The sequence below is a fragment of the Bos indicus x Bos taurus genome, chromosome 9 (assembly GCF_003369695.1).
Source record: "Bos indicus x Bos taurus breed Angus x Brahman F1 hybrid chromosome 9, Bos_hybrid_MaternalHap_v2.0, whole genome shotgun sequence".
Lineage (NCBI taxonomy): Eukaryota > Metazoa > Chordata > Mammalia > Artiodactyla > Bovidae > Bos > Bos indicus x Bos taurus.
Genome location: NC_040084.1, coordinates 100736232 through 101729014, shown reverse-complemented (window position 1 = coordinate 101729014; position 992783 = coordinate 100736232). Strand labels below are relative to the sequence as shown.

Below are 992783 nucleotides of genomic sequence, written 5' to 3'. Positions count from 1 at the left end.
GCACCGCTGTGGTTCGGTGGACCGGCCCTGTCCGAGACGTGCAGTACCCCCGGGCCTCCATGCTCCAAACTCAGCCCAGGCTGCCCTGACCCCCAGGCGGCCGGCCCCTGCGAGCTGCTCGTTGCCACAGGGCTCCCTGACAAGCCTCCCCGGGTCCATCAGCCCTGAGCCTCCTGCGCGCCTCTCAGCCTCCCAGCCTGGCGGCTCCTGCTCGACTCCCTAACTCAGCTGAAACTGAAGCCCTGTGACCTGCACCACCTCCCAAGGATCCGTCCGGGTATCCCTCATTCCAGGGCCTCTCCCCGGCCCTGCCAGCATCATCCACCTCCTGTTCTGCTAGGTCACCTCTGGACCCTGGGCTTCCCCTCCTTCCCTTCCTGGGCGTCGCTCTGCTCACCTGGGCACCTTCCTGGGCGTCGCTCTGCTCACCTGGGCACCTTCCTGGGCGTCGCTCTGCTCACCTGGCCACCTTCCTGGGCGTCGCTCTGCTCACCTGGGCAGTGCTCTGACCTCCCACCTGGGCTTCCTCTGCAGCGCTGCCCGCCGCACCCACCATCCGCGCTGCGGCGTATGGTTCTGTCAGCAGACCATTGTGCCCGGATCCCTAAAGTGTGTTGAAGGGAAACCTGCCGCCGCCCTGGTCCTCCTGGAGGAAGCCTGGCTCATCTGTCTCGTCCCTGAGCCCCATGACCTTGGCCACTGAGATCTCAGCTAATCCTGAGGCGTGCCCCACCTTAATGCATATCACAGTGCAGTGCCCTCCAGGAGGGTGCCTCCAGCCACAGGCGGCTACTTAAATGTGGATGCTTTGTTGCTGCTGTTTAGTTACCAAGTCATTCCGACTCTTTGGAGCCCTCGGACCGCAGCCCGCCAGGCTCCTCCGTCCCTGGGACTCTGCAGCAAGAGCACTGGAGTGGGCTGCCATTTGCTTCCCCGGGTGCTCCTTCCAACCCAGGGATCGAACTTACGTCTCCTGCATTGGCAGGCGGATTCTCTACAACTGCACCACCAGAGAAGTTAAATAAAATTTGAAATTCCGTTCTGTGGCCACACGGGCCACATATCAAGAGCCCTGTGGCTGAGCGAGGCCAGGGCTCCCGAGCTGGAGAGCTGATTCTAGAACATTTCTGTGGAGGCAGAAAGTTCCACTGGACGGCACCGTTGTAGAATATTGGTTGGGAGTCTTAGTTACAGACACAAGAACCCTCTTCAGCAAGTTTAAGCGGAAAGGGAATTATCATAGAATAGTAGGTACCTTGCAGAACTTTCGAGAGAGCTGGCGTGGAAGCCACACGGACAGAGACAATATACCCCAGCCCCTCCTCCCCAGGCTGCTTGCAGAGTCCTGGCGGCCTCCCCGGCCAACTCCCGTGTCCTCTCCCCTCACACGCGTCCCAGCTGTCTGGGACTCTGTGCCCATTTGCTCCCGGGTCTGTGTCTGGGGGTCTCGGCCTCTGGCACCCCACCTTGCAGGATCGCCTCATCTCCACCTGCAATCCCTGCACCTCTTCCCTCCCCACTGTGGCAGGACCCCTCGTCCGGGGCCCCAGCTCATCAGGACAGGTCACCGTGTGATGATGCCTTGGCCTGTGGCTCAGGCTGGGGTGTCCTCCGGGCCAGCTCGATGGAGTCGCGTTCGCGTCCTGGAAACCGTTCCCCCACAGGACCCAAGAGCACAGACAAAGCCGGGAGCGTGTTGCTCATGACCCACTGGGTCCCGCCAGCACCCGCGCCCCTTAATGTCCAGTGCCTGGGACCTGGGAGAGAAAGAGAAACCCAGAACTGCAGGGGCTCCAGGCCCCCAGCCCTGCCCTGTGAGCCCTCCACGGGCGGCCCTGCGGCCCTAACAAGGCCGAGTCCTTGAGACGTGTAGAGGGCATCTGGAGGATCCTTCCTCCTGGCTTGATCAGCCCCGCTGGTGAGACAGAATTCTGCAGACAGTTCAGGAGGCTGCGGGTCCACCAGAGGGGCCCCACACACTCGTGTCTGGGGGGGACCCTTTTCCTGGTTCACGAAGGCCCTGGGCCCTTCATCCTGCAAGCGCTCTCTCCACGTGACTGCATCGAAGCCTACCCGCTTCCCGAAAGCCCCCTTCAAATGCCATCACAGCGGGGGCGATGGCTCACCATGTGGGTTTGAGGGGACACAGTCCCATGCACCCCCCTGGCTCTGAGCTCCCCAGGGCAGAAACAAGACCATGCGGGTCCGGGGTGGTGAGTGCTGGGTGAGCGCACTTGGAAGCCTGATGGGGCCGGCTGGTCTCACGGAACTGTCAGGAGCTGGGCTCACAGCTGGTCAGGGTGGGCTCCCTGGAGGAGGCCCCGGGGAGGGTGCCAGGGGCTGAGCCACCAGCTCGCACAGCGCCCCTGTGCTGGGCGACACCCCCCCGCCCCGACCACCCCACTCCCAAAAGAAGCCTGGTCTGCACACTGTCTCCTCTGCCCGACACCCTGCCCAGCGCTCCCGTCCAGGGTCTCAGAGGCACTTTCTCTGATGGTCCCGTCGGAGGCTACCCTCCCCACCCCAGCCTGTCCTCTTTCTCTCCCTCTCTCATCGCCTGCCTCGCCCTCCTCACACTGGGCATAAGCGTGCTGATTCACCCTCCCCGCCTGTGTCTCTGTTCCTCTCTGTCTCTCCCCCGACTCCATCTCTGTCTGTCTCTCTCTTCTTGTTTCTCTCTCTGTTCCTCCCTGTCTCCCTGTCTCTCTCTCTCCCTCTCTCTCTGTCTCTCTCTCTCTCCGTGTCTCTCTCTCTGTCTCTCCCTGTCTCTCTCTCCCTGTCTCTCTCTCTCCCTCTCTTTCTGTCTCTCTCTCTCCGTGTCTCTCTCTCTGTCTCTCCCTGTCTCTCTCTCCCTGTCTCTGTCTCCCTGTCTCTCTCTCTCCGTGTCTCTCTCTCTGTCTCTCTCTCTCTGTCTGTCTCTCTCTCTGGTCCTCTCTGTCTCCCTCCCCACCTGCTTGTCCTGCTGGAATGTGAGCAGAGCCCTCGCCCGCCTGTGTCTGCCTGAACCCCAGGAGCACCACCCGGAATGCCCAGGTGTCCCTGCAGCGCCTGCAGGAGGGTGGAGGCGAGGCTGGGCCAGCGTGGGGAGCAGCGCAGAGACGGACAGGGGCTCCCGTGAGGGCCACCTCCCCTTGGTCCTGTCCCCCTCCCCACCCCAAAGTCACTGTGTTCCCAAGGCCAAGCTCGCTCGGCTCGCCACAGAACAGGCCTGTGAATCTGGGACGAGGTGTTGAGGCAAGAAAACAGACTCGATCCAGAAAGCCAGCTGACAGAGAAGACTAGGCTAGCGCCTCGAAAGAACCATCTTATCGGGGACTGGACGCCGGGATCTTTACAGGTCAGACATGGGGGGAGGTGAGGAAGCAAAGTAAAAAGGCCAGTAACCTAGCAGACATCTCCTAGAACGGCAAGCGGGGGATGTGCTAATTTCGTCCCTCCTGCCATCTACAGGTGGGCAGGGCTCTGAACAGAGGCACTGTAGTTAACAATCAGGGAGGGGCAGGGTCCTCCGAGGCAGGCCGCTCTGTGTGATTATAATAACAAAAGCGACGGTCAGCGAGTCAAACAAACAGTTCCAACATGGAGTCAGAATCGTCTTCTCTCTGCAACAACTGGAAAACTTCATTTCCACACCTGGTAGCAGCCGAGAGCAGAAAAATGCTTGCGCTCAGACACCTGGAAGCCACGGGCTCAAACCCGGGACCCTCCTGAGCTGCAAGAGGACCTGTCCTGTCCCAGGGGAAGGGACTGAGGGGTGACGTCGGGGCCGTCCTGTTCCTCCCCCTGGGGCAGCCACGTGACACCTGGGGACCACAGCAGGCCCCCTGCTCCCTCGGTGGAGGTGTCCAGAGTAGCTCTTATTACTGCTGCAGGCAGCGGCCCCTTCAGGGAAATGACCCAAGGACACGAGCATTTGCTCAATCAGCATCAAATTCCGTAAAGCCCCCTCTTTTCTTTTAAGCGTAGAACTAGGCCAGGGATGAGATGAGGACAACCCAAATATTAGCTTTCAGACTCGCTGCTCAGAGCTGCAATCCAGGCCACAGGGCATGGCCCACGTGGAAGTGTGTTTGAGGTCAAGCCAACAAGCCTAACCCCACTGAATGAACCTGCTTTGTGGGTGAAAGATTTCTAAAGAAATTGATCTTACTCTGTGTTTCAGTGTTTGCGACTAACCCGTGTACCCACAGGACACTCACAGTATACTCTTCAACTCACCCGAATGCCGCTGGCTACTTCGATCTCTGCCCTTCACCCCATTTAGGAGATGTGCTAGCTGAGGCCAGTCTCAGCCTTTGGAATCCAGGCTCCCAGCCTGCTGGCTGCAGGCTCTGGAGAGGCACTGCTGTGGAAGGCCGTGAGCTCACCAGCGGGTATTAGATAAAACAGGAAGAGACCCTCACGGGGCATCAGAGGCAACGATCTGTACTGTGTCTCGAAGAGGCTGGCAGCTGACACAGCAGGCTGGGGACCCCTCGTTATGATAAAGGAAATCCGTGCTCATGAAAAATGTGACAAGCTGCCAGTATTCGGTATTCAGAATACACACCTTTTTCAATTGCTTGAAACATCACTTTTCAATTGTTTAAAACCTGATGTTGGGGGCCAGAGTGAGGTACTCCGCCCATGGCAAAGGTCATGAGGAAGGAGGCTCGACATACGCAAAGGCGGGATCGAGCCTCAGGAGTCCCCCTGGAAATCCTCGAGCGTCTACCCCCATAACCAGAGCCTGCCTACTTTACTACTTTGTGCTCTTACCTACACCTCTGACTTTACGGGGGGCTGTCCCCCACCACCTCTTTCGGAGAAGGAGTTAACCTAGAGCTCCAGTCAATAAAAACTCTTGGGTGTGACAAGAGTGTTTTAACCTACAAACTCCTCTGAAGGTTCTCTAGCCTGCCTGACAGGCTCGTCCGGCCACATGTGATTGCTCACAGCCTCCCAACCGTGAGAGGCACGAGATGCTTTAAACCTTCTAAAAACAGGTTCCTTAGAAAAGTTAGAAAACTATTAGTATAAGTATAATGGGCTGATTAGAAATTGTATTGGTGAAGGGTTTTTCATTTGTTGAGCCAATGTTTGTTGCTAAGTCTCCACATCCCCTGCCCTTACACACATTAATGAATATATAGAAGAAATAAGTATTAACCTTTGATATTAATCACGTTAGACCTTAGGCTAAGTAAATTCTTTCCTTAACTAAAACCCACTACACCCTCACCCTGTAGGAATGTAACTTTACTTGGGTGGCTTCTGTTTTGAGAATAATCAGCCCTGGAGAAATAAGTGTCCTGATTGACTGACCGCTGTCACAAGGAGAGGGTCGTAAATTGTCAGCAGGCCCCCCTGGCCAGAAGATGATGTAACACCCCTAAGACCTCTGTATACATTTGTGTGAAGCACCTGACTTTAATAAAAGTCAGGACTGCTGTCCCCACGTGACTTTTGTATAACATCTTAGTGTATAAAAACAGACTCTGGAAAATAAAGAATTGGGATCAGTTTCTCGAAATACTGGTCTCCCCATGTCGCTCTCTCTCTCACTCTGGCTGAGTCTCCATCTGGAGCGCGGAACCCACCATGCTTACTAATTATGCCTGGGCTTCTAAGATCCGACCGGGGAGGCCTCAGTGTCTCCTCTCCTTCGGGAGAACGGAAGGATGCCTGCGGCCTACGTAAGTGGTGCAAACTTCTTGTCTTGAAGTTTTATTGGTCTCCCGAGTAAACCAAGCTACTCAGCCTCTTTTCTCCACTGAATTTTCCTACGGAGCTATCCTCATTCTATTACTCCTTACACATCTAATTAATATCTAATTGAAGCTATTGTATCCTGACCCTCGCCGCCGCCGTCTCTCCTTCGAGTACCCTGGATCAGCCGGGGCTGGTCCTCGGCAATTTAGGTTTTTAAAAAGTAATAATAATAAATGATCTAAAACACACCTAAGCATATGGAACAGATATGGAACAAGATAGGAAATGAATGAAGAAGCGCTGAGCTGGGCTGGGGCTGAAGTTACGCCCCGGGCCAACCACAGACCTGCAAACAGACAAACTGACATTGCCAAGCCATGGCCCAAAAAACAGCCCGTGGGGACATCGTCAAGCCTTGCATCCCGTCAGCCACAAGTGAAAAGACAGGCGAAATTTCTGTTACAACGGACAATGCTTCAACTATTTAGCCATAAATCAAGAATTCGTGGGAATTTTAAAATAAGACACTGGTGGTTCTCTCATTGCTTTATTCCATTGTGTAATGCATATTGAAAATACTCACATTTAACTTTCTGAAGTAGACACGGTGAAGAGTGTCCGAGTGTTCTTTATAATTTTTTTCATTAAATATGTGCCAATATGATGACTCTTCCTGAGTATATAGAACTATTGAAAGAAATTAAAGACAGTGAATGTGATGATATTTGCCAGTGCTCACTGAAAGAGTTTCCCTAAGATTTACCCCTACTTTTCCTCTAACTCAAGAATTTCTGTAAATGGAATGTTTTCCAAATGCTCAGTAATCAAAGCAACAAACAGCAGTGTGACCTATGTTTTCTCCCCAACAGCACACCTAAGAAGGAGCTAAACCTGAAGCTTAAAGCCTTCATATAGAAAGTTCTGACCGGTCCTTCTCTGGCGGCCCAGTGGCTTAGACTCCATGCTCCTAATGCAGGGGGCCTGGGTTCGATCCCTGGTCAGGGAACTGGATCCCACATCCCACAACTAAGTGTTTTCTGCTGCAACTAAGACCTGGATTAGCCAAATAAGTAAATACTAAAAAAAAAAAAAAAAAAAGCAACCCTTGTGACCTAGCTATACAGGTATGCAAATTTATTTCCAATTGAAATTTTTGCACTACAAATCAATAATAATGATAGTACAGAGTTTCCTAACATGAATAAACAGGCAGAACATTTAAATAGTTAACCGTATTATGTATTCCACAACCGCTCCCAAGTTGAAGCGGTACTTTTCCGTTTAGGCAATCTCTAACCTTGATGTCAAGGTTAACACAACTGACTTGAAACAATGTAGGTGAATTCATTTAGCTTTAACTGTTGGTTTTGGGGGTTTTTTCCCTAGACTTGTGGGATCTTAGTTTCCCCGCCAGAGATTGAACCCGGGATCCCTGCAGAAGAATCATGGAGTCCTAACCACTGGACCACCAGAAAGTCCTTGATATAACTTTGAATCTGATATGCTTTTCCTTCAAGTTCGTTTTCAAAAGTAAACTATTTTTGTTGATGAGAATGCAGATAAGGAAAATGATTTTTTGTTTCTGTTTCTTTTTTGGTACTCAATTCAGTTCTGGAAACTTCTTCAGTATGTTTGGAACAACTTGAGTGTGTGAGTATACTTTTTTAAACTATAAATGCTATGAAATTTAAATAGAGATCAAGTATTGGCAATCAAAATTTAGCATCGAAATTGAGATGAATTGTAAGTGTAAAATACACACCAGATATTGAAGACATAGTACAAAAAAAAGAAAATAAAATACTTCTATAATATTTATTATTGAGGTTTTCCTGGTAGCTCAGCTGGTAAAGAATCCGCCTGCGATGCAGGAGACCCCAATTTGATTCCTGGGTCAGGAAGATCCACCAGAGAAGGAATAGGTTACCCGCTCCAGTATTCTCAGGCTTCCCTGTTGGCTCAGCTGGTAAAGACTTCGTCCGCAATGGGGGGCACTTGGGCTCCATCTCTAGGTTGGAAAGATCCTCCGGAGCAGGGAACGGCCACCCAGTATTCTGACCTGGAGAATTCCTTGGACTGTATAGTCCATGGGCTTCCCAGGTGGCGCTAGTGGTAAAGAACCTGTTTGCCAGTGTGGGAAACATAAGGGACTCTGATTTGATCCCTGGGTTGGGAAGATCCCCTGGAGGAGGAATGACAACCCACTCCAGTATTCTTGCCTGGGAAATCCCATGGACAGAGGAGCCTGGTGGGCTACAGTCCCTGGGGTCGCAGAGAGTCAGACACAACTGAGCAGGCACCTGGTGTAGTCCATGGGGCTGCAAAGTTTTGGACACGACTGGACGACTTCCACATATGTTGAAATGGTATTTTAGATATATTGTGCTAAATAGACTGCATTATTAAAATTACCTTCACCTCTTTCTTTTAACATTTTTAACGTGGCTGCTACAATACTCAAGGTTCAGGTTGTGGTTCCTGTTACATTTCTACTGGGAACCACTAACCCAGACTGTCTTCCTTCCAAAGGCCACAGGTGTGTGGGAGGGGGGCATTCCGTTGCCCTACTGCCCTACTAGGGCTTCCCAGGCGTTGCCAGTGTAAAGAACCCAGCTGCCAATGCAGGAGACGTAAGAGACGCATGTTCTATCCCTGGGTTGGGAAGATCCTTTGGAATAGGAAATGGCAACCCACTCGAGTATTCGTGCCCGGAGAATCCCATGGACAGAAGAGCCTGGCAGGCTACAGCATCAAGGGTCACAAGAGGTGGACACACTGGAGTGACTTAGCACATGCGTGTTGTCCTATTAAATGTTCCACTTACTGGAGAAGGGCTTCCCTGGTGGCTCAGCTGGTAAAGAATCTGCCTGCAATGCGGGAGACCTGGGTTCGATCCTTGGGTTGGGAAGATCCCCTGGAGAAGTGAAAGGCTACCCACTCCAGTATTCTGGTCTGGAGAATTCCATGGACTGTCCATGGGGTCGAAAAGAGTCACACACGACTGAGCAACTTTCACTTACTGGAGGAGCTGGGTCACTTCCTCAGAGTTTCCCTTAACTAGTCCCGTTAACGGTTTCATTTCCAGGGAACTGCAAGATGTGCCCACAGGCCTGACTTGACTCAGAATCAAGATCTGGGGTGGACTGTGGGCCGGGTGCTGCCAGGGGGCACTTAGAGTGGGCTGCAATGCTGAGCGGGTCCAGCTGCACCCCTGACTGTAAACGGGCATTTCCCCCTTTCAGACGGACCTGGGAGACCCGCCCTGTGGAGACCCAGTTCCATCCCCTTACTGAATAAATCAGGTCTGCATCCTTGATGACCTTTGCCTGCATCAATATTTTACGAAGGATTACAGACCAAAAGAGAGGAGGTGGGGGGCCTTCCCTGGCAGCCTGGTGGTCAAGCCTCTGTACTCCCATTGCAGAGGGCACAGGTTTGATCCCCGGTCTCAGGGAACTAAGTTCCCACAAGCCACCTGACAAAATAGTAATTCATTAGGGATTACACACTGATGTTGATTTAATTCTGCCGTTCCTTCATATTTATTCGCTGAGCTCATCCTAGAAAGAAGAGCTTTCCTTTGTGACTGAGGCTGTCTGAAACAATTCATACAGATAAATGCTTCTTTCTCTTTAGTTACCCGAAGAAGTGGTGCACTGGTTATGGCAAACGAGTGTCCGGATTTTTGCTCTGTTTACTCCCCTCTGCATCTCATTTTCATTTACTTTATTTTTTGGCCTCACCACACAGCTTGTGGGATCTTAATTCCCCCACCAGGGATCGAACCAGCAACCCCTGTAGTGGAAGTGCAGCATTCCAAACCCTAGACCCCCAGGGAATTCCTTTTGCATTGTCTTAAAGATTTTTTTCCTCTGTTAAGTTTTTAACGACTAACTTTGTCGGGATATAGTTCACATATCCTACAACTGACCCCTTTAGACTATAAAAGCCAGTGGTTTCTAGCACAGCCACAGTGTGCAACCATCACCACAACCAATGTCAGGCCATTTTCATCGCCCCGAGAGGAGAGTGTGGATGCATTAACACCCCTGTTTCCCAGCCCCAGGCAGCCACCAGGCAACTTACTGTGTCTGTGGATTTGCGCACCCTGGATGCTTCATACGAGTGGAATCAAGGATAAAGAGAAAGTGCAAGTCGCTCAGTTGTGTCCAACTTTTTTCGATCCCATGGACTATACAGTCCATGGAATTCTCCAGGCCAGAATACTGGAATGGGTAGCCTTTCCCTTCTTCAGGGGAAATTCCCAACCCAGGGATCGAACCCAGGTCTCCTGCATTGCAGGTAGATTCTTTACCAGCTGAGCCACAGGGGAAGCCCAAGAAAACTGGAGTGAGTAGCCTATCCCTTCTGCAGGGGATCTTCTCAACCCAGGAATCGATCCGGGTTCTCCTGCATTGCAGGCAGATTCTTTACCAACTGAGCTATCAGGGAAGCCCAGAATCAAGGACAGATGGCCCTTTGTGTCTGGCTTCTTGTACTTCAGCAGTGTTTGCAAGGACCGGCCATGCAGTAGCACGGCTCAGATACTTCATATTTACCAACTCTCAGCTGATCCGACATGAGCTGTTTGCACTTCTTCACTATGGTTTATAATGCTGCTACGAGCATTCCTGGCCAAGTTTTTCTGAGGATACATGTTTTCACTTCTCTCAGGTGTGTCCCTAGGCATGGAATTGCTGGGTCACAAGGCAACTCTGTGTTTAATCCTCTGAAGAACTGCTGGACTGTTTGCCAAAGCAGAGACACCATTTTCCTTTCCCTCCAGCCGTGCACGAGGGTTCCTATTTCTCTGTGTCCTCACCAACACCTGCTGTTTTCCATTCGCTTTGATTGTAGCTATTTTGGAGAGTGTGAAGAGGTATCTAATTACGAATTTGATTACCATTTCCCTGATAGCTAATGCTGCTGAGCATTTTTCATACGTTTATTGGCCATTTGTACCTCTTCTTTGGAAAAACGTCTATTCGATCTTTGTTTTTTTGGCCATACAGCATGGCGTGCAGGATCTTAGATCTCCAACTAGGAATTGAACCCAATCCCCCTGCACAGAGTCCTAACCACTGGACCACCAGGGAAGTCCTTCTTTGCTCATTATTTAACAGGGTTATTTGGGGGTTTTTGTCTTTGTGTTATTGAGTTGTAGAAGTTCTTTAAGTATTTTAGATACAAGTCCCTTATGGATATTTGATTTCTAAAAATACCCTGTTCTGTGGACCGTCTACCTTTTTGTTTTCCCTGGAGGATCATGAATTCACAGAATTGCTCCCACATTTCAACTGTCTAGAGTCAGTACTTTGGATACTCAGACCGTCCTGTGTTTAGCCAGGGGGAGCCCCTCCAAGCATGGCTTCCTATTCCATCAGCATCCTCACAAAGGCAGAATTTCAGGTCAGCATCAGCAGAAAATGAGAGGACTTTCCAGGCTCCAGACGACCCCCAAGCCCACCTCCACGGCTGGGACCGCTCTGCCTGCAGCACGCAGGGGTCTGAGCAGGTGGGCGGCTCCCACCGCCTGCTATGTCTGTGTGGGAGGAGGGAGCCACCGTTTCTGCAGGCCTGGTTTTCCCCCAGCCTGGTTTTCAGCGCACACAGAGCCCAAAGACTGTGCAGGAGAGGCGGAGATGAGGACCCAGCCAGCTCCAACACCTCCGACCTCCCTTTGAGGACACAGATGCACACAGACACCCTCTCTCCCTGGCGGGCTGCAGTCTGTGGGGTCGCAAAGAGTCGGACACGACTGAGCGACTGAACAACAACCTCTCTCCATCGTTGTCCTTCTGGAGCGAAGATAAAACTCAGAGGATTAAAGGGTGGTGCAAGGTACAGCCTCTCCTGAAAAAGAAAAATCAAACAAGCAACCCAGTAGCAAAAGACAGGTGGGTGGGCAGGATCCCAGACCCAAGCTGTCCGAAGGGGGACACAAGAAAGAAGTGGACCTTGACGTCCTGAGGGGACGCGGGGAAGCTGAATCGGCTGTTGGCAGTGTGTCCTCCCACAGACATCCCTGCTTTTTGTTCTCACAAAAGCTCAGCAACATGTATGATGTGATGTTTGTTTCTACTTTATAGGTTAAAAAATTGAGGCCTGAGGGGTTCGAGGAACTTGTCCCATGTAGGCAGCTAAAGAGCAAGTGGGGTGTCGGCCTGAATGGAAGGTCTGAGCTCCTCCCGCACCCTGGCTCGGAGGGTTGGAGGCAGGAACCCGGGCCTTGGACCCCCGAGAGGGACAATCTGTAAGATGCTCCTTCCCAAAGGGCTCTGTGGGGAAGGAATTTGGGGAATGCTATGCGTGTTTTTATGATCCCATCATTCCCAGGACCTTAGTAAAGATTCAGAAGAGCTACAGAAGAAACTAACCTTGTCTGAATCAAGTAAGTTTTTGGATACATTTGACCGAGAAAACTGGCCTCACCATTTTCCCCCCTGAAACTCTGGAAGACACAGGGCGGGGAGGCTGCCTGTGTTCAGGTTGTGCGACGCCTGTGTCTCCCGTGACCAGCAGCAGCCACTCTGGGTGATGCCAGGCACCCCGGGGGGACTCAGCCCCTCTCACCTTTCAGGGGCCGGGCTACAACCCTTGATGCTGGAGCCTGAAATGTCACACACTTCAGCCGGAAAGGCCAGAGAGTGACGGTTCTATTTTCTTTATTCCTTTGCCATTGATTCACTAGCAAATTACTGAACCACTAGGCGGAGTGAAGACTCCCTGCTGTGAAAGACTCTTTGGGATTTCTCTGTGCTGAGTAGTACCGAGTAACTGAGGAAGAACAGCCAGAACCGGGAAGAATCTGAAAGGATTCCCCAAGCCCTGGGGGCAGTGCAGCGGATTCATTACAGGTGGGAGGGCAGGGGCTGGCTCTGCCTTCGGATGTGAAACCCGTACTTTGGCTTTTGAATTTAAGTGTCAAGGCCCTCTCTCAACTCCAGGATTCTTTGGTTTACTCATTTACCACGTTCTTTAAATTATTATACTAAGCTAACCAAACTGACCTGTGCCTGCCTGACCGGAACCAAAGAAAGGCATATTTTATTTGGCCAAAATGAAAAATGGGCAACAGGACAAAAACACTTACAAATTTATTTTACTGAAGTACAGTTGATTTACAATGTCAATTTCCGCCGTACAGCAAAATGACTCAGTTATACGTATACACAAATGCTTTTTCATATTCTTTTCCATTATGGTTTATCACAGAATATTGAAGAGCTGCTCCCTGTGCTATACGATGGGACTCTGTTGTTTATTATTTAGAACACTTTTATCATCTGCTAAGTACTTCTTCAGAAGTTGCCTCTTTCATCATAACAACCGAAGAAGAGATGCTATGATTAGTAACCTGTGGAATTCAGTGCTGCTGCTGCTGCTACTAAGTTGCTTCAGTCGTGTCCGACTCTGTGCCACCCCATAGACGGCAGCCACCAGGCTCCCCCGTCCCTGGGATTCTCCAGGCAAGAACACTGGAGTGGGTTGCCATTTCCTTCTCCAATGCATGAAAGTGAGAAGTGAAAGTGAAGTCGCTCAGTCGTGTCTGACTCTTCGGGACCCCATGGACTGCAGCCCACCAGGCTCCTCCATCCATGGGATTTTCCAGGCAAGAGTCCTGGAGTGGGGTGCCATCACCTTCTCTGGGAATTCAGTGTGTTAGCTTGTAATTAGATCTGTTTGCTTTTTTTTTGCTATTTTGATAGTTAGGTAAGAAACTGCAGCTTGTTTATTCCACATGGAAGCTCTTTTACCGTACAAAGCACCGCAGAGCCACATGCCTTGAAACCCTCCAGTGGGACACGCAGACGGGGGACCCCCCACCCCTCTACCTGACAAGCACTGACAATGTACACCCTGCATGTAAACAAGCCAGCACGGCGCTGGGCACGCACGTGCTCGGCACGGGGGTCAGCCTCCCCGCGACCTCGGGCTTCAGCACTGTCGGAGCTCGGCGGTGACTGCCTGTCCTGAACCTGGGTGGGCGTGCGAGATTCCCACAAGCTGAGAGGGCTTTGCAGTTGCTTCTGCAAACCTGAGCTCCAACGTAGCCAGTGACATCAGCATCTTCGCTTCATACCCGCTTTCCATGCAGGGAGCTGGAGTGGGGTGGGGCCAGCCTTTCTGAAGCTTCAGGAAATAGTGTAGCTGGGGTTCTTATCTACTGCTAGGATCTCTTATACATCAGACCATAGTGCCAGCTCCATATTTAAAGTAGCAAAGATACTCTTAACATGAAAGAAGTCTTTCTCTTTGTCCCAACATTTGAAATAGTGGACAAGGTATGATGCTCAGAATAAAAGAACTGGGTTCAGATCGCAGGTGAGCTACTTACCAGGATACTTATATATTCCTTTATCCAGCATAGTTTTTCCAGTGGTCATGTATGGATGTGAGACTTGCACTATAAAGAAGGCTGAGTGCCCAAGAATTGATGCTGTTGAACTGTGGTGTTGGAGAAGACTCTCGAGAGTCCCCTGGACAGCAAGGAGGTCCAACCAGTCCATCCTAAAGGAAATTAGTCCTGAATATTCACTGGAAGGACTGATGCTAAAGCTGAAACTCCAATACTTTGGCCACCTGATGCGAAGAACTGACTCATTTGAAAAGACCCTGATGCTGGGAAAGATTGAAGGCAGGAGAAGGGGATGACAGAGGATGAGATGGTTGGATGGCATCACCGACTCAATGGACATGAGTTTGAGTAAACTCCAGGAGTTGGTGATGGACAGGGAGGCCTGGTATGCTGCAGTCCCCAGGGTCGCAAAGAGTCGGACACGACTGAGCCACTGAACTGAACTTACCCAGCATTTTCCTTTACTTGAATACCCCAGCTCACCCTCCTCCACACAATGGGAAGCCAACGGAAGCTCAGAGGCCCACCTGAGGCCCTAATGGGAAGGCGAGTCTTTTGAGGCAGGCTGAGGGGACAGCGGTGACTGGGCAGGCGCCCTCGCCAGCGTCTCTGCATTCTCACTGACCCACAAAGCTCTCAGGGCCGCTCTCTGGACCTCCTGAGGCTTTGAGGCTGCGGCTCCAGGTTCCTCTAACAGCTCCTTTCAGAACCACTGCTCAGGAGGGAAAGAAAAACCTTAGGGAATAAGACTGGACCACAGAGTTCAGGGAACCCAGATGCAGTTTGATTTTGTTTAGAAAGGGCTTCCCAGGTGGCATTGGTGGTAAGGGACCCCCCGGCCAACGGAGGAGTTACAGAAGACCCAGCTTTGATCCCTGGGTCAGGAAGATCCCCTGGAGGAGGAAATGGCAACCCCCTGCAGTATTCTTGCCTTGGAAATCCCACAGCCAGAGGAGCCTGGTGGGGCTGCAGGGGGGTGCAAAAGAGTTGGACATGACCGAAGTGCCACAGCAGCAGCAGCTGAGAGCCATGCCCATTCCTTACACTCACCTTCTGAGTTGATGAGAGGAGGAGGAGGAAGTTGTTTGAAAAGTGCTTCCTGGTCAACAAATGGTTGCTCTTATTAATGACACTATGAACAATCAAGACCCCTTTGCTTCTTTTAGGTCATAGTTCCTACTACTACCATGAAGCACCAGTGGAATCTAACAATCTTCTTGGTGTGATTATGCGACTGTGATATTGTGTAATAAGGTATACTTTCACAGAAGATCAAGGTTAGTGTAACCTGTAGACACCCTCAGCTCAGTCGCTCAATTGTGTCTGACTCTTTGCGACCGCATGGACCTCGGCTTCCCTGTCCATCACCAACTCCAGGAGCTGACTCAAACTCATGTCCATTGAGTCGGTGATGCCATCCAACAATCTCATCCTCTGTCGTTCCCTTCTCCTCCTGCCTTCAATCTTTCCCAACATCAGGATCTTTTCCAGTGAGTCAGTTCTTTGCATCAGGTGGCCAAAGTATTGATGTTTCAGCTTCAGCATCAGTCCTTCCAATGAATATTCAGGACTGATCTCCTTTAGGACGGACTGGTTGGATCTCCTTGCAGTCCACGGGACTCTCGAGAGTCTTCTCCAACACCATAGTTCAAAAGCATCAATTCTTCGGCGCTCAGCCTTCTTTATAGTGCAACTCTCACATCCGTACATGACTACTGGAAAAATCACAGCCTTGACTAGATGGACCTTTGTGGACAAACTAACGTCTCTGCTTTTTAATATGCTGTCTAGCTTGGTCATAACTTTTCTTCCAAGGAGCAAGTGCCTTTTAATTTCATGGCTGCAATCATCATCTGCAGTGATTTTGGTGCCAAAAAATAAAGTCTGTCACTGTTTCCATTGTTTCCCAGTGTATTTGCCATGAAGTGATGCCATGATCTTAGTTTTCTGAATGGAGTTTTAAGACAACTTTTTCACTCTCCTCTTTCACTTTCATCAAGAGGCTCTTTAGTTCTTCACTCTCTGCCATAAGAGTGGTGTCATCTGCATATCTGAAGTTATTGATATTTCTCCTGGCAATCTTGATTCCAGCTTGTGCTTCATCCAGTCCAGCATTTCTCATGATGTACTCTGCATATAAGTTAAATAAGCAAGGTGACAATATACAGTTTCGACATACTCCTTTTCCAATTTGGAACCAGTCTATTGTTCCAAGTCCAGTTCTAACTGTTGTTTCTTGACCTGCATACAGATTTCTCAGGAGGCAGGTCAGGTGGTCTGATATTCCCATCTCTTGAAGAATTTTCCACAGTTTGTTGTGATTCACACAGTCAAAGGTTTTAGCATAGTCAATAAAGCAGAAGTAGGTGTTTTCCTGGAACTCTCATGCTTTTTTGATGATCCAACGGATGTTGGCGATTTGATCTCTGGTTCCTCTGCCTTTTCTACTCACCCTAACAGAAAATACATCTGATTCAATGAAATGATTGCTATTTCAATTCTCAAGGGCATTTCTTTTCTTCTTTAATATTTATTTTGAATAGATCGCATATGTTCGTTGTACAAGTTCCAAAAGGAACAAAGGGTACTCGGAGAATCGTTACCGCCGATCTTTACCCCTTAACACCCTTAGAGGCAGCCATTGCCAACGTTTCTCTTGATCTTTGGAAACACAAATTTATACACTTTGTCTCTATGCACAAATGAGTAGCATACTACACACGGGATTCTGCACCTTAATTTTTTCCTATATATCTTAAAGATCTTTCTGTTAGCACAAGTTCCTGTGTCCCACACTGAGGCCAAACAAACAGAAGCATTGGCATTTGGAGGAGAGAAAGGTTTTCTGCAGGGCTAGGCAAGGAATTAGGTGGCTAAAGCCTTAAAAAAATTAAAAACCCCAAAATTCCTGAAAGGTTTTGGCAAAGCACTCTGAATAGCAAGGTATAGTGACCACCTGGTGCACAAGCCTCTGACTGGCTGATGGTGAGGGAACAGGGTGGTGTCACAGGGGTTACCTTTATCAGTCTTTGGCTCCATGCAACCTGGGACTATATGCTCACGGTAGTTAAATCTTCCTTATGGTGGGGTGTTTTCATATCTAGAAAAGCAACTCCGGAAATGTGCATCAGATACTACTATCTGGTAAAGCAGAGAACGGGGGAGGCGGGGAGGAAGGCCGCTCCCCAGGAGGCCCCACAGGGTCCTGCAGGCTGTATTTTCATATCAGAAGGCACAGCCCCCTTACCTTTTAGGCATTCCGTGGAAAGGACGCAGGCCTATTTCTTTGACTCTGTCCCTTTGGTGGCTATGGAAATCGTTTCCCATCCTCCCATATTAAAAATAAATAAATAATAATGGTGTTTACATTCCAGTTGAAGTCTTTGCCAGAGATGCCCCAGGGCCTCTTGCCCGCCGCCCCTCCCTGCTTTCTCCCCACCAAAGGCCTTTAAATTGACTCATTCCTCCACCGTTTGGGCCAGTGTAAAACATTCACAATAAATACAAACCAAACTCAGAACAGCCGGGCGCTCCCACGTCTACCTCTCCCCGCGGCTCGCCCCGCACATGGCTCTGCAGCTCCGGCGTCGGTCCTGAGCTTGTGACCGACTCCCCTGCCGGTACAGAGGGCGGCTTCTGGGCATGCCGCCTTTCCGGGGCCTGCGGCCGCTGCAAAAGCCCACGAGAGGCGGGTAGCGAGCCCCTGTGGGCGGCGAGAACAGACCCGCGAGCCACGAAGCTGTCACTTGCCGCCCGGCGCGCGCCCGCTCGGCTGCCTAGCAACCGCTAGCCAATCGCCGCCGGGCCCCAGCCGTTTTACGGCAGCGGTCCTCCCCCTCCCCCCCGCGCGCACCGCCTCTGAGGGGCGGGGCGGAGGTGTGCGGCGAGCGCCAGCCAATCGGCGCCGCCGTCTCGCGCTCAGCGCCCTCCAGTAGGCCGAGAGCCGGGCGGCGGCCGTAAGGCGGGGCCGAGCTGTCGTGACGCGCGCGGGCGGTAGGGTGCGGTGTCCGCGCTGTCCGCTTCGCCGGGTGTCATTGGGATCCGAGGAGCTGCGGCGAGGGCACCGCGGGCAGCTAGGTGTCCGGCACCGCCATGGCAGGAGCGCTGGTGCGGAAGGCGGCGGACTATGTCCGGAGCAAGGACTTCCGGGACTACCTCATGAGGTGACGAGTCCCCCCGGGGCCGGACCCTGGACGCGCAGAGGACTCCGGGCTCCGGAGCGGATGGCGCGCGTGACGAGGGGCGCCGCGGGCAGCGGGGCGGGCGGGAGTCCGGTCACTCCTGAGGTGACGAGTCCTCCGGGACCGGACCCTGGACGAGTCCCCCGGGGCCAAAACCTGGACGAGTCCCCCGGCCGGACCCTGAACCCTCAGAGGGCTCCGGGCTCCGGAGCCGATGGCGTGCGTGACGAGGGGCGCGGGGCGGGCGGGAGTGCAGTCAGCCGAACAGGGTCCCGGGGTAGCGGGCCGGCGGCTGAGGGGCCGCGGCGCAGGGGCCTCCGGACAGTGGGGCGCAGGTGGAGCCCCGGCGCGGGCGAGCGCTGAGAGCCGGCCGGGTCCGGCGAGGGGGGCCGGGGCTCCGCCTCCCGGCACCTGCCCGGCAGGTGTGCGGCGGGCGGGCGCGGGGAGGGCGCGCCCTGGAGTCGCGCGGGGCAAGCGGAGCGGCGGGGGCCAGGGCTCCTTCTCCGCCACAAGGGCACCGAGCCCGCCGGGTCGACTCGTCCTTCGCGCTTCTCAGCCTCAGGAGGTCAGGCGTGGGTGGGAGGGAGTCATATCCAACACAGTTTTACAGACGAATATTCTGCCAACCAAGCGCACGCTTTTTTACATGGTGTTTTCCATTCCAGGTAGAAAGGGCTTTGGCGGGATGAAAGGCCTGAAGACACTTTCTGTATTTTAATTCTATCTCTAGCCTTGAGACGCCTGCTTTGTATTTCAAAATGTTTCATAAAATTTCAAAGCCGTTTTATGTAATTTATTTGGGGGCTTCCCAGGTGGCGGTACTGGTGAAGAACCGGCTTGCCAGTGCAGGAGACTAAAGAGGTTCAGTCCCTGTGTGGGGAAGGTCCCTTGGAGGAGGGCATGGAAACCCACTCCAGTATTCTTCCCTGGAGAATAATTTTAAATTTTAGTTTTTATTTGTGTGATTTTCTTAAATCTAGGTAAATTGAGCGCTGCAGTGTTTTCCAACAGTTTAATATAGTAAAGAGGTAAAAGACTTCCCTGGTGGCTCAGACGGTAAAGCGTTTGTCTACAATGCGGGAGACCCGGGTTCAATCCCTGGGTCGGGAAGATCCCCTGGAGAAGGAAATGGCAATCCACTCCAGTACTCTTGCCTGGAAAATCCCGTGGACAGAGGAGCCTGGTAGGCTACAGCCCATGGGGTCACAGAGTCGGACACGACTGAGCGACTTCACTCACTCACTCAATGACAGCTAAAAAGTGTGACCATCCATAGGGTACATTATGAAGGCAGCTTCATTTACCAGTAGAAATATATATATAATTTTTAAAAATTCTGAATCTTATTGCAAATACTGTTTACTTCTAATTTTAAAGATCAGTAGGGTAAGAAAAATAATTTTCTGCCGTAAATTTGGGATCAAGAACTTCACTCTTGTGTTTTCTAAAAAAAAAAAACTTTCTGTACTTGTATAGGACTGTGGTTAATTAAGATAGATGTTTAGTACTGTGGAGTACAGTATTTATTAGGTTAATATCCTGGAAAGTCTGAGCAAAGTTGTCATGTGAGGCTGTGTGCTTAGTCCCTGCAGTTAAGTTTCCCTATGGCTTCAGATACTACCTTAGGTTTTACTGATGTTTTCTCCTGTGGATGAGCCTTCCTAATAGTTAAGGACAACTAAAGATAAAGCTGTGTGGTGTAATTAAGAACGAAATCTTATCCACATTAGAAATATGCTGGGGATCACCTAGGAAGAGTTTGTAGAATATATGTATTTTCAAGGAAGAGAGTTAGCCCCACTTTTCTAAATTTATATTTTTTCTACTAGATAGGTGTCTGAGAGCCAAGCATTTCAGTTGAATGCTTTGATGTGTGTGACCTTTTTTCAGAGGTTAAGTTCATGTACCTTTAATGTTTGTATAACTTCTCTAGCATTGCTTTCATTGTATTAAGCTCCGACTAAATGAGGAAGAGAATCGCAGCGTCCAGGAACGTGCTTCCGAAGAATGACTTCAGGCCAAGGTATCCCCAGCAGTCAATCCCAGTGGACTTTATTTACCCCATCTATGAAATGGGCTTAATCACAATGTCCTGTCTCACTGGGTTGTTGAGAACATTAAACCAGATGAGGGGTGTGAAAATAGTTGGAAACCCCAAATCACTGTGTATTTCTATTATATCTTGCTGTCTTTGTAGCAGAAACATTTTTAAAAGTTTCCTGTTAGGGGAAAAGTTAAAATCATAAATGTGGATTTTACTGAACAGAGCTTGAGTCTATGCACCCTATACACAACAAAGCCAATCTCCTGACCCGGCATGGTGGGGAAGGAAAGTGCCGTGTTTATTGCAGGGTCCCTGCAAACCACGAAGGGGCGGCTCATGTTCAAAAGACCCAGACTCCCAGATGACTCTCAAGAAAGGGTTCTTAAAGACACGGAACAGAAGAGCGAGGGCTGCAGGGTGTGTGACCAGCTTGTGGACTTCCGACTGGCGGGTGGTGACGTAACAAGGTGATTTGGGGAATCTTAATGACAACCTTCCAGTTCCAGCTTCTCATGGTGGGAATGTAGTCACCACCCCCACCATGGGTGGGGTCTTTGTTCCTGCAGAACAGCTCAAAGGTCTGTTAGACTGTTGTGTGTATCCCTTTAGGAGGAGCTAGGACTTGGTTTGTCACTGAAATATTGTTTACTCTTTCCGTACTTTTCTTGCTGCCATTTCCTTCTTGCTGTGTTTCCTCACTTTCCCCATTAGTAACTGCCTGAATCTGCCCTTGGGAACTTCAGGAAGGCCTTGGAGACTAAAGCCCTTTTCTGTAACAAGAAGTGGGGGCATGGAGGGGCTTTTGTACCCAGAAAGCCCTTACAGGGTCCCCCTCATTTTCACGAGGTGTGAAGCTGTGTATTTTTACCTGGAAATACTTTTGTGGACTGAGCGGAGGAAGCGAGTGTCCTACTGGGTTTGTTTGCTCTGCTGTTCTTGGCAGCAGTGGGATCTCATGCCAGCCTGCCAAGCGGTGATTGAGGACAGGTTTGAGGACTGGTATCAAAAGTTTCATCAGAATCTCTTGTATTAGCTTTTTTCCCTAGAAAGACAGACTTCTCTCTCCAGAACTTATTAGAGGGGTGTTTCCCCTGTTTGTTCTTCCAGTCTTCCTTACAGCCCCTGCTTTGCTTCTGGAAAAGCAAATGAAGCAATAAGAAGACAATTTCATATTCTCCTCCAATCAGAAATGGGGTTCTGGGCCTGCTCGTCTCATCAGTTCTACATTCTTTGCAATCCTGGACGACTCAAGAGCTCCAGCCTTCTTACAGCCTGCCAAAGGGGTATAGGGGTTTTCCAAAGTAAAGCTGTTGTAGAGTTTTAAAGTCATCTTACTAACGACAGAGTTGACATATGCAGCAAAAATTCAAAATCATGTTTCACATAGATTATAAACTCCTGTCAGTTACATTTTCTGAATAAGATTGAAATGCCTCTCTTACTGAAGTGAATTTTCAAGTGTATTTTAAAATGTTGATTTTTTTTTTTTGGTCAAGAAACCTGAGTTGAAAGAGCAGGCTCTAACCAAAGGCAGTGTGTGGATTTTGTTTGGATCTGGTATGGATGAAAACAGCTCTAAAAGGCATTACTCGGACAACTGGGACATCAAAATAGGGTCTCAGTGTTAAAACCTTAAGGAATTGCAATAGTCTTGCTGTGTGCGCTGGTAGCGTTACTGCGCCTAGTGCTGAATTTGATGACGGGTTTGAATCCGAGCCCCGTTGCTTCCAGCTGTGTCGTCTTGGACAAATTTCTTGGTTTTTGTGCTTCGGTAACTGTTTGATGACACAGCATAGTGCTGTGTATACTTACCGAAGGAAATGTTCTATTAACATATTTTTATGAATATTCCATGCTTAGTCCCTGGGTTCCTGGTACTCTCCTTTTGGTGCCTTTCAGCTTTCCTTTCCCTGATTTCTTCTTCTTACCTTAATGAAAATGTTGAATCAAGAACTTTCTGGATCTCTATTCTGTTATCTTTTTAAAGAAGAATAAACTATTTCCTCACATACCTTCTCAGTGGAAAGCAAAAGAAGATAGCTTTTTGAGGGGGGCAGGGGGGTCGTCTTCTCTCATTCTCCCTCCTGAATTAAGAAAACTAAATTTGAAGGAGCAGCTAAGCTTGGAGATAGGATGTGTGTTCTGTGGTGTGTCAGTCTGTGCATGTTTATACCAGAGATTTATCCCCTTCCTGGAGGAGTGAATGGATGTGTATGTGACATACGTGCAAAGGAGGTCTTCTTAAGTAAGCCTAGATCATGAGTGTTAGAAAATCAGTATATCAGTCAGCATGCTCTTATAAACCCCAGGTAAGTTGGGTGTTTGCAGTGAGTATTCTCCAGTTAATAAGGTTTTCTATTCTGTTAATTTTAACTTCTAAGCTTCCAGGAGAGCTTTAAGAATTTATACTTAATACCCAAGGGAGAAGTTGCAGGGGAAAACAGAAATCTTTCCAAATAGAATAGAATGTTACAGCTGAATGGTCCTCAGACATCAGATGGTCCAGCGCTTCGCTGGCCTTACGGGAAAACTAAGATCCAAACCACGCAGAGAAGTTGAGACGTCGAGAGCCTCTGGACGCCCAAGTTGTGAAGCCAAGACAGGAATGTCTGTTTAAGATTTGGAGGGAAGCACTTACGCACAAGACTGGTTTTGAAAAGAAGGTGTTGGTGCTGTGTCTGCACTTCCTCTCCTGTGTGTGTCTCCCTTCTCTGCCGCGAGCTTCCACGCCCTGCCCTTGGCTTTGCTTCCCGTCACGTAAATGACCTGCAAACAGTTTCTGAGGCTGAGTGTTGAAGCAGAACTGGCCACAAGAGTCTCTTTTCTCCCTTCCAGTTTAGTTTTGACCAACTGAATATCACACATTATGATTTGTGAAAACTCCCTGATTTTAACTTGAAGTAGAAAATCAGGTAAAAGTTGGTGAGAATAAATGAAATGGTGATCACCGTTTTCAGCCTCTAAGAGAGTTGCGGTCTAGAATATCTCAGAATCTTACTTTTCTCTCAGGAGCGATACAGACAGACTATGCTAGGATCCTTTTAGTATTGCATAAGCAAGTTATAAATTACCTAAATTACCCAGAGTACTTGCAGAGAAAGCTAACAATTACTGTCAGTAATTTTAGGAAAAGGAAGCAAATTGGCAGCACCCAGGAGACTTGTTGAAAATAAAAATGGGTGTGGGACGGACCTGGGACCAGATGAGCAGCATTCAGATAAAGGAGGGACAGAAGGCAACGTTTATTTAGGGTGGTCCTGGTCCTCCTCCTCTGTCACCTCCATTATCATTCTGCTTTTTTAAAAAAGTATTTATTTATTTGGCTGTGCAAGATCTTTAGTTGGGTCAGGTAGGGTCTTTAGTTGGGGCAGGTGGGATCTTAGCTGGGGCAGATGGGGTTTTGTTCCCTGACCAGGGATCAACCCTGGGGCTCCCTGCATTGGGAGTGCAGAGTCTTAGCCACTGGACCACCACGGAAGTCCCTCCATCAACATTCTTACCTGGTTTCTCCTTCACGAAAATGCAAGGTCAGGTGAACCGGGAGAACCTGTGTCTGTTTTGAGGGTGTTTTGTTCTGTTCTGAAGTGCAGGCGCGTCCCGAGTGGAGAGAGAGGGTGCTCTCCAGTGTATGTCCCTGTCCCCAGGTGCAGTCTGTATGCTTTTAGGTGTATCTTTCTTTAGAACAGATATTCACACATACTGGGAAACTTTTCTTTTCTAGTTTGGCCCTGCACCAATGTCCTTTTAGATTTTTTGGCTGATAGTTGATTCACGTTTTGGACAACTCTGACGCAGAATTAAGAGACGTTGAGTTATGGATTTTTGTATTTCCCAAAGATGTTTAGAACAGTTTTATTCTCAAGGTTGTTTTATAATCATTAAACCACTATTAAAGTGATGTGATCAACATTATTTTTGTGATCAGCTTCACATAGGACTTTCATACGGAGCAGGAAATGGTGGCAGAAAGTAATTCCTCCTTCACATTCCTCTATGATCTGCCCTAAGGTCGCCTGTTGTAAAATAGGGTAGAGTTTGAACTATTGTACAATCCAAGGAGACAGTTCTGAATTGAAAACTAAATTATCAAGTTGACATTTTGGATTTTAAGAACTACATCTTGGAATATTTTTGAAATAATTTGTAGGGAAAAAAACCAAACAGCCATTGGTCATTGATCGATGAATAAAAGGCCTGTGTTCAGACCCTGAACAGACGAGAGCAACCCCAGAGGTGACTGCAGCCTGTAAACGGCCAGACCCTGCCCTGACCGGCTTAGGACATTGCTCCCCAGTAAAGCCCTGTGCTCAGATGGGACCTGCTTGTTCCCCAGTGGAAATGGCATCTGTGAAAACAGCTCACTTAGCTGTGAAAGACGGGCTCTTTCTAGGCTGGTCGTACTTCATACTGGAAGCTGCTTGCAGTGTATTGTCAGCACCTTTGGCAAGTACTTTCACGCTGAAAATTAGAACTTCCTTGAGCCCTAACTCGAAACAACTAGAGGAGGGACCTCCCTGGTGGTTCAGGGGTTGAGACTCCGCTTCCAGTGCAGGGCGCGGGTTTCATTCCTGGCTGGGGGAATCATGCGACATGCCCAAGAACAAAAGGACAAGATGAGTTCTTCGGATGTGACTGTGTGTATAAAGATTTTTATCGTTTTATTCCAGTGATTCTTTCAGTGAAAGTGAAGTCGCTCAGTTGTGTCTGACTCTTTGCGACCCCATGGACTGTAGCCTACCAGGCTCCCCTGTCCATGGGATTTTCCAGGCAAGAAAATGGAAAATCTGGAGTGGATTGCCACTTCCTCCTCCAGGGGATCTTCCCGACCCAGGGATCGAACCCGGGTCTCCTGCATTGTAGACAGACACTTTACCGTCTGAGCCACCAGGGAAGTAAGCTGCACTTTAATAAAAGTTGGCCTTAACAGAACTATTCAGCTATGTCCTGGAAAGAAGAACTACCCTTTCAGCAATAAAAGTAACTTGACATATTTCTGAATGGCATTAGTTTTAACATTCAGGAAAACAATTCACTTAACATTGAAAGATTTTTCTCTTCATTCAGCAAACATTGTCTGAATGCCTTGTGAATGCTGGCTGTCACTTGGACCAGAGTTTCAGTCTGAACAGATATAGAATTACACGCCTATTTTTAGGGGCTTATGTTCTGGCGATAGCCTGTTAGTCAGTGAGAGTGGAAAGTTCGTTGTGGATAGAATTCTGCAGCACTGTGCTTCTGTCCAACTAGTTGTTCTCAAATGTTCCCTTGAAGCCGCGCTGTCCAGTCTGAGAGCCCCCAGCCCCGAGTGGCCGTGGAGCTTGGGGGGGTGGCCAGTCCAGGCTGAGGTGTCCCGGGAGTGTTGGCACCCGCTGGATCTCAGAGACTTAGAGTCAAAAAAGAATGTAAACTGCCTCATCGTGAGGTTGTTCTTGATTACATGTCCAAATTAAAATATTTTGAAACATTGGAATAAATAAGGTTAACCCCTGTTTTTCATTTTTGTGAACATAGCTTCTAGAAATCTTTAACTTCCTTATGTGGCTCCTGTGTGTGACTTGCATTATATTCTTATTGGATAGCCTGGCTTTAAGGATTAAGTTTATTTTTGATAAAATTAAGGTTTACTTTCGTTAGGTCAAGGTTATTGTTAGAAATACCACTAAATCATCTTTTTTAAAAATGTGCTGCTTGTGTTGTTGTTCTGTTACTGAGACGTGGACACGTGTGCCGTTAAAGAAACTGAAATGTGTCAAAGCATCTGATCTTTTTTTTTTTTTTCTTCCCTATGTCTTTCCTGTCCGAACCTCGGCGGCTCCTCACGAAATAGTACGGTAAGAGCCTCTCTCTCCTTCGCTCAAGGCTTCTGCAGACTTTGTGCCGTAGCAGAGTTATGGACAGGAAATAGCACATCCTGCCTCCATCCTGCAGGCCTCAGGCCGGGGGCGCCTCCAGTGCCCCCTGGGTCCTTGGGGTCTCCTCTGGACGCTGACTTCCCTAGAGGATCAGCACTGACCTACAGCCATCTGCAGCACAGGCCAGATGTTACTCCAGTGGACAACTGGAGTGACAAGTGGAGCCTCGTACTAGATAGAAAAGATGGATTCTGCAGTTAGATAATTTCGTAACTAGTGTTGAAATTACATTTACCCTTTATGTTCTTTTTAAGAAATGTATCTTAACATTTCTTAAAGTGACAACTGGAACCTCGTACTAGATAGAAAAGATGGATTCTGCAGTTAGATAATTTCGTAACTAGTGTTGAAATTATATTTACCCTTTATGTTCTTTTTAAGAAATGTATCTTAACATTTCTTAAAGTGACAACTGGAACCTCGTACTAGGTAGAAAAGATGGATTCTGCAGTTAGATAATTTCGTAACTAGTGTTGAAATTACATTTACCGTTTATGTTCTTTTTAAGAAATGTATCTTAGGTATAGCTCAGTGCTTATAACCACAAGTGTATATATAGCCCTTGACTTGCAGAACCCTGTGTCACATGACCCTACACTCAGGCCAGTGAAACTGTGAGCACTGCCGTGTGACAGGAAGTCCCCGGCCTGCCTCAGGTTTCAGATTCACGCCAAGGCCTCCACTGTCTGGCCACAGCGGTGATGCAGACGCCTGGCATGGCCGAGCCCCGCAGGGAGCCATGTGCGTGATGTGTAGCTCAGAGGTCGCTGAGCAGAGCAGAGTGATGGGAAACAGTTAAACAGCAAGTGATGGCAATAGACTGACATGGTAAAAAAGGTAGAGAAGAAGATGATGTGGAATAAAGTGAGGGGCCACAAGGGAAGGACAGGCCCCGCCCTGAAGTAGGCAGGTGAGGAGGGGGAGACATTGTGTCACCAGAGGTCTGGAGGGTGAGGAAGAAGGGACACGGCCAGCCCCCATCTAGACACCGGAACTAGGAAAGCTTCAGCCGTGCGTATCTAACAGAATCCAGTCTGAAAGCAGGACTAATTAGCCACCCCAGCACCCCAGAGGTTCTGTGCAGCAGCCATGCCTAAGTCACGGGGTCCGTAACTCAGACGTGGACGCCACAGTTCCCAGCATGATGGCACAGGACAGCTCTGACGCTGGATAGCTTCTCAAGGCATGGCCTCGTGCTTGCGTCAAGCATATCGTGCAAACATTTCAAAGTACTAGATCATGACAAACGTAATTCTCATTTATTTTTTTTTGCATTTCCCTTTCTCATTCTTAGGAGGTTTTGAATTTTAATGAATCTTGGTCAGTATTAAAAAATGCAGATCTAGAAATGTATTCTGCAGTCTAAATTTATCTTAAATGCTGGGATAGGCAGAAATAAAGCACTGCTTAATGTTCTGATAACCAAAAAGGGTCTTTAGCCAATGACGTGTGGTTTCCTTCACATTTTACTTTTATTTTTTCGGCTGTGCCACGTAGCTTGTGGGAATCTTAGTTCCCCAGCCAGGGATCAGACCTGGGCCTCCCAAGTGAGAGACTTAGGCCTAACCACTGGCGCCAGGGATTCCCTCCTTCATACTTTCAAGTATTATTTGCAAATTGTGCATAAATAAGACAAGTTTTAATTTAATAGGGAAAGCCCCTGGGCTTATTTCAGCCTCAGAAACTAAATTAAATTGGCTGTCACTGCTGTTCCGCACGGGCAACTAAGTCTCGGTGCCCTGTGATGGCTGTGGTTGCAGGTAAGAAACGGTTGGTCCATTTTCTAAGTATAGGTTGCTACTATTATTTTAAAAGTATTTTTCAATCTTTATTTCATACTATCTGAGGTTCCAAGTATAAATTTTTTGGTTCTCTGATCTGAATATGATCATATGAACTGAAAGCAGTTTCTTCCCTTTCTAAGTTATTTTCTTCAGAAAAAGTATGCAACTTAGGGTCTGTATTTTAAGAGATACTGACACATATCTTAATGAAAACTTGAAAAAAGAAGTTCTGATAGATTTAAACATTGCAGAGAATAGTTCTAACAAGGTCTAAGTTCAGTTGTGGCAAGACTGAATTATGCAAGAAGTTGATCTCATTTGAAAATTCTCTAAATGAGATCATCAGAGATTACTTAACTGTCACCTGGAAGTTAGCAGGGACCTTGGTAAAGTGCCTGCTCCTTTCGGTTTGGGGTCTCACCTGTGAGAACTGCTGGTTCATAGGCCAGTACTTCCACAGCCCAGCGTCTGCCTGCCTGGTAACCCAGGGGTTAACTGCACAGTTCGCGTTACCATCTAAGGTAGAAGTTGCAGCTGTTCATGGCTCCATCTTCACTTTTCCTCTTCTTTCTCTCCTCATTTTTTATAGCACTTTTGGGGCCCAGTAGCCAACTGGGGTCTTCCCATTGCCGCCATCAATGACATGAAGAAGTCCCCAGAGATTATCAGTGGGCGGATGACATTTGGTAAGGACGCAGATGTGAATAACTGGGAGGATTTTTATGTATAATTATAGCATGATACAGCTCCTGCGTACGTTTCAAGTTTGTTGCCCCAGATACTGCAGTCACGTTAGAAAGCACCACAGAGCCTGCTGGCTTCGAGAGACCTTACGTCACACAGAAGGGAGAAACTGGGCTCCTGTGTTTAGAAGAATTTGTTAGGGTCCTGTCTGCCTTTCAGATTTAGTACCCCAGTTAAAGAGTGTGTCCCTCTTGAGCTTTATTCAGAAAAAGTATCTTTAAGTTTACTTGAAACTCTTAATATTTGACTGTAAAACATATTGAGGGGATTAAATGGCAGGTCTTTCAGATAGCAGACTATAAACAATTCTGCTGCTGCTGCTAAGTCGCTTCAGTGGTTTCCGATTCTGTGTGACCCCATAGACAGCAGCCCACCAGGCTCCCCCGTCCCTGGGATTCTCCAGGCAAGAACACTGGAGTGGGTTGCCATTTCCTTCTCCAGTACATGAAAGTGAGAAGAGTGAGTGAAAGTGAAGTTGCTCAGTCCTGTCCAACTCTTTGCGACCCCATGGACTGCAGCCTACCAGGCTCCTCTGTCCATGGGATTTTCCAGGCAAGAGTACTGGAGTGGGGTGCCATTGCCTTCTCCGTAAACAACTCTAGGGGACAGAAAAGGAGCTCAGAACTGATGTCTGCGCGCTGACTTTAATAAACAGCAGCGTACCCAGCTGCGGGGCAAACCATCTCATGAGCTTCCCGTTTGTGGAAGCATGCAAAGGTTGTAGCAGAAGAGGCTCTTGTGTTGAGGCAGTCGGCCCAGCAGCCCTCGATCTTGGCGGCTGTCAGTCACACTCTGTCTTGCGTGTCCTGACAGCCCTCTGCTGTTACTCCCTCACGTTCATGAGATTCGCCTACAAGGTGCAGCCTCGGAACTGGCTCCTGTTCGCCTGCCACGCCACCAATGAAGTAGCACAGCTCATCCAGGGAGGACGGCTGATCCGGCACGAGTGAGCAGACCCCTCTCACCCTTTGTGCTTTGAGGAGCTGGGCGGAGTGGAGCAGAAACCTCTAGGGTGTGGGTGTGGACAGAAGTGCGTCCGCAGCTGGGGAGACTTGATTCAGAGCAAAACTATGCCAAGAATTTGAAACAGTGATTGGGCGGTTAATACAGCACAGTGAAAAGTCACTGATTAAAACAGGAACGTTGGCATGAAGTAGGAGATCACTGTTTCTGTAAAATCCTGACTTGAAACACGGGTACACCAAGCTCTCCATGCCCTTTCTTAAAGCCCTCCTGACCTTTGAGGCTGGTGGAGAAGTTGTTTCCTCACTGGATTTTGCCTTGTGCTTCTTCCCAGGATGTCTAAAAAGGCGTCAGCGTAACAACGGGAGATGAAGAACCGGCCTTTGAAGGGACTGCATCGCCAGCTGCTGTTGCCGAGTCACGGATTCCACCGTCATGAATAGTCTTGCTGAGGAAAATACGCGGAATGCTGTTTTTACTAACCGGACTATTTTTCTAGACATAGCAGAGTCCCTAAACCAACTCTCTGCTGCCTTATGAGTACTGAATGTTTTCTTCTCTTCAGAAAGAGTAGCACAAATATGCAATCAATTTAATAATTCTCAATGAAGGTTTTATCTGCAGTAATATGTGTATTATCTGTAAGAATATACTTAGTGAAAAACTGAAGAGAACAAAATTTGTAACCATTAGCATTTAAGTACTCAGAAGGCATATCCTTAATGACCATGACCCGGCTGACAGCTGGCCGCATACCGGAAAGCACATTGCCAGTGTTTGAAAAGCTATTTGTACTTCCGTGCAGTGTGTATATTGAAATGCTGTAAATTAATGACAATAAATGATTTAAATATTTGTGAAATGAGTATGATTAAATACTTTGCTGTGTTTGTTAAGAAAATGAAGAGCTGTTTCCCAGAAAGGACACTTACAGGTGAAAACTGGAGCTCCCTGAAAGTGGGTGAGCCGGCAGTGGGCAGTGACAGGCCGGGGCCTGCTTCCGGAGGGCACCCCCGGTCCCTGCTGCTCATAGTGCCCTCTGCCTTGTGGGCAGACAATGGAAAGTGGGTGCCCCGGGCCTGCACCTGGACCCTGCTGAGGTGTCCTGGGCACACCCGTGCTGTTTCCGGGGAAGCTGTGGGGACTGCAGGCCCCCGGCACGCGGCAACACCGCGTGGGCAGCACCGTGCGCGGCACTGGGAGGGGAGGCTGACCCCGGGCAGGGGCACGCTCGGAGGGCGGGGGTGGGGCGGCCCGAGGAGCCTGTCCTGACGCCTCGGGTCAGCACGCAGCACGGCTGGGGTTTCTAACGCTGCCCCGTAGACGGGAGCGGGTTTGCTGTGCTCTGGCGGTCATGGACTAGGGAGGCAGATGGACAGAGGAGTCCGCAGGCTCTGTGTCCTGTCTTCTCAGGCAGCCTGTCCCCGCTGAACCAGAGGCAAGGGGGCAGGGGGCCCGTGTGACTGGGGCCTCCTGCCTTGAGGCTGCATCCACCACAGATGGGGGACCCGGGACAAGCCCTTCCCCCTAGGTCAGGTTCATGCCTCCGGGGCTGCCTGCAGGTGAGGGTGGTTGAAAGGAACTTTGGATCTGAGCCTGGATGGGCTTAATTAAACAGCGCCTTCTGCTGGACCGGTTGCACACGTAACAACTTGTAAGCAACGCACACCACCCAGGAGCATATGAAGCAGCCTCACAGCCTGTCCAGTCCGGAGCCACCACTGGGAGTCTGTGCTCTGGGATCCTCCCCTCCCCCTTGCACCTTGGAGAACCTGCCCTACCCGTCTCTAGTGCCATCGAGGAGCCCGAGTAGCTCAAGGTGACAGTTGGGAGACTGATACCATCTGCCAGCTCTCACACCTGGGGCACCTGCTGAGGAAACGCGGACGGGCCGGCAGGGCCACTTCTGCCCAGAGTGGACATGGACGACCAGGGTGTGTGCTGGGCACGGGGCTCGGGGAAGGGGCCCATGGGCCCCGAGAGGTGCACGGCCCACATCAGAGCGGGCGCTGAGGGGCCCTGGGGGCCAGCTTCCCGACGGGGTCTGTGCAGAGTCCCGGCGAGGACACACGCCCGGACCCCAGAACGATGAGAAAAGGTGTGGGTGCAGCGTTGCTGGCTGGAATCCAGCTCCTAACACAGCATCAGCACCAACAGGACAGCTGTGTCCCAGAACCAGACTTCCTCTCTTAAAGGTTCTTGGTTCCTTTAAAATGACCGGTGCATCATTAGCAGAAAGGACACTCAGAACAAGCGGGCATTCCGTTTGTGAGTAAAAAGCTCATCCGAGAGGCTGGTCAAAGGGTATGAAAACTTCTTTCTCCCAGCGGGCTGGGCGGAACCCTCCTGGGAGCGCGGACTCCGGGCCTTCCAGCTCTGTGCTCCTCCTGTGAACGTACCAGGCCTTGTCTTGGGGCGACATGAAAAGTGAGTTATCACAGAATGTGGTGGCTATTTGATCTGCCCTCCGGGTGCAGTGCCTGCTCCCTGCAGGGTGCCCGCAGGGCATCGCATCTGGGTACTAGGCGGAGTGTGAGTAGAGAACACCAAGCCAACATGAATATCTAAATATGTTAACCGTATATATGGTTACATGCAGAGTAATAACAACGGCAATAACTAAAACAGGAAAACACAGGGCTTGGTTTGGTACAAATGTGATTACTCTAAAATCCCAATGGAGCAGGACCTGATGGGCCTTCCAGGGTGGACCCTCCCCCAGGTCCTTCGCTGAGCCCCCTCACAAGCCCCCAGATGACGTCTCTGGTGCTCATTCCTGAGCTGTCTCATGGATGCTAGTTCAGTTCAGTTCAGTCACTCAGTCATGTCCAACTCTTTGTGACTCCATGAACTGTAGCACACCAGGCCTCCCTGTCCATCACCAACTCCCGGAGTTCACTGAAACTCATGTCCATCGAGTCAGTGATGCCATCCAGCCATCTCATTCTCTGTCGTCCCCTTCTCCTCCTGCCCCCAATCCCTCCCAGCATCAGGGTCTTTTCCAATGAGTCAACTCTTCACATGAGGTGGCCAAAGTACTGGAGTTTCAGCTTCAGCATCAGTCCTTCCAATGTACACGCAGGACTGATCTCCTTTAGAATGGACTGGTTGGATCTCCTTGCAGTCCAAGGGACTCTCAAGAGTCTTCTCCAACACCACAGTTCAAAAGCATCAATTCTTCGGCGCTCAGCTTTCTTCACTGTCCAACTTTCACATCCATAAATGATCACTGGAAAAACCATAGCCTTGACTAGATGGACCTTTGTTGGCAAAGTAATGTCTCTTCTTTTCAATATGCTATCTAGGTTGGTCATAACTTTCCTTCCAAGGAGTAAGTGTCTTCTAATTTCATGGCTGCAATCACCATCTTCAGTAAAATAAAGTCTGACACTGTTTCTACTGTTTCCCCATCTATTTGCCATGAAGTGATGGGACTGGATGCCATGATCTTCGTTTTCTGAATGTTGAGCTTTAAGCCAACTTTTTCACTCTCCTCTTTCACTTTCAATCAACAGGCGTTTTAGTTCCTCTTCACTTTCTGCCATGAGGGTGGTGTCATCTGCATATCTGAGGTTATTGAGATTTCTCCCGGCAATCTTGATTCCAGCTTGTGTTTCTTCCAGCCCAGCATTTCTCATGATGTACTCTGCATATAAGTTAAATAAGCAGGGTGACAATATACAGCCTTGACGTACTCCTTTCCCTATTGGAACCAGTCTGTTGTTCCATGTCCAGTTCTGTTGCTTCCTGACCTGCGTACAGGTGTCTCAAGAGGCAGGTCAGGTGGTCTGGTATTCCCATCTCTTTCAGGATTTTCCACAGTTTATTGTGATCCACACAGTCAAAGGCTTTGGCATAGTCAATAGAGCAGAAATAGATGTTTTTCTGGAACTCTCTTGCTTTTTCGATGATCCAGCAGATGTTGGCAATTTGATGTCTGGTTCCTCTGCCTTTTCTAAATCCAGCTTGAACATCTGAAATTTCACGGTTCATGTACTACTGAAGCCTGGCTTGGAGAATTTTGAGCATTACTTTATTAGCATGTGAGATGAGTGCAGTTGTGCAGTAGTTTGAGCATTCTTTGGCATTGTCTTTCTTTGGGATTGAAATGAAAACTGATTTTTCCAGTCCTGTGGCCACTGCTGAGTTTTCCAAATTTGCTGGCATATTGAGTGCAGCACTTTCACAGCATCCTCTTTCAGGATTTGAAATAGCTCAACTGGAATTCCATCACCTCCACTAGCTTTGTTTGTAGTGATGCTTTCTAAGGCCCACTTGACTTCACATTCCAGGATGTCTGGCTCTAGGTGACTGATCACACCATCGTGATTATCTGGGTCGTGAAGCTCTTTTTTGTACAGTTCTTCTGTGTATTCTTTTTTTTTTTTTTAAGTGATCAGAAAAAAAGCATTTATTCTACACTTATGATAAATAGATAAAAGGAAACCTTTTCTTTAGAGTAGTATGACAACTAATTAATATAGAAAGAATAATGCAGGTAGAAAAATCACAATTTGGTAAACATCGCAGTAAAAATTTATTCAGACAAAAGTCATCAAAAGATGCTAAATCTAGGAGGGGAAGGTTTGACAAGGAATAGAACATCAATCAACCTGGTCTCAAAGTTTCTCCTCACAAATTATCTACTAATTGCAAAAGTTAAAACAGGAACTTAACGATACAGTGGAGAAACTGGACAACATCTTACTCAAGTGATAAAATTAACATCACCAGTAAGAGGTGAGGGGACATTCTGAGAGCCTAGATATGACACTGAGAGGACACATCAGTCACAGGATTTCAGCCCATACTGCATAATCCAAATCTAACCATAAGGAAGAATCAGAAAAACCCAAACTGAAGGATAACCTATACTTTAACTGTCCTGTATTCTCCAAACAAATACTATAAAAGACAAAGAAAGGCTGAAGAACTGGTCCAGATTAGAGTCATGATAATCTAACATATGATCCTGGGTTAGATCCTGTAGCTGTAAAAAAATTTACCAATGGGACAACAAATGGAACTGGAACAAGGACTATAGATTAGATGAAAATATTAATGTTAAATTCCTGAATTTGATAACCATACTTTACATGCTTGTTCATATGAAGTACTGCTGCTACTAAGTCACTTCAGTCGTGTCCGACTCTGTGCGACCCCATAGACGGCAGCCCACCAGGCTCCCCCGTCCCTGGGATTCTCCAGCCAAGAACACTGGAGTGGGTTGCCATTTCCTTCTCCTCTTCTGTGTATTCTTGCCACCTTTTCTTAATATTTTCTGCTTCTGTTAGGTCCATACCATTTCTGTCCTTTATCGAGCCCATCTTTGCATGAAGTGTTCCCTTGGTATCTTTAATTTTCTTGAAGAGATCTCTAGTCTTTCCCATTCTGTTATTTTCCTCTATTTCTTTTAAACCCCCTCCAAAAGGAAGAAGTCAACTACTAGACCAAGAGCACATGGTCCCCAGACATATCGGTGCCTGAGGGTTGATCATGTGAACACCTGACCCCTCCCTGTGACCTCACCATCAACCAATCAGAGAACTGATCACACTCCCTGGGACCCCCTCCCTCATCTGGCCTGTAAAGGCTTTGCTGAAACCCCCAGGAAGCTGGGCTGTATGGAGCGCCAGCTGTGCAGACTCCTTGCTCATCACCTGCAGTGAACACTGCCCGTTCCTCCCCACAGCCCAGGGTCAGTGTGTCGGCTTTACTGTGCGGGCGAGGAGACCCAAGTTCGGGTTGGTAGTGTCAACTACAAATTGGCACTTACCAAGAGCATTGCCAGTGCCAGAACAACAAAGGCCTTTGCCATCTGCCTCCATGGAGATTGACCCCGTGCTGCCATAGCTGTGGAGTTTCAACAGCCCCCGAGGGAGTTCAGGCTGGAGGGAGGCACTCTGTCCTCCAGGGAATCTGGTGGGATGGGTCTTTAGATAGTTGAATGTTTTTAGGAACAGATTTTATGATCTCAATCCTGGCATATCTAGAGAAACATTAAATCCCTTCATGGTGATGCCAGACCCTCATGACTAACAGAAACCTTTTGTAAAATGTTCACAGTAGTGAACTCCCCCTTCACCAAAACCTTCTATACTGACTTTCCCCACTGCCACTTTGGAGCAGACTCTCAGAGCTCTCTGAGATGCTGCCTCCTGGGCTGCAGGCCTCATTGTGCCCTAAATAAAACTTAACTCACAACTCTCTAGTTGTACATCTTTTTTTAGTCAACAGTAGCAACACATTTTCAATTTTTTAAACTGCCACGTATAATGTTCTGTGTGAAAATAATACTCCAGGGCTCAAAGTGTTGTTCATTTCAAATAATAAAACGCGGGGTTCGAAGCCTGCACTGTGACACTTCCATGATGAGTGACGTCGACTGTCACATGTCAAAGGGCCATGAGGGCTTCGTCCACAGGACACTTCGTTTCTCTGACGGGTCACGGGGCAGAGGTTGGGGCCGTGACGAGTGTCCTGCACTGTCCTGGGCTGGACCTGCACGTCCCAGGCACAGACGTGGCGGCCGGGAAATCCACAGGCCCCTTCGGTGACATTCCTCCCGCCTCGCTGGCCGTGCCCCACACCTCCTCCAAAGGCTGCTCCCGCCCGCCACAGGGCCACTTGGGACCTCCGGCCGGGCTCAGGGACTGTGCCTTCTTACGTTTTCACCCGGGACTTCTCAGCCATCTTCTCAGATGTGTTTGTGCAGGGGGTTTGGCTGAGGGTGTCCAAAACACAAGTAGTCACACAATCTGAGGTCCCGAAACCCGAAGTCACACGGGAGCGCTTCCGCAGCCTGTCACTGTCTCAGAAGAACTCGGTTTTCAGGCCTGGAGAGAGCGGACGGAGCAGAGTCACACGAGGCGTCTGTCACCCGGGCAGGGTCCTGGCCTTGGAGCCGCAGGGCACGAGGAGGGCAGAGGCTGACCCGGCGGCAGAAGGGTGGTACCAGCCCCAACTGGTAAGTCTCACCTAGACAGTCACAAGGGCAGCTGGACGGCGGTTTTCTATGCCTAGTTATCAGAGCTTTGCTATAAGGCAGCGCTTTATTCCATTAACTAAACTATCCACTTACACCTGGACATGGGCCCCAGTGAAGAAGCAGGATAAATACTCAACTCTCCTTTTCTGCTCGATTTTTCGAGTATAATTGGTTCAGTAGCCATTTCAGTTGTAACAGATTATTTTGACATGTTTTTTCCGTTTTCCCTTTTGAGCAGAGCCGTCTCAGGAACTGTCATAGACTGAATGTTTTCGTCAGTGATGTTTACTGTTTTCGGTCAATGGTATCACTTTGGCCTCTGGGAGCCCCTGTCCAAGTCTCTCTGCTTTGATCGCACTAAGCCCGGCACGAGTGCCCCCGACTTCCCAGCCCCATCGTGAAGACCCCCCTCTTCCGGTGGGGAGTGTGTCAGCAACCCACACGCCAGCCCAGCTCCCTCCTGCTGCCGGAGGCACAGGGTGTCTTGGCCAGTTCAGCCCACAGCACTCAAAAGGACTTTGAAAAAAAATCATGCGCTCACACTGATATTTCCCTGTCAATTCTTGTTGAATTCAGTTCAGTTCAGTTTAGTCGCTCATTCATGTCCAACTCTTTGAGACCCCATGGACCACAGCACGCCAGGCCTCCCTGTCCATCACCAACTCCCGGAGCTGACTCAAACTCATGTCCATTGAGTCGGTGATGCCATCTAACCATCTCACCCTCTGTTGTCCCCTTCTCCTGTCACCTTCAATCTTTCCCAGCATCAGGGGCTTTTCCAATGAGTCAGCTCTTCACATCAAGTAGACAAAGTATTGGAGTTTCAACCTCAACATCAGTCCTTCCAATGAACACCCAGGACTGATCTCCTTTAGGATGGACTGGTTGGATCTCCTTGCAGTCCAAGGGACTCTCAAGAGTCTTCTCCAACACCACAGTTCGAAAGCATCAATTCTTTGGCACTCAGCTTTCCTTATAATCAAACTCTCACATCCATCCATGACTACTGGAAAAACCATAGTGTTGACTAGACGGACCTTTGTTGGCAAAGTAATGTCTCTGCTTTTCAATATACTGTCTAGATTGGTCATAACTTTTCTTCCAAGGAGTAAGCATCTTTTAATTTCATGGCTGCAGTCACCATCTGCAGTGATTTTGGAGCCCGAGAAAATGAAGTCAGCCACTGTTTCAACTGTTTCCCCATCTATTTGCCATGAAGTGATGGGGCCAGATGCCATGATCTTCATTTTCTGAATGTTGAGCTTTAAGCAAACTTTTTCACTCTCCTCTTTCACTTTCATCAAGAGGCTTTTTAGTTCCTCTTCTCTTTCTGTCATAAGGGTGGTGTCATCTGCATATCTGAGGTTATTGATATTTCTCCCAGCAATCTTGATTCCAGCTTGTGCTTCTCCCAGCCCAGTGTTTCCCATGATGTACTCTGCATAGAAGTTAAATCAGCAGGGTGACAATATACAGCCTTGACGTCCTCCTTTCCCTATTTGGAACCAGTCTGTTGTTCCATATCCAGTTCTAACTGTTGCTTCTTGACCTGCATACAGGTTTCTTAAGAGGCAGGTCAGGTCACTACTTGTAGAGTACTTCTACTTAATTTCTTTCATTTCGTGATCGAATCATTTATACCGAATTGCATTATTTCTAACACAAGCATTTCATTCCTTAATTGCTTTACCCAACAATATAAAGTAGTTTCTCAATCGTTCCATTATTCCAGCAAACAGTGAAACTACTGAACGCCAGCTGGGCAATTGCCCTTGCTCTTTGTCCTTGGAGTGCGTGTCCTCAATATGTAAGTTCCAAGTAATAGTTCTAGATTCACTGGAGACAGTCTTTCCTCTCTGCTACGTGAACACTTACCCAATGTAGAGTCCAGCACAGGTGTTTGCGTGTATTCTCAGTGTGAAGGCTTTTGCATTCCAGCAGCTGGTAGTTCTTAGAAGAGGAAGCTCTGGGCTCGTGTTCCCAGGACAGGAAACTGGAAATCAGGCCAAGAATCACACGACTGTCCAGCCAATTCAGTATCTATGATCTCGTCAATTCTTCAGTGTAGACGGTAAGGTCTGTCTACATTCAAGGGTTCTGGCTAAACAAATCAACTCTACCTTTTGACATTTAGCTTCTAGTAATGTTACAACCTCGGAGAAGGCAATGGCAGCCCACTCCAGTACTCCAGTACTCTTGCCTGGAAAATCCCATGGACAGAGGAGCCCAGTAGGCTGCAGTCCATGGGGTCGCTAAGAGTCGGACATGACTGAGCGACTGAACTGAACTGAACCAAATTTTCTGCACACTAGGCCCTGTATTTTCACACCAAGGTTTACATTGCACACACTCACATAATTCTCAGATGATATCCTCTAGACCTTGTGCAGTCCCTTTACTTTTCTTGTAGGCAGAGCTTGAGGAGACAGATGGTCTCAAGATTCTGCAGGATAGGCACTTCCCTGGCGGTCCAGGACTAAGACTGTGCTGCCAGTGCAGGGGGCCTGGCTTCGCTCCCGGTCGGGGAACTGGACCCCACACGCCACAGCTGAGCTCGCGTGCCACGACTAAGACCTGTGGCAGCCAAGCAAATAAAGTATTTTTTATTAGAAAGATTCCGCAGGATAAGCAAAAACAACATGTGTAAAAGCAAGCTCGCTCTCTCTCTCTCTCTCTCTTTTGGATCTGAAATCCTCTCTTCATTCAAAAGTCAAAATGCAAGCTTTGCTTCCTCTGTATATTTTCTGGGCTTCCCTGGTGGCTCATCGGGTAAAGAATCCACCTGCAGTGCAGGAGACACAAGAGACACAGGTTCAATCCCTGGGTCAGGAAGATCCCCTGGAGTAGAAAACGGCAACCCACTCCAGTATTCTTGCCTGGGAAATTCCATGGACAGAGGAGCCTGGCAGGCCACAGTCCATGGGGTCACAAAGAGTCAGACACAGCTGAAATGACTGAGCTTGCATACGCACATATATTTTCTAGCATAAGCAAACACCCCCTAAGTAGTTCACCCACCTCAAACCTTATAATAATTGTAGTTAGGTACTTAAAAACACAACCAAAACCCCAAGAGTTCTCTGACTGCATTTGCTTAATTTGTAACTGTAGCACCACGCTTGGCACAAGTTCTGCCAAGAGGGAGGGTAAAGGTCAGCATGAGACGGACGGAAGGCCAGCGCGTGCGGCAGTGAATTTCACTGCATTTCACTGCAGTGTCTTTGCTTCTGGCCAAGAGTGAGAGCAGAGCACAGGTGAAGCTGTTAAAGCAGGCTCCTGTCACCAGCCCTGGGCCTGCCGACATCCGTCCTCGGCGTCTGGAAACCAGCGCTGGAGATACAACACGACGGTGTAGGTGATAATGACAGTCTACAGTGCATGGATCCAGTCTTTCCAGTTTTGCTTCATTTAAACACAAGCGCATTCCCCTTTCTTCTGAAAGCCTAATTAAGAATTACATGACCTCACAGTTGTTTAGTAAAGTTTTCAGAAGTTGCTACTTAGAGCAAAGAGTAAGTCTTTCAACACAATTTGGGTACCTAAGCCTCCTGAGCGGGCATTGAATCTTAGCAGTTGCTTTTCCTAAACGGATGCTCTGAAAGCTCCCCTGATCAATGAGGTCATCTCTCCGTGGAACTGGCAGGCTTACAGCTTGTTTAAAATCATCTGAAGACTTCTTGAACATATGAGAGACAACTCTGCAAATTTAATTTAAAAGGCTTCCTTTTCCTGCAGATGGGAGAATTAGGCAAGCACGCGGAGAAATGTGAACACGTTCCTGGTTGGCAGAGCTGTCTTAGGTTGGACGTAATATCTGGGTTCCGTTCCCGTTCTCCTAGGGGCAGTTCTGGGAGGTTTGCTGGTCTTCCTCCTCTGTTGGCTTGTAGGCTCCTTGGGGGCTCCTGGCGAACCTCTCCTGTAACCAGAGCCCATAAGGATTCAAGCAGCCTTTGTGTATTTTAGGAAGTCCTCAAACTTCCCGTTTCCTCACAGGCCTCCCTGGCAGCCGGCAGGCAGGGGGCGAGGTTGGGGCTCCCTCTGCCCCCCGGCCTCCCACATGCGTGCCCCAGAAGCAGGCTCCTTACAGAACGTCCACTGTACGGGCCCGCGTGCGGGCAGCTTCATCACTGAGAAGACAGGCCGGTTCTGGCAGCAGAGGCCCCGCCACTGATCAGGGAACCAGCTTCTCACCTTTCCTCGCCCGTCACACCGCCCAGGTGTTGGTCCTGGAAGCACAGTCTTAAAACACACTCCCATTCTGCACAATTCTCTGACGGATCTTGTAGCATTTACTAAATCCCTTTTCTGCTTAGACTGGTCCAAGGAGATTCTGCTGTTTGTGGTCAGGGGCTCTAGCCATCCTGAGACAAGGAACGTGGAGTCTGAGACTTCATGTCCACAATTCCTGGAGAGACAGCAGTAGCGCCACAGGCATCTGGAAATACCTTTTATGATCATAAAGGCGAATACCTTTTAGGAAGGCCGAGGGGTGGGGCTCCTGACTCCCCAGGCCCAGAGTGCCTACGGCTGCAGAAGCATTTGAACGTTAAAATGTGCTGGAGATAGGGGGATAAAACAAAATGCCTTTTAAAAAATTTGCGATAATAAATCCATTTCACTTGGACTGAAACAGCTCCTGTAGGCAGGATGAGTAGCTCTACGTTTGACTACAATAACAAGTCCAGAAGAGAGGTTACAGCAGGAGTCACAGAGACACAGACTGAGGGAAGGGAGGGAGGGAGGGAGGGAAAGAGAGGAGGAGGGTGGGGGGCAGGGAGGGATGGAGGAAGACGGGATCACACGGAAAGAATTCATAGATGGGGGAACGACAGCAAATCCACACAAGAAGTGCTAAAACAAAACCCACGAACATCAGATGCAAGGAGAAAACTCTAAAGGCTTCCAGAGAGAGAGAATTACGCATCTGTAAGCAGGGTGATTAAACAACCAGCCAGTAAGTAGAGCCTGTGTCTCCATTTTGGGCTTCCCTGGTAGCTGAACGGGTAAAGAATCCGCCTGCAATGCGGGAGACCTGGGTTCGATCCCTGGGTTGGGAAGGTCCCCTGGAGAAGGGTGTCTCCGTGTACGCGAGGCCCTTCTGGTTTCCATCTGCGGCCCAAGCTTCATTCCTAGAAGTGCCCCTCCACTCGCAGAAGCTTCGTGGTTGAATTTTATCCTCACTCTACCTGCAAAGGAGTAAGAGACAGCTTGGCAGGAAAACACTACAAGAGGATACTGGTGTAATGGGTTTGGTTTTTTAAAATAATTTTATTTATTTTCAGCTGTGCTGGGTCTTCACTGCCATGCTCCAGATTTCTCTAGCTGCAGAGAGAAAGGGGGCGACTCTCTAGTCGCAGTATACACAGCCTTCTCCCTGCAGTGGCTCCTCTGGTTTCCAAACCCGGGCTCTAGGGTGCATGGGCTTCAGTAGTGGCAGTTTCAGGCTCTAGAACGCAGGCTCACCAGCTGTGGCGCGTGGACTCAGCTGCTCCATGCATGAGGAATCTTCTCGGACCAGGGGTCAACCCCTTGTCCCTGCATCGGCAGGTGGGTGCTTGTCCACCATGCCACCAGGCAACACGTCCTTTAATGGGTTTAAAGTAGTAAAAGAAAAGGGCTTCGAATGTTAGCTTTTTAAAGTCTGAATTGTCATTCAGATGTGAGAATATAAACATTCTCACTCATACAAGCCTCAAAAATGTTGCCATCCACTGAAAAAGGCTCTTGGAGGCAGGATTCAGACACGAAAAGAGACAAATCCAGGGCACTGCTATACGAGACATGGAGCTGAGGGTGATGAAATGCCTAGGAAAGGTCTACAATAGGAACCAAGTGGGGAACAGACTGTGTCCGAAGCAGTCCAGAACTAAGATATCAGCACCATGGGGGCTGAAGGCGGAGGGAGACCAAAACCAGGAGCAGAGCGTCCTGAATTGTAAGACACAGTAAGATATTGCCAAGTTTACTACGACTGGTAAATATGCATAATTATAGGTTTTAAATTGAGGTTAGCCACAGTAAGAACAAAAATATAGTCTTTAACCTTTTAAACTGGCAGAAAGCTCAAAATGACCAAGAGAAAGCAGGAAAAGAGAATAAAAAGAAGCAAAAAAGAAAAAAAAGTTCGATAAAAGCAAAGCATAAGACCACAAAACCAAATCCTAACATACGGTCACTATAATAATTATAAATAGACAAAACTTATCAAATATAAAAGATAAAGACAGATTGAATATAGAAAAAATATATGCAATAATATGATGTCTAGAAGAGGCATAATTAAAACAGAAATATACTGAAAGATTAAGGATGCTGCTGCTGCTGCTGCTGTCGCTTCAGTCGTGTCCGACTCTGTGCGACCCCATAGACGGCAGCCCACCAGGCTCCCCCGTCCCTGGGATTCTCCAGGCAAGAACACTGGGGTGGGCTGCCATTTCCTTCTCCAGTGCATGAAAGTGGAAAGTGAAAGTGAAGTCGCTCAGTCGTGTCTGACTCTTCGCGACCCCATGGACTGCAGCTCACCAGGCTCCTCCGTCCATGGCATTTTCCAGGCAAGAGTACTGGAGTGGGGTGCCATTGCCTTCTCCAAGATTAAGGATAGAGGGTGACAAAAATACAAATAAAATGTTAGCAAGTAGAAGTCAATACCACATGAAGAAAATAATTTGTCATGACCAAGTGTGAGTTATTCCAGGAAAGCAAAGTTGATTCAATATCTGAAAATCCATCAATATTATACACATTTTTACAGATCCAGGAAGACATAATTATGTCCACAGAAGCAGTTAAAGTCTTGGACAAAATTCAGAACCATTCCTGATAAAAAGTACTTACTTAAGATACTTTCTTAATATAATAATAATAATAACATAGATATTCTTTGGTCCTGAAGCCAGCATCTTATTTAATGAAGAAACATTAGAGGCATTTTTACTAACATAAAGAACAAGGTAAAGGTGTGTTAGTTGCTCAGTAGTATCTGACTTTTTTCGACCCAATGGACTGTAGCCCGCTAGGCTCCTCTGTCCATGGGATTCTCCAGGCAAAAATACTGGAGTGGGTAGCCGTGCCCGCCTCCAGGGGATCTTTCTGACCCAGGGGTCAAGCCCAGGTCTCCAGCGCTGCAGGGGACTCTTTATCATCTGACCCACCGGGAAGGTCAAAGTAAGGTATGCCCGGCATTTTCTTAACTATTCCACACAGTATACGCTCAGCAATGCAGTTAGATAAAAAGTATTCAATTGCAGGTGTAACATCAGCAAAGAAGAAGCAAAAAGTCTCTTCACATATGATATGGAAGTACAGAAGGAAAACACCAGTGTTCAGTGTTGTTTTATTTTTATTTCGTTATGAATGACTGTGAGCATGTTTTTTCATTGAAATACTATTTTTTCACCTGCCAGATTGGTAAAAATAGAAATATCTGGTGGTACACCCAACTGTCCAGGCTATGGGCAAACACACTCTTACACGTGACTGGTGGGGATGCAAATCTGTGTGATCCACCCGCCGGCACACACACACACACACACACTCTGAACTAGCAGTTCTCTTCTGAGAATGTGCCCTGAAGATCCGTTCTGCAGCAGGCAGGCTCTGGACGGTCCCCAGGCGCCCTGCGTCCTGGGGCTTGTGCCCCACGCTCCTTTCTCCCTTAAGTGTTACCCAGACCTGGTGAAAGTGCCGGTCACTCAGTTGTGCCCGACCTCTGGACTGTACCCCTCCAGGCTCCTCTGTCCATGGGATTCTCCAGGGAGGAATACTGGAGTGGGTTGCCATCCCCTCCTCCAGGGGATCTTCCCAACTCAGGGATCAAACCTAGGTCTCCCACATTGCAGGCAGATTCCTTACCACCTGAGTTACCAGGAGTGACACACCTCTAATGAACAGAATGTGATGAAAGGGACAGAAGGCAACATCTGAGATCAGGTTGCAAAAAGACTGGACTCAGGTTTTGCTCTGTCTTGCTCGCTCACATGGAAGGAAGACAGACTCGAAGCAATGAGCCACTGCAGACAACCCAGGAACTCAGGGCGACCTCCAGCCAGGCAGGAAGTGAGGCTCTCAGCCCAGCGCTGCAGAGGGCTCACATCCCGCACACAGCCGCCCCGCGAGCTTGCATGCAGGTCCTCCTTTGAGTGAGACCACCTCCTGCTGGCACCTCGACCCAGAGCCAGGCGACCCGGCTGAGTTGTGCGTGGATTCCTGATCAGCAGATTCTGTAAAGTGATAAAGAGCTGCTGTTTTAAGATACTACATTTGGAAGTGACTTGCTATACAGTAGTAGCTAACTCCTAACTCCAGATATACATCTGTATGCAAGTGTTTATGTGTATGTGTGGCTGGGTGCTCAGTTGCTCACTTGTGTCCGACTCTTTGTGACACCATGGACTCCTCTGTCCGTGGGATTCTCGAGGCAAGAATACTGGAGTGGGTTGCCATTTCCTTCTTCAAGGGATCGTCCCCACCCAGGGGTCAAACCTGCATTCTTTAAGTCTTCTGCATTGGCAGGCGCATTGTTTATCGCTAAGCCACCAGATGTACATATGTGTACATATAATCAAAATGTATATGTATGTGTACATGTGTGTGTGTATATGTGTGAGTATATGTATATATGTTGTTATTCATTGTAGCATTATTTGTTGTTGAAAAAATGTAGGAAGAACCTAAGTAGTCATTGAGAAAACTGTTGAACACAAAGCAGCATTATTCAGCTGTTAAAAAAATGAGGACTTGTAAGAACTGATATGGATATTCCGGGATATACTGCTAAGTGAAAAAGGTGAAGTACAAGACTGTTTAGTATCCTGTCCTCCTGTAAGAGAGAAGGGAGATGGCGAAAGAACACGTCTGCTTTCTGTGCAAAAGAAATGCAGATGCATAAATCAGACAGGAGATTAGTCACCAATGCGGGAAGGGTGGGGACGGGCGGGGGAGTGAGGGGGAGGGGAGCCAGACCGCTGTGCGTCTGGAACGACTTCCCCAGAACAGCACTTAGAATCGGCCAAGATGTGGGGTGCCCGGCCGGGACACAACGGTTCCAGAGGAACCCATCACTAACCTGATATGTTTGGAAAACGGTTTACTGACCACACGGTGCAGCTCAGGACAGAGCGACCCATGCTCAAGTATTTTACTGTCGTTCGGAACTGTGTTTCCCGCCGGGGCAAGGGCAGCACACTCCGTCCGAAGTGCAGTGCGGTTAATCTAGGACTGAGCGGCTATGTAAACACAACGCGGGGATGAAAACCAGGCTTCTCACCGTCAGGAAAAGGCGCTATGATTCAGGCAAAGAGGAGGAGGGGATGATGGGAGCTGAGGGAATAACCTCAAGGGGTCCACATGTCGCCCCAGTTCTGTCTGCTTGGGTAGCCTAGAGGCAAGGACACCCCCGGGACAGTGGCACACCTGGAGGCCAGATATTTGTTTCTAAGTATGAGTCTCCAATAAAGGAAGCAAGACTCCTTGCAAAACGGTTAACTCCGTGTGGTGTTGGGAAAACACACCATGAGCCTGGAACATGCATGGTGTCAGAAGTTAAGCAAGCGCTCAGAAAACGATGAGGGAACATGGACAGACCACAGGAGCCCCAGAGGCGAAATATGGGATAATTTGAGCAACAAAATAAACAATGACAGTAATTACTAACCCACAGCATAAAATCGATACCCTAAGTCCACAGTCATATCAGTGAGGAACGAATGCATGATTGAACACATACACAAGCATTCATACAGTGGAGAAGGGGCAGCTCTTCCTTATAACAGAATCACAAAGACATATGCAAATATGGAAATAGAAAATTTCCCTCAGGCTGACACCACAGTGATTATGTCTGTAAGCCAGAACCACCTACTGTTGCTAAACGTGGCAGGTGTCAGCATGATGAGAAACCACAGTGGAGTCTCGGTACACCTCCTCGAAGTGAGTGTGTGTGTACCAGTCACTCAGTTGTGTCAGACTCTTTGTGACCCCATAGCCCACCAGGCTCCTCTGTCCACGGAATTCTCCAGGCCAGAATACTGGAGTGGGTCGCCATTCCCTCCTGCTGGGGATCTTACTGACCCAGGGAATCCAGAGGATCTTCCCAACCAAGGGATGGAACCCAGGTCTCCTGCATTGCAGGCAGATTCTTTTTACTGTCTGAGCCACCAGGGAAGCCATAGGTGCGTACCAATGACGAAGGAAAACAGAGACTCTACAGTGAGGAAACCCCCCTGACACCACCCGAATCATCAACATTAGCAGAACAATCGTTCTGATTGGTTCTAATTGGTTCCAAGACCCCCCCCTCATAAAATGTCAACGTTATGTAAATAGTTTTAAGTATGATGTAAACACTATGTAAATTGCGTTGGCACTAGAAACTCTAGGTTTGCTTTTTTGCAACTTTCCAGAAAAAAAAAAATTCTTTCTATTGTTTTCCTTCAACCTCCATTGGTGGAATCCACCAGATTTGAAACCCCTGGTTAGAGAGGAAGACTCTCGACACCCTGTCGTTCTCCATAGGATGCAGAGTTCTGCAGGATTCTTGCCCCAAACACATCAGCTCAGTGTAACTGTGAGGAAATATCAGATTATCCCAAAGCAAAAGACATTCCACGGACTCGCTTGCCAGAGCCCTCCCAAGTGCTCAGGTTGTGAAAGGCGCAGGAAGCCCCCCGGGGCTGGGCTGCTGGTCACAGAGGGACTGGGGTCAGACAGTTGGAGAGACATGAATAAAATTTCCAGCTTAGTTACTCAGTTGCATCCACATGAATTTCCTGGTTTTGATCACTGTGGTCTGGTGATGTAATATGTTAAGAGTGGGAGAAATTAGGTGAAGGATAGGAGCAAAATCCTGACTTCCTTCCTTCCCACTTTTGCATTCCAGTCCCCTATAATGAAAAGGACATGTTTTGGGGGTGTTAGTTCTAAAAGGTCTTGTAGGTCTTTATAGAACCGTTCAACTTCAGCTTCTTCAGCGTTACTGGTTGGGGCATAGACTTGGATTACTGTGATATCGAATGGTTTGCCTTGGAAACGAACAGAGATCATTCTGTCGTTTTTGAGATTGTATCCAAGTACTGCATTTTGGACTCTTGTTGACCATGATGGCCACTCCATTTCTTCTAAGGGATTCCAGCCCGCAGTAGTGGATATAATGGTCATCTGAGCTAAATTCACCCATTCCAGTCCATTTTAGTTGTTTGCTGATTCCTAGAATTGTTGCAGGAAGGAGGACCCCTTCCAGGGCCCGAAACCGGGCTCTTGTCTAACACTTGGAATGAATTGTCCGAGGAGACACATGTGCTGACAAAGCAAGAGATTTATTGGGAAAGGGCGCCCGGGTGGAGAGCAGTAGGGTAAGGGAACCCAGGAGAGCTGCTCTGCCATGTGGCTCGCAGTCTCGGGTTTTATGATGATGAGATCAGTTTCCGGGTGGTCTTTGGCCAATCATTCTAATTCAGAGTCTTTCCTGGTGGTGCACGCATCGCTCAGCCAAGATGGATGCTGGCGAGAGGGATTCTGGGAAGTGGACGGACACGCGGTGTCTCCTTTTGACCTTTCCCGAACTCTTCCTGTTGGTGGTGGCTCATTAGTTCTGTATTCCTTATCAGGATCTCCTGTCATAAAACAACTCATGCAAATGGTTACTATGGTGCCTGGCCAGGGTGGGCGGTTTCAATCAGTGTGCTTCCCCTAACAACTCCCCCCGAGAGACTTCATACTCAAGATACTTCTTGGGAATTGGGGCGGAGGTCTCTTTCTTCCGTAACTTCTTCCTGCTGTGTATGGGCGTAGCCTGCCTCGCAGAGCAGAAGTCTCTCTCTACCAGATCTAAGTCAAGATTATTTTTTGCCTGAAACCAGCATTCACCGTTATAATAACAGCAATTTAGTCTAAAACTGTTTGCCCCTCTCAGAGATGAAATAGACAAGGGCCAAACAGGAGACCTAACAGGATGGTTATCTCTGGTCCCCGGAAACAGGAGGCAACATTTGGGGTGAGGGCTGCAGGGTTTGTGACCCTTTTTGATTGGTTGGTGGTGAGGCAACAGACCTGTGCTCCAGGAATCTTGTGTTCAGTCTGAAGTTACCATCCCCACCTGGGTGGGGGCGCAAAGACATTGTTATGTATATTCCTTTGAGTAGGAACCAGGACTCTATCTGGAGGCTGCACCAACCTTTGATTGTTTCTCCGGTTTCTGTATCCCCTCCCTTCCCTGATTAGCAATTGTTTGAATCCACCCTTTGGAGCTCAGGGAAGGTCAAGGAGGCTGAATGAAGCCTATATCCTACAGACGAGAAATGGAGGACACAGAACAGATCTCACTCCAGAGCCCCACAGAGTTCTACTCCGTCTGTAACCCCACTCCAGCACTCTTGCCTGGAAAATCCCACGGACGGAGGAGCCTGGTGGGCTGCAGTCCATGGGGTCGCTAGAGTCGGACACGACTGAGTGACTTCACTTTCAATTTTCACTTTCCTGCATTGGAGAAGGAAATGGCAACCCACTCCAGTGTTCTTGCCTGGAGAATCCCAGGGACGGGGGAGCCTGGTGGGCTGCCGTCTATGGGGTCGCACAGAGTTGGACACGACTGAAGCAACTTAGCAGCAGCAGCAGCAGGCAACTATGACTGTGATAACTTCCTGTCAAAATGGAGCATAAGACTGCCTCAGCTTGGAGTATAAACACTGAATTGGAAGTATTTCTGAGTTCCAAGTTCTAGATCTGAGTCTTATATGATTAAAATCTCAGTCCCTTGGTCTGCCATTTTGGTGTAACAGACCCAATTAGAAGTAGTTGGAGGAGTGAAAACTGGAATTTAGTAGACAAAATAAATCTCATTTCTTTTTAGAAGAATAGGCCTGAAACCCAGTCTGGACCTGGCACTTCAGGGAGACTTGTAGCCAGTTGCCTAGTTTTATAAAAAGATTGCAGTTACCAGCTTCCAGCAGACATTGTTTTGAGAATGGTGGCATCCAAGCCTGACACGACTCAGAAAACGCAAGTGTTTAGCAACACAAGGTCTAATCGGAAAGTACACCCATGGCATCACCTAGTTAGCCAAAGCAGATTTCACCATTAATGACGCCAGTGTTCCTCTAGGTATGAGAAGATGCAAGAATTGGGACTCATAAAATCTTCTCCTGAAAAGATATAACTATCTGAAGGCCTGTTATGCCAGTTTTTCCCAGAGCACAGAGTGCCCCATTCCTGGTTTTCACCCTGAACTCCTTTCAGGGGCGTTGAAAGTCAGCAGTTTCAGTGGCCATGATTTAATCTTTGTAGATGAGGCCGGCAAGTGTCAGTCTTCAGTTGGCAGAGCCCTCTCTTGCTCATAAACTTGACCATGATTTTGAGGGGGGCATTTCATGACCATTTTATCCCACGGTGCTGAGAACGTCCATTCTCAGGTTTGGCAAAGATTTTGTTGACAGGCCACTCAATGTGCTGTTACTGGACTAGGCCATGAAACAGTATCCAAAATTCTCTGGACCACCTGTCTTGCTAGCCTCTTGGTCCAGGAAAATATCCCGTCTTGTTGCTTCTCCCCATATCTAGAGTTACACTGTTACCATCATCGATCTTATTGGCACTATATATTATTCTGTTAGAGGCCTCACACACGCATTTGATGGTGTAAGAAACAGTAATTTTGTAAAACAGGTGAAATACAAATAACATAGCCAGCAGTATTAGTAAAGTCACAAGGAAGACTTAAGAGCTTCCATTAGATATAGCCCAGTAGATCTCAGGTCATCTGACTTAGTCTGCTCTGTAGAATCTTTATCTTCCAGGGAAATTATATATTGGCACCACCGTCTATAAGGCACATAGCCCAGTTTTCTAGTGTTACTAGAGTGATTATCCTTAGTATGATTTAATTGTTTCCAACACAGAGGAGACTTTAAACCTAAATTACCATAGCCTGGTGTTATCTATATAAATCCATCCCATAATTGTGGTAGATTTTTCCTCCTTTGCTGAAACTTTACTTGTTGCTCTGATTGTGCTTGAGTAATAGATAAAGGCTCAAATTTATGGCCAGAGTCAGAGCAGGCATTATTAATTGGCCTGGTGAGGGGATCCCATATAGTAACATCACAGTAACCTGAATATGACTATAATTGTTTTTTTAAGTAAATTTTCTCAGGGCCAACCAGTTAGAGTCTTGTAGTAGAGAAATTTAACAAGGTAACCCAGAACTAGACACAGGTAATTGGCCACAAACCCAACAATTGAATTGATTTTTAAAACTAGCATAGAATCAGGCCTATGATAGAAAAGGATTTGATTTATATGCAAAGGTCTAAGAAGTCAAGAAAACATAAATGATCATACGAATCAGGTCCAGCATCTCGGGCAAGCTGCCTACCTTTGATGTCATCGTCTTCCCATCCTGGTGTAGTGTAGTTTCTCCTGCTTGAGCATCATTTTAAGGTGAGATCAGGTCAGCTGTCTTCTCTATAGACCAATCCACTGTAGGGGCCTTTGCAAGTGGGAAATAATCTAAGAGTTAATTTCCCTTCAGTTTCATTGTGCATGAGCTAGTTAAGAGTACCTGGTAAAAAAAGTCCTTCCATCCAGGTTGGAGACAGTCCCTTAAATTATGTCTTTTTCCAGTCCTGGTTGCAGGTCATGAGGCATCTGATCTTCATCCAAAGATAGATAAGCTTCAGAAACAAACTGAAATAAGCTTCAGAAACAAACTTAGGGTGTTCTTTAAGAATTCAATTAAATTTTACATTAATATCACATAACAGCAAAGAACTATCTAAGAGATGAGTCTTAACTAGATGCAGACCCCCATTAACAAACTGGGATTTAACATTTTTTGAAATATCTTTTTCTCCCTAAAATTACCCTCATTTTAATCAAATATAACCAAATTAAGGCTAGTTTGTTTGCAAAATAGGTCTGTTCTCACTAATTTTGGTCTGATGATTTATATAACCATAATTGACTATAGACTTTTTATTTTGCAGAAACATTTATAGAGTCTCAGCCTGGACTTTTAAAATAAAAGAGGGCTGGGAAACTCACACCAAAGGCTTATCACAGATTTTGCCTAACAAATCTAGTTGAATGCTTCCCTTTTTAAGGTCTCAAAAATTTCTTGAGATTTTTGTACCCATGAGATAACATTCCTAACTCATTTGATAAACTTACTGGAAACCTAAGAATTTCTAATTTCTGGAGGAGTCAGATAGAGAGAAAATATAATTGCTTTGTTTATAACGTTTAATTTTACCAAAGTATTGTCATAATTCGTCTGAGAGGAAGGTTTTCCCTACTCCCTGAAAACCAATCATTTTTCAGATAGAAACCATAAAAGTTATAAGCATATTCTCTGGTTCATTCAGTCCTTCTGTTAACTTTTGTGAAGTCATCAGGTTTTCCATTAGAATACCAGGACATATCAGAATGTTAAGAACTCCATATAATTTCTAGGATATCTGTATTAGTAATTTTACCATACATTATAACATGAGTGGATTTATTACTCATTTGATAGTCTTTTTCATGTAATTTAACCAACCAAATAAACACAGTTTAATATCGCTCTTTGGGATGTTTCAGGGGCCCTCTGAAGCACCCCAAAGTTAGCTAGAGGTCGAAAGAACTTCAAAAGAATTCTATTTAGGAAGTTTTATGGAAAAGATCAATTAAAGGGGTTTAGAACATTGGTCAGATTTAGTCAGTGTTGACGGGCGCATCATTTAGCTTGCTGATATGTTACAATGGGCATAAATGCTACGGCTCAACGTCTAGTGAGAGTCAGCTCCGCCATCTTGGGCCCAGCTGACTCTAACCAGTTTTCTTATGGCTGTGTCATATCTAACAAAATTCATTTATCTAACTAATTGTAATCCAATTTTAGAAAATCCTGATCATGCATAACTCTTTAGTATTTTTCATACCTTTTTCTTTCTTTTTTTTTACTGAAAACACACTTTGTACTTTCATTCAGCAACCAAGAATTTTATATTAGCATTTTATAGATTGGTGAGCATAAATACCAGTGATAATTTCTAAAACCCTTGCTTTCTTACAACATTTAGGATGGCACCAAGCATTATTCATTTATAGTCCCACATCTCTTTAGTTTCTCTGTAAAAGGAAATTAGTGTTTAGTAGCAAATGTTTCAAAGTCTTATTTGGAAATGACCTAACTATTCAATAGACTTCCAACACTTAGCACACTTGGCACAACCCTCAGAAATTTAAGTTACGCCAATCTGGAGAGACTATTTTAGACAGATATTTCTAAAGAATAATTATTCTTAATAGAGTTTATATAAAAGCTCATATCTCATTTACATTTTTTTAGAAGTCTCTTCACTCGAGGTAATTTCCTTGTTGATAAACTTGTAACAGATATAATATTTAACTTCTATTAAACCTAGGTACAATGAAAATATTCTACTTAATTACTCTAAGACATGTCTATATTAGATAGGTCAACAAACAAACATTAATATCAGGTATTTAATACTGAATATTTCCCAGTTCACATGAACCTGGAATTTATTGTTTAATTTAGAATTATTTGATTTGTAAGTGCTTACCTTTTTTAAGCCAAATAAATAGAGCTCATTTACAAATTAACCTCAAAATATTACCCAGAGACAAAGACATACCAAGACATATTTAGACAGACACAGTGCAAGATCTGGCTTCATTTTCTAAGTTTAGTCACGAATTAGATATTACAATATAAAATTTACTAGTTTATAAAAAAAAAAATTGAAATAAGTAAAATTTTTAAAGTCTTTTTCCCCTTTTCCCTCAGTCTCAGGAGTTAGAGATGGTCTAGATAAGTGTTCCTGAGAGCCCTGGTCTCAAGGCACAGGGAAAGAAAATCAAGTTCTAACGAAATGGCGGCAGGTCTAAACCAAATGGCGGCCAGACAAAGCAAAATGGTCATGAAAAATCACAACACAGAACACAGATTTAAAACACACACATGTAAACCTGGCATGTCGTCAGACACTCCCTTAAATACAAGAATACAGTCTCTCAGAAAACCTCCTATAGAGACACAACTTCAGATCCAAGTACTAACATCAAAGATTTCAAAGGCAGGAAAGGAAGCCAGGTTGAAAGAAGAAGGGGGAGGAGACGGGAGAGGGGGGCGAAAGGGCTGGCCTTACAGACGGCTCCTGCCACCTGCAGATACCCAGGCGTTATGGGACTTTTCCCTGGGCCTCCAGAGAAGAGAGGGCTGGAACTCGGCCCTGCCAGAAACTAGACCAGGCCAGAACCAGAATTCGAGTTCTCTGCCAAGAGGAGGTGATCAGTCTCCAATCCTCAGCTCAGGCTGAAGGCCCTTTGACCAGATTCCTGTGTCCAGGACCGGGGGACTAGAAAAACGGGGAAGGATAGGAAGGGTTAAGGAGAAGAAAGAGTGAGGGAACGGGAGAGAGGTCAATAAAGTCTCTTGTTCCTTGCCGGTCGGGGCACTCTGGCCAGTTGTCTGCGTCAGGAGGAGACCAGGGACAAAAGGGTCCCAGTTACGGCTGTTGGGTCTGGTCCATTGGCAGGCAAGCTGGCCCCTGAGTACCCCGAGTGGTCGGGATGTCAGTCTCAGCAAAGAAGAGTCCTCGCCAGCGTCGCCATTTGTTGCAGGAAGACGGACCCCTTCCAGGGCCTGAAACTGGGCTCTTGTCTAACACTCGGGAATGAATTGTCCGAGGAGACAAATGTGCTGACAAAGCAAGAAACTCTACTGGGAAAGGGCGCCCGGGTGGAGAGCAGTAGGTAAGGGAACACAGGAGAACTGCTCTGCCGCGTGGCTCGCAATCTCCGGTTTTATGGTGATGGGATTAGTTTCCGGGTGGTCTTTGGCCAATCATTCTAATTCAGAGTCTTTCCTGGTGGTGCACGCATGGCTCAGCCAAGATGGATGCTGGCGAGAGGGATTCTGGGAAGTGGACGGACACGCGGTGTCTCCTTTTGACCTTTCCAGAACTCTTCCTGTTGGTGATGGCTTATTAGTTCCGTATTCCTTATCAGGATCTCCTGTCATAAAACAACTCATGCAAATGGTTACTATGGTGCCTGGCCAGGGTGGGCAGTTTCAATCAGCGTGCTTCCCCTAACAGAATGTTGATGTTCACTCTTGCCATCTCCTGTTTGACCACTTCCAATTTGCCCTGATTCAAGGACCTAACATTCCAGGTTCCTATGCAATATTGCTCTTTACAGCATCGGACCTTGCTTCTATCACCAGTCAAATCACAATCCAAAACGCCAGTTGTGTTTTTGCTTTGGCTCCATCCCTTCACTCTTTCTGGAGTTATTTCTCCACTGATCTCCAATAGCATATTGGGCACCTACCGACCAGGGGAACTTCAGATGTTCAAGCTGGTTTTAGAAAAGGCAGAGGAACCAGAGATCAAATTGCCAACATCTGATGGATCATCGAAAAAGCAAGAGAGTTCCAGAAAAACATCTATTTCTGCTCTATTGACTATGCCAAAGCCTTTGACTGTGCGGATCACAATAAACTGTGGAAAATTCTGAAAGAGATAGGAATACCAGCCCACCTGACCTGCCTTTTGAGAAATCTGTATGCAGGTCAGGAAGCAACAGTTAGAACTGGACATTGAACAACAGACTGGTTCCAAATAGGGAAAGGAGTATGTCAAGGCTGTATATTGTCACCCTGCTTATTTAACTTATATGCAGAGTATATCATGAGAAACGTTGGGCTGGAAGAAACACAAGCTGGAATCAAGATTGCCGGGAGAAATCTCAATAACCTCAGATATGCAGATGACACCACCCTTATGGCAGAAAGTGAAGAGGAACTAAGAAGCCTATTGATGAAAGTGAAAGAGGAGAGTGAAAAAGTTGGCTTAAAGCTCAACATTCAGAAAACTAAGATCATGGCATCCGGTCTCATCACTTCATGGGAAATAGATGGGGAAACAGTGGAAACAGTGTCAGACTTCATTTTTGGGGGCTCCAAAATCACTGCAGATGGTGACTGCAGCCATGAAATTAAAAGATGCTTACTCCTTGGAAGGAAAGTTATAACCAACCTAGAGAGCATATTCAGAAGCAGAGACATTACTTTGCCAACAAAGGTCCGTTTAGTCAAGGCTATGGTTTTTCCTGTGGTCATGTATGGATGTGAGAGTTGGACTGTGAAGAAGGCTGAGCGCCGAAGAACTGATGCTTTTGAACTGTGGTGTTGGTGAAGACTCCTGCGAGTCCCTTGGACTGCAAGGAGATCCAACCAGTCCATTCTAAAGGAGATCAGTCCTGGGTGTTCTTTGGAAGGACTGATGCTGAAGCTAAAACTCCAATACTTTAGCCACCTCATGCGAAGAGTTGACTCATTGGAAAAGACTCTGATGCTGGGAGGGATTGAGGGCAGGAGGAGAAGGGGACAACAGAGGATGAGATGGCTGGATGGCATCACCGACTCAATGGACATGAATTTGAGTCAACTCCGGGAGTTGGTGATGGACAGGGAGGTGTGCTGTGGTTCATGGGGTCACAAAGAGTCAGACACGACTGAGCGACTGAACTGAACTGATGAGCAAAATCTACTGTGTTTGCAACATTTTAAAGTTATTTTGAAAGGAGACATCCTAAAGGACAAAGATGAGCTACTATAAAAATTGGGACATTATCACAAGTGTGTAGGAAGCACTTAAGATGCGCCTACATACCACTGCTCCCTCTTCCATGGATAGAGACTGGACACAAAGGGGTTAAATAGCTTGTCAGAGACCAACCATGCAGCCAAGGGGCTTGGGGTTTGAACTCAGGTCTTCAGGACCAGCACCCACCACCCAAGCACCAAGCAACTTGGTCGATCTCCATTGCCAGTAAATGGAGCGCTCACCTAATTTCTTTAACTTTTCATTTGTATCAGGGTGTAGCTGACAGTGTTATGGCAGTTGCAGGTGGAGAGCACAGACACTCGGCCACACAGACATGTGTCCATTCTCCCCCAAGCCCCTCCAGTCCAGGCGCCACATAACATTGAGCAGAGCTCCCCGTGCTGTGCAGCAGGCTCTTGTTGGTTATCCATTGTACAAACAGTATAGTGGCTCAGATGGCAAACAATCTGCCTGCAATGCAGGAGGCCTGGGTTCAATTCCTAGGTTGGGAAGATCCCCTGAAGAAGGGAAAGGCTACCCACTCCAGTGTCCTTGCCTGGAGAATCCCATGGCCAGAGGAGCCTGGTGGGCTACAGCCCATGGGGTCGGACACAACTGAGAGATGAATACTTTCTTGGAGTCCCAAGAGAGACCCCAACCGTGTGTACGTGTCGATCCCAAACTCATTATCTATCCTTTCACCCCAACCCCACCTCGGCAACCTTAAGTGTCAGACGACAAGTTCTGACGTGTTAAATGCCGGTAGTCGCAGCAGATAACACATCTGTCTTACCTGATCTCAGCTCAAGTTCCACAGGCAGGATGTACAGGCATCTACATCCAGCTAGAGTCTTCCTACCCAGAACTCAGACGACACACAACAGTCAGACAACAGAAACTTCATTCTGTGGACGCAACACAACCAGACAAGTCCTTCCAGAAAGCCCGGGGCACACACCTGCCTTCCCAGGAGGACTCTGTGCACTCTCTCCCATTTACATTGGCACCTGTGAGCTGGTCCCCAGGCAGAACTACAAGGTCAAGGCCAAAAGAAGTAAAGGGGAGGCTGCTGAATAAGGTGGGGGGCGGGGCATGGGAGGGATGGGAGGGAGGAAGGGAAAGGGAATTTGTCCGTTTGTGAGTTTTAGCAGCCAGTTCAACATTTGGGGTTTTCAATGAAACACACAAATCACTAGGCTCCCCTAAGCCATCGGTCTGTCTGCAGGGAGGACGGTGCTCCTCCTGATTTAAGTCGTGATCCCCCAGAGGCACAGTCACCAGGCTGGACTGGAAGGACTCTGTCCCGAAGGCAGGGCCTGGAGCCCACACAGACCTGACTCTCCCAGAAGCAAGGAGAGCCCAGAGCGGCTTGGCCTTCCGAGGCTCGCCCCAGACTTGAGGCTCTTCTGTGGCAAAATTACGCCATCTCGTGGCCTCACGAGATTCGAACGCTGAGGTCATGTTCACGATTCTGAGGACATGAAGACAAACAGGTGAGGCTCAGGATGGATGTCCAATCTGCTTTTTGAAGTTCAAGTGCGCATTATTCCGGAGTGAAGACTTCCTGCAGCTCAGTCCGCTTGGGTAGTGGAGTACCAAGAAAGAGTGCTGGCTGCCAAGAGAGACCCCAGCTCACGCATCTGCGAGGTTAATATCCTTTGTAGCAGCAGGAACCAGTTCTTTCCTTTTACCCTTTGACTGTGTGTGTGCTAAGTCACTTCAGTTGTGTCCGACTCTGGGCAACCCTAGCCTGCCAGGCTCCTCTGCCCATGGAATTTCCCAGGCAAGAAGACTGCAGTGGGTTGCCGTGCCCTCCTCCAGGGGATCTTCCTGACCCAGGGGATCAAACCCATGTCTCTTACATCTCCTGCATTGGTTGGGGGGTCCTTTACGTAACATTAGCGCCATCTGGGAAGCCCCATCTGAACACAAATTTGAAATTCATTTTCTTATCCAGGGGATAGAACTTGCAAAAGGTGCAACCAACCAGAAGTGCATGAAATAATATTTCGATGTAGAAACATGAAGAATTTAAAATGAACAGCAGAAAACCTGAACAAGTTCACAGCAACTGAGGGACCAGGCTGAGAAACAACCATTGGTTTATCTAAATAAATGATGCTAATATCCGTCAGTCATGGAGCAAGCACTCAACACGTAGCAGGCAGAGTCCTAGGTCTCTGCTTGCATAATCTCATTTAATCCTTCCAACATCCCGATCATGTCAGCACTGTTATAAGTCCCAGTTTTCAGCGAAGATAAAGGAGGCAGAGACAAACACGAAGTGAACGGGTCATTTGAAACGACAGGGTTCAAACACAGACCCAACATCGGTATAAGCGGTGCCCTGACCTGTCTGCAAGCTGACTCCCTCTGCTTCAGCCAAGCCAGCTTCAAGGAGCGCGGTGCGGGTCCAACATCACTCTTTGACCCCACTGTGGTCAGGAAACCCTTCTGGACACAGCGGCTGCGCCCACACACCCCGCCTACAGCTGGCCATGGCCACAGCTGGCCTGGGCTTGGCTCCCGACACTCACCTTGCAGGTGGCTCCACGGTGGTGCCCACCTCTCCACGGTCCCCAGGCTGACGGCTCCTTTCTGCATAACCTTGGTTAAGCCACTTTGGTGTTGACTGGGTCCCTCTGCAGGAACGGCCACCTTGGGCCGGGTCACACCTGTGCCCAGGGCCAGCCCCCACCTAATGACAGGTGGACGCAGAAGAGGAGCCTGGACCTTTCTCCTCCACATGTTGCCCCCAGCCCGGATGGGCCTGCAGCCCCTGCCGGGACTCTATTCCAAGTTCTGAGTGCCCGTCTGCTTCTATCACCACCCACCAGGCTGGTCCTGCATCCTGCGCACACACCTGCTGCTCCGTCTCCGTGGGGGCCCAGTCGGGGCAGGTGGTAAGGACCTGACGTGTGTCTCAGGGAGCCCCACGCAGGTGTGGAAGCCGAGGGGCCGTCTTCCGCGTCTCTCTTGTCAGCGAGTTGAGAGTCGAGTCAGAGACGAAGCAGAGAGGCAGGAATGCCCACCACGAGGGCATGAGGCTCGGGCTCTGCAAGAGAGAATTGAGATGGAGAATGAAGAGTGGAATCAGTATAGACCTGGGAACTGAAGTCTATGGAGTTCAGCAGCAAATCCTTGTTTTTGTGCAAGTATCCCTCCAAACCAGCCCGCTGAATAGAGCTGCCCCGGGCTCGCCCTGTCTGCCCAGTGGGGTCAGTACGTAGACACTCACCGTGTATATCTGTCCTCCCAGGGGCCCGCTACCCGGAAGCTCTCACTTCAGGGCCCAAGACTCTGTGTCCCCAACAAGCCCCTCGCGCTGCCTTCAGGGGCCTCTAACGTCCAAAGTTAAAGTCACCACACACTGTTTTGCTTATGCTCCTTTTTGATTAAATATCATTTCAAAAGTTCTTCATGCTGAGACAGTATCTTTTTCTTTTCTGAACAAAGTACCAAGTAGAAAATAAATGCACTTTTATCCACTAATCCCTTAAAGGGGGGATTATGTTATTTTTAATTGGACCATAAGTTAATCGCACCAATACACATTCATTTTCTGTGGGTTGCATCCGGGTTGCCATGGGAACATATTTTAACCATTTGTGTCATCCTGCAGTCTTGTTTCCATCAATCAATAGGGATTTAGCAAACGGAGCAGGAGAAATAGATTATCAAAATGCTGAATTTCCTTTTGCTTTTAAAAAAAATGGCAATGGGAAGATGATTGCTTTACATGGCTGTGTTGGTTTCTACCTACTTTTGCTTTTAAGCTAGCAACATCCAAAACTCGTTTATAGCTGGTTCATTAATTCGAAGCTGTGAGAGGTCCACTTGTTTTCAGAGGCCAGCAAAAGGGTTTCCTGCAGGTCTCAGACGGACGTGAATAGGACGCCTGGAAGCCCCATTCACAGCAGAGCTGAATCCGCAGCGGCAGCGGTGTAGTGCTCAGGACGCCACCTGTCGACAGAGGGTGGAGGAAGACCAGAGTCCCGTTCTTACCGGCCAGGCCCTCTCTGCTCTTGGGAGACAGGATTCAGGGAAGGCATTTTCGCTCGTCAAGCAGCTCGAGGTGTAAAACCTTTTCTCGGGGAAGGCATAATGCCCAACAGATAATCAGAAAAAGAATCACTTTTGTGTCCTTCTTTGGAAAACCACATGTGAGTAAAATGGAGAAGCAGGATATTTTCCAACGGAGCAGACCCCTGGGGAACACACCCCTCCACTTCTCACTCGGGGGCTCACGTGGCTCAGTGCCCGGGCAGGGACCCGGGGTCAGGGCACTCTGGGCACCACTGGACACCACCTAGCTGGCACATGGCCCAGGTTCCAGACCTTCTCAGCCGTGGAGGGAGGACCGGTGGACACCCGGGTGGAGGAAAGGCCTGGGTCATGTCAGCCGTTGAATACCCAGCTCATCTTTCTAGATCTCACCAGCCCTCCGAGGGGGTAGCTACGCACAGGACAGGCTCCGTACTGTTCATATACTGACAACTAGACTAGCTTTCTCCCCACAACTAACTTTAGATGGCAGATGGAGGCAACTTATGTCTCAGACTCTTTAAATATACTCTACTTATATTACTCATGAGAGTCCCTGGGACAGCAAGGAGATCCAACTAGTTAATCCTAAAGGAAATCAACCCTGAATATTCACTGGAAGGACTGATGCTGAAGCTGAAGCTCCAATACTTTGGCCACGTGATGCGAAGTGCTGACTGATTGGAAAAAACCGTGATGCTGGGAAAGATTGAGGGCAGGAGGAGAAGGGGATGACAGAGGATGAGATGGTTGGATGGCATCACTGACTCAATGAACATGAGTTTGAGTAAACTCCGGGAGACGGTGAAGGACAGGGAAGCCTGGTATGCTATAGTCCAGGGGGTTGCAAAGAGTGCACAATTTAGTGGCTGAACAATAATTGTTACTCATTTATTAATTCTGAAAATATCCTCTGAGCATCTATCACAGGGTGGGGTCTGGACACAAGGCTGCCCTCGGCCAGGCAAAGCCAGGGAGAGACTGGTGACCCTGCTTAGGGACGGACACAGCAGCACGGAGAGCTCCAGGCAAGGGACCCTGGTCACGTTGTAGGAGTTCCAGGAGGGCTGCCCAGAGGAGACCGAGGAGATCAAGGGAGCTGGCCAAGAAAGGAAGTCTGGAGGAGCTCGGGGTGGGTGCGGCACACGGGAGCAAGATTTCAGGCAATGAGAACAGGGTAGACAGGCCTGTTGGTAGGACTGTGGCTTCTGCAGACTGAGCAGGGAGAGCCGGCTGAGCTGTGGGTCTGTGTGGGTGTCTACTGTGTGTGTGTGCGTGTATGTGTGTGTGCGTGCGTGTGTGCGCGTGTGTGTGCGTGTGCGTGCGCGTGCCCGCGTGTGCGCGCGTGCGCGTGTGCGCGCGTGTGTTCGCGTGTGTGCGTGTGTGCACGGAAAGGCAGTTGCGGTGATGTGTGAGGCTGCAGTGAAGAGCTGGGCTGCGTCGTGACCAGCTCTGCGAGTTACCCGGTTTATCCGGTCTTTTGTTACTTCGTTAACGTCCTTCACTCTGAGGATGGAGGGGAGTCATTGGAGGCTCTTCAGCAGAGGAGTGAAATGAACAGGCTTAAAACGACCTCCATGCCACGTGTGGACAACGGCCGGAGCGGGACCAGTCTGGGCAGATGAGCTGGAGCTGACACCGGCCACTTCTGTGCCGTGTGTCTCCCGGGACGGTGGTATTGTCACATGTCGTTTACTGGCCCCCACATCTGTCTGCCCCGGGGGGAGGGCGGTCTGGCGATCATCTCAGGGTCCCTGCTGAGTCAGGAGAGAGAGTGGGGATGGCGCCAGGCTCCTGTTGCAGTGGGACCCTCGGAGCATCTCTTTGCAGGGATGTCGTTGGGGATGGCACAAAGGAATTGGGGTCTCTGCGGGGCCACAGGGATCATCAGAACTAAGGCTGTTTCCCTAAAGGCTTACCTCTTCTCTGCTCATTTCACCCACGTCCTTCGAGGCGTGCGTGCCTGCTAAGTCGGTTTAGTACACACTGTGGAGGTGTTAGTCACTCAGTCGTGTCTGACTCTTCGCGACCCTGTGGACCATAGCCCACCTGTCCATGGGGTTCTCCAGGCAAGAATACTGGAATGGGTTGCCATGCTCTCCTCCAGGGGATCTTCCTGACCCAGGGATCGAACTCTCATCTCATATGTTTCCTGCAGGCGGGGTTTTTGTTGTTGTTGTTGTTTTTACCACTAGCACCATCTGGGAAGCCCATCTTTCTAGGTGAAACTGACAGATTTTATTTTCCTGGGCTCCAAAATCACTGCCGATGGTGACCGCAGCCTTGAAATTCAAAGACACTCGTTCCTTGGAATAAAAGTTATGACCAACCTGGACAGCATATTAAAAAGCAGAGACATTACTTTGCAAACAAAGGTCCGTCTAGTCAAGGCTATGGTTTTTCCAGTGGTCATGTATGGATGTGAGAGTTGGACTGTAAAGAAAGCTGAGAACCAAAGAATTGATGCTTTTGAACTGTGGTGTTGGAGAAGACTCTTGAGAGTCCCTTGGGCTGCAAGGAGATCCAACCAGTCCATTCTGAAGGAGATCAGTCCTACATGTTCATTGGAAGGACTGATGCTGAAGCTGAAGCTCCAGTACTTGGGCCACCTCATGTAAACTGACTCCTTGGAAAAGACCCTGATGCTGGGAGGGATTGGGGGCAGGAGGAGAAGGGACGACAGAGGATGAGATGGCTGGATGGCATTACCAACTCACTGGACATGAGTTTGAGCGATGTCTGGGAGTTGGTGATGGATAGGGAGGCCTAGCATGCTGCAGTCCATGGGGTCGCAAAGATTCAGACACGACTGAGCGGCTGAACTGAACTGAACTGAACTGTCCCCAATTCCTTCTCTTCTACCCACACTTTGACAACTGGACCTGACCCTCTGCCTGGGAGTAGCCTCACAGCCTTAATGGGAAACCGACTTTATTCACTCAGTCCTCACGGAGGTAAAGCTCAGTGTTACATTTCGTACCAAGGTTTTCTGCCCTGTCCTGAGAAGCAATTAAGATGAGCTGATAAGACAGAGTAAAGGGCCAGTGATGAACTGTTATCAGCTCTATCCCGAGTTCTGCACTCTTTCTAAGGTACTTCTAGCTGCATAGGGACTCAGATTTGAGCGTAATTTCCTAGCTGAATTGTCACTGGAGAGTGTCTGATACAACTTTCTACCAAGTACTGTATGAAACCTAAGAAATGAGAATAGGAAATTTGAGATGCTTTATATTACCTTTGTTTCAAGATGCTTAAAATGTTGCCATGGGGTTGGGTTCCTGCATACCTCTCCCCAGGCCACTCTGGGAAGCCAGCGCCTGTCACTACCGTCAGCCGGTGGAGGGGTGGTGGTTGGTGCATGGGCTTCCTGGGGGCAGGGGTCCTGAGGTGGGGTGGAGAGGCCTCCGAGGGCTGCTCTGGGCCCGGGCTTGTCTGCAGAGGAGACAACGCGTTCCCCAGTGGGGACGTCCTCCTCCATGACTGGGGGCTCTGCCCCTGGGACCTGTGTTTGCCTTCGACACCCCCTCTCCCCCGTGGTCAGGTGAAGGGACGGAGGGAGGAGGGACGGACGGCAGGTGTGGAGACCCCTCCACCGGCCCCCCGGCAGGACTAGAGGAAAGCAGGGACTCTTATCTCAGGGCCCAGAAAAGCCTCCCTCAAGCCTCATGTCTCCCCTCTTGGAACCTTCTTATCCCATTGCCCTGTGTGTGAAAAGGCCATTGGCTCTGGAAAGTTCTGTGTCTGAGAGGCAGGAAGAGGAAGGAAGTCAGCAGATCCAGGCTTTTGTTCTAGGATTATGAGCGAGAGGTTGGTTTCCTTACAGACTGTTCGCCAGGATGTGTCTGCCAAAACATGTCACACAGGAGTCTGCAAACAGGGACAGTTTATCTGGGGCCTTAAGGAGGGCAGTTTGGAGACACAGATTCAGGGTAACCCCAAAGGAGAAAGGATCAGGGGCTTCTAAAGACACAAAGCCAGGGGAAAAAAAGGAAAAGAAAGAAGAAAACGAGGCAGGAAGACACGAGAAGTTGCCTGGAGAGGACTGTGACTGACGGATGCCGAGTCAGAAAAGATCTGTCCTTAAGGACTCCTTTGTCCTTTAGGACAAAGATTTGTCCTAAAATCATGTTTTGGGGCCAGTGTCCAATAAGCAGATAGACGGCTCCAAGTCATTTTAGGTAAATGTCCTGGTATCTTGGGGCTTCCCAGGGGGCGCAGTGGTAAAGAACCAGCCTGCAAATGCAGGAGCCACAGGAGAGGCGGGTTTGATCCCTGAGTTGGGATGATCCCCTGGAGGAGGAACTGGCAACCCACTCCAGTATTCCTGCCTGGAGAGTTCCATGGACAGAGGAGCCCGGGTGGGTTCCAGTCCCTGGGGCGGCAAAGAGTCGGACGCGACTGAGCCCGGCCGCCTGCAGGCACATCTGCCTGCAGGTCTGACATCTTGCCTTTCCAGCAGGTGTTCTGGACAACTTCATCAGGTCAAGAGGTCAGGCCCCCCTCCAGGCGGAGGCCAGCGAGTCATCTTCCTCTGTGGCCTCCCAGCTCCAAGTCACAGAGTTTGCTGAGCAATACTGACTCCGTTTAGATTTTCCTTCCACAAATGGGAAGGGAGACAGGGAACCAGAGCAGGAATTACACATGATGAAACAACAGTAATGATTATAATCATGAAACCCAACACTGATTCAGCACTTGCTGTCTACACCTACAGTCGGTTCTTGTTATCTGCACGCTATGTTTGACCAAGTTGCCGCAAAACTGGTTTACTAAGACTGAGGCACTGCTCCTAGGAGAGTCATAGGTCAGGTTCCTGTGAGCTTCTGAGAGCACTTTCCTCAATGATCAGCCTACAACCTTGCTTGGTGTACTTCTGTTTAAAAACTTCTTAGCACGCGTTATTGATTCATTCACGTGGAACTCACAGCCGTCAGTGTATAACTCAGCCTGAACGCAGCTTCTCTAACACACATTCCCCTCCATAAGCTTTCTTGTGCTTAGGGCACCAGGCAGCACTTCAGCACGAGGCTTGGGGCCTATTTTAAACAGTGAGATCACCGACAAAAGGCGCAAATGTGTGAAAAATGTGGCAGTAGGCAGGCCATGAAAGTGACGCTGGTTTGCAGAATGACCGGAAACAAGGAGGCACAGCAGTCTGGCTCCACCCCAGCCTGACCATGAGTGCTGGGTGACCAGCTTTTCACAGCTCTGCACCTGCCCCCAGTCACCGAGAACGTGCATGCAAGTATTAACTCTGGGTTACAAATAAACTGTGGCCAGTGGGTGAATTTGTTACACAGAACCCCTGAATAAAGAGGGTCAGGAGTTGTATTATTTTTATTTCATCCTCATAACAACCCTGCAAGATAGGAACCACGATCACCTTGATTTTCACATGACACAGTGAAAGGGGAGTGGAGGTTGATTTGCCCCCAACATCACAGCTACACAACAGGGGCGTCAGGACTCTAGCCCAGGCCTCTGACTCCAGAGCCTAGACTCGATCATTGTTTCCAGTGGGTTATGCCTTCAGTGCATTTTTACACAGTATTTTTTTTTTTTTTTGGAAACTAAGTTTGACTCACAGGGCATGAGAAGTGAGAAAGTCCGGATCACACTCTTAAATCTCCAGTGTTATATTCTAAGTAAAATTTCTTAAACCCAGGCACAGGTTGAAACATGTGAAATTTCCCTTTTCAGGTTAAACAGAGTCAGACACTGGCAATTTCACATGGTTCAGCCTCACATATCCTTGGGAAGCTTTCTCCCCATTAATAGAGGTAATTTATTTCATTGTTTTGTATACATAAAACTCAAGTTACTATACTTCAAAAGGAAAAAATTTTTTAATGGGATAGATGTACTCTTTTTGTTAAATAGAAGCATAGAGGTTTACCATTTTACAGCAGATGTGTTCATCTATTTTCTCATCTTTTTAAATTAAGGAAAAAAGGGGAAGATCTCACACTTTAGTATAAATAGGCCAAATATAAGTATTTCCACCTAAAAGATGCTTTATCAGAACAAGTGCATCATGTTTTTCTAGGGGTCTTATGTTTTCTATCTCACTGAGATTAGATAAAATTCTACTGAAGACAGTTAGAATGGACAATAAAAGCTTTGGGGACTTCACCTTTTAAATGTGAGATTTTAGGGAAGGAATAAAGTAGGTGATTTAATAAGCAAAACAGTAAGCAGGCATTTTCATCACGACCACAGCAAACTGTGAGGCAAAGCGCATCACTTGATGACCTTGGGAGGGGCTCCAAGGGCTTTCCCGGCTCAGTGTAAAGAACCTGACCTTGGGAGGGGCTCCAAGGGCTTTCCCGGTGGCTTAGCAGTAACGAACCTGCCTGCCAGTGCAGGAGATGCAGGAGACTTGGGTTTGATCCCTGTGTTGGGAAGATCCCCTGGAGAAGGAAATGGCAACCCACTCCAGTATTCTTGCCTGGGAAATCCCATGGACAGAGGAGCCTGGTGGACGACAGTCCATGGGGTCACGACTCAGAATTGGGCACGACTGAGTACACACCCAGGAGTCCGTGGAATTCACTGTACGGGAAGCCCTAGCTTCTCCTCTCTCCTTAGCGTGGTAGAGAATGAGAGAAAAAAGCCGCTACCTCACTGCCAGTGTCCACCCCCCAGTGCAGGTGGAGAACTGTGTTTACTCTGTTCAGAGGTTTGCAGTGTTTATGTACAACTGGAAAGGGGCGTTGGATTAGCTATTCCTTTTACAGGTAGGGTTTCGCTCTTACAAACTTAAACACCTCTCACAAGGAAAAAGGAAGAAGGCAGCAGCCTCTTGCTTTTTCTTGAGACAGTCTGAAGTTCAGTTGACCCTTAAACAAAACAGGTTCGAAATACACAGGTCCACTTAAACTTGGACTTTTTCCAAAGTAAATACTACAGCATTAACGGGTCCTCAGCTGGTTGAGCCCAACATGCAGAACCATGGACACAAGGAACCGAAGATAGGGATGATTCACACATACGACAGCCCTGCTGTAAGCTATACAACAGTTTTAGACTACAGTTTGGGCTGACGCACCTAACCCCCACATGGTTCAAGGCACAGCAAGGCTACTCTTTAAGACTGAACTCTTGTGCCTGTTTTCACATTGTACTAAGTTGCTCAGTGGTGTCCGACTCTTTGCGACCTTATGCACAGTAGCCCACCAGGCTCCTCTGTCCGTGGGATTCTCCAGGCAAGAATACTGGAGTGGGTTACCATGCTCTCCTCCAGGGGATCTTCCCGACCCAGGGACCGAACCCGCGTCTCTTACATCTCCTGCACTGGCAGGCAGGTTTTTACCACTAGCACCACCTGGGAAGCCCGTTCTGATACCAGCCCCCAGCATTCTTCCGTCAGGCCTGGACGGGGGTCTACGGCACAGAGCCTCGGGTCTGCGGCGCTGGACAGGAGTCTGCAGAATCAGACTCTGGTGCAGACACCGGACGTGCATCTGGGCGCTAGACCTCTGGCCTGCAGTACTGGACGGCGCCTGCAGTAATGCATATCCAGTCTGCAGAGCTAGACTTCTGGTCCGGACACTGGACCCCCTGGTCTGCAGGCCTGGACCTGGGTCCGAGGCACGGGCGTCTAGGACACCTGTGAGGATCCATATTCGTGGGCCTGTTCATCCAACCAGCAATGGCCATGCGCCCGCTGGGTCCCGACTCCTGGAGGTAGGGGGTAGGTAGCGACGGCTGAACCCGAGAGGAGCGGAACCCCACTCTGCGCGTTGCAGAGTAGCCGCTTCGTCTCCGGGGGTGCTGGGTGTTGGGGGGGCCGGCGAGCGCAGCACCGACGCCCCGCCCCAATCCCCGCCCCCCGCAGCCGCAGTGGCCCAGACGGGCGGGCGGTCGAGCCCGGCGCGCATGCGCACGCCGCTAGGACGGCCTCCGGGGGCGGAGCCGGCGCGCCGGAAGCTGGAGACTGGGACTTCCGGCCAGCCGGAAGAGTCTCGACTTCCGGGGTTTCTCAGGGGCCGAGAGAGGGGCGGGCCGGGCGCCGCGGCCGCGGCCATGGAGAAGCTGCGGCGGGTCCTAAGCGGCCAGGACGACGAGGAGCAGGGCCTGACCGCGCAGGTAGCGAGCCGGCGCCGGGGGCGCGCCCGTGCTGGGGCGGGCGCGCGGAGCTGGGTCGCGGGCAGGCGCCCGGCGCCTCCCGGGAGGGTCTGGGGAGCCTTCTGGGTGTGCGTGGAGTCTGTGTGGCGTCTGCGGGTGCTCGCGTTGAGGCGCCTCTCCCCCCGCACCCCGTGTGGCCTTGAGACCCTCAGGAACCCGCTTCGCTGCCCGTCTTCCTCCCCCAGAGAGCCCGCCCGGCCCCGCGCCGCCGCCCCCCGGCCTCGCCCGGTGCTCCGCGCCCGCTGTGGACTCTGAACCCAGGCTGGCGGCGCGGTAGGCGTGCGGGTGCCCGTGCTGCAGAGCGGGAACCGTGAAGCTCCGCCGCCTCTGTTAGCCCCTGGAGTTAAGGGAGGTGTTGTGAGTGTGTCTTGTCTTGTGGAAGGAGGGAGACTGGAGGGAGAAAAAGAAAACAAACCCGGATCACTGAGAAGTGAAATAATACGGAATCAAAAGCTGTCTGTTGAGCTCTATTAAGAGATTTAACAAGAAACAAAAAAACCCTTGTCTCTGTGGTTTACCCACGAGACTTGATCAGGGTTACTTCCTCTATTTAGAGGGTTAAAAATAGTGCAGCAGGAACTGCTGTGTAAGTATCTGTGTTATTTGCCTGCAGACAAATTCATGCTTGCCTGTCACCGAAGTGGAACATTTAAAAGGATACATATTACAGAAAGACCTTTTATTTGTCCCCTCTCCTGTCTTAACTTCTTTCCTTGTGGTCATAATTGTTCGGCACCTCTAGTGAACAGGATTCTGGACTACTCTGTGAGGGTTCAGAGACTAAAAGCAAAGCATCTGCTCCAAGTGAACTCTAACCAGTTTGGCAAATCATAACCTTAACATAAGAACCAGTAATAGTAATATGAGAAACGTCCATTAGGCAGCAATGGCTCACCCAGCTCATTTATTGAACCACTATCCTCTGCTTCCCTTTTGGCTCTAAATCTGTGCTATACAAGCGGCAGGCCTAGCGACATGTGGCTATTTCAGTTTAAATTAATTCGAATTAAATAAAATTTAAAATTCCTTGCAGCCACACCAGCCACGTTTCAGGTGCTGGCCAAGTATGGAAGTTAGCCGCTGTCGCATAGGACACTGCAGGCTTGGGACATGCCGCTGAGAAAGTCCTGTTGAGCTGCTCTGAACCTTGGGGACAGGAGGGTAAGGTGCTTCTTCTCTTGAGCTCACTCTCTAGAGGGGAGAAAGATTGCGTAGAGAAGTCACTGATGGAAGCTGGGAGTGACTGGAAGGGACATGTGCTGTGAATTCAGAGGAGGTGGTCATTTATTCGTTCAACAAATATTTTGGTACCTACATGTGTTTGGTTCGGCTTCCCCCACATGGAATTTATGTTTTAATTGGGGAAAGCAGTTACTAAACAAGTAAATATAAAAATATGTCAGTGGTAAGCGCCGTGGAAGAAGGTAAAGCAGGTTGAGGAGGTTGGGATTGCCTGATTGTGTTGGACGGTCATCGAGGGCCTGTCAGGGTGCCATTACAGCGTCCCTCCAAAGAGTCCTGGAGCTACCTGGGCAAGTCATGCAAATGTAGATCCTGAGAACAGTGCTCAGTCTGTTGAAGGCCAGTAAAGAAACCGGAGTGTCTGGAGCGCAGGGAGAGCGCAGTGGGGCTCCGGATTACGTGGGGTCTTGCAGGACCCAGTGAGGGTTTCAGCTTTTACTCACAGAGTGCTGAGGACCCGTGGGCAGAGCGGGGATGTGACTGACTTGGATTTTAAAGGATCCCGCTGGCAGGCCCGTGGAGAACACACTGGAGGGGCAGAGGACTCGGGGAGTGGTCCTGGGGAGAGCCCACTGGCTGGATCAGGGAGATGGGGGTGACGGTGGTTTAAAGTGAGAGTGGCCAGGCTCTGTAAATGGCTTGGGTGTAGAGCTGGCGGTATTAGTGGTTGACGGGTTGGATGCGTGAGTGCTCAAGGAGCCAAGGGCTCCTCTGGTTTTGACCTGAGCAGCTGGAGAGAGGGAGTCTCCCTTAGCTGGAAGGCGCAGGTGGTAGGGTGGGGAGTGGGGAGAGTCTGGGTGTTGAGTCTGAGATGGCAGCTGCTGAATGAAGAGGCAGGAAGGCTGCTGGGTGTGAGATGCTGGAGGAAGTACTCAACGATAACCAAGGGACTGTGGGTAAGCAGACGAGATAAGGCTCGGTTTGACCTCTGGGCCTTTCTAGTGTGAGGAGCTCAGGAGAGGGGGGGCAGCCAGGGAAGAAGCGGGGAACCTGGAGAGGGCAAGGGCGGGACAGAGACCAGATAAGTTCATGTGAGAGCCAAAACTGAAGGGGCTCACGCAGCCATCAGTCACTTTGGCCTCTGGCTAAAGCCGGAGGACACGCCAGCTGCATTGGGCTCCGTCTTCCCCCAGCGGTGGGTGTTGATCAAGGATCTGGTGGGGCAGTGGAGGCCCGGGTCAGCCAGTTTTATGGCCTCCCAGGTCAGGGGAGAAGGGCAGGGACTGAGGGGTGAGTCCGCAGGGCCCCTCCCCTGCTGCCTGGCTCTCCTGAGGGCCTCGGGGCTGGGAGTGCGGGGGATGGAAGGACAGGCCAGCCGCCCATCCCTGACCGCGGGCAGGGGCTGTACACCAGGCCTGCACCTTCTCCCAGCTCCTTTTAACCAAGAGCCAGACCCCTCGCCTGGCACTTAACACAGGCCCCCAGGAGCCCACAAGAGGGCCTGTGTTAAGTGTTAACTTTGTTGAGTGAATCAGTGAATGAAGGAGCGGAGGCTGGAGGGTGAAGTCATGCTTTCTGTGTGTTTAAGATGGAAGAGGCTTAAGCATGTTCAGTCCTTAACAGTCTATGGTGTGGGGGGTGGGGGCGGTGTCTCCGAGGCAACGGGGTTCTCTGTCGACCTTGGGGAGAAATCCGACTTGGTCAGGTCCCTGGGAGGTCAGAGGGTGTGGCATATGAAGCCCTCATGTCTAGGTTGACCTTTGTCCTCTGTGGTGGTGGGAACCGGAAGAGGTGAGGGTCCCAGGGGAGCCTGGTGGTGGGGGGCGTCCGTTCCCTGCGGGAGATGGAGGAAGCCCAGGGAGGAAGCCCTGGCGCCAGCAGAGGCGCCTGGCGGAACTGGAGGCTGAAGTGGCAGTGGGGCGGAGTGGTCAGCAGTGGGAGGGCAGGGTGCTGTGGACAGGTATGCGCAGGGGAGGCCCAGCAGGCCAGGGACAGGGCTCCTGAAGTGCAGACGCCCTGGTTTGATGCCCTGTCGTGCGTGACTGCCCAGAGGACGAGCAAGGAAGGCTTGAGTCATGAGGGGGTGTTGCTAGGTGGCTGGAGAGAAGGGGAGCCTCTGCTGTCTGTCGAAGCGAGGCGCCCTGCCATTTGTGCTGGAAAGAGGGGCTAGCGCAGCGGTGAGGCGGGGCGCAGGGGGACGTCAGGGCTGGAGAGCAGCGGCCTGGGCTTGGACACGGGGTCATTTCAGGGCATGAGGGACCCTGGGTCCCCGAGGGGTGAGGAGCAGAAAGGCTGGGCTGCCAGTGGATGCAGCAGTCAGCCCAGGCTCTGCTAGGAGGAGGCAGGACCTGCGGTTGGGGTCCTGGTGAGAGAGGGTGACCGGGAGAGGGACCCCGAGGGGCTCGAGGCGTGGCCCCTGGGGAGGGTGTGCACTCCTGCTTCCCCTGCTGTCTTCCGGGCGGCGTGTCCTTGCCGTATCTGCAGGCGCAGCTCTGGGAGCTCAGTGCTCAGCGGTTCCCTTGACTAGTGGGGTGATGGCCTGGGAGGTGGGCTCTGGCCGCCACTGCCCGCCTTGCGCTGGTGCCCACCTCCCGACTCCTCTGTCCCCGGGCTCCGTTCCTTCACCTGTAGTACTGGTGCCGCCGGGAGGGTGTTTTCCTCCGTTGTTTCCGACTCATTTTTTTCTTTTTAACGAAGTTCCAGTTGCAGGTGCTGTTGGTTTCTTGCCGCATAAAGAGGACACCCGAGGACGGGAGGGTTGCTCCTGCTTCATGAGAGGCACTCTCTGCTTCCTCTCTCTTTGATAACGAGTGAAACGACTGGTGGCAATTTCAGTGTGTATTTCTCTTCTAAGACTCAGTGTAGGAGATCGAAGCACTTGCTGCGTTTGCTGGGCCCCTTCCCGATCCAGGTTGGACCACACGTCGCACCTACCAGCTCATGCTGTCTGCAGGGTCAGGGCTCCCTTTGTCTCTCGCATGGACAGGGCAAGGCATGGTTTTTTGGCACTACGGATGGACATTGTAACGAAGAAGCAATCTGTATTATGTTTTTGTGTTCTGAACAATCTGCAGGGCTTGCGACAGGTCATTTGCTTGTGGATCGAATATTCCAAATTTGCAAATGGAAAGAATTTTTCTGGCAGATGACAGTAAGAGGAAAAATATCTGCTGTTATACAAAGGACTGTGCTGAAAACCAAGTCAAACAAAGACAGCGGAGTGATTGAAACTTGAAAAAGAAAGTGAATACGGATGCTGGGTCTGCTCACCCCCTGCTGAGTCCCCCGCCACTGTCACTGAGTGTCCTCTCTGACCACTTAGACACCGTTTCTAGCCTTTCACAGACCAGCAGATCGTTTCCCGTGCAGTGTGCCGTCTTCAGGGTTCATTCTCTCCCATGTGGTTAAAATGTACTTGATGTGTATTCTTCCTGATCAGAATAAAATGAAATTTTAGTTGTTGTTATAGGCAAGTTCATTCTTTGTTTACGGTGGTCAGTTTTAGTATCAACAGATGACATTGCTGGAAACAAGATTGTTTGTAAAGCAAATTTAAAAAACATTAAAATGTGTTAAAAAAATGATGAATGTTACATTGGCAGAATCTTGATTTAGTTGTTTTTATCTGCTTTTCATGCTTCCTGAGGATTCACACACTAATCTACTGAGGTAAGGAATGTAGACAAAAGTATTTTCAGGTTTTGCATTCAAAAACTATTTTTGCTTCCTTATTTTTGAAAATACATTATAAGCATGTGGTCTTTTAAGTATATGGTAATACACGTTAGAAATTTAAATTTTGAAATATAAATCCTTATTGTATATTTCTAGTTTTCTTGAAACAGCCAGTGTTGATACTTTTTCAGCCTTATTGGGAAATAAATTGTAATAGTGTATTTAGTAATATAAACATGTATTTACCATTTGCTACAATGTAGATGAACCTAGAGGGTGTTAAACTTAATGAAGAGAAAGACAAGTGCCATATGTTATCACTTATACATGGAATCTTAAAAACACGGCAGATGTAGGTAACCAGACAGAAACAGACTCACAGGCATGGAAACAAGCTCCTGCTTACCAGCGGGAGGGGAAGCGAGGGCAAGACGGGCAGAGGCGAGAGATGCAGCTGCTGTGCGTAAAGTGGATGAGCAGCTGAGATGGTGTACAGCACAGGAGAACATGGCCATTGTTTTCCAGTGACTTTAAAGGGAATATAATTTATGAAAATACTCACTCACTGTGCTGTACACCTGCAACTGATGTCACACGCCGACTGTGCTTCCTGTGGAGAAGATGTGCACTTCAGTAATCACTGTATGCCAGACTGCCGTGTGCAGTAGCTGGGGTGCGCTTTTCCCATGTGATCTGCTTAGGATACACATGACATCCTGAAATGTTTTTGCTCTAGAGTTAGTTATCATTTCAAAGCACGTGTTTAATAACCTAGGTCTAGGAAATGTAGGTTTTCGTGACTTGGTTTTCTTTATTTATTTCGTGAGTTGGTTTCAAATGAGCTTTTTGTAACTGAAGTTGTCAGGGTACCCCGTGGCAGAGCCTGATGGCGGCACCCCAGGTCCTAGCTGTTGGGCAGATATACCTGTTGCCCATAGCTCACAGCTGTCCTCTTGGGCTCTCTCTGGAGGTCCTGTGGCATACTGGGCCCTCCTCATGACACACGCAGCCCCCTACACACACCCTGCAGCCAGAGCAGCTGGTGGGAAGTGGGTCGCAAAAGGTCAGCGGACCTCACGTCTGGACGGACAGTGAGGTGAACACCGAGGGCCAGCTGAGGTCACGGCCTCGCTCACCCCTCCCCTTCTCTGCCCAGCCTCCCTGGGTCCTCGGGGCTTCCCCTGGGAGTGGGTCCTGCAGGACCACCGAGTCAGGCTCTGTGTGTGGGCACTTGGCCCAGACGCCCTCAGACACAGGGACAGAGAAGGGTGTGTGTCCCAACTCCACCTCGGCACCTGTCAACAGTTTGCCCGTCTTGTGTCATCTTTCCCCTGGTTTTTTAATCAGTGAGCGTTTTATAATGTGTCTCATCGCGTATGTCATTTTGTCCGCATCAGTGCTCCTCCTGGCCCTCACAGGAAGAGTTTTCCAGACTCAGTGCTGTTATCTCATCTGCAGAGGTGACAGTGTCTCCGGGACGGCCCGATCCCCAGACTGTTTATATTCCCCTTCACAGCCGAGGAGTCCTCATGTTCTTAAGCCACACTGCTGTGTGCAGAGTAAAGCAGGTTCATCGTCCGTGTTAAAGTGAAGGTTTGCTTTAATGTCATATAAAGCATCAGATTGGCCAAGTGGTGATTTAAAAACGTGTTCTAACTCCCCTTCCTTAAGGTCCTTGATGCCTCGACGCTCAGTTTCAACACCAGGCTGAAGTGGTTTGCCATATGCTTCGTCAGTGGCATCTTCTTCTCCATCCTTGTGAGTTAAAGCTTTACGTTGCTTGATAATTTCTGCTTCATGTGAGACTAAGCATTCCATTTATCTGAACTGTTTTGATGTAACTTATTTAGTCACTTGAAATAAAGGGGTAGAGATCGATAAAAAGATGTAGAGACTAATATTTAGGGAGGTTTATGGATTGTTAAAATAATTTCACTGAAGAAAAACCACTGTGTGTGTTAGGAGAGTAGCAGTCAGTGGTTTAGAAGAGTTTATTACCTTTTGTAACTTTTCATTTATAAAAAGAATACTTAAATAGAATGAGATTGACATATATATAGAAGATTATGGAATACTTCATTTATATATACTTATATGCAAATAGGCATAAGATTCAAATTAGCAAATAACATTGAAAATTAACTACTTTTTAAGAAACTATAATTAGTGACCATATGTTAACACATTCTGCTTAAACATCATATTGTTATACACTGTCATCGTTATAGCAGCAGATTTATATTTTAATCTATTACAGTGGTAAAATTATCTTTAAATAACTATAACATCTTAACTCAGGGAACTGGATTGCTGTGGCTCCCTGGAGGCATAAAGCTTTTTGCAGTGTTTTACACCTTTGGAAATATTGCTGCGTTGGCCAGGTATGTATGGAAGTTTGGCTTCTCAAGATGTTTTGTTTGCTGTCATTTTCAAAGTTTTCTTTTCTAACAGGATATATTTCTGTAGGTCTGTGCATGTCATGAGTTCAAAATGCACATCCCCTCAGTGAATACTTAGACCCCTGCCGTCTGCCAGCTGCCTCATAGGGTTTATGGTGAGAAGAGCCAGCATTTGGAGGTGCTGCCTGTGTGCCAGGCACTGCCTCTTACCCTCCATTAGACGTCCAGGTGTAGTAACATGAGAGGGGGTGGTCAGTCCTTGGGGAAGTGCCGAGGGAGGTGACCAGGCTGGGGTCCCACCTGACAGCCCTCCGGAGTCCTGGCTCGTAGCTGCCTCGTGAGGGGGACAGTCAGATGCCTGGCTGGCCAGTGGGAGCAGATCCGGGGTGGCAGTGCTGTGCAGAGGGGTCGGGCGGGGCCGTGTGGGGCAGTGACTCCGAGGACCATGCGCTGGGTGTCGGGGGGTCCTCTCTGAGGGCCTCGGGCGCATCTCTGGGGTGCTGCTGTAGCTGTCACAGCTGTGAGCTCTCAGCATTGAGAGGTGAGCCCCTGTCTGCTCAGGGACGTTCCAGGTCAGAGGTGGTGGCGAGGGGACGGGCGTGAACCACCGCTGGGCTCCGTCAGTCTCTGGGTCATCCCGCTCCTCAGACCACAGTCTGGAGGAGCCTGGGGAGCGATTGCACACTGTCTTGCTACTAGGAGCTCTACACTGGCAGTGCTTCTGGAGTCGACTGCACTGTTCATATGTGTCACAGGCGTCGAGATAAGGAGGCAGTCGCTGAATGGGCCCATGCTGAGGTCAGGCTGCCTTGTGTTCCTGGGCCAGCCGCAGTGGCCATGCTGACCCAGCGCTGAGAAGTGACTCTGCAAATGACTGAGAGGCATTCTTGTGTCATGGAATACACAGAGATTAAAGTTCCCTTCTAACTCTTGTTATTCAGTCTCTCAGTTATGTCTGTTTGTGACCCAATGGACTGCATCGCGCCAGGCCTCCCTGTCCATCACCAACTCCCGGAGTTCACCCAAACTCATGTCCATCGAGTTGGTGATGCCATCCAGCCATCTCATCCTCTGTCACCCTCTTCTCCCGCTTTCAGTCTTTCCCAGCATCAGGGTCTTTTCAAATGAGTCAGTTCTTCACATCAGGTGGTCAGAGTATTAGAGTTTCAACTTTAGCATCAGTCCTTCCAATGAACATGCAGGACTGATCTCCTTTAGGATGGACTGGTTGGATCTCCTTGCATTCCAAGGGACTCTCAAGAGTCTTCTCCAACACCACAGTTCAGAAGCATCAGTTCTTCGGCACTCAGCCTTTTTTATTGTCCAGCTCTCACATCCATACGTGACCACTGGAAAAACCACAGCTTTGACTGTACAGACCTTTGCTGGCAAAGTTGCGTCTGCTTTTTAATACACTGTCTAGGTTTGTCATAGCCTGTCTTCCAGCAGGCAAGTGTCTTTTAATTTCGTGGCTGCGGTCACTGTGATTTTGGAGCCCAAGAAAGTAAAGTCTTTGTCAGTTTCCATTGTTTCCCCCTCTGTTTGTGATGAAGTGTTGGGACCCCAATGCCATAATCTTCGTTTTTTGAATGTTGAGTTTTAAGCCAGCTTTTTCAGTTTCCTCTTTCACCTTCCTCAAGAGGCTCTTTAATTCCTCAGTTTCTGCCATAAAACAGATTCAGTGAGATTGTTTAATTAAGCTGACAGGGTTTGTTTTCTTTAAAGCACTTATTTTTACATAGACCAATTAACAGATCCACCTCTTGTGTCTTTTGTTTCAAATAGTACATGCTTTTTAATGGGGCCCGTGAAACAGCTGAAGAAAATGTTTGAAACAACGAGACTGCTTGCAACAGTTGTTATGCTTGTAAGTAAATAATGGTCATTTTTAAAAACCTTTCATAGGAGCGTGTTTCTTTGGCGTTATTTATGAATTATCACCCACTTGTGTACAGAGGAACTCATGTTTCCTTTGCTGAGTGTAGTAGTCGCACCCTTCAGCTGTGTGTTTGAAGAGTCTGGGGTACGAAGTACTAGCTGACTGGCTGGCTGGGGGAATCCTGCTTCTCGGGCATCCGCTAGCAGAGCAGCACGGTGTATTTCAGGTGGGAAGCAGAGCTGCATGTGTTTCAGTTCCCAGCCCCGTGCAGCCTTTCTTACTGGACCACTGTATGGACTTTTTGGAGGGTGGGGCTGGAAGGTTGGGTCACTTCTGGGTCCATCTGAGTCTTCTCTGGGGGAGTCACCTGGCTTTTGTCCCTTCCCCATTGGACTGGTGGACAAATACCCATTCTCTGTCTTCAGACCTGTCCCCACTGCTTCCATCTGCCTGTCCTTCTCACTCCTTTGGGGACAGCGGTGTGGCGTCACAGTGCCCTCTCTCTCTCTGAAATGATTATGGTCGGCTCCTTATGTAAAGCTAAGTAGAACAGGACTCACCGTACATTAACAGTTGTACGAAATACGGTGCTGGTGGTTGAGTTACTGAACATTAACGTAAGCGTTCACACATCCCTGAGAACAGCTGTTGTCACTCTCGAGCATTGGTGAAACAGTGTCTGTTGGCTTAGTCAGCAGATGACTTACTGCGTGTTTCCAGTTTGCCACGGAAGATTGCAGTCATAGACTTTAAAATAATAGGGAATACGTAAGGACAGTTCGAGGGAGCCGTCTCATTAATTTTGTTGTGTGATGTGTTATGCAGATGAGCGCAGAACCATGTATGCATTTTTGTTAGGCTTTTGATAAGACTCAAAATCGACCATTTTCCTTGCCTTTCCCTAGCTGTGTTTCGTGCTCACCCTGTGCGCTGCCCTTTGGGTAAGTTACCTCAGCCATGTCTATTTTCTGCTGTGTGGACCCTCACCAGGTAAAGTGTCATCAAGCTGCCATCTCAGAGGAGCTCAAAGTCTGATTTATTAAAACCCACCCAAGACTGGTGTCCTTAAAGTCATGTGTGTAGCGTGCAGTTAGTGGCCAGACTGGCAGTGGAGCCTGCCACCTGAAACAGATAGAGGTGAGATCCTTCCTGCTTCCAGATCAGGACGGCCCCCGTCATCAGGGTGCTGTGAGGGGCCCTCGCTGAGCGTCCGCTGCGCTGTGACTCTCAGGCGGGGAGGGCATTGTGGGCTAAAGGTGTCCCGGCAGCGAGGAGGAGAGGGCCAGCAAGCAGGCCAGACAAAAACGGCGCCAGGGACAAAAGGACACACTCTTGCACACTTAGAGCTCTCCAGGAGCCTCTTTGCACACTCACAGCTCTCCAGGAGCCTCTTTGCACACTCATAGCTCTCCAGGAGCCCCTAGAGGAGCTGCTTCATTACAGCTCCGTTTACTTCCTGATGCTCCTGATCCTTCACTGTATTTGTGTATTGTTCCTGATCTACTTCCAAAGGGGATTGAGGTGGTCCTTGAGCTCCCAAGCACACAGTGCATTTCAAAGATGATGGGGTAGTGTATAATGCACTTCAGAAATGTCCCACCAAAGTGTTCAGAGTTTAATGATACAAGGACTGGGCTTTAGTTACACAAGAATTCACTAATACCTCATTTCCCAATTGTAACTTAAAATAATTTTCTTAAGCAATTTTTGCATATCCCTGTGGGAAATTGATTTCTGATGCGGAATGGTCCAGCAGTCTGTTTATAAGCAGTAGATTAAAAATAAGTGAAGAAGTAAATATAAAGATGGACACATTCTAAAAATGGATCATTTTAAAACAACCATGGAAACTGTTTATATTATTCCGGAAGATCACAATAAAGTACAGTTTTACTTCAAAAAGTAACTCAAGGAAAGAAAGAAGTGCCAGTGAGTCAGATACATAAATTCCACATAGGATATAAATCTGCTAACCAAGTGGGCTTTTCAATGTCGAGTTTGTTTACTTATTTTAAAAAAATACTGATGTATTTAGCTGTGGTGGGTCTCAGTTGTGGCGCAGGAGATCTAGTTCCCTGACCAAAGGACCAGGGATTGAAACCCCGGGCTCCCTGTATTGGGAGCAGGGAGTCTCAGGCCCTGGACTGCCAGGGCAGTCCCATGATGTTGACTTTGGAACAGTTAGCCTTGACTCAAAAGGCCTTACATCAAAGGGGTTTAATACTTTGAGCCTGTGCACAGTCATTTCATTAACATTTAATGCCATATATTTAGCAGCATTTGAGTAAATGGAATCAGAATTCTAGACAGAAAATACAATTTGTGGATATTTAATTTTCAGATTTACTGAATCTTGAATTTGTCATACTAAAATTTAATGAAATGAGTGGAGCTATCAGTTACGTTTTTTGAAAGGAAGGAATTGAACTAGGCTGTGAAAAATATTTTAAAATGTTTAACTGGTTATGTCTTGGTCTTTGCTGTTGTCAGTGGCATAAGAAGGGGCTGGCCGTATTATTCTGCATATTGCAGTTCCTGTCGATGACCTGGTAAGTCTTACACTCATGGTGTAATCGTTTCCTCAACGGTGTTGAGCGTTTCGTTCCAAGCCTGTGAGCCGAGGGAGGTCCTTGGTGAGGTTCTCCTGGCCCCGGGGGAAAGGGCCTCCTGAAGGGTCAGGTGCCTGCGGTCTGTGGTGTGTCCCTGGTTGCGGTGATGGGCGGGGCGGAGACTCAACGTGGGAGAGCTGCAGAGGGGCGGAGCCGCGCAGGCGTGTCACACGGGGCCGGGACCACACGGGCCCGGGGCCGGGACCGTAGGGCCCCTCTGATGTCACACCGGGAGGCGGGGCCGTGTGACGTGTCACACGGGGCCGTGGGCCCGCGCTGACGTGTCACACAGGAGGCGGGTTCGCGCTGACGTCACACGGTGCTGCATGCACTTTGCTGTGCGAGAAAAGGCGAGCAATGCACGGGGTGCTACCCGCATGCGTAAACCCAGGCCGGCCACAGGCTGAGCCCGGGGGATGGCGGGGACCCCTCGCTCTGTGCGGTGTTGCTGAGCAGCTGCCGAGCGAATTGGTCGCTGTGCCGCCTCTGGCCCTGAGCACTCGCTGCAGCCCTGCCTCCCCGTCTCCCTGTGGCTTCCGGCCCTCCGCCGGGTCCCTCCTGACGGGCGTCCCCTTCACGCAGCCGCGTTCAGGGCTGGGCGGCACTGAGGGCCAGTGTGACTGATAGAGCGTGTCCCCCTCGCGTGCTTCCGGGTCAGACCAGAAAAGTGTTTCTCGCAGACAGAAGGCCTTTCAGAGTGTTCTGCCTTTCTTCAGAGCCGAGTCTCCTTTGCTTCCTCGTAAGAGTCAGTGAACCCCTTCCTGACTGCTGTGTGACGTCTTGGTGTCGGCCAGTCCGGGAGCTGTGTGTGTTTGGTGCTGTTCCTGCCTTTCCACTGAGACAGTATCAGCACATGTTAAAAGCACTTCTTTGCCTGTCGCAAAATAACTTTCAGATACTTTACTCTGACATATGGAACATTTAAATCTTTCTTATTTTCTATTAATATGTTACTTTTTATTGTTGATGTGTAGTTGATTGTTTATCCTTGAAGGAGAGTTAGTTTATTCTGTTATTTTATAGTTTTTTTTCTTAGTAACTTAAAAGGAGTAACCTATTATAACAAGTTCAGGCTTTAGCGGGCATCAGAATCACTTAAGAGTTTGTTAAAAACACAGATTGCTTATTAAAACAACAGTTTTTCATTCAAGAGGTGTGGGGTGGGCCCTGCTAATTTGTCTTTTTAGCAAGTTCCCCAGTGATGCTGTATGCTGTCTGGCTCATGCTCTGAGAATCACTGTGTAATATTCTGCTGCCTCCTTTTTTTATGCTGTTAGAATATGGCCATTTGGCCTAAAGAAAAACGTTAATCAGATTGAATTTCAACACCTTGAATTCTTCTTGCAGGTACAGCCTGTCATATATCCCGTATGCAAGGTGAGCCTGCTTGGATTTCACCCTGTCGTTTCTGCTCCTCTCATTCTTTTTACAAAGATGTCTGAATTTTAGTAATTTTCATATTAAAATATGATTTACAGGGCTTTTTTAAAAATTGACTTTGACTTTTTTCCCAAAAGGAAATGAGTTTTTAAACGAGCTCTATAGAAGCTTGCCACATAAAGTAAAAACGTGCACACGGGTCCCAGGTGGGCTGGGAGCTGACTGCAGATGTGGCACCTGAACACCTGCAGGTAGGGGGCTGTTGGCGAGAGATCCTGGATCCTTCCACGGCTGTAAACACCAGTAAATAGGAAGTGAGGCTGATGCGTAGATGTTTGGTTTAAGCCAGCAGAAACATTTATTCTGTATATTGAGGTAACTGCCATTTTAAAATTTTTTTTTTTTTTCCAGAAAAATGTGTTAATGTAATTGTGGAGGGAAAAGCAAAACCACCTGCAGACTTAAGCGTGATAGGTTCAGCAGCATATTCTGTTGAGGCAGCTCCTTCATAAGCTCTGGGAATGTAGGTTGTATGAAAACAGCAGAACTGTATGCCTAAGAGAGCAGTGAAGGACATTAGTAGAAATTCTGTTTTTATTCAAACGGGTGAGTTTCTGACAAACACTTAAAAGGAGAAAAAGCAAACCAGGGTGACCTAGAACAAGAGCCGGCCCTCGGGACCTTAGCTGGGAGGGCTCCTGCTGTCCCTCAGCAAGGGGAAGAGGCGCCCTGGAAATGGCGTCCACTCCCATGCAGCCGGAGCTCAGAGCCAGGGCGAGGCATCGCTCCCTAGATGCGTGGGCCTGCGCCTCCAGCCTGGGCTCACCCTGAACCGTCTGTGCAACAGTGATCATGTTGAGACTAACTGTCCTGGAAGGTGAATGAGGTCTAGCACGTGGAATTTTTTTTTTTTTTGGAGTTCTTACAATGTAGTTATAAACATTTTTGTTTTAAAATCTTGTTCGTTATTTAAAAAAATTTTTTGGGTTTGTTTTTTTTTTTTTTTGGTACTTAATTTCTTCACAAGAAAATTAGCAGTAAGTGCTGGTTAAGATTTCTGAGTAAATAAATACCATTTCAGCAACTAATAAATTATTTCCGTGTCTCAGTTCTTGATTTCAAGTGACACTCAAGAAAGTTTTAATTAACCAGGAAATGCGCTGGGGGTGTTCCACTGAGTTCTGATGGAAGAAGGTGATGGTGCATTTGTGTCTTGGCAGGAATCTTTTTGCAAGTTCACTCTGGAGGCAAAATTATTATATTGTTTTTCCTCTTTTTTTTTTTTTTAATCAGGGATGCAGTAATTAAGTGCTGTTCTTCTCTTCTGAGCTGAAAGCTGTTTGAAAAGAAGGAAACTGTTTGAAAAGACCTTTTGAAAGTTGATGTTCTGTTTTTGGTGCCATGTGCTTTTCCTGATACAGTGATCACTCCAGAACAACTGCACTGACCATCTAAGGCCATTTTGTATACTGATAAAACTACGTACCCATTAAACTGTTAAATGCTTGTGACAGTAAATTCATTATGTGCCATTAATATGCTCTGTCAGAGATGAGATTTTAATCATTGCCAAGTGTAAATGATTTTTAGCCAGTTTTTAAATCTTTTTTCTAAACAGCATTTGAGATGTGAATATTTAAGGATAAACCTACGCTGCAAGATATATTCAGCTTTTTTGGTGGTTTTTAAGGGTCTACATTTTTAAAATATCTTTTTAAAATAAAAACTTTAAATGTGAAAGCTTTTACTTTAAGCTAAACCACTTTATTGTATGTAATAAAAAATAATATATAAATCTTCATAATTTTGAAATAAACCCACACTTGGAAGAAATAACATTTTCTTGATCAAGTTTGTGATTTTTGTTTTCAAGGTTCTGTTTTAAGTGGGTGGTCTGCTGATCCAGTTGAATAAAATGGGGTTTGGACACTTGTGCAATCTTTGTGCAGTAAAACGGGTAAGGTGGGGTCTCTATCCTGGTAACTGCCCTCAGTGCAGACTGGTGAGGGTGAGAAGACCGGGTGACTGTGACAGCATTTGTTCAGTGTGCTGTGCAGGGTGGGCAGAAAACAGGCGGCGCGGACGCCGAGGAGGAGGGCAGGCCAGGCGGAGCGGCGAGGCAGGGAGGGCTGACCACCAGGAGGGAGGAGCCGGTCCACGCGGGAGGGAGCGCTGCGAGGCGGGGCTGGATCCGGGGGGGAAGTCGGGACAGGCAGACGTCACCAGCTCCACCTGTGCCCCCGGCCTGTCAACGACCGGGTGCATCCGCAGGCGAGGGCCGGCTCCTCAGGAGGGTGGCCTTCCGGGCCTTGGTGACCGAGCCGGGACGGGAGGGGCTCCCGGGAGGCGTGGGGAGGACTCCTGCGTCGAGGGATCTGCGTGGAATTAGCACGAGGCCGGGCTGCTGAGCACAGAGGACTCATCCAGTCCTGGGTGGGTCCTGTCTCCAGCCGAGGCCACGGTCGGGGCTTCGCCTTAGACACATCCACCAGTCCACGGAACCGGCGGGAAGCCCGGTGCTGCGCAGAAGGGAAGGGGCCCGGGGCGGCTGCGGGGGAAGCCGTACGCCGGCAGGCGGGGCGCGGCCGAGAGTCCTCCGAGTTGGGGCCGAGGGACCGACCGACCCCTAAAACAGAAGGCCGCAGCCCCGCGGAGCTCTCGGTCCGCATGGGACCATCTGTCCAGCCAGGCGGCAGCGGTGCAGATGCTCCGGCGAGCCACACCAGGTCCTACCAGGGAGGAGGGACCCCACAATGAGCCTCAGAGCCTGGGGGCTGAGTGGGACTCGGTGGACGCATGTCCACAGCAGGAAGGGACGGCATGAGAGGCCTGCCCAGGCCCTCTGGGCCCTGCCCTGGTGTGAGAGTGACAGATGGTCTCTTGTTAAACTTCCTCATCAAACTTTCCCTCATGCTTCCTCAGGGTGGGGGCCCCTTTGGGAGCTGGCCTTTCGTGGTCGGAGGTTCAATCCTCCGCAGGATGGCCCCCAGGTGAGGTTCTACGGGTATTCGCTCCCTAGGACAGCGGCCTTAGAGTGGGTCCCTTGTGCCACCCGGCAGGCACTACAGCAATGCTCAGCACGGCCCGGGTGAGGCACCCTCCCAGCGTCCACTGGGTAATAACTGGAGAAGGCAATGCCAAACCACTTCAGGATTCTTGCCTTGAGAACCCCATGAACAGAATGAAATGGCACCTGATGTGAAGAACTAACTCATCTGAAAAGACTCTGATCTGGGAAAGAGTGAAGGTGGGAGGAGAAGGGGGTGACAGAGGATGAGATGGTTGGATGGCATCACCGACTCGATGGACATGAGTGTGAGCAAGCTCCGGGAGACAGTGAAGGACAGGGAAGCCTGGCGTGCTGCAGGCCATGGGGTCGCACAGAGTCAGACACAACTGAGAGACTGAACTGAACTGAACTGAACTCTGAACTGTGAGCTCACCTCGGAGCCCTGGGGCTGTAGACACGTGATTGCACAAGGATGGAGTACAGAGCAGCCACTCACTTCTGACCTGTTTGCTGTAGAAAATATCATTTTCACTAAATATTTTACTAAGTTGCTCTTAAAGTCTCGGTTTAAATGTTTAGTAATGACATCAGTAGACAGAGGCCACAGAACAGAAGCTGTGTGGGTCCTGAGAATGTCGAGGGCTCTCGAGACTCACCGGCACTGAGCAGAGAGTGTACAGGGCTCTTACTCCCTGGACAGAGCCCACCCCGGTCATGATGTGGGCTGCCGGGGCAAACCTTGGCCTATTCATCTGGAAAATGCAAGTATTACTGGTTCTCCTCTCAGCAGACTCTCAACAGGTTTCAGTGAAGTAATCTAGATAAAGTGGCTTACCACCTTAATGATAGGAAAAGAGAAAGTGTTAGTCACTCAGTCGTGTCTGACTCTGCAACCCCTATGGTTGCAGCACCAGGCTGCTCTGTCCATGGGATTCTCCAGGCCAGAATACTGGAGTGGGCAGCCATTCCCTTCTCAGGAGATCTTCCCAACCCAGGGATCGGACCCAGGTCTCGCACATTGCAGGCAGATTCCTGACCAGCTTAGCCACAAGGGAAGCCCTAAATGTCTTTCTACTCTCAAAGCCTTTCATCAAATCAGATCAGTGTTAGAAGAAGGTGGTTTGCGTTGATGTTGTTGTTGTTATTGACCAGGTTCTCAATTTCTCAGTAATAAAATAGGACTTTTAAAATCCATGAAAAAAATGTCCTTTCTGTGGCTGTGCAGGGTCTTTGTTGCTGCCCGGGCTTTTCTCCAGCTGCAGTGAGTGGGGTTGCTCCCTAGCTGTGTTACTCCTGCTTCTCACTGTGGTGGCTTCTCTCGTGGAGCGTGAGCTTTAAGGCGAGCAGGCTTCAGGAGGCGCTGCACGTGGGCTCAGCAGTTGCAGCTCACGGGCTTAGTTGCTCCAAGACATCTGGAGTGTTCCCAGATCAGGGACTGAACCCACATCTCCTGCATTGGCAGGTAGATTTTTTACCACCAAGCCACTAGAGAAGCCGTAAAATGGGATTTTTTTAAAAACCAGAGTTAGCTTTCCATGTTTTAAAATTCAGATTAAGTTTTAGTTCCAGATGTTTGAGTACTTTTCACCCTATCCAGTAAAAACTTTGAATCAAGTCAGAAATGAAGTTGAGCCTACGGGAAGAGGGTATAATTGTAAAGACAGTATTGTTTCCCTTCCTGAGTTTTTTCTGAACATTGAAGTATATGCCTTAGTAGAACCAAGAACTTAAAATTAATGAGGAAAATGAAAGGTTTCTTGAAATTATGGCTAGTTTCCTGGTATTCATGTGATCACTGGCTGTAATTTAATCCACTGGTAACTCCAAGGTGAGGACCAGTTGAGCAGTGTGTCTGTCTGATAAACAGCACGTGTCCACTTTGGACGTGTCTGTGGGGTCCAGGCGTGAAGCGGGAGCATGTCTGTGGCCCTTCTTCGTGGGCTGCGGTCATCATTCCACAGCCCCTATCACTTTCAGTTCAGTTTCAAACCTGTGGAACAACTGCCCTCTGTAATTTTACTCAAGCATGGATATACTCTTCGTATTTTATTTTAGTGATTGAAATATTTTCTGCCTTTATTTTACTCATCCTGAAAATATTTTAAAGGGTGGTTATGATCGAGCGGCGGCTGCAAGGCGCTGGAGCGGCGAGCGGCTGAGAGGAGCTGCCCCACGTCCAAGGTCAGGGGCAGTGGCCGTGAGGAGATACCCCACGTCCAAGGTAAGGAGCAGCGGCTGCGCTTTGCTGGAGCAGCCGTGAAGAGATACCCCAGGTCCAATGTAAGAGAAACACCAGTAAGACGGTAGGCGCTGAGAGAGGGCCTGTCAGAGGGTAGACAGACTGAAACCACCATCATAGACAACTAGCCAATCTGATCACATGGACCACAGCCTTGTCAAACTCAGTGAAACCAAGCCATGCCGTGTGGGGCCACCCAAGATGGACAGCTCACAGTGGAGAGGTCTGACAGAATGTGGTCCACTGGAGAAGGGAATGGGAAACCATTTCAGTATTCTTTCCTTGAGAACCCCATGAACAGTATGAAAAGGCAATTTTCCAGTGGTCATGTATGGATGTGAGAGCTGGACCATAAAGAAAGCTGAGTGCCAAAGAACTGATGCTTTTGAACTGTGGTGTTGGAGAAGACTCTTGAGAGTCCCTTGGACTGCAAGGAGATCCAACCAGTCCATCCTAAAGGAGATCAGTCCTGCATGTTCATTGGAAGGACTGATGTTGAAGCTGAAACTCCAATATTTTGGCCACCTGATGCAAAGAACTGACTCATCTGAAAACACCCTGATGCTGAGAAAGATTGAGGGCAAGAGGAGAAGGGGACAACAGAGGATGAGATGGTCGGATAGCATCACCGACTCAATGGACATGGGTTTGGGTGAACTCTGGGAGTTGGTGATGGACAGGGAGGCCTGGTGTGCTGCAATTCATGGGGTTGCAAAGATTCAGACACAACTGAGCAGCTGAACTGAACTATGATGAAAAGGGGCTTCCCAGGTGGCGCTAGTGGCAAAGAAATCTGCCCATCAATGCAGGAGACATAAGAGACATGGGTTCAATCTCTGGATTGGGAACATCCCCTGGAGGAGGGTATGGCTACCCACGCCTGTATTCTTGTCTGGAGAATCCCACGGACAGAAGCGCCTGGTGGAATACAGTCCATGGGGTCACAAAGAGTTGAACACCAGTGAAGCGACTTAGCACAAGCACAATAATGAAAAGTCTTTGTCCATACACTGACTCTGCTACAACAGTAGGAGAAAAAACTACTGATTTCCAAATGGTGGGAAAGTATTGCTATTGTTTATTTGAAATTTGGAAATAGAATAAATTTGAAAATTAAATATCATACGTAAAAACTATGGACAGTTCTGAATACATGTATTTGATTTTAACTGATCTTTCAAATCAACTAGCTTTATTTCAAACAGTAAATTTCATATCGTTAGGGTGAGATGTAATTCAGTATTTTGGAGATCACCTCTTGCACCGCAGAAACGTGGCTGTGGAACTGATAATCTCACCACAGTACCCTAGTTTTACTATTTGGTATATCAGTAGTTTATCCCACTATTGTGTTCTGGGCATGTTATGCAAAAGCCCATGTAAATTATGAATTAAATCGGACTATATTTCTTGACTGATCCCTTTTCCGCTCCATCCCGTATTCTGAACGGAGGTCTGCTGTCTTCCCTGGTGTGACTTTCCTTACTGGTAACTGTCGCTGGCTAACAAGTCAACCAAATAGAACGCGGAGCGGGCTCTCTAACAGCCAGCACGCCAGTGTCAGGGGCAGACACAGGCGGCTTTCGCGGGCTCCTGCAGGCCCAGGCGGGCTTTCCAGCCTCCGATGTCAGGGGGCTGAAAGTTCTAGGCAGAGGAACTTGTCAGCAGGGGGCTTTCGCAGAGTCTGCGGGCCCGAAGCCTTCCAGAAATGCTAACCCCTCCGTGGCCCCTGGGAGGGCAGCCCACCCACCACGAGGCTGGGGACTCCTCTCCCCCACGGGGGCGGGGAGAGGGCGGAGGAACGGGTTGGGTGCTGGGGGGCGCACGCGGCGTTCACCTTCCCGCCTCAGAGGCCAGGCAGATGTGCCGCGTGCCAAGTCCCCGAGCTTCCGGGCTGGGACCGACGTGGGCGGACTGGGACAAGCCCACGGACCAGGCTGGTGGGACTTGTGTATCCATCCGACGGCTCCCAGTTTCTCTCGGAGGAAAAGACCGACCTGCCGCTGCTGTGGGTGCTGCAGGCTCCTTACCCTCGTCGCCCCTCTCTCCTCTAGTGTGCCGACGGCTCAGACGTGGCCCTGGAGCCCTCGGCTGGGCTGAGGCTCGTCTCCTCCTCCCCCCGCCCCCGGGGCCGCATGTGGTTGGGAGGTGTTTCCGCCCCGGAGCCCTGGTTTTCTATGAGACTGGAGACATTCAGAGGGGCGGGGCGGCAAGTGCCACACAGCACGTCCATCGTGTGCGTGGACTACACGGCTGTCGTGACCATGGCATGCCAACCGACGCTCACCTCCCACTCTCACCCTTCAAGGGTCACTTCCAAAGCATCCTAAGAATTAGGAAACAGGGCTTCCCTGGTGGCTCAGAGGGTAAAGCATCTGCCTGCAATGCGGGAGGCCTGGGTTCAACCCCTGGGTCAGGAAGGTCCCCTGGAGAAGGAAATGGCAACCCACTCCACTATTCTTGCCTGAAAAGTCCCATGGACGGAGTAGCCTGGCAGGCTGCCGCCCATGGGGTCGCAGAGTCGGACAGGACTGAATGACTTCAAGAATTAGGAAACAGGAAGCAGGGAAACCCCATCGCTGATACGGGCACAGCTCCTGAAGTGCTGAGGTCCCTCCTGGAATCCCTCTCTGGGCGTCCAGCTGCCCCATAGCCGTGGTCCCCTAGCCCCTCCTCCTCCTCCCGCCTCCTGACCCCCACCCCGCCCATCTGCACCGGCTTCACCTCCTCTGCCGCCCTCCATGCTCCTGGCAGGAGTGTTCCTGCCGCCACGGCTTCCACAGCTAGTCCACACCCACCCAGGAACAGCCGGGATAAAATGCCTGCGTGATTTCAGCGGCGCTGCGGGTGTTTTATGACCTAAACGGTCTCCAGTGTGTTTCCCCTGAGCCTTGGGAGGAGACACGATGCCTTGAGACACTGGCAGGGACAGGGAGAAGGTCCAGGGGGAAAGGACAGAGGGGAGCCCTGTCTGGAAACGGGGACTGTGTATTTTATGGAGAATATGGACACTCGGGCTGGTTTGAGGGTGATGGTGGAGCCCAGGCCATCAAGAGAACGTTTCCAGCCCCCCATCATGTTCCTTCTTGCAGGGCCCTGAGGGGAGCACGTGGGAAGGGGAGCAGCGGGGAGGTGCTGGTGGGAAGCAGGAGAGCCTGGAGAGCGGGACAGGGCCCCGCGCAGGGGGCACCGGCCACGTCTGAGGGCTCCCTGCTAACCCGGGCCATAACGCACACAACCTAGCTGTGTTCCTGGATAGCCCAGAAAGAGCTTCCCTGGGGATTCGGATGGTAAAGAATGCACCTGCAGTGCAGAAGACCCAGGTTCGATCCTTGGGTCAGGAAGAAAGGAATTCCCTGGAGAATTCCTGAGAATTTCTTTCATTCCCTGGAGAAACGGATGGCAACCCACTCCAGTATACCATAGCCAGTAATATGCCCTGAGAATCCCATGGACAGAGGAGTCTGGCCAGGCTACAGTCCATGGGGTTGCAAAGAGTCCGACCTAACTGAGTGACTAACGCTTTCCCTGGCCCAGAAAATCATATCCCATGCATAGGGAAAAAAAACTTTTTTTTGAGCTCTAAACAATGGATGATTCTCCATAAGTAATGCAGGGACTCCTCATTTGAAATTTTGACTTTAGGATGCACTTCTCTGTAATTATTCAATGAATCATTCATTTATTTAACACACATTTGAAAACTGAAGGAATGCTTCCAGGTCTCTACCACTAGACTCTAAGTTGACAGTGAAGCTGTCGCATTCCTTTGAACCACTGTTAAAGAAGTAAATGCTTTCCGTGTGCTCACAGGAGTCTCCTGAAACGAACTGAAGGTCCTATATCACGATTTCACCGAAACTGGCCTTTTTTTTTTTTTTGCCTCGTCAAGGAATACGAGGTTTTTAATTTTAAAATGATTGTCTTTCAACATGATCCAAAAACAAAACCAGAAGGATGCCCTGAAATGCCTGTGCCCGCCTCTGAGCTCTGGCCAGCTTCCTCCCGCGACACCGGGATGCCGGGCCGCGCGCGGGGCCCGCGGTCCCCCCGCCGCCGCCGGCCTGCGCACCACCTTAGAAGCGCCGAGAGGTGGCACACGACTTTCTGGCCCACGTGCGAGGACCCCGCCTCGGGCGGAGGACACGCCCGGCCTTCCCCGCCTCTGATGGATTAGCCCCCGCGGTGGAAGGTCGCCCGGGGAGCCTCGGCCGCCCAGTCGCGGCGCCGGGCGTGCGGGCACAGCGGCTCCTCCTCCCGCGGGCGCGCCCGGCTCCGCGTGGACCGGCCGCCGCTGTCCCCGGAGGAGAGCCGGCAGAGCCCCTGGCCCCGGAAGGAAGGCAGGACGGAGGAAGGCAGCGGGGTGCCCGGCCGCAAGGCCCTGGGTGTGGACGCGGGGGGCGTGTGTGCGCCGGAGATGCCGCGGCCCAGCCCAGGTGGGTGCGGAGGGCGGGCGGGGGGCGGACCGCGGCCCCCCGGGGAGGGCGCCGGGCTCGGCGCGCCCACACGGTAGCCGCCCCTCTCCTTCCAGGGCGCTGACCACCATGCCGTTCCCGCCCGCGCCGCCGCCGCCGCCCACCCCGGCCCCCGGGGTCCCCGCCGCGCGCCCGCCGCCCCGGAAGCCCGGCGCCCCGCGCAAGGCGGCGGCGCCCGCCTGCGCCCCGCCCGGACCCTCGCCGCCCGCCGTGGCCGCCGAGAAGAAGAGGAGGCCTCCCGAGCGGCCGCCGGGGCCGCTGTCCAGCTCCTGGCCCTCCGCCACTCTGAAGCGGCCGCCGGCCCGCCGCGCCCCCGGCCCGGCCTCCCCGCGCGGCCCGGCCCCGTGCGCGTCACGGCCGGCCGGTTCCGGCGACGGCCCCGCGGGGACCGCGGCCTCAGGGGCGCGGACCGCCGCCTCGGGCGCCGGGCCGGACGCCGCCCTGCGCTTCTCGCTGAGCCTCACGCCCGAGGCCGTGCTGGTCATCCAGCGGCGCCACCTGGAGAGGCAGCTGCTGGCTCGGCCCCGGCGGGCGCCCCCAGCCGACGCCGGGCGCCCGCCCGCCCCCTGCCCCCGGGCCGCGGGCCTCGGCCGCCGTCTGGCCCCGCCGCCGCCGCCCGTCCCCGTCCCCGGCCCGCGGCCCGCCGACCTGCGCTCGCTGCTCAAGGTGTCGCTGCTCAACGAACGGCACAAATACGACGACGTGGAGTACGAGGAGGAGGCCGCGGCCGCCGACGAGGGCCTGGTGCGCAAGTGCACCGAGTGGCTGCGCGGCGTGGAGTCGGCGGCCGCCGCGCGCGACCGGGCGGGGCCCCTGGACGCGCTGCCGCACCTGAGCTCGCTGTGACCGCGCCCGCGGCCCTCCCGGGCTCCGGAGAGCCGGCCCCGCGGCCCACCACCTGCAGAGGACCGGAGACGGCCGCCGCCCCGCCTGCGGCCCTCTCGGGCTCCCCGCGGCCGAGCACCTGCAGGGAAGGGGGAAACGGGCGCTACCCCGCCTGCGGCCCTCCCGGCTTCCCCGCGGCCCACCACCTGCAGAGGAAGGGGGAGACTGCCGCGACCCTGCCCTGCCGCCGGCCGGGCCTCGCCCTGCGGGTCTGCCCTCTGCATCTGTTGGCCTCTTCCGCGCCCACGGGTGTCCTCGGGGCTCGTGGTTGGGGGGTGAGTCGCGGTACCCATGCCTCTCAGCCCCCACCCCTAAGGGTCCCCGGGCCCCCGCTCAGCGGGGGAAGGCCCGTTGGTGGGTGCGGCTTTGCAGGTGCGGGGGGCCTAGTGACCCCCAGGTGCGGGGCCGGGAGGGTGGCGGTCAGGGGCAGAGCTGGGCGCGGCGCTGCGTGGACGGTTTTGCTTCTCCTGAGTGGGAACCATGTCCTGGGGCCTGGAAAACCGGCGACGCAGCTGAACCGAACTTCCTGATGGCAAGGGAGAGGGTGCTGACCACCAGGAGAGTCTGCCTGGCCAGTGGGCGCTGTGATGGACACAGTGCTCTGCGGTCACCACGCAGACTCCTGGCGGCCGGAGCCCACGCGCAGGGGCCCCCACACACAGGTACATGCCGGCACACTGACACATGCTTACCTTCACACACTCAGCTTTCACGCTCACACACTTGTGCTCTCATGCACACTTACACGCATACGTGCCTGCACACACGCACGTTTGCTTCCATACACTCAGCTTTCACACTCACATACTTGTGCTCTCATGCATACTTATCCATTCTCACACTCACGCTCGTTCATGCACACATGCTCACACCGGTTCCCGTACAGTTCTTGCCCACCATGCTCTCTCCACTCACACACACACATGGGCAAGCACAGCCGTGGGGACACTTTGGCGTCCAGGGTGAGGTGGCAGCTCGGCGCGGCCCCGCTTCTGGAGAAGGCACCCTCTGTATTTTAGTGCTGCTCACAAGTGTCTTTTGTGCTACAGAAAGAAGGGGTGGGGGGAAGAAAGAAGGGGGGGAGGTGACGTGCGGAGAGCTGGACCCACATGCAGGGCGCGATGAGCGGCCGGAGACCCGCTTCTGTAGGGCCAGTGGGAGTGCGGGGCAGGGCGCGATGAGCGGCCGGAGACCCGCTTCTGTAGGGCCAGTGGGAGTGCGGGGCAGGTGGGTGTTTTCCGTGCCTTTTGGTCCCTGTGTGAGAATCAGTGGCGCGGTGGCTTTGTGCAGTTTATGCAGTGATTTGGAAAAGGGAAGTTTCTATTTATTATTTGAATACAGGGTAAGACTCCCCTGCCTTTTAGAGGTCATACTCTGCTCCACCAACTCCAGGCTGATTTCTAGGTATTCCTTCCGTGCACCTGAGTGTATTTAACGCCAAGGTTGAGAAGGGGGAGAAGGTTATACTCAGATAAAGCTGGTCATATGAGAGTGTAATGTATTACCTCAACTTGTGACTTATTCTATAACACTTAATAACTAGTTTAATGTTTATCTCATCAGACTTTAAAGTGTCAAGTCTTGTTTGGATTGTACATTGAAGCCTTACGTTTTTAAAAACCAATTTTGTATTTTTCTTGCGGAGGTCTCTGCTTTTGTCGCTCTCCCATGCTAGGCACACATCTAGGTAGACACGAAGCATCTAAATTTGTGGGAGCTGGATCAGCCGCCAGATGAGATGCAGGACCAAGGACCCCACCTGCTGAATAGCTTGCCTCCTGTATGGATGCCCAGAGCCGGACCGTGTTTTCTTTTAAATGCGTGTCTTAATACCAGAGTGGCAAAGGCAGCAGTCGTGCGGAGGTGACTTTAAGACACGTGTCTCTGTGAATGCTGCGGGCACCGCCGTGGAGTCTGCCGAGCTCGGTGCTGGGGGAGGAACGCTGCCCTGGACGTCGACTGTGAGGTCGAGGAGGGCGGCGGGCCTTGGCCTTATGTGCGCTCGGCACAAACGCCAGTGGTTAACAGGCCCCGGTTCCTGCCCATCATGACAGTAAGGACATTGTGAAGACTTTCCTGAAGGAGTCGATGTTTGCGGAGCGTCCTGCGTCTGTGTCTGTCCTGGCCCTGGCGCGCGTGCTGTCTGTGTCCGTATCTCGTCCTCTGTCTCCCTCTCCTCCCCTCCCCGCTCCGCTGGGCCCCCAGCCCCGTCTCGCCCGTAACTGGCCACGGACACACGCACTTTTTCTCCTTTGCGATGTCGGATGGAGTTGTGTGCCTTGTTTTTCATTTTGAAAGCAGATGGGTCAAACGTTCATGTTGCTCTGGTTGACAACCCTCAATAAAAGACAAAAAAAAAATGTTCTACACGTGACACATGATGTGCGTTCACGTCGTAACTGATGTTTTCCAAGTCACTGCACTGCAGTTTCTTCATGTTTAAGTAAAAGAGAAATGTGATGCCTGTGTTTCTTTTTAGGAGGATATTAAACACTGGCCAGGAAGAGATCACCAAGGTTTTCCGAGAGGATTCCTGATGGCCCAGTGGTTAGGACTGAGAGCTTTCATTGCCCAGGACACAGATGTGTTCAGTCCTTGGTCAGGGAACTAAGATCCCACACACCACCAAAATAGAGTTCTTCTGCGATGGCCTCTCCCTGGTACTGCCCTACCTGAGGCTTTGGAATTTCCAGGGGTTAGCAAACGGTCGTGCCTGCCTGCTAAGTCATTTCAGTTGAGTCTGACTCTTTGTGACCCCATGAGCTGTAGCCCACCAGGCTCCTCTATCCATGGGATTTCCCAGACAGGAATACTGGCGTGGGTTGCCATTTCCTTCTCCAGGGGATCTTCCAGACCCAGAACAGAGTCTTATGTTTCTTGCTTTAGAGGGCAGGTTCTTTACCACTAGCTCTTAATTGCTGCCAGCAATGACCGGGATTTTAAGAATTCTATTGCTAGGTCAAATAATGTCATAATAAAACTATTTGGCCTTCCCTGGTGGCTCAGATGGTAAGAATCTGCCTGCCATGTGGGAGACCTGGGTTTAGTCCTTGGGTTGGGAAGATCCCCTGGAGAAGGGGACAACTACCCACTCCAGTATTCTTGTCTGGAGAATCCCACGGACAGAGGAGCCTGGCGGCTACAGTCCATGGGATCACAAAGAGCTGGACACGACTGAGTGACTTTGACAAGGCTACTTGCCAGCAGTACCTAACCTCTTGTGGGGTCCCAACCCCCATGAGAGCTAATTTCAGAAATACTCCTAAGAATATGCCTGCTAACAACCAAATCTGCGTATGTTTTAGGGAGCTCATGACCCCAGATTAAGAGTTCCATCTACGCTCACTACTACAATGCTTTCCTTTTGCTGAAAGTACTTTCAGTCTGGTGTGTCATTCCAATCAGAAGAGTCCGTTTGAATGATGGTGAGAGCTACAGATTACTCACAGGATGAGGTCTGTCTTTGAAATCTTTCGGTCCATGGAGAAAAGGTGATAAGCGATGTCCATGGAAGGAAGAAGGTGGAACCCCGCGTTCTCTGGGTAACTGGTGATGTTCAGGCCTAATCCTCCCTTCGCTGCCCTGCCCGTAGCTGGGGGAGCACACACTCCGTAGGCCGGGCGTCTGTGCTATAGTGAGCGGACATGGAAGGTCTCTATCGAAGGGCAGGGCACGTGTGACTAAATTCTGCATATCTAGGAAACACCCTGGCACTTTAAGAGAGGTTTTATGTCCATCTGTTCTCTTCCTGGAAAAAGCAGATGCCAGGAATCAGAAACTTCGGTTTTGTGGTTTCCCAACAAATGACAAAGTTCCAGGGATGGTGGTGATCTGTGGGATCTGGTCAGATGAAACTGACTCTGAATCTGTAACTTTCTTACCCTTGAATCCAAATCGCCAGGAGAAATATCAGCAACTTCAGATATGCAGATGATCCCACTCTAGTGGTAGAAAGTGAAGAGGAACTGGAGCCTCTTTATGAGGGTGAAAGGGGAGAATGAAAAGCTGGTTTTAAATTTAGCATTAAAAAAAAAAAAAGATCATGGCATCTGGTTCCATAATTTCCTGGCAAATAGAAGGGGAAAGAGAGCAAACAGTGACAGATTTTTGCTTTCCTGGGCTCCAAAATCACCGTGGATGGTGATTGAAGCCATGAAATTAAAAACCCTTCTCTTTGGAAGGAAAGCTATGTCAAACCTAGACAGTGTACTAAAAAAGCAGAGACATCAGTTTGCTGACAAAGGTTGGACTAGTCAAAGCGATGGTTTTTCCAGTAGTCATGTATGGATGTGAGAGTTGGACTATAAAGAAAGCTGAGCGCTGAAGAATTGAGCTTCTGACCTGTGGTGTTGGAGAAGACTCTTGAGAGTCCCTTGGACTGCAAGGAGATCCAACCAGTCCATCCTAAAGGAAATCAGTCTTGAATATTAACTGGAAGAACTGATGCTGAAGCTGAAACTCCAATACTTTGGCCACCTGATGCAAAAGATGCCTGAAGTGCCCACAGTCGTTCCTACCTGGAGGAAGCCTGCAGGAGTATCAGAGCTGGGGCCTGGGCGTCCCCGGAAATCTAGGAAGGGCCCCCACGGGTGTCTCTGCGTGTAGGGGACCCACTTGGGAGGCGGTGCTGCCTTCCCTCTATTTGTAGGTGTAGACAGTGAGTCCTAAGGGGTGAGCCTCTCACACCAGCACACAGCTGCTGAGCTGCCCTCATCACCAGGCCCCCGCGTTCAAGTTCTTAACCTTCACACGAGGGATCTAGTGAGCGTGGAGGGGTGCACGGGTGACCGCCTGGGGAGGGCCCTCACAAGGGGCCACTTCCAAGTGCCTCCCTCAGTGGGTTTTCCATGGAACCAACTTTTCCATGGAGTATAGGTGTAAAATCTTTTGTGGATAAAGATCACACTGAGCGAGTGAGTGAAAGTCTCTCTGTCATGTCTGACTCTAGTCCATGGAATGCTCTAGGCTGGAATACTGGAGTGGGTAGCCTATCCCTTCCCCAGTGGATCTTCTGAAGCCAGGGAATCAAACCAGCATCTCTTATGTCTCCTGCATTGCAGGTGACTCTTTACCAACTGAGCTATCAGGAAGCCCTACACTAGAAATCAACAAAATAGGACACTAACAGCACAGAAAACTCACGAAGTCTTACGTTGCTTCTTTTTAAAGATTAGTTGGGCTTCCCAGGTGACCCTAGAGCTAAAAGAGCCTGCCTGCCAATGTAGGAGATGAAAGAGATGCTGGCTTGATCCCTGGGTCTGGAAGATCCCCTGGAGAAGAAAATGGCAACCCACTCCAGTATTCTTGCCTGGAGAAACCCACAGACAGAGGAGCCTGACGGGCTACAGTCCATGGGGTCGCAAAGAGCTGGACACGACTGGCAACTTAGCACATGAGATAAGTTAAAACGAGCGGTACCTGTTGTGACTGATCATGAAAAAAGAAAGACAGAAAAAAATCACAAACTGTCAAGATCAGGAATTAGGGGGAATTTAACTGCAATCCTACAGATCTTAAGGGGGAATTTAACTGCAATCCTACAGATCTTAAAAGGGCAATCAGTCAAACCAGGGGCAGGCAGAATCGAAGTAACAGCTTTCCCAGCCACTGCCGACAGTGCTGGTCGGAACAGGCACCAGCTGAGGTTTTCTCTGTGTTGTTTCAGAAACATTTCCTTTCCGAGGTCAATATCTAGTTTGCCAGACAGAACAGCTGATATTTGCATGTGTGAGGCATAAATGTTTTTTTATTTTGCATTGCGATTCATTTGGACGCAAGGAGGATTTTGCCTGTTTCCTTAAGCAAAGGATAAACAGAAAGCGTCCAGCACACAGTCGCAAATACGTTGGGAAAACTGCTTCCCTTTTACTGGGAGAGCCTGGTTTGCAAGGCCACGTCGTTCACAGCGAGGGGCCGCTCCCGTGCCCTCGCCCCTGGGAGTCCCACGGCCCACTCCCCCCCCACAACAGGCTGCGGTCTCTGTGGAGCCTCTGGGTTTAGTCTCTGCCCTGGTCCCTGCTCTCTGCCCTTTTTACTGTGTTGATAACGAGTGTGTGTGCGCATGCTCAGTCAGTCCGACTCTTTGTGACTATGTAGACTGTAGCCTGCCAGGCTCCTCTGTCCATGGGATTTCCCAGGCAAGAATACTGGAGTGGGTTGCCATTTCCTCCTCCAGGGGATCTTCCTGACCCAGGGATCGAACCCAGGTCTCCTGTGTTCCCTGCATTGGCAGGCGGGCTCTTTACCACTGTGCCACCGGGGAGCCCCACTGATACCAAGACTAGCCTTCTTTTCAGAGCACTTGCATTCACCATCGATTTGGATGACGCTCTCTGGTCAATTTTACAGACAGAAGGGGGCCCGTGATGTGGCCCAAGCACTCAGGTGTGAGTGGCAGCAACCGAACTGTGGCCAGTGCCCAGCGGATCCAGGCTCCACGGTGCTGGGGTGGGGGAGGGAGGGGAGCCCGGGAGCCCACCCTCCCCCACCCCCCAGATGCTATGTCCCACATCCTCGGGGCAGCATCCTGGGAAGTCTGTCCAGACATCTCCCAATGTGGACTCGTCACTGTCACTTCATGGGTGGAGGGGCCAGCACCCTCCAAGTTACGATGCTCCTGAGGGTTAGAGAGTCACCTGAGACTCACCAGTGTGTTACCCAGGGCTGGGAAGGCGTGACGTCGTCTCCAGGATGGAAGCCTTGTCCCAGGGACTTGCCGAGAAGGTGCTCTTAGGGAAACTAAGTTTCTGGGTAAAGGAGAAAGCAGAGAGACACTGGAGGAGACTGGGTGACCCCAAGGGGCACTAGCGGTGTCCAGGGGTTGCACAATGATGCAGGTTGGCTGGCAGTGCCCGAGCCCAGGGCCTGGCCCATCCCAGCTCCCCACGTTCACAGTGACCTCATTGGTCACTGTCTGCCCCACTTCCCGCTCTGGACCTGGGTGATGGGAGCTCCAGGCGGGGGACCTGGCCTGGCATGTGGTGACGTGGTGTTTGCACTCATAGGGCTCAGACCCCTGAACATGACCCCACTGACCCTGAGGCTATACCAGCTGAGACAACAGAGCCAGAGAGTTCTGAAACAACCTCTCAGTGGTGGGGATGGGACTTCCAACAATGGGCCCATTCACAACCAAGCACAGCCAGTACCCACTGCTGTGCCGTCCCAGGGCCTGCAGAGAAACACTGCGGGTGGTGGGAGGGCCAGTGACAGACAAAGATGACTTCATGCTTGTTATAAAGCACAGCTGTCCCAAGAGGCTGGCTGGTGGGCACCAGGGCCCTGCAGTCGAAGCCGAATCGCAGAGATTGTTCCACTTTCTTTCCTCATTTTCCGTCTGCTCAGAAGGCATGTCTGAAAGTCAGGGGCACTGTCTCAAGGACGCCTGTCTGTGCTCAGAGTCTGGGAGCTCCCGGCAGAGATTACACTACTCTTCCACTAACAATGGGATATTTGACCATAGTTGAGAAAAATGTCCTCAAAATGTTAAACATGAAGCACAAAGGGAGGGGACCCCTCACCAGTGGAAAAGAAAAGAGCAGACATCCGGGCAAAAACGGAGCTGTGATCATGTGAGCGGTGCCTTGAAGTCTAGCTGCTCTGACCTTCGTTCTAGAATCACCAGGAGAGCCTCATTAGGGAAGTAAGTGAGGGGACCGTCTCTGGTGGTCTAGTGGTTAAGACTCTGCCTTGCAAAGCAGGGGACGTGGCTTCCATCCCTGGTCTGGGAACTAAGAGCCCACATCCTGGGGAACAACCAGGCCCGCATGTCACAAGTAGAGTCCATGCACTGCCAGGAACGATCTTGCGTACCGCAAGGAAGACCCAATGCAGCCAAACAATAAATAAGTATTTTAAAAGGCAGTAAATGAGATGGGAAGAGCTGCAGTCAGCCCGTTGCCCAGTTGCCCTGCAGCTGCCCATCGACGAGTCCTTCGTGGGCGCTTACTGTCAGTGTTGCGAAGATTCTAGCTCTGCCCTGAGATGTGCGTAACTCTTCACACAGCTGTACAACCAGAGGCGGCCTGTTTGCTCCAGAACAAATGTGGGGTTTTCTCCCTGCACAGGGAAGAGTGAGAGGCATCAGAGAAGGTGGGGGGTAGGGGGGCTGCAGGACCAGGAGAGATGGGATAGGAAGATTGGTCAGCTGTGCCCACTGGCGATGTCGTGTCTGCCAGCCCTGGGAAGGGGCAGGAGAAAACTGGTGAGCAGAGAGGGGGATGAAGCCGCTGGGGGTGGGCTTTGAAATGTGCCCAGGGTCCCCTTGGCCCACCCTCCTGGGCAGTATACAGACCAGCCACCTCCAAAACCTCCCTTGTCCTCGTCTTCTTGGTGTGAGCAAACTCTCTGAGGTTTCAGAGAGTTCTGGTACCTCTCCATGGAAAACACCGAGTCTGTTTTTAAGGAAACAAACCCAAATCAGTATCTCATGACATCATTGTTCAAACATACATTTGAACATAAGACTGGGCTTTCCTGGTGGTTCAGATGGTAAAGAATCCACCAGCAATGTGGGAGACCTGGGTTTGATCCCTGGGTTGGGAAGATCCCCTGGAGGAGGGCATGGCAACCCACTCCAATATTCTTACCTGGAGAATTCCATGGACAGAGGAGCCCTGTGGGCTGCAGTCCACGGGGTTGCAAAGTGTCAGGCATGACTGAGTGACTATGCGAACGCACACACATTGGAACCCAGCTCATGGAGACGTGTGACCAGAAGTTCCATGCTTGCCTGCTGGTGGGGTGCCCGCCTTGGAACATGGACGCCCCACACGCACGGATACGGTCCCACCAGCTGGGTGGTGGACGGTCCTGAGCGGCCCTGTCCTTCTCCATAGCAGCACAGTCAGGCCAGCTGTACCTCAGAGCCCAGACTGTCCTTAACTGTGAAGGATCACTAACACCCCACCCTGAGCTGCAGAGAAAGCAGGTCTTGCCGGTTCAGCTGGGGCCGTGGACGCCGCTGTTCCAGAACATGACTGCTGACTTTGATTGGTATTACTGGCTCCTTCACGAGATCAGGAGCCCCAGTGCTGGGTCCCAGGGATGTCCACCTAGGGCACGTGGTATGCTGGCACTGTGGGGGGACATGCCCAGGGGTCTTTCAGGAACCTTGGACGGGTCCACGCAGAAAACTTGCTCTTCGATATCGTTGAGCTGGGAGCAGTGTGCTCTAGCGGGCTTCGCTGAGCTGGTGCTAGAAGGACCTGGAAGCTGCCCTGTGTCCTGTCCGCCGTCCTGGATAGGTATGTGATATAGTCAAGAATTCCCCTGCATCAGCTGAACATCAGCATCACGCAAGAGGAAGACTCAGTCACAACTTTCCTTAATCAGATTTTTAAAAATTACTAAATTACCCAAGCTCATTGTGTACCAGAGATCAAAGGTACCAGATTTTTAAAGAAGAAGTTAGGAGTCTGTGTCCCCAGGATGAACCCTAACTTTGTTCCTCCAGCCTTCTGCAGGCGACCTCCAGTTTGCTCTTATCTTTCTGCTGGGTGGGTACTGCAATTTTGTGAAATTAAAAAAAAAATTGAAGCCAAATGAAAAAAAATTTAAAGCTTATTAAAAACATTCATCTGAAGAGACTCCCTCATTTACCCACTAAAAGACTTTGATGGTTACTGGTGTGAATCAAAGGGACCCCGGCCCCAGCCACGTAGGGCGACCGTACTAATGGCCACTGGGAGCCATTGTCCTTTGTCTCCTGAAGGCGAAGTGCCCGAGAGCCGGCTGTTTGAGCAGCGGCCCTGGCTGTGCTTTCCTGGGGGCCTCCCCACGTCTACAGTCGTGGGGAAGAGCCAGCATCACCATCATCCCATCCCGGGTGGAAGGGAGATGCGGAGTCACAGCGTTGCAACACCCACCAACCCCGGATTTTCCAGGGACACGCCGGTTCACTGAGGTTCTTCCCCAACGCAGGCTTTACTTCCGGTTCACGAGATTCTTTCCCAACGCAGGCTTTACTTCCGGTTCACGAGATTCTTTCCCCCATGCTGGCTTTACTTCCGGTTCACTGAGATTCTCCACCCCGCCACTGCCACACGCTGGCTTTACTGACTTTACTTCCGTCAGGAGAACTGAGGGCCCAGCTCGTTTGAGGCACCTTCCATCCTTCTCCTCCTCCCCTCAGGACTGCCGGCTGGAAGGATCTGAGAGGCTCTCTTCCAGCTCGTTTGCACCAAATAAGGGCCCCTTTGGTGCACGATAAACCCAAATCAAGGAAGTGATCGCTTTCATTCAGAAATCGCTCTGTGTCTTGGTCAAATAATGAGTCTTAAAATAGCAAGACCACAATGAAGGGCGAGTCAGAGTACACAGCTGAGTGCGTGGATTAAAGCCACCATGGAAACCATCCATGAGCACGGTCTCCACAAGCCCCAGCTTCTGTAGAAACCTAGTTTATTTCTGTATCAACTAATTTGACTCCAGGATCCTATTCATTTGGCTTTTCCTTTATCAAAAAACTTAGTATATCATAAAAGTTTGCGGTCAAGTACAAATTTTGTAATTTGCAATAAATAGAGATACTAGATTTCCCCGCCTCGTTTGTAATTTAACAACAACAACCAAAAAAAGTCAGATAAGAACAGAAGAGAAAAGGAGTTGCCCAGTGGTCACGTGATCTTGGTCAGAAAGATTCATTCTCTCTTGTCTTCCCTCTTCTTGTTTTCTTCAAGCAAAGAAGTAAGAGTTAAACAGAAGTATTTAATGTGTTGGGCTTCCCTGGTGGCTCAGACCGTAAAGAATCCACCTGCAACACTGGAGACCTGGGTTCAGTCCTGGGGTCAGGAAGATCCTCTGGAGGAGGGTGTGGCAACCCACTCAGTATTCTTGCCTGGAAAATCCCACAGACAGAGGAGACTGACAGGCTACATCAGAAAGAGTTGGACATGACAAGTGACTAAGCACTGCACACTTCGGTATATGTGCTTGGAATTAAACACCAGTGCAGATACGACACTGTGGCTGCCCTACACACAGGTCCATGAGCACCATCTTTCTAGGCTCCATACGTAGGCACTAATATACGATATTTGTCTTTCTCTTTCTGACTTCCTTAATTCTGTATAATAGGCTCTAGGTTCATCTACTTTATCAGAACTGATTCCAGTGTGTTCCTTTTTATGACCAAGTAATATTCCATTGTATATATGTACCACAGCTTTATCCATTCATCTGTTGATGGACACCTAGGTTTGGAAGGTGGATTCTTAATCTCAGGGACCACCAGGGAAATCCCATTCTTCAATAATCTTTTATATCCATTTTTACATAAACTATTAAGTAGCCTGATAAGGTTGGAGAAGGAAATGGCAACCCACTCCAGTACTCTTGCCTGGAGAATCCCACGGACAGAGGAGCCTGGCAGGCTGCAGTCCATGGGGTCACGGAGAGTCAGACACGACTGAGTGACTAACACACACACACACACAGCCTGGTAAAGTTGTGACCTGACGATTTTTCAATGGGGTAGCAGGAAAGAATTTGATGTCCCCCTTGCTAACAGGACTGTGATGTGAGTGAGGCGCTGGGAAGGACAGGGGGATTTGGACATTATTTCTTTGGTATCAGATCCTGCTAGAATGAACACTTGAATTTCTGTTTCACGGCTTCCACTAGGGGTGATCTGCAGCTCACCACCGGGCAGCTTCTGCGCTCTGAAGCGTGGGGCTGCCCTGCTAACTTCCAGCTCTTCCAAATGACTAGCTGAGGTTTCTCTGGGTGGTAGGTAACTACTCAGTTCAGTTATTAAATAAAAACAAGCAACTTTTTAAGTTTGGTTTTCGCAATCCATAAGAGCATCTCAATAAGGAAATAGAGGAAGCAAAAGCTATTTTTAGTTCTTTGGTTTCTAAAATAAAAGCTAACTCTGCCTCAACTTGAGCAAAAAAGAGTTCTGAGAAGCTTGAGGGATCTGAAAAGAATGGAAGTTGGGGGAGTGCCATCGGTGAGGGGACTCAGAGGCCCACACCTCCAGCTTAAAATAAAGGAGTCTGCTGATGAATACAGTCATTAACATTGGAACAACTTTGAGTGGCAACAGAGGGTAACTAGACTGACCTGGTGATCCTTTCCTAATGTGTGAAAATACAAAGTTACTATGTTGTACACCTTCAACTAGTACATACAATATTATAGGAGTGTAAGTTAGTTATGGGCTTCCGAGGTGGTGGTAAAAAATCTGCCTGCCGATGCAGGAGACATAAGAGTCGCAGGTTCGATCCCTGGGTCAGGAAGATCCCCTGGAGGAGGGAATGGCAGCCCACTCCAGTATCCTTGCCTGGAGAATCCCATGGACAGAGGAGACTGATGGGTTACAGTCCATGGGGTGGCAAAGACTTGGACAGGACTGAAGCGACTTAGCATGCGTGCAAGTGAATTAGACTTCACTTTTTAAAACATTGAAAGAATGGGAGGAAAGGCTGAGGAAGCAGGCTTTGGTGAGAGTGGTTATCCAGCCTGCAGGCAATAATGGGGGGAGTCCGTCTTGGGTGACCCTGTGTCAGTCCCTGCGGGGTGCAGATTTGGGGCTTTGCTCTCACGTCGTGGGTGTGGGGAAGTGAGGATGTTTGCCCAAAGAGGGACGGGCTGGATGCCACTGGCCACTGCAGGTCAGGGATGTGGAGCACCGCCCTGCACTGGGCCCCTCTGAGCTTGTCCCCATGGTGACCATGGGCATCCACCTACAAAATCCGAACCTGCCGCCTCTGGTCTGAGAGCTTGGGGTGCATCACTGCATGTCCCTGTGGGGCTTATACGCTGGTGGTGGGAGATGCTGAATACTGGGGGCGAGCCCTCAGGTAGGAGGATCAGCTCCGTGGTGGGACTGAGCCCCAAGGGAGCCCGAGTGGTGAATGGGCAGTGGGCCTGCAGGGAGGCGAGAGGATAGCACAGGGACCTGCGTGAGTAGGCGGTAGGCAGTTCTAGGGAGGTGCTTGCCCGGGTCTGCACAGCTGTTCAGTGGCCGATCCGCGGTTCCACCTAAATAGTTCTGTACCTCCGTGTGTGGCCTTCGCTCCCCACCCTCAGGGAGGACCTGGCCTTCTGTGAGCATCAGCTCACCTCCAGGATCACCTCATCTCTGCAAAGTCCTCTGGGCAAGGAAGAAACGTGGTTCATTTGTCAGCTAAGTTGCTGCTTTTTCAGTAGTACCTTACGGAAATTTGAAACATATTTTAAAGGGTAATTAAATATCAAAAATAGCAGACGTTCACTTTTTGCAAGGAGAAATTCTATGGCTTGATCTCACCTTGGTCACGTTTTATCGTTCTCGTGCAGCGAAGTAATTAAAGATGCTAAGTGCTGCTGAGCAAAGCCAGGCTGTGGCTAGACTGGTCCTCTCCTAAGTGCTGCACCAGTTATCGGGACAGAATGAGGACTCTTCCTGTTCATCCTGAGGGTGTCCTATGCAAGTTTTGGTTACTGAGCAACAGTAGTCAAAGCATTTTCATATGCTTTGTCTCATTGTTCTATTAACAAAAGTATCAGATTAGATAGAGGGAATGCTCGTTTCTTAGGAGATGAGGTATTTGACAATGGTAAAATACAAACACAGGAAACAACATGATTTTGAGAAGTTTTCTGAGGTTTTTGGTAACCATGAAGGAATTAGTAACTTAAAGTGATTGTTTCCTCTAAACATCAAAGTCAAATAATGAGCTTTTGTTGTTTTTTAATAACTAGGTTTTTCTTGCTTATAAAAACCTGGGGGAATACTGAGAGATAAAAATCAGAAAATAAAAACCACTCATAATTCTGCTATCCACATGTCATCTCTTTGATCATCTTTGTGCCTCTCCCTTTCAGCATCTATGCAAATGTAAAGAGCCCTACTGAAAATTAACATGAGAATTTTCTCACATTATTAAAAGTTTTTCTACCACGTGATATTATTGGCTGTGTAGCTTTCCCCTATTACTCTAATTTTTAAAACAAATTCCCTACACAGTATTCAGTTTGACCTCCATTTGGGGGAGGCATTTTAAACACGAGTAACTGTGTTACAGTGAGTAACTGTGTCTGCTAATACTTATGCATTTGTATAAAGTCACTTATTTATGTAAGTCATTACATTTGGGGGCTTCAAAATCACTACAGATGGTGACTGCAGCCTTGAAATTAAAAAGACGCTTGCTCCTTGGAAGAAAAGCTTTGACCAACATAGACAGCATATTAAAAAGCAGAGACGTAATTACTTTGCCAACAAATGTCTTTCTAGTCGAAGCTTTGGTTTTTTATGTATGGATGTGAGAATTGGATTATAAAGAAAGCTGAGCGCAGAAGAATTGATGCTTTTGAACTGTGGTGTTGGAGAAGACTCTTGAGGGTTCCTTGGACTGCAAGGAGATCCAACAAGTCCATTCTGAAGGAGATCAGTCCTGAATATTCATTGGAAGGACTGATGCTGAAGCTGAAGCTCCAATACTTTGGCCACCTGATGCGAAGAACTGGTTCATTTGAAAAGACCCTGATGCTGGGGAAGATTGAAGGAGGGAGGAGAAGGGTTCGAAAGAGGATGAGACGGTTGGATGGCATCAACGACTCGATGGACGTGAGTTTGAGCAAGCTCCAGGAGTTGGTGACGGAGAGGGAGGCCTGGCGTGCTGCAGTCCATGGGGTCGCAAAGAGTCGGACATGACTGAGTGAGTGAACTGAACTGAACTGATGTAAGTCACACTTTAGTGAGTAGGGATGTTTGTGCATCTTTATATGCATCTCTGATTTTTCTTGGAATAAACTTCTGGAACCAAGAGTCTGAATATATTGAGTCTTTTTAAAATAGCTTTTCTCTTTTAAAAATTAGATATTTATTTATTCAGCTGCTCTGGGTCTTAGTGGTCGTGTGCAGGATTTTTTTTTCAGCCACAGAAAGCAGGGTCTTTCGTTGTGCCATGCAGAGTCTTGGTTGTGGCGTGTGGGCTCGAGTTCCCTGACCAGGGATCCGACTTGAGCCCACTGCTTTGGGAGCAGTGAGTCTTAGTCCCTGGAGCACCAGGGAAGTCCTTACAGCTTTTCTGTGAGAAAGTCTGTGATAATAGACACTTCAAAGTGCTATCTGAGAATGTCCTTCCCATTGACCCCTGCAAGCATGTGGTAGGATCACTTAAAGAAATGTTAATTTGATAGGAAAAAAAAAAAAGACAGCTTGTGGGATTTTGTTGATTAATAATGAAGCTGAACTTTTAATTTATTTTCATGTTGTAACTACGGTCATTCTTCTTGGATGAATTGTTCACCTTGGCTGTTTGTTGAAAGTATTCTATTCAGCATATGAAAGGTGACCACAATTACTCATATTTAGAAAGCTTTTAGTGTCTCCTAGACTTGTCTCCTATTACAAACTCTGCTTGGCCAAACTCAAGATCAGTTCCTGGCACCCTTCCCCTGGGCCTCCTTCTTGAGGCCTGTCCTGGGCCTGCCTCGTCCAGGGGGTAGGGTGGGGGGCAGCAGGAATCCTGCTAAGTAGGGCTGGGGATTCCCGTCCTCGGTTGGTCACCCTGGCCTGCTCTCAGCAAGAATCCTCACCCTTGGCGTCTTTATCCGTAGTTCCCCACCTGCTGACCTCCCCACCCCCACTCTGCTCCTCCACTCTGAATCCCCGGTTGCATTTGCTATATTTGGAGTTAAGCCCAGTCTCTCTTCCTATTGTGAAAATCTTGTTATTGAGGAGGGGAGATAATTGTCCTTTTTTTTTTAAATCGGAGCACAGTTGCTTTACAATGTTGTTAGCGTCTACTGTAGAGCAGAATGAATCAGCCACACATCCATGTATCCACTCTTCCGTGGATTTCCTTCCCATTCAGGCCCCCCGGGGTGCTGAGTTCCCGTGCGTGCAGCGGGTCCCCACTCGTCGTCTCTTTTATGCGTAGCTGTGTGTGTCTGCCGCTGGTCTCGCCCCAGTGCAGTAGCCCGGGATAACACTTTCCTTACGTCTCTTTTATGCGTAGCTGTGTGTGTCTGCCGCTGGTCTCGGCCCCAGTGCAGTAGCCCGGGATAACACTTTCCTTACCGGTTTCACAGGTGCCATCCTTAACGCCACACAGCATACGTATCTGAGTTCATTTAATTATCTTGACGTCCTTGTGAGGTAGGCACTATTTTGCAGACATGAAGACTGCAGCCCAGAAAGGCTGCTCACTCGGCCCCTGTCACATGGCGGTCAGCGTGGGGGCCAGGAGCAGACCTGGCCAGTCTGCTCCTAATGCCGCCACAGGTACAGTCTCACGGGCTTCAGGGCTGGGGGGAAGGGGGCTCGTAGATTTGCAATCAGCAGAGACGTCCCCTTCTAAGCGGTTTTATTTTTCTTCGTGTTAGAAGAAAAAAGCATATATATATTTACAAGTATATATGTATATATATAAAATCACATTTTCTTTATCCATTTATCCTCCGATGGACACTGAGGTTACTTCCTTATCTCGGCTATTGTAAATAATGCTACAATGAACAAGTGTTTAGATATCTCTTAACCTAATGACCTCTTTTCCTTTGGATATACACCCAGAAGTGGGATTGCTGGATTGTCTGGTAGTTCTATTTTTAAAAACATTTTGAAGAACCTCCGTACCATTTTCTATTGTGGTTGAACTGATTTGCATTCCCACCAACAGGGAGCATACTATGCGAACCAGCAATTTCACCGGAAAAAGCGATCCTGTGTGGACTTCTGTGAAACACTATGAACACAGCCATTATTTGCCAGCACTCTGCTCCCCTCAGGGGGCCTCCCTGGTGGCTCAGAGGGTAAAGCGTCTGCCTGCAATGCGGGAGACTTGCGCTCCATCCCTGGGTCAGGAAGATCCCCCGGAGAAGGAAATGGCAACCCACTCCAGTGTTCTTGCCTGGAGAATCCCATGGACAGTAGAGCTGAGCGTACGAAGTCTGTGTCGGGGAGCAGGAAGTCTCTGTCCCTCTTGAGGGTAGCCGCCCACTTCCCGGGGGAGTGAAAGTAAGTGCCGAAGAGCGGACCTTCAGCTGTCTCTCTGCACCGCCATGAACAGGGTCCACTTGCAGACGCCCAGATCCCAGATCTGCCCTGGCCACACGTCTCGGCATCCTGCTGCCAGGACGCACGAAAGCACCTGAAAGGGTGGTCTGATGTGATTGACTGAAGAGCAAACAGATAATGAGGGCTACTTCCACAGTTACGTAGTCTCCTGAGGTGTCATCAGGCTATGACTCGCACATTTGTGCTCAGTCACGTCCAACTCTTCATGATCCCATGGACTGTAGCCCGCCAGGCTCCTCTGTCCGTGGGATTTTCCAGGCAAGAATACCGGAGTGGATTGGTTTAGTATAATTCTCCATTTCACGAGTGCCTGCAGCCTTTAAAAATGCAAACACATGTGGTGTTCCCAAGTGCTTACTGATTTCCAGGCAAGAGCAAAGATCCTAATGTTCAAGGAGATTTCTTGGGGGAAAGAATCTAAAAAGAGCAAGAAAGTTATGGGGTGAAAGCAAATCAGCAATGAATTCCGACGTGAAGGGCAGCTGTTGTCAGGACGGTAAACAGAACTGGCGATGCTGGCGAGGGGCCTGTGAGCGCCCGCTGGTTGCCAGGCACCGCTGGGATGTTGTGACAACCATCTATAGAGGCTCAGGCTGGCACGAGTCCCCGGCCCGGACTGGGGGTGCACACACCGGGGCCGAGGGCCAGCTGGAGCTGCGCCCAAGCGCGCAGAGCTGAGGAGGGCGCGCAGGCACCTGGAGCTCAGCGGGATGGGGGTTCCACTAGATCAAGCAGCAGAAGAGAGGAGAGGGCAGGATAAGGGGATGGGTGCGCCGACCTCTCTGGCACCTTTCTCTCCGGGAGGCCACCTGGGCACCCTCTGTGTTGGCCCAGGAAAGACAGTGGGCCTGGTTGTTTTTCTAGGGAATTAAGAGGCGACTAGAACCACGCCTGAAAATGCTGCAGCGGGCCTGACAGGCCTCTTTATTTAAAAACAAACATCCCATTGTTTGGTAGCTTTGGGGTTTGTTTTGCAAAATTAAACCTGGCAATGGAGATCAGATTTTTGTATCCCTTCACTTTTCATGAAAAAGACTCAAGAGAAAAGAAATGTATTATATTCTTAAATGGGCTTCCTTGGTACTTTAGACAGTAAAGGATTTGTTTGCAATGCAGGAGACCTGGGTTCTATTCCTGGGTCTGGAAATTCCCTTGGAGAAGGGAATGGCTACCCACTCCAGTATTTTTGCCTGGATTATTCCATGGACAGAGGAGCCTGGCGGGCTAAAGTCCATGGGGGTCACAAAGAGGCAGACACGACTGAGCAACTAACACACACATGTTCTTAAATACTCTTGGAAATAATGTGGAGGGTTTGATTTTTTTTTTTTTTTTTTTGAGTCATGAAAATAAGTCTTAAGTGGAGGCACCATTAAACTGTCTTTTTCCTTCCAGCTGAGTTAACAGCTCTTCTGTGTCATGGTTGAGCGATCTGTGTTCAGCCCTGGCTGCCCCTGGATCGTTAGGAACAAACAAAGCAGGAGACAACGTCTAGTGACTCAGATCCCCGGGGGGCCTGGGCGCCCGGCCGAAACTTCCTGGTGCTCGTAAGGTGTGGCCAGAGGTGGGAACCTCTCTAAAACTCGACTACCCAGACTCCACACGCCCAGCTCCCCAGGGAGTTATTTAAGCACCTCACTTACACCAGCAACTTAAAACCCACTCGTGTTTCATTTCCCTTCTCACCAGCATTTGTAGCGGAGAAACCTTGGGAACGCAGGCTGCAGAGCACCACCTTCACGGTGTAACTCGAATAGAAGGAGATGCAGAGTTTCGGTTCCCAGTACGCAAACCCGAGGAAGCGGTATTCTGGCTTTCGGCAATGCAGCAATGCTGAAACGTGTCCAAGGCAATAAACCCGCATGGCACTAAACCAGAGCCCCGTCACCTCCCGCTGGTTTGGGTTACGGACAGGGTGAGCCCTCAGAGTTTGCAGCCACAGGGTCCCAAGATATTAACAGGGAGTCCCTGCGTCAGGCAGGTGAGGTCCTTCCAGTCCCATTTACAAATTCAGTTCAGTTCAGTTCAGTTCATTTCAGTCGCTCAGTCGTGTCCGACTCTTTGCGACCCCATGAATCGCAGCACGCCAGGCCTCCCTGTCCATCACCATCTCACAGAATTTAGAGGGAGGCCCAGCAGTCCCTAACAGGCCAGAGGGTTAGACACGTTTGGGTCGGGATCAGACACACGTGGACTGATTCCTGTCCTTCTACGACTCAGCCACGTGAGCTTGGAGTTATGGGCCTAAGTCAGACTTAATGGCAGACTCTGGACACTGACCCCAGGGCTCCACCTTGCTGGGCCCTTTCATGCTTCCAGGACCCCCTCGCCCCCAGGTGGCTCACTGCCTCTGGGGGGTCTCACTGCTTCTGAGACCCTTTACCCCAGTCCCCGACCCCATCTAGCTCTCATTCCATTCAGTTCTACCACCATCATCTCAGGACACGCACACTCATGTTCTCCTTTCTGCGTGCTGACTGGGTCTGGGTCGTGTGCTGTGACATCCTGGGCTGTGCTCCACCGATACTCACCTGAGTCCCCACAGGTGACGCCCTGTGGACCCGCCTTCACGCAGTGTGACTGCAGCTGTGCCCACCCCCCACTGCTGCTCCCTGCAGACAGAAGCCTCCACCTCCGGGCAGCACAGAGCAGCGAGGTGGTCACAACATCGCCGCCTTCTTGCACGCCACCCTGGATTCATCGAGTTCAGCGTGAGCACATTTGCAGAAAAGCTTTCCTCCCATGGTCAGTGCGGTTGTGCTGGGGGACCCCCCGCAGCCCACAAGGTGTCCAGGTCACGTCAGCTGTAGGCCAGGCTGCCCCCTCCTCAGGGTCTCCCCGCCAGGGGCCTGGGACTGAAAGAGAACGGGGCAGAGGAAAGAACGGCGGAGCGACTTGGCGACGGCCCCGCAGGGCGCACCGGCCACATCCCAGCGCCTGACACCAGGGCTGGCTGGCGGCAGGCCCCCAGGGCAGGCCCGGGAGGACAATATGAAACCTGTGAGACAAAGGCGGCCTTCTGTCAGCCTCTTCCCTCCTGGCCTCTCCTCCACATGCAGAATACATGCCTGCCTCCCTGCCTCCAGGCTCCATGGCCAGGACTGCGGATCTGAGATCGCGGGGCCAGTGCTGATGGGCGGTGGGCTGGGGTGTTCCTTGAAAAGCTCCTGCCGCCTCTCCCATGGAAAGAGGTCCCAGGCCGTGGTGTCTGGCTTGTGTCTCAGCCTTCTGGAAGGATCTGGTAAGGAAGCTCCCAGGGGAGGGGAGCTCCAAACAGCGTGTTGATGCCGCCATATAGAGCTTTGCCCCATCTCAGCTCTTTCCCCGAAGACCGTGCTGTTGGATGTGAAATACTCATCTGACTGATTTCCACAGACTCTTACTTCCATAGATCAACCCATTGTGCGTACTAAGTCACTTCATCGTGTCTGACTCTTTGCGGCCCCCTGGACAGCAGCGCACCAGGCTCCTCTGTCCATGGGATTCTCCAGGCAAGGATACTGGAGTGGGTTTCCAGTTCCTTCTCCAGGGGATCTTCCTGGCCCAGGGATTGAACCCAGGTCTCCTGCATTGACAGGTGGATTCTTTACATTTAGTGCCACCTGCAAAGCCCTAGATCAGCCCATTAGTTTATACATTTTCTTTGCTTCTCAAGTTATCTGGGGTGAAGAATCAATTTTTTTTTCTATCTTCAATTTCAATGAAATTTTAAAAAGACCTGCAAAGTACACGGCAAATTTTTCTATTATTAATTCAACAGATGTAAGGTTTCTTTGACCCACGTTGTAGCCCAGATGGCTCTAGTGGTGAAGAGCCTGCCCACCCATGCAGGAGACGTAGGAGACCTGGGTTCGATCCCTGGGGCAGGAAGATCCCCTGGAGGAGGCAATGGCAACCCACTCCAGTATCCTTGCCTGGAGAATCCCATGGACACAGGAGCCTGGCGGGCTACAGTCCATGGGGTCACAGAGTCGGACACGACTGAGCGACTGAGCACACACGAAAATTTCCACTTTCAGTTTCCTAAGTGGCTTTTGAGTCCTTCCTACCGGCTTCTGTGCTCATCTCCCAGGGACCACCTTTGAGCATCATGGCTCTGAAGGGCCTTTGCCTCCTTGTGGGTTTGCGCAGTGCGTCAGGTTTAGAACCTTCTGGATGTGACTTTGCTTCTGACTAGGAGCCTGAACTCAGCTCCTGACAAGCTGACGGAGAGAATCTGTCCAGATGAGGGAGCTTGCATGGCACACGTCTTATCGGGCCTTTGCTTTGGGCCTCCCCGGGTCTCCGTCCGTAAGCCCATGCCGTTAATCTTCTCGGTTGCTTTCAGGCAAATGATGAGCTGTGCGCGCGCCCGGCCGTCCTTCCTGTCGCACTTCAGGTGGACAAGCGTGGGCTTGTCGAGTGCAACCCCAGAGGCACCGGCGGCCACCACGTCACCCCTCCCTTCGCAGGGTCCTCTTCCTTTTCTCTGACTCTGCTTCGGAGAGTGCTTCCTTAGCTTCGGGAAGAGGCTGTAATCTAACTCATCGTCTGTTTGCTCTGAAAACCAGCGTGGACGTGCAGAGGCCGACTGGATCACCGTCAGTAACCGTGCTGCCAGTCCGAGAAGCCAGCCCGGCCTCTGAAGCGGTGAGTGCCACCCCGCTGGTGGACGCAGGTCAGGTTTCCCTGGCTTTCTGTCAGGCTGTGTCCTTCCACCTTTCCTCTCCGTAATGACAGTCATCGAGCACATATGTATTGAGCGCCTTTTGGTTCCAAACAAGGCTGCGTTAGTGAGACTCTTGGTCGGAAAAAGTAGAAACCAATTCTGAATAACTTTGCAAAAAAAAATAAAGGGAATGGATGGGAGGGATGGTCAGCAGCTCACAGAGCTGATGCGTCTAGAGAGCAGCTGAGGGAAAGCGGGCAGGATGGAGGAGACCAGGGGTGAAGCCACAGGCGGGGACCGTCACCAAGGCCCACACGCCCCTGCTCCGCTGGCCCGGCGCCCCGATGCGCCCAGCCCTCAGGATCTGAACACGAGCTCTCCTGTGGGCAAATGCAGGTCCCAAGCTTGGCTGACGCTGCCAGGACCTGGCATTTGAGTAGAAGGTGGCGGGGGCTTCCACGAGCAGGTGAGTGTGGACAGTGACCAACTGGGGGTCTTTGCAAGCGTCTCCCTCTGGGACTGCACTCTGGTGAGTCAGGGGGCCTCGTGTGTCCTGCAAAGAGAACGGACGCCCCTCCTCCAGGCCAGGGAGGCCCGATCTCCACGACACTGACGGTGTAGGGTGGGCTGTTCTCGGTGGCGCCGGGTGGGCTGGCTGCCCGTGCACTGGGGGACGTCGAGGAGCACCTCTGGCCTCTATTCACTGAGTGCACGAGCCGCCCCTCCTCAGGAATGACGACCGATAGGCAACAGTATCTGCCCCTCCTGACCGTGACCCCCATCAGAGGTTTTGTTAAAGTTCCCCAGCCCATGTCAGAGCCCTTGGAGCAGAAACCCCGGGACCTGAGGTTAGAGTTTGCTTTTTAAAGTCTTCCCCGATGGTTTTATGCACGTTAGAGCTTGAGTGACGTGGATATGGGAGCTTTGTAAGTGGTGGCAGGGGAGGGTGGTTAGGTTTCCCTTCTAGAGAGGTCGCTCTGACAGGCAGAGGAGTTTAGAAAGTCCGGGATGGAGAGGATGAACCTGCAATGAAGACCGAGGTAGACGTGGAGCAGAGAGACCAGATGTGAACCCTCGGGGGTGAGTCTCAGAAGACGCACTGTGGGTGCAGGGACACGTGCCCGAGCACCCCTAGATTCCTGATTTGGAGGATGGTGTGACAGTGCCCAAGATTGGGAAAGTCAGGGTGACTCCCAGGAGAAGAGAAGGAGCTCAGAGTAGGACCCGTGGGGCTCCCGGGGCTGACGGGAGCCCCTGATGGAGGCCAGTGTGGAGACGGGGTGTGGTGCCGTCAGCAGCCTGGGGGTCACCGCAGAAGGAACAAGAGGGCAGAGCAGAGCCCTGACAAGCCAGCGGCATGTGGGCAAGGGGAGGACCCGGGAGACAGATGGAGGGCAGAGGCCAGGGAGACGGGAGGAGGAGCAAGGGGAGCTGAGGGAGACCGCAGGAGTGGACCCCCGGCCGGGTGCCAGGATGAGGTGATGGACAAGGGCCAGGGGTCTCATACTCTGTGGATAAGAAGTGGCCTTTGCAAGAGTGATTTTGGTAGAGTCATGAGAGTAGAAATCAGATCACAGCAGCGATAAGTAAGGGGCGAGACAGTGAAGGAGGAGAATGCCGTCTTGGGAGGGAACAAGATGGTTGACAGCACTCCCCGGGGGCTGAGAGGCAAAGGAGGATTTCCGTTTGTCCTTAAAGCTTTTGCCATGTCGCAGGCACACATTCTACCTCACGGACGTAAGCCCATGTACTTTGGCCAGTTTTGATATATGTTGCATCTGCAAAACCATCGCCACGATCAAAACGGTGGCTGTGTCCTCAGCCTCAAATCTCTGGTTTCTCCTGGGAAGTCCTCCCCCCATCCTCCCCCGCCCTCCCCTCTCACCCCAAAGCAACCACTGACGGGCTTTTCATCACGATCGATTAGTTTGCGTTTTCCAGAATTCTATCTGAGTGGAATCCAAGCTGTTGGCTGTGACGTATAAGGTTACTATAAACACACACGTGCACAGACGTTCCTACACTTTCTTCTGGGTAAATACCTAGGCTTGGAAAGGGGATTCAAATCGTAAACTATGATTAACTTTTTAAGAAACCAACGTGGTGGCACGTTTCACGTCCTCACCGGTTGGAGGCCGAGCTCTGTACCCCAGCCCACACTTGGAGTGGCCCCCTTTTCAAGTTTAGCTGTTCTCTTCGGCCTCTGGTAGCATCTCATCCTGATTTTGACTTGAGCAACATGTTTGTTTACCAACCCTGGATCTTCTCTGCTGGGGTGTCTATTCACATCTTTTGCCCATTAAAAAATGTTGTTTCTGGTGATTTTCCTCATTCTAATCTTAAAGGGTCCCTGCACTCACTCTGCGTGTGTGCGTGTGTGTGTGTATGTGTGTGTGTGTGTTTGCAACCTCTCCAGGCAAGAATACAGGCAATATGCTCCAGGCAATTCTCCAGGCAATTCTCCAGGCAGTACTCCAGGCAAAATTCTGCAGGCAAGAATACTGGAGTGGACTGCCAAGCCCTCCTCCAGGGCATCTTCCCAACTCAGGGATCAGAGCCCTGTCTCCTGGGTACCCTGCATTGTCAGGCGGGTTCTTTACCGTTAGTGCCACCTGGGAAGGCCCACTCACTCACTGGAAAGGGATCAAATATTTAATGAGGAGAAATTGTGAAAGGCTTAAGAAATGCTAGGCTTACACAGACACTGCCAGGAATGTGGTTTTCTTAAACAGTGTCCTTTGTCTTCGGTGTTTTTGCCCCTGTGAATGTGTCTTGTTTCTTCAATGACTGAAAGATCAAAATGCAGACACCACAGCGTGAAGCAGCAGCAGGATCCGATAGAAATCCTGAATCCACTTCTCAAGGAAACCGCGTTGCAGCGCCGGGTCCCCTGGGTGCCTCTGTGGCCTTTCTCTCCTTTCATCTGCTTCATCACCAGCGAGGGGGCAGCCCAGCCCCCAGTCCGCGGCCCAATCCCGTGCGGAGGTTCAGGCTGTCTCCAAGGGAACCGGGCCCGTCTTCCTGTTGCTCCACCACCCGCTCCGAGTCCCGAGTCCTGTAAGCGCATCTCTCATGTAACAGGAAAAAACGCAAGAGGGGAGCTTTGCCTGCTGATGAGAAGAAATCACTCGGCCTGGCGGGGGCTTCCCATCGGGCTCCCTCCTCCCCCGCTACTGTGGGCGTCAGGGACCCGCGGTGCACGGAGCCCCCCAGACAGCAGGTTCACAGGCCCAGCAGCGGGGAGTGACAGGATGCTACAAACGTGGAGGCGGTGAGAGCAGGTTGCCATGACAACACAGGTGAAGGCCCAGTCGGCACAGGGCCAGCCTGGTTTCTGTCTGCTTGTGGGCAGAGCATCCCTTCTGGTTGGAGGGTCATGCGAGCCTCTCCCAACCCCCCAGCCTCACTGTGACCTGCAGAGGAAAGGAGCTTCACACTGGGGTTGTGTGTGTCCAAATCAGAAACGTGTGATGCCACGGTGCTCGCCCTTAGTATGTGAAATGCAATCTCTTCTCTTCTACCACATTTATAGTATACAGAGTATGTTGCATTATTTTCTCTTCTGTTCCATAAAAAATGATCCACTAAACTGAATGCATGACCCTAGCGGTTGCAGACTTGAGGTTTAGAAAAGTGCCCAGATTAATGGATAAACTTTCAGGCGCTTTCCTAAATGTGGTCAGAGGTTTACTTGCTTCCTTTCCTCTTTGAGGCAGAAAGAAACTGAGGCACAGATTCACAGACTTTCCTTGTGGGGTCCCAGCTAAGCGGGCAGGGTCTGGGCAGCCAGGTCAGGGTCCTCCCCGATGTCCATGGCCTCCTGGCTCAGGCAGGGAAGGGGTGTCTCCAGTTGCAAAGGAGAAGTTTGTTTTTTAGCCACTTTTAGCTGGGAAAGACTGATGGTAGGAGGAGAAGGCGGCGACAGAGGATGAGACAGTTGGATGGCATCACCAACTCAATGGACATAAGTCTGAGCAAGCTCCGGGAGTTGGTGATGGACAGGGAAGCATGGTGTGCTGCAGTCCATGGGGTCGCAAAGAGTTGGATATGACTGAGCCACTGAACAGCAAACAGCACTGAAATACAGTGGACTTTATGGGGGCTCTAACTGGTATACAAAGGCACTAGAGTATAATTTCTTTCTTTTCTTTAAAAAATGTTTTTCAGGGATAAAAGTCCATATTCTTGGTATTTCCAAATCTCCCAAAGCAATTCATCTGAAGTTTAGAATATTTTCTGGGAAGGTGTCCTCCGATTTGTAACATACATTGTCAACACATTTTCCTCTAGAAATGCATTTCAATTTGTCTTTATTTTTGTTTCAACATTGAGTTTATTCAATTTAAATTTCTCTTTTTAGATTTTATTCTACCTGCTTCTGAGTCATAGTTATTTGACGCCATAGTAAATCAGTAGGGCCCCAGAATCATTAGTATAATTACTTACTGAAAAAATAAGACTCTGTCACGAAGCATGAAAGTATGAGAATTTTCACAGGAGTGTAGTATTTATTTCAAATTGCACAAAGCTGGTTCTGTGCTTGCCTCTCCTTTTTCTAGCGTGCCGTTCTTTTTTTCCCTTCCGTCTTTCCTTGCCTCACTTAATCTCCTTTTCCCTCTCATTTATCCTTGAGTCTGTGTGATTGTCTGTTTTGAAATGTCAGCAATCTTTCTCTTTAGTCATTTACACTCTGGGCCAGTTAAATATCCAGGCCATTCACCTTTCTGTCTGTTCCGTCCTCACCCTCATCACCTTCACAGCAACGGGGTCTAAGCTGCTCAGAGAATGTGGGCTGACTCAGCACAGGCAGGAATCCTGATAAAATATGAGACCACAGCATCATTTATGAAGCTTCCCTCCAAAGTGAAAACATAACAGTTCCTGGAGACTAGCAAGGGCATGCTGGGTTTGGATGTGACAAATGATGGATAATAATGCCATCTTTCTTCAGGAAAACAAGGCTTCCTGAGCGTGTGGGGAGCAGCGGCAGTGGGCGGTGATCTCACTTCTAGGGGTGCGTTGGACAGGGACAGGGACAAGAGAGGCGACCAGCTCCCAGGCCAGCTACTGAGCCACACTGAGCACCATCAGGAAGGTAGCATAGCACCTGCCTAAAACAGAGAAATCTCACCATGAGTCATCGGCATTTAATGCAGAATTAGCAGACCTGCTGTGAAAGTGAAAGTCGCTCAGTCATGTCTGACTCTTTGTGACCCCCATGGAGTATACAGTCCATGGAATTCTTCAGGCCAGAATACTGGAGTGGGTAGCCTTTCCTTTCTCCAGGGGATCAACCTAACCCAGGTCTCCTGCATTGCAGGAGGATTCTTTACCAGCTGAGCCACAAGGGAAGCCCAAGAATACTGGAGTAGGTAGCCTTTCCCTTCTCCAGGGGATCATCCCAATAAAGGAGTAGAACTGGGGTCTCCTGCATTGCAGGAGGATTCTTTGCCAACTGAGCCATCCCACGGTGTAATGGTGAGCACTCTGGACCCCGAATCCAGCCGTGAAAGGCCAGCTCATCATAGTCCTTCAGAAGCAGAGACCAAGGAACCCAAGTGCAGACTGCTTGAGTGCAAGAGCCTAGGAGCCACCCGGAGCCCCTCTGCACGGAGGAGTCAAAGTCCCTCCTGCCCCTGTCCTCTTGCACAGACAGCTGCCACCTCCTCCCCCCCCCCCGCCCCCACCCCCGCCCCCGCCTGGTTTTAAGAGCAGGCTGTGGGACAGAAACTGGATCTGCACCTTGGGGTGACAGCCTGTCCTTCACGGCACCAAGTACCTGGGCTGCACGGTTCCCTCGGGGGAGCACCATGTCCCCTAGATTCCCCATGCTGGCAACTGACTTTGCGAATGTTTTGGAAACTGAGACACTGGCATTTGCAGTTGCATAAACTCTCTTTCAAAGGCATAGTTCAATCTGTCAAACTCTCATCAGACAAGAAACTGGATCTTGGAGCTCTGGACTTGTGCTACCATGGAAACCTCCAGAAATTTCAAGTTGGTGGCATCTCATTACCTCAGAATCCGTACCTGATGCTGAACAGAAGAAAAGCAACGTGAGAGCTGAAATACCTGTGGGTTGCGACTTTTAAGAGTCACCAATGTATTTGTGCATGTTATGTAATCACTATTGTTAAAGAAAACCGTATTATTCCAGGAAATTAGCTCCAGCTCCTTAAAATTTACAAATTACACACTCAAATTTTTTCAAAATAGTTACAGAAAAAAAAGTATTTAATGCTCTGCCACACAGGAATCAGCATAATAGATTATAATGCTTTTGATAGCCATGACGTCAGTAAAGAATATTTTCTGTTGTGAAATACAGTTACTATGAAAACCTGAACGTTAGTTGGTAGGGGACGAAGCAGAAATGTTGAAAAGTTGAAACCTGGTTTGCTAGCAGTGAAATGAAGTTGCCGAAATCCAAGGAACCCGGACCCTGAGGGGTGTGTGAGAGTCTCCAGTTGGGGGGTGGGTGGCATCCGGTCTGCTGTCTGAGTGTGGTCTTCCTTCCTGTATAATCCGCGCTGTGGCAACATCAGTGGGTCAGAAAGAGAGCCTCGCCTGCAGGGAAGGGACGGGCAGGTGCCTGGTGGAAACACAGCTCCAGCACCATGGACAGGGGACACGCTCTTCTCTAGACATGAAGCTGACCCCGGTCAGGGGGCAGGTCAGGAGCTGCGGCGGGGTGGAGGGTGTGGATGGTGATAAAGGGTTAAAGAGGAGGGTAAGGCTGAAGCCAGGTGCCTAGCGCTCCTTTTCTCAGGCTTCTGCCGGGCACAGGGCTGTCACCGCGGGATGCAACCAGGGAAGAGTCTGACCACACAGTGGCCAGGGCACACGCGCACACACGCATGTGCACACACACACACACACATGTGCACACACACGCACACACATAATCGAGGATGGAGACTCGGCAGCATAACCCAGGCTGTGGGGTCCAGAAGGAGACCCTCCTCCGGCACGAGACAGCGGGTCAGGTTGCTCAGAACTGCCCGAGAGCTGCACTGGGGCTGGAGCTGGTCCCCCCTGGGGCGGGTCTTTGTTGACCTTTTGAACTGTGGTTTTCAAAAAAACTCCTGAGAGTCCGTTGGACTGCAAGGAGATCCAACCAGTCCGTCCTAAAGGAAATCAGTCTTGAATATTCATTGGAAGGACTGATGCTGAAGCTGAAGCTCCAATACTCTGGCCACCTGATGAGAAGAACTGACTCATTGGAAAAGACCCTGATGCTGGGAAAGATTGAGGGCAGGAGGAGAAGGGGACGACAGAGGACGAGATGGTTGCATGGCATCACCAACTTGATGGACGTGAGTTTGAGTAAACTCCAGGAGTTGGTGATGGACAGGGAGGCCTCGAGCGCTGCAGTCCATGGGGTCACCAAGAGTCAGACATGACTGAGTGACCGAACTGAACTGAACTTGATGACCTTTCAGGAATTCCTTGGGTTGGCCAACCTCGCACGAGAAGCTTGAGATCTGCCGCCGTGAAAGTATTTGCAGCACAGAAGGGAGCCAAGGCCACGAGGCGGCACACAGCTGGAAAAGGCTGTTGAGGGGAGCGGGTATAAAACGAGGGACATGCAGCTCCTCTGTCACCGCCTGAAGCAGCTGGAAGACTTGCTTCCCAAAGGTGCTGGCCGCCCGGGCCGCTCTGGCATCTCCTGCACCCCCACTCCTTGGACGGTCACTCTCACATGGAGGGTGTTCTGCCAATTTGCACAGTTGTGCCAATGCACCCAGGGAGATGCCCAGAGCCCAATGACAAACACAGGTGGGGGCTGTTAATCAGGCTGGCAGGTACCGGGTGGTCCTGGCGAGGCCGCACCTGAGGGCCGTGCCCGGAGCCCGAGTGCTGGAGCTGGGGGGGCTCTTCTGCCGCGGCCACCACGCGCGTCCGGCCTTCCGGGTATCTGGGCTCCAAGGGGACAGAGGGGCCACACTGATGGGGCTGCAGTTTCCTTCATTTGTGACCTTAGTATTATTACTATTTTTCCTCAGAATTTGACAGTGTGGGTTTCTCTTTTCTTCAACTAACTGCATTCATAGCACTAACTCTCACGTCAAAAGTTGACACAGAATATTCTATGGTTTTTAAAAGTAGTTTTTCCCGCAATGAAACAGGTAACACACCTGAATGTCAGACATGGGTAATACATCAGCTTGCTGTAACAAAGCGGCACAGGGTGGGTGTCTTAAACACCAGAACTTCATTGTCTCATACTGGAGGCCAGAGAGTGTGGTTAAGGCTTGGGGAGGGCTGGTTCCTGCCTTGGCGCTGCCCCCAGCCCCCAGCGATGGAGGTGATTCTTGGGCTTCCTGGGCTGTAGGTGCATCTGCCCGAGTCTGTCTTCACCTTCACAGCGTTCTCCTTCTCCTGTGTGTGTGTGTCTGTGGCTGAGTTTCTCCTGTTTATACAGACACTAATCATGTGTGATCTGGGGCCCACCCTGCTCCAGTATGATCTTGTCTCAACTGTGTCTCCAACCACCATCTTTCCAAGTGAAGTCACATTCTAGGCACTGGGCTTAAGACATCAACCCACAGATTTTTAGTAAAGGTGATGCAACCCGCCAGCGTTGCAGTCAGTAGTAGCTGCCACTTTTCCTTCTTAGACTTGAGCCTCTTTTTAGCATAGTGTGTACCCAGAACTCAGATTTCCAAAGGTTAATTCTGTTGTCAGCAGCAGGCTCTGTGAGCGTTGTGAAGATAAAGACGTGAATTCCACAGCGCCGCGCTCATGCGGACTTTAGTCCTATTTTGACAAGATCGCCGAGTTCTGATGAAACAGCAGGAAGTAACGTTTGGGGTCAACGTGACGGTGGTCTCTCTCTGTCCGCCTCTATGAGCTCATTCGCAACATTGATGCTTGTGAAATAGAGGGTCTGAGCCTATCTGTGCTTTAATCACGTGTGACACTTCCTGAAAGTGAAGGTGTCAGCCACTCAGTCGTGTCCGACTCTTTGTGACCCTGTGGACTGCAGCCCGCCAGGCTCCTCTGCCCATGGGATTCTCCAGGCAAGAATCCTGGAGTGGGGTGCCATGCCCTCCTCCAGGGGATCTTCCTGACCCAGGGATTGAACCCAGGTCTCCTGACAGTTCATATCTGTTCCTGTTTCAAGATTTTCTTCCTCTGAGGCTCTCTTACTTCTGTTACCATAGCAAAGCCCAAAACTTTTTTAGGAAGATGTTTATTGAGACCTCATATACTTTAAATAATAGCTTTAAAAGCATCAAGAAGACTTGGATGTGAAAAGAGTTCAACTATTTTATTTCATGGTCGAGTTTAAACACATCTGTTTAAGATGCTCGACGTCCCCGGGTTACTTCAACAGGAAGCTGCTGCTTCTCACCTCTGATGGGGTTAGGATTTTCACGAGGGCGGCCGGGGCTCTCATCCACTTCCAGATTCTTCTCTCCTCTGAGCCGCGTAACACACGCTGGGCTCCAGGACCACGTACAGGTGCCTCCTGTGGGCCGGGCCGTGTTCTCAGGGCAGAGACGCAAGAGGTGAGCAAAACACGAGTCCTCGGCCTCTCGGGCCTCGGTCCTGCCACAGGGAGAGTCCTCGGCCTCGCGGGCCTCGGTTCTGCCGCAGGGAGAGTCCTCGGCCTCGCGGGCCTCGGTTCTGCTGCAGGGAGACAACGTGGAGCCAGAAGAGTCAGCCGTTGTTGTTTACTCACTCAGTCGTGTCTGACTCTCTGTGACCCCAGGGACCGTAGTCCGCCAGGCTCCTCTGTCCGTGGGATTTCCTAGGCAAGAATACTGCAGTAGATTGCCATTTCCTTCTCCAGGGCATCTTCCCGACCCAGGGATTGAAACCATGTCTCCTGTATCTCCTGAATTGCTGGTGGGTTCTTTACTGCTGAAGCACCAGGGAAATCACTTGTCAATACAAGTCAGGTCGAATCACGCACAAGTACATGACATACGTAGAGAGTTTGCCCTGATGTGATGAGCAGAGTGGAGGAAAATGAACCAGGGGTGCAGCCGAGCACCAGGGGCGGGGGAGGCCCAGCAAGAAGTGCGCTGGAGGGGGTGGGACGGGCCCGCGGTGCAGACATGGGCACAGACCTGCCTGGACGGAGCTCCCAGGGCAGCGGTTGCCAGGCTCCTGGGCCTGGGCGTAAGCTGGGGCCCTGGGGCACAGGTCACGTGGGCGGGGAACTTCCATGGCAACAAGCCTCAGGGAGAGGAGGTGACCGAGCCCTGTTCTGGAAGGGCACCCGGGGGGCAGCCTGGGGGCCAGCACGGTGGGAGCAGGCTCCCAAAGCCCCTCTGAAGCAACCAGCCCAGAAGCTCCCGGGTTTGTAAAGCACCCGCTGTTTGCAGCCTTGTGTAGGCAATGCGGGCAAGGGAACAACAAAGTCACTCTGACCAGGACAGGGCCTTGTCCCGTGGGAGGAGGACACACACATGTTTGCACACCCCCTGCAGGCACACACATGCACACGTGTACACACATCACACGCACACACGCACACGCACACACACATCACACACGTGTGCACACAGACACTTAGACAAGGTCAACATTGCCAACCTGGATGAGCTACAAGACCATTATGTGAGATCTGATAAGGGGTCGCACAACCAGTGATTACATTTCTCACGTTTGTGAAAAGTACAAACATCGGAAGGTGAGGCACAGAGAAGGAAACCACGTTATGTTTTCCACTCTTGACATAAAAGAGCATCCCAGCCACAACAAGCTGTCACCCCACAGTCACTCAAGTGGCTGTAACAAGAAAGGACAGATCGTAACGAGGACGTGGAGGAATCCAAGCCCTGTGCGTTACGGTGACAGGGTAAAACTGCGCAGCCACTTTGGAAAGTGGTTTACGGTTCCTTAAAAAGTTCAGCCTCGAATCACTGCATGACCCAGAAATTCCACTTCTAAGCACATACCTAAGATAATAGAAAATTTATGTTCACACAAAAACTTGTACATGATTTTCATAACAGCATTATTCATAAGAGTTAAGCAGTGAGAACAACCCTAATGTCCATCAAGTATTAACAGACATCAAAATCGGTCTCTCCATAACCATACCAGTTAGCCGTAAAAGGGAACTACGTTCTTATGTATCTGGTGCAGCACAGATGAAACTTGAAGATATTACGCTAAGTGAAAGGAGCCAGATGTCAAAGACTACATGTTGCGTGGTACTATTTGTCTGGAATGATTCTATTTGTGTGAAATATCCAGACTAGAGGTCTGCTGGGGTCCGAATCAGTCTGCCGGGGCTGCCCTAACAAAAGAGCACAGTCGGGGCAGGCGCTTAGACGTTTATTTCCACACAGCTCTACAGGCTGGCTCTGCAAGGTCAGGGTGCGGGCAGGTTTGGTTTCTCCTGAGGCCTCTCTCCTTGGCTTGCAGACACTCGCCCACCCCGCATGTCCTCACGTGGACTTTCTCTGTGTACCTGCACTCCTGGGTCCCTCTGTGTCCGAATCTCCTCTTCTTATACGGGCAGCCATCAGGTTGGGTCGTCTCACTTTAATGATGACCTCGTAAAGCCTCCATCTCCACATACAGTCACACTCTGAGGGGCCGAGGTCAGGACTCCAACATCAGGCACCTCTGTCCCCGGGATTCTCCAGGCGAGAACACTGGTATGGGTTGCCGTGCCCTCCCCCAGGGGATCTTCCTGACCCAGGGATCGAACCCCCATCTCTTACGTCTCCTGCATTGGCAAGCAGGTTCCTTAGCTCCAGAGCCACTTGAAGCTGATGGCCAGGCTCTTCCTCTGGGGCAGTGAAAACGGTCTGACGCTCATTCTGGTGATGGGCGCAGTACACTGAGAGACACTCAAGTGAACTCTTTAAGGGGGTGAGTTTCAGGACCTGTGAATTACATGCCTCAGTTAAAAAACAATCTTCTGCTAACCTCCAAAAGAGGCTAATGCAAGTGCCCAGTGGAAGAAACACATGAGAAATGAGGACGAAACGTAAGGAAGTGTTTCCTGTAGACGCAGGACCCCCGCGGACTGGTTTCCCAGTGCCTTTGAGTAGCCACCTGCTAAAGACTCCACGCTGTTGCCAGGCTCCGAATTCCAGGAAGGAGAAAATGCTGAGATGTAAAACAAAGGCTCTCGGTGGCTGAATTCCCCGGGCTGAGCCCTGGTGACTCACGCTTCTGCGGGCGGGTCCGGCCCGGAGCGGGCGCTGCTGTGCTGCGAAGACAGTCCCTCTGCAGCGTCCCCCGGCCTGGTCCTCTGAGCGTCTCGCGTCCACAGCTGCCTCGTGCAAAAGCCATCATTCCTGTTCCGCCCGCCCCCTGGGAGCCTGGGCGGGGGCTTTGCGGAGCCCCTTTCTGCTTGACGGAGCCCCGGGCCTTGGGGACGCAGGGCCGCCCACGGCGGCTGACGGCTGTCTCTGCCATCTGCCTGCTCATCCTTCAGCTGTGTGTTAGCACAAACCGAACACCGCAGGCTTCTCGCAGCATTGTAGGGAAGCACGTCTTGTGAAGTGCAGGAAAAAACAGGCTGAAAGGGGCCTTAGGGTAACAGGGATCTTCATCCACAGTTTGGTACGATTCTCCTCAGGTGCGCCTTAACAGGTCACGAATCTTGAAAGATCATGAGAAACGGCTAATGGAAAGAGCCCCCGCAACAGACATTTCATTCTGCTGAAGACAAAGGAAACACAGCTCGTCCTGCTGGAGGAGGCAGTAACTGCTTACGTCACAAGCCGACTCTGTGGCCTTTACTATCTCCCTATGTAACGCCCTCAGTTTCTGTGCGACACGGCCAGGCTGTTCTTGGTGGCAGAAAATATCCCTGTTGTGTGGATGCTAAAAGCCTATATTCTGGCAAAAGTAACACTTTTAAGAGTGTGAATTTGCAGTTTCTAACAAACCTTTCAGAAAAAGGTCATTTTACCTGAGCGCGTGTGAGAAATTCACGCAGCTCGTGGTCACCCACAGTCACAAAAGAGAACATGAGCTGAAATCAGCCAATAATGTGGAAAATCCAAGGACCTCGCCTATTCTGAACTCTTTCCCTGCCGGAGTCAAGATTGGCTCCAGGTAGGGGTGGCGGCTCCTTGGTCCCTGGCGCCCTCTGCAGGAGGAAAGGGGAAGTGACGAGGGTCAGCAGGACGTCTGGATGGCGCCAGTGAGCGGGCGTGCTAACAAAATCAGCTGTGAGTGCAGCTGCGGCCTGGGTAGCATCTGCACGCGTGATTTAAGGCTCGAGCAATTTCAGGTTGAGAAGCCTTCAACCAGAGAAGACATACAACACTTTCATAGGAAGACTTACCGACATAAAGAGACCAGTTCTCCCTGATTTTCAAAATATTTGTTGTTTGGTTGCTAATGGACTGCGGCACACCAGGCTCCTCTGTCCTCCACTATCTCCTGGAGCTTGCTCAAATTGACGTCCATTGACTCAGCAATGCCATCCAACCATCTCATCCTCTGCCGTCCCCTTCTCCTCCTGCCTTCAATCTTCCCCAGCATCAGGGTCTTTTCCAATGAGTCAGTTCTTCGCATCAGGTGGCCAAAGTGTTGGAGCTTCAGCTTCAGTCCTTCCAATGAATATTCAGGGTTTATTTCCTGTAGGATGGACTGGTTTGATCTCCTTGCTGTCCAAGGGACTCTTAAAGAGTCTTGTCAAGCACTGCAGTTCAAAATCATCTATTCTTTGGCACTCAGCCTTCTTTATGGTCCAACTTTCACATCCATACATGACTACTGGAAAAACAACAGCTCTGACTATATGGACCTTTGTCAGCAAAGAGATGTCTCTGCTTTTTAATATGCTGTCTAGGTTGGTCATACGTTTCCTTCCAAGGCACAAGTGTCTTTTAATTTCATGGCTGCAGTCACCATCTGCACTGATTTTGGAGCCCAGGAAAATGAAATTTTTCACTGCTTCCACTTTTTCCCCTTCTATTTGCAATGAGAAGATTGGACTGGATACTATGATATTAGTTTTTTGAATGTCAAGTTTTAAGCCAGCTTTTTCACTCTCCTCTTTCACTTTCATAAAGAGGCTCTTCAGTTCCTCTTCACTTTCTGCCATAAATGCGGTGTCATCTGCAAACTATAGGTTGTTATTTCTCCTAGAATCTTGATTTTGGCTGTGATTCATCCAGTCCAGCATTTCTCATGACGTACTCTGCATATAAGTTAAATAAGCAGGGTGACAATATACAGCCTTGACGTACTCCTTTCCCAATTTGGAACCAGTCTGTTGTTCCACGTCCAGTTCTAATTCTTACTTCCTGACCTGCATACAGATTTCTCAAAAGGCAGGTCAGGTGGTCTGGTATTCCCATCTCTTGAAGAATTTTCCAGTTTGTTGTGATTCAAACAGTCAAAGGCTTTGGCGTAGTCAATGAAGCAGTTCAGTTCAGTTAAATTGCTCAGTCGTGTCCAACTTTGCGATCATACTGAGTGAAGCAGAAGTAGATTCTTTTCTGGAACTCTCTTGCTTTTTCTATGAGCCAACAAATGTTGGCAATTTGATCTCTGGTTCCTTCCTCTGCCTTTTCCAAATCCATCTTGAACATCTGGAATTTCATGGTTCACGTACTGTTGAGGCCTGGCTTGAAGGATTTTGAGCATTACCTTGCTAGCATGTGAGATGAGTGCAATTGTGCGGTAGTTTGAACATTTTTGGCCTTTCTTTGGGATTGAAATAAAATCTGACCTTTTTCAATTCTGTGGCCACTGCTGTGTTTTCCCAATTTGCTGGCATATTGAATGTAGCACTTTAACAGCACCATCTTTTAGGATTTGAAATAGCTCAACTGGAATTCCGTCACCTCCACTAGCTTTGTTCGTAGTGATGCTTCCTAAGGCCCATTTGACTTCGCATTTCAGGATGTCTGGCTCTATGTGAGTGATCACACCATTGTGGTTTCTGGATCATGAAGTTCTTTTTTGTATAGTTCTGTGTATTCTTGCCACCTTTTCTTAATATCTTCTGCTTCTGTTAGGTCCATACCATTTCTGTCCTTTATTGAGCCCAACTTTGCATGAAATGTTCCCTTGGCATCTCTAATTTTCTTGAAGAGATCTCTAGTCTTTGCCATTGTATTGTTTCCAAATAAAGGCTATCAATTTTCTCCCTGGAGATAGATAAATTGATTATAAAAGTTTACATGAAAAATAAGTAGAATTTATAAGAATCAATAAGAAATGATACGAATCAATAAGAAAATCTTGACAAAGAAGAATTTAGGTGGGGGAAGGGGCTAGCCCTTCTAGGCATTACAACACGTGATAAAGTGTCTATAATTACAGCAAGGTAGTATTAGCACATCACTGGAACAGAACAGAAAATCAAGGAGTCAGCCCAAGAGCAGATGGAAATTTAGGGTGATAAGTGCATCCTCTTAGACCTTACTGGGAGAAACAATGGGCTTTTTACTGAATGACGTGGAGAATCGTGGACCGCCTCTGGGATTAGATCCATACCCTGTGCGGTCCCTAGGCTCATCCCAGAGCTTCAGAGATCTGTGAGCCAAACGCGAAACCACGGTGTCTGAAGAGGGGGTCGGTGGTGTGCCACGCTACCCTGGACCTCCACATGTGAGGTGCTAACTTCTGGGGCTGTTCCTACCGAGGAACCCACATGCTGTTCCCACCGCCACGAGCTGTGGGCCTGGGCGTCCATCACAGGAGCCACCTGCGTGGACTCTGCACGTGTCCATTTGCTGGGGCCCAGGCTGTGGGTCCACAAGGCGGTCCACGGCACTGGGCGTCCAGCATCCTAACTCTTCAGAGAGGAAGGGCCTTCACTGAGGTGAACTTCCTCAGAGGCGAGAGGATTAAACAGGACGTATATGCTGAGAACTACAATTCTAAAAGACACCTGCACCCCGGTGTTCATCACAGCACTATTTACAATAGCCAGGACACGGAAGCAACTTAGAAGTCCATCAACAAATGAATGGATAAAGAAGCTGTGGCACATATATACAACGGAATATTACTCAACCGTAAAAAGAACGAATTTGAGTTAGTTCTAGTGAGGTGGATGAATCTAGAGCCTATTATACAGAGTGAAGTAAGTCAGAAAGAGAGAGTATATTAATGCATATGCATGGAATTAAAAGATGCTTGCTCCTTGGAAGAAAAGCTATGACCAACCTGGACAGCATATTAAAAAGCAGACACCTTACCTTGCCAACAAAGGTCCATCTAGTCAAGGCTATGGTTTTTCTAGTAGTCATGTATGGATGTGAGAGTTGGACTACAAAGAAAGCTGAGCGCAGAAGAATTAATGCTTTTGAACTGTGGTGCTGGAGAAGACTCTTAAGACTCCCTTGGACTGCAAGATCAAACCAGTCCATCCTAAAGGAAATAAGTCCTGGATATTCATTGGAAGGACTGATTCTGAAGCTGAAGCTCCAAAACTTTGGCCAGCTAATGGGAGGAACTGACTCATTGGAAAAGACCCTGATGCTGGGAAACACTGAAGGTGGAAGGAGAAGGGGACGGCAGAGGATGAGATGGTTGGATGGCATCACTGACTCGATGGACGTGAGTTTGAGTAGTCTCCAGGAGTTGGTGACAAACAAGAAGCCTGGTGAGCTGCAGTCCATGGGGTCGAGGAGAGTCTGATGTGACTTAGTGATTGAACTTTAACTGTATGGAATTTATTTAGAAAAACGGTACGGATGAACCTATTTAGGGACGGAGTGGAGACACAGATGTAGAGAATGCACTGTGGACACAGCGGGGGTGGGAGAAAGTGGGATGAATGGAGAAAGCAGCAACCGCGTACATCCACGGAGAAGGCAAAGGCACCCCACTCCAGCGCTCTTGCCTGGACAATCCCATGCACGGAGGAGCCTGGAAAGCTGCAGTCCACGGCATCGAGAAGACTCAGACATGACTGAGCGACTTCACTTTCACTTTTCACTTTCATGCATTGGAGAAGGAAATGGCAACCCACTCCAGTGTTCTTGCCTGGAGAATCCCAGGGACGGGGGAGCCTGGTGGGCTGCCGTCTATGGTGTTGCAGAGTCGGACACGACTAAAGCAACTTAGCAGCAGCATCAGCAGCTGTACATACATGACCCTGTGTATAATAGATCGCTAGCGGGCAGCTGCTGTATATTAATAGCGCAAGGAGCCAAGCCTGCCACTCTGTGGTGACTGTGAGGGAATGGGGCGGGGAGAGAGGAGGGAGGCTCGAGAGCCAGGGGACACATGTGTAACGAAGGCTGACTCACACTGCCGTATGGAAGGCACCAACACAGCACTGGAAAAATTAAAACCAGAAGAGGCAAAAGCAGCAAGAATTTAAAGTGCAGTTACACCCTGGCTTCGATAACAGTGATGCTCGAGACAGGCGAGGTCTTGTGTGAGACGGCCCTGCTCTTCCGGGCGGGAGCGCTCCGGAGCGCGGTGGACGCCAGCCCACCGACCTCAGGAAACCTGTCTCCGTGTTGGAAAGGGAGTGTCTCCCCCGGTCCTGCCTCCTGCTTGCCCTGAGCAGCGGGTGATGGGGCCGCCCGTCCCCCACTGCTTTCCTCCCGCCTGCTCCCCGGGCCCAAATGTGTCCTTTTTCCAGGTTAGGTCAGGGAGATACCTGTGATTCTCAAAGAGGACCCTAAGTTACTCCTGGCAGTAGGTTATGTCCTGCATTATATCCTTCTTTTTTGGACTACTCGATTATCAAATAGCAAGACTGATGTTTCTGCCTGCTTATGGGTACCAGCCCTGTTTCTTTGTACTTAAAGCTTGTCCTGTAGAACTTTTCTGAACTGAAGAATCATCTACGGTATAAACTAAAAGGATAAGGACGTATTTCATTTTTTTTAAAAATCATAAAGTAATCAACTTTAGTTCTTAGTTCAGTTGCTCAGTCGTGTCCGACTCTTTGTGACCCCATGAATCGCAGCACGCCAGGCATCCCTGTCCATCACCAACTCCCAGAGTTCATCCAGACTCACAGCCATCGAGTCAGTGATGCCATCCAGACATCTCATGCTCTGTCGTCCCCTTCTCCTCCTGCCCCAAATCTCTCCCAGCATCAGAGTCTTTTCCAATGAGTCAACTCTTCACATGAGGTGGCCAAAGTACTGGAGTTTCAGCTTTAGCATCATTCCTTCCAAAGAAATCCCAGGTTTGATCTCCTTCAGAATGGACTGGTTGGATCTCCTTGCAGTCCAAGGGACTCTCAAGAGTCTTCTCCAACACCACAGTTCAAAAGCATCAGTTCTTCGGCGCTCAGCTTTCTTCACAGTCCAACTCTCACATCCATACATGACCACTGGAAAAACCATACCCTTGACTAAATGGACCTTTGTTGGCAAAGTAATGTCTCTGCTTTTGAATAGCCTATCTAGGTTGGTCATAACTTTCCTTCCAAGGAGTAAGCGTCTTTTAATTTCATGGCTGCAGTCACCATCAGCAGTGATTTTGGAGCCCAGAAAAATAAAGTCTGACACTGTTTCCACTGTTTCCCCATCTATTTCCCATGAAGTGATGAGACCGGATGCCATGATCTTAGTTTTCTGAATGTTGAGCTTTAAGCCAACTTTTTCACTTTCCACTTTCCCTTTCATCAAGAGGCTTTTTAGTTCCTCTTCACTTTCTGCCATAAGGGTGGTGTCATCTGCATAGCTGAGGTTATTGATATTTCTCCCGGCAATCTTGATTCCAGCTTGTGTTTCTTCCAGTCCAGTGTTTCTCATGATGTACTCTGCATACAAGTTAAATAAGCAGGGTGACAATATGCAGCCTTGACATACTCCTTTTCCTATTTGGAACCAGTCCGTTGTTCAATGTCCAGTTCTAACTGTTGCTTCCTGACCTGCATACAGATTTCTCAAGAGGCAGGTCAGGTGGTCTGGTATTCCCATCTCTTTCAGAATTTTCCACAGTTGATTGTGATCCACACAGTCAAAGGCTTTGGCATAGTCAATAAAGCAGAAATAGATGTTTTTCTGGAACTCTCTTGCTTTTCCCATGATCCAGTGGATGTTGGCAATTTGATCTCTGGTTCCTCTGCCTTTTCTAAAACCAGCTTGAATATCAGGAAGTTCACGGTTCACGTATTGCTGAAGCGTGTTGTGGAGAATTTTGAGCATTACTTTACTAGCATGTGAGATGAGTGCAATTGTGCGGTAGTTTGAGCATTCTTTGGCATTGCCTTTCTTTGGGATTGGAATGAAAACTGACCTTTTCCAGTCCCATGGCCACTGCTGAGTTTTCCAAATTTGTTGGCATACAGAGTGAAGCACTTTCACAGCATCATCTTTCAGGATTTGAAATAGCTCAAACGGAATTCCATCACCTCCACTAGCTTTGTTCGTAGTGATGCTTTCTAAGGCCCACTTGACTTCACATTCCAGGGTGTCTGGCTCTGGGTGAGTGATCACACCATCGTGATTACCTGGGTCGTGAGGATCTTTACTGATGTGTAATTTGCACACAGCAAACGTCCACCCGTCTCAAGTATGCTCGTGGATGTGGATGACTGTTGATGAATGTGAGACTCTGTGAGCCTTCACCCCAACTCTCTCCCCGGTGAGTCCCCGGTGCTGTGGGCCTTGTTTGAATGATCAGTTCCTTATTCTGTATCGGGATGTTTCTTTCAGTACGACCTTGAGCTGCACAAGGACAAGCGCAGACCAAGGGATGCTCTCTGGATGAAGATGCTCCAAGAGAAAATGAATACGCAGCAGAGGCAGAGGAAGACCCCCAGCCTCGGCTCTCAGCGGGACCTGGAGAGCCAGCGGAGAGAGGTACCTGTGGTCTGTCGCGTTTGCAGGACGGACCCACGTGCTGCCATTATTGAGCTTGGGGACTCGCCCTTCAGGCCTCAGGTTCGCAGCAGGTGCCTGGTCTTACTTCACCTCCTCTCGATCACACGCAAGCCCTTCCCGTCACGTCTTATCCAGACCATTTCCCAGGGGAGAGCTGGGCTGGAAGAGGTCAGGGAGCTGCCCCCAGGTGCAGCTGGGCAGTGGCAGAGCCGGGGTGTGCCCCAGGCCTCTGGCTACTCCTCACTGCCCTCGGCAAGATGTGCTCTCACCAGCTTTCCCCCCACCCACGACCCTTGCTGCCCGTTCCCCCACAGTCCGGGCCCACAGTCCAGGCCAGTTTTGAGCAGAGCTTGCCCAGGACTGGCTCCTTCCTATCTCTATCTCTGAATTCCTCCTCTGAGTTGCCGTCTCAAGCCTCTCCAGAGAGGCTGCCCGAACATCTCAGATGCGTTTCATATGCCTTCCCGACTCCAAGTTTCTTCCCAGTCGACGGCCTGCCTGACTGCAGGGGTCCTGGTCCTTCCCACCATCCCACCCTGTTCAGGAAGACTTCATCTGCTCTCAGCAGCTCCCAAACAACCTTCTCCCACACCCTTTATAATAATCCAACACAGTTCCTTTTTATTTTTTAGTCAGTTCAGTTCAGATGCTCAGTCCTGTCTGACTCTCTGCAACCCCATGGACTGCAGCATGCCAGGCCTCCCTGTCCTTCACTGTCTTCCAGAGCCTGCTCAAATTCATGTCCATTAAGTCGGTGATGCCATCCAACCATCTCATCCTCTGTCATCCCCTTCTCCTCCCACCTTCAATCTTTCCCAGCATCAGGGTCTTTTCCAATGAGTCAGTTCATTGCATCAGGTGGCCAAAGTATTGGAGTTTCAGCTTTGGCATCAGTCCTTCCAAAGAACAGCCAGGACTGATTTCCTTTAGGATGGACTGGTTGGATCTCCTTGTAGTCCAAGGGACTCTCAAGAGTCTTCTCCAACACCACAGTTCAAAAGCATCAATTCTTCTGCGCTCAGCTTTATGGTCCAACTCTCACATCCATACATGACTACTGGAAAAACTGTAGTCTTGACTAGATGGACTTTTGTTGGCAAAGTAATGTCTCTGCTTTTTAACACGCTGTCTAGGTTGGTCATAGCTTTTCTTCCAAAGAGCAAACGTCTTTTAATTTCATGGCTGCAGTCACCATCTGCAGTGATTTTGGAGCCCAAGAAAATAAAGTCTGTCACTGTTTCCATTGTTTCCCCATCTATTTGCCATGAAGCAATCGGATCGAATGCCATGATCTTGGTTTTCTGAATGTTGAGTTGTAAGCCAGCTTTTTCACTCTCCTCTTTCACCTTCATCAAGAGGCTCTTTAGTTCCTCTTCACTGTCTGCCGTAAGGGTGGTGTCACCTGCGTATCTGAGGTGGTTGGTATTTCTCCTGGCATCTTGAGCTGCACCAGGTCCTACTTGCAGCACACGGGGGCTTCTATCTTCGATGCAGCGGGCGCCATGTTTCAGTTGCAGCATGGGAGCCCTCGGCTGTGTCACGTGGGATCTAGTTCCCTGACCAGGGATCGAACCTGGGCCCCCTCCATTGGGAGTGCAGAGTGTTAGCCACTGGACCACCAGGGAAGTCCCTCACAAAGCTGCTTCTGAAGTTTGCTGGCTTCGTGCCTCAGGCTGATCACCAGAGCCCCAAGCCCTGAGTTCCAGGATCTGGGACCTTCCCTGAAGTATGTGGTCAGTGCAGCTTGTGCCTCCAAAACATTTACTTTGTGCCAATGAGAGACAAATAATAAAAAAAAAAAAACTAAAAAAGATTAAAGAAAAATAGATTTGATGGTAAGATGGGAGAGGATACAGGCTGTGAAAAAAATGGAGGGCAGGTTAAAGGATATCTGGGGTGCTGGGGAGGGCGGCCTGCGGGCCTCTGGGTGCGACCACCCTGGAGAAGAGCAGGTGCCAAGGCCCTGGGGTGTGTGTGGTGAGCAGGGCACAGTGAGGACCCCTGGGTGCTGGGAGAGTGGGGACGCGGGGGGCTCAGGGGCGGGGCGGGGGTTCCGAGCCTATGAGCCAGAAGAGAGCGGGATGTGGGGGACAGGGGCACAGGGGTCCCGCGCCTACGGGCCAGAAGAGAGCGGGGACACGGGGAGGGGCAGGGACGCGGCGGGCAGGGGCAGGGCTGGGGTCCCGGGCCTACAGGCCAGAAGGACCGTGGCTTTTACTTGGGGTCCGAGGAGGCGCCACCACAGGGTTTTAGCAGAGAGTGGCCTCGACCGAGGGCAAGCTCACAGGTGGTTCTCAAACTTTGGAATCCAGCTAATGCTGCCACATGTCTGCCGCTTGCTGTTAGGGCGTCCTCAGGGGTGTCTGTGTTGCGGTTCCCTGGAACACAGCACACCGAGGGCTGGAGTGTGTCTGGAACGCCCTCAGCTCCTAACACAAGGTGGTGTTTTTACATTTTGCTCACACCACTCAGCCTGCGGGATCTTAGTTCCCCAAGCTGGGGCTGAACCCAGTGGAAAGTGTGGAGTCCTCACCACTGGACCCCACGCAGGTCCCTGGGGCACCTTTGTGAGGCTGTGGAGACACCACATCTTTTGGGGGTCCAGGGGGCGCCCCAGGCCACACAGCTCCCATTTATAAACGGTCCGGGCCGGTGGGTGCTGGGACCCAGACCCAGGCTCCGGCAGGCCTCGGAGGAGGAAGAGGACCCACAGAGGAGCAGTGCGCCCTCAGTGAGGGGGGACTCGGGTCCCCTCGGAAAAGGTGCTGAAGGCCTCCCGCAGGGACCGGAAACAGGGCCTGGGAGCACGTGAGTAGTCAGGGTGGGCCGTCCTGGTGGGGGGCCTAGGCCAGGAGAAACGGTGTCCTAAGAAAAGGGGACCCTGGACACGGGTGTGGGGGGTGGGAAGGTGCTGTGAGCTCGGGGCAGAGACTGGGACGCGCCTCCCGCGGCCCCCCAAGACGTCCGCAGCCCCGAGGGCCGGATGGATCCCCCTCAGTGAATCCCCCTCGGCCCTGGGGTCAGACTTCCGGGGTCCACACCGGCCAGAGGAGCCGCGTCCCTGGTTCTCCGCCACGTCTGTGCCGCCCCGGGTGCAGGCTCTCTCTAGCGGACGTGGGCGGCCTCCTCGGGGGTCTGTGTGCGTTTGCTGGGGAATCACACAAAACCTCGGACCCCCGCCCCGGCAACCTCGTACACAAACGGCCCAGCTCTGCACCGTATGCGGAACGCTGTCCCCGGGGTCTCCTCCCCCCCCCCGGCCCCCGGCGCGCCCCGTCCCTGCACAATGGGGGCCCCTCCTGCCCGGCCTCCATCCACCTGGCGTCACCGCGGTCCCGTCGCTGCCCCATGGCCACGCTCAGCCTGGCCCGGGCACTGTCCGCCCCGTCAGGCCCACTCGGTGCCCCTGGAGCGCCCGGAGGGCCGTGGTCTAGTACCTTCGCCCAGACGGAGCCCATTCCGTGCTCACCCCGCCCCCGGTGCCCTCGCCCCCCTCGCTGTGCCCGCCCCCCGCCCCCCCCCCTGCACCCTGAGTTGCGCAGATCATCGCCCAGTCTATCTCCCCGCTGGTTCCATGGGAGGGAAGCCTTTATCTGTGTGCTTCGTCTTGATCCCCAGTGTCTCCCAAAAGCCCCGAACAGTGTCTGCCGCGGAGGGGGCGTTTAAGCCGTGTCTTCAGAGGAATTGAGCAACTGCACGACTAGAAAGCACTTAGTGTTTGAGGGCTTCCCTGGTGGCACAGACCTAAAGCATCTGCCTACAATGCTGGAGACCCAGGTTCGATCCCTGGGTTGGGAAGATCCCCTGGAGGAGGAAATGGCAACCCACTCCAGTACTCTTGCCTGGAAAATCCCATGGATGGAGGAGCCTGGTAGGCTACAGTAAAGAGTCAGACATGACTGAGCAACTTCACTTTTCACTTTCAGTGTTTCTCTGAAATGTGCTTATAGCTGATGGGACAGCATTGGCTGAGGCTGAACGACTTCTCTGTATCTACCAGTAAGCAGTCTGTGCAAAGACAAAGGCTGGACCTGGAAATTGTGGGCTTCCTCCACCTCTGGCCCCTGCCCTACCCCCACCTCGGCCCAGAGGCTTCACCCTGTGGAGCTTTCTAGGCGTCCCTCTGGCCCCTGCAAGGAGATCCAACCAGTCCATCCCAAAGGAGGTCCTGGATATTCATTGGAAGGACTGATGCTGAAGCGGAAACTCCAATACATTGGAAAAGATCCTGATGCTGGGAAAGATTGAGGGCAGGAGGAGAAGGGGACGACAGAGGATGAGATGGCTGGATGGCATCACTGACTCAATGGATATGAGTTTGAGTCAACTCCAGGAGTCGGTGATGGACAGGGAGGCCTGGCGTGTTGTGGTTCATGGGATCGCAAAGAGTTGGACACGACTGAGCGACTGAACTGAACAGAACTGACTGAACTGGCCCCTGCTTGCAAGAGCATAAGAATGTCCTCATCTCCTCATCCCACTGCAGAGGAAGCTCCATGCTGCATCCCCCTTTCACCCGAGAATCAAATGGATGCTGAGAGCAGTGAGTTTCCGAGCCTGGGCCTGGGGGTGGAGGGGTGGGGGAGCAACACCCTGGGGAAGCAGAGCCCCAAGGCCCTCCAGACCTGCTGAGTCAGCGCCTGGAGGGGCGCTTGAGGTGGGGCGCTGGGGGCCACACACTGTGGGCCGAAGCTCCAGGTGACTCTGGGGGGTCCTCGCTGCCCGTGAGCAGAGCTGAGTAAACAGTAGCACCTGAGGACTTTGAAGAGGATGCTCACAGCTCCAGAGAGGGCCTTGAAGTGGAGACTGAAAAAGCGCTTTGCTCTCCGCCCAACTGGAGGTCAGACCCGGATCCATTCCCAAGCACCGGGGTCCCCCACCTCCCCCAACACCGCCACCCACCCACCACCCCCAACACCGCCACCCACCCACCCCCCCCCCCCACTGCGACGGGGCACCTTGATGGGATTAAAAAAATACACCCAAGCGCTTTCTGTTGACAATACTTTGTGCCAAATACCACTGTCCTCGCAGGAGGCTCATTTGCATTCTATTAATATGTGCATAAAATGTTGTCTGGTCTGAGCCCAAATACACAGACTGGGGAATCAAAGGGAACCTCTTCCCACCTTTTGCCGGCTTCCTCCCGAACAGTTATTTGTTCTAAAACAACTTCCTCAGCGAATTTCCTTTCTAAAGGAAACTCCTCTCCATTTTAAAGGAAAATTACCCCTTATTCCCCGCTCCTTAACCGATTTCTGACAGGGGGCCCTAATGAGGGTGGGAGATTGCAGCTGGCATTTTTCCTGCCCTCCTTTTTAAAGCTGTGGGTGAGGCTCTTGAGAAAATATTCCGAGGAAATTTAGTGACTACAAAGGACTTGCCTTCTGTGTGGAATTTATACGAACACCTAACTAATGCTTTTATTTTGGGGCGGGGCAAACAATTACTGAGGTGCCATAGACTTTGAACCAGGTCCTATGAGGGAATTATAAAAAGAGATCTAGTTTATAGACATTAAAGAATAGGTTTCCTGCTCAAAATAGCATGCTGTCGCTAAAGTAGATTAAAAATGGTAGAGAGTAAAAATAGGGGAAAAAACCAGTTTTTAATGAAACGTTTAAAAATATTTAATAATGTTCAGCAAATACTCTTGGTAAATTTTGCATGCTTCGAAGAAGTTAAAATAGGCTTTTTGGGGGGACAAAAACTTTCTGTCTCTGAGACTGAATTCATTGAAGATCTTAAGGGCTTTAGTGGACTTATTTAGTTATCTCATTTTTCTTATAACCAAGGATGTGAAACTCTTGAAGTTTGAACAGTTGCAGAGTTAAATGGAGCTTGGAAATCCTCTGGTCCACTTTCCTGGTGGGAGAGACCCTGAGGGGCCAGGGCAGCCTCCCTCCCCAGGCTCTGTCCTGGCTCGGTGTCTGTCTGATCCAGATGCTTCAGAAGTCTTTCTGTTTCTGCTACTATATTTAACCAATTTTAATTAAGTCTTCTGGTTTCCCTTGTGGCTCAGCTGGTAAAGAATCCGCCTGCAATTCGGGAGACCTGGGTTCGATCCCTGGGTTGGGAAGATCCCCTGGACAAGGGAACGGCTCCCCACTCCAGTACTCTGGCCTGGAGAATTCCATGGACTGTAGAGTCCATGAGCTCACAAAGAGTCACGAGTGAGCCAGTTTCACTTTCACTTTTCGGGTTAGAAGTGAATGCAATGCACATTATTTACCTGCAGTTCACCAGGATTTGAGAGACACGGTGCTGCCCAGCTTGGCATCAGTTGCACGAAGGCTCAACCCCATGAAAGTGCCTGCACTTATTCATAAAACAGGCCCTTGGACTCTGGAAGTCTGTGTTAGCTGGACTCTGGAGGGCGGATCTGAATGGCAGTGCTCCGAGTTCTAGGCCTTTGGTCCTGCTTCCCTGCTTTGTAAGTGGGACGACGTGTTGGGGCAGGCCTGGAGGGGGGACTGGATGGTGTCTGGGCTCACTCGCCCCGCTTTCAGACGCTGTCTTCTCGTGGGTTACGACCTGGTAGCACGATTTTCCTTAGGTCATATCATGCTTCCCCGGTTTTCATGGACTTTCCTCAGGCCCAGGAACTAAGAACTTCAGTCTCTGAAGGCCAAAAAGTCTGCTCTAAGACAGGTTTTTATAACTGACCTTTGAGAGATTGGACAGATTTTATACAGTTCTGTTTGTAAGAAACATGGAGTGAGTTTCCAACTTAGAAAACGACTCCCCACGGCCTCGTGTGTGTATTTAAGATGTGATTTCTATCTTACCTCAAATGTCCATCCTGTGGCTCTTTGGCACAAGGACTCACATCTGCAACACAAAGCTAATTGAGAGGGATGCGGTATCCTGTGGCCTTCCCAGGCAGCTCAGCTGGTAAAGAACCTGCCTGCAATGCAGGAGATGGAAGAGACGTGGGTTCGATCCCGACTAAGGGTTGAACTTGCTCGCCCTGTATTGGAAGACAAAGCCTTAAGCGCTGGACCGCCAGGGAAGTCCCCTAAGTGGCTAAACCCGAACTTACTTTTCCTTTTCCACGGCTTCCATCTTCCCCTTCATTGGAAGGGTCTAGACTCCCACATTCAACTAAATTAATAGATACTGACGTCAGGCAGGCTGTTGCAGTAGAATCAGCAGGAACCAGGCTGCACCTAACCATCCGACCTCCCCACCCTCCCCCAGCACCCTGACCTGTAGATTCTCTTACTGTGTTTCAAGAGGCGTCTGCAGGGAAGGGTTTCCTGGGCGCCACCAGCTTCTCCGGGGAAATTCAGTGCCCATTTTTTTCTTTTCATGTAGCTGCGAGCACAGGTGCCTCTAGTTTGCCGTGAGCACAGCGTCTGGCATGGCATTTGCTGTGGAGCACATCCTGAAGGAAAGAGCTGGACAAGGGCAGGGCAAGACATCTTAGGGCAAGCTGGCCATAGGCGCCAGCCCACCGGTCACTCCACACACGATGTGGTGTGGCGAGGGCTTTGAAGCCCCATTTACCCTACGTGGGGTAGAAAATCCTATTTAATTGTTCAAACGAACGTACTCATGATTTTCGGGCTTCCCTGATGGCTTAGTAAAGTATCTGTCTGCAATGCAGGAGACACAGGAGATGTGAGTTCTATCCCTAGGTTAGGAAGAGCCTCTGGAAAAAGAAATGGCAACCCACTCCAGTATTCTTGCCTGGGAAATCCCATGGACAGAGGAGCCTGGCAGACTGCAGTTCACAGGGCCACAAAGAGTCAGACACGACTGAGCAAGCAAGCACACACACACATTCACGATTTGGACCAACAGATTTGTCTTTCATATGTAATAGATGAAACAAAGAATGGCTGACCCGTGAAATGAACGCTTGGTAGTTATTAAAATGAAATATTTTAAAACCAGTGCATATACTGACCATTTATTTATAAATTAATAGATACTTGTGTAATATCTTTTGAAACATTGAACTTTAATCCTTAAAAAAGAAAAAGATACCGGGCTTCCCCGGTGCCTCAGCGGTAAAGAATCTGCAAGCCAGAGCAATGCAGGAGCCACAGGAGACCTGGGTTCAGTCCCTGGGTCAGGAAGATCCCCTGGAGGAGGGGATGGCAACCCACTCCAGTGTTCTTGCCTGGAGAATCCCATGGACAGAGGAGCCTGGTGGGCTGCAGTCCATGGGGCCACAGAGAGTCAGACACGACTGAGTGACTGGGTCATGCCCACATGCCCCAGCCCAGTTCCACAGAAGAGGAAGTTTCCCAGTTTCCCGGTCCCAATTCCCAGAAAAGAAGAACGTGCTATACACTTGCCCTCCCAGAGGGTCAGTGCTTACCAAGATAAAATCGTTCACTTAAATAATTTTAATATAATAAATGTGAATAATTTAGTAGGAACTGAGATTTATGGGAAAGTGCTAGCATTTGGCAGATTCTGATGGGGTAGAAAGATCGAATTCATTATTTTCAGCAGTGTGCAGGTGGGCATTGTTCTATTAATTGTACATGAAGACATTAATAGAGAAAATCAATAAAAATATACATATCAGTTCAATTCAGTCACTCAGTCATGTCCGACTCTTTGCGACCCCATGAATTGCAGCACGCCAGGCCTCCCTGTCCATCACCAACTCCCGGAGTTCACCCAAACTCATGTCCATCGAGTCGGTGATGCCATCCAGCCATCTCATCCTCTGTCATCCCCTTCTCCTCCTGCCCCCAATCCCTCCCAGCATCAGAGTCTTTTCCAATGAGTCATCTCTTCACATGAGGTGGCCAAAGTATTGGAGTTTCAGCTTTAGCATCATTCCTTCCAAAGAAATCCCAGGGTTGATCTCCTTCAGAATGGACTGGTTGGATCTCCTTGCAGTCCGAGGGACTCTCAAGAGTCTTCTCCAACACCACAGTTCAAAAGCATCAATTCTTCTGTGCTCAGCTTTCTTCACAGTCCAACTCTCACATCCATACATGACTACTGGAAAAAACAGCCTTGACTAGACGGACCTTTGTTGGCAAAGTAATGTCTCTGCTTTTGAATAGCCTATCTAGGTTGGTCATAACTTTCCTTCCAAGGAGTAAGCGTCTTTTAATTTCATGGCTGCAATCACCATCTGCAGTGTGATTTTGGAGCCCAGAAAAATAAAGTCTGACACTGTTTCCACTGTTTCCCCATCTATTTCCCATGAAGTGATGAGACCGGATGCCATGATCTTCGTTTTCTGAATGTTGAGCTTTAAGCCAACTTTTTCACTCTCCACTTTCACTTTCATCAAGAGACTTTTTAGTTCCTCTTCACTTTCTGCCATAAGGGTGGTGTCATCTGCATATCTGAGGTTATTGATCCCAGCAATCTTGATTCCAGCTTGTGCTTCTTCCAGCCCAGCGTTTCTCATGATGCACTCTGCATATCAGTAGTGGGAAAAAAAGTATTATAAGTATATTATTTCTGGTAGCAGAAATAATTGGTTTTCAAAATAGCAGAAAATTCTGTTTCTTTTTGCTACTTTGCATACATTATTAGGTGCATACAATTGTTGGTTTTACACAACACTGAAGTAACTGATTTTTTAAGTCATAGTGATGCTTTTGTGTCAGGGAATCTAGCACACTGTTTCCTATGACCTTGAACTCAGTGAAAACCAACCGTGACAAACTACATTATACCCCAGAGAGAGAGTAAGCAGAATTAAATTGAGACAATTCATTTCAACATGTTAACATTATTTTCACTGCTCTCAGCAGAACGCTTTCTGCTGTGTCTTAATGAGATTCAATCTGCCTTTATTATTTAGCACAAATGAGTGCCTGAGATGTGTACAATGTGTGTGTGTGTGCGAATACACGTGTGTGTCTTTTAAAATCACACACAGAGATTGTGTTGACACAGAGACAGGTCAGGATCAACCCTCTCTATGTCATCACTGATGCATTCCTGCAACTCTGTGATCTCTTTCCCATACAGGATTAACTCTCCAGCACCCTGAGCCTTTCTGAACTTTACTGATTACAGGAAACAAGCTAAATGACCTTAAAAAATCAAAATACATGTCACAGACTCCACGCACTGTGTAAATTGATATTGACAAAATTGATAAAAACATAATAGCAGCAAGCAGTTCTTCAGGCCAGCCTACCTTAAGTGCTTTGTATGTATCAACTAACTCGATTCTCACAAAAACCATGTCAGCTGGACACTTTATTTTCAAATCCATTTTGGAGATGAGAAAAATTGAGGTGCAGCGAAATGAAATCATTTGTTAAAGTGCCATAGTTTTCCAGTGGTGGAACTGGGATTTGAGCCCAGGTGGGGTGCTCTGGATTCTAAACACTGTTTTAGCTGACCATCCAGCCTTTCAAACAGCCGTATGTATAAAGGCTTCACGAAAGCGCTTGCATTTCCTCGGTTGTCGTTCAGTTTCTGAGTTATGTCCGACTCTGCGACCCCATAAACTGCAGCACGCCAGGCTTCCCTGACTTTCACTGTCTCCCCAAGCTTGCTCAAACTCATGTCCATTGAGTCGGTGATGCCATCCAACTATCTCATCCTCTGCTGCCCCCTTCTCCTCCTGCCCTCAGTCTTTGCCAGCGTCAGGGTCGTTTCCAATGAGTCAGCTGTTTGCATCAGGTGGCCAGAGTATTGCAGCTTCAGCGTCAGTAAAAAATCAAAATAGCAAACAGCACTACCAGGCCCTCTCTGTGAACTCCAGGTTTCCCCGGTTATCATGAGAGGCACGGGGCACAGCCCGGGAGGACCGACAGGGCTTGGGGTCAGCAAGAGATCTGCCTCTAGGTCAGTTTTCCCACCTATGAAATGAAATGACCACTTTGCAAGGTTGCATGGCTTCATGTTTGTTAAGGAGACCCAGAGCACCGATCAGAGCCTGACTTCTTAGAATAGATAGGTTCAACACACAACTGTGAAATTAGGTAACAAAAGCAGAAGGCACCAGACTGCCTGGAAGGTGCTTGGAAGGTGCTCAGGACTAGAAGTCACTTTGATTATTCTTAGAAATACAAGAGATGCAGAACATGTGAAGAGTTTCTGATTTCATCCTATACGTTTATTTTTGTAAAATTAACTATAATAATGCATAGTGGGGGGAAAAAGCCAGGAAAGTAGCTGATGCTTTTTTTTTTTTTAATGAACAAAATGTTTAAAACTTTATTTTAAAATCCTATTACCTAGGCAATCTGACAGTCCAGCTCATCTCAATTCCCTAAGTTTCTGGATGGCTGAGGTTTTACTACTTCGACTTCTGGAGTAGAAAAGGGGCTGATCAATGGCTGTTTTTAATTTGTACCTATTGCCTGAAGGCAATCTGGCTTATGGTGAAGACACACAAACATAAAATTATACCTTTTTAAAAAAAATCAAACCCAATTGAGCGCTCAGGACATAGCATGAAACCATAGCTCATTCCACAGATGTTTGCATCCTTGGCACAAGCAGTTGGAACACACGCGCGTGACAGCACGCCCCACACCGCCGTCCCCAGGAGAGGCCCTCTTGTAGGCACCGATCAGCTCAGTTGTCTTCACAACGCTGTGGGTGTGGGCTTCCCCTGTCTCTTCCCATCTTTAGATGAGAAAAGGGGGCGTACACGTATGTCCCAGAAACCCAGCTACAAGGCGCAGAGCTGGAGCTGGGCTCCGGCAGTTCGGGGAGAGAGGCCACGGTCTCCCCAGGAATTCAGCCCAGGAGGGGCCAGAGGTACAAGAGCAGAGGGGGGCCTCAACTAGAGACGTGCAAACGAGCTTTGGGCATACTGAAGACCCCACAAGACCAGCCGTCGATGGAGCTCCAGCCACATTGCTCTCCGACTGATACAGAACAGAGTTTAAGAACCGTTCGGGAGGAAGCAGCTGCATGTGTTCTTTGGTTCAGCAAATTAGCTCCCTGGGGCTATGGAGGGCGTGACCACAAAGTGGTGGTGGGCGCAGGAGTTCAGTCCCTTGCAGTTCTGGAGTGCGGAAGTGTGAGCGCACGGCATCAGCCTCTCCCGATGACTAACGTGCTAAAATTAAGACGTGACGATTGGGAGAAAAAGCCAAGGATGTGACTACAGTGTTTGGAGGGGGCAACAGAAAGACATCGAGGTCAGGGATTCCAGTCACACTAGGACCTTTTCAAGGGACTCAGGGGGAGCCTCAGAGCCAATCAGCCAATCTGGGGCCTCTGAGGAGCTTCAAGGCCTCCATCCAGGGTCATCTCAGCAGGATCCAGACAGAGATCATCTCAAAAACATCTATGAGCGAGGTCTTCTTTTCATGCAGTGAGTCTCACTGAAGTCCGTGGGAGACACACAACGTTTCTGAGCAAACTACTTCTGCAAAAACACTGCCCACTTGGGCAGAAAGGAATGGAGAGAGTACAGCCCCCGGATTCCACTGTCAGGAGGCAGGCTGAGACCATGCAGCTGCAAACAAGCGCCATACCTTTCACTTCAAAGCAGAGACTCAGAAGGTGGAGCCAACAGCCGATGGTGAAGCCATGAGGATTATCCCCAGCGTGCTGCCTGTGGGCCCACTCAGTCGCTCAGTTGTGTCTGACTCTGTGCGACCCTGTAGACTGTAGCCCATGGGTTCCTCTGTCTATGGGATTCTCCAGGTAAAAGTACTGGAGTGGGTTGCCATGCCTTCCTCCAGAGGATCTTCCTGACCCAGGGATCGAACCTGAGTCTCTTACATCTCCTGCACTGGCAGGCAGGCTCTTTACCACTAGCGCCGCCTGGGAAGGCCCGATTTTCCCCAGACTTGAAGCCTCACTGGGGAACTTCCAAGCTCACCGTGTGGCTTCAGGATTCCTACAGCACAGAGACCCCTCTTCACCTCCTTTCTCTCTTCTTGTGAAATGAGCAGCCCATAGCCCTCTCCTGCTGCCTGTGCCACCATGGTTTTCGGCTGGGCTGGGGACAGATGATTTTCTGTCTGGCTTCTCAGGTCCCTCATAGCTCAGCTGGTAAAGAATCTGCCTGCAATGCAGCAGACCCCGGTTCGATTTCTGGGTCAGGAAGATCCCCTGGAGAAGGTATAGGCTACCCACTCCAAGATTCTTGGGCTTCCCTGGAGGCTCAGGTTGTAAAAATATCCACCTGCAATGTGGGAGACCTGGGTTGATCCCTGGGTTGGGAAGATCCCCTGGAGAAGGGAAAGGCTGCCCACTCCAGGATTCTGGCTTGGAGAGTCTGTATAGTCTGTGGGGTCACAAAGAGTCGAACACGACTGAGCGACCTTCACTTCTCAGGTCCATGGATGGGCAGAAACTGAACTTGATTAGACCCAGGAGCCTCCTCTGACCTTTTTCTAATTCCAGTGAGAAGCTGATGAACTTTGAGTTTGCGCTATGAGAGATAAGAATCTTGGGAGCCCTGGGAGCAGCTGAATGTGTTTGAATAATAAAAGCCAGAGGGTGGATGGTGGCAGACAGACCCACAGTGGCCCAGGGTCCTGCTGCTGCCGCCTTTGTGGAATCCCCTCCCTGACTCACAGAGCAGGACCTGTGACTTGGTTCTAACCCACAGCTTACAGCAATGATGACAAATACCGCTCTCCTGACCATGATACAGACTGCTGGTAAACTCACTTTGCCTCCCTCTGTTGACTCTGAAGATGCTAGTGACCATGAGTCCTGTGACCGAAGGAAACGATACTGTCAACATCCCTGTGAGCAGGGACACACGCTTCCACAGTGAGACCTCCGGATGAGAAGAAGCCTGGCCAGCACCTCGTGAGGCCCGAGGCAGGAGGCTGCGCCGTCCCATCCCTGGACTCTGACCCGCAGAAACTCAGAGATCACAACTGTGTGTTGTTTTAAATTGTTACAGCCATGGTAATTTGTTACACAGCCACAGAGAATTAGTGCATGCAATTTATTCCTTTAACATGAGTAAAGGGTGTGATGCCAATATATAGTAAAAATTTTAATGGATATATGATTATGGCTTTGCTTCATTATTTTCATTAATCTGAGTCTTTAGAATATTTATAGCCCAGTTAATTTATGAAATAAGCATTAAGATTTTAAGACAATTTTGCACAGAGTAGTAATTTCTCTATATTTTTTAGCCCTCAAATTTTAATTGATAATTTTAAAATTATAAAAAAAAAATTTTAATTGATACAGTTTCCTAGGTCAAACTTGGATTTATGGGGTGCAAAAGGATTGTTAATTGTGCTTTGATCTCCTCCTGTTTATCAGATAGTTCTAGGCACTTACCAGACATGATCATATTCTCAAAAAAAAAAAAAAAAAAAAGGAGGGGATGGTCCAGGCTCTATATCTACACACAGAGCTGATTCACTTCCTTGCACCGCAGAAACTAGCACAGCATTGTAAAGCAACTATACCCCAATTAAAGAAAGTTTTTAGATGGTTATAGTCGTAAAGCAAACAAAGAAACAAAAATCCTGAGAGAAAGATATTATCACTAAGTCTAGTTTGCAACTGGAAAAACTGAGGGTTGACGATGTTAAATGACTTGCCCATAAGGGCAGAGCTTGGATTTGAGCCCAAGTTAGATGGACCCCCAAACTCACGTTCTTTGTGTACATTATGTTGGTTATTTTTAAATTGTTACAGAGGTAGAAGATTCTTTTCCCTCAGTGCTGTTCATCTGTTGACTTTAACCAGCACATGTTTTTTAGAGTGATAATCTTTAAGTATTTTAAAATTTTCGAGTAGTGGAAATGTAAGCACTTTCCTTTATTATTTCAGCAACTCTTCCAAATTCATTTTATGAAGCCAGCATTATTTCGACACCAAAGCCAGACAAGGATGCCACAGGAAAGAAAATTACAGGTCAACATACATGCAAAAGTCCTCAACTAAACACTAGCACGGAGGGGGTTCCTTGGTGGCCTAGTGGTTAGGATTCTGGGCTGTCACTAGCGTGGCCTGTGTTCATTCCCTGGGTGGGAAACAGATCCAGCAAGCCACACGACATGGCCAAAGCATGAAAGCACTGGACTGCACTGGTGGTTCAGTGGTTAAGACTCTGCCTTTTGATGCAAGGGGTGTGGGTTCAATTCCAGGTCAGGGAACCAAGGTCCCACGTGCCACCAAGTGTGGCCAATTGAAAAAAAAAATGCTAGCAAGGGAGAGGATGCTTGCAAATCATGTATCTGATAAAGGACTAATATCCAAAATCTATAAAGAACTCATACAATTCAACAACAGGAACCCCAAACAATCCAATTTAAAAATAAGCTGAAGATCTGAATAAACGTTTTTCCAAAGAAGACATACAGATGGCCAGTGGGTTCAGGAAGGGATGCTCAGCATTATTAACCTCCATGGAAATGTATACCACAGCCACAGTGAGATACACCTCACGCCTATTAGAATGATTATTATAAAGGAGACAGGAAATAACAAGTGTTGGTAAAGATGCGGAGGAAAGGGGTCCCTTGTGCACTGTTGGTGGGAATGTGTATTTGTGTGTGCATGAGTGCACACTCAGTCGTGTCTGACTCTTTGCGACCCCCTGGACTGTGGCCCGCCAGGCTCCTCTGTCCATGGGATTCTCCAGTCAAGAACATTGGAGGGGGCTGCCATTTTCTCCTCCAGGGGATCTTCCCGACCCAGGATCGAACCTGTGTCTCCTGTGACCCCGGCATTGGCAGGTGGGTTCTTTACCTGCCATCTGGGAAGCCCCTGTCTATCGGTGCGGTCACTATGAAAAACAGTATGAAGATTCTTCAAAAAAATTGAAAATAAAACTATCATATGATCCAGCAATTCCACTTCTGGGCATTTATTCAAGGAAAACAAGAACAGTAATTTGGAAAGATATATGCACCCACATGTTCATTTAGCATTATTCATAGTAGCCAAGGTATGGAAACAACCTGTTTTCATTGGTGGATGAGTGGATAAAGAAGATGTGCTGTAGTATTATTTAACCATCGAAAGAATGAAAAGTTACCATTTGCGACCTGGATGGACCTCGAGGGGGGCATCATACTAAGTGAGACACAGGAGGACACTGAGTGATCGCTGTTGTATGTGGAACCTGAATACAGATTAGACTCAATCTAAAAAGTAAGACAAACCTCTCAAACCCAAGCCCACAGGCAGGACAGACGGGTAGAGGGTTGGAAGGTGGGAGAAACAGGTGAACTGAGTGGCACATGTATCAAAGATTTGATTCAACTAATTGCTTAATAAGGTGACGAGATGCTAAGATTGATTCAAAAGAGAATTTCAAGGATGAAGACTTAGTCCATGGAATTCTCTAGGCCAGAATACTGGAGTGGGTGGCCTTTTCCTTCTCCAGGGGATCTTCCCAACCCAGGGATCGAACCCAGGTCTCCTGCATTGCAGGCGGATTCTTTACTAGCTGAGCCACAAGGGATTTATGTAGTGGCTGGTAAACAGTGTCTTTCACTGAGAAAGACAACCGGCTGAAAAGAAAGGCACACACGCACACCAACAGAAGACAGAGAATCGCCGTAGTGGGAAATAACCGAGCTACGTACACTGGAATTCCTTTCAGGATTATTTCCTTGAAGTGACTTGTGGTTATCTCTCCTTACCTTTTATCAGTTTTTGTATCTTCATAGGTTTTTATAGATTTCCGATTTTAGACATTCTTTCCTTCCTGTGATGTATGATTAAATATATTCTTTCTTCCTTATGATAAAGGGAATTTATCACGTATAAAGAAAGCATAAGGAAGTAATTCTCAAGTCCTAGGTGATGCCGAGTGACTCCTTGGCTCCCCGAGCTCTAACGCACACTAACCACTTTACCACGTGCTTTAAAAATGCTGAAGATAACAGTCTAAGAGGCAGGTTCTGTTGGAAGCGCCTTTGCATAGCGCTCGAAGTTCCTAAGCCCGTCTGCGTGTGTGGTCTGGGGGCTGAACCCCGGGAGATGAACCCTGTGGGTTCCCAGGACCCGCCCTGGGACCGCGGTGGACGCCGCGGGGGTGTCACCGGGACGCGCCGGGCTGACCGCGGGGTGTCGCTGCTGCAGAGACCCCGCCTGGCCCGCGGGCCGCGCCCGGGAAGGGACCCTGGCTCCCCAAATCAAAGCGAGCTGTAAGGCATCTTTAAAAAGCTCAGACAGAAGCGTTCGACGGAGACCCTCAGTCCTTGCTGGACAAGCCACTGCCACTTGAAGTTTTAAGGAATGGTTGAAGGGCGCACAGAGGAACATTTGGTTATACAAAAGGATTGATTTTTACGAGAAGCTTCAAAAGACGCCCCGGAAAGTGGGTTAGTACTGACATCTCCGTGTCCCTTCACCTGGGGTTGGGGGGGGGAGCCCTCCTGCACCCCCGCCCCTGGGCTGAGCCCTCCACTGGCTCCCGGGAAAACGGGTTAATGTGCGAGATACAGGAATCCCAGTCTCCTTCCCTCTGGCCTCCCCCCGGGGCCTCTTTTGGGGGACGACAGGAATTGAGGCTTCGAACAGCTCGCCTTGAAAGGCCAGGGGAGCGCGGCAGGTGGACGGCCGCCGGCGGGGCTGCAGGCGGCGTGGGGGCCGCGGCCGCCCCCTCGGCGGGAGGCGGGTCCCCGCTGCGCGCTCATTAGCGCCCACTCTGCTTAATGGCTTCCTGGGGCTGGATGTTTACTTGGCGTTTGTTTTCGCCTCGGTTGCCCAGCTACCGAACCCGCACGCTGACCGCGGCTTTTCTTGGCTTCTCTGCAGCGCGCGGCGGGAGTTGCTGGACGTGCGCCCCCGCCTAGGCCTCGGCGCGCACAGGCCCGCGCCCGGCGGGCACCCCGCGCCCGGCTGGCACCCCGCGCTCCGGCGCCTACGGGGGAGGCCCCGGGGCGGGGCTGGGCGCGCGGCCCAGGACCCGGGACCCGCGTTCCCGTCCGGCCTCAAGTGCGCTTCACCGTCAGAATGGCTCAGGAATGGCGGGGGTGGGTCCTCCCTTGGGCAAGCCGCTGCTCTTGGAGCCCCTCTGCCCAGAATCTGGTGGGAGCTGTGCCGGCCCCGTCGGCCCCTCGGGGACACGTGAAATGCTGGGAGCGGACAGTAGGGGAGACCCGAGCCCCAGGGCCTTCACACCCTTTACGCTCCCGGGGGGGCTGCCCCCTGGCCAGAGCAGGGAATCTCATTCCAGACCGCAAGTCATTTTGGGCAGAGTCTTGAGAACAGGCCCCGGCGAATGAAAGCCCTTCCCTCTGGAGGGGGAAGGGTCCTACCTACCTTGGGGGGTAGGGGGGACCGCCCTGGGTACCTGAGGGAGTCCAGGGTGCTGCCTGAAACGACCTCCTGAATGAGGAATTGCTGTAGGAATCCGACTGAAAAACCAGTCAGTGCTCATCCGAGTTACCCTGGCAGCGTCCCCTATCGTCTCCCAATCTCCCAGAGCCCCGGACTTCCTCAGCGTCGTCTTGAATTGAATGGAAAATTCCACCCCAAGCTATTGCTACAGATCCTTGGGGAGATTAGAGGGGTCTTCTGGGGAGGCACTGTTTTAAAGAAGCTATTTCATGTATCTAGCTGCACCTCCTAAGTCAGGCCTTATCAGTTTCTAAGAGATGAATGATATTTAAAAGCGGTTAGACTCCCGGTGCCTGTTTTCTGTAAGCCTGGCAGACGCGTCTTTTATCACAAGCAGCATATTCCTATGTGACGATTGGTTTACAGTGTATGGTAATTCTGGAGTCTGCATGTCAAGGCGATAAAACTAGAAACTGAATTTTAGGAGAAAGTTACCTTTATCTACTTCCTCTCATCGCCCTCAAACCTACCCACCCTTTTCTCCCTTCCTTTCCCAAAGCCCTCCTCTCCCCCACCACCTCTCCCAAGATTTCTCCTTATATTAACTTCTGCTGCTGCTGCTGCTAAGTCGCTTCAGTCGTGTCCGACTCTGTGCGACCCCACAGATGGAAGCCCACCAGGCTCCCCCTTCTCTGGGATTCTCCAGGCAAGAACACTGGAGTGGGTTGCCATTTCCTTCTCCAATGCAGGAAAGTGGAAAGTGAAAGTGAAGTCGCTCAGTGGTGTCTGACTCTTTGCGACCCCATGGACTGCGGCCTACCAGGCTCCTCCGTCCATGGGATTTTCCAGGCAGGAGTACTGCAGTGGGGTGCCATTGCCTTCTCCGATATTAACTCCTAGTTACCACCATCTAGGATGAAAAAAAAAAGAAGAAAGAAAGGAAAACAGTTTACTTCCCTTGAAATTGTTTCCTTTAGTTTTTAAATATAAATAACCCCTAGAATTAAGGGACAGAGACTTTTAAAGGTGTTAGTTTTCTGGCATCAGTTACTGTTGAAAATAATCCTTTCCTAACTAGATAGCTGCAAGTTATCCAGGTGCTATCCTTTGATGCTTAGAAATGGCATTTTAAATTTCTAATTACCCACCGACTTATTGTTTGCCATTAAAATGTAACTTTGCGATATATGTATGTGCGATATATGTATATATATATATATATATATATGCCCACGCACATATATACTGTTCTTTTTGAAGATAAGATTGGAAGGGCTGCAGAATGAACTGCCCAAATGTGGAATCTGGAAGAACAGGAGTGGCAATGAGGAGTTTTGGAAGCTGATCTGGGAGGAAGCTTGTGGAACAGAAATCAAACAAAAACTCCAGAATATAAAATTTAAAAGTTTGTATTTATCCTTTTTTTTTTTCCTTCTGAAATTGAATAATTTTTTCCCCACTTTTTAGCAGTTAACTCTGGGAAGTAGGATGTAATCTGCCTTCCAATTAAGTTAACATTACATAGCATTTTTAAGTATTTTAAGACTATATTGATTTTAATATGATTTCTTAAGTAAAGTAAGCGCTGTAAAATAGTGCTGTCTGGTGTTTTCCTTTAGTATATGGACGTCAGTGATAGTGTACGGACGTCAGTAATAGCCATGATCATCAGGAGCCGAAGCTCAGAGGTGGCACAAAAGTGCCCGTTCAGTGATAGCAATAATCATCAGGAGCTGTAGTTCAGAGGTGGCACAAAAGTGCCCGTTTTTCCCACTCAGCTTTCACCAAAGAGAGGAAACCCGTTTCAATAAAGTGGAGCGCTTACTTTCTGCTTAGAACCGTGCACAAATACAGATGTAAGTAGCCTAAGGGTTGAGAACCCCGTGTTCCCAAAACCTGTTTGAGATTTTCAAGTAGGGCTGCAGGAAGCTCCGTGAGCTAGCTTTTCTTTATTGAGCCACGTAACACCAGTAACATCACACAGTGGTGTCATCCCGACAGCATCACTTACGCTAACAGAAGCATGATTTTTCAGAAGGTAGGACAGAGCAGTAATTTGAAAGTGAATTAGCCAACAGCTCTGAGCGGCTTGTGGTGCATTTGGGTAAATTTTGGTTGGTTCACGTGATCTACATGAGAATCTCATAGAGTTTGGTGGGTGACTGTCACCTTCCCTGAAGTCTGAAGTGTTCTCGATAATGAAACCCTCTGGAATTCTTGCATAAATATTTAGTAAACTTTCACCATGCCAGAACTGGTGCAGGTTGGTACAGGGGGAACATCACAGGCCAATAATCGCAGGTAGTTTTCCTATAGACACAGTGCTGAGGCAAAGCATTTTTAGGTGTTCAGTTCAGTTCAGCCGCTCAGTCATGTCCAACTCTTTGCGACCCCATGAACCACAGCACGCCAGGCCTCCCTGTCCATCACCAACTCCTGGAGTTCAGGTGAGCATCACCTTTTATTAATGCACTCATATTAATGGGGCTTCCCTGGTGGCTCAGAAGGTAAAGAATCTGCCTGCAATGTGGGAGACACGGGCCTGCTGTCTGGGTCAGGAAGATCCCCTGGAGAAGGGAATGGCTACCCATTCCAGTATTCTTGCCTAGAGAATTCCATGGATAGAGGAGTCTGGTAGGCTACAGTCCATGGGGTCGCAAAGAGTTGGACATGACTAAGCGACTGATACAAACACTTCACATTAATGTCCTGCATGAAGATTCCAATCTCCCTTCTCTAACCTGCATTCAGGATTTTAGAGTCAATGTAATCTTTCATGTTACCCCAAATACTGTTATGTACTATTTCCATAAAATGTCTAAAGAAATTTTGCTCAAGCTTGCAAATTTCTTAAGAAATTTGTGCATTTAATCCACTTAACATGGCATTTTCAGAGAAGATTTAAATGTTGTTAGTAGAGTCAAGGGCAATTTTGGAGTGGTGTGTGGAGCTTTGCAGCCCTGGTGAAGGGAGGTGATGGCATGCCATTTTTGGGAAGCTCCTCTGAGTGGGGCTGTGGAAAGGAGCCAGTGGGCTGGTCCAGACTGGAAGGAGGGATACGGGACCCTGCTGGAGCTGCTCGGTGTTGAACTCGGGCTTAAGCGTGTTCGCCCCGAACTGCCCATCTCTCTGTGCACACGACTCAACCCTGGTGACTCAGGTGGACCTTTTAGAGTGGACGCAGAACGCTGACTATCTCAACAAGGGCTTTAAATTAGAGCTAGAAGGTTGAGCAGAAACACCTTCCTCACCACTGAGACCCTGTGTGTGTGAAGGTGAAAGCTGTGGTCTCGTGTAACAGGCCGGTGTGATGAAGGGTCCTCATTGCCGCTGGGAATCTCAGTTGTCATGGTGATCAAGGATGTCACAGCTGTGAAATGAGGCTCAGTGTCTGACATGGGGGAGTCTGAGTGCCAGGCTGGCAGCCAGCTCGTAGTTCCCCTCAAGAGAAAAATAGTACTGTTTTCTGGAAAGCACGGGACTCTGATCTAAATAAGTGTCTGCGAATGTTGTTTGTGATGGTTTTGGAATTTCAAAATAAAATTTTATTGAAGTATAGTTGATTTACAATGTCCTGTTAGTTTCAGATGTTCAGCAAAGTGATTCAGTTACACACACACACACACACACACATACACGTGTGTGTGTGTGTGTGTGTGTGTATTTTCTCTTTTAGATTCTTTTCCCTTGTAGGTTAATACAAAATACTGAGTAAAGTTCCTTAGGCTATATACAATAGGTCCTTAATGTTGGAATATTTAAATGGTATATATATATAATGCATTTCTTGTCTCTACCAAGATAAGTTTAGTTTCTCTGAGAATTTTAAGAATTAAAACACTGATAATTTTTTACTTGTATACAATGATAAATTAAAAAGTCTACCAGTAGTTATGTTTATAAACAATAGTATCAGATACTGAAATACCAGAGTAAATCTGGCAGAGTTGAAAGAACTGTAAATTTCCAGTTTTAAACCAAAAGGAAGAATTTATTATTCAAATGTTAAACTTGGTCTTAAATATATATATACACACATATATAGTTTACAGTTTAGATTTATTTATGTATTTGTTGTTGTTTTTTAAACCTTTTGGTTTGTATTGGGGTAGAGTCAGTTAACAAGCAATGTTGTAATTATTTCAGGAGAACAGTGAAGGGACTCAGCCCTACATTCACATGTGTCCATCCTCCCCCAGACCCCACCCCCATCCAGGCTTTGGCCTTAAATATCAAGCAGTATATCTCATTGTGAATTCATATTCTTTTTTATTTATAAGGTAATGAATGCGTATGGAGAAGGCAATGGCACCCCACTCCAGTACTTTTGCCTGGAAAATCCCATGGACGGAGGAGCCTGGGAGGCTACAGTCCATGGGGTCGCTGAGAGTCGGACATGACTGAGCGACTTCCCTTTCACTTTTCACTTTCCTGCACTGGAGAAGGAAATGGCAACCCACTCCAGTGTTCTTGCCTGGAGAATCCCAGGGACGGGGGAGCGTGGTGGGCTTCCGTCTATGGGGTCGAACAGAGTCGGACACGACTGAAGTGACTTAGCAGCAGCAGCAGCAATGAATGCGTATAATATCAAATACTGCAATACACTGCTCCATGAGCAAACAGGACCTTATAATTAAATATTCTTTCCAGTGTCCCCTCCTAGGAGAATAGGAACCAGGCTATTCATCAACACTGAACAGAGGAAAGAGGTGAGATTTCTCATATTGATGAAAAATGTGTTTTCTAACACTATATTCATTTCCACTGGGGATATTTTTGCATGTCTACTATGTTCCATGGTTTTTAATTACTCAGAATTCAAATTTTCACTTCAGTGAAGTGGTTAGTGTAACGAGCATTTGAAAATCTTATTGTATGTAAAATAACATTTTGCATCATCCAAATAGTTTCATTTAGATGATGTCAAAGAAGGAAGTCATGATCTCTGCCTGCAAAGAGAATATAATGTGTCTGGAAGGAAAAGCATTCAGTAAATGTGATTCAAGGAGAGTAAGGAACTCACCCAGAGAAGGCAATGGCACCCCACTCCAGTACTCTTGCCTGGAAAATCCCATGGACGGAGGAGCCTGGTAGGCTGCAGTCCATGGGGTCGCCAGGAGTCAGACATGACTGAACGACTTCACTTTCACTTTCACTTTTCACTTTCATGTATTGGAGAAGGAAATGGCAACCCACTCCAGTGTTCTTGCCTGGAGAATCCCAGGGACAGGGAAGTCTGGTGGGCTACCGTCTATGGGGTTGCACAGAGTTGGACACGACTGAAGTGACTTAGCAGCAAGGAACTCACCAGATAGAAACAGAGTTGGAGAGAAAGAAAATAAATTATCCTGGGAAATCCCTGGTGGCCCCCTGGTGAGAACTCCATGCTTCCAATGCTGGGGGCCCTGGTTCAATCCCTAGTGAGGGAATTAAGATAAGAACCCACAAGCTGCATGGTACCAGAAACATAAATAAATACATTTTCTTTAAAAAAAAGAAAATAAATTATCCTTAGCCTTTGTTATAAAATCAAGGTGAAAATAAACTGAGGAGGTTTCCTGGAGATAACAGGTTTTAGTATGGTCTTAAAGGTTTTGCTTTTCCAGGAAGGAGAGGGCTTGCCTGCCGTGCATCTCCGGTGAGTTGTAGCTGGTGTCGTCTCCTAAGCGCCCGGCTCCACTGCTGTGGGGCCTGGGAACGGCCTTCTCCTGATAGGGTGTGTGTTTTCCATCTTTGTTCCTTTGCTGTCCTGTGCGCTGCCCTTCCCTCCTGAGGGAGCTCTGCTATTTCAGAACCCATGTAACATCTTCGGCAAGCTTGCACGGCACGGTTTGGAAATAAAAAGGCAGGAGAATCTGGGATAGAACGTGAAATATCATGAACTGTATTTTAATACCTGTACGTCATCGGTTGGGTTTAACAATGATGAGAATTTTTTGCCTTTGTTCCTAGAGCTGGGTTTTTGTTTGTGTACTCACACATAGCAGCAGGATAGAGGTAAGATGACCTGGATCTGACTCCTTGTTTGGCTCCTCCGGGGCCTTCTGAGCAGGTCCTCAGACCCCTGAGTGCCGCTAGGAAATGGGGAGGATGGTGCTTATTTCATGAGGCTATCATGAGAAGACCCTTATGTGCAAGTGCCTGGCACAGATTCATTTGAAGACAAAAGTGAAGAGTATGTCCTGTTTAAAATAGGTTTTATTTTGTGTGTATGATTTTTATCAAGTTATTTTTCTGGACAACTTGGTAGGCTGTGTACTGAACGTTTTCGTCATTAGAAGATGGTGTGGGTGCTGGTGGTACCCAAAGCCCTTGGCAGAGGGCAGGTGGTTCCATCTGTCTCCCGTCCCTGTGGTGCCCCGGCCCTTCCAGCTGAGCCGGGAGGCCCGGGCCTTCGCACCTGGGTGTCAGGACCACAGCATTCTCCATTGCCAGACAGGGCAGGGTGGAGCCGCTCTGTCAGATGGATGGAGATGGCTGAAAGCTTAATTTGTAGCAAACATTCGACTTCTGCTCCACATTCTCTGGAAAGAAGACAAAATGCCCTCATGACTGTAGACCAGCTGCTTAACGCTTTTAAAGCAGGATAAATCTTACATATTAAATTCAGAAAGGTGGTTTTCGCTAATACTAGAAATGCGGAGCTTTTGAAAAAAGTCATGATCCGCTTGAAATAAGGCTTTATTGTCTGTGCAGAAATGGGAGAAATTAAAAGTATTTTTAATGTTAATTGTTTCTAATGACCCCTCTGAATTCAAAGAGGAACTGAAAGCACTTTCCTCTTCCGCACGTACTTGCTAGTACTTACAGGTATATAGAAGTATTTACTCTGGCAAGAGTGAGAAAGGTTTTGGTAGACAACTTGTAAGATTTCATGGAAGTTTCGAGACAAGGATCAAAATGTTGTCTTTTTTTTTTTACTGTATATTAGTCTGCCAACTTCATTACTAACATTAATTAATAAAATGATATAAAGATATTACAAGAAAAGACAACTACAGACCAATATCTTTCATGACACAGATGTAAAAATTCTCAACAACAGTCAGCAATCAGATTCAAGAAAGTAGAAAAAGAATGAGAAGTCAAGTCATGGGACTAGGAGAACCTATTTGCAAAGGCCAACACCTAATAAAGGAGAGTTATACAAAAACACACAAAGAGCTCTTAAAGCTCAACCGTAAGAAAAGAAACAGCTGCGTTTAAAAAAAATGGGGTAGGGACTTCCCTGGTGGTCCAGGGGATAAGAATCCACGTTTCATGCAGGGGATGTGGGTTTGATCCCGGGTCAGGGAACTAAACTCCCACATGCTGAGGGACAGCTAAGCCCACACGCCACACTAGAGAGAACCCCGCACGCGCTGTACGAAGAGCCTGCACACCGCGGCAGAGATCCAGCCCCCACATTTCTTAGAAATAAATAAAAAATGGGCTAAAGACCACGATAGACTCCTCACCAAAGGAGATATACAGGTAGCAAATAAGCATGTGAAAACATGCTCCATTTCATATGCCTTCAAGGAATTGCAAATGAAGACCATGATGAGAAATCACTACACACCTATTAGAACAGCCAATAAAAAGAGAAACAGCCGAAGTCTGGCACGCTGACAACCCCGAATGGTGGTGGGTTTGTGGAGCAACAGGAACTCGCATTCATTGCTGGTGAGACTGCAAACTGGTACAGCCACTCCGGAAGACAGTTTTGTGGGTTCTTACAAAGCTCATTCAATGTCCTATCTTTTTCCAAATCGGGAAAGGGCTACGTCAAGGCTGTATATTGTCACCTTGCTTATTTAACTTATATGCAGAGTACTTCATGTGAAATGCTGGGTTAGGTGAAGCACAAGCTGGAATCAAGATTGCTGGAAGAAATATCAGTAACCTCAGATACGCAGATGACACCACCCTTATGGCAGAAAGTGAAGAACTAAAGAGCCTCTTGATGAAAGTGAAAGAGGAGAGTGAAAACGTTGGCTTAAAACTCAGTATTCAGAAAACGAAGATCATGGCATCTGGTCCCATCACTTCATGGCAAATAGATGGGGAAACAATGGAAACAGTGAGAGACTTTATTTTTTTGGGCTCCAAAAATCTCTGCAGATGGTGACTGCAGCCATTAAATTAAAAGACGCTCCTTGGAAGAAAAGCTATGACCAACCTAGACAGCATATTAAAAAACAGAGACACTACTTTGCCAACAAAGGTCCGTCTAGTCAAGGCTATGGTTTTTCCAGTGGTCATGTATGGATGTGAGAGTTGGACTATAAAGAAAGCTGAGCACTGAAGAATTGATGCTTTTGAACTGTGGTGTTGGAGAAGACTCTTGAGAGTCCCTTGGACTGCAAGGAGATCCAACCAGTCCGTCCTAAAGCACATCAGTCCTGAATATTCATTGGAAGGACTGATGCTGAAGCTGAAACGCCTATACTTTGGCCACCTGATGCTAAGAACTGACTCATTGGAAAAGACCCTGATGCTGGGAAAGATTGAAGGCAGGAGGAGAAGGGGACGACAGAGGATGAGATGGTTGGATGGCATCACTGACTCAATGGACATGAGTTGGGTGGACTCCGGAAGTTGGTGATGGACAGGGAGCCCTGGCGTGCTGCAGTCCATGGGGTCGCAGAGAGTCAGACACAACTGAGCAACTGAACTGACTGACTACAAAGCTCTGCATACTCTTTCCATATAACCCAGCTATCACAATCTTGTTATTTACCCAAAGGAGTTGAAAACTATGTCCACACAAAAATCTGCACCTGGATGTGTATAGCAGCTTCATTCATAATTGCCAAAATGTGGAAGCATGTCCTTCGGTAGGCAATGGGTAAATAAACTGTGGTACTTCCAGACAATGGAATATTAATCATCCCCCCAAAAAGAGCTGTCACGTCATGAAGAGAACTAGAGGAAACTTAAGTGCACATAACTGAGTAAAAGAAGCCAGTCTGTAAGTGCACGTACAGCATGATTCCAGCTGCATGGCATTCTGGAAAAGGCGAAGCCATGGAGATGGTGCAAAGATCAGGGGTTGCCACGGGTTAGGGGTGGGCAGGGTTGAACAGTCTGAGAGCGCAGAGGGTTTTTCAGGCAGCGCGAGTACTGTTGTGTGATGTCATAATGTTGGATGTATGCCGTCATTCCTTTGTTCAAACCCATAAACCTCCAAGAGTGAACCCTAACGTAACCTTCAGAGTCTGTGTCAAAGTAGCTTCATCCCTGGTCACAAAGATACATCCTGGAGAGTAAAGCTGGTAAACAGGGAGGTTGTGCCAAACCTGTACCTTCCTCTCAATTATGTTGTGAAGCTAAGACTGCTCTGAAGTAAAGCCTTTATTAGAGACAAGAGTGGGTGCTCAGTCGTGTCCAATTCTTGGCGACCCCATGGAGCCAGGCTCCTCTGTCCCTGGGATTCTCCAGGCCAGAATACTGGAATGGGTAGCTGTTCCTTCCTCCAGGGGAGCTCCCTAACCCCAGAATCTAACCTGGGTCTCCTGCCTTGCAGGCAGATTCTTTAGCGTCTGAGCCACCAGCTTCTTTCAAATATCCCCGTTTTAAAAGATGAGATAAAGTGACTCTCAAGCCTGAAAGTCCCTTTCCGATCATGGCTTTTCGCTCCACATGGGTATTTCTGAAGCCTTTCCGTGCAAGGACCCTGCAGGTGAGTTTGGAGCATGGTGGGGGCAGCTCACACCCAGCTGTGAGAAAGCCGGCCGCCTTTCATCTGGCCCGTGGGTCTCTGCCGGCCCTGGGGTGCCTGTTTGGTTTGCCTGCACGGAGGCCAGTGTATCTCTGACTCAATATTGTTACTCCAGAGCGGACCTGAGGAGGAGATTGTTCACAGAGGGGTGAGAAAAAAAGAAAAACAAACCTGAAACGCGGCAAGACCCTTTCCACCATGAAAAGGAGAAATGCCACTTGAAATTAAATCCAAAACGAGTTTCAGGAGGCAGCTCTAACGCTGTGTCAACAGAGGGGGTCGGTGAGCATGGACTCGCCGGCCTTTAGGACAGCGACAGGCAGGAGATGAAAGGGACGGAAGGGAGGGATGTGGCCGGCCGGCCCTGGCCTCGCGCTCGTGTCTGCGGCCTGCCGTGTGGGCAGCTGCACCTTCTTCCCTGTGTCGCTTCACGTTTCCCTCCTGTAACCACAGGGCGCTGGGTTGGGGTTTCTCTGGGCGACGTGATCCAGGTGGACATGTGACCACGGCTGCTGGTGTGAGAAGCTGGGTAAGGTTTAACCAGGAAGCCTCGCAGAAATCCCAGAAAGGACGTCTTGAGACACCAAAACCAGGCCATGCAGGCCGTGAGCAGCTCGGCCTGTGTGGCTGCGGGTCCCCTTTGAGAGGCTGCAGTCACCCTTGGGAGACCCAGACGCCGGGCAGTCCCAGTGGCCTTTTCAGCAGAGAACGGGGGTTCCCTTGGCCGCAGCGAGGAGTGTCTATCTGGGGCGGGAGCTGCCTTCCACTGCCACTTTCAAAGCCAGACTTCGGGTGGTTGGCTGGGTTACAGCGGGTGGGCACTCTAGTCAAAGTAGCGTCAGTCACTTAGTCGTGTCCGACTCTTTGTGACCCATGGACTATAACCTACCAGGCTCCTTGGTCCATGGGATTCTCCAGGTGAGAATACTGGAGTGGGTGGCCATTTCCTTCTCCAGGGGATCTTCCCAACCCAGTGATCGAACCCAGGCCTCCCACACGGCAGGCAGATTCTTTATCCTCGGAGCCACCAGGGAAGTGCCCCCAGTGGGCGCTGTGGGTGGATCCTAAGTGCTCTATTATCACCTTGTGACTCTGTGCGTGTCACCATTAACCACACACACAGATCTTGCTCTTCATAGACAGACAGTCGTACCCTCTGCTGTTCCAGGGGCCTCTGAGGGCTGAGCGTGGGGTTGCCTGTCATTTTGCTGTAAATCGGGCCCTTCGGTCAGCTGCGTGGTGTCTGCATCCTGAACCCAGCCCTTGACCACAGGGTGGACTGGCTTGGTGGGGCTGGATGCAGGTGTGCACAGGCGTATCAGCAAACTGGGCTTTCTTGTACGTGTCGGGATAGATTCTCCATCATCACCAGGCAGCGGCACGCCCGACCCTGTAGCCACACGGCGTCAGTGGTCCCCGGCAGTGGCCCTGACCAGAACCACCCCAGGAGACTCCTTAGAAATGTCCATTATGGGGACCTCCCTGGTGGCCCAGCGGGTAAGACACTGAGCCCCCAGTGCAGGGGACCTGGGTTCAGTCCCTCGTCAGGGAACTAGATCCCACCTGCTGCAAAGAAGACCCAGTGCAGCCAAATAAATACAAATAAATTAAAAATAAAACAAGAAATGCACACTCTCAGGCTGCCCGCACACCTCCTGAATGCAGGAACCCGGGCTGCCCAGCAGTCTGGTTTGACAGCCCCCCCAGTGATCCTCATCCTAGAGGCTAGAGTGTGAGAACCAGGCTCCCGCCTTCTCGATGCTCCGGGACTGGACTGTCCCACCTGATGTCAGGGCCGTTGAGTCGCATCTGAATCTGCAGCTGGACTGTCCCACCTGATGGCAGGGCCATTGAGTCGCATCTGAATCTGCAGCTGGACTGTCCCACCTGATGGCAGGGCCATTGAGCCCGCATCTGAATCTGCAGCTGGACTGTCCCACCTGATGGCAGGGCCATTGAGCCCGCATCTGAATCTGCAGCTGGACTGTCCCACCTGATGGCAGGGCCATTGAGCCCGCATCTGAATCTGCAGCTGGACTGTCCCACCTGATGGCAGGGCCATTGAGCCCGCATCTGAATCCGCAGCTGGACTGTCCCATCTGATGGCAGGGCCATTGAGCCCGCATCTGAATCTGCAGCTGGACTGTCCCATCTTATGGCAGGGCCATTGAGCCCGCATCTGAATCTGCAGCTGGACTGTCCCACCTGATGGCAGGGCCATTGAGCCCACATCTGAATCTGCAGCTGGACTGTCCCACCTGATGGCAGGGCCATTGAGCCCGCATCTGAATCTGCAGCTGGACTGTCCCACCTGATGGCAGGGCCATTGAGCCCGCATCTGAATCTGCAGCTGGACTGTCCCACCTGATGGCAGGGCCATTGAGCCCGCATCTGAATCTGCAGCTGGACTGTCCCATCTGATGGCAGGGCCATTGAGTCCGCATCTGAATCTGCAGCTGGCGCCCGCCTGCCTTTGAGCAGTGAGCGCCTGGGCCTGTCTCTGAAGGTGGTTCTTTCCCATTGCGTGCACCAGCCCCGGGGGTGGGCGGCACTCCTTGCCTGTCCCTGCCACCCCCAGCTGCACCCCAGTCGGTCAGGGCACCGGGCTCTGAGTGTTTCCTCACGGGCAGGTGTGGGCTTGCCCGTCCAGGCGCCTGGCCCACAGTGGGGCGTATCTGTCAGAGATCCACTGGGGGTTAACCTGTGGCCCCCGTGCTGACGCTGAGCCTGATACACTTGCCTGGGGGCTGCGGTGGGGAGCCTGTGGGGTGTCTCTCCTGCCAGGGTTGGGGGGAAGAGGAGGCGGAGGCGTCTGTCTGCGGTGTGAACACGTGTGTGTGTGAACCCCATGTGGCATTTCTTAGAATACAGGCCCTGGGCCCTCCGAGTACAGGGCAGCAACCAAAACTGGTTCCCAGGGGCGTTTCAGCGTGCTCCCGGGGCTCGGGGACTGCACACGCCCTGAACCCTCGCGGGCCTTTGGCTTCAGTCTCGGACCCTGCTGTCACTCCTGGCAGCCGCCGAGGTCTGCAGGATCCACGTGCTGTGAGAACGAGTGGGCAGATTCCGGCCCTTCCTCTGTCCAGTGGCTGCAGGCCGCTGTTTGGCCTCCGCAGTGCGAGAAGTAGAACTGGTGACACTCAGGCTCGGAGTAAACACTGTCCCGGGAGGTGAGACAAGCCCTTGGAGGGAGAGAGCAGGGGAGGGGAGGGGAGGGGAAAAGGATGAAACGGAAAATGAAGAAGGTTTTCATCATCTCGAAAACCACTTAGATAAGAGATTTCTTAGAAGGGAGGTTGAGGGGCTGTGGGATGGACATAACCCGTTGAGTGATTTCACAAACTGTTAGCCTTCCAGGAGCCAGGTCTGAACTTTGCTTTTTCTAGTTCTTGGGGCTTCCCTGGTAGCTCAGCTGGTAAAGAATCCACCTGCAGTTCAGGAGATCCCTGGGTCGGGAAGATCTCCTGGAGAAGGGAAAGGTTACCTATTCCAGTATTCTTGGGCTTCCTTTATGGCTCAGCTGGTAAAGAATCTGCCAGCTGTGGGAGACCTGGGTTTGATCACTGGTTGGGAAGAGCCCCTGCAGAAGGAAAGGCTACCCACTCCAGTATTCAGGCCTGGAGAATTCCATGGACTGTATAGCCCATGGGGTTGCACAGTCTCACGACTGTGAGACTTTCACTTTCTTTCTTTTCAATAAAGAATCACTCTTTGCAGACACCTGGTGAGCAGAGTGTTCCTGGACACACAGTAGGTGCCCAGAAGAGACCCACTGATGGAATGAACAGCCCCTGGGAAAGCCAAGGGAACTCCAAGGCCAGTTCCCGGGGAGGCAGGTGGCGCTCCTGTGGATTCCCTGGAGACCAGCGTCATGCTTCTGAGCCAGGGGCCACAAGAAGGGTCTGCAGCCATAGCCAGGACACCAGGGGCCGAGTGTCCCCTTCCTTCCGACCACTCTCAGCAGGCAGCAGTGGATGGGCTGAGGTGCCTGTCCCAGGAGAGGAAGTGAACTTGGGGTTTGATGACCCTCCACAGACTGGGTCCCGTTGAGTCAGTTCTAATGAGGTGGTGGATGAACCTAGAGCCTGTTTACAGAGTGAAGTCAGGCAGAAGGAAAAACAGGTATCGTATATTAACACATATATACAGAATCTAAAAAGATGGTGCCGACAGTCCTACGTGCAAGGCAGCAAAGGAGACACAGACGTAAAGAGCAGACTTTTGGACTCAGGAGAAGGAGAGGGTGGGATGATTGAGAGGATAGCACTGCGACATTTGTATCACCATCTGTAAAATAGATGACCAGTGTGAGTTTGACCTGTGACGTGGGGCCCCCAAAGCTAGTGCTCTGTGACAACCTGGAAGGATGGGGTGGGGACAGAGGGGGCTCAGGACGGCGGGACACGTGTCTGCCTACGGCCGATTCATACTGATGCATGGCAAAAACCATCGCAACACTGTAAAGTAGCTATCCTTCTGTTAAATTAATTAATTTTTAAAAGAAAGATTGTGTCCCAGAGGACACTTCCTCTTGGATTCTCCCTGAGAGCGCCTCCCCATTCTGCACTGTGTCCCCTCTTGGATTCTCCCTGACAGCGCCTCCCCATTCAGTACTGTGTCCCCTCTGTGAGCAAATAAAGAGAACCTGCTTCTTGAGAACAAAACCACAATTGGGTTTGTCAGGGGAGTGTGTCACTTCCTCGGTTCTGTCTCGTCACAACAAAAATTTGAAGCAACGGACGTTAAAGCCCTCGGACAGAACCTGTCTCAGCTCTCGGACAGACCGTGTTACACCTCTGGGACAGGTCAGTATTACAGCTCCGTGTTACAGCTCAGTTTTATTTTGAAAATAAAAAGAAAATACATCCTCGAGGCGTGAGGGCATGCCGACCCAAAAGACATGAAGAGAAGAGAGAGAGAGGGCACACGTGCGGGAGAGAGAAACCCCTGGCCCTTTGGCTCCTCTTTTTATATGTTTTTTCCTCCCCATGGGCCTGCCCTGTGTAAACTGGGCTAGCCAGGGGTGCTGTTTGTTCTACCTGAGGTCCTCACTCCGGTCCTCGGACCTTCCTCTGTTCTATTTTCGAGGGCTTTTCCCTTCCTTGTCTTTTGGGCACCGCCCTTATGGACTCCTGTTTCCTATTCTAACTGCCTAACAGGTTCATCTCCAAGAAGCCACTGGGTAACTCCAGTGGGGTCTTAAGCAATCAGCCCTCCTGGGTGCCCTCCATGGGGCCTTGGCACCTGTACCTGGTGCTGAGAGGAATTCCTAGCTCCCCGGTGTTCTCAGGTGGCAGGTGCCTCCCGCTGGCTCTGCTCACCCCAAGCCTGCACCTTTGCAGCCAGGGACCTCCCCAGGCACCCTGGGGAACAGCCGGCCTGTAGCTGCGGCTGAGTACCTGCTGATGGAGACTTTGGGCCGTGTGTATGCTGCTGCCCCATCGGCTGGTGAAGCCACAGCCCACGCTGCGTGTCAGCAATCGTGGCGGCCCCTTTAACGTCCAGAGGAGGCCACAGGCTCGTTCTGCCTGCCCTTCAATTAACGGAGTGCTACTGCAAGGCCTCTCTCTCCAGAACCTGAGCACAGGTCACCATGCCTGTGCACTGACGGTGACCCACGCCCAGGCCGGCCGGCCTCTTGTCTCCTTCACTGCCTTTGCTCCCCTGGACGCCACCACAGCCCGCAGTCTTAACAAAGCACTGGGGCAATGCTTGCCTGCATTTCAGTGATCTCTGCCCCGTGACAAAAGGCCCCTGAGCCCAGCGGCTTCAAATGAGACTGGATTACTTCTAAGGGTTGTTTGGAGGATTCCTTTATTGGTTTCCATCACCTGGCTGCATTTAGCTGGGATCTCACTGGCTTCTGACACCTTCTCTCTCCCTGTCTTCATCTCTTCTGTCTCTCTTTTTGCGTCTTTCTCTCTCTGTTTCTGTTTCTGCCTGTCTCCCTCTGCCTTTCTCCTTGTGTCTCTCTGCCCACCCCTCTTTCTCTCTCACTGGTGGGACATCCGTGCTTCCTAAAGGGAGCCTGTTTTCTAATAAAGAGGCACCAGGAGCTGCCTGTGCTCTTCAGACCTGGGTTTGGAAGTCACAGAATTCCACTCTGTCACACTCTGTGAGTCAGGAGGTCACAGGGATGGCCCGGGGAACCTGTCCCACCTCTGGACGGAAGTGGTCACTTGTCCCTGTGAAGACGGAGGAGCCCGGGTGCCTTCTGAGGCCGGTCCTATGAAAACCCTCCAGTGGTTCCCCGTGTCGTAAAGGCCGAGGTCCTGAGCTGCCTGAGAGCAGACTTGTTTATTCGTTCCTTGTCAGCACTCTGCTCTCCTTACCTGGATAGAACCTCACTTCGAGCCAGCATTTCTGTCCTGTGGTCCTCAAAGCCGAGAGTGGTGCAGAGCACGTAGGAGGAGCTCAACAAATGTTTGTGGAATGAGTAGAGGGAAAATGTGCACATTTAGGTAAACCAGACATAGGTTTTTCTCTAATTACAAGCACACCCTGAAGGATGCTGTGTAAGGCAACGCCTGTGACTGCAAGTCCTTATGACCCACGTGGGACAGAACATATCCTCCTGGGTCTGAGCTGAGGTTTTGAAGCAAAAGTGTAACTGAGCTGAGAACCCAGCATGACTGGAAGGGGTCCCACTCACCCCGGCTACTGCAGTGCCCAGAAGTCAGGCTGCTCCGAACAGCGGGGCCACATCTGTGCCGTTGGCCACAGCGAGCAAGCGGACAGTGCGCAGGCCCATGGGTGCCAGAAGGCAGTACCACACAGGACCAGGCTGGGCTGATCCATCCCGAGACTCACCAGAGAAGCTTCTCTTCCTGTTAAACCTGTGTTTAGATTTAGAGGGATGACCACCACCTTCCCTGCTGGCCTGTTAATGTGTGAATTTTTATCAAGTGAGTCTTTTTTCTTTCTCTTTTTCTGATTGGTAAAAAAAAAAAAGTACCAGTTTTAAGATTAAAATACATTAAAATGATATGTTGTTGTCGTTCAGTTGCTAAGTCAAGTCCAACTCTTTGTGACCCCATGGACTGCAACCCACCAGGCTCCTCTGTCCATGGCATTCTCCAGGCAAGAATACTGGAGTAGGTTGGCATTTCATTCTCCAGGGGATCTTCCCAACCCAGGGATCAAACCTGAGTCTTCTGCATTGACAGACGGGTTCTTTACCACTGAGCCACCAGGAAAGCCATTAAAATAATACAGCCATAAAGTATTTTTAGCTCCCTAACGGATCTCCAGAGCTGAGGCTTTTCCTTAAATTGCCCTTGTTTTGGAGTTAGTGGGAAATTAGTCACTCAGCTAAGAACCTGAGTTTAGTCTGCTTACAGAGTATGACCAATGCAAACATTGGGTTCTAATTCTCGAAGCTTAGTTTGTGGCACTTTATTGAACAATAGGGCCCTTAAATCTGGGAAGGTCCTTAGTTTCTGCAAGAAAGATACCTGCTGACATTTTCAGGCAGGATGGAGATAAAAACAAGTGACGGTAAGAGTGCATCCAGGACAAGGGGAAGAAGGGATTCTTCCCATTCCTAAAGCACCAGGATGAAGCAGAAACACGGGAAGACTTCCCGTTCCTGAAGCACCAGGATGAAACAGAAACACGGGAAGGCTCTTTTAGAAGACTGTCATCTGGCCGTTCCCTGATAGTTTCATTTATTTTTTTGGCCACACTGCCAGGCCTGTGGGATCTTAATTCTCACCCGCCCCCCACCCCAGGGATCAGACCTGTACCTGCTACACTGAAGCGTGGACTCTTCACCACGGGACCACCGGGGGTGTCCTATTTGGCCATTCTTCTTTTTATTTTTCACTTCTTTCAAATTTTCATTTTTATTTATCTTCCACAATTTTGAAGCCTTAATAGTTTAGCTGTAAAATTTTTGTCAATCCATTCAGCTATAGCACACATTCATTTTAAGAGGATAGTTAATGCTGAAATTTTCATTTTCCTTGAATGTAAATATAAACAGTATTTGGAGAAGGCAATGGCACCCCACTCCAGTACTCTTGCCTGGAAAATCCCATGGACGGAGGAGCCTGGTGGGCTGCCGTCTATGGGGTCGCACAGAGTCGGACACGACTGAAGCGACTTAGCAGCAGCAGCAGCATCAAGAAAAATAAAACTTTCCTAACTTCAAAAGTGAAAAGACAAAACAGTTAACATCATATTAAATATAGTTTAATTTGACTTGACCCAGTATTAATGAACCTGAAATCGCAAGTATATTAGTTTAACTTTTCTAATAAGTTATTTTTCTTGGCAGTCTGTCTTATTTTGACTGGAAGCACATCTGGATATTCTGAGAAGCAATAGATCATATGGCTGTTTAGTTTTATAGATATTTATTCATCACTAATATTTGTGTGTGTGCGTGTGGAGTGTGATTAGTTGCTCAGTCATGTCCAACTCTTTGCGACCCCACAGACTGTAACCAGCCAGGCTCTTCCGTCTATGGGGTTTTCAGGCCAGAATACTGGAGTGGGTTGCCATTTTCCTCCTCCAGGGGAGCTTCCCGACCCAGGGATCAAACCTGCATCTCTCGTGCCTCCTGCACTGCAGGCAGATAGTCACACAAGGAATTTAAACGATCAGAGATAATTTTCCTCTAAAAATGATACCAAATAAAAAAATAATAAAAATGATGGAAAATAATAGTACATTTGGGGCATCTTATTATGTGCAACAAAACATTTGTTATATGTAGAGAATCTAAACAGATATAAAGAGTGTATTTATTTGAGGTGACGAGAAGTTATCTCCATTACCAAATTCCAAGTAGACATGCCAGAATATGTTTATAATCTCAGAAATGTTGAAAAACACATCCCCAAATAAGAAGCGCTTTATTTCTGTGAAATGCTTTTGTGCAATGATGCATCCATTCATCCAAGCTGACCTGTCTTTGGAATTGAGCATTTCTTTACAGACCCCGGCGTCTTCCCCAGAGTCCACACAGGAGGTACCTCAGAAGCCCCCTCCCCGAGTAAGTGACAGAGGATGCTTCAGTGTGGCCTGGAAATCTTAAGATTATTGATCAGCTCGGTGACCAAACCAGGACGGAGTGTGGTGAAGGTCATCTTCCTTCCCGAGACGTTCACTACAGAGTCCCTAAGTCTGGGGCTGTGATGTTATCCTGTCCACGCAGCAGCCTTTTCTCTGTGAAGATGAAGCTGGTTGCGTATTCCTTCTGTCTCTCCTATCGGAAGGGGATATTGTTCTCAATGTGAGGGTGCGTGTCTCTAAAGTTCAAGTTTACTTGTGAACATAATCAAAATCACTCACCCGTTTATTTAAAAAAAATATTCCATTAAAAAAAAAACCTTGAATGTGCTCCAAAATAGATTCTGTGAGTGACAAAGACATGAACCAACTCCTCGAATGACCAGCATTTTGCTAAATTTTTGGTATCTATTACTGTACTGTAACTTGATTTGGGTTTTAGGATAAGTGGTAGAGTCATTTTTTCATTGTGATAACATATGTACAATTTGACCTGGCTGTTTTTGCTTTTTCCTTTCTTAAAAATACTTCCAGCATGAGAAAGGCTCTAAAGGGACCAGAAATCACAGGCAATGAGCAAATAGCCATGAAAATACATGCTTTCTCCCTTATGTTCTACCTGATTGACTACGAGCAACTCAGGGTTCCAATTTGTCCTTCATTTTATCAGCATCCTTCAATCTGTACTTAATATTCGTGTAAACGGTCGTCATCAAATGTGGGCAGAATGCTTTAGAATGATTTTTGCAGAGGTTCCTAAGAGGTGCAACTACAGAGCCCTTCTGCAGCTCCTGTAGTTGGACTTGTAAAGAACTGCAGGCCCAGGGTCCCTCAGGGTTTGGATACCCCCTAAAGCAGACAGCAGAGGGTGTGCTGGTTTGTTTGAGATATTCCCCCCGTTTTTCTCGCAATTTTCTCCTTGTCACATAGCAGGTGGAGCGACTCTGACTGGCTTTTATCAGACGGATAAAATGATAAAATGTGTCCGCATGAAAATGAAAGTTCCCTAAGCAGAGGCTGCCAGCTGTCCCTTCCAGGCCGTGGTGTGGACACTGAGGGGCTTGCCAGGGCTGAGGGGACCGAGCCCGGGGCCCTTGGGCCATAAACAGCCTTCAGGGCACTTAAAAAAATGTGCATTTTGTGGGTGTTGGCTGAACGCACCGGCTTTCTCCCCGCCATCTGTCCTGTGTCTGAGCCTCCCTTTGAACATCTGCCTTGGCTTGTAAACACCGCCATTCACTTCACTTCCGGTTTCTGGGCGATACCACTTTGTCAGATGCACTTGCGGTCTGTTCTTAAACAGCCTTCGTTGTTTTGGTTAAGTGGATTCGGCTTTTCTTGCTGGTTTTAGGAACTGTGGTTCCCCCTCCGCTCCGGCCCCTTGCCTGGGACCTGACCCTCCTCCTCCTGGCGAGGAGGGCAAGGGTGGAGGCCCTTGAGACCCCACGTTCAGATCCCGGAGGCCCCAGCTGGCGTGCTCGAGAGTCAGCTTCGGATCCAGCTGCCCCCCTGGACTGGTCAGGACTGAGTTGGAGCAAAGGAACCCCCTGGGAGGGTCCCCGCCCGCCATTTACAGGGGCTCTGAGAAAACGTATGTTTCAGGGTTTGTGCTTAAGAGAAACCCTCCTCCCTACGTAGGCTGTTTCCTGGCCCAGTCCTCCCACTTCTGGAGGCAAGGCTTCATCAGGACGAGACCCCACCTCACTCTCAGTGTGAGGGACTGGCTCCCCTGGGTGGTGAATTTCTCAGAGGCTCCTGGATACCTAAGGAGGCGCACAGAGCTCTTTGCACTGATCACGATTTCTGAAATTGGACCTGCTAAATTCCTTCCGGAGGTTGGAAGGAGCCAGAATTTGTGAGCAGACAGCTTTATTGTTCTACGTGAGCAGAAATGGGGCTTCCCAGGTGGCTCTGGTGGTAAAGAATACCCCTGGCAATGCAAGAGACTTCCGAGACTCGGGTTCAATCCCTGGGTTGGGACGATTCCCTGGAGGAGGAAATGGCAACCCACACCAGTATTCTTGCCTGGAGAATCCCATGGATAGAGGAGTCTGGCAAGCTGCAGTCCATGGGGTTGCCAAAAGCATGCACCACACAGGAGCAGAAATAAGTCTAGAAACGATTCTGAGCCACAATAGGAGGCTGGCTCTCCTTCACGTCACCCACTGTTCTGCTCTTCCCACCAGGCTGCACCAGCGTCCGTGTTCCCTGAGCACAGCGAGGTCCTCCCACCCCAGGGCCTTTGCACTGAAGTTCCCTTTCCCGGGAATGACCCCCCAGACATCCCTATGGTGCTCCCTCACTTCCTTCCGGTCTGTACTCGAAGGCCTCGCCCAGGAACCACGTGACCCGTCCCCACCGCCTCCACGCCCTTCCCTGCGTGTAAATCCCCTTCTTCTGCTTTGGTTTCTCTTCTTAGCACACCACTGTCCAACACTCCATGCATTTTTTACTTATTTTCTTTAGCGCGTTTCTCTCCCCTCTGCTCTAGAGCATCTTTCTCACTCTACATAGTGTTTCCTAGAATCCCCAGTGTCTTAGAAAAGTGCCCGGCATTCAAGAAACACTTGATGAATAAATGAAAAGATCCGGGCGTCTTCTGAAAGCATGTTATTTTCCCTGGCAAAACTTTTCATTTTGTTTTGTAACACACCATCTCTGAACCATGAGCTTGGACCCGTGAAGGTGTTTGGCGGTGGACGTGGTCAGAACTAGTGTTCAAGGCCGGCTGTCACCTGCTCCCGGCTCCCTGGGGCGGGGGCCCATAGTCGCCAGGCTTCCCTGTTTTGGCCAGGTGCCCCCCTCCACCCTTCCAGACTTCTTCCTGGCCCAGCTCATGCCTCATCTCCCCGCACGCCCTCCCTGGCGGATCCCACTGGTGACCCCCGCTCTCCTCTCTAGTTTAATCTGCAGAGCAGATTGTCGGTGCCGAGATGGGGTGGTCAGTCCTGCTTCAGCACCTCCCCAGGGCTGGCCCTGTGCAGCTCGGGGGCCCACTCAGCCTGGCAGCCGGGAGTCACCCAGGGGAGGGTCCCCATGCACCCAGGCCTCGTCCGGTCAGGCCACACTGCTTTACCCTCAGCCTCTTCCGTCCACCCACAGGCGTGCCCTTCACATCAAACGCCTCAACATCCGCCCCCAGGTTTAAACCTCTCAGGGACAGAGGCTCCTTCACCGGGGTCCCCCTCCCACGACGTGTCACGTTCTCACCGGGTTCGAGATGGGGTGGTTGAGGCCATCACTTCTGGCTCCATCCTCAAGGTCGATCAGCCCCGAGAGTGAGAGTGCTTCCTCCCGGCCCAGCCTGCTCCTCTCGGTCACCTGACAAAGGGCCCTGAGCCGGACTCGGACAGACTGAGACGGGGAAGCCCCCGCAGCCCCAGAAAGAGGCAGGCCCAGCCTCTGATCCCCAGGGACCCTTGGCACCTCGGAAAAGGGTGTTGGTGAGGATGCTCAGTGCTCCAGGACAGTCTGTAGAATCACCTTCCTTTTCTGAAAACTCTTTCTTTTGGTGCAAAATTCCATTTCAGGAGATCTCTTCTCCCTTTGGTGTAAAGAACACATTTGACTTGAGGCAAAAGATCCTCCTTTATGTTCTTTCATAAGCGATAGTAGATCCTCTATGAGACCGAAGTGCTGGCTTTTAAAGTGGAAGGAGCACAGGGCTTCCTTGGTGGGCAGTGGCTGGGACTCTGCACTTCCAGGGCAGGGAGCTCAGGTTTTTTAGGGGTTTTTTGGTTGTGCTGGGTCTTAGTTACTGAGCACGGCCTCTAGAGCCCCGGCTTCAGTACTTGTGGCCAGGCCAGGACTGGAATCCATGCCCCCTGCCTTGGCAGGCGGATTCTTTACCACCAGACAAACCAGAGCAGTCCCAGGGGGCTTAGGTTTGATCCCTGGTCAGAGGATCCCACATACTGCACGGCTTGGCCAAAAAAAAAAAAAAAAGGAAAGAATAAGAAATATATACAATGAAGAGAAAAATAAATAGTGATGATCATGTCCCATCACTGGTGGCCTGTTTTCAAGGTGCTTTATTTTCCTTTGGGGCTTCCCCAGTGGCTCAGCGGTAAAGAATTTGCTTCCCAATGCAGGAGACGCAGGAGATTCTGGTTCGATCCCTGGGTTAGAAAGATTCCCCTGGAGAAGGAAATGGCAACCCACTCCAGTATGCTTGCCTGGAGAATCCCATGGACAGAGGAGCCTGGCGGGTTGCAGACAAGAAGGTTGCAAAGAGCTGGACACGACTGGGCACACGTGCATGCGTATTTCCCTTTGAAAACACTAATTATTATTAGATTATGTTCAATTTGGAGTGTTTTCAGTCATCTTGTTTCCTCTTTCAATGTGTGTGAGACTGTGAGTGTTTGGGGCCAGAACTAGATCTTTTAAAAAAATCTCTGTGTATCTAAGTTCTAATACAGTTGCAGGCACAGAATGAGTGGGACATAACAAACGTGAAAAGATGAGGAATGAATGAATGAATGCGTCCTACCCCACCATGCTGGGTTATGAGGGTGACCTGTGATAGAATCTGTGGCCCTGTCTTAGAAGTTGTCAGCAGTTTTGATGACATCATGGGGCCCTAACCGTGGGACCTGAAGATTCATGGCTTCAGTTCAGGGTGAGGCTATACTGAAAGTGAAAGTCGCTCAGTCGTGTCCGACTCTTTGCGACCCCATAGTCCATGGAATTCTCCTGGTCAGAATACTGGAGTGAGTAGCCTTTCCTTCTCCAAGGGATCTTCCCAACCCAGGGATCAAACCCAGGTCTCCTGCATTGCAGGCAGATCCTTTACCAGCTGAGCCACAAGGGAAGCCTCTCGGCACACAATTCCCACTATTGGGAACCTTCAACTGACTGATTCTATTCAACCAGAAAAATATCTTCTTTTAAAGCTCCTTTACTACCTACACATAAGATTTCCTCAATAATGCCTCAGAGCACTTTAGCTTTTTAGCTTTGTTGGAAAACACTGTAAGCTGTGACACGCACTATTGTTAACTATTGTTAACTATTCTGAGTTAGCCAGATGTGGACTTTGAGCTGGTTCTTCCAACTGCCTGTTGCAGGCGATAACCCTTCTGCTTGCCCTGTCTCTGTGTTCCTGTCTTTAAAATAAGAACAGTAATTCCAACCCTCTTCAGTAATTAAAGAGTTCAATCAAACAAATTTAATCATACAAACTTCCTCTCACAAACTTACTACTCATGGAATGTATGTTCTTTTTATCTCTCCGACTGAGTTCAATTTAAAAAATAGCCTTGATTAAAATGGGAAGTAAAGAATTGAAAATAATGGAGAGGGAACATTACACTCTGCAAAGAAAGTGAAAGTGTGAGCTGCCCAGGTGTGTCCGACTTTGCAACCCCCTGAACTGTAGCCCGCCAGGTTCCTCTGTCCATGGAATTCTCCAGGCAAGAATACTGGAGTGGGTTGCCATTTCTTCTCCAGGGGATCTTTCCAACCCAGGGATCAAAACCAGGTCTCCTGCATTGCAGGTAGATTCTTTACCATCTGAACCACCAGAAAAGTGTCTCTGCTTAGTTTACCATTATTCAGAATAAATTCAGTATTCAGGTCACGCCGCAGCCGCTTTCTCTAATCATTTTATAGATTTAAGAAATGGTTCTATATCACATGGATCCAATACACAGTTATACTCTTTTCCATGAAGATCTGGGACAGAAAGGTTTGGTTGATGAGCTGTAGATGGGTGCTGTCAGTCAAACGTGATGCTGGATTTCAGGGTCCCCACACTGTTCTCCTTCCTTGGAGGGGTGTCTTGTTCCCTGCTGAGGGGAGTTAGCCGCTTGCCAATCAGATACACATGGCATCTGCTTGATATATTCATGCTTGTCGATATTTCTTTTCCCCACTTTTCTGGAACATTTAAGGGAGTCTGTAACCCTCTTCTGTCCTCAAATCAACTCCAATAATCTTTGGTAAATAATTACTTGTGTCTACTGTGTAGCATTTCTCCCCCAAACTTTCAAATTGGTAGAATTCTCTGGGCCACAGAAAAATGTGCCTGATTGCATTCTGTTCAAAGAGACTGAGCAATAAAATCTAGGAAGGTGTATAGCTGTAGCTGGTGGGATGCCTTGCCTTAATGCAAATTTTGAAACAACTTCTTGTTGTCTTTAGTTTATAGCTTCAGCTGGGAATTTTACATGCAGTTGCCTGACTGTGGCAGGCAACTCGTACTTAATCAGGCCCTGCTTGTCCCCAGGTAGGTTGTCATCTATAACTCAGGGCTTGTCCCTGTTGGGTCCGGCCAGCTGTGAAATGTGGCTGCAGCTCTGGCTGGTACAAATGGCATTAATGACCTCAAATGGGCATCAGCCAAATGGAGTCATTGGGTTTAGGAACGAACCATATCCTCTATTAAGATCAAGGATCAAACTTTTATTCTGCCTGCTTCCAGGAAAACATGTTTTGTTGTTTATATTGAGCAAATGTGTCATCCATAAAATGATGCAAATTCCAAATAGATGTTCTTTTTATTTGATGTGCTTTTTTTGGGTAGATACTCTACATATCTACCATAAATAAATACAGGCTGATGTGTTTTGCCTTAATTTCTCAAAATGTACAAATTCCCATTCACTCCCAAGTATACGTGAAGGTAATATAAAATGCCTACATAAAAATTCTAAAAACCCTGACTTCACCATATGAGTAGTTTACCAACTCAAAAAAAGTGATGACAAGGGCAGCATGTAAATGTGCCCATGAAAATCCCAACGACCTCAGTGTTTACTCCTTGGAGAAATTGGCGTAGTCTGAAATTTTGCTTAGACCATGTATTTTAATTGAGAGCAGGGACATAACTTGGTGATTAAATGAAGACTTGTTTTCGATTATCCCTAAAAAGTAATTTGTCCCCAGATGAAACAATTTTTGTGGTTTAAGTGCAACTAGATAGAAATTATGGTTCTTAAAAATGCAGATTATCCAATACATGTGTTTATTTTAAGCAGGCAAAATGTCTGGGTTATAAGAGGTGCTGTGGTGAAGTGGCCAGAAAGACTGTTTAGGGATCAACAGCGTTTGCATATTGTTAGACTGTTTAACATAGTGAGAGAGGTTTAACAGGGGGGAGACAGGAGTATACCTTTGGCTGATTCATGCTGATATATGGCGGAAATTAACATAATATTGTAAGGCAATTGTCCTCCAACGAAAAAAAAAAAAACTAACACACTGATACCTTCATTAAGTAAAATCGACATAGTCAATGCTAAACCAGAAATTCAGATAAATTTAGAATTAATCTGAATTAGCCCTCAAGTATCTGAGGCCCTGAGAACTCCAAGAACAGGAAGATGAAACGCTGGAGAAGCAAGGCCTATGCTCTTCATGTTCTTATGAGCGAAGACGCCGTTTCCTAGAAGGGGGTGGTGGTCGTCGTCTAAGACTCTGCAGGCCACCGTCGTCTCTGTGGTGTATTCTTTCCTTTCTTCTTTCCTTTCTTTCTCTTTTTCTTTCTTTCAAAAACCCTTTAAAAACCTGAAAACCACAACGTTGGCTCGAAGGCTATAGTTGGCAGACGTCTCATCTAGGACGGTAACTTGACATTCTCCTTTCTGAGCTTAAATTGTAGAAAAATGAATTGAAATGTGTCCTGCATCTTTTGGAATCTGTAAGTACCAACGCTGCCTTCTTTATAATCTTGCGTTCTTCTGTTTAAACCACAAACTCTATTATGCTTACCCTTCTATGCTAAGATCCTAACCCAATGCCCGATATACAGTAGGTTTTTAGAAAATACTTACCATACGATAACATTCTTATTTCCATCAAAACCTATAGTATTGAAAGGATGGCTTCAATTCTGAGAGCTGGATTTTCTTCCATCAGCCTTAATTGGAATATTTCCTTATGTCACTCCGTCCCAACCCTCCGTTTTCTGTAGAATTTAAAGTATGGAAACCAACAAAAACAATTTACCAAAACTATTACCTCATGAGCAATATTTATGTATAGGGCAAACACACTATTAGAGACTGAAAATTTAAAGGGATGAGATAAATTCTCAAATGCTGTTTTTACAATGTGTCTAAGCTCATTTTGCGTTTATTTGTTGGGTCTCCTTGATTATAAAGTAGCGTCCTTGAGGGCAAAACCAGGACTCTTTCTCTCTCATATTTCTTTCATACTTCTTTCCCCTTCATCCCTCCCCTGGCCTCCTCCCCTGAAGGTGATGAAGTGCTCACGACTCGACACACGCTGGGAGCTCAGTAAATGCTAAGGCTCCTGTGCTTGCCTCCAAGATGGTCCTTCCCCTTCCCATTATTTTTTTCTCTTCTTGCAAAAATGCCGCAATGACGTTTCCCTTTGTTTAGAAAAGCATGCATTTTTCAATCTGCCAAATAAAAACAATATGAACAATTTAAAGTGGCTTTAAATAAATTGATTTTCTGTTCATCCCCTTTATCCCCCCAAAACATTGGCACTAAAGCCGTACGACATAATGACCTAGTGCTCTGCAAAGTTAGAGTACAACTGACTAATATGTCACCTGCAATAATTCATTTCCCATCACTAAAAGAAGAGGAAGAGGGCAAGCTATTACATCCTTACTACTGAAGTCCTGACATCTCCAAAAAAATGCGGTGTTTATTCATCTCTCCCAGTTTGAAGAAGAACCAGAGCCTGGTTCTGTGATTTCAGAAGCATCTGTGATGGTACCTGATGCTGTTTAAGACATTTTTTTAACGTGGGTTATAAATGTCGGCGTTGACTTGGCTTCTGTCTGCTTCCCCCGTCAGTGGCCTGTTGTCATCCGGTCGCTCAGTCGTGTCCGACTCCAGCCGCATAGACCGCGGCCCGCCAGGCCTCCCTGTCCTTCACCATCTCCCCGAGTGGCCTGGGTTTTGGTGAATGTGAGTTGCACTAAAATGTTCTGCCGGGCAGGCGTAGGGACATGAGGATCTAGGAAAGAGGGATATGAGACTGGTTTCCGCACACCCCCAGCACACAGAGCACGGAAATCTGGGGGGGTCGTTCTGAGGAGCTGCAAGCCTGGCTGGGGTGAGCTGAGAGGCGGGTCTCCGCGGCACAGCAGGCGGCTCCAGGGAAACCGTGAGGGCATCCTGGCCCCTGCCTCCCACACCTGCTGCCGGGTCCCCTGCTGCAGTTTTATGGGCGTGAGGAGGCAGGTTTGACGCCGGGGGACACAGCCTCTGCCGACAGCTGCAGACAGTCAGCTCACCAGACAGTAAAATGGAAAGATGGGGGAGGGAGAGAGAACCTTTGAAGTTCACAAAAAAGCATGACTTTGACCACTTCCTTTTTCCTTTTCGAATTGGTGTCCCAGGTATGCTGAGAGCCACCATCGGCTGACTTTACAAGGACGGATCCGCTTCCTCCCCGCACTGCAGGGCTGTGCGGTTCTCAGCCTCTTAATCCCAGAGCCCAGGGGCCTTCATTTCAGAGACAGCATCTGTAGGGAGCGGATGAGGAGTGTGGATTTTGGCTGAAGGTGTGTAGTAAGGGGTGATGCTCTGCCTACACACACCCACAAGCATGCAGAGCGCTCTCTGGATTCAAGTTGAAGGGTAAAGGGCACAAGCCATCACCGCGCCCCCCCATTTTGCCCCCCTGGGCTTACTCAGGCTGTTGTCCTTAAAGGAGAAACGCAAAGAAAGTGAATAGGAATTTTCGCACTGCGTTTTCCTCTGATTTTCATGTCTCAGTTTTAACTTCCACTGGATGCTTTTCCTTTCCGTTTTGTTTTCAGGATTCCTCTCTGTGTTTAAGCAAAGGATTTCAGGATTTTAGCTGTTCTGTCGGTTTTACACAGTTTAGCATGAGATGTCCTGGAGAGTGTGTGTGTGCGTGTGTGTGTGTGTGTGTGTGTGTGAATCCCGTAGAGCGGATCTTCAGGAGACCTCGCTGGATTGTGGGGCTTGAGTCTGAAGTTTGAACCATGCACATGAGAAAAGTAAAAAGGATTCTTTAAAAATTGCATAACAGACCTCATATTTGGCAGTTTTGTGATTTCCAGATGTAACTTCCTTCGTTGCATCATTTAACAATGTTACATGATGTTAACATCATTTGTTAACATCATTTAACAATTTAACAATGATCTTAACTCTCTGTTTAAAGAAAGGTACGCAAAATGGATCAGATCTAAACTCTCTGATGTTCAATTCTAAAATAAGAATTAGGGCCATTTTATAATGACTGCTTCCAAGCCAGCATAATATTTAAAGAAAACAAAGAATCTCACAGTCTGTTACTTTTCCTTCAAAACTATTAAAAGGAACATAAATACTTACACGCTTTTTGTAGGGTGGAAATTAACCTAGAAACCAACCCACAGATCCTCCCATTTCCATCACTGAAGTACTCAGTGTCTGGTTGTAAGCCTTCAGACCAATCCTTGAATTTCCTGGGACTCCATTCCCACTCTTGGGGGAAACAAGGCATGTGGTCTCAACCTTTTCTGTCCAATTCTGTAGCCACTAATCACCTGTGACTGTTTACATTTCAATTTAATACAATTGTTGTTGTTTAGTCGCTAAGTCATGTCTGATTCTTTTGTGACCCCATGGACTGCAGCCCGCCAGGCTTCCCTGTCCCTCACCATCTCCCGGAGCTTGCTCAAATTCATATCCGTTGGACTGGTGATGCCCTCCAACCATCTCATCCTCTGTCACCTGCTTCTCCTCCCTTCAGTCTTTCCCAGCATCAGGGTCTTCTCCGATGAGTCGGCTCTTCTCATTAGGTGGCTAAAGGATTGGAGCTCCAGTAACATTAACAATTTAATCCCACGGTTGAGCAGCCACATCTCAAGTGCTCGGCAGTCCCAGGCGGCTGGTGGCTACTGCACTGTCCGCCCCTTGGATCCAAACCCCGTCTGTGAGACACTTCTGGCCGCTTGCTTCTCGCGTTCCTTCGTTAATTTTCTTGGTTTGTACACCTCCCTCTTTGTTGTTTTGGCGTCCTACTCACAGGGCTTCCCCGATGGCTTAGTTGGTAACGAATCCACATGCAATGCAGGAGACCCCGGTATAGTTCCTGGTCGGGAAGATCCCCTGGAGAAGGGGTTGGCTCCCCACTCTAGTATTCTTGGGCTTCCCTGGTGGCTCAGCTGGTAAAGAATCCACCTACAATGTGGGAGACCTGGGTTCAATCCCCTGGAGAAGGGAAAGGCTACCCACTCCAGTATTCTGGCCTGGAGAATTCCAGGGACTGTATAGTCCATGGGGTCGCAAAGAGACGGACATGACTGAGCGACTTTCATTTTCACTTCACTTTTCATTAAGCAATTTTATTTTTGGTCTCCTTAAATCTTTATTTTGACAGCAGTTAATTAATGTTAATCTCTTGGAAGCTTGTATTTTCTGTATAAATACACTTATAATTAACATTCAAAAAACTAAGATCGTGGCATCTAATCCCATCACTTCACAGCAAATAGATGGTCAATGGAAACAGGGACAGACTTCACTTTCTTGGGCTCCAAAATCACTGAAGATGGTGATAGCAGCCATTTAAAAGACACTTGCTCTTTGGAAGAGAAGCTGACCAACCTAGACAGCATGCTAAAAAGCAGAGATACTACTTTGCTGACAAAGATCCGCATACTCGAAGCTATGGTTTTTCCAGTAGTCATATGTGGATGTGAGAGTTGGACCATAAAGAAGGCTGAGTGTCAAAGAATTGATGCTTTTGAACTGTGGTATTGGAGAAGACTCTTGAGAGTCCTTTGGACTGCAAGGAGGTCAAACCAATCAATCCCAAAGGAAATCAGTACTAAATATTCTTTGGAAGGGCTGATGCTGAAGCTGAAACTCCACTACTTTGGCCACCTGATGCGAAGAGCCAACTCATTGGAAAAGACCTTGATGCTGGGAAGGATTGAAGGCAGGAGGAGAAGGGGACAACAGAGGATGAGATGACCGACTCAATGGCCATGAGTTTGAGCAAGCTTCAGGGGAAGGTGAATGACAAGGAAGCCTGGTGTGTTGCCGTCCATGGGATCACAGAGTTGGACAAGACTGAGCAGCTGAACAACAACATGCTTGTAATTATTTTCACTTTTCAATCATAGACTCAAGCTTCCTTTTTATTTACCGTAAATCATTAAAGCCATCTGTGCTTCCAAGAAAGGACAAGGCACAGGGAAGGTTCTGCAGGTCAACACTGGACCGTACGTGTGTGTCACCCTATGGGACCCAAGAAGCAGCACCCAGGACTGCTGGGCTCTGCTCACAGCCACCCACTCTCCCCTTCTGTGGACAGCTGGTGGAATCACGATTATAGTATTTATCACAGCAGGTCTGCAGTCTTTGATTCATTAGATATGTGGTGAGCACTTGCTGAAAGCCAAGAATCGTGCCCTGGGCTGGAGACATAAAGACAAAATCCATCGTGGCTATGTGCTAGGTGCCTACTGTCTGCAAGAGGACACCAGCAAATAAACAGTCCCAAATGCAGAAGCGACAGGGGCGGCGTGCAGAGGCTGCTGGGCATCCTGCCGGGGGTGCTCCCGAAAGGGGCACTGAGCCTTGGAGGGGGAGAGGCGCTTTGTCGCAGCAGTCACGGGGGAGCATTGTGAGATGAAGACTCAGAAGTGGAGTTGCTGAGGTCAGGTGCAGGATATGTCTGCAAGCTCTCCACGTCTCCACTGGCTTCCACTCAGAGAGCATCAGTCTTCACATGTTGGCCAACATGGACGCATTTCAATTAAAAAGTGCATTTTATCAGTGTTTCAAGTGAAAAAGGTTAGTTTTGCATTCCTTTTATTCCCGGTGAAGTAGAACCCACTTCTATTGCTTCATTGACATGTGTTCTGTAGATCACTTTCTGTTCAGTTCAGTTGCTCAGTCGTGTCCGACTCCTTGTGACTCCATGAGCCACAGCACGCCAGGCCTCCCTGTCCATCACCAACTCCCGGAGCCCACCCAAACCCACGTCCATCAGGTTGGTGATGCCATGCAGCCATCTCATCCTCTGTCGTCCCCTTCTCCTGCCCTCAGTCTTTCCCAGCATCCGGGTCTTTTCCAATGAGTCAGTTCTTTGCATCAGTATTATACACGCAGAGTGTCAGTTCCCTTTTAATGTGCATATATTTTAAAAAATTAGTTAATTTAGATGTTTGACTGCTCTAGGTCTTAGCCGTGGCATGCGGCATCTTTAGTTACGGCATGTGGAATCTAGTTCATTGGATCAAACCCGGGCCCCTGCGCTGGGGGTGCGGAGTCTTAGCCACTGGACCCCCAGGGGAATCCCAGATACTTCTATATTTTAAATTTGTGGAAGCAAAGACAGTTTTCATTATTAGGTGATTTAAAAGTTTCAGTCTTCTCCTTTGTGGTGGTACGTCTTCCCAAAGCAAATCTTCTATAAACACTGACCTGTGTTGTGGTTTTGTACATTGGCTGAAGGGTGGAGCCCTCTGAGGAGGTTGAAGACATACAGGTGCCGGGGGCCACCCACCTCCCCAAGAGTTCTACCATGTGCCCGCTGGAAAGCCACGATAAACCGTGATCCATACTGTGTAGCGCTTTTATGATTCCATGTTCTATGTTTATCTGATTGAAGCAGACAGCTGACATTATATTTACAAAATATTTAGCCATTTGCCTTTTCATACAGTTTACTTCATGGGAAATAGATGGGGAAATGGTGGAAACAGTGTCAGACTTTATCTTTTTTGGGCTCCAAAATCACTGCAGATTGTGATTGCAGCCATGAAATTAAAAGATGCTTACTCCTTGGAAGGAAGGTTATGACCAACCTAGACAGCATATTAAAAAGCAGAGACAGTACTTTGCCAACAAATGTCTGTCTAGTCAAGGCTATGGTTTTTCCAGTAGTCTTGTATGGATGTGAGAGTTGGACTGTGAAGAAAGCTAAGTGCCAAAGAATTAATGATTTTGAACTGTGGTGTTGGAGAAGACTCTTGAGAGTCCCTTGGACTGCAAGGAGATCCAACCAGTCCATTCTAAAGGAGATCAGTCCTGGGTGTTCATTGGAAGGACTGATGTTGAAGCTGAAACTCCAATACTTTGGCCACCTGATGTGAAGAGCCGATTCATTGGAAAAGACCCTGATGCTGGGAGGGATTGAGGGCAGGAGGAGAAGGGGATGACAAAGGATGAGATGGCTGGATGGAATTACCACCTCGATGGACATGAGTTTGGGTAAACTCTGGGAGTTGGTGATGGACAGGGAGGCCTGGCCTGCTGCGGTTCATGGGGTCGCAAAGAGTTGGACACAACTGAGGGACTGAACTGAACTGAACTGAACTTGCCATTTGCCTTAAATCCATCTGTTATAAGCCATTGGTTATTAAGTCCATTCTCTCCCAACTTGTTTGGAACACCATCTTTTTCACAGACTCCACTTTCAAAGACATTTGGACTTTGTCTGTGTTTTCTTTTTTGTCTGATTGGTTCCTGTGATGGCACTGTAGACTGTGCCCGTAGACTGAATTCTCCCTGGTTACTTCTGGATGTGGAGCTCACATTTTAAATAGCACTTATCAATTTTAGACTTCCCTCATAGCTCAGTCAGTAAAGAATCTGCCTGCAATGCAGGAGACCCAGGTTCGATTCCTGGCTCAGGAAGATTCCCTGGAGGAGGGCATGGCAACCCACTCCAGTATTCTTACCTGGGAAATCCCAGGGTCAGAGGAGCCTGGCGGGCTATAGTCCATGGGGTCGCAAGAGTCAGACACAACTTAGTCACTAAACCACCATCATCAATTTCAGTTGATTAAGTAGAAAGGCCCTAGAGAGTCATGGTGTGAATATAATAATTGATAGAACCATCTGGATTGGTAGGTATTGAGTTAAGATTAAAAGCTGGTTTATTCTTGACTCATTTAATGTAAATACATTTAAAGTGAAAGATACACTCATAGATTCATTCAGAAACTTTTTGCCGGGGTCAAGGCCTTTCCTTTGAATTTGGGTTTGCCAATTAGTTTCCTGTGGCTTTTCTTGCATCACCAGCAACTTAAAGGCACTATTCAGGTTTCAGATTTCTGGTTACACGATTAGTTAAACACTCCTGGCACCAGATCTAAATGCAGAATCCTTTTCAGACCCTTCTCGTTTTCTCCCTTGACCCAGTCCTTTGGTGGTCTTTGGTGACTTACCTGTATGTGTCTTCCCAAAGCAGTTGGCACGGTGGTCCCACCCCTTCCAGTTATACTTTTCCAGAGTATGTAAATAGTTCATTAAATTATATAACTCTAATTATAGCTATACTTGGCGTTGGAAGGGAACTAACACAGTGGACCCCAGATGACCATCACTTTGGTGATGGATGGAGCCACGCGGTCACACCAGAAGGTCCTGCCGTCCTGCTTAACCGGCCCTGGTGCCTGTGGGCGTATTTCAAGGAGCGTGGAGGGCTAGTCTGGTGGGTGGTTCAGTGGGGTTTCAGGGAGGTTCTGGGGTGGGAAAGCGCCCCACTGGTTGGGAGCACCAGAAGCTACACTCTCGGTCACTCACTGTGACCAGAGGGTGATCCACGAGGTCCTCCTGAGCGTTCAGTGTGGCCACACCCAGGGACAGTTTAGAGGCCAGAACCCCGGGCACTGTCCCCCCAACACTCTCTTCCTTCCCCCCGCCAGATCCCCCACCCTTGTGACGAACACCCCAGACTCCAGGCGGCCGAGGCCAGGCCTGCTGTCCATCCCTGCACCCTCCCACGCTGGGCGCGGCCACGCCGTCTGCGCCTGGACCAGCAGCCTCTGTGTCCACTCTGCTCTTTGTTACACCCATGCTCATTAGCAGAGTGACTTCAAAGGGACCCCTAGCATCCTGTCAGCCTCCCCCTCAAAATACTTCAGTGTCAACCCAGGGCTCCTAAGATAAAGATGAAAGCCCCAGTCTCGAGGGACCCTGTGTCCTCAACTCCCATCTCACTGGCCTTTGGGTCCCGAAGTGGATGAAGGGGGTCTTCACCGGGGCCTCCTACACACTTTTCCCTCCTGCTCCCTCCTCCCTGGCCCTCCTCCCTGACCCTCCTCCTGCCCTCCTTCCTGGCCCTCCTCCCTTCCCCCTATCCCACCCTCTTTCTCTCCGAGGCTCTCAGCTTTGGGGTCCCCATCCTCAGGAGCCCTCACCCAGCTGCAGTTTCGGATGTATTTCTGTGGCTCTTTGGTTAATGACATCTGTATCTCCTGAGGAACTCAGACCTCTTGGGGACAGGAATCCTGTCCCTGACACCCTCCAACGGGCCCACCGTGGCTGGCACAGGTCTCAGCAAACAGTCCATAATCGTTTATGGAGTATTCACTGGAGCAGATGATGATTACAATAAAGCCTCTAACAGAGTCTGACATGTAAGATGCCCTTTTACACACACACACACACACACACATACATATATATATTTCCTTTTCCCTGTCCTTTTAGTTAATCAATAGGACCATGTTACCTATTCAACGAGGTATTTCATACTGGGCTGCATGTGATGTGGGCGACAAATGAGATGGCATTTACCTTCAAAATGATTTCTAGACCATTTGAAACAAGCAGGTCTGAGACCACATCTTGACAAAGACTGGAAATTTTCCATAGAAAAGTTGCAGCGATTTCCTCAATTGGCTTGTAGTAAACGGAAGATCCCTTGGAGGAAGAAATGGCCACCCACTCCAGTATTCCTGCCTGCAGAATCCCAGGGACAGAGGAGCCTGGCGGGCTGCCATCCACGGGGTTGCAAAGCATCAGACACGGCTGAGCACAGCACCTACAAACTGCTGTCCATAAACCTCCACCTCCGTAACCGACTGTCACAGCTGCCGATGACGCCAAATTGCAGCTTACTTGTAATGATATTAGACTTCTCCCTCCCCCGTGGAGAGGCCGGGATGGGCAGGCAGGCTTTGATCCCGCCTAGGTGTGTTAACACGGAACAGCAGGGAGCCCCAGGCGATCGCTCCCAGCCCAGCCCACCCCTGCCGCCCCAGCACCGGCTCTCTGCTCGGCCTGATGAAGGAACTGCTTGAAAGGGCCCAGGCCCTGGTCACAGCCGCGCCAGCTGAGTCCACTGGGGAAAATGGTTTAAGGAAACAGCGTGAGAGTCACTGGTTAACTTGGGTCAACAGTGAGTATGAGATGGGGACTTCTAGTTTATATTTCGTGGCGTCTACAAACCTTCCTGCACAGCGCCCGGGGGCGGGCAGGGCCCCTCTTACTCTGCCCTTCCGGAGCTCTGAGCCCTGCCTGCGGCCCTCACCAGGGTGCTGCGGAACCCCAGCCCACCCCTCGTGCCCCCGGGTCCCTTCACAGGCAGCAGACCCATCTCCCAGCAGGTGGTTCCGGGGGTTGCTGTCCTGCTCGGGGTCCGCCCCCTGCCTGCTGGGCAACACGGGACCCCTGGAGGGGCATCCTTGACCACCCTCTCTTCTCGGGAGACAGGCTGACCTCCATCCTCGGAGGGCTCCCGCCGCCCGCTAACCTTGGCATTTGTGTCAGGACCGAAGGGTTTTCCTGATCTCCCGGGGCCTCCGCCTGCAGGTGTGGAGCGGGGCTTGGCTTCCCCGCCAGAGACGGGAGCTGGGGTCGCCGCAGAGAGAGCCTCAGAGCGGAGCGCTCGACCAGTGGTCAGTGACAAGGCCCTGGCCCTTCAGCTTTGCAGAAAAGACAGAAAATAGTGAAACGAGTATTCATTAAGAGGAAAAAAGTACAGTATGTGTGGATAGACACACGGGCAGACTCAGGGAAAGACAGAGTTGCTGAGTTGCGTCCTCGTGGCAGTTTGAATTACTTTCATGGAGTATTTCTTCCAGGTTTCTTTGGTCAGTTGTTTTAACTTCCCTGGCTTGCAGTCCATATTTGGTTTGTCTCAGGATCCTCCCAAGTGGGTGCACGCATCTCTTCGCTAAGACAGATTTTACTGACCAGGGTCTGAACCCGCGTCTCCTGCATTGGCAGTGAATTCTTCACCACTGAGCCATCAGAGAAGCCTGTTTGTACAACACCGTTTAAAAAACATTTTTGAATATCACCCATGGTGTATACAATAAAGGCATATTTTCAAAGAGTCAATAACTTAAAAATTATGGAAACTCATTGAAAATGCAATTGCTGCTGTAGTGACAGCTTTGGCAGGAATTAAGGAGAATGAACCTGGGGCAGAGCTATAGGCCCAGCATCGTGTGTGTGTGTGTGTGTGTGTGTGTGTGTACTCAGTCGCTCAGTCGTGTCCAACGTTCTGCGGCCCATGGGCTGTGGACTGACAAGCCCCTCTGTCCATGGCATTTCCCAGGCAAGAATACTGGAACGGGTTGCCATTTCTTTCTACAGGGGATCTTCCCAACCCAGGGATCAAACTCGAATCTCCTGCATTGCAGGCAATTTCTTTACCACTGAGTGACCTGGGAAACCCAGATACAGTATCATGTGTGAAATTAATTCATTGGATCATCCTAGGCAAACTCAGGCAAAAAGAGTGGAATCCAGAAGTGTGCAAAGATATGTAGAACATTATTGATCTGATAGTTAATAAAAATAAAACATAAACCGTGTGAGGGTTGTTATAATGACGTGTCACAACATGGGCCCTGGCCACGCACTCTTGTACCACACAGCGGTTACTGGTCCATTTTGAATGAGACACTTGGAAGACTTTAGTGTGTGATGAATGCAAAGAAAGAGCTCCAAATTTACTGACCTTCTCTGAGATAACAAACAACTACTGGATTGCTACCTGGCAGAGTTAAGAAGTCAAGCCAAGACCCTTCAAGGCAAGGATAAAATTACCACATTTATTAACTCTAGCCCGCAGTTTGCGTTGTGGTTTGCTCTCAGAGGTGTACATTCTATACATTTTGACAAATGTGTGCTGCTGTGTATCGACCACATTAGTATCATAATGGTTAGTTTTACTGCCCTGAAAATCCTATGCTCAGCCTATTTATGCCCCCACTCCTCAGCCCCTGGCAGCAATGACCGTTTTATCATCTCCTTGGTTTTTACATTTTCCAAATGTCCTTGGAATTGTACAGTGCGTAGCCTTTCCAGAATGGCCTCTTCCACTTAGGAATAGGCGTGTAAGATTCCTCCGTGTCTTTTCACGGTTTGATGTCTCGTTTCTTTTTAGTGCTGAACCATATTCCATGGTCTGGATGGACCCTGCTATTTGTCCATCAGCTACTGTAGAGCATCTTGATTGCTTCCAAATTTTGGCGATTATGAATAAAGCTGCTATAAACATCTGTCTTTGTGGGGACATTAATATTCACCTCTCTTGAATAAATACCAAGGAGCATGATTGCTGAATCTTGCGGTCAGAGTATGTTCGGTGTTATTAGAAACTGCCAAAGTGTCTTCCAAAGTGCCTGTACCGTCCTGCGTTCCTGTCAGCAGTGAGTGGGTCCTGGTCAGCATAATGGCCATTCTTTCTTCTTCTAAAACTTTTTATTTCGTATTGGAGTATAGCCAATTAACAGTCAATCCTAAAGGAAACCAGTCCTGAATATCCATTGGAAAGACTGAAGCTCCAATACTTTGGCCACCTGATGAAAAGAACTGACTCATTGGAAAAGACCCTGATGCTGGGAAAGATCGGAGAAGGCAATGGCAGCCCACTCCAGTGCTCTTGCCTGGAAAATCCCATGGACGGAGGAGTCTGGTAGGTTGCAGTCCATGGGGTCGTTGAGGGTCAGACACGACTGAGCAACTTCACTTTCACTTTTCACTTTTATGCATTAGAGAAGGAAATGGCAACCCATTCCAGTGTTCTTGCCTGGAGAATCCCAGGGACGGGGAGCCTGGTGGGCTGCTGTCTATGGTATCGCACGGAGTCAGACACGACTGAAGCGGCTTAGCAGCAGCAGCAGCAGCTGGGAAAGATTGAAGGCAGGAGGAGAAGGGGACGACAGATTGTGAGACAGTTGGATGACATCACCAACTCGATGGTCATGAGTTTGAGTAAGCTCTGGGAGATGGTGATGGACAGGGAGGCCTGGCTATAGTCCATGGGGTCGCAAAGAGTTGGACACGACTGAGCGACTGAACTGATAGCCAATTAACAACGTGGTGGTAGCTTCAGGCGGACTCAGCCATCCATGTTTGGGTATCCGTTCTCCCCCAGTCTCCCCTCCCATCCGCCACATAGCACGGAGTGGAGTTCCGTGTGCTGTCCAGCAGGTCCCTGTTGGTTAGACACTGGCTGTTCTAGCAGATGTGCAGTGGTATCTCTTTGTAACCTGCATTTCCCTGATGACATACGATGTGGAACATCTTTTCAAATGCTTCTCCGTGTGTCTTCTTTGGTCAGTAGTCTTTTAAGATCTTTGGCCCATTTTTCGATTGTACAGGTTTCTGATTGTTGAGTTTCAAGTATCTTTTGTGTATTTTCAATACAAACCCTCAAGATATTTTTAATGATTTGATTTTGATTACTATTATTATTATTATTGGCTGCAGCTTGTGGGATCTTAGTTCCCTGAGTAGGGATCAAACCCAGGGCCTCCTGCAGTGGGAAACTCAAAGCCTTAACCCTTGGGCCGCCAGGGAAGTCCCCCTTCAGATATGTTTTTGCAGATATTTCCTCGAGTCTCTGACTTGTCTCTTCAGTGTTGCAACAGTGTTTCCCTCAGAGCCTACGTTTTTCGTTTTAATGAAGTCCGGTGCATCATTTTTTCCTTTCATGGACTGCGCTGCTTTTAGCATGGTAGCTTAAAAACTCCTTGCCAAAGCAAGGTCACCTGGCTTTCTTCCTGTGTCCTCTTCTAGAAGTTTCATACATTTGCTTTTCACATTTGCAGGCTGCCAAGGTGGTGCAGTGGTCAAGAATCCGGGAGACACTGTCAAAAGACTGAGGAGACAAATCAGAGACTGGGAGGAAATACTTGCAAAAACATTTCTGAGGGCGAACTTCCCAAGAACCCTCACATGCCTCGAATTAGATGATTATACTGTGGCTCTTGGTTACAAGGTTAATATATGATGATCAACTTTCCAATACACCAACAGCTAATGATTGGAATTTAAAGTTAAAAACACAGGCATCCTTGCTTCACTTCCAGTCTTACAGGAGGAGAATTCAGTCTTTAACCTGTAATTGTGATACCGGCTGTGGGGTTTGTAGATGGTCTTCATGAGGCAGAGGAGGCGCCTCTCCATGCCCAGTTTGCTGGGAGATTTTATGCCACTGGGTACAGAATTTGTCCATACCATTTTTCTATGCCAATGGATTACTTAGCCTGTTAATATGGTGGTTTGCACTGGTTGACTTTTGAATATTGATCTAGCTTTGGATATTTGGAAATTCTACTTGGTCATGGTGTTTTATTTCTTTTTATACATGGCTGGATTGGGTTTGCTAATATTTTGTTGAGAATTTTTGAGTATATGTTCATGAGAAAGATTACTCTGTACTCCCTTCTTTTTTGAATGGAGAACGTATTTTGGACTTTGCTGTCAGGGTAAGTACTAGCTAGCCTCATAAAATGAGTTGGCAAATATTTCTTCCTCATCCATTTTCTTGGAGAGATTGTATAAAATTTTGCGTTAATTCTTACTTCGAAAGAAAAGAAAGAAAGTGAAGTTGGTCAGTCGTGTCCAACTCTTTGTGACCCCATGGACTGTAGTCCTCCATCCATGGGACTTTCCAGGCAGGAATACTGAAGTGGGTTGCCATTTCCTTCTCCAGGAGATCTTCCTGATCCAGGTATTGAACCCGGGTCTCCCACATTGTAGACAGACGCTTTACCGTCTAAGCCACCAGGGAAGTCCAATTCTTACTAAGTGTTAGATAAAATTACCTTGTGAAATCATCCGGGACTGGATATTTCTAAATTCAATTTCTTTCACGGTTTTAAGAGTTCTGAGATTAAGAAGCTTATCTTTCTCATCTTGGCTGAGTTTTGGTCCTTTGTGGGTTTGAGAAATGACTCCATCATGATCAGAGAACAAATTCTGCATGATTTCAGTTTTTTAAAATTTGCTTACATTTCAATTTTTGCTTTGCTTCTTCTGTTTCTCATTCCTCTATTTTTCTTTCCTTGATTTCTTTTGGATTATCTCAGCATATTTTAAAATACCGTTTTTATTTATGTATAACATTTTGATCATATCTTTGTATGTAGTTTTATTGGCGGCTGTTCTGGATCTTATGGCACACTTAAGTTACTCAGCATGGCCTCGTCCACGCCTTAGCACTCTGAGTGAAACGCTGAGTGTTTACTCCCATTTAGGTCCTTTAATTCTTTCTGCTTTTAAAATAAAATCGTCCTAAGTATTTCCTCTGCACACATGGAACACTACAGCAGACAGCGTTATCATGTTTGCTTCAACCATCAAATCTAATTTAAGAATCTGATGAGAAGGATAGTCCACTGTCTTTACCCAGTGAGTTACTCTGCTACAGCTGCTGTAACAAAATCCCACAGGTCGAGCAGCTTAAAGAACAGAAGTTCATTTCTCACAGTTCTGGAGGCTGGAGGCCAAGATCCAAGCACCAGCAGGCTGGGTTCCTGGTGAGAGATCTCTTCCTGGCTTGCGAAGAGCTCTCCTCACGTGGCCTTCCTTTGTGTGAGAGCAGCCTGGTGTCCCTCCCTCTTCCCAGAGACCAGTCTTCTTGGACCAGGGCCCCATCCTCAGGTGACCTTCCCTCCTTTTTAAAAGGCTCTGTCTCCAGACGTGTCACATAGAGGGTTAAGGCTTCAACACAAGGATCTGGGGGGAACATAACCCAGTCCATAACACTTACATGCTTTTTTTCCCTTTCTGGAAAGGATAGTGACCATCTCGTGAATTTATGCGTCGTCTCGTGCAGGAGCCACGCTGGCCTTCTCTGCATTGTTCCAGTTTTAGTATATACATATTGCCAAAGCGATTCTTCCAGTATTTTCTTGAATACTTAGACAATTCTTGTTGATTGAGCCTGTTTCTCACCATAGAATCTGTTTCTCACATAGATTTTTTTCCCTTTATGACACAGATCACTTTTGAAAGCAAGTTGTGAGTGTTAATAACATCCCTTTGTCTTAGTTGACTGAATGTCAACATGTCCTTAAAACATTATAACTATAGCACTCTAGAGAAACCAGTTGGTAATATGTAGGCTGAGAATCAGATAATAGCATTATAGCAATATTCAGTTCCTAAATCTGGTCATTTTAGTGATGTTGTGTAAGAAAATGACTTTTTTACTGATAAAATATTTATGAGTAAAGGGTCATTATGTTTTTAACTTTCAAATGGTGAACTAATAATAATAATATTAGCATAATTATATGTATACATATAAAAACATGTAAAAAGAGAGAAAGGGAGTCATAAAACATGCATTTAATGTGACACAATGAGAAATATGTTTGTAATTGATACAAGTAGCTGAAGAACTGATGGGAGTTCATTGTATAATTCTTGTAAGTTTGTGTAAATTTGAAACTCTTTCAAACTAAGCAGTTAGAAAAACCTTAGGGAAATTCCCTGGTGGTGCAGTGGATAAAAATTCACCTGGCAACGCAGGGGACATGGGTTCGATCCCCGGTCCAGGAAGATTCCACAGGCCACAGAGCAACTAAGTCCATGCACCACAGCTACTGAAGCCTGCATGCTCTAGCACCTGAGAGCCACAACTCCTGAAGCTGGAGCTCCTAGAGCCTGTGCTCCACAGAAGCCACTGCAATGAAGACTGGTCCCCTCTCGTCGCAACCAGAGAAAGCCCACACAAAATGAAGACCCAGCGCAGCCAAAAAAGAAAAAAATGAGAAATCTTAGAGTTCACAGCCGAAAAAAATGAGAACTCTTAGAGTTAAAAAGAAAAATTTCTCCCAACTTTACCTCCTGGGAGTATCATAGATTTCAAGATAGCGTTACTTTTATTTTTCTTTCAGTATATTAGCCTGGCTAGTGAAGATAGAACGAAAGCAAAACTACAGTGCTAACTTCAACTATAATCAACTGTCAGTGTGCGTTTCCAAGTACAGAAAACAGGTAAACAGAAGTTGCGTTTTATTGATTTTCGAGGATGATCCAGTGATTCTGTGTATGATGTGCAGAGCCCGTGGGAAAGTGTCCCTTCATCAGCTGGTTGACAGCTTGTTATGAATTAGAAAAGTCTGAGACACAAACTGCAGACAGACAAGTCTTCTGCAGCTGAAGACTGGAAGAAATCCAACTAGGCTCTTGTGCAGATATGGCGATTGAATGGCGCTCTGATTAAAGTGGATAATCGCATGAAACACTTGTAAAGAAGGACAACTGTTCAGAAATGGAGGTGATTGATTTGACCACTTCAGTTAATTTCAGTTCAGTTCAGTCGCTCAGTAGTGTCTGACTCTCTGTGACCCCATGGACTACAACACACCAGGCCTCCCTGTCCATCACCAACTCCCGGAGTTTATGAAAACTTATGTCTATTGCTTTGGTGATGCCATCCAACCATCTCATCCTCTGTTGTCCTCTTCTCTTCCTGCCTTCAATCTTTCCCAGCATCAGGGTCTTTTCAAATGAGTCAGTTCTTCGAATCAGGTGGCCAAAGGATTGGAGTTTCAGCTTCATCATCAGTCCTTCCAATAAATATTCAGGACTCATTTCCTTTAGGATGGACTGGTTGAATTTCTTTGCAGTCCAAGGGACTCTCAAGAGTCTTCTCCAGCACCACAGTTCAAAAGCATCAGTTCTTCAGTGCTCAGCTTTCTTTATGGTCCAACTCTCACATCCATACATGACTACTGGAAAAACCATATCTTTGACTTAGATGGACCTTTGTTGGCAAAGTAATGTCTCTGCTTTTTAATATGCTATCCAGGTTGGTCGTAACTTTCCTTCCAAGGAGTAAGCGTCTTTTAATTTCATGGCTGCAATCACCATCTGCAGTGATTTTGGAGCCCCCAAAAATAAAGTCAGCCACTGTTTCTACTGTTTCCCCATCTATTTCCCATGAAGTGATGGAACCAGATGCCATGATCTTCGTTTTCTGAATGTTGAGCTTTAAGCCAACATTTTCACTCTCCTCTTTCACTTTCATCAGGAGGCTTTTTAGTTCCTCTTCACTTTCTGCCATGAGGGTGGTGTCATCTGCATATCTGAGGTTATTGATATTTCTCCCGGCAATCTCGATTCCAGCTTGTGCTTCGTCTACTTCCAGCTTGACCACTTCAGAGCAGCGGAACTTCCAAAATGAGCAGAGAAAATGAATACAGGTTATAAAGGGACAGTGTGTCCGTGACCTCAGATCTAGAAGTATTTCAGAATGATTACAAACTCCAAGATAACAAAAGTTCTGACTAAAACAAGGAAATAAAATATTTGAAAACCTTTGAATCTTTTTTGTCTGGAGAACTGGAAGGGTAGGCCTGCTGGAGTGGGAGAGACCAGACGCTTTCTGGCAAAGACAGTCTGCTGGAGAAGACAGGGCACCCATCTGGCTTCAGCACTTTAGGCCAGTGTGAGAGGAACCGGACCGAGCAGGATGGGCAGGCTGACCTGGTCCCGAGTCCTGGGAACAGTGATTGGCATTCGAGCATCCAAACTCACCCAGGTTCCCCTGGGCATCCTGAGTGCCAGGAAGCCGCCTTCACCCGTGTGCTTTGTACCTCAGTGCAATGCTGGGGCCCTGTGAGTAAGGAGGAAAATGGGCCCCCAGTGGGCCCCACCCCTCCCCCCCCGGGAGAGTCCCCGCCCCCGGCCGGGCCAGGCAGTGACGTCACCCTACACCGGGCAGACGGCCGTGAAGACCCTGTACCTGGTGCCCAGAATGCTTGCAGAGCCAGCAGTGAGAGGAGCCAAGGAAAATATGGAGGGGGTCGTCAGCACTGTGCTGTATCTGAAGCACCCCGTTCCTACGTAACCAGAGAATCCGAGATCCAGCTCCATCGCTGGCGTTCTGCATGAGACGCAGAGCCGTCGTAACGCGGACACGGAGGTCCCGGCACCATCGAACCAGGGACGATGTGCTGCCAAGTCACTGCAGTCGTGTCCGACTCTGTGCGACCCCACAGACGGCAGCCCATCAGGCTCCCCCGTCCCTGAGATTCTCCAGGCAACAACACTGGAGTGGGTTGCCATTTTCTTTTCCAGTGCATGAAAGTGAAAAGTGCAAGTGAAGTTGCTCAGTCGTGTCTGACTCTTAGCGACCCCATGGACTGCAGCCCACCAGGCTCCTGCGTCCATGGGATTTTCCAGGCAAGAGTACTGGAGTGGAGACGATGTGCACGCACGTCTTAAAACCAGGGAGAAGCCTCACTGAGACGTGGGTCTCAGCCACACTGGGCTGCGTTTGGAACCTTAGCCTTAAATAACAGGGGGACTTGCCCCGTGCCACCCCCGGTCCGGGTACAAAACGCTGAGGCAAGACCCCCACTTTGTGAGTTGTGGTAGAAATTGGAGGGCCACGCTCAGCTCCCAGGGCTGGTGAACTGTGACACGGGAGTGTTAAATATTAAATCCTTTAATATTTATTAAAGGATATCTCACGTTCCTCCTAAGGGCCTTCTTTCTCGGCTTATGGAATGGAAGGAACAGCGTGAACAGCGAGAAACTGCAGCCCGGCGACCCCGAGGCCCGGAGCAGGTGGGCTGGGGTGTGTGTGTGTCCCTCAGTCCCTTCTGGACCACCTTCCCCCGTCCCTGCACCTTCCCCCCCAACCCCTACCCCTCCTCCTCCCACCCTGGGCGTCTTGTGGATTCCACCCGTTCAGCCTGAGAGAAGGCCCAAGGTGTCAGGGGTTCAAAGTGAGATTCAGAAGAACCAGTGGTGGCGAAGAAGAAAAGAAAAGCCACAGACAAATGCTTTTCTTTACCATGAGAATAGCCACAAAGCCTGGCTGAGGGCTGAGCACAGGCTCCCTTCCCTGCGATAAAGGGGTTATCTTCATTATCTGAAGTACCAGCCTCAAAGCCAGATACACTGGCTCAATCTCCCAAAAGCATGTCAAAGCCACGTTAGGATAACCTGAGCCACATTTGAGCCTCTTAGGGTGCAAGTGAATTCTTGAAACTCCTGGATTTTGCTGCACAAACTTTCCGCTAAAGGTTTACTGTCGTCAGTTATGAAAGCCAGCATCGGACTCTGTTTAATTCATTTATAGGCTGAAGTTTAAGGGAGGGAGCTCCAGAATCCTCCCAGGCTCAGAAAAGGGTCAAAGACCCACACCTGCAGTAAGGTCCTCCTGTGCACACACACGTGGAAATGTGCGAGCCACAGGGGCATCTCCTGTCGGTCAAATGAGGGACTTTGAGAAGATGATCTTCTCAGCCACTTGTTCAGACTGTAAAATTCCATGAATATTCATGTGTAGAAATCTAGGGACCAGGTTACAGCCACCACCCCAACAGGACAAGTAAACTGGAAACACACACACACACACACACACACACACACACACACGAATGCCTTTCACTTGTAAAACAAACCTTGTCCTGTAACTAATACGAAAGTGAAAGTGTTAGTCGCTCAGTCGTGTCCGGCTCTTTGCGACTCCTCCACGGACTGTAGCCCACCAGTCTCCTCTGTTCATGGGATTCTCCAGGCAAGAATACTGGAGTGGGTAGCCATTCCCTTCTGCAGGGGATCTTCCTGACCCAGGGATCCAACCTGGGTCTCCTGTATTTCGGGCAGATTCTTTACTGTCTGAGCCTCCAGGGAAGCCCATCACTAACGTAGTCTATCTTGAAATCTGATTCCTTAAGCGAAGGGGTAAGTGGTAAGCAGATGCTGTGGGACTGTCTGAAAGACTGACTCTTCCGTTATTTCTGGCTTCTCTTCCTGGGTCATCCTCAGCTGTGTGGCCGTCCCCAGGCGTGTTGGGTCACAGCGGTCGCCTGGGGCACCTGTAAAATGTGCAGTTCTAGGCCCTTCCCCAAAGACTCGGTTTGAGTGGGTCTCTGGGGGGACCCAGGAATCTGTGCTGTTATCAAACTTCTCAGCGAATCCCTGTGATTCTGAGGATTAGACAAACATGGGAAATCCTGAATCAGAGCACCTGCCTGTGACCACTGGTGCTGGCTTGGTCTGGTGGACATGAAATTAAGGGATGGCTCACAGGCTCAGCTCCTTCCTTGGCCCCAAGTGAGCCGTGCACGTCCCGACCAAGGCCTTAGGGGTCTGAAAGCTCAACCCAGCAGCCCTGATTTCTGAGTCCTCCCTTCCTCCACCTTCCTGGTCTCACTTGTTTCTTGGTTTCTTTTCATCCATTTGGGATTTTCTCTAACCTGATATTCTATCACTTGGCATTCAGTTCATTTTATTGGTTGGTCAAAAAGTTCGTTTGGGTTTTCCCGTAACATCTTATAGACAAATCTAAAGGAACTTTTTGACCAACCCATTACTTTAGCTTTCTGAATATTTCTATGTTTTGTTCTGTGTGTGTGTTTTTTTAAATTTCTCCTTTTCTACACTTAGGGTGATATAATTTACATCACTATTTTTGAATTTTTAAAATGTTGTCTCAAATACTGCATTTAATACTACCCTTAATTACCCTGTGCTAAATCGTGTGCTTTGGTTCGAACAAGTCCTAGCCTGGGAGTCTGCTTTTCGTGAGATGTTTCGGCAGTCCAGTGGCATTAACGTGATCTTGTCAACTAGTTTATACCAGAAGGCCAGGGCAGGGAAGTCTAAGTATTAATATTTATAGCATACCCAGAATATTTTGACATAGATCCAAAAGCATTGTAGATATAAAATTCAGAGAGTAGCTGCTAGGTTTACGTGGCATAGTAAACAACAATACTGAGTCCAAGCTCGTACAACATGGGCCATGAACTGAGAGACGAGTTGTTGGGGCAAGGAAAGGCGCCAAATGGAGAAGATGGTGGACTCGTGTCCCAGAGAAGCATCTGCTTGAGTTAGAAGGCAGGCTTCTTTTATGCTAAAAGGGGAGGGGGAAAGCCAAACGTCTGCTGGTCCCGGGCAGCCTCCTGAGGGGACGTGTGATTCCTTCCTGCCGCCATTCGCATATAGGCTTGGTCACCATGTTTCCTGAGAAGATATTTTAGCTTAATGCTTCTAATCTGCAAGACGAGGTTCCCAAGGGTGGGCCGCCATGTATCGTCTAAACTTAGAGTCAATGTCCCTTTAGAGATTAACTTGTAATAGGTTGCAAAGGCTCTTCCTTATTCCGGCAGCACAGTGCACACTGATTGTGTGTGGTACATGAATCCCGGCCTCAGAAGTATGAAGAGGAATGAGGACCCATCTTTGACAGCCTTAGATTCTAGCTTCAGAGGTAAGACACAAAAAATACAAATAAAACATTTCTTTCAGGACAAGATTATCTGTAAATCAGATAAGAAGGATTCTCAAAGTAAAAGATATCTTAGTCGCTTACATCAGATGTATTCCACTTCGCTCGCCAACATGGAGTTCTCCAGGAGGTAAGTCTGTTTCTAACCCATACGTGGATGCTTATTTTAGATGCCTTTTGCACAATCACATCCATGGTGTTTTCACAGAGATATGAAAGGATTGTCACTACACAATATGGTACCAACACTGTTTTCCAGGAAAAGAAGCATCATAAAATCTAATCAATAAGAATCTGTTGTTGTTGTTTAGTCATTAAGTTGTGTCCGATTCTTGCAGCCCCATGGACTGTAGCCCTCCAGGCTTCTCTGTCCATGGGATTTCCCAGCAAGAATACTGGAGTGGAGTAACTAGCATAATGTAAATCTGAAAAGTAAGCAAAAGTAACCCCTGTCCTTTGGGGTCGTGGAGACTGTAGGAGGTGGAGGTAGAGAGGAGAGAAAGGGATGGGTATCTCAGAGGATTGTGGAGCCCTTCCCTCGAGACTGCAAACTGTTAAAGCCTCTCGCTCATGCCGATTTAAAACCAGCGTTGCTCCCACCAAATATGCAGATTCTGGCAGAATGGAGCCAAGTCCAGGCACGCACCAGGAGTGAGAGAGTGTAGCAGTTGGTGGGTGCAGGGTCCACTCATGCACAAGCATGGGGTTGGTGGGTGTGTGTGCTCAGACACTGATGTGTCCAGCTCTTTGTGACCCTAAGGACTGAGGCCCGCCAGGCTCCTCTGTCCATGGGTTTCTCCAGGCAAGAACACTGGAGTGGGTAGCCATGCCCTCCTCCAGGGGATCTTCCTGACCCAGGGATCAAACCCAAGCCTCCTGAGTCTCCTGCATTGGCAGGTAGATTCTTTACCTCGTGCCACTTGGGAAGCCTGATGGGTGGATAGGGGCGACACAAAAGCAAATATTAAAAAGACACACAGTTCTTTTTCAATCAGCTCTTCAATCACTCATTTTAGTCACGTAGAAAATGCACTCCATGCTGTGTTGACAGTTTGATGGTAAGAGACTAAAAATGAGATTAGGCAGGAGATTAAAGTCAGGAGATTAAAAATGACAAGTTATGTGGTGAAGTATGTGAAAAGGTGTTTACACTGATATATAATACCTAGGTTGATTTACAGCTAAACAATAGCTGTTGTAAATCTAAGAGCAGGCCTCGAGGCCTTGGGCCATGTGAGTTAAACGTGGCAGCTCAGCATGTCCGAGGGGCCCTGGCCACACGTGTAGGGAGATGCTGCACTGGCCAGACGCTGGTCAGGAGTGCACAGGGGCTGCCTCTGAGCCCCTTCCCTGGGGGCGGGCTACCTGCACGAACACCTCTCAGCCCTGCCTCAAAATTTAGTTTTCCAGAGTTTTGTGTCCATAGAAGTGTCGGATGCCCAGTCAACCATTTTGTCTTAAAACATGGGACTTTCCTGGAAATCCCGTGTTTAAGCCTCCAAGGTTCCGACGCAGAGGATACGGGTTCAATCCCTGGTGGGGAACTGGATCCCACACGCGCAGGGCAACTAAGCCCGCACCCCGTCAACAGAGAGGCCAGCACGCCGCAGCGAGAGCGGCACAGCCCTGCTCACCTTTAAAAAGTAAAGAAATAAAACATGCTTTTCTGATTTAAACCCTCCCAACCCTGCAAAAACACAAGAACAAGACCTAGTATCCCCCTCAGTCAGTCTCTCCCATCAGGAAGCTTCCATTAGCCTCTTAGCTTTCTCCATCAGAGGGCAGACACGATGAAAACCACAGTCACAGAAAACTAACCAATCTGATCACATGGACCGCAGCCTTGTCTAACTCAATGAAACTATGAGCCATGCCGTGTAGGGCCACCCAAGACGGACAGGTCATGGTGGAGAGGTCTGACAGAATGTGGTCCACTGGAGAAGGGAATGGCAAACCACTTCCATATTCTTGCCTTGAGAACACCATGAACAGCATGAAAAGGCAAAATAATAGGATACTGAAAGAGGAACTCTCCAGGTCGGTAAGTGCCTGGTATGCTACTGGAGATCAGTGGAGAAATAACTCCAGAAAGAATGAAGGGATGGAGCCAAAGCAAAAACACAACTGGCGTTTTGGATTGTGGATGTGACTGGTGATAGAAGCAAGGTCCGATGCTGTAAAGAGCAATATTGCATAGGAACCTGGAATGTCAGGTCCATGAATCAAGGCAAATTGGAAGTGGTCAAACAGGAGATGGCAAGAGTGAACATCGACATTCTAGGAATCAGCAAACTCAAACGGACTGGAATGGGTGAATTTAACTCAGATGACCATTGTATCTACTACTGCGGGCAGGAATCCCTTCGAAGAAGTGGAGTAGCCATCATGGTCAACAAAAGAGTCCGAAATGCAGTACTTGGATGCAATCTCAAAAATGACAGAATGATCTCTGTTCGTTTCCAAGGCAAACCATTCAATATCACAGTAATCCAAGTCTATGCCCCAACCAGTATGCTGAGAAGCCGAAGTTGAACAGTTCTATGAAGACCTACAAGACCTTCTAGAACTAACACCCAAAAAAGATATCCTTTTCATTATAGGGGACTGGAATGCAAAAGTAGGAAGTCAAGAAACACCTGGAGTAACAGACAAATTTGGCCTTGGAATACAGAATGAAGCAGGGCAAAGACTAATAGAGTTTTGCCAAGAGAACACACTGGTCATAGCAAACACCCTCTTCCCACAACACAAGAGAAGACTCTACACATGGACATCACCAGATGGTCAACACTGAAATCAGATTGATTATATTCTTTGCAGCCAAAGATGGAGAAGCTCTATAGTCAACAAAAGCAAGACCAGGAGCTGACTGTGGCTCAGATCATGAACTCCTTATTGTCAAATTCAGACTTAAATTGAAGAAAGTAGGGAAAACTATTAGATCATTCAGGTATGACCTAAATCAAATCCCTTATAATTATACAGTGGAAGTGAGAAATAGATTTAAGGGACGAGATCTGAGAGAGTGCCTGATGAACTATGAATGGAGGTTCATGACATTGTACAGGAGACAGGGATCAAGACCATCCCCAAGAAAAAGAAGTGTAAAAAAGCAAAATGGCTCTCTGAGGAGGCCTTAAAAAATAGCTGTGAGAAGAAGAGAAGTGAAAAGCAAAGGAGAAAAGGAAAGATATACCATTTGAATGCAGAGTTCCTAAGAATAGCAAGGAGACATAAGAAAACCTTCCTCAGTGATCAGTGCAAAGAAATAGAGGAAAACAATAGAATGGGAAAGACTAGAGATCTCTTCAAGAAAATTGGAGATACCAAGGGAACATTTCATGCAAAGATGGGCACAATAAAGGACAGAAACATTATGGACCTAACAGAAGCAGAAGATATTAAGAAGAGGGGCAAGAATATACAGAAAAACTGTACAAAAAAGATCATAATAACCCAGATAATCATGATGGTGTGATCAGTCACCTAGAGCCAGACATCCTAGAATGTGAAGTCAAGTGGGCCTTAGGAAACATCACTATGCACAAAGCTAGTGGAGGTGACGGAATTCCAGTTAAGCTATTTCAGATCCTAAAAGATGATGCTGTGAAAGTGCTGCACTCAGTTCAGTTCAGTTCAGTCGCTCAGTCATGTCCGACTCTTTGCGACCCCATGAATCGCAGCATGCCAGGCCTCCCTGTCCATCACCAACTCCTGGAGTTCACCCAGACTCACATCCATCAAGTCAGTGATGCCATCCAGCCATCTCATCCTCTGTCGTCCCCTTCTCCTCCTGCCCCCAATCCCTCCCAGCATCAGACTCTTTTCCAATGAGTCAACTCTTAGCATGAGGTGGCCAAAGTACTGGAGTTTCAGCTTTAGCATCATTCCTTCCAAAGAAATCCCAGGGCTGATCTCCTTCAGAATGGACTGGTTGGATCTCCTTGCAGTCCAAGGGACTCTCAAGAGTCTTCTCCAACACCACAGTTCAAAAGCATCAATTCACTCAATATGCCACCAAATTTGGAAACTCAGTAGGGGCCACAGGACTGGAAAAGGTCAGTTTTCATTCCAATCCCAAAGAAAGGCAATGCCAAGTATTGCTCAAACTACCACACAATTGCTGTCATCTCACATGCTAGCAAAGTAATGCTCAAAATTCTCCAAGCCAGGCTTCAACAGTACATGAAGCATGAACTTCCAGATGTTCAAGTTGGATTTAGAAAAGGCAGAGGAACCAGAGATCAAATTGCCAGCATCCATTGGATCATGGAAAACGCAAGAGAGTTCCAGAAAAACATCTACTTCTGCTTTATTGACTATGCCAAAGTCTTTGACTGTGTGGATCACCACAAACTGTGGAAAATTCTTCAAGAGATGGGAATACCAGACCATCTGACTTGTCTCTTGAGAAATCTGTATGCAGGTCAGGCAGCAACAGTTAGAACTGGACATGGAACAACAGACTGGTCCCAAATAGGAAAGGAGTACGTCAAGGCTGTATATTGTCACCCTGCTTATTTAACTTATATGCAGAGTACATCATGAGAAACACTGGGCTGGAGAAAGCACAAGCTGGAATCAAGATTGCTGGGAGAAATATCAATAACCTCAGATATGAAGATGACACCACTCTTATGGCAGAAAAAGAAGAAGAACTAAAGAGCCTCATGATGAAAGTGAAAGAGGAGAGTGAAAAAGTTGGCTTAAAACTCAGCATTCAGAAAACTAAGATCATGGCATCCAGTTCTATCACTTGATGGCAAGTAGATGGGGAAACGGTGAAAACAGTGGCTGGCTTTATTTCTGGGGCTCCAAAATCACTGCAGATGGTGACTGCAGCCATGAAATTAAAAGACGCTTACTCCTTGGTAGAAAAGTTATGACCAACCTAGACAGCATATTAAAAAACAGAGACATTACTTTGCCAACAAAGATCCAGCTAGTCAAGGCTATGGTTTTTCCAGTAGTCATGTATGGATGTGAGAATTGTACTATAAAGAAAGCTGAGCACAAAAGAATTGGTGCTTTTGAACTGTGATGTTGGAAAAGACCCTCAAGAGTCCCTTGGACTTCAAGGAGATCCAACCAGTCCATCCTAAAGGTAATCAGTCTTGAATATTCATTGGAGGGACTGATGTTGAAGCTGAAACTCCAATTCTTTGGCCACCTGATGGGAAGAGCTGACTCACTGGAAAAGACCCTGATGCTGGGAGGGATTGGGGGCAGGAGGAGAAGGGGCGATGGAGGATGAGGTGGTTGGATGACATCACCGACTCAATGGACATGAGTTTGAGTAAACTCTGGGATTTGGTGATGGACAGGGAGGCCGGGTGTGCTGCAGTCCATGGGGTTGCAAAGAGTCGGATACAACTGAGTGACCGAACTGACTGAACCCTACAAAAACAGACCCATACTGTGATAATGGCAGAGAGAGGCTGAGAAGGTTTCCAAGCCTCTCCATCAGGGGAGACTTTGGAAGCCTTTGTTGGCAAAGGCTGCAGGTCGAGAGTGGCCACTGTCATCCTAATTCATCTTGATTCTGACATGGCCTTGCTTCCACTGTGCTCCCCACAGCCACATCCCCCCACCCTAGTCCTCCCACCAGCATCCTGCACCCCAGCGCTCTGCTTGCTGGGGAGGTGGGACAGCTGGAGACAGGCAGCCGTGGGGCCAATGATCCCAGCTCAAGTCCTACCGTTCAGGGCGTGGCCTTGGGCCCCATTCTGTGCTGTGTGTTCCTTGCACCCTGAGTCCTTAGGGGGACAGTCCCAGGAAGAGAAGAGCCGTGTTTGCCTCCCCAGGCAGGAGGGCATGTGCGCCCTGTGGGGCCCGCCGGTGCCCCGAACCAGCCTCGCCCTGACCGCTCAGCTGGCGTCCGGGGGGCGTCCTTCTGTGACAGCCTCTCCTGTAACACCCGACGATGCGCCCAGAACTGTGGACGCCAGGGCCGTGCCCAGTGTCATGCCAGATCCTGTCATTTCTCCCTGGACGTGTAATGGGAAGAGGAGAACTTTGTTCAAACTGGAGGCCGTCTTCTCTTCTCCAGGAACAGGCTCCCGGAGCTGGCCGGGCCGAACACCACCTCAGGGCCGTTTCCCGTGAAGCGACTTCACAGATCTCACAGGTCTCTGACTGGGCGGATCCCACGGGTTCTTGGGCAAAGGAGTGGCCTTGTGGTCATTTGCAGGGAAAAGTGTCTCCCTCTCTTAGTGGCCAATTCAGGCCCCGCGATTAGCATTTGAATCAGACCGCCCTGCTGTTTTGATTGAAAAGAGAAACCCAGCCTTTGTTGTTGCAATTCAGGGGCGTAAGTGATTTTCTCCCCTCCTTTAATCAGGCCAGAGAGTTGGGGGAAATGGCGATATATACGGGAAAGGTGTGGTCTGGCCTCGGAAATGCAAACGCAGCTCCTGTCCCAAAGCTGAAGCTGCCCGAGACCAGCCCCTCGTGCTGCAAGTGACGCTCAGCCTGGGAGACCCCCGCCCCCATTAGCCGGCTGTCCTGTCCGTCAGAGGCTGGCTGGATAGCTTCAAAATATTATTCTCTTTGTTTGCATTAAACCAACCCCAATAATTATGGCTTCCCAGGTGGCGCTAGTGGTAAAGAAACCGCCTGCCAGCGCAGGAGACATGGGTTCGATCCCTGGGTCGAGAAGAACCCCTGGAGGAGGAAATGGCACACCCACTCCAGTGTTCTTGCCTGGAGAATCCCAGGACAGAGGAGCCTGGCGGGCCAGAGTCCACGGGGTCACAAAGAGTCAGACACCACTGAGCGACTGAACCTGCACACACAGCAGGACAGACGCAGCTGGAAGGTGGGCATTCAAGGTCTCCTCTTTGTGGGCTGATCCGTGGCCTGTGCACGAGGCGGGAAGGGGCAGCTCCTTGGCAGGTCCCGAGGTGACACCGACACGCCCAGAAGCCAAGGTCCTGGGTCCAGGGAGCGATTTGCTTTTAATTTGTGTGCGTAGGAGACACTCTGTTCACTTTCCTAGCGAAGAAAAGCTGCAAAATTCTAAATTGAAGAAGATGCCGGGCCAAGTTCTCAGAACCCCTCCCTTGCCTCGTTGTTCCTTTACTTCGCTCACATTTTCTCATATTATGCACACACAGACATGACAGTTTGGGATTCTTAGAAACACAGATGACTAAAGACCACCCATCTGGTGAAAAAAAAGGTCTTTGCTAAGTTGACGAGTTTGTAGCCAAATTCAGAGCCGAGGTCAGCAGGATGGCTTACTTCCGCACCCTGACAGCCAGGCCGGGCCGCCACCCGCTGGGAAGCTCTTGGCTGCTCTTCAGGGCCTACGGCTCCTGGGCCCTGAGGGTGACGGGCTTGGCGACATCCCCACAGAGCATCTGGAAAGCAAGACTGTAAAACCCTAGGAGTCGCGTGAGCTGAGGCCCAGGGAGGAGTTCTGGACCCATGGTCTCAGCTCCAGGTGGGGGGAGCCGAGGCTGCCCTGCTCTGCTCTGCACGTTCAGAGATGAGACGCTTCTGGCCCTGCTCTGCCCCAGGACCAGGCTCAGCACAAGGAGAAACTGCTCCCACATCACCCTGGGCCTGCAGAGGGTATCCGAGCACAGCAAGCCGCGTTTTGTCATGCGTCCGGCTGAAACATTTGCTAGCTACCTTCCCCCACCTACTTTGGACATCTGGAGAATTCCCCTCTCTGAGACGTGGTTGACCCATCCCCTTCACAAATCACCACTTCCGGGAAGCCCTCGAGGATGCCTCCCCTTCTCTCCCGGGTTCCCGGCTAAGCCAGGGCTGAAACCAGCCTTCTGCCAGTTGCATTTTGCAGCTGTGTGAGCTCTGTAAGGACCTCAAAGGCAGGCACCGTGTCTTCTAATTATCGTGTGTCCTCCCACAGGCCTGAGCACTTTCCCGAGGAAAGCAATTTGTCAAGCAGCTGCTCCCCAGGAGGGAGAAAGGCTGTGTTTGTTTCTGCCTTGGTGTTTGCAGTGTCGTGTGTACAGAAGACAAACGGCAGCCGGGCTTTCAGACACCTGTCCTGTCCCGGCATGCGGGCACCCGTGCCAGGGAACCCCACCTGCCCCCTGGGGCTGGTGCCAGCACCCCCAGAGCTCACCCCTGGGGCAGGGGTCGCCTGTACTTTGCCAGCTGCTCCGCCTCTCCGGGAGAAGCAGTTCGGGAAGGGAAGATGAAACGCTGGGGGTCTAGGGCTGCCGCTGAGAGCGTGCCCTGGGCAGTTCTCCCACCTGGTCTAGAGTCCGTTTTCTCAGAAATCAGTGATGACCCCCATCACTCCGTGTTCTGGCGGAGCTGTTGTGAGACCCAGGGGAGAGGGTGTGGGGCCACTGACAGCCACGGAGCTGGGACACGTCCTTGTCACTGTCCCCGGGGTGTCCGAAACGGGCCCCACGCATGACCCTCTGGTCCCAGTGCCCTGAAGCGAATTCCCCATGAGACCACGGTCTCCTGGCCTCTGGCCTCACCTTCCCAGGCCCTCCAGGATGCAGGTGAGAGAGGCAGACCGGACGCAGCCTGGTGACAAAGGCTGCCCCTGTTGTTAGCGTCAGCAGAGAGGCGGCACCTGGTGGGGCCGGCGGGGGGCCGGGCACTGGGCACGTGTGTCCCTTGTCCCTCGTGGGCCTCTGAGTCATCAGGGTTGCAGATCAGAGAGCGGGCTCAGGGGGGACTCGCAGGGCCGCAGCAGCGGGCAGCCCACCCGGGCTGGGGGCACAGGTCGGGGGACCACATCCTCACCCGCATTAGGGAGGCGCCCTCCAGCCACGCGCTCTCCGTCAGCCCCTAACTTTCTGCGTTCAGGCACACTTTGTGCCAGGTTTTATTACTGATGCTCTGGAGGCGGAAAGGGAAATGGGCTCTTATGATGGTGGATTCAACGTGCTTCATACAGAATCCGTGTAGATGGTAGACACGTGAACGCACACTGCACGGCGTCGGGAATGCCGTCTCCCCCGTTTACTGTTGCTTCTTTCATGATGAGTGCGCGCGCTCGGCTTCCAGCCAGGAAAAGCCTCTAGGCGTCCTGACAACGGCGCTGTGTGCTCAAGGCGCCGAGCCTGACAGCTTCTTCTGTGTTTGCTTTTCTCTGTTTGGTGCTACCCCGAGCAGCCTGCTGGAGGCGAGCCGCCGGGGTGCAGACGTGGGCGCGGACGGCAGAGCCGGCGGTCTGGTCAGTGTCGTCTGGGTCTGGCAGGCGCACAGGGAGGCTCTGTCCCCATCTGGGTGGGGCGGGTGGGCAGGAGCCACCACTGCGCAGTACCCCCCGCTCCTCCCACTGCTGCAGGGCAGCGATTGTGCGGTCAAAGTCCTGACGCACCCAGGAGGGCTGCCTGGAAGCAGCGGCCACCGTTAATAACCTAGGATGAAGGCATGTCCATCTGCATTCTGGGTCTTGATGCGGTGACCAGAGGACAGAGACGTTAGTTCTGGTTTTAGAGACACAGATCTAACCTTGACTCTAATTTAAAACCAACGCAAAGCCATAACCGCACCTGCCTTTCTGCTCTGAGTTTTCTGCCTCTCTTCTCCACCCACTTTCACGACCCAGCAAAGCTCCCCGCCCCTCAGTGGGCAATCATAGACAAGATGAACTCGGGGACTTAAGTGGTATTTATTATCATTTTTTATTAATAGCAATAAGGTACTATCTTCCAAAATATCAAAGAGAGTATAATGAAAATATGAATACATATTTTAGTGATTATTGCTAGTTCAACTGTATCAAGATCTGTTTTAAAAGTTATTTCTCACATTGTGAATGAAATGAAAACTGTAACCACAAAAATGATGCTTGCTTCCCGAAGTGGGACCCCGCGTTCCTCAGTGGACATGGGCAGCACCAGGTGCGGCCCCCGGAGAGGCGGCCTGAGGGTGCCCACTGGGCCGCTGGTCGTCAGCGCGAAGCCCGGCCTCCTCTCATCTTCCTGAGATGCGACAGCCTGCCTGGCAGGAAGAAAGATTCCAATGAGAAGGCAAGAGGACACGCAGCAGCCCTGGGTGGCATGTAAGTGGTCTAGAAAAATGCCAGAAATGAGAAATACTCCAAAGAAAACAATAAATAAACAGAACAACCCCCGCTATTTAAAAAAAAAAAACACTTTTTATTTTGTATTGGAGCATAGCTGATTAACCATGTTGCGATAGTTTCAGATTAATAGCAAAAGGATTCACCCATACATCTATTATGCATGTATCCATGCTCCCCCCAAAGCCTCCTGCCGTCAGGGCTGCCAATAGCATTGAACAGAGCTCCCTGTGCTGGACAGTAGGTCCTTGTTGGTTATCCATCATAAACTCAGCAGTGCGTACGTGTCCATCCCAAACTCACTGTCTCTTCCCCCATCCTTCCCCTGGCAACCGTAAGTACATTCCCTAAGTCTGTGAGTCTGCTTCTGTTGTGTAAATAAGCTCATTTATGTCATTCCTTCTTAGGTTCAGCGTATAAGGGACGTCATATGGTATTTCTCCTCCTCTGTCTGACTGACTTCACGCATTGGGACAGTTGCTAGATCCATCCATGTTGTTGCAGATGGCATTCTTTCTTTCTTTCTTTTTCAGTTCAGTTCAGTTGCTCAGTTGTGTCCGACTCTTTGCGACCCCATGAACCGCATTCTTTTTAGTGGTTGAGTAATATTCCATTCTATATATGTGCCACATCTTCATCCATTCTTTAAAACCTCTGCTGTTTTTGAGAAGAGTTTGGCAGGGGGAGTGGAAAGAGACTTGAGAGATTGCAGACAGTGGCTCCACTTTCAATCTCAACCCAAGTATCACCTCCTCCAGGAAGCCTTCTAGGATGCCGGTATCGGGGAGTGGGGCCCGCACTGGGCCCCTTCCTGCCCCATCCTTCCCATCTGGTGTTTTCCTCCTCTCATCACCACGGAGGGAGGGATAATGGCTTACGATCTACGCCCTCCTCTCTCCCCCTCTCCCATGCGGGAAACCGGTGAGTGGACAAGAGCTGTCTTGGTCACTGCAGAGTCTCCTGCCTCAGGAACAGTAACTGGCCCACAGAGGAGATCCATGACTTGTCCCGAATGAACGAGGGAGCGAGCTCCTCCCCGTTCAGCTTTCCATCTACCAAGTCAGTGCACTGCCCGTGCCCCGCCCCCGCTTCTCGCGCAGAGACAGGTCCTGCCTGGCCTTGTCTCCTCACGTGGCCTCAGTGAGGTCCGCCCGTGGTGTCCTTGTTCTGAGCGGTGGGTACAAAGGCGCCTGCTCAGGGTTGTTGTGAGGATGAACTCTCCAGGGTTGCTGTGAGGATGAACTCAGCAGTGCAGGTGAGGTCCCAAGGTACCATAGCGCCTGCTCGTGGTACAAGCTCTTGACTGTCCAATCCGCATTGCAGGTGGATTCTTTACCAGCGGAGCTATGAGGACAGCCTCATAAATAGTGGGAAGGGGAGGCCTGGGCTTCCAGCTGGAGCCGCACTGGTGAGGCGGCCTCTGATGAGGGGAAGCTCAGCTGCGGCCTGGCTGCTGGTCTTGTCTGATTGTGTCTGTGAGAAAGATGCTTTTGGCATGAGCCCAGCTTCATGTGGCAGACACGGAAAAGCCAAGACAAGACACTGGGGTTACATATCTCACTACTTTGCTAACTGGTCAACTCCTCTTGTCTTTCTGGAGAGAAATGAACAGAGTTCTTGTTTTTGTTAAGGCCCCTTGCATTGTAAAGAAGCCGCCGTAACTGGGAGTTGGGCCTTATGGAAAGACTGGGAAAGTCAGGCTTCTGGGGGGTGCCTGGGAATTCCTGAGATAAGGCTTGCGTTGAATCTAGATGACTTTTGGTAACATTGAAATGTTAATAATATTAATTCTTTCGGTCCATGGACATGGGATAGCTTTGCATTTATTTGTATTTTCTTAGCTTTCTTACATCAAAGTCTTACAGTTTTCAGAGTAGATAGCTTTCATCTTTTTGGTCAAATTTGTTCCCAGTATTTAATTGTTTTTGATGTTATTGTAAATGCGATTGATTTCTTTTTCAGAAGATTCACTGTTGGTAAATACAATCTTTAAGACTCTGTCTCTTTCCTTCAGGAGTAACCTTCCAGAACAAATGAGGAGTAAGCCTGCCTCTCCAGGGATGACCACAGCACCCCTCACCCTGGAACAAGCAAGTCAGAAGTCCCGTGTTCTGGTGGGCTCCTCTCTTTTCTCTGCCCAGACAGTTAGAGGGTGTGGTTCCCAGGAGATTGAAGAACAAGTTAAAGTGGGAGTACAAGCAGCAGATGCCTGAGGTGGGAGGTTGGGGTCAGAGCAGGACGCTGAGCTGAAGATTAGAGTCGCAGCAGCTCTGGGCAGTGCCTGAAGGCAGGAGTGTGAGTGCCTGCCCTCCGTGGAGTGGGGGTGAAGGTCACGGCGGAGAATATGGACGTTCCCACGAAGACGCAGGAGGAGGGTGAAGGGGCGTGAATCTCCCCCCAGTTCCTTGGTGAGTAAGAGCAAAGAGCCAAGAATTACAGTTATAGTGGAGGTGAGGGCACTTCCCCACGGCACTTTGCCTTCAGAGTTTATATGTTGTTTTTTCTTTTTTGATTCTAGGAGGCTAAGACAGCAAGTCGATACTGGACTAACTATGTGGATTGAGAAAGCGAATGTAGTGTCTCACCTGCATGAAAAGAATGAAGAAATGTTGAAACTCCCCCCAAAATAATTAAATGGCAGATTTCTTTTTCTTCAAATTTATGACAAGAAAATATGGTATTATCTAGTAAATAATAATATAAACCCAGAAATATGAATAAAAATCAGTAGAAATAAGAATCAGCTGAAGTAGATTCACAAAAAAGTCAAGATAATGGAAATTATCGTGTGTGGAAAATACAATAAATATGATTGATATGGTTAAATAAAATTTTACAAATTTTAAATCATGAGTAAAAACTATGACACTATGAAAATGAATCAAATTTGTTTGAAAAAGAAATTTTTAGAGTGGAAAATACAGTAAGTAAAAATAGCAAGTGGGTTAAAGAGTATATTATGCATATGTGGAGATAGAATTAGTGAACTATATATATCAATAGAGGGCTTCCCTGGTAGCTCAGCTGGTAAAGAATCTTCCTGCAATGCAGGAGACCCCAGTTCAATTCCTGGGTTGGGAAGATCCACTGGAGAAGGGCACAGCAACCCACTCCAATAGTTTTGCCTGGAGAATCCCCATGGACAGAGGAGCCTGGCAGGCTACAGTCCATGGGGTGGCAAAGAGTCGGACATGACTGAGCGACTAAGCACGGCACACAGATCAACAGAAATTATCTGAAATAGGGCACAGAAGAACAAAGTGGTAGAATATATAGCGCAGAGGTTAAGGGCGGACAGGACAGAGCGCGAAACTCCGACATATGTTTCATCGCGTTACTAGTAGAAGTAATCAAGAGGAGGAAGAAGCAATATTTGAAACTTTTTGTTTTCAACTTCAGAATTGATAAAAGACACCAGTCCTCAGATTTAAGGATTCCAAAGAACCACAAGAGCAATAGATTTTTAAAAAACCACCACAAGTAAAGTGAAATTTTTTAAAGAAGCCAGAGAGAAAAGACAGATCACTCACAAAGAAATAACGATTAGAAATGCAGATGACATCTCAATAGCAACAGTGGACAAGTTACTTTAGTAAAGAGAAATAGGAAATCCAAGTAGTCCTACAGTTATTAAAAAAATTGAATCCATAATTTAAAAACCTTCCCACAAAGAAAACTATAGGCCCATATGATTTCATGGGTGAATTTCAGCCAAATATTTAAGGGAAAATAATGTCATCTTTTATAAGTAAACTCTTTCAGAAAATGGAAAAAGAAGGCAAGTCCTCCACCTCTTTTTGTGATGCCTGCAAAACTTAGAAGAAAAAAAAAAGGTTAATCTCACTCAAGAATACAGCTCCAAAAATTTTAAACAAGATATTAATAAATTGAGCCCAGTAACTATTGTTTATTTCAGTAATTTCTGCTCATAGTGAAAATGATAGCAAAGTATAAATAAGAGGGAAACTTCTTAATCGGTTAATATAGTTTTAAAAATATTTGCAAATAAACACTGTACTTAATGGTGAAATACTGAAACCTTTCCTTTTGAATTTTGGAATGATAGAAGGAAGCCTGTTTTTTCCTTTTTCTATTCAAGCTTGGACTGGAAGTTTGACCAGTATAAAAAAGAAAAAAGAAATAAAAATCATAAGGTTCATAAAAGATATAAAATGTCTTTTTTTAATAGAAAAATTCCAGCACAGAAAAGCAAGAGAATACTTATTATAATTTTCTGGAAAATGTTTAATGGGGAGGTAAAGGCTTGTGATTAGGAAGGGAACGTATGGTTGCTGAGAATGGGGAGGGGATTACTAATGCTTGTTTCATAATGAGTCACTATGTGACATCTTGTTACGAGATAAAAGTGCTTACAAATATTATTAAGGGCTTCCCTGGTGGCACAGTGGTCAAGAATGTACCTGCAATGCAGGAGATGTGGGTTTGATCCCTGGGTCAGGAAGATCCCCTGGAGGAGGGCATGGCAACCCACTCCAGTATTCTTGCCTGGAGAAGCCTATGGACAGAGCAGCCTGGAGGGCTACAGTCCATGGGGTCACAAAGAGTCAGACACGACTGAGCAGCTAAAGAACAAAACAAAATATTATTGTCATTCAATTGCTCAGTCATGTCCAATTCTTTGCGACCCCATGGACTGCAGCACATCAGGCTTTCCTGTCCTTCACCACCTCCTGGAGCTTGTTCAAACTCAGGTCCACTGAGTCGGTGATGCCATCCAACCATCTTGTTGTCTGTCGTCCCCTTCTCCTCCCACCTTCAATCTTTCCCAGCATCAGGGTCTATTCTAATGAGTCGGTTCTTCCCATCAGGTGTCCAGAGTATTAGAGTTTCAGCTTCAGCATCAGTCCTTCTAATGAATATTCAAGATTGATTTCCTTTAGAATGGATAGGTTTGATCTCCTTGTAGTCTAAGGGATTCTCAAGAGTCTTCTCCAACACCACAGCTCAAAAGCATCAATTCTTCAGTGTACAGCCTTCTTTATGGTCCAACTCTCACATCCATACCCAAATACTGGAAAAACCATAGCTTTGACCAGATGGACCTTTGTTGGCAAAGTAATGGCTCTCCTTTTTAGTATGCTGTCTAGGTCTGTCTGAATTTTTCTGTCAAGGAGCAAGTGTTTTTTAATTTCACAGCTGCAGTCACCATCTGCAGTGATTTTGGAGCCTCCCAAAATAAAGTCTGTCACAGTTTCCACTGTTTCCCCATCTATTTGTCATGAAGTGATGGGACTGGATGACATGATCTTCATAGTTTGAATGTTGAGTTTTAAGCCAACATTTCACTCTCCTCTTTCACTTTCATCGAGAGTTTCCTTAGTTCTTCTTTGCTTTTGGCCATAAGGGTGGTGTCATCTGAAAATTTTAGGTTGTTGATATTTCTCCTGGGATTCTTGATTCCAGCTTGTGCTTCATCCAGCCCTGCATTTTGCATGATGTACTCTGCATGTAAGTTAAATAACAGGGTAATATACAGCTTTGAAATACTCCTTTCCCAATTTGGGAACAGTTTGTTGTTCCATATCCAGTTCTAAATCTTGCTTCTTGACCTGCATACAGATTTCTCAGGAGGCAGGTAAGGTGGTCTGGTATTCCCATCTTTTTCAGAATTTTCCAGTTTATTGTGATCCACACAGTCAAAGGCTTTGGAGTAGTTAATGAGGCAGAAGTAGATGTTTTCTGGAACTCTCTTGCTTTTTCGATGATCCAGCGGAGGCTGGCAATTTGATCTCTCGTTCCTCTGCCTTTTCTAAATCCAGCTTGAACATCTGGAAGTTCACGGTTCACATACTGTTGAAGCCTTGCTTGGGGAACTTTAAGCATTACTTTGCTAGTGTGTGAGAGGAGTGCATTTGTGCGGTAGTTTGAATGTTCTTTGGCCCTGCCTTTCTTTGGCATTGGAATGAAAACTGACCTTTTCTAGTCCTGTGGCCACTGCTGAGTTTTCCAGATTTGCTGGCATATTCAGTACAGCACTTTCACAGTATCATCTTTCAGGATTTGAAATAGCTCAACTGGAATTCTGTCACCTCCACTAGCTTTGCTCATAGTGATGCTTCCTAAGGCCCACTTGACTTTGCATTCTAGGATGTCTGGCTCTAGGTGAGTGATCACACCATCGTGATCACCTGGGTTGTGAAGATCTTTTTCGTACAGTTCTTGTGTATATTCTTGCCACCTCTTCTAAATATCTTCTGCTTCTGTTAGGTCCATAAGGTTTCTGTCCTTTATCGAGTCCATCTTTGCATGAAATATTCCCTTGGTATCTCTAATTTTCTTGAAGAGATCTCTAGTCTTTCTATTCAATTGTTTTCCTCTATTTCTTTGCATTGATCGCTAAGGAAGGCTTTCTTATCTCTCCTTGCTATTCTTTGGAACTCTGCATTCAGGTGGGTAATATGTTTCCTTTTCTCCTTTGCCTTTCACTTTTCTTCTTTCCTCAGCTATTTGTAAGGCCTCCCCAGACGACCACTTGGCCTTTTTGCATTTCTTTTTCTTGGGGATGGTCTTGATCCCTGTCTCCTGTACAATGTCATGAACTTCCACCCATAGTTCTCCCAGCACTCTCTCTATCAGATCCAATCTCTTGAATCTATTTCTCGATTCCACTGTGCAATCATAAGGGATTTGATTTAGATCATACCTGAATGGTCTAGTGGTTTTCCCTACTTTCTTCAATTTAAGTCTGCATCTGGCAATAAGGGGTTTATGATCTGAGCCACAGTCAGCTCCAGTCTTGTTTTTGCTGCAAAGAATATAGCCAATCTGATTTCAGTACTGACTCTTTTATACAGGTCTTTTAAAATATCTCTCAATAATTTTTATAATTTTGCTCAGTTTCAGAAATGAAATTCTGATTCTCCACGTTTCATCCCTTGGCCTTTCTGCGTGTATTGTGGAACCTGTGGGATGTGTTTCCCACACCACTCTGTCAGTTTTCTTTTTTTTCAATTTGTCAGTATGCCGTTACAGTGCTGCACTCAATACGCCAGCAAATTTGGAAAACTCAGCAGTGGCCACAGAACTGGAAAAGGTCAGTTTTCATTCCAATCCCAAAGAAAGGCAAAGCCAAATAATGCTCAAACTACCGCACAATTGCACTCCTCTCACACGCTAGCAAAGTAACGCCTAAAATTCCCCAAGCCAGGCTTCAACAGTACGTAAAGTGTAAACTTCCAGATGTTCAAGCTGGATTTAGAAAAAGCAGAGGAACGAGAGATAAAATTGCCAGCATCCATTGGATCATCGATAAAGCAAAAGAGTTCCAGAAAAACATCTACTTCTGCTTTATTGTCTATGTCAAAGCCTTTGTTGTGGATTACAACAAACTGTGGGAAATTCTTCAAGTGATAGGAATACCAGACCACCTTATCTGCTTCCTGAGAAATGTGTATGCAGGTCAAGAAGCAAGAGTTAGAACTGGACATGAACAACAGACTGCTTCCAAATTGGGAAAGGAGTATGTCAAGGCTGTATATTGTCACCCTGCTTATTTAACTTCTATGCAGAGTACACCATGTGAAATGCCGGGTTGGATGAAGCACAAGCTGGAATCAAGATTGCCAGGAGAAATATCAATAACCTCAGATACACAGATGACATCACCCTTATGGCAGAAAGTGAAGAAGAACTAAAGAGCCTCTTGATGAAAGTGAAAGGGGAGAGTGAAAAAGTTGACTGAAAACTCAGCATTCAGAAAACGAAGATCATAGCACCCAGTCCCATCACTTCATGGCAAATAGACGGGGAAACAATGGAAACTGTGAGAGACTTTATTTTCTTGGGCTCCAAAATCACTGCAGATGGTGGCTGAAGCCATGAAATTAAAAGACGCTCGCTCCTTGAAAGGGAAGCTAAGACAGAACTAGACAGCATATTAAAAAGTAGAGACATCACTTTGCTGACAAAGGTCCGTCTAGTCAAAACTATGGTTTTTCCAGTACTCATGTTTAGATGTGAGAGCTGGAGTATAAAGAAAGCTGAGTGCTGAAGAATTGATGCTTTTGAACTGTGCTGTTAGAGAAGATTCTTGAGAGTCCCTTGGACTGCAAGGAGATCCAACCAGTCACTCCTAAAGGAAATCAATCTTGAATATTCATTAGAAGGACTGATTCTGAAGCTGAAACTCTAATACTCTGGACACGTGATGGAAAGAGCCAATTCACTAGAAAAGACCCTGATGTTGGGAAAGACTGAAGGCAGGAGGAGAAGGGGATGATAGAGGATGAGATTGTTGGATGGCATCACTGACTCAAGGGACATGAATTTGAGTAGGCTCCAGAAGTTGGTGATGGACAGGGAAGCTTTGCATGTTGCAGTCCTCGGGTCCCAAAGAGTTGGACACGACTGAGTGACTGAACTGAACTGATATAAAAGGGATATCATCCTCATGGAGAGAAATACTATACATTTCCAAGATTTCAGTTCTCCCCAGTCTGATCTTTAGATGTAAAGCAATTTCAATAATTTTTCATGGAACACGACAAGCTTATGTTTATATAGAAGAGCTACCAGTTGTAACAGACAAGACCTACCCGAAACAGAAAACAGGGAGGCGTAGGGCTTGTTCTACTGTCCGCCCCGATTCAAAGCCATAGAACAATTAAGCCAGTGCTTCACTGGCACGAGTACAGATAAAAGCCTCTGTCAGTGAATTAGAAGCGAGCCCAGGATTGGTGCCCAGACTCAGATGCAGAACGAAGACTATTGACGGCAGATTTATTGCTGATTGTTTAGTGAAATAATGAATGATTTAATAAACAGTGCTTGACAATCAGTTTTCCAAATTGAAAGTGGACCTCTTTCTCATCTTATGTGCAGAAGTCCATTTTGCATGGCTTAAAGTCCTGAATGTAAAAAGGCAGAGCTATACAACTTTAAAAATCCAAGTGACCATCTTGGGAGATGGCTCTCCTAAACAAAGACACAAAAAGCGTAAAGTGGAAAGGAAAAATGCAAGACCTATGACCTTATTGAAATTGAGAATTTATGTTTTGGCAAAAAGACATCATTGAGGACCTGAAAAACTACTCATGAAGAGGGAGAATGACATCAAGAAATGAGTAGTATCAGCATTAAAGAAAACGCCTGTAACTGAATTTTTAAAAAAGATTCAATGGACAAATTCCGTATACTTCTCATATGCTATCTAAAATATGACGCAGATGAACTTATTTACAAAACAGAAGCAGACTCATGGAAGACAAACTTGTGGTTACCAAAAGGGGAAAGGGGGTGTGGGGAGGGGTAAATGAGGAGTCGGAGATTAACAGATACACACGCCTACATGTAAAATAAACAGAAGGTCCTCCTGTGTAACACAGGGAACTAAGTTCAGTGTCCTGTAATAAACCATAGTGTGAAAGACAGGAAAAAGTTAGATAAATACAATAAACGAAATATTTGCTGTAAAGCAGAAACTAACAGAGCGCTCTGGACCAACTGTCCTTCGATTAAAAGACCCAAAGTCCTCAGTGCTCCAGGAAACGCCGTCTAAAACCAGGACGTTCTTCTTTATTCCCTTCAGATTGGAAAAACTGTAAAATCTGACAGTATTAGGTGCTGGCTGGGATGCAAAGAGAGAGGAGGCTTACTCACCGCAGGGGGCATATAAAACGGCTACAGCCTCTTCTGAAAAACAATTCAGCAAACACTGTAAATACCGAAGGTGGACCTTACTCAGAAATTCCCTTTCTAGTCTTGTAACTCACACATGAACACTCTCACACATGGGCATCACAAGATTTATAACCTGTATTCAGACCTCAGCAGATAACTGTCCAAGTTCCCACACCGTTTCACGCCTTTAATCTCACCAACACGTCTAGCACCCAAAGGAGGTAGCTATAATAGCAGATTTTGTTTAAAGCCAAGGAGGTAGCTACAATAGCAGATTTTTTTTTAAGCCAGCCTCTGAGATTTTTGATGATGTTTGAAAGTTATACACGTTGACAGAAATGAATTAAACAAAGACCAAGGGACACAATTTGAGTCTTCCTACTTCTGTTCCGGAATGACACTAGTCCCCTAACCTAACTTGGAGTTCCACATGAACTGTGCGACCTTGGGAGACCTCTTTACCTCTCTGATCCACGCTTTATTATGAAGATTTTTAAAAGAAAGGGGATAACTATAGTGACCTTCATAGGGTGCTTTGGAAACACAGGGATGATGTATTCAGGCCAAAGCATTGTTTGGCTTTTGCTTTTCTCCGAGTCACTAGCACCTCTGCAGGACTGTAAGTTGTGTAAGGGAGTGGTTGTCCAGCTCCTATTACACTGTTACCCTTTGCATAATGAAACATTTTTTAGATTTTGAAAGTATTTAAGCCCACCACCTCTGCTGGACTGTAAGTTGTGTAAGGGAGTGGTTGTCCAGCTCCTATTACACTGTTATCCCTTGCATAATGAAACATTTTTCAGATTTTGAAAGTATTTAAGCCCACCAGTGTCCCCTCTGCAAACACACACACACACCAGATTCCATTTGTAAGCAATTTTATGAGTGTGGTGGGTGGGAAAGAGAAAAATACGTGTTTCCACTTGCTCTTTATTTAACCTAGTTTAGGTTAGTGAAAACAAGATGAGTTTTAAAGTAAGACAAGTCAGAAGTCCAGCTGGTCCCCTTCCCCTCTCTCTGGAGTCCTCATTGCTTTAGCGGCTCCATCATGCCCAACTCTTTCGCGACTCCAGGCACTGCAGTCCGCCAGGCTCCTCTGTCCGTGGGATTTCCCAGGCAAGAATACTGGAGTGGGTTGCCATTTCTTTCTCCTGGGAATCTTCCCCACCTGGTGTCTCTCCTGTCTCCTGCATTGGCAGGCGGGTTCTTTACCACTGAGCCATCAGGGAAGCCCCTGAGGAGCCATTAGGAGCCTTAGCTACCTGAATATAAAAGAGGAGTATCAGGGCCTTGCAAGCTGATGCCTGGTGATAGCATATGCAGGCCTCCTTGCATATAATAGAGCACACTGAATGCTACTTCCTCCTCCTTGGGTTCTGGGCTGGGACGGCTGGGACTCTGGAAACTGTGTGGGTTTAGGTGGCAGAATGTGCTAATTCTAATTTCCAAATGGGTTTTCCTCCTCTGAGGCTTCTTTTCAGCTGGCAAAGTCCCCGCGGTGGGAACCATTGACCGGGGCTCCTTTCTCACAGACATGCTAACCCTCCCCTTTGTCCCGTCAGTCTGGTACTTGGTATGGAAGGAGGCTGCCCTTTAACCCTGCCCCCAGCTCTCCCCACTGGGCGCTCCCCAGGGTCTCCCTCCAGCTTCCTGCTCCCACCCCAGCTGCCCCCGCCCGCCCTACCAGTCCTTCCGCTGGCATCTGCTCTGGGCTGCACCCTGTCTCCCTTCTCTCCCAGGCCCAGCTGAGCCCTCCCCAAATATCCTACACTTGGACCACTCTTCCTCTTCCTTGTGTGCGTCTTTGTCTACAGGATTTACGGGAATTTCTACAGGAAGCCTCTGGACGTGCCCCAGAGTGTCTACGATGCGATGCAGACCTTTCTAGAGTTCCTGCTATTAGTCCCTAAGATCCCTGAAACCCACCCAGTGCCCCAGCCCCATACCCGCCCGCTCATCTCTGACCTCCTGTCTCCTCTTCCCAAACCACCTAGCATGCCTGCCTCACCAGGATCGCTCGTGCACTCAGCCCTCCAGTCTTCGTGTCCCACTGGTTCTTACTAATCAGATGACTGCGTCCTTGGAGCCTCCGCTGTCATTAAAAGTCCATGGTCTCTCGGTTGTCCTCAGTTTATGTGAATTTTTAAACTTTTGTATTAGTTATCTATTTTATACATGTTGTTGGTTAGCCACTAAGTCGCGTCTGCCTCTTTTGTGACCCCATGGACTGTAGCCCGCCAGGCTCCGTTGTCCACGGGGTTCTCCAGGTAAGAACACTGGAGCGGGTTGCCATGCCCCTCTCCACTGGGCCATGTTTTGTCAGAATTCTCCACTATGACCCATCTGGGCGGCCCTGCATGGCATGCCTTGTAACTTCATTGAGTTACACAAGCCTTTCACCACGATAAGGCTGTGATGCATGAGGGGGAAGCCTCACATGCTGCAGTCCACGGGGTGACCAGGTTGCATCTACCTGCATTTATTTCCAACGTTCTTTCCTGGAAGAGAATTGGTTTGGGACTTCAGATATAATTTGTGCCAAAATAGGATCCTCAAAACTAAGGTATATAGAGAGGAGCGTGGGGTGAGTAGTATTATACACAGTCACGGAATAGATGACGGGGTAGAGTCCCCAGGCATGACTTCTTTAGCACCTCTAAGCCTAAAATCCTACCTCTTCGCCCTGATCACGTCTCTTGAAAGAGTTCATTTCTTTTCATTCTTAGATCTCCTTTTATACACAATGCCCACAGGGGGTCCTTCCCTTACCGTCTTCCCGACAACAGGCGATTTGAGTCCATGATAATGGCCGAAGAAAGGCCACTGTGGATTCTGTGGCTCCTGTTTTGGTGAAAGTTAAGGGTTAATGTTTTGTCTACACTGCTGTTAAAATGCTCCCTGGCAGGTCTGGGTGTGTGTGTTGGGGGGGTTGGAGCTCTAGCTTCTCCTTAGATGCCCGTGTGGGCTGCTTTCCGATTTTGCCCACCCAGTCACTCCACAGGGACCCCTTGGGCCCCCAGCGGGAGTCAGGCGCTGGTTTGAGTGAGTAAACAGACCCTGCACCTTGCCTGCCTGTGGGGTGGCGGGAGGGGTCCTCAGGGCGGCGGGCAGGCTGGGGAGACCGACCGAGGGAGGAAGAGAATGAGGGGCGGGGAGAAAGTAGCAGGGAGCAAGGCGTTCACGGCTGGGAGCAGCAGGGTGAGTCCTGAAACCCAAAGGTGAAACAGTCGCTGGAAATAATCAGTGACAAGGAGCAGAAGAGAAAATCAGAGAACAGATTGGCTTCCTTTCCAGTCAAACACAAAAACCATGGCCTCTAGGAAAAGGAGCCGCCGGGAGGCTGCAGGGACGAGGGAATCAGGATTGTCCGAAAACCCACCCTACGGCTCAGAAAGGAATCCTGCACCGGAGGCGATAAAAACCAAACGTGCCGGAAGAAAGCAAACTGACAGAAGGAAGCGGGAAAATTATCTCACAGGCTGCAGGATTCTTGCAGAAAGGGCTGAGGGATGCAACGGTGGAGAAACGGGACGGGCAAGAAATACGACGTGGAAGCAGAGATACGCCTCGAGGTAGGAACAGGACTGAAACGGGGACCACGACGCAGGGCAGAGCTGAGAGACGCCCAGCCTTCCGAGCAAAACCAGGAAGCAGAGATTCGTCCCTCGAGACAGCTGCGAACTCCGAGGAGTGAAAACTCAAGAGCCCAGGGCGGGCGGCCCGCCCCGGACGGGACCTCAGTTCAGCCACCTCCAAAGTCCGGAGGGGCTGAGTCCGGAGGGGCTGGACTCGTACAGAGCAAGCTCGCCGTCCTGAGCCTCAGCCTCACCAGGCTTGTTTGTTTTTAGTGTGTGAACTCCCGTCAGGAAACTGCGCACTGTCATCCGTGGCAAACTCTGCCAGGATGGGTTTGGTCTTGAAGCACTTCCTCGGGCTAATAAGGCTGCTCCTCCACACCCTCCCATGCAGTTTCTGGGAGAGACTTCCCGAAGCTCAAAAACGGTAGCCCCACAGCCTGGGCTGCAGGGCTGGGTCAGCCAGGTCCAGGGCCAAGACGCTGTGCTGAGAAGACTTTGAAAAACAAGTCTTGGCTCTTTTCCACAAACCAGAGATGTTCCTGAACAACCCAATGGGCTTGGAAAACTTTCCATGTGAAGGAGTCTAAAGAATTGCATGGTACGACTTTAAAAGCCATAACAAAACTCATCAGGCTTCTTCTTTCAGTGGGCTAGGCATACACCATTGGTGACAGAAAAGATACACTATCAAATGCCTCTAATATGTGGTCTGAAATTTAGGATGCAGATGCTATTGTTATGTCTGCTTAACCAGAATGGAAGAAGAGCTCAGCAGAAGAACAAAATGAAAAAAAAAAAGTTGAAGAAAACACTCACAGAGGCACAGCGGTTCGTGGTTGAGGCTTGCATCTTCACATAAGCACACACGTACAAGAGTGCCCATGTGATGTATATGCAGATAGGCACATACACAGACGTGTATAGCATATTCTACAATGAGCACAAGTTATATAATCAAAAGTAAATTTATTTTCTCTCTGAAGAAGGAAGCTGGAGGGCATGGTGGGGGTCCCACCAGGACAGTCCCTGCTCCATCTGACCATCCTCCAGCCTATTAGGGCACCATTGATACCTGCTCCCACAAGACAAATGGTTTTGTGGCTTGAGAGGGGGTTGGTCTGGGGGAAACCTGCCTCTCTGGGAACTGAGGGGTGTGTGTGTGTGTGTGTGTGTGTGTGTGTGTGTGTGTGTGTGTGTGATTTCTTGTAAAATGCTTCCGAACTTATTTGTTTGTGAGGGTGATGTCCAGTTGCATTCTGAGCCCCAGCCGTAAAGCTTTTACTTATTTTTTCTGGAAAGAAGAGAAAGACCTTGGGAAAGACGCGCCTGGGGAGCCTTGGCCCCCCTCCCCCCAAGGAAGCACCTTGTTATTAACTCAGAACTCTTTATAGCTGGCCCGGAGGAAGTTTTTGGCTGTAAACTGTCATGCACCGCAGCCTTCGTTGAAAGGACCCCGAGAGCGGAGAAGCTGGTCCTGAGAACCAAGGAACGAAGATCCAGAAACCCCCGCCCAGAAACGAAAGGGAAAAACCTAGGCGCTGACCGTCGGGGGGACCTCCGCAGCTAGGCGCAGCCCTGCGCCCCAACCTCGGGGCGGGGGATCCCGAAAACCGGCCGTGCCTGCTGGAGGGCAGAAATGTCCCCGCGCAGGTTGGAGAGCTAATATTCCCTTCTGCCGGGTTTTCCCCCTCTTATTCGGCGGTGCCACGCCGCGTTTGTAGAGCTGAACTGAAATCGGAACTACAGTTGGCGGGAGGGACCCGGGAAACCCGGGGGTCCTCACCAGCGCTTCCAGACTTTGGGGGAAAAATCATCCCCCAAGCGGCAGCGCCGAGAGCTCCCCGCCTTGGGGGTCAGGGAGCGACCTAAGCTTCGCTCTCGAGCCAAGGTTTTGGAGAAACCCCGCCCTCGCGACTGCCTGATATTCACGCTTCTTCCGTCCACCACCTCACACCCACCCCCTTATTCTAAGTACTCAGGCTTGAGCAGTCCCAGGCAGCAGAGATCACCTTCTTAATTTGTCCAAAAAGACACGCAAAGCCCCCCAAAGCCCGTGGCCCAGGAAGCAGGGTGAAGGTGACTCAGCAGGGTCCGGGTGCCGCGAGCACATGAGGTCATTTTCAGTGTCTCCTTCCAGAAGGAAACTGTCCCCCTCAGGCCAGCCCCTGGGCATTTCCTTGTTCCTAGACAACAAAGAAACTGAGAAACGCGACGGAGTCGAGGCGCGCGGGGCTGCCCGACTCCCGGCCAGAGTTGGAGAGGGCTGGGACGGCGAGCGCGCAGGGTCGGCCGCCGTCCTTCCCGCGGTGGCCCCCACGGTTCTCCACGGCGGAACGAGGCTGCCCCGCGCCGGGCGGGGAAGGGTTAGCGCGGGGCGCCGAGCCCCCTTGATAAGGCGTGGGGTTGTTCTGAATGGGGCGCCCCACCGACGCGAGGCTCCCTCCAGAAAGCCTGGAGGTGGGGTGCATGCGGAGCAGACCCGGGGGACCGAGGCTGCGGCCACTCTGGGCTCTCTCGAGCCGCGGGCTAGCGAGTCTGAGGCGCGCAGTCCGCGTCCCCACGAGGAGCGCCTGCTTCCTTCTTTACTGGGCTCCCGCTTTAGGAGGAATGTTATTGTCTGAAGAGGCCCCATTGAACTATTTCCTGCCCATTGTCACCTTTCCTGCGCTCTCCTCCCGGTCCTCGCGGAAGGTAATAAACCACCCGGGCCCTGCCACCCCGCCAGGCGCTCCGTCGCGGCCGCGCGAGGAGACGCTCCCGAAGCCCGCTCGCGGGGAAACCGTGGCCCGTCCTCTTCTGCTCCCACCTTCCGCGAAAGCAAAGACCAAAACCCATAGAAGTCGAACAGACTCCTGGGTTACACCCAGTGCACGCACAGACCTCGCCATCAAAGTCCTGCTTTTATGCAGGGAAGCGAGAAAATATCCAGAAGGCGGAGGGCGGGGGAGGTGCGTTTTATTGATTTCAGTCTATTTCCCTCTCCGGGCGCGAAGTGGACTGTGGGCAGAGACTCGGAGCGTGCGATGTCTCTTTCCAGACCCGTGAGGGCTGCGGAGAACAGGGGGAGCCCGGTGGGCTGGTCCGTGGTCGAGGGTGTTGGTAGGGTCACCTGAAGCGCCGAGGAACGTGTCAGGCCGGGACCGGGCTCGGTGGCAGCTGAGCCTTCGGAAAAGCCCGACTCGGGCCAGGCCCTGGGCACGCACTTAGGCCGGGCTGCGCGCGGTGGTCGCGGGCTCGGGCGCGCGTGAGAGCCGCTGTGGGAATGGCATACCTGTGGGGTCCGGGACGCCCTGGGAGAGAGAGGAGGGGACCGCGCGCGCGAGAGAGAGTGGGGGAGCCTCGCGGGCCGCCGAGCAGCCCCTGGGCAAGGTGCGCGCCGGGGCGAGCTCGCGGGCCGGCCAGTCCGCGCCCACCCCGTCCCCCACCTCCTCCCGGCCTTCGGGGCCCGCCCAGACGCTTTGATGGAGGTGCAAACATTTGGGGGAGGGCGGAGGTGTAGGGGCTGGGCCGGGGCTCGCAGGGTCCGGCTCCGGATTTACAAAAAGCTGGCGCGGGAGCCCATTGATGACCCCCCGCCTCCGCGGCCCGCCCGGCGGGGTCTGATATGGCCGCGCGCGGCCAATGGGCGGCGGCCCCGGCGCTTCAAAGGGCTCGCGGCCCAATCCGCCGCGCCCCCCTGCGCCAGGCTGCAGGCTCTATTTATGCCGAGGGGCGATTTTCCTTCCTAGGAGACCTACTCTCGTCCCTCCTTGCGGGAGTTCAAGTGGAATAACCTCCCCCCCACCCCTCTCCCCCGCCCCCTCCTCTCCAGATCGTCGCCTTCCACGGAGGTCGGCGCTGGGTCTGTGCCGTCGCGGGTCTGGGCACTTCTTGGGTCTTCTTGGAAGAGCGGCCGTCTGCGGCGGCGAAGGTGGCGCTTGCGTAGCCAGTCGGGATTTGGGGGGGCGTCGGGGCGCGGGCCGGCAGGAGGATGACCTCCCCGGGCACCGACAGCCCGGGGAAGAGCCTGCAGTACCGGGTGGACCATCTGCTGAGCGCCGTGGAGAGCGAGCTGCAGGCGGGCAGCGAGAAGGGCGACCCCACGGAGCGCGAGCTGCGCGTGGGCCTGGAGGAGAGCGAGTTGTGGCTGCGCTTCAAGGAGCTCACCAACGAGATGATCGTCACCAAGAACGGCAGGTGGGCGCGCCGGATCCCTGCCCGGCAACACCCTCGCCTAATCTTTCCGCTCATTTCCGCTTGGGCTGGGAATAGACTCGTGTGGCCTCTCCCTCTGCCTCTAGGCCTTCTTCGCAGAATTGTCACTTTCCTGGGGAGGACGGGGTGGCGTCCCTGCGGGCTCAGATAGTAAAGAAGCTGTCTGCTATGCGGGAGACCCCAGTTCTGGTTTCTGAGTCGGGAAGACCCCCTGGAGAAGGAAATGGCAACAGGCTCCAGTATCCTTGCCTGGAGAATCCCGTGGACACGGGAGCCTGGTGGGCTACAGTCCATGCGATCGCAAAGAGTCGGACAGGACTGAGAAACCAACACAACCCTAGGGAGAGGGACTCCCCCGGAACTCGGGGGACCTATGCCTCGCCTACTCTTGCCCCCGGACTGACCCGTGTGCTGCAGCCTCTACCAGGTCCTGTCCCACCTGCCTCCAGAGGCCGAGGGATGAGGGATGGTGGGGTGGGCGCATGCGGATCTAGGTGAGTCCTGGCAAGGAGCACCGTGCGTGGCCCCTTTTAAGTTCCCAGGGGGAGCTTTGTGCCCCAAATGACAGACGCCCCTGCCTTCGGCCTCACGATCCCATCCGGGGTCCTCCTTCCTTTTCAGGAGGATGTTCCCGGTGCTGAAGGTGAACGTGTCTGGCCTAGACCCCAACGCCATGTACTCCTTCCTGCTGGACTTCGTGGCGGCTGACAACCACCGCTGGAAGTACGTGAATGGGGAGTGGGTGCCGGGGGGCAAGCCGGAGCCGCAGGCGCCCAGCTGCGTCTACATCCACCCCGACTCGCCCAACTTCGGGGCGCACTGGATGAAGGCCCCCGTCTCCTTCAGCAAAGTCAAGCTCACCAACAAGCTCAATGGAGGGGGCCAGGTAGGTGTGAGGGGTGGGGGGCAGGGGCCAGGTAGGTGTGAGGGGTGGGGGGCGGGGGTCGACTCTAGGAGGGGCCTGCGACTCTGCACCTTCTCGTGGCAGAAAGTGGAAGGGCGCTCTGGCCTGGAGGTGAGGTCTGCCTTCCTCAATTAAGCCCTCAGTGTTGTTTATAGTAAGCTGACGACAGTAACACCCGGGCCTGGAGAGCGAGCTCGGGGAGAGGGCGCGAAGCCTCACCTTTGAACAGGCAGGCAGTTCTCAAGCTAAGAGGGCACTTCTGCGGCCTAGCCTTCAGCTTCCCTGGGGTAGAGAAAATATGCATGTCGAGGGTAAGTGCTCACTTCAGAGCTGAATGTGCCTGGACTGACTGCTGGGAGTCTGAACAGACTTGCAAAGCTGTCCTTTTCTACAGATAGTCTTTCCTTGGGGAGTGTTCCCGAAAGCGGCGCTGGTGCTCAGGCGTTCCAAGCTGTCTACAGCTGCCCTGGAAGCCGTAGAACTTTGCTCCACCAGGTCGAGCATGTCCGGAAGGGCAGGCGTTGCCTCTGATCCTGTGCAGCGCCTCTCATCCCCTTTCCGACCTAGTCGTGGGAGCAGCGCCTGACGGGCCACCTACCACCTTCAACTTGCTCAGTCGCTCCGTCTTGTCCGACTCTTTGTGACCCCAGGGACTGTAGCCTGCCAGGCTCCTCTGTCCATGGGATTTTCCAGGCAAGGATACAGGAGCAGGTTGCCATTTCCTCCTCCAGAGGGTCTTCCCAATCCAGGTATCCCTCGTCTCCTGTGTCTCCTGCATCTCCTGCATTGCAGGCGATTCTTTATGCCCCGAATCACCAGGGAGGCCCCCAGCGTCAGCAGTGAAGACATTTTCCTGTGAGCTGCAGTTTCTGCGTTTACATCAGGACAAATGGAAGTTTTGTTGTCTTTAACGGTGGGACTTTGAGGATCTCAGTTCCTGTGTTTGTGTCTCTCTCAGATCATGTTGAACTCCTTACATAAGTATGAGCCTCGAATCCACATCGTGAGAGTTGGGGGTCCACAGCGTATGATCACCAGCCATTGCTTCCCGGAGACCCAGTTCATCGCGGTGACCGCTTACCAAAACGAGGAGGTGAGGCACGGGCAGTCAGGGGGCTCGTGTGTGTGTGTGTGTGTGTGTGTGTGTGTGAGAGAGATTAGTGTCCTTTAGAGTCTAAGGTTTAGACCGATATTTAATGCCTTTTCAAATAATTTCCCATAACGGTAAATACCAAGTGGGACAGAAGGAGGAAAGTTTTAAAATAAGTACTCATTCAGGCACTTGCTCCTTTACTTTTCCCTAGAAGGGTCTAAATCTAGAAGCATCCACTAAATGCTCAAAATGAAAAGATGAATCAAACATTCAGGTTCAGGACTGTAAGATTTCTTGAGAACAAGACTTGAGAGAGAGGGGGGTGGGGTGTCTCCTTACTCTGAAAACCTTCCTGAAAGGGTCAGGGGGCACCCCTCCAAGTCTGTGCTGTGTGAAGAGTCAAGTAGACACAGCATGCAGTTTAGAGCCTGTGGATCTGTGTCTACGCCTGACACAGACAAAGGACAGACAGTAGGTGATTAGCTGGTCAGGCTGAGAGTGTTGCCCGCCAGCCAGACTAGAAGTCACTCTCCCTAAGCGGACCTGGGTTATGTTTTGAGCCATGTTTGTTAGACGGGATATTTTTTTAGATACTTTGTTAGACATGCACACAGAATATTTTGTTAGACATGCACACGGAATATTGTCAGCAGTGAAGAAGTGAAATGAAAGTCACTCAGTCGTGTCCGACTCTTTGGGACCCATGGACTACACAGTCCAGGCCCGAATACTGGAGGGGGTGGCCTTTCCCTTCTCCAGGGGATCTTCCCAACCCAGGGATTGAACCCAGGTCTCCCACATAGTGGGCAGATTCTTTACTAGCTGAGCCACAAGGGAAGCCCTTGTCAGCAGTAGGTTAAATTTATTATTGTGAATTCCACTTAGGAAATCAGCATTTAAAAGCTTTACATAAATGTGCTGTTCTTTATGAAATATTATAATTACTTGTCTACTTCAGATTCAAATAGGAAAATATACCTGGAAAGAAGTCTGAATATATTTGAATATTTAAAGGGGGTACTGGTGGTGCCTGATTTCTTGGTGCCTAATTAAATCCTCTGACTAACGAGCAGATACTAGTAGATGCAATTTCTTGTTTTTCAGATCACAGCTCTTAAAATTAAATACAACCCATTTGCAAAAGCTTTCCTCGATGCAAAGGAAAGGTGAGAGAATGCTAACGATACCCCTTGGGGGAAGAAGTGTGCAGAATGATGCGCTACTGCTGCAGATACTGTTTCCTGAATGTTCTCCTTGACCATTCAATACACTTTCTTGACAGAAGCGATCACAAAGATATGCTGGAAGAAGCAGGAGACGGCCAGCAGTCTGGGTACAACCAATGTACGGTTTGTTGCGCTCTGCCCAGGGGCACCTTGTCTCAGGGACGAGCCTGTCTGGGGCAGGGGGCTGGGGATATAGAAGACAGAGCTTCTGGGTGCCCCTGGGAGCACACCGCTCTTGGCTGTGCAAGGCAGTGGCCCTGCGTGTTGATGCTGTTCCTACTGGTCATCGAACTGCTGGTCGTCAGCCTCTGCTCCATCGGGCCTTTTGGAGGGCGCCCCCCGACCAGCTCACGGGATTCCTGACAGAGGAGCCTGGGTTCTTTTGCTTTGAGGCCCCTCCAGAGGCTTCCTAGGTGGCATGATGGTAAAGAATCCGCCTGCCAGTGCAGGAGACAAAGGAGACCCAGCTTCGATCCCTGGGTCGGGAAGATCCCCTGGAGGAGGAAATGGCAACCCACTCCAGTATTCTTGCTTGGGGAATCCCATGGACAGAGAAGCCTGGAGGGCTACAAGTCCATGGAATCAGAGTCCATGGACATGACCGAGGGCTGAGCACACACGAGGCGGCTCCAGCCACGGCTAGGATGGACTGCTGAGACCCTGATCGGTGTTCAGACTCTGCTGTGTTGGGCAGGAGAAGAACTTGGCTCTCATCCACTCTGAGATGGTCTGTCTTTTTGTTAATGGCTGAGAACGGAAGGACCGTCTTTGGGACGGTGCTTCTGATCATGTGTAGCTCTCCTCCAGCTTGCTTCGGGGCTGGGAATGGCCCACTGGGTCATGCTGGAGACAGCAGCTCGCAGGATGGGCAAGTCTGCTTTCAGTCTGGCCTCCTTCAGGAGTTAGTGAGGTAATCAGTGGAGTGATGCAGGTCTGTAGCAGAGTCTATCAGGGGAAAAGGCTTTCTCTACCCATCCAGGCGGGGTAAGGACTCAGAGATGAGAAACTGGCAACTGTTGGGAGAGAAAAGTTACTGCTGGCTGCTCACTTCTAAGTTCGGGAGGAACCAGAGCGCCGGCTTCCTCAAAGAACTGTTTTCCCTTTCTTTCTCAGTCTTTCTCCCTCCCTCCCTCCTTCTTTATCCTTCATGGACTACTTTAACAAACAGCTCTCCTAAGTGGCTCACGGCTGCCACCTCACAGAGCAGAATATGAACAACTGCTCTGGCCAGCCGTGGGCCGGAGCTTTGTGGACAGGTCTGGACCCTCCTCTCGTTGGAATGCTGTCTGCAGTTAGAGTTTGGGACTTGGAGCCCGAGTAGTTGTCCTCCTCGTGGTTGCTTTTCTGAAATTTTTTTTAAAAAAGAGGAAAATAAAGGGAATGGAGAAGAAACGGGAGCTGTAAAGGAGGGCAGGGCAGTGTTGGAATGATTCTCTGATTGACCTGTAAGGTGGGAAAGGGTGAGCCGAACGCAGAAGAAAAGCGAGAACACGGGTGCCCGTCCAGGCAGGACGAGACTCCTCCGCGTGACGGTGTGGTCTGCAGCGGGGAGGGAAGCGGGGAGAAGCTGGGGGCAGGGCTCTCCCTGTGCGTCCTGAGTCTGAATTTTGTCTGTTTTAACATTTATTCACGCTCAGTAGTTTGGCCTTGAAAACTGACCTGCCTGGAGGGTCAGCACGTCGCGGGGGATATTCTGGGAGGATCCTGGCAGGGGGGATTTTTTGAGGAAGCCGCAGGGCTGGCAGAGGTTGGGGTCAGTCTCTCAGGTTCTTGGGTGCCCTGCGCGTCTGGACACCTTGGCCCTTCTCTGGCCGCACGGGTGATGCCCACGACCCCTGAAGCCTGGTCAGGCCCTCGGTGTCCACGGACCCTGAGGAGGAGACCCGTCGCTCCCTGGCCTCTGCCCCGCTGTCCTTTAGCTTCGTTTCCGGCCACGTGGCTCGTGGGATTTTTAGTTTCCCGACCGGGGCCTGAACCGGGGCCCTCCGCAGTGAGAGCTTGGAGTCCTGAGCCCTGGACCGCAGGGAAGCCCCGTCTTGCCTGTTCGATGACGGAAGGGAGGCCGAGCGGGGTCCTAGATGACGGAAGGGAGGCCGAGCGGGGTCCTAGATGACGGAAGGGAGGCCGAGCGGGGTCCGCAGCGTGCTTCTCTCACAGCAGGGGGCTGGCTGATCCCCGGAACCAGCACCCTGTGTCCACCCGCCACCCCCCACCCCCAGTTCGGAGGCCCCCTCTCGCTCCCCTCCACACACGGCTGCGAAAGGTACCCGGCCCTGAGGAGCCACCGGCCAGCCCCCTACCCCACCCCGTACGCGCATCGCAACAGTTCTCCAAGTAAGTCCCGAGCGGAAGCGGAAGGCGGCCGGGGTTGGGATGCTGGGAAGACTTCCGGGAAGGAAGAGGCAGTCGGTGAGCGTCCAGGGAGCAGGCTCTTGACTGGCTCGAGAGGGACCTTTTGTGTCCATGTCGCTGCTGGCTCGACCACAGAGACCTCCAGGCCAGGGGCTTCGGGGCTGAATGTGACTGCTACCGCTTGAGCCTCTTTTCTTTGGGACCCTGGGCCCAGGCTTGCATATTTTGAGAACCTTGTAAGGTGATGATGCCGGGCCAGCCAGGCACGAGGATTACTAGCTTGACGACACGCAAGAGTGTTTCTCCAAGTATGAGGCCAGGGTCAGTGGCTCCAGCATCATCTGAAAACCCCCCCGACCCACAGAGTCAGAAGCTCCGGTGGTCCAGCACTTGGTGGTCTAACATGCGCCTAGGGGATACAGGCTTATCCCTGCCCCTAGGTGCAGGCTTGAGTGGTATGAACACCGGGCCAGACCACGAAGACCCCTGGACCTAATTCCCTCTAATACCACGGATGCCCCAGACTTCATTTTGTCTGGCTCTGAAAGGAGGAAAAAAGCAAATGAACGCCATAAAACAATTAAGCAATTAAAGCTGATTTGAAATGGAAGAAGCTTATTTGGGAAGGAAATAGGAGTCCAGCTAGAGCCTAGATCATATTTTAAATTTTGCCTTGAGTAAATGGTTTTCAAAGCCCTTTTAATTCTTAAGCAATAATCCTTTGCAGAAAAGACAGGTAAAAATTACATTGATTTTTCAGTATAATTAATTCTTAATCATGTGACTGTAGGAGTCCATTTTGTACAGGATAGCTATTGATCTAATGATAAAGAAAAAGCCTGGGTGCTGGAATATATTCCAATATGTACACTGACAATGAGTATTGGCCTCTGATGACTGATTAAGCAGGTGGTGATGTAGCTCCAGCTGTTGGTAGCGTTTCAGTGTGTTTTTTCCCTCTTGGAAGCCCCCATCAGTAATGACACTTTCTTACATCTGTAGCCTATTCCGACAGTTCATCTGCGTGTCTGTCCATGCTCCAGCCCCATGACAACTGGTCCAGCCTTGGAATGTCTGCCCACACCAGCATGCTGCCCATGGGTCCGAACGCTGGTCCTCCTGCAGGCTCCAGGTAACGCATGTCTGGGGAGTGAGGCAGAGTGTGGGAACGTGAGTGCCTGTGATGTCATCCCATCCCATCCATTAGCCTGTATCCTGCTCTTCACTTATGGGTGACAGGTTGTTATTGGTAACTTGACTACTAGCCAGCTATGTCCGGGGCTCCGGGTTACATGACTGCTGTGAGTTCCTGCTTCACCTGTCCTCTGGGAGTTCAGTGGTGCTTTCAGGGTGGATGGAGCTGGAATCTCATGGTAGGGAGCAGGGACCCTCTCCTGGCTCTGCTGTTTACTGGTCCATGCGATGGACAAGCCTCCTGAGCATCGCTTCTTCAGGAAAAGGGCACCAAACAACCCCAGCCTCAGCCCATCTTCACAGGCTTGTAGGTGTACAGGATTGTGGGGTCAGTAGGTGAATCTTGAAGACAAGTTTCCAGAATCTCTTTTGACAGGCACTATCAAATTAAGGAAATACATTTGTTGGATTTCTGTGCATATAGAATCAGGGTGTTTCTTCACATACAGGTAACTTGAAAAGAATGATGACTATTTTATTATTAAATTGAAAATTGTATAGAGGGAGGTTGGCTTCAAAAAATCAAGCTGGTCGGTCAACGTATTATATTTCTTCATAGGATTTTTATAATAAAAACTAAAATGAAAAAGTGAGAGCCCTTTCCACGTTTTCTAAGGAGGAAATGAGTCACCGGTATTAAATGATTGAACAGGTTGGCTCACAGCAGAGTGAGTCTACGGACAAGGCACCTGGACCTCAAAAGCAGTGCAGTTTCTGTGTGGATGCTAGCTCGGTTGCTCAGTTGCGTCCGACTCTTTGGAACCCCATGGACTGTACAGAATATCAGAATTTGCCTAAGATCTTAACTCTTTATGTTTAGGAAGCAGTTCCTTTAAAGTAGGAATCCAATGTCTACTCTTAAAAATAGAGCAAGCAATACATAACCAGGAAGCCTTTCCAGGGCTCCGAGGTCACCTAGAAGACTGCGGTGAGTCGGATGACCTGCAGGTTACAACGGGGTCCCCCTGAGGACTCGAGTGCATCTCGGAGCCTTGCTGCCTTTCATCTGTAAAATGGGGAGAGTCCCCTGCCTCCCTTCATCACGCCTGCTTGCAAGTCCAAGGGCAGCTCAAGTGTAGGACGTGGCCTGGTCAGCTGCATAGCCCGCCACAGCCTAAGCCCTCCTCGTTCATTTACGGAAGGATTGATTCTGCTAGAAGAGAGGGACATTTTCAGAAGCAAAACGTCAGCCTGGTGTAGTGTTGGTCGGGCCTGTGTTCTCACACAGGGGAGGGCTAATGTCCGTTTCCAGTTCCTTCCTTCAGGGACGGGGAAGCAGAGCCTTGAAGGTGGGCTCGGAGCAAGGCTCACCTGACAAAGTGGGTTAACGGGGGTTTACTTCCAGGTCTGAGTCCTGGGGCTCTTCCTTCTCCAGGGGCCACGCTGACATGTGCTGACACGTGGTGCCCACAGGGCGTCACCAGAGGACGCCCTCCACCATCCACATGTGTCTCCCTCCTAGGAATGACTAGCCTTTTTTTTTTTTTTAAAGATTTGTTTATTTCCTAACTCTTTGGCTGTGGCAGGCCTTCACCGCTACGCGGACGTGGTCTAGTTGTGGCGAGTCGGGGCTTCTCGTTGTGATGCCTGCTTTTGTGGCCGAGCACGGACTCCAGGGTGTGTGGGCTTCAGGAGCTGCGGCTCACGGGCTCTCCAGAGCACAGGCTCAGTAGTTGTGGCTCGTGGGCTGATCGCTCTGGGGCATGTGGGATCTTCCCAGACCAGAGATTAAACCCGTGTCCCCTGCCCTGGCACGTGGATTCTTAACCAGGACCACCAGGGAGGCCCAGGAATTACTAGTCAACACGGATGCGTACGCACATCCTCTGAAACATCGGACTCGGTGCGTCTGAGAACTTGGGTTCTCAGCTTGAGCACAAAGCTGGGGTCTTTGGAGCGGAAGCTAACAGTGCATGTCGAGGCGTTTTTAGGCGGCTCCTAATGATTTTGCTTCTTGTGGGCAGATGAGACGTGACCTCTATCCGTGTCCGAGTGTGATTTAATCACACAGAGGAAATGAGCCGTTTATGCCCCGGCCGTCTGGGGTGGGGTTGGCGGGGGTCTCTTGTCCCCTCCTGGAGCGCCTGCCCAGGTCTCTGACCCGTCTGTCTCCCCACTTTTCCGTTTCAGCCAGTACCCCAGCCTGTGGTCCGTGAGCAGCGCCGCCGTTGCCCCGGGCGCCCAGGCGGCGGGCGTGCCCAGCGGGCTGGGAGCCCAGTTCTTTCGAGGCTCCTCCGCCCACTCTGCCCCCCTCGCCCACCCGGTCTCGGCATCCTCCTCGTCGGGGTCCCCACTGTACGAGGGGGCCGCCACGGCCACAGACGTTGCCGACAGCCAGTACGACGCCTCGGCCCAGGCCCGCCTCCTGGCCTCGTGGACGGCCGTGTCGCCCCCGTCCATGTGAGCCGGAGCCTGTGCCTGAAAGGAGGCCGGGACTGCAGTGTTTGAGCGGCAGTCTCGTGGGGCGCGGGAAGGGGGTCAGGCCTGCTAACCGCCCTTCCAAGAAAAGAGGAAGAAGGTTCATGTTCTGTTATGTATCAGGGGTCCCACCGCCAGCGCTGTGCTCCTCCTCCGTGGTGGCGATGCGTCCTGGGTCCTTTCTGTGCTGCAGGTGTGGAAGCAAGGCGGGGGCCTCCCTCGCCAGGACCCTCAGTAACAGTGACCGGCCAGCATCCAGAAGCTGTGTTTCTCTTACATACAGCCCGGAGATGCCTCTGGCGCATCAGGCTTTGTAACTTCTCCAGTCATACTCTGAGGAGATAAAAAGCACGCTTCCAGTTCTCCTCCCTGTTGCTTTCCAGTAGCTTCCAGGTCCCTTTGGGACCCCTGTAGCTGGGGTACTAGCCGCAGCCCAGCTGAGACAGAATTGAGCCACTCTTGGGGGACAGCAGATGGTCGTTGAAACAACAGTGTCCAGCTCTGCCTGCTAGAATGTTTGCTTTTGAGCATAGGTAGCTGATCTCTTGTACTGTTAAACCTACAAATGTTTATGTTTTTCTTTTGACAAACTAGCCAAAGACAATCAGCAGAAAGTATTTTCTGCAAAATAAAGGCAATGTGCAAAATTCGGTTGGTCTAGTTATTATTTAAAACCCTTCTTTCGGAATGAGACTTTACTTGTGCATATGACTATCCTGGAGGAGCTTTTCAGTCTGTGATGGACTTTAACATTTTATCCAATCAGTGGCAGGACTAGAAGTGAAATGTTCATATATTTATTTACTCAATAGATGGACTACGTTGCCACAAAAATGCAAATGCTGTTAAATGATTTTCAAGAGAGCCAACACTGAGGGGTGAATGTGGATAGTGACGGGATGTAGACCATAATGATGCCATGAAGATTAAACGGAATGTTTACTCCATTCAAGCAAAGATACATAGAGTGAACTGGCAAAGGGTTAGAGTTTGTAGGTGCCAGGTGTAGCCACCACAGTCATTTGAACAATAAGGCATCTGTTAACATCTTCCCTGCTAGTAAGGTTTCCCAGGAGTGAGTCAGAACCACACCTGTGCTAGATTGGGGCAATTTCTCCACCTAGTGGCAGAACCCTTACTTTAATCCTAGCTGTTCAAGCTCGATGCTCTGAACCTCCTGTATCTATGAGTGTGAACCTAGAACTGAAGTGTAAAGGCCTGCACCTTTGGTGTGTCTGTGCCTGCTTTCCATCGGGCCATGCTTCTTGTAAACTATTTGCCACTTGAAAGTTTTTCTTGGTTTTATTCCTGTGTGTGTGTGTTAGTTGCTCGGTTGTGTCTGAGTCTCTGTGACCCCATGGACAGTAGCCCGCCAGGCTTCTCTGTTCATGGGATTCTCCAGGCACGAATACTGGAGTGGGTTGCCATCCCCTTCTTCAGGGGATCTTTCCCACCCGGGGTTTGAACCCAGGTCTCCTGCATTGCAGGCAGATTCTTTACCAGCTGAGCCACCAGGGAAGCTGGTTTTATTCCTACTAGGTTTTAATGCAACTCCTGTAGAAATACCCGAGATGAGAAGACTTGATATTATATAAAGATATAAAGGGCCTTCCCTGGTAGCTCAGCTGGTAAAGAATTTGCCTGCAGTGGAGGAGACCCGGGGTTAATTCTTGGGTCGGGAAGATCCCCTGGAGAAGGAAATAGCAACCTACTCATGTATTCCTGCCTGGAAAATCTCATGGACAGAGGAGCCTGGCAGGCTATAGTCGATGGCACCACAAGAGTCGGACATGACTTAGTGACTAAACCACTGAAGATATAGAAGTATTGGAAGAATATTTTAAAATAAGCCACTGCCCAAGTAGGACTGGGAAGTAAACTGGCCCCAGATGTGAGGTCTGCAGAAGAGTGAGGCGGGGAAGGAGGTGGCAGGACGGGTTGTGATGGGGTTTCCCAGAACACATCACCTGACTGCCGTCCCCAGGCTGGGGCCGTCCCCAGCACCTGCCCCTTCCCAGGCCTTCAGGAGCGTTAGTGAGTGATGACCAAGCTGCCGGTGAGAGGAGCATGTGTCCAGTGAGACTCATGCTCTGGGTCGCTGGGGAGCACCGCCAGGAGCGGAGCCCTGCCCCCGCTGGGGGCTGCGGGGAGATGGGGCCTCCACTCTGGGCTTTGACATGTTGGAGTTTCTGAAGGTGACCCAGAGAGCAAATTCAAGGAGTTAATATTTTAATAAATCCAACAGCATCCTTTTGGCTATGTAGCGGGGCAGTGGCAGCCAAAAAGAGCGAGGAGCCAGCAATTTTGGTACAAAAAACCTGGATAGGACTGTTCATCCTCATCCCTTGCTGTGGGAACCTCAGGAAAGTTAGCTATGCTTCTAGAAGTTGAAGTTCCTTATCTGTCCAGATGCAGAAAGAAAAGACCTGGGTGCTGTCAAAACGAATCTGTGGATCTCCCTGCCCAGTCCAGTGGTTAAGTGCTTTCACTAGAGGGGACGTGGGTTCAATCCCTGGTCCAGGAACTAAGATCCCCAAAGCGAAAGAACATAGAAATAAAGTAAAAATGCATCTGTTTTACCCAGAACACACACTTTTCGGGAGCACCGTCTGTCCCACTGGCCAATTGAAAAAATGCTGTGGACTCTATCAGGAAGAAGACGCCTAACCTAGAAGACATCAGGAAATTTGGTCAACAGTATACCAAGAGAAGGGACTGCGTCACACAGGAGGAAAGAGGCCCCCAGGAAAGGAGATGTAAGAGCCTGTGAAGAGGGCCTGGCTCTTCACAGGAGGGGAGCTGCTTCTGAGCCCGGCTGGGCTGAGACAGCTGAAGACGGTCACAGACAGGCAGAGGACAGGTCACCCCACTTCCCTCCTGCCCTGCACTGGAACCTGTAATTGCTGTCCACCTCTGATGGACAGAGGACCTCTGTTAGCAAACATTCCTCTTCTTAAAATTTGGCTGTAAAACCAAGAGGGAGAAAGCAGTGCGATCACAAAGATATTAATGTGAATAGTAAAGTGGAGTCGCTCAGTCGTGTCCGACTCTCAGCAACCCCATGGACCGTCGCCCACCAGACTCCTCCGTCCATGGGATTTTCCAGGCAAGAGTACTGGAGTGGGTTGTCATTTCCTCCCTGAGAAAACCGTAAATATCTGTAAAGCAAAACGAAACCTGCAGTGGGACCCTTCCACGTGGGAAGACGGGGTGTCCCGGGGTGAGTGGGTGCAGGGCAGGGACTCGGGGGAGCCCGCGGCACAGGGACTGCAGAGGCGTGTCCGTGGCCATGTTCACGGCACAGCCTCCTGCCCCGGGAGAGCTGGCGTGGACCCCTGCTCCCTGGCCCTCCCTGGCCCTCACTCCCGTGCTTCCTTGCAGTGGCGTCCGCCTTCCCAGCCCCCCGTCACTGCTGCCCTTTCTCCGCTTGAAAGAAAGGTTTACTGCTGACTCCCCCAGCTCTTCATTGACTCAGGTGTAAAAACCTCCGGACATCAAACGGAAAGACAATTGTTCACCCTCAGGCCTCATAAAGGCCCCCAGGTTCTCCTCCCCAACAGACCCCGTTGAGAATCCGCATGGTAGAGGTGCTGGCTTCCCGCACCCAAGCGCACGTCACCTACTTCCAGCCGGCCTGGGGGGAGCTCGCCCATCTGACTTGCAGTTTTATAAACTCTAAAAGAGTTTACTGTTATTACTTTTTATTCTGGCTGGCCTTGTAGCATGCCGGAACTTAGCTCGAGACAGGGATCGAAAGCCCGTGCCTGCTGCAGTGGAAGGAAGGTCGTAACTGCTGGACCACCAGGGAAGCCTCCTGACTCCCGGTTTTAAATTCTCTGGAGACGATAACTGTACACTTTGGGGTGCTTAGTATGTGCCCGCCACTGTTCTCAGAGGCTTCCCTCATAGTGCACTTGGTAAAAGAATCTGCCTGCAATGCAGGGCACCCGGGTTTGATTCCTGGGTCAGGAAGATCCTCTGGAGAAGTCATTCAATCGTGTCCAACTCTTTGCGACCCCATGGATTGCAGCCCAGCAGACTCCTCTGCCCATGGGATTCTCCAGGCAAGAATACTGCATTGGGTTGCCATTTCCTCCTCCAAGAGTCGGACACGACTTATCAATGAAACCACCACCACCGCTGTTCTAAGTACATTGTGTGTGTCTCTGACCTCCTACAAAACCTCTCCTCATTTCATAGAAAAGCAGGTGGAGAGCAGAGGCGTGGAACGCCTCGTCCCAGGTCACATAGACGGTGGGCGGAGGGTTGGGAGACGCAGCCAGGGGATCTGCGTGCAGAGCCCCTGCTTGTTACCTGTGTGCTCGGCCGACAGAACAAGGCAGGCGGCTTCCCTGGCAGTCGCGTGGGAGGCTGAGGGAGGCATGGAGCGCCCGCGCTGGTTCCAGGAGGAGCTCTGTTGAATGTTCTGTCACTGTTAGAATATCGAGGCATCTGATAACAGTACGACCGTATCCACCAGAGACACGGCTTAACCCCGCCTCACAGGGACCCGCGGCTGGCTGGATGCTGGGGCGAGGAGGGGGCTTGAGGAAGGGGTGCTTTCTACACTGGTTTGAAACTACTGGCCGTACAAGTGTGGGTCTATCCCTGACTATTCTGTTCCACTGATCTGTCTTCCTATCTTTATTTCAGTCTTGCTTTATAATAATGCTGGAATTTAAGAAATGAAAGCTCTCCAACTTTACTCTTCTTGATCACTTTAAATATATGTTGCTGCTGTTGTTGAGTCATTAAGTCATGTCCGACTCGTTGTGACCGTATGGACTGTAGCCCACTAGATTTTCCTGTCCGTGGGATTTCCCAGGCAGGAATACTGGAGTGGGTTGCCATTTCCTTCCCCAGGGAATCTTCCCAACCCAGGGATCAAAGCCATGTCTCCTGCATTGGTAGCTGGATTCTTTACCACTGAGCCACCTGGGAAGTCTATTATAGGTTTATGCCCCCAAATTGTTATTATTTTTGGTTAAAATGATCAGTGTATGATGTGATATTCACCGTTTCTGGTAATCTGCATCATCTCCTGTAGATATGGAGTTCCATCTGGGAAATTTCTATCAGTCTTTCTCATAGGATAGGTTTGCTGGAGATGAACTGTTTCAGGTTTTGTCAGTGACCATCTTTATTTCCCTTTCAACTTGGAATACTATCTTTACCAGGAATAGCGTTCTCGTTTGCTGGCCTGTTTATATCCTGTGGGTGTTTTTCGGCCGTTCCCTAGTCGTCTGGCCGCCGTGGTCTCTGGTGAGAGTCAGACGCCGCTCACAGCACCATCGCGCACCGCGCTGTGTGTTCATCACCGCACGTTACTTCCTGCTGCTTCTAAGGTCTGTCGTTTTATCTTTCGTTCTCAGCAGCTTTACTGTGACGTTCCTAAATTTATTTATTCATGTATTTTTTGCAGTAATCCCGCTTGGAGTTGGCTGGGAATTTCGTATCTGCGAGTTAGTGTTTCCACCATCGTGGGAGTGTTCTCAGCTATCGTGTGTCGACAGGTTTTCTCTGTGGCGTTATATCTCTCCTCTTCCTCTAGGACTCCAATCGTTTGCGTGTTTGATGTTTGACTTTTTGATCTTGTCCCACAACTTTTGTGGGCTCCTGGTTGATTTTTCCTCTACTTTTTTTTTTCCTTTTTATTCAGTTTGGACTCTTTCATTGATCTGTCTTCAATTCACTGTGTCTTTCCTTTGCAACATCCAGTCTACTATTAAGCCTATCAATGTGTGTACATGCGCAATTGCTCAGTCATGCCTGACTCTTTGCGACCCCATGAACTGTAGCCCATCAGGCTCCTCTGTCCATGGGATTCTCCAGGCAAGAATACTGAAGTGGATTGCCATTTCCTCCTTCAGCGAATCTTCCCAACCCAGCGATAGAACCCATGTCTCCTGCATTGGCGGGTGGGCTCTTTACCACCGGGCCACCTGGGAAGCCTATCTAAGGATTTATTTATTACTAACAAGTTTTATTTCTAACATTTAGCATTCGAGAAATTGGTCCAAATTTCTAGTGTTCTATCTGCTGAATTTAGTTGTCTCTTTACACAGCTATCTTTTTCTTTTTAAAAAACTTTTTATTTTGTATTAAGTTGTAGCTGATTTGGAGAAGGCGATGGCACCCCACTCCAGTACCCTTGCCTGGAAAATCCCATGGACAGAGGAGCCTGGTAGGCTGCAGTCCATGGGGTCGCTAGGAGTCAGACACGACTGAGCGACTTCCCTTTCACTTTTCACTTTCATGCATTGGAGAAGGAAATGGCAACCCACTCCAGTGTTCTTGCCTGGAGGATCCCAGGGACGGGGAAGCCTGGTGGGCTGCCGTCTATGGGGTCGCACAGAGTCGGACACGACTGAAGCCACTTAGCAGCAGCAGCAGCAGCAGCAGGTTGTAGCAGATTAACAAATAGTGTTGTGATAATTTCAGGTAAATGTGAACAGTGAAGGGACTAAGCCATATATACATATATCCATTCCCCCCCAAACTCTCCTCCCATCCAGGTGCATATAACATTGAGCAGAGTTCCATGTGTACACAAGCAGTCTTTTCCTACAGTACACTTTCACATTTTTAACATAGCCATTTTAAAGTCTCTGACTCTTTAAAACTATTTAAAACTGTGCTTACTGATGATTCCTTTTTTTTTTTTTAACATGATTTCTTTTCCTACTGTTTCATATGTCTTGTGATTTTTGATTTTCTGCTGGATATTTTTGTAGAAAAGAATAGTAGAGACTAAAATAGATGATCAGTGATCAGTGCAAAGAAATAGAGGAAAACAGTAGAATAGAGATCTCTTCAAGAAAACTAGAGATACCAAGGGAACATTTCATGCAAAGATGGGCTTGATAAAGGACAGAAATGGTGTAGACCTAACAGAAACAGAAGATATTAAGAAGAACTGACAAGAATACACAGAAGAACTGTACAAAAAAAGATCTTCATTGTTGGGAAGCCCAGTACAAAATAGCCGGTTGGAGGAAGTCCTTGGGAAAATGGTGAAGGGCCAGAAATACCCCGGCTTGGTGTGCTCGGGCAGAAAAACATCTCCTGCCTTTGGTTATGCCCGGCGCCAAGATTTAATAATAAATATTAATGTTTAATTAATAATAAATATTAATTTAATAAAAATTAATTAATAATAATATTAATGTTGCTTGAGAAAACGGGTTATGGGATAAGCACACGGGTCACTTAGAGCACGCTATCCTTGAAATATTTTTAATGATTAGGTGTTAACCCCATACATGCTCTGCTGGCTGTATACTCTAAGCTCTTTATTCCTACTTCTATAAAAAGGCTTGACTGCAGAAATAAACTTGTCAGTCCTTGCAAGAGACTGTCCGAGTGTCCTTCTTTCAGTTTCATCACTTCCAAGTCCCGGGGAGAAAATCCCCAACATTCATGACCCAGATAATCACGATGGTGTGATCAGTCACCTAGAGCCAGACATTCTGGAATGTGAAGTCAAGTGGGCCTTAGAAAGCATCACTATGAACAAAGCTAGTGGAGGTGATGGAATTCCAGTTGAGCTATTTGAAATCCTAAAAGATGATGCTGTGAAAGTGCTGCACTCAATATGCCAGCAAATTTGGAAAATTCAGTAGTGGCCACAGGACTGGAAAATGTCAGTTTTCATTCCAATACCAAAGAAAGGCAATGCCAAAGAATGCTCAAACTACCGCACAATTGCACTCATCTCACACACTAGTAAACTAATGCTCAAAATTCTCCAAGCCAGGCTTCAACAATACGTGAACCGTGAACTTCCAGATGTTCAAGCTGGTTTTACAAAAGGCAGAGGAACCAGAGATCAAACTGCCAGCATCCGTTGGATCATCGAAAAAGCAAGAGAGTTCCAGAAAAACATCCATTTCTGCTTTATTGACTATGCCAAAGCCTTTGACTGTGTGAATCACTACAAACTGTGGAAAATTCTTCAAGAGATGGGAATACCAGGCCACCTGACCTGCCTCTTGAGAAACCTGTATGCAGGTCAGGAAGCAACAGTTAGAACTGGACATGGAACTACAGACTGGTTCCAAGGGAAAGGAGTCCATCGAGGCTGTATATTGTTAATCTGAGTATTTAACTTATATGCAGAGTACATCATGAGAAATGTTGGGCTGGATGAAGCACAAGCTGGAATCAAGATTGCTGGGAGAAAGATCAATAACCTCAGATATGCAGATGACACCACCCTTATGGCAGAAAGTGAAGAAGAACTAAAAAGCCTCTTGATGAAAGTGAAAGAGGAGACTAAAAAGTTGGCTTAAAGCTCAACATTCAGAAAACCAAGATCATGGCATCCAGTCCCATCACTTCATGGCAAATAGATGGGCAAACAGTGTCAGGCTTTATTTTTTTGGGCTCCAAAATCACTGCAGATGGTGACTGTAGCCATGAAATTAAAAGATACTTGATCCTTGGAAGAAAAGTTATGACCAATGTAGATAGCATATTCGGAGAAGGCAATGGCACCCCAGTACTATTTTCCAGTACTCTTGCCTGGAAAATCCCAGGGGCGGGGGAGCCTAGTGGGCTTCTGTCTATGGGGTCACACAGAGTTGGACACGACTGAAGCGACTTAGCAGCTTAGACAGCATATTAAAAAGTAGAGACATTACTTTGCCAACAAAGGTCCATCTAGTCAAGCCTATGGTTTTTCCAGTGGTCATGTATGGATGTGAGAGTTGGACTGTAAAGAAAGCTGAGCACCGAAGAACTGATGCTTTTGAACTGCGGTGTTGGAGAAGACTCTTGAGAGTCCCTTGGGCTGCAAGGAGATCCAACCAGTCCATCCTAAAGGAGATCAGTCTTGGGTGTTCATTGGAAGGACTGATGTTGAAGCTGAAACTCCAATACTTTGGCCACCTGATGTGAAGAACTGACTCATTGGAAAAGACCCTGATGCTGGGACAGATTTGGGGCAGGAGGAGAAGGGGACGACAGAGGATAAGATGGTTGGATGGCATTACTGACTCAATGGACATGAGTTGGGTGGACTCCGGAAGTTGGTGATGGACAGGGAGGCCTGGCATGCTGCAGTCCATGGGGTTTCAAAGATTCAGACACGACTGAGCGACTGAACTGAACTGAACTGAACTGGAAGTAGATGATATTTACCTGCAGACAGAGGCAAGCTCTTGTTCTCTTGGGCTGAGGTGAGGATGTCAGTCTGATCTAGAGTTCAGGGCAGTCTGAGGTTTGCTGCTGTTCCTGTGTGATTCAGTTCACTACTGGCTTACGTATTTTGATGGATGGGATTTGAACATGAGTGTGGTTCCAGAACCTGTCTCAGCGGTTTCACATCTGTGCTGTTGCCCTGCCATCTCTAAAGGCTCAGAACACCTAAGACGGCATGCTCACAGCTCTCTGTGCACCTCTGGACTTCAGAAAGGGATTCCTTGTACCTGGGTGAGACCCCACGCACCTGACTGAGCTCCCTGTGAGCTCTTGTTCTCTGATCAGCTTTTGCTCTCAGCACCCAGGGAAGCGCTCAGTGGAGGCCCGTGGAGAATGGTTGGTGGTTCAGTGCAGAAAGGATCTGAGACTTGGGCTCCCAGGATTCTATCCAGCTCACGTGCAGATGTAAAAACTTTGACTGTTTCTTCTTAGCCTCATCCGTGGTAGATGCGCCCTGGCCTTACCATTCTGCTATGGATGAGTGCATTCTTGGGTGTCTTCCCTCCTACGGACAGCTCATCACTTTCTTATGTGTCTTTGTGTCTTCAGAATACTAAGCAAGTGCTATCATTTTGTAGCTTATCTTCCTTTTCTTGTTAAGTTAAAATCAATGGTCTCAGACAACTTTTTAAAATTTAAACCAGAGTCAAAAGCCCCTCTGATGTGTTACTCATCTACAAAATGCTTTCCATTTTCTCTCGTCTGATTGCCCCCCCTGATTTAAATGTTTAGATATTGAGCTGTTTAGTTTTTTCATTGCTCATCTTTACATAAAATGAGATTTTTTTTTCCTTGCCAGCTTCCTAAAGCAGAGGGTAAGGCCATGCTTTCTGTCCATGCACAGTTGTGTGTGACTCTGTGGCCCCAGGTACTGTAGCCCTCCAGGCTCCTCTGTCCGTGGGATTTTCCAGGCAAGAACACTGGAATGCGTTAACATTTCCTACTCCAGGAGATCTTCTGACCCAAGGACTGAACATCTCCAAGTTGCCACCTCTGGTTGAAAACGGAAGACTTTGATTGGAGCTGCCCCTGCCTGGAGGCTCCCTGGTTGCCCTGGGACGTTGGCAGTGACGAAAGTGAAATGCGGCTGGCGTGTTGGGGGGAGCACGCCCCTCTCACTTTTGTATTTCACGCTGCAAGAAGAGCTCCAAAAAATGTTTGTCCTTTGGTGATTGATAGAATTTTTAGTAAAAAAAATTTTTTTTTCCAATTTGAAAAACTCTTAACTTCTGTCTTCTGCCTGAGGGACAGACACTGGGAGGGAGAGAAACCGTCCCTGAAAATGCATTGTGCTGTGCTCGGTTGTTCAGTCGTGTCCACCTCTTTGGGACCCCATTGGCTATAGCCTGGACTAAATCTGTCCATGGATTTCCCAGGTAAGAACACTGGAGTGGGTTGCCATTTCCTTCTCCAATGCATGAAAGTGAAAAGTGAAGTCGCTCAGTCGTGTCTGACTCTTAGCAACCCCACGGACTGCAGCCCACCAGGCTCCTCCATCCATGGGATGTTCCGAGCAGGAGTACTGGAGTGGGTGCCGTCGCCTTCTCTGACACGTGCTTGCAGTCAGGTTCCGTGCAGGAGTACTGGAGTGGGTGCCGTTGCCTTCTCCGATGTGTGCTTGCAGTCAGGTACGGTTTAGCGTCTCAGTCCCGAGCCCTGTAGCTCTGTTGCTCTGAAATCGAGGCAAGCAGTCTGCAGGCAGGGAGAATGTCGATATGCCCGTCACTCTAGATCCTTCCATGCAGCCCATCAACACTCCAAGTCCACATGGCTCAAGGGATATTTCTACTTAATTTACTATATAAGGGATCTGAAGCTCTGATTAGAATTTATTTATATTTAAGAGTGGCATGAGTTTTGCAAAACCCACAAACCTCTAATAGTCCCGGGTAAAGCTGGGACCTTCTTGACATCACATAATGAGAAGCCGGAGAGGAAATCCGGGATTTACAGTGAGGCTTCATGTTGCTCACAGGAACCCAGATTCTTTTCTCTGCTCCACGATCTCCGCTGCCTTGAACTTGACCCTTCTGTTTACACCCTTCTGAGGGGCTGCTACATTTCCAGGCCCCCAGCCATGTTTCAAGCAGGAAGAGAGAGAGAAGGAAAAACATCCGTTACCCGCTTATCTGAGTTTCATTCCCAGAACTGTCCCGAGGCTGCTGCTGCTTAGGAGGCTGAGAAAAGCTCTACAGATTGCTTCTGTAAGCTCTGTAGTAGTGGCAGGCAAGGTAAGGAGGGCTGAGTAGGGAGCAAACGTGCAGCAAGCTCAGGTTTCTCTAGGAAATGGAGCTTCCAGTACGACGTGAGTGATGGTGGTGGCCAAGGGGGCGTTTTCAGGGTCCTTCCTGAACAGCACCGCTACCGGTCTGATGCTGTCCCTGCACCTGCTCAGATGCTACCGTGTGTGACAGCTTCATTCTCATCCTTTTTCATGGCTTTGGACTTAACTCTAGTTTTCTGGAAGTGAGAATTCTGCCTCATTTTCTACTTAGTAATGTTGCTCAGTAACATGTTAGAAGACAGACAAAAGATGGTTCAAAAAATTACGTGAGGTGTAGAACAGATTTCTCATGACCTTGCTCTTCAGATAGTTTCCTCCAGCCCAGAAAGGGCTTCCAGGGTGTTTCTGACTAAGTCACGTTCTTTTAAGCAACTTCCCGCAGTCCATGGGGTCGCAGAGTTGGACACTTCTTAGCGGCTAAGCAACTCAGAATGTGGATGCACCATTTCTGTGGTGATATTTGGACATGCCACTTTCTCGTCAAAGGTCAGGATTTTATTGAAATCATTTTTGTTGATTCATCAGACAGAGGCAAGAGCAGACCCAGCGCTCTGACCTCTCTGGCGGGAACCTGGGCTTCCCTGAGGCCTGCGTACACAGGGGCCCCGACCGTGCGGTCTTGCTCTCAACTGCAGGCAGCATCTCCACCCAGGCTTTTTGTGTGAACTCTGTTCTTAGCAGCCCAGTGTGGAAACGAACGCCATTCCTCACCTATGTAGGAGAATTTTCTCATCAGGAAAAACACATAGTTCAGACAGCGTTGAGGAAAATTCCTCTGGTCCCAGTGACTGATGGGCGGTGGACTGGAACACAGCAGGCAGCGTGTTCCGACTCAGCAGTTCGTGTTTTTGAAGAAAGTATTTCAGAGCTTCTAAAGCCTCGTTTTTGGACACAGATAATTAGCTGTGGTTGAGCTATGACTGATGTTTGACTTTTATAAAGTGTCTCTTATAAAAACAATTGGCAATCAAGAAACTCGTTTTAACACTTAACTTTCATTTTAGGGAAAATATTTTAAGGAAATTGCGTACCCTCAAAACATCTCCAAAGAGCAATGATTTGTGAACTAAGGATGTTTCTGAGATGTTTTTATAAATAATTGCTAGTCAATATATTGAAGGGAAATTAAAGAAAGAGCACACTTAAATTATTTTAGAATTAGAAATAACCTGGTTTTGTCATTGTCAAAGAATGTCATCTTGAGAGTATTTAAAAGCACAAATTAATTGCATCTTAAAAATCTTGTGTTAGAAACATCGCAGGCACTCATGAAATAGGAGGTTTTTGTTGCAGTTTTTAGTTTACTTCTATCAGAAATAAATGATTTTGGTTCATTACTTAATTCTGTGCTTCAGTTTTTGGTTTAGGAAGTGTGTCCACTTTATCTGTGTAAATTTTGCAAAGAAATATATTAGCATAATGGCCTTAGTTAGTGTTAGTTCCTCAGTCGTGTCTGACTCTTTGAGACCCCATGGACTGTAGTCCACCAGGCTCCTCTGTGCATGGAATTCTCCAGGCAAGAATACTGGAGTGGGTGGCCATGTCCTCCTCTTCGGAATCTTCCCGACCCAGGGACAGAACCCAGGTCTCCTGCACTGCAGGCACTCTTTACTGTCTGAGCCACCAGGGAAGCCCCATGATGGTCTCAGTTGTAACCAACAGTCTCATGCAGAAGAACACCAAGTGTAGGAAGATAAACTCTATTTGCAGTAGTTACTCCCCTCGTGTCTTCCATCTTGATCAAATTCTGGTCATAACGTGGATAGTCTCCCCTTCTGTGCTTTCATAGCATCTCTTCCACACCTTCATTTTCTGTTTCTATTACAGATATTGACCCTTCAAAAATAAGACGGGACCTTGAAAAAACGTGATCCTCATAGCTCACATCCACAGACTCGCTTACTCTGTGCCAGGGGTTATACCCAGCAGCGAGTTCTCAGTTCACCTCCACACTGGCCCCCTGGGAGCTCTGTTCCTACCTGCAGTTTAGCAGCAGAAGCATGGGACCTCTACAGAACAGCCTGCTTGCCAGATCCAGACATGAACGTCAGAAAATCAAAGGGGGCAAAGGAAATCCACAGGCCAGTCTTAGGATGGACAGGGAAGAGCCCTCCCGTCGCGATCTGTCCCTGCAATGGGTACATGTGCGGCAGGGGGTACATAACCCCGTGTTTCTAATCCGACCATTTCCTGGAGTTTTCAGACACTTGTCCAGGTTGCGGTAATTAATGGGATGCTGGGAGTGAAGCCCAGGTGTGTGTCGGTCTCTGAAGCCTGTGATCCTTCCATGACGTCATGCCTGGGATGTTTGCAGGGTCAAGATAGCTCCCATGTGACGCGGTCCCTTTTACTTCTGGTGACTAAATTAAAACTAGGTTATTAGATTAGCCATTTTAAAAGTCGTCCTACTGTGCAGCACAGGGAACTCAGCTCAGTGTTATGTGGCAGCCTGGAAGGGAGGGGAGTTTGGGGGAGGATGGATACATGCATGTGTATGGCCGAGTCCCTTTGCTGTCCGCCTGAAACTATCACGACACTGTTAATTTGGCTGTACTCCAGTTAATTTGGCTGTACTCCAGTTAATTTGGCTGTACTCCAGTTAATTTGGCTGTACTCCGGTATAAAATAAGATTTTTAAAAAGTCATTCTGCATTGGTTTTAAATAACGGAACTCTTTACAGTATGACAGTGTATGTTTCAAACAGGATGACACAGCTCAGTTGCTCAAAAAATTTCTTAGGTACCTAAGTTTAAAGTATTATTCTGAAAATTGTTTGGCTTATTTCTTCATCATGCTGACTTAAGGCCGTGGATGATGCGTCTGAAGACAATTTCCACTGCATAACACTGAATTTCATGGAAAAGATTTTAAATCTCCTGAAGGTGTGATGGAGCCATATTCACTGGGATGGGTTTCCAGCTTCCTGGAGGTGAGGTCACAGGGACTTTGGCCCCTGCGTTGCGTGTGTTCTCAGGTGGGGTGATGAGCACAGCCAAGCAGCTGCACCCAGGCTACCGTCTGTGGATGGCGAGGTGGCCGGGCACCCAATGGTTGCTTTCTAATTGGAACTTGGGTGGGTCTGAAATTCTCCCGGGACAAACACGGCACTGGTGTGCATATTTTGCTTCATGTCCTGGTGACGACTCATGAAAAAGTTTCTGATGGAATTTTTAGGAAGAAAACGTGTTGAGTTAGAACTCTTCAGAATGAGTTTTTCGTTTGTTTACAAAACACCTCCTGGGCGCTGTAACCTTTAATTAGATGTGACTGGCAGTGTGGAGTCTTCTTTTTGGGTGTGGGTGGGTGGCCGCGGACCAAACATGTCAAAGGGAGAAGGGTGATATATGACCCGGCTTATTGCAGCCCCGGCTGTGAGAACATTCCCTCCAGAGGAGACAAACAGAAGCCGTGTGTGCTCTTGAACGCTTGGTCTTCGCGCGGGTAAACAGATGTGGCTGCAGGGCTCCTCAGACAAATAGCTGATTTAGCAACTTGCAAAGGCAACTGTGCACAAGTGCGTAGGGGCCCTTGCTCTCAATGCTTTACCTGGTTAAAGGAAAGTCTTGCAGCTGGAGATCTATGAAAAGTGAAGACGGGGACACAGTGCGGGGACATGAGCTGGGGCCCCTGGGAGAGAGGATGCTGGCCAGCATCCTGGGGGCTGAGGCTTGCCCTTCGCCTGATGTTTGGTCCTAAGGATAAACGTTGAGTTCTGTAACACTGCCCTCAATATCTCATAGATTTTAATGTATTTGGGAGAAGCCAGAGAGCAGAGCTGTTGTGGATGTGGGTGGCTGTAGCTGGCCAGGATTGAGTCCATGCTCATCTGACTCTAAAGCTGATGATTTTCTGTGACTCCAGGCAGTCTCTCTTGCAAGTACAGAGCACAGTGGTGGATAAAGAAGTTACAATATGAAGCTCTCTGTGTAATGGGATGGGTATGGTGACTTCAGTGACTACAATGCTAAGATGCGCTGCCCACTGCCCTCTGCACAGCCCATCCCTGCTGACCTTCCTGGTCCTGCCGGGTCTCCCACAACCACTCCCCCCATAGACTGTCTCCTTCAGAACTTTCTCCCACCCTCCCCCATCACCGCAACCGTAATTTGACTTCCTCACTTTACCTCCTATGTAAACACTTTTTTCCCTTAAGTAAAAATACTGGGATCAGAAACTCTTGACCTGTGTATCCACTTGCAGAAATATTTCATTTGGTCACCTAGTTTTAAAAATAATTTGCATGTAAATGCCTTTTCCAGATAGGTCCCCTCAATACCGGTTGTGCAGTTCTTGTTTAACTAGCTGACTGTATCTTCCCGGTTCTTGAAAACACTAAATCGAGACCCTTTTACATAGAGTGTCATCGTGGAGAAGAAAGTCACTGTCTCACTGCAGACAGTGGTCCCATTTCTCAGGCAAAGTCATTACCAGCTTCTCACTCAGGTGAGCTTTGTTTTAGGTGGTTTTATTTTTTAGTTTTTTCTATATTTCATGCCAGGTTTCCCTTTTGATCTAATTTGAGAGTCTGAGAAGGGAATGGCAATCCACTCCAGTGTGCTTGCCTAGAGAATCCCATGGGCGGAGGAGCCTGGCAGGCTACAGTTCATGGGATCACAAAAAGTCGGACACAACTGAGTGACTCACACACACACATTGTAAAATGAGGTTTAATTACATTGATTGCTATGGAGGATAAAAGTATTTTGTCATGATTTTTAATGTTCCAGGCTGGATGAAGCACAAGCTAGAATCAAGGTTGTCTGGAGAAATATCAGCGACTTCAGATATGCAGATAATACTATCTTTACGGCAGAAATTGAACAGGAACTAAAGAGCCTCTTGATGAAGGTGAAAGAGGAGAGTGAAAAAGCTGGCTTAAAACTCAACATTCATAAAATTAAGATCATGGCATCCATCCATGGAAAATAGATGGGGAAAGAATGGAAACAATGGCAGATTTTATTTTCTAGGGCTCCAAAATCACTGCGGACAGTGACTGCAGTGATGAAATTACAAGACAGTTGCTCCTTGGAAGAAAAGTTATGACACACCTAGACAGCATATTAAAAAGCAGAGGCATGACTTTGCCAACAAAAGTCCATCGAGTCAAAGCTATGGTTTTTCTAGTGGTCAGTACATGTGAGAGCTGGACCATAAGGAAGGCTGAGCGCCAAAACATTGATGATTTCCCACTGTGGTGTTGGAGAAGACTCCTGAGAGTCCCCTGGACTGTGAGATCAAACCACTCAATCCTAAAGGAAATCAACCCTGAGTATTCATTGGAAGGACTGATGCTGAAGCTCCAATACTTTGGCCACCTGATGAGAAGAGTCAACTCACTGAAAAGACTCTGATGTTGGGAAAGATTAAGGACAGGAGGAGAAGGGGGCGACAGAGGATGAGATGATTGGATGGCGTCAGTGACTTAGTGGACATGAGTTTGAGCAAACTTAAGAGACAGTGAACAGGAAGCCTGGTGTGCTGCAGTCCATGGGGGCACAAAGGGTCAGACAGGACTTAGTGACTGAACAACAACAAATAACCCTTTTTATCGCTTATTTAAAACATGTTTCCCAGTAAACTGATATGTGTGTGTTTTTGTGGTTCGTTTGTCTTATGTGTGTACTTCTAGTAAGCTGGACAGTTGTATAAATGTTTTGTTCTAGCAGTTACTTTATACTTCCTATTGTATCTTTTTATATTTAAATGATACTTTGGCGGGTGGAGAAGGAAATGGCAACCCACTCCAGTGTTCTTGCCTGGAGAATGCCATGAGCAGAGGAACCTGGTGGGCTACAGCCCATAGGGTCACAAAGAGTCAGACACGACTGAGTGACTAACACACCTGCTTGGTAGAAAATTCATCAGGCACATTCTTTCTTTGAAAATCTGTGGATATTTCTCCATGAACGGATGGAATGTTTCTTGGAGTTATTTTGGAATCAGTCTGATACTTCACTTTCACAGCCTTAGTCTTTTTTGTCTGGATGTTTAAAAGTTTCATCTTTACTTTGCTTTTCAGTAACTCGTGTCTTGGTCTTTTCAGCAAATTGTGACTTGCTTTTCAATGGGTGTTGTGGGCTTTTCAATCTACAGAGCATATTTCAAAAATTTCTTGTAACTTCTTGCATACTTCTGTGTAAGTTATAGTTTGACGTTCACTCTGTTGCTTTTGTTCCCCATCCGGGGATATGCTATACATTTATTATGCATTATGTGCTTGTCAGTTGAATTCATCACTTTTACTTCGTTTGAATTATTGTTTGTGTCCACTCGTACTTGCTTCTGCTTGTGTCCTAAACTTCTCTACTGCGTCTTCAGCAGTTTTGCTCCCAGTATCACCCTCATCTGAGTGTGTCTGTGTGCAAACTGACCGTAGTTCCAGCAGTCTCCTTGACCCCAGGTGGAGGCCTTGTAATAAGACCGACAGGGAAGAAATATAGAAGGACCTGGAATTAAGATTAATCGAGAAGAAATACAGAAGGACTTGGGTCAGTTAAGATATCCTGGGCCTTCCATATAAACCTTGCAATAACTTGTGCAGGATTTATACATTAGAGAAAATTAAACTCCATTCTTTAGAAAGATGGTAACACTGGCCTTGTATGTGAGACAGCAAAAGAGACACAGATGTAAAGAACAGACTGTTGGACTCTGTGGGAGAGGGCGAGGGTGGGATGATTTGAGAGAATAGCATTGAAACATGTATATTACCCTATGTGAAACAGATCGCCAGTCCAGGTTCGATGCATGAGACAGGGCGCTCAGGGCTGGTGCACTGGGATGACCCTGAGGGATGGGATGGGGAGGAGGTGGGAGATGGGTTCAGGATGGGGACACATGTACACCCATGGCTGATTCATGTTAATGCATGGCGAAAGCCACCACAATATTGTAAAGTAATTAGTCTCCAATTAAACTTAATTAATTAAAAAACTCCATTCTTTATAATCTACTGTAATTTGAGCTTTCTATCTTGTCTAGTAATACTTGTCTCTTACTGATATAACAAGGATGCATCACAAAATTACCTAATTATGGACATTTATCTTATCTGTAGTATCTTGCTCCAAGGCATTGCTGAGAATACGAAGACCTAGATAAATGGAGAGACGTACCGTGTTCACAGACTGATGACTGTGTCGTTAAGACGCTGGTTCTCATCATACTGATCTATAGACTCAGGGCAGTTTCAGTCCCAGCAGGCCTTTTTGTTAGATGTTGAAAAGCTAACTGTAAATTTTAAATGGAAATGACCTAATATGGTCAAAGTGACATTGAAAAAGGACAAAATCCCAAATAATTTCAAGACACATTATCAATTCAGTTCAATTGAATAGAAACTATAAAAATAGGTCCATGAAGCTAGTTAGTTGACAGAGGTGCGATGGGAATTCAAAGCTAATCTCCTCGGTGAATGGTTGGGACAGCTGGTAGCCACATAAAAACAAAAGCAAAAGAATAAACTCCTTCACACCATTTGAAGCATCAGTTTGAGACAAGTCCTAGACCCAAAGATAACAGATAAAACTGTGTAACTGCTAGAGGAGAACAGAGGAAACAAGGTTAGTAACCTTGAGTTTGGCAAAAAATTTCTTTAAAAGGACCCAAACACCACAAAATAGAAAAGACAAGAAAAGTAGAATTTTCCTTTTAGCTTCACCCATGCCAAAATAAAGCTTTTGGGTTGGGGAAATATATATATATATGTGTGTGTGAATGTGTTTCCCAATCAAAAGTGTCATTTCGGCAAGAGTGAAGCTAAAAGGGAAATAAAGATCAGGGTCTTTTAACCAGGAGCAGGGAACACAGGCGCAGAAAGGATACCACGTGTCCGGTCATTTAGTTCATCCATCAGGAAAACCCAGTTAGGAAAAGCTTAACCATTGCATTTTTAGTCTTTACTACAATTTATAAAGTGGTTCTTAACCTCATTCTGCCAACGAAGAGAACGCGTTTCACAGGTAGCAGGGAATTTGTGCAATAAAATCCATAAGTGAAAGTCAAAGTGAAGTCGCTCAGTCGCGTCCGACTCTTTGCGACCCCATGGACTGCAGCCTACCAGGCTTGTCCGTCCATCAGATTTTCCAGGCGAGGGTACTGGAGTGGGGTGCCATTGCCTTCTCCAAATAAAGCCCATAATTAATATTAATTGGTTAATAATTAATGCACACAGTCCCGACCTCCCCCTTCCCCAAGTCCGGGGCTCTCCTTGGGAAGCCTTTCAGCCACAGTGGTCCCGCAAGCCTGGCTGCAGGCACTTGGTTCTGATCCTAACCCACCGGCCTGGCTCGGCCTGTGAGGCTAAGGGGGCTCCAGCCCACAGAGGACCCTTCCTCGGGCCGAGCCCCCTCCTGCTCCCTGCACCCCTTGACGCCTGCACCTCAGTCAGCCTGGAGCCCCGCTGCAGACTTCGCATCAGTCACCCAGGCCCTGCTCTGAGCTCTGACTCAGCTTCTGTACGTGCCCCAGAGCAGCTCTGGGAATTTGGGGAGTACAACCTTGCCAGCTGACCACACATGCTCTTACTGCAGCGCTGCCGCTCAGATGGACAAGGAGCCCTCGTGTCTGCGGAGCAGTCTTGGAGACGGCACACAAACAAACCGCCGGGGGCTAAGTGTCTGCCCTCCTCCCTGCCTGCTAGGCCTGCGGTGATGGACAGTGATGTCAGCTGTGTCAGGAAGGTGCTGGTTTTCACACCGCCATTACTTCAGCAACTGGAAAATTGAGGCATCCCTTTCTCGGTATTTCCCAGGCGCGGCCTGGAGGCGGCAGGGACCCAGGTGTGCTCAGGGACAGCTCCCACCTGCTGCAGAAATCTGGGGTCCTCCGGACCCCTGCCAAGTCCTCAGCCCCAGCACGTCCCCCACCCCAGCCCCAGGCGGTCATCACCGATCACTCCCGGGCCCCTGGACTGAGTTGCTGTCGCCATGGTGACGGCATCCCGCCCTCCTCCAGAAAATGATGCTGGTGGAACAGAACCCGCCCACCCCTGAATTCTGTGTCGTGTCAGGAGGAAGGCTGCCTTCCTGTGTCCCAAGACGCCTGCAGGCCAGCCTAGAGGGAGGTATCCAGGGAAGGGTGAACGAGATCCGGTGGAGCAGAGGGGCCGGGACAGGGTGGTGGGGCTGAGTGTCCCGGAACCAGGTCCGTTTGCTCAGTGCACGCTGAGATGCTGAGGCTGCTACAGAAAAGGAGTTTAAACTGGAGGCAGCCCCAGGGGAGATCGGAGAACAAATCTCACATCACCTTTCTCCAGGCTCCGCATACCTCAGACCGCCTCAGACCTCCGCACACCTCAGATATTTTCTTTTTCCCGTAAACATCCTGAGCCTTTCGCCCTCAGGAGGAGCTGAGATCTGCACAGAGGTCAGTGAGCCACAGGCCTCTTCACTGCACTCCTGCTCAGGAAATGGCAGGTGAGCCTGCTGAGAGGGTGGAGTTCTTGGCTCTCTGACCTCAAAGGGTCTCTTCTGTGATGCTTGCACATGCCCATTTGGAGGGCTGGGGGTCCCAACCAGTCTTAACCAGCTTGAGCTGGAACTGGACACAGCAGACTCCAAGCACCAGAAAAATAACTCAGGCAAACGTTTTATTGTTTAGGCCACGCGATACTTGCAGGATGTGCAAGTTTTTGTAACAACAATTAAATCAAGCTCATCAGTGAAGGCGGTTTCCGGTTCATGTTTTATTAAGCAAGCTGCAGTTTAATGGTGACTCCGTGGTAAAGAACCTGCCTGCCAATGCAGGAGATGCAAGAGATGTGGGTTTAATCTCTGGGTTGGGAAGATCCCCTGGAGAAGGAAATGGCAACGCACTCCAGTATTCTTGCCTGGAGAATCCCGTGGACAGAGGAGCCTGGAGAGCTACAGTCTTTGGGGTAAAAAGAGTTGGACACGACTGAGCGCCCACACACACGCACAGTTTAATGATCTAACTGATGACTACCCTCAGTTTCAAGAGTGACACGCAAGTCTGTAACAGTCAAGAGGGGAGATGGTGGCAGGATTCTTGGAGCTGGTGAAGGTGGGGGGAAGACACATCAGGTGGGGAACAGATGAGTGTGAGCATGTTGCTGGATGTCACTGTGAGAGTCACATACGGATTCTGTCAAACAGCTGTTTAAAGAAGCCTGACCTGGGTGTGTAAGTCTAGGAGTTGCTGGCCATGGGTGGTGAGTCATGAAGTCAGAGAATGGGTGGGATTATTTAGAGGACTTTGAGGGGAGGCCCAGGAGAGGGCGTAGGAATCAGAGGGACTGTCGTTGTATGTTTGGGCCACACCCTGAGTTTTGTGGGCTCTTAGTTCTCTGACCAGGTACTGAAGCTGGGTCATAGCAGTGAAAGTGCTGAGTCCTAACCACTGGCCTACCGAGGAAGACCCCCAGGGACTGTCATTCATTGGTCAGAAAGGCAAGAAGCTGGCAAAACCACGGGGTGGCAGCACGGAAGAACCAATACGGCATCAACGGACTGACAGCGAGGAGGAAGAATTTTGATGGGACTAAGCCCTGCCCTGGGCGATGAGGTCGGAAAGCTGGAAGCAGCTCCACCAGGTTAACCAGGTTTAGAAGAAGAATTGTTAGAAAAACAGCTCAATTTTCCTCCCCCCCTTTTTGGGAAGATTCTTTTTTATGTGGACCATTTGTAAAGTCTTTATCGAATTTGTTACAGTATTGCTTCTGTGTTATGTCTTTTGGGCCTCGAGACATCTTAGATTCCCAACCAGGGATCACACCCAGACCACCTGCAGTGGAAGGTGACGTCTAAATGGCTGGACCACCAGGGCAGTCCCTTCTTCTGTTTTCTATCTGTCCGAAAACCAGCCGCTCCTGTTCACCTTGCGCTCGGCAGTACTTTACTGGATGTTTGATGCCAGCATCTGGAATCTGGAGCCCACGTGAACTCGGTGTGGCTGGTCCAAGGTCCATCCCAACGTTGGAGACAAGGAAGCATTTAGTAACACCAAGAGGAAGCTGAGACGACTCCCGCTAGTTGTCTTTTAGGGCTGAAGAAAATATGAAAGCAGTCTGGCGGTTTGAGGAATTGGGGTCTGTAACTGTTCTTTCCTCTTGTTCTGGCTCAGTCCACATCCGCTCCCGCCAATAAGACGGCAGAGAAGCTGTGAAGCTTTTGCTACGTCACACAAAGATTAAAGCAAGAAGACAATAACGATTTCCACAGGAATCTAGAGAACCAGGAAATGTCGGGAAAATGAAGCCTGGTTGCTAGGGACTGGCTACTGTTCTCTGTTGGGGCTGTGAGTCATCAATATGGAAAAAACAGTTGACCCCAGCTCGGGGAGCCAGCCAGGGACTCTCCCACCTGAATGGGCTCTGTGAACATGAAGTCAGCTCGAGGCACAGAAACAGTGGCTGTTGAAGGACTGTCCCTCCTTCTCCATTCAACTCCCCTTTTTTCTACCCCACTCTCATTGCAGGGACAGAGGGCAGCAAAGCAGAAGCACACCATTCCTCAGATACAGCCCGCGATGGAGGAAAAAGAGCCTCCCAGTGGTCATTGGTAAAGAATCCACCTGTCAATGCAGGAGACGAGGGTTCAATCCCTGTGTCGGGAAGATCCTCTGGAGGAGGGCATGACAACCGACTCCAGTATTCTTGCCTGGGAATTCCCAAGGATAGAGGAGCCTGGCGGGCAGCAGTCCATGGGGAGGCAAAAGAGTCAGACACGACTGAGCCCTCAACAGCTGTAGTACAAACAGAGTTGCTAACAGTGTCAAGGTTTTCAAACCAGGAGCTTGAATCCTGGACCCTACGAGAAGTTCCAGGACATTCGTGGACTCATGACTTTGATTGCAATCATTTTTGTATTGTCTTTTTTCTGTGCATCTTCTTTTAAATAATTTCTAATAAAACATATACGAGAATTTCAAGAACAATGCAATGTTAATCTCTGTTGTGCAAAACAAAGTCCCCTCTTTAAACATCTTTCTGTCATATTCTCCACAATCCTGACTGCAGTGAGCTGTTCTGAATTGTGCTCATTTCCAAGCAAACACCTATATTTTGACAGCAGACATTTTTATTCTAAAACTATATATGGTATGTTTTAGGTCTGAGAACAATGCCATTGATATTTTGATAGCGATTGCATTGAATCTGTAGATTGCCCTGGGAAGTATGGTAATTTGAGCAATTTTAATTCTTTCAACCCACGAGCATGGTGTATCTTCCCATTTGTTTGTATCATATTGGATTTCATTCATCAGTGTCTTTTTTTTATCAGTGTCTTATAGTTTCCTGAGTACAAGGCCTTTACCTCTTTGATTAGATTTATTCTTTTTTCAAAAGATATTTATAACCTCAGATATGCAGATGACACCAGCCTTATGGCAGAAAGTGAAGAACTAAAGAGCCTCTTGATGAAAGTGAAAGAGGAGAGTGAAAAAGTTGGCTTAAAACTCAACATTCAGAAAACAAAGCTCATGGCATCTGATCCCATCATTCATGGGAAATAGATGGGGAAACAGTGGAAACAGTGTCAGACTTTATTTTTCTGGGCTCCAAAATCACTGCAGATGGTGACTGCAGCCATTAAATTAAAAGATGCTTACTCTTTGGAAGAAAAGCTATGACCAACCTAGACAGCATATTAAAAAGCAGAGACATTACTTTGCTAACAAAGGTCCATCTAGTCAAGGCTATGGTTTTTCCAGTGGTCATGTATGGATGTAAGTTGGACTATAAAGAAAGAGCACAGAAGAATTGATGCTTTTGAACTGTGGTGTTGGAGAAGACTCTTGAGAGTCCCTTGGACTGCAAGGAGATCCAACCAGTCCATCCTAAAGGAGATCAGTTCTGGGTGTTCATTGGAAGGACTGATGTTGAAGCTGAAGCTCCCATCCTTTGGCCACTTCATGTGGGGACTTGACTCATTGGAAAAGAGTCTGATGCTGGGAGGGATTGGGGGCAGGAGGAGAAGGGGACGACAGAGGATGAGATGGCTGGATGCCATCACTGACTCGATGGACATGAGTTTGAGTGAACTCTGGGAGTTGGTGATGGACAGGGAGGCCTGGCGTGCTGTGATTCATGGGGTCGCACAGGTCGGACGTGACTGAGCAGCTGACCTGAGCGGATGTGCTTATTTGGCTGCCCTGGATCTTCGCTGCAGGATCTCTTAGCTGCAGCATGTGGGATCTAGTTCCCCGACCAAGGATCAAACCTGGGCCCCTGCGCTGGGAGCGCCGAGTCTTAGCCACTGGATGACCAGGAAGTCCCCTGTTTGTGTGTCTCTTTCAGGCAGCATATAGATGGGTTTTATTTTTTAATCCATTCAGCCACTCTGCGTCTTTCAATTGAAGTATTTAGTCGAATTACATTTAAAGTAATTACTGATAGGTGTGTGTTGATTGCCATTTTGTTCATTGCTTTCTGGTTGTTTTTAATAGCTCTCTCATGTTCCTTTCTTGTTTTGCTCTCTTCCTGTGTTATATGATGATGTCTTTAGTGTTGTGTCTGGATACCTTTCTCTTTTGTGTGTGTATCTATTACAGGTTTTTGATTTGTGGTTACCAAGGCAAACCATTCAATATCACAGTAATCCAAGTCTATGCCCCAACCAGTAATGCTGAAGAAGCTGAAGTTGAATGGTTCTATGAAGACCTACAACACCTTTTAGAACTAACACCGAAAAAAGATGTCCTTTTCATTATAGGGGACTGGCATGCAAAAGTAGGAAGTCAAGAAACACCTGGAGTAACAGGCAAATTTGGCCTTGGAATACAGAATGAAGCAGGGCAAAGACTAATAGAGTTTTGTCTTAACAAACACCCTCTTCCAACAACACAAGAGAAGACTCTATACATGGACATCACCAGATGGTCAACACCAAAATCAGATTGATTATATTCTTTGCAGCCAAAGATGGAGAAGCTCTATACAGTCAGCAAAAACAAGACCAGGAGCTGACTGTGGCTCAGACCATGAACTCCTTATTGCCAAATTCAGACTTAAATTGAAGAAGGTAGGGAAAACCACTAGACCATTCAGGTATGACCTAAATCAAATCCCTTATGATTATACAGTGGAAGTGAGAAATAGATTTAAGGGCCTAGATCTGATAGACAGAGTGCCTGATGAACTATGGAATGAGGTTCGTGACATTGTACAGGAGACAGGGATCAAGACCATTCCCATAGAAAAGAAATGCAAAAAAGCAAAATGGCTGTCTGGGGAGGCCTTACAAATAGTTGTGAAAAGAAGAGAAGCAAAAAGCAAGGGAGAAAAGGAAAGATATAAACATCTGAATGCAGAGTTCCAAAGAATAGCAAGAAGAGATAAGAAAGCCTTCTTCATCGATCAATGCAAAGAAATAGAGGAAAACAACAGAATGGGAAAGACTAGGGATCTCTTCAAGAAAATCAGAGATACCAAAGGAATATTTCATGAAAAGATGAGCTCGATAAAGGACAGAAATGGTATGGACCTAACAGAAGCAGAAGATAGTAAGAAGAGATGGCAAGAATACACAGAAGAACTGTACAAAAAAGATCTTCACGACCCAGATAATCACAATGGTGTGATCACTGTCCTAGAGCCAGACATCCTGGAATGTGAAGTCAAGTGGGCCTTAGAAAGCATCACTACGAACAAAGCTAGTGGAGGTGATGGAATTCCAGTTGAGCTATTCCAAATCCTGAAAGATGATGCTGTGAAAGTGCTGCACTCAATATGCCAGCAAATTTGGAAAACTCAGCAGTGGCCACAGGACTGGAAAAGGGCAGTTTTCATTCCAATCCCAAAGAAAGGCAATGCCAAAGAATGCTCAAACTACTGCACAATTGCACTCATCTCACACGCTAGTAAAGTAATGCTCAAAATTCTCCAAGCCAGGCTTCAGCAATATGTGAACCATAACTTCCTGATGTTCAAGCTGGTTTTAGAAAAGGCAGGGGAACCAGAGATCAAATTGCCAACATCTGCTGGATCATGGAAAAAGCAAGAGAGTTCCAGAAAAACATCTATTTCTGCTTTATTGACTATGCCAAAGCCTTTGACTGTGTGGATCACAATCAACTGTGGAAAATTCTGAAGGAGATGGGAATACCAGACCACCTGATCTGCCTCTTGAGAAATGTGTATGCAGATCAGGAAGCAACAGTTAGAACTGGACATGGAACAACAGACTGGTTCCAAATAGGAAAAGGAGTTCATCAAGGCTGTATATTGTCACCCTGTTTATTTAACTTCTATGCAGAGTACATCATGTGAAATGCTGGGCTGGAAGAAACACAAGCTGGAATCAAGATTGCCAGGAGAAATCTCAATAACCTCAGATATGCAGATGACACCACCCTTATGGCAGAAAGTGAAGAGGAACTCAAAAGCCTCTTGATGAAAGTGAAAGTGGAGAGTGAAAAAGTTGGCTTAAAGCTCAACATTCAGAAAACGAAGATCATGGCATCTGGTCCCACCACTTCATGGGAAATAGATGGGGAAACAGTGGAAACAGTGTCAGACTTTATTTTTCTGGGCTCCAAAATCACTGCCGATGGTGACTGCAGCCATGAAATTAAAAGACGCTTACTACTTGGAAGGAAAGTTATGACCAACCTAGATAGCACATTCAAAAGCAGAGACATTACTTTGCCAACAAAGGTTCGTCTAGTCAAGGCCATGGTTTTTCCAGTGGTCATGTATGGATGTGAGTGTTGGACTGTGAAGAAGGCTGAGCGGTGAAGAATTGATGGTTTTGAACTGTGGTGTTGGAGAAGACTCTTGAGAGTCCCTTGGACTGCAAGGAGATCCAACCAGTCCATTCTGAAGGAGATCAGCCCTGGGATTTCTTTGGAAGGAATGATGCTAAAGCTGAAAGTCCAGTACTTTGGCCACCTCATGCAAAGAGTTGACTCATTGGAAAAGAGTCTGATGCTGGGAGGGATTGGGGGCAGGAGGAGAAGGGGACGACAGAGGATGAGATGGCTGGATGGCATCACTGACTCGATGGACGTGAGTCTGAGTGAACTCCGGGAGTTGGTGATGGACAGGGAGGCCTGGCATGCTGCGATTCACGGGGTCGCAAAGAGTCAGACACGACTGAGTGACTGATCTGATCTGATCTGATGAAGGACACATGTAGTGACTTGAAAATCCTCATCATTATTTTAAGTTAAAGGATCTCTTAATTTCAACTGCATTTGAACCATCCTGCATTTTTATCGTCTCTACGACATCTGATGCTTTGGCATCATAGTTTATCTATTTCTGTTTTGTGTCTCCTTTACCCACTCACTGCACTTCCTTGTGGCTCAGAGGGTGAAGAATCTGCTAGCATTGCAGGAGACCTAGGTTCGGTGCCTGGGTTGGGAAGTTCCCCTGGAGAAGGGAATGGCCACGTACTCCAGTATTCTTGCCTGGAGAACTCCATGGAGAGAGAAGTCTGGCAGGTTACTATAAATGCACAAAAGACATAGCTGAAAAGCCCACAGATAGATTAATAAAATACAAAATATTCAGATTCTCCCAAAGAAGGGAGGCTCAGAGGAACAAAACCAGAAAATAATAAAATGTAAGACCAGGTTTCCACTATGTTAACACTTGCATTAAATGTTGATAATCTAAATATGGTAAGGGATTGGAAGGCCAAGATATATGTTGGCTACAGGAGACATGTTTGAAATATAAATATATAGGTTTAAAGAATTGGAACAAAAAGCATATGTTGTGAATAAGAAAAAGGATACAAAAAAATTGAGTGGTTCTTATGAGAGTGTTACCAGAGACATTTCTTTATCATAATCATGAAAAGTAACAATTCATCAGTAACACTTAGCAGTTAAATATGCATGTGTGTTTAATAACAGAGCCTCAGACAAGTAAAGCGAAAATGGACAGAACTGGGAAGTACAGACAATGCTGCAGTTTTGGCCAAGAGTTACTGTGCCTCTTTCTGCAGCTGGTAGAACAAATGGACACAAAAGCAGTAAGGACTTAGATGACTGAACAGTACTACCTACTGCCTTTATGTGATTGATGCCTATGTGCTTAGTCACTCAGGCATGTCCAGGTCTTTGTGACTCTATGAACTGTAGCCTGCCAGTCTCCCCTGTCCCTGAGATTCTCCAGGCAAGAATACTAGAGTGGGTTGCCATGCTCTCCTTCAGGGGATCTTCCCAACCTAGGGATCGAACCCAGGTCTCCCACACTGCAGGCAGATTCTTTACCCACTGAGCCACCAGGGGAGCCACCAGGAATTGATGCTGGTAGAATAGTATGTTGAACAAGTGCAGAATACGAAGTCTTTTCCAGGGCATGTAATATATTCACCAAGACAGGCGATATATTGGCACATAAATCAAGTCTCAACAACTTTAAAAGGATTAAACTCTTGGACTTCCCTAGTAGCTCAGTGGTAATGCATCTGCCTGCCAGTGTGGGAGACCCGGGTTCGATCCCTGGTCTGGGAAGATTCCACATGCCGCAGACCAGCTAAGCAGGTGCCCCACAACTGCTGAGCCTGCGAGAGACTTGAGAGGCTGCTGAGGCTGGGAGAGGCAGCTGACACCGTATTCACCTGTGAAGGCTTAAATGAGTCTGAGCTGGGGAGTCTGAGGTCTCTGGGTGAGAGGTGGAATTAGCGGTTGTTAGCACGCAGGTGTAATGGGCCGACACAAACTTCCCAGGGAGAAAAGCAGAGGCAGCAACGGACCCCAGGGAACACTGACTCCGCGGCACGCAGACACAGACAGGAAGCTGGGACAGGAGGAGGGGAGCATGCGAGGCCTGACTGTGTGTGTGTGTGTGTGTGTGTTAGTTACTCAGTCGTGTCCGACTCTTTGCGACCCCACGAACTGCAGCCTGCCAGGCTCCTCTGTCCTTGGGATTCTCCAGGCCAGAACACTGGACTGGATTGCCATCCCTCCTCCACTGAGGTCTGGTCAGCGTCTGAGTTAGTTCCAGCTGCCCGTGGGGCCAACACAGGAATCCTCATTTGGAAAAGCGCTGTGAAAACGCAATACCCTGAAAGGCCACACGATGGCGCAGCAGCCTCGGCCTTGCGTCCCAGGCCGGTGCTCTAGGCAAGCGCCCCTCCTCTGCCGTGTGACCTACACTCATCCACTTACTGAGTCACTTATTGTTCTGGCAACTATTTATGGAATTGTTGCCCTATGTTAGGTACAGGCCCTACCGCTGAGAACGAGACAGTCTGCTCCCCACGTATGGGGTTGGGGTACAGGAAAAAAAAACAAGTAAATAAGTCAAAGTGGGCTTCCCTGGTAGCTCAGATGGTAAAGAATTTGCCTGCCAATGCAGGACACTAGGGTTCGATCCTGGGTCGGGAAGATGCCCTGGAGGAGGGCATGGCCACCCACTCCGGTATTCTTGCCTGGAGAATCCCATGGACAGAGCAGCCTGGCGGGCTACATCAGTCCATGGGGTCGCAAAGGGACACGCACACGACTGAGTGACTAAGCAACAACAACAGCAAAATCCAGAAGGGTAATTTCAGAGAGCAGTAAAGGTCTGAGGCAACAGAACTGCCTCTGGTGAGCAAGCAGAGCTGTGCCCGAGACGTGGCTCTCTCTCTGTGGTCAGGACCACACAGAGTTCATGCACTGACTCACAGCTGTCCAAGCAAAGCAACGTGCACACATCTCACCTGCTAGGCCCACTTGTGACCTGACTTTCCTTCTGATGTACAAATCCAGTTTATCTACCCACCTATCCATCCATTTATTTATTTATATCTTCTATTCATCTGTCTGGCCATCCACCCATCCACCCACCCACCCACCCATCCACCCACCCATCCATCCACTCACCCATCCACCCAGACACCCATCCATCCACCCACCCACCCATCCACCCACCCATCCATCCACTCACCCATCCACCCAGACACCCATCCATCCACCCACCCACCCATCCATCCACCCACCCTCCCACCCACCCACCCATCCACCCATCCACCCCCCCACCCACCCATCCTTCCTCCCACCCACCCACCCACCCACAAATCCACTGATCCACCCACCCATCCATCCACCCACCCACCCATCCATCCACCCATCCTTCCACCCACCCACCCACCCATCCACCCACCCATCCATCCATCCACCCACCCACCCATCCATCCACCCACCCACAAATCCACTGATCCACCCACCCATCCACCCACCCATCCACCCACCCACCCATCCGTCCATCTATTTAGGGCCTCATTCCAGCTGGGAATCGACCCTCCCACTTGCATCTTCGTGAAGAGCACTCCTCTGTGTGCTGGACGGATCCTCTCAGACAAGCAGAATTCACAGTTTAAACCTATGTAAGTTGGGACTTGCCCAGTGGCAGGAGGGTGGAGAGTAAGAAGTCATGTCGCATGCACTGCAGTTGAAGAAACAGGCTGTTATCTGGAGAGAAGAAACCTCAGAGCTTTGGGGTGAAGTCGGGGCAGGTGAGAGACTTCCGTGCCTGGAGCGCTGGTGTGGAGGTCTGGGAGGAGGTCTACTGTGCTGACCTCAAGGGCAGGGGTGAATGCGGCTGTCAGAGCCAGTCTCGACATGATAAATTTCAGATCTTTCCACAGGGTTTGCTAGGCGGAGGGGCAATGCCCGTCACATGGGCATTTAAAGAGGGACATGGAGAGGGGAGAGGTCACACAGTAGATGGCGGTTGATCCAGGTACCTTTGGAGATGACTTGTCCTCCTGAGATTATCTTATTTTTAAGAGAAATTGAAGAAGTCAGGAGTAAGTAGAGAGCAGAGTCAAGAGAAGAAGCCAGACAAACTGGCAAAGTTGGAGTAAAGCAAGAAAGTACAAATGGGGTCAGGAAGGCCAGGGAGGGGAGTTATGTATTTATGCACTAGTCTTGAGATTGCAAGGGGTCAAAGAGGGGAGCTGAACAGCAGACAACTTGTAAACGTGTGTGCTCTGCGGGGCAAGGGGGGCCTGGAAGAAGGGAGTGGGAGAACCGGGAGGAGAAAGGGATTCTCGTCTCTTGGTATTCTTGTTTGTTTGAGGATTTTGTGAGCCAAGGGGTTTACCAGCAGAGAAGTTGGACAGGGAACCACTGAAGATGAGAGTGTTCATGAAACAGTGGGCTTATCAAGGAAGAGCCCCGTCACTCTCATGGAGTACTCTGTCTGCATCCCATCTGGGCAGACGTCAGTGGCGTCTGTGATGTCCCTGCAGCAAGATGGTGTGAGAGAGGCGGCCGGGAAACCCACGAAGAGAGAGGGCTGGGGACTGCAGACAACCAGAACCGCGCTTGGTGAAGGACGGGGAAGCCTGGCGCGCTGCAGTCCATGGGTTGCAGAGTCAGACACGACTGAGAGAATGAACAACAGCAACAAACCCTGGGTTTGAATCCTAGCTCAGCCTCTTAAAATTGTTGGCATCTTGGGCAACTCTTGGACGCAACGTCTTGGATGCAGAGGAATCTTGGGTTCCCATCGAGTAATAATGAAACAATTGCTATGATTTGTTGTTTATGAAGACCCAGTGCTTCCCAGGGGACCCTACTGGGAAAGAACCTGCCTGCCAATGCAGGAGACGTGAGAGATGATGGTTCAGTCCCTGGGTCAGGAAGATGCCTTGGAGGAGGGCATGGCAACCCACTTCAGTTGGGTTAACTGGAGAATCCCATGGACAGGGGAGCCTGGTGGACTATAGTCCACAGGGTCGCTCAGAGTTGGACTGAAGCAGCTTAGCACATACCCAAGATCCAGCGCCAAGCCAAGTGAGTGCTCCAGGGGGTCAGATTCATGGAATTCTGAGCCCTGCAGGCATCAGGTTAAATGACCTCCCAAGGTCACAAAGCTGATCGGTGCCTTTTCCTCCAAACAGATATACAGCACCACCCCCAGTTGTCTGCCCCACACAATTTGTTCTAAGCTCTAAAAAATCAGGAGTATTCAAAGTAGTTGTGAATTATTGTAGTGGGATAAATGTGCTTTATTAAGAGTGCCCAGGGTTGCTAGTAACTGAGTAAGCAAATGAGTAATTAAGCTCTGGGGGAATCTGATTGATTTGGACAATCAGCAAGCAGGTTTATGGTAATACATTCAAGAAGGAGAGAGAAAGCAATTCCTCGTTTTCAGCATGTGTGATGCTGGCTCACAGGTGAAGGAAGCTGCCCGGCAAACTGCCCTCAGTTGAAGTTTCACTGCTGACCTGGCGCTCACCTCCCACCCCTTTAACGCTAAGGAATTTCGGTTTTGTTTTCTTTTAGTCTGGGGGCAATGTAACCTCCTCCCTGCAAGGCCCCTCCCTGAGTCGTGACCACTGCATTAGAGAGCCACCAGAACTTCAGCCCTGAGCCCTCTCCTCCTCCCTGGCACGCAGAGCAGGAATTACCTGTCTCCTTGACTCCTGTTTCTGGAAGCCTCTGCGCTTCTGAACAGTGCAAGATTATCTCAGATCCGAGAGCCCGGAAAAAGGGCCGTTTCTGGGTTTCTAACTCCCTCTTGTGGCTTTTCTGTTGCACCTCTTTGGACGACCTTGAGAAGATGCCGCTGCTTGTTGAGTCTACCAGCTTGAGCCGCGCTGCCTTGGTCCACACCAAGCATCGTGCACCGTGCCTGGGAAAAACGTGGTCTCCGGCTTATGATCTAGGGGTTGGGAAGTTTTGTTTTTTCTCACAGTGAGGCGTTCTCCTGCTATTCTGGTGTTTTCTCCAGTGTCTGTAGTTAATCTTAGAGGCATGGCAGTAGCCAGTGTTAGTAGCTCAGGCAGGTCCGACTCTCGTGACCCACCAGGCTCCTCTGTCCATGGGATTCTCCCGGCAAGAATACTGGAGTGGATTGCCGTTCCTTTCTACAGGGGGCCTTCCCAATCCAGGGATCGAAGCTGGGGGGTCTCCCACATTGCAGGCAGATCCTTTACCATCTGAGCCATAGATGAGGTGATTGTCAAGAAAAACAGTGAGTTTATTGCTTTAAAATATGCAACCACGCAAAGAGTGCAAAATGCAACTTGAATGGGTGACTAGGAAATGTGTGTTTCACAACCTGACGAGTGCTGTAGTGATTTAAAAAGTTAGGCTACAGTGTTTTCATTCTCTTTTTCAAACATACTAGGTTGGCCAAAAATACCTTTCACCTTTCATAACCGTAAGTTTGTTTTCTGAGTCTGTGTGTTTGTAAATAAGATCATCTGTATTTTGTTTTAGATTCCACGTGTAAGTGATGTCGCATGATACTCATCTTACTCTGTCTGGCTTATTTCACTCGGATGAGTTTGGTTTCTTACAGACAACGGTCCGTCTGGGAAAGGAAAATGTATTTTCTGTTTCTCCTCTTAACGTCTCCTGAGGAGGTGAGCTCAGACTTCGAGGTCCCCCTAACTCACTGTCTGTGGTGCTTTTTGAAGTTAGTTGATAGTAGGAGTCACCCAAAACCTCCCAGGTCCCTGGAGGAGGAAATGGTCACCCACTCCGGTGCTCTTACCTGGGAAATCCCATGGACAGAGGAGCCTGGCGGGCTATAGTCCACGGGGTCGCAAAAGACTGTACATGCCTTATCGGCTAAACAGCAACAACAGTGTTGTTGAAGAATCGACATTTATTTTTTAAGAAAGAGTAAACACACTCAGTGAAACTAAGACACGCCCGTGGGGCAACCCAAGACGGGCGGGTCATGGTGGAGAGGTCTGACAGAATGTGGTCCACTGGAGAAGGGAATGGCAAACCACTTCAGTATTCTTGCCTTGAGAACCCCATGAACAGTATGAAAAGGCAAAATGATAGGATACTGAAAGAGGAACCCCCCAGGTCAGTAAGTGCCCAATATGCTACTGGAGATCAGTGGAGAAATAACTCCAGAAAGAATGAAGGGATGGAGCCAAAGCAAAAATAATACCCAGCTGTGGATGTGACTGGTGATAGAAGCAAGGTCCGATGCTGTAAAGAGCAATATTGCATAGGAACCTGGAATGTCAGGTCCATGAATCAAGGCAAATTGGAAGTGGTCAAACAAGAGATGGCAAGAGTGAATGTCGACATTCTAGGAATCAGCAAACTGAAATAGACTGGAATGGGTGAATTTAACTCAGATGACCATTATATCTACTACTGCGGGCAGGAATCCCTCAGAAGAAATGGGAGTAGCCATCATGGTCAACAAAAGAGTTTGAAATGCAGTACTTGGATGCAATCTCAAAAATGACAGAATGATCTCTGTTTGTTTCCAAGGCAAACCATTCAATATCACAGTAATCCAAGTCTATGCCCCAACCAGTAATGCTGAAGAAGCTGAAGTTGAACGGTTCTATGAAGACCTCCAAGACCTTTTAGAACTAACACCCAAAAAAGATGTCCTTTTCATTATAGGGGACTGGAATGCAAAAGTAGGAAGTCAAGAAACACCTGGAGTAACAGGCAAATTTGGCCTTGGAATATGGAATGAAGCAGGGCAAAGACTAATAGAGTTTTGCCAAGAAAATGCACTGGTCATAACAAACACCCTCTTCCAACAACACAAGAGAAGACTCTATACATGGACATCACCAGATGGTCAACACCAAAATCAGATTGATTATATTCTTTGCAGCCAAAGACAGAGAAGCTCTATACAGTCAGCAAAAACAAGACCAGGAGCTGACTGTGGCTCAGACCATGAACTCCTTATTGCCAAATTCAGACTGAAATTGAAGAAAGTAGGGAAAACCACTAGACCATTCAGGTATGACCTAAATAAAATCCCTTATGATTACACAGTGGAAGTGAGAAATAGATTTAAGGGCCTAGATCTGATAGACAGAGTGCCTGATGAACTATTGAATGAGGTTCGTGACATTGTACAGGAGACAGGGATCAAGACCATCCCCATGGAAAAGAAATGCATAAAAGCAAAACGGCTGTCTGGGGAGGCCTTACAAATAGTTGTGAAAGGAAGAGAAGCGAAAAGCAAAGGAGAAAAGGAAAGATAAAGCATCTGAATGCAGAGTTCCAAAGAATAGCAAGAAGAGATAAGAAAGCCTACTTCATCGATCAATGCAAAGAAATAGAGGAAAACAACAGAATGGGAAGGACTAGAGATCTCTTCAAGAAAATTAGAGATACCAAGGGAACATTTCATGCAAAGATGAGCTCGATAAAGGACAGAAATGGTATGGACCTAACAGAAGCAGAAGATATTAAGAAGAGGTGGCAAGAATACACAGAAGAACTGTACAAGAAAGATCTTCATGACCCAGATAATCACGATGGTGTGATCACTGTCCTAGAGCCAGACATCCTGGAATGTGAAGTCAAGTGGGCCTTAGAAAGCATCACTACGAACAAAGCTAGTGGAGGTGATGGAATTCCAGTTGAGCTATTCCAAATCCTGAAAGATGATGCTGTGAAAGTGCTGCACTCAGTATGGCAGCAAATTTGGGAAACTCAGCAGTGGCCACAGGACTGGAAAAGGGCAGTTTTCATTCCAATCCCAAAGAAAGGCAATGCCAAAGAATGCTCAAACTACCACACAATTGCACTCATCTCACATGCTAGTAAAGTAATGCTCAAAATTCTCCAAGCCAGGCTTCAGCAATATGTGAACCGTGAACTTCCTGATATTCAAGCTGGTTTTAGAAAAGGCAGAGGAACCAGAGATCAAATTGCCAACATCCGCTGGATCATGGAAAAAGCAAGAGAGTTCCAGAAAAACATCTATTTCTGCTTTATTGACTATGCCAAAGCCTTTGACTGTGTGGATCAAAACAAATTGGAAAATTCTTAGAGATGGGAATACCAGACCACCTAATCTGCCTCTTGAGAAATTTGTGTGCAGGTCAGGAAGCAACAGTTAGAACTGGACATGGAACAACAGACTGGTTCCAAATAGGAAAAGGAGTACATCAAGGGTATATTGTCACCCTGTTTATTTAACTTCTATGCAGAGTACATCATGAGAAACGCTGGGCTGGAAGAAGCACAAGCTGGAATCAAGATTGCCGGGAGAAATATCAATAACCTCAGATGTGCAGATGACACCACCCTTATGGCAGAAAGTGAAGAAGAACGAAAGAGCCTCTTGATGAAAGTGAAAGAAGAGAGTGAAAAAGTTGGCTTAAGCTCAACATTCAGAAAACGAAGATCATGGTATCTGGTGCCATCACTTCATGGGAAATAGATGGAGAAACAGTGGAAACAGTGTCAGACTTTATTTTTTTGGGCTCCAAAATCACTGCAGATGGTGATTGCAGCTATGAAATTAAAAGATGCTTACTCCTTGGAAGGAAAGTTAGGACCAACCTAGATAGCATATTCAAAAGCAGAGACATTACTTTGCCAACAAAGGTTCGTCTAGTCAAGGCCGTGGTTTTTCCAGTGGTCATGTATGGATGTGAGAGTTGCACTGTGAAGAAGGCTGAGTGCCGAAAAATTGCTGCTTTTGAACTGTGGTGTTGGAGAAGACTCTTGAGAGTCCCTTGGACTGCAAGGAGATCCAACCAGTCCATTCTAAAGGAGATCAGCCCTGGGATTTCTTTGGAAGGAATGATGCTAAAGCTGAAACTCCAGTACTTTGGCCACCTCATGCGAAGAGCTGACTCATTGGAAAAGACTCTGAAGCTGGGAGGGATTGGGGGCAGGAGGAGAAGGGGACGACAGAGAATGAGATGGCTGGATGGCATCACTGACTCGATGGACGTGAGTCTGAGTGAACTCCGGGAGTTGGTGATGGACAGGGAGGCCTGGCGTGCTGTGATTCATGGGGTCACAAAGAGTTGGACAGGACTGAGTGACTGAACTGAACTGAACTGAAACACACTCTTTTTAAATAGGAGCAAGGCTAGTATATCTGTAGAACACATGATAAAGATGTTTTTGCTTTGGATAAGGCAATTCCACATTTAAAAATAAAGGCCTCACAGGTTTGGGACTCTTGGTTTTGTTTTTTAAAACATGTATTTAAAACTTTGCATATAGTAAAGCACTTTTTTTGGGTGTGCAGTCCTGTGGGTTTTCACACGTACTGATTTTTGTAACCACCACACATACAGGACACAAAGCGATTCTCACAGCCGTGAACTCCATGCTGTGGTCCCTGATCGTGGCAACGCCTGGCTTGCTCTCTACCTCAGAGCTCTGCCTCTTCCCAAGTGCTGTGGCCATGCTACAGCGGAGGGGTGGGGGGGTGTGTGTGACACGGCCCCTTCCGTTCTCAGCAGAACACAGCTGCGGCTGACCCATGGTGTCCCTTGCGCCAACAGCTCGTTCGTTCCTGTCACTGAGTGCTGTCCTTGGTGTGGACAGACCACTTGCTCATCCATTTACCCACTGAAGGCCATCCATCTCCATTGCTTCCAGGTTTTGGTAATTATGAATACTGTTGCTGTAATTATTCACGTGTGTTTGTGTAAAGACGGGGTCTTCTTTTCTCCAGGAGGGACACGTGGGGCTGGGCCACGTGCACGCTGGCCGCGTGGTTGCCGTGGGCCCCGGTCCATGGGCGGTGGGCCTTTCTGGACGCTGCCCCTTCAGCATCTGTGCCTTCCTCGGCGACCTCACTCATCCTGTCTCCACACGAGCAGGCGCGGGTCACATCTCCATCATCTGAAAAGCTGCTCTGACTGTTCCCTTGTCTTATTAATGTCTCTTCTTGGCCACTCACACGTGGCCCATCTGCAGTGGAGCTCTCCCATCTTCACCCCAAGTGTGTTCTTCCCACCGGAGTAAACTGCCCTGCCCTCCTCCCAGCTCCCCAAGCCAGGAGGTCACCCCGGACCCCGCCCGGCCACTCTGCTTCATCCTCTTCACTCGCTGGTCCTGCTGGTTTGACCTTCATGGTATTTCGTAGAACCACCCACGTTTCTCCAGCAGCCTGTCCACACCACCATCGTTGGGAGCTGGATTTCACAATGGCTTCCTAATAAGTTTACCTGTTTCCATTCTTCCTTTGCTCACCAACCCAGGCCCCAAAGAATGGCCAGAATGAGCTTTAAAGGTATAAATGAACCCCACTATGAGATGCCCTGGCTCAAAGCCCCAGACGGCTTCCAGCGCAACCCTGGGTCCCCCCTGCCTGTCCGGCTGCAGCTCTCACGCATCGCCACCTCCACCCTGAGGCCCGGGGTCCGGGTCCTGGCAGGTTCTAGAACCACTGTGCTCCTAAAGCAGGATGTGGGGTGGTGTGGGACACCCCCTTCTCATTGCACGGATCGCCTTACTGATCCTTCAGAAGTCACCCTGATTCCGCTCCCAGCAACGATCTCCCTGCCTTGCCCAGTTGGAACCTGCTTGTTTACTTCTTAGGATGAAATGCAATCTGTCCTTACTCAACTCTGTTCATTTCTATTTGTTAGAATCACCAGACTGTGTGTTCTTGTATGTACATTTACTTCTGAGGGTATGCAGTCTTACTATAAAAGATGGAAAAGTTTGTGAACTATAGGTGAAAACTTTTAAGATATTTTAAGAATTGAAGAGGAGCTAGTTAAGCTTGTAAAAAAGGGCAGACTTCATAGGTTGTGCTAAGTGGAGATTGGTGGTTAGCAGCATATGAGTGTTAAAAAACAAATGTGTGTGCAAATGTGCTCAGTGGTGTCTGATTCTTTTCGACTCCATGGACAGCAGCCCGCCAGGCTCCTCTGTCCATGGGCTTTTTCAGGCAAGAATACTGCAGTGGGTTGCCATTTCCTCCTCCAGGAGATCTTCCCAACCCAGGAACTGAACCTGTGTCTCTGGCATCTCCTGCATTGGCAGGTGAATTCTTTATCCCTAGTGCCACCTATTTCAAATCCTAAAAGATGATGCTGTTAAAGTGCTGCACTCAATATGCCAGCAAATTTGGAAAATTCAGCAGTGGCCACAGGACTGGAGAAGGTGTTTTCATTCCAATCCCAAAGAAAGGCAATGCCAAAGAATGCTCAAACTACCACACAATTGCACTCATCTCACACACTAGCAAAGTAATACTCAAAATTCCCCAAGCCAGGCTTCAATAGTACGTGAACTGTGAACTTCCAGATGTTCAAGCTGGATTTAGAAAAGGCAGAGGAACCAGAGATCAAATCACCAACATCCTTTGGATCATTGAAAAAAGCAAGAGAGTTCCAGAAAAACATCTGCTTCTGCTTTATTGACTATGCCAAAGCCTTTGACTGTGTGGATCAAAACAAACTGGAAAATTCTGAAAGAGATGGGAATACCAGACCACCTGACCCACCTCCTGAGAAATCTGTATGCAGGTCAAGAAACAACAGTTAGAACTGGACATGGAACAACAGACTGGTTCCAAATTGGGAAAGGAGTACACCAAAGCTGTATATTGTCACCCTGCTTATTTAACTTATATGCAGAGTACATCATGTGAAATGCCAGGCTGGATGAATCACAAGCTGGAATCAAGATTGCTGCGAGAAATATTAATAACCTCAGATACACAGATGACATCACCCTTATGGCAAAAAGTGAAGAAGAACTAAAGAGCCTCTTGATGAAAGTGAAAGAGGAGAGTGAAAAAGTTGGCTTAAAACTCAGCATTCAGAAAACTAAGATCATGGCGTCCAGTCCCATCACTTCTTGGCAAATAGATAGGGAAACAATGGAAACAGTGAGAGACTACTTTTGGGGGGCTCCAAAATCACTGCAGATGGTGACTGTAGCCATTAAATTAAAAGACACTTACTCCTTGGAAGAAAAGCTATGACAAACTTAGCATATTAAAAAGCAGAGACATTACTTCACCAACAAAGGTCTGTCTAGTCAAAGCTATGATTTTTCAGTAGTTATGCATGGATATTAGAGTTGGACCGTAAAGAAAGCTGAGTGCCAAAGAATTGCTGCTTTTGAACTGTGGTGTTGGAGAAGACTCTCAAGAGTCCCTTGGCCTGCAAGGAGATCCAACCAGTCCATTCTGAAGGAGATCAGTCCTGGGTGTTCATTGGAAGGACTGATGCTGAAGCTGAAGCTCCAGTACATTGGCCACCTGATGCAAAGAGCTGAGTCCTTTGAAAAGACCCTGAAGCTGGGAAAGATTGCAGATGAGAGGAGAAGGGGACGACAGAGGATGAGATGGCTGGATGGCATCACGGACTCGATGGACGTGAGTCTGAGTGAACTCCGGGAGTTGGTGGTGGACAGGGAGGCCTGGTGTGCTGCGATTCATGGGGTCGCAAAGAGTCGGACATGACTGAGCGACTGAACTGCACTGAAGGTAGACATAGGTTTAAACCACCCCTCACCACGCGTTCAAATGTCAGAGCGATGGACAGACCATGTAAGACTGACTTTCAAGTCCAAGAGAGCTGCAGGTGCAAAGGCCTTTGGCTTTTATTCTGAGCCTCAGTTTGCTGCCTTTTCCCTGACTGTCTGCGGCTCTGACCCACCGGGAGCCTGGGACAAGCTGATCCCTGCTTCTTGGCACAAGAGCACACGAGAGCCTGGAAACTGCAAAGCTGGCCGTTGACAATCGGAAAGGCAGCCACCGTCACAGCCCCTGCCTTGCACACTCCCTGTCCAGTGGCCGCAGGTATCCACGCTTCCCAGGAGCTGGATCGGGAGCAGGTTACCACTGCCCACCTGTGCCAGGGACGGAAATGTCTTTTCCCTGCCTCAACACCCCTGGAAGGAGAAGGTGATCAAGTGATTCAAACCATATGGGCTATCCTCTTCTGCAGTGGCCCTGAAAAGGGATTTGGAGGCTGTGAAATGACCAGTCGTGTGCCAGGACTGGCATGGGGGAAGTTGGGTTGTTTACTTTTCCAAGTGGAGGTTCTACCCACGTTTATGGAAAAACCCATTTTGGAAAAACTATGGGTTTCCATAAAACCCATAAAACTGTGTCTCTTAAAACATACAGCCTTCTTGCTTCCACAAAAAAGGTGTGAGTCAGCCCTTTACCAACCGTCAGGGTTGTGGGCATGCTTTCAAAGTTTCAGAGAGGCAGTCGATTTTGTAACATTGATTCCAGAACTCTGATTGTTTTCCCTAAGCTCTTTCAATAGTCAATAAAATTGGTCAGAGGAGCCTGCTAGCAGTAATAAAAGATATTTAAGGGTTTTATCTTCTGTTAAGAAAAATAAATGCAGAAGAGAAAGAAAAAGGGGAAAGAGAGAGGCTTGGAGAAGGCGTATCATTTGAGGTTCTCATATTTAGGAGCGCGTGTGAGAGGAGACCTTGGGTAATGGAAGCTCCATAACAAAATGACATCACATATATTGCCATTTCTTTCCAGAACTAACATTTATAACAATATGCATTCTGTGTATATCTTCTAAAAATGCAGAAATTGTTGTCACATTTTACCGTAGTCCTGCAAGTTTGCCTGTCTAATAGGTAAGCAGTAAAGTTTAGAGAAGAATTTATTTTAAAAGTGTGTGGTTTGAGAGATCTATCACCATTCCCAGTATATCTAAAAATAGAAGGGCAGAATACTTTATATGTTTATTTGCATTTAGATTTTTAAATGCTTGATATAGATAAAAACTTTTCCGGGGATCTTCTCAACCCAGGGATCAAACCTGGGTCTCCCACATTTCAGGCAGATTCTCTACCGTCTGAGTCACCAGGGAAGCCCCCTCTCCCTTTTTTTTTTTGGATAGATAAAAACTATCCCTTACTTAAAAATGAAAAATCAGATGGGTGTGTTACACTATTGCTAATCAGCAGTATTAATTTGAATTTTACTTTTTGTTAAAGAGAATAAGGTTCTATTCAAAATAAAATTCTCTTTTTTTTCCCCTGTTGAATGTCTAAGGGTAAATTTTTAGGCTATGAAACAGCAAGTCAAGCATTTTTGTGTGGATATAGACAGAAAGGATCTTTGTCCTGTGAAAGCTACCAAAATCTAAAATCCTCAGGCTAATATTTATTATTTTGGAGATTAATTTATTCACAATTTAAAATGTCATTTTCAGCAGGGGATATAGCGATTTGGTAAAGAATTCCAAACATAAGGAATCTGTCTGGTGTATTTGCCAAGGCTTCATCTTTCAGATGTTGTAAGGGACACTGTTCAGTACATCACAGAGAATCGTCACATGTCAGGGCTCAGTTAAATTAACTTGCACGTCTCTGGAACAACTAATTTTTAAAAACTTTGTTTGTGCCATCAGGCAGTTGATTGTATTTTCCTCTGAAAAACAGAACCAAATTTCCAGGCGTTTAGCAATTAATGGTACATTTTTTGTGTCCTGACCCAGCTTCCACATTGATTTTGTGTTTCCTCTCCTATTGTCTCATGTCCCCCAATTCCTATTATTTATTTCTGGTTATACGTATCAGATCAGATCAGATCAGTCACTCAGTTGTGTCCGACTCTTTGCGACCCCATGAATCACAGCACACCAGGCCTCCCTGTCCATCACCAACTCCCGGAGTTCACTCAGACTCATGTCCATCGACTCAGTGATGCCATCCAGCCATCTCATCCTCTGTCGTCCCCTTCTCCTCCTGCCCCCAACCCCTCCCAGCATCAGACTCTTTTCCAATGAGTCAACTCTTCGCATGAGGTGGCCAAAGTACTGGAGCTTCAGCTTCAGCATCATTCCTTCCAAAGAAATCCCAGGGCTGATCTCCTTCAGAATGGACTGGCTGGTTATACGTATACTGTTCTTTATATTTTTATTCTTGATTATACATATAGTGTTCTTTATCTTTTTATTCTCATGACTTCTGGTATGGTTTCTTGGGCTCGGGGACTGCCTTATGATACGTGGTCATCACCTCTCTTCTGCTCTCCTCTTTTAGCTGCCTAAAAAATTTCTAATTGCTTTCCAAGTTTCAGCTCAACGATGGTAGATAATCTTTGTGGAGTTTTCACAACTCTCTTGGGAAGTGTTAGGTGCTCCTTTTCCTTTGCAGCATGGATTTCATCCCTTACTTTCCAGGCTGAAGGTCTGATCAGCTTGTTACTGCATCACAAATGCTGTCGAGTGACTGATGGAGTGATGATTGTTTCTGCTGGAGATAGTTCATGCATGATCTACTTCTCACGTAACTGGGGAGCACAGGGGTTCTTTTTTTCAGGGATGGTAGCTGTGGACCCTCCTTCCTGCCATTGGCCCCACCAAGATGGTACCAGAAAAATTCCAGATTATGTCCACATCTGTATCAACACACTTTGCTGACGAAGGTCTGTATAGTCAAAGCTATGGTTTTTCCAGTAGTCACATACGTATGTGAGAGTTGGACCATAAAGAAGCCTGAGCATGGAAGAATTGATAGTTTCCAATTGTGGAGAAGACTCTTTGAGAGTCCCCTGGACAACAACGAGATAAAATCAGTCAATCCTAAAGAAAATCAGTCCTGAATATTCATTGGAAGGACTGATGATGAAGCTGAAACTCAAATATCTGGCCACCTAATGCAAAGAGTCAACTCATTGGAAAAGACCCTGATGCTGGGAAAGATTGAAGGCAGGAGGAGAAGGGGACGACAGAGGATGAGATGGTTGGATGGCATCACTGACTCAATGGACATGAGTCTGAGTAAACTCCGGGAGATGGCGAAGGACAAGGAAGCCTGGTGTGCTGGAGTCCATGCAGTCACAAAGAGTCGGACACAAAAGAGCGAGTGAACAACAATATCAGTACCTGACAAACAGGACCCAGAGCTCCTTTAAGGAGCCAGTTACAGTCTGTGTTATTTGCTTTGAATGCCCCTAAAACTTTGAGCCAAATTCAAAGTGTATCCATTGTAGCAGGAAGTAAAGCCATTTTTAGTAAAATGTACTTAGATTTCTGGTTCAACAAGTTGCTCTGGGCTGTGTGGAGGCTTTCCGTGCAGTAATATTTGATAGCCATGAGTTCCTGAGCGCGTCAACAGTTGGTTCTTTATCCCTCCACATGTGGAATGCTGAAACTGTAGAATGTGTGGTATTTTTAAACTTGCTATTTCTATATGCTACTGAAATATATCAGAGCTGGGCTATGGGCTGTGAGCTGAGACCATTCACACCTCCCACACTCAGCATTTTCTTGTATTCTCATAAAGAACTGGTTTTCAAATACAGGAGGAAGAGAAATCCATGAAATCGGAAATATTTACAAAATTCAGAGGCACATGTGATTCTGGTTATTTTAACTACAGAAGTTTTGTTCAGAAAAAAATCTGTGGAAAAAAATTTGGGGTGGTTGAAATCTTTAGCTTGCAAGAGTTTATGCATTCATGATTTTAAGAAATAACCTCAGTTTCACAATACTTCATAGTGTCAGATGGATACTTATTTAGAAATTGCTTAAGTGTAGTATTCTGAGATAACTTTCTAGAAAAAAAGGGAAAAACCCAAAGAAAAGACTGTTTTTTAATATTTATTTTTATTTATTTGGTTGCATGGGGGTCTTGGTTGCAGCTTGTGGGATATTAGTTCCCTGAGCAGGTTTTGAACCTCAGTCCCTTGCTTTGGGAGCTTGAAGTCTCAGCTACCGAACCACCAGGGAAGTCCCTTATTATTTGAATTGTCGCAATTGTCAAAATGTTGAGTTTGTGTCAAAATGTTGAAAGTTTTATGCTTTTTTTAATCAGCTCTAGAAGAATATACAAAACCGCTGTGTAGGTAGCCACTATTTTATCATGAATAAAGTGGGAAGATTGCAGAGGAGTTTTCTTATTTGGTAGAAAGAGGACTGGGTGGGCAGTTGGAGACATGGGTGTGGCCACTGCCCTTTGAGATGGGACCAAATGGGCCCCAGACCCACCCTCCTGTGATGGTCGGTTGATTCCATCAGCAGAGGCGGCTCCATGTGCTCCCTTTTAATTTAGAGAGCTGAATGGACATTTCCTCAGCTTTGCCTGCTGACGCCAATGGTTCTTGCTTAACACAGGAAGGCAGATAGAGGAGGGGCAGCCCACTGGGTCTATGGGCATCGCCACCCGCAGCTCCGGCCATTCAGACCCTTCGGGTCAAGGGGTCATGGAGACATGCTTCCAGAGTGACCTTCCAGGATTGGTGACCTTGCGTCTGTTAGAGCCAGGCATCAGATACCAATTTGATGAGTCAGTTCCCACCTGAATGCAAGAAAACCACACCAGTGTGTATTGAAATGTGTTCTGGGTAAAGATGTCACCAGTAGATAATTCTCAATTTCTAGACCAAGACAAGGAAAAAGAAGAAAATGCAAAAGGCCTATGAAGGGAAGATATTTGGTCAAATTCTTTTCCAGGAACTTACTTAGAAACCTTGTAATTGATGGTTTTGTTCCCCTTCGTATGGGGAATAAAATGGAATTTAAAAACTATGTCCATTAAGGCCGTTTGGCCAAGATCTGAGTGTTCTCCCTGAGAAATAACTCACACACAACTCAGCAAGGGAAGAAATTGCGTTATTGGCAAAATTCTAGGGAGAGACCTGCCTGTGTCCAGAAAGTGGGTTTGCTTGCCGACTATGTCAGCCTGATGGGGCGAGGGGCTCCCCTCCCGCTCAGTGTCTGACCATCACCCCAGCCCACTGTGTCCACCTCAGGGGCCCAGAGCCCAGCCCTCTGCACAGTGCCCTGTGGTCTCTCAAGGTGCTGACCGTATCCAGGAGCCGCTGCCCGGGGTGCTGTCTCCCTGGAGAGATTCTGTGGGTGCAGCTGCATGTGGGGGGGTTGCTTTGATAAAGTTGCACATGGAGAGAGTCCCCAGGCAGAGGGCAGACTCCAACCCCAAGGAGGGACAGGATCAGGAGGGCAGCGGTGGGGCAGACCCCAGGGTGGTGGGCGAGCTGGTCAGGCGGTGGCGCTGACTACGGAGAGCCACGTGCAGGAGCGAGCCAGCAGAGCAGAGGGAACTCAGAGCAAACCCCACCTGGATCAAAGCAGCCAAGCGAGGAACAGCTGCAGGCGCAGGCAGGATCACAGTGTCTCACGCCAGACAGCAGTAGCCGGCAGGCACACTAGCTAACAAGGTGCCCCAAAGCCCAGGCAAATAGCAGGCTCTCATTTTATCCAGAGCCAGGCAAGTGTGGACCATGACACATACCCTTCGGGGACTCCACGCGCGGGCTGCACCCTACTCTACGACAGTTTTTCTTGGTCCTTGATCACCTCTAACACCCGCCCCACGACTCCATTCTACATAAAATAACTGGTGTGTATGCACTCAGCACGAAACTCTTTTTATCCCTTAAATTGTCAGCCCTCTGTTGATCAATGGCAGCTATGAATGAGGTGAGGGGGAAAACCGATTCTCAGAAAACACACCCTTTTCTTCAGGGGTGACACACTTATTCAGACTTTTTATGTTTTTACGTCAGTAAGTTATTTTGATCTCAAGGTTTAATGATACACAAATAAACACAAATAAAAACCTTTTATATATTCCTTAATTTTAAATTTTGCTTTTATTTTTTTAATGCCTTTCTGTCAATTCTGTGTCTTTCAATAGGACTAAGTTATTCTAACAAAACTGATACTGAGTAAATTCTCCTTCAACCCAAGCATCTTGTTGAAAAAAAAGTCTCTTGAAAATACACAGGCCATACATTCTTTAAAAAAAAAAAAATCAAGGTCATGAAAGACAAAGAAAGACCAAGACAATGTTCCAGATTACAGAAGGCTAAACAGAGCACTGACGATTGAAGCTTTTGAACGGTGGTGTTGGAGAAGACTCTAGAGAGTCCCTTGGACTGCAAGGAGACCCAACCAGTCCATCCTAAAGGAGATCAGTCCTGAATATTCATTGGAAGGACTGATGCTGAAGCTGAAACTCCAATACTTTGGCCACCTGATGCGAAGAACTGACTCATTGGAAAAGAGCCTGATGCTGGGAAAGATTGAGGGCAGGAGGAGAAAGGGGAAGACAGAGGATAAGATGGTTGGATGGCATCACCGACTCAATGGGCATGAATTTGAGCAAACTCCAGGAGATAGCGCAGGAGCAGGAAGCCTGGAATGCTGCAGTCCGTGGGTTCACAAAGGGTCAGAGACAACTTAGCGGCTGAAAAACAGCAACGAGAGTACTATGTGTCTTTATCTACATTGAAATATGATGTTCATGCCTCTGTTGTATCACACACTGCCTTTTATTATGAGCAGTTCTGTAGGAAGCTGTCCATTCTCCTAGATTTTGAGTCCTTTGCAGAAGTGGATGGGGTGGAGGTGGAGTCGGGGGGAAGGCGTGCACCTTTTTTATCACCAAAATACCTTTCAGATAGAGGCAGCCTGTACATGTTTGTACAACTCCTTGTCAAGTTCTCCCATCTCTCCTCCCCTCTAAACTTCAGCATTTAAAACTATCTCCTCGGGGCTTTCCTGGTGGTCCAATGGCTAAGACTCCACACTCCCGGCGCGGGAAGCCTGGGTTCCATCCCTGGTCAGGGAACTAGATGCCACGCGCAGCAACGGAGAGTTCACGTGCCCCACAGCTAAAAACAAAAAAGGATCTCAGAGGCCTCAGGGAAGATCGAAGACCCTGCATGACTCAAGTAAGACCGGCAGAGACAAATAAATAAACATTAAAAATAAATAAACTCTCCCCTCTGCTTGCCTCTCATTTCACCCAGATGAAGCAGAGCTGTGAGGGTCCTGATCAGAGTTCTAATTAGGCCAGGCTCTGCCTCAGCACAGCAACAGCTTCTCGAAAGGACTGTTGACGTATTTGAAAACTGAGAGAGGTTTGCTGGGACCATCTAATTGGGCCACAAGCAGATCAGTGTCGCTCTTACTTCCAAGTGAGTGTCCGTAGGTTTAAAAAAAAATTTTTTTTTTTTTTTTTAACATCGGAAACACTTTGTATCGGGGTGTGGCTGATTAACAATGTTGTGGTAGCTTCAGGTGAGCAGCAAAGCGACTCAGCCACATGTATACATGTGTGCGTCTGCACGTTTAAAAGTTATCCTAACAACATGTTTCTTCATGGTTTTGGCCTCTGGACCAGCAGTGACCCACTGTGCTCCCACCCCCACCCGTAGCTCTGGGGAGCAGGGCCGCTCCCGCCGGTGAGTGGGTCACGAGGTCACGCCTCTGCCTTGTCTCTGCTTGTCTGTCTCTCCTGCCGTCTTCCAACCCTCTCCATCTCTGTGCACCGTCTCACGATCCCCACTGACCGCTCTCTCCCTGCGCTACGTCTCTGCTTCTGCCCACTGGCTCTCTACATCTCGTGTTTATTTTTCCCAAGGAGAGACCTGCCTTTGGTTCAGACACCAGTCCCTGGTCTGGTGGATGGCATATTAATGCAAAACAGGTTTAGCAAACAGCTTTCACATTTTTTAGGCGCTCTGTTAATCACTGGTGATTAGAGACGGGCCGCCTTCTCTGCAACCTGACACTGGGTGGGCTGTTGTAACTAGAGAAGCTAGGCTCAGTTCTGCCTCACATGCCTTTCTTAACAGACAGACTTCAAAGCAGACGCACAGCTGGATCTTGCAGTCCTAGTGGAATCCCTTGTACAAGTCCTCGGGTTCAGGTGGTAAGCCCAGCAGTAGCCGTGTCAGGATCAGGTCTTCTTGGGGCAGGGGTGCACAGCTATCGTCCTTAGACTTGTTAGAGGTAGTAGAAGTGTTAGTCGCTCAGTCGTGTCCGACTCTTTGCGACCCCATGGACCGAAGCCCACCAGGCTCCTCTGTCGATGGCATTCTCCAGGCAAGAATTCTGAAGTGGGCATTCATTCCCTTCTCCAGGGGATCTTCCTGACCCAGGGATCCAACCCCGATCTCCCGCATTGCAGGCAGATTGTTTACCATCTGAATCACCAGGGAAGCCCCACCCCTCGTTAGATGGAGAATTTCAGACCTAGAGAACTACTCCACAAGTGTTAGGTGACCAGGTTTAGATTTTTATACCTTGTTCATTGAAGGGCAGTGGAATCCATAAAACTTTCCTATTCAATTACATTTTAAAATTTCATTTATTTCACCAAGGAAAAATTGCTAACTAAAGAGATTTGTATGGAAGATTTATGTAACAATGCCTCAAAGTCTCGCTATAACTACCTCTGAAGTATAGATTTCTGATTAGTTAACTGCCTCCTAAGTACCCCGAGGCATTAGATTAAAATTAACTTTTATGCACATCCATTGACCACTTTATTCTGCGGTAGTTGAAGATTTGTTATGAATGGTGATCTGATGTTGGCTGGATGGTCTTTAGCTGCTTCCAACATCCTTAAGAAAATTGGAGTCAGTAGGCACTTTAAGAATTTCCGTTATATACAGTCCCATCCAAACAGGAAATGAAATTAGCAAGATGTGGTTTCTCAGGGACCTCACAGTGGTGCAATATTAATGACACAGCGGGAACGGCCTGGGTCGGGCCATTCATAACCCCACCTTCTCCTTTGTCCATTTTGAAAATGAAAACCTGAGTTACGCATCCCCCCACCCCCCACCAACTTCAGTTTCTAAGGCATGGCGGTTTTCCATCCACTTCATTCGTAAATGTGTGTTCTCTGACTCCTTTTCCCATCTTGATTTTCCCTCATTTTACCTCTCCTTTCTTTTTTTTGACCCAAAGATAACGGGTGTCACTGGTGGTTCAGACAATAAAGAATCTGCCTTCGATACAGGAGACCCAGGTTCAGTCCCTGAGTTGGAAAGATCCCCTGGAGAAGGGAATAGCAACCCACTCCAGTATTCTTGCCGGGAGAATTCTTTGGACAGAGGAACCTGGCGGGCTACAGTCCATGGGGTCCCAACGAGTCCAGCACAACTGAATAACCAACACTTTCACTTTTCAAAGATAATTCTGGTAGAGATTTTTTTTTTCCCACTTCATCCATTTATTCATCAAACACTGACTGAATACCTGGGCAGAGAAGTGCTGTCGCCCATTGACCTAGCTACCTGTGGCCCCAGGAGAGGAGGCACATGGGCTTGGGTGGCGGGCACAGCTCTGGGTTTAGCCCCAGGGTTTTGCTGTTGCTTAGTCATTAAGTTGTATGTGGCTCTTTGTGGCCCCATGGACTGTAGCCCGCCAGGCTCCTCTGTCCAGGCGATTCTCCAGGCGATTTTCCAGGCGAGAATGCTGGAGCAGGTTGCCATTCCCTTCTCCGGGGGATCTTGCCAACCCAGGGATTGAACCTGCGTCTCCTGCACTGTAGGTGGGTTCTTTACCACTGGGCCACCGCAGACGCCCAGGGTTTAGCCTCTGGGTTTTCTGTCTCCTGCTTCCTGCTTCCTGCTTGGCCGGTACCTGATGAGCACACCCAGCTCACACCCAGCGGAAACAAAGGAACCTCTGAGCCAATGTCAGATGTAGAGCCCAAGAGGCAAGACCGTAGAGCCAGATGTTCTGCTTAAAAGATTGTCTTGTTTAGGCTACTATAACAAAACGCCACAGACTGGGTGGCTTATAAACCACAGAAATTTATTTCTCAGTCTGGAGGCTGGAAGTTTGAAATCAGGGTACCCACACGATTGAGTTCTGGTGAGAATCTTCTTTGGGGGGGGGTCACAGACTGCTAAGTTCTCATTGCTCTCACATAGCTGGAAGGGGCGAGGGAGCTCTTTGGGGTCACTTTTATAAGGCCACTAACCCCACTCACAAGGGGACCACTCGTGCTCATCACTGCCAAAGGCGCCATCTCCTAATACCATCATCGTGGAGGTCAGGGTTTCAATGGGTGGATTTGGAGAGACACAAACACTCAGGCCATAACAAAGATTAATGACTCTGGTGTGAGAGTGGACAAGATGGAGGGCTGAGAAATGACCCACAGAGAAACAAGTATTTGAAAGAAAGGGATGCTTTCTTCCCAACAACAAGGGAGTGGTCCAGGTGCCCTGGAGTGACCACTGCCCAGTCACACATCACCTGGGGCCTCTGTGCACTCCCATACGTCAGGACACATGTAAGCAAGACCCTGAGCAGAGCCTGGGTGCGTGTGCACCTTATGGTGATACTGCAGCCAGAGGGTGAATCCTGTCCACTGGCCGTGGTGGAACAGAACAAGTCCCACTGGGAATGTCCGCAAAGACCAGGCCAACGGTGGAACCACTTCCATTGTTTCAGTTGGTTATTTCTAACACCTGGAGTTTAGGGCGCTAAAATACAATGTGTTTTAGATAGGAAGAAAGGTAACTACTTAGAGGAAGAGAAGGCAGGTAGATTTCACTGGGACTTTTGTCCAGAAAAGGGTCAACGGATGATGCGAGGTGCCTACGTTTGATGAGTTCAGTTCAAGCTCTGGACCAGGCAGTGTGACTCACACAGGAATATAAGGAGGGTGGATTGGAAGGGGAAGGCTGGGGCCTACAGACAGATTATACCTGGGGTAAGAGCTCCAGGGTCTGCCTTTACCAGGGCCTTTGAAACTGTTTTAATCATACTTTCGTTCAGCACCCAATTCACACATTTAAATATAATGTTAAAAAACATCTTTCTCTTCATCAAACTCTAAGGCCCAGATGGTTTTATTGATATTAAATAAGTCTATTACACCTTCAATGAACCCTTAATTCTTACTTCATAATAAGTTATTTTCCCCCAAATATAAAAAGACAGAAAAATTGTGCTTTTCATTCTATAGCTGCTGTTGCTGCTAAGTTGCTTCAGTCGTGTCCAACTCTGTGCAACCCCAGAGACAGCAGCCCACCAGGCTCCCCCGTCCTGGGATTCTCCAGGCAAGAACACTGGAGTGGGTTGCCATTTCCTTCTGCAATGCATGAAAGTGAAAAGTGAAAGTGAAGTCGCTCAGTCATGTCCGACTCCTAGCGACCCCATGGACTGCAGCCTACCAGGCTCCTCCATCCATGGGATTTGCCAGGCAAGAGTGGGGTGCCATTGCCTTCTCCGATTCTATAGCTAGCTAGGGACAATTCAAGAGAAGCCAATTATAAGCATAGTTCCTTTAGAACACAGTTGTAAATATCTTAAATGAGATCTAGCTAAGAAAATCCAACAATATGTTTTTAAAAAGGAACAATAATTAAACGACTTTTTCATGAATGCAGGATGGTTCACCTTTGGGGAACGTCTCAGTGGAACTCATCACATGCACTGTCAGCTAACATTCACGTGTAAAACACGTGGTTATCCGAGGCGATGCAGGAAATGCTCTTGATCAATCTGACACACATTTGTACTGAAAACTGTTAGCAAACTAGAAATAGAAACTTCTTCAATTGTTAAAGTTATATACCTTGAAAGTCACAACGTACTTTATCCTTCTGAAGGTCATTTTAATATTTCCTCTAAACTTGTGAGCAAGGCAAAGACATCCATCACTACTCCTACTATTTAACCTTTGTACTTAAGCTCCTGACCAATGCTCTAAGGGGAAAAAGAAATAAGGACTGGAAGGAACAGATAAAATTATTTGAAGATGATATGATCATTTATCCCCCCAAAATCCAACTATTAGAACTAATGAAAGAATTCGCCAGCATTTTCAGATACAAGACTTGTGAGGGGCCTTTGTTGGTGATTCAGTGGCTAAGAATCTGCCTGCCAATGCAGGGGATGCAGGCTCAGTCTCTGGTCTGGGAAGATCCCCCATGCTGTGAGGCAGCGAAGCTTGCTTGCCACAGCCACTGAAGTCCATGCTCTAGCCTGTGCTCCGCAGCAAGAGAAGCCACTGCCGTGAGGAGCCCACACACCTCAACTGCAGAAAGCCTGCAAGCAGCAAGGAGACCCAGAGCAGCCAAACATAAATAAATAAAATTTAAAAATGTTAGAAGGACTTGTGAAATCTTACCATACCTCTACAATGACAATACTAGCTGGAAAATATAATAAAAATATTATTCCAAGAAGCAGTCAAAACTCCAGAGTACATAGGAATTAATCATTCATGCATAGAAACTTTATAGAAAACATTTTAAATTTAATGAATGACAATGGAGAAATGGGGAGACGATCCATTCTCTTGGACAAGACATATCGTAAAGAATGCTAGTTTTCTCCAAGCTGATGAATCACAAGCTAGAATCAAGATTTCCAGGAGAAACATCAGTAACCTCAGATATGTAGATGATACCACTCTAATGGCAGAAAGTGAAGAGGAACTAAAGAGTCTTCTTGATGAGGGTGAAAAAGGAGAGTGAAAAAGCTGGTTTAAAACTCAGCATTCAAATAACTAAGGTCATGGCATCTGGCCTCGTCACTCTATGGCAAACAGACGGGGCAAAAGAGGAAACACTGGCATCTTTTATTTTCTTGGCTCCAAAATCTCTGCAGATGGTGACTGCAGCCATGAAATTAAGACACTTGCTCCTAGGAAGAAAAGTTATGACAAACCTAGAGAGCATATTAAAAAACACAGACATAATTTTGCTGACACTTTTCCATGTAGTCAAAGATATGGTTTTGCCACAGTCATGTACAGATGTGAGTTGGACCATAAAAGCACTGAAGAACTGATGCTTTTAAACTGTGGTGCTGAAAAAGACTCTTGAGAGTCCCTTGGACTGCAAGGAGATCAAACCAGTCAGTCTTAAAGGAAATCAACCCTGTATATTCATCGCTGAAACTCCAGTACTTTGGCCACCTGATGTGAAGAGCCGATTCATTGGAAAAGACCCTGATGCTGGGAAAGATTGACGGCAGGAGGAGAGGGGGACGACAGGATGAGGTGGTTGGATGGCATCACCGACTCGATGGATGTGAGTTTGGGCAAACTGCAGGAGACAATGAAGGACAGGGAGGCCTGGCTGCTGCTGTCCGTGGGGTCGCAGAGAGTCAGACTCTGCTTAGTGACTGGACAACAGTACCCCACAGTATCCAGAATGATCTCCTTTATTTCAAGTCAACTGACTGTAAATGTTAAGCACATCAACTAAATACCTTCACAACGACACTGTGATCAGTGCTCGATCCCGTAGTCGGGCAGTAAAGCCTAGCCAAGCTGACCTGTAAAACTAACTGTGACACTAAATAGCCCACGTTTACATTCTTGGTTAATTGTTCTGCCTACTGACTATGGAATTTACCAGCCGATACGGAGACACCTCAGAAAGTTCCTATCAGTTCTGGCTAGACATCAAACACATGTCAAATTGCTGAGCAGGGAAGTGGTATGAGGAATGGAGATGGAATAAATTAACAAATTCATAAATAAGTAAATAAATGAAAGAAGAAAAGGGCTTTGCATGAGTAGTGATGACAGTGTGCCAGGAACTTAGGAATGTAGCCCTACCCTTTATGCTTGACGCCAAAAACAGAAATTTTTTTTTTAATTGCCAGCCATGATTCCTAGATACTTAACTAAAAGAAACGCCAACCTACCTTTACACACAGAGACTTTACAGAAATGCTTATGAGGCCTTTACCTAAAATAGCCAAAACCTAGGAAAACATCCCAAACATTTATCAATAGGTAAAAGGATAAAAATTGTGGTTTCCATACAAGGGAAATCTACTCTACTGATACATGTAGTGACATGGACGAATCTCATAAAAAAACTTATCCTGATCAAAAACTAGCCATGAGACTAAAGTGGGCGAGTCCATTTAGATGCAGATCTGGAGAGGGCGCTCTCACCCAGGATGGGCGAAAGCACAGCCATGGCCGAGGGTGATGACGGCCACGCGGTGACGTCATTGCTATCACACTTGGGAGACGAAGATTTCATCACAGTGGTGACTCCATGGGGTATACACCAAATTCCAACGAAGGCAGATTAGAAATAGTCCTCGGTCACCTGCCATAACCCAGCGGGCAGATCCCGGGACGGTGGGAGATGAGGAGGCGTGGGAAGAAATGCAGCCCGTCAGTCTCCCAGGTTGATCTCTGAGTTAATAATAGTTTAAACTGTTAATTGCATTGAATAATGCAGGTATGAGGTGGGAAAAACTCCTTGGGTCTCGGACGTCTCCAGTGGGGATATGTGTTTGCTTGTTGGAGGTGGATGTGCCGACGGGGCAGCATCTTCCAGGAAACTGATCACCAGAGGGTGTTTGTATCAGATGACATTGACATTGGCAATAAAAGAAAACTTTTATTATTTTTCATTTATTTATTTGGCTAGTTGTGGCATGTGGGATTTAGTTCCCTAGCTAGGGATGGAACCGTGCCCCCTGCATTGAAGCCTGGAATCTTAACCACTGGACCACAGGGAAGTCCCAAAGTCTACTTTTTAATGCACCGAAATCTTTACGTATTTGAGGATGGCTGTGATTTTCTTTTAAGCCAAACATCACCCATGACTTACTTGAACCTTGCCCAATAAACAACAGTTTTGGTATTTCCTATGGCACAATGGTAAAGAATCTGCCTGCCAAGCAGGGGATGTGGGTTCAGTCCCTGGGGTGGGAAGATCCCCTGGAGGAGGAAATAGCAACCCACCCAGTATTCTTGCCTGGAAAATTCCACGGACAGAAAAACCTGGAGGACGACAGTTCATGGGGTCCCACAGAGTCGGACACGACCCAGCGACTAACACGTTCACTTTTCAAAGATAATTCTGGTAGAGATTTTTGTTTTCACTTCATCCATTTATTCATCAAACAGGCTACCCTCACCCCAGGACTCGGGCTGCTCACAGCGGGGTTTGTATAACTTTGCTGACGTCCCTTGAGAAGGAGCCTGCAGACCCCACTGCAGCTCTGGGTGGAGTACCACAGCAGAGTTAACATCGCCTCTCTTCTCAACAAGGCTTTTAATGTAGCCCAAGAGCATAGCCGAGGTGGGTTTCTGGTCAGTGGACCATGCCAAAGCTGCCCTTGGAATCCTGGAGTTTCTAACTCCCCAAATCTCTTAATTACAAACTGCTGTTACGCTGTGCTGTCTTGGGGCAGAATTCAGATGCAAGGCTTGATGCGATAGATATCATGTTTCATTGCTTGGGATTTAGACCAATATGTCAGACTGCTGAGGTTTTTACTTTTTGTTTTACTCGGTTTTGAATCCAACCTTCACATTTACTATCCATGGGAGCATTCCATAAATGCTACACACAGGTCATTTTCTTCCAAGAATGGTTTCTAAGGCTGTAGGCCGTATTAAAAGCTTTGTGGCATTCCACTGGAAACCTCTTTCCATATGGCTGTGTGCACTCAGTCATGTCTGAGTCTTTGCAACCCCATGGACTGTAGCCCGCCAGACTCCTCTGTCCGTGGGATTCTCCAGGCAGGAATCCTGCTGCCACTTGCTACTCCAGGGGATCTTTCCGACACAGGGGTCGAACCCAAGTCTCTTTCGTCTTTGCATAGGCAGGCAGATTCTTTACCACCATGCCACCTGGAAGCCACTTTCCATAAGGCACTGTACCATTAACCATGTACCAAACTTGCTATGGATCCACTAATTTTTACTGTTATTCAAACTATATAGAGGTGGTTTTCTTTAATAAATAAGGACAAGGCATTTAAAAATATCAAACACACCGAGAAGGGAATATCATGATTGTTAATGTGATTTTTATTACCCTTGAAAGTAGTTTTCTTTCTATAGGACAGTATGTCTGAAATCATAGTGAAAATTAATGAGAAAATGTGACTCTGTGTGTCTTTCACAGACAGACACTTTCTGGAAAAGTCATATGAAGATGGATGGTCAAGATGTGGACAAGCAGGAGCTGATGGGCAGCGAAGAGTTGTTTCAACAGGAAGATTCAATGAAAGTCAGACGCACAGAGCCCGGGAGTGAGCTCGGGGGACTAGAAACAGGAGGGACGTTCGGGCAGGTTTGAAATGAGTATAAGGGAAGCTGGTTTACTACTATGAACCTGTTCATCCTGAGAAACACTGTTCTAATTAATGTTCTAGGTAGGAATGGAGAACCGAGCGAGGAATGACTGTGGTACCTTATTTAAAGCAATGAACAAGGAGGAAAGAGAAGGGCTGGTTAAAGTCAGAGATTTTAAAGAAGTGAAGACTTGGGGTGACTGTCCTCAGAAGTTGAGGACAAAACAGGCTGAAACCTTGAGAGGTGAGACTGAGGATGGGCTTACAAATGCCCAGCGACGAGAAGGCCGAAGAGGAAACCAGAGCGCATGTGCTAAGTCCCTTCGGTCGTGTCTGGCTCTTTGTGACCCCGTGGACTGTAGCCCGCCAGGCTCCTCTGTCCATGGGGTTCTCCAAGTAAGAACACTGCAGTGGGTTGCCGTTTCCTCCTCCAGGGGATCTTCCTGACCTGGGATCGGACACGGGTCTCTCACGTCTCCTGCACTGGCAGGCAGGTTCTTTACCACTAGTGCCGTCTGGAAAGCCAGAGAAGGTAGCAGGTGCACTTGCACTGGGTCAGGACGCAGCTGGAAGCTTCCCAGAAGAGGGTGAGTGAGAGGTCTGAGGAAAACGGAGGGGGAATTGCACGCTGTCGAGCTGTCCCTGAAAACACGGGTGGGAGGTCTCCGGGGAGGAGGAGCCAGGCTCCTGCTGTGCGCAGGGGCCCTGAGCATCCAGGGCCTGGGCTCGCCGGCCAGAAGTGCGGCTTTCCACCGGGCTCCGTCATCCTTCTTGTTTCCGTCTCTGGTTTTGGGTACTTGGGTCCTCAAGCCCTGTAGTTAAACTAAACAGCCAACATAGCAGCAGAAATTTCAGATGAAAGCAAATGCTAGATAAATGAGCTTTTTAAAGAAACCGTTTCCTATTCATGTTATGAACTGTGCTGCTTTGGGATGTCTTTCCCCACTCAGTGATAACAAACTACCATAGGCTTTGCTGTGTGATTTCCCTACTTGGTTCATTTGGACACTACGGTGACAAAACAGGTGTTAGTGTTTAATAAGCCTAACCAGGGACACTGTTGGTCTTCAAACACAAAGTGAAAATAAGATAAATCCACAGACTTCAGCAAGCCAGTGAGTAGCACGGACACATCAGTTGTCATCATCTTCTGCTTCACACTGTTTCATAGCTCCTCTCTGCAAAACTCCTCATCCTCCTTGCAGATAGAAAATGTAAAACTGTAAAAGAATGGATTCAGATATTTAAAAAAATTAACATTAATACCTTGAGAAATAAAGAAGTAAAAGTGTCATGAAGTGTTAACCCTTCACACTCAGCGTTAGACCATCAGTCATGTCTGGCTCTTTGCAACCCTATGCACTGTAGCCCGCCAGGCTCCTCTGCTCATGGGATTCTGCAGGCAAGAATACCGGAGTGAGTCCCCATGCCCTCCTCCAGGGCATCTTCCCGACCCAGGGATTGAACCCAGGTTTCCTGCACTGCAGGCAGATTCTTTACCGTGTGAGCCATCAGGGAAACCCATTCACACTTAATTCCTACGTTCCTATGTTTTTCACTGCCCTATTCACAGGTTAAGAATAAGACTGAAGATCAAAGAAAGGTCGTGAATTTCCAGGTTGAGAAGATGGTGGAAGACGCATCTGAGTACAGAGAGGCAAAAGTGAGCTCACAGGACTGTGCGGAAAGAGGAGCCTGTGGGAGGCGGGCTGAGTGTGGCTTCTCCAGGCTGAGCTCTGCCAATTGACGTCAGCTGCCGCGAGCCTCCCCCAGACACGCCGGGACCAGCTGGGCCGCCCACCTGTGCAGGCCGTGGGCTTGGCGTGAAGACAGTGGGGTTCGGCCGTGCAGAGAGAACAGACTCTTAGAATCCCAGGCTGCTTTTAGCAGAAGCCCCGGAGAGAAAATTCCTTGGAGAAAGGATATTCTCTCAAATGCCTTTTCAGTTACATCAATCAAACAGTTCTTAATTTCCAACCAGATTTGAACCGAGGAATACAATCTAGGAGTGAAAACCTCTTGACAACAAATCGTTTTGTTAAGTTCACATTTTAGGGCTCAACCTCGAGACCTTCCATTATGGGCATGAGAATGCTTTAAAAACCTGGGTCATGTTTGGACAGATGACCAGTCAGGGTGTCCTCAGGTCAGCCGCTGATGGAGTGAAGCAAATTGCTGGGCACGAACGTGGAGCAGGCACCCAGGGCACACCCAGGAGCAAAGCGGACAGACCTGCCCTCGTGGGGTGGGAAGTCTAGTGGAGGAGACAGAAACAACGGTAGCATCGATAAGTGAACCGCTTCCTATGCTCGGAGACAGAGATGCTGTGAAGAAACGGAGCGGAGTCAGGGGTTTGGAAGAAGTGTGGGGGAGCTGTGATTCCTAACAGAAGGGCAGCGTGTGGGCCTTGCTGGTGGACGGCCGGTTATCTGGTCAGCCCACTAAAGAGGGTGTCCGGGGACGGTGTGCCAGGTAAAGGCCCTGAGGTTGGACCGTGTGCCGTGGCGTTGGGAGCTGTGTCCACAGTGGGGTCAGGGACCCTAAGAGACTTGCGGTTGTCAGGTCTCAGCCTTGGACTCAGACTGGAGTGGAGAGAGCCACGGTGGTTCTGAGCAAAGGAGAGCAAGTGATATTATCTCCTTTACATCTTCAAAGCATCCCTTTGGCGGAAGTCTGGGCGCCTGCCAGGGCGGCAGCCGTGGAAGGGGAGGAGGTGTTTGGATTCTGGATGCTCTGCCTTTGGGAGCGGGAGCCAACCGGATGAGGTGGAGGGGCGCGGGTGGGAAGCGAGAGGAAAGGATGACTCAAGCGATCGCACGCCGTTTGGGGCCGCAGCTCCTGGGGAGAAGGCGTTTCGTCGGCGAGCTGGAATTGCAGGGTGATCTATCACCCGCAATGCGTCAAGCGTGGTGCCAGGTGCCAGCTGAAGCAGGAGCTGGGTCAGTATTTTTCCATCCCAGGGAGGATGACCAGGGAGGCCGTTATGACTCCGTGATTTCCAGCTAGCATTTAAACATCCAGATCGAATGCTGTTGTACGTGCCCTGGGGCCCCACAGCACACCTGGGGTGCTGAGAACTTCAGCTGTGCTCTGCTCAGAGCCACCTCCCCCAGAGGATGACACCTGTGACCTCAGGGACCACCGAGACCAAAGAGGAGCCTGTGGCCGGGGTCCGGCTGATGGGCGCCGAGTCTGAGCTCTTGACTTGAGTGGGTGAGCAGGAAGGCTGTGCTGAGGCCCCTGAGTAAGAAGATATCCGTTTTCTCTTCTGGAAACCAGACAGATATCTTTGTCAAATGCTATTGAAGTCCATTTGAGGGTATGAGGGCTCCCAGGAGGACGGAGGGAGTGTGGTTGGATCGGGGGGTGCCCAGGGTCCAGATCTCTGCTGGCGGGGTCTGGAGGTGCCTGCAGAGCCCCGAGGGGTCTGGAACCTCTGGGGCTCTCACTTCCACAGGACACAGAGGATGCTGGCCTGGGCAGTAGTCTTGAGGTCCCCAAGCAAAGTGCCAGTCACTTCATGCAGCAGGGCAGGTCAGAGGCTATGAAATGTCTTCATTTTATGCCCAGAGAGTTGCATGGCTGATGTAACATCTTCCAGGGAACCGTGTACCATAAACCCACAGAGTTTAGGTTTATTGACCTTAGGTTTACACACCGTTGGGAGGGGAAGGAGAGGATGGGGTGAATTGGGAGGTTGGGATTGACGTGTATTCACTACCCTGGTGCAATAGAAAGCTGCTCTATAGCGCAGGCAGCTCAGCTCAGTGCTCCGTGACGACCTGGAGAGATGGGACGGGTGGGGAGGAAGGGAGGCCCAGGAGGGCGGGGACACGTGTGTACAGACGGCCGGTTGACTTCCGCGTTTAACAGAAGCCAGTACAACACGGTCAAGCAATTATATACCAATAAGATGTTTAAACATTCAATAGTCAAGGACTCTTCTAGAAAATGCCATTTGTCATGAGGTCTAACTACCAGCATGTTCAAAAAGGGATCAGACCAGGCCACTTAACCTTTTTCCTTTTGTTCAATGTCTCCCCACTACCTGCCTACTCTCCCTGGAGTGCTTTCCAGGGACATAACATCCTAGCACGACCCCAGAAGACGGTGCAAACATACAGCGAGGCCGGCCTGGAATTTTGGAAAAGTGATGGATTTTTCCATTAAGGGAAGTGGGAATGGCAGAACTGCCATGGTAGGTGGCGGTAGGAGGGATCTTAGAGAAATGGTCAAGGGTGGCTTCACAACTGAAGTCCAGAACACCCACAAGCAGATCACGTTTTGTGCGATGTCCAGACGATACCCATCCACTGCGCAAATACAGGATGTGCGGGGAACTTCTAGTCAGATGCAGTAATAGGGACTGGATTTACCCTCTTAACTAAAACAACTGTAAAACCAGACAAACTAAAACAGGGTTTACAGACGTCACACTAGCAGTGCAGGAGGAGACAAACAAGGCTCCAGAGGGAACAGATCTCCAGGCTTTCCCATCTTCTAAAGCCGCACTGTGTGCACCGCTCGACTCATGGCGCCTTCCCACGTCTTCAGGACCAGCCCTGTAGCTTCTTCACATCAGCCTCTGCCTCCCGGTCACAAGGGTTCTTGTGATCACATTTAAGTCGCAGGGAGATAACCCGGGAGGATTCAGTTCAGCTCAGTCGCTCAGTCGTGTCCGACTCTTTGCGACCCCATGAATCGCAGCACACCAGGCCTCCCTGTCCATCACCAACTCCCGCAGTTCACTCAGACTCACGTCCATCGAGTCGGTGATGCCATCCAGCCATCTCATCCTCTGTCGTCCCCTTCTCCTCCTGCCCCCAATCCCTCCCAGCATCAGAGTCTTTTCCAATGAGTCAACTCTTCTCACAAGGTGGCCAAAGTACTGGAGTTTCAGCTTTAGCATCATTCCTTCCAAAGAAATCCCAGGGCTGATCTCCTTCAGAATGGACTGGTTGGATCTCCTTGCAGTCCAAGGGACTCTCAGGAGTCTTCTCCAACACCACAGTTCAAAAGCATCAATTCTTCCACGCTCAGCTGTCTTCACAGTCCAACACTCACATCCATACATGACTACTGGAAAAACCATAGCCTTGACTAGACGGACCTTTGTTGGCAAAATAATGTCTCTGCTTTTGAATATGCTGTCTAGGTTGGTCATAATTTTCCTTCCAAGGAGTAAGCATCTTTTAATTTCATGGCTGCAGTCATCATCTGCAGTGATTTTGGAGCCCAGAAAAATAAAGTCTGACACTGTTTCCACTGTTTCCCCATCTATTTCCCATGAAGTGATGGGACCAGATGCCATGATCTTCTTTTTCTGAATGTTGAGCTTTAAGCCAACTTTTTCACTCTCCATTTTCACTTTCATCAAGAGGCTTTTTAGCTCCTCTTCACTTTCTGCCATAAGGGTGGTATCATCTGCATATGTGAGGCTATTGCTATTTTTACTGGCAATCTTGATTCCAGCTTGTGCTTCTTCCAGCCCAGCGTTTCTCATGATGTACTCTGCATATAAGTTAAATAAGCAGGGTGACAGTATACAGCCTTGACGTACTCCTTTTCCTATTTGGAACCAGTCTGTTGTTCCATGTCCAGTTTTAACTGTTGCTTCCTGACCTGCATACAGGTTTCTCAAGAGGCAGGCCAGGTGGTCTGGTATTCCCATCTCTTTCAGAATTTTCCACAGTTTATTGTTGAACGGTTCTATGAAGATCTCCAAGACCTTTTAGAACTAACACCCAAAAAAGATGTCCTTTTCATTATAGGGGACTGGAATGCAAAAGTAGGAAGTCAAGAAACACCTGGAATAACAGGCAAATTTGGCCTTGGAATACGGAATGAAGCAGGGCAAAGACTAATAGAGTTTTGCCAAGAAAATGCACTGGTCATAGCAAACACCCTCTTCCAACACAAGAGAAGACTCTACACATGGACATCACCAGATGGTCAACGCTGAAATCAGATTGATTATATTCTTTACAGCCAAAGATGGAGAAGCTCTATACAGTCAACAAAAACAAGACCAGGAGCTGACTGTGGCTCAGATTATGAACTCCTTATTGCCAGGAGGATTACTTCATCTCAGTTTCCTTAACTCAATCCCGTATGCAAAGTCCCCATTACCATATATGGCAACATACATAGGTCCTGGGGCTTAGACTTACCTGGGGCCCTTATCTAGCTCATGGTCTTCCCAGGCGGTGCTGGTGGTGAAGAATCTGCCTGCCAGTGCAGGAGATGTGAAAGACGGTGGTTCTGTCTCTGGGTTCGGAAGGTCCCCTGGAGGAGGAAACGGCACTTCACGCCAGTGTTCTTGGACAGAGGAGCCTGGCAGGCTACAGTCCATGGGGTCACAAAGAGTCAGACATGACTGAGTGTCTGAGCACTCACACATTCAGCTTACAGCTACCATCCGACTTGATATCTTGACTTTTGTATCAGACTCCATCCAACAGCAACATAATACACATTTTTTTTTTAGTACAAATAAAACATTTATTAAGAAAGACTATATTCTGAGCCATAAAGCAAATCTAAATAGATTTAAGAGAACTGAGAGCATAAAAGCATATTCTCCTTTCATGACAGCAAAATATCAGAAATTAATAACAGAAATTACATTGAAAATATCCAAATATTTGAAAACAGAACAAAACATTCTAAGTAACCAGGGGTAAAAGAAGAAACCATAAATAAAATTTGAAAACATGCTGAATTGTATAAAAATGAAAGCACAACGTGCCATCATTTGTGGCAATCAGATAAAGCTGTGCCCAGAGAGTAACTTTTTTAGCATTAAATGCTTATATTGTCAAAGAAGAAAGGTCTCAGATCAATCTTAAGCTTTAACTCTAAGAAATAAGGAAAAATGACAAGTTAATCCTAAGCAAGAGGAATGAAAAAAAAAATGTTAAAGAGAACAGATCAGTGAAATAGAAAGTCAGTAAAGAAAACCAGTGAAATCAGAACTATGTTATCTGAAAAAGTCAGCAAAATTACTAAACTATAAGCAGACAGAATGAAATAAAGAAGGCAAAGTCTGCCAACTACCAAAGTCACTCAAGAAAAAATTAGTAACCTGAGTAGCTCTGTATCTATAAAGGAGCTAAATTCTACTTTAAAATATTCCCAACAAAACACCCCAAACAAGCAAAACCCTCCAGGCCAGGTAGCTTCCCTGGCGAGTTCTATGAATATCATATACTGAAGGAGAGAGCAGCGCCAGTTGCACACAGATCCTTCACGGACATGGTAAGGAGTTGAGACACTTCCTAACTCCGTTTAGGAGACCAATATGATCCTGACTCCAAAAGCAGATCAATATACCTTATGATCAGAGGTGGAAATGACCTCAGTAAAACATTCACAAAATGAATGCTGCCTAGTCTGCTGCTAAGTCGCTTCAGTTGTGTCCAACCCTGTACGACCCCATAGACGGCAGTCCACCAGGCTCCCACGTCCCTGGGATTCTCCAGGCAAGAACACTGGAGTGGGTTGCCATTTCCTTCTCCAATATTAAGAAACATAGTACATCATAAATGGGTGGGTATCATTTCATGAAAGTAAACTTGATTTAATTTTTGAAAACTAATTAGAATAATTCAGCATATCAATGGGCTAGAAAAATCTTATCATCTTAATAAATTCAAAAAAGATGTTTACAAAATTTAATATTCATTTGTAGTAAATAAAATTCTTGGAAAACTAGGCATGTGAATTAATTTCATCAACATGATAAAGCACAGTGATTAAAAAAACCTACAGTAGCCAACCTTGTATGTCAAAGTGGAAGACTGCTTTGCCCTTAAGATCTGAAATAAGGCGAGAAGACTGACTAGCACCACTTGGTTTGGGAGGTCCCACACAACGCCATAAGGTAAGGGGAGGAAAACAAGTATGTAGCTTAGAGAGGGAAAATTAAAACTGGCTTTCTTCACAGACTGCATGACTGTCTACACAGAAAAATTCCAAAGAAACTGTTGAAAAGCTACTAAAAAATTATTTTAGCAAGTGCAGATTATATGAGCAATACAGAGAAATTAACTATACTTCTGTATACCAGCAGTAATTGACTAAAAACTGCAATTTAAGTCTGATCACTTAAAAGAGCATCAGAAAGTGAAATACGTAGGGATAGATTAAACAAAATATGCTAAATAACAGCATAGAGAGTTTGGCAATCTATACTGTAAACTCAAACAAAAAAATATAGAAAATTGTTGAAAAAAATTAAGGACCAAATAAGTGTAGAGAGATTTCACCTTCACATCACAGAGGAATCAATATTGTTGGGATGTTTTCTTTCCCCAAACTGACTGGTTTTCGATGCAAACCCAATCAAAACCCAACAGGCATTTTGGTAGAAGCCCATGAGCTGATGCTAAACTTTATTTGCAAATGCAAAGGACCTGAAAAATCCAAGACAGTTTTTAAAAATGATGACCAAGTTGGAGAACTTACGCTACTGGTTTTGGGATTCTTATAAACGAATTGCGGTGTGTGTGCGGAACAGAATTCTATTAGGCAGAAGAAAGGCACAGTCACTCAAACAGCCCATCAGGGCCAAGTCCCCAGAGCATGACACTCAGCCAAGGAGAGCAGACACGGGAGACCGCAGACCCTGAGTCATTACCAGGAAATTCTAGCAAAAGTTTGACGGTGCTGTCAGAGACCACATCAGTGGTTTGGGGGAGTGAGGACAAAGCAAAGGAGTATGGGGAAATACTTGAGGTAATAGAAATTCTAATCCCAAGAAACACCCATGAATTCTGCACCTGAGACTCTTGCATTTCACGGTATGTCAATTCACGCCAACGGAGTTGATTCGAAGAATAAGGAATGCCCTGGAAAGAGGCGCCCCAGAGCTACTAAAAAAGTCTGCACCCCGAACAGTGACCTTTCCAGGGGCTGTGTCCCCAGCATCCCTGCCCTGGGGGGCTGGGGACAGGGAGGGAGGAGAGGGGTCCAGCCACCCTCTTTCTTGACCTTCTGAGAGAGCCCGCTGTCCCAACAGAAGGCGTCTGCAACGTCCTAGTGGTCCCGGTTCCCAGAGAGCAGACACGTCCATCTGGGCACACGGTGAGAGTCCTGTTAAAGTCCAAGCGGTGGCTGCCACCCAGCGTCTCAGGGTCCCGGTGCCAACGGAGCAAGCCTGGCCTGGGAACCGGCAGGTGTTCCCGAAGAGCGAGGCTGTGGCTTCACCCGGGGAAGGCAAGAGGATATTTCTTGTTCAGTTGAGCTACTCATGCTCCCAAGCTCAGCAACTTTTTGAAAACATAATTTACTTATTTATTACATCTTTAAGTCTCCCTTGCTGCACAGGCTTCTCCCCAGCTTCGCCAAGCACAGGCTTCTCCCCAGCTGTGGCCCGCTGTCTCCTCACTGCCGTGGTCTCTCTTGTCGCGGGGCTCATGCTGTAGGTCGTGCCGGCTTCAGAAGCGGCAGCACACAGGCTCAGGAGCGCTGGCTCATGGGCTTATTTGCTCTGCAGCTTGTGGGACCTTCCTGGATCAGAGATCGAACCCATGTCTCCAGCCCTGGCAGGCTGATTCTTTACCACTGAGACACTAGAGAAGCCTGTCAGCTTTTAAATGTAAAAAAATTAAGTAATCTCAAATTTGTAAATATTTGCAATCCAGACAGTACACGGCATGGGTTTTCACCTGCATTTTTGAAAGCGATTTGCCAAATCGATGCTCTGTCACCCTCTAATATTTTAATGTGTGCTGCCTAAGTGTAAAGATATTTCCTACATACCCACAATAGGAAATGGCAAACCACTCCAGTATTCTTGCCTGGAGAATCCCATGGACGGGGGAGCCTGGCAGGCTGCAGTCCACGGGGTTGTAGGGAGTCAGACATAACTGAACAATTAAACAACAACAACACAATACAGCCATTAAAAAAAGAAAAATTGGAGTACACGGCTGACTTGGGCTTGGTTGGTGGCTCAGCTGGTAAAGAATCTGCCTGCAATGTGGAAAACCTGGGTTTGATCCCTGGGTTGGGAAGATCCCTGGAGAAGGGAAAGGCTACCGACTCCAGTATTCTGGCCTGGAGAATTCCATGGACTGTATAGTCCCTGGGGTCAAAAAGAGTTAGACATGACTGAGCACCTTTCACTTTCACATAGCTGATTTACAACGTTGCCTTATTTCTGCTGAACAGCAGTCATTCAGTTATGCATGCACGCATATATTCTTGTTCATAGTCTTTCCCATTCTGTTGAGCAAAGTTCTTGTGGCTTACCCGTTTTATATGTTGCAGTGTGTACCTGCTAATCCCAAACTCTTAACTGTTTCCTCTCCTCTTTCCCTTCAGTAACCATAAGCTTGTTTTCTGTGTCTGTGGCTCTGTTTCTGATTTGTAAATAAAAACAATGATGCGACCTCAGTCAAGCCCCACCGAGGTGAGCGGTGCAGCTGTGTGTACACCGTCGGTGACAGTTACAGCCCCCGGGAGGGGGCATCTTAGTGGTAGACGCAAAGCCAAGTGCAGCTGCAGTGCAGGCCTGGCGACCCCAGCCCAGGTCCGTCAGCGCCCTCGAGATCAACCTGGTCATTGTTGATCCTCCTGCCTCCCCTCCCTGTTCCTCTCTCAGCGTTTCCAACGCTGTAGAACTAAATTCCTCCAGGCTTGAAATACCTGCAGTAGTTTCTGATTTCACGAATGGATCCTGGCTGATGGCCAGATTTAAAGGAGGGGAGAGTGCAGGTTGGCTGCACACCTTGGTGATGCTCCTGAGACCCCACGAAGCCCAGGGCTACGCTTGCCCCGTGGTTTTCTCGAGGTTTCCTGGTGAAGGTCTCAGTTCTCTCCCCTGATCCAGGCACTTTCCCACCCTCTCTGAAGTTGGCGGTGACCCCGTCACTTGCTCTGGTGAGAGCCACGTGTCACTTGAAGTACGAAGCCTGAAGAGCCGGTGCGTGTCCGCCACCACAGCCCTTCTCCTCACACGTGCCGAGGTCCGTCCCTGCCGAGCTCATTCCTAAGTGACCGCAGGGAGTGAAGACCGGCCACCTACTCGCAGTGGACGTGCAGCACGAGCAGGAAGCACGTACTGCTGTCCCCACCACGTAGGAACGGCAGCCGTTTGTCCCCGAAGCTTAGCCAAGCCCAGCTGGACACGGACAGAAGACGGTTCCTGCCCGGAGAACGGGCACGCTTGGACAGGGCTGTGGAAACAGGCGGAGGGTCTGGTGATGATTCCTCGATTGAAGGGTGGACTTCCCACCTCCCAGAGCTCTGTCTCCTTCTCTGCATCTCTGGTTTCCACGCAGACATCAGGACCACTGAGGACGATCTCTGGGGTGACGAAGCTCCCCGAGGCCGGAGAGACCTCCCTCGGCTCTTTGCAGGCTTGTAGCTTTTTGTCACTTATGTCAAGAATGCATCATGACATGAAACGATCAATAACCAGTCACTCAGATCTTCTCGTGCATTTAATGGTTACACATGTTTACTTTGGCCTTGGAAAAACGAGAGTTTGGCAGACTCTAGTCACGGTTGTCTTTGAAGAGACACAGGAGCTTGTGATCCTGTCGAGGAAGTAAAGCCCTTTCCAACCCCAGGGGTTCCTGGATCCTGAAACACCTGTGACGCTGTGTCCCCCATTCCTCCTGCCACTGGCCCCCACTCAGATAAAAGCTCCTGTCTCAGACAACTTTAACAAACCGCATTCAACTTTAAATTCCCCTGTGGTATTTTTTTCTTCTTAATCGCAACAAAGTGGCCCTTGTTTATTTCATCTCAGGCTTACATGTTTAATGTCTTTATCCCCACTAGATTGTAAACACCAAGAGGGTGGGGACCACCATGGCAGGCGGTAGCTGGCTCACCGCAGCGTTTGTGTCACCGGGAACACTTCCTGGCTCAGAGTCATCGCTCAACCTGTACTACGCTGAATGAGCTCACTGGCCAACGAAAAGGCAGGACAGCCCCCCGGGCCTCTGCTCATCCCTCAGCATCGCAGTACAACTTGGTCGTGTGTGGCTTTCGATGGCTCACGTAACTCCTGAGCCTGGGTCTCCTCCTCTGTAAGCGGGTGTGACAGTGCTGCGCTCTGCTAAGTCGCTCCGTCTTGTCAGACTCTCTGCGACCCCGTGGACTGGAGCACGCCAGGCTCCTCTGTTCGTGGGGTTTCCCATCAAGAATACTGGAGTGAGTTGCCATGCCCTCCTCGAGGGGATCTTCCTGACTCAGGGATTGACCCCACATCTCCTCTGGCTCCTGAATTGCAGGTGGGTTCTTTACCACTGAGCCACCAAGGAAGCCCAGGAATAATACTACCTACGGCTAGTTGGATTTTTTTTTTTCCTACTCAAGATACGAGCACACATTCTTTTGGATCCTAATGGTTCGTATTATGAGTCTTGGTGGAGGTGACCCACCTCTCCCCCAGAAAAGCCCACAACCCTGGCAGCTAGGATGTGAGCCTGTGACTCTAGCCAACCAATCAGACGCTCTCACCCAAGCTGCTGCACCCTGAGGGAGGGTCACAACACGAGAGCGAGCTGGAAAGGAGGGCGGAAGTGTGGGGGGCGTCTTTGGCGGACGTCCCTTGGACGTGACCTTCGCCCGCATCCCTTAACCTCTCTTGGTTTCTGCTTACTGAGCCTCTTTCCCAATCTTCTTACAGGCTTCATAAGATGCAGAACACACACCTGAAATATTTCCTTCTATATCTTGTGCTCAGCGGCTCAGCCGCATCCGACTCTGCGACCCCGTGGACTGTAGCCTCCAGGCTCCTCATCCATGGGATTCTCCAGGCAGGAATACTGGAATGGGTTGCCATTTCCTCCTCCAGGGGATCTTCCTGACCCAGGGACCGAACCCACATCTCTTATGTCTCCTGCATTGGCAGGCAGATTCTTTACCACTAGTACCACCTGGGAAGCTCTTTCTGTACATTAGGCACTTGATTTTTGTGAGTAGCTGCCAGGCACCCCAGCCATACAAGAGACCTGTGAGGGTTAAATTACAGGATCGTGCCAGGAGCACTTGGTATCTGACAGAGGCTCAGCACTCGTGTCTGCGTTACTCTCAGGCTGCTCTGCTTAGAGATCCCTCCCGGATACCAAGCCAGGAAATAGGATAGCGCTGCACGAATCTTCTGTTTTAATCATGTCAGTGGGACAAATGGTGTGGTGAGGCTGTTTACCTTCAGAGCCACCGTAAACATTCCGTGTTTCGTGCGTCCCTTTAGTTACTCAGTATAGTTACTCAGTAAATATTTACAGACGCCGTCTATGCATGACACCCCACACTAGTCCCTGAGCAGGCAAACAAGTCCATGGAAGCAGAGCAAAGAAGAAAGGACAGAAGAAGAAAGGGAAAGACAGAGAACTGATGGAGACGGGGACTTGTGACACGTCTGGGTGGGGCCTATGCCACCCAGGCTGAATGAATGAGTCCATTCTGTACCACCGAAAGGATTCTGGTGACGCCCACCGGGGCAATAGTCCCATCAGCTGATGGCGTCTGGTCCGGGAGACAAAGCCCTGGGCCGGAGTCACCTCTGGAGGAACAGCCCCCACAGCCCCCACCTCGTCCACAGCGAGGGGTCCTACGCCCTCTCTGCACAGCTGCAGAAAGCAGTAATCCAGCCCATTTCCTCCTGGAGGTTCAGCGAGGAAAAGTAAGATCATAAATAGATAGCTGCTTAAACGTTCTCAAGTGGAAGTTTTTCTAGGTTGGATGTGATTCTTGTTGTTACTAATATGAAAAATAAGGATGTGCATTGATGATGTGAAGTTTGGCATTTTTGTCCTAACCTCAAATTACTCTTTCCTAACTCTCAGTTGACGCTGAAGGACACATTCCTTTCCTCTCTAAGCAAAATTCAATGGACATAAAAAAGTGCCTTGCTGATTTATGGCAGATCTTTCAAAGACAGTTTTATGTAAAGCCCTTTTCTTTTGGGAAATTGAGGATGAAGTATGTTATAGGTTATTTTCTCTCCTCAGAAAAACAGGATCTTCAGAATCACCTTCCTGTTCTCATTTCATCATTTAATTCAATTCCAGTGGAAATTATTCCAGCGGAAATTTAGGGGCTTTCCAGGTGGTGCTAGTGGTAAAGAACCTGCCTACCCATGCAGGAGACGCTGGATCCCTGGGTCAGGAAGATTCCCTGAAGAAGGCCATGGCAACCCACTCCAGTACTCTTGACTGGAGAATCCTATAGACAGAGGAGCCTGTGGGCTCCAGTCCACGGACTCACCAAGAATCGGGCACGGCTGAACTCACTTAGCGGGCACGCATGCCCGTGGAAATACACCTAATCTCACTCCGGGTGTCACCAGCCAGGACTCGGCCCAGCGTCTGAGACCTGATTCCCAGAGTGAGACAGCGTGGGCTTGCTTTCACTTTTAACCTAAAACAAGGGAGAAATGCAATCTTAAAGGAGGGAAGCATCTTAAGTATGGTGTGGTCCAGCTGTTTGACTTTACAGATCTTTGTGCTAAGTCACTTTAGTCGTGTCTGACTCTTTGTGACCCCATGGACTGTAGCCTGCCAGGCTCCTCTGTCCATGGGATTCTCCAGGCAAGAATACTGGAGTGGGTGGCCATTTCCTTCTCCAGGTCTTTACAGATCATGAGACGAAGCCCAAGCACCCCTGCCCTCCTCCCCCAAGGGGAGCCTCCTTGGCTCCTGCCTCCGCAGCCTGCCCGACTCCTGCTCCTCCGTTCACATCTCTTCGTCCCTCGGGTGGGGCCAGCTGCATCAGAGGAAACGTTAGGGGTGTCCCGGGAGGCGTCCCGGGTGCCCCCTTCCCAGCCGCTGGCCTCAGTCTTGCTGTAACGCTGCGTCCTAAACCAGTCTCCTTCTTTATCAGACTCGCTTCCCTGGTCCCTCTCTCTGAATGCACTGAGGCAAGGGCTGGAGCGGAGAGTCCTTGGCGGGTCCCTGGGTGGCCTCTGCATAACACTCTGACCTGAGTGGGTGGAGGGTTGCCTGCCCGTGGTCCAGCTTGAAGCCATTGTTTGATTTCCACCCACTTCTTTTCCTTTTTTAATAGCTTTTATTTATTTATTTATGGCTGCCTTGGGTCTTCACTGATGTGCGGGGGTTTTCTTTAGGTGAGGTCATCGAGGTCTCTCTAGGTGCGGGGCACCAGCTTCTCATTGCAGGGGCTTCTCTTGTTGCTCAAAAGCACCTGTGCTCCCCAAGCAGCTCGGGGGCAGGGCCTCCCTTTCTGATGCAGACAGGCAGGAGGGGTGAGCAGCAGGGGCTGATGGGGAGACGCACAGCTCTGAGGACTCCCTGAATCCTCTTCTCTTAAAAAAGTCTCAGGTCCCCGGAAGAGAAGCAAGAAACTCTGTCACCTCCAGGACAATCTGGAAAAAAAAATCAGATCCATACCTCACACCATGAGTAAAAATCCAGTCCAGATGGATGAAGAACTTAAAAGTCAACAGCAATACTTTCAAACTGTCCAGGCCTTTTGCTTGCTTTTTCTCAGGTCAGTTCCCTCCTTCCTCCACGGTCCCTTTTGTTCCTCAAGGCGGAGGGATGCTCACACCTTTGATAAATTCATCCCCCGTGGCTGTCTCCTGGTCCTCATTATCTTTTCAGCTCTTTCAACATCTTTGTAAGGAGTTCCGTGCTGAACATCTCTCTCTGAGCTACCTGGCTGCTGCTGCTGCTGCTAAGTCGCTTCAGTCGTGTCCGACTCTGTGCGACCCCATAGACGGCAGCCCACCAGGCTCCTCCATCCATGGGATTTTCCAGGCAAGAGTACTGGAGTGGGGTGCCATTGCCTTCTCCAGAGCTACCTGGCAGGCATTCTTTCATACTGACCCTGCCTGGCTGACTGACACAAACTCGGAAAGAAAAAAAACGAGACGATCTTTATTCCATGATGTTGCACTTACGGACTTTTGTTTACCAAATGAGATCTTAAAACAAGTGAAAGTGAGGTAAAAACCGGGAGAAAATGTTTGTAAAGTGTAACCAATAGAGAACTGATATCAAGAGTACTTAATACCTCATATTAACCAATAAGAAAAATGCAAAAATTCAGCAGGGAAATGGGCAAAAACCTATGAACAGACTTTTCCAGAAGCAGAAATGCAGGGCTGATAGTTACGTGAAGAGCGAAATGCAAATCAAAGCCACAGCGAGAGATCCTTCGTGTCCACTGGAGTGACAGAATCAGCCAGGTGACCAGTCCGTAGACTCTCTTATATCTTGCTCACGAGAGTGCGCCTTTGGAAGACAATTTGCCTACCCCAGCAATTTCACATGTGTCTTCTAATTGCCAGGAATTTCTTATTTCTTTTTCCCCTGGGGATAAATCTGGCATATGTACTGAAAACTCCCCCAAATTTAGATCTCTACTCATTTAGTATAATTCAGAAAATATACACCTTCTGAGCCTTCGGTGGTCTGATTTCCCATGGAAAATTCAAAATAATGATAATAACAAACGAAGTAAGATTCAAAATTGTGTGACACTTTACTTGGGGAAAGTACTCTTCCTATTGCAAGGGATTACTGTTGTCAGTTTTGTTATTATCATTGTTATTTTCTAAAGTGTTGTGAGGTTTTGTCCTTTGGGAATCCTGTAAGATTTCAAAACTTTTGGAATAATCTTAAAGGTCAAAGTTTGACAACATTGCTTTGGTTGCTTGAAGAGAAGGAAGACAGATATTTTAGACACTGATAGAGAACTCTGAGAAGCCTTACACATCACGAATGGGAGCTCCTCACTAGACAAGGACGCTGGTAGCCTGGGGTGCCCACACACCCTGTAGCCTAGTGAGAAGGACACCTAAGCCCAGGTCCACGCACTTGAACTAGAGAATGGCGGGTCACAGCAGCCAATGGGCTCCCCGAATAAGGCAACGGCTTGGTTAGTTGTCAGTTCAGTAGCTCAGTCGTATCCGACTCTTTGCGACCCTATGGACTGCAGCACGCCAGGCCTCCCTGTCCATCACCAACTCCCAGAGTTTACTCAAACTCATGCCCATTGAGTTGGCGATGCCATCCAACCATCTCATCCTCTGTCGTCCCCTTCTCCTCCCGCCTTCAATCTTTCCCAGCATGAGGGTCTTTTCCAAGGAGTCAGTTTTTCACATCAGGTAGCCAAAGTATTGGAGTTACAACTTCAGCATCAGTCCTTCCAATGAATATTCAGGACTGATTTCCTTTAGGATGGACTGGTTGGATCTCTTTGCTGTCCAATGGATTCTCAAGACTCTTCTCCAACACCACAGTTCAAAAGCATCAATTCTTCAGCACTCAACTTTCTTTATAGTACAACTCTCACATCCATACATAACTACTGGAAAAACATAGCTTTGACTAGATGGACCTTTGTCAATAAAGTAATGTCTCTGCTTTTTAATATGCTGTCTAGGTTTATCATAGCTTTTCTTCCAAGGAGCAAGCGTCTTTTAATTTCATGGCTGCAGTCACCATCTGCAGTGATTTTGCAGCCCAAGAAAATAAAATCTGTCACTGTTTCCACTGTTTCCCCATCTATTTGCCACGAAGTGATGGGACCGGATGCCATGATTTTAGTTTTCTGAATGTTGAGTTTTAAGCCAGCTTTTTCTTTCTCCTCTTTTACTTTCATCAAGAGACTCTTTAGTTCTTCTTCACTTTCTGCCATAAGGGTGGTATCATCTGCATATCTGAGGTTATTGATATTTCTTGCAGCAATCTTGATTCCAGCTTGTGCTTCATTCAGCCCAGCATTCTGCATGATGTACTCTGCACATAAGTTAAATAAGCAGGGTGACAATATACAGCCTTGATGTACTCCTTTCCCAATTTGGAACCAGGCTATTGTTCCATGTCCGGTTCTAACTGTTGCTTCTTGACCCACATACACATTTCTCAGGAGGCAGGTCAGGTGATCTGGTATTCCCATCGCTTAAGAATTTTCCAGTTTGCTGTGATCTACACAGTCAAAGGCTTTGGCATAGTCAATAAAGCAGAAGTAGATGCTTTTATGGAATTCTCTTGCTTTTTCTATGATCCAGCAGATGTTGGCAATTTGATGTCTGGTTCCTCTGTCTTTTCTAAATCCAGCTTGAACATCTGGAAGTTCACGGTTCACATACTGCTGAAGCCTGACTTGGAGAATTTTGAGCATTACTTTACTAGCGTGTGAGATGAGTGCAATTGTGCGGTAGTTTGAGCATTCTTTGGCATTGCCTTTCTTTGGGATTGGAATAAAAACTGACCTTTTCCAGTCCCGTGGCCACTGCTGAGTTTTCCAAATTTGTTGGCATATTGAATGCAGCACTTTCATAGCATCATCTTTTAGGATTTGAAATAGCTCAACTGGAATTCCATCACCTCCACTAGCTTTGTTCACAGTGATGCTTCCTAAGGCCCACTTCTTTTGATTGGTGCTTTAATAAAATATGTTTTCCCAATATTTTACTATTAGCTTATCAGTGTCATATATATATATCTCCATATTGTTGCCTTTTGATTGAAGTGTTTAGACAAGACAGCAGTGAATTACGGACCCTACACCAAACCCCATCTCCTAGTTTTGTAAATAAAGTTTGTTGGGTCACAGTCACCCCCATTCATTGGTGGAAAGCGGATGACTGATTTCTTGCTACAACAGCAGAGTTGATGTATTTGCAGCAGAGATTGTATTGCATGCAAAAGCATAAAATGTTCACTATCTGGCCCTTGGCAGAAATCCCTGCTTTAGACCATTTACAGGTACTGTGATTATCAGTATGTTTGGGTTTAGGTCTATTATCTTGCTTTTGATTTATTCCACCTATTATTTGTCTACTTCCCTATTCTGCTGTTTTCTTTTGCATTGACAGTTTTTTCAATATATGCACATGTTTTATTTCTCACACAAGGCTACCATATGGCATAATGTATTTAATTTCTTAACATTCAATTTTATTGCCATAAATGGATTATTAGTTGTATTTCCTTCGTGTGTATATGTTTGCCCTAGAGCCTAGTCTGCATCTTAAAATTTTCAAATATACTTCCGATAACATTTGTACTACTCTTCATAAAATATTGTGCATATAGAAAAGAACTCACAACTGTTTACTTCCTTTTCCCAATCCTTGTCTTCTTTGCTACTGTTCTGACATATTTTACTTCTTCATGAATTCTTCACCCAAGAATATATTTTTATTATTTTTACTTTAAACAATTAATATTTTTAGAATTCAGTTAAGAACTGAGAATTATGTATTGTTTAACTTTTTAAATTTCTGAGTTGAAGGCTAATCTCTTTTTTTCCCTATTGTGCTCTTTGACAAATCTTGATGACATGTCAAATTCAAAATCCACAAATGAAAACTGAATGTCTGTAACACTTGGCATTGTCTGGGTATTTCCAGGTGTGATGTCTCATTCAATCCCCCTGTGAGGATCACACCATTATTCATATTTTATAAATGAGGAGATGAAGGATCAAAGATTTAAGCAACTTATAACATCATTCTCAGAAGGGCACTGATACTTGAAAACTTACCAGGAAGAAGAAACCTATTAATCATCATGACTGTCAGTTTTAGTGATCCCTAGAGGAAAGCTGTGCAAATTCAACCTTCAGTTAAGACACGCGAGGGGTCTGAGCCTTTCCCTGTTTGTGAGCTAACACGTCAGCCTGCACAGATCATGTGTGTTCATGGGGATAAGATGGTTTATCACTTTCAACTTCAACTGCCACCGTAGCTCAGACCACCCCCAAACCCCAACTCCCATGAGGCAACTCGAAAGGGACTTCCACTTTGCAGTTGTTGGTAGTCCATGAGAAGAACCCTGGCTTGGGTTTCAATAATGGGCCAGTGTGCCCTTCACCAGGAAGAGGACATTGTCTTTTTCACACTGGGTGCTGAGCATGCCTGAGCTTTGCTGGGGAGGAAGATTCTAGCTCTGTCTCACAAGGCTGGTCACATGCAAGCGTCCTTGAAAAGCTGTCCAGAGCAAACATGGTCGGTGCCTCTGGTGCAAGTCATTCAGAACCACAAAAGGCACACGGAGAAGAGTCTCCCAACATGCAGCTCTTAAAAAATCTCAGGTATCTCTGGCATTAAAATCTGTCTCATTATTCTAGCTTCACGGCCGTTTTCTATGTGTAAATGCTGAATTGTTTACATATCGTAGGCATCCATCTTACAGTCCAAATGTTAAGAAAAGCAGCCAGATGGGTTGGACAGTATGTTTAACTTCTAGATGTGTTACAGTTACTTTCTTCTATAACATGCTGTCTTTTTCAGTTGAGATTAATTTTGAACTAGCCTTCAGTAAGCCACATTCTCAAGACTAGAATGCCACGGGACTTCAGGGAGTGGACTTACAGTTTGCCTGGATCTGAACTTCAACAATGATGTGGTGATGTCTCAGACGGTAAAGAATCTGCCTGAAATGCAGGAGACCTGGGTTTGATCCCTGGATCAGTAAGATCCCCTGGAGAAGGAGATGGCAACCCACTCCAGTATTCTTGCCTGGAGAATCCCAGGGACAGAGGAGCCTGCTGGGCTATAGTCCATGGGGTCCCAAAGAGTTGCACATGACTGAGCAACTAACACCTTCTTTTTTTTTCAAACTTCAACGATGATGTGATTACAAGAAGACACACAGCTGTGAGTGACAGAGGGGACATGGAACCCCAGACCCCGAAGTCACCCAACTCTCTTTTCCTTGAATTCCCCTGACTCCCAGACATGCCAACAGAAGATAATTTGTGTAATCTGACAGTAGCAGTCATTGGACTTTTTATCTCAACCAAAGTGTTAGTGATCATCACATATCAGATTAGTCAAGACAGCTATGCTAAAAACACGTCAACACTTTTCTAACCTGAAGCACACAAGTTGATGCCCACATTGATGAGATTAATATGATACGAGTTGAATCTTCACATTTCACCTTCTTATTCAGACATGCTTATATTATCTGTGAAAAAACAGACCTGCATTTTGAGCTACTATATGTGAAATCATTGGGGTTTCCTAGGTGGCCCTAGTGGTAAAGCACCCCCGGCCAATGCAGGAGACTGAGAAATGAAGCTCGATCCCTGGGTTGAGAAGATCCTCTGGAGGAGGGCATGGCAACCCACTCCTGTATTCTTGCTGGATAGTTTCCATGGACAGAGGAGCCTGGTGGGCTACATTCCATAGGGTCACAAAAAGTCAGACATGACTGAAGCAACTTAGCATGCATACATGCATATGAAATAGTAATTTCATATGCATTTTACAGTAATTTGGAAAATGCATGAAACCAACACCCTCTGCTTTTCTTGGTCTTTCTCTGAGCGTGTCTGGAAAAACCACATAAAGCCTACAGATATTTGGCAGTTTGATGTACAAATGGTTTCTGTTCCACAAAACTATTCATTTTAGGTGATAATTGTAAACTAAAATATTCTAGCAGCTCATTAGAAGCTCTGAGGTTTTCATACACTATGATTTTTGTAGCTAATGGAGCAAGCTAACTATAGAAGAAAATGTTCAAAAGACCTCCTATTATTTTTTCCTTCACATGCAGGGAAATTTAGAATGAGGTCATTCATGAAACTTGACTCATATACCTGGATACAGACATCAAAAAATGCTGAACATCCACCCTTTCTCAACTTAGCCTTTGTGATTAGAGACAGCCTGACACTTGCTCAGTGTCTGCACAGTAGGCAGTTTGATGGATACAGAAGAGTGGAAAGTGAAAAGGACACATGCGTGTAACACACACACACACCGTCTTCTTACCACAAGCACTCAGGATCAACACTGGATGTGTTAGAGGAAATAACTGCTCTTTCTGGTGAAAAGCATGACAAGGAGAAAGAGGAGAGAACTTAGATCACTTCTAGAATCAGAGAAAATGATAGAGTCAGATAGGTTGTCCCATTGCTGGCTTGCGTAGTTCCTGTGTTAGCAGAACTGGTCTAAAGGCTGCCAGGGGTTTACCCTGCAAGAAAGCCCAAGGAGGCTCCTCAGAAAGATGGCCCCGGTCCTCAGTCCTTACCAGCCACAGGAGGTATGGGACCAGCAGAGATCCTGACAGCATTATTACCCGGATAAATACAGTCCACTTCCCCCACCACCAGGATGTCATCCACCCGTAGGCTGGGGATGATGGAAAAACCAAAAAAAGATGTTTCACTGAAAACTCTGTGTGACATAGTATCACCAAGAGCGTTGCTTTGCAAAGTGTGAATCAGAAGGGGGAGAAGGTCTCCTGTCCACCGAGGTCCCAGGCTCAGAAGGGGGAGAAGGTCTCCTGTCCACCGAGGTCCCAGCCTCAGAAGGGGGAGAAGGTCTCCTGTCCACCGAGGTCCCAGCCTCAGCTCTGTGGCTGTGGTTTCCAGTGCTGGCGGCTCTGAACAAGGGCTTGAAGGAGGGAGGGGCACCTGAGATGCCCATCAGAGAAGGTGCCAGAAACAGGCCATGGATGCCTGTTACTGGGGAGCGTTAAAGCCAGTGCCATTCCAGTTAAAATTCAGTGCGACCCAAACTTGTCTGCAATTGGAATTCCTGGGAAGTTTCTGCAAATATCTCTGTCTTGGGGGTGGATCCTGGAAATCCATGGTGGTGGGAAGACCCCCACTGCTGATGCATTGGGCACCAGAGTTCTGTGCCCGGCGAGGCCCCTAGACCTGCAGCCCCTCTCCAGGGCCCTGCCGCTGTGAACGTCCCCTGAGAGTGGCTGCAAGTGCCCTCTCCTGAGGGCTGTCCTGGGAGGTTGAGGTGCTCTCTCCCTGCCTGTGAGGGCAGCGAGATGCTCGCTCCAGAGCCCCAGGCTTGCCGTGGAAGCTGTGTCCCCCTTCTCCCCCCCGCCCCCCTCCATAGCACACTTCTGCTCACTCTTCTCTGCCCTCTCCTGTGTTCCCCTCCTGACTGGCCCCTCTGGGAGCTCTTCCTCAAGAACTACTTAGACAGGAACCCAGCCGAGGACAAGGAGCAGCCCCCACTCTGTCCCCCCTCCCCCGGAGCTGATGAGAGACGCAAGACCCCTGGCCCAGCCCAGCCCAGCCCCTCAGCCTGGGCAGGTGAACGGGGAGGAGGCCAAGGATTGGCCTGATGGACGCCGGAGGGGCAGGCGACAAGCGCTCTGCCCCGTCCACCCACCCTGGTATGGGCGAGCGCTCCTTAAACAAACAGGAACTTCAGAGAAAAAATAGTACAACCAGGATGTCAGAAACAGCTATGTGAAGGGAAAGACTATTTAACATGTTAGGCTTGGTGGGCACGGAGGCCTACTCTACTGGAGATTTCGAAATTTTTAAGGATGGCAGAGGGGGAAATAATTGCTACCGTTTGTGGGTGGGGAAAACACGGAAAATTTGAAATGAATGTGTAACTAAATGTCCACAAAAAGTATACCAACTAGTTTCCTACAATTTAGCTAAACCCATATATATTTAATGTGGGCTGTGGTGAATTTTTCATGTGTTTGCTCTGCAGTGGCTTGGGGCCCCTACACTGTGGATTGCCCAAAGCTATAAAAAATGAAAATGGCTTTGAAAGGAGCCACCATGGGCAGCTCCCCTTTTCGGCAGCAGTGGGCTGAGCCGCTTTCCCCCCAGCCCGAGGATGGCCCACCTCCTGATGCCCCAGGTTCCAGGATGTGGGGGCTGGGCTGAGGGTGGGGCTGAAAGGGGCCCCCGGAGGAGGCGGGCACTGGGGGGTCCCCGCCCCACCCCCTGACCCCTGCGGAACCAGGAGAAGGACGGGATGGGGGGCAGGGTTCTCCTGCCTGGACTCTGGCTTTTTCTGATGCTTAGAGCGCGCCACCCACTGAACAGTGTCTCCCTTCCGTTAGACAGGAATTTTCACTAATACGAGTTAGGGATGGTTTCTACAGAGCTCCCACCCTCCTCCCCAGCTCACCCTAGTGGGCGGAAGGACCCTTATGGCCACCGGGGAGCCACTTGGCATGATTTTTAGAGCTGGGCTTGGTGTCTTGAGCTTTGGAGTTTCACATTTCTAGTCCATTCTGAAGGAGATCAGCCCTGGGATTTCTTTGGAAGGAATGATGCTAAAGCTGAAACTCCAGTACTTTGGCCACCTCATGAGAAGAGTTGACTCATTGGAAAAGACTCTGATGCTGGGAGGGATTGGGGGCAGGAGGAGAAGGGGACGACAGAGGATGGGATGGCTGGATGGCATCACTGACTCGATGGACGTGAGTCTGAGTGAACTCCGGGAGTTGGTGATGGACAGGGAGGCCTGGCGTGCTTCGATTCATGGGGTCACAAAGAGTCGGACATGACTGAGCAACTGATCTGATCTGAAGACTCAGTTCATTAAGTCGGCTTTAACTTTGTTAAAGAATGATTTTCACACACGGAAACACACCCCATTTAAGTGTACAGTTTGATTGGTTTTGGCAAATGTATACAGCAGTACAGTTGTATATATACCAACTAGATGATGGTATAGATAAATACAGTGCACTCCCCACCACCAGGATGTCATCCACCCTTAGGCTGGGGATGGTGGAAAAACCAAAAAAAGATGTTTCACTGAAAACTCTGTGCAACACAGTATCACCAAGAGCGCTGCTTTGCGAAGTGTGAGTCCGAAGGGAGAGAGGGTCTCCCGTCCACCGGGGTCCCAGGCTCAGCTCTGTGACTGTGGTTTCCAGTGCTGGCGGCTCTGAGCCAGGGCTTGGAGGAGGGAGGGGCACCTGAGATGCCCACGAGAAGAGAGCCTATAAATACATACAAATACCATACATACCATAATCTAGTTATAGAATGTTTCCATCACACCCAAGAGTTCTCTCGGTTGTCAACCAACCTTCCACGTCCAGGCCAGCTCTGATCTGCTTGCAGTAGTTAGACTTCTCTAAAATTTCAGATAAATGAACAAAAGTCTCCGCTTAACAGATAAACAGGTATGGCGATGTAATATGTAACATGATAACTTGCGCTAACATCGCTGCGTGATATATAGGAGAGTTGTTAAGAGAGCACATCCTGAGTTCTCATCACAACCAAAAGAACACCTTTCCCCCTGCTTTTGTAATTGTAAGACCCAGTGGATATTACTGAAACTCAATTCGCAGTGTGTGTAAGCCAGGTCACTGTGCCGCATACCTTAAACTTTTACAGTGATGTGTGTAAACAATATTGGGGGAGAAAATGGACAAAAACCAATTCCAGGACAATGCTGAACAGCAGCAGTGAGAGGGGCCTTCTCTGGCTCGTTTCTGCTCTTCTAGGAGAGCTTCGCGTTTAGCCGTACATTTTGTGTTATCTAACTTCATTTATTACCGCCACTAGTGCCCTAGTAGTAGTAAACCCAGGGAGTGTGATGACAGTTATTGTAAAGAAATTAAGGCCCAGAGTCTCACTAGTTTTCTTCAGAAGTGTGATCCTGGGTCTGCTGTTGGTTGGTTACGCAGTCACAGTCAGCGCGCAAACCAGAGAAGAGTATTTGCAGAGGTGCACTGGCTAATAAGGATGGCATCACTGACTCGATGGACACGAGTCTGAGCAAACTCCAGGAGTTGGTGATGGACAGGGAGGCCTGGCGTGCTGCAGTCCATGGAGTCACAGAGAGTCGGACACGACTGAGCGACTGAACTGAACTGAACTGGTTAATAAAGCAATGAAGCCATTAAAATTCTAGCGGCATTTACAGGCAAAACAGAAGGAAATCAGGTTTTAATACACCAATAGAACTCCCTGAAGGACAGACGATCGAAATAAAAAAAAAGAGAGAGCGAGAGAGAGAAATAGAAGTTCAGTATTTTACAAGTGGACTTGGTATGCTGGGGAAAGTGAAAAACTGAAGTCGCTCCATCGTGTCTGACTCTTTATGACCCCATGGACTGTAGCCTACCAGGCTTCTCCATCCATGGGGTTTTCCAGGCAAGAATACCGGAGTGGGTTGCCATTTCCTTCTCCAGGGATCTTCCCCACCCAGGGATCGAACCTGGGTCTCCCTCATTGCAGGCAGATGCTTTACCCTCTGAGCCACCAGGGAAGCCCTGGTGCACTGGGGGACATCTTATAAAGAAGGACTTCAGACCGATAAGACTAAAACACCACCTGCGGTTACTGAGACTCTGGTGTGAGAGAATATCACAGATGAAAGTGAAAATCAAAGTGTGAGTCGCTCAGTTGTGTCCCATTCTGTAGAACCCCAGGCACTGCAGCCCACCAGGCTCCTCTGTCCATGGGATTCTCCAGGCGGGAATGCTGGAGTGGGTACCAATTCCTTTCTCCAGGGGATCTTCCTGACCCAGAGATCGAACTCTCATCTCCCACATTTCAAGTTGATCCTTTACCATCTGAGCCACTAGGGAAGACCTAATATCACAGATGTTTGCCTGCATATACTGGGCGTATTTGTGCCAAACAAGGTAACTCATGTCCCATCCATCCAGGAGCTGATAGTGATGCAGAAATCCAACTGCAGAAAAAATAAGTCTAGACAAAATGATTTTTTCTTACAACTGGATGACTGCTCTCGCAATACCAACACGGAATATTTTCAGTCCATTGAGATTTTGAACATGATGCGATGTGAAAGAATTCCCCTCTTGGTTTTCTATCCAGCAGACATGACCAGCCTGAAACGTATGCCATGAGGAAGGGTAAAGCCAGCAACACTGCGGATTGCACTTTTAAAGCTGTGCAGCTTGGCATGGCCACAGTGACAGCACACTGTGGGTGAGTAGTTAAGAGACTAGGAGTACATCTCTCCTGAAGTCAGCTGGCTCTGATCTGTGGTTCCAGCCAGCTTTACCTGGGGCGCAGTTGCCACAACCTCACCTCCCTATGGGCTCTTGTCAGTACTGTGGCCAGAGACCTTTATTTAATTGGAGGAAAATTACTTTCCAGTGTTGTGATGGCTTCGGCCATGCATCAACATCAGTCAGCCGTAGGCACACACGTGTCCGCTCCCTCCTGAACCCCCTCCCGCCTCCCTCCCCTCCCCACCCCTCCAGTTACCTCAGAGCACCGGCTTTGGGTTCCCTGTGTCATATATCAAACTCCCACTGGCTATCCATTTCACACACGGCGAACGTTGGTGTACGCTTCAAGGCTCTTCTCTCAAATCATCCCACCCTCTCTCTCTTTCTCCCACAATGTCCAAAAGTCTGTTCAGAGAGATGTTTTTAAAAATAGGAATCAGATCGCTCCTCTGACCCACGCACTCCTTGAGCTGGCTCTTCTCTGAAGAGAAGCAGAAGCCAAAGCCCTGATGAAGGCTGGCAGGCTCTGCATGGCTCTCAGAAAGTTCTCTGCTCTCCCATCTCCGTGTCTCTTTCTCCACATGTTCATACGCACTTCCACCCTATCACGCTTTGGTGGGAAACACACATCCTTAGCCTCATTCCTCCAACGTTCTGTCCAGTTGAAGGGAGTGCTGGGTTCTTCCGATCTGGGGTGCCACTCTTACATTCACCTTCACCTCTAACTGAGGTTTTACTTCTTTAGAGTGACCCTTGATGCCTCTCTGACATCCCACAGGAAGTCCTGTCAGCTCCATCTTCAAAATGCATTCAGAACACGACCGCATCTTACTATCTGACCACGATTGCGTGGCTCTGAATGGCATCACTTTACACTGGATTTCTGCAGCGTGTCCTCTTCACGTGCCCAGTTTCAGCCCTGGGCCGAGTCACTTTACACTGGATTTCTGCAGCGTGTCCTCTTCACGTGCCCAGTTTCAGCCCTGGGCCGAGTCACTTTACACTGGATTTTCTGCAGCGTGTCCTCTTCACGTGCCCAGTTTCAGCCCTGGGCCGAGTCACTTTACACTGGATTTCTGCAGCGTGTCCTCTTCACGTGCCCAGTTTCAGCCCTGGGCCGAGAGATCCTTCTGTGATGCTTGTAGGACCGTGTCGTTCATCTGAACGACGGAGCAGTGCCTGGCCCTCCATGTCACACAGTAAAACCTGAAGGCCTTGCAGGTTTCTGAACTGCCCCGTGTGCTTGTCCTCAGTCCTTCCTTCTAATCAGAGCTGTTGCACGGATCCCACGTTACTAACTGCTTCGCCAGCCCAGCTCTGCTCCAGTGCCGCCCTCTTGGCAAATTCTGCTCTTACTGTCCTACGATTCCCCTATACTGCTGTATTTCTACCCAAGGCATGGATTACCTTCCATCATAACATCTGCCTTTATTATGTCTTATCCTTAACTATGCCTCATCCAATAGGATGATAATTCCCCAAGTGCAGGGGATATTATTTATTTTGTTCATGGACGTATGTTATGCACCTAGAATAATGCTTGGAACACAGGTGCCCTATGTATCTGTCCTACGAATAAAGGTATTAATTACTTAGTTAACCTATTCAGCTCTTTCAACCCAGACAGAATCCTTCACAAACTGCATGTGTACTGTGAGTGCCGGAGAACTCATGCCAGTCACGTGGCTGTTTTCAGCCCTGAGCTGGGAGACACAGGACCCCTCCCCTTCATGCGTGGAGTGTTCCTTGGGGTACCTCTTGCCAACTCTAGGATTCAGTGGAAGACAGATGGAAATCACTGACTTGGCTGTCCCTCACAGGGGAGTTATTTTCTTGGACTAACACGCATCGTAGTCACCCGTGAGTCTCTACACAACGAGGCACACGTCGGGATGAAATAGAAGCTCCAGCCAATCTTCTGGTCCACTTGTGCTCAGAGTATGGAGGGTCATCCCTGCCTCCCCAGACCTCACCAGCCCGAGAAGGACAGGGAGAGAGGGCAGGGCCAGGGGCAGCCTGCGCGCTAAGCCTGCATCTGGAGTCTCCTCTGCTCCTCTCCTCCCCTGGCGTGGGCCCTGCCGTCCCCTCACTCTCCCGGGTGCCTGAGAAGCCAGCCTCCCTGCTGGAAGGTCTGCCCCCACATCACCTCATCAGTACCCCCCCTTCCCCCAGGATCAGGGTATCCCTGTAGCTGCTGCTGCTGACCCGGGTCTTGTCCAGGCCATTAACGCCATCAGGCTTGAAAACCTATAAGGACAGACAGGGCGAAAGCTCCGGACTTAACTCCCTCTGTTGCTCTTAGTTGCATGGTTTGAGAAACTCAGGACAAGTTCCTCATGGGCTGAGTTAGAGGCCATCCAAACGGTGCAACCCCAAAACACCAGCTGTGGGTGGAATCGCGTCGTCTGAAGAGTTAGGCTGAAGTTCTCAGCCCGTATTTGAGACTGAGACCTCGTGGGGAAATAGGGTCTTGGCACACTTAAGATGATGTCATCTGGGCGAGTCCCAACCAGTAGGACTGGGGTCCTCAGAAGAACAGCAGAGGACAGGCCGAGAGCAGGCCGTGGGACCCCCGAGGCAGGGCTGAGAGTCATGTGGTGCACTCAGGGGACCCCAAGGCTCAATAGCACCTCCAGAAGCTGGCAGAGGCCAGCCAGGGTCTAGCAGGCTCGGAGGGGTCACGACCCTGCCCACGCTTCCATCTCACACTGCCAGCCTCCAGCACTGCGAGATGCTGCCTTTGCTTCTTCCTAGGTGTGGCCCTTTCTCAGGGCAGCTCTGGGCAACTGATCCGTGCTCACTCACGGCCACTTTCCCAAGACAGACCCCGAGCGCCTGGCTCTCTCTCTGCAGAGTGATTTCCCCATATTCCGGTTTCCACCTCTGGAAACTCTGAGGATCCAGGAAACATCTGCTACCTCTACTTACTCAAGAGGGTTAATCCTGTTGTATCCAGGCGCAGAGACGAGTTCTCAGAGCAGGAGCTGTGATTTTTCCAGAAGGTCCCCTGTGAGAGGTCCCCTGTGATGAGACGCTTCGCAGTTTGCCCAACGGCGCCCCTACTACTGTTACCCTACAACCTATAGGAACTTGGCAAGTATTAACTATGTTTCATCTGTGACCATTTGTGCTTAATCCATAAGCTTAATTCAATTAAAGATATGCTTAATTCATCTCTCTCATGTCCTTTATACAATGAAATAAATACATTAGAAAGCTAACATATCACACAAACTTATGTGGTGAAACTGGTAAAAATAATTGAGAAGCATAACATATAAAGACTGGCAATGCATAAAAAACATTCCCGCATAATTTTAAACATGGATACACAAAGAGTAGAGAAGCAGCAGCATCCAGAGGTTCATTTCTTCTAGGGAGGAGATACTGACACAATTTCACCGAATTCACTGTAATACTTAGCAAGAACATATTTAGCAATGAAATGTGCCTCTAATCTCACCATGCCAATCTTTCACATGGGAAAAAAGCATTTTGAAACACAATCCTACAGTCCTTTAATATTTCTTTTGCTTTTTTCTCCTCCTTTTAATTAATAAAATCAAAACATACCAAGAGTACACAGCTAACTAAGCCAGTAAGGTAACTAAGCTTATTAAAAAGCAGAGACATTACTTTGTCAACAAAGGTCCATCTAGTCAAGGCTATGGCTTTTCGAGTAGTCAAGTATGGATGTGAGAGTTGGACTGTAAAGAAAGCTGAGCACAGAAGAATTGATGCTTTTGAACTGTGGTGTTGGAGAAGACTCTTGAGAGTCCCTTGGACTGCAAGGAGATCCAACCAGTCCATCCTAAAGGAAGTCAGTTCTGAATATTCATTGGAAGGAGTGATGCTGAAGCTGAAACTCCAATACTTTGGCCGCCAGATGTGAACTGACTCCTTGGAAAAGACCCTGATGCTGGGAAAGATTGAACGTGGGAGGAGAAGGGGACGACAGAGGATGAGATGGTTGGACTGCCTCACCGATTCAATGGACATGAGTTTGAGCAAGCTCTGGGAGTTGGTGATGGACAGGGAAGCCTGGTGTGCTTCAGTGTATGGGGTTGTAAAGAGTCGGACACGACTGAGCGACTGAAGGACTGACTCACGGGGGAGGTGGGCTTAGCCAGCGGCGCATGCGTCTTACCGCAGTGGGCGGGCCGCCGCAGTCAGGTTGATTGATGGCCGCGGAACAAAGCTCGAGGTGCCGACGTCAGCGGAGCTCAGCTGACTCCCAAACACACAAATTATATCTTCGTGCGCACACGGAGGAGTATGATGAAAAATGAGGATGTGGAGTGTGTACTGAAATATCTGTAGGATTCATATGCATTTAAGGCTAAGTTGCAGGCGCTACGTGTTTTCCTGACTCAATCCTCAAGCAGGACTACTATATGCTTTTGTGAGTGTGTGCGCGCAAAGGACGTGCTTACAGACTCGTGCGCGCGCACAGGCTCACCCGCACACACTGTTAGGTCCTCCAGGAGGGACAGGATAGGCGATGGCGCGTTCAGCTTCTCGCCGTAGGATGCAGGGAGCACAGTCCTTGTTTTGGCTTTCCCTCCCCCGGGGACTGCAAAGGATGCTGTTTACTGCGCGCCCCTGATGCCACGGCGCGGACAGCTCCGAGGCGCCCCGCCGGCGCGCCCCTCATTTCTCAGTCTCCGCTACAGCGTGAGGCGGCCGTGCAACGCGGCACGGACGCGGTAGGTCTCTCTATCGGGTGGACGCATCTCCCGGCTGCTGCAGCGTGTGTCCGCGTCTCCGTGGCCCAGATCCAAGGTGCGAGAGCGGTCCTCTCCGGAGTCACAGGGGCGGAGCCAGCCGCTAGCGGGTGCCCACCCCATCACCGCGACCTTGGTGAATGTCAGCGGCAGGACCCACTCCTCTGCCTGCCCTTACCCAGGCTTGTTTTCTCCCCTCAAAGCAGATCCTACTCCCCCCCCGCCCCCGATATCTACTGACATCTGTATCTTTATATATTTGCAGAATGGTCATTTCTCACCTTTGGTGCACAAAGGAAGCGAATAACTTTCTGGTGGCATTCGTTATATCTGCTGCTGAAACTGTGTATAAAATTCGTTTTGCAACAGAACCAGATTTAACTCATTTTGCGCAGTATGCAAGCTGCCTATTAGGATCTTCCACTGAAGTCCCTCAATCCACATGTTACGTTATGAAAGTCCCTCAGTCGTGTCCGACTCTTTGCAACCCCCTGGATTATACAGTCCATGGAATTCTCCAGGCCAGAATACTGGAGTGGGTAGCCTTGCCCTTCGCCAGGGCATCTTCCCAACCCAGGAATCGACCCGGGGTCTCCTACATTGCGGGCAGATTCCTTACCAAGTGAGCTATCAGGGAAGCCCCTTAAAATAGGTTTTATATTTCTTGCACCAACCAACTTTTGCAGGGCATAAAGATCATTCATAGCAGAACCTGTGCTTAGACACTGAAATGACGGAGCTTATTTTGAAACAGTCCCGAAGACTACAATGACCTTATGCCAATTTCTTTTGCTGTTGGTGTGCATCCCAGACTGCTGTGTACCACAGTCCAGATAAGAGATGTCGTCTTGGACATCTGTGGACTACATCCGAACAGCCAAACAAAGTTGCAAGTGTTCATTTTTCTTTTCCACGTGTCCCTCCTTCAGCTGCTCACGAGCCCTCTCCAGATGGCCCTCCTCAGTGCTTCTGTCTCTTTCTCTCTCTTGCTGAAGTGAAGAATGTGGGGAATCGGGGAGTGGATGCGATCCCTCTAAACACTTGCCTCCCTTAGCTGGTGATAGTTGACTTACTAACTCCTGAAGAAAGTTCACACACATGCAGAGAGCGTGTCCTGCTGTGAACAAGCAGGGAGAAGGAGAAGGCCTGGCTGAAGCTGCCCTGGACACCTGGACACAGCAGTGACCAGAGGCAAGCAGACAAGCATCTCCCCTGTGGCCGTGTGCAGCCTGGGTCTCCAGCCTGGGACCTCCTCAGTTTTAAGATCAGAAGAGTCTGGAGCTGGAAAGAGCAGAGACAACCACTCTGCTCCTGGTTGTTATTTACGGCCATTGAAAGAACTGAAAGAATGGAGGACACAGGTTGGGGGGGAAGAGTTAAAATTATTATGTGTGCTTAGTTGCTCAGTCCTGTCCAATTCTGGGTGACCCCATGGACTGCACCCACCAGGCTCCTCTGTCCATGGAGATTCTCCAGGCAAGAATCCTGGAGTGGGTTGCCATGCCCTCCTCCAGGGATCTTCCCAACCCAGGAACTGAACCCTGGTCTCCCAGATTGCGAGCCAATTCTTGACCACCTGAGCCACCAGGGAAGCCCAAAATTATTACAAATTTGGAACAAATCAGGCCACAGTCTTTACAGTTACTTTATTCCAAGGCCGTGTGCTCTGGATGCTCACTTTTAGTTGAAAGTTGTGAGCAGGTTCTAAGGGTTCTGCTCTTGGTTCTGAGCCCAGAGAAGATCCAGGAGACAGAGTGGTTCTCTCAGGGAGGCTCTGGGAGACCTGGTTTCTTAGGGCCCAGATGACCTGCTTGAAGAACTTGTGGGTTCCGTGTAGATAAGAGGCCTGAACACACTGAGCGCTTCTAAGGATAGCTTCCAGAGGTGGAGCTCTGTTCTGCATCCGGGCCAGGTCTGTAAGAGGGACACCCCCTCCCCACAGCGTCCCTACCCCACTGGCTTGGTCTCTGCGCCTGGCTGGGCCTCCCTGTGAAGCCTCCGGGCTGCGGCCTGTGCTGGAACCAACGATGGAAATGAGGGGTTCGTGGGGCTTCCCTGGTGGTTCACACGGTAAAGAAACTGCCTGCAATGCAGGAGATCCAGGCTTGATCCCTGGGTCTGGAAGATCCCCTGGAGAAGGAAATGGCAACCCCCTCCAGTATTCTTGCCTGGGGAGTCTCATGAACAGAGGAGCCTGGCAGGCTACAGTCCATGGGGTCGCACAGAGTCCGACAGGGCCGACAGAGTGACGAACACTTCCTGGGACTATCCCTCTGAGGATTAACCTGGCCGGGCACCCCCCAGCTCTTGCAGGGGCTCCCCCACTGCCTTGTTCGAGGCCTTGCGGAGACACAGGAGGGCCTGTTTGTCTTGCTGGCCATCTGCGAGCGCCGGGCATTAGCATGCAGAAGCATGCCGCGGCTGCTGACGTCTTTACTGCCTGATCTGCATTCATGGCTGGTGGTCTGTTTCGTGTCAATAACACACCCACACAGAAGCTACCTGCTCCGCACCATCAGCGCCCACCCATGGGACGTTAGCCTAGGGCGGGGGGTGGGCTGTGCACCCCGCTCTCGGGCAAATCATCGCGCGTCCCCCTGTTTCTGGGTGCGCAGCGGCCAGGGTCTGCACCGCCGACGTCCCGGCCCCCCGCGCAGAACTGCGCTCCTCACCGCGCAGAGGGGAACTATTTCAAGTTTTTCCTCTAAAGGAGGCCAGGCGGCTCAGCCCCGCTTCGCGCGGGCGGCGGGGAGTGGGGGGGCTGGACGCGTGCCAGGTCTGATGGCCCCAGCCGCTTGATTTATGAGTCTGATAATAAAAATCCCATTAGGCTCCTCTCATTGAGAAAAAGGAGGAATAAAAAAACAAGCTGTGTGTGTCACCAAGCGGCATTGACGCAGGCAGCTCTGACGACAGCAGCCGCGGGCGGGGGACGCGGGGATGGGGGCGCAGGGCGCCCGCGAGGGGCGCGCGAGGGCCGGCTGCCAGGGTGCCGCCGCCCGGCTGCCCTGGGTCCTCTGCGGACCCCCCTGCCGCGCCCCCCGCGCCCCCGCCCTCACTGCTGCGCTCCCTCGGAGCCCGACCTGCCTCTCTTCACCAGCCCCTCCCTCCGCGCCCCCGCACGCCTCTGCTGCACCAGCCCCCCCAGATCCACCGGCCACATCTCCTCAACCACCCCATCCCTGCACCTGCTCCGCGCTCCCCCAAGCCCTCCACCACTGGGCCCCCCTGCCGACCCCCTGCCTGGGAGGTGGGAGGAGAGGCCGGTGCTGGACCCAGAGAGAGAGAGGCACAGACTTGGAGGTCGCAGGTCGCTGCCCCCAGGGGAAGGGGGCTTAGGCTGGAGGCAGGGAGGCGCCACGTTTCCCAAGGACACTTTGTGATGGCCAAACCCCTGAGGGAGTTGCCATTGCCAGAACCCCTGCAGACCCCTCTCCAGCAAGCCCACTGGGCAGGGTCTGAAACCTGCTAGAGTCAGAGTTATTTTTAAGTTAAAAAAAAAAAGCTTTCAGGTTAACAAACAAGATGAGCGATGCTGTGCTCTGAGGGTGCTGTTGGATCTTGGCCCGGCCAGCATCCATCCGTGCTGCTCTGGTAAAGCTCTGGGGTCAGCCAGGCTCCGCCGGAGAAGCTGGGGAGGGAGGTACTGCCTAGTGCCAGAGGGCCCTGGGGTCAGCCCCGAGGAAGGGGCAGATGCTGCTGTGGTGGCCTAAAGGTAAACGCTGCTTCTCTATCAGAATAAGCAAAGGTCTGACTGCGTGTAAACGTCAAGCTTCCCAGTCACTTTCCACGATAGCTGGAGGTTTTCATACACTCTCCACAAGAGAAGAGCTGGTCACATTCACTCTTTTCTCAGTGTGTTGGAAAATCCCTTATATAAGATTGACCTTGACAACTACAATTTAGCCTCAGCCTTACATTCTGCATCCCCCCTCTTGAATGCCGTTGGTGCAGTAGATACATCACTCCTGGTGTCCCAGACACGTGGGCCTTTCCAGCTCAACTGTAACATGCAGCAGCCTCGCCCATGGAGAGAGATTTTTGAGAAGACCTCTTGTTACAACTTCCTTCTCATCTCCGGCAAATCCTAATTTTATCTTTGAATTGAACACACATTACTCGTATGCTAATATTCAAAGGAGCGTGACTCACAACAGAAAAGAGGCAGAAATCACTCACATGTTGATCTGGTGATGAATGGAAAGACAAAATGTGGCCTGCCTATGCAACGGAATATCATTCAGCTGTAAAAAGGAACAAACTTCCAACACATGCTACAGCTTGGATGAAACTGGAGGACCACCGTAAGTGATATAAGCCAGTCGTAAAAAGAGAAACACTGTACGGTTTCTCTTCTGTGAGGTCCCTGCTGCTAAGTCGCTTCAGTCGTGTCCGACTCTGCAACCCCATAGACGGCAGCCCACCAGGCTCCCCCGTCCCTGGGATTCTCCAGGCAAGAACACTGGTGTGGGTTGCCATTTCCTTCTCCAATGCATGAAAGTGAAAAATGAAAGTGAAGTCGCTCAGTCGTGTCCAACCCTCAGCGACCCCATGGACTGCACCCCACCAGGCTCCTCGGTCCATGGGATTTTCCAGGCAAGAGTACTGGAATGGGGGGCCATTGCCTTCTCCCTAGAGGAGTCAAATTCATGGAGGCAGAAAAATACACTGAAGAGCAGTTGGCAGGCCTGGGAGGAGGTGGGGATGGGGGCTTAGTGTTTAGTGGGTACAGAGTTCCTGTTTAGCACGATGAAAAAGTTGGAAGATAAAGGTGATGGTTGTGCAGCATCGTAAATGTGACCAGTGTCCCTGAATCGCACAGTTAGAGACAGCTGTGTTATGTCTTGTGTCAGTTGCTAAGTTGTGTCTGACTCTTTTCGACCCCATAGACTGTAGCCCGCCAGGCTCCTCTGTCCGTGGAATTTTCCAGGCAAGAATACTGGAGTGGGTTACCATTCCCTTCTCCAGGAGATCTTCCCTACCCAGGGACTGAACCTGGGTCTTCTACATTGAACGCAGATTCTTCACCATCTGAGCCACCAGGAAGTCCTGTGTTATGTTTGCATTTCACCAGAACAAACAAACGAACATGAATGTCTTCAGAGAGGCTACTTCCTCCAGGTCTCCTCTCCAAGCTGCCCATTCTGAGGCCCGCACCCCCCCATGGGGCCCTTGAGTTATGGGCACCCAGCTGTAAATGTACCTTCTGCTGTTTTAGAACACAAAGAAGTGCGTATGTGCTAAGTCGCTTCAGTTGTGTCTGACTCTTTGCAACCCCATGGACTGTAACCTGTCAGACTCCTGTGTCCATGGGACTCTCCAGGCAAGAATACTCGAGTGGGTTGCCATGCCCTCCTCCAGGGGATCTTTCCGACCCAGGGATGGAACTCCCGTCTCTTATGTCTCCTGCGCTGGCAGGGGGGTTCTTTACCGTTAGCACCACCTGGGAAGTGCAGAACCCAAATGAGACGCGATACTAAAAGTCACTAAGGGCTTTCTTGTCCCTTTATTCCGATTTGAGAATGCTCCAGGGTGGACTGAATCCTTATCCTCTCTGCATCTTCCCTGTGCTAGTGTCCCACCCCTACTACAGACGCATATTCATAGAATGGATTTCAGTTCAGTTCAGTTCAGTTCAGTTGCTCAGTCGTGTCCAACTCTTTGCGACCACATGGACTGCAGCACGCCAGGCCTCCCTGTCCATCACCAACTCCTGGAGTTCACCCAAATTCATGTCCATTGAGTCAGTGACGCCATCCAACCATCTCATCCTCTGTTGTCCCCTTCTCCTCCTGCCCTCAATCTTTCCCAGCATCAGGGTCTTTTCAAATGAGTCAGCTCTTCGCATGAGGTGGCCAAAGTATTGGAGTTTCAGCTTCAGCATCAGTCCTTCCAGTGAACACCCGGGACTGATCTCCTTTAGGATGGACTGGTTGGATCTCCTTGCAGTCCAAGGGACTCTCAAGAGTCTTCTCCAACACCACAGTTCAAAAGCATCAATTCTTCTGTGCTCAGCTTTCTTCACAGTCCAACTTTCACATCCATACATGACCACTGGAAAAACATAGCCTTGACTAGACAGACCTTTGTTGGCAAAGTAATGTCTCTGCTTTTTAAAATGCTGTCTAGGTTGGTCATAACTTTCCTTCCAAGGAGTAAGGATGGATTCGGGGGAAGAAAAATCATTTCAACGTGTTTGGTTACTGCTAACCTAAGTGTATTTGTTTCGTATGGTTACTGTAAACACAACCTCCAATTAGTGGCTTAAAACAACGTGAATGCATCATCTTCTGGTTCGGGAGGTCAGAAATTCAAGAGGGTCTCACTGAGCTGAAGTCAAGGTGTGGGCAGGGCTGTGTTTCTCCTGGGAAATGTGGCTAAACTGAGCTGGGCCTGCTGGACGATACTTTATTCTCCTGTCTCGAGGTCCATGCTTCAGTCACACGGGAGAGTCCCCTTGCCATGCCGGGTGCTGCCATCACAGTTCTGGGGGCTGGGGGAGGCGTGGGGTGATTCTGCTCACGGCCCCAAGGCCCTGGTCAGGGTTCCTGGTTCTGTGTTTGGGAACACTGCTCTCAGTGAACTCGGCGGCACCAAGCAGCTTGCTCACAACTTGGTCAACACTCAGGAGAGAAGTTGACTGAGGTTCTCTGTAGCTGCTGTTCCGGTGGCTTTGCAGCTGTTTAAAAGCCTTGCAAGTCGTCCTGGCCCAAGGGCCCTGCTCTTGGAATGAGAGGCGGGTGTTGACTGGGAGCTTGTGTTTGCAACTGAGGCCCCAGAGAACAGTCACTCTGTGCAGTCTGCTGGGGGGTGGGGCAGACACAGTGTCCCCCCCAGGCACAGACCCCGTGGGGACATAGGATGGAGGCTGGATGCCTGTGCCTGCAGCCCCGGGGGTCCTGCGTCGGTGGGGCTCCAGCTTGGTTATTACGGGCCTGTCACCTTCTTAAGATGCTTAATATTTTTGAACAAGAGTTCTAGAATTTTCATTTCTCACTGAGCCCAGAAAATTGCGTGGCCGGTGGTGGGTGGACGGAACATGCTGCCCGCCTGGGAGTCACACAGCTGATCCTTCTCCCCAAGCCCGGCTTACCACCCGGAGCCCTGCCCTGTACCTTTTGCCCTGAGCACAGTTGTGCCCGGAGGTGGACGTGCCTGGAAGTCCAAGTTTCCTGCCACAGGCGTGGCGGGGGGGCCAGGAGGGCACAGGACTGATGCCCTTCAGCCTTTATTAGTCAGACAGAGATCTTCTGCTGCGGTCACACGGGACCTGGCCGAGAAGCTGCTCGAGGCTGGGACAGGGCCCGGGGCTGAGTCTGGCAGCTCGTGGCCTCCGAGGTCACACAGACACTCGGGCCGCAAGCAAAGGAGAGCACAGAGCAGATGCTCCCACCTTGTCTCTCCTGGGCCTCGGCCTGGGCGGGCGGACCTCAGCTCCTGCGCCAGCCACTCAGGGGAACTCACCCACGAGGGCCATGTCCATGGGCAGGTGAGGTCTGGGAAACTTGTAGCTCGTGCTGGGCTGTATAGTTCTCTTCCTGCGGCAGAAGGGGACGGTGGAATGGTGGGTGGTCCTAGCCATGCCCCCTGCTTCCCTGTTAGTCCCGCCTCCTGTCTGGGCCTGCCCTTCTGGGCCGCCCCCCACGGGCACGGTCTGTCCTGCCCTCTGTTTCCTTCTGACCTGATGGTCTTGCCTCTCAGACGATCCTAACCGTCTCTGTCTCTAAGTACGGGAGTGCGTGCCAAGTCGCTTCAGTAGTGTCCAACTCTTTGCGATCCCATGGACTGTAGTCTGTGGGGCTCCTCTGTCCATGGGATTCTCCAGACAAGAATACTGGAGTGGACTGACATGCCTTCCTCCGGGGGATCTTCCTGACCCAGGGATCGAACCCGTGTCTCTTATGTCTCCTGCACTGGCAGGCAGGTTCTTTACCACGAGGAACACCTGGGAAGCCCGTCCCTGATCATGAGATTTTTCAAAAACATTAATTTTTTTAGGATTTGTTGCAAGTCAGGGAGACTCCTTTGCTTTCTAAAAACTTGCAGAGATCATCATGGACTGGGTCCATGGCTAGGAGGGAGGGAAACGGCCGAACCTTAGAGAAAAGGAAGACCATGAATCTGTCACCCTCCTGAAGACTCTTAGCTGCCTGCCTGTTGCCCTGGGATAAGCTGATCTTGAGTGCTGATTCCCAGGCCCCATGACATCTGGTTCTTCCCATGTCCTCACTCCCATCACACGTCTCCCTGGCCGGCCCACCGCTCCTCTGTGTCTAGAAGGCTCTTTCTCTCCTGAGAGCTCACAGGCCACCCTCCTCCCCCAACATCAGCTTCTCGCCTCCTGCTCTCCTGGTGAAGGCCTGCTCTGTTTTGAGGTCCTATGAGAAATATCACTTCAAAGACATCTTCTACTGCTTTCCATCCCAACCCCAAACACAGAGCATCATGGGGATCTCTGCTTGCTCGGGGTCGTTTTCCCTCATAGCGTGAATTATAACTCGTGGCTACACATTGACACACGTTGTTCCCATCTCATCATCTGTCTCACTAGATCCGAGACGGTCAGCTCCACCAGGCACGGAGCCCACCAGACTCAGAGCCCACGGGGCATGGAGCCCACCAGACTCGGAGCCCACCAGACATGGAACCCACCAGATGTGGAGCCCACCAGGCATGGAGCCCACCAGACACGGAGCCCACCAGGCACGGAGCCCACCAGACATGGCACCCACCAGACTTGGAGCCCACCAGGCATGGAGCCCACCAGGCATGGAGCCCACCAGACACGGAGCCCACCAGGCACGGAGCCCACCAGATTTGGAGCCCACCAGACGTGGAGCCCACCAGGCATGGAGTCCACCAGACCTGGAGCCCACCAGGCACTGAGCCCACCAGGCACGGAGCCTGGAGCCCACCAGACTTGGAGCCCACCAGACACAGAGCCCACCAGACACAGAGCCCAGAGCCCACAGGCACGGAGCCCACCAGGCATGGAGCCCAGAGCCCACCAGGCACAGAGCCCACCAGGCATGGAGCCCAGAGCCCACCAGACTCGGAGCCCACCAGACTCGGAGCCCACAAGACACAGAGCCCAGAGCCCACCAGGCATGGAGCCCACCAGGCATGGAGCCCAGAGCCCACCAAACTCAGAGCCCACCAGGCACAGAGCCCACCAGACACAGAGCCCACCAGACTTGGAGCCTACCAGGCATGGAGCCCACCAGGCACGGAGCCCACCAGGCATGGAGCCCAGAGCCCACCAGACACGGAGCCCACCAGGCATGGAGCCCACCAGACACGGAGCCCACCTGACACAGAGCCCACCAGGCACAGAGCCCGCCGTGCATGTATAGCCTCTGCCATGGCATGTGTGCTCCACATGCATCTTCTGGGACCAAACAAATGAAAGGATGAGATCATAAGCAACTGGGGTGAGCTGAAATCCAGGTCATAGGGTGCTTGCTTGTTCAGCTGTTTCAGTTCAAACTCTTTGTTAACAGGGACGGTTGCTTCGAACTTGAGGACCATGAGAAGGATGGATCTTACATCCTTGTTTCTGTGAGCAAATAGAAAAGTCTCCAGTCATATTTCTGATTTTCTTTTTCTTTCTTATTTTTCTTCCCACCTGCAGTATGTTTCCCAGTTTCTGCCATCTATGAACTCTGATGATTGTATTGTTTCCTTCTGTAATTATTTGCGGGTGAAATATTTTATTAGCTGTTTGTAGAGTGTATTTAACATAAATGTGTCTCAAGATATAAAAGCCAATTGGTGGACACAGAAAAATTTTTTGAAGAGACCTTAAGATATTTTAAATAAATTAAAGATATTTATTACCATCTGTGCTCAACGTGCATTGGAGAAGGCAATGGCACCCCACTCCAGTACTCTTGCCTGGAAAATCCCATGGACGGAGGAGCCTGGTAGGCTGCAGTCCATGGGGTCGCTAAGAGTTGGACACGACTGAGTGACTCACTTTCACTTTTCACTTTCATGCATCGGAAGAAGGAAATGGCAACCCACTCCACTGTTCTTGCCTGGAGAATCCCAGGGACAGAGGAGCCTGGTGGGCTTCCATCTATGGGGTCACACAGAGTCAGACATGACTGATGCGACTTAGCAGCAGCAGCAGCAGTACTCAACGTGCATAGAATTTCCACAGATAATGCGGTTGTGTTAAATTTTCCATTTTGATCTTCATTTGAGTTGAATGTGTGCGTACACATACCACAATAATCCTTTTACCACACTTACTGTATACATTTGTTTCAGCATTGCCATGGTTACCAAAATAAGTAATTGAAAACCCTTCCCCAAAGATCTAATTCTAAATGGGTTGTGTGCTGTGACAGTGTGTTCTTTGATTTGTACGTTAGTCAAATTCTTAGCATTTCTTAGTGGAACATTCCGGATTTGCAAGAGAATCTCCAACATTTCAGACCTTGGTGAGTATGTTGAGAGCACTCTCAAATCTGAGAGAGGCATTTTCACAAGTGTTAGTGATGTATTTTTATTTATTCTTTGTCAGTCTCTCAGTCGTGTCTGACTCTTTGGGAGCCCATGGACTATATGTAGCCCCCCAGGCTCCCCTGTCCGTGGGATTTCCCAGGCAAGAATACTGGAGTGGGTTGCCATCCCTTCTTCAGGGCACCTTCCTGACCCAGGGATTGAACCCCAGTCTCCTGCACTGGCAGGTGGGTTCTTTACCACTGAGCTGCCAGAGAAGCCAATGTTTTCTGGAGAAGGTTTCCTTTTTTCCTGAAAAAGGCAGGTGCCAGTCACTGTCACTTTTCTGCTCTCATCTTCATCCCTTGAACATGAAATGGTGCCTGGCTCCAAGCAGCCATTCTTGCCATGAAGGAACCAGCAGGAAGAAAAGGCCAAGAGGTGCCTGGGGCGGCTTGGGCATCGCTGAGCCCCTGACCAGCTAAGGAGGCAGCCCGCATCCAGACTCGCTGTTCTGCGAGGGCAGGACGGTGGCGCTTCTGCGGCTCTGGAAGCCTGACTGTGCCAGTGCCCTGGGGTCCCCCTGGGTGCCGCCCAAGGATGGAGCAGTGTGTCCTCCAGGGAGGAGGGAGAGAGCTGGGGAGCTTCCCGGGGCAGGCAGCAGGGAGCAGAGTGCGAGCAGTGTCGTCGGACCCCAGGCAGGGTGTCCTGGCCGAGGGAGGGGCCTCGGTCCTGCAAGGCAGCCTGTGCAGCCTCTGGTCCTCAGGGCAGCCGGCGCTTGAGGAGCTGGAGCGGGCGGAGGAGGCGAGGCTGCAGAGGTGGCAGCGTGTGCTGGTGCCAGGGCAGCGGGTGCTGTCCTTCCGGAAGGGTTGCACAAGGCTGAGGCAGGACGCAACCCGCGCGGGCATCTTTTCCGGAAACTCCCCTGGGCGTGGGGAGGGGACAGTCCACGACCCTAATAGCTTCCAGGCTGGGGAGAGGGCTGAGAAGAACAGTGGGGTTTTTCTAAGAGCCGCTGGGAGAAGGAGACGGGGTCCAGCAGGGATGCCCGGTGGGTCCATTCAGGCCTGGCTGGGTTGGGGTTGTGAACCAGGCCTGACCTATGGGGCCGTGAGCACCATCCAAGCATGAGGCGGCCTGAGCCAGCGGACCCCAGGCTCCTTCTGGAAACCTAGTCCAGCGGAGGTGGAATCAACACAGCCAGATCTCTGGTGCAGGTGTATTTAAAAAATCACAGTCAGGCATCCTGAATACTGCCCCTCCCCTTCGCAGCTTCTCTCTCCTCTCTTCCTGCCAGGTGAGGGACTGCTTTTATTTCTTGGTCTCCTGAGTTGAGCCCCGAGTGACAATGGCAGGAGATGCACAAAAGAGCCTCTTCTCACTTTGCCTTTTTTTTTTTAGATTTTTAATCTTTCTTTGTGAGCCAACTAAGCTCAAAATAATTATCCGAGGTCTTAAGGAAAAAATCCTAAGTGCTTTCCCCTGGATCAGAGGTGGCCAGTGCCTTCCCTCGTGGGTGGAAAGATGACCTTAGACTTTCAGGAACTGTATCGGCCTCTTTGTTAATGTTCTGTTTTGAAATCATCTATTTCTTGGTGAAGCTCTTTAAAGAGGGGGTGTGGCGTTCCTCTCAGACCTGCTGGCGCTCTCACTGCGGGTTTCACGTAGGCTCCTTGAAAAAGCAGAACGCTTTGGGACAAGGCAGGATCTACAGCTGAAGGAGTTCAGCCCTTTTATAGTATAAAGATGGGTGATAAGATCCAGAGAGATGAAAGCACACTGCTGAATGGTGTGTTAACTGTGGGGAGGATGAAAATGAACCAAAAAATGCCGATTTGCAACATTTCAATTAAATGTTCCCTCCCCTCCCCTTCTTAGAATTAAGATGTTTCAAAGACTGTGGACAAATCGGACAATCAGAAAAAACTAACAGACCTGTAGACAGATAGATAACATCCAGGCATTTCTGTCTGGTCCATTAGGGAGTCGGGGAACATATTATTTTTATCTCCATCTTACAGATGAGGAGAGGAGTCTTAGTGACATCAAATGACTTCCCCAAACTCACAGAGCAAGAACGTGACAGAATTGAGAACAGAAATGAGGCCTGGTTCCAAGTGATTTCTTCCCAGCACATTTATTTCATAATATAGCAGAATTCCAGGTTCAGAATGTATGTGCTCAGTTTAGTAGACATGAGTGATAGAGGTGCGTGTTTATATCATGTTCTTACCGCCCATCTTTATATCTTTATATCATGTTCTTATCGCCCATCTTTATATCTTTATATCATGTTCTTATCGCCCATCTTTATATCTTTATATCATGTTCTTACTGCCCATCTTTATATCTTTATACCATGTTCTTACCGCCCATCTTTATATCTTTATATCATGTTCTTATCACCTATCTTTATATCTTTATATTATGTTCTGCCAAGTTCTTCTCACCCCAAGGTGCCTGAGGATGAAGCAGACCCTGGGCCCTAACCTTACCAGTTCAGTGAAGCAAATTACTTCTTTAAAACTTTTCTTTTTCCACTAATGCAAATTTGTTTACATTTGGGGAATTTTTTTTTCTTTATGAAATGAAAATGATTGGTGAATTGTAAACTGATGGAAACCCTTTGAAGAATTTGATAATATCTAACAACAACAGACTGGTTCCAAATAGGAAAACGAGTACGTCAAGGCTGTATATTATCACCCTGTTTATTTAACTTCTATGCAGAGTACATCATGAGAAACGCTGGGCTGGAAGAAGCACAAGCTGGAATCAAGTTTGCTGGGAGAAATATCAATAACCTCAGATATGCAGATGACACCACCCTTATGGCAGAAAGTGAAGAGGAACTAAAAAGCCTCTTGATGAAGGTGAAAGAGGAGAGTGAAAAAGTTGGCTTAAAGCTCAACATTCAGAAAAAGAAGATCATGGCATCCGGTCCCATCACTTCATGGGAAATAGGTGGGGAAACAGTAGAAACAGTGTCAGACTTTATTTTTGGGGGCTCCAAAATCACAGCAGATGGTGATTGCAGCCATGAAATTAAAAGACGCTTACTCCTTGGAAGGAAAGTTATGACCAACCTAGATAGCATATTCAAAAGCAGAGACATTACTTTGTCAACAAAGGTCTGTCTAGTCAAGGCTATGGTTTTTCCAGTAGTCATGTATGGATGTGAGAGTTGGACTGTGAAGAAAGTTGAGTGCCGAAGAATTGATGCTTTTGAACTGTGGTGTTGGAGAAGACTCTTGAGAGTCCCTTGGACTGCAAGGAGATCCAACCAGTCCATCCTAAAGGAGATTAGTCCTGGGTGTTCTTTGGAAGGAATGATGCTAAAGCTGAAAGTCCAGTACTTTGGCCACCTCATGCGAAGAGTTGACTCATTTGAAAAGACTCTGATGCTGGGAGGGATTGGGGGCAGGAGGAGAAGGGGATGACAGAGGATGAGATGGCTGGATGACATCACTGACTTGATGGACATGAGTTTGAGTGAACTCCGGGAGTTGGTGATGGACAGGGAGGCCTGGCGTGCTGCAATTCATGGGGTCACAAAGAGTCAGACATGACTGAGCGACTGAATGAACTGAACTGAACAAGACTGTATTTATAGTTACACGGCAGTCCAGCTCGAGGTTGGGAAAGGAGTACATGAAAGCTGTATAGTCACCCTGCTTATTTAACTTCTATGCAGAATATATCATGTGAAATGCCCAGCTGGATCCAACACAAGCTGGAATCAAGATTGCTGGGAGAAATATAAAAATCTCAGATATGCAGATGACACCACTCTAATGGCAGAAAGTGAAAAGGAACTAAAGAGTCTCTTGATGAAGGTGAAAGAGGAGAGTGAAAAAGCTGGCTTGAAATGAAACATTAAAAAACACTAAGATCATGGTATCCAGTCCCATCACTTCATGGCAAATAGAGAAAAGTAGAAGCAGTGACAGGTTTATTTTCTTATTTTCTTTGGACAGATTTCTCCAAAATCACTGTAGATGGTGACTGAAGCCATGAAATTAAAAGACGCTTGCTCCTCGAAAGGAAAACTCTGACAAACCTAGACAGGTATTGAAAAGCAGAGATATTACTTTGCCAACAAAGGACCATATAGTCAGAGCTATGGTTTTTGCAGTAGTCATGTACAGATGTGAAAGTGGACCATAAAGAAGGCTAAAGTGCTAAAGAATAGACGTTTTTGAATTGTGGTGCGGCAGAAGACTCTTGAGAGACACTGGGACGACAAGGAAATCAAACCAGTCAATCCTAAAGGAAATCAACCCTGAACATTCATTGGAAGGACTGATGTTGAAGCTAAAGCTCCAAAACTTTGGCCACCTGGTGAGAAGAGCTGACTCACTGGGAAAGACCCTGACGCTGGGAAAGACTGAAGGCAGGAGGAGAAGAGGGAGACGGAGGGTGAGATGGCTCGGTGGCATTATCAACTCAACGGACATGAGTTTGATCAAACTCTGGGAGATAGTGAAGGACAGAGGAGCCTGGTGTGCTGCAGTCCATGGGATCCCCAAGAGTCAGACAGGATTAGCGACTGAACAACAACCAGCGAGTCCACTCCTAGGAATTTACTCATCCACAGTATGAAAATAAAAATGCACAAAGCAATTTTTTGCACTTATTGTAATTGTAAAGTTTTGGAAATTGCCTTAATGTCCAAGCACAGGACATACATACAATAGAGTTGTTTTTAAAAACTGAGGAAGAGGAACTTCCCTGGCAGTCAGGGGTTAAGACTTCTTCTGATGCAGGGAGCACGGACTCAATCCCTGATCTGGGAAATAAGGTCCCAATGCTTTGGAGTGCGGCCAAAAGTTAAAAAAAAAAAAAAAAACAATAGAGAGAGAGATTGAAAAACAGCAGGGAGTGATTTCCAGGAGATGTTACTAATGACAAACAGCAAATTGCAAAAGAGCACATAGAGTATAAGTTTTGTGGAGAAAAAAAAAAGAGAGAAAATAAGAAAACAAACATATCCACTTACCTTTATAGAGGAAAGTTTTGAGATAAACCAGAAAACAGTGAAGCTGGTTTCTAACCAGGCTTGGGGGCAGAGATAGAGTAGAAGGAATTTAGATGGAGGACCCTCTCTCCATAGATTTAGTCTTGACTTTCAGGAGTATATTCAGGAGCCTACATGCTCAGAGAATAAAATTAAACCAATGAGCCTGGAAAAGGGAAACCTCTGAACCTGAATGGACACAGAAACAAAGGAATCCTGTCATCCGTCATTCAAAGGAGAGGAAATGGAAGGGGAATACATAAGACAGAACCAACCAGCACCTTCTGAACACAGGGCTGGCTAGAGGTCTTCCGGGTCCTGTGTCCTCTGAGAGGTGCTGGGAGGCAGGGAATCCTGACCTCCTTGAGTTTGTTTGTTGCCGGCAAAGCCAGCTTTCAGACACACTGTGGAGCTGAGCAACTGACTAAACGCTTGATGTGGTTGGGGGGGCGCGGGGGGTCATCTCGGTGATAAAGGGCCATATACCGATGACATGGGAATTCAGGAAAGACCCTGACACATGTGTACGTGTGTAGGTGCATAGTGTGTGTGCTGACTGCCCAGATCCGTCAGCTGCAAGGGCCAAGAAGAACGGACACCCTCAGCAGCAGTGAGCAGCCCTGGTACCCAGATCTTGGTCTCTAATCCCACTGCAAAGACCAGCGCTCCTTGAAGAAATGGCTGATTTCAGGCTGAGGCAAGGATGGTACAAGATAAGCCTGTACCATCTTGCGGTGCCAACAGTCAGGAAGAGTTCGGCAAACAATGACCTGTGGGCAGCAGCCAGTTTACAGGGACCCTCACAGATCCGTTTATGGATGAAACATGAGCAGAAGAGCCGCATACAGAGGTGAATCACAGGGCTTCCCTGGCGGTCCAGATGGCGCAGTGATACAGGATCCCCCTGCCTGTGCGGCAGGCGCAGGAGATGCTGGCTTGACCCCTGGGTGGGGAAGATCCACTGGAGAAGGGAGTGGCTATCCACTCTAGTATTCTTGCTTGGGAAATCTCATGGACAGAGGAGCCTGGTGGGCTACAGCCCATGGGGTCACAAAGAGTTGAACATAACTGAGCAGGCACGGAACAAATATCCTGGTTAAGCGTCTTCCTGCCAATGCCAGGGACATGGGTTCGGTCCCTGGCCCAGGAAGATCCCATATGATGCAGAGCAACTAGGCCTGCACACCGCAACTACTGAGCCTGCACACTAGAGTCTGGGGCTGCAACTCCTGGAGCCCAAGGGCCTAGAGCCTGTGCTCGGCAGCAAGAGAGGCCACCGCAGTGAGCCCCAGGCACCACAACCAGAGAGCAGCTCCCACTCAGCACTAGAGAAAGCCCATGCGCAGCCATGAAGACCCAGTGTGGCCAAAAATACGTAAATAAATAAAATACATCTTAAGAAAGAAATGAATTATGAACCATGAGAACTGGGAATCTGTGAGTCCCTAAGACTTCAATACTCACAACATCACAAATAAGCGGATACATGCATGTGTGAATCAGGGAAAAGGGAGGCTCTCACCCACCCCAGGGCTGGTGAGTGAATGTGGAGGGTGCGCTGAGTTCACAAGCTGTCCAGGCAGGAGCGGACCAAGTCATAACCCTCAGATTCGGGGCAGATTTCAACGAGGAGCGGAATAGTAGCCATTCTTCCCAGAATGCTTATTAGCCATGAGCATGAGATCAAACGTGTGATGACACAGTGGAGGTGTCATCCAAGAGCTGGGCCAGGATTCAGATTCTCAGAGAGAACCGAGTGGACATCAGGGCCTCTGGAGGCGATAGTCTGGTAAAGAACAGCCTCCTCTTGGCAGCGTTTCAGCTGAGATCACCCGAATCCAGTCCTTTGGAAACATCTAACCGACTCATCCCAAGAAACGGTTTATTGTAAAATGAGGGGAGGGGATGTCCACAGCTCTCCAAAATGTCTGTGTCGTAGAAGACAAAGACGGGTTCTGGAAATGTTCCAGAGTGAAAGAATCTAAGACTGGGCCAGTTCAATGAAATCTTTATCCGTAGACTTTCAAGTTGTGGGGCTGGAGAAGACTCTTGAGAGTCCCTTGGACTGTAAGGAGATCCAACCAGTCCATCCCAAAGGAAATCAGCCCTGAGTATTCATTAGATGGACTGATCCTGAAGCTGAAGCTCCAATACCTCAGCCACCGGAGGCGAAGAGCTGACTCATTGGAAAGGACCCTGATGCTGGGAAAGATTGAAGGTGGGAAGAGAAGGGGCGACGGAGGATGAGATGGTTGGATGGCATTGCTGACTTGATGGACATGAGTGTGAGCAAACTCTGGGAGATCATGAAGGACAGGGAAGCCTGGCGTGCTGCAGTCCATGGGGTCACAGAGCAGGATAAAGCTTACTGACTTAACAACAGGCTGCATTCTGCTTTGGAGGGGAGAGCGAGTCTAAAACACGCTGGATCTGGTGTCACCATGAAGGGATAAGTGTTCAACTGCATCAACTCCCCCTTTGCCAAAATCACATACATTGAGCTCCCGTCCGCCCCCCACCCCCGCCACCTGATTGGAGCAGTTTCTCAGAGCTACCTGACATGCTGTCTGCCGGGCTACAGACCTCATTTTGCCTCAAATAAAACTTACCTTGCAAAATAAATAAAATAAATAAAAGACATTGGATCAATGGATAAAACTGGAATATGGACAGAGGTGAGATAAAACTATTTTATCAGGGATGTTTATTTATTGACTACAGTGCTGTGTTTATATAAGGAAATATCCTTATTCTTAGGAAATGCACACTGAAGTATCTCAGGGGTAGAGGGCCAAGAGATAATGCACGCTTCATTAATGAGAAAACTAGAGACCGTGCATATGACTAACATTTCACCAGAGGAGGGTCTGGATATCAGAAAGGTCCTTGTACTGTTTTTATCCTTGCAAGTTTTCTGCTACTTGAAATTATTTCCAAATAGAAGACTAAAAGATGTGAGTGATGGCTTCTAAATAGATGAAATATTTAAGATAATTAAGCCACACTACTTACGGAACAGACAAGATGTAATAAAATTTCTGCGTTTATATGATCAGCTCACAACTCTGAACACAGTCCACAGCTGTGCTGTCCTTCCTTTAAAAAGAAAACAAACCACCGAAGCCCACTGCTGCTTGGCCGTGTTGCATTATTTGCCCTCATTTTCCTCATTCATAGCCCAGCACTTGGGACTAGGGGATTAGTCTCATTACTTAATTGAATGTTCCTTCCACTCTGCGAATCAGTGATTAGACTCTATTTAACCCATTCACAGTGTTAAATAAGCTGCTTTCAGACTTTCTGTGTCTACAATTCCCGTTTGAAAAATCACCTCCCACAACTTACAAGTTCTTCCTGGAGCAGAAATGCTTGTGCTCGGCGGTCAGCAGAGTCCTCACCCCTGCTTTCCAAGCAGGCACACTTGGTCGGAAGCCTGCTCTGATTTCGCTTGTTTTTCCCAGCCTGTTCTTGGAATCGGTGAGAATTAACACCCCATTATCCAAAGATCTCACTTCTTCTTGGAACCAGAAGAACCTGGAAATGCTCTTCCAAGAACCAGGGGGAATGCAGCCCCCGCCCCCTCAAGCTGAGCCTTGCAGGTGTCAGGACAAGCCCCAGCCTGCCTGCCCACCACCCCCGCCGCAATCTCCCCACTCTTTATTCTAGATGCAGCCAGGGAAGGCCAGGCCACAGCCAGGATGTCCTGACTGCAGTTGGGGCGTTGCCCTCAGAGCCCATGGCCTTTGCTAGCTCGCATCACTGGTCCGTTTCCCCTTGCGGCAGTTTCAATGGAAGGGCCTCATCCACATCATGTCCCGTCATCTGATGCATTTGGGGGAAGCGGTGGCCAGCATGCAGGAAACTCAGGCTCCCCTTCCAGGGTGATCGAGGGGGCCTGCCCTGAGTCCCCCCCCGAGCCCCGCCCCCTCACCTGCTCAGGCTGGCAGGTGACAGGGGCGCACGGGGTTTCCGGATGTGCAGAGTGGGTGACCCATCTCAGCCTGCCCTTGCGTGTGGCGTCCAGTGGTGCCAGCCCGCCTGCTCCTTGACGTCAGCCTCCTTGGAACCCTCAGCTCAGCTGGGCTGAGTTTTCAGATGCTACTCAGAAGATGGGCCGGCACATGAGCACCCAGAACTATTTCCGGCATCCTCACCTCCTCCCTCTTCTCACCCACGCGGCCAGCCCGGTTCCCTCCTTCAACTTGGGATCCGTGAAAACAGCCTCTGGGCCACCCACTCGCCCTGCCTCTGGTCCCGCTTCCTTTCCGCCACTCCCCAGCTGTCTCCCTTGCACACTGAGGACTCCATCCCACCTCTTTCTGGAAGCCCACCCACCAGGGCCTTCAGGATATGGCTTCAACTCCTCAGCCTGACACTGGAGCGCTGGGCCTTCCAAACAATCCCTCTTCTGCCTCTGGCCCTGGGGGGCCTCCTGTAGGGGGACCCCCCAGCATGCCAGGCCACCTGCAGCGGGCACTCCACAGCCTCAAGGCCTCTCCTGTGCCCGGGGATCACTGCAGAGACCAGGGCCTCTCCTGTGCCCGGGGATCGCTGCAGAGACCAGGGCCTCCGAGCTTTGCTCCCAAGCTCAGTGGGTTGCTGAATGAATACAATGTTGGGTGCACAGGGGGCATTCTAAAGTTTCAGGAACTGGGTATTTACTCTCTGGATGAGAAGGGTGGGAACCCACTACTAAAGGGCTCAAGGGAAGGAGTGTGGTCTCTGAGGACCCAGGACAGCCGGGGTCCAATTTACCTCTGTGTGGACCACAGCAGGCTTAAGGCTTGGCAGGAAAGAAAAACCCAACAGGGAGATACAAAGAGAAAGGAGCAATGGAAGCAGAAAGTGACTGAGCAGAGAACCGAGTCACCCAGAGGCCTTATGGGTCTCAGGTAGGGGCTCCCACCCTCCCAGATGGATATTTGATCTGGGGACCATTGTGGCGGATGGAGGCTGCCTGCCAGCCTCCAAGCCCACCTTCTTCTAGCTCAGTTCAGTTCAGTTTAGTCACTCAATCATGTCTGACTCTTTGTGACCCCTGGACCACAGCACGCCAGGCCTCCCTGTCCATCTCCAACTCCCAGAGTTTATCCAAATTCATGTCCATCGAGTCGGTTATGCCATCCAACCATCTCATCCTCTGTCATCCCCTTCTCCTCCTGCAAACCCAGCATCTCCGGAATGTATGGTGAGGTGAGGAACTTCCCTGAGGCCAAGCCTACTTTTTGATGCAATTATGCTATGCTATGCATAAGTCACTTCAGTCGTGTCCGACTTTGTGCGACCCCATAGACAGCAGCCCATCAGGCTCCCCCGTCCCTGGGATTCTCCAGGCAAGAACACTGGAGTGGGTTGCCATTTCCTTCTCCCATGCATAAAAGTGAAAGTGAAGTCGCTCAGTCGTATCCGATTCTTAGCGACCCCATGGACTGCAGCCTACAACCAAAGGCAAAACCCCCTGTCCTCGAGAAGCTAGCAGTTGAGGGTGAGACAGAATAAACAAGGCAAATGAGTAAAGCAGAAGGAGTGGCCAGAAGTGCTATTCCTGTGCAGGGATGGGGGCTGGAATTGAAGGCAAGTTTTAGGTGAGGTGCTGCCAGGAGCAGGAGGTCCGCCCGTGGCAAAGGTCATGAGGAAGGAGGCTTGGCATACTCAAAGGCGGGATCGAGCCTCAGGAGTCCCCCTGGAAATTCTCGAGCATCTACCCCCAAAACCAGAGTCTGCCTACTTTCTGCTTTGTGCTCTCACCTACACCTCTGACTTTACGGGGGGCTGTCCCCCACTACCTCTCTGAAAAAAGAGTTAACTTACAGCTCCAGTTAATAAAGTTCCTGGGTGTGATAGTGTTTCAACCTACAAACTCCTTTGGAAGTCCTCTAGCCTGCCTGAATAGGTTTTTCCGGCCACATGTGATTGCTCAGAGCCTCCCAACTGTGAGAGGCATGAGATGTTCTAAACTGTCTAAATACAGATTCCTTTGAGCAGTTAAAAAATTGATTAGAAATTGTATTGGTGAAGGGTTTTTCACTTATTGGGCCAATGTTTGCTGCTAAGTGTCCATATCCCTTACCTACTGTGTCCCTGGCAGTGTATTGATTAATATAATTGGTGTAAGTAGTAGCTTTAATGTTTGTAACCTTGGACCCTTGAGTTAATTCTTTTTCTTCTTATAGCCCACCACACTTTTGCCCTATAGGAATGCAATTTTATCTAATGCTTTTGGAGGGTGGCGCCTGACTAATCACCTTTAGAGAAAAATAAGTTTTCTGAAGAAAGGGTCTTAAAATGTTAACAGGCCTCCAGGCCAGAAGATGATGCAAATCACCTAAACTTTTGCATATGATAAGTTTGCAGGAAGAAAGCCTGGCTTGCTGCATGACTCTACCCCTTCCCCCATTATCCTCTATGCATAACTTAAGGTATAAAAACTACTTTGGAAAATAAAGTGCGGGCCTTGTTCACCGAAACTTGGTCTCACCATGTCGTTCTTTCTCTTACCTTCTGGCTGAATTATTCAGCCTCTTTTCTCCACTGAATTTCCTCACTGAGCTATCCTTATTTAACCACTCTTTATATCCTTAATTAACGTTTAATTAAGCAATTGTTTCCTGATCCTTGCCGAGGCTGTCCCCACTTCGAATTCCCTGGATCCACCTGGGCTGGACCCCGGCAAGGTGCCCTCCAGGGCTTCTCAGAGGAGGCCCTTGAGTAGAGGTGAGAAGGAGAAAGAGAGGTCATCTTGAGGGTCTTCAGTAGGCGGGTCTGGAGGGGATCCACAGATGCAGAGGTCTGAGTGGGTTCTAGAAGAGTTCTGAGTGGGTTCTAGAAGATTTCTGAGGGGTTCTAGGAAAGTTCCGAGGGGATTCTGGGAACGTTCTGAGGGGGTTCTAGAAGAGCTCTGAGTGGGTTCTAGGAAAGTTCTGAGGGAGTTCTGGGAATGTTCTGAGGGGGTTATAGAAGAGTTCTAGAAGACCTCTGAGTGGGTTCTAGGAAAGTTCTGAGGGTGTTCTGAGGGGGTTCTAGAAGAGTTCTGAGGGGGTTCTAGGAAAGTTATGAGTGGGTTCTAGGAAAGTTCTGAGGGGGTTCTGGAAGAGTTCTGAGTGGGTTCCAGGAAAGGTCAGTGGGACTGGGGACCAGGGAGTGGGGAAGGAAGAAGGTGAGCCAGAGAGAGATACCAGCCACTGTAGGGACCCGGCATCACTGTGGGGGAGAAGCCAGAGACCTGGTCTTGCATCTTGACCGGCTCTGACACCCATGTGACGCGCACACGGGCAGGGCAGGGGCAGGAACTGCAGCCCAGGCAGGAGGCCGTGGAGCTGGGCTGTGCAGTGGGGGCCGTGGAGCCTGTCCGGGTCTAAAGGTAGCGGGAACAGCAATTGCTGACAGCTGGAATGTGGAAGGTGAACACAAAAGGAGTCAACTGTACCCCAATATTTTGGCCCAAGGGCAACAGTGAGGATAAGACACCCTTTTGCAGAGGTGGGAAGAATTGTGGGCAGAGCAGGTTTGGGGTGAGGGTGAAATCAGGAACCCAGTGAGTCCTGATGAGTTTCCTGCACTTTTTAGACACCCGGGTAGAGGTGCAAGTGAGACAGGCAACCCCAACATTTCGGGGAGAGCTCTGAGCTGAATATATGAATGCTGACTCTTCAGGGTTGAGATTGGACTTAAGACCAGGAGGTAGAGTAAGGCCACCAAGCAGGTGGATGACAGAGTAGGTAAGGCAGCCGTGGGCAACTCCAGCATCAAGAAAATGGGGAGATGCAGATTCAACCAAGGTGACCCAGAGGGAATGACCAGAAAGGCAGGATGGAAGCCAGGGACAGTGTGTCCACAGGCAGGAAGGGGACCCAAGACTCCGTCCAACATGATGCGCAAGTCAGTTGAGGCTGAGGCTTAAGAACCGACCTTTGCTCCAAGCACTCAGGGTGACCTCTGACCTGTGGCAGAGCTGATTTTGCTAAGTCCCTGAATTAGACCCCCTCAGACCATCCTGTAGGCCTGGATTCAAAAGCCAGTGAGAGGAGAGAAATCAGAGACAGTGTGGTCAAGGGGAGAGAAATTGGGTGGAGGGATGCAGAACATGTGTCAAGACTTACTTTTTCCCCTTGGGAGACAGACGGGGCAGCATGCTTGGGGCGGGACCAACTCAACAGAGGACTTAGGAGGGGGCGCGAAGGGAAGGCGGGTTACTCTAGCAGGGAGAGGGGCCCGGGTCAGGGCCTGAGCGGGGAGAAGGGAGCCCCCGGAGCGAGCAGCTTCTCCAACAGGCTGGGCCAAACCGGGCTCAGAAGGGTCAGTGGGTCAGCCTCCCTGCTGCTGGGCGTCGGCAGCAGAGACGCCCCGGACCTCTCGGCCACCCTGCTCTCTGAGTCCCATGGCAGCTTTTGCGAGCGTCCATCCAGCGCCCGCAATGAACAGGGCGCCTGAGAACTCCATCCTGTGGGATCCCGGAGCAGAAGTTGGGGGGGGGGGCGGCCCAGGCCGGGGCGCCGCGTCCCACTCCCGGCCGGCGTGGGCCTCGCCAGCCCTCGGTTCCCCGCAGCAGCGCGCAGCCGACGCGAGCCCATCGATCCCCCGCGAGCTGGGCTGGGAGGGTGGGAACCCACCGCTGCGCGGTCCTCCGCAGCCCGCACCCCTGCGCCCTGGGGTTCTGGAGCCGAGAGGGCGCCGGCTTGTGCCACCCAGGGTGCGCAGAGGGAGGTGATGCCCGTGGCCTCGGCCAGTATCCCGCCCCTCCTGGCCGCTCCCCTCGCTGTGGCTACGATCTCGGTCGACCCTGACTGGCCCTGGTTGCCTGCGCGCCCCGGCTCTCCTCGGCTGAGCGCAGTTCGCTCTGCGTTTGGCTTTCCAGCACCGCAGGGGCAGTGACAAGAACCCCAGGGTGGGAGGCCAGGCTCTTGGTCCCTCCAAGGTGGCCGTTGGGGGGTCCACCCACCCGCACCTAGGAGAGGGCGCGGGTTCCGCGCGGGAGGAGCGCCCCCCGCGAGGGCGGCATCCCGCGCGCCCAGTGGTCCCCGCGCGCGGGCACGCTTCCATTCACTGCGGCTCGCGGAGCCGAGCGGCCGCCCCAAGACTCAAACCGAATCTATGAATGGGGAAGAGGGAAGCGAAGCAACGTTTATTTCCACTCCCCGCTTCCCCGCCCCCTCCCCTCCTCCCTCCGGGCCGCGCGAGCCGGGCAGGGGCGGGGGCGATGCCGGGTGCGCGGCCAGGAGAGGGGGGGCGCGCTGTGAGTCTGGCCGGAGACAGCACTATTTATAAACTCCGGGGCTCCAGGACAAAGGAGACAGATCGGAGTCCCCCCCCTACCCCCCCGCAGCCCCAGCGCCTCCCCGGGCCCCTCCCCAGAGACTTTGATTTCATCCCCCAAGCCCCGGGCTGGCTGGCAGGTGCGGGGGTGGGAGCCGTCTCCGCTGGAGCCGCTTTGCCAAAGGTCCGGCTGCTGACGTCGGAGCGCCAGCTCCTGTCAATGAACGGCAGCGGCAGCCTGGGGACTGGCTGGCAACGAGGCTACAGACGTCATCGCCTCCTGTTGGACGCGGGGGGGTGTCCGAGCCGCAGCTCCGGCTTAAAGGAAAACTCTCCAAGTTCCAGGCAGCCGGGGAGCGCCGTTCCCGACAAGCACATGCTCCCACAGCCCGGTGCGCGCGGGCACACGGGCGGGCACACTCGCGCACTCGCACACACGCACACTCAGACACGCACGCACCCTCGCACCCGTGTTCCCTGTAGGTGTGCGGTCCAAAGTTGCGGCCGCAAGGAGGGTGAGCTGAGATGGACCGGTCTTCCTTGGCGCCTGGAGCGCGCTCGACGAGGCTTTCCTGGAGACCCCCAGAAGGACAAGAGGGCAAGAGGAAAGACCCCCTCCGCTTAGAGTTGTCTCCCCGCTTTTCCGAGATGACCAGCGCGAAATGTGGACTGCCCCAAGCCTTTGGGACGTGCCTGCGGAGCGGAGCCGGAGCGAGTGTTCTTGGAGAGGTCGTGAACTCGGGCCACCCGGGCTCACGGTCAACTTGTTCTGCGCAGTTCTCAATGGAGCCCCGGACCCACCGGCTCCTGGCTCGCCTGCTTCCCACCCCCTCTTTTTTGCTGCTCCTCTCTCTTTTAAATGTGTGAAGTTGAAGTGGAAAGCAGATAGGTGCTTCGTATACTTTGGCGGGTAAGTGGACTCTTGCGTTTACCTATTACTTAACCCTTGGGAGTCTGGAAAAACTACAATCTAACCTTTTCCCTACGTCAAAAAGTTATCATCATTTCCCTCATCCCTTTGGGCAATAAGGAAGTGCGTGCGTGTGTGTGTGTGTGTGTGTGTGTGTGTGTGTGTGTGTGTGTTGTCTGGGGACATGACTTTCTTGAGGAAGGGATGTTGAGGGGAAGTGATTAAAAAAAAGAGACCCAAGTGGGTAAAACCAGGAGCCTGGAGGGGTGGCAGAGGAGGTGAGGGGGTCCGCAGCCAACTCCAGTGCCTCCAGCCTCACCCGGCCAGCGCTCCCAGCTCCAAGTTCCGGGGAAGGCTGCCCTCCAGCTGCAAAGGGCCGCGCTGCGAGCCTGGACCCCAGAGGGCCTCGGGAGTCGGCCCCCCACCCTCCTGGCTCCTGGGTTCTGGAGGGGGACAAGACCCCCTCCCCTCTCTGCCTCTGGGCTCTGCCGCAGCTCTCCCGGGCCCACCCGCCACCTCCCCACCTCCCCCAGCCCCTTTTGCAAAAGCCCAGATGATGTCACGGCCGAGGAGGGGGGTCTGCGCCCCTAGCACCCGAAGGCATCACTTTTTTGGCATCCTGCAGCCTCTTCCTTCCTTCCTTCCACCCAGTTCTCCTTGCAGTCCTCTGCAAATAATTCCTTCCCAACGCCACAGACACCCCCACCCCACTGCCCCTCCCCAGGACCTCAGTCCTTCCCAGGCAGGGCCAGGAGTCCTGGTACCATGCACCCACCCACCCACCCCCTCCTACATCAGAAAGAAACCGGCTGAGGGGCCAGGAGCCTCCTCTCCCTGATTTTGTTGGGTCTCTTTTTCCTCTGGGCTTACCCTTCCAGGGGAAGGAAAGAGAGGAAGGAGAGAGGGAGAGGGGAAGAGAGAGAGAGGCAGGGAGAGAGAGACGGAGAGAGAGAGCACACAGCCCCCTAGACGTAGGTCTGCAGGAACCGCACGTAGGATCTCAGTGCCTGTCCGCCGGGTCCCTGCCTCCGGCTGCCTTCCTGATCCTCCGAAGAGCCTTCCCTCCTCCGGCAGCTGTCCCCCCAGCCCTCTCCCCGGCTCCCTCCCCCCCAGCTAACCCCACCTTCACTCTCCTCTCCGAGGTTGGGGGGGCGAGGCTGGGGGTGGGGAAAGAGCACCCCAGAGCCCCAGCCCCGGCAGAGATGTCGAAGAAGCGCAAAGCCCTGGAGGGTGGAGGCGAGCCCCAGCTCCCGGAGGAGGAACCCACGGCCTGGTTTGAGGGCGGCCGCGAGGAGCAAGGTAGGGGGAGGGGGTGAGGCACGGGAAGGAGCCGGCCGGGGAGGTTTGGGAGTTGAGAACCTCTGCAGGAATGTTCCAGCCTTCCTCCACAGCAGCTGCCTTGTCGGGGCAACTTGAGTCCACTTTCCCCCCCACCCCACAGATGGGGTTTTGCATGTGTCTCTGGGAAATTGGGGGTGGGCTAGGATGGAGCTGATGAGGCCCACACTGAGGACCCACCTTTGCCTGAACTTGGAAACTCTGTGGGGAGGGTGGGGGTGGAGAGGGGGCAGGAGGAGTTTGGGCCCAAGGTTGCTGGCCATTCCCCCCTCCCAGTCCCCCGGCTGCCTGGCCATCACAGCCCTGGGGGTGACAAGCTGCCCCATGGATGTGTGGCCTGCGCTGGCATCCGTGTGCAGGACACCTGCGTCTGCAGGGCGGGGTGCTGGGGTGTCTGGGGCCGCCGAGGGCCCTGGGGAGGGCTGCTGCTTTCTCCCAGGCTGCTTGGTCGGAGGATGCTCAGGGCTGCGTCATGTTGAATCCCGAGCCCCTGCTTAGCCAGACCTCCATGTGCAAGCTCCCCAAGTTGGAGGGGAGGTCTGAGGCCCATCCAGTGCTGGGCTGTGATCTCAAGGGGAGATGTTGGAGGTGCCAGCAGCCGGGGTCTCCTTGGCCTGGAATTAGACCCATGAAAAAGTGAAGGTGGGGAATTTCCTAGGGAAGCCAAAGTAGTACTTGGATATCCGACTGCCACATGAAAGGAACCCAAACAGACACCTTTTATTTCACTGAAAGCAGTCTGAGTCTGGTTAAAGGTAGGCCCAGATGAGCCAGGCAAGCTCTTTTCTGGGCTGTAGGCTAAAATACAAAGGAAATAGGAGCCAGACGCAGGTGTTTGGCTGTCTGTGGAGCTGTGGACGAGGAGCTGAGAGGGCGTGTGGGCAGTGCGAGAGGGCTCCTGGTTGGTGCTGCTCGGGGCAGGGCCGGGCACCCGGGGACTGGGCGTGTGTCTTAAGATGGAGCCCATGGCTCTTCTTCTTTGACGTCATGAGAGACACAAAGTCACCCAAGTCCTGGCTGCTCACAGAGCCTGGATGTGTGTGTCCACTCGGCACCGTGCGTGGTTTGTGTGCGTTCTAAAGCCAAGGTTTAGACCCAGCTCTCCCTGAGCAGTGGGATTTAAGGGAAGCAGATGTGAGCAAAGCTGGCCACTCACCCCAGAAGAGGTTGTAGCTCAGTGTCTGCCTGTGTTTTGACTTTCTTGGCTTAGTTTCCATCTGAGAGCAGAAGTCAGTACCTTTCTTCCATTCATGCTGCTGCAAACATGGCATTTGGTAAGACATTCAGCTATTGCAATGACTGGTCGGTATTTTTCCATCTTTGGGGAGAATGACTCTGTATCACCACAGGTGTCTGACAGACTCATCAGTCCCATACTCAGCATTTAGTTTGGGGCTGAGGTTGCTCTCAAAGGTGCACACCATGTTCCCTTGCTTAAGCAACTGGTGAAGCCTATGGAAACTGATGTGATCATCCTGGTAAATAACAACCTGTTTACACTTTTATGCCATTTTTTAAGAATTAGTGAATGCCTGGCTGCTAGTTATGAAAAGCAATAAGAATACTATTTTAACAAACATTTATTGTCCTCTTGGTGGAATTGTGTGGTATTAGAATTTAAAAGCTACATGCTGGAGGTCTTGCACCAACAGTAAGAAAAATCCCACATGCCCGAGTGTGGTAGGACCCGGCCGAGTACATTCTGCAAGCCACAATGGGCAGTAGTAAGTACCTGTATCTGTGGTATTCAGAGGTTATCATAATTTTGAAGTGACTTGCTGTATAGATTGGCTTTGTTCAAACTTGGAAATATCTAATGTTTTTACTGTATCCTTTGCATTGGCATATACAATTGGTGCTGGATAATTGCCTATGAATACGTAACTGTAGAAACCATGACATGTGTGAATACTCAGCTATCATAGGAGGATGAATGCATTTACTCGGGAAGTGGTACCCATGATGCTCACCGAATGTGGTGGCGACCATCTCTACCTTTATGGCAGGCAGTAGGGCTGAGGGTACTTGGACCGTAGGAGACGGGAGGCCAGGTGGAAACCGGGGTTCGAGTGACAGGTGGCTTGGCACTCGCACTGAATGTGGTTAGGGTTAGAGGATCTGGGTCTTACCACCTCTCCAACTCAAGGTTGTTGTTTTCCCTCTGAGTCTTCCAGCCAAGCTTGACAACCCGCACACCAAACAGCAGAGGAAGGTGCTTGCCTCCGTTCTGCTGACCTGGAATACCAGGAGGGGTGTCTTCTGAGCTCCGACAACTTGGAAGGCTGATGCGCTTGTTCATTTCAACCATTGAAAGTACTTTATGGCATGGATTAGATTAAGGCAATTGGAAATTAAGTTTCAGAGGGAGCCATTGATTTCAAGACCGTCTGTCAGCAGGTTGGCTCGGTTTAAAGTTTTAAACAGCTGATAAGCAGGCAGGCTGCCTGGAGAGAGTGGAGGGGGAACTTTGAACAGAAGGACAGAAGACCGTTGCTCCTTTCCAAGTCCTGCCATCCTGCGCCCCAGTCAGGAGGGTGGGCCTCCACTCAGGCCCCAGGCAGGGGTTTCCTGTGATGGCCCCTATCTTGTTCCTAGTTTCTCTTCTAAGAGATTCCTTATGGGATGAATGAAGATGGTGAATGGGTCGTTGTGAACACACATGGATGGTTCCCTTTTTCTCTCTGACCTATTTGTTCATCTGGAGCAAGTAGCAAGTGAAGTGCCCCATGCTAGTTGGGCTGAGCATTTCTTTGGATGTCCGTTGAAGTCATCTGGGGTGTGTGTGTGTGTGTGTGTGTGTGTGTATGTAAAACTGTGACGTTGGTCAGAATATGGTTCTCTTGTGGCCCCAACTTCTCTGACCAAAATGTTCAGACTCTATTGATGGGAGGTGTTTGCATAAAATGTTAAACATGTAAAGGTTTTACCTTTACAACTTAGAGGAACTTGGTGTGCAGATCTACACTGCCAGCCACGATTTCTGTTTTGTTTCTACTGTCCTTTGTGGCTTTGAACGTAGACATGAGCGTGTGTTAGAGTTTCATCTGGCCGTGAAGATGATGGGGGCTATATGTCAAACACCATATGGGATGAGGCTATGGTGGAAACACTGAATGATTATGTTTATTGATCTTATCCCTTAAGAAGATACTTCTCTTTTTTCATTCTCTTCAGATGGTCCCTTTTCAAGGAATTCTTATTTACACAGAAACTCTGATTGAATCACACGATATTAGTTGGGCTTCCCAGGTGGCTCAGTGGTAAAGAAACTGCCTGCCATTCCAGGAACCGCAGGAGACGTGGGTTCGATCCCTGGGTTGAGAAGATCTCCTGGAGGAGGAAATGACAACCCTCTCCAGTCTCCTTGCCTGGAGAATCCCATGGACAGAGGAGCCTGGTGGGCTACAGTTCATGGGGTCTCGAAGAGTCGGACACAACTGAGAGACTGAGCGTGCACAAAGCCAGTTAAAGCTGAACATCTAGGTTCTTAACTGACTACATCTACATGACCCCCTAAAGTCAGTTGAAGTGATTTTTTCCCTAACAGATTAATGGATTAATGTGTTTTTTTTTTAAGAACAATTGATTAGATTTTTATTATTTTGAAAGATCTCTTAAAGAGTGGTTTACAGTCATTAATGTTAAAGAGTGGGCAAGACCCCTGGAAGAAACTGATGCTAAAGAAGATCTCACAAGCACACATTCTGCAGAAGCAGAGTTGTTGTACAGGTGCTTGGTTTTTTGATTCTCTCCTCAGTTTCTCTGCTTCCCATCAGAAAGGCCAGGTTGCCCTGCAATGTGCCAAAGATGGTGGCGGGAGGAGGGGAGCTCAGGGGGCAAGAAGGACAGGGATACAGAGGGTGGTGTCCAGGTGGAACCTTCACATGTGGGCCAGAAAGTGAGTCCCATGTGTCTGAGGAGACTCGCCCATCCCTTGTTCCTGTGTCTGTAGCCTCAGAAGGTTGAACCAGATGACCTGGGGGGTCCAATTTCCAAGACTTTGAATAGGATTGCGTGAAGAAGCAAGTGGGTTAAACCATAACTGGCCTCCAAGCTTAAAGGCTAGCTCACAAAGGAAGTAGATGAACAGCAGTTCTTACTGACCCGAAAGGCTGGGAAAGGGAAGTCATTTAAAATCTGCACAGTTTGGGCAGGCTGGTGGCTGGCGCAATGCTTTCTTTCCATTCATTCAGAGCCACCAGGCACTCTGGTGGGGTGTGAGCAGAGGGCACCTTCTCGTCTGCGATTTTGCAGCAGGTCTTCACGGCGTAAGCAGTTCCGTCGATGCTCTGGTTTGCCAGCCCCCTCCCATTCCCCACAGACACCCCCTCTCCCCTTCCCACCAGTGCAGACACATGACTGCAGATAAACAGAGGCGAGAGCCGCATGGAGATGCTTCCACGACGGGCCTTAACCCTGCGAGTGGGACCTCGGCTTCTCAGGCAACCCGGAGTTACCTTCACCTTGTTAGCGGGAGGAGAGCTGCGCAACCGTGATATGAGATGGTTGTTCAGAGCTCTTCAACTTTCTCATTTCTTCTTGATGAACACGGCATAGCAATCACAGCTGTCATTCTCACTATATTGTACACATATATACACACAGACACACACATACACACATGTATACAGACATACACATGATAAGAACAGTAAGTACCACAAGAGGACATACAAAAAAGGTGCAAAATATGTCTATCCTCCCCTAACCCCATTCGCATTTCCCAAAGGCCGCCAGTGTGACAAGGTTGTTATGTCACCGACCAGTATTCTGGGCGTATACAGCCGTCCTTTAATATCCTCGAGGTATCGGTTCCAGGATTCACCGCAGGTACCGAAACCCAGGAACACTCAAGTCCCATGGTCAGCCCTCCCCATCCTTGGTTCAGCAGGTGCAAATCCACCAACTGTGGTCATGTGATCCCGCTTGTATTTCCTGCAAAGAAATCTGTGTAGAAGTGAACTCGCGCCGTTTCTCAGGGGTCAACTGTACCGGGGTGCCTACTTGATACCCCTTCCTGAGACAAACGCAGGCATTCGGTGTCGACTCTTCTCCAGCCTTTCTTTGTTCACTTGCCTTCGAGTTGGAAATTTGCCGCCGTACATGGATCTACTTGGTTTTCATCGTCTGTAGAGTGTTCCACAGCACAGTGTAACGGGCATTTCCGCAGTCATGCTCAGCGTCTGATTCTTTGTGACCTCATGGACTGTAGCCCGCCAGGTTCCTCTGTCCGTGGGATTTTCCAGGCAAGAATACTCTAGTGGGTTGCCATTCCTTTCTCCAGGGGATCTTCCACCGTGGGATCAAACCTGAGGAACCCAAAGCAGGGTCTCCTACATTGTAGGTAAGTGAAAGTGAAAGTGTTAGTCCCTCAGGCGTGTCCGACTCTTGGCAACCCCATGGACTGTAGTCCATCAGGCTCCTCTGTCCATGGAATTTTCCAGGCAAGAACACTGGAGTGGGTTGCTATTTCCTACTCCAGGGGATCTTCCCCACCAAGCGACCTAACCTGAATCTCTTGTGTCTCCTGCATTGGCAGGTGGATTCTTTATCACTGAGCTATTGATTGAATTCTTGTGGGATTACTAGTCTTTTGTTTTTATAAAGAATGCTATAACAGACAACTACATTGTATTTTTTGAGCACAAGTGTGAATGAATCTTGGGGTCTCCCAGGTAAAGAATGTCAATGGCAAAGAATCTGCCTGTCAATGCAGGAGACTCAAGAGATGCAGGTTAGGTCACTTGGTGGGGAAGATCCCCTGGAGTTGGAAATGGCAACCCACTCCAGTATTCTTGCCTGGAAAATTCCATGGACAGAGGAGCCTGGTAGCTATAGTCCATGGGGTCACAAAGAGTCGGACATGACTAAGCATGCATGCATGCACACACACACACACACACACACATATGAATGTGTCTGTTGGTAAATTTTCAGATACAGAAGTGGGATCAGAGAGGTGACAGCCACCAAAACTCCACCAAAGGCCTGTTTGCCCACAGCTGCCCCAGTTCTCTTGTGCAATTGACCTACTCTCACTGTGGACATTCTACTTCAGGGACGCGAAATTGGAGTGATTAGCAAATGTAAGCACGCTCCTCGAATCGATCAGTGGGATAGAATATTTGAGGTCCGAGCAGTACTAGATGTGGGGTGATTGTAACTGTGATGAATTTTAGGATTTATGGGCCAGTGTTTCTTTTCCAGCTTCCTGCTTAGAGCAAATGTGGATATGGTATCCTGTTCTGTCCATGTCAGCTACTGTAAAAGGCACAGGTGTTTGATTTTGCTGTAAATTCATGTAAGAACAGAGAAAGAGTTGTGTCATTTAAAGTGTATATTATTATAAAATAGGATATGAATACACTTTCTGGGGTGATCCATGAAAATTCTGATTGGTGTAAGTTTTGCTCTTGAATTCTCACATAGCTGCAATGATGTGTCTGGGTTTCATGACTTTTATGCATTTTGTATACTTTGAGATTCTTAAATATTGACAGAATATAAACTCACGAAGGGCAGGGGCAATGTCTTAGCTGGTGTGTTTACAGAAGGCTTCGTCTAGAACTGATAATTCCTGACTTGTTCAGTGTTTTATTCCTGCCCTTGATACAGTACATGTTACACAGAAGGCACTCGGTTTCTTAAGTGAAATGACCAGTGTTTCTGTAACTCAGGCAACTTAAAGTATTGAGTATTCTATTTAATAGTGACCATGATAATTCTACTTGTAAATGGCTAGAGATAGGGAGGAATATTTATACTGAGCTGTAAAATCTTTCATTTGTGAAAGAACATTGGCTTTGAGATTAAGCACGCACAGACGATTAAAACAGCATTGCATATTTATAAAAATAGTTGTCCTTACGACTATGTGAATTTTAAGACATTAATGCCTTGGACTAATGAGAGGAAAGTAGGAACAGCTTCTCTTCTCCCACTTTCTATTTTGAAAAGTGTTTCATAGACAGAAAAGCTACAGGATTCGTGCAACGCCCGAGAGGTCCTCTGCTCTTCCCCTGTGTCAGCAGTGTGACAATGTGATGCAGCCTTGGACTCCATTTCTGATGTTTCCCTGCAGACAGCTTTCAGATACCACCACCCAGCTTCCCATCTGCTCCACACCTAGGCCAGCTGATCCGACACCCCACGTGGGCCTTCCCTTGGGGCTGGTGGGAACTCAGTCCGCAAGAACCCCAAACCCTGCACAAGAAATCCCAGCACTGCCTGGAACTGCAGTGAAACCCACACGTGCTGGCTCCCAAGCCACTTTCAGACACATTTTCAGGAGTCTGGCCCGCTCCCCTAGCAAAGGCTCATTATGGCAGAGCAGACTTTTCCACACTCTCTTGATGCTTGGGTGGGATCACCGGTCTGGACATCCAAACCAAATTTTGGATGAGGGGGGTTCATCACACTCCCAAGGGGCTACGACAAACTTTGGCTATGCTGTCGTGTCCTCTTTCCCCTCCACCTCGTCTTTCTCATCCGAGGATTATTATTTTTGGCTGAATCACTTGAGAGTTATTTGCAGACATTGTGATGATTTAGAGACTTCAGATTTATTTTCTAAGAGCAAGGCATTCTCCTAAATGACCACAATCCAGCAACCACATTGAGGACGCCTAGGCATTGACATAATATTATCTAGTGGGAGCACATGTTCGAATTCCCCCAATAACAGTCTGTGTTCTTCCCTCTCGATCTAGGGTTCTATCAAGAATCACATGTGGCGTTTAGTTGTCTCGTTGTTTTTCATCTAGAGGCGCTCCATGACCTTGACAGTTTTGAAGAGTCCAGGTCAGCTATCTGACATCCCCTGATGATCAGTCAGGTTAACCGTCTTGGACAACGAGCCTCTGCACAGGCGATATTGGTGTCTCATCAGAGGACACACGATCCTGCCAACTGGCCCTGCCACGAGGGAGGTTGAGCTGGATCACTTGGTTATGGTTGTGCCTGCCGGACTTCTTTCTATATTGTAAAGAGAAGCAGAAACATATTCTGATAATTCACTACTTGTGCCGTGGCAAAAATCTCTGCCTAAAAGTATAAAATTTGAACACTCAGATCTGCGTGCGTGCATGCATGCTCAGTCACTCAGTCCTGTCTGACTCTTTGCGACCCCATGGACTGTAGCCCACCAGGCTCCCCTGTCCATGGGATTCTCCAGGCAAGAATACTGGAGTGGGTTGCCATGCCCTCCTCCAGGGGGTCTTCCCCACCCAGGGGTCAAACCCGCATCTCAGATCTGCAGTACAAGTCAATTCCTAACTACACAAATTTGGATTTTGCTTTCATACCAATATTTTTCTATTTAATTGAACTGTAACACTTTCAGAAAGCTCACGTTCTTAGGCGAACAGCTCAATTAATGTTAACATATATACAGTACCCAGGCCTGAGGACACAGGACATTTCCTGCATTCTAGAAAGCTCCTTTTGCTCTGACCCAATAAAATCCCTATTCACCATTCTGAACTCTATTGCCACGAACTCAGTTTTCACTGCTTTGCGACTCATACACGTGGAATCAAATAGCACCACAGCCTTGTGTCTGGATTCTTTTCTTGACACTGTGTCTGGAGGACTCGCTGTGCGGTCACAGTCGTTCGTTCCTGCCGAGTGCTAGGCAGTGTTGCTAATATTCTACAGTTTACTTGCCCTTTGTACTCCTGGTGGACATGTGGGTTATTTTATTATTGGGGTCTTTACAAATAAAACTGACAGGAAACAGCTCCTGTGCTTTCCTTTTGGTGGACATAAAACTCATTTATTTTGAATATATACCCCACACATCCATTTTTGTAATCATTTGTAGAATGTTCTTTATCAGTCATTGGAGCCCATCAATGAAGGTGTATGGCTTTCTCTAAATACTTTGGCCACCTGATGTGAAGAACTGACTCATTGGAAAAGACCCTGATGCTGGGAAAGACTGGGGGCAGGAGGAGAAGGGGACGACAGAGGATGAGATGGCCGAACGGCACCATTGACTCGATGGACATGGGTTTGAGCAAACTCTGGGAATTGGTGATGGACAGGGAGGCCTGGCGTGCTGTGGTTCATGGGGTTGCAAAGAGTTGGACACGACTGAGTGACTGAACTGAACTGAACTGAACTATGTCTGAATATTATAAATGTTATATCCATGAAAGAAATCCCTAATGTATTCCACACACTTTAACATGGCAATATTTGCAATCCACATATAGGATCTTGATAAATGGACTAGATCTTATTCTTCTTAGTAAAAGTCTACACAGAATTTTGATTCACAGAAATAGTTATTCCTCCCTACCATGGATGTTAAATTTGATTCTTATTCATTTAAACAGTATATTGTGCTTGCATCTCTGACTCTGAAGGAGGCGGTGTTGAGAAGGAAGATGAAATATCCCCTGGGTATAGAGTCTTGAGTGAAGTTGCTCACAAGGGAGATCCTATTACTTCTGTATGGGGAAGGATTGCCCGACAGGAATCTCTGCCTAGGAAGGTCCGTAACTTCACTTTAAGAAGGGAAGGATAACCAGGAGGGCCTTGTTTTCTTCCCCAGACTAACCTTGAGCTGTCATGATTTTGATTCCTGACTCTGCATTTTTCTACATCAAGACCATCATTTGTTTGCCTTGTCTGGGGCTTGCCTGGGCTAACTGTGAAGTAGAAGGGGAAAGGGACAAATGTGACTTTATGCCACTCCCTGCCCTGCAATAATAAAGCCATGTTTAAATAACAGGTGCTGTAGCTGGCGGACAGCTTTCAATCATCTTAACATTGAGCTATAGGACATCTCTCAGGAAGGGAATGATCTTGGTTTGGAAAAATACTGGGATGCACAGCAACAGAAAGAGGTGAGACCCTAGCGCCTTGGGGGCAAGAGTTTTCGTTGCTCCAGCAACAGGGAAAGTCCCTGAGTGTAAAGAAAAGAGAATGTGAGAGGGAGCAGAAAGCAGGGTGAAGGCCCCAACTCAGAGCAGGGGCCCTGCTGCGGGGCAGGCGGTGCGGACGCAGAGCCGGGGGCCCGCCGAGGGCTGGTGCTTGGTGGACTCGGAGCCTGGGGCCCGCTGAGGGCTGGCGCTTGGTGGACTCGGAGCCTGGGGGTCGCCAAGGGCTGGCGCTTGGTGGACTCGGAGCCGGGGGTCGCCGAGGGCTGGCGCTTCAACTCAGAGCAGGAGCCCTGCTGCTGGGCAGGGGGCACGGATGCAGAGCCGGGGGCCCGCCGAGGGCTGGTGCTTGGTGGACTCGGAGCCTGGGGCCCGCTGAGGGCTGGCGCTTGGTGGACTCGGAGCCTGGGGGTCGCCAAGGGCTGGCGCTTGGTGGACTCAGAGCCGGGGGTCGCCGAGGGCTGGCGCTTGGTGGACTCGGAGCCCAGGGGTCGCCGAGGGCTGGCGCTTGGTGGACTCGGAGCCCGGGGCCCGCCGAGGGCTGGCACTTGGTGGACTCAGAGCCCAGGGGTCGCCGAGGGCTGTTGCTTCAACTCAGAGCAGGAGCCCTGCTGCTGGGCAGGGGGCGCGGATGCAGAGCCCAGGGGTCGTCGAGGGCTGTTGCTTGGTGGACTCAGAGCCCAGGGGTCACCGAGGGCTGTCGCTCGGTGGCTGCTGGAAGCTGGACTGCTCTGCGTGTCCTCAGTTCTTTGGTAAGTCTACCGATTTCTTCAACATCTCACTCGTAGATGGGAGCCAGTGAAGGGCCTGAGTCTCCCGTCTGGGCCGACGCGGAGCAGACCTGAGGTGTGGAAGTCGCTGCCAGACCCAGGTGAGCCGTGAGGTCTTGCGTCCGAGACTGTTTTTAGGGCCGCTGAGTATCTCTAGGTTGTCGTTGTTCAGTCGCTAAGTCGTGTCTGACTCTGCAATCCGATGGGCTGCAGCACGCCAGGCTTCCCTGTCCTTCACTGTGCCTGGAGTTTGCTCAAATTCATGTCCATTGTTCCAGTGATGCTATCCAACCATCTCACCCTCTGTTGCCCTCTTCCCCTGCCTTCAATCTTTCCCAGCATCGGGGTCTTTCCCAATGAGTCAGTTCTTTGTGTCAGATGGCCAAAGTGCTGGAGTTTCAGCTTCAGCATCAGTCCTTCCAATGAATATTCAGGGTTGATTTCTATTAGGATTGACTGGTTTGATCTCCTTGCTGCCCGAGGGATTCCCAAGAGTCTTGTCCAGTACCACAATTCAAAAGCATCAATTCTTCAGTGCTCAGCCTTGCTTATCGTCCAACTCTCACATCTGTACAAGACTACTGGAAAAATCATAGTTTTGACTATACAAACCTTTGTCAACGAAGTGATGTCTCTGCTTTTTAACATGCTGTCCAGGTTTGTCATAGCTTTCCTTCCAAGGAGCAAGCATCTTTTAATTTCGAGGCTGCAGTGCTATTCAGGGTAAATCTTTCAACTCCAAACCCTGACCGTAAGCTGTCTTTGGCCACATCACATGTTCGCCCAACTTGAAGTTCATTGGAGTACTTTGGTTGTAGTCACAGCTGAGTCTCCTGTTCTGAGTATGGTGTCACCTCTGGCTTGACGTTTGGTAAAAGATTGCATGGCATTCTTGCAGCCCTGGGTTCACTCAGACACAGTGGATTTCAGTGACCCAGTTTGAAACGATAGGGATTGGGTCCAAACCAGCTGCCTATCTTAAATGATGAAGGTGATAATTATTATGTATAAATAGCAATAACTTACAGAGCAGGAAGAATTTCCTTTAACTTCATTAGGAATGTCCACAGCATATCAGTTAGTTCAGTCGCTCAGCTGCGTCTGACTCTTTGCGACCCCATGGACTGCAGCACACCAGGCCTCCCTGTCCATCACCAACTCCCGGAGTTACCCAAACTCATGTCCATTGAGTCGGTGATGCCATCCAACCATCTCATCCTCTGTCGTCCCCTTCTCCTCCTGCCCTCAATCTTTCCCAGCGTCAGGGTCTTTTCTAATGAATTAGCTCTTCGCATCAGGTGGCCTAAGTATTGGAGTTTCAGCCTCAGCATCAGTCCTTCCAATGAACACCCAGGACTGATCTCCTTTAGGATGGACTGGTTGGGTCTCCTTGCAGTCCAAGGGACTCTCAAGAGTCTTCTCCAACACTACAGTTCAAAAGCATCCATTCCTCAATGCTCAGCTTTCTTTATAGTCCAACTCTCACGTCCATACATAACTACTGGAGAAACCATAGCCTTGACTAGACGGACCTTTGTTGGCAAAGTAATAGGGAAAAGTAATTTGTCATAACATATAAGAAAAATTAACTACCAATGGATAGCCGGAGAAGGCAATTGAAACCCACTCCAGTACTCTTGCCTGGAAAATCCCTGGAGGATCCCAGGGATGGGGGAGCCTGGTGGGCGGCTGTCTATGGGGTTGCACAGAGTTGGACATGACTGAAGCGACTTAACAACAACAACAGCAGCATGCTACTTTAATCCGTCTCCCTCTCTGCTTAATATTAAGCTCTTTTCCTGCCCATTCCTTTCAGTGTTTGTTGTTCGGTTTCGATGGTCAGACCTGAGGTCATTGTCATCTGATGGTCTCAAGTGCACAAGAATTGCAAAATGGAACTGAAATGTTGCAGGGACAGGATTTTGTGAAATTCATGAGAGTGGTGTTGGGAATAGCTCCCTTTATATGCTAAGTCATTAACCGCGAGTTAGAGAAAGGACACCATCGAGGATCGCCCAGGCCCCGCCATGATGCATTTCCATCCCACTCTAGCCTCTCTGCCAGGCGCCTGAGTTGCCGCCTGGCCTGTGCTCAGTGCTGGCCTCCCAGGGTCCACGAGCCTGGGGTCATTGTGGGAAAGGGACGTATCGCACGGGACAAAGTGTTGTCCGAGACTTTCTTATTGTGCTTACTTTTTAATAGTCTGTTTCTCCCCATGAGAATATGCTCTTGATTAAGACAGAAGCCTGTTCGGACTTCTGTTTTTCCCTGGTGTACCTCTCCCAGTCAGAGTAAAACCTGGCAGATATTGAGTCCTCCTTAAACACTTGTTGAGTAAAGCATGAAGGAACGATGGAAGGCCCTTTTTAGGAGAACTTCTCTGTAGACGTAGGGTGCCCAGGATGTAGGCAGGAGAAGGCTGCAGTGGGCTTTTGCTGCAGTGCCCTAGCTGTACTCCGTGCCCCCAGCTCTCATGCTTCAGCCTCTCCTTGCTGTGAGTCCCTCTCAGTTACAAGTGGTGAAATCCAAAGGGGACTTCAGTGGGAGGGGGTTTGCAGGGAGTCCCTGGGGGTGGGTTGCAGGTGGAGTCGAGGGGGCCTCCAGCCTTGGACGTGGCCCCTTCGCCTGCCTCCACCTCCCCTAGTTGATGAGGCGAACTGCAGCTCCAGGTCAGACCTTGGGACTAGAGCAGAGAGGAAGGAAGACCTTGACACTGCTGGCCTGGCCTCCACATCCCAAAGACAGAACTTCTCATGTGACGAATGGGGCATGGTCTACTTGAAGAAGTACGTACACGAAACACGGCTGCCACCTCGGGCTCCCTCCCCTGCAAGTGCGAGCAGCCCATCACTGTCTCTTCTCCTGCAGGAAGGTCGCCACCCCCTCTCCTTGGCGTGAGGGTCTGCTGCACTGCGGTCCTGAAGAGGTTTCAGTGCGATAATGGACATGCCAACGTGTGGTCAACTAAAAGCAGCGATGCAGACTTAGAGACTTACTGTCTTTCGTGTTCCTCCCGTCCCGCCCCTTACGGCACCCTCCCATTTAGCTAAGCTGATACCTTCTAGGAGTAGTTATCCAGACATATGTATGAATATGCTTCAGGACCTGGTGATGGACAGGGAGGCCTGGTGGTCCATGGGGTCGCAAAGAGTTGGACATGACTGAGCGACTGAACTGAACTGAGAAAGTATAAGGGTAAAACGTTTTCACTTCAATGGCTCGTTTACAGGGTGGCTAATTCATAAGCAAAAATGCTTAAGTTTTGCTAAGAAACTCTGTGATGTTATTGAAGAAGGAGAGTGCCCAGATATCCAAGAGAATGAACTGTGAAGTGAAGTGAAGTCGCTCGGTCCTGTCCGACTCTTTGCGATCCCGTGGACTGTAGCTTACCAGGCTCCTCTGTCCATGGAATTTTCCAGGCAAGAGTACTGGAGTGGGTAGCCATTTCCTTCTCCAGGGGATCTTCCTGACCCAGGGATGGAACCCAAGTCTTCTGGATTGCAGGCAGACGCTTTACTGTCTGAGCTACCAGGGAAGTATGGAACTGTGATAAGGATTAAAAAAACTCACCTGGAAATTGTTACTGTGTTTGTAGACTAACACTGGTCACACCTGGACACTTCCACAAAGGTGCTCTCTTCACCTGTCCTTGGATGGGGTGTGTGTGCTAAGTCACTTAAGCCTCCTCTGTCCCTGGATGGGGCGTGTACTCAGTCGCTTCAGGCTCCTCTGTCTATGGGATTCTCCAGGCAGGAATACTGGGGTGGGTTGCCGTTTCCTCCTCCAGGGGATCTTCCTGACCCAGGGATCAAACCCGTGTCTCTGACGTCTCCTGCATCGGCAGGCAGGTTCTTTACCAGTAGCGCCACCTGGGAAGCCCCATGGTGGTCTTTAGTTGCTGATGTTGTGAGCCTGTCTTCATCCTCTAGGGGCACCTTGCTGTATCATGTACATCTTTAGACTGCCAGGGACTGTTGGACACTTCTTCAAAATGTTTATTTCTTAAAAAGATTTCAAGCTTTTGTTCATATAATACCCTCCTTTGCCAGCTTCAGTGATCCTCAATAAACCCTCCTTGTGTCTTTCCCCTACAAAACATGCACGGGCATCCTCAGAGCCCTCAGCTCCACCACATTTTGGAACGGTCTCAAACCAGTGCTTTTTCAGATTGTGGTAGCAGTCTATTTGTGAGTCATGGAATCTATCTTTAGTAAGCTCAAATCATATTTCTCAAGGCTGAATGGAATGGGGGGAAGGGAGGGAGAGGGTGTGGCGGGGAACAGGGAGACGGCGAAGGAGGGGAGGGGAGCGTGACGGTGGGCCCGGCAGGGGGCAGGTACCATTCAGTGGTGTGTGTGTGTGTGCCGCATCTGGTTCTATTTTAAAATGAACTTCTTACTGTGAGTTGAAAAGGTCATAAAACCCTGGTCTAGACCACATTTTATAGATATCTTGGTGACAGCAGATAGTCCATAGTATCAGAACTGTTACGGTTCTTTGCCAGGGGTGATGCAGGAGACCCAGGTTCAATCCCTGGGTCGGAAGGTCCCCTGGAGAAGGGAATGGCAACCCTCTCCAGTATTCTTGACTGGAGAATCCCCATGGACAGAGGATCCTGGAGGGTTACAGTCCATTGGGTCACACAGAGCCGGATAAAACTGGGCATTCATGCAGAGCCAGTGATTATCTTGATGAAAAATTAAATAAATAAATCATTTAAGTGATTTAATGCAAATCTCTCTGGATTCAGGACCACCTCTAAGAGGGCTCTAGACTGCCTGTGTTAGCTGGAAGTGAAACCCAGTGACACAGTGGCGTCTATGGGGCTCAGTCCCAGGTGGGCTATCTCATCCCTGTCTTACTGTCAGCTAAGACTCCCGTGAGAGCCTTGGTTCCCCAGCGAGACCAGAAGCATTTTCAGGACATGATCAAGTCTTCATTCCAGTTGTTCTTCCAGTAATGAGCACAGAGTAGCTGTTCAACAAATGATTTTATGTGAATGACCAAGAACCTGGAACACACCTGAGCAGTGGGTCCCCACGCAGAGGTGGAAGGTGAGAGGGAAGGAGGCCAGGAGGCCGGGGAGAAGGTCCACGTCTGAGTGCTCCTGTCAGGGCCGCGGAGAAGGCAGTGCAGGGAGCCTGGGGCCCCTCTGGGTCTTGGCCCTGCCCAGGGGCAGCCCCCACCAGTGACCTGAATCCTTGGTTCCCTGTTGCTCCACCTGGGGGGTAGACAGAATGCTCCGAGTTCCACCATAGAATGAAAGGCACACTCTCCTTCCTAAAATTGGGTTTATGTGATTGAAACTTTTCACGCCTAATTTGTGATCTTAATGCGCTTGTGCTGGGTGCTGTGCTAAGTTGCTCAGTCATGTCCAACTCTTTGCGACCCTATGGACGGCAGCCCACCAGGCTCCTCTGTCCATGGAACTCTCCAGGCAAGAACACTGGAATGGGTTGCCATGCCCTCCTCCAGGGCATCTTCCCGACCCAAGGATTGAACCTATGTCTCTCATGTCTCCTGTTCTGGCAGGCAGGTTCTTTACCTGGGAAGGCCTTATGTGCTTGGGGAGTAATTAACTGTGTGTGTTTCTTTAAGTGAGATTCTTCTCGGCTTCTTTGTTATAGACTGTACCTTTTCTGCTCACCCCCTCACACTCCAGGAGACTGGACTTAGCCTCTGATATTTATGCCTTGATTGCTACTTTGACAAGTATCACTTGTTATTTTATATTACTTTAAAATGTTTAAAGTTAAATTAGAGTCAAGTGATGGGTACATATAGTTCTTTAGTTTTTCTCCATCCAGTGTGAAATCTTACTTATCAAATCTAGATGTGATAGGTAAAGAGGTAAAATAATGAGATAAATAAATAAAAGCTTTGTGGCTGCCTACATGCCAATTTGCAAAAATCAATGCCAAATTATCTCTGGAAATGTCTGGAGCAGCTGTGGTTGTCAGTATTGCTTCAACCCCCAGGTCTGATGATTTAAGCTTTCCATTTTTCTTTTTAAAAATTAGAGGCAATACATGACTATTGTTTTACTCCCTTTCCTTCTGTTGTCAGAAGAAAAAATTTATGTGTATATAGAACTTGGTTCTTAATTGGTGAGACTTAATTCATAACTCAGGTCTGAGTTTGGATCGAGGGAGAAGAAAAGAAAATGAGAGCTTGACAATCCCGTGTTCACTGTGTGTAAAGCAGCGGACAATTGTCACGAGTGATGGGCCAGAGTCCATTTTCTCAGCCCTTAAGGAGTTTCAGTCCTTATGGAATAGAAGTCTGTGTTACGTGAGACGTTAAGTGAGCGACTTCATGGAAGTGATCCAGAGTTACAGAGGTTTCTGGGAGGGAGCCACGCTTTCCTCCCAGCCTTGGGAGGGTTGAATCACGGGTGGGCTGGGTGTGGGTAGTGGGGGAGCTATCCCTCGAGTTTAAGCACACGGGATCTTGCGGCTGTGCAGTTTTCTTTCTTTGTTTAAAAGAAACTTCTTCATGATAACTTTAGTAGATTCAGTGCATGTTCTGATCGTGTTTTTCTCAGTGCATCGTCTTTGCCAAAATTTCAGTTATTCCTTTTTTTAGTGTTTACTTCACATCTTTATGTTTTTTCAACTTTTTAATTTATATTGGAACATAGTGGATTAACAACATTGTAAGAGCTTCAGGTATACAGCAGAGTCTTCAACAAAAAATAAATGCGTTAGTGCAAATTGAAAAGATACAAAAACTATATAATGAAAATGTCTATGTTGTGTTATTTAGTATTGTTTCAAAGGTTTCTTCATGTACATGTTGCCTAATTTCTAAGTTCATTCTTAGGTGTGTTTATCTTTTTTAAAAAACTGCCTTTATAAATGTAAACATGTCTTACACTAAATATTTTGGAGTAGTTTTATAAATTGATTTTTAAGTTTTGAAATACACTTACAGAAAAGTTGCAAGCATTATACAGTAGAAGGACCTTTTTTTCACCTGAACCACTACCCCGAATATTTTATTGTGAACTTTCTACAAACTAGGACATCTTACATGAATACAATGACACCCCATCGAAATTGGAACTGAATGTTGATACATCTCCACCATCTAACCCTCCGCTCCATTCGTGTCTTTCCAGTTGTTCTAATAGCATCCTTAATAACAGGATCAGGCTCAGAGCTTCGCATGGCGTTTGTTTCTTTAGGCCCTTTCAGCCTGGAGCAGTTTCTCGTCGTTCACGGGTTTGCACCACCTTCGTGGTTTTGAAGAGGAGGAGTAAGTACTTTTGTAGCGCATCTCTCAGTTTGAGTTTGTAGACCCAGGCTAGGCCCTGTAAGGAGGGCTGTCGCTGAAATGATGACCTGTTCTTCATATTCACCGTAACAAGTGGCCCATGAATCATCTGTCGCGTTAGTGAAGATGTCCACTTTGACCTCTTGGTCGATTAAAGGAGTGTCCTCCAATTGTCTCCATTGCAAGTTACACTTTTCCCCCTTGTGAGTAGTAAGGAATTTGTGGGAGGGTAAACTTTAATGCATGCAAGTATTCTTTTCCTTTTCAAATATTTGATTATTAATTTGCTGATTTACATGAGTTTGTTTTTTTATTAATAAGTTTTATGAGCTGTTTGTATATTTTGGAAATTGAGCCCTTGGTTGCATCATTTGCAAATGTTTTTTCACAGTCTGTAGGCTGTCTTTTCGTTACGTTGATGGTCTCCTTTGCTATGCAAAACTTACAAGTTTGATCAGGTTCCATTTGTTTATTTTTGCTTTTACTTCTAGTCCCTTGGGAAACTGACCTATGAAAACATTGCTATGGTTTGTGGACGTCCATGAGTTTGGACACTTGTTTTCCTGTTTTCGTCAGTGGGTTCCCATGCCTTACTGCTAGTGTTTATTTCAGAGCGCAGAGTCCCAGGGCTGGTGGGAGCCACTTACAGCTGGTTTCTGTACCTTCTGACACGTCTGTCTCTACCTCTACAGTCTTGATCTCCGTATCTGTGTAGAGAGACCGAGATGCTCACATATACAAACACATCTGCATCTGTATTTTTCCTATGTTTCTGTATGTCCTAAATGTGGAGGAAATGCCAGCATCTTCATTCCAATCCAGCATCACAGGGTTCATTCTAAGTTTGCTGCTTCTCCGTATTTGTGACTCTCTTCTCCCACAGTGAGAAGCCTGGCCGCAGTTACACCTATTGCTGTTTGATGGGTTTTTCTCCGTGTAGCCATGCTCCGTAAGTGCTGTGACCCACTCCCCTGTGAGGGCGCTTTCCTCCTCCATCCAGGCTCTGACCCCAGATCTCTGCTCCCGCTTCCTCTGCCCTTGGCCTTAGCCACGCACCCTGTCTTGTCCGCCCCCAGCTCACAGCTGTGGAATGGGAAGAGGAGGCAGAAGACGAAGAGGAGGAGGGGCAGAGAGGTTTCAGTGCTGACTTTTGCTCGTCCACCTTATGTAGGAATCACCTTCGGTCATTTATATTTGTCCTTCACCTTGTTTTCCCAAGTAGGTCAGGTTGTTACTGATTAGCTGCTAAGTCTGTCTGACTCTTTGTGACCTCATGGACTGCAGCGGGCTAGGCTCCTCTGTCCTCCACTAACTCCCAGAGTTTGCTCAGACTCATGTCCTTTGAGTCAGTGATGCTATCTAACCTTCTAGTCTTGCTGCTGCTAAGTTGCTTCAGTCGTGTCCAACTCTGTGCGACCCTATAGACGGCAGCCCACCAGGCTCCCCCGTCCCTGGGATTCTCCAGGCAAGAACACTGGAGTGGGCTGCCATTTCCTTCTCCAATGCATGAAAGTGAAAAGTGAAAGTGAAGTCACTCAGTCGTGTCCGACTCTTAGCGACCCCATGGACTGTAGCCCACCAGGCTCCTCGGTCCATGGGATTTTCCAGGCAAGAATACTGGAGTGGGGTGCCATTGCCTTCTCCGAACCTTCTAGTCCAGTCAGTTACAAATAATGGTAATTTTACTTCCCCTTTCCATATCTTACACCTCCTTTCTTCTCATCTGCTTAGCCCTTCCAGGATGTCTTTAAGCTTTAGCAACAATAAAGACTTTATGGGAACGCTTTTTTGTTTTCCCACTTATCATAGAACTTACAGGCTTTTGGGTAGAGACTGGTAAATTTCATCAGAGTGATCCTTCTTAAATGCAAACCTGATCCCATCACACTCTTGTATCAAACTTTTAGACTCATTAACAGGTGAATAAAGAAAAGTATATATACACAATGGAATGTTACTCAGCCATAAAAAGAATGAAATAATGCCATTTGCGGCAAATGGATGGACCTAGAGGTTATCACACTAAGTGAAGTAAGTCAGACACAGAAAGACAAATGTCATATGATATCTCTGATACATGGAATTTTAAAAAATGCTACAAATGAGCTGATTTACAAAACAGAAATAGAGTCACAGTTGTAAAAAATTTATGGTTACAGAGGTGAAAGTGGGGCAGATAAATTGGGAGACTGGGATTGACATATACACACCAACTATATATAAAATAGATAACGGACAAGGACCTACTCCTGTAGCACAGGGAACTCGACGCAATATTCTGTCACAGCCTGTATGGGAAAAGAATCTAAAAGAGAGTGGGTATGTGTATATGTGCAACTGACTCACTTTGCTGCACAGCAGAAACCAGCGCAACACCATACATCATCTGTACGCCAATAAAAATCGGAAAAAACAAGAGAAAGACAAGTATCATATGGTATGCCACACGTGTGGGATCAAAAAGACGGTACACGGCTTCCCAGGTGGCTCGGTGGGAAAGAACCCACTTGCCAATGCAGGAGACACCGGGAGATCCCACACGCCACAGAGCAGCTACGCCTGTGGGCCACAGCTGCTGAGCCTACGCATCACCGCAAGACGCACGAGCCTGGAGGCCTGCTCCGCAACAGGAGAAACCGCTGCAGTGAGAATTTTCTGAGCGCTGGACTGGAGAAGAGCCCGTGCAGCAACAAAGACCAGCACAGCCAAAAGTACATGCGTAAATAATTTTAAAGATAAAAATGATGCAGATGAACTGATTTGCAAAACACTTAGCGAGCCGACTTACCAGCCCTGGCGCCGGGCTTCTCTGCGCTTTGTGGCTCCTCTGCGTGGGGACGTCTCCCCTTAGCAGCCACGGTGGCGTCTGCCCCTTTGAGAAGTGTGCCTTGGTTTCCTCAAGCCGAGATCCTCTCCTCTTTCACTGTCCTCTCTGCACCTGATCTCTCTTCGAACGATGGCGTGAGTCCGTCTGTGTGCTCAGCACAGAATATTGGTTGAAGAACTATTGTTGCTGTTACTGCATTCACACGTCCGCCTAGTCATTACCTGTTTCTGTGGCCGCCCCTTCGAGTCTGAGCCCTGCTCGGTGATAGGGTGTGCGTGCCTGCGTGTTAAGTCTCTTCAGTCGTGTCCTACTCTCTGCGACCCTATGGGCTGTAGCCTGCCACGCTCCTCTGTCCATGGGATTCTCCAGGCAAGAATACTGGAGTGGGTTGCCCTTTCTTCCTCCAAGCGATCTTCCCAACCCAGGGATCGAACCAGGGTCTCTTGAAGTCTCCTGCATTGAAAGGCAGGCTCTACCACCATCACCCCAGAGAAGCCCCCAGTGATAGGGACTAAGCCTTAAAAACGTTTCCAGTGTGTGGGCCTAGTGCAGTCGCTGGTGTGTCCTGGGGCTTTCTGCATTCAGCGTATCACTGTCTTTTAATTGCATATTTACATTGCCTGCATTGTTAAAGTTTTAAGGCAAATTGAAAAAGCACCATTCTCAGTCCTAACAGAAATTTTAAACAAAACAGAAAAAAAAATGAAGAAGAAAATTAAAATCACCTGCTTTCTCACTCCCCAGAGATAATATTAGAATTCAAATATGAATGTATTTCCTCCCAGTCACTTTTCTATGCAGATGGCTGTGTTTATAGGGTGTGTCTTTCTCTGTCTTGGTTTTTCTGTTATTCTTTTTAATTTTATTGGCGTATAGCCGCTCCACAATATTATGTTATTTTTTTGCTGTGCAGCAAAGCCGTCTCTATGCATTCCTGATGGTGATGAGAGAGGATTCACAAATAGTATTTGGTGAGTTGCACTAGCGTCATTCAAGTGGAATCGGTTGGGCATGTTTTAAAATTAAGAATATTTCAGGGATTTTATGCCCAGACTTCCTCTACCTTTTAAAAAGGGTAAGTAGTAAACTGGTAATGATTAAAAAAAAAAAATGAAGAAGAAGAAGAATAGGTACAAGAGCGATGAGAGGGTAGAGAAGTCTGGCCCATGAGGAAAGGGTGCAGTTGCTCAGCTGTGCGTCCCTGGACTGCTGGGTCTCCCCTGCCTCTGTGGAGTGGGGTGCCGCCTGAGGTCTTGCCCCGGCCCGAGGGACCCTGATTCTTTGGGAGGACGGGGGCGTGGAGTGACTGTGGTGAATGAGGGCAGACTGCTCCCTGCTGCTGCAGGCTGGCTAATGAGGAGGTGACTTCCGCTTACCGGGAGGGTTATAGACGAAATGAAATGAACTGCTTGGCGATACCAGAGAGAAAGGGATGAGCCAGCTTTGTCTGTGGATTTCACGAGGTCATCGCCTTGGGCTGCCTGGGTTTCCACCTGCCAGGAAACCCGGTGACTACGGTGTGGCCGGCACCCTGCCTGCCCTTCCAGCTCGGTGACCTGATGCCACCCAGGGGCTCAGACCAGAGTTAAACGCAGCACGTGGTGCCTGAAGGGCCCCTGCTGAGAGAGCACAGAGGGTGGGGGTCCTTTCCCGTGGGCCCGGTGGTGGTTGGTGGTCGGTGGTTGGGGAGGCGGGCTGGGCCAGTGAAGAGGTTGGGGGAGGGATGTCCAGGCGGTGAGGCAAGCCAGAGGCGGGGTGGGGATGGGGCGTGTGTCTGTCCAGGTGTGGTCACCGGTCACCCAGGGCTCCCGCTCCGTCACTGACGCTCCCGGGGCCGCTTTCCTTCCTGGTAAAACCACTTGTCCATTTTCAAGCCAGAAACTTCCAATAAGACTTTCGCCACAGTCCCTGGGGTTGCCTTTAATCCTCCCCTTTTTTAACTTGGAAATTAGGACCAGAGATAGGAAACCGCTTAGGAGAGGTCACACAGCAAGAAGGAAGGAGAGCCAGGCTTTGATCCCAGAATCTTTGGCTCTTGATATATATATTTTTTCATCCTCCCAGAAAACATGCCAGTCCACGCTAGAGAGGAGGTCTGGGGAGGTTTTTTGAAAGCTGTGAAGCACTTTTCACATGTAAGGTCTGAGTAAATGAGACAGATTTACTTTATGGCTAGAGAGTCTGAGCTGCCCTGAGTTAGGATTAAGGATACGTTCCCACTTTCCTTGCGTAAGTGTGTGTGTGTGAGCCTGTGTGTGAGCGTGTGTGTGTATTCGAGAGGGAGTGGGAGGAGAGATCACATAAATCTTGATTAATTACTTCAGAAGTTTCATTTCAAGGGTGGAAAGCTGGGTTGCATTCCTGCCAGCATCTGAAAAATGTCCCTTCTTGGCACGTTGCTGTGCTTCTAAGATCAGGTGGCTAGAACAGTAGTTACAGCTGTCTGTGTGTGCACGCGTGTGCCCACCTGCTTGTTTTATGTTTCAACTCACGAAAGGCTCAGGTTCAGTGGACAGACCCAGCATACCTGTGGGCACAGTGGCAGCTGGTCCTCTGGGCACACGTGTGCTTCTTCCGCGTGTACGAAGGCCTGGCCGCCCGCAGGTGGGTTTCGTGCCTGCGGGGAGTGTGGTCCTGGTGTTGACCCTCAGTGACTGGGCGGGCATCTTGCTGGTCTTATGGACCTGAATCCATGCAGGTAATAGTGAGGGAGGTCCAACCAGTCCATCCTAAAGGGGATCAGTCCTAGGTGTTCACTGGAAGGACTGATGCTAAAGCTGAAGTGCCAATTCTTTGGCCACCTGATGTGAAGAGCTGACTCACTGGAAAAGACCCTGATGCTGGGAAAGATTGAGGGCAGGAGGAGAAGGGGACAACAGAGGATGAGATGGTTGGATGGCATCACTGACTTGATGGACATGAGTTTGGGTGGACTCCAGGAGTTGGTGATGGACAAGGAGGCCTGGCATGCTGCGGTTCATGGGTTTGCCAAGAGTCAGACGGCTGAGCAACTGAACTGAACTGAACTGAACAGCAAAGACAGTGAGCCCCTGTCTCCTCACCGTGTCCCGCTTCTCCCCCGCTCTCCAGGCTCCACCTGTCTCTGCACACACCTCTGCCTTCCCAGGAACGCAGGGCCCCTGCTTGCTCCTCTCCTGGACCTTCATTTTGTCCTCATCGGCTGACTCGCCCCCACCGCACCCCGTGAACCGCTCTGCTGGATTGCTGTCTGGTTCTGAGCAGCTTCAGTGCATTTCCAGCCCGTTCTCCACCTCTCCTTTCTTGCCAACCAGCTTCTCTCTGTCCTTAATGTTCTGAAAGTGAGTGACGACATGTCTCGGGGTGGGCTTAACGTTTTATCCCGGTTGGCGTTTGGTGGAAAATGACCTTTCCACGCGGGGGCTTGTCTCTCCCAGCTTGGGACGATGTCTTGCCCTCTGTCTGGGTGCTGTCTCTCCTCCGGTCTCGGTCTGCGCCTCCTGGAACTCCTGTGGGTCCTCCTCACCCTCACCTGTATTTATGTTTTCCGTTTCTTTACAGCGTGTTCTTTGGAAGCTTGCTGCGGTGTTCCGGGAGGACGACTTTGCCATCATTCTCGCCACGTTAATGTGAACTTTGCATGCTCTTCGGCTTTTATTCGTTTCCTTTTTTAAAGACTCCTACTTGCCTTTCCCGTGGTTGTCATGGACTGTTGGTGCTCTCACCTGTGCTGGTTCGATGGCCCCGTCTGTGGTTTCCCTGTGCAGCCCTTGCTCTCTAAAGCTCAGTGTCCCTACTCACAGAGTGGCCGGGTTTTCTAAAGCTCAGTGTCCCTACTTACGGAGCGGCTGGGTTTTCACGTTGGGAGGTGCTAACTCTGCCCCGTGCGTCGGGCTTGTTGCCGCTCCCTTGTCTCAGGGCTGTGATTCCTTCTAGACTATTCCTTACTTTTGGACATGCTGGCTGACTGGTGGGGGGTGGGGCGGGGAGGCAGGAGCCGTGACCTTGAGGCCAGGTGCCCTCGCCGCTTGCGGGGGCCACGCTGCCTTGCGGGGAACCCCGGCCGCTGAACTCTCAGGGATGCTGCTCCTGGCTGTCTGCTTGGTCGTCCAGCCCTGGGCCCGGCCTGTCCACCAGGAGGCTGACACCTGGCGGGGAGAAGGTGGGGGGAAGGGGACACGCCGGCCCCAGCCCGGGGCCCCTAGAGCAGCACAGGAACTTCCAGGGAGCCCTCCTACAGCTTTCATGACCCTCTTTGCGTTCTTCTCTCCAAGAAATAGACGATCTGGATGAAATAATGCCCAGGGAGTCAACTTTCTAGGCTGATTGCCACAAATCATCCAAAGATAGCCAGTGTCTCAATGTGAAGGCAGAAGGCAGACATAAATCATCGTGTTTCTTTGGTCTGATCCGCTTAGGATGGTATGTAAGTTTCCTCATAGGGAGGGCAATGGATAAAGGGCTCATAATATTTTATGGCAAAGGCCTGTGCTTTTTCGTATGCCTTCCCAGGATCATGAGAGACAGAGGGAAAGCCCAGAGCTCTGGGACAGGCCCCAGGCCCCCTCCCTCCCTGCCTCCCCTCCCCACCCCACCCTGCTCCGGAGAAGACCGTTTCTTGCCCCGCAGTATGGAAACCATCAGCCGGAGGAACATTTTTTAGGAATCTCCTCACCTTGGCTCCTCACTCCACTGAGCATATTGCAGACTTTTCCCTCCGTTCTCACTGGGCGATCCTGCCAGGAACAGCCCCAGGCAAGGAGCTGAGCCTGGAGCTCTGTGCTGCCTTGGAAGCAACTGTGACCCGTCGCGCTCTGCGCACAGCCCTGGTCCACGGGCCCCTGTGGCTGTGTTTCCAGCTTTTCCTTTCATCCACCCGTGGATGCTCTCGCCTCTCGTTTCTCCAGTAAAAGTGATGAGAGAAGCATCAGGAAACAAAACCCTCCTGACATATGCAGGGAGATGAAACTCTTTTTCAATCATAGGTCACCGGAGGGGTGTGTGTGTGTGTGTTCCCAGTCACGTCCGACTCTTTGAGACCCCATGGACTGTAGCCCACCAGGCTCCCGTGTCCATGGGATTTCCCAGGCAAGAGTACTGGAGGGGGCTGCCATGCCCTCCTCCATGGGATCTTCCCGACCCAGGGACTGCAGCTGCGTCTCCTGCACTGGCAGGCAGATTCTTACCGCCTGGGAGGCCCGGTTCTTTGTAATTACTTCTCTCTGTAGAACAGGCGTTCCTTGGCCTTTCCCGTTCATCCTGGGCCACTGTGTCCTTCGCTCCTGTGCACACACACGTCCAGCGCCCTGGTCCGGGCGCCCCTTCTGTCCTTGGTGGCGAGAGGCAGAGGGACGAGGATGCCAGGAGAGCTCTGCTTGAAGGTCCTGGAGGCTCCCGGTCTCTGTTCAGTAAACCAGCGAGTCCTCCTTTTTGCTTCTCTTGCGAGTGAGAAGCTCTCCGTGTGAGTTCTGGTCTGGGAAGGATCAGAAATACCAGCTTCATGCTTTTCTTCTGAGCTTCTCTGAGGCTGGTGCTGGGCTGCCAGACGTGGAGTCAGGCGTGGACACTGCAGGACCCTCACCCCTCGGCCTCGGCCGCCCATCCCCCAGCCCTGAGCCCTGCAGGGTCTCCAGGGTAGCATGCACCGAATTTGGACTCCCTCAATCCAAGACAGAACACATCTATTTTCAGGGCAGTTGCTGCTTTTGTATAATTTGTCTCTGAACATGTTTGCCTCTTTCCAAAGTGTCTAAATTTCCTTTAAGATTGGCTGATTTCCTAAAGGAAATCCACCCTGAATATTCACTGGAAGGACTGATGCTGAAGCTCTGATGTTTTGGCCACCTGATGTGAAGAGCCGATTAATTAAAAGAGACCCTGATGCTGGGAAAGATTGAGGGCAGGCGGAGAAGAGAGTGGCAGAGGATGAGATGGTTGGATGGCATCACCGACTCAATGGATATGAGTCTGAGCAAGTGCCAGGAGATGGTGAAGGACAGGGAAGTCTGGTGGGCTACAGTCCATGGGGTCGCAAAGTCTCCGACACGACTGAGAGGCTTGCACCCACCCCTCCTGGAAGGAGGGCTGGGCAGCTGTTGGCCTGGTTCCTGGCCCTGCTGCATATGGCTGGTGGTGACTTGTTGTCAACCTTCAGGCCACAGTCACTCCATCAGATGCTCCCCAAGGGTGGACTTGTGCAGCTCACCACTCTTTAGGAAAAGATATATTTGAGAACATACCACCCTGTGTATATAGCAGACTCTTAAGACCCCACTCATCCTCTGATTCCATGACCTGGTTGAATTCTGAATCACAGCAGACATGCCTTCTCGTGTGCCCAGTGGACAGAGAAAATGCTATAGTCCACTCCTTCCTGTATGAGCAGTTATGTTTTTGTAATTAAGTGAGAACCATGGGAAGAGGTAGAATCTGGTGAACTGTGCCACAGTTTAAATAGAAAGTGTTAAAATATTTCTGCCACGTGGACGAAGGGTTACTTTGCTCACAGATGCGAGAAGGATCCTGCAGGTGACTATCACAGGAGTTGCGATCCTGAACATGCTGACATTTCACAACAACTGCTTTTCTTGTGCAACTTTCATCATTCTGCTTAGGTTTCTAGAGACACTAGTAAAATTTGCAGCTGGGCAGAACCACTTCAAAGAATTAAACCATAAGAAACCACAGAGTCGAGTCACTCGAACAGAGGAGGTTTTAGAAAAGGACTAAGTGAGAGGCAGAGAAGTTGCCAGGGGTGTTGAGTCCTTCCCTCAAACTCCTGAAAACGTGGAGAAACAATAACAACTTAGGTATTTCTCCTGATAACGCAGGGTGGCTCCCTCCAGTTCTAGCCTTGCATGCGTACTTGTCCTGTGCTTACGTGAGTTAAGCAGAGACTGCTAAAAAGAAGAGACTGCTGTTATGAAATAATTTAATCATTTTTGAGACTTTTTTGCTTTTAAATAGCTAATAGTATTGGATATTTTAACCTTGAAAAGACCACTAACAGTTTTTTAGTCTCTCTCGGTATCTTCTGTACAGTTTATTAATATGTACATTTTACAGATGTGACAGTTGAGGTTCAAAAGATTAAGGAATATGTTCACAAATTATAACAAGAAAGCATTAACTGTTTGCCCTTCCCTGTGTAGCTTTAAAATTTTCATATGCATTCAGTGTATATTGTCACATACTATAACCTATCAACACATGTCCGCAGGAATCAGCGTTTTTTATTTGCTGCCCTGCTACGTTCCACCCGTTTTTATTTGTTATGGTGTCTTGTTTGCACTACAGGTTATTATTTTACCAGGTTATAGAATTTTTTTAAGGGTATAGATTCTTTAAATTCTTTGGTTTTGTGTAATTTTTTCAGTGTCAATGTTTCTAAATACATCTATACTTTTCTATGCTTTGTGCATTGAAATTCCGGATTTTTATGAGAAGAAGAAGAAGCCAGTACAGGCAGAGGGAACAGCACGAGCAGAGGCTCAGAGGTAGGGGCGGAGTCCGACTGGGAATGGAGAGATGGAGCCGGGCGTGGAGATGCTGGGTGTCAGTCCAGGGCGTCAGGGCTGCATGTGGCAGGAGGCAGGCAGGCAGGACGGGCATGTGAGCACCTGTGCTTCCAGAGGCTCGGCTCAAAACACTGGGAGAAATGAACTGGATGTGGGGGGACCGGCAGAAGGAGACAATTTGAAGTCATCGCCAAGATCTAAGTGAGAGATGTGCATGCGTGTGCTGAGGTGCTTCAGTTGGGTCTGACTCTCTGTGACCCCACAGACTGTAGCCCACCAGGCTCCTCTGTCCATGGGATTCTCCAGACAAGAATACTAGGGTGGGTTGCCATGCCCTCCTCCAGGGGATCTTCCCCACCCTGGGATCAAACCCATGTCTCTTACACCTCCTGCATTGGCAGGTGGGTTCTTTACCCCCAGTGCCACTTGGCAAGCCCAAGTGAGAGATAATGAGACCTAAATCCAAGCCACAGAAGTGGAAAATGGGTGAGAAGTGCCATGAAAATGAACTTCTGCCTCTGCTATGCTCTCTCTGCTTCCAACCCTCCATTAAGAGCCTGACCTTAAACTTCAGCAGGTGGGGAGACTCGGGCCTTGTACATGCCAAGCCACCAGTCAAGCAGGAACTGGTTTGCCCGGGCATGTTCAGTGAGCATGTTGTTGAGCTGTGATTGACAACAGGTCTGTGGTGGCCCCTGGGAGACATCATGGAGCATGCCAGCCCGTCTGAGCATCTGTCCAACCAGCTCTTCCCACAGGCACCAAGGAGAGCCTCGCAGGCTGCAGGGTGCTCAGACCAAGCCCAGCTGCAGCTATGTTGAGTCTGTCATGGTTGTGGCTGTTTATTCACCTGAGGGCTTAGCCAGTCTGACAACCGTTCCCAATGTCCTTCCCCGCGGTCTCCTCCCCCACAGAGCTGTGAAGAGCAAATGCTGGCCTCGGAGCCTCCCTTGGGTGTGGAGGTGGCCGTGGGACACCGTGTGACCCGTGAGACACGAACCGAAGAAGTTCACGCAGAAGCGACACGGGAACCTCATGCTTCCCTGCGAAGGCCACGCTGCTGCTGCCCCTGCAGTCCTCCTGGCTTGAATGCCACCCACCCCCGGACACACACACCTGGTAGCTATGAGCCGGCAGGGCAACGATGCTGGAGGTGGTGTCCACGCTGACCGTGGAAAGGAGGGAAGTCGGGGGTGTGAGGACCACACTGGCCTCCGCTTCCTTCTGCTCCTCTCGTCTCAGAGAAACCAAGCCCCGTAGTGCAGCCTCTGGAGTTGGGTTTTCTGTAGCTCAAGTGTTTCCCTGTGCGACACACAGTGGCTTTTCTCCTTCCTTAGCAGCTGAGGGTTTCCTCACAGGTCGAGGCTGAGCCCTGACCATCTAGAAACAAACCTGGCTCCTCTGTGGCCACACCACCACTGCTCTTACCCCTGGGTTTGGTGACGTAATCTTAGTAACACCAGTAATCACGATAGTAGTGACGTCAGAAGTGATGTCTGCGGTAATACTTCCATCCTGTAAAATTTAACTCAAAAATTTCCTTCTCTCCATACAAAACCCTCACGTGCATCTTTTTAGTGGTTTTATTCCTAGTGGCCAAAAACGCAATGGAAGCAACCCAAATGTCCTTCAGTAGGCAAGTGGATGGATAAACTGTGGCTTATCCAGACAATGAAATGTTATTCGGCTCTAAAAATAAATGAGCCATCAAATCAGGAAAAGATGTGGAGGAAACTTAAATGCATATTCCTAAGTGAAAGAAGTCAGTCTGAAAAGACTGTGTACTGTACGACATCAACCATAGGACGCTGTGAAACAGGCAGAGTTGTGAAGGCCGGCACAAAAATCAGTGGTTGCCTTGGGTTCAGAAGGAGGGAGGGGGCTTGCCTGGGGGTTAAGAATGTGCCTGCCAATGCAGGAGGCATGGGTTCATTTCCTGGTCCAGGAAGATCCCACATGCCTCGGAGCAACTAGGCCGGTGTGCTCGTTACTGAGCCATGCTCCAGGACAAGAGAGGCCACTGCAATGAGAAGGCCAAGCACACCTGGAGAGGAGTCGCTGCTTGCTGCAGCCAGAGAAGAGCCCGTACGTGGCAGCAAAGACCCAGCACGGCCAAAAGTAAGATACAATTAAGTGAATGAATAAGATTTGTTAAAGAGAGACGGAGGTGTGAACAGAGGGGGCATAGGGTTTTGAGGGCAGTAAAACCACTCTGAACGTGGTTTTAGGACATATACGACACTATAATGGTGAGTACATGATACATGTATTTGACAAAACCCACAGAACGTGCCATGTTAGGAGTGACTGTCCAAGGTAAACTGTGGACCGAAGTTAATAAGAATATATTAGTATTGCTTCATCAGTTTTAACACTATGTCAATGCCAAGTATTAATGATAGGGAAGCAGAGTTCAGGGCAGGAGGGGATTATGGGAACTCTGTGCTTTCTGCTCAATTTTCTGTAACCCTAAGACTGCTCAAAGGAAAAAGTGCACTAATTTTTAAAAGGCACAGTGGTAAAGAATCTGCCTACAATGCAGGAAACAGGTTTGATCCCAGGTCAGGACGATCCCCTGGAGGAGGGCATGGCAACCCACTCCAGTATTCTTGCCTGGAGAATCCCCTGGACAGAGGAGACTGATGGGCTACAGTCCATGGGGTCGCAAAGAGTTGGACACCACTGAGTGTCTGAGCCCACAATTCCAATAAACTGCTAACAACCACATTTCCCTCTCTTACCTCTTGAAGGAGTATTTTAGAAATGAATATTTCACCCTTGAATGTTGTAAGGTGTAAGTGGGAAGTGCTATTAAGTAAATGGTTTTAAAGCACTTCCCTGATAGCTTCCCTGATAGCTCAGCTGGTAAAGAATCCGCCCGCAATGTGGGAGACCTGGGTTCGATCCCTGGGTTGGGAAGATCTGCTGGAGAAGGGAAAGGCTACCCACTCCAGTATTCCGGCCTGGAGAATTCCATGGACTTTATAGTCTATGGGGTTGCAAAGAGTCAGACACGACTGAGCGACTTTCACTTAAAAGCACTTCTGTAATAACGGAGAAGATAAAGGCGCAGAGTCACAGATCTGCCATGGAGTCAAGCCTAGTGTATGAAGTTCGGTTAGAACGCCAAAACGCTAGCTTGGCAGCAAGCTAAAAGAAAACCAAAAACAGATTCTTTACTTTTCAAGTCTCCCTTGTTTCCGTTCGTAATTCCTCCTGATGCTGGATTTAAAATATCACCTCGGGGCGGCTGGGAGAGAGGCTGCTCGGCCATTTCACAGTTAGGAGAGGTCAGAAAACCCACAGGCCTAGAACAGGAATGCGCTGTGGCCTCTTAACAAAAATAATAAGTGACTGAGCAAACATATGGAAAAGGTTCCTTCGAGAGCGATCGGGGCAGAGTGGGAAGAACCATTGAGCATGTTTGAGCCTCACGGACTCGGGGGACGTGGTGAGGTGCGTCCAGACAGCCGCAGACCCAGTCCACCGGGCTGACCTGCCGAGTTGAGGGGTGCGGCTTCCGGGCCCTCCCAAAGTTCCCAGGCTTCTGGAGACTTTCCTCTATTTCTTTAAGAAGACAGAATGAACACTTCATGGGGAAATGTCGCAGATTCTACTGCAATAATAATACTGAAGAACTTCCATTCAATAATACCAAAGTTGAGTTTCAGAGGAGGTGGGAAGTGCGTGTAAAATTGAGGTGCTGGACGCTTTTCGTGTGTTTTCTGCATGCTAGAAAACAGGACCAGTCCAGGGCACACGCTTATTACCATGACTCCAACCTTGAATTCCGGCAAAATCTCACCACGATGGGTGAACCCCATTGCCCTAGAAGCTGTGCTGTGGTGCTCAATGAGAGGTATGGGACCTAAGTTGAGGACACAGGATACGCACAGGTGAAAACGAAAAATGGGAACGAATCGTGGCAGAGGCCGTGACGGCCATGTGGTGAGAACGGAGCCGTGCAGGAGGGCAGACGGGGTCTGGAGCCAGAGAGCAGACTTTGGATCCTGGCCAGGGAAGTTACCCAATTCCTCTGAGCCTCTCTGCTTCATATGAGAAATTGAGGGTACCACTCCCCATTTCAGGGGTTATTGGGAAAAGGAAATAAGACATGTCAGCAAGTACTTAACGCATTTCCTGGAGCAGTACGTTGCTGATCAATGTTAACTAGTTATCATAAATTATTACAGCGACTGTGTGATAAAGGGCTTCCCTGATGCCTAGTGGGTGAAGAATCCGTCTGCAATGCAGGAGACACAGGAGACATGAGTCCAATCCCTGGGTTGGGAAGATCCCCTGAAGAAGGAAATGGCAACCCACTCCAGTATCCTTGCCTGGAAAATTCCGTGGACAGAGGAGCCTGGTGGGCTGCAGACCAAAGGGTTGCAAAAAGCAGGGGACAGCTGAGCAACTAAGCACAGACAACATGTTGTTGATCAGGGTTAACCGTTTGTTACAAATTACAGCAACTGTGTGATGAAATGCCAGTGGGGAGTTTGGACTCTGCAGCTAGAACAGTGCCTGGCACGTTGTAGGTCTTCGATAAAAGTTTGTTGAACGGATAAATGGAGCCACAGTCCCTCATTAAAGGAAAGCAAGATCACCACTCATATGGGGAGGGCAGTGCCTCAACCTGGATCTGGAGGATTCAGTGGGAAGAAGAGTTGGAAAATTAAAGCAGAAGAAAAGGCAGGTGGTGCTGAAGGGTGGTCATCAGACCCCTGTCAATGGAAGAAGGGGCGTTGGGAGGAAACCTAGCTAGGATAGAGGACGTGGGCCCTTGAAGAGGCCCTCGAACATGAGGGTCAAGAGTTGGAATTTCCCATCATGCACCTGAGGGTGAGGTTCCCGGAGGAGTGATCCAGCATTGCTCATGAGGTCCTCTGAAAGGGCAGCAACCGCCACAGGGACCCAGGCAAGGGAGGCACTGGGCAGTGAGACCTGAAGATGTGACCCAGGAAGTGGCCAGTCCTGGGTCCAGGATGTCCCGAGGAGCTCAGAGGGTGTCCCGAGGAAGACAGGACCAAGTTTAATCTAACTATTCAGCCTAAACTGAAGTTCTACAAAGCTTACAGGGGAAAAAGTGCACAGGTAATGCCTACTAGGAGATGACACCGTGCATTTAGAACCGGAGTTGGCACAGTGACAGCTGTTCTGTTGCCTGTGACCTAACTGGTTACTTTACAGAGCTGGTGAGTATAGTGTGATTCTGCGTCCTTTCAGAAGTGGTTTTTCAGATCCTCCCCCAGCCAGCGAGACACCCCAAAGTAGTGGGTGTGGCTTATATCAGCCTTGCAAAAGGTCTCTAGGACTTTAGTCCATCCCCAACACTGACCTTTAGAGCCTGAAGGCACATATCAAGATGCGATATGTTTGAGCCAAAGCTAGCTCACATTTCCACATCAGTCAAACTTACGTGAGAGAAGGATGTGCAAAGAAATCAGTAACTTTCCAAAAAGGACACAGATGCTCTATTAAATCTGGATAAGAGACAAGCTCTCCCCCCTTTTACCCAGTTGCACGTGGTTTCATTGAGTTTTTGCCACCAGTTTTGTTCACTGCGTAGTCTGCTTCACGTCTGAGGGCTTAACAAGACAGGCTGGTGACCAACCTTTAATTCAGATTTCACTTTCTTCAGTCCTTTGGACTTCCGAGGTTCAGGTGAAGACCGTGTGTGTGTGCTAAGTCACTTCAGCCGCGTCCGACTGTTTGCAATTACATGGACTGCAGCCCACCAGGCTCCTCTGTCCATGGGGTTTCCCAGGAAAGAATACTGGAGTGGGTTGCCATTTCTTTCTCCAGGGACAAACCCTGTTACTATGAGTGAATTATGTGGGATTAAATACTTCACATCAAACCATATATAAGCCTGTTAAACATTTAGCAAAGACTGTACTTTTCTGTGTGTAAGAATAACTTTTAGAACTTTCTCTGGGGTTTCCTACTCAAATCATAAAGCATGCTTTAAATTCTGGAAACTAACCATGTTCTTGATGAAAGTGAAAGAAGAGAGTAAAAAAGTTGGCTTAAAGCTCAACATTCAGAAAACGAAGATCATGGCATCTGGTCCCATCATTTCATGGGAAATAGATGGGGAAACAGTGGAAACAGTGTCAGACTTCATTTTTGGGGGCTCCAAAATCACTGCAGATGGTGATTACAGCCATGAAATTGAAAGACGCTTACTCCTTGGAAGGAAAGTTATGACCAACCTAGACAGCATATTCAAAAGCAGAGACATTACTTTGCCAACAAAGGTCTGTCTAGTCAAGGCTATGGTTTTTCCAGTGGTCATGTATGGATGTGAGAGTTGGACTGAGAAGAAAGCTGAGTGCCGAAGAATTGATGCTTTTGAACTGTGGTGTTGGAGAAGACTCTTGAGAGTCCCTTGGACTGCAAGGAGATCCAACCAATCCATCCTAAAGGAGATCAGTCCTGGGTGTTCTCTGGAAGGACTGATGCTGAAGCTGAAACTCCAATACTTTGGCCATCTCATGCAAAGAGTTGACTCATTGGAAAAGACCCTGATGCTCGGAGGGATTGGAGGCAGGAGGAGAAGGGGACAACAGAGGATGAGATAGCTGGATGGCATCACCAACTCGATGGACTTGAGTTTGAGTGAACTCTGGAGTTGGTGATGGACAGGGAGGCCTGGTGTGCTGTGATTCATGGGGTCGAAAAGAGTCGGACACGACTGAGCAACTGAACTGAACTGAACTGCACCATGTTTTCCAAGTCAGTCTCACTTCACTTTTTTTTTTTTTACTTCACTTTTTAAGGGAAATAATATAACAATAAGGAAGTCTAGTTTAACAAGAATAAAGGGAAAACAAGAGACTGGACTAGATTTATACTAAATAATAATTTTTTAAAGAAGTCTCTCACATCAACATCCTTGTTTTTGTATTTTAGCCTTTATTATTATAATTATATAATAGTTTTTATTTTCCCATGTTTCCCTCTAAGTCATTTTTACTTCCTATCAACAACAACACAGCCAGCCTGCCCCCGAGGTGAGTGCACACAGATGAGGCTCGCTGTGTCTTCCCCCATTCCTTTCCCCCCGAATTAGCACAGGAGGAGGGCGGAGGGGCTCCTGACTCCTGCAGAGGAGAGGCAGGGCGCGAGGCAGGGCACGCGGGTCTGACGCTCAGGCCTGGTTCTCAGTTTACACCCGCACCGCAGCATCTCCTGGGAATGACAGAGACGTGGATTCCGGAGTCCCACCCCAACCCCCGCCCGCTGTGGTGGGTTCTGCTGACCACTGTGATGTCAGTAATGCCGAGTTGGGGACCTGTGTGCACACAACCAGCTCTTCCAAGACGGTCGGAAGGGGAATGGGCAGGTGCTTCTGCTATCACGTGATGTCTGCTTTCCTAAAACCCAACACGTTTGCAAAATTGTGCGTTAAAAACCGCAGGACTTGTAGGGAAATGCAAGGAGGGCCCAACACCCAAAACGCTGCTAGTAACACAGAAGGAAGGGGCAGCAGCTCAGTGGACACGGCAGCACTTTGTCCACGTGGACTGGTTAAGAAAAGTGTGGATGTTGCGATGAACGCGCCACTTTGTAAGGTCACCTTGAAAAAGCTGAAGTTTGCTTGTGGAAGTGGAGGCCCACATTGCTAGGGGCTCAGTAGTCCCACACCTCTGTCTACAATGGGAAGAGAACAAGAGAACCAGAGAGAGAGAGAGAGACGTGAGAGCAGAAGAATAGGGAGAGGAAAGGGGAAATTGAGGAGAGGGCGGGCCCCGGGCAAGGGGTGCAGCCGACGTTCCAGAGAAGTGCCGGCGGGAGGGTCTTCTGAACCAGACAGAGAGTCAACCCGCAGATGTGCTCAGCTCATCGTCCTAGAGACACACGCGTGCCCTTTGTGTGCTGCTGCTGCGGTCGCCTGGTTCACATGATGAAACCAACGTAGACGAGCCGAACAAGGCTCAGGTCGTGCCCTTATGTGTCGGTCGTGCTGGAACAGATCCTCACGTGCCCGAGCAGGACTGGCTGCCTTTACACTGGGACACTGGCAAGTCCTCCAAGTCCAGGCTGCGTCCCCCACCCTGTACCCCGTGCACCTGTTAGAGCAGCACACTGCTGGGTGTAAAACACCGAACGGAGAAATTTCTGTTTATCAAGTGCCTAGTAAACGGTCAGAATTAATGCAGTTTCCCCGGGCAGAAGTCAAGCGGGACTCATGGGACACACTGGAACTGGAAGTAGACAGGGCAAAGCAGGTGCCCCACAGCAGGAGCAGGGCGGCCAGCACTGCTGAGCAGACGTCCCCACTGCCGACGGAGACGAAGCTACTAACTCCCAGAACACACCTACTCCACCACCCCTGCAGGTGCAAAGAGACACTGAAGACCGCGTGTCACAAATTATTATCATCTTTTGCAATTATTTTCAAGGTGGAAGCAAAACAGGGGATGACAGCAAGCTCCAGTGAGACTTTAATTATTTTGTGAAGATACTTTAAACTGACACTTTTAACTCTCCTGCCAAATCCCACTACATATATGGTTTACTACACTTACTGTTGACAAGACCGAATGAGATATTTAATAAATGAGGTGGTAGCAGACATTTATCGAACGGAGTTTTATGAGGAAAACAAAAATGTGAGTGTTTTTAGGGTGCTTGCCATCAAGTGTGAAGAGTAAGATCTGATGCATAAATCATCATGCAAACAGCACAGCAAAAGGAAGGCTCCATGGACGCAGGACACAGCAAAGACTGTGTGGGTCCGAAGAGACCCCTTTCCTGGAAGGGCAGCATGTATGATGCGGGATTTGAGTCAGCCTGGAGAAGAGGGCAAATGAAAAGGGGAACACAGGCTCCGTGTGGTTGGGCAGCAAAGCCTGGGGCATTATCAAAGGGCCTGAGGAAGTTGGGTTTAGGCAGACAGGTTAAGAAGGGGGTATCTCTGTACCTCTTGTAAGACAGTACCTTAACAGCTGCAGAAATAGGGAAACTTCCATTGGTTTCAGGCAGGTTTGTGTCAGTTTCCTTATTATAGGTTCTTATTGTTCAGCTGCTAAGTTGTGTCTGACTCCTTGTGACCCCATGGATTGCAGCATGCCAGGTTCCTCTTTCCTTCACCATCTCCCGGAGTTTGCTCAAGGTCATGTCCATGGAGTCAGTGATGCCATCCAACCATCTCATCTTCTTCAGTTCAGTTCAGTTCAGTTGCTCAGTCGCGTCCGACTTTTTGCGTGCGACCCCATGAATTGTAGCACACCAGGCCTCCCTGTCCATCACCAACTCCCAGAGTTCACTCAGATTCATGTCCATCGAGTCAGTGATGCCATCCAGCCATTTCATCCTCTGTCGTCCCCTTCTCCTCCTGCCCCCAATCCCTCCCAGCATCAGGGTCTTTTCCAGTGAGTCAACTCTTCACATGAGGTGGCCTAAGTACTGGAGTTTCAGCTTTAACATCAGTCCTTCCAATGAACACCCAGGACTGGTCTCCTTTAGGATGGACTGGTTGGATCTCCTTGCAGTCCAACGGACTCTGAAGAGTCGTCTCCAGCACCACAGTTCAGAACCATCAATTCTTAAGCGCTCAGCTTTCTTCAAGTCCAGCTCTCACATTCTTACATGACTACTGGAAAAACCATAGCCTTGACTAGACGGACCTTCTTAGTGAATTATTAATAGCCCTTATCCACTGATCATCATTCTAAGTGATCGACATCTCACTTAATCCTTACAACAACCCTATGAAAGAGGTAATATTACCATCCCTCTTTTATATGAGGAAACTAAGGCAGGAAGAGTTTAAGTGACTTGCTGAAAATCACACGGCTACTGAGTTTCAGATTTGGGTGCAACCCCAGCCAGGATTCCTAACCTTCTCACCCTACTTCTTCCCCTGTTTGAGCTACACCAGGAGGTATTGGAACATCCTAAGGGCAATTGGGGATGGTAGTTCTTGAAGAGACACTATGAAGATGGAACAATTTAAGTTCTGTGTTTTTCATAGGAAAAAATGGGCTATTATTGCATCAAAATTTGCAGAAAATTAGCTTTATTCCTGTGTGTCATCAATGACAAATTTCACGGAATTGTGCATATTGTTAGTTCATTCCCCAAAACCAACTAATCATATTTCACTTTATTCACGACCTTTTATAAAATGGAAGCTACGGGCTGAGGATGGAATGGCTCTGAGCTCTAGGGAGAATTCACAGGGAGGCATGGACAGGTAAGGGTCCTCAAGAAAGACAGCAGGGCCTGGAAAGGACTGCCCTGTGGGGCGTGTCTGCAGAAAGTGATGGAGAGAACCCTAGAATGGTCCCCCCAAGGGTCCCAGTACTGGAGTGACAGAGGGAGTACCAGTCCTGCATATTCATCAGGACGGAAAACTGCACCAAAGCCTCCCACGGGCTTCCCAAGAGCAAATGTGTAAGAGGCGGGGCTGCTGTCTCCAGCAGGTCCACCTTCCAACATGGAATGGATCACGCTTTATTCTTGGCCTGGTTGTGGACAAGTAGCTGCCAGCACGTCTGTGTGTTCTCTGGATTCATTTCCACTGCACGTATTTTAATACAATCTTCCTTTTTCCACACTGATTCAGAACAATTCTATCTACAAAGACTCAGTCTAGTCAAAGTTTGCATCTGGGTGCCACAGACTGGAAATGTGCTGAAGACGCCACAGCATATGGCTGAAAGAGCCTTTATGCTGAGTGTGAAAGAGACACTTGGTAAATCCTCTTGAATAGAAAAACAGCTGGTGCCCATGTGTTCAGCTTCGGGCTTTTCCAACTTAAAGGTGGGTTGGCCTCATGTGAGGTTTACCAGCTGCCTCTACTGGATAGCTGTGGGGTTGCAGAGAACTGAGAATTCTGTGGCTTCCTGGTTCCTTGGACCTCAATCCCAAGGCCCAAGAACAGGGGATAGGTGGCGCTTGGAGTAATCAAAGTGTTCAAAACGCAAATCCATTGGGAAAAACTTGCAGTGTATTTCGTATGTTGTGGTTGTTCAGTCTCTAAGTCCTGCCCGACTCTATTTGACCCCATGGACTACAGCATGCCAGGCTTCCCTGTCCTTCTCTATCTCCTGGAGTTTGTATTTCACGTACAATATGTTTAAATGCACGTAGTTCTGTTGGGCAAGCGAATCATTTATGTTGTAAGTATTTCCAAGATTTGTACGTTGCAGCCATTCTGGTTTTGATCCATGGAATCTTGTCCCACTAGCTTTTCAAGCCTGCACACGTAATTGAGAATGAATTTTACTCTTTTAATTTTTATTTTACGTTGGAATGTTGTTGACTAACGGTTGTGTTGGTTTCAGGTTGACAGCAAAGTGACTGAATTATGCAAATACATGTATGTATTATTTTCCCATTTAGATTATCACAGAATATAGAGAATGAATTTTCTTTACATATAACATGGAGCTTGCCCTTTTTCCTGAAGGGCAACTAATGTGAAACTGACAGAACTTCAGAAATAAATAAATAAAACAATAAAAAAAAAGTTTTCAGCAACAAAGGATGTCTCCATTGGAGACGACTCTGTTGATTCTCTATGGTGGTTTTACAGCTCCTATGGAGAGGAGGGAGGATTTGGGGGTCAGGCAGACTTGGGCTGGCAATCCAGTCCTGTGCGACCTGAGTTATGTAAGCTTAAGCTTACGTGGGCTTCCCCAGTGGCTCAGTGGTCAAGAATCCAACTGCAATGCAGGAGACATAGGTTTGATCCCTGGGTCAGGAAGATCACCTGACTGAAGAAGAAATGGCAACCCACTCCAGTATGTTTGCCTAGAAAATCCCATAGACAGAGGAGCCTGGTAGGCTACAGGCCATGGGGTTGCAAAGAGTCGGACACTGCACTGAGCGTACACACACAGCCATTACCACCAATAAATTCTGTCCTACGATTTTATGAAATGGTGTTAGCATTTGGTCACGTCTTCAGGTTGTTCTGGTTTTTAACTGGCTTCCTCTGGATCTTTAACCTTGAGTTACTGGTGTGTTCAGAATTGTGCTTCAAAGGTGTCAAAGCTCTTGGCTCAGTTTGCAAATCTTCTCGACTTGTTGGGAAGGAGAAAATGCAATATATTGGAATGTTTGATATTTATAGACCAGTTTTTGACTTCTACAGTCTTTAAGGAGAGAGACTAAGAGGGAAAGAATGACTTATGATCCGTCTATGGCATGAGGTCTGTGCATGTGTCTGGCTCTATAAACACATTATCTGACTTCATAGATAGTTTATAGGGTTCTGAATTTAAGACTTGACAGGCAAGAATCTCTGAAATTGGCAAGACTATTTTTATTAGCACTTATGAAAAGGCCAGTTTGGCTTAGAACGAGTAAATTCTTGGTTATATCCTGTTTAGACAACTTGGGTAATTTTTTTTAAATGGTGAATTGCTGCTCTTGACAACAAGCTTTGTGTGACTGACAACGGCTCATTCTCAGCTGGTTTTTATCCATTTGCCAAAATGACTGTTCACTATTCTTTCCCTGAGTAATTACTGCCGACTCTTCTTTCATTCAACAAATATTTATTGGGTCCTACTATGAGCCAAGTGCTGTAGGACCTGTAACAATGTCTGAACATGTTCTGTGCCAACTCTTCTTAAAAATATTTCTTTCATAAGTTGTAAAGAATATTATGCACAGACATTAAACACTTTTAAATACATAAGTTTATTTTGGGTTCAATAGGAGAATGAATTCCAGTGCAAAGTTGTTGTAAGAGAATGTGGACATCTCACCATTTGAATAACTCAGAAGAAAAATTGTTCTGTAAATTAATAGAAGCTAGATAGAAGATGAAGAGAGGCAGTTAAAATCTGAACATTAGCTTAAGTCTTCTTGCACACTGCAAAAAAAAAAAAGTTGAATAAAAGTCTTATTAGGTGGCAAGCAGTTGCCACCTGGGGCTTCATTCTTGAGGGTAGACACACAGCTGTGGCAGGGGTACGGAGTACCAGGCAGCTAACAGACAGGGCTGTCCTCAAGACTCCTGGGGTTTCTGAGACCACAGGGTGCTCCCTTGTATAGGCAAAGAAAACCATTTGAGTCACCCCTTACTGTACAGAAGACTTTTGTCCTGGGGTTAAGTAAGTGATGCTCTGAAATGTGTACAGATCACTCCCCATCAGTATAGTCTGTGCATACCTGCTAAATCTCTTCAGTCATGTCTGACTCTGTGGCCCTCTGGACTGTATCCTGCCAGGCTCCTCTGTCCCTGGGGTTTCCCAGTCAAGATTACTGGAGTGGGTTGCCATGCCCTCCTCCAGGGCATCTTCCTGACCCAGGGGTAGAACCCGTGTCTCCTATGTTGCCTGCATTGGCAGACAGGTTCTTTACCACCAGCGTCACCTGGAAGGCCCCATGGTCTACAGTTATCCCCACCAAACCATCTCCCAGATCATGGGAGGGGCCTTACTGCCCGCCTTGACCCCTCTTTAATTCCAGCAGGAAGGGACTAAAGGAACATACCTTCGCAGAGCAGAGATGCTGATGAGCTGAAAAGACAAGATACAGGGGACCGGTGAACGGTCAGAACCTTGTCCTCAATCTCCACCCCTTCTCCATTGCCACTGGCTGCGTCTCCTCCCTTTGCCAACGGGGATAAACTTGGCTCCTCCCGGAAGAAGCTTGTTCTCCCTGGGTTGCATCTGTCTCCCTTCTTTCACAGCCAAGACTCTCTTCGCCTCTGGTTACCTGGACTCACTCCCACCGCCCTGTGCTGTGGACTCAGCCAACTTCCGGTGCCAGATCTGCTTGTCCGACCGTGTGAGTGGTGTCGATACCACAACCGTCTCTCCTTCCTTCTTCTTCCTTCTCCTGCGTCGTTCATGTGCACACACCCCTTCAGCGCTTTGAGGTCTCTGGACCTGTGCCCACACTTTCTCTTTCTTTGGAACCACTTCCTCCATCCTCTCTGCCTTGCTCTGCATACATAACAAGATATAATTTTTTTCATTATTTTTTATTTATTTTAATTGGAGGCTAATTACTTTACAATTTCGTACTGGTTTGTGCCATACACTGACATGAATCCGCCACGGGTGTACACGTGTTCCCCATCCTGAACCCCCCTCCCACCTCCCTCCCCATCCCATCCCTCAGGGTCATCCCAGTGCACCAGCCCTGAGTGTCCTGTCTCATGCATCGAACCTAGACTGGCGATCTGTTTCACATATGATAATATACATGTCTCAATGCTATTCTCTCAGATCATCCCACCCTCGCCTTCTCCCACAGAGTCCAAAAGTCTGTTCTTTACATCTGTGTCTCTTCTGCTGTCTCACATATAGGGTCACCATTACCATCTTTCTAAATTCCATATATATGCGTTAGTATACTGTATTGGTGTTTTTCGTTCTGGCTTACTTCACTCTGTATAAGAGGCTTCAGTTTCATCCACCTCATTAGAACTGATTCAAATGTATTCTTTTTAATGGCTGAGTAATACTCCATTGTGCATATGCGCTACAGCTTTCTTATCCATTCATCTGCTGATGGACATCTAGGTTGCTTCCCTGTCCTGGCTATTATAAACAGTGCTGTGATGAACATTGGGGTACACGTGTCTCTTTCAATTCTGGTTTCCTCGGTGTATATGCCCAGCAGTGGGATTGCTGGGTCATATGGCAGTTCTATTTCCAGTCTTTTAAGGCCTCTCCACACTGTTCTCCATAGTGGCTGTACTGGTTTGCATTCCCACCAACAGTGTAAGAGGGTTCCCTTTTCTCCACACCCTCTCCAGCATTTATTATTTGTAGACTTTTTGATAGCAGCCATTCTGACTGGCGTGAAATGGTACCTCATTGTGGTTTTGATTTGCATTTCTCTGATAATGAGTGATGTTGAGCATCTTTTCATGTGTTTGTTAGCCATCTGTATGTCTTCTTTGGAGAAATGTCTGTTTAGTTCTTTGGCCCACTTTTTGATTGGGTCATTTATTTTTCTGGAATTGAGCTGCAGGAGTTGCTTGTATATTTTTTTTTTTTTAATTTTATTTTATTTTTAAACTTTACATAATTGTATTAGTTTTGCCAAATATCAAAATGAATCCACCACAGGTATACATGTGTTCCCCATCCTGAACCCTCCTCCCTCCTCCCTCCCCATACCATCCCTCTGGGTCGTCCCAGTGCACTAGCCCCAAGCATCCAGTATCGTGCATCGAACCTGGACTGGCAACTCGTTTCTTACATGATATTTTACATGTTACAATGTCATTCTCCCAAATCTTCCCACCCTCTCCCTCTCCCACAGAGTCCATAAGACTGTTCTATACATCAGTGTCTCTTTTGCTGTCTCGTACACAGGGTTATTGTTACCATCTTTCTAAATTCCATATATATGCGTTAGAATACTGTATTTATGTTTTTCCTTCTGGCTTACTTCACTCTGTATAATAGGCTCCAGTTTCATCCACCTCATTAGAACTGATTCAAATGTATTCTTTTTAATGGCTGAGTAATACTCCATTGTGTATATGTACCACAGCTTTCTTATCCATTCATCTGCTGATGGACATCTAGGTTGCTTCCATGTCTTGGCTATTATAAACAGTGCTGCGATGAACATTGGGGTACACGTGTCTCTTTCCCTTCTGGTTTCCTCAGTGTGTATGCCCAGTAGTGGGGTTGCTGGATCATAAGGCAGTTCTATTTCCAGTTTTTTAAGGAATCTCCACACTGTTCTCCATAGTGGCTGTACTAGTTTGCATTCCCACCAACAGTGTAAGAGGGTTCCCTTTTCTCCACACCCTCTCCAGCATTTATTATTTGTAGACTTTTGGATCGCAGCCATTCTGACTGGTGTGAAATGGTACCTCATAGTGGTTTTGATTTGCATTTCTCTGATAATGAGTGATGTTGAGCATCTTTTCATGTGTTTGTTAGCCATCTGTATGTCTTTTTTGGAGAAATGTCTATTTAGTTCTTTGGCCCATTTTTTGATTGGGTCGTTTATTTTTCTGGAGTTGAGCTGTAGGAGTTGCTTGTATATTTTTGAGATTAGTTGTTTGTCGGTTGCTTCATTTGCTATTATTTTCTCCCATTCTGAAGGCTGTCTTTTCACCTTGCTAATAGTTTCCTTTGTTGTGCAGAAGCTTTTAGGTTTAATTAGGTCCCATTTGTTTATTTTTGCTTTTATTTCTATTACTCTGGGAGATGGCTCATAGAGGATCCCATTATGATTTACGTCAGAGAGTGTTTTGCCTATGTTTTCCTCTAGGAGTTTTATAGTTTCTGGTCTTACATTTAGATCTTTAATCCATTTTGAGTTTATTTTTGTGTACGGTGTTAGAAAGTGTTCTAGTTTCTTTTACAAGTGATTGATCAGTTTTCCCAGCACCGCTTAACAAGATATAATTAATAAAAATATATAGTCCTCAATAATATGAATGAAATAAAAATGAAAAAAAAAATACAGACATAACTAAGAGAAAATACAAGGACTCTTGAATTTCACCCGCAGACCAACGCCTGGAATAACTGTGTATGTTCTTCAAACCTTCTTATACATTTGTATTTTTAAAAAAATAATGTTTTGGTTACTATTTATCAGTTCAATTCAGTCGCTCAGTCGTCTCCAACTCTTTGTGATCCCATGAATCATAGCACACCAGGCCTCTCTGTCCATCACCAACTCCCGGAGTTCACCCAAACTCATGTGCATCGAGTCAGTGATGCCATCCAGCCATCTCATCTTCTGTCTTCCCCTTCTCCTCCTGCCCCCAATCCCTCCCAGCATTAGGGTCTTTTCCAATGAGTCAACTCTTCACATGAGGTGGCCAAAGTATTGGAGTTTCAGCCTCAGCATCAGTCCTTCCAATGAACACCCAGGACTGGTCTCCTTTAAGATAGACTGGTTGGATCTCCTTGCAGTCCAAGGGACTCTCAAGAGTCTTCTCCAACACCACAGTTCAAAAGCATCAATTCTTCGGTGCTCAACCTTCTTCACAGTCCAACTCTCACATCCACACATGACCACAGGAAAAACCATAGCCTTGACTAGACGGACCTTTGTTGGCAAAGTAATGTCTCTGCTTTTGAATATGCTATCTAGGTCGGTCATAACTTTCCTTCCAAGGAGTAAGCGTCTTTTAATTTCATGGCTGCAATCACCACCTGCAGTGATTTTGGAGCCCCCCAAAATAAAGTCAGCCACTGTTTCCACTGTTTCCCCATCTATTTCTCATGAAGTGATGGGACCAGATGCCATGATCTTAGTTTTCTAAATGTTGATCTTTAAACCAACTTTTTCACTCTCCTCTTTCACCTTCATCAAGAGGCTTTTTAGTTCCTCTTCACTTTCTGCCATAAGGGTGGTGTCATCTGCATATCTGAGGTTACTGATATTTCTCCCGCAATCTTGATTCCAGCTTGTGCTTCTTCCAGCCCAGCATTTCTCATGATGTACTCTGCATATAAATGACAATATGCAACCTTGATGTACTCCTTTTCCTATTTGGAACCAGTCTGTTGTTCCATGTCCAGTTCTAACTGTTGCTTCCTGACCTGCATACAAATTTCTCAAGAGGCAGGCCAGGTGGTCTGGTATTCCCATCTCTTGAAGAATTTTCCACAGTTGATTGTGATCCACACAGTCAAAGGCTTTGGCATAGTCAATAAAGCAGAAATAGATGTAAACTGCTTTTAAAAAACTTAACATATTATGATTATCTTTCCATGTTAGTAACATACTCTTGGGCTTCCCTGGTGGCTCAGAGGGTAAAGAATCTGCCTACCATGCTGGAGACCCAGGTTCAGTCCCTGAGTTGGGAAGATCCCCTTTGGAAAAGGAAATAGCAACCCACTCCAGTACTCTATCCTGGAGAATCCCCATGGACAGAGGAGCCCGGCGGGCTACAGTCCATGGGGTTGCAAAGAGTCTGACACAACAGAGCTACTAACACTTTCACTTTCACCATATTTTATGTTATCATTTTGAGAGATACATGTAAATAACCTATTTAGTCAGTCTACTGTTCTTGGCTTTTAGGCTATTTTTAACAAAAATCCTAACAGCCCAATCTTTAACTACATCCTTAATTCCTTTCTTAGGCTGAATTTGCGGTAGTTTAAGCTCTGAAGGATCTTACTATCATCCTTCCAATAAGTTTGTTCTAGAGCTAGTAGGTAGAGGAAAATCCAGCCGCCTTCCTCCTGCCCTGAGCAAGCTTTTGTGTGTAACTGCAAATACTGTAGAAACGCAGCCTATTTCTTTAGAAAATTAAATCCTTTCTGATGTGAAGTAGAATATCCTTATTGGAAAATAATTATTCATAGTAGCTCTGGGGTTTACAGATTTTGCAGTGATCTGTGAAGTCATTTGAGGATAAGGAGAGCCGAGTCTGTCCGAAGGTCCCGGATCTGCAGCGCTGGGTGGGGTCATGTGTAATGTCTGGCCCTCCCGGGTGGGGTGCTGTGTGTGCTCTGATCATCCAGGGATAACATCCGGCTTGTGTTATCTCTCCTGTTGTTCAATACACAGACCTGCAGGGGGAGTGTGAACACTTGTGCGTCCAAGCTCACAGCCAGAATCTCCCAATTAACTGCAAACTCTGGGTTTTTCAAACTGAATTTTTGTTTGAGTTTTCCATATGAAAATGAAAGTGTTAGTCGCTCAGTTGCTTCCAAATCTTTGTGACCCCACAGATGATGGCCCACCAGGCTCCTCTGTCCATGGGAGTCTCCAGGCAAGAATACTGGAGTGGGTAGCTATTCCCTTCTCTGGGGGATCTTCCCAACCTAGGGATCAAATCTGGGTCTCCTGCATGGCAGGCAGATTCCTTACCCTCTGAGCCACCAGGGAAGCTCGACTCTTCCATAAGAAATGGGACATTTGCCTTTAAGAAGAATTTAGACATTGATACAAACACTGTGGAAGAAATCAAAATAGCAATGCTTTCTCAATACTAAAGGACATTGGGTTGCCATTTCCTTCTCCAATGCATGAAAGTGAAAAGTGAAAGTGAAGTTGCTCAGTCATGTCCGACTCTTCATGACCCCACGGACTGCAGCCCTACCAGGCTTCTCCATCCATGGGATTTTCCAGGCAAGAGTACTGGAGTGGGTTGCCATTGCCTTCTCCAACTAAAGGACATAAGCATGTTTAATTCTAGATGAATGTGGCTAAAAGGTGTCTTTTGTTAAATTAGAAGGGGTGAATTTTGCACTAAGCAAGAGCTAGGTGAGTTCTGAGCATAACTGGCCCCACCAGTCAAAACCCCCGGTCTCGCCTTGGCTTCCAGCCTCCCCTGCAGATGCAGCTGAGGACGGCATCTCGGGGCGCATCGGTGAGGCCTCACTCCCTTCACTCTGCCCGGGGCGCTTCAGGTGGAAACCTCAGCAGAACGCGTGTGGGAAGCTGGTGTCCTTGGATCAGCTCTGCACACTGGCCAAGAAATAAAGCTCTTAAAACCTTTTATTTGGAGATACATGTGGATTTTAATGCACTTGTGAAAAATACTACAGGGAGGCTCTGTGACAACCTAAAGGAGTGGGATGAGGTGGGAGGTGGCAGGAAGGTTTAAGAGGGAGGGGACATATATATATATATACATACCTGAGGCTGATTCATGTTGATGTACTGCAGAAACCAACACAATATCATAAAGCCTTTATTCTCCAATTAAACATAAATAAGTTAAAAATAGTAATAATAATACAGGGAGGCCCCCCTATACCCCTCACTCAGTCTTTCCAGTGGTAGCAGCTTGCATAACTATGGAACAGTGTCACAATAGGAACTTGACAATATAGTCAGTTAATCCATTTCATTCGACTTTCACGCATTGGTGTATTTAGTTCCGTGCGCCTTTATCGCCTGTGCAGAGCTGTTCGGCACCATCACGATCTGTACTCAGCAGCGCCGTCACAGGGATCGCCCCCTTTTGCAGCAGACGGCTCCCCCTTCTCACCCACTGTCCTCTGACACCTGCTCATCTGTTCTCCATCCACACAGTGCTGACATTTCGAGAGCGTTATATAAATGCAATCTTCCCCGGCACAGTCTTCTGAAATTGTCTCTTTCCACTCAGCACAGTGTCTGGGGACTCTTCCACGCGTGTTTGTGGCTGAGCAGTGTCCGTGCTGGGGGTGGAGCACAGTTTGTTTCACCGACTGGAGGACGTATGGGTTCCTTCCAGAGTTTTTACGGGACATTCGAGCACAAGTTTTTGTGTGAACGTTTTTGTTTTGTGGGGATAAATATTTAGGGATACCATTGCTGGGTCATACGGCAAATGAATGCTTTGATTTTTGTATTTTTAATGTTTTTTCTTTTTTTTTTTTTTACTGTGGTAACAGTCACATAATATACAACATACAGTTTCAACCATTTTAAGTGCCCAGTTCAGTGGTACTAAGCACATTCACATTGTTTGGAACACTCACCATCATCCGTCTCCTGAAGTTTTCACTTTCCTAGATTGAAACTCTATCCCCACTAAACACTAGGGCCCCCATGCCGCCTCCCCAGCCTTCTGACTCTGTGAATTTGACTATTGGGGACCTCGTGTAAGTGGGATCAAAGAGTATTTGTCTGTACCTCAGGTATATGGGGATGCATTTTTAAGGTTGACTCAATATCCTGCAAACAGATTGTGCTCTCTCCGTTTACCCTGCACTGCACAGTAGGCTCTCACTAGTTATTTATTATATAATCAGTTCAGTTCAGTCGCTGTCGTGTATGACTCTTTGCGACCCCATGGACTGCAGCACGCCAGGCCTCCCTGTCCATCACCAACTCCCGGAGTTCACTCAGACTCATGTCCATCGAGTCAGTGATGCCATCCAGCCATCTCATCCTCTGTCGTCCCCTTCTCCTCCTGCCCCTGATCCCTCCCAGCATCAGGGTCTTTTCCAATGAGTCAGCTCTTCGCACGAGGTGGCCAGAGTATTGGAGCTTCAGCTTCCGCATCAGTGCTTCCAATGAACACCCAGGGCTGGTCTCCTTTAGGATGGGCTGGCTGTATTATTATACACAGAGCAGTGCGTGTACGTCAGTCCCAGTCTCCCAGGGCATCCTCCACCTTTCTCCCTCCAGCGTCTGTATGTTTGTCCTCTACGTGTGTGTCTGTTTCTGTTTTGCAAACTGGTTCGTATGTACTGTTTTCTAAATTCCACATATATGTGTTAATATGTGAAGTTTTACTTTCTTTTTCTGACTTACTTCTCTGTATGACAGTCTCTAGGTCCATCCGTGTCTCTGCAAATGGCATCATTTCATTCTTTTTATGGCTGAGTAATATTCCCTTATGTATATGCACCACATCCTTTTTATCTATTCCTCTGTTGATGAACGGCCCAATGAATATTTAGTTTTGAAAAAAACTGTCCAGCTATCATCTAGACTGACTGGGCCATTTCTCATTCCCACCAGCAGCATAACAATGATTTAGTTTGTTCACATCCTTCCTCTGCACCAAGCATTTGATGTGGTCACCAGTTTCTAAAATCTTCTCCATCTGATAGGTGTGTAAGGGTGGCTTGTGGTAGTTTTTTGTTTTATTTCATTTTTAATTGGAAGATAATTACTTTACAATATTGTGACGGCCTCTGCCATACATCAACATGAATCAGCCATAGGTGTACAAACGTCCCCTCCCTCTTAAACCTCCCTCCCACCTCTCGCCCCATCCCACCCCTCTAGGTTAGCACGGAGCACTGGCTTTGGGTTCCCTGCATCATAGAACAAATTCCCACTGGCTATCTACTTTTACATGTAGTTACATCATGGTGGTTTTAATTTGCCTTTCCCTCGTGGTTACTGAGGTTGACCGTCTTTTCGTGAGATTAAAAAGTCCGTATCTGTACATGTCACACTTTTGTGTAAAGCTTCTTTCCCAGAAATATAAGAAAAGCAGATAATCTCTGGCTTTGTGACTAGGATAGGAGCAGTTTTTGCTTGTGTGATTCATGTCTGCTCCCGTGTCACCAGAGTGTAACAACCTGGTTCCTTTCTCCTCCCTGGGGAGATTTTTCCTGTTTTGATGGGTTCAGATATTTTCACATTTTGCTCCCTGCGAATTGTCTGTTTTATCTGTGTAGACAAGAGGGTTTGTGCATAAAGCCCAGTACCAGAGTTTGGACGGCAGGCCTCTGGGATCCTGGTTTCACTGTCCAGGAACAGGAGGTGTGACTCGCAGGGGAGGGGAGGCGGGTTCCAGTGTCCTCTGGGCGATGGTTTCCAAGCTCTTGGGACAGAACCAGTGACTGATCGTTTATTATCCACTCCCCAGCCTTGACTAAATGTTTCCACAACGGAGACCTATGCCTTGGTCGGACTTTGATTGGATCCACTTTCATCTGTAAGATGAAGTTCAGGGAATGTTGGAAAGATCGGATTGAAGAGCCACTAAGCGATTGTAGTTCTAAAAATAGGATTGTAAAGATAGCTTCGGATGGTTGGCCTGGCCCCACAGACTGCAAACAGAGGTCCGTCAACCCAGCCAGTGGTCTGTCTTAGTAGAGCCCACAAAATGAGAATGGCTTCTATCTCCTCACAGGGTCATAAATAGGAGGACAAGAGTTGGGGGAGGAGGGAAGGAGGAGGAGGAGGAGGGGGAGGGAGAGGAGGAGACAAGGGAACTAGGGCGAGGCGAGCAGTGAGGGTGAGAGCCCTTCTGTGTCCCCAGAAGCCTAACTTGCTATTGAATATGTGGCCCTGGCAGAGGAAGCTAGCTGCTCTCTGACTAGAGTGGAGACACTGTGCTGACAGTGGAAGGGCCCAGCGCCGTCTGGTAGCAGGAAGTGCTGGGCCGTGCCTGGGTGGTGGGCACCCTGTGCATGCCCGTAGCATCCAAGCACGTGCCACGGAGGACCCTGCACTCCCCATCCGGGGTGTAGGGCCCAGCGTGCTGCTGGCCGCCCTGCCTGAGGGACGGTGCACACTCACATCTGGGGGGCAGGGTTGAGGGGGCAGAGGTCACTGCCGGAACGGGAACAGCAGGTGTAGGGACAGGGCTGTCTCTGAATTCCTCCCGAAGAACCTGGTCCGTCGGAGAAGAAAACATTTTTATCATCAAGATGGGCTGTTCAGGAAGGAAGTCCCTTCCCATGTTTATCCAACAATAGAGTCAGGTTTTTAAACCTTGACAGTGTGCCACGTACGTGGGTACAAAGCGCTTCCCGGAAGACTGTGATTTCCATCCACGCTTCTGTCGTTTGGTAGGAGCGGATTCTCCATCATCTGTCATTGAAAACAGCTCCCTGGAACTTATCACAAGCTTGCAGACACACCCACAGAGAGAACGCACGTCTGTGCTGCTTGTGCTGTGCCCTCCCAGGTGCCCGAACGGCCGCCCCTGGGGGAGCGTCTCGGGGGACAGCCTTGGAGGAGACGCGGTCTGGATCACACATGCCTCTGCGAAGCGACAGCAGAACCAACTCGGTTTAAAAAATGTAAACTGGGACTTCCCCGGTGGTCCAGCGGTTAAGACTTCCCCTTCCGATGTAGGAAGTGTGGGTTCCATCCCTGGTGGGGGAATCAAGACTCTGTATGCTTTGAGGCCAACAGACCAAAGCATAAAACAGAAGCAATACTGTAACAGAGTCAATAAAGACTTTAAAAATGGCCCACATCAAAACCAAAGTGAAAACTCACGTGCTTCATGTTTTACTGTAGCTACATTTACACAAGGGCTTCCCTGGTGGCTTAGGGGTAAAAAATTTGCCGACAATGCAAAAGACTCAGGTTCAATCCCTGGGTTGAGAAGATCCCCCGTAAAAAGAACTGGCAACCCACTCCAGTGTTCTTGCCTAGAGAATCCCATGGACAGGGGAGCCTGGCAGGGTGCAGTCCACAGGGTCTCACAGAGTCAGACACGACTCATGACCAAGCAGCAGCAGCAGCACATACGTATATGCGGAATATTTAAATATATTTTTAGATGTAAGTAATTTAAGTGCAAACATCAGTTTGTCATTCAAGCAATTCTACGGAAAAAAAAAAATTGCAAATCTCAGTTGAACTGTTAGGAAGTAAAATAATTCTTGTTTGGAAAGAATTTCTGTTACTCTTCTGGAGGCCGATAATGATTATAAACAATCATTTAAGTATCAATGACATTAATTCCAATTCTCCTAATACAGAAATTGACAGTGGTTTGAGGTATGTTCTGAATGAAAATAAGCCAACACATTTTGTTTACTTGTTTTAAACCTGGAAGTTTAAGTCACATTTTTGTTATCCATATTTGCAAACACTGCTGGTAACTTAAGAATATACAGTCCAAATAAAATAAAATTAAAAAAAATAAAATTAAATTAAAAAAAAAAAGAATATACAGTCCATGGTCAGGGGTAGGGCTTATGTGGAAACTGTACTTTCTGCTCAAGTGTTTTGTGAACTTGAATCTCTTTTTTAAAAAAGTTTACAGAAGAGAAACTGCTTCCATGTTTGATGCCGCCTTCCATACAATTCTACACATGATGAGTGAGACCTTCATGGCTCAACATTCCTCCAGCTTCTGAGACACGGAGATCAAGCTAACTTTGCTCAGTCTGTTTTCTTCCACCCCCTTGGTTGTTGGATTCCAGGGTTATTTTCCTTTCAGAAGCATTAAATGAATTAATTCCAATGGGCTTCCTGTATTCACCCAGCATCAGCTGGGGGATGAGGAGAGTGAGGCACAACCCCCAGGGGGATAGGGAGCCAGGTCCCTCCCTCAGGAGCAGATGGTTGGGGGCCTCAGTGAGAAAATGCAGGTTAGAAGGGAGAACCCATTAAGCTACAGATGACCGACTTCAGAGCATTTCCCCTCCAGTTAGCACATGGATGTTCAATAGTGGAGGCCGAAGTCTTCTTCCCTAATTTGCCCCCATTCTGCCTGGGAACTAAGCATTAGAGTTCAACATCTCCTAGCTACAGATTGTCCAGGGTGAGTAGCAAATGCTCTTCGCAGTCGTTCTGTCTCCCTGCTTTGTTTTGCCTGGCAGAATCTCACTTGAGTGTCCTGGGACCGTGGGCTTCTTCTAGTCCAGGGTTGAACCCTAACTGGCCATGGTAATTCAGTTCCCCTTGTTAGTGATGGTTCCATATGGACCAGGTAGCCCAATCCCAGCCTCTGCAGCAGGAGATAGCTGCTGGGAAATCCTTTTTTTCCCCCCAAAATGAAACAAAGCTTGGGTTAGGAGCCAGGGATCTCTTCTTCCCTGAGCTGGGTGCAATGCTGGCAGTTACTGCTGCCATCTTGCTGCAGTGGAAGGAAAGCCAAACAGATTTCAGCAAAGGGTTGACTTTGAGTTACTGAGTCAGCCAGTCTTTGAACCACCCAACCCTGAGACTTCTAATGTGGAACAATAAATTGCAACCATTTAAACTATTTTTCATGAAATATTCTGCTGCCTGTAACTGAGGATATCCTATCAACACTGAACCTGGACAAAAGAGATGACTCTTTCAAGATGTCCATATGGTAAAGACAGAAGGGGCAACATTGGTTAACAGAGGACATTGTTTTAATATATCGTAATGACAAGATGGTTGGGCCGCAGCCCACAGAGCAAGTTTATATGGAAATTGTTTGACAACCACGCAGAAGAGACAGAATTGTTGGTAATCGGTGAAGGCCAAAAGGAATGCATTTTCTGTTTTGCTTTCCTGTTTCTACCATCTTTTAACCCAGAGCCACACAACATCACGCTCAGTACAGAAGAGTTCAGTGTGCACACGGATCTGGAGCAAAGCAGGAGGAAGCGGCAGCAGAAGAGAAGCGCTGTTTTCTTGTATTCTTTTCTCTTCGTCATTCGCTTTGGCTGCTGTGCTGTCCTGTAAGATGAAGCCAACAAGAAGGCTTGGCCTTAAATTACAGATTCGCATCTGCACGCATCTGACCCAGTTATAGCAAAAAAGGCCATGTGGAAATCAAACTTGGAATTAGGTCATGGAGTCTCACGACACTTGAGACATTTTACCTTTTTGTTCCTGGCAGATTTTGCAGAAACATGTTTGGATCAACAGATTGCAAATCAGAAACTGGCACTAGTTCCCACAATTGCTGACAACGTGTTTTTTTTTTTTTTTAGAATATTTGAAGCGGGATCACTGTGCATGCCCAAATGAATGTTCCCCTAGCAGTGCCACCTTGTGCGAATGTGATTGCATGTTGTTTGCTATTGTTTATGTCTTCATTTAAAACGTAGTGTGCAGACCTAAGGGCGTGGCTGGACTAAGCATTTTCCAGATTTCACACCAAAACCTTTTTCTGGTGGACTCATACATATTATTTCCAAGATTGTCTCAGACTTTGGATTGTTTCAGACGTACAGTCAAAAGTGGGAGCTAAAAGCTGTGGTCATCAGTATTGCTGATCCTGTTCTCACGGTGCACACTGTTTGTTAAATTGGTGGTGGACAAGGTGCAAGTGGGGAAGCCGGAAGAAAACGCCAGGAGCCACAGGAACTGCGGACGCTGCCTTCTCTCCTGGCTGGCACAGCAGCCGTGGTGGCGGACACGGTATATTCTCTCCTCCTGTGGCAGACCCAGCGGGCACAGCCGTGGCAGGAATGTCGCCGCTTCTTAGGTGGGGCTCATGTATCTGTACAGCACAGAGTAGCCCGTGATCAAGTGAGCAAGTGCCTCCTGGCGGGCACGCGCAGTGCTGTGAATGATCTCAGCTGTTACATAACCATTATTTACAAAACGTGGGGCGAGAGAGCCTGGACACAACATCTTGGCTAATTCACGTCCTCATGAGAATGTCAAAGGTGCTCCTGTCTTTGAACCCCAGTGTTCCAGCAGACTGAGTGATGTACTGAAGAGACAAGGAAGCTGGAGGAACTATGAAGTGCGTGCTTGGCCATGACCTAGGCTTGTAGCAATGATCTTGGCTTTTAGGAGAACAGAAGTAGAGCACGTTGGACCATGGGCCCCAGTGATGCAGCACTGTGCCATCTGACTTTTTTTTTTAATGTCTATTCAGGTCCTCTGGCCACTTTTTATTTTACAATTTGTTTATTCTTTCGACAGTGCTGGGTCTTCATTGCGGCATGTGGATGTCTCTCGTTGCAGAGCAGGGGCTCAGTAGTTGCCGTACATAGGCTCTGTTGCCCCTGGCATGTAGGATCTTAGTTCCTTGACCAGGGTTCAAACTTGCATCCCTTATGTTGGGAGGGGGATTCTTAACCACTGGACCACCAGGGAAGTCCCTGCCATCTGATTTTAAGAGCAATGCCCTGGGGGTTCAGCGGAAACTTTTTGGGCTGGCCGGGTCACTGGGAACAGAAATGGTAGAAGAGACAGCGGTGCTCTGTGCTCGGCGGGGGAGTGCCTGACGCCCTCCTTGGCTCTGTCGTGTTGCTGCTTCTCTGCTACAGAGAAGACGTGACCTCAACAGGTTCCAGTGGGTGTGGGAAAGCCTACCCTTCTTCTTTAGTTCACTGGGCTTCGTAATTCTTCATTCTAGCCCTCACATGGAATGTATGGTCTATATCAGATTTTAGGATTTCTTTATACTTTCTTATCTTATTCTCAAGTTATTTCTCATTCTATGTTAAAATTTCCTGAAAATTCACTGTCTTTTTCTTTTTTTTCCTAATCACTCCAATTGCAGCCTCACACTTGTCCAACATAATATCTGGCCGGGCCTCCACCTCTAAGACTAGTTCTTACACTTATAGCTGGATGCAAGCCGTTAGAGTGAACACCATCCTTGTGCAAGAGAAAATTGGCTTTGGACACATTCTGCAATTATACATTTTCAACTTAGAGCTCCATGCTGTTTGTTAAAAGCCCTCTTTGGGGGAATTATAAAGTGCCTAAACCTTATGATTTTGGAACAAAAATATAGAACAGGACAGTGTTTCCGTGCCTTGAAGTCAGAACTGCATCCCCATTCTCTAAACTTCACTTTTCCTCTACAAGCATCCTGACCACATGTGTGTCTTTCAACCAAATCAGTTGTGAGATGAATTGGAAGAGAGCATGGAATCCTTTTCTGAGTCTAGGTTTCTGGTCTTAAATGTACTTTAAACTACTCCCCGCTTGTATAACTTATCTTTTCCACACGTGTGAATAGAGTGAAACCAAGATGGGCGTCTCTTCCTGCATTTTGGCTCTCACTTGGTCTGAGAAAAGAGAAACTGGCCCCGGATGGTTCACACATCTCATCAACTTTTTCCAGAGTGGCTCCTGCTGCCTGAGTTGGTGACAGCCTCCCTGGACATGATCCATTCCACCCTCTCCTTCATCCCTTTGTGCAGCTGCTGCGTTTTCCTCCAAGATTCCGTGTCTGCATTCTGGCATCTGCTTAGCAGCTGGGAGAAATCCCCACGGGATAACATGAAGGACCACTTGGTTAGGAAACCCCTGGAAGGTGAGGATGCTTTAATGGGTCAGGTCCTGGATCACGTTTATGAAATGCCCTCATAATGTCATGAGGCTGCACTCCTTTCCAAGGCCCAGAGGCAACTTCAAGATGTGCGGACACTCAGGAGGCCATGTCCGTTTGTTTTCCAAGTTTGTTTAGCTCATTGGTGACATCATAAAATCACTGTCACCTAGGCAATGGAGCACGTTGCTATGGGAACCTCAAAGCTGATAACACTGCTTTAAAATGTTGACAGTTGGAAAAGCCTCCTTTTTCCTATGCTCACACCAATAGAGATGCATGTTTGGGGGATGTTTGGCTTAACATATTAACATTTAAAGTTTGATAATTTAAAGTACTTGGAGACAAATAATTTGTGACACTTAAAATATTTAGAATACTGAAAATATGGGGAGAGTATTACCGTCGAGATGCATGAAAAGAAGCCCTGTGTGCTGGAACTCTCACAGGCCTGGTGAAGTCAGAGTTGTTATAAGGAAGACATAAAGTCTCCCTGCAGAGCTGAGGGCAGCACACACATGACACATTTCTCTCACGTCCTGTCCTGGATTCAGGCCACAGATGAATGATTTACGCAGACTCAGCACGCTTCTTTTCTATTTCACTTCCCATCTCCTGAGGTTTCCTGGTTTATTGGTTTATGTAATTTATTGAATCATGACAGGCGCCTTTCATGAAACCATGACCCGAGTTACAAGCCATATCTTCCCACACATGTTTATGTCATCACACATACATGCACATAAGCATATCTATGACTAGGTATGAGTGTGTGTATATATATGTGAAAGTGAAAGTGTTAGTCACTCAGCCGTGTCTTTGTGACCCCATGGACTGTAGCCCACCAGGCTCCTCTATCTGTGGAATCCTCCAGGCAGGAATACTGGAGTGGATTGCCATGCCCTTCTCCAAGGGATGTTCCCAACCCAGGGATCAAACCTGGGTCTCCCACATGGCAGGCAAATTTTTTAGCATCTGAGCCACCAGGAAAGTCTTTTTTTTGTATATGTGCATACATACAGTCAATTCTTGTTGTCACGGTAGTTCTGTTCTCTGGTCGCCACAGACACGAAAGCAGTGAACACTGAGCCACTGCTCCCAAGGGAAATATAGGGTTAGGTTCCCGGCAACCTCTGGTCACATTTTCGTTCACTGATAAGTAAAAACCCTTATTTGCTGTGTTTCTGTTTAAAGACCTTATTTAATATACACTGTGGTTTCACTGACATTGAACTCAGAGCCAAGTGCACTGTTACTCATGCCTGAAGGAGCTTTGTCTAACAAATGTACTTGCCCCGTAAAGCACTAAACAGCACTTCCGCACTGGACTCGGGGGCCGCTTTACACAGTGAACTCACATGCACACCTACAAAGCACGACAACGTGGGAAGCGTGGCACTTCGTAGACCCCAAGACGGGTGCTCATTTACAGGAGCACAAGCCGCAACACGAGGGCAGTGTCACCTCGCTCAGCTTCATCAGGGACACGTGCCCCCATTAGAAGACTGAAAATTCTCTCCTCTCTTTGTGCATCTGATGGGCTTCCCAAGTGGCGCTAGTAGTAAAGAACCCACCTGCCAATGCAGGAGACGTCAGAGATGTGGGTTAGATTCCTGGGTTGAGAAGATCGCCGGAATAGGAAATTCTCCAGGATCCTTGCCTGGAGAACGCCATGGACAGAGGAGCATGGCGGGCAAGGGTCCATAGGGTCACAAAGAATTGGACACAACAAAAGCGACTCAGCACGCACACACGTGTGTGTCTGATGGTGAGCACAAGCACCATGAGTCCTGGCTTGGGGGGACGAATACATTTTAGCGCGAAGGGGCATCCACAGATATGGAATCCATGGCTGATGAGGACTGACTGTGCATCGGTAAAATCTCCACACCACTAGGAGACCCGGCAGTGAGCCCGAGGAGGTGAGGGCAGACCTCTCCCAGAGCGAAGACGCCGTCCCCTCCGGGCCTCCAAGAGCGTCCTCTCGCCCCCTGGACACACGCCCCCTCCCCCGGCTCTCCAAGCCCCTCTTCTCCCCTCCCTGCGTGGCGCTGAAGGTGCACGTGGTGTGATGACTTCACCAGGCGTGTGCCCTGCCGTCCCTTCGAGGCTGTGCAGAGGTGGGGGGCGAGCCCGGGTCCCATGGCCAGCACATCTCTCTGCTCCCGGCGGGCGAGCCACAGATAGAGAACGTTACAATACAGGAACACTGGTGTCGGGCACCAGAGGTGGACAGGGCCTCATCTGAAATGGTGTTCTAGTCCCGGGCTCACCTTTCCATGGTTTCACTCATCTGCTTTACTGGCCGGCCTGGCCACAGCACAGGCGACAGTCATGAGTTAGCAATCTGGAGACTGTGCTAGGTCTTGCCTGGACAACCAGATGGGAGCTGGTCTTCAAGTCCTTGTCTGTAGAACAAAATCATTTTATTTTTAGGGAAATTCTATGGTTCTAAAGTCCTTTTTGGTAAAAAAAAAAAAAAAAAAAATTATGTAATTCTGAGAAACTCAGAATTATGTAACAAGGTCTTTGCTTGCCATTTTAGGAGCCCTGTTGTTTGTGAAAGTGTTCAGGAAATAATGCAACATGTATGTGTTATCTTCTCCATTAAAAAGTTGACTCATTCGAATAAAAAGCATTGTTTTGGAAGAAGGATTTGCTGATGGCTTTTGTTCATGGTCGGGGGTTTTAGAGTTATGAGAGTTTTCGAGTCGTGATCACATCACAATTGTTAAAAATCCTTTACTAACATCAAGATTAGATAGGATGTTTTGTTTTATTTTTTGGTAATTGGCTGTTAGCTCCATCCTGGAGTATGTGCTATATGCAGGGCACTCTGCTAGTTCCTGTGATCACACAGGTTCTGGTCCTTACAGTAGCTCTGCAAGGTGCATATCAGGATTCCCATTTTTCAGGTGATGAAACTGAAGCTCAGAATAGCTAAGATGTCTGATAAGCAATTCAGATCCAAGCTTCCTGATCCCCAAATCTACATTCTTTTTCTTTGGCTTTGCCAAAGGTAACACTCGTGATACATGTTAGGTTGTATTTGCAAAATTTGGAACTTATTCTTTGCAATTTTTGACTCCAGTGTAGTTATAGGATCTTCTAGTATATGGGAATAAAGAAATTGAGAAAGTAAATTTATTTTTACTAGGAACTAAATCTTCATCTCTTTTGAAGAACCAAATTAGACTTAAAAAAAAAAACCCAAGATGTTATTAAAAGAAATTTTCAAATATTGATTTTATTCTGGCAGTATTGCTTTTAAGCTGGTAGACACTGTATATGTTAGTTGCTTTGTGAATCTTCCAAGCAGAAAGCACTGTACTTAGCGAATTTGTCAGCAATTTATTTAGATCCCATTTGACTATCTGATGAGCAATCAAAACATTCCCATCTGTTCGTCAGGGAGAGTCTGAATGTAAACATATCGTTTCCCCCCCGCTCCCCTGTTCAGCTCTGGGGCACCATCTCTGACTTCCTGAGTCTTCTGCCCAAGTAGATCACCTCCTCACCAACACCCTACTCCTTGAAGGTTCAGTATGTCCTTGGGTACTGCCCACCCCTGGTCATCTTTGTCTCTCATCTTCCAATCCAGGATGGGGTTATCTATCACAACACAACATGTCACATTGGGTCATTTCATGTCACATCACATCTTTCAGTCAACATGTGTTTATGGAGCATTTAGCTCATGCCAAACACTATTTCAGGCAGTAGGGACACAGAAAAGAGAACACTAGAGTAAAATCCCTGCCCAGGACTTACCTTCTAGTGGAGAAAATAAACAAGACAGGTGCATTTTTAAAACAGTGATCAATACAAAAAAAAAAGTAAACAGGGAAAGGAGGTAGGAAGTGTGTGTGTTTGGAGGGGTATGGGGGGACAAACATTCAAACTGGGTCTAGTGGGAGCAAGCTGTGTGGACTGCTAGCCACTGAACACTTGGAAGAGGAGGCAGTGAGGGGAGGGTCGTCAGAGATGAATTTGGGGCGCCTGGAAGGCTGTGGTGAGCCCCTCACTTTGGACCTGGGCCTCCATCAGAGCCACAGTGGGCACAGTGAGGCGGATGGGGGGCGGTGGGTGGTCTGGCGCTGGACACACAGTGATGCGCAGGGGACTGGTGAGGTCTGTGGGGGGAGAAGGCAGGTCCGGAGGACTCCGGGATTGAAGTCCTGGGCAACTAGGAGCAAGGATCTTTTTACGAAATGGGAAGCCTGGAGAAAGGGGTGCCAGGGGGTGAAGGTGTGAGCACAGCTGGGCTTGCAGTGGGACCTCTGGCCGGGGGTTCTGGCTGAAAATTAAGCGTGGAGTCACGGGCACTGGTGCTATTTGAAGCCACGGGGGAGGGTGAGGTGGAGATAGGAAAGGGAAGCGGCTTTCGAGGTCTGGCGCTGGGAAGGCGGCAGGAAGGAGACGGGGACAGGGGTCACCGCAGTGGTGGAGGCCTGACAGGAGGGCACGCGGTCTGGAGCAGGGAGTCCTGGTAGAAGGGAGAGCAAAGCCCTCCACTGGGGTGCGCTGAGCGGTGCCCACCACGTGGCACTGGCCGGGTGGGCGGGGCTAGGGAGGGGGCAGGGCTCCGGGGCGGGGCTGCTCCGCTCAGGTCCACTGCGCAGCCGCTCTGCGCACTGCCACCGCCATCTTGCACCTTGGCGTCCTGGGCTGGGAGTGAGGCCTTTCCCCGCGCTGAAGGGAAGCAAGACTGAGAGCAAAGGAAGAAAAAAAGATTAGACTTTATTTTATAACCCAGATTCCGGGTTTATTTCCTGGGGATTATTAATGGGCTTCACTGGTGGTGGCTGGGCTGCTGAGGAGAGGAATGAGCCCAGAGGTGGACAGAGGAGTCCCCCGTGTGGGGGAGCCACAGGGCAAGGGGTGGCCCCCGAGAGAAGGGTGGGGGTACTGGGTGGGGAGGACTGGGGGGAGGTGGGGAGTGGTGAACGTCTGAGGAGAAGAGACCGACTGAGGAGCCGCTGTGAGAGACCCCCTCGCACAGCACGGGCATCTGGACGGCTGATGTTGGCAGGAGGAAATCCTTCAGGAATGAGGGGCTACCTGGGGGTCATTCAGATGGAGCCAGGAGAGGACAGGGAACTCAATATCTTGCAAGAACTTAGAATGGAAAAGAATCTGAAAAAAGAACAAATGTGTGTTTATGTATAACCGAAGCTCTGGGCTGTACACCGGAAAGTAACAGCGCTGTGAATCCGCTAGACTTTCGCTTGGAAAAAGTTACCCAGGAGAGGACAGGAGCAGAGCTGTAGTGACATTTGCTGCTCTTGTGACAGTGGCCGACTTCCGCTCCCTGTGGGCTCCCATCACGGTTGTGAATGATCTGACCACCCCCCGCCCCTGAGCTGTGGATGCTACGATGTGCAGGTCAGAGAGGCTGGGGCTTTTCCCATAGAGGGTGCCCAGGGTCTCAGCCCAGGGATGCCAAGAGCAGTCACAGGGGACAGACTCTTACAAAAGTCCTGGGATGAGAGGAGCTGGGAAGCCACCTGTCCTGACTCCCGCTGGGGCTGGCTGGAACCCCAGGAGGATGCTGGGGGCCCCCAGGTGGGCCTTTCACCCCAGTGTCTAGCGGTGGAGTCCGCGGGTGAGGCTGGGGTCACAGGGAGGCCTGTCAGAGGAGGCGATGGGGGTCCTGCTAGCAGAAGGGCCCCCTCTGCCTGGATAACCACCACCTCCACCTACTTGCACTTCCTGGAGCAGGTGGAGCGTCCCCTGAGAATGCTGGGGGCAGGGGGGAAAGACGTCAGGGTCCTCCTTTGGCCTCTTCGCATGTTAACCCCTGGGGGCTTATGGGCCACACTGTGGCCAGCTGTGAGATTGGCCGGCCTTCTCAGGCTGGGTCGTTGGGTATCAGGAGAGGCCCTCCTGGGTGGATTTCATCTTTCAGGATGGAGCCAGGCCTTGGGAACCTCCTGCAAGTGCAGAGGAGCAAACTGGTGGCCTTCTCCAGTCTGTTTGCACCCTCTTCCGCCTGGAACCAAGTAGGTGGCCGGTTACAAATGCCTTTTTAATGTTGCTCTTGACACCTCTGTAAAGTATCAGGCCACTGCTTTAGTTAATTTTATCCTGAAGCTGTTTTCTCTTTTATTTCCTGTTTGCCTGAAGGGATGGTGCCCTTGCCAAACACACGGCAGCTGATCAGGTGAGCAGTTGTAAAAATGTATCATAACTTCGGAAAATTTATGATCCAGCTGCCTCCTATCATCAGGTCAAGACCTATTCATGGAGTAATTAAAACCCTGTGATGACTGAAAAACATATTTCCTCCTCTCCTTTTTCTATCACTGGCTGGTCTTGACCAGGGAGCCCTAATAGGAGTACCTTGTGATAAAGTCAGGGTCTTCTTCAGAACCTGCAACAAACTTCATTTTCTATGGAACAGATGGGGATCCTTGCACTGCTTCCAAACTGGGTTGAGCCAACTCTGAGACTTCTGTGTTCCATTTTCTTGATACTCCTGTAAATTATCAAGATAAAGCTTTGTATCAAGATAGAGAAGCAGCTTTTTCCAGACCCATGTTTCTCCCTGGGAAGTTCAGTTCAGGTGCTCAGTCATGTCTGACTCTTTGCAACCCCATGGACTATAGCACGCAAAGCCTCCGTGTCCATCACCAACTCTCAGAGTTCACTCAGACTCATGTCCATTGAGTCGGTGATGCCATCCAACCATCTCATCCTCTGTCCTCCCTTTCTCCTCCCACCGTCAATATTTACCAGCATCTGGGTCTTTTCAGATGAGTCAGTTCTTCGCATCAGGTGGCCAAAGATTGGAGTTTCAGCTTCAGCATCAGTCCTTCCAATGAATATTCAGGACTGATTTCCTTTAGGATGGACTGGTTGGATTTCCTTGCTGTCCAAGGGACTCTCAAGAGTCTTCTCCAACACTACAGTTCAAAAGCATCCATTTTTTGGCCCTCAGCTTTCTTTATAGTCCAACTCTCACATCCATACATGACTACTGGAAAAACCATAGCCTTGACTAGACACACCTTTGTTGGCAAAGTAATGTCTCTACTTTTTAACATGCTGCCTAAGTTGGTCATAACTTTTCTTCCAAAGAGCAAGCATCTTTTAATTTCATGGCTGCAGTCACCATCTGCAGTGATTTTGGAGCCCCCAAAATAAAGTCTGTCACTGTTTCCACTGTTTCCCCATCTATTTGCCATGAAGTGATGGGACCAGATGCCATGATCTTAGTTTTCTGAATGTTGAGTTTTAAGCCAACTTTGTCACTCTCCTCTTTCACTTTCATCAAGAGGTTCTTTAGTTCTTCTTTGCTTTCTGCCATAAGGGTGGTGTCATCTGTATTTCTGAGGTTATTGATATTTCTCCCAGCACCCCTGATTCCAGCTTGTGCTGTATCCAGCCCAGCGTGTCTCATGATGTACTCTGCATATAAGTTAAATAAGCAGGGTGACTCCCTGGGAAACACAACCCTAAATCCCCACTTCTTGTACTTGGTGAGCTTACAATCCAAACAGCTATTTTCCTAAGGAAATGTGGAGTTTGCAGGACCTTTTCTGCAGTTTACGCCTGCTCTGTTGTCAGCAGTTACGGATAACGGCACATGACACGTGTATGTATGTATGTAGAGGAAGGTGATAGAGAATCAGAAGAGAGAAGAGAGTAGCACTCTGGTTCAGCTCCTCCAGTAAAAGTGTAATTCTCTCAGTCGTGTCTGACTCTCTGCAACCCTGTGGACTGTAGCCCGCCAGGCTCCTCTGTCCATGGTCCTCTGGGCAAAAGTACTGGAGTGGGTGGCCATTCCCTTTGCCAGAGGATCTTTCTGACTCAGAGTTTCAAACTCAGATGTCCTGCATTACAGGCAGATTTTTTATCATCTGAGCCACCTCAGCTCCTTCAAGTTGGTGTTAGAAGCATACAATTTATCAAACTTTACCGGGGTTTCAAATTCAAAGCCGTTTGAATTGATGGTTCAATTCAAAGCCAACTCCTGTCAATGACGCCGGAGTTCCATGTTCTCAGATGGTGTCTTCTGCCCACCTTTAGGCAGCGTGCCTTTCCCCGTGAAAAATGGCATCTAAACCCCACTGTCAGCTAACGAGCGTGTAACCTGCTTTGGCGGCGCCTCCAGGTTTCACTGGGATTTTCTGTTTATCGTGTGTAGGCTGTGTGTCGATACTTCCTAATTCCCCTCGCCTGTTCTCAAGGGTTCCTGCAGCGCTGCTGGCAATGGAATCCATGTTTGTAATCAGCTATTCCGGAGAAAAATGAAGCCCTCTGCTGTCCTTAGGATCATTGCTCTTTTCCTGGCTGTTGTCTTTGACATCTGCTCAGAAGGCAGTGCCTCCTGGTTTCTTCCTCTGCTGCAGATGGAGAATCTACCATTTTCCCCTCCCACTTTTTAACCCAAGCCCCACGTGGAGCTGTTGCTAACAGTCACTTGTTAGTCTGTGCTCTCTGGGGTTCAGGAAGAGCCTTGTGGGTGCCTGTCAGATGCTCCACCTGAGAAAGGCCAAGCCAAACACCACGGCTCTACCCAGTTTTCCAAGTCCTGCTGCAGAACAGCTTCCACAGGAACAGAACCTCATGTTAATAGCTACAGTCCACCCACCTTTCATGTCCCCCCAATTTTCCTGTAGATTGTGGGGTGCTGCTAACCTCGTCTTAGTTTTCACCTGGTTTTTGCTCCCCCTCTTCCAGGTATCTGTTGAAAGAGGAGGCTGCCCCCTCTTGTTAAAGTGAAGCCTGTGGGGAGTCGGCCCTGCTCTTCCGCGGGCTCCTCGTGTTGCCCCGCAGCCCAGCGGTGCTTCTCGTAGTTGTGTGGTGGTGGCTCTGTCGTGTCCAGCTCTTTGTGACCCCAAGGACTGTAGCCCACCAGGCTCCTCTGTCCATGGGATTCTCCAGACAAGCATACTGGAGTGGGTTGCCAGTTCCTTCTCCAGGGGATCTTCACAATGCAGGGATCAAACCCGAGTCTCCCAAACTGCAGGCAGATCCTTTACTGTCTGAGCCAGCAGGGAAGCCTCACTTGCATTAGTTAGCTAGTTTGACACCACTGACCACTTCTTCTTCCTTGGCTGTGTTCTTCCCTTGGCTCCTGTGATGTCTCCCTCTTAGTTCCTAGCTGCTGTGCTGACTTCTCTCTTTGCTAAGTGTTGGAGCACCAAGCCCTTTTCTGTATATATGCTTTTTCCCCAAATGACCTCATCCAAAATGATGGTTTTAAATATTAATCTTTATGAAAGTAATGTCCAGAATTTTGCCTCCACTTTTCATCTTTTCAGTGAGCACCAGACTGTGACATGGAAAGTTTGCTGGGCCTCTCCACGTGGATGTCTAATTGAAATCTCACACTTAACACCTCCAAGGGAGAATTCTTGCTTTGCACTTCAGTTTCTTTTTCTCTCTTCCCTGCTTTTGCATCTCAGGAAATGGTATGCACCTCCAACCAAAGCTAGTGGCCATCTTTGATCTCCCTCTTTCTTTTCCATATGACAGTCAAATCTTAAAGCAATCTCAGAGTCAGTCTTAACCCCCTCTGCTTCCCTCCTTCTCCACCGCTCGAAGCCTGACCAGCTGCTGTCTGAAGTGGCCTGTCTGTTTTCTGTCCTCTTCTCTTGTCCTGCTGCGCTGTAGTCAGAACAGTCAGAGACATCTTTTAGAAATGGGAACCATCTAAAATCTCCGTTGATTAGCATTCTCCAGTGGGATCCCAATGCACAAGAATGAATATCCAAACCCCCTACCTTCCTACTTATAAAATTCTACAAAACTGGACCCCTCCTAATGCATTAACCGCCTATGACTCTCCTTCACCCTGTCTCAGTTTTACTTGGGAAATAAAACAACAGGACTTGGTAATGAATTAAATACAGGACATGAAGAAACAGTGCCAGCATGACCTATGCTTCTGCCTTGCTCAGTTCCATAGGCTACTAGTGAGCTTGATGCTGTAAGAAACAAGTCACCAAAAAAGGCACAAATACCGTAGGATTTTATTTCTGGCTCATAGCACAGTGGGTTCCTGATCCAGGCAGGTTTCCCCCAGTGAGAGACTCAGGGACCCAGGCCCCCTTTCATCCCAGCCTGCTCCCCAGGGACGTGTATGTCTGCACTCGTGCTGTGGAAGGAGCAAGTGTGGAGAAGGCACCCTTGTACATTTGTATGTTTGGGTCCAGGAAGGACAGCTGGTGCTTCCACCGATGTTCCACTGACCGGGGTCTGCTGTGAGGCCGCCTTTGGATGCAAAGTGAGGCCGGAAAGTATCATCCCTGGTGGGAAGTGCTTTGTAGAACTCTCTTCTGTGGATGGAGAACACAAATTCAAGTGGTTTTGTAGTCGGCTCGCTCACAGGTAACCTTTGTCTGACGGAACATGGGCCACTGTAGAAAGCCAGGTCTGTGAGGGCGCAATGAGAGTCCATGACATCAAGCAAAGTGCAAGGAAAAGAACATACTTCAGGGTGGTCAATCCATGCCTACGATGCCAAAACCTCCAGTCAGTCAGGATTGATAAAAGTCAATTAGTTAACTGGTGCTTGAGACTTGGAAGCCAGAAGCACAAATCAAAGAAAATAATTCATTTCCCGGGAGCTGTTTGACTTCTTACCTATGTCAGAATCATGTACCCTCAGCCACTGAAGGCCATATTCAAATCCTTATGTGTATCTTGTGGCTGTCTGAGAAAGAAGTCAGGGTGCAATCAGAGGGAGAGACATGAGGTGGGCTTCCCTGAACAGAGATCTGGAAAGGCCGTGAGCTTATGAGGCAGCAGTTGTAACCTGCATATGCAGCCAGTGCTGCTATTGAAAAAAAAAAAGGCTTGTCTTTGTTTTATTCAATCTGAAAAGAAATAATATTGATCACTGTATCCTACATTTCACACAAGTGATGTAAGAAGAAAGTGATCGAATGTTAATAACAGACTGAGACTGTTGGTAAAGCAACTTTGACAACAGAATGTACGCAAATCCCCCGATACTCAGACTTCAACAGTGAATATCAGATCAGCTAATACCTTTGTACAGTTTTATGTGACAGGACTGTGCGCGGTCATGGGAACAAAGGAAATGAGAAGAACACGACCACTCGGGAATCACAGCATGTGACTGAGAAGTAGCAAGAGCAGTTGGTTGTCCAGATGCCCCTCTGATGAGTTCTCAGGCTGAGTAGAAGGCCTGGGCAGGCCCCAGGGGCAGAAAGGGGAGGCCCCACCAGAGGTGGTTTCCAGATGGAGTCTTAAAGGAACAGTGGAGACAGTCAGGAGGCCGTTCCAAGCGCAGGAAAGAGGAGCTGAAATCAAGACCCAGCTGCACAGATGAGTGTGGGAGTGCTGGGCCATTCTGTGCTGGTGGAGGGTGGACAGCAGAGTGAGGCGAGGGCAGGGTGCAGCAGGTGGAGGTTGGCCGTGCAGCCTGCAGCTTTGCTGAGGACCTTGGGCTTCAGTCTGCCTGCCCGCCCGGGAGCCACTGGTATCTTAAAACAGGAGGATGACATCGTTAGTTATATTTCAGATGACTTGCTTTGCAAAGTGAATTCGAAGAGATTCCTGGTGTGGAGTCAGGAATAACAGGAAATAAAGCCTGTCCTTTGCTGCTTGGTGTGGTGGTCCATTTGTCTATGCGTGCATCAGCTCATCCGGCTAGTAGGGGGCACCAGCGTCATGCTGGGCACCTGGCTGGGTGCTGGAGATGTGACAGAAAAGAAAACGGCCCCATCCCAGTAGAGACGGTGCTTCCAGCTGGGTGAGTGTCTTCCTTGTGAATCACAAAACCTGCCCGTTGAGAGTCAGGCCGACAGCTCAGTGCGTGTGGCGGCGGCCACACGGCCTAACCCTCCAGATCTCACACACCCTGGGCTTCCCACGCTGTCACCAATCACGTCCAGTGACAGTGACCCGAGACACAGTCTCTCTACCAAGCGAGAGTGGCCCCAGGCCTGGTTTTAGTCATTAGCTTGTTCAGAACTTTAATCAGATCCCATTGCCAGTACTCTGGTTAGTCCGGGTAACATCAAATACTTAATCCATGTAATATTCATTGTGCTATGCATGAGAAGTGCTGAAGACAGGTGAAACACCGCAGTTATACTTTGCAGATCAATGAGAAGGAGGACTCAGCTTCGTCCCTGGCTTGCCCTGTGCTCTTTTTCTGTTACTGATCAATGCTCACTGGGCTTGGCAGGTCTTCAGCTTCCGTCTCTCATCCTTTCCTGATAGGTGTGTGTGTGCGCGTTCAGGAGACAGAAGTGACTCCATGTCCACTCATTTGATGTCTTTACTCTTGAGGATTAACAGAAAAGACCCCCATTTGTCTTTGAAAACCTCCCCCTGGTTCGCTCAGCCTGAGGCTGGGGTGGCGAAGCCCCAGAGTCGGCCCAAGGGGTCGGCATCCGCGGGGCCTCTAGGAGTCCTACTCCCTCCCTTATAGCATCACAGCCCCCTCACTCTGGCCAGCATGACTTATCAGATTGTTCTGGCCAATCAGCCCTCCCACACTAATTACCCAAAGGGCCAATGAAAAATTAGTGTACTAGGAGATTCAGAAAGAAACAGGAAAAAACCAGGTTGCTGAGCAACCCGACTCTGTCAGCAGAGGGAGATGCTATTTTTACACCAAGGATGCGGCTGCAGTTGATTCTGTCACAAAGTCCTAAACTCAGCCAGTGGAGTGACCTCCCGAAGACCTCGGAGTGAGCCGCACAGCCGGGCAGACATGCACTGGCACCCTCCTCTAGGCCCCTGATAAAGCCGCGCGTCTTCAGAAAGGACTCAGTGTTAGTCATGTCCCTCGGTGCGCCCTGTGCTTTTTCTGCATGTTGTTCAGATGCTCACTTGTGACCGACGCTTTGTAACCCCCATGGATCGCAGCACGCCAGGCTTCCTTGTCTGTCCCTCACTATCTCCCGGAGCTTGCTCAAACTCATGTCCATTGAGTTGGCCATCCAACCATCTCTGTCGTCCCCTTCTCCTCCCGCCCTCAATCTTTCCCAGCATCAGGGTCCTTTCTAATGATTCGCTCTTCGCATCAGGTGGCCAAAATATTGGTGCTTCAGCTTCAGCATCCAGTGAATATTCAGGATTGATTTCCTTTAGAATGGACTAGTTTGATCTCTTTGCAGTCTAAAGGACTCTCAAAAGCCTTCTCCAACACCACAGTTCAAAAACATCAATTCTTTAACGCTCAGCTTTCTTTATGGTCCAACTCTTACATCCATACATGACTATTGGAAAAACTATAGCTTTGACTAGATGGACCTTTGTCAGCAAAGTAATGTCTCTGCTTTTTAATACAGTGTCCAAGTTTGTGATAGCTTTTCTTCCAAGGAGCAAGCATCTTTTAATTTCGTGGCTGCAGTCATCATCTGCAGTGATTTTGGAGCCCAACCAAGATAATAAAGTCTGTCACTGTTTCCATTGTTTCCCCATCTATCTGCCATGAAGTGATGGGACTGGACGCCATGATCTTAGTTTTCTGAATGTTGAGTTTTAAGCCAGCTTTTTCACTCTCCTCTTTCACCCTCATCAAGAGGCTCTTTAGTTCCTCTATGCTTTGGGTGGTATCATCTGTGTGTCTGAGATTATTGATATTTCTTCCTGCAAATCTTGATTCCAGTTTGTGCTTCATTCAGCCTGGCATTTCACATGATGTACTCTGCACAGAAGTTAAATAAGCAGGGTGACAACATATAGCCTTGATGTACTCCTTTCCCAATTTGGAACCAGTCCGTTGTTCCATGTCCAGTTCTAACTGTTGCTGCTTGACCTGCATACAGGTTTCACAGGAGGCAGGTCAGGTGGTCTGGTATTCCCATCTCTTGAAGAATTGTCCACAGTTTGTTGTGATCCACACAATCAAGGGCTTTAGCATGGTCAGTAAAGCAGAAGTAGATATGTTTCTGGAATTCCCTTGCTTTTTCTGTGATCCAGTGAATGTTGGCAATGAATCTCTGGTTCCTCTGCCTTTTCTAAATCCAACTTGTACATCTGGAAGTTCTCGATTCATGTACTGTTAAAGCCTGGCATGGATAATTTTGAGCAGTACTTTGCCAGCATGTGAAATGACTGCAATTGTGCTGTAGTTTGGACATTCTTTGGCGTTTTCTGCATAGCACGTGTCAAAATTTGTAACTAAAGAATTAATTTTCTGTGTTTATACATCTTTCTCTAGGCACTGGACTGGAAGCGGGTGGAGGGCAGGCGTGGGACGTGTTTCTGCTCTCTGCTGTCCATCCCCACCCAGCACGTATTACATCTGCAGGTTCACAGCGGGTCTCAATCTTTGTAGAATGAGTTAATAAACAGAGTTAGACTGGTATTAGTTTATTGCGTCTGATCATCACTAGATGTCATCTCTAGTCAAAATGTGGCAGAGGATCATGACCTCAAAGGTTTTTCTTCAAGTTGCTTCCAAAGTACTTTTCAGCAGTTGTTGTTTAGTTGCTATGGTGTGTCTGACTCCTCGTGACCTCAGGGACTGTAGCCCGCCAGGCTCCTCTGTCCATGGAATTTTCCAGGCAGGAATACTGGAGTGGGTTGCCATTCCCTTCTCCAGGGGATCTTCCCGATCCAGGGGCTGAACCCACAACTCCTGCATTGCAGGCAGGTTCTTTACCACTGAGCCACCTAAATCCCAGTAGCTGAGAGCTAGCTCCCAAGTTAGCCAGCACGCTTGCACTCAAGGCACAGATTGGTCTGGCACTGGAGTGTGTGACCTGAGAGCCGTGTGTGAGGATGCTGCTGGCAGCCTGCACAGACCAGCAGAGCAGTGCCAGGCTGGGGCAGTGGAAGTAGGGTCTGGGGTAGATCTGGATCAGATGACTTGGAGAGGTGCCCTCAGAAGGGAGGGTGTGCTGGGTGCGGCCCTCCCAGCCGACCAGGCTCCCCTCCTGGCCGCCTCCTCCACCGGCTCCTCAGCTTTCCCACCCCCGGGGCCAGACGGCCCCGTCCTCGTGACTCTTCTCTCTCCTCTTGTCTGCACGGACCTGTCTCTGGATGGTTTCACCCAGGCTCAAGTGTTTAGATCCTGTCGATACCCAGATGTCTCCCAAAAGTGCGTTATCTTCCGGAACTCTCCTCGGAGCTTCAGCTTAGAAATCCAGCTGCCAGAAGCCCTGCCCAAACAGCAACCGCCCTTGCCTCAAGCTTCCAAGTCTGGGGTCCCTCCTTTCTGCAGGCAGTTCGACTCGCAGACACTCTGAGCGGCGAGGAGATCCTTTTGCTTCTCCTGTTCCTCTTGCGTCTGGAACCACAGGAAAACGCCCACATTGTTGTCCGCGCCTCCCACGTCCCTCAGTCATGTCCAGCTCTTTGCGACCCCACGGACTGTAGCCCGCCAGTTTCCTTGTCCAGGGGATTCTCCGGGCAAGAATACTGGAGTGAAGTGAAAGTCCCTCAGTCGCGTCTGACTCTTTGCCACCCATGGACTGTAGCCTGCCGGGCTCCTCCGTTCGTGACATTCTCCAGTTAAGAATACTGGAGTGGGTTGCCATTTCCCTCTCCAGAGAATACTGGAGGGGTTGCCATTTCCTCCTCAGGCAGATCTTCCTGACCCAGGGATCGAACTCGTGTCTCTTACGTCTCCTGCGTTGGCAGGAGGGTTCTTTACCACCAGCACCACCTGAAGAGCCCCACACTGCTGTCGATTGATGGTTGAACATCTCAAGGTAGCTGTTATATGTCTTTCGGTGTCTTCTCTAAGCACATTCTCGTGTTTCTGGGCTTCTAATAGATATTCGCCGTATGTGTGTTATGTGTAAATCACGGTGCTGGGTGCTTCGGTTACTGAAACGACAGTCACAGAGGCCGTCCTCTGCATCTCACAGCTCGGTGGGGACGGCAGGGTTGGTCCTGTGTCAGCTGGGACATGGCCCACGTGCTGCAGCAGAGACCCCAGATGCAAGATGAGGTGCTGCTGCGGGGGTCTGGCCAGCGGCGTCTGTGTGGTTTCCTGGAAGCGTGTGGGAACAGAGTGTGGAGGGTCAGTAGGACTCAGCCGCATGGGGCGGGGTGGCTGAGAGACCTTGTGGGCAGCAGCAGGCAGGGCTGCCAGGCCATGTGCAGGGCCCGGGAGGAGCTTGCTTTTGTGGAGTGAGGCCCCTATGAAGGTTGTCTCAGTTCCCTGGGCCGCTATAATGAAGTGCCACAAGCTGGGTGACTTGAACAACAGAAATTTACCATCTCACAGCCTGGAGGCCAGAGGCCCAAAGGTGAGGTTGGGCAGAGCCCTGCCCCTCCCTCTTGCAGTGGCTCTGGCACCCCGGGCTCGCGATAGCCTCGTGTGTCCTGCCTCCGTCTTCACAGGGCTGCCTCCCTTCTGTGTCTCCGCGCCTCCATCTTCTGCTCTAACCCACTGTGTCGGACTGGGTCGGTGTCGGTGGAGGGTGACCTCATTTTAACATGCTCATCTCTGCAGAGACTGCATTTCCAGATGAAGATGCATTCATCCATGGGAACTGGGGGTAGGACTCCACCATGAGTTCTGGGGGGCCACAGTTCAACGCACAACAAGTGGAGTGGGAATTCGGTGGGAGGGTGCTCTCGAAGTGAACCTCCACTCCTCTGAAATCCAAACTGCGAAATTCAGCCTATTTCTTAGGCCAGTGGCTCGAAGTCCTGGCTGCTTATCAGAAACTCCTGGAGATCTTTTAAAAACGCAGATGTCACACTTCTACACAAATCTGTATCCGATTCCCCTGAGCGCTCCCCTGGTATTTCTGATACTCAACCAGGCCTAGAGCCACTCATGTGGCTGACAAGGGCCTGTGAAGGGCTTCTCCATCTTACGACATTGGTTCTAGGACACCTCGGGGTCTGGAAGGGCCATGAACAAGTGTTTTCTAGTGTTTCCGTCTGAAAACGCGGCCCTCCAGATTGCCCATCATCCTCCCAACGTTGCATGGCCAGCCCAAGCCCGGGGGGGCCATTACCTGCTTCCTCTGTTAACACTTCCCCAGGGGATGTGATTCAGGGGGCTCCCTTTCACAGTAGCCAGGTCTGCTCTTGGCTCCAAGTTGAGTCTGTGGTCGATTGAAACTCTTCCTGAGTCTTTTCCACATGAATGGCTGTAAATCCAGGTTTTCCCCATCCAGTACTTGTGCAATTGATTTTTGGCTCCTAAATGCAGGCCTTGACACATATCTCTGTTTAATTTCATCTTGTGGCTTTAGTCAAGTGTTCTAGCCTGTCGGGGCCTCTGTAGTTCAAGTCTGTCGTTTATCTTGTTAGCTACATCTCATAAGTCTGTCATCTGCAGATTGGATAAGCATGTCTTTTCTGGCTTCACCCAAATTGCTGTAAAACAGGTTGAATGTGTCCCAGAGAGAGAGACATGACATTCCTCCAGAGACCGATCTCCAGTGGCAGACACTGTCAGTACGTAGTTTGTAAATCAGCTGCTGCATCCAACCAGTTCCTGGTCCAGCCATATTTTATTCTCAGAGAGTTCTTTGAAACTTCTGTATTGAGGAGGTGATGCAGACTTAGAATTAGTCCCTGAAGTACAAGTCAAGAAGACCAAAGAGTGGCCGCAAGTCTGACTGGGGGCCGTGCATACATCAGCTGGGCTGCACCAAGGAAACTCAGGCCACAAACAAAGGATTTTTATTGTCAACTCTGAACCGAAACCCGTCAGTGAGTCAGCAAAGCACCAGAGGACTCTGTGCTGAGCAACAGATTCAGAGTCCACATAAGCACAATTTTTTAAGCTAGACGCTCGAACATGGTATCAAGGTTGCTACAACTCTGAACTCTATTTAAGTTAAAAAAAAAAATACCGGGAAGGTTCAGCTGCACTTAGAGATCCTTTCTTGAAGTCCTGCTGTAGGTTTGTCGTGGTCTTGCGGGCTCTGCAGGATATTCTCATATTACCTCCTGGGGCAACGGAAGGACACGAAGGCAGGCGGGATGGGGCACTTAGAGGGTAGGGTGGAGATCCAGCCGCCCAGCTGTGTGGATGCATAAGGTGAGGAGTTCGGGCTCCTGAGAAGGACGTATCGGCTTCAAACGTTAGCACTGCAGTTGACTGCTGTGTGACCTCTAAGTTTATTCACTTCTCTGAGCCTCATCCTGGCCATCAGCCAAGTGTTGACCTGAACAGAAGCCAAACTAATGAGATTGTGAAGATGAGATGAGATGTATGGAAAGAGTCTGACTTAGGAGCGGGCCCAGCACATAGTCTCTTCTATGAAGGTTTGACAAATAAAGGTAATAGGAAGTGACTCTCACTAGTCAAGGCTATGGTTTTCCCAGTAGTCATGTATGGATGTGAGAGCTGGACTATAAAGAAAGCTGAGCACCAAAGAATTGATGCTTTTGAACTGTGGTGTTGGAGAAGACTCTTGAGAGTCCCTTGGACTGCAAGGAGATCCAACCAGTCCATCCTAAAGGAAATCAGTCCTGAATATTCATTGGAAGGACTGATGATGAAGCTGAAACTCCAGTACTTTGGCCACCTGATACGAAAAACCGACTCATTGGAAAAGACCCTGATGCTGGGAAAGATTGAAGATGGGAGGAGAAGGGGATGACAGAGGATGAGATGGTTGGATGGCATCACCAACTCAATGGATATGAGTCTGAGCAAACTCCAGGAATTGGTGACAGACAGGGAGGCCTGGTGTGCTGCAGGGGCAAAGAGTCGGACACAACTGAGCGGCTGAACTGAACTGAACTGAAGTGACTCTAAGCCAGAAAAAAAGGACATTAGTAGAACTGACAGAATTTTAATCATGGCTCTTAAGGACTTAAGGAAAGTGTGTTGACATCGATTTCCTGCTCGTGGTCATTGTACTGTGGCTGTGCAACATTTGGGAGGCTGAAGGACTTTATGTTCTTTCTGCAGCCCTTGTGTAAGTGTGTGATTATTTCAAACTGAAGTTTAAGAAGTGTAAACATCTACTTTAACATGCATGTCTACTCCACTCTATAAGCATCTCCTACCTGAGGAGAGAGACAGGTATAAACTGAGACCATTACAGAACAATGCACGGTTGTTACAGATGATCCAGTGGAGGCAGAAAAGAGCATAGCTCACCAGCAAGAGCCCCATGCCGTGTGCCTGGAGATTCTTCCCAGCCTCCTGGTCAGCCTTCCCTCAGACAGAGTCCCCGCTCTGCCGTGGGGACGTGTCTTCAGTTTGCATGTGATTGAGTTGTCAGGGCCTTTCCTGAACTCCCTCCAGGAAGGGTGAAGCCACACCCTCACGAAAGAGTGCCCTGAGCAGCCGGAGGTGCTGGGGTCAGCAGAGACTGCTGCTCGGAGGGGTGGAGGAAGCTGGAGCTGGGCACAAGCTCTAAACTTCACAGAGGGAACCGGGGCCCAAGTCCAGATGAGCGCGAGCCTGGAGGAGGAGCTGGCACAGCCGGTTGCCAACTGTGCCAACATCTTCTCCCAGCCAGGGCGGCCAGCGGCCCACAGGGCAGTCCAGGCTGTTTGCCGGGGCCGTGTCCTTTCCTCGGGCATGAGGAAGCTGCCCTGGTGAGGTTTTCTGCAGGAGTGCCTGGTCCTACCCTCGTGACGCAATCACCTCTCAGAGGTGACTGACTGCATCACGCGGACACAGATCTGAGTCACAAAGGCCCCGGCACCCTCCGACACCTGAGTCCCAGCCACCCACGCCGGAAGCTCTGACATGACCTTGTCATCCGCATAAGCCGGGACATCTCAAAAGAGGGACGAAGACAGGACAGAAAGACAAAAGCGCTCTAAATGTCGAACCGCCAAACGTAAAGCCGCTCTCAGAGAGTTTGCTAGAGCCCTTCCCAACATGCTTAAAATGAGGCAGGAAATCGAAGGCCTTTACGGAACACAACGGAGGACACATTAAGAGGGCTGAAAATGCTCTCAGGGCTGTCAGCCACTCATCATACAACGTGTTCAAGGTTTACTACTTAAAAAAAAAATCAACTAGAAAGAAAATGTTGGAGAGGAGGAGAGCCTGTTTCCTAGAATTTGAAAGGGCATCTGACAGTCTGGGAACCAGGGGTGGTGAATAAAACGGAAACACCGTTTAGACCTGCTCGAGGGGCAATGGCTACAGATGTCTTCAGAAATGCACACACCGGGTCCCTGATGCCATCTCAGTTGAAAGCGACCACAGCTCTGCAGCTGTAGATGGAGTCGTGTCTGAAGTAACAGGGGTCTGACGTCACTGTGCTGTGACTCAGCCCGTTTATCCTCTTAGCTGTCTAAGAGGATAAACAAGGGTCCCACCCTCGCCTTTCTAGCGCTGCTTCTCAGAGAGCAGCAGGCAGCTTCCCTGTGTGCCCAGAGACCCCCGGAGAAGCTGGGAGTACACACAGCGGAAAAGAAAGAACCTGTGATTGTATTTGTTCTCAGAGCAGTGAGTGAACGCGCTTGTGAGAGCGGTTTTATATTCCCAGCAAAGTTGAGCTGAAGGTACAGAGTTCCCATCGAACCCCCCATGCACCGCCTCCCCCACCACCTGGATGTTCGTTACCGTCGGTGAACCTGCCCGACACGTCATCAACGGTGGTTTCAATGGTTTCCATGTTTTTGTATAAGGAGAAAGGAGCAGAGTGGTTCTGGACACAACTCATTAACTCCTCATGAAACCTAAACATAGGAGGGTCAAAAACTGGAAATTATGCGTACTGGAAAAGACATAGTTTAAAGGACCGTCTCCAACCTGGGGGGAAGGGGCTGTACCAGGTATTCTCACCTAGCTCAAGCATGGCGAAATTGAAAGGAAACTGACTCTTGGGTTAGTTCCCACTTCCAAAGTTCCCTGACACGGGTCTACAGAGAGGGCTCACACCAGGACGAGAAGACACCGGACTGGGCTATGGAGAGGGCTCACGCCAGGATGAGAAGGAGACACCAGACTGGGCTATGGAGAGGGCTCACACCAGGATGAGAAGGAGACACCGGACTGGGCTATGGAGAGGGCTCATGCCGGGACGAGAAGGAGACAACATCAGAAGTAGATATCTTGCCCAAGATGCTGGACCTGACTCGCACGGTCATTTATAATGTTTTCTTGACTTCTTGGGCCTTAGCATATAAAGCAGCTGCTTCTGTCATGGACACAATTCTATGCTAGTTTTTAGAACTCAGTCCAGTTGTTGGATGTGTGGCCACTTACCTGTATCTAATAAAGATAAGGACTGGTCCAGAATAGATGCAGTCAGATGACCTGGGATATACTAGGCTACACCTGATAGAAGTTTTTGGCTTAAATTCTTGTTTATGATTTTGCTAATGTTCTAGTTTTATATAATTTCTGCAATAAAGTCAGCTGCCCCCAAATTACTCTAAACACACTCATATGAAACACAAGTATTTGACCACCTCAATGGCACCCCACTCCAGTACTCTTGCCTGGAAAATCCCATGGATGGAGGAGCCTGGTAGGCTGCAGTCCATGGGGTCGCTAAGAGTCGGACACGACTGAGTGACTTCACTCTCACTTTTCACTTTCCTGCATTGGAGAAGGAAATGGCAACCCACTCCAGTGTTCTTGCCTGGAGGATCCCAGGGATGGGGGAGCCTAATGGGCTGCTGTCTATGGGGTCGCACAGAGTCGGACACGACTGAAGCGACTTAGCAGCAGCATGTGTGTATATATATATATATATATATATATATATAGCCTATTTTACAAAAAGAAATTGAAAATAGAGGATTTAGAACATGACTTGAATAGCTGAGGTCACCATCCCGAGGCCATTGATCTCCTATTGGTCATCTCTCATTCCCTCCCCCGTCTGTGTCTCTGCTGTTTTCTTGTCTAAAAGCAAGTGCCATCAGCAACCAACCGGCGCCCTTTTGTCGCCTTTCAGGAGAGTCCTGTTTCCAGGGTTTGCTGCTGTCCACTGGAAAGCAAGAAACAGCAGTCTCCACTGGATTGAAAGTCCATGAGATGATTCTTTTTTTTTTTTTGCAAAGTATCACAGAGCTCTTCTAGTTTCTGTGTAAATGATTCCTTAAATTAGATTTAGCTAAGGTCACTGGGAGGCCGTGGTTCAACCTTGCCCTCTGAGGGGGTCATCCCCTCGCGTTGTGCTGGCCACCATCTCTTGAGGTGTCCGTGGATCGCCAGGACTCAGTGACCTGGGAGGGAGAGCGGTGAGAGGTCCCTGCCCAGGAGTTGGACCTGAGTAACTGGATGAAACCCAGGAAACTTCCCACTAGACCACCAGGGGCTAGAAGCTAGAGGCAGAGGTTCCCTGACTCTTACCTGGTTTGAAAGCAGGAATGTTTGAAGGAGGCAAAACCTGTGAAAGCAGGTATAAATCTGCCGCTGGAGACACAGCACAGGTATGGGAGAGCGCACGGAGAAGCAGTCCATGTGTTTAAGCCGGAAGCAGGGCAGAGATACACACCAGAGACAGAGGGTGGGCGTCCCCTCCAATGAGGAGGGACGCAGAAAAGAGATGATTTAAATGTTTACACAGGACGGTCCTTCTGGGTCTTGGTTTACCTTTGGACAATGATCTTGTTGCTTGCTTCACTCCTGACCAGTCCTAGGACCCTTCCCAAGATGCCTGTGCAACTTTCTGCTACGATGGATCCCACCGCAGAGGCCTGTGGGTGCACGTCCACACTTATTATGGGGTGGTGCCCCTCCATTTTTGACCCCCAAGAGGCCCCCCTGTGCGGTGCAGGACAGGGACATCTTCCTTGACCTCAGGAGCGGGCACCTTGTCTCTACTTCAGCAGAGCTCAGCCTCTGCCACTAGCTCTGTCCTTGGAGTGTCTGGATGGGAATGAAGCTTCAGCTTGACTCCGCCTCACAAACACCAGCTGTCCAGCCCAGGGGCATGTCCATCTCCTGCCTCACCGGCACAGAGCAGGCACTCAGGAAATGCTCTTGGGGAACCATCTCTTAGGGTATCCGTGTATCCAGAGGACCCAGCACAGAGCGAGTGCACCGGAAATGTGGCAGAGGGAGGGGAGGATTCAGTGAGTAAAAGAAATAAGCCTTTTGGGTCCCTTGTGAGGAAAAGCTCCTGGACCTTTGGCCTAGGGCTTCCTTAGAGTTTCTCGATACCTGATACCATTCTGATTGGAGGGCCCTGGGTGGGGAAAGGACCCGAATCTCTGGGACATTTTCCTGTGCTGAGAGCAGGAGAAGCCCAGGCAAGTGCAGGTTTTATCCAGATCTCCCAATGTGTGCCGTGATGAAGCTCAGAAGGTGCCTCGTGAACCAAACACCACCCCCCCAGACTTGGTGCTCCCCAGCCCCCACTGTCCAGTCCACACAGCAGAGGCAAACCAAGGCGTCCAGGACGGTTTTTCCTTCCATGGAGACCAGTGAATTTCACCAAGGAATGTCCCTGTTCGGGGATGTGCTGCACTCGGCTGAACCCATCAGGAGATGCCTGCTTAGAATGCGCTTTTGGGTAAACAGCAGTTCATGCAAACAGTCCTCTAGGACTTCTGCATGGGCCCTGTAATCCTCCTTCTCGGAGGCAGTGCTGCCCAGTGACATGGATCGTGGATCCTGCCTTCTGTGCAGGAGTGATGTCAACCCCGAGCTCTGAGAGCTGCTAGTCATCACCATGGCTTGCGGACCTCAACCCTGCAGCCTCTCACTCCTCAGAGTTCATCTCTTGTGGGTTTTCCTGGGTATCACAGAGGCAGCCTTAACCCTGAATTCATGGAAGTTACACAAGATGTATACCTTCCCTCATAGCTCAGTTGGTAAAGAATCCAACTCCTGCAGTGCAGGAGACCCTGGTTCGATTCCTGGGTCAGGAAGATCCCCTGGAGAAGGGATAGGCTACCCACTCCAGTATTCTTGGGCTTCCCTGGTGGCTCAGCTGGTAAAGAATCTGCCTGCAATGTGGGAGACATGGGTTTGATCCCTGGGTTGGGAAGATCCCCTGGAGAAGGGAAAGGCTGCCCACTCCAGTATTCTGGCCTGTAGAATTCCATGGACTGTATAGTTCATGGGCTTGCAAAGAGTCGGACACAACTGAGCCACTTTCACTTTCACACAAGACATATGCAAAGATCAGGGCTCCAAAACCATGGTAAGCACTTGTCTGTGATGGGATGACTTTTGCATTAGTGCTTGATGTCTGCCTTGTTCATAAGTGTGGATGCCATCATTATTCACATATTCTCCCTGAGGTTTCTTACGGTTCCTCACCCGGAGGGTGAAGCCTCTCCAGTGCTCCACTAGTTTTAGTTTGTCTTTAAACAGTGCTCCTCTCCTTCAGTTCAGTTCAGTCGCTCAGTCGTGTCCGACTCTTTGTGACCCCATGACTTGCAGCACGCCAGGCCTCCCTGTCCATCACCAACTCCCGGAGTTCACTCAGACTCACGTCCATTGAGTCAGTGATGCCATCCAGCCATCTCATCCTCTGTCGTCCCCTTCTCCTCTTGCCCTCAATCCCTCCCAGCATCAGAGTCTTTTCCAATGAGTCAACTCTTCGCATGAGGTGGCCAAAGTACTGGAGTTTCAGCTTCAGCATTATTCCCTCCAAAGAAATCCCAGGGCTGATCTCCTTCAGAATGGACTGGTTGGATCTCCTTGCAGCCCAAGGGACTCTCAAGAGTCTTCTCCAACACCACAGTTCAAAAGCATCAATTCTTCGGCGCTCAGCCTTCTTCACAGTCCAACTCTCACATCCATACATGACCACAGGAAAAACCATAGCCTTGACTAGACGAACCTTTGTTGGCAAAGTAATGTCTCTGCTTTTGAATATGCTATCTAGGTTGGTCATAACTTTCCTGGAACTCCAATGAAAAGTATGTTAGAGCTTTCCCTCCACCTTCCGCAATCTCCCCCCATACTGCGGTCCCTTTAATTACCTTATGCATGGTGGAATTCATAGGTGGCTGTGCAGAGATCAAGGCCCTTTCGGAGAGAAGGAGACAGTTTCATGGGAAACTTGCTCTGTGGAATCAGACCAGGACTCCATCAAACTCTTGTGGTAATTTCATGTAAATCCTGTAATTTCACAGCTGCATCTTTTAACCTGTATGTACCTTTATTAACACACTACATTTCAAAGACACCAAAGGCTGGTCTAATTTGTGTCACAGAATTATAATCATCACCCAGCGCATAGCAAGGTTTCCAAATAGAAGCTCTTTATAGAGGCTTTCACAGAGTTCTCTCATAGTCCTCTCAACAGGGCTGTGATGGGGAAACACCACGTTCTCAAGTTAAAACCTGGTTTCTTGCAGTCAGATCCCGCCACAGACATCTGGATTTTGAGCTGCCTTTGGCGGGCCTGGCTGTCGTGTGGTCTTCGGTTGCCCGTCACGGACACTGGTGATCACAACAAATCACTTTTTGCACCTTCCGTGTGCTCGTTGCAGATTCTCCTTTGTTTAAGCAAATAAAATAGTTTTACAAATTTTGATTCATAAAGACTCCTGTTCATCTCACGAGTCCTGTCCAGTCGTGGGCTTTGCTATTAGTAGTCATTCATTCACTAGCGTTACTTTTTTGGTGCCGTAAAAAGTGAGCCGGAGGGCGCTTTGTCCCAACCCTGCTTCTAAGAGGAGAAACTGTGGTGAGGGGAGAGAGAATTGGTACAGCCATGGAGGAGACACATGATCTCAGTCCCAGGAGAGCTGCAGACTCCAGTCTTCCTCTTACTGGTTTGGAGGGCAGGCGGGGTGGAAAGTCAGGAACTGCTAACTGATGTTTGGGTGTCCTGAGGCGGCTGTAACAGAGCACGGCAGACTTGGAGACTTCATGAATCGGACACTGATGCTTCCCACAGCCCTGGAAGCCTGAAGTCCACAATCAGGGTGTCCTAGGGCCACAGTCCCTCAAAGGCCTCCAGCAGGGTGCTTCCTGCCTCCTCCAGTTCCTGGTGACCCCAGGCGTCCGCTCTGCTTCCAACCTCACATGGCCCCTCCCTGGTGTCCGAGGCTCAGACCCAGCCTCATAACTTTTGACTTGCCTCGTGATGGTCTTCTTTTGATATTTCCAGGTGTTCGTTGGTGCTCCCAATTCGGCAGTGCTTTAAATGCTTTACAACCGTCTTCTTGCTCACTCTGTGCTGAAGTGTCCATTTGAACCCCAGCCCAGGCCAGCCCAGGCCAGCCCAGGACTGCGGTCTCATTAGAGGCACATTTCACGTTTTCCCCTCAAGGGACCAAGGCCACTGAGAAGTGCTCCCATCGGTGTCCTTCCACGGGTCTCCTCTTCCTCTTCATGGGCTCGCAGAGCGTCTTCCGGGCTCTGGCTGTACACGCGCCCTGGCCCCTCCTCGCTTGGCACGGGCGAGCCCGAAGCCCGTCTCAGGCCTTCCCGCCTGGTCCCTGGAGCATCGGGGCAGTGCGCAGCGATAGGGCTCTCCAGTGCAGGGACGGACGGGGGCCTCTCACACCTGGGACCTCACTTCTGTACGCAGCTGTGCATGTACGAGGACTTGAAAAGCACTTTATCTAGCCTTTTCTGCTCGTATTGTGGCAAGAGTGTTTTCAGGCTCTCTACCCTACAGATATTAACAAATGTGATTTCATTTATCTTTACAGTTTCCTTGGCATCCTGTACAGCTCATTGTAGGCATTCGATAAATATTCAAGGAGATGAATAAACACACATAAACTCATATAAAATATATAAACTCTCATAGTTAAACTTAGCCATTTCTGTCATTTCTCTGTACAGATACAGCAGTGTCCCATATCCGTGGGTTCACTTTTTAAGGTGCCAGTTACCCACAGCCAACCTTGATGCAGACACATTAAATGGAAAAGTCCAGAAGTAAGCAATTCATAAGTTTTGACGGGTCCCTTCTGAGCTGCAAGGTGGAATCTGTTCTCTCCAATCCACTCGGTACACGGTCATCCCTTTGTCCAGCATGTCAGCCCGGTAGGCACTTAGGAGCCCGCAGCTGTCAGACGGACGGTTGAGGCGTCACGGGGCTGGTGTTGGAGCGACTGATATACTTGCTCGTGGCCCCAAAGTGCCAGAGGACTGATGCTGGCCACTGTTCTGCCACAGAGAAGCCGGAAAGTGCGTCTTCAGAGTGAAAAAATGAAAGTTCATCAGTAAGGAAAGAAAAAGTATGTGCTGAGGTTGCTGAGATCTACTGTTAAGAATGAATTTTCTATCTGCAATGTTTTAAAGAAGGAAAAGGGGAGCTGTACTGGTGCTGCTGCTGCACCAGGCGGCGCTAGTGGTGAAGAGCCTGCCTGCCGAGCAGCTGCCGAGCAGGAGATGTGAGACGCAGGCTCCACCCCCGGGTCGGGAAGGCCCCCTGGAGGAGGGCATGGCCGCTCACTCCAGTATTCTTGCCTGGAGATTCCCATGGACAGGGGAGCCTGGTCCATAGGGTCACAGAGTTGGACGTGACTGAAGCGACTTAGCCCGTATGTACAGGAAAGAAGATGGTATATATGGGATCCGGTACCACAGTGGGTTTCAGGGGTCTTATGGTGTTGGAGAAGACTCTTGAGAGTCCCTTGGACTGCAAGGAGATGCAACCAGTCCATTCTAAAGGAGATCAGCCCTGGGATTTCTTTGGAGGGAATAATGCTGAAGCTGAAACTCCAGTACTTTGGCCACCTCATGCGAAGAGTTGACTCATTGGAAAAGACTCGGATGCTGGGAGGGATTGGGGGCAGGAGGAGAAGGGGACGACAGAGGATGAGATGGCTGGATGGCATCACCGACTCAATGGACGTGAGTCTGAGTGAACTCCGGGAGTTGGTGATGGACAGGGAGGCCTGGCGTGCTGCGGTTCATGGGGTCGCAAAGAGTCGGACACGACTGAGCGACTGAACTGACTGACTGGGGTCTTGGAATGTGTCGCCCTGTGGACAGGGAGGGACAGCTGTACTGATGTAGAAACAGATGCAGGATCAGAGGACGCGGCAAGTGAGTCCTTTTGTCCTCTTGTCCTCCGCTCCGCACGCACACACACCTGTGTATCTGCATACACAGCACAGCCCAGGTCTAAGAGCGCAACAGAGCACACCACTCAGCTAGCACTGCCCTCTGCTGCGGCCAGCGGGTGGGCGGGCACAGCCCAGGAAACCTCGTTCAACTGTGACCATTACCAGCCACCCGTCCTACCCACAGATGCTGCCTCCATAATCTGAACTGGTCTCCAGCCCTTCCCAGGGCTTCCAGGCGATTCCAAAAGGCCACCCTTCCCCCAACCTCACCATCAAACCCAGCACACACACAGGCAGGCACCTGTTCACTTGTGGACTCCGATGCTTAACAACCAGGCTCTGATCTTGACCTTTCTTTGCTGGTCTTGACTATGTGTTCACTTACGCTTCCAGCGGATTCTTAAAAAGAGATTGACATACGATTTGGAATCGTAGTAAAAATCCAGAAAATCACAATATACGCACCTAGAACTTGCCGGCCTGAGGCTGATGTAGCTTCTTTATTTGGCCTACACTGCCATCTAGTGGTGAGATTCTGCATAGACGTGCAGTTTATACCCCGTGCTGCGTAGTCCCACAGAATTGTGTTAATTACACCCTACACCACAGCATATATAAACCTTGCAATTAGGATGCCACTGTCTTCCCTCCCTCTGTGTCTGTATCCTTCCCCTGTGTTCTTTGCTGTCTTCTTTCCAATTAATCCTGGAGCCCCCACCGCTGAACATGTTTGCAGTAATTTTCCTAAACAAAGCCTGGCACATTGTCTTGTTCAATTAATCTCATCCTTTGTTTTCCAGTCGCTAAGCTGTGTCCAACCTTTGCGACTCCTCTGTGGACTGCACCACACCAGGCTTCCCTGATCTTCACTGTCTCCCGGAGCTTGCTCAAACTCATGTCCTTCGAGTCGGTGATGCCACCCAACCATCTCATCCTCTGTTGCCCCCTTCTCCTTTTGCCTTCAATCTTTCCCAGCATCAGGGTCTTTTCCAGTGAGTTGGCTCTTCACATCAGGTGGCCAAAATATTGGAGCTTCAGCTTCAGCGTCAGTTCTTCCAATGAATGTTCAGGGTTGATTTTTTTTTTTAAGATTGACTGGTTGGATCTCCTTGCTTTCCAAGGGACTCTGAAGAGTCTTCTCCAGCACCATGATTTGAAAGCATCAAGTTTTCAGCACTCAGCTTTCTTTATGGTCCACTTCTCACATCCATACATGACTATTGGAAAAACCATAGCCTTGACTATATGAATATTTGTAGGCATAATGATGTCTCTGCTTTTTAATATGCTGTCTAGGTTTGTGATAGCTTTTCTTCCAAGAAGCAAGCATCTTTTAATTTCATGGCTGAAGTCACCATCAGCCATGATGATTTTGGGTGATTTTGGAGCCCAAGAAAATAAAGTCTGTCACTGTTTCCATTTTTTCCCCATCTATTTGCCATGAAGTGATGGGACCAGATGCCATGACCTTGGTTTTTTGAACGCTGAGTTTTAAGCCAGCTTTTTCACTCTCCTCTTTCACCTTCTTCAAAAGGCTCTTTAGTTCCTCTTCATTTTCTGCCATAAGGGTGGTGTCATCTGTATATCCGAGGTTATTGATATGTCTCCCCGCAATCGTGATTCTATCTTGTGATTGATCCAGCCCAGCATGTCGCATGATGCACTCTGCATAGAAGTTAAATAAGCAGGGTGACAACATACAGCCTTGATGTGCTCCTTTCCCAGTTTTGAACCGGGTTTGCTGTTGTGGTTGTTATCAGAAGGAGGTCAGTTACCCTGATGTGGGTTAATTCCCGCGTCCCTCCTAACTGTGTGAAAGGCATTTTACAGAAGTCACTCCAGCAACATTAAGACTAAGTTTATACCACCTTTTGCTTCCTTTGTGAGATTCAAACAAACCAAAGTGATTCAAATTGATTGAAATTAGGTGTGTAGTATATTTTCAAAGCAGAAGGTGAGAACTCAGGGGTGCCTGGCTCTCGGCGCAGACTCTGCCGCCCACCAGCTCTGTGCTGGGCAAACAGCTTAGACTCCGTGTCTCCCAAACAGACTGGGACTCAGTGGCCTTCAGACCCCTGACCACCTCGCTCCTGTGGTCCCTGAGTGGTGGCTAAGTGGGAGTCGAATTGAGGAGTCCCTCAATTTGAAATGGATGAAATGGATGGAAATTTCATCCAATTTCAAAATGGGTGAAAGATGCTCTTTTCGGTCCAAGTTTATGACATTTTTTAAAGTTTATTTTTAATTGGAGGGTGATTGCTTTACAGCGATGTGTTGGTTTCAAGTCCTAGGAAATTTTGAGAGAGAAACGTGACTTTTTTTTAATATAAACTTATTTATTTTAATTGGAGGCTAACTACTTTACAATATTGTACTGGTTTTGCCATACATCAACATGAATCTGCCACGGGTGTACACGTGTTCCCCATCCTGAGCCCTCCTCCCTCCTCCCTCCCCATACCATCCCTCTGGGTCATCCCAGTGCACCAGCCGTGAGCATCCTGTATCCTGCATCGAACCTGGACTAGCGATTCGTTTCATATATGATATTACACATGTTTCAATGCCATTCTCCTAAATCATCCCACCCTCTCCCTTTCCCTCAGAGTACAAAAGACTGTTCTATACATCTGTGTCTCTTTTGCTGTCTCGCATACAGGGTTATTGTTACCATACTTCTAAATTCCATATATATGCATTAGCATACTATATTGGTGTTTTTCTTTCTGATTTACTTCACTCCGTATAATAAGCTCCAGTTTCATCCACCTCATTAGAACTGATTCAAATGTATTCTTTTTAATGGCTGAGTAATACTCCATTGTGTATATGTACCACAGCTTTGTTATCCATTCGTCTGCTGATGGACATCTAGGTTGCTTCCACGTCCTGGCTATTATAAACAGTGCTGCGATGAACATTGGGGTACACGTGTCTCTTTCAATTCTGGTTTCCTCAGTGTGTATGCCCAGCAGTGGGATTTCTGGGTCATAAGGCAATTCTATTTCCAGTTTTTAAGGAATCTCCACACTGTTCTCCATAGTGGCTGTACTAGTTTGCATTCCCACCAACAGTGTAAGAGGGTTCCTTTTTCTCCACACCCTCTCCAGCATTTATTGCTTATAGACTGAGAAACACGACTTTTAAATGCACACGCCCAGGTTTCTGTCCCCCAGCCCCCAGAGACCGCAGAAGACAGAGGCCTGGTGACGCACACACGGTTGTTGGTTCTGGGGAGGGGTTGTCTCTGGGTGAGCACCCCATGATCTCCCAGCCCCCCCGGCGGCGGCCAGGTCAGCGGTCTGCCTTTGCATGCTGCCCTGCTCGCCTCCTCTCCGCGGGCAGGACTACTGTGTTTGGGGAATGAATTCGGGCACACAGATGCTCTGGGTTCTTGTGCCTTTCTCTGTGTGGTCCTGGCTTATTGTGCAGCCTCCTCCCGGGACGAACAAAGCGGGGAGACTCAGGGTTGGAGCTGATCCAGCACTGCAGTGTGTGTGACCTCTGCTTGAGGCCTGGACCTTTTCAGCCCAAGTCTAGATCGGGGATGAAGCTCCAGGACGTTCTGTACAACTTCCCACCTGGAGTAACCCTTTCTACTCCCTGAGCGCACTCAGCACCAGCACCTCCAGCCGGCCGCAGAGCGTTGATGGTAATGCTGCTTGTTCACAACCAAAGCCCGTGTCTGGGGCCCCACCCACCCCTCCCCCTTCTCCTGGCCACCTCTGGGCCAGGGACGTGGGGCCCCCAGGGGCGCCCTCCCTGTCACTCGGCCACTGCTTCCTGCAAACCTGGCCAGACTCGCGGGTGGACTCAGCAGTGACACTCGTCATCCTTCAAACCCAGGGCTGGGGCACTTCAAGTGCCCATCCCAGCCTCGGTGCTCTTAACTTGCCCACCGTGGTAACCACCTTCATGCTCAGTTCTGCAGTTCGCCTGCCGTCATGCCTGATGTCACGGACTCCTTCAGCCAGGACTCACCCTGAGCTATGACATGGTGAGCGTCCCGGGTTGGAGCAGTGGGCCCCGAGGACCACAGTCTAGTGGCTGAATCAGTCCATCAGTAAATCGGTGTCAGAACACTGGAGACATTCCGTGAAGACCTGTCAGGGGACCGTTAGAATCGAGGACTCCTCGTCTGACGTGGTCAGCGATGGCAGGAGTAGACATCGGCCTCGTGTCCCAGTTTATTCAGTGTGGGGATCTTGTCACTAAGAGGATGTTTTGGCCAAAGAGCTGGTTCCTGCCTGAGGGGCCTCAGCACTCAGGAGGTGAGATGGAGCTGAAAGGCGGGTGTCAGCACTTGTGCGGGGTGAGTGAGGGGTACCGGGGGGCCACGGCCCGACTCCAGATCCACTGCGAGCTGCGAGGGACCCCACCGCCCGGGATCTGGATTCTGCATGTTGTACAAATAGCAGCCCCGGGCAGCATCTTCCCACGTGACTTCTGTTTTTGCAACAGTGAGGAAGAAGGTGAAGGTGTGTGATGGGGTGGGGGGCAGTTGAACAGGCAGGGAGAAAAAAACAGTAATTCCCTTACCACCTCCTGCACAGCATGTGTTTCACTCAAATGCATTTCCCCAACCTGGAAATTGCTTGCTGCTCTGACCTCAGCTAGGAAACTATTTCTAAAGGATATGATTTGTTTGCAGTTAGAGAGTTGTTTGCATTTAGAGAGTGTTTTATTGCCATGCTGGATGGAGTTTAGATGTTATTTATTTAAACTTTTCTGGTTTTGAAGGATTGACCTTTTTTTGAAATTGGTTGTGATTTTCCATTCCCATCAGTCAGAGCCTTGCCTAACATTTGGTTCCGTCAGGAAGGTCAAGTGCCCTGGACAAGCCTACAGCCGTCCGGCTTCTTGCGTTTTCTGAGTGTATAACCGACCCTGAGTCTTTTCAAACTCTGGCTTTGTTTACTCTTTTTTCTTTTTTGTTAAAAAGAAAAAAATGTGGTTTTCATGGTTTAAAGAACAAAAAGAAAGGCTTGTGAAACTATACAGAAGGCTTCTTGAACATCAAAAGCTCTTAGGAAATGACAAAATGATGAGTTAAGTGTGAATGACTGAGAAACACACGGATTAAATTTCCCTTGAAATGCACATGGATTTAAGAATTAGGAGGCAAGAAGTGCTTGGCACCAAGGGCATCGCCCAGAAAGCTCGCTCGTAGGACTTGGCTGTGCCCACCCGGCCGCCAGCTGAGCCTGTTCCCAGCAGAAGGTCGTCACGTGGTGTGATCTCAGGACTGGAAGCTGAAACGCTGGCTGCCAGTGGAAGATGGCACCCTGGCCCTGCCGCAGGCCTTGGCACAGCTGGGGCGGGAGCAGAGGGACCCGTGAGGACCCCGAGCTCCAGGGAATGTCCGAGGGCTCGACAGGTACCATTCTCCCCTGAACTCCCCTCCCAGCCAGGCTGCCGCCTGACATTGGGCAGAGCTCCCTGTGCTGGACAGTAGGTCCTTGCTGATTATCCATTTTAAATATAGCAGTGTGTACACGTCCATCCCGAACGCTCTAACTGTCCCTTCCCTTCATCCTTCCCCTCAGCAACCATAGGTTTGTTCTCTAAGTCTGTGAGTCTCTGTTTTGTAAATAAGTGTATCTGTATCCTGTCTCGTTAGATTCTGCATCTGAGGGATGTCGTACAATGGTTCTGCTTCTCTGTCTGACTCACTTCACCCAGTGTGACCATCTCTAGATCACGTTGCTGCCGATGGCACTTCATGGCTGAGTAATACTCCACTGTATGAGCACGCCACATGCCCTCCATCCCCCGCTGCAGATGGACACTCGGGCTGCCCCCACGTCTCGGCTGCTGGGAACAGCGCTGCAGTGAGCACTGGGGCGTGTGCGTCCTTCTGAGGCCGCGCTTGTCTCCAGACACGCGCCCGGGAGCAGGACCACAGGGTCACACGGGGCTCTGCTTTTAGATTCTTAAGGAACCTTCCAGGCTGTTCTCCGTAGCGGCTGCACCAATTTACATTCCCACCGACAGTGTGGGAAGGGCCCCTTCTCACCACGCCCTCTCCAGCATTTATTTGTGGAGCCCCAGACTCCACTTCTGGTGCCAACTCTGCGTCCGTCTGGGTCCTTGCAAGCAAAAGAAGCCACGCAGAAAATAGAACAGGGGAGATTTAGGCCAGAGCAACTCTTCCAGAGATGTGATTCCGTTCACTGTTGGGCTGCATCAGTGAAGGAAATGGACCGTCTTGGCTCCACTCTTATTTCCAAAGGAGGGTTCCCAGCGGTCGAGTGGCCCAGGGGCGCCACGTGACACGTGCTTCAGGGCTGACCCCGGGTCATCACCCTGCTCCCCAGCCCGGTCCCTCCAACAAGCCTTTGCGTGTTGCCCTCCACTGCCTGAGTATGAAATGGGACTAACGATGGTACCCACCTTACTGCTTATCCGAAGGGCTCATATAGTGCAGGTACCGGAAGTGCTTAGAACATGTGGCCACTACTTCTTCTAGCGTGTTCCTCACTGAATCAGGAACCTACCTTATGGGGACGGGAGCAGCCAGGGCTGACTTCCTCTGCAGACCGAGTCCCTGCTCCCCGCCTTGCATTGCCTGAGATGACAAAACTCAGCAGTGTTTTTCCCCACTCTCCTGCCCACCATTAAAGCTTCTTTATTTTTTATTTCTAAATCTTACCTTTTCCACTATGTTTTTCAGAGACTGATACAAAAAATATTTTTTGAATGGAAATGATTTTATTCTTTAAAATGTAAATAAAATCCACACATCCTTCTGGGGAGCACAGCTTGCCTTACTTGTTCCACACTTATTCCCTGGTGTGGACTGTTATGTTCAGAAGCCTTGTACTGTTTTGTGAAGCAAACCTTGGGCTCAGACATGTCGGGGAGAGTAGTAGTGGGGGAGGGGGTTCCATAAACAGGTATGGAGGATCCGCATGGAGAGTTATCTTAATTCACAATTTTGTTGAGGATGGACTCTAGGAAAACCACTCAAATGATAACACTGTCCTACTGTTGGAGCAGGGAAGGCAGGCAGTCCGCGTGTTACTTTGTTTCCTGAAATATCATTAGGAAAGGTAAAGGCTTTCAGAGAGAGCACCATTGCCATTTTCAAAAGGACGACTGGAAAAAAAAAAAAAAACATCTACAGCAAAGGACGTGACCTGGGCCTTGTCTGTAGCGCCCATTCCTGTGGGTGTGGATCTGGATGAATCCATGTGGTGCCCAAGCTGACCTCCTAAGGGCCCAGAGGAGACCTCACCCCAGACACCAAGCGTGAAGCAGCCTCAGATTTGAACAGTGAACCTAGTTTGGGAAATCCCTGATCAAGGCAGATTTCCTGCAGAATGGGGACACGTTTACATAACACACGGAATTTCTTTGCCTGAGGATGTGGTGGTTTTACTGTTCATGGGGTTCTCAAGGCAAGAACACTGAAATGGTTGACCATTCCCTTCTCCAGTGGACCACATTCTGTCAGACCTCTCCACCATGTCCCTCCCGTCTTGGGTGGCCCCACATGGCATGGCTTAGTTTCATTGAGTTAGACAAGGCTGTGGTGCGTGAACAGTGTGAAAAGGCAAAATGATAGGATACTGAAAGAGGAACTCCCCAGGTCAGTAGGTGCCCGATATGCTACTAGAGATCAGTGGAGAAATAACTCCAGAAAGAATGAAGGGATGGAGCCAAAGCAAAAACAATACCCAGCTGTGGATGTGACTGGTGATAGAAGCAAGGTCCGATGCTGTAAAGAGCAATATTGCATAGGAACCTGGAATGTCAGGTCCGTGAATCAAGGCAAATTGGAAGTGGTCAAATGGGAGATGGCAAAAGTGAATGTCAACATTCTAGGAATCAGCGAACTGAAATGGACTGGAATGGGTGAATTTAACTCAGATGACGATTATATCTACTACTGCAGGCAGGAATCCCTCATAAGAAATGGAGTAGCCATCATGGTCAACAAAAGAGTCTGAAATGCAGTACTTGGATGCAATCTCAAAAACAACAGAATGATCTCTGTTCGTTTCCAAGGCAAACCATTCACTATCACAGTAATCCAAGTCTAGGCCCCAACCAGTAACACTGAAGAAGCTGAAGTTGAATGGTTCTATGAAGACCTACAAGACCTTTTAGAACTAACACCCAAAAAAGATGTCCTTTTCATTATAGGGGACTGGAATGCAAAAGTAGGAAGTCAAGAAACACCTGGGGTAACAGGCAAATTTGGCCTTGGAATACGGAATGAAGCAGGGCAAAGACTAATAGAGTTTTGCCAAGAAAAGGCACTGGTCATAGCAAACACCCTCTTCCAACAACACAAGAGAAGACTCTATATATGGACATCACCAGATGGTCAACACTGAAATCAGATTGATTATATTCTTTGCAGCCAAAGACGGAGAAGCTCTATACAGTCAGCAAAAACAAGACTAGGAGCTGACTGTGGCTCAGACCATGAACTCCTTATTGCCAAATTCAGACTTAAATTGAATAAAGTAGGGAAAACCACTAGACCATTCAGGTATGACCTAAATCAAATCCCTTATGATTACACAGTGGAAGTGAGAAATAGATTTAAGGGCCTAGATCTGATAGATGGAGTGCCTGATGAACTATGGAATGAGGTTCGTGACATTGTACAGGAGACAGGGATCAAGACCATCCCCATGGAAAAGAAATGCAAAAAAGCAAAATGGCTGTCTGGGGAGGCCTTACAAATAGCTGTGAAAAGAAGAGAAGTGAAAAGCAAAGGAGAAAAGGAAAGATATAAGCATCTGAATGCAGAGTTCCAAAGAATAGCAAGAAGAGATAAGAAAACCTTCCTCAGCGATCAATGCAAAGAAATAGAGGAAAACAACAGAATGGGAAGGACTAGAGATCTCTTCAAGAAAATTAGAGATACCAAGGGAACATTTCATGTAAAGATGGGCTCGAGAAAGGACAGAAATGGTATGGACCTAACAAAAGCAGAAGATATTTAAGAAGAGGTGGCAAGAATACACAGAAGAACTGTACAAAAAAGAGCTTCACGACCCAGATAATCACAATGGTGTGATCACTCACCTAGAGCCAGACATCCTGGAATGTGAAGTCAAGTGGGCCTTAGAAAGCATCACTACGAACAAAGCTAGTGGAGGTGATGGAATTCCAGTGGAGCTATTTCAAATCCTGAAAGATGATGCTGTGGAAGTGCTGCATTCTATATGCCAGCAAAGTTGGAAAACTCAGCAGTGGCCACAGGACTGGAAAATGTCAGTTTTCACCCCAATCCCAAAGAAAGGCAATGCCAAAGAATGCTCAAACTACTGCACAATTGCACTCATCTCACACGCTAGTAAAGTAATGCTCAAAATTCTCCAAGCCAGGCTTCAGCAACATGTGAACCGTGAACTTCCAGATGTTCAAGCTGGTTTTAGAAAAGACAGAGGAACCAGAGATCAAATTGCCAACATCCGCTGGATCATGGAAAAAGCAAGAGAGTTCCAGAAAAACATCTATTTCTGCTTTATTGACTATGCCAAAGCCTTTGACTGTGTGGATCACAATAAACTGGAAAATTCTGAAAGAGATGGGAATACCAGACCACCTGACCTGCCTCTTGAGAAACCTATATGCAGGTCAGGAAGCAACAGTTAGAACTGGACACGGAACAACAGACTGGTTCCAAATAGGAAAAGGAGTATGTCAAAGCTGTATATTGTCACCCTGCTTATTTAACTTCTATGCAGAGTACATCATGAGAAACGCTGGGCTGGAAGAAGCACAAGCTGGAATCAAGATTGCTGGGAGAAATATCAATAACCTCAGATATGCAGATGACACTACCCTTATGGCAGAAAGTGAAGAGGAACTAAAAAGCCTGTTGACGAAAGTGAAAGAGGAGACTGAAAAAGTTGGCTTAAAGCTCCACATTCAGAAAACGAAGATCATGGCATCCGGTCCCATCACTTCATGGGAAATAGATGGGGAAACAGTGGAAACAGTGTCAGACTTTATTTTTGGGGGTTCCAAAATCACTGCAGATGGTGACTGCAGCCATGAAATTAAAAGACGCTTACTCCTTGGAAGGAAAGTTATGACCAACATAGACAGCATATTGAAAAGCAGAGATATTACTTTGCCAACAAAGGTCCGTCTAGTCAAGGCTATAGTTTTTCCAGTGGTCATGTATGGATGTGAGAGTTGGACTGTGAAGAAAGCTGAGCGCGGAAGAATTGATGCTTTTGAACTGTGGTGTTAGAGAAGACTCTTGAGAGTCCCTTGGACTGCAAGGAGATCTAACCAGTCCATCCTAAAGGAGATTGGTCCTGGGTGTTCATTGGAGGGACTGATGCTAAAGCTGAAACTCCAATACTCTGGCCACCTCATGTGAAGAGTTAACTCATTGGAAAAGACTTTGATGCTGGGAGGGATTGGGGGCAGGAGGAGAAGGGGACGACAGAGGATGACATGGCTGGATGGCATCACCGACTGGATGGACATGAGCTTGAGTGAACTCCAGGAGTTGGTGATGGACAGGGAGGCCTGACGTGCTGTGATTCATGGGGTTGCAAAGAGTCGGACACGACTGAGCGACTGAACTGAACTGAACTGAACACCCACTTAGAGAAACCCCGGTGTCTGAAGCTGAGCTGACTGTGGGCCCGTCCCCGTGAGCCCCTGAGCATCTCAGCCAAAGTGCTGACCGGGGCCGGAACCCCAGAAGGGTCTGCACTCCTTAGAGTAAACTTAACCTCTCAGCCACCTCTCCCCAGCCAACGTTTCATTTCACTTTTCTCTTCTTCCCACAATACTCAGACTCTCTAGGGGGTCAGGGAGAAGAAGACACCTCTTGGGAGGCCCTTCCCTCCTGCACTGTCTGATTCCATGCTTCCCCCACCCCCAGCACATGCCAAGTGCAGGGAAATGTGAATCCGTTTCTAGTAACTTGTCCTTGTGGTGAAAGATGCAGCCCATGGAGGCCGTGGAGGGGACCCCAGGGGAGGGGAAGTGGTCAGAGGGCCACCGAGGACAAGGAACTCTGAGAGGAAATTGCTGTTTGCAGTCCAGTTCTTGCCTGTGCACTGTGGTGTCAGTAGGTGTGTGTGTGTGTGTGTGTGTGTGTAAAGAATGATCGCGACTCCCAAGGCAGCAAGCCAGATTAGGACACGCTGCTCTGCAGACCTCTTGCTGAGTTGGGAGAGGGTCCTCCTCTGTCAGTGGCGTGGGCTCAGGGGTGCCGCCTGCTAGACGAGCACAGGGCAGGGTTTTAATTGTGGAGGGGGACGGCAGGCAGCCCCACGGCTTCCGTGGAGGCTGCTCTTTCCAGCTGTACTTCTGCACACACACATATCTGTACTGTTCTTTGGAAACCATGATGGAGAAAGAAAATAGAATGAGTCATCTTTGACTGAAGCATCTTGCTCAGTAGTTTTAAAATGGCTGGGAACCTGTCACTTAGTTGTAGGTGCTGTGGCTTTGGATTTAATAAGGCACATCGCAGCCTGCTTGTGCTCGGGATTCTAGACTTGGGAGGGCCTTGAAACACTGCAGTGAATTATGCACAATGCAAACTGACCATTAGGGGCACTCACCTCGTTGTGCAGCCATCACAGCCATCCGCCTCCAGCCCTGGGTTGGGCCTGGGCCTTGATGGTAGAGCCTCCAGGAGCGGGAACCCCAAGCACACTCTCTAAAGACAGGTGTTCCATAGACGGAGCAGGATTCACACACGAAAGGACTGAACGGGAAGCAGTTGCTGGCAGTTGCTTCCTTCCACCGGCGGTTGCTGCCTTTCTCAGCGGAGGCCACACCTTCGCTCTCCAGGAGGCTCCTGCGGTCTGCAGAGAGGTCTCTAGGGCTGTGGGGCCCTGTGTCCTGGTGGCAGCCACAGTGCCGAGGGCAGAAGTCCTGCTGATTACCCTCTGTTCCTGAATTCCCACGGAAGGAGGCATTTGTGATAGAAAAACATCGAGAGGGTTACCGAATAAACACGCTTTCTTATTAGCTTAGATAAGCTTCCCTGTTGGCTCAGATGGTAAAGAATCCACCTGCAATGCGGGAGACCCAGGTTCAATCCTTGGGCCCGGAAGATTCACCTGGAGAAGGGGATCCAGTATTCTTGCCTGGAGAATTCCACGGACAGAGGAGCCAGGCGGGCTACAGTTCATGGGGTCACAAAGAGTCCGACACGACTGAGCAACTAATCACATGTCAGCTTAGACACATGACTTCATATTATTAAAAGATTGCCTACAGCACTTAAATATAATCTCTCGGTTCCCCTCCACTCACCTGTGAGTGAGTTATCGGTGGTTTACTTAGCTCCAACTCGCAGGCAGCATAAACCAGGGAAGGACCCGTAGAGATGCCCACTCAAGGCAGGGAGAGGGAGGTTTCAGCACTTTGGGGATGGTGGGTCTCCCTGGAGTCGCAGCCCCGGTGAAGACAGGCTCAGCGGGGAGGGAACGGGACACCCCTGTGCATTGCCAAGTAACCCCGAACAGTCACCCAACCACCCCTAACGAGCTAAAGGGTGACAGTGACATTTAAGCCAATTTACAATGAGGAAGCCAGGAAGATGGTGAGCAAGACTCTGCTGGACTCAGGGCAGCCCCAGAGCTTCCCGCCAGAGCATCAGCAGGCGCGCTCCCTGTGCGGCAGAGCGCTGCCTCCAGAATCCCCAATCCGAACCTCCTCGGGCTCGTCACACTCACTCACTGTCAGCTCACAAGTCCCACATCTTCGTGACCCTTATTTAACTGTCTGTGAGATGCCTTTTGTGGTGGTTGTTTAGTCGCTAAGTCCCATGCTTTGGAAGGTCCTCTATTCATAGGATTCTCCAGGCAAGTATACTAGAGTGGGTAGCCAGCTCCTTCTCCAGGAGATCTTCCTGAACTTCCTATGTCTCCTGCATTGGCAGGTGGGCTCCTCACCACTGAGCCACCTGGGAATGCCTTTAGCAGTGTGCAAATCAAAACCCATGAATTGTGTGCCATGGGAACTCCAAGTCAGACTGAGTGTGGGAGCATTTGGGTCCCTTCCAGAGGGGTTGCAGGCCTCACTTTGAAGAGACTTCCTCCGGGATCTGCACTTGTCTTTTGGCTTTTGATGCTGTAACTTTAATCAAAGGACCGCACTCAAGCTCACCCCGAGGTTGCTCGCTGTGGCGGAGAACACGCTTCATTGCACTAGGAGACTAATGGCTCAGTGAGGTCCAAGTGACAATGTACTTTTGGGACAGATTGCTAGAAAACAGGCATTAGGTCCTTGGAAAGAAGAGGTGTGGAGTCTCCTTGGACGATAAAGCCCAGATAGCTGCCTCCATCTACCTGTTAACATTGGCAGGAAGCTCACAGCCTGGTCGCAGGGGAAACAGATCAGCTGCCCAATGTGAGGAGTTCAGCACTTGTCGTTCTTTCCTCTCCTTGTCTTGGCTGTGTCTTACTTATCGTTCCCCAGCTGCCGACATTCACATTTTTATTTATATTCCACAATTACTTCACCCGATGGGAGTTGGTCATAAGTCACCTTACCACCATCAATAAACAAACCAAATGAACACATATTTACTACAGTAGCTCTTAAAACAGAATACAGATACGTGCTACAAATATGCAGGCATTTCGGGCAGGTACTTCCAGAATCCAGAAGTAAAGAGACCCTTTCTTACTGAACGCGGTTACTAAAGATGCGCTCAAAGCGTGAATGAAGAGATGACCCAAAGATCCCCAACCAAGAGGTCAGAACAGGAGTGGGTGGGACAGAGGGCCAGCCTCAGGGATGCTGTCCGTGTCACAGGAGGCATGACCCTCAGGAGGCTGGGCTGTGGGCATGTGCAGGGCTGGGTGCCCACTCTGTTGCCACTGAGTGGCCTCTCGCCGTGGGCCCCCATCTTTTTCATCAAATCTCCAAACCTTCCCCTGCTCCGCAGCTTAGCAACCTTTGCAGAAGAAAGCCTGGTATTGAGCATTTGCTTAAAGACCTCAGAGACTTTCTCTTGCCCTTAGGGTTTGTCATCAGAATTTGCAAAAGACTTCAGCAGAATTACATGCTATTGTACAACAAGAAATCTTCAACAAAATTAAAAGGCGAAGAACCGACTGGGGAAGTATGTCCACTCCAAAGGGAACAAAGGGTTTATGTGAAAAAGCTCCTGCACTACCACCTCTCAGCCCCCTTCCCACTGGAACGGACAAAGGCCAGAAACTGAGGCAGGAGACAAAATATCGGCTGAAACAACTGATCAAAGTTCAACGTCATCAGTCAGGCGCTGATTCAGACTGGGCTATGCACTCTCTTACAGTGCTCAGATTTCTGGCAAGTATTGAAAGCCTCAGGGATATTTATTCATTTCAGTTCATCAATTCTGCTTCCAGAAATCTAGCCAAAAAATAGAAATGTGGACAAATGTCGAATGAGAAAATTGTTCTTGCTATATTATTTTATAATAGCAAAAAGTAAATGTTCAAAAATGGGAAATAAAGTATGACAGAATATAATGTGACCATAAAATGCCAAATGAAGGAGTTTCAGTCACACTGAACAATGTTCATGAGAGAGTGTTTCGTGGAAGAAAAAAAGTCAGCACGCATCACCGTCTGTAGTACAGTATGGTCCCAGCGAGCTGAACTGTTCATGGAGATCACCTAGCAGTTTTGACCCATATTGATCATTTTCCTTTTCAACTACTTTTTAGCACATTCTTAGTGTTCTTTAACCTTTGTACTTTTTAAATAAGGACAGAAATCAATAAAAGCAAGAGATGTCCCGAACATGAAGGGATGCTGTGGGGATGTAGGCATGTGGGCCCTGCGTGGGGCTGACACGGAAGAGCTGACCTTACCTGGACACGAGAACACAGGGAGATGAGGGAGTCGGGGTCAGGTGGAGAGAAACTCAAGTTCTTCCCGTGGCTGACTCGGTGACGCCAACAACCCAGAGAAACAGTTCAGCAGAGGTTGAGGGGCCCACGTGGAGTAAGATCAGTTTGGGAACTTGCGGCCCTGCAGGTGTTGGCTGGAAGGGAATGCAGAGTCAAGGGGTGGCGGGGACCTGGGCTGCAGCCCCAGAGAAAGCTGCTGGGAGGGAGGGGGGTGGGTTGGAGCCCAGGTGCAGGTTGGAGAAAGGGGAGCCTTCCAGGAGGATGAGGGACATAGTCAGAGGCAGAGATCCAGGCGTTTCCAGCAGAAAGTCAAAGTTAGAGAGCAGAGAGTCTGGAAAAAATCCGCCTGGGCCAAGATTCCAGAGGGCTTGAAAATCAGAAGTGACACTCTTTAGGACTTGCTAGGGACTCGGTTCAGGGTTGGGCCCTGCTGCCCTCGCAGAGTCCCGGCAGAGGGCACCACAGAGAGGGCTATGCGGTGCTTCACGACACGCCGGTGCTTCTGCTTGGGTTGCTTTGCCCTTAGTTTGTGAATCTTATTACATCTGTAACATGTACGTTTGTAACAGTCCATTTTCATTTATGTTAAATGAAAGTGAAAATGTTAATCTCTCAGCCTGTATCTGACTCTTTGAGACCCCAAGTACCGCAGCCCGCCAGACTCCTCTGTCCATGGGATTCTCCAGGCAAGAATACTGGAGCGGGTTGCCACGCCCTCCTCCAGGGGATCTTCCTGACCCAGGGATCGAAGCCTGGCCTCCGGCATCACAGGCAGATTCTTTACTATCTGAGTCACCAGGGAAAAGCCATTTATGTTTAATAACTGAAAGCAAGTAAAACATTTATTTTTAAAGACTAGTTAGTAGAAAACCTACTGGGGAGTCCTGCTTTCATTAATGTTGCAGCAAGGAGACCCCTCATACTTGTGCGCTGGAAGGCTGTGGACCCGGATTGCACATCACGGACTCCACCGTTCACAGTCGCGTAGTGAGGGCCGCCCGCAGCCTGCCTCTTCCGTGTGACCTCCGCGGCGGCTCGCTTCCCTTCCCTCCCGGAAGGCCGCCCCTCCCAGATCCAAAGCCCACCAGGGCGTTTCCCGGACCACAGGGGTTGGCTGGAGGGGCGCGGGGCGTTGGGGGGTGGGGCGGGGGGAGGAGGGGCGCGGCGGGCGCGCCCGGGAGTCACGGAGATGGGCGGGAGCAGCCAGGGGCCGTGAGCACCGCGGAGAGGAAGGGGTTCCAGCCCCACGCAGGGTTGGCGGCGGCCTCAGTGGGACGGAGGCTGTCCTGAGATCACCGCGAGGGCCGGGAAACCCTCAGCCCCGCGGCTCTGCCGGAACCAGGTCGGCTGTCTCATCCAGATGATTCAAGAGCCGGGAACCCCCTCCCTGCCACCCCCTCCCCCCGCCCCCCACGGCCAGGGACTCTGCCACCAGAGGAGGAATTGTGTTTGCTGGGAAAACGCCCAGGGGAGGAAGCCCATGAGGCCAAATCCTGCTTGGTGGGGAAAAGGGAGGTTTTCCCACCGTCACAGGGCCTGCCTGAGGGGGAAGCAGAGACAGGGGGAGGGGGGTGGCTTTCAGGGATGCCCACCGGGGTCTCTGCTTCCAGAACGAGGCTTCAGTTTGAATTGCAAACTGAAATTATTTAGATAGGGGGCTTTAGATACCATGTTAAAAAGCAGAGACATTATTTTGCCAACAAAGGTCCGTCTAGTCAAGGCTATGGTTTTTCCAACAGTCATGTATGGATATGAGAGTTGGACCATAAAGAAAGCTGAGCCCCAAAGAACTGATGCTTTCGAACTGTAATGTTGGAGAAGACTCTTGAGAGTCCCATGGATTGCAAGGAGATCCAACCAGTCCATCCTAAAGGAGATGAGTCCTGAATATTCATTGGAAGGACTGATGCTGAAGCTGAAACTCCAATACTTTGGCCACCTGATGGGAAGAGCTGACTCATTAGAAAAGACCCTGATGCTGGGAAAGATTGAAGGCAGGAGGAGAAGGGGACGACAGAGGATGAGATGAGGTTGGATGGCATCACCGACTCAATGGACATGAGTTTGGGTGGACTCCGGGAGTTGGTGTTGGACAGGGAGGCCTGGTGTGCTGCAGTCCATGGGGTCACAAAGAGTCTGACTCGACTGAGCGAGCGACTGAACTGAATCTTCTGAAGACAGGGGGAGGGGCGGCCTCCCTGGAGGGAAGGGAAGGGAGCCTCCTCCGCACTGGGTGGGTGGGAAAGGAGGGGTCCCGTCTAGCTGGGTGGGGGTCACACAGGAGAGGCTGGCAGGCGGCCGGCCGGCCCCCACTACACGCTCAGTGAACCGTGGGGCTCAGGAAAGTTTACCTCAAAATGATCTCCTTTGCTTAAATCACTTCAACCACCACTTCTTTGAACTCCTTAAATGGTGAGTTCTCAACACAGCCCCAAACAGGGAAAGCACTACTGGAGTGTTTCTGGGAACGAGAACAAAGCTCTGGCGGCAGCGAGGGGGTCGCGAGGCTTGGTGTCCGGCTCCCAGGGTGACTTCCTCCCGGGCTACAGCCAGTTCGCCCCTCTCTCTGTTCTTCCAAACATCTGCAAAGTGGTGAGAATGCAGCACCTCATATTATACATTCAGAGCTGGAAGGGCAACAGTTCTCGCAAATTCAACCCTCTCCTCAAGAGAGAGCACACATCTGCTGATCTCATTTTTAAAACAGACCTGTTTTAACAGCTAGCATTTACTTTAGGTTTTGTTTTGTTTTTTAATGCTTTCCTTAACTCAGAAAATAAAACACACTAATTTGGGATTAAACTAAAAAAATTCTTGCTATCATAATATAATCTTGATAACATGTATGTTTAGAGGAGACGTGAAAGACGTGCTTTAAAACTTAGATGCAAAAAAAAATTGTCCTCCTTAACTTGGATGATGAAAATAAGGAGAAACACATGCTATGAAGGGAAAGGATAGATAACCAAAATAAACTGTCCTTTCACTACCGGATTTTCCTTTTAAAATATGATCATTTAAGAATTCAAAGTGTGTGTCTGTTTTAAGACTCTGGTAAGAATTATGATGAAAATTCTGCTTCTTCCATAAATGGAAAACAGAAATATAGGTTCCCATTACTACCAGCCTTCCCCCCAGGGACCGAGGCTGAAGCTTTGTTCTCTGAGCTGCAGCAAGCAGCGTTTTGTGAGAACATGGAGCATAAACGGTATCATTGTAACTGCAAACTGGTCAGAACCTCAAAATAGCCAGAGCCGCCCTCTGGGCAGGGGGAGGGTTACTGACCGACTGGTTCAAACTGCAGCAGTGATCGTACCTCGAGGAGAAGACTTCAGAGTTTTATCCCACACATGGCATCACGTTCTCTCATTTTGTCTTCCTCCCAACCCTGGGTTACGACTGTAGGGAATGAGATTCAAAGTTGGCAGCTCTACATAATGAACCTACTTGCATCTGGGGAAAATGCACACTCTTTCCTTGGTAGCGAACTTACCCACAGGGTGAAGAACTTGTTTTGCACTAGAAAAAAATTCAGCCGAGGTGTGCAGGGTGCTTCACTGTGTTCTCAGATCTGAGGTTCAATTCCTGAGACGTTCTAACTCGGTGTGAATTTGTCCTGTGAATTTGTGTCTTCTTTTGCGCAAGATAAGAGACATGTTATTACTAGGTTTGTTCAAATGAATATTATCAGAAAAGATCATTCGAGGACTACAAAATAAAATTAAAATCAATATACTTTATGTAAATTATGGTGCTGAATGTTTAAAAGTATATATATTTGTATGTTCTCTCAATTTTTTTTTTTTTTTTTGCAAAAGTCTGAACAGTACACAGTATTTGCAATTGAAATTAGGAAGCAGAGGGAAAATTCAAAACTTATCTCCAGTCCACTAAAGAATTCCATCAAATTCTCAGTGGTGTATCTGAGAGTCAGTGTGACGCACTTCGTCCCCACTGGGATGTTCAAACTTCCTCCCAGTAGCAGACCCCAGATTTCCAAAGGCAACTTATAACCCTGTTTGCTTCTTCATCTCCCTAGAGCACAAATGTAGATAAGCAATTTAACCCAAGAAAGGACATTGCTCAGGGTCAGTAGGGACATTGGTTATTATTAAACTGGTCATCAGTTTCCTAGAGAGAAACAGGAAGCAGAAAAAATGTATCTAAAACAAAGAAATGAGCATAGTTTTATGACTAAGACAAAAAGGTGATGAAATCATTAAGAAATACTTAGGGGACCGATGGTGGTGTAGGCTGGGATCAGCTGACATGGGTCCAGACCTCACACTGAATTGAATAAATGGATTGATATCGTCTCGAATTCTTCAAGAATGATTGGTTTCTGACATCCTTCATATGACTCTCCGTATTACGAGGTAACATTAGGAGAGGAGTTGCCCGGGTCTTCTCTCCCTGAGTCAAAGGCCGAATTACAACTGGACTGTAGTACAACCCAGGTCGCTCAGGGGTAAAGAACATGCCTGCCAACGCAGGAGACAAGGTTTCAGTCCCGGGGTCGGGAAGATCCCGCGGAGAAGGAGATGGCAGCCCACTCCAGGATTCTTGCCTGGAGAATTCCACGGATAGAGGAGCCTGGTGGGCAACCGTCCATGGGGTCACAAAGGGTTGAACGTGACTTAGCGTCCAAGCAACAGTACAGCCAACTCAGTTGTTTAACCCCCGTGGTGACTGTGATGCAGCATAAAGACTCACAGAAACACCGCACTGGTTCCAGCTCCGTCATCTGTCATGACCAGGACAGTTGGGCCGTTGACGTCTGCTCGGCTTCACGCAGGGATATCTGAGAGCTGTTAGGGGTGATTCAAGTCCTTCGCAGGGAGTCACCTTACTACCCTCCAAAGAATTAAAATGGCAAATGCCCATCGATCAACCCAGGATGAAGCCGTTAACAATAGACATTTTTATTGAGGAAACCACTCAAGTCCTAGAAGCTGGCACAAACCCTAATTTTTAGTTCTTCCCAAGAACACACATTTCGTTCTTTCCTCTGTCATCACTAGAACCCAGATAATTCACTGTGATTCGGCAGGGGGTTGAGTTCGGATCTGTTTTCTTTTGTTTTAACCCAGAGATATTTAATCCGACCAAATGCTTCATAACTGCTCAGACCGCTTCCTTTATTGGCTTTTAAGAGTAGGGTTTGGACTGTGGAGAAGTGAAATGACTCGTTTACGGTCAAATAGCTATAAAGGGCAGGGCGGGAACTGGAACAGGGTACTCCAGCTTACCAGCCCAAGATCCTTTCTACAACAACAAGCTTGCATAAAACGGCTTTTCAGAGAAGCTTTTTACGGGTAACAAGTGATGGGTTTTCGGGTTTGGCAGCAATGATCAGAATTTCAGATGACTCTCGTGTATTTGAAAGTTGGTGAGGAACTCTTGAAGTTATTAATACCACAAACATCTATGTGTCTGATACATGCTGAGCACCAGAAGATACGCTGGGACTTCCAGACACATTAAACACAGACCCCCTCCCCACCAGGGTCAGGAGACCAGCACATGGGCCGGGACACAGAAGGGCAGGAGCGGGTGTCTACTTAGAAATAAGTACATAAATGCAGTAGTGAAGCAAAAACAGCCTGTGATGAACCCAAAGGAGGAAAGAAAAGAAAATCTAAACATTACTTACTTCAGATGCTGGCTTGTTTAAAATAAGGGAGCGTGTGACTCTCACTTGAATGAAAAAAGTTCACCTCTAATTATTCAAGAAAACCTAATGTAATGAATTAAATACTTAAACTACAACTTCAAAAGAGCCAGCTCTTAGGCACTTGAGAAAACAAACGAAAATGGGGAAAAGATACTTAGGAATGTCTTTTCGTTCTGACTAATCCTATGTGAAAACTGACAAAGACAGAAATCAGGGTAGCAAAGTAAATGAAGACATTGTTGGCATATATTTCCTATCAGATTCTTTCTCTCCCCAAAGTTAGAGCCACCGCAGCGTGAGATCCTGCTTATCTGGGATCCTCAATGGTTAAAAACCAGCAGCCTCCTGGTTCTGGGAGCGGCTGCCAAGCCTTCGTGCGTCATGGAGCAGAAAGGCTGAGAGTGATCATACCATCCCAGGGAGAAGAGCTCGGAGACTCAGAGCTGCAATCTCCCTGCTGGCCCTTCGGACATCAGATGGAGCATTTGCATTGCTGTGAGGTTGGGCTGCGGTCCCAGCCCAGGAAAAGGGCCAAGGGGGCCACAGCTGTAAGCAAGAAGGTTCTGAGAGTCCCCACCCACGCAGTCTCTGACCCGAGCCTGCTGACCGTCAGCTTGGTGTATCTAATCTAATCCCACCCATCTGACATTTAGATCAGAAGAACCTGCGTGTAGAACGAGGGTGACCTGGTTTCTGTAGTGAGTGCACCTGATGTTTTCAGTTTAAGGAAAATAATCTTTAAACGAATACTTTTGTTTCTCCCTAAGGGCTTCCCTCGTAGCTCGATTGGTAAAGAATCTGCCTGCAATGCAGGAGACCTGGGTTCGATTCCTGGGTTGGGAAGATTCCCCTGGAGAAGGGGATGGCAACCCACTCCAGTATTCTTGCCTGGGAAATCCCCGTGGACAGAGGAGCCTTGCAGGCTACTGTCCACGGGGTCGCAAGAGTCGGACACAACTTAGCGACCAAACCACCAAAGGCACCATCTGCTTTCCAAATGAGTAACTGTTCTGACTCCCGTGTGGCTCTCAAAATTGAGGGCTTGTTGACAAGCCCCGTCGTTTAGTCTGCCTTCAGAAATGATGCGTTTCTCCCTGACCCGCCTTTGTCCTCGTGGTGAATTTCAGAGTCCGCTCACTGAGGGCGTGCCAGCCTTTGTTTGCTCCCCAGTCCCCCAAGAGCTGTTATCTTCAGACATGTCCCCGGCCGGCCGCCTCCCGGTCTTTGCAACCACACCCTGCTCCTGTGCTCGCTCTCTGCGGGTTAGTGACCCCAGGTCAGAGGGCGCTTGGCCCATCAGTTGCCCCTGAAGCCCTCGTCTCACCTCTAGATATCCTAATGGGATTCTTAAAAAAAAAATCACTTCTGAAATTAGAATCCTTTTAATGGAAGCATTGACAATTCTATCTACTCTGCTTCTTCACATTAGTATTAGTAAAGTGAACGACAGTACTTCACCCAACATTGTAAATCAACTATACAATGAAAAAAAGGCTTCACTTTCTCAGGGAGCTTCCTGCTGGTCTGGTGCTGAGCTAAATGCCTCATGCCGGATGTCCTTCAGTCTTCACACAGCAGCCTTCCGAGGAAGCTGGGGTTACTGTCCCTATTTCATGGGAGCAGGACAGAAGCTCAGAAAGACTGAACAGTTTGCCTGAAAGCACGCCCTAGGTAAGTGGTCAGGCCGGGAGCCAGACTTCTTCCCCCAGGACTCCCCCGCGGTCCGGTGGTTAAGACTCCGCACTTCCACCGGCAGGGAGGGCGGTCACGGGCTCCATCGCCGGTCGGGAACTGAGTTTCCACAAGCCACACGGTGCAGCCCAAACAACAGCAACAAAACAAGCAAACCGGAGTTCTTCCCATTGGTGAGGTTCTGCTGCTCCTCATCTAACAGAGAGGAGTGTCAGTCGCTCAGTTGTGTCCGACTCTCTGCGACCCCATGGACCGTAGCCCACCAGGCTCCTCTGTCCGTGGGATTCTCCAGGCAAGAAGACTGGAGTGGGTTGCCATTTCCTTCTCCAGGGGATCTTCCCAACCCAGGGATTGAACTCAGGTCTCCCTCATTGCAGGCGGATTCTTCACTGTCTGAGCCATGCGGCTTCCCTGCACAGAGGGAAACTGGCTGATAGTTGGAAGATCCTGTGAGGTACCATTGCCCTGTAAACTGCAAAGTAAGTCTGCTAAAGTGTTCAGAATGAGCCCAGACCCCAAACCAGAGATGCCCTCATCTGATGTGTAAGAATCCACGGCCTAACGTCTGTCTTTGCTGAGATTTTCCTGCTGCAGTCACTGGACTTCAGGAGTCATTGGTGGTCATAAGTTTTACCCAACCACATTCAAAAGAAGAGTCATATGATCAAATCAACAGAAAGCAAGCTATTGCCAAGGGGTTTGGGGAAAAATCGCTCTATACAGGGTCAGCGAACAAGGCAAGCCCATTTGGAAGCATTGGCCACCTCCTACCACCCAGCAGGTCATCCCCATTCTCAGGGGGACATTCCTGAAACACTGCAGAAGCTTCCAGGGCAGGGATAAGGGGCACAGGGGCAACTCGCTCTGAAGCCTTGAATAAGCTGTGAGACTTGCGTTTTCCTAGTTCAGGAAGAAGCTGTGGTAGACGTTGTGTCCGTCCCAGGGACAGCCCCTCCTGGACCCCCACTCTGCAGATCTGGCATTTTCCATGGTGGCAGGAGCTTGCAGACAGAGTAACGGGCTTCTGGGGGCATCCACTCCTGGATTGCCGCCTGTCGCTCTCCATGGCAGCAGTGACTTGCAGGCGGGATCCTGGACCACCCCTGTGGGCCCAGTGTAACCACAGGTGCCTGGTGAGACGGAGGCAGGAGGGTCAGAGAAGGCAGGGCGATGCCGGAGACAGGTTGGAGTGATGTGCTTTGAAGATGGATGGCGGGGCCGTGGGCCAAGGAATGGGGGCGCCTCTGGAAGGTGGAAAAGGCCCAGGAACAGATCCTCCCCCGGACATTCCAGAGAGAGGACAGACCAGCCCACACCTAGATTTTAGCCCCACGAGGCACATTCTGGACTTTTGACCTCCAGAACTATTAAGATAATAAATTGGTGTTGTTTTAAGCTACTAGTAATTTGTTCCCGGCCCAGTGGACATGAGTTTGAGCAAACTCTAGGAGATAGTGAAGGACAGGGAAGCCTGGCATGCTACAGGCCACGGAGATGGAAAGAGTCAGATAGGACTTAGTGACTGAACAACAATTTGTTACAATAGCAGTAGGAAACTAATGTGATTCTGCTTGGAATTCAGGGCTGAACTGACCTGGGCACCGCGCCTCTCCATGATGGACAGGCCTGGAGTCATCTGGGTGATCAGGAGCATAAAGTATATACAATTTGACTCAGTCATGAGCTTCATGCTAGGTACTTAAAGGTATTATTTATTCATCTAAGATTACAGATGTATTCATTTAATTTTATCTTTAAAATGGTGAATTTTTTGGAAAATTGCTAATGGAGAGCAAGCCGCCGAACTTCTAAAATCTTAGCTCCGCTATAGTTTGAGCAGCTTCTGTGGCTCGACGTGTCACTTGGTGGCAGAGGAAGCTGGCAACCCCAGGAGAGAATCCGAGGCTGCTGGCTGGCTGCCCACCGAGGCCAGACGAGTCCCAGGCGAGTCCTGGGCGTGCCGTGGGTCCCCCGTGCCCGATTTGGCGTCTGCGGCTCCCCGGCTGGTTTTAAGCTCACCTCAGTGTCTCTATTGGCTTGACTTTCACTGAATGCAGGGGAGTCTCGGGGCCTTAAAGGGGGCCGCCATCCACCACAATCTTACCTCCCCTTCAAGGCCTGGATCAACGATGCCACCTCATGAACCTGACCCTCCAGTGAGCTGTGCCCCCCGGGGGTGTCTCCATACAAGTACTCTGTCTCAAGTCCAGTCGTTTTTGTATCTGGCTTGGCCCTCCCACCAGCTGAGCCCTGGGGGCCAGAGGGCCTGACCCCTGCCCTCTGTTTGCCCCCCACGCCCAGCTGCCCAGCAGACACTGCGGGAGGTGTTGATGGGGGCGCTGGCGGGAGCAGAGGCCCCACAGCCCAGCAGGCAGGTGGCAGACGGCACGCGCCACCCAGCGAGATGCACGCCCGACAGCCATGCCCTGGCCTTGCCGCAAGCAAGCCTGCCGTCCCGACGGCTGCCCTGGCCACGGGCAGAGCCCCAGGGGAGATCCGCCCCAGAGGGTGGGGGGCCGGCACGGGGTGGCCCGGGGGGCTTCTTGGGGGCCCCAAGTCGCCGGCTCGGGTGCTCCTGTCAGTTGAGTTCAGACTGAGACAGTTCGGATGTTCAGGGGGCCGGTCCTCCCCACAACTGACTTCAGCTTTGCCTCCAGCCGGGGGGCGGCATCTTGCGACCCTGCCTCACACCCTGCACCCCACCACTCACTCAGGCTGGACCCCTGTCCCCAGGCCCAGGCGGGGGGCTTGGGGGCGAAGGACCCACAGCTGTGGGGCCATCTGCTCTGTCTCCGCTGTCTCTCCCCCACACCGTCTCTCTCCTCATTCACCACTTCTGCTCTGTCAGCCTCGAGACCTAGAGCCGCCTGGGCCCCAGCTTGTCCTGAAAGCATGTTTCCAAATTAATGCTTCCCGAGTGTGGTCAGTGAGTCATCTGCGGCCTCTGGCTTTCTTCCAAGTGGCTAGCTGCTTTCAGAAGGCAGGTAGGAAAGCTCTGAGGGTCCGGAGTGTTTCAGTTTGAAATGAGGGGTTGGTAATCTGATTCACAGGAATCCGGTGATGTTCTGAATTCCTGTTGCATTCCTAAACGTTGTAGGAGTGCAGTAAGAACAACTTTCACTGGGTCGACAAAACACGGCTGACAAACGGGAAATTTTTTACATCATTCTTTTGATTACGTCCTATTAAAAAAGGCTTATTATGTAGTTGGCTTATTATACAGTGCTTATTCACAAAAAAATGAATTATGGAAGAAACGATTTCTTGCAATGTGAAAGCAGCCTTAAGAATAGCTCTAAGAACAGTGAGGCTCCAGATACATTCCTGAATGGAAATAATGTAGTGAGAAGGACTCCAGCGTGAGAAAATGAACAGAATCCGCACGTAGAATGGTTTTAGACAAGTAGGTAAAAACAGCTGTGCTTGGAGAGCAAATGTAATGATAAATGTCCAACACCTGGCTTTCTCCATGACCCATTAGTTCTTAGTCCCTCAGCTCAGTTCAGTGGCTCAGTCGTGTCCGACTCTTGGTGACGCCAGGCCTCCCTGTCCATCACCAACTCCCAGAGCCTACCCAAACTCACGTCCATCGAGTCGGTGATGCCATCAGCCATCTCATCCTCTGTCGTCCCTTCTCCTCCCGCCCTCAGTCTTTCCCAGCACCAGCTGGGCCTCGGTCTTACACTTTCCCCGGGTTACATCGTAGCTCCTGGCCCGTGAACTGGCTTCAGCACCCCTTTCCTGAGACACAGGCTCGCGGTCACAGGGAACAGGGGCATGGCGCATGCCGCCCTTGGGTGTGAGCTGGCCTGCTCTCTGCACTTCAGTGACTTCGCCAGACGCCCCGCGATGGCCCCTCCCGCTCCGCTTTCCCTGCCCTGGATACGGTGCGGCACCGCGGGCCGTCTGACAAAGCGTTCTCCAGCGGCTCCATGCACGTCTTCTCTGAACGCAGCTCTGTCACGTGGTGGCGGCCGCTGCTGCAGACCTGTCCGCGGCGCTGACACCTGCAGCTCCTGCCGAGTGTGACTGAGTGGCGCCTCGGTGGTTTCAGCAACTGTTTCCTATGGTGTAAAAGCGGTCATTTCATAATGACAAGCGCCGTCCTCTCTGAGTGTTCATTTGCTCCATCTGAAGAGGCAGCAGGTTTGGATGAAAGGCTTTGAGGGCGACACAGAGCTGATCAAATTTCATAATAAAATATACCAAGGACATGGACACTGGACCGGTTCCAAATAGGAAATAGAGCACGTCAAGGCTGTATATTGTCACCCTGCTTATTTAGCTTATATACAGAGTAAGTACATCATGAGAAATGCTGGGCTGGATGAAGCACAAGCTGGAGTCAAGATTTCCAGGAGAAATATCAATAACCTCAGATATGCAGATGACACCACCCTTATGGCAGAAAGTGAAGAGGAACTAAAGAGCCTCTTGATGAAAGTGAGAGAGGAGAGTGAAAAAGTTGGCTTAAAGCTCAACATTCAGAAAACTAAGATCATGGCATCTGGTCCCATACATCATGGAAAATAAATGGGGAAACAGTGGAAACAGTGACAGACTTTATTTTTGGGGGCTCCAAAATCACTGCAGATGGTGACTGCAGCCATGAAATTAAAAGATGCTTACTCCTTGGAAGAAAAGTTATGACCAACATAGACAGCATATTAAAAAGCAGAGACATTGCTTTGTCAACAAAGTCCATCTAGTCAAGGCTATGGTTTTTCCAGTGGCCATGTATGGATGTGAGAGTTGGACTATAAAGAAAGCTGAGCACCGAAGAATTGATGCTTTTGAACTGTGGTGTTGGAGAAGACTCTTGAGAATCCCTTGGACTGAAAGGAGATCAAGCAACTCCATCCTAAAGGAAATCAGTCCCGGATATTCATTGGAAGATCTGATGCTGAAGCTGAAACTCCAGTACTTTGGCCACCTGATGCAAAGAACTGACTCATTGGAAAAGACCCCGATGCTGGGAAAGATTGAAGGCAGGAAGAGAAGGGGACGACAGAGGATGAGATGGTTGGATGGCATCACTGACTTGATGGACATGAGTTTGAACAAGCCCCAGGAGTTGGTGATGGACAGGGAAGCCTGGCGTGCTTCAGTCCATGGGGGCGCAAAGAGTCTGACATGACTGAGTGACTGAACAGAACTGAATCTTTGACCTTGCCCCTAGCCTGGCACAATGCCCAGCACAGAGGAAGTGCTCAGTTAACCCTTGGCATGCCCCTGTGCAAGAGTCCCTGGTGGATGACTGAGGAAGAATGGCCAGCCTGCCTTTCTGAAGCGGGCAGAACCACTAAGGGACATTCCAAATCATTCAAGATATACTGACATCTGACAGAACCAAGCTGACTCTTGCTAAATGCAAAATAGTTCAATTGCTTTTTTCTATTTTTGCTAGAGATTGTCCATGTAAATTTATCCAAACCTGAATAACTCTTAGGGGGGGTTTCACAAGGCATGATCAACCCCTCCTTGGATGTGTGGTGAAGATAATGACTAGGATAGAGACACAGGTGGAAAGGTGTCTCTTATGTTTGGTAGAAAGTTTTCTTTCCATAGTCTGTTTTTTCTTACTTGAATCTACCAGCTCACTTTCTTTGTTTCCCTTTACACACACACAAACACACACACACACACACACACACACACACACACACAGCTCCCAAGGGCAGCAGCTGACTGATCAAGATGCTTGCTTAACACAGATATCAGTAGCTCACGAAGATAAACAAGGAGATGACTTTGGTTTCTGTTTTAAGTTACCGAATGAAAATTCCGGACAAGGTACAGATAATTGAATGTCGCCAAATATTTTTATGGCCATGAGATGGTTGGATGGCATCATCGACTCGATGGACATGAGTTTGAGCAAGCTCCGGGAGTTGATGATGGACAGGGAAGCCTGGCATGTTGCAGTCCACCGGGTCCCAGAGAGTTGGACACGACTGAGCGACTGAACTGAAGTATTTTTAACCATGTTGAATTCTGATGCAATAATCTTGACTCTCAAAAACATTTTAATTATGGGAAAGCAAATTTTTGAAAGTAAATTAAGTATGTCGTTGATACTTGAATGCCTTAATCTGCTTCTTAATTGGATACTGGACAGAAGGAGCTGGATCACTGAGAACCACGCGGTCAGTCATGTCCCAGGCTGACCAGCAGAGGGCGCCCACCACCAGGCACCCTCACTTCAGTTGCCCCCAAACCTGATGAAGAGCGGAGCTGATTGTGAGTCAATTTTGAAAACGTATCATATTTTTAAGAAGGATCATATAGCTGAACTTGATTGATTTTACTATGCTTTTAGAAGAAACTGAGTAATTCCTGGGGAATAAGAGGTGTATTTTGCTCAGTGGCTGTGGCCCATGGACCCTGGCATCCTAACCCACTTTCAAGGGGGTCGGGAGATCAACGTCTTCTAGAATACCGTGAGATCGCTCAGTCGCGCCTGACTCTTTGCTACCCCATGGACTGTAGCCCACCAGGTTCCTCTGTCCATGGGATTTTCCAGGCAAGAATACTGCAGTGGGTTGCCATTTCCCTCTCCAGGAGATCTTCCCAACCCGGGGATTGAGCCCTAGTCTCCAGCATTGTAGGCAGTCGCTTTACCATCTGAGCCACCAGGGAAGTCCTCAGAACGCTGAGATGTGTTTGACCTTTCAGTTGGCTGACACCTGCCCTGTAGAGGGATGGAGTTACTGCACCACCGGGCCCCTCACCACTCTGCTCTCACCACAGAGGAAGCAAACCCAACACTTCACTTAAGAGGGCCCTGGAAGAAGCAGCAGGAATAGTCAGCTTTCCTTAACTTTGATGCTTCCCAAGGACTCCAAAGAGTTTCTGTTTGTGTGGCTTTTATCTATTGATACTAACATATGCCCATATTCGACGTTAACGCTGTGAAAACCACTTATGAACTCTTTTAAAAGAGCAGTGATAAGCCCACTTTAAGTAATGTAAACAACATACTGCCATGAGAAACAGCTGTTTTCCAAAACAAAAAAGTTAAGAGTGGCATTGGTTTACATTCTGCAAATCTCTTTAATGTCCATCTTCATAGAAGACAGTGGATCTTCAAAACTGCCTGTGTGTTCAGCCCGCCGAGATCTGCTGCGTGAGGGCTGAGGTGTGAGTGAAAGGCTCCTGAGACCTGAGGACGTGAGGAAGGGGTGAGGGGCGGGGGGGGCCAGTTGTCGGGGGGCGGAAGCAGAGGACCCCCGCCCCCCTGAAGACACAGGGACCCCGGGACCCCAGGGAAGATGTGAGTTTGTTGTGGGTCGTTGGCACCAACGAGAGTGGATGGGACTCACGAGTCAGACCTGGAACGAGTGATGGGAATGCAGATTGTGAGTTTGTTGCAGGTCGTTGGCACCAACGCGAGTGGATGGGACTCACGAGTCAGACCTGGAACGAGTGATGGGAATGCAGATTGTGAGTTTGTTGCGGGTCGTTGGCACCAACACGAGTGGATGGGACTCACGAGTCAGACCTGGAACGAGTGATGGGAGTGCAGACTCTAGACCGGAGCCAGGAGAAGAATAAGCCGGGCAAGGAGGGGCCACGGGTCAGCCACGAACAGGGATGTCAGGCCTGCGGGGGTTTGTGGGGTCCTGACGAAACACCTCAGACGGGGCTTAGACGGCAGGAATTCCACGTCCACAGTTGGAGGCTGGACGTCAGAGATCCAGGTGTCGGCCCAGGTGGCTCTTCCTAGGGCTGTGAGGAGCTCTCCCAGCTTCTGGTTCAGTTCAGTTCAGTCGTTCAGTCGTGTCTGAGTCTTTGCGACCCCGTGAACCACAGCACGCCAGGCCTCCCTGTCCATCACCAACTCCCGGAGTTCACTCAAACTCATGTCCATAGAGTCGGTGATGCCATCCAACCCTCTCATCCTCTGTCGTCCCCTTCTCCTCCCGCCCTCAAACTTTCCCAGCATCAGGGTCTTTTCCAATGAGTTAGCTCTTCACATCAGGTGGCCAAAGTATTAGGGCTTCAGCTTCAGCATCAGTCCTTCCAATATTCAGGACTGATTTCCAGCCTCTAGTGGTTGCTGGGAATCTGGGTGCAGTCCGAGCATAGAAGCATCAGCTCACCTCTGCCTTTATCTTCGTGTGCTGTTGTTTCTCTGTCTGCTGTGCTCACATTCCCCTTGTCTACAATAAGAGCGGTGCATCGGTCCAACCCACCTCAGGCCGGACCTCATCTTCGCTAATTCCAGCTGCACTGACCCCGTTTCTGAAGGAGGCCATTCTAGGGAGCGGGGTGAGGACTTCAGTACGCGGGTCTGAGGACGCAGCTCGCCCCCCACGAGGCCTGCGGGAATCTCTGGCCCCGTGGTGTTGCCTGATTCCGTGTTCTGGGCCGCCGGTGCAGATGTGAGGACCGGAGGGACAGGCTGACTTGGAGCAGGTCTGAGGCAGGCTCTACTTCCAAGGCCCCCACCCAACATGGGCAGAGGTGTCATACCCCATCCCCCTCCCTCCCACGGTGCCCCGGACCGTCCGCGACCTCCCCCCGGAAGGGCAGTCGGTGGGCGTGAGCCCGGGGCACAGCCCCGGGAGCAGGGAACCCCATGGCTGCAGATGGAACCGCTGCTGATTTCCATTCCACGTTGGAGGAAAGTCCTGCTGCCAAAGTCGTAGTCAGTGATGTTCCCGGCGGATCATGGGCCACAGCTGGGCACACCTGGCCGGGTCACTGTGCCCTGAGCAGTCAAAACACAGTCAACTCTTGAACAGGGAGGGGTTGGGGCACTGGCCTTCCTCGAAACTGGAAACCTAACTTATGCCCCCAACTCCCACCCCCGTATTCATGGACCTGCAACCTCGGAGTCAGCCCGTGGAGGACGGTAGCGTTTACACTGGAAGCCACGTAAAGGTGGACGGGAGAAATTCAAATCCTCTTTGTTCAAGGGTCGCCTGTATTTTAATTAGCTGTCAACAGCTATAAACCAGGATGTTCTATGTACCTAGACTTCCAGACGGAAGGATCGGGAGCTCTGGCCTCACCAGCTTGACTCCCCAGGCGCTGGGGGCCCCGGTGCTCACAGCCCCCTTCCTCTTGGTTCTCTGACTCCGGGGTCACGTGAGCTGGCTTCTCTGGGATGTGGGGGACGCTGAGGTCAGTTGGGCAGGCAGGAGTGGACAGGGCTGTGTTTTCATCGAAATTGGAAGAGGCTGGACCGGGGACACAGGTTCAAGAGCAGGGAGGGTACAGGTCCCTTGAAGGGTGCTGTTCCCAGGTTGGCTCCTCCGGTGCCCCCTCCTCATCGCTGGCTGGGATCATGATTCCAGTCACCTTGAAAGAGAGTCTGGTGATGCCACAGGGACAGAGAAAGGAGGCCTTAAAACCTGCAGCTCAGGGCCCCGCCGAGCGCATCCTAGGGTCCTCCCCAAACACTGCTCTGTTGCTATCAGACGTGTTGTCCTGCTTCCCAAGTGTTTCCCCTACTCCTGTGTCTCTACGGCAGAAGCGGTCAGCGCCCACCCGGTAGAGCCATTGCTAGACTCCAGGGAGCAATGCCCACGAGATCATAAAATGAGATGACACAGGTGATGGCTTTTAAAGTGAAGTCAGAGTTCTTTCGTGGCTTGTGACGCAGTGCTTTGGAAGCTGGAATGGATAAAGGCACTGGTACTTGGGTTAAATTCCTATCACTGATGGGACAAGTGATCACGGATGTAGTGGCTTAAACAAACTTGCTATCTTGCGATGCTGACATCAGACGTCCAAGATGGCCTCCCTGGACGGAAATCAAGGCCAAGGTCCTCCTGGAGGCTCCAGGGAGAATCTGTTTCCTGGGCTTTTCCAGCTTCCAGGGGCTCCTGCCCTCCTCATCCTTGGCCCCTTCCTCCCTCCTGCACAGGGCCTGGCTGCACCCCTCTTCCTTCACAGATGCTCTGGTGCCTCCCTCTCCCATGTGTGTAAGGACCCTCGGGGTTGCACAGATCCCCCTGGACAGAGCAGACTACTCATATCTCAAAGTCAGCTGATCAGCAACCATTCGCCCCCACCCCCCACCCTACCACCTGCTAACCTGGTTCCTCCTTGCCATGTCACATGACACATCCTGGGTGCTGCGCTGAGGACGTGGACATATCCAGAGGGCCCTGATTCTGCCAGTCTCGGTGCCTATGGGTTTAGTTTAGGACTTAAATAGTCATGTACGGATGTGAGAGTTGGACCATAAAGAAGGCTGAGCGCTGAAGAACTGATGCTTTTGAACTGTGGTGTTGGAGAAGACTCTTGAGGGTCCCTAGGACTACAAGGAGATCCAACCAGTCCATCCTAAAGGAAATCAACCCTGAATATTCATTGGAAGGACTGACGCTAAAGATGAAGCTCCAGTCCTTTGGCCAACTGATGTGAAGAGCTGACTCATTGGAAAGGACCCTGATGCTGGGAAAGATTGAAGGTGAGAGGAGAAGGGGACGACAGAGGATGAGATGGGTGGATGGCCTCACTGACTCAGTGAACATGAGCTTGAGCAAACTCTGGGAGATGGTGATGGACAGGGAGGCCTGGCGTGCTGCAGTCCTTGGGGTCACAAAGAGTCGGACACGACCGAGCGCCTGAACAACAGCAACCGCAAGGAAGCGATGCCTGGGAGTCCCGGCGGGTGCTGGCAGTGACCCCTCACCCCCTTCCCAGTGAGGTCTCCCGGTGGGCTCCTGCAGCCTTGCTTCCATCTCCGAGGGTGTAGAATGAGCTCCCAGGAAATGCCGGAGAATGACTCTCAGGGCTGTGTTTCAGGTTCTCAGGATAAACTTAGTGGGCGCTTGCAAAGTACAAGTTGTAGATAACAGCACACAGTAGCCATGACGGGGTGTTTATTGAGCTGACGGGAAGTCAAGCCCTTCGGTTGTATCACTCACAGAGTTGTCCCAAGGAAGCTGTGAGGGGTCGTCCTCGACCCCTGATGTGGGAGAGGGAGAGGGGCTTGGAGAAGTTACGCAACACCCTATGGTCCCGTTGACCCTGACCCGTCGGGATCACATTCTGTTCTCAATGTGCCTCCGAATATGAGCCTGGCTGGGAGACTCCTCTGCTCAAAATCCACCTCAGCCGAAGGAAAGGCCAAGGTCCTCCACAAGTCCAGGAGGTGGACCCCACCCCACGCCCCCTCTGCGCTCACCTCCTGCCCCAGCACCCGGCCTGCGGGCTGTCCTGGGCACCTGCCTGCCGCCCTCCGCGTCCTTGGTCTCTGCTCACAGTCACCCTCTCTGGAAGAGAAGTGACCCAATCTCACATCCTGCTCCCCCCCGGACAGGCTTGGTGTCCTTACCGCCCATGGGACACACCCTCCAAGTGACCCCATGTCAAAGCTGCTTGGGGCCAGGGTGGTCGTGGCTCAAAGCGCGAACAGCTCCCAGCGCGGAGCGGGTGCTCGGTGAGTCGGTCGGCGTCCGATGGCCGAGCAGGGGGAGCTGCCCTTTCTGCCTGCAGTACACTCGTGTCCCAAGCCTGAACTTGAGAAGAAAGGAGCAAAGTGTCACATGTACATTTAACCCGCAGTTCTGGATGAAACGCCACAGGCGATATGTCGTTGACTGGAGCAATAAGCAAAGCTGAAGAGAAGAGCAGCGCTGACTGGGGCTGCCTCTCTTCTGAAACGTCCACGGGGCTTGAACAAACCAGACCGACACCACTGGGAGAGAAATTTAGGTTGAATATGATAACTTGTCACCAAAAAACCCAGTAAAATGAAATCAAGATTGAGAGTCACGTTTGTTTAGGTTCAAAGAAATACGGCAGTTCACACTTTAATGTTTCAGGTTTAAGTTAGCTTTGTTCTGCTGATAAATATGTTTTGGTTAACTATGGCCCATAAAAAGCCCCCAAAACGAGCAACCAAAACCCGCTGGTTCACAGTATGGGGAGCTGGCTTGCTTCAAAGCAAGGCCTTTACTGTCAGAAGGAGTATCAGGGCAGGTCTGTATTTCTGAAGAAGTCAGCTAACTTGCACGTGAGTGTTTTCCAGCGTTTACAATGACTGCCCCCCTTGTTTGATCACAAATTTATTTATCTTCCTCCTTGTTTTTCATATGCCTTGCTAACCTGCTCACGGTCTCCCATCAGACTGTTTTATGTAAGGCAGGGGCTTTGAGAGACGTGTGTGTATCCTAAGTGCTGTTTCTAAGGTGTATTAGAACGATGCTAGAGAAATGTTGTGAACGAATATAAAAATGTAGCTAATACATCAGATGCCATCGACCTCTAATAATTTATAGCCCCTTGTGTTAGCTTAATTACAGCTCCTGTGTCAGCATAAAGAACAGCTCTGCTATGAGACAGTGATCCTGAAAACCGATCGCTGGCGTGCAGGGGCTCCAGCAGTGGTGCGTGGCGCCTCCGGACTTCCTTGTCGCGCCTTGCTGTTTTTTGTGTGAATCCTAAATGGCAGGAAGGGAAGGTTTAACATATCTGGCTTTACCTGCGGTGAGTAGATTTACATGGGAGAATGAGAAAGCAATTGCTTATTTGGGAAGATGCAGGCAGTCTCCCATCTTTGGAAAATAAATGTGCTCGAACGTGATGTGATCATCGTGTTCCAAAGGCCACGGGCTTTCGGCCCTGCACCTGGCTGGGTGGGAGCATCACTGGAGGGAGCACCACCCCTCCCTGCTCTGTGAACTGGGCACTGAGCAGCCCCGCTCTCAGCCCCGGGGCTGCTTTTGGAACAGGACAGGGCGTTCAGGCTGCAGGGCTTGCTTCCCAGGGAAAGGAAGGAATGCGTAGTTTTGCTTTACTCCCACAGGGCTTGTGGCGGTCGTTTCTCATCCCTTTTTGCTTTTATTTGGTTTCCAAATGGTTCATCGCGATTGCTCATGTTTCCTCCTTCCACAAAGGGCTTAAAGGAGAAACCATGCTCTTTTTTTGGAGAAGAAAAAAAAAACTCAGGGAACTCTCTGTCCCCGGGGCTTGAATTGAAATGAGGCTCAGCTGACGGATTGACAGTGATGGTGAGAGGCACCGGAGAGGGGCACCAGGAAAGATGACCCTTGGGTACTGAAGGTTGAACAGAGCAGTTCCTGAGCCGGCTGCCCGCTCGGACCCTGGACCGGCTTGCACCTGCCCTGGCACCAGGTGACAGGGTGTCAAAGCCGTCTGCGTTTGGGAACTGGGATGTGCCCCGGGGAGGTTTGTAACCTCCTCAGTCCTGAGTGCTCCTGAGGGAGGGGCTGGAATGTGAACCCTGGGCGTCTCACAGAACTTGGCCACACTTCCTAACCCGCAAAGTGAGGGGGCTGGCCCCGGACCCCAGCTCCGCAGGGCTCAGCTTCCCCTGCGCGTCTTGGAATGACAGCATCCACTGTCGCAAGTGGATCTGCTCAGGGGAACCGGAGCTCTCGGCCGGAGAGGCACCATGGCCCGTTCTCTGTTAGATGCCCCCCGCTCTGCCGGAAGTTGCCCAAGATTGAGTATGAGCTGCTCTGTGTATTCTGGAAACTGGCCTTAAGAATCAACCCTCCCCCAAGTTCCCCCATCCAGACCCCTCTTTCTGTTTTTTCACTCACTGTTAGCATCTACAACCACAGGAGGGAATTTTTTTTTCCACATTGAGACGTTCCTCTTTAATTAATGAAGGTTTGGCATTCTCATACCTAGTCATCGGTCAAATTTATTGTCTTCTTACTAAACACGCCAAGAGAATGTCACAAATCATTTACATAGTTAGCAGATGCCGGCGGATTTATGTGCCATAGGAAGCTGTATATCAAATGACACGTTTTAATGCTTGTTTCGTATGTTCCATTGATTCCAGAGAACTTTAGTATTTTCCTTATGAGGTTTAACAGCACATCAATAATGTCCACCAGCAAGCAGCCTTGAAGTTTAAGAGAGACACACACCCCTTGAGGAACTGACCACGGCTGTCTGAACCTGTTTGTTGGTCCTGACCATTCTGATCAGCTCTAGAGTTATTTTTCCAAATAAGAGGGTTAAAGGGCTCGCCCCAGCAATGATGTGCATGAGCCCTGAAGAGATGCCTCGTTTCTGATGTGTGTCTCGTCTTTCATTACGGGTGTGAGCAGCCACGCGGGTGTGGGTGGGATGGTTTTGATGCCTGGTGTTAAACACGGACCTCTCCCTTCTCACTGGCCTTGTTTTTTCAGTATCCTGACTTTATTTCTTCTTAATCTTTTCTCATATTCACTCAAATTTAATCTTTTTTTTCCCCCTGAGAATGTGGTTTGTGATGGTCCCTCCTGTGAGGTGCTCTCGTTAATACAGCCACCATACCCTTGACTTTGTCATTTTCTATATATTGTAGAAAACCATGAAATGCTATTTTTCTTTTCTTTCTTCCAGTTTAGATTGGATTGCTTTCCGTGATCAATTTTAAATATAAAACAACTGTTGCTAAGTCCACATCACATCAGGTATTCACACTTATACCTCCCACTTTTGTGTCTCTGCTTCATTTTGCCCTGTAACTTTGACCCTATAATATTTACACTATTTCTCATCTCATTCTTTGTCTCAGAAAGGAGGTTTCTTTACAGCATCAGACAGTGCCTCTCAAAGGGACAGCACAGCCCGCCAAGTAAATTACAAGAATGCTTAAATCGGCAGAAGTTGTTAGGTTCAGAATTACATTATCTGTTCACGCATTATTAACTCGTAATAAGCTGTCCTGATATAAACATAGCTGCTAATACTTCCATAACGTAAAGTTAAGAAAATAAAGCAGTGTGTCAAAAAAAGTGTATCCAGGGTGAACTGATGAGAATCACCTCTTGTGTCTTGTTTTTTGTTTTTTTTCAAAGAGATGTGTTGGCCACAATCCTGCGCACTCCCGGTCCACGAGTCCTCATTTTAACAAGGCCCCAGGCATGTTTTATCCTGATGTTTCAGGCTCCCTACTCTAACCAATGGTGCTGGTCTTTTCATAGTGTTATTTCTTCAATAGAATTCTTTCAACCTCCATAAATTATGATTAAAGTGTTAAAAAACAAGAATCGAGGATAGTCCTAAAAGATAGAATGAAAGTTGCTAGGTCAAATGAACAAGGTTTAAAAGCTCTCTCTACCCTGACTTATGGTTTTAAAACATTGAACTTTCAAGTTAACTTTTATCCAAGGAACTTCAGATTCGGGCATTATGATATCTCATAAGACATTTCCAAGCTCAGGTTCGATTCGAGGGAATTAGATATCACACGCGTGTTTTTGAAAATGGGTAACGGGGTGGCGTGGAGCGCCTAAGTGGCTCCCCTTTTCATCTCTCTGGTGAGCACCTTGCGTATGGTATCACCCACTGCTCCTGAAGCCCTCACCACGAGCTTTCTCATGAAAGGTGGGGTAGAGCTGCTCACAGAACTCAGCCTGGACCCGAGACGGGTCACCTGCACCCTCTCTTCAGCTCACTGTGCTTTCCGTGTCCTGAGGCCCTTTGACCTTAACCCTGATCTTAGTATGAATGACCTTCAAGTCCACGGGCTCAGACTCAGCCCCTTCTGCATCCCAGGCTGGTACCAATGGCCTGTTGGCTTCTTTTGCAAGAAGGAGCTCCCTGGAGAAAATCAGGGTCCCATTAAGGCGAAGCACTGCTCTCCTCCCGTCTGCGCTGTGACCACACCAGCCTTCTGTCTGATGCTCACCCAGCGCTCCTGTTTCAGGACCTTCTCGACCGCTTGCCCTGGGACCCGGGGACACCCCCTGTGGTGGTTTTCAGAGCCACCTCTGGCTCTGGTGGGGGTGAGGGCTGGAGAGGGGCAGGCCCCCACTTCATTCTCTTTTTGGCATCTCTTTAATGATTTAGCTGGACTTCCCTGATGACTCAGATGGTAAAGAGTCTGCTTGCAAAGAGGGAGACCCAGGTTCCATCCCTGGGTCAGGAAGATCTCCTGAAGGAGGGCATGGCAACCCACTCTGGTATCCTTGCCTGCGGAATCCCATGGACAGAGGAGCCTGGCGGGCTACAGCCCGTAGGGTCGCAGAGAGTAGGACACGACTGAGCGACTGACACTCTTGCTTTAACACTCGCTGATTTAGCTCATCCTTCCAGGACAGGCCTCTTTAAGCACCAGTTTGACTGTCTCCTCTCCTGCTCAGGCCATCAGGGACCATCCCAGCCTGCAGGGGTAAAGCTCGGGTGTTTATTCTTTCCCCCACGACACCCCCTGTTACAGCGGCCCCTGCTCCTGGAAAGAAGTCCTCTCCTTTTCCTGATGCATCACTTTGCCTTTTCTTGGTTTCAGTCCTGGCTCCTGACGCCTCGGTCTGCCCTGCCCTGGGCTGGGCGTCTATCCCATCTCAGATCCTTCTCAACTTCAGGGGGCCTCCTCTCGTGCACACGGTGGTCTCATTCTGCCTGGAATTCCTGCAGCTTATCCTGTCCATTCCCACCTCATTAAGCATAGGGGTTTTTCTAAAGCCTGTGTGGGACCCTGTCTTTTCACCTTAACTCAAGGGGGTTCTTCTAGTGGGTGGGCTCTGACCCATCTCGTCAGGTGCAGTGGGGATGTGTGTGTGTGTGTGTGTGTGTGTGTATCAGCCACACCTTATCCAATGCCATACATCCACATCTTACAGGACTAACCCACAGGGGCTGCTGGGTCCCCACTTCCAACGGTTCCAGCCATCGTCACAGCAGCCCTTCAGGTAGACCAGGCTTCCCTGAGGAAGTGATCCAGCTTCAGAGTCATGGAATGAATTGGGGGAGGTTAGGCCCTGGCCCATTAATGTCACAGTGAGTGCCAGAGAAGGCGGACGTTCTACCTGCATGTCATCATGTCTGACCTTGGAGGCCAGAAGCCTGTCTCTTCCACCGCTAGCTTGCTGTGTGACCCTGGGCAAGTTGCTTTGCCCCTCAGTGCTGCGTGAGATAGTGATGAGGATAAAAAGAAGTGATCCTGCAGGGTGGTTTATGCAATCCTTGGCGCACGGTACATGCCAGATACAGCTGAGCTAACCTCACTAAAGGTAAAATCAAAGTCATCAACTGTCCCGCATCACCCACCAGGAGAAGGTCTTCATGAATTTCCAAAGTTAACTTGCTTTCACCCGTTACTCACTTTAACTCACTTGGAGAATTAAAGTAGGTGGACAATTCCAGAGCTGCGTGCAAGGGAGTTGGATTGAAATACAAATACCTACGTTTCTTTAGCATATGCACGGGTTTAAGCACCAAGCTCCTCATAACAGTAATTACAGAGCTGTGGAGGGATCCTAATGGGTACACCTGTGGCTCTAAGTGGCTTATTTAATGGAAGTCACGCGGTTACATCACCAAGTGGGGTGAAAATAGACAGATGAACATTGTCATCTCTGCTCTGAATTCCCCAGCTTTTGTCTGACTGATTGATTCTGACAATCTTAACACTTTTTAAAAAGGTGCCACATTATCTTTCAAGTTTTTAATATGTCAAAGGCAACCACACTAAGACTTTGGTTACATTAAGTTATCAAGTGCATTTACTTTCAACAGGAATAGGACCATTGTTATGCTATATTAACACAAGTTTACTTTTTAAAGCACATCAAGAAAATCTTTCCCCATTGTTCACATGTGTTCCCTGTCTTCTGCCAGCCCATCGGCTTTTTCTAATGAGGCTACATGCCAGTGAGGAATATTGTGAACCTGCCTCAGAATCACGCAGCAGCTCAGGCTGAGCAAAACTCACAGCCAAGATGCAGCGCTCTGGACACAACTTATATCATATCAATGTCAGTAAGATATTTTTCCTTTCCCTTTCAAGTAATTCCAAACAAGCAAGGATGTAGTTGCCTCTTCCCTGGGCAAACCAGAGCTGAAGCCCTGCTCTGCTGTGGTCACAGGAACACAGATCTCGGGTGGCCTGGGCCTGTAATGGTTTGGAAGATGGAAAGTGGTGAAGCAAGTGAGGTATTTATCAGAGGAAATAAATATAGTACGTGTGCATAGACACACAGGCGGGCTCGGGGAAAGAGAGGGTCGCTGAGTCAGGCCCGCGTGGCAGTTTGAGTCACTCTTACGCGTCATTTCTGCTGGTTTCCTTCCGTCAGTCATTGCGGTTTCCCTGGCTCACAGTCCAGATTTGGTTTATCTCAGGATGTTCTCATGTGTGCACGCATCTCGTAGCCAAGATGGATCCTACCACAAAGGCCTACGGGTAGAGCATCCCTTGACGTGACTCCCCTTTGGCCTCCAAGGAGCCTTTTCTGAGCATGTGTGGTCGGGGAGGTCTCGACTTTGGGAATGAGAAATATGTGGTCTGTGCAGGACCCAGCCTCCTCCCTTAATTGCCCTCCTACTCCCGTCTTGGAGTCTTGGCCAATAGAGAATGAATCTCCAATTGCTTTACCTTGGGGGGCCCATCGGCCTCCCACCTCTAAACTAAGGTGAAGCTGCTGGTTACCAGCTGTGAGAGCTAAGTCACCCATTTGTTCACGGCCATCGACTGTTCCCTGCTCTGTCCCTCTGGGCCGTTCCCCCTCCACACCGAAGGCAGGAGGGCCCCAGGAAGTGCTCACCGACCCCAGGGACAGCTCAGATCACTGGGCGCCAGGAGGGGAGCTGCCGGTCTCGCCTCCACACTGTTGTGTTGTTCAAAGGGCAGGTAACAGGGATCGCTTGAGGCAGTGGGTACTCCAGTGCCTTCTGCTTGGGAGCAGCACAGATGTGCCCATGTGCTCAGACTGGCCTGAGGCCCACCAAGGACCCTTGGAAGTCAGCAGTGACAGTACGCTGCCCTCCCCAGCCTCGTCTGAGCCCTCTGGAGCTGTGGACGAGGAGGGCTGAGACCAGGGGCTCTTTGGAAGGCCCACCTCATCCCCTGCTCTGCCCTTGACCAATGTGAGGTTTTCACTAGTGAGCCAGAGATAAAGGGGAGACTGGGTCCTGCGATAGAGGCAAACCAAGAGGAAATTGAGGCCCGAAAGTAGATGAAAGAAACAGCTACTCAGAATCTTTAAATTAAATTAACTGGTGGACACCACTGTTTGCAGAGCACGGAGCTGAGACGCCAAGTCTATAGGTGGGAATAAAACCCGATGGTTTTAAATACAGTCAAATGTAACTGAATCCTGAATCCCCCAGTAAGGAAGAGTGTAGACAGAGATTTCTCCAGATTAAATTCTGGAAGAGTGGTCTATAAAATAGGGTGAATTGTTTATTTTAGCATATATTTAAAAATATACATGATGTGTTAATGGATTGATCCTTTCCTCTGCATATAGTTTGTTAAAACATAGACCAGAAATAGATGGGCGTTCTTCTTCTTTTGCTGATGGGGATGGGTACTCAGAGCACTCTGTGTTAGAATCTACTAGAAACACAAAGGCGCACCCCTAAGACTCACAGAACCTCCTCTCCTGCAGACTCACACCCTCTCCTGCAGTTCCAGTAACTTGGGAGAAAGTGCAGTTAATAGGGGAGCCAGCACCTTCGCCTGGCTCAGTCATGCTCAGCTGCTATACTTACGTGGACATCTGCTTCCTCTGTTAATGACTAGAAGTCATTATTGAGGAAAGGGTGAGCAAGAAGTATTTCAGGGAAAGGAAGATTGGCTCTAGGATCGTGCCAAAGGAAATTCTGGCCAAGTAGGATAAAGTCCATGCCTTCAGTGCTTCGTTATTGATGAAAGCTGGGCTTTGGCTATAGACAGTACAGCCAGCTTAAGAATGCCCAGTCTGATGGGAGGCTTCTGTGACAGGTTGCTGGGAGATGAAGATGGAGAGGAGGGAGAAAGAGATGGAAGGAGGACGGAGAGATGGAGAGGAGGAGGGAGAGGACGATGGAGGTGAGGATGGAAAGGAGGAGCAGAAGATGGAGAGGAGGAGGGAGGGGAAGAGGGAAAAGCCAGAGAAGCAGAGGCCAAGAGCCCATTAGGATCAACACTGTGGACTTAACAGAGAGGCCCTCTCAACTTTGCAGAATCGTTCACCCCTAGGACTTGGAGTCTGGTAGGACCCCAGAGTCACAGAGATCCTGAGTCGTTAGTCAACCTATTTAGAACAGGGTTGGAATAAGAGAAATCTAATTTACATTTTTATGTAACTTTTTCTCTTTTTTGCAGTTTCATGTACTCAGAAAGTCTTGACCATTTCTTGAAGGGAAAATTTGCAATTGTCGTCAATTTCTCATTAAAAGTTTGAGAGAAATATGATAGTTCTTAAAAAACCTCTTTATAATTTACTGCACAGCTGTAGTGATTATAATTCTTTGAGATCCTCTGCTGAAAGGCACTATTTAAAGCACAAAGTACTTTTGAATATTAACTCATTAATCCTAAAGACGCCCTTGTGGGGAAGGTAGGTGGCAAAATGACTCACTCAAGGGCACAGTAGGAAGTCAGTGGTAAAGTTTGGCACTTGGGAGAAGAGTTTCTAGACTTTTTAGAAGTGCTTTTCTCACTGAATTAGTCCTGTCAGCTAGGAAGGGATCAGCAGGGAGTCCGTGGACAGGCTTGGAGATCACATATTTTCACTCATTCAACATACCATTCAGAGTTCTTGTTTGCAAACAACACAAATCAGCTCAGAATCTGGGGAGGAACTTACTGGAAGGGCAACCCCTTGCCCAGAGTATCATGAGGTTTCTCAGGAAACAGGCCCAGGTAATAAAGGGCAGAGGCAGGGCGAGTCTGAGCCTTGGGTACCAGGGATGGTGTGGAGTAAACCTCAGACCCTGCATTTTGGCATCCGTCATCCACAACCCCAGAAGAAACATCCAGTTGACTGAGTTCATATAATACTGCGTTTCGCATAACAATAAAGCAAAACAAAGAAAGACATTTGAAAAGGGTTAACCGTCTCCCATGTGCTGGGCCCTGAGTGAGAAGGATGAAGGTTGTGTTCCCCTGGAGCTCAGATGTGAAGGAGGCTGCCTGGGAGAAGAAAAGAGCCCTTTGCTGCTGTTGTGCAGTCTCTAAGTCGTGTCTGACTTTTTGTGACCCCATCGACTGCAGCACACCAGTCTCCTCTGTCCTCCACGACCTCCTGGAGTTTGCTCAAACTCATGCCTATTGAGTCAGAGATGTTATGTAACCATCTCATCCTCTGCCGTCCCCTTCTGTTTCTGCCTGTGGCTACAGGGGCTCTAGGTCAGTGATCACCCTGTTTATTTAACTTCTATGCAGAGTACATCATAAGAAATGCTGGGCTGGAAGAAACACAAGCTGGATCAAGATTGCCGGGAGAAATAACCCTCAGATATGCAGATGACACCACCCTTATGGCAGAAAGTGAAGAGGAACTAAAAAGCCTCTTGATGAAAGTGAAAGTGGAGAGTGAAAAAGTTGGCTTAAAGCTCAACATTCAGAAAACGAAGATCATGGCATCCAATCCCACCACTTCATGGGAAATAGATGGGGAAACAGTGGAAACAGTGTCAGACTTTATTTTTCTGGACTCCAAAATCACTACAGATGGTGACTGCAGCCATGAAATTAAAAGACACTTACTCCTTGGAAGCAAAGTTATGACCAACCTAGATAGCATATTGAAAAGCAGAGATATTACTTTGCCAACAAAGGTTCGTCTAGTCAAGGCTATGGTTTATCCTGTGGTCATGTATGGATGTGAGAGTTGGACTGTGAAGAAGGCTGAGCGCGGAAGAATTGATGCTTTTGAACCGTGGTGTTGGAGAAGACTTTTGAGAGTCCCTTGGACTGCAAGGAGATCCAACCAGTCCATTCTGAAGGAGATCAGCCCTGGGATTTCTCTGGAAGGAATGATGCTAAAGCTGAAACTCCAGTACTTTGGCCACCTCATGTGAAGAGTTGATTCATTGGAAAAGACCCTGATGCTGGGAGGGATTGGGGGCAGGAGGAGAAGGGGATGACAGAGGATGAGATGGCTGGATGGCATCACTGACTCGATGGACGTGAGTCTCAGTGAACTCTGGGAGTTGGTGATGGACAGGGAGGCCTGGCGTGCTGCGATTCATGGGGTCGCAAAGAGTCGGACACGACTGAGCGACTGATCTGATCTGACAGGGGCTCTGCCAGGAGAGACAGAATGCTGGGTTGGGAGGGGTCAAGGTGGGCTTCCTAGAGGAGGTGAGACCTTACATAGATCTTGAAAGACAAGTGGCCATTTGTGCTAAGTTGCTTCAATGGTGTCCAACTGTTTGCGACCCTGTGGACTGTAGCCCACCAGGCTCCTCTGTCCACGGGATTCTCCAGGCAGGAATACTGGAGTGGGCTGCCATGCCCTCCTCCAGGGGGTCTTCCCCACCCAGGGATCTAAGCCACATCTCTTACGTCTCCTGCACTGGCAGGCGGGTTCTTTACCAATAGTGCCACCTGAGAAGATTTTTACCACACAGTAAAGGAGAGGGGGAACTGAAGTGATTCCTTCAGGCCTAAGAAACAGCCAGGTCACTGGTACAGATGTAAAGGAGAACAGGTGGGCTTTGCACTGCGACTGATCTGTGATTCATAGAATAGGTGGCAGAAGGTAGAGGAAATGAGCTGTGTTGGAAACTGGACTTTTCCTGGGAATCAAGGGAACACGGCCCTAAGAATTCAACAGTGTTTCTTAAGGTCTCTAAAGGACCCTGTCGGGGACTGGACTACTGGTCGACCGCTGCGTCTTCAATCCCATGATGCTCTGGCTGGGCTTTGAGCCTTTGCATGTGCTTTTCCTTCCTGCTGAGACACCCTTCCCTCACCGACTCTGGCTTCTCCACGTCAGCGCTGCAGGACGGGAGGAAATGGAGCAGCTGGGCATCAAGCCATGAGGGTAGAAGCTAACTATGGGCAGGAATGTATGTCTTCCGCCTGCTCCATGTAACGCTGAGCTATTAGCACAAACTTAATGAATGTTCTTCAACAGAAGGAATGAATATTCCCACAATATGAAGTTTAAAAAAAGAAAAAAAGAGGAGAGCCAACATTTCAAGAACAAATTCCCAGTCTCTTGCTCAGCTCAATAAACTGAATTTTAAGTATCCTGGGCTCTTACTTTAGCCCTGACTTGAGCAAAATTTCAGTGTTATCTCAGGCGACTTGCACTGCAGTGACTTACATTTGCTGTTCTCACTGCTTCGGGCACATGCGTGCTGGCTGTGTGCTAAGCTGTTTCAGTCGCGTCCAACTCTTTGCGACCCCATGGACTGTATGTAGCCCACCAGGCTCCTCTGTCCATGGGATTCTCCAGGCAAGAATACTGGAGTGGGTTGCCATGCCCTCCTCCAGAGGATCTTCCCAACCCAGGGATCAAACCCATGTCTCTTACATCTTCTGCATTGGCAGGAGGCTTTTTTACCTCTAGTGCTACCTGGGAAGTGAGATTACGTGGTAATTTTATGTTTAATTTCTTAAGAAATCACCGCACTATTTTCTACTATGGCTGCACCATTCTACATTCCCGCCAGACATGCACAGAGGTTCCAATCACTCCACATCCTCACCAACAATCTTGCTTTTCTTTTCTTTTTTTTTTTTTTTTTAGATAATAGCCCCCTAAGTAGTGGGAAGTGGGTATCTCATTGTGTTGTTTTACCTCCTAAATACTTCTCAGCTCCATACCCTCTCTCCATTCTACTCCTGGGAATCTGGTTCACTGGGATTGTTACAACTGTTCCCTGCAGGATACGTTGCCTGTGGGCTTATCCCCCACCCAGGGCTGAGAGCTGCGCAGGCGCGGGGGGGTGTGCACACTCGGCGGGGAGCACAGCGCGGGCCCTGGGGGTGGGGTCGGGGTGCACACGGCCTGCAGGCCTCTGCTGTCCTGCCCCCCTCACTGCAGCCCTGGGCCTCTTTCTCAAATGTGAGCCCTTGTTTCAACCTCCCAGGGCTCCGTGCCCCAGCTGCCCACAGCTCAGGACCACTGGGAACCTTACACTGACCAAGTCAGGTTCTTAGGATCTCTTGTCAGTGTCTGATGGATCACAGAGGTGTCAGCCCCTCCGAAGCAATAAATGCATGTCTTCACCTTTCTGTCCACAGACGCTCACACAGGCCCGAGTACTAAGCATATGCTTCACAGGTGTTTTTGATTCATTGAGAGGAAGAAAAAGTTTCCTGCTCCTCCTCACTCCAGAAAGCTTGGCCCTATCATCTGCTGGCCTCCTCATGGCAAAGTTTCTCTTCTCTCACCCTCCTCAACTAAACCCTTTGGCTTCCTGTTCGAGCTGTACCTTCTCCACAAAACCCAGCCTCATTCTCTGCTCTATTACCTTATGTCTGAAGCACCAACACTCTGGCCCCCTGGTGCAAAGAGCTGACTCACTGGGAAAGACCCTGATGCTGGGAAAGACTGAAGGCAGGAGGAGAAGGGGGTGGCAGAGGATGAGAGGGTTGGGTGGCACCACCGACTCAATGGACATGGGTTTGAGCAAATTCTGGCAGATAATGAAGGACAGGGAAGCCTGGTGTGCTGCAGTCCATGGGGCTGCAAAAAGTTGGACATGACTTATTGACTAAACAACAATTCTCTGCTCTAAATTTCATCTTTTCCTCCTCTGGAGATCATTGAATCCACTCTGCACTTCATAGAGGAGAGAGCAGAGGCCAGAAAGGGCCAGATTCACTCACTGGTGTGATTTGGTCTGGAAACAAGACTTCCAGCCCAGAGCTGGTGCTCAGCACCGGCCCCACCCCCTCATGGGACCTTCACCATCTGGAGCTTGTGGCCTGGGCCTAGCACTGCTCTCATCAGGGCTGGATGGAGGCCTCCGTCATGTGCTAATGCCCCAGCCCCAGTCTGGCAGCCAGCACTTTGGTACCTCTGACACAGCTACACAACATTTGTTTAGCAGAGTTAGGGAGATGCCCACTTGACTCTATAAATAATACAGTCTACAAACGACAGAGTGTATCTCTTTATTCAGATCAAATTCTGAGCTTTGCTGTATTCACGGAATGTGGCAAAACGTAAGTCACTTGGAAGCATCTTTCACTACCCTGTTTCTGTCACTCATCACGGGACAGTGTCGATCACTTACAGTCATTTCCTCATTCCTTGGACAGACCCTGGTGGAGCCCTTCTGTGCTCCACGTGGGAGCTGGGATTCCTCTATGAGCAAGAGTGACTGGAGCGCCTGCCATCAAAGTGCGGGAGGGGTGCAGGGAAACCTCTCACCAGTGAATGTGCAAGGGGGTGGTGGTGAGAGTGCAGTCAGGGAGGCCTCCCTGCGAGGGGGGTCCAGGTGAGGCCTGGCTGGTGGAAGCTGGAGCGGGGGGTCTCGCATCGGAGCCTACAGGACAACAGTGGCTCGTGCTGGGCATCGAGGCCACACTTGGGATGTTAAATTCTGAGCAGAAAAACAGAGGGGCACCCTGGAAGGCATTTCCAGCCAGGGCAGTCCTGACAGTGTCGACTGAAAAATTAGTCACAGCCTGAAAGTTGAGAGTTATGTTTTCTTTGGCGGGAATTTTTAGTACTTCAAGCCCAGGAGGCACCACCTCAAGTGACCCTGAGAGACCTGCTCTGAGGCGAGGAGAGGAGCCAGGTTACACAGAAGTTTTACAACAAAGGGCAGGTTGTCTGAACATCAGAAGGTTATTGTCAGTGAAACGAAACTCCATATTCCAAGTTATGGCATTCAGAGCTTTTCTATGTGTGGGAGGATGCAAGAGTCTGGGCTCGCTGGAATTATCCCTTTCACATGCATCTTAGCCCTCCTGGCCCAGCATCCTGTGTTTTCACATCCTGAGCTGCCTTGGGGCTCACCGACGGGAGTGGCTGCAGCCTGATAGCTGGTATTCTTCTCCTTCCCGAGTGCCTTCAGGGCTCACGTTGGAGGGCTGGGCTCCCCATGACTGTGACATCCTTGTTTACTGATATGGCAGGAAACGCTCCACTTCTCAACACAATTGGATTCCCATTCCAGCTGCAGCTTATAGCGTAGACTGGAATAAGTGGCCCTGGAGGAGTCTGGAAGAGAGGTGACAGCGATTGGACCAGTCGGGGCCCAGGGGTCAGAAGGGGTTGAGACACACAGGGAGTGGAGCCAACGGAAACTAGTGTGGGGGCCCAGGTGGCACAGAGAAGGTCCAGCTTGTCCAAAGGGACAGTGGGAACACTGTCCTTCTGGAACCTGAGGCACCTTTGAGACGTCCCAGGGGAGACACCAGGGGTGTACAGATGAGTGGTGGTGTTTAGAGGAGGGGTCTGGACTCTCATGAGCTGCAACTGAGCTTGGGAGGGGCTGCATCTGAGTGCAGAGATGACCAGGCAGCCCAGGGAGGAGGACAGGGGGCAAGTGACCCAGCAGCAGTGGGAGGGAGCGTCCATGAGGCAGGGGTCACCTAAGAGCCCGGTGAGGGGGACACGTAGTATCCATTACATTTAGGAGCAAGGGCTGAGTCCATGGGAGGAGAGGGCAGAGCCAGATTCTCATGGGTCAAACTGTGCATGGAAAGTGGGGGAGTGACCTGTGGCTGGGATACATCTCTGTGGACTTGGGGTGACGAGGAGGAGGGCACCAGGGGGCAAGCTGGAGGCTGTGCAGATCCGGCAGTCTCCTGCGTGCATGTGTGAATTAGCAGGAGCAAACTTAGTTCTGCAGGGAGAGCTGGTGCAGGAGGAGCTGCCTGGCAGCTCAGAGTGGGCCAGCAGCCGGGGCTGGTTTTGAGGCAAGTGGAACGCAGGAGGGCCACGCCACAGGGATTAGCCTGGAATAAGAAAAATTCTGTCCTCTGATTTAATAGAAGGGAGGGAGATGGATGCGAGCAGACATGGGAGGCAGCATCACCTAGCAGATAGAGGGTTGGGCAGATGTGAGAAGGATGGGGAAAGTTGGATGCCCAGACAGTGAACCAGCAGACCAGAAAGTGCCGCTGAGTGCCAGATGTGTGGGCCTGTTTTGAGTCCTGATTGTTAGTGAAGGCTGACTCCAGGGTCCCATCATGTGTCTTTATATGGCCCCTCCCATGCTGATCCAGAACAAGAAGATATTGGGCATTTTTTTGAGTAGAGGTTTCTCTAGATGATGTGCAAAAATGGGGAGGGGTGGAGTTGAAGGTCCCCATCATAGATCCAAGCTGAGTAAGAAGGAAATCGAGGAAGAGAGCGGAGGGTCTGTGGAGCAGGACGAGCTGAGAAAAGAGGCCAGCTTCTGTCCTGGGGAGACGACACTGCAAGGGGCGGGTGTTGGGCTCAGCATCTCAGCTGACAGCCCTGATGACAGAGCTGGAGACCGCTGCTCTTAAGCTACATCATCTCTTTCTGAGCAGGTGTGTCATGGGCTCCTGCTGCCAGAACGGCTGCAGAAGCACCAGCGCTCACAGCCACAGGCACAGAGTTGGGTGGAAGAGAGGACCTGCCCATCCTCAAACCACGTGCAGAGCCTGGGGCACTATTGTGTTCCTCCTCCTAACCCAGGCCGCCCCACGGGAAGCAGCCTCTGACCAGGGCGCATGCTCACACGGCCTTGTGGGGTCCTGTCTCCCAGGAGGTGGCCCTCCCCAGAGGATGGTGCATGCTGTGACCTTCAGGGTGCCGAGTACCTACTGTGCCCTGGGGGCTTTGGCATGAACGTCCTCATCTGGTCCTCAGAACAGCCTATTTAACTGGTCATGATTGCCGACGGGCAGAGTCAGCCCTGCCTGACCTCAAGCAGGGAGCAGAAACATCTCTGAAATCAGGACCCAGCTCTTCGAACTCCACCAAGCGCCCACTCATGGTGCCATGTGTCATCAAAGCAGCTGCAGATTCTGAGAAACGCTGAATTAAAACCAACCGCTTGGGCTGGATTGGGGCTTCCCAGGTGGCCCTAGCAGTAAAGAACTCTCCTGCCGGTCAGGAGACGTTAAGAACGCAGGTTCAATTGCTGGGTCAGGAAGATTCCCTGGAGAAGAAATGGCAACCCACTGCAGTACTCTTGCCTAGGAAATCCCATGGATGGAGGAGCCTGGTGGGCTACAGTCCATGGGGTCGCAAGGGTCAGACATGACTGAAGCGACTAAAGCATGCACACACACCCAGGGCTGAGCAGGGAGGACCTGGGGAGTGAGCGCAGCTGGGCTTGGGGTTTCTTTGGGGCCAGAGGAAACGTGATGCAATCAAAGAGTGGGGTCAGGAGAAGAACCTCATGGACGTTCTAAGACTAGAATTGTATTCTTTAAAATGATGAATGTCTTGTGTGTGAATATATTAATATCTCAATAAAAAGTGGGACACTACTGTGTCAAAAATTCTCATATATAAAGATTGTTGTTAGTTGCTCAGTTGTGTCCAACTCTTGCGACCCAATGGACTGTAGCTCGCCAGGCTCCTCTGTCCATGGGATTCTCCAGGCAAGAATACTGGAGTGGGTAGCCATGCCCTCCTGCAGAGGATCATCCCAACCCAGGGATCAAACCCACAGCTCCTGCTTGGCAGACAGATTCTTTACCACTGAACCCCCTGGGAAGCTCCACATAAAGAATACCAAAGGTCAAAACATATCCTAGACAACCCTTTTTTTTTCATATCCACCATTCTGTGGCTTAATATCCCTTAGGCTAAAAGGCCTTCCATTAATTGGGGCTCTTTAGTAACTATAGAAAATAATGAACAGGATGGTATGATTTTAAAGCTATTCTCCCAAAGGATTTCAGGAGTTGCAAATCACGGGAGGGGAACAACATCGTTCTGCGGTGTTACTTGGACCCAAGGTGACGGTAGGTTGAGGTCATCCGCTGGCCCTACAGTTCTCGGGTACAGGAAGCCCCTGGCTCTGATCAGCTTTGGAAAATGAAGATGCCCAAATCAGTAGATTTCTTAGAAGAACCTCAGGACTCCTCACGCTAAACATTATTCACTCCTAGTGAGGTAACTGGACTGCTCTATTTTCTAAAATAACCCCTAGCAGCAAACGCTGACTTACATTTTCAAAGAGAAAGCTTAGGCAAAAGATGAAGCGTGGAACCACATGGTTCATGATGCAGCCAGTGCAGGAATGTCTGAAAGCAGAGGCCGTAGGAAAAATAATAAATAAAACGGGAAACGATTACAAAGGAAGAAAATTTACCACGTTGACTCTGTGGCCATACATGGCTACCCAAACCAGAGCCTCTCAGAACTGCAGCGTGGAGCGTGCTCGTTGTATTCTTAGTAAGCATCAGCGTCTCCTGCATCCTCCCAGTAACCATTTCTCCAGGCCTTCAGTTTCCTTATTTGGGGTTCTCATCACTCTGAAGCTCTGGGAGGATTTTAAGATCCTCCAAGGAGGATGGGTTTCCACCCTCCCTTCCTGCCTTCCCACGCTCGTCCCCACCCAGGCGCTCCCGGGAGGCAGTGAGTTCCTAAGGATCTCGCAACTCAGGAAACCCCCCTTCTCATCATGGGCCCGGGACACGGATGACCTTTATAGTCATCATCCTGTGGCATGAATCTCTCAATGGCCCATCAGGAAAGTCACCTGGTCTGCAGGGTCTGTCCACACGGGATCCATTTCAGAGTGATACAAAGAGGAACCAGTGGCAGAAAGACACTGGGGCTAAGAAGGTGACGATGTAGCTTGAGTCCTTCCCCAGTCTAAAGGTCAAAGGGTTGATCATGTTTCCAGAAGCTACGGAAGACCTGGAGGGCAGTACACCACCTTCACGACTGATCTCAACTTTACAAAAATGAAGGTAGTAGGTGCGAGATGCTAGACATTTGGAAAACAGGGCCGTAAAACTCCTCAGAAACCAATGGGCCCTGGAGTGGGGATAAGGCCCAGTCAGATCCCAGTTAATCTGCTGTAGTCTGACCTCCGGCCCAGAAAGGGGAGGCCTCGGACAGACAGCAGGAAGGAGACGACACTAAGACTGGGCAGATGGTTCGAGCAACGCCAGAGAACTGACGCTTCCCACGTGGGGACAGGGCACGTTTCAGAAGAGACGCTACGGAGGGACAGAGTCGCTTGTGCAGACCTTGGGGATGGCGCTGCCTTAGGCTGAACTGCATGGAATCACTAACATCGGACTGGGTTTTGACCTACAAACGTGGCAATTTCATATTCAGTTCAACTGAGTTGACCAGATAGCTGCATTTTTTTTCTCTCTCTTCTTTATTTTTTTTGATTTTGGTTTGTTTGCTTGCTTCCTTTGGGGGAGCTATTGGAGGTTTTCACTCTTTGGAGGCATCAATCATAGTCCTTAGGAAGTTCAGTTCAGTTCAGTCGTTCAGTCGTGTCCGACTCTTCGTGACCCCCTGGAATGCAGCACACCAGGCTTCCCTGTCCGTCACCAACTCCTGGAGCTTGCTCAAATTTGTGTCCATTGAGTCGGTGATGTCATCCAGCCATCTCATCCTCTGTCGTCCCCTTCTCTTCCTGCCCCCAATCCCTCCCAGCATCAGAGTCTTTTCCAATGAGTCAACTCTTAGAATGAGGTGGCCAAAGTACTGGAGTTTCAGCTTCAGCATCATTCCTTCCAAAGAAATCCCAGGGCTGATCTCCTTCAGAATGGACTGGTTGGATCTCCTTGCAGCCCAAGGGACTCTCAAGAGTCTTCTCCAACACCACAGTTCAAAAGCATCAATTCTTCCGCGCTCAGCCTTCTTCACAGTCCAACTCTCACATCCATGCATGACCACAGGAAAAACCATAGCCTTGACTAGACGAACCTTTGTTGGCAAAGTAATGTCTCTGCTTTTGAATATGCTATCTAGGTTGGTCATAACTTTGCTTCCAAGGAGTAAGTGTCTTTTAATTTCATGGCTGCAGTCACCATCTGTAGTGATTTTGGAGCCCAGAAAAATAAAGTCTGACACTGTTTCCACTGTTTCCCCATCTATTTACCATGAAGTGATGGGACGGGATACCATGATCTATGTTTTCTGAATGTTGAGTTTTAAGCCAACTTTTTCACTCTCCTCTTTCACTTTCACCAAGAGGCTTTTTAGTTCTTCGCTTTCTGCCATAAGGGTGGTGTCATCTGCATATCTGAAGTTATTGATACTTCTTCCGGCAGTCTTGAATCCAGCTTGTGTTCATCCAGCTTGGGAAGTTATCTTAGGAGAAACTCTCTACCGGAAGATCCCCTGGAGGAGGGCATGGCACAAACTCCAGTACTCTTGACTGGAGGATTCCATGCACCAAGGAGACTGGCTGGTCCAAGAGTCTGACAGGCCTTTGGACTTAGCAGGCACACACCCTCCTTCTTCCTGCTCTTTCCTGTGGGAACTCTCCTCCTCCTTCTTGTCCTCCTCCGCCGCCCCCTCCTGTCCACACCTGCCTGCTGCCCCCCTTCTCCGGGTGGCCGTATCCCCAGGCGCCCTCTGCTCCACGTGCATGGGCTGATACAAGCAGGTGGCTGAAGCCTTGCAGAGCCCTCTCACATGGGTTCAGTAAACCTAGAGCAGGAAGCCCTCACTGGAAGGGCAGTGGGAAGCCAGACCCAGATGCTGAACCTTGTTAGGCGTCTCCAGGGCTCTGCGGTGTCCAGACACTTAGACTGGGGTGGTGGAAGGGAAGGAGCCCTACCTTAGCAGAGCCCCAGCTGCCCTATCCTGGCTTTTAATGCACAGGGTCTGAGAGAGAAAGCAGATCAGGACACAGAGGGAAATTGCTGAGTGGAGACGAGTGGAGTGGAGATCAGGACAACCTAGACTAGTCACATCTGCAAAGCTCTGGTCTTATAAAGGAATGTCCTGGGGACATCTGGGGGAGGGTGTGCAGAGAAAAAATGACATTAAAAAATAGTTGTAGTCTCATAATTGCTCAAATACAGCTTGAGGTCTCGGGATGGTGGTGGGGGAGTCTGCTACTGCCATGCGACACTGAAATGAGCTGCGGACACCTGCCGGAGTCTCTGAGGCCAAGGTCAACGCTCCTGGACCTCCGGACTCACTCCCATTTCCCCCACCCCCCGGGAATTCTGTCTGCAGCCCCATGGATGGTTCTGACATGGCCTTGTCAGCATCTGTCGCCCTCTGGGTCCAGGATCCACTGTCGTATCCCTGAGACCGCACGTGGGCTCAGAAGGGACCGAAGTCTCACTGCCGCCTGCGTCACGGGCGCTGGTCAGGGTCACCCTTCCCCGCCGTGACCCCCGACCTCGCCACACACCCCCACTTCCACACACACGAGTCCTGAGCGTCAGCAGCTGGACCTCGCGGCCCTGCATCCCTGGGGCCCGGGCACAGGGCGGCCAGGGAAGGAGTGAGGGGGGCCTGGCCGCCCCCTCGGGCGCTGTTTGGAGGCTGAGAAGGGCCAGCCACTTGCCCACGGCGGCGCCTGTGTGAAAAGGAGCGGAACCGGGCTGGCCAGGTGTGAACGCAGCTCCCTCCGCTCCCTCTGCACCTTCTCAGCGTCCGTTCCCTGAATGGTCAGCGGGGCTCTGCCCCCAGCCCAGCCCCTTCCAGACCCCACCACTGGACCACGCTGGACCGTCTGCAACTCCTTGGGGGCCGTCTTTCCTCCCTGCGGCTGCTGTGCAGGGAGGGGCTGGGACCCCGGGCGAGTAAATCGGGGGTTTGCCCCCGGGGACCAACCAGGAGCTGCTCGCACTTCACCTGCCCCAGAGCTTGGGTTTCACCCGCACACTTGACCCAGGCTGCAGCTCGGAGGGTCGGGGGCCCTGTACCAGGGGGCTGGCAGGCGCCTCCAGATCCCTGGGAAGTGGGCCCGCCTTCCCGCCCGCCTGCCTGCACCCTGGGCTGTGTGTCCTTCTGTCTGTGCAGTCACTTCCGGGTTAAACTGCTTCCTCTGGTCCCTCTTGGACTGGACCCCTGGGGCCTGCAGGACCTGTGTCTTTGTGGGCCATCTGCCCCGAGCTGCACTGAACAACCTCATGTTGGCAGGACAACCTCAGGACCTTAGGGCTAATGGCTCACCTGTCTGTGTCTCTCCCTCCCCCCAGGGATCCTCGGCTCCCAGTGCGGGGGCCCGCCCTTGTCTCCTCTGCCTCTTTCCTGGGCTAACGGATAGTTAGCTTGGCTCCCTGCATTCTGACACCTGTTCTTCACCGGCTCTTACCTGGAGTGGACATCAGAACCTTCAGAGAGCCGGCCTTTTTGTCCATTGTGCCAGCTGATACCTGTGTGATGAAACCTGTGTGATGAAACCTGTGTGATGAAACAGGATGAAGGGAGCTTCTAGGGCTCTGGCCGGCCCACGTGAGCCAGCAGAGCAGCTGTTGGCTCAGCACCTCTGTCTCCCACATGCCAGGTGATGGGGTGGGCACATGGGGTTGGGGGGCTGCCTCTCCTCTAGTCTGGGGGTCCCAGGAGTTGGGCATCCCTGTCTGCCTTGGGCAAACCTCTTCCAGGGACAGCTCCCAGGCCCCAGTAGGAAGTAGCAGTGAAGCAGCTCAGGGCCTTCCTGCAGCCCCTCCTCCCAGTCCTGACCCCCCGACTCCCCTGCGCTCTGTCCAACGGGAAGAGTGTGGTTGTCCATGACAGGAACCAAAGGTTTCCCACTGGGTTTTAGATACACACGTGTATCTCTTTCAAAACAAAGTCTTACACTCTCCTAATGTGGCAGTTAAAGGTCTTTAAAAACACCTTCACTTTCTTAAAGTTCCATAATTTTCCATCATAAAACAAAACCAACATGATTCTGTGACATGTCTTCTGACAGCCCCCTGGCCGGGCATTAGATGTCTTTGTGTGATTTTATCTGTTTGCTAGCTTTTGTCTTTAAGCAAAAGACAGAATAAAACACTATGGTGTCTTGACAAGCGGAGGAGAGAGAGATTTGTGAGGTGCAAAAGGAGTGTGGAGTTCCAAGTATACCAGAAAACAGAAAAAAAAAAAAGATTTTTAGTAAAAAAGTAATTCCTGCAATTTTTAAATACACAGAAACCTGTAAAATAGTAAAGGTAAACTGAAGTTTGATTTCCTATCCTGGGTCATTGCTTCTTACCAGAGGTGCTTCCCAGGTGGCTCGGTGGTAAAGAATCCCCCTGCCAGTGCAGAAGATTGGGTTTGATTCCTGGGTCGGGAAGATCCCCTGGAGAATGAAATGGCAACACACTCCAGTATTCTTGCTGGGAAATACCATGGACAGGGCAGCCTGGTGGGCTACAGACCATGGGGTTGCAAAGAGTCAGAGGGACTTACCATTTGTTTGAGAGATAAGAATCTGTTTTTAAAGAGGCCCTGGGATTTCTTTGGAAGGAATGATGCTAAAGCTGAAACTCCAGTACTTTGGCCACCTCATGCGAAGAGTTGACTCATTGGAAAAGACTCTGATGCTGGGAGGGATTGGGGGCAGGAGGAGAAGGGGACGACAGAGGATGAGATGGCTGGATGGCATCACTGACTCGATGGACATGAGTCTGGGTGAACTCCAGGAGTTGGTGATGGACAGGGAGGCCTGGCGTGCTGCGATTCATGGGGTCGCAAAGAGTCGGACACGAGTGAGCGACTGAACTGAACTGAACTGAGGCTATTTATGTGGACAGAATGACACTTGGTCACCAGTTAGGATCAGTGCCTGAAGTTTTCAGAGAAAAGGGAAGGTGTGTTTAGAGTTGGTCGCTCAGGTTTGGATAGAACGAGTGCTGTGCAGCATCTGACAGCTTCAACCTGCCAAGCATGAACACTTAAAAATCAGTGTCTGGATTGCCTGAGAATTATCCATTTGAATCAGTTTGACCCTGTAGGAATATTACTGGCATAAGGAACGGAGAACTGAAGTTCGACCAGCTCGTCATTATTTGCTTGTAACTGTTTCAAATGCTCAGACCATGCTTCACAGAAGAGACTGGACATCTCTTTTCTACCATCTGTGGAGAAAGACAGGTCATTAGAGGCAACCAGGGTGCTGGTCCGACTCCCTCAGACACTGAGATCTAGTGTCACATGGACAATTCATGGGGTGCACGGCGGGAGGCCCCCTGCTTCTGAGCACTCGGAGAAGCCGTGAGTGGTGGTTACATGGCTTGCCACGGCTTCCTAACCTGGTGTGTGGAGGCATCCACGCTGACGTCCATCTGAATTATTTTTGGAAAGGACCGAAAAGCTGGCTCCTGAACGTATTGGAGTGTGTTCTAGAGGAGACATTACTCATTGTTTACTGCGGAGGGCTGTTACTATTTTTGCTCCTGTCTTCAGTGTTTAGGTAGCAGGCAGGCAGAGGTGGGGGGGCTGGTGGGGGAGGCAGGGGGAGACTGGAGACCAGTTTGGAGACGAAGGAGTCTTTGCAGCAGAGTCCCCAGAGCGTTTCCTCCCAAAAACAGTACAAGCAAGAGGACAAAGCAATGACTCTGCTTTCATTATAACTTGTCGATAAATCTGACTTCTCCGACTTGAGAACACCATCTCACTGAGAGAGCAAACACGGACTATTAGTCCTTCGCTTTGCACGCTGGAGCAGAGCACTTGCCTTTCAGCAGAACTGCCGTTCTGACAAAACCACCAGGCTCCAAACCGGGAGAGCAGTGACCTCAGAGGGCCCGTGTGCCCTGGGAGCCAGCTCTGGACAGCCCCATGGCGCCTCCACGAGCCTGTCCCAGCCACGAGCAGCCGGGCAGGCTGCAGCGGCCTGGATGGCCTGCCCTTCAGACCTTGTCCTGCCCTGCTTCTCCTTCCTGCCTTTCCTCTTCAGGTGGGGCCCCTGCCCCTTCACTCCCTTCCTTCCTCATCCTTCGCCACCACAGTCACCCTGACCAGCACTAAGCCAGTTAAAATCCTGCAGAGGCAGGATCGCCAGTATCTGCGGTACCTCCTAGATTGGCTAACTTGAACTCATTAACATTGATGTGTTACTTTAAATAAGCCTTTGTCTTCTTGCAGAGTGAAAGCTTCTTCTTTGTTCAAATAATGCCAGGCATTAGTTAGTAAGGAGAGGCTTGTGAGAGGCCGCTGGACTCCTTTTCCAGCCTCCAGCCCTGAATAGGAAACTGACCCAGACTTAGGGCTGCGGGGCCCCGCCCCCGACCTCCTCCTTCTCTTGGGAGACTGGTTACACCTGCTGAAGGGTTAGGTCCAGCTCTGACAAGTCTGGTTATGTGCATGCAGCTAAGGAGCAGACGGCACTCAGGGTCTCACGCTGCAGAGTTTCCGGCTGTGCAATCTTGTGCATTTTACCTTAGAACTTCATGCTCTTTATCAAATGGGAATATTAACATTATGCATAATTGTAATTATATAATTGAAATTATGTACAATGATAAATGTGGGCACATGGTTATAAATGTTTATATATATAACATATACATATATATAATAACGTATATGTTATGTTTATATATAACATATATAAATTATATATATATATACATATAGTTGATGTTTGTTGTTTTGTAATCACTTCAGTCATGTCCATTTTTTTTATGACCCCATGGATTATAGCCTACCAGGCTCCTCTGTCCACGAGATTCTCCAGCAAGAATACTGGAGTGGGTTGCCATGCCCTCCTCCAGGGGATCTTCCCGACCCAGGGGTCAAACCCACATGTCCTGAATTGCAGGTGGATTCTTTACCACTGAATCACATGGGAAGCACCTCTCTCTCTCTCTTGCTCTCTCTCTATACACACACATATATATATTTACCTGAGTGTCACACTTTCCCCCAGATAGCATACTAATTTTTCAGACCCAACTTGCTCTCAGGTTGGTGTGGAGTGATTTTCATGCCCTAGATGCTGGAATTCTTCCCAGTAAGGCGTTTACCTATTTGTGTTCCGTATCTTCTGCCGAGTCCAGCCCATAATAATAGGCATTGAATAAATTAAAGAATGATGCTGCTTCTAATTACATTTCTAAGGAAGGAGTATGCCTCAGAACAAGCCATTTTCTCTAGACAGAAGTGTTTCTTCCTTGTTAGGGTTCCACTTCTTGAGCTCAATTTTGATCTTTTCTCTTCTTGGGTCCAGCAGGCTCAGAGTCACTGGGGGAGTTTTCTGGCCCTGAAATCAGACCTGTACCTTCCTGTGCTGGTCTGGACCAGATTCCTTACTGCTGGGAGTTAATGGACAATCAATTTTTCTGATTCATCTTTAAAATGCATTAGAAACATAGACTTAAAGCCATGTATCAAAATAAGTAACGTGTTTAATAATATCATCATCTCAAGGTTTAGTGTCTGACTCTTTGTGACCCCTTGGACTGTAGCCCGCCAGCCTCCTCTCTCCGTGGAATTCTCCAGGACAGAATTTTGGAATGGGTAACCTGTTCCTTTCTCCAGGGTAACCTTCCTGACCCAGGGATCGAACTCTGGTCTCCCACATTGCAGGCAGATTCTTTGCCGTCTGAGCCAGGTACTCCTTTTCGCAACCCACAAAACTACTATACTTGGATCCACTTAGAGGTTGAAAACTCCGGTCCCAAATCCACATTTTTCTCCGGGTGGCTGGGTTGGTGGTCACTGTGGCACAGCGGGTTAGAGGGAGACGTTAGTGTGGAGCCTGGGGTGCGGACCCCCATCACTAGCAAAGCCCCCACCACACTGTGGTTTGGAGGGCGTGTCGCGTGCGGGGCTGAGAGCGGACGCACCTTTTGCTGTCGTTCCTGTGCTTCTCCTGTGGGGTCCATACTGGGGCGGGGACGCGGGGGGCCATGGCACTCAGCCCGCCCTGCGCCTGCGGGATGCTCTGGTCCCGCTTGGACACACGCCGTCGGGGGCCCTGCGCCCTCGGGCTGGGCTGCCCCAGTCTCCGCCCCGGACACAGCCGAGGCCCCGCGCACGCCTTGTCCCGAGGGCCTGGCCATCTCCTGGGCAAGCAGGTGGCACCGCCCCAGGCCCCGGGACGACCGCATCCCCTCCGAGCGCTCGTGACTTCATCCATCCTTCTGGGCTCTATGTCCCCGCTGTCCCTGCTCCCCACCTTTCCCCTCCCAGTCGCTTCTCCCTGCATGCTCCCTCGGTGCCCCACCCCGCCTCCCCAAAAGCCGCGCGGGACCCACGATCCCTGCGATCCCTGCGGAGCCCACTCACTTCGCTTCCCCAGGAGAAGGTCAGATGTGCAGGGATCTCGCCCAGCTCAGCTCGCGGGATGCCAGTGCACCTGCGTGCTGTTCTGGGCTCAGTGCCTTGGGACCTACCTACAGTGGCTTGCTTTGTTTTGAAGGAGGGGAGGACATTTAATCTGCTTTGTGAAAAAAGAAATCCAGTTTGGAGAACGACATTGAGAAGAAAACATGAAATGTCAAGTTCAGTTTGGTGCAGTCCCTCAGTCCTGTCTTAGCGACCCCATGGACTGCAGCAGCCAAGCCTTCCTGTCCATCACCAACTCTCGGAGTTTACCCAAACTCATGTCCATTGAGTCGGTGATGCCATCCAGCCATCTCATCCTCAGCTGTCCCCTTCTCCTCCTGCTTTCAATATTTCCCAGCATCAGGGTCTTTTCCAGTCAGTCAGCTCTTCACATCAGGTGGTCAAAGTATTGGAGTTTCAGCTTCAACATCAGTCCTTCCAATGAACACTAAGGACTGATCTCCTTTAGGATGGACTGGTTGGATCTCCTTGCAGTCCAAGGGACTCTCAAGAGTCTTCTCCAACACCACAGTTCAAAAGCATCAATTCTTCGGTGCTCAACCTTCTTCACAGTCCAACTCTCACATCCATACATGACCACTGGAAAAACCATAGCCTTGACTCGGTGGACCTTTGTTGGCAAAGTAATGTCTCTGCTTTTGAATATGCTATCTAGGTTGGTCATAACTTTCCTTCCAAGGAAATGAAATATCAAAGACTGACACAAAAGAAAACCATCCTTTTCTAATTTTGTGATATAACAGGGAGTTGGAACTGAAGAGTGTGGGGTTCAGTTTTAAGAAACTTGAGAATTCTTCTTTTGAAACTGTATCTTGATCAAAGTTATGACTATGATATTTTAGCATGTCTGAGGAAGGAAAAGAGTTTCTTGATGTTAATTTTTAAGGCCTGGTCCTCAGAGAAACTGGGAAGACAGACGAGGAGTGATCAAAAAGAGGGTTGGCGGCCGCTGAGGCTTTGTCACTCTGGGACTGAGATGTAACTTGGGTCTGCGTGATTGGAAGGTTTCCTGCATGGCAACAGTGGTAAAGAACCCGCCTGACAGTGCAGGAGACATAAGAGACTCTGGTTTGATCTCTGGGTCAGGAAGAGCCCCTGGAGGAGGAAGTGGCAACCCACTCCAGGATTCTTGCCTGGAGAATCCCGTGGACAGAGGAGCCTGGTGGGCTACCCTCCCTGGGGTCTCAAAGAGTCGGACACCACTGACTCCGCATGCGTGCAGGGGTGATGGGGAGGGGAGTCTTTGAGTCTTCAGCTGCTTTGTGTAGAGAGCACCCCCCACCCCACCCTCACCCCCGGACTCAGAGGCAGCCACTCGTGCAGGGACCCCTGAAAGCAGACAGCTGCGTGGGGGCTCCCCGGGCACAGGGGCCACAGGTCAGAGGGGCTAAGCGGAGGTCAATCACCCAGCAGGAGGCCCGCCGGTAGAAGGGAGACCAGGGCAGATCCCAGGTCTTGCCGCTCCCCTTACGGGCCTGGGGTAGCTGGCTCTGCGGATGTCTGCGTTTACTTCTCTCCATCTGTGGCTGCCCAGATGCCGAGGAAGCCGGCTAGAACCCCCGCTAGGTTCCGCGGCTTCAGGTCTCCCTTCCCCAGGTGTCAGGGAGCCACGCGAGGCTGCACCACTTTGAGCGGATCTGAACTGGGTTCTGGGGCGCCCGCAGCCGGAGGCCCCTCCCACGGGCCGTGACCCAGGCCCTCGGATCGCTCCTCCTTCTGCGGCCGGGAGCCACTTCCCCCCGGTCACCTGGCCCTGTCCCCGCGCTGGCCGTCCACGCGGGCCAGGGCAGTGCTGGGGGACTCGTTCCACAAGCTGTGGCGGGCGGTGGCAGTCCCTTCCGAGCAGGGGACATGCCCCCACCAGGCGGAGCCCCTTTGGGCCGGTGACCCCCCCAGGCGGCCCCAGCTTCCGGGCGCAGTAGCAGGTGTCTGATGCCCGCAGGCGCCGGCTCACAGGAGGCCCTGCCCGCCTCCTTCACCGGCAGCCACGCGCGCCGGGCACAGGGGCATCTGGACGCAGCCCCGCTCTCTGCCCGGGGGCCCTGGGACCACGGGGCCGCCAGGGCTGCTCTGCGTCTGCTCCCCGCAAGCTGGCCTGGCCCCGGGGGGTGGGGTGGCCCTGAGCTCCGACGACCCCGGAGCAGAAGAGACAGGCGGCCGTGGAGGCCTACTCTGCCCCTTGCAGCAGCGCCTCGCCAGCCCCGTGGGAGGAGCACAGCTCCATCCGGCCCACCTCTGTTCCCAAGAGTCGGAACTTGGGGGGAGGCCTCTGCTCCGACTGCCTGACCCCGGCACCCACACAGGCCGGAGCCCTGCTCTGTGAACACGTGGGGTTTAGAGGGGCAGCTGCAAGCCGGCGAGCCGGGACCCCTGCCCTCCAGAGCAGACAGTGGGGGTGGGGGGGCGGGGGTGGGGAAGGCGGTAGAGCCCAGAGCAAGAAACATGTGCAGGGTCGGTGCTCACGGGAGTCAGGACAGAAACCAGGGGGAGGGAGGGGGTGCGTATGCGGGGGTGTGTGTGTGGTTGTGTGTATGTGTGTGGGGTGGTTGTGTGTGTATCTCTGTGTGGTGGTTTGTGTGTGTGAGTGTGTATGTTTGTGTGTGGTTGTGTGTGTGTATGTGTGTGGGGTTGGTTGTATGAGTGTGGTTCCGTGTATGGGTGGTTATGTGTGTGTGTGGTTGTGTGTGTGGGTGGTTATGTGTGTGTGTGGTTGTGTGTGTGGGGTTGTTTGTGTGTGTGTGGTTGTGTGTGTGTGTGGGTTGTGTGTGTGTGGTTGTGTGTGTGTGGTTATGTGTGTGTGGTTGTGTGTGTGTGGTTGTTTGTGTGTGTGTGGTTGTGTGTGTGTGGTTATATGTGTGTGGTTGTATGTGTGTGGTTGTGTGTGTGTGGTTATGTGTGTGTGGTTGTGTGTGGGGGTTGTTTGTGTGTGTGTGGTTGTGTGTGTGGGGGGGTTGTGTGTGTGTGGTTGTGTGTGTGTGGTTATGTGTGTGTGTGGTTGTGTGTGTGTGGTTATATGTGTGTGTGGTTGTGTGTGGGGGTTGTGTGTGTGTGGTTGTGTGTATGTGGTTATATGTGTGTGTGGTTGTATGTGGGGGGTTGTTTGTGTGTGTGTGGTTGTGTGTGTTGTGTGTGTGTATGTGTGTGGGGGTGGCTGTGTGGGGGTGGTTGTGTGTGTGTGGTTGTGTGTGTGGTTGTTTGTGTGTGTGTGGTTGTGTGTGTGGTTATGTGTGTGTGTGGTGTGTGTGTGTGTGTGGTTGTATGTGTATGTGTGTGTGTGGTTGTGCGTGTGTGTGGTTTGTGTGTATGTGTGTGTGGGGTGGTTGTGTGTGTGTGTGCGTGTGTGTGTGTATGTGTGGGGGGTGGTTGTGTGTGTGTAGTTTGTGTGTGTGGTTGTGTATGGTTGTATGTGTATGTGTGTGTGGTTGTTTGTGTGTGTGTGTGTGTGTGTGTGTAGAAGGTTTTCGGTAGGTGACACTGGAGCAGAGTCACGCACGGTCCTGTAACCATCAGCAGGAAGAGTGTCCGAGCAGAAGGACGAGCAAACACAAGGGCTCTGAGCCCAGAGCGAGGAGGCCACGGTTTCCGGCCGCAGGGTCAGGAGGCCTGGGGAGCCTCCGGGCGGGGCAGGGCGGAGGGCCCGCAGGGGTCTGGGCGGGAGGAGACGGCCTGGGCCGGCTGGCGGCTGCCGAGGAGTTGCTCAGAGCTGAGCCGTGTTTTTCAAGTGGTTTCAGTTTGCCACCAGAACGAGTGTTACTCAGCACCTAGACACCATCTCCAGGCATCGACCTGCGCCCTGCTGGCAGTGGTGTGAACAGCTGAGAACCTGGGTGGTACTACCTTTTCTGAACGGAGTGAAGTTGCCACATGAGAAGTGATCTGCCAAGTATCGGTGGCTTTCCCTCCTTGTTCAGGGCTCTCTCCCTTCCATGGGCCTGACAGACCAGCCTGCATGTGGCACTCTCCTGAGAGCAAAGAGAGGGCTAATTTAAAGGCCTGTCTAAATAATGCAGTCAACAATTCCGTGGTTCAGTAGATTTAAGATAGATCATTTAAGATAAATGAGTGTAACTGTTCAAAAATTCAGTGAGTGAGAATGACATGGAAATCAATTTTTTGCAAGAAATAAAAGATAATAGACTGTCCTGAAAAAAATGAAAATCAACAAAGCTGCTGAAAACTCTTTCCAAGAGACGTCAAGAAGGCTTGATGTGCTGTGAAGGCTTGACGATCACCAAGTACTTGGTGATGTCGATCTGCTAAAAACATGTCTTTGAGCCAGGTTAGCATCCGCAAATACAGCAACAGCATGATACCTCTTTGTTCTGAGGCCAGGGCTGGGGTAAAGCGACTAGCCCAAGGTCAGGATCCTGAGCGTTTTGTTAATAAGATGATTAAACCCTCGGAAGATTATGATGAGATAAACATGCACTCTGAGGAAAGTGCGTTTTCAGTGGTTGCGCATATGAATTATACAACAATTATGTAATTTTGCCCAAAGCAAAAGCTTCTCAAATCCATATTACTCCCATCAAAAGCTCATTAATAATTTGGTCTTGCTATCTAATATTTTTGAGATTGATTTTTTATTTTTGCAAGCAATTTTTTTTGTTTGGTTTTATCTGTCACCCCCTGGTGAAAGACTCAGACTTTGTGAAAACTGAATAACTGTTGAAAATTCAATTTTACTGAAAATACTTAGTTATAGGAGAAGATGGCTATGCTTTCCAAACTCCCCTCTGTGTCAGGCATTCTTTGTCTTCTCAAGCGGCCCCCCAACTATCCTATAAGGAAGCATTTGAGTCACCAGGAGATTCAGTAACTTGCACTTAAAACATAGATATAGAGGTTTAACTCAGGCATGTCTAAATTCAAAACCCATGGGACTTTTAAACAGCAAAAAACTCTCAGGCAGCAGTTGAAAGGATGGTGATGCTGGAACACACATATGTCATTTAAGCATAAATATTTAAGTTGGAGGGCATGAGATTAAAAGGGAAGGTTTTTGCCAAGTTCAGACACTGCAAGCTCAGAGCACTGTGCTGAGGCTTCGAGCTGACCTTGTTGAGGTCATCTCGCTGTGTGACCCGTGATCTCTGCACCCCACCTGCCAGGCTTCAGGGCCAGAACGTCACGACTTCTAATCACAAGGTGAAGAGACGACCAACAACTCACTCAAGTTAGTAGCTGACTCTGATCTTTATTCTCTGTCAAAAAAAATTATAGACAAGCTAGAACATATTAGCATAATTTAAACTTGTCTTCTACATTTAAATAATGCCATCTTCCCTGTTCTTCTGCAGTATCATAATTATCAGTAATTAAAACATTAAATGCCTCATCATTGAACTGGTTTCCATTTTTTTCTCCAGGCTGTCAAGATAATGATTTTTCACTTTTGTTCTGCAAAGGGGCACAGCGAAGGAAAGGGCTTGTTGAGGAGAAGCAGCTAGGGAAATCGAAGGTGAGGGCGTGACCCGCAGAAGCTAGTTCAGCATCGCTGAAGCACTGGTAGCCCGGCTCAGGAACCCGCTCAGGATCTGCGGTTAGAATCTGAGGCTGATGAGCCTAAAATTAGTTGCTCTGCTCGATGTCCTTCCTTTCAGTGCTGGGAACTGATGGAGCAGGGAGAGGACACTCAATCTTTTATTTGCTCTGTGTACGGGGTCGCTTCAGTCATCTCTGACTCTTTAGGACCCTATGGACTCTTCTGTCCATGGGATTCAGGCAGGAATACTCAAGTGGGTCGCCACGCCTTCCCAACCCAGGGATCAAACCTGCATCTCTTATGTCTCCTGCATTGGCAGGTGGGTTCTTTATACTAGAGCCAACTGGCAAGTGTTAACTGTGAGTGACTGCCTGCCCCATCACAGCTGACTCCAGACTGTTCCATTTCTTCCGTTCACCGAGATTTACATTTTTGAGGAAGAGAGAGGATAGGGAAGGTTGTTGAGTTTGGAAGACAGATCATAAATCGAGCTGTCTCAATCCGCACTCACCACTCACTCCTTCACCAAGTACTTACTGAGCACTGACTATCTGCCAGGCTCCCCTCTAGGTCTTTTCGCTGAGCTTATGGCAGTTTGTACCCGCTAAACACTGCACTTAGAATGTGTACGGCTGAACTCCTGATCTTTTTATTTGGAAAGTGAATTGGGAAAAGAGCCTTCCCCAGGGTTTCCATTTTGTTTTCCGCTCAGCATTGGGAAAGGAGTGCTGATTCCAGGCATACATCTGCTTCTCTATCAGAACGGACTCACTGCAAACTCATTTAAAAACTACTGCTCCGCAGTGGAGTGAGAGAAAGGCGATGAACAAAAGGTTACTCTGGAGAGTATGCACACTTCACTCAGTTGGTGAAGGCTGAATGAGACTTCGGATCTTTTAAAAGAAGTTTCCAATGTTGCATTCATTTATTCAATGGTTTATGGAGCATCTACTCTGTGCTGCAGTTTGCAAATTGTTCCTACTACGCTGTAAAATAGCATTGCAGACCCTTGAGCAGGACAAATAGAAAAGAAGTACTCATCTGGAAGAAGAATATGACAGAGCCTCCATGGTACCTTCTTGATTACTAATTAAAGTTCGATTCAGTTCAGTTCAGTTCAGTCGCTCAGTCATGTCCGACTCTTTGCGACACCATGAACCTCAGCACGCCAGGCCTCCCTGTCCATTACCAACTCCCAGAGTCCAAACCCATATCCACTGAGTTGGTGATGCCATCCAACCATCTCATCCTCTGCCATCCCCTTCTCCTCCTGCCCTCAATCTTTCCCAGCATCAGGGTCTTTTCAAATGAATTAAACTTCAATAGGATCAGCGTAACAATAAATTCCTTTACAAATGCTCTCACTGCAGTTTTGTTACAGGTGGTCAAATACTTGTGTTTCATATGAGTGTGTTTACAGTCATTTGGGGGCAGCTGACTCTATTGCAGAAATTAATTTTTTTTTTATTTTTTGGTCATGCCACCAAACCAGGGATTGAAGCTGTGCCTCCTGCATTGGAAGCACAAAGTCTTAACCACTAGATCACCAGGGAAGTTCCCAGAAATTAATAATGTAGTAAGTCTCCTGAAAGTTGGGTGAAAGTTTTAGGAATTACTGTAAGACGGTTTATTTTCTGGGTATTGATTTCTAATATGCATAGTTATAAATTAAAATTTTCTCTTCAACAACTAAAGTATTCTTTTCCCTTTAAAAAACTGATTCTAAGATTCTGTTCTGTACCAAATCTTGAGCTACAAGTTTTTCACGTAATGCTCTCTGCAGACATTATATAGTCTTCGCTATTTTTCAGTCATCAAAACCATGAATAGATTTATCATGCCACATGTGATAAATATTTGGTTTTAATTGGTTGAGTTGATTAGCACTTAATAAATAGCTTTTAGCCATCGTTGAACAGTCTCTGAGGTTAAAATGTTGACAGTGTTATTAATTTGATTCAAGTCCAACAGAATAATATTATAATGTGTATTGATTCCAAATTATGGAATAGCCTGTGAAATTTATTTTCTCCACTCACCAAACCATATTACTTTCCCCAGTTTTAAAGCCAGCGAATGTTACTTCGATGAAAATGAATAGTATGAATTGTAAAGAGATTGCTTTCAACAAAATGCAGCACAGATATGAAAGAGTGTTTCCAGGGGAAGTGCATTTGAAAATGTGACTGATTAGTGGAAGAACTGAGGTTCATTAACATATCATTTTGCTTCCTTTATGTTGAATAGCAGTTTATTCTTTACTTTGACTAAAGTAACCCTGTGCAAATGCAACATTCCATAAAGTCCAGTGCCCAGGAAGACGGTGTCCTGGGAGCCCTGAGGTCCTGCTGGAGCCCCAGTAGGGTGGTATCTTCTCTGCAGGATGCTCTGAGTCACTCATTTAATAAACTGGAAATCAAGATTTACAGTTAATTATAGCGCTGAGAGGTCTTCCCCATGGCTCAGTGGTAAAGAATTCACCTGCAATGCAGGAACCACAGGAGACACAGGTTTGATCCCCTGGAAGAGGGCATGGCAACCCACTCCAGCATTCTTGCCTGGAGAATCCCATGGAGAGAGGAGCCGGGTGGGCAACAGTCCATGGGGTCGAAAAGAGTCAGACGTGATTGAAGCAACTTAGCAAACATGCACGCATAGAGCTGATAATACTCACTTGTAGGCTGTGCAAAGTAGAGAAGGCGATGGCACCCCACTCCAGTACTCTTGCCTGGAAAATCCCATGGACGGAGGAGCCTGGTGGGGTACAATCCATGGGGTCGCTGAGAGTCAGACACGACTGAGCGACTTCACTTTCAGTTTTCACTTTCATGCATTGGAGAAGGAAATGGCAACCCACTCCAGTGTTCTTGCCTGGAGAATCCCAGGGACGGGGGAGCCTGGTGGGCTGCCGTCTATGGGGTCCCACAGAGTCGGACACGACTGAAGCAACTTAGCAGCAGCAGCAGCAGGCAGCACAAAGACAAATACAGACCTCACAGAGTACAGGGAGAAAGGAAAGGAAGCACATGATTATTTATGATGAACTTTGGAAGTGATCCTGGTGACTTGGGGAAAAGCTTACAAAAGATTTATATTGTTCTTTTGTGTAAAAATTAATATGCACTATAGGAGATTTTTGATATAAAAATAAGTACAACTTAACCCTAAAATCAGTAATAATAATCCTGTTCAAACATTTTGCTATAGATTTTTGTGGTATATATCATATATATTGGAGTAGGAAATGGCAACCCACTCCAGTGCTCTTGCCTGGAAAATTTCCCAGACAGAGGAGCCTGGCAGCTGCAGTCCATCAGGTCATGGAGTCGGACACGACTGAGCAACCGAGGGCATACATACCTACACACATAAAACGACATATTTTTAATGGTTGCACTTGTAATAATTCAAGAGACATTTTACTTTAAAAACTCTCTATTGAATTTTACACTCCTAGCTTGTGTGTGAGGAGTTACACAAAAGATTTTTTATAATAGTGCCTTGGGTTACTGAAAAAAGTATTAATCAAATCGGTCGAATAACATCTAGCCAACCTAATAAATGTCTCTGAAATTATTCCAGCCTATGGTCTGTCCATCTATTCACTTAAAGAAATCTTTCTTTTTTTTAAAAAAAGTAAAGCTTTGTGTTGTTGGGTTCTTTGTTTTGGGTGCACAACAAAGTAAGTCAGACAGATACAGACATCCGTCTCAACCGCACATGTGTGTGTGTTTACATATACGTGCATATATGTAATCTTTTTTAGGTTCTTTCCCACTGCAGGCTATGACAAGACATGGAATACAGTGCCCTGTGTGGTCAGCAGGTCCTTGTTGCTTGTCTACTGTATACATAGTAGTGTGCACGTGCTTATCTCAAACTCTAATCTGTCCTTCTCCCCACCTTTTCATCACTGGTAATGATCAGTTTGTTTTCTATGTCTGTGAGTCCATTTCTGCTTTGTAAATAAGTTCATTTTTATAATTTTGTTAGAGTCACACGCAAGTGATATCATATGACGTACGTCTGATATACTTCACTTAGTGTGATCAACTCGAGGTCCATCATGTTGCCGAAATGGCATTATGTCATCCTCTTTGTGACTGAGTAGTATTCCATTGTATATATGCACCACATTTGCTTCATCCACTCCTCTGTCAATGGACACGTAGGTTACTTCCAGGTTTTGTCTACTGTAGATAGTGTTGCTATGCATTTTTGGGTCTGTGTAACTTTTAAATTATAATTTTCATCTTTCCTGAATATATGCCCAGGAGTGAGACTGCTGGATCGATCATATGATAACTCTATTTTTAACATTTTTAGGAACTTCCATACTGTTTTTCATGCTGTGTGAATCAATTTATATCCCTACCAACAGTGTAGGAAGTTTCCCTTTTCTTTCATACCCTCTCCAGCATTTATTATTTGTAGACTTTTTGATGATGACAATTCTAATTGACGTGAGATGATATCTCATGCATTTCTCTAAATTTTAAAGCATCTTTCCATGAGCTTGTTGGCCATCTCTTTGCCTTCTTTGGAGAAACGTTTATTTAGGTCTTCTACTCATGTTTTGATTGTTCTGAAATATATATATATCTCAGCTTTATATATATATACACACACACACACATACAAACAACTTATACAGCTCTCTTTCTCTCTCTCTATATATATATATATAGCTTTATATATGGAGAAGGCAATGGCACCCCACTCCAGTACCCTTGCCTGGAAAATCCCATGGGCAGAGGAGCCTGGTAGGCTGCAGTCCATGCGGTCGCTAAGAGTCTGACACGACTGAGCGACTTCACTTTCACTTTTCACTTTCATGCATTGGAGAAGGAAATGGCAACCTGCTCCAGTGTTCTTGCCTGGAGAATCCCATGGACGGAGGAGCCTGGTGGGCTGTAGTCCATGGGGTTGAGAAGAGTCCGACACGACTGAGGGACTTCCCTTTCACTTTTCACTTTCATGCATTGGAGAAGGAAATGGCAACCCACTCCAGTGTTCTTGTCTGGAGAATCCCAGGGACGGGGGAGCCTGGTGAGCTGCCGTCTATGGGATGGCACAGAGTTGGACATGACTGAAGTGACTTAGCAGCAGCAGCAGCAGCAGCAGCTTTATATATACATATGTGTGTACATATATATATCTGTAGGAGCTATTTGTATATTTTGGAAGTTAGTTGCTTAGTATCACTTACAAGCGTTTTCTCCCATCCCATAGGTTGTCTTCTTGTTTTGTTTACAGTTTCATTTGCTGTGCAAAAGCTTTTGAGTTTAATTAGATCCCATTAACTTTTGTTTTTGTTTCCATTTTCTAGGAGACAAATCCAAAAAAATGTTACCTGATTTATGTCAAAGTGTGTTCTGCTTATGTTTTCTGGTAGGAGTTTTGTAGTGCCCAGGCTTACATTGAGGTCTAATCCATTCTGAATGTATTTTTGCGTGTAGTCTTAGAGAATGTTCTGATTCCATTCTTTTACATGTAGCAGTCCAGTTTTCCCAGCAGCACTTATTGAAGAGACTGTATTTTCTCCATTGCATATTCTTGCCTCCTTTGTTGTAGATTGACTTATGATGAATGGGTGGGTTTATTTCTGGGTTCTCTACTCTGATCCATTGATCTACATATCTGTTTTGTGTAAGTACCATACTCTTTTGATTACTATAGCTTTGTAGTATAGTCTAGAATCAGGGAGCATGATTCCTTCAGCTCCCCTCTTCTGTCTCAAGATTGTTTTGGCTATTCAGGGTCTTTTGTGTTTCCATACAAATTTTAAAACTATTTTTTCTAGTTCTGTAAAAAACACCATTGGTAATTTCATAGGGATTTCATTGAATCTGTGGGCTGCCTTGGGTAGTATGGTCATTAAACAATATTTATTCTTTCAACCTAAGAACATAGTATACTAAAAAAAAAAAAAAAAGCAAAACTGGGCAGGTGGAAGAGGATAAAAATCACAGCAAGGTATGCTGATGCAGTGCATACATGGTGACAAGGAGCACGGGTGAAGAACCAAGTTTAGAGGAAAAGATGGACCTGTTTTGGGAAATGTTGAGCTTGAGATGTATGTAAACATCTCACAGCTAGTGTAAAGGCAGAACTCAAGCTTAGATGGGAGTTTCATAAATGTACATAGGAAAATGCACATGTTTCCCAGCTACACAGTATTTTGTTCAACCTCTTGCATTTCGTATACTTAATTGACATTTTTAAACCTAAATGTAAGCAAATTATGAAAAGTTTCAAGAGTTCAGATTGATTTGAAACTCAGCATCTGCTAAATATAAATACTGTCCAACAGAGATTAACTGAAAATAGGATTTCATCTTCTATTAATCACTTTGAAAGAAATTTTCATCACTATCTATAGATTTGCTCCAAATAAATGTTTGAGAACATTTAGCAACCATCTTTGAAAGCCCTTCAGATGTTATTGCCCATTATTAAGAGAATGGGTTCATACAAAATCTGCCCTGAGTGTGAAATAATCATTCATAAAATAATGATTCTTGCTTTAAAGTCTTTGAATCTCATTTTCACATTTCCCACTGGCAAACTGATTGGATAGGAGTGCCTCACACCTCTAAGCTAACGACTAACCACAGCTTATTTATTTGTGTCCTTTTCTTCGTAAATTTTGGCTTCCCAGGTGGCATGGTGGTAAAGAGTCTGCCTGCCAACGCAGGAGACGCAGGAGACCTGAGTTCGATCCTTGGGTTGGGAAGATCCCTGGAGGAGGACTTGACAATCCTCTCCCGTATTCTTGCCTGGAAAATCCCATGGACAGAGGATCCTGCCGGGCTACAGTCTGGTGGCAGAATTGACTAACATTTTCACTTTATTTGTCCTCTTTTTCTGTGACAGTGGCTTATGCTGTGTTCCCACCATCTGCAACCGGAACTATCTTAACCTCTCCAGCATCACTTCTCTCCAGCTTCTCGCCACCCTGTAGTCCCCCACATCCACCATTCCCTCTTCGGGGCTTCCTCCTATCTGCACTCTGCTTCCTTTGCCCCATGCCCAACGCATTACCACCAGGAGTAAAGCTCACAGTCCCCTTTCCTCTGTGACTCCTTCCCCTCTCTTTCTACCTGCTGAACACCTGCAGTGCTCTGTGCCATCGCTCGGTGTTGGTTTATTCAGTTCAGTTCAGTTCAGTTGCTCAGTCATGTCTGACTCTTTGTGACACCATGGACTTCAGAATACCAAGCTTCCCTGTCCATCACCAACTCCCTGAGTTCACTCAAACTCATGTCCATTGAGTCAGTGATACCATCAACCATCTTATCCTCTGTAATCCCCTTCTCCTCCTGCCTTCCATCTTTTGCAGCATCAGGGTCTTTTCCAATGAGTCAGGTCTTCACATCAGGTGGCCAAAGTACTAGAGTTTCAGCTTAACCATCAGTTAGGCCAATGAATATTCAGGACTGATTTCCTTTAGGATGAACTGGTTGGATCTCCTTGCAGGCCAAGGGATTCTCAAGAGTCTTCTCCAACACCACAGTTTACAAGCATAACAGTTCACAGTTCATCAGTTCTTTGGTGCTCAGCTTCCTTTACAGTCCAACTCTCACATCCATACATGACTACTGGAAATACCAAGGCTTTGACTAGACAGACCTTTGTTGGCAAAGTAATGTCTCTGATTGTTAATATACTGTCTAGATTGGTCATAACTTTTATTCCAAAAAGCAAGCCTCTTTCAATTTCATGGCTACAGTCACTATCTGCAGTGATTTTGGAGCACAAGAAAATAAAGTCTCTCACTGTTTCCATTGTTTCCCCATCTATTTGTCATGAAGTGATGGGACTGGATGCCATTATCTTAGTTCTCTGAATGTTGAATTTTGAGCCAACTTTTTCACTCTCCTCTTTCACTTTCATCAAGAGGCTCTTTAGTTCTTCTTCGCTTTCTGCCATAAGGGTGGTATCATCTGCATATCTGAGGTTATTGATATATCTCCCGGCAATCTTGTTTCCAGCTTGTGCTTCATCCAGTCCAGCGTTTCTCATGATGTAGTCTGCATATAAGTTAAATGATAACAATATACAGCTTTGACATGCTCCTTTCCCGATTTGGAACCAGTCTGTAAGTTGACTTATAGTCACAGCCTTTTCAATAGATTTTGTGCTGTTTGCAATTACTTTACTGTTGCATGTATATCTATTTAAGAAACACATAGTGCCTACTTACCAGGCAATGTTCTAAGAACTTTATAACATTAATTCACTTAATGACCATAACAGGCCTACTACTTTCCCCATTGTACAGAGAAGAAAACTGAAGCAGAGCCCAAGTTCCCATGGCCAGTAACTGGAGGTCATGTGTTTCAAGCCCAAGCAGGTTGACTCCAAAGCACATGCTCCTAACTACCGCTCTCTCTCAATAGCTGGAAGATTTCATGAGCTTAGTGACTGTATCAGCTCCTTTAATAAAAGCCCCTATGTGAACTAGTAGAGGGAGGATGTAATAAATGATTGATCAGTAAGTATTATACTGAAGGCTTCCTCATGTTTCTTTATCAGGGGCTAGTTCTTCCTTGGGACCAGGCAGCTTTGGGAGGGGCTGAGCTTGGAGGGACGAGGCAGGGAGGTGACTGTGATGGAATGAGACAAGACAGCTGACTGAGCCACGGACGGGCATCAGAGGCCCCCGCTGAACCACCTTTCATACCTTGTGGACCAGAGCTACCCACCAAGTCCAGTGTGAAAGGGAATGGAAGGAACTAAGAGGAAATATGTGTGCGTGGCCAGTCACTAAGTCCTGTCCAACTCTTTTGAGACCCATGCACTATAGCCCATCAGGCTCCTCTGTCCATGGGATTTCCTGGGCAAGAACACTGGAGTGGGTTGCCATGCCCTCCTCCAGGAGATCTTCCCGACCCAGGGATCGAACTTGTTTCTCCTGCACTGGTAGGCAGATTCTTTACCACTGAGCCATCAGGAAGCCCAGTAGGAAATATACACATATATTTAAGAACAATACTTCAATCATTCTGTGAGCAAAGGAAATAAAACTTGAAGTTGGAAAGTCAAATAGAGTCCTCAAAGAGGACCAGTCTCTAGATGATGTCACATGGCCAGGATCTCAGCACGCTGTTGGAGCTTCGCCCTCTGCCTGGAACCCCAGCCCACCCCCACGCACGTCTGCCTCTTCACACAAGCTCAGCACCATCAGTCATGACCTCCACGCCCAAGCCCATGCAAGTGACTCAGCTACTCCTATCTCCCTCCCATCCATCTTCCCCCATCAGACATAACTGATCTTGTATTCTCTCCTCTCTGGGCAATTTCCCTAACAGCAGTGTCACTGATGAGTTAACTGATCGCAAAACTATTCTCCTTGACCTCTGCCAAATGGGAGGTCTAGATTTTCCTAGGGCTTCCCCAGGTGGTGCCAGAGGTAAAGAACCATCCTGCCGACGCAGGAGACACAAGAAACTTGGGTTCAGTCCCTGGGTCAGAAAGATGCCCTGGAGAGGGATATGGCAACCCACCCAAATATTCTTGCTTGGAGAATCCTATGGACAGAGGAACCTGAGTGAAAGTGAATGTGTTAGCCATTCAATCATGTCCTACTCTTTGTGATCCCATAGACTGAGGTCCACCAGGCTCCTCTGTCCATGGGATTCTCCAGGCAAGAATACTGAAGTAGTTGCCATTTCCTTCTCCAGAGGATCTTCCCAACCCAGGGATTGAACCTGGGTCTCCCACATTGCAGGTAGATTTTTCATCATCTGAGTCACCAGGGAAGTAGATATTTCTAACAAGAGTTCAAAACCCAGCTAACATGCCTACCCCGTTAAGAATAAAGACACCCTGAAAGTGAAAGTCACTCAGTCATGTGTGACTCTTTGAGACCCCATGGACTATACAGTCCATGGAATTCTCTAGGCCAGAATACTGGAGTGGGTAACTTTTCCCTTCTCCAGGGGATCTTCCCAACCCAGCAATTGAACTGGGGTCTCCTGCATTGCAGGCGGATTCTTTACCAGCTGAGCTACCAGGGAGTCCTGCCTTCCACGATTTGGGTCAGAACTGCAGGGAAGAGATTCTTCTGTTGTCAAGTGACGAATTCTCTGAGCCACTGATGTTTACGGAGAATGCTCAGTGCTGAAGAAGCTGTGCTCTGGAGTGTACAGCGACGAGAAGGATTCATCCCCTGCTTGTTTTATCTGTTTCTGCATGTAACGTTGACCCTGACGGTGTTTAGTCCTTTGTCTTAACAGGCAACTGGAGATAAAAATCATGTGCAATTTTTTAAAAATGCTCAGTCTCCTTTCAGAATCACAGGTGCACAGAGTCCATTTTCATCATGCAAGCCTTTCATCTTCCTGGTGCCAAGGATGACCTGCTGAAATAGCCTGATAAGTCTCAAAATTTGGCTTGTCAGCTGGCCTCTAACATCAGACTTATTGGACGCAGCAGAGGAGCCAGCAGGACGAGTGCCCAGCTAGCCTGCTAGGTCAGCTAGGAATTCCAGATCTGTGTCCACTTCCTGTTAGTCAGGGGCTGGCTTATTGTTTACATAGCTATGGTGACTTCCACAGCTATGATATCACTTTATACAGTTATGATCAAACGTGGGTTTGGCTCTTTTCTGAGGGTGTTTTGTTTTTTCAGTTATAGCAAAATAACACCAAGCTGAGGGATATGCATGTATAAGCAGTTTCCTGCAAACTCTGGATTTTGATTTCTACTGTTTTGTACCCCTACATAATAAGGAAATATAAAATTTTAAATCATATTAAGTGAATCAGAATTTAATGACTATGGAAATCATGAAAGAAATGGTTGTAGAATAATTTTATTGCTGTTCAGTTACTAAGTCGTGTCTGACTCTTTGTGACCCCATGAACTACAGCATGCCAGGCTTCTTTGTCCTTCACTATCTCCCAGAGTTTGCTCAGACCCACATCAACTGAGTCAGTGATGCTATCCAACCATCTCATCCTCTGCCACCCCCTTCTAGAATAATTTTTCAAAGATAAATAGGACTCCCAGTACTTCCCCGGTGGTCCGGTAGCTCAGACTGAGCTCCCAATGCAGGGGGCCTGGGTTCCGTATCTGGTCAGGGAACAAGATCCCGCATGCTGCAACTAAGACCCAGCCACTCCTTGTCGGCTTTTTCTCCCTTTCAAACAGAAAAATATTAAACGAAGAAAATATCTCAGAAAGATTAACCTAGGAATAGTTCTAAGGTGGTGCTAGCAAAGGCTCCGGGGCAGAAAGCCTGCCTGTGAGGAGGAGCCGAGCTGAGAGCGGAGGCATTTCAGAGGAAAGAAACCTTGGGCTGACGCTCGTGGGGCAGAAGCAGCCAGAAAGAGGAGGGCCACACCGCAGGCTGTACGTCTGCCAAACAGGCGTCTGAGGAAGGGAAAGAGTTTCGTTTTAAAGATGTTGACTTTGAGAGAATGGTGGTCAAAGTCAACAGGACTCCAGGAGAATCCTGGAGGTAGGACGCCGATGTTCAGGGCCGTGGGCCACAGTGGATGCTGTAGCTTAGGAATCAACCAGGAAACGGTGGTTGGTCCATGAGAATTCACCATTCCCAGGAAGTGATTCTGAAGTCAATAAAAGGGCAGACACGTGACTGGGGCATGTGTAGCAATGAAGACCACCAGGGGCAGACACCTGCCAGGGAAGGAGGAAGCCTCATTACCGGGTCCCCTGGTAAAAAGAAAGGCAGTGCTCATAAATATGCAACGTGGGGCTTCCCTGGTAGCTCAGCTGGTAAAGAATCCGCCTGCAGTGCAGGAGACCTGGGTTCGATCCCTGAGTTGGGAAGATCCCCTGGAGAAGGAAATGGCAACCCACACCAGTGTTCTTGCCTGGAGAATCCCCTGGACAGAGGAGCCTGGTGGGCTACAGTCCATAGGGTCACAGAGAGTTGGACGCGCCTGAGCACATGAACTCTAACTCGTCACACCTCAAAGTACTTAATCGGATCTGAATAAACTTCAGGCATGTTTCCTGTACAAAGCTGAGAGAAGGAATGTCTGGACAACCAGATGCTGGTTCCAGAGCAAGCTTGTGCTCTCTGCGGGTCTGTCAGAATTTCATGTTTTCGAAACAGATGGGTCAGGAGGGAGTAATCGTAGTTAATCTCCTGAACTACCAGCACGTGTGGGTGTGGAAATCCTCGGGGCATGGGGTGCTGGCTGGCCCCTGGTCCAGAGCGGGGCCCCCGGAACCAGGAGGAAGGCCCGCCTGCCAGCCTCTTCCAGACCCAGCCCGCTGACCCCATCACGTTGCACAGAGAGTGAATGTATCATCTAGGGGGAAAAAATCACGTCTGATTTTTTTGTAGTTGCTGTCGGGGAGGGCGGGTATCTTTGTGCTTTTGGCTGACTGGGGGTTCATTCCACAGGTCGCTTCAGTAGTTCTCTCTGGGGAGCCCCTGGTCCCCGCCCGCACCCCGTTAGAGGTGATCCTGGTGTGTGCCGGGCTTCGCCTGCCGGCAGAGCCCTGTAGGAACCAAGCAGCTCAGCCTTGTTTCCTACAAACATTAAAAAGTGGACCCTAGGCAGCACTTTTTAAAAAGACTGATTTCTTTACCGACTGTGGTGGGTTTCCTTGCCCTGCAGGCTTTTCTCTAGTTGCAGCAATCGGGGGCTCATCTCAGCCGTGTCGGCGTCTCACTGCGGTGGCGTCTCTTGTTGCAGAGCACAGGCTCTAGAGTTGTGGTACATGGACTTAGTTGCTCCAAGGCACTCGGGATCTTCCCCACCCAGGAATCGAACCCATGTCTCCTGCATCGGCAGGCGAATTCTCTACCAGTGGGCCACCAGGGATGACCGAGGCATCATTTTTTGTTAGGTCTGCCCATTAAGCACCCAATAAGCTCGCTGGCAGCCAGATGCGGTGCTGGGTCTGCACAGGTCCATCAGCAAACCCAAGTGCCCTTGGTCTGTGGAGACACTGAGCCCCTCCTGCTGTGGGAGTGTGAGGGACCTTTGGGTTGCAGAGCAGTGGGTGGAGGAGGGGGAGTTGGCATGGAGAGGCTCCTGCTGGGGGCACAGCAGCAGCTGGAGCTCAGGGGCCTGGGCAAGGATCCTGCTGGGGGCACAGCAGCAGCTGGAGCTCAGGGGCCTGGGCCGTGAGTAGGAGGAGAGGGTCAAAAGCCAGCAAAGATGGACCCTTGCATCTTAAAGAAGGCAGTTGAACTTGAACCTGAAAGCTACAGGGATTTGTGAAAGGGCTAAGCGAGGGGGCAGCAAGTTGGGTGGTTGGATGGGGCGAGGCTGGAGCACAGCAGAGACCTCTAGGACTGGCTCATGAGCCCAGGGCTGCCGCTGACAAGGAGCCCCCGACATTCCAGCTCGCCTCTTCCGGGAAGTGCAAAGCTTCATTTTCCCAATGGAAAGGCCGATTTCAGAGCTGCCGGGTTCAGAGCATGTGGTTCTCTGCAGCACGAACTGTGTATATTTAGGTTTTAGTCCCACGGCAAACAATGTTGCTGTTTAGTCGCTCAGTCGTGTCCGACTCTTTGTGACCCCATGGACTGTAGGCCGCCAGGCTCCTCTGTCCATGGATTTTCCAGGGAAGAATCCTGGAGTGGATAGCCGTTCCCTTCTCCAGGCCATCATCCCAACTCCAGGATTGAATCTGTGTCTCCTGCATTGGCAGGTGGGCTCTTTACCACTGAGCCACCTGGGTAAGTAAGCAAGTGTTAATTGCTCAGGTGCGCCTGCCTCTTTGTGACCCCATGGACTGCAGCTCACCAGTCTCCTCTGTCCATAGGATTTTCCAGGCAAGGATACTGGAGTGGGTACCCATTTCCTTCTCCAGGGGATCTTCCCAACCCAGGGATCGAACCCGGGTCTCCTGAACTGCAGGCAGATCCTTGACAGACTGAGTCACCTGGGAAGCTCCAGCAAATAATACTCAGGGCGAAGTAATTTGTTTCAAAAGTCTGAAGTGTGCTAAAAAGGAGGATGATTTGCTGCCAGGAGTGATTTACCTTCCTAACTGTGCCCAGTGTTGGCAAAAGGTCTGATGTAGCACACTCTAATTATATTTAATGTCCACATTGCCAGTATTATGTCAAAGAATATTAGCAAGCAAGGATGCTTTTTACTTCACATGAAAGAAAATTGCAGCCTGTCATTTTCATACACAACCTCTATCATTTTAAATAGACAAGAGTGCTTTCAACACAACTGGATTTAAAGGACACTTTGCACGTTGACCCGTGCAAAGGCCACAGTATAAGTCAATTGGCATAAGTGATGGTTGCAGGTTTTGATTGTTCTCGGCGAGTAAGTATGAACGGGAACTCTGCTTGGCCAGGAAACGTGAACACCTGTATTCCTCTAGTGTTTTAGTCGCTCAGCCTTATCTGACTCTTTGCAACCCCATAGCCTGTAGCCCACCAGGCTCCTCTGTCCATGGAGTTCTCCAGGCAGGAATACTGGAGTGGGTTGCCATTCCCTTCTCCAGGGGATCTTCCCCATTCAGGGGTAAAACCCAGGTCTCCCTCATTGCAGGCAGATTCTTTACAGTCTGAGCCACCTGGGAAGCCCCTAGTATTTCCCTCTAGACTTGCACATAACGGCAAGAACAGCAAAGGAGGTGAGCTGGGAGCAGTAACAGAGGTGATCACCTCCAGGCAGTGAGCTGGGAAGGGAACCTGGAACCACTGGGCCACACAACTGGAAAGGAGGCGGCAAGAAAGAAGCAAAGGCAGCGAAGATGAGGCGGCGGAAGCTCGGCTGTGCGCAGAGCAGCTCCTCTGTCTTCCTTGAAAGGCTTTCGAAATACGCATCCATTTCTTTATGTCGTGACCTTCCCCTCTCCACCCTGCAGAATTTCTCAGTTCTTCACATACTGGCGCATTGGCGGCGGCAGCAGGAAAGGCTGTGACAGTGGCTTCACAGACACATGTGTAACCAGCACTAGGCAGACCTAGGTCCAGAAACAATGAACCCAGGCCAGACGAAAACGTGACCGCCGCCAACTCCCACGGCCCAGAGGGACACCACCCGTGCCATGGACCATCCGCCACGCACGCAATCGCTTCTGTGTCTTCAGCGTGAATCTGAATTTCTCAGAGGATTTGGGGGAGTTAAGGCATGATCTTTTCAAATATGTTAAAGCCCTGAATAACTAGCAGTTGGCATTGAGTTTGCCCTTTGCTTCCTTCCAATGGATGGTAGACGTTTCCGTGACCACAGCACTCACCTGACCTCTTGCCATCCCAGCCTCCAGGCCTGGCCCGGCAGCTGTGCTCCAGACGTCCCTTTCTGCTGCACACCCGATGCGCTCTGTCACAGCTCTTCTGTTCTTCTGGTTGGAATCCAGGCCTGCTGTGGGTGGGGCAAAAGGGAACAAAGTACAGAGACCACGTGGAGGCCACGATGGAGATCACCTTGTGCAGACGGCGGAAGCCGACAGAGACAGAAAGAATTTCCTGGTGACTCAGTGAAGATCCCAAGGATGATTCAACTTCCCGCCCTGTCGTCACACATCCTGTGCGTGCCTGCTAACTCGCTTCAGTCCTGTCCAACTCTTTGTGACCCATGGACTGCAGCCCGCCAAAGCTCCTCTGTCCGTGGGAGTGGGTTTACCGTGCCCTCCTCCAGGGGATCTTCCTGACCCAGGGATCCAACCCCTATCCCTTACATCTCCTGCATTGGCAACGGGTTCTTCACCTCTAGCACTACCTGAGAAGGCCATACGCATCCTGCCGGTCGTCAGAAGAGGCGTTACGATGGCTCAGCTGTGAAGAACCCTGTGCAGGAGACGTAAGAGAGGCGGGTTCAGTCCCTGGGTCAGGAAGATGCCCTGGAGAAGGCATCTTCAGTATTCTTACTTGGAGAATCCCATGGACAGAGGAGCCTGGTGGGCTACACTCCACAGGTTGGCAAGAGTGGGACATGCCTAAAATGACTTAGAACACATATATACACACATCTGTATATTTACTTTATGGGTGCCAGGGAATCTTCTTTCTTAGAGAGATTGAAATGGACATGCTTAAAAAATTAATAGCCGACTGAAGAGCTGTCATTTCCATTCCTCATCTCAAGTTTTCTCTTACCTTTGGTCAGGGATTCAATTTAAACTGCAAGAGAGGCTGGTCCGAAAGAACTCACTGTGACTGAAGGACTAGAATTTAGCAAAATATATTGGAAAATGGTAGTATATGGTAGACCATGTGGGTATACTTATTAAGTGCAAAGAAATACAATTATAAGGGGACATTTTAAGGACTTTAATTATAAGGATTCCTATTGTTTAATAACAAATATGCCTTTTAAATTTACTAAATAAAACCCAGTATGTAAAGCAATTCACTCTGGTTTTGAAGGAGCATTTGACATCAGTGTAAGAGGTCCTCGAAGGCAGGGGTTTGCGGTGTCTAAGGGGAAGGCCCTGTGGACTGGGAAGAATCCCCATGGAGTTCTGGGAAGGTCCTGGGAACTCAGTGAGCCACACGCCACACACAAGGGGACGAAGAAATGTTAGCAGCAGAGTCTGGGCCGAGTCAGGGAGCACCCAGAAGAGTAGTTTCAGGGCGGAGGCGCTCAGGGTGGAGTCAAGTCTGTAAACAAGAATCGGGCCACTGGGTGGGTGAAGACCCCCCTGAGCTGCAGGAAGACCTGGGGCAGGCTGGATGGCAGGGTGTGGGCGCTGAAACCTGCACTCAGCCACAGGAAGGGCGGGCCCTCCACCAGTATAAAGGGACCCCTGGATCCCCATCCACGCAGGCATCCCTCATCCTCTGTGGTTTTGCCATAGTTACGCACCCAAGACTAGAAACTCACCTCACACGGAAGAACACATGTACTGCTCCCCACTCCAGTAGACAGCGGGGGTATCTATGAGGGGCTTCTCCAGTGGCTCGGTGGTCAAGACTTCACCTGCAATGCAGGACCCGCAGAAGACACGGGTTCAATCCTCGGGTTGGAAAGATCCTCTGGAGGAGGAAAGGGCAACCCACTCCAGTTTTCTAGCCTGGGAAATCCTGTGGACAGAGGAGCCTGGCGGGCTATAGTCCATGGGGTCACAAAGAGTCAGACATGAATGAGGCAATTTAGCAGACACACCCATCTATGAGGTCGTTTAAAGAATTGCCAATTGAAACTCTGGCGCCGGAATATATAGATAGAAGGCGAGCCCAGAAAAAGATGTTCTTATTCATTTGATCCTTTTTAGAAGGCCAAGCAGTTACACCATCGTTTTGACAAGCAATTAATTCTTTAACAGGGGATCAAGAAAATGCTCAAAACATTACATTTCAATACAACAGTGGCTGAAGCAAATGCAGTCTGTTTAGTATCCAATTTGGGAGGAAAGTCAGCCTCAATCAGAGCATCTCAGCTGCATTTCAGGAGAAAGATTACTTCCTGGGGTCAGTTTTAATCACTGAAAAATCTGTTTTATTCTGAAAATGCGATTTGCTTTTCATGAAAATATCCTTGATGCTATTTTTATTATCTTTATCTGACCTGTTGTTTTCTGACTCTCTGTGCTCAGTGCCTGGGTTTTGCCAATCTTGGAACATTTTGAGAAGTAACCCCTGGGGGCAGCCATCTGCAGATGAAGCATAAAATCCGTAATCTGGCAGAAAACACCTAATTAATTAGGCCTACACTGATGTTTATGTTCCAAAACCCAAAGTGGTTATTTTAGCAACGTTTGCTGATCACTTAAGAGATTTGAAGACCTAAAAAAAAAAAAAAAAAAATCTTAAAATTTATTTTCAGATTTAGAGAATGAGGACAAATAGGCTGCCCAAATTTCCAAGTTAAACGAGCACGGTTCCCAGACCCAGAGGTGCTGGATGAGGAGGATCATCAGGCCGCTGGATCGACGGAGGCCGTGCGATACCAGTGCGTGCTGATTCCCCAGCTTGTGAACACAGTGAAAGGCGACACCCTTGACCAAGTGCGGGCGCAGAGCAACAGAAGAGCCTCCGTGTGGGCGTCGGCAAGAGCAGGTGTCCGGGGAGATGGCCCACAACTCTGCTAATACATTGCTGTCCACTTTCTGTCCCTGTGACCCTAGGAAGGGATCAGACCACCCCAGGAGGCGAGGACAGACCAGCTTGTCCTCTCATAGACCTTGGGACAGGTTAATGCAGTGGCCCCATCAGACAAACAAAACCAAAAATGAGCAGAGACGACTCAGGGCTTCCCCGCCGGACAGACCAAAGCAGTCAGGGCTTCGCTCCGGAGAGGGGACCAGCAGATGGGGGAACTGCAACATTGCAAAGCAACTGAGGCTCCCAGAGGGGACTGCGGGTTTTCTTTTCCCCTCACATCCCTGCATTCTCGAAGTGGGCTGACACCTGTTAAGTCAGAAACAATTTCCTTCATTTTTCGGAGGGTACATGTCTGGGGCCAGGTGCTGGATGGATTCCAGGAGGATTCAAGGAATGCCGATGTTTGAGATTTCTTGCTGTTTAAGGGGCTCTTGAAAGCTGCGATCCATCTTTGTCTCTCTGTCAACCAGGGCCCCACAGAAGGTTGCGGTTGGAGGGAAGAGCTAACTCTACTGATGAAACGTATTAGATTCTGTAGTGACCACTGGACACATGCCTTTCCATTGGAAGCCTAGGCTGTACAAGACCTCTTTTTGGATAATGGATTAGGCTAAGGGAGGTTAAGTCACTGGAGCAGTCTCTGCAGACCCCCGGAACTGGGTTCTGACCCACTGGGGTGACTGTGAGCCCAACCTCTGCTCTGACTGGTCCCTACAGAAAACCAGGTCCCAGTGCCTCACTTTCGTGAGTTGCTTCAGAGACCCTCCCAAGTTTCATTCAATTCTGTAAACGTTTAAGTAGGATAAAGATGGCCTGCTCCAAAAAGGAAAACAGTGCCTTCGCCGGATAACACCTAACTCAGTAGGATGAATAGGAAGACACATGGTTCACCGGCCGGGAGAATTCACTTGGGTAAACCAGGAATAAGAAGTCAGGGCACAGCCAGCAGGAGAGGTCCTGATGCAGTCTGTTTCGGGTCTTTTGGGACCCCTTCTCTTCCCTCCTGTCACCATAAAAAGTATTTACATATACTTGCAAATAGAGTTAAAAAGAAATTGAGAGCTGGGGAGAGAAAGACTGGGGAGGAAGGGGGCGGGGTTTGGAAATTTCCCGGGAGGGGTGGCGCGGGGCGGGGACCCAAGGATGGTGGCTCCGCCTCCAGCCTTCCGTGGAGGGGCGCCTGCCTCCTTCACCTCTCACTGGGGGTTTTCCTACTTTCAAACATTCGTTGACTTTCATCTGTCTTTTAGTCCCTGCACTTTGAGCCTCTCCACCTCCTGGCGCCCGCGGGGGAGCACAGGCGAGCCTGCTAAAGCTTCCGAGGGGCCAAGGAGGTGACCGCGGGGCGGGTGGCTCGGGCTGGCCCCCTGGATCCCTGGGGACCCCGGCGCCCCCGCACCAGGCCCTCGCAGTCGCTGTGCCACACGCTTCCCCTTGCAACTTTGTGCTCCGGGACAGATGGGTCGTCTTCGCCCTGGGTGCACTGGAGATGCTCTGCGGCTCAAAGCTCTCTCCTCGCTTTAAAGGCAGGAAGGGTCCCCCCCTGGCGCTCAACACTTGGCTTTCTTCAAAGGTTTCTCTCGCAAGCGCTCCTCGGTGCATCGGCCCCCCTCCCTCCCCTCCTGCCCCTCCCAAGGCGCCCCACCTGCCAGTACCCCGCCCCATGCCTCCATCTGTGCATCCCGGAGTTCTCAATAGCTTCTTGGCCGTTCAGAGGAAATCGACCTTGACCGCATGGCCAAGAGCGCCATCTTCCCGGGCAAGCTTCCGGTATCCGGCTACCTCATTTGATTCCCTTTCTGGAGGGCGCATCCACCACCCACCACTCATCCCCACCACCCAGCCTTTGATAAAACAACGTGAACATCCCTTTCATCTTTGTCAGCCTAGGGACCAAAAACCAAAACAAAATAACTGAAAGCAAAGGAGTGATTGAGAGTGAGAAAATTATAATATCAGGATGGAACTTGAAGCACATTCCTGGAGCAGTCAACGTGTTAGCCTGGATTTAGAAGAAAATGTTAGTGTGAGGACCTCTGAGTATAGGATGAGTCATTGTTTTGATAAAATATTTCCCACTGAATCTTCCCTATAGATCTGCCCCATCCACCCACCCTCCAAAACATCTATTTGCTGGTTTTTTAGCATTTAGCTTTGTAAACCCATGTTTTGACTCATTAAGTAAAATTCAGTTGAAGAATACTTCAATTGGTTAAACACAGGCTTGCTTCCATACTTCAGTTGTTGTATTTTTATTGAAGTATAGCGGATGTACTGGAGTTCTGTTCAGTTCAGTCACTCAGTTATGTCCATCTCTTTGTGACCTCATGTGACTTTCACAAAGAGTACTGGAGTAGGAAATAGCAAAACACTCCAGTATTCTTACCTGGAAAATTCCATGGGACAGAAGAGCCCAGTGGGCTATAGTCTGTGGGCTCACAAGGAGTCAGACACAACTGAGCAACTGAGCACACACACAGGCTGATGTACAATGTTGTGTTAATTTCAGGTGTACAGCAAAGCTGTGTGTGTGTGTGCATATACATATATAGAAACGTAGTGGTCACGTACGGATGTGAGAGTTGGGCTATAAAGAAAGCTGAGCACCGAAGAATTGATGCTTTTGAACTGTGGTGTTGGAGAAGACTCTTGAGAGTCCCTTGGACTGCATGACCAGTCCTGGGTGTCCATTGGAAGGACTGATGTTGAATCTGAAACTCCAGTACTCTGGCCACCTGATGTGAAGAGCTGACTCATTGGAAAAGACCCTGATGCTGGGAAAGATTGAGGGCAGGAGGAGAAGGGGACGACAGAGGGTGAGATGGTTGGATGGCATCACCGACTCAATGGACATGGGTTTGGGTGGACTCCAGGAGTTGCTGATGGACAGGGAGGCCTGGTGTGCTGTGGTTCATGGGGTCGCAAAGAGTCAGACACGACTGAGCGACTGAACTGAACTGAGTTATTCTTTCTCAGATTCTTTTTCCTTATGGGTTATCACAAAATATTGCATGTGGTTCCCTGTGCTATAAGTAGGTCCTTATTGGTTACCTGCTTTATGTAGAGCAGTGTGTATATGTTGACCCCAAACCCTAATTTATCCCTTCCCGACAACCTTTCCCCATTTATAACAGTAAGTTTGTTCCCTGTTTCATTTCCTAAGTTCCTTTTTTGAAAGTATCTACTTTTCCATTCTTGTTGTCAAAACTAATAGTTTTTTCATTTAGAAGAGTAGAGTTGGGGCCATAAGGGGTCACGTGTGAGGCAGGTGGGGTGCGCTGAGACCCCCAGTCGTTACTGGGCCAGCGTAGGGGGATGGGGGAGACAAGTTCAGCTGTGCGTCTCCCTGCCTAGGAAGGTGAATCTGCTCAGCCTACGCACAGAACAGTAGTGTAGGGGCAGGGATATGATAAACGTCCCGTCCAAAGGCGTCTTGTGGATGGAGCGTGTAGGGCATACAACCCAGGAAGATATTTCATGAACATTTTATATAAAATGTCCACTTTTAGCAATTCACTGCAAGACATATATCATTTGTTTGTGGCTTATTTGTTAAATTCCTACTTGATTTCAGCTTAGATTAGGTGCTGAGGATTTAAAGGTGAATTTGATTCATTTCTACCTTCACGGAGCTTCCTGTCTAGTGTAGGAACACAGGCAAACAAATGGCTTTAAATGTACTTTAAGTTCTTTTCTTTTCCACAGCTGCCCTCCTATATATAGTTGTAGATGCAATTAGTACAGGTTCTGTAAGGACACAGGTCTTCCTGGTGGCTCAGTGGTAAAGAACCTGCCTGCCAATGCAAGAGACATGAGTTTGACCCCTGGGTTGGGAAGATCCCGTGGAGAAGGGCACAGCAACCCACTCCAGTATTTCTGCCTGGGAAATCCCATGGACAGAGGTTCTTGATTGGCTACAGTCCATGCTGTTTCAAAGAGTTGGACACAACTGAGCTGAACAACTTAGCAAGCAAAAGCAAGCTGTAGGCACACAGGAATATAATGGTGAAGTTAGATATATGACATTGGAGCTGGGTCAGAAAGATATGTTTGAAGGTCCCTACACATAAGAAAAAGTTGAAATTATGGGAGGAATCAAGATGATGCAGGAAGAATATGTATCATGACAGGAGAACAGAGCAAGTATGTAAGTTCAGAGATTTTAAATGTCTGAAAGAAATTTTGGACTGAAGCCAGTTAGCAGCGGCAGCAGCAATGGTTTATATTCAGAGGTGATTCATCTGATAAAAGGGCCACACTATAAAAAAAAAATATACCCCTTGGTGCCACTAAACGTTGGTTTCAAAACGTGGAATAATTAAGTTCAATCATTTCTTCCATCTATGACTCAACCAGGTTGTAAGCATACATCACATCTTCAATATTATGCCAGACATCATGGTTATCTGTACCATAAAACAAAGCCCTGCCTTCTTGAGACTTAGAATTTATTTGCCAAAATAAATCTAACCTGAGACAACTGAAAAACGCTATGAAATGTCCTAATAAGGATCAGCATAAGCAGTAGGATAATAAATACACTGAACAGAGTTAAGTGGAAAGCATGCAATCTGGAATGTCTTTATGGAGAAACTGGGACGAATGCGGTCAGGTCATGTAGGTAGAATGTGGATACATAGAGGGGATTCCAGGTAGAACATACTGGATCAAACCCTTTTTAAAATGTTTTGAGCTGACATTGATTTGTAGTGTTATAGGAGTGTCATGTGTATGACACTCGATTTCCACTTCTGTATACAACACAGCCTGGTCACACCAGAAGTTTCCCCTATCACTGCACAGTTAATCTCCTTTACCTATTTCACCCTGCCCTCCACTTTGCCTCTCTGGTAACCACTACTCTCTTATCTCTATCTACATGTCTGTCTGGTTTGTTCATTTATTTTGTTTCTATTTGTTGATTGGTTTTTATATTCCAAATTCAAGTGAACTCTTAGGGTACTTGTCTTTCTCCATCTGACTCAAATAACTTAGCGCAATATTCTCAAGGTCCGTCCATGTTGTCACAAATGGCAAGATTTTATCCTCATTGTGTTCATATGTACCACACCTTTATCCGTCCGTATGCTGATGGGCACTTAGGTTGCTTCCACACCTTGGTTGTTGAAAATAATGCCTCAGTGAGCATGGGGGTGCAGATATCTTCTCAGATTAGCAATTATGTATTCTAAAGAGCCAGACACGACTTATTGACTGAACAACAACAAATTCTTTCCGTAAATACCGAAAAGTAAGATACTTGGATCATGCGGTAGTTCTATTCTTTATTTTTTGAGCAATCTCCATATGTGGATTGAACTCTTTTGAGCCAAAGCAGGACCTTCCTGGGTCCACCTGCCATGGCAGGGATTCCAATCTGCCAGGCACCATTTCCCAGTCCCACCTTTCCAGCAGACAGGCTGCAGGCTCCTGAGACAATATAGTCCATTTTCAGAAGACAGAGCCTGTTTATACCATCAGCCCCTGAAAAATGGCAGAAAAGACAAGCTAAGCTTTCTGTCTTCTACTCTTGTTCAACGGCTCCCAGGACAATACCATCCTGCTTTGGGAATCGTGTGGGTAACTTGCTTTTAAAAACGTTCCTTAGCCTAGTTTTACCGAACTATTAATCCTGAATTCTGAGCATATCTGCTCAGAAAGGATGCCCCGGGGATCTCGCTGTCAAACCTGCATCTTTGTCTTTCGGCTGAGCTCACAAGACCTCACAGGAGGGTTCCCAGAGACAGCCAACAAGTGACCTGGTTAAGGACGTGAGGAGTGGGCGGCAGGCCAGGAGCCAACATGCATGCTTTGACGGGTTCAGTGCCAACACCACCCCCCTACCAATCACAGCCCACTTAGGATCTGTTTAGTCAGGACAGTGTTACCTGCGAAAGAGGGGAAGAGGCGTCCAGGTTAGGCCAGTGCTAATCTCATCGGGTGCAAGTCAGTCTAAAGATGACTTAGAGTGTGGGAAGGTGGTTACCGATGAAGTGGGAAGTCTCCCAGTTAAGAGGACCGCAGGGGAAAATTGCAATCTGGTGTGAACTGCACACACAGATGCTCAGTGCACACTCGCCGAATGGAGGGACTCATTAACGGGTGAAATGCTGCTCAGTGGCTGAGATCCAAACCAGAAAACGCTTTCCCAAGCCTCTTCTAGGAAGGTTCCTCAGCAGTGAGAGAACGTAACTGCTGTCTGCCTTCCTGGAGAGAAGGGGAAAGTGAGGTGAAGTAGGCTGTCACCAAGAAGCAGGACAGAATTTCCCCGTGAGGATACTCTTTTAAAAGCCTTAAAGTAAAGGGGAGGGGGCGGATAAACCAGGAGTTCAGGATTAACGTGTTCCTTAAAGTAAAGGGGAGGGGGCAGATAAATCAGGAGTTCAGGGTTAACGTGTTCACACCATGCTGCTCTGCGCTTAGTCGCTCCGTCGTGTGCGCCCCCGTGGACTGCAGCCCACCAGGCTCCTCCGTCCATGGGATTCTCCAGGCAAGGATACTGGAGTGGGTTGCCATGCCCTCCTCTAGGGGGTCTTCCTGACTGAGGGACTGAACCAGGTCTCCCACATCGCAGGCAGATTCTCTACTGTCTGAGCCACCAGGGAAGCCCGACGTGCACACACTGCTGTACATAAAACAGATAACCAACGAGGACCTACTGCGCAGCACGGGGGACTGCGGTCAATATCTTGTAATAACCTGTAATAAAGATTCGTGTAAAACTCGTATAAAACCGAATCCGGGCCTTCCCTGGTCTGGAGGCTGGGACCCTGCTTCCACTGCAGGAGAGGAGGGTGGTCGGGGAACTGATATTCCACGTGCCGGGTGGCGAGGCCCAAAAAATCTGATTCACTTTGCTTTACATCAGAAACGAACATAACATTGTAGATTAACAATGTTAAAAAATGGTTAAAAAGCTTTAAAAAGGAACAGTTACCTCTAGAAATTCTACCCAGGTAGTCCTTAGTTTTGTAAGATTTTAAACCAGCCACCAAAACAAACTCAAAGACCTGGCAGCTGGCAGAAGGCGGGGCAGCTTAGGCAGGAGCAGGGATTTGCCCTCTTTCTCTGGTTTCCTGTTCACGGCAGCTTTTCTCTCACAGATTTTCATTCACTGCCGAAGCTAGAGAGTGATAGTCACTGGGTTGTGTCCAACTCTTTGTGACCCCATGGACTGTAGCCCACCAGCCTGTCCATGGGATCCTGTCCATGGGATTCTCCGAGCAAGATACTGGAATGGGTAGCCATTCCCTCCTCCAGGGGATCTTCACCACCTGGGTGTCGAACCCGTGTCTCCTGCATTGTAGGCAGACTCTTCACCATCTTGAGCCTCCAGGGCAGCCCGTACAGAAACTAGGAATGAGCTCTAAATCAGAGACAGGCTTTGCAGGCTGCCAAGGGAATTCCAGCTTTAGAGTCTTTGTTTTTGTGGCCAAAATTTAAATTGGAGCCATTAATGTTCCCATGGAGTCTGTTGTCACTAATTTTTATCATTAATAATCATGTCCTCACTGAATTTAATTAAGCACCTCTTAAATGCTACTGGTTTAAATTTAACTTTGATGATTAATATCATTAAAATATTTTATTTCCATGTGAAGAGTTTCAGCTTTTTGCATGAATGATGAAGCAGCTTCACATTTGGTGTGGATCCCAGGCTCTTCTTTCTTTCCCAACCGCAGGTCCCCTCTGAGCCACCACTTAAAGAAATGACCGCTGTTTCAAACTTGGACAGTGGTGTGGGCTTTGCAGCGCACGAGTGGAGCCTGTCTTTTTGTGAGGTCTGAAAGTAACCAAAATGGCCAAGTTCTGACACATGCGGGACAGAACGACAACTCTGGGACCCGCGGGGTCAAACGTCAAACATCCAAAGGCTCTCCTCACCTTGCACCTTGTCTCCCCATAATTCCTCTGTTATCATTTTTATCCTGATTTTTCTGTTACAAGGACCTGATTTCACAAAATCTACCATATTCACTTTTCATTAACAGATAGGCAGAACACAACCAGCAACTTTACTGAGTGTGTGTAATTGGTCACGAAGGTGATATTTTTGAGAAATACAATGTTAACAAAATCTTAAACTTCAAAGTTACCTGGTTTTCCAGCTAAGCATGGACATTTTAAAATTACGTGCATTCTAGTATGTACGAAGGAGCAGCGTGATGCCTCCCCCACCGCTTCAAGAACTATTTCTTCAACAGGATGGAAGCAAAAGCCAAAATTACTAAATCCAAAACACTTTAACTTCAGGCTTTCCTCAATAATAGAATGTGACCTGAATTTACTGACACTTTCACCTGCCTCGTTGTATTTTCGGCTTACACACTATCGCACAAGTTAGAGAAGGCAAAGCGCAGGAAAACGGTAATGAACGAGCACATGGCTCTGCCCTGCTTGAAACAAGAAGTGTTTGGTGTGTAAATGTTGTGCTTGTCTTTCATTGTTTCAAGATCAAAGATTTAAAATATCTTCCAAATATACATATTTTCATTTTTAAAATGACTACTATGCTTTGGTCACTTGCTAAATCTTCAGACTGTAGTTCTCCTAAACTTATGATCATGTTAATAATGTGCTTACCATAAAAAAGAATAATTACTATAAGTGATTGTAAAATATTGAATAAATAAAGTATCTTCAAGCAATAGTAATGATTAAAGAAAGGGAGAAAAGATACTACTCCTTCTGTGGCAGTGACTCCCCTAGGTCCTCATTCTGAACGTTGTAAAGTAAAGGGAAGGAATTTATCCTGTCTTTCTAGGACGGACTGTAGTTTACCCTGGATAATGAGGAAAAGCTCTCCATTATGAAAAATGCAAGCTCTGATAAGTGTAGGACAAATGATAGGTTTAGGAAACAATCATTTTTCAACTCCCAAAGAAATAACAAATTTGATAAGAATCATCCATGGGTTCAAAACAGTTCAATGAAAGCTGCTGATGAATAGTGACTTATTAATTGCAAATCGTAAAACCAAACCCATACAGTGGGGATCCCATGATCACTACTTAACTGAATCATGAGACTGAGCATGGTGACAATGTAAAGTAGACAGAAGCACCCAGGAGGTGTCCTCGCCTGAATCATTCACCCAAACTCCATCAAGCCTGCAGACCAAGGTGATCACTCACCTGTTTGCACCTATTTCCTAGTTCCTGCTTGGTATGCAGGTGTAGTTATGAACAAGGGCCCTTTTTACTCTCATAAATATTCCAGTTTGGACAAAAAATTATATGGTTACCTCATCTAAATCTAACTTCTAATAATCAGGAAATAGAAGTTATAGAAGAAGCGGGAAGAGGCAGACACTTTAACCTCTGAGCCACCAGGGAAGCCCTTGGAAACAATAAGGAAACAGTAAATACAGAAAGTGGAATATTCTACCAAAGAATTGGCTTGGTTTCTTCACAGCTTCATTGTTGTGAAAATGGTGGGAAGACAGGGAACCAGGGCGTGAAGATTTTGATGAAAGCAACTCAAGGCACATAACAACCAAAAGGCAATGCCTGAACCTTGATTGGAGGTTGGTTTGGAATAACAAAAATGAAAGTTGTTATAGAAGACACTGAGGAATAATTGGGAAGATCTGATTCTAGATATTAGAGAATAAATTCTATTATTTGTGAAATTTATGTGAAAGGGAGAAGAATCTGCCTGCAGTGCAGGAGACCCCGGTTTAATTCCTGGATTGGGAAGATCTGCTGGAGAAGGGATAGGCTACCCACTCCAGTATTCTTGGGCTTCCCTTGTGGCTCAGCTGGTAAGAATCTGCCTGCAATGTGGGAGACCTGGGCTTGATCCCTGGGTTGGGAAGATCCCCTGGAGAAGGGAAAGGCTGCCCACTTCAGTATTCTGGCCTGGAGAATTCCACGAACTGTATAGTCCACGGAGTCACAAAGAGGCGGACACAACTGAGCAAGTTTCACTTCACTTTTGCAAACTCACTCACTTTTCATGCATAATCATTGTTGTTATTCAATGGCTCAGTCATGGCTGACTCTTTGCTACCCCATGGACTGCAGCACGCCAGGCCTCCCAGTCTTTCACCATCTCCTGGAGTTTGCTTGAACTCATGTTCATTGAGTTGGTGATGCCATCCAACCATCTCATCCTCTGTCGTCCCCTTCTCCTCCTGCCCTCAATCTTTCCCAGCATCAGGGTCTTTTCCAGGGAGTCAGTTCTTCCAATCAGGTGGCCAAACTATTAGAGCTTCCACTTCAGCATCAGTCCTTTCAATGAATATTCACGACTGATTTCCTTTAGGATGGACTGGTTTGATCTGCTTGCAGTCCAAGGGACTCTCAAGAGTCTTCTCCAACACTATAGTTCACAAGCGTCAATTCTTTGGCATGCAGCCTTCTTTATGGTCCAACTCTCACATCTGTACATGACTCCTCCATGTAATCATACGGATCTATATCTATCACTCGGGCATTACACAGCCTGAGCAGGACTACGGGACACCCTATGACTTGGTCCTACCATTGTGGGGAGGTGCCCCTTTGGCCCAGATGGGTAAGCAGATGGCTAATGAGACTGAAGAAATCTCTTCTCCAATTTTTGGATGAGTTGAGAGGTGTTGAAATGCAATCTAGTTGTAGAATCCTCCTGGGCAAGGGTTTTCTTTTGACTGTGTTGAATTCAGCAACTTTTTTAAAAACTGAGGTTTCAGATGAATATTGAGAAAATAAAGGCTAAGGAACATCAATCCCTCCAAGCTCCAATGCATAATGTAGCTGTCGGGTTCATCCAAAGGACAATCTGAGTGAGTGTGGAGGTGGAGGACCACAAGTCAATATTCCTTTTGACCTCACTTGTGTACCCAGGTCTCCGTCAGTAAGGACGTTTTCAGGGCAGGAGAGGGGTGAAGGTCAGAGACACAGCCGCTCAGCTCAGCCAAGGGCGTTGGTCCATTCTTAGCCCTGATGTCCCATGAAGACCCCAGTGGCCAGCGCAGCCCACACCGGACACCACAGTATGGCGGCCAGTGAGGGTCATGAGCAGTGAAATCACTGCCGGAGATGCATTTATTCAGACAACTTGATGGCTGGGTACTGTGCAAAGGACAGGAGAGGCGTTAGAGCATTTCCAGAAGAAAGAGCAAGAGGGAAGTAAGGAGGAGCGATCAGAGAGACGAAGGCGTCGGCAGCCACCCTCCAGAGGGGGTGCCTTGCGTCAGGCTGTTCAGAACCACCCCCGGGAAAGTCAGTTCAGGTGCCGCTGGATGACAGGAACAATAGCTGGGAGGGTGGGGGTACAGAGATGCAGAAAAATTCACTCCTTTTCTGACATTGAAATGACAGTTCTGTTTTGACAGAGCTCTAAAATAAGCCCGTGTCGCATAAGGTTTTCTTTTATGATAGAGTATCTATATAATTTTAATCTTTTCTATTATAGGATTGTGTGCTGCTCAAAAACAATAGGCACATTCATGTTTATTCATTAATAATTTTGGAGATCGCTTTCATCAGCACTTTAAGTTCCTCATTCCAGAAAGTTTCACTTACTCTGGACGATTTGTGCAATTCCATGATCAAATCTTTACTTCACTTTATGCTCTTTAAAGACCCATGATATCTGGCAGAGATGGGTTCTCAGAGGATCTAATTGTTCCAGTGTTAAGGTGCCTTTCTGTTATATGAGGAATTCATTCCTGTGAGTTTCAAGTGTGTGAGTGTGCACGAATGAGTGTGTATGTGCATGCGAGTGTGTGAAAGTGAGAGTGAGTTGAGGGTGTGAGTGTGTGCAAGTGTAAATGCATGGGTGTGTGAGTGTGCAGAGTGGAATTGCATTAGAGACGTGACACCAGGATGTGGAGGCAGCTTTTGGATCCTAGCTCTCTGCCCCTTACTAGCTGTGAGTTGTTGGGCAGGTTTAGATTTTTGTGACTCTATAAAACAAAAATTCTACCTATTTTACACTACTTTTTGAAAGCAAAATGAGATGATGTGAGTAAGGTGTCAGTTCCGATACCTGACCCATAATAAACACAATAAATTCAAATTACTGTTATTTTGTGAATGTTTCTTTTTCATTAGATGTATTTCAGTGTGGAAATCTGTCAAACAGGTATTTATTCCCTTTTAACATTGGAGAGCTATCTACAGAAGTTAAAACGCAAAATGCTAGCCTTTGAGCTGCGTATCAAAACACCTATCCTTAACCCTCTTTGCAAGTTGGTGGAGCCACTGGCTAGTTCAGAAGTAGCTGCCCACTTTCTTACAATCATGGGTAACAGGGTGTGTGCCCCTGATGTGGCAGAATGGGCAGGGACCACCCAGGAGGAGCTCCCCCAGCCGGCCTGCTGAGAGCAGCTTCCGCTGGGTACCAGTGATCTGCAGCTGCTTGGGCAGCCGTGGGGCTCAGGCTCCTCACTGGTAAACCGTCAGGAGGAGGCTGTGGGAGCCACGCAGCCAGAGCAGAGCACTGCCAGGTGGCATGATCTGCTGAAGCCAGAGGGAAAGCTGGCCTCTTGTCAAAAGACCTTGAGTCACGTCTTTATTTCTGATGACGGGATTTTTGAAACTGTGAAATGGAGGTTTTTCTTCTTCGTAGTGAATCATTCCTTTTCTTTTTATAAGGCCTGTGCCTTCTTACAATTAAGACAGAGAAACAAAGACTGGGAACGGGTGGAGTGGAGTGGCATGATGGTTCTCGGTCACTAAACCACTGTAGAAAAACGGCAGTGATATTTTGAACTATCAGCCATGAGTGTCCAAGCCTAAAATTGATTATTCTTGTCAGTGCCCCTGACAAGATTTTGTGTTTTAGAGTAATTATAGGCTTACAGAAAAGTTGAGCAGAAAGTACAATGTTCCTTATATTCCTTTTTCATCTTCCCTTCACATCCCTTCCTGCAATAGTTCCCTTATTACTGACATGTTATGTGAGTGCGGCACATGTGTTAGGATTGATGAACCGACATTGATACATTATTACTAACTGAAGTCTGTAGTTTATCCTAGGGATCGCTCTTGGTACATTCTGTGGGTTTTGCCAAATGCAAGTGGCAGGTAATGTCATGTATCTACCATTATAATATCACAGGGAACAGGTTAAGAGCCCTAAAAATCTTCTGTGGCCCGTGTACTCACCCCTTCCGCATCCCAACCCTTGGCGACCATGATCTTTGCATCATCTCCAGTTTTCCCTTTTCTAGAATGTCTTATAGTTGGAATGATACGGCATGAAGCGCTTTCAGCTTCTCTCACTTAGTAACATGCATTTGAAGTTCCTCCATGTTGTTTTATGGTTGATAGCTCATTTCTTTTTAGGACTGAATGTACTAGTTTACATCTTGGTTGGTTCCAAGTTTTAGCAATTAGTAATAAAGCTGCGGTAATATCTATATGTAGGTATTGGTGTGAACATAAGTTTTCAACTCATTTCAACTCAATTTTTTTTGAAAATAACTACCTGAAGTTTCATCAGACCTCAGTTTCGTTTTGTTTTTCCTTCCCTGAAGAGCTTTAAAACTTTCTTTCGTTTTCTAGAGGTCGTAAATAAGAGGTATTTATTGGAAATGAAAAAAAATCTGGACTACTGCATTTAATTGTGTATTGTAATTGTGTTACTCCACCTTTTACACCAGAGACAGATATACAAAGAACATTCAGTTATAACAGATGGCACACTAAGGTGGTAATTCTTCAGGCCTTTTACATAATGACCCAAAACCAGAGACTGGATTCCACATAATCCAGTCTTGGCCAGAATCTTTAATTTACTTCTGTTGCTGTGCATGTACTCGGCCATGACTAGGGCTTGCAAGTCAACAACAGGACAAAGAAGTGTGCAGTATGCTGATGCGGAAAGTCAGCTGTGTTAACGGCCTGCAACACGTGGCCAAACTTGCTGAAATTAAAAAGCTTTCTGAAAACAGTGTTAACGGCCTAAATATTTTATACTCAGTTCATTTACCAAAACAAAATGCATTTAAATAATACAAAGCAACAATAAGTTTCTACCAACTTTATACGTAAGAGAGTACAAAATAACTTAGAGTATTTTGCTATTAATATTATCCAGACAGATGGCTGCTATGGGCAGTTATTTGCCTCTTTAAAAGCATGACATCACAGTGCCCCAAATGTTAGAAGACATAGATGGATGCATGGATGGATGGCTGGACGGATGCATGAACTACCACAAAGGTCAGGCAGAAGCCCTGGGAGGGGCCCTCCGCTCATGAACGATAAAGACCTGGGTTGCTGGACCATCTGGTGGGATTACGCTTTTGTTTCGTTTTCAACATTTATTCATTTGCTGCGCCAGGTCTTAGCTGCAGCCTGAGGGATCCTTCACTGCCTCGTGTGAACACTTTGTCGCGGTGTGTGGGATCTAGTTCCCTAACCAGGGATTGAACCCGGGCCCCCTCATTGGGAAGGCAGAGCCTCAGTCCCTGGACCACCAGGGAGGTCCCCCAAGATTGTGTCTGACTTTGTAAGAAACTGTCAAACTGTCTATAAAATAGCTCTACCATGTTGGATTCCCATCAGCAATGAATGAGAGTTCCTGTGGCTCCACATTCTTTTTTGAGGTTCACGAGCAATATTTTCTCCAGGTCTTCCCACAGGTACCAATCCACCAGGATTGAACCTTCCCTGGCACTGAAAAGTCCCAGCCCCAACTCTTCCTGACCTTGTTTGATCTTCTTCAAATGGAACTCAAGCAGTTCTATCCCCGTGGTCACCTTTCCTTGTCTTGACCCCACCTCAGCCGTACAGTTCCCACCTGAATCCTGTCTGCAGCTATCGCCTCACAGACTCAGTCTACCTTGTCCAGTCCAGTGTCCATCACTTTCCCACCCTCTGAGCAGCTAACTTGGTCTGCATGGAAAACAAAGCAAAATTATTGGGGACATTTGAACTTATTATGAGGTTGCGAAGTGGATGGTGATTTTCAAGTGCACATTAAGGTTTTTTCCAAGCTTTAAACTTTTTTTTTGTATTGGGGGTATAGCTGGTTAATGGGCTTTCCTAGTAGCTCAGCAGTAAAGAATCCATCTGCAACTCAGGAGCCTCAGGAGATGCAAGTTCAATCCCTAGGTGGGGAAGCTCCCCTGGAGGAGGGCGAGGCAACACACTCCTGTCCCCATGGACAGAGGAGCCTGGGCGGCTACAGTCCATAGGGTTGCAAAGAATTGGACATGACTAAAGCAACTTGGCAGGCACACACACATAGCTGATTAACAATGTTGTGGTAGTTTCAGGAGAACAGCAAAGGGACTCAGTCATACATACACATGTATCCATAATCCCCCAAACTCCCCTCCCATCCAGGCTGGCACATAACATTGAGCAGAGTTCCGTGTTCTATACAGTAGGCTCTTGTTGATTATCCGTTTTAAATATGGCAGTGAGTATATGACCTTCCCAAACTCCCTAACTATCTCTTCCCCCCAGCAAACATAACGTCGTTTTCTAAGTCTGTGAATCTCTTTCTGTTTTGTCAGTAAGTTCATTTGTATCACTTTCAAGAGCACATTTAAGTAAGTGATTTGGCATCACTTGCTACTTTTGGATTTAGCTCCTATTAAAGGTAGTGACAATACCTCTTGTGTATTATTCAGTATTCTACCATACTGGAAGCTTGAAGTTGGAATTATTTAATTTTATTCAACTGTATTAATTTCCTTACCTTTGTAAAAAAAAAAAGGGGGCCTAAAAACTAAAAAGATGAGAAAGGATTTGCTTGTCGATGGAACTACTGCAGTGAGCACACAGCAGGACGTTAATGTGGAAAAGTGGAAAGGAGAAGATAAAGGGTGAGAAGGTGGGTTGGGTTATTTGATCAACAGCCCCGAGGGCCAGGGAAGTGAGTCTTCAGTTCAGTTCAGTTGCTCAGTCATGTCCCACTCTCTGCGACCCCATGAATCGCAGCATGCCAGGCCTCCCTGTCCATCACCAACTCCTGGAGTTCACTCAAACTCATGTCCATTGAGTCGGTGATGCCATCCAGCCATCTCATCCTCTGTCGTCCCCTTCTCCTCCTGCCTCCAATCCCTCCCAGCATCAGGGTCTTTTCCAGTGAGTCAACTCTCCACATCAGGTGGCCAAAGTATTGGAGTTTCAGCTTCAGCATCAGTCCTTCCAATGAATACCCAGGACTGATCTCCTTTAGGATGGAGTGGTTGGATCTCCTTGCAGTCCAAGGGACTCTCAAGAGTCTTCTCCAACGCCACAGTTCAAAAGCATCAATTCTTCAGTGCTCAGCTTTCTTTATGGTCCAACTCTCACATCCATACATGACTACTGCAAAAACCATAGCCTTGACTAGACAGAAGTGAGTCCTACACAACTCTGAAGTGTGCTGTTACCAGTCACATGAATTAAAGACACATTTCCCCTCCTCCGTTGCCTTCTCTCAATTTCTCCAGACACCAGTTAATTCATTTCTCACCATCAACCTGGGTTGCTCCCGGCTTTTAAGTTAACTAGTAGTTGGAACTTACTCTTCTGTTCTGATTTCCTCTTCTCTAAAATGAAGGTGGTTGAATTAGATGGACTCTTTCATCACTCCTGGTTCTTAAAGAGTGTTATTTTTCAGAGTTTTTAAACTGGCCCATCAACACTCAGCTCAAGATTTGTAGAGCACTGAGCCTATGATACTCCAGTTCTGAGCGTGAGATTTCTCTAAACCAACAGTCTCACTGTGCCCCAGGGCTCTCCTTGTGCTTCTGGGAAAGAAATCTTCCTTCCTGAGAAGAATCTTCTCTTCTATGATCAATGCCCACCACTGCTTTAGAAATCAGGCTTTAAACAGAATTATCACACTCCTAAAAACCCTTGGTAGGAGAGATGACCCCTTTTTTAGTGCACACAGCTGTTTCTTGATGTTATTCATTCCTTCTGTAGGAATGGTATGAATGAGTAAAACTGTGCCACATTACATGCTCGGGTAGAGGATAAAAATCTAAACCATCTGTTCCTGACCTTCAAAGAGAATATATCCTTGTAGGACTGATAGAACGCACTTTAAAAACCATGAGTAAAGTTACAACTGTAATAGTAACTCACGACATGTTCTGTAATAGTCCCTGGGGTCTGTGTAGCTGGACGGTCATGATAAGATGCTCTCCTCTAGGGTTTTTTTTTTTTAATCTCTAGGAAAGCAGCTACTCACCAAGCCCTTGCCTACGGAATACACTATTTCAGATTGCCAGGTAGCCATAAAGTGGTCACTGCCTTCAAGGATTGCATGATTTTATGGAGTAGGCAAGTTATTTACTCGTTAATTTATGAGCAAGAAAGTGGATGTGAAACATCAGAGTGTGACAAAGTAAGTGTTAAAAACCTGCAGCAGCATGAAAGCTGCACACTAAAATCTGTGTTTGGGTCGTTTTGTTCTCTTTGTATTCAGCGGCATTTTAAAACTGTGCATAATTCACCTAAAAAAATGAACTTGGCTTTTGAAATCTGGCTGTACGATTTCCTACTCCACATGATGGATATTAGCTAGGTCGAGAGGCACCGTAGAGCCGATGCACTGAAGCAGAATGTGCGTCACTGGGCATGCAGTAAGATGTGGTTCTTGTCCTGAGTAACGTCGCGGCTTCAGAGTTAGTTTATGACGGATGCTGCGTTGTGTGTGGACGAGGGGGAAACACGGTGAATTGAGTTAGCAGAGTTCCAAGTCCCACAGGAAATGTTAGGGGAGGGTTGGGTAATTGAGTCCAGTGTTCATCTCTGAAGGTCAAGTGAAAACCAATGAAACCGTATTGATCTTTAACTCTGCGTGTGACGCTTGTACACGTCTGAACTGCCTTAGGGATCAATAGGGCTCAATCTATTTTTAGGCAGTTTGTAACAGGCTTGATCGGACTTCCCACACCTTGGCCCCGCTCCGGACCCTCTGACTAGGTTACAGAGTGATTTTCAATTAGGATGATCAAATACATTTCTGTGCATTGAAGTAAGGGGGTGTGTCTGTGGCAAGGCCTGTAAGGCAGGCTTAAATTAGCAATATAATTTTTCTGAAGCAATAAATCAAATTCATGAAGAGGCTGACAGGAAAATCCCAGAAGACAATTAACTTGTCAGTGATTCACATGACTTAGTCCTTTTACAGAGCTATATGCTAACTTCGTGATTAAATTTTGAATTATTAAGAAACTTTTGATTTAAGAGTTCAAGGTGAACATACTTTAATTACAACTTTCGGATTATACTTAGCTTAGACAGCAAATTAACTACCAATTAAGGAAGCTAAGTTTCCATATTTTTGAGTATTTCTCCCTTCTATGGCCTTTTTTTTTTTTTCCCCTTGATTTGGGGCATTGTGTTATTTTCTATGGCTAGTGTAACAAATAACCAAAGACGTAGTGGACTAAGATGACATAAAAGCATTATCTTGCAGCTTTATGAATTACACGTTCAGCACAGGTCCTGCTGTGTTGGGTAAATCAAGGTGTTAGTAGAAGGCATTTCTTTTGGAGCCTTTTCCTTCTTGAATTTTCCAGTTTCTACAAATTGTCCACATTCATTGGCTTGTGGCCTCTTCCTCCATCTTCAAAGCCAGCAGCATCTGTCCAAGTCTTTCTCATGTAATATCACCTCCTCTTCTACAGTCAAATCTTTCTCTGCTTCTCCTTCTATTTTTGCCTCCCACTTTTAAGGTCCCCTGTGATTACATTAGAGCTTCCCTGGTGGCTCAGTGGCAAAGAATCTGCCTGCCAATGCAGGAGATGTGGGATGGATTCCTGGGTTGGGATGATCCCCTGCAGAAGGAAATGGTAACCGACCCTAGTAGTCTTCGCTGGAAATCCCATGGATAGAAGAGCCCTGCAGGGCTACAGTCCATGGGGTCACAGAGAGTCAGACACAACTCAGTAACTAAATAGCAACAGCGATTTATCAACAGCGATTTATCAAGTGGGCTCACTTGATAAATCCAGGATGATAGCCCCATCTTAAGATCTGCAAGTTAATTACATCTTCACAGACCCTTTTGCACATAAGATAACATTCTCAGTTTCCAGAAATTAGGACTTGAGCATCTTTTAGGAGGGGGACCTTATTCTGCTGACTACAGGCTCTCACCAAAATAGGATGGTTAGTGTTCGTGTATTTCATGTTCTCCAACACACAAAGTCCTGAAAGGATAATGCTATTATTGTCTTTGCATCTCTCTTAATTCTTTTTTGCTCCTTTTGCACAGATACCCAGTCTTAGGGCTGAATGCACCAGATAAGAAACAGCAAGACATCAACCAGAGTTGAACCTGCCTATGGTCAGACACTGGAGAAGGCAACGGCACCCCACTCCAGTACTCTTGCCTGGAAAATTCCATGGATGGAGGAGCCTGGTGGGCTGCAGTCCATGGGGTTGCTAAGATCGGACACGACTGAGCAACTTCACTTTCACTTTTCAGTTTCATGCTTTGGAGAAGGAAATGGCAACACACTCCAGTGTTCTTGCCTGGAGAATCCCAGGGACCAGAGCCTGGTGGGCTGCCGTCTATGGGGTCACACAGGGTCGAACATGACTGAAGTGACTTAGCAGCAGTAGCAGCAGCAGCATGGTCAGACACCAGATACAGGAAGTTAAAACACCAAGCAGATGCTGAGTAGAGAGACAGTCAGTGTCAGGCATTATATTAAATATGCAGGAGGGTTGATCATCAGATACCTCTGTCAAGGTCCAATCAGCCCCTGACGCCGGTGCAGGCAGGTGAAGCTCGGTGCTGTGCCTCCTGTGCACAAAATCTCAGCGGTTATTTATCACGAGGATTTGGTGACTACAGAGAGCACAGAGATGGTCTCATAAATTCTCAGAGATGATGCTTTCCTCTTGCGTGGACTTCGTTAAACACCAGGGACCTGGCTTTCCAAGCTTGTCACTTTGCTCTCCATCTTCCTGAGAACCCAGTGTCGGATGGCATTTGTTGGGCACCTGCAGAACTGTGCTATTTTACTTCACCATTTTCCATTTATAACTTTCATAGGGATTCTTTTTTCCCCCACTGTAACACAGGCTCTAATGTATTATCTGGAAAACACAGCAGTTCAAATTAATCACATGAGGGGGTTATTAACTCTTCTCTTATGATATATTCATTTTTTTGGTGTAAAGATAATTGTTACAAACACATTTTTGTCACTTTACTAGATTCAACATCTCTATTAATTACTTTCCATACTGGGATTCATTAAGCATGAAAATTTCAATTACATTTTGAAAGAAAATGACTGGCCTTTCTGAATATTAAAGACTATTCTATTTTATTGCACTTTCACGCTGAATGCTTAGGCAAAAAAATTACTAGGAATTATTATTTTTATTATTTGTTAAATTTCATTGTCCTTAGACAAACTCAAGGCACTTTACAATTGGATTCAAACCTGTACCACTTAAAGATATAAATGTGAATAATCTGAGAAGGGAAAAAATTGAATATATTGAGAGGGCATGGCAACGCACTCCAATATTCTTGCCTGGAATCCTGTGGACTGAGGAGTCTAGAGGGCTACAGTCCATAGAGTCACAAGGAGTTGGTCATGACAGAAGTGACTTAGCATGCAGCAGAGGATGTAAAAGGCAATAAGACATTCAGACTTGAGGCAAAACCAGGCCTCTGTCCTCAGAAAGAGAACTTATTCCAAGTAGCACAGAGTCTCGCATACCAGGTAAACGCAAAACTCCAAATCCTTTCTGTGTAATAGCTGTTTTGATGTATCTGAATAGCAACCCCTGTGTCATCTTTGCTTTGGCCTTGGTTGATCGTCTTTCCCACGCAAGTGGAGATTTTCCCGGTTTTTGAGTGCTGAGCAGTTTTGGATTGGGTCCCGCTCCCGTGTCTTGCTCCAAGCAATGGGAGGACAGGAAGAGAAGAGGCAGCAGGGCAGTCTGCCTCACTCTTGGATCCCAGTTCTGTGGTGGGTAGGCTGGCGAGCACCTGTCGAGGACCTGCCCCTGAGCTGACGGCAGGGCTGAGCGAGGGTCATTAGAACAAGGGAGACTTGGACGAGGCTTGTAGATGGAAAAGAATGAGCCAGAGGAAGACAGGCACAGACATGGGAGGGAGAGGATTATGGAAGGAGCCGTGTCAGAGGAGGTGGTAGAGAAGTTCTGGAATAATTTGAAGTTCCCTACATTCACCACGATACGCTTCCCTGATTTCCTTTGCTCGTGTTTTACCTTCTCGATGGAATAGATGCTTCCTCTTGGCTCTGCAATGGCAACCCGCTCCAGTGTTCTTGCCTGGAGAATCCCAGGGACGGCAGAGCCTGGTGGGCTGCCATCTATGGGGTTGCACACAGTCGGACACGACTGAAGCGACTTAGCAGCAGCAGCAGCAGCTTTGCTCTGCCAGATCCCACTCACCTCCAGGAAATTGTCACTGAACACCTCCTCCTCCAGCCCTGAAGAAGCTAGATGTCCCCGCCAGGCATGCCCTTTAAAAGAGTGTTTCTCTACCTTCAAACTCACCAGGGCTGCTTACAGTTGTCTGTCTGTGTTCTTACCTGTGAGCCCCCTGTGGGCAAGAACCCTGTCCTATTCAGTTCTCCGTCAACATCACTATATATTAATGTATATGCATGTGTGCTCAGTAGTTCAGTCGTGTCCAACCCTATGCCCCACGGAGTATAGCCCACCAGGCTTCTAAGTCCATGGGACTTTTCAGGCAAGAATACTGGAATACTTTTCCTTCTCCAGTGGCTCGAACCTGCATCTCCTGCACTGGCAGGCAGATTCTTTACCAATGAGTCATGTATATATATACATGTTTGTTGACTGAATACAAGAGCAAATTTGGTAGGGCTGAGATTGTATCAAGTAGCAGGTGAGATGGTTGTGGTGAACTGAGAATGTGCTGAGTTCTGGAGGCTGGAGCTGAAGTTTCCTCATGTGCTTATAAGGTCTTCCAATGCAGTAGACTTGGCAGGTCAAGATGAAGGTCATATGAGTTCTTAAAAATCATTTATTCAAAGTTAGAACATTTGATGACTCATTACTGGGTAAGTGAAATGATGCTGAGGGCCAGAAAGAAGTCAGCAAGGGTGGAGTGGAACACTGGGAGGAAGGCCCTGACCTCATCCTGGAGGGAGGCGGGAGCAGGGCAGAACATCGTGGGGAACGTCACAGGTGATGAGGAGGACAGAAGCAGTGGGTGAGAATCAAGGATCGGAATTCTACACGGCAGGTTACCTGGAGTAAGGGTGGTGGGAAATGGCCTGGTTAGGTTCTGCATACTTCAGGAGACCAGCAGGGCATAACACATGCTCTGTGACTGTGCCTGGGCCTTTCGGGGCATGGGCACCCGTGAGTTCAGCTCAGTCGCTCAGTCATGTCCGACTCTCTGCGACCCCATGGACTGCAGCACGCCAGGCCTCCCTGTCCATCACCAACTCCCAGAGCCACTCAAAGTCATGTCCATCGAGTCGGTGATGCCATCCAGCCATCTCATCCTCTGTCGTCCCCTTCTCCTCCCACCTTCAATCTTTCCCAGCATCAGGGTCTTTTCCAATGAGTCAGCTCTTCACATCAGGTGGCCAAAGTATTGGAGCTTCAGCTTCAGCAGTGCATTGGAGGGTAGGGTCCTTTCTAGGCCAGTCAGAGCTGTGTCCATGTGGGAAGGTGGGAGGTGAAAGAAACCCGCAGGATGGAACCCACCCTGCGTCGTGACAGTGGAAGGTGGGTTCAGATCTGCTAGGGAGGTGCACAGTGGCTTTGGAGACAACCCAGAAATCCGTCAACAGGAGGAACAAAAGTTGTTTATTCACAAAATGGAACATTAGGCAGAAGTGAAAATGGCTATGTCATCTACATGCTACCAAGTGGGTGAATTTAGAAACAAAATGCTAAATGAAAGCTGGCATATTGTAAACACGGTGACACGGTTTGCTGAAATCCCAAACCAAGCAAAGCTAAAAAATAGACACGAGAAATACGGGCCCTCTAGGGAGAAGGTGGAAATGGGGAGGGGAGAGAGCAGGCCAGAGCTGAAGTGCCGGTGGAGGCCTGTTCCCATTCCGTGTTTGATGACTGACTCACAGTGGTCACTTTATTCTCAAGCTTCATAACTTAGCACTGTGCTTTATACAGATAGTCTTTTGGAAGCATTAAACATTGAACAACAATACAGGAAAATGCCCTGGGGGAATGAACCTTCTCTGTCCTAATCCATCTTTCAAGTCCTTTTGCACAGCCGGCCATTTCCCTAGGCTAGAACTTGATCATAACAGGAGAGCACCCACCTGCTTTTCACAGAAAGTTCACCAGATTTATCTTCTTGCTTAAGATAATTCAGAATAATCCGTTATCCTTCCTAGAGGCGGAGTGCTGTTGGTGGCAAAGATGAGGCTCTGGCTCTCTTCTCACGGGTTAAATGACCAGTGTCCTGTCTTAACCATTCCTTAGAAAAGGGTCATTCGTGAAAACTGCAACAATACACAGAGAAAGCAATCAACTCATTCCTCGGGAGGAAAGGCAGTCCCCTGCCTCCCTGGAAACCGCACAGTCTTTGTCTGTTCTCGCTCTCTGCCCCCACGGATACATACATGCACATGGCAGGAGACACGCACATGGCAGGAGAGCAGCTCTCCTGCCACTCGAACGCGCCATCCTCCACCCACCGCCACGCGTCAGGCCCGTGGAGGGAAGTGGGGCCCCATCCTCCACCCACCGCCACGCGTCAGGCCCGTGGAGGGAAGTGGGCTCTGGACCCAACACTGGTCTTCAGGAAACTGCAGGACACCAGCACTAATGTGTGCTTCAAAGACGCCAGGGGGGCAGGACCCAGATTCTCCTTCCCCTGCCTCCCTGCTTCACACCTGCTGCTCCTTATTTTTAAAATGGAGAGAATGGGAGGATCAAACCCACACGTACGTATGGTTCCTTTTGCTACATACATCTGAACATGGAGAGAAAAGTCTTAGTTGGAAAAAACATCCAGGAGACTTAGGACCTGGTGCTGATTTGATTAAACCTTGGGTAGCTGCCGGGGACCAGCCCCGGCTGATCCAGGGTATTCGAAGGAGAGACGGCGTAGGCGAAGATCAGGAGACAATTGCTTAATTAAATGTTAATTAAGGATATAAAGAGTAATAGAATGAGGATAGCTCAGTGAGGAAATTCAGTGGAGAAAAGAGGCTGAATAATTCAGCCAGAAGGTAAGAGAAAGAACGACATGGTGAGACCAAGTTTCGGTGAACAAGGCCCGCACTTTATTTTCCAAAGTAGTTTTTATACCTTAAGTTATGCATAGAGGATAATGGGGGAAGGGGTAGAGTCAGGCAGCAAGCCAGGCTTTCTTCCTGCAAACTTATCATATGCAAAAGCTTAGGTGATTTGCATCATCTTCTGGCCCGGAGGCCTGTTAACATTTTAAGACCTTTTCTTCAGAAAACTTATTTTTCTCTAAAGGTGATTGGTCAGGAGCCACCCTCCAAAAGCATTAGATAAAGTTGTATTCCTACAGAGCAAAGGTGTGGTGGGCTATAACAAGAAAAAGAATTAACTCAAGGGTCCCAGGTTACAAACATTAAAGCTACTATTTACACCAGTTATATTAATCAATACACTGCCAGGGACACAGCAGGTAAGGGATATGGAAACTTAGCAGCAAACATTGGCCCAACAAGTGAAAATCCCTTCACCAATACAATTTCTAATCAGTCTTTTAACTACTCAAAAGAATCTGTGTTTAGACAGTTTAGAACATCTCCTGCCTCTCACAGTTGGGAGGCTCTGAACAATCACATGTGGCCGGAAAAACCTATTCAGGCAGGCTAGAGGATTTCCAAAGGAGTTTGTAGGTTAAACACTGTCACACCCAGGAATTATTAACTGGAGCTGTAAGCTAACTTTTTTCAGAGAGGTAGTGGGGGACAGCCCCCCGTAAAGTCAGAGATGTAGGTGAAAGCACAAAGCAGAAAGTAGGCAGACTCTGGTTTTGGGGGTAGATTGCTCGAGAATTTCCAGGGAGACTCCTGAGGCTTGATCCCGCCTTTGCGTATGCCAAGCCTCCTTCCTCATGACCTTTGCCAGAGGCGGAGCTCGCTCCCCGCAGGTAGCTTTTCACCCTCCATGAACCTCAGTTCCCAAGTCTTAAAACAAAAGGACCCCTGCCCTGCTCTCCACCTCTCCACTTTGATGACTCGCCTGTGACTTTCTCAGGGATCAGTCACGTGGCCTCCTCAATGCTTTCAGAGCAGAATACAAGGTCCTTGTGGATGGAAAGGAGGGAGGGAGGAAGGGATGAAGAGGGAGTGGTGAAGACGGAGGCTGGAGGAGGGAAGAGGGTAGTTAACCGCAGACCGTGGAGAAAAGGCAGTTCGTGGAAAGGCTTTGGGAACTCCAGAGAGCTCATGAAGTTAAAGTGAGTAATGCCATTGCAAAGGGCAATGACTGGTAATAATGACTGCTGCTGCTGCTGCTAAGTCGCTTTCAGTCGTGTCCGACTCTGTGCGACCCCATAGACAGCAGCCCACCAGGCTCCCCCATCCCTGGGATTCTCCAGGCAAGAACACTGGAGTGGGTTGCCATTTCCTTCTCCAATGCATGAAAGTGAAAGTGAATACGATCAGTTGTGTCCAACTCTTAGTGACCCCGTGGACCGCAGCCTACCAGGCTCCTCCGTCCATGGGATTTTCCAGGCAAGAGTACTGGACTGGGTTGCCATTGCCTTCTCCCAATAATTACTATATGTACATAAAGAATAACTTGCTGTTTTGTAAGGAGTTAGAGTGAAAGCAAGTATTTTATTTCTGAACCATTCACCTTGTGTATTTACTGCAGTTGTTTCAATTCACAGAAATGAGCAAAAACAGCCAACAACTGTACCAACTTTTGAATTTGTTGGACACATTTGGACATCACTGTGATTCACCAGGAGAAAACGGAAGCAGAAACCTCCTCAAATTTTCTTACATTTTAGCCTTTTTATACTTTAGATTTAAATATGTGCTACACATATGCATAATTAGTAAAAAAAAAAACTACTTGGTTTATAAAATTAACAAGAATCATTCTAAAAATAAGTTTATTCTAATTAGTATGAATCTCACAGCTACTTCTATTCAATACTATATTAGAGGTTCTAGCCGGAGCAAGTAAAATGAGCCATAAAGCTTTGAGAAACAGTTTGAGTATTTTCTTCTCATCAAGTAGGGTATTTTGAAAATAGTTAATAAATGAAAGCACCTCAATAGTATTGGAAAATTCTCTGATTTCTTCTCAGACATACCCAGCTGGTAAAATTATTTGAAGACATTGCCAATGTAGAAGCTGATTAAATGCATTATTCAAGTGAATTTGATAACAATATGAAACTATGCTTTTCTGGAAGTAGTATAAACATTGGCCACTTTTTCTTTCCTGTTGAAAATTAAGTTCAAGTCTTAATAATATTAGTTAAAATTTGAAAGTCAACTAATTTTGCATTTTTGCTAACTGTATGAGCTTTACAGGCTTACTTACTTTATTTTTTTACACTATGACCAAGTAGAATTTATTCCTGGAATTTGAGAATCGGGTCAACAAAAATTAATCAATGTGATAAGTTACCTTAATAGAAAGAGGGGAAAAAAAATCATTTCGGTTGATGCAATATAAGAATTTGACAAACTTCCATATCCTTTCATAATAAAAACACTTAATGAAGTAGAAATAGAAGGAAACTTACTATGATAAAAGTCCATATACAAAAAACTCATGGCTAGCAACATATTCAGCAGCAAAAGACTAAAGCTTTCCCCCTGGAATCAGGAACAGAGCCCACTTTTGCCACTTCTAGTCAATATCATATTAGATATTCTGCAAGAAAAAGGCATTCAAATTAGAAAGGAAGAAATGAAATTATCTGTATTCACAAACAACATGATCTTTTATCTAGAAAATGCTAGAGATTATACACATGAAGTTAGAGCTAATAAATGAATTCAGCAAAGTTCCAAAATACAAATTCAACACACAAAAATCAGTTGCATTTCTATAGTAGCAATGAACAACCCAAAAAGATAATTAACAAAATAATTCCATTTACAGTCTTACTTTGTTGTTCAGTTTCTAAGTCACATCCAACTCTTTGTGACCCTAAGGACTGCAGCACGCCAGGCTTCCCTGTCCTCCACTACCTCCTGGAGTTTGCTCAAACTCACGTCAATTGAATTGGTAATGCCATCCTACCGTCTCATCCTGTCACCCCCTTCTCCTCCTGCCCTCAATCTTTCCCAGCATCAGCGTCTTTTCCAATGAGTTGGCTTTTCATGTCAGGTGGCCAAATCATTGGAGCTTCAGCTTCAGCACTGGTTCTTCCAGTGAACATTCAGGGGTGATTTCCTGTAGGACTGACTTGTTTGATCTCCTGGCTTACAAGGGACTCTCAAAAGTCTTCTCCAACACCACAGTTCAAAATCATCAATTCTTTAGTGCTCAACCTTCTTTATGGTCCAACTCTCACATTCCTACTTGACAACAGGAAAAACCATAGCTTTGACTAGATGGGACCTTTGTCAGCAAAGTGATGTCTCTGCTGTTTAGTTTTGTCAGAGCTTTCCTTCCAAGGAGCAAGTGTCTTTTAATTTCATGGCTGCAGTCACCATCTGCAGTGATTTTGGAGCCCAAGAAAATAGTCTCTGTTTCCAATCTTTCCCCTTCTATTTGCCATGAAGTGATGGGACCAGATGCTGTGATCTTAGTTCTCTGAATGTTGAGTTTTAAATCAGCTTCTTCACTCTCCTCTTTCACCCTCGTTAAGAGGCTCTTTAGTTCCTCTTCACTTTCTGCCTTTAGAGTGGTATTATCTGCACATTTGAGGCTGTTAATAGTTCTCCTGGCAATTTTTAATAGGCTTTAATAAGCCTATTAAAGTCTTATTCTAATAACTGACTTTAAAGGATAAACCAAAATGCTTAAAACTGCTTCCACAAAATGATTCATTTTTGATAATTTTTATTCTTTCTATTAATCAGTAGCAGTTAATAAAATGTGGGCATTGACATTAGGATTTTTTTTTCTAATGTACCCAAAATAAGATTTTATTTTCCCATTAAAGGTGCAAAAAGTATTTTTTCCTCAACAAATTAGGTTTTACATCTGCAGAGTGGTTTGTACATTTCATGAATGGGGAGGGGCTGAATCACAGGAAGCGGTTTTGTTTTCAGCTGATGACCTTTGAAAGTTCATGAACAGCAAATATTCTTCCTGTCGCCAAAATAATGGATGATTTCAAAGTCAGGGTGTTAAATGGTTGCTAAGGAAGTGTTACGGTGGAAGGCATTGTGCTGCCCAAGTGGTTGTTATGGCCACTCCACGCGTTAGGAAGACGTCAGCTCTTCTGCAGGGGTTGGAATTCTACCTGGTATCCGCTCCGCACCAGTGATTACCATTCTTATTGTAGCAACGAGCCAGTCCTGAAAATGGCTTTCAATGCTTCTCTTTTGTTTCCCACTAACTATATTCTCGATAATACTGTTGAGATAAACCAGAAAAAAATCTCCACTTGGCCGGCTGGAAGCATTCACATTTGTATTTAGCGGAATGTGGATTGTTTCCAGAGACGGGCAGGTCACTCAGCCTGACACTGTTTCACAGGCTGCTGGTGGTCTTCTTGATTTTTCTCTTCTAAATAATGAGATGGAGAGAAGCCAGAAGTCAAGTTCCTAGCCTCTCACTGTCCTCAGAATCATGGCCACGATGGGTCATGCCCAAAGTGAGAAGTATTAAAGAAACAAAAAAATTAAAAACAGAAAATTAAAGCAAGTAATAAAGCATAGAGCTGTATTCCAGCCATCCAGAATTGTGAGTTGTCATTTTGTCACATTAGCTTTTAAGTAACAATCTTTTCCTTTCAAGTGAAGGAAAAAGTAGCTTTTTCTTTCAAGTAAAGGAAGGATTATCAGTAAGACAGGAAGTTCTTTCTGCCAGCTCTTTCCCATACTCTCCAGAGCAATGACTATAGGGAGTTTGGTGTATGATTTTCCAGGCCATTCTACTAAACGGTTGCATATTCACAGGATATAATACATAGTCAATCTATGTGTGTTTTTAAAATATACCAAAAAACCATATATTTATTTCTGTATGTCCCTACAATTCGCTTTCTCCCCTCAACATTCTCTTAAAGATAGATAATTCTAATTTCTATGGTTGCAAATCTCTTCCTAAGAATCTTGCTATTTAATAATTATTTTTAGAGTGAAATTAAGATGACAAGAAAGCACAAAATTTAAAGATAATCGCACCCATGTCACATCCATCTACCTTCACCTTGTAGAAGTTCTTTCACTTTACATTGACTTTTTACTTCACTTTTTCTTTCTATCCCACTTTCAGAGGAAGAGAATGTTAAATTTAAAAGGTCTCCGTTTATTGGAGGTTTTTGAAGAGATTGGTTACAAGTGACTTTCCCAGTCAATTGAAATGCCAGATCTTCTTTGGATGGTAGTCTTTCTGAAATAATGTCTTAAACACATCTTAGCCTTAAAAATACAAACAGAAAACAAACAAGCCCTGTACCATGTTGAATATGCTTGCTGAATCATATGATTTAAGATTCTCCAAGGTTGAGGGCTGTTTCCCCTGTTGCACTGATGGCCCCACGTGATTTTTTTTTCTCTTATATCTAGATTTTATTGTATTTCTGTCCATTGACTTAGTGTCACATTGACAGACACTTTTGCTCTCATCCTTGGTTAAGACTCTGGAAACCCTCTCCTTCCTGATTCTTAATAAACCATTCTTAACAACTTGGAAAGTTTAACCATAAATTAATAAACCCAAACTAGCCTTCTATCTGTGGGGCACTCATTAAGAGCATAAATTTGTGTCACAGGCCTCTTTCTTATTTTTGGTTCTTGGGTGTGTCCTGGTCAAAATAACTAAAGTTGAAGATCTGAATTTTTCTTTGTGGGAAGAAAAAAGAAATATTTTAAAATGAGAAATGCTTTCTGTTTTTTTTAGTTAATGCTTTTATTTGAGTATATGAAAAAAGTGATGAAGCAATAGGGAACAAGTTGTCATCACAAATGATAAGGCCAGCTTTTCAAAGGCTGCCTCTCATAGCAACATGGGGCAGACTTTCTGCAGAACATTCCTTCAGATGTGGAAACTTCTGAGAGGACCCAGAGCATCAACATTCATTTCTCAAATTAAAAAAAAGAAATATTTTCAAGAAGAAAAAATGATTATTTCTTCTGCCAATGATGGAAGAGACCAGTTACGCATGTGCATATTTTAATATAATGATTTGTGCTGTTTTAGATATAAGTAAAAGCTCATTAATTTGAATCTGAAGTAATAAAACATGAAAATTCAGAGAGATACGTGCTTTCACAGATCATTTTGCCTGTTAAAAAAATGATTTGGCCCAGGGAAAAATGACAGAGATGACTTTTGCTGAAAGATCCGTTTTCTAAGGATGAAGAACTCACTTAACTTATTTCCATGAAAATGATGGTTGGTGCACAGGCTAGTCCAGGAATGTGTGTGCTTTGCTGGGCTGGGGGCCACGGCCCAGGTCACAGGGCGAGCTGTTGCTTCTTTTATATATATATATATAATTTTAATATTTTTTAAAATTTTTAATTGAAGGATAATTGCTTTACAAAATGTTGTTTTTCTTTGAATAGTCTTTCAGACTTTTCACTCTGTCCAAGTCTTTGTTCCCCATCAAAATCAACCAGCACCATCTTTCTTCAATTATTAAATGAAAAAGGAGTCAGAGCCCTTGCGTCCTCCCCTCCCCCACCCCCGTTTGTTTTCCCAGCTTGATTCATTTGGAAAGTAAAGTGCTAATTAAAATACACAACAAAAAATGGTCATAATTGTTAGATCAGAAAGTTAGAAAGGGACCCTAGAGGTCACCCAGCCGACCATATTTAGATGAGGTGAGGGGCCCCCTGATGAAGGAGAACCGCCCCGGGAGGTCCTACTGCTCCTCGGAAAAGCGGGCCCCCCACCACGGGAAGGACCAGGGTTTTAGAAGGAGCGAGTGGAAACCAGCAGAGGAGGGGCTCCAAGGCCGGACGTGATGCGATGTTAAAACAGACACCAGGGAAGCAGCAGGGTTTTGAAAGAGGAGTTAAAGGTTAAAGGGTTGGGTTTCTTCCTCCTCTTTGTTAGGGCTTTACTGTAGGCAGAAGATGGATATGAAAACGTCGAAGAACATTGAAAGCGTATTTAGCCTAATTACGTTGCACAATAACTAAAGTGCATCCTATTTAAACACGAAAAAAAAATCCCTATAAGATAGCAGTTTCCTCTTCAGACTTTTTTCAAAATGCTCAGTGCTTTATTCTTTATTCTTGCCAATGGGACTAAAAGCAGTTTGTATTATTTTAAAAGATATTATCAGAGTTAAACATCATTCCAGTTTCACAGAAATATGAATATTTAAGGTAGATGTTTTAAAGAGGTATTTTCAAACACAGCTAAATACATACACCGGTGTGAAGGTTCAGCTTTAGGAGAAGGATCAAGGGAACTTCTGAAGGCAAACCCAGCAGCGCTACAAGACTTCGGCTCGGATCCCACCAGTTAGGAGCCCAGGCCCACTGCTGGTTACGTGGACACAGCCCTGCGGGCACTGGAATCGACCACCTGTGGCCGTGGTTAGAGCCTTCGTGCTGTTCTAGTGCAGGCAGAGGTTGCACAGTCCACAAACTTCCCAGAATGGCCACCAGCTCACAAGCTAGAGCCTAATGAGGTAGGAGAGATAAGCAGGGCTTCCAAGTTCTTTTGTTCCCGTCTTCAAAAAAAAAAAAAAAAACTGGAAATTTGATAGCAGTGAAATCAGGATCTTAAAGTTACATGACTTGTCATCGTCACAAGTGCATTATTTGTTTTATATGGAGCATTGTTGAGGAACATAAGCTTTGAGGGAGGAAGTTTTATTCCTTGTTTATTTCATTGGAGTAAATGGAAGTCTCCTGCAGGTCGCTTCACATGTATGAGAACCTACTTGTTGGACCTGTGGAATCAGGGCTGTGCGGATAAACCTAGAGGCATTCGCTGACGAGTCTGTGGGGCTAACAGGGAAATGGGGCTGGGGGCTGGGAGAGGCGTCACGCGAGGTTTAGCGGTCCTGTCCTGTGATGCGATGCAACCCAGCCATACCTGGTTCCTGGGGCTCTGCAGCCACAACAGAATGAAGTCAGTTCAGCTTCCGTGGGTGTTGATACTCATACTCCACAGTGACCACTATGGACTCTCTGGGTCTCCTTTTTGTTTAATCAATACAGATATTTGGTGCTTCCCTGGTGACACAGATGGTAAAGAATCTGCCTGCAACATGGGAGACCCACGTTTGGTCACTGCGTTGAGAAGATTCCCTGGAGAAGGGCACGGCAACCCACTCCTGTATTCTTGCCTGGAGCATCCCATGGACACAGGAACCTGGCAGGCTACAGTCCATAGGGTTGCAAAGAGTCGGACACAACTCAGCAACTAACACATTCAGCCACAGACTGTACTGGGCAGGACAGATAAATATACTAGCAAAACAGGAGCCCTGCCCTGGGAACCTCAATCAAAGTCCACTGACTGTGGTGAGTCTCCCCAGGAGCGTGGTCTTCGGGCAGAGAGTGTGGGTGTCCTAGCACGGAATGGTGACCATCAGCAGGATGTCTGGGTAGGAAATTCTAGAGAGAAGCAAGGACTGGCAGGTTGGCAGCAGCAATGGGCGCCGGGGGAAGGGGCAGCAGGGTCCCAGCAGCAATGGGCGCCAGGGGAAGGGGCAGCAGGGTCCCAGTGCTCTGCTCCTGGACTTTGCATTTTCTCCTGTAGGTGATGTCATGACGTCACATGGTCAGAGGAGCCTGGGCCGAGTACTGTGTGAACAGGAGGGGAAGTGCGAGTCCAAAGGGATTCCATTGTTTCTAGGGTGGAAATCCAGAGCTCGTCTTCAGGCTCATGAAACTTACATGATTTCTTGAAATAAAAGACTGCCTGTTATGTGTGAATATCTGCACAGACAACATTTTGGGAGGATGCAGGGGAAATGTTTCTTCATCCCGGCGGTGGAGGTGCAGACTGGGGATTGGTGGGGAGACTTGCACTCGCCACGGGACACCTTTCTGCACGTTTGTTTTCTACGCTGCGGAGCACACCGTTGGACAATTCCTAAGTCCCTGAGCACTGCCAGTGGGCCCTCACAGGACCCTGTTCTAGCCCCAGGAGAAAGGATCTACCTTTTTTTAAAATCATGCCTCTGCTAACAGATGGATTTTGTTTGTTTTCATTTGGTAATATTTCTATTGCAATGTTTGCTCCTCTGTGTGTTATTCAGGAATAGATATGGAGAGTAGGATCTTGTCAAGACTCCCCTTAAAAAAATTAACATAATTGACATATAATAGCTTTATATGTACAACATAATAGTTCAATAGCCAGGACTCCTTTTTTATTTTATTTTTAAACTTTACAATATTGTATTGGTTTTGCCAAATATCGAAATGAATCCACCACAGGTATACATGTGTTCCCCATCCTGAACCCTCCTCCCTTCTCCCTCCCCATACCATCCCTCTAGGTCGTCCCAGTTCACCAGCCCCAAGCATCCAGTATCGTGCATCGAACCTGGACTGGCGACTTGTTTCATATATGATATTATACGTATTTCAATGCCATTCTCCAAATCATCCCACCCTTTCCCTCTCCCACAGAGTCCAAAAGACTGTTCTATACATCAGTGTCTCTTTTGCAGGATTCCTTTTTGAGTAAAAAAGGGAGTTTCTTTAGAAAATATCAGTATCTGTTGATATTTTCTGGAATTACATTAAAAGAAAAAATAAAAATCATATAGTAGACTAAGGATGATCTTTTTATCTGCAAGGAATTTGTGTGTATAGAGTTCCTTCCAATTCCCAAGATAGCGTGTTGCATAAATAATTTATTACATTTGTGTTATACATACAAACTCTTGAAGACGAAAGCATTAAGTGAGCAAGATAGTTTTTAACGCAGCGCTGAGGCTGGCTTCTCTTCTCTGGTCCGTGTCATAAAGTGCTGTGTGTTCTCTGTTGAGATACGAGGCTCTACACCGTGCCTCTGCTCACAGACAAGCTTGCTCATGTTTTACGTTTCCATATGAATGTGATTGCTCTGATTATGTGCTTTCCAGGATTTTCACAGCACGTAAAAAAAGAAAAACTATTAGCAATTAACTTTTGCTTAATTTTAGTTACATACTTGGCAGAGTCTAAGATACATTCAGCCAGAAGTCTGCATATGTTCTTTTCTTTGGCAGAGAGAGAGGAAGTGAGTCTCAACATATACATCACTGTTTAAATTAACCAATACAGATTGCCACAGGAGCTACATCTCAACTTTCCCCCAGTGCCCCCACCCCCGCCACCTTTTTTCAAATAGGTCAGTTTCAGCAGGCAGTCTCACCGATTCTAAAATTCATATATTTTAATTGTTGTTCGGTTGCTAAGTCATATCTGACTCTTTGCAACCCCGTGGACTGTAGCATGCCAGCCTCCTCTGTCCTCCACTGCTTCCTGAAGTTTGCTTAAATTCATGTCCACTGAGTCAGTGATGCCATCCAACCATCTCATCCTCTGTCAACCCCTTCTCCTCTTGCCTTCAATTTTTCTCAGCATCAGTGTCTTTTCCAATGAGTAGGTTCTTCATGTCAGGTGGCCAAAGTGTTGGAGCTTCAGCATCAGTCCTTCCAATGAATATTCAGGGATGATTTCCTATAGGATTGACTCATTTGATCTCCTTGCAGTCTAAGGGACTCTCAAACGTCTTCTCCAGCACTGCAGTTCGAAAGCATCTATTCTTCAGCACTCAGCTTTCTTTATAGTCCACCTCTCACATCCCTACGTGACTGCTGGAAAAGCCATAGCTTTGACTAGATGGACTTTTATCAGCAAAGTGATGTGTCTTTTTTTTTTTTAACATGCTGTCTAGTTTCGTCATAGCTTTTCTTCCAAGGAGCAAGCGTCTTTTAATTTCCTTGCGGCAGTCACCTTCTGCAGTGATTTTGGAGCCAAGAAAATAAAATCTGTCACTGCTTCCCCTAGATGATAAAGGTGTGGCATCAGCACGGTAGCCACCTGTGGTTATTTTGACTCACTTACAACAGACAATGTTAAGCACTGAACTCCTTAGCCAGCCTGGCCAAACTTCAAACACCGAATAGCCACAGGTTGTTATGGCCCTGTATGGGATAGCACAGGTACAGAATATGCCGTCCCCTCAGGAAGTTCCATTGGATTGCACTAGTCTAGAATGAACATAGGTCATAAACAGAGTCCAGGCGGAAAACTTTCTGTAGTGCTTTGTGAAGTGTAGTGAAGGCAGAGATGCAGCTCCCTGTATATTTCTCACAGACCAGAACACCAAGCATGCGTCGGGGCTGCAGTTGCCTCTGTCCTGTCCTCACGTGGCATGTAACACGTTTGAGTTTGTGACGCTCCGTGCTTGCTGTGCTTTGTTTGCTGTTTTAGACAAAGGGAGGAAAGTGTGGGAACAGTCACGTGGATGACGGTCACTGTGACGGCAGGAGCTGGCTCGAGTTCGCACACAGTGTGCTGCTTTGGGTGGAGTTATAAAGAATCCCATGGACAGAGGAGCCTGGCAGCCTGCAGTCCACAGGGTCCCAAAGGATCAGACACAACTGAAGGGATGTGGCACAGACCACTGACATTTACTGCCCTTCACTGATATCTGAGGAAAAATGATTTAAAGGCCAATCTTGATTTCCTATCTGTTCTTCCTAGTATTCTTTGGGTTTCTAACCCTAGATTATCATACTTTATATACATACATATATATTATATACATATATGAATGGAATATATGTATAAAATATACATATATATACATATTAAATATACATATATTTGACCCCTTTGAATAACACGTTTGAACTGGGTGGTTCTGCTTATGTGTGAATTTTTTGCAGTATCCACAAATTTTTTGCATCACTGTGTGATATGAAGTTGGTTGAATCTATGGATGCAGAATCTATGGATGCATCCAGAGGAACCGCATATTGGGAGGGGCAACTACAGAGGATGAGATGGTTGGATGGCATCACTGATTCAATGGACATGAGTGTGAGCAAGCTCTGCAAGTCGGTGATGGACAGGGAAGCCTGGCATGCTGCAGTGCATGGGGTTGCAGAGAATTGGACATGACTGAGCAACTGAACTGAACTGATTATAAGTTACGCTCAAATTGTCAACTATGCAGTAGGTCAGTACCCCTAAGGCCAGCATTGTTCTGGCGTTAACTTTCTCTCTCTATGTATATGATACATTGAGCTTCAAAAGTGCTTAGGCATTCTTTATATAGGTGATCTAATATGATCAGTGATGTTGGGTAATTTTCTGTTTCCCTATAGAAGGACTTCGTATAATCTTTTTTAGGACTTGCCTGGTGGCTCAGATGGTAAAGTGTCTGCCTATGATGTGGGAGACCTGAGTTCGATCCCTGAGTTGTTGGCAAGATCCCCTGGAGAAGGAAATGGCAACCCACTCCAGTACTCTTGCCTGGAAAATTCCATGGATGGAAGAGCCTGGTAGACTTCAGTCCACGGGGTTGCAAAGAGTCAGACACGACTGAGCGACTTCACTTTCACTTTCTATAGATATGGAAAAGTTTGAGAGCTAAGTGAAGGACATTTAAAAGAAATCACTACCTTACACCATGTGGGCTTCCTTGATAGCTCAGTTAGTAAAGAATCCACCTGCAATTCAGGAGATGCCAGTTCAGTTCCTGGGTCAGAAAGATCAGCTGGAGAAGGGATAAGCTACCTATACTAGTATTCTTGGACTTCCCTTGTGGCTCAGCTGGTAAAGAGTAGAATGCGTCCATTGCAGTCTAAAGTTCTGCAATATGGAAGACCTGGGTTTAATCCCTGGATTGGGAAGTTCCCCTGGAGGGAAGGGAAAGGCTACCTACTCCAGTATTCTGGCCTGGAAAAATTCATGGACTACAGTCCATGGGGTTACAAAGAGTCGGGCACGACTGAGCAACTTTCACCTTACACCATATAGAAAAATTAACTCAAAATAGATCAAAAACCTAAATGTAAAAGTTAAAATTATGAAACTCTTAGAAGAAAGTGAAAGTCGCTCATTTGTGTCCAACTCTTTGCAATCCCATGGACTGTAGCCTGCCAGGCTCCTCTGTCCATTGGATTCTCCAGACAAGAATACTGGAGTGATTAGTCATTCCCTTTTCCAGGGGATCTTCCCAACCCAGGAATTTAATTTGTGTCTCCCACATTGCAGGCAGATTCTTTACCATCTGAGCCTCCAGGGAAGCCCTAAAAGGCAGTTGTTGCTTATATGTGATAACTTAAAGCACACTCAACAAAAGAAAAAAACTGTACTTCATCAAAAAGAAAAACTTGTTTCTCAAAGAACACTATTGATAAAGTGAAAAGACCAACCCACAGGACGGGAGAATGTATTTGCAGAGTGTATCTGATAAGGATCTAGTTGATAAAGAACTTTTGCAACTCAACAATAAAAACACAATCCAATTTTAAAAGAAGGAAAGGATTTAAATAGCTGTGTCTCTAAAGAAGATATGCATTGCACTGTGCAGTTGCTAAGTCTTGTCAGACTCCCCCGGGACCCCATGGACTGCAGCATGCCAGCCTCCTCTGTCCTCTGTCTCCTAGAGTTTGTTCAGATTCATGTCCATTGAGTCGGTCCAAAGAAGATATACAAATGGTCAACTAGCCATGCAAACACACTCGACATCATTAGTGAGCAGGGAGATGCAAATCAGAGTAACAGTGAGATACCTTCACACCCACTTTGTCCTCGTTCAGTCGCTCAGTCGTGTCCCGCTCTTTGCGACACCAAGGACTGCAGGCTTCCCTGTCCTGCACCACCTCCTGGAGCTTGCTCAAACTCATGTGATGGAATTGCACCGACTAGGATGGCTAAAATTAAAAAAAAAAAAAAAAAATCAAGTGTTGACAAAAACATGTGAAATTAAAACCCTGTACCTTTCGGTGGGAATGTTAAAATGGTGCAGCCATGGTGGAAAAGAAATTGCCAGCTCCTCAAAAAGTGAAACATAGAGATATCATAAGACTCAGCAATTCCACTACTAAATATATACCCAAGATAATTGGAAGTATATAGTCACATGAAAACTTGAATTTGAATGTTCACAGGAGTAAACTCCGGGAGTTGGTGATGGACAGGGAGGTCTGGCGTGCTGCAGTTCATGGGGTTGCAAAGACTCGGACACGACTGAGCGACTGAACTGAACTGAACTGAACTGAGGAGTAACATAGTTATAACCCCAGCGTGGAAACAACTCAAATGTCCATCAGCTGATGGACAGAAAATCAGAATAAGGCATATCTCTACCACAGAATAGCATTCAGCCATAAAAAGCATGAAGTACTAATAGATGCTAAAACATCTAAGCATCATTCATCTATGGATGAATTTTGGAAACATGCTAAGTGAAGGAAGCCGGTCACAGAGGATCTCATGTTGTAAGATTCTGTGTATACAAAACAGAGTAAGCAAATGCACAGAGACGGAAATGAAGCTAGTGGTTGCTAGGAGCTGGGGGATGGAAGGAATGGGGGTGACCTCTAATGGGGATGGGGTTTCCCTTGGGGATTAGGAAATGTTCAGCTGGGGGTTGTGCAGCTTTGTGACTATTCTACAGTCAAACTATGTGCTTTTATTAAAGGATGAATTTTATGGTATATTATTATATTGCAATAAAATATTTTAAAATAAATATATAATTCTTGGTTTTTCTTTTTAACACTTTATCTAATCGTATGTAAGTTTCTTGAGTGTTGTCTGATCCAATGTTTTAGGGAACCTGAGGGGGGAAAAGTTCAAGTGTCAGAGTGAAATGATAACCACGAAATCGAGTCCCTGTTGTCATGTAGAAATGTAAGAAAGCGGCTCTTTTCACTTTAGCTAAAAGTATAAATTATAAGCGGAGTGTGTTATTTGTGAGCCAGAAAATTCAATTATAAAACAATGAAAAGTTTGAAAGACTCAAGTAGTAAGCATCTTTTTTTAAAGTCAAGACTGCATGTTCTATAATCTTTTAACGGCTGTATAAATAGAGCTCTGCACCACACAGGATGTTCATATGTCTCTAAAGTTTGCAGTAAATGGAATGATTCTGAGTGCACTGGCAAACTACTAAGCACATTTATTTCCACTTGTTTGTCGCTCTCTGCATTTGTATTTAAATCTCTGAAGTCCCTTGGCAGGATCACCGCAGAGCGGCGGGTCTGGGGGCTTCATCTGCTGGGCTGTGAAAAAAATCCAGCCTGGACAAGTTGCCGGCAGGAAGCGTTTGCCACATGACCAATAAACAATAAAAGTATGGGTGTAATATTTTTTTAAATTCAGCTAGCTTGCAGAACAAAACAATTGCATGGTGATTTGATCTTAATTTGCAAAAGCCTTCAGACTGTCTGCTAGGGTTTCCAGTTCATTGTCTAAACTTTATACAGAGCTTTTCAGCCAGGCACTCAACCATGGTCTCCATGCCAAATTGAATGGGGACAAGATAAATCAAACTTTAAAATAAAATTCTTGCTAAGGCCTTATAATTGTTGTGTTAGAGAAGACTTCTGAGAGTCTCTTGGACAGCAAGGAGAGCAGACTAGTCAATTCTAAAGGAAATCCACCTTGGCTATTCATTGGAAGGACGGATGCTGTAGCTGAAGCTCCAGTACTTTGGCCACCTGATGTGAAGAGCCAACTGATTTGACCCTTGATGCTGGAAAAGATTGAGCTCAGAAGGAGAAGGGGGTGACAGAGGATGAGATGGTTGGATGGTATTACCGACTCCATGGACACGAATTTGAGCAAGCTCTGGGAGATGGTGAAGGACAGGGAAGCCTGGAGCTGCAGTCCACAGGGTGGCAAAGAGTTGGACAGGACTTAGCAACTGAGCGACAACAACAAGACCTTATAAGCCATGTGTAACTAAATAATATAATCATATGCAAGAATGAATCTTTCTGAGTCAATATAAGCTAGCTCTTTCTAGGCTAAAAGTTTTATTTCAAGTAAGTACTGGTATATGTCCTACCATATACTGGATGTGCAAAAGCAGTCAGAAATAAACACCTTTCTCCTGAGTCCAGTCGTCATAATCTTCAAGGACTACTACTCAGTGCTTCTATGCACACATGGCCCTATATTTCACCTGCTATTATTGTGGAGACAATAGCCCAAGGACAATGGAGTAAGTTCGTTGAGGCAAAGGTGGTAGCCTCTGTGTGACATAGGAAAACACTGTAGCTAAATTTCTATAAGAACCATGGCTATTTGATTTGTAATCATTATGTTTTTGTGTTCTAATTCACTTAATTTGTAATGATCCCTTGTATAACTGTAAGATATAATTACAGAATAGGTCTACAAAATTAGTAATTTCCCCCTTTTTGTCTTCCTTACTCTTAAACCATCATTTTTTTTTAATGTTTCTGAAATCTAAAGATCTGGTGACCATTCACAGGATAAGTTGCAATGAACCTTTTAAAAAGCATTATGTTTAAAGACCATTCAGTGGATTTCCATTAAAAATAACAAGAGAGAGGATCATTTACTAGGCATCCAGTTACTTCTTACTGTAGAAGGTTGTTCCAACCACCTGACCGGGTGTGCTTTAAAAGATTTATCTTATAATTTACATTTCGGTTTCCTTTGAAAGGGATATTTCTGTGTCTTCTATATATTCATTGTATTGACAGCAGATATAATATTCATTTAAAACATTGTAATATATTTTAGACAGCATATTAAAGAACAGAGACATTACTTTGCCAACAAAGGTCACTATAGCCAAAGCTATGGTTTTTTGAGTAGCCATGTATGGATGTGAGAGCTGGACCATAAAGAAGGCTGAGGGCAGAAGAATTGATACTTTTGAACTGTGGTGTTGGAGAAGACTCTTGAGAGTCCCTTGGACTTTAAGGTGATCAAACCAGTCAATCTTAAAGGAAACTAACCCTGATTATTCATTGACACTGAAACTTAAGCTCCAACAATTTGGCCACCTGATTCAAAGAGCTGACTCATTAGAAAAGACCCTGATGCTGGGAAAGACTGAGGGCAGGAGGAGAAGGGGATGACAGAGGATGAGATGGTTGGATGGCATCACTGACTCAATGGACATGAGTTTGAGCAAGCTCTGGGAGATGGTGGAGGACGGGTAAGCCTGGAGTGCTTCGGTCCATGGGGTCGAAAAGAGTTGGGCATTACTGAGCAAATGAACAACAACAACAATATGTTTTAATTATTTGCATCAAAACACTAAGTGTTTTGTATTTATAATAACTGAGATTGCTCTTTTAATCTGCTGTTTTAAGTATCTACTGTGACCTGGTGTCTTAACTTTATGTAGAACATTTTATTTTTTATTTTTTTAAATTTTATTTTATTTAACTTTACAATATTGTATTGGTTTGCCATATATCAAAATGAATCTGCCACAGGTATACATGTGTTCCCCATCCTGAACCCTCCTCCCACCTCCCTCCCCAACATTTTAAATTTAAAGTCATGCTTGTATATTAAGCAAAACTGAAGGGAATGGGGTGGGTGGTGCCAGGGAGGTTCAAGAGGGAGGGAACATGCATATACCCAGAATGATTCATGTTGATGTATGGCAGAAACCAACACAATACTGTAAAGCAATTTTTCTTCAATTAAAAATAAATGAGTTTTAAAAAACTGAGGGGAGATGTAAAGGGTCTTGGCAAAGTTGTGATGGACCCAGCAGAGATACTACAGATGACCACCTGATAGAACTTTCAAATGACACTGAGATGTAAATTATAAAATAAATGTTTTGAAGTACATCATCTTACGTGGCTAAAACTACCTTCTACAGTAAGAAGTAACTGAAAAACAGTAACTGATCCTTTCTCTGGTTATTTTTAATAGAAATCCACTGAATGGTCTTTTTAGCTAATGCCTTTTTAAAGGTTGTCTACAACTCATTCTGTCAGTGGTCACCAGGTCTTCAGATTTTAGAAACATTTAAAAGATACAGAAAGTTAAGTGAGAGGTGATCCTTAACTAAACATCAGCGCAGTCATCTTCATTTCCCAAGGTCCGCACCTGATTTATTTCATGCATGTGAACCTCTGTAGCGTTTACGTTTCCTATCAATCGTAGGAAAGGTGCTGTCATTTCATACTGCCTTCTTGCATGTCCATCCTCTCCATCAGCGTGAGTGTAAACTCTTCAGGGGGCAGACCAGGAGGAGGCCCCAGAGCCAGCTCGAGCTGTGTTAACCGAAACCCATGCCTCAAACTGGGGCTTCCCGGCCACTTACCAGCCGTGGGGCCTGGGACTAGTCGGTAAATTGGTATGAACTCAGTGGTCTCACCTTTGAAACGAGAGTGATCATGCTTCCGTTAGAAGACTAAGATGACACCTGTGAAACATCAAGTGGGGCGTGGGAGAGTAAGTTTCAGCCAGCAGCCGCCCTCGCTCTAGGAGGCAGGGTCTCACTCCTTTATTCTTATGGGTGCGCCCGTGAAATGCTTAGCACACATACTTCATGCGCTGTCAACAAATATTTATTAAAACCTAGTAGCTGACATGATGGAAAAAGCAGAGGGGGAAGAAATCAGCAAATCTGGTCCAAGCCACTGAACAGCCATGTGACCTGGGAAATGCCAAGAGCTTGCTCAGACTTCAGTTTTCTCATCTGTAAAGTGGGTTATTAGAAATGAATAATGTTCATTTGAAGAGGATGGGGAGGGATTCGTTTGGGGAGGGATGCAGAAAGGGAATAAGATAGAGGAGGATGGAAGGAAACAGTGACAAGGTTGAAATAACTGCTTTAGGTAAACTCTGAGTCCAGGAAAGACGAAAACCACATGGTCTTCTTATCCACTATGTGACCAAGCAGTAAAAGAGATCATCCATATAAAACCGCATGTCCAAGTTAAGCTTTGCCTTTGGAAATAAAGGACAGAAAAATGAGAGTTCATCTTTTCTGAAGGGAGTGGCAGACAACAGAGCCAACAAGCGCCCTTGGGTATTCCAGGGTCAGCATCAAGGACAAGAGAGAAGGATGGGCGCAGCTGACCACGCTCGTCTCAGGCCTTGGCTTGGAGAAGCACCTGGCAGAGAGCAAGTGCTCACACGTGCCAATTGCGACGGAAGCAGTAGTAATTAGATATCAGTTACTATGAGTACCATTGGTGTTCCTGCATACTGGCTGGGGTACACAAACACTATTATTCCGCTGTTAAGTAAATACACACAAAGAAGCGGAAAATACATTGTACTGTACGTTTTCCCTTTATATAGGCAATAAGACTCCTCCTGGAAATGAAGTTGGAAGTAGAAGAAGCTTAGAACTTGACAGCAAAGAATTGGATGAAAGATGGTTATCAAAAAAACAAAGAAATAAGTTACAATTTTGTAAAGTGAGTAGCAGATCTAGTGAAGTAATCAGAAGCAGAAGAATGGTGATGAACATCTGGGGCGTAAATGTAATAATCAAGGTTTTTTTTTTTTTTTCTCTAATGCTGCAATTAGCTGAGCAGCCAATTTCATGTTTAGGAAAAAATAGCTGGAAATGAGTTGTCAGTAATCCCCAATGTGTGGAGATGCATTGTTGTTCAGTCGCTCAGTCGTATCCAACTCTGCAAGCCCCTGGGCTATAGTCTACCAGGCTCCTCTGCCCATGGGATTTCCCAGGCAGGGATTCTGCGCTGGGGTGCCATGGAGACACACGTGTGTAGTGTTTTAGCGGCTACTGTGAGTGGCCCAGGGACCCGGTGGGCAATTAGCCAGCCTTCAGATTAATCTCAACTCTAGGCTTTGAGACAGTGTAGGAAGATGAAATTAAATCCCAGTTTCACTCCCTTTATACGAACGATGAAAAACCTCTGCGACAGGGCTCTCTTGCTGTACTAACTGTACATGGGAAGAGAAGACCGTGAGATAACTTACATGTCTTCACCCTTTTGAAAAAGATTCATTTCCGAAAAGTATCATGGGATTAAACTCGGTACATTTTATTCTAGGATCAAATTATTCTAGGATGTGCACTTTATGTGCAAAATTATAGCAGTAATGTTCAGTACATTGCTTTTAACCAATATATGCAATTAAGTACAAAATAATTCTACAAGGATGAAGTAGACGTGAAACAAAAATAATACCACTTATGAGACAATTTTAGAACTCACTTTTCAGCCCACTGCAAGTATAGTTTAATCTGACTCTTTGCGACTCTGTGGGCTGTAGTTCACCAGGTTCCTCTGGCAGTGGCGTTCTCCAGGCGAGAACACTGGAGCAGGTATCATTCCCTTCTCCAGGAGATCTTCCCAACCCAGGGGTCGAACCTGGGTCTCCTGCATTGCAGGTGGATTCTTTACTGTCTGAGCCACTAGGGAAGCCCATAGTTAATCAAAGTGAGCAGCTACAGAGGAGGGATAAGGAAGGCACAACAGAGAGGCCGGGAGAGCTGGATGATCTGCCGGCTCTGTAATCCACTTTGAATTGGATTTTCCACGTGTTTTCAATGAGAAGACAGAACTTGCTGATCTTTAGGAAAAGGCCTGTCGGGTGATGTATTTCATGATCTATCCTATAGATAAATATATATATATATATATATATATATATATATATATATCATTAGTTGGAAACTGTGCTCAGAAACCTATAAACAAGGTTATTCGTGTGGCCTGCTCTCCGTATTCTTTCCTTCACATTGTTTACATCTTTGGAGCAAATTTCTTCAGTGGAAGGAGACAAACTAGGGGAGAGAGGGCCCATCCTTTCCCGGAGCATTTCAATCCCAAAGAAAGGCAATGCCAAAGAATGCTCAAACTACCGCACAATTGCACTCATCTCACATGCTTGTAAAGTAATGCTCAAAATTCTCCAAGCCAGGCTTCAGCAATACGTGAACCGTGAACTTCCTGATGTTCAAGCTGGTTTTAGAAAAGGCAGAGGAACCAGAGATCAAATTGCCAACATCCGCTGGATCATCGAAAAAGCAAAAGAGTTCCAGAAAAACATCTATTTCTGCTTTATTGACTATGCCAAAGCCTTTGACTGTGTGGATCACAATCAACTGTGGAAAATTCTTCAAGAGATGGGACTACCAGACCACCTGATCTGCCTCTTGAGAAATTTGTATGCAGGTCAGGAAGCAACAGTTAGAACTGGACATGGAACAACAGACTGGTTCCAAATAGGAAAAGGAGTTTGTCAAGGCTGTATATTGTCACCCTGTTTATTTAACTTATATGCAGAGTACCTCATGAGAAACGCTGGACTGGAAGAAACACAAGCTGGAATCAAGATTGCCAGGAGAAATATCAATAACCTCAGATATGCAGATGACACCACCCTTATGGCAGAAAGTGAAGAGGAACTCAAAAGCCTTTTGATGAAAGTGAAAGTGGAGAGTGAAAAAGTTGGCTGTAAGCTCAACATTCAGAAAACAAAGATCATGGCATGCGGTCCCATCACTTCATGGGAAATAGATGGGGAAACAGTGGAAACAGTGTCAGACTTTATTTTGGGGGGCTCCAGAATCACTACAGACGGTGACTGCAGCCATGAAATTAAAAGATGCTTTCTCCTTGGAAGGAAAGTTATGACCAACCTGGATAGCATATCAAAAGCAGAGACATTACTTTGCCAACAAAGGTTCATCTAGTCAAGGCTATGGTTTTTCCTGTGGTCATGTATGGATGTGCAAGTTGGACTGTGAAGAAGGCTGAGCGCCAAAGAATTGATGCTTTTGAACTGTGGTGTTGGAGAAGACTCTTGAGAGTCCCTTGGACTGCAAGGAGATCCAACCAGTCCATTCTGAAGGAGATCAGCCCTGGGATTTCTTTGGAAGGAATGATGCTAAAGCTGAAACTCCAGTACTTTGGCTACCTCATTCAAAGAGTTGACTTATTGGAAAAGACTCTGATGCTGGGAGGAATTGGGGGCAAGAGGAGAAGGGGACGACAGAGGATGAGATGGCTGGATGGCATCACTGACTCGATGGACGTGAGTCTCAGTGAACTCCGGGAGTTGGTGATGGACAGGGAGGCCTGGCCTGCTCCGATTCATGGGGTCGCAAAGAGTTGGACACGACTGAGTGACTGATTTGATCTGATCTGATCTGAGAGAAAAGCAGAGCTCCAAGTCCTGGGGGTCACAGAGTAGGGATTTGGCTCCCAGAATGGGCAGGTCCCGGCTTCCCCATCGGTCCCATGGCGGGGGTTCCTCTGGACCTGCGCTTGGACGCTGGGAAAATCAGCCTCCTGTGTCCATGTGGAGAGAGGAAGCTGCAGAAGGACCGCTGTTGGAAACATGCCCCAGGCACGTCGGCGCCCGCCCAGGTTTCTGCTGCTTCCCCAGGCGTGGCCAGACCCGCTGAACCCGCGGCCCTGAGTCCTGTGCTGAGGCGGTTGATGGCTGGACTGCCCGTGATCCCCGGAGCCAGACGCGCCCCTGGGCGGGGCTGAGGGCGGCCCTCCAGCCTCTTCAACGCTCTGTGTTTCCCTCTCTCCCGTCTCTTCTTCCACAAACCCCCTCCACCCGGGTTCTTTCCCTTTACTGCCTTTCGAAACATGAAACCCTATCGTTCCCTGGTTTAAATCACTGTTTATCAGCCGTTCTTCCAAATTACTAGGTGAAGAACAGCTTTGAAGCTTATTTGATAATGAAGACTAGACACCCTGCTTTTTGTGCTGTATTTTAAGGAAAAGAGTGATTCTAATAGCAGTGTTTCTGAGTGACGGTAGAATGATATTTAGAGAGAGAAGTCTGCTGAGAAAGACTTGTTTAAACACAGGGAGCTTTTTCTTCAGATGCCCAGCTATGGGATCATTTCAAAGACCTTATTTCCCCAGGGTGACTGTTTATTTTATTGTCTTATAATTAAGTGTCATAAGTACTTTAAAGTTGATAACTTGTAGTTATCATTCTGTAACATGGTCAGAGTCAGGACCCTATTAGCACGAAATAATAATTGCTACTCAGTGATCTCATGAAGAGTGCTGTTTTTCATGAGGATGCCGGCCACTTTTAGCAAAGCCCAGAAAGACTCAGACTCAACTTTCCTGCTCTCCCCAGGTCCGTGTCAGGTCAATGCCTCCTGATTTCCTCTGAACGGAGGACACAAGTACCTCTTCAGAGAAGTTCAATAGCAAAAGAAAAATGTTTTTAGGAATTCATTTCTGCTTTGCCCTATCCTCAACGGAGTCACCTCCAGAGGGGAGGGTGGAGGGGGTGGCTGTCTCTCTTTGCTTGTTGTTTAATATCTAAGATAGATGCAGAACAGTTCCGAGACATGGATTTGGACTTTTTCCCTAACACTCCTAACTTACGGGTAAACAGTAAAAACCAAAACCACACAAGTGTTTGCAATGAGATTTCCCCCCCCGCCCCCATGGAGGGATATTTATTTTTTAATTTTAGCTTTGAAAAAAGTGAAAGTGTTGGTTTCTCAGTAGTGTCTGACTCTCTGTGACCCCATGGACTGTAGCCCGCCAGGCTCCTCTGTCCATGGGATTTCCCAAGCAGCAATGCTGCATTGGGTTGCCACTTTTTCCTCCAGGGGCTCTTCCCAACCCAGGGATCAAACCCCAGTCTCTCCCACTGCAGGCAGGTTCTTTACTGTCTGAGCCACCAGGGAAGCCCCAGTTTAAACTTTATTGTAATATAATTAACGAGTAAATTTGTAAAATATTCATAGTATACATCGTGATGATTTCATATTAAAATTATCTGTAAGAAAATAAAGAGAATTTTTTTAAAGCTTACTGACCACAGATACATACTGTTTTATTGAAAACAAAGCACAGCTCCAGCATCCTTTACTGACTTAGAAACAGAAATACCAACACTGATTATCATATGCTCACTGTTCTCAGAGACCAAAGACACTCACAGCCATGGCTTTCTGCCACAGTGCAGCTGTGTGTATAATTGACAGCGCTTTCAAACTTTATTTCCCCCACTTGAAGCTGATTCTCAATAATGGCTTTAAGGAAACAAGCCTTCTAAGATGGCTGTGAACAGCCATTGCCTATTATACTCATCACAAACTGCCCAATACTTTTGTTTGAACACTGTTAGCCTTTATAGGACTTCAGATATTATTCAAATATTCAAAGAACTAAGCATGTCTGTCTATATAAACTCTATTTTACTGCTTGGGGGTTTTGTTCAACTTTAAACACAAACATTATTGAAATAAAAATCTACTTTTTGTAATATTTCTAGATAATATTCAAGATAGAAGCTCTTTGTGAGAAGCTTATTTATTGTGTCCCAGAAATTCTAATTCTAGATTGATTAAATGATTTGCGGTAAGATAGGTGTTCAGATGGGAGTGACATATTTCTATTCTTGACTCCAAAAGGGTGACCAGCTAAGTGTTTTACATGTTTTATCTAATTAATTCCTAAAACAACACAATGAATAGGATATCCTTGTTACTGCCATTCTGAAGGTGAGGAAACTGAAGCTTTAAAAGGTTAAATGACCTGTCCAAGTCCACATTGTAAGTGAAGTGGAGTTGCAGCTCTCTGAATCCAAAATCCATGTGCTTAGCCACCAAAAATAATAATAAAAAGATACACACACGTATGTACATAAAGTATGTTTTGATTGTCCATACCTATAAGAACTGTTATGTTAAGATTTAAATATATATTTTCAAAAAACTACCTTTAAAGCAGTTTTCTCCAACAGCACACTGGTTAGTATTAACATCAGCAGTAGTAGGTCTTCATTGCTCTGTAGGAAGCAAATGATTGTTCTAGTTCATTCTCTGGGGAGATGTTTCCAATCTGTGCTTCAGAAACATTGGAGGTTCAGTTCTACCGTCACTTATGCCATCTTCCTGGCACCAGGTTACAACCTGACTAGACTCTAGTGCCCTTGGCAACCTTGGTATGTACATCACATTACGTATCTCACTAGCTGCATGTGTTTGGGGTATGCTAAATCATGAAAGTGAAGCAAATGATTGTTGAGGAATTATTGTCTGTGTTTTCTTATTTCTAGTCAATTATAACCACGCTTATATCAATATGGAAAGCATGTACAGACATTAGTATTTCTGCACTTCTAAGTACAGCAGCATTGTAAACTCTCAGGAATACTTTACTATGATGAATTATATGAGATTCTGTCACTGAAAGGAAGTTACCCAAAACTTTAAGCCCATAATTAGTTATTGAAATTCATTTAGCTTAAATTTAAGCAAATTAGCATCATATGTGTATGATCACTTATGTCTGACTCTCTGAGACCCTATGGACTGTAACCCACCAGGCTCCTCTGCCTATGGGAGTGGCTTGCCATTTCCTTCTTAAATTAGTATCTATGGTAGGGAAAAAAGAAAACTAAACACTAAATCAAAATTGTGATTATCCTTTAAGAAATAAAACCTGTGAGTTCTCACATTTTTATTTAAAACAAAAACAAAGTGTATTCTTAGCTTAGGTAAAGGAAAGCTGTTCATGGGGGCCTTCCGTGTGTGAAATAAAGTTCCTCCTTTAGAATTTGTCTGATGAGACACCATCAGGTGCCCTTCCTATCGAGAGTTTGGTTCCCATCCCACCCCGCCCCCCCCGCCCCTTGCTAGAGGTTAAGCTATCTGAATAGAGTCCAAAGGTGGACCCTGCCAGTCTATCTACCCAAGACTGTGTGAAATGCATTCCTTCAACCTAACCTACAAAATCCCTGGGAATGAAGGTCTAAAGTACATTATTTGATTTGTTAAAGATGCAATAGGCTTCCCTGGTGATTCAGTGGTAAAGAATCCACCTGCAATGCAGGAGACGTGGGTTTGATCCCTGGGTCAGGAAGATCCCCTTGAGTAGGAAATGGAAACCTACTCTAGTATTCTAGCCTGGATAATCCCATAGACAGAAGAGCCTGTTGGGTTACAGTCCACAGGGTCACAAAAAGAGTCAGACATGGCTTAGGGACTAAACAATAAAGATGCAAGACAACATAACATTGATACTAGATATATTTCTAACAACTCTGACTTGTCTTGGTTATCTAAAATTCAAGTAATATAGTTTCACATATTGTTCACAGAAACATTTAATTGATAATGAACTTAAAGACTATTCATATTTCTCTCAAATTATAACAATAGGTCTTTTTCTTTAGTAAAATGATTTGCATATTAAAAGTAGTTGTTATTCATGGATACATACATTTAATATATATATAAGAAATGAATGGACATTTCCTAATGTGATTTAATTTTGGTAACTTCCCCACAAGAATAAAAGAAAATCATCAGAGGATACATAACTCTGTGTAGTATAGTTCATATTTCAAATAGCATCTCTTCAAAGGTTGTTTCCTTACAGATGCTGGCAGTAGAAATGAAATGCTGAGTCCCTTACTGTTCTAACCTGAAGGAAAGAGCATTTGAGAATTTTTAGTACTCCTGCCAAGTTGATGTATTAATTAAGACTCTTTGGGGCACAGATGACAGAACCAGTTCTACTGATTACCCTGGCTGTGTAACAAAAGACTCCACATCCTGGCACTTTGAAGGGGCACACACTTCCTGTCTCTGGGTTCCTGTGGGTGAGGAGTTGGGGTGCAGCTCTTCAGGGTCCTCTGGGTCTAGGCCTCTCACAACCTCTCCTGACCTTCCTTCACTCCCTGGGCACACTGCCAGGCTGGCCTCTCATCCCTTCTGCTGCATTCCATCCATCAGAGCAAATCACCCTCGAGGGGAGGGGGCAACACAGGTGTGACCCTCCCCACCCCCCAGAAGGCGGGAGCCACTGGAGTCACCATAGAAGCACTTGCCACAGTGACTCTGGAAAGCATAAAAGCAGGAAAGGTGAATGTGTTAAGGAGACTTAGGGCCCCTCATGAAACGTGGGCTTGAAGACAGCACTGCCATCCCCGGGTGAACAGTCGAGGGAGAGTGGTCTCCTGTGAGCGAGCACCCAGGGCTCTGTGCACAGAAATGGTACCCACCAATTATGGCTGTGCATCTGCCCGTTCTCCCCAGGGGGGCACTCCCGGCTGTGTGACACTTGCAGGAGGTCAGCCCACAGCCTCAGAGACAACTGTGAACTAAAGCTCAAATTTGCGCCTCAGACAGGAGGCGAAAGACGGCGTCTGAAAAGGAACCAAAGGCAGTCGTAAGCTGTAACCCAGGGCCCTCCAGGGCCAACCGGAAGCCGAAGGCTAAGTGCTTCCGGTCCATCCGCTCTGTTCGCCGTGGCCCAGGGGTGGACGTGGACGTGAGGCCTCACAAGGCTACCCGCAACTCCTCGGAGGTCCCTGCACCGTCTCTGCCATCCTTGTTTCCCTCAACTGCAGTCTTCCGAATCCTTGAAAAGTTCTCAGGACTCCAGTCCTTTCTTGCTTTTCAGTTGGCCATTTTGACCACTTCAATTTCAGAACTTAAATTCGGATAATTCCCCCTAATCGTTCCAATGCGCTCGAGGTCTCTGCACGAACTGCAGCTCTCATCCTCCACCGACTCAGGCAGCGTCTTTCCCTTCACTGAACAAAAGCCTGTTTCCGCGGCTTCCAGCTCTGCGCAGTGCCCACACGCCTGCCACCCACCCGTGCCTTCCTTCTGTCAAGTCGACTCCCTCTTCACATGGCTCCCGCAGAAGCCTGTCAGTCAAGGAGGACCAGGAAGCCAGATCCCAGGACCCCACGTCTCACACACTCCCGCTAAACACCACACAGAAAACTTCAGGAAATGTGAGTAGCTGATGAATGCTAAGGAAAGAGTAAGTCTCAGGGTTTGAGCTGGAAACGTGAGGCATTTCTGAATCAACAGGTGGTGTTTCTCTTTGCCCATTTAGTGTCAGGGTAAATACTAAAAAGCAGAAATTTGAAAGAGAAATATTTCTCATACACCAATAAAAGTGTAAAGAAATTAGATTTGAGAGGAGGTCAGAATCAGTTTGTAAGTGTGCCAGTAGGAAAGTGAGTAAAAAGGTGCCTTCAACTGGGAATATTTGAAGTCCTTTTAATATTTTAGGAGTTTTTAGTTGCCTATTTTGGATTTGTTTTTCTTGCTTCCCTTGTGGCTCAGACGTTAAAGCATCTGCCTACAGTGCGGGAGACCAGGATTCGATCCCTGGGTGGGGAAGATCCCCTGGAGAAGGAAATGGCAATCCACTCTAGTACTCTTGCCTGGAAAATCCCATGGATGGAGGAGCCTGGTAGGCTACAGTCTATGGGGTCGCAGAGAGTCGGACAGGACTGAGTGACTTCACTTCACTTCAATGACTTTATAATTTAATAATTTCTTCACTGGAAGAATAGTCCATGAATGATGATGGTGATATGGTTGATACAGATTATGGTGATGAGAATCGTGGTACGTGGTGGTGAGGTGATAATGATGAGATGGTGGTGGTGGTGGTGGTGGTGGTGGTGATCAGGGTGGTGGTGTTTGGTGACGGTGACAATGATAGCTGTGTCTTAACTGAGAACTTTGTATGTGCCAAATTCAGTTCTCATGTGTATTACCTCTAATGTGCATTAACTCACTTGATTCTCATAGCAGTTTTACCAGATTGGTACTATTATTATCCTCACTTTACCTATGAGGACACTGGGGAAGAGGGGGCTAGGAACTTGCTCAAAGCACTCAGTGGCAATGGCATACATTAGAAGTCCTAACCTGCATTGAGCTACACTCTTTTGCCAGCTCTATGCTAAAGAACCTGCCCACCAATGTGGGAGATGTATGAGAGAGATGCTGGTTTGATCCCTGGGTGGGGAAGATCCCCTGGAATAGGAAATAGAAACCCACTCCAGTATGCTTGGCTGGAGAATCCCATGGACAGAAGAGACTGGTGGGCTACAGCCCACGGGGTCTCAAAGAGTCGGACACGACTGAGCGACTGAGCACTCACACACTTCTGCCTCTCCAGCTGGTCCCTCAGGGTAATGTAATTCTATTTCCCAATTATGGTGGCTCTTCACAGGTGGGTCAAACCACACACACACACACACACCCTTCCCAAAAGTGAAGTGGGCACTCAGATTTCGACACTGGATTTCTCGAGCCTCTGTGTAGTGTCCCTCCTCTGCATCCGTTTTCTGCTGTGGGATTTGCTCCTTCCCGGGTAACTGCCCCTCGTCCCTGCCTTGGGAGAGCTGTTGGTAGTAGCTACTGTGAACAGTTTGCTTCCACAACCCACATATTTCCTTTGGCACAGACGAGAAAACATAAGTATTTCTATTATGTCCTTGACTTTGAAACAGCAGTGGTGGTGGTAGCAGAACCAGAGACTCTGAAGTTCATTGGAAGAAAAAAATTTGAAAGGGGAAAAAGAATACAACCCTTGCAGTTCCAGCAGGGAGGAAGTACACGTTCATGCTACGATGTTAGAAACCGCACGACAAAGGAGGAGTACAGAACCCAAACCACTTTCCTCAAGGCTTAGGTAGCTTAGCACTTAATCTTTTCCAATGGTTTGTGTATCCATTTTCAGGGCAAGAAACTTCTATGTTCTAAGTACCTAACCAGTATAAATAATAAAAGGAGAACTGGCAATTAAATGCTAGTGGGCCTTTTTGGAGCAAAAGATTCACATTTAAGTAGGAGGAGCTAGGGTATTTTCTGTGGCCGTCTGGCATTCCTTTTACTCATTTTCTATTGGGTTTTTGATGTCTTCCATAGCAGATTTGGGAGAAGGCAATGGCACCCCACTCCAGTACTCTTGCCTGGAAAATCCCGTGGATGGAGGAGCCTGGTAGGCTGCAGTCGAACACAACTGAGTGACTTTACTTTCACTTTTCACTTTCATGCATTGGAGAAGGCAGTGGCACCGCACTTCAGTGTTCTTGCTTGGAGAATCCCAGGGACAGCGGTGCCTGATAGACTGCTGTCTATGGGGTCGCACAGAGTCGGACACGACTGAAGTGAGTTAGCAGCAGCAGCAGCATAGCAGATTTGTGGTTTTTTAATATTCTAGATACTTGTTATTTCCTATTTATATTTATATTCATAAGTATCTTCTTGCTACTCTGAGTTGTTTCATGTTAATTATTTATTATTCCTGTTGATGAACAGAATTTTTTAATTTTAAAGGTCTCACTTCTGTAACCATTATTTTTATGATTTGTTTTTACAGATCTTAAAGGTATACTCTCCCAAATTTTCTGCTAAGCATTTTAAAGCTGTCTTTTCGTGTTAAAGGCTTTCCCTATCTGAACTGATTTTTGTATGTGGCATAAGTCAGGGGGGCTAATTCTATTTGTTGTGAAAAGTCAGTTGTACATGCACTTACAAGGCCCTTAGTGTGGTATTTCTGATATTAAAGGAAATGCCAGGAAATGACATAGGGAAAAATCGTAAGCCAGTCCCACCTATAAATACATAAACAATAATTATTTAAAGAATAGCTTATTGGACTGACTGAATTTTTAAAAAATTAAGACCAAGTTGTGTGGACATTTGAACATTATTCAGCTGACAAATGTTGATGTAATTTACAATATCCTCTAGCGAAGGAGAAAGGCCCAGTGATCATCATAATGGATGTGAGAAAGTATTCAGTAAATTTTGTTTACTGTTTATTTTTTTAAAAACTTTGAAAAGTCTTATTTTTAACAACCACTTCAAGCAGTCATGATCAGATCTTAGTTCTTATGCATATTTTCAACATATTAACTATTTTAATACTATCCTGAAATCAAGTTAAATGATCCGAAACTTGGCTTTCTGGCCCCCATGTGGCTTTGTTTCCTTTATGAATTGCACTCTTGAGAAGTATGATTGTTTTGCTTTGAGAGGATGCTTGTTATCCTATGTGCTTTAGGGATGTTATTGAGGGTAAGTTTGAGTTTTGAACACAGCTGTCCAGGCCTATCCATTTTCTTCTAGCGAATGGTCTTTTTTCAGTCATGTGCACACTTACGTGCACAAATCACGTGCACAAATCATGTGAGCTTAGTGTACATTTTCCTCATGACTTCACTTGCCTGGGAGCTCAAACATAGGTTGATCCCATAGCCACTTTCTTTCAAAGTAAAGCAGAGCAGATAATTTGATGTTGTGGGCCCCAGCTTTAATTTAATGTTCCCGAATTTACTTCCTAAGGTCCCAGTTTCTTCTCTATTAATTTATGATGGGCTGTTTTACTGGGTCTGCCTAAAAACTCATGTTTATAAAACAGCATTTAGAGAATAAATCTGAGGCGAGTCACCTAACTAATATACTCACCCTGTTCTTGTTTCTCTCAACCAGATATTTAATGTCTAGATTATTTCTTTTTTTGCTTCCCTGGTGGCTCAGTCAGTAAAGAATCTGCCCGCAATGGGGGAGACCTGGGTTTGATCCCTGGACTGGGAAGATCCCCTGGAGATTCCTTTTGTGCTTACGATTTTCTGCCTTGATTTTCGATGTTTCCTGGCCTTCTAAACAAACTGCAAAAAGTTGAGTGCAAGGATCAGTTCTGATGTATCTTTCTTACCCCTTGGAGCTGAGAGGCATGTACCAAGTCACTAAGTTAGAAGCACTGAATGAGTGCATGCCCCTAGTCTTATGCTGGACTGTGTTGAAACAGTTGCAAAGAGATTTTCATGTAATAAACAATAACCTCAAAGTTGTAAAAATGTTTATAAACGGCTAGAAAGAGGTAAAGATCAATGTTGTTTTAACCAATAAGCCAAGCATGAGTTTTAACGTTATTTGACTGAATTCTATATTGTGAATTAAATACATTTATGGGGAAGTAGGGAGAAGAAATGGAGAAGGCAATGGCACCCCACTCCAGTACTCTTGCCTGGAAAATCCCGTGGATGGAGGAGCCTGGTAGGCTGCAGTCCATGGGGTCGTTGGGAGTCGGACATGACTGAGCGACTTCCCTTTCACTTTTCACTTTCCTGCATTGGAGAAGGAAATGGCAACCCACTCCAGTGTTCTTGCCTGGAGAATCCCAGGGACGGGGGAGCCTGGTGGGCTGCCGTCTATGGGGTCACACAGAGTTGGACACGACTGAAGCGACTTAGCAGCAGCAGCATCAGCAGCAGCAGCAGGGAGAAGGAAATGGCAACCCACTCCAGAATTCTTGCTTGGAGAATCCTGTGGACAGAGGAGTCCAGAGGGCTGCTGCCCATAGGGTTGCACAGAGTCGGGCATGACTGAATCGACTTAGCATGCATGCATGCATTGGGGAAGGAAATGGCAACCTACTCCAGTATTCTTGCCTGGAGAGTCCCAGGGACAGAGGAGCCTGGTGGGTTGCCGTCTGTGGGGTTTCACAGAGTCAGACACAACTAAAGCGACTTAGCAGCAGCAGCAGCATGGGGAAGTAGTGGTTTACTGGGAATGAAGTAAGTTTTCTAATCATATCTATAGCAGGCATTTATTAAGTCAATAAAAGTATAAAAATACTATTAGCTTTGAAAGGATATGAGTTAGCTATTCAAAACTGACAGTTTTCTACTAAAGGAAGCATTTTAAGGAATTACAAATTAAAAGTGTAAAGACCTGAATTTTGTACAGTGAAAATCAATACAACTAAAATACAGCTAAAAGTGGAAAAAAAATAATGGAAAAACAGCTGTGATAAATGTGATGGTCAAGGGTTAATATATACAACACATTATACAAGTAATTAAAAATAAAGAATGTGTGTAAAGAAAATTCAAAGACACTTTACGTAAAGAAACCATGACATGAACTTTCCCACAACTTTAAGTGCCTCATCAAGAGATTATTCTTATTGAGCTCATCATTTGGGAAAAATTATTAAATTGGCTCGTGTATAAATAAAAGATAATTAAAATACCAATGAACTACTATTTGCATCCTGTAAAACTAACAAAAGCTATTCTAAAATGAAATTGAATACAGAAGAGGTTGAAGGGAATAGTTATCCTGAAAAATTGCCAATAATATTGTAAATCAGAATAATATTTTTAAATAAAAACATTTGTACCCTTTAGATCAGGAATCTCACTTCTAGAAACTTACCAAAAATAAGTGACTCAAAGTATGATAAAGGAAAAACTGGTCCACAATCCCTTGTCCAAACTCTGGGCAGAATGTGCTTCAGAATTCAGACTTTATTTTTTTTTAAGATGTTATATGCATCTGCTGTATGTCCTGTAACACCCAAAGGATATGAAGTGACATCTTACATTGAAATACATTGATATCTTTATGTGGAACATGTTAGCAAGATAATGACTCACAATGAATTTTGAGTGTAAACTTAAGGGGAAAAAAATAGATTTTGCTTTCAAGCATGTAAAAAAAAATCTTAGGTTTGTGCTTTTTTATTTCATAAATATGTGTAAGACCTCATATCAAAACGATATTATTAATATCAGTATTCTTTCTGACACAAATAATGTAAACTATGAAACCATTTAAAGTGAGATATCATGGGAAAATTGATAGAGTAACTTGGTGAAACACTAAGAAGACTAAAATTAAAATTAAGGAAACTATGTACCAGTATGCAAAACTGTTTTTAAAATGTTTAAAAACTGGCTCAGTCTTTACTATGAGATCTTTAATTATAGTTGATGTGAAAATGCAAGCTTGCCTGCCTCATCTGTTCCAGTGAGTTTGCTCTATAAGAATTGGATGAATTTGGGATGCTTTTTTCTGTAGACATTACTATTTATAAACATGGATTATGTCAGAAATTTGTAATGAATGTAGAGTCTTATATTATTTCTGCCATTTTCCTGAGAGACTGTAAAACCATTTTTTGAAAATACTCGTTTCAAATAGATTACCCTTAACTCTGTTTTACCCTATAGACAATAATGCATGCAAGCATGCTAAATCACTTCAGTCGTGTCCAACTGTTTGTCACCTTATGGACTGTAACCCGCCAGGCTCCTCTGTCCATGGATTCTCCAGGCAAGAGTGCTGGAGTGGGTTGCCATATCTTCCTCCAGGGGATCTTCCCAACCCAGTGATGGAACCTGCTTCTCTTAAGTCTCCTGCAGATTCTTTACCACTAGCGCCACCTGCCAGTATTCAGTTCAGTTCAGTCCCTCAGTCGTGTCCAACTCTTGGCCACCCCATGGACTGCAGCACGCCAGGCCTCCCTGTCCATCACCAACTCCTGGAGGTTGCTCAAACTCATGTCCATTGAGTCAGTGATACCATCCAACCATCTCATCCTCTGTCGTCCCCTTTGCCTTCAGTCTTTCTCAGCATCAGGGTCTTTTCCAATGAGTCAGTTCTTCACATCAGGTGGCCGAAGTATTGGAGTTTCAACGTCAGCATCAGTCCTTCCAATGACTATTCAGGACTGATTTCCTTTAGGATGGACCGGTTGGATATTCTTGCTGTCCAGGGGATTCTCAAGAGTCTTCTCTAACACCGCAGTTCAAAAGCATCAATTCTTCAGCACTCAGCTTTCCTTACGGTCCAGCTCTCACATCCATGCATGACTACTGGAAAAACCATAGCTTTGACTAGACGGACCTTTGTTGGCAAAGTAATGTCTCTGCTTTTTTAATATGCTGTCTAGCTTGGTCATAGCTTTTCTTTCAAGGAGCAGTGTCTTTTAATTTCATCACTGCAGTCACCATCTATAGTGATTTTGGAGCCCAAGAAAATAAATTCTGTCACTGTTTCCATTATTTCCCCATGTATTTGCCATGGATTGATGGGACCAGATGCCATGATCTTAGTTTTTTGAATGTTGAGTTTTAAGCCACCTTTTTCACTCTCTCTTTCACCTTCATCAAGAGGCTCTTCAGTTCCTCTTTGCTTTCTACCATAAGAGTGGTGTCATCTTCATATCTGAGGTTATTGATATTTCTCCCCGCAATCTTGATTCCAGCTTGTGCTTCATCCAGCCCAGCATTTCACATGATGTACTCTGCATATAAGTTAAATAAACAGAGTGACAATATACGGCCTTTATGTACTCCTTTTGCAGTTTGAAACCAATCCATTGTTCCATGTCTGGTTCTATTGCTTCTTGACCTACATACAGATTTCTCAGGAAATTCTTCCCATCTCTTGAAGAAATTTCCACAGTTTGCTGTGATCCACACAGTCAATGGCTTTCGCATAGTCAATAAAGCAGAAGTAGATGTTTTTCTGGAACTCTCTTGCTTTTTCTGTGATCCAACGGATGTTGGCAGTTTGATCTCTGGTTCCTCTGCCTTTTCTGAATACAGCTTGAACCTCTGAAATTTCTCAGTTCACATACTGTTGAACCCTAGCTTGGAGAACTTTGAGCATTACTTTGCTAGTGTGTGAGATGAGTGCAATTGTGTGGTAGTTTGAACATTCTTTGGTATTGCCTATCTCTGGGATTGGGATGAAAACTGACCTTTTCCAGTTCTGTGGAAACTGCTGAGTTAAGGAACCTGGAGGTATAGGGAAGTGATAAGTCACCATCCAAAAGTCATTAGAATAAAAATAACTTGATCTAATCACATGGAACCTCTATTTTCTCATCTATAAATAAAGATAATGAGTAATGTTCTTGTTGAAGATAAACTAGGGAGTCAGAGCATCTCCATTTGAATCGCAGCTTTTCACTTCCTTGGCTCTGCGATTGATGCTGATTTAGTAAGTGGCCTCTGCTGTGTTGTTTGCTGTGTTAAAACCATATAATAACCTGGAGAGCCTGCCATGTGGCAGTGTCTACACTACTTGCAAGAGCACATTGCTCCCACTTATGAGATCAGAAGCTGAGGCTCCTGCACACAGACTGGCCTGATAAGTTGGATCTCTTATAGCTCTCCCCACTTGACACTGCAGGCAGAGGGTTGACGTGGGGACAGCCTCGGGTGGAAACCAAAGACGAGCAGGAGAGGTGCTTTCCGAACAGTCCTCAGGGTAGAAGGTGAGGAACGGGATCTGGTTAGTATGGTACCAAGGCAACTTCTTTAAGAAGCTGTGAAGTGTTAGCAGTGGAGCAAACCGGTGGCGGTGTGTGGGAGCCCCGGTGCCTCATTTCTGTAGTTCTGTACAACTAGAAAGACTGCAAAATAGAAACGTTTTTAAAAGTGCCATATCCAGGAGCGTTTATAAAACAGGTGAACTAGAGTATCATGGACTTTATTCCTAGTGCCCAGGGTAGAAATCAGCGCTTTGTCGGTACACAGTTACTAGTGAATGAATGAATGATTCACTCACCTCAGTAATAATGAATGACAGCTAAGACACAGGCTCATCAGTGGTACCAAAATAGCTCACTAGGAAGTGTTTTCCTCTATAAAAGGTAAGGTGACGTCAGAGCAGGCATTAATTGAACACCTCTTGGCAAGTGTTGGACACTTCAGGGCGCCGTATCTGATTTGTTCTCAGTTAGTCCAAGCAGGCAGTACTGAGTTTCAGCTTTCTGTTGGTGAACTGGGATGGTGAGCCTGCACTTCTGCTGTGCTGCGCCGTGTGTGTGCCGGGATCTGGGCTGGCACAGAGGGGAGAGACAAGCGGTGCTGGAAGCAGGGTGTGTAGGAGCCAGTTGTCCACACAGGGGGCCTGCTCAAGGAATCGTCTTGCTGAACTGAAGGCAGGCCAGTGGCCAGAGATCTAAGTCTAATCTGCCTTGGTCATCATTGTGAGACACGCTGATCCATTTGCTCGTAAGCTTGTCTTAAAATACACAGAAGCTAGAGGCCAGGTGCAGTGGTCTTGTGCCTGTGTGAGGACCGCTTGACTTAGCCCGATGGACATAGTTAGTTCTGGAGTCAGACGGGTTGGGTTTGGGTCAAGGTGCATCTCTCACAGGCAGGTTGCTTCACTTTGCGCTTCGTTCTTTTCTAGTGAAAGGGGGTTACTACCAGTGCCCCTTTGAGTGATTGCCATCGTAATGATTAGGAGAATTTGGAGATGGAAAGAACTGGAATGAAGTCCTTAGGCATCAGTAGGTGCCCCTTACTATGATGATTATCCTGATCTGCACCAAACACATGTGGCTTTGTTTAAATCCCACTGCTCTTTCATACCTTGCTGCCAGCATTTCATCACAGTACGGATTTTACAGTCTCAATATGTCATCTTTGCAAATGAAGTATCAGAAAAATGGAAATAAAATCTCTAGAGAAAACCTTTTTGCCTATAATTTGTGGTCTTGTAAATTTAGAAGTCATATTCTGCAGAATTTTTTTTAAAAAGTTAATCATAAAAGATATAAATAGGTCTTCCTGTGTCCCCATCATCAATCCCACTTCCTTCCTGCCCACACCATAAGAATCCACTCACCTAAATTTAGCAGCTTTTGTTCACATTCACATTTTAAAATTTCTACTGTATGTATATATATTTTTCTGTATAATACATAGCATTGTTGTGTTTACTTTTAAATGTTATAAGATGATATCCTTTTTTTAAAAAAAGTTATTGTTCATGAAGTAAAGTTGCTGGGTAGTAGTAAGGTACACCTGTACTCTGCTACCGGCAGATCCCTCTGGAACTGTGTCAGCATCAAACTGCCATTAACGGTTTTGGATGATGTAGATCTTTGTCAACAACATTTTAGTTACCCATCTAGTAAATTCCTGGAAAAGGGCATGGCAGCCCACTCCAGTATTCTTGCCTGGAGAATCCCATGGACAGAGGAGCCTGGCGGACTCTCCAGTTCATAGGGTCGCAAAAAGTCGGACACGACTGAGTAACACTACATCTAGTAAATGTGTTTGTTTTAACCACCACCAGTAATAATACCAGTGACAGCAATGAAGCTGGAGGAATAACCAGGTTCGGGATTCTTCCTCAGAAGTACCTGTGTGTGTGCCGCCTTCGGTTTGCTCGTGTTTTGCTACTGTTACTCTGGTGACCACTTCTCTCTGAGTGCGGTTTCCGTCTCCTGAGAAACATTCTGAGCTAGGCATCGAAAACTCTCTTAGCCCTTGAGTTCCTGTAATAGTCTTTATTTTTCCCATACTCTTGAATAATAGATTGAGTAAAAGAAAATTCTGTTAACATTTATTTTTCCTCAACACTTTGAAGATACTATAAATATTTTCTGATCAGTGAAGAAGTTCCCGCAGGCCCATTTTGTCCTTTCTCAGATCAAATATCTTCCTTCTCTGGTTATTTAACTTTTTTCTTTTTGTCTTTTGGCATTCTGTAATTTCACTTAAAGTCTGCGATGGTTCATTTCATTATTATGTGTTGACTGGACTGGACCATTTGGTCAAAGATTATTCCGGGTGTTTCTGTGAGGGTATTTTTGGATGGGATTCCTCTGTAAATTGGCAGACTGAGTAAATCATATTGCCCTTCATGGGCTTCCTTGATAGCTCAGTTGGTAAAGAATCCACCTGCAATGCGGGAGACCCTGGTTCCATTCCTGGGTCAGGAAGATCCGCTGGAGAAGGGATAGAGTACCCACTCCAGTATTCTGGCCTGGGGAATTCCATGGACTGTATAGTCCATGGGTTCGCAAAGAGTCGGACACGACTGAGCAACATTCACTTTCAGGGTGTGGCTGGGGCTCATCATCCGATTGGCTGAAGGCCTGATGGGAACGAAGGACTGACCCTCCCTAAGTGAATCCTGCCTGTGGCCTCGGCTAGAGCGTCAGCTCCACCTGTGTCTACAGCAGCCTCCAACCCTCACACCCAAACTGGGACAGATGATGATTTCATGAGGAACTTCCTTATAAGAATCCTCTTTGTATATATATTATTAATTCTGTTTCTCTGGAGCCTCCTGATGAATGCAGAGTTAATATCAGGTGTGTGGATATTTATCCTGCCGGGAAGTGGTGCGCTCCTCTGATGTGAGAGGTCTTGACGTTCCACAGTCCTGAGCAGTCTGCCCTTGTGTCCGTCTTGGCCATGCTCTCTATCTCCTCCTCTGGTGCTCAGACTGGGCACGTGCTGGTGGCCCGTTTGCGCGCCTTGTCTCCTAACAGTTCCTTTCCATGTCCTGACTCTTTGGTCCAGGTGTGTTCTAGGTAATCTTCCATTCCACCTTCTGGTCCACCAGTTCTCTCTCGTCTCCGTCATCCAATATGCTGCTTATTTCTTTTTCTATTTTCAGTGACTATATGTCCATTTCCAGAAGCTATTATTTGGTTCTTTTTCAAATCTGCCCGCTTCTTTCTTCATAACACTTTTGCTTTGTGGTTCTCAGTCCTTTCCTATCTAAGAATTCCAAGTAGACCTGTCATTTTTCTCTCTTGTCCTAGTTTTTGAAGTGGGGGGAGTGCTAGTCTTGGTTTGCTGTATGTCCATAGCCTCTGTGTATGCTTGCCTCCCATTTGGTCATTTTTCACGTTGATACCTTTACACTGGGAAGCATATGTGGCTTAGGTGGTGGCCACGCTCCTCCAGATGGGTATTATTTTGCTTTTGGCAGGTGGTCCAGGAGCAGCACCTCCCTGTGAACCATCCTTAGGCTTTTTTTTTGCCCCAGGGGGTGGGTTCCCACACTGCACAGACAGTGTAAGTTAGATCCCAAATCCACGCAGTCATCGTGTTTTACTCCTCAGAGATCTTTTCCCCTAGAGACCAGGGAAGCATGTGCTGCCTGCAGGCTCTCTTTCCAGTGAATAGATCCTTCTAGCTTCCTTTTCCGTGGGGATGCAGCCCGTGTAGAGTCCCAGGTCTAAGCTGATGTCTCAGCTTTGTTTCCCCAACTTGCATGGACCCACAGCCTCATGCCATATCCACGAACAAGAGGTGAATGTTGCCTGGGGACCTGGGTGTTGCATTTGGGTCCTACAGGTAACCCATCACTAGAGGTGCTATTTTTGGCAAAAGAGCATTGTTCCTTTCCCCCCTCATGATCAGATTGTCATTTTATGCTGCATCTGTACAGCAGTTTTTCACATATTGCGCTTTCTTGGCTTCTCTGAAAGCTCGGTGCAGGAAGAAGAGACTGAGGTACAGTAAGTAATGAGAAAGTGGCATTATATCTTTTGAGACAGGAGAACAGTTTAATTTTCTCCTGTCAAACAACTGGGTGTTTTAATAATCTTAGCCTTTTAAAGTCTCAGACTTTCAAGTTTCCTTACATCTTTGACATGATTTCTCTTTGCACATTCCACCCACACTTTATGAGCATAATAACGTGCTAACACTCTTTCTTCTACTGCACTTTTTGTTCAGAGAATTCTAAGTGCTTTGTAGACCTTGCCATTTATCCTGACAACACCTTTGCACGCTGTGGAAGCTAGTTGGTTAGCGGGAGAGTTGGTTTAATTGAACATGAGGACCAGGGAGCCCAACACTGAAAACAGATTATCCCGTGAATAAGTTCACACACGTGCAGCCAGAAACATAGGAAGAGTCTTTCCCCCTTGCCCAGCTCAAGGAAGGGGTTTTAACCTAAAACAATATAGAAGAAAGTAAATCACCATCCTGCATGGTCTTCAGAGAAGAGACTTAATAGGCTAGCTTCTTGCTCGCTTTTGCTTTGTATCTCTGACTTTATGGGGCATGGCTGGTGAAGTTTTCAGCAAGACGAGAACAGGGCTTACTAGGATAATTGCAGTGGGAAAGAAAGCATGTCTGTAGCCCTGATCAACAACGTAGGAAGTGGAGGGCGTGCCGTTTCTGGAACAGCGCAGCCTTCCTTGGCACAGAGAACCTGTGGGCTTGAGAGCAGGTGGTGGTCAGTCATCCAGACAGATGACTGGCATCCCAGAGAACTGTCATGGGGAACCAGGGACCTGAGGGCGAAAATGCCAACAGGCTCCTGTAAGAGAGCTGTCAAAAGGTGAAGGGCTGCCGGGACATCGTGTGGAGTTGGCTTAACCCCAGGAAAACCCTGGGTGGTAAAGCAGGAAGGGAGAGCATGGACTAACAGAAGGGCTAAGGCTACGACAGAGGATGAGATGGCTGGATGGCATCACTGACTTGATGGACGTGAGTCTGGGTGAACTCCGGGAGTTGGTGATGGACAGGGAGGCCTGGCGTGCTGCGATTCATGAGGTCGCAAAGAGTCGGACACGACTGAGTGACTGAACTGAACTGAACTGAAGGCTACGTTACCGTCAGAAAGCTGGTCGAGTTTCTTCAGGTGAGGACACGCTTACCTTCATGTTTCCTGAAAGCCATAGCAAAACAGACAACAGGGTGAGCTAACTCAGAATGAGAGGCTTCTCACTGTGTGGTCCATGCCGTGCCAGGAGTAACTTTCTCATAAAAAAACACTTATTTCCCTGTCATAACTACATCCAGAAAAGTTCGTTTTGTGAGTTTCACATAAAGGATCTGAAAACCATGGGCATGTCTTTAGTTTTACCAAAAACGTAGAGGCATTTGCCTAAATGAGAGGATGAGATGGCTGGATGGCATCACCGACTAGATGGACGTGAGTCTGAGTGAACTCCAGGAGTTGGTGATGGACAGGGAGGCCTGGCGTGCTGCGATTCATGAGGTTGCAAAGAGTCGGACACGACTGAGCGACTGGAGCGACTGAACTGAAATGAACTGAAAGGCGTTTACCAAAAACGCCTTTATTGTCTCCTTCTTACCTTGGCCCTTGATACCAGGTGAAAAGAAAATACTGAGTCTCCTGCAGGTCTAGCTCATCATACAGATAATAACTCTTTCTGAGCCCTACTGCCTCCTAGGCATAGTGCTAAGTGCCCTAATGCCTGAACGCACACAGCCCTCGGAGTAACACGATGCAGTGTGTCCATCCTGTGGGTAAGGAAACTGAGGCCCAGGAAGGTTAAATGACTCGCTGTTGCTACAGTATTCAGAGTGGCAGTGTTAGGGTTTAAACCGAAGTCTGGGCTTTAGAGGGGAGGCATTTTACTGCTCTGCAGTATTTCCTGGATCAGTAGCACTTGGACAGGGCTTGGAGAATTATCCTTGAGATGCACTCAGACTTTGATCTCACATGACATTTTTATTGGTTTGCTCTTACTGTGTTAAAGTAACTATTAGGTTTTCTCTTTAGAAAATTAGTACGTATTGATGGCAGCAGTTCATTTTTCCGCTCTTCCAGTTACTAATGCAAAACGCTGGAGTCATCCTTTGCTGACTCTCCTCCAGCCACGCTGGTCTTTGCCGTTCCTCCAGCCCCGCAGGCGCGCTCTGCACGCTGTACTTGACGTTGCTGTCCAGTCGCTCAGGTGTGTCTGGCTCTTTGCGACCACATGGACGGCAGACTTGGTGCTTCTGCCCTGACGCCCCTTCCCCAGAGAGTCTCAGGGCTCCCTCCTTCAATCCCTTCCTGTCTCTGCTCAAATGCCTGCTTGGCACAGGAGAGTCCAGACCCCTCTCCTGACACCACAAGCCCCTTCCCTGCGTGACTCCTCCACAGCACTCACCACCTGCCTGCCTGCTTGACAGCGGTATTTCTCTCCTGTCTGTCTGTCCCAGGGGCTAGGTTTGCCTGTCACATTCTCTGCTACGTCTCCGGGACCCACAGGACGATGGTTCCCTCTGGAGGTGTGGGGTGTAAGGAGGGGAAACCCCAGAGCTTCTGGATTGGGGTAGTATTCTATCACTGGCCTGGATACCTGAATCCTGAACTACTTGCTCACATTTTTGTATGCATGCTGTAGAGAGGATAGTGCAGAAAGCCTTCTGGGATCAGAGGGAGTGATGCCTTTGACAAGGGGACCTCAAATAGAGAAAGACTTCCGAGCAAATGTGGCTTTTGGCTTTCAGTTCAGTTCAGTTGCTCAGTCATGTCTGATTCTTTGTGACCCCATGAACCACAGCACACCAGGCCTCCCTGTCCATCACTAACTCTCAGAGTTCAGCCAAACCCATGTCCATCGAGTTGGTGATGCCATCCAGCCATCTCATCCTCTGTCATCCCCTTCTCCTCCTGCCCTCAATCTTTCCCAGCATCAGGGTCTTTTCAAATGAGTCAGCTCTTCGCATGAGGTGGCCAAAGTATTGGAGTTTCAGCTTCAGCATCATTCCTTCCAGTGAACACCCAGGACTGATCTCCTTTAGATGGACTGGTTGGATTTCCTTGCAGTCCAAGGGACTCTCAAGAGTCTTCTCCAGCACTACAGTTCAAGAGCATCAATTCTTCGGCGCTCAGTTTTCTTCACAGTCCCAACTCTCACATCCATACATGACCACTGGAAAAACCATAGCCTTGACTAGACGGACCTTTGTTGGCAAAGTAATGTCTCTGCTTTTTAATATACTGTCTAGGTTGGTCATAACTTTCCTTCCAAGGAGTAAGCGTCTTTTAATTTCATGGCTGCAGTCACCATCTGCAGTGATTTTGGAGTCCAGAAAAATAAAGTCATGGAACACGTCGGAAGAAATAGAGGAGGGGTGTGGAAATGCTGGGAAGGAGTGATTTTCCTTCAGCTTTACCTTTGCTTGTTCTCAGGGTCCCCTACTGTTTTTTTTTTTTAACCCAGTCTTGAGTTTTGCGTGGTCTTGGGTTTTTTTTTCCCTTGTCTTTTAATTGGAGTGCAACTTCTAGTAATTTTTTCAGAAAACATGTACAGGTGGCATATTATATATAGGTGTGTGTGTGTGTGTGTGTATATATACGTGTGTGTATATATATATATATATATATATATATATGAAAGTCTATCAGCTGCCTTCAAAACACAGCTTGACTGCTCAGGTCATTCGATCACAAACAACAGAAATTTGCTCCACTGTCTCCAGCTTCTGGTGGTACCTAGAAGCCTGCACCTCATCTGGTTTACCCTTAAAATAAGCTGAGACTTTTTTCTGCCTAATAATCCATGGCAGGCATGGTTATCTGAGAACAGATATGAACACTTTCAATATTTGCTCTCCCCTTTGCAGTTTTTTTTTTAAATGTTCACCTTTGAAGTTATCACCCCTGTAGACCTAATCAAGCTAATGGTTTTAACACACTTAAGTCAGAGATTTACCAAGACTGATCCCATTAGTACAGTGACCCCCACAAACTTTGGATCCATGTGGCTGGGCCCCAAGGTTACCCACTGAGCGCCCCAGTTAGGTGAGTATTGGGTTACTGCCTCCTAGTGGTAGGAGCAGGTGGTGATTATTTATTCTTGGGCTTCCCTGGTGGCTCAGCTGGTAAAGAATCGGCCTTTAATGCAGGAGACGTGGGTTCGATCCCTGGGTCGAGAAGATCCCCTGGAGAAGGGAATGGCAATCTACTCCACTATTCTTGCCTGTGGAGTCCCATGGACAGAGGAGCCTGGCGGGCTATAGTCCGGGGGTCGCAAAGAGTCGGACATGACTGAGCGACTAACTCTTCCACTTTTCACTTGTGTCTCTTCACGCAATCTTTTTTTTAAAAAAGGTTTCTAACTCTCCATGTTTGAAACAATTGCTTTAAATAATTTATCCAAATGTTCTTTTGTTTTACTTTATCTCTTTATGTCTTTAAGTTCGAAAATGAAATCAGGATAAAAAAAAATCTATTGTATTTTGAGTGTTTTGCTTCTGAAGAAGGCTGATATTCAATTTCACTGAAATTGAATTTTCACTGGAAAGCTTTAAATACATGCATTTTCCCTGACCTCTGTTTAATTCACGTCATTCAAAGACAGTTCTTCTTTTATGAAAAATGTTTATAATTATTCCATCATATAAATTAGTCAACACAGAAAGCAGAGTCCCAAAAACTAAGGACTTTGAGATCAACTTGGGCCCTAAAAATCGGAGCTGTTTGGCCCAGGAGGTGGTTTACGTCTCACTGGGGATGTGAGTGTCTTTGGATGTGGTACAGTCTCTCCCAGGCTGTTCTCTGTTCTTATTCCAGGGTATTTTACATTTTCATGTATCTTCAGTTCAGTTCAGTCTCTCAGTCATGTCCGACTCTTTGTGATCCCATGGACTGCAGCACGCCAGGCTTCCCTGTCCATCACCAACTCCCGAAGCTTGCTCATGTATCTTACCTCCACTTCAAATGGCTTAAAAATGCATTTTGCCTAAATATGTTATCGTTGCAATATCCTTGTTCTTTTTTCTTTTTTCTTTTTTAACTGTTGCAACTCTTCTGGTATTGTCATAGTCATTATCATATCAGCATCGTGGGGGGGTCAATTTTTTGCATGGTGAAAACTGGCGTGTTGGAATTGTAAATGGATTCTTTGTCTTCAGACGTTTCTCAGAATGTGTATTGTTTTGGAGAAACTCTGCGTGGAAGCAGGAGAGCTAATCTTTGTGCTGGGTCAGTGCCAGCACCCACGTCACTCCTGAAGGAGGGGTGAAGCCAGCTCTGAGCTGGCTGACGTTTGTGCCCTCCTCTCCTGGTGTGTGGTGAAACCCACGAGTTTCTTCTTGTGCCCCAGAAGCTGCTCCGTAGGTGCTTAGAAGAGTAGCTGGGCAAAATGAGAGCAACGGTGTTGACTCTGAGACTCCATGAAAGGGTCAGCTGCTCTAATGAGCTTTCAGAGATTCTGCCAGTAGATAACTTCTACTTCAGGGTGCAGGGCCTCAGAAGAAATCCCGCACAAGCAGAGTTCCTGCAAACTGCCGTAGATCTCACTGTCTTATCTTCTCGAAAGTGTGTGTGCTGGGGGTGCATGGGATTCCTTGAATGGTTGGATTTTTGCCTAGTTTTCTGCTAAAGACTAAGGCCCAGTTGTCTGAGAAGAAAACAATTTAAATCCCCTTTGCTTCTTTCTCCCTGCCCCCCATCTCATTTTTGCAAGTGTACAAAGCAGCTTTGAATTTTGGTCTTTTCAGCAGCATAAGATGAAAAGCAGCTGGACAAAATAAAATGTCTTCATTTTTCTTTGGAAACATGGGTTATTGAACTTATGTTTCATTAAATAAACAAACAGGCTAAGATTTTTCCTTGCAGTGAATCAAGTGATTGGACAAGAAAGCAAATGATTTATTCATTTCTTTTATAGTTTTTGGTCTCCTGGCCCTCTTCCTCCTATCTGTTCCCTCCAAATTTCCATAAACATTTTGAATTCTTGAGTAGACCACTGTGGCTTCAGCCTTAGGAAAATAACCAATGAGCTGGCTCAGGAGACACTTGCAGGCCATCTGTCAATTTGGGGCCGGCTTTTTTGCAGTAATTCCTTCCCGGACCCTGAACTCTCTTCAGGGAAAGGAAGGAAGAGGAAGAGACACGTAGAATTAACTTTTTAAAAATCCCTGGACTCCTGGAAAGGCTCCTTGGCTTCAGTAGGCATGAGTCCCTCCTGATTCACTGGAGGGTGGCTTTTCTCTGACAGGCTCTACATGCTGACCTCTGACGTAAGCTCCTGAGCAAGAATCATGACAAAAAGTTAAGTAAAATTTGGCTGCAACATTAGGATGTGATTCTGAAGAGGAAACGGGTGTCAGTTCTCAAGAACTCTCCTCCGTGTTAGTCACGGCGCTCCTGCGGTCAGCGCTTCTGCGTGAAGTCAGCCTTCAGCTCATCCGGGGGGCCCGGTGCGCGGTCATCGCAGCTGGGAAACCGTGTCCTGTCCGGTGCTGGGCCCACAGCACGGACTCCGGCCCGGAGGCAGGGCGGCTGGAAGGGCAGAGACGCCTCAGCGCGCGCTCCCCTCCAGGGCCACGGAAGGATCCTTTCCCCTGGACTGTCTGTTGACACGATGGCACATTCACCTTTTCTTCTCCCTATGCCCATCTGCCCTTGGGGTTGCTTTCTGTTTTGCTGGTTTGGAGCACATTTGGGCTTCTCTGTAATCTCTAGTTGGGTCACAAATGAAGTGGAGAACTTTTCCCAGAGCGGAGTTTCGGCTTGTTTTCCTTGAGTAGGCATCTGTTCTTATAAAATACGGTGCTGTGTGTTCAACTCAGCAAGGGAAGTCCTGTGTTATTCTGTGCCCTGATGTCGGGAGGGATGGGTCTGCCCAGAGAAGCTGCTTCTCAGGCCGGGTGGGATCCACCGGACACCCCCACCCTGCCTTTTACAGACAAGCCAGCAAGGACGACTGGTCCAGCAGCATTCTGACTTGCAGCCACTGAGCTTTTGCAGGCCTCCTCCCACCAGCTTTCTCCTCATTTTTTTTAGCCCCGTGGTCATCTCTTCAGGTTTTTGCTGACATTATTTGAATTATGTCATCTGGGTTTATTTTGCTTATTTATAAGACTAGCTGTGTTTGTCACTAAATGTAAAATTTTGAAGATTTTCATCTAACTGTTGAGGATAATTCTTTTCCCCAGGGGAAAACATTTTTTCTGATGTTTCCTCATTCTGTTTTTCCCAACATGATAATGCTTTCCAGTTCTGTAGAGTGTTTCTCAGTTTATGTGTCTGATCGCTTGAGAGGGTAGTGAACCCCTGGAGTTCGGTATGCTTCCTCCCTCGCTTCTTCCAAGAGCCGGAGCACCGCAGGACGTGAGCCTTCTCCTGGCATGCGTTGTCTTCGCTCTGTGAGACCCTGGAAGTGTATCCTGTGAACTGTGTGGCTCCTTGGTTCTTCCTCCCCCTGCCTTGCATGTGCACAGTAGTACAATATATTATACACTTGTCTGTGTTAAATCAAGTAGAAATAGAGCTGTTATTTCCAAGACCATATTCTCAACAGTGGGAGTGAGCCTCTGAAGAAGACAGTTCAGTTCAATTTAGTTCAGTCGCTCAGTCGTGTCCGACTCTTTGCGACTCCATGAATCACAGCACACCAGGCCTCCCTGTCCATCACCAACTCACGGAGTTCACTCAGATTCACGTCCATCAAGTCGGTGATGCCACCCAGCCATCTCATCCTCTGTCGTCCCCTTCTCCTCCTGCCCCCAATCCCTCCTAGCATCAGAGTCTTTTCCAGTTAGTCAACTCTTCGAAGGAGGTGGCCAAACTACTGGAGTTTCAGCTTCAGCATCATTGCTTCCAAAGAAGTCCCAGGGCTGATCTCCTTCAGAATGGACTGGTTGGATCTCCTTGCAGTCCAAGTGACTCTCAAGAGTCTTCTCCAACACCACAGTTCAAAAGCATCAATTCTTCGGCGCTCAGTTTTCTTCACAGTCCAACTCTCACATCCATACATGACCACTGGAAAAACCATGGCTTTGACTAGATGAACCTTTGTTGGCAAAGTAATGTCTCTGCTTTTGAATATGCTGTCTAGGTTGGTCATAACTTTCCTTCCAAGGAGCAAGCGTCTTTTAATTTCATTGCTGCAGTCACCATCTGCAATCATTTTGGAGCCCCCCAAAATAAAGTCTGACACTGTCTCCACTGTTTCCCCATCTATTTGCCATGAAGTGATGGGACCAGATGCCATGATCTTAGTTTTGTGAATGTTGAGCTTTAAGCCAACCTTTTCACTCTCCACTTTCACTTTCATCAAGAGGCTTTTTAGTACCTCTTCACTTTCTGCCATAAGGGTGTTGTCATCTGCATATCTGAGGTTATTGATATTTCTCCCGGCAATCTTGATTCCAGCTTGTGTTTCTTCCAGTCCAGCATTTCTCATGATGTACTCTGCACATAAGTTAAATAAACAGGGTGACAATATACAGCCTTGACGTCCTCCTTTTCCTATTTGGAACCAGTCTGTTGTTCCATGTCCAGTTTTAACTGTTGCTTCCTGACCTGCATATAGATTTCTCAAGAGGCAGGTCAGGTGGTCTGGTATTCCCATTTCTTTCAGAATTTTCCACAGTTTATTGTGATCCACACAGTCAAAGGCTTTGGCATAGTCAATAAAGCAGAAATAGAGAAATGGAACTCTCTTGCTTTTTCCATGATCCATCAGATGACAGCGCTGATTTCACTCGACTTCTGTAGCTTGAACCAGATGGACAGGGCCCTTCAAAACCCCTGCACTCACAGCCGTCTCATTCACCGGAGAGGTGGATGAGCTGCCACGTCAGATTTTGTAGATAATGGCATGGAGCTGGAGGTCCAGCTGGACAATGGTGAAGGTCAGTAGTGGCAGAGAGAGTACATCTTTATGGGAAGCAACAGAAGAAGAACCGGGAGGCAAACAGGTGGTGGCAGGGGAGGCCTTCAGTCAGACTCTAAGGAGAGATCAATACAAATGGCTGGCCTTCCCGTAAGTGTCACAGAGCAGAGAAGGGCATCTTTAGGAAGAGGGAGTGAAGAGGCAACCCCGAGCCTTAGGGGTCGCCGTAACCCGGCCCTCGCGCCTGACTGCACAAGTCTCGTGGATTCTCGTGGACTTGGAGCAGGAAAGGACCTGAAATGAACAAGCTGCAGTGTCTCGGTCTTCTGCGTCCCCGGAGAGGGAGCCTGCCTCTGCGGCAGTGAGAAAAACGACCCTGGAATCCCATGTCGTCTCCACGGATGATCAACAGTCTCCAGCTTTCGAGTGTTTGACCTGCTTGACCGCACCCTGCGGTTTTCACTCTGCATTTCCTTCTACCCAGTTATTGGTAATAGAAGTAAACCTCAATTGATGAGAGCCATTTTTCAGTCAATGTGGAAATTTGGACAAACTTCTGTTAATGACACCTGTAAGTATAGCTTAGAGAAATCACAAGGACCTGGTAGGCATGATAAAAGAAACTTTGAAATTATCCTTGAGTGTCTAGATGGATCTCATGAAGACATATTTATATATAAATTACTATTAATATTTCAGGTTAGTAAAGACAAGTTACAAGCCTCAATTCTAGGTAGTCTTTTTCCAACAGTCTTAACAGCCTACCTGTTGCTCGGTCAGAATGATAGTTATGGGAATAATAATTTTTCTGATGTTCTTACCACATTTTCACATCTGTAACACTCGTGGTCTCAAAATGGCCCTGAGGAGAACAGTAAAGAATTTAACCTCATTTGATAGATGAAAAACCTATAGAGAAGGAGATTAGAATTCTAGTGTCTTTTCCAAATCCAACATCACCATGCTATGAATTTAAATAAAATCTCCAGTTTTGTATAATGTGTACATGGCAGAGTCTCCCAGCATTAAATCTTCCTCTCGTGACCCTGTATATGCACACAGATTAAGGCCATTTTAAATGGAGTGTTTTGCTAACTAATCTTCAGACTTTTAATTTTGATGAACTATATGCTACAAACATTAAACCTGTAGCATACACCAAAAGCCTGATTAGTCTTGATAGCTTATATAATTCATGGCATGCGTTTCTCAGTGAAATAAAATTCTTTTTTTTTCAGTTTCTCTCAGAGGAATTTTATTATTTGAATGAAATTCACAGACTTACCTCCAAGGGAAAATTAAAAAATCAAACTGTTACTTTCTTCCTTGTTTGTTCGTACACCTTCAGCATTGGCTTGAAAGTGAAAGTGTTACTGTCAGTCGTCCGACTCTTTGTGACCCCATGCACTGTAGCCCGCCAGGCTCCTCTGTCCATGGGATTCTCCAGGCAAGAATACTGGAATGGGTTGCCATTTCCTTCTCCAGGGCATCTTCCCGACCCAGGGATGGAACCCAGGTCTCCTGCATTGGCAGGCAGACGCTTTACCATCTGAGCCATCAAGGAAGGCCTATGTGTTTTGATCACTGGGAGATTCAGGATGCACACGGCCCTCTGGGGACTTCTGAGCGTGACAGACGTGGCTTGGATTTCCAGCTCTGCTGCTCCCTGCCTGTGCCCCGGTGAGCACGTCCCTCCGCTGAGTGTGAGCAAATGAAATTTCGTGTGAAAGAGGACAATGAAGGCTCATTGTTTTCGCTGGATATGTCATGTTGTAAGCAGAAGGACTCAGAGATCATTGTATACGAGATAGAAAGCGCTCACCCCTACCTCCTGAGAAAGCGAAGAAGAGAGAACGCATGTGGAGAAGTGGATGAAGGAGAAACTGAGATGTGTCTGGAGTGAATCTCAAGACTTGTCACTGCCGTCCAGGTGAGAGGTCCACAGCCTCCCCCCGTGGGCACTCTGAACTGCCACGGCTGGTGTGACTGTGGCTCTGGTCAGGTCCGCTTTACAGTCATAGCTGTGTGTTTATCTCCTTGGCTGGACTGTATGTATCCAGAGAGAGGGAGATGAGGGCCTGATCATTCACTCTGTTGTCTAAAGCAGAGGGTGATGTGCCTGGGTTCATGTTTTGTTTATATCAAATCAAGAGGAGTTATTATATATTAATTCAAGTAAAAAGACTGTCCAAACTAAGCTTCTGGGTGCAAAATATAGATTTATTTATTTTGGAACAAATTTTATGAAAGGGTTCATAAGATCAATGGGCTTTGTTGTTTTACCTGCAAAGGTGTGACATAATGTTAACTGATTATCAGCGTGCTCAGCAGGAGGAAAGGCCCTGAACTATATACCTGACTTCGCAAGTGTCTTGCCTCACCTGGTGGTGTTCTGGCATGAATATGAATAAAAACAAACACTTTAACACTTGTGTCATAGTTATAAACCAGTTTTGCAGAATTAGGTCAAAGGAATCGACCTTCTGTTTTTCACAGATAATGATAAATGTAGTAGGAAATTCATCGTATTTGCTTTGTATCACAGCATTGGGCATGTTTGGAAATAGATTTCTGTAAAGTTCATCCAACCTCAACATGAGGTTAATCTGGTACAATTATCTGACATAACCCTGTAATTAATTCTTTACCATTCAAAAAATTGGAGGGCAGTATATTTGATTAAATTTATAAATTTGTTCTCTAACACCCACATAAGAAATCAACTTGGAATCCTTAGGTTTAGAAAAGAGTGTAATGCCCTGAGAACTGTAATTTCAGCACCAAAAATTGGTTGCTAAATGTGACAAGATTGTAATCAACAGTCCTCAGAGGAAATTTTTAACAGCTTTAAGAGTTTCATTAGAGCCTCAGCTTCTCTTAATTTATATATCAGCATCTTTTTGTCTAGACCATACTCACTTTATGTCATTTAACATTACAATCAATGAATTAAAAGAAGTGCAGAAATGTGTAAGGTGGGTGATATTTATGCGCCAGTGAGTTTACAGATGGGGCTGGTGTGCCTACTGGGTACAGAGTACCCAGTACCCGCTCCTGTGTGACTGAGTGTGGTAGGGAGGGCAGTGAATGTCCTTCCTCTTCTGTTTACTACAAAGAAACTGTTTACCAGAAAAAGCATCTGGATTCTATTGCTTTTTAATTCGCTGTAGATCATGGATGAAGTCTGGAACCACTTACGATGTAAGTGGCATTACAATATGGACAGGAAATAAGGGTGACAAAAAAGCCTCCCCAGAGTTGAGAGGTTCACATTCAACATCCCTCCTAGAAAATTCTCTTGGGTCTTAATTCACATCCCAAAGTATCAGTAACCTTGAAGCAAATAAAAAGCAATACAGTGTTTTCAAGTTAAGAAGTCATGAATCGGATTGGGGATGACATCATTTCTTACCAAACACTTACATATTTTTGAAGCTTAGTTTCCTAGCTCAAGGTTCAGAGGAAGTGATAGAATACATGAAATCATCAACCCTTCATACTAGAAGTCGGTCTCAGCCAGGGCAAGAAAGCCCTTGTATCTTTGTCCTCCTGTCCTGCCCAACAGGGGCCCAGTTCTCGTCCCTACAGTGCAAGGCAACACATTTTATTTTTGAGTAGCTCAATAGAAAGTTCTTTATAATGAGTCAGTCTCTCTCTCCATATAATTCTTTCAATCTTCTACATTTAAAGATGTCTAATTGCTGGTTTGTATGGCATTCTTAATTTCTAAGACTACAGATGTTGTGCTTAGTTGCTCAGTCGTGTCCAACTCTTTTGTGACACCATGGACTGTAGCCCGCCAGGCTCCTCTGTCCATGAGATTCTCCAGGCAAGAATACTGGAGTGGGTTGCCACGCCCCCTCCAGGGGATCTTCCCAACCTAGGGATTGGACCCAGGTCTCCCGCATTGCAAGTGGATTCTTTATCGTCTGAGCCACCAGGGAAGCCCACGACTACAGATGGTCCCCAGTTTATCATGGTTTGGCTTTCAGTTTTCAGCTTTACAGTCGTGTGGAAGTGATGTGTGTCCAGTAGAAACGGTACTCCCAATTTTGAATCTTGATCTTTTCTAGGCAAGGGACGCGTGGTTTGCTCCTCTTCCCTGCTGCCGGGCAGTGAGCTACAGCTCCCAGTCAGCCACGAGATCACGAGGCTGAAAGGCCAATACACTTCCAACTATTCTGTTTTTCACTTTCAATACTGTATTCAATAAACTTCATGAGCTATTCAACACTTATTACAAAACAGGCTTTTTGTTAGATGATTGTGCCCAACTGTAGGCTAATGCACGTGTTCTGAGTATGTTTAAAGCCAGCTAGGCTAAGCTGTGGTCTTCAGTAGGCTAGGTGTACTAAATATGTTTTAGACTTAATAGTATTGTCCACTGATGATGGGTTTATGGGGAAAGCCCCATTGTAAGTTGAGGAAGATCTGTAGTTCCAGGAGACGGTACATGCTCTCCCTGTGATTTCTCTTTGCCAATTTCAAGACTGCATGAACACAGCCAGTGGCCTCCTTAATCCCTGGGACTGAGAACAGTAGTGCTTAAGTGGCCAGGCCAGAGCAGGGGATTGGTTGGTGTGGTCTTCCATTTCTTGAGAATGGACTTGCTTTTATTCATCCTAGAATTGTGTCACAGCTCCCTAGCTCTTACCAGTCACATCAGGTCATCTGCTGAAATTCTGTGATGGAGCCAAGGACTGCCTCTCCTGAGGACACTCACTTTCACCATACACTCTCGTGAGCTCAGTGTGTTGAGATCTCAGCTGTTAGTTAAGGCGATGGCATTTGTGTTATTTGGTCCATGTAAATATTCCTCATAGCTGAGCTAAATAGGGTACCTGAATTCCATTTTTTTTTAATCTTGTGTAACTTATTTTCCCTTTGCTTAGAATTAACCTTGTTTTTTGTGTGCTTTATTTTTTAGCTATATCTTAGTTTGATTTTTTTCCCCAAATGCTCTAACAGATTTGTCACAGCTAACAAGCCAGTTTCCAAATTTATTTCAAACATGTTCAGAGCTCCCCACCAGCCCTGTGGTCTGTTCGCTTGGAGCACTCTCCCGGCACCTTCGGCTCTGGCCCACTGGAAGGGCCACACCTGTTGCACACTGTGGCCCTGGGAGCTGCTTCATCAGCAGCCTGGGGCGCGCCCGGGAGCCCCTCTACCTCGTGTTTCTCTTTTTGTTGGTTCGTGCCCTCACTTTGTCGGAACCCATTATGTAGTACCTTTCTGACAAAGGGTACCTGGAGTAAACATTTTGAGACTGTGTATCTGTGAAGATTCTTTTTTCCTCCCTCCATTATGTTTCCAATGGAAACAGAATTCGAGGTTGAAAACCCGTTTTTGTCTGAGTTCTGGACACTTTGCTTCACTATCTTCTGGTGTCCAGTGAGGTTCTTAAGAAAGAGAACACCATTCTTCCTCCCTTCCCTTTGTCTGCGGCCTCTTCTTCTCTGGGAGCTCTTGGACGCTGTTCTGGATCTCCGCTGATGATAGACTTTAAAATGTTACCCTTGTTTCCTGTCCATACTGTAACGCCACTTACACACTGACATCGTAAGTGGTTCCAGACTCCATCCGTAAAAGCAATCGGGTTGCTTTTTAATTCACTGTGGACCATGGATGGTGTCTGGAACTCTGGGGAGGCATTTTTGGACTCTCTCTCTTGTCCCAGGCATGTGATATGTCAGACAGTTCAGAGACTTACTGGAGAAGGAAATGGAAACCCACTCCAGTCTTCTTGCCAGGAGAATCCCAGGGACAGAGGAGTCTGGTGGGCTACAGTCCACAGGGTCACACAGAGTCGGTGTCTTTGTGACTGAACAACAATAGCAGAGACTTATATGCTTCAGTCCTGGGTTATTTTCCTTATTATTTCTTCTGTTTTTTTTTTTCCTGTGTTGAATTAATATTTATATTTTTTATCTTTTCTCTTCTTTAGTTATTTTTGTTCTACTTTTGAGAGTTTTTCAATTTTTTCCCTGAAATTCTCCACTGATTTTTACAGTTTTTAATGTTCTATTTTTTCAAGAATTCTTTACTGTTCTCCAGTTGTTCATTTTATAGCATTCCTTTTACCATGAATGTAATATATTTTCTTCTCTCTCTGAGAATATTATAGTGTTAAGAACTTTTTTTCCTCCTTGTGGTCTCTTTCCAAGGTTCTTTTAACTGCTCGTGATTTTGGCCTCAGTCTTCCATGTTGGAAACTTTCCTTGACTATTGCGTTATCCTTCATAATCCTTTCCTACTTAAGAATGACACCTGAAAAGCAAATTGGCAGCTCCAGTGAAGTGAGAGGGATGTCAGAGATTGTGGTCTGGTGAGCTCTCTGTAGAATGACTGTATGGGGCGATCTCGGGTGTCAGTACCGGCAGGTCTTGTTTCTGGCACGGTCTGTTCTGGGGAAGAGGCCTCCTGTCTCCTGTCAGGGCAGGGTGGGTGCAGGAGTAGACACTGGAAGCGCACATTCCAGCAGCTGCGTGGGAAGAGGCAGCTGGGGCAGTGTCGGGGCGCCCTGCATTCAGAAATGCTGCTTCTTAACTGTGTTCCTGTCGGTCTAGAGCCTCAGCTCTGCCCTCCTCTGTGTGCAGCGTTCTCCATCCTCTCCCCAGTGTGTCTGATTTCAGAGTCTCTCTGCTTTAGTTTGTCCCAGGAATAAATCCTTTGCTTCTTCTAGGGATGGGGGAAAGTGTCTGCAGGTCTGGACTCTCGATGTAAGGCTTTCAAACCAACCCCCTTGTATGAATCAATATCTAATTTCTTTGAAATGTCTTCATCATGGCTTCCATCTGTAAATTATGGAAAATTGATAAGAGGACCTAAAAATCTTGCTATGTTCCTATTGGTTTGTCACTGAGAGTGGGAAAGACATTGGCATAAGCCTGGAGAATAATTATAGAACATGTGTGAGTCAGGGTCAGAACCTTAAGGAAACGCTTCACTGCGAGTGGAGGAGGCAAAGTTGGGCTTCAACAGTGACAGTTAAAGCATCTGGTGGAGCCAGGATAAATACGTTGAATCCTCAAGTTAGTGAGAGCGTTTATTACTATAAGTGTATCATAAACAGTCTTATTTTCGTATACTTATGTTAATGTACTTCTTCCAAGGATTTTGTTTCAGTGCTTGGTTTGGCAGAACGTGTACTAAAATTGGAACTTAGAGAAGAATAGCATGGCTTATGTGCAAGGATGACAAGTAAATTTCTACTATATTTCACATTTTCAAAAAATTAACTCAACATTTACCAAGGGCCTAACCATATAGGTTAAAACTATAAAACTCTTAAGAGAAAATAAAAAGAAAACTTTATGACCTGGATTTACAGTGATTTCCTGGGTATGATTCCAAAAGCATAGATGACAGTGAAAAAGGGATAATTGGCCTTCGTCAAAACTTGAAAGTTTTCATTTTAGTTTTGGGCACAATAGACAGAGTGAAAAGGCAGCCCACAGAATGGGACAGAGTATTTGCAAATCATGTATCTGATGGTGGATTGCCATCCAGACTGTATAAAGCACACCTGCAACTCAACAACAACAAAACTCAATCCGATTAAAAAATGGACAAAAGACTTGAATAAACATTTCTCTGAGGAAGGCATACTAATGTTCAGTAAGCACATGAAAAGATGCTTAACATTAGGAAGCATTAGAGGAATACAGATCAAGACCAAAATGAGATACCACTCCACGTCCCTCAGAATGACTGTTTTTTTTTTTAATATATAAAAAGGAAAATAAGAAAAGAACAAGAGCTGCTGAGGATATAGAAATGTTGGACCCTTGTGAAATGTGGATGGGAATGTGAAAATTATCCAGCAGCAGTGGAAAATAGTGTGATGACTCTTCAAAAATATATGATCCAACAATTTCACTTCTGGAAGTACACCCAAGAGACGTGAAGGCAGAGTTCAAAGAGATAGTTGTACATGCCTATCTATGTTCACAGTGGCCGAAAGGTAGAAGCAACCCAGGTGTCCATCAGGGATGAATGGATGAAAGAATGTGGCTATATCCACCCAGTGGGATATTCTTCACCTTCAAGAGGCCGGGAATTCTGACACATACAACAACATAGATGAAGCTTGGGCAATGTGTTAAATGAGATAAACTTAAGTTGATAAACTTAAGTTGCAAAAGGACAAATACTGCACGATTCCACTCAAAGTTCCTAGAGTAGTCAGGTTGACAGAGATGGAAAGCAGATTGGTGGTTCCCAGGGCTCGAAGTGGAAAGCCTGGGGGGTAGCTTTCAGTGGGCCCAGAGCTTCAGTTTGGGAAGATGAAAAGACTTTTGGAGACAGCCTGTGATCACGTCTGTATAGCAAGGTGAGTGCGCTTAACACTTTCAAGAGATCCGCCTTAGGCTCATGGAGTCTGGAGCTCGGCTTTAATAACAGAAGAAGCAGCTGGTGACGACAGGAACTTTTACACTTTGGACAGTGAACCAAACACTTTTAAAAGGTAAAAATGGTAAAGTTTTATGGTAAAAGTTTGTGTGCGTATGCACCGAGATTTAAAAAAATTTCAAGGCAGGAATAGCCATTAAAAAGAAAACATTTGCGTTCCCAGGTATTTCATCTTGCTCAGATGTTCAAAACCGTCTTGAGTGCCTCCTCTCTCTTAGTTTTCTTCATGATAGAGTTCTTTCTGTCTTCACCCATTGCTTCCTTTTTCCTAAATGCACAAAGATCTGTCTTCCCTCCTTCCCTGAGGCATAATAACATCTTCCTCCTCATCCAGTTGCTCACACAGCAGCTAGGCTCTGCACCCTGACTGCTCGTCCATAAACGTGAATCCCTGTCGTCACCAGCTTCTCCTTCCCTTATTAAAGCCGAGCTCCAGGCTCCATCAGCCTAAGGCAGATCTCTTCCAGCACATTCTCCACACAGGCCTCATCCTGCCCGCTCTGCTTCGCATCTCCAAGCATCCGCTCTTCTCAGAATGCCTCCCACCTCACCTCCATGCCCTGCCCCGAGCGCTCCTGAAACTGCTTCCTGAGGCCTGGCCCTCTGAAAGCCGCTGATGGCCAGGGACAGCGCTGCTTCCACGGTCCTCACGGGGCACCGGGTCCTGCACAGCGGGACTCGCCTCTCAGTGTGCCTGCGGCTCGTGTTCCATCCTGAAACACCCCCTCTCGTGCCTTGCCCTGCTGGGTGCCTGAGCTCATTCAGAAAATAAAGGAAAATGGAGGAGCTGCTTTTGTAAAGCAGCCATGCTGTGAATTTCACAAACTGAATCGACTGTAAATAAATTGTGCATTTTACAGTTGTGGAAATTTACCACCCCGGCCTCGGTGCCCTGTTGTCGGAAAGACTCCCTGACTGTTGGTGGGTGCAGAGTGCAGGCCTGGCACCTGGGCACCTGGTTTCTGCAGTCTGGATGAGAGCATGCTCCGTGGTCTTCCTGCTAGAACTCGGCTCTTCCGAGCTTTGTCCTCCGCGGGTGAAGTTACTTACTCTGTGGCTTCGTCCCTAAGCAGACGGCCTGCCATAGTCAAGGAGCCTGCGTTTCCTCAACTCCCAGGAATGGTGTAGAGAAGGAAGGGAAACCTGAGTGCTCTGGTGGAAGAGGCTAAGGCTTTTGTGCTAGTCACTCAGTCGTGTCTGACTCTTTGTGACCCCATGGACTGTAGCCCACCAGGCTCCTCTGTCCCTGGGATTCTCCAGGCACGAGTACTGGAGTGGGTTGCCATTTCCTTCTCCAGGATAAGGCTGGGTAGAAAGCAATTTGTAAGAGTAACCTGAGTTAGTCCAGAGTGAAGGATACAGGTGCTGGGAAATCAGGCTGGACTCCCACAATTTTAGAATGCAGAGAGCGGCTGCCCCCAGAAGCAGCCCCCACTGTTCTAGAGCCATTGGATCATCCCTGCTTTTTGTCAGGCAGCTTTGTCTTGTCTTCTTTCTGGGCCCTGATCCATCTGGCTGGCCTTCCATGCGGCCAGGCTCTCACTCTCTGAAAGAGGCTTGGCGTGTTTACGTGTGTGTGCATGTGTGTGCACGTGTGTGTATGTGTGAATGTGTGTGTCCTCGCTTGTCATGTCTCCCCCTTCTCCTCTTGAAATCCGATACTCCTCTGCATGTCTTTTCTCCTTTAGGAAAACGTGGTCTTTTCAGTGGCTCCAAAACACAGCCTTCCTGGAATCCGCTGAATGGTTTATTTGGAGGGAAATGCCTAAATTCGAGATTGGCTTAAATTTAGACGATCTTTATCAATGCATGTGCAGCTTCTGCTGGCTGATTGTCAAGTCTGTGTGCGGCATGTTGTTTAGGACTAATGTTTTTCATCTTATATTAAAAAACTTTAAACGCTGGTTTTCATCCATATAAAAATGGGGCTGCTTATCTCAGAAATGTTTGTCACCTGCGTCCCTCAGCCTCTCCAGGTTTGAGCACTCGGGTGCCGTTTTACGCCCTCTCAGTCTCTCTCCACTGCCCCCTGTCCTCAGGACTACCAGCCTCTGCCGCTTCAAGCCCATCCCCACCTCCGCCCTGTGCCCACAGCCCATGTGTGGGCCTGGGCCCCTGCCAAGGGCGGATCACCCTGCTGGTCTGGCCCCAGAGCTCCCAGTCTCTGCTCATCTGAGCTTTGCAGGGAAGAGCAGTTGCCCCTAGGTGCTCTGCTGACCTACCTGCTGGGCTTGGCATCACTGGAGCCCAGCGCAGCACCCTCTGTGTTCACACACACACCTTCTTATGTGCCCATCGCTTGTGTGCAGAACAGTGACTCTCTGCAGCCCCCAGCCCTGGACTGAATCCAGATGGTCACAGCAGACTCCTGAACATGTCAATCAGTGGATTGCTCTCAAGGGCCCCAGAGGCCCCCTCTGTGATCCAGTTCCTGTTTCCCCTAGTCTGACAACCAGCTTGTCTGTGCCTATAGCGCAGTCCTGGAAACTGTCCTAGCTGCAGGCACGGAGAGTCCTGGTCAGGACAGGGAGGTGTCGCCTGCCCCCCCCGTCTCAGCTTTTCAGGAGAAGGGCACCTCCTGCTGACCCGTGATGTCCTGGGTCTTAGCCACTGTCTATTCCTCTTATTTTAGAAAGAAACTTTGGCTCTGCTCTTTTAGACACATATATCATTAGAATATCCTGAAATTTTAAAGGAACATATGTGATCTATTATGGGCTTCCCAGGTGCTGCCTACCAACGCAGGAGGCATAAGAGACGTGGGTTCAATCCCTGGGTCAGGAAGATCCCCCCAAAGAAGGGCACGGCAACCCACTCCAGGATTCTTGCTTGGAGGATCTCATGGACAGAGGAGCCTGGCAGGCTGCAGTCCATGGGGTTGCAAAGAGTCGGACATGACTGACGTGACTTAGCACACACGCAAGTACGCGTGATCTATTACACCACGCAAGCCTGGAGACTGGAGGGGTCAGGAAGGCAAAGCTGGGGATGCCCCACGCCTGGCCCTGCCCTGCCTGCCGGTTCACATCGCTGCCGCCTGGTGGGCTCTCCGCATGAAAGAGGCAGTGCTCATGACCCTGCGTCGAGCCCGTAGTGTGACTCTGGTATGAGGCGTGTGATGTTACCTGTCTGTGCTGCGTGGGGATACTGAAGCTCAGACTAGGATGCTAGTCGTCCGACTCCAGCATTTGCTCCATTCTGTGTTTTCGTTTCCACACTACTCTAATTACTCAAAATGTTATGCTGGTGGTTTCACGGGTGCATACATGTATCCCGATTTATTCAAGTGCTGTGTTTAAATATGGGCAGTTTAGGTGTCAGCTATGCCTTCGTGAAGCTGTCTTAAAATAATTCACATGTATAAATGTCTATTACATATCAGAAGTCCTCCTTTCACCAATAAAACATTCTAGAATCTGTACGTAGGACTTAAAAATTCCTTACAGTCGAGTGTTGATGATTTTTCACTTCAGACATCTGTGACCTTGGCTTTCCTGTTAGTTATTTATATGTGAAAGGTGAGAATAGCAAGCCAGAGACCCACGGATGCCTCACGCACACGTCTTAATGCCTGAAGTCCTGGCTCTCCCCCGGCTCCCCTCCCTGCTGCGAACGGCACGGAGAGGGCCGGGCTGATGGCTGAAGAGGACGCCTTTGCCGTGCTTCTGGGCTTGTTTGCTCCCGTGTCTCTTTGTCTTCGGCCCCCTTTGCCCCTCTCCTCAGTCCTTGCTTTTTCCAGCGTGCAGTGCCCAGGTCTTCTGCCCGTGCTGCTCAGTGGTCCCCGCTCCTTCGTGGTCCTACGGAAGCACTGGCCCCTGAGGTCTGGCTCTAGAAAAGTGCTCTCCAGCCTTGTTGACTACGACGGCGGTCACTGGCTCAGCTCTGGCCTGTGGAAATGCCAGGGCCGTGGGCAGCTCCCACTGGATAACTGGACCTCTGTCCCATCCCTACCACTCTAGAAAGCCATTCCGATTGCAAATGAGAGATGAACCTGCCTCTTCTAATTGATTTTCAAGAAAAGGCCAAACTGTTATTACTAAAAATCATATTTACTGTAACAAGTTACTTTCAACAGAAGAAGAGCTGAAGTTGCAAACTCCCCCAAGCCACTTGGTATTTTTCAAAGCCAGCAGGTTCTTAATAGAGGATGCCATTGGGACCCAGTGGTTAAAGCTGGGTGAAGGGTGAAGGGAAAGTGAAACTGTTAAGTCTCTCAGCCTCATCCAACTCTTTGTGACCCCGTGGACTGCAGCCCTCCAGGCTCCTCTGTCCATAGAATTCTCTGGGCAAGAATGCTGGAGTGGATAGCCATGCCCTTCTCCAGGGGATCTTCCCAACCTAGGGACTGAACTCACATCTCCTGCACTGCAGGCAGGTTCTTTACTGTCTGAGCCACCAGGGAGTGAAAGGTACAGGGCACCTTTCCTGTCTCCCTCTCCCCAGGTACCTTATAGATGAAGTAATTCTCAGGCCAAATCCTGCAGCTGAGACAGACCTTTGTCAGGGAGTGGGCACAAAGGCACACAGAAAGTCATCTGCCTGCGGTTAGAGACTTGCAGGGAGGCCCATTCCTGGTTGTAGTGGCATGTTTCACTGGGGGGGAGGGTGTGTGTGCGTGTGCTCAGTCTCTCAGTTGTGGTTGACTCTTTGCGACCCCCTGGACCATAGCCACAGGTCCCTCTGTCCTTGAAATTTTCCGGGCAAGAATACTGGAGCAGGTCGCCACGCCCTCCTCCAGGGGCTCTTCCCCACCCAGGGACAGAACCCACCTCTCTCGCGTCTCCTGTACCGGCAGGCAGACTGTATACCACTGCACACCTGGGAAGTCCCACGCCTCGCTGTTCATCGACATTAACACCGTCTCCTCTTGTTCTCTCCAGCCAGCTGCCTCCCTTTCACACTGAAGAGCGGGAGCAGAGGACCCGCTTTGCTGACCCTGAGAAGCAGGACAGACCCCCAGGAGCAGATGAGCCATGAGCCAGCGGAAGGCGGCCTGGACGCCTGCGATGCCTCAGGTACGAAGGAAGGCCTGCTGTGACGCGCCCCCTCCCCTCAGCCTGTCTCCCCCTTCTCTGAGAACCCCTCTTCATCCGAGCGGGGGCTTCGTGGACAGTGGCCAAAAAAGCTGTGCACAATTGGGAGAGAGATGGGCACGGTTGATGTTAGTGTGGTTCCCAGGAATGCAGGCAGCCTGACATGAATTTTCAAGAAAACCTGCGTGGCTTTTGGCTCTCTCACTGACTTTTCCCATGTTTGAAGGTCTGTTTGACCAGTATGCTTGCTCTTTATCTCTTTGATTTTTAAGGTTAGGTCAGGCATGCTCTTCATTGAATAGATAGCGTGGGTGCTGATGCTGCAGGGACTGACAGGTGGTGAGAAGCCGTGTGGTGGGTGAGCTCGTGGCTGGGGTCTCCTAGGGAAGTGCCGGGTCCCACTGAGGAGTGAGCCCTGCGGCCTCTGGAACCCGGTGCGCCTGCGGGGGCTACGGGGGCGGGAGGCCAGGCGAGGGGGACTAGAGGCCGAGAAAGGGGAGCCTTTCCAGGAGAAAGCGAGCAGGTGACAAAGGGCCTGGAGAGCGGAGGGCAGGGCTGGGCAGCGTGGGCCCCGCGTGGACCTGTGGGAGAGCTGTTCCCAGCGGGGCCCGGCCGGGGGCTGTTGGGGGTGGGCCCAGGCAGAACGTGGGGCTGTCGGGAGGGCCCAGGCAGAACATGGGGCTGATGGGGGGCCCAGGCAGAATGTGGGGCTGTTGGGGGCGGGCCCAGGCAGAACGTGGGTCTGTCGGGGGGGCCCAGGCAGAACGTGGGTCTGTCGGGGGGGCCCAGGCAGAACGTGGGTCTGTCGGGGGGCCCAGGCAGAACGTGGGGCTGTTGGGGGCGGGCCCAGGCAGAACGTGGGTCTGTCGGGGGGCCCAGGCAGAACGTGGGGCTGTCGGGAGGGCCCAGGCAGAACGTGGGGCTGATGGGGGGCCCAGGCAGAATGTGGGGCTGTTGGGGGCGGGCCCAGGCAGAACGTGGGGCTGTCGGGGGGGCCCAGGCAGAACGTGGGTCTGTCGGGGGGGCCCAGGCAGAACGTGGGTCTGTCGGGGGGCCCAGGCAGAACGTGGGGCTGTTGGGGGGCCCAGGCAGAACGTGGGGCTGATGGGGGGCCCAGGCAGAATGTGGGGCTGTTGGGGGCGGGCCCAGGCAGAATGTGGGGCTGTTGGGGACGGGCCCAGGCAGAACGTGGGTCTGTCGGGGGGCCCAGGCAGAATGTGGGTCTGTCGGGGGGGCCCAGGCAGAACGTGGGTCTGTCGGGGGGCCCAGGCAGAACGTGGGTCTGTTGGGGGGGCCCAGGCAGAACGTGGGTCTGTCGGGGGGCCCAGGCAGAACGTGGGGCTGTTGGGGGCGGGCCCAGGCAGAACGTGGGTCTGTCGGGGGGCCCAGGCAGAACGTGGGTCTGTCGGGGGGGCCCAGGCAGAACGTGGGTCTGTCGGGGGGGCCCAGGCAGAACGTGGGTCTGATGGGGGGCCCAGGCAGAACGTGGGGCTGACGGGGTGGGCCCAGGGCTGACAGAGTCGGGGGTGCCCAGGCAGAACGGTGGGCACGGAAGGCAGCAGGCGTGGAGCACTCTTGCCGTGGGGTTTGCTTCATAGAACGAGGTAGGATGATAAGCTGTCAGGGAGGTGGGGTCAGAAGGGTTTGTTTACTCTTAATTTATTTTAATATGGGGCCAGGCAGAGTGACTGAACCCTCTCCGTCTCCGTAGCAAACTCAGTCATCCTCTAGCCAGGTGGAGATCGCCTCCGACCTATAGAAGTCTCCAGAGCAAGATCTATGGTTTCCCTTCAGCCTTAATCATAGGAAAAAAGCTGCTTATCCCACCAGTCAAGATGCCTCGAAGAAAAAGCAGCGCCAGCCAGCTGCAGACAGTTAGACACACACACACACACACACACACACACACGTGCAAAGTCAAGTCTAACGTCAAATACAAGTCCAGTGTGGAAACCAGTCACAGTGTCTTTACATTATTGGGTAGCCACTTGCCCTCTGTGGCTACTGTAATTTAAATTCATCAAAGGTCAATGGAATTAAAAATTCAGTTTCTCAATCATACCACCGCATTAGCAGTGCTCAGTGGCCGCACGTGGTGAGTGGCTACTCAGAGAAGAGTGCAGAAGCAGTCTGTTTACACAGCACATTCTGGGGGCCAGGCTGCTGAGAGTTCTCCCACAAAGGCCTGTGTGAAACAGTGAAAGTGTTAGTCGCTCAGTCAAATCCAACTCTTTGTGACCCCATGGACTGTAGCCTGCCAGGCTCCTCTATCCATGGAATTCTCTAGGCAAGAATACTGGAGTGAGTGGGTTGCCATTTCCTTTTCCAGGGGTTCTTCCTGACCCAGAGACTGAACCCAGGTCTCCTGAATTGCAGGCAGATTCTTTATCGTCTGAGCCACCAGGGAAGCCTAAGGAAAAATTAGCCTGGAAGAAGAGGAAATATTCATTGGAAAAGGGAGCAAAGCAAGCTGAAAAGGGATTTGTCAATCCTGAATGAGAAACATAGCGAAAGCCATACCATACACTGGAAGATTTAGGAGACAGGAAATCTTAGGTTGCCTGTGTGAATTGCAGAGGTGAACCCCAAATCAACAGCTATTAATACTAACCAGTTTATTGTAAGAGAAGAAAATTGAACACAAAAAGTCAGTAAAAATATAATAAAGGCAACTCCAACAATAATACTTCAACTTTTTGCTTGTAATTCAATTATTTGAAACTCAGTACAGGATGCCCTAGAAGCTGAGACTGTGTGGTGATCCACAGAGAAGCTTCCTGTCCTCCACCCTGGGGCGTCCTGAAGCACAAGGCTCATTAGCACATTCCATGTGACCCGGAGGCTCAGGGAGGCTAGCTTCCTCAAAGGACGAGTGGAAGGGGGGCCTCTGAGTCCGGGCTCCACGCTGTCTCTGGGACGTTGGTGGGCAGGGCCCTGGCCAGGGTCTGGGCGCCCTGAAACTTGGTTCTGAGCAGAGAGGAATGGTCTGTACAACCCTGTTTTGGAGAGAATCAGCAGGGCTGGGGAGCCACTGTGCAGCCTGGGGCAACCTGGCTCAGGGGCCAGCGATCCAGCCATGGTATTTGCTCATGACATCTGTAAGCACCATTTCAGCTACATTTGGGGTCAAATAGGATTTTCTGGGCTTCTGCCCCAGCAATTCCCATAATTTTAAGGCTGCTATTTCCATGGAGATATATTTCGTGTTTTAAACAATTGACTTGAAATAAACTTTAGAATTTCAACTTTTATATGTTAGCATTCCTAGTTAGGATTACAGTGTTAACATTTGTCAAAGGCTTAAGCAAATTCTGAACTACTTACCCTAATAGGGATAGCCCTGGGGTTAAGTCTAAGAATAGTCTCTCAACATTTTAAAACTCTTGAAAAATTTGCTTTTCTGGAATGAAATCATGTAAATTGTCATACATGAGTCTTTATTTCTCTAATGTCTTCATGGTGAATGAAAATCAGATTTTAATATTGTTTCCAAAGAATCCTTTCATCAGGTAATGAGAACTAATTCTCTACCACAGTTTCTCTCCTTTTTTTGTCATGGCTACCATGAAGCTTCTAGAAGGATGGATTGATTTAATCATAGTCTTTGAAGTTTTAACGGGAGGAAAGTTTAACACTGAGGCTAAAGAGAGTTATTGGGATCAAGTGAGAGAACAGGATGGAGGTTGGGAGGGATAGGGCCTCTGGATCTGACTCTGGTTCAAGCCCTGTTCTCAGCCAAGAAGGATGAGACACTGATCTTTGTCAGTTACCCTACATAAATAAGTATTCAGTTCAGTTGTTCAACTGTGTCTGACTCTGTGTGACCCCATGGACTGCAGCACGCCAGGCTTCCCTGCCCATCACCAACTCCCAGAGCCAATTCAAACTCATGTCCATTGCGTCAGTGATGCCATCCAACAATCTCATCCTCTTTTGTCCCCTTTTCCTCCTGCCTTCAATCTTTCCCAGCATCAGGGTCTTTTCCAGTGAGTCGGTTCTTCACATCAGATGGCCAAAGTATTGGAATTTCAGCTTCAACATCAGTCCTTCCAATGAATATTCAGGACTGATTTCCTTTTGGATTGACAGGTTGGATCTCCTTGCAGTCCAAGGGACCCTCAAGAGTCTTCTCCAACACCACAGTTCAAAAGCATCAAATAAGTATTCATGTTGGGTAATTGACTGCCATCTCAAGTAGTTATCAGAGGACCAGTTGACTTGTAACAATGACAGTCTCTTTCTAGTAACCAGAATCTTCCTGTCTGTAATCCATGGAAACCTCTTTCCTGATACTGAGATGTCTAGGAAGCCAGAATAGCAGTGAGGATTTGCTTAGGGATGCAGAGTGAAGGTACAGGGCGATCACATCCTGAAGGACGCTTCCCTAGACCATGGTAACATCACCCGGTGCACCTGCTGCCCCACTGAGAACATTGTCTGGTGACGGGGATGCTCTTGTTCTCAGACTTTTATTTTTCCCCTCCATACTAAGCTGAGCACCACTCAAGTGGGCTTTTCTGAAACTACTGCACCATGTCAGCTGTCCATCCATCCACATCTTTCTGGATGTGTCTCTGTCACCAGTGTTAGAATGCTGTATGAGGAGGAGGATGGCCATCCCACTGGGAGGACAGGCATCCCATTACCTCCGCATTCCAGGGGGACCACAGCTTGCCTGACTCTTTCTTGGGTCACCTGTGTTACTGTTCTAGTCAATCTCAACTCTTTTTGGAGGTGGGGAACTCACATGGTAAATTGAAACTCCTGAGCTTGTCAATGTTTAAATGAAGGGTTCCCCTTAGCAAATGATTAAAAAAATTTTTTTTATTTTACAGTATTGGTTTTGCTGTACATCAACATGAATCTGCCACGGCTGTACACGTGTTCCCCATCCTGAACCCCACTCCCACCTCCCTCCCCATGCCATCTCCCAGAGGAATGGTACAGGGAGGGAGGGGGGACCCCATACAAGCCCCTTGTATGTATGACCCCATACAAGCCCCAAGCATCTTGCATCCTGCATCAAACCTGGACTGGCAATTCATTTCTTATATGATATTATACATGTTTCAATGCCATTCTCCCAAAACATCCCACCCTCTCTCTCTCCCACAGACTCCAAAGACTGTTCTATACATCTGTGTCTCTTTTGCTGTCTCACATACAGGGTTATTGTTACCATCTTTCTAAATTCCATATATATGCATTAGTATACTGTATTGGTGTTTTTATTTCTGGCTTACTTCACTCTGTATAATAGGCTCCAGTTTCATCCACCTCATTAGAACTGATTCAAATGTATTCTTTTTAATGGCTGAGTAATACTCCATTGTGTATATGTACCACAGCTTTGTTATCCATTCGTCTGCTGATGGACATCTAGGTTGCTTCCATGTCCTGGCTATTATAAACAGTGCTGCGATGAAAATTGGGGTACATGTATCTCTTTCAATTCTGGTTTCCTCAGTGTGTATGCCCAGCAGTGGGATTGCTGGGTCGTATGGCAGTTCTGTTTCCAGTTTTTTAAGGAATCTCCACACTGTTCTCCATAGTGGCTGTACTAGTTTGCATTCCCACCAGCAGTGATTTTTAGTTATCATCTTAGTAATCCACAGGCAGTTGTGATATTTTTAAAGTCATGAGGCATCTTTTCTAAAAACACACCCCATATTTTACCTTTTATCAAAATTGTCTAGTATGTAAATTTTAATGCCATCTTTTATATCAAAAGATCAAAAACCAAAAACTGTGTATGAATATTTTCCGGCTGAAGGTCTACTTATTGTCAATTGTATTTGATATCACTCAATTCTATAAAACAGATTATTTGAATAAGTTCTTGAGTTCATGGACTCGGCCTCACCACCCCAAAAAGCATTTTTTAGAAGACTACTCTGCTTTTGGCATCATGCGAGGGGCTCCGGGAACATGGTGAAGCCTAAAGCCATCTCTGTGCTTTGAAAAGTTTTCTGTTTGAAATGTTGCAAGAATTCCTGAGAAGCCACCTGCTGCAGCGTCAGGATTGCACTTGCCCATGAGGACAGTAGGGTCCACAGGGGAAAAGAGGACGATTGCTGAAAGGAGGTGATCTGAAAGGCAGAGTCAGAAATGAGGAGGAGAGGAAGTCCCAGACGTACGCTGTAATTGTACACTTGGTTGTGGACTGCTATCAACTGATGATGCAGTTAATTTGTTCTATTTTTCTACAGTATGACTTTTTTCCCCTTGACCAAAAATGTATGAGGGCTTCCCTAGTAGCTCAGCTGGTAAAGAATCTGCCTTCAATGCAGGAGACTCCAATTTAATTCCTGGGTTGGGAAGATCTGCTGGAGAAGGGATAGGCTGCCCACTCCAGTATTCTTAGGCTTCCCTGGTGGCTCAGCTGGTAAAGAATCCGCCTGCAATGTGGGAGACCTGGGTTCGATCCCTAGGTTGGGAAGATTCTCTGAAGAGGGAAAGGCTACCTACTCCAGTATTCTGGCCAGGAGAAGTCCATGAACTATACAGTTCATGGGGTGGAAAAGAGTCAAACACGACTGGGTGACTTTCACTCAATCAGTCAAAACCATAAGATGATCAGGTGTATTATGTTCTTTTGTTCAGCCACTCAGTCAGATCTGACTCTTTGCGACCCCAGGGACTACAGCATGCCAGGCCTCCCTGTCCATCACCATCTCCTGGAGTTTGCTCAAACTCATGTCCATTGAGTCAGTGATGCTATCTAACTATCTCATCCTCTGTTGCCCTCGTCTCCTGTTGCCCTTAATCTTTCCCAGCATCAGGGTCTTTTTGAATGAGTCAGCTCTTCGCATCAGATGGCCAAAGTATTAGAGCTTCAGCTTCAGCATCAGTCCTTCCAGTGAATATTCACGGTTGCACTTCATGGCAAATAGATGGGGAAAAAGTGGAAACAGTGACAAATTTTACTTTCTTGGGCTCCAAAAATCATTGAAGACCATGACTGCAGCACAAAATTAAAATGCTGCTCCTTGCCTGAACATCTGTGACAAAACTAGACAGCATATTAAAAAGCAGAGACATTACTTTGCCAACAAAGGTCCATCTAGTCAAAGCTATGGTTTTTCCAGCGGTCATGTATGGATGTGAGAGTTGGACCATAAAGATGATGAGGTATATGACAGGAATGGTATTTTGTCTATCTGTGTGGGTTTGTAGCTTTTTTTTGTGTTTATGTTATTAATCTCTCACACTTCTCCAGATCTACGAAAAGGTACATTTCCTGTTCAGTGAAACCTGTGCTCAAAACCTAATTGTCAGGAATTTTTGCTGTTGATCAAATCTCATTGATTTGTGTCCCCTCTTAATGTCGGCACACTGGTGAATTCGGAGGTTTGATGGTAAGGACAGAAGCGCCTCTGAGGGGTCTGAGTGGTGACAGGATAACGTATGTCACCTTTGTGTGAACTCGTCTGGGAGGGAGCACTGGACAGGGAAGCCTTCCTGCCGCCAGCTCTCCCTGGAGCGCTCTCAGCCAGGCCCCCAGCAGACAGGCTGTGGGGATGGTGGCTGACTCATAGTTTACGCGGGTTCTCCTGGGTCTTTGCTCGCTCTCTTTCCTGACCCCACGCTACTCTCCCTTTCTTTAAAGGAGCACATGCGGGTTCCTCCAGAGCTGTTGGCATTGTGTGCCCCTGTTCAGCTGGCAGTGGGTATCGCTCAAGGACCACAGCCAACAACGCCCACAGTGTTTGCTGGCCCAGAGCCTGAGAACTTGAGCCCGTTCCCAAACGTATACAGAATTTCTCTGTTAGGGACAACTCACCGTCGTGTGTGATGCTGCCGCAGCTGGGTTTACCCCCTCCTTGGTGAACACGTGTGAATACGTTTGGGGGTGTGTGCAGCTGCCTGGGAAAATGTGTGGAGAAAGGAAATGCTTAGAAGCTGTGTTCCCCATGGTTTGACAACTCCAGTAGCTGATTGTTGCTTCCATTCTTCCTGGCAAGCTGACTTTCTGACTTGCGAAGTCACATCCTTACTGCTGAGGGACTGGCCACCTCCACTTCTTCTCAGAGAATCTCAGGGGGTGTGCAAAGAAGCAGAGACAGGCTGGCTGTCCCTGGTCAGCTTCTCAGCCCCACGCTGTCCACGGGCCTATGGTGAGGGTTGCTGTTGGGAAGGACTGATGATTAGGAGGTGCTGAAGAGGCAGGATGGAGGTGGAAGATGGGAAGCCCCAGAGAAGGTCAGGTCACATTTTCTTGCCTCTGGCCTAAGACCAAGATTTACAGAATGAACAGCAAGGTACAGCATGGTCTTTGGAGTAATTTAGCAAATTGGACAGAGTTTCTGAGCTCTCAGATGAGTAATATTTTTTATCGTTATTCTTGGAAGATAGCCTCAGCTGCATTTCCACGTTCCTTAACTTCAGATCTATGACTTTTGAACTTACTGTTGAAGGCCCTGAGCTGGCGGACAGTCTCTGCCATGTGTTGCTTCCTTGAAACTCACGGTGGGGGCAGAGAGCTCACAGGGAGTGAGCACAGAAGGAGCCCAGCTGCGTCTTTATCTTTGTATGGTGTTGCCCCCAAAACCTCTTACAGCTCTAAACCTGGCAAAGCGAGGCCATGTTTTTGCTCCCCCTCGCCATCCCTGGAGGAGGCTAACGTGACAGTTGCATCAACCTCCCCTCCTGACGGCAGAGCCCTTCTTAGGAAAGGCTGGACCACTCGCCGGTGTGACACGGTGTGAGACTGTGACATGGTGTGAGATGGTGTGACACTGTGTGTGAGATGGTGTGACACTGTGTGTGAGATGGTGTGACACAGTGTGAGACTGTGACACAGTGTAAGATGGTGTGACACTGTGTGTGTGAGATGGTGTGACAAAGTGTGTGTGAGATGGTGTGACACTGTGTACTGTGTGTGTAATATGGTGTGACACAGTGTGAGATGGTGTGACATGGTGTGAGATGGTGTGACACTTTGTGAGATAGTGTGACACTGCGTACTGTGTGTGTAATATGGTGTGAGACAGTGTGAGATGGTGTGACACAGTGTGTGTGAGACAGTGTGACATGGTGTAAGATGGTGTGACACTATGAGATGGTGTGACACAGTGTGAGACAGTGTGAGATGGTGTGACACTGTGTATGTGAGATGGTGTGAGACAGTGTGACATTGTGTGTGAGATGTTGTGAGATGGTGTAACATTGTGTGCGAGACAGTGTGACACTGTGTGTGTGAGATGGTGTGACACTGTGTGTATGAGACGGTGTGACACTGTGTGTGTGAGATGGTGTGACATGGTGTGAGACTGTGACATGGTGTAAGATGGTGTGGCACTGTGTGTGTGAGATGGTGTGGCACTGTGTACTGTGTAATATGGTGTGAGACAGTGTGAGATGGTGTGAGATCGTATGACACTGTGTGTGAGATGGTGTGACACAATGTGCAATGGTGTGACACTGTGTACTGTGTGTGTAATATGGTGTGACAGTGTGAGATGGTGTGACACAGTGATCCCAGAGTCTGCACTCCTGGAACCGGCGTGGGGAGTGGCTGCAGTCCTGCCTTACTGAAATAATCATTCACAGGTTTATACAGCCCCGGGACCCGCGGTGTGCAGCACGACACGCCCTTCCCTTCCCCACCCGTGCTGTTCCTGCGTGAGCGGCGTGCGTGCCTTTGCCTCTGAGAGGCGCTGTCCGACTGTTTTGCTCAGGCGGTCTCGGGGTGGCGGGCTGGGTGGCGAGCGCCGGGCCTCCGCGCGCCTTCCGGAGGCCATGGGTTCTCCCTGGCCTGCTCCTCGTCAGCAGTGGCCTTTCCCAGGGCAAATCCTGCTTCTGCGCGCCGTCGTCTTGTGTAATACGAGTATCAGAGCCCCTGTGTTCCTCTGGTTCTAGCAGATTAGATAGAGAGCGTGAGTGACTGTAACGAGCCGCGCTTGCTGCTCGGATGACGTGGGAGGCCCGAGCCGGCTGCCAGCCCAGCTTCCTGCGCCCACAGCGGGCCGCCTTTGTCCAGCCCCGCTCCCCGCCCCCTTGAGTCGTGCACTGCTTCTTTGCTTAGCACATGCCTGAGTGTGCCACGTGCTGCCACTCCCGCCTCGAGCTTGTTGATCCTGACGGTCTGCTCCTTGGCGCTCAGGTGTCTGCCGTGCTGCGGAGCGTCCCTGTGCGGGCCTGTATGTGCACGTGTCCCAACGGCAGTGCTGCCCCAGCTGTCGCTGTGGAAGGATGCTGCCGGCCTGTCCCGAGATTAGACTCAAGCCCTTTGGGGCGGCTCTGAGGTCCTTCCTCAGGCAGAAAGCTCATTGATGTCAGCTCCCGGGGAGCATGGTCTGGCCTTTTTGTCAGTTAAAAGTGCTCGCTTTCAGAAGGAGACAAAGGGCTGGGTGTTTTTAGAAAATTCGGTCTAACAAGTGCACCTGTTCTCTGCCTTGCGGGGTTTTCCCTTTGCCCTTTATCTCTCACGGAGTTTACCCTTAAGCCGACTCTGTGTCTCAGGGTCTGTCTTGACCCTCACCCTGAGGAAGGTCCATCCTTCGGGGGCTCAGACAGTGTTCGCCTCCTGAAGGAAGGATCGATGCCCTCCAGCAGGTGGTTCCACCTTATGCAGGCCCTCCTGTCTTGCCCCTGAGGCTGCAGCACCCAGGGCCACAGCGCCCAGGTTCCCCCGGCAGCTCCTTTGTAGCACGTGAGGGTCCCTCCACTGCCGTAACTCTCTTCCCTTAGTTTATCAAGCAAGTCATTCTTTCAAGACACATCTCAAGCCTATATAGTCTTCCCCATGCTGCTGCTAAGTCACTTCAGTCGTGTCCGACTCTGTGGGACCCCATAGACGGCAGCCTACCAGGCTCCCCCGTCCCTGGGATTCTCCAGGCAAGAACACTGGAGTGGGTTGCCATTTCCTTCTCCAATGCATGGAAGTGAAAAGCGAAAGTGAAGTCGCTTAGTCATGTCCGATTCTTCACGACCCCTTGGACTGTAGCCCACCAGGCTCCTCCATCCATGGGATGGGATTTTCCAGGCAAGAGTACCGGAGTGGGGTGCCATTGCCTTCTCCAGTCTTCCCCATACCTCACTCCAAACACGCACATTCTCCAGGAAGAGTTGATGGTCCTCCCTTCCAGGTACCAGCGTATCTTGTCCTCTCACCTCGTGGTATTCTGAGACTATTTACGTCTGCCTCCTCTCCAGACTGACTCTCCTGAGGGCAGAAGCCACCTTATGTACTCGCACACTCCAGCGTTCTCGCCTGGAGAATCCCACTGACAGAGGAGCCCGGCGGGCTACAGTCCATGGGGTCGCAAGAGTCAGACACTGCTAAGCAAGTGCACCGTCACCACCGTATGGGAACATGTTAGGAAGTCAACAGAACGGTTTTTGTGGAATCGCGGAAGATGGCACGCTCTCAGCTGGGACTGGAGTGGAGCTGCCAGGGTCAGCATTCACGGAGCCCTCCTCTCACAGTTGAGAGCCCAGCGAGAATGGCCTGCTGTGTGGCTGGGGTTCTGGTTCTGCACACAAGCCGAGGACAGAGGGCGCTCACCTGTGGACAGCATGGAGACCCCCGAGACCGAGCGGGTGGTGGGCCTCAGCAGAGCTGAGGGCGGCCCTTCTGCAGGCGCTCTGGTTTTCTCAGGAATTCACCCAGGCGTCTGAAGCCAGGGCCTTTTGTGCCAACAAAATATCATCCTTCGGTCTATCTATAGAGCTGGAGCATGCTTCATAACTGATGTTTATTCTGTATGTGCAAGGCATTTAACTGAGGTACCGTTATCTGTGAGACGCAAGAGAATCTGATATTACAAATAGGACCTCTGACTTTGTTCTCCCAATTGTAATACTGACAGAATGCAGATTTCAGACACTGAATATCTTACAGTTTCCCAGCCAGGGCTGCTGACGACCCTGCATAGATAAACCCTTCAGATGTCTCACTTTCTCTCATTGGTACTACCTGTAAAATCATCTGCATGATAACTTTATCTTCTGTTTAAGAAAAAAAAAAAGTCATGTAAACGTTAAATTGTACCTTTTTCCTCAGAGTTTGTCCTAAGGGGACAAGAAACCTAGTAAGTTGCGGAATGTATGTGTTGCTCTGACACCAGAGATAAGCTGCTGCTGAAATACTTCCAGCGGTGGTACACTCGGCAAAAACTCTTATGGCTGGCACTTGGAAGATGAAATTTCATTCCAATCACAATGATCCTGCAGCATTATCTTTAGAAAAGTAGGTATAAAGCTGCATAGGATGACCCATGTAACCTGCAGCAAAAGTTACTTTAAATTCAAATCTGATCTTCCAAATTCTCTTCTGTCCCCATTTGACACAATATAATGAATAGATAGCATTTTAATCCCCGCCCAGTTCTCTAATATTCTGTGTGATGTTACCTGCAAAAGGTAAAGAAGGACACGCTGTGTCTGTGCTCATGCTGGGAGACACTAAGAGAAGTGATATTTAAACAACAGCAGCAGCAGCAGCTTTCCTGAGGTATCATTTGCTCATTTGAAGCCTGCAATTAGATGGTTTGGGGTATATTCATAGATCCGTGCAGCCGTCACCGCAGTCAGTTTTGGAACATCTTTGTTACTTCAGGATGGAACTGCACGCCCTTTAGCTCCCAGCCCCTGCCCGTGGCTCCGCCGCCCTCGCGTGTCCCTAAGCAGCCCAGCTCTCTGTCCCTACTGCTCCGACTTCTGCAGGAGGGGCTCGCGTGGCGCACGGTCTTACGTGGCTGGCTTCTTTCACGCAGCGTAATGTCCTCAAGCTTTGTCCATGTTGTACTGTGTGTAGAAAGTGCCTCGCTCGTTTCTGTGGACAAATACTATTCCATTTGATGGACGTACCACATTTTGTCTTTCCACTCTCTGGTCGGTGGACATTCGGATTATTTTCACCTTTTGGCTATTGCTGGTAATGCTGTTTTAAACATGTGTGCTTTGTTGATCTTCTCTGTTGTTTTTGTGTCCTTATCATTAATTTCTGCTCTTATAATCTGTATAATTTCCTTCCTTCTGCTTGCTTTGTTTAGTTTGCAGTGTCTTTTTCAGTGTCGTAAAGTGGAACGATAGGTTATTGATTTGTGATCTTTCTGCTTTATTAACAAAGGCGTTTGCAGCTCTGTGTTCCCACCCAAGCACTGCTTTAGCTGCATTCTGTAAATTCTGTTATGCTGTCTTCATTTTCATTCATCTAAAAGTATTTTCTGGTGCCCTTTTTAGTTCTTCTTTGACCCACTGGTTGTTGAGTGTTGCTTAATTTTCATTTATTTTTGACTTTTCCAGATCTCCATGTTGTTGATTCTTAATTTTATTGCACTGTGACCAGAGAACATACTTCCTATTACTTTTATCTTTGTTAACTCGTTAAGGTCGTTTTATGCTCTAGCATCTGGTCTGTCCTGGAGAATCTGCTGTGTGCTCTCGAGAAGAACGTGTCCCGCTGCTGGTACGTGGAGTGTCCCATGTTGCGCGTGTCTTCTCGTTCCTTCTTGATCGTCTGCCTCATTGTAAATCGGGGTATTGAAACCTCTCTTACTGTTGAATTGTCCTTTTCCCTCTTAAATTATGTCAGTTTTTGCTTCATATATTTCAGTGCTATGGTGTTAAGTGCATGTATCTTTGTTATATCTTCCAGATGGATTCACCTTTTTATCATTATGCAATAGCCCTATTTATCTCTAGTAACATATATTTTGTTTTAAACTCTGTTTTGCCTGATACTAGTTACTCCAGCTTTCCTGTGGGTACTATTTTCCTGATAATATCTTTTTCATCTTTTTATTTTAAACCTATTTATATCTTTCAATTTAAAGTACATCTTCAGTAGATAATAAAGAGTTTTTAATCGTCTGACAATTTCTGCCTTTTAGTTGGATTGTTCAACCTATTTACATTTAATGTTATTATTAATATAGTTGAATTTTTAAATTTTTTATTTTATATTGGAGTATAGTTGATTAACAATGTTGTGTTAGTTGTAGTTGGATTTAAGTCTGCTGTTTGACTTTTGTCCCTGTGTATCTCGTTTAGAGATATATCTCATTTTTGTTTCTGTGTTTTTCCTTCACTGATTTCTTTGGCCTTGCATAATATTTTCTAAGGTAACATTTTAATCTCACGGTAACATTTTAATCTCATTAATGACTTTTTCATTCTATTTTTTCTTTCTGATTGCAAACCGCTCTCACCTTCTATTGTATCAGGCCGCTTCTTACATTTATGATTATAGATAGTTTTCTCTCCATAGGGCCCCAGTTCAGGTTCCTTGCTTTTTCCTTAGGTAGTAGCCCTTATTAGGGTTATTTATCCCAATTTTAATGTTTTTATAACACTGGGGAAGGGACTAGAATTTAGGGCTTAACCTAAGTGTTTCACTAGAGACAGAAGAGATTGCTAGCTGAGCCAAGGAGTCCCTGCTTTACCTGCCTGTTCAAATAGCGGTTCCTTGAACAACTAGTATTATTGCTGAATAATCTCCCTGGTGTTCATTCATAGCTCTTAAAATTCAGTTGGGAAGAATTCCTGGCAGTCTTGTGGTTAGGATTCCATGCTTCCACTGCAGGGGACATAGGTTTCATCTTTGATGGCAAACAGATCCCACAAGCCAAAAAAATAAAGTTGTAGTTAAGCACTAAGGAAATATGTTTCTGTTTGTTTTATTTAATAATAGGAAGTTGGTATGTTGAAGGAAAAGGAAGGATTCACTTCATGAGGTTAATTCTACAAAGCCAAGCCTGAGGCATAAAATAATTCTCTGAGGTGCTATTATTAGGACGATGGATAGGAACCAGTACTCACTACTCCTAGGAATGGTGATTGAGTTCAGTTCAGTTCAGTTTAGTCGCTTAATCATGTCTGACTCTTTGTGACCCCATGAATCTCAGCACGCCAGGCCTCCTTGTCCATCACCAACTCCCGGAGTTCACTTTAACTCATGTCCATTGAGTCGGTGATGCCATCCAGCCATCTCATCCTCTGTCGTCCCCTTCTCCTCCTGCCCCCAATCCCTCCCAGCATCAGAGTCTTTTCCAGTGAGTCAACTCTGCGCATGAGGTGGCCAAAGTACTGGAGTTTCAGCTTTAGCATCATTCCTTCCAATGAACACCCAGGACTGGTCTCCTTTAGGATGGACTGGTTGGATCTCCTTGCAGTCCAAGGGACTCTCAAGAGTCTTCTCCAACACCACAGTTCAAAAGCATCAGTTCTTCGATGCTCAGCTTTCTTGACAGTCCAACTCTCACATCCATACATGACCACTGGAAAAACCATAGCCTTGACTAGATGGACATTTGTTGGCAAAGTAATGTCTCTGCTCTTTAATAGACTGTCTAGGTTGGTCATAATTTGCCTTCCAAGGAGTAAGTGTCTTTTAATTTCATGGCTACAGTCACTATCTGCAGTGATTTTGGAGCCCAGAAAAAAGTCTGCCACTGTTTCCACTGTTTCTCCATCTATTTGCCATGAAGTGATGGGACCAGATGCCATGATCTTCGTTTTCTGAATGTTGAGCTTTAAGCCAACTTTTTCACTCTCCTCTTTGACTTTCATCAAGAGGGTCTTTAGTTCCTCTTCACTTTCTGCCATAAGGGTGGTGTCATCTGCATATCTGAGGTTATTGATATTTCTCCCAGCAATCTTGATTCCAGCTTGTGCTTCTTCCAGCCCAGCATTTCTCATGATGTACTCTGCATGTAAGGTAAATAAGCAGGGTGACAATATACAGCCTTGACGTACTCCTTTTCCTATTTGGAACCAGTCTGTTGTTCCATGTCCAGTTCTAACTGTTGCTTCCTGACCTGCATATAGGTTTCTCAAGAGGCAGCTCAGGTGGTCTGGTATTCCCATCTCTTTCAGAATTTTCCACAGTTTGTTGTGATCCACACAGTCAAAGGCTTTGGCATAGTCAACAAAACAGAAATAGATGTTTTTCTGGAACTCTCTTGCTTTTTCCATGATCCAGCGGATGTTGGCAATTTGATCTCTGTTTCCTCTGCCTTTTCTAGAACCAGCATGAACATCTGGAAGTTCACGGTTCCCATATTGCTGAAGTCTGGCTTGGAGAATTTTGAGCATTACTTTACTAATGTGTGAGATGAGTGCAATTGTGTGGTAGTTTGAGCATTGTTTGGCATTGCCTTTCTTTGGGATTGGAATGAAAACTGACCTTTTCCAGTCCTGTGGCCACTGCTGAGTTTTCCAAATTTGCTGGCATAATGAGTGCAGCACTTTCACAGCATCATCTTTCAGGATTTGAAATAGCTCCACTGGAATTCCATCACCTCCACTAGCTTTGTTCCTAGTAATGCTTTCTAAGGCCCACTTGACTTCACATTCCAGAATGTTTGGCTCTGGGTGAGTGATCACACCATCGTGATTATCTCCGTTGTGAAGATCTCTTTTGTACAGTTCTTCTGTGTATTCCTGCCACATTCTTAATATCTTCTGCTTCTGTTAGGTCCATACCATTTCTGTCCTTTATCGAGCCTATCTTTGCATGAAATGTTCCCCTGGTATCTCTAATTTTCTTGAAGAGATCTCTAGTCTTTCCCATTCTGTTGTTTTCCTCTATTTCTTTGCATTGATCGCTGAGGAAGGCTTTCTTATCTCTCCTTGCTATTCTTTGGAACTCTGCATTCAGATGCTTATATCTTTCCTTTTCTCCTTTGCTTTGCGCTTTGCTTCTTTTCACAGCTATTTGTAAGGCCTCCCCAGACAGCCATTTTGCTTTTTTGCATTTCTTTTCCATGGGGATGGTCATGATCCCTGTCTCCTGTACAGTGTCATGAACCTCCATCCATAGTTCATCAGGCACTCTATCAGATCTAGTCCCTTAAATCTATTTCTCACTTCCACTGTATAATCATAAGGGATTGATTTAGGTCATACCTGAATGGTCTAGTGGTTTTCCCTACTTTCTTCAATTTAAGTCTGAATTTGGCAATAAGGAGCTCATGATCTGAGCCACAGTCAGCTCCTGGTCTTGTTTTTGCTGACTGTATAGAGCTTCTCCATCTTTGGCTGCAAAGAATATAATCAGTCTGATTTCAGTGTTGACCGTCTAGTGATGTCCATGTGTAGAGTCTTCTCTTGTGTTGTTGGAAGAGGGTGTTTGCTATGACCAGTGTGTTCTCTTGGCAAAACTGTGTTAGCCTTTGCCCTGCTTCATTCCGTACTCCAAGGCCAAAGTTGCCTGTTACCCCAGGTGTTTCTTGACTTCCTACTTTTGCATTCCAGTCCCCCATAATGAAAAGGACATCTTTTTTGGGTGTTAGTTCTAAAAGGTCTTGTAGGTCTTCATAGAACCATTCAACTTCAGCTTCTTCAGCATTACTGGTTGGGGCATAGACTTGGATTATGGTGATATTGAATGGTTTGCCTTGGAAACGGATAGAGATCATTCTGTCGTAAGACTGGAAAAATTTCATCTTTACCCTGTAGTTACAATTAATTTTTTTTATTATGGGTAAAATACCCATAGCATAAAAGTTACCATCTAAATCATTTAAACTAATATTCTGTTGTATGTATGTACCATAATTTGTTGATCCATTCATCCACCGGCAAACACTTGGGTCGTTTCCACCTTTTGTCCATTGTGAATAAAGTTGCTGAGAATATCAGAGCACAAGTATGTTTCAGTCCCTGCTTTCACTTCTTTTGGGTATAAACACAGAGGTAGAACTGCTTAAAGTTTGAGAAGTTGCCATAGCACTTTTTCATAATGGCTGCATCATTTTACATTTCCATCAGCCACCAGCTAACAAAGGTTCCAGTTTCTCCACATCCTTGTTATTTTCGTTTGTTGTTTTTTATTTTGGTTTTTTGGTAAGAGTCATCCTGATGGGTGTGAATTGGCCACTCACTGTATTTTTGAGTTATTTTTTAGTGGTTGCTCTAAGGCCTGCCATATATATATTGACATATTAGAAGCAGCTTCAGATTTATACTAGCTCAAGTCCAGTGATGGGGTCTTTGTTGTTCGGCCCCTCAGTCATGTCTGACTCTTTCACGACCCCATGGACCATAGCCCACCAGGTTTCTCTGTCCATGGAATCCTCCAGGCCGGAATACTGGAGTGGGTTACCATTCCCTTCTCCAGAAGATCTTCACGACTCAGAGACTGAACTCTCATCTCCTGCTTGGCAGGCAAATTCTTTATCACTGAGCTGTGTAATCGAAGGTCCATATAGTCAAAGCTATGATTTTTCCAGTAGTCACATGTGATGTGAGAGTTGGTTTGTAATGAAGGCTGAGCACTGAAGAATTGATGCTTGCAAACTGTGGTGCTAGAGAAGACTCTTGAGAGTCCCTTGGACTGCAAGGAGATCAAATTAGGCAATCCTAAAAGGAATCAACCCTGAATATTCACTAGAAGGACTGATGCTGAAACTCTAATACTTTGGCCACCTGATCCAAAGAGCCAACTCATTGGAAAAGACCTTGATGCTGGGAAAGATTGAAGGTGGGAGGAGAAAGGGGTGACAGAGGATGAGATGCTTGGATGGCATCACCGACTCAATGGACATGAATTAGAGCAAACTTGGGGAGAAAGTGGAGGACAGAGAGCCTGGTGAGCTACAGTCTATGGAATCTCAAAGAGTCAGACACGACTGAGCAGCTGAACCAGTCCAGTGAGATATAGAAATGCTGCTAGTATTACTATACAGCCCTATTGCTTTCCCCCCTTCTGATGGTATTACTGTTTTACATATTAAGTTTATTATAATACAAATCCAACAGTATATTTTCTTACAATATATTTTCGTAATTATTCCTTTACCATCTGCCACCATTTCCGAGGAATTACAGCCTTGTCCCCACCCACTTCCCTTGTGCTGTTATTGGCAGATACACTATATTTCTATCACATGTCTTATGTTATAGGACCAAAAAATATAATACAGCCATTACTTTATGTAGTTATTTTTATATAGTAGCTTTTTTAGTGAGTTATGAATCAGAAAAAAACATGCAGTTAGAGTGTTTTTTGTAACTATTTCTGCTAGTGGTCTTTACTCATGTGTATTAGAATTATAATCTTGAGGCTAAAAAACTCCATTAATATTTTTTGTAAAACAAGTTTTCTAGCAGCAAGTTATTTCAGTTTTTGCTTTGGGAAGTTCTTTATTTCCCCTTCATTTTTGAGGTGTATCTTTGCTGTGTACAGACTTCTTTGCTGACAGGGTTTTTTTTCCTTTGAGCACTTCAAATGTGTTTTTGGCTGCCTTCTGACTTGTTGTTTCTCCTGAGAAGTGAGCTTTTAACTTTGTTGTGGTTGCTTTTAATGCACATTCATTTTCTCTTGCCTTTTTCAAGGTTTTCTCCTGTCTTCACCATTCAGTATTTTTACAATGATGTGTCTATTTGCGGGTCTTTCTTTCGAGTTGATCACGTTTGAAGTTCATTCAGCTTCCTACGTGTGTAGGCTATCGGTCATAGTTTTTCAGTGAATTGCAGAAGTTTGAGGCATTATTTATTTGAAGACTTCTTTTTTCTCTGTCCTTTTGGTACTTATATTATGTGTAGGTTAGTACATTTAATGGTACTCCACTTTTCTGTAAAGTTCTGTTCCTTTTTTTTTCTCTCTCTCTTTTCAACCTCTGTCAAACTTTCTTCAAGTCTGCTAATTCTTTCTTCTGCCAGTCTGCATCTACTGTTGAGCTCCCCTAGTTTTTTTTGGCTGGGCCACACAGCATGCCTTAGTTCCCTGACCAGGGATGGAACCCACATCCCCTACGTTGGAAGCACAGTGTCTTAATGACTGGACTGCCAGGGAAGTACCTAGTCAATTTTTCATTGCACTTTTGAACTTCACAATTTCCATCTGGTTCTTTTTTTATACATTTCTCTTTATTTTCTGATATTGTCTATTTGATGTGACATTGTCATTATGCCTTCTTTTACTTCTTTAATCGTGGTTTCTTTTAGTTCTGTGAACATATTTATAATGACTACTTTGGTATCTCCTATTAACTCTGACATCTGGTTGCTCTCATAGTCAGTTTCTATTTTTTACTTTCCCTCCCTCCCCCAGCCTTTTCCCCAGTGTTCGGGTCATACTTCCCAGTTTATTTACATGTATCATAACTTTTTTTAGGAAACTGGACATTTCAGATAATATATTGTAGCCACTCTGGTTCTGGTCCTCCTTCTGACCAGGGCTTGTTGTATTTGCTTGCTTATTGGTTTAGTTATTGCCGGATTGTTTTAGTGTGTGCACGGGTGAGCACACACACACACAATACACACAGCATAAGCTTCTGACTGCAAGGAGGTCACACCAGTCACCCCTAAAGGAAGTCAGTGCTGAATATTCATTGGAAGGACTGATGCTGAAGCTGAAGCTCCAATACTTTGGCCACCTGATGGGAAGATTATTTGATTACTTTCAACAATGCCCTGGGGATAGATTGATTGACAAACGAATCCAATCAAATTCTGGCTCCTTTGAAGGAAAGGTTTCTTAGGTCATGTTTGATATTTTAACCCTAAGAGGGCACCCACTGAGGGTGATCTTATTCCTTAGTTCTCTCCAGCAAGCTAGCTGAGACTGTCATTTCCTTAAAATCATCAATCTCTTCCCAGTTGCCTTTCATCTCAACCTCTGCTGTTCTTGAAGTTGCCCTCAGACTTAAACTTCTCTGGAAGTGAAGTCAGTTCCTTCCGCTTCCTAAGAGATAGACCATAAAGAAAGCTGAGCACCGAACAATTGATATTTTTGAACTGTGATATTGGAGAAGACTCTTGAGAGTCCCTTGGACTACAAGGAGATCCAACCAGTCCACCCTAAAGGAAATCAATCCTGAATATTCACTGAAGGAACTGATGCTGAAACTGAAGCTCCAGTACTGTGGCCAAGTGATGCAAAGAACTGACTCATTAGAAAAGACCCTGATGCTGGGAAGGGTTGAAGGCGGGAGGAGAAGGGGACGACAGAGGATGAGATGGTTGGATGGCATCACCGACTTGATGGGCATGAGTTTGAGCAAGCTCTGGGAGATGGTGATGGACAGGGAGGCCTGGCGTGCTGTGGTCCATGGGGTTGCAAAGAGTCAGACACGACTGAGTGACTGAACAACTGCAAAGACATAGGAGCTACCTGTTTTACAGTATGCTTCCCTCCCCAGACAGAAGTGCTGAGCCGAGGCTCTGCGGCTGGGAGTGGGGACAGTGGCCAACTTCTTTCTGAGTGACACTTCTGCTCTGGAGGCTGAGTGCTTGTGGGAGCAGAGAGGTAGACAGCAGTCTGGGGTCCCCTTAGCTCTCCTCTCCTGGCATGGAACTACCGCCTTGCAGCTGGAGGAGTGGTGCCTGGGGCATAGACTTCTGAACATGCCACAGCCACGGTAGAGCCTCCTCTCCATGAATTGAGCCTGAGCTGAGAAGGAGGCTCTGCACCGCGCTCACCTGGGACTCGGGTCAGCCGCGGGGAGCTGGGCCAGGTGAGAAACGCTGCAGCCACTGCTTCTCCTGCCCAGGGCCTGGCGCCAGGGAGAGGAGCCCTGCCGTCTTGGCTGCGGCTGTCTGAGGTGCAGCTGGCCGGAGGAAGGGAAGATGCCATCTCGGTGCAATTATCACAGACTGTCTCGTTAACAAATGACTGTAGATGCTCTTGCATGGAGGTGTCTCCATTTGTTGTGTGCTTTTGCAGTCACTTCGGAGACTTCAAGTATATGGGTTTTCCCCCACAGTTTTCACCAGTTTCATTGGTAAGGAGCCCACAGAGCTCTTCACATTGTGGTGGAACATTGATCTCTAAATGATAGTATTCTGATTATTAGCCATTAGAGAAAAAATACCTTCATTTATATCTCTTATGGAAACATTGTTCACTTCAGGGGATAAAGTGTTACGGGAATGAGGCTGAGAAACAAACATGGCTTTCCATTGCCTTCAATTTCAAGTAAGAGAGATTTATTCCTGGGAGGAAAAGTCCCGTAACCGATCGCATGGAAAGCCATGGCAAATACAGGGGAAACTGCTGACTGGTTAAAACTGTGTTTTCAGGGAGTCAACGCTCTCCATGAGGAGCCTTTTGTTTCATTTAGGAGCCAGATTTTGTTCTGATTTTGTGTCTTGTCTTAAATACACACTGTCAGTGTTCCCTTCTCATCCACCCTGTGTCCCAGATAGTTAAAAACAAACAGAACAAAGCCTTACTGGGTGATGCATTTATCCAGAGAAGCTTCTAGCTGAGCAGGCATTTAGAGACCTTGGACTGAACTCTTCTCATTTTTTGTAAGCGAGGGAATACAGTCCTGGGGGTATGAGGCTTCTTGCCATCATCAGCCCCATGTGGCAAAGCCCTGATCTCCTGCCCCATGGTGGCTCCATGCTCTAGCTGCTGCTGTTACAGGACACTTTCGGAGTGGAGTTGAAGAGCAGTGAACCCCAGCCTCTAGCACTAGGAGATTCAACAGTTTAGCTTACAGACCAGACTTCCACTCATGCAGTGGCAGGTCATGCATGACTTCCTGCTGCCGCCCCAACCACTTGGTTCCCAGCATGCTGATGGAGGGGGCTCCGTATCTTTGCCTGTAGCTTCTACAGTGAAACATGGTGCACAGCGTCCTTAAAATGGATTGATTACAAGGCTGAGGGTAATGACAAAAACCAGATAGCCACAATGGTGTGATCACCCATCTAGAGCCAGACATCCTGGGATGCGAAGTCAAGTGTGCATTAGGAAGCTTCACTATGAACAAAGCTAGTGGAGGTGATGGAATTCCAGCTGAACTCTTTCAAATCCTAAAAGATGATGCTGTGAAAGTGCTGGACTCAGTATGCCAGCAAAGTTGGAAAACTCAGCAGTGGCCACAGGACTGGAAAAGGTCAGTTTTCATTTCAATCTCAAAGAAGGAAGTGCCAAAGAATGTTCAAACTACTGCACAATTGCACTCATCTCACATGCTAGTAAAGTAATGCTCAAAATTCTCCAAGCCAGGCTTCAGCAATACGTGAACCATGAACTTCCAGATGTTGAAGCTGGTTTTAGAAAAGGCAGAGGAACCAGAGATCAAATTGCCAACATCAATTGGATCATAGAAAAAGCAAGGGAATTCCAGAAAAACATCTGCTTCATTGACTATGCTAAAGCCTTTGACTCTGGATCACAACAAACTGGAAGATTCTTAACGAGATGGGAGTATTGGACCACCTGACCTGCTTCCCGAGAAATCTGTGTGCAGGTCAAGAAGCAACAGTTAGAACCGGACATGGAACAACAGACTGGTTCCAAATAGGAAAAGGAGTACGTCAAGGCTGTATATTGTCACCCTGCTTATTTAACTTCTATGCAGAGTACATCATGAGAAACGCTGGGTTGGATGAAGCACAAGCTGGAATCAAGATTACAGGGGAAATATCAATAACCTCAGATATGCAGATGACACCACCCTTATGGCAGAAAGTGAAGAGGAACTAAAAAGCCTCTTGATGAAAGTGAAAGTGGAGAGTGAACAAGCTGGCTTAAAACTCAACATTCAGGGAACTAAGATCATGGCATTTGGTCCCATCACTTCATGGCAAATAGATGGGGAAACAATGGAAACAGTGAAAGATGATTATTATTATTATTTTTTTTGGCTCCAAAACCACTACAGATGGTGACTGCAGCCATGAAATTAAAAGATACCTGCTCGTTGGAAGAAAAGCTGTGATAAACCTAGAAAGTGTATTAAAAAGTATATTAAAAAGCAGAGACATTATTTTAAACTCCAAAGTACTGGAGTTTCAGTTTCAACATCAGTTCCTTCCAATGAATTTTCAGGAGTGATTTCCTGATGCTGAAACTCCAGTACTTTAGGCACCTGATGTGAAGAGCTGACTCATTGGAAAAGACCCTGATGCTGGGAAAGATTGAAGGCAGGAGGAGAAGCGGACGACAGAGGATGAAATGGTTGGATGGCATCACCAACTCAGTGGACATGAGTCTGAGCAAGCTCTGGGAGTTGGTGATGGACAAGGAAGCCTGGCGTGCTGCAGTTCATGGGGTCACAAAGAGTCGGATACGGCTGAGCAACTGAACAACAATGTCAAAAAATTATAGAATTCCCTGCTTATCTGATTTTGTAAGTCTGTCTCTGATAGTTGTAGTGAGATATACTTATGCCTTTCCCCCAACAGCATGAAGCCTGTTATATAGTGAGCCACCTTTCCTTTTGGTTTATGTTACATTCAGAGGGCCTTGAGTTATATACACAGTATCTAACGGTGGAGAAGGAAATGGCATCCCGCTCCAGTATCCTTGCCTGGAAAATCCCATGGACAGAGCAGCCTGGTGGGCTACAGTCCATGGGGTTGCAAATAGTTGGACACGACTGACCACAATGTTCCATTTCCTTTATCTAACACCACTGTGCACCCATGTTGTGTGGGTTTGTGCAGTGTTTTGACCTGTATCCATTAAAATATTTCTTTCAAACTGAATTCATGAAATTCAGAATATATTTTGGAAAAACAATAAGATGATTCATATAACTATATTGCGTAGTGGAAAAACAAACTTTTTAAAACTTTTATGAGTATATGGGAAGAGCCGTCACTATCTGAAATCTGAAAATTACTTAACAACGCTCTGTGAATGAATTATTTTGTCTTCTTGCCCGAAGTCAATTGGCCCCACAAAAGAATTAATTCCTGAGATGAATTTGGTTGGTGCCAAGATTGGGAAATACAAGGTTGTCCTTTTAGGTTGGTGAAAATTATTCAGACAAGTCAGGTCCTTAAAACCAACATTGTGAGACTTGGAGTACTTACAGGTTTTAAAATAATAGTAAAAAGAGAAGCCATGATGGTGAGGTAGAATATTGTACTTGACTGATAGTCATTTTCTAAAACAGTCACGCAGTGTTAAATGTTTCACTTCACTCATGATTTCACCCAGTATTCTCCCAAATGAGAATCTGAACTGACCATTGTATAGATACCCAGTGTGAAACGCAAATCACTCAAGCCAGTGTTTCTAAATCCCTCCCTCAGAGATTCAACACTCAGCACAAACTAGAAGACATAATGATTTTTTGTAATTAAAATGTGACACCTAGAACAGATGCATCTGTCAGGCTGCTGCTGGTTACCCAGGCCTGTTGTGTCTTCTCTGTGGCGTGAACAAAATAAGAGAGGACCCCATTTCCTGCACCCCAGAAATGCACTGCAGACACGTCTCTGCAGCACAGCCACTGTGGGTTTAGTTGGAACTTAGAAATAAAATGCAGCACTCCACTTCTCTGGTTGTATGAGGCAGTACTTTTTATTTTGCTAGAAATGTTGCAAATATGTAATCAAAAATGCTCTGGTAATTTCTAAATATGAATTTTCCCCTAAACACAAAATCTGTTTAGAATTTACAAGGCTGGTGTGTGCTGTTTGTGTTACTGCCAAGAAAATGCTTTCCAGACTAAGGTTTTAAAGAGAAGCACTCCTCCACATAAGCGTAGCTGTGGGACGTTTCAGCCGAAAGGCACTTGGAAGGACGAGCAGAAGGCTGTGGGGTCCTGTTGATGGTGGTCAGGAAGTGGGCCCGGTGCGGACAGACAGGACTCCTGGGCCGGTGAAAGAGAAGCCCTAGCTCGTCACTGCCTGTGAGAGCAGAAGTCTTTGTAGTGCCCACTCACCACCAAAGGTTCAGTTCAGTCACTCAGTTGTATCTGACTCTTTTCGAGCCCATGGACTGCAGCACACCAGGCCTCCCTGTCCATCGCCAATTCCTGGAGTGTACTCAAACTCACATCCATTGAGTCAGTGATGCCATCCAACCATCTCATCCTCTGTCGTCCCCTTCTCTTCCTGTTTTCAGTCTTTCCAAGCATCAGGGTCTTTTCCAGTGAGTCAGTTCTTTGCATCAGCTGGCCAAAGTGTTGGAGCTTCAGCTTCAATATCATTCCTTCCAATGAATATTCAGGACTGATCTCCTTTAGGATGGACTGATTGGATCTCCTTGCAGTCCAAGGGACTCTCAAAAGTCTTCTCCAACACCACAGTTCAAAAGCATCAATTCTTTAGTGGTCAGCTTTCTTTATAGTCCAACTCTCACATCCATACATGAGTACTGGAAAAACCATAGCCTTGACTAGACGGACCTTTGTTGGCAAAGTAATGTCTCTGCCTTTTAATATGTCTGCCATCAAAGAGGGCACGCCAAAGGCTTAATCACAGTACTGTCCTCATTCACAGGTGCCCTGAAGAAGAGGGAATGCCTTCACCTCTTCAGAGCACAGCAGTCTGCTATGAAGTTATACCCTGAAATACAAGCTAAACCCTTTGCCACACCCCTTTCACCAGAACTGTGGATCTGAATATAAGGAGAGCTTGGCAAGTGCCCTCCCATCCTCAGGCACCTTTACAGTCTCACAGAACTCTGTGAGGCCTGGCCTTATGACCGTCACTCTGGAGAGGCTGGCAGATATAGGCCTGGAGCTGGATACGAGCCTCCATCTTCCTGCGTCAAAGCCCTCTGTCACAGCTCATCCCCTTCCTTCCCTCTTGCATTAGTGGAGTCTAGTGAACAGAGCAGTATGCTGGTCTAGACTATGCTGGTCTGTGTTTGAGAGTTAGTCCTGTCACTAATTAGATACATTTTAGAATCGTGTCTTTTAATGTAAAATTACTGATGGAAGGGGACCCTGTTCCAGGGGTGACTCACTGTATGGACTAAAAGGGATGACTGCTTATCAGTTTCATCCGATGTATGTTCAATAAGTGTAAAAGATATAGTGAAAATTCACTAATTCAGGAAGTGCTTAGCAAGTGCTTGTTTTAAAAGTGTCAGATGAATGGTAAACAGGACCAGCTCAGAGTTTATAGCCCATGGGAGGCAGGATGAATAGCTGGGAGCTCTGGGGCTCCTTGGGAAGTTCAGGCAGGAAAGACATCCCTGCTGGAGCTCTGGTTGGACACTTGGAGGCTTGGGAGAGGCTCCTGAGGGCACCTCAGGAGTTGCTCAGGTAGGAATGGGGTGAAGGAGAGGAGGAGACGAGTAGGAGCTTGTGCTCAGCCCAGGAGGTGAAGCAGGTGGGCACCCAGGGAGCCCGAGGCTGTGCTGTGGCTTCAGGCGTCTGTAGGTGGTGGGAGATGTAACCCCATGAAGACCCTACGAGGCTCGCCAGCAGCTCGGACTTGTCCCTGAGAACCAAGAGGGTGGCTGGATCAGATTCCAGGTTTCTGGAGCTCACTCTGGCTTCGTAAGGAAACGGATGGAGGAGGGCACAGCCAGGAAGACCAGAAAGCGGGCGGGCTGGAACGGTTGCGGTTGTACCAACGTTGGATGTGAGGACTTGTGGAGAAAGGTGCCAGAAGAACAGCGCCCAAGCAGCCAGAGACTGTTTGTTTCTGTTGGGAGGAGACCACGTACCAGATCGGAAACTGTCAACCGCAGAAAACGCGCAGCCCAAAAGCGGAGAACTACGTGCTATTTGGCAAACAGCCTGGAAGACAGCCTCTCAGATAGGTCTGAGGGACTGTTCCGAATAGGCAAGGGAGGGGCCAGCACACACAGGGATTCTGCAACAAAAACCAGGTGGTTGGAATATTAAAAGTACTGTTAAAGAAAACTGGACATCTCAAGTTAATGACTTTGGACTTCCCAGGTGGCTCAGTGATAAAGAATCTGCCTGCCAAGCAGGAGAAAAGGTTCGATGCCTGGGTCAGGAAGATCCCCTGGAGAAGGAAATGGCAACCCACTCCAGTGTTCTTGCCTGGAGGATCCCATGGACAGAGGAGCCTGGTGGGCGACAGTCCATGGAGTTGCAGAGTCAGACACGACTGAAGTGACTTAGCACGCACGTGTGTTTTCAGTCTTGGGTTAGCCACACCAACTGGCTACATTTGTGGGGCCCACCCGCTGGCCTGGGGTGGTGCCTGAGGGCAGGGGCTTTGGAGTCCGGCCAGTCTCAGCTCAGATCTCAGCTCTGCCACTTACAGCTGTGACCACGGCGAGCTCCTTGCCTCTGTCCCGCTCAGCCTCCTAGTTCTCACACCCTGAGGCTGCTGGGTTATTAAAGGAGTGAATATTTGGGAAACAATGTCTGGCAAAGAGTGAACACCGCATAGTATTTGTTTAAAAATAATCAGGTTCCTCGCTGGGAACCTCAGCCTCTGTGTCTAAGACTGCCTGTCTGGAATGTGGAGCCAGTAACAATATTTCATGGAAGCGCTGTGAGATAAAGTATAAAGAAGTGACTTAGACAGGCAAAGCCTGATACATGATACAAATGTTGGTGGGTCTCTGCAGTTTATACTTGAAGAAAGGATCATTTTAAAGTTGACCCCTCACCACTACCAAACCAATGCACATCTCTGAAAACCCGCATCCTGCTAGTGGAACTAGTGGGAAAGAAGCTGGTCGATGATGGTTCAGGGTGTCCCACTCGGTGACGTCTTTTACTTACGAACTTCTTGATTTTACAGTTCTTCTGTTCTTGTTGTTGGTCAGTGGCTAAGTCGTGCCTGACTCTGTGGCCCCATACTCTGCAGCACGCCAGGCTTCCCTGTCCTTTACCACCCCCTGGAGTTTGCTCAAACTCAGGTCCGCTGAGAGTTAAATACAAGGTAGTGACGCTCAAGTTTATGCTAAAGAACCACCTCAGATTCCCTCTGCTTGGCGATTCTGTAGTTAAGACATCTTCATGAGTGATTGATGTGGAAATACAGTCTCCCTGCAAAAAGCGTGCTTGACTCGGGCAGCGGCCTGCCCATGGGCATCGTGGGAGCTGGCAGGGCGGGCGGGTGCCTTAAAGCCACTGGAGGACGGGTGTGGATGCATGTGGGGGCAGACTGAAAGGAGAGTGGGTGGTGGGGAACAGCCACGCTCTGCGTTGCTTTTTGCTAAAACTTTGAATAGACAGAAATTTAGAAGTCATTTAAGCAGCTATTGTTTCTGTTCGAGTGTTGTTCCTGTATTGTGCGGTTTCCAAAGCGTTCCCATGGTGCATCTAATAGCATCTAATGGAGAGGGTGGTCTCCAGAGCATCTAGGCAGGAGCTCGTGTCCTGCCCTGCGAGCAGGCTCAGGCCCGCGAGAGCCAACAAACGCTGTGACGACGCTTCTGCTCGTATTTGTGCCCACGTCTGAATGACCAGCGTCCACAGCGTCTCTCAGGGCTTTCTAAAAAGCACGTACTTACCAGGACATGACAAAACGAAAGAACCGGTACAAACACAACTTATGATTTGATTGGAAAAAAGGCTGTTTTTCTTCCTACTACGAACATATATTAGAGACCTTTGTCTTAGACGTTGTACTCTGTCTTCTTTATGTGTTGTTTTATTTATTTTTTACAAAAAACCAGTATTTATTTGGCTGCGCCTGGTTTTAGTTGCAGCATATGGGATCTGGGTCCCCGACCAGGGATGGAACCTGGGCCCCTGCGCTGGGAGCGCAGAGTCCTAGCCACTGGGCCACCAGGGAAGGCCCTATGTGTTATTTTAAATGCTGACACTGCAGGAATTCCAGTCTCACTCTGGTGTTTAGAACAGAACCAGTAAGCCTGACGCTGGGAGGGTGGCTGTGGCTCCTCCCCGAGCAACAGCACACGTGGTCGCCCAAAGATAAGAGGTCTCCTGAAGCCAGCATGGCGGCAAAGACAGGAGGCGGCAGACTTTCAAGAAGAGTCAGACTCCTGGAGGCGTTTCCTGTCCTCAGTCATGAGGCACCGAGCCCGACAGGAAAGACCCAGGAGTCTTGCAAGCAGAGGCTCCAAACGCATCCCATCTCAGGACCGGCAGGGCTCCTCCTGGGATGGTAGGAGTGTGCCCCATCAGACAAGTGCGGCTGCAGAGCCGCTTCAGAAGGGTCTTAGCAGGTGCTGTGTGCGCGTGTTTACTTCCACACTTTCTGTTGTTTCTCGGTGCTTGTCTGACTTTTCCTTCGGGATGCCTGTTGGCTGTGCCGTTCCCTGAAGGTCTGTGTTGGTGGTGCCCCCAGGGAGGTCTTCAGTGCGTCCTAAACCACATTCTTTCTGCTCACGCTGCGTCCGTCCCCCGGACCCCCGAGGTCTGCGTCTGTACTCTGATTCTTGTTCAGTCCCTCAGTCGCGTCCTGCTCTGTGACCCCGTGGACGGCAGCACGCCAGGCACCCCTGTCCTTCACCATCTCCTGGCGTCTGCTCTGCGCTGTCCTCCCGGAGCACAGATAATCAGTCTCCTTGAGAAAACTCCCCACGCTGAGTTATCATCTGCATCTCCGGTCTTCCTTGCTTCCTGTCAGCCATCCGTTCAGCAGCTGTTTTAGTGAATATGTACTAAGTGCCAGGAGCTGGGCTAAGTGTCAGAGACAGTGATGCACACAGAGCTGGTCTCTGCCCAAGTTGTTCGTTGTTGGCGGAGGGAGATGGGGAGTGGGGAGCTGAGGAGTGAGGAGGGACCAGAGGGGCGAGCAGCTGACTTTACCACGAGTGCTGACATGGGGAAAACATAGGGAAAACGTAGGTGTCCACAGGGTGGATCAGAGGACACCAGCCCAGACCTGCGGGTGGCGTGCGGCCCTCCAGAAGCGGTGACGTGGCAGCTGCCACCACCAGGTTCCGGACTGTAGCTGTTGACCATGTTCCCACGGGATGGTAAATGCCACGTTGAGATCAGTTTGTCTGGTTTCATAAATTGGTGGAAAATCAGCACGTCAAAAACTAGATCAAGGACAGCTTAGAGCCAGTTCATCGTGGCCGTGGGAAGTAGATTTTCCAGAACAACACCCACTGTTCTCTGAGTGATTGTACACTCTTTCAATGACAATAAATGCTTTCAGAAAAGTGAGACTCCTTATCATTAGCACAAATGGAGGTATCACCAAGTTAGTTTAAGATGTCGATGCACTTCTCTAAGCGTCTCACTTTCTCTACGGGCTCTGTTAGGGCAAAGCAAGTGGCGGTGGCCAGTGCCCTTGTGAAACCAGACCGTTCGGCTTAGTCACCGAGACCCTGCAAAGACCATGCCATGTCATAAGGTGATTCAGCTCAGAGCCGATTCTGAGTAAACAACACGTGAATTTCAAACCACTGATATGGTGACTGTTTCCTGTTTACAGTTTGTTCTTTTTAGATGAAAGAGAGAAGGATCTGAAATAACCATAGGCTCCTTTATCAGTTTAAGGAAATAGTAGTCTTGTGTTGGCCCAGCTGGGGACTTGCTAGAAACACGCGTGCTCGGCCCAGGCTGGGTCTGAACCAGGAGCTCTGGGGCGAGCAGACTACTCCTTAGAGATCCTCCAGACAGTCAACCACCACTTTATGGGAAACCATACACACACACGCACACACACATGCACACACATATACATGCATTATCACACATACACACATGCATGAGCACAAACACGTGCACACATACACAGTACACACAGACATACACACATATGCACACACACACATGCATACACACTTGGGCTACATCCAGCCCGGCATTTCGCATAATGTACTCTGCATATGAGTTAAATAAACAGGGTGATAACATACAGCCTTGACCTACTCCTTTCCCAGTTTGGAAAAAATCTCTTGTTCCATGTCTGGTTCTAACTGTTGCTTCTTGACCTGCATACAGGTTTCTCAGGAGGCAGATAAGGTGATCTGGTATTCCCATCTCTTGAGGAATTTTCCACAGTTTGTTGTGATCCACATAGTCAAAGGCTTTAGCAGAGTCAATGAAGCAGAAGTAGATGTTTTTCTGGAATTCTCTTGCTTTTTCTCTGATCCAACAGAGGTTGGCAATTTGATCTCTGGTTCCTGTACTTTTTCTAAATCCAACTTGTCCATTTGGAAGTTCTCAGTTCATGCCCTGTTGAAGCCTAGCATAGAGAATTTTCAGCATTACTTCGCTAGCATGTGAAATAAGTGCAATTGTGTGGTAGTTTGAGCATTCTTTGGCATTGCCTTTCTTTGGGATTGTAATGAAAACTGACCTTTTCCAGTCCTGTGGCCACTGCTGAGTTTTCCAACTTTGCTGGCATACTGACTGCAGCACTTTCACAGCATCATCTTTTAGGATTTGAAATAGCTCAACTGGAACTCCATCACCTCCACTAGCTTTGTTCATAGTGATGCTTCCTAAGGCCCACTTGACTTCACAGTCCAAAATGTCTGACTCTAGGTGAGTGATCACACCATCCTGGTTATCTGGGTATTAAGATCTTTTTTGTATAGTTCTTCTATGTATTCTTGCCACCTCTTCTTAATATCTTCTGCTTCTGTTAGGTCCATACCATTTCTGTCCTTTATGGTGCCCATCTTTGCATGAAATATTCCCTTGGTATCTCTGATTTTCTTGAAGAGATCTCTAGTCTTGCCCATTCTATCGTTTTCCTCAATTTCTTTGCATTGTTTGCTTAGAAAGGCTTTGTTATCTCTCTTTGCTATTCTTTGGCATTCTTCATTCAGATGGGTGTGTATTTCCTTTTCTCCTTTGCCTTTTGCTTCTCTTCTTTTCTCAGCTATTTGTGAGGCTTCCTCAGGCAGCCGTTTTGCCTCTTTGCATTTCTTTTTCTTCGGGATGGTCTTAATTACTGCCTCTTGTAACAATGTCACGAACCTTCGTCCATAGTTCTTCAGGCATTCTGTTTTTCAGATCTAATCCTTTGAATCTGTTTGTCGTGTCCACTGTATGATCGTAAGAAATTTGATTTAGGTCATACCCAAACAATCTAGTAGTTTTTCTCTACTTTCATCAATTTAAGTCTGAATTTGGCAATAAAGAGTTCATGATCTGAGCCGTAGTCAGCTCCTAATCTTGTTTTTGCTGACTGTATAGAGCTTCTCCATCTTTGGCTACAAAGAATATAATCCATCTGATTTTGGTTTGGGCCATCTGGTGATGTCCCTTTGTAGAATCCTCTTGTGTTGTTGGAAGAGGGTGTTTGCTATGATCAGTGCACTCTTTTGGCAAAACTCTATTAGCCTTTGCCCTGCTTCATTTTGTACTCAAGGCCAAACTTGCCTGTTACTCCAGGTATCTCTTGACTTCCTGCTTTTGTATTGCAGTCCCTGATGATGAAAAGGACATCTTTTCCAGTGTTAGTTCTAGAAGTTCTAGTAGGTCTTCATAGAACCAGTCAACTTCAGCTTTTTTGGTGTTAGTCATTGGGGCATAGACTTGGATTACTGTGATATTGAATGGTTTGCCTTGGAAGTGAACAGAGATCATTCTGCTGTTTTTGAGATTTGCACCCAAGTATTGCATTTCAGACTCTTTTGTTGACTGTGAGGGCAGCTGCATTTCTTCTAAGGGATTCTTGCCCACAGTAGTAGATATAATGGTCATCTGAATTAACGTATTACTCCCTATACCTTAAAGAAGAAATTTCATGGTACAGTTTTTTCATTTCTCCCAGTTAGGTGTTATACTCCTTAGGAGAAAAACCAAAGAACAAGATCCAAAATTATTTGTTTCCATCCCACTACCCAATGGAGAAGGCACTGGCAACCCACTCCAGTACTCTTGCCTGGAAACTCCCATGGACGGAGGAGCCTGGTGGGCTGCAGTCCATGGGATCGCTAAGAGTCGGACACGACTGAGCGACTTCACTTTCACTTTTCACTTTCATGCATTGGAGAAGAAATGGCAACCCACTCCAGTGTTCTTGCCTGAAGAATCCCGGGGACGGGGGAGCCTGGTGGGCTGCTGTCTATGGGTCGCACAGAGTCGGACATGACTGATGTGACTTAGCACCCAATGGGGTAGCTAACACTTAACACTACCCACAGTAGGTACCCAGCCATATCTAACATATCCATGGTGACTGTGGATGAAGACCATTTCAGAAGTGCCACTTCCCAAACTTTTCTTTTTGTATCTTGAAACTAGACTCAAGAAATCCTGTTACCCTGTGTCTTTAAAGTGAAAGAGGGTTGAACTCAACCATGTGAAATACCATTTCTACAGGGCAAAACCGGTTGAGTACCAGCAATTTCATAGGTCCAACTGTATTACATATATTTTTCCAAAGTGAAGCAGAATAGCCTGTACCTAAGGAGACTGTGAAGTATTTCCTTGGCATTCCTGTACTGAGACAGCTTCCAGAGGCCAGCTTCACGTGGACAGCATCTCTGGAGGGTTTTTGTCAGAAGGAGGAGGAGGCAGCCCCTCCAGCCTGGGAGAGGTAAGGGCTGCATCAAAATCCAGACTGCCCCTGCCAGGCAGCCTTCCTGACCCTGTACCTGCCTCCAGGTTTGTTAGGACTCAAGGAGGCTCTGCACCTCTTTTCCTTATCAACTTTGAAGCTTCCTCCTTCCCTCCCCCTTTTGTTAAAGATCAGGTTATTTGGGCTGAGATTTATCTGCCTAAATTAGTTTTTAAGTAGAGCTACATTATCTCACCCAGCTCTCTTTTCTTATCCCTTCACATTTTGTTCTCCCTTCCGGATGAGGTTGTTCAAAGTACAGCTGCGCTGACGGATACAGGCTGTTGTGTCTGAACGCCCAGACCACAGCTACCTGAAGAGACCACATGCTCCACACTTCAAATGTTTTTCATACAGGATGTTATCAAAATACGCTTGGAAAAAGTCAGAAGTTCAAACAGATCATTTCAGTGGGATTTGTTTCCCTGCTTTTATCTCCTAATGAACTTAACATAAAAGAATCTGGAAAAGTCTGGCTAATGGTTTTAAATCTCCTTCTAGAAGAAAACAGACCCAATCCTTGTGGATGACAATTAATTTGGTGACTGTTGCTAGGATAGAATTTCCACCACGTGTGAATAGGAATGTGCCTGCTAATTTATCATTCAAAGAGAATTTTATTTTTTGGTAAGAGCTTATGTGCAAAACCTGTTAGCACAAAGGGAGGAAGAAAGAAGGAGAAGCTGGTGTGGGTGGATGAGGGCCGTGATCCAATACAGCGGAGAGAGGGTTTGAGACTCATTTGGCAAAGGACATGGCTGGGGCTGGGGCCTGGCGAGGAGTGAGTAGCATAAGACAAACTGTCTCTGCAAGGCAAGCTGAATAGGGGATGGAGGCCATTTTTACCAACTGTATTTTGGAATACAAGTAAAATTGCTATGAGGATTTGTGCTTTCACCCTTGCAGTTTAAATTAAAAAAAAAAAAGAAATCCCAAAAGGTTGTTGCTTAGTAAGAGATAATACAGAAACATTTTCTGGAAATACTGAAGAGCAAGGTCTAAATACAAGGTTTAACAACAAGGAAGGGATCCTGGGGAAGTGTTCTACATAGAAGCAGAACCAAAAGCATTGGGGTTACTTGAGGGGGAGAAAGAGACAGACAGGAAGAGGAGCACCAGCGTCTGTGAGCGTCAGTGTTCATCTCGTCCAAAGGACACCTTCCCTGCACCGTGCGGACCACACATGTGGGCACCATGGGGAGGCAAACGGATGTACAAAGTGAACCACTGCAGGAAGGAAGAATGCGGATAACTTAAGAAAGATCTTGTAATTTTGTTTTGAAAGTCGTTATCAGAACAGTTTCATTTCTTGGGAATAAGATAGTACCTCTCCTGCAGGAGGAGATGGCTCTTGAGGCCCCTCCCCCATTCACCTTCAGGGCTCTTTGAAGGTCAGCTTCTGTCCACTCAGCTGGTAAAGAATCCACCTGCAATGCAGGAGACCCCAATTTGATCCCTGGGTTGGGAAGATCCGCTGGAGAGGGGATAGGCTACCCACTCCAGTATTCTTGGGCTTCCCTGGTGGCTCAGCTGGTAAAGAATCTGCCTGCAATGTCGGAGACTACCCACTCTACCCACCCCAGTATTCTGGCCTGGAGAATTCCATGGACTGAAGTCCCTGGGGTCACAGAGAGTCGGACACGACTGAGTGATTTTCACTTTCACTTTTCCACCCACTCCTGAGCTTACAGACCTGTCCTTACACAGGAAAGGGGGCACAGCTGTGGATTGCCACTTTGCCAGCCTCCTGGTACCTCCATCCTTCCAGAGCAATTCAGGAGAAAAAATATACATGAAACGTAGATAATATTTTTTAAAAACAAAAGTCAGATCATATAAGTCCACCAAAGTTTCCCCATTTCATGAAGAAGGGAGACCAAGGCTGCTGGGGTCCAGCCCCGGCTGATCCAGGGAGTTCAAAGCGGGGACGGTGTCAGCGAGGATCAGGATACAATAGCTTCAATTAGATATTAATTAGAGATGTAAAGAGTAATAGAATGAGGATATCTCAGTAGGAAAATTCAGTGGAGAAAAGAGGCTGAGTAGCTTGGTTGACACGGGAGACCAATAAAACTTCAAGACAAGAAGTTTGCACCACTTACGTAGGCCGCAGGCGTCCTTCCGTTCTCCCGAAGGAGAGGAGACACTGAGGCCTCCCCGGTCGGATCTTAGAAGCCCAGGCATAATTAGTAAGCGTGGTGGGTTCCGTGCTCCAGATGGAGACTCAGCTAGAGTTTGAGAGAGAGAACAACATGGGGAGACCAGGATTTCGAGGAACTGATCCCAATTCTTTATTTTCCATGTTCTACCTTTATACACTGAGATGTTATGCAAAAGTCACGCGGGGTCAGCAGTCCTGACTTTTATCAAAGTCAGGTGCTTCATACAAATGTATACAGAGGTCTTAGGGGTGTTACATCATCTTCTGGCCAGGGGGCCTGCTGACAATTTATGACCCTCTCCTTGTGACAGCGGTCAGTCAACCAGGACACTTATTTCTCCAGGGGTGATTATTCTTAAAACAGACGCCACCCAAGTAAAGTTACATTTCTATAGGGTGAGGGTGTAGTGGGTTTTAGTTAAGGAAAGAATTTACTTAGCCTAAGGTCTAACGTGATTAATATCAAAGGTTAATACTTATTTCTTCTATATATTCATTAATGTGTGTAAGGGCAGGGGATGTGGAGACTTAGCAACAAACATTGGCTCAACAAATGAAAAACCCTTCACCAATACAATTTCTAATCAGCCCACTATACTTATACTAATGGTTTTCTGACTTTTCTAAGGAACCTGTTTTTAGAAGGTTTAAAGCATCTCGTGCCTCTCACGGTTAGGAGGCTGTGAGCAATCACATGTGGCCGGACGAGCCTGTCAGGCAGGCTAGAGAACCTTCAGAGGAGTTTGTAGGTTGAAACACTCCTATCACGCCCAGGAATTTTTATTAACTGGAGCTCTAAGTTAGCTCCTTCTCTGAAAGAGGTGGTGGGGGACAGCCCCCCGTAAAGTCAGAGGTGTAGGTGAGAGCACAAAGTAGTAAAGTAGGCAGGCTCTGGTTATGGGGGTAGATGCTCGAGGATTTCCAGGGGGACTCCTGAGGCTCGATCCCGCCTTTGCGTATGTCGAGCCTCCTTCCTCATGACCTTTGCCACGGGCGGAGCGCCTCACGCCGGCCCCCAACACAAGGCCAGTGGCCTAAACAGCTTGCAGGAACTGGTGGCCATGCCCTTGCTACCTCCTGGCCACTCCCGCCCCCGCCCGCCTCAAGTCTTCTCCTGGCACACTGACCGCCTGGCTCCTTTGGAGAAGCCACACACGCTGTCTTCGTGGGGCCCGTGAAGTATTTCCCCCTGGAGTAGTATTCTCCCCACGCCCACGGGCTCACCCTCGCCTCTGCCAAGTCTTGACTCACATCTCAGCTTCTCAGTGAGCCCCGCCCACCTGCTGCTGAAAGGCTGCCAGTGCCCAACCCCCTAGTACCCACCACGGCTGCCACTGTCCAGCCTACTTACTCATGACATTTATGGCTTTCTATTCTCCATCCTGGAGTATGGGCTTTGTAAGGGCAGGGGTTTCTGTCTGCTTGGTTCACTCATGTATCCCAAGCGTCTAGAATAATGCCTGGTGCGGTGGACACCCAGCTAGTGTCTGTTGACGGAGCACATGAGTGATTTCCTAGTGTGGTGCAAGAGCTGGTGGTCAGCCGCCCCCAGGCCCCTCGGCCAGCGTTGCCGGGTTTCCTCCTTGGCCCGAGGCCACCTGGGGAGAGATGGCAGTGCTTTTCCATTTGCGTGTCTCTTCTGGGGCATCCACACACATGAGCGCCCTGAGTGCATTCGTTCATTTGATTTTAAAAATGATCTTATTTTAACTAAATATAGAATGTAAATCATTCAAGAAAAAATTTGAACTAAAAAATATTGAAAGACTTCTTTTCTCTTCTCAATATGCAGAAAATACTTACAGAATAATATACTTTAGCCTTATCAAATAAAAATAAACCCCGACTTCAGATCCAGGCATGGATGGCACTGCTAATGACTAGCCAGCATGTAGTCTAATTTTATTTACACTTTGCAGTGATGAGATGCAAAGTTCTGGGGTTTGCACCTTTTGCTTAATACATATCTTTCCAAACAAAAACAAGCAAACAAAGCAGATATTTAAATCGTAGGGTTTCAAAAGCATATAAAAAGAGTTGCTTATTTTCAGAATAGCAAATTCATATTAAAAATATAGCCATAGTTTTAGGGCAGACAGAAGTACAGAAAACCATTGATTTTTCTAATATCAAATTATCTTGATATCTTCACCTCTCTTTTTATCACCAAGATGACTTACTCTAAAAACTCAAGCTTGACAATTTTGCTCAGTTTTCGCAGAAGAAAAGGCCCTGGCTGCGGTGGGTGGGTGTGGACTGTGGGCACCTGGATGGAGAAAATGCCAAGGCTCAGGGAGGAGGCTGAGAGGTGAGGGAATAAGGAAGAGACAGAATGGAACCACATGTCCCCGAGCTTTGAGAACTGAGCTGGGGAGAAGCCCACAAAACACACGAAAAATCCCGATTGGTGTTGGAAGTTGGTGTGACAGTGCTCACAGAGCAGCTGCACTTTTCTGCGGCAGACGCTTTGAGGCCTGGTGGCTTCTGTCCTTTCGCGACAAGATCACTGGTTTTCTTTGGCCTGGGAAGGCCTTCAAGAATCATCAGTTAGGCTAAAAGCTTGTTCGCTAAAAGCACGGTTCAGCCTGAGTTGTCTCATTTTATGACCCTAAGAAAAATAGTAGGTCCCAGTCGTGGGGCGCTGGCCCTGTGCCAGGCATGCATTTTCTCTCTGAATCCTCACAGTTAATCCTCACAGTTACGTCTAAAATGACTTGGAAGAGCTGCCAGGGTGTGGCAGATCCAGGCTTCAAAATCAGGCTCTTCTGACTCCAGAGAGCAGTTTCTTTCTTTTCCTTTTTTCTTAATAGTATTCCTGTCTATTGCCTGCATACGACATGCCAGGCACCACGTGAGACATTCTACACACGTTGTCCTCCATAATTCTCACCGTAACATTAGGACATGAATACTATTATTGTTCCCACTTTGACGAAGAAAAATGAAGCTCAAAGCAGTTCTGTATTTTGTTCAGAGACACACACTTGGAAGGAGGTATAAGCAGTTTAAACTTGGCCAGTTTGTCTCTCCAACAAAGACACAAGTCTGCCCAGCTCAGATTCTTCTTCCCCACCAGATCTTTATAAAAGTTGAACTTACACTTGGATGCAAAGAACACTTTAAATGTAAAACCAGAGATTTTACAGGGCATATTCTTTTACTATAGTCAAAAAATTTTTAAAAACAATAATAATGTGGCTGAAAACATTCTTTGCTACTTGGAAATTGACAAGCACACTTCTGTATAACCCGTCTATCAGAGAGGATGTTAAAACTGAAATTAGAAATTTAGAAACATGTGGAAGGGGGAATATTTTATTTCGAAGACCATGGGATCCCTGAAAGCACAACTCGGGGAAAATGCATGGAAGGAAATGACTTCAGCATGAGAGAAGAAAGCCTGAAAATAAAGGAGCTGAGTACACATCACAAAAAGCTGAGAGAAGACGGTCTGGTAAGTGCAAGTGCAAAGAGAGAATTCAGAGCAGCTGAAACCAAGAGCGTAAAAGATAAGAGAAACTACGATATTGAAACTGACTCTCTGAAACAGGAAGTGGCGGAAGAGGCTTGAGTTGTGGGTGGGATCTCGGGATCTCTGGGGGGCCTCTCGCTGCCACAGTATAGTAACTCCTACTCTCTGAGGACCTGAGTATTAGCCGTTGTCTTTTAAACTTGAGAAAGAAGCCATTCAATACGTTGGTCTAAAGAAGCCAAACCTGCTGTGGTCTGGAAAGAAAACAATGAAAAACGTTTACCTGCTCTGAGTTTCTCATTTTGGAATAGCGTGCTTCAAAGTAGGGTTATAGGTTCGGCTTTTGTAAACTGAATTCCATGGAAATGCACTCTGGGGAGTCTGCCCACAGTATGGAATCTTGAGTTATGTTCACTTGTATGGGTGCACGTCCTAGTCCCTTCCTTCATCTCCTTCATCTACTGATAAAGTTATATTTTCGTCAGAGCTGAGCTGTGCCTGGTGACTACTTATTCAACAGATAGACCGTGATTTTTAGACCCTCTTTAAATTCTTTGCCACTCAGAGCTCGTGTATTGCCACTGATTTGGCCTTTTTAGAGGCAGGGTTTTGGGTTTTTCTGTTACTACAGAACTTTCCATCTGTATTTTGCGATTGTGAATCTGCACGTTTCCTTTCCAATTAAGACTTGCCCTACCAAGTAGACTTCACAAACCGTGCCCGTCCGGCCTGTACTAGCACAGCAACACCGTCACGGCGCCAAGAAATTGTGATGGTGAGTCTTCTACCTTTTAATGTTTTAAAGTGAAATGTGATTTTATAAGCCAAATGAAAGATTTGAAAAATTAGATTTTTTCCCCCACTAATTATAGTTTCTTCAGAGTTATACTGTGCTCAGTAACTGTATCCTAGATAAATCCACCCAGAAATGACAGTTCTGGGACATGCTAAATGTGTTTAGTTCCAAGTTTCACCGTCTTGATCAGTGTCAGCCCACCGCTCTCACCTTATTTTAATCCTCTGTAAAGGGAACGGGAAAGGAGGCTCTGACATCCAGTACAGACTGGAGACTCCAGTGGCTGCAGTGAATTGCTGGAGTTTTGTTAAAAGGCTTTGATCAAGTTAAAAGCCCTTGCTTTGGACAGTGACCCAGGAGATATACATGGGTAATGGATACCTTTATGCAATTAATGATTTTCTGATAAACTTTGTGGAAATCTTCTTTTTTATAATTTGAATCAGGTTCTAAATGCAGGATTCAAATGGATATTCTAGGGAATTCTCTGGCAGTCAAGTAGTTAGGACAGTTTCACTGCCCAGGGCCAGAGCTGATGCCGAGTCAGGGAACTCTGATTCCAAAAGCTGAGATCTGGCCAAAAAGAGACAAGCAAACAGATGAATAAAGGGATATTTTAAGTTAGATTGTAGATCCAACCCTAGCCCTAGCCCTAACCCTAACCTCCTTGCATTGATCTCCTGAATATTTACAGTGAACTTCTTTAAATCAGAGTCCAAAACATTAAATCAGACTTCACCTGTATTTTATGGTTACTTAAGAAATAGGATTTGACTGAAAACAAATGGATAGATTTTCATAGCATGTATACTTAAAAACCCAGCTATAGAAAACTGGGCTATTTCATGCTTAAGCTTGCTTTTATATCAGAGGAGCATATTAACTGAGCCCTTTTTAAAGTGATCTAACTATAATAAACACAAAAATTTGGAAATACCGAATGCAGACATGCTGCTTTGGAGAATAAAGCACACATTATATATTTAAAGGGAAATCAAAGGCCCTAATTTGCCTTCTGTAGCTGCCTTTCATCAGGTTTATAATCCACATGCAAAATCTACAAAATGGGCCTAATTCCTAGCCCATAAAAGTCACCTCGAGAGCTGTTATGAGCAGTTACGGGAGTAAATTAACTTGAGTGTTTGAGAGCAGCCGTAATAACACATTCATGGAGAGACACAGGAAATGGTCGGCATGAAGGGGGCAGAACCAGCAATCTGTTCTCTCCTCCTGGCCTGACGTGGCTCTCAGGGGCTGTGTGAATGGTGCATGCTCAGTCCTCGAGTTCAGGGGGCACCAGTAGCTATTGCCAATCTATGCTTTTCAGGGGTTACCTGTCCTCTGTGGTCACCCCGGGGTGTCAGGCTCATTGGATCCTGAAACCATAACTACCAAATCTACCAGTCTTGGGAAAAGAGAGTTAGGAAAATTTAATCAAAATAGTTTAAAAAGATCAAAACAGTGTTTCACTGCAGCCTCTCATGGGCTGATATTCAGAAAAACAGAGACCCTGGGAATTTATAAGCAGAGAGCATTTACTTTTTCTTTTTATCTTTGGTTGCCGTGGGTCTGCGTTGCTGTGCACGGGCTTTCTCTAGTTGCAGGAGGCTCCTCACCTCGGTGGCTCTCTTGTTGCGGAGCCTGGTTCTAGGCGAGTGGGCTCTGGAAGCTGCAGCCCACGGGCTCTGGAGCACCGGTTCAGTAGTTGTGGCGCACAGGCTTTCTTGCTTCAGGGCGTGTGGGATCTTCCCCGACAGGGAATGGAACCCATGTCCCCTGCATTGGCAAGTTGGATTCTTATCCACTGTGCCACCAGGGGAGTCCTCATTTACTTTTTGTTCTTCAAAAACCGTGATCTTCTTCTTCAGGGTGATTTAACAGTGATACATTGAACACCTGTGAAATCCATCTGTTTACCAGAGTAGGGTAATGTGAAAGCGACAGATTGTCTTTTGTTGGGCTCCAAAATCACCGACGATGCTGGCTGCAGCCGTGAAATTAAGACGCTTGTTCCTTGAAAGAAAAGCTGTGACAAGCCTAAACAGCATATTAAAAAGCAGAGACATCACTTTGCCAACAAAGGTCCATATAGTCAGAGCTATGGTTTTTCTGATATTCATGCGTGTTGGACCATAAAGAAGGCTGAGCACAGAAGGATTGATGCTTTTGAACTGTGGTGTTGGGGAAGACTCTTGGAGGGTCCCTTGGACAGCAAGGAGATCAAACTAGTTAAGCCTAAAGGAAATCAACTCTGAATATTCGTTGGAAGGACTGATGCTGAAGCTGAAGCTCCAATACTCTGGCCACCTGATGTGAAGAGCTGACTCACTGGAAAAGACCCTGATGCTGAGAAAGGTTGAGGGCAGGAGGGGAAGAGGGTGACAGAGGATGAGGTGGTTGGATGGCATCACTGACTCTACGGACATGAGTTGGAGCAAGCTCTGGGAGATGGTGAAGGACAGGGAAGCCTGGCGTGCTGCAGTCCATGGAGTTGAAAAGAGTTGGACATGAGTTAGTGACTTAACAACAACAGTGTGAAAGGCAAGCCATGGGCGTACAGTGTCCACCTGTTAAGACTCCAGCAGTTAGCAAGAAGGTGGAGGAACACGGTCAACAGAGACACCGGGAAGGTCTCCTTCATCCAGTGTGACCCCAATTCAACTAGTGGGGCCCCTCCCACTGTAACTTCTCAGTTTGTTTTACATTTATCCCCATATTTGTTCCTCACCTAAAGTGTGTAATGTGCTGGAGATTGGGGTATTTTAGGAGCCCAGGGATTGTAAGTCCTCTCTACCAGGTCTGACCTCGACAGCTTCCCTAGAAATATCGCCACTGCTTCTAGTTAAACTCCAGAGCCGAGGTATAAGGCTCCCACGGGGAACACACAGGTTTACATCAAGGTGACTGTATCTCGACTTATTTGCAATTATGTAAGATTATGAGATAAAAATCACAGTCATTTTAAACTTGGTTTTAATGTTCAATTCCACCCCACTCCAGTACTCTTGCCTGGAGGATCCCATGGGCGGAGGAGCCTGGTGGGCTGCAGTCCATGGAGTCTCGAAGTGTCGGACATGACTGAGCGACTTCACTTTCACTTTTCACTTTCATGCATTGGAGAAGGAAATGGCAACCCACTCCAGTGTTTTTGCCTGGAGAATCCCAGGGACGGGGGAGCCTCATGGGCTGCTGTCTATGGGGTCGCACAGAGTTGGACACGACTGAAGCGACTTAGCAGCAGCAGCAACAGGAGAATTTTTCAGGATGCACATTAACATTTCTAAACTTTTGTTGTCAATGAGTTGAATCTGAGTTAATGATGTTCTGTTATTTTTCTCGGTGGCCCTGTGGTAAGGGAAAGTGCCCCTTTATGGTAAGTGGTAAGTGCCCCTTTATGCTGTGAATGGGAAATCAGCCCCTGAGTGGTAACTGTGGTGTGACCGCCTTGAAGCCACCCTTTGTTTTCTGTATTACACTCAAATGCATTTCCTAGTGACTCAGGTTAAGGGGTGTACTAGGTCTGGGCGCCATATATGTCCACCTCTACTCCGTCTTCAGATTAAGAGGCCCATGTTGGGGCCAGAGGCCCACCCTCACTCCCTTTGGAAGGAGAAGACGGGCAGAGTTGACACAGAGAGTGCCCAGGGCTTGCCCATCCGAAGCTGTCCGTGGCTGAGGCCCCATGAGCCATGCAGTGTGGCAGAGCAGCATCCTGGCCCCCTGCCGGGTGGCACGGTTTTAACAGACGATCCCTTTCTCCCCATCAATGACAGGTGCACTGTCTTGGACTTTCTTGGGGCCAGCTGGGCCTCTAGAAAGGACCAGTGTGACGTGGAAAGCAAAGCCAACAGATTACTTAAGGCCACTTAGCCTTGGTGTGGTCTTCTGCAAAGATGGCGTCTGCCTGGTTGGCCACAGTCATGTCCCTCAGCCAGAAGCTCTCAGGGCACAGCAAGCTGAAGAAAAGAAAACTGGATATTTATTATGGGGAATTCCAGTTAGGAACATATGTGGCTTTTTGTTCTATTTTTTCAGCTAGGCTTGATATGCTGCATAGTTGGGTTTGGTTAGTGATAGAAGTGATGATGGGTTATTTGAATGCAGCACGTGTTCTTACGTAGGATTACTTTGAACACCAGTAGGCAGAGTATGGGGCTTCCCTGGTAGCTTAGCTGGTAAAGAATCCTCCTGCAATGCAGGAGCTCCTGGTTGGATTCTTGGATTGGGGAGATCCCCTGGAGAAGGGAATGGCAACCCACTCCAGTGTTCTTGCCTGGAGACTCCCATGGACAGACGACCTGGCGGGCTACAGTCCGTGGGGTCTCAAAGCATTGGACACGACTAAGCAACTAGCACCGCATAGCACACAGGCAGAGTGTGGAATACTGCACCAGGGGCTCAACACTCCTGGTGGAGATTTCTGGAAACATCCTGTGAAAATCTCTGCCAGAGTGGAGTCCTAGAGGGAGGAGGAGAAGGGAATTTTCACATACACCATACGTGTGTGCTAAGTCGTTTCAGTCATGTCCGGCTCTTTGCAACCCCATGGGCTGTAGCCTGCCAGGCTCCTCTGTCCATGGGATTCTCCAGACTAGAATACTGGAGTGGGCTGCCATTTCCTTCTCCAGGGATCTTTCCCACCCAGGAACTGAACCTGCGTCTCTTGCAGCTCCTGCACAGCACATGGATTCTTTACCCCTGAGCCACTGGAGAAGCCCTTCACACACACCAGCAGATGGCAAAAATCTAACCAGACACCAAGGATCCTCAAAGGGGCGGATTTGAACTTGGGTCCTCCAGGCTCTGGCTCGTAGTATTTTCCTCTCCTCTGTCTGAAACAAAGGACGTCCTGCCAAAGAGCTCCTTGGGGAGGGAAGGAGACTGTACCATTGCTCTTGTTGATGACCACAGTGTGAATTAGTACAGATGATAAAGCAAAGTTATTAAACCCCTGCATCTCAACCACACAAAGTGGAAGTGTCCAGAGGTTTCGGAGGACACACTGTCTCAGCTTTCTCTTCCTTCAAGCACAGCTCTCTGGCTCCTGTGGTCACACAGACAACTGTGGCTGAAAAAACAAGGCTGCTTACTTTCTGGCTTCTGTGAGTCCTTTGTGTGTGTGTGTGTGTGTGTGTGTGATAAGGGTCCTTTCAAAAGATTTAATATGCAAAGTCGGTGGCTCAGATGGTAAAGCATCTGCCTACCATGCGGGAGACCTGGGTTCAGTCCCTGGGTCGGAAAGATCCTGTGGAGAAGGAAATGGAAACCCACTCCAGTATTTGGAAAATCCCATGGACAGAGGAGCCTGGTGGGGTACAGTCCATGGGGTTGCAAAGAGTCGGACACGACTGAGCGACTTCACTTCACTTCAGTGATAGTTCACAACGTGTAGCTCTTCCAGACCCGAGATGGCATGTGTGTGAGGAGGGCTGCCGTCGTCTGGAAAATGGAAAACGGCCGTCTGTATCATGAAACCCAGACCAGGAAAAAACTGTGTCTGATGTGCGCAGAGCCCTCGGCGGCTGCACCAGCCTTTCTCTCCGTCTCCTTTTCCCTTTGGGTGCTCTTCTGAGAGGAGCTCAGGAGAACGCAGTCTTGGTCAGTCACGGCCCGAGCCGCCCGCCCGTGGGAACGGCCACGGCCTCCGCTGGCCGCCCGTAGAGGCCCGCCAGCCCTGCTCCAGATCCGAGCACGAGTCTGGAGCCGCCGGTTTTTGTGTTCTGCTGGGGTTTTGTTTTGAGATGAACAGAAAGGAATACATTCTCTGGATTAAATGAGCCATTTTGTTTCTTATTTTTGAGACAAATCTTGGAATCAACAATTTTACTTTTTCTCACAACGGCACCATGTCCCCTCGTATAAAGGTCAAGTCTCATTGCGAAATGTGGCTATTAAAATAATGTTTGCAAGGAAAGGATTCCCAGGCCACAGATGAAGACCTGCTTATTTCAAATGACCTTAACAACACAGTCATTTGTGTGGACACAAGGCGAGCCTCCCTGGGGAACACACTCATTAGGAACTTTAACAGCTGTTTATGAAACGCTCTGCTTGTCTATATGTAAGGTGGTCTCAGGGGTCAGGAAATTTAGGCCATTCCCAACTTGTCTTATTTCGGAGAAGGCGATGGCACCCCATTCCAGTACTCTTGCCTGGAGAATCCCATGGACGGAGGAGCCTGATGGGCTGCTTTCACTTCTCACTTTCATGCATTAGAGAAGGAAATGGCAACCCACTCCAGTGTTCTTGCCTGGAGAATCCCAGGGACGGAGGAGCCTGGTGGGCTGCCGTCTATGGGGTCCCACAGAGTCGAACACGACTGAAGCGACTTAGCAGCAGCAGCTTGTCTTATTTATCCCCAGTGCCTCCATGGTCACTTTCTACTTAAATGCTTTGAATTGACTTTGGCTCTCTTTGAGGAGTATTTCTTTTGTTTAAGTCTTTTATTTATATAATTATATAAAAATGTATATAATTCTCTTATTCAGTTTTCTGTTTGACTCTTAAGATAGCCTCAAAGGAAACTGATACATGTGACCTCTGAAAGCTGATTGAAAGTGTTGATCATTTAACACTTTAACAGTGTTGATCGTTTAACAGGGTTGTATTCTAATTTGGGTGCTTTTGAGAAGCGAAGACTGCCTCAGCATCCTGTGAATCTCAGTGGGTTTCTGAAGTGACTCGATATTTTCAAAATGGCAGTATCTTCAAAATGTAGTTATGCTCATAGGGATTATCACAGAAACTTAGTATTGATTGTTTAATCTCAGCAGGCCTCTTAGCACCAGTCTCCTGGGGGCTAGATGAAAGCAGCGAAGGTGTTAGTCTCAGTTGTGTCCAGCTCTTTGTGACCCCGTGGACGGTAGCCCACCAGGCTCCTCTGTCCATGGAATTCTCCAGGCGAGAATACTGGAGTGGGTTGGCATTCCCTGACCCAGGGATTGAACCCAGGTCTCTCCAATTGCAGGCAGATTCTTTGCTGTCTGAGCCACCAGGGAAGCCCCAGGGGCTGGATACTCACAGCCATTAAGCAGAGCTTATTTGCATGAGGAATTAATGTTTTGCTTTTGATTAATGAAAATTTCTACTTGGATCTTATTATTCAGCAAGGAATATGCTGAATCCCCCTTTCATACTTAAGGAGATTTATTTGGAATATTAATGTTTTAACAACTGGCCGGTTCTCAAAAACATTCCCTAATTGAAAATTAAGCACCATTTTGGCATTGTTTTGGTGAAGAATAACAACTGGTTTTTAGTTGTTTTATAACACAAAGCAATACTAAAATTTAATTTGTTTTATAGTTAATTTATTTGAGTTCATAAAATAATTTAATCAAAACTGCAGTTTTAGGAATATTAGGGCTGAAGGAGTTGGTTTTCTCAACTCCAGTCTATTTTCAAGGCTGTCCCATTCAGTGTATTGACTGTATAACAACATTGTTCTTGTTGGAATTGTAATGCCCTTTTAAGAAACAGGCCTGACTATAATAACACTGTAAGAATGCCTGCTTCTCTTCAGTCAGGATTTGCTAACATCAGTGCTGACAGCAGTTTGTACTCAGGTGGCGTGAGGTGGCAGGTAGGGAGCAAACGCTGAGTGCCTCTTGTGTGCTGGCCTCTGCTGAAGACTACGGAGGAAGAGACGCATGACTTCACATATCACCTGTTTAAAGTAAAATTGTCAATGCAAATTTTATGTGCATTAAAACTTGGAAGAGGTTTAGTGTAACAGGTTCATATATGCAGATAAAATACCTTAGTTCCAGGAGACAACAAAGCTGTGATGGATTGGAGAAAAATGAAGGCAGGCTTTGAGAAAGAAGTGCTTAAAACTCCAATGAGAACTTGGTGGGCTTGGGAGGCATGAATTAGTGCCTGGCGGCTGGACTCCAGGTTAACATGCCAGATAAGGAATAAATTATCTTCTTAGAGTGCAGAGATCTTGTGTGATATGATACATGTTGATAACTTAGCAGCAATTAAATGGAAAAGTCTGACATATAAACCCACATGTTTTTACTGTGTTTGGGAGCAATAGACACTTGCCTATAAATTATTTTGCTCAAATAACTTTTAAGTGTCAGAGAAATTAAAATCAAGATAGAATGTCCTTTTATAAACTGTATAAATAGACAAGTTTAATATTTAATCAACCTGTGTCTTATATCTTTATAAAGAAAGGTTACTAGCATTTAAAAAGAAAAAACAGGTTATTCAAGAATTAGCACTGTGAATTTTTATAGCTGTAAGCACTAATATTAAAAGTTGTAAAATAAAATCAATGAGACACAGGCCCACATGTTGATCAAAGCATTCATAAAATATTAATTGTATTTATTGTACCTAACTCTTAAGCTCTTTTGTAAAAGGGGTGCATGGTTAACTTATAAAGAAATTTTATGAGAAAAACCAACATTTTACCATTTCTTAGTCTCTTCCTTGAGCCATGCTTTAAAATGTTTTTATGAACATATCTTTCAAATTAGATAATAATCAGGCAGATATTCTTTCCTCTATGTATGGATTATTATGCATAAAATACTAAAATTAATATAAAATTAATATGCAATTAAGCTAATTTTAAAATAACATAGAAGAATTCTTAGAGAATTTAAGTATGCTTGTGGTTGCACAGGTCCACTAATATAAGGCTTCATTACCAATATAAATTTCTTTCTTGATCGTTTTCCTTCATAGAGGGCAGAGGCGAGTGTTTTATATTCTAAAACGTTGAACTGCTAGTGATGAGCATCATGATCTTGGCACCCTTTCTGGTGTTAGCTGCCCTGCTGATATTCTCTTAGTTTCCAATCTTTGCAGTGTGGACGGGCATGTCTTCACCTGAGAACGAAGGAAATTGTTCATTTCATAGAGAGTACCTAGTAGTGGGGTGAATTTTGGCAGTGGTTCTTCCTCTGCTTTTGGAATTACAGCTCCTAATTTCGGTTTGCTTAAATTGTATTGTGATCTGATAACATTTTGACATGTAACTAAGTTTCAAGTTTTATGAGGGCTATCAGAATGCAGAGCTCACTTAATTATGAGCCAACCTGTTTATTCCTGAAAGGTTTGGAGTAACAAGTGTTCAGTCCCAGTCTTCTCCTCCTTCTGAGACATCACTAAGGAAACTCAAAGCGAAGGAAAAGAATCGGCAAGAAACAGCATTCGACAGGTGTTGCAGCACCTGCACACGGGGGTGAGTGACAGCGCCCGCTGAGGCTGTGTGTCTGTGATTTAAATCTTTGACTAAATATTTCATGAAGAAGAAACAGTGGCTGGGCGCCTATTGGATTCACATGAACAGAAGTGCCCTCCAGTATTAAGTAAGGAGGACACTTAACAGATATGATCAATAATCAGTAGGCTCCTCCTCAACCTGTTCCTTTTCCGTTGTCAGGCTCTGGCATTTTTCATTGGTACGGGAAGTGTGTGCTGTCCAGCCATCGGCTGGAGAAAAGAAGGAAGTAAACTAGAAAGAAGTTGATTTCAGAAGAGGGCTAGTGACCATCCTGAAGCTTGTGTCCTGATTTAACGAAGACCCAGAAGAACAAATATCTGATGCTTTCCTCCCTGCGCCCTGTGCCCGGCGCTCCGATGGCTTCTCTTCAAACTAAAGACACATTTTCTTGTAACAGGAAAGTCACTTTAATGACTCCAAAAGGCAACCGAAGAAACCTAAAGGACATTGAGAAGCATTCTGCCTGTAGAAGAATAAACAGTGAACACTTCCAGAAGAAACGCATCCTCCCCAAACCGCCGGGCAGCCAGGCAGACCCTTCCCGCGGGGCCGAGGGCGCCGCGCGCGCGGATCCCCGACTTCCGGGAGAGTAACAGGTGTTAGCGAAGCCAGCCGCATCGGCCTGGAGGCTTCGGAAGACCGGGCTATGCGGCTCGGCCGTTTCGGTTCTTTCTTCGCAAAAAAAAAAAAAAAAAAAAAAAACCCAGCAGGCAAATTCCACCCCCTTCCACCCCCCGTAAGGTAAGAGCCACCGCAATCTTTTGCTGGTTCTGCAAAGTGAAGAATTCCGATCCAGCGAGTGCCAGGGATGGCGCGCGCTAGGAGCGACGCTCAGAGTTCACCGGGCAGTCGCGGAAACGCCCGGGGACCTGGCTAGGGAACCGGGGCCGCGCCGCCGTCCCGGCGCCCCGTCTGCTCAGTCTGGTGCAAATACATACATGCCCTTTTCCACTGTGGCCGTTTGGATTAGAGTGGGGAAAAGCAGACTAGGGAAGAAATTATATTTCAAGATAAAAAACCCCTCCGAACTGGACGGAGAGAAGAAAAAAAAAAAAAATGGAAGGCTAGAAGAGACCCCGGGACCAAGCGCACACTGGGGTCCCCGGCCCTGCGTCCACCGAGCGGCTGCACCGCCGCACATGCCTCTCGCTCAGGTGACCGTCTTGACCTTCGCGGAAGCAGGGCTTCGGCGCGCCGGCCCCAGTCCTGGGAAGGTGACCTAGGCCAGGGAGTCTGGGTAGCCCGTCCCGCCGTGGGGCAGCCGGCCCACCGCCCCAACCCCCGCTCCGCAGCGCTGCGATGGCCCGGCTGCCTGCGATGGGCGGGTACCGACACCTGCGCGCCCGGCGCTCGGCTCTCCAACTTGGCAAACTTCTGGCGGCCGCTCCGTGCTCAGAGCGCCCGTTGGGCGACATAGTTCCCTTTTGTAGTAATTGTCTGGATTGGGGCTGGGGGCCGAGGGAGGGGTCATGGTCCGAGAAAGCCGAGAGTGAGGACTCAGTCTCAGAACTTGTTTGCCTTTTCTATTCTCTGGCCTCACCTGGGCGAACTGGGTTGTGCACACAAAGTTCGTTGTAAAGTGAGTATCAGAGAGGGAGTCCTGGGGAAGAGCTGGCTTGCTAAACCCTAGTTTACTGGGAACAGTAAGCCTTGATAGAAATTCCAACCCAGCGTCTGAGTTGGCACTCTCCTGGGAGTTGTGAGCACATTTCGGTTGGAGCTGCGGGCCGGCTGGCGGGAGGGTGCCCGGGCCCGGGCAGGGGACAAGGCTCGCCCGGCGGTGCACAGCTGGAGCAGCTGCAGGGCGGCGGGTATCAAGAATCTAACACCAGGCCCAGATGTGAGGACGCCTCGCAAGACCCAGGCGTCGCTCGGTCTTCCGGCCCGGGCCCGGGGCGCACCCTGGACGCCGGGAGCCGCTGGGGTGTGGGGCCTGGCGCCGGGGGGCCAAGTAGCTGCGGGGCGCGCTGCGTGGGCGCGGGCGGCTGCGGCGTGGGGCGCCTTGGCTCCGCCAGTGGGCGTCTTCTGCAGCCGCCGCCGCCGCCTCCGCGGGCAGCGGCACTGCGGCGCTTTTCTCCGCTGCTTTCGAGCAGTCGCTGAGGCTTAGCCACCACCGGAGCGCGCACAGACCACGCCACGCTTGCAGGCAGCGTCTCCGCCGCCCCTCGCCCGCCGGGAGCACGCCGATTGTGCGCGCCGGCCGGGAGCCAGGCGCCGCCGCGGGGGACTCGCCCGCCCGGCCCCGGGTCCTCCCGGCCCCCCATGCGGAATACGATGTGAAGACTGGGCCGAGCGGGCGCGGAAGACCGGAGAGGAGGACCAGACGGACGAACGGGCTGATCGGCCCGGGAGGGCTGGCCCTGCGGGGGCGGAGCCCGCGGAGTCCCGGCCTGTCGCGCGCCCCTCCCGCCCGCGGCCGGCCCCCACCGGCGGCCCGAGGAGGAGGAGGGGGGCTATGGCCAGCCCCGAAGAGCCACTTGCTCCCCGCCCCCAGGCCCCCCTGCCCGCGGCGGGGGACGAGCCCGGCTCCGGCAAACTCCGCCCGGAGCCCGGGCGCAGCGCCGCCGGCGGGAGGAGCGCAGCGGGCCCGGGCCCGGCCCCCGAGCCGCCTGGTCGCGGCCGGGCCGAGCGCGCCTGGTCCCCGCGCCCGCCCCCCTCTTCCGCTGGCCGCGCCAGCCCCCCGGGGGGCCCCGGCGCCCTGTCTGCGCGCGGCGGCGGGGGCGGCTGGGTCGCAGCGCGCGCTCCCTTCGCGCTCGCCTTCTCCTCCCCGGTCCGCGCCTCCGCTCCATCTTCCTTTTACTTCTGGCCGCCGCCCCCCCAACCCCCGCCTTCTCTTCTCCCCTCCTCATCTGCTTTTCACCTCCCCGCGCGTCTCCCAGGAAGGGAGGGCGCAGCGGCGGCGGCGGCGGCGGCCCGAGGAGGCGGCGGCGATGCTGGCGGCGGCGGCGGACAAGAGGCGGCTCCCCTGAGCGTCCCCCCCAGCAGGAGTCACCGCGGCGGCGGCGGCGGGCGGCGGCGGCTCTTCCTCTCCCCCGCGCTCCGAGGCTTGCTGCTCTCGGCCCGCGCCGGGCCCCGGCCGCCGCCGCCGCCCCGGCTCCCGCTCGGCCCGGCCGCCCCCCGCGCGGGTTCCCGCGGCTTCCCGGGCGCCGGCGGGGGCTGCCCCGCTCCGGGTCCCGGTCCCGGTCCCAGCCCGGGCGGCGGCGGCCGAACGGCGCGGCGGCCTCGAGGCGCCGGCGCCGCGCTCGCCGCCGCGTTCCCGCTGCTCTTCGCCTCCGACATGGAAGATGGACCTTCTAATAACGCGAGCTGCTTCCGAAGGCTGACGGAGTGTTTCCTGAGCCCCAGTAAGTGTCAGGTTCCGCGTTCCCCGCGGCGGGCGGCGGGCCGGGTGTGTGTGGCCGGCCGGGGGGCGTTGGGCGGCCGGCGACGGGCTTCTCTGGAGGGTCGGGGGGCTCGGCCAGCCCGGGACCCCGGGCTTCCCAGGCTCCTCGTGTCGCGGGGAAGGGTAAGCCGGGAGGGCGGCGGGAGCCGCGCGCTTGGGACGGGACCTGCTGCTGCCCGCTCGGGCCCCCGGGGCTGTTTCTGGCCACGCTCGCCCTGCACGTCTTTTGCTATGATCTCCCACACCACGGACGCCGCCTTCTCTCTATTTAGCCTGGGGCCACTTGGCTGGAGCAGAGGCGCGTCCTTCCTCCGGGGGGGTCCCGCCTGCTGTCTGCCTCGGCTGGAGGAGGGCAGGCCAGGGCCCCGGGACCCCGCGCTCCCCAAGGTGGAGGCACGGGCTGTTCCCCGGGCTCGGTGTCGCGGCCCGGCCTGGCTACCCCGGGCCCCACCGGGACCCGTTTCCAGAGCGTGGACTGACCGCGTGGAGATGGGTGCGCCTCCGCCCAGAGTCCACTTTCTCTCGGATCTCGAGTCTAGATCCTGGGGCTTAGCCGGTGCTCGGGTTGGTAAGGGGCAAGACAATGGGCTGTTAGGGCGAAGGAGAACGGCGCCGCCGGTCCGGACCCCTGGGGCCGCGCCCCACCCGGGACCCCGGGCACTCCCCGCGAGCGGGGCTCGGAGCGCGCCGGAGCAGGGGTGGCGAAAGGCGTGTCACGGGGGAGGGGGGCAAAACCGAGCAGAAGCATCGAGGCAGATATTTGCTAGGAGGCAGGAGGCAGGAGATGTTCAGGGAAGAGGCGCCGGGTGCGCGGAGGAGGGGGCCGCCGTTGTCTTGGATGGAGGGCGAGCGAGGTGAGGACCGGAGACCGGGGCGGGGCGGGAGGTCGCGCCCGCGGGAACCCCGGGCGATTCCGGCGCCAGCCGGGTCGGGCGCGGCTCCTCACGGCCCTCGGCGCGGGCTCCGGCGCCACCGTCCACCGCGTGCGCTCCCGAGCCTTTGTCTGCTTCTCGCCCGGGACCCGCGTTTCCGCGGCGCCTTCTCCCGGCCGGCGGTTCCAGGGTGGCCGTTTTCGGCTTCCCGCTCCCATCTGCCGCTCACTCCGCAGCCCTGGCCGGCCTGCACCTCCCGGGCACCTGGGGTCCGACCCCTCCTCGCGGCCGGAACCCGTCTGGGCTCACCGCCCGCCCGGGAGCCTCTGGGGTGCCGTTCCCGGGCGTGTGAGCGTGTCTGGTGGGGCCTGGCCGCCGCCCCCCATCCTGCCGCGAGCTCCCGCCTCCCTGGCCAGGTTCAGCCCGCTCGGGCCGCGGGACCCAGCGGCCTCGCGGACGCTTGTTGGCGGTCTGGAGCCGCTGGCGGCAGTCTCTGCTCGTGTTTGCCATTGACCTGGAAGGACAGCGGGGTGTGGGCCCTGGACGCCCAGCGGACACTCCTATCCTGTAGCCTCCCCCTAGTCCGACCCGCAGGGCAGCTCTCAGGTGTCTGCCTCCTTCGGGCCCCCACCTTGCGGGTGTTGCTTGACTCCTAATTGCTGCGGTTCAGGAAGGACACGGTCTGCGGGGAGCGGCCTCGCCTGCTGCCCTTAGACGTGTTAGGTATGGACATCTGTACTTGTTGAAACGGACCCCGCTTGGCAGTGAACTGAATGAAGGCTGGCGGAGAGTGTGGAGCTCCTAACTCACTCTGACTTGAGTTGGGTTAGTCCGGTGCCTAGGACTGGGGTTCCAGTCTGCCCCTTTCCTCTTGAACTAGGGATTTCTTTCACTAAAAAATAAAACAGCAGTTTTTCACAATTTGCAGATAGTGGAAGGGAGGGAGACGGGGGTGGAGGCTCCCATACATTGCATATGAAAGTTTTGGGTGGATGACTGTGCTAGGGAGACTGGGTGTGTAGGGATTTCCCTAAAATGATGAAGTTTCTGTTCCTGTTGTTACTGCTGTTTGTCTGGGGTGGGGCAGGTTGGGAGGGATGTTGGGGAGAAGAATAAAGATGAACATCTCAGGTAAGATGGAGGTGTCCTGGGAGAGTCCTTAGCAAACTGTCTTTTTGGAAAGACAGGACCCCGGGGGAGAGGGCCATCTGCCCCCCTTCCCACCCGCTGCCCTGCAGGGAGTTTCTACAGGGAGAGGCCCAGTGATAATAGACTCAGGAGTTGTTGAAGGTTTTTGTTTGTTTCATGGTTTTTTTTTTTTTTTCCTCCCCCTTAATCAAGTCAGTGAGAAGTAGCTTGGGATTTGAATAGGAACCAATGTTTATAAAAATCTTTGGAACATTACTAAGGTAGTAAATACTAAAGGTCCCTGGGTTGGGAAGATCCTGTGGAAAAGGGAATGGCTACCCACTCCAGTATTCTGGCCTGGAGAATTCCATGGACTGTGTAGTCCATGGGGTTCAAAGAGTCGGACACAACTGAGCGACTTTCACACACACGCACACACACTTTTGAGAAAAATCTATTATTGGACCCAGCTCACTGCAAAAATGGCAAGAGGCTAGATGGTGGCTTTAAGAACCGCATCAGTTTCTGCTCGGACACTGTGTCCTTCACGTTAGGGACTCTCTTTCTGTCTATTGCTGCGTGACAAGCCACATTTGTGGGAATTGCTGAAGTACCTGAACCTTGGCAGACTTTTTTGATATTTGTCAATGAAAATGAGTCTTTTTGAGAAAAATCTGGGTTTCTGTAAGAATGCAAAAGTGCCCACATGTGTAAGGATGTGTCATAGCTGGTGGCCGTTTATTCCCTTTTTTCCTTTCTGTCTGATCTCTTCTGGGTCTAACAAGCAAGTTGTCACATAAAGGCTGCTATGTCTGATTGTTGTTTGTAGAAATGCCTGTTTTACCATTATCGGAAAGCAAATCGTGTTTTGAGAGTATAATATCCTGTTTTCACTCCTGTCCATTTTGGCTCTGCATTTTGGTTCACACAGATTCACTGATTCGCTCGGTAATGCATGGAACAAACACTTATTAAGAGCTCCTGCCACTTGCCAGGCGCTGCCCTACCAGGCTGTAGTCCAAGAGTTCACCAACTTGAGAAGAGAGCCTCCGAGAAGCAAGTGCGGCAATGACGCCCAGTGCCAGGGGGCTCGGCGGTCGTTCTCTGACCCTGGCAGGCTGGTGCTGACTGAGCTTCATCACCCATCTGCCTTTAAGCGCTGACCTCTGAGCTTGTCCTCCGGTACTGGGCTTCGGGACTTCACTGCTCGCAGAGGTGTTGCTGTGAAGTCCGCTCTGCAGTGCCGTGTGTGTGTTTGTGTGTGTGTGCGTGTGTGCATGTGTGCGTGTGTGCGCAGACAGGAAAGGAACACCAAGAGGCCATGCTTTGACAGGCCAGTAGGAGCTGCATTGTCTTTTGGAGGAAACAGCTCACTTTGTCTACACGTGGAGCGTGGCAGGGCGTGCAGGAGGTATGTACACCGGTGGGGCAAGGACTTGGAGTTGAGTTGGGAATCCTGCCCTAAGAACACACGAAAGTTAAAGGAAGGTCCTTGTCTCTCTCTTCCTCTCACAAATGCTCCTGCCTCTCTCCTCATGGGTGTTTCCCCGGTAGGCTGCTGTGAATAATGCATAGAGCTGTAGAAAAGAAAAATACTGCTCAGAGACAGCAGAGATAGCGAGGAAAATGAGATAGGAGAGATGAGATAGGATGAGAAAGTGTTGCTGCTGGCGGCAAACACGTCTTCACGCTACAATTTGTTGTATATTTCTAAAATATTCTGAACAGAAAATGTGTATGTGTTTAGGAAAGGTGGATTTTTAATATACTCTCCATCCATGACTAACCACTCCTTGCTCTGTTTCTTGAGACTTAAGATACTGTGTGGCCAACACTTGAGCAAACTGAGATAAATATGGTCCCTTTTAAGAGCAAGTGCGTATAACACACAGACTCTACTCTAGACTTCACATTTAACTTGTTCCTGTGGACCTGATGATTCTGGGATTGCAGTGGGATGCAAGGCTGACTACGCAGCAGCGAAACTGGGTAGAAATCAGTTAACAGCAACTGACAGGGAGATGCAAACAGCGGAAACCAGTCCTTCGGAGGAGCTGCAGTGCCGATGGGATACCCACCAAGATAACCAGCAGAGGAACACTGTGAGGACTTGCCGCCAGGCCCGGGTGAGATCAGGAAAGAGCCCAGCGAAGTGGAGGTGCCAGTGTCTGTCCTGACTGGTGGAATCAGGGTTTAATCAAAGGAGAAGCTGTTTGAACTGGGAGGAGTTATTCATATTCATCAATTTTTAGTTTCACAAAATTCTTCTTTTAATTTCAAGCAACTTCCACGAACAAAGATAATCCCTAAACATTTAAATGAGAAACAGTGGAAACCATAGAAGATGGTGTCTTCTGCAATGTCAGCCTGACCCATTAGCTTGAGGTAATTTTGCATCTAAAACTTTTTCTGTCCCATTAACAAAATTAAGTGAGGTCAATAAATAAATAAGTGATGGGGATACAGCATGGTGACTGTAATTATTAATACTGTATTACATATTTGAAAGTTACCAAGGGAGTAGATCTTAAAAGTACTTATCACACACACACAAATACAGTATATGAGGTAGTAGATTCTGTTTATTGTACAGAAGGTTAAGCTTGATGTGGTGAACATTTTACCAGTTAATACACTGTTAGCTATTGTTTGTTAAAATCAGCTCACAAATTCTGAGAAGGAAAGAAAAAATAATTTTAACGAAAAAGGAATATTTCCCTCTTAAAAGAAGAACTTAGTTTTAATTAAGAAACATTTTAATTTCCTTTTAAAATGTAGATCGAGCTCCTCCAGCTGATATAAATCTGACTAAGGGGAAACTCCACTAATTTATTATACCATTGCTCAGTCTTGTCCCACTCTTTGTGACCCGTGGACTGCAGCAAGCCAGGCTTCCCTGTCCTTCACTGTCTTCCAGAGTTTGCTCAAACTCACATGCATTGAGTCACTGATGCTATCCAACCTTCTCAGCCTCTGTCTTCCCCTTCTCTTTTTGCTTTCAGTCTTTCCCAGCATCAGGGTCTCTTCCAGTAAGTTGACTCTTCATATCAGGTGGCCAAAGTATTGGAGCTTCAGTTTAAGCATCAGTCCTTCCAATGAATATTCAAGACTGATTTCTTTTAGGGTGGACTGGTTTGACCTCTTATAGTCCAAGAGACTCTCAAGAGTCTTCTCCAGCACCATAGTTCAAAAGCATCAATTTTCCAGCACTCAACCTTATGGTCCAAACTCTCACATCCATACATGTCTACTGGAAAAACCATAGCTTTGACTATACAGACCTTTGTTGGCAAAGTGATGGGTCTGCTTTAATATGCTGTCCAGGTTTGTCAGAGCTTTTCTTCCAAGGAGCAAGTGTCTTTCAATTGTATGGCTTCAGTCACCATCCCCAGTGATTTTGGAGCCCAAGAAAAGAAAATCTGTTACTATTTTCACCTTTTCCCCATCTATTTGCCATGAAGTCATGGGACTGGATGCCATGATCCTAGTTTTTTATGTTGGGTTTAAACCAGCTTTTTCACTCTCTTTCACCTTCATCAAGAGGCTCTTTAGTTCTTCTTTGCTTTCTGCCATTAGAGGGCTGCATATCTGAGGTTACTGATATTTCTCCTGGAAATCTTGATTCCAGCTTGTGCTTCATCCAGCCCAGCATTTCAAATGATGTATTCTGCATACAAGTTAAATAAGCAGGATGGCGGTATGCAGCCTTGATGTAGTCCTTTCCCAGTTGGACAGCCCATTGTTCTGTGTCCAATTCCAACTGTTGCTTCTTGATCTGAATACAGGTTTCTCAGGTGACAGGTCAGGTGGTCTGGTTTTCCCATGTCTTTAAGAATTTTCCATAGTTTGTTGTGATCCCCACAGTCAGATCTGAAGTCATGTATGATGTGAAAGTTGGACCATAAAGAAGGCTGAGCACCAAAGAAATGATGCTTTCAAACTGTGGTGCTGGAGAGACTCTTGAGAGTCCCTTGGACTGCAAGGAGATCCAGCCAGTTCATCCTAAAAGAAATCAACCCTGAATATTCATTGGAAGGACTGATGTGGAAGCTGAGGCTCCAGTACTTTGGCCACCTGATGGGAAGAGCTGACTCACTGGAAAAGACGCTGATGATGGGAAAGACTGAGGGCAAGAGGAGAAGGGGATGACAGAGGATGAGATGGTTGGATGGCATCACCGGCTCAATGGACATGAGTTTGAACAAACTCCCGGAGATAGTGAAGGACAGGGAAGCCTGACGTATTACAGTCCACGGGGTTGCAAAGGATTGCACATGACTTAGTGACTGAACAACAACAACTCAGTCAAAGGTTTTAGCTAGTCAGTCAAAGCAGAAGTAGATGTTTATTTTTCTGAAATTCCCTTGCTTTCTCTATAATCCAACAAATGCTGGTGATTTGATCTCTGGTTCCTGTGCCTTTTCTAAATCCAGCTTGAACATCTGAAAGATTTTGGTTCACATACCGCTGAAGCCTACCTTGAAGGCTTTTGAGCATTCCTTGTTAGCCTGTGAACTGAGCACAACTGTGTGATAGTTTGAAAGTTCTTTGAGATTGGAATGAAAACTGACCTTTTGCAGTCCTGGGGCCATTGCTGAGTTTTCCAAATTTGCTGACATATTGAGTGCAACACTTTCACAGCATCATCTTTTAGGATTTGAAATAGCTCAGCTGGAATTCCATCACCTCTATTAGCTTCGTTAGTAGTAATAGTTCCTAAGGCCCACTTGACCTCACAGTCTAGGATGTCTGGCTTTATGTGAGTGACCACACCATCCTGGTTATCCAGGTCATTACGACCTTCTTTGTACAGTTCTTCTATGTATTCTTGACACCTCTTCTTCTTGTCTTCTGCTTCTGTTAGGTCCACACCATTTCTGTCCTTCATTGAGCCCATCTTTGGATGAAATGTTTCCTTGGTATCTCCAATTCTCTGGACTCGATCTCTAGTCTTTCCCATTCTATTGTTTTCCTCAATTTCCTTACATTGTTCACTTATGAAGGTTTTCTTATCTCTCCTAGCTATTCTCTGGAACTCTGCATTCAGTTGGGTTTATCTTTTCCTTTCTCCTAGCCTTTCACTTCTCTTCTTTCCTCCGCTATGTGTAAGGCCCTGTGAGACAATCGCTTTGCCTTCTTGCAGTTCTTTTCTTTGGGATCGTTCTGGTCACCACCTGCTGTACAGCGCTACAAAGCACTGTGCATAGTCTCCAGGCACTCTGTCCACCGGATCTAATCCCTTGAGTCTATTCTTCACGTCCACTGTATAATCACAAGGGATTTGATTTAGGTCATACCTGAGTGAAAGAACGTGAAAGTGAAGTCGCTCAGTCGTGTTCGACTCTTTGCGACCCCATGGACTGTAGCCGGATAGGATTCCCCAGGCAAGAATACTGGAGTGGGTTGCCATTTCCTTCTCCAAAGTGTGGTTTTCCCTCCTTTCTTCAATTTGAGTCTGAATTTTGCAACAAGAAGCTGATGATTGGAGCCATAGTCAGCTCGGTGGTGGAGCTGCTCAAATCTTACAAAGGAAGTAGAGGATGCCTGCACTGGGATTTTACTTGCTGCATTATGCACCTCTGCAGTTCTCTCACTCAGGGACTGGCCTGCTTGCTCCTGCCTGTCTCCCTGTGCAGAAGGAGAGCCTGGTGGGAACCTGAGGGCAGGGGCTCGTCTTCCTGGGTTATAGTCCTGAGCCTGGAGAGACGGTGACACATCCGTGGAAGGAGCCAGATCCTTGTGTTGAAAATTCAGAGGCGAAAGGAAGCCCAACAGCAACATGATGTCTGCCTTCTAGGAGCTTAGACGCTGAAGGCCACTCATCAGAAGTGCCCTTGGCCTTGGCCCTGTCCTGAGGAGCCAGGAGTCGGCCCACCGTGTGTTAGGGATCACAGAGACGGGCCAGCGGACAGGAGGTTAGGGCTGTTGGGGCCAGCAGACAGCAGGTTCCTTGGCGAAGCCGGTGCAGCAGCTCTGGGGCCCAAGCTGAGGCCCCTCTCCTCGGAGGGCCCAGAAAACATTCCACAGCAGCTGGGCCAGGTCTTGCAGTGGAGGGTTCTTCCAGGCAGGGCCGGGGGAAGAGGGCTGGGGAAGGGCACATCGGAGCTTACTCTCTGTGTTCCTGAGTCCAGGGGTGGTCTGCTCACTGCAGGACGAGCCAGTAATCAGAAGACGAGGTATGGATGCAAGGAGCAGCAAGTTTGTTCCAAAGTCCGGCATCCAGGATGATTGTGGACTCGCCCTGGAGTACCCTCTCTGGGAGTCTGGAGGCTGGTCTCTTATAGAACGGGGAGGGCGAGGACCTGAAGGAGCCAAGTGAGAGGCCGGCCTGGGGAGGGGATGTGTTAGTTTCTTGGTTCCTGCAGCCATTAACCCGGGGGCAGGGTCAGGGTGTTCCCCTGAGCTGAACAAAGGCTCTTTAGTTTCACATTCTGGCCGTGGGGCAGGTTCTCGGAGGCAGACCATTAAGGAAGTGAAGTTGCTCAGTCCCGTGCAACTCTTGGCGATCCCATGGACTGTAGCCTACCAGGCTCCTCCATCCGTGGAATTTTCCAGGCAAGAGTACTGGAGCGGGTGGGTTGCCATTTCCTTCTCCAGGGGATCTTCCCGACCCGGCGATCGAACCCAGGTCTCCCGCATGGCAGGCAGACGCTATACCTCTGAGCCACCAGGGAAGCCTAGAGATGGCATCCTTTTAGTGATTGTTGTGACAGAGGCAGTGGGAAGCAGAGGTTGACGGGCAAGACAGAGACCCGCAGGCAGTCAGAGCTGGTGCTTCCCTGTTCCTTCAGGAGGTGGCTGAGGGGCGTCCTGGGGAGGGGGCTGTAAGACTGACGGAGCTCCTCCAGGCCGCTGCCGCGGGTCTCACGGTTGTCCTTTGAAGGGCTGTACAGAGACGTAAGGGGGAAGGTGAGAAGACCGCCTTCTGAGGTAGAGCTGGGCAGAGGCGGAGGCGAGGGCGGGGGGCTCCTCTGTGGCAGGCACTCTACCAGGTGAGGGGAGGCCGGGCCGGGCCGAGATGGGCTGGGTGACCGTGTGAGGTCGGGGACGGTGGAGGTGTGTTTTGGGGGTGGGGCATGGTCCTGTGACCCGGAGAGAAGAAAGATCAGCATGGAAAGACGCTGCGCCTGCCCTGTGGCGAGCCCTGCTGGTGGTGCCTATCCACTGTGCTGTAGGCCCCGAGCCGTCAGACGCGGGGACCCCAGATAGCAGAAGTGTCAAGCATCTTCAGAGTTTGCAGTGAGTTAAACTGGAGAGTTGGCCGCTCTAGTCTGGGTGATCCATGAGAGTCTGTCTGGGAAGAGGAAGTTACATTGGAATGTCAGCGACCGAGGGCTGCCAGCTCGGTGGGCATGAGAAAGAGGTCACCCCAGACAGAGGTCGCCCCGAGGAGCAGAGTGAGGCCTGACCCCTGGGAGCACCTCGCTGAGGTGCCCACGGGTGGTTAGGGTCCTGTCCAGTTTGCCTTTTGCTCCCTCGTGGGGGACGGTCTCCGAAGGTTCTAGGCAGGTGTGTGATGGGTGATCCGTGAGGTCAGTCCCTTCTTCCTGCCGTCAGGCCAGTGAGTCTGAGGGGCTGCGGTGGGTGTGGTGGCCCGAAGGCCACCTCGCTGTAGTTGGGACCAGAGACAGTGGTCGTTTGGATCAGGGTGGTGATGATGGCAAAGGAAGCTGTCGAATTCCGTGGCTTCGGGGCCGTGTTTGGGGGCAGAATGTATAAGACGTGCAAGTGGATCAGCTACGTGGAGGGGCGGCGGGGTGGGCAAGGCGTCCAGAACAAGGCCCAGGGTTTGGCTGGAGCGCCGGGCACCAAGCGAAACTGCTGTGACGGGAGGGACTCAGGCGTCCTGCGTGGCCGTGTCAAGTCTAAGATGCCCGCGGCGCAGTTCAGTGGAGCTGATGAGAAGGCAGTTGGAAAAGTTAAGTCTGGAAACTGGAAGGGTCGATGGACCAAGACCGGAGGATTTAGATTATAATCATGGTGTTTAAAGCCGTGGGATTGTATGTTCCCTGCTGTGAGTCTGTGGGTACTTCAGGTGAAGTCGAGGGTCTTGGTGGCGGTCGCTCAAGAATCAGCCCTGTGCTGTGGGGTGAGGCGCCCCCCGGCTCTGATGAGTGACGGGGGGCTCTGGACAGGGAACTGAGGAGATCTGTGACTCCGCAGGGAGCAGGTGGAGCCCTGTTCTGAATGGGAACCCGAAATAACCGTGGGAGTGAAGGGCCAGAGGCAAAGCCAGCGGGAGAGAAGGGCCGTGGAGGCCCTGAGGAGGGGCCGTCTGAGAGCCAGGAAGCGAAGCAGAGCAGAGCAAGCCGCAGAGTCTGGAAGAAGGACCTGGAGGCGGAGGCGGCCAGTGCCCCGGTTTCCCCAGAGTCAGTGGAGCCAGGAGCTGCAGGCGGCCTCCGCGGGGCTTCCGGGGAGCGGTGGAGGCGGAGCTGTCTTCAGGGGCTGGGGGGCAGTGGAGACGAGACGCGCGGTGTTCAGTCCTCACAGAAGGAAGGGGAGACGTCGCCCCGAGACCCAGGGGTCGCCCCATGACCCAGGGGATACCCCGTGACCTGGGGGTCACCCCATGGCCCGGGGAGGGACGTGCTGGCTTTTCCCACCTAGGACTGGCCGGAGAGTTATTCGTTGAGGAAAAGGAGTTTGAAGACTAAGCAAAAAGAGAGCGGGACAGAACCTCGGAGCCTCTGGGGACCTCGTCCTCAGAGAGGGGGCAGGGTGAGCGGCCTAGGGGCTGAGGGCCTGACAGCCCCCTCGCGGGCCCTCCTGCCGGCTCCCTGACTGGGCAGCGCCCTGGGCTCTGAGAGGGATGGGAGTGGGAGGGTAGGAGGGCGAGTCCCCCGAGCCGAGCTGCCCGGGGCCACACCAGAGTCAGGGGTGCGATCGGAAGGTCCTGCCCTGGTCAGAGGGGGTGGACGGGAGACTGGACAGTTAGCGGAGTGACGGGAACAGCGGAGAGCCTTGCAGGAGGGAAGGTATATGGTGAAAGGAGCATGGAGGGCTGACCCTTCACAGTGCGTCGGGGGGCGTGGGTGAGGCTGAGCTGGCACAGAGCATGGGCACGCGCGTCTGTGTTGAACCAGGAAGCGTGGACACTTGTGAGCTCTGAGGACACATCTTGGTGACAATGGTCTGGCGGGATGAGACTTGAGAAGTGTCTCGAGGGGGCAGAGCGTTAGGCGTGTGGAGCTGAGCCTGGAGGGGAGTCTGCCGTCAGAATCCCAGACGCAGAAGTGGGGTGATCTGGTGGGGGCTTCCTGCAGAGGAGGGAAGATAAAGCTGGTGGGAGGGAGCCAGGAGAGACTACCAGGTCCGGCCCCGCCCCACAGCCCCCCCCACACCCCAGGTCATTCCAGTGTTTGGTTGGGGAAGGGGTGTCATCAGATGATCTAACGTGCGCGTGTCCACTGAGCACCAGCTGCCTTTGTCCCCACTGCTCATGCGTCGGTCCAGACCCATCCTTGCCTTCGACAAGCTGCTGCGTGATGAGGGATGCGGACAAGATCAAAGGCAATCACTGGTGACTGGTGGAGGGTTTCACAGTGGGAAGCATGTGCTTTAATGGCATCTACCGCCCCCAGGAAGACCTCTGTGTCTCCCTCCATCTGCCTTTAAAGCTCTCCGTGCGGTGACCCCCCGGCGCCTCCCGCCTCACCTCCCCTCCAGTGCCCACGGTGCCAACCGCTTGGGACCCTGAGCTTCTGGCTGGGTCAGGAGGTCTCCTCCTACACCCAGCCCTTCCCCCCAACCAGGGCAGCTTCGGGTCCTCTGGAGTCCAGCCCTGCTCCTAGCATGCTCACGGGCCCATCTGTGTCTCCCAGTGCCTGGAGCTTGTACTGGGCCACACGCGTGTGCTCCCCGAGGGCAGGAAGCACCTTCTATTCCTTGTCTTAACCTCAGTGCCTCGTGCAGATGTCGGTGACAGAAGTCTAAGGAATAAGCAGGAGAAGGTGTGAGAGTGGGAGAGACCGAGCAATATGGTCCTGTAAAAACATGAGTTTCCACAGAGGAACAATGAGATAGGTAATGTGGCCAATAAATTCTGCCCATGTAAGCCAGAACTTCTTTGATTCTTTTTTCTTTTCCACGGGATCTGAGTATGCTCTGGCCCCGGTGACAGGGCCTCGGAGTCGCTGAGAGCGTGGCATCTTCCTGTGTCTGAGCCATGGGCTCGGGGAGCTCCAGGGCTGAGGGCGGAGGGGCGATCAGCGTTAAGAGCGTTCTGGCCGCCTCAGCTTTAGTTCCCGAGGCGGTGATAAAAAGCTTTTTACTTTGACGAAAACATTTTCTAGACTAGGAAAGAGAAAGCGTTGCTTATGAAGTGCTGAAACAGTGCCATGTGTTTGGACGTGCTGAATTATTTATAAGCATGCAAGCGTATCTGGACTTTTAGAAGTCGGTGAGTGCTGTGTAAGAAGCAGTTTTGCAGGAAGAGCGTGTCCCTGCCTGGGCGGAGCACCCCGAGCAGGGGGCAGTCAGGCTGCGCCGCTCTGCCCACGACCTGGGTGTGCCCCCCTGCCCCGGGGTTCTAGCAGCTTCTCAAATAAACCTCTGCAGTGATACCCACAGGAGCTTGATCACTGTGCTGCCTCCATTTGGATCAGTGTACACTTTATCTTTGCTATTAAGACTGCATGCTTTTTTTCCAATTTTCTTTTGTCCCAGGACCAGAAGTTTACTGTGGAAACATTCTCGGGTCCTCAGTCCTTGTGCCTTTTTAGGATAATGTTCTTTGCATCTCATGGTTAATTATCTTAAGGCAGGTTAAATACCTACTCACAGAACTGCAGAGATTCAAACAGTGTGGTGCTGGCATGTGAACAGATAAACCAGTACAACAGAATGGAAAGGTCTTAAAAGCAGCGCCAGACACGTAGAGGAATTTAGTATACTTCGAAAGTGTCATCTCATGTAGGAGAAGTAGAGATGGACTATTGAATAAATGATTTGGGGACGACTGAGTACTCATCTGGAAACAAAATAAAATTAGAGCGTATCTTTTACTCCAGGATAAATTCCATATGGATCATATGTTTAAAGATACCATAGAAACAAGGAAGTTCCTTTCCAGCCTTGGAGTTCAGTTCAGTTCAGTTGTCCGACTTTGCCTTGGAGTAGGGAGAGCCATTACATGTGACTCAAAATCTGGAATTAATCAAAGGAGAGATTGAGGAGTTAGTCTACATTTGCAAAAACACCTTTTGATGGTCCTAAATAACATCAAATCACAGTTTATTCTGACACCCTCTGCCCGTCTGCACTCTCTCTCTCCTGCTTCTAACAGGGCAGTCAAGGCTCTTCTTTACCATCAGCCTTGTAAGAAAACTCTAATAGTCCGTATCACAGCAGAGCTCTGCCTGACATACAGGGAGCTCCCAGAATGATGAAGAAAGAGAACAACCCAATAAAAATAGTCAAAGGATATGAACAAAGAGATGCTCAGCCTCTTTCAGGATAAGATAGTGAAGTCGCTTAGTCATGTCTGACTCTTTGCAACCCCATGGACTGTAACCTATCAGACTCCTCCGACCATAGGATTTTCCAGGCAAGAATGCTGGAGTGGGTTGCCATTTCCTTCTCCAGGGGATCTTCCTGACCCAGGGATTGAACCCAGGTCTCCTGCATTTCAGGCAGACGCTTTACCATTTAAGCCACCAGGGAAGCCCCTTTCATGATTAGATAAACGCCATTTAAAGGCACACCAAGGTACCATTTTCTCCTGTTGGATTTGCAAAAATTAGTAGATTGTTTAACACACCGTTGGTAATTTTATGAGGAGGCAGGTATTGGTGTGCATTCCTGGTAGGAGCACCCATTGGTAGAGCCCGGGAAGAGAGCAATTTGGCAGTGCCGATCAGAATTAACAGTGCATGTACTCTTTGAATCAGTTGGGCTCCCCTGGTGGTTCAGACGGTAAAGAATCTGCCTGCAGTGCGGAAGACCTAGGTTCAGTCCCTGGGTTGGAAATATTCCTTGTAGAAGGAAATGGCAACCCACTCCAGTGCTCTGGTCTGGAGAGTTCCATGGACAGAGGAACCTGGTGGGCTACAGTCCACGGGGTTGCAGAGTCAGACACAACTGAGTGACTTTCACTTCACGTTGAATCAGTTGTTTTACTTCTGGGAGTTTATCATTCAGATGTACTCACACACAGGCAAGATGACTTCACTGGGTATTAGCATGCATGCTAAGCTGCTTCAGTCATAGCTAACTCTTTGCGACCCTGTGGAATGTAGCCCACTGGGCTCCTCTGTCCATGGGGATTCTCCAGGCAGGAATCCTGGAGTGGGTTGTCCTGCTCTCCTCCAGTGGATCTATCTTCCTGACCCAGGGATTGAACCCGCATCTCCTGCGTCTCTGGCATTGGCAGGCGGGTTCTTTACCACTAGTGCCACCTGAGAAGCCCAGTGTTAACTGATTGCAGCGCTGGTTGAAGAGAACAGTCAAAGAAACCACCGGAAGTTGGCCTGTAGGGACCAGGCTAAAGAAAATCTGTAGCAGTGAAATGAATGCACTAAAGCTCTTCGTATACATCGTCATGTGGAGAAAGCAAAGTGTAAAGCCGTGCACACACCCACACTTTTGTGTTGGAAAAGACAGTGAAAGCGTATGCCTGTGTGCATCTGTGTTGCATGAAGAAACATGGCGGAAACTCAGAAAGCGCGCCCAGTGCTTTGTTGGCAGTTCCGTGGGAGCAGTGGATACCCGGGGGCAGGGGCAGCAGGAGATGTAGGGAGACTTCACTCCATAGCTTTTTATGTTTTTTTTTTTTGATTTTTGAATAATTTATTACCTATTCAAAATTAAATTGAAAAGGAAGTAAGATTTTACTGAAATGCCATTTAACTAACTGTTGTCGTTCAGTCGCTCAGTCGCATCCGACTCTTTGCGACCCCATGGACTGCAGCACGCCAGGCTTCCCTGTCCATCAGCATCTCCCAGAGCTTGCTCAAACTCACATCCGTTGAGTCAGCGATGCCATTCAACCATCTCATCCTCTGTAGTCCCCTTCTCCTCCTGCCCTCAGTCTTTCCCAGCATCAGGGTCTTTTCCAATGAGTCGGCTCTTCGCTTCAGATGGCCAAAGTGTAGTTGCCCTAGTTTGTGGTTGATGTAATCTTTTCTTTTTCATTGTCCTCCTGTTGAGATCATAGTTGATTTTTCAGCCCCTGAAGTTTGTTCACTTGATTCTGCCTTCCTCTAGCCTCCCACTTACTTCTCCTACACAAGATCTCGAAATGTCAAACTATGCATATTAAAAAAATCTCATGCATCAATTACCTCTCATACTTATCAGCTCCTTTCTACGTCATGCGCAGATTTGAAAATGGAAACAAAGCCACTTCTATTTTAATGTACTTTCTGACTCCGATAGAGTCTATGGTTTCACATTTGAGAGATGAACTATTGTTTACACTGTTGGAGAGCTGCCCAGCCAGCTTCATCTGGTGGAAATCACTACATTTTGGCAAGAAACTGAGTGTCTTCCCTGTGAAAACGTGGGCTTTGCATTTTAGAGCTTCTTAAGGGAGTGCAAATGTAACCTTGAGTGGTCTTGCGACTGAATAATGCCCCTCGGCAGGAGACGGTGGTGGATTGTAATTTATTCCCTCGTGGCAGTGATCGGGGTTTTTCCTTTCAAGCCGGCAAGGTGTGAGCTCATGCATCCATTCATCCTTCTCGGCCGCTGTGGGCACCGTCTGGGCAGACCCGGTGGAAACCTGCCCTGACCTCAGAGACCTCACTGTCCACTAAGGACAGTGCCCGCCTTCTGGCTGTGCTTTTGTGGTGGAACCGAATTCTTTAGATCCTCACATTTCTGGTCTCTTCTCTGACTTTATTTTAGGTTTACAGTTGCTCTTCCCCGTTGCTCTGAGTGTCTGAGTGGGTTTCTTTCCTATCCCCTTAGTTTGAACTTCACCCCTGCTGATTTTTCCTGTGTTCTGCTTATACCATTGACGTTTTCTTTGTCTTATCACTTAATATTATTTCCTCCTAGTCCACCCATTGGTTTTATTTTAGCTGCTGCTTCCTTCCTAGTTACTGGATTTTGTGCAGACCCTTTCCTAACCTTAAGCATCAGCCTGTCACTACCTTCAACGATTTCTTTGACCCGTGTGTCCTTGCTTCTGGGATCTTCAGTTAATCCTTGTTACACACCCTAGCCTTGGGGACGAGACGTTGTCAGCTTGCACATACTTGGGCCTCTTGCTTGAAGGCACGACTTCCCCATAGTAGCCAGGGTTTCAGGGACACCCCTGATGCTCCCTCTTCTCTTTCCCTGGATGGGACGTGTGGATCCGGGGGAGGGGGTTGGAATCCCTCCTTTCACTCTGTTGAGCACCGCAGATGCTGTCAAGGCTTTCCGGGTCACTGGGAATGCCTTCGTGTTAAAGGTTATTCTTTATTAATGTTACTGCTCTCGTTGAATTGCATTTCTCCTGAGAGCCTGTCATAGTTGGGGGTTCTGGCGCCTTCTGTGCATTGTAACCGTTCTATTTTTTTTTTCTTTTGTCAAATGGGCCATCATTAGGAAATCTGTCACTTTTTTTTCCTAAGTTATTTTCAATTCTTTTTGTTTCGTATTGGTACACTTTTTGAAATTATCCTGGCCAGATTCTTGAGATTCAAAATTATTATGACTTCTTGTGGGTTGCAGTCTGGTGAAAAGTACCCCAGACTATTAAGACAGCAAGTTTTTGGGTACCAGGTTTCAGGTGGGATGACCTGATCTTTTTGCAAATGTGATGATGAGACGTGAACAGAGACCCCTGGGGAGGGGTGGGGGTGTGTGTGTGGAGAGAGATACAAACAGTTCATACTCTTGTTCGTCTTTTCTTTCTCTGTTGATACACTGCCGACCCTGGCCAGTGTTCCGTAGTGCTTTGGGGCTGGTGACTTCTCAGGAAGGAAAAGCAGGTAGTCCGAGTCCCTGGAAGTGAGTCTGTGTCCCTCATCTGTTAAGCAGATGCCCAGGAATCGGCCTAAGGTGGTGCTTGTGGGGTTAGACAAGACCACGTTGGAGCGAAGGTGAGATGAAATGATGTGTGTCCAGTGTTGGCAGCGATGCCTTGAACAGAGGAAGTGCCGGAGCATGTTGCGTCCACGAATCCCTGGGCCCTGAGGAGCCCTGAGGGACCGTCTTTCCCGGGAGGGAGGCAGGGCAGCCCCACGAGGGCACTGGGAGGCAGGAGATGATGGCGGGCAGGAGGTGGTCAGGGGCAGAGGGACGCAAGGGAAAGGCTGCCCGGCGCATCCACTGGGCACAGAAGGTGTTTTCTTTGTAGTTACAGGAAGCGTAGCTTCTAGAAACACTGATAGCAGGAAATGGCTGGAGCCTTAGAGTAATTCCACTTTCTTGGCAAGGAATTAAAGGAAAACGTGTTGAAAATAAAAGGGAAGGATTTTTGCAAAGAGAAAAGAACTGAAGAAAAAAAAAGTGACGATCACCAGCATTCTTCCATTTAGGGGATCTATTGTTTGAATGGCTGTCATGTCCCCCATTTGGGGGCCTCCGCGCTTCCAAGGCCTTTGACCTCTATTTTCTTGTGTCTCTGAACTGTTCGCCTGCACTTGGCCTGACTCAGGAGGGACGTTTCTGGTTTCCTCGGGGCCTTCCCACTCTCGGGTCCAGTGGGGAAGCTCTGCAGCTGGCTGTGCTGGGTGCCGGGTGTCCTCAGGGGGGCCGGGCGCAGACCCGGGGCATTACTTCCCTCTGGGCTCCATCCAGAGGGCAGCATGGGTTAGATTTGGTTCCTAGGTATGATATTTTCTTTGCAGCTGGCTCTTTAGTCACGTCAAAATTTTGTAGATTGTTGGTCTACATTTTGAATTAGCTCTGTGAATGGTCTGAGTCCTATATATGTGTGTTACACTTCTCTTTTGTGATTTAATGAACTCTCACTTGGAGAGAGGTGAGAATGTACCCATGAACAGTTAACCTCCTTAAGGGTGAATTTCGAGGCTACACTTTAAACCATTAAAAAAAAAATAACACTCTGTATCTGGTTTGCATTTATCTGAAACAAAACTATCAATGACATATTATTTTCATTAAAAACTTGACAAATAATTTGAAGAATTGCGCTTTTATCTGTTATGATCTTTTGGAATTCTCTCATACTGTATAGTGGACATGTGTATTTTTTAAAAAAATACTGAATTGCTTCCTTTTTTCAGTAGTGTGGGGCTTTCTTGTGGCTCAGGCAGTAAAGAATTCGCCTGCAATGCCGGAGACATGGGTTCGATCCTTGGGTTGGGAAGATCCCCTGGAGAAGGGAATAGCACCCCACTCTGGGATTCTTGCCTGGGGAATCCCATGGACAGAGGATCCTGGTGGGCTGCAGTCCATAGGCTCACAAAGAGTCGGACAAGACTGAGCAACTGTCACTCACTTCCAGTGGAGAATAGTTCACAAAAATCAAAAGCAGCTCCAGGGCTTTCATTCATCCCTTCAGCCTTAGCAAGCACTTCCTGCCCGCCCCTCTGCTCTTTTGTACGGAGACCTGAGCTGGGTGGTTAGTCTGTCCTGATGCCGAAACTGCTCACTGTTCATCTGTCTTTCCTTAACTGTGGGGTCGAGATGGGCTCTCTCTGGACCTCAGATCACCCGCAGAGTCTTCAGCAGGAATCACTCATGAAGTGTGCAGCGAATGAAGGCTTCCCAAGAGCAACTGGTGCCCTGGAAAGGTGTTTTGGCACAAGATGTGGGTTCATGCTTCAGCTCTGCCTGATTTCTGAGCTAAGCTCTGCTCACCTTGAAACAGGTGCTCAGTATATGCTCGCTTCCCCAAAGAAGAAATAACAGATCTGAGTCAGAGCACCTTGGACTTCGTTGAACTGTAACAACTTTAGATCTGTGAAGTTTTCATTCTGATTTTATGTTACGCATGAGAGGCTCAGCTGATTTTTTTTTTTAATATTAAAGTTCAGTTCAGTTCAGTTGCTCAGTTGTGTCTGACTCTTTGCGACCCCAGGGACTGCAGCTCGCCAGGCCTCCCTGTCCATCACCAACTCCCGGAGTTTACTCAAACTCATGTCTATTGAGTCAGTGATGCCATCCAACCATCTCATCCTCTGTCGTCCCCTTCTGCTCCTGCCCCCAATCTTTCCCAGCATCAGGGTCTTTTCAAATGAGTCAGTTCTTCACATCAGGTGGCCAGAGTATTCGAGCTTCAGCTTCAGCATTAGTCCTTCCAATGAATATTCAGGACTGATCTCCTTTAGGATGGACTGGTTGGACCTCCTTGCAGTCCAAGGGACTCTCAAGAGTCTTCTCCAACACCACAGTTCAACAGCATCAATTCTTCAGCACTCAGCTTTCTTTATGGTCCAGCTCTCACATCCATACATGACTACTGGAAAAACCATACTCAAAGAAAAGACACAAGTTTTCAGAAATCCTTAAAATACTGCCTCTGATTTTTAGAAGGATCTCTGGCTTCCCGGAGGGTTCTGTAATGGAGCGAGGCTGGGGAAGTCGCGGGCCCTCCCGCTGCAGAGCTGGTGCTGGCGGCGCGGGTGGCCCGTCTTCCTGGCTCTGGTGTCAGGGGCTGACCTGCTGTGTGCGTCGCCTGCTGGGTGTCGTTGCCTTGTTTGTCCTGCTCTCTTCTTTTGTGTGAGGAGCCCGTCCTCAAGCCCAGGAGTCTGTGAACCATCTGCGGGTGGCCTAGTAGCTGCTCCCGGTGGCGTCAAGTGCCCGGCTGAAGCTTGTGAGGGGTTGGGGGGACGTCTTATCTGAGCGCTCCTGCGGGTCCCCTGGAGCTGAGTGTGGATGCGTGTCTGTGAAGTCACCCTGGGCTCACACCTCCGGCTCCAGCGGTTCTCTTAATACTCAGTTTCCCTTGAGGAAAGATTTCAAGGAACTCTAGTTTTTTAGTTCGACCTTCCCTGAAAACAGAGGTAGTTGATTTGGGAGGTGATTCCAGGCCTCATAGCTCAGTTGGTAAAGAGTCCACCTGCAATGCAGGAGACCCTGGTTTGATTCCTGGGTCGAGAAGATCCGCTGGAGAAGGGATAGGCTACCCACTCCAGTATTCTCGGGCTTCCCTAGTGGCTCAGCTGGTAAAGAATCCACGTGCAATGTGGGATACCTGGGTTCGATCCCTGGGTTGGAAAGATCCCCTGGAGAAGGGAAAGGCTACCCACTCCAGTATTCTGGCCTGGAGAATTCCATGAACTGTACAGTCCATGGGGTCACAAAGAGTCAGACACGACTGAGCAACTTTCACTTTCATGCTCTGCTGGCCCCCACCCCCCTGGAGCAGAGGGACCTCTCTCCACAAGGGTTGCCCCCTCCCCCTCAAGGCTCGGGGTGGGAGCCAGCCAGCAGTGGTCACCCACCTCCCCACTGGGGATGATCCTCCTTGGTGCTCACCCTGCACTTCCAGACACTCCTGCACTTCCCGGAGGGCCTTGTCTCTCCTTCCGGGCTCAGGGTGTGCACCCACATAGGATGCAGACCACCCTGGGTCTGGAGGGGGAGGTCTCACCTTGCTAGGAACAGGCCCCCATTGCTGGGCCAGAAACCAGAAGTTTCATGTTGCTGTTCCTCGTCCTCAGCTTTCACAAGTGATTCTTCTGGATAATATATTAAAACTGCAGAGGGAATGTAGCTTTATTATACATTTGGCACAGATGGAATTTAGGTTAGCAAGTCAATTCCAGAAGAAATCAACCTTGAATATTCATTGGAAGGGCTGATGCTGAAGCTGAAGCTCCTATACTTTGGCTACCTGATGGGAAGAGCCAACTCACTGGAAAAGACCCTGATGCTGGGAAAGATTGAAGGCAAAAGGAGAAGCGGGCGACAGAGGATGAGATGGTTCGACAGCATCACTGACTCAGTGGATAGGAATCTGAGCAAACTCTGGGAAGAGCCTGGTACACTGCAGTCCATGGGGTCCCATAAAGTGAGACACGACTTAGTGACAGAACAACAACAGAAGATAGCTTTCCTGTCGGATGTTTGCAAATCAGAAGATCGTGTAAATAATCGATTCAATCAATACAGTGGTTACCTAAGACTACTGAGAAACAGACTATTTCAAAGTAAATGCTAAAACTATATGAAAGCATCGATATGAATTTGTTGTCTGAGAACAGGGTGGACTGTTTCTGTGAAGGGCTTGATAGTTCCTGTTTTAGACTTGGTGGGACACAGCTTCTGTCATCCCGTCTCAGCTCTGCTGCCGTAGCGGGAAGACATGGGCAGAGCAGGGATGAATGACCTTATTTACAAAACCTGGCATGGGCTGGAGTTTGCTGACCCCTCATGTTAGAAGAATATATTATTTTGATGAACACAAATGCCTTGCTTCAGGCGTTTGGAAAGCACTAAGCCCTCTTTCAATGGAAAGAGTATCTGAGGTCATGTTCCTTGTTTGGGCATGCGGACGCCCACCCCGCAGTGTGGCTGGCTGGCTCCCTGCTCCAGTGGCCCAGTTTGTTTAAGGCAGGGCGACTGCTCCAGTAATTCAGCTTCTGTGGGGAGTCGAAAGGGCAGCGGTTTCATAAAACAAGAGCTGTTTTGGTGCTCCATGTAGAATTGGTATTGATGATTTTTTTTTTTTCCTTTAAACGTCTTGTAGTCCTAAATCACTTCGCAGAGAAGAAGACAGAAATCAGCAGACACATGTATAAATACGCACTTATCTCTGGGAACCATATGATGCATGTGTTATTTCTCTTGGCAGAGTGCTTTGCATTTTTTTTGTACAGTTGAATTTGCCTGGAAAGACGTTATTGCCATACCCTTTTCTGTGGGTAACCAGGTTGATGCACACAGAGGTCAGTGACTTAGTGCCCAGAACGGCCAGTTTGTCAAGGAATCCCTGTTATCATATACATATGTGCATATCTTTCTTTCTTAATACATTGATCACTGATCCTGGGGAAGATTTGAGTAATGCAGCCTGGACTTATTATTTAGATATATTAGGAACATTTTAGCACGGTTTGCATACTGAATGTATGCTGAGTACGTAATGCATAGTGACATATACATTAGATATGATCATGTGTCATTATTACAATGCATGTGTAATAGTAATGCGTGAATAATGGAATGGCTACATTAAAAAAGCCCGAGGGAAATTGCTGGGCCTGTCTTCCTCCATGTGGTGCCCAGGGTGAAGGGAGGGAGATGCCCCCACTCAGCGGAGATGACGGGTGGACCCCAGGGCTTTCCTGAAATGGTGAAAGTGAAAGCCGCTCAGTCGTGTCTGACTCTCTGCGACCCCATGGACTATACATTCTCCAGGCCAGAATACTGGAGTGGGCAGCCTTTCCCTTCTCCAGGGGATCTTCCCAACCCAGGGATGGAACCCAGGTCTCCTTCATTGCAGGCTGATTCTTTACCAGCTGACTCACAAAGGAAGCCCAAGAATACTGAAGTGGGTAACCTATTCCTTCTCCAGAGGATCTTCCGCACCCAGGAATCTAACTGGGGTCTCTTGCCTTGCAGGCAGATTCTTTACCAACTGAGCTATTAGCGAAGCCCTAAAAGCCTTGAAATGGCGGAAATTCCTTATCCAGTGTCTTCAAACTGGTGTTCCCACTTTCAAGAGGCGTGCATACTTGCCTGCTCAGTCGGTTCGGTCCTGTCCAACCCTTTGCAGCCCTGTGGGCTATAGCCCACCAGGCTGCTCTGTCCATGGGATTTTCCAAGAACATTGGAGTGGGTAGCCATGCCTTCCTCCAGGAGATCTTCCTGACCCAGGGGTCGAGTCCACGCCTCTTAGGTCTCTTGCGGTGGCAGGCGGGTTCTTTACCACCAGTGCCTCCTGGGAAGCCCCTTTTCAAGAAGGGGGCTTGGCAAAGATGTTAAGAAATGGATTTAAAGAAATCAACTTCTGTGTTCTCACTGTTCACACAGACTCTGGAAGAAATGAGTCTGCGTCCCTTTCAGGACTGTGCTACTCCTCATAGCAGCAGAAGGGCTCACCCCGGCTCCTGCGCAGTCTCAGCGCCTTGCTGGCCCGGAGTGTAGACACGGTGCCGACTGGGACCCCCTGAGGAGACCCTGCTCCCATGGAGGGTCCGGTGGGGAGGGGCGAGGCCCGCGGAGGCGCAGACTGAGACCGCACTGAGGAGACCCTGCTCCCACGGAGGGTCCGGGGCGAGGGAGGGCCGACTCTGACCCCCTGAGGAGACCCTGCTCCCACGGAGGGTCCGGGGCGAGGCCCGTGGGCGCCAACTCCGACCCCTTGAGGAGACCCTGCTCCGACGATGGAGGGTCCGGTGGGGAGGGGCGAGGCCCGCGGAGGCGCAGACTGAGACCCCCTGAGGAGACCCTGCTCTGACGATGGAGGGTCCGGTGGGGAGGGGCGAGGCCCGCGGAGGCGCAGACTGAGACCCAACTGAGGAGACCCTGCTCCCACGGAGGGTCTGGGGCGAGGGAGGGCCGACTCCGACCCCGCTGAGGAGACCCTGCTCTGACGGAGGGTCGGGGGCGAGGCCCGCGGAGCTGCTGCGGACGCCGAGGAGCCTCTGCTTCTCAAGCTCGCGGCTGCCCCTGCCCCTGTCCTTCCTCCGTCTTCAGATTCTCTCCCGGAAGTGAGGCGCAGCTTTGGATATGTCTGCCTTTTAAAGTAACCTTTTCAAACAGGAACCGGGCCTGACTTAGTCGTTCAAGGCTGTGGAAGACTGGCTTTCCAGTCAGGCACCTCACAGGACAGGCTCCATAGTCTGAATGAACGATGCCTCGGTGCTAAGGTTTTGACGGAAGTACGCGTAAGACGTATTTGCTGTAAAAAACATGTGGAAACGTACATCTATTTAAACTTGTGACAGAAATTCTTCTATGCCAACCTAAGAACGTGAGAGAGGGTTCCCTTTCTTCCGGAAGTGAAAGTATGCCGCGGAAGAGGGAGCGGGTGTGAAAGGCGGTCACTACCCACCCGGGCCGCGGGGTCCCCCACCCAAGAACTGAAAGCCCTGCGAGAGGGGGACAGCCAAGGACGTCGAGGTTACCGACGGGGACTGCGCCCGCGGTTTGGCTGGCCGGCGTCTTCCGCGAGGCCAGAGAGGACCCGCGATTGCCTTCCTGCTGTGCACCAGGTCTCTCCCCTCCTGACATCAGACCGCGGGCGCTGGGACTGCACACGCCTCCTTGTGTCGGCTTCCACAATGGCTCAGAGGGTAAAGAAGCCGCCTGCAATGCAGGAGACCCGAGTTCGACCCCTGGGTCAGGAAGATCCCCTGGAGGAGGGCATGGCCACCCACTCCGGTATTCTTGCCTGGAGACTCCCATGGACAGAGGAGCCTGGCGTGCTCTGGTCACAGAGTTGAACAGGACCGTAGGGACTTAGCATGCACACACCTCTTTGTGTAGCAGAGCACGCCCCCTGGGTATCTCTGTGGTGGATTATGTTTATTTAATTTTTAAAAATTGATCAGTTATTTTTTTGGCTGTGCTGGGTCTCTCCCTTGCTGCACGTGGGCTTCTCTCTGCGGTGGCTTCTCCTGCTGCAGAGTTCGGGCTCTCGGGCTCAGGAGCTCCGCACTTGTGGTGCCAGGGCTTAGTAGCTCTCAGGTTTGTGGGATCTTCCTAAACCAGCAATTGAACCCACGCATTGGAGGGTGGGTTCTTAACCACTGGATCATCAGGGAAGTCCCTGTGTGATTATTTCAAATTTCATGCGTATGCACTTTGATCCAGTGAGTGTTTTTTTGAGGGCTTCGTGGCGTTGGTACAGAGGTGAACAAAGCTGGGAGTGTCCACAGCTCTGAGGCCTGTGTCCAGCAGTCCAGGCAGACCTCAGCCAGCCAGCTGGACCCGTGTGCCCAGGGTGGAGCTAGGCTGGGCACTCGTCCCCTTGGGGAAGAGACAGGGAGGAGGAGGAGGCTGGCTGATCGGTGGGTGTGGATGCTCTGAAGAGGAGCGAGGGGAGGGCTGGGTGGACGGGAGGTGTTCTGTTGGAGGAGCAGAGGCCTGGGAAGGGGTGCTTCTCTCCCAGGCGTGCGTGTGGGATCTGGTGCCTCGTCAGGGTCCAAGAGATACGCTGCCCTCCCCGCAAGGCGGACCGATTGATCACAGGCAAGCACCTCCCTGATGGATGATGGAAGAAACCAGATTCCGGCGCGGGTACGCCCTTCACATGGGCTTGACGTCCCCGAGGCACACGCCGCTGGTGCTGCCGTGGGGGCCGGCGGAGACACCCAGTGACCGGGACAGTAACCTGAATGGCAGCACCTTGCAGACCTGGAAAGGTTTTCAGTTTGTAAATTTATTTATAGTCATGATTTCCCATGGTTCCTTTTTATTGAAGGATAATTGACTTACGGTGTTACTTGAGTTTCAGGTGTATAACAGTGATTCAGTATTTTTATGCATTATGAAATGATCAGCTCAGTAAGTCCAGTTACCACCTGTCACACAAAGTTACTACAGTGTTAGTGACTGTATTTCCTATGCTGTACCTTTCATCCCAGTGACTGACTTTGTAACTGGAAGTTTGCTCCTGTGGTTCTTAAAAACCGTGCGGAGAGGACAGACTGTAAGCAACGAGAGCCCCGGGGTGCAGGCCTGGGCCCAGGGCTGTGGATGCCTCGAGCCTCGGTCCAGGCCGCTGCGGTCCAGAGGCGCCTGCGAGGTGGCCTCCTGCCGCGTCGCCCTGGGCTGGACCGCCTTTGCCCCTGTGGTCCAGACTGTCTGGAGGGAAACCTTTCCCAGATTACTGAAGTGTAATTTTTAAAGCATCTACTTTTTAAAATATATGTTGTTTTTTAAAAATTATTTATTTTTAGTTGGGGATAATTCCTTTACAATATGGTGTTGGTTTCTGCCATACATCAACACGGATCAGCCATAGGTGAACATATGTTCCCGCCCTCTTGAACCTCCCTCCCACCTCTTCCCCCCGCCTTGCCGCACTGCGCCCCTCTAGGTTGTCCTAGAGCACCAGGTTTTAGCTTCCTGCCTCATACAGTGGGCTTCCCTAGTGGCTCAGAGTCTGCCTGCAATGCAGGAGAAGGGAAGGGCAGCCCACTCCAGTATTCTTGCCTGGAAAAGTGCACGTACGGAGAAACCAGTTCATGGGATCGAAGAGTCGGACACGACTGAGCGACTACACTTAGACTTGATCATACAGCCAGTTCCGCGGGCTGTCTGTTTTACTCCTGGTAATGTATGTGTTTCCATGCTATTCTCTCAATTCGTCCCATCCTCCCCTCCCCAGCTGTGTCCACAAGTCTGTTCACCCTGTCTGTGTAAAGCATCTGCTTTTAATAAGTTATTTTACATAGAAATCTTCCAAAAATGTGTGATGCCATTCTTATCCTATTAGATGTGTATTGTGAATCTAATTATTCTCCCTTTTATCCTTACAAGCATCAATTATTATTCTTTTGTAAAATAGAAATGCCTTAAAGAATTTTTAAGGTTTATGGTTCTATAGACTGCTCTAATGAATAACCTCAGACAGCTGTGCATTCTTATTTCTCTTTCTTGAAGCCGTTTTCTATAGAGAAGTGCAAACATTCTGTTGGTCGATATATTTTTTAGAAAATACTTCTCTGGCTGTGCTGGGTCTTAGTTGCAGCACGTGGAGTCTTCTGTCTTCGTTGCATCCTGCAGGGCCTTCTAGCTGCGGCATTCGGGATTTAGTGCCTGGACCAGGGATCGGACCGGGGCCCGCTGCATTGGGATCACGGAATCTTACCTACTGGACCCCTAGGGAGTCCTTGTTGCAACTTTTAAGGTTGTTCCCTCCGCCCCCCTTTTTCCCTCTGCAGATCCGTGGGCATCAGCCTCAAAGGCTTGCCTGTCCTCCCTTCCCGCCCTAGGCAGCTTGCTGCTTCTGTCGCCTCTCAGGAGAGGCGGACACACATCTGTGGGAGGTCACTAGCCTTGATTATGGGAACTGTGGGCCTGCATGTGGGTGGAGCACACCCCCTGCGGTGGTGACTTCACTCCTGACCACAGGGAGAGTGGTTCCTGGGGTGGTGACCAGGGTGAGTGATAGTGACTCCGTGTGTGCATTTTCTGTCTTTCCCGATAAGGTGCTGGGCAAAGCAAGGATCAATAAAGTTGTATTTACCAGGTGAATTATATTACTCTCTGCCAAACTTATAAACTATTTCTAGTAAGTACGTTTTGTTCAAAATGTGTAGACTATTATTTACACAATCCAGGTTTGATCTAAATTTGTTACATTAACAACATCGCATGGTTTACCAAAACTTTATTTTATACATCTGATCTGCAGATGAGCGTCTGGCATGTTTTCAGTGCTTGTAACAGGAAGGTTGGGGGGAGAGGAAGCGGACAAGCACCCCAGCAGTGACTGATAGTTCCTAGTGACTTGTAGGTTCTTACATGGAAATGCTCCTTAGGTTTTCATGTTCTTTAGCTTTTCTTTGTGCTAAAGTAACTTAACTGCTTCTCTTGCTGTTTTGGAGTCACATGAGTAGGCTTGTGTAAATTTCACAATACAATCTGTTGATAGAACAATGTGAAATTTTTACTTTGAAACCTTTACAGATCAAGAATAGTATAGTTGTACTTGTTTAATATGTGGTTACTGAGTAAATGATGTATTGTGGTCAGAGACTGGAAAGTGGTGTAAAATCTTAATATTACATCTAAAATAATACAGAAACAGAAAGGCATGCGACTTTTGAAAGATTTAAAAGATAATTGTTAAAAGCCATCAGAACTGTTACAATTTGAAAACCTTTTAGCAGTTTAAAAGCATTTTCGACATCTAAAAATTCCACATTGTCTGCATTTCTTACATCCTAATGGAAAAGAGTGACATGCGTGCAATTTAAAGGCCTTTGCTGCATTTGATGTTACATAGGTTATTTTTTTATGTCTTCCTTCAATTTTTATCCTTTATCAATTGCAGTTGAGAATTATCATGGATATGACTTCCTATCAAAATCAGATTAGCTTCTGAATTTTCAGCTGTACAAATTAAAGTAATGAAGGAAAAGTCATAATAGCAGCAAGGTGATAAAATATAGGTATCAGAGGGTAATGGAGAGAATGTTACGCCTTGGATCTGACGAGCAGGGTTTGGATGCGGGGCAGTGTGAATGCTGGCGCCTCCGACCTGTTGGTCACGGCGCCTGGACACGCCACTGCGTCACTGAGCGCTTTGTAACACGGTGGCCGTCTCACTCTCTGCCCGTCCCCCCCTCTCTCCCTTTATGGTCAGGATAAGGATGAGACAGTGAATGTGAACGCGCTCTGTAACCTGTAAAATTCAGTGCAAGTGTGATGTGTCCCCAGGGCATTTTATAAAATTTGGGGGACAGGGAGCATAAACCTTAATGGCTCTCATTGTTGCGCGGAGTCTGAGTGGCAGCTCTGTGCTACAGGCTCTCAGGGCCTGGCTCCCCCTCAGGCGCTCATCTGCCGGTGTTGTTCACAGGCTCTCTTTTAGAGTGCTAGGTGGGCAGCCAAGTACATAGCTTCTTATCCAGTGTGGGGGTCTTAACCTTGGGATGATGAACTTAACTTTCACCACGTTGACTAGTGTACATTTAAATGATCGAGCTTTCAGATTTCATAGTATACGCTTTGTAAACATTTCATTTTCCTTGCCTGGATCTGTGTAGTTCCGTCGACAGCACAGCCTCTGCGGTGTGAGTGTTCTTTTCCAAACAACAGTGCAGGTGAGCTGGCCTGAGCGGAGGGAGAGGATTACAACACGTCCTTTCAGAATGAGCACAATGCTGCAGGCATACGAAAATTACGTTGTTTTGCTTTTAATGATGGATTTTCTTTGATATAAAAATATCTGAGCCCTCCCTCTCTCTGCTTCCTTCCTTATTAAAATTTCTTTGCATTTACTTTTGACTACTACTGTGTTTAAAGTAATCTGAATTGTAAAGTGGAAATATAAGGAAAGGGTAGATGTGCTGCATATTAGAATCACTTCCAAATGGAAGAGGTTAAAATTGTTGCCTTCCTTCCTTCTTTCTTGCTTTTTTTTTTGGCAGAAAGCAGGAGGCTTTACTCTGAGGCACTTCACAAAAGGCATAATCTTAGAATCTGATTAGATACCCATTTTGAGTCGGACCTTTTCTCAAAGCATAAGAAGAGATCCTGACTCATTTTCAGAAGAGATGTTATTGACAGCATGTACTCACAGCAAGTAGTGAATGGAGATGAGGGGAGATGGGATCTGGAATAAAAACTGATGGGAAAATCAGAATACGGAGAATAATTGCTAAAAAGCATTTTCTTACTTCCAAGAGGTAGACGAGGCACATTTTTAGAAAATATTTTTTGGCTGGAGGGAAACTCAAGCCAGATTTTGCCTTCTGCTTTGGCATCCCGCCTTTATTGGAAATACCGTCCAGGGAATTCAGTGGGAACTCTGGAAGGGCTTTACTGCAAACCTGGGAGGCTCTCCCGCCTGCCCCCACCCCCACCCCAGGAACCACACACTCAGGTCTGGGTGGGGGAGGTGGCCTGGTCCTTGCTCTTCTCTTCCTCCTGATTGGATGGCACTGGGACAGAGCCTTGTACACACCATTAAAAACGAGGCCCTTATCTTTGTGATCCTGTGATGTTGCCTGACACACAGCCAGTGCTCCCAAGAGAATTACTGAGTGGGTTGCCGTGCCCTCTTCCCAGGGATCCTCCCAACCCAGGGGTCCAGCCCAGGTTTCCCTCATTTTAGGCAGAGTCTTTACTTTCTGAGCCACCAGGGAAGCCCATTGGCTGGATGTAGTATCTGCTTTCTCAGGGCAGATGTGAGTAATTTTCCAAAACCTGTGTGTGTGTGTGTGTGTGTGTGTGTGTGTGTGTGTGACCACCATCCACCATACAGCTCAGTTCTGGGGACGAAACAGATTGCACCCAGCCTTTTGTGGTTAGGTACAGTCAGTGCCTGTCACAGGTAGGTTGATCTGGTCGTAAATGCACCTCTCGGCCCAGGCCGGCCAGGCTGGGTGGGAGATGTGGGCAGGGACTAGAGGGACGGCAGCCTGGGGAGGCCGGTGATGGGTCTGTGTAGGCTGTGTTCCTGTGTCTGGTTCAGGTGGGGAAGTGCCTCAGCTTACTGTCTGTGAGCAGTTAGTGGTGTGACTGCTTTTTGCCTCAGTTATCTCATCTATGCCAACAAAGGTCCATCTAGTCAAGGCAGTGGTTTTTCCAGTGGTCATGTATGGATGTGAGAGTTGGACTATAAAGAAAACTGAGCACTGAAGAATTGATGCTTTTGAACTGTGATGTTGGAGAAGACTCTTGAGAGTCCCTTGGACTGCAAGGAGATCCAACCAGTCAATCCTAAAGGAGATCAGTCCTGAATATTCATTGGAAGGACTGATGGTGAAGCTGAAGCTCCAATATTTTGGCCACCTGATGTGAAGAACTGACTCATTTGAAAAGACCCTGATGCTGGGAAAGACTGAAGGCAGGAACAGAAGGGGACTACAGAGGATGAGATGGTTGGATGGCATCACCGACTTAATGGACATAAGTTTGACCAAGCTCCGGGAGTTGATGATGGACAGGGAGGCCTGGCGTGCTGCAGTCCATGGGGTTGCAAAGAGTCAGACACGACTGAGCGATTGGACTGTACTGATCGCATCTATAAAACAGAATGAAAAGAATGGTACCTTGTCATAGATTGACCTAGTTAAATAATAGGTGTGAGGGCAATGCACTGAACACATCTCAGCTCTTGTTTCCTTTACTGAGGATTTTCAGGTTAATCATCTCAGGTGTGGTCACAGCCCTCTTGCTAGAGAGGCAGGCTGTTGTTTTGCAGATTATAAATTGGTTTTGAGGCATCCAGTGACTTAGGGCTCCCCTGATGTCTCAGATGGTAAAGAGTCTGCCTGCTATGTGGGTGACCCAGTTCAGATCCTTGGGTCAGGAAGATCCCCTGAAGAAGGGAATGGCAACTCACTCCAGAATTCTTGCCTGGAGAATCCCATGGACAGAGGAGCCTGGCGGGCTACAGTCTATGGGGTCACAGAGTCGGACACGATGGAGCTACTGACGAATTCACTTCACTTTTCAGTGACCCGGTGACAGTCCCTCGGCCAAGAGCAAAGGCTCTGACTTGTCCCTGTGCCCAGAGCCTGCCCTGGTCGGGGTGGAGGGTGTCTGGTTTGGGAATTGGGCGTTTGTACCATGCAGAGTCACGCCGGCTTGAAGCAGCGGGCGCATGGCGTGGAGGCTCACTGCTGCAGCTCTAGCTAATTGTTCACGCCTGTGTCCATGTGAGTGTGTAAACAGCCTGCCTAGTTTCTGCAGAATGACTGCATGTGTAGCGATTCCTCTGCTGGAATGGTGAGCGCGATTTCGTTCTCTGTGGGAATGACTGGACAGATGGCCGCTGTTCCTGGATTCTCTTGAGCCTTCACCCGGGAACGTCTGGAATGTGAGGTTTCCTGTCGGGGCTGCCTTTGCCTGCGCTCTTCCTGTGAAGATTCTCCAAAAAGCTGTAAATTGCAATTAGATCACAGTGCTCCTTCTTGACAATTGATTTTAGTCCTCATAATCCTATATCAGTGGAAAGACGATATCAAGTTATGTTTCCATATTTTCACCCTCAATTTTACTCCTCAGAAGAATCGTTAGAACTTTGTTTCGAGGGATGTGTGTGCGGGGTTTGTGTGTGTGTGTGTGTTCTGTGTCAGAATCAAACCAGTGAACTGATTTGTTCATTTGCTGATATGATAAAGTGCATGGGGTAAGCGTATGAGATTCATTTCCCACGATTCACCGTAACCCGAGGGTAGAATATGAGGTTCTTTTGGTAACGTGCACCACGTGTTATCCCAGGTGAATGAGAGATTTTGAATTTACCACATGAACGTAAGTGTCTACCTATAGATAGAATATAGAGAGAATTATGCATCTGAAATTTGTAGAAAAAGTAAAGAATAAACACTGAGGGACTTCTAGAGGTCATGGGAATGGCTCGAATTATGCTGAGATGCTTACAATAATGATAACCCTTAGCTTGAGATATTTGCAGTTATTTTGAATGTTACTGTTTGAAACACTGCCTCCAGGCAGATTACTGTGTTTATGTGGCATTTAATATTTTTCTGTTAAGAAAGTAGAATCTTTGGTTTTTATTAAATTAAAAAATAATATTCCTTTCTCTTGGTTTTTTGTTCATGATTACTCCTCAGGTGGTTATTAAAGCTATCTTCTTTATTGAATTCCTCAAATTATGTATTTCAGCAAAGACAACTGTCTTTAACATTTTTTATTTAAATAGACCTATTCATTTATTTGAATATAATTTAAACTGTTCTAAGAAGCAGTTCCAAATTTCTGAAAAAGTTTTACTAAATGCATAGCTAGGAAAATGTTTAGACTTGTCACAAATCCCTTTTAAAGTAAAGTAAAATGGATATAACTACACTCTAACTAGCGTATCCACTTGTTCTATTGTACAGCACGATTCCAAGTCTGGTTTGTTGCTTGTCATGCACAGAGGCTTCCTAAGTTAATTGTCTACAAATGCAGACCTAAGAGGTTTTGCAAGTCTCCTTCCTCACTCACTGATTTAATGGGCCGACTGCAACTGTACACTCAGAAAGAAGTTGTATGTGGTTGAACTCCCCCTGCCTCCCAGCGACACCGAACACATATGCACATGCACACATGTATGTACACACACACAGAGACCCTCTTTGACTGTGCCCCGAAGCCAAATCCCATCTGTGATGGGGTGCTTATGCCAAGACTAAATTGGCACCTCCATTCAGCCTGGTAACGGGATAAGCAATAACCGTGGAGCCTTACAAGTGATCACAAGTGAGATCTCTCTGCAGAGACCACCTGTGCTGCTGCTTTTTAAAAACCCATTCCCTGTGCTGGGCACGCGCCCACAGCGCTCATTCCCTTTGGGGTCTGACTTGCCCGTTTGTCTCTGCCAGAGTGAAATCCAAAGCTTTCTCTGAGGACAGCTCCAGCCCGCAACCAGGGGAGTCCACAGCCCAGCAGCTGTGAGGGCGTGGTCTCTGCCTGGAGGGGGATGTGGCTGCTCCATTGTAGTGAAAATACCCGGTCACCCTCTGTCTCAAATGAGTGCTTGTCTAACTGACAACCTGGAGGAACTGCTTTTCAGGAAGTCCAGCGGCTCTTCAGGAAGTCTCATAGGTCAGTGCTTGCCACCTGGAAGGTAGAGGCTAGAGTTAGGACGGGCCGGAGACCTGGACTGCACCCGTCCGTGTGAATGGGGCTCCGTACGGGGGACGTTAGAGTGAGGCTGCGTCTACAGAAAGTCTGCTCTGAAAGCCCAGCAGTATCTGTCACTTTCTGTCGTACGTGTTTTGTCTTATCCATGTTTCTGCTATTTTATTTCCTTATTCTTTTTTGTTTTCTTTTTAATTTTGTTTGATTTTATATTGTTTTTTTCATTGTGCTTGATGTATGCTTGCAGTACATACTCTCTGGAACAAGGCAGAATGAATGATCTTCATATATTCATTATTTAGTATGATCTTGAGACAGTCGAATGTATTATCTTTGTTTTAACTGAAAGGAACCAGTGATTTTTATGGCCATGGGGCTACAAACTTGAGTGGCAGGATTCAGTTCAGCTGTAAGTCATGTTCCTGGAAAACCCAAGCTCATCCCACCAACTGTGCCACCTCCTCCTTCAGGAAGACCAAGAGATAACAGGAGATAACAGCTTTGACACTCCACCAACACAGATGAGCTTCGCCGGGGGAGCTGCCAACGCAACCATTGTTGTTGTTTAGTTGCTAAATCGTGTCCTACTTTTTTGTGACCCCGTGGACTGTAGCCCCCCAGGCTCCTCTGTCCATGGGATTTTCCAGGCAAGAATACTCGAGTGGGTTGCCGTTTGCTTCTCCAGGGGATTGTCCCTACTCAGGGATTGAACCATGTCTCCTACATTGAAGACAGATTCTTTACCGCTGAGCCCCCTGGGAAGGCCCTGAACACAACCATGCCGCAAGCCAAGCACACGCATCCAGAGTGTCAGAGCTGACCCAGCAGGGTTCTCAGGGTGCCTCAGCCCCTCCCCTCACCTCCTGCAACCGGAACTCAGGGCATCAGCTGATGTACTCTTCACTTTGAGAACCCCTCAGAGACTTTTTGTTTCTTTTCTTTTTTTCTAGGAAGAAAATAATTGTTTCACAGATAGGATTTCCTTAAATAACAGAAGCTTCATGTCTGCACATTTCAATTCAATTTTTAAGGATTCAGTTTTTAGACATCACTTCTATAAAATATCTATCATGGGAAAAAAGGAATTTTTAGAAATAAAAATGGATCTGTACTGTCCCTACTGTCCAGCTCCTCCAAACTGCCCATCCCTATTTCCTTTGGAGAAATTAAGGCAGGGTTTTAAAAATGTTTGCTTTTTGGTTTCTTTTCTTAGTTATTCCACCCTTTCTTTCTTCCAAGGGGAGTTCGAATCCTGTCTTCGTTTTTTCCCTTTTTTAATATACAGAATGCAGTCTGTGACTCTGTAACTATGAAGATAAAAGTTAGGCTGTCAGTGAAGATTGTATAGTATCTTCATTAAGAAAATCCCACTGGAGTGGGTAGCCTTTCCCTTCTCCAGGGGATCTTCCCAACCCAGGTGTCAAACCCAGGTCTTCCACATTGCAGGAGGATTCTTTACAAGCTGAGCCACAAGGGAAGCCCAAGAATACCGGAATGGGTAGCTGGTAGCCTATCCCTTCTCCAGCGGACCTTCCCAACCCAGGAATTGAACCAGGGTCTCTTGCATTTCAGGCGGATTCTTTACCAACTGAGCTATCAGAGAAGCCCGAAGATTGTATAATATCTTCATTAAGGAAATCCCACCTCCTGAAGATGTTGAGGTGAACCGTTTGCACTTAGCCCTTCAGTTGCAGGGCTGACTGGCCTCAGTCCCTGATCTTGTGGGCTCTCTCCTGCCCTGCCCCGGGGGACCCCACAGCTTTAATCTTACACTGAACTCTGATACGCTTCTGCACAGAGGAGACCTGGTCCCATGTTGCTGAAGCGTCTGCTCCTCTTTGAGCTCCCGGGCCCTCCGTGTGCAGAGGCCCTTCAGAGCTGGATTTCAGGGCCGTGAAGTTAATGGAGGGTGCCTTCCTAATCGTTATTATTTATGCTCCTTAGTATTCATTTCTCCCTGTGCTTTGTTTGGAGGTAGAAGAGTAAGGCTGTGTGCTTAGTCACTCAGTCATGTCTGACTCTTTTCCAACCCTATAAACTGTAGCCCACCAGGCTCCTCTGTCCATGGGATTCTCCAGGCAAGAATGCTGGAGTGGGTTTCCATGCCCGGGGGATCTTCCCGACCCAGGGATCAAATGTGGGTCTCCTGCACTGCAGGCAGATTCTTTACTGTCTCAGCCACCAAGGAAACCCTAGAAGAGCAAGCCTACATCTCACAAATGCATAAAGCACAGACATGGACTTCCCTGTGCAGTGTTCACATCAGAGCAAGATAAAAAGCTGGGTTTTTCTACAGAGTGACTTTGTTCTCAGACATCAGTATGGTACGCTCTTCACAGAAATTGTGAAATAGTCTCTTCCGACGGATGGAAAAATACCCAAGGTGATGGCAATGTTTTATCATGACACCTTGGATCTCAGGTGGGAGGAAGCCCTGTGTCTTCAGGCAGAGCTAGGATCCTGCCGATTCCTGGGCGTGTGGCGCTAAAGAACGAGGTGATGTTACCGAAGCTCGTTAGTCGGGGTGTCCTGGAGCTAGAGTCCTGTGAACCTCCAGTACTTTCTCCAGTTGGAGTTTAGGTGCTTGAAGGAGCCCTCGTTCCCACATCTGTGACTACAGTTGCTGCACACCAGCAGCCTGTTTGGCTCGAGTGTGTCTGACACGTGCAAGGACAGCCTTCCCATGGCCACGTCATCCCCCAGGGCTGTAGCATCAGGACAGAGGTTCTCCTACCGAGACGTACCGAGGTCCTGGGACCCACGGCATTGGAAGTCCATCTTTTTTTGTCCTTAATTTGAAATCCCAAGTTATGGTGGTTGTGATGAACCCTTATCTCACAGCTTCTTGGAAGCTGCTGAGATTGAGCACGGAGTTCAATTTTCTTCAAAACAGTGCATTTCCTGATGGTTCTCTAAAGTGATAGAAGTTTGTTAAAATTGCAGTGTGAAGGAATTTCTCAGGAGAGAGAGCCAGCCCACTGTTCTCTGTCCTCAAGAGCTTTCTGTGTAGCTGTTATTTGACATTTGCCGTCATGGTCTCCTATCTGAGCTTATGTGCTTTAAACTCAAACTAGAATTCCATTTCCTTTGATTCTAAAGCAGCATAGCTTCTGTGGCTTCCTGCTTCGAGAGGAATGGCATTCACCTCCCGCAGCCTCTGTGATCTCAGCGTCTTGATACCCCAATTTTTTCTTTAATCTTCTTTTATATCACTGCCCCTTGTGTATCTGCCTACAATGTGGGAGACCCAGGTTTGATCCCTGGGTTGGAAAGAGCCCCTGGAGAAAGAAATGACAACCCATTCCAGTATTCTTGCCTGGAGAATCCCATGGACAGAGGAGCCTGGTGGTCTACAGTCCAGGGGGTCGCAAAGAGTGGGACAGGACTGAGCTACCAACACTTTCACTTCACTTTCCTCTTGAGTATTAGGCACCATCTTTTGGTGATGTCTGCTTATAGTCTAAGTGTATAAGGACATTTTTGTTAAATTTAGGTTTTATATGAGACATAATATCTGATAGACATTTGTAAGACAGTTGTAACCCCTGTAGGCTGTACACACAGCTTTGGGAGCTAGTGCTTCTTTATCCCCTCTGCACTCACGGGAATTATTAACAGTTCTTCCTTATAGGTGTAATGTTTTGTTTATTAATGGTTTTATAGCAGTAAATTTAAATTTTGTAATAAAAATGTAGAAAGGTATTTAATTCAGACACATAACCAATGGTGTCCTATAATTAATAAATGTGATATAGATAATACAGCCTGCATTTTTGGAAGGGACTTGTTGATGGTAGTTTGCTTTTGTCCAAATTGTCTCAAGCAGTCCTGAAAGAATTGATATTTTCCCCCATCCTTACTCCCAGGTGAATGCTAGGGCCAGAGTGTACACGGACGACATGTCAGATGGCTGAGTTGACACTGACCCTCCCTGTAATCAGTCAAAAGACAGTGGTTAGGCGACCTCATGCACAGTGCAGAGGAAGAGTAACTTCAGTTCTTTCGATACTTACATTTTATTTTATCATTAAACTTTGTTGCTCTGGGCCATTTGCGGGAGAGCTAGACAGAGCTTTGCACTTGGAGCAGCGAGAGGTCCACCCAGCAGGCTGTGGAGGAGCTGACCCTTGGGTTCTGTCTCTCCAAGATCTCCTTTATTCTTCACATTTTCTACTCAGAAGACTTAACGCATATAGAGTCTCCGATCGTTGTTTAGACTATCAGCATCGTGCCTTTTGTGAGATTGCGTCGTCCTTTTTCTATCTGTATCTAAAACATCAGTATTGTCAAGTGTACATTTCTCTGATAATTTACAGTAGAAATATTTTTTCATTTCCAAACATGCTCTGTAAATGTGTCCTACCAGTGTTAGCTATGGTGGGCAGAATAGATATGTTCTAAGTGTGAAATGCACAATAAGAAATAGAACAAAGAATGAAAAAGGTAAAGCTTCCTTCAGAAAGAGTCTGTATGGGAAACAGATTCTGGATATAATCTGTTGATTATAAAAACACAACATAATAAAAAAGCACAACATAATAAAAAAAATAGATAAATTGGACTTCATAAGAATTAAAAACTTTGGGGTGTCAAGGGACACTATCAAGAAAGTGAAAAAAAAGTGTATGGAGTGAGAGAGAATATTTGGAAATCATATTTGATAGGGGTTTAATAACCAGAATATGTAAAGAACTCCTACAACTCATGGGAAAAAAGACAATTAAACATGGTCAAAGGATTCGAATGACATTTCTCCAGAGAACACAAGCAGGTGGCCAATAAGCATATGAAAGGACGCTCTGCCTCATTAACCATTAGGGAAATGAAATCAAAACCAGAATGAGATACCATCTCATGCCCAATACAATAGCAATAATTTAAAAAATGTAAAGTTATTGTTGGTGAGAGTGCTGAGAAATTTGGAACTTCCTGCGCTGCTGAAGGGAATGTAAACTGGTGCAGCCGTCAGGGGAAACAGCCCGTGGTTCCTTAAGAACCTAGACATAGAATCACCAAGGACCCAGCAGGTCCACTTTTAGGCATGTATGTCCAGAGGAACTGTAATCAGGGACACAAACTAATACTTGTACGATAAAGTTGATTGCGGCGTTATTCACAACAGCCAAAGGGTGGGAACATTCCAGATGTCCACTGACAGATGAATGGATGCACAAAATGTGGTCCGTCCATAGTATGCAATATCATTCAGTCTTAAGAAGAAAGGAAAGTCTGACACATGCTGCAACATGGTTAAATCTTGAAGACATGTCAGATGAAAAAGGATTAAAGACTGTGTAGTTCCACTTACACGAACTGTCTAGCAGAGGCCAACTTTTAGAGACAGAAAGGCAAATGGAGGTTACCCAGGGCTCCAGGAGCAGAGAATGGGGGTACGCTGCTTAATGGTTACAGAGTTTCTGTCCGGGGTGATTAAGAAGCTTTGCAACTAGAGAATGGTGCTGGTTGTATAACATTGTGAATGAGATTCCTGCCATTGAATTGTACACTTAAAAACAGTTACGATATAAGGTCGTAATTCCTTCACATCACTATACATGAAGTTGTATGGGATAATTACTATCCATTTTCCACATAATCACAGTCTTTACGTACATTTAAGTCAGTGTTGTAAGAGCTATGCTTGGATTCTCTGATTTTGTATTGAAGTTACGAAGCTTTCAAGAAGCTTGAAGTATTGTTTCAGATGATGAGTGCTTTGCATTTGATTTTTACTAACTGTGGGTAAGTTCTTTATATTGAAAGTGGTGTTTAGTTGGAACCAAAATGAAACCAGTGCAGTAAAAATGGTTTAATGCGATCGTAACAATTTGTTCTTGTTCACTTTTACATTGAAAGCAATTGCTAATCCCGAGCTGGTTAAAATTCTCTAGTGCACTTTTAATTAAAAAAAAATTCTCATAACTCAAACTAGGCCAATTGAAAGTAATTTTTGCTATTAAAATGTATACACTACTATATATAAAATAGATAATTAACAAGGACCTATTGTATAGCACAGGGAACCAATACTCAGCATTTTGTAATAATCTATAAGAGAATAGAACTTGAAAGAATATATATATGTATAACTGAGTCACTTTCCCGTACGCCTGGAACTAACACAACAGTGTAAACCAACTCGACATCAATAAAAAAAAATTATTAAGTTTACTTGGAAAGTTTGTAACTAATTTATATCTTCTTGTTGTTGTTGTTTAGTCTTGTGTCCAACTCTTTGTGATTCTGTGAACTGCAGTGCTCCAGACTTCCCTGTCCTTCTCTGCCTCCCAGAGTTTGCTAAGATTCATGTCCATTGAGTTGGTGATGCTAGCTAACCCTCTCAGTCTCTGCCACCTCTTTCTCCTTTTTGTATCTACTTAAGGTGATAAAAAGTTTGGATTTTATTTTATTTTTTTTTATTTTATTTTTTTAAAAGTTTGGATTTTAAAATGTCATTCAAATGACCCGTTGTTTGACTTCGTGAATCTGGCATTGTGATATTTTAAAGCTCCAGGTCAGGGGAGACTGTTTTCCATGGCACCTTAGCTGTGTGCTGTTAGAATCATGTCTCCTTCTCGAGCCCGGCCTGCTGGAATCCTCCTTTCTGTGCTGTGTCCTCAGGCGCGTGAGGAGTGCGTAGAGCACACACTGTCATTGCTTTCTCCGGAGTTTGGTAGGCGAGGCTCTCTACCTTCGAGTTTGCTGCTGCCTCTGACGTTGGAGAAGACTCTTGAGAGTCCCTTGGGCTGCAAGGAGATCCAGCCAGTTCATTCTAAAGGAGATCAGTCCTGGGTGTTCACTGGAAGGACTGATACTGAAGCTGAAACTCCAATACTTTGGTCACTTCATGTGAAGAGTTGACTCTTTGGAAAAGACTCTGATGCTGGGAGGGATTGGGGGCAGGAGGAGAAGGGGACAACAGAGGGTGAGATGGCTGGATGGCATCACCGACTTGATGGACATGAGTTTGGGTGAACTCCGGGAGTTGGTGATGGACAGGGAGGCCTGGCGTGCTGCGGTTCATGGGGTCGCAAAGAGTCGGACACGACTGAGCAACTGAAATGAACTGAACTGACTCCATCTTATCTGCTCACAGGCTCACTGCAGAGCTTAACTTCTGCGACTCCCAGGAACCCTTCAAAAGTTGTTCACCACTTAGTCATCACATCCTCCCACACCATCTACCCACTTGCACATCAGAAATACTGAAATTGTGTCAAGTCATTTATCTCTGTGTTAAAAAAAAAAAAAAAACCCAAAAAACTGACACCATGAACATCCTGAAATCAGGGATGCTGATTTCAACTCTGACAAAAGTCTGGGCCTTTGAAACACACAGGTCAGCTGCCCTCAGTGAAGTCAGGGCTCATTTCATGATCTGGATATTTTTTTCAATCCTGCACATGGATTATTCGGACCATTACAGTGCTTTTCACTGTGACAAAAGATGTGGTAGTGAATCCAGTTATTTATCATTCTTGAGGTTTAGACCAGCTTAGTGAATTAACCAGTTTCACCACCCCTTGAAGCAGTCACACTTGAAAAAGTTACCATTTTGGGTGGAAATCTTCTAAATTTTGCTTGAAAGTTATGCGTGCTCTTCTGACTTACGAATCAGAGCAAACTAACATCACTTGGTCTTTTCTTGATAGAAATAACGAAAATCCGTGCATCCGCAGCCTGTGTCAGGCACTGTGCTTAGCGTCTCGCCTGGCTTGTTTTATGTGAGCCTTGGTCTGACCTGTGAGGTAGTGGAGATTTTCTTCGTTGAATATATATAAGGAAAAGAAACGTCAGAGAGATTAGATAACTTGGCCTGTGAGCACAGAGAGTTCCAAAACCCAGGCAAGCTGGTCTCAGAGTGGTGCTATTTTATTTTCTGACGCTTGAAGATTGTCACACCACACTAGTCTCTTAAATCCTGACGGTTTTAAGATTTTTATCGTTTACAGCTATTTTTGTTTGTTCTGCTGCTGCACTGTGGCATTGGTTTATAATCCAGATAAACAAGGTATAAAATCATGTATAAAGCAAGAATAAACCACTTTCAAATAAAATATTGAGAGGAAACCTCATTGAAATCTGGAGAGCTTGTCTTCTGTGACATATTCCCAAATTACCATTCCTTTTTCATTTAAGTAAGTGTAAGGTTTATAAATAATTTTGTACCCTGAGAAAGTTGCTGTTTCAAAGGTGCTTCCCTTGATTACCTTTCTGGCAGTGCTGTTTGAGAGTGTTTTGGTTTCTCTGATTTCTTTTCTCTCCCTCTCCCCCATTCCCTGCTTCCTTCCCTCCCTCTGGGTCTCTCTGCAATTCTTGTGTCACAGGTTAAAGGGTGTACGATGTGATCATGTGATCGAGTCCCTTGGCATCTAGGTTGATTGTTGAGTGTGCTCTGAGGTGGGTGAGAACCCCTTGGGTCTGGTTCTCAGGATGATACCCTGGGTCATTACACTGCACGTCCTTCCCACGCTGACCAGGGCATGGGCCCACTGCCAGGCCGCATGCTTAGGGCTCTTTGGTTACCTACCAACACTGCTTTTTTTTTCTTTTTTAATGCTTACCCGACACTGTTCCTCTTTCACATCTCATCGGAGGGTTTGAGCCTTTCACTGTGAACTGTGAGGTGAACAAGTTTATTACAGGAGGAGGGGGAGCTGGTACAGTTCATCAGGGTCTGGCCCAGGAGGGTTGGGGTAGGGGCCGAGGGGTGGAGCTGGCAGTGTTGTATTTCTGCACAAATTTCCCTGGCTGGAGACGTGGAAAATACTGGAGGGGGGCCTGAACCCCCTCTTCGTGAGTCTCCATGGGCAGAAGGACCATGCCATTCTTGGGGTCTCTGGCTCAGACGACTGTTATTCCCTCCGTGTCTTTGGTCGTTTCTTCACATAGCCCACTTTCTCCTCCAGGAGATGGGCTCCATGCGTGTGAATCACAGCCGGTTCCGTGCTGGATGCCGAGATGTGCCCGTGGTGGTGTGAGGAGACACGGGCTGACATAGACGGCCAGCGCAGGCCGCCTCTGGATAGTCCTCATGTTGCCTTTTCTGTGTTTGCAAAGTGGGTGGACTTCACACCCATCTAAAGCAGCATCCAGGCTTTAGACCCAGGAATTACTCGCAAAGCAAATTCTGCTCCCCATGTCTCTTTCACCTGGCTAACCTGCAAGTTGAAGTTTTGCTACACTAACATAATGTAAAAATCCAAATTACTAGACAATTATGTTAGTCCAAGTGATTTTCTTACGCAACAGTTGTGCCAATGTAGCAAACACATATTTAACCAATACATATTATATATGTGTATTTATACACCTGTGTCTATATACAAGCTATTTTTGCTATCAAAAAATTAGGGTCACTGTATTCTTCTCTGAATATTTCACTGATCAGTTTTCAGAAAAGTAGTCACAGCCTAAAAGTTGAGTTATTTTTTATTTGGTGGGAATTTTCAGGACTTTAAGCCTGAGAGACAGCATCTCAAGTGAACTTGGCGAGAACTGCTCTGAGGAAGCGAGGGGAGAAGCCAGGTTATATAGAGGTTTTACAACAAAGGGCAGGGAATCAGAACATCAGAAGATTACTTTTAATGAAAATAAACCTGATATGCAATACAAAGAGCTAACTCATTGGAAAAGACCCTGATGCTGGGAAAGATTGAAGGCAAGAGGAGATGGGGGAAAGACAGAGGAGGAGATGGTTGGATGGCATCACTGACTCATTGGACATGAGTTTAAGCAAACTCCAGGAGAGAGTGAAAGACAGGGAATCCTGGTGTGCTGCAGTCCAAGGGGTCACCAAGAGTCGAACATGACTGAGCGATGGAACAACAACAAAGATATCCCAAGTTAAGGAATTCAGAGCTTTTCTATACATGGGAAGATGCAAGCGTCTAGGCTCGCTGGAAGAATCATCCCTTTCACATGCATCTCAGCCCTCCTGGCCCAGCATCCTGTGTTTTCACATCCCGAGCTGCCTTGGGGCTCACCGTCAGGAGTGGGTGCAGCCTGATGGCTGGTATTCTTTTCCTTCCCGAGTGCCCTCAGGGCTCACGTTGGAGGGCTGGGCTCCCTGATGATTGTGACATCCTTGTTTACTGATAAGGCAGGAAACGCTCCATTTCTCAACATGTAATTTTTTTAGAGAAAAAGCAGTCTTTGTTGCTGTGGGATTCTTCCACTGTTGATGCTGTGCTCCACTCCTGAGAGTTTTGTGAATAAGCGTGAATCCTTGAGGCTGAAGGCCAGAGGGATTTAATCTGCTCATAAGGTTGATTCTGTGTTTAGTTGACCTCTATTTTGGCTAAATCTCATGCGGCAGTCACATCTATAGGGTAGGCTGACCTCCTGACTGGTCCTGCGTGGCTGGGACTTTCCTGACTTTAGGACAGAATGTCTCACGTCCTGGGAAGCCCCTCAGTCCCTCTCAGGCAAGCCAAGAGAGCCGCTTATCCTGGAGCCAGACTTTCCGAGGGGCTCACCTCCGCAAGGTCCTAGCCACCACCTCCCCTACTGCGGTACTGGCAGTTGGCAGCTGATGAGATGAAACAGCTCGTTTGAAGTTGTCCATGCAGAGTTGAAAGGTGTGGTCCTGCAGGAGGTACCAAAGTCCTAAAACTGACCCCATCCTGATTCTGGGCACTGCTTCCTCGGGTAGTTGGTTGTGGCAGGAGGTCAGCTTGCCTGACGGAGTCAGAGGACAGGACCGACCTCTGCTCTCTGGAGAAATGGGCTTCACCCTTTTGGGATTGCTCAGCTTGTCATCCCAGAGCTTCTCCTGGCTTTTCAGGACCTAAGGATGTAAGCGTTACCACACTCAAGAAAGCATCTTGCACTTGAGAAAACATCAGTCTCTTTTCATTGCAAATATCTCTTCTACGAACATGTATTTTCTTGAAGTTGTGCCCTTGGTTTTGACTCTAGGCATCTAGTACAGAAATAGCATTGCCTAATTCTGCAGAGATTCAGGAGATGCCTGCCAGTATAACTGAAGATATTTATCTAAAATAAATTGTATCGAAAAAGTGATCTGTTCCTTATCTATATCTCTTTCAGTGTTTCGCAGTGAAGATGCTGGTGGTGTACAGTATATGTGCCTTTCCCTCGGTTGTTGAGAAATCCACTCTTTGATTTGCATAGGAAACTGCAGTGCACTTTAACTGGCTGGGTTCAGGAGAAACTGAGAAGTTGTCTATTAACAAAATCCTTAACTGGGCTAGGAGGTAGCTCGCCTTTGAAGTTCAGTGGCTGTGTAATAATCTGGTCGAATATTGACTGGACACCCAAGCCGAGTGCCTGTAGTAGCAGTGCTCTTGGCGTCACCTGTGCAAGGTGTGTGTGCACAAAGTCGCTTGAGTCATGTCTGACTCCTGCTGACCCCATGAGCTGCAGCCTGCCCGGCTCCTCTGTCCATGGGATTCTCCGGGCAAGAATACTGGAGTGGGTTGCCATGCCCTCCTCCAGGGGATCTTCCTGACTCAGGGATGGAACCCTCATCTCTTACGTCTCCTGCATTTACAGGCGAGTTCTTTCTTTACCACTAGTGCCACCTGGGAAGCCCTTTGTACATGGTCACATCTTATTATAATATCTTGTTGTGGATTTTGTGTTTTTCATATATATATATTCACATTATGATAATATGTCAAAGAAACTTTAGAAAAGGCCACAAAAGATCTATCCCCTTTAGGCTGTCTGCCTAAAGAAAATGTTTCTCAAAGGGCATGAAAGCTACCTGAGGAAAAACTGGAATGATATTTTTTTAAGAGTTTACTGTGGCTACCAAGGAGCCGTTATTTCGTGAACTCAACTCCCGGCACCTTGTGCTATCTCCTTGCTAAATACAGTTTAGGCTGTTTAAAGCTAGGCTCTGTGCTAGAGCGCGCGCTGACTTTCAGAGTAACTTTGGAGATTGGTTCCTGCGAGTATTCCTGCCTAAGGAAAGTAGAGGAGATGGCAGTCGCTGCCCGCTGAGCTCTGCTCTCTGGCATCCCTGTCTTGTGGGCAGCGCCGCGTGGCACTGAACCACGGCCCGCCTGGAGGATGCCTTCTGTTCCTTGGGAAGAGCAGCAGGGGAACTGAAGTTCAGGCAACTTCCTGGAAAGCCAGTGTTTTCCAGCTGCAAATCTGGCGTAAAACTAAAGGAGGAAAACTGCGGCTTGTGGGCAGAAGTCAGGGTTCTGGGTTATCGCGTGTGAATCAATGAAAATAGATGTTGCTGTGCTTCCTCCTTTCTGGGGTTTCGGGTGCTCTTCCTGCAGCGCTGCAAACACAGGGACGCAGCCTTGGGTCACAGGAGCCAGCAAATGAGAGTGACCGTAAGTGGTCCTGAAGGAAGTGCCGAGAGGGAGCAATGCAAGTGTGAGAAGACATTGAGCTTTAGTAAGAGAAGTGAGTAGTAGCCCCATAAAATGAATCTAAGCTGAGCGAGTACACCTTATTATGCATAAAGTATTCTTTGCAGAAAAGTGTTTTAAGATAAAATTTTCTTGAAACATTTTGGTACCCATCACACTTGAAAGAACCTCGGGCTCACACATCTAATATTTTAACAATTGTTAAAAAAAAGGATGCCCACAAAGCGATCGTGTCTCATTGCCTTCATCCTCACCTCATGAGCGTCTTGCCTCTTGCTTCTGTTTGTCACTCATGGGAGCAGTCCAGACTTATCTTCATCACTTTGGTATCCGTAACATTCCAAAGTTTTGTTGAGAGTATCTGAATAAATAGCTTCTTTGGAAGACTGACATTTAAAATGATGGTTTTACATAGTTATAATGACTTAATTAGCTACCTTACAGATTTGTTTTATCTTAATATAATGAGTGGGGTTTAATTATTTTGTATGTATTTGTGTAAACTGGGTCTGGTGAGTCTACCACTGTGCTCATTAGACTCTTATTTTATCACGCTCCTTAACAGCGAGCAGGCCCCTGGCCCAGCCCTTACTTCCGTGCGACCAGGAGACGCTCTGGAGCTGCACAGGGAGTATTTTCTCAACTTTCATGCACTTCATCAGTTATTCAGATGTTTCTTGGATGCCTCCAGTGTGCCAGGAACTCTGCTAACTGCCGAAATATAACAGTGAACAAGATAAAAATAGCCCCTGTTCTGAAAAAGGCCCCGGGGGAGCAGCTAGGGCAGGCTCCGCGCACTGGGGGAGCTGTACTGGGGTCAGGCAGATTCCAGGGACGCTTGGGAGACACCTGGGCCTTGGGGGCGGTGTGAGTGGGGGCTGGGGGGTAGGGGGTAGGCGCCAGGGAGGGGAAGAGGCGGGGTGGGCGGTGTGAGTGGGGGCTGGGGGTAGGGGGTAGGCGCCAGGGAGGGGAAGAGGCGGGGCGGGAGGTGTGAGTTGGGGCTGGGGGTAGGGGGTAGGCACCAGGGAGGGGAAGAGGCGGGGTGGGAGGCAGGGACGCTGGGCACCCGGAAGGCGGATTCGGAAGCCTACGTGTGTGTGGCCAGGCCTGAGGCAGGCGTGTGTGGTCTGTCCCAGCGTCCAGGGGCTGGTCACTGTCCTTGCACTTAGAGTCGGGAGGTGTTGAGCTGGGGAAGGGAGGCAGAGGGGGTGGCTTGGGATGGGATGTTGGGAGGCTTTCTGAGTAGCATCCACAGTTTTGATGTTACCTTTGAGGGATGAGATGGCTGGATGGCAGCACTGACTCGATAGATGTGAGTCTGAGTGAACTCCGGGAGTTGGTGATGGACAGGGAGGCCTGGCGTGCTGCGATTCATGGGGTTGCAAAGAGTTGGACACGACTGAGTGCCTGATCTGAACTGATCTGATTGAGGGATGAAGACGAGCTGCAAACTCTTAAGGAATAAGGGATAAGGTTGAATGAACACTGACGAAGGAGACTTTAGCATTTTTGGAGGCTGGTTTGGGAGGGCTTGAATAAAAGCAGAAAGGAGCTAGTGGAGTGTTTAGGACCCAGTCCCTGACAAAAGGGGTGAAAAGGGAATCTCTGAGAGATGTCTGCAGGACATCATCAGCACAGCTTGGGGCTGTGGGTCCTGGAGAGGGGGGCAGGGAGGACAGAGGGGCAGGGAGGACAGGGGGCAGGGAGGACAGGCGGACGGGACGACCCAACGGGGAAGGGTGTGGGCCCAGGAGGAGGGCCCGCTCAGAGCAGAGGAAGAACTTGGTTTGGGCCAGCCGGGTCTGATGTGCACGTTAGCCCAACGAGTCCAGACCACGGGCGTATAGTCGCAGGTCCTGTGGGGACCTGAGTCTGGAGAGAGACTGTCAGGGCTGGCGTCTCGTTGTTGATTAAAGTATCGCTGCGTCTTCAATGTTTCTGCTGCCATTGGAAGAGGAGCTCTGCAGTGCGTTGACTCGGGTGATTTCACACTTCATTGTGACTAGTAATGTTTGATTGCCTCTACTTTAGAGTTCTGTGGGCTTCCTCAGTGTCCACAAATTTGTGATTTCTCAACTGAAATCAAATATTTGGTTCATTGTCTGCTGGGTTACGGGGTGAAGTATGTTCAAGGAAATACATCCAAACACGTGCAAAGAATGTGTTTTATTACTCTTCAAAAGACAGCACCTATTGGGGAAGTCACATTACCTTCTATGACACCATGCGATGCAAGGAACAGGAACAAAACGAGACGTTTGTTTTTCAATTTAAAGTGTGAATATGTGAAAGGAAACCAGGGAATGTAAAAGAGGAACTATTGCCTAAATAAAAATACTCTTTTCTGTTGGAGTTTTAGGACATTTTATGTGTCAGATTGGAATGAATTTTCATCTTTGAACACTGCTTCCGATTACAGATGTAATAAAGGATTTTGCTGGTAGTTCTCATGTCATTCTGTTTGAATTTATGCCCTATTGATTAAAATGGTAATGTTTTGGGTTTTGCTGTGTGGAAGCTGAGATATTTTTATAGTTATTCGTGAAAGAAGTGCAGCGAGGGGAGAGTCTTTCTCTAGAGAAGATGTTTCAGTGCCGTTTCTTATGGTGTGCTTCAGTCCGTGTTCTTGGCATGAAGTGAACCAAAGAGGTTTATTTCTCACCTCATTTTCTGATGTGAAGACTTCTTCAAAAGTATGTGCAGATGCAGAGAGTGTTCCTGGTGTTTGCGTGCAGCTGTTGGGTTTCAGACAGGAGTGAGAAGACCCTCCCATAGGGTTGCCGTAGTTGGGAGGAATACGAGAAGGAAAAATGCTCCCGTCAGAAAACTGCTTTCTGTTCTCTGAGCAGTAGACATCTCATTTGGGCTACCTTTAGATTTGTAATGGGTAATTTAGCCTGGATATTTCTGTGCAGATCGTTTCTCCCAGTTATATTGTTCAGTACGTGGTGATGTTTGAAACCCTGTGTGAGATGAGTTGTCTTCTGCACGTGGATGGTGTGTGTTTTCAGTCCCTGGGAGAAGCCGGCACAGGGGTGTGTAAGGCACAGGGGAAGGGGTGTCCCGTCTCTGTTGCCAGCTGAAGCTGTCTGCAGTAGTTACTCATGACAGTGTGACTTTCAGCTGGAACTTGGCAGGTCCTCAGAGGCTGGGAAAGAGAGCTGATTTTTGAATGAAGGAGCTAAAATAACATAAACAGTACATGATCTTTGTTTCACTTATGGTTTTATTAAACAAACACAGCTCGTTTAATCCAAACACTGTGGCAGGTTTTCTTAGAGGAAATTGTATTAATATTTATGGAGAATGTTCTGCATGTTGCTTTCAAGAGAATGAAAACATGTATGGCCACTACCCCACTAATGTGACAGGCTAGCAGGTAATTGTGCAGAGATTAGGTTAGTTTTGGGCTTCCCTGGTGGCTCAGCTGGTAGAGAATCCACCTGCAATGTGGGAGACCTGGATTCAATCCCTGGGTTGGGAATGTCCCCTGGAGAAGGGAAAGGCTACCCACTCCAGTATTCTGGCCTGGAGAATTCCATGGACTGTATAGTCCATGGGGTCGCAAAGAGTCAGACACGACGGAGGGACTTTCACTAGGTTAGTTTTAGAGAGAGAGAATTCCGTGGCCAGTGGTACTTGTCCCTCATCTGGTCATCCCTCAGCTCCTGGTCACAGGCCCTGCATACCTGCTTTACTAGAAGGCCTGTGGCTTGGGCTGGACCTCGCAGTGTCCATCATCAGGGCAGGGACTCGGCCACGGCTCATCCGGGCCCTTGTGCAGGGCTGGGAGGGGATGCGGGGTGGGGGCCTCTCATTTTGCTGAGGTTGGTAGGCAGGGGTGGCGTGTGCCTTGTCTGTTGTGTGTGGAAGCCTGTGCTACAGTCAGGACGGGCCAGGTTACAGTGCCATAACGAGCAGCCCCGGAGTGTCCCAGCTCCGTGTGACAGTCACGTCTTTCCTTTTCCCACACAGGTCACCTCAGGACCAGATGAGAGCGTCATAACGCCACACTTTTTGCTTGCTTGCTTGGTTGTTTGTTTGCTGGGCTAAGTATGAATTAGGATTTTTGTCTCTTGCAGTTGAAAGGGTCTTTTGACAAACATGTTGGGATTCGGTTCGGTGGAAAGGAACACCACCGTAGGAGAGAGACTGAGGCAGCTCCGGGGTCAGGTGGCCTCAGGGTTTACCGTAACATGGATTTGGGCTCTCGGCTGCTTCCAGGGCAAGACTCTCAAAGTTACACAAGTCCTTTCCCTTACTTTATGAAGAGAAAGCTGAGGTGATGAGTGACCTGAACCTTCTGTTAAAGGTCAGATGAGAATTTAAGGACCAGGACTCAAGCCAGGAAGGGCTTTCCTGACTCTACATGCAGGGATTTTTTCAGGGTTTTCCAATCTCTTTCTCTCTCACACAAATGAAGGTAGAAAAGTTTTCAGGGCTGGACTCAAATCGTCACAAGAAAAGGCAGATGGATATGAGGTAGCAAACATAGTGGGCACTTTATCCACGAGGTGGGAATTGTATTTGAAAATCCTGTAAGTTATCATGTATGGCAGCAGAAGCACTACTTGAATCAGAACTCTTTCTAGAATAATCAACGGAAGGTGGCTGTTTGTGGGGACGGGCATTTTGACCCAATCTCATGACACAGCGGTGGTGTTAAGGCCCTGCCCTTGCTGCTCTGTGAGCTCAGCTGACGCCAGAGACCCGGGGTCTCATGTGGAGACAGCACCATGTGCCTGAAGCTGTCTTCACTGGGCACCTGCCCAGTTCTGTCTGCACTGGTCCTGGAATAATAATCTCAGAACTTCATCAGCCACATGTCGAGGACTGGGCTTTGCGGTGCAGATGTGGCCTCGTCCTTCCAGAGGAGAAGCTGCCCTTTGTAAGAGATGCGTGTGCATTTGAGCTCTTACAATTTCTACGGTTAATGCATTCCCAAAAGTTAACATTTTTCTCCATCGAAGTGGGAAAAGTATTTTGGAAAATATCAGTCTGCTATTTCCAAGCTAATGAAGCAAGGAACTAGAGAAACTTGGGTTTTTCTTTGATAAGTTTAACAACAGAATAAACATGCTTCCTATTAGACTATAAAGAGCCTTAGGTTGATCGTCTTCAATTATAAGTAGCACCACACCAGTCTCCTGGGTTGCCACCACGGTGTGACCAGGTACATCGCCTCAGAGCCCTTAGCAACCTGACTCAACGCCCTTCCTCAGCCCAGGCTCCCACACGACCTGCACACTCTCCGTGCTGCAGCCACACCACGCCACAGGGGCTTCTCCTCCCACCTGACTTGCTGTTTGCTCTCTGCCGACCTCTGCACATTCTTCCCCGAGCCTCCTCTGAGCCTTTCTCCCACTTGCTGTTCCCAGTACACCTGCCGCTCTAAGAAATGCTCTTCTGTTCCCACTGTAATCCCCGGCGATATTTCTGGTTTTCTCTCCTGGGTGTGAGGTTAGACTACATCTCCCCGTCCCCTTCAAGCTCGACGCTTTGGCCGGTAAAATGCAGAAGGAAGTCGGGTGTGTTACTCTGCAGTGGGCTTCTCTGACGGTCAGCGCGCAGTTTACCGTGTTGCCTTCCCCAGGCTGGGCAGTGATGCTCTGGACTGGCACTGCGAGTGGCTAAGTGAGAGCAAAGTGAAGGTGTGTCCCGAGAACGTCAGTGGGCAGGTTTAGTGAGTGAAAAGAAATCTTTGATGTTTTAAGTCACTAAGATTTTGGAAGAGTTTGTTGCTGTTGTTTTTCAGTCGCTAAGTCATGTCCGATTCTTTGCAACCCCATGAGCTGCAGCATGCCAGACTTCCCTGTCTTTCACCATCTCCCAGAGTTTGCTCAAACTCATCCATTGAGTCAGTGATGCCATCCAACCATCTCATCCTCTGTCATCCCCTTCTCCTCCTGCCCTCAATCTTTCCCAGCATCAGGGTCTTTTCCAGTAAGTCATCTCTTCACATCAGGTAGCCAAAGTATTGGAGCTTCAGCTTCAGCATTAGTCGTTCCAATGAACATTCAGGGTTGATTTCCTTTAGGATTCTCTGAAAGCACAATTCAAAAGCATTAATTCTTTGGTGCTCAGGCTTCTTTATGGTTCACCTCTCACATCCATACATGACTGCTGGAGAAACCATAGCTTTGACCATATAGACCTTTGTTAGCAAACTGATGTCTCTGCTTTTTAATACACTGTCTAGATTTGTCATAGCTTTTCTTCCAAGGAGCAAGCAGCTTTTAATTTCATGGCTGCAGTCACTGTCTGCAGTGATTTTGGAGCTGAAGAAAATAAAATCTGTCATTGTTTCCCCATCTATTTGCCATGAAGTGATGTGACTGGATGTCATGATCTTTATTTTTTTGAATGTTGAGTTTTAAGCCAGCTTTTTCAACTCTTCTCTTTCACTTTCATCAAGAAGCTCTTTAGTTCCTTTTCACTTTCTGCCATAAAGGTGGTGTCATCTGTATATCTGAGGTTATTTCTCCTGGCAGTCTTTATCTTCATCAAGATTGATGATGAAGCTTGAGCTTCATCCAGCCCGGCATTTTGCATGATGTACTCTGCATATAAATTAAATAAGCAGGGTGACAATATACAGCCTTGACGTACTCCTTTCCCAACCTGGAACCAGTCTGTTGTTCCATGTCCAGTTCTAACTGTTGCTTCTTGACCTGCATACAGATTTCTTAGGAGGCAGGTCAGGTGGTCTGGTATTCCCATCTCTAAGAAGTTTCCACAGTTTTTTTGTGATCCACACAAAGACTTTAGTGTAGTCAATGGATTAGAAGTAGATGTTTTTCTGGAATTCTTTTGTTTTTTTCTAGGATCCAGCAGATGTTGGTGATTTGATCTCTGGTTCCTCTGCCTTTGCTAAATCCAGCTTATACATCTGGCAGTTCTTGGTTCAGGTTCTTAATGTAAAAATGGCAGGGCTAGGGCATTAAGAGACTAGGACATTTTGAAAGCAGTTTCTCTTGTGAAGTGAATTTGAAGGACAGGGAAGCTGGCTCTAAGTCCTGGAGTGTATCAACTCTTGTGTGACAGCGTCTGCATCTCTACCTCCTCCTCCTCCTCCTACTACTAAGTCGCTTCAGTTGTGTCCGACTCTGTGTGACCCCACAGATGGCAGCCCACCAGGCTCCGCCGTCCCTGGGATTCTCCAGGCAAAACACTGGAGGGGGTTGCTGTTTCCTTCTCCAGTGCATGAAAGTGAAAAGTGAAAGTGAAGTCGCTCAGTCATGTCTGACTCTCGCGACCCCATGGACTGCAGCCTACCAAGCTCATGTCAGCTGTAAACCTGACATGCTGTAGTGCTCCTTGTGTGTGTGTGTGTGTGTGTGTGTGTGCGTGCGTGCATGCGTGCACACGCTCAGTCTTTGGGACCTCATGGACTATAGCCCACCAGGCTCCTCTGTCCATGGGATTTTCCAGGCAAGAATGCTGGAGTGGGTTGCCATTTCTGCCTCCAGGGGATCTTCCCCAGCCCAGGGGTCGAAGCTGTGTGTCCTGCGTCTTCCCGCACTGGCAGTCAGATTCTTTACCACTGAGCCCCCTGGGAAGCCCAGTAATGCTACTAAGTCACAAGAAACCTTGCCAAGTACATAGCAGCCACTCAACAAATGTTACCAAATCATGTGTAATAAATTATGTGTGATAAGAGCTCTTTGAAAAACAGAATGCTAGGGGAAGGATAATTTGGGAGACTGGAATTGACGTATACACAGCACTGTGTATAAACAGATAACTGATAGAGACCTACTGTAAGCACGGGAAATTCCACCTACCGCTCTACAACGGCCTGTGTGGGAAGAACACTGTTAGACGCGGACACGTGTGGTGACTGATGCACTGTGCTGTACACCTGAAGCTAACAGGACACCGTAAATCAACTGTGTTCCAATGAAAATTACAAAAAGAAACCAAAATGCTAGTATGATTGAATTTGAGTAGCTAAAGAAAAAATATTGACATCATAGTTAATCTAAATGTTTGGGTACTAGATTTGGCTAACACTGCTTTCAGCAGCAAGTCTGTTTTAAGAATTAATTCCTTATCTGAGAGGCACGGGTGAAGGGGATTGAGTAGGAGCAATATTTGAAAATACCAAGTTGTGATTGCACTGGGTATAACCCTGGCAGAGACGTTAAAGGCAGCTAAGTGGGCCCTGCAGGTACCTCTGTGGGCAGATACTTTACTGTGTCCTTGATTAAACAGCCTCAAGACCTTGATGGAACACACAGTGTGGGAGTGAAAGGTTTGATGAGGAAATATGTGGATGTAAATCTGCCAGCAGGAAGGGGAGCGGAGGTCGAAGAATCCACTGAGGAAGTTCATGCAAGGGGAGGGTACCCGCTCTGCTGGAGTGCAGGAGAGGGTAGTGGGAGGGGCCAGGGTCTGTGATGGGGGCCTGGGCTCTGTGATGGGGTGGGGTCTGTGATGGGGGCCGGGGGTCTGTGATGGGGCCTGGGCTCTGTGATGGGGGCCGGGATCTGTGATGGGGGTGGGGTCTGTGATGGGACTGGGGGGGTCTGTGATGGAGGCGGGGTCTGTGATGGGGGCGGGGGTCTGTGATGGAGGCAGGGGTCTGTGATGGGGGCCTGGGCTCTATGATGGGAGCCTGGGCTCTGTGATGGGGGCGGGGTCTGTGATGGGGGCCGGGGTCTGTGATGGGCCCAGGAAGAAGCCCTTGCTATACCGTCCACTGAAGGGCACATCCGAGCAGTTACATATACCTGTGTGTGTCCACACACATGCGTGTGCACATGCACACACACACACACACACGAGAATACAGTTTTATTTCTTGAATGGAAACACAGACCCTCAAAAGGCAACCAATCCACTTTCTCATTGGCTTAAGTGTTTACCCTGATGTTAAAACTGTCAAGGACCAGGGTTCTTGGCCTCCTTGATCAATAGGAATCAATCAGAGGCCAGACATCAAATCCAGGCAAGGCTTAATTGGGGTCCCTGCTGCACCAGGGGGGAGCGAGGAGAACAGACAGTAGGTCCCCTTGCCCGCTCTCTTGCTGGGGGAGGGGGACAAGCTGGTTCCTTAGATGGGGTGAGGGCAGGGAGTGTGCCCGGGGAGAGGCTGGCAGCATGGCTTGGGGGTCTGTCTCCCCTTTGGTGGTGCTGTGTGCAGGGGTCATGGGCAGTACCCCGCTTTGCCCCGGACACCCTGCTTTTGTTTGCTGCTCTTCAGAATGGCAGTTGGAAGTTTTTGGTCTCTTTGTTTGTAATTTGCCCCAACTGTACATGCACACGCTTTCCAGGTTATTCTAGTGGTAAAGAACCTGCCTGCCAATGCAAGAGACATAAGAGACTCGGGTTTGATCCCTGGGTCAGGAAGATCCCTGGAGGAGGGCATGGTAACCCATTCCATTATTCTTGCCTGGAGAATCCCATGGACAGAGGAGCCTGGAGGGCTGCAGTCCATGGGGTCGCAAAGAGTCGGACACGACTGAAGTGACATAGCAGGCACGCAGGCACATCCACAGAGTTATTTTTCATCCCTTACGGTTTCTTTGTATTTAGTCGTTGAAGATGTTTGTCCGGGGGCAGGCACTGCAGCAAAGGTCCAGGTGCCAGCCTGTCTCACGCCCACACTTTCCAGAGAACTCGTTCCCTGCCATTTCCTAGCAATTGTCCTTTAGAACCATGGGCTTCCTCCCCTCACTCTCTCTACCGAGGGGTGAGTGTCTTGGGAAGGCTCAGCCCTCTTGACCATCGGTCCCCAGCCTGGAGCCCTGAAAATGCAGCGCGGCTTCCCTGGAACCCTGGAGGAGTGAGGGAGAGGGACTCTGCAGTGTCACCTTCCCACGGAGCTGGGACATGCTGGTGGACAGAGACTCAAGCCTCTGGCCGGGGAGGGGCGAGGGAGGTGCGGGGACGTGAAGGTTCCAGGCTGGGACTGTGATGTCAGCGGCCCGGGAGCAGAAGCTTGTCCCCAGCCCATGGCAGTTGGAATCTGTTGGAGGGCGGTTGGTCAGTCCTCGGCCTGAGAGAGCTGGGCAGCGGGAGACTCTGCCGGTGTGTCTGCTTGGACTCCGGGTGGAGAGGAGGCCGTCTGAGGACTCGTGAGCAAGCCCTTGTCCCCAGGAAAGCCCGCAGGCCGGATGTCAGCCCCGGGAGTCAGGCTGCCCGAGAGGCCGGGCGGGCCGGAGGGGCCAGCTTAGCAGCGCTGTGCGGTCGACCAGAGAAGCCCTCCTGCTTCCTTCTGCCTGCGAGCCCCGGCAGCTAATGACTTTCTGTGGGATGGCAAGATGGTATGGTGAGGAGGGGGCTTGTTCCAGTGGTACAGCCTCAGATGCTTATCAGCCCTTACTGTGTCCCAGGGTGCCCAGCCTGTTTAAAGACCCCTGGGTCCTCTAAGTCACTGTTTTACGGTATCATCACGTAACGGGGACACCTGGGATTTTCCTCATTGATGTCGGTGAAAGGATAAAAGCCATGGCTTCAAGGGTTTCTCTGCCTTTTCATTCTTCTCAAAGGGTAGGAGAGAGACGGATGAGAAAACTAAAACAGAAATTGATTGTGATGCAATTTATCAGAGAGAAGCTGGGAAAGAGATAGAGGAAAAAGAGAACTGTAGAGACACTGTGCCTTCGTGGAACAGAGAAAACTTCATCCCCATTGCAAGGGGGTGCGTTAAGCTGAGCTGGGGCTGCCCAGGACTGTGTTTTCCTTACGGAGGTGCGGGTGTACACTTTGCTTGGCTTGTTTTCGTATGCTTTTGTTTCCAGCAGAGCATTTATTACTCACCAGAAACACAGGCAGTCACGGTAAGGGGGGAGCTGGCGTATACGATTCATCGTGATGGCTTACATTCTTTATAAATTTCGTCCTATACTGTGGCATTTCCAAGGTTACTAGCGTGAAATAGATATTAGAATGTCTGGATTAGAGTTCAGGCTAATCTAGAAGAACCTTGTGGTGGGACTGTTGCTTGTCTCTGTGAAGGATTGCAGAGACCCATCTGGGTAGGGTAGAAAATAAGGATGGAGAACATGCCATAAGAGACAGCTAGAGATCTCTTCCAGAGACAGCGGATGAAGTGATGCAAAGGTTGGCAGGATGCATGGATCTGGCCATGTCATTTTACATAAATTCAAGTCCAAAGCTATGCTCCTAGCTGACAGCAAAAGCGAATTTCTAACTCTTGGTCTAAAGCACATGGAGTCTTCTAATTTATGTGGAAAAGGACAGGGAGAGGGATTTTTTTTTTTTCCTTTGAAAATTAATCAGTAATTCCACCCATTATCCCGGGAGAAGGAAATGGCAAACCGCTCCAGGATCCTTGCCTGGAAAATCCCATGGACAGAGGAGCCTAGTGGGCTGCAGTCCATGGGGTCGCAAAGACTCAGACACGACTGAGCAACTAACACTACCCATTGTATACGCTTAATAGAAAATAGAAGAGCCTCAGGAACCATTTACTGAGGAGTTAGGTGTTCTAGATGGCATGTTGAGGACTTTACCTGCATTACCTTTATTAGCCGTCACAGAGATTCTTACAAGACTGGTACTGTTATTACCACCATTCTACAGATCTGAACCTTAGCACAAGTCCATTGCCCAGGTCACACAGTAGGGACCGTACCATTTGTTCAATTACAAGTGAAGGGATGAACTGCCTTTTATGTGATGTGTACCAGCTTCTGTACCAGTGACTGAACGTGGAGAGTTTTAAACAGTTTTGCTGAGAAGTGTTTGCTTCATTTATTTTACCCGCTTTACATGGTGACTTGACAGGGTTGCCACTGCATTTGCATGTAATGCTTAGAAGCGATATTTTTAAGGTCGCTCTCATCGTGTTCGTCTTTGGGGGCTCTCTCCAAGCTCTGGAAATAGGAGAATAGAAATTAAATATGAGTAGTAGAGTTTGCTTTCAAACTTTTATGACAATAAATTTTACCATTCTCAGATGCAATTAGATATTTGCTAAAATGTATGTTGGTATTTTCGGAGAAGGCAATGGCACCCCACTCCAGCACTCTTGCCTGGAGAATCCCATGGATGGAGGAGCCTGGTAGGCTTCAGTCCATGGGGTCGCTAAGAGTCAGACATGACTGAGCGACTTCACTTTCACTTTTCACTTTCATGCATTGGAGAGGGAAATGGCAACCCACTCCAGTGTTCTTGCTTGGAGAGTCCCAGGGATGGAGGAGCCTGGTGGGCTGCCGCCTATGGGATCTCACAGAGTCGGACACGACTGAAGCGACTTAGCACCAGCATGTTGGTATTTTAAGATCTAACCAGCAAATTGACAGGTTTGGGGGTTTTCCTCCACAAAAAATAAGTGGGGGAAAATGTCTTTTTATATTAAGACTATAAGTAGTTTGGTAGTCTGATTTATGGCCTTGAGTAAGCCAAGAGGCCACGGGCCAAAATGTTACTTATTTTGGTGAAGTTCTTGTTGTCATAGTGTTTGGTTCCCAGGAGACATCTATTTCACTCTTCCATTTCTTTTCCATTATATTAGGCTTGCAGTCTTCTTTCTGTTAGCTTCTAATTACATTCCATGATATGTAAAAATAAGATTTAAAGGCATGTGAAGGACTCAACCAGAACTGTAAGTAAATCTGGTATCATTCATGGTTTCCCTTGTCTGGGGCTTCCTAGGGGGCTCAGTGGTAAAGAATCTACCTGCCAATGCAGGAGACACGGAGTTCAGTCCCTGGTCTGGGAAGATCCTTTGGAGAAGGAAATGGCAACCCACTCCAGTATTCTTCCTGGAAAAACCTCATGGACAGAGGAGCCTGGCGGGCTACAGTGCATGGGGTCGAGAAGAGTCGGACACGACTGAGCGACCGAACAACAGATTTCTCTTGTCTGCTTTAGTTTGACATTGCTAAGATCCGTCCGCAGTCACTAAGCTCTCGGGAAAAGAATTAACTAGAACGTGTAGTAGAGACGTGCCGTTTCTGAAGTGGATTTGTTTCTGTCCTATTTCCCAAGTCTTTGTCTATGCACCACATTTGGACTTGAGGGGCTTCTTCCTGTTAATCATAGTAGTCACATTTAATGTCACACGCAAGTTACCTTAACACGATTTTGTAGTCAACACAGATTACCTAAAGGGAGAAAACATTTCTGTGGCTAAAACTTGAGTTCTGTGTAGGAAAATGCTTGGGTACAACTGCAGCTGAAAGCTCTCTGACTGACTGTTCTCCGTACAGTTTAAGAGCCGAGGCAACGTACGACTAGTTGATCGTTAAAGCCTGAGTTGGAAGAAAGCGGCCTAAAAACACAACCCAGAAGGGTGATTTTCTTAATCATGGTTATAGCTGTAGGTCTGTCGTGTATTTATCCATCTGACACTCACATGTTGCTGTTATTGTTGAGTCAGTAAGTCGTGCCTAACTCTTTATGACCCATGGACTGCAGCACACCAGGCTCCTCCGTCCTCCACTGTCTCCTGGAGTTTTCGCAAATTCATGTCCATTGAGTCAGTGATGCCATCCAGCCATCTCATCCTCTGTCATCCCTTCTCCTTTTGCCTTCTGTCTTTCCTGGCATCAGGGTCTTTTCCAAGGAGCTGGCTCTTTGCATCAGGTGGCCAAAGTATTGGAGCTTCAGCAGATATTCGTTTACACGACAGATATTAGGTACCTACTATTTTAGGAAGTGGGAATAGAGCAATGAACAGATAAAACAAAAATCAAACCCTGTCCTCCTGGATACTACCTGGACGTCTACCTCGCAGGTAGACAGAACAAGTGACATGTAAGAGTGTCAGGCTGGCAGTAAGTGGTATGGGGAAGAACAGAGCAGTGAGGGCGGACAGAGTGTAGTTGTAATTTTAGTTGATAGATGCAGAATAGGCTACATTAAGAGGCAGAATCTCAGCAGAGATTCTGAGCAAGTGAACTGCGTGATCTCTGGTGACAACGTTTCAAGCAGAGGGAGCAACCAGCAAGTGCAGACACCAGGTCTGAGAGCACAGCTGACGTGTTTGAGAGCACTGATTGCAGCGAGACCGTGGAAGTAGAGGAGCAAAAAAAGAGACTGTAGAAACCCTCCAATAAGGGTTAAGTCTCTTCTCTGTGTAAGACAGGGAGCCATACAGGGTTTAAGGAGAGGAGTGATTTATCTGACTTAGTAACAATGCCCTGACTGCTGCTTTGAGAACAGACTATAAGGAGAAGAAGGGTGGAAACAGGGAGACAGGATAGGAAGCCAATGGCTAATCCAGGCAAAGGACGATGGTGGCCAGGCCACAGCAGAGGCGGTGGACTGATGAAAAACGGCGGGTTGTGGACATACTTTAAAGATACAGCTAACAGGACTGAGTTCCAGTGGATCTGGACGTGGAGTGGGAGAGAAAGACATGAATGATGGTGTCAAAGTTTTGGCCAAGTTTCCTGGCCAGCGTTTTGGAAAAATGAAGGATCGGGTTGGTGAGAAAATCAGGTGTTTATTTGGTTTTGGACATGTTAACTAGAGCTACCGAGTAGGCTTTTGGCGAAGTTATGAAAGAAGTCTGGGTGTTAAAACTAGATTAAAACAGGCTTTGATTTTCATTTGTAATGGATTGCAGGCAAGCATTTCATGGCTATGTCTCATGGTTGATTTTACTTAGTTATTTAAATTGACTAGAATGATGAAATAGTAATAATCTTTTACTTTTGGTTGTACTATGAGCTCATCTTTATTGACTTTGCAGCCATCCTTCCTTATGACAACTGGATCATTTTTCTTGACTATAATAGAGCCAAAGACATCTAGGTGTCTTCACTTAGTGGTGCTGTGTCACTGCTTTGGTGGCAGTGGGGAATTCCAGTTTGTGTTTCGTAAGAACTGATGCAAGGACGAGTAGGTTGGGCAAGGGGAGGACTGAGGCTGAGGCAGATAAGGCTGGCCCTGGAGGAACTGGCCAATGCTGAAGGCAGCAAGCTACACCTAGACTTTAGAACCAGTGGGGGTTGAGGTTACCTGGCTCACATAGTCAGATGAATCTGTGTTTTAGGATCAGGGGGGCTTGGTTTAAATTTCAGCTTTGCCAGTCACAAGATACTTGACTTTGAGAAAGTTCTCTGACTTGGCCAAATCTCAGTTTCTTCATCAGTAGATCAGAGATTACCCGACCTCTTGCATCTCGTTTAGCATACCAGCTTTATCACCTACCTCTTCTGTATGTGTTAATTCTCTCTCATGTTATGCAGGAGAGTATATGGTTCTCTGGCTTCGTGCAGATTCTTGCTGCATCCCATAATGTCAGTTCTATTTCTGGTGCTGCTGAATTTGCTCACTAGGCTCAGATGGTGTCCGCCAGATGTCTGTACTGTAAAGGTGTCTTTTCCCCTTTGTTATGAGTGGTCTTTGGAATGATACTTGGAGGTGGTGTGAATATCATGCTTCTAATACCCTTTCATTCAGTGGTTTTACATTCATTGACTATCTTTGCCTGAATTATTATTTTGAGATTTTTACAGAATGATGATATTTGAAAATTCTGTTTGTTGTACGTTTAAACCTTGACTTATCCTACAGAGAGCTCTCGACGCAGCCCCCTCCTGACACGACACCTCCTGCTTCTGGCCTTACTGCTTTCAGTTTTTGTTGTTTTGCCTTGTTTTGCATAGCATTATGCATTCATGGGTTCCTTTTATATTCAATGCTGTAATGATACATTAAAATATGTGTTCTTTTTGTCTTATGTTTAATGTCACCATCTATTGCTGTTTTTATTATTTTTGATCATCAAACTGCCCCATGTTTGGCCAGTATCAATTCTTTTCGAAACACTTCCTTACTCCATTTCATGTCTCCATCACCTTGTACAAACTTTTCCTTCCTTACTTCATACTTTCCTATCTCAGACCTGGCGTCAACCATTCTCCAAGGACCCCTGGCCCTGTTTAGTGGGCGACAGTGTGGAGTCAACCATTCTCCAAGGACCCCTGGCCCTGTTTAGTGGGCAACAGTGTTGAGCAGCCGAGACCACTGCAGCTTGGGTTACTCCTTCTGGTCCCTGTCAGTGGCGAGAGCTGGGGCTCTATCGACTCCATCTGCCTATCATGCTAGTTCCAATTCACATCCCATACTATAGGGCTTTCTTTACCAGGAAAGGCAATTAAAAATGATTATACAAAGTAATGGGCATAGAAAGCAATTATGAGCAAGCTGATGTATTATAGGCTAGTATGATTCAGTAAGAATCTTATGGTACAACTATTAATATTAATGATTTAGCTCACTTAGAATAGTTTCTTCTGTGGCCTATGATAGAACAGGAAATCTGAGGAAAATTTTTGTCTTTGGAATCTCCATTTGATACTGTTTGCATCCTTAACTTCTTCAGGGTGATTCTACATGCTTAATACTATTAGTATCTTTATTTACAAGCTGAATAGGAGTACATTTACTATTTTAACATGTCTTGTTTTAATAAAAATATCTTTACTAAAACATAAATGTTTACTAATAAGACTGAAGGAATTGACTAATGTCTGAATAGTAGCTGCAGATGTTGCTGATGTGATAGTCAACATATGAATTTTGATCTTTAAATTTTTGTATCCCATATTTGTCCTGCTTTTGCCCAGTTTAGGATATAGAATTGTATCAACTCCCCTAATTAGAATACTTTGAAACATTAATTTAAAAAAATGGAGGTATCTTTGGTTTAATACATGCTATGTCTCACATGTGTGACATTATATTTGTGCTTCCACATACCCTCCAGTGTGCCTGCCACCACAAGGTTAGTTTTCATCCATCATCATGCAGTTGATCCCCTTTACAAGACCTTTTAGAACTAACACCCAAAAAAGATGTCCTTTTCATTATAGGGGACTGGAATGCAAAAGTAGGAAGTCAAGAAACACCTGGAGTAACAGGCAAATTTGACCTTGGAATACGGAATAAAGCAGGGCAAAGACTAATAGAGTTTTCCCAAGAAAATGCACTGGTCATAACAAACACCCTCTTCCAACAACACAAGAGAAGACTCTATACTTGGACATCACCAGATGGTCAACACTGAAATCAGACTGATTATATGCTTTGCAGCCAAAGATGGAGAAGCTCTATACAGTCAGCAAAAACAAGACCAGGAGCTGACTGTGGCTCAGACCATGAACTCTTTATTGCCAAATTCAGACTGAAATTGAAGAAAGTAGGGAAAACCACTAGACCATTCAGGTATGACCTCAATCAAATCCCTTATGATTATACAGTGGAAGTGAGAAATAGATTTAAGGGCCTAGATCTGATAGATAGAGTGTCTGATGAACTATGGAATGAGGTTCTTGACATTGTACAGGAGACAGGGATCAAGACCGTTCCCATAGAAAAGAAATGCAAAAAAGCAAAATGGCTGTCTAGGGAGGCCTTACAAATAGCTGTGAAAAGAAGAGAAGCGAAAAACAAAGGGGAAAAAGAAAGATATAAGCATCTGAATGCAGAGTTACAAAGAACAGCAAGAAGAGATAAGAAGGGCTTCTTCAGCGATCAATGCAAAGAAATAGAGGAAAACAACAGAATGGGAAAGACTAGGGATCTGTTCAAGAAAATCAGAGATACCAAAGGAACATTTCATGCAAAGATGAGCTCGATAAAGGACAGAAATGGTATGGACCTAACAGAAGCAGAAGATATTAAGAAGAGATGGCAGGAATACACAGAAGAACTGTACAAAAAAGATCTTCACAACCCAGATAATCACAATGGTGTGATCACTGACCTAGAGCCAGACATCCTGGAATGTGGAGTCAAGTGGGCCTCAGAAAGCATCACTATGAGCAAAGCTAGTGGAGGTGATGGAATTCCAGTTGAGCTGTTCCAAATCCTGAAAGATGATGCTGTGAAAGTGCTGCACTCAATATGCCAGCAAATTTGGAAAACTCAGCAGTGGCCACAGGACTGGAAAAGGTCAGTTTTCATTCCAATCCCAAAGAAAGGCAATGCCAAAGAATGCTCAAACTACCGCACAATTGCACTCATCTCACACGCTAGTAAAGTAATGCTCAAAATTCTCCAAGCCAGGCTTCAGCAATATGTGAACTGTGAACTTCCCGATGTTCAAGCTGGTTTTAGAAAAGGCAGAGGAACCAGAGATCAAATTGCCAACATCCACTGGATCATAGAAAAAGCAAGAGAGTTCCAGAAAAACATCTCTTTCTGCTTTATTGACTATGCCAAAGCCTTTGACTGTGTGGATCACAATCAACTGTGGAAAATTCTGAAAGAGATGGGAATACCAGACCACCTGAGCTGCCTCTTGAGAAACCTTTATGCAGGTCAGGAAGCAACAGTTAGAACTGGACATGGAACAACAGACTGGTTCCAAATAGGAATAGGAGTACGTCAAGGCTGTATATTGTCACCCTGTTTATTTAACTTATATGCAGAGTACATCATGAGAAACGCTGGACTGGAAGAAACACAAACCGGAATCAAGATTGCCGGGAGAAATATCAATAACCTCAGATATGCAGATGACACCACCCTTATGGAAGAAAGTGAAGAGGAACTAAAAAGCCTCTTGATGAAAGTGAAAGTGGAGAGCAGAAAAGTTGGCTTAAAGCTTAACATTCAGAAAACGAAGATCATGACATCCAGTCCCACCACTTCATGGGAACTAGATGGGGAAACAGTGGAAACAGTGTCAGACTTTATTTTGGGGGGCTCCAAAATCACTGCAGACGGTGACTGCAGCCATGAAATTAAAAGACGCTTACTCCTTGGAAGGAAAGTTATGACCAACCTAGATAGCATATTCAAAAGCAGAGACATTACTTTGCCAACAAAGGTTCGTCTAGTCAAGGCTATGGTTTTTCCTGTGGTCATGTATGAATGTGAGAGTTGGACTGTGAAGAAGGCTGAGCGCCGAAGAATTGATGCTTTTGAACTGTGATGTTGGAGAAGACTCCTGAGAGTCCCTTGGACTGCAAGGAGATCCAACCAGTCCATTCTGAAGAAGATCAGCCCTGGGATTTCTTTGGAAGGAATGATGCTAAAGCTGAAACTCCAGTACTTTGGCCACCTCATGCAAAGAGTTGACTCATTGGAAAAGACCCTGATGCTGGGAGGGATTGGGGGCAGGAGGAGAAGGGGACGACAGAGGATGAGATGGCTGGATGGCATCGCTGACTCGATGGACGTGAGTCTGAGTGAACTCCGGGAGTTGGTGATGGACAGGGAGGCCTGGCGTGCTGCGATTCATGGGATCGCAAAGAGTCGGACACGACTGAGTGACTGATCTGATCTGATCTGATGTACTTTTTTTATGTTCTCTTCCATTAAAGGTTATTACAGGACATTAGATGTAGTTCCCTGTGCTATACATTTAGGTCCCTTTTGTTTATCTATTTGACATATAGTAGTTTGTATATTTTAATCCCAAACTCTTAGTCTATCCCCCCCACCCCTGCCTTTGGTAACCATAAGTTTGTTTTATATGGGAGTCTGTTTCATTTTGTAAGTATAATTCATTTGTCTCATTTTTTGATTCCACATATGAACAACGTAATGTGATATTTGTCCTCTTTCAGGCTTACTTAGCATGATAATCTCTAGGTTCATCCATGTTGCCATAAAGAGCATTATTTCCTTCCTCTTTATGGCTGAGTAATATTCCATAGTGTGTGTGTGTGAATGAATCTTTATCCAATCATCTGTTGATGGACACTTAGGTTACTTCCATGTCTTAGCTACTGTAAATAACTGTGCTCTGAACATTGGAGTGCATGTATCTTTTCCAGTTACATGCTCAGAGGTGGGACTGCAGGATCATGGTAATGCTATTTTTAGTTTTTTAAGAAACCACACTGTTTTCCATAGTTGTTGTCCAGTTGCTAAGTTCTCTCTGACTCTGTGACCCCATGAACTGCAGCATGTCAGGCCTCTCTGTCCATCACTATCTCCTTGAGTTTGCTCAAATTCAAGTCCTTTGAGTAAGTGATGCCATCCAACCATCTCATTCTTTGTCACCCCCTTCTCCTCCTGCCCTCAATCTTTCCCAGCGTCAGGGGCTTTTCCAATGAGTCAGCTTTTCTTGTCAGGTGGCCAAAGTACTGAAGCTTCAGCTTCAGCTTCAGCATCAGTCCTTCCAATGAATATTCAGGACTGATTTCCTTTAGGATGGACTGGTTTGATCTCCTTGCAGTCCAAGGGACTATCAAGAGTCTTCTCCAACACCAGAGTTCCAAAGCATCAATTCTTTGGTACTCAGCCTTCTTTATGGTCCAACTCTCATATCCATACATGACTACTGGAAAAACCATAGTTTGACTAGATGGACCTTTGTTGGCAAAGTGATGTCTCTGCTTTTTAAAACACTGTCCAGGTTTGACATAGCTATTCTTCCAAGGAGCAAGTGTATCTTAATTTTGTGGCTGCAGTCACCATCTGCATTGATTTTGGAGCCCAAGAAAGTGAAATCTGACAGTGTTTCCACATTTCCCCCATCTGTTTGCCATGAAGCAATAGGGCCGGATGCCATGATCTCAGTTTTTTGAATGTTGAGTTTTAAGCCAACTTTTTCACTGTCCTCTTTAACCTTTATCAACAGGCTCTTTAGTTTCTTTTTTGCTTTCTGCCATAAAGGCGGTGTCATCTGCATATTTGAGGCTATTTATATTTCTCCCAGCAATCTTGCTTCCAGTTTGTGATTCATTCAGCCCGGCCTTTTGCATGATTACTCTGCATAGAAGTTAAATAAACAGGCTGACAATATACAGCCTTGACATACTCATTTCTCAGTTTAGAACCAGTCCATTGTTCCTTGTCCTGTTTTAACTGTTGCTTCGTGTCCTGTGTACAGGTTTCTCAGGAGGCAAGTAAGGTGGTCTGATATTCTCCTTTCTTTAAGAATTTTCCATAGTTTGTTTTAATTCACATAGTCAAAGGCTTTTAGCATAGTCAATGAAGCAGAAGTAGATGTTTCTCTCCTTAGTCTCACCATAACAGAAACAACACTTATTTTCATCACCTTTTTTTTTTAACTTAGTATAGTAAAAATGATGTGGGACTCTTCATTCTCATTCACCACTGACCTACCAATCATTCAGCCAATTAGTAACTCCTGCTGACTGCCTCTCTTAAATATATCTCAGATGCTTTCCTACTCCCTGTACAAACATTGCTGTTTTTTTCTTGAAGTTAATATTCTTCACTAAAGTGAGGTGGATGCTTCAAAAATGTATGGTAGACTTGAGTTGGAAGATAAGGCCTCAAATACACGAGCATCAGCTTCATTTATGCCTTTCTGCCTTTTATTTACTCTCCATCAACATCGGAGTACTTGTGGTATACATGTAGTATACATGTAGTGCTTGTAGTATACATTAGTATACACGTAGTGCTTGCAGTATATATGCCTCATGCACTTCTAGTATCTGTGTCTTGTCATGCTCTGAGCCTTGTCTGGAAATTCCGAAACCACCTCTTTGCTGCATAATTCCTTCCCATTAAGACTCAGTTCAGGCATTGTTTCCAGAAGACCTACCTGACCCATTCCTTCCCATGGGTTCATTTGTTCAAATATTTATGATTTAAATATTTATTGAGCATCTATTATGGGGCAGGCATGTTTCTAGGTGTTTGAGATACTTCTGTGAACAATAACAATAAAAAAGATTCTTGCTCTTGTCTCTCATATATCCCAGTAGGGGAGACGACCAAAAAGGTAAATTCAAAATAAATTGCACAATATTAGAGAGTGGTAGAGTGTCATGGGGGAAGTGTATAAATAGAGCAGAGTGAGGAGAGAGCTTGGGTCAGTGGGCACTGAAAGACAGCAATTTTCAACACAGTGGTCAACCACAGCCCCAAATGAAATGGTGACATTTTAAACTGACTTTAAGTCAGTTTAAAGGAGGTGAACAACTAGTCTATGTAGATACCTGAGAAATGAGCATTACAGGCAGAGACAACAACCAGGGCCAAGGTTCCCATGTGCAGGTGTATCTCGTTTGTTCTAGAAGGTCAGAGGGGTTGTGCAGGTCAGATCGTGTATGACCTTGTAAATCCCTCTAAGGACTTTGACTTTTAATCTGTGTGAGCTTGGGAGATGTCGGAAGGTTCTGAGCAGAGGATAGATATGGTCTCACATTTTGACAGTTGCTATATTGAGACCAGAGGCTAGACAGATGCAGGATGACCAGTTAGGAAGCTATTATTGTCCCATCCAGATGAAAGAGATGAAGCTTGAACAAGAGTGCTGACTGTTAGGGGCATGAAACAGGGTCAGATTTCAAATGTATTTTGAAGTATTGGACAACAGGATTGCCTAACAGTTTGGACATGAGACATGAGAGAAAGAGCGTCAAGACTGAGCGGAATTATCAGTGTCCTCTTTCACAACATGCCTCTAACTGGTCATCTAGTCCCGTCAGTCCTACCACTTAATTATATTCCTTTTTCCCCCTTGTTGTTTGTCAACTGCACTGCTGCAGTGATTTCTTAATAGGCCTTTCTGGATTTGGTTACTCATCTCTGTGGAAATAAAGATTATTCCGAAAAGCAAATCTGAGTATACCATTCTTGAGGCTATATTCTCAGGTGTCCCCAGTCACCGGCAGTGTTTCAAGTCCTTAGCACGGCATGGAAGAGCCTCTGCTTACTTTGGGAGCATCTTCCATCTCCCCATGAGATGCACCTACAGTTTCCCAACTCCCTAGGACGTTGGGCCTTCACGCTTCCCTGCTAATGTCTGTGCCATTCCTCCTGTCTGGGATACCCTTCCGTCTCGTCTGCTCAGGAAGTGACAAGACCAGCTTGCATGTCCTCCGTCTTGGAGTGCCTTTTCTGACCTTGCCTTGGCACTAGTGTGGTACTTGCGCTCAGCTGTTTACTGGCCCGCTCTTGGAGGTCTCCGACACCACCAACACCCTAGGGCGGGAGTGGTACTGCATCCAGCACAGTCCAGCACGCCCATGGCTGACTTTTAGGCACTTAGAGCTTCAAGGCAGAAAGGGCGACAGTGAGTTAAATTAAGCCTGAAATAACAGAAGTAGAAAAAAGCCTGGTGGCCAAGAAAGGTCAAGGCATTTTGTAGGAGAGCTTTGAGGTTCTCTATCCTGGAGACTTTTCTCCAGCCAGGGCGAGCGGAGAGGCCAGAAAAGGGCGGAGGAGGCCGACCAGGTGCACAAAGCCATGGGGATTGCATATTTTAATACTCCTTCAAGGGTTCTTGGCGCATTCTCTAGCTGTGGGTTCTGGATTTGAGGTTGCAGCGCCTCGTCGGATGAAGGAAGATTCCGGTCTTCTCGTGCTGGCGGAAACGGAAGTGCCTGGGCAGGCAGCTAGGCTGCATTTCCGGTATACACTGTGATGTCCCCGGAAGTGCCCCCGCCGTCCCACCCTTGAGTGCAACCCCCGTAGGGAACCAGGGGAACTAGGGCAGTGTGACTGTTTCTCTGGCCATCTGGAGAAAGCTTGGGTTAGGGAGACCGGAGTGAGGGATCCCCGGCTGATTCTGGCCTCAAGGTGGCCCCACAGGTTGTCTCACCCTGCTCGCAGAGCAGGGGAGTAAAAGCCTGTGGGTAGACCCGTTGGCTCCACCCGGGATGCCAGGGATAGGGTGGTCTGAGGAAGTGTGGGGTCTTCACAGGCCTTGCAGGGGCAGGATGGTCAAGGCTGGTGACAGCTGCAGCCTCAGGACTTGCCCATGTGCAGTCTTGTCTCCCTGAGGTCCTCAGTCCCTCGAACCGTTCCTGAATTACTGGAGTGTGGTGTGGAAGGCCTCACCTGGAATATGGGGTCTGTCCTCCGAGCTGTGCGGTCACGGACATTCGGGGCTAAGGGTTTTTCACCTTCCAGAAAAGTAGTTCTCAGGCTGGTATGGCAAGAGATTAACCTGGAGGCCTGAAAAGAGGAGGAGGCTGTTTCACTTGATTGGTAGGACTGTAAGTTGGGGTCCCTTTGAGTTGCAATTTGTAATAGAAGCTCAACTCCAAATTGCTTAAATGGTTGGGAAACCTATGTCATAAAATAAGCAGCCCTGAGGTAGGGCAGCTCCAGGATTGATTAATTCAGTGCCTCCCTGAGGTTCTTAAGGATACAGTTTTTATTCTTCCGGTCTGTTAATTACTTTTGTTCTGATGGTGACAAGATAGGTGCTTTAGCCACAGATCTGCTGTGAAGATGGAAGGAGAGAGGTTTTCCCATGTGATGACTCTACAGGGGATGAATTATTTTCGTATTTCAGAGGAATGAAGTTATTTTCATGCTTAATTTATCTGTCCACTATAGTTGCCTTCCCAGACATAAAGAAAATATTGACTGACAGTGTCCTGAACAAAGGCAGTACCACTGAGAAAAGAAAAAGCTAAAAGGATGAGAAATATTATGGAGCTAGCATGGACAGGACTCAGCAATTATGTGTGTTTGAGGACTGATGGAGAGAGTGATTTAGAAGATATTTAGTTTAGGTGATTGGGTGGAAGAGAATCGCTACCCGACGGAATCAAAGAGAGGGATGCAGAAAAGAGAGGAGTAAAGTTTCAAGAAAGGAAGGTGGCAACTATCTTATAGTTATGTGATTTTTTTTTAAGTTGGTTTAGAAGCTACAGGTAAAGATACAGAAGTCATTCACAGAGATGTTGTGGTTTAAGACATAGGGGGTTGAGAAGACTTTAGAAAACAGTGTTGAATGAGGATAGAACAGAAGAAATGTCAACATTGTAACAGGTGAGTAGAGTCTCTAAGTCAGCAAAGAAACTTGGAAGGGCCATTTAGATAGCAAACTAGTACTTTGTAGCCAGCTCCAAGTTTTAAAATGTGTCAGTTCATGAAAGTTGTCAATCAACTAAAACTTGTTTCATTTACATGTTGAATTTTTTGATATCGGCTCTCAGTCAGTCTCCCACAGCATCCTTGGCTGGGGTTTATTGTGTAAAAAGCTTGTAGCATTTTATACCGGATGGACTTTTAACATTTTTTTTTTTTTCTTTTCCCTTTGAAATTGACTGTTTTTCATTTTACTTTTCATAGAGTGGTTCATCTGTTTAATAATATATTTGCTTTAGAAAAATTGGTTGTTGGCTGATGGACCTTCTTTGCTGTGTCATATAGGAGAAATTCTCAGGAGAAAAAGGAATTGGTTAACAATATCTGATATTGCTGAGACTGAGGAAGATGAAGACTGAGATAATCATAATAAGCTGTTCAGAGAAGTTTGGTTTCATTGTAGCGCTGGGAGGTGATCTCATAGTGTGATGATTAAGGCATGAATCGGAATTGAGTACATCAAGTAAGCACTGGACTGCTAATTTGACTTTTATGGTGAAAAAAAAGAAAAATAGAGCATGTGTTGAATTCACTGGGCTTGAGGAAATTTTTGTTGTTGTTTCAGGGTGAGCGGAAACCTGAGCTTATTAGAAATCTGATAGAAGGGGATAAAAAGTTTGAAGACTTGAGATGTAGAGGTAAATACTTGAGTGAGCAAGGCACAGACTTACTGAAGAACCAAGAGAAAAGCACTAGCTCAGTTCTAGGAGAAGATAGAAAGAGAAATGTTGAATAGGAGAAGTGAAGGATCCTCTCGGGGGTGGGGGGGAGGTCAAGTCACATGTCAGGGAGACAGTTATGTGTCTGGATGTTGAGAACAATGCAACAGTCTTGGTTCAGCTACTTTGGGACCATCATAGGAAGTCATCCAGGGAGAAATAAGAAGTATTGGCATGACTGTGTTTTTCCTCTTTAAACAGAAATACCAATGAAGGGAATTGGATGGTGGGTTTATCTACTGTTGGGGATATGCATGGCATTCTGTGGTGGTAGCTAAGCCATCCTTGCAGTAATTGGCAAAGATTTTCAGGCTCAGTAATGAGAAAAAATTAATTCTAAAAGTGGGGAAACCAGGTGGACAGGGGCCAAAGGGTACACTTGGGGGCGGAGACCAGGCCCAACAGGAAAGAAAGAGCAGGGTGTGAGGACGGAAGGCGTTCAGGCCCTAGGCTTGCTGAGACAGACTGTTAACGACTGTGTGGCTTAAGTCACAGGCACCGCCCGCTCTTCTGAAATCTGGGGAGTCCACGATCCAGGCATTGGCTGGGTCGCTTCCTGATGAGGGCTCTTTTCCGGGTTTGCACATGGTCCTTTTCTTCCTGGGTGCTCAGGGGCAGAGAGACAGGCAGACATCTCTTAAGGGCACTAATGCCTTCAGGAGGGATCCACTCCCATGACCTAATTACCTCCCAAGGACCCCATCTCCAAATACCATTGCACTGAGGGTTTGAGCTTCAGTGTAGAATTTTGTGGGGACACAGTTCAGTCCATAACAGAAGGTGTGGTCAGGGGAATTTTGTCCTGGGAGAGAAAGGATGATTTTGCAGTCCATGATTTATGACCTCCAAACCATATAGAAGGGTGCTGTGCTTAGTCACTCAGTCCTGTCCGACTCTTTGTGACCCTATGGACTGCAGCCTGCCAGGCGCCTCTGTCCATGGGATTCTCCAGGCAAGAATACTGGAGTGGGTTGCCATGCCCTCCTCCTTCCCAACCCAGGTCTTCTGCATTGCAGGGGGATTCTTTACTGTCTGAGCCACCAGGGAAGCCCATATAGAGGGGTGTTTGGGTGCAAATTAATTACATGTATTCAAATTTAACAGGTAAGCTCGAAGGAATAATAAGCAGTGGGTTTGGTGTAATTTTATACCTGTAGTTTTATTAGATATATAACCCAGATGACAATGTAGTTTGTGGTATATAGTATTTTGAGATATATCATTTTTTAACAGAGAACCATTCAACATACAAGCCAAGTTGTGGGCTTTCCTGGTGGCGCTAGTGGTGAAGAATCTGCTTGCCAATGCAAGAGATAGAAGAGACCTGGGTTCAACCCTGGTCAGGAAGATCCCCTAGAGGAGGGCATGGCAAACCACTCCAGTATTTTTTCCCATGGACAAAGGAGCCTGGTGGGCTACAGTCCCTGAGGTTGCAAAGAGTTGGACACTACCCAAGCAACTTAGCATGCAGAAGTTGAGAATAGTAAATAAAAATTAGTTTTGGATATTTAAAACATAAGTGTTTATTACATTTACAATGACTTTGAAGTTCAGCAATTTAAAAAAAATAATTTTTAGGTAGTTTTTATGAGACAGTTTTTCTCTGCAGGAAACTCAGTCCTGGTTTGAGTGATGTGATTCAGGGTTAAGGGTACCTCTCCCTGCCTTTCGGATCTTGTGTTTAGAATTGTGAACATTGGCAGAGTCTCGAAAGCAGTTTGTCTCATTACCAGCCACCAGACACCAGTTTTAATAGAGCTAATATAAGAGTTACATGTACATTTTCTACCAGATTCCTTTTTAAAACTCTCCTATGTGGAATATAACAGTCATTCTTCTGGAACTGTAACTTTGACATACATTTGCATAAGTAGAAGTAGTTGTCATATAGTTTAGAAAGCCTTTAAAAAAAACAATAAAAAAAACCCCTCTTTCGCTTAAGATTGGGTTTAAGGGCAGCAACTTTCGTTATAATTAACGTAACACATTGAACTGTTTTCTTTTTTTTGTTGTTGTTAATAAGTGGCTAGAACCTGCTTAGCTCACAGCTCTAACCTCCACCCTCACAGTTACACACCTCCCTTCCTCGCGGGTTCACACAGTAATGGGTGAAGTGCCACGCAGTGTAAACCGATAAGATAAGCAGCCATGGCGCATTGCCACGAGCCGGGGTCCCTGCTGGGCTGGCTGACGCACACAGCGCTCCCCTGATGTCAGACAGCTGATAAGTAGCGAGAAAAGGCTCTTTGTCTGAAAAATCAGCTCTATTGAAGTATTTTTTTTAAACATATTATTGCTTTGCTTGACCGAAGGCCAGATTCCCGTCTGTTTAAACCATTTAGTATTATTTCTGTATTGTTCGTCAGAAATGTTGGTCAGCAAAAATATGTTTAACTCATTATGCATGATTTCTGTGATATTTTTGTTACCACTCCCAAAGCCCAGCATTTATTTTTGTGCTTTTGTGTGAAAAAAATAAGGGTGGCAAATTTGAGGATACCTGTGTATCATCCCTTTCTTAATAAACCTGTGAGGAGGAGGAAAAAAGTATGGACTGGAATCAGTTCAGTGCACTTAACATCTGACAGGCTATTCACTCAGAAATACTTACTGGCATTTGTACTGAAACATGCAGGAATATTAGTTTCATGGGACTGAACTGTTCAAACCGGTGATAATCTACTGGTATAAATGCCAAACACATTCCCTCTGCTGATTAAAAAAAAAAACAAAACACATCAATCAGATCATACTCTAGAGCCAAATTATCATTGCATTGATAAAGTCTGAGCATTTTATCACCTGCTGTATTGTCTGCTTAACTATATGAATGCTTAACATTATGAAATCTTTGAGAATAAAGAGAACTTCAAACCTGTAATTTTATGACTTTTGGTAAAAAGGGAAGCTCAGGTTTCCTGTAGCAAAATGAACAAACTGTCTGAAAACCTAAACATCCCAGCATATTATACATGAAAATTGTTGTTTTTCTTCAGTCCCTCAGTTGTGTCTGACTCTTTGTCATCCATGGACTGCAGCGTGCCAGGCTTCCCTCTCCTTCACTGTCTCCCACAGTTTGCTCAAACTCATTGTCCATTGAGTCGGTGATGCCATCCAACCATCTCATCCTCTGTTGTCCCCCCCTCCTCCTGCCTTCAGTCTTTCCCGGCATAAGGGTCTTTTCCAATAAGTCGGTTCTTCCTGTCAGGCCAAAGTATTGGAGCTTCAGCTTCAGCATCTGTCCTTCCAATGTACATTCAGGGTTGATTTCCTTTAGGATTCTCCAAGCACCAAAGAAAGTATAAATTCTTTAGTGCTCAGCCTTCTTTATGGTCCAACTCTCACATCCATACAAGACTACTGGAAAAACCATAGGTTGGACTATGCAGACCTTTGTTGGCAAAGTGATGTCTCTGCTTTTTAATACACTGTTGAGGTTTGTCATAGCTTTTCTTCCAAGGAGTAAGCATCTTTTAATATCATGGCTGCAGTCACCATCTGCAGTGATTTTGGAGCCGAAGAAAATAAAATCTGTCACTGTTTCCATTTTTTCCCAGTCTATTTGCCATGAAATGATGGGACCGGATGCCATGACCTTCGGTTCTTGAATGTTGAGTTTTAAGCTAGCTTTTCCACTCTCCTCTTTCACCTTTATCAAGAGGCTCTTTAGTTCCTCTTCTCTTTCTGATATAAAGGTGGTGTCATCTGCATATCTGAGGTTATTGATTTTCTCCCTGCAATCTTGCCAGCTTGAGCTTCATCCAGCCCAGCATTTCGCATGATGTATTCTGCATATAAGTTAAATAAGCAGGGTGACAATATACCTCCTTGATGTACTTCTTTCCTGATTTTAAACCAGTCCATTGTTCCATGTCTAGTTCTAATTGTTGCTTCTTGACCTGCATACAGGTTTCTCAGGAGCTAGATAAGGTGGTCTGGTATTCCCGTTTCTTTAAGAATTTCCCACAGTTTGGATTTCTTGGTAGCTCAGACAGTAAAGAGTCTGCCTGCAATGCAAGAGACCCGGGTTCAATCCCTGGGTTGGGAAGATCCTCTGGAGAAGGAAATGGCAATCCACTCCAGTATTCTTGCCTAGAAAATCCCATGGATAGAGGACCCTGGTGTGCTACAGTCCATGGGGTTGCAAAAATTATTAGGTATTAATTCAGAGTTCAACTCAGGTTAGTGAAGTTCAGGTTTTTCATTATCATCTAGATTTCCTATTTCAAAATACACACTTTTGAATAACGTTGGCAATGAGAACTCTAGATTACAGTAATAAGCATGTAAATCCAATTAGAATAATAAAGAACGGTAAAGTATGTTGAAAATGAAAACCTGCAGAGAATAATCTTCGTATTTTTTTCAGGAAGCTGAAAAGTGTTTTGGGAATTTATAAATGCCATTTAATTCCCAAAGCTGTAGTATTCTACTTAGTCCTCGTTTCTGACAACATAGTATTGTGTCTTTTGTTAATATGTTGACTAGTGTCTCATATGTATGTGGGAGCAGTTGCTAGCAATTACTGAGCACAATTTTAAACAATTTTCATCTAATATCTCACTTAATTCTTAAAACAATCCTATAAGGTATAAATACTGTTTTTGTCTCTGTTTCACAGATGGGGAAATTGAGGTTCAAAAAGTCTGAATAACTTGTTCAATAACTGAGCTACTGGTAGAGCTCAGAGAAGGACCCTGGCAGTCTTTCTCTAACCAACAGGTTAAATGGTGTCATGCTGCTGCTACTGTTGCTAAGTCACTTCAGTCGTGTCCGACTTTTTGACCCCGTAGACGGCAGCCCACCAGGCTCCCCCATCCCTAGGATTCTCCAGGCAAGAACACTGGTGTGGGTTGCCATTTCCTTCTGCAGTGCATGAAAGTGAAAAGTGAAAGTGAAGTCGCTCAGTCGTAGTGACCAGAAAAATAACGGACCTTTTCTTTGGCTGCCAACTTAGCTATCATCATTGGTGATTCAGTACTGAGGAAGGGAGCCGGAGCTCTGGAGCTACTAGGCGACATTTCGTGAAACTTTTAAGAAAACGGACGTGTCTGTATTTAAATTTTTCTCCAGTATAAATGAACACAGTTCTCCTGTGCAGCAGGTTTAAATAGTGTGTGGTGTGGATGCTTGTATTCCTGATTGTGGCATTTCTTACTCACTAGGGACAAAGTGGGTCCTTAGTCATTATTATTATTCTTTAATTTGGTAAATCATTTTGTACCAATGTATTAATTGAAATAAGTTAATTTACAGTGTTGTGTTCATTTCAGGCGTATAGCAAAGTGAGTTATATCTATATTATACAATGGAATATATATATACACACACACATCTACATATGTATTCTTTTTCAGATTCTTTTCCACTAGGTTATTACAAGACATTGAGTGTAGTTCCCTGTGATACACAGTAGGTTTTTGTTGTTTATCTGTTTCATATATAATAGCGTGTATATGTCAGTCCCAAACTCCTACTTTATCTCTTCTGCCTTCCCTCTATCCCCTTTGATAACCGTAAGTTTGTTTTCTGTCTATGAGTCTATTTGTTTTGTAAATATATTCGTTTATATTCATATTTTGAAGATTCTGTGTGTAAGTGATATCATATGGCGTTTGTCTTTCTGTGTCTGACCGACTTCGCTCAGTCATTTTGAAGATTCTGTGTGTAAGTGATATCATATGGCGTTTGTCTTTCTGTGTCTGACCGACTTCGCTCAGTCATTTTGAAGATTCTGTGTGTAAGTGATATCATATGGCGTTTGTCTGTCTGTGTCTGACCGACTTCGCTCAGTGTGACTGTCTCTTGGTCCAGCCATGTCGCTGCAAGTGGCATTATTTCATTCTTTTTTATGGCCGAGTAACGTTCCGCCGTGCGTGTACATACCACATCTTCTTTATCTGTTCATCTGTCAGTAGACACTTTAGGATTCCTCCATGTCTTTGCTATTGTAAATAGCACTTCTATGACTTTGGGATACATGTGTCTTTTCACATTAAAGTTTTCTTCAGATACATGCCTAGACGTGGGATTGCAGAATCATATGGTAACTCTAGTTTTAGTTTTTAAAGAAATCTCCAAACTGTTCTCCACAATGGCTGCACCAATTTACATTCCCATCAACTATGTATGAATGTTCATTTTTTTGCCACAGCTTCTTCAGCACTTATGATTTGTAGACTTTTTAATAATGGTCATTCTTACTGGTGTGAGGTGATACCTTATTGTCCTTTTGATTTGCATTTCTTTAATAATTAGAAATATTGAGCATCTTTCCATGTGCCTCTTGGCCATCTGTTTGTCTTCTTTGGAAAAATGTCTGCTTAGATCTTCTGCCCATTTTTTGATTGGGTTTATTTATTTATTTATTTATTAGATATTAAGCTGTATGAGCTGTTTGTATATTTTGGAAGTTAATCCCTTGTCAGTAGCATCATTTACAGATATTTTCTCCCAGTCCATAGATTATCTTTTCATTTTGTCAATGGTTTCTTTTGCTGTATGAAAGTGTTTGTATTTAATTAGGCCACATTAAAATTTTTTTCTTTTTATTTTCATTACTTTAGGAGACAAATAAAAAAAACTATTGCTGCGATTTATGTAAAAGAGTGTTCTGCCTGTTTCCCTCTAGGAGTTGTATAGTATCTGGTCTTACATTTAGATTTATATATTGATCCTTTTTGAGTTAATTTTTGTATGTGGTGTTAGAAAATGTTCTGATTACATTCTTTTACATGTAGCTGTCCAGTTTTCCTAGCATCACTTATTGAAGAGACTTCTTTCCTCCATTGTATAGTCTTGCCTCCTTTGTCTTGAATTAGTTGACCATAGGTATGTGGGTTTACCTTTGGGCAGTCTATCTTATTCCACTGATGTGTGTGTTTTTATGCCAGTACCAGACTGTTTTGATTACTGTAGCCTTGCTGTATAGTCTGAGATCAGGGAGCACAATTCCCTCAGCTCCATTCTGACCTTACTTCCCCTCTGAGCGAACTATCCGCAGCAGTGGTACTGACTCTTAAACAGAGGAAGTTTTTAATATCTCAGTGCCAGTTGTAAATGGTGTGTAATTTCTTGTTCCAGTCTGTTGTTAGGACTTGACTCCTTAGGTTTCCCAATATAATTTCACTGCATGTGCTATTTCATTATATTTATATTTATCAGCCAAAAAAAGCTAGTAGGATAAACAAGATAGGTGAGCCAGAAGGCTTATTCCCCACAGACTCAAGTTGTTTGGTTGACTGCTAGCAGTTTGGTAGATTCAGTGTCATATGGATGTGTCTTAAACGGGATCAAAATAATGAAATTACTGGAAGGAAGAGGAATGTCTCATTATGATAGTGATTTCTTTCATTTATTCATTCAGTTCTAAGACATTTATCAAATAACTGCTATGTGAAAATGAGTCAAATCTCATTATTTGTGGATTCTGCATTTGCAAATTTGTCTGCTCACTAAAATTTATTTGTAACTTCAGAATCAACACTCACAGTGGTTTCATGTTATTCGTGGGCATGTGTATACACAGAGCAGTGGATAACATGAGCAGTGGTAACATCTGCACACGCATTCCCAGCTGAGGTCGAACAATGCCATACACTACCTTATTTTTTCAGTTCTCATACTGTAAACAAAACTCATTTTTGTGTCACATTTTGCTCATTTTTGTGCTTTTTATTACTAACTTTGCTGCTGAAATGGCTTCCAAGTGTAGTGTGCAAGTGTTGTTTAGGCTGTGATGTGCCTTTTTATGGAGAAAATGCATGTATCAGATAAGCTTCCTTCAAGAATGAGTTACAGTGCTGTGAGCCAAGAGTTCAGTGTTATCAAATCATCAATATTTGCTAAATTAGGTATATTTATTATATATTTAATGCTTCCCTGGTGGCTCAGATGGTAAAGAATCTGCCTGCAATGCAGGAAAGCTGGGTTTGATTCCTGGGTTGGGGAGAGCCCCTGGAGAAGGGAATGGCTACCCACTCCAGTATTCTTGCCTGGAGGTTTTCACGGACATAGGAACATGGCAGGCTACAGTCCATGAGGTTTCAAAGAGCTGGATGCGACTGAGCAACTAACACACATTATGTATTTAAGGTGCCTTTAAATAGAAACATACATAAAGCAAGGCTCTATATTGATCTATTGGTGAAAATATTGTGACGGAAGTTTATAGGAATCTAAGCCTGTATTTTGGTCTTCCCTGATGGCTCAGATGGTGAAGAATTGGCCTCCAATGCAAGAGACCTGTGTTCTATCGCTGTTGGGAAGATCCCCTGGAGAAGGAAACGGCAACCCACTCCAGTATTCTTGCCTGGAGAAATCCCATGGACAGAAGAGCCTGGTGGGCTGTAGCCCAATGGATTGCAAAGAGTTGGACACAACTGACCAATGGACACTTTCACGCTTCCACCGTGTATTTATTTTCCCATGAGAAGTGTTTCAGTAGTCACTACTTCATGTTTGCTTTGGCTTCATAGAACATGACTACTGCTTCTGACACAGATCAGCAGTAATTACAGGCACTGGGAATGAGAAGATGAATAAGATACAGTTCTGTCTTTAAAGATCATGCTAATGGTGGAGACAGTTTTAAGTCAAAGTTTAGAAAGTTGATACATTGAAGATCCTGTATAGCACAGGTCTTTTCAGAAAAGACTTTGAAGTCTTTTGGGGAATGAGATAGCAGTTTATTAACTTTGTTAGAGAAAATTGAGTTATTCCGGTTTTAAAATTAAGTAATGCTTGAGAATATTGGTTTTGATTTAGAAAACATTTATCTTAAAATATCCTGTTTTTTATATTAATATGGTAAAACAATGATTTTTTGTAACTTCAAATATGCATTTTTTAGGTATATGGTAAATCACATTACTATATGCATTCATTAATTCTTAGTCACAGCTCCTCCATTTATCTTGATTGTTCTCCTGGTGAGTGCAACTAAATCTAAGCACTAGGAACAGTGTAGTTATATATTTGCATGTCTCAGATATCAGATCAGATTAATAGTCTCTTTTTGCATGCTTACTATTGGATGCAGTTAGCATTTATACATTTATTAGAAAGAGTCATTCTGGCTTTTAAAGCAATTTTAGAAATAAAGTTGTCTGAAAGGAGTATGCATTGGTTTTCGAGGGCTGCCATAAGGCCATCCGTCACACTGGATTATAATGTCCTTTTGCATTTTGTTACTTTCCATTGCTTTTCAGCATGTAAAATGCAGTCCTGAGTTAGTGCATGTCCATTTTATTTCTGGTGCCCAACTTCCTCTGAGAATGTGCCTTCCTGATGGCATTTCTCTCTGCTCTAGTTAACGTTGATTCTTTAAGGAAATGTGGGCCAACAGATATGTTAAGACAGATAGAATCTCCAAGGACTAGTCAGCATCAGCAGTAGAGATCACGCAATAGCAGCGAGCATGGTATAGTCCAGCTTTTTTTTTTTCTTAAAATAAAGTACTTGTTTATTCACGGCTGTGCTGGGTCCTCATTGCCGTGCAGGCTCTTCTCTACTGTGGAAAGCAGGGGCTGCTGCCCAGTGCTGCCACCTGGGCTTCACTGCGGCGGCTTCTCCTGTTGGCGAGCTCTTGCTCTAGGGCGCATGGGCTTCGGTCGTCGAGGTTTCCGGGCCCCAGAGTACAGGGTCCACAGTTGAGGTGCACGGGTTTGGTTGCTCTTCGGCATGTGGGATCTTCCCTGATCAGGGACTAAACCTGTGTCTCTTGCCTTGGCAGGGGGATTCTTTACCACTGAGCCACCAGGGAAGCCCCTGCCACTGATGAGTCAGTTTTCTGTTCCTGGGCAGGTGACTCATGCTTGGTTTGGGTTTTTCATCATAAAAGGGGAGAACAAGCAGCCTTCACTCCCTCAAGGCTGTTGGTATAGTCACATGAGGCAATGGACTAGGTGAGCTGTAAAGGGTTAAAGAAATTTTGTTGATACACATCAATTTATATAAATCAGAACTGTTATTTGTTTCACATATTTATCACTTAAAATAGTTAAGTCCAAATCAGTGTTTATAAGTAGGTTGAGAAGGCTGGAGCGTGTCTTTTGAGTCTAATAACACTCTGACGAGAGAAGGAAACATTAAGTTTACCTCTCGATGTGGAACCCAAGACTCAGGATGGCAGCTGAGTGGCTGGCAGTTGGTTTCTGCGGTGTGCTTTAATGGCCTCAATTAAGGGACAGAGATCTGGCATAAGCTGGAAAACAAAGGCCTTGGAGCAGTGCTCTCCAACATAAATGTGGTGCCAACCACATATACAAGTTACTAAACGTTTCCTGCTGCTGCTGCTAAGTCACTTCAGTCGTGTCCGACTCTGTGCGACCCCAGAGACGGTAGCCCACCAGGCTCCCCTGTCCCTGGGATTCTCCAGGCAAGAACACTGGAGTAGGTTGCCATTTCCTTCTCCAGTGCATGAAAGTGAAAAGCGAAAGTGAAGTCGCTCAGTCGTGTCCGACTCTTAGCAACCCCATAGACTGCAGCCTACCAGGCTCCTCCATCCATGGGATTTTCCAGGCAAGAATACTGGAGTGGGGTGCCATTGCTTAGTAGACACTAAAAAAGTAAACAGCCAAAATTAACTGTAATAATGCATCTAATTTACTCCAGTAAGTAATCGGTTTTTTTAATCTTACACTCTTATACTCATACTGTTGTCTTTGAAATCCATGTACATTTTATACTTAAATCACCTCTCCCTTTGAAGCAGCAGCTTTTCAAGTGCTCAATCGCCACACGTGGCTAATCGCTACTGTGTTGAACAAGCACAGCCTTATAGACTTTGTGACCGTGTGTTTCTAGTTCTTTGCTAGAAAATGTTGCTTCTGTGGTTCCAGGAGACACTTGGTAAATGTTTGTTGACAGATTTGATAAGCCTTGTCTAACTTAATGAAATAATGAGCCATGCCATGTAGGGCCACCCAAGACGGATGGGTCATGGTCAAGAGTTCTGACAAAATGTGGTCCACTGGAGAAGGGAATGGCAAACCACTTCAGTTCTTGCCATGAGAACCCCATGAACAGTATGAAAAGGCAAAAAGATGACACTGAAAGATGAACTCTCCAGGTGGGTAGGTGCCCAGTATGCTACTGGAGATCAGTGGAGAAATAACTCCAGAAAGAATGAAGGGATGGAGCCAAAGCAAAAACAATACCCAGCTGTGAATGTGACTGTGGATAGAAGCAGGGTCTGATGCTGTAAAGAGCAATATTGCATAGGGACCTGGAAAGTTAGGGCCATGAATCTAGGCAAATTGGAAGTGGTCAAGCAGGAGATGGCAAGAGTGAACACTGACATGTTAAAAATCAGTGAACCAAAAGAGACTGAACGAGTGAATTTAACTCAGATGACCATTACATCTACTACTGTGGGCAGGAATCCCTCAGAAGAAATGGAGTAGCCCTCACAGTCAACAAAAGAGTCTGAAATGCAGTACTTGGGTGCAATTTCAGAAATGACAGAATATCTGTCACTCATCTCACGTGCTAGCAAAGTGATGCTCAAAATCCTTCAAGCTAGGCTTCAACAGTATGTGAACTGAGAACTTTCAGATGTTCAAGCTGGATTTAGAAAAGGCAGAGGAACCAGAGATCAAATTACCAACATCCGTTGGATCATCAAAAAAGCAAGAGAGTGCCAGAAAAACATATACTTCTGCTTTATTGATTATGCTAAAGCCTTTGACTGTGTGGATCACAACAAACTGTGGAAAATTCTTAAAGAGATGGAAATAGCAGCCCACCTTACCAGCTTCCTGATAAATCTGCATATAGATCAACAAACAATGATTAGAACCAGACATAGAACAGCAGACTGGTTCCAAATAGGAAAAGGAGTACGTCAAGGCTGTATATTGTCACCCTGCTTATTTAACTTCTATGCAGAGTACATCGTGAGAAACGCCGGGCTGGAAGAAGCACAAGCTGGAATCAAGATTGCTGGGAGAAATATCAATAACCTCAGATATGCAGATGATACCACCCTTCTTATGGCAGAAGGTGAAGAGGAACTAAAAAGCCTCTTGATGAAAGTGAAAGAGGAGAGTGAAAAAGTTGGCTTAAAGCTCAACATTCAGAAAACGAAGATCATGGCATCTGGTCCCATCACTTCATGGGAAATAGATGGGGAAACAGTGAAAACAGTGTCAGACTTTATTTTTTTGGGCTCCAAAATCACTGCAAATGGTGATTGCAGCCATGAAATTAAAAGACAATTTGCTCCTTGGAAGAAAAGTTTTGACCAACCTAGACAGAATATTCAAAAGCAGAGACATTACTTTGCCAACAAAGGTTCATCTAGTCAAGGCTATGGTTTTTCCAGTGGTCATGTATGGATGTGAGATTTGGACTGTGAAGAAACCTGAGCACCGAAGAATTGATGCTTTTGAACTGTGGTGTTGGAGAAGACTCTGAGAGTCCCTTGGACTGCAAGGAGATCAACCAGTCCATTCTAAAAGAGATCAGCCCTGGGTGTTCATTGGAAGGACTAATTATAAAGGTGAAACTCCAATACTTTGGCCACCTCATGTGAAGAGTTGACTCATTGGAAAAGACTCTGATGCTGGGAGGGATTGGGGGCAGGAAGAGAAGGGGACGACAGAGGATGAGATGGCTGCATGGCATCACCGACTCGATGGACATGAGTTTGGGTGAACTCCGGGAGTTGGTGATGGACAGGGAGGCCTGGCGTGCTGCGATTCATGGGGTCACAAAGAGTCGGACATGACTGAGCAACTGAACTGAACTGAATGTGAAGTAAGTAGATCATTGAACTCCAGTCCTTTGGCCACCTGATGCGAAGATCTGAGTCATTGGAAAAGACCCTGATGCTGGGATTGAAGATCGGAGGAGAAGGAGACAACAGAGGATGAGATGGTTGGATGGCATCACCGACTTGATGGACATGAGTTTGAGCAGGCTCTGGGGGTTGGTGATGGACAGGGAGGCCTGGCATGCTGCAGTCCATGGGGTCACAAAGAGTCAGGGCTTAATATCGACTGTGGACTTCAGGTGATTATGACATGTCAGTGGAGGTTTATGGATTGTAACAAATGAACCACTCTGGTGGGAAATATTGATAATGGAGGAGGCTACACATGTAGTGGTAGGTGATATATAGGAAATCCTTGTACCTTCCTCTCAATTTCTCTGTGGAACTTAAAACTATTCTAAGAAGTTGTCTTTAAAAACCTAGTTGTGTTTTGGGCTTATGCTGTTAGACTTAAATGTGTTACAGTAAGAATCACTATAATTATTTTCTCCCTAGCACTCATAGGAGTGAAATTCATTATTCATAGGGATGTGACAATTCATTATTTTAAAAGATACCCTTGACCTGTTAAAAATATTTCCTGTGCATTTTTTTTGGACTAAAAGTTTGTAAGAGCCTAGCGCTGTGTTGTGGCGTCAGAGACAGGAGATGTCTTTATCACAAGTGACAGTTTGGAACTCAGCATGCCGCTTGAAAGACGCTTGCTCCTTGTAAGAAAAGCTGTGACCAACCTGGACAGCATATTAAAATGCAGAGACATTACTTTGCCAACAAAGGTCCATCTAGTCAAAGTTTTGTTTTTTTCCAGTAGTCATGTACAAGTGTGAGAGTTGGACTATAAAGAAAGCTGAGCACCGAAGAATTGATGCTTTTGAACTGTGGTTGTTGGAGAAGACTCTTGAGAGTCCCTTGGACTGCAAGGAGATCCAACCAGTCCACCCTAGAGGAAATAAGTCCTGAATATTCAATGGAAGGACTGATGCCAAAGCTGAAGCTCCAATACTTTGGCCACTTGATACGAAGAACTGACTCATTTGAAAAGACCCTGATGCTGGGAAAGATTGAAGGCGGGAGGAGAAGCGGACGGCAGAGGGTGAGATGGGTGGACGGCATCCCTGATTCGGTGGACGTGAGTTTGAGCAAGCTTTGGGAGTTGGTGATGGACAGGGAAGCCTGGCATGCTGCAGTCCACGGAGTCGCAAAGAGTCAGATGTGACTGAGTGACTGAACGAAAGATTTAGAAGACTGAAGGGAATTTTTTCTTTTTATAAAAAAATCAGAGACTTTAGAGTTCTTTGTTAAATGTTGTACTAGTGAGATGTGGGTCATCCAGCTTTCACTAGTCCAGCACACCTGCTCAGTCTGTTAGCTTGACCTGGGCTTTGATTTGATGATCTCCCAAATTCCTTCTGGTTCTAAGACTTCACTTTTATATTCTATATTGATTCTTAACAATGATACTTTTAAGTGTTGTTGAGGAGTGAAATTATGCTGGTAAAATATATTTTATGTATAATTTTATATAAAATTATGTCTATATATAATTCTCAATTATATATATATATATGTATATCTTGCTTCTTAAAAATTGGAAATAGGTTTAGTTCAATAAAATGATTCTTTTCACTAAGATTTTTATCTATATTCTTGTATGTCTTTAGTATGTGTTTTGCATAATTCCCCTGGTATTTTGTTATAAATTTTATTTCTTGAAGGAAATCCCTGTCTTCTCAATGTATGTCACAGTGTAAACTCTCCTCCTGTTTTAATGTGCCATGATGATAATGTCATAGTTTTTTACACACTTTGTGAACATTTCTGTTGCAATCCTAACCGTAGCTGTTTCTGCTCAATGTTTTCCTTTACTTTTTAAGTTAGGGCTGCTGGAGAGGAATGGTTTGTTTTTCTCTCCCATGAAGAAGCCTGGATTTATGCATTGAATTTGAATCTGACAAGTGGAAGACACGTGTTTACATTAAAGTCAGATATATTAGCTGCCACTCTGTCAGTTGTGTAATAGCTACTGATGAGTATATGAGGATATACCAGAAAATGAGAGAGACTCTGTATGAAACTTAATGTTACGTTCATAAAAAAAAAAAAGAAATGATCAGCTGACAAATTAGAAGTGCAGTACACCAAGGTGAAGGGTAGAATGCTTTCGGTGGGCGGCAGGGTCTCACTGCAGAGTTCCTGGACCCAGTGCCAGCTTGGTGTGTGTGTGTGTGTGTGCGTGTGCGTGTGTGTGTAGGCTTCCCCACCCCAACAAGCTGTTAGTTCCCTGACACCAAGTGTGTGTCTGAGAATTCACCTCGATTTTGACACTTACCTACCCAGAACTAGGGTCAGATTCCACCGGTAAAGGGGCTTACTGCCCCCAAGAGCCCTCTCCACTTCACACACCAGTTGCAAGCCCAGGCTGTTACCTGTGCTCTGAAAACCAGAGGTTCCAAGGACTGTCTCCAGCTCAGAATGACAGTCACAAAGTCCAGGTTGTCACCTGTCCTGCTGACCAACTGACTATAAATCAGAGAGTTCCAGAGCCCCTTCTTCAGGCTTGATTAATTTGCTAGGAAGGCTCAGAGAACCCAGGAAGACCATTTGCTCCTTAGATTGCTGATTTATTATATTAATAAAAGGATACAGATCTGTAGCCAGATGGAGACACACAGGCAAGGTTTTGGACCAAAGAGCTATGTCCCTGTGGGTGTGGGGCTTGGCACGGCGGCCCATGGAAGGACATTCACCATCCCTGGGCTCTCGGAAGCAGGACCTCAGCCCTCCCTTTTGGGTTTTTAATGGAAGCTTTGTTCCATGACTAATCATTGGCCAATGGCCACTGATTCAGCCTCCAGCTCCTCTCCCTTCCCTGGAAGTCCATGGAGGACTGAGAATTCCCACCCTCTCATCACAGGGCTGGTTCTCCTGGCCCCCAGCCCTCACCCTTGGATGGCACCCAGAGCCACCTTCCCTGAAGTGCCTCAGGAACTGAGGACAAGGGGCTGAACCTTATCCCATGGCTCTTATCACTCAGGAAATTCCAAGGGTTCGGGAGCTGTGAGCCAGAAACTGCGAATGAAGACCAAACATGTATATTTTTTTTCCAATAAATTTGAGGTATCATATCACCGATTTGCTGGACTAGGCAAGGAGAAGAATGTGGCTATAGCAGGTGTTTCTAGCTCTCTTGCACGTGGAATATGCCAGGGCAGGTGGCCATGGGTGACATTTTTAGTGATTACCTCTGAATTAGTTTGAGGAAAGATTTTTAAAGTTTATTTCTGAGTAATCTCTGTTTTCTCAGGAAGATGTTCCTAGTCAAAACATTTTGTTGTTGTCTAGTCAGGGGTGTCGCGGGGTCCTGTCCGTGTGTGTTTGCAGTCTTGCACGCCCACGTGCTCACGGGTGAGGAGGAGGACCAGAGCGCCTGGCCCGCCGCACCCCCCTGCTCGCCCTCCGCGTGCTCAGGCGCGAACCGCAGCGCCCCTCAACAGCCCGGCTCCGGAGAGCAGCCGCGGACTGCTCAGGAAGCCCTGGCTTCAAAACCCACTCTGTGACTGTCTCCACTGAAAATGCTTGTTCCAAAGGGTCAGGGGTTGTGAGTTGAAGGTTTTTGTTCCAGGCTTTTAGGGGAGAAAAAAATGTCAGACCGAGGGTTTGTGGCTGAGATTTTGAAATTTCTTTTGCAAAATCACAAAGAATCATCCCTTCCCTTTGAATGCTGTGGATTTCCAGGAGAGAGAGAAAGATGGGGCCAGCCTGTGTGGCTGGGGAGGGCGAGGGTCAGAGCACGGTATGTGAGCGCACCCGCCTTCGTCTGTCTCACCCCCGTTCCTGCCATTTCTTGAGCCAAGTTTTACATCTTTTACATATACATGTGCAAGCATGTCCAGTCGGGTCCGACTCTTTGTGACCCCACGGACTGTAGCCCCGCCAGGCTCCTTTGTCCATGGGATTTTCCAGGCAAGAATACTTTTAATTCCCGTCAGAGCCATGAAACAGATATATAATTATCAGTTACAGATCAGGAAACACGTCAGAAAGACTCCCTAACTTGCTAAGTCCTTCTGCTTGTTAGTGGCAGAACCAAGATTTTGAAATGATTTTTGTTTGATGGACACGCACGCTTAGTTGCTCGGCCATATCCGACTCTTTGCGACCCCCGTGGACTGTAGCCCGCCAGGCTCCTCTGTCCATGGGATTTTTTCAGGGAAGAATACTGGAGTGGGTGGCCATTTCCTCTTCCAGGGGATCTTCCTGACCCAGGGATCGAACCCATAGTCTCCTAATATCTCTTGTACTGCAGGCAGATTCTTTACCATCTGAACCATCAGGGAAGATGGACACGTGCATAAATACGTTAAAAATATTTGTGTATATATGTGTTTATTTGTGTGAGTATAGATATAAAATTAATACATTAGATATAAAATTAATATACACTACTGGCAAAATCATTTGACTATTTTGGAATAAGAAAAGTACCTATGGCAACCCCCTCTTCTTCTGCCCCACTCCCCAAAGTAAGGCATATTACTCTTTGTAAGAAACAGTGTCATATTTTTACTGATGTGTTTCACTTATTGGCCGTGAAATGTGTTTTTACGATTATATTTCTTGTAATAATGGACTTGCCCTTATCTGTAAACAGTAGCATTTATTTGCAAGGTGGCTTACAAATTTGGAATATCTCCTGGGTTAGACTGAAGATAAACTGGTCACTTAGGTAAGACAGTATGATCTGTTGTACGGTGGTGCCGCTGAGAAATGAGAACTCCATGATGATAATGCAGTTTACTCAAGACATAAAGGAACATTCATTGTTTTATTATTATGTCTTCAATGTGGTCTGAATCGCTGTGTGTCTCTTAAAAGCTCTCCCGACGTCAGAGGAAATGTAAACGCTCACTCCTCGGGTTCCGTGTCCATGGCTGGGTTAATGCTGTGCTTCCCCAGCTCCCAACCCAAATGGATGTTAGCCCTCTGAATTCCTTGTCTTTCCCTTTTGCCTTCTGTTTCCCCAGCCAGAACATCTTCTTGTGCTCCCCGGAGAGTCTTGTGCCCTATTTTGAGAATTGTGAACTTCTCTAGTTTCTAAATGTGAACCAAAATCAATTTGCCTGTTAAAGATTGGGTTGGGTTCTTTAGTCTTAAGGCTGCTTTTTATTATGAGTTACAAGCAGTGAAGTATAATCGGTTTGTAAGGTATTTGAGCTGAAACATGGGGAAGTTCATTCATTCAGGAAATATTCGATCATCTCTTTCATACACCACATACCCTCCCAGGTGTTTTATGGAAGTGAGTCAAACCCACAAAATGTCTGCTTGCCTGAAGCGTGGGTTGCTGTTGGGGTTGACAGAAAGCAGATCATCATATAAATAATTCAGACACTTTCCAGTAGTGTCAAGGGCTATAAAGGATGTAAAACCAGCCAGAGGATCGAGTATGACCGTAGCGTGTGGCAGGACCTGCTTCAGTGGCCGGCAAGTCAGACAGCTCTGGGAAGCCACTCTTGAGCTGAGCCCTGAGAAATGGAGAGGAGGCTGTTAAATCTAGAGAAAGAGCGCAGGGAGGAAAGACAGCGGGCAGCTCCCAGGCCCTTAGCGGGGAATTCCCTCTGTGCACTCGGGACTGAAGAGCAGGGAGAGCTGACCAACTCAGCAGAGCTTGTGTGAACACACCAGAATGGATAGGTAATAAAAACACTTGTTTTACGCACTTTTTAGCCTCTTCACACTTTAAAGGAAATGTTCAGTTCAGTTCGGTTCAGTCGCTCAGTCGTGTCTGACTCTTTGTGACCCCATAGACTGCAGCACGCCAGGCCTCCCTGTCCTTCACTCCTGGAGCTTGCTCAAACTCATGTTCATAGAGTCGGTGCCATCCAGCCATCTCATCTTCTGTCATCCCCTTCTCCTTCCACCTTCAAACTTTCCCAGCATCAGGGTCTTTTCCAGTGAGCCAGTTTTTTGCATCAGGTGGCCAAAGTATTGGAGTTTCAGCTTCAGCATCTGTCCTTCCAATGAATATTCAGGACTGATTTCTTTTAGGATGAACTGGTTGGATCTCCTTGCAGTCCAAGGGACTCTCAAGAGTCTTCTCCAACAGCACAGTTCAAAAGCATCAGTTCTTCAGTGCTCAGCTTTCTTTATAGTCTAACTCTCACATCCATACATGACTACTGGAAAAACCATAGCTTTGACTAGACGGACCTTTGTTGGCAAAGTAATGTCTCTACTTTTTAATATGCTTTCTAGATTGGTCATAACTTGTCTTCCAAGGAACATGCGTCTTTACAAGACCCTGGTGGAGAGTTCTAACAAAGCAGGGTCCACTGGAGAAGGGAATGGCAAACCACTTCGGTATTCTTGTCTTGAGAACCCCATGAACAGTATGAAAACGCCAAAAGATAGGACACTGAAAGATGAACTCCCCAGGTCCGTAGGTGCCCAATATGCTACTGGAGATGAGTGGAGAAATAACTGCAGAAAGAATGAAGCTGCTGCTGCTGCTGCTAAGTCACTTCAGTCGTGTCCGACTCTGTGCGACCCCATAGATGGCAGCCCACCAGGCTCCCCCGTCCCTGGGATTCTCCAGGCAAGAACACTGGAGTGGGTTGCCATTTCCTTCTCCAATGCATGAAAGCGAAAAGTGAAAGTGAAGTCGCTCAGTCATGTCCGACCCTCAGCGACCCCATGGACTGAAGCCTTCCAGGCTCCTCCATCCATGGGATTTTCTAGGCAAGAGTACTGGAGTGGGGTGCCATTGCCTTCTCCGAAAGAATGAAGAGACGGAGCCAAAGCAAAAACAGCACCCAGATGTGACTGGTGATGGAAGTAAAATCTGATGCTGTAAAGAGCAATATTGCATAGGAACCTGGAATGCTGGGTCCATGAATCAGGGTAAATTGGAAGTGGTCAAGCAGCAGATGGCAAGGGTGAACATGGACATTTTAGGAATCAGTGAACTAAAATGGACTGGAATAGGTGAATTTAACTCAGATGGCCATTATATCTACTACTGTGGGCAGGAATCTCTTAGAAGAAAGGAAATGTTAGGTGATCGCAAATAAAGGTTGTAATCTAAAAGCCGTCTGGATAGTAAGAATTTGTATATGAGTATATTATTAGTCCTTTGCCACACACGTCCTGTTTAATAATTCCCCCTAAGTACTGAACCTTTAATTAATTATGATATTTGGAACGAAAAATACACATTTTCCTTTAGAAGCTATGCTTTTTCAGGTTCCTACACAGTACACAAAGATCTGCAGTATTACAGTGCAGTGACTGAGCACTGAACACTGGCCTCGGGATAAACCACCTAGTAGCTTTGGAACTTGGAGAAGGCAATGGCACCCCACTCCAGTGCTCTTGCCTGGAAAATCCCATGGACGGAGGAGCCTCACAGGTTGCAGTCCATGGGGTCACTAAGAGTTGGGCGCGACTGAGCGACTTCACTTTCACTTTTCACTTTCATGCACTGGAGAAGGAAATGGCAACCCACTCCAGTGTTCTTGCCTGGAGAATCCCAGGGACAGCGGGGCCTGGTGGGCTGCCATCTATGGGGTCGCACAGAGTCGGACACGACTGAAGCGACTTAGCAGCAGCAGCAGCAGCTATGGGACTTAGCCCCTCTCTGCTTCAGCTTTCCCATCTGTAAAATGGGAATAAGTAGCAGTAGTTATGTGTGTAAGGGCTGCATGAAGTGCTGAGTACCATGCCTGTCACATTGGAGCAGTCAATGAAAGTTTGTGATTATAATTTTACTGGGCAATCTAGTTGACACTGAAATATTTTACACCTGGTCTGTGAGTTGTCTTGCTTACTTGTCTCTCCAGCTCTTTAGATTTTTATCCTGCTCCTTATTTACCTCCATTTTAATTTTGTTCCTTCCTGCCCCTCTTCTTCCTTTTTTTTTAAAACTTCACTTTGGATTAAACTAACTTTGCTCAGAGTTGTTTAATTTAGGGTCCTAGTAATTCACGTGTACCCTCTAACTCAGTGTCACCGTTTCCTTGTGCGTCGTGCACCCTGGGTTAGAGCTGGGGTGGCAAGGGCACGCTTTCTCTCATTCATTTTCTCTTTGTCTCTGATGTGGTGGCCGGGCCCTTCTCATATGGAGGGGGGTGGCCCCTCTGGGGTGAGCTGATGCTTCAAGGGACTGTGGGGGTTTTGTTGAGGAGGAACGGATCCTGCAGTGGTCGTAGCCGGCATTTACTGCTCAGGAGATGAGAGTGGATGTCTCTACACAGGCCTCCTCGTGGATGCTGACGTGGATGCTCTTCTGGTGGCTTTTGTTCCCTTATAGACTTGGGGATGCTTAGGTTTATTTATCTACGAGGCTGCAGGAAATTAGCATCTAGATCTCATTACTAAATACACGTGTATCTTACGAATAAACTTCCCTTATGCTTTGTTTTGGGATAGCTAATTTCTGTATGTCGTGCTTTTATAATAAGTACTGAAATCATTCAGACTGGAGTATTTTATACACTTGCGTTGCGTGCGTGCATGCTCAGTCACTTCAGTCGTGTCCGACTCTTTGTGACCCTTTGAACTGTAGCCTGCCAGTCTCCTCTGTCCGTGGAACCCTCCAGGCAAGAATATTGGAGTGGGTGGCCATGCCCTCCTCTAGGGGAACTTCCCAACCCAGGGATCAAACTGGTGTCTCCTGTGTCTCCTGCATTGCAGGTGGATTCTTTACCCAGTGAGCCACCTGGGAAGCCCCATGCACTTGTCTTAATAAAGTCTAAATTACGTGAGAAGAAACACTGTATTTTGATGAATTCAAAGTAAAGTCTTAGATTTCTGAAACGTACTTTAACACGCATTTCAAATTTACCTTTTTTCCCCAATGTGTGGTTTACAGATGTAGAGAGATGGAGATAACATCATGCAATGAAGAAAATAGACATCATTCAAAAAGCTTTCAGATAATTACATGTTCAAATGTTTAAAAAGTTAAAAAGACAGCTTAGTCTTCTGTGAGAATGTGCTTTAATTGACTTTTTCTGGTTTGGTGACCACATTGCACCGAAAGTGTTTTCCTGGTTAATCTCAAAAGTCTCCGCTCCGTGGAGCAACCAAATCTGGTGTAGAATTTCAGGACATTATTGGAGCAGAAGGATTATATTCTAGTTTAGTTGATGGGACCACAGAAAGCCTTGAGAATCTGATGAGAGCATGTTGACCTTTTTCAGGAAAATGCACAGATTGCTGAGGAATGCAAGACGCCACAGGCGCCTCTAGGGTTTCTGGATTCCCTGGACCCCAGGTGTGCGGGGTTGATGGACCCCTGGTTGAGAAGCTTCTCCAGGTTCTAGGAGACGTTTGGGAGCATCTCTCAATCTAGACCACTTATGTGACTCTGTTTCCTTTTAAATATAAAATACCAACAGTAGTTTGTCTACCTGAAGTGGAAAATTATAATTCGAACTGGGATGGTTCATATTTCTGTCTTAGACAGGTATTCATGAATTCATTATCAGATCATTAAACTTATTAGTTGAGCAGCAGGTAAGTCAGGATTTGACTTGTCAAGCCATTTACATTCACTGCTGTGAGAAAGAAGCATGTCCATGTGAGACAGTGATGTCCGAGAGGACCGTTAAAGGTAAACCCCTGGACTGATAACCCAAGTGAAGATTACTTAGGTCTTGAAGCCTTTCTTTGGGCTCCAAAATCACTGCAGATGGTGACTATAGCCATGAAATTAAAAGATGCTTACTCCTTGGAAGGAAAGTTATGATCAACCTAGACAGCATATTAAAAAGCAGAGACATTATTTTGCCAACAAAGGTCCATCTAGTCAAGGATATGGTTTTTCCAGTGGTCATGTATGGATGTGAGAGTTGGACTGTGAAGAAAGCTGAGCGCCGAAGAATTGATGCTTTTGAACTGTGGTATTGGAGAAGACTCTGGAGAGTCCCTTGGACTGCAAGGAGATCCAACCACTCCATCCTAAAGGAGATCAGTCCTGAGTATTCATTGGAAGGACTGATGTTGAAGCTGAAACTCCAGTAGTTTGGCCACCTGATGCGAAGAGCTGACTCATTGGAAAAGACCGTGATGCTGTGAAAGATTGAAGGCAGGAGGAGAAGGGGCCAACAGAAGATAAGATGGTTGGATGGCATCACCAACTCGATGGACATGAGTTTGAGCATGCTCTGGGAGTTGGTGATGTACAGGGAAGTCTGGAGTGCTGCAGTCCATGGGGTGACAGAGTTTGACATGACTGAGTGACTGAACTGAACTGAAGTGACTGAGCCCTTTCTGTAGAGAACGTTTCTAGCAGCAGTTCTCCAGGGCTGTCCTCAAAGCTTGCACACACTGTGCAGCTTGGACGATAGAGATTCATGCTCTCCGAGTTCTGAGGGTCAGGAGCGCAGGATCAGGGTGTCGGCAGAGGTGGTTCTGGGGAGGCTGTGAGGGAACCTGCCCCGGACCTCTCTCCCAGCTTCTGGCGATTTGCTGGGAATCTTGGGCCTCCCTTGGCTTTGGCACCATCCCCCTGACCTCTGCTTCCATTTTTACCTGCTGTTCCCCTCTGTGTGTGTCTGTGTCTTCACACGGCAGTATTTTATAAGGACACCGGTCCTGTTGGATCAGGAGCCATCTTAGTCCAGCGGGACCCCTTCTCAACTAATGACATCTCCCTCGACCCTCTTTCCAAATAAGGTCATATCCTGAGGTGCTACTGGAGGTAGCTAGGACTTGAATACGTGAATTTGGGGGATGCCATTCAAGGTACAGCCTTCCTTAAGTGATTTTTAATTGCCGTAATGTCACAGGCCTTCTGTTTGAGACAGTTCCTAGAAGTCCTAAAGGTCGGATGCCGAGACATTTAGACCAGCGCTGTGTCAACATCCCCAGTTACGTGTCTCAGCACATGGCCATCAGTGTAACCTGCCTGCACTTTTAAGAATCTCAGTGTTCTCCGTTTTCTTAAGTTCTTCCCTCTCTTCCTTCCTTTCTCTGATTTACGTTCCTCTTGAGCTTCCACATGTGGGAAAGCTCATAGCATCGGTTCTTTCAGGAGACACTCATTGGCAGCCTCAGAACTACTGATGCTTTGTGGGGGTGGGTCTTAGTTTCGGGGCTGTTCAGAGCATCGTAAGATGTTTAGTGGCGTCCCTGGCTTATACCCACCAGATGCTGGTACAGCCCCTCCCCTGCACCGTGGCGAAGCAAACGTCTCGACACACTGCTGAATGTCCTCCCGGGGACGAGTTTGCCGCCTGCTGAGAACCACTGACTTAAACTGTATGCCAAGTGTTGGGCCAGGTACTGGGTACAAAGATAACCAAATCCTGTGCTCCAACTCCTGGAGCTTGCTCAAACTCATGTCCATCGAGTCGGTGATGCCATCCAGCCATTTCATCCAGTGTCATTCCCTTCTCCTCCTGCTTTCAGTCTTTCCCAGCATCAGGGTCTTTTCCAGTGAGTCAGTTCTTCGCATCAGGTGGCCAAAGGATTGGAGTTTCAGCGTCAGCCTGAGTCTTTCCAATGAATAGTCAGAACCGATTTCTTTTAGGATTGACTGGTTTGATTTCCTTGCAGTCCAAGGGACTCTCAGTCTTCTCCAACACCACAATTCAAAAGCATCAATTCTTCGGTGCTCAGCTTTCTTTATAGTCCAACTCTCACATCCATACATGACCACTGAAAGAACCATAGCTTTGACTAGGCAGACCTTTGTTGGCTGGAAGAAATGTTAGCCGTAGTTCTTAATGGTTAGACATTTTCTTCAGTATTCTCTAGGTTTTTTTCATCTTTGTCTTAAATTGTAGTTTAAAAAATGTTCATCTGAAAGCTATTTTGAAGAAGAGCTAATACCAGTGCTCTTATGTTTTAGTGTAAAATATCAGTAGTTGGAAAATTGAGACCTTTCATTGATGTAAGAAGATCAGATTCATTCTTTTTCTTCATGGGTATAAATTTAATAACTGACTATATTTTATTTCTTCCTGATACTACACCTTACATTTGAATGCAAATGTACACATTTGGTTTCTATCTTTTGAAATATCTTAAGCTTTGTAATTGTTTTTATTATTAAATAAGGAGCAGCTATAGTGCATGACTCTGATGCTGGGAAAGATTAGAGGCAGGAGGAGAAGGGGACGACAGAGATTGAGATGGTTGGATGGCATCACTGACTTGACGGACATGAGTTTGAGCAAGCTTCGGGAGTTGGTGATGGACAGGGAGGCCTGATGTGCTGCAGTCCATGGGGTTGCAAAGAGTCGGACAGGACTGAGCGACTGCACTGAACTGATAGTGTGTGTAGTAAAATAATGGCTGCTGTGCTGACTCAGTCATTTCTACCGGCAAGGAACAGCTTTGAGAGAGAACAGTCACTTTTCCTGACAGTCTCAAAGAGGGGGATTATGTCACTGCTGTTCCATTGTATTTTTTAGTGCAGTTTCACTAGGAAATAGACTTTCATTTTGGAAATCTTTTAATCTGATATTATTAAATTTCATTATAATATTTAAATCATTTAATTTTAACAGTGGCACTAAAATGTAACAAAAATGACTTCATACATGATTCATGAAAACTAATTTTAATACTTCATAAAGCTTTGTATGGAGGGACTTTCTGGGCTTACACATAGAAATGAAGTTAATACGATTAATCTTTTATGCATTCATGTTGGTGATTATTGGCCTAATTTCGATTATCATGGTCAACATAATGTTTTAGAGGAATTAAGACCTTGATATTCATAGGTATTAAAAGCTCAGTGCTGCAAGTCAGGCATTTTGAGCTTAATTGCCCTAAATGGGCCTACTGATTTTTGTTTTGATTTTGTACTGAATTTGCAGATATAGTGTTAGAGCTCACAGGCTGCTTGCTCTGTTCTTGCAAACAGGGAAGGTATTGAAATATATGAGCATCCTATAGAACAGAGCAGAGGAACATGGTGTCATATGTGTTTGTAAGATACAGGCTCAAAATTTTGTATTTAGATAAAGTCTTGTTGAGCAACAAAACCAAAATGTGTAGACATAGGATAAAGAAATAATCTTTTCAAAGTTGAACCTTGGGTGACTCCTTTGATATATGATATCTCTTATATTTTTAAAAAATGAGCCTTCTGGAAGACAAAAACGGAGAATTTTTATTTCTTACAGTTTTTTTTTTTTCTTTTTCCTTCCTGAAAGAATGCTTGTGATTTCTCCTTCCATGGAGGATGTGAACCTTTTTCTCTGTCACCCTATTTTAAGAGATACTATAAAGACCATATTGTACAGCAAGATTAAGTGTACTTTTAGTATTTTCTTTTCTCCAAATGCATTTCTCTCATTTGTCAAAGAGAAACTTGTAAACTTTTAAGACTTCATATTTGTCGCCAGAAATAGTCATTGTTTGGAGGTCAAATTTATTTCTCAAAAATTCAACGACTTTAAAAGTGCTTCATTATTTATAGAATTTGGTAAATAATGGTTATAATTTGGCAATTATAAAAATATAATGCTAAAATTCTGTGACTCCATAGTTCTTTAGATTATGCAAAAATATGTATTCTCTTATGAATAAAATAAGTTAAATGAGTTTTTGACAGTCTGCAGCAAATGCAGTTATTTCCATTTGTAAATAAAGTTTTGTGTCATAATTCACAGAGATTTACTTCCAAAATGCCGGGAAACAATTTGTTATGCCTGGAAAAAAATGTAGCGCTTCTCTCTGACAGTAACAAATGATATGCTTTTGTTATTTCCTTTTTCAGACGTTTTCTTTCAGACTCTTCTATCCAAATTCCAGAGTCTTGTGTGATTTTAAACCAAGGCCTATTTTGAACTTATTTAAAAATCAGCTTATTATTTTTTTAAATTAGGAGTTGTTGAAAGACATACACTCATCTTTCAACAGATAATCTGTTGGGTATTTATCATATGTCAGGCACTAAAGAACTGAAAGTAGTGAAGAAAAGAAAACTGGTATATTGACTATCGGTGCCAAAGGGAAAAATAGAGAAGAGACTTGTGTGTGTGTTTTGAGTGGCAGAATTGGCAATTTCAGCAAAGGTGCCAGGGCGACCTCCCTGAGCGTAGAACACCTGTGGATTAAAATCTGAGGGAAATGAAGGAGTGGCCCCTTAGAGCGGCTGGGTAAGGGCTTCCCAGGCAGGGCCGCCAGCACACTGCTGATGAGGCCGCATCCTCGGCGTGTCTGAGCACACGCCCGGAGTGAAGTGGACAAGGTGGAAACCAGACAAGTGAGGGGACGGGGTTATCTGGGGCAGGGGCGCCTCCTCTGACGATTCGGGAAGGCCTTTGAGCCCAGTGACGGGGTCGTGTCTGGCTCACAATTGCACAGCGTCGGTCTGTTGCCGGGTACAGACGAGCATGAAGGCAGGCAAGAGTAGCGGCAGGGAAGCCACGTGTGGGCCGGCCGCTGAGATCTGGAGGTGCCTCGGGCCGTGTCTAGCGTCTGGACGGCCGGAGGCAGGCTACTGAGCGTGTGGGCTCCACGTTGAGGGCCGACTGCGCTTAGCGACCGAGGAGGAGCTTGGGCTGACTAGCGAGATTTTGGCCTGAGAAGAGAATGGCGTTTCACATACAGAGATGATGGAAACCCTTAAGGAGGAGGTTTTGGAAAAGTCTTATTTTGGAAATGGCATGGATTAAACAATTTTAGGTAGAATGTCACAACGTGAGTGTATTGATTAATTTACTTGCTTGTAAGATACACGGCTTTATTGTCAGTGTCAAACTCGGGTGTGCAAGTCTTCTCTTTTTTTCATTTTCAAGATTGTTCTTGAAGTGTGTTCCCAAGACTCTAGGTCTTGAGTCTGTATAAATTTCTGTATTAGTTTAGTGATTTCTTATAACAAAACTATAAATCAATTTGGAGAGAATAAATGCCTTAATTGTACTGGGTCTTCTAGTCCATATGTACATCATATATCATTTATTTGTATCCTGTACTTATTTGTTCTGGTAGTTTTTGTAGGTTCTCTAGGATTTTTACCTGCAAGGTTATGTATGTTTGTGAATAAAGACGACTTTACATCTTTCTTCCTAATCTGTTTGCTTTTACTTTTTTTCTTGCGTTACTGCATTTTTCTTTGTTTTGCACTGTTATACGGACTAGAACCTTCAGTACACGTTTGAACAAAAGTGGTGAGAGCAGACGTCTTTGTCTTATTCTGTGTCTTAGGAAAGGATTCAGTTTTTCACCATGAACTATGGTTTATCGCTGTCGATTTTTTATAGATGCCTTTTATCTGGTTCAGGAGGTCGCCTTCTGTTTGCTTCGTGGGGAGTTTACATCGTGAGTGGTGGTTGTATTTTGTCATGTAATTTGACCTGTATTGATTTAGGTAATTGTATTTTTTTTTGGTACTTTATTCACTTGGCGTATTATGTTAATTTATTTTTGGATGTTATACAAACCTTATATTCCTAGGATAAGGCCCTCTTGATTGGGATGCATATGACCTTTTACATGTTATTGGATTTAATTTGCTATTTTATTAAGGATTTTTGCTCTACACTCATGAGGCACACTCATTTCTGTCTGGTATCAGGGTAGAATGCCTCATAACATGGTGGGTAAATCTTCCCTCTTGACTTTGTATGGGATTGGTATTATTTTCTTCTTAAATATTTTAGACAATTCGCTAGTGAAGCCATGCTTTTTTACCAGTGATGTTGCTGACTGGCTAATGGTTCACAGGCTCTTCCTCCCTTAGGCACTTCCCTATGTACCCGCTGTGTCTGCTGACTGAACCTCGTAACCACTTGTATCCTTACTCAATTAGGTATTTAACCCCCTTTCAGACTTAAATTTATGATATTGGCCCACTTTTTTATGTTCATTGTTATATTAAAATTCGAGTAAATTTAAAATACTTTTTGGATAATATTATCCTACCAAGTGAAGGAATTTAAGATATTTGGATTGGGACTCTCTGCCGCTGTGGACTGAATTATGTTTCCCAAAAATCTGTATGTTGAAACCCTAATCGTGAATGTGACTGTATTTGGAGTAAGGAGGTAGTTAAGGTTAAATGAGGTTGTAAGAGTGTGCTCCTAATCCCATGGGATTGGTGTCCTGCAAGAGGGGATGCCAGGGAACTAATGTTCTCTCTCCATCGTGTGAGGACAGCTGGATGGGAGGCCTCTCCAGGAACCAAACCCTGAGAGGACCTTGACCTTGGGTTGCCCAGTCCCCAGAACTGTGGGCAAATAAAATCCTGTTGCTTCAGATGCCCAGTCTATGTGTTCATATTTTGTTATAACAGCCCGAGCTGACTAATGCATCTCCTTTATGCTACTGCTTTTGGAGCGAGTCTTCCTGATTGCGGTGCCATGTAACTGAATGGCTAATAGAGTCTTCTGTGTAGGCTCTTCAGGGAATCCTGGGTTGGATGCCTGTTCTGGCCTCTGTAGCTGGGAGAGCTACAGTAGCTAGGAAAATGAACGCGCGCTTCCACAAACTGTGGCCTCTCAGGAACTTCCTGCTACCAGATGGTGTGTTTCCTCAGAAACATGCACATATTCCCCAGAACTGTTAGTGTCTTTTGGAGTTAATTTGAGATTGGGAAAGTAGTGATATACTTTTCTGAGTTTGTACTTCTGTTAAACAAACAAAATAAATCTTTCAACTTTAACAACAGTTGACAGGTATGCTTTTTGCTAAACTGGTTATGGGTCACATAATTTGGGAACTCATACTCCTCTGGGGGAGAAGGCAATGGCACCCCACTCCAGTACTGTTGCCTGGAAAATCCCATGGATGGAGGAGCCTGGTAGGCTGCAGTCCATGGGGTCGCACAGAGTCAGACATGAGTAAAGTGACTTAGCAGCAGCAGCAGCATACTCCTCTGGGCTTCCCTGGTGGCTCAGACGGTAAGGTGTCTGCCTGCAATGTGGGAGACTGGGGTTTGATCCCTGAGTCAGGAAGATCCCCTGGAGAAGCAAATGGCAACCCACTCCAGTACTCTTGCCTGGAAAATCCCATGGACGGAGGAGGCTGGTAGGCTACAGTCCATGGGGCGGCAAAGAGTCGGACATGACTGAGCGACTTCACTATACTCCTCTACTTTTAAGGAGATTAATGTGAAAAACAATCCAACCTTCAAAGGTGAATTTACTATTTTTGCATAAGAAATTGCCACAAATTTAATGATTTGAAACGATGCTCGTTTATTGGCTCACAGTGCTGTGGACCACTAGTCTGGTGTTGCGCTCATCTCACACGCTAGCAAAATGGTGTTCAAAATTCTCCAAGCCAGACTTCAATAATATATGAACCGTGAACTTCCAGATGTTCAAGCTGGATTTAGAAAAGGCAGAGGAACCAGAGATCACATTGCCAACATCCACTGGATCATCATAAAAGTAAGAGAGTTCAAGAAAAACATCTACTTGTGCTTTACTGACCATGCCAAAGCCTTTGACTGTGTGGATCACAAGAAACTAAAGAAATTCTTAAAGAGATGGGAATACCAGACCACCTGACCTGCCTCCTGAGAAATCTGTATGCAGGTCAAGAAACAGTAGTTAGAACTAGACATGGAACAGACTGGTTTCAAATAGGAAAAGGAGTACGTCAAGGCTGTATATTGTCACCCTGCTTGTTTAACTTAAATGCAGACTACATCATGAGAAATGTTGGACTGGATGAAGCACAAGCTGGAATCAAGATTGCCAGGAGAAATATCAATAACCTCAGATATTCAGATGACACCACACTTATGGCAGAAAGTAAAGAAGAACTAAAGAGCCTCTTGGTGAAAAAGGAGAGTGAAAAAGTTGGCTTAAAACTCAACATTCAGAAAACTAAGATCATGGCATCTGGTCTCATCACTTCATGGCAAATAGATGGGGAAACAGTGGAAACAGTGTCAAACTTTATTTTTTGGGGCGCCAAAATCACTGCAGATGGTGATTGCAACAATGAAATTAAAAAAACCCTTGCTCCTTGGAAGAAAAGTTATGACCAACCTACACAACACATTAAAAAGCAGAGACATTACTTTGCCAACAAAGGTCCATCTAGTCAAAGCTGTGGTTTCTCCAGTAGTCATGTATGGATATGACAGTTGGAGTATAAGGAAAGCTGAGTGCTGAAGAATTGATGCTTTTGAACTGTGGTGTTGGAGAAGACTCTTGAGAGTCCCTTGGACTGCAAGGAGATCCAACCAATCCATCCTAAAGGAGATCAGTCATGAATATTCATTGAAAGGACTGATGGTGAAGCTGAAGCTCCAATACTTTGGCCACCTGATGCTAAGAACTGGCTCATTTGAAAAGACCCTGATGCTGGGAAAGATTGAAGGTGGGAAGAGAAGGGGACAACAGAGGATGAGGTGGTTGGATGGCATCACCGACTCAATGGACATGACTTTAAGTAAACTCCAGGAGTTGGTGATGGACAGGGAAGTCCATGGGGTTGCAAAGAGTTGGACTTGACTGAGTGACTGAACTGAACTGAACAATGTAACATAACTTAATCATGAGAGTAAAATTCCATTATATTCACAGTCTGCAAATTATGCAGGGTGTGTACACCAGAGAAAAGTCTTGGGGGCGTCTTAGAGTTATGCCTATCACTTAAGTGAATATGTCTGTGGTTTTGAATCTTGATATAAAGAAGGATTGATCCAAGTAATTACTGTGGAATCCAGTTGACAGAAACCTATACATACATGTTTTACATTTTTCTAGAATGACTCAGTCTTTCTAAGGAGACAGTGTATAACACAGTTTCCTTCCATGATTTAAAAAATAGTATGGGGATGTGAATGAGCATTTCTGGTGGAATGAAGTATTTCTGGAAACTCTTGTCCATTTATAAATCTGTTATCAGTATGAATGACTTCCAAGTGTCCACCTCTTAGCTTCTACAGAACTTCCTTCTTCTGAGCTGCAGATTTATATTTCCTGCTTTTTCCTGGAAATCACCATGTAGATACTCTGATAGGCAGCTGCAATTTAGCAGACCCCAAACCATTTTCTTTTCCACAAATCTCACTAACTTCTGTATTTCATATGAGTGTCCATTACCTAAGCCAGAAACAGTGGAGCCACCTGTGACAAATCCTGTTGTTTCACTGTTGTTTAAATGTTCCTAGTTTCTTTTGGCTGACATTAGACAGCATTTTAAAACTCCGTAAGGTTAAGGATGTTGTTTGTTTATTGTGTGTATCAACCACATAGTTACGCCTGGTTCATAATAGTCACTCAATAAACATTTATTGGGTGAATAAACGAATCTCAGTGTTTAGAATTCATCTGAGCCAAACTCTGTGCTCAGTTAGTGGGCTGTCTCATCCATGAAGCATGGTTATCTGTCTGACTGTGCATCTTCCTACTTGTTTTTGAATTTCCAGATTCAGCCTAAAACACAATAGAATGCCTGGCAGAGTAAGACTTTAATAATATTTTTAAATGAATTACATTGAATGCTGCTGCTAAGTCACTTCAGTCGTGTCCGACTCTGTGCGACCCCATAGACAGCAGCCCACCAGGCTCCCCCGTCCCTGGGATTCTCCAGGCAAGAACACTGGAGTGGGTTGCCATTTCCTTCTCCAATGCATAGAGCTGTATAAATAGTGATTTACTTTATAGAGAACATGTAGAAAATACCATTTCTGGATCGAGTTGTTATAAAAATAATTAAGAAGCTTAAGTTTTTTAGGAAAGAAGGTAAACGTATGTCTTTAAGTCATCTTAAGAAAGACTTTATATTCTTGGATTTTTTTGTTTCAATTATGTAGGTGAATACTTGATTTAAAAAAAATCTCCTTTGACAAGTAAAAAGGGATGGTTTATAGAAACGCCTGCGCGATGGGCTTCTGTGCGCTTTCTCTTTTATAACATGATTGTTTTAGACTGAGATAAGTGAAAGTGCAGATGTGACTACTGAAAAGTGTATTTCACCAGAGTTTAAAGTGACCGTAGGAAATTACAGTTGTTACTCTGCTAGTCCTATATAAAGAGTGAACAGTGAAGTTATTAATTAAAAGTCTACCTGTATATTTATTATATCAGTCTCTTTTTTGTATTTCTCTTTTCTCCTTTATTCTTTTTTATTACACCAGATTAAATTGCATCACAGGAAATCTACTTTCATTCCTTTCCAGATATTTTAAAGTTTTTTTAAAACATCATATACTACTATTAATATAAGGTTTATTTCTGTGGGAGCATTTATTAGTTTTTTCACATTTTTAATCAAATACTTTACTGAAAATCCCAGTATATAGTGGTAAATTTTGCTTTTCTCTTGTTATTGCTGCTTTAAATGTGTAGGTTGTACTTGCCCTTTGGCCGCTAAAGTGTTTGTCTGGAGTCGTCATATGTATTGTGGGAAAGAGCAGAATGTGTTCACTTAGTATTAGGTTTATCTCTTGCCCGACATTTGAGAAGCCACTTTCCCTTTCTGGTGACAGGATTTGATCTTAGCCATTTGGTTAATGCTATTAATACCTTGTGAATCATATTAGTGACATATTGATTCTCCCTGCCACTTTCCAAAGTCATGACTACTCAGTCCTTGGGCCTTTAATCCAAATCAGCTTCCCCAACTCTTGAGCCATTTGAGCTGTGTCAGCATCATTCAGAAACAGAGCTTTGCCCATCTGAGCTGTCTTCAAAGCCAAAGCAGTGAACGCTCTTGGGTTACTTCTGTTTATATCTCTAGGCTGCTTACTCCTTTCCTATTTTTTTGCCCACCTTCTGGCTCATCGACCACTTCCTTCAAGACAGGTCTCGAGTTCACTCACAGATGTGTCTTCAGCTGACTTTTTAACCCTTTGCACACTGCACGGTGTCCTGTATGCTTGCCCATGGCCTCCCTGTTCCTCTGACTCTCCGCTGCTTAATCGGCGTGATCCAGCCTCTGCTAGCCATTCCTACGTGATGATGCCTGAAAACTCTCAGATTAGACCTGCTCGGTTCCTTTGAGATCGGTGTTCAAACGCACTCTCTAGTTAACATGGTGGCAGCTAGACATTTTATCGATTTGATTTAAGACCTCATGGGTAGGTGTAAAATGTGTTACTGTTCTGAAACACACCTAGATGAAATGTTCCTTAAATATAGGTAAATACAGGTTTTGTGAAGTCGAACAACACTTAAACAGTAGCATTATTAGATATCTGTAAAAATCTTAAATCTCTTAATGCTTCCCGATGGAAAGGTGCCCACTGTTTCGATGAAGGTGGACGTTACTAAATGATTTTCCATTAGTAACATACTATATGTGCAGCTCTTTCCGCGCGTCGTGTCCCCGTGGGGTCGGGCAGCTATTGCCGCCGTCTTTGTCAGTGAGCACAGTGAGGCCTAGGGGTTGTAGCGACTTGATTGTGCTTGAGCTTATGGTGACTCAGAACCTGGAGGGCCAAGATGCCCCACCAGGTTACTCTGAATTTCTAGCTGGACTTGAGTTAAAGAGGTGAGAGTCCTAAACCCTCCACACTGCATAGCCTGTGGCTGGGGGTCTGCTTCCGTGTTAGGCTTCGCCGTGGTGCTGGCGTTTCCTGAATCATGAGAAGGGTGAAGGTTTGCATCGTGAAGCTTACTCGTGTAATTGTACTCCAGAATCGTTGTTTTCATCTTTATCTTATCACTTTGAGCAACTTAATAAAAATTTGGCTTTCTCAATTCAAGAAACTCTCATAGATAACCCTCGGCTAAGGGAAAACATGTAATTTCACTTTGGTTTAGAAATACAACAGTGTGGGATTTGCCTTCTGATAAATGCAGATTACAAACGATGGAAACAGTGTCTTCTTTGCAGCCAAGTCACCCTCCCCAGGCTGTGAATGCGCTTGGAATGAGTAATCAGTTATGTAGGTCAAAATCCTAGTGGTATATTCAATTAAGTTTCATTAAATGACTCCTTTTTAGGTCATAGACGAATCTTCTTTCAGTAAGAATGTACCTGGGTGGAAGAAATTATTTAGGTTATACAAATAGATAATTAGCATGCAAGAATAATTATTTTAAGACATTTAAAACTTTCCTCAGCTTTATGGAAGTATTGGAGATGTATATGTATCCTTGAGGTATACAACATGGTGACTTCAGATACTTATATATTAAGAAGATATTACCACAGTCAGGTTAGTTAACACCTCCATCCCCTCACTTAATTACCTTTGTGTGTGTGTGTTGATAACTTTTAAGATCTACTCTCAACAACTTTTAAGTATATAATACAGTACTGTTAATTACAGTCACAACACTGTATATTAGATCCCCAGGATTTATTCACTGTTTCATCTTATAGTTGGAAGTTTGTAACCATGGACCAAAGGGCTCCCCTGGTGGCTCAGATGGAAGAATCTGCCTGCAGTGCTGGAGACCCAGGTTCTATCCCCGGGTCGAGAAGATCTGGAGAGGGGACTAGCAACCCACTCCAGTATTCTTGCCTGGAGAATCCCATGGAAAGAAGAGCCTTGCAGGCTACAGTCCCTGGGGTTGCAAAGAGTGGGATGTGACTGAGTGAGTAACACACAGACAACCATTGACCAACATCTCCCATACCCCCAGCTACAAGCCCCTGGCAATCACCAATACTTTCTCTTTGAGTCTGATTTATTTAGATTCCATGTACAAATGAAATCATGTAGTATGTAATGCAGCACAATGCCTTCAAGTTGCATCCATGTTGTCACAAAGGCAGGCTCTCTTTCCTTTTTATGGCTGAATAATATTCCATTGTGTGTATATGTGTGCGTGTGTGATGCTTTTTATCCACTCATCTGAAATGGACCCTAAGGTTGTTCCCATGATTTGGTAATTATGAGTAGCGCTACAAAGAAGATGATGAGCTAGGAATAAAATCATATGACCCAGCAGTCCTGTTGTGGACGCGTAGCGCTGTTTGTAACAGTCAGGACATAGAAACAACCTAGACGCCCGTCGACAGGTGAGTGGTTGAAGAAGCTGTGGTACATACATGGAATGGAACGCCACTCAGCCATAAAAATGGACTTGAGTCAGTTCTAGTGAGGTGGGTGAATCTAGAGCCTATTATACAGTGAAAGAAGTTAGAAAGAAGGAGAAAAACAAATATCATGCATTAATGCATATATATGGAATCTAGAAAATAGCACTGATGAACCTGTTTGCAGGGGAGGAGTAGAGACACAGACGGAGAGGACAGACTTGTGGACCCAGAGGGGGAAGACGGGATGCACTCAGAGAGTGACGCTGGAACGTGCACGTGGACCCAGAGGGGGAAGACGGGATGCACTCAGAGAGTGACGCTGGAACATGCACGTGGACCCAGAGGGGGAAGACGGGATGCACTCAGAGAGTGACGCTGGAACGTGCACGTGGACCCAGAGGGGGAAGACGGGATGCACTCAGAGAGTGACGCTGGAACGTGCACGTGGACCCAGAGGGGGAAGAAGGGATGCACTCAGAGAGTGACGCTGGAACGTGCACGTGGCCGTGTGCGAGTGAGGAAGCTCTAAGAAGTTGCTGTAAGCACAGGCAGTTCACCTGGTGCTCTCTGACAGCTTAGAAGTGTAGGGTAGGGCGGGTTGGGAGGTAGGCTCAGAACCCGGGGGACACATGTATACTTATGGCTGATTCACACTGTCGTACGGTAGAAACCAGTACAACACTGTAAAGCAATTATCCTGCAATTAGAAAAAAGTGTTCTGATGAATCTGTGTAAAAAAAGGCAGCACAGATATATCTCTTCTTCTTCTTCTTTTATGTAGTACCCTGTGGCTTTCAGGATATTAGTTCCCTGACCTGAGCTCCAACCTGTGCCCCTGGATAGAAGCGGGGAGTCCTAACCACTGGACTGCCAGGGGCTCCCCCAGATACATCCCTTAAAGATAGCGGTTTTATCTCCTTCACATATATACCCAGGAGCACGACTGCTGGATCGGATGAGTTCTATTTTTAACTTTTCAAGGGACCTTCATACCATTTTCCATGCCGGCTGCACCAGTTTGCATTCCCACCAACAGTGCACAGGTATAATCACGTTCCCTCTTGTCATTTTGATGACAGCCAGACTAACAGGTGTGAGGTGAAGCTTCACTGCACTTTTGATTTTCATTTACCTGATTATTAGTGATGTTTGGTACCTTTGTGTATATTCATCTATTCATCCTGTATGTCTTCTCTGGAAAAATGTCTGTTCGAGTCCCACGCTCATTTTTAATTGGATTTTTTTTTTGCCACTGAGGTGGATGAATTGCTCTTATGTTGTGGATATCAACCATTTATCAGACGGATGTTTTTCTCCAGTTCCGCAGGTCGCCTTTTTGTTTGGCTGATCGTTTCTGACATGCAGAAGCCCCCTAGCTGGGTGCAGTCCCCCTTTTTTATTTTTGCTCTTGTTGCTTGTGTCGTCCAGAACAACTTTGCCAACATCACGTCAAGGAGCTTTCACCTGTGTGCTCCTCTAGGAGTTTTGTTGTTTCCCATCTCCTGTTTAAGTCTTAACTCCAATCTTGAGTTAATTCATGAGTGGTGTGAGGTAAGGTTCCCTTCAGTTCTCATGCATGTGGTCATGCAGCTTTCCCAACATTGTTTATCTAAGAGATTATCTTTTCCCCACTGAGTGTTCTTGACTCTCTCATCAAATATTAGTTGACTCCGTATTTGAAGGTTTAACTCTGGGCTCTTGATTCTGTTTCCTTGGTCTGTTTGTCTGTTTGTCAGTGGGTGAGTGTTCAGTCATGTCTGACTCTTTGCAACACCATGGACCATAGACGCCAGGCTCCTCTGTCCATGGGATTTTCCAGGCAAGAGTACTGGAGGGGCTTGCCATTTCCTTCTCCAGAGGATCTTCCTGACCCAGGGATCAAACTTGCATCTCCTGCATTGCAGGTGGATACTTTACTGCTGAGCTGCCTGGGAAGCCTTTTAAGTCAGTACCATACTGTTTTTATTACTATAACTTTGTAATAACATTTGTAATCAGGGATTGTGGTGTCTCCAGCTTTATTGTTCTCTATCAACTTTGCTTGGGCTCATTGGGAATGGGTCCCATGAATTTTAGGGCTTTCTGTGAAAAAGGACACTCTGCTCCCTGTTTTTCCTCTTCGGTTAAAAAGAATGGTATCATTCCCCATGGGGTTTGACAGAAATCCAAAAGCATCTCATCTGTTCATTTTTGTTGTAATTTTGGGGTCATTTTATTGATACTGAAAACCCATTGCATCTCTTACCGGGTAATCTCTATGCATTGCGTATGAGGGACTCTGCCTTTTTAAATAAAGAAGCCCAAAGGAAATGAATGTTAGAACCCACTGCCCGCTTCCCTTATTTGATGAATGGAAGAAGGAACTGCTCTGTAAATCCTTACATTTATAAGCTCATGTACACCAGTGCACTGTGGGGAAGAGCTTTGACTTAAAGGGTTCATATTATAGTATATACAGGGATCTAATTCCAGACTTGGAGCTTCATTAGAGGTGGACTGAAGGGTGTCTAAATTAGAAAAGCATGTTTGGATAATAAAAAAAAAAATTCTCATTTTACAGAAAACAGTATATTTAAACTGTTTCAGTGGGAAAAGAAACAGGAAAGTAGTGTGAAGAAAGAAACGAACCTCATCTGGTGTCAGGGAGGAGGAGTGGGGGGCACGGGCCGCTGAGAGGCGGGGCCCCTCGTTGGGACACTTGCTTTCTGACCTGGCTGCCTCTGTGATCTTGCAGGACTGGGCAGTTTGCAGCCGCATGGCTGCACGTCTGTGGTGTCACGTAAGACAAACGATGTCTATGGATTTATTTATTATTGTTGATGGTCCCTGTGCCGGGGATTCCCAAGACTGCTTCTAAGCTCAGTGATTTTCTGGGGCTCCGGGACACGTAGTCATGCTTACGGTCAGCACTTCTTACGGCAGGAGAGGGTGCAGTGCGAACCAGCCAAGGGGGCGGTGCACAGGGTGAAGACTGGGGGATCTGGCAGGAGTCCTCCCCGAGAGGGTCACACAGGACTCGTCTGATCACCCCCAGCATGACTGTGATAGCGTGTGTGCAATACTGCTGACTAGGGAAACTCACTAGAGACTCAGCACCGGCGTTCTTGCTAGGGGCTCCTCACATAGGCAGGCTCTGCCTGCGGCTGTCCAGAATACAGACTCCCAGAATGAAAGCAGGTGTTTGGCATAAATCATACTGTTTGCGCAAGCATTCTGGGCCCAGCACCTCACTGGCATCATGCTCCAAGCCAAATTCTCTGGTGCCAGCCAAAGGCCAGGCCTGCAGGCAGACCCTCAGAACAGTCTCAGGCGTGCGTGTCAAGCTTGTCCTGCTTGGAGCCAGGACCATGCTCCGCGGACGGTGGAGAGTGACACAGGCCAGCTACTGCCCTCGTGGAGCTCGTTGTCTGCCCAGAGGCTGGAGTCCAGTAAGAGAACAATAGGAGAATTGAGTTCAACTTGGGGTGGATGATGTGGAGTGAGAGAGAATTGTAGAGCAGCGGAGTGAATGGAGAGCATGTGCTCAGGGAAGTTATCTCTACTTGGGATGGGTGATGTGGAGCGAGAGAGAACTGTAGAGCAGCGGAGTGAATGGAGAGCATGTGCTCAGGGAAGTTATCTCTACTTGGGATGGGTGATGTGGAGTGAGAGAGAACTGTAGAGCAGCGGAGTGAATGGAGAGCATGTGCTCAGGGAACTTATCTCTACTTGGGGTGGGTGATGTGGAGCGAGAGAGAACTGTAGAGCAGCGGAGTGAATGGAGAGCATGTGCTCAGGGAACTTATCTCTACTTGGGGTGGGTGATGTGGAGTGAGAGAGAACTGTAGAGCAGCGGAGTGAATGGAGAGCATGTGCTCAGGGAAGTTATCTCTGAGGAAATTGCTCTTCCATCAGCTAAACGTCTCACTTAGACAAGTGGTGAAGCGTGGAGAAGACTCAGGCAGACTCCAGAGGAGACGGCAGATGGGGAAGGACTGGGCAGGTTTGAGGAAATGAAGGAAGCGTGGGGAAAAATGGGGTCTCAAGTTAGACTTACTCTCAGGTCTACTGGGTGGTTCCAAGTGGTTCCTGCTCTAGAGATTTCTTCCTGCCTTGTTGTCAAAGTCCAGGGTTTAGCAGTCAGGTTTCTCAGTCTACAGTCTGATGTGAAATGTGTCCTGTAGTTCCGATTTGGGAGATAGCACTGGTCAGGAGCAATTCCACTAAAGCATAATAAGCTCAGGGCAAGTGTCAAGAACAAGAGGCAGTTGGGCTCTAGGAGGTGGGCTCCTGGGCTTGTAGCTCTGTCCAGCCCTAATGAGGGCTTCCGCACGCTCACTGTGGCCTTCATGCTGCTCTGTGTTTTTTTTTCCTTTCTTATGGTTCTGGTGCTAGGATTCATTTATTCAACCAACTTTTGTTGAGCGTTTACTCTGTGCCAGGCACATGATGCCCTGGATTATTAGTCCTCAGTTCAGTTCAGTTCAGTCGCTCAGTCATGTCCAACTCTTTGTGACCCCATGGACTGCAGCACGCCAGGCCTCCCCGTCCATCACCAGCTCCCGGAGTTTACTCAAACTCATATCCATTGAGTTGGTGACGCCATCCAGCCATCTCATCGTCCGTCGTCCCCTTCTCCTCCTGCCTTCAATCTTTCCCAGCATCAGGGTCTTTTCAAATGAGTCAGTGCTTCGAATCAGGGGGCCAAACTATTGGAGATTCAACTTCAGCATCAGTCCTTCCAATGAATACTTAGGGTTGATTTCCTTTAGGACGGACTGGTTGGATCTCCTTTCAGTCCAAGGGACTTTCAAGAATCTTCTCCAATACCACAGTTCAAAAGCATCAGTTCTTTGGTGCTCAACTTTCTTTATAGTCCAACTCACATCCACACATGACTACTGGAAAAACCATAGCTTTGACTAGATGGACCTTTGTTGGCAAAGTAATGTTTCTGCTTTTTAATATGCTGTCTAGGTAGGTTATAACTTTTCTTCCAAGGAGTAAGCGTGTTTTAATTTCATGGCTGCAGTCACCATCTGCAGTGATTTTAGAGCCCAAAAAAGTAAAATCTGCCACTCTTTCCCATCTATTTGCCATGAAGTGATGGGACCAGATGCCATGATCTTAGTTTTCTGAATGTTGAGTTTTAAGCCAACTTTTATAACACCCTGTATAACACCCTGGAATCATATACTGAGAAGTGTTGTGGGGAGGGGCAGACAGTGACTAACTGATGCTCTAGCTGTTGTATCTTTGTATTAAGGAAGGAGATCACGTGATTGGAGTAGAGATGGGAGAGAGAGAGAGAGAGATAGTCAGGAGTGGGAAGGTGTACAAAGCTGAGTGTGGGACAGAAGGCACATTTGCCTGACTTTAAGCTCATTCCCCTGCTAAACTGCGCTTGATCTTGGCTGAGTAAAGAAGGCTGTGCATAGGAACATATATGCAACCCAGGAGAATGATCACCTGCAGCTTGCGTGTACACGCACGCACACACGACGTTTAGCAAAGCCTTGCCGTTGAGCAGTGTAACCACCCACCGCTGCTTAGCATGACATGAGAACCTTGTTTTCTTTTAACTTGACAGATGTTGTTCCCCTGCACTTAGAAAGTTTACTTCTTAAAACATATGTTTTCAATGGTCATTTTAGAAACGCACATGTTTATTGATTTGGCTGTGCTTGATCTTAGCAGCGCGAGGACTCTCTTGCGGCGTGGGCCCTGCAGCGCACCCAAGTAGTTACGGCCCGCAGGGTTGGTTACTCTGCGGCTCGTGGCGTCTTCTCAGACTGGGATCCACCCCGTGTCCTGTGCGCTGCAAGCTGGGTTCTCAACCCCCGGGCCACCAGGGAAGCCCACGCATTGTCTTTTGAAGAGTTAATCGTGTCCACCAAGAATCGTGTGTTCTCTCAGCTAATCATTTGTCGTCGTTCGCGACTCCTCATGGTGACGCGCGTTTCAGCCCCCTCTCAGCTCAGGTTGTTCTTTGACAATTGAACGATTACAGCGCAGTGTTTAATAGCATGTGAGGGTTTTTTTTTTTTTTTTTAATTTCTGGTTGCTTATTTTTAATCCAAAGCTATCTAACAGTTGAATGAAGACTTTAAGAAGCTGAAAATTATTTACCTGTTCTTTACATCTGGAGTAAGCATATGGGAAAATATGAAGTTGAGACAATTATTGTGATGAGCCAGAGAAAAGATTATTAGTAAAATATACCTTAGAATTTTGAAATATATGGTTTCTTCTAATCCAGTTGAGGTTAGCTACTCAACTCTATTGAGTTGGATAATGGGGCAGGAGAGGACTTAATGGTAAGACACCTTCCCTCAGAAAAAAGAGTTCTTTTAAGACAGAGCAGAGCTGAGTTAGGGTAGCATAAGGGCGCCATGGAATGGGGGCTCGGGAGCAGGGGCGGGCGGGGGAGGGTGCTGGGCTCCTGCCATGCGGTTTCCACTGCTTTTGCAAAAAGAGTACAGACAGATAATAGAGATTTTATTTGCCAATTAAGATAGCAGAGTTAATATTTGAAATATTGTGTTTTTTTTCCTATTTCTAGCAATAGATCCTTCAGTACTTGTAATTAATTTAAAAGTATCCCTCTGAGAAAAACAATAGTCCTTCAGCCTCTGATTTGAAGGTGATTTTGTAATTTTAATGAATCTGAAAGTGGCAAGATTCCAGAATTAAAAAAAAAAAAATTCTTCAGCATGTAGATACCCATTTTTAGAATAACAGTTTGTCATAAAGACACATTTACAGATACCATCTGAGGTAAACCTAAACGTGTATTGAGTCAGTGACATAATCAGAGAAGAACATTCCAAGAGACTTTAAAATGCAGTAGCTTGTACATTTCTCGTGAGATATCTGGACTCCCCTGGTGGCTCAGTGGCAAAGCGTCCGCCTGCAATGCAGGAGATGCAAGAGACACAGGTTTGATCCCTGGGTTGAAAAGATCCCCTGGAGGAGGGCATGGCAACCCACTCAAGTACTCTTGGCCTGGAGATTCCATGGACAGAGGAGCCTAGTGGGCTACAGTCCATGGGGTCGCAAAGAGTCAGACATGACTGAGCAACTGGGTTCAGAGTAGTAAAATGTTTAGTTTTTCACCTACAGGAGAATGCTACTGAACCAATTCATTGTAAAAACTGGTCAGTAAAGGGGAACACATTCAGCATGTATCCTGTCTTGTGGCAATGAACTAGCCACACAGTTGATGAGGTGAAGTTTCTTTCCGTGTTATTTGTATTAGTCAGTGTTTTGGATTGTAACTACTCTAATAGATAGGGGAATCTCATTTTTGTTTAACTCATTAGTGACAGATGATCATCGTTTCATATTCTTATTTGCCATATCTGTATCTTCCTGTGACAAAGTGTCAGCTCTTTGACTCATTTATAATTGTGTTTTTTTTCTTTTTGAGGTTTAAGCATTCTTTGTATATCTCAGATAGAGTTCCTTTATCTGATACATAATTTGGCAAATAGGACTTGTGGCTTCCCTGGTGGCTCAGAGGATAAAGTGTCTGCCTGCAATGCAGGAGAACTGGGTTCGATCCCTGGGTTAGGAAGATCCCCTGGAGAAGGAAACGGCAACCCACTCCAGTATTTTTGCCTGGTGAGCCCCATGGACAGAGGAGCCTGGTGGGCTGCAGTCCACTGGGTCGCAAAAAGTCAGACACGACTGAGTGACTACACACACACACACACACACACACACACAATATGCACTAAGATGAAATGAGGTGACAGTGAGTCAATTATGACTTTACGTTTTCAGCCTGGGTTTCTGGAAGAATGGAGAATAATAGTAACAGGAAAAAGAGTTAAAATCACTTTGGGAATAAGTGGGAAGGAGATGACTCACATAGTTTTGAGTCAAGATGGAGCTTGGGGTGATGGAAGAATTTCCAAACTAGAGATGAAAAATATACAAAAATTCTTGATTCAGATTTTGCTGTCATCATTGTAGATTATTGTAGAGAAAGCAGAGGTGAAGAGCAAATAGAAAGTTAGGAACCATATTATGTCACAAAAGTGATACAAGGAAGCTTTAAGAAGGAATCAAGTGTTGAATTTGCTCCACCATCATGGGCATGATCTGAGTGTGAACATTACTTTGTTTTCTTGAAGTCAGATCAGTTCTCAGATTACTTCTGTTCTGTGCCTTTTTTATCTGGAGACTCAAACTTGCTTTGTCAAGAGAGCTCTCTCTTACTTTCATGAGTCTCATATCTTTCAGTACCTTATAGAATTTCTCAAATTGGATTTTACATCCCTGAGGCTCTTTGCAGGGTGAACATGGACTGGGTCTTGTTTCTTTAATAATCTAATTCAACTACATAATTATGTATAAGAGATCTATATCATTTAAATCAAGTGCTTAGCTAATAATTGAATTGAATTAATTGAAATAAATCATTTGCTTTCTCAGTAATACCATTCTGTTGTGGAATCATGCAACTGTGACTTTAGTCCCCAGCAGAATTAATTAATACGTCTAAGTTCTGTGCCTTGTCTGGTGCTGCAGGCATGCAGCCTGTTCTCTGAAGTCATAATGGTATGCTTGGTTTTGTCTTTTCTGCATCTAAAAGTAAGAATTTCCATTGCCTTTCCCACCTAACCGTCCCTAAAGATGGTAATTTATTGAATAATTCACAGAGTATTCAGTAGTACTCTGAATAATTATTTTAAATAATTAAAATCACTGAGTAATGACTACCAATAGCCTGTGATTTTGAGTGCTTTAGTGAAATGGCATACCAACCTGAAGCAACAGTTTGATAATGTATGATTTTATATTTTTTAAGTGAAGATCTGCGAAAGTTCTTTGAAAATTCTATGTCTGTTCAACAGTTATTATTAGACTTGGAAGATTATTTTTTTGAAATGGACTACATATATGAATATCAATGAAAAAATGTTGAGATTATTTTGGACTGAAGTCAGTTGTATTATTGGATTTAGTGGCCCTGAGAAAAAGGAGAATTTGTGCTGTAAACAGTAAAAGAGAAGAACTTATTCACTAACCATATTTTTAGCACCCGAAGTCTGTTAGTCCTTTACGCTCCTGTTTGATACTCTTACTAGAGCGTCACTTCTGTTAAGTGTTTAATGTGTGATAATCACGTAAAGTAGAAGTACTTTGTAGGCTTAACCGCAGGCGCTAGAATACAGCGCTGATTCAACTGCGACACTGAAGTTCATCGTTGGAAAACGGCTGTGTAACACGATGAAATGTCTCTAGGTTAAAATTTCTGAAGTTTTTTCTTTTTTCTCTACTTTTTCAAAGTGGTGAAACGTAAATAACACAGAATTTGCTGTTTTAAGCATATCAAGTCTATAATCCAGTGGCATTAATGATACTCACAATGTGGGCCACCATCACCCCTATCTACTTCCCAAACCAGAAACTCTGTATCCGCAAAGCAGAGAATTCCTCCTTCGCCTTTTCCTCAGCTCCTGGAAGCCACTAATCTGCTTTGTCTCTATGAATTTACCCGGTCCAGAGGTTTCCCATAGGTGGAATCATATAATACTCGCCCTTTGTGTCTAGCTGATTTTATTTACCATACTATTCTTAAGGCTTCTCCACGTTGTAACTGAACTTCATCCCTCCTTATGGTTGAATCATAGTCCACTGTGTGTGTGTATATCGTTAAAAATATTTGTGCTACATCTATTTGCACAACATGTCGTTTTTCCATATCTTTGATGTAGACGAAGATGTCACATTGGTTAATTTTATTCTGTTCGATTCTTTTACAGATTTGACAGATGAAAAAGTGAAGGCCTATCTTTCTCTCCACCCTCAGGTTTTAGATGAATTTGTGTCTGAAAGCGTTAGTGCAGAGACTGTAGAAAAATGGCTGAAGCGGAAAAACAAGAAGTCAGAAGGTAAGACCTCATTCAGATTGAGTGTTGGATTTTTTTCTATCTCATAGTGACAAAAAAGGTGTTTGTCACTTAACAAAAAATGCTAAAAGTAAAATATAGACAAATATTAGTACATTAATTCTGTAAGAATTCTATTCTGCTTAAAAAGATAAAATAAGTTAGAATGAGAGGAAATAAATACAAAAGAATGATCTTTAAAAAAATGATCTTTAGTCAAAAAATTGAAAATTTATTTAGATATGACCACATTGAAAAATCTGGAAGTTAGTATTAGACTTGATTTTATGCAAGTATTATTATCGATGATAAAAACATTCTGTATATATTTCAAAAATATATTATTACATTATTACATTTTGCAAAATGTATTATTGAAACAATTTTTATATGTGTGCAGTAGGAAAAGTGAGTTGCATTAGATGTTTCATCTATACTCATAAACTTAGGATATGGTTATATTAATGAAAAACAGAAGGTGGACTCAAAAGAAAAACATGTGAAGTCAAATGAATTTCCCCCTGCGTTGAATCTATATTAATATATTGACTTTGGATATTGTAGTGTTTTAATTTTGGATTTAGATGAATTTATCTTTGGCTGATTATGACTTCTCATTTCTGTGAATGTTGTTTTCAGCGTAGAAATTAACGTTTGTACATAATTTTAATTTACGGAAAACTTTTATATAAACAAACGTGTATACTACTTTTCTGGAAGTTTTTTAGTGTGACAGAAATGCTACACTTAAAGTTCAGAAGTGATCGTCATTTAAATATCACACTGTTAGAGCTATGCTACTGAGTATTGTGCTGGAGGCCAACTTTCCTTACTCTACATAGGAAAGCTTCTGTAACTTGCTAACATAATTTTTACAAGACGAAAGAGGTTAATTTTTTAAAAAGAGAGCTTTGGATATTGAAGCACAAAATGGTCTTTAAAGTACATGTCCACGGCTGTGTATGAATGTGTGTGCGTGTATGTGTGGATTGGAAGGGAGGGGAAAAAGGAGAAAGAAAGAAACATACATACATCAGAGACAGGCGTGTTTTTTTCAAAAGGTTCATAGCACTAATAGTAAGAATAAAGCTTGACATGGCATATTTCATTTGTTACAAACCTTACACATTTGAAAATAATTTGAGATGTTTGAAACTTTTAAGTGTGACTGAGTTGTGCTCAAGACAAGATGCAAACTTCAACTTGCTATATAATGATGGGTAATAACATGATCTCAAATTACATGATGTCAACATTGTTAATCGGTTACACTCCAATATAAAATAAAAAGTTAAAAATATATATATGATGTCTGTTAAATACAAAATTGAGCATACTTAGAAAATGAAAGGAATTGTAGACTGTTTTAGTGGTGCCTCAGCTGGTAAAGAATCCGCCTGCAATGCGGGAAACCCTGGTTTGATTCCTGGATCGCGAAGATCCTCTGGAGAAGGGATAGGCTACCCATTCCAGTATTCTTGGGCTTCCCTTGTGGCTTAGCGGTAAAGAATCCTCCTGCAATGTGGGAGACTTGGGTTTGATCCCTGGGTTGGGAAGATCCCCTGGAGAAGGGAAAGGCTGCCCACTCCAGTATTCTGGCCTGGAGAATTCCATGGATACAGTCCATGGGTCGCAAAGACTCGGACACGACTGAGCGACTTTTCACTTTCACTTTAGTATGACAAGGATAGTTTTCTTTTAAATTTTATAAATATTTGAATGTATCGCTCCATATCTCCCAAATCTGTTCTCTATACTAGTTAACCAAATAATCCTTTAAAGTACTGGATACATATACTCAGGAGTTAAACGGTTATTAAGAACAGCAACGTGTGATTGAAACAGTAGTCAGTTATGCTGGAAGAAAACCTTGTTCTTATAGGAAGATGATTTTGAAAGTGACCCTGTGCAGGACTAGACTGCTGCTACAACTGAGAATGTGAGTGAAGCGTCCCCCGGGGCTCACCGTCCAGCGATGAGAACAGGCCAAGAAGTGAGCGCATTGCAGGGTGCGTTGGTAGGAACCAGGGTGAGGCGGTTGGCAGTGAAAGGGCGTGAAAAAAACCTTTAATTGTGCCGCCAGGGGTGGGGTCTGGTACGACCCTTTCTACCTCCTTTTCCAGAGAGTTCATCGCAAGAGTGTATCTGATTACACCCCCTTCGTATTCAGTGAGATTCTGTAGTCTGGCCCCTGCGGACTGTTTAAAGACAAAATGTAGTGCTGAGCTTGCGTGAGTGGCATGAGAAAGCACTGCCCAATCTTCTTTGAGATGTAGAAAGCCAGTTAAATCTCTTGATTTCATTTATGTGGTTACAGATTAAAGTAGTGGCGGTTCTCTGGAACATCCTGTGTCTTTTCCCTCACCGTCTTACTACTTTTTAAAAAAAAATTCTGTGTTTTTCTCAAGTAGACCTTATTCTGCTTCCACCCCCTTTCATTGAAAATGTCTTGAGGAGGACAGTTTTTGTGGGGAGGATGTTATAGGGAGTGTTTGCATTTCCATGTGTGAACCCAGAAAGAGGAAGTGTGATAGCTAGAAAGATCTTGGAGGATAGTTTGTTGGAAATGAGATGAGCCTGCCCAAATTATTTCACTTTGTGTGTCAGTTTAGTAAAAGAAGATGAAGTAAGGAAAGCTGTGCTGTAATAAATAATCTGCACAATACCTTGCACATTGTAAGTACTCAATAAATATTTATTTTTTAAACACTGCAAAACCAGCCTCATATGGAAATGATCTACTCTATGGGGCAGAAAATTGTGGAAAGGCATATTGTGCCTAGAGAAAGATATATGAAAATGCAAATTTTTAAACAAAAGGGTTATTTAAATTACAAAATCATATTTGCCTTTTAAATGGCCAGCTTTTATACTGCTTGGATGTGTTTATTGTTTTAATGATGACTCTGTGCTATTAGAAAAGCTAGTTTTTCTCTCATTTAGTATTTTACTCAGCATCTACTGTTTGCTTGGTGCTTAGAAGGCAAAGCGCTTAAAAAATAGAGAATGCATGACACATTTTATTTCAACTATGATAATATTTATAATGGATGAATATCATGACCATAGTCCAGCTGTAACTTTCAAGGCACTTCACGTACATGCACCCTTTACATCTGGGTACATTAATGGGGATTAAACTTGGGTTCATTTGGTAGGTGTTGAAACTGTGCCAGGAGAAGCATAAGGATCCCTGAAGGCTCAGTGTCTAGTTCTTGATACAGTTACTACTGGGCAGCAACTCTACGAGCAGGTTGGGGGCGTAGACTAAGTGCTGTGGTTACTTTGGTTTTTCTCACCTAACGGTGCCTACTGGGAGGTTCTGTCAACACCGCTGTGGTGGTTTTATTTAATAAATGATGACATCAGGGAAGGTTACGTTCTCTTCCTCCGAGGGATCCACTCTGGTCCTTTCACTACACTCGGTGATCATGTTACACTGACACCAGAACTGCTTTTGTCTTCTTCTTATCTCCCCCATAGTTATTTAAAAGCTTCCTGAAGAAAGGAGTTGCATAATACATGTTTTTAAATCCTCGAGAGACCTTGTCTTTCTGTTTACTCAGCAAACTATATGTGAACACTTTTTAGGTCCTGGAATTATCAAGTTTCTAAGGAATTCACAGTCCATCAAATAGAAGAAGACAGAGAAGTTTCTGCTTTATCCTAGTTAGTCTGACAGTGAGCCAGAGTGGCCTTGTGAGGGGACCGGGCCAACTGATCTTGTGGGGTAGACGGCGGTCGCTGTCTACGCTGATGGAAGAGAAGAGGGTTTGGGGAAGGTGAACCGCCACGCGGCCGCAGGGATTAAACTTCAGAAGTCTTCACTCTGACTGTTTTCAGTTTAATTTTATTGCTTTCATACTGTTTTCATTTTAAACGCATCAAGTTCTATCTGTACTTTTGAGGCCAATTGTCTTTTGAAGGTTGACCTCTGATCCTAAATCCTAAACAGTTGATCTTCAGTAATGTTTGGAAATTGGAGATAGCCTTTATTTCCCTTATAAGCTCTTGTACTCTTCTAGATAATATATAAACATTTCCTCAGAAAGCACTGAGGCCTGTACACTCTTACAGCTCTGCTTCCATTTGGGAAAAACTTAGGGAAGAAAGAAAATTATCCAGGTCATGAATTGTTTCACTAACTGTTATATTTTATGCTGATTTTTATGCAAAGTAAATTTGACGGGCCCAGCTGGTACTCTTCAAGACTCAGCCTGCTGAACTATTCAGCATCTACACAAATCTCAAAGTATAAATATAAAATTAATAAACAAACATTAGGATATGATGCAGATCCAACCAGTTGCACGTTTTGAAAGAGCAGTCCGAGACGGAGCACAGCTCACCCCCTGGATCTCAGCAGGCGAGGGAAGACCTGTCACCTCCACTGTGCTCCTTTACCCACAATTATTAGTTGATAGTATTGGTGGTATTAGAAGGGGTGTGTGAAGAAGTCGGCATGACTCTATTTGGAATCTTCTGGTAGCAGAATAAAACTTGTGTGGACTTTGTTTAAAACCCCCCAGATGTGACTGTGATAATTCGTTTTGTAAAGGGAAACTGCGTATGCAAGAGCGTGATTGACTGAACCCAAATTGTTTAAGAATGGTAAGTAGCAGTGCCATCTTTTCTGGCTGACATTTTTTATTCTTATTATATTTCTATGTCCAAAATATAGTAGCAGACCATCTCACTGTCATATGTATCTGTAAATGTCAGGTAATTAGGAATGAAAACTTCGGTGCAGTTAGCTACCTTCAATGTTTACATGAATGGTTTCTTTTTTTTTTTACTCAAAGAATGTAGTTACTATATTTTTTTCACCTCTCCATGATTCTTGAGATAGAATTTAATTTTCATTCAAATAAAACTGTTAGATATTTCATACTTAGAACTAGTGAGATTTATATTATGTCCCCTAAACCTACTATATGCAACCTAAAATTTGGATTAGGTAGCATCAGCCCTGCATACAGTTTCTTTGCTGCTGCTGCTAAGTCGCTTCAGTCGTGTCCAACTCTGTGCGACCTCATAGACGGCAGCCCACCAGGCTCCCCCATCCCTGGGATTCGCCAGGCAAGAATACTGGTATGGGTTGCCATTTCCTTCTCCAATGCATGAAAGTGAAGTTGCTCAGTTGTGTCTGACTCTTAGCGACCCCATGGACTGCAGCCTACCAGGCTCCTCTGTCCATGGGATTTTCCAGGCAAGAGTACTGGAGTGGGGTGCCATGGCCTTCTCCAAGTTTCTATGCTAGTATATGTAATGTAGCAGGATCTTAAGTTAACAAAGCATGAATTACAGTGTTAAAAGATTTCAGTAAATAAGACACTGATCAGTGATGTATTAGCTATTAAGAGGTGTGTGTGTGTTAGTTGCTCAGTTGTGTCTGACTCTTTGTGACCTCATGGACTGTAGCCTGCCAGGCTCCTCTGTCCATGGGATTTCCCAGGAAAGAATACTGGAGTGGTTGCCATTCCCTTCTCCAGGGGATCTTCCTCACCCAAGGATCACACGTGGGTCTCCTGCACTGCAGGCAGATTCTTTACCATCTGAGCCACTAGGGTGGACCCATTAAGACATACCATGAGTAAGAATAAACATAATTGAAATGGTTTACTGGGAACTTCACTTTGGGCACTTTATCTCTTTTCCTTGAACTTGCTCTCTCAAAAATTGAAGTTACATTTTCACATAGAGCTTTCATATTTTTTTCATAATAGAAAACAGAAAATGTGTTGAATGTTACATGCCTTGCTATGAATTATAAACAAACATGAATTCACCATCTGGTAAGTAGAAGGGAGATAAAGTTGATATTAATTCATTTGTAAAGGGTTATTTGATATATTTCATTAATTCTGTTAATTTTAAATATTGCTGTTAAAAATGTATCTTTCATATATTCTTTTTAGAGAGTGTTTGAGCTCCTCAGCAATCCAATCAAGTTGATGGGGATTTTGATAATTTCAAATATTAAATCAGATCATCACAAATTTGTTAGTGATCATGAAATTAATTCAAATAAATTTAGTAGCTTTGTTACAGACTAGATTGAAGCAGTTTTTATATATTATCTGTAAAATTCCTATTGGTGGCAGCTAATGTCTGTGCATTCAATACTGTTACTACATTTCCTAAGCAAAACTTTTGTTTGCAAGGGATTCTAACTAATGAAAATGTTATGAGCTGACAGAGTGTTGAAAAGACCTTGTTTTGGTCAGTGCTTCTCTTTATAAAAATGTTGTTTGTTAACTGTACATATAGAAAAAATATGTAATAGAAATCATTGCATCTATTTATTTAATAGACTTTTTTCAGCATTTAAAATTTTGTTTCATATAACAGAATTTTTAAAATGAAAAACCTGTGAAAGATAAGCGATCTAACTGCGTCTGTGTGTTTGTGTGTGTTTTAATCTACTCCTTAAAACATCCTAAAGATGTAACATTAATCTGGATGATTTGACCAAAAGTTGAATAATCTTTTCTAGAAACGTTGATTTCAGTGGTGAGTTGTAGCTGGAATGTGGCCAGGTACGAGTCGTTTCTCTAGCTGTTTATTCAGCTTGCGTACGTGTTACAGAAGTGTAGTTGGGGAACAAGGACTATATGCTTGATTCCCTCAAGGTCACTTTCTGATAGAGGAAGACAGATGATAAACACATACTCTAAGAATTAAACTTACGTTAGTATTTGTTGACAGTGTGTATTTGAAAACATCTAACATAATGTCTGCTGCTGCTTCAGCCGCTCAGTCATGTCTGACCCTCGCGACCCTAGGGACTGTAGCCCACCAGGCTCTTCTGTCCATGCGATTTCCCAGGGGAGAATACTGGAGTGCGTTGCCATGCCCTCCTCCAGGGGATCTTCCCGACCCAGGGATGGAACCCAGGTCTTCTGCAGTACAAGTGGTCTCTTGCATTTCAGGCAGATCCTTTACCAACTGAGCCCCCAGGGAAGCCCAGCCTAGCATAATGTCTAACAAATAGAACAGTTTAGTACAATTAAATTTGCTTGAGATTTTAAAATTCGCATTTTTTGCTTGTGAACTCAGAGCCCATATATTGTAAGCATGTCTCCGTATCTGACTGCCCGTCCTGGGATGATTGTAAGTCACAAGAGCGCTGTTTCTTGTGTTTACTGCCCTTGACGGACTCACAGTCTTATGGTGTGAAAAGAAGATGTGAGACCAGGAGAGTACAGCCATGAGGGTGTATAGTATAAGCGTGTTAAGTTGTGTGGTATAGTTTATCAAGACAACACTTGTGAGAACTGAGGTCATTGAGAGGTATGAAAATTGAGAAGGCTTTTTTCAAGAGTTGGTGCTGTGTTGGCTATTGGTTCCTCAGAGCAGCATCAACATCCCTTGGGAACTAGTTAGAAATACCACAGGTTGAAACTCACCCTAGACCTCCTGAATCACAAACGTCTGTGGTTGGACCAGCAGTCTGTGTTCTCACAAGCCCCCGCTCCCCTGTAACTCTAATGCAAGCTAACATCTGAGAACCCCAGTCTTGGCCATCGAGGAGCGCAGAGACAAGGAAGTGTGGTTCCACTGTTGGCTGGGGGAGCTGGGGGACAGAGGCAGGGCTTCAGGACTTGCTCTGCTTTACTTCTGGAAGACCCGGGAGAGCAGGGTTCGGCACAGGAAATTCTGGGTAGGAGCAATTTGACAGGAAGCAGGAGGCGCTTAAAGGCCGGCCGGCTAACACAGCAGCTCAGGCAGGAGTTTAGAAATGAGCAAGTGCAGTGCCTCTTCTCTTCATTTTTTAAAGTTTAATTTCTTTTGTTTGCTTTTGCAGTGCTGGAAGTTTTCATATGTGTGAAGTCATTTTGCTATAGATTGTGCATCATAAATATTTTTTCTTGTTTTAAGAACAAGAGAAGATGCTGTTTAAATTTTGGTCTTTCTACTCTAATTTTACTTTAGCTATTTTTTTCATGTTCTTCATTGGCTGTAATAGGAAACGTGGAAACAGTGTAAAAATCCAAAATAGATGTCTAACTGATAGCTTTGCTAGAGTTTGGTGAGTTATAGGACCATGCATATTATCACTGTTAGCAAGACAGCGACCACATAAAAATACACAGACTGAAAAACAAACAAAACCACACGGGCAAAGCTAGTCAAGCGTACGTCACTGTGGTGGTTTTTGGATTCTGAGGATTTATAGATGTGTTTATAGTCTTCTTATATGAGTTGCTTTTGAAATAAGAAATAAATAAAAGAAATATTGACAGAAAGCTTTTAGTTTTCTTGTATGCAAGTTTTGCCCCAACTTTCTTTGATTCTAATTCAGTTTAAGCCAATTATCCTCTGCTTGTTTGGCCGCTTTTCTTTTGCAGGGAGGAGTAGACATTTATTCTGTTTTTACTATCCCCCTTTATTATTGGCTTTTCCTCCCCTCCCCCAATATATTATCTTTGGTCACGTAGATTATCACAGAAGAAATTGGTAGCTGAAATGGGGTGTAGCAAAGCACTCAGCTCAGTTTTTTCTTAGAGTCATCATTTTAAGTTTACCAATTATTTTACTCAGATTTACAAATTATCTTTTATAAGCTTAGCATTTGCTATAATAAGCATGGAATATGAATTCACTTGTAATGGAATTTGCTGTCTAAAGGGGGCAAAAAATAGTAGTTTGGCCATAATTATTTAAATCAATTGTATAAACTTTTTTCTTGTGATGAGAACTTTTAGGATTTACTCTTTTAGCAACTTTCGAATGCCGTGCAGCGGTGGTAACTACACTCCTCGTGCTGTGCGTCGAGGCCTCAGTGTCTACTTATCCTGTAACTTGGCATTTGTACCTTTAGACCACTTTCACTCAATGTCCTCATCCCAAATCAGTTTACAAAGTGTTAAGGCTGAAAACTTTTTCTCTAAGGTCGGGGACAACACAAGCTTGCCAACTCTCACCACTTCTATTCAGCGTGGCACTGGGAAGTCCCAGACAAAACAAGCAACAGAAAGCATCAGAATTGAAAAGGAAGATGTAAAACTGTTTCTGCAGATGACAGGATTTTATATAGAGAAAAGTACTAAAGACACCACCAGAAAATTGTTAGATCTAATCAGTTAATTCAGGAAAATTGAAGAATATGATAAAGTATTGCTGAAAAATCAGTGGTATTTCTATACACTAACAACGTACTATTTGAAAAAGAAAGAAAGCAATTCCATTTACAATAGCATTAAAAGCAATAGGAATAAATTTAACCAAGGAGGTGAAATACCTCTACTCTGAAAACTATAAGACACTGATGAAAGAAATCGAAGAAGACACAAATAAATTGAAAGGTGTACTGTGTTCATGTACTGGAAGAATTAATATTGTTGTAATGTCCGTACTACCCCAAACTATCTGTAGATTTAACACAGTCCCTATTAAGCTTCCAGTGGCAGTTTTTTTTAATAGAAGTAGCTGCTGCTGCTGCTAAGTCGCTTCAGTCGTGTCCGACTCTGTGTGACCCCATAGACGGCAGCCCACCAGGCTCCCCCGTCCCTGGGATTCTCCAGGCAAGAACACTAGAGTGGGTTGCCATTTCCTTCTACAATGCGTGAAAGTGAAAGTGAAAAGTGAAAGTGAAGACAGTCAGTCGTGTCCAACCCTCAGCTACCCCATGGACTGCAGCCTACCAGGCTCCTCCAACCATGGGATTTTCCAGGCAAGAATACTGGAGTGGGGTGCCATTGCCTTCTCCGAATAGAAGTAGAAAAAGGTATCATAACTTATATGAAACCAAAAGAGACCTGAAAAGCCAAAGCAATCTTGAGAAAGAAGAAAGTGTGAAGTGTCACATTTTCTGATTTCAAGCTACAGTACTTAAAACAGCATGGTACTGGCATGAAAAAAGACAAATAAATTAATGGAACAGAATCAAGAACTCATAAATAAGCCCAAACATATGTCAACTAATATTTGACAATGGAGTTAGGAATACTAAAAAGACAAGAGACAGTCTTCAACAAGTGGTGCTGGGAAGACTGAACTTTCACATGTGAAAGAACAAACTTAGATCGTTTCCACAAGGATTAACTTGAAAGGATTAAAGACATAAATGTGAGACCTGAGACCGTAAGACTCGTAGGAGAAAACAAAGGAAAGTAGCCCCTTGGCCTGGCACTGCCAGCGATGTTTCAGATGCGATAAAGCACAAGCAGCAGAGACAAAAGTAGACGAGACTACATCAAGCTAAAAGCTCCCACAGCAACGAGAAACAGTGAGCAAAATGAGAAGACAGAACAGAGCGGGAGAAAGTACTTGCAAATCGTCTATCTGATAAGGGATTAGTTCATCAAAACGTGTAAGGAACTCACACACAGCAACGAGAAACAGTGAGCAAAATGAGAAGACACAGAACAGAGCGGGAGGAAGTACTTGCAAATAGTCTATCTGATAAGGGATTAGTTCATCAAAACGTGTAAGGAACTCACACACAGCAATGAGAAACAGTGAGCAAAATGAGAAGACACAGAACAGAGCGGGAGGAAGTACTTGCAAATAGTCTATCTGATAAGGGATTAGTTCATCAAAACGTGTAAGGAACTCACACACAGCAACGAGAAACAGTGAGCAAAATGAGAAGACGCAGAACAGAGCGGGAGAAAGTACTTGCAAATAGTCTATCTGATAAGGGATTAGTTCATCAAAACGTGTAAGGAACTCATACAATTCAGTAGCAACAACAGTAAAACAAAAGCAAGGCTTTCGATGTAAAAATGGGCAAAGGACCTGCATGGATACTTCTCCAAAAGAGATATGGGAGTAGCCAACAGGTACATGCAAAGATGTTCAACCTCCAGAATCATTACAGTGAAAGTGAAGTCGCTCAGTCGTGTCTGACTCTTTGTGACTCCTTGGACTGTAGCCCACCAGGCTCCTCAGTCCATGGGATTTTCAAGGCAAGAATACTGGAGTGGGTTGCCATTTCCTTCTCCAGGGGATCTTCCCGACCCAGGGATTGAACCTAGGTCTTCCGCATCACAAGCAGATGCTTTATCCTCTGAGTCTCCAGGGAAGCCCAGAATCATTGCTGCTGCTGCTAAGTCGCTTCAGTCGTGTCCGACTCTGTGCGGCCCCATAGACGGCAGCCCACCAGGCTCCCCCGTCCCTGGGATTCTCCAGGCAAGAACACTGGAGTGGGTTGCCATTTCCTTCTCTAATGCATGAAAGTGAAAAGTGAAAGTGAGGTTGCTCAGTTGTGTCCGTGAATTTGGTATATACTGAAGAAATCCAGGTGAAAATTATTCTGGCCTGGACTAAAGCATGAAGTTGGAAATTGTGAGAACTGGTCAAATTCCTAATACATGAATATACTGTAAAGAAAGTTTTGATGGGATTTTTTTGGTAAACTTGAAATAGAGGTATGTGGTATGTGTGGGTGTGTGGTGGGGGCAGGTCGGGAAGCAGATGATCCAAGATGACTTATGTGGGCCTGTACATCTGTGTGGACAGTCAGCATTTACGGACAGATGATTATGAGGGATATAAACTGTAGATTGTGGCTGGAAGTGAAGAATTCAGTTTGGACACTAAAATTTTAGATGTCTTTTGAATATTCCAGTGGCAATGTCAAGAGGCATATATGAACCACGTATGGACTTCAGGAGACAGGTTTGAAACAGACATACAAATCTGGGAGTTACAATGTTTAAATAATGGTGAAGTCACAGGAACAGAATAAGATCACCTAGAGGGTACTTACAGACATCCACAGAAATTGATTTGAATAAAATCCTAAAAGATGATGCTGTTTAAGTGCTGCACTCAATGTGGAAAACACAGCAATGGCTATAGGACTGGAAAAGGTTAGTTTTCATTCCAGTCCCAAAGAAGGCAATGCCAAAGAATGTTCAAACTACTGCACAACTGCACTCATTTCACATGTTAGCAAGGTAATGCTCAAAATCCTTCAACAGTATATGAAACTGACTTCAACAGTACATGAAACAAGAACTTCCAGATATACAAGTTGGGTGTAGAAAAGGCAGAGGAACCAGAGATCAAATCGCCAACATCCACTGGATCATAGAAAAAGCAAGGGAATTCCATAAAAACATATACCTCTGTTTCATTGACTATGTTAAAGCTTTTAATTATGTGGATCACAACAAAAATGCAAATTGAAACCACGTCACCTGTAGAATGGCCATCGACAAAGACTAGAGATAACAAATGCTGGCAAGGGTGTGGAGAAAAGGAGCATCCTTGCGCACTATTGGTGCAAAATCCAAATTGATAGTCACTGTAGACAACAGTACGGGAGTTCCTCAGAAAAATAAAAGTACAGTTTTCATATGACTCAGCAGTTTCACTCCTGGGAATGAATATACCCAAAGGAAATGAAAACACCATGTCAAAGAGGCATCTGCACCGCGAGGTTCACCGCAGCAGCAGTCACCACGGCCGAGGCTGCGGAGCAGCCTAAGTTTCCACTGACGAACAAACAGATAAAGAAACTGTGGTGTGTATATACACGGTGAAACATTATTCAGTTGTTAAAGAAAGCAGAAATCCCGCCACTTGTTACAACCTGGATGGACTTTGAGGGCATTTTGCTAACTCAGAGAAAGACAAGTGCTGTACGACCTTACTCTTACGTGAAACAGTTGTAGAAGAGACCAGATTTGTGGTCACCAGTCATCAGGGGCGGTGCGACAGCAGGGGGAAAGTGCGTGAAGGTGGTCAAAAGGTACAGACTTCCAGTTGTCAGTCAGTGCAGTCACAGTGCAGTCGTGTCCGACTCTTGGCGACCCCATGGACTGCAGCACGCCAGGCCTCCCTGTCCATCACCAGCTCCTGGAGTTCACTCAGACTCACATCCATTGAGTCGGTGATGCCATCCAGCCATCTCATCCTCTGTCGTCCCCTTCTCCTCCTGCCCCCAATCCCTCCCAGCATCAGGGTCTTTTCCAATGAGTCAGCTGTCCACATCAGGTGGCCAAAGGATTGGAGTTTCAGCTTCAACATCAATCCCTACAATGAACGCCCAGGACTGATCTCTTTTAGGATGAACTGGTTGGATCTCCTTGCAGTCCAAGGGACTCTCAAGAATCTTCTCCAACACCACAGTTCAAAAGCATCAATTCTTCAGTGCTCAACTTTCTTCACAGTCCAACTCTCACATCCATACATGACCACAGGAAAAACCATAGCCTTGACTAGATGGACCTTTGTTGGCAAAGTAATGTCTCTGCTTTTGAATATGATATCTAGGTTGGTCATAACTTTCCTTCCAAGGAGCAAGTGTCTTTTAATTTCATGGCTGCAAACTCACCACCATCTGCAGTGATTTTGGAGCCCCCCCAAAATAAGTCTGTCACTGTTTCCATTGTTTCCCCATCTATTTCCCATGAAGCGATGGGACCAGATGCCATGATCTTCCTTTTCTGAATGTTGAGTTTTAAGCCAACTTTTTCACTCTCCTGTTTCACTTCCATCAAGAGGTTCTAGGAATGTAATGTGAAACATGACGAGTATAGGTAACAGCAGTGTGTACGCACATTGTTAAGAGAGTACACTGTAAGAGTTCTCATCACAAGGAGATTTTTTTCCCTTTGTTAGAATTCATATCTATATAAGACAAGGGGTATTCACTAAACTTATTGTCATAATCATTTCACAATGTATATAAGTCAAATCTTTATGCTGTACGCCCTAATCTTATATAGTGCTGCATGTCAATTATATCCCAATAAAACTAGAAAAACATTTTTAAAAAGTATTAAAAAGGAAGGTTTGTGTTTAAGCTCAGGCCTGATGGATGGGTTTGCTAAAGAGCAGAGAGAGGGAAAGAGCTGGAGGACTCGAAAAGGAAGGGGCTCTGTTAGAGCTTCATGGGGGATATGGGTGTGAGCTGAGAAGCTGGCCCAAGGCCTTTCAGGGCTTTGGTTTGACCTTTGTTTTGTCAATGTCAAATGATAACTTATTTGTTGGTATCTTAATGCAATAGCTCAGTATTTTGAAATAGAAGCAAAAAGGGTATATTTCTCTAATGTCAAGGAATTAGATAAGTATGAAATATTTAGGAATAAGGTTTTGCTGGAAAGTTTACTTTCAAGTTGGGTAAATAAGCATTCATTTTGCTTTGGGCACAATTTAAAACCTAATGGTAAAACACTGACTGTATCTGAGGAAAAGGGAACACCCAGTGAAGAAGATTCGGGAAGAGAGAAAGCGCTGATTTCTTTGATCTGTGTAAATCATGAAGCACTATCAAGAGTGACTCATAAAGCGCAGAACATTGACTAGAGACACAACAAAACAAGGATGGTTCTCAGACTTCCAAAACAGCTGAACAGGAAGTGATAAAAGTGATAAAGGGAATGATTTACCTTGAAATAACTGTAAACATGAAAAACTTATAATCAACAAAGCAACCATTAATTCTAGGGATGTTTTAGAAATTAACCTCAGTCTAAGAATTTCAAAAATCAAGGGTCCTTAGACCAATCATAGTCAAAACTCCTTATTTTGGAATTTGTATGATGTTTTTCACTTAAGAATTTATCTAAAATATATAGAAATAACCGTATTTATTTTCCTAATTGTATATGTATGAGAATTATTTGAGATGGACTTATTAATAGTATTTCTCTCAGCCTTGAACATTTTTTTTTAGATATCAGTGGAGGCACTCAGTTTTCAGTTTGACCTATAATTATCCTCATACCATAGTGTCTATTCAGGTTTCTATACATTTCATTTTCTGTGGGGCTGAGAAAATTAATTTCTAGACAAAGTCCTATTAGAGTTTTCTACATAAATTGTTTATATGAAAGCATGATACAAAGAAAGGAAACTTAAAATATGTTAAAGTACTGGCAGTTTCTAAAATATGCACTTCAGTTCTTTTTTTGTGTTTGATACTCTAAGAAGGAAATTAGAAAAATAAGTGATTTTTAGAAGCAAAATATTTTTCTTATATTTTTAACATAAGACTTGTATGTTCCCAATACACATTTAAGCTATTAAAATTATTTTTGTTTTAAGAATTGCAGCTCTATATCCTAGAACAGTATCCTGTTATACTTGCTCTAAATTCTTGCTCTAAATATTCACTGAATGAATATACTGAAGTTAAATATGGACATGCAAAGTTTCAGTAAAGCTGGGGATTGCTAATATAAATCAATTAAAGCTTATGAAATGAAATTAATGCCTGACTGTTAAACATTTATAGAAAGAATGAATGCATATGGTGAGGTCTGTATGATTGCAGAAAATCCCCATATTGTTTTATAAAACAAACCAAAAAAATGAAAACTGATTTTTATACTATTAAGAAAAAGCAACAATAATAATTTATCAGGAAAGAGCAAATATACAAAATGCTCCTGTGTGTGTGTGTGTGTGTGTGTGTGTGTGTGTGTGTATAAACTTAAATAGTGAAAAGAAGCAAAGATCTCAATAAAGATTTATAAATTTGAGTAAAAGATTAACTTTTTCAAATAATAATAACAAATAATAATGTAGTACTTATTTGCCAACTACTGTTCTTTTTTTTTTTTCCTGCTGGGGAATGAACCCTGACCCTGAGAGTGAAAGTACCAAGCCCTAACCACTAAACCACCAGGGAATTCCGTCAGCTACTATTTTAAGTGCTTTATGTATATTAATTCATCTAATCCTTACAGTAATATTGTGAGAAGGGTATTATTATCATCCACGATTTACAGAGGAGCAAACCAAAATAGAGTTCTTAAGTATCAGAGCTCGGATATGAGCACACGTGTTGAAAGCAGGGACTGGAAGGTATCTTTACACGCACCTACGTGGTCATGATGTTACTTGCAGTGGCAAAACGACGGAAGCAACCCAAGCGTCCACGGACGGATGAGAGAATAAGCTGAATGTGGTGGGGACCTTCGGTAATGGTCTTCAGCCGTGAAAAGGAAGGGGATTCTGACACACGCTGCAATAATGGATGCACCTCGAGGACATTATCCCATCACAAAAGGACAGCTACTATGTGTTCCAGCTAATACGAGCTACCTCGGACAGGTCCCTGTCTCTAAGAAAGAAAGGGTGGTGCTAGGGCGGAGAAGGCAATGGCACCCCACTCCAGTGCTCTTGCCTGGAGGGTCCCATGGGCAGAGGAGCCTGGTGGGCTGCAGTCCATGGGGTCCCTGGGAGTCGGACACGACTGAGAGACTTCCCTTTCACTTTTCACTTTCATGCACTGGAGAAGGAAATGGCAAACCCACTCCAGTGTTCTTGCCTGGAGGATCCCAGGGATGGGGAGCCTGGTGGGCTTCCGTCTATGGGTCACACAGAGTCGGACATGACTGAAGCGACTTAGCAGCAGCAGCAGCAGCAGGGCTGGAGGGGAGGCAGGGGGAACTAAGGGTTTAGTGGGTGCAAAGTTTCAGTTTTGCAAGATGAAAAAGGTCTGGAGAGTGAGTGCAGGATAATGTGAATATACTCAACGCCGCTGAACTGTACACTTAGAATCAGTTAAGACAGTCTGTTTTACGTGTGCGTCTTATCAAAATGTTTAATTAAAGTGTTGACTTAGATGGCCTGGTGCTTCCCACAGTGCCAGCTTGCTTTTGTGGTGCTGGGACACTGGTGTGTAGGAGGAGGTCTGGGGCTTGTGAGGCTTGAGAGAGACCTTTTTGAAGTGAATTGGGTGTAAAAGTGAATATTTCTCTTTTTTAAAATTTTTATTTTATTGGAGTATAATTGATTTACAATGTTGTGTTAGTTTCAGGGATACAGGTGATTCAGTTAAGCATATGCATGTATATTCATTCTTTTTCAATTATTTTCTCATATGGAAGAATATTGAGTAGAGTTCCCTTTGCTGTAAAGCAGGTCCTTGTTGGCCGTATCTTAGATATAGTGGTGTGTGTATGTTCACCTCAAGCTCCTAACCTATCCGCGTCCCTCCATGTTTCCCCTTTGCTAACCATAAGTTTGCTTTTGAAATCTCTAAGTCTGTTTCTGTTTTGTAAATAAGTGCATTTTGGTCATTTTTAAAAAAGAAATTAAACGTATAAATGATAGATGACATTTGCCTTTCTTTGTCTGACTTATTTCATTTAAAAGTACAATAATCTCTATGTGCGTCCAAAAGTGAGTATTTCTTTGGATTGGGAAAATAAATGACGTGAAATTAAGAATTTTTAAAAGCTGAGCAACCTGCAAACGTCACAGAAATCTAGAAAATTAACATAGTACTGTATTGACCAGCTTCCTGGGACATCTCTTTGCTACTGATTTTTGCGTGTATTTTGGCCCTATACTCCTGCATCTCTGTGTCATGGTTTTGTAATATCATTTTCCATAGAGAGGACAAAAGAGTAATTCAGTCTTCTGCCAGGATGATTGAGACAATTTTTTTCATTTTGGTAAGTTAGACAGTTTTCTTTTAGCTTTAAAATTCATTATTGGTAATGCCATGAAGTATTTTAGGACTGTTGCCAAATCTGGGAAAACCCGCCTCAACGTGTTTCATATGTAAGCTATAATATTTAGAGATCTTCCAAGTTTCTTTCTGCTTATTTCTTCTTTGGGATCGACAGCACGTTTCCGGTCTGTCACTGACCCCATGTCTCTGCACCAGGTGAGTTGGTGCAGGCTATGTCAGAGGCATTCTGGGTTTAAATGTCCGTGGAAGAGATTGGGAAACTCAAAAATATACCCTGATAAATCTGGATTAAATCCGTCTCCAGGTTGACTTCCCTTTTGTTGTGCCCTAAAAATACCGTGGCCTTGCGAGCGCTGCTCGAAATGACACAGTGACAGAGGGGAGGTCACAGTGAGATGAGACAGTGGTGTTCATCACCTGCGGTTTAAATGCCTGGCTTTTTCAAATTTCATAAACAGTTAACCACAAACACACACGACTCGCTCAAGAGGTTTGGGGTCCGCTCACTCGCCTCCTGGACGCCCCTCTGGTGACGACACTGGTGACCCCTTCATCACCCATGACCACGGGCCTTGGGGCAGAGCCTATACCGCTGACACCCATGACGCTGGTGACCCCTTCATCACCTGTGACCACGGGCCTTGGGGCAGAGCCTATGCCGCTGACACCCTTGTTCTTGCTGCCTCGCCCCTCCAGTAAATGCTTGCTAAATGAGGACTTCAGAAGAACAACTCCAGTTTTAAACTTGGATTCTACCACTTAACATTTAGCCCAAAGACCTCATTTAATTTCTGTACTTTAACTTTATGGAGTCTGTTTCCTCATATCTAACATGGGGATTAAAAAAAAAATTTCTGTAATTATGTGTGGTGATGAATGTTAATTAACTGTATTATGTCGATCATTTTGCAGTATAAACAAACATTGAATCATCATGTTGTACATCTGAAGCTAATGTTATGTTGTATGTCAATTATTCCCCAGTAAAAATAAAGTGAGTAAGTAAATAAAATGGGGATAAAACCTACTTCACAGGGCTCATATAGAGATTAGCTCCTGATCCATACAAATCACTGACAAAATGACAGCCGTACACATTAATGCTTTTAAAGAAGAGTGTGCAGTTTCTGAGTGTACTGCTCTGAGTTTTAAAACTTGTATAGATTCATGTAACCACTACCATTCAGAACAGTTGCATCAACCTGAAACACTTTCTTGCGCTATCCTCATAATCAGACTCTCTATGAACTCACTCCCTTGCAGAAAGTTCTCTGTTCTTCATCAGTACAGTTTTGTCTTCTCCAGAGTGTCTGTAATGAAATCTTGCGATGTCTTTCATCACTCGATATGATGCCTTGAGACTCATCCGAGCATGTTGCCTGTGTCACTTGTTCATCTCATTCCCTGGTGGCTCATAGGTTGAAGCGTCTGCCTCCAATGCAGGAGACCTGGGTTTGATCCCTGGGTGGGGAAGATGCCCTGGAGAAAGTGAAAGTGAAGTTGCTCAGTCGTATCCGACTCTTTTCGACCCCATGGACTGTAGCCTACCAGGTTCCACCGTCTATGGGACTTTCCAGGCAATGGCACCCCACTCCAGTATTCTTGCCTGGAGAATCCCATGGACGGAGAAGAGAAGCCTGGTGGGCTGCAGTCCATGGGGTCGCAAAGAGTCGGACACGACTTCACTTTCACTTTCTCATTGCTGAGTAATACTCTGTTGTGTGGGCTCACCACCATCTGTTTACTCATTTGGCTGCTAAAGCACATTCAGTTATCCCAGTTTTGTGGAATTTTGAGTAATAGTAGTGCAACTTTAAATAAGTCCCTAGAGTTTAAATTGCTCCCTAGAGCAATTTCATGGGAAATTCTGGGTCATGTTGCTTTTACCAGAGTGTTTCTATGTATTGACTTATGTTTTGGTCTTTTTCATTAGATTTTATTCTTACCACTTTGATAGGGATCTTTGAGTCTTCTGAGTCCACTTAAGACATCAATATGATGTGTTAGATGTGGGAAATGCCATCTGTTTAATGTTTTTCCTACTTACGTTCAATTTCTTAGAGATTTAAAAGAAGTTGTTTGGCTGCACCACGCAGCTTGTGGGATCTTAGTCCCCTGACCAGGGACTGAACCCTGGCCTCAGCAGCGAGAGCCCAAAGTCCTCACTGCTGGACCACCAGGCAATTCCCCATCTCAGAGATTTACTGTATTTACTAATTTTCAAACTGTAAGAAGGAATCATTTGATGACAAGAGTTCTCCATGCATTGGCTAAGCCTCTAATCTCTTATGCAGTGTTTGACATAATGGGCTATATTAAATGTTCACTTAATGAATACAAGATTGAAAAGTGAATGAATAATTCAAAAGCACTCTAATGTATATAATGAAGTTAGTTTTGATTTATGGTCTGATAGGGACACTGAAAGCTTACGGTGAACGGCGTCAGTTTCGTGATCTCTAAAGAAGAGAATTTAGTCTTCAGGACTAGAGATGAGGCTTCAGGCACTCAGAGCTTCAGGTGGCGAAAGTTTTATTATAGTGCAAAAGGGATAGAAAAAGCTTCTGACATAGATGTCAGAAGAGGGCAAAGAGTGCCCTGACTAGTTTAGGTGGGGCTTTATATACTTATTTTTTGGTTACTAAGAGTAGATTAAAAGAATATCTCAAGTTTGAAAGGTCTTACCAGACCCACTCCCACAATCTATGTCTTAAGATAACAGGATTAGTCAGAAGCTTCCTATTAAGAAGGAAAAAACCTGTCCTCGAACAAGATACATTGTTTTTATATAGTCATTAGTACTGAGTTTAAGGAATAACATAACCTCCAGCAGGATGAGTTGTTTTGTTGGGTAATCATTAGCTCTGGGCTTAAAGGAAGTCTTAGAAGAAATAGACTGTTGCCATAACAACTCAAAGCTTAAGGAAAAGAAGTCTTATGCGATTAAGATGAAGGAATGTAGACAAAAAAATGTCTGTCCCCTTTCTCCTCTTTGAGGGCCCCAGACCCCTTTTTCCTCCTCAAAAGCCCTGGACTCCTTATCAACCTACCTAAGAATTAACTCTCTCGATACAAGGTTGTTATCTTAATTCATTATGTTAAAAATATAGCTCTTCATATTAATTAGAGACGAACTTTTAGAGTAATTTACATGTTACTCATAGCAGAAAGAAGGTGTGTGGTCTGTTAGTGCCCAAGGACAACTTCTTAAAGGCAGCTGTTATTTTATTCTTTGATGGCCTTGTAGTTGTTGAGTATGGTAAAGGGAATAATTATATATGTAATTCAAAGTGAAATGTGATATTTATGATTATTAAAAATTTTTTTCAATGACTAGATTTTTCCTCTAATGATTATATATGGATAAATGACAGAGGAGAAGCACAGTACCCCAGAAGCTCTCTTAGTTCTCATGTTAACCTCATTCTTCCATCCATTAATGAAAAATTACTTTTGGAAGTATCACAGTTGCTTGTCATTTGTCCTTGCACTGCACTTTTAGTTTTATTACTATTATTTTAGCTTTGGCTGTGCCACACAGCTTGTAGGATTTTAGGTCCCCGACCAGAGGTTGAACTCAGGACCTCGGCAGTGAGAGTGCCAAGTCCTACACGTTGGAAAGCCAGGGAACCCCCTGTTCTTGCGTTCTTCACACGTGAAGTGGCGTCAGGCTACCGAATGCTTTTATATTGTCATTGGAAGCGGTGCCACCGAGTAAGGCTTCATGTGTGATGGTGCGAGAGGTTTCTTTAATCTAGATCTATACGAAGAGTACGCAGAGAGCCTCTTTTTGACATATATAGATCTTTGGGAATAATGTAACTCGAAACGAAGCAATTTTGAAGGATAATTGCTTTACACAATTTTGTTGTTTTCTGTCAAACCTCAAAATGAATCAGCCATAGGTGTACATATGTCCTCTCCCACCCCATCCCACTCCCCCCGACCCCTGGCTTGGTACAGAGCTCCTGTGTGTGTTCCCTGGGACATACAGCAAATTCCCATTGGTTGTCTATTTTACATGTGGTAAGGTAAGTTTCCACGTTACTCTCTCCATACATCTCAGCCTTTCGTCCCCTCTCTCTATGTCCATAAGTCTGTTTTCTAGGTCTGTTTCTCCATTGCTGCCCTGCAAATTAATTCTTTGGTGCCATCTTTCTAGATTCCATATCTATTCCTTAGTATATGATATTTTTCTTTCTCTTTCTGACTTACTTCACTCTGTATAATAGGGTCTGGATTCATCTACCTCATTAGAACTGAGTCAAATGTGTTCCTTTTTATGGTTGAGTAATATTCCATTCGGAGAAGGCAATGGCAACCCACTCCAGTACTCTTGCCTGGAAAATCCTATGGATGGAGGAGCCTGTGCAGTCCATGGGGTCGCTCGGAGTCGGACACGACTGAGCGACTTCACTTTCACTTTTCACTTTCACGCATTGGAGAAGGAAATGGCAACCCACTCCAGTGTTCTTGCCTGGAGAATCCCAGGGACGGGGGAGACTGGTGGGCTGCCGTCTATGGGGTCGCACAGGGTCGGACACGACCGAAGCAACTTAGCAGCAGTATTCCATTGCTCACTATGGGAGAAACGCAAGTCAAAACTACAGTGAGATATCGCCTCACACCAGTCAGAATGGCCATCGACAAAATGTCCACAAACTACAATGAGATATCGCCTCACACCAGTCAGAATGGCCATCAGCAAAATGTCCACAAACAGTACACGCTGGAGAGGGTGTGGAGGAAAGGGAATGTTCTTGTACTGTTGGTGGGAATGTAAACTGATGCAGCCACTTTGGAAGATGGTATGGAGATTCCTTCAAAAACTAGGAATAAAACCACCGTATGACCCAGCAATCCCACTCCTAGGTATATACCCAGAGGAAGCCAAATTGAAAAAGACACATGTACCCCGATGTTCATTGCAGCACTATTTACGATAGCTAGAACATGGAAGCAACCTAGATGTCCATCAATAGCTGAATGGATAAAGAAGCTGTGGTACATATACACAATGGAATATTACTCAGCCAAGCAATTATTAACTTGACAGTTTAGAAGTTTTATATAATATATTTGAATATCAGGGTTAGCATAGGGAAGCAGTATGGTGGTTATAGGTAATTACAGTCAGAGAATACAGTTAAAATTGCAGTATTCTGACAGTTTGCTATAATTCTGCTGTTTTTAAGGACTGTTTATAACATTGGAATGATCATATATTTACCTTCTTGGGGCTTCCCTGATGGCTCAACAGTTAAAAATCTGCCTGCCAGTGCAGTAGCCACGGGTTCGATCCCTGAGTTGGGAAGGTCGCATGGAGAAGGAAATGGCAACCCTCTCCAGTATTCTTGCCTAGGAAATCCCATGGACAGAGGAGCCTGGCGGGCCACAGTCCATGTGGTCACAAAGAGTCGGACAGGACTTAGCAACTAACAACAACAAAATTAACTTTGCCCAAGAACAATTCCAATTTCTACTAATAGATAATTAAAAAAAAAAAATGTTAGCAGAATAGTTTCCATATATTTAGAAGGGTGGCTTAAAGTGATGTTGACGATTCCCATTTCTCCACGTTTAATTTATGCACACAAATACTTCTCAATTTAAGGGACATGTAATTGCTGCTGCTGCTAAGTCTCTTCAGTCGTGTCTGACTCTGTGCGACCCCATAGACGGCAGCCCACCAGGCTCCGCCGTCCCTGGGATTCTCTAGGCAAGAACACTGGAGTGGGTTGCCATTTCCTTCTCCAATGCATGAAAGTGAAAAGTGAAAGTGAAGTCGCTCAGTCGTGTCCGACTCTTGGAGACCCCATGGACTGCAGCCCACCAGGCTCCTCCATCCATGGGATTTTCCAGGCAAGAGTACTGGAGTGGGGTGCCATTGCCTTCTCCGAAGGGACATGTAATTACTTCATAGCAAATTTAATGAACATACAATTACTTTATAGCAACAGATATGTTAGGTCTATTTTAATAGCAATTTTTAACTTGAAAGCATCTCTTTAATCCTGATTTTAGAAATATAGAGAAATTTGAAGATGAGAAAATTAATCTTAAGCACAGTTCTTTGGGGGAGTAATGGATATCAGGAGTTCAGTCATAGACATGTTAAGTTTGAGACGTTTATTAGACAGAAATGTAGTCAGATGTGCAGCTGGATATTTGAGTCTGAAATTCAGAGTATGCTTAGGGCTGGAGAAATGAATTTGGAAATCATGAGCATATAGATGACATTTAGAGCTGTGAGACTGTGCGTGAGTATACACAGAGGCTCTAGGACTGTGTACAGTTTCAACACAGGACACTGGAGAAAAGGACCTAGCAGCAGAAACAGAAGGGAAGTGTCCAGTGAGTTAGAAAGATAACCAAAAGTGTGTGGTGTCCTGGGAGCCAAGGGCAGGAGACCTATGGGATAGAGTGAACAATTGTGTCAGATGCCACTGGCAGATAAAGTGAGGTGAGGATGAAGAAGTGATCGTTTACTCTGGCAGTGTGGAAGGGTTAGTGATTTTGCTAAGCATGGTTTTGGCAGAGTGGCAGAGTTGATTCGGATGGGATTAAGAGAGTAGGAGGAGAGGGCCTGGAGATGAAGTGTAAATACGAGTCTTAAGAGTTTGTTGGGAAGGAGAAGGACAGGACATGGTATCTGGAAGGGTGATAGCTTATGTTTTTGTTTGTGTTTTTCTTAACATGTGTGCGTGGATTTTGTACCAAGAGTATTCCCAGGGGCAGTTAGTTCATCATTCAATAAATTTGGATGATTCATCCCAGCATCAACCACACAAACTAAGTCCAAAAAAATCAGAATGGTTCAGAATTCACATTTCAACCAACTTTTAAGAAACTGTTACATGGCAAATGGTGGTTTCACTTCAAAGAAGAATATATGCGGTTATTAATACCTGAAAAGCCTATGAAATCTTGCTCCATTCCCTAATTACATATCTTATGAGATCAGATTTTCTTTGTATGCTTCAACCATAATAACTTGCCACAAAAAATTAAGTGCATTAGCTATTTAAAGAAGAATCTACATTTTTAAATTAGCTAGACTTTACAAAGATTTATAAAAATATAAAAATAAGCCTGTCTTCCCAGTAATTATTTTTTTTGTTTTGGAAAATATTATTTTTTTGTAAAAATATGTATGTGTGTTATATATAATAGGATTATCATTATTATTTTAAAATATAAATACACATTTTAATCACCTCAGTTTTTATTTCTATTAAAGCAAATACTAGTACTTATAACAGGCATAAATCAAAAGCATGGGCTCCTCATTAATTTTTAAGAGTGTAAAAGGAGTATGACAGTAAAAAAATTGAGAATTACTTCAATCTAAGAATACCCCAGATTTCTAATGCCTGGCTTTTAATGAAAGGCTAAACTCTTTTAAGAAATTATGGTCTAAAAAGAGAATTCTAAAAATTCTGTGTAAGTAAGTATTGTACTTTATGCAATAGAGTTGTTCATAATGTATACATTCATTTAATTTCTTCAATTCTATAATAGCATTTTCTGATATTGTTGAACACATAAAATATGATGTTTGTCTCACTAATAGGTAGGACTTTTTGTTAATTAAAAGCCAATTCAGTGCATTATGACATTTTTTATTTGCTCAAGTTCATTAAATTCCCATCTTAACTAAAGTGTTTAGATCTGACGTATTAATAGAAGCAAATCTAAAGAGTGTGTGAGTAAGGAACGTGAGAAGGAACTTTTGAGACAAGCATTGTACTTCAAAAAAGCATATAAATTCTAGCATTTGTTTTCATAAAACATGAAAAATTCACTATGAGCCGCTATGCAACTAGTATCAGTTGTATGAGGGAAGTGTTGTATATGTACCACCTTTATGAAAATATTCTACTTAATATGCTTCTTGAAAGTCGTGCTCAAATACGTGACCTGCCTCTCATGTAATCATTTTTATTTTCCAGTATTTAGAATGGTGGTAAAATACACATAAAATTTGCCCTTGGAACCATTTTTAGATACACGTTTCGTTGGTATGTTATGCGACCCTCACCACCGTCCATGTCCATCACTCTTTTCTAGACCCATTAAACAATAATTTCCATCCCCCCTTCTCCATTGCTCTTAGAAATCACCGTTCCACTTTCTGTTATTTTGACTACACGTCTCATATTCACTTTCACTTTCATCTCATATAAGTGGAATCATATAGTACTCTCTTTATGACTGGCTTTTTAATTTAGCATGATCTTCTGAAGGTTCATCCGTGTTTTGACATGTATCAGAATTTCCTCCCTCTTTAAGGCTGAGAACTGCTCCACCGTATGTTGACACCACGTTTTGCCTACCCATTTATCTGTCGAGCTTCCATGGTTAGCTGTTTTGAGTGAGGAGGCTCTGAACGTGGTTTTGCAGATCTCTCTTCCGTCTCTGCCTTCAATTCTTTGGGGAACATACTCAGAAGTGGAATTCCTGGACAGCAAGTCTGTTTTCAATTGAGGAGCCACCCTATGGTTTTCCATAACGAAACACCATTTAGTATCGTCGCCAGCAGCGCCCAGGGGTGCCAGTTTTTCCACAACCGCACTAACTCGTTTTCTACTTTTCTGATAATCGCTGTTCTAGTGGGTGTGAGGTGGCGCCTTGTAGCTCTGATTTGCGTTTCCCTGATGACTGCTGGTGCTGAGCACGCTTTTGTGTGCTCAGCCACCACTTTCCTATCTTCTTTGCTGATGTGTCTATTCAAGTCCTTTGCTCATTTTTAATTTGGGTTGTTTATTAGTTCTAGAAGTTCTTTATATATTCTGGATGTTAATCCCTTATCAGATATATTATTTAAAAATATTTTCTCCAGCTCTGTGGGTTGCCTTTCTAATTTGTTGGTAGTATGTTTTGATGCCCCAATTTTTATGCAGCCCAGTTTTTCAGTTTTTTCTTTTACTATGTATGCCTTTGGTGTTGTGTCCAAGAAATCATTGATAAATCTATTATCATGAAGATTTTCCCCATTATTTTAAGTTTCATAGTTTTAGGTCTTATATTTAGGTCTTTGATCCATTTTGAGTTAATTTTTCTATATGATGAAAAGACTCCATCTTCACTATTTCACATGTGGATATTCAGTTTTTCCCAGCGCTATTTGTCAAAAAGATTTTCCTTTCATCAAGGGTATCCTTAGCACTCTTGTCAAATTATGTGACTATATATGTGAACGTTTATTTCTGAACTCTGTATTTTATTCCACTGACCTACATGTCTGTCTTTAAGCCAGTACCACACTGGTTTGATTACTGTAGTTTTAAAATCAGAAAATGTGAGTCCTCCAGCTTTGGTTTTGTTTTTGTTTTTTAAATTGTTTTGGCTTTTTGTGGTCCCTTGAGATTTTATGTGAACTTTAGGATACGTTCTCCTACTTGCTCACAAATCATCTTTGGGATTTTGGTGTGGATTGTATTGAATCCATAGGCTGCTTTGGTTAGTATTGACATGGCAGCAATGTTAAGTCTTCCCATCATAAACATGGGATGTGTTTCCATTTATATTTGCTTTGTTTCATCAATGTTTTGTAGCTTTTATTGTACAAATCTTTCACCTCCTTGGTTAAATTATCAATACTTCCTAAGTATTTTATTCTTTTTGAGACTAGTGTAAATGGAATTGTTTTCTTAGCTTCATGTTCGCATCACCCATTGTTAGTATGTAGAGATGCAGCTGACTTCTGTGTGTTGACTTTGTATCCTGCTACTTTGCATTTATTGATTTGAATGTGTGTGTGTGTGTGTGTGTGTGATCTTTAGAGTTTGTTACATGTGAGGTCATGTACAAACAGAGGTCTTTTTGCTACTTCTTTCCAAGTTGGATGCCTTTATTTTTCTTGCCTAATTATACAGTCTAGAACTTCTGTATTGTGTTGAATAAAAGCATTGAAAGTGGGCATCCTTGGCTTATTCCTGATATTAAGGGAAAGGCTGCTCTTATATTGAGTGTGATGTTTACTGTGGGTTTTTCATTTATGTGCTTTCATTTTGTTGACATAGCTTCTGTTCTAGTTTGTTGAGCATTTTATCATGAAAGATGCTAAATTTTGTTAAATGCATATTTAGATTCAATTGAGATGTTGTGTTTTTTCCCCTTCTTTCTGTTAATTTGGCATATTGATCATTTTTTGTAGGTTGATTCATTCTTGCATTCCAGGAATAAATCTCACTTGATCATGGTATATAATCCTTTTAATATGGTGATAACTTGAGTTTGCTAGTATTTTATTGAGGATTTTTGCATCAATATTCACAGGAGACATTTTTCTGCAGTTTTCTTTTCTTGTAGTTAATCTTTGTAATGCTGGCTTCAAGCAAAAAAGTTTAAAATGTTTTCTTCAACTTTTTGGAAAAGTATGAAAACGCATGGTGTTAGCTCCTCTTTAAATGTTGGCGGCCCACTGGAGAAGGGAGCGGCAGACCACTTCAGCATTCTCGCCTTCAGAAGCCCGTGGACAGCCCATGGACAGAAGCCATGGACAGCGCAAAGATATGATGCCACAAAATTAAAAGATATTTGCTCCTTAGAAGAAAAGCTATGACAAACCTAGACGGTGTATTAAAAAGCAAAGACATCGCTTTGTCAATAAAGGTCCGTCTAGTCAAAACTATGGTTTTTCCGGTAGTCATGTACATATGTTAAAGTTGTACCATAAAGAAAGCTGAGCACTGAAGAATTGATACTTTTGAACTGTGGTGTTGGAGAAGACTCTTGAGAGTCCCTTGGACAGCAAGGAGATCCAACCAGTCCATCCTAAAGGAAATCAGTCCTGAATATTCATTGGAAGGACTGAAGCTGAAACTCCAAAACTTTGGCCACCTGATGCTAAGAGTTGACTCTTTTGAAAAGTCCCTGATGCTGGGAAAGATTGAAGGCAGGAGGAGAAGGGGACGACAGAGGATGAGATGGCTGGATGGCATCACCGACTCGATGGACATGAGTTTGAGTAAACTCTGGGAGATGGTGAAGGACAGCGAGGCCAGGCGTGCTGTAGTCCATGGGGTCGCAAAGAATAAGACACAGTTTAGCAACTGAACAACAAACAACAAAATGTTGGGTAGAATTCACTAGTGAAGCTATCAGGTCCAGGGCTTTTCTTGGTCAAGTTATTTTCTTTTTTTTAATTCAGTCTCCTACTAGTTATGGGTCTCTTCAGATTTTCTTTTTCTTCACCGTTTAATCTTGGTTTATATTTTATAATTTTTAGGAATTTGTCCTAAATTCCTTTATATTTCCAGGAATTTGACCATCTCATCCAGTTAATTCCGCTTGTTGATGTGTCTCTTATAATCCTTATTTCTGTGGAATCAGTGGTAATAGCTCCACTTTTATTTTTATTTTAATAATCAGAGCTTTGTTTTCTTAATCCATCTATCAAGATTTTATCAAATTTTTGACCCTTTCAAAGAATCAGCTTTTGGTTTCACTGATTTTCTATTTTGTTTTTCTGTTTGTTTCATTTCTCTCTGCTCTCATCTTTTTTATAGTCTTCCTTCTGCTGGTTTGGGGCTAATTTTTTTCTAGTTGCTTTAGTTGTAAAGTTAGGTTGTGGTTTTGAGATCTTTGTTATTTTTTTAATGTGAGCGTTTCTAGTTATAAATTTTCTCCTTAACACTACTGTTACTGTGTCCCGTACACAAGTTTGGTACTTTGTCAGTTTTTCTTTCCAGTTTTACATCTTTGTGTGTTTTCTAATTTCTGTTGTGATCTCTTTTTTGAGCCACTGGTTGTTTAAGAATGTGTTGTTTATTTTCACAAATTCGTGACTTGTCCAGCTTTTCTTTGGCTGTTGATTCCTAACTTCATCGCATTGTGGTTGAAGAAGCTGCTTGCGTCTATCTTTGTAGGAATTTTGAGACTTAATTTATGGGCTGGACACATGGTCTGTCCTGTGGCGTGTCCCATGCGCATTTGGGAGGAATGTATATATTGTTATTGTTGGGGAGAGTGTTCTGTATATATATTTGTTTGATTTATTTGGTTTATTATGCTGTTCAGATCCGATGTGTCCTTGCTTATCTTCTGTCTGATTGGTATGTCCATTACTGGGACTAGGTATTAAAGTTTTGAACTATTATGTGGAACTGACTGTTTCTATTTTCATTCCATTCATTTGTGTTCATGTATTTTCATGGCCTTTCATCAGGTGTGTAAATGTTTTTAACTTTTTAACTTGTTGCTATTTTGAGCATTTTATTTACAATGTCCTTTGTTTATTGTAACTTCTTTAGGTTAAAAAATGTGGAGTTGCAAAATTACAGTAATATCAGTACTAGCTTTTAAAATATGTATTAGCCTCAAATCATGTAGAAGACAAAATTTCAAACAGTTGTTAATTTTTGTTGTTTAGAGGCTCAGTTGTGTCCGACTGTTTTGCAGCCCCATGGACTGTATGTAGCCTGCCAGACTCCTTTGTGCATTGGATTTCCCAGGCAAGAATACTGGAGTGGGTTGCCATTTCCTTCTTCAGGGGATCTTCCTGGCCCAGTGACTGAATCCAGGTCTCCTACATTGCAGGCAGATTCTTTACCACTGAGCCACCTGGTAATACCAGCTTTAATCATTCTACACCTGTTTACTTTTACTGAGACATTCATTTTTTTTTCATATGACTTTGAGTTACTATCTGATGTCTTTTTATTTCATCTTGCAGAACGGCATCTGGCATTTCTTGTAAAGCAGGACTAAAGGTTATAAACACCGTTTTGTACCTGAAAATGACTTGCTTGTTCTTTTGCTTGTGAAAGATAGTTTTACTGATATAGGATACTTAGTTGATAAACTTTGTTCTTTCAGAACTTTAAATATGTTGGCCCGCTGCCTTCTGGCCTCCAAATTTTCTGATGAGAAATCTGTGGAGAATCTTATTGAAGGCCTTTGTGTGTGAAGAATCACTTTCTCCTTTTCTACTTTCAAATCTCTCTTTCTGTTTTTGTAAAGTTTGATCATAATATATCCTGTATCGGTCCCTTTGAGTGCACCTTACTTGGAATCCAACCTTCTTGGATGTTTATATTCACGTCTTTCATTAAACCTGGGACGCTTTCTGAGATTTATTTCAATATTCTCTACACTTTGTTTTCCTCTTCTGAGACCCCCACAGCACGTGTGTCTGTTCACGTGGTGGCCTTCCACAAGTCCTCTGTGCTCTGTTCAATTTGAGCAAGTTTAAAGTCTTTTAAAATCTTTGTCTATTGACGTGCCGTCAGTTCTTTCTCAGGGAGAGTCTGTGTTGCTCTATTTTTTTTCCTTTGACTGGGCCATACTGCACTGTTTATTTGTGTGCCTTGATTTTTTTTTTTAATTGTGTATTTGCATGTAATACATAACTCTTAAAGCCAGATTCTTTCCTTTCTCCAGGATTTGTAATTTTTCGTTTGTTTTTCCATTGCTGTAGGCTCTGTGCAGAGGATCAGCTTAAAAGTGTAAGCTCCAAACGTTCTTAAGTCTTTTCTAAGCTTGTGTCTTTACCTGAACATACATGGTATATGCAGATGCTTTGGAATGTCTTTAATGCCTGGCTCCCAGAGGGGAAAAGAGAGAAATGGAGGATGGGGAAAAAGAGGAGTACCCTTTTAAATCCCTTGACAGTCTCTTTAGCCAGAAGAGAGGAACAGGTGGGGGAAGTGCAGCAACAGTGGTGACCCACCTCCTCGTTTACACCTCTGAAATCAGAAACAGCATTCAGTGACCGGATCGCAGGCTCTTGATATTTGGAGGCAGAGGTCCTTTTCACCGACCTTGACTCCCACAAGCTCTGTGCAGGCTGCTGCAAGAATGCTGCATAGCTGCCTGCCATGGAGTGGGGAGCGGAGAGCTGCACTGTGCTAGGAGCTGAAACTGACCAAAATTAACTGTAATTTACCATCCAGATGTTCCCTGGAAGTTTCAGTCCTTCAGTAGGCTCCAGACTTTCAAATAATTACATCCAACAGATTCTGGCAGTGCAATTATTGTCTAGTGGAAGTGAAAGTGGCTCAGTCATATTCAACTCTTTGTGACCCCATGGACTATAGAGTCCACGGAATTCTCCAGGCCAGAATACTGGAGTGGGTAGCCGTTCCCTTCTCCAGGGGATCTTCCCAACCCAGGGATCAAACCCAGGTCTCCCGCATTGTGGGCAGATTGTTTACCAGCTGAGCTACCAGGGAAGCCCAAGAATACTGGAGTGGGTAGCCTTTCCCTTCTCCAGCAGATCTTCCCGACCCTGGAATCAAACTGGGGTCTCCTGCATAGCAGGTGGATTCTTTACCAGCTAAGCTACCAGGGAACCCCTTTGTTGTCTAGAGGGGAGACTAATTTTTAAGATTCTCTTCCCCCCTCAGGCATCTTATAATGTATTTCCCCCATTAGTTTGTATTTCCTTATTTTACAATATATAATTTTTTACTCAGACTCTATTCATTAAACATCCTTAGATGTAATAAAGTGAAGTAGCATCAGTTGTTTATTCTAAATTTCAAAATTTTATCCATAGTGCTAATTTTTATTGCTTTGAAATGCAACAAAACTAGATCTTTAATATTTTGCTCCCTCCTCTGATTTTATATGTATAAGTAGTGCTTCCTTTCCTTTTAAGTGAGCTTTACCCTCATTTAAAGTTCTGATGGTTTGATCCTTACATACTGCACCACCACTTCTGGAACTTTGTCAAAGTAAATCTGTGGAACAGATCTTTTAAAAATAATTGTGAAGTGTTTCATACATGTAACTGTAGGTCCATACAAACTGCTTAAATAGCTTATTGGACTTGCATGTAATGTGTTGAAAAGTCAAAGTTTTACCTGACAACAAAATGAATGACGAATATAAAGGAAGGAAGTAGCCATGTAGGGGAGTGGCTTACGTGGGCTCAGCCAGTTGATAAATTTCCCGGAATGTTATGATCCAGTTGACATCAAAGTTGGTAGCTTGAAATCAGCCATGGGTTAAGTGTTTACACCACAGAAACCAGCAAAAGCTACAAATCAGAGTTTTATGTATTTTCCTTCAGAGCTGATCAACAGTTACTTACGGAGCGCTGAACTCCGTATCCGTCTACCAATGTGAGGTCACCGAGCTTGGAATTAAGAAGAGATACCCAGTAGCGCACCGTTACATAGCATTTCTGTCATAGATGCAGTAGACATGGCCTCAAGGGGGCAGATCACAGTAAAATGTCATAAAATGATTAGAGAATGGTGAGTTTTCAATATTTATTACCTTTAAAATGTTTGTTTATATAATTAGGTTTTTAATAATGACTATTTTAACAACCAGCTTGCAAAATTCTTGAAAATTTAATAATTGGTTCTTTCAAGCCTGTACAAGCTGATTTTAATACATCATAGGAATATTTATACCACAGAGATTGGAATGAACAAATTAGAGCGTACTTTCCCACAGGAGTCATTTGTTAAACTTTCACCAGCTTACCACTGGAGATAAGTCCTACAGTGATTCCGAGGTCCTCCGAAAATCAGTGAAAATTTTAGAGGTTCAGTTATCCTGGGTCATTGCTTGCAAAGTAATATGAAAATTACTACCTCATGCACCTCCCACTACAAAAGAGTTAGCATACAGCTGGTGGTCTGTTCAGGTCGGGAAGAAGCGTGTTCCAGCCCTGAGAATGTTCTCTGTCCTGTGTACTGGGCGATACAAGAGGCTGGGCTTTGGACTTAGAACCAGCGCAGTCTGCCTGTAACAGACCTGGGCCGTGAGGCGAGTGACTTCGCTTCTGGTGCCATGTGACCCGGCGTGTCCTGTGATGCAGATGTGTCAGTGATGAGAAAGACAGCTACCCGAGGGAGTGGGGAGGACATGCCTGGGCCTGAGGTCACTCATCTGGCTGTCTGTTGGTGACCTTTGCTTTCTGCTGATGGTAAACATGCAAGTTTCCCGGCAGTGGCCCACTACATTAAGGACATCCTTAAACTAAAGTGACTTTTTTTTTTTCTATGAGTCTGTGAGAGCTTTAAAAATGTTATTCAACACTTAGAGTATTTCCTTACCATTTGTGCCTGTTACCTACCATTACACACAGATATCTATGTATTTTGCTAGTGTATGGCACACACCACAGTGACAGTGACCGCTGGTGCCGCCTGGAGTTGTTCTGTGATCTGGGCGGCCGCAGGCGGCTTTACAAAACAGGTGTCAATCCAGATGTTCCCGGATAAAAGGTGATACTTTGAAAAAGTGATTCAGCTCTTGGAATAGCTCAGCATCACTTACATTTGTTATCCCATATTCAAATGAAAGGTCTTTGATGACTCTTATGTGTGGATTTCAGACAAACACCACGAAAATAATGACATCAGCCACATCTATAGGCTCATTCACCGTAAAACAGAATTTCAGTTTTGAAGATGTTTGTGACTGTCTTTAATGGTTACTTTATCCCTGCAGACAGGACTGCACTCTGAGCCCTTGGGCTGACGTCTCATGCAGCAGGCATCCGGCAGCACCCCCTGAACGTTTTATCACTTTCTCAGCCACTGTGGGTGCTTCTCTGGTCAATACAATAACATTAACTTACCCTCAAGTCAGTGGCTGTGACATTTCTAGTATGAAAAGCTCTTATAAGCAATTTGGGGCTTTTAAAGGGGGCACCATGTCTACATTTAAAATATTCAATTCTTTTCTCTATAAAGAGAATGATTGGTCTCAAAATAACCTTGCAGCTTAACTGGTGCCACAGTACTGTTGGCAAATGTTCTGTTGCGTAAGGAGGGTCAGTTCAGTTCAGTCGCTCAGTCGTGTCCGACTCTTTGCGACCCCATGAATCGCAGCACGCCAGGCCTCCCTGTCCATCACCATCTCCCGGAGTTCACTCAAATTCAGGTCCATTGAGTTGGTGATGCCATCCAGCCATCTCATCCTCTGTCGTCCCCTTCTCCTCCTGCCCCTAATCCCTCCCAGCATCAGAGTCTTTTCCAATGAGTCAACTCTTCGCATGAGGTGGCCAAAGTACTGGAGTTTCAGCTTTAGCATCCTTCCAAAGAAATCCCAGGGCTGATCTCCTTCAGAATGGACTGGTTGGATCTCCTTGCAGTCCAAGGGACTCTCAAGAGTCTTCTCCAACACCACAGTTCAAAAGCATCAATTCTTCGGCACTCAGCTTTCTTCATAGTCCAACTCTCACATCCATACATGACCACTGGAAAAACCATAGCCTTGACTAAACAGACCTTTGTTGGCAAAGTAATGTCTCTGCTTTTGAATATGCTATCTAGGTTGGTCATAACTTTCCTTCCAAGGAGTAAGCGTCTTTTAATTTCATGGCTGCAATCACCATCTGCAGTGATTTTGGAGCCCCCCAAAATAAAGTCTGACACTGTTTCCACTGTTTCCCCATCTATTTCCCATGAAGTGATGGGACCAGATGCCATGATCTTAGTTTTCTGAACGTTGAGCTTTAAGCCAACTTTTTCACTCTCCTCTTTCACTTTCATCAAGAGGCTTTTTAGTTCCTCTTCACTTTCTGCTATAAGGGTGGTGTCATCTGCATATGTGAGGTTACTGATATTTCTCCCGGCAGTCTTGATTCCATCTTGTGCTTCTTCCAACCCAGCATTTCTCATGATGTACTCTGCGTATAAGTTAAATAAGCAGGGTGACAATATACAGCCTTGACGTACTCCTTTTCCTATTTGGAACCAGTCTGTTTTTCCATGTCCAGTTCTAACTGTTGCTTCCTGACCTGCTGCTACTGCTGCTAAGTCACTTCAGTCGTGTCCAACTCAGTGCAACCCCATAGATGGCAGCCCACCAGGCTCCCCCATCCCTGGGATTCTCCAGGCAAGAACACTGGAGTGGGTTGCCATTTCCTTCTCCTTCCTGACCTGCAGGATAAGGTAAATTATTAAAGCCAAAAGAGTGATCTTTTATCCTATTTTTTTTTTTATTTACAGTTTCACCCTGTTCCTTTGGAGTAGATTCCTCCCTCCCATGAGTCGGAGAATCTTCTCATAAGTCAGTTTCATCTTTTTCAGTGTCTTTAGACATAAACGGTGCAGCTGTAGGTTGAGAAAATGAGTCAACTAAGCTCCCCTTTTTAAAGGCTAATGACCTATCCTTAAATATAAGAAAATATACTATGTATGAATTTTGTTTTTAGGATAAAATAATTAAAATATTAAATTCTAAATAATAATAGTTTGGGGTGAAGTGTGTCTGTGTAGGTGCAAAGAACTTGGGAATCCAAAGTAGCTAATTATCAGATGTTATTGAAGTTGCAGAGGCTGGAGCAGGGGTGTCCAAAGGCCGCAGATGCAAGTGCTGCAGAGCACTGAGAACATGAAGAGCCTCTGAAGGCTCACATACTGATATCTTAAAGCAGTGATCTTAAAACATTTTAGAAAATATTAGGATACAATGGATGCATTCCATGTACTGTAGGAGCATTATGTAGCCTCTGAAAAATACAATGTATATTTGTGAAAAATAAGAAATAAGTGAGTTGTATTTTAGTGTTATTATGAAAATAGTCTACTCGTGAGCCCTCTGAATGGTCTCTGGGATGCCAGAGGCCTCTGGACCACATGTTGATAATTGCTGTTACTCAGTGAAAATGATGACATTTATCCAAAGCTGGACTTCCACCTATGACAGTGAAGAAGGAGCAAAGTCTTTCCCCAAGAAGCAGTTATCAATTGGACAGTAATGGACAAAACCAGTCACTTTAGTCTCTCAATGTCAACCAAAGGCATACAGCAATTCGAGAGACATTCATAATTTGAAAACTGACCTGCAGTTTTCAGATAAATTCAGGTAAGAACCGTGGCTATTCATCATGTTATGGCCTGGAGCTTCTTCCGTTGCGCCCTGTCCCCTTGGTTGGAGCAGAGGCTCTGACAGCTTCTCTACAAGTTGAAAGCGTTCATTCAACTTGGAGGCGCCACCATCTTTGGAGCTTTGGAGGCCAGTGAGTGGGGGAGGGCTGGCAAATCTCAGGCTGCGCCAGCCTGAGATCTCGGTGAGACTGAGACAGACACGCTCCTGACTGAGGACATGCACACGTTCCTGGAGAAGCTTCCTCGGTCCCCCTTGGAAAGGGCCCAGACAGCATAGAACTCGAGCAGACCTGAAGAAGGTTGGGATTCTGGGCATTGTCCCCTTCTGCTGGACAGATCCATCAGCAGTTGATGGAGAATGCAAAGCTTCCTGTTAGAAATCAGACATCTTGAATAAAGCAGACTCCTGGAAAGATAAAATCACCAAAACTGACATAACAAGAAATAGAAAATCTAACAGGCCTTAGTAATTAACATATTTCCACAACCCAGAGCTTGTTCTCCCATGGCTGTACTGATGAATCATATCAGGTGTTGTAAATGGAGTTACTACCAATCCTTCTCCAACTCTTTTCGGAAAGAGAGGAGGAAGAAAAACTTCCCAGCTCCTTCTTTGAGTCATGTGTTAACCTGATAAGAAAACCAGACTAAAACATCACAAGACAAGCCTCCCTTGAACATACATGCAATAACCCCTAAATAAAATCAGGAAACCAAATCTAGTAACATATTAAAAATATGGTATGACCCTGTATGAATACCAGTTTGTTTAATAGCAGTAAATCAATTATTTAAACTTATTAGAGTTAACACAATTATCTTAATACAGACAAAGGTTTTGATAGAATTCAATATCCATTCATGATGAAAACTGTCAGAGAATTAGGAGACGTGAACTGTTAACCTGAGCAGTAAAAAACAGGACATATCCAGGTTTAAGTGGAAGAACTAAATCCTTTTCCCACAGATACATGATCCTGGATGTGGAAAAATTTCAAATATTCCACAAAAAACTGCTAAACTAATGAACGTGTGAGCAAGGTCTCAGGAGACAAGGACTGATGTAGGAAAAAAATCAAGACACAAAAATCAATCCGTTTCCATCTACTAGAAAGGAACAGTCAGAAATTAAGAAAATACTTTTATTCCTAATAGCCTCAAAAAATTAAAAAGCTTAGGAATAAATTTAGCAAAGAAACACAAATTTCATACACTGAAATCTATAAATCTTGCTGAGAGGGAGGAAAGAAAAGTCTGAATAAATGGAGACAGATGTCATGTTCATGGGTTGGGAGAATCAGTATTGCCAGGATGACAGTTCTCCCCAAATTAATCTATATATTCAACTCATTACCTCTCAAAATCCAGGAGGGATTTTTTTATACAAATTGAGAGGTTGATTGTAAAAGGTAAAGGACCTAAAAGATCCATAATAATTACAAAAGTAAAGTTCAGTTTTGAGGAGTTACATTACTTGGTTTCAGAACTTACTGTACTAATGGTATTTCAGCTCTGTTGTCCTGCCTTACAGATAGGTCAATGCAGCAGAATTCAGAGTCCAGGTAAAACCCTCACGTGGTCAAATCAACAAAGATGTTGAAACAATTCCTTAGAAGGAAGCATAGTTGTTATAGAACAATTGGATATCCAGATGCAATATTTAAAAATACCCTTTCCTCACATTATAAACTAAAATTAATTTAATATAGATCATATATCTAATTGAAAGAGCTAAAATTTTGAAATTTGTAGACAAAATAGGAAAAAAAAATTCATGATCTTGGGTGGGCCAAAGAGTTATTTTATACAATACCTTAAGGAGGATCCTTAAAATAAAAAAAAAATTCTTTTGGAAAAATAGACTTCATTAAAAACATATCTAGAATATATAAAGATTTGTTAAATTCAATAAGAAGATAGACAACCCAATGTATAAACAGACAACAGATTTGGATATGCATTATCCCAGAGAAGTATGCCAATGGCTGGTAAGTCTTCTCAACATCATTAACTATTAGGGGAACGCAGCGAGATGTTGTACAGTCACCCAGTATGAAAGAAAAAGGACAGACACTGTCCAGTATTGATGACGATGAAGATAAACGGATGTCTGTGCAATTCACTTTTGGAAAAGTAAAATGGTAATGGTGTTTTGGAAAACAGTTGATCAGTTTCTAAGAAGGTTAAACTTTATTAATATTCATCAATCTACTCTAAAGTGTCTATCCAGGAGAAAGGAAAGTGTGTCCATACAAAAGATATGTATCCAGTAGTTCCTAGGGGGCATTGTTCAGAATAACTCCAAATCAAAAACAATTAAAATGTCTATTAGCTGGCAAATGGCTAAAATGTGATACACCCATATAATAGGAATACTATTTGATAATAAGAAATACTGATACATGTTCTAACATGGATGAACCTCAAAATATTGTGCTATGTGGAGGAAGCCAGATACAGCTAGTTTTGTATTGTGTGATTCCACTTACTTGAAATGCCCGTAAAAGGTGAGTGTGTGAGAACAGAGATGGCCCTGATGTGACTGGCTGTGGTGGGAACAGGGATTGAAAGTAAAGAGACATAAGGGGACTTGGGGGGTGGAGGGTCTAAACTGGATTGGTGAGAGCCCGTCACACCTCTGTAAATCGACTGGAATCACCGAGTTGTATACTTATCATGGGTTAATTTTATGGCATGTAAATTGGGCTTTAGTAAAGCTGCTAATGAAAAATCAGTATCACTGCATATGTCTCAAAGTAGCTACTTTTAAACATACTGACCATATTTCTACAAACATTTCTTAGAGAAAATGTGACCTCAATTTTTTCACAGATCTACATTTTAAGATGCAGATTTACAGTTGACCAGTAGGCCTGTTGAGGGGAAAGGTGAGGTTCTTTTGTTAAAAGCATTGTTTAGTCTACTGATCTATGTTTAGTTTCTATTTATTTGCCTAAAGATTTAATGACGGAAGATGGCTAGAAGATTTAGAGAAATGATTGTCCTGCTAGCCATTCATTCACTCATGGGGGATAATAATGGAATAAAAAAGAATAGTAATCTAACGGGAAATAAAATTTTTCATTTCCTCCTAAAATACTGGGGACATGTTGTTTTTTATATATTTAATGGACTTGTCTACAGATATCAGGATTTAGTATTTTATCATCTCACAGTATTAAAACCACCTATCAAAATCTTTTTTCATTTTTTCTTCTTCCTGTAACATCAGTGAACATTACATTTTCCTTCTAAGTTGATGATAAGCAAATTATCATGATATTAGTTGCCATTTTGGCTTCAAACCTCCAGGTTATTTTTATATTAATATCTGTGTTTCCATTTCTACAGCCTTGAAGGTATGGTTGTGAGGGTTTATATTTTGAAATGTTCATTTGATTTTGTTTACTGATTTTTAACTACTGTCGACATTTTATGAAAATGTTTTCTGGTAAATTAGAAGAGCTCGTGATGTCACATATGGATGGGTTCTTTGGCCTATCTCAGACAGTTGTTCACACTTTATATTCAGTGTAGCTGTGGCCTCAGTCTGTTACACAGATACTGATTTCATTTGTTGTGTACTTTTGGTGCTATTGTTCAGTTGCTAAGCCACGTCCGACTCCCTGTGACCCCGTGGACTACCGCACGCCAGCTTCCTGTCCTCCTCTCTCTCCCACGTTTGCTCACGCTCCCGCGCATCGAGTCGGTGGTGCCATCCAAGCATCTCATCCACTGTTGCCCCCTCCTCCTGTGCTCAATCAGCATGAGGGTCTTTTCCAATGAGTACTTAACTCAAAAATAAGTACTTGCTGGAAGGTGTACTTGGATGTTCTCCAGGAAAATTTTTGCTGCATGGGCTGTTTTTCCTAAGGCTTTAAAAAATCATTAAAATGATGTTTAGATTGAAGATGGTTTCTTGTCTTTAAAAAAAATTTCTCTTTAACAAGCATCAATATTCCCGTTCTGAAATTGCTTAAATTTTTTTCTTGTTTGTTCATCCTATTAGAAAGTAAGCTCCTTAAGAACAAGGATAAATGCCCGGCACATACTGGGTCCGTAGTGCACATTTGTCGAGTAAACAAACGTTTACAGAACCGCAGTGCCACGTAAGAAGTGCCTGCTGTTGTGAACGTTTTGGTTGCTCACTTGATGGTCACGAAGGACTCAAAATCTGGCCTCCATGTCCGTTTCCTCTTTGCCGTGACTCCTTATCCTTTCACGTGTAAGTGAGCGCCCTGGCCGCTTGGTCCTGAGTGTGCACCGGGAGTGCAGACTCGTCCCGGAGTTGTGGGTTCATAGGACGGTCTAGGTCGGGGCCCGGGTCCTCCACTGGCCGCCGGCCTATTCGGGACTTGGTCGCCGAGTGGGAGCCAGCAGTGGGCTGAGAGAGAAGCTTCGCCTGCCATTTGCCACGGCTCCCATCGTCACCTGGCCCACTGTCACTCCCTCCCGTCCACGGAAGGACAGGCACCTTGGGGACCACCGCTCTCCTGTTCCTGTTTTATTTTTGCTTGTTTGGCGGCATTGGGCCTTCGCTGTGGGTCTCGTTCCCCAACCAGGGGCCACGGAGTCAGCCTCCAGGGGCCACCGGGGAAGTCCCCAAGTCAGGGGCTTTGTTACTTTGTGATTGTTCTTATGGAAAGAAAACTATTTTTCAGTGTCAAATTATGTGGACTGGATGTTGCTTCACTTCAGACTTCAGATCAGTTCAGTTGCTTAGTCGTGTCCAACTCTTCACGACCCCGTGAATCACAGCACGCCAGACCTCCCTGTCCATCACCAGCTCCTGGAGTTCACTCAGACTCACGTCCATCGAGTCGGTGATGCCATCCAGCCATCTCATCCTCTGTCGTCCCCTTTTCCTCCTGCCCCAAATCCCTCCCAGCATCAGAGTCTTTTCCAATGAGTCAACTCTTTGCATGAGGTGGCCAAAGTAGTGGAGTTTCAGCCTTAGCATCATTCCTTCCAAAGAACACCCAGGACTGATCTCCCTTAGGATGGACTGGTTGGATCTCCTTGCAATCCAAGGGACTCTCAAGAGTGTTCTCCAACACCACAGTTCAAAAGCATCAATTCTTTGGCACTCAGCTTTCTTCACAGTCCAATTCTCACATCCATACATAACCATTGGAAAAACCATACCCTTGACTAAACAGACCTTTGTTGGCAAAGTAATGTCTCTGCTTTTCAATATGCTATCTAGGTTGGTCATAACTTTTCTTCCAAGGAGTAAGCGTCTTTTAATTTCATGGCTGCAGTCACCATCTGCAGTGATTTGGGAGCCCAAAAAATAAAGTCTGACACTGTTTCCACTGTTTCCCCATCTATTTCCCATGAAGGGATGGGACCAGATGCCATGATCTTCGTTTTCTGAATGTTGAGCTTTAAGCCAACTTTTTCACTCTCCTCTTTCACTTTCATCAAGAGGCTTTTTAGTTCCTCTTCACTTTCTTCCATAAGGGTGGTGTCATCTGCATATCTGAGGTTATTGATATTTCTCCTGGCAATCTTGATTCCAGCTTGTGTTTCTTCCAGTCCAGCATTTCTTATGATGTACTCTGCATATAAGTTAAATAAGCAGGGTGACAATATACAGCCTTGACATACTCCTTTTCCTATTTGGAACCAGTCTGTTTTTCCATGTCCAGTTCTAACTGTTGCTTCCTGACCCGCATATAGGTTTCTCAAGAGGCAGGTCAGGTGGTCTGGTATTCCCATCTCTTTCAGAATTTTCCACAGTTTATTGTGATCCACACAATCAAAGGCTTTGGCATAGTTAATAAAGCAGAAATAGATGTTTTTCTGGAACTCTCTTGCTTTTTCCATGATCCATCAGATGTTGGCAATTTGATCTCTAGTTCCTCTGCCTTTTCTAAAACCAGCTTGAACATCTGGAAGTTCACAGTTCACGTATTGCTGCACTTCAGACTTAGAGGCCGTCAAAGGCAGTCAGACTTTTTGCCCAGAGTTATGACAGCAAGTGAGCCGCGGCCGGCTCCCGAGCCCTGCGCGCACTGAGCCTCCTGCCGAGCTGCCTCTGGGGCGCCCCGCTCCGGCCGCTCCACCGCGCAGCACTCACCCAGGCCGTGTCTTCAGGGTGCTGGCCGTTTCCTTGGGCAAGAGAGCTCGATGGAACTTCCAAATGCAGGAAGCAGGAAGCCAGGTTCCCTTATCCTAACCAGTTCACTGCGCTCATTAATCCCCTCAACTGAAATTGCTGAATTCCCTAAATGTAATGGACTTGACATTCAGTTAGCAGAAACTGTTTGGCTTCCGAGTCTGAAGAAGACGTAGAAGATAGAGTCTTAAGTCTGTGCACAAGGTGAAAAAGCCAGATGTTAGGCTGTAGATAGCACTTTCCTTTCACATACCTTAAACTGGCCATCAAACCAAAGGAGGAGTTGGTCTGTATAAATACTAGCAGCAGAGCATCCTTTGCACGCTCGAGTTGGAGAAGCACTCGGCAGAACCGACGGAAAAAGCGAAGCGGACGTGTATATGCAGACGTTCGAATGTCTGGACATTCGAGCTCTTCTTCCCTTGAACCAACTTCCGGGTCGTGGTGGTGATTGGACAGTGCACGGCCCCGGAGGGTCGCAGCCTGGACGCTCCGCTTAGTGCTGCAGTCAGCGTGTGCGCATGAGCGCTACCTGCCGGCGTCCGTGCATTAATCACCCTTCACTTTTGACCCCCGTTTACTGAACTTCTTCGATAAAAATCTAAAAGAGTTAGAAACGTATCTGTCTCTGCAACTTTATAATCTGTTAATTTGTTGTGATGATTAAGTCAAATAGTTCCATCTTCAGAGAGCTTTAAAAAAGAATAAGAGGTTAGGAGTTAAGGAATAAGTGAAATTTTTTTAATCAAGTGACTTCAGTATATAACATAAAGTCTATGTTTTCCCTATAACATGGTTACATTCTTACGGAAATCAGATGTAATATTCAAATCATTATGGAACAAATATAACAAAAATGTATAAGAAATAAGTGTTAACAGGTAATACAAGAATAGCTACTGTTTACTGAACACGTACTATCTGATAGTTCCAAGCTTGCTAATTCTGAAAAAGTCCCCAGGTAGAGGCAGTGTGCGTGCATGCTAAGCCGCTTCAGCTGTGTCTGACTCTTTGCGACCCTATGGACTGCATGCCAGGCTCTTCTGTTGGTGGGATTCTTCAAGCAAGAATACTAGAATGGGCTGCCATGCCCTCCTCCAGGGAATCTTCCCAACCCAGGGATCTAACCCGAGTGTCTCGTGTCTCTTGTATTAGCAGGTGGGTTCTTTACCGCTAGCACCACCTGGGAAGCCCTTTGATGTCTAATTTACTATAAATTCTGAAGCATCCAAGGGGCATGATCAGTTCAGTTCAGTTCAGTCACTCAGTCGTGTGTGACTCTGCGACCCCATGAAATGCAGCATACCAGGCCTCCCTGTCCATCACCAACTCCCGGAGCTTGCTCAAACTTATGTCCATTGAATTGGTGATGCCATCCAACCATCTCATCCTCTGTTGTCCCCTTCTCCTCCCACCTTCAATCTTTCCCAGCATCAGGGTCTTTTCCAGTGAGTCAGTTCTTTGCATCAGGTGGTCAAAGTATTGGAGTTTCAGCTTCAGTATCAGTCCTTCCAATGAATATTCAGGACTGATCTCCTTTAGGATGGACTGGTTGGATCTCCTTGCAGTCCAAGGGACTCTCAAGAGTCTTCTCCAACACACAGTTCAAAAGCATCAATTCTTTGGTGCTCAGCTTTCTTTATAGTCCAACTCTCACATCCATACCTGACCACTGGAATGATAGATGGTGACGGATGGAATATTTTTGAAAGATAAACGGTGGGTCAGTGTGTGTGTGTGTGTGTGTGTGTGTGTGTGTGTGTGTGTGTACATGATTTCCAGGGCAGATACGGAATTCAGGGATCAGCTTAGAGGCTACTGGTTGATATGTGCTTTGGGACTATACTTAATATTATTTGTGGAAATGGATGGTAAGCCGTAAATCTAAAAAAGATTAGAAAAAAAGAGGAAATGCCAGGACTCAGTGGTTTAGTTAATAAGAATGTTGAAGGAGAAAGAAGAATCAGTGCCCTGTCTGGACCTGTGGGACATGCCTTTGTCGGTGTTAAGGTAGATGAGGCTGTGCTCTGGTGTGGTATAGAACACGTTAGAAACTTGGTGTGTGAAGTGTGTACTGATGGGGGTAGTAAGACAGGTTTCCTTGCTACAAGGCCCAAGAAGGCAGCAGCGGTAAAGGCTGCCTCCCAGTGAGGGGTCTGGAGAGGGGTCTCCAGCCCCTACCCGCATCCTCTGGAAGGGCCACGTCAGCACATTTTCTCTGGGTCAGAACTAGCTCCCGGGCACGGGTGCTCACAGCCGGCGGACCTAAAGTGGCGCCTTGGCCGGTTTGTTTCTCATACCCTGTTGGTTACACAGGCATAGTCTGGCCATGTAGCCAGCCTCGCAGGGAGAGCCCGTCAGAGGGCCTCACCTAGACCAGGGCAACCCATCAGTCTTAATTTACCAGAAAGCAGTGCTGCCCTGCTGGTGGAGACAAGCCCGCCGCCTCCTGGGTCCGTGGTGCCGAGCCGCCTGTTGGCGGGAGTGGTCTGTGCCTTCACCAGGCCGTGCAGACACAGCTGTCATGTCAGCAAACGTGGAATGCTGGCACCTGCCCGACAGCACAAGTGCGAATGGCCTTTTGAGACATTCGTGCGGATTGTGTCATTTAGAATATTGCAAATACTACAGTCCCATTTTTAGGCATATGTATTGGATAAGATACAGTGTAGCCATATTTTCAGGCATTACTATTTGAAAATCTCTAAAAAGGTAATCATGAAAATGATCAACAAGCTGTGGTGTTATTTCATTTCCCTCCAAAATTGCTACATACATACATCTAACTCTAAATATATTATGTTTCTTTACCTTACAGAGGTTTAAAACCAAATTTTTAGACATTGCAAGAGGAAGCATTGCAAATACCCTTCTGGTTTCCAGAGACTGAATGACATGTTCTATGTTTTTCAGAAACTACCCAGAGCTTCTAACATTATTTTTTTTTCTCCCTCCCTTCTTCATCCCCCAGATGAATCAGCTCCTAAGGAAGTCAGCAGGGTAAGTAATGTGAATATAATTTTTTTTACCACAATATAGAAAGTACATTCTTTTGCATATTTTTTCAGTGCTCTAACACGCTAAAGTGTTAGAAAAATAATTACAAAACTGAGTGCCCTCTCCAAAGCGTCACTCGTGAGCGTGGAGTGAAGCCAGTGGGGAGAGAGGTGTCAAAGCAGAGGGCTCAAACTGATCACAGCGAGCAGATGCGCCCCGCGCGGCCTGCACGTGCTCAAGAGCTTTCTGCTGCCAACAGTCAGAGGCTGAGCGAGTGCATGTTAAGACGGGATTTCTGGCTTCTCTTGAAACACCGGAAGGTGAGGCCGCGCCTCTGAGGCGTTCCCAGGTGGGGACAGGTGCTCCGGCCGCCACTTCATGGCCCCTGCCCAGTGGCTTCGTGCTGCCTGGCCGGCCCTGCCTGCGAGTTCATGCACCTTCACTCTGCGAGAGCAAAAGGTGACTCCGCCTGGATCGAGGGCGTGACTTTCGTCAGTACTTTCACAAATGTTAAATACACTGTTTTCACACCCAAGAGAAATGCTTTAAGAGACTTAGCAAATTTAAGAGCTTGTGGGGTGTGGTATCAAAAGCTGTTACAAAATGATAATTCTGTGATTACACATAAAATGGATCTTATAATTCTGTATCCTGTTGACAGATAAAGATCTTAATAGGTGGAATCAGTGTTGAAAATAATCAGTCAGAATTATACCTGATACAGCTTTGTGTAAGTGATCACTGTATCATATGATAGAAACTGAAGTACTGTTAATCAGAGTCACATATTCAGATACATTGTTTTATTCTGTATTATCTGAAGAAATGAATCTTTAAAATGACCAGGGCTATTGCTGGAGACCGGGCAGGGTTCCCCCTGCCCATCGCAACCTAACAGACTTAAGATTCTGGAAGTCTCAGGGTTTTCCTGGGTTTGGCACTATTAGCTTCGCGTCTTCTGGGCTCGCAGTTGGAACGTTCCCAAGTCTGAGTGTTTCAGCATATATCAGGGGCAGAGAGATCAGCCTGGAATTTTTACAGCTACTGAGAGCAGCAGAAACGGCTGAAAGCAATGTGTGAGGATAACAGAGGATCCTCACGAGTGGACCTGGACTGTCATGAGATACTGAGGTGTTGGTATTGGTAAAGCCACTATCTCAGAGCTCTGAGGTGGTACCACCTGTTTATACATCAAGGACAGTACGGAAAAAGCTGCAATACAACTTAGCCATCACATTCTTGTTGTAGAATAGCTTTCATTCATAGTGAATCCCTAACCTCAACTTAGCCTTTAGAAGCCTGGAAAGGTTTTAGATATTGCTGTTCTGAAGGGAAGTGGGAAAGAGATGCCCCAGGAGGTGGTTCCAACCCGCCTGCATGCCTTCCTTCCGTCCTGTTCCGTTGGCAGTGGAGTGGACAGCGGTCCTCCTGCTCCCTGCTGATGTCACTGCCCTGACTCTGCTTGCCCGTTTAGTGGGCTACCTTCCAGTGTCCCCCCGTTTAAAGCTTTTATACCACAGTGTCTGTCATTAGTGAGTTTGTTGCTGCAGTCCACGCTTTCAGTTATTCTTGCCAGGCTCTATTTGGGGAAAATAGCTGTGTGAACAAAGAAGAGTCCTTTTGGTTGAATGCATCTTTGCATAGTTTAATTTTGCAAAATCTCGCCACCAGGCATTGTGGGTGCAGATGGCGGCGTGCGTCGTATAACAGTGCCTCCTGCTGGGTGAGCGGAGAGGAGACGCAGACGACATGGCGTGCCGTCTTTAAGGCCATGAGAAGTGAGGAGCGGCTATACACAGTGCTTTTCTTCTTTGCTATTGTTTTATAAGAGTCTCCTATTTTATGCCGGATTTAGAGAAATGCATCTCCAGCTGAGAAGTGCTAAATACATGAGCTGATGATCTAGAAGAGTATCGGTTGCCAGGATCTTTACGTGTTTTTTTTTTTTTTTTTCTGAATGTACTCCAGATCTCGGTCAGTTCTGATATTCAGAATTTGCTTTATAAAATGGCATACCAATGTTTTAAGTTAAAGTGAGACTTAGAAATACCTTGTGCAACCTTGGGGATCAAACTAGTCAGTCCATCCTAAAGGAAACCAGTCCTGAATATTCATTGGAAGAACTGATGCTAAAGCTGAAACTCCAAAGCTTTAGCTACCTGATGTGGAGAACTGACTTGTTGGAAAAGACCCTGATGCTGGGAAAGACTGAAGGCAAGAGGAGAAGGGGATGACAGAGGATGAGATGGTTGGATGGCATCACTGACTTGATGGACATGAGTTTGAGCAAACTCTGGGAGAGAGTGAAGGACAGGGAAGCCTGGTGTGCTGCAGGCCATGGCATTGCAAAGAGCTGGATATGACTTAGTGACTGAACAATGAACAACAAAGTGTTTGGTAGAATTTACTAGTAAAGCCATCAGGTCCAGGGCTTTTCTTGGTCAAGTTATTTTTCTTTTGATTCAATCTCCTCCTAGTTATGAGTCTCTTCAGATTTTCTTTTTCTTCACTGTTTAATCTTGGTGTGCTTTATATATCTCAGTTCAGTTCAGTCGCTCAGTCGTGTCCGACTCTTTGCCACCCCATGGACTGCAGCACTCCAGGCTTCCCTGTCCATCACCAACTCCCACAGCTTACTCGACTCATGCCCATCAAATCAATGATGCTATCCAATCAATATCAAAACTTACCAAGTTCTGGAGTATATTTAGAACAACAACAAAAAAAACTTACAGATTGTGGCAACTGACACTTGTCTAGGTCATCAGCTCATGTATTTAGCGTTTCTCAACTTACATTTCTAGGAGATAGTGAAGGACAGGAAAGGCTGGAGCGCTGCAGTCCATGGAGTTGCAAAGAGTCAGACGTGACTTAGCGACTGAACAACAACAAGTGCAACCTTTAGGTGGATGGTGACTGGTCACAGGGCACATCCACTGTCGAGAGCTTGCTCTCCAGGGAGGCAGATTCTTACTCTCCAGGCAGTTCTGATTGTTGTGAGATACGTTGCACTGGGAGCCAAACAGACTCTCCTTAAGGGCTATCTGCTAGCATTGTTTTGACTTTTGTAGCAACTCAAAAAAGGCTGGTATGTACAGGCTGCTCCACATGCTGCTGCTGCTGCTAAGTCACTTCAGTCGTGTCCGACTCTGTGCGACCCCATGGACAGCAGCCCACCAGGCTGCCCCGTCCCTGGGATTCTCCAGGCAAGAACACTGGAGTGGGTTGCCATTTCCTTCTCCAATGCATGCAAGTGAAAAGTGAAAGTGAAGTCACTCAGTCATGTCCGACTCAGCGACCCCATGGACTGCAGCCTACCAGGCTCCTCCATCCATGGGATTTTCCAAGCAAGAGTACTGGAGTGGGTCACCATTGCCTTCTCCGATCCACATGAGAACTCCTCAAATAGAGGGACTGCATTCTGTCTTTCCAAGGGAAACACACTCACTCAGGTTTTTCCCATACATCTCCTTAGGGTTGGGTTGACATTCTGACAAAGCCCACTGTGTTGTCAGTATATTTTTAGAAGGTGGCAGCTCTGGCACGACATTGTAGACCAACTGTGGCTTGACTCCTGATAACACAGGGTAGGCCAGGTAGTTCTTATCAGCTCTGTGTCTGTAATAGGATTTAGGGAGAATCAGCTTTTCAAAGAAACTGCAGGACATTTATGGTTCTTGATCTTTGGTACACTAAGATATTTTTGACATGTAGTCAAGTCAGATCAGTGAGACTTCGGTGCTTTCTCCTCCTCTTCTTCCTCTCTTGGTCCTTCCCTCCCCGCCTCCCTCCTCCTCCCTACTTCTATTCCAGAGACAAATACTTAGTGAGCATTTGTGTGCCAGGCATTGCTCTAGGTTCTAGGAATACAGTGCAGAATGGCACCCCAGTTCTCATAGTATGGGAAGCGGTGGTGGAGACAGTTGAAAATTTTTTTAAATGACAAATGCATAGAATAAATAAATACCTAGAAAGCAGAATGATCCAATGGAGAGTGATGGTGGGTTAGGAATGGGGCTACTCTAGAGACAAGGCCAGGGAAGAAGACGGGCTGCGGGTTTGAGTGTGTAGCCAGTGATGCCTTCCAGGTAACTGGGAAGACATTACAGGGGGTGGAGGAAGGAGACCTGCTGAAAGCTGGGGGACGTGCACTGTGGCAGAGGCGCAGCCAGCACAGGCCCTGGGCAGGGAGGCCACGTCGCAGAATGCAGGCACTCGGGCCAGGACTGAGAGTGGGGGACAGAGCCCTGGCCACAGCCGTCGGGACGGGGCCTCTAAGGATGCGTGTCAGTCAGAGCCTCTAGTCAGTACAATTAGTCTTTTCTTTTACTATTATTATTCTTGATGTAAGTGGCTCCAGCTTATAAATCAGAAAGATTTCTGACAAGAAAAAGGAGAGAAAACATCAAGAGAAAAAAAAATATTTGGGTGCTGAGTACTCAAATATGACAAATTTAACCAGCTCTAGAATTCTTGGGGGCTTCCCTGGTGGCTCAGTGGTAAAGAATCTGCCTGCAGTGCAGGAGATGCAGGCTCGATTCTGGGTCGGCAAGATCCCTTGGAGAAGGAAATGGCAACCCACTCCAGTGTTCTTGCCTGGAAAATTCTATGGAGAGAGGAGAATCCTTGGGTACTGTCTTGGCCCCTCAGAATGTTATCAATATGTTTCAGTATAGTCTTAATTTTCATTTAGCAGTCTTAGTCTTATGAAATATGTGCTGAAGAAGAACGCTAAGATCTGAGATTACTTGGTGAAAAGACGTAAGTATTTTATAATACATACTACAGGTTGATAAGTTGGTTTATCAAATTATTGTTCCAGTTAAGATTTCATTCTAACCCAATTTAATTAGCAGTCATATCTCTTCTCATGTGTCAATGGCATGATGTTGTTTTACTGTTTTCATTTAAAGGAAATAAACACATTGCCACTTGTTAGCTTTGTTTCCTTTTGTGTGAACTGCGTCTAAGTTTCACGTGTGATACATTCAAAAGAACTTCTCTGGAACAGTGTAGATCGCACAGATCTGAATTTGTGCTTTGCCAGTGTTTATCTTGGTGACCTTTTAAAATGACCTTTAAAAACCTCAAATGTGAAATGGGAATAAAATCTACCAAACCTGAGGTATGCAGTCAAAAGAAGATGAAAATGCATAGTCTTTTATTCAGTTTTGGAATACCAAAAATAAAATTTTTAAAAGCAGAGGGAATTAATGAGAAGAAATTAATGGCCCACAATTTAAAATATAGGTTTAATTAATAATGCAAAAGATATTTTTTTAAACAGATCAATAAAGTAGACGGTTTTGGCAATCTATTCAAGAAATAAGAAAATAGCAAACATTAGGGGATGAGAAAGGGAAGATAACTATAGGCAAAAAGGAGATTATTAATAATTTAATAAGGAATCATATTAATATATACTAATGCATTTGAAAATTTAGACATAATGGCCAATATTAAGGAAATTATAAATTATTAAAGTTTATTGAAGGAAAGTTAAGAAAACTAAATATCTTGTTAACCAGTGAAAAAAACTGAAAAGTTGGTAAAAGTCCCCTTACAATGCATGATGCTTAAAAGTTTTTACTGGATGAGTCCTCCAGACATGAAAAAGGAGAAAATTTCTACATAATATAAAGTATGTATTTCAAAAGCTAAGAAGATAATTTATCTCAGGAGGGAAGTTTATTCCTAAAACAAAAATTAAAGCATTCTACAAGATAGAACACATATTGACCAGTGTGCAGACGTAAGTGTGGGAATCTTAAGTACATAAATACAGCAGCACTCCCAGTGCCAAGGGTGGTGACAAGTGGGGGGACAGTGCAGTGATCCTGGGAAGAGATGAAGCTGGTGATGATGGCGGTGCGGAGGTTTGGCAGACTGAATTCCATGCATATTTGGAAAGTAGAGTGAACAAGAACTGCTGATTAATTGGATGCTTGGTATAGAAAAAAAGACAAAAAGAGAAATGATAGCTTTGGGTTTTTGCTTGAGCAGAAGGAACGTCAAGGTTGCCAGCACTTAGATGGGGGTGTTTGCCAGAGCAGGGAGAGGGGTCACCGCTGGCTGCGGAGTCTGAGACCTTTAGTCGATTTCTAAGCTGAGATGTTGAGCAGTTAGTTGACTATTGAGTCTGGAGTTCAGGGGAATGATCTGAGTTAGATATACAAATTTGAGAAGCCTTAGTAACAATATGGATGATTAAGAACCCCAGCATATGGGATGGTATGTGAAGTGCTGAGACTGCGTGAGCTCACCTAGGAGGGGAGTGTGGTTTGAGGAGAGAGGATGAAGCCACAGTCCTGGCACAGGGCGTTCGCAAGTCTTCGACGGAGGGGTCCTTGGGCAGGAGGTGAACCCGGGGCCTGTGCCTCCTAGAGTGGAGGAGAAACTGTCCAGGAGAGCAGTCACTGGTGTGTTAAACGCTGCCAGCATTTCAGGGAAATAAAGCCCGAGAGCTGGCATTTGGATCTGACGGCGTGGAGGCCACGGGCGACTTCAATTAGAGCTGTTCCACTGAGCGATTAAGAGTTGGGGGGCGGGGGAGGAGAAATTGCAGGCGGTAAATACATACAATTGTCTTTTGGAGTTTTGCCTTAAAAGAGAGACAAGAAAGTGTGTGGTAGCTAGACAGGGAGTCAGGTGTAATTGACACGTGACCTTGATTAGTTTCAGGAGCAGAGCAGAATGATTCAGTTACGCACACACTGTGAAATGATCATCTCAACAGGCCTAGGTATCATCCGTCGCCGCGTGGTTATGAGCTGCCTCTTCCTGGCGATGAGAACTTTAAGATCTACTCCCTCAGCAACTTTCAAATATCCAGTACAGTCCTATTAATCGTAGTCACTGTGCTGTATATTATAGCCCTGAGACTTATTTTGTAACTGAAAGTTTGTATCTTTTGTCCACTTTCACCCATTTTGCTCACTCCTCACCCCTGAGATATTGTTTTTAAAATGTTTCATTTTTATTCAAAAAAAATGGAATAAACAGCAACAAATGCATACAAATGGAAATAATCCAGTGGAGAGAAAATGTGATGATTTGGGTCAGAGGGGTCACTTGGTTGCGGCCACAGTTCTTGAGTCTCAGAGGCCTCCCCCACCTTCTGCAGCCTCCCCAGCGAACTTCAGTCTTGTCCTTCACAGAAGACTCACTTTTATTCACTTTCAGTTTCTTTTCACAGCGTATTGTTTTTTAAAATAATTTTTAATTGGTTATAAGAAAAATATAACCAAAGATACGAATAGAGGAAGAAACAGAGGAGGAGAAATAAAAATTGGGATCGTCAGTACTTTTCTATGAATAAGCAGACTAGCTGGCTGTTAAGCTTCCAGTTATGTGAACCTGAACCTGAGTCAGTCTTCATTTGTGTAAAGCTGACCTTAGAAATAAAACAGTTGTTTTACCAGCAAAGTCCTTTGTGGGTTTTTGTTTTTTCAGGAATAACCGAGATTTGTAATTTGGGATAAGCATGCTATAGCAGAAGCTATACGCAAACCTAGACAAAGAAGAGGAATGCTCTTTTATAAAGGAAAAAGGGGAAGCTTGGAAGGGCTGTTGACAAGCACGGAGTCCATTGTAGGAAACTGAGAGTGTAGTGGCTTTTCATTGGCTGAGCTGTTGCTGGGTGGGGAGAAGATCTTGCGTCCTTTCCTGGGTAGTTAGGTGGTAAGGAACCTTCTTCCAGTTGGAGATGCAGGGTAGTCTCTTCCTGTTTGGGGTCTGCATGAGTGCTCCCTCTTCTGGTCTTGCCCACTCATTTAATAAGGTATCCTAAAAATAAATAAATACGGTATCCTTTATTCATTTCTGCGTCTCTTAGGGAAGGATACCTGTCAGTTTTTATTATGGTTATTAAATTTCATGATAATGCAAACCTATTTATCTGATTTTATGTCAATCTTTAGGAAGTTTCAAAGATTTAATAGTATGTTAATACTATTAAAATGTGGCTCAGTGTCAGTAAGTGAAGGTGATACACACATGACTAGAACAGGCAGTGAAATAGTGGAAGTCGCTCAGTCGTGTCCGACTCTTTGCGACCCCATGAATCGCAACACGCCAGGCCTCCCTGTCCATCACCATCTCCCAGAGTTCACTCAGACTCATGTCCATCAAGTCGGTGATGCCATCCAGCCATCTCATCCTCTGTCGTCCCCTTCTCCTCCTGCCCCCAATCCCTCCCAGCATCAGAGTCTTTTCCAGTGAATCAACTCTTCGCACGAGGTGGCCAAAGTACTGGAGTTTCAGCTTTAGCATCATTCCTTCCAAAGAACATCCAGGGCTGATCTCCTTTAGAATGGACTGGTTGGATCTCCTTGCAGTCCAAGGGACTCCCAAGAGTCTTCTCCAACACCACAGTTCAAAAGCATCAATTCTTCGGCGCTCAGCCTTCTTCACAGTCCAACTCTCACATCCATACATGACCACTGGAAAAACCATAGCCTTGACTAGACGGACCTTTGGGATTCTCCAGGCCAGAATACTGGAGTGGGTAGCCATTCCCTTTTCCAGGGGATCTTCCCAACCCAGGGACTGAACCCAGGTCTCCCACGTTGTAGGCAGATTCTTTACCAGCTGAGTCACAAGGGAAACCCAAGAGTACTGGAGTGGGTGATCTGCCCCTTCTCCAGGGGATCTTCCTGATCCAGGAATCGAACCGGGGTCTCCTGCACTGCAGGCAGATTCTTTACCAATGGAGCTATCAGGGAAGCCCAAGAGTAGGCAGACTCTTGTAGAAATACCTGGAGTAGTTTTTCACATTCCCTATGCCCTCCCTCCAGCTGACAGTCATGGGACTCAGGTGCTGTGACCCAGTGGAGAAGCAGACAGAAATCATGTCCTCTAAAGTCTCCCTAAGTGCAGTTCCTTTAATCAGGCTTTGGCTAAGAGGGTCTTTGGATACCTGGATATGACACTTGAAAACGAGGACCTGGAGGACAGGCAGGTCACCGCCCCATTGATTATCAACCTAACTGTAGGACTGAGAAGCCAGAGGAACGGCAGAGATGGAACGATCCAGTCAGGTAATGTGTAATTCTGGCATTTTGAATTTGAAATAGCAAACAGCCTAACAAGGATTTAGCCCTGAAGCTGGAAAAGATTGAGGGCAGGAGGAGAAGGGGACAACAGAGGATGAGATGGTTGGATGGCATCACTGACTCGATGGACATGGGTTTGGGTGGACTCCAGGAGTCGGTGATGGACAGGGAGGCCTGGTGTGCTGCGGTTCATGGGGTCGCAAAGAGTCGGACACGACTGAGCGACTGAACTGAACTGAACAAGGATTTCTCACCCTGATGGAAGAATCACCCGCTTTCCCAAGGAATACTGGCTGGAAGCTTGCCAGCAGAGGCTGTGTTTTCCATATGGCAAAGGGAAAAAAGCTTCAGGCACTCCAACGTGAGTTTTGTGGAACTCAAAGCAAAATTTCTTACAAAGCACAGTATTCATTTTAGCTAAATTCCATTTCGCAGCTTTTGCGGCTAGTTACTAACTATAGCCATAGAAACCTTGGAAATCTATGTGGAGGACCAGTTCTCAGCACCTTGGCTTCTGCAGAGACTGAGTGGCAGAATATCTCCTGTATAGCTGAATGCATCAATCTGCTATAAGAACATGTTTCAAGCTATTTACATACTGGAAAATGGTGGCTAAAGACTGATTTTTGTTTGCTTGTGCTAAGAATGAACCCCATAATCTTAACGATAGACACACAAACCATCTGTCTGTTACAGTTTGTTCCTGATCGGTGATAATAAAATGATATTGGTGATATATAGAAGAACACAGATCCTATTAATCACGATGATAGTGATTAAACACACTATCAAGCCATTATGATATTTTTAAAATGGGAACCGAACACATTCTTCTTTCACAAGATTCTAAATTGTTACCTGTTTTTTGAGACCATTCTTGGCAACCACAACTCTGTTTTAGAGAGTGTAGATGCTGAAAAATATTAACAGCAGAGAAACTGTATGAAGCTGCTGATCTTAGTGTTGTTTGTTCTTGGCAAGAGAAGCGAAGGACGAGAAAGGAGTGCTCAGTCGCTCAGTTGTGTCTGACTCTCTGTGACCCCCTGGACTGTAAGCCGCCAGGCTCCTCTGTCCATGGGATTCTCCAGGCAAGAATACTGGAGTGGGGTGCCATTCCCTTCTCCAGGGGGATCTTCCTGACCCAGGGATTGAATCTGCGTCTCTTTAGTCTCCTGCACTGGCAGGCAGATTGTTCACCACAGGTGATGCCTGGGAAGCCCTGTCGCAGAATCAGAGGTGAATTAAAGTCCATTGTTTTGGGCACATTTCTTTTTTGTATGAAGCAAGAATATAGTAATGATCTAGTCAAAGAACAGTTGTGCGTAAAGTCCAGTTTCTCCTAGATCGTAGTTTATTACATTAAAGATGGCAACAGAATCATAGTGTGTTTTATTTGGGCTTCCCAGGTAGGGGTTCTCTGGTGGCTCAGATGGTAAAGAATCTGCTTGCAATGCAGGAGACTTGTCTTCCATCTCTGGGTTGGAAAGATCCCCTGGAGAAGGGTATGGCAATCTACTCCAGTATTCTTGACTGGAGAGTTCCATGGACACAGGAGCCTGGCAGGGCTACAGTCCGTGGGGTCACACAGAGTTGGACATGACTGAGCATGCATTTTTGCCATAGACATTATCACTGTTTTCTTGTATATTGCTTTCTCCCCACTGGGATTTCAATTCCATGAGTGACAGAGCCTGGTCGGATACTTACACAATAGTAGTGTTTGACACCTTGCTGAGGAAATATTTGTTTAAAAAGACTTATTTACATAATGACATTCAGAAATCCATCTAGTGGGTAAAGCACTTGGATACATCTTTTGTTTCTTTAACCTTCTCTTTATTCATCTGCTCGTGATGGCTTAATTTTTTTCTGTTAACAGTCTTAGACATATCAGAAATGTTTACTACATGAGTGATTTGAAGACATCTTATCTCATGGAGTCATTTTCCTAAATTAATTTATCATCATGAAAAGCCCTTTCATCTCTTGGACTTTTTTGCCCTAAATTACATTAGTTAAAATAATCCTTTGAAAACTTAAGTATTCTTTAGGAAAGTTAGTTTTTAAAAGGTCCTTCTAGTCAAGGCTGTGGTTTTTCCAGTAGTCATGTATGGATGTGAGAGTTGGACTGTGAAGAAAGCTGAGAGCTGAAGAATTGATGCTTTTGAACTATGGTGTTGGAGAAGACTCTTGAGAGTCCCTTGGACTGCAAGGAGATCCAACCAGTCCATCCTAAAGGAGATCAGTCCTGAATATTCTGTGGAAGGACTGATGTTGAAGCTGAAACTCCAGTACTCTGGCCACCTGATGGGAAGAGCTGACTCATTGGAAAAGACCCTGATGCTGGAAAAGATTGAAGGCAGGGAGGGGGCGACAGAGGATGAGATGGCTGGATGGCATCACTGACTCGATGGACATGAGTTTGAGGAGCTCCACGAGTTGGTGACGGACAGGGAGGCCTGGCGCGCTGCAGGTCATGGGGTCGCAGAGTCAGACACGATGGAGTGACTGAGCTGAACTGAACTGTCCTCGTGTTGAGCTGGTGACATGTTTTCAAAAGAATGTCTCCCTCATTTGTAGCATGCTCGCTTTCATCACTTTTAACATGAACTTCCTGCCTTGCCTGAGTGTAACCTGCAGTCGTTCTGTCCTCTCGTCCTGGTTGCTGCTCTTCGGCCTCCAGGTTTCTCCATCCTTTGTGGCTTTTTGTAAGATGCTTCCTCTGAGCTCCTGAAGGCTGCTGTGGAGGACTCTGAACCAGCTTCTCGTGCAGCCTTCCCTGTGCACTCAGTTAAGTGCAGGACAAGCTAGGCAGCTTCCCCTTGGTGTCAGGATGAATATCTGCTAATCCCTTGCTTGCTGTTAAGGACTTTTAAACTTTACAATAAGCATTTGCAAAGAGTCAGTGGCGCCTTCTTTCCCAGCTCTTCTTCTCCTGCAGTGCCTCTGAGGCCCACAGGTTTCCTTAACTGTTCATTGTGACTGCCCATGCTTAGTTAGAATTCTCCTGCCTGTGGTGTTTGTATGAAATAAATGACCTTTATTTATAACTTGTTTTCCCCTAAAATACCCAAATCATTTTGATAACTTTATTCTTAATATGTAACATTGAAAAAGGTTTGCCACTTTCTTGTAAAGTTAAACATACATGTACTTTTTGACCCAGGAATAGCCCTCTTAAGTATTTGCCTAGTATAATTTTGTTTCTATATTTTTCTGAGAACTATGCTTTAAGTTTTTAAAATCTTATTTTTTATTGAAGTATAGTTGCTACACAATATAAGTTACAGGTATACAATTTAGTGATTAACATTTTTTAAAGTGGGAGGAGGCAACGGCACCCCACTCCAGTACTCTTGCCTGGAGAATCCCATGGATAGAGGAGCCTGGTGGGCTGTAGTCCATGGGGTCGCTGAGGGTCGGACACGGCTGAGCAACTTCACTTTCACTTTTCACTTTCATGCATTGGAGAAGGAAATGGCAACCCACTCCAGTGTTCTTGCCTGGAGAATCCCAGGGCCCGGGGAGCCTGGTGGGCTGCCGTCTATGGGGTTGCACAGAGTCGGGCACGACTGAGGCGACTTAGCAGCAGCAGCAGCAGCTTTTAAAGATGATGCTCCATGTAGAGTTATTATAAATGTTGGCTCTGTTCTCCATGCTGTGCAGCGAATTCTGTAGCTTACTTTATGTGTGATGGTCTGTACCTCTTAACCGTCCAGCCCAGTGCTGCCCTTTCTTGTTCCCCTCTCTGGACTGGTGACCACTGGTTTTTTTCTCTGTTCTTGCGAGCCTGCTTCTCTTTTGCTTTATTCACTGGTGAGTTGTAGTTTTTTTGATTCCACATATAAGCGGTGTCACACAGGATTTGTCTTTCTGACTCATTTCACTCAGCATAATGTCCTCCAGGGCCATCCTTGTTGATGCAGGTGGCAGTTTTTCCTCTTTTATGGCTGAGTCGTATCCCATTATATCTCACATCTTTACCCGTTCATCTCGTGATGGGCACTTAGGTTGCTTCCATATCTTGGCAATTGTAAATAAAGCTGCTGTGAACTTTGGGTACACGTGTCTGTTTTAATTCGTGTTTCTGGATTTTTTGGATATATACTCAGGAATGGAATTGCTGGGTCATAACATAGTTCTATTTTTAGGTTGATTTTTTATTTTTTGTTTTTGAGAAACCTCTTATTTTCCACAGTGGCTGTACCAATTTACATTCCCACCAACAGTGCACAAGAGTTCCCTTTTAACCAACATTTATTATTTGTGTTCTTTTTGATGGTAGCCATTCTGACAAGTATGAGGTGATATCTCATCGTGGTTTTGATTTTCATTTCCCTAATGATTAGTGATGTTGAGTATTGTTGGACAAATGTCTACTTCATTCTTCTGCTCATTTTTAAATCAGTTTCTTTGTTTTTTTCGATGTTGAATTGGTGAGCTCTTTATATATGTTGGATGTTAGCTCCTTGTCAATCATTATTTGCAGCTATCTTTTCCCGCTCAGTAGGTTGTCTTTTCGTTTTGTTAATGATTTCCTTTGCTGTGCGAAAGCTTTTAACTTTAATTAGGTCCTTTAAAAAAATCTTTTTTTGCTCATATTTTCTTTACTCTAGGAGACAGATCTAAAAATCATTGCTGCAATTTGTGTAAGAGTGTTCTCCCGACGTTTTCCTCCAGGAGTTTTCTGGTATCTGGTCTTACATGTAGGCCTGTCATCCATCCTGAGTGTATGTTTGCATGTGGTGCTGGACAGTGTTCTGGTTTCACCTTTTACACGTGGCTGTCCAGTGTCCACAGCACCACTCATTGGAGAGACTGTCTTTTCTCTATTGGATATTCTTGCCTCCTTTGTCATAGATTAATTGCCATGTAAATATATATATATATATATATATATATATATGTGTTATATTTGTGTTGATGAGAAGCTTAGAATCAATGAGAGTAGTGGGCACATATAGCTCCAGCTCTTGGATTTTAAATACCATTTGCCACAAAAGAAACTAGGGCTTCTTTGAGAAGCAGAAATAGCTGGATCAAGGGCTAGCAAAATGTTTGATGAGAAAGTAAGAAAGTATTAAAAGAGTCAAGAAGATCTGTGAAAAGAGCATAGGAGCTATCTTGAGGGGGTTTCCATTGGTCAAGTTTGGGACAATTTGAGCATTAAAATGCATGTATAACAGTATTAATATTAATTAGTTACACGGGTTGAATAAAATTAGCATCTGTGAGTCCATACTCATGTAAATGAATGAATGAGGGAGAACAGAAAGCTCTTCTCCCCAGCAGAAAGCCAAAGAGCAAATACAGGATAGACGATGGCGTTCTAGCTCCATTACCTCACTGTACTCTTGCCCAAAATACAAAACCTCTAAATCTGATCTTGAGAAAATACCAGGCAAATAAAAATTTGCCTTCAAATATTCTTCATATTCTTCAAAAACATTGAGTTCAAGAATGCAAAGAAAGGCTGTGGAGTTGTTCCACATTAAGTATACAAGAGAGACATGACAATTAACTGGCATATACGATTTGGAATTTGAACCTCAACCAGTGAGGAAGGGACAATTATAAAGACAATATTGGGACAAGGTATGAAATTGGAATATGAATTTATCTATTGTTCTGATGATGATAACTATATTGGCCTATGTCTCTCACACTCTGTACAAATTCAGTGTTTGCTCTCTTATTGTTCTTTTTCTTAGGAAATATATACTAAAGGTTTCGGTTAAAGGAACATAACAACTTCTTCTCAAATATTCATAAAAATATGTATTTCTAGTTTATGTGTATATATGTGTGTGTGTACAGATGGATAGATAGATAAGACACACATGGAGAGAGATGGAAGGAGAGAGAGAGAGAGGGAAGTGGGGAAGGAAGGGAAAGAATTTACCACTAGGATAAGGCAAATATGGTGGTGGTAATGTCTGACTCTTGCAGCCCCATGGACTGTAGCCTGCCAGGCTTCTCTGACCATGGGATTCCCCAGGCAAGAATACTGGAGTGGGTTGCCATTTCCTTCTCCATGGGATCTTCCTGACCCAGCAATCTAACCCAGGTCTCCCGCATTGCAGGCAGATGCTTTACTGACTGAGCTAAGGCAAATATGATCAAATGTAAATAATTGATGGTATACAGGACTTCCTTGTACTATTAAAGTTGAAATTATGCCAGCAAATATGGACAACTCAGCAGTGGCGACAGGACTGGAAAAGGTCAGTTTTTATTCCAATCCCAAAGAAAGGCAATGCCAAACAATGTTCAAACTACCGCACAATTGCACTCATCTCACACGCTAGTCAAGTAATGCTTAAAATTCTCCAAGCCAGGCTTCAGCAATACGTGAACCGTGAACTTCCAGATGTTCAAGCTGGTTTTAGAAAAGGCAGAGGAACCAGAGATCAAATTGCCAACATCTGATGGATCATGGAAAAAGCAAGAGAGTTCCAGAAAAACATCTATTTCTGCTTTATTGACTATGCCAAAGCCTTTGACTGTGTGGATCACAATAAACTGTGGAAAATTCTGAAAGAGATGGGAATACCAGACCACCTGAGCTGCCTCTTGTGAAACCTATATGCAGGTCAAGAAGCAACAGTTAGAACTGGACATGGAACAACAGACTGGTTCCAAATAGGAAAAGGAGTACGTCAAGGCTGTATGTTGTCACCCTGTTTATTTAACTTATATGCAGAGTACATCATGAGAAACTCTGGGCTGGAAGAAGCACAAGCTGGAATCAAGATTGCTGGGAGAAATATCAATAACCTCAGATATGCAGATGACACCACCCTTATGGCAGAAAGTGAAGAAGAACTAAAGAGCCTCTTGATAAAAGTGAAAGAGGAGAGTGAAAAAGTTGGCTTAAAGGTCAACATTCAGAAAACTAAGATCATGGTATTCGGTCCCATCACTTCATGGGAAATAGGGAAACAGTGGAAACAGTGTCAGACTTTATTTTTTGGGGCTCCAAAACCACTGCAGATGGTGATTGCAGCCACGAAATTAAAAGACTCTTGCTCCTTGGAAGGAAAGTTATGACCAACCTAGGCAGCATATTAAAAAGCAGAGACATTGCTTTGCCAACAAAGGTCTGTCTAGTCAAGGCTATGGTTTTTCCACTAGTCATGTATGGATGTGAGAGTTGGACTGTGAAGAAAGCTGAGCACTGAAGAATTGATGCTTTTGAACTGTAGTGTTGGAGAAGACTCTTGAGAGTCCCTTGGACTGCCAGGAGATCCAACCAGTCCATCCTAAAGGAGATCAGTCCTGGGTGTTCATTGGAAGGACTGATGCTGAAGCTGAAACTCCAATATTTGGCCACCTGATGCAAAGAGCTGACCCATCAAGGAAAAGACCTTGATGCTGGGAAAGATTGAAGGCAAGAGGAGAAGGGGACGACAGAGGATGAGATGGTTGGATGGCATCATCGAGTCAATGCACATGAGTTTGGGTGGACTCCGGGAGTTGGTGATGGACAAGGAGGCCTGGTGTGCTGCGGTTCATGGGTTCGCAAAGAGTTGGACATGACTCAGCGACTGAACTGAACTGAACTGATTCAGTCAGTACTATTATTGTTGCTCAGTCATGTTCAACTTTTGCGACCCTGTGGACTGCAGCACGCCAGTCTTCCCTGTCCATCACCAACTCCTGGAGATTGCTCAAACTCATGTCCATCGAGTCAGTGATGCCATCCAACTATCTCATCCTCTGTTGCCCCCTTCTCCCCCTGCCTTCAATCTTTCCCTGCATCAGGGTCTTTTCCAATGACTTGGCTCTTCTCGTCAGGTGGCTAAAGTATTGTAGCTTCAGCATCAGTCCTTCAGTGAATGTTCAGGGTTGATTTCGTTTAGGACTGATGGGTCTGATCTCCTTGCAGTCCAGGACACTCTCAAGAATCTTCTCCAGAATCTTTGTGTCATGTAAAATTTTATTTCTCTCTGGGTGACAGAGTGGCTATTCCCTGGTCCCCAAGTTGTGTTCCAGATGCCCTCAGGCACCACAGCAAACTCACAGGGACGATTCAGGACATGGTGCAGTTTCACGGGAAGCAACACCATCTGTCAGAGCTTGATGGAGTTCACAATTTCAGTGCCTGGCTGACATAGTTCCCCGTTTTAATGTTAGATCACCACAGTCCTGTCAATGGAGTCATATCTCTGCAAATCCTTTGTGTGTGTGTGTGGTTTCTCTAATGAAAAGCAAGTACTGCTTGAAAACCAACGTGGAACAGACAATGAGGGTGACTGTGTCCAGTTTGATTCTAAGGTTTCCACTGCCCAGTTCATTGAAGCTTCGAGTTCTGACTCCTCTTGATTGAGAAATGTCTGTGATACTCAGTGCATACTTTATATGGGTTCTTTTAATAAAGGCAGTGGTGAAAGGACTTGGCAGAGTTGAAATGCTGTGCAAATACAAGTTCTTAACAACTTCACTAATATACTGTTGTAGTTTCCTATTAGTCAAGACATAGAACTGAAAGTTTATTCAACTGAATTGAATTGATCCCTGGGTAAACTTTCTTCATCATGTTTCTGTAAGAGAAGTGCCTTAGCTGACTTTCATCCCCACTTGCTTCCTCTGCTTTTCCTCTAGTAATAGTACTAATGACTAGCAAAATGGCCATAAGCCTGAGGCCAAATAATTGTTATTATTATTCATATTTATATATATTTTAACATTTTTAGTATATTGTGACTTGAATGATCCACTAACTGTGAAGGTGTGTGTATTAGTCGTTCAGTCATGTCCAAGTCTTTGCGACCCCATGGACTGTAGCCCACCAGGCTCCTCTGGCCATGGGATTCTCCAGGCAAGAATACTGGAGTGGGTTGCCATTCCCTTCTCCAAGGGATCTTCCCAAACCAGGGATTGAACCCAGGTCTCCTGCATTGCAGGCAGATTCTTTACTATCTGAACCTTTGATATTTGAGAGGTTATATTATGTTAGCATAAATTAGTAATCATAGTTAAATATTTTGCTTTTATGGTATTTATGCAATTATTGCTAATCAAAGGAAACAGGGTCTGCTAAAAGTAACCCATGTATTATTTTCAAGATTAGAATTTGAAGTTTAATATAAACAGCAACAAAATTTGAGGTCATAGATTGCCACAGAAGGTTACTGTTGAAAGATATCTTAAATACAGTCTATTTCAACGTTCTTATTATGCAAATGATAAAAATGAAAGCTTGGAGACTTGAAAGGAAACCTCATGATAAAGTGTCCATAACCCCAAGTATCTCCTTGTTCTCGCTTGTGTGTGACGACCCATTTCCTGTCCCAAAGAGATGGAGAGCAGCTGGCCACTGATCTCAGCACTGCATTCCGGTCACGTTGAAGGGCCTGTTCTCAGAATTACATCGTCAGGGAAAAGTCAGTCTGCTATCATTTTTACAGGGACTCCTCTACTGAGTGACTAAAAACCCTCCTTGAGGCAGGAGGTCGCCCTGTCTCTTTCAGTTGCAGGGACACTGTGGTCAGGTGCTTGGTGCGGGTTGAAGCCCTCTGCTGGCCGGGTCATTCTGATCTCAGCTTCAGTTCTGTCCACTATGCTAACAGCACCCGCCTTGTCTCTGGTTAGTATGTGTGGCCTCCTGTCCCCTGCGAGGCCAGGATCCCATATACTCAGTGAATCAGTAAAATCCTATGAACCGCAGTGGTTCCCAGAGTCACCCGTAGCCCACAGCCCCGAGCTCTGCACACAGGCCGGCGGCCTGGGGAATGCACTTGTCATGGCCTTGAGGAAGGGAGCGTCCATCGGATATAGCTAAGTGGCGGGTCACTGGGTCTGACAGGAAGAATTCCCGCTAGCCTTCCAGTCTCACCAAGATTAGAATATATACAGGGGAGGTTCTGATTTTCAGCTGCATTAAATATCAGCCATCGAGGGGGAGGAGGCGGTGCAGATTCCAGCTGTCCCAAGTGCAAGCCCCCCGAGCCTGGTGCTTCTGTTTACTGCACCCCTCCTCCCTCTGCCTGATCCAGGGTTATCTTTACTCTACCTGACCCTAGCCCCCATGAGGTCCATCTTCATTTGTTTCCCAGGTTTCTACGTGTGAATGAAGTCGCTGAGTCGTGTCCGACTCTTTGCAACCCCATGGGCTGTAGCCTACCATGCTCCTCCGTCCATGGGATTCCCCAGGCAAGAAACTGGAGTAGGGTGCCATTTCCTTCTCCAGGGGGTCTTCGTGACCCAGGGACTGAACCCGGCTCTCCTGCATTGCAGGCAGACGCTTTACCCTCTGAGCCACCAAGGAAGCCCAGGTTTGTATGGGTTAGCTGAATCTCATCTGTCTCATCTCTTGACAGTTTATCCTTGATACTTCATTTTCTGGGGTCTGCCTGGACTTAAGTCTGTTAATGGGTCAGTAGCAGAGAGAGGTGGTGGGCGACCAGCATCCTTCTACAAGGCAGCCAGCGGCGCTAGGCAGCCCCACCCTTCACGGTTCTAGGCTTCACCGGAGCCTGTCCGTGTCTCTCGTGTCCCTGGATCCTTCCGTCCCTGACCATCCCGTTTAAAAAGCCGTCCTTTCCTCCAAAGCTGATTACCGTCAGCCTTCCCGGATCTCCTGTCTGCGTCGTGCCCATCACCTTCCATCACACTGTATAGCTTGCTTACTTATTCTCCTCCGGCTAGAGTGGAAGTTCCTTGAGGACTGGAATTCTATCTTGTCCAGGCTCTAGCGTTTCTCGTGTTGGGAAGAGCGCCTGTATAGGTAGTGGATCGCCGGCTCTGGCAGTGCGTGTTTGTGGAGCGACTGACTGATCTCCTCATCCGTTCTTTTGTGTATTCATCCTGCAGAGGGATGGGTGCAGGGCTCAGCAGTAACAACCAGCGGTAGGGCTTTCGGAGTGAAAGGTGGCTGAGTGGCCTAGTGAGTGCGTGAAAGAGAGAGACGGCCTGAGATGGTTTCCGCAGCAGACGATCACCATGTTTTGCAGAGCTCAGAGACCACCCTGGGAGAAGCCTTTAGGCTAAGTGCACTGGGGAGCCCCAGGAGTCTGTTGAGCCTCAGAGTGTGACAATTTTATTTTAAAGTTCACCATGTCCGTGGTTTGGAGAGGAGGCTTGGGAAGGATGCTCGGTGGCACGAAGCTCACCAGAAGATGGGTTTTCAGTCCTTTGAAGAAGACACTCCACCGTCTTCCCAGACCTTTGTCCACCGGCTCCTGCCCTGGCGCCCCAGTGCGGCCAGCACCACGGGCCTGCTGTGGGGCTGCTGCTCTCGCAGGGGCGGCTCCCGAGAGAGCCTCCCCTTCCTGTTCTCGTGGCAGAGTTGAGATCAGACTTGGGTCCAGGGGTCACTCCATGGGCCCCAGTGAGTGGAGAGTAATAAACAAGCACCGTTTCACCCAGCACAAGGCATCTTAGGACGTTTCAGTCAGTTAACACATTTCCAAACTGTCTTTACTGATCCAGCTTGCCTGACCACGTTGTATTTAAAACTTCAGAAACTTGTAACGTTCTATATTTTAAAATAAATATTCATTCATGGAGTCTACAGATATCCTAAGTTGTAGCAGTTTTAACTTTCAATCTATTTTTATGGTATGTTATAATTAAGTCATGCTCTATAAAAACATCATGAACAGCTAATATATAATATAAAGCCACGTGTATTAATTGCATATGTGACAAACTAAGGAATTTTTATTTTTTATATTTAATTATGCCTTTCTTTTTTTATTCAAAGTATCAAGATACAAATATGCAAGGAGTTGTGTATGAACTAAATAGCTATATAGAACAACGGTTGGATACAGGAGGAGACAACCAGCTACTCCTCTATGAACTGAGCAGCATCATCAAAATCGGTAAGGAATGTTTTATGTTCCTCCTAGTAGAAAGATTATACCAAAGTAAATTAAATTATGCTCTCTTCAGTGATGTCATGCAGGCATATACATCATTCTTTCTGGTTGATGCTTATATTATATTGGTTATTCAGTATTATGTCATTTGTCTATTTTTAAATGCTTTAAAATTAAATGTCTCAAATTTTAAAAAATATTTTCTAATAATTCTAATATTTAAACTTTGACCAATATATTATTACATAGTACATTGCTGTGTACCTTTGAGAATGTCACATCTTAAAAACAGAAATAGCTAATGAAAAGAAATGAAAATACTCTAAGTATGTAATTCAGTAAAGCCATGAATTATTTAGTTCAGTTTACTGTATGAAAATTATGCTAACAAATGCATTCGAAAGACTCATATTTGAAGTCTCACCTTAGAGAATTCGTGCATGTTATATTCTCCCATTGAGATTAGTTTCTTCCTTTTTTATTACTTTGGCAGCCACAAAAGCTGACGGATTTGCACTGTATTTCCTTGGAGAGTGCAATAACGTAAGTATGTAAATTTAGATTTAGGTGTTCTAGATAAGAGGATGTTACAAGCTTTAAATTATGTTGCAGACGGCAAATGTATCGGCATTAAGTACTTTCACCAGCATTTCCTGTTTTGTTTCTGTGCGTGGTGGTTACCCGTTGAGTTTAGCAACATGGTGACGTTTAGTCGTGAAAATCTTAACTTTTTTTTTATTGTTTTGGTTTGGTTTGTGGTGTGCTATTTCATGAATGGCGTTTCTAGACTCACTGTTCTGTGCAGGAGTTATGTCATCACTGTGGGCTGGGGTGTCGGGGGCAGTCTGTGCCCTTTTTCTACACGCAATCTGCAGCAGAAGCAAATGAGAGCAGAAGTTTTATGTGATGTTTGTAGACTTTGTAAAGCTAACTCTGAAAAGTGCCGGGACGGAGCTGCTGCGTATAGATTCCTGAGCTGTGGGGTGGTGCCTCGGGCTGCTCTGTGGTTGGAGCTGCTTAGGGGTGCCCGGTCCACCCGTCAGCAGAACAGGCTGGACCCTGTGTTTCCGGACCGACTCACTTACAGCACCGTCTGCCGTCAAGTGCAGCTCGCTTAGGCACTTTCAAAACTATTTCAGGACTTTCAGTTATTGGCATCTGATTTTTTGTTATGGTATTAACACATATGTAACATTTTAGAAAAATACTCTGAACCAGCAACACTTATCTTCATAGGTTAAGTGAATAAAACTCAGTTATAACATTATTTTGCAAACTTTACTCTGTATTTCTTGTGTGTTAGGCATTGTTATTTGAGATTTGGTATGTATTTTTGCAGTGTGATACTTGTTTTGTAAGTAAGCAAAATGTATGCTATTTATATTATATAAAATGTTAATAGGAATAGAGACACAGTATTCTGATATTTTTAGCAGTATTCATGAATAGTAGAGTAGTCCAAACCATGAAAGTCATTGCACAAAAAGTCCTTGTTGGCTGGGTGCCCCTGCTCATAACTGACCTCTTCATTTGCACAACCGTTGCTCCCCTTATGTTGTGATGATCCGTGTTACAAGATTAAAAGCTCTTTAGGATAAGGACCGCTTCTTATTCATTTATGTATTCACCTGTATTCTCTCTTATTTTCTTTCATATGAGCAGTCAGCAAGAGGGTTTATTAAGTAGAATTATTCAGATATTACTCCTACTTGTGAATGCTTTCTATTTTACATACTGGTAGTATTTTAAAATGATGAAGCTACTGAAGTAACGAATAGATTTCTGTCCTAGTCATTCTAAAATTTTTTTTTCTAAAATTTGAAATTTTTGTTTAAAAACCAAGACTTCCTTTTAAAAAAGTTAGTATATAATTTACAGTATATTTTTAACATTTTTTAAATTGAAGGATGATTGCTTTACAGAATTTTGAGATTTTCTGTCATAAATCATCAACAAGAATCAGCCATAGGCACACCCATGTCCCTCTGTCCCGGACCTCCCTCCCATCTGCCTCCCCTCCTCATCCTTCATCGGCTGCAGAGCCCCAGTTGGAGTCCCTGAGTCATACAGCAAATTCCCAATGGCTGTCTGTTTAACAAACGGTGTTGTAAGTTTCTGTTTCTCTCTCCATACCGCTCCCTTCTGCCCTCCTCCCACCTTGCCCAGAGGTCTGTTCTCTGTGTCTGTTTCTCCACTGCTGCCCTGAAGATAGACCCATCAGTGCCGTCTCTCCAGATTCCACACGTGTGTCAGTATACAATATTTTTCTTTCTCTTTCTGACTTACTTCACTCTGTATAATGGGCTATAGTTTCATCCAGCTCATTAGAACAGATTCAAATGTGTTCCTCTTTACGGCTGAGTAATATTCCATTGTGTATATGTACCCCAGTTTCTTTATCCATCCGTCAATGGACATCTAGGTTGTAAATGTAAATGTAGCTGTAGCTGTAAATGCAGATGTAGAAAATAATTTACAATAATTTTCATGGTTTCTGGTATGCATATTATCGTGTAACTACAGTAGTCCACGTCTTATCACTCTTTCCCTGATGTCTCCACACAAGCCTCAGGGATGGTCCACAGCAGCTGTGTTTGTATTGTGACCCTTGACCTTCAGTCACAGATGTTTATGACCCAAACTGAGACCAGTAGATTCCCTGCTGATACCTGGGTTGTGGACTCAGCGTTTTGGCTGTTCTACCTGGAAAGAAATGATATGAGCCCTAGGCCGAGGCGAGGCTGCCCCGTGGTCTGGCCCTCCTCTGCTCTGTGTGGAGGAGAATGGGAAGGTGGGGAGAGCTTGTCTGCGGAGGTGGAAAGGGCAGACGACTGGGAGCCTGGTCTGCTGTGCAGGAGCCTCTAACAGGGCCTGGCTCAGAGCTGGGGTTTAGGTTCCCAGACCGCCTGCTCTTAACCACTTGGCTATACTTCTGTACTCTGTTGTTGCAGACTTCTGCCTGATTATGATTTAGAAAAAGCTTTTGCAGCTCGAATATCCCAAATGTAATTCTGTTTTGGTTTAGTTGCTAAGCTGTGTCCGACTCTTTGCAAGCCCGTGGACTGCAGCCCCCCAGGCTCCTCTGTCCATGGGATTCTCCAGGCAAAAGTGCTGGAGTGGGCTGCCATTTCTTTCTCCAGAGGATCTTCCCGACCCAGGGATGGAACCTGGGTCTCCTGTGCTGGAAGTGATCTGCACTGCTGACTGAGCCCCAGGGAAGCCCCTAAAATATGATCTGCATGTATCTAATCCTTTCACTTTTACTTATTCACTTTGTAACTTAACTGAGGGATTGGTGATGTCTTCTCAGGCTTCGGCTGGTGCCTCCTTCTAACCCCTGAGGTCAGTTGACTGACTCTCCGTGGTTCTCTCCAGGCTGATGGAGTCTTTCCCCCTTTCTTCTCCACATCTCAGGGACAAGTGCATCCTGTTAGCGCAGCCCTAGGAGCAGCAGGATACAGAGCGAAACGGTAGCCTTTCCTGACCTTCCTAAGTCAGCTTCCACTCTGCTATGCTTTCTTAATGTCAGATCCTTCTCCTTCGAGGCACTGAGCTGAACCTGTAATTTCGTGTTTATCTGTGCCTCGTTTGATTATTTGCTTATCCAGTTTTCTCTCCAGCATATAAGCCTCACAAAGAGGCCTTTCTCCCTGGGAGGATAATTTTAGGGGATAATGACTGGGTTCTACTCCTGTAAGTCATATTATTCCTTTGGCCCCTTTCAGTCGATATTCTTGAGGTTGTTCCTTCCCCGTTCTGTTTCTCGAGATCAGATATGTACTTGTTTTTGCCATTCACTGAAGGTACCACCAATTGAAATCTATTCTAATTAACTCGTAAAGTTGAGATTTTCTTCCCGACCACTGAGTGGTATGGATTCAAGCCTCACGTCCACACGATGCACAGTTATCACTTCTCAGATGAGATTTTTATTTTCTCTGCAGCAATAAATTCAAGGAACTCTGGTTTCCTTGTCATCCCCTTGCAGCTCTGGTGTCTTCACCCTTCAGACTGAGATGAGTCCATAGCCCTGGGCTGGTCCTGACCTGCCTGGGGGTCTCCTATTAGACTTCCCAGTAGAGAGGTCTCAAGCTTTACCTCTGATCTCCTGTTAGCCACGCGACTCTGCTGAGGTCAATACAGTTGACCCTCGAACAAATCCATGGGTCACTTGACTGCCGGCCCTCAGAATCCCCGAGTCCACTTCTGCACATTCAATCCCTCGTGGATGTACGTGCTGCTGTGGCCCCTGTTGAAAGAGATCCGCGTGTAAGTGGATCCGCACAGATCAAACCCATGTGCTTCAAGGGTCAACTCTGTATCTAGGCTTTAGCTGATGCTCTCAAGGAAAAAAAAAAAAAAACTGGAATTTGCTCACCTCCCAGAGTCCCTTTGTTTACTTCCTTTTAGATTTCTTTGGATCCTTCCAATCTTCTCAGCCCAGCAATGCCTTATAAAATACTTGTGAAATATTCTTTATCCAGCCTTTAAATAATTTTACAATTGTTTTTTTCAGGAGTGTCAAATTATCTAATCTGCCATATTGCTTGCAACAGATGTTGACATACTTCTAAAATGTAAGCTAACTGTATGAAATAAAGTAAAGCATTATTTTTGCATAGATGAGGAGATACATGTATATTTTCTTATATTTCTTCCTTTGTACATGAAAGACAACATATTATAGATATTTATCAATATTTTTAAAATTTGTCTCTGGATTTTGAATCATAGTTAGAAAGTATTTCTTCGTGACTCACTTTCAAAACAAAATGTATATACTTTAGTGACAAAATTATAATAATGCAACCCAAATAGACTACAATAAAAACTTTAGTCTTGATATCAATAAATATTAATACAAGGATTAAGACAGACATGGCATGGACTAAATCATTCTTACAAAAGTATTAATTTCTTTTTTCACCAATGAGAATCAGTAGAAATAATTTAATTTCTGAAATTGCTACATTGAAAAATATAGCTTAAATAATATTTAAATACATCAAAAGTTATACAGGTAGAATTTAAAACCAACATTCATATTACCAGAGAGAAAAAAAATTAAAACACAGAAAATTTAGGAGACGGTAGAAGACAACTTCAATGGTATTAAAGCGCTAAAAACGATACATTAAATGTGATTATTGAACTCATCTTGAAGCTAATTTAAAAGACAATAAAACAATAGAGTGGAAAATAGCAAATTATGAAAGCATACTTAGAAATGTGAGAATGTAGGTGAAATGGACAGTTTTTGAGGAAAATAGAAATTGTTCCATTTGATGATAGAAAACTATGTATCCAAATGATGATAGAAAACCAACAGACCAGTAAGCGGAAGAAATTGAAGGCAGTGTTGAAATGATGTGTGTGTGTTTGTTTTTTAAGCCGATAGGACATTGGCAGTGGTTTTGAGCACCAGCGTTGTTCAGGCTGTCACTCGCTCTGGGACATGGCGGGTGACGAACCAGAGCTGGTTCCTTACTCTGAGCTCGCACTCAACTGGGGTCAGCCCTTCAGAAGAGGGAATGCCTGGCTGGCCACACTGTTCCAGAGCTTGGGAAGAGAAGGAAAGCTCCCCAGTTAGTTGTTCAGTTTTCCAGAGTAAAGATTCTGGAGTTGGATTGTGTGAGTTCCAATTCACTACTTTGGGATTTTTACAAGAGTCTCAAACTTTTGAATCTTAGTTTGACCTCCATTGGTTAAGCGTTATGTCTATGCATGTCATTTAATAAGCCATTTTAGACGCCAGCCATGTACCAAAATCTGTGTTGAATTTACTGAGCCTACAAATAAATAAAAACCATTCCTGTCCTCAAAGAACATACAGTCAGTAGGAGAAATGAAGAAATCCACCATTAATTATACTGCATGATGACACGTGAGCAGAGAGGAGCCGAGGTGCTCCGGGACCCTACCTTTGATTAGCTGGTGGGGTCTGGGCTTGGTAACACTGAAATGAGCTTGGATGCTGAGCTCTATTTGAACAGAGCGTAGACTTCTCCCTTTAGTAGACAAGAAGGGAAAAGGAAGGAGAAAGCAGTCTGTGAGAAATCTAGCAAAGGAAGCTTTTTGTGTTCTGACCAATGCCAGTGTCCGGCACATAGCGTATACAGGGCGCTCTTGAAATAGTTGTTGGGCAAAACTGATTTTTTCACGATTGAGATTTTTTGCTTAATACCTAGTCACATACTTCAGTTACTATGTAGCATACTTTATAATGTTCTAATATAGTTTATATATATATATTATCTATAAGAGTAGTTTGTGAAAGCTGAAAACTTTGTGATCTCTAATTATTCATCAGACTTTATAATTCATAAAGTAAGTTCATAGATAGCTCTTTATGTATTAGTTTAGAGTAGCCATGTGACTTTGTCAATGCACAGTGAACTTTAGTAAGAATTGTGCAAACAAAGTTAGGGATCTGGCTCACGTTCCAGGGAACTTGGGGCTAGCTGCTCCTGCCCTCTGCACGGAGTGAAATTCATTTACTCTCCAGTGCCATCTAGTGTCTCCAAGAAAAATAACTTAATGGTAAGCCTCAGTAATTTGTTTTCTTCTTAAAAAGTGTTTCCGAACTTTAACTGGTTGTGAGTTGAAACCGTAACATAAAAGAGAAGTTTCATGAATAAACTGAACTTTGAATTGTGTGTGGGAAGAAAGATGAGAGCAGATGTTTACCACATAAAGCAGACATCTCTGTGATTGATGTCAATGAATCATTTTCCCAATTCATCAGAAACTCCTGTTATTTTTAACAAATAATGTGCAGTAGTCTAGTCTATGGTTCTTTTTCCACTGAACCTATTTCTAAAAATTTGATTTTTTTAAAATAACTTGAATGCTTTTTTATTTCTTCCTTGAGTCAGCTTAGTCATTATGACTACTGTTACCAATCTCCTTTAGTTTAAATGGTTTAACTTTAGAAATATTTTTGGAAATGTACTGTTACCACAAAAATATTGGATAGGTCATCATGAGTTTGTTTGAAATAATGAAAAAACTAACTTATGCCCTGCCACTGCCTGGCATCTGGACTGATTTCCAGCCCTGTGGCCAGTCTCCTTGCTGGTGTTAGGAGGTAAAGGGCCTTATCCAGGCCACCTGCAGCACTCTCAGCTGCAGTGACCAGCAGCTCGGGGGTCAGGTGCACGCCCCGATGCATGAAGCTCTTCTTGAAAAGGTAGGGTCGGCTGAGATGTCAAACTTTGAACCTTTTCTTTGTTTTCGGTTTTCATGTAGTTTTTCATCTCTAGCCTCTAAAAAATTTGTGCTAATAAAAGTTTTCATAGATTTATACAACATTAGAGCAGAAATTAATTTTAGAGACTCATCTCAACACTGGATGTTGTAGATTATAAATGTATGTATAATCACCTTAATATATTTAATATGTTATACAGTGATATTTGATGAAAGTTTTCATTCATCTTCCTGTGAAAATAAATAATGAGTATAATCTTTTTTCATCTTATTAATTTGAACATCCCAGTCAAATTCTTATGTCAAAATTCGTAAGAATTGACATGGGGGCATGGGAGGTACAAACCTTGGAGTATAAGATAGCCTTCTAAGGATGTGTTTTATTACAATATGGAAAATACAACCAACATTTTGTAATAACTTTGAATTGAAAGTAAATCTTAAGTATTGTATTAAAGTTCTTTAAAAATACTTCTTTAAAAAACTCCTAATGATTGATTTTGAAAAATAAAGTCTTTGCTTCATTTTTCCATTTCTTTATGAAAACTTTTCTCCACCCATCAGTCATTAATGCGTTAGTGCAGGACCTTCATCAATGCAAAATGCAAAATGTGTCTTATAAATTATGATTATTTTGAAACATGAAGAACCAAAGCAAGACTTGGCTTACCAGGTCACAGAATGTACTATAAATTACAGTAATTAAAACAGTGTGGTGAAAAATAAACCAAGTGATACAGAATTGAGAGTTCAGAGACAGACCCAGGTGTGCTTGAGGATTTATGTGATGAGTTCAGCCAGTGGGAAAAGGAAGGCTATTCAATCCGTAACTATCTTTTTGAAAATTATTTCTGTGGAGTGAGTTGAGGTAGATTTAACAAACTTTTCTCTATTCCCAAATACCTGCAATATTCAGCCTCTAACTTGGAGGTTTGTTATTGACATAGTCTGTTTGCAGTAATAACTGCCCACTAGCCGGATCAACCTCAGAGATCACGTGCAACATGCTGTTACCGAACACACACTCCAAATGAATCCGAGGATGATGTTTTAATCAGGAACGATGCCAGGAAGGGAGCTGCTGCACAGGGGAACCATGTGGAGTTAAAAAAAAATGCCACCCAAAAAGAGGAGGAAGCTTCTAGTACAGAGGACAGACACTGAAGCTGTGAGAACATCAAAACAGGTGTCTGACTGGCTCAGCCCTCACGTTGCCTTCACGTGACCAGCGCCTTCGGCCTTCACAGGAAAACTTACTTTTTTGTTAGCACTTGCTCTCAATTCTCATTTGTAGGCCTTTCTATTTGATAAATGTGAACAAAAATCATAATCAAATTAGTAAAACAAGTACAAAGTCCCCATTGTAAAGAATAATTTTTTTGATAATTATTTTGCACGAGAAGCTTACCACATTCAGTCAGGTTATTGAAGGATTTCTAAATCATTTATTTTCAGCAAGTCTAGTATGCAGCATAGCTTGCCACGTACCCACGGTGCATTATTTGCTTGTCTGTTTCTTGTACATCATCTAGAAAGTCTGCATAGAGGCAGTCAATGTTTATATTAAATAAATGATCCAAGACCATATAAGCTATTTCGTCGTTACTGAATTATGAAGCAAAATGTAACTTGAAGATATTAATAAATTCAGCCTTAATGGTCTTACAGAAAAGTCAGCCTAAAGAAGTGTCTGTGGTATATCTTCAAACAACAAACACAGGCAGTCAACAAGTGTTAAAAAATATCCAGAGCTTCTGCTGGGAGCTTGCTTCAGCATTTGTTTTCTGGTGGTGTTGCGGGAAGTTCTTTTAAAGTTATCCAAATGACTCAGGTCAATTTAAGTTCATTTCCTGCAGTTCTGACTTTGAGAAGAGAAATGTTACTCAGCATCCTTGGTAATTAACTTTCTCATAATTTGAAAAAATCATTGTCAATTCTGACTCTTATTCAGCCTACATATACTGTATTTTTTATATTTTTATTGTAGTCATCTCTCTTCCTGTTCTTGGATCATTTTGCTACTCTCCTGTCAATCATAAGAAATGGTAACACACTGAATGATGTTTTGCAAGATAGATACTAAATCTAATGAAATTCTAAACTTGTTTATGTCACATGTGTGGTGGTGCATAATAGAGTACAGTAACTATTGTAAAAACACTGATTTCTAGCCACTTTAAAAATGTGTATGGTCCAATTGTCAATTATCATCGCATATGTAGTTAAATTTAAAAACATCTTTTTAAAGCATGTAACTTGTATTTAAATATTTTAAGCTTAATACTTTTTAAAAGAAGCAATTTAAAACTGAATTTCACAGACATTGTACTTAATAGCAAATTACTGCTTAAACCTAGTCCTAGCTAATATAGATATACTAATGAATGAAACTATCTTGAATGTATAATCTTTAGATAATGGTGACTTAAAGCACACAGAATGAGCCGAGGCTCTGTTTTCCTCCTCTCTGTTCCCAGTGACTGAAGTTGCTCAGGTTTATAGTGCTCAATCCCTTGTAAGATTTTATTTGAAGAAAGAGTTCTTTGACAGTGTGTGTGTGTGCGCGTGCGCGTGTGCTTGCACGTGGGCTTAGTCGTGTTTGACTCTTTGTGACACTATGGACTTAGCCCGCCAGGCTCCTCTGTCTGTGGGATTTCCCAGGTAAGGATACTGGAGTAGGTTGCCATTTTCTCCTCCAGGGGATCTTTCCTACCCAGGGACTGAACCCTCATCTTCTGCGTCTTCGACATTCCAAAGTTGGAAAACCACATTATCTAAAAAGCAACACATCAGAGGATTGCCTAATACTTACTAGTTCAAAAGGCCCTCATCCTTAAGTTACAGCAGTTCCAGTTAAGATAAAAGTAAAGTGTTGGGAGAATTTACCAGAACTTTAATATTTTTTAAATCGTGTAGATAATCACAGTGTGGTTCTGTCAAAATGTTGCTCCCCCTGCCCAGATGATTTCATTAACAATTCTTGTTTAGTAGAAATTTATTTTAAAATGTGGTTGGGTTTAGTCAAAATAATTGATCGTGTTTAAAAAAATAAATTTAAGATACTTTCGAATGCTCTCCATCTGCCACGTCTTCTGAGGGGGAGAGGTACACCCAGGTTTGTCCAGTCATTTATTTACTTAATTTTTGGTGTGTATGTGCAGAGAAAAGCAAAGATTTTACCAAGAGTATTCTAAATCTGTAATATTATGGGCAGGCCAGTTTCAGGAATGGAGTGGTTGATTATTTAAAAAAAAAAGAAGTAGTAACATTCTGAGAAAGATTTTTAATGAACGTGAAAAAGTATAGTCATCTCACATTGACTTTGTAGTTACAGATCCATGTGCCACGTCTGTAGGAAGCGGGGCGCGTCGTGTCTGCTTCTTGATTGGTAGTTTCTAGAGCCCAAGGACAGCTTACATTTCTGTCTTCATGTTAGTATTTCCTGTGGATAAAAATTGGAGGCTGCTGTAAGAGTTTTCACACGTGGACATTCGTGCGAGTCCTGTGTCGAGCGTGTGTCTTGTGTTCGTGGGAATTCCACCTCAGATGCTTAGTGTGGTCATCGCAAAGCACCTCCCTTGTTTTGGGGCTCCTCTTTCCCTTGGCTCACAGATTTCTTGTCATCGTTAAGTAATGTCTAGGAGTCTTTGTGTCCCGTGCCAAAAAGCACAGGACAGTTTCTAGAACGTGTTCTTTTCCTCTTCGCAGAGCCTTTGTGTGTTTATCCCACCTGGAATCAAGGAAGGAAAACCCAAGCTCATCCCCGCTGGTCCCATCGCCCAGGGCACCACCACCTCTGCCTATGTGGCCAAGTCCAGGAAAACGTTGCTGGTGGAAGACATCCTCGGCGTGAGTGGCTTTTCACCCTTTGTGACATGCCGAGGTCCAGCCCCGGCTGATCCAGGGTATTCGAAGGGGAGACGGCATCGGCGACTTATTTAAATATTCATCAAAGATATAAACAGTAATAGAATGAGGATAGCTCAGTAGGAAAATTCAGTGGAGAAAAGAGGCTGAGTAGCTTGGTTTACGCGGAAAATCAATATAACCTGTGACACCAGATTAGCTCTGACCACGGAGGCTGCAGGCGCCCTCTCAAATAGCGGAAGGTGCCCCACCTTAGACACCTTCTCGAGTGGGTCTTAGAAGCCCAGGCAAATAAATGGTCGAAGAGGACCTCCGCGCTCCAGATGGAGACTCAGCCGGAATGTGAAAAGAAAGAATGACATGGGGAGACCAAGCTTTGGTGAACAAGGCCCGTAGCTTTATTTTCAACAGGGGCTTTTATACCCTAAGTTACACATAGAGGATAATAGGGGATGTGAAATCATGCAAATTCAGCAGTCTTTGATCCTTATCAAAAACCAGGGCTTCTTTCCTGCAAATTTATCATATACAAATGGTTTAGGTGATTTACATCATCTTCTGGCCAGAAGGCCTATTAACATTTTATGACTCTTGACAAAGGTTTGTCAACCATAAGACTTATTTTCTCTAAGAGTAATTATTTTAAGGTTTGGTGCCATCTTCCGAAGGTGTTAGATAAAGTTGCATTCCTATAGGGCAGAGGTGCAGTGGGTTTACAACAAAGGAAAGAATTTATTACCTTAAGGGTCTAAAGTTGCTAACACCAAGGCCACTACTTATTTTTTCTACATACCAACTATATTAATTAATACACATTCAAGGATACAACACAGGGGATGTGGAAACTTGGCAGCAAGCATTGGCTCATCAATGGAATCTTTTACTAGTTTATTCTGACAGTTTCTAATTCTCTGAGAGGCTCTAAGCTATTTGAATATCTTAAGCTTCCCGTGCCTCTCCAGGCTGGGAGACTGTAAACAATCGTATGCATAGCTGTAGGAGTCCGGGTAAACTTGTCAGGCGAGTTAGAGAGCTATCTGAGGGGTTTGGATTTAAACACTCCTAATGCCCAGGAACTTTATTAATTGGAGCTGTAAGTTAACTCTTTGTCAGAGAGAGCGAGATGGTGGTAGGGGACAGCCCCCAGTAAAGTCAGAGGTGAGAGCACAAAGCAATAAAGTAGGCAGACTCTGGTTTTTGGGGGGTAGATGCTCGAGAATATCCAGGGGGACTCCTGAGGCTCGATCCCGCCTTTGCGTATGCCGAGCCTCCTTCCTCATGACCTTTGCCACAAGTGGAGTGCCTCTCGCCGGCTCCCGGCAGTGACATTTGTAACCCAAAGTATTTAATTAAGAAAGACAACATATACTCTTGATGTTGTAACTTAAGCCATGTTATAGCAGCATAAAAGCAAGGTAGCGATCAATAAAAAGGGTTTGTGTGTAAATGAATTCTTTGTACTCCAAGAAATAATCTGATAATCTCCTAAGAGCTAGGTTTGAGTAGTTCTTCTTTCCATATTTGCCTGTGTGCTGATATACATACAAACTGAGTGATTACTCTTTGCTGGTTCGTATCCCAGCAGGACAGATCTGAATGAGTTAGCTGTGGGACTGACTGCCCCAGATTTTAGTGGTGTTGTGCAGCAACCACTCACTGACTCTGGATCGGCCGTTCTGCTGACCCGAGCTTTCTCTCACGTCTGAGGCCGTCTGGGCGTCCCTTGGGAGCCGGCCAGGCTGAGGTGGCCTTTGTTCTCTGTATGTGTCCCCTTCCCTTCCACTGAGGCTAGCCTGGCGTCTTATGGTGCTGGCATGGGTCAGAGAGAAGTGGACACATGCAGGTGAGTTTTCAAGCCTCTGCTTGCATCAGCTTCATGACCTTCGGTTTAGCCAACCAAATCACATAGGGGGTCAGACTCAGTGTAGTCTGACCAAGCCCAGGGGTACAGAGAACAGGACCAGATGGAGCCCTCAGACCAGTCTCCCCCAGTATATGTATGCGTCGTGATGAAATGTCGCTGTGTGAGCTCAGACTTTGAAACTGAAAAGCATACAAACAAGTGCATTGGTGCCAGGAATTTGCTCTGAAAAAGTGCTAAATTGGAGTCGCAAAATCTAGATTTTAATTTTATTTTTGCCACTAATTATCTGTGTGACCTTGAACAAATCAGGTTACTAGTTACTGTTATCAAAAAGAAAAAAGTTTTATCAAAAAGAAAAAAAGTGCTTAAAATACATGTTTCACAGTATAATTACATAGACAAGAATATTATAATTGTCAAACTTTCTAAGAGACTAGATCTTCACCATTCTCACCACGGAAAAGAAAAGATGAAGACGCTGCTGGTGGAGGCCCCAGCAGCGCTGCCGATCCTACTGCAGTGTCCAGACGCAGCAGATCAGCTCACCGTGCGCCTCAAAGCCCCACGACGGTGTACACCGAGCCCATCTCATTTTTAGGAAGTACATGTTAAAAGTAGATATGGTATACATTATCACTTAAAATGTTATGTTGTATGCATGTACAAGCTTTCCAAAGATCTGTAAATTACAAAGGACAGATCTGTGCTAGTCTTGATTCATGAAAAGCTTCCTGTAGACTGCAGAAAGTGAGTAAATAGAATTGATGTTTTGATATTAATTCATTCCGTTTTCTTGTATTCCTTTGAGTGGTTTTGCTAAGTTAGGAAATGAAGTAGAAGAACCAGTTTCATTTCTTAGGTAATGGGTGATTATTGGTTGATTCGAGTGCCTAATATGGGTCTTTGGGGTTCAGTTGCAATGACTCTCATTAACCTGTGGTTTTGTGTTATTCTGACCTTAAAAATAAGAGAAACAATTATATAAATAGAATTTGCTATGGCATTTGGGGTAATTTTCACATGTGACTTTATATCTCTAAAACTCTTAATTCTGACACTAGAAGGTGAGGAATAAAAAAGTGTTGCTTAGAATTGCTTGTGTGCTCAGTCATGTCCGACTCTTTGCGACCCCACGGTCTGTAAGCCCACCCGGCTTCTCTGTCCATGGATTTCCCAGGCAGGAATACTGGAATGGGTTGCCATTTCCTCCTCCAGGGGGTCTTCCAGGCTCAGAGATCGAACCCGTGTCTCCTGCGGCTCCAGCATTAACAGGTGGATTCCTTACCACTTGAGCCACCTGGGAAGCCGTCATAATTACTTTTATTATTGCATGAAGCTATATGTATTCATTCATTAATTGAATTCCCCTGTACAATGAAAAAGAAACGTGAGGCACTATCTGGGTTTGTGTCCCATGTTGCTAAAGTTATCTTAAACAGCTCAGTGGGTAAATAATCCGCCTGCAGTGCTGGAGTCAGAGGAGACAAGGGTTGGGAAGATCCCTTGGAGGAGGAAATGGAAACCCACTCCAATATTCCTGTCTGGGAAATCCATGGACAGAGGGGCCTGGTGGGCTGCAGTCCAAAGGATCGCAAAGGGTCAGACACGACTGAGTGACTCAGCACAGCCCATGTTGTCAGGTCTTCTTAAACAAGGTTTACGTGACCATCGTCGTTTGGTTTTCCTTTGAAAAGAACGGCTGATCATGGCTTACAAGTACTAAGGAATTTCTGATAGAATCCTAAATTAATGATTCCATTTCTTTCGAAGAATTTATATCTTCTCACCCTCCTACGTTTTCAGGATGAACGGTTTCCAAGAGGTACCGGGCTGGAATCGGGGACGCGAATCCAGTCTGTGCTGTGTTTGCCGATCGTCACTGCGATTGGGGACTTGATTGGCATCCTGGAGCTCTACCGGCACTGGGGCAAAGAAGCCTTCCGTCTGAGTCACCAGGAGGTGAGCAGGGCTCCAGCGTTAGAAACATTTGGGAAACATCCCTAGTGGCTCAGGGGTAAAGAACGTGCCTGCCAAGGCAGGAGACACTGGTTCCATCCCTGGGTCGGGAAGATCCCCTGGAAGAGGAAATGGCAGCCCACTCCAGTATTCTTGCCTGGGAAATCCCATGGACAGAGGAGCCTGGCGGCTACAGCTCCTTAGGGTTGCAAAGAGTTGGACACAACCTAGCAACTAAACAACAGTAACAACAACACCAGCATCTGTTCACTGTTCCTTGAATGGGAACGGCTCAGTGACGCTAAAACTGAAGAGTACCGTGACCTCTCTGTCACCTGCAACGCTCGTCCAGGCCCCGGGGTGGCCGGCTCCCTGTCCTCTCACCTAGGTGACCGTTCGCCACTCCAGCCCCTTCTCTCCCTGCTGCCACACTGGGCCCTTGCGCACAGCTGGCCCCTCTCCAGCAGATCCCGCACCTCGGTTCCCCCTCTGCTTCGACTTCTCTGTCCTCACCCGGCCGCCGCCTCCAGGAGCACGCTCTGAGGTCACCTGCTCAGGGTGGCATCTTCCCTGAGCCCTGCACACAGACGCGAGTGGCACCTGCTCTCTAACAACAGCGCTAGGCCCCAGCTACTGCTGCTAAGTCGCTTCAGTCGTGTCTGACTCTGTGCGACCCCATAGACAGCAGCCCACCAGGCTCCCCCGTCCCTGGGATTCTCCAGGCAAGAACACTGGAGTGGGTTGCCATTTCCTTCTCCAATCTGGGCCCCAGCAGGCACCCAGGAATACTCGTTAGATGAACAGAAAAAAAAACAAAAGAAATAGGATAGCTAGTAGTTTAAGCACTTGTCAGCAAAGTTTGGGAAACAGTTCGTCATTTTTAAAGTGGTCACAAGCAACTGATTTGAGTCAGTCCCAATGAGGTGGATGAACCTGGAGCCTGTTATACAGAGAGAAGTAAGCCAGAAAGAGAGAGACAGGTACTGTCTAGTAACACATGTTCGTGGAATTTAGAAAGATGGTAACGACGAGCCTGCATGCTGGGCAGCGCGGGAGACACAGATGTGAAGAACAGACCTTTGGGCTCAGTGGGAGTAGGCGAGGGGGGGTGATTTGAGAGGATAGCACTGAAACAGGGACATTCCCATGTGTGAAGTAGATGAGCGGTGCAAGGTTGATGCATGATGCCGGGCACCCAAAGGTGCTCTGGGACAACCCAGAGGGGTGGGGTGGGGAGGGAGGTGGGAGAGGGGTTTGGGTTGTACACAGGTACCCCAGTGGCTGATTCATGTTGCTGTCTGGCAGAAACCATCACAAAATTGTAAAGTAATTATCCTCCAATTAAAATAAATTAATTAATTTTTAAAAAAAGAAGGAAAGAAAATTGTCACTAGAAGCCTTTTTTATTAGTGATTTGAAGTGAAAAATAATTATCATAAGCTCAATAGATGACAGTGCTCTTAATCAATTTATCTTCCTTTTTATCCCAAATTAAGAGGAACAAAAGAGCATTACACTCAATCATAAAGAAGTGGGAAATAGAAAAGAGAAATTTTGCATGCATTTGACAGTTCGGGTTTTTGGAATGCTCACGGAGGTGGTGACCACACCAAACTTAAGCTGGTGGCCTCTGTTGGGCTGTGTGCGTGTGGCCGAGGAAAGCTGGCGTCATGCTCTTCCTTTTCTTGTTTTTAGGTTGCGACGGCGAATCTCGCCTGGGCTTCAGTAGCCATACACCAGGTGCAGGTGCGTCCCAGGGCTGCTTTCACAGGCCGTCCCAGAGAACGGGCTTGTGTAGCCCGCCCCCAGCAGGCAGAGGGCGGGCCAGCCGCCACCCACGGCTTGCTTTGTGCATAGTAAATGTTTTCCTGTTTCTGAAATGTGTGATCTGGTCACTTATATTTACTGACTGCTTGCCTTAACTGTCTTCCAACCAATTCTTTTATATAGTTAAACAGGATGTTAAATCATTTGCGTTTCTTATCGTGGTTTTTGTTTTCCACCAAAAGCCCAGGAATGATATCCTACTGGCAGTAATGTTGATATTTCTATGATCCATTTCCTAAATTAAAGCATCCGCTAAACTCAGTGGCATATGAAAACAATAATCGTAAATTCAAGTTCCTTGATTCTCTTGAAAATGTGATCTAATTTAAAAGGTCACAAACTGCATAGAGTTTCCCTGATAACCAGGCTCTTAAGTTCAGGAACATGGCAGAAATAGAATTCTGTTTTGTATCTTCCACTGCTGCTTGTTTTGTTTAAGTCCATTTCAGCAAACTCAGATTGCTGAGGAACTGTCTGATAGGGAGAAAATGTGTGTGTGTGTGTGTGTGTGTGTGTGTGTGTGTGTGTGTGTGTGTGTGTGTGTACATCAGTTCAGTCACTCAGTCATGTCTGACTCTTTGCCATCGCATGGACTGCAGCATGCCAGGCCTCCCTGTCTATCACCAACTCCCCAGGCTTGCTCAAACTCATGTCCATTGAGTTGGTGATGCCATCTGACTATCTCATCCTCTGCTGTCCCCTTCTCCTCCTGCCTTCAATCTTTCCCAGCATCAGGGTCTTTTCCAATGAGTCAGTTCTTCACATCAGGTGGCCAAAGTATAGGAGTTTCAGCTTCAGCGTCAGTCCTTCCAATAAATATTCAGGACTGATTTCCTTTAGAATGAACTGGTTTGATCTTCTTGCAATCCAAGGGACTCTCAAGAGTCTTCTCCAACACCACAGTTCAAAAGCATCAATTCTTCAACGCTCAGCTTTCTTTATAGTCCAACTCTCACATCCATACATGACCACTGGAAAAGCCATAGCTTTGACTAGATGGACCTTTGTTGGCAAAGTAATGTCTCTGTGCTTATATATATATATATATATACACATAAAAAATAAAGCATATATGTATATATTTCAAGATAATGATATGAGAATCAAGGACTTCCTGGATCTGACAGTACTGAGCGGTGATATATGCTCAAGTACAATTTTTAAAAAATCCTTGAAGTAGTGATTGTGTTATGCCTTTTTAAATAAATAAGGTAAATAAAATTCTGGAATTTTCATTCCTAAAATAAACAAAAGTCCCTCAAAATTAATAGCCACTGTTTTGTATGGCAGGTATGCAGAGGTCTTGCCAAACAGACTGAACTGAATGACTTTCTACTCGACGTATCAAAGTAAGTGTTCATCTCTAGGGATGTGGTAAGCTCTAACAGGTCAATGGTTTAGATCAGGCGCCGGCCCTGACCGTGACAGACTGCTGTCCACTGCGGTCAATAGCAGCAGATCAGTCCTTACCCGGCACGTGATCTGGTAAGTGGGGGCCATCATGTTTGTGCTTAGAGAGTTTCATTCTCACCCACATTCACGTCACAAGTAAAGGATCAAAGACGAATATGTGGCCAGCTTAATTTGCAGTTGGGCACGTTTGTCAATGACTCACTAGAAGGTGTTAGAGACTATGCAGAGAGATGCCGCGGTGTTGCTGTGTGCATGGGAGAGAACTGACAGCAGTGGAAGGAGGGGAAACGTTGATCGTTTTCCCGAAGTCCTCTCTGGCCCTTGCTGTGAACGTCAGTAAATCACAACATACTGTTGACATTATTGTTTCAGTTTTCCCATTCTGAAAAAGATGGTGCCCTTCCCCGGAGTTTAACCTGGGAAGACTCTTGGGCTGGCAGTGGAGGAAGTACAGATGTTCGTTAAGCGTCAGGCCCACATCAGGTTTGCTTGCTATGGGGACGGCCATGTATTGATCTCTCTCTGACCGTCTGCTCAGTGGTTGAGATCTGAAAACGCCCCGGGATGTGCTAGCTTCAGGGCCCCACCCCACGGCAGGTTACTAACTCAAGGAGCACTCCGCAGCAGCTCTGATGCTGTTCCCGCTGACATGTCCCTGGCTTACTCGTCACCAAGTCCCGTAACCCCCTCACTTGTGATTCTGAAACTGCATTTTCGTGTTTTGAAATATTAGGGAAGTTTGAGTTGGAGGGCGTGCTCTTTTGATCTCCTTGGCCAACTATCCATATCTTCTCTGAGACAGAATGAAACAGCATGTCTGGACAGCAGATGTGACTGCTTCAGAGCCACCCCGGAAGGGAAGCCGTGTTCGGCCTCTTGCTAGCCTGTCTGAACACTTTGCAAGCCTCCCAAAGCCCAGTTAAAACCCTCATGTGACACCTGAAATCTCTTCCCCAGTGGGAAACTGATTTTCTTCAACCTGTTCCTTGCAGGATATTCCTCAGTGGATGTTGTAACTAAGCATATTAACAGCTTCAAGTCAGATGATTTCTCTTCTTGAAAAGGGCATTGTTAATTGCTATAAGTTACCTTAATCCTGAATACAGGGCTAAATTCTCACAGACCTAAACTGAGAGCGGCACCTTGCCAACAGTCTGTGTTAAGAGTATTTGCCACATATTCCCTATAACACGTGCCTGCGGATTTATCTGTTTCTCCGGTCTACATTTTAATGTATGTGCCATATGCCCTACAAATACTTACTTGCAGTTCATAATGATGAATCTGTATTTACTTGTGTAGAGTTGTCAGCTCCTATCATTACCTGTATTCTGATATTTCTTCTCAAATGAATTTCCCTGCTTTTTAAAAAAAAATACAGTTAAACTACATTCTAGCTTTTGGGGTTTTCAGTGATTTTTTTGTATTTTTATCTTATTAATGAGATTTAGCAAATTTAAATATTTTTGTTTTATATCAAAGTTATTAATGAGATGTTAAATTTGATGTACCAGTTTTATTTCTTCATCGTTTTAGTTAAATGCTACAAACTTTTTCTCTACCTTGAATAATTACTGAAGGCGATCTCTGGAATTAGAGCCCTTATACTAAAGTCAGTGATAAACTTTCATTTACCTCTTTAAAATAATATTATTGGTGGTTTCCACGAAAGGACAACAGTCAAACAGCATATATCTTTCTGTTTTTTTATTTAAATGTAGCCAAAATTGGGAAATGTATTCAAAGTTTCATATGTTCTGTGTTCTAATAACATTACTTAAAGATTTTACCTTTCTTTTTTTTCAGAACCTATTTTGATAACATAGTTGCAATAGATTCTCTACTTGAACACATAATGGTAGGTTGCCTTCTGCACGATACTGGGTGCTTGGGGCTAGTACACTGGGACGACCCAGAGGGATGGTATGGGGAGGGAGGAGGGAGGAGGGTTCAGAATGGGGAACACATGTATACCTGTGGTGGATTCATTTTGATATTTGGCAAAACTAATACAATTATGTAAAGTTTAAAAATAAAATTAAATTTAAAAAAATAAATAAATAAAATAAAAAAAGAAGAAAAAGAAAAAAAAAAGATTTTGTTTAAGCCTTAATTATGTCCTAATATGGGCTTCCCTGGTGCTCAGATGGTAAGGAATCTGCCTGAAATGCAGAAGACCCGGGTTCTATACCTAGGTTGGGAAGATCCTCTGGAGAAAGAAATGGCTACCCACTCCAGTATTCTTGCCTGGAGAATCCTGTGGATAGAGGAGCCTGGAGGGATACAGTCCATAGAGTTGCAAAGAGTCAGACACGACTGCGTGACTAACACCACTCCTAGGTGTCTTAATATATGATGGAGCGTTTTAATGTACAATCATATGTGCTGTTTTAAGAACGATGAAAGTGATCTGGAGGCATCACCTTGATTGATCTGTCACTTCCGTTAATTTTGGAGGGGTTTTGAATAATGTTTTGAAAAATACCACAGAGTTTTCCATTATTTAACGGAGAGCTAATTTGAAAAAGCATTTAATCTCTTTTTCTTTCCTCAGAATACCTTTTGCATGTAGGTCTTATTAGGAATTTCCAATGATTCTTTCTAACCCTGAGTTTCATTCTACTTAGTCTAAGTTATTTCCCTCTTCCAGAAGACTCACAGGCTAGAACTGAAGGCTCCAGGAAGTAGAGTTTGCTTTCCCCACGTGTAGTGTTGCTGCTTTAGTGCTCGGGAGAGGGTCCGCTGAGGGAGGGGCTCGGGTGGTGGAGGTGGTGTGTGTGTGGACCCGTGCGTGCCAGGCCGACTTGCTGGGACCACCCATGCCTTGTTGTGTGTTTTGATAGGTGTTCTTTCTCCTTTCCGTTTTCCTGGTCTTTCTCAAGACGTAGTGACCCTGTACAACAAGGCTTTCTTTCATCTCCAGGCTTAATGGTGTGCAGTGATCTGTTTCCCTGATGTCCTGGCAGGTCAGGTGTGAGTGTGCATGCGCAGTGTCAGAGCATTTCCTGAGGGTCACGCAGGGGTCACTGCTTTCAGCACGTTCTCCCTGTAAGTAGTTACACTGATGGTTTTACAGTTGACCCTTGAGCTGCATGAGTTTGAACAGGCCCACTTACACATGGACTTTTTTCAGTAGTAAATACTGCAGTGAGACACCATCCGGAGCTGTGGAGTCTGTAGATGTGGAACTGTGAATACGGAGGAGCCACATATGTGGAGGGCAATAGAGGTGATATGTGGATTTTTTATTGTGTGGGCAGTGTTGAAGGGTCAGCTTTGTTTAGACAGAAAAAGAAAGAAACTGCACAGTAAAAAGAAAAATAGCTTCTTTGGTTATGACAAAATTTGAGGAATTTATAAAGCAATGAAAAGTATTTAAGAAGACATAAAAATATATAATATGGACTGACATATAGCTTGTACCAGGAGTATAAGAAATGCCATTGACCAGTTCTTGTATTCTTAATGTTATGTTAGAAAACAGTTTTACTGAGATATAATTCATGACAGTACAATTAATCCATTTAAAGTGCTTAATTCAGTGGTCTTTAGCATCTTCTCAGATAGCTGCAGCCATCACCAGAGAATTTTAGAGCATTTCGTTACTTCAGAAAGAAACTGCCAAGCATTTTAGCTGTCGCCCGTCTGCTCCCCATCCCCTGAGCCCCCAGCCACAGCAACTACTGATTTACTGTCTCGTCTGTGGATCTCACCTGAATCCCACGTAAGGGGAATCCTGACTCTGTGGCCTTTCCTGCCTGGCTTCTGTCACTTAGCACAGTGTTTTCAAAGTTCATGCGTGTTGTAGTATGTGCCACTACTTCATTCCTTTTTGTAGGCAACCAATATTCTGTTGTATGAATATGCATATCACAGTTTTTTAATCCATTCATCAGCTGGTAGACATTTGAATTTGTTTCCACATTTTGGCTAATGCAAATGCTACTGTTTTGAAGATTTGGGTACATTTTTCTTGTTTTAACGCCTGTTTTCAGTTGTTTTAGGTAAGAGTGGAACTGCTAAGTGCTATGATTGCTCTGTGCTTACCTTTTTGAGGAGCAGTCAAGCTGTTTCTGTGGCGCTTAACACGATTTTACCTTCCTGCCAGCAGTGCACACGGGTTCCAATTTCCCCACACTCTCACCAACCTTGCTCATTATCTTAATTTTTGATTATTGCCACTGTAGTAGATGTGAAGTACTATCTCACTGTGACTGATTAGCGTCTCCCTGGTGACTAATGATATTGACTGTCTATCCATGTGATGAAAGATTCAGCTCCATGGGCTGCTTTTTACTTTAGTTTTCAGTGTTGAGTTCTAAGACTTCTTGCGTTTTAGATATCACTCCCTTAATTGACGTATAGTTGGAAAATATTTTTCCCATCTGTGTATTAATATCTTTTCACTTTCCCGATAGCGTGAAGTACTAAAGTTTTTAACTTTGGTGAAGTCTAATTTATCTTTTTACTTTTGTTGCTCATACTTGCGTCATATCTAACAATCCACTGCCAGATCAGATACCATGAAAACGTACTCCAATATTTTCTTCTAAGAGTTCTGTAGCGTTAGCTTTGACATTTAGTTAGGGTATTCACTCATGTTAGTTCATTTATGTTCATGGTGTAAGGGTCCAGTTTCATTCTTTTGCAGGTAGCTGTCCAATTTTACCAGCAGCATTTGTTGAAAAGACTTTTATTTCCCCTTTTAAACGCGGCTTTCCTGGAATCAGTTGAGCACGCACACATTGTTTTCTTCTTAGGGTCCCCGCTCTGTTCAGCTGACCTGTCTGTCCAGCTTAATGACAGTACCGTCTCATCTTGATTACTGTTGCTTTATGGCAGGTTTGGAAGTCAGCAAGTGTGAATCCTCCAAATGTGTTCTTCATATTCATTTCTCTTTTGGCTATTTTGAGTCCCTTGCAATTCATATAAATTTTAGAAACCAGCTTGTCAATTTCTGCAAATGGCTCATATGGGTTTCTGATAGGGATTTTGTTGACTGAACATCAATTTGGGGGATATTGCCTCCTTAATAATATGAAGTCTTCCAGTACAGCAACATGGGCGTTTCCCATTTATTTAAATTTTCTTAATTTTTTCAACACTATTCTGTAATTTTCAGAGTATAAGCATTGCCGTTATTTTGGTAAAGTTATTTCTAGATGTTTTATCTTCTACTACTGTTAAGCAGGAGACCTGGGTTCAATCCCTGGGTCGGGAAGATCCCCTGGAAAAGGGAACGGCTACCCACTCCAGTAGGCTTGCCTGGAGAATCCCATGTACAGAGTAGCCTATCAAGCTATAGTCCACGGGGTCACAAAGAATCAGACATGACTGAGTAGCTAACACTTTCACATAAAGTTACTCCTAGATGTTTTATCTTTTAATGCTATTTAACGCTATTATTAATGTGTTCTTAATTTTATTTTCAGACGTTTCATTGAAAATGTATTGAAGTAAACTTGCTTTTTCTATCTTGATCCCCTATCCTATAGTCCTGATGAACTCATTATTTCTGGTAGTTTCCTGGTGGATTCTTCAGTGTCTTTACATGTCATCCACAATCACTGATGGTTGTAGTTCCTCCGTCCTAATCCATATACCTTTTTTCCCCTCCGTTGCATAATCGTCCTGGCTAGGTCCCCCAGGGCAGTACTGAATTAGGGATGGTGAGTGTGGATATCCTGCATCCATTCTGCAGTCTTTCACGGTTAAGTACATGGATTAGTTGCGGACTTCTCTTAGGTAGTCTTTTTCAGGGTGACAACATCCCCTTCTAGTCCTAGTTTTTTAATGTTTTAAATTATGATTGGATGTTGGACATTATCCTCATTTATTTTCTCTGCATTTATTAAGATGACCATGTGTTTATTTCAGTTTTTGTCTTATTGATCTATAATGTATTATCCAGAGTGATTTTTGGATGTTATATGAACCTAGCATTCCTATGATAAATCCCTCTTCACCATGGAGTGTGATTTACATCGGAATTACCTTGAATTTGATAAAATCTTAAGTAGAGTTGATACGTTTAGCGTATGGAGTCTTCTTGTACAACAGCATTGTCTTATTTTCAATTAAAAAAATCTCTCTTGATTGTATGTACTGACTTTGATCTCCCATATTTGGTATGTTGTTTTTTCAGTTTACAGTCTTGGATTTTCAAGAAAGATCATTTATAGTGATAAGTGAGAGCGGTGGTTCTACTTCCGCAGTGTTTACACTATGTCTTTTTTCTTTTTTACTGAGTTTGCTAGGACCTGAGAACACTGTGGAATGGGCCAGTGAGAGTGAATATATTATAGTTTCTTTAACGTGCATGCTTCTCTTGTTTCCTTGCTGTGTATAATTGTTGAAGGTCCCCCAGTAGATACTGTTGATTAACTTAAAAATGTTTCTTTCTGTTCCTTTCTTTGAGTTTATACCAGATTGGGTGTCAAACATTATCAAATTTTGTAAGTCATTATTAAAATTATGTATTTTTTCTTCCTTTAGTCAATTAGAATAGGGAACTATATTAATTTATCACTTGATGTTAAATGACTGTGTAGTTGGGGCTTCCCTGGTGACTCAGACGATAAAGCGTCTGCCTGCAGTGTGGCAGACCTGGGTTCCATCCCTGGGTCAGGAAGATCCCTTGGAGAAGGCAATGGCAAGCCACTCCAGTGCTCTTGCCTGGGAAATCCCACGGACAGAGGAGCCTGGTGGGCTACAGTCCATGGGGTCGCGAAGAGTCAGACACGACTGAGCGGCTTCACTTTCACTTTTCATGTAGTTGTAGTCTGTACTCCTGAGTTGGTCGCTATTATTTTTCTGACTTTTTCATCTACATTCATATGTAAGATTGCTCAATGGCTGTCTTTTTTGCCTGTACTTAAATTCTCTTCCTCATCTGTAATTCCATTAATGGATATTTTCTCCCTCTCCCCCCCCTCTCATATCAGACTTGCCTTGAGCTTGTTTGTCAGTCTGGACTCTCTGGTGTAAGGCAAAAGGCATCACTGCCTAACTCACATTAGCCGGAGAGAATCAGGGGGAAGTTTCTTAGCTTGTATCACACTGGAGAGACCTGAATGTTCAGAATCCTATGATTGCTGGGCCTGGGGGCGCATTCATCTTCAGGAATGCGTTGTTCTGGCCCTGTGCAGGGCACCTCTGTGTGGGCCTTGTCCTCTGGAGACTTCACAACCACAAGAACAGCAAACTTCTCCTCCTTCCTTTTTGGCCTTCTAATCTTACATATTTTTTTGACACAACCAGATATTTTCAGTCTTTTTAATTAACTTTTTTATATGACAGCTGTAATTTCATAGGTATCACTTACTAATGAAATGTACAGTTTAATTATAGCTTTAGTGGTTTCTTTGCTCATCAATTTTGCTTACACTCCAGGTCGTCCTATGCTTTCTTGAATTTATCTATTAATTTTTTCTTGAGCTCATCTCCTTTTCCAAAATAGCTCAAAAGTAGTAATTTTCTGAGTACTTTGTACTTCTGAAGTATCTTTATTTTGCCTCATGTCTGAATGTTAGCTTGATCTGGTAAAGAATTTTAAGTTTAAAATGTTTTCTTCAGAAATTTGAAGATATATTTCCACTGAATTTGAAATCCTCTATTGCTGTCAAGAATTATTTCCACTTATAAGTAAACCTGTGTTTATATGTAGGAGAGAGAGAGAAGGTGTGTAGGAGACAGGTTGGCTTTTATAATGACCTTGTGGCTCAGTTGGTAAAGAATCCACCCGCAATGCAGGAGACCACGGTTTGATTCCTGGGTTGGGAAGCTCTGCTGGAGAAGGGATAGGCTGCCCACTCCGGTATTCTTCAGTCTCCCTGGTGGCTCAGCTGGTAAAGAGTCTGCCCGCAATGTGGGAGACCTGGGTTCGATCCCTGGGTTGGGAAGATCCCCTGGAGAGGGGAAAGGCTGCCCACTCCAGTATTCTGGCCTGGAGAATTCCATGGACTGTGTAGTTCTTGGGGTCTCAAAGAGTTGGACACAACTGAGCAACTTTCACTTTTCACTTTCTGAGGCTTGGAGTTCATAACTGTTACCAAAATATGCCTAGGATTTCTTTATTAATTCTTTTCCAGCTTCTGAGTATCATTTCAAACTGAAAGTTTAATATTCAGGGAGAATTTAAAAAATAAATATATATTTAGAGTCACTTATCTTAAAGCAGAAGTTTTTCCTACTACTTGTAATTGTTTTCAGTTGATTTTCTTGATTTCTCAACATATTCAATAATATCGCCTAACATTAGAACTGTGGTCTTTTACCTGCTGCTGGTTTACTCTCCAGTCGTGTCCGACTCTTGAGACCCCAGGGACTGTAGTCCGCCAGGCTCTTCTGTCCATGGGATTCTCCAGGCAAGAATACTGGAGTGGGGTGCCATTTCCTTTTTCTGTCTTTTATCTAATTGTGTATTATAATTATGATAACATATCTTTGTCTTGTGCATAACTTTAATATCTTAACTTTAATAGGATGATTCTGATATTTTATCATTTTTTATGATGTAGACTATAATTTTCACATATTATTAGGGTGTCTGTGTATACTGATATATGTATGCATACATATATGTTTTTCTTCTACAAAATTTCTACTTAAAAAATTTTTATCATAAATACTGAATTTTGTTACATGTATTTTTTGGTAGCCATGGTAATAGTCATGTGATTTTTCTCCTTTTTTTTTTTATTGCTTTATGAGGTATAATAATAGACTTTCCAATACTGGAAGTTGTGAGTAAAGTGTAATTTTAAATTATTGAAAATTTTAAAATATTATCCTCAAGTTTGACTTGCTGATATTTTTATTATAATTTTTCTTCTTTTTCCAAGGTAAATTGGTCTATGATTTTCTTTTTTATAGTATCTTTGTCAGTTTTCAGTATCAGTGACATAGCAAGGGTTGTAAAAGTAACTAGAGAAGTTTTGTTTTGTCTGAACTTGGGTGTGTGTGTTGGTTGCTTAGCCGTATCTGACTCTTTGCAACTTCATGGACTATAGTCCACCAGGCTCCTCGGTCCATGGGATTTCCCAGACAAGAGTACTGGAGTGGGTTGCCATTTCCTTCTCCAGGGGTCTTCCTGACCCAGGCATCTGCCTGAACTTACACTAGTTTAAATTAGATGAGACTTTATTTTTGAAAATTCTTAAGTGATTTGTATTTGAAATTATTTGGGCCTGATGCCTTTTATGAGGATAATTTTTTTTACAGTATTTCAGTTGTCTGTTTATTCTGATTTCATTCAGATATTTCTCTTCCAAATTCATTTTCTTTTTCTAGAAAAGTGTCCATTTCATCCAGATGTTTACAACTATTGACATAAATATGTGCCAGAGTGTTAGGCAACCAACATGGCCACTAAGGGTGCGGATTTCACCGTATGATCCAGCAGTTCAGGGCATTGTTGTCATTTAATAGTTCAAGATCTCCTGAGCCTTCCTTCCTGTATGTTGTTCCTCCTTCTCAAGTGTTTATTGAGAGTTGCTAGGTTATAGAGGTATCTGGTATGTTCTAACCTGAGGGCTGGCAAACTTATTATGAAGGGCCAATAGTAAAGCTTTTGCCTCGTGGGCCATCATCGCCTACAGCTATTCCAGGCGGCCGATACAGCAGCCGTGAGCCACTCATAAAGTGTGGTTCCGTCCCAGTGAACCTTGTTAGCAAGCGGGGTGGGTTTACATGACCTGTGGACGTTAGCTGACCTTTCTCTAAGCCTGGTTCTGGGCATTTGGGATACTGTGGAGGAAAGGAAGCAGTTTCTACTGCCCTGGAACTCATGAGTCAGCTAGTGGAGGAGAGAAGTCCCCTGGGAGTTGACACTCACGATGCCCAGGGTACTTGGTCACGGTACATAAGGCACATCCAGTGTTTGTTGGGTGAGTGCGTACAGCTTCTAACAGCAGGGAAGACAAAGACAGAAGATGAGGAAGAACAGGTCCCTAAACCACTCTGATTTCTTTCTGTGAAATCTCCAAGGTGTTTTTACATGAGATGATATATTTTTCCTCTGGCCACAAGGTGGCCTAGCAACCTTTAGCATAGACTTTGTGATGGTTCTTCTCGAGCAGTCATTTCATGTCCGTCATCGAAAGGGTTGACGTTGCCAGAATTCTGAATATATGTAAATACAATTTTTGTGACATCGCTGTAATCCCAGCCAAGTGGGGACAGTGAGAAGTGTTAGGCATTAGAGAAATACTCGTTGAAGGGAACTGATGGACAAATGAATGGCTATATTAATACAGTTTTCCATTCAGAAAGAGTAAAGCATACTTGTTTCAAGAGCTTAGGCCATGGAAGCAGCTCCTGTGAGTTCACGTGCCAGATCCACCATCTGCGAGTGTGGTAGTAGGCAGGTTGCCTCTCCGTGCCTCGGTCTTCTGGCGTGCAAAATGTTAGTGAGGGTTAAGTGAATTAGTACACATAAGTACCGAAAAACTGGCACATAGTAAACACTTACTAATTGTTGCACATTATTGTTAGTGTAAAAAATAAAGTGTAGCTAATGTAAATATGAATACTCAGAGTCTCATTAGAGGTTATATTTCGTATTTTTTTTACAACTGGTGTTTCATAAACACCCACCATTGGAATAGATGCTGGCCTTTGAGCTGATTTGAGACTCGGACGAGGGCACCAGGGAGGCCTGGGAGGTTCCGGAAGAGGAGCCAGGGTGGCGGGTTCTCAGGGAGTGAGGCCGGTACCTGCTCCCGCCCCTGGCACCACAGCCAGGATGCAGAGCAGCTGCTGGTGTGCGCACATGGCCAGTGCCATAGAATTAGTTTCGTCCTTATATGCCTGTATTTATCTAATCATAATGCTCATTTCCCACCCTGTTCCAGTCTAGAACAGCCGCAATTCATATTTATTTCTGATAACATTTACCTGCAACCTCTTTGCATCTCTCACCGGCTGACTCTCGTTTTCTCGTTTGTCTGTAGATATATGCAAAAAACCTGGTGAATGCCGACCGTTGTGCCCTTTTCCAGGTAGACCATAAGAACAAGGAGTTATATTCAGACCTTTTTGATATTGGAGAGGAAAAGGAAGGAAAGCCCGTCTTCAAGAAGACCAAGGAGATCAGGTACAGCGCGCAGTAGCGTGTGGTCGCTGTGGCGGCAGCCGGGCAGGTGCTCCGCCGCCCACTTGTCTGTGCCTCTTCACAGGCGTGCGGACAGCACTTGTCATACTGTGATATCATTCCCACCAGGACCCGCCTCCTGAAGGTAGTGCTTGTGGGCATGACATTGCAGTGCCAGCGAAACCGCGCCTAGGAAGCTTTAGCGCCACTCCTGGAAATGCCGTCTTCCGGAGGCGGTCCTTTTGGAAATCATGTTGGAAAAAGTTACTAGTGCTCCCAGGTAGGTAAAGGTGCGCCCCACCTGGAGTCTGCAGGGCCTCCTGTGTCTAGGAGCAGGTGTACTCAGACAATTTCGTCCCCTCCCCCCCGCAACCTACAGAGCTGCCTGCAAGTCCGGACCGCAGTGAAAACTGACCCGGTATATTCCCTAACTTCAACACATTGTCCTGCAGCCCAGCAGCCGGTTTAACCGATCGAAGAGCACTTGTGCTGCGTCCTGAAGCTAGAGAGTCCCTGGATCTGTCAGTGGCCACTGCTGTCACTTACGGGAGCAGCACGGCCTTCGGCTGGTGGCTGAGTCCTCCCACCATCGGGGCACCTACATGGAGCACTGTCACGGAACTAGTACGCGTCAAGCTGAGCACTCAGAAGCTGTCTTTTTTAGACATTCGCATTTCTTCTGTTTTATACATATGTATGATGCTTAACTACTTTTCCACAAGGTACTCTAACGTACCGTGTCCCTTATTAACAGGACTGGCTCTTCATCTGGGCCGTCTGTCTGCACACAGGGAGCCTGGCATGTGCGCACACTGCCGCCCACCACGGGGTGCTTCCCCTTCTGTGGTCCCGGGATGCTAGGATTCCATACTCACAGGACACTGACTGCAGGCGCTGTTTAGGTTTTTGGAAAAAAAAAAAAAGTTCGTTTGTTTGTTTAGAGCTCCATAGATTCGTCTCGATATAGTCATTTAGGTAAAGTCACTTCTCCTGCTGAAGGTCTGAGAGCTCCTCGCAGGGCCAGCATTGGCCTCATTTTGAAGACTTTAACTGGGAGCCTGCGCTTACAAGCCCTGGCAGAACAGGCAGCGGGTGTGGTGGGCTGTAACTCTGGGCTGAGCAGTCAATGCCAACCACTTACCTAAGGGCATGCCCCTTGGTTATGTTTCCACTGATCCGAGATAGAGACCACCCTGAGCTACCCTCAGACCAAGAAAATCAAGAATTAACCGTGGAACGGGCTCTGGTACTCTGCGCACGGCCGCCCGACGTGTCGTGCTCACGTTGCTCAAAGCACAAGAAAACGGGGCAGAGACAACCTCCGTTTTACGTAGTACAGTGCTGGGTTCACTTGTTGGTGTTTTAAGAAAAGTTAATTCTCTTTGGTGTCAATTCTCTTTTGAATTTTCCTTAGGGAAATCCATAGGGTGGAGCTTTATTTCAAGAATGATAATTTTCTATAATGTTGAAAATGTAATATTGTGAAAGCTATTTTTCAGCTACTGAAACATGCAGCTATTGTGATTATAGATATCTTAACTATGTTTTGAATGAGAGCATGTATTATTATAATATTATAATGAGAAAACTATTTATAAATATGAGAATATATTTATATATAAAAGAAATGACTGATATTAGATATCAAAATATATCCAAGTGTAATCAGATAATGCCTGTATTTTGGCTGTTTTTAAATTTAACGAATTAGAGAAGTGAAGATACCGGAAGTTGTAAAGTGTGTTACCTTGGTATAGTGCTTACATTGCAGAGGCCTTAAAATTGAGGTCCTGCATCTCAGGACCGTATAACCTGTGGGTCTGGTTACATGTGTGGTGGAAAGTGTACTGGTGTTGACCTGCATTCTTGTTTTTGCTGTGCCACTCATATTTTAAATATATGGGCAAGTTACTGAACCCATATGGGTCTCAGCTCACAGGAAGAATTATTTTAAAAAACTCATGTTGAAACATCTTGTAAATTATAAGGTATTTTGCAAATCTAACGGATTATTATTGATCAATGAAGGAGAAGGCTAGTTAATTTTTCAATTTCAGTTTGTGATTCAGCATAATTTAATACATTATGAATTAAGTCTTGTAAGGTCTTCAAGTGATTACCATGCAGTATTTTTCTGCTTCACCTTTATACATTTTATAGCAATACAAGCATTTACAATAGAAATCTTTTTTATTCAGTGTTTGTTGGCAGTGACGTGTCTCAAGTTCTTCTGCAACATCTGCGTGCTCCTCTCTTCTGTGTGTGCAGGTTTTCAATCGAGAAGGGGATCGCTGGCCAGGTAGCAAGGACCGGGGAAGTTCTGAACATCCCAGATGCCTATGCAGACCCGCGCTTCAACAGGTGAGGCGGCCTCCTGTGCTCCAGCGTTCCTCCTTTCCCGTCCAGCTCAGCCGAAGCCTCTGCGGTAGGGCCCCAGCTCTCCATGTCCCAGCTCAGTCAGTTTTTCCTCTTTGCTGCTGTTACACTTTCTTTGAACCAACTTATTATCAGTAGTCAGTGTTTTCAGATCTTTATAAAAAATGATGGATTCTAAACCATTGATTGTATCTAGCTGTGCATGCTGCTGCTGCTGCTGCTAAGTCACTTCAGTCGTGTCCGACTCTGTGTGACCCCACAGGACGGCAGCCCACCAGGCTCCCTCGTCCCTGGGATTCTCCAGGCAAGAACACTGGAGTGGGTCCAGCTGTGCATACGAGTGTGCAAAGTCGCTTCACTCGTGTCTGACTTTGCGACCCCATGGACTATAGCCTGCCAGGCTCCTCTGTCCGTGGGATTCTCCAGACAAGAGTACTGGAGTGGGCTGCCATGCCCTCCCCCAGGGGAACTTCCCTACCCAGGGATCAAACTGACATCTCCTGCGCTGGCAGGTGGATTCTTTACCACTAGTGCCGCCTGGGAAGCCCCTGTCTCCAGCTACAGGAGTTTAAAGTGTTTTAAGGAAAACTAAAAAGCAAGAGTTAAATTTATAAAATTTTTTTCATTATATTGTCATCATTTTGTCCTAAGCATATTCTTTAGCAAACTGTATCTTAAAGGCTGTAACACGTAGTGATGAAAGTATTTTGAATCCTGGTTCTGTCCTTCGTCACCTTTACAGTGACCCAAAGCGAGTGACTGAATCTGTCACAGCCTCAGTTGTTTTCTCATCTTTAAAATGGGCACAGTAATACCTATTTTGCAGGGTTTTTTTTTTATTTTATAATTAGAGAAAATATTCAGAAAAGGCCTGGCAACTTCACATGACATAAAGTAGGAGCTCAGTCAGTTGCAGACTTTATTGGATGTTAGGATTGCTAATAAAGTTTTGTTTTGAGTTACTTTGGAGAACTAGAAACCAATTTATGTAATTTGATTTAAAAAACTTTCGAAGTTGAAAGTCTCAAGGTTGACACCCTGAAAGTTGAAGGTAATGGTTCACCTATTTTGGCAGCAGTGTTCTGTGCGTTCACAATCGGGTTTCCTTTAGGGGACAGTTAAACAGCATAAGCAGTGGGAAGTTTTTCAGGTGTTTGATTAATGTCATATTTGCGTAACTTTTATATAAACAGAGCTGCATCCTGGTAACATATTTTTTCAATAAATTGAGTGTGCTGAAAATCTCAATTTTTGTCTTAAAAAAGCCAACTTGTCATTTTAGTACTTAAATATTGAAAATATTTATATATCCTTATATAAAGCCTTTTTAAATAACATGAAAAAGCAAGCAACAGATTGTGAGAACAATTTGCAAAATATGTATCTGGCAAAATATTTGTATCTAGCATATATATTAAAAAAACTTCCAAGATAACCCAATTTAATAAGTAGGACACAAGATTTTAACAGATGCTTCACAAAATAAGATCGATGAATGGCCATTAAACAGATGAAAGATATTTGATCTAAGGGAAATGTAAATTTAGTTGACTATGAAATCCTGTTACATACAAGCTTGAATGGTTAAAATTTTTAAAAAGTGATGCTAGCAAGCGTTGGCAAGAATATGGAGAAACGTGGATGCTCATACCCTGCAAGTGGGAGTGTATGTTTGCGCAACCACCTTGGAGAGTAGATTCACAGTGTCTTATAAAGTTCAGCACACACAGCCCTCGTTCAGCTCCACTTCTGGGTAACACTCCAAGAAAAACAGCACCTGTCCACACAAAGACTTGTAAACAAATCTTGAGGGCAGCATTATTCATAATTGCCCCAAACTGGCAGTTAACAAATAATGTCCATCAACTGGTGAAGGGGTCAAGAACGTGTGATGTGTCCATACTCTGAGCTTCTGCAGCGGCTTAGTGGTGAGAACCCGCCTGCCGGCGCAGGAGGCACACGTTAGATCCTTGGGTCGGAAAGATTCCCTGGAGAAGTGAATGGGTGTCCACTCCAGTATTCTTGCCTGGGAAATCCCACCGACAGAGGAGCCTGGAGGGTTACAATCCATGAGGTCACAAAGAGTCGGACATGACTGAACACACACACACACACACACGCACGCACACACACACACATATCCACACCATAGAATACACTCAGCAAACAAAAGGGCTGAGCTGCTGATAGTGCAACACGGGTGAATCTCAAAACCGCCGCTCTAGGTGAGAGAGAGGAGAAGGCGATGGCACCCCACTCCAGTACTCTTGCCTGGCAAATCCCATGGATGGAGGAGCCTGGTGGGCTGCAGGCCATGGGGTCGCTAACAGTTGGGCCCGACTGAGCGACTTCACTTTCCCTTTTCACTTTCATGCATTGGAGAAGGAAATGGCAACCCACTGCAGTGTTCTTGCCTGGAGAATCCCAGGGGCGGGGGAGCCTGGTGGGCTGCTGTCTCTGGGATCGCACAAAGTCAGACACGACTGAAGCGACTTAGCAGCAGCGGCAGCAGGTGAGAGAGACCCATCAGAGAAGGCTACCGTCTAACTCATTGCCTGTAGTTGTAAAGTTGCTCCTATGGAATGACTCCTATTTTCAAAAACCGTTTTGAAACTATTTCCCCTAAATCAGGAGTCAGCAAATCTCTTCTTTGAAGAATCAGACAATAGGTATTTTTGGCTTTGTCGGCCACAGCATCTGCGTCACAGCTCTGTTGTGGGGCAGTGGGACTCGTCAAGGAATGGTGTGGTTGTGTCCCATTTACACTGTTTACAAAACTGGAGGGCGCCGGTGTGTACACAGTCTGTGGATGGCTGACCCCTGCTCTAAATTGTTACAGTGAGGAGTCCCATTTAAGTTTGTTCAGGAAATTTACGGCTCTCATAAACCCGGCCAAGTGCAAACAAACAGGTCATTTTTACCAAATGTATTAGACTTTTCCTCCAATTCCACAGTTTGCATGTACTTTATGATGTGGGATGTGGGATGTAGTTTGTGATACGGGATGCTTCTCATTAGAACCAAATGAGAAGCTGAACACCTCCTGGAGATGGTTCTGAAAAACTCTCTTGAAAGCAGAACTGGGTTAGAATATTTTCAAAAAGGTTTTATTAAAAACCACTTGCATGTGTCCCTGCTGTCTTTGAGTTTAGAAGCTAGCAGTTCCGTTGCGGTTAACTGTGGGAGAAGCGGAACTGGGCCGAGTGTGTGATGGTGCGTGGTTTGCTCTCTCCTGCCTGTGCTGTCTCTTGTGCTGCCGTCTGGCCCCCGCCGCGGGTGCAGAGAGGTGGACTTGTACACGGGCTACACGACCCGGAACATCCTGTGCATGCCGATCGTCAGCCGCGGCAGCGTCATCGGCGTGGTGCAGATGGTCAACAAGCTCAGCGGCAGCGCCTTCTCCAAGACGGACGAGAACAACTTCAAGATGTTTGCTGTCTTCTGTGCTTTAGCCTTACACTGTGCCAACGTAAGTCATGACGTTTTTACTACTTGGTGTTAAATTTTATAAACTTGGAAAGTGTTCCCCCCCATTTCCTTTATAAACCCAAAAGAGTGATTCCTGGTTATGCATATCTTAGGAAATACCTTAAAATTCCTTGGAAGGAAACAAAGAAAAGAAAACTGATTTTTTCATTTATTTCAAGGTGTGAATTTGATAAAAAGAAAAATGAGGTGAATGTATACGGTTTCCCTTTCCTGATAACTACCGATGTAATTTTGGATGTAATCTACCGATGTAGAGGAGGTTATCCAAACCCTTAGAGGTTGCCATTCGTACCACGCTTGAGACTCTTGTGCAAAAAAAAAAAAAAAGAGAGAGAGAGTAATAACTCGAGTATTAACACCAAGCAGAACAGTTTCCTCTGCGAGGAAAAGGGAGGCAGCCACTCCACATGTTTGTCTGGTGCTGTGTGCGGGCGTCCTAAGTCGCTCAGTTGTGTCTGACTCTTTGAGACCTCACGGACTGCAGCCCGCCAGCTCCTCTGTCCATGGGATTCTCCAGGCAAGAATACTGGAGTGAGTTGCCATGCCCTCCTCCCGGGGATCTTCTCCACCCAGGATTTGAACCTGCGTCTCCTGCACTGGCAGGCAGATTCTTTATCAAGGAGCCCCCCGATGCCGTGTATTCATTTAATCTTCACAACAGCCCAGCTCTGTGTACTGAACAGTAAGATCAGGCTCCATTTATTTTATGAAGTCTCGCTTTAAAAGAGCTGAACGTATCATCTTTCTTTTACATTTTAAATGAGTTAAACATTTAGTATTCTATGAACTTTAGTGAGCCCTGGGATTTCTTTGGAAGGAATGATGCTAAAGCTGAAACTCCAGTACTTTGGTCACCTCATGCGAAGAGTTGACTCATTGGAAAAGACTCTGATGCTGGGAGGGATTGGGGGCAGGAGGAGAAGGGGACAACAGAGGATGAGATGGCTGGATGGCATCACTGACTCGATGGACGTGAGTCTGGGTGAACTCCGGGAGTTGGTGATGGACAAAGAGGCCTGGCGTGCTGCGATTCATGGGGTTGAGAAGAGTCGGACACGACTGAGTGACTGAACTGAACTGAACGGAACGGAACTCTAGTAATCCTTCAGTGACATGACTGGAATTCTGAACTTGGAGAAGATTTTATTAACCTTTTGTAAAGCCAAATCAACATGCATGGGAATTGTCACCTTAGTAATTTAGAGAAATTTGTCTTTTTGGAAATCATAGGAGCAGCCATGTGAGTAATGAAAATAGCAGAGAAGACTCGGAACAAAATGGCAAAACGATAATAGTCTGGCGATGAGGGGTGACTGTGCGCAGTGCACCTCGTTCTTCCTGTGGCCCCGTGCGGTCTCATGGGGGCTGTACTGTCGCCCGGCCCATTGGAGACAAACCAGTGCAGCTGTCAAACACTTCTGACTTCAGACCTTTTTTATACCAGCGTATCTCCTCATCAGTAAACAGATGGACAGAATGCATCTGTTTAGTTTAAAAGTTGCAGGAAATATAATTTCCACTATATGCTAAATATTGACTTTTATAATTTTTAAATATATTCAGTGGAATCCAGGTATTAGAATAATTTGACATCTATTAATAGTCCACTTCCCTGGAAGAGGGCATGGCAACCCACTCCAGAATTCTTGCCTGGAGAATCCCATGGACAGAAGAGCCTGGGAGGCGACAGTTCATGGGATCGAAAAGGGTTGTACACCGCTGAAGCAACTTAGCACAGTCCACTTAGAATAAGAAGCTTTTACCCCTGAAAAACTTAGTATCATTCTTTTCTCTCTTGGGACTTGTGTTTCTGTTACCCCACAAAAGTTTATCCTAATATATGTTATACTTTAGTGATATTTAAAAAATTATAGTAGTCTAAAACAAACGTGTGTAAGGAGTGTTAAAAATTGATTTTGACCTGTGATGTTATGTCATGGACCTCCCAGATGGCACAGGAGTAAAGAACCCGCCTGCCCATGCAGGAGATGCAAGAGACAGGGTTTGATTGCTGGGTGGGGAAGATCCTCTGGACTAGGAAGCAGCAACCTGCTCCAGTATTCTTGCCTGAAAATTTGCATGGACAGAGGAGCCAGGAGGGCTATAGTCCCTGGGGTTGCAGAGTCAGACTTGACTGAGCAACTGAGCACACACTATTCAGTTCGGTTCAGTCGCTCATTCGTGTCCGACTCTTTGTGACCCCGTGGACTGCGGCGCGCCAGGCCTCCCTGTCCATCACCAACTCCCAGAGTTTACCCAAACACATGCCCATCGAGTCGGTGACACCATCCAACCACCTCATCCTCTGTCGTCCCCTTCTCCTGCCCTCAATCTTTCCCAGCGTCAGGGTCTTTTCCAATGAGTCAGTTTGTGACAGATACCACAGACTGGGTGACTTAAACAACAGAAGGTTATGTTTCTGTGGTTTTGACAGCTGGAATTTAAAGATCTGACTACTGGCAGTTTGGTTTCTTCTAGGCCTGTGGCCTCCTGCCTTCGTGTGTCTCCAGTGGTCTTTTCTCTGTAATAGTCTGTGTTCTAATCGCCTCTTCTTATAAGGGCATAGCTCATTGGATTAGGGCCCGCCCTACTGAAGTCTGTAGACCTCTATAGTCTCCTTCCTTGGGGCTTCCCCAAGTGGCTCAGTTGGTAAAGGATCTGCTTGCAATTCAGGAGACCCAGGTTGGAGCCCTGGGTAGGGAAGATCCCCTGGAGAAAGAAATGGCCACTCACTCCAACATCTTGCCTGGAGAATTCCATGGACAGAGGAGCCAGGCAGACTACAGTCCATGGTATCGCAAAGAGTTGGACACAACTGAGTGATTAACTTTTTTTTTAGCATTCAACCTAGAATCATTCCTTATTCTGTCTTCTATGTCTTAGGCATTTTGAAGTGTATAGTGAAAGTGAAAGTCGCTTAGTCATGTTCGACTCTTTGCAACCCCATGGACTATACAGTCCATGGAATTCTCCAGGCCAGAATACTGGAGTGGGTGGCTTTTCCCTTCTCCAGGTGATCTTCTTAACCTAGGGGTTGAATCCAGGTCTCCCATATTTCTAGCGGATTCTTTACCAGCTGAGCCACAAGGGAAGCCTAAGAATACTGGAGTGGGTAGCCTATCCCTTTTCCAGTGGATCTTCCCAACCCAGGAATCGAACCAGGGTCTCCTGCACCTCAGGCAGATTCTTTACCAACTGAGCTATCAGGGAAGCCCTTTTGAAGTGTATGGACGGGTTATTTTGTAGGGTGTTTCTATTTTGGTTTTGTCTGGTGTTTCCTCATGGCTCTCTCGAGGTTATCATTTCGGCAGGAACATCTCAGCAGGCTGTGTGTTCACGGTGCCAGCTGTGGGCAGGCTCTGGGAAGGAGGCGTCTGCCTGGTTTCTCCACTGAAACATCCTTTCCCCCTGTTGTCACTATTTCAGAAGAGAGTTTACACATAAGCCTGAATATCCTTTGCTTTCTCTGTCTCTCTCTGCATATCAGAACTTCCTCCTAACTCCAGAGAACTCCTTCCAGCTATTTCACCTCCGTCTTCGGGATACTGCTGTCTGGGAATGTGGCTCCCCTATTTCAGCATCAAGTTTATTTCTGCTCATCACCTTTACTTTTTGGGAAGCCGTGAGAGTTGCTTTCATCTTGAGTCAATGAGTGGAACAGGAAGAGTTTTATTATAGCAATTGCTCTGAATCTGAACTCCACATGAGCCAAGATGCCAAAGAATATGGCAACCCAATCATCAAAAATTGTTTTTAATGATCTGTCAGCTGAAAATTTGTTTAGGTCCACATTCAAGTACCTTATGAAAGCTTTAGAAATCACTTTTAGACCTTATTAACACCAGTATTTGATTTAAGAGATTTTCGTACTAATGAAACTTGAGAAAGGGGTGATTTGAAATGAGCGGTGGGAAAAGAGCATTTTTAGGTAAGAGTCCATGTAAAAATGAAGGCGGTGGAACTTGATCTTCTTAAAATCTGTCCGTGTTTCTGTGCAGCCCTGGAGGACTTACTGTGTCCGTCCCAGGGTAGGCACTGTGAGGCCGGCTCAGCAGTGCTGTTGCAGAGCTCTCCCAGGGCGCTCAAAGCTCTCCTGAACAGTGATTGTTGCATCAGAAACCTGGACTCAACCACGGTCAAACGATTACGCCAACCCGAATACTAAAGCTGAAACAAGAAAAATAACACTCCTTCTGAAAAGTCATGAGTAAATTGACAGGCATTCTGTTTTTGTGTTGGGGCAAAGCTAGTGGAGTTGTTTATAGTGAAACTGACTTGTCACTTTTTATAAACACTGAAACTCACCGAAACTGTTTCTGCTCTCCTGCCATGACAGATAGGGTATGTGCCACAGTTTCATAGAGTGTCAGCGCTGGTGGCGGGCTCTAAACCTCTCCTAGATTGAGCAGACCCAGGCCTGGTTGTTGCCTGAAGGTGCGTGTTGAAGCCCAGGTGGCGCAGCGTCAGCTCTCTGTGGAGTTAATCGCCACTTTTTAAACTGCAGTATATCTTCTCCCCATGAGAGCTTATAAAAACTGCATTGTTTTTGACAGTGCCTCCAAACTCAGAGAGCATGACAGCCTCTGACCCCGCAGCTCAGGGGCGCCCCCACCCCCGCCCTGCCCTCTCCACGCGCCTTCCCGTCTGGGGAGCAGCTGGTATTGGAGTTGTTTCTGTTCAATGCAGAGGGAAGACCAACGTACTGCCTTTCTTTACAGTAACACTGGCTTTGTTGAGGCAAGCATCCTCCTCAAGAAAAAAGAAAACGCAGAGAGCTCCCACTGTGTGTCAGTGTCTGTAAGCCAGTGATTGGTTTCTTTGCAAGAGAGTTTCCTGTCAGCCTTCTTCAGGGGAGGATGTCAGATCATAGACCTCTAGAGTAAAGACCAAGACCTGGATCCCGGTTCCTTCGTTAGTCCCACAGGTATCCCGAGGGAGGCTGTGATTAGCTCCACTTGATGTGAGAGAGACAGATACATGGATGAAGTAACCCAGGGTAGGTCCCGCAGCACGTGTGTGGCCGGCCAGCTTTGGATGCGGCCCTGGAGTCCTCGGCGCACTGCCCTTCACCCGCCCGCGAGAAAGACAGCTTTGTAAACACTTACGTCTCAGAGCTAGTCAAGGAAAAAAAGTCATTTCTCTGCATCTTGGTACCGTGGTCTCCATAAACTGGAATAGACGTGCAGGCAGAGGAAGCCACACATCAGATGCTGTATTTTTTTGACGGTGTATTTTTAGTCACTCGATTCTTTTTTATCAGCTCAGTTCTTAGCAGGGACGTCAATCTGTTGATTTTTCCTCGTGTTGGTCTCTTCTTTCCTGGATTTCCTCATTCCTCCATTCCTTTACTTACTTGATTTTTACTTACTTACTCAGATCCGTCTGGAATTGCTTCCCCTGGGGGAGACCCAGGTAACCTTGTCTCTCTGCAGGGTCCTCAGCCCAGGAACTCCTCCCTGCAGCCACAGGCAGGCCTTTGGTCCCACACAGGGCACGGGGCACAGCCTCCGCTGGGCCTGGCGTTGCCCTCGCCCCTGTAGCCCTATTTCATGCTACTGCATACAGAGCACAAGGCTTCCTGTCCATACCTGTGTGGACCGTGTTTTTCGTTTTAGGTTTATTTAGGGGGCCACACTGACTTCATTACTGACGTCATTTAATGCTATTGACATCACATTGAAAATCTGCATTTTAGCAGATATTCCGGCAGTTAGGTTGGGCATGTGACTTGAGTGAAGGGGAAGGAGCACCCAGTTTGTTTCAGCAGGGGTTGAGCCCCTTGCATCTATGGATTGCCTGCAGCCAGTGGCGAGCTGGTAAAGCCAGCTCTCTAACCAAGAAGGGGCTTTACATGTAGCACTTCCCAGTTTGTGTGGAGTGCAGACTCCCACTCAGACAGGCGCACGGCCGAGGATCATCCTGAGTGCAGACCTGGGAGCCAGGGTACATCCTCAGCAGGTGGGACGCAGCATCACGCACCGTCACAGCCCTGACACTCAAGAGTTCTTCAGCAGACTGAGCCCTCGGGAGCCCAGCGGCGTGGCCGCGGTGCTGGAGGAGGTGGTCATTGCCGGCCACTTGCCCGAGTTTGTGCTCTTCCTTACGTGTGAGACCCCATGGACACCGCGTGTCCTTCCCGACTCGGGCACTGCATGTCCACCGTCTGTACCTGGGAGACCTGGGCGCAGAGCACTCGAGTAACTTTTGCCTGAAGATGCACAGCCGCTCAGCGCAGGAGAGGAGGGTCCACCCAGAAAGGTGAGCTGCAGCCTGGTTCTTAGCTGGTGTACCTTTAAGTGAGTCCAGGCCTCCTGTGAATGTGAGTAACGTCAGCGCATCCTCCGCACGCCCCCATGTCTGTGCAAAAAGCCAGTAGGTAGGGGTGCTGCTTCATAAGATGACGCGGTTGTGTTCTCTCCGCGTGGTGGGCGCGAGCTAGGTTACGCTCCTGTTTCCAGGCCGCCGTCCTGCTGCCTTTGTGCCTTTCCCATAGCCTCGGGTCTGAGATTAATCCCCCATCCAAATGGACGGCGGCCTCCTCTGCTAGCTGTCCCTTGGGCTGGACAGTGAGCCCAGTGTAACTCCTCACTGTCACAGACAAATAGTCTGTAGAAAGTCAGCACACAGCGTGGCGGTCCATCTTCATTAACAGTCCGCAGTGGGGAGAAGAGAGCAGAATCATGTATTAGTAATATGTTATTTTCGACTATTCATATTGAAGGTCATTTAGAAAACGGGGACTCAAGTAGCTATAAAATTTGCCGAAACTAATTCTTTTTTTGCTGTAAAGTTAAAGTTCGTGTTACTGCCTTACATTGAGTACAAAATTTTAAAAAAATTAAAATTAACAGTTTATATGTTTACGAACAATATAAACTTATTAAAATTATACATAGTGATAAATAAAAATGTGGTTTATTCTCAGCGGAGGTCATAAGCTTGTAAAATGCTGAAAATGAGTATTTTGTGAGGATTGCGAAAGTGGTGTATACGGAGCCCTGAAAGGCTGCCTGCCGCCGAGCAGGCGCTCACTGGTGGTAACGACTGTGGCGGCAATGCTGTTCTGCTGCCTAATATGGTTACTTTTACTAGCACCTCCCCCAGAACGGCCCTGAAGAGCGGGCGGTACTGACTCACAGTGACTGCCAAGTAAACCCCGTTGATTGTTCGCCCTCCTGCCGGAACCTGCGGTACCGTCTCGAGTGGGAGGGATGTGACGGTCCGTTGAGGGTTGAGGGGAGCGTGTGAGAACTTCTTTTAAGGAATGCTGTGAGGGAAAGTCCATTTTCTCGATTGTGCGTACACGGATGGAGCTTTCACCCGGCTCGTCCGTCAGGTGGCTGTGTCATGTCCAGGTGCGGTCTCCTGTGACAGGGGCCTTCTATTCTACAGGGAAGAAGAGCGGACAGGGGTGTCCAGCCTGCACTTCTAAGCCTGACCCAGCTTTTCCTCAACCACGTTAGGACGACAGCTTTGCAATGTCCACTCATTTCCCTTGTGCTGCAAAGGCTTTGCTACTTGTGACAAAGCACTTGGAATCGTTGTTGAATTCATTGTTTATTTACACATATTTCTTTCACAAAGAGATAGAAATTCCAAATTGCTGATGTTTTTCTGATGACAAATGACAGTGTTTTGTTACTTATAAGACGTATTCAAAGAAATAAACATTTAATCTGAACTTTCAAATTGCAAGAAACATTAACACGGAATAAGAAGATAATTGCTTTTCCAGATAAATTCATACCACGAAGAGAGTACTTTGAAAACAGTTATTTTCCATCATCATCATGTGACTTTTTGCTGAAATTTATGTGTCACATACACAAATTCCCACGTACCTTTACAAAGACTAGGAGCAAGCATTTTTTAAAAAGAAGTTTACTGAGGCTTATAAATATACAATGAACTACATGTGTTTAGAGTGTGCAATCTGACAAGTGTACACACACACCCCTGATGACTGGTGTGTCCATCATCCCCACGAGTCTCTGTGACCCGTTCCCACACAGTCTTCCCCATCTTCATCCCCCGTTTCAGGCAACCACTCTTGTACTTTCCATAACTTACTTTGAATTTTCCAGTTTATATGACTGGAATCATAAAATCTGTGTTCCTTGCTGTCTGACTTCTTTCCCTTAGCACAATTATTTTTTAGACTCATCCATGACACTGCGTGTGTAAATAATTCATTCTTTATTATTGAGTATTCTGCTGTATAGATATATTATGAGGTGTTTGTTTAGTCACCTGTTGATGGAAATTTGAGTTATTTCGCTTTTGGCTGTTACAAATAAAGCCGTCCAAGTCCGTGTGTGGGCATGTGCTTCCATTTCTCCTGAGTAATGCCTAGACTGGTGGGCTTTTGTGGCGGGGGGATGTTTAAGAAACCGCCAAGCTGACCGACTTCCAGTATCCCAGCATCACTGGCAGTTTTCCAGTCTCTCCACATTTGCATCTCTGGGTCTTCTTTGGTGAAGTGTCTGCTCAAATCATTCGCCTGTTGTTTGTAATTTCTGGGTTTTGTTACTGAGTTTTGATAGTCCTTTTATATATTCTAGATGTAAGTCATCTGCCAGATTATTTGCAAATATTTGCTCCCAGTGTTTGGCTCCTCATTCTCTTAACATTTTCTTCTTAAGAGCGTTCTTAATTTCGAAGAAGTCTAGCATGATTTTTTCTTTTTGTGATCATGCTCTCTGCATTGTATCAAAGAAAGATTTGTCTAACCAAAGATGACAATGATTTTCTCCTGTGTTGTCTTGTAGAAGTTCTACGGGTTTCACATCTAAGTCTGTGGCTGACTTGAGTAAGCTGTTGCATGTGGTATAAGATGAGGATCAGCACTTACTTGTTTGTCTGCATCCAGGTGCCCGGTTGGTCAGCCCCCTGAGTGGTGCAGACTCTTCTTTCCCCGAGGTCTTGCCTTGTACTTTTGCTGAAAACCAACTGACCCTATGTATTCATTCTCCTCATGGCCTGACCCCTTTATCACTGAAATGATCTCCTCGGTAATAATCTTTACTCTGAAATCTACTTTGTTAGGTATCTGGAATTTTCAGCTGTTCCCGTTTTCTCTAGACTGGTGGTAAATGTTAAACACCTTTTCCAGCCTGTTGTTCTTGTTGTTGAGTCCCTAAGTCGTGTCCAGCTCTTTGCGATCCCACGGACTGCAGCACGCCAGGCTTCCCTGTCCTTTACTATCTCCCAGAATTTGCCCAGACTCATGTCCATTGAGTCAGTGATGCCATCCAACCATCTCATCCTCCTCTTGCCCTCAATCTTTCCAAGCATGAGGGTCTTTTCCAGTGAGTCAGCTCTTCGCATCAGGTGGCCAAAATATTGAAGCTTCAGCTTAAGCCTCAGTCCTTTCAATGAATATTCAGGGTCGACTTACTTTAGGATTGACTGGTTTGATGTCGTTGCTGTCCAAAGGACTCTCAAAAGTTTTCTCCAGCACATTTCGAAAGCGTCAATCCTTCGGTGTTCAGCCATTTTGTGGTCCAACTCTCACATCCATACGTGACTACTGGGAAAACCATAGCTTTGACTATACAGACCTTTGTCAGCAGAGTAATGTCTCTGCTTTTTAATATACTGCCTAGGTTTGTCATGGCTTTTCTTCTAAGGAGCAGTCGTCTTTTAATTTCATGGCTGCAGTCACTGTCCACAGTGACTTTGGAGCCCAAGAAAAATAAAGTCTGTCACTGTTTCCACTTTTTCCCCATCCATTTGCCATGAAGTGATGGGACCAGATGCCATGATCTTTGTTTTTTGAATGCTGACTTGTAATCCAGCTTTTTCACTCTCCTCTTTTGCCTTCATCAAGAGGCTCTTTAGTTCCTCTTCACTTTCTGCCGTTAAAGTGGTGTTATCTGTATATATGAGGTTGTTGATATTTCTCTCTGTAGTCTTGATTCCAGCTTGTGATTCATCCAGCTGAGCATTTTGCATGATGTACTCTGCATATCAGTTAAATAAACAAGGTGACAATATACGGCCTTGATGTACTCCTTTCCCAATTTGGAACCCGTCCATAGTTCCGTCCAGTTCTAACTGTTGCTTCTTGTCCTGAATACAAGATTTTCAGGAGACAGGTAAGGTGACCTGGTATTCTCATCTCTTTAAGAATTTTCCAGTTGTTGTGATCTACACAGTTAAAGTATTTAGGGTAGTTAGTGAACCAGAATGTGAAGTCAAGTGGGCCTTAGGAAGCATCACTACGAACAAAGCTAGTGGAGGTGATGGAATTCCAGTTGAGCTATTTCAAATCCTGAAAGATGATGCTGTGAAAGTGCTGCACTCAATATGCCAGCAAATTTGGAAAACTCAGCAGTGGCCACAGGACTGGAAAAGGGCATTTTTCTTTTCTTTTCTTTTTTTTTTCTAGTTTTATTTTATTTTTAAACTTTACATAATTGTATTAGTTTTGCCAAATATCAAAATGAATCCGCCACAGGTATACATGTGTTCCCCATCCCGAACCCTCCTCCCTCCTCCCTCCCCATACCATCCCTCTGGGCCGTCCCAGTGCACCAGCCCCAAGCATCCAGCATCGTGCATCGAACCTGGACTGGCAACTCGTTTCCTACATGATATTTTACATGTTTCATTGCCATTCTCCCAAATCTTCCCACCCTCTCCCTCTCCCACAGAGTCCATAAGACTGTTCTATACATCAGTGTCTCTTTTGCTGTCTCGTACACAGGGTTATTGTTACCATCTTTCTAAATTCCATATATATGTGTTAGTATACTGTATTTATGTTTTTCCTTCTGGCTTACTTCACTCTGTATAATAGGCTCCAGTTTCATCCACCTCATTAGAACTGATTCAAATGTATTCTTTTTAATGGCTGAGTAATACTCCATTGTGTATATGTACCACAGCTTTCTTATCCATTCATCTGCTGATGGACATCTAGGTTGCTTCCATGTCTTGGCTATTATAAACAGTGCTGCAATGAACATTGGGGTACACGTGTCTCTTTCCCTTCTGGTTTCCTCAGTGTGTATGCCCAGCAGTGGGATTGCTGGATCATAAGGCAGTTCTATTTCCAGTTTTTTTACGGAATCTCCACACTGTTCTCCATAGTGGCTGTACTAGTTTGCATTCCCACCAACAGTGTAAGAGGGTTCCCTTTTCTCCACACCCTCTCCAGCATTTATTATTTGTAGACTTTTGGATCGCAGCCATTCTGACTGGTGTGAAATGGTACCTCATAGTGGTTTTGATTTGCATTTCTCTGATAATGAGTGATGTTGAGCATCTTTTCATGTGTTTGTTAGCCATCTGTATGTCTTCTTTGGAGAAATGTCTATTTAGTTCTTTGGCCCATTTTTTGATTGGGTCGTTTATTTTTCTGGAGTTGAGCTGTAGGAGTTGCTTGTATATTTTTGAGATTAGTTGTTTGTCGGTTGCTTCATTTGCTATTATTTTCTCCCATTCTGAAGGCTGTCTTTTCACCTTGCTTATAGTTTCCTTTGATGTGCAGAAGCTTTTAAGGTTAATTAGGTCCCATTTGTTTATTTTTGCTTTTATTTCCAATATTCTGGGAGGTGGGTCATAGAGGATCCTGCTGTGATGTATGTCAGAGAGTGTTTTGCCTATGTTCTCCTCTAGGAGTTTTATAGTTTCTGGTCTTACGTTTAGATCTTTAATCCATTTTGAGTTTATTTTTGTGTATGGTGTTAGAAAGTGGTCCAGTTTCATTCTTTTACAAGTGGTTGGGCAGTTTTCATTCCAATCCCAAAGAAAGGCAATGCCAAACAATGCTCAGACTAATACACAATTGCACTCATCGCACACACTAGTCAAGTAATGCTTAAAATTCTCCAAGCCTGGCTTCAACAGTACTTGAATCAAGAACTTCCAGATGTTCAAGCTGATTTTAGAAAAGGCAGAGGAAGGAACCAGAGATCAAATTGCCAGCATCCACTGGATCTTCGAAAAAGCAAGAGAGTTCCAGAAAAACATCTATTTCTGCTTTATTGACTATACCAAAGACTTTGACTGTGTGGATCACAATAAACTGTGGAAAATTCTGAAACAGATGGGAATAACTGACCACCTGACCTGCCTCTTGAGAAACCTGTGTGCAGCTCAGGAAGCAACAGTTAGAACTGGACATGGAACAGCAGACTGGTTCCAAATAGCGAAGGAGTACATTGAGGTTGTAAATTGTCACCCTGCTTATTTAACTTATATGCAGAGTACATCATGAAAAACGTTGGGCTGGATGAAGCACAAGCTGGAATCAAGATGACTGGGAGAAATATCAATAACCTCAGATATGCAGATGACACCACCCTTATGGAAGAAAGTGAAGAAGAACTAAAGAGCCTCTTGATGAAAGTGAAAAAGGAGAGTGAAGAAGTTGGCTTAAAGCTCAACATTCAGAAAACTAAGATCATGGCATCCAGTCTCATCACTTCATGGGAAATAGATGGGGAAACAGTGGAAACAGTGGCTGACTTTATTTTTCTGGGCTCCAAAATCACTGCAGATGGTGATTGCAGCCATGAAATTAAAAGACGCTTACTCCTTGGAAGAAAAGCTATGACCATCCTAGACAGCGTATTGGAAAGTAGAGACATTACTTTGCCAACAAAGGTCCATCTAGTCAAGGCTATGGTTTTCCCAGTGGTCATGTATGGATGTGAGAGTTGGACTATAAAGAAAGCTGAGCACCGAAGACTTGATGCTTTTGAACTGTGGTGTTGGAGAAGACTCTTGAGAATCCCTTGGACTGCAAGGAGATCCAACCAGTCCATCCTAAAGGAGATCAGTCCCGGGTGTTCATTGGAAGGACTGATGCTGAAGCTGAAACTCCAATACTGTGGCCACCTGATGTGAAGAACTGACTCATTTGAAAAGACCCTGATGCTGGGAAAGATTGCAGGCAGAGGAGAAGGGGATGACAGAGGATGAGATGGTCGGATGGCATCACTGACTCAATGGACATGAACTTGAGTAGTCTCTGGGAGTTGATGATGGACAGGGAGGTTGTAGCGTACTACAGTTCATGGGGTCTCGAAGAGTCGGACACGACTGAGCGACTGAACTGAACTGAACTGAATGAACCAGAAGTACATGTTTTTCTGGAATTCTGTTCCTTTTTCTATGATCCAGTGGATGTTGGCAATTTGATCTCTGGTTCCTCTGCATTTTATAAATCTAGACTGAACATCTGGAAGTTCTCAGTTCACGTAATGCTGAAGTCTAGTTTGAAGAATTTTAAGCATAATCTTGCTAGCATGTGGAATTAGTGCAATTATACGGTAATTTGAACGTGCTTTGGCATTGTCTTTTTGGAGTTGGGATGAAAACTGACCTTCTCCAGTCCTGTGGCCACTGCTGAGTTTGACGAATCCCCAGCCTTTTACTTTTACCCTGTCAAGTGTGAAATTTGCTCAGTTGTGTCCGACTCTTTGCAACCCCATGAACTATGCAGTCCATGGAATTCTCTAGACCAGAATACTGCAGTGGGTAGCCTTTTCCTTCTCTAGGGACCTTCCCAGCCCAGGGATGGAACCCAGGTCTTCTGCATTGCAGGTGGATTCTTTACCAGCTGAGCCACAAGGGAAGACCCTATCTGAGTCTTTGTTATATTTAAAGTAGGATTCTTTCTTGTAGACAGTGTGAGTTGGGGTTTTGCTTCCTGCTCAGATAACGTTTTCTTTTAATGAGGCTCTTTAGACCAGGCATGTCTTATGTTTAGGTGTACATCCATAATCTTGTTACTTGTTTTGTTTGTTCCATCTGTTTTTTATTTCCGTTTCCCTCTCTGTCTTCAAAAGTTGAATTTTTAAAAAAATCTGTTTTATCACACAGCTTTCAACTTATTAATATCTGCTGTGTGACGAATTTCACTGATTGTCACTGGTTTTGAACATGATTGACAGTATATAAAGATGCAGCTGATTGTTTGCAAAAGTAATTGATTTACATCAGGGAAAATAGAAATTTATCTGAATTCCAGTCAAAGACATTGGTGCTTAGAGAGCAGAACTGTGAGTGTGATAAGAACAGGCAGTCCTGCTCACATACTCTTTGGCCTCACCGACTCGATGGACACGAGCTTGAACAAGCTCTGGGAGTTGGTGATGGATGGGGAAGCCTGGCGTGCTGCTGTGGGGTCACCAAGAGTCGGACAGGACTGAGCGACTGAGCTGAAGTTTTTGGCATATTTTTCTCCAATAGGTGGTGCTACTGGTAAAGAATCTGCCTGCCTGCCAAGGCAGGAAATGGAAGGGAAGCGGGTTCCATTCCTGGGTAGGGACGATCCCCTATAGCAGGGCATGGCCACCCACTCCAGTGTTCTTGGCTGGAGAATAGCATGGACAGAGGAGCCTGGAGAGCTATGGTCCAAAGAGTGTCACAAAGAGTCGGACACGACTGAAACGACTTAGCACACACTCACGCACTTTTGGCATATTTTTCTCCACTAGTACCACTGTTTCCAAGTGTTAAATCAAACACCACCATCTCACCAAGTAATAAAGAAAAAAACTTGAAAATAGATAACATATAGTGCTTCATTTCAAAATATATCATTGTTTAGTGTGACCAAGAGTCATGCTAAGTCAATATTTTTAAAATACGTACTTTTTATCTTTTAAATTTTCTATTATATTTTAATTTATAGTACAAACAATATATTAGCACAGTGTGTAATTTCTCACGGGGCATACATTTATTACACGTGCATCTATAAACTTATTTTGCCAATAAAGAACTTTACAATCAACAAATTTTCAAACTCCCTGGACTAGAGGACTCTGAGATCACCAAGAGTTAAGCTAAATATTTTTAAAAGGAGACACAGAAAAAAAGTCAACTGATGTCTCAATTTAGTTGTTTTGCATCCTAGTCTGTTTGTGCTGCTATAACAAAATACCATGGACTAGGTGGCTTATGAACATCAGATGTTTATTTCCCACCAAGGCTGGGAGTCCAAGAATAACATACCAGGGAATCTCTCCACCTAGATAGAATGGCTGGCCGTCTGACAAAAAAAAAAAAAAAAAACTTGTTACAAAATTTAAGAAGTCTTTTAAAATGGATATATAATTTCTTAAAAAGCCATTTGTGTCTTCAGAGTCACATGTGGGGGTTTTTTCAGTAAATATGAAAATATATAGTGATGGTGAGAAAAATAGGGAAAGATTGAAGGCTGGAGGAGAAGGGGACAACAGAGGATGAGATGGTTGGATGGCATCATTGACTCGATGGACGTGAGTTTGAGCAAGCTCCAGGAGTTGGTGATGGACAGGGAGGCCTGGCATGCTCCAGTCCATGGGGTCGCCAAGAGTCGGAAACGACTGAGCGACTGAACGGAACTGAACTGATGGTGATGGTAGTTAACGGATGGTAACACGCAGTAACAGTAGTTAAGGACGAGTAATAGTGAAGCCAGCTGCAGCTGTGGCTTTGTTTTTAAAGCAGCCTCTGCACTTTAATGCCGACCACGCACACGCTAGTTTACATTTTCTGTGTTGGCGCAGATGTACCACAGGATCCGGCACTCGGAGTGCATCTACAGGGTCACGATGGAGAAGCTGTCCTACCACAGCATCTGCACCGCGGAGGAGTGGCAAGGCCTCATGCACTTCAACCTGCCCGGCCGTCTGTGCAAAGAGATCGAGCTGTGAGCGCCCTGCCCCGTCCGCTTCCTCAGCCACGGTTCTCAGCCCATTGAACTCAGAGTGAAGTGGCTTCCAAAAGTAGAATCATAAATACTGCGTTACACGTGCGGTCTCTGACCTAACCATTTCCCCCTTCCAAGGAAGGAAAGGCTGGATCTCTTTATCTTTAGAAAAACTAGCCTGAATGCCATTTTGAAATGAACCAACCTAAATGTTAGCTTTTCTTGTTTACATACTTTATGAAATATTTACTATTCAAAATGGCATTTAATCTCAGATAACTGAAAGCTTTCATTTCCATATAGTTTTAAGTTTGCCAGTTAAATTTGAGACTTTATAATACACAGTTTAACATCCACACTTCGCTTCTAATCCCAGGCTAATACATTTGTTACTGGTGGTCAGACTGCCCATCAAAAGTGTAAGCCAACTCTGTGTGTTAATAACAACATAGAAAAATCTTCAAAAGTGATCCAGAGCTGACAGTTATTTAAAATAAGAAAAATCGTATTGTTAAATTATTTAAATAAGGAGGTCATTAGATTGTTGTGCGTTTAATGCCCTGCTGGCCTAGTAAACAAATGGGAATCTAAGCCTGTAAATGCCTCAGGGTCACCAGACGGAAATGCTAAGGACAACAGTTCTGAACAGCCAGCTAGGCTTTAGCTGGAGCCAATCAGATGGTTCATTTTCTTGGCACAGTCTCTATAGAGGTGTTCCCATGACTTCTGACCACTCTAAGTAGGTGCTGCCCTTTTCAAGTGGGTTTTGCTCAAATAATATGCCTCAGTTTATGTGTTGACAGTGTATGTGTTACATAGTGTGTGTGTGTATATATATGGTATGTGTTGTGATACCCAGGACGGAGGAGCCTGGTGGGCTATGGTCCGCGGGTTGCAGAGTCGGACACGACTGCACAAGTAATACACACATGTATTTTGATACAATAAGAAACACACGCCTGTGGGCTGTGTAGCTAGTTCCCGGCACAGAGCTCCTTTGACCCTTAAAATTTCCTGAGTGATTTGGGTGAGAGAGGTATCTTTTGTTATTCATATTAAGCCTCTTTCAACCACTCAAGAGTTCTTACTAATGAAAGACTCTGGGGGGATGAGGGCCTGCCCATGGACTCCTTTCCAGGGAGAGAGACGGGGTGGGGGTGGGGGCTACCAGTGAGCAAGGATTTCATCACCTGTACTCCGTGTGCTGGAAGCTCCAGAAAACCCTAACTGAGGGGTTCTGAGAGTTTCCAGACTGTGGAGCACGTCAGGTGCTGGAAAGGGGGTGCCCCCAGAGAGAGGCCGGCGCTGCACGGCCCGCCCCACTGCCTGGCCCTGGGCACCTCTTCCTCTTGGCCGCTCTCGAGTTGTGTCCCAATAATAAGCCAGACGTCTAGCTGAAGTGTTCCTCTGAGTTCTGGAGCTGTTCTAGCGCATTATCTCCCCCGAGGAGGGGCTTGTGGGAATGGCTGATGGATTAGAAGGGCTGGTGGCCTTGACTTGTGATTGGCGTATAAAGTAGAGCAGTCTGTGGGCCCCAGCCCTTGAGCTGTGAGGTCTGCCTCAACTCCAGGTAGTGTGAGAATGGGGTTGAATCCTAGGAAATCAGTGGGTGTCTGCAGAGAACTGGAGAACTGCTTGGCGTGGAAAACTCACACATTTGGTGTCAGAAGTGTTGCACCTAAAGGAAAATGGTCTAATACTTGAGCATTCTGCTTATTGGGGTTAAATATCCACAACTAAATTAGCATATGAAAATAGGTAATAGCTTTGAATACTAATATTTATAAAAGTTTTCTCTGGATTAAAATGGGAAATAGACGGATTTTCAGCACTAAAAGAATTTCAAATGAGATCCCCCTTTTTCTATGGATTGTGTAGGGCCCGTGTCATGTACGTGTTGTGTGTGTCCTGATGAGTGTCTGGTATTAAGAGCATCATTATGTTGTCCTTTATCATTGCTCTGATGATATGACCACAGTATTCCTTTGTAACAGAGACTTGAGCAGTGGCTTAAATCTTGGACTAAGTTCCTGAGGGGGTGGGTGGAATGTCCTCCTGGAAGCATTTGATTACAACAGAGATGTGACTGAGGAGGGGAGAAGGCAGGGGGCTGAACTCCCAGTATTCTTTTAGTTTCTTCATAGACATAAAATTTACTTGCTTTATTTGCACGTTTATCCCAGCTCGCTGTGTTTCCTCCTGAGTTGTGCTTTCTGTTTATTCCAGGTTCCACTTTGACGTTGGCCCCTTTGAAAACATGTGGCCTGGAATTTTCGTGTACATGATCCACCGATCCTGTGGGACAGCCTGGTATGCAGGACCACCTTGATGCCTCACCGTATTCTTGGTTAATAATTAAAACATGCCACAAATTGTTTTCTCTAAGCACTTGAATTTTTAAAAAAGGCTAAGATTATTAGACAGCGTGCAGCCTTCTTAGATTCCCTTGGTTCATAACCAGGTCTGACCAGGTGATGCTGAGAATGTAGGTGTAGCTGGGATAAATAATCGCATACTGATCCTGCGGGTGTCTTGGAACAAGCGCACACGTTCAGCGTCGCCTTTCACCTTTGACTTTAACGTGCCGGTTAGAGCAGGAGTGGAGGAGCCAGGCCTCCTGACTCAGTGGTGTCCTTTGCTCGGCGGCGTTACCTTGCGCGTTCCTCCCACGTCCCCCTTCTTCTGTGGCCTGTCCCTGAGGAACTGCGAGCCCTTTCGTTCGTTCGTTTGTTTTTAATGTAGCTTAAACACATAGTTAAAATGCAAGAAATGTTTCTTTCTTTTTTCCACTAGTCATTAAGTGGCTTATCGAGGCTCTTGGCTTCTCTAGAGCTAAATTGTCACTCCTGTCCCACTGAATTCTGTTTTCTCTTATTCCCATCAGCGGCTTTTATAAATCACTGTTTCAAAAGAATGAGCGCAAGATAACCTAACTTATTTCTTAGATAGCAGTTGAGAGTTTGACCAGATGAAACTCTTGTAATGACACACCTTATACTTCAGGGACTATTCGGAAATTTTCAGTAGAGAAACATAAAGGTTATGCGTATTAATATTTAGAGGTTTTCTGAACTCTCATCTCTGGTATTTCCAGAGCCCTGTTTCATATTGACACGCTTTTGTCTTAAGTTGCCTCATATCCATTGAGAGAGTTAGTGGGGCTCTAAAGAAATCTATTTTAAAAAAATACAAAATCTATTACCACACTGTAGAGTAAGAGCATGCGTCATAGTCTTTCATGTACTGTTAAGTATTTGAGTGTGACCATCTGCCACTGCCAGTTGATAATTTGAGTGTACCACAGTAATTTGGATTCCTTTTCAAAGGATAGCCTCTCATCTAGAAAATTCTTATGGTGTGCACGTTTGCAGTTTGTGAACGTGAATGCCCTTTTTTTAGAAGAAACTCTCAGAACACCCTTGAGCAGGGTGATGGTATGTTGCTGTCTGTTGACCCTGTGGGCTGCAGGAGATGGTTGACTGTTCAGGAAGCGGTGATGGGAGTCGATGGTAGGGAAGGCAAGCAGATTCTGGGGTCTGCTCGCTGGTGGGCCCATTACAGTGTCTGAGAGGAAGCCGGTAAAGAGTCCTCCTTCCTTGCTGGCTGGAGGAATGCCAGGGAGCTGGTGAACGAGGCTCACTCAGCGCCCCGGAAGTCTCCCCGGGGCAGGTGTGTGTGGGCACAGACCCATGTGTCTAGACCAGAGCTGCCTCCTGGAGCCCGTTGTTTCTTTACCAGTTTCTGTCGTGACGGTGTCTCTTCCGCACAGCTTCGAGCTGGAGAAGTTGTGCCGTTTCATCATGTCTGTGAAGAAGAACTACCGCCGGGTTCCTTACCACAACTGGAAGCACGCGGTGACGGTGGCCCACTGCATGTACGCCATCCTGCAGAACAGCCGCGGGCTCTTCACCGACCTCGAGGTGCGTGCGCGCGCCCTTCCTTTGCCCCGTTTTCAGATGGCTGGAGTGGGTTTGAACACTCTGTGTCTGCAGCCCATTCACGATATAATTAGGTGCCATGTTATTCCAGGACAAACTTTGGTTCAGTAGATTCATGAGCAGCAGAGTTTTAAATGGCAGCATCCAAGCATTTTTTCCTATTGTTTTGTATAAGAAATATAGAAACGGACATTCCAGTGTCGCCAAAACGTCCCTCAACGAAGCACTGGTTTTTGTGGTCTCTCTTCCCTGGTAAAGCCGAACTGTACTGAAGGGCGCAGATGAGGCCAGCTGCTGTCGTTGCCCTCACGCCCTAGATAGTGGACACTTATCCTGTCCCCCGAAAAGGGCGTAGATGAGGCGAACTGCTGTCGTTGCCCTCATGCCCTAGATAGTGGACACTTATCCTGTCCCCCGAAAAGGGCGTAGATGAGGCCAACTGCTGTCGTTGCCCTCACGCCCTAGATAGTGGACGCTTATCCTATCCCCCGAAAAGGGCGTAGATGAGGCCAGCTGCTGTCGTTGCCCTCACGCCCTAGATACTGGACACTTATCCTGTCCCCCGAGAGCCCAGAACATGAGATGCAGTTAAAACATAAACGCTGATCTGACCTTTTCCCTCACAAGAAGACAGGGGCACTGTGAGGCTCCACTGATTGACAGACGTGGACCTGGTGACACACTCAAAGAGGACGCGGGCACCCCTGTCCGTTCATGCCCTGCTGTCTAGCCCTTCCTTGGCCACCCAGCCTCGAGCTCGGGGACCGGAGTGCCTTCACCCCAGCTGTGCCACTCCCAGGCAGACCTTCCCGGTGGCCACGCTGTCCTCTCTGCATCGGCCCCAGCGGCCGTTGTGAAGGCCCCAACTCAACCCCCTTCTCTCCTCCTGCTCCAGGACTCGTGACCCTGCAGAGAAAAGGAGCTGCCTGCCCCATGCTTTATGATTTCCTTGTTACAGTCCTCATTCACGATAACCATACCATCGCTGGAATTTAGTGTCCAATAGATTTTTGAAAGAAGAATGGAAACTGCCTTCTCCTTTTGCAGATTCACTTTATCTGTCCTTTGTTGGAGCCCTTGCTTTAATTTGCCCCCACTTAAAACCTTTTTCCCAGAGCTCAGCAGGAAACCTCAATAGTAATCTGGCTGTCAGAGTCAGCGGCAGAAAGCAACGTGGTTAAAAAGGAGGCTGGATTATCCGGCATGGCCGCTGCTCCTGAGGCCGGGGGCTGGCTGGGTTATCCGGCATGGCCGCTGCTCCTGAGGCCGGGGGCTGCATCCGTGACAGAAGTCAGCGTGAGAGCCCCGTTTCTTTGTTTTGAACGTCTGTGCTGTGTTGTCTCTTAAGCGCAAAGGGCTGCTCATCGCGTGTCTGTGCCACGACCTGGACCACCGGGGATTCAGCAACAGCTACCTGCAGAAGTTCGACCACCCGCTGGCCGCGCTCTACTCCACGTCCACCATGGAGCAGCACCACTTCTCGCAGACCGTGTCCATCCTGCAGGTGAGCCGCCAGGCCCGTCGCCTTCTGAGAGACTCCTGGCTTCGGTAGTTGCGGCCCTCTTTAAAAACAGCAGCCACGTTTTACTGTAGAACCGTTCCTTAGAGTTGTTCTCAGATAATCGTGTTGGTTTTTTTTTTTTTGAAAAAAGGCTCTTTTTTGAAGATTTATATATATATATATTTTGTAACCACATTCGGTTTTTAAGTACCTTATCCCCTGAGGCAAATGAACTATTTCACATAGTTCATTTAATCTATGTGGATTGTCATATTCTACAACTAGAATGTGCTGACCAACAAATCTCTAAAGTTAGGCAGGTAAGATTTTAAGTGCATTGAAGTTCTTTTTTTCCTTTTGTGTGTTTGTAATTCTGTAGCTTTTACGATGTTCTTAGTGACTACTCTGGACGCTGCCAGTTCTCACATCACAGTGAGATGCATTTGCTTCTTCACTTAAAGCTTTTCCTCAAACTCATCTTAAAGTAGCTATTACCTCATAGATTTGATTTCCATCACAATTTTTAAAATATGCTCTGTGTTTGATTCAGAATAGTGGACCCCGTTTCCTCCTCTCAGTGTTAGCACCTTGAAGGAGGAAGAGATACCTCATTAGGTCCCCTGATTATGGGTCTGGTTACCGGAAGGATTCTGAATTTGCAAGAATGTGAGGCACCCCCGGCAGGACCTCAGCAGCGACCGCTGTGGTCACCTGCGAAGCAAAGGGTGTTTACCGCTCAGGGCAGCCTTCCTTCCTGGAGCAGCCCAGGCCCCCGCCCACCCAGGGCTGGTTTCCTCCCGCCAGCTTCTCCAGGGGGCTCCTCAGTGTCCCCCTGCCCCCATGCCTGGTGGTACCGCACACCGGATCTTCCCGAGCCCAGCAGACTGTGCCTGTCCACGCTCCTTTTCCTCGGGGCTGCCAAGGTGAACGTGAGCCTGCTGGAATGCAGGTGCTCCTCTGACTCCCTGCTGGGGAAGGGGAGAGGTCTGCCCGGCCGGAGCCGCGTCTGACAGGGGCCAAACGTCCCACCTGTCCCCAGGCCGGTTCTGTCCCCGAAAGCAACAGGGAGTCACCATTCCTGATGGTCCCTGTCCTTCATTTTGTTAAGTGATGTATGTACGGATGGATGGATGGTTTGGATGGACAGGTAGGTAGATCCATATATACCTGGAAATTTAAGCAAGATGAAAGATGTGTATGGATATGTGTGGGTGTGTATGTGTTTGCATATATGCATAAAATATAGATATGTGTGTACCTATATATGTGTGTGTATAATAAATGTGTGTTATAGGTATGCACATATATATATTAAAACACACACATACTAAAATGAGCTTTCTGTAGGCAGATATTATAAAACTTTATGACAGTTTATACCTTCTTTGCCCTTACTCATCCTGTGAGACCATTTACTTGTACAGGAAGAAAGGTAAATGCCAGAGATGACGTCAGCATGCTTTCGCTTAGAGATATTTAGGCCTCCTCAACCCCGTGTGCTTCCTGAGTCCTAAGTGAGTTCATGCATTTGGCTGTGATGACATCTCTGCTATTTAAATCTGCCAGTGAATTTTGATAACCTTCATAAAGTTTCTTCAGAAAACCTTTTCTAAACATAATAGAATTAGCTTTTATAAAGGCCAGGGTTGCGATGGACTGAAACCTGACCTGAGTGGTAACAGCAGTGATACCAGCGGGGCGGGATGGGGAGGGTGTGACCCAGGCAAGGAAGACTGCCTCTGTTTTTTGCCGTTGAAGGTGAAGGTGGTGTCAACGGTTTATCTCATTTTCAGCAAATCCTCAGCAATGTGGGGACTGCATATTACATAATGCAGTGTTCCCAGAATGGTCAGAACATGGTCACTGAAACTCAAGGCAGTGAATTAGGTTCAGTCAAGCTGTTGACATCCACAGAGTTGTTGGGGGGGCATTAGATTCCAAGTATTAGAGAAGGGATTTCGGTCACTGGTTAGGTATGTTTCTGCATTTGCTCTCGTGTCTTTAGAGAAGGTGCGCTCCTCAGTAGAGGACTGGGGTCGCTGGCTAGAGGAACCAGGCGTGGCCACAGGCTCAGGCATATTCTGGACTGACCAGCACCTCTTGTGCAGCTGTGACTGGGGAAACGGCCGGGAATAGACTCATGGCCCCACCCCCATGGGCAGGAGTATTTCGGAGGATTTTCCTTCGTGTTCTGGAGATGTCTACCCTGCTGATTTTACATGCTCCTGAGTTTTCCTTCTCACATCCATCCAACTGCCTCTGAGAATTCCTGCCAACAGCACACGTGCCTCCTAGCACAGGATTTAGGCCCGGGGTACCGTGAGAAGGGCACCAGCCCCTCCCCAGCAGCACGAGAGGGAGGCAGGACCCCTGCCTTCTGCCCACCTCCTGCGGCCCCACCGCCCTCCCAGGCTTGCCTCTTGGCGTGTCCACCCGGGACCCGCTGAGGTTCTGCCTCCAGACGCTGGACTCGGCGTCCGTGCGGCTGGCTGGTGTGCTTCTTCCGCAGCTCCTGCGGTGGTGCCTTGCTCACCCATCGCGGCGCAGTGACCCTGGCAGGGTCGCCCTCCCCGCCTCCAGTCACCAAGTCCCACCAAGTGTGAGTGTGGTCAGGAGGCTTTCCAGGCTAAACAGTTAAGGTGACATCCTCGGGTAATGGTAAAAATGCCACCGTCCCGTCACTGAAGCATCAGACGGTGCTTCCTTAGCAGACACGGACCGCTCTGGGAGCTCTGTCCGCCAGCAACCCCTGTAAGGAGTGGCTCTCCCCGCGGCCTCTTGGAGCGCCGCACAGGCTTCTTCTTCTTCCCCATCACCGTGCAGACCTCAGCGGTCCTGCAACGGTGCCCTCCGGCCACGTGGCTGGAGAGAAAGCGTTCACTCTGACGGATAGGGGAGCTGCCCACAGGCCTTCTCCAAGCCAGGTCTGTGCGTGTGCGTGTGTGTGTATCAGTCTTATTCACCCCAAGGCTGACTTTTACTGGGCTGCCGCACTTCCTTAGTAGACAATCTGGACAACGGGGGGTGGGGGGACACGGGGAAGAGGACCCCATGTGACCACAGCAGCACTGATGCACAGAGAGACTGAGCCAATGGCCTTGACAGCTGACCTCAGTCCAACCCCCCCACACACAGTATTATTCGTGGTACAGGTCGGGTATCCGTCGCAGAACGGGGGGCCGGCTGGTGTCTGCCGTTCACCCTTGTCGGTATCTGTCCTGGTACAGGGGGCCGGGGGGGTGTCTGTCCGTCACCCAGGCCCGCACGTTCATCCGTGAGGAGGGTGCAGGGAAGCTCCCTCCCCGCTGGACGGTGTAGGCAGGAGATCGCGTCAGGAATGAAGGAGGAAGTCTCAGCGCACCAGGAGAGAAGAGAGGCTCCCATTCTCAGCGGGGCTGAGCCACCCTGTCTCAGTGGCCCCGGGTCTGCCCTCCAGTGATGGAGCCGGGCCGTGTGCAGGCCATGGGCGGCTGGACAGAAGCGCCCGCTGGCATCCGCGGTGGACGCTGCACGGGCCCCTCTGGGCACCACAGCCTCCTGCGTGGCCAGCAGGGACCTTCTGCGGGGATGTCCCAGAGTTCACCGTCATTGGACGCTGTCGGTCTGACTGCCTTTTTCCCCTGGTGACCGCCGTTTCCCCAGGCTTGTGGGTCTCAGGTCTGCCTTCCATGTATATGTCTGAACATGTTATTCTCCTGTTTTAAAATTGACCAGTGGGTGCCAGGACGTCAAGAATAAAGCTCCTTTCTTAACTGATAGGCAGTCCTTGATGAACAGCCCCTGCACATTCCAGAACCGTTGTATCTACCATGCTTCTGTGGCCCCAAACTCTCCTGACTCTCTGCCCTGTCCAGTTCCCACTTTCTTTCTTTCAAGCGTCTCCTTGTCTTCAAGGGTCAGCTCAGGCATTTCCTCCTCCAGTGAAATCATTGTACAACATCTCCACACAGCTGGGGCACAGGTGTGTGCCCCTTCCCTCGGCCCTGAGCCCCCCAGACGCCCGCAGACACCTCACATGTCCCGGAATCTTCTGTCTGTGAGTTCAGCGCGCCTCTCCCCTGTGTGGTAAGCCCTGTTCATTGCCGCCGCTGCGGGCCTCTCCCGCGTCTGCTTACACGGGCGCTGTGGGCAACGTGACGACTGTGGACTCGGAGTCAGAGAGGGCAGAGCAGTGTGGGCGCAGTGTGGAGACTGGAAGCTGCCAGCTTTCATTTAGGGGGAAGCGAGTACATACGTGTCCTCAGGACAGAGCGTGTAGGTGGCTCAGTCGTGGAGTCAAGTGGAATGACTTCAGGCACGGAGTCTAGTCTGTGTGCAGAGTGACTGAATAAGCTCCGTTTTCTTAATCTAAAACGCACCCATGTGTTTTTAGTGTTAGAATACTAAAGCCATTTTAATGCTCATTCACTATTCCTTTATTTAATATTCATAATAATGTTCATTTTAATATTAAAAATTATTTCATAAGAAGATGTTAATGATTGTTTTGAATACTGAAGCTGCCCTTTTTCTGTCTTTCTCCTTCTGTGAATACCTCGTGGTGGGTACCCAAAAGCCAGCATTTTAGAAACCAGACCAATTAGGGAGGATTATTCTTATCACTCAGAAACCTGTCTCACTATTCCATTAATCTTAAATTGCCTAGTGCTTGTGAAACATGTTTAGGTTTTTAAAACATCACCTTTATCCCAACATTTTGGGATCCTGTGACATTTTCATGAGTTTTTCTAGCAGTAGCATTTCTGTGACACAGTCCATCTGCAGTATGTAGAATTTATTGTTGTCTGTTGCAACTGTAGCAAAATTGTTGTACTTATACTCAACACTGTCCTGACTTACAGGCTACAGTGTGTTAGTTTATTACAGAGGTTAGCTGAAATCCATCCTTTTCTACATATGAATCCTAAGTAGAGAGGAGGTCTCTGGCCGTCCCTTTCGCTTCTGGACATGTAGGTTTGTTTGCTTGTCTCTCCTCTCTCTCCCTGAAGTCTGCCTGCAGAAGTTACACTGCTAGATTTTACCATCATCCCTGTCAGCACAGGCAGTCTCATCAGCTCTGTGCTGTGCTTAGTCGCTCAGTAGTGTCCAGCTTTTTGTGATGCCCTGGATTGTAGCCCACCAGGCTCCTCTGTCCATGGGATTCTCCAGGCAAGAATACTGCAGTGGGTTGCCATGCCCTCCTCCAGGGGATCTTCCCAACCCAGGAATTGAACCCAGGTCTCTCCCACATTGCAGGCGGATTCTTTACCGTCTGAGCCACCAGGGAAGCCCTCATTTTTAGGTATTTCCAATAAACAAGAATTTTGCACTTAATACATTTGCTTTTTATGGAATCCGGAGAGACAGGTATTATTATTCATGTCCATTTTCCAAATAAGAGTAATGCACATCCAAGAGGTTAAGGTACTTGTTCATTGTCACACAGCTTGTAAGGAGCAGGAGGATATTAACAACCAGAGGTGTTTGACTCCAAAATCTGTGTTCTTAATTACAGTGCTCTTACGTTTCCTAGTATATGGTTGATGCAGTTGGCAATTAAACATCAAAATAAATATTGTATATTTTTCAAAGCATCGTTGTTTTGAATGCTGGACGCAATTAGTTGCATCATTGACTTTTTTCCTTCCAAAGTCCCAGAATGCACCAGCCTCTGCCTACTGTTCCCACAGTAGTGATTCATAATGTGGGGAGAGGGGGCAGGACTGCTGGAGAGTGAGGTCTGGGCTGGCTTTCTTTAGTCAAATAAAAATGTCATTAGTGTTTCAGCAAACACTTCATTTTAGCTATATATCAAAGATTTATTGAAATTTTATCATTTGAAAGTGAAATCATGAGTTTGAAAGGGGTTTATAATTTTAGACCGTTCTACAGATACCATCGTCAGAACAAGAGCCGATTATAAGTAACTCCGTTGTTGGGTCGTACCATTGTACCATAGGATAATTTAAATATAAATGTAATACCTTAACAGTAAATAATTCAGAAAGATTCTGATAACTGAAAATAAATGGAGAACACACAGCCTTATTTCAGAGTAATAGGAAGCAGATGATGTCTTACTGAGGTATCTGATTTTGTAAAGAAATGTACTTTAGTAATTTCAAGTTTGTAACATATTTTATCAGTGAGTAAATATAGTTTAAGACAACTGGAAACAAAAGTCAATTTATAGTACAATTATGAAAGCGTTTGTTGCTCAGTCGTGTCCAACTCTCTGAGACCCCATGGACTATCCAGTGGAATAGACTATACAGAGAATTCTAGTGGAATTCTCCAGGCTAGAATACTGGACGGGGTAGCTGTTGCCTTCTCCACGGGATCTTCCCAACAGAGAGATCAAACCCGGGTCTCCCACATTGCAGGCAGATTCTTTACCAACTCAGTAGTAGCTCAGTATAATTATGTTGACTAATAAATCATTAAAAAATAATTGATGAACCCACAAGTTGAATCTCAACCTTTTTTGTTTGAACAGAAATGCCACATTTTAGTCTCAATTACAAATCAAAACTTAAAATTCTGAGGGAAATTATTGGAAAAAGGTTGAAGAGATTCGCATATAGAAGAATAATTCTGAGGAAATAGAATCCGGATGACAGATGTTTGGTCTTGTTCAGGGTGGTGATCTGCTGTGTCCACGTACCGTGAGGACAAAAAGCGATGGCCTTCCAGTTTTTGTGCCTCAGGGATGTGTGTTTTATGTAGAAGCATTCCTGTGTGTAGGGAGAGTTTTTAATATGCCTATGAATTTTCCAGTACTGGGACATTTTCTTCTATGGTACAGAGTAATTAGGTTCATATTCACTAGGCTTGCAGAAATGGACAAGGGTATAGATGATTTTTTAAGCCCATTAATTTCTACTATAATATGAAAATTACCAAAATTTTTAATTAGTGTAAAAGGAAAATTCTTTCACTTAAATATTTTACATATTCCAATCCTTTAATTACTTACTGGAAATATCTCCAAACTAGGTATATATTTAAATTGCTGGAATTCTGTGGTGGGAAATGTTATGTGGTTTAAATAGTTCATTTAAGTGGTAGCTTCATTGTTGTATCATAAGGAGAAACCAAAACACTGATTTCATTGGTCATTTCAAACTGTCCTTTTATTCCACCCAAATGTGTCCTGAAAGCGTTAGTCACTCAGTCGTATCTGACTCTTTGTGACCCCATGGACTGTAGCCCATCAGGCTTCTCTGTCCATGGAATCCTCCAGGCAAGTTTACTGGGGTGAGCTGCCATTTCCTTGTCCAGAGGATCAAACCCGGGTCTGCATTGCAGGCAGATTCTGTTCGTGACCTAAACGACAACCAACTGTTGTTTCCTGGCACCGCCTGTGTCGCAAGGTGGGAGCCAGCGCTTGCTGTCGGCGTGTGGGTGTTTGTGCTTATGTGTGTTTGCTTGTGTCTTGCCCTAGTTGGAAGGACACAACATCTTCTCCACCCTGAGCTCCAGTGAATACGAGCAGGTGCTTGAGATCATCCGCAAAGCCATCATCGCCACGGACCTCGCTCTGTACTTCGGGAACCGGAAGCAGCTGGAAGAGATGTACCAGACCGGGTCGCTGAACCTTAATAACCAATCACATAGGTAAAAAGCGCTTCTGAAAGTTCAGTAGCCCAGGCAGTGCTATTTGGAATAAATGTATATTATAAAACAAAAGCGTAATTTCAAATTTATATTTGAAAACAGAAATGTAAATGGAATTTTTGCGTTTTTTGTTTGTTTATTTTATGTGCATTTTATATTTACTTTGGATATTTCATTGCTTGACAAGATCGCTGACAGTGTGTTGTGAAGATAACTAAACTACCAATTGGAATTTACACTGGTCGCATAGGAGTGGGTACTGTCAAAGGGAAGTCATTTTGCAAGACGCCTCTCCTCAGATTTATCACAATCCAGCATTTGGTCATTGACCTCTCAGACTCAGAAGCAAACAGAAATGGATTCATCAGAATCCAAATCCTATTCGCCAAGCCAGTGTGACTGATGTGTAAGACTTGCATTCCATGTTACTAATCTGCAAACGTGTGTTGTAGCTGCACATGTCAGAACATTGGCACTCAGTGTGGTCACAATCTTAGGAAGCTGAGTGGCCATCCAGAGTCTGTTTGAACGTGGAGTCAAAACAGAGAATGAGGGTCCTTAAATGCTCCAGTGGCATCAGGCTGAGGTGGCTTGATTCCTTTTTTTCTGAGAAGGTGTGACTTGCCTGCTGGATTCAGGAATGCATCAGGTCTTTTCTTTGTGAGCCTGTCCACCCGTCTGTCCGTTAGATCTCAGTCCGTTGGCTAAAACGCCTCTTGCCCTGGCCAGCTTCTCTTTCTAGGACTTTGCTGTTGCAGGGTGCATATCTGACCAAGTCCATCTCAAGTGATACATCTTTAGACCTGGGAGCACTTGCTTATCGGTTCATTCCAGTCTTGCTGAACTTGAATCCACTCTTTATTCAGGTGCTTTGTGTGCCCTACTCTGTGATCCATTAAGGTACTGGTCCTAACGTTTCTTTCCAGAGGAATCTACCTTTAGTTTTTAGAAGCAATTTGCTCAGGGGTCCCAAACACAAAACTTTATGTTTACAAATAACTACAGACAGATGCATAATAAACCTAATCTCCTCTAGAATATGATCATCAAACGTTTTACGGGGAGTCACTTTGAGGAAAAGAAATGCTTAATTTCTTAGAGAGTCTTAGTTTCACAGAATCGTCTGGACGTGTTGCCGGAAGCCTCTCAGGATGGTGGGAGCGTCCGTGTCACACAGATGCCCACTCCTCCGCCTGCAGCCTGAGGGGTGCCAAGCAATTTGCAGTTCTTCATATGTCTCTGCCTCTGGCAGATTTCATGTGTAGTTCTTGTGCCAAGACCTGTAGGAACAGGTGTTTATTCACAGTTCTCTCTCTTATGGCAATTATAAGATTGGAGAAATATGCCCGACATTACGGCATCCTTCAAGTTGCTGAAAACTCTGTGTCTTCATTGTCTTTAGGTTACAAAGAAGAGCTGTGTAAGTAGGATCAAGTTTCTTGCACATGTTTTTAGCAAAATGATTATGATAATAATATTATTATGAAATAGAAAAATTTAAAAACGTAATTGCAAATGATACTATGCTTGGTGCATCATGCATGTATCCACGTTAGTGGTGTTTACTGTACAGTTATGATGACTGAATAATTTCGGGGTGATTAGTAACTTTAAAGATAATGCATATTTGTTTTAACAGTTTAAAGAGTGCAGCCATATACAAGAAAAGCAATAATAGAGCCATCCGTCAGTGTGTCGGTGGGGGAGGCATTCGTTCCCTGACCCCTGCAGATACCAGAACACTCCTGCTCAAGCCCTGATACAGAATGGCCGCGTAGAACTGATAGCGTTACTGCCCTATCCGCACAGCATGGATGAGAAGCCCGAGGGTGCCCTGCTTCTGTCTGTGGCCCACAGCGAATAGCAGGCTTGGTGTGGTGCCATCCCATGCCTTCCCCTGTGTTTACTCACGGCTGTGTGTTTGTGCACGAGCCTATATTTTTAAACAAAAATGTGATCGTAAAGCTTCCTCAGTCTCTGGGGTTGGCTCATTAAACCTTCTTTCTATTAATCAAATGCTTCTGCAATTTTGCACTATTATTAATTCTGTAACCAACTCTCTTATCTACTGTCCTTTATAAATATATATGTCATATCACATATGGTATTAGAAAATTTTCTAAAAGAAAATTAAATTTTCTAAAAGAACTGTAGAAATGTACACTTCTTCTAACATAGGCTAAAAGCTGTTTCTCTTTGAATACGCCATTCTCTGATAGATGCCTGCATTCCAGACCTTTCCATGTTTGTTGACTGTTGTTCCTACTTCTGTTTGTTCACAATTTGTGTATTTTCTTTGTTGGATTCTTTACAATTTTTCACAAATCAGTTCGCATTCTAATTTTTGTTAAGGATGTTAAGATTTTCTCTGTCATGTTACATTTTCTTTTAAGTGTCTTTCAAAAATTTTATTCGTATTTTAACTGCAAAGAAATTAAATTTCTTGAGTCCAAATCTGTCATTTGTTTTTTCAAGTCCGGCTTCCTGTCTTGCTTATGAAGGCCTCCCCTGTCCTCAAAGGAGTGTAAACTGTGCTTAAATTTTTCTTTGCATATTTTTGTAATTAGATCTTAATGCTTCTGAAATTACATTTTTATGAACCAAACTTTATTTCTTTCTGATGAGTTGAATCAATAGCATTCAATTAACAATCTGTTCTTTTCCATTGAATTGAAGTTTTCATATAGACTAGAATACTTCTTTTGACTCCTTAAGCCATTTAAATGTTAATCCTCAACTGTGGTCATACTATTTTGACTATTGTAACTATGTTAAAATTTATCATACATACGTGGCAAGATAATTTTCATCTTTCATTTGCTTTCCAAAAATTTCATGGAAATTGGTACTTAATAAATGAATTTTTATATTTTTATAAGAAAAATTTCAAACTTAAGAATGGTAGAAATTATGCTGAAATATATACTAATACCCACATTCAAGAATTATTAACATTTTAAAATACTTTTTGCCTATTTTTCACTGTGCCATTTCCGTATAAATTACACACGTATTGACCCTTTATCCTCTTCATAGTGAATACTTATAAACAAAAAGAACATTCCATCAATCAGGTTTGTTTTCAATTAAAAATATCCACCTTGGGATTTTAATCGCAGCTCTATTGCATTTATCTCTTCACTTGTAAATGAGAGTATATTGGCTTCTTATCCAAGAGCATTGCTGTGACTTTTTAGTCTTGAATAATATTTTATATGGTTTGTTTGCACAGATCCTATCACTTTTTGTTAGTAAAATTATACTGGTCATATCATAGATTTTATCACTTGTGAATGTATTTTTCCCATTTTTAATGGAAATACAGTTTCCAGTATTTAAAAAGTTATGAATTTGATATATTTCTCAGTTTTGCTTCATGTGTTTAGAAACTTCATTAGGTGCCTAGACATCTGTGTATTTCTTTTGTCTTCTCCACGACTGAGCCTCGTGTCGCTATGAAGGTCTCTTTCATCCTGATGGTACCTCTCGCCTTAAAGTTTTCTGTGTCTCGTAGCCACACCAGCCTTCCCGTGCTTGCTTCAGTTCAGTTCAGTGGCTCAGTCGTGTCCGACTCTTTGCGACCCCGTGGTTTCATGGGGTTCTCAAGGCAGGAATACTGAAGTGGTTTGCCATTCCCTTCTCCCGTGGACCCCGTTTTGTCAGAACTCTCCGCCGTGACCCGTCTGTCTCAGGTGGCCCTACAGGCCATGGCTCATAGCTTCGCTGAGTGAGACGAGGCTGTGGCCCATGTGGTGAGAGGGGCTGGTTTCCTGTGACTGTGGTCACTTAACGGCAGTGTTTTTTCCAGCCCTTTACCGCCACACTGCCTGCATCTTTGTGTTTAAAGTGTGTCTTGTCATCAGCGTAGTTGAGACTTTCAATCGCTGCTTCCTTTAGGACTCTCTGTTCCTTGGCTTTTAAAAAAAGATTTTTTTTAAATTAGTATTGGCATGTAGTTGACTTAAAATGTGTTAGTTTCTGCTGCACTGTTGGTGGAAATGTAAATCCCTACAGCCATGATAGACAACACGATAGAGTTTCCTTAAAATTGGAGTAGGAAATGGCAGCCCACTCCAGTGTTCTTGACTGGAAAATTCCACGGATACAGGAGTCTGGCGGCTGTAGTCCGTGGGGCACACAGAGTCGGACACGACTGAATACTCACGCACTGCCTCTAACGCTCCTCCTACTTTCTTTGTCTCCACTTGTAGTTCAGTCGCTAAGTCGTGTCCAACCCCATGGACTGTAGCACGTCAGGCTTCCCTGTCCTTCACCTTCTCCCTGAGCTTACTCAAACTCTTGTTGGTTGAGTCAGTGATGCCATCCAGCCATCTCATCCTCTGTCGTCCCCTTCTCCTCCTGCCTTCAGTCTTCCCCAGCATCAGGGTCTTTTCCAATAAGTTGGCTCTTTGCATCAGGTGGCCAAAGTATTGGAGCTTCAGCTTCAGCATCAGTTCTTCCAGTGGATATTCGGGGTTGATCTCCTCTAGGATGCACTGGTTGGGTCTCTGCAGTCCAGGGGCCTCTGCCGTCGCCTCTGTTCACACCGCTGTGCCCGCCCCTCTGGATGCCGGTGTTCTCCTGCAGGCCTTCTCAGCAGCCTCCCCCACACAGGTCTTCAGCCCGTCCTCCGCTGAGCACTTCTGAGGGGCGTCTCTGAAAACGTGGCAGGTCAAGCTTGTACCCTCAGCCTCCAGGTGCTTGCCGTCAGAATGTTCCCGTCTGTCTCCAGACTCAGCAACAAGCAGCCCACGCCCCACCTCCCTGCTGTGTTTCTGCCGGACTGGCTTTCCTGCTGTTCTGCAACCACTCAGCGCTTATTCCCGAGTTAGGACTTGCACACTGTCATCGCCACTGGACTCTCACTCGTCTTCATATGTTTGCCTCCTTTGAAGTATTTTTCTATACACTCATTGAATGAAAATTTTCTCTTACCTTCTGCTTTTCCCCACTAGAAGATTACTCCTACAAGTTCAGTTCAGTTCAGTCACTCAGTTGTGTCCGACTCTTTGCAACCCCAAGAACCGCAGCATGCCAGGCCTCCCTGTCCATCACCAACTCCCGGAGTTTACCCAAACTCATGTCCCTTGAGTCAGTGGTGGCATCTAACCATCTCATCCTCTGTCGTCCCCTTCTCCTCCTGCCTTCAGTCTTTCCCAACATCAGGGTCTTTTCAAATGAGTCAGCTCTTCGCATCAGGTGGCCAAAATATTGGAGTTTCAGCTTTCAGTGAACACCCAGGACTGATTTCCTCTAGGATGGACCGGTTGGATCTCCTTGCAGTCCAAGGGACTCTCGAGAGTCTTCTTCAACACCACAATTCAAAAGCATCAATTCTTCTGAGCAGGGCTTATTTTACTCATTTCTAGAACCGTGTCTGACACATACAGGCCTTCAGAACTTTTTGGAATAAATGAATGTGGTGAACTGCACCACCCCCCCACCCCTCGAAGCTACCCTCCTGGAACCGTCAGTAGTAGAGGCGTCACGTACCGGGCTCTCACTGCAGTGTTCTTAGTGAGGAGGACAGGCAAGGTCATGCCAAGAGCACAGTTGGCATAAACTCCATCCCTTTCAGAGTTGGCTATCAGAATGCAGTATGAATTAGGTCTCCATGCTGCAGTCCATGGGGTCACAAAGAGTCAGACATGACTGAGCGACTGAAGTGAGTGAGTCACCAGTTAGGCCTATATCCCATTCATAGACAGAAATAACACAATTCCGATTCAGGTTAATATTTCCAGGAAACCATCACTATCCAATTAATTTGTCATTAACAGTAAAAAAAAAAAAAAAAAAGTAATTTTTTAAAGGCATTTAATACAGATCTTATCTGTCTTGTTTTTATTTGTTTGGTTAACAGTAAAATACTGGTAAATTTTTTTTTCTAAGTACTTTTGACAGTGAAGTCTGAATGATAAGTAGGTTATTATCCTTTCAACCCCAATGGTAAGGATGCTGCCTATGGAGTCATATCCAGGGAGAGAACTGGTTCACATGCTTTCTAGTGCCCATTTATGTTAACATTTTTTCCTTAGATTTATGAGATAAGAAATCTTTCTTGAGATGAAGCTTATTGCAATATTTATCCAAAAGAAATGAGTGCTGATTCTTTTGTGTGAATGTAGATTGAATGAGACTGAATTATTTAAGTCTCATGAAATAATTATTATTATTTTTATTATTATTATTGTTAACAAAATAATAGTATTTTTCATGTTCTGTTTCTGTTTAAATGAACTGGCCTGTTACGCAAACAGAAAATACAGTCATTGCTTTAGAAGCCCAAATCCAGAAATAAATATTCTTCCTGTAAACCGCAAAGTCCTTAGGAAACCACCTCAGCAAGAAAACGTGGGCTTTCTGATCATTTTAAGGGGTTTATATCTTCACATGACATCCATTTTGGGGTCACAGGGTGAGTACACGTTTTAAGTCTCAGTGACATTTTTAAAGTCATCTAGACTGCCTGTTAGATACATGATACCCACTTGTCCTTATGAAAAGTAAGGTTGTAGAAGAGATTACTAATGCTGTGCTCAGTCGCTCAGTCATGTCCAACTCTTTGCAACCCTGTGGACTGTAGCCCCACAGGCTCCGCTGTCCATGGGATTTCTCAGGCAAGAATACTGGAGTGGGCTGCCATTTCCTTCTCCAGAGATCTTCCCCACCCAAGGATGGAATCCATGTCTCTCGTATCTCCTGCATTGGCAGGTGGATTCATTACCACTGAGCCACCTGGCTAATGGGCTGAAAGAAATTGGCTGATGGAAAGTATTAATGCAAAACCTCACAAGTGCTTGGCACCAAAACATGGGTAATAGACAAAGCAGGGTCTCCCAGAGATCCAGGAATCTTTGCTTGAGGGAGCACCCCTAAATCAGAAGCTCCAGCCAAGCCTCTTGCTCTGCTGTGAGCCTTGGTCAACAGGCTCAGGCCCCAGGGCAGCCCTTGCCCACAGATGGGGTCTGTCTGCACCCCTCCAGGAAGACCAACGCCCTTGAGCAGCAGCAGAGTCCTCAGACTCTGGAGTTTAGGTGGGAGGGGCAATGGCAACATCTTCTCGCTTGTTACGAAGTTTTGTGTCTTTCTCCATAATTTGCCTTCTATCATTACGCAATTTGCTTTGTAAAAGTTTAAGTCGGTATATTAAAAGCTCTTAATAGCTAGCGTGTAGTGCCACACTTAAGTGTAGTCTTCATATAGGGTGACCCCATGTCATTAGACCAAACCCATTACAATTACACAGGGGGTGGGTATGTTTAAATACTTTTTAGGCAATTTTTACTTGTCCTCTAGAGGAAGGACTGAATGAACCATATTTGGGGGGTGGGACCTAGAACACATGGTGGTGAGTGCAAAGCAATTGAGGAAAAACAACTTCCTTTCCTTGGGGATGTAGAGTCTGTACAGCAGTGGGCGACCCTGCCCTTCTCTGCAGGTGAGGCGGTGAGAGAGCCTCTGGGAATCTGAGTCCTCTGGCCGGCCCTGGGCTGTCTACACCTCGAAGACATCGTTGCACTCATTTGTGTCTCACATTCTCCTTCTGTAAAGTGAAAGGATTGGATAGGCTCCCCCCCCCCCCCCCGCCACAAGGTTTCTTTCCACTCTAAAGTTTCACAATTCCATGAAATTCAAAATCTGGTTTGTGGCAGTCAGGTATACCAGGGATTTAGAAGGTGTCAGGGCCAGGCCAGCATGACATATTTCAGCAGGAAGCAGGAGCAGAGTATGCACTTCATGGAACTAGGGAGAGCAGTGACCGGTGTTCTCACGATTAAAGCGACACCATCCCTTAACACTGTCCTTTCTCTCCTTTCAGCTGCATCTGCTCTGAAAAGCTATCTTTCGTCCCCGCTGCATGCAGCAGTGCCAGCCTGAAGCCGCGCTTGGTCCTGAAACTGCGGAAGTCTTCCTAGCTATTCTCATACCTGTGCAAACGCTGCGGTGACCAGTCTTGTCTCGTTGTGTTCTAGAGACCGTGTCATCGGTTTGATGATGACCGCCTGTGATCTTTGTTCTGTGACAAAGCTGTGGCCAGTGACGAGACTGACGGCCAACGACATATATGCAGAATTCTGGGCGGAGGTACGTCCTGGGGTTTCATATGAACGCAGACGATGTCAAGAAGTGAGGAAAAATTGAGGGGATATTAAATACAGGAATAATGTAGTAACAGTAGCTGCTCACGTTGCTGCTGCTGCTGCTAAGTCGCTTCAGTCGTGTCCGACTCTGCGACCCCATAGACGGCAGCCCACCAGGCTTCCCATCCCTGGGATTCTCCAGGCAAGAACACTGGAGTGAGTTGCCATTTCCTTCTCCAATGCAGGAAAGTGAAAAGTGAAAGTGAAGTCGCTCAGTCGTGTCCGACTCTTAGCGACCCCGTGGACTGCAGCCTACCAGGCTCCTCCGTCCATGGGATTTTTAGGCAAGAGTACTGGAGTGGGGTGCCATTGCCTGGTAGTACCTTAAAAAACCCTTTTGTTTAGCCTTCATACAGGTATAAAGTCAGAGCGTCCAACTTGGATATGTGTGTAAATCCTGATCTCCACTGAAACGGTTCAGGAACTGATTCCCTGAACAGCAGTGCAGCAGTTTTCTTTATTTAATAGCCAATCCTTGTCATCCCTTCAGTAATGATCAGTGGTCATCCCTTTTATGGCCACTAGAGAAAGTATTAAGAGGGACCCACATAGGCTGTATTTGCCTGCAGCAAAAAATTTGAGGGACTAATGATGTACCATAGACACCTGCGATTAAATTGTGAATATGCCAAACAGTCAATTAAGCTGCAAATCATGAGTTCCACGGGAATTAATTCATGAACTCATGAATTCCTGACATATGAAAAGCTATGTAGATTGCTTTTATGAATACCTTTTCTTGACTGAATTATCTAAATTATCAGAAATGTGTCTTTGCTCCTCAGTTTGCTCTCTGAGTTGGTCATGAATAAGTAGGATATAATTCTCTTGTTCAAATGAACCCACAGATACTTAGATCCCTGCATATTAAAAATAAGTTTATGGAAAAATAAACTATAAAATGTTTGTGCACCTCATTTGGGTAGAAGAAGTCAAAGTAAATTTGGAGGACAAAGAGTTTGGTAAAAACCATAAACCTCATAGTTTAAATCTCATCCAATAGAAGAACAGATATAAAAAGTAAAAAAAAAAAAAAAAAAACAACAGTAAACCATCCAGGTAATGATGAATAGAAATGGTCTATGATGTTGGTTTTGTCTCATAATAGTAATACCAAAGAAGTTTTTATTGAGTGAGGACCACAGGCCTTGGGTTGATTATACTGAAGGTATTGTTTCTATACCAGCTTCCCTGGTAGCTCAGCTATACACCTTGTATATGCATCCTCTTGAATGTTTCTTTTTAAAAAAAATTTTATTGTGTGTGTGTGTCAAAATCTAGTTACTCTCAGACTCAAGATTGTTTTTAAATGTACATGTCTGAGCTGTAATATTTGACTTTATTATCACAATCAGCTTAATTTGCGTGTGTGTCTATACCAGTAACATAGTTAATGCTATAGTACCACATAAGAAAGCTTGTCTGAAGCTTCCTTACTGTTTTGCAGACACTTTGATTCATTTAGCAGTGATATACTTCATACCTTAACAACTACATTTGTATTCTAAAACATGAAGCAAAAGGGGACAAACGTGTCGATTTCTTTCCCCTTTCTATTCCTCGTTGGTTAAGCGGTGCAGGGGTTAGGCACAGCATTGGTTAAGGGGTGCAGTGGTTAGGCACAGCATTGGTTAAGGGGTGCACAGAGATTGACCGAGCTCCCGTTAGGCTCACAGATGCCATCTGCAAGGACCTCACCGTCCCAGAGAGGAAGCAGAGCTGTAGTGCCCAAGCCTTGCCATGGTTTCATAGATGTTCATGGAAGTCCACGCTGCCCTCCTCCCCGCCCCACCCTCTCCCTTCCGTCAGACCCTCACCAGCTCTCGCCTGGATTACTGCAACATGTAGCTGGGCTCCTTGCCTGTCTTCTAGGATCAGTGTAACAGTAGCTAAGAGTGTGGGGTCTTTGGTGTCACGCTGTCTGAGATGAACATCCCACCGTAGTGCTGATGCTGACACCTCGGGCCAGCTTTCTGACCCATCTCAGCCCCAGCTGCCACTCTTGCTGCTTCGGGACAAGTTCTGTTTCCCAGCAACCGCCTGTCTCCCCTCGCTGTGGTGAAGACAGAAGTGGCGAGCTTGATGCGCCAAGCCCACAGCCCCTCTGCGGCCTGGGTCCCTGACTGTGCTTGCAGTTCCATCCGCCTGGAGCCCCCCGCCCCACATCCCCGCAGCCGTCCCCCCTCAGCCCCGACACCCCAGACCACACGCATGCACGGGCCATCCGTCCCGTGAGGTGTTCTCCTTGTCACATCAGTGTTTGTTGCTAGGTGCCTGTACGAATCACTGCTTATTTAAAATCTTTGTATGTCTCGGGGCTTGTGAAATCCTTGAGGGGGCCTGGTCATTTTCATTCCCTTAGGGCAGAGAAGAAGAAAGTATGAGAACTAGCGCAGTTCATGTTTAAACCAGTAACCTCAGAGCAGACCGCTTCCAGTGACTTTACGTAGTTAAGACAGTGTTCTGGTCCTGTGCTCACACATCCTTAACGAGGGCTATGGTCATTCGTCCCAGGACCCTGTCTTAGCAAACTCAGGATGCTTTATGCTTCAGATTTCTGAAAACAAACACAACAAAATAGTCAAAAATATTAATAATTAAGAAATGCTAAGGACTGAATAATCTTTAACCTTAAAAAAGAAATAAAAAGAGTAAGGTAATTTTTAAATCTGTAAAATGGGGATAATAATATCTAACTCATAGTATTTCATGAAGACCAAGTGACGTAATGTTTATAGTGGCCCTGATACTATACATCTTCAGTAAACATCTATGATTTTAACCTTCATGCTGATCTCTAGCCAGTTATATTGTGTCTTTACTGACATGTTTTAGCAGACTGCTCTTTATTCTTGATGGGTCAGTATTCCTCTTTAAACTCTGGCTTCATCTGTCTCGGTGCGTGTGAGAAAATCATCTGAAAGAGTGAGGTGAAGGCTGTGAGGTTATTTCATCCTTGCTCTTGTGTTCCTCCTCACACACACGCGTGTTCCTCCTCACACACGCGCGTGTTCCTCCTCACACACGCGCGTGTTCCTCCTCACACGTGTTCCTCCTCACACACGCACGTGTTCCTCCTCACACACGCGTGTTCCTCCTCACACACGCGTGTGTTCCTCCTCACACACACGTGTTCCTCCTCACACACACGTGTTCCTCCTCACACACGCGTGTGTTCCTCCTCACACACGCGTGTGTTCCTCCTCACACACACGTGTTCCTCCTCACACACGCGTGTGTTCCTCCTCACACATGTGTGTTCCTCCTCACACACACATGTGTTCCTCCTCACACATGTGTGTTCCTCCTCACATACATGTGTGTTCCTCCTCACACACACGTGTTCCTCCTCACAAACACGTGTGTTCCTCCTCACACACACGTGTGTTCCTCCTCACACACATGTGTCCTTCTGGTATAACTTTCACCAACTTCTACAAAATGAAGCAGAAGTGATGGCTGGGTTTCTGGTAATTCAGCACAGGAGAGGAACATGAGGATAAAAACCCACAGTAGTACATTACATTTTTATTATTCTGACATTTGTGTGGTCGTTAGCCAGAAATATTATTCATTTTGAAAAACTTAATGAACAGAGGGAACAGCATGTTAATGCTGACGTTTTATAACTCTGCGTGAAACTGAGAGAGCCTGGTTTCCCCCCGTTTCTCCCAGGGCGATGAAATGAAGAAACTGGGAATACAGCCCATTCCCATGATGGACAGAGACAAGAAGGACGAGGTCCCGCAAGGCCAGGTATGGGCTGTGTGGTCAAGTGGTCGTTCACAGTGGTCGACAGCGGATGGGGGTAAGAAGCACATGCCAGCTGACGGGAGCTGGAACCCGCTGAAGTCTGCTCCATTTAGATGCCCCTTGATTGGGAAGTCCTAGCTAGATTTAAAGGCTTCATAACTAGCCTTGTCATCACTTCTTTCTACAGATAAAATTGCAGTAAATTACAGGCTTTCTTTTCTTACTTGAAATAGAGGAGATGGATGAAGTTGAAATGTTAATATATTTTAGCAAACAAAAAATACTTTTTCATCAAATGTACTTTCATCAAAATTTTCATTTTTCAAAATACTTTCATCAATATTTCATCAAAAATACTTTCATCAATACAAAGATATTTTTTGGAGAATAACATTATAGAGTTTGGTTAGGTCTGCGTTTCCTAACAAATAATGAATACTGTTTCAGTACATTTTGAGTTTTGTCTTACTGTAAACTGGCACTCATTATTTTCTTTTCAGGTCTTACAACATACTTTGCATTAATTTTTGATGCTTTGAGAGCTCTAGGGCCTTCTTAACTTTGCATGTATGCGCCTGTGGTGTGATACATTCCTTTGATGATGGTCTTTTAAAACTATCAATCTTCTGACGTCACGATAAGGATGTTAATTACGTCTCTTGGCGGGCACCAGAGCAGCATGGGAAGGTGTGATCTGCTCATCCTTGTCGCTCAGGGGCACTTTTCTCGACTCCTTAGCCAGCTCCTCCACAGGAGGCTCACTTTCCTTCCCTGTCTGGCTTGCACCGACGTACGTGCCATGCCTGTTGAGAGTGTATTTTGTGGTTTAGTCCTGCTTTGACATTGTAAGAGTCCTGTCCCATGCTGAGAGAATATCTTTACCTTTATTTTCTTCCACTTATTTTTAATTTCATCATTTTACATTTGATTGTTCAATTTTCGGAATTCATCTTGTAACGTAGTTAAGAGAGGAAGCTGACAGTATTAGCTTTTCCTTGGAGGCAGTTGAGCAGTGACCCCAATGGGATTCTTGATAAGAGAACTGAAAATGCCGTCAGAAAGCGGACTTTGTTCTCGTGTGATTCCATTAAGAGCAGTGCATTTTTTTGCCAAAATTCCAGATCCATTTATAGTATTAGTGAATTTTAAATAAGATATTTCTGCGATCAGCTAGTATTTTACCAAATACATTGCTTCTGACTTGTGGTTATTGTGCAATTATTCTTTGCCATTTAGTAAAAGACTCCTAATAATAGGTCATGAATTACAACTGATCTATAATAAGAATCCCACTGAATACCGTACTTGGGCTTTAAAGTAGCTTCTTTTTATGATTTAAATTTTTTATATTTTATATTTTGAACGTATTTTAATGAATTTTAAACGGTCACCTGCAGGAGTGTTCACTGAGGTAAATGTTACTTAGCAAAACCAGAGTGCTTAGATTTTCAGGTAGGCTTGAGAAGTAGAAAATTCACTTGGTGAATTTTGACAGCGCTGCTAGAATTGCTAACGTGCCGTCGTGTTTCTTGTCTGCGTTTGTGTGCTGGGCCAGCTGGGGTTCTACAATGCCGTGGCCATTCCCTGCTACACCACCCTCACCCAGATCTTCCCTGCCACGGAACCGCTCCTGAAGGCCTGCAGGTATGTACACCAGCTTCACCTCGATGCTTTTCCGTCAAGAATAAGAATCTGGGCAGCGTTTTTTGCCCCATCTAGACATGATGTCTTCACTGCAGTTTAGAGTAACTGGGCTGTGTGTTTGCCTACGTAACAAGTATAAGTCAAGAGTATTTGTTCACAAAGTTGTTCATTCACCAAAAAGGAGCCAGAAGTGTTCTTTTTTATGACTCACAGACCCCTGGCTGATGCTGTTTTTAAAAAGATGATAATGTCTTTTCTGAGCTGCTGGTTTGGAAGGGGACTCGGTTTAAATCACACAGTTTACTGTTTGAAGGGTAGAGACGGGATCTTGAATGCAATCTTAAGTTTCATTTTCTTCCCGAAAGAAAGGCAGGCCTCCAGCTGACCTGTTCTAGTTCAGATTTCTCTGTGTGCTCTCATTATCCTTTTTAAGGGCTGAACTCAGCTCAGAACCTTGGGAATTCTCTAAGATTTCATTTCACCTGAAAAGGAAATTCCCCTGGGGAGGGTGACAGGCAATGAGCAAACAGCTGTGTGTTGGCTTTCTGCAGGAGAGTGGGTATGGGGACTGTTTTTGTAACCGCTCAGCCGGAACCACACTGGGGGCTGGAGTGGGTGCACCAGACCTGTGGCCGGAAGGTTGCAGACACAATCAGAGGCTTTAGGGCTCCCCTGTCCTCTGCTGTTGAAACTCACGAACGGGCTTTTTTTAAGGAAAACAAAACTAACATGCAAGAAGATTGAACAGAGACACTGCTGTCTCCTATTTAAGTGGTCCTCTTTCTTCTCTGCGCCTGTGGCAATGAACAGAACACCCCAGCATGTTTTGTTGAGCCAAGGAAACACAGCAAAGTTAATGTGTGTCTTTTTTCCAATATACCAAGAAGTCTCTTTAGGTTTGGGGGAAATGACACCTGATGATATGGTACAGAAGCTAAAGCGTTATATTTTTCAGGTTATATTTTAGGGGTTTCTTTGTACAAAGATCTCTTAGCATTCTGTGCTTGCCGACACTAAGGTTCCCTTCTGATTTTGACATCCCATCAAGGCGGAGATGTGGATGGGGTCTCTGCAGGGTTGGACAGGGCGGGCCAGGGGCAGTCAGGCAGCAGGAGTGCTCCACCGTTGAAGGAGACCAAGATGCCCTCATGTTTGAGCTGCAGATCCTGAGAGAGACTGGGGGGCTGGGGGAGCTGAGGGTGCATTTGAGACCAGAGGCCAGGGGAGCACAAATCAACCACCTAACAAGGAAATCTCAAAGGTCTGTAGCAGGTGTAACTTGAGGTGACTTTTTAATGCCTGACGTGGTGTTCAGCGTGCGGTGTGTGACAGGCGGGGCTCCTGACATGATGTTCAGCGTGCAGTGTGTGACGGGCGGGGCTGACCTGCACTGGGCACACACTTCCACCCCGTGGGACGCAAAGGCCCGGCTGGGGGTCGTCATGGATGCCCCCTTCCTTCCTCTCCACCTGTGTGTGACCTGATGGTCCTGTCCGCTCTCCCAGTGAATCCTGACTGAGTCAGAAACTCTGAGCATGGGCTGTGTGTTCGCCTCCACAGCCTGAAGCTGGTGGGATGGGGCCTCGGCTCCAGCGGGTGTGGCTCCTCTGAGGACCCCGAATTGAAGTGCAGGGTCAAGGGGACAGTTGTTATCAGCCAGTCAGTTGGTTCAGTTGCTCAGTCATGTCCGACTCTGTGACAGCATGGACTGCGGCACACCAGGCCTCCCTGTCCATCACCGACTCCCAGAGTTCACTCAAACCCATGTCCCTTGAGTCAGTGATGCCATCCAACCATCTCATCCTCTGCCGTCCCCTTCTCCTCCTGCCCCCAATCCCTCCCAGCATCAGGGTCTTTTCCAGTGAGTCAACTCTTTGCATGAGGTGGCCAAAGTACTGGAGTTTCAGCTTCAGCATCATTCCTTCCAAAGAAATCCCAGGGCTGATCTCCTTTAGAATGGACTGATTGGATCTCCTTGCAGTCCAAGGGACTCTCAAGAGTCTTCTCCAACACCACAGTTCAAAAGCATCCATTCTTCGGTGCTCAGCTTTCTTTATAGTCCCAACTCTCACATCCATACATGACTACTGGAAAAACCATAGCGTTGACTAGATGGACCTTTGTTGGCAAAGTAACATCTGCTTTTTAATATGCCGTCTAAAATATATTACAGTGTTTTAAATGAATATTATATATGATCAGGGTGACACCCAGAAGCCAGCAGGCTGAGTTATGCCCAAGTTACACTGTGGGTGGTGTGGGGACAGAGTCCAGAAGCCTTTTCTGAAATGGCCCCTGTCTCTGCCTTCCTCGTTCCAGGAATAACCTGAGCCAGTGGGAGAAGGTGATCCGGGGCGAGGAGAGCGCCCTGGGGATCCCGGACCTGCCAGAGGCCGAGGGGTCCCCAGAGAGGCTGCCCGTGAAGACCGATGACTGACGGCCCCCAGCGGGCCGTCCCACCTGAAAATGCTCATCCTGCTTCTTTGACTTTTCTTCCTTTTATTTTCGGGGGGAACCTACACCTGTTAAACTGGGATGCAGACCTCTTCAAGAAGGACCATCGAGTGAGCACGTCCAGCAGATAGGTGGCTGCCTGCCGGCCTCCTGCCGCGTCCTCGACGGTGATTGGCCAGGTCCCGAGACGCGCCGCCCGGAGACGCCGCCCAGAGACGCCTCCTGACTCGGGACCCGGCCTTTCTGATGGGCTGCCAAGCGGAGGCCTTGATGGAGACGGACACTGAGAAGGGGGTACTTTCCCGCTGTATCTTTCTAGTGAGGGTGGAAACGGTGCTAAGGCGGCACTGCACTTTGGCTTCCACGCCGGTGCTGCTCTGACGTTGTTGGCTATAAATAGGAGCTTTGACACGTTGCGCTTGTGGATGTTCGTGTGTGACCTGGTTGTCGTTAGTGTGGATCGTGGCAGACAGCCTCAGCCCGTGGCATCGAGCTGACAGAGCAAGAAGTGTCTTTCTGCAATCATTGATGGAAATAGTCAGACTTGGGGTCAGAGCCTCGTGAATTGAAAAAAGTTAGGTGGACTAAAGTGTACTCTTTAAATTTATATAAAGGGCTTAGATGCATAAATTTAACACTAAAGAAAGTAGATTTTCTATCCTCTCGAGAAGAGATGCAGATATACATCATAATAAATCTAAGAACTCCAATATCAGTTCTAAAGATGTTAAGAGAATTTTTTAAAATTTTTTTCCTTTATTGTAGTCTTGGCAAATTTCCTAAACCCTTTACACAAAAAACAAAATAAAAGCAAGGCATACAAATGTTTTTCAACGGACAAGTCTTATGGATGTAAAGTGTGAATTTTTAATAATGATGCTTTTATGTTTTCACTTGATGTCATTGCAAAATCTTAAACTCACATTCAAAAATGAAAGATTTATTCTACAGGTTATTTAAGAGACCATACATTTCTCTTAAAATCAATTAAACCATAAAACCTAAGCCTTCTGGGATCTTTACTCTGGCCTGCTGCGTTCCTCTCCCACATCCTTCCCTCTCCGCCCAATGGTCTTTCAGAAGCTCTGTGCCCGCAGCAGGGAGGCCAGAGGACACAGCTGTGTCCAGGCCCACCTCTGCCCTTTCTGCTCCACTCAAGGTCAGACATCCACAGAAAACCCTGTGTCTGCAGAGTTGCTTCTGTATCAGTTTGGTAAGCTCATATTACTCTACAGTGTGAATGTTTGGAAAGAAGTATACGAAATTTAGTCAGCCCCCTTCCTGCAAGGATTCAAAGCCAGTCACTCCTGGTGCCTGTTAACGCTTAACCTCCGAAGCTGCTGGTCCTGACCTGAAGGAATTAGAGTCTCAGAAGTCCTGAGTTGTCCCTAACAAGTGGCTTATCCACCATCCTCGTAGCAGGAAACTGGAACATTCCTCTTAATTAAATAAATTTTTTAAAAGATTATTTCACATATCCAATACTGTATACATTGTTGTTCATATGAGCTTGGTTTTTGCAAAAATTATTAAATCGGATGTTTCTAAGATACGGTTGGTCTGTAGCAGAGTTAGCTATAGATAAACATCATTCTTATTTTAAAATTAACACTATGTTCAGTTTCCTTATGGGCTTCTAAAAGTGACCCTCTTCCTGACTTGGAGCTCCATTTGCTGTTATAATTTTACAATATGATATAAAATGAAATAACAGAATGCCACTGTGGCTAGTTTCACACACACACATGGATGTGTGCGGCTGTGCACACATGTACATGCATATAGACATACACATGTGTGTAGATATGCACACACATATATAAGTGAGAGAGAGAAAGGGAGAAAGATGCAAACACATCTTTGAAAAGTACAAATCAGCCCCATTCTTCAAAAACTGATTTTTCATGTGGAAAAATGTATATTGTTTAATATAAAGCTGACTAGAAAAAGCCCTCTTTCACGTTAGTGTATTCATAGAATTGAATTCTAAAATGTTGCATACATCCAAACTTTCTACATCCAAATGTTTGAAACTGGGCCCAAGAGATTGAGCGTGAATCAGGAGAGTGCCTTAGGCCATCTAACTGAGCCTGGAGACTGAATTGCTAGGGGGAAGGGACTGTTATTTAAGGCTGCTGTGTTATTAAAAAGATTTTAAAAGAATGTGTGAATTCTGCTCCTGGAAAGAGCAGTCCTGGGGAGGGAAGCCTCTGGCTATTTTTGCATTTAAGGTTGCTGTTCTGACCCGATCATTAGAGAAAAGTGTCTTATTTTGACATAGCCAAGTGTGTTACATGATGTGACATGTGCTTTGAACAATAGTTTCCCAAAGGAGTGTATGTGGGTTTATTGGTTGGTTAATTTCTTGTGAATCGTCATAATAGAAGCAAAGTTTGAACAAAGGACTGTATTCTAAGGTAAACTGTTAATACTGCTTCCATCATGTGTAAGAGCGACTTGGGAATCATAGACTCACCTAAGATGAAAGGGGCCTCGGTGTTTAGTTAACAATCTGTTGTGGAAAACACGCCGTTGGGAGTATTTTGTATCTCAGCAGATTTATTTAGCAGACACGCTTTTAGAGTTCCATCTTGTCTTTTCCCCAATCTTTTCTTTAAAGGACAGATGGTTGTCATTGAGAAGTGTTTTGATGAGTTTCTCATTAAGGTGGTATTTTATATTGGGCCCAAGTTCCCTGTTCAGTATAAATTTGGTAACCAGTTGTGAGTATATGTTGAATATTTAATTTTCAAAAATTTTTATTGGTTTTCATTTATAATAGAGAACAGTTTTTATCATCAAATGCAATTATTCCATTATCTTTCCAGAGATAGTGAATATATTTTTTACCTAGAAATTTTCTTGGAAATGCATGCTAACGACGACATGAAATACTGAACTTGGACAGTGGAATAAAATTCTAAAAAATGCAAGTATCTGGTTAATTACTAGTTGGCTGTGATTTAATTAAATGGAGAGTCTTAAATGCAATTAATGTGGAAAGGAATCCTCAAATACAGCCCTTTCACTAGGGCAGGAATTGTGTGATCCGTTTCCCAGCTTTAGTTATTTTCAAGAAGCACGTGAGAAGCCAGCCTTGGAGGAGAGACCAAGTTTTAAATTATTCACACACAGTTGTCCTTCATCCCAACTCTTCTCTCAGTGGAAAAGCATCTGTACAGACGACCCCAGAGCCGCTGACTTGTTACCACAGCGACAAAAGCAGAGCTGCTTCAGAACAAGGCTTGTTCAGTGTAGGTTTCCTCTCCTTAGCATGCTTTTCAGATATTACGTTTATTTTATAGAATCCACCTCAGTAAATTTTGCTTTTTTGGTATATTCAAGCACACTAGTTATGCTTGTACACAATACACATAGATGCATAAATCCTCAGCCTCTTGGATTATTTAGCAGATTTGGTTTCTAGTATTATGTTGCTGGTCTTTTAATCCAAAGAAAGGGTTGAGTCTTAGTAAGACTAAATGATTCACCATGCCTTGGTCTGTGCCTTTATTTTTAATACTGCAATTTTACTTCTTCTTTCATATATTTGTCGTTTTGCTTTCTTGCTTGACTATACTTAAAAGCATTTCAAGGGATACATCCATGGTTAATTTTATCAAGTTGAATTAATTAAGATCATTCTCTCCTTATGAGACTTCTATACTCTATTTCATTTTATTCAGGTATCCTCCTGACCATAACCAACGAACTGTTCAGACTCAGTTTTTTTTTTTTACTTCCAAGAACTGTGACACTGATTGTGATGTGATTTTGTTGGGGTTTTCAGGTACATATGCATGATTTAGATTTTGAAATTCACTTCTATCTTTATGTATTTCAAATGTGTTTGCCTTTTACACTTCACTGGTTTTCTTCAGGGTTTCATTCTTTAAAAACTTTTCGTTTATTTGCTTTAAAGTATCCCTTCAATTGCGAGTGTTAATATGATTTAAAATCACTGTTAAATGTAAACTAACCAGGTCTGCTGCCGTGGCGCTTTCCCCAGGCATGTCTATAGCGCGTGGCTGGTGTCTTTTTACTTTTGCATAAGTATTTATGCTGATACACACTTTGCCAATTTCTTTAAACACTTAGGTTTAAACTGTGATACTCCATGCACTGCTTACTCTGTTTTCTCTTTTTTTACTGCGTATTTTGATTGAAGCATTAGATACATTTATGCGATGATAAAAATAGCAAAAAAAAAAAAAGAGGAAGAAAACAGTTTCTATGCTGCTCTCGTTCTAAATTTAAAAGGTGGGACAAAGTTAAAGACGTCCATGTTTTCCAAGGAACACGTTTGAAATCCAAATAAGCATCACTGCCTTTGCCCAAACTCTCAGCGTTTTCTTCTCTGACCACTCTAAGAGCACGCAGACCCTCATGCGTCTGCCGGGCAAGGTCAGTGTTACCCCAGGACCCAGGCGGAAACTTCCAGCCAGTCCAAGCCACCAAGTAGAGAAGTAGGTCTACACACGCCAAGTTTCAGCTAATATTACCGAGGAACTGTCCATTTTCTGACACTTAAGTGGAAAGATTTCATTCCTAGGGCAAGTTAAGTTTTAAAAGTGTGTTATCTCGTACCCTAGCCCACCTAAAAATATCATCCTCTCTTGGGCATTGCAGCCTTTGTTTTCTCTTTAGCTCCCAGTCCTGTGTCATGTCCCAAATATCCTAGGCAAATGATGTACGGGAACGTTCTCTTCCGTACGATCCGTTGTATGGTGTATATTCTATATATTCACTCAGCGTGAACATCGGACATAGACTTCATCACAGAAGTGGTTTCCACACAGTGCCCCCACATTTTACCATGCCCACCCCAGTGACCCAGGGGAAAAAATGTGCGTGCCCAAAACACTGTGAAACAGTTACCAAATTTATAGAAATGCAGTATCCTGACTCTCTGAAAAGGTGACTTTTGTTTTTAACAAGTCCTTATGAACAAAAGATTCTCTATCTCTACTTAGCCAAAGCATCTGTAATCTCCTTGCTGACAGGAAGCTGCTGGAGTGACATATGGGTTACAGGCTATCAAAAATACAATGAATCTCGTAATAATGCTGATTTTTAGACTCAATGGATCTGTATCCACAGTTTTAGTGGGCTCTCTTTTGGAAGGAGAAAGAATTTTGAGTTAATATCCAATTTCATTACAGTTAATGAGTTATAAATTTACAAATATTTTATACATCTGACATATAAAAACTTTGTAAAATGCACAAGTGCAATAACTTAAAGAGATCTTAACTTTGCATTTATAAATTATAAATATTGTACATGTGTGTAATTTTTTCATGTATTCATTTGCAGTCTTTGTATTTAAAAAAAATCTTTTCTGTTTGTATAATATAACAATAATCATTTATGATAAACTAGGCAAGTTGTAAATAAATTCATAATTCAAACAGCCAGTGTATATGCATATACAGGTGTTACATTACAAAATCTTTGTTTTACCTGCAAGCTTAGAGCGGCTAGAAACTTTTGTCGATATGTAACTGTACATTTAAAGTATATTTATATATGTACGATACATGAAACATATGTAGAGATGTTCATAATTTTAATGGCTCTCCTTCGTTGTGAATAATTGAATACAGAATTTTTAAAATATCACCTTTCACATTCACTGTCTGTTGTCACTTACGGGGAAGGTCAGAGACGTTTTGTGCATTGAGGAGGACGTGCAGGGCTTCCTAAAGTCCACATGCAAACAGCCCAGGCCTTGTCTGCAGAGGAGACAAGTTCACATTGGAGCGACGTGGTGCGTTTGCTTCAAGCATTTTCTGGCAGAAAGGATGAGGCAACATAAAACATCACATTTTTGCAAGACAATTTATTAACCCCATTGTATAATCGTAAATGTTGGAAGACTGTTCGGGGAAAGTGTAGTCTTTCAGAAAGACAGTTTCAGGTTCCAGAACTCCTGATCCTGAGTGCCGGGCTGGCTCTTGAATCTGCCCCCCTGCCGGCGGAGTTTCCAGGACCAGTCCAAGTTCGCCTGGCTACTAGTGGGAAGGACTCCACGGGGCGGGCATGTTTACAAGTTAAGTGATGGGATTCTTTCTGCTGGTAAAGAAAATGTTCTTGGCTAAATTCACATAATCTTTAAACACTGATGAATACCCTCCTGGCTTTAAACTCTGCTTAAAGAAATTGTGTTTATTTGGCTCTTTCTGCTTGCCATCAGGTGAGCAGGCAAATGATAAATATTTAAGACCAGAAAGTTAAAGTTGAATTGTATCCCAAGACCCTCTTTAACTAAAATTATACTAATATACTAACTAAAGATACACCTTTGGGAGCAAATGAAATAAATGTTTTGTGGAATAAAGGCCTGTTGCTTTGTTGAACATGTGTGTTCACAGCCTTGTTAATTAGGTGAACATAGAAAGACCCCAGAATGAGGCGAGCCCTTCTGCACACCAGATTCCTGTGGATACGGTGCTGTCTGCGTGCACGGCACTGTGCGTGTTGTAGACAGGATTTTTGTTCAATATCCATTTCCTGTGAAATTGTATCAAATGTTTGCTGTGTTAAAAATAAATCTCGTGTGCTAATACATCCATCAACTCATCTAGTGACTGAGCTTGCTGATTCGTTCTCTGTAAAACTGATCTGAACATGAGTCCGTATCTTCCTTACTCAGGTTTGACTTCTCCATCGACCTTACCCTAACCAAGAGCTATTTCCCAACACCAAAGGAAACCCTAGAAAAGCAACGCTATTAAACACTTACTCAACAAGTGGGATTGGGCCCCTGATACGCGGTGGAGTGTGGGGTGGGGGGTGCGGCACTGGGGCCAGTGCAGGGAAGGGAGCTGAGAGTTGGCTGCACACATGTCTTCCCACCCTAAGGCCTCTGTCACCATGCACAACTCTCTGCCCTTGTTCCTTCCTGTGGGGACTGTCCTCAGAGGCCCAGTTCTGGAAGAGACCAAAGGGAAATTGCATATTACTGACCTGAGAATCTCACGTATTAACAGGACATTTACTTTTTTTTTTTTTTACTAATTTTTATTGGAGTTTAGTTGCTTTACAACATTGCGTTAGTTTCTGTCGTACAGCAAATGAATCAGTTCCACGTGTATGTGTAGCGTCTCTTTTTTAGATTATTTTTCCATATAGGTCATTACAGAGCGCTGAACAGAGTTCCCTGTGCTGTGTTCTCAGTAGTCATCTATTTTATATATAAGATCAATAATGTTTGTATGTCAGTCGCAGTCTCCCCATCCGTCCCACCTCCTCCTTGGTGTCTGCACGTTTGCTCTCTACATCTCTGTCTCTATTTCTGTTTTGCAAATGAGATCGTCTATACTGTGTTTCTAGATTCCACACACGAGTTAACACACGATACTTGTATTTCTCAGTCTGACTTTCTTCACTGTATGACAGTCTCTAGAGTCATCCACGTCTCTGCAAATGACTCAGTCACGTTTCTGGTTATGGCTGAGTAATAACAAGACAGTTTTTTTTAAAAACTCTTCCAAATAATATATAAATAAGGTGGTTCTCCCATGAGAAAACTGAGCCTGATGAAACAGAAGCTGTCAGAAGCCTGTTCCTGATCCATCGCCCCCCGACAATGCCTCTCTCCCACCATCACAAAATTAGGAGCCCCCCCACCTACTGCACCACGGGTTGAGATTTTTCCTTGATTTTGAGGGGAAAAGGGAAAGTGACTAGGAAATAAAAGCAGGCATTGATTTGAAACATCAACTTCCAAATGCTTATTTGGTAATTGTACACATTCAGATAAGTCCTTGCTGACATGTCATTTCAGTCATGTCCGACTCTTTGCAACCCCATGGACTGTAGCCCACCAGGCTCCTCTGTCCATGGGATTCTCCAGGCAAGAATACTGGAGTGGATTGCCATTTCCTTCTCCAGAGGATCTTCCCAACCCAGGGATCGAACCTGGGTTGCCCGCATTGCATGCAGATTCTTTACCAGCTGAGCCACAAGGGAAGCCCTCCTTGTTGACATCTGTATTATTAAATAGGTAGAATTGACATTAAATAGGTAGAATTCTTGCTCAGAATGATATTTATAGAATATAGTAAATGTTCAGTCATCAAAAACAAGTCAAACATTTTAACATACAGAATGACTGAGATGCATGAATATATTAAGAAAAAAACATTTACCTGATAAACATTGCATTAACTAGAAGCCAAGCCTCAAAACACCTGTTTCCTAAGTCTTCCTGGTAACTGAATTTTGTCTGTGTGACACCTTGACTTGTTGAAGTTTGGCCTTAACGGTCTTTGGTTCGACCTTCCATAGCAACTCAACAGCACTGACTTCCCATGTCTGAAAGATGGTCATCCAAGTTCACATTGCTCCAGAAAGGAAGGCATGTTCCCATGACACAAACAAGAACATTGACTGACTGTTCTGATGGCCAGAGAGTTTAATCTAAAGTTGTCCTGGAACCTGGAACTTTTTATTAATAGTTTCTATTTCAAGAAATTACTTCTGTAGTTGCAGCCCAGGGATAAACCCTCTTCCTCTTTTATTGGACTACCTTTCAATTATTTTAAGAAAGCTATCCCGCTTCTTTGGGCTTCTCGGGTGGTGTTAATGCTAAAGAACTTGTCTGCCAATGTAAGAGATGCTGGCTTGATCCCTGGGTCAGGAAGATCCACTGGAGGAGGGCACGTCAACCTACACCAGTATTCTTGCCTGGAGAATCCCACGGACAGAGAGCCTGGCAGGCTACAGTCCATACGGCTGCAAAGAGTTGGACAGAAGTGTAGTGATTTAGCATGCACACATCTTGCCTCTTTGTGCTTAACCTGCTAAGTCGCTTCAGTTGTGTCTGACTCTCTGTGACCCCATAGACAGCAGCCCATGATGCTGCCCCGTCCCTGGGATTCTCCAGGCAAGAACACTGGAGTGGGTTGCCATTTCCTTCTCCAATGCATGAAAGTGAAAAGTGAAAGTGAAGTCACTCAGTCGTGTCCGACTCTTGGCGACCCCATGGACTGTGGCCCACCAGGCTCCTCCATCCATGGGATTTTCCAGGCAAGAGTGCTGGAGTGGGGTGCCATTGCCTTCTGATGTATTTGAAAAATTTAGCTTGACTTAGGAGCCCATGCAATTCTCAACATCCCAGTAGAAGTTTGCCAGCGGCCTCCTGCTGGGCCCTTACTTTCCAGAGAATAAATTGTCAGGTTCATGAGTTGGCTCTCTGGGCTCACCTCGTAGACCTCCTATCTCCGTGGCTCAGTCACGTGCGACACACACCTGTTCTAGGAGACCCTCCCCCACGTCCTTTCTCTACCGGAACAACCTTCTGTCTCCTGCTTAGCGCGTCCTTAGAGGCTCCGAGGTTCCTTTCTCTGTTCAAGAATCTCTATTCCCCCCGCCTGGTGACCCACCCCCTTCCAAACCCCCCCCCCCCCCGCCCGCCCGGGGACCTGTCCCCTCCCAGTCCCCTCGCCTGGTGACCCTCCTGCTCGGGGACCCACCCCCTCCCGGTCCCCTCTCCCTCCCGGTCCCCTCTCCCGCCCGGGGACTCGCCCCCTCCCCATCCTTCCGCCTGGTGACCGGCTCCCTCCTGACTGTGCTCCTTCTGGACAGAAGTAACAGAATTGACATATGCTGGGTGCTTGCTATCTGCCTGGCCCACCAGGTACTACTTGTATTAACTCAGCACTTGATAATTCTATAAATTATTCATGTTATTACACCCTATTTAAATATGGGGAAAATGAAACCCAAAGAATTTGAAACAGCTAGTCAGAGAGAAAGCAGCTGGTCTACACAAGGTAGAGAGACCCGCCCCCCCCCTCCCCCCCCTTCCCCCCCCCCCCCCCCCCCCCCCCCGGTGCCCCAGAGGCACCTGATGCCCTGGGTGAGCCTGGCTTCACTTCCTGTGGGGGAAGGGTGCCTGTTGACTAACACAGACACAGGAACCTTTGGATGTCAGGGACGATCCAGCCCCTGAGCACGTGGTGCTTAAGTGACCTCCCTTCCCACCTTTTCCTGGCGAGGGCTGGGAACCAGGGTTCAAGGGAGGAAACAGCAACAACTGCTCAGTTTCACAGTCACGTGTGGAAACTCTGATGACATCTTCAAGAGAAAGGCTTTTACCAGTGCTTATAACCTGACAATCTGGCTGCAATGAGAGGCTTTCAGGTTGTTCTGCCCCAGTCCTGAGGGTCGCCTGGACAGGGCAGGAAGGACTGTGGAGAAGAAAGCACCCTGGGTGTCAGCCTGCTGTCTCCAAGCAGGTCCTTGCCTGCCCTCCACCAGGTGAGGACCCTGCAGGTGGGAGTCACCCCACATCAGGTCTGTGCAACCTAATCAACAGAGTCCTGGAGCCCACTTTTCTCCTGGAGCTCGGAGAGTGTACTGCGTGATACAGTGGAAGCCTTGGATCAGGCTGCGGGGAGGGGAGGTGGGGCGCTGGGGTGCACACAGCCCCCACCACCGCTGTGGGGGTCACAGCCCTGCGGGGCTCCTGCTGTGACAGCAGCCTACACTGTGTGGTGGGGGTGGGCAGAGGGGGGACACGGCCTCCGTGAAACCAGCCAGAGGAGCACTGAGCTGCTTTCCTTTCAGATTAAAATGCTACTTTTCTTCAATATCTTTTAACATTCATGGTCCATCTGAGTCAACCCGGGCACCTTAGTCAGGGTTCCCCAGAGAGACACAACCCATGGGACACACACAAGCACAGTACATATACACGCATGTATGTATGTGTGTGTTATGAATATATCCCACTGGCTCTGTTTCTGCATAGAACCGTAACACACACACACACACACACACACACACACACACGCATTTATTACAAGGAATTGGCTCATGCGATTCGGGAGGCTAAGTCTCACCATCCACAGGGGGAGCCAGGAAAGCTGGTGGTTTCACTTCTAAATTCTAGTCTGAGTCCTACGACCTCAGAACCAGGAGCGGCAACGGTGTCAGTCTCAGCCCAGGGCCAGGAGGAGACGAGCGTCCCAGCCCACCGTCAGGCAGAGAGAGCACGCCCCCTCCTCTCCTGCCTTCTGTCTAGGGCACCTGCAGCAGCTTGCCTGGGGCCATCCCCACCCGGAGGGTGTTCCGCTTGGCGCTGCACTGTTTCAAAGGCTTATCTGACCAAGTGACGGCCACCCAGGTGAGAGCCAAGACTACAGCTGAGCCAGATATCAGGTCCCTGCAGCTCCGTCATTGACAGTAACACAGGCCATCATGGCAAGACAGACTTTCTTCTATCAGAGCGCTTCCTGTTCTCCAGCTAACCGAGTCCTCCGGGGATCTCTGCTCTTTATGTGTGGGCTGTCTTTCGTTTTGGCTCTTTTGCCTCCAGCAGGCTCTGCGGGATCCAGCCAGCCAGCGCCCCTGCTCCAGAGGCTCTGCTCAGCGGTGCTGCCGCTTGGGCCCCAGGCCAGCTTCACCGTCACTTTCTCGGCTGCGGTGAATTCCGACCACAAATCTGGCTCCGCTCCAGGCACTGGGCGTCCAGCCATGAATGGAAGCGAGAGAAACACTGCTTTCCAGGAGCGTACTGTACATCCAAGTGTGAAAGAAAGCCAGTCAGGACCTGACCTGTCAGCTGGGCACAGCGGTGATAGAGATGAGCAGGGGAGGGGGTTGAGAAAAGGGGTGTAATCTCTAATGAGACGGCCTTTCAGCAGATCTCTGATCCCTGGTGGCTCAGACGGTAAAGAGCCTGCCTGCAATGTGGGAGACCCAGGTTCGATCCCTGGGTTGGGAAGATGCCCTGGAGAAGGAATGGCAACCCACTCCAGTATTCTTGCCTGGACAATTCCGTGGACTTCATGGAGGAGCCTGTGGGTTATGGTCCATGGGGACACAGAGAGTCGGACACAAGTGAGTGACTAACACTTATGCTGATCCAATGATCCAGGGGTAGGGAGCAGCTTCTGAGATGTGACACAAAAGCAATTGGTGACAAAAACATATATCAAACTTCACTAACACCACAAACATTTCTGCTTCAAAGGGCGTTGTTAAGAAAGTGAAAAAAAAAAAAGAACAATAGCCCAAAATTGACAACGGTTGCAAATCATAGATGTGATAAGGGACTTGTGTCCAAAATATAAAAAGAACTCTTTCAGTAACAAAATAACAATCTGATTTTTAAATGGACAAAGGATATGAATGGTCCTTTCTCCAAGGAAGATATCCCAATGGCCGATAAGCAAATGTGGAGGTGTCCCACATCATTTGTTATCAGGGAAATACAAGCCACAACCATAACAGCTCACCATGTCACCCCCCCCGCCCCGCCCGCCATGGCTGAAACAAGAGATGGACAATGAAAAGTAGTTTTTGGCAAAGACGGGGGAAACTGCAAGCCTCACACGCTGCTTCTGGGATGTAAGATGGTGCCACCACTTTGGAGAACAGCTGGGTCGTTCCTCAAGATGTTAGTTTCTATGTAACTCAGCTCTTCCTTCCCTAGCTACGTATTTGGGAAGAATAACACATGTTCATACAATACCTAGTTCACAACTGTTCACAGCAGCATTATTCAAGAAGTGGAAACAAACCCGATGTATGTTGACTGGTGCGTGGATACTCATCGGTGCTTCATCCATAACGGAATGTCATTCAATCAGGAAAGGGAATGGTGTGCTGATACCTGTACAACATGGATGAAACCCTGAAAACAATGCTAAGTGAAAGGAGCCAGTCATGAGAGGCCACATGCAATATGATTCCACTCATGTCAAATGTTCAGGGGAGGCGAATTCATAGAGACAGAAAAACAGATCAGTAGTTGCCAGGGGCTGGGGGTGAAGATGGAGAGTGATGCTAGAAAGTAGGGGGTTCCTTCCAGTGATGACGAAAAACTGTCCTCAAAGCAGACAATGTTGATGTCCACACCATTCCATGAATCTAACCACCAGACTGAATATACATAGACACTTCAAGGGAGGAAAACTTGGGACGTGTTAATTATATTGCAGTAAGACTTATGAAAGAGAATGCATATTGATTCTGTCACATTGGATAAAGAAAAATCCTTGAGTCCATAGTGATCCTCAAAACAAAAAGAAGGAATAAATCCCCCAGGCAGCTTTGGAGGTGACTACTGCCTCAAGTCATTTCTTCAGAAGAGGCCACTAGAGGTAACGAATCAAGTATTCACCTCTTTAGGCGATCAGATTCCAGCTTAGGGCTTCCCTGGTGGTGCTAGAGGTAAAGAACCTGCCTGCCAATGTAGGAGACACAAGAGATGTGGGTTTGATCCCTGGGTCGGGAAGATCCCCTGGAGGAGGGCGTGGCAAACCACCCTACTGTCCTTGCCTGGAGAATCCCATGGACAGAGGAGCCTGGCAGGCTGCAGTCCATGGAGTCACAGAGTCGGGCACGACTGAGCGACTAAACATCTCTGTTTGATGAGGGAAAGCCCTGGTTTCCAGAACAATGTCACATCACCGTGGACAGTACGATGGTGGAAATAAGCACCCCCAGCCCCGAGCTGATTGATTCAGGCAGGCATATCTCTGGAGGAGAAGGGTTCATAGAAACTGGGCATCCTCACGACCTCCAAGTGCCACCTCGAAGCATCCTTCCTGACCACAAAATGAAGAGCTACCACCATAGCAACAAGTTATCACGGTTGCCCCCTCCATGCAGAGATCAAATTTTACCTTACTAACCGTGGGAGGCAGTGATCAGCACCTGCCAGGAGCCAGCGTGAGGAACTCCGCCCGTGGCAAAGGTCATGAGGAAGGAGGCTCGGCATATGCAAAGGCGGGATCGAGCCTCAGGAGTCCCCCTGGAAATTCTCGAGCACCTACCCCCAAAACCAGAGTCTGACTACTCTACTGCTTTGTGCTCTCACCTACACCTCTGACTTTACGGGGGGCTGTCCCCCACCACCTCTCTCTGAAAAAGAGTTAACTTACAGCTCCAGTTAATAAAGTTCCTGGGCATGACAAGAGTGTTTCAACCTACAAACTCCTTTGGAAGTCCTCTAGCCTGCCTGAACAGGTTCTTCTGGCCACATGTGATTGTTCAGAGCCTCCCAACTGTGAGAGGCATGAGATGTTCTGAACTGTCTAAATACAGATTCCTTTGAGCAGTTAAAAGATTGATTAGAAATTGTATTGGTGAAGGGTTTTTTACTTGTTGGGCCAATGTTTGCTGCTAAGTTTCCATATCCCTTACCTACTGTGTCCCTGGGAGTGTATTGATTAATATAATTAGTGTATAGGAATGTGACTTAGCAGTAGCAGGTTTAAGGTGGTCAAAGTATTAGAGTTTCAGCTTCAACATCAGTCCTTCCAATGAACACCCAGGACTGATTTCCTTTAGGATGAACTGGTTGGATCTCCTTGCAGTCCAAGGGACTCTCAAGAGTCTTCTCCAATACCACGGTTCAAAAGCATCAATTCTTCGGCACTCTGCTTTCTTCACAGTCCAACTCTCACATCTATACATGACCACTGGAAAAACCATAGCCTTGACGAGAAGGACCTTTGTTGGCAAAGTAATGTCTCTGTTTTTTAATATGCTATCCTGATACGAAGAGCTGACTTATTTGAAAAGACCCTGATGCTGGAAAGATTGAAGGCAGGAGGAGAAGGGGACGACAGAGGATGAGATGGTTGGATGGCAACACTGACTCAATGGACATGAGTTTGGGTAAACTTTGGGAGTTGCAGATGGACAGGGAGGCCTGATGTGCTGCAGTCCATGGGGTCACAAAGAGTCAGACACGAATGAGTGACTGAACTGAACTGAACTGAGGTTTAAGGTGCACAGCACACCCATCTTGCAACCTTTTGAGGTCTTGTGGTTACTTTGTCCTCAAGTACCACTTAAAAATAAAGTGATACTGTGGAAAAGCACCCTTAGGGCAGAGACGGGCCTTCATGTGAGGACGTGTGAGGTGCATGGGACATGGAGACGGGACTGGGCCTCAGCCCCTGGTTACAGGAGACCTCGGCTGGAAGCTGGCTGTGTTAGTCTGCCCTGGGCAAGGGGGTCCACTGTCCCACACCCAGCAATGCTCTCTGGCCACAATCTGTTCCCTTAATACACGTGGGGGTGTCTCTGCCTCAGAGAGGTGAAGAGTCACAGCAAAACTTTGCTTTAATATACTTTTAAGATTGGAAAAACAAGAGTATGCGTGTTTCCCTATGGAAATATTCCATAGGGGGGAGGGGGGGAAGAGGGGGGAGAAGAGATGGGTAGGGGTGGAGGAGAAGACCCACCAGAGGTGTGGGATGGACACCCCAGAAAGGCACGGGGTCTTGATTGAATTCATGAATGTTTAAAAGAACACATTCAAAAGCGCATATGAAATATGCTTATGGAATTTGGTTCACTGGAATATGTCAATATTAAATTCAACACAGACTGAAAGAGAAATCCTTATAGTGTGATGCATTAGTTGCATAGCTAAAAATATTATAAAATAAGTCTATTTTTAAAAGCCGTTTTGTGTTAGTATTTAGCCAGAATGTTAATTGAGAGTGTGCAGTCTCTTATTTGGGATTCCCTTGTGGCTCAGCTGGTATAAAGAAAGCTGAGCGGCCAAGAATTGATGCTTTTGAACTGTGGTATTGGAGAAGACTCTTGAGAGTCCCTTGGACTGCAAGGAGATCCAACTAGTCCATCCTAAAGGAGATCAGCCCTGAGTATTCACTGGAAGGACTGATGCTGAAGCTGAAACTCCAGTCCTTTGGCCACCTGATGCGAAGAACTGACTCACTTGAAAAGACCCTGATGCTGGGAAAGATTGAGGGCAGGAGGAGAAGGGGACGGCAGAGGATGAGATGGTTGGATGGCATCACCAAGTCAATGGGTGTGAGTCTGAGTAAACTCTGGGAGTTGGCGATGGACAGGGAGGCCTGATGTGCTGCAGTCCATGGGGTCGCAGCCAGACACGACTGAGCGACTGAACTGACTGAACTAATCTCTTATTCAAAGCTGCAGGGTGCGCAGGGTGCGCAGGGCAGCGCACAGCCGGGCGCTCTGAGCATTCAGTGGAGGAAGCCTTCCTTCTCCGTGTCAGGAGCTGGCGACACGGGGGTGAGAGCCTGGCCCCCTTTCAGTGTGTGGGCTGGAGAGGCCCGTCCTGACTCTTATTCTACCGGGTCATGGTCTCCAAAACGCCGCAGAGCTGTCCTCCTCCAACGGAACCCCGCGATCGCCTCTGAACTCTTCCAACAGCCCTCTGCGGGCTGAAGGGCCGAACCAAACGCCGGCGCGACGCCGCCCCGCGCTCCCGGAGCTCCCGGCACCCTCAAGTGTCTGCATCTCCCGGTCGGGCTGGGGGGTAGTCTCCATTTACCCTCCCAGGTTCCCAAACGCATCTCTGTTTCTCGCCAGCAGGGCGGCGAGGCCCCAAATATGTTTTAAAAGTCGGCTCAACTTTGTTCATCTTTGTGCCATAAATTCTAATAGCTGAAAACGCGGTAACGGAAAATGTTCTTTCCGCGCAGTTTGCCTTTCCCAGCCCGTCCGTCCTGACCGCCCGAGGCTCTCCCCCCGCAGCCCCGCAGCCCGCCGCTGCAGGCACTTCTGCAGGGTCCTCCGGCCCCTCCCTCCTCTCCGCTTCTCCTTGGATCTCCGCGCCCGAGCGCTGCGTTGTCTGACTCCTCTGCACGCAGCACCTTCGGGGGGACGTCGTGTGTCTCTGCAGTCCTGGCAAAGTGACAGGAGCGGACGGTGCGCTTTCCGGACGCAGGGTCGCTGGAGGACGCGCGGACGGAGCTGGGTTAACAGGAGTCCCAGGCCGGTCTTTCGAGCCGTAGGGTGTGCTCCGGCCCCACCTAGAGCCGAAACGCAGAACAGCACCCCGCCAGGAACACCTGCCGGCGCGGTTTCAGGCCAGTCGCTCAGTCGTGTCCGACTCTTTGCGACCCCACGGACTGCAGCACTCCAGGCCTCCCTGTCCATCACCAACTCCTGGAGCTTGCTCACATTCATGTCTGTCGAGTCGGTGATGCCATCCAACCATCTCGTCCTCTGTCATCCCCTTCTCCTCCAGCCTTCAATCTTTCCCAGCATCAGGGTCTTTTCCCATGAATAGGTTCTCCGCATCAGGTGGCCAAAGTATTGGAGCTTCAGCTTCACCGTCAGTCCTTCCAATGAATATTAAGGGTTGATTTCCTTTAAGATGGACTGGTTGGATCTATGTGCAGCTCAAGGGACTCTCAAGAGTCTTCTCCAACACCACAGCTCAAAAGCATCGATTCTTCGGTGCTCAGCTTTCTTTATAGTCCAACTCTCATATCCATACATGACTACTGGAAAAACCATAGCTTTGACTATGCAGAGCTTTGTTGGCAAAGTAATGTTTCTGCTTTTTAATATACTGTCACGGTTAGCACGGGGTGATTACAGAGGGCTGGCCTCCGGAGAAACCAGAGGATTTCCTCTGTGGTTTCAGAGAATTCATTGACTGCGTTCATAATGTAATACTTAAATACGTTTCTGCCTCGGATGCTTTGTTGAAACATTTAGCAATCAGAGAGCCGCAAGTGGGCTTTTAAGGCTGGATGTTGATTTGATCAATGACTTCTGTTCTTTACTGTGTAAGTGAAGTGAAGTCGCTCAGTCGAGTCCGACTCTTTGCGACCCCATGGACTGTAGCACACCAGGCTCCTCCATCCATGGGATTTTCCAGGCAAGAGTACTGGAGTGGGTTGCCATTTCCTTCTCCAGGGGATCTTCCTGACCCAGGGATCGAACCTGGGTGTCCTGCATTACAGGCAGACTCTTTACGTCTGAGCCACCAGGGAAGCCCAAGTTGCTCAGTCATATCTGACATTTTGTGATCCCATGGACTGTAGCCCACGAGGCTCCTCTGTCCATGGCATTCTCCAGGCTAGAATACTGGAGTGGGCAGCTTTTCCCTTTTCCAGGGGATCTTCCCAACCCAGGAATCGAACCCAGGTCTCCCACATTGCAGGCAGATTCTTTACCAACTGAGCCACAAGGAAAGCCCTTACTCTGTAAGGGGTGGGTTAATTCATGGTATAAATGTCCACAGAACTAACCTGGGAGAAGCTGAGGTCTTGGGAACAAATGCATTCTTTCCTTCGGATATAGGAAGCATTTCCAGGAAGAATGAGCCCAGACCACCCTTGTGTGAGGGCGGCCCTGACTGATCCCTGGAGGCCACGGAACCTCCCCCATCGCCTGACCCCTTCAGGCTACGGGTGGCTTCTGATCCCTGTCCCTTCAACTTGCCTGTGGGGGACAGTGGATCCTCTGTCACCCGTCTGCCTGCCTGCAATGGTAGAAACGATGGGATAGTCTGTCTATAAAAGCAATCAGCCGTTTTACTAAATCAGTAAGCAGCTCTGAGCAGAAGGGATCACTGTTTCATCTCCAATAGTTGATAATAAAGCATCCTGGATCACCACACGTTAGCTCTTAATCTATAATTAACTGGTGGCGGGGGCCTTCCTCTCCCGGGTCAATGCTTCGCTGTCTGTGTGTGATGTGGGCACTTCCTGCCAGCACTTCTCATTACGGTCAGATGCTTAAATGCTGTGAACGTTGGAGAGAGAAGATCAGTAAACAATTTTGATTATCTGTCCCAGGTTAAAATTCAGTCACACCTGACTAGGGAGCCCTCTGAGCCTGCTCGGATCGTGACCTTCCACGGTTTCTGAAAGGTTCACATTTAAACTGTCTGGTCATTAACTGTGGAAAGAAAAGGAAAATAGGGTATGTCTTCCTAACCGGGAAGGGTCAATTTTGAATTCACACCGATCAGCACTGTGACTTTAACCCTTACCTTGCTGCTTTCATTTTTTTCCTATCATTACATAATGGCTTGCCTCAGGGAGATAAGGTGACCCACCCACCTGAGGAGGACTGTGGCATTTCTTGAATTCTTTGTGTGGCAAATGGCTCAGTGCCCCGCTTCTGTCTGCTGCTTACCTGCATGGCCCAGAAATACACATTTGGGGAGGCCAGTCACAGACAGATGTGGCATCTGTTTGTTGACATGACAGGAGATGTTCCCTTTCACAGTGCAGTTCAGTAGCTCTGTCACGTCTCTTTGCAACCCCAGGAACCGAACGCCAGGCCTCCCTGTCCATCACCAATTCCCGGAGTTTACCCAAACCCATGTCCATTGAGTCGGTGATGCCATCCAACCATCTCATCCTCTGTCGTCCCCTTCTCCTCCTGCCTTCAATCTTTCCCAGCATCAGGGTCTTTTCAAATCAGTCAACTCTTCACATGAGATGGCCAAAGTATTGGAGTTTCAGCTTCAGCATCAGTCCTTCCAATGAACACCCAGGACTGATCTCCTTTAGGATGGACTAGTTGGATGTCCTTGCAATCCAAGGGACTTTCAAGAGTCTTCTCCAACACCATAGTTCAAAAGCATCAATTCTTCGGCTCTCAGCTTTCTTCACAGTCCAACTCTCACATCCATACATGACCACTGGAAAAACCATAGCCTTGACTAGATGGACCTTTGCTGGCAAAGTAATATCTCTGGTTTTTAATATGCTGTCTGGCTTGGTCATGACTTTCCTTCCAAGGAGCAAGTATCTTTTAATTTCATGGCTGCAATCACCATATGCAGTGATTTTCAAGTCCAGAAAAATAAAGTCAGCCACTGTTTCCACTGTTTCCCCATCTATTTACCATGAAATGATGGGACCAGATGCCATGATCTTAGTTTTCTGAATGTTGAGCTTTAAGCTAACTTTTTCACTCTCCTCTTTCACTTTCATCAAGAGGCTCTTTAGTTCTTCTTCACTTTCTGCCATAAGGGTGGTGTCATCTGCCTATCTGAGGTTATTGATATTTCTCCCAGCAATCTTGATTCCAGCCTGTGCTTCCTCCAGCCCAGAGTTTCTCATGATGTACTCTGCATATAAGTGAAATAAGCAGGGTGACAATATACAGCCTTGGCGTACTCCTTTTCCTACTTAGAACCAGTTTGTTGTTCCATGTCCAATTCTGTTACTTCCTGACCTGCATACAGGTTTCTCAAGAGGCAGGTCAGGTGGTCTGGTATTCCCATCTTTTTCAGAATTTCCCACAGTTTATTGTGATCAATACAGTCAAAGGCTTTGGCATAGTCAATAAAGCAGAAATAGATGTTTTTCTGGAACTCTCTTACTTTTTTGATGATCCATCGGATGTTGGCAATTTGATCTCTGGTTCATCTGCCTTTTCTTGAAGCTAACACATCCCCTTGCCTGAGGCTTGCCATTCTAGGGCACATTTGCAAGGGTTGAAGTGAAGTGAAGTCACTCAGTTGTGTCTGACTCTTTGCGACGCCATGGACTGTAGCCTACCAGGCTCCTCTGTCCATGGGATTCTCCAGGCAAGAATACTGGAGTGGGTAGCCATTTCCTTCTCCAGATCGTCCCGACCCAGGGGTCGAACCCGGGTCTCCCACATTGTAGGCAGATGCTTTGCTGTCTGAGCCACCAGTGAAGTTTTGCAAGGGTTAAATAGTCTTTTTACTTTGTTTCCTCACCTCCTCCCATTTCTAATCTGTAAAAGAACCTGGCGTCCAGGCCCCAGCAAGATGGTTATTTTGAGACTCCAGATTGCAGTCTTCTTAGTTAGTCAACCCACTCCTGAAAAAAGTCCCTTCCTTGTCTTCACACCTCGTCTCGGATTTATTGACCTGTCTTGCTGGGAACAGAGAGAGTTTGGATTTGGTAACACCCTGAGTCTTTCACAAGCACTAACTTCATCCTCACTTCACCCTGTGAGGTTGGTATTGTCACCTTTCTCGTCTGGAGCCTGAGAGTAGTGAGTTCTGCTCAGTCACCTTCCCCTGAGCCTGGGAGCTAGTATTCCCCGGCACTGAATTCCCTCTGGTGCAAGACAGTAAAATACAACACAGTTTCCAAAGATACAAATCTTAGTGGTTTTAAGCTTTTCCTTCCTTGCCTTTGGGATCGCCCGAGGAAAAAGCACAGACTCTGCAAAACTTGAATTTACAGGCTTCTCCTCCACGCTACTGTTCTCAGGCAGTTCACTTTACCTCCCCTGATCTCAATTCCCCACGAAGAATTTCGTGGATAAAACAGTAAAATGACTAAATGATCATTGAGAGACTGGCACCTACTCTGCACTAGAACTCCAAGCACAGTCGAATGGGTCGTGCACTAAACAATCTGGGCATCTCCGTCGAAGATGCCCAACCCAAGGCCGCTTAGCTTTGGCTCCCTTGGCTTTGGAAAGGAATTAGAGCGCGCAAAGGTATTTTGAATTTTTTCAAATCACATAAAGGTTTTTCTTTTAAAAGTGAAAACAGGCAAGCAAATCTAGTACTCCCTGTTCAAGAAGGCCAGAGGCATAAGAGAGGTTCAGAGGAGAGATCCCTTGGCTGGGACTGTGCCCCGGTTGCCTGGCAACAGAGGAGCCCCGGAGGAGGGCCTTGGAATGTTTGTCTGTTTCCAGAGCAACTCCCAGCCTCAGCAGCTGCAGGTGGAAGGTGGCGATGGCTGAGGACATGGAGCCTGAATGTAAGTAGATGCTGAGCGTTTTGTGTTTGGTGTTTGATGTTTGCTGGATGTTTGCCTAGGAACCAACTTCTCTAACCCAGTGTGGAAAATGAAAACCTTTCTGGCGGTGCAACTCAGCTCCCGGGGTCACTGGGATTTAGGACTGGATTTAGGAATCAGAGCCTTTTCAGAAAATCCAGTAATAAAAGGCAGAAAATGAGGTCGGACATGTGTGTGTGTGTGTATGTGTCCTCTGGGAGGAGGAGAAATAGGAGGAAATTTCTAGACACTGTTTCTGTGTTCTTTTTTTTTTTTTTTTAAAGATGACACATTTAGAGACAGTTTCTTTGGTACACGGCCCTTCTATAGTCCTCAATAAACAACCACACACCAGAGAACATGTCCACCACTGTGTACAAAGTGCTTCCCTGTCTCTGATTTAGTTTCACATCTCTGGAGCCTGGGTTATTGTGATTTTGCAAATGGGGCAGCAGAGTCTCACCTGGGTCTTTGAACTCTGAAGCTCTTGCTTTCTCACCACACAGAGTGCATGAAAGCATTGATGATTCAGATAAACTGGGGTCAGAGAGAAAACTCTGGTTGAAATATTTGTTAGTTTAAATCTAGTCCAAAAAACCTATTTCTGTGTCTTCCTTATCAGTGTCCATTCAGAAGTTGGTTTGGTTTTACTTAAAGCAAATTTATGCTCTGATCATTTTGTAAAGAACCGAATATTCCATGAATCCTTTCAGCTTTTTTCTTTTCCTGCTTGTCACGCTGACATGGCAGGATATGCAAATCACAGTGTCTACAGTTGAAAACTCTTCAGAGTTTTTCATGGCTGACTTGGGAGCCCTGGTCCTTATCACAGGATCTTGGCAGAGAGAAATGGAATCTGGATTCTCCAGGTCTAGTGAGGCAAGTCTTTCTGCAAACTAAGGAAAACAAATTCTAAGTCTGGAATGACTTGCCAATTAATTTGCTGGTGACTCCAAATCCTTTTTTGGAATAGAATCAACAAAGAAAATCGCAATTAAGTCACCTCCTCTCGTTTTCCACAGAGAGCTGGTCTAACACATGATGGTGCATTTTATGTGTCAGTTTATATGGGCTACTGTGTTGTGTATTTGGTCAAGCCTTCTGGATGTTCCTGTTGAGGTGTTTTTGGATGAGATGAACATTTAAATAAGAAGCCTTTGAGTAAGACAGATTCCCCTCCATTGTGTGGGTGGGTCACATCTAACCAGTTGAAGATCGTAAAGGAAAAAGACTGACTTCCCACTAGCAGGAGAAAATCCTCCAGCAGAAGACATTTGGATGAACTCTGTCTTCAGCCTGCTATCCATCTTGCAGATTTTGGACTCTGCTTTTTTTTTTTGCATAATTGTGTGAGTCAATTCCTTATAATAAACCTCTATCCTAGACTACCTTACCTGTCTTCTTAGAAATCTGCATGCAGGTCAAGAAGCAACAGTTAGAACTGGACATGGAATAACTGACTGGTTCCAAATTGGGAAAGGAGTACATTAAGGCTGCATATTGTCACCTTGTTTATTTAACTTATCTGAAAAGTACGTCATGTGAATTGCCAGGCTGGATGAATGACAATCTGGAATCAAGACTGCTGGGAGAAATATCAACAACCTCAGATATACAGATGATACCACTCTAATGACAGAAAGTGAACAGGAACTAAAGAGTCTCTTGATAAAGGTGAAAAAGGAGAGTGAAAAGCTGGCTTGAAACATTCAAAGAACAAAGATCATGGCATCTGGTCCCATCACTTCATGGAAAATAGATGGGGGAAAAAGTGGAAACCGTGACAGACATTATTTTCTTGGGCTCCAGAATCACTGCAGATGGTGACTGCAGCCATGAAATTAAAAAATGCTTGCTCCTTGGAAGGAAACCTATGACAAACCTAGACTGCATATTAAAAAGCAGAGACATCATTTTGCTGACAAAGGTCTGTACAATCAAAGTGATGGTTTTTCCATAGTCATGTATGGATGTGAGAGTTGGACGATAAAGAAGAAATGATACTTTGAATTGTGATGTTGGAGCAGACTCTTGAGAGCCCCTTGGACTACAAGGAGATCCAACCAATCAATCCTAAAGGAAATCAACCTTGAATATTCATTGGAAGGACTAATGCTGAAGTTGGAGCCCCAATACTTTGGCCACCTGATGAGAAGAGCTGACTCATTGGAAAAGGCCCTGATGCTGGGGGAGATTGAAGATAGGAGAAGGGGATGACAGAGGGTGAGATGGTTGGATGGCATCACCAACTCAATGGACAACAGTTTGAGCAAACTGGGAGACACTGAAGGCCGTGGAAGCCTGGCGTGCTGCAGTCCATGAGATTGCAATGAGTTGGACACAACTGAGTGATTGAACAACAACATATTCATCCTTCTGGGTCTGTTTCCCTGGAGAAACCCAACTAATGTGATGTTTTTTTAGTGTTTTCTTTATGTGTTGGTGCCTTTGATGAATTAGAATGATTATCAATTAAGATATATCTTAATTGGAAACTTGTTTAATTAATATTTTAATTAACATTTCTTAACTGCTTTCTTTGAAGTACTAATCTATTTAATAGGGAAATTCTCAATGATCCCATTGCTCCAAGATCCAGCTACACAGGAGGGACAGGCTGATTCCTTTCCACCCAGGGCCCTGCTGCCCCCTGCCCAGCATGGACCCTGGGACTGAACATGGGGAGAGCGCTCCTTGGTTGCACTGTGTCCCCTGGTACTGGTGACCTCATGGCAGGGAGCATGTCAGGTGGGCCTGACCTAATCACATGATGTCAGGCATGGGGCAGGGTCAGAGGTCAAGGGCACGGGAAATATGTGGAGTGCCCTTGCTGGCTGGCTCAGGGATGGAGGCCATGTGATCGGGAAGATGGGCAGACCCAGGAGCCAGGAAAGATCCCCACCAGCAGCCACCAAGGGGGTGGGGACCTCTGTCCTACAGCTGCAAGGAGCTGGATCCTGTCCCAACAGGACAGGGCCCAGGACAGATTTCCCCAAGGAGTCCAGGAGCCAGCCAGGCCCGACCCTGACGTGCCAGTTGTGATCCCAGCGTGGAGAGCCAGCCCACAGCCTGAGGTGCCACCACGGGGCAGGGGACCCACGCGGGTGTGAGGCCTCTGGATGCAGGGCTTTTCGGACAGCGGAGTCGCTGTCACCCCTCACCCCTTTGTGCTGTCAGCCCTTCCCTCTAAGGTGATAATGCGGAGGTCAGGGACGCGTCCTGAACTCGTCTCGGCCAGAGGAGGGGGGGCGTCCCGGGACGCCTTGCCCTGGCCCCCTTAGCTCGGGAGGAGGGAAGAGCGACAGGTGGGGTGGAAAGGCTGAATTCAGAAGTCACGCTGGCACTCACTGGGTGGGGGGACCCGTGCTGGTCACCCCACTGCCCTTACCCTCCCTGGAACTGAAAGGGCCTCCTTCCGGATGGGCCTCCTCCTTCGGGCCGTGCGGACCGAGGGCGGCAGTGGGTGTGGACGTGGGGAAAGCCTCGGCCTCCGGGAGCTCACGATGGAGCCTTGAGGGTCCAGATGGGCCTGGTCCGATGCCCTGCGTCGGGGCCCCTCCAGCTCGGGGGACAAGGCAGGCCGCAGACAGCGTGGCGTCCGCTCGTGGGCGCCTGCAGGCGTCTCCGGGCAGGGTGCCTCGGGTCTCGCCGGCCGGGAGTGGGCCCCTCCCGCTCCTCTGCGGCGTCTGCGTGCTCACGTCCTCCCGGAAGCCCTTAGGCGGTGCTCCCTGCGCCGCAGTCCTTGGATGACGCAGGCAGCATTTAGGGAACGGCCCCTCCTTGCCAGGTGCCTCTCTGCCAAAAGCGATTGCATCTGGTTGTCAATTAGCCTCGTCCTGAGTAGGACGAGTCTCCTAATTTTGCTGAAGAAACTGCTTCAGAGAGATGATGTAAGATCTCTGAACTCGCGTAGTAGGAAACGGACTCCAAAAGCTCGCTTTTCCCGTCGTCTTTTGTCCTGGGCCAAGTGTCCAAATGGACCCTTACTTCTGGGACCCTTTGTGGGGGGAGCTGGGGTCCGCATCAACATGCCCCGGGTTCACTCTGTGGGTCACTGTCTTCCTCTGAGTGGGGAAGGGAGGGGCCAAGTGACCGACTCTTTTTTTTTTTTTTTTTTACCATGCAACAAAACCTTCATCAACATTTTGGACAGGTTCAGCTGTTGCTGAGAATGGTGATTTCTAAACTTCAGTTGGGGTAAATGGCTAGAGGGCAGAACGATGCCATCATTGGGCGTCATGAATAGAAGACTGAAGAACGAACAGCCGCCCCTCAGACGGAGGACAAGCTGCCGGTCGACTCCCCCTGGATGCTGTAATCAGAAGAGTGTGGCCGTATTCCGGCTGCTTGCCGGCAAAGATGAGCCTCTGCTGGCCGAGGGGAATGCCTTCCTTATCCAGGATCTTGACAGAAAACCACATAATTCTGTAAAGCAATTATCCTTCAATTTAAAAATAAATAAATTAAAATTAAAAATTAATTCCCTGTTGGAGCCAAGTCCCTGCTTCCTCCTTCTCGGCTCTGCGGGTCCCGGCTTGCTGATGGGAATTGCCCGTCACGTGCCCCTACCCCAGCCCTCCTCTGCAGCCGGGCTGGCCTGCCCTCTTGCCTCTCCGTAGTCTCCAGCTCAGCAGGTGCACAGGCCCTTTTATGGCCTTGGTGGGGAACTAGAGTGGCACTTACTGGTCTTCTTGTCTTTCCTGACCAGTTTACCTGAGGTGGAAGCACTGTGAGACACCAGGTGTTAAGACTCTGTGCAATCTGCGGACGCTTCTGAACCAACTGCAGAAAAACCACAGAGATGACGTCCACATGTACACTTCCGGACACCTGAACCCCAACAAGCTCTACAGGCCCCCGGAGACCATCCTGTATCACTGGCCCAATGCCAACAGGCCCCGGGAGTCAAAAGTCTTTGGACCGGAAAGGCTATCTGATAAGGTCAAGAAGATGAAAGATGCTTTGGCTCATTTTACCATCAACACAGCGGTGGGCCCGAGTGATGCTGAGAACACACCGCTCTTCAGGTATCTAAACCCTCCCTCACAGGCCTCCCACGCTTCGCAGGAGGACGTGAGTCCTAAGGCGGGGTTGAGAGAGGTGGGTTCTCCTGCACGGCCAAAGCGAGAGGAGCTGAGATTGCCGGACATGAAGGTTCTGAAGTACAAGGAGGTGAGGTCCAGCCGTGAGTGTGTGATGTCCCCTCCGGGCAGGGACGAGTTCCAGTACGTCAGCTCGCACTTGGCTGCCATAACGAAAGCAGACAGCTACAGGAAGTTCTTGAGCTTCCAGAAACAAGTGCTGGCCAAGCAAGACCTCTTGATGAGGGACTTCACTGGGAGCCAGGCAGCGAGGTGCCATGAGAAGAAGCTGGAGCAGGTAAGGAGGGCAGTTCTGTGATGCTATGGAGACCCCCGCCGGGTCTCAAGACTGTGGGCAGAGACTCAGCCTCCGAGGCTGCTCTGACTCTTGCAGGTGGAACAGCAAAGGGCTGCCAGTGGCTGGGAATATCCCACGTGATGTAGGTGAGACAGTTGTTGTTTAGTCAGAGTCCCACCTGACTCTTGCGACCCTAGGGACTATAGCGCACCCGGCTCCTCTGTCCATGGGATTCTCCAGGCCAGAAGACTGGAGTGCATTGCCATTTCTTTCTCTATGGGGGTTTTCCCAACTCAGGGATCAAACCCCAGTCTCCTGAATTGCAGGTGGAAATGCTGAGCCACCTGGGAAGCCCAGATGGTAACACTTAGGGTGCAAGAAAAGAAGCTTGAAAACGTGCCTTGGAGGTGCTTTCACAATGGAAAGCAGTGGCTGCTACACTGAGGGAAATGCCCCTGGGGCAGCAGAAATAGCTGAGACAAGGTTTGCCCGAGTCATTATGAAAGAATGCGAACCGAGGGTGAGGAGAGAGTTGAGGATGCAGGTAAAGTCTGCATAGGAGTCTCTCCATCTGTAGAAGGTTAGGCGTCATGGGATGCGCTACGGAGAGCTGAGAGTGATACTTAGTTGGGGACCAGGTGTTGGAAGGGTGAAGATGCAGGAAAGAGTCAACATATGGAATAACCAAACCTTGATGAGAGCTTTCGGAGAAGGCAATGGCACCCCACTCCAGTACTCTTGCCTGGAAAATCCCATGGATGGAGGAGCCTGGTAGGCTGTAGTCCATGGGGTCGCTAAGAGTCGGACACGACTGAGCGACTTCCCTTTCACTTTTCACTTTCATTCATTGGAGAAGGAAATGGCAACCCACTCCAGTGTTCTTGCTTGGAGAATCCCAGGGCCCGGGGAGCCTGGTGGGCTTCCGTCTCTGGGGTCACACAGAGTCGGACACGACTGAAGCGACTTAGCAGCAGCAGCAGATGAGAGCTTTGGCTGAGAGGACTGGTGGAAAGAGAAGGACCTTGGAAACACTGTGGAGGCAGAGAAGCACTGTTTGTTCCCTTGACTTACAGGATGCAAGGGAATAAATGAAGTCAGGCGATCATAGAGCCTCAGCACCAAGTGGTTTGCTACCCAGCTGACAGAATGCCCCGCCCGAGAAACTAAACCAGAAAGGAAAATGAAGTCATCCTGAAGCAGGGTGGTTCTCTTTTCCTTCAGGAGCTCCAGAAAATATGTGTCTGTGACCCTGAAGAGTTCAACAGACTCCAGGTCTTTGGAGAAGTCTTTGAAGATATTTGCAAAAGTTCTTTGGTATTTGGTGATATCTTGAAAGAAATTAAGGTAATAGAAACACGTATCTCCCAGGTAACAGTTGAGAGCCATGCATGAGTTTTGCACACATGAGCTCAGGCCACACAGAAATTCTGGCAAGTTTCATGGTGTCCATTCTACACAGGAGGAAAATCATTCATGGAGAGTCAAAGGAATATGCGTGCAGCCACATGAGTTTTAAGTGGGCCATGTGAGAAAAACACCCAGCTAGCTCACTTCTGAAGCCCATATTTTTCTACTAAAGCTTCCTAATTATAATATAAACTCTTATCCACTGAGCATAAATGTACACAGACACTTCTAAAGCTATCCATATGTAATTTTAAATGCATCTTGATGGAGTTTTAAGTTTGTTGTCATTTCCTGCTGAAAGTGAGCATCATATCAGAGCTGAGTTGAAATCAGGCTGCTTGAAGGGTCTGTTACTGTCCATTCCCAAATATAAGGCTTAAAAGCAGGATATGGTGACCAGTCTCCATCCCTGGAGCATTCATCTCTAGGAAGTTTGTTGTTCTTGTTCTGTTGCTCAGTCGTGTCCGATTCGTTGTGACCCCATGGACCCCATGCCAGGCTTCCCGTCCTTCACCAGCTCCTGGAGCTTGCTCAAACTTATGTCCATTGAGTTGGTGATTCCATCCAACCACCTCATCCTCTGTCATCCCCTTCCCCTCCTGCATTCAATCTTTCCCATCATCAGGGTCTTTTCCAATCAGTCAGCCCTTCCCATCAGGTGACCAAAGTATTGGAGTTCCAGTTCCAGCATCAGCCCTTCCAGTGAATATTCAGGACTGATTTCCTTTAGAATTGACTGGTTTGATCTCCTTGCTGTTCAAGGGTAGCTCAAGAATCTTCACCAGCATCACAGTTCAAAAGCATCAATTCTTTGGTGCTCAGCTTTCTTTATGGTCCAACTCTCACATGCACACATGGTTACTGGTAAAACCATAGCTTTGATTATATGGATCTTTGTCAGCAAAGTAATGTCTCTGCTTTTTAATACACTGTCTAGGTTTGTTGCAGCTTTTCTTCCAAGGAGCAAGCATCTTTTAATTTCATGGCTGCAGTCACCATTTGCAGTGATTTGGGAGCCCAAGAAAATAAAGTCTGTCACTGTTTCCATTGTTTTCCCATCCATTTGCTGTAAATTGATGGGACCAGATGCCCCGATTTTTGTTTTTTTGAATGTTCAGTTTTAAGCTAGCTTTTTTGCTCTCCTCTTTCACCTTCATCAAGAGGCTCTTTAGTTCCTCTTTGCTTTCTGCCATAAGGGTGGTGTCATCTGCATATCTGAGGTTATTGATAATTCTTGCAGCAATCTTGATTCCAGCTTGTGCTTCATCCACTGCGGCGTTTCACATGATGTACTTTGCATATAAGTTAAACAAGCAGGGTGACAATATACAGCCTTGATGTACTCCTTTTTCAACTTGGAAAAAGTCTGTTATTCCATGTATGGTTCTAACTGTTGCTTCTTGACCTGCATACAGGTTTCTCAGGAGGCAGCTAAGGTGGTCTGGCATTCCCATTTCTTTAAGAATTTTCTACAGTTTGTTGTGATCCACACATTCAAAGGCTTTAGCATATTCAATAAAGCAGAAGTAGATGTTTTTCTGGAATTCCTTTGCTTTTTCTATGATCCAACAGATGTTGGCAAGTTGATCTCTGGTTCCTCTGCCTTTTTTAAGTCCAGCTAGAACATCTGAAATTTCTTGGTTCACATACTGTTGAAGCCTGGCTTGGAGAATTTTGAGCATTACTTTACTAGTGTGTGAGATGAGTGCAATTGTGCAGTAGTTTGAGCATTCTGTGGCATTGCCTTTCTTTGGGATTGGAATGAAAACTGATCTTTTCCAGTCCTGTGGCCACTGCTGAGTTTTCCAAATTTGCTGGCATATTGAGTGCAGCATTTTCACAGCATCATCTTTTAGGATTTGAAATAGCTCAGCTGGAATTTCATCACCTCCACTAGCTTTGTTCGTAGTGATGCTTCCTAAGGTCCACTTGACTTCACATTCCAAGATGTCTGGCTCTAGGTGAGTGTGAGTGATCACACCATCGAGGTTATCTGGGTCACACCATCGAGGTTATCTGGGTCATGAAGCTCTTTTTTGTATAGTTGTTCTGTGTATTCTTTCCACCTCCTTAATATCTTCTGCCTCTCGAAGGTTCAGTTCAGTTCAGTCGCTCAGTCATGTCCGACTCTTTGCAACCCCATGAACTGCAGCATGCCAGGCTTCCCATCCTTCACCATCTCCTGGAGCTTGCTAAAACTCATGTCCATTGAGTCAGTGATGCCATCCAACCATCTCATCCTCTGTCGTCCCCTTCTCCTCCTGCCTTCAATCTTTCCCAACATCAGGGTCTTTTCCAATGAGTGGGTTCTTCGCATCAGGTGGTAAAAAGATTGGAGTTTCAGCTTCAACATCAGTCCTTCCAATGAACATTCAGGACTGATTTCCTTTAGGATGGACTGGTTGAATCTCTTTGCAGTCCCAGGGACTCTCAAGAGTCTTCTCCAACACCACAGTTCAAAAACATTGGTTCTTTGGCACTCAAGCTTTCTGCAGGTTAAAGTGAAGTGAAAGTTGCTCAGTCGTGTCTGGCTCTTTGTACCCCATGGACTATACAATCCATGGAATTCTCCAGGCCAGAATACTGGAGTGGGTAGCCTTTCCCTTCTCCAGGGGATCTTCCCAACCCAGGAATCGAACCAGGATCTCCTGCATTGCAGGTGGTTTCTTTACCAGCTGAGCCACCAGGGCAGCCCAGATCCACATCTCCCCCTAGTGGCAGAAGGTCACATGTTGCACGTTTCTTTACCAGCTGAGCTACCAGGGCAGCCCAGATCCACATCACCCCCTAGTGGCAGAAGGTCACATGTTGCAGGTGTGTCCAGGTGTTTTGTGAGTCCTAGTAGTCAATACTCTATTGTGCTTTAAAAATGGTGAGATTTTTGCACATTTCCGTGTGTATGTTATTTAATATATTTCAGGAGCATTGTTATATTTTAAAAATATTCTGAACTGACACTCCTTAGCCTCTTTACATATGCAAAGAAAGTTACATTGTACAGTAATCTCATAACATTTCCAATGGATCTTTTTCTACTTTCTTTTTCTTTCTTTCTCCCTCCCTCCCACCTTCCTTTCTTACTCATTTCCTTTTTTTCTTTCTTTTTTCTTCTCTCTCTCTTTTTTTTTTTCTGTAGGAAGAATATGAACTCTACATGCTATTACTTCTGAAGAACCATCCCACAGAACAGTATAAGGTAACAGTCGGTCATGCATGTCTTAAACAGAGCCTGTTTCTTCTTTAATATTTCCTGAGCACAGGGAAACAGCCTGAATCTTGGAAGCCCCATTTGTGCCTGCATGATTTAGATCAGCGGGTACTTTTAATAGGCGTGAGCCTTATGTCCATGAGGACACCGTGACGGACTGGCCCTCTGCTCCTGGCGACAGCGAGGGGCGGCCAGGGAGGCGCGCATGTTTCTTGATTTGGCCGCCACCTCTGGCCGCCAGTTCTTGGTGACCTGCGCAGGCTTGTCCTCCGTGACCTGCTCTCCTGGGCTTGCTTTGCTCAGACATGGCTTTGCCTCTCTGCTCGTTGAGGTCCCCCCTACTGATGGTGACCCGCTTTGTAGGTGGCACCTAGGTCTTTCTAGTGAGTTCCAGATTACAGCGTATCCAGCCAGCGTCCCACTGAAGGCCGACACTTTGGTGTCTGAGCAGGAAGGTTACTGATCTTAAAAGACGTGGGGTGACCTTGGATTCTCTGTGACACCTTCCAGGGCTTCTCTCCGGGCGTAGGTCACACGTGTGGATGCTCGGGAAGGAAAATGGACGGCAGCGATGACGTTATCACGCACACAGCTCAGAGAATATGGCACTGTCGCTAAGGCGACTTCTGACATTTTCAATAAAGTTTAAAAATCGTGTCTCTTGGGAAGGAGAGAGTCTCATTGTGTCTATTAAACAAAGAAACAAAGATCATGGCCTGATGAGGAGGGCAGTTCTGACTCAATAGGGAATCACACTCCGGCATTGTTTCCTTGCCTTGAGCGATTCGTGCTTCAGAAAGAAGCCTCTGTTCGGCAGGAGTAAGCAAAGGCTTCAGCTGGGGTCTGCCTTGCTCTTTGCTTTCTGAGGCTGAGTCACTGAGGACCACGTCTGCCCACATCCCCACCAAACACCAGAATGAAAGCGTCCGCAGGCCGGCGGGGCTCTAGATCCTTCTTCCTGGAAACTTGGCCCCCGTCACCCAAACGAGCCAGAGAGTTTTGTTTCACCACATTTGAGAATCATTACTTTGCAGCCATTGGATTAATATTGTTTTTAATACATTTAGAAAAATAATCACAGTGCTGATAATAATACTCATGAAGTGTTTTATTCAGCATTTTCTTTCCCCACACAAACGAGCAATGAAATCCCCCACCACTTTTTAATTTCTTAGGGAAATAAAGACTCCAAATTAAAATTTTATATATATATATATATACCTTACCCAGACCTTCACCTGACAACTTATCCCTTCTCCAATATTCCTCCTTCAGGCCCATCCCTTCTGTTTACTATTTTACTATGCATTTGACCCCGGACATCTTGGACACACCGTATTAACAGAGAAAATTCTCACCCTTGTTTTCTGTTTGTCTCACCCATCCTGGCCTTGTCCTGCCCAGTCGTTGCTGACTCAGGTCCAGAGTCTGCAGAAGGGGAAGGTGAAGACGGCGGATGTGGAGTGGGCCAGGGAGGAGCTGAGGGTGCTCATGACTGCCCTCAGAGCGGCCCTGGACCACGACGACAGGTGGGGAGGGTGATCGCGGTTGGTCTGTCTGGGATTACACTATTATTATTGGCCTCATTATTATTTCATTATTGGTCTCAGAGGGTAAAATGCTCCTTGGAAGAAAAGTTATGACCAACCTAGACAGCATATTAAAAAGCAGAGACATTACTTTGCCAACAAAGGTCCATCTAGTCAAGGCTATGGTTTTTCCAGTGGTCATGGATGGATGTGAGAGTTGGACTATAAAGAAAGCTGCGCGCCAAAGAATTGATTCTCTTGACCTGTGGTGTTGGAGAAGACTCTGAGAGTCCCTTGGACTGCAAGGAAATCCAACCAGTCCATCCTAAAGGAGATCAGTCCTGGGTGTTCATTGAAAGGACTGATGTTGAGGCTGAAACTCCAATACTTTGGCCACCTGATGCTAAGAGCTGACTCTTTTGAAAAGTCCCTGATAATGGGAAAGATTGAAGGCAGGAGGAGAAGGGGACGACAGAGGATGAGATGGTTGGATGGCATCACTGACTTGATGGACATGAGTTTGAGTAAACTCTGGGAGTTGGTGATGGACAGGGAGGCCTGGAGCACTGCAGTCCATGGGGTCACAAAGAGTCGGACACGACTGAGCGACTGAACTGAACTGAGTGTAAAATGGCTAGTTTCTTTTCGTCCTTGCTTCTTAAAAATTCAAGTCACAAAGGAACATCAATAGACACTAAAAGACCAGCTCCTTTAACTAGTGGCTTGGGCACTCTTGATAAGAAAGGATACTTTAGTTTATTGAACTTGACTAATTCAGTCTCATTCTATCTACATCTTCAAGTCATCTTTTTATTGTTAGAAACTCAGAGGATCAGTTCTTATTTCTCAGTTTTTAAGTCTGTGATATAAGAGAGAGAAAAGGAGGACGGTATGAACAGGGTGCTAACGTATCATGATGTATTTTTACTGAACCGCAGGCTCAGAAATGAACTGGAGCAGGAGCGTGTACTGCTGGAGGCCGCGAGGAACCGGGCAGGCAAGTAACCCTGTGATTGGTCTTCTGACGCGAGGTTTGCCGTGACCTCCGCGTGAGGAATCTTCAAGACTAGTTCCCTGTTCACGGCTTCTGCTGCTAGTTTGAAAAGGTTTTTCAGAGAGGTTATTATCCTCCCCCTGCCCCCATCAAGCTCTTTAGAAATTCAGTAAGTTTTCATTTTTATCTGAAGTGGTTTAAAGTACTTTAAAGACACAGGAAGCAGTTGATCTCTTGGAGAGATTTGTCTGGGTGAAGATGTTTATCGCAGTTTCTATTGCTTTGGGCACGTTTGCTTGTCAAGTTGCTGTAATCACAGACAGCTCATGTGCGTGTCATCTTCCTGTAAGATCTCTTCGGTTTTAGTGAAACTTTGAATGAATTCAGGACCTTATGTTGAGAGAATAACCAAAGTACTTGAAATAGATTTTAAGAACCTTGACGCAATGGTGTGAATATGAGAATCAACTCCGCTGAGGAAGTGTTGAAGAACTAAATGTGTTTATTTTAGAGAAAGTGTCTTGAAATACGTAGTGGGTTTTAGGGGGGGAGCTGTGAATACTCCAGGGCATCCCTGGGGGATGGAAATAGAGGAAGTGTCGCAGTGGCCTGTGGTTTCCAGCGTAACAGCAAGGAGGATGGTCCAGTCTGGTTTCCAGACACTTTGCGTCTTTATTCTTGCATCAGAGGAGTCAGCTTTTCTGGACAACAAGGTTCTGTCCAGGTGTGGGGCACCCTCTCTTGCAAATGGGCCTCAACCTGCACACCTCAGCACCCCACTCACATGGCTGTTACGTGAACCGCTTTCGTGATACTGCTGCCTGTTCAGTGGAGGCAAGGATAGCGCTTCCCTCGTCATTAAGAGGATCTGAAAGGATGCAAGAGCACAGGGCTTGGCACGGCAGAGTCACTCTGCCTGTGGGTTCCTCCTCATGCCATCATCACTCATGAAGAGGGCCACACGGTTTGTGGGAAATTAATGACATTTTGTGAATATTCACACACTCAGTGAAATAATAGAAATGATCTCAAAATTGGGCACACCATTCACAGCTGGATTAAATGACCCAAACAGGCTCAGGTGACTGTCTCTCTCACTGACCTCTGCAGTTAACCCTGTGGCTCAGTCAGGTGCCGCTCCCACTCCAGGCTTGTTACGCACTAACTCACGTGGAATCGCGCTTTCATCTCAGCATCTTTGAGGATGTTCTCACAAGTCTAATGGTCTTGGGTTCTTCGGCAAACTTGGCCTCAAAGGTTGTGACCCCAGAGGATTTCGTTTTCCCTCCTCTGGTTCTTTCTGCTCTCCCATGAGCCAGGCCTGTGTGGTTTACCTGGTGGGCATCTTTCAGGGGTTTCTTGTGGCCTGAGTCTCCAGGCGGCCTGGTCTTGTGATTCTTCCAGACCTCAGAGGTTGGTGGATTCCTTCTCTATCTGCAGTCCTGCTCACTCTTGTTTAATGTTTTTAAAAAATGTATCGAAAATAAGAATCCACCTGCAATGCAGGAGATGCAGCTTTGATCCCTGGGTTGGGTAGATCCCCTGGAGGAGGGCGTGGCAACCCACTCCAGTATTCTTGCCTGGAGAGTTCCATGGACAGAGGAGCCTGGCGGGCTACAGTCCATGGGGTCGCAGAGAGTCGGACACGACTGAAGTGACTTAGCACACACCCATGGGATATTCTGTTGCAGGTACTGCATCTTCGTCTCTGCTGATGCACACCGAGTTTGCTGCATGCCTTCTGTTGTGAACAATGCTGCCAGGGACGTGTGTTGGCTCCTCTCCAGACAGGTTGCAAGATGAGACTGGAGCTCCCTGGTCTTCTGTCTCCTGCTATTTCTTAAAACTTGCCACCATTTAAAAAAGTGTAACACTTTATTGCTAAACGCTAACAGAATAACATGGCAAAGGCTCATAAAAATAATAAGCAAAAAGAAGTTACCAACTTTCTAGGCCTGTAGTAATCTTTTCTTAATATTTGGTCCTAGCTGTTTCTGACACGGATTCAAACACTTAAAGAAACCCAGGACCCTACCTGCATCCTCCTGGATTCTCTTTCTGAAGATTTCTCATTCCTGAGCCTCCTCCAGACAAACGCATTTTCTGTGGAGTCCCCCTGTTTTGATGCCACGGTCTTCCTCTTTAGGTAGAAAGAGAAGGCACAGTTGGGCCGTGTGAGTGGCTTTCTGCACCTTCTGTCTTCCTTGCTGCCAGTTACTTATTTCGGGTGAAACCTTCAGCTTGGATTGAGATGGGAATCAGAGACGTTTTCGCTGGCTCTCCCAGAACTCACGTCAGAAGCTTAAGCATGACTGCCTCTGCTCCGGCAAGTCTGCTTCTCCAGCGTCTGCTGGACTTAGTCACCCAGGTTTCAGAACGCACCTTCACACTTTTCCCTTCTTCCAAATTGGGCAAGTTTGAATGACAGCAGTGACTTGGTGTGTATCAGCAGGTAAGATCACTCTTGCTCATGGCATTTTTCCATTAAAAAAAAAAAGCAGCTGTTCTTTCTCAAAGAATTAAGTCTTTCGACTCATCAGAGCCTACCTGTGCTGACTGAGAACAGTGCATCCTTACCCTTGAGTTATTTTCTGCCTCCATCTCTCGGCTCCTTAAATACCGATCTTTGTTGGAGCTCAGCATGTTTTTGGCTCAATGCACACGTCTTTGAGTCTAGATCTCTTTCCTGCTGTAACACCTTTTCAGGCTTACGGTCAGTATATGCCACGGCCTACTGCACATGGCACCTGAGTGCCAGCTCAGCAAGTCCAAGGTATAGCTTTCCTCTCTGCATTTGCCTGTCCTTGGAAGTTTCAATGAATGGCATCTCCAGACACATGGAGGCTTGAGTCGGGGTACCAGTGGCGGCGTCTTCACTCTCTGCCCCTCAGCCACAACATGGCTGGTCGTAAGTGGCCAGGCTGGCTTCAGACCTCTTCAAACGGCTTTGACTGGTTTCCTCCCATGGGCTAGAAGACCTTTACGATCTGCCGCCTGCTCCTTGTAGTGTTCTGATTTCCTGCTTCTCCCCTGGCCCTCGGTGCCCCCACCGTACCGTGCAAATTCCCCCTTCCGGAAGGCGTCAGCTCTGCCCCTCTGCCTGCTCCCCACGCCCTCCCACTCACCTGACTCCTGTGCGTCTTCCTGCTCTCACCTTAGTCCCATGCCTGCAGCAGAGTCATCCTTGCTCCTTGCCCATGCTGTGCTAGGTACTCGATAAAGACTCATCAAGTACATAAATGAATTAAAGGAGGGACACCCCATTCTTGGGTCTGATCATTTTTTCCCCTTTTATTTCAGTTGCTATCCTTGCCTTTACTGTTTATATTTTCAATAGGAAAAGATAGGAAAATATATATCTACACTAAGGCAGTGAAACATATATACTTAATTTGGCTCTCATAATCTTTATTGACGTGCTTGAAGTTTGAATTACATTATATTTTATAACTATATACAATGTACTTAGTATTGTTAATACATAATGTTACTAATAAGAATTAAGGCATTAAACACAGAATATGTTGTTTTTAAAAAAATATTCCAGAATCACCTGAGAAAAAGGTCGTGAAGGAGGAGAACCTTACTCTTATTGAGAAGGTTGAAAAAAAGAGGTGTGAAGTACTTCATAAATGGGATGAGATTCAAGCTCTTGAAAGACTAATTAAAACAAGCTTTGTTCATACTGGAATTTTGCAAATCACTGAAAGTAAGATCAAAAGCTTAGAGGTATGCAAATTGTTTTTTTTTCAATGTCTGTATTGTTATTTTGCTGGAAGACCTTGGCAAACATATGAAGTGATTTGACATTCAATGGCGGCAAAATATAACATTTGGTCTAAACATTTTTCATTTCAACCACTTTGTAGCAAATGAATAGAATAATTAAGAGATGTAGCTAAACTAGGTCTTCCCAGGTGGCGCTAGCTGTAGAGAACCTGCCTGCCAAAGCAGGAGACATAAGAGACATAGGTTCCATCCTTGGGTCGACAAGATCCCCTGGAAGAAGGCATGGCAACCCCCTCCAGTTTTCTTGCCTAGAGAATCCCATGGACAGAGGAGCCTGGAGGGCTACAGCACATGGGGTCTCAAAGAGTCGGACACGACTGAGCAACTTAGCATGCATGTAAGCACAGCTGAAACGACGACAGTGAAGGTGATAAAAATTCTGTAGAGCCCTATTAAGGGTCAGACCGAATCTCTTCCAGCCCAAGTGACATCTCTTAGAAATTAGCAATTTTATATGGAAAATGCTTGTCGTAAAGATAATGACGGGCATCATTTAGGGTCCAGTGTTTGCTAAGTAGTTTAATCTGAAGCCTAGAGAAGCTAAGCGACCCACCCAATATGGCATGAGACACAGGGGGCAAATCTGGGATTCAGCTTAAATCTTCTGGGCCCCAAAGTCCTTATAATTTCTATCGAGCCACATTGACCCCAAGGTTATGTGTACAGTTAGTTTCACATTATGCTGGAAGATAGGATTAATTACTGCCATTGAGAACCTGCTGTATTAGACCTGAACAACTGTTGCTAACCATTTTCTGGATAACAATAAAATTATGATCTTGATACCCATAAATTATTATGTGTATTATGTATGATCTAATGTTTTGAAGTGCTATGATGGCCTACTTCTTAAGTTAAAATTTACACAATTTTAAATTGTGTAAAATCTTATTAAATATAACTTCTACTTATAGAGTTTGTAAGTCATATGTGATTATCCTTTTTTCTCCTGGTTACAGACTTTCATACATTTTCCCAACCCTACTTTATTTTTAAAGCCTAATTATAGGAAGGTGGTGGTGGTCCAAACTTGCTTTGGATTCTCTTGTGTCTCTTTGAAAATAATCTGGTCGGATTTCTTTCTGTGTTTTCACTGAGAGTCTGCCCCCACTTTTTAAACGTAATAATGTCCTAAAAAGAAACACTATTTTATAACTGAATGCTTAAACAGCAGAAACCAGTTACAACTTTATGTGTTCTGAGCATGCTATAATGCAAAATCATGTAAACTTTGCTTTCAATATTGAAACCTCTTTTAAACCTGGGAAATAGAAGATTCTATATGATTCCATGTCAATAATTTATATTACTTTAAATATTTGTTATTTACATTTGGCTCCTTAATTCAAATACTGGAGGATATAATAGAGCTGCATTTATTATCCTATTAGATAACTGATTCCTGGGTCTGGATTTGAAATGTTATTTCTAACCAGAAGAAAAAATAACTAAATGTATCACAGGTTTACGATGCACAGATATTGCTGTAAATAGTACAAAAATACTATTTGATTTAATTCCAAACAACCCAAAAAGATAGATGTTTTTATTAACCCCCTTTTTCATACGGGGAAACCAAGGCATACATACGCTCAGTAACTTGATCAAGCTTACAGTGAGCAAGTGGTAGAATTAGGATGTAAAGTCAGCCCAACTCCCTAATTGTATATTATCCAGCCTCACGATATGCTGATACTCGCGAATGATTTCCATTATGGTGCATCTCTGGAGGAGCAAACCTTTTCATCCCTTCTTCATCATCATTTTGTTCACAATTATCTTGAGTATTCTCATTTACAGTATTAACTAATTTTTCAGTTTCAGTAGTATATACTCTTGGTTTTTTATTGTGCTCATTTGGGGAGAGATGACAGCTTTTTAATATTAACACTCCATCTAGGGTCATTTTATATTTATTTTAACGCATTGGTCTTAAAGATTTTTTGTCACTTTTGTTTCATGACTTTTTGGTTTCTATTGCGATTGTGAATGGAAACTCAAAAAATTCTTTTTCTTAACTTTGCAGTTTATAATCAGTGATGTCTATTGACATTTATATTTGTATATTGTATCCAGCCATAAAAATTCCATTATTAGTTCCAAAAATATGTGGAATGCGCCTACTCTGGAACTCCCCTAAAATCCCCTAGTGTTTTGCAACATCAAGCTCCACCTCCTCTGCTTTCTGACCCGAGGGCCAGGGTTTTCCTCTCTCTCTGAACAGCCTTCATGTCATGCTTTGTATAGCCATTGTTTCTAAGGGGTGTGCTATTGAATACTTTCAAAATTAAAATAATAGCATTCACAGAATACTTTTTGTTCCATAAATGGTGAAAAATACTTAACAAATATTGTTAACCGCTTGTCTTTCTTTTAAAACCATTTTTCCTTTAGACTGAAACTATAAAGTTGGAAACAGCAAATAAAGTTTTAATGAAGAAAATTCAGGTAAGTGTTTAGAGCCTGCTTTTCAATAGAAATGTTTCTGCTGGCTCCTTCCTGTGCTATGTGATGAATCAAGTATGGCGGTGTGTGCACAGTCTTTATAAACCATGATGTTCTGTCACGGCAGGAATATCTCGCTATGCTGACCTTAGCTTAAAACTGGACAGGTGTAAGCTAATACATTAATGAAAATATTCTCCCTTTAATAGTTGAATGTGTCCATCAGAACTGACCATTTCTCTAACCCACCGCTCATAACAAAGAATTGTCATGAGTTTATGAATGCCATGGCTCCCTTAATGACGTCTCACGATAGCCTTCCACAATGCATGGTAACAATCTGCTGCTTAATGGCTCGCAGTGCTACCTTGACTACCCACGTGCACCTCTCTGCATTATATTTGGCATTAATCAGCATGTTATGCCTGATGCTAGAGGTGGTAATGCATTTGGATGCGACTGGCAACATTACTGATGTTGCCCACGACCAGTACCGTGCCGTTGTATGTGACCAAGTGGTTTTTAATTCTTGGTAGTTTATTGTGAACTTCGTAAAGCAGATCATGGGGAGGAACAAGCTGAGAGAGGAGGAGCAGCAGTGAGTATTGAAGCTCTGATGGAGCAACTGTCATACCGTGACGCTGGAGCCCTTAAAGCCATCCATTCACAAGAGATGACCTGGACGATGCTTCTGAAGTCTGTGGGTTCCTGAGTGTTAACTTCACGTACATTACATATGTGACATCTTTTCCTTTGCTTAAGAATGCTTGGTCCAAGGTTTAAATCTCCATCATATGTATTATTTAGCAATATAGAAATATATATTTTGGGGGAAAAAACTGAAGAGTTGAAGGTGATTCCTCAAGGGGAAGGATCAGGAAAGGGGGAAGGCGTGTGGCTGTGGGTGGCTTTCTTTTCTCAAATTGCATACCTTCAGATCAGATCAGATCAGTCGCTCAGTCGTGTCCGACTCTTTGCAACCCCATGAATCACAGCACGCCAGGCCTCCCTGTCCATCACCAACTCCCGGAGTTCACTCAGACTCATGTCCATTGAGTCAGTGATGCCATCCTGCCATCTCATCCTCTGTCATCCCCTTCTCCTCCTGCCCCCAATCCCTCCCAGCATCAGAGTCTTTTCCAATGAGTCAACTCTTTGCATGAGGTGGCCAAAGTACTGGAGTTTCAGCTTTAGCATCATTGCTTCCAAAGAAATCCTGGGGCTGATCTCCTTTAGAATGGACTGGTTGGATCTCCTTGCAGTCCAAGGGACTCTCAAGAGTCTTCTCCAACACCACAGTTCAAAAAACATCAATTCTTTGGCTCTCAGCCTTCTTCACAGTCCAACTCTCACATCCATACATGACAACAGGAAAAACCATAGCCTTGACTAGATGGACCTTTGTTGGCAAAGTAATGTCTTTGCTTTTCAATATGCTATCTAGGTTGGTCATAACCTTCCTTCCAAGGAGTAAGCATCTTTTAATTTCATGGCTGCAGTCACCATCTGTAGTGATTTTGGAGTCCAAGAAAATAAAGTCTGACACTGTTTCCACTGTTTCCCCATCTATTTGCCATGAAGTGATGGGACCAGATGCCATGATCTTCGTTTTCTGAATGTTGAGCTTTAAGCCAACTTTTTCACTCTCCTCTTTCACTTTCATCAAGAGGCTTTTTAGTTCCTCTTCACTTTCTGCCGTAAGGGTGGTGTCATCTGCATATCTGAGGTTATTGATATTTCTCCTGGCAATCTTGATTCCAGCTTGTGTTTCTTCCAGTCCAGCATTTCTCATGATGTACTCTGCATATAAGTTAAATAAACAAGGTGACAATATATAGCCTTGACGAACTCCTTTTCCTATTTGGAACCAGTCTGTTGTTCCATGTCCAGTTCTAACTGTTTCTTCCTGACCTGCATACAGATTTCTCAAGAGGCAGATCAGGTGGTCTGGTATTCCCATCTCTTTCAGAATTTTCCACAGTTTGTTGTGATCCACACAGTCAACGGCTTTGGCATAGTCAATAAAGCAGAAATAGATGTTTTTCTGGAACTCTCTTGCTTTTTCCATGATCCAGCAGATGTTGGCAATTTGATCTCTGGTTCCTCTGCCTTTTCTAAAAGCAGCTTGAACATCAGGAAGTTCACGGTTCACACATTGCTGAAGCCTGGCTTGGAGAATCGTGATACTAAATACATGATAAATTTTTGTGTATTGGTAGTGATACATGGAAAAACCTATACATGTATTAGTCTGAAAGATTTAACTTAAAAATCAAATGCCGACTATTATTATCTCTTACCTAAGTTTAGATTTTACAGAGTTAACTTTCTTTGAGTTGGTACCATTGTTCAACCCTCAGCATTTGAGACGGCTGGAAAAACCACTGACAGTTTAAATATGGGAAAAGCTTGTTGTATCAACAGGTAAAAAGACATTTAGTTGGTGGTGGTACAGGTTCAGTGGAATCAAGGAGTCGGAGCTCTTTTCCTTCCCTGCTGCCCTCGGGTGGTGGCCTGAGGGTGGCCGCCTGGCTGTCTTTAGGCACGGGTCCCTGTCCCAGGGGGAAGGAAGAGGGGGGAATCGTAGGACAGCTGGCATCCCACGGTGAGTCTGTTCTGTTGGATTTAGGTAGGAAAGCCTGCCCCAGGGACTTCCACTGTATCTCACTGGGTACCAAGGCGACCCTTAGCTGCAAAAGAGTCAGAAAATGGACCATCAGACTTGCCAGCTTACGTGTTAGAGAAAGGAGAAACGGTGTTAGGCTGGGTGCTGGTTGAACCACACAGGGAGATCCGGGTTCTGGGAGGCCTTGCATTACGTCGGGTGTTCTCAATGGAAAAGAACACGGAAATGCAAACACAGCATTTGGAAGAGTCCTCCAGAGCGTTGTGAATGAGAATAAACTCAGGTGATATCATGGCTCAGATGGTAAAGAATCCACCTGCAATGCGGGAGACCTGCGTTTGATCACTGAGTTGGGAAGTTCCCATGGAGGAGGGCATGGCAACCCACTCCAGTATTCTTGCCTGGAGAATCCCCATGGACAGAGGAGCCTGGAGGGCTACAGTCCATGGGGTCGCAAAGAGTCAGACATGACTGAGCGGCTAAGCACACATACAAACATCATTAAGGTAAGGGCTTCCCGCGTAGCTCTACTGGTAAAGACTCCACCTGCAGTGCAGGAGACCCCAGTTCGATTCCTGGGTCAGGATGATCCCCTGGAGAAGGGATAGGCTACACACTCCAGTGTTCTTGGGTTTTCCTGGTGGCTCAGATGGTAAAGAATCCGCCTATGATGTGGGAGACCTGGGTTCGATCTCTGCGTTGGGAAGATCCCCTGGAGAAGGGAACAGCTGCCCACTCCAGTATTCTGGCCTGGAGAATCCCATGGACAGAGAAGCCTGGTGGGCTACACGCCACTGGGTCATAAAGAGTCAGACACGACTGAGCGACTAAGCTCTGCAGCGTCATTAAGGTAAACCCACCTCTGCGGCACAAACTCCTTGGCCTGGAAAGTGTTGCAGAGGCCTGGGCCCATATGCAGAGAACCTTCGCCGCATCCAAGGCCAAGCATCTGTGACAAACACCCTTTAAAATGGAAGGGGAGGGTGCAAGTCTCACTATGCGTGTGTGAGTGAATGTGTTTTAATAGACGTTTGTTTTGAAATTTTCTTTTATGATTCATGTACTTTTTCTCTAACCCATTGTACTCATCTGTTTTCTATTTTAAGGAACCTTTGGGGATTTATTAAAGAATTTGCAAAATTGAAAGAGACTGATATCTCTTAAGTGGCTGGAAGAATGGCCTATGAAAATTCACAACCACCATGTACGTGCGATGTGGGTTTGTGGAGGTAAACATTGAAGAAGATACATTTCACTTTGTCGTTTTAATCTCCAATAAGGTCAATGTGGTCTTTGTATTCTTCTCAAGATATTGAATTAAATACATGTATTCATGTGATTCATTTTACTTTGTAAATACATGTTCATAACAATAGTTGTTCCTAGAGTAATTTCTGCTTTCAATCAATAACTTTCTTCAGGAAAAAAAAATACTTTCAATTATTTGATAGGAATAGGAAATTCAGCACTGCTACAACATAGATTAAATGCAAGTTTAAGTATAAACATTTAACAAAATGCAGTTGTGTAATAAATCTCCATTTAATTAAATCGTCTTTACTGATAGTGAATGATACAGTGTTTCACAGAGTTACAAACCTGGCCTGGTCCTTTACACTGCACCTGTTACCTGATTTTGACCTTCATGACAACTGCGTGAGTTGGAATTTGTTTTTATCCTTGCCTTGCCTGTAATATGGTCTGAGCACTTAAAGCCAGTGCAAGTCTGGTTTCTTTGTTCTTTGGCTGTTGTGAAGGTCAAAGATAAGTGGAGTATAAACATGAGGGTTTCAGTCTTAAGTTAGACGTATTGGGTGACATAGATTTGCTTACATAAACCTTTAATGTCCAAGTCCCACATGTTAGGCTAGAGGAAGCACAGAGGTTGCCTCAAGTTCAAGGTCTCCAGGGACCAGGTGACGCCAGGAGGGTCCATCAGAGATGCTTTGGGAATGCTGGGCTTTGAAAGAGAAAGAGGCTCAGAGAGAAGCAGGAGTACCAACACAGAGGATATACACTTGGCATAAGTTTGGGGTGAGGGAGGAGCAGGTGAATCAATTGTTTTCTGAAAGTGGCCACTGGGGTCCAGGAGCAGATGGCAGGGTAGCGCCAGGGTGAGCCAGGTGTGCTGGTGTTCGTGAATAGAGACAGTGGTCGCACTCTGCTTTTAACATGCGTAAACCACAGTCCCCAGGCCCCTCACACCTACAGGTCACCCAGCAGTTAAGCTTCAAGTTCCTGTGCGTTGCTGTAGAAAGAGCATCTCAGCCCGTCATATGCCCTACGTGTTCCCAGGAGCAGAAGGCGTTTCACACGTGTCCCTGAGTGGGTTCCCTCCTGGAGGGCACTCTGCCAGGCACGTGTCTCCCGGGCTGTCCCGTCCTCTGCAGCCCACCTGCCACAGTCCTCAGGAACATGTGCTTGCATGGCCGGGGGCAGCTGGGAGGCGCATCTCCACAACACTTCAAGCTCCGTGCAGCAGAGGCGTCCACACTGGCTGGCTTCCGTGGATCACCATGCGAAGGGGTAAAGCCTTGCAGGCAGAACGTATTCACTATTTATACTGTCATGAAAGGCAATATTCTGGACCACTGTCTGCATGTTGGTCTACCTTGCATGTTGGAAGGGACCAGAATCCTGGTTTTGTCTGTGTGGTTTTAACCCTTTATCTTGACTATAAATATTTATACTGTGCATGCTATCATCCCAAGAAAGTCTATCTCCCCAAGATACTCACAATGCTGACTCAAGGGATGGCCTTCGGCGCTCTCTCTGTGTATCTTGTGTTTGATGCATATGTCCATCCATATAGCAAGCTTGTGCACGGGCCTCCCTGGTGGCTCTGTGGTAAAGAATCCATCTGCCAATGCAAGAGACCCAGGTTGGATCCCTGGGTCAGGAAGATCCCTTGGAGAAGGGAATGGCTGCCCACTCCAGTATTCTTGCCTGGGAAATCCCACAGACAGAGAAGCCTGGCGGGCTACAGTCCCTGGGGTTGCCAAGTGTGGGACACGACCTAGCGACTAAACAAAAACAATGCTTGTGCACTTATATTACTAATTAATGATAAATTGTAACTATAAATTAATAGGTGCCTATATAGTTTAACTGGGAGAAGGAAATGGCAACCCACTCCAGTATTCTTGCCTAGAGAATTCTGTGGACAGAGGAGGCTGGTGGGCTGCTGTCCATGGGGTTGCACAGAGTCGGACACGACTGAAGCGCCTTAGCATGCATGCATGCACTGGAGAAGGAAATGGCAACCCACTCCAGTGTTCTTGCCTGGAGAATCCCAGGGCCGGGGAACCTGGTGGGCTGCCGTCTATGGGGTCGCACAGAGTCAGAAATAACTGAAGCAACTTAGCAGCAGCAGCAGCATATAGTTTAACTAAATTATATCAACTTATAATAGCTTTGCAACTTGTCATTATTTGACATTATATTAGAATCATCATTTTAAGTAAGAAAATGACAATCTGCTTTATTTTTGAATGGCTACATCATATTCTATGGTGTGGCTATATCTTAATTGATATAACTATTTCCTCATGTGAAAAGTTGACTCATTGGAAGAGACTCTGATGCTGGGAGGGATTGGGGGCAGGAGGAGAAGGGAATGACAGAGGATGAGATGGCTGGATGGCATCACCGACTCAATGGACATGAGTTTGCGTGAACTCCGGGAGTTGGTGATGGACAGGGAGGCCTGGCGTGCTGCAATTCATGGAGTCACAAAGAGTTGGACATGACTGAGCGACTGAAGTGAACTGATTTCCTTGTGGATTATTGACTATTTAATTTGTTCTTAAAATTTTCTTTTCAATGAAATGGACGTTTGCAACTTCAATGAACAAACTTTATTTGAGACCGTAATTTCTGAAACTATGCAAAGTCAATTTCCGTGTAAGTAGGTTTCTGTGTAAAATGGCACATGCATGAATTTTCTTCTAGATTTGTCACAATGTCCAGATTGTGAAATTGCACGGTGGTTGTAACAAATTAAACTCTCATCAGCCATAGACAAGGACACCCGTTTCACCTCTTTGTAACTAGCCCATTACTGGAGTTATTATTGTTGATTCATTCATTACTCACATTTGTTGAGGACATACTGCTTGCTGGGCGTTGTCCTCAATGGTGGAGACTCAGCTGTAGCCAAATGCCAGGTCCCTGGAGTCCTGGAGCTTGCATTGCAGAGGGGGCAGACAAACCAACCAGCAAATTGGGGACTATGTCAGACGGCGCTTACTGCTGTGAGTGAAAGTAAAGCCGGGGAAGGAGAGGGTGGGCAGGGTGGTGAGGAGGATGCCATTTCACAGCTGCTGAGGGGAGTTCTGCCTCCTAAGATGCTGGAGAGATGCCCGAAAGAAGAGGGGGAATCATATCCATGTCTGGGGGCTTCCAGACAGCAGGAGGGCATGTGCAAAGACCCTGAGGGCAGAAGGCTGTGGGACCTCAGGATGCAGCAGGATGTACCTTCAGTACTGCTCATGGTACCGTCCCGGGAACAGGCACATTGAGGACGACACACAGCAGAAATGAGGGGGCAGGGAGAGATGCTGGGGTCGGGGCAGCGCTTCTCCTGGGGGGGCGACGGGCAGTCACGGGGGGTGAGAGCAGAGGAGTCAGGACCAGTCTGCCTCCTGTGTAAGGGGCTTGGATGGTGAGTCTTATGGGTCAGTCTAGTCGAGAGAGAGTGCCCAGGGATTTAATCGAATACCACCGAGGTGCTGGTGTAAAGGTATGAGGCAGGTGGGGTTAACATCTACAGCTGGTTGTTGGTGTTCAGTCACCAAGTCGTGTCTAACTCTTTGCAACCCCATGGACTGCAGCACACCAGGCTCCTCTGTCCTCCACTGTCTCCCGGAGTTTTCTTGAATGAAAGTGCATTGAGTTGGTGATGCCATCCAACCATCTCATTCGCTGTCGTCCCCTTCTCCTCCTGCCCTTAATCTTTCCCAGCATCGGGGTATTTTCCAAGGAGTCAGCTCTTTGCATCAGGTGGCAAAAATGTTGGAGCTGCAGCGTCAGCGTCCGTCCTTCCAATGAATAGTCTGGCTTGATTTCCTTTAGGATGGACTGGGTGGACCTCTCTGAAGTCCAAGGAAGTCTGAAGTCTCTCTGAAATTAGTTGACTTTAATTAATGGTGATCACCTTCCCTAATGTGGGTGGACCTTGTCCAATCAATTGAAGTCCCGAAGACCAAAAAACTGAGGTTTCCCTTGCAAACAAGTTCTGTCTCTAGATGGCAGGATCTCCTCCCACGTGTTTCTAGCCTGCTGGCCGGTCCTAGAGATTTCAAGCTTGTCAGCCCCCACATCCCATGAGCGCATTCCTTTAAAGATGTATTTTAACCTGCATATCCTCCTGGGGCTTTCCCCTGGAGAATGGAGATTCATACAGGCCCCGGTGCAGAAAACTCCTATGCAGAGAGCCCAGGAGGAGCGTTTTCCAGGAATATGGGCTGGAGGTGATGCGGAGCCAGACAGGAACCTTGGGGATGGTGAGAAGTGCTCAGAGGTGCTGGAAACGGGGGTAGAGAAAGGCAGATTTGAAGTGGAAATGGCAGGATTTGCTGATAGGATGTGAGGCTGGAGAAAGGGCAGGAAACCAAAGGGCCCCTGAAGGCTTTCTGTCTGAGCACGAGCAGGCGCTGCCTGGGGGCTCTGGTTGGAGGACAGTGGGGTGGGAGGGAATTACGAGTTTTTAATTTAAAAAATTCTTACTCGGGCTTTTAAAAATACATTTTATCTCACCATTTAAATGTCTTCTTATTAACAGGGTGAAGCCTCTTAAAATATGTGTGTTAGCTGTATTTCTTTTTTCCCTTCTGTGTATTTTCTGGCACATAGCTGATGCTCAATAACTACTTTTAATTGCTCGTTGGCTACCCGTTTATGTCATGCCCGTTTGTTTTATGGGCTTTTCATCTGAGTTCTGTGTAACTTGGCACATGGCGTCTTGGGTAGCTTTCAGCAAGTATAAAGCACTGATTTCTGTTTGGAATAAACAATTTAGACAACTGGGCTACAGTTTTTAAGTAATCATGAATCTATTCACCTCTCAATGGTATACAAGATATATACTATTAACCACTTTAAATAGTAAGAAAGTTGAAATTATAAGGCATGTGCCTGCCTGAGTGGTTTATGAGTGGTGTGGATATGTGTGGTAAGTGATCAGGCTGGTTGTCTCACATGGTTGGCTGGAGCATAATCAGCTCCATCTGAAATTTTGGAGGATCAGCTTGTAAACAGGTGCCAACATTCTGAAGGCGGATCAGGCAGCATGCAAACTTCTCATGGTTCTCAGAGCCGATTCAGTTCAGTTCAGTCGCTCAGTCGTGTCCGACTCTTTGTGACCCCATGAATCGCAGCACGCCAGGCCTCCCTGTACATCACCAACTCCCGGAGTTCACCCAGACTCACGTCCATCGAGTCAGTGATGCCATCCAGCCATCTCATCCTCTGTCGTCCCCTTCTCCTCCTGCCCCCAATCCCTCCCAGCATCAGAGTCTCTTCCAATGAGTCAACTCTTCGCATGAGGTGGACAAAGTACTGGAGTTTCAGCTTTAGCATCATTCCTTCCAAAGAAATCCCCGGGGCTGATCTCCTTCAGAATGGACTGTTTGGATCTCCTTGCAGTCCAAGGGACTCTCAAGAGTCTTCTCCAACACCACAGTTTAAAAACATCAATTCTTCGGCACTCAGCTTTCTTTACAGTCCACCTCTCACATCCATACATGACCACAGGAAAAACCATAGCCTTGACTAGATGGACCTTTGTTGGCAAAGTAATGTCTCTGCTTTTCAATATGCTATCTAGGTTGGTCATAACTTTTCTTCCAAGGAGTAAGCATCTTTTAATTTCATGGCTGCAATCACCATCTGCAGTGATTTTGGAGCCCCCAAAAATAAAGTCTGACACTGTTTCCACTGTTTCCCCATCTATTTGCCATGAAGTGATGGGACCAGATGCCATGATCTTCATTTTCTGAGTGTTGAGCCTTAAGCTAACTTTTTCACTCCCCTCTTTTACCTTCATCAAGAGGCTTTTTAGTTCCTCTCCACTTTCTGCCATAAGGGTGGTGTCATCTGCATATCTGAGGTTATTGATATTTCTCCCAGCAATCTTGATTCCAGCTTGTGCTTCTTCCAGCCCAGCATTTCTCATGATGTACTCTGCATAGAAGTTAAATAAGCAGGGTGACAATATACAGCCAACTGGAACCTCTCAAAAGCAGATGAGAATACCAAGTCTCAGCTGCAGGTGGCTGGGGACCCAGGCATCAGGTGGTCCATCTGGGTGAACCCACACCCTCACCTGCTTGTGGAAATCAGGTCACCTGTATCACCTGAAGACCCACGCTGTGCCTTTTGTGGACAGTGGACCTCGGCTGGGTCAGCGACTCAAAGACTTTCCCTTGTCACTCGCTGCAGTGCATCTGTGTAGCCCACCCTTCTTCCCTGTGGCCTCACTGTCTGCCACTGGCCTTCATTCCTGCCTGGCAGCAGACAATCTAATTGTAAAAAATGATACAAATGAACTTGTTTACAAGAACAGAAACTGACTCATGGATTTTGGAAACAAACTTCTGATTACCAAAGGGGAAATGTTAGGGGAGGGATAAACAGGAGGTTGGGATTAACACATACACATTACTATATATAAAATAGATGACCGACAAGGACCTACTGCGTAGCACAGGGAACTCCCCTCAATATTCCTAATAAGCTATATGGGAAAAGAATCTGAAGAAGAATAGATGTATATGTATATACGGGCTTCCCAGGTGGCTCAGCGGTAAAGAATCTGCCGGCCAATGCAGGAGATGTAAGAGACCCGAGCTCCAACCCTGGGTCGGGTAGATCCCCTGGAGAGGGGACTGGCACCCACTGGTATTCTTGCCTGGGAAATCCCATGGACAGAGGAGCCTGGAGAGCTACAGTCCATGGGGTCACAAAGAGGTGGACGCGACTGAAGTGACTTAGCATTCACGCCAGGGGCAAGTGCTGTCTCAAGTCCTACTTCACACCACCAAGAAAATCAGTTAGAGACGGGCTTGCACTTGGCAGGAACCCTGACCAATCAGCCACCAGAGGGGACACGGAGACCGTCTCCATGAGCTGGGCAGCAAAGACATGATTTAGTCTGAGGCCACAGAAAGCATGAAACAAACAAAAAAACACAACGTGGAATTCTGGATGGGGCCCTAGAGCAAGACAAGGATGCGGTGGAGAGCCTGGCGAGGCCCAATCAGAGCCGGTGGTTGGACTGGGTCCTAGAATAAGACAAGGACGGTGGTGGAGAGCCTGGCGAGGCCCAATCAGAGCCAGTGGTTGGACTGGGTCCTAGAACAAGACAAGGATGGTGGTGGGGAGCCTGGCAATGCCCAATCAGAGCCGGCGGTTGGATTGGGTCCTAGAATAAGACAAGGACGGTGGTGGAGAGAGAGCCTGGCGAGGCCCAGTCAGAGCCGGCGGCTTAGATACCAGTGGGGGACAGAGTTCATTTCCTGGCTTTCACAGATGCACCGTCGTCACGAAGGATGCTAACATTAGGGGAATCTGGGTGAGGACCTAACCCTTAGGAGCTCTCTGCACATCCTTTATAATTTTTAAGTGAACCTGAAGCTATTCCAAAATAAAAAGTTAATAAGCACCAATGAATAGATTATTTCAAATGTCAGGAAGTCCAGAGGCAGGCAGTTTGGATCTGATCCAGTGGCTTTACAGTGTCCTCGGGAATCCAAGTTCTGTCCATGGTTCTGTTGACCTAGTGTTTTGGCTTAATATTTAGATTTCTTCCCTCATGGTAAATTGGCCAAAGAAGAGAGGCATTTTTTGTTATTCCTCGCTGGCTTTTGTATCAGGGAGGAAAATCTTCCCCAGGAAATATCAGCAGACTTCCCACCAGAAATCATGGGATGCAGTTGGGTGGATGCTGGAACTCTGGTTGCAAGAGAGCCTGAGGTTACAGGAGCGAGGCCGGGGCAGGACAGGATAACCTGGGAACAGAGGTGCTGGGGTTGGGGACCCGCAAGGCTGGGACAGTCACTCCAGACTGGCACTTTCAAGGTGTTAGCAGCCTGGGCCAAGAGATGAGGGGAGGGAGCCATCGCTGGATCCCCAAAGGAGGGCATCTTGTAGGGAGACCACCATGAAAGGAGCCCGAGGTGACCTCCAAGGAAAGGATCTGGCACGTCTGGCTGGAATCGAGGGGCCTAGGGAGTCTAATCGAACTTCTGGCTCTGCAGGCGGTCGGCAGGGGTGGCCACACTTCCCAACGTGGCCAGAACCAGGGGCTGCACATTTCAGAGTTTCTGCCTCTGTGAAACGGCAGCAGTGACAGTCCTTCCTTCATATCATTGTTTGGGGAGATACAGGTTGTGCACTAACGTGCTGCTTGGACTAAAGTAAATAAATGCTTAGTAAGCCTTAGTATTGGAGAAGGAAATGGCAACCCACTCCAGTGTTCTTGCCTGGAGAATCCCAGGGATGGGGGAGCCTTGTGGGCTGACGTCTATGGGGTCACACAGAGTCGGACACGACTGAAGTGACTTAGCAGCAGCAGCAGCAAGCCTCCATTTACGCACACAGCCCTTTCTCCTCTCCACCCGCAGGGCAGACCCGACGCAGGCACTGAGCTGATGCAAGAAGTGACTGTGCATCCACTCGAGATCTTGGTTCCACTGATGCTTTACTTGGATTTTATGAGAATTTGTGTTTGTGAGAATAATCTGTTAGGACTCTGGAAAAAATAGAACTCTTTTCAAGGGGTAGAAGACAATGTAAATTAGTATTGCAAAATAAGAGGATCTTTTATTCACTTCAGTTCAGTCGCTCAGTCATGTCTGACTCTTTGTGACCCCAATGGACTGCAGCCCTCCAGGCCTCCCTGTCCATCACCAACTTCTGGAGCTTGCTCAAACCCATGTCCATTGAGTCAGTGATGCCATCCAGCCATCTCATCCTCTGTGCTTCCCTTCTTCTCCCGCCTTCAATCTTTCCCAACATCAGGGTCTTTTCCAATGAGTTAGTTCTTCCCATCAGGTGGCCAAAGTATTGGAGCTTCAGCTTCAGCATCAGTCCTTCCAAAGAAGATTCAGGACTGATCTGCTTTAGGATGGACTGGTTGGATCTCCTTGCATTCCAAGGGACTTTCAAGAATCTTCTCCAACACCACAGTTCAAAAGCATCAGTTCTTCAGTGCTCAGCTTTCTTTATAGTCCAACTCTCACATCCATACATAACTACTGGAAAAACCATAGCTTTGACTTGATGGACCTTTGTTGGCCAAGTGATGTCTCTGCTTTTTAACATGCTGCCTAGGTTGGTCAATTTTTCTTTCAAGCAGAAAGTATCTTTTAATTCCATGGCTGCAATCACCATCCACAGTGATTTTGGAGCCCAGAAAAATAAAGTCAGCCACTGTTTCCACTATTTCCTCTTCTATTTGCAGGAAGTGATGGGACTGGAAGCCATGATCTTAGTTTTTGGAATGTTGACTTTTAAGCCAGGTTTTTCACTCTCCTCTTTCACTTTCATCAGTCATCACTGATGTGAGTGAAAGTCACTCAGTCGTATCTCTTTGTGACCCTGTGGACTGTACAGTCCTTGGAATTCTCCAGGCCAGAATTCTGGAGTGGGTAGCCTTTCCCTTCTCCAGGGGATCTTCCCAACCCAGGGATTGAACCCAGGTCTCTCGCATTGCAGGAGGATTCTTTACCAGCTGAATCACAAGGGAAGCCCTTTCATCACTTTTATCAAAAGGCTCTTTAGTTCCTCTTCACCTTCTGCCACGAGGGCTGTGTCATCTGCGTATCTGAGGTCACTGATATTTCTCCCTGAAATCTTGATTCACGTTTGTGCTTCATCCAGTCCAGCATTTCTCATGATGTACTCTGCATATAAGTTAAATGAGCAAGGTGACAAAATACAGCCTTGATGTACTCCTTTCCTAATTTGGAACCAGCTTGTTCCATGTCTGGTTCTAACTATTGCTTCTTGACCTGAATACAGGTTTCTCAGGAGGCAGGTCAGGTGGTCTGGTATTCCCATCTCTTGAAGAATTTTCCACAGTTTATTGTCATCCACACAGTCCAAGGCTTTAGCGTGGTCAATGAAACAGAAGTAGGTGTTCTTCTGAAATTCTCTTTTTCTATGACCCAACAAATGTTGGCAACTTGATCTCTGGTTCCTTTGCCTTTTCTAAATACAGCTTAAACATCTGGAAGTTCTCAGCTTGTCCAAAAAAAATATGCAAGTCTGGGGCTTCCCAGGTGACACTAGAGGTAAAGAACCCGCCTGCTAAAGTTGGGGACATAAGAGACGTGGGTTCGATCCCTGGGTCAGGAGGATCCTGGAGAAGGGCATGGCAACCCACTCCAGTATTCTTGCCTGGAGAACCCCATGGTCAGAGGAGCCTGGCGGGCTGCAGTGCGTAGGGTCCTAAAGAGCTGGACTCCATGGAAGCGACTCAGCACAAGGCGCCTCTGCCAGTCCCGGTGTGTGTTCTGCTCCCACTGGTGGCGGAGTGGTGGTGGGGGGAGGACTGGCTGGGACCCAAGCGCTCCAGTAGCGTTCTGTCTGTAGGCCCTCAGGGCTCTTCTCCAGGCGCCTCTGCCTCAACGGTAGTTCTTGCATTAAAGCCAGTGATTTAGGGACTTGCCTGGTGGGCCAGTGGTTAAGAATTTGTCTTCTGACGTGGGGACGTGGGTTCTATGCCTGGTGCAGGTGGAGCGAAGAACCACCTGCTGCAGGGCAATCACAAGGCCTGATGCAGCCAGAAATAAAAATAAATCAATTAAAATGCAGAAAAACCCAATTATTTAAAATCCCAAGGGCAAGGAGGTTTTACCTGTATCATTTTACCTATATTTATAAATACAGTTATGTTTGGGACTTTCCTGGTGGCTCAGATGATAAAGAATCTGCCTGCAATGTGGGAGACCTGGATTCGACCCCTGGGGCTGGAAGGTTCCCCTGGAGAATGGCATGGTCACCCACTTCGGTATTCTTGCCTGGAGAATTCCAAGGACAGAGGAGTCCATGGGGTTGCAAAGAGTTGGACACAACTGAGTGACTAAGCACAGCACATATATGTAGGTGTGCAGTTTTTCAATGGGGTTTATTTCCTAGAGCAATTTTAGGTTCACAGCAAAATTGAGCAGATGATCCAGAGGTTTCCCATATGGCACCTGCCCCAACACGTGCATGTCCTCCCACATTATCAACATCCCCCACCAGAGGGATGTATTATTAGCAGGATAATCGATGGGCCTGTGTTGAGACCTCATCACCCAGAGTCCACAGTCTATGTTAGGGCTTCGCTCTCGGTGTTGTTCCTTTCATGGGTATGAGTTGTATCCACCATTATAGTATCACACAGAACTGTTTCACTCACTGTCCCTCAAATCCTCTGTGTTCTGCCTGCTCATTCTATTCATTCATTCCCTAACCCCTGGCAACCGCTGATCTTTATAATGCTCCCAAAGCTTCGCCTTCTCCAAAATGTCCTTTAGCTGGAAGCATACAGTGTGTTGGAGAAGGGAATGGCAACCCACTCCAGTATTCTTGCCCGGAGAATGCCATGAACAGAGAAACCTGCTGGGTTACAGTCCATGGGGTCGCAAGGAGTCGGACATGACTGAGTGACTAACACACATACACATACAGACACACACACACACACACACACTGTATGTAGCTTTTTCAGATTGGCTTCTTTCACTTAGGATAATGCATTTAAGATTCTTCTGTCTCTTTTCATAGTTTGATACCTCATTTCATTTTAGTGCTGAATGTTGCTGTTGTTCAGTCGCTCAGTTGTGTCCAACTCTTTTAGAACCCATCAACTGCAGCATGCCGAACTTCCCTGCCTTTCACCATCTCCTGGAGCTTGCTAAAACTCATTAGTCGGTGACGCCATCCAACCATCTCATCCTCTGTCGTCCCCTTCTTCTCCTGTCTTCAATCTTTCCCAGCATCAGGGTCTTTTCAAATGGGTCAGTTCTTCACATCAGGTGGCCAAAATATTGGAGCTTCAGCTTCAACATCAGTCCTTCCAATGAACATTCACGATTGATTTCCTTTAGAGTTGACTGGTTTGATCTCCGTGTAGTCCAAGGGACTCTCAAGAGTCTTTTCCAACACCACAGTTTGAGAGCATCAATTCTTTGGTACTCAGCTTTCTTAATAGTTCCAACTCTCACATCCATAAGTGACTACTGGAAAAACCATAGCTTTGACTAGATGGACCTTTGTCAGCAAAGTAATGTCTCTGCTTTTTAATATGCTGTCTAGGTTGGTCATAACTTTTGGGAGCAAGCATCTTTTAATTTCATGGCTGCAGTCACTGTCCGTAGTGATTTGGAGCCCAAGAAAATAAAATCTGTCAATGTTTCCATTGTTTCCCCATCTATTTGCCAGGAAATGATGGGACTGAATGTCATGATCTTAGTTTTTTGAATTTTGAGTTTTAAGCCAGCTTTTTCACTCTCCTTTTCCACCTTCATTAAGAGGCTATTTAATTCCTCTTCGCTTTCTGCCATCAGGGTGGTGTCATCTGCATATCTGAGGTTATTAATATTTCTCCCAGCAATCAACAATATCTATTATCTGGAGGTATCACAGAGTATTTATCCATCACCCCCTGAAGAACTGCTTGGTTGCTTCCAATTGTTTGGCAATTGTGAATAAAGCTTTCATAAACATTCATATGCACACTTAGATCATTGGGAAGAGTGTACTTAGTTTTGTAAGAATCTGCAAGGCTCCTTGCCAAGTGGTCCCACGATTTTGCATTCCTTCCCACCAGCAGGAAACGAGAGTGTCCGTCCTTCACTCTCTCACCCGCATTCGGTGTCGCCGGTGTTCTGGGTCTGGGGCCTTCTCATAGCTGTGCGGCGGGACCTCATTGTTGTGTGAACTCACAGTCCCTGATGACCGGTGATGTGCAGCATCTGCTCACAGGCCGCCTGCCACCTGAATACCTTCTTTGATGAGTTGTCTCTTCAGATCTTTGCCCATGTTTAATCTGGATTATTCATTTTTTTATTGTTGAGTTTTTAAAGTTCTTTACATATAACAGTCCTTTATCAGATGTGTTTTTTGTAAATATTTTCTCTTCATTTGTGGCTTGTCTTCTCATTCTCTTGACAATAATTCACCTTTAACATAAAATTAAAACATCTTGAAAATCTTTGAAAGTGCATTAAGCAATGAACAATTCCGCAATTTCACCTACTTTTACATTCCCCTACTTTGGAAATTAGTACACTGAAGTTTTCTGTGGCAAAAAGATAAAACCTCAGAATACATACTTTATTTTTTGAGAGTATGTGCTCTCAAGAGTTTCATTATTATACAAGTCATACTTCTTTCGGAAATTTTGGAAAATACTTGACAATGTAAAAAAGCAGGAAAATGACCATCGTTATGCACACTCAGTGGCTATCAGTGTTCATATTTTGGCAGGTTTGCTTAACGCTGCCAATCTTTTTTCTCCTAATATTTTTAAGACATTCTTTAACAGAAATAAATCATCTGTCCCCTTTCCTGTAAATTACTTAATGTGTTTTCCCATGTTGCCTCTTTTCAATAATAAGCAACAAATTAGCACCATTTATTGGGTAATCCTTTCATAAGAGTGAAAAGGTAACTATTCACAACATTACACCCACACGCAAAATAGAAATATTTTCCTCAGACCAGTTGAATGTACACGTCTATTCCATTCTACACATCTGTGGATTCTACCTCAAGGCCTTCAATTTAAAGATGAAGAACAAAAAAGCAATTAATTAGATGAAGGGGTTTGTCCAAGATTCCACAGAAAGTCTAGGGAATAGTTAGGACTAAGACTGAGATTGTCTGTGCTTTCAGACTATTCCATCAGCACTTTGCCAATTGCTGAGAAGGAGGTGGGACAGGCAGCACTTTCCAAAAATAGCTCACTTACTTCTCTGAGTGTCTGCTGGGACTCTGCAAATACAGACACAGTGAAGCCTTGACCTGAATGCTGCAGCGTCCCTCCTGCCTCTGCGATGTGGGAAACAGAAGAAGAATGGAAAAAGGAGACAGGAGAACAAACTGGGGAAGTGTTCAAGGAAAAGGCATTAAAGGAGACAGAAGTGTCTTAGCACCAGTGATTTCTAGATGATGTTTAAAGCTGCATGGAATCTGAGAAGATTATTGTGCACTTAATAATGTTTTATCACAAATCATAATTCACTACTAGGTCAAATATACTTATTCATTATTTGAAATACATTCATGGACATCAGATCAGATCAGATCAGTCGCTCAGTTGTGTCCGACTCTTTGCGACCCCATGAATCGAAGTACATCCCGATATATATATAATCTCATACATAATATGCATGAAAAACATTGACCAATATAGCAGAAATAGCTATAACTTTAATCAAACATTATTGTCTCTTTTTGCAAACTATTTTTGTGCATGCATGCATGCTAAGTTGCTTCGGTCTTTGCAACCCCATGGACCATACCCACTAGGCTCCTTTGTCCACGGTATTCTCCAGGCAAGAATACTGGAGTGGGCTACTATGCCCTCCTCCAGGGGACCTTCCCGCCCCAGGGATCACACCTGTGTCTCTTATGTCTCCTGCATTGGCAGGCGACTTCTTTACCACTAGTGCCACCTGGGAAGTCCAACTATTTTTATGAACTTAATTAATTTGGACTTGCAGTTAGTAAACTCATTTAAACTTATTTACAATATGTCGTTTTCTTTAGAATGCTCAATAGAGCATTCTACTCAGAACGATGATCATCTTAACTTGAACTTGGCCCCTTATTCTAATTTTATCTAGATCCATTCAAAAATACAAAAGTAAACTGTAAACAGGAATATTTTTGCAAGAATAAAATATGATTTTCAGTCTCAATTGATTGTTATTATGGAGACTTGATCTAAAATTATAACTTGTTGTCGTCTGAATTTCCTTAGCTTTGACTGTCAGCTTAGCCTTCTAGATATCATATTTAAGTGGATACTATGCTTTATGTTCAAACATAAACAAAATCCCTTGGATCTATTCGTTCAAAATTCATTACATCAAGAACTAATTTGGTCCATGGATGTCCCATGTTTTATTCTTGCAGCATTTAACAAAATTTTAATTCCAAGATAAGTTGTTAAATTCTGCTATCAGTGCGTTTTGTAGATTTTTTCTTCTACCTTCATTGTCTGGAATAGTAGGAGGCAGGGCACTCTGAAGGGTTCTCCTGCATCTCAGGATGCAAAAGGGCTGAGCCCGTGGGTCAGTTCAGTCCAGTCACTCAGTCGTGTCCGACTCTTTGCGACTTCGTGGACTGCAGTATGCCAGGTTCCCTGTCTATCACCAGCTCCCAGGGCTCGCTCAAACTCATGTCCATCAAGTCAGTGATGCCATCCAATCATCTCATCCTCTGTTGCCCCCTTCTCCTCCTGCCTTCAATCTTTCCAAGCATCAGGGATTTTTCCAATGAGTCAGTTCTTTGCATCAGGTGGCCAAAGTATTGGAGCTTCAGCTTCAGAATAAGTCCTTCCAATGAACACCCAGGACTGATTTCCTGTAGGATTGACTGGTTGGATCTCTTTGCAGTCCAAGGGACTCTCAAGAGTCTTCTCCAACACCACAGTTCAAAAGCATCAATTATTTGTCACTTAGCTTTCTTTATAGTCCAAGTCTCACATCCATACATGACTACTGGAAAAACGATAGCCTTGACGAGATGGACCTTTGTTGACAAAGTAATGTTGCTGCTTTTTAATATGCTGTCTAGGTTGGTCATAGCTTTTCCCCAAGGGGCAAGCGTCTTTTGACTTCATGGCTGCAGTCACCGTCTGCAGTGACTTTGGAGCCTAAAAAAATAGTTCCTCGCTGTTTCTACTGTTTCCCCATCTGTTTACATGCAGTGATGGGACCAGATGCCATGGTCTTCATTTTTTGAATGTTGAGTTTTAAGCCAGTTTTTTCACTCTCCTTTTTCACTTTCTTCAAGAGGCTCTTTAGTTCTTCACTTTCTGCCATAAGGGTGGTGTCATCTGCATATCTGAGGTTATTGGTATTTCTCCCAGCTATTATGATTCCAGCTTGTGGTTCATTGAGCCCTGCACTTTGCATGAAGTACTCTGCATATAAGTTAAATAAGCAGGGTGACAATACACAGTCTTAACATACTCTTTTCCCAATTTTTAACCAGTCTGTTGTTCTATGTGCCATTCTAACTCTTGCTTCTTGAGCTGCATGCAGATTTCTCAGGAGGCAGGTAAGGGGGTCTGGTATTCCCATTTCTTTCAGAATTTCCTGCAGTTTATTTTGATCCACACAGTCAAAGGCTTTCACCTAGCTAATAAAGCAGAAGTAGATTTTTTCTGGAACTCTCTTGCTTTGTCTATGATCCAACAGATGTTGGCAATTTGATCTCTGGTTCCTCTGCCTTTTCTAAATCCAACTTGAACATCTGGAAGTTCTCAATTCACGTACTGTTGAAGCCTGGCTTGGAGAATTTTGAACATTACTTTACTAGTGTGTGAGATGAGTGCAATTGTGTGGTACTTCGAGCATTCTTTGGCATTGTTTTTCTTTGGGATTGGAATGAAAATCAACCTTTTCCAGTCCTGTGGCCACTGCTGAGTTTTCCAAATATACTGGCATATTGAGTGCAGCACTTTCACAGCATCATCTTTTAGGATTTGAAATAGCTCAACTGGAATTCCATCGCCTCCACTAGCTTTGTTCATAGTGATGCTTCCTAAGGCCCCATGACTTCACATTCCAGGGTGTCTGGCTCTAGGTGAGTGTCACACCATCGTGGTTATCTGGGTCTTGAAGTTGTCTTTTGTATAGTTCTTCTGTGGCTCAGTGGTAAAGAATCCACCTGCAATGCAGGAGACAAGGGAGACCCAGGTTCCATCCCTGGGTCAGGAAGATCCCCTGAAGTAGGAAATGGCAACCCACCCCAGTATTCTTGCTTGGAGAATCCCATGGACAGTGGAGCCTGGTGGGCTACATACAGTCTATGGGTCCCAAAGAGTCAAACACAACTGAGGGACTAAGCATGAAGGATGCAAAATTGTTCTGAGCTGAAAACAGAGTAAAAGAGGAGAGAAAATAACTATTGATTTTATGGGTGTCCTCATATAAAATGCTGTAAGAATCATGGCCTCTTTACTTAGAGCTTAGAGGTGCTAAGCAGCGGCTCTTGCTGGATGTCCGCGTCTACTCTTATTTGTAAGGGACTCAGTGTGTGTCCACAGTGCTTCTATGAGCATTTAACTTGTGTGCATTCCAAGCCTCTGGCGGTACCCATCGCTGACTCCTCCATAACATTGCCCCGCCAGTCAGACTCTCTATCTTTAATTGCTCTTTTCCTGTGTCTTTCTCCTTAACTGGTAAACATACCCAAGTTGTCCCTGTTACAAACAATATACGACAAGGAAAAGTAACAAACTTTGCTTGGTTTCAGCTGCTGTAGTGCGGGCTGTCTACCCAGCCTCATTACCCACTTCCGCCTTACTGGAAGAATCTGTGTTTCTATTGTTTTACATTATTGTTTTTCACAGTACCCACCTCTCCTCTACTGCAGCCTCTGTAATGCGGCAGACTTGAGCTTCCTTCAGCATGTAAGAGTGGGTCCCAGATTCCACCAAGTCAAGGAAGGGATGTCAATTTTATCTGCACACTAGACTCATCTGAGGGAAATAAAAAAAAATATGCCTGAGCTTCCACCTGGACTAATTAAATTGAGAAATTGATGAGACTTGGGCATCAGAAATTTTTATCAGTTCCCCTGGCTCTTCTAATGGACCAGCTGGGGATTTTGACTTCATTGCTCCCCAGTATTTGGTCAGGAACTCAGGCTGCAGCCGGGTACAAGTGACTCTTCCTGTCTAGGAATGGGAATGAGACCTATGGCAGCCCAATCAGGGGAAGGGAAGGATGCTCCTCTGTGGTTGGGAGTGCTCCTCTGGCCCCTGCCGGTCACCAAGGGGGTCGGTTGCCTAGGTAACTGTGGGTGCTGGCTACTGTCTGTGATGATGAACAAGGACGTGCAGAGAGTGGTGTGGACAGACAGGCACCAGGAGGAGGGTGCGAGACTGTGACCCGACCTGACGTTCGCTCCTGGAGGCCCCCCACCCCGGCCCCTCTGTGTTTTCTGATCTGAGCCACACTGAGTCAGGCTATACGGCTTGGGGTGTTCATCACCTCCCCGTTCTCCTCTCCAGGGTGTTCAGGCCATGGTCTTCTGACAGCCTCGCGTCCAGTTGAAGGGCTGCCATCTGGTGTCTGCCCAGGATGCTGGGCACTGTTCTCACTAACGCGGGTAACTGTGTCCTTCTCATTGGTTCCCGTTCATCCGGCTTCACTCCCTCCATCCAAGCACCTGCTCACGGCCCTAAGTAGAGGCCGGCATCTCCACTTTGACTTCACAGGGGAGCATTCTCAGCCTAGAGCAGCCGTCCTTCCTTCCTGCCTCCTTAAAGTAGAGCCCATCCTTCAGGATCAGATGTTCACCTTGTCTAGGAAGCTGTCCTCCACTCTCGCAGGGTGAGCATGAAGCTCCTACTGTGTGCACGTTGTCACAGATGCGACGTCTTTCTGTTAACGCGGGATGTCTGTCGGGGGCCAGTGTCCACAGTGAACGGGGTTGAGCGGTAAGTCACATCACACCTGTGTCTCAACGTCTTCAGGTGCATGACGTGTTGTTGTGACTCTTGTGGGCTGAACAGTGTCCCCGCAAAAGACACTGAGTTCCTAACCCCCGTCCTCCCCTGTCCTCCAGGATGGAGCTGTGTTTGGAATGAGGGTCTTCGCAGGTTACTAGGTTTGGAGAGGTCCCTAGGGTTGGCCCTGCGCCAGTATGTCTGTGCCCTCATGAGAAGGAGTTCTGGACACAGACGTGGCCACGGGGAAACACCGTGGGAAGATCCACCTTGCTTTGCTTCTGGACTGCAGATCAGTGAGGGATGCGTTTCTGTCGTCTCAGCCACGTACACAGTGTCAGAGTCTGTGGTGCTCTGTGACAGCAGCCGCGGGAAGCAAAGAGGGGGACCCCTGCATGGTTACCGGAGACCTGAGCGAAGACGTGAGCAAAGGGGCTAAGCCTGACCCCAGGAATGAAGGCCCAGCCCCAGTACAGGTAGTTCAGTTCAGTTCAGTCGTTCAGTCGTGTCCAACTCTTTTCAGCCCCATGAACCGCAGCACGCCAGGCCTCCCTGTCCATCACCAACTCCTGGAGCTTACTCAAACTCATGTCCGTTGAGTCAGTGATGCTATCCAGCCACCTCATCCTCTGTCGTCCCCTTCTCCTCCTGACTTCAATCTTTCCCAGCATCAGGGTCTTTTCAAATGAGTCAGTTCTTCGCATCACGTGGCCAAAGTATTGGAATTTCAGCTTCAACATCAGTCCTTCCAATGAATATATAGGACTTATTTCCTTTAGGATGGACTGGTTGGATCTCCTTGCAGTCCAAGGGCTTGCAGTCCAACAGTACAATTCAAAAGCATCAATTCTTTGGTGCTCAGCTTTCTTTATAGTCCAACTCTCACATCCATACATGACCACTGGAAGAACCATAGCCTTGACTAGACGGACCTTTGTTGAAAAAGTAATGTCTCTGCTTTTTTAGTATGCTGTCTAGGTTGGTCATAACTTTCCTTCCAAGGAGTAAGCGTCTTTTAATTTCATGGCTGCAGTCACCATCTGCAGGTAGAGCTGTTACTGAATGCAAGTTCACATACCTGACCCACCGTGAGGTCAGTCAGCAGCAAAATGGACTTTGGAGCAGAGACAGGTTTATTGCAGGGCTGTGCAAGGAGAACTGGGGGCTGATGCCTCCCCCAGATCCTGAACTCTTCAAAGAATTTCAGCAAAATAGTTTTTTTTTTTTCTTTTTTCCTGTGCCAGGAGGCTTGCTGGATCCTAGTTCCCCAACCAGGGATGGAACCTGGCTGGCGACAGTGAAAGCTTGGAGTCCCAGTTAGTGGAACATGGGGGATTCCCTCAGCAAAGCATTTTTTAAAGACGCGGCGAGGTCAGAGCCTGGCAGTTTGTTGTAAACTTCTTGGTGTAGGAATCCTTTGTTCTTGCAGGTCAGGTCACCTGTTCCTGTAAACCTTTAACAAGACAAATGCTGTCCTCTGCTCTGCAACTTTTTATCTCTGTATGAATGAAGTATTAACCTTAAAGGTCAGATCCTGAGAATTGGCTCTCCTGTATATTTCAGGCTATACGAGACTTTTTTTTTTTTAATGTCTGTTTCGTTAGTTTCTGGCCATTGCACAGTCATGTGGGGTCTTAGTTCCCCAACCAGGGACCAGATCTGTGCCTCCTGGTTTGGGAGCACAAAGCCTTAACCACCAACCCCCAGGGAAGTCCTTAACATTCTTAAAGCAAAGCAAAAGCAATAGAATGCAAAGGTTAAAGTAGAAGAGAAATCTCCCGTGGAAGCAGGTTTGTTCTTCCCTATTGCAGAGCTGAAGGGTGAGGAAGGAATTTTTACCTCAGGGCTGGGTTCTGGGGCTCAAACCTTGACCACTCTGTTCAAAATGAGGTACACGGTGGATGTGACTTTTAGCTTGTGAATTCACACCCTTCATTTCTAGCTAAGAAAATTATTTTTTAACCTAAGTTTTATCTAGATTTCTTTCCCCCTGCTCTTTTAAGAATTTATGTTAGACTTTTCTGAAATTCAAGCACTCATATAAGCAATTGCATATTTAAAATCTATTTCAAGGTAATTATCTGCTTCACTGTATTCTTCATTTCAAATCCTCTCGGTTCATTGAAAGTAATTCAAGTTTTCCCTCTCTCCAGACAATGCTTTGCTAGACATTTTCCTACACTTTCAAAAGATACTGAACTCAGAGTTCTTGGCAGAAATGAGAAAATAGTGGTGACATTCACTTCAGGTAGTAAAGTGAAACTGACCTATTTAATTTTTCAAATCTCAAGGAATTTACACACAAATAAAACGGGTTCACACCCCTGTAAAATGGCTGGACATTTATTATCTAATTGTTTCAGAAATGTAACCATTAGCTTATTCTTTCTGAGAAGGTTGCCCTTCACATTGGAAATATGCCTATTTGGCTACTGTATTTCCTTTTGACCTGTGAAGTTTAGGGCACAATTGTTTCATTTTCCCTTGTCTAAATCACGTACTCTTAAGTTTCCTTGGCTTGTTCAGAACCCTGACTTCTGGAGCTCAGTTAACTTTCTCTGGCAGCTTATCCAGAATATTACATAGGGGAGCCCCGAGGATTTGATGGGACCCTCCTACCCCCAAACAGTGGCTACTCCAGGTAACGGGCCATCTCTGCCCTGGCGAGGCCAGGGAGGCCAAGTGGAAGGGCACCCTGTGTCAGCGTCTTCACGTCCTCCAGTTCCCCTCTCTCAATACAGGAGGTGATGATAATAACTCATGATGACTGTTGTGAAGGTCAGGTCCCAGAAGACAGTGGCTTTGGGGATGTCAGCAGTAACAGTGACGTCCCCCTTTGGAGGGAATCCCACACTCGCCCCGTGAGTGGGGAGCAGGGTGCTGGGCAGCAGCCCGCAGTGTCACAGGATGGGCAGCCGACCCTCAGGACTGCCCAACTCAAAGCACACTGTCTGCCTGCTGGGTGCGGGTGTGGTTCTCTGGGAGCCTGTGCCCAGCCCTGGATGGGCTCACCCAGGAGGGCAGATGCTGGGGCAGTTTCTACCAGCTTCCGTCTTGCGTTGGTCGAGGGTTGGTTGCTGCTGGGGGGAATGGGGGGTAGGGGGGCTCATGATCCTGGTGCCCCCCGCAGAAGCCAGCTGACCTCTGGGGCTAGAGAGGGGGCTCAGGACAGGGGCTTGGCCAGTGCGTGGGACCCTCCTGCCACACTGCAGGTGACATCCAGGGTGGGGCGAGGGCTTCTAGGAGGACAGGGACGGTATGCGCTGCTACAGGGAAGAGAGACAGGCCAGAGGAAGCTGACCGAGAGGGCAAGTGTGTGCCTGCAGACGGCTGAGCTGAGACGTGCCAGGGCCCCTGGGGCTGAGCATCACTTCCTGCCTCCTCCATGTACACCGGCCTCATGCATCTCAGTTCTTCCGGCCAGTAGGGTTCTGCTGGTGGCTTAAAGATTAACTTTCACAGGGAAGGAGTCCTCTCGTCTTGGGCCTTTTCTGTACCAGCAAACCATCCAGTTCTCAGGCTGCAGCGGAGCCCATGGCATTTTCCGCCCCGTCTTTTTGGGAGCAGCCAGCCACAGGGTGTGACCTCCTCTGGTGTCTCTGGCTTCCAGACATTCTGTGCTCTCTGGCTTGCCCAGACAGGCCTTTAGGAATTCTTTACAATATTTTGCTCAGTTCTCAGTGTCTATTGTCTCTTCCTGCTCTGCTGCAGGTGAGCCAGGGTCCACCGCCTCTTTCCTTGGATGGTTCTATCTTTCTCTATATTTAAGGTTACTTATTTGCTCTGTGCTCCCCTGGAAGCTCAGCTGGTAAAGAGTCTGCTGCAATTCAGGAGATCCTGGTTTGATTTTGGGGTCGGGAAGTTCCCCTGGAGAAGGGATAGTCTATCCACTCCAGTATTCTTGGGCTTCTCTGGTGGCTCAGACAGTAAAGAATCCACCTGAAATGCAGGAGACCTGGGTTGAACCCTGGGTTGGGAGGATCCCCTGGAGGAGGCCTTTGTAACCCACTCCAGTATACTTGCCTGGAGAAGCCCATGGACAGAGGAGTCTGGCGGGCTACAGTCCCTGGGCCCACAAGGTGTGGGACACGACTGAGTGACTAGAGCACAGCACACATTTGCTCTGTGACCCTCGGGCGTCCCTGGCGGCTCAGATGGTAAAGAATCTGCCTGTAACACAGGAGACCTGGGTTTGATCCCTGGGTCAGCACCTTAGCTCTCTCTTGGGATTCAATTATCATGGTTTTGAAGTTATCTCAATGGCAACCCATCCAGTACTCTTGCCTGGAGAATCCCATGGACGGAGGAGCCTGGTGGGCTGCAGTCCGTGGGGTCGCTAAGAGTCGGACACGACTGAGTGACTTCCCTTTCATTTTTCAGTTTCATGCATTGGAGAAGGAAATGGCAACCCACTCCAGTGTTCTTGCCTGGAGAATCCCAGGGACGGGGGAGCCTGGTGGGCTGCCGTCTATGGGGTCACACAGAGGTGGACACGACTGAAACGACTTAGCAGCAGCAGCAGTCTTTTCTTGTGACCGGAGTAGGAGAGATGTTTCTTCTGGCTTTCTGCCTCCCAAATACAAGGGCAACGCCTCCCTTCATTCGTGTTTCCAGTTGTAAATCTCTGCTAATAGCTTCTGACATATTCTGTCAATAGGGTAATTCGTTTTTACAAACATAATCCTCAGGTGTTGGGAAATCTTGACAGGTCTCTTGACTCAAGTGTTATTTAACACTGCTTTGTAATTTTGTTTAGGTAAAGAATCTTCACAGAATGTGGGAGACTTGGGTTCAATCCCCAGGTTGGGAAAATCCCCTGGAGAAGGGAATACGCATTCCAGTATTGTCAGGGCTTCCTTGGTGGCTCAGATGGTAAAGAATTTGCCTACAGTGTGGGAGACCTGGATTTGATCCTTGGACCAGGAAGAGCCCATGGAGAAGGAAATGGCAACTCATTCCAGTATTCTTGCCTGGAGAATTCCATGGATAGAGGAGCCTGCTGAGCTACATCCATGGGGTCACAAAGAGTCGGACTCGACTGAACAACTAACACTTTTACTTTCAGTACTGCTTTCAATTTCTGTCTACTTAGAAATCTGATTTGTTGGAACTCAGTTGTACTTGCAACGTGCAGCCTCAGTGAATATCAAGCTTCCAGACCCACTTGTCAGCTTTGTGTAACAGCCCCTGGGAGTTGAAAGGGAGGGGGGATTCTACCCATGGAAGCAGTCAGGCTAGTGAAGTGAAGTGAAAGTCACTCAGTCGTGTCCGACTCTTTGCGACCCCATGGACTGTAGTCCATGGAATTCTCCAGGCCAGAACACTGGAGTGGGTAGTCTTTCCCTTCTCCAGGGGATCTTCCCAACCGAGGTATGGAACCGGGGTCTGCAGGCAGATTCTCTACCAACTGAGTCACAAGGGAAGCCCAAGAATACTGGAGTGGGTAGCCTATCCCTTCTCTAGTAGATCTTCCCGACCCAGGAATCAAACTGGGGTCTCTCACATTGCAGGCAGATTCTTTACCAACTGAGCTACCAGGGAAGCCAGGCAAGGATCCCAGATAATAGGCTGGACCTATCTGCTCCTGGAAATTGTCGCTGTTGAGAACTATAGCTTGGAGGGAATGGCTTTCCTGGGCTCCTTCTGTGATCATTATCACACCCACCCCACGCTCACTCTGCTCCCTGCAGCCTGACCCCTGCTGCCAGTCTGATGTTTTTATTCTCATTTAAAATCCATTTTGCATTTCATTTACACTTATCATTTTTACCCAAGACTTTCTAAGGAGACACCTGAAGACATAGAGAAATCTGTACAGTGAAAGGGTGAAATATTCATTTCAGATCTCGTTTCCTATTCAGGAGTGTACGGGGAACATTTGTGATTACCGACTGGCATTCCGCCTATGGACTGAATGGGTAATAGGAGGAACCATGAAGGATGGAATAGAATAGAGGATTTCTAAAAAATTGAGTATCTAGAGGTGTTATTGAAATGTTTTTGAGTTACATGAAATATTTTATCCAAGTTTTCCCTGAAGTAACTGCTTACTTTTGGAAAGCAATGCTATTTTATTTAAATTACTTGAGTCTCATGGGTAAATGAAATCTAGTGTGCAGAAACACGAAGGAATAAGGAAATTTATTGCTATTTAATTTTTTTCAGGTTAAGAGAGAATTCAGCAGAAAGAAATAATAAATTTCACTCAGCAACTCATTTCAAAATTTTGGGGATTTTTTACATTATTTATTTTGTAATAATAATAAAACACTTTTATTAAAAGCTCAAGATCTTTCTATTCTATTCCAGAAAAGCCTAAGTCTATTCCTATGGAGTTATTCAAATATTTATTCAACCCTTCTACATGCTGCACACGGTGATGAATAAAGCTTAGCCCTTGTCATCAGGAGTTTATATTTCTAATGGAGCTGACAAGGGTCCAAGCTCGATTTTTCCCATATTTTTTCATTTCCTTCAATGGATAAAAGAAAGAGCTCTTATGGCATTGCATGGTAAGTCCTGTAGGATAAATGTCTTTGTGTTTTTGTAATATTTTGCCTATTCAAGTGGAAACTTTATGAGTCACGAGGGGTTTTCTTCTAACCAGTTTGACTTTTGAATTCATTTGAATTGATTGAATTGACTGGTAGCTTTTCTCTGAGAACACAGACAAAAATCATTTTCCAGCTGATCTTTAGCTAAAAATGTCAGTCATGCAAACGTTCGTGTAGTTATTATTCTCTAGCCTTTTAAAATATCATTACAGACCACTTAATAAGTGTTCCTCTATTTCCAGTTGATCCATGGGAGATTGAAATGGTTTCAAGTTACTAAATTAAGTATATTGTGCATTTCATTTATGTCCTTTTTTTAAAGTATTAGAAAAAAAATATGAAAGGGTTTGCTGTAAAATCTTGAGCAGGGTGTGTTTGGGGGGCAATTTTAGAATATCATTAGTAGGGAAGGTACGCCCATGTTCATCTTTAGGAAAAACTTTTAGTCTAAAAATGGAAACTTCCATTAGGAGAGTCCAAGAGAAGTTTGATTCTAGGACTTCTGTATTCCCAGCTGAATTCACAGGTTCAGAGAGCCTCAGACGTTATCAGTGACTTTCCATTATGATTAGCTTGCTAGAGATCAAGCTTTAGAGAAGAGGATCCATCTTACGAAAACATCTGGTGATAATGTTGCAAGGGTCCTGGCTGTTTGAGCCTAACAAATGTAGCAGAAATTAGGAGAACTGGAGCTGAGGTTCCAGGGTTAGTCCAGTGTCCGCTCTGATATTGCTTTTGGCTTGCGGATGTTTGTATGTATCTTACTACTCCAGTGAGGGTCCTTGGAATGCCCTTTCTCAGTGCGGTCCACGGGTCGCCTGCATCAGAACCATCTTGGATTTTGGAAAATTCAGATCCCCTGCTCGTAGTCCACCTCAGAGTCTGGGGCTCTACATATTTCATCTGGTTCCTGAGCAGAGACGTCTCGTTCAGTTTTCGTTTTTGACTCTTTGTGATCTCACGGACTGCAGCATGCCAGGCTTCCCTGTCCTTCACTATCTCCTGGAGTTTTCTCAAACTCATGTCCATTGAGTCAGTGATGCCATCCAACCATCTCATCCTCTGTCGTCCCCTTCTCCTCCCACCTTCCATCTTTCCCAGCATCGGTCTTTACCAATGAATCAGTTCTTTGCATCAGGTGGCCAAAGTATTGGAGCTTCAGCTTCAGCATCAGTCCTTCCAATGAGTATTCAGGGTTGACTTCCTTTATGATTGACTGGTTTGATCTCCTTGCTGCCAAGGGGCTCTCAAGAGTCTTCTCTAGCACCACATTAGAAAGCATCCATTCTTCAGCACTCCGCCTCCTTCATTTTTTGTTTTTGTTTTTTTTTGTTGTTGTTGGAGGAGGGGGAAGGGGGCACCAGTTTCCACAGTTTTAAATCAGAGGATTAGACTGGAATTTGGTTTTCAAGGCTTTCCCCATGGGATGCAGGTACAAGTCCAGGGAAGGTTGGCACCCCCTTGAAGCTGGGAGGGAAAATAAAGGATTTTCTCCTCAGGCCTCTGGGGAATGTGGCCCTACTAATTCCTTGGCTGCCAGAACTGTGAGAGGATGGCTTCCCGTCATTTGAAACACACACTGTGGCAACTTGTCACAGCAGCTGCAGGGCAGTGATATACCATGGTTTTCACTGAACACCGAAGATTCACTGGGGATGTTTACTTTTATCACCTGATGGATTGTCTGAGAATAGGTATGCCTTCTACTCTCAAAATCTAGAAAACTGGGCAAAACGATGAAAGAACTGCTTTCAGACTTTGGCCAACAGGCGGCGTGGTTCTGTGTTCCCTGGGAGAGGAGAACACGCGAGATGGCCTTAGAGCAGGAGGAGGGTCCCCGGCAGTGCCGGTGGGTGCAGACACCGAGGGGCTGGCATTTGGAGAACAGAGGAAACCAGAGTCAGGAGCTGCGCCTGGAACACACTCCGGAAGTCCGCTTAACAGATGCTTTGAATCTTTGCCAGGCATTTATCTGCGCGTCTGTACCTGCCCATGCGCACTGTGCTTTTGTAGCGCGTCATCAAAAATTAATCAGTCGATCTAAGGAAGAATTGGAAAACTTTATTCGAGGCGAATTTGAGAATTGTAACCTGGGAAGAGCATCTCAGAAAGCTCTGAGAACCATTCTACCTGTTAGAAGTCAAGACACAAGTTTACACACTTTTTTTTTTTTTGAGACAGAGGGCTGTACATCAAATGATGTATTATTGACAGTTAGCACAATCCAGATCTAAGCGCCTTTGTGATGGGTCATGGGACCCCTTACGAGATCAAGAAGGGATGCTGTGTCAAGGAGTTGTCTTGTTGATGCTGGGAGAATACTGCTCCTTGTGTCTGAGCAGGTGTTTCTGCTGGCGGTGGGCGGTCCGGTCTATGCAAAGCACAGATAAGCAATGACAGTACAGGGACCGAGGAGTCAAAAGGCAGAGAAGAATGTTCATGTTTAAATTCTTCTTGTCTTGAAATATGAAGAATTTTCATATTCAAATTTTATTTATTGAAAAATAAAATATGAATTTTATTTCATAGGAGTGATGCATATCATTAGCAACCAGGACAACACACTATTGAAGCCTCATAAGACATCCAGCTCACTTGTTCCATCAGCTAAAATGAGACGCCTGTTGTTTGCATGGATGACCCTGGCTAAAGAGGATCCCCTGGAGAAGGAAATGACAAGCCACTCCAGTATTCTTGCCTGGAGAATCCCAGGGACAGAGG

The 992783-nt window shown here is 47.0% G+C and overlaps 7 protein-coding genes, 3 long non-coding RNA genes and 3 other non-coding genes across 20 annotated transcripts; 10 read left to right on the top strand and 3 right to left on the bottom strand.

The window, feature by feature from the left end:
• The first annotated feature begins 17978 nt into the window (after positions 1-17978).
• MPC1 (mitochondrial pyruvate carrier 1) lies at positions 17979-30543 on the top strand. Of its 2 annotated transcripts, XM_027552023.1 has the most exons (6): positions 18048-18213; positions 20186-20254; positions 26103-26106; positions 28561-28657; positions 29529-29661; positions 30013-30543. In XM_027552023.1, the coding sequence occupies exons 2-6, from the start codon at positions 20196-20198 to the stop codon at positions 30035-30037; spliced, it is 318 nt and encodes a 105-aa protein (XP_027407824.1). In that variant the 5' UTR covers positions 18048-18213; positions 20186-20195; the 3' UTR covers positions 30038-30543. The 2 variants fall into 2 exon arrangements, with proteins under 2 accessions (XP_027407823.1, XP_027407824.1); XM_027552022.1 differs by lacking the exon at positions 20186-20254 and having other exon boundaries at positions 17979-18213.
• LOC113898671 lies at positions 26040-26554 on the bottom strand. The gene is made up of 2 exons (XR_003512709.1): positions 26480-26554; positions 26040-26352 (listed from the first exon to the last, which is right to left on the bottom strand). It is a non-coding gene; the product is annotated as an uncharacterized LOC113898671 (long non-coding RNA).
• A 37706-nt stretch (positions 30544-68249) lies between the features above and the next one.
• On the top strand, positions 68250-83406 carry SFT2D1 (SFT2 domain containing 1). Its single transcript, XM_027552021.1, has 8 exons — positions 68250-68405; positions 74973-75059; positions 75600-75682; positions 77486-77567; positions 78485-78520; positions 80070-80128; positions 81536-81565; positions 82862-83406. Exons 1-8 carry the CDS (start codon positions 68343-68345, stop codon positions 82899-82901), a joined length of 480 nt encoding a protein of 159 aa, XP_027407822.1. The 5' UTR covers positions 68250-68342; the 3' UTR covers positions 82902-83406.
• Positions 68432-73214, top strand: LOC113898669. The gene is made up of 2 exons (XR_003512708.1): positions 68432-69605; positions 72324-73214. It is a non-coding gene; the product is annotated as an uncharacterized LOC113898669 (long non-coding RNA).
• Positions 83407-90756: 7350 nt separating the features above from the next.
• On the top strand, positions 90757-94541 carry PRR18 (proline rich 18). Its single transcript, XM_027552020.1, has 2 exons — positions 90757-91253; positions 91349-94541. Exon 2 carries the CDS (start codon positions 91362-91364, stop codon positions 92136-92138), a length of 777 nt encoding a protein of 258 aa, XP_027407821.1. The 5' UTR covers positions 90757-91253; positions 91349-91361; the 3' UTR covers positions 92139-94541.
• Positions 94542-111050: 16509 nt separating this feature from the next.
• On the top strand, positions 111051-134171 carry LOC113898771. The gene is made up of 5 exons (XM_027552156.1): positions 111051-111103; positions 111807-111899; positions 112248-112429; positions 113567-113817; positions 133405-134171. The coding sequence occupies exons 1-5, from the start codon at positions 111051-111053 to the stop codon at positions 133957-133959; spliced, it is 1134 nt and encodes a 377-aa protein (XP_027407957.1). The 3' UTR covers positions 133960-134171.
• A 953-nt stretch (positions 134172-135124) lies between these two features.
• TRNAG-CCC lies at positions 135125-135197 on the bottom strand. The gene has a single exon. It is a non-coding gene; the product is annotated as a tRNA-Gly (tRNA).
• Positions 135198-150563: 15366 nt separating this feature from the next.
• On the top strand, positions 150564-212680 carry LOC113898666. The gene is made up of 4 exons (XR_003512707.1): positions 150564-150782; positions 199657-199766; positions 211672-211771; positions 212176-212680. It is a non-coding gene; the product is annotated as an uncharacterized LOC113898666 (long non-coding RNA).
• On the bottom strand, positions 193173-193274 carry LOC113898954. Its single transcript, XR_003512804.1, has one exon. It is a non-coding gene; the product is annotated as a U6 spliceosomal RNA (small nuclear RNA).
• Positions 212681-226844: 14164 nt separating the features above from the next.
• TBXT (T-box transcription factor T) lies at positions 226845-236241 on the top strand. 3 transcript variants are annotated; one of them, XM_027552183.1, is made up of 8 exons: positions 226845-227050; positions 227690-227954; positions 228931-229065; positions 230170-230231; positions 230348-230409; positions 232452-232625; positions 233646-233775; positions 235968-236241. In XM_027552183.1, the coding sequence occupies exons 1-8, from the start codon at positions 226845-226847 to the stop codon at positions 236239-236241; spliced, it is 1308 nt and encodes a 435-aa protein (XP_027407984.1). The 3 variants fall into 3 exon arrangements, with proteins under 3 accessions (XP_027407984.1, XP_027407983.1, XP_027407985.1); XM_027552182.1 differs by having other exon boundaries at positions 232449-232625; XM_027552184.1 differs by lacking the exon at positions 232452-232625.
• A 113335-nt stretch (positions 236242-349576) lies between these two features.
• PDE10A (phosphodiesterase 10A) lies at positions 349577-927562 on the top strand. 3 transcript variants are annotated; one of them, XM_027552017.1, is made up of 23 exons: positions 349577-350175; positions 605261-605395; positions 774904-775032; positions 820305-820333; positions 841091-841211; positions 841702-841751; positions 852126-852266; positions 855952-856107; positions 857800-857850; positions 859222-859280; positions 861151-861202; positions 870297-870439; positions 872705-872797; positions 876095-876281; positions 891808-891950; positions 894177-894260; positions 895720-895870; positions 897237-897392; positions 904813-904985; positions 912962-913073; positions 916805-916885; positions 918438-918526; positions 920846-927562. In XM_027552017.1, exons 2-23 carry the CDS (start codon positions 605347-605349, stop codon positions 920961-920963), a joined length of 2367 nt encoding a protein of 788 aa, XP_027407818.1. In that variant the 5' UTR covers positions 349577-350175; positions 605261-605346; the 3' UTR covers positions 920964-927562. The 3 variants fall into 3 exon arrangements, with proteins under 3 accessions (XP_027407818.1, XP_027407819.1, XP_027407817.1); XM_027552018.1 differs by lacking the exons at positions 349577-350175; positions 605261-605395 and adding an exon at positions 658364-658498 and having other exon boundaries at positions 870345-870439; XM_027552016.1 differs by lacking the exons at positions 349577-350175; positions 605261-605395 and adding an exon at positions 658365-658498.
• LOC113898951 lies at positions 599093-599196 on the top strand. Its single transcript, XR_003512802.1, has one exon. It is a non-coding gene; the product is annotated as a U6 spliceosomal RNA (small nuclear RNA).
• A 14790-nt stretch (positions 927563-942352) lies between the features above and the next one.
• C9H6orf118 (chromosome 9 C6orf118 homolog) lies at positions 942353-965169 on the top strand. Of its 3 annotated transcripts, none has more exons than XR_003512706.1 (10): positions 942353-942435; positions 947162-947832; positions 949054-949176; positions 952376-952435; positions 953852-953976; positions 954915-954973; positions 958518-958699; positions 961154-961207; positions 961741-961904; positions 964937-965169. XR_003512706.1 is itself a non-coding variant. In XM_027552013.1 (10 exons), the coding sequence occupies exons 1-10, from the start codon at positions 942411-942413 to the stop codon at positions 964992-964994; spliced, it is 1419 nt and encodes a 472-aa protein (XP_027407814.1). In that variant the 5' UTR covers positions 942353-942410; the 3' UTR covers positions 964995-965169. The 3 variants fall into 3 exon arrangements, 2 of the variants coding, with proteins under 2 accessions (XP_027407814.1, XP_027407815.1); XM_027552013.1 differs by having other exon boundaries at positions 961741-961802; XM_027552014.1 differs by lacking the exon at positions 949054-949176 and having other exon boundaries at positions 961741-961802.
• Positions 965170-992783: the final 27614 nt, after the last annotated feature.

Excerpts from the sequence above, each read along its gene's own strand:
- LOC113898771 (XM_027552156.1), top strand. The coding sequence starts at position 111,051 with ATGGCACTAAACCAGAGCCCCGTCACCTCCCGCTGGTTTGGGTTACGG. Across the intron at positions 112,430-113,566 it reads CAGCCTTCTGGAAGGATCTG|GTGGACAAGCGTGGGCTTGT; the intron begins GTAAGGAAGCTC and ends GTCGCACTTCAG. Across the intron at positions 113,818-133,404 it reads CCAGCCCGGCCTCTGAAGCG|TACGACCTTGAGCTGCACAA; the intron begins GTGAGTGCCACC and ends TGTTTCTTTCAG.
- C9H6orf118 (XM_027552013.1), top strand. The coding sequence starts at position 942,411 with ATGGCTGAGGACATGGAGCCTGAAT. Across the intron at positions 947,833-949,053 it reads ATGAGAAGAAGCTGGAGCAG|GAGCTCCAGAAAATATGTGT; the intron begins GTAAGGAGGGCA and ends CTTTTCCTTCAG. Across the intron at positions 961,803-964,936 it reads CTGAGAGAGGAGGAGCAGCA|GAACCTTTGGGGATTTATTA; the intron begins GTGAGTATTGAA and ends TTCTATTTTAAG.
- TBXT (XM_027552182.1), top strand. The coding sequence starts at position 226,845 with ATGACCTCCCCGGGCACCGACAGCCCGGGGAAGAGCCTGCAGTACCGG. Across the intron at positions 229,066-230,169 it reads CCGCTTACCAAAACGAGGAG|ATCACAGCTCTTAAAATTAA; the intron begins GTGAGGCACGGG and ends CTTGTTTTTCAG. Across the intron at positions 232,626-233,645 it reads GCATCGCAACAGTTCTCCAA|CCTATTCCGACAGTTCATCT; the intron begins GTAAGTCCCGAG and ends TTACATCTGTAG.
- MPC1 (XM_027552022.1), top strand. The coding sequence starts at position 18,143 with ATGGCAGGAGCGCTGGTGCGGAAGGCGGCGGACTATGTCCGGAGCAAG. Across the intron at positions 28,658-29,528 it reads CAGTGGGCGGATGACATTTG|CCCTCTGCTGTTACTCCCTC; the intron begins GTAAGGACGCAG and ends GTGTCCTGACAG. Across the intron at positions 29,662-30,012 it reads GGACGGCTGATCCGGCACGA|GATGTCTAAAAAGGCGTCAG; the intron begins GTGAGCAGACCC and ends GCTTCTTCCCAG.
- SFT2D1 (XM_027552021.1), top strand. The coding sequence starts at position 68,343 with ATGGAGAAGCTGCGGCGGGTCCTAAGCGGCCAGGACGACGAGGAGCAG. Across the intron at positions 75,683-77,485 it reads AATATTGCTGCGTTGGCCAG|TACATGCTTTTTAATGGGGC; the intron begins GTATGTATGGAA and ends TGTTTCAAATAG. Across the intron at positions 77,568-78,484 it reads TTGCAACAGTTGTTATGCTT|CTGTGTTTCGTGCTCACCCT; the intron begins GTAAGTAAATAA and ends GCCTTTCCCTAG.
- PRR18 (XM_027552020.1), top strand. The coding sequence starts at position 91,362 with ATGCCGTTCCCGCCCGCGCCGCCGCCGCCGCCCACCCCGGCCCCCGGG.
- PDE10A (XM_027552016.1), top strand. The coding sequence starts at position 658,432 with ATGGAAGATGGACCTTCTAATAACGCGAGCTGCTTCCGAAGGCTGACG. Across the intron at positions 876,282-891,807 it reads TAGCCTTACACTGTGCCAAC|ATGTACCACAGGATCCGGCA; the intron begins GTAAGTCATGAC and ends GTGTTGGCGCAG. Across the intron at positions 891,951-894,176 it reads CTGTGCAAAGAGATCGAGCT|GTTCCACTTTGACGTTGGCC; the intron begins GTGAGCGCCCTG and ends TGTTTATTCCAG.